Source organism: Malaya genurostris, chromosome 2 (assembly GCF_030247185.1).
Source record: "Malaya genurostris strain Urasoe2022 chromosome 2, Malgen_1.1, whole genome shotgun sequence".
Lineage (NCBI taxonomy): Eukaryota > Metazoa > Arthropoda > Insecta > Diptera > Culicidae > Malaya > Malaya genurostris.
Window position 1 is genome coordinate 319042225 of NC_080571.1, and position 1153433 is coordinate 320195657.

At 37.6% G+C, this 1153433-nt stretch overlaps 11 protein-coding genes across 15 annotated transcripts; 5 read left to right on the top strand and 6 right to left on the bottom strand.

The window, feature by feature from the left end:
• Positions 1–44770: 44770 nt before the first annotated feature.
• Positions 44771–49741, top strand: LOC131429315 (ankyrin-3-like). Its single transcript, XM_058593379.1, has 2 exons — positions 44771–46060; positions 47174–49741. Exons 1-2 carry the CDS (start codon positions 44771–44773, stop codon positions 49739–49741), a joined length of 3858 nt encoding a protein of 1285 aa, XP_058449362.1.
• An 8059-nt stretch (positions 49742–57800) lies between these two features.
• Positions 57801–133304, bottom strand: LOC131431256 (neurotrimin-like). Its single transcript, XM_058596863.1, has 8 exons — positions 133075–133304; positions 73373–73470; positions 73064–73271; positions 58963–59121; positions 58720–58848; positions 58496–58633; positions 58263–58421; positions 57801–58200 (listed from the first exon to the last, which is right to left on the bottom strand). Exons 1-8 carry the CDS (start codon positions 133154–133156, stop codon positions 57992–57994), a joined length of 1182 nt encoding a protein of 393 aa, XP_058452846.1. The 5' UTR covers positions 133157–133304; the 3' UTR covers positions 57801–57991.
• A 150204-nt stretch (positions 133305–283508) lies between these two features.
• On the top strand, positions 283509–387629 carry LOC131431261 (serine protease snake-like). Of its 4 annotated transcripts, none has more exons than XM_058596871.1 (4): positions 283509–283669; positions 386461–386481; positions 386543–387055; positions 387129–387629. In XM_058596871.1, exons 1-4 carry the CDS (start codon positions 283657–283659, stop codon positions 387515–387517), a joined length of 936 nt encoding a protein of 311 aa, XP_058452854.1. In that variant the 5' UTR covers positions 283509–283656; the 3' UTR covers positions 387518–387629. The 4 variants fall into 4 exon arrangements, with proteins under 4 accessions (XP_058452854.1, XP_058452855.1, XP_058452853.1 ...); XM_058596870.1 differs by lacking the exon at positions 283509–283669 and adding an exon at positions 385608–386400 and having other exon boundaries at positions 386464–386481; XM_058596869.1 differs by lacking the exon at positions 283509–283669 and adding an exon at positions 385609–386400.
• LOC131431260 (lachesin) lies at positions 366526–900708 on the bottom strand. Of its 2 annotated transcripts, none has more exons than XM_058596868.1 (13): positions 900371–900708; positions 899195–899729; positions 849145–850123; positions 610361–610405; positions 609876–609979; positions 485723–485930; positions 474253–474408; positions 473976–474104; positions 455181–455318; positions 404052–404216; positions 398027–398086; positions 387836–387907; positions 366526–367256 (listed from the first exon to the last, which is right to left on the bottom strand). In XM_058596868.1, exons 3-13 carry the CDS (start codon positions 849245–849247, stop codon positions 367111–367113), a joined length of 1326 nt encoding a protein of 441 aa, XP_058452851.1. In that variant the 5' UTR covers positions 849248–850123; positions 899195–899729; positions 900371–900708; the 3' UTR covers positions 366526–367110. The 2 variants fall into 2 exon arrangements, with proteins under 2 accessions (XP_058452851.1, XP_058452849.1); XM_058596866.1 differs by having other exon boundaries at positions 899195–900006.
• LOC131431259 (uncharacterized) lies at positions 429587–434854 on the bottom strand. Its single transcript, XM_058596865.1, has 2 exons — positions 429729–434854; positions 429587–429663 (listed from the first exon to the last, which is right to left on the bottom strand). Exon 1 carries the CDS (start codon positions 434797–434799, stop codon positions 430030–430032), a length of 4770 nt encoding a protein of 1589 aa, XP_058452848.1. The 5' UTR covers positions 434800–434854; the 3' UTR covers positions 429587–429663; positions 429729–430029.
• On the bottom strand, positions 651647–652639 carry LOC131431263 (trypsin 3A1-like). Its single transcript, XM_058596874.1, has 3 exons — positions 652407–652639; positions 651933–652335; positions 651647–651864 (listed from the first exon to the last, which is right to left on the bottom strand). The coding sequence occupies exons 1-3, from the start codon at positions 652631–652633 to the stop codon at positions 651697–651699; spliced, it is 798 nt and encodes a 265-aa protein (XP_058452857.1). The 5' UTR covers positions 652634–652639; the 3' UTR covers positions 651647–651696.
• On the bottom strand, positions 664624–665794 carry LOC131431264 (trypsin-3-like). Its single transcript, XM_058596875.1, has 3 exons — positions 665507–665794; positions 665045–665447; positions 664624–664980 (listed from the first exon to the last, which is right to left on the bottom strand). Exons 1-3 carry the CDS (start codon positions 665731–665733, stop codon positions 664831–664833), a joined length of 780 nt encoding a protein of 259 aa, XP_058452858.1. The 5' UTR covers positions 665734–665794; the 3' UTR covers positions 664624–664830.
• On the bottom strand, positions 695310–696275 carry LOC131431262 (trypsin 3A1-like). The gene is made up of 3 exons (XM_058596873.1): positions 696030–696275; positions 695564–695969; positions 695310–695503 (listed from the first exon to the last, which is right to left on the bottom strand). The coding sequence occupies exons 1-3, from the start codon at positions 696254–696256 to the stop codon at positions 695321–695323; spliced, it is 816 nt and encodes a 271-aa protein (XP_058452856.1). The 5' UTR covers positions 696257–696275; the 3' UTR covers positions 695310–695320.
• A 27415-nt stretch (positions 900709–928123) lies between the features above and the next one.
• LOC131427644 (uncharacterized) lies at positions 928124–929016 on the top strand. The gene is made up of 2 exons (XM_058591027.1): positions 928124–928710; positions 928795–929016. Exons 1-2 carry the CDS (start codon positions 928139–928141, stop codon positions 928847–928849), a joined length of 627 nt encoding a protein of 208 aa, XP_058447010.1. The 5' UTR covers positions 928124–928138; the 3' UTR covers positions 928850–929016.
• A 90164-nt stretch (positions 929017–1019180) lies between these two features.
• Positions 1019181–1083394, top strand: LOC131431266 (elongation of very long chain fatty acids protein AAEL008004). The gene is made up of 6 exons (XM_058596876.1): positions 1019181–1019943; positions 1074635–1075095; positions 1082158–1082238; positions 1082329–1082512; positions 1082645–1082760; positions 1082824–1083394. Exons 2-6 carry the CDS (start codon positions 1074841–1074843, stop codon positions 1083064–1083066), a joined length of 879 nt encoding a protein of 292 aa, XP_058452859.1. The 5' UTR covers positions 1019181–1019943; positions 1074635–1074840; the 3' UTR covers positions 1083067–1083394.
• Positions 1083395–1092777: 9383 nt separating this feature from the next.
• Positions 1092778–1103776, top strand: LOC131431267 (elongation of very long chain fatty acids protein AAEL008004). Its single transcript, XM_058596877.1, has 4 exons — positions 1092778–1093013; positions 1102450–1102742; positions 1103126–1103288; positions 1103357–1103776. Exons 1-4 carry the CDS (start codon positions 1092956–1092958, stop codon positions 1103674–1103676), a joined length of 834 nt encoding a protein of 277 aa, XP_058452860.1. The 5' UTR covers positions 1092778–1092955; the 3' UTR covers positions 1103677–1103776.
• Positions 1103777–1153433: the final 49657 nt, after the last annotated feature.

Consider the following 1153433-nt stretch of genomic DNA (forward strand, 5'->3'; position numbering starts at 1 on the left):
TGTTGGAACCAAATGGTGTCGAAGTCTTCCTCTTCAAGTAACGGGAAGAACCAATCGCTAATCATGGCGTGGTAGCGCTCGCCATTGACCGTGGCGGCGGCTCCTGCCTCATTTTCGAAGAAAAATGGCCCAATGATGCCGCCAGACCAAAATCCGCACCAAACCGTCACTCTCTGAGGATGCATCGGCTTCTCCATGATAACGTGGGGGTTTTCCGTCCACCAGATGCGACAATTTTGCTTATTAACATACCCGCCGAGATGAAAATGTGCTGTAATATGAGCATGTAACATTAAATCTTTCACACATTTCAGACCATGTAACATTAAATCTTTCACACATTTCAGACCATGTAAAATATTCAAAAGTAAATCTTTCCCACACTTCAGACCACACGCACTTGACAAATTTCCATAAAACACGTACTCGACAAATTTCCACTCGACACCAAGTCATGAAACCCAGAAACCCACTTGAAATATAAACTTCACCTACATAAGACGATTAAGTTGTCAGCACTTACTTCAGTCCAACGAAAACACCGCGTTCATACGACAAATATAAATAAGGAAACACAAGCATCAAATATCACCCAAAAACAAAACAGTTATGTCATTTCCCCGCTTCTCCACGTTCCACACCTCTCTCAAACAGTGCCATATGGCATGACCTAGAATAACAGTAACCCAGGAAAACACACTGACTCGAACCGACACTCACGAGAGTTAAACCTGACTACTCTCAACCTCCCCTTTCCGTATCACACTCACACACTTGCCTAGAAACATTACTCACTCTCTCCTACTCAAATACATTACAATGACCGAGACATGTCATTGGTTAAATCAGATTTACGCTGCGCGTTCTAACTCCTGCCTCCGGATTTTTAGCAATCCATACTGTAAAATCCAACTAGCTAAGTTAGGAGAGTATAGGCTATAAATAAGTGATTTTTAAATAAAGCAAACAGATTCGTTTAAAACTTAAAGACATGCTGTTTTATATTAAAGTGCTTCATCCGAGAAGATGATTTTTTGGAACATATTCCGCAACATTACCATGATTTTCAAAGTAAAACTGCACTATTTTCACGCGTTCCTCACGCGTATACACAACCATTTTCGTTCGGTGGAAGGATAAAACTAAGTTTCTGTCAAATCAGAAGTGACATTAAGGTTACAGATGTCGAAATAACCGCTAGTTAAAAAAAAAGTTAGATGGCGGACCCTGTATATTTTTGTGATTCTAACGACTCTTGGTTTCTACGATTAGGTAAGAAATTTAATTTTCACATGAATCGAAATGAAATTTTCCCTTCGTTGCATGACAGCTCTCCGTAAAATCCTCTCCAAAGTAAATTTGAATAGTATTTTTTTAAATATTTCCTGAAACTGACAGATTTCAGAAAAATTTCTCACAGATTTAAAACGAAAATATTTATAAAAACCTATTTTAATCCACCTAGTGGTGTAATGATGACTTTCTCGTATTGCTCATAACATCATAAATATTACTGTGGAATTCGAAAAACAACTGTTCATTGAATAGAAATAGGAGAATTTGTTCGGACCTAATTTAACAAAATCTACAAATCCTGTAGTACCGGAAAAGGAAGTAGTATCCACAACAAATTTAGGAATACCGTATGAAACTGTAAGACTTTTTATTTTATAGAAGAATTGAACAATATTCAAACAAGATATTTTTTAAATGGAATTAAAATTGGCTTGTAAGATGGAAGGATTCGTAGTGTACGTAGGATCGTAGCACTAGCCATGCACTGGTTCTGTACACTCAGAATCGGCTGCGAAGTCAGTTGAAACAGATGGTCAAATTCCACGACAGGAATGTAATACCTTTGCTATGTTTCCTTAAAATACCTAATTTATGAAGTACATATCAACCGATATGATATTCAGAGCAAGTGGATTACTGTCGTTTGAAACTAAATTATTGTAAACACTTCAGAAGTACTACATGTTTTAATTCAATAACAACTATAGGGACCGTGCACGAGGGCGTGGTTTAGTGGCCGGAGACGACAGCGCACGAGGCGGCGAGTGGATAAAATAATGCGACCATAGCAAAACTTGTAAACTGAGTTTGAAAATACTTTCTAGCGTATTTTCTCTGGGGATTTTTTTTCCGAACCCTATGGAATTATTCGCGTGTGGTGCGAACGATTGTGCAACATCGACTGAATATTAAATTTTGAATCGAATTATTCATTCTGTATCTAAATACGGTCACGTCATTTTCTGTCATTGCAGTTGGATTTGTGTCTAATATTTGTCATATTCACTCAAATTCAAACACTCGAACGATATTCTCAGCACATTAAATGATTTTTCAATCGACTTGACCGGAAACACTGAAAAATATCTTGCTAAAACATTCTAATTTCAGACCATTAGTAAAAATTGCTTCTGTGTAATTTCTTTTTATACTTTCACTCAAAGAAAATACCCCAATAAAAAGTTTAAATATTTTTTTTAAATGAAGTACGTTTATCTCGAAGTTGTTCTTACTTTCGCTGAATTGCAATCATTACACCACTTGCTATTACTTTATTTTCAGAGCAAAATAGACCCAAATAATTTTCCATCCGTCAAACTTTGAAATGGGCCACAGTTTTAGATAAATTTAGCTACTCGATAAAAAATAACTGCCCGACCGTCAAATTTTAACTAAAAGTTCAAATAATTCACAGGATGGTCCATAGCAAGAAAATAAATTGTAATCGTAAAAATGCTAGCAATCTCAGCAATAGCCAGTTTGACGTATATTGAAAATACGAGTCACGAAGCTAACAACAAATAATCATTTTATTGAAACGCTGAACTGTTTTGCCTTTCTCATATAGAAAGGTTATACAATCACTTGAAAATCGACTAGTAAAAATTGACCAAGTGTCATATGCTTTTCCACTCAGTTCGTCAAGTTGGGCAATGTCTGTGTGTGTTTCTAAAAAAAAACTTAATCGATGTTGACCAACTTAGATTCAAATAAAAGGTCTCGTGGTTTTTCATGGAGTTCCTGAATTTCATCCGGAACCGACTTTCGGTTCCGGAATTATAGGATAAAGTGTGTTAAAAATTGTATACTGTCACTTAAAGAGTCGAAACTAAACAAGTAAAAATTTTCTAAATTGGTCTTGAAAGTATTCCAATCGGTAGCCATTATCATTAGACAGCCAACCAAATCGATTCCGGCTATCCTAGTTCCCGGTTCTTGAACAACGACGGCAAATAATAGTCATATACTCAAGAAAGGATCGCACTTACTTTTCTCAGAGATAGCAGTCCGGTATTCCTAATCTTAGGTTCAAATGAAAGATGCTCCTACCGAAAATTGTGCATATTTTTTGGATGCAATTAAATTCGTCGTTTAGAGTAGGATGTCAAAATCGTATAAAATCTTCAAAATTTGAATAAAAACAAGTACTGTTTGTAGGTCATGTTAGCCATACGAGCCAACTTCGATTATACTGGTTCTCGGGTTCCAGTGCCCGGAATACCTACAATAGTGGAACTCACTTCGTTTTCTCATGGATGTCGGAGAACTGTTTCATTCTGTTGGTTATACTACATTACACCACTAGGTTGTATTAAAATTGACTATTTTGTTCAGTTCAAACATATGGTAACAGTGTAAAGCTATGGTAGCATTATTTCGCCTATTCGCCACTAATGGCGCTACTTGTTGTCGTGCACGGTCCCTATAGCGAATGGTATGATGGAAATGAGTTTGTGTTTCTTGGCTTGTCAGAAAGTCCTACTAGTCAAAGCTGAGCAGATTCTAAGAAATTTCGTTTTATTGTATCCTTTTAAATAAATTGGCAATCTTTCTGTTTTACTACCTTACGTACCCAGAGGCAATCAGCCTCCCATCTTATCAGAAGCAATTTTTGAAAGCATAAGGAATTACACTAGTTGCAAGAAAAAGTGAGCATAGTAAATTTTTTATTAGCAGGTAGGACTTTCTACTGTCCTTGATATTTTCTTTTATGTAAGTTGCATCATCTTTTCAGAGTCAACACAAAATCCGAAAAGTAGTATTACTTCGAGAAACAACAGCACCATTATTTTATATATTTCAACTATATCATTATTAAATTTTTAATTCTCGCTATCAAAAATCTGTAAATATCTGTATTTCTTGGCAAATATTTGTAATATGTATATCTAGAATTTTGGCCTCAAATTTATCTAAAAAATCTGTAAAATACATATATATCTGCATATGTGGCAACCCTGCTTACACATTAATGCAAATACAACAATTTACCGAATATAATTTGACCCAATTTACAGCCTTTTAAAATTGTGTTGGGCTTCTTGTTTGTTTTTCTCGTCATTTTACACTTGCATTGGAGGATTTCTAGTATGCAGACGTAAAAATTTTATTTGGCATCTCTGCCAGGAGTTTTACAGTTGTTTTAATCCCTTCGCTTTGTGTTGTACTGAAATTTACAGTATTTTATTATCTATCATTAGAATTTTCAGAGTAGACAATTTACAATTATTTTATAGTAGTTTAATTTTAATGTTAATATTGATAATGTTTCGAGTGAAGCACGAGGTTTTAAAAACGAAGACGTCGATTAATACAAAGTGTCATTGTATAATTAGTCTGATTATAAAAACATTGTCATTTAACGATCAATTTAAACATGTTTTTCTGGTTTGTGGTCTCGAAGGGGTTGAAATCGATGCGAATGACAATTTCGCTATCTTTGCGGCATTTAGTCGCTATCTTGTCGCATCGCAATCTTTGTTAAGCGTCAGTGAAAGTTACAATATTGTTTGGCAAATCTTCATGAATAGTTGAACTCCAGAATAATGCTTTCAAATTATGGAAATTTATTTTCAAAACCAGTGTTCAATTAAAACTGTTTATAGCGCAAAATTCTCTTGATGGGGTGCATTTTTGGTTGAATTGGAAATTACCGTATTTAGAGTAAAGATAATCCACACGTCGTTCAAGAATTCAAACTTTGGACATGTCCGAAAAGTTTGACTGAAATCTAAGAGACATGAGTTGGTGCAGAATTCATCATACAAAAATCATACACAAACGTTTGCTAATCTCAACGAACTGAATCGAATGGCGTATAACAATCGATCCTCTAGTAGGTACTCACTGTGCTTGCATAATCTTTCTACATGAGAACGGCAAGAAACAGATTTCTGATCTTATAGAGTGCATTCGAAAGAATCCGTTTGTTCCGTAAGTACTTCCGAAAAAATCAGCTCTGCAGGCCGTGCACACAATCCATTAACGACCTACGGATCTGTTTACAACCCGCTATTGCTATTTTCCTGTTCTTTTAGGGGTTAACCTTATTTTGTGCTAGGGCATATTTTCCTGTTGCCGAAGCCAGTTGCTGGCTCCAGGTGTTCTGAAGTAAATAAATAGCCTATTGTGGGATGTGTTGCTGCAGCAGGTGGAACAACTTACATGCAATGAAAGTAAATTTGATTTGCAACCACTTAAAAAGAATTCCAAATTCATTATACTTTTCGCATCATGTTTCTTGTTGTAATTTTTCTGAAAAGTGTTCAGTTGAGTTCCTATTCCGAAGCTATTCCGATATAAGATAAAAAGTAAAATGATGAACAGAAGACATAATTGAGTTTAATCTATTAATGGTGTACAATAATAAGTTCTTCGAGTGTTTCTTCCTCTTAAATAGATGTTCTGGTGAGTACGAGGAAAGTAATTGCATCCAACGGATCCGTTTGCGTCGTCAGTTCTGTTGATTCTTGATCAATGATTTCTCTGTTGAAAAATAAAACTGAAAACATAAATAAGAAGTGCATCTCCGCATAAAAGCCAGATACAGCAGGATGAAGTGCGTAACACAGATCAATTGATCTTAAGAAGCTGGTTAATGGTTTTTGTTACTCTCCTTCTTTATGGTTTATAGTTAATTGCTTCATTCAAAAGCTGGTATTTCATCTGACGATCTGACTGGATGCCCATAGACATGTGGTCGATAGCTCTTCCATAAAGTTAATGAAATAATTAATCTTATTGAGTGAGCCGCCACTTGATTCGAAATAGGTTGTTGAGTATGTTTGTGATAAAATGCGTGCAAAGAAAAAAAATGTTCTAAATAACATTGTTCTAAGACGGGCAACTTACATGATCACTATATCAAACTTCGACAGGCACGGAGTTCTAAATAGCTAACTTTTATGTTTTATTTCATGAACGAAATTGCCAGAACTCTTAGAATGAATAAACATGATCTCTAGTTTAACGTTATAAAACAACTGAGCCGGCACACCTTGTTATTTTTATTATATCTGATTGTTTCGAATGTAAGCCGGGAATTACAAATGATTGACATTTTACAATTCGTCTATTTCTAATAGCAATTTTTTTAATGTATTGCGTTTATTATGTTATCTCGATTGATAATTCTGACATATTCCATTCTGACCATTTTCTATTGGTTCGAACAAACTGTGTTCGATCTGTGGTCTGTAACTAAACTCAGAATAGAATCTTCTAAATTGTCATCGCTGTACAAAAAATATGTAAAAAGTATTCAGTATTCAGTTATTTCTAACCAAAACAAGTTACTATTAAGAGAGAGAGGGGGGGGGGGGGGGCTGGGGGGGGGGAATGTTTCCGGCCATAACATACAAGACGAATTAGGCTAGTTACTAACCTGAAAGCTGGAGCTCAAGACATATTGCGTAGATTTTAACGACAGCAGGAATATTACGCTTTTAAAAAACCACATTGCTAGAAATAGGCACTCATTGTCTTCGTTTACAATACCCGTCAAATTGCCCTCGGCAGGGCCGGTGAAAGACGTGGGTACGGTGGGTAGTACTACCCACTCGAAAATTCCAAAGGTGGGTAATTACCCACCTGAAATTTCGAGCGAAAAACAACGGTAATATTAGTATTATTCATAACAATAAGAATATTTTTATTGTAATTCGGAATAATAAATAAAATCCAAATAATAGAATGCTAGTTCTCAAGGTAGAGCAAAGATGTGAAGATATACCGCAGAAAGATGAAACTTTTTTTTTATTTAACAATATATTTATCAGGATGAGACTTGACAAGGATGAGACTTGACAAGCATCTTTCAGTAACTTAACTTTCTCCTTTTTACTTTTTTATTTATGACTTCTGGTCAGTCAGTAATTTTTTACTTTTTTCGGTATTTTAACGATATCAAACTAACTAGAGATTATAAGAGGAGAAAGAATATGAAATCATAGAGCCATAGTACTCAAGGAAGAGCAAGGATGTGAAGAATAAAGTGCGGAAAAGTGAGACGTGACAAGGGTCATTTAAGTAAGCAGAAGGCTTCTCGTATCTAAACTTTTACCTTCTACCAGAGGAGTCGAACTTAGGCATCTTAAAGATACGAGTCATCCGAGTCTCTGATATGTCAGAAAGTAAAGGCAAAGGTCGTTTGCCATTTACTGTCCGAACCGGCAAAAGTAAAGTTACGAGAAGTTGTCACATTCTGCCCACGACGGTTTCTCACACAATGTGTTTCATTGTGTTGATATTTTCTCATCTCTATACAGTTAGTTATAACACCGGAATGGAAGATTTGTCCGAAACTATTGCTTGAGTGCCTGGAGTTGTAGCGTATGGCTATGCGTCCCAGGGTGCAAGCGGCGCACGGACAGTGCTCCATTCATCGCTGTTTGTGATGGAATCCCATCAAATCTTTTTTACTTTTTACTTTTTTATTTATGACTTCTGGTCAGTCAGTAATTTTTTACTTTTTTCGGTATTTTAAGCCTTCTGCTTACTTAAATGACCCTTGCCACGTCTCACTTTTCCGCACTTTATTCTTCACATCCTTGCTCTTCCTTGAGTACTATGGCTCTATGATTTCATATTCTTTCTCCTCTTATAATCTCTAGTTAGTTTGATATCGTTAAAATACCGAAAAAAGTAAAAAATTACTGACTGACCAGAAGTCATAAATAAAAAAGTAAAAAGTAAAAAAGATTTGATGGGATTCCATCACACACAGCGATGAATGGAGCGCTGTCCGTGCGCCGCTTGCACCCTGGGACGCATAGCCATACGCTACAACTCCAAGCACTCAAGCAATAGTTTCGGACAAATTTTCCATTCCGGTGTTATAACTAACTGTATAGAGATGAGAAAATATCAACACAATGAAACACATTGTGTGAGAAACCGTCGTGGGCAGAATGTGACAACTTCTCGTAACTTTACTTTTGCCGGTTCGGACAGTAAATGGCAAACGACCTTTGCCTTTACTTTCTGACATATCAGAGACTCGGATGACTCGTATCTTTAAGATGCCTAAGTTCGACTCCTCTGGTAGAAGGTAAAAGTTTAGATACGAGAAGCCTTCTGCTTACTTAAATGACCCTTGTCACGTCTCACTTTTCCGCACTTTATTCTTCACATCCTTGCTCTTCCTTGAGTACTATGGCTCTATGATTTCATATTCTTTCTCCTCTTATAATCTCTAGTTAGTTTGATATCGTTAAAATACCGAAAAAAGTAAAAAATTACTGACTGACCAGAAGTCATAAATAAAAAAGTAAAAAGTAAAAAAGATTTGATGGGATTCCATCACACACAGCGATGAATGGAGCGCTGTCCGTGCGCCGCTTGCACCCTGGGACGCATAGCCATACGCTACAACTCCAGGCACTCAAGCAATAGTTTCGGACAAATCTTCCATTCCGGTGTTATAACTAACTGTATAGAGATGAGAAAATATCAACACAATGAAACACATTGTGTGAGAAACCGTCGTGGGCAGAATGTGACAACTTCTCGTAACTTTACTTTTGCCGGTTCGGACAGTAAATGGCAAACGACCTTTGCCTTTACTTTCTGACATATCAGAGACTCGGATGACTCGTATCTTTAAGATGCCTAAGTTCGACTCCTCTGGTAGAAGGTAAAAGTTTAGATACGAGAAGCCTTCTGCTTACTTAAATGACCCTTGTCACGTCTCACTTTTCCGCACTTTATTCTTCACATCCTTGCTCTTCCTTGAGTACTATGGCTCTATGATTTCATATTCTTTCTCCTCTTATAATCTCTAGTTAGTTTGATATCGTTAACTTTCTCCTTCCAGCAGAGGAGCTTAAGCATCTCATCAATGTAAATCACTCAAGTCTCCGATATACCGGAAAGTACCGATAAAGGTCTTTTACACTTTACTATCCGAACTGACAAAAGAAGAATGCAGTAGCAAGAAGAAAGTAACAACTTCTGGTAGCTTTCACGAATCTAATAGTAAATGGTAGAAGGGGTTTATCGGAATTTTTCCAGTAGATGTTTAAGCTCGACTCCTTTGGTAAAAATTTATAGCTAAGGTACTAAGATACTTGTCTCGTCTCAGCTTCTATATTTTCACATAAATAAAATCACTCAAAATCTTTTGACGTAGGACCACGTTTATGTTTTCTTCACCATTGTGCAATATCAAAATACAGAACATAATACCGTTCAAACAGGTTTTGAACATTAATATCTCAATCATTTTGAATTGATTTTCAATATCATTACACAAACTGCTTGAAAATATTTCTACGCATGTTCCAGATAATTGGTGATTGAAACTTCAGTTAGAAACGAAAATCATTGTCATGGTTTCCTTTAACAAATAAGGCAATTTCGTCTGTACACGGTTTTCATAAGATTTCTGGGTTCCAATGAGTGCGTTATTCATACAAAACAAGATTCTGTATCGAATAGACTCCATCCTTATAGAATTATTTGTCAATGACATGAACATAGACTTCAGTTGTAGTGATGACTGTCTCGTTCGAGCCAAATATTTTTCACTCGCGTGTCTTTTTCTGATCAATAAAGGACAAGCAGTCACCGGGGGCTAGGTTATTGTGGATAAGGTGGGTGAGGAAACAGATTGCAGCCCAATTCGTTTAATATTTTCATTGACTTATGTCACGATGCATTCTCTTGGTTAACGGTGATATTTTTGTTCATTTTATGAGGCCGTTTTTTACTATTTCACACATCAAACGCATCAATAAATCAATGTACTAATCACTTTTGAAGGTACTTTCTAGCTCCAGGTAGTCGATTTTAATTATACCTCAAGCATTTAAAAACCAGACGCCATTATTGTTCAGCTACCTGTTACGTTTTCGGGTGGCTTTCCCAGTATGAATGCTGGTATGACTCCGGATAAAAATAGTAGATCCATGTTACCTTCACTGTTTCATACAAACGCATTGTGAGCGAATGCGACACCCATTTGGAAAAGATGCCTAGATTTTAGTACAAGATCGTAGAAGAACTTCCAGTTCATGTGCCAACCATCCCAGAACATCTAATCTAACGAACTTTGATTTTGCGTTCGTACATTACGATTATTAAAATTTGCTTATTTTTTCCGGTTGACTGTTTCATTTGGCCACGCTCAAAATCAGAACTCCACAAACCTTTATTTTTAATGTATCCGAGTGAGGGAAATACTTCTCAAGCTAGTGCTTGGCTTGCGCTGATTTTTCCCTTTGAAAAGCAATGTTTTATCAATACACGGATTTCGATATTTCCATTTTTCATAAATCAATTTGTAACATCGCTTATATGTAACGTCACTTATATTCAGTTTTTGTGATGCTATTGATGTGAAAATTTGACACATGTTCTCTGAAAGTTGGTAGTTTCGAAAAATGAGATTAGTTCGACATCACAAACGACATCTCTGGGTCAGTCCCGGGACTTATTGATCAATGCGTTATGTACATCAGAGGCTGGACTGTTCATGGATTTGATTTATGGGCCGTTCGACTCGCGTCACATTTTGATCGAAGATAGGTTGTTTCTTTGTATTCAAAAAAATGCAGGATGACCTGGAACCAAAATTCTCAAAGAAATAATTTCGAAATTTTGCAGACACGAATAAGTTAAAACGGATCACAAAACACTGCTGCCTTTGTATTGAAAACAAATGTTGGCATTGATTTTGAGACTAGCTGGGTAGTCCAACGTTACATGTAATGTTTTATAGAAACAAAATATTAAGAAAAAAACGACCTTGCACTTTTCCGGGATAAATATGATTTCCGTTAGAATAAAAGAAAAACACTGGAACCTTAATTTACGCGTAGAGCCGGGGGTGCGTAAATTAAGTGAAGCATCGCGTTATTTCAAATTTTTCGCGTAAAAAAAGGGTTTTTCAAATTTCATTTGATTTTAGTATAAATAAAATGAACAATCCTACAACGTCCGATGCTTTAGTGCCTGATGGTTGAGATCCAAGAACTACTTGGAGTATTGTCCTTAGGGACTGCACTGTTTCACAGCAAGAACTACAACGACGAATGTCTTTTTTGTTTGTAGTTTAAACTTTTAGAGCTACATACTGCTTACTTGTCTATCTATAGCTGTTCCAGGTAGGTCCCCAGTCATCCAAGAACTTCAATGAAAGGCCTTAAGATTTATACGAGCATTCAGCAGTCTATGTATAGTTTTTTAATGATGCTCATAGTCGTAAAGCTACATACTGCTTATTTGTGTATTTTTATCTTTTCTCGGAACCTTCTCAGCCGTCTAAGAACTTCATTGAAAACATATCTTAAGATTTATACGAGCATTCAGCAGACCGAGAACGATAAGTTTGATAATACACTATGTTACACAGATAGATCTCAAGGCCTAAACTCCAGGAAGTTTTCGGATAGATCATCGGATACGTTGGTAGACCTTGAGGCCTTTTCTGAGGAGGTTTTAAATGAGCAAGTTCTTCTACAGATCTTATCACAGTATGTAAATTTTCTGTAAATAGTACTACGAATACATACCGCACTCAATAGTATATAGCGATTATATAAAATATTTGTTTTCCAGATAATTCTTGGATGCCCACGCTCTTATTTAAATTATTTGAAATTAAACAATTCATTAATGTACATTTTATAATATTCAATTTCCTGAAGCATGTTTTTTGTATATGTATTTAAATTGAAATTTTCATCATTATTCAGAAACCTTGTTTTACGCGATCATCGCGTAAATTAAATAAAAAACCGCGTTGTTTCAAATAAAACGCGTGAAAAAAATCGCGTAAATTAAATTCGCATAAATTGCGGTTTTAGTGTACTTTAAAAAAGTGGGTCGTTTCTCCCGGTATGAAAAAATACCCACCTGAGTTTTACATGTTTCACCGGCCCTGGCCCTCGGCATCTTAGGGCTGAGGTAGTGTTAAATAAAAAATACCCTTCAAAACAGTACAACAGACTTCTGTTCTGAAAGCGTTTGCATGAATTTTGAAAATCTCTCCAAGACGTTTTGAATCAATGTTTTGGTCTGAAAAAGTTTGCCAAAAATTTCCACATTGAATTATCAGTTGGAAGTAATCAGACAATTGCGAGAATTTTAAGAAAAATTAGTACTGAATTCTTTGGTAAAGGGTAATTTTTTGCTGCTATCGTTTTGGCAACACTGCTTTTGACAGATCACGTGTGAATCGTGTCTTGTGTCATTGTCAAACTTGTTCAGTTGGAGGAAGATCCACTTTTTTATCGAAAAATTATGTTCAACGACGAAAATTTCTGGTTGAATTGATACGTCAACAAGCATATGTCGCATCTGGAGTGAAGGCCAGCCAGAAGCATTACATAAGCCACCAATGCATCCCAAAAAAGTCCTTGTTTGGTGTGGATTATAGACCGGTGGCATTATTTGTGAAATACCGGCCGATATGTTGAAGAGAGTGTGCCAAACTTAGACCTTGCACATGGGCCATCTAAAGCGGAGCCGTGGCCAATATTTCCATGAAATCATCTTCAAATATTAAATAATATTGATCGTTCTATCGATTCAAATAAACATTTTATCAATTCTCTCAATTTCTTTGTGTTTATTTTGAAAATCGAATCTTATACCTCTTAAAAAATCTCCCTTTATATTAGCAGAGAAAATAATAGTAATTAAATAATAGTAAACATATATTTTCTAGTTCAATGAATTGATACTCTGACGGAGATAAAATTCAAATGTTTCGAGAGAGAGGTGTTTTGGCCACTTCATATATTTTGGCCCTCCTAACAAACTTCATGGATTTAATCGATGTTAAGTAACCCATTTTGCATCAATTTGAAGCTAATCACATTAAATTACCTATTGCGGAAGGGTTTTTCAAAGATATTACAACATTTGGTGGATATTCTTACAAAGTGGGCTAAAATAAAACCTATCCTAAATTGGGCCAAAATACCTCTGTTACCCTATGGTGATGACTCTAGATGACACATGGTATGACGTCTCCAGAATTGGTGAGTTTTTAAAGAACGAATTGAAAACTCTTCCACCATATTTTTTTTGCTGAATCTATTTCGTAAAAGTTTACGCATTGAATTAAAATTAAGGTCACATCAATTAAAATTTGTCCTATTTCAGTTTTGTATTAGTGAGTATCAAATTAAGCCGATGGTTGAAATTTTGTTTTAAATTTCAAATGAAATTCTAATAATTAGAAATGAATAACAGCAAACTGTATGATCATAACCAACTATGGCAACTATGGGGGGACAAAGTGGACCCCTCCAAAAGATTTATTGGAGTGGCCATGCCCTTCCAATATTTTGGCAACTGGAATAAATATTTGAAAATTTGCTAGAAAAATGATATAACACTTTTTTCGGTTATCCCCGTAGTTAGTCTCCGGAGTCCTTTATATTTCTTGACTAAGTTACTAAAATTTTTAAACTAATTTACTACTATGTGAAATGTGCTATACTTTATCACTTTCGAATATTTGTTATTACTAGAACACTAAAGAAAATGTTTGTGATCGTGTCACAACATTCGGAAAAGAAACTAAACTGGGTTGTTTTTTATTTGATCTAACCTCTCCGTTTCCTTCATAAAAATGTTTTATATATGGCAAAATTTGTGCCCCCAACTTTCCTCTAAGATGCGAAACTGTTCTCCGTCATTTGAAAGACTAAGACGAAGCTGAAGAGCCCATGCCCAAACCTGTTTCACTCATTAATGAAGTCTTAAGTGTTCCAATGTCGTACTATAGACTTGATACAAAACGTATGCTAATTTAATCTTAATTTTAATCTCTCCTTTCTTTTCCGAGCCCTCAACCGCTTCGGGCCATCCGCCATAACCCTTTTAGGGTATGGGGATGCTTTCCCGCGGCCCACAAGTAAATACAACAGCAGAATACAGGGTATGGATCAACACTGGCAACTGTTTCAAATGCAGGAGTCTCAGGCACGTACGGCTGCACGACAGGACAATGGTCGAACCCAATATTCGACAATTGCTTAGACTAAGAAGAAAAAATCTGCTTTACGTGAAAACGAATCCTCCCCATACTTCATGGAATTGCGTCCTTGATCATAACATCAAAAACGCGTCTCACTTATAGACAAATGCATGTTATCTTGTAAAGCAATTCAATTTTCATTTGAAAGCAACAGACACACTGTTAGAATACGATTCGTGAATAATTCCAATAAAAGAATGTATGTTTAAAAAATAAATGCAAATAGCACTACTCTGGCCCACAGTCCTCTTCAAAATATCTTAACACTGATTATGTGCGCATGAGCGTGTATTAGAAATCGAGCGTTACGGTAACATATAACTGTAGTGTTTGCTATTATCCGCTAGGTGGAAGCACACTAGTAGCGTTATTATTCACTCCAAGAGTTTAGGCGTTATGAAACCACTCAGTCAGTAATGCTAGGTTCACAGATTTTCAATTTTCAGCACAGATTTTAAAAATGTCACATATTCACAGATATTTGAAATCGATCACAGACTGACAATGAGCCCCAAAATGTCATCAATTTTCTAGGGAAAATTGAGAGAAAATGAATATCGGTTAGATCGGTTGAAAATAACGAAACCTTTTTTTTACTCACCAAAATTATTCCGATCAGTTAACGGGAAACGTGCGCAGATTTTGAGCAGACTGTTTTTTGGCTTGCTCACAAAGTTTTGAAAAAAAATCGAGACATAGAAGGAATTGTGCTGCCATCTCGAAAAGTTTAATCTGTGTGTGAAGTGAATGTAAAGAAAGGATGGTACTTATTCTATTCATTTAAATTCGATTGTTCTTTCTTTTTTAAGTGTGAATGTGTATTCCGGTGAAGCGAATAGTGAAAACACGTAATATTTAGGCTTTTAAACTTTTTATGCAGTCATTCGGAGTTATCTTCCTTACCGTAAAAACCAAAAGCAAAATCCTCTTCCGGCTCTTGTAATTAGAACAAGTCAGAATAAATATATATATATATATATATATATATATATATATATATATATATATATATATATATATATATATATATATATATATATATATATATATATATATATATATATATATATATATATATATATATATATATATATATATATATCTATATATATATATATATTTGTGATATATCTGCCAGCACTGCTGAGTTTTGGCTAGTTATTTTTAAAGCTCCAGTTTTTAACGAATTTTAGTCTGTTATATTGTTGAATCGATTCAAAATCGTAGTGCGCTCATTACCTAACTATCGTCTCTTCATCTATTCAAAACATTCACAACCATTCAGTTACGGATTTCATCGTGATTTTGATTATTCTGTGGCGTTTGTCTGCCGACATTGAAGTGCCCATTGTGTGCAAACATCTAAACAATAACAATCATCTCTAGCAATCATCTTGCTCTCTGCTACTTGTCAGAGTCTGTGGTGAAGAACAACATGGAAAAGAATTGTTCCAAATGCAGCCAAGTAATCACCGGTATTGATTCTGTTGTTTGTCGAGGATACTGTGGATGTTTATTCCATATGGCATGCTCTGGTGTTTCGCGCGCACTTATGGGTTATTTTACATCGCACCGTAGAAACTTGTTTTGGATGTGTGATAACTGTGCTGGCATATTTGAGAACTCGCATCTCCGTTCTATTACTCAAATTGCCGATGAAAAGTCACCCCTAACATTGCTAACGGCTGCTACAAATAATCTGCAAACTGAACTGAAACAGTTAGCGAAACCAGATACTACACTTTCTACGCGCTGGCCTGAAATTGTTCCTCGCCGTGCTGCTAAACGTCCCCGTGGACCTGATTTAGATAAGCAAACAATAGAGTGTCAGTCTGGCTCAAAACAAGTGGGAGCAAACGTTGTTTCTGTTCCTAGTGTTAAACCGACTAGCAAATTTCGGCTCTATCTTTCGAGGATTCGCCCTGATGTGTCTAATGACGAAATTTCTTCGATGGTTCGTGCTAATCTCTCCATGGTTCAGGATCCGGACGTTGTTAAGTTGGTTGCTAAGGGTGCTGACACTAGCAACATGAGCTACATCTCATTTAAAGTCGGGCTAGATCCAGCATTAAAATCAACTGCATTAGATCCTTCAACTTGGCCTGAAGGAATTATGTTCCGTGAATTTGAAGATTATTCGGTCTCAAAATTTCCAAATCTTACTCCGAAGATAGCATCACCTCAAGGAACACCAATGCTGATCATGACTTAGAATCAATGCGCTCTTTGTCGGACGGTGGGAACCATCTGGTTCCCATCACAGGCGAGTACCTCTCAACTACTTTGACAAACTCAACAATCCATCGTCCTGTGTTCCAGCTTGTTACCTCTGTTGGGAATGAAGCCGTCCGCACGTTCTACCAGCCAGATGATGTACCACGCTTAACTGTTTGCGCCTTTCCAGGTGAAACATTAACATCTGACTTGGACGAAGAAGCAGTTATTTACCACAAAATGCATTCTCACAATTTTGGCGAGGGCATCATTGCCCCCGTCACAGGCGAGTACAACTTGTGCGGCACTGCTAATCCCAATACTACTTCTCACATTTCCAGCGTTGTCATCCCAATTCAGTACCTGATATTTACAATTTGAGGATGAACTACCAAAATGTTAGAGGATTAATAACAAAAATCGACTACGATGTATGTGTTCTCTCAGAGACTTGGCTTGACTCGAGAATAAATTCGATACAACTTTTCGGTGCCGCTTTCTCCGTATATCGAATGGATCGCAACTTTAATAATAGCTTACGCAGTCGTGGTGGTGGAGTATTGATCGCTGTTTCAGCAACACTTACTTCAAGCGAGGTCATCCTGGATTGTTCTGCAACTGAGTCTGTTTGGGCTAAGATTTCAGCGCCAATGAAGAATTATTACATTGGAGCAGTGTACATTCCCCCCGAAAAGCGACATGTTGGTAGCATTATGCAAATACTTCTCGATGCTGTCGAACGAGCATCTTCTCAGGCTAAGGATAATGACGTCATCATAATTCTTGGTGACTTCAATCAACCTGGTCTCATATGGACCTCATCCGAGTACGGTTAGGCTTATCCTGACCTAACGACCTCAACAATGACTTATGCTAACCAAGTATTCCTAGATGGGCTAGCATTCCATGGTCTAAGACAAGTTAACATGATTTCCAATCACCAATCGCGTTTTCTTGACCTCGTATTTATCAATGAGGCTGGTCTATCTGAATGCACTGTAACAGAAGCTCCTAGCGTTATGGTTCCACTTGATGATTTTCACCCGGCGTTAGAAGTAGTAATTTCTGCCAGCAGCCGTTCGTTGCAATACGAAGAATTGATTCCGTTTGATCGCTTCAACTTTCGTAAAACAAATTTGACAACATTGCGTCACTTATTGTTGCAAATTGATTGGAGTACGCTATACAGTTATGTTGATATTGATGCTGCCGTTACCCACTATAATCGTCAATTGCATAATTGTGTTGAGAACTGTGTACCTAAATGTAAACCTCCTAGAAAACCACCTTGGTCTAACGTCACCTTACGGAATTTGAAACGTATTCGTGCCAAAGCTTTGCGCATATATACAAACAGACGTTGCCCTATATCTAAGCATCGCTTCACTACAGTCAGTAACGAATATCGTATCTATAATAAATTTCTATACAATCGCTACGTGAATCGTATGCTAAATAACCCCAAAAGCTTCTGGTCATTTGTCAATACGAAGTGAAATGAAATTGGACTTCCATCTAAGATGATGTATTACGATAATGAAGCTACAACAGCTATTGATAAGTGTTCACTATTTGCTAGATACTTTGCAAGTGTCTTTTCGACTGACTCACCTACTGCCATCGAACTTGAAAACGCTGCTCGTGATGCTCCCGCTGATGTAATTGATATGGACATTTTTCATATCTCCGAGCAAATGGTTATTTCAGCCGTTAAGAAAATCAAGTCGTTGTATGTATCAGCGCCATGCCATCCGCTATTTTGAAAAAATGTTCGGACATTTTAGCAGTGCCACTAGCGCATATCTTCAATTTGTCGCTCCAGCAGCAATCATTTCCAACTGATTGGAAACGATCTATAATGTTCCCGGTTTATAAAAAAGGTGACAAGTGTACCGTCGTTAATTACCGAGGAATAACGTCGCTGGGTGTTGAATCTAAGATCTTCGAATCAATCATCAATACTACTCTATTATCAGCTTGTCGCCATTATATTAGCAGTTGCCAACATGGATTCTTCCCTGGTCGGTCGGTTGAGACAAATCTCGTTAGTTTCACATCGTTTTGCACCGAGCAAATGTCCAACAAATTCCAGATAGACACGGTCTACACTGACCTTAAAGCTGCTTTTGACTCTGTGAATCACGAAATTTTGTTAACCAAGCTGGGCAAACTAAGATTTACGACCAGATTTTGTCAATGGCTCCGAACATATCTCGTTAACCGTAAAGTTGTCGTACAAATTGGAAATACTGTGTCTGAATCATTTACAAGTATCTCAGGAGTTCCTCAGGGAAGTACTCTAGGACCATTTCTTTTTTCGTTGTTTGTGAACGATGCTGTATTTGTCTTAAGACATGGTGGAAAATTATTTTTTGCAGACGATTTGAAAATATTTCTCGTTATTCGCAAAGAAGCTGATTGCCGTGAGTTGCAACATCTTGTTAATATGTTTTACGAATGGTGTGTAAGAAACAAAATGGATCTCTGTGTTTCTAAATGTTCCGTCATAAGCTATCATCGTACGAGAAGCATGTTTAATTTTAATTACACCGTCGCTGGCACTCAACTGCAACGCGTTGATCACGTCAAAGATCTAGGTGTTATTCTGGATGAAAAACTAACGTACACCCGCCATCTTTCAGCAACGATTGACAAAGCAAACCGTTTACTTGGATTCATATTTAAAATCTCGAGTGAATTTCGTGACCCACTTTGTTTAAAATCGCTTTATTGCTCATTGGTTCGTTCACAGCTGGAATTTGCGAATGTTGTTTGGTGTCCATACAACGCTTTATGGATTCAAAGGATTGAAGCTGTGCAACGTAAATTCGTGCGTTCTGCTTTACGGGAACTACCATGGAGTAACCCGTTGAGCCTTCCACCGTATGAAGATCGTTGTCTACTATTGGGGATTATAGCTTTAGCTGATCGTCGACGTGCTTCACAAGCCACTTTTGTATCTAAGCTATTACTAGCTGAATATGATGTTCCAGATCTTCTATCACAGATTAATCTGTATGCTCCAGCACGTGTTCTTCGGCCTCGATCATTACTGCACACTGATCTGCGGAATACCAACTATGCTAGCAACAGCCCGATTTTGGCAATGACTCGCCGTTTCAACGAATTCAGCGATGTGTTTGACTTCAATATGACCTCTTTACAGTTTCATCGTCGGTTGCTATAGTATAAGTTTAATTTTTACCATTTTTAATTAGTTTTATTAGTTTATAGTCTAGTTCATTAAGACTTGTTGTCAGATGAGCATTGTCCGAATAATAAATAATAAATATATATATATATATATATATATATATATATATATATATATATATATATATATATATATATATATATATATATATATATATATATATATATATATATATATATATATATATATATATATATATATACATAATCTCTCTTCTGTGGTATGTGCTGTATAGACATATTTTCTCTTTTTTTTTGCAGAAAATGGACCTCGAAACACATTCGTTATGTTGATGAGAACACGACGAAAATCATTTTTGGTATCGAATGATGTACTTTGCTACTGAATTCAAACAAAATTTACGACCTGGAATATCGTCTCATTCTTTGCCGAAAATATCGGATAAAAACGGTTTATGAATTTGATTCAACGACTCGAGATCCATATTGTACTAACAAAAACTTTTCGTGTGTGCAGTTTACGGTAAAAATTTTACCAAGTAAGAAGTTAATAAATCACTGCGATAAAGATAATTGCGGCTTTTTTTGTTCTCAGATATTTACCGATGACTATGTACTGTACGAATTATCAACAAATTCTGGGGCCTTCCGCTGTTATCATTAAACATTCGCCCAATAGGAAATAGCTGAACATTAAATAACGATTTTCGATATCTGTTACAATTTTAGAATCTTTCAAGATAATGTCGATGATAAATTTTACAGTGCGAATTTTTATTGTTTCTTCGGAGCATGAAGAGGATAACTGTTAGCGAATAGAAAATACGTTGAACCCATCATCCTGTATCTCAAATGTCCAGTCCTGAACACTCTTGCTTCTTCGACTATCAAACTGCATCCTCCGGCACCGAAACTTGATACATCCGATAAGTCCACTAGTACACACTACACGAACCATTTTCTCGAATCGACGGTTCCTGGTGGTATAATCAAAAAACATTATTTGATGATAATAAAGCCACACACTTTGAGGTAAAAACGTTCATTATAAACGGAGAGTATATAGTTATTCAACATGCCAATGATATTTTCAACATAGAAATAGAATTTCATTCATTTTACTTTGAAAACATTGTTTACTTTTTTCTGATAACGATCACTGTTTTTTTTCATGGTAAGCAAGACATCGTTCGAACAATTTATTTTTGATTTATCGACTAAATTGGCATCTTTAAAGATTATTCGAAAAGTTTGTACTTACACAGATAAAAATATTTTGTGAATTTACATCTATTTTCATGCACATATTTGGAGCAGGTAATTAAACATAAAGTTACTTTACAATTCCGTAAGTTTCAATAGAATTTAATGGCAAACTAAGCGTTAATTGAAAGATACAGCTATATTCATTGAAAATTCAATTCAATCCAATTTAGTTTTGCATCGATGAAGGTTTTCAATCAAAATCTCGTTTCAACCCATGTCTATTACATGTTACTATTGATTTACATGTCGTGTAAATTTCATTATTTCTTTCTGTGTACAATTTAATACAGCAAAGCCAAATTAATATGAAACGGTACATTTGAAAATAATCACTTCTTTTGCATTCGCTTGTTTACATCAGCTTCACACACATATGCTGTCAAACTCAACTTCGTAGTCGCGAATGACCTGGCACTCAGTCCGTTTATAACGAATTTGACTCGGATGCATTCCAAACGCACGCCTAATCAAATGCAATAACAGATTCCCAATTTAATTGATTTCGGATTCCCGTTTCATTTGGTACACAGTAAAAAATGCGGAAATATTCAGGACACGCTAATCCACATGTGGCACAATTCATAAGAACGTTACTTTCGTGAACAAAACTGAATTTTACAAGAATGATTCAAATGTGCTTCAAATATATCTCGTCTGTCAAGCATCCGTGTAAATTTACATGTTTCAGTACTTAAAAATATATCAGAATGCAGCAATTTTTTTTAGTTCAACCGTAAAACTGAGTCATTTATGACGCTCGTATATATCGGTCTCAGAAGATGTAAATACACACGATTTTGTTAGCTGAATATGATAATAGAATTATTTTAGAAAGAAAGATTTTGGCGACTATTCGCTGGTACACCCAAACAACTCGATTTCGAAACCCCCCAAGAAAAAAAAAAGTCCAAGGTAAGTCATTCGTTGGTCCAATACGTCGAAACGGTTGGTCCGATGAATGTCCAATAAATTGTCCAACGGGAGTCCGATTCGACACTTTCATTTGCCGATTTTGAAACAGACCATTGAATCGCGAGCTATGTTTTCGTTTAAAAAACTCGGCAGACGGAGTTTCATTGTTGAGCCATTTTCAAAATGAGAAGTTGGAGTTCCGTTGGACTAGTTTTACTGGAGAATATTGGAAGTTTCTAACTACCTATTTTTTTCAAATGAACACTACATAACTGTAGAATACTTGTACTTCGCGTAAAAAAACAATGTATTTTCTTTTTATATGAAGAAAACACGTAATTTGTACACTATTTTTGTAGCAAAAAAAAAACAACAAACCATTCCAACATACTGAACGAGTATATGTCGTTCAACAAATACTCAACGCTCAACAAGATCTAACCGCTCTCTCAGCAGGTATCCACTTAGTTTAAATTTTTTCAGACTGTCGAAAATCTCAAAGCATTCATTCCAAAAATTTTTTTCGCCTAGTTGCAAATAAGTATATGTGAAACACAAAAAGCCGCTGCCTAAATATTCAAAACAAAAATCATCAGTGATTTTGACAATAGTTATGTACACGCTTAGAAAAAGTTACTCAGAGTTTGAGTACTTGTTACTCATTTTCAAATGATACATGGAAACGTCAAAAATTGAGTAGTTATCATCAATGATATTGAGTAACTCCTACTCTAAATTTGAGTTTAACAACTCGTTTTTTTGTTACTATTCGCAAGAACAGTCTAAAAGTTGTAATAACCATTTGAAGCAACAGGTTGTATATTTTGTTAGTGAGATCGCGTATTTCGAGGGTGAGTCGATCAACACAAACGGTGTTGTGTCTGCAAAAACCGGAATGATAAACTCCGTGTTGTGCTTTAGAATCGAAATAATATGCTCAAATGTCATTTATGAGGAATAAGTGTATGATTGGTGCCTGAGCATAACTGACATGTATGTTAATTTGCGATTTACACACTACTCCAAGCGACCACCACTTGATATAGTATTGAGTTCAATTACTTAATATTTTAATACAATACACTCAGAAAAGGAGCAATTTTTGGCCAATTTGGTATATGTGAAATAAAATTTCACTCAAAATTTGAGTGATAGTTACTCTATTTTTGGTACATGTTCAAATAAAGTATTACCATAAATCAAATAAACATAGATTTCTCACTGTACGGTGACACTAACAGCACCTCTAGTAACAAACGGGTGTACTTTTTTCCATTAGCTACTGTGGTTGTGTTAAATGCGCAGGCAACTTTTTGTATGCATTTTAGGAGCATTTACACACCCATTCTCCACCAGACGGTGCTTTTGGTGTCACGGGTTGCTCAACTACATTACTATTACACTGGGAAATCTATGTTTTAAATGAGTAGATTTTACCCAAATATCGTTTCCAGTGGAAGAACTCTAATTTGAGTAACTTCGGAGTTACTCTAAATTAGAGTTGTTTCACTTTTTCTGTAGATGAGTTAGATCTTACTCATTTTTGAGTAACTATTTTTAAGCGTGTATTTCTACGTCGTCAGTTCGAAGTACCCTTATTCATATATTTCTCTTCATGCGGTGTGTTGCTTAAAAAAGACTTCAGTGCATATTGGTGTTTTTGTTTTAAAAATCAACAGATAGGGTAACAGAGGTATTTTGGCCACTTCATATATTTTGGCCCACCTAACAAACTTTATCGATTTTATCGGATTTAATCGATGTTAAGTAACCCATGTTACATACATTTGAAGGTAAACACATTACATTACCTATTGCGGAAGGGTTTTTCAAAGATATTACAACATTTGGTGGATATTTATTTAAAGTGGGCCAAAATAAAATCAATCCTAAAGTGGGCCAAAATACCTCTGTTACCCTATACTGTTTTCTTTCTTTGGATTCTTTTTTTTATTGATTGTTTTTTATTCAGGCCTATTTCCGTACAAGCTTGGCCGATTGTGTTGTTTTTTTGCTAGCCCAAAAAACCATTTAATTATTGGAACTCGTGTCACCCTTTTCCCTGGGGGAGCGGAGTTTCCATCTCCATCCAGCGAGGATTGAGGGGCATTTGTTCGTGGCCCGTCGTATCATCCATTATTTCGTCGTTGTGTTTTCTTCTCGTTTTCCTTCTCGTTTGAAGTCTTCTAGTCGTTGTTAATTGCTGTTGATACACCTTGCTTCACATTGACTGCAGTTGCTGGTTGGTTCGAAGGTACACGGAGAACCCTCCGATCATAAAATTGCGATATGGCAGTTTTTGATTTTTGCGATAGTCGATTTAACTAATTTCTTTTTGATTCAATCAATATGGTTTTTGATTTGCATATATTCAAGTAGTTGAAAAATATGTTGTTTTGAATGCTGTCAAATCCCGGAGACAGTTGAAAGCAAAACAATAATCGCAATGCAAAATCAACAACTTTTTTAGTTGAAATCTGTTCGCGTCGCTTCAAAATATCAATGAAAATAACATCGATGGTTAAAGCGTTTGGTGAAATTGTGTTCATTCAATTTGAGAAATCTTGTTATCATGTGTTTATCAAACAGCGGTGTTGTGATAAAGTTAACCTTGTTTAAGATGAAAAAGATTTGGTGACAAATTAGAAAATGTTAATGAATGATCATCTCGTAATCTTTTAGGTATGCGCAAAAATTTTATGCAAATTCGATTATTGATTTACTTCCAGCAGACTGTTTTACTTCCAGCTGTTTGTTACCGATGATGATGTTCATGCATTAGCAATAAAACGCTTTTTGACATGAATTTAATTTATGAAAGTAACAGGAGCGAAGGGTTTCAAACACACAGAACGCGCTGCGATTGAATGGCGCGTTTGAATTGCCGTCGCAAAATTCCAATTCCCAGCGGTTGATGCACCCAAGCTCATATAAATTGACTAAAATTTTCGCAAATCCATAACATTGTTCGAATTGATTCAACTATTTGCAATGTCTAAAACAAATAAAACCGATTTATTTTTCAACTAACAGAATTTTGTTTCAATAACAACACCAGTTATTTCAACTAAAATATTTGTTGAAATTGAAAGGTAATAATAATAATAATAATAATAATAATAATCACTAATTGACAGCATTTTTTTTCAAACAGTTAAATTAGTTGTTTCAACCATCGTTTCTGCTAATCGAAAAACAAAAATGACAGTTTAGTTAAAACAACAATCGATTAGTTGTACCAAATTTTAACCAATCGAATTCAGAAAATCAACTAATATTCTCGTTGAAATGGGATCGCGGGTGGTTCCGTGTAAAAGTGTTTTTGGAAAAAAAGTACTGGATTTTTTTCATAACTTTTTTATATAATTTTGGAAAATAATTGGATTTTTTCAACGTTCTGGACCTTTGGAAAATCGGAAAAATATCATGATACAGAGAACATCGTAGAAACTCAATCCGTTGAAAAATTCGTGGGCTGATTTACAAAAATTTCAAAACGCTCAAGGAATTGCCCAATGCACGTTGGCAAATGCGCTCTTCGAAATGCTTGGCATGTATAGAAAAACCATGTCGCAAGTCATACTTTTCGTTTTATTGTGTCAAGATGTCATTTTAAAAAATGTATAAAAAAGTGATGAAAAATAGTTTTTTTCTGCAGTAAATTTAAGTTTATATGTGATCAGTAAAAGTTTCATCTAAATCTAAGTTCTGACGAAGAATTTTATTTTGCAAAGACCTTTCGAAAAAAAAAAATTTCAGCGTTTCTTTTGGAATGTAATTTTAATGATCACATAGAACTAAATTATCGTGACAAATGAAGTTGTAGATGTTCTTGCATTGGAACAATTTTGTTAACTTCAATCAATCAATCAAAATGGAGTGAACACCAGTAATCCAGGCACTTCATTTTCGCGGAACGTTCTCAATGATAGCATTACTGATATATGTCGTTATCGGTGCTATAGAGGCAGTCTTTTTCGTGCTTTCAAAGTGATAACATTTAATCACGCAGGTAAATTCGATTCGAAGGAATATTTTAGTCCATTTAGTAATTATTTAAGTTAGTTAATGAAAGGTGCTACTTGACCCATTCTATAACGTGGTTTTTCTGTATTTATAACAATTTTTTATTCAGGCCAATTTGCGTATAGCTTTACGTGGCCGATTTACCCATGTTTTTGTTACATAAAATTATTTTTTTATTGTTGGATCTCGTTGTCACCCTTCTTCTAGGGGGAGAGGAGCTTCCATTTCCTTCTAGCGAAGATTGTTCGTCATTTTGTCCGTTGCTCATATCATCCATTGCTACATCGTTGGAATTGTGAGTGGTTTCCGTTTCCTTGTTTTCATTGTTGATCGCAGTCTTGGGTTCATTTGCAGTTGCTGTAGATGCGCTTTGTACATTGATTGCCGTTGATAGTTGGTTAGATGATGAAGGTGCTTTTGAAACAGGAGCACTGCATTCACTAGTTTCCGTTGTCGGGTGGTTGTCCTTGTTTTTGTTTGTTTTGTTTGTTTTCGCAGTTTCAGTGCATGGTTTGCCGTAGTGTGCAGGTTGTTCACAAAACTGACATGTAACCAATTGATTTTCATACGTAATCAACGTTTTACACGGATGCATCCCGTCTTGACCACAAATGATGTAAGATGGAATTGCTTTACGTAGTTGCATACGTACCACTCGCACGCCATTCCGGATACCCGGAAAAAAATTCCGCCATACTTCCTTTTCGATGGAAAGAACTTCACCGTACTGCGACATACATTCCCGAACATACCCCTCGCTGGTCTGCGGGGGAAGGTCATGCACGCGTACTTCTATGGCATTGTCCACCATGAACACAGGGATTTTATATTTAACATTGTCATGATCAATACTGTGCACCCCGTTATTACCCGAAGCAAATGCAATTGCATCTTTTTCACGTTTAAACATAATGTACACACAGTTCGACGCCTTGTTGAATTGAATCTCACTTACATCATTAACGTTTAGATGCATTCGTTCCTTAAGCAAGATTTCAATTTCGGTTGCTGCAGGTCTAACTTTGCAGCGCTTGAAATCAATACAAATTGAATTTGGCCTTGTAGGCCAAGTTTCAGGCTTTGTTAAATCGTATTTGCCCATTTCGTACACTCTATTGTTCACTGCACTGTATTGTCTTTGTTTCTGTCGTCGCGACCGTAAGAAATTTTCGACTGTGTCGTTTGCGATGCGAGCACGAACTGTGGTTTTTCTGTAATCATCGCTTCATTTTTGAGAAATGCAATAACTTGCAATGGGGCGATTTGTGAGTCTTATTACCAGTACGAGAGATGCAAATGAAGAAAAAATTTCTCGTAATTCTAATTTCCGTAAGAGTCAAAAGAGATTTCAATTGAGCTGAATTAACAGTAAAAGAACATCCGTCTATAATTTCTTTAACCATACCGTAAAGTGATATGCATATATATATGTCACGAGTACTTAGTCTAGACAAATAACCTGCAAAGTGTCGTACATTGAAAACGAAGCAAAAAAAGATTATTTGACACACACACATACTGAATCAAATGGCATATGAAATTTGGCCAATTTTTACTAGTCGGTTTTTCAAGTGATTGCATAACCTTTCTACATGAGAAAGGCAAAACGTGTGATTAAAGTGAAAATGGCCGAAGTAAGATAATGTATATATATCTTCAATTCGTGGTGCACAGTTCCAAATAATAATTTTGGGGAAGCACCAATGCTCAAAAATTGTGTATTGAAGTAAGCACATGTGTCTTGTATATCGTCCAATCTTATCTCCCCGAAAGTGGAATTTCATGTCTTATACCACACATCAACAGTTCGAACGATCTTGTTTGTTTTCTATTCCTCGAAATTAATGCGGCAAAGCGAATGATTGTACCTTGTTCATACATCCGTAGTAATATCAACGACAGCAATTGCTATCTACTGTTAGAGTTTAAATCATTTAAATGAAACAAATTTTCATACATAATATTCTCTTTTAATTTACCGCATTTATCATGATTTTTCGAGAAATAGAAAAATCTTTTCTGCGAAAAAAATTTCAAATGCAATACAAAATGCACAAAACGGTTTATATTTTTCATTGAAATGTCATGATAAGTGATAAATGTTGTTTTTATACTTTTAAAATTATTCTTGTTATACATGGTTTTTAATTCCTCCAAATGTTGTTGCTGGAAATACGTTGTAGGGTAGACCGGGGCTTAGCCAGACATTTCTAGGAAATTAAAAGAAAGCAACTTCCATTACAACTAAGTAGTAACTTCAGCCTTCAGCTACAGTTCACAATTTGTGGTTTGGAAAAATATGCATTAGTTTCATTAAAACAGTCGCGAAGAGGTGACCAACCCAAAATCCAAAATTTCAGAATCTCCGGGGCTAAACCGGACTATTAAGTTTCACACAAAAATGAAGAACGAATGCAGTAGGAAGTCGAATCTTAAAACATATTAATTAGCCCAAAAGAAATTAAAAATCGTGTTCGAATAGATTGTCTGTTGGTTTCAGCCTTGCGTGAGACATAATTCTGCTCGCTAAGAATATACAATGTACATCTCAAAAGTTCCAGGAATTTACCCTGAATTCGTTGATTCCTCCAGTGTTGTTGTATAAATTTGTTATGACATTTGGACGTATAGAAGCTTAGATATCGCCCTAGATGAGACAGTACTTTTGGAGTGTCGGTCGGAAAATGAGCATCGAACAAAGAGCCAACATTAAGTTTTATTTTAAACTTAGTTTCGGGCTTGTAGAGCGTTGATCCTCCTCCAAAGTTCTTTGGTGGAGGAGTCTGCCGAGATTCTGCTGAGAAAACTATTCCAGCTATCGGCTTTCGCCTTAGTGATGGTTTCTCGTGCGAGTTTTCTTGGGCGACGAAATTCTTGCGCCTTGGACTCTCTCGATAGGTGATCGATAGGGGTTTTGCGTAAGGCTTTTAGGGGCCTTTTTACGAGATTTAACCACTGCTGCCACTTCCGGAGACCACCAGTGTACTGCCCGTTTCGGCAGGGTTCCGCTGGTGTGTGGAATGTGTTTTTCGGATGCCATGACGATGATATTTTCAAGCTCATCCACCGAGGGGAGCCAGCTTCTAGGGATTTGGTCCTGGATGGAACTCTCGTAGCCCTTCCAGTCCGCTCTATAGGAAATCCATCTACGGCGGCGCGACGTGAGGGGTCCAACGTGATGCAGATTGGTAAATGATCACTCCCTCCAGCGTCCGTCCATGTGTACCAACCACATGTGTTGATCAATGAACGGGATGCTAGAGAGAGGTCAATGGCTGTCTTGCAGCTACCTCTGAAAAACGTTGGGCTGCCGTCGTTTAACACCGCGGCATCACACTTTTCGACCGCAAGCAGGATTTCTTCCCCACGTTTATTACTTCTCACCGATCCCCATGAAACATGGTGAGCGTTGAAGTCACCCAGAACGAGAAAGGTCGGGGTCGGAGTTTCTGGAGGAAATCCTCCAGTTTCCGGCCTACCCCTTTAACATCGCTCGAGATATACACGGACGCCACGGTGTAGGGGATCGGGAGTTTTATCGTGATTGCCACGGCCAAGAGGTCGGTGTCTAGGAGGCAAACTTGCAACGGAACATCATCTCTGATTGCCAGACCTTTTGTTTGGTAAATATTATAACCGGTGGCTGCACTCCAGGAGTAGCGGTGGCTGAGCCACGTGGAAATATCCCCGTGATCGACAATGTGCGTCTCCTGTAGCGCGATCATGGCGTGGTTATGGAGGGCCACGAGATGCTGGAGATCGCCAAGCGCCTGATGCAAGCCGTTCACATTCCACTGAATGGCTAGCGTGGATTGGGTGGACAGGTTGACGGTATCTGAAGAAGCCGAACACTTCTCCTGGATCTGTCCGAGCAGGTTCACGGGAAGGCCACTGGTCACCCGGTGGGGTGGGTTGTTGTAATAATGGGGGTGTGGGTCTGAGATTGGTTGTTGTGGGGGACATTATGTGGAGAGTCGAGACTATGAGATGGTGAATTGACAATATTCGGGAGCACCGCAGGGGAGTCCCGCGGTGAACTCTCGGATGCCTGCTCGGTATATGTTGTAGTTTGGGGTGTGAAGAGGGTGATTGGGGGGTGTTGTCCCTGGGGGGTGGGGTATTCAGTCAGATATTTCGGTATCTATTGGCATGTCCCGTTGAGCATCGGCGCTGGAGATAGATATCGAATCTACTGACATGGAGGAAGAACGAGAGCGAGTTTTTTTTAACGTTGGCCTGATCCTTAACGAGGGTGGGGTCCGGTTGGTTTTGTACTTTCCCTTTGGCGTTTTTTCCCTTGCCCTTGCCGCCACCAGTGTTGACGGGAGTATGGTTCTCCGCGCGCTCAGTAGCCTTGTTAGCCTTTTCTTTATGGGATCGTTCCGGGGAAGTCTTTTGGGTGGTTTCTGCGTTGGCTGGTAGGGCCTGCATCTTTGCAGGTGTGGGGCCATCACTGCCTACCCTTTTTAGAGGCGTTTTAGTTTGGGGGCGCGTCAGATCGTTACCTTCTTCTTGTAGGTGCCGGATTTGTTCCGTAATTTTTCCGATCTCTTTCATGGCGTTCGCTAAGGCGGTCTTCAGGTCGCTGATCTCCTGCTGGTAGTTGTTCTGGTTTTTTTTTTTATTCAATATTATAATATAATTTTAAGGCACACTGCTTAAGCTCTAAGATGCCAAGGGTATTTACTAATCTTAATTACGACTAACTTAAAACTAGAATAGTATCATTATGTAATGTAGCGGTAGCGGATTCTCGAGAAGCGATCGGTAGTGGCCGGTGAATTGAATATTGCATGAGGGTCTTCCATATGCCGTTGGCGAAGATCCATGTTGGCCGCATCATTCGGTCCGTGTGGGTCCGCGGGAAACACCCCCAGGCTACGAAGGCCCGGCGGGTGGCCCGCGTGCTGGTTTTCGACTGGGGCGGCCTTCCGTGGACGATGATGGTGATGTTACGGAAGAGAATGAAAAAAAAGTAAATATTGTGGAAACGGGGTAAAAAGGGGATGTGGGAACAAAATGTTTGAAAACGATAAAGATCTAATTAGTTGCCATCGAGATGGTGAAGAGACAGGGAAGGGGTAACGAAAAAGTTAGTGACAAAAAAAGATCTTGTTAGTTCCAATGAAGATGGTGGACAGGGACGGGGATCGAGAGAATCGGGCGGATGTTAGTGTCGAAGCTGTAGGTGGAGTTTATACTTTCTGAGCGAGGGATAACACATTACACTTGTATATCAATGTGTTTAAGGTACTGGTATATGAGAAGCATATATAAACTATCCCGACTCGCCAACACATCCCGAACCGGAACCTCAGGCGGTCTACCTCGGGCCCTAAGGGATCCCAGTAGCTTCGACCTGGCGTCACGATACTCTACGCACGACCACACGACATGCTCGATGTCCTGATAACCGTCGCCACAGGTGCAGAGACCGCTCTCCGCAAGCCCAACACGCCGGAGATGTGCGTTGAAAGTGTAGTGATTTGACATGAGCCGCGACATAACACGAATGAAATCGCGACTCACGTTCATCCCCCTGAACCAAGGTTTCGTCGATACCCTAGGGATAATGGAATGTAGCCATCGTCCCAGTTCGCCATTGCTCCATGAAGTTTGCCAACTTTCGAGAGTTTTCTGACGAGAGATACTGAAAAATTCATTGAAGCAGATTGGTCTTTCATAAATATCACCTTCTAATGCGCCCACCTTAGCCAATGAGTCTGCCTTTTCATTGCCTGGAATGGAACAATGCGAAGGGACCCAGACTAACGATATTAAATAAGACCGTTCAGATAAAGTTCGCAAGTGTTCCCGTATTTTCCCCAGGAAATATGGGGGATACTTTCCTGGCTTCATTGCCCGGAGAGCTTCTATTGAGCTTAGACTGTCCGTGACAATGTAGTAATGGTCTTTGGGCAAGGTTTCAATGATCTCAAGGGTGTACTGAATAGCAGCTAATTCTGCGACGTAAACTGAAGCCGGATCATTGAGTTTGTGAGAAGCGGTGATGTTTTGATTGAAGATGCCGAAGCCTGTGGACCTGTTGATGTTTGAGCCGTCAGTGTAAAACACCTTTTCACAGTTGACTGTTCTAAATTTATTATAAAAAATATTTGGGGCCACTTGAGGGCGCACGTGATCCGGGATTCCACGAATTTCTTCTCTCATGGATGTGTCGAAAAACACAGTAGAATCAGAAGTATCCAACAAATGAGCACGATTGGAAACAAACGAAGAAGGATTAATATTCTGAGCCATGTAATCAAAATACAAGGACATAAAACGGGTCTCAAAATTGAGCTCGACAAGCCTTTCGAAGTTTTCAATCACCATCGGATTCAAGATGTCGCATCGGATTAGCAATCGATATGAGAGATCCCAGAATCGGTTTTTCAACGGTAAGACGCCCGCGAGCACTTCGAGACTCATCGTATGAGTCGACTGCATGCAACCTAAGGCAATACGCAAACAACGATACTGAATTCTTTCCAGCTTGATGAAATGAGTGTTCGCCGCGGATCGGAAGCAAAAGCATCCGTATTCCATCACGGACAATATCGTTGTTTGGTATAACCTGATCAGGTCTCCTGGGTGGGCACCCCACCATGATCCGGTTATTGTACGAAGAAAATTGATTCTCTGTTGGCATTTTTGTTTCAGATACCTAATGTGACATCCCCAGGTGCCTTTGGAGTCGAACCAGACCCCGAGATATTTAAATGTGAAGACCTGAGCTATGGTTTCACCCCCTAGTTGAAGCTGTAATTGTGCTGGTTCTCGCTTCCTTGAAAATACAACCAGCTCAGTTTTCTCCGTGGAGAACTCGATACCCATTTGAAGAGCCCATGTCGACAAGTTGTCGAGGGTATCTTGCAATGGTCCTTGGAGATCGGCAGCTTTGGGTCCTATAATAGACACAACGCTGTCGTCGGCAAGTTGTTTTAGCGTGCAAGATGTATTGATACATTCATCAATGTTGTTCACGTAAAAGTTGTATAAAAGGGGGCTTAAGCATGAGCCCTGAGGAAGACCCATGTAACTGAATCGTATTGTCGACAAATCACCATGCGCGAAATACATGTATTTCTCGGACAACAGATTATACAAAAAGTTATTCAAAATTGGTGAAAGACCATGCTGATGCAACTTCTCAGATAGGATGTTTATGGAAACTGAATCAAAAGCCCCCTTGATGTCTAGGAAAACTGACGCCATTTGTTCTTTACGAGCAAATGCCATTTGAATTTCGGTTGAGAGCAACGCAAGACAATCGTTCGTTCTCTTGCCCCTGCGGAAGCCGAATTGTGTATCTGAAAGTAAGCCATTAGTCTCGACCCAATTGTCTAGACGAAACAGAATCATTTTTTCGAACAATTTCCGGATACAGGAAAGCATAGCAATCGGCCGATACGAATTGTGATCGGAGGCTGGTTTCCCTGGTTTTTGAATGGCAATAACTCTTACTTGTCTCCAGTCATGTGGGACAATATTATCCTCAAGAAGCCTATTGAATAAATTCAATAAGCGCTTTTTGGCAGAGTCAGGCAAATTTTTCAACAAGTTGAATTTAATTTTGTCTAACCCCGGAGATTTATTGTTACACGATAAAAGCGCAAGTGAGAACTCGACCATCGAAAAAGGTGTTTCGTTTCTGTTTGATGAAGCGACGCGCATGTCTGTTCCGGAACAGAGTCAGGACATACTTTTTTAGCGAAATCGAATATCCAGCGGTTAGAATATTCCTCGCTTTCGTTTGTGGTGTTTTTGTTGCGCATTCGTCGGGCTGTGTTCCAAAGAGTGCTCATTGATGTTTCTCTCGATAATCCGTCTACGAATCGACGCCAATAACCGCTTTTCTTCGCTTTAATCAAGCTTTTCATTTTAGCGTCTAATGCCGCGTAGTTTCTAAAATTATCAGGTGTTCCGTTTTTCCTAAACTCGACAAATGATGAAGTTCTCTCCGCGTTTAATTCTGAGCACTCTTTGTCCCACCACGGGTTGGGGGGACGGATGTTAGTTTTCGCGCCGGGTACACGTTTCGTCTGAGCTTGAGTCGCGGTGTCGAGAATCAAGCCAGCCAAAAACGTGTACTCTTCCTCCGGAGGAAGTTCTTGTGTTGTTTCTAGATTCTCAGATATCAAATTTGCGTAGCATTTCCAATCAATGTTTCGTGTGAGGTCATACGAAACATTGATTGTTTCCGATGGTCTTAATCCGGTGGCGATTGAAATTACGATAGGCAGATGATCGCTACCGTGGGGATCAGGGATTACCTTCCACGTGCAATCCAACCGTAGCGATGTCGAGCAAAGGGATAAGTCTAGCGCACTTGGTCTTGCTGGTGGTGCAGGAATTCGTGTCATTTCTCCCGTATTCAAGATTGTCATATTGAAGTTGTCGCAGATATCATGGATCATAGTTGATCTGTTATCGTCGTGAAGACAGCCCCATCCCGTACCGTGTGAGTTAAAGTCTCCTAAAACCAACGTCGGTGCGGGAAGAAGCTCTATGATATCATTGAGCCGCCGATGCCCAACCGAGGCTCTTGGGGGAATGTAGATGGAAGCAATGCAAAGGTCCTTGCCTTTGATTGTAACATGACATGCGACAACTTCAATACCTGGTATCGAGGGGAGGTTAATGCGATAGAAAGAATAGCACTTTTTGATCCCCAAAAGTACTCCTCCATAGGAATCATCTCGATCCAGACGAATAATGTTAAAATCGTGGAGGTTTAAGGGTATTTCAGAAGTTAGCCAAGTTTCGCACAATGCAAATGCGTCACATTTCAGATTATTTACTAGAAATTTGAAAGGATCTATTTTTGGGATGATACTTCTACAATTCCACTGTATAACAGTGATTGTATCCGTGACCTCGGTGGGTGTCTTAGCCATCGAAGGATACGATCGCTGAAAGAAGGGGCCATTTTGCAGTCAACTGCTTCAAGAATGTTTTAACTGTAGGAATAAAAGCCATTATCAGGCTTTTAAGAGGTTCAGAAATATTGAAAGTAGACATGATCCAGTCCACAATATCAGAGAATTTAACAAACCCAGTATTTGGTAAATTTTCTGACTGATCTTTAGGGACTTTCGGGGGTTTTGAAGTCCCAGGAAGTGATGGAAATTCTTGCTCGGAATTTAATTTTCCAAGGCCTGGAGCTTTTCTCTCTGGTTTTTTGCCATCACTACCAGTTGTTGTAATTTTTCGAGACCCATCAGAGGACATCTTCGAACCCTTACTAGGGAGCTTTTGAAAAGATTTATTTCTTCTCTTTCTGTATGATGAGCTAAGAGGGACAGCTGAAGATGTACCTTCGAGGGGGTCATCATATTCGCTCTCGTCAGTTGCCAAACAAGCGTACAGGTTTACTGGAGGCGTAGCACTCTTCAACATTTCAGCAAAAGAACGCTTTGAATGTTGCTTAAGTGAACGCCTCATCTTATCCTGGCGCAATTTGTACGCGGGACAATCAGAGAGGTCATGCGGCCCCTCCTTACAGTAGAGACACTTTTCATTGTCTCCACTGCAGGAGTTATCCGCATGACTCCCTCCACACTTTATACACCGGGATTTATTGCAACAATGGGATGCTGTATGTCCCAATTGTTTGCAATTAGTGCAGTTCATGACCCGCGGCACAAAAAGGCGAACAGGTAAACGAATTCGGTCCAGGAGGACGTAGTTAGGCAAAGCCGAGCCAACGAAAGTCACCCGATACGAGTCTGATGGGATATAGGACTTAGTGCCATCCTCAGCGGTCGATACTGAACGCAATTGCTTGCAGTCCAGTATCTTAACGTTCTTGAGTAAGGGGTTTTTAAAACCGCCTGCCCCATGCTTAAGAACGTCCTCGCAAGTCAGACTCGGATCGGTGATCACGCCGTCTATCTCGACTTCGCGAGCTGGTACGTATACGTGATACTCCCGCGTGAAATTCTCACTTTGAACGATCTCATTAGCCTGTTTTGCACTGGCTAACAAGACCCTAAGCTTGTCCGGGCGTACTTTTTCAATTTTTTGTATAGTATTGTATCGCGAGGACAGGTCTTCAGAAAGTCTTAGAAGATTCAATTTTTTACCGTTGGCTTTGGTCCGGATGTAAACCGCATACGGTCCGGCCGGGAGTGCAAGTCCATCGGGATAATTTTTTACACGAGATATTTGGCTATAAGATGATTCCATTTTGTCATCTGGAGGGAGGTCAGGCAATTCTGTGCCTTCTGTCATGGCACGGAAATGTGTCCGTGCGGGTAAATATTGGAGGACAAATGTAGTGGTATTGAAGAACAGGGGGAAAAAAGAAAAAGGCAAAAATACTTAGCTTTAGCTCTCAAAGGGTGAACGGCAGACAAGGCCCGGTCCTAGGCAATCGGTGGATATTCCTGATCAATAAAGTGCAAAAAACCTCCTAGAGGAAAAAGCACTTTTTTGCAGTCTCTTTCTGCACTGTACAATGGAATCTTATACGTTTTTTCACTATACACTGTCCAATGTATTTGTTAACAATATAGCAGCAGCGCCCAGCTGGGCGCTGGCTAACGGTACCACACAGTGCTTCTTTACACAACTCACAATTGACCTTGAAGACGGATTAATTCGAACTATCACTCGACCGCACTGATTCAGACAATAGAATACGAAATGACCTTGAAAGCGGAATAAAACAATTTACCGCACCACTGGAGAAACACGAACTTGCGTCCGATCAGCCCGATAGTTGCAGTGGAACTCTGAGTTGTTCTGGTTGTTGATGTCGGGCTTCTTCGTGTTTCCGCTTCGCTCGGCGCGGAGGGTCCGGATCTCCTCGCGTAGAAGAGGGATGGTGTTATCTTTCTCCTCGCTTTCTACGGACAGACGCGCCTTCAGTTTAGCAGAGAACGAAGTACCTGCCTGGCTGGTCTTCATAAGATTTCTTGCCTCGGGGAAGGAGATGCCGTTGTCGACCTACGGTCTGACTATGGCTTCCTCCTCCTTGTATCATTCACATCGGTCTCCACATTCTTAGTGTTAGGGTCGTATATGAGACCCTGCACTTGGTTAAGGGTTGGGTGGGAATAACTTCCACCTTCTGTCCGTTAATGAGCTCTTTTAAGCCGAACAGCGCACGGTAGGCGGTTCTGGACGTCGTTCGGATCGCATACCGGATACCTCTCGCCTCCTTGGACGCTGAGTTCACCTTCTGCGGATCCTTCCTCAAAACTTGTTGGACGCTTCTGTGGATTAGGAAGGGGTCGGCGGGGAGACGAACGTCTACCGCGCCTTCTTCTCCCACAGCTCTTAACAGAAATGTCTGCCTATCAATCTCGTCCCCGGTGTTCATGAACGCCGGGAGCGAGCTGCTCGGCGGCAGACAGGTTTGGAAAGGGCCCCTCCGGGGGGGTCCGTCACGGACATTACTAGGGTGAGGGGGTTTGGGTTGGGGGGAATGTACGGTATATATTCAAGAGTATATAATTATATATAATTGCAGAAAAGAAGAGAGAAAGAATGGGACTTACCACTACGTCCAAAGGTGCCCCGGTCTTCTGCTCAGTAATTGCCGAAAACTGGTTCGGCCGGTGGAAGGGGACGATCAGCGGTGGCGACGAAAGCTCCGACGGGCGAAGATCGCAGCTGTCACACTATCACGACCGTATCCACAGTGGTCGGGTGTCGGGGATGTCACCAACACAGGCACTGAAACATTACACTATGGCCGTCTGTTCGGCTACACTCTTTCCAAATATGGCCGAATGTTCGGCTTCACTTACAATTGCGATAAAACGCCGGGTGGCGGGGTCCTTGCCCCAGTAAAGATGGTGTCTGAAGCACGTGGTAGCACTAATCACTTCAGGTTTACACCGTCCATGCGGTTTCATATCACACACCGCCGGATGGTGGAGTCCGGGCCCCGGGATCAGCAGAAGGCTATCCCGAGCACGTGGTTTTTTATTCACTCTCAATTCACGGGAAACTGATCAAAACTTACCGGATTTTCCGGGGGAAACCTTTTCCGAGGCCCAGCGCGTGTAGGCAAAGGTGGTAGAGCGAAAAAAACGACCGATAATAACTACTAAAAACCTATTTTAATCCACCTAGTGGTGTAATGATGCCTTTCTCATATTACTCATTACATCATAAATATAACCGTAAAAATCGCAAAAACAACTGTTTATAGAATAGAAATAGAATAATTTGTTCGGATCTAATCTCACAAACTCTATAAATCCTGTTTAACTTGTAGTTCCGGAACCGAAAGTTGTATCCACAAAAAATTAAGGAATTCCGTATGAAATTGTAAGACTTTTCTTTTGAACCTATAAGTTTGTGAAAATCGATTTGACCATCTATCTCCAAGAAAAGTGAGTGAGATCCTTTTTGCAGTTTATAATCACTATTTCCAATTCTTCCGAAACCGGAATCAAATAAACGAAATAGCCGAAGTTGGTTCGTTTACTACCAACAAATATGACCTAAAAATTGGAACAGTTTTGAACATAGTTGAACCTACACTTACTATCTCATGCTCTATTTCGATTAAACAAATTAAACGAAATGTAACAAAGGAAACGAACCTGCGTTTCTGTTACTTCTGCATATGTAAGTCAAGCTAAACAGCATGAATCAGCAGCATAAAACATGTAGTAGGATTATTATTATTATTATTATTATTATTATTATTATTATTATTATTATTATTATTATTATTATTATTATTATTATTATTATTATTATTATTATTATTATTATTATTATTATTATTAACAGATCGGCTGAAAAGTTCGTATCGTTTCTATGAGAGGGCGCCACTAGAATTAAATCCATACCATTTTCAGTTAGTACCAACCTTCAAAAGATACGTGTATAAATTTGACAGCTGTCTGATTATTAGTTTGTGAGATATTGCATTTTGAGTGAAGCTACTTTTGTTATTGTGAAAAAAATGGACAAAAAGGAATTTCGTGTGTTGCTGAAACACTACTTTTTGCTGAAAAAAAGTGCCGCCGATACCAAAAAATGGCTTGATGAGTATTATCCAGACTCTGCATCGGGCGAAGCAACAATTCGTAAGTGGTTTGCAAAATTTCGTACCGGTCATATGAGCACCGAAGACGATGAACGCAGTGGACGTCCAAAAGAGGCTGTTACCGATGAAAACGTGAAAAAAAATCCACAAAATGATTTTCAATGACCGCAAAGTGAAGTTGATCGAGATAGTTGACACCCTAAAGATATCAAAGAAACGTGTTGGACATATTATTCACGAATATTTGGATATGAGAAAGCTTTGTGCAAAATGGGTGCCGCGTGAGCTCACAATCGATCAAAAACAACAACGAATTGATGATTGAAAACCATGCTGAAATTGAACGAATTGGGCTTCGAATTGCTCCCTCATCCACCGTATTCTCCAGATTTGGCCCCCAGTGACTTTTTCCTGTTCTCAGACCTCAAGAGAATGCTCGCTGGTAAAAAATTTAGAAGCAATGAAGTGGTAATCGCTGAAACTGAGGCCTATTTTGAGGCAAAGGACAAATCGTACTACAAAAAAGGTATCGAAAAGTTGGAAGATCGCTATAATCGCTGTATTACCTCTGATGGCAATTATGTTGAATAATAAAAACGAATTTTGGCAAAAAAAATGCCTGTTTCTATTAAACGATACGAACTTTTCAGCCGAACTGTTATTATTACTATTATTATTATTGTTATTATCACTACACAACGTGTACGAAATAGAACAAAGCACGCCTTGTTCGTTTTGTGTTTTCTTCTTCTTTCGGTGTTGTACATATTGTCACTCTATATGGCGATTTGAAAACTTTGACACTCATTGCCCTGTAACTGCGGAACCGGAAGTCGGATCCGGATGAAATTTCACAGTAGGTTTGAAGACAGTATGAAGTTTAATTCAAATTAAGATTTGTGAAAATCGGTTTAAGCATCGCAGAGAAATCGAAGTGAATTTAGATTTAGGCGTTTTTCTTCTCCACTTTCCGTGCTCTCAGAACAGAAAAAGAGAGGACCAGTAGTGCCGAATTTAGTTTTCATGCCCACAAACTAACAAGCTCTGCAAACTAGAAGAATTTATCAGACAGTTTTATGGGATTTGTACCTGTTTTTAACCATCGTTCGTGGAAAAATACTAATAAAATTGGTAATTTTCCACTTATCACGCTTTAGTTCCGGAACCGGAATACGGATCCAGATAAAATTTTTCACAAAATTTTAGGATATTATAAGACCTTTCATTTGAATCTTAGTTTGCGAAAATCGGTTGAGTTGTTCCAGAGATAATTGAGTATAAACTTTTTCTCAAATTTTCGCATATTACCGTATAACTCCGGAACCGGAAGTCACATTCAAATGAAATTCAATAGCAAGCCATGGGACCATAATACCTTTCATTTGAATCTTAATTTGAGAAAATCGGTTCAGCCATCTCTGAAAAAAGTGAGTGCATATTTTTTTTACTTTTTGGTACATATCATCCTATATCTCCGGAGCCGGAAGTCGTATCGGAATTGAATTCAATAGCAGGCTATGGGACTATGAGAAAGTGAGTGCATGTTTTTGTTACATACACACACACACAGATATTTGCTCAGTTCGTCGAGCTGAGTCGAATGGTATATGACATTCGGCCCTCCGGGCCTCGGATAAAAAACCGATTTTCACAGTGATTGCCTGAGCAGAGTGTGAGATCAAATAGAACACTCATTTTGATGTTGTGATGTTCGCATTTATCGATCACTCAATTTGCTGTTGTTTTGGTCGTTTTAAGTGGCAAAAAGTCAAAATCGAAAGCAAAAAGATATTCCGATGATATCAGAAAACTATTTTTGCTAACAGCGAAAGCAAACTGAAATCTAAATAAGATATAGATTTTTTCTTGTTGATAGCAAAACTAGTTCTCAATTTGAAGTTATTATCAAATAACGAAAACAAAACTGGAATGCATAATTAGTTATTGATTTGCTTTAAAAAGACATTACTGAAAACAAACAAGCCGCGAGCATAAGCTAAAAATAGATTGGGCAAAAGACCCGGGATAGTATACCTTTAGGCGATATCACTAGCAACAATAAAAAAAGCGCTCCACAGAGGGACTGGGTTTCGAACCTAGGTGATCTGAATTCCGAACTCTCTGCGAATGCTATGGACTGTGACGTTAATCTGTAAGTGGATGGAAAATTTTCGATCATATGACAAGCAGTGTTGATTCACAAAGCTGTATACAGGTAGTTTTAGCCGTACACTGTACACTCGTTTCGTCGCATCCGTCCCGCAACCGTCGTGTATGGCAGTGCGGCTATTTGACAGGTATGAAAATGTGCACTTTTTTCTTTCACGTATCCAGAAGCTGTAGCATGTGAACTAGAGATGGTCGGGTATAGAAATTCTTATACCCGAACCCGACCCGTACCCGAGTGATCAGCAAAAAAAATTACCCGTACCCGACCCGTACCCGATTAAAAATTTAAAAAATTACCCGTACCCGACCCGTACCCGATCAATAATAAAAAAAAAATTACCCGTACCCGACCCGTACCCGATAAAAAATAAAAAATTTTACCCGTACCCGACCCGTACCCGATTAAAAATTACCTGTACCCGTACCCGACCCGAATGAGTAGTAAAAAGTTTACCAAAATTCAGGATGGAAAAAATAAAGTGTTTTATATAGCGAGCTAGATAGAGCGTATCAGGCTCTAGTTTGTAAGTAAAATACATTAAAATGCTTGTTTACATTTAAACATATAAATACACTGTGAAGCATGAATAGATTTCCTATGTCTTTGGTACTTTATACTCATTTACAAATGTCAACAAAAGGGAGTAATATCTACTCAAATTTTTCGAGAAGCATATTTATCCAAAATGTCGTAATACCCGTTGTATTCAATTTTGGGTAGGTATGGTTTTTACGAAACAGTGCGACTTTTGATCCAATTCTTTAGAACCACAAGTAAGCGTGCTCATTATCTTGACACACAAATAAAAATTCACATTAGAATCACTTGAAAAATCACGAACATCCCCTAAAATTAATAGAGTGTCATCGGTTCGTTTACGTGAATTGACCAAACATCAAATAATTCACGTGTATTCCCGGTGTGAAAAATTCAATTTTGAAAATGTTGAACTGTGAGTCCTTCAAGTGTAAGTAGTTTGAACATTTGTGAGAAATTTTTTTTTGGTTACATTTTTTTTACTACAAAGCAAAATGAATTATGATTTTGATTTAAATTAATCTGTCAAATATGCCCGTTTTGTAAGCCTCACAAACCCACACCAACGATGTTAACGGGAGCTGGTGGTTTTTACAGCCATTGAACTTCTGTTCCACCTCCCTTGGAACCCTCAACGAGTGAACACGGTGAAAATTTGAGCATTTCGCGTGAAAAGATTTTCACCCGTACTTTTGCGACTGTCACGCATCGAGATTTTCAGTGAAAAGAAACGTAAATTAACTCGACGTCAACATTTCAAAAGGGCCTAAAAACAATTGACAGATTTTCTTTGTTTACTTTCTCTTTCGACTATATCTGCGTTATTATACAAAAACGTTCGTTACATATTTGGTAATGTTGGAAACATGGAGATATTATCTTTCATTCTACACGAATACTTTGTAGGTACACGTGAAAATTAAGGAGATCATTGGTTTATGTGCCCTTATGAAATGTTGACATCGAACTGGCAATATAGCTCAACTTGCTGTGCCATCAATCGGTGTCATTTCAAGTGAGGTGACACCACCCAGAAGTGAAGAATAAGAAGAGCTTCTATGCAGATTTTCTGAAATAAATGTTCATGTTTTTATGGTTAGAATCCTAATGATTTATATGTAAATTTTGAAAATCTCCAACCAATATTTAAAATAGCAGTTTTCTGGTATCTGAATGTGATATGAGTACTACACTACATTTTATATATTAATCAAGTAATTTTTACTGGATTGTGCATTAAACAGCTTTAAAATGGCAGTTCATTAAAACCTACGTGAAAAGTATGGTCTGACCGCAACATCTTAGAGCTAAGGCAGTGTGTCTTATTAAATATGCTATAAAAAAGTAGGGTGGAAAATAGTCACATAACTTTTCGCGTAACTATGATTGATCGTTTTTTTTTTAAATGAAGAAAAGAAATGTTTTTCTCTTGAAAAAGATGTCAGTTTTTAGGTCTGGTTCTAGGCGCGAATGTCAAAACCCCTTGAATCAAATTGTTTATTTTTCGGAACAACTGTTTTGCAATAAAAAATTCTCGTCAATGTGTAAACATATTTATGTGAAGTACAAATGGTCGGGTAATCGATCAGGAAAAAAAATTTACCCGTACCCGACCCGTACCCGAGTGAGTAGTACATTTTTTTACCCGACCCGACCCGTACCCGAGTAAGCAGTAAATTTTTTTTAACCGTACCCGACCCGTACCCGATTGAAAATAAAAATTTTTACCCGTACCCGACCAAAAACCCGTCGGGTACGGGTACGGGTCGGGTTTCGGGTAAAATACCCGATACCCGACCATCTCTAAATGTGAACATCATAATATCAAATTGAGTTATTTATTTGATCTCATTCTATTCGAGTATATAATCACTTCGAAATACGAATTTCGAGGCTCACAAGAGCGAGCGCTTCAGAGTGAAGTCTTTTACAGCAAAGGCTCACTGAAGACGTGAACTAGGAATCTGACAAAAAGCAATCCCAGATCATATATTATTTCGATTCCAAAAAAATAACTTACTTATTTCGACTAATTGGGACAATGAACCAGTATCTCACTTCTGGCCACAGACAGCATCACACTGATTTAGAAAGTTTTTAATTTTTGTGTAGACTTAAATTCGGGATCATTCGATGAAGATTTATTTCGGAGCGAACATAAAGCAATTCATTTGCTTGCTTCAGATAAAATGGAGTAAACATAGATAATTCATGGAAATCTGATTATTTGGAGAATAGGGGTTTCAAACTAGTTTTCTAAGTTTTTCAAATATTAATGCAAAATCGCTGTACTATATGGAGCTGGTGTGCTAAGATATGAATCTAGCTCAGAACCTGAAATCTCCAAAGCTTTTTTCTGTGGAAAGTTGTTCGGGATGTCAAGGTCTACATTATGAAGAATATGTTAGATAGGACGAGAAATCGATAGTTTTTTTAAGATCATAGAAACATTTTGCATAACTTAGATATCTTGAATTGTGGGGGGGAGGGGGGGTGAATGCAGCAAGTGGGTGTAATGTTTCTAACGGTATAACTCCGAAACTACTGAACGGATTGCTATCAATTTTGGCACAGATACTTCTTGCTCTTCAGAGATGGTCATAAGTGTATTTTTATGAGGAAGGGGGCCTAGCAAGGGTCTTTAACAGGAGATCATAAAAAAGATTATCTAATTGGATTAGTATCGATACTTTTTGAAGAACATTTTGAAGGATGAGTATCGATCCTTTTTGAAGACTATATGAGAAAGGCCTAAACTTCACGGCTCGCGAAAGAAGCACTCTATAGCAACTCGTAGCGGAGCGATACGAAAGTACGTCCGTCACGAGCCAGTGTTCGTACGGAACTGTTACTCACTTTTCTTCGAAATGGCTAAATCAATTTTTACAAACCTCTAGGTGCAAAGGAAAAGTTTTACGGTTTCATATGGAATTCCTAAATTTGTTGTGGATACTACTTTCGGTTCCGTAACTACAGGGTATACAGAATTTGTAGATTTTGTTAGATTAAGTCCGAACAAATTTTCCTATTTCTATTCAATGAACAGTTGTTTTTGCGAATTGCACAGTAATATTTACGATGTTATGAGTAAAATTTGAACCAAAAAAAATTCAAGATGAGTTTTTCTTTGTAGGTAGCTCAAACTGCAAGCTTTCGTGCACCGGAAATAAACATGGAATATGCATCAATGGATGGACCAAGTGAAGAAGTGAACGTATCATTTTATGATAGCTTGACCTGTGTTAGCGAATCGTTTTTGATACAAAACCTCGAGCCATTCGATTGTTACGAAGTGGAACACAACGATTTTTACTATGCCATGCAAGCAAACAATGTTGAGAGACTTAAAACACTCATTGAGAAGTGGGAAAGTGATTTAAGTAATTCAAACCATTCGCGACAGTTGGATCAACTTCTGTCAGATGCTTACGAAGAATTGAAAATGAAGAATATGGAGCTGATCGAGGATATAAAAATACTTGTGCAAGAGAAGCTGATAAATTTACGTTTCTTTCTCGAAACTCCCGTAACGGTTGGTAGTGATGATGCCGAAAATAATGACCGAATCGATTGGGTTATTGAACAGATGAAACTTTTGGATCACCATTACGGTCACGATGATGTCAGAGTCGATGATCAATTTTTGTTTTCGTGTAGAATTATTGCCCAAAATCTTCATATAATGAAACGACAATTCAAGTCAACGTATAACCATCTGCCATGGGAAGAAATGGAGTTTTGCATCTGTGCGTTTGTGTTTTCTCACACTAAAAAGGACGAAATAATTTTTTTCTACAATGCAGTGCTCAACAAAACACGAATTTTGAAACATGTAAAAAAATTTCAAGAAGGTTTAGAAAGCGGCAAACTTAAATCATTCACCGGACCTGGTGTACACACGAGAAGGGATGGCAATATGCGTTCGGAAAACTTGGACTTTGAAGATTTGTTTTCTGATTATTGGCAAATCAAAACTATTTACTCATTATTTCGCATGAGAGACTATATCAAACTAGCACTGACTGAGGTGAATGATGACGACATTCACCCTTATGTTGCCGAAAGAGCCTTGCAAGTCATAGGGGAATATTTGAAAAATTCTCCCGAATCTCCACACCTTTCGAAGGAAGTCAGTGATTTGATACTCGCCAGTTTCCATCTTGAACAGCGTGAAAAAATTATCTATATGCGTAATGCATTATCCCACACAAAACTGGATAATAATATACTAGTCGGAAAACTCGCGAAGGCTCGTCGTAGGAAACCGGATTTCCGAGAGGATTTAGCTCAACTCGTTGCAGTCATTCACGAAGTCATTCTTGATAAGAAATATGAAATCTCGCTTAGGATACTGGAAAATATGCTCAATAATGAGCAGCCATCATGGAAGCAATCCGAGTTAGTTCGAATATTCGATAACGCTGATTTCAAGAATTATGATTTGGAAAGCTATCAAACAAAGGTGGGCTCACTAGTAAGAGAGTTTATTGCTGGTGTACAAAAATATGCTCCAAGTTTAACAAAATATCAGGATAGTTTGATGATGAAAATACAACATACTTTGAAATCAGCCGAGACGAGTACCGTTGGAAACCTTTCTCTGTATGCTCAGGGAATTTGTTTGCTAAAGTTTACAGCAATACACCCAAAGTTTAAGTTTCCAAATCACATGCAAAAATCTTTCAAGCGAGATATGAGTCGCATTAGTCTGACTTCTTTGGTGCGTGATATCGAAGGTCTTACGAATAGTATCGATGGGGAGCTGTCGGAATCCGCTAGGTTTAATTTTGCGAGAATCTTTCTACAACTAGTTAACACGACACAACTTAAGAACGATAAAATTAATTGCATAGAAAGATATAGAAGTTATTTGAATCAGGGAATCAGCGATACAAGTGCTGAAGAAAAATTAAATTTATTTTTCGATAAAATAGAAGAGAACGCTAGTTTTGGAATCCAGGAACAGATTAAATATACTAAAATAATTGATAAGTTGAAGCTAGTCTATGCTCAAAGTACTGGTAAACAAACCCAATATGGTGTCTTATTGAAAAAAGCGAAAAAAGCATTCAGTTCAGACAATCCAATTATATTATACCAAGATATATGTAATTTGTTTCCGAAGAACAGCCAAACTTTGCGAAATCAGATCGAGAATGCTTTAAAAAAAATTGAAACACAAGAAGCAACCAAATATCATGAATACATTCAGGACCGTCTCGGAACGTTACATAGTTTGCTTTCAAAGAAAAGTAATATAAATAAGAGCACAAGAATCTCCGCTCTCGAAGTAGTGTTGCTTGATGTTTTAACATATTTGGAGGAAAATTTATCTCTTTTAGATGCAGGAGCACAAAGTGTCGCCAACTTCCTAGGCAACAGCATCCCGGTTCTGACTGGTAAACAAATGCGTAATTTTTTGGCTCACGGCAATGCATTGATAAACATTTTACCTTCCGACGCGTCGATAGCAGTTGAATGCAATTTTCGGACATTGTTGCAAAATCAAAGCTACTTATTTGAGTCTACCGCGCCTAAAATCGCTCAACCTTTTACATGTTTTTCTAACTGGAAGCAAAATATCAACCAAACAATTATATCGTTAACCAATCAACAAAATATGTTTGCTGCTGCAGAGAATAACAATGTCGAAGAAGTGTTCAACTGTTTGGAGAAGGGAGCAGATAGATACGCAAGAGATTTTAGACATTGGAACTTGCTTCACTATGCTGCTAAAGGTAATAGCGTCGAAATATGGAAAAGATTTGGAAATGTAATTATGATTGATTTGGAAGACATTGATGGGAATAAACCGATCCACATAGCGGCTCGATATGGGAAATTGGATATTATCAATGTTTTATTAGATGAAGTGATGCTTCGAGGATATAATTTAAATAATGTAAAACGAAAGAATGCAATCGGACCATTGCACTTAGCAGCGCAAAACGGTCATACGGAAGTGGTCAAATTTTTGCTAACTAAGGGTGCAAATGTAGAGGCTACAACAGTTGATGGTTTAACTCCACTGCACTTAGCGGCACAAAATGGGCACACAGAAGTGGTTGATACTTTGCTGACTAATGAAGCAAATGTAGAAGCTACAACACTTCATGGATTGAATGCATTACACATCGCAGCGCAACATGGTCACGCAGAAGTAATTAAAATTTTACTGGCCAAAAATGCGAATATAAACGTTACAGCACCTAATGGTTCAACTCCATTGCACTTTGCGACGCAATATGGTCATACTGACATACTTACCATTCTCGTGACCAAAAATGTGAATGTAGATGCGAAAGAAAATTGTGGATTGACCCCACTGCACTTGGCCACCCAAAATGGTTACGAAAAAGCAGTTACCATTTTACTGAGCGAAAACGCGAATATAGAAGCTACTGCAATTTGCGGTTCGACAGTACTGCACATGGCTGCGGAAAATGGCTATACCGGACTGGTTAGAACGTTACTGACCAAAATTCCAAACGTAGAAACAAAAAACCTTGACGGTAGCAGTCCATTGCACTTAGCAGCGCAAAATGGTCATGCGGAAATAGTTTACATTTTACTGGGCAAGAATGTGAGTGTTGATGCAACTGATAATGACGGTTGGACTCCATTACACTTAGCAGCGCTATATGGTCACACAGAAGTGATTAACATTTTACTGAGCAAAGATGTAAATATTGATGCTACTGAAAAAGATGGATGGACAGCATTACACTTTGCAGCGCAAGATGGTCACACGGACATAGTTAACGTTTTGCTAAATATAAATGCTAATCTAGCTTCTACTACCAACGACGGTAGGACCCCGTTGCACTTAGCTGCCGAAAATGGGCATACAGAATTAATCAATGTTTTTTTGGACAAAGATACGAATATGGAAAGCGAAACATCCGATGGTTTGACTCCACTGCACCTCGCCGCGCTTAATGGTCACACAGAAGTATCCAACATTCTACTGAACAGAAATGCGGATGTAAACGCTGTCGATTTCGATGAACGGACACCATTGCATCTAGCTGCACAAAATGGCTATACAAAAATTATTGAAGCATTACTGTTTAAAAAAGCGGATATTGAAGCTAAGACATCCATTGATTCAACTCCATTGCACATAGCAGCGCAAAATGGACAAACAGAAGTAGTTATTTTCTTACTGACTAAAGATGCGAGTGTGGATGCTTGCAATAATGGCTTAGCGACACCATTGCATTTAGCAGCCGAAAGTGGTCATGCGAAGGTGGTTAAAACTTTGCTAACAAAAAGAGCGTTTATAGAAGCTACCACAGAGGCTGATTTTACTCCATTGCACATAGCGGCGCAAAACGGTCACACGGAAGTGGTTGAAATTTTGCTGAGCAAAGATGCGCGTGTAGAGGCACGAACATATGATGATTTAACACCTTTACATCTAGCATCGAAAAATGGTCATACAGAAGTGGTTGACAATTTGTTGAGCAAAAATGCAAATGTGAATACTCTGACACCAGATGAAGCGACACCATTGCACTTAGCTGCACAAAACGGCCATTCAGAAGTGGTTAACACTTTACTGGCGAACAGTGCGAACATAGATGCTACCACATTCAATAGGTTTACACCATTGCACTTAGCTGCTCAAGACGGTCATGCTGAAGTGGTTGACGCTTTGCTGACGAAAGCCGCGAATGTAGAAGCCACCACATTCAATGATTTTACATCATTACACTTAGCTGCGCTAAACGGTCATACTAAGGTAGTAAACTCTTTGCTGACCAAAAATACGAATGTGGAAGCTGTGACAGTCGATGGTTTGACTCCGTTGTATTTAGCTGCTCAAAATGGTTTTTCAGAAATAGTTCAAGCTTTGCTAGTCAAAAATGCAAACGCAGATGCTAAAGCACCTAATGGATTTAATCCATTGCTCATAGCAGCGCAATTTGGTCATACGGAAGTGGTTGATATTTTATTGAACAATAGTGCCAATATGGAAGCTACGACAATCCAAGGTCTAACACCATTGCACTTGGCTGCATCGAACGGTCACGCAGACGTGGTAGACATTTTGTTGAGTAAAGGTGCGAATGCGAATGCTTCAGTGGTTATGCGACACCGATGCTTTTGGCTGCCCAAAATGGTCATGACGCCGCGGTAGACATTTTTGTGATTAGAAGTGCGAATGTACAAGCTCACTGGATTCTAGCATTACATTATGCTAAGATGAATGGTCATACAAAAGTAGTTAACATTTTATTGCCAAAAATTATAAATTTAATTTTTGTCTCTTCATTCGATGCACTTTTTTTAATTCTTATATTTTTAATTTTGTATATGTTATTTATGTATGTTATCAATTTCATTTTCACCAAAAGTGATAAGTGAATGATATGGATCTTAGCGGCCCAAAACGACCAGACTGTGACACTACGAGTTATCCATAATTATTATACATAACTAATTTATCTTTGTTAAAACGAAAATATGAAAGAAGAACTAAGTTACAAAAAAACCTGTATTTTCTATCGACCTAATAGTGTAATGATGACTTTCTCATCATCAGTAAGTTGAGAAGTTCTTGCATCAATTATTTACATTATTTTCACTACTATTATCCCTGAGAAAACGAATTGAGTTTTGTTTTTCAACATTCTTCACTTTATAACCAGAAATTGGATCTGGATAAAATTTCATAATAATTCTTTTAAATTTTAGTTGATGGAAATAGGTCGAATCGTCTCCAATAAATCGAAGTAAGTTCCATTTTGGAGCTTTTAATCACTATTTTTTCTACTGGAGAGCAATTGTATGAAATATTGTAGATCAGAAATCATCAGGAAGTGTTTCTATTAGAAGGAGAGCATCTAGCCTTCACTGACGCAATAAAACATAGCATTAGAACTAAAGATAATTTTCTTATTCCATAGAACCAAACCAGCGAAAACTATCCTAAACGCCATGTAGTTGTTGAGTTACAATGACAAGTATAAGCATCAATAATATACTTGTAGTCACGTATAAGTCCTTTAACGACTGGTTTTGGATTGTTGTATTGTAATAAACGGTTTTTCTCAGTCTAAAAAGTGAGACAGACGATTTGTTTTCAAATTTGCTCGACATTTCGGCTGTTTTTGATGGCCTTTTTTTAAGGAAAATCAGGATTAATTTTCCCTTGAAAAAGGCCATCAAAAACGGCCGAAACGTCGGGCAAATTTAAAAACAACTCGTCTACTACACTTTTTAGACTGAGAAAACCCGTTCATTACAATACAACATATACTTGTTGTTTGAACGATTCGGAAGATGAAATACAGTTTGTTGAATTTAGAAGTCTTATATTATGTTCGTTTGATTTATATGTAAAAGAATATCTGAACACGCAAAGCTCATAAATCTCACATACATCAGATCAGAATCCTAGAATACTATCGGATGCAAATTACTTTTTTCGAGGATTTGATGTAAATTAAATGAAATTTTGAACTAGAATGGTTTGATCTGCATCTGTTTGCAACCTTCTGAAATAATTAGGTACGAAATATGACCATTTTTTATATATAAGGAGTGTATCGATAAGTAGTTAGCAACATTCAAACAGTTATTACTCTGAAATGGCTTAATTTTTTGCAGAGTGTTTTGCGGTGACCTGTTTGTTTACATGTCAATAACAGCTGCGCAATCGATTGGTTTCGGTACGGTTTATCGTTTCAATGAGGAGTCGAATTGATCCGGAAACGCGAAAGAAAATTCTGCACACTTGGTGCTCAGAAAGTGGTGTCACGTACAACGAAATTGCAAAACGGGTGAAAGTGCACCACACCAGTGTCAAAAAAAAAATATTATCGAGAAGTTCGGTAAGACCCTTTTCATGAAGGATTTGCCCCGATCCGGTAGGAAAACGGGTCCCAGCCAGCCCGGCCGGGACATAAAAGTGGTTGAGTACATCAGGAAAAACCCATCGGCGTCGACGCGGGATTTGGCCAAGCAGTTCAACACCAGCATCGGGATGATTCAACGGATCAAAGCTCGGAACTCCCTGAAAACGTACAAGAAACAGAAGGTGCCGAAAAAGTCCCTGGTACAGCAAGTTCAGGCCAAAACAAGAGTGCGAAAACTGTATAACCGGAAACCTACGCCAAGGAAGACTCTCGTGCGCTGCCTGGACCGCAATATTATACGAAATCGGTGTACCAGGACCTGGACGACGCTGACACCACGGTGGCGATGGAAAAGTTTGGGCAGAAGGTGTTGGTCTGGCAAGCAATTTGTACCTGTGGTTTGCGGTCGTCGATTTTCTTCACGAAGAGCACAATTAACGCCAAGGTGTACGAGGAAGAATGTTTGTAGAAGAGAATGCTGCCACTGTACAGAAAGCATAAGGCTCCTCCTCTCTTCTGACCGGATTTGGCTTCAGCCCACTACGCCAACTCCATTCTACAGTGGTTGTCAAAAAATAATGTACAACTCGTGGAAAAAGACATCAACCCACCGAACTGCCCGGATCTTCGGTCAATTGAAAGGTATTGGGCAATTGTCAAGCGGCATTTTCGGAAGAAAGGTACAGTGTCCCAAAACATGCAGGAGTTAAAAAAACTGGACAGCTGCCACCAGGAAAGTCATCAAAATAACTGTGCAGAATTTAATGAAGAATGTCAAGTCCAAAGTGCGGCGTTTCACAGCGTATTTGCATAAAAATGTAATTTTTCTACAATATATCGAAAACTGATGTCAAAATATGTTTTTTTTTGCTGTTTTATTCAATAATCAATATTGCTAACTACTTTTCGATACACTCCTTAACTAGCCATAACTTTTTCAAAACTAATCATAGAGCTTTGAAGTTCTCTATAACTTTACGTATTTTTCTTAAATCTAGCACTTTGTTGAACAAACGATTTTTCTTTGATTCACGTGAAAAAAATTAGAATGAAAATACTGACATTTTGAAACCTTATAGTAACACTACCAAATAATGAGTCAACGGCAGGCCCGTCCCCAGGATTTCGTTTCGGGAGGGGCCCGAAGATGAAAAAATAATGTTACTGAAGACTGCTTATGTAGCTAATTCTCGGTGTGCCATTTACGGTTGTTTTTAACAGACACTTTAAACTTTTCCACAGGAACTGATATTGTATTACATTATTGTCTGAGACCTTCTAAATAATTATATATATGTTTTTGATTTCGGGAGGGGCCCGGGCCCCTTGCCCCCCCCCCCCCCCCCCCCCTTTCTGGGTACGTGACTGGTCAACGGTTAAAATAGAGTTCGCCTTCACATCTCATCCAAGTTAGTCGATAAAATAAAACCGCTTACGTTCTGAACGAAAGAAACCAAGTACAGAATTGTGTAGTGAACAATAGAACGACCTCGAAATGAGTGAACCGAACGAACAAAAGCTACCGCCGATACGAAAGAATACAATTATTGTTGACTTCAGACAGTGCAAAATTCGACCTGCGATACGAGAACTTGAAGGTTTGCTTAAGGAGCAAATGCATCTTGACATTAAACGTGTGCATTTACTTCAATGCAAAAAGACATAGAATGTTGTTTACATTTAGTTTTATAAAGAGTTGGATGCAATTCAATTCGCAAAAGACAATAACAATGTGCACTATGTGGAGCACGAAAACATTAGGTACAACATTCCAGTATATATGGAGTATAGTACTATAGAAGTGCATGTGCATGATCTTCCCTCTAGCGTCATCGATCCATTCGCAAAACTATGCCCCAATACGGAGAGATTCTCTCTATTGAAAAAGAAAAGTGGATGAATTTTTTCCCCGGTATTCTAAATGGCGTACATTTGTTACGCATGCGCTTGAAGAGGGCTATACCTTCTTATGTTGCTTTCGGTCAGGATACAAGAATCCCGTGCAAATCACTTGTTACCTATGGCCACATGTCAATATTGCCAAAAACCTGTTCACTACCGTAAGTCATGTGATAATCTAGACAAGAAGACATCTACACCAAAGGACAAAGGTGTTTTCTTTACACCAACCCCAAGGAACTCCAGCACACCTGTGACAGTCACCAACAACAATGAATGTGAATAGCGAACCACTACTGCTTCCCCTTCATTCGCTAGATAACAGCGAAAGCGTTTCTCTTCCATGGAAAAAAAATACAAGACCCAGCACAAAAATAAATATTTTTTACTGTAAAACGGCCGCGTTAAACTTAAGCGTAAAGGAGCCGAATGAAAAAAAAAAAAATTTTATCTGTCTTTACATACGTGCTGGAGCATGGTCGTTCATATTCATAAAGCCGCATCAATGCCCGCTACAACTTTGTAGAAGACACAAACAAAAAAATTTACTCTGAAGCCGCCAGATAATTACAGGTATGAAATTGCAATTTTGAACCACTGTCCCACTTCCGGTGAAACTCTCAACGGGTGAGAACGTTGCATCGTGTTATCGTTAGTCCGGAGAAAATTCGAGTATTTCGCAAGAAAGAAAGGATTTCGTACTTTGACGACTCGACGCAGCCACACAGCGAGATTTTCGCTTGTTGTCCAGCGAGAGAAAAATCCATTGGACTATAAACGAAAATTAACTAGCAATATAGCCTTAGTTGCTGTGCCATCAAATCGGCGTCATCTCAAGTGAGGTGACGCCAACCAGAAAAAAAAGAAGAACCACTGTGCATTGGTGTGCATCCTTCTACATTGAGTAAGAATACAGACGAGCAATGGGACCGTGACAGCATCATTCGATGTGTCTCAAGGTTGTGCTAATGCCCCGAGAAACAGAAGGTCTTACAGCAAAGCAGGGTTTTGGCATTACATTCCTTTTGTGGAATCTGGCATTTCTGTTTCGACAGACTTCGCAGTCAATTGTTAGAATAAAGAAACATTGCATGGCTAGTACTACCAAACACAAATAATAATACCCCTAAGTCGCCATTGTTTGGTTCACCAAACGAACAAGCTGGCATGGTCCATACCTCTGTTTCATTGTGACAGTTATGGACTTTTGAATTAAGAACTTTTCTGGCAAAGATTCAAGTTAGCTGCCAACTGGTGAACAACAAGCTTGTTTATGTTTACCGTTGCTGTAAAAAATTTCAACTGCTGCTCGCTTCATCATGACACAGGCTTTGATAAGTAATTTAAATGTGAGATTATCGACAAGACTGATTATTCAGCTCCTGATATATTGATCCGTAAGGTTTCGCCCACTCGGGTTACAACCGAATTCACCGGAAGGCCAACGCCATCAACTACGTCACTCTCGATAGAAAAAATGCTCGAACGTCAAAAGCAGCAGGAGCTATTGGAGAAATTGATTGTGGGTCCCAATACTACAACGACTATAGCTACAACGACTATAACCACGACAAACACAACACCGAAGTAAGCAAAAATTGCTGTAACTAATCTGTTTGACTTATGTTTAATTTATGGTCTGGTATAAATTTCACATGTATTATTCTAGACCGGCTGGCTGCTCAGCCATCCATGGAAGTTGACCATCAATGTCAACTTCCCTCTCTGAGCAGCCTAGATAGCCGTGTACTGTCGGTAGTGGTTTCCCAACTGGCTAAGAATAACACTACGGTCCACCTGTACCGGTGGTATAAGTCCACCAAACAGGTAAGCCGTTTTATACCAAGAATTGATCCACTGGTTTCCTGTTCCATGTCGTAAAAGGCCACAAAAATAGGAACTCCTAAGTCAAGGTGTATTTCCGTGCCGATGGCTGGATGGCTGCAGGAGGTTAAACAATGCAGTCGTGAACGGAATATCTTGGGGTTTTCCCTTACTGTGTTAAGCGAAGCTCTGGCACAGTGGACGACTTCTTTCTTCGCAACTCGTGGGATTTAAATGATTAAAACATTAAAAAAAATCCTTACATGGTTCGCTATAGGCGATTATAAGCCAATATATTTGGTTTCTTCTAGTTGTTGTACGATAAGTGCTGGAGATGGAGTGTTCATTACTCTAATTGATAATGGTTAGAGTAGCACAAATCAATCTCCAGCATAAACGTACAGCAACCATAAATCTATCCAGACTTCTGCAAAAAGGTAAAGCTTCTATAGCTTTGGTTCAAGAACCATATTTTCAAAAGGAAAACTTCTACGTTGGAAAAATTGTTAAACCCAGTGTTTGTTGCCTTCAACAAGAACGGTATGACTAATCTACGTGAAATGCCTCGAGCATGCATACTTGCAAATAGTGCTCTCGATGTTTCTGTCATATCGGAGCTCACAACTCGGGATATTTGTGCTGTCACAGTTGGTATGACTATTGATGGCATAGACAGAAAATATGTCTATTGTTCGGCATATTTGCCGCATAACCAACCTTCGCCAAGCGATGACTTCAAAAATGCTGCAAACATGATTTACCGCTTGTAATCGGCAGTGACATAAATGCTCACCATACCATTTGGGGCAGCACAGATATAAATTCGGGAGGCTCTGATATGATGGAATTTGTGAGCAGTACAAACCTGCACATAGTCAATGCAGGAAACCGTCCAACTTTTGCGAGATCTGGAAGAGAGGAGGTTTTGGACGTAACTCTCTGCTCTGATAGAATTGCGCATGATTTGGTGAATTGGCTCGTCTCCGATGAGTTCGAACCTTCGTTGTCTGATCATAAGTACATCTTCTTTTATCATTCAAACGTTAAATTTGATATTGTCACGTATCGTAGTCCCAAATCTACAAACTGGGACCTCTATCAAGAGGGCTTGGCGACTGGATTTTACGAGTACCAACCAACAATTAAAACCCCAATTGATTTGGAAAATGTTGTCGATGAGACAAATTCACTCATAGTTGCAGCATATGAAGAGGCTTGTCCACTTCGGATTGTGCGAGCTACTAGAGGTACTCCTTGGTGGAATGCTGAACTTGCTAGACTAAGGAAACTATGCAGAAAAGCTTGGAACCACCGACGCCGAGATGGGTCGGGGGCATTCGTGGGCTTACAAAAATGCTCTTCGATCGTCTGAGCGAAGTGGTTGGAAAAGCCTCTGCACAAATGTTCCTAGTCTCAACTAGACTAGCAGATTAAAAAAGTTACTTTCGAAGTCTAAGGACTTTAATGTCAGTTCCTTAAGAACTTCAGATGGTGAACACTTGTCTGATGAAGGTGATGTACTTCACTATCTTTTTAACACTCACTTTCCAGGAAGTACCTTATGATAAAAAAAGAACCGGAATTTTCATTTTAAAATTTCCGCGCTTGTCCAATCGGTAAACTTTTATTCTCTCAACGTTGGCAACACTTTTATACACATTCTGTCAAATTTTGGCGCATATCGTACGATTAGTTTTTGTTTGGCGTCTATACAAAGAAGTAGAAAATTTTTCGTGTGGCGATTTTTATAATGGATGAAAATTTAGAACAACGTGCGTGCATCAAATTTTGTGTTGCAAATGGATTTAAGTGTTCCGAAACGTTGAAAATGTTAGAAAAGGCCTTTGGTGAATCGGGTCTAGGAAAAACACAGGCATACGATTGGTATAAACGCTTCAAAGGTGGTCGTACAAGTTTGGATCATGATGAGATCCCTGCCGGCCAACAACATCTGTTACTGAAGAAAACATTGAATCGGCGAAGCAAATCGTGTTGCAAAATCGTTCTGTACCGATTAGAGAGATTGCTGTGTTCTTGGGCATCTCTTATGGATCAGCCGAACACATTTTAACTGATGTTTTGGGTTTGAAACGCGTCGCTTCTCGGCTGGTGCCAAAAAAGCGTACACCACGATAATGCGCCGGCTCACACAGCGTTGGTTGTGTCGCAGTTTTTGGCCAAAAACTCAAGCAATATCATCAACCAAGCACCGTACTTTCCAGATATGGCCCCGTGTGACTTTTTCCTCTTCCCCAGACTCAAATTGCCATTGCGGGGAACGCGTTTTGAGACCATAGAGACCATAAAAGAGAATTCGCTGCGTGAACTAAAGGCCATACCTTCGGCGGCCTATGAAACTTGTATGGAAAATTGGATCAAGCGTTGGCATGCATGTATTGCTGCAGGAGGAGAGTACTTTGAAGGCGATAATAAAAAAATTTATTAAAAATTGAAATTTAGCGTTTTCAATAAAATTCCGGTTCTTTTTTTATCATAAGGTATCCATTACAAATCATATGTGCGGCTGTAGAAATTAGCCACTTAATTTCAAACAAAAACAAATATTGAATCACTTCATGATTTGGGAATTCGGACCATTTTCGTTTCACGGCAAGCTAAGCTTATATTAGTTTTTTTTTATATACAACTTAACATCGTATCTCAGTGGCAAGTGTCTCGTAACGGTTAGTTCATATTGTAATGTTAACAGTTTTAGGTCGTATATTTCAGCAAAGATGCCCTCATCAGCACTAGAGTTAATAGTTCGTATAAGAATTTGATATCAGTTCCTGTCCGGACATCATCAATCAGGAGCTTCGAACGCAAACGAGCACCGCAAGCACAAGAAGCAAAAGCACCGGAAGTCGCTGCTGTGCCGGTTGGAAGGAAGCCGAGTTCTGCGCTCTCAGTATAAGATCTCGAAACTTATTTTGCTGGCTGACGGTAGCTTCTTTACTGTTCGCTGGTGTCTCGTCCAGGACTATCGCCGAAGATTCATCCAGGATGGTGATTTTACCTAGTGAATGATGTGAAGTTGATTCAGAAATGATTGGTGTATTTCGAACAAATGTAGCTTACTAATTCGTTTTTGGATTTTGACAGTCTCCTCCGCAACTCCCAGTTCATTTTTGGCCACGCATTTGTAGATTCCAAAGTCACTATTCTTCTGCAGGTGAATGCCGATTTGCAACGCTACCTTGAATACATTTTCGGCAAATTGCTTCATTTCGCTGACACCTGCCGGTAGAAATTTAGAGTAGAACAAACAAACATTTCTGTCTGATCAGTGGACTAAAAAATCTTTTACTCACCCGGTAGAATGATTTCACCCTTTCCCCGCATCCAATAGGTAATTGGATCCGGGTGAGACTCGGCAAAGCATTCCAGCGAAACCCGCTGGCCTATTTCGGCGGTATGTAGTCGGACTGGCACCCGTACAATCGGGGCAACTGTTGGAAAATGGTGACATAAAGTGTGATACATAATTATTGCTTACCAAAAACAATCGGGACAGGGGCGTTGGTTAACTACTTACAGTCTACTGTAACCATGATCCGTTTGCTCACGGTTGGCGAGACACCGTTGGAAGCAATGCAATGGTACGCTCCGGCATTGTGCCTTTGGATGTTGTAGATATTCAAAACGGATCCGTCGTGGGTGGTAACTGGGGGAAAAGGAACAAGAAAAAGCGGAGGAATGTTGACGATTAATCGCTAATGAATTCACTGCGCCACGGACTAATTGGGCGCTGTCGCGGTGGGTCACGTTGGGAACTTACTTCCTGAGTTCTCCATCACGGCCAGTGCCTTTTCGCCGGCTCGTTTCCACACGATCGTCGGCTCGGGAACTCCAGTCGCCACGCAGGTCAGACTGATGTTGGATCCCTCCGGGACGGTCATGTCCTGGCTGGTTTTGTGATCCAAAATGTCCGGCGGAACTGGAAACGAAAATTAGGAGAATTTCAATTGAATGCATACGGTGCAATTCCCCTAAACCAAAGTAATTTCACTTGCATTGCTAATGGCCAAACTTGAATTTCCTCATTCGATATGCCTAATTAAGCAATAAAACGCTAACAAATCTTGCATTTTTCCAACGCAATTATATGTTCGGAAGCTAAACCAAATCAAATTTCCTACATCAAACCAAAACGAAAACACAATTCGCTTATGCCGGTAGTGGCTAACTCACAAACACACTCACACACACAGACACGTGAAATCGAATTAGAGTCCCATTGCAGATTTTCTACTACCACGATTAAAGAAATAACTCGGAAATGTTTCTTCCGTTTGAGTCCCTCCTTTCACTTTCCTCGATCCAAGCATAATTGCTTATAATCATTAATTTAATGTTGGTTTTATTTCTAAGGCTGTCCGAAAACGAAGAAGAAAAAAAAACACACGTTGCATCACAAGCTTCCCGGCAAGCTAAGGAAAAGCACACGGATCCGGTAGGGGCGACCCACCGACCTGCCCCAAGATTGTCACTTGACACGAAACTATGGCAGAAGTATAGAAAGCTTTTGCCTCACATTTTGCCGTAGCCTGTGGGAACCGGAACAGTTTTGATTCGAATGTCGGACAGGTTCAAATGTTGGGTCCTTAGTGGTCATTCATAAATCACGTAGACGAACAGGGAGGGAGGACATCGTGGAAGTAAGCGTTTGTATATGAAAGTGGATGCAGAGAATATTTAGAAAAGTAATGGTAAAATTGGAGTCATTTAATACAAAACTGATTTATCTCGGAACCATGTCATTTAAATACAGATGAAGCTCATTCATTGTTTTTTTGAAGTTAAAACAGCGGATGAATGATTCCGATTTTAATGAGACGGTTTTGGTGGCATCTCGAGCTTTGCTTCGAATAGCACTTTCGATGCCAATCAAGCTGCTGAAAAAATCAGCCACGTCTTTCTCTATGCCATCGATCAATTTGTGCCGAAAGTTATAAAATCTAACACCCTTCAGCCTAAATGCTCATGCGAGAGACTCAAACAATTGAAAACTGCAAAAAGATCCGCTCTGAGAAAATATTCGTAAAATAGAACTGATTACCTTCATTCACGATATGTGGCGATAAATAGCACATACAAACGTCTAAATAAACAGTTATTTGAAGCTTATCAACAGAAAACACAGGATAATCTAAAAAACAACCCGAAAGCTTTTTGGAAATATGTTAACGAACAGAGAAAGGAAAATGGGCAGCCGAAAACTATGGTAAACGGTGATATTGAATCAAAATTCGACTGACAGTATTTGTAGTCTTTTCCGCAATCACTTCAGCAGCGTTTTCTGCGACGAAAAACTCGACATCGATTTCATTGCTGAAGCCGCTAATAATGTACCTTACTTTTCATCTGTCGGCTCTCCGAACACTATATCGATTGGTGATGTGATCGAAGCGTGCAATCGTCTTAAATGCTCATCGAATCCTGGCCCTGATGGTATCCCGTCAATTGTGCTAAAAAAATGTGCTCCCAGTATCGCAACTCCATTGGCCAACGTTTTCAAAAGCTCGCTGTCGTCAGGCATATTTCCAGACATCTGAAAAACCTCGCTATTATTCGCCGTCCACAAAAAGGAGATATACATATAATCTCTAACTATCGTGGTATTGCGTCATAAAGTGCACCTTCTAAATTATTTGAGCTGATTGTCATGGATTTCATGCACCGTTGTAGCTCACAGTACATATCTACCGACCAACATGGATTCGTTCCCAAGCGTTCAACAAATACAAATCTCGTTTGTTACACATCGCACATCATTTCTGAGATGGAGAAGGGCCATCAAACTGACTCTATCTATACCGATTTATCAGCTGCTTTCGACAAGATCAATCATGATATCGCTCTACCGAAACTCAACCGCCTTGGATTCCATGACAGATTTTTAGACTGGATAAAGTCCTATCTCGTTGACCGCAAAATGTCGGTAAAAATTGGTGACACTGTTTCTAATTCGTTTTCCATTACCTCTGGTGTGCCACAAGGTGACTACCTTGGACCTCGTCTGTTCGTGCTTTACATCAACGACGTTAATCATTCCCTGAAGTGTTTGAAGCTCTCGTATGCAGACGACTTTAAACTGTTTTCAAAAATTGATAGCCAAAGCGATGCTAAATTTCTCCAACAACAACTTGATATTTTCGGAAATTGGTGTAAGGTCAACAGGATGGTACTAAATGCTTCAAAGTGTTCTATCATAACGTTCAGTCGCAAAAGAAAACCGATCATTTTCAACTATTCGCTTCTTGGGACCGAGTTAAATAGAGTAAGCTGCATTAAAGATCTAGGAGTCCTACTTGATAGCAAATTAACTTTTTGCGATCATATATCATATATCGTTTCTAAGGGATCCAAACAACTCGGATTCATCTTCCGAATGACGAAATCATTCAGTAACATACACTGCTCGAGTTTTCTGCAGTTGTGTGGTCACCTTATTACCATAACGGGGTACAACGCATTGAAGCCGTGCAGCATAAATTCGTCCGTTTTGCCTTACGTCAGCTGCCTTGGAGAGACCCCCATAACCTTCTTAGATGTAATCTCATTGGACTTGAGTTGCTTAGTGATCGACGCAATGTTTCGAAAGCAATGTTTGTTGCCGATTTAATTCTGGGAAACATCGACTGCTCTAGCCTTCTCGGACAACTCGATATAAATATCAGACGTAGAACTCTCCGGAATAACCTTTTTCTTGTCCCCCAGTTTGCTAGAACGAATTATGCAAAGAACGAACCTGTATCAAGCATGATTCGTTGATTTAATCGTTGTTATACTATTTTTGATTTTCATCTGTCTCGTACTACTTTAAGACGCTCATTTATAGTATTTTTTAAGAACTTGACCTAAGAATGACATTACTTATAATTCGTATATTTGTATTCAAGTTTGTGAGTTCTAAGTTTATTATGTTAGTTTTTGAGTGTACCTTGTATTTTACACCCAAACCTCCGTTTACGAACACTTTTTATACGTAACCTCTTTTTACGTACCTCTTTTTACGAACCAAATCCCAAATAACGTAAAATTTTTTTACGAACCAAATCCCAAATAACGTAAACTTTTTTTACGAACCTACTTCGTAAAAAGAGGTTTTGTCATTCATCGAAAGCGATTTCCGACTCCATGGAAACTACTACAATATAGGTATTTTTGGAACAGGTTTAAAGAGTAGATTCCGGAAAATGATGTTTGAGGTATTTTGGAAATCCAAGATGGGGACTTCCGGTTTGTTGATATTCCTTGAAAACCCATACAATATGGGTATTTTCGGAACGGAATTGATGAGTAGATGTCAGAAAACGATGTTTGAGGTAGTCTTGAAATTCAAGATGGCGACTTCCGGTTTGTTGATATTCTTTGAAAACCTATATAATATGGGTATTTCCGGAACGGGGTTAATGAGTAGATGTCGGAAAATGATGTTTGAGGTGGTTCTGAAATCCAAGATGTCGACTTCCGGTTTATCGATATTCCTTGAAAACCCTTGCAATATGGATATTTTCGGAAAGGAATTGATGAGAAGATGTCGAAAAATTATGTTTGAAGTGGTTCTCAAATCCGAGATGGCGACTTCCGGTATTCCTTGAAAACCCATACAATATGGATATTTTCGGAACGGAATTGATGAGTAAATGTCAGAAAACGATGTTTGAGGTAGTTTTGAAATTCAAGATGGCGACTTCCGGTTAGTTGATATTCCTTGAAAACCCTTGCAATATGGGTATTTTCGGAACGGAATTGATGAGTAGATGTCAGGAAATAATGTTTGAGTTAGTTTTGAAATTCAAGATGGCGACTTCTGGTTTGTTGATATTCCTTGAAAACCCATACAATATGGGTATTTTCGGAACGGTATAGTGTTTTAAAGGAATAAAGAGTTAAAGGAAAATGGCAAAAACTTTTAAAAGATAATAATCAACCGGAAGTCACTGTTTTGCATTTCAAGACCACCTCAAATATAATTTTCCGACGTCTACTTTTAAATCTCTTTCCGAAAGTACCCATATTGTATGGGTTTTCAAGGAATATCAAGAAACCGGAAGTTGCCATCTTGGAACTAAGAACCACCTCAAACATTGTTTTCTGACATCTACTCATCAATCCCGTTCTGAAAATACCCATTATGTAAGGGTTTTCAAGGAATATCAAGAAACCGGATGACACCATATTGGATGTCAGAACCACCTCAAACATCGTTTTCTGATATCTACTCATCAATCCCGTTCCGAAAATACCCATATTGTATGGGTTTTCAAGGAATATCAACAAACCGGAAGTAGCCATCTTGGATTTCAGAACCACTTCAAACATCATTTTCCGACATCTACTCATTAACCCCGTTCCGAAAATACCCATATTGCAAGGGGTTTCAAGGAATATCAATAAGCCGGAAGTCGCCATCTTGAATTTCAAAACTACCTTAAACATCGTTTTCTGACATCTACTCATTAATTCCGTTCCGAAAATACCCATATTGCAAGGGTTTTCAAGGAATATCAACAAACCGGAAGTCGCCATCTTGAATTTCACAACTACCTCAAACATCGTTTTCTGACATCTACTCATCAATTCCGTTCCGAAGATACCCATATTGTTAGGGGTTTTCGGCAATCTCAATAAACCGGAAGCCGACATCTTGGATTTTGAAACGAACCCAAACATCATTTTCTTGCGCTTACTCTTCATATCCGTTCCGAAAATAAACATATGATGCGCGGTTTCCACAATAATCACACAAAACTTTTTTTACGAAGTAAATTCCAAATAACGTAAACTTTTTTTACGAACCAAATCCCAAATAACGTAAACTTTTTTTACGAACTACCTCTTTTTACGAAACCCCGTTTAGTTCGTAAATGGAGGTTTCGGTGTATTATAATTAATTAATGTATCATTTGTATGTGATTATCTGTTGGTACAAAAGATGAGGAGGTTTTATGCCTACTGGAGAGAGATTCTTAATAAGTATCCTCCCTGCTCCAAATAAATAAATAGATAAATAAATAAAGAATATTTTAGACATTCTGTTGGCTAACCTTTTGGTCACTTTTTGCCTCCATTTTTTCATCTTTGTCGCATCCCGAGTCACCTTTCTATTCTAAGGCTGTCCGAGAACTCAAAAGCTTATAGCTCAGTGATTTGTAGAAGGACTTATATAATCCAACTACCAATAGATTTGAAATTATTCAATTTCTATTGCAACAACATTGAAGTGTTCTAATAGTATGTTACACTATTGAAAATGTGTCGTATTTGACCCAATTTGTCAATCACCAGCCAACTCTGAAGAAGAGAACAAAATATCTGCTGCTGTACAACTGCGTCGATATAAAAGGTGAACATTTCACATTTTCCCATCATTTTCTAAGCAACAGTTGTCGAAGCAAGACATACGGGAGAGACCTCAAGCTTTTGAAATGAAGCGAGCGCCGAACAGCGGAATTGTGCCGAAGAACAGTCGCAGCCGGGCACACAGCAAAACCACACCAAAAGCCTGCCAGTGGAAGTCGTCGGTCGTCACGGGTAGGGATGCCGGATTTTTCAAATCACTCGATTATTCAATAATCGAGTATAATTTTCAAACTGATCGATTAAATTTTAAACGATTATCTGGGTTATTAATTGTTTACTTGATCAATTATTCGTTTGTTATTATGGGATCTTTCGAGTTATTCGATTCGGAATAATTGATCGATGTTATAACATCCCTAGTCATGGGAGCGCTGCTCAGATAAGTTGTCCGGAATTAGGGTCGGAATTCATTCACTAAAACGAAGTGTAGCAGGTACTTTTGAAACCCGAATACGGGAGTTGTATCCGCGCGAAATTTAGGAATTCAATATGGGATCATAAGACCTCTCACTGTAATCCGAGAAAGTGAGTTTTTTTGGAATATATAACATCTTTTCCCGGTGCTTCCGGGAACTAGGATAGCCAAAATCGAGTTTTTTGGTTGTCTATTGATATTAGCTACCGATTGGGATAGTTTCGAGGACAGATTAGAAATTGTTTTACGTTTTTTTGTTTCGCCGCTTCATGTGACTCTATCAAATTTTTAACACACTTTTCCCTATAATTCCGGTACCGGAAGTCAGATCCGGATGAAATTTGGTAGTTTGTATGGGACCATGAAACCTTTTATTTGAACCTAAGATTGTGAAAATTGTTCACTCCATCACTGAGTTCGGTTCAAAAACGGTTTTGACACTGATTACATTATCTTTTTATATGAGAAAGGCAAAAACATCTAAACTCAACCTAGCATACTGTGAACTAATGTCTAGAAATGATGACTCAGTAGGCAAATAATTGGAATGAGTGCTGAAGATGAATCAAAGAATATTTGCCCATGTCCAACGCTATCAATGTTAGAAGAAGGGATCAGGGGCATTTCGTCGAAAACCATTTCTCCGAAAGGATTATTTCGCCAAACGACAATTCGCCAAGTTATTCAATAGTCTTCATATCGTCATTGGAATGGATTTGAAATAAAGACAAATGAAAAGTGACAATGTTTACTCCCGTTCTGTTGAACTACAATCCTTTTTCTTGAAATAATCCAGAAAGAGTCGATTGAGTTTTTTATTCTCTTTTTTATTTCAAAATCTGGTCATAAACTGGTTGACTTTAGTAAAATATCTACTAGGCAATTGTTAGCGGTATTTCCCGTTAATTGAGGGCAAATGAGCATCGGCATCGGTTATGTGGCTGCGTCATAACAATTATCTAGCAGACATAAAATAAATACATAATTTCGATGAATAACCAGAATTTACAGTTTTCTACTTCATTATGTGATGTAAACGAAATTATCCTTTTAGCGAAATGGTCCTTTCGGAGAAACAACCCTTTCGGCAAAATGACCTATTCGGCGAAACGACCTTCGGCGAAATGGCATTCGGTGAAACAACATTCGGTGAAATGACTTGGAGATCGAAGAAGATATAAGACTAATAAGAATAAGCTGAATGCAATGCAAAATATAGAGGTTCAAGATTCCGTTTTTCTGTTCAACCTTAGTAAAATTGGAATAACTGTTCCAGAAAATCCTGGAGAAGGTTCGACGGTTCTAGTCCTCTATCTGAGGAAAACATTTTCATTTTATTCTATCCCAACTAATCATCTAACATTTTCCGTTGCGTACTGATCTATCTGTTGAAACGGTATGAATCTTTAGAAGTCGTCGGTCGTTCTGCGGTCTAATAGATTTTTTATATGTCCGGTGATTCGGTAGGTACTTGTAGGCTCGACACTGCCGGGCAGCTACTTGAAGCTGACAAGCAAATCAGAAGAGACTTTAGTATAGTAAATTCGTACCGAACAGAACTGGTCATTTTTTTGGTGAATGCGCCTTACTTTACTGTGGGACGCCTTTTAAAAATTCATTCTTTTCAAGAATGGGCAGAACTTAATCATAAATTAACGATTTGTTGTATTTGTATCTTGTTGTGCATTAACATATTTTTGCTTCATACCATCTGAAATATATTCAGCAATTTATGATACAATTTTCAGTAACATGAGATTACCACAAATAACTGAAAATTGAGTTTTTCTAAAATGTTTGGTATGAACGAGCATCAAGGTGAAATTCAGTGCCTACTGTGAAATTTTATCCGGATCCGACTTCCGGTTCCGCAGTTACAGGGCGATGAGTATCAAAGTTTTCAAATCGCCATATAGAGTGACAATATGTACAACACCGAAAGAAGAAGAAAACACAAAACGAACAAGACGTGCTTTGTTCTATTTCGTACACGTTGTGTAGTGATGTCAATAATAATAATAACAATCCTACTACATGTTTCATGCTGCTGATTCATGCTGTTGAGCACGCAGTAGTAACAGAAACGCAGGTTCGTTTCGTTAGATTTATTTTAATTGGTTTAAACGAAATAGAGCATGAGATAGTAAGTATAAGTTTAACTACGTTCAAAACTGTTCCAATTTGTAGGTCATATTTGTTGGTAGCAAACGAACCAACTTCGGCTATTCCGTTCATCTGAATCCGGTTTCGGGAGAATTGGAAATAGTGATTAGAAACTGCAAAAAGGATCTCACTAACTTTTCTTGGAGATGGCCGAATAGATTTTCACAAACTTATAGGTTCAAAAGTCTTACAGTTTCATACGGAATTCCCTAATTTGTTTTGGATACTACTTTCGGTTCCGGAACTACAGGTTAAACAGGATTTACAGAGTTTGTGAGATTAGATCCGAACAAATTATCCTATTCCTATTCAATAGACAGTTGTTTTTGCGAATTTCACGGTTATATTTATGATGTAATAAGTAATATGAGAAAGGCATCATTACACCACTAGGTGGATTCAAATAGGTTTTAATTGACTAATATGAGGGAGACACATTTATGTAAGTTGTTTAAGATTGTCATTTTGGTCACTCAATTTATAACTTAATTTGCTATTATAACTGATATTCTTGGTCATTCTTTGTTACAGGCCAAAATCTTTGAGGTGATGACAAACTCTTTAGCTAACTGATTCCAACTATGCATCTTTTTTTCTATGAGAACTGAAGAAAATTCTAATATGATTTTTTGTAAGGACTTAAGTAAAATAAAATGGACATCGTATTAGTATCTAAGTGAATAATATGTTACCACTTCTCATGAATTTTTAAAGGAAGATACTTTTTGATGTGAATACGTCTTATTTTACTATGAGGCGTCTGTGAAAAATTGACCCTCTCGGAGAATGATAAGATTTTGATCGTGAATCAAATCTTTTGTTTGATTGAACTTATAAATACATAACGTAATCGGAGATATGATCAGCAATTTGTGGTAGAGTTTTCAGTAGTATGACATCCTCGAATAACCCGAAATAAACTAACTATGATCAGTATCTAACGGGGAAAACAGATTGAAAAACTGCCATGCGAATGTAACAATATAACTCGCATGGTAGTTTTCCTCGTTAGATACTGATCATATTTAAAACTAGTTCAAGAAGGCTCTACGTCTTAACAAAGACTAAAACACAAATCGTCGAAATAAACGTTTTCTAAAAAGCTCAAGTAAAAAAGTTTACAATTTTATGTGTCATTCATTCTAGTCTGCGTAGTGACTCGTTCAGTTCAGACCAAAATCAAATTCTAGGGTTCATTTCTGAAATTCAGTTTCAGAATTCAAGACCTGATTATTTTTTCATTTACAGAAGCCATATCTAAACTTCAGTTCCTCGTCCAGAATCCAAGGCCAGAATCGAGTACCATAATTCTAGAACTGAAACTGAATTTCAGAACTTGATTCTAAGCCGGGATTTTGGAACCAAATTCTGGATCTGAGATCAGGATATAGTTTCCAGATCTGTACTTTTGATCTGAATTCTGAAACTGAATTCTGGAACCTAAATAGACGTTCAGACCAGAAATAAGTTCAGAAATTCAGATTGAATTCAGATTTAGAATACGGTTTCAGAATATAGGTTCACAATTCTAAATCTGAAGTTCTGGAATTTCAGACTGAAATCCAGGATCAGAACTCAGATCCAAAATTAAGTTATATTTCATTAATTACGGTCTAAACTGCATTCAAGAGTTCAGGTTCAGTGTTCTAAACCAGAATGCAAATCGTCAATTTGATTCCAACGCTCAGTTCTACAATTCTAGAAGTGTAACTGAATTTAGCAACTAGATTCGGAGGATTTCCAGATCTTCAGAGCTGATATTTTGGATCCGAATTTGAAAATGGAATCCTGGACTGGAATTCTGTAACTAAAATTCAGCTAGGGATCAGAATCCAGGTCCAAAGTTCAGTGCTACCATTCTGGTTCAGAAGTCAGCGTCGAACAAGGTCTCAAATTCAGTTCCACAAGTGATCAGTTATCAGTTCAACAATTCAGAATTCAGTTACCGACTCTAGCGCATGGGCTAAAAAGTCTCGGGCCTAACACATAGATGCCGTTTGTTATAGTACAGTCACATTTCTTTCAGTTAATACCAACCTTTAAAAGACATCTGTTAAAATTTCATCAGTTTGTGAGTTATTGTGCTAAGAGTGACGCTACGTTTGTCGTTATCAGAACAATAGATCAAAACTAATTTCGTGTTTTAATTTTACACTGCTTCTTGATGGGAAAAATTACCGTTCAAGCGAAGCGATGGCTGGAAGAATGTTATGAAGACTTCGCCTATTTTGATGCAAAAGATAAATCGTTCTACAAAAGTGGTATTGAAAAGCTAGAGCGGTGCTGGAGTGATTGCACAGTGGTTTGAATCGAAAAAAACGTGAGCTTCATTCACAAAAATATTCCTCGTGATTTGATCACAATAAAAAATGTGCAAAGCCTTCTACGGCAAGAGTTCATTTCAACAACTTTTTTCCTTCGAAAGATAGAAAAACAATGTCTTCTGCAAAAGTTTAGAACTTCTAACGAGAAAAAACTTTGCCAAAGAAGCTATAGGTCTAACGCAAAAAGTTTCGGATATATGAAGCATTTTCGATTGAAATCACTTACAATTACAATTACTAAAAACGTAAAATTACACATTTTTGTTCAAGACTGTGCACGGTTTGGCCTTTTCCTTAAAAAGTTATTTAACATTTAAACTTTTATATACACTAACTTTATCTACTAATAGTAAGCAATAGTAAACAAACTTTTTTTTGTTAATTAATATTCTTTTGCATAATTTGATTTGATACTTTACCGTGTACGCCTGTATGTAACGTTGAACCACTCACGCATTTTATTGTCCAAATGCTCCAGCTGGTTGATAATATTAACCAATATTATCAACCAACTCTTTTGTGTTCTTAAAAATAATATGCAGTGCTGCTCTCACCATCACCAACAGTGCATATTTGGAGCAGGAAATTTAATATAAAGTTACTTCACTGTGCTTCATTTTTCAATATACATTAAAAGTAAAACTAAGCGTCAATATAAATAAACGGTCATATTCATTGACATTAATGTATTCCAATTTAGTTTTCATCGAGAATGGTTTTGAATCGATTTTTTTATACAACTGATGTCTATTTCATAGTACTATTTATTTAGAAATCGTATGAATTTCATTATTTTTTCAGTATATGGCTTAATTCATAGGAACGTATTTGTTTTTAGGCGTACTGACAATGGTGTAAGACATCATCCTTGAAATGAATTGGATTGGAATTAAAAGAACGGATGAGTAATATTCTATTTGAAGAATAAGTAAAACTTGTCGAAATTTAATGAGCACGTAAACATGCTTTTTTAGTTTGATCAATTGCATACAAGAATGCATCATGAAATTATATTCAATCATTACACCATAGCGCCAAAGCTACACTAACGACCGATTAAAATGTTTGAACATTTCCTACAAAGCTCCTTTTAATAAACCAAAAATAGTCGTTTTAGTAAATGTTTTTGCTAAGAAAATGGTCAAAAAAGCACTCGATGTTTCGTTGTCTTATTCACACAATTTGAAAGGCTTTCGCCTGTATGTGCCTTTTGGTCTGCGACCCAGCTTCCTATTAGTAGTAAAGTTAGTGTATATAAAAGTTTAAATGTTAAATAACATTTTAAGGAAAAGGCCAAACCGTGCACAGTCTTGAACAAAAATGTGTAATTTTACGTGTAATTGTCTCCAACATAGTAGACACTGAAAATAATTGCGAAAAAAGTTATGTACAAAAAGTCGAATTTAAGTGGTTTCAAACGAAAATGCTTCATATATCCGAAACTTTTTGCGTTAGACCTATAGCTTCTTTGGCAAAGTTTTTTCTCGTTAGAAGTTCTAAAATTTTGCACAAGACATTGTTTTTCTATCTTTCGAAGGAAAAAAGTTGTTGAAATGAACTTTTATCGTAGTAGGCTTTGCACATTTTTTATTGTGATTAAATCACGAGGAATATTTTTGTGAATGAGTTCTCCAAAGGAACTATGTATATCGGATCAACGGTTTAGCAGCTAGAGAATTAAGTTCACGTTTTTGTCGATTCAAACCACTGTGGATTGCTTTGCTGTTGATAGAGATTAGGTTGGTGAATGATGTAAATTTCAAATCAAAAAAACATGTTCAAAACTTTGTTAGGGCTGGGACTTTTCAGTCCATGTGTTAGAGCCAAAATTAAGTTTAAAAATGCAGTTCTAGCATTCTGCTCAAAAATTCGAATTCAGAATTTAGATTCTTTGTAATCAAAGAAATTGAACAAGCCATGATATTCGTATTCACGTCATCCAGGTATGTCTCTGACATTATCCACCCGTCCTTTTTGTTATGACATGCTCCACAAGCAGAACTTTCGCTTCCAGTTTAGTTAAAATACTTCATTCCCGGGGCCATTCAAGTTTTGTTGAATTGCATTGCACAGTGGTCCGAAACGGAAAATTAGCGAGACAAAAATATTTTCGATATTACATATTATTTTGTTTTTGTAGTTGGTGTCTTCACAAAAGTTGTTTGTATTCAACGGGCGCATCTTTGAATGTAGAAGATCATTAGGGTGGTTCATGTTTGGATTTAAATCTGAATTCTAACTTTCCTAATTTAATTTGAAAATTATTGCGCTTCACAGCGAAGTTGTGGGAAATTTTATTTGAGCAAGTTTGCTGAAAAAGCTATCTTCCTACCTCTTCTTTGGATCGAGTTCCATCAATTTTTCGGAGTAAAAGTAAAAAATTTCTCTTCAAATTTTCCTTATTTTGTGACCGAACCTTTATTGCATCTGTTGAAAATTTATATTAGAAGGTTGACTACACAGAAAAAATTATGAATTTTACGTTACATAAACCTACAAGCTATATAATTCATAACTAAAACTTTTAAATGACGCAATATCCCACGCGCACAAAATTTTACACGCTCCGAGTGTAATTTGCACTCGGCTACCAATTACCGCAGTAAGGATTTATATGTAACAATTATTCAGCAAGCAGCAATGTGCTTCTGTGGATCAGTCGATTAATCGACATGCTTTGTGATCTAACGTTTCTCGGTTCAAGTCTCGCTGTTGCTATCGATCTTTTGTTTTTTTTATTTCATTCGAGTTCAAGCTATGTAGTTTTCAAATCACACAATTTTACTTGTTCTTGAATATAAATTCATGTGAAATACGACGCTGCAGTTGCGTGCTTCTTATAAGATGAAAGATCACAAGATTTTTTTGAATGGTAGCTTATATTGAACAGCTTAGTTGAGCAAAACTGTCCGAGAAATTTTCGAAAGACGATTTTCTCGTAAAACTGTTCACAAAAAAACTTTTGTTAAGACACAAACTACATAAAATAATTTTAATAGTGGAAATACTTTTGTCCCTCTAATTTCCCGTTTCGGACCACTGTGCATTGGTTTCTTTAGGTGGTCCATTTTTGTTTATTTCCCTAAATTATTTCATTACTTGCTTACTTCGGCATATCGATACAAATTTTAAGGCATGCAATATCTAACTTTTTACAGTCGCCTTGCATTAAGCTCGGAATAAACTCAACTGGACAGGACGAACACGAGAATGGCAATGATTAAAATTTGAGTTCCACCCACTCACACACACACATACAGTACGACTACCGCAAACGGTAACGGAGCCTCACTTGGCAGTAACAATGTTTCCGCTGGCTTTTGCTCAAACGGTCAGTTGAGTTTTGGCTTTCAGACTGTTATAGGAAAATTATTATCCTATCTGCGGACACGCGAATCAGTGATTAGAGGAATTTGTACTAATAATATGTCATATATTTCGAGCGGTAGGCTGCGAAGTGAGTCGGAAGTTAGCTCCTTACTTACTTTCAAATGAAGAATGTTTTAGGTTGTTTGTTTGATGTCGGTGTGAACGTGTTTAGTAGCCGTAAGGTGACAAATTTTTTGCTGACCTAAAAATATGTGAAGTTTTTTTTCTCATTGACTCACCAACAACATTAAGATATCCCATTTGACTTTTCATCGGATCCGTGTTGATCTGGCACATGTACCAGCCCTTGTCCGATTCCTTGATGTCCTTGATTCGGAGCTGCCAGATCCGCTGTTCGGTGTGGGTGATGGTGATCCTTTCGCTCTTGGTAATTACCAGCGTTTCGATTGTCAGTATCGTTTGAGTGTCCACTCGAAGCCAGGCGACCTGGAAGTGGACCAATCAAATCACAGATCGATTAGAATTGATTAAACGCGACGCCAAACCCCACTTCGTCGGCGGTGGGCTGCAATTGTGCAGAAAATTACCTTATATTTGTGTAAATCGTGAACCGTGCACGTCATCACGCCTTCCCGGCCGACCGGAACCGTCACATTTGAAATCGGTGCACTGAATTTGGGATCGACTGTGCGGGGCGGGGCGGGGCGGCGAGGAGAAAAAACCGGAAAAGAATAAAACGTCAATTAAGTTGTTTCCTAGCCAAATAAACTGCAAACGTATGAACACAACGATGAAAGGTGCAATATTATGACTTGTTGTTTGGCATTTCCGCCCACTACCCCCACCACACCGGGAAACTTTTGCATCGGCACCAAAAGGGAATTTCTTGCATTTGGGGCGGTGTGTCGGTTGTGGAACTAAATGCTAAAAAAAGAAGTGTTAAATAACGAATTCAAAAGAACATTTTTAATTCGGAATCAGTCCTCAACTAAAATTTGTGGATCTAATTTAGCGTCATTATCTATTCGCAGATGAACATTTTCTAGAACATCTTACGAATCCACACACCGCATCAACCCAACAGACGCCCGTCTCCCGGGACCGGAAGTTGTGGCAAACCGTAATTATATGTACTCCGAACTGCTGCAAACATGTGTGTGTATGTACTTATCGAATGAACAACTTCATGACCGCAGATTGAGACCGAAGTGAGCAAGGCTTGCGGTTGCATTGGGCCGAGTTCTTAAGTGCCGGACCAGCGGAAATTGATTGGCCGGTGATCTTTGATGGGTGGTCAGCAGAAGTTTTCCGATGTTGGCACTCTGCTGGGCTGTGGAGAGAACCTTGCCATAAATGATTGGCCATCAGGTCCAAACGGCACCGGTTGCTAACCAACCGACAACTCTTGGCTTAAGTAGGTAAAACAAGCCGGTGAGATTTACTCGGAGGATTAAGTTTTCTGCAACCGAAGAAGATGCCAGAAAGTTTCGCTCACTTTGGATAGAAAATTTACGATTGTGGCAGCACTTTCAGCACAGAAGAGTTGGGAAGCGCTTTGCTTATTCACACTCATCATAATCCTTGGTTGGCATGAAGCGAACCAACGCCAATTTCGCTCAGTAAGCGATTAACATTGGATCCACTGAAACACGTCATTGGTTCATTGGTTTAGTTTTATTCCACAAGTGCAGATTTGCTGTTTCCGTTTTGGGACCGTCGGGGTTTTGCCTTTTTTATAGTCAATTAAACATCTGAAAGGCGATAAAGCAGCAATAATTTCGTAAAACAAAACCTAAACCTCGACATGACTAACAGTCTTGTTAACATCTCAATTATTCATTTTGAATATTCATAACGCAGTACTAAATGATCCCGTTCGCCCTCCCACAACCGCAATAACGTGAACAGAGAACAAAAAAAATGCCTGCTCCAACTTGTACCAGGCAGTATCAAAATCATGTTTTAACTTCCGGTTGTGTTACCCACTTTTACATCAACCCGCCCGCCCTTCGGAATCGTCGCAGTCCAATCTGCTTTATGACGGCCGGCATGGTGCGTGGCTACGTTTGGTGATGGTGCAAATCAAGAAAACCGGGAGCCCAAGCCGTAAGGAAACAAATGTTTTCGAAAGGTAGTAAAACTACGGCGCTAATCCACTTCCCCGACCGCCAAGCTCTTCCCGGCCGCTGCCGTTTGCTCGGTTAAATGTCAGATGATAACATTTAAACTGAGGAAATGATTTGCTGTGGTGTACAAAAAGAAAAAGGGAAAGGCCAGACCATCGGATCGCTGAAGGAAAATGTTGTTTGTTTTCCAAAAAGCTTTTAATTTTTGAGTGATTGCAAAGGGGAATCCGTGTTTTTGCTGTAATCGGATCGTCATCGGTATGTTAGTCTTTTTTGAGTCATTAATTTTTTTTATCAACCTTTTCTTGTGGGAGAAATGTCTGTACTTTGGACTTAACACTACCCATCGAAATATGTGCAACATTTGGGTAATCATTTTTTACACACTTTCAACAAATCCTTGTCGATTCCCCGAAGAGTTTCCCCATTTCCCGAAGCTTTCTCTTAATAATCACTCAGAATTTCAAAATTAGACGAAGTTCTGGCAAAGTTTGATGGATTAGCATCCTTTGGTCCAACAGTAATAACATTGACTTCGAGCCACTCCATCATCGCATTCGCGTAATGGTTCGATGCTAAATCCGGTCAAAATAGACTGCCATCTTTGTGAGACTGAAAGAAGGGCAGTAAGTGCTTCAGGAGGCGTTTTTCTTCATGTGTTTGACCTTTTTGAAGCCGGTCGTTATGTACGGTCTGCTGAATTAACCGCATCCACTGATCGCCTGCCAAACCAATTTTTTTTGGCAAATTATTCCACCTTATTCTTCCAAAATTTCGTATTCACGTATTTACGACGCCGCTGCAGAAGTTGTGCTCAAAGAAGCAATGGATAGTTATCGGTTAACTGTACACATCAAATAAAGTGAAGTAAATCATTCTTCACATGCCGCAATGGTTTAAATCTAAAAACGTGCTTAATTCACCTAGCAGTAAGATGATACCATTTTTATCAATCCGCATGTGTTTTTTTGCATGAATATTCTTCGGTGTTTTAGATCTCAAAACATTATTTTAATGACCGTTGTTTCAAGCAGATTTCAGATTTTAATCACTCATTATCCTGTAGTGTCGAAACTGCAAAACGGATCGAATTTGAATCTAAACGGGTAATAATCAATTGAACATTCCATGATATGTCGAAGTAAGTTCCACTTTAGAGTTTACGGTTTACGGTACATCCGGTATTTAGGAACCAGCATAACCCGGAACGATTTGTATGGTCTTAAAATAATATGACGAATAAATAGTTTTGAGTCCAACTGTCATCTTCTATATTGGTTTAAATTTTAAAAACTCCTCACCCTGTAATTCCACAATCGGAAATCAGAATTGGATAAAATTCATAAATTCTTTAATTTGAATTTTTGTTTTTGAAATTCGATTTGACCTTTTTTGAGAAAACGATTGAGCTTTGAGAATCGATTCGATACTGGAACCGGAATTCGAAAATCGGTGTAGCCGAAGTCAGATAAATTCACCTCAGGAGCTGTATAGTTTACATTTGTTTCAAAATGTTTGAAAATCAGTGTAGATCTTTGAGAAACCGTAGTGCGAATTAGATCCGGAGCGAAAACTGAATACCACTAAAACTGAAATAAGTTTATTTGGTTATCAACTATCCAAATCTGCAAACCCGATAAACCTGAATTGTTTATGTAAAATAGACATGTTTATACTAATCACCCTGTATCTCCAAAACCGGAAGTTGGATCTGTCTGAAAAGCAAGATGTTTTATAGAATCTTAAGACTTTTCATTTGAATCTTAGATCGGTTCAGCCATCTACGAGAAAAATGAGTTACACAATTTTAATTTCGTTTCACATATCATCCTGTAGCTCCGGAACCAGAGGTCGGAACCAAACGTAATTCAGGAACCTTGTTTAAGAGCATACTACTTTTCATATGAGTCTGAGTTTGTAGAAAACGGTTGAGTCATCTCAGAGAAAATTGAGTGAAATTTTTTGTCACACACGCATTTGCTGATCTCGACGAACTGCTTCGAATGATATATGGGGGTTATGTTATTCCAGCATTTATTGCTGTAAGTAGTTTAAATCAATATAATTATGGAATTGCTTTCAACTCGAAAATGCTGCCATCATCTGGTTTACATATGTCATATTCGAACGATTATGTTGCCGAAAACGAACCGTGCTAAAGTCGGTCCGAGGCAAAATGTCATGAAAAATGATGCTGTACACAGTCTGTTTGGTACTTAGAAACAATTATATGTAACAATATAAAAAATCGTGTTTCACGTTGCTCCCAAGCATTGCTTTGTCATACAACGCTCTAAACTCCTTCTACTGGAATAGGGGGAAAAGTCGCCTTCATAAGAATGTCGATATCTTCGTTAAAAATGGACGGATTTTAACAATCTATGGCTTGTTGGCTAGCTGTGACCGTGCGGAATCAATTCTGTAAACATATTCTGTTTTCAAGGTCAAGTGTGACAGATATTGTCAAAAAACATTTTGACATAAAACTTTGTATAACTCAAAAAGTAAACATTCAATAGCGTTCTGGGTGACGAGAAGACCTTTCATTTGCGACTAGTTTGATCAAAATCGGTCCAGCCATCTCTGAGATCTCGACCTCTTAGTTGAAAACACACACACACACACACGGACATTTGCTCAGTTCGTCGAGCTGAATCGATTGGTATATGACACTCGACCCTCCGGACCTTGGAAAGTTTTTCTAAAGTTTGAGCGAATTCTATACTTATTTTTTATATTAAAAAAAAGGTAAAACGTGAACTTAATTCACTGAGTGCTAAACCATTGCTCCGATCCACGTAGTCTTCTGAAAGAACTTATCCACAAAAATATACTTCATGATTTAATTATAATGAACATGTTCAAAGCCTACTACGATAAAAATGTATTTCAAAACTTTTTTTTTTCCAAGAGGAGATAAAACAACGATGTCTTTTTCAAAGTTTTAGAACTTCTAACCAAAAAGATATCTTTACTTTCTTTTTTTTCGTTCACTATTTTTGAAACAATTATTAAGAATATAAAATTACATGTTTTTGTTGAAGACTGTGCAGGGTTAGACATTTTCCTAACAAAGTTATTTAACAACTTAACTTTTATATATATTAACTTCCACTACTTACAGGAAGCAGGACGCAAATGCAAGCAGAATGCACGTACATGTACATTTGGAAAGCCTAAATCATAGAATATTTGGTTACGACGCACGTATCATGGACCTTTTGAATTGTATGAGTAATATAACGAAATATGGAGTGCTATTTTGCTATTTTCTTACGAAAAATGTAACGAAGTAAAAATTTTTACCTTCATGTAACAGATTTATATAAAAAATCTAAAGGAATTGAAGTAAAACAACAGATCTCGGTTTACCGTGTACGTCCGTATATCAAGTCTATGTGAAAGTTTACTAAGATGCAAGTTTAGTTGCTTTTTCAAAACATGTTTTTCTTATGGATACGATGTGTTTTGTTAATAAATCTAACTGCAGTACAGCATGAAAGTAAGTGAAAAAACACTTGATTCGGTCAATCGTGATTCATTTGAAGTTTATATAAAGGACAGTGCAACATTCATGTAAAATTAATTCAGAATTCAGCGGTGAAAACATTTCTTGTCGTTCTGTACTTGTAGCAACAGTTTAAATATTTTGCAGTAATGTTAACTTGTCCAAATAAACAACTAAAACATTGTTAAAGACATTGTCAAACTGATGGTGCACATGGTTATGAAGAATGCTTATTTGTTATTTTATGGTCATCACCGCAAACAAACTGATATGGACGGTCATCGGATTTCACCGAAAAAAATCGATGACCGAAGAATGCTTATGTAAAATTTAAGCCAAATCTAAAAATACAAAAAAAAACTACAAGGATCAGCCCCATGGGGTTGTTCGAGCCATTGATGTGGAACAAGACAACCAAAATTTCTAATGATCTACAATCAAACAGTTCAATCAATCGTCACACTTTCGAATCCGCTATTGCACGAGAGTCTGCTTAAATTGATCTTGATTGGGAACCAACACAGAACATTGTTTGTTTTATAACCGACGAAATTACACCAATATCCCAAATGTATGCAATTATATCTTTGTACATACTTGCGATACGGATCTTGATATTAAAGCTTCTCTTCGTCAAGCTTGTGTTCAAGTTTTGTATGCAAGCAGTGATTTTTATAGCGTTAAATTTCTCTACTATTCTGCGATTTCGATTGAAGCGATAAACTTCTTCTCATTATCAATCGAGTTCATCTTATATAAATTAAAAATTAATCTTACGCACTCAACATTTACCCTGGGGTAGTTGTCAATCTCTCAGGCGAAACGACATAACATGGAATTTCATCCGAGCTTGCATGACACAAGATCAGAGCATACAAATTAAAGCTTCAAACTTTTTGTCTTGCAGTCTAGCAACAACCTACCTCTAGCATGCTACGCGTAGGACTGAAACGTTAGTAGGGATGTCGTAATATCGATCGATTAATCGAGTAATTGTTTAATAACCCAAATAATCGAGTAATATTTAATCGATTAGCTTTAAACTAATATTCGATTATTAAGCTAATCGAATAATTAAAAAAATCCCATAGAAATAATCGAGTAATCGATTAATAATCCAGATAATCGAATAAATTTCAATCGATTAGTTTCAAAATTAAACTCGATTATTGAATAATCGAGTAATTCGAGAATTCCGACATCCCTAAACGTTAGTTATAATTTTGATTCTATTTATAGATTCGCGTGCTTCCAACAGCTTCGCTTTTGCATCGATTGATCAATCAGAGCGATGCTTTCCCTTTGATATATCGCTTATTCCTTCAAAACCGTCGTCTATGGTAGGGTAATCCGCTATGCCGGAGATTTTTAGCAGACAAAATAGAACACTGCTTGCTACTAATCAAAATTTCAATCATTTATAACTGAAAATACGTGGCTTGATACATTCAAATAGAATCCAATCAAATAATGAAATAATATTAATAATTGATACAAAATAGACTGAGCTGTAAGTGTTTAAAACCAGACCACATTTCTACATGTATTTTTCTTTGAGTTTTTAATTTGCACCCCTATATAGAAAATAAAGATGTGTTCCACATCAAAGCTTTATCATTTATTGATATGTTTCAACTAAAAAGTAAACATAATCATTAAGCATTTTTCATGATTCATAAACTGAAGAAAAAACTCCTATTTCATTATATAGACCTTGTTAGTTGATGGCCGAACGAATCTAGTTTGGCTATACCGATCTCTAAACTGAAATTCGAAACAATTTCTCATGTATTCGATAATGAGGTATACATCGTTACATTACTAGATACATTAAACACAAAAGTTTCATAACGATAGGTTATGCAATCACTGTAAAAATCAACTTGAGTGTAAAACAATCTATCAGTCATTTGAAGTAGCGGTATCTCTTTCTCTACGATAAATGAAGCGTTTGAATTCTCAGTTAGCGAAAATGTATCAATGTTAGCTTGGTTGAGTCAAAGTTTACAAATATATGGAAGTTACGAATGTTCCGCAGTTTTCCCATCTTTATTCAAAAACGTTGGCCCTGTCGCGCTCTGTCGTTTCTGTTTTAGCTTGTTTAATGACTTAATTTCTGTCTTCCGAACGAGAAACTTCCAACTTGGTCATGACCAAGCAGCAGTCAAAATGAAACTGCCGAGAAAATCAAAATTTATCACACCAATTAACACTAATAATCCGGAAGTGGTTTATTGCTTTATTATTGCTCCATTACTGCCTTATTGGGTTTTGTGTGGCTCCTGGTAGGCGGATTTTCGTTACCACATGACTAATTCATTCTGTTTGCTGCTCATATTCACAGGTTATTTTTTTTTTTTGAGTTGGACCACCAACATGATACTGTCCCGGAAGGTGACTTTCCAGCAAACTTTGCAGCGACTGAAACAAGACAAAATATTTTTTTAGGCTTATAAAATTGAGCCCGAAAGGCCGTGGAAGTCCAATTTCATTAGGCTCTGAGCAAACAGATGTACGGTGATGGGCTCTGTTTTCGATGCCATTTTTTTTTCGCTTATAACGTTTTTGTTGGCGTAGAATCTTTCGGCTGAGAACCCTTTGGTTCCGTGCGCCGTTCATCTGTATGTAAATAATAGAAAATTGGTCGTTATTGAAGGGAAACACGCTTCCCACTCCAAGTGGGTGGATTCTACCGTCGATCCGGGTGGATGGTGTTTTGATTTTCCCGGCGATTCCTTGCTAGAGCAGAAAAGAATCTGTGACCCGATATGGAAAGTATATAAATATTCCTAGCGTGGAATGGTAAATTTGAAACATAAAATCGAAAATGATGAGTTAATTTGTGAAATTTTCTTGGCGGTCGAAATTAGATTGATGGTAAAAGTATTTTTTTCCCAAATGCATCGTCTGTTCTAATCAAAGGAAGCGTAGAGTCGTGCGAAAAGACGATGTTTCACTCATGGGTGTTCTAGTTTAACTACTTTCCCGTAGTAGTAGTTTTTGCCGTTCAAACGCCGAAAGTTATTACCAACTGGAACCCCCTTTCGGAACGCCAAATACAGCCCGAGGAAAGTGATTGAAACACGATACAAGACGAGGTTGGGTTAGGAACCCGGTATGCACTTTGCTGGCCCCTTTCTAGAAGCGGTAGCACCTCTGTCTGGACGCATTGATTAACGGCGAGAAGGTATCATTATTTCCAAATTAGACGTGATTATAGGAATTTGCAATTGATTTTTACTCGTTCTGAAAGTTGCCCGATGGTATTTTCATTGCTCACATGGCTTGGCAGCCTAACGCCGTGGCTGCAGCCACGGTTCTTATCGAACCTGCAACCCGCGTGGCCTGGTGCAAAATCAAATATTGACGTATTTGTCGTGGATGCGAGCGTTCGTGGCCGGGTCACAAAGGTCAGCTCAATGACCGAAGCTTGCCGGGAAGGTGATTTCGATGGCAAACGAAGGGAGTTCTCGGAGTGAATTTCCGAAAGTGTTTTCGTGCTTTGAAAAATTTCCAAACACCATGAAGGAACTTTTAATTTAGGCGGATTGTTGCTGCGAAAGTGGACCGAGCTATTGATTTTGATTTGCATTTGATATGAAATTCTATTTGTTTTAATTATGTGTCAAATCTTAATAACAGAGAATGTGAATCATTCACATTTTATATGGCTCACTATTAAAAGTCCATTGTTCTATTATGTCGTCAGTAAACTATTTGAAATTAGCTCTATTATTGAAAATAAATTACTATAGTCTTTGTCATTCAATTGGTAAAGCTTTGGAGATCTGAAAAATGTGTTAAACACTATAAAATATCTAAAGCAGAATTAGCTAACAAAATTACCAGTATTGTTTAATTTCTAATTATATTTACGTTTTGTTGTCGAAAATCACTGCATAGTAGTTCAAACTAATTCGAATTCCAGTAAGAACTTTCAGCATCGATCAAAATAATGGCAATTGGTAAGTGCCAGGTCTGGAATATAATGAGGGTGGGGTACTGATTATCATCCACTATTACAAGATGGTTATTAACTGGAGTCGAAATATGTTACCGAGCGTTATAGTGTTGAAAAATGTCGATACAGTGGTCTTTTAATAGTTATCTTTCACGCAGTTTGTTTAGGTTACTCGTATGATTACACGATATGCCTAAGATGACCATAACCACGTGAATATTTGTCTTCTGCTTTCGATCTGACCAGTTCGCTGAGTTTGGTATGTATTTTTTGGGTTCAGTATTGTGACGATATTGTTACTCCAGTAACATTTTGAACCTGAAACATTGTCGTTCAGTATCTTCATCCCTTTGAATAAACTCGAGTGAATTTCAATCCAACCCTTTGAATAAACTCGAGTGAATTTAGACTAAATGAACTGTGTTTTCGGGCCATTAAGCTTTTCTTCAATCAGGATTCCAACCATTCATGTTCGAAAAATTGCCACTTTCCAAAATACTTCTTTTCGTCAGTGGAAAATCAAATAATTATCGTTTGAACCACTCACGACTCATCGATTCTCTAGTATTGACCATACCATAATTTTCCAAAAGCAATTAAGAAGCTTCTGGTGAGCTTAGACCAAACAGTGCTTCCGTAAACATAGTTTATTTGACACAGAATATTTTTATGTCCACTACAATTCACAAATGTAATAGTAAAAATAGTGTTATTTATTTATTATTGTTACTTTCATATTGGTTTATTCATACCCGATTTTACTTTTGAAGGTATAAAAGAAATAAAAGGTTCGCTTTGTTTTTTTCTTTGAAATTAAAATCTACATTGATAAAAACTGGTTGCAAGTTCAAGTATTGTCTATCGTTAGCCACTAGTTTTTCTGACAATTCACAGATAGCTCTTTTAAAAATTCGTTTGCCCGCAATCGATCCATTTTTAACTTCATTATAATTCATTTTTAACTTCATTATAATTCATTTTTAACTTCATTATAATTGATGTAAATGGCAAACAAAGATCAAAATAATAACAAATATTACCATCATATCTTGTCTTGACGTTTCTGTGCTATCATAGCGGCCCTTGATATTTTCCTTGACATTTCATCTAGAGAATCAAGAAATTGTACAATATCTGTTTAGCATTTAAATTAGTTATTTTATCTTATTTTGTTATTGATGAGTTGTTCCAATTTCATTAAGTTCAAATGATTCAGTAGATCTATCTTCAAATAAAATACTATTGAATAAACTGCATCAGAATTGGCACAATGACGCTGCAATCAAATGTAAAGGTGCCGCTTGTTTAGTAGAAGTGGAAGAAAAAGTTTTTACTATGAGGTGGTAATGTTGATCATAATTTATTGTGCGAAAACTACCGTTTATTTAGCATTATACTTGGTTCAATACCATTTTTCAAATGCCCGGAAATAACAAATAAAACATCCAAAATAAATAGTACTCGATCACTAAACTGTCTAGTACTCGAGATATTTACATTACACTGGTTTCTGTTTAAAACAATGTTGGTCCGAATAAACCTAACCTTACCCGGGGAGAAGTGATTAGCAAACCAAAAACAAATTTTATTATTAAATCCGAAAATCTCAACGGTAGAAATTAACATTATTTAGTTCAAGTATCGCTTTGATAGCACAGACAGATAGTCAAGACAAGATATGATGGTAAAATTTGTTATCATTTTGATCTTTGTTTGCCATTTACATCTACCAGGGTACCTAATTTCACACATTTCTAAATATTTTTCTTGTTTGATTGTAGTTTACACTAAAAAAGTAGTAGTAATCACTTTGAAATCAATTTTCTTCCACTCCGAGTTTACTTTTATTGCAGATACCTACTTGTACTATGGAATGAACGAAAAAATCGTTGCAAATTACTGCTGACGAAATGCAAATTTTCGGAAGACCCCTCCTTTTCTTGGTTCCATTTTTTATTTGCAGATGTCGCTACCGGTAATTCAGTTTCGCGGCAATATGGCAATCAGATAAGAGAAGTTCTTATTATATTAGTAAATTTTGAATGCTAGAATATAAAATAACTGAAAAATTCTTCCTCTCTAAATATTAGAATGACAGAATTTTATATTTTGTTGACATTTTCTCTTGAAGACTTTGTTATAAATTTTGATATTTTAACTCTTATATCAAACTAAATAATGTTAATTTCTACCATTGAGATGTTCGGTTTTAACAGTAAATTTGTTATTGATTTGCAAATCACTTCTACCCGGGATACGACTCGCAATACACTTCCACCAGTATACTATTACTTTCGGCTGCTTATTCCTTCCTATTGAGGTATTCCATAAAATCCTACCTTTTACAGTAAAAAACGTGCTTAAGGCCATCGTCAAAGTACCATGCGCGCGGGTGGTTTTAGGAAATTTTCGATGGAAATTTTGAAAAATTTGACAAAACCAAAAACATACAGACTTTTGAAATACTTTTATCTATCTACAGGGTAAAAATGACTGGAAAATTTGGAGGATTTTACCAGTTTTATCAAAAATAGCACTAAAAAATGAGCTTTTTTGTAATCTTTCACAATTATTTGAAAAAATAATTTGATTGAATGAATTTTTTTTTTTTTTTCAAAAATATAGGGTGATTTTTTAAGAGCTTGAGAACTTTTTTAAACAATAAAACGCATAAAATTTGCAAAATCTCATCGGTTCTTTATTTTAAACGTTAGATTGGTACATGACATTTACTTTTTGAAGATAATTTCATTTAAATGTTGACCACGGCTGCGTCTTAGGTGGTCCATTCGGAAAGTCCAATTTTGGGCAACTTTTTCGAGCATTTCGGCCGGAATAGCCCGAATTTCTTCGGAAATGTTGTCTTCCAAAGCTGGAATAGTTACTGGCTTATTTCTGTAGACTTTAGACTTGACGTAGCCCCACAAAAAATAGTCTAAAGGCGTCAAATCGCATGATCTTGGTGGCCAACTTACCGGTCCATTTCTTGAGATGAATTGTTCTCCGAAGTTTTCCCTCAAAATGGCCATAGAATCGCGAGCTGTGTGGCATGTAGCGCCATCTTGTTGAAACCACATGTCAACCAAGTTCAGTTCTTCCATTTTTGGCAACAAAAAGTTTGTTAGCATCGAACGATAGCGATCGCCATTCACTGTAACGTTGCGTCCAACAGCATCTTTGAAAAAATACGGTCCAATGATTCCACCAGCGTACAAACCACACCAAACAGTGCATTTTTCGGGATGCATGGGCAGTTCTTGAACGGCTTCTGGTTGCTCTTCACTCCAAATGCGGCAATTTTGCTTATTTACGTAGCCATTCAACCAGAAATGAGCCTCATCGCTGAACAAAATTTGTCGATAAAAAAGCGGATTTTCCGAATGGACCACCTAAGACGCAGCCGCGGTCAACATTTAAATGAAATTATCTTCAAAAAGTAAATGTCATGTACCAATCTAACGTTTAAAATAAAGAACCGATGAGATTTTGCAAATTTTATGCGTTTTATTGTTTAAAAAAGTTCTCAAGCTCTTAAAAAATCACCCTGTACTTTATGCTGGCAACAAGGATCATATTCGGACACATTTTTGGAAAACCTTTTCACGCTTTTCATGGAAAATTAACGAATTTCATATAACCGATTTCGTGCAAATTTTTTAAATTCGTGGATTTTCTATGAAAAGCGTGAAAAGGTTTTCCAAAAATGTGTCCGAATGTAATCTGTGTATCCATCATAAGGTGTTGATGCACAATTGCATATGTCAGAAGACAAGTTAAGTGAGCTTCACTGTACATGAAGTAGAAATCGATCCACGTTATTATTCGAGCAGTTTTATTAGTAGTTAAGAGAGTTTGCGATAACATTCGTCTGCGATATAGGCTTTCCGGCATATTTTACCTAAAATGCTTTCCGGTAGAGACAAACTTTGTTCATATAATAATGTACGCAGACTATATAAGGGCAGTGCAGATCACATTAGACACGATACTGTTCTATTACGGTATTACATTGCCCATACTTGCATATCAGTCCCATATGAAAAATCGGCATTTCGAGAAAAAGGCGATCAAAATTTTATTTCCGAATTTTTTGATTTTTGGTGTATTAGGTAGCTAAATCATGGTATTATTAAATGAAATATCGGTAATACACGTTTGCTATTCCAATGTTGCAACAAATTAAATTATTGAAATTTGCACTGAATGGGACTGATATGCGGGTACTTTGCATATGGGACAGACATGGGTTGATATTTTTTTCACATTTTACAGAACAAACCCTCAACTTTTATAGCAATTTCTTCAAGTATATTGAGGATAGATTTCATTACTCAAGCTAACTCAAAATTGGCGAAAATCGATATGGGACTGATATGCGAGTATGGGCAGTACAGTACTGTGGTATTACAGTACTACAGTACTACGGTACTTCGATAGTACATTAAGTTTACGTTATATTCGTCGTGATTGTCGTAATCGTAATTCGATGCCGTCCAAGTATTGTCCTATTTCGTTAAAATATATTAGTTAGTTAATCAAGAATAAACGCGTACCAGTTTATTACATCACATCCGAAGTGTTCCGCAGTGTCCCAATCTGCACGAAAGCCGTTCCAGGCTTACGTTGGAAAGCTGTCGTGAGCTTAATATTTCCGTACAATTTAAACACAACGTAGGGTTCAGATGAGCCTCATCATTATCGTGTGGTGAGCGCCATCATAAGGTTTATTTGAAAAAAAAAAATTATGTCATCGCATTATTTTTCCAGATAATTGTGAAAGATCACGAAAACATTCATTTTTCAGAGCTATTTTCCAGCCATTTTCACCCTGTAGATAGATAAAAGTATTTCAAAGATCTGTATGTTTTGGGTTTTGGCAAATTTTTCAAAATTTCCATCGAAAATTTCCTAAAACCACCCGCGCGCATGGTACTTGGACGATGGCCTTAAACCACCTAACAGTGAGGTGATACCTTCTTATTATCAATCCGCAACTTGCATGAATGTCCTTCGGCCTACGTTTGTCTACGAGTGGGGAGAGGGGGTTTTATTCATAGTCTACAAGGCCTCTAATTTTTTTATTTAAAAAAAAAAATTAACTGCGAAATTCTTAGTTGACTGAATAGAAAAAATTACATCAGACTAGCTTCACTTAAGAGCGGGTAGGGTGAAACGCCATGAAATTCATTTTTTTTTCTCTGTATTTTCTAATAGATAAACATTTCAAGAATCATTCAGGGGTTAACCTAATTTTGTGCTAGGGCACATAACCGATTTTTATATGTTATGCACTGATGAGTCAAAGACGAAACGTAAACATATAAAAATCGGTTATGTGCCCTAGCACAAAATTAGGTTAACCCCTGAATGACCAAACCTGCATCGGCCAGAAAAAGTCGAAAACACGTTTTCGTTCGGCACGTCAGTATAGACATTCCATTTCGATGCAAAGAAAACAAGTGTTCTGTAAGTAGCAGAAACTTTACGTCTGCTTAGCGGTTCACATTGAACTGCCGAGTTTTGCATAAAGCAGTTCAATTTGAACTGCTATGCACTGATGAGTCAAAGACGAAACGTAAACATATATAAATTTCAAGAATATTTTCTCAAGTTTTCAAGCCTATCGGAATAAAATTCTGGAAGTTGTGGGCATTTATCTTTCCTTATCTCATACTGCGAAGAGAAAAGAGCTCGGCGCACAGGCCCAAGAGTTCTGCTTCGATTGACTTGAAAGTTTGATAAAACATTTTTGAAATGTTTTTATAGCAAAATACAAAGAAAGCATATGATTTATTTGAAACTGGGGACGGATATAGCGTGATGGGTAAGTCGATGCCTTTCACGCAGTCCACCTGGGTTCGATCCCCAACCCCTCCGCATATAGGGTCAGAAAGCTTTTCTGGTCCGAAGAGGCGAATGATCATAAAAGATAAAAACCTCTATAATTGAAAGAAAAAAAATTATTTGAAACTATTAAACCCTACGGGCCCCCCGAAAAATAAAATGTTTCCTTCGATTTTTGAGACAAAAAACTACTTCACCAATTTTTTTTTCAAATTTTGCACACACTTTCTTCATGTAAAATACTAGTCCCCAGTGTTTTAATTTTCGATGTTTGTTACTTTGGGGAGGTTTTATAGCTACAAAAGGGCGGATTTTTTCGTGAAAAATCGTAGTTTTGATTTAATGGTTTTTAAAGTCAAAACTATGATTTTTCACGGAAAAAAAAAATTAAAAAAAAACTACAAGGGTGAGCCCCATGGGGTTGTTCAAGCCATTGATGTGGAACAAGGGAACAAAAATTCCTAATGATCTACAATCAAACAGTTCAATCAATCGACACACTTTTGAATCCGCAATTGCACGAGAGTCAGCTTAGATTGATCTTGATTAGAAACCAACACCGAACATTGTTTGTCTTGATTTGTATTTGTTTTATAACCGACGAAACTAAACCAATATCCCAAAGGTATGCAATTATATCTTTGTACATATTTGCGATTTCGATATTTAAGCTTATCTTCGTCAAGCTTGTGTTCAACTTTTGTATGCAAGCAGTTATTTTTATAGCGTTAAGTTTCTCTACCATTCTGCGATGTCGGTTGAAGCGATAAACTTTTTCTCATTATCAATCGAGTTCATCTTAAATAAATAAGAAAATAATCTTAAGCACTCAAAATTTATCCTGGGATAGTTGTTTCTCTGGCGAAACGAGATAACATGGAATTTCATCCGAGCTTGCATGACACAAGATCAGAGGCACTTTTTGTCTTGCTGTTTAACAACAACTTACCTATAGCATGCTACGCGTAGGACTGAAACGTTAGCTATAACTTCGGTTTTATTTATAGATTCGCGTGCTTCCAACAGCTTCGCTTTTGCATCGATTGACCAGTCAGAGCGATGCTCTCACTTTGATATATCGCTTACTCCTTCAAAACCTTCGTCTATGGCAGGGAAACCCGGTATGTCGGAGATTTTTAGCAGACAAAATAGGACACTGCTCGCTACTAATCCAAATTTCAATCATGTATAATAGAAAATACGTGACTTGATACATTCAAATCGAAACTTAGTAATATTTTAAATCAAAAATTGATGAAATAATATTAAAAATTGATACAAAATATACTGAGCTGTAAGTGTTTGAAACTTGACCACATTTCTACGTGTATTTTCCTTTTAGTTTCTGATTTGCACCCCTATATAGAAAATAAAAACGTGTTCCACAGATAAAAATATTTTGTGAATTTACATCTATTTTCATGCACATATTTGGAGCAGGTAATTAAACATAAAAATACTTTACAATTCTGTACGTTTCAATATAATTTAATCGCAAAATAAGCGTTAATTGAAAGATACAGTTATATTCATTGAAAATTCAATGAAATTCAATTTAGTTTTGCATCGATGAAGGTTTTCAATCAAAATTTCGATTCAACTCATGTCTATTCCATGTTACTATTGATTTACATCTCGTGTAAATTTCATTATTTCTTTCTGTGTCCACATCAAAATCAATCAAAAACGTTGGGTTCTAGAAAAACATTGTTATAACTATGCTGCTTTGATTTGTTGACTTCTGATTAGTGTGCGATTAGATACAGTGGATACGTCGAACTGAATCGATTGGTATATGACACTCGGTCTTCCGGGCCTCGGAAAATGTTTCTAAAGTTTGAGCGAATTCAATACCTGTTTTTTATATATACAAAAAAGGTAAAACTACAAAAAACGGAACTTATTAGCTTCTTAGGGGTTTTTGGTTGAAAGAAAGCTGTTTGCGCCTCGGCACACAACTATTACGTTGTTGTCCTTTACGTTTCGCCTTCAACTAGTCAAGGCCAAGTAGTTAAAATAGAACTGCTAGAGCTCCATAATCAGTTAAATTTAAATAAAGTTGTGCTTTACGTCTGCCTTGTGGATTAAATTGAACTGCTTGTGAGCACTACTTAGCAGCTCAATTTTACTACATGGAATGAGAAATCCCTGGCCTAACAAAGAAAAAGTTGATTTTTTACCGTGAAATCTTTTTTATTCTTCAATATAATCCCCAACTAGAGCGATACATTTGTACCATCGGTCCTCCAATATTTTGATGCCCTTTAAAAAAAACAAGATTTGTCAAGGCTTTCAAAATAGGTTTCCGTTTCTGCAACGACCTCTGCATTCGACGAAATTTTTTTCCTGGATAATTAAAACACTATTGGATAGATTGTCATAAAATTTGGTATTTTGCCATCTAGAGACTTGTTCTCAACAAAAATATACACGGTTCGAAACTTTTCACGTCTCAGCTTTGAGAGACCCGGGACTTTTCATTCCATGTAGTAATTGCTTTGCTTTGACAAGTCGAAGACGAAACGTGAAGGAACTTAATAGACTTCAACTTATGGTTCCGGAAATATATCATTTTGAAAAATTTCAAGCCTTCATTTAAAACGACGAATGAAAGGCGGATTTAAGCAGGTTTTTGGGAATTCAATTGAGGCGATGTCACAAAAAAATGGATCGATTTATTTCATATTTTAAGGTGAGATTCCTAATTGCTAAGGCTAGTTCGTGCTCAAAAGTACATTTTTTTTAAGAACCTAGCCAATAACGCAAATATTATTGTTTTGAAATATCTTTCGTGCACAGTTTGGTCATTGATCAGTAAAAAGTTAGAATATTGTGAAACTTTATAAATAAGCTCTCAAATGACATTGTGCTGATGGACGTTTCAGAAATTGAGAATTAGAATATTCTTATATATTTGTGAAGCTTCTTTACCATTATCAAGAGCAACAGAGGTTGTTTTGTCGACACTAAAAAACAAATCAGGGGATTGAATCTACTTGCCTAAGTCAAATTAGACGAAGCATACCTTTTGCTGAACTATTCTTCCTCCGAGCACAACCAGCAAGACTATGTTTATGTAATAAATTATGACTGCAACTCGCAAACTTCGCTCGTTACTAGAACCGAATTCACTTTAAGGCTTCCCATAAACTAGATTCTACCAGGTCATACAAACACTTCCCGCCACTACTACGCAACAACCGGCAATCACTCAACGAGAGCCACTTTTCCACCCTCCGTCAGCCCCCACTCCCTGCGAGGGGAAAGCATCGATGAGAGCTGTTTGATGCTTTCACCTCATCAAAGCCCGAGATACTAAAGACGAATATTACAACATGTTTTCAGAGCCGCAATGAAGCGGCGGGAGCTGGGCGACTTAAAGTTTCTGCTCCGTAAAGTTTTACATAACAATTTCAGCCTTTTCACTGATTCACATGCAGGTCTTCCAGCTCCCGTTTCTCCCGTCGCACAGACACGACACCATCGAACTTTGCTAATTAAAATTAATTTTCACACTTCATGCCGTCTTCGGTGGTTGATGGAGACGCCCGGAGTTGGACGGGCGTTCTTCGGGCAGCGGAAGGAACTCGATAGTTTATCAAATAAATCGTTTCTTCGGGTGGTTTGTACCTGTCTGCCCGGTACCTTCGAATCACTCCACTACAAGTGGACAGTAATGGATGCGGTGGTGCCGTAATTTTTCGACAATTCTCTGGTCAACAATTTTCTCGTTCGACGCGATTTGTGATGGCGCAAAAAAAAAATAATTTCGTGGGTTGCAGGATTGAAGTCAAATCAGTTTCAGACATGCAAGATTGGCATTTTAACCACCAACGAATTGGACTAAATATGCAAAATGAACTGTTGTCGGACGATCGACGATTTCGATGGAAACAAGTTGTAAAAAAGTGTCATAACTAATTAGGTATTCTAATTTGAGCTCTTTCCTAAATGTTCTCCTTCAGTCAGTGTTTGGAAAAGTGCTGTCCGAGAGTGTTTTGTCTCTGTTAAGAAACGATCAGACTATTCAAATTTTGATTATTAATTTGGAAAGTCAATCGACAAAGCAAGCGAGTGGTTGGCAACAGCGTCCGGACCGGAGTTGTTGGAAAAATAAAAACGTTTGCTTTGATGACTCCGGCACCACTCATCATTACGTCACTGGCCGAAAACGGATTTCACGTTCGCTGTTTACAATTGTCGCTAAAAAAACAAAACGCGCTCCGGAAATGTCCGACAGCTTATTGTGAGCTCACTAATTTCGACCGAGCTGGCAGTAAATGGCGAGCGCAGGCACTATTCTGCAATGGCACAACAGAAAAAAAGAGAAAGTCAACCTCCATTAGCAGTAGTAGTAGTTGTAGTGGCGATAGTAGTAGCAGCAGTAGTTTTAATAATCACTGGTTGGGGAAGAAAAAAAAAGAAAATAAACACGGAATCAGCACCGAACTCACTCAAGATGGTGTTTTGATAAGCTTGAATTGTTTGGTGTTTGCCGACAATTTTCTTTAATTTCACACTCGTTCATTCATTGACTGTAGGTCCACCGTTTAAAAGGAAGACGGGCGAGGGAAACGTTTTCCCTTCGTTGCGGTATGAGTTCCGATGAGTTGGATGCAGAAGGGGTCAGATAAGCTCAGCGGGTTCTTCAAGGCCGTTAACAAAGTGATTCGGTTGGAAACAATGGTAGGCCATGAAAGGCGGGGGGGGAGGTGATTTTTTCGGCGTTAGAGAACGGGAATCCGTGAAGTTGACAAAAAGAGTTTACGGCCAGCTCTGTGTGAGTTCTCAGTAATAAAAAGGGAAGTTCTTTTGTTGTGCCGACAACAGAATGCCGTCTGTAAAGTTTGGCTTATCTTGCTGACCCAGGGGAGTGTTTCTCGTTGGCCGATTCGGGTGAGGGTTGGTGCGAATTTCTTTGTTGTAGATCCTAATTGGCGGGGAAGTATTGACATGAGGAGATTCGGTCCCGGAAATTATTCAATAATTATTTTTCTTCCAGACCAAAATCACTGTGAGGCGATATAATATTTTATCGATTATTTGAAACCTAGTTAGTGAGGCCAAAAATGCTAGAGACACTTTCGGAATCTAAATAAAGTTGTCGGCATGTCGACAAAACAAACACTCCAGTAAATTGTCTCACCTTTTCCAATACTAACAATCTAGTCACGGAAATACAGACTACACTCACGGTGAGTCAAGACAGAAGAATTTTTATGCAAATAATAAATATCTCTGCCCATATTGTTTATCATTCCGTAGGGATGGCGTTTGTTTAGGACGGAAAACTCTTCATCCTCGTGCGTTCTTTTCTCGCAGCTTCGCTCTAAGAATCGTACGAGGAAAAATTCACGACCTCACGCACTGCGTATTCGCCGCACATATGTTTGACAGCAATCGACGTCGACTACATATTTGCATGCGCTGATAAGCTTTATTTTCGGGACGGCCGGTTAAACTTCCCTAGCATGTGCGGGTGCAGATTTTGCTCTACTTGAGTAAATAATCGAAATGTCGAGGGAATTCAGATTTTTGTTTCCGTAACGATGTGTTAAAGATATAAAGATTGGTGAAAATCTATTTTCAGCGTCAAGTATACTACATTCAATTGGGCTCTTCTACAATGCAATGGGTTTTATTGCGGGTGTGGAACAATATTTCGGTAATAACGGATCCTACAGCAAACGAGCAATTGTAGTTACACAGTTGTAGTTTAGCTTAGACCTGGAATTTAGAGCGTGTTCCTGCGGGGTTTCTGCATCATTTTTAACGTGAATACGTTTCACTTTACAACGGAGCACCATTTCAAAATTCACCCTGAGGAAGAATTGGTAGAACTTAATCGTAAATATCTCGAGTTGTACTAACCGCACCAACATGATTGTTTCTTCAGACCGTCCGAAATATGATCAGTGATTTATGATTAAATTATCAACAGTGTGATTAAATAATAAATAATTTAAAAAAAAAGAGTTTTCTAAAGTTTTTGCATCCAGACAACGGTTTTCAGTCACGTTGTTCAACTGGGCAAAAGTTTAACATAGCACAGTGCACAGTGGTTCCAATCATGTCAAAACACGCGTTTTTTTATTTATGCTTCAGGGGTTAATTTTGGAGAATTCATGTCTTCAGAAGAATTTCGGTTTGAAATAGTCCACTTCTTTCAATATAATCAAAGTTGACATTAATCCACCTACAAGTGAGTTAAAAAATTATTTTGCATACAATACGAGATAGAGCATTTATGTCTTTGGAAAAACTGTAGATCATGTTTAAACGAGAAAACATGCCGAAGACATGAACACTTTAAAATGCATTAGTGTCGAGATATGATACACTGTTTATTAAGGACCCCCAAAATCAAGTATTTTCATCATAACTTTTTTCAATGAATTTGAGTTTTCGGATGTTCTACCATTATATTTTAATTATCAAAATACATATTTTTGTCATAGACTGCATTTTTTTAAGTTCACAAACTAACAAGTTTCTGAGCAATTTAATTACAAAATACTACATATTCGAGTATCAATATCTCGAAGATGTGGAAATATGTGAAACCAATTTCAACTAAGTTTGAAAGTATGGTCAAAACACTTCTAGAAAAATTAGTATTCGCAACTTAAATTCACTTAAATTTATATGAAAACACACTTTTAAAAAAGCATGTTCTAACATACCCCAATATGCATGTAGCACCTTAACATATACACCGAAACCTCCATTTACGAACTAAACGGGGGTTCGTAAAAAAAGTTTACGTTATTTGGAATTTGGTTCGTAAAAAAAGTTTACGTTATTTGGGATTTGGTTCGTAAAAAAAGTTTACGTTATTTGGAATTTACTTCGTAAAAAAAGTTTTGTGTGATTATTGTGGAAACCGCGCATCATATGTTTATTTTCGGAACGGATGTGAAGAGTAAGTGCAAGAAAATGATGTTTGGGCTCGTTTCAAAATCCAAGATGGCGACTTCCGGTTTGTTGATATTCCTTGAAACCCCTTGCAATATGGGTATTTTCGGAACGGAATTGATGAGTAGATGTCAGAAAACGATGTTTGAGGTAGTTTTGAAATTCAATATGGCGATTTCCGGTTTATTGAGATTGCCTAAAACCCCTAACAATATGGGTATCTTCGGAACGGAATTGATGAGTAGATGTCGGAAAACGATGTTTGAAGTGGTTCTAAAATCCAAGATGGCGACTCCGGTTTCTTGATATTCCTTGAAAACCCTGACAATATGGATATTTTCGGAACGGAATTGATGAGTAGATGTCAGAAAACGATGTTTGAGGTAGTTTTGAAATTCAAGATGGCGACTTCCGGTTTGTTGGTATTCCTTGAAAACCCTTGCAATATGGGTATTTTCGGAACGAAATTGATGAGTACATGTCAGAAAACGATGTTTGAGGTAGTTTGAAAATTCAAGATGGCGACTTCCGGTTTGTTGATATTCCTTGAAAACCCTTGCAATATGGGTATTTTCGGAACGGAATTGATGAGTAGATGTCAGAAAACGATGTTTGAGGTAGTTTTGAAATTCAATATGGCGACTTCCGGTTTATTGAGATTGCCTAAAACCCCTAACAATATGGGTATCTTCGGAACGGAATTGATGAGTAGATGTCGGAAAACGATGTTTGAAGTGGTTCTGAAATCCAAGATGGCGACTCCGGTTTCTTGATATTCCTTGAAAACCCTGACAATATGGATATTTTCGGAACGGAATTGATGAGTAGATGTCAGAAAACGATGTTTGAGGTAGTTTTGAAATTCAAGATGGCGACTTCCGGTTTGTTGATATTCCTTGAAACCCCTTGCAATATGGGTATTTTCGGAACGGAATTGATGAGTAGATGTCAGAAAACGATGTTTGAGGTAGTTTTGAAATTCAATATGGCGATTTCCGGTTTATTGAGATTGCCTAAAACCCCTAACAATATGGGTATCTTCGGAACGGAATTGATGAGTAGATGTCGGAAAACGATGTTTGAAGTGGTTCTAAAATCCAAGATGGCGACTCCGGTTTCTTGATATTCCTTGAAAACCCTGACAATATGGATATTTTCGGAACGGAATTGATGAGTAGATGTCAGAAAACGATGTTTGAGGTAGTTTGAAAATTCAAGATGGTAACTTCCGATTTGTTGATATTCCTTGAAACTCCTTACAATATGGGTGCTTTCGGAAAGAGATTTAAAAGTAGACGTCGGAAAATTATATTTGAGGTGGTCTTGAAATGCAAAACAGTGACTTCCGGTGGATTATTATTTTTTGAAAGTTTTTGCCATTTTCCTTTAACTCTTTATTTCTTTAAAACACTACACCGTTTCGAAAATACCCATATTGTATGGGTTTTCAATGAATATCAACAAACCGGAAGTCGCCATCTTGAATTTCAAAACTACCTCAAACATTATTTTCTGACATCTACTCATCAATTCCGTTTCGAAAATACCTATATTGTATGGGTTTTCAAGGAATATCAACAAACCGGAAGTCGCCATATTGGATTTCAGAACCACCTCAAACATAATTTTCGGACATCTACTCATTAACTCCGCTCCGACAATACCCATATTGTAAGGGTTGTCGAGGAATATTAACAAACCGGAAGTCGCCATCTTAAATTTCAAAACTACCTCAAACATCGTTTTCTGACATCTACTCATCAATTCCGTTCCGAAAATAACCATATTGTATGGGTTTTCAAGGAATATCAACACACCGGAAGTCGCCATCTTGGATTTGAGAACCACTTCAAACATTATTTTCCGACATCTTCTCATCAATTCCGTTCCGAAAATACCCATATTGCAAGGGTTTTCAAAGAATATCGATAAACCGGAAGTCGACATATTGGATTTCAGAACCACCTCAAACATCATTTTCCGACATCTTCTCATCAATTCCGTTCCGAAAATATCCATATTGTATGGGTTTTCAAGGAATATCAACACACCGGAAGTCGCCATCTTGGATTTAAGAACCACTTCAAACATAATTTTCCGACATCTACTCATCAGTTTCGTTCAGAAAATACTCATATTGCAAGGGTTTTCAAGAAATATCAACACACCGGAAGTCGCCATCTTGGATTTAAGAACCACTTCAAACATAATTTTCTGACATCTTCTCATCAATTCCGTTCCGAAAATACCCATATTGCAAGGGTTTTCAAGGAATATCGATAAACCGGAAGTCGACATCTTGGATTTCAGAACCACCTCAAACATCATTTTCCGACATCTACTCATTAATCCCGTTCCGGAAATACCCATATTATATAGGTTTTAAAAGGATATCAACAAACCGGAAGTCGCCATCTTGAATTTCAAAACTACCTCAAACATCGTTTTCTGACATCTACTCATCAATTCCATTCCGAAAATACCCATATTGTATGGGTTTTCAAGGAATATCAATCAACCGGAAGTCGCCATCTTGGATTTCCAAAATACCTCAAACATAATTTTCCGGAATCTACTCTTTAAACCCGTTCCAAAAATACCTATATTGTAGTAGTTTCCATGGAGTCGGAAATCGCTTTCGATGAATGACAAAACCTCTTTTTACGAAGTAGGTTCGTAAAAAAAATTTACGTTATTTGGGATTTGGTTCGTAAAAAAAGTTTACGTTATTTGGGATTTGGTTCGTAAAAAGAGGTACGTAAAAAGAGATTACGTATAAAAAGTGTTCGTAAACGGAGGTTCGGGTGTAGTATTCGTTAACCTTGCATCTTAAATTCAATATTGATCAAAGTAAGCGAGAAAATAGGAGCAGTTGAAAACTTCAGACAAAAGCAAAAAAAATTCCCAAAGTAGACGAATTTTTCAACGTTTTCTTCAATTAAATATTGTTAATCTGTTTAGCGGTTTGTATTTCATTTTTGATTGTAAGGACAGTATTCCTTACAATCAGGAGACCTCTCCGTTTTTGTTTATTTTGCTTTTTTCTGCGCTATTTTCTCGCTTACTTTGATCAATATTGAATTTAAGATGCAAGGTTAACGAATACTGTATGTTAAGGTGCTACATGCATATTGGGTTATGTTAGAACATGCTTTTTTAAAAGTGTGTTTTCATATAAATTTAAGTGAATTTAAGTTGTGAATACTAATTTTTTCAGTAGTGCTTTCACCATACTTTCAAACTTAGTTGAAATTGGTTTCACATATTTCCACATCTTCGAGATATTGATACTTGAATATGTAGTATTTTGTATATAATTAAATTGCTTAAAAACTTTTTAGTTTGTGAAATTAAAAAATATGCAGTCTATGACAAAAATATGTATTTTGATAATTAAAATATAATTGTAGAACATCCGAAAATTCTACAAATTCATTGAAAAAAGTTATGATGAAAATACTTGATTTTTGAGGTCCTTAATAAACAGTGCATCATATCTCGACACTAATGCATTTTAAAGTGTTCATGTCTTCGGTATGTTTTCTTGTTTAAACATGATCTACAATTGCTCTATCTCGTATTGTATGCAAACTAATTTTTAAACTCACTTGTAGGTGGATTAATGTCAACTTTGATTATATTGAAAGAAGTGGACTATTTCAAAAAGAAATTCTTCTGAAGACATGAAAGTTCCAAAATTAACCCTTGAAGCATAAATTAAAAAACGCGTGTTTTGATATCATTGGGACCACTATTAGTTTTTGTAGTTGGTGTCTTCACAAAAGTTTTTTGTAATCAAATGACGCTCCTTTTGATGTAAAAAGTTACTAGGGTGGTCCTTGTTTCGATTGAAATCGAAAATCTAGCTTTCTTAATTGACCTCAAATACCGATTTATTGTACAGCAAAGTTATAGGAAATTTAATTTTGAGCAATTTTGCTGAGAAAAGTTCCTCTCTATCTTATCATTTGATCGAACTACAACAATTTTCACTGGTAAAAGTAGGGTTACTTTTTGCCTTCCTCATATAGGAAGGCTATGCAATTACTGTGAAACCCGACTTTTGAACCGAGACCCGGAGGGCCGAATGTCATATCATTCGACCCAGCTCGACAAACTGAGCAAATGTCTGTGTCCGTCCGCGTGTGTGTGTGTGTGTGTGTGTGTGTGTGTGTGTGTGTGTGTGTGTGTGTGTGTGTGTGTGTGTGTGTGTGTGTGTGTGTGTGTGTGTGTGTGTGTGTGTGTGTGTGTGTGTGTGTGTGTGTGTGTGTGTGTGTGTGTGTGTGTGTGTGTGTGTGTGTGTGTGTGTGTGTGTGTGTGTGTGTGTGTGTGTGTGTGTGTGTGTGTGTGTGTGTGTGTGTGTGTGTGTGTGTGTGTGTGTGTGTGTGTGTGTGTGTGTGTGTGTGTGTGTGTGTGTGTGTGTGTGTGTGTGTGTGTGTGTGTGTGTGTGTGTGTGTGTGTGGATGTAACAAAAATATGCACTCACTTTTTTCAGAGATGGCTGAACCGATTTTCACAAGCATAGATTCAAATAAAAAGTATTATGGTTCCATAGCCTGCTATTGAATTTAATTTTGATCCGACATCCGGTTTCCGGAGTTATATGGTAATATATGAAAATTTGAGAAAAAGTTTGCACTCAATTATTTCTGGAACAGCTTTTCGCAATCTAAGATTCAAATGAAAGGTCTGAAAGTTTCCTGAAAATTTGTAAGCGTTTTATCTGGATCCGACTTCCGGTTCCGGAACTAAAGCGTGATAAGTGGAAAACTACCAATTTCATTTATATTTTTTCTCGAACGATGGTCAAAAACAGTTACAAATCCCATAAAACTTTCGGATAAATTTTGCTAGTTTGCAGAGCTTGTTAGTTTGTGGGCATAAAAACTTAATTCGGCACTACTGGTTCCTCCTTTTCCAGTTTCGGAAGCACCGAAAGTGGTTATGAAAAACTCCAAAAATGGAATTCATTTCGATTTCTCTGCGATGCTTCAACCATTTTCACAAATCTTAATTTGATTTAAAGCTCATATTATCTTTATAGCTACTGTGAAATTTCATCCATATCCAACTTTCGGTTCCGCAGTTACGGGGCGATGAGTGTAGAAGCTTTCAAACTGGCATATAGAATGACAATGCAATCGAGCAAAATACTTTCAACTTACCATATAATTCTACAATTGGGCAGGTTTTATCAGATCTAATTTAATACACTGATACAGGATCATCGTTCCCGGTTCCGGAAGTACCGGAGAAAGTGAATGTGCACTCCAAACCGGAAATCACTCCAATTTCTCTGAACTGGCTAGATCGCTTTTAACACATTTAAATTGAAATGATAAGTATTATTTTTCCATAAGTTGTTGGATTTTTTTCACATCCGCCTTCCGGTCCCGGAATGACAGCAAGGAGTGTGTTCGAAATTGCAATCCGTCTTTGCAAAGCGAAAATAATCTTATAAATTTGATTAATATCGGAAATAGTGATCAAAAGCTTAAAACTCTCGTCATTTTTTAAGAAATGGTTGGGTCAATTTTCACAGAACTTAGACTGAAAGATTTTACAATCTCACAGACTTTTGTTCGGATCCGACTTCCGTTTCGTTACAATCGAAGTGAACTTGGAGCGACAAAAAAAAAACCAAACTTATAAAACCGAAAACACTGAAGAAGGATGTAAATAACATTCCGAAATACGCGTATCTGTATTGTAACGTTTGTTAAGCTTCATTAAAGTGTAGTGACTTTGTGAAAGTGTAATAACGTGACAGTGAAATAGTGTAATTAAATGGTACATAAATAGTGCAACTATTGAATATATTCCGCTAACAGCTCCAGGTAAAAATAGTGACAATGGTTACCAAGCTAAGTGAGCCAAACAGGTTTATTAAGTTAAGATCAGTCGGTGTTGAACAGTCGTTCGCACCGCACGCGTATAGCTCTTGGCTCCTGGAATTTTTTTCTGGCTACCTAGAGTTTCATTGATTCAAGGCTTCAGTCTTTTTCAAGGCTACCTGAATCACTAACTAAGTGACTAAGTAATACAAAGAGTGATATTAGAGTGACTAAGTGATACAAAGAGTGATATTAGAGTGACTAAGAAATTAATCAGCCTTTTTTAAGGCTAGCTAGGAGTCTAATCGAAGACTAATTTAGCCTAGTTAATTTAATTTAAAATTTCATTAATTTCAAAAATGCCTGCGTCCAACCGGAAAGGCAACAAGCCTAAGGCTAAAAATAATTCAATACGGAATAAATCACAATCCGTTATTCAACATTTTTCTAATAACATTCACGATCTTATAGAATCTGAATGTAAAAATAAAAGACAATGGACGGATTTCCCTTCCGTTGATCCTATGCCGTCTAACAATATTTACGAGATTCTTCCTGAATCCGATTGTAGCGACATAGAAGAAAATTCTTCAAAAATTCCCAAAATGGACGCTTGTCGTTCTGGGAAGAAACATCAATCTATGCCACCAGTGACGGTGATGATTTCCGACTTCAAAGCATTCCGTACTGAGCTTTCTACTTTTCTCCCGGAAGTAAAAGTCTCATTTCAAATCGGACGAAGAGGAGAATGTCGAGTCTTGGTGGATGGATTGGAAGATTACGAACGTCTTATTCGATATTTGTCCGAAAAACTTCATAAATTTTATTCATATGATATAAAATCAGACAGACCCTTCAAGGCTGTCTTGAAAGGATTATCAAATGATCAAAGTATTGATGAAATTAAAAATGAAATAAAAGAATTGCTTGGTTTTGCCCCTTCCCAAGTAATACTTATTAAAAAAAAGAGCGAATGGTACTTCTAAACCACGCTCTGGAATTTCCCATGAACTTTACCTAATACACTTCAATCGAAGTGATGTAAACAATTTGAAAACTTTAGAAAAAGTACGTTTCATTTCCCACATTAAAATTCATTGGGAACATTATAAACGGCATAATCGTATTGCAAACTTAACGCAATGTCGTCGTTGCCAAGGCTTCGGCCATGGAACCAAAAATTGTCATATGGATATACGGTGTTTGAATTGTGGTAAATCGCATTCGAAAGACGTTTGTCCAATGAATGAAACCACTGATAAATTTTCATGTTCAAATTGCAATGGAAATCATAAATCCAATTATTTGAAATGTCCTGTCAGGGAAAAAATTTTAAACGCTCGTTCGCTTAGACAACAAGTCAAATCAACGACCTTAAATTTACAGAACATACCTGAAAATTCTTCTAAGGCAGCTGCCAATTCGTCTTCTAACGAAAACAATTTATTGACAGGTAGATCGACCTCGTCATCATCTTCTTCTAATGTCAGTTATGCTGGTATATTAGGTAGAAATCTATCTCCTATTTCTTCTAATGTAAATAATCAAAACACAGGACCGCCTTGCAGTTCTTCTTCTAACGAAAACAATTTATTAATAGGTAGACCGGCCAAATCATCTTCTTCTAATGGCAGTCTACCTACAAATATTCCTTCAATGCCATTCGCTTCTTTAAATGAAGTCGATTTAGGCGATATAACTGAAAATAAAATGATCTACCTACAAGATCAACTTTTTCAAATGATCATCCAAATGAATTCGACTTCATCACTTTTTGAAGCATTTCAAATCGGATGGAAATTTGCAAATAATATTATAATGAATTTAAAATTTAACAGTGATGTTAAATAATTATTTGAATATTTTAAATTGGAATGCTCGATCTTTGAAATCGAGTGAAGATGAATTTTATAATTTTCTCAAAGTTCACAAAATTCATATTGCCATTGTGACAGAAACTTTTCTTAAACCAAATGTAAAATTGAAAAGTAATCCACATTATGTGGTTCATCGATTTGACAGGTTTACTGGAATTGGTGGTGGAGTTGCCATTTTTGTCCAACGGCAAATTAAACATCGAATTTTACCTTCTTTCAATACTAAAGTTATTGAAAGCTTGGGAATCGAAGTTGAAACCATTCATGGAATTTATTTCATCGCTGGAGCATATTTGCCATTCCAATGCACCGGCGAACAATTAAATTTCTTTAAAGGCGATTTGCAAAAACTTACAAGATATCGATCGAAATTTTTCGTAATAGGGGACTTAAATGCTAAGCATGTCCAGTGGAATTGTAGGCAAAATAACAGTAATGGTAAAATACTTCATAATCAACTCTCAGCTGGTTACTTTACAGTTCTTCATCCCAGTAATCCTACTTGTTTCTCTTCCGTGAAAAACCCGTCTACAATTGATCTGGTTCTAACAGATCAAAGTCACATTTGTAGTGAACCGATTACTCATGCTGATTTTGACTCAGATCATCTTCCTGTAACATTCAGACTTTCCAACGAAGCTATAATTAATCCAATTAGTTCTATTTTCAACTATCATAGAGCTAATTGGTTGGATTACAGATCTCACATTGAAAATCATGTGGATCATGAAACTATTTTAGAAAATTCTGCGGACATCGACACAGCAATTGATAATTTGAATCATTACATTATCGAAGCTAGAAATCTTTCAGTTCCCAAAGCTCAAACTAAATTAAATTCTCCTATCATCGATGACAATCTTCAACTGCTCATTCGGTTGAAGAATGTTCGTCGACGACAATATCAACGTTCTCGTGATCCTGCTATGAAAAACATAGTTAAGGATTTACAAAAAGAAATTAAACATAGATTTACTCTTTTGCGAAATGAAAATTTCGCTAAAGAAGTTGAACAAATTAAACCATATTCTAAACCTTTCTGGAAACTTTCTAAGGTTCTTAAGAAACCTCAGAAACCAATTCCTGCTCTCAAGGAAGGAAATCAAATACTTCTTACAAATGGTGAAAAAGCTCAAAAGCTAGCTCAGCAGTTCGAGAGTGTCCACAATTTTAATTTAAACGTTGTGAGTCCTATTGAAAATGAAGTCTCACTGAAGTATGATCATATTTCAACCCAAGTGTTATTACCAAATGACATTCTTGAGACCAATTTTGATGAAATTAAATCAATTATTAGGAAACTCAAAAACATGAAGGCTCCTGGTAATGATGGAATTTTTAATATTCTTATTAAAAATCTTCCCGATGTTGCCTTGAGACTCCTGGTTAAAATTTTCAACAAGTGTTTTTCATTAGCTTACTTCCCAAAAAGATGGAAAAACGCTAAAGTAATTCCTATCCTAAAACCTGATAAAAACCCAGCAGAAACATCAAGTTATCGCCCAATTAGTTTACTTTCTTCTATCAGTAAACTTTTTGAAAAAATTATCTTGTTAAGAATGATGACTCATATAAATGAGAATTCAATTTTTTTACCAGAGCAGTTTGGATTTCGTCATGAACATTCAACTACTCATCAACTTGTCAGAGTAACGAACATGATAAAATCAAATAAATCTTCTGGGTTATCCACTGGAGTTGCTTTTCTAGACATAGAAAAAGCATTCGACAGTGTTTGGCACAAAGGTTTAATAGCAAAAATGTCTGATTTCCAGTTTCCTATTTATTTGTTCAAAATGATTCAAAATTATTTAACTGATCGTACTCTTCAGGTTAGCTATCAGAATTGTAAATCTGAATTGCTACCCGTACGAGCCGGTGTTCCGCAGGGTTCGAGTGTAGCTCCAATCTTGTATAATATTTTCACTTCTGATCTTCCAAATCTACCCGTTGGTTGTCAGAAATCGCTATTCTGTGACGACACAAGTCTGTTAGCCACAGGTAGAAATCTAAGAGTAATCTGCAGTCGCCTACAAAGAAGTTTAAATATTTTCAGTGATTATCTGTCAAAATGGAAAATTAAACCAAATGCAGCAAAAACGCAATTAATTATCTTTCCTCACAAGCCAAGAGCTTCTTTTCTTAAACCAAACAATAATCACATTCTCAAATTGAATGGCTTGGAATTGACATGGTCTGATCAAGCTAAATACTTAGGTTTAACGTATGACAAAAAGCTCACTTTCAAGGATCACATTGAAGGAATCCAGGCAAAGTGTAATAAATATATTAAATGTTTATATCCTCTTATAAACAGAAATTCTAAGCTCTGTCTAAAAAACAAATTGTTAATTTATAAACAAATTTTCAGACCAGCCATGCTTTATGCGGTACCAATTTGGTCAAGCTGTTGTTCCACCAGGAAGAAAACGCTTCAAAGGATTCAGAACAAAATTCTGAAAATGATTCTGAAGCGTCCTCCCTGGTTTAGTACAAATGAGTTACACAGACTCACAAATATAGAACCATTAGATGTAATGTCACATAATATTATAAGCAAATTCCGACAAAAATCGATGCAATCTTCAATTGAATCGATTCGCTCTCTGTATTAGTTAGTAAGTTAGTATATAAGTTCCTTTTCCCCATTACACAATACAAGTAGGTTTAGAATTTTCCCTACACAAAAATCTCAGAATTGCGGAAGCAAATGATGTCTTCATGGTAATAACCAAATCATATATATATAACAGGGCTGAAAAGTCACCACTTGTGGCTGAACACCCAATTTAAATCTTAATAATTTAATTTTAACTCATATTCCAATAAATAGTTATTTAAAAAAAAAAAAAAAAGTTAAGAAAGAAAATTGTGGGAATATCCAAAGATATTGCGTTTTTGAAAAAATGCAGTAGATTTGGATTCATTCCCACGTGCTGTAAGGTAAAGGGTGGGAGATCTTTTTCTAAAAAAATTCTAATTAAAATTCAACACGAAATTTTGAAAGAGAAGGTTAAAAATTGTATAGCATTCAGAGCGTAAAAACTTTCAAATGCTATAACCTTCACTTGAAACTAGCGAAACAATATCCCCAAGGCTTCGAAACTTTTCTAAACAAAGTAAAAATTGCAGAACATTGCGAATCCGAACGCAAACGAATTCTTCTTCATAAGAAATTTGAAAATTTACGTTCCAAAAATTTTTCAGACCGCCCTCCAAAACCTCCAGTACAATTTTCGGAAGATTTTCTTGTAAATCGTTCATCTAAAAATTTTACCAATGAACAAACTAATCTTCTAAATCTTGGTTTAAATTATGCAATTTCTTCAAAAGTAAATCTCGAACAAGTTATTATAGACATAGAAACAGGTTTAAATAGCTCTTTCCTTTCCTTTCCTCAAATTAATGATGCCAGAACTATCGTAGCTGACGTAATTAAAAGTACTTCTTTGAATAATCAGCAAACCATAGATGAAAAAGAACTAGTGAAACAATTGCGAGAAAAACCTGTTTTTTATGTAATGGCTGACAAGGGAAATAAAGTAGTTATTATGGACAAACAAGATTATGACAACTTGATAACCCAAAAAATTAATGATGGTCCTTATAGGAAGCAAAGAACCGACCCCCTACCTGAAATTATCATAAAAGTGGATATAACTCTTCTCGAATGTAATCCAAACTTCGATATCAACCTCAATTACCTGAAAGTTCCTAACCCTTCTTTACCCAAAATCAAAGGACTACCAAAGGTTCACAAACCTGGTAATGAAATAAGGGAAATTATTTCTTCAGTGTGAGCCCCTACCCAAAAAATCGCCAAATGGCTAGTAAAAGAATTCCATTCTATGCCAAAAAAATTTTTCAGTTGATCAGTCCCCAACACACAAGAATTTACGACTCAACTTCAAAACTCTGGTGAAATAGAAGAAGACGAAATAATGGTGTCATTTGATGTAACCGCCTTATTCCCAAGTGTCCCGGTGAAGGGCTCAATCAATCTATTGGAAGATTGGTTACTTCAACAACATAGTAACAGTTTATGGAAAAGCAAAGTAAGGTTATATCTGAACCTAACTCGGCTTTGTATTGATGTGAATTACTTCAAATTCAGAGGCGGATTTTATAAACAGTTGCAAGGGGCACCAATTGGTAATCCACTCTCCCCGTTTTTATGCGAATTGTTTATGGCAAATCTTGAAGAACTTTAAAATAAGCAGGGATTACTAACAGTTCGGCTGAAAAGTTCGTATCGTTTCTATGAGAGGGCGCCACTAGAATTAAATCCATACCACTTTCAGTTAGTACCAACCTTCAAAAGATACGTGTATAAATTTGACAGCTGTCTGATTATTAGTTTGTGAGATATTGCATTTTGAGTGAAGCTACTTTTGTTATTGTGAAAAAAAATGGAAAAAAAGGAATTTCGTTAGTTGATGAAACACTACTTTTTGATGAAAAAAAGTGCCGCCGATACCAAAAAATGGCTTGATGAGTGTTATCCAGACTCTGCACCGGGCGAAGCAACAATTCGTAAGTGGTTTGCAAAATTTCGTACTGGTCATATGAGCACCGAAGACGATTAACGCAGTGGACGTCCAAAAGAGGCTGTTACCGATGAAAACGTGAAAAAAATCCACAAAATGATTTTCAATTACCGTAAAGTGAAGTTGATCGAGATAGCTGACACCCTCAAAGGACCTCATCAAAGGAACGTGTTGGACATATTATTCACGAATATATGGATATGAGAAAGCTTTGTGCAAAATGGGTGCCGCGTGAGCTCACAATCGATCAAAAACAACAACGAATTGATGATTCTGAGCAGTGTTTGGAGCTGTTAGATCGAAATAAAACCGATTTTTTTCGTCGATATATAACAATGGACGAAACATGGCTCCATCACTTCACTCCGGAGTCCAATCGACAGTCAGCTGAGTGGACTGCACGCGATGAACCGAACCCAAAGCGTGGAAAGACTCAACAATCGGCCGGTAAGGTTATGGCGTCTGTATTTTGGGATTCGCATGGTATAATTTTCATCGACTACCTTGAAAAGGGAAGAACCATCAACAATGACTATTATATAGCGTTTGTAGAGCGTTTGAAGGACGAAATTTAAAAAAAACGGCCTCATTTCAAGAAGAAAAAAGTTTTGTTTCATCAAGACAAGTCACAAGTCGATGAAAACCATGCTGAAATTGAACGAATTGGGCTTCGAATTGCTCCCTCATCCACCGTATTCTCCAGATTTGACCCCCAGTGACTTTTTCCTGTTCTCAGACCTCAAGAGAATGCTCGCTGGTAAAAAATTTAGAAGCAATGAAGAGGTAATCGCTGAAACTGAGGCCTATTTTGAGGCAAAGGACTAATCGTACTACAAAAATGGTATCGAAAAGTTGGAAAATCGCTATAATCGCTGTATCGCCTCTGATGGCAATTATGTTGAATAATAAAAACGAATTTTGGCAAAAAAATGTGTGTTTCCATTAAACGATACGAACTTTTCAGCTGAACTGTTACATATCAAGGTTTGTAACAATTTTGTTATCACCTAGGTTAAATTGAGTTATAATTTTTGTTATTTTAACTATTAACGAGGAAAATATTATGACTAATTTAGATAGAAAAAACGAAACAACCCCAGATACAATTCTGTTATCCCTTGTTGATCGGGTATGCTGACAGTCAGCGGCCATAAATTTTTTTTTCATCTTACATTATTCGATTGAAAATGAAATTTTACCGCACTGGTGCGAAGTGGCATTTTGCGACAAAGACTACACGTACAGAAAGTTTCAATAAAATATGAGCGGGTGTTGTTACGATTGCGAAATGGGGCCACTCAGTTTACCCTGACCGAATGCGGCGTACTTGTACGGCATGCTATTTCATCGATATGTAAATTCTTTGCATATTTAAGGTAGCTCAATGGCAGAGCTATATATTAATGAAGAGGTTCGAGTTGGAATCCCCTCTGCGTGAGATACTTTTTCGCCATTATTTCTTTTATCTCCATTGTTTCATTTCTCATCATTGCTCTAGGTTGCTATACAATTTACAAATCATATTAAGTTTGAAAAGTCTATTGGAGGATCAAATTTACCTCAAATCATGTTTTGTAAGTATCAGTTGAACAAAGACTTAAACCACCACAAAATAAAAAATTACGTATTTCAGGTTTTTTTTTCAAAAATAACGGTAAATTTCGCTTCGGATGGTACCGTGGTTAAGCGATTCTGAAAACCAACCGCTTCTGGCGCCATGATTGACGATGACCTGCTCTCTGGGCGCCGATAGACTCAACGACTTAGTGGCTGGCAGGCAACGTCACACAGCATCCTACTCCCGGGTGATAATTTTGGTTTTCCATTCACCTTTGACACAGAAACTGGAGGCTGGAGGAGGAGACGGAGAAGGAGGACGTTTGCAAGCCGCTCAATAAAGGACACACAGCCTGCTATAATCCACTTTCACGGTGAATAAACTAAGCATCGTAGCACCGGCAAACAATCTAATAATAACAGTACTTATGTGTGCGTACCGAACCGTAGTCGCTTCGGCACCGAACAGAAGAATCAATAAGCCAGACCAGCCCTGGAACAGAAACCAAGTTTTAATTAAACAAGTGAATAAAACTAATTATATAATTACATCACTAAGTCCGCAAAAAGGTTAACACCAAAGTTTATAACACTTGTGACTGTGACTAGAAGCTGCAGCTGGCGTTTGCTTGCAACCTGCTCAGATAAGCTGTTCGGTGGGAGAATTTTCCGAAACGCCCTGACACGGACATGGAGAGGCTGCTTAGAGGAACATTCCGGCTTGTCGGTTGGCTTTTGTGCTTCCGGGCATGTTGTCTTGGATTTTCTGGAAGATGTTCAACACCATTACCACCGGATGGGTAACAAGTGCGAGCTCATGCCATGCATTGTGCAAGTGCAGCAAGCGAAAATGCATCGTCCTGGAAGCGGTGGGTGGCATGAAAGCGATACGCTCGTTGTTCTATGCGTGCTTCTCCCGGCATCAGGCACCAGGATTTAAGATTAGGCTGTGGCTGCGCCTGTTGCTGGATTTTGACACGGTATTCACGATTTCAATTAACGGTATTGATACAAAATCATAATTTGTTTTGAAAGTATGTACCACCATGTAGTAATTCGTTTGTAGTATTAGACGTTTTTGAAAGGGTTTAATGAATATTTCGTAGTAATTATTCGAACTCCTAACGTCAGGCCAAAGCTTGTCCGTTGCAGTCGACAGCTTCACGTTTCAGTCTTTGAAGCGACTGCACCTGCACTGCATTGTAAGTGTATTGTAAGGAGAACCGGTGCCTTCCAAAGAGAAGTGCAGACATCATTTGAAGCTAAACAGAACAGAATTTGGTGGTGCCTGAAGCATATGTTAAGTAGAAATTATGTACATGTACGTATCCTTGTCGCGGATACCGTAGACTGGAGTGACATAAGATTCTCTCTTTTGCTTGCATTTAGGGAAACTGATGAGTGGGGCATTTGAAGCAGCCTGATGTTTCAAAGGATTTGCTAACATTCTTCAGTAATTGACATTTGCAATTATTCCATCACTCCAAGCGACGGTTTGCAAGCGGAAGAGTTTGATGCTTGGATGTAATTAATTGTGTCATTTAATAATTGGTCTGTAACGATGTACAAAGTACACTCCGTTCGGGATGAGAACGAACAAAAGAAGAGAAAGATAGAATTCCGGGAGGAGGAATGTTTAAACATATGAGTTCTGCTTTCGGGTGTTAATTTAACATGATTAGCCGGTGCACATCGTCATAATTGGCTGCGGATTAACTTCCGGAGAGGCCGTTTCTTGAAGTTTCTTTTGAGAACATTAATTTTTGTACAATAATTTGAATTGTTCAGTTGGTTGTCTAAATTTGAATATCAACAGTAGGTAGTGGAACCAAACAAAATCATTGAACTTTACGTACTGTTTAAATATTTTGTAATTTTATCATCAACTCCATATCTAATGGCGTATCACCGGGTGATGCTAATCGAACTCACACATTTTCTTACCAAAAAGGCTGTTTTGATGCTTGGTTTCGTGTGTATATGACCAACTAGTGTTCTTTTCAATGGAATGCAAATATGAAATGGGAGAGCGAATTTTTTTTGTTTGCCCACCACACTCCCCCACACCAAAGAGCTTCAATTTGTGAAGCACCCTGGTAGTGGACGCAAACTAATCTCAGCTAAAAAAAAAAAAAATCTGGCAAAATACTACTAAAAGAAAGTCTTACGTTACAATACGCTGAGATGTTTGTATTTTCATGATGTGCAATTAAACTTTATTAATAAATATTGCGGAATCCCAGTGGAATTGATTTCCTTTTAAGGGATTCACATTGATACAGGCTAACTAAAAAAAAATATACAAGAATGAATTACTGTTGACAGTTTGTAAAACAAGGAATAAATTAAGGAACTACATTAATTAAATATCTCGTTCAGTCTATGCTTAAAATGATACTTCAATCTAGCCCCGAATAAGGCACGGCTGGATGTTCTTTGTATGTCAAGTGGAAGTGCGTTATATTTTATTAAACCAACAAAAAGAATCCTTCTTTGACCAATGTTTGTGACTGCTCGAACGCGAAGCATGTTGTTACTACGACGTGTAGTTCGAGAGTGAGTTAAAGTTTGAAACTGTAAATTATGGTGAGTTGAGGTGTTGTGTAGGATATCATGAACGTACAGTAATGTTTGAACATCACATAAGTATGCTAGAGGTAAGATGTTATGGGTATTATCGGAGTATAACAATAAGCTTGAAAGTAGTAGGGGTTTATTGAAGATGATTTTTAAACACCTGTTTTGTAGAGTTTGATTTTTTTTTTTTCAGATGAGAGCTAGCGGCGCGACCCCACACCGATACCATATAAATGAGCTGTGAATGGATGTAAGCAAAATAAAAGTTTAGAAGTGCACGGTTAGGAACATATGACTTGACCCTCAACAAAATACCGCAGTAGGATGCCACATGTTTTTCAATAGATTTAATATGGTGAATCCAGGTTAACGTGGGGTCAAAATATACACCCAAATATTTGAAACAGACCACTTTTTCAATAATATAATGTCCCAATTTAGGATGACGATGGATTGGTATTATTTTCTTTATGGACCGGAAAATCATATATTTATAATATATATAATAAATTTGCACTAAAATATTGATCTAAAATACTTAAATCACTCTCCATTGAGTTTATAATAGCATTGATGTCATTGTTAGGATAAAATAGAGCTGTGTCGTCGGCAAATAACCGCGGAGGCCCTGTGAGTTTCAGGTTACCTATATCATTAATATACAAAAGAAATAATAGTGGTCCTATATTGCTACCCTGTGGCACTCCAATGTTTATGGCAGCAAGATCGCTACAGTCGCCCTCGATGGACACGAATTGTTTTCTGTTTGTCAAGTAGCTACTGATAATAGAGTTCGCGATGCCCCTGATGCCGTAGCACTGAGGTTTGTCCAAGAGAATACTGTGATCCAAAGTGTCAAAGGCTTTTTTGAGATCTAAAAATAAGGCACCAATCATGTTTTTTTGGTCAATCTCGCTCATTATATTGTCTACTAATCAGGGCCGGTGAAACATGTTAAACCCAGGTGGGTAATTTTTCATACTGCGGAGAACGACCCACTATTTCGAAGTATTTCTCTATTCTAATGGAAATAATATTTATCCCTAAAAAGTGCAGTCGTTTTTTCAATAGTATATTGATTCTATAAAACTTTTCATGAAACGCGTAAATTAGAAGTTAGAAGAGTTTTCGGTACTAAGTTTTAAAACAAAATTTTGCATCTAAGGTTTAAGGTTTTGGTTTCAAAATCACTGCCAATATTTGTTTTCAATTTCAATTTGTCACTAACTTTTTCGTTCTCCTTTCCCCCGTCTCTTCACCATCTCGATGGAAACTGATTAGATCTCTGTCGTATTGAGACATGCTGTTCCCACATTTCCTTTTTACCTCGTTTTCCACAATATTTACTTCTCTTTCATTCTCTTCAGTAACATCACCATCACCGACAACAGAGAACCGCTCCAGTCGATGACCAGGCTGCAGGCCACTCGCCGAGTCTTTGTAGCCTGATGATTTTCCCGCGGACCCACACGGACTGAAAGATGCGGCCAACATAGATATTTACCAACGACATCTGGTAGACTCTCATGCTATATTCAATTCACCGGCCACTGCTGATAACCACCAGAAAGTTGAGTTTTCGAGAATCCGCGACTCCGATACGACATTACCTAATGGTACTATTCTAGTTTTAAGTTAGTCGTCAATTAAGATTAGAAAATACCCTTGGAAGCTTAGAGCTTAAGCAGTGTGCCTTAAAATTATATTAAATTATTGAATTTAAAAAAAACGTAGCCCTACGTCAAAAGACTTTGAGAGATTTTCTTCATGTGAAGATATAGAAGGTGAGATGTGACAAGGTTCATTTCATCATGCCGAAATCTTTTAGTAACTTAACTTCCACTTTTTACAAGAGGAGTCGACCTTAAACAACTGCCGTAGTAACTTCTACTATTTACTATTCCGGCAAAGCTACCAAAAGTTGTTACTTTCTACTTGCTACTGCATTCTTCTTTTGCCGGTTCGGAATGTAAAGAGTAAAAGACCTTAATCGCTATTTTCCGGTATCTCACAGACCCGAGTGATTCACATTGATGCGATGCTTAAGTTCGGCTCCTTTGCTGGAAGGGAAAAGTTAGGTTACTAAAAAATTTCTGCCTGCTCAAATGATCCTTGTCCCGTCTCACCTCTCTGCGGTATATTTTCACATCCTTGCTCTACCTTGAGAACTAGCATTCTATAATTTTGATTTTATTTATTATTCCGAATAACAATAAAAATATTCTTATTATTATGAAAAATGCTATTATTTCCATCGTTTTTTGTTCGAAATTTCAGGTGGGTAATTACCCGCCTTTGGAATTTTCGGGTGGGTAGTGCTACCCACCGTACCCACCTCTTTCACCGGCCCTGCTACTAATTCTATGATAGCGGTATGTGTGCTAGAACCTTGTCTAAAACCATACTGAAATTTATAAAGGACACTATGTTTGTTGAAAAATTCGAGAGGTCTAATAACCAATAGTTTTTCAAAGATTTTGTTGAAGACAGACAGAGTCGATATAGGACGATAATTATTACAATCATAACGATCACCAGACTTGTAAACAGGAATAACTTTAGCCACGTTGAGGCAGTCTTTGTCTTTGTCTTTGTAAGAAGGTTTTCATAATATGCTTTCTTGCTATTCCTTTTCATGATATCGACCTTTTTAGATATATGTAATAGCATTTATTTAAGGTGTTGGTCCTGTGGGTTTGCTTTAACACGAAGGAGATAATTACGTTTTATTTTTACCAGTGATGGACAGTCCCAAATTCATCCATGGACAATGAGAGCCTTTCATTTTAACTGTTTTTGAAATTATTCTCGTATGTTTTTCAAGTAGGGAGTTATACACATGCACTATATTTTGTAGAACAGTTTCAACGTCGTCTATGACATCAATACTATTAATAAAATTGAAGAACTCTTGATTCAATTGACAATTGTCGACAATTTTATTCGTTAAGGTTATTGGTTCCCTCTCAACAAATAATTTGAAGGTCGTTAAGATTAGAGATTGGTCACTTAACTCATTATGTATTGTGTCGTTACGAATCCGGTAAGTGTCATCAAGTTTGCATAGAATATGATCAAGTATGTTGTCGCTAATTGGTCTGGTTGTAAAACAATTTGTACACGAAAAGTCATAGGATTCTAACAACGCCATATATCTCGTCACAATGTTGTTATTGATGAGATTTATTGGAACATTTATATCACCTACAATAAAATACGTATGCTTCAGTTGGACAGAACGCATCAAGCTTTCTAAATAGACGGAAAATTCATTGAAGTCAAAACTAGGGGGACGATACACACCATGAATGTCATAATAATGTCCGTTAAAACATAATTCGATATTTATATGATGAAATCCATCGAATGTATAATTTTTTATTAGTCTATGCTTGATATTTTGTTTGACATATATTGCTAAGCCTCCACTGGAATTATCTCTACAAGAAAAGAATGATTTATAATGCGGTATTTCGTAGAGGGAACAATCGACGACACGACCTGCCACTCGTCTATTAAAACTGTATCACAAATTTAACTACCCCTCAGTAACTCGTAATGTCAAAATTAAATCGTTCGAAAAATATATGTAACTGGCCACCAAGAGTAACAAATGTTGTTTTCGAATAACAGTTACCTTCACCGTGGCTACCGGTTTCGGTAATGAAAACAAATAAATTTCGTATAAATTTGTAGTATACAATTTGTGAGAAAAAAACACGATTTTATCTGTATGTCAACTAATAAAATGAGAACATTGTGTAAATATCGATCTGCTCAAAATTTTTCATGTTATGTGGAATTCTTATAATACATACATTCACCATGAGCCAATATTTCGATCGAATCAGAAATCAGAGTGAATATATGTATTAAAAAAATTCCATATTGCATGAAAAATAATTGACAGATTGTTATTGTATGTCTGACAATCATCTTCCGTTTATTAAAGAACCGTTCCAGAAAATTTATTGTGAAGGAGTTTGTGTCCATATCTCAATTACTGCACATATTTGTATGTTTTATCATGAACAATTTTGTATGAAACATTTATAATATCAAAGTAATAAGAGTATTTTAACTCAATATCTTAATTTATATCATTAATCATCATCCAATATTATTTAAATGTGATATCATGTTTCCAAGGAAAAAGATTTCGTATTTCAGTTACATAAGAAAAATCGGTATTATGAGAATATCCATTTCGAAATGATATGCGGAAATTCTTGTAAAGTAACAATCAGTATTTAATTTTTCCATCTTTTTAATTAATTCTACAAAGCTTATTTTGCGAAAAGAAATTACGCAAACCACATAATTTGGATTACTTCAAAATCCGAGATTTCATCTGAAGCTGTCTAGAAAGTTTGAAAAAAAAATTATACGTTTGAATAATGTTGATGTTTGAAGCTTTTACATACAGGTAATTGAAGTACCAGATTCTGTTTTTTTTTCTTTTAGAAATGTACAACAAACGATATGCGAATACACCATACAATAGACCTCTTTTCGTATCCAATCGATGGAAGGCTCGTCACCGAATATCACTGACGCAATAGTCACCAAAGGGAACGAAACTACTAATTTGTTGAGTTATCCGACTGGATGACGATCCCTACCGAGTTTGAATCATCTTCCGCAATAGAGGAAACAGTCGGTTGAATTCGAATGAAAATTTAAAAATTCTTCTCGTTAAGTTGTTTATGTTCATTTGAACTTTTGAAGAACCTTGGTAACAAGCTCGTAGCAACCAGAGCAGTGTTGCCCCAGAAGATTATTTTTATCATTACCAGGGGGTTGCTCGATTTATGGTAACTGAAGGTGAATTGTTAACGGACACTTTTAATACAGATTTTTCTTCGGAGTGTCTGGTCGTGTCGTCGGAACAATTATCATTCTTCAGCCAGGTTTCTCCGATTACTATGATATCTGTAGAAGTTTTAAAATTTTCAAGGTCCATTAAAATTTCGTCAAATTTAGAAAAAGATTGTTAATACCCCTCACATTCCACTGCAGAATCTTAAGTGTATGTTTGACATTACTGCTGTAGTTATCATTGAACCTATAAATACTATCGTGAAAGTAATTAGTCGTCGTATTATCCATTTATAAAAAAGAAGACAACACAACAAAAATTACGATATGAAGAAAAAAAGAATTTATAAATATGAAAATGAAATTTTAAAATGAAAACAAAAAAGTTACAAACATAAAAATCATACTGCAGGCTTCGAGATCAAGTTCCTTTTTCGTTTGGGAGCAACTAATTCTGGGGAGGAAGACACTGATTCAGCGAATTTAATACGATCTAGGTCAATTTTAGTGCGATTTTTTTCCGTTTTTGAATGGTCTTCCTTTTTCATTAATATTACTACTCCTCGGCCCGACCATACATACTTTATGTTGAGGAGTTTTTGAGAGTTCCGGATTTCTTTTAACAATTCCAGAGAAGAGGTCGAGAGCTCTTCTCGAATTGCGACTTTCGTTTCCTTAAAAGATTTGTCAATAGCAGTAGCAATCAATGGGCCATGCTCCTGCTTTTTATCAAGAACTATTCCTCTAGTGGTTACGTTAGTGAAGACCACTCTTATCGGAATGGGGGCGTCAGAATTTTTATTACCAGGATACAAACGGGATGAAGAAACAAGTAAATCACGAGACAAATTAACATTAAAACATTTAAAAGTTTTTAGCACTACTTCACCCACATTTTCAATAGGACATGAGGGTAAACCAAAGATCATCGCATTATTTGCGACAGCCTTTTTGTTTTCCTTGTCGTGATTTGTTTCTATTTTACTGACAGTGGCTGTTAGCAAACTAAGAGAGTGTTTTAATGTATTAATTTCTAATTGCAGACGCTCATTCTCAGACTTCAATTCCTTGAAGTCCGACACTATCATATCGAACTTCTCAGATAAAAAGTTCTGAGAGGACTCTACAGCACTAGTAATAATACCAACTTCCTCTCTTATCTGCTGCATTTGATCAGCCACTGCGCTTGAAACAGTAGCATTAAGTTTACTGCTTATCGAGGAAATAAATGATTTTTCACTTTTGTGCATCTCAGTAATGCGTTTGTAAATATCAGAACACTTTACAGAACAAAAATAAGGATTTTGCTTCGCCCACCGAGTCGCTACACCCGTTATTCCTCGACATTTCGGATGAGCAGACATAAAGCAGTACAAACAAGTCAGAAGATCATTCTTGTCGGCCTCAGGCTGATGACAAATGCCACAGGACATTTCATCAGCCATATCTCCATGATCCATCACAACAATTAGTTATCTACACGCAAGCACACAATAAACATAGATGACGATATATTTGTTTACAACAAAGAAGAATTACTGAAAGAAATGCACATCAATATGGTCAAAAAAAACCTGTTTTAATGGTGGTGTAATGATGCCTTTCTCATATCAATCATACTATCATATATAATACTGTGGTATTCTTCAAAATAATTCTCTGCAATTCTTGAAAGAATAACCGAAATCGGTTTGTTTGACCGTCTACTGATAAAAACTATCAATTGGAGAGATTTGAGGTCGATTAATTTCTAAATTTTTTAAGGTTTTTCCCCATTTTCATTGATGGTATACAATTTTTAACACACTTTACCCTATATTTCTGGATCCGGAAGTCGGATCCGCATGAAATTCAGGTATTACGTATGGGACCACAGGACCTTTCATTTGAATCTAAGTTTGTGAAAATCGGTCACGCCATCTATGAGAAAAGTTAAAACACATATTTTCTTTTTTTTTGCACATTTTACCCCATAACTCCCGAACCGGAAGTCGGATCCAAATGATATTCAGGAATTTTGTATGGGACCTAAAGACCTTTCATTTGAATCTAAGTTTTTGAAAATCGGTTCTGCCATCTCTGAGAAAAGTTAGTGCACTTATTTTCACAATTTTTTGCACATTTTACCCCATATTTCCGGATCCGGAAGTCGGATCCAAATAATATTCAGGAATTTTTTATGGGACCACAAGACCTTTCATTTAAATCTAAGTTTGTGAAAATCGGTTCAGCCATCTCCGAGAAAAGTTAGTGCAAAAAAACGTTACATACAGACATTTTGCGTAATCGACGAACTGAGTCGAATGGTATATGACACTCGGCCCTCCGGGCTTCGGTTCAAAAGTCGGTTTTCACAGTGATTGCATAACCTTTCTATATGAGAAAGGCAAAAACCCAGGAGGGGAAAAAACCAGTCAAACTAATATTTATATTTAGAGAAAATCGCCGAACCGCAAACAAATGGCCAAAGCACGGTGACCAGCACAGCACAAATTGCCTACAAGAGTATTGGAGCACAACACCTACCTTGATCAATCGCACAACCAGAGGTGCGCCCAACCACCCGCAACACCGCAAAAGAACCGCGCGGAACCTATCGATAAAAAAAACGTGAACCGGCAAGATAGCAACTAGAATATTAGCCCACTAAATCCACTTCCACTACTGCTTCAAACAACCCGTAAAAGAATACGCACTAACACGCTTACTGACTGTTAACAGCACGCGCCCAGCTAGAATCTTCTGCAATTAGTTTTAGTTAGTCTGAGCAGCTTATGACTTTTCTTGTGTGTTAGTTTGAAACTGAAATAGATCACATTCATTTTTCAATCAAAAATGATTTCATACTTCGTACTGCTACAATTGCAGGAGTTTCTCTACACATCAAACCCAAGCACACGCAGCGATGTTACCACCATGGATGACGAAACCTACGTGAAACTCGATTACAAATCCTTGCCGGGACCACAATATTATACGGTGCGAGAAGGGCAAGCGTTTAACCAGTCCGAGACATCGATTGAAGTCGAAAAATTTGGTAAGAAAGCTATGGTCTGGCAAGCAATTTGTAGCTGTGGTAAGATTTCGAAACCCTTCATCACCACTGCTTCAATGAATGATTACAAAAACGACTTCTACCCATGATTCGAAGCCACATGGATCCTGTTGTCTTCTGGCCAGATCTTGCTTCTTGCCACTACTCGAATGGTATACTACCAAAAATGTCGTGCCAAAAGACATGAATCCATCAAATTGCCCACAACTTCGACCAATTGAGGAATTTTGGGCATTAACGAAGGCACATCTTAGGAAACATGTCTCGGCAGTCGAAACCATTCAACAGTTCGAAAAAAATTGGAAAAACGTGTCAAAATTTGTCGTCGAGAAGTCTGTACGGATTTTAATGAGGAACGTTCGCAAGAAGGTGCGCCAGCTAGTCTACAATGGCTAAGTAGCGTCCATACTTTCTGGGACAGTGTTTAATTCTTGTCCAATAGTGCCAAGATGTAAGTGCCGCACGATGTCCGTTTTTGACGCGGTGGGGTTTCATTCTTTGAACGTGCATACTTCTGAACGGAGATGTTTCACTGTTTTTGTCATCACGGTTAGAGTTCGACTGATAGAGCTGTCAATTATTGTCATGAGTTACTATGATTGATGCTTAACGCTCGTATCCGTACTTTATTTTACAGTTTTGTACTGTATTTTTACCCAAATACTGCGTACAGCTGTATATTCATTTATACTGTACACCCAAACCTCCATTTACGAACCTTATATATGTATGTATGTATGCTTACACACTCACTCGCTTGCGTATATGTGTATATATTTATACATATAAATGATCGCTTTTACTTCACCAATATTTATATATATTAGGAAATACAAATATTTGCACACATGCGTACGTATAATAATACATATATACATATATAAGTTAGGTAAATGGAGGTTTGGGTGTATTTTTACACTGAAACGTACTGTACTACACAACAGAATTTTAAACCTTTAACGCATCGAGTTTCGAATTGTGGTTGTACAAAACGTCAGAAAGGACAGGGACAACACGTAGCGAAAGTGAAGGTGAATGGCTAAAGTACATACAAACAACTTTTTTTTCATAAATCATTCTTAATCAGAACGCGCCACAACAATTTAGCGAAATTTCGATGATTAAAAAAAATGTCTCAACCAAGAAGAATCATACGCTTATGGTTTATGAATTCGTGCATTTTTTTTAGTTTTTGTTGAACTTTAAAATGCTCTATAAAGGAAATAAAAAATAGAGATTATAAAAATAAATCATTTAAAAATTATTTGCTTTTAATGATTCGTCTTGTTAAAGCGTAGAGCCGTGTTGAGCTAGTTTTACATTTGTTTAATATCTAACGAGGAAACCAGATTTAAAAAATGATATGCGAAAACAACTGTGTGATGAACACCGCAAAAAACCGCTACCAGAGAGACGGGACTCGAACCCGTAGCTAGCTCCTATCCGGGGAAATCGTTTTGCCAATTAAGCTACGCTGCATGTGAAACACACGAAAAAACAGACTAATTGAGGGCTGAAACAACTGGTGGAGAGGTTGCTATAGAGAAAAGACTACAAATGAACGCCGTGGTGCCCGAGCACAGCTGAACATGTTCGGTTCATTTGTTCAGTTAGACTGTTTCCAAATATATTATATATCAATATGGATCACTTTAACGAATTCAATACAAATCGAAAAAGACATAACTGTAACACCATCTCGTGACGAATAAGGCTATTAGTTCCGTTATGTTTCATAGTTTGCGTTAAGCGTGCACCTAGAAGTGAAATATCGAAAATAATAGAGCAGGATGCCCACATCGAGGTGTGAACATGCTGAAAAGACGGAACCTATAGGCTGTGAAGGCAATGTTTGGCAGATCACTTCTGATATAAAGAACAAAATTAAAATGAAATGAACGGTGTATTAAAAGTAACTTCGATTGCGATATTTTTTTCATTGCGTTCATGACAATGAATTTAAATATTCTGCACATTATCTTTTCTCTCAGTGAAAGTTAGAATGTAAAGGAAAATTGTCATTTTTATAAATTGTCTATGAATCAAAAGTGCATATACTAAGTGATCTGCCCCTTGTTGTGAACTGTTTTGTAAAATAGTTTAAACTTTTAGTCAAAATTTGAAATTTCTATGTTTATTTTCTAAAAAATAGTTGAATTTCATTCAACAGACGAACCATTCCAAAATTCGACAAATAGAAAGTTTGTTTAGCACTGAAAAAATGTTAATAAATAGTATGATAAGTGCAATACAGTAAGAAAAAGAACAAGTTATACTTATTACTTTAACTTCAATTGATAGCTCTTGTTGAGACGAATTACGGTTTTTTTATCATCGTAAGATGCTGATCAAATTTATTTGCTTTTGTTTTTTATTCACTATTTTTAGAAAAATGTGTACTGTAAAATGCACTGGTTTTCTTGATTTTTAAGTCAAATGTACTGTTTTTTGAAAGAAAAAAAAATATACGAGGGTTTTTGATGCTGCATGGGTAGTTTCGTCAGTGCGGGTAATTTAGTGGAGGAGTTTTGCTTAAATATTGGCGTCTATGCTATGTGAACTGCAAAGTTATCTTATGTACACGAAATTGTCGTGTCTGTTAGGTGAGGTCATGAAAATGACTTGGAAAACTGGAAAAATCAGACCAATAGTAGAGTTTTCTGCTACTAATCAGCTCTATCTCCTCGAATCGATGCGTGAAAATATTACCAAGTAATATGAGAATGAAATCAAAAGCCTGTTCATAATTGATAAAACAACTAGTTATCAAAACCTGGCCACAGTTGTTATAATTTTATTTGTCGTATTTCGAATTTACAGCTCTATACAGAAACAAGAGAGACAAGTCAGTCAATCTTTTATTACCGCTTTATTAAAAAAAAACATTCAGTTCAACAACTGAAAATCAACCTGATTTAATCTATCTAGTGGAGTAATGATGCCTTTCTCATATCTCTTACAATCTCATATAAAAATGTTTGGTATTCTTAAAAAAAGTTCTGTCCATAAACTAGTACAACCTATAGAGTGAAACAGTACTCAGGTCGGCTAGGCCATCTCTGAGTAAACGAAGTGAGTTCCACTATTGTAGGTACTTCCGAAACCGGAATTTGGGTACCGGTATGATCTAAGTTTTTTCGAGAAAAGTGACTGGGATCCATTTTTGAGTCTATGACTACAGTCTCCGGTCGTTAATCAAAAACCGGGAGCCAGGAAAACTCGTCTACTGACAAAAAAGGTATCAAATTTTTAACACAGTTAACGCTGGAATTCCAGAACCGGATGAAATTTTGTATGGGACTACGAGACCTTTCATTTGTACAGGGTGATTTTTTAAGAGCTTGAGAACTTTTTTAAACAATAAAACGCATAAAATTTGCAAAATCTCATCGGTTCTTTATTTTAAACGTTAGATTGGTACATGACATTTACTTTTTGAAGATAATTTCATTTAAATGTTGACCGCGGCTGCGATTTAGGTGGTTCATTCGGAAAGTCCGCTTTTTTATCGACAAATTTTGTTCAGCGATGAGGCTCATTTCTGGTTGAATGGCTACGTAAATAAGCAAAATTGCCGCATTTGGAGTGAAGAGCAACAAGAAGCCGTTCAAGAACTGCCCATGCATCCCGAAAAATGCACTGTTTGGTGTGGTTTGTACGCTGGTGGAATCATTGGACCGTATTTTTTCAAAGATGCTGTTGGACGCAACGTTACAGTGAATGGCGATCGCTATCGTTCGATGCTAACAAACTTTTTGTTGCCAAAAATGGAAGAACTGAACTTGGTTGACATGTGGTTTCAACAAGATGGCGCTACATGCCACACAGCTCGCGATTCTATGGCCATTTTGAGGGAAAACTTCGGAGAACAATTCATCTCAAGAAATGGACCGGTAAGTTGGCCACCAAGATCATGCGATTTGACGCCTTTAGACTATTTTTTGTGGGGCTACGTCAAGTCTAAAGTCTACAGAAATAAGCCAGTAACTATTCCAGCTTTGGAAGACAACATTTCCGAAGAAATTCGGGCTATTCCGGCCGAAATGCTCGAAAAAGTTGCCCAAAATTGGACTTTCCGAATGGACCACCTAAGACGCAGCCGCGGTCAACATTTAAATGAAATTATCTTCAAAAAGTAAATGTCATGTACCAATCTAACGTTTAAAATAAAGAACCGATGAGATTTTGCAAATTTTATGCATTTTATTGTTTAAAAAAGTTCACAAGCTCTTAAAAAATCACCCTGTACATAGGTTTGTTGCAACAGGTTACGCCATCTATGAGAAAAAATAGCAAGCAATTTGAAAAATGGATTTTTTCACTGATTACACTGTAATTTCGGAACCGAAAGTCGGATCAAAATAATATTCAGGAACTTTGTATGGGATGATTGTACCTTTCATTTCAATCTAAGGTTTTGAGAATTGGGTTAACCGTCTCAGAGAAAAGTTGGTGCACTAATGTTCTTCTTTTGTACATATCACCCTGTAATTCCGGAACCAAAAGTCGGATTCGAATAAATTTCAAATACTTTGTGTGGGGTTACAAGACCTTTCATTTGAATTGAAATTAATAAAAAGTGAGCGCAAAAATTTTACATACATACATACACACATACAGATATTTTGCGCAGTAGACGAACTGAGTCGAATGGTATATAACACTCGGCCCTCTGGGCCTTGGTTCAAAAATCGGGTTTCACAGTGGTTGCATAATCTTTCTATATGGGAAAGGCAAAAAGGTACAAACCGATTTTTTAAATTTCAAAACCGATTCATAGAAAAAAAAAACACTATTTGGCTTTATCTCAAGACAGGTCATTATGTTCGTAACAACCGTTCATACACTGCAAGATAAGCAATTCTAGAGAGAAACTGTTTTTCTGACAACAAAGTTTTCTTAAATTGAAACAGTATCTAACGAGGAAAACAACTTTTAGAAAAGGCATGCTAATACAACTATGAAACGAAACCTGCGAAAAAGCTACAGAGATGAGACTCAAACCTGAGACTCCTGAGATCTAAAGAAATCATTTCGCCAAATCAAGTACCCTGCGATGCGACGTGTAGTGATTGCTGGCGGAGCACAACTAAACATGCTCGGCTCTTATGCTGGATTATGTAATTTTAGTATTTTTCACTTGCAGGGTTGTCTAAGTGGCAAAACGATTTCCCCGAATAGGAGCACTTCGGCTCAACTAACCGAACATTTGAACACCCAAAACGTCGAATTGACGGCCACCCGCCGTATAGTCCTGACTTGGCACCTAACGACTTCTATTTGTTCCTTTTCCGTGAAAAACAAACTGCTTGGAGAACGATTCACTCCTGAAGAAGTTATTGAAGGGTTGAACAAATCATGTCTTAGAGGCACCTCGAGAAGAGTGAGAAAAATGTTATGAAAATAAGTTACAGCGTTTGCCAGGGAAAGATTTTGAAAAACAATAATACATTTTCCGATCAAATATAATGCTGTTTTAATTTTTAGGCTAAATACATAAGTAACAACCCTCGTACACGGCTCTTCACTCTCTTATGAAATACTAAAGAACAATAAAAATTCTTGATTTGTAAAGGCAGTAGTAGAACATATATGATAATTTTAGCTTTCTTGCTTTAAATTATTCTTAAGTAGAAAGCCTGTTCAATCTTTCTGAATATCGACACTTGAACTGAAGTCCGGAGATATATGAGGCACATCCAGAAAGTAAGTGGAACTCTCGCAACTCTACAATACTTTTTCGATATGATGGCAGCACTGCTGCGTCATCTAACGAGACCAATTTGAGGTTAGTGTTTTGAAAACTCTCGACGCAGCAGCATCTCTCGCGAAAAATGTCGATCGTATGTCCTGCTAAGTGCGAAATTTGCGTCGTCACTCGCAACCTCGTTGCGAAGGGAGGAGCTCCTGTGGGACGCTAAAAAATTGAAAAATACGAATAAATGGAAGGGCATGGTGACGAAGGCAGTCTGCCTGCTACATGACAATGCCAGACCTCACATGGCCAACGCCACTCCTGGACTCTTTTGGATTGGACGTTTTGAATCATCCCCCGTATTGTCCTGTTCTGACCCCTTCAGATTTCCATTTCTTACTTTCTGGACATGCCCCTCGTACTACTTAAATCACAGTCCGCTGAAATCAAAAAGTGTGGTTTGGGTTTAAAAATTTTCACACCCAACCATCCCTAGGTTGCAGGTGCGCGTATGTGTCCATGTGTAGTAAAAATGTGTCCGAGACTGGCATAGCGACACCTTTCACGTAGTCCATTTACAACCTGAAAATATACGTTTGTTTATCTAGAAGATGATAAAATCATCTTATATCAAAGTCAACTAATTCATTTGTAGCAACCATTGAAGGAAAATTGATCATATTTTGAGATTAGGCACGAGTCGTAATTTTCCATCATGACACGGTCCCAATCGGTAAAAAACTATAGGCTAATAGGGGATGGGAGTTTTTAGCTTACCCATCTTATACGTCTAAATAAAGAGTAACAGATGTATTTTGGCCCACTTTAGGATTGATTTTATTTTGGCCCACTTTGTACAAATATCCACCAAATGTTGAATATATCTTTGAAAAACCCTTCCGCAATAGGTAATTTAATATGATAGGCATCAAATTGATGCAACATGGGTTACTTAACATGGATAAAATCCGATAAAATCGATAAAGTTTGTTAGGTGGGCCAAAATATATGAAGTGACCAAAATACCTCTGTTACCCTACTACTTCCCAACTGCCCAAATATTGTTACATACACTCGAATTGACTCGAAAGGCATGTTTTTTCCAGTCCGGCAGCCGAATTCCGGTGACAAATGAAATTTTTAACAATTTTATTATAGAGAAGAAAATCTTAAAATGTCTTTCTCTTCGCAAAGTTGTGTTTTCTTCCCAACGAATTTAGCAGCTGTGCTTCGGTCTGATTATTTTTGAAGGAAAAGAAAATTGTAGAGTCTATTTTCTTAATTTGGAACTCCCATCAAGTTCAAGAAGCGAAACAAAATAGTAATAAACAGACAGAAATTAAATTGATATAACCTGTTCGGTAGGATTTGTGTTGGAGATGAATTTTCCAAAATTTTAATCCGTGAACTGCCATATTTGTGGAGTTGGGGTGGTTCCTCTGAATTATATTCTAGTTTTCAATTTTCATTCTATTTAAATCAGGAATATTTTAGGTATTATGGGAAACTTTTCCGTTTTGCCTTTCTCATATAGAAAGGTTATGCAATCACTGTGAAAACCGACTTTTGAACCGAGGCCCGGAGGGCCGAGTGTCGTATACTATTCGACTCAGTTCGTCGAGTACGCCAAATGTCTGTGTGTGTGTGTATGTGCGTATGTGCGTATGTGTGTATGTAACGTTTTTTTTTTGCACTAACTTTTCTCGGAGATGGCTGAACTGATATTCACAAACTTAGATTCAAATGAAAGGTCTTGTGGTCCCATGGAAAATTCTTGAATATTATTTGAATCCGACTTCCGATTCGGGTGGTATGGGATAAAATGTGCAAAAAAAGAAAATATGTGTTCTAACTTTTCTCATAGATGGCGCAACCGATTTTCACAAACTTAGATTCAAATGAAAGGTCCTGTGGTCCCATGCGTAATTCCTGAATTTCATGCGGATCCGACTTCCGGATCCGGAAATATAGGGTAAAGTGTGTTAAAAATTTTATACCATCACTGAAAATGGGGAAAAACCTTAAAATGTTTTCTAAATCGACCTCAAATCTTTTCAAATCGATAGTTTTTATCAGTAGACGGTCAAACAAACCTATTTCGGTTATTCTTTTAAGAATCGAAGAAAATTATTTTGAAGAATACCGCAGTTTTATATATGATAGTATGATTCATATGAGAAAGGCATCATTACATCACTAGGTGAATTAAAACAGGTTTTTTCATATTTTTTCAAAATGTATTTCACCTAAAAAAACGTTTAAAATTTTAGATTTGTTGTTATTTGCACTTACAATTTTTGTACCACTCCAGATATTACATAAAAAATAAATCATTTATGAGTACATTACGCTGTATTATTTTCAGATTTTAAAATAATGTGGACAGGTATTGTATCAGACTTTAAAAAAAAATCAATCGAAAAACCATGCTTCTCCATCAAGTTATCATCATATGGAGACGCATAGTACTTAGTTCTGAAATCATACACCGCTCACCTTCAGAACTAAATACGATGCGTTTTCATCTACAACTTGAGTTCAGGTCTTGGGTATTGAAGTAATTAATAATGATAAAAGAAATTCATCCATAATGTTGCTTACACACGCCCCCACACCTGACTCGATTTGCCTAGTAATAATGTAGAGAATGCACAAGTGAGCATGTGTTTTAGCGGACGGTTGTAATTCATAAAGTAGGCCCACTGAGGAAGGAACATAAATTAGAGCTAATAAAAGTGAATGAAATCTTCATTGGCTTAAGCCGCTGTCTTGAACAGTTTTTTTGGTGTCTGAGAATACTTTTTTCTGCGAAAGAACTATATATTTAATGTTCTTCAGAGATTTTACTCAATAAAAATAAATAATAATAAAAATTATAATAAAAATGTGAGATTAAAACAGACAGTGTATTTCTTGATTTATTTGATTTGAATACAATATATATAAAAACCTGTCTTAATCCACCTAGTGGTGTAATGATGCCTTTCTCATATTACTTATTTTTCCGAAAATTTCACTGGAAGATTCTGTCAACAAATTTTGTTTTCTATCTTGAGTAAAATAAGAAACTTTCTTTGGGTATAAACTAACATAACCTTTTCAATTTGTAAACAGTTATATCAAGTTATTAAGAATTTTAATTTATTTAGCATCGTCGCACTAAATGATTGAACACATTTCGCTTAATAGATCTAGATCGGAAGTCGGACCCGGATGAAATTAAACAGCAACCTATGAGACTGATGATTGTGGGAATCGATCAAATCATCTCTGAGAAAATTGAGTGAATCTCGTTCTAGAGTTTTTGACCACTATTTCCATTATTTGGAACCAGAATAGCCGAAGTCGGTTCGTTCAGTAAGTAACTAATATAGCCTAAAAATTGAATCAGTTTTGAGCCAAATCTAGAAGAATTTTACCATTTCTTGCATCGTCGCTCTAAATCACGGTGTGCAATTTTAAACACACTTTACCATATGGAAGCATGATAAAATTTAATAGCAACCTTTGGGACTATGACATTTTTTATTTTACATACATTGCTTAGCTTGATGAACTGTGTCGAATGATATAGAAAACTTAGCCTTTTGGGAAAATTCTAGCCAATTTTTCAAGAGATTGCATAAACTTTCTTTATAAGAAAGGCAATAAATGTAGCATCGTTATAACACTAACAAGTGAGTACAAATTGAAGAAAAATTTACATTTTTTTCACCTAAAAAATATAAACTTGAATGTGGCAACCCTGCACGCTATACGAAATTGAACAAAGCATGCTGCGAACGAAGCAAAGCCGCACGTACAGTCGCGTCCTAGTTTTGCATCGTCATGACGATTTGAATATTTTGACACTCATCTCCGTATAATTTCGGAACCGGAAGTCGAATCAGGATGAAATTGCACAGCATGTTTAAAGATAATAAGAGCTTCAATTTGAATCATGATTCGTCGAAATCGGCTTAACCGTTGCTGAGAAATCGAATTGAGTTCCGTTTTTTGGAGATTTTCTTCACTTTCATCGGTGCTATCGGAATCGGAAACCGGGGACTAGTTGTCCCAAAGTAGTTTTATATATTCACTAACTAACAAGATTTGCCAACTAGATGAATTTAGCAGTAAGTTTTATATAAATTACGATGGCACCTCGTTTCGCCATCGCTTGAGAAAAAATACTCATGAAATTTTTCACTAATCGCACTGCAATACCGGAACCGGAAGTCGGATCTAAATCTACTTTTCGAGGACTTTTTAAAAAATTTTGAGACCTTTTAATTGCTTCTTTGTTTGTAAAAATTGGTTAAGAAAATTGAGTGCGCATTTTTTAATAAATTTGCACATATTTCCTTGTAATTCCGGAACCGGAAGTCGATTTCAAATGAAACTCAGGAAAATTATATGAGGCAATACGACCTTTGATTTGAATCTAAGTTTGTGAAAATCGGTCACGCCATATCTGAGAAACGTGTGTGACTATTTTTCCTTTTTTTGGTGCATATCACCCTGTAACTCCGGAACCGGAAGTCGGATCCAATTGAACCTCAGGAGCTTTGTAAGGGACCTTAAGACTTTTCATTTGAATCTAAGTTTGTGCAAATCGGTTCAGCCATCTCTGAGAAAATTGAGTGACATTTTTTGTCACACACACACAGACATTTTGTGATCTCGACGAACATAGTCGAATGGTATATGACACTCTGCCCTCCGGGCCTCGATTGTAAAGTCAGTTTTCACAGCGATTGCATAACCTTTCTATATGAGAAAGGCAAAAAGAAGTAAAACGGATTACAAATAGAAACTTTAAACCGTATACTAAAAACTAAATATTTATCAATTAATTAGTTCAGATTCATGTCCTCAATAATTCCTTATGAATTACAACCGTCAGCTGGCACACATGTTCACTAGTGCATGATAATTTGATGGAGACGCATGGCTTTTCGATTGATTTATTTTTCTAAAAGTCTGATATAATAATTTTGAACATTTTTTTGCATGAGATACATTTTGAAAATATCTGAAAAAATATCAGAAATGTTTCTCATAATACGAAAAATATTCCTGTTTTTTACATTTGTTTTTCTAAAGAGGATTTGCAAAATTTAAGCCTAACTCCACGAATAGGGCAGTTAAAGACCATTACTACATTGTCACGGACAGTCTAAGCTCAATAGAAGCTCTCCGGGCAATGAAGCCAGGAAAGTATCCCCCATATTTCCTGGGGAAAATACGGGAACACTTGCGAACTTTATCTGAACGGTCTTATTTGATATCGTTAGTCTGGGTCCCTTCGCATTGTTCCATTCCAGGCAATGAAAAGGCAGACTCATTGGCTAAGGTGGGCGCATTAGAAGGTGATATTTATGAAAGACCAATCTGCTTCAATGAATTTTTCAGTATCTCTCGTCAGAAAACTCTCGAAAGTTGGCAAACTTCATGGAGCAATGGCGAACTGGGACGATGGCTGCATTCCATTATCCCTAGGGTATCGACGAAACCTTGGTTCAGGGGGATGAACGTGAGTCGCGATTTCATTCGTGTTATGTCGCGGCTCATGTCAAATCACTACACTTTCAACGCACATCTCCGGCGTGTTGGGCTTGCGGAGAGCGGTCTCTGCACCTGTGGCGACGGTTATCAGGACATCGAGCATGTCGTTTGGTCGTGCGTGGAGTATCGTGACGCCAGGTCGAAGCTACTGGAGTCCCTTAGGGCCCGAGGTAGACCGCCTGAGGTTCCGGTTCGGGATGTGTTGGCGAGTCGGGATAGTTTATATATGCTTTTCATATACCAGTACCTTAAACACATTGATATACAAGTGTAATGTATTATCCCTCGTTAAGAAAGTATAAACTCCACCTACAGGTTCGACACTAACATCCGCCTGATTCTCTCGATCCCCGTCCCTGTCCACCATCTTCATTGGAACTAACAAGATCTTTTTTTGTCACTAACTTTTTCGTTATCCCTTCCCTGTCTCTTCACCATCTCGATGGCAACTAATTAGATCTTTATCGTTTTCAAACATTTTGTTCCCACATCCCTTTTTTACCCCGTTTCCACAATATTTACTTTTTTTTTTTCATTCTCTTCCGTAACATCACCATCATCGTCCACGGAAGGCCGCCCCAGTCGAAAACCAGCACGCGGGCCACCCGCCGGGCCTTCGTAGCCTGGGGGTGTTTCCCGCGGACCCACACGGACCGAATGATGCGGCCAACATGGATCTTCGCCAACGGCATATGGAAGACCCTCATGCAATATTCAATTCACCGGCCACTACCGATCGCTTCTCGAGAATCCGCTACCGCTACATTACATAATGATACTATTCTAGTTTTAAGTTAGTCGTAATTAAGATTAGTAAATACCCTTGGCATCTTAGAGCTTAAGCAGTGTGCCTTAAAAATTATATTATAATATTGAATAGGGCAGTTAAAGGGTTAAAATTGTGAGAAAATCATCTCCAATACAGTTTTTATATGCAAACCCGGCTACATCCTTTGAGTACTTATCCGTTAGCCGGTCGCAAGAAAAAATATGCCTAGTGCAGCATCCCCGGATCGCGTTGGCCTGCGTTCTTAACTAAAGTGAATGCACCTAGTTCTGGGCAGACTGGGGAAATGGAGAGGAATAATAATAACAGGTTGATGCTAATATCCTTAAAAATCGGAGCAGCTTAGGGCATATTCAGTAGTGTTCTAGTTTTAGATGCATAATTTATGTCAGTTACAAAATTTAAATCTGGATTTTATAACAAGAAAAACTGGTCGCTTCAGCAGTGTTTTACTCGTGTTTCAAATATACAAAAAAATAAAAATAGAACGGCATCGTAGACTAGTTTTAAATTTGACAGAAGAACTGGTCGAATAAATAAAACTAGAACGGCTTGCTGAGGATACGTTTGTTCCAGTTTCTGTTTTATTATAAATCTTCCATACAGAACTTCTAGCTGCTGAATTTGCTCTTAATTTTCTTTTGGCCAATAGTTCCACCTTTTTTTTACAAATACTTTTGCGCAAATAAAGCATCCATTTCTCCTACTCGATAGTTTCTGAAAAATTTGGATGAGTTTTATCACTAAATGAATTTATTTTCAGAATATTTTTCGCAAAGAAAGAGTTGAAGAAAAAAATTGTCAAAAAATCTCTCCTTTCTCCGGAATTCCAAATTAAGAAAATTGGTGAAATCTCTATGCAAATTTCTTTTCTTCCAAAAATTTTTCCTACCGGAATTCGGTTGCAAAACTCGAAAATCATAAGGAAGATGAATAACTGTTGAAATCTTCGCTGGAATAGAAAAGCTATGATTGGAAGATAAAATTATCTATAGTAAATTAAAAGAAACGTACTATAAACCTGTTGCCCAAATAGGGACCAACTTTTCATCTGTCCAGAAATTAATTTTAAACGGCACTGGGCGATTCGAAAACGTTTCATGTAGCCACATGTAAAAAAGGGTTCGCTTATCGAAAAGCGTGTGTTGTTATTTATGTAACAGTACAAGTGTTTCGAAGTTTTTTTTAAGCAGAAAGATTTTCTGTGCTCGTTCTAAAAAATATTTTATACTATAATTTTGTTGTTGTTTCTTTTTCATTGATTTGTGGTCCAGAAATCGATTACAGGTAGGCTGCTTGAAAAACGATCGTCTTAGTTGTATCAAGCTAACCTCTCAAATTGACAATTTTTTACCATATTTAATGTTGACCTATACGCAAAGAGTTCGTTTATTTTATGATGATCATAAGTGACACAAATGCTTGAATGAGACACATTTTCTAAAACGATAACGTTGATGAAAACTTGTTCAAACCGGAAAAATTAAAACGGATTAATAATGAGCAACCCACTTATTCGAGCACTGGTAAAGTGAAGTTCCTTAATTGCTCTAAAGGAAGATCAGTAGCGATGAGATTTTTTTTCCCACGGTTTTAACTGCGTGCACCTCGTACCGATATCAATTAAAATGAGCAACTTACTTCCCGAGACATCCTTCTGTACACAAGTGGCCACAAACTCGAGTAATAGCAGAGTGACGATTCGCAGCACCGGAAGGGCCATCGCAGCAACTGTCGCCGATGTTTCCTTCTCGCAGAAAGGGGTCACAATTTCTCAGGTCGATTAAGACGCAGCAATTAAATCAGCACCCGCACTGTGTTCCAATTGCCAAAAACTGGTGGCGCGACACACTCAGGAAAATTATATGAGGCAATACGACCTTTGATTTGAATCTAAGTTTGTGAAAATCGGTCACGCCATATCTGAGAAACGTGTGTGACTATTTTTCCTTTTTTTGGTGCATATCACCCTGTAACTCCGGAACCGGAAGTCGGATCCAATTGAACCTCAGGAGCTTTGTAAGGGACCTTAAGACTTTTCATTTGAATCTAAGTTTGTGCAAATCGGTTCAGCCATCTCTGAGAAAATTGAGTGACATTTTTTGTCACACACACACAGACATTTTGTGATCTCGACGAACATAGTCGAATGGTATATGACACTCTGCCCTCCGGGCCTCGATTGTAAAGTCAGTTTTCACAGCGATTGCATAACCTTTCTATATGAGAAAGGCAAAAAGAAGTAAAACGGATTACAAATAGAAACTTTAAACCGTATACTAAAAACTAAATATTTATCAATTAATTAGTTCAGATTCATGTCCTCAATAATTCCTTATGAATTACAACCGTCAGCTGGCACACATGTTCACTAGTGCATGATAATTTGATGGAGACGCATGGCTTTTCGATTGATTTATTTTTCTAAAAGTCTGATATAATAATTTTGAACATTTTTTTGCATGAGATACATTTTGAAAATATCTGAAAAAATATCAGAAATGTTTCTCATAATACGAAAAATATTCCTGTTTTTTACATTTGGTTTTCTAAAGAGGATTTGCAAAATTTAAGCCTAACTCCACGAATAGGGCAGTTAAAGACCATTACTACATTGTCACGGACAGTCTAAGCTCAATAGAAGCTCTCCGGGCAATGAAGCCAGGAAAGTATCCCCCATATTTCCTGGGGAAAATACGGGAACACTTGCGAACTTTATCTGAACGGTCTTATTTGATATCGTTAGTCTGGGTCCCTTCGCATTGTTCCATTCCAGGCAATGAAAAGGCAGACTCATTGGCTAAGGTGGGCGCATTAGAAGGTGATATTTATGAAAGACCAATCTGCTTCAATGAATTTTTCAGTATCTCTCGTCAGAAAACTCTCGAAAGTTGGCAAACTTCATGGAGCAATGGCGAACTGGGACGATTGCTACATTCCATTATCCCTAGGGTATCGACGAAACCTTGGTTCAGGGGGATGAACGTGAGTCGCGATTTCATTCGTGTTATGTCGCGGCTCATGTCAAATCACTACACTTTCAACGCACATCTCCGGCGTGTTGGGCTTGCGGAGAGCGGTCTCTGCACCTGTGGCGACGGTTATCAGGACATCGAGCATGTCGTTTGGTCGTGCGTGGAGTATCGTGACGCCAGGTCGAAGCTACTGGAGTCCCTTAGGGCCCGAGGTAGACCGCCTGAGGTTCCGGTTCGGGATGTGTTAGCGAGTCGGGATAGTTTATATATGCTTTTCATATACCAGTACCTTAAACACATTGATATACAAGTGTAATGTGTTATCCCTCGTTAAGAAAGTATAAACTCCACCTACAGGTTCGACACTAACATCCGCCTGATTCTCTCGATCCCCGTCCCTGTCCACCATCTTCATTGGAACTAACAAGATCTTTTTTTGTCACTAACTTTTTCGTTATCCCTTCCCTGTCTCTTCACCATCTCGATGGCAACTAATTAGATCTTTATCGTTTTCAAACATTTTGTTCCCACATCCCTTTTTTACCCCGTTTCCACAATATTTACTTTTTTTTTTTCATTCTCTTCCGTAACATCACCATCATCGTCCACGGAAGGCCGCCCCAGTCGAAAACCAGCACGCGGGCCACCCGCCGGGCCTTCGTAGCCTGGGGGTGTTTCCCGCGGACCCACACGGACCGAATGATGCGGCCAACATGGATCTTCGCCAACGGCATATGGAAGACCCTCATGCAATATTCAATTCACCGGCCACTACCGATCGCTTCTCGAGAATCCGCTACCGCTACATTACATAATGATACTATTCTAGTTTTAAGTTAGTCGTAATTAAGATTAGTAAATACCCTTGGCATCTTAGAGCTTAAGCAGTGTGCCTTAAAAATTATATTATAATATTGAATAGGGCAGTTAAAGGGTTAAAATTGTGAGAAAATCATCTCCAATACAGTTTTTATATGCAAACCCGGCTACACCCTTTGAGTACTTATCCGTTAGCCGGTCGCAAGAAAAAATATGCCTAGTGCAGCATCCCCGGATCGCGTTGGCCTGCGTTCTTAACTAAAGTGAATGCACCTAGTTCTGGGCAGACTGGGGAAATGGAGAGGAATAATAATAACAGGTTGATGCTAATATCCTTAAAAATCGGAGCAGCTTAGGGCATATTCAGTAGTGTTCTAGTTTTAGATGCATAATTTATGTCAGTTACAAAATTTAAATCTGGATTTTATAACAAGAAAAACTGGTCGCTTCAGCAGTGTTTTACTCGTGTTTCAAATATACAAAAAAATAAAAATAGAACGGCATCGTAGACTAGTTTTAAATTTGACAGAAGAACTGGTCGAATAAATAAAACTAGAACGGCTTGCTGAGGATACGTTTGTTCCAGTTTCTGTTTTATTATAAATCTTCCATACAGAACTTCTAGCTGCTGAATTTGCTCTTAATTTTCTTTTGGCCAATAGTTCCACCTTTTTTTTACAAATACTTTTGCGCAAATAAAGCATCCATTTCTCCTACTCGATAGTTTCTGAAAAATTTGGATGAGTTTTATCACTAAATGAATTTATTTTCAGAATATTTTTCGCAAAGAAAGAGTTGAAGAAAAAAAATTGTCAAAAAATCTCTCCTTTCTCCGGAATTCCAAATTAAGAAAATTGGTGAAATCTCTATGCAAATTTCTTTTCTTCCAAAAATTTTTCCTACCGGAATTCGGTTGCAAAACTCGAAAATCATAAGGAAGATGAATAACTGTTGAAATCTTCGCTGGAATAGAAAAGCTATGATTGGAAGATAAAATTATCTATAGTAAATTAAAAGAAACGTACTATAAACCTGTTGCCCAAATAGGGACCAACTTTTCATCTGTCCAGAAATTAATTTTAAACGGCACTGGGCGATTCGAAAACGTTTCATGTAGCCACATGTAAAAAAGGGTTCGCTTATCGAAAAGCGTGTGTTGTTATTTATGTAACAGTACAAGTGTTTCGAAGTTTTTTTTAAGCAGAAAGATTTTCTGTGCTCGTTCTAAAAAATATTTTATACTATAATTTTGTTGTTGTTTCTTTTTCATTGATTTGTGGTCCAGAAATCGATTACAGGTAGGCTGCTTGAAAAACGATCGTCTTAGTTGTATCAAGCTAACCTCTCAAATTGACAATTTTTTACCATATTTAATGTTGACCTATACGCAAAGAGTTCGTTTATTTTATGATGATCATAAGTGACACAAATGCTTGAATGAGACACATTTTCTAAAACGATAACGTTGATGAAAACTTGTTCAAACCGGAAAAATTAAAACGGATTAATAATGAGCAACCCACTTATTCGAGCACTGGTAAAGTGAAGTTCCTTAATTGCTCTAAAGGAAGATCAGTAGCGATGAGATTTTTTTTCCCACGGTTTTAACTGCGTGCACCTCGTACCGATATCAATTAAAATGAGCAACTTACTTCCCGAGACATCCTTCTGTACACAAGTGGCCACAAACTCGAGTAATAGCAGAGTGACGATTCGCAGCACCGGAAGGGCCATCGCAGCAACTGTCGCCGATGTTTCCTTCTCGCAGAAAGGGGTCACAATTTCTCAGGTCGATTAAGACGCAGCAATTAAATCAGCACCCGCACTGTGTTCCAATTGCCAAAAACTGGTGGCGCGACACACGCTGTTTAATCACCTCTTCTAATTACACCCACCATCGGCGTTAGTCACCGAGCCCGTCATCAACATCATCACCATCATCATCACGGTGACCGTCGTCATCAACAACAACAACAACAAATCGAATCCTTTTTCGCGTTCACGCGTCGCATGTGTCGAATTACTGTCAACTCCGTCATTGGCCGCCAGGATTATTACCCACTCTCATCAGCATACCTAATTGAAATCACTTCTAGCACACAACAGCACAGTTGTTCCTTGTTGGGTCACCAGTCTGACCAGTTTTGAATATAGAACTTCGTTTGGAAGAAAGAGTTATCGCGAACTCCGAACCGTGCCAGGTGTAAACATTAACTGACTCCAATTTTCCAGCGGCAAGTCAATTTCAAGCAAATTTCCCACCCAACCAGGTTGAAAATCTGCCAGCATACCTTGCCGGCAGAGTTCGGCGCCGATGGTAGAATGTGGCCTGACATACCGGCAATTTTACTAGCACAAAAAGGCTTCACTGCTCGTCGTCAACCGGGAATCGAAGTCTCCACAAGTGGCTGTCATGCGTTTACAGCATCGCCTGCTTGGATGGGCATTCCGGTATGCTGGTTGTTTTATTTTTACCATTCGGAATGGGAAGAAATTATCCTTCAACCGAGCAGCTGCCTCATGTCGTCATCGTGTTCGGTGCCACTTCGTGTCTCGTTATCGTTTTAGCACGAGGAGGCAATGTGTTCGGTAGCGTCCTTCGAGACGGATTGTTAGTTGACGAAGAAAGCGGCACAGTGCAGGGTGAGTTTTTCGAGATACCTGCAATTATGGAATCGGTTAGGTTCGAATGTGAATAGAGCTTGGGTAGAATACAGTGGCAATACTAAAGTAATTATAAATTTGGTAAAAATTTTTACACGTTATCGTCAAAATTTACAATATCTATCAATAATTTATTGTTCAGGTTGTTAATTTTGGAACCGCCAAATTTATTAAGTGCTCCGCGAAGCTATCTAGGCACCATTTTATTTCTGTGGTAAAGTTTGGTCTTCAGCACGCATTTGCAAATTCCTCGCCAGACAACTAGTTTTGAACTGTATTTTCGCACAACAGCTCAAGTCAAGGAGGCCTGTAAAAATGGAGAATTTCCGTATTTTCGCGATGTAAAAAAATCCATATTTTTGAACAAACGATAACATTATTTGTTCAACATTGTGCGATGATCAGTAATAAATTTCGGGCGGAAATAAAAACAGGGCCTGTTGAAAATTCCTTGCAGTGTAAAAAATTGACAAATTTCTCGGAATGAGCAACCATTGAACAGTGTTGCTCAAACCACCGTTTAGATCGGTCTGGTACTTCTGGGGCATGCTCTTGATCAGGTTTTCAGCAAATTTTTTTTTTTTGAAAAGAACGGTATATCTTCCGAATTTCTAATTAATCGAAATTGTGTGCAGATTTTCTTGAAAGCTTGCTTTTTATAATGATCTAAACATTTTTGATAGAATTCAATACACCAAGGTGTCGATACTATTTTTTCTTCATCCAATTATTTAAATTCAATTTTTTTGGTAATAAATTAATTCAAGTTGTTAAGCGGGAAACTCATTTTTGGCTGTGGTTTTTTTGTTCATAATTTTTCGATTTGTTTATATTTTTTTAGTTAAAAGAAACAGCCATAAGTTTTCAATGGGGGCTTAGTTAACTAAAGAAACATATATTTAAGTTTCGTCTTCGACTGATCAGTGCGTCAGCAGTTCAACATAATCTGCTGACGCACTGATGAGTCGAAGACGAAACGTAAACATATGAAAAAAGTTTTGTGCGCCTAGCATAAATTTGGGAGTAAAAAACTTTTTCCCCTTCAATTTACTAAAAAAACATATTTGAATAAATTGTAGCGTAATAGTTAGTTCGACAGCTCTTCGGAAGATAAATTTCTCGTAAAAAGTCTCACGAACAAGCTCGTACAAAAAAAAATTAATTCCATCAAATTAAGAGCTAGCATTTTCAGCAAAGATGTTCGAAATAAATTTTCCTACAATTTTGCAATGAAGTGCAATATTTTTTTTAAAATTAATTTTAGAAAGTTAGATCACAATCAAAACATGAATCTTATGCCATTTTACATTGTGATCACAAACAATTTTTGTTAAGACACCAACTGCAAAACAAAAAAAAATACATCAGGTGTACAACTTTGCTTCCGCCGTTTTCCGATAAGTGGCTGTACCGGCCGAGGCTGGTCAAAATACATAGATGATAATGCCTTTAAAGTGAATGTGCACAGTGCCTAACGAATTGTCATCGCCGTTTCAGTGACAGTTGTTCTTGTTTTTGTATTATTCACGCTCGAAAATGTCTGTTTATGTGCCCAATTCTCGCCATTTGCGGGAAGTTTTACTTTTCTGTTATAATTCGAAAAAAATGCAGCTGAAGCGCATCGAATGCTCTCAGAAACTTACGGTGATGCTGCTCTGCGTAAAAGAACGTATCGGGAGTGGTTTCAACGTTTTAAAAATGGTGATTTCGATGTCAAAGACAAACATGGTGGTGGAAGAGAAAAAACCTTCAAAGATTGCATTGCTTGATGATGATTCGTGCCAAACCCAAGAAGAGCTTGCCGAATCGTTGGGAGTGAGTCAGCAAGCCATTTCTAATCGTCTCAAGCCCTTCGGCATGATTCAGAAAGAAGGAAACTGGGCGTCGTACGAGTTGAAACCGAGGGACATCGAGCGCCGTCTATTTGTATGTGAGCAACTGCTTCAAAGACAAAATCATAAGGAGTTTTTACATCGAATCGTAGCCGGTGATGAAAAGTGGGTTCGATACGATAATCCTAAACGCAGAAAATCATGGGGAAAGCCCGGGCATGCTACTTCGTAGAAGGCCAAACCGAATATTCACGGCGCCGAGTTTATGATTTGTATTTGGTGGGATCAGATTGGTGTGATTTACTAGGAGCTCTTAAAACCGGGTGAAACCATCACAGGAGATCGCTACCGAACGCAACTGATGCGCCTTAGTCGTGCGCTAAAAGAAAAGCGGTCACAATATCAAGAGCGGCATGACAAAGTCATCCTCCAACACGACAATGCTCGGCCTCACGTCACAAAAATGGTCAAAAAGTACCTGGAAACGCTGAAATGGGAAGTCTTGCCCCACCCGCCGTATTCTCCAGATGTCGCCCCTTCTGACATCCACCTATTCCGTTCGATGGCACACGGCCTGGCAGATCAACATTTTCAATCCTTCGAAGAGTTGGAAAAATGGATTGCTTCATGAACTCATTTTTTTCGAGCCGGGATCCGAAAATTGCCGGAAAGATGGGATGAAGAATAATACATCTGTGAGCACTTTTTCACAATAAAGCTTTTATTTTTGGAAAAAAAACGGCTGAAGCAAAGTTGTGCACATGATATTTAATAGTGAAAATATTCTAGCTAGTTTCCCATTTCGGACCACTTTTTTGCCTCTTTGTCATAAAATTATTTGTAAATTTTCATCTACTGCTCAACGAACCTTTTCGATTTTTTGATAATATTAGCTGTCACAGTATCGGAAAGTTTAGCATGAGTGCATAAAACGCTGCCTCGTTTCTCTTTGGAATGAATTCAGTTATACTAGCAGTGAAAGAAGTTTTTTCAACCAAACCAAACAAAAACTAAAATGACAAACGACTAGTTCTAATCTCAATTCCGATCGTAAAAAAAAAGTTTGACTATGTACAAAGCAGGGTGGTGGTTCAAAAATCCTTCTTTCGTGTTCATACACTTTTATATTCATTATCATTTTTACATACGTAACCAACGGAATAAAGAAAAGTTTAATCTGCATTTGTAGAATTTTGTTTATTCGGTCTTTATCAAAGGTTGTTAAAATTTAAAATTACTCAATCAGAATGGGTGAAAAATGAACTATGTCTCTTTTCCAAGATCAATGTAAGAAATGAAACAAAAAAGTACAGGTGTGTAATGCCAGAGACATAACTGGATATCGTGAATACGAGTAAAACTGGCACTCTTTCTTTATACTTCCGAATATCAATTAGTTGATCGATTAGTGTGTTAATTGTGCAAGTTTAGCCCTTTCACACTACTAGAATTAGAAACGATACACCCAAACTACAGTACAGATTAGTTACATCAAACATTCTGACATACAAATATTACAAAATAACCAGTATAGTCTTTATGATAAAATATTGGTGGTTTTGGAAAGAACCTTTTATGAAGGCGTGCGTGAAGGGCCAAATTTCTAAGATAATAAACAGTGATTGGATATAAACGATTTTGAACACTGTTGAGAATTTAGAACTGTGAAAATTGCAAAAAAAACTGATCATATTATTCGAGATTTGCTCTGAACAGATAATTTTTGATTTACAAAGAAGCAATCTTTATAGTTCTTTAGGTAACATTTAAAGCCATTAGAAAGGCTGATTTTGCATAATGTTCCACATTGTTGTCTATTTCCCGTTGTATTTTGCTCCAATGCAAACGACCACCAACAGGATGATGTAATCGATCTTCTTCGAAGGGAAACTGGCACTACGACCTGAACGTTTGAGGTTTTGAACAACGCTAAAGATCTGCTTTCATTACTAGTGACCGCTGCTCTCGACGACTGAAGTCCAACTGAGAGATGCGACCTGAGCGTTTGAGGTTTGGTACCACGCAGAAGGTGCACTCTCCGAAGCTGCTGGTCCCACGACGTCTGCTTCCGTCCAACGCACAAGAAGAAATGATCGATTTTTGACCACGGTTCCCCTTTTATACGCAGTCAGTTGAAGATATGTGCCTGACTACCTCAAAATCGTCGTCCTTGCGCGAAAAAGCCAAGCAAAAGTAATGAGTTTTCCGCGTTGTTTTCAAAGTTTGAGAAAACTATTTTTTCGAGTTATTTGTGGTTATCTCACATTGTTCAAAATATTATCCTAAATTCCTGATCATATTTTTGATGAAATGGTGAAAGAATTATGTTGCTACCGTTAACACAAGTCGAGATATTCACGATTAAGTTCTGCCCATTCTTCCATATTGCTAATTTTGAAAAGGCACCCCATAGTAAAGTAAGTCGTATTCACGACAAAAAAGGAGGTAGGTTAATGTCAGACACATAACATATTTGGATGACGTGAATACGAATAAAATTGACGTGCTTTTTTCACAAATCCGAATATCGTTAATCACACGTAATAGTTGATTGATCGTGTGAATTCTGCAAACTTGTAATGCATCATTTTCATAATTCTAACGGTACAATAATAAGACGGAAGAAATGAGAGCAAGGAAGTTCGAGTTGTGCAGGGGAATTCCTTTCACGAATTAATCCGATGTTCCTCACGGTAGTAACCTCGGTGCGTTACTGTTTGTGCTGTTCTTTAACGACGCTACTTCGCTACTTGTCGTTTGATGCAGACTGGTTTCTGCTGATGTTTTGAAGCTGTATCTGGCAGTCGTTGTTCTCGTCTTCAGGAACTTTTAAATATTCTCGTTGGTTGGTGTATAAGAAACTTTCCCATTATTACTACCGAGAAATGTCAAGTCATAACATTTAGTCGCAAGAGCGACCCAAAATATTGGACTGTCAAATCGATGGACAAACGCTAGTCGAGCATTTATTCGAATTTAGCAAACTGACGCACAAGTTCTTACGTGAATTATCAACTTTTTCTTTTTTATAAATTGATCGTTTGTACTTCGTGTTATTCATTAAGACTATTAATTGTTAGGTGAATTATTTTACCACATATATAAATATAAAAAAAAATCCAGCAGTGATTTCATATGAAAAAGATCTTGTTTGAATATTATTGAGTTCATTTATAAAATGATAAACAAGTGGAACCTACCAGATGAGGTATTGTCGTCATCCCAAAGCTTTTGATCTGTAACATGAGTTTTCTTCTTCTATTCTTCTTCTTCTATTCTTCTTCTTTCAGTAGTCGTACACTATTCCTATCCGGATAGCTGTTTGTAGTTTGTATTAGGATTTATCATCATGAACAACACAATCAAACATTGTCAGCATTTTCATTTACAGCCTCTAAGCAAAGCCTTGGTATTACATTCCTGTTGTGGAATTTGATCTTCTGTTTCAAAAGACTTCGCAGCCGATTTAGAGTGTACCGAACCATGCTAGTTACGATTCTACTGACACTACGAATCCTTCCAGGTCGGGGCTCGAACATACGACTATTGGATTGTAAGACCAGTGCCCTATGCATTGAATCGCCAACCCGGGACTCATTTACAGCCTCTACGATCGTACTATTCATCGTAATCGGCTGTCGAGCTCATATTAGATCCATATTCGATTGTTGATGACATTCCCATTTACTTGTGGTGTTCCGGACAGAGAAGTTGGTGTTCAACTTTTTAATACTCAGCAATTCATTTTATTTGGCGTGTGAGTAATACGGATTTTCGTAATGCGCAAGAAAAATTCGGAGAGGAGATAGGTAGGTATTGTATCAAGTTGAATTTGGTAAATTTCCTACCGTGACACTCAGCATTAAATGTTTCATGATTTTGGACATGTGATCTTGAAACTTATTTCGGAACACGGAATTGCGTATTGAATTTGAGTTCTGGTCCCGTATTCTGAAAATTTAATGAAGACTTGGAACTAGAACTGAATTTAGAAACTGAATTCTAGATCCAACGTTTCTGTCGCATTCGAGGTAAATCCACTCAACAGTGTTTAGTAGCAAAGAACTTGAACGATACTTATCTATACGCACGTCATCCGGTTATGACTCTGACATTACCCATTCGGCTTTCTTTTTTCTTATATCATTCATTTTACCCGGACTTTTTCGGCTTTTCTGATTTGGTAACGAATTTTAAAATATGTTCCGTATTCTCTTGAGGTCATTGCAGTTTTCAATAAAAATCAATAAAACAGCTTTCGTTTTATATCCCACATAATTCTCGTTGTTGTGGTAAGTGAAAACAAAATATTCTCTGCACAAAATGAAATCAACGTAAATTGAACTAAGCTCGCGATACTTGAAATAAAGCAGTGTGTTTTTTTTGTGCAGGAATTAAACACAATTCTATATTTTTTTCAAATATAAGTAAACGTTTACCCATTTATGTTAAGTTGCGTATTTTGAACTGCTTTTTTTAACTTTCATACATATTAAGTAAAGGCTTGATATAACATTCTTTTTGTAGAAGTTGAGCTTCTGTTTCGAAAGACTTCGCAACCAGAACGTACAGAACCATTGCACGGCTGGTGCTATTTTCCCACTGACACTCTTCCAGTTCGGGGCTTGAACATACGACAACTGGCTTGTAAGACCAACGTAGTATGCATAAACTGTTCTATTATAAAATTTTATCTCTAGGCTATCTTATAAACTAAGTTTTATATACTCTTCTTACTTACTCATCGTCAGAAATACTAGATAGACACAGTTCCAACAAAATACCACAATGTGTCGGATTTCGCGAAACTTTCAACCGGCGCTGTCCGTTCGTACCGTCAAGTCGCGTGTCACGAAATCATCGGCGGAATGCCGAAGCCTAGGTTGCTGGCGGCAACAATCATCTACATAAGCTGATCGCACTGTGCGGTCCCGGCATTTCATTCATTCTACCGTCCTTATGCCTGCTACGGTGGTGGTGGTGGTGGCACATTGTTTTAATGCGGCTTGCGGTAGTCTATCTTAGGTTACTGTGGTTAGAAGGTGGCGGCGGTGGTGTGGGTCCTGGTGGTGAAGGTAATTCATGCTTACTCTAATACGTAGTGGCACTACGATGATAATTTCTTGGGTAAGAATTGGGGGTTCGAGTTTGAGTGGAGGGAGAAACGATTTTTGCATGTTTACACAACAAACGGTTGCATGCGTCGCTGCTTATATCCGAAGAAGGGATTGTTTTGGTGCGTCAGATGTTTTTGGGGTTTTGGTTTTATTTTCAATTCATATGGTTCCGGGAGGACTTTCAAAGAAAATGAGTCGATTTACAATTTTTACGAATGATTGTGTTTCAGTCAATTTTATTCTATCTGCAGTGTGTTCTCCTCGAAAAGAAGGATACCGAACTTATCTCACGGCTCTTATATCGTTCGTGATTCAATTTGAGCATAGAGTATTTTGTTGACTTTTACTGTTACTAAACACTGAAACTTGATTCTATCCGATAACATAAAACCACTATGACTTCGTATAGAATTTGTATCGTCAGTTTAAGAAATTCCTAGTGTCTGTCAATCCCTGGTATCTCCGAAATGCCCTGTTCTTCTATTGTGTTCATAACTCGCCAAAGCAAGATAGTCGCGGTCTTATTTTACTCTTTCTTACGAGTTTCTCATGAAGATGATAGCTGATTTAACTACGTAGCAGCTGTAAACAGTTGAACATGTACAGGGGTTTTATTCAATTTCCTTATCTGTTTAACATGCAAGGTTTCCCCGAATAGAAAAAGGTTCGAGTCCTGTCTCTGGGGTAATTTTGTTGCGAATTCTTATTTCTGCTAGAGACGAATCGTACTCGAAGTTTTCAGTACTCTTTCAGATTTTAAAGTTACTTTCTGGACACGCAGACTTTGTTACAGAGAGAATACGACTTACTTTACTATGGGGCGCCTTTTCAAAATTTACCCTCTGCGAGAGTGATAAGTTTTTGATCGTGAATATCTCTTGTTGTATCTAACGAATCAATATAAGTTTTGCTAAATGCCATCGGCAAAATGATCACAATTTTATGATAAAATTTTCAGTTGTGTGACATAATCTTAAAAAATTCATAATTTAACTTTTCTGAAATGTTTGGTATAAACGAGTATCAAAGGGGATAATCCATAAGGCGCGTTTGCCTTTCTCGTATTTTGAAAGCTCATAGCTCAGTGATCTGTGAAAGAATTTATATAATCTAACTACCAATAGAATCGAAATTTTTCAACTTAAACGTGTATAGCAAAAGCATTGAAGTATTTCAATAGTGCACTATTGAAGACCTGTCTCATTTGACCCATGTCAACACCAGCCAATCAGAACGCGTTCTGAGGAAGAGAAAAAAATATCCGCTACTGTACAACAAATCGTTCGCGAAAAATGTTCAAAACAGTGCTTAATATCGTAGTGAGTTCCACAATTTGGTCCTTCTGAAAGGTAGGAATGTATCCCGTACAGCATCCTGATAGTTTCTTTCAATGAAATGCAAATCCAAAATGAAATAATCGACATTAAAATTCTATGCTGGTATTTTTATAGCCGTTAGGACCGCCCATTAGTGAAAAAGCTACAAACGAAATCACGTTAAAAAAACCTCTTTACAAAAATTGGATCAGTTTGCGAAGCTAGTTTCGCTTCCGACAAGAGCGATTACGTCAAAGCTGCCAGTTGTTTGCATTGATGAAAAAACAACGAATAGAGGACAACGGTGGGGAGCATCACACAAAATCAGCCGTTCTAATGGCACTAAAAGTTTTCTAAAGAACTATTAGGATTTGTTGTTCGAAATCGAAAGGAAATATCCTCAGTTCAGTGCAAATCTAGAACAATTTGGTTAGATTTGTGCACTTTTCGCTGTGTGAAATTCACAGTAATCTAGATCAAGTGAAGCCTTTTTTGTTTTTGCAAAAAATGCGAAAAAAGGGAATGCTTGCATAATTCATATAATTGATCAACTAATTGATATTCAAGGGTGTTAAGGAACATGTCAGTTGTTTTCGTATTCACGACATCCAGTTATGTCTCTGACATTACCCACCCGCCTTTTGCAAATGGTTTTAGACTGTCTTTCGAAAAGGACCAAACTTCTTTCAACAATTTCTTTCCAGATATTTATAGTCAAAAAATGACAAATCCTATGAAAATGTGTTTTATTAGTGATTGAGTCCATCACAGAAAAAATCGATTTTCAAAATTTGAAGTCTTGCAAAGAACAAAAATGCCTTATTAAACATTTTGCCTGTTCAGTATTGAAACTTTTTTACACATTTTTTATACTTTAAAGTGATTGAAAGGTTTTCTCTAGGTATATTTTTATGTCTATTGTTAGTAATTATTCTTACAAAAACCTGTTTTAATCCACCAAGTGGTGTAATGATGCCTTTCTCATATCAATCATACTATCATATATAATACTGTGGAATTCTTCGAAATAATTTTCTTCGATTCTTAAAAGAATACCGGTAATTGGTTTGTTTGACCGTCTACTGATAAAAACTAACAATTGGAGACGATTTTAGGTCGATTTAGAAAAATTTTACCGTTTTACGCCCTTTTCAGTGATAGTATAAAAATTTTAACACACTTTACCCTATATCTCCGAATCCGGTAGTCGAATCCGGATGAAATTCAGGAATTACGTATGCGACCACAAGACCTTTCATCTGAATCTAAGTTTGTGAAAATCGGTTAAGCCTTCTCCGAGAAAAGTTAGTGCAAAAAACGTAGTCCGAGACCAGAAGCATCGATCCGGCCGAGGGTTCGAAAGCTGTACAATACGATTCTTGCTGGAAATATGAACTGCATAATCATGGACGACGAAACCTACGTGAAACTTAATTACAAATCCTTGCCGGGACCACAATATTATAAGGTGCGAGAAGGGCAAGTGTTAAACCAGTCCGAGAAATCGATTGAAGTCGAAAAATTTGGTAAGAAAGCTATGGTCTGGCAAGCAATTTGTAGCTGCGGTAAGATTTCGAAACTCTTCATCACCACTGCTTCAATGAACAGCGAAATGTACATCAAGGAATGTTTATAAAAACGACTTCTACCCATGATTCGAAGCCACAAGGATCCTGTTGTCTTCTGGCCAGATCTTGCTTCTTGCCACTACTCGAAATCAACGGTAGAATGGTATACTACCAAAAATGTAACTTTCGTCCCAAAAGACATGAAGCCACCAAATTGCCCACAACTTCGACCAATTGAGGAATTTTGGGCATTAACGAAGGCACATCTTAGGAAACATGTCTCGGCTGCCGAAACCATTCAACAGTTCGAAAAAGATTGGAAAAAAGTGTCAAAATTTGTCGCCAAGAAGTGTGTACGGAATTTATAGAGGAACGTTCGCAAGAAGGTGCGCCAGCTAGTCTACAATGGCTAAGTAGCAAATGTTGAGAATAATATTCTGCTGTTGAAGTCTAATATTATCAGTATGTCGAATAAAATTCGAATATCGAATAAAATTCGAACTTTTTGGGACAGTCTTTATATAAACATAAATCAGTTCAAATTGGTTCAAAATTTTAACATAAATGGTTGTCAGTGTTCATAATCAATTATCTGCACCAAAGATTTCCACTTCAACATGTGATTTTTTCCGTTGATTAATAAACTTTTGAAGAATCATTGCAATCAAATACTAATAGATACTCAGAGAGCAAGGTCTAGTTTTGTTTTTTACTTTTCACTTTTTATGAACCTGTACAAATCTGTATTAAATTTAGGAAATCTGTATAAAATCTGTACTTTGATTTAAATCAGTATGCGATCGCAAAAATCTATACAATACAGATAAATCTGTATAAATGGCATCTCTGGCTCTACATTTTGTTTTTATAAGGGCTAATGTCTAAATAGTATAAATTCCTTTTTTGTTTTTATTTAAATTTAACCACATTAACTTTACAGTAAAATTTTAAATTTAAAGCGAAAGGTAACGGAAACGACCGAAAAATTAAACGTTGAAATGATTTCAAACTGGTTCTAAAAATATCGTGTGTTGTCTCATAGTTGGCATTAGGCCGTTTTTAAAAAGAATTCTGACATTTTGAACCTGAGAGTGTAATAGTGGAATATTTTGTTTTGATTGCTGTCGCCATTGCTAATTTATAGGATGAATAAAGGATCAACGATAGGATGGATTAAAATCCATTGAGATGAAATTAGGAGCAGAGTAGTGAACACATCATAAGTGTTTTAGCTGTTTTATAAATATTAGTTAAATTTTCAAGAAATGTGAATCAATTCTCAACGTGGAGCAAGGCGAATGAAGCAGTAATATGAAATAGTTATCGCTAAATCGGGGTTTGAAATGAGATGAAATAGGGAGTCCTTACCTAATATGAATTGCAAACTGAAACAGTTTTAAGCCTAATTTGAAAGAATTTCAAAAAAAAATTAAGGTTGTGAAAAAAGTTTCAGCCATCTCCGTGAAAAAATTTTGTCACACACTAATACTGACGGGGGCGGCCCGTTTAGCATAACGCCGTTTGGCATAATTGTATTTGGCATAATGGTCTTTTGGCATAATAGTCATTTGGCATGACGCCATCTGTCATAATAATAATTGGATTCACAATATTTTAGTCTAATGTAAATTTTCGTTTGTGTTTCGATCGAATGATGTTTTGCAAGGGAAACTCGAACGAAATGAGTGAATAATTCGATAATATTAGGTGAAATAACATTATTATTTTTATCTTCAAAATTCTGTGGTAAATAGCCCACTATCATTTTATATAAGCAACTCACTATAATAGCACAATATTCTGTTCTTCATAGATGATTTAGGTCGAGACGGACGAAGGCCGTGAGTGCGTCGACGATCCGTCGTCGGGAGCACCGACCACTGTGGGGGGCAGCGTCCCCGAAGAAATCACCTCTGTCTAGTTACGGGCGTTTACCCGGATTATCCAAAGCTAGGAGTTATCCCTTGGTCGAAGATGAGGCGTATAGCCTCATTAGACCTTTTCCTTTTTTTCTTTTTCTTTCATGAATAATTTCTGGGAGAAAAGCCATGAATTAAAAATTAATTCATGAACAATCTCTTCGACCATGTACAGGGAAATTTATTTTTTGTTTGCCTAATGATTTTGATTGCTTTCGAATTGAAACTTTACATAAACGATAATCTTTTTGTATAAAAACATTAAACTATTGAATAACACAAAAAAAGTACAAAACCTCTTTTCTACAGTGTTTCCTATACGTATGGTGTCTTACTCGCGAAATTCGTTTCTCAATATGAAGTACGATTCAACTTTTAATAGCGATAAAATAAGTGTTAGATTTAGATCACTTTCAATTATAAGTAAACATCCGAACCCTCTTTCGGGATCAGCATCTTCGTTTCTCAAACGACACGACACGATCGTAATAATGATCACATACAGTTATCAGGTAGATTATTCTTTGCGGTTATCGGATAGTTAGTCTTCTGCCTGCCCCCGAAGCAGCATCACGTATATAGATATAGTGAATTCTCCGCAAATAAAATAATGGTGTTACTTTAAACGCAAGTGATGTTCAGTTCTTCATAAGTGCACCTCGATCGATCCCAACATTTTTCTGGTGCCGTGACCAGGATCGAGGTTTGCACCTTTCCGATACACGAGTTATAAAATAGTCGCCATTACGAGTTGCATGAGTTTGCATGCCTACGTTGCTATCATAGTACCCGCCATTGCGATTTGCATTGTTAGATGCTGAACTGGACGCCTGAAGTCACCATTTTGATAATTCCCACAAATTTCCTGACGTTCTTACCAAACCCAGAATATTCCCACGTGCCCCAGACCGGCTTTCGACAATTCATCTCAGCTTGAAAGTGTAACCAACCTAGCCGCCTGTGAACGGTAGCCGCCAATTTACGCATCCATTCCGATTTGTTAGAGCGCCATTGTATCTGACAGCCAAGCCAAGCTAGGTTTCCATTGTTCCTGTGTTGCCGATTATTAAAATACAAGGCATCTTACGCCTTGGTAAAGGTTAGTACCTTTCCAAGAATTTAGGTTTTGCCTCCAGGTCTACCTGTTCTTATATGTTTGACAGGGTTCTACTATTAACAACATGTCTGTCGATGTTCTGTTGAATGAAGACAGAGCAACGGAGCAACTCAGTACCCGAATAACGACGCTCTTGGCACAATTGGATCGAGCTGAGCAGTTCATCACGCAGTACAATGCCGGACGGGATGAACTCGAGGTGCCGCTTCGGTTGGAGAATCTGGATACGCTATGGGCATCTTTGGAGGAAGTACAGACAACGCTTGAAAATAATGAGACCACGAACGAGGGTAAGGCTACCAATCTCCAGTTCCGCGCATTATATGAACCAAAACTATTCAGAATAAAATCCCAGCTAAAAGCTAAACTCCCTCCTCCAGTCTTCCCAACAACTAGCCGCCCTCATGATATTCCCATGCGCCCATCGTCCACCTTGTCTAGTTTAAAGTTGCCTACAATCTCTTTACCGGAGTTCGACGGTGATTACAAACAGTGGTTGACTTTCCACGACACCTTCCTGGCGCTTATCCACGAAAATGATGAACTTCCTGCGATACAAAAATTCCATTACCTCCGTGCTGCCGTCAAAGGCGAGGCATCGCAACTAATCGAAGCGATTGCTATCAGTACAGCCAATTACCTTCTGGCTTGGGAATCGTTAATTAGTAGAACTCAAACGAATATTTATTGAAAAAGAGACATTTGCAGGACCTTATGGAAATTCCCCGCATGAAAAGGGAAACTGCAGCTGCCCTACATGCCACACTCGATGACTTTCAGCGTCACATAAAAATTCTGCAGCAGTTAGGAGAACCTACAGTAACCTGGAGTACGTTGTTAGAACATCTTTTGTGCACGAGACTGCATGATGATACCATAAAGGCGTGGGAAGATCACGCTGCTAGTGTCGACGATCAGAGCTACGGTTGCCTGGTGGAGTTTTTAGAAAAACGCATACGTGTACTTGAATCTGTATCCGTGAATCATCATGCCTCTCAATCAGTACCCACTGCGCACGCCAACGACATACCTACCTGCAGGCAATCAGTACCATTTCGAATGAACTCTCACTCCGTGACAGAAACTGCTTCACCGAAGTGCTACATCTGCGATAGTCGCCATCCGTTAGTAAGATGTCCTCGATTCAACAACATGGCTGTATCAGAAAGACTACGGCTGGTGAACTCAAATCGTTTGTGTGTAAATTGTTTTCGACAAGACCACTTTGCTCGAGATTGTCAATCAAATTACACTTGCCGTGTATGTAGACGACGACATCACTCTCTATTGCATTCGGGATTCTCAAACATCACTGGGCAAGGCAATACTCATCCATCTCTCATTCCAGCGGCAAGCTCCTCACAATCCAATAACCAACGTAGGGTTCAGTCGGCTTCTGTCACAGCCCAATCCGATAACATGCAGTGCAACAATGATGTTCGAGATTTAACACCAACTGTTTTTATGCTGACAGTAGTTCTTCGTGTTGTTGACGCTTATGGGAAAGAGCATTACGCACGCGCGCTTTTGGATAGCGGATCTCAACCAAATTTGATGTCAGAACGATTAGCCCAAGTATTACGACTAAATCGACGAAAGACCAATATTATAGTACATGGCATAGGTGAAAAACCGGAGCACGCTTCTAATTTTGTATCCACAGAAATTCGCTCTCGGAAAGGAAATTTCACACGATCCGTATCATTTTTGATTCTTCGAAAGATGACATCTTGTCTCCCTACCAACACAATTGCAGTGGATCACTGGGATATTCCAAAAGATATTATCTTAGCCGATCCTGGTTTTAATCGTTCTAGTGGTATAGATATAATCCTTGGATCACAACATTTCTTTGATTGCTTTCCTACTGCCGATCGAGTGCAACTTTCCCCACATCTTCCTATTCTCGTTGATAGCGTGTTCGGATGGGTGGTTGCTGGTGGAGCTCATCTTGTTCCGTCATCAGTAAAATCCGTGACCTGTAAAACAGTTTCCGTCTCAATGGAATCCCTGGAAAAAAACATTGAGAAATTTTGGAGGATCGAAGAACTATCAAAGAAACCCTCTCTATCCGCGGAAGAAAAGTTCTGCGAAGATTATTATCAGTCGACCGTGTCTCGAACGGAAAGCGGACGCTATATAGTGCGTTACCCTAAAAAGGGAAATATTTCATCCCTACTTGGAGAATCCAACTCTCAAGCGCTACGTCGTTTTGGATTGCTTGAACGAAGATTCAATAACAATCCAGATCTAAAGAAAAGCTATGACGATTTCATGGAGGAGTATCTTTCTTTAGAACACATGCGAGCTGCTCGGGAATGTGCAAATAAGAACTCTATGAGCTGCTATCTCCCACATCATCCAGTCATAAAAGACACTAGCACCACTACTAAAACTCGAGTTGTGTTTGATGGCTCCAGTAAAACTTCGTCTGGTTACTCATTAAATGATGCATTATGCGTAGGACCCGTTATTCAGGATGATCTATTGACGCTAGTGATACGATTTCGAAAATTCCCCGTTGCCATTGTTGCTGACATTGCCAAAATGTATCGACAGATATCCATTCATCCCGACGACACACCACTCCAACGAATTATCTGGCGTTTCAACAATTCGGAACAGTATGAGACTTATGAACTTTTGACAGTCACATACGGTCTTGGTCCCTCATCTTATCTGGCAACGCGCACGCTTCAACAACTTGCTGACGACGAAGGCGATGCTTTTCCTGTAGGAAAGCTGGCTTTGCAAAAATCCTTTTACGTTGATGATTTTATCGGTGGCGCTGATTCGATTGCCGATGCGATTCAACTCCGCAACGAACTGACAGAACTTTTGGCAAAAGGAAAATTTCCTATACGTAAATGGACATCCAACAAGTTAGAAGTTTTACAAGGATTAGATGCTGACCAAATTGGAACTCAGTCTAATTTTCGATTTGACCCTGAAGAAACAATAAAAACTTTAGGCATTTCATGGGAGCCCGAGCTGGACCAGTTTCGTTTCGATTTCAGCGTGAAACAAAATTCTCTGAGAGTAACAAAGCGATCAATTTTATCCGCAATTTCACAACTTTTCGACCCGCTTGGATTAATGGCCCCAATAGTTGTGAGAGGCAAATTAATAATGCAGGAGCTATGGTTGACCTCTTGCTCGTGGGACGATGACGTATCGGCTCCTTTGAAGCTGAAATGGGAGAAATTCTACTACCAGTTACCCAGACTTTCTCAATTCCGAATAAATCGTTACGCATTCCAACATAATTCGGATATCCAACTTCACTCTTTTGCAGATGCATCTGAGGCGGCGTACGGTGCTTGTACTTATGCACGTTCTGTTGACTTTACTGGCAACGTCAGCATCCAATTACTAGCTGCAAAGACACGTGTAGCACCGCTCAAAAGAGTAACACTCCCCAAGTTAGAATTGTGCGCAGCAGTAATCGCGTCCCTGCTCCATGCGCGAATTCTTGAAGCTCTCGATATGCCGATAATCAGTTCATTCTTTTGGTCTGATTCAACCGTAACTCTCCAATGGTTGAAGTCACCACCTAGCTCGTGGAAAACTTTCGTTGCTAATAGGGTGTCAGAGATACAAACAAACACTCATGGTGCTCATTGGAATCATGTCTCTGGTTCCGAAAACCCCGCAGATTTACTTTCACGTGGTATGGATGTTGAAGATTTTCTCAAGAGTTCTCTTTGGAGGACTGGTCCTGGATGGCTTTCCAGACCGGAAATGTATTGGCCGATTTCGAAGCAGACTGAGTCATCTGAAGCAGAAGTTGAACGGAAATCAGTAACAGTAGCTGTAGTTAGAACAGAGGAAAATTACAATCCGATATTCGCACGATATTCTCAGTATATGCGTTTAGTACGCGTAGTGGCGTACTGTCAAAGATTTGTACGTAACGTTCGTTCAAAAATCAGAACACTCCCAGGAATATTTATTGGAACAAATCCTGACGATTCGCTTTCTATTGAACAACTTTCGCAAGCCAAGACATTGCTTGTTCGTCTCGCCCAAACCGACTGTTTTTCAGTAGAACTGAAAAATCTACAAAAAGAGAAATCAGTGAACAGACAGTCATCAATCCGAAATCTGAATCCGTTTCTAGACAATCAAGGTGTTATGAGAGTGGGAGGGCGGCTAAACTTATCAAATCAGTCATATGAATTCAAGCATCCGGTTTTGCTTCCTAGTTTCCATCCCCTTACCAAATTGATAGCTAAATCCTTCCATTTGAAACTAATTCACGGTGGCGGCAGCTTAACATTGGCTGCTATGCGAGAAGAATTCTGGCCTATTAATGGGCGACGACTGGTACGCAGTATCATACGCAATTGCGTCAAATGCACCCGAGTAAATCCCGTCCCGGCTCGCCAGCAAATTGGTCAACTTCCAGCAGCGAGAATAACTCCAAGCAGGCCGTTCGCTGTGACGGGAGTAGACTACGCAGGACCAATTTATCTCAAAGCCGTACACAAGAGAGCTTCTCCGACTAAAGCTTACATCTGCTTGTTTGTTTGCTTTGTAACAAAAGCAGTTCACATGGAGTTGGTGAGTGATCTCTCTACTGCTGCATTTCTTGCCATTTTGCGTCGTTTTGTAGCTCGACGCGGTCTACCAACTCATTTATATTCAGACAACGGCAAAAATTTTATTGGAGCCAAAAATGAGCTACACCAAATATACGTTATGTTGCACGATCGCAAAGAATTGGAGAAGATCCAGCGAACATGCGCAGATGCTCAAATCAATTGGCATCTCAATCCGCCTAAGGCGCCACACTTCGGCGGTTTATGGGAGGCTGCGGTGAAAGTGGCAAAATCACAACTTTATCGTCAGCTTGGCAACTCACGGCTTTCATACGAGGACATGTCCACTTTATTAGTCGAGATAGAAGCAGCCATGAACTCTCGCCCGCTTATGCCGATGACCGAGGACCCTGAGGACTGTTCCGTTATAACACCCGCGCATTTCCTTATCGGGTCAAGTATGCATGCAGTTCCCGATCCTGATGTGTGCGGAATACATCTCAGCCGTCTCGACCATTACCAACGGATACAACAATTGTTTCAACAATTCTGGCACCACTGGAGAACGCAGTATCTGCAAGAGCTTCAGCGCGACACCATCAAATATAATCCGAACGCCGGAATTCAACCTGGGAAACTGGTGGTAATAGTCGACGAGTTTCAACATCCTGTTCGTTGGCCTCTAGGCCGCATCGTTGATGTGCATCCTGGCAAAGATAATCTTTCTAGAGTCGTCACGTTGAGAACAGCGAAGGGCATGCTGGTTCGTCCAATAACAAAAATATGTTTACTACCAACCGAACCGAGTGATTAGGACAAACAGTAAAACTTCAACAGAATTTATTTATACTTCGATTTAATTTATCATTCTTTTGTTTTGAATTGCGTAAATTTCAAAGGTGGCGGCGATGTTAGATTTAGATCACTTTCAATTATAAGTAAACATCCGAACCCTCTTTCGGGATCAGCATCTTCGTTTCTCAAACGACACGACACGATCGTAATAATGATCACATACAGTTATCAGGTAGATTATTCTTTGCGGTTATCGGATAGTTAGTCTTCTGCCTGCCCCCGAAGCAGCATCACGTATATAGATATAGTGAATTCTCCGCAAATAAAATAATGGTGTTACTTTAAACGCAAGTGATGTTCAGTTCTTCATAAGTGCACCTCGATCGATCCCAACAATAAGTTAAGCAACATTTCACCCGGATCTATCCCATCATTATACTTATAAAATTTCACGTAATTCGATAATTTTTTACCAAATTTTCAACATCTGAACGTTCCGTAATCAGTTCGATAATTCAATCGATTACTGACTATTCGGTAACACAAATTTTGTTGAACTGTCAAGCCAGTGGCTACACGTACTGGGAGAGTATGCTGATTTACTGTATGAATTGTTATATTACTTACAGAATTCTGTAATAAAAACAAGCGCATAACTTTTTTTTTTTAATTTAAAAAGATATTTTTATTCCGGCCTATTTGCGTACAAGCTTTACGTGGCCGATTGAGCCGATTTTTTTAATAATTTTTTTTTTAGTTTTATCTCGTTGTCACCCTTTTTCTAGGGGGAGAGGAGCTTCCATTAGCACTATCTTCTATATATACCGGAATGTTGTACTTAATGTTCTCGTGCTCCTCATAGTGCACATTGTTATTGTCTTTTGCGAATTGATTTGCATCCAACTTTTTATAAAACTGGATGTAAACAACATTATTTGTCTTATTGCATTGAAGTAAATGCACACGTTTAATGTCAAGATGCAGATTGCTACTTAAGCAAACCTTCAAGTTCTCGTATCGAAGGTCGAATTTTGCACTGCCTGAAGTCAACAACAATTGTATTCTTTCGTATCGGCAGTAACTTTTGTTCGTTTGGTTCACTCATTTTTGAGGTCGTTCTATTGTTCACTACACAATACTGTACTTGGTTTATTCTGTCCCGAACGTAAGCGGTTTTGCCTTTCTCTATAGAAAGGTATTAGAATTGCTGGAAAAACCGACTTTCGAACGGAGCCTCGGAGACCCATAGTGTTATATACCATTCGACTCAGTTCGTCGAGATCGGAAAATGTCTCTTTCTCTCTCTCTCTGTGTGTGTGTGTGTGTGTGTGTGTGTGTGTGTGTGTGTGTGTGTGTGTGTGTGTGTGTGTGTGTGTGTGTGTGTGTGTGTGTGTGTGTGTGTGTGTGTGTGTGTATGTGTGTGTGTGTGTGTGTGTGTGTGTGTGTGTGTGTGTGTGTGTGTGTGTGTGTGTGTGTGTGTGTGTGTGTGTGTGTGTGTGTGCACTTTTCGAAGATATTTGAACGCGCTCAATTTTCTCAGAGATGGCTGAACCGATTTGAACAAACTTGGGCTCGTTTGAAAGCTACTGTCAGGCCATTGATCAAGTTCGAAGATCAAATGGCTGTGACTTTTGGTTCCGGAGATATGATTGTATAAGTGACGTAACCGACAAAACACGTTGATATTTACCGCTCTTATATATATATATATATATATATATATATATATATATATATATATATATATATATATATATATATATATATATATATATATATATATATATATATATATATATATATATATATATATAAGGGTGCCAAAATTTTGGGATCACCTCTATTTTCGTTAAGTTCTAGTGCTCGAAAGTTTAAGTACTTCGAAAAAAGCCTTCATGCAAAATTTGATCTAAATCGGACATGCGTAAGGGGTGCTGCCCGGTGGTAAAGGTTTGACAATTTTCGATCTTGAAAAAGCACCATAGGGGGGAGTACATGAAATTTCCAAAATCGAAAATTTTTTTTGATGCCGAAACTTTTAAAACTGCATGAAATATCGAAATTTGGTGTCATCTCAAAAAAAAATTGTTTGAAAATATCAACTTTCTGGGACTACAAGTAGGCAACGCAAATGTCAAGCACTAGTTTCTAAAAATGATGCTGATTGTGTGACATAAACACTGAAGCATGCTTTTGTGAACTACTTGAATCAATCTGAATCAATTGGTGTTAAAATTAGCATCCAAAATTATTTAATAAAAGTATGAAACATATTTTCATGAGACTGTTATGAAAGAAGAGAAAGGCATTATCACACCACTAGGTGGATTAAGAAGGGTTTTTTTTTATCGACTGACTTGGATGAGACGTGAGAGCGAACTGCTGCGCATAACTTGTTTTCCGATAAAAATTTGCACATTTTTGTAAAATGAAATTCATGTACCGAAACATCGATTATTTGTAGTGATTACCGTAAATTAAATTAAAATAAAGTGTAATCAACTTTAGTTTCAATCAATAAAAGTAAATACGGGTCCGGGTCATTTCACCGAATGCCATTTCGCCGAAAGGGTTATTTTGACGAATTGTACAATTGTCTTCATTATGTGTTGGAATTGATTTGAAATGAAGAAAAATAAAAGATTCACGCTAGTTATGAGAACCAATATCATAGGGCAGGGGGCTGTAGACATGGTTTCGACAATTGATCACGAATATTTTTTTCATTGTTTTTAAAGTTCTATCCAAGTGACTTTATTGGTGCCGAAAAGGTATGTGTTATGCATGTTTGGTCAGTGTTTTAATTATATTTTTTGATTTGGTTTATGTCGTAATGAGATTGTAGGTATTTTGTTTTTGAAATTACGTCAAGACTTGGTTGTGAACCATCCGTATTTTATTCTAGACTTGTATCAGAACAGTCAAATATCACTAGAGACTGTTCATAAACCACGTAGACTCACTGTTGGAGGGGGTGGCGGGTTTCACAAAAGTCTACGTTTGTCTACGCGGGGGTAGGGGGGTGAGGTTCAGAGTAAAATCAACGTAGTCTCATAATTATTAAAAATTTCAAGAACTTTAGCTTAGTTAAGCCGTGTGCGCGCTTCCTTCGATTAATCAAATAAGTTGTTGAAGTTGGATATTGAACATGCAAGTTAGTTCAACACTTGTTCGTACTAGTGACCGAGGAATTCTAGGCCTTACCACAAGTGTCACAGACAAAGGACCGATGCTATGAGGGTGAGAAAATGATCAGAATTTGTTGCTCATCTGTAATCGTTCACGAATCAAAAAAATAAATTATTCATGAAAATACCGATTCGTGAGGAAGTATAAAAAGTTTTCTCATATTTTTGTTCTGATGTGAAACCGTTATCAGTGTTGTTTTATCCAACGAAAAACAGAAGTATCTGATTTTGATCTACGTGGTTTATTAATGGTACCCTAACACTTCGACAAAAAGTGTGCCGCTAACATACATTTACACTACATTTGGCCAAAAATTTAGAAAATATTGTGTGTCGGCTAAACGAATATCTATTACTGTATATATTTTAACTGTATCATATTTGTGTCAACAATTTAAATTTTGAATTATAACCATGGAAACGCAGATAGTAGCTGTCGTAATTGAAGCTCGCGAGAAAATTGTTGTTTAAGAATTTTATATTCTTTTCTGACATTACCCTTGTCGAAGATTTTCGCATCACAGCGGTAAACGTTCCCGTCTTTCATATGTTTGTCGCATTATCACTGTCGGTAAAGCTTGCACAATGGAATCACTTACCGGAATTGCGATTTTTCACTAAACAATTTGCAGTTGTTTGTTGAATACATTGTAGGGTAATCGCTCTGTATTCTGCTACCTCAGCTCAGTGCGTTTGCATGAAGAAAGAAAGTGAGATATGGTGCATTTGCTTTGGAATTTTATGTTGCAGATTTTCCGAATAAAATTCGCTCTGCTAATAAACAATTTGGTATCCCGACTAATGAGATGACAATTGATACAATTACCTTAGTTAGCGTTTTTTCCCCACTGCATACTCAGTTTTAATATAATGAGAGAGATAGAAATTCTTCCACATTGAAATCAGAAGCTATTCTGTTTTCTTATGGCAACACGCTTTTCAATTGGTTGTATTATCTGTGTTATTTCCTGTAGATAAACCAAAACGCTTTTCCCGGACGTCGTTCCACCCTCGGGAACCTTGGCAATTCTTCACGAAATAATAGTCAGCAAGTAGCAAATCATCACTTTTAGGAACCAAGGCAAACACTCACCGGAGCGGAACGCGTGGTTTGATATTCTTTAATGAAGGGGAACGGAAAACACCTTCCTGCCGTCCGGTACTTTTTTTCCAAACCTCCTAACCCGCGATTTCGCTCTCGATAGCTAGTATCCTTCTGTCGGCATATTCTCATCAAAGGCGCGTAGTTCATTCGGAATATTCTGTCTATTTTTCGCTTTGCTCTGGTTTTTTTTTTCTCTATTTGCTTTCTTCCAATTTCTGAGACTAGACAGCAAGTCCATTAACAGCAGGCCATGATGATACGAAATGGGGGGCGCGAACTTGGCCATTAGATGATTTGATAACAATTATCGCCTAATTAGCGCGGGAAGCGAATCGGAAAGTTAAGAGTATAAATCAGCGATTTTTGCTACGGTTTGTTATTTAGTAGGAGAATAACAACCTACAACAAAAAAAGAGCAAGGCAAAATTGTTTCCTTCTTGCTGTGGGTTTGCTGAGATTTGCAGTTTTCCGGTGAGCTGGTATTATTCTGGGCATCGCTTGTTTAGATTATGAGATTGTTTGTGTTTCGAAGTTGGGAGCGGAGAAGCAGTCAGGCAGTGTGAAATAGGATAATCTGTAGGTTAAGAAGCTGCTTGGTGTTTGTAAATCCTTTTTTTTTTGCTGACATAGCTAACTCAGATAATTTTACATGTATCAATTAAAGGAGTTTGTACGATTCGTACTTGTGGCAAACCGTGAATTTTGTTGTGCTCTATGTAATATTTGAATTATTACAAAGTTGCATGGAATTCAGACAATTTAAAAGTTTAATTTGTTTTGTCCTCAAAATGTGACTAACTTGACAATTCATCGTTCTCAGAATTTGTTTAACGGTGTCAATATTGTAGATGAGGTACTTTTCTTTCAAATTTTTGGGCCTTCCCTACCTTTTGAATCCCCCCATTTAATCCCCTCTTGAATGGTTCCTGCGCACGGGGCTGATTTCTTGGTAGGGGTGAATCAAAAAATCGATTATTTTCGATTTTCTTCAAAAAATACATATTTTTAAAAATCATAACTTTAAAACCACTCAACCGATTCTGCTTATTTTGGATATGTTTTCAATAAAATGCTTATGAATTTTAGGAAAAATATGCGAATATTGTAAAATAGTTTGTGTTAGAAAAGTCAATTGTATAACTTTTTAACGTTTTTCATGGTTTGCAACCAATGGGCACTATGTCATTTTATTTTTTTTTTCTAAAAGCTACAATTTTACATGACATTTCTAAAAAAGAGCGATGCGTTTTTGTTCTGTTTTTGAGATATAATTTTTTGAAAGTTTCAAGTTTTCGTGCTTTCCGTGTTTTTTTGATATTCTTGAAAAAAGATGTTATCGATAAATTTATAACTTTTGAATCACTCTATCTATTCCGCTAATTTTTGAATATTTTAGGCGAATATTGTAAAGTTGAAGTTTAGTGTTTGAAAAAGTTAATTGGTCTAAAATAGATGAGAATATGTTCATATTATAGTCACCATAAATAAATAGATGCGCATGGTCGCAAACAACGAAGACTTGAAAATTTAAAAAAAATTATCTCAAAAATAAAAAGTAACGTATCGATACTTTTTGGATATGTTATGCAAAAATTTTTACTATGTTATGCAAAAATTTAAACTTCCAGATATGTTATGCAAAATTTTTTAAACTTCCAGAAAAAAAATAAAATTACATAGTGTTCATTGGATGCAAACCATGAAAACTTTTAAAAAGTTATACAATTGACTTTTCAAACACAAAACTCAGTTCGGTTTTACATCTCATCCAAGTCAGTCGATAAAACAAAACCGCTTACGTTCGGGACCGAAGAAACCAAGTACAGTATTGTGTAGTGAACAATAGACCTCGAAATGAGTGAACCAAACGAACAAAAGCTACCGCCGACACGAAAGAATACAATTGTTGTTGACTTCTGGCAGTGCAAAATTCGACATTCGATACGAGAACTAATGCCGCTTAAACTGAAATAAATTTATTTGGTAGTCGACTATCCAAATCTGCTAACCCGACAAACCTGATTAATTTATGTGAAATGGACATTTTCATACTAATCACCTTGTATCTCCTAAACCAGAAGTCGGATCTGACTAAAACGTAAGATGTTTTATAGGATTTTAAGTCCTCTCATTAGAATCATAGTTGATTCTTAGATTTCATTTGAATCTTAGATCGGTTCAGCCATTTACGAGAAAAATGAATTGCATTATTTTAATTTCGTTTCACATATCATTCTGTGGTTCCGCAATCAGAAGTCGGATCAAAACGTGATTCATGAACCTTGTTTGGGAGTATACGACTTTTCATATGGATCTGAGTTTGTAGAGTTTGTAGTTTAGTCATCTCCGAGAAAATTGAGTGAAATTATTTGTCACACCCGCATTTGCTGATCTCGACGAACTGATTCGAAAGGTATATGGTTGTTATGTTTTCCAGAATTTATTGTTGTAATCAGTTTAAAACAATATAATTATGGGATTGCTTTCAACTCGAAAATTCATCTGGTTTACATATTCGAACGATTATGTTGCCAAAAACGAACCGTGCTAAAATCGGTCCGAGGCAAATTGTCATGAAAAAGGACGCTGAACACAGTCTTTTTGTTACTTAGAAACAATTGTATGTAACAGTATAAAAAATCGTGTTTAACGTTGCTCCCAAGCATTGCTTTGTCATACAGCGCTCAAAACGCCTACTGCTGGAATAGAGGAAAAAGTCGCTTACACAAAAATGTCGATATCTCAGTTGAAAAAGGACGGATTTTAACAATCCAAGGCTTGTTGGATAGCTATTACCGTGTGGAATCTAGGTATAGAAACATATTTTGTTTTCAAGGTCAAATGTGACAGATACTGTCAAAAAACATAAAACATAAAACTTCGTATAACTCAAAAAGTAAACATCCGATCTCAAAACCATTAAATAGTGTTCTGGGTGACGGGGAGACCTTCCATTTGCGACTAGTTTGATCAAAATCGGTCCAGCCATCTGTAAGATCTCGAGTTGACAACACACATACAGACACACATACACACACACGGACATTTGCTCAGTTCGTCGAGTTGAACCGATTGGTATATGACATTCGGCCCTCCGGGCCTCGGAAAAATTTTCTAAAGTTTGAGCGAATTCTATACCTATTTTTTATATATAAAAAAGGTATAAAAACACAAAACTTCAACTTTACAATATTCGCATATTTTTCTTAAAAACTATAGGCATTTATTGACAGCATGGACCAAGTGGTTCAAGAGTTATGATTTAAAAAATATGTATTTATCCACCCTAACAAAGAAATGGTCCCCCTAATATAAAAAAATGCGGGTCTAATATTTTTCTATGGAGAACGATTCTTTCAAGTATTACGAAATTCTTGGAGATCATATTCAGTTTCTCATGGAATTGCTGAATAATATTGTAATATCTATATATTACGCGGTCATGAAATAAAATCATATGACTTGAGTAGAATCGATACGTTTTGAAGACCACAGAAACATTTTGCATACCTTAGATATGACTATACGGGGGGTGCATGTAGCAAGTGCCTCTAAAAAGGGGGGTGCAATGTTTTAAACGGCATAATTCCGAATCTACTGAACGAATTGCCACCAAACTGGCACAGATGATTCATGTTCTTCATGGTCATAAGGATATTTTAATGGGGGAGGGAGCGTAGTTAGTGTGCTTAACAAGGGGGGACGAAAATCGATACTTTTTCAAGAACATAGAAACAATTGGCATATAATAGATATGGTTATATGGGAGTGGATGTAGCAAGTGCCTTTAAAAAGAGTGGTGTAATGTTTGTAATGGCATAACTTCGGAACTACTGAACGGATTGCTATCGAACTTGGCACATGTATTTCTAGCTCTTCAGAGAGAGAGTCATAAGCGTATTTTTACAGAAGAGGGAGCGTAGCAAGTGTCATAAACAAGGAGGGGTCATGAAAAAATTCATATAACTTGACAAAAATCGATATTTTTTGAAGACCTTAGAAACATTTCGCATACCTTAAATATGATTATATGGGGATGGATGTAGCAAGCGTCTTTAAAAAGGGAAGTGTAGTAGCAAGTATCATTAACAAAAGGAGGAGGGGGGGGGGTCCTGAAAAAATTCATAAAATTTGACAAGAATCGATAATTTTTCAAGATTTTTTAGATAATATTGCTGATGTTAATTTGATTGCAACGCAGTTTTCATGTATAAGTAATTCGAAAGATCTGGTTCAATTTTGCCGGGGACTTCAAAGAATTATGGGAAAATAATCTTTATCTACCTAATCTACGCGAGTGTATTTAACAGATCGGCTGAGAAGTTTTCAGTTAGTACCAACCTTCAAAAGATACGTGTATAAATTTGACAGCTGTCTGATTATTAGTTTGTGAGATATTGCATTTTGAGTGAAGCTACTTTAGTTATTGTGAAAAAAATGGAAAAAAAGGAATTACGTGTGTTGATGAAACACTACTTTTTGATGAAAAAAGGTGCCGCCGATACCAAAAAATGGCTTGATGAGTGTTATCCAGACTCTGCACCGGGCGAAGCAACAATTCGTAAGTGGTTTGCAAAATTTCGTACTGGTCATATGAGCACCGAAGACGATGAACGCAGTGGACGTCCAAAAGAGGCTGTTATCGATGAAAACGTGAAAAAAATCCACAAAATGATTTTCAATGACCGTAAAGTGAAGTTGATCAAGATAGCTGACACCCTAAAGATATCAAAGGAACGTGTTGGACTTATTATTCACGAATATTTGGATATGAGAAAGCTTTGTGCAAAATGGGTGCCGCGTGAGCTCACAATCGATCAAAAACAACAACGAATTGATGATTCTGAGCAGTGTGAAATTGAACGAATTGGGCTTCGAATTGCTCCCTCATCCACCATATTCTCCAGATTTGGCCCCCAGTGAATTTTTCCTGTTCTCAGACCTCAAGAGAATGCTCGCTGGTAAAAAATTTAGAAGCAATGAAGAGGTAATCGCTGAAACTGAGGCCTATTTTGAGGCAAAGGACAAATCGTACTACAAAAATGGTATCGAAAAGTTGGAAGATCGCTATAATCGCTGTATCGCCTCTGATGGCAATTATGTTGAATAATAAAAACGAATTTTGGCAAAAAAATGTGTGTTTCTATTAAACGATACGAACTTTTCAGCCGAACTGTTAAGTCTCGGCATAACTACGAAACAACTAAACGAATCGCCACCAAGTTTGGCACATTTACCAAAGGTGGGAATCGATATTTTTTGAAAAGCACAGATACTTTCTACACTACTCATGGTAATCATGAAGAAGATCTGTAGTAAGCTCACTGACAAAAAGGAAATTAAATCAAAATAGATTAAACGGTTATTTTGAGGATGAGGGAGTGTAGCAAGTGCCCCGAACATGGAAAGTGTAAGGGAAAATTGATCGGGTTTTACGAAAAATGTGTACTTCTTCACGAGTACAGCGTATTTCTAGCAACTAAGTGAGGTTCACAAAACTATTCACAAGAGGGAGGGGGAATAAGTATTCTCAACATTGATCTGAATGTGCATTTTTTCAATGTGCACACTGATCATTCACCATTCACCATTCAATCGGGTTGCCGTCTAAGTTGGGTTTCATTACAATCAGAGTATCAATGGGGCAGGACAATGTCTAGAATTTTTTTCGACCTTTCCTTCACGAAACATTTCCGAGTGACGCCGGGTAGTTCTGCTAGTTTGCAATAATACAAAAAAGATGTGAACAATTACCGCCAACCTATTGTCATGCATGTCCTACGTGACTGATGGTATGTCAAAAGGTTTACAAACAGACACTATTTACACTGATCTTTCCTCTGCCTTTGATATAAATAAACACGACATAACAATTGCTAAATTTGAAAGACTTGGATTTGGTTCTAGCATTTTTCGATGGTTGCCACCATATCTTATAGATCATCGTTGAAAATCGGCGATCACGTTTTCAATGAGAATTTCGCAGGGTAGCAATATTGGGCCTTTAATATTTTTAACTCATGGATCAATAAGTCCCGAGACTAAAACAGAGATGGCGCTCGTAGTAAACCAGTAACCACGTCTTTCAGGAGTACTAACCTTTACTTGAAACGGGTCAAAATTTTAAGTCGATCCGACCAGAAACAGCTGAGTTATCGAGGTTGGAGTAAAGTCGTTTTGTAGTTTGTTTAAAAAATGGATAAAACCGAGTTTCGTGTTTTGATAAAACATTGTTTTTTAATGGGTAAAAACACCGTGCAAGCGAAACAATGGATTGAAAAATGTTATCCGGACTCTTGTCCATCAAAAGCAACGATTTGTCGGTGGTTCGCCGAGTTTAAACGTGGTCGTACCGACACAAATGACGCGGAACGCTCGAGTAGACCTGTGGAAGCCGTTACACCGGAAAATGTGAGTGAAGTGACAAAAATTATAATGAAAGATCGTAAAGTGAAGCTCCGTGAGATTGCTGAGATGACACAGATATCATATGGAAGTGTATTTACTATCCTTCATGAAAAATTGAGCATGAAAAAGGTTTTTTCCAAGTGGGTGCCGCGATTGCTTTCGATAAAACAGAAACAGCAACGAGTCGATGATTCAGAAAGCAGTTTATCGCTATTTACTCGCCACAAAAAAGATTTCTTGCGTCTACACTCCAGAGTCGAAGTGGCAGTCATCTGAGTGGCGCACAGCTGGCGAAAGCCGTCCGAAGCGTCCGAAAACGCAGCAGTCAGCTGGCAGAGTCATGGCGTCAGTTTTTTGGGATACGCATGGCGTGATTTTCATTGACTACCTCGAAAAAGAAATCGCAAAAAAAATCGACCGCACATGCAGAGAAAAAAAATCCTTTTTCATCAAGACAATGCACCCTGCCACAAGTCGATGAAAACAATGGCGAAATTGAACGAATTGGGCTTCGATCTGCTTCCCCACCCCCATACTCGCCAGATTTAGCACCAAGTGACTACTGGCTCTTTGCTGATCTTAAAAAAATGCTCCAGGGAAAAAGATTTGGCTCAAATGAGGACGTCATCGCTGAACATGAAGCTTATTTTGAAGCGAAAGATAATTTTTTTTATAAACATGGTATTGAAAAATTGGAAAAACGTTGGAACCATTGTATCACCCTAAAAGGTGATTATGTTGATGAATAAAAAAAAATTTTGCAGAAAAAATGTTGTTTCCATTGTTAGTCTCGGGATATATTGATCCATGTGTTATATTCAAAGCCCAGAAGGTGCAGGTTTTCTACAACGACAGTTGTTGAGCTTCGCCGAGTGGTGTAAAGTTAACCGTATGAAATTTAATCCTGACGACATATGTTAAAGACCTTGATGCCCTTCTCGGTGAGCAACTGACGTTCAGCTATATTGTTTCTAAAGCTTCTCGCAACATAAGATTTGTAATGAGGATGGCTAAACAAACAAACAGACGTACGAGGTCTGTTCAAAAAGTTCCCGGAATTTTTTAATTGTGCGCGTCTGGAGAGTCCGGTGGTCAAAATTTTTTTTTTATTGTGTTGGTACATATGTCCCTAATGTATGGTGAAATTTTCAGCTGTATTCATTGTTTACATTCTGTCTTGTAGCGGCTGGTGTAGACGTGTTTTTTTGAGCTCGGCGATTTTTGTTAGTTTAAACAATGAAAGAATTGAAGAGTCAAAGAATTTGTATTAAATTTTGCGTGAAAAATGAAATAAATTGTAACCAAGTGTGCGAAATGTTACAGAGAGCCTACGGTGAGTCTGCTATGAAAAAAAAACAAGTGTTTACGAGTGGTATAAGCGTTTCCAAGATGGCCGCGAAGACGTTGAAGACGACGAACGCTCCAGTCGACCCAGCACGTCAATAATCGATGAAAAGGTGGGAAAAGTGGAAAAAATGATTATGGATGATCGCCGAATCACTATTAGAGAAGTTGCTGATGAAGTTGGCATATCAGTTGGCTCATGCCATCATATTTTTTCAAATGTTTTGGGCATGAAACGAGTGGCAGCAAAATTCGTTCCAAAACTGCTGAATTCATCGTTGCTTATTCGTGATTTTTTGGCTAAAAACAAGACTTTAATCATGCCCCAACTTCCTTATTCACCAGATATCGCTCCGTGTGATTTTTTCCTGTTCCCAAAGTTGAAGAGACCCATGAAAGGACAGCGTTTTTCATCGATTGAAGAAATAAAGGCAGAATCGCTGAGAGTTGTACAGAGCATTACAAAAAGTGACTATCAGGGGTGTTTCGAAGACTGGAAAAAACGCTGGCATAAGTGTATTATATCTAGGGGGGATTACTTTAAAGGGGACAATATAGATGTAGACGACTAAATAAATATTTTTTTAGAAAAATGAAAATTCCGGGTACTTTTGGAACAGACCTCGTATACTGCATAAAATTTCTGTACTGCTCACTCGTTCGTTCAACACTGTCGTTTGGAACCCTCACTACCGAAACGGTGCTCATGGTTTTTTATATGTAGAAAGTGTGTGCAAAATTTGAAAAAAAAATTGTATTCAGTGGTTTTTGAATGACGGTGGACACGGACTTTCTAAATCTGCTTTCGAGAAAAACGCGTTCAAATTTTTTGTCTATAAAATCAATGGAAACAATTTATTATTCAAGGGGGGCCCTACGGGCTCTAACATTTTCACAAAACCATTGTTTGATATGATGTAACCAACAGTAGGGAAAGAAGGTCGAACCCACATTAGAATTTTCGTGCAGTTCTGATAACTCACATATACTATTTTAAAGAATAGCGTGATAGGGGCCACTGATCATTGCTATCATTGCTGCCTTCACTTGATGTTGGGTTGCGAGAAAACACAGTTCGTTCTAAACCACTACAAATATATTTGGTCTTTAAAATTAACGCGAGTGTTTAAATCATTGGTCATCGTCTTCCTACAAGTTGATCCTCGATCAAGGTTGATTACAACAATCATATTTTATCTTTTGTATTCTTTTATATTTTATTGAAACATTTCAAGAATGTTTTGTCAAGTTTTTAAGTCGATCGAAGCAGAAATCTTGGACCTCTATGCCGAGCTCTTCCTTTTTCGCAATATGAGATAAGCAAAGATAAAGGCCCATAACTTGCCGAGTTTTTCGCCGATTGGCTTGAATATTTCACAGAATTTTCTATGAGAAAAAACAAAGAAAATAATAAATGATTTTTCAAAAGTGTTAGACCCTACTCGCACCTTGAGTGAATGCTTTCCATGGGAAATTTATCAAAAGGAATTATCTGGCATAGCTTTTTTTTATCATCATCCGAAAAAAGTAATTTTTTTAATGCAAGTGTTAAATCTCCCAAAAACTGAATAAATTTGAAGCACAGATTTACATCATCTATTAGGGGCTGTCCATAAAAGACGTCACGCTTTTTTTGACGATTTTTGACTCCCCATCCCCCCTTTGTCACAAATTGTCACAGAATCAAAGACCCCCCACCTCCCCTATGTCACATGTCACGAATTCAAATTCAATAAAATTCATCTCAATAAATTCTCAATATGTATGACAAACCATACAAATATGAAGGAAAAATCGATTTATTACATGCTGTCATTAGGTTAAAAAATATCCCTAAAACTACAAAATCATCGGAATTATTTTATTAATATCAATTATAAAAATTAACAAAAGTATTTGGTTGGAATTGATGAAACATTTAAATCATCTCCTGCATAATTAAAAATAGCAACTGGTATAGTTCAAATAATATAAAAATCTTTTGTGTTGTGATAACCTCATTTGTTATTGTTTGTATTTGATTCAACGATAAACACAGGTTTTGTTCAACTACAAAGTATTGTACACAGATGATATGGTTTGTTATTAAAATATAGTTTATGGTTATTTTATAATATGCTGTAGTAACAAAAAATGGCAGGTGATAAAAATAATGATAAAGAACTTCTGCTGAACCATATGACATGAATTCACTATGGCTATTATCGTTGTAGTATAGTTTTATATGGCTTTTTTTAAAATGCTCCAACTCCAAGCGAATTCAAAAGTTTTATTTCGCGTCAGTCCAACTGGAGTATTCTAAACCACATTCAGAGTAGCTATATCTTCTATGGAACATAACATCAATTTTTTTATACCAAATATAACAGTAATACATGGTGACCTATCCTAAATAGACATTGGTAAATGTAAATATTCAACTCATTGCTTCATTTGCACAGGGTGATTTTTTAAGAGCTTGAGAACTTTTTTAAACAATAAAACGCATAAAATTTGCAAAATCTCATCGGTTCTTTATTTTAAACGTTAGATTGGTACATGACATTTACTTTTTGAAGATAATTTCATTTAAATGTTGACCGCGGCTGCGTCTTAGGTGGTCCATACGGAAAGTCCAATTTTGGGCAACTTTTTCGAGCATTTCGGCCGGAATAGCCCGAATTTCTTCGGAAATGTTGTCTTCCAAAGCTGGAATAGTTACTGGCTTATTTCTGTAGACTTTAGACTTGACGTAGCCCCACAAAAAATAGTCTAAAGGCGTCAAATCGCATGATCTTGGTGGCCAACTTACCGGTCCATTTCTTGAGATGAATTGTTCTCCGAAGTTTTCCCTCAAAATGGCCATAGAATCGCGAGCTGTGTGGCATGTAGCGCCATCTTGTTGAAACCACATGTCAACCAAGTTCAGTTCTTCCATTTTTGGCAACAAAAAGTTTGTTAGCATCGAACGATAGCGATCGCCATTCACTGTAACGTTGCGTCCAACAGCATCTTTGAAAAAATACGGTCCAATGATTCCACCAGCGTACAAACCACACCAAACAGTGCATTTTTCGGGATGCATGGGCAGTTCTTGAACGGCTTCTGGTTGCTCTTCACTCCAAATGCGGCAATTTTGCTTATTTACGTAGCCATTCAACCAGAATTATGTAGACCATAAATCGGGCGTAAAGCGCGAAACACATTTCGAACCGAACACTGATTTTGGTAATAAAATTCAATGATTTGCAAGCGTTGCTCGTTAGTAAGTCTATTCATGATGAAATGTCAGAGCATACTGAGCAAATAATAATGCATGAAAATCCTAACCTCAAAAAAATCACCTTTTATATTGATCTGACCAATTCAAATTTTAGGATTATAGCTACCCCTTCGGTTTAATAATTATTAGTTCGTCAAATATATAAAATATATTATTTTGTCCCAACTGTACATCATACTCGAAGATAATTTTTTACTTGCTACAAACCGTTAGAATAAACTTCTGAGGTTTGTAATTTCTGTAAAGTGGCACAAATGTGGAATATATTATGAGGAAAACTGCATGACTAACTCGAATACAGCTGTAGCTCAATTGGATAGAGCGGCAGGTCTTCTCTAGGATAGATTCAAATCCATTAGATTTACATTCATCGATAGACTTGAAATCAACGTTGAACGAATGAAACGAGAGTAACGCAAAACATTTATAATGTTTTTTTTTTCTATTCCTTTTGACACTGTCGATAAAACAGTTGGATGAGCACGCTCAAATAATTTTAAACAGTATTTTGCTGCAAAACTATAACAGAACAATACTACAAACGGTTCGAGTGGTAATTGTAAATCAGAGTGTATGCAAACCTGTATATATACTGTGGTATTGAAACTGTGGGGAATGTTTCACTGAGCGGGAGTTATACTAAAATGGATTATAAACAACAGAGATGGCATTTCACCAGAGTGATAAACGCTAGAGTCAGATTTTTGCCACACCGAGGATGAAAAAAAAAAAACGAAGCACCGCACAAAGAGGAAAGCGCACTTCTTCTCAGTGTCGAATAGACAGCATTTGAGTGTGCGCTCGTGGTTAAAGCAGCTGGCGCGAGTGAAACACATTCTCTTCGCATGAATCGCTCACACGCGCTCTCGTCTAAATACACCCAAGTGACCACTGGCGCGTGATGGAAGGCGAACACTTCTGTGAACTTCAATTAATAGAGAGTAGATCTGGCCTTGCTATGAAAAATTTGCAAGGAAAACCGAAAATTTTACGATAAATTGTTTTATTTTGCTGATTTTGCGTGTCCACGCTTCATCTACGAAAACCATACAGCAGAGTGCTCACCGGCGTGTACACCTCTGTGAAAGTATCTGCATCCACCTCGGAGAATTTATTAGCTAATGCTCTAGCACTTTGGTGCGATTCAGTGGAAGAGGTAAAAGGAAATAAACAAACGCACTCATGATGCGTGTACACTTTACACAACAGTGGTGTATAAATGTGAAAGAGAAGAGCTCTCGTTGAAGTTGTCAGTGCGAGGGGAGAAATTTTGCTTGCTCTTCGTCACACAGAGGAGATAGACATCTCTGATAAACAAACCATTTCTTTTATCGTTATCGCTTAAAATTGTTCGAGAAAATTGGCTATTTGTATGGTAACGTTACTTAACAGCCTATTCAGTATATTGTAAGATCGGGCCTGACCACAAGGGAAAAAGTAAATAAGATTATCCGAAACGTCGATTTATCGTTTTCTAAACCATAAGAGAAAAGGAAACGGAACAATATTTTATCCTCGAAATACCATTCCTGTAGACGTAAAGGTATGGTTCCGATTTATTCGGGCTGTTCCTTCTCCTAGGGGTACACAGATATATTATTGTTTTAGGTTAAGAATAATATTTCCTTAGTGTAGCATACAGGGCTGAGAAAATAAAGACCAAAACCTCATCAAAAAGAGATCACTGCCGGAGAATCTTTTCATGATCAGTTGATCAGTGAATTTTAAATCACATCGATCAATATCGGTACTGATCTTCCGTCACACAATGGGTAGTGATTTTTAGCTAAAATGATTCTTGATTTATGTAAGTTCAATCATTGGATGATTCGATAAGCATTGATGTTGGTGGAAGAAAATCACATATGATCAAGATAAAACATGACATGATCTACGTCTGAAATCGGTGATCTCCCGCCCTTTTTCAAATGGAGTACAATTGAATAAACTACATCAGAATCAGATAAGAGAAATTCTTATGATATACTATTATCAATGCTAGAAAATCAAATTACTGAAAAAATTGTTAGTGCATAACCTAAGTTAAACCGTTTTAAGGTATCTTTTTCTTTTTTACTCATATTAGGCAAAATTTATTAATTTCGCTAATTTACTCGCTGCTCCGTGCACTTTTGCTGATCACAACAGAAATGATTTCCTGCATCATTCATTTCCGAATTTACAAGAAGAAACTTTTACATCAACAAATACACGTTTTCCTATAGAATGTAAACGTTTATTGTGGAGATTTTTTCAGAAAATTGGGCAAAGCAGTAATATAATTAGGTATTTCAAAAATGCGCTCATTGAAAATATTGGACGACACATTCCAAAAACTTCCCCCCCCCCCCTTCCCCCTGTCACAAAAAGTCACGTTTTATGAAACACCTCCCTCCCCCTTGCGGCGTGACGTCTTTTATGGACAGCCCCTTACAAAATCACGGTTGTATTTTTTTCTTCCTTTACTTGCTCAGAAATGCTAGTAAAAAGCACTCTCAAAGAGTGAAAGATTTATCCAGCCAATATTGCTTCCCTATTTGTATGGAACGTAACTGAGTGGCATTTCAAATGGAAATTCTACTTTATTCTATTATATTCGGATCTGCTAACATACCAACCAATTTTATCACATTAACAGCTTTTATCCTCGAAAAGCTGAGGAAACTTGATAAAAATGGTCAACCCATAAAAAAAGCTTTATTTTCTGCTGTATGAATACTTTATATGGCATACCACTTTCGAAAGTTCATTTAGCAGTCAAACGCGCATGTCCGAAGTCCGGGAGGGTTTTGATGTTGGATGAAACTGCGATTGTGTTCAAGTAAGGACGTGTAGGTAAAAGTTCAGTACAATTTTGACATAGTTTCGAATAATGTAGATGGCTCTAATCAAATAGATGATCTTTTTCCTTGGTTGTTTTGTGCAACAGCGAAATTCCAATTACAATTGTACAGTGCTGGTTGCGCTTTTTACGAGTTGTATTATAATTTATTCAACAAACGTTTATTTATATTGTACCATATAATTTTTTTTCAATCAAAATGAAAAGTATCTCTTTCCAGATAGAATTTCATGTGAGAATACATAAGGAAAACGAAACGGTAGAGAAAGGGTCGAAATAATTTCTTTTATTAACAGAGACAGAAATATAATACGAAAACTCTGTACGAAATATCGTAAAATGTAGGTTTGAGAGTCAGAAAAAAAGCAATAGGAAAATAAACTTTTAAAATGTTAATATCTTAAGCAAGGCAGGTAGTAAAAAACGTAGTCAGGGAGACTGTTTTCCTGTCGGAATCGTGATACAAAGGAATGGCAGAGTGCGAGAAAATTCTATAAACGGTTTCTCATCTCCCAAAGCATCTAAAGTTTGATTTTAAATCTGTGCAATTATGTTCTCATATTATGTATCTATTGATTGAAGCAATTAAATTAAATTCGATTCTTTGATACCGTTTCATAATTTCTATTTGGGTTCCAATATTCCAATTACAGAGTGACAACTTTTAGATGATGCCGAAAGTTGGTGGTAAATTGCTGCTTAATTAACCTAGAGTCGTACTGCGGATTTAGCTTTGTACAGATCTGCCACGTCGTTGGCGGTGAAATTATTGAAACCGCATTGCTAAACGCATGCGAATTATAAACACTACATACAACACCGCGCGATAATAGAGCATAAATGTGTGAAAATGATAATTAGTAATAACTGGAGTGTACACAATGATGCTTGATAGAGATTGGATGTTCATTACCAACCTTGGTTTATGTTAGCTTTGGGTGTGGGTAGGCGAAGTGTTTTTGGACAAATTTTGCACAATAGTTTACGGATAAAAGAGAAATGTGTTGGGCTGTTTATTTATGTGTCATCAAATGTCCATGTCCGAAAACGATAATAAAGAATAGAGTTTCGAACCGTGTGTATATTATTTGCTGAAAGCCAGCTTCTAGATGACCAAATACCAAATTACATGACAATCTATCCACTAGTATTCGAATAACAACTGATCGTGTCAGAAAAGTTCCAGTTTTCATCAAGCTATAGAAAAAGATGCACCAGCGCATTCATACATAAAAGCAACGGTGAAATTGAATGATTCGTGGTACGGATTGGTCCACCATCCGCCGTTTTCTCCAGACCTGGCCCCCAGCGACTATTATTTATTTCCAAACCTGAAACCAGGAAAAGAAATTTTCGTCGAATGCTGAGGTCATTGCAGAAACGGAAGCTTATTTTGAAGGCAAAGTCAAAAGTGGGTCAAGTGCATCGCTCTAGATCAGGGGTTCCCAAAGTGGTCGATATAGACCCCTTGTGGTCGATATCCTTTTTGCGGGGGTCGACGGAAACGAAAACTGACTATGAGGGGTCGACAAGGTCTTGAAATCGACCCCCGATTTTTGATATAAGTTTTTATTTGAAATATTTACGCAATTGGTAGGTATTTTACATCAATATTTATAAAGCAAGAAATTGAATTTTCAAAGGAATTTATTGATGGGGGTCTGAGGCCTAAGTTAAGGTTAGTAAAGGGGTCCATGACCCAAAATAGTTTGGAAACCCCTGCTCTAGAAGGAGATTGTAACTAAAGAATAAAAAAGTATCTGATCATAATCAAATTCTTCAATTTGGCTCATAAATTCCTCTAGTTTGCAGATCATGCCAAAATCTATGCCAAAATCAACTGGTTTCAGATTTCCATAAAATCATATTCAAATAAAAGTTTAAAATTGGCAGAATTTTATCCAAGTCCGAGCTGCGGTTCAAAATAACAAGGTGATACATTTTATAAATTTCAAACCGTCATAGAAAATCATAAAAAAATATTCTAAATTGGGATCAAGAAATTCTTTCAAATTGGGCTCAGCATTGGTTCAATTTGTTGTTCGAATTAGTTGATAATTGAAGGATTCAAATTTCACTATTAAGGTATTTAATATTCGGTTTCGAAATAATCGGAAAAAGAAGTAAAGATCTTTAAAATCTTTCTCATGTAAGATTGAATCGATTGTCACTAGTTTAAATTGAACTGTAGCATATAAATGTAGAGTTACAATGCAAAAGAAATCTTCCCAATTGTTTTCTAAATTAATTTAATTTTTATAGTATTTTTGTTTGTTTCAATTGAAGAGGTTCTTTCGCCTTTTCGGGCCAGAAAACCGTTCGGACCCTTTGAGCGGGGTTGGGGATCGAACCCAGGTGGGCTTCGGAAAGGCACCGACTAAACCATCACGCTATACCCGTCTTCAAAAAGGCCCGGACAAACTGACGCAATTGGTCAAAAACAACGATGCATACAATGATGTGTTAAGGCCGAATATCTGAAATGCTCTCGAGTTCCTTCAAGTCTCGGAGAGGGCTACGACTAGGTGATGGGCTCACTAGTCTCTTGTTCAATATTGCTTTGGAAGGTGTGACTCGAAGAGCAAGGATCGACACGAGTGGACCGATCTTCCGAAAGTCCGTACAGTTTTTGTCGTGAATACGACTTACTTTACTATGGGGTGCCTTTTCAAAATTTACCCTCTGAGAGAGTGATAAGTTTTTGATCGTGAATATCTATTGTTGTATCTAATGAATCAACATAATTCTTGCGACATGCCATCGGAAATATGATCACAATTTTATGATAAAATTTTCAGTTTTGTGACATAGTCTCAAATAATTCAAAATAAAACTTTCCTGAAATGTTTTGTATAAACGAGTATCAAAGAGGATAATTCATAAGGCGCGTTTGCCTTTCTCGTATTTTGAAAGCTCATAGCTCAGTGATCTGTGAAAGGATTTATATAATTTAACTACCAATAGAATCGAAATTTTTCAATTTAAACGTGTATAGCAAAAGCATTGAAGTATTTCAATAGTACACTATTGAAAAACCTGTCTCATTTGCTCCATGTCAACACCAGCCAATCAGAATGCGTTCTGAGGAAGAGAACAAAATATCTGCTGCTGTACAACAAATCGTCCGGGAAAAATGTTCCGAAAAGTGGTGAATATCGCAGTGAGTTCCTCAATTTGGTCCTTCTGAATGCTGGAAACGAATCCCTACAGCATATTGATAGTTTCTTTCAATAAAATATGCAAATCCGAAATGAAATAATCGACATTAAAATACTGTATGCGGCTATTTTTATAGCCGTTAGGACCGCCCATTAGTGAAAAAGCTACAAACGAAATCAGGTAGAAACAAGCCTCAACAAAACTTGAATCAGTTTGGATTGTATCGCCACTGCGAGCAGATGTGTTTTGTGACGTCTGCACGCTTTCAACAAGAGCGATTGCGTCACAGCTGCCAGTCATTAGCATTGGGAAAAAAACAACGGTGGAGAGCATTGCACAATATCAGCCTGTGCGGTGAACGACCCAATCGTGGTCAAAGCCGCTAATAAACGACAACAACAACAATATCAGCCTTTCTAATGGCTCTAAAAGTTTTCTAAAGAACTATTAGGATTTGTTGTTTGCAAATCGTAGGGAAATTATCCTCAGTTTACTGCAAATCAAGAACAGTTTGCTTAGATTTGTGCACTTTTCGCTGTGTGAAATTCACAGTAATCGAGATCAAGTGAAGCTTTCTTTGTTTTAGCGAAAAATGTGAAAAAGGGGAATGCGTGCATAATTCATACAATTGATATTCGGAAGTGTTAAGGAACATGTCAGTTGTTTTCGTATTCACGACATCCAGTTATGTCTCTGACATTACCCATCCGCCTTTTTTGCTTTGCTGATGATGTTGATATTTTGACACGTAACCTTGAGAAGATGATGGAAACATACATTAGGCTGGAAGCCAAAGGTAGGCGAATCGAACTGGCCATAAATGCGTCAAAAACAAAATACATGAGCGGAAGAGGCTTTAGAAAAGAAACACTACAGCACGAATATTGACAGACGGTGACGATATCGAGGTGGTTGACGAGTTCGTGTATTTGGGCTCACTGGTGATCGCCAATAATGATACCAGCAAAGAAATTCAGAGGCGTATTTTGGCAAGAAATCGTGCGTACTTTGAACTAAGACCCTTAGATTAAGAAAAGTACGCCACCGCACGACATTGACCATCTACAAAACGCACATTAGACCGGTTATTCTCTATGGTCACGAAACTTGGATTATGTTGGCAGAGGATCAACGAGCCCTTAGTATTTTCGAAAGAAAAGTGCTGTGGACCATCTATGGTGGAATGAAGATTTAAGACGGCGTATGAATAGCCAAATTTTTACTGCTCTTATGGTCTTTGGGAACTATCACGTATCTGAATATTTAAGAGTTTTTAAGGAATCAAATAGATCTATAGGTGATCAGTCGACAACAACAAGTAGGGGATGCCGGGGTTGGTTAGCCAAGCTATGCTTAAAGAAATTTTTGTACTCATTATGGTAAACGATTTGCGTTGTATTGAAGATACAACTTTACAGCGCCTTATGTGTGATTTTTTTCATTACTGAATGAATATCAGGGAAGAAGCTATTAAAAATCAAATACAGAGAAGGTTGACCGAGTTTGATAAAATATTTGAAACACATCCAATTCATCAAGGGGAAACATTTATAGGTGAAAACAAAGTTAGCGTGCACGATTTTGTATTATTTAGGAGATTAAAAAAATGCCGATCCTCACTTTTTAGTATTTTTTGCTTTTTACCTTTTTTTATATATATAAAAAATAGGTATAGAATTCGCTCAAATTAGAAAATTTTTCCGAGGCCCGGAGGGCCGGATGACATATACCAATCGATTTAGCTCGACGAACTGAGCAAATGTCTGTGTGTGTGTGTGTGTGTGTGTGTGTGTGTGTGTGTGTGTGTGTGTGTGTGTGTGTGTGTGTGTGTGTGTGTGTGTGTGTGTGTGTGTGTGTGTGTGTGTCTGTATGTGTGTTGTCAACTAAGAGGTCGAGATCTCAGAGATGGCTGGACCGATTTTGATCAAACTAGTCGCAAATGAAAGGTCTCCCCGTCACCCAAAACGCTATTGAATGGTTTTGAGATCGGATGTTTACTTTTGAGTTATACGAAGTTTTATGTCACAATTTTTAGTTTTTTGACAGTATCTGTCACAATTGACCTTAAAACAGAATATGTTTTCAGATTTAGATTCGGCACGGTAATAGCTATCCAACAAGCCATGGATTGTTAAAATCCGTCCATTTTTAACGGAGATATCGAAATTTTTGTGTAAACGACTTTTCCCCCTATTCCAGTAGTAGGAGTTTTGAGCGCTGTATGACAAAGAAATGCTTGGGAGCAACGGAAAACACGATTTTTTATACTGTTATATACAATTGTTTCTAAGTACCAAAAAGACTGTGAACAGCATCCTTTTTCATGACATTTAACCTCGGACCGATTTTAGCACGGCTCGTTTTTGGCAACATAATCGTTCGAATATGACATATATAAACCAGGTGATGGGAGATATTTTTAATTATATTGTTTTAAACTACTTACAGCAATAAATGCTGGAAGAATATAACATCCATATACCATTCGCATCAGTTCGTCGAGATCAGCAAATGCGTGTGTTGCAAATAATTTCACTTAATTTTCTCGGAAAATTTCTTTTCTACAAACTCAGATTCATATGAAAAGTCGTATACTCCCAAACAAGATTCCTGAATTATGTTTTGTTCCGACTCCTGGTTCCGGAGCTACAGGATGATATGTGAAACGAAATTAAAATTGTGTAACTAATGTTTCTCGTAGATGGCTGAACCGATCTAAGATTCAAATGAAAAGTTTTAAGGTTCTATAAAACATCTTGTTTTTCAGTCAGATTCAACTTCCGTTTTCGGAGATACAGGGTGATTGGTATAAAAATGTATATTCCACATAAATTAATAAGGTTTATCGTGTTAGCAGATTTGGATAGTCGATAAAAAAAATAATTTTTATCAGTTTTAGTGGTATTCAGTTTTCGATTCAGAAGGCACCTAAAAATTTAATTCGTGTTATGATTTCTCAAAGATGTCTTCACTGATTTTCAAATATTTCGAAACAGATGTAAACTATACAGCTACTCAGGTGAATTTATGTGACTTCGGCCATACCGATTTTAGAATTCCGGTTCCAGTATAAAATCGTTTCTCAAAGCACAATCGTTTTCTCAAAAAAAGCCAAATCAAATTTCAGAAACAAAAATTCAAATTAGAATAAACTTATATACAAAAATTAATTAATTTTATTCAATGCTGACTTCCGATTCTGGAATTACAGGAGGATGAATTTTTAAAATTCAAACCTATATAGAAGATGACAATCCCGAAAAGCTTCAAAGTTGGACTCAAAACTGTTGTAAGTTATTCGTCATATGGTTATACGAATCGGTTTGGGTTATGCTGGTTCCTGAATACCGGCTCTGGATGTACCTTAAATTACCTTAAACTCTAAGGGGCTGTCCATAAAAGACGTCACGCTTTTTTGACGATTTTTGACGCCCCATCCCCCCTTTGTCACAAATTGTCACATAAGCAAAGACCCCCACCCCCCCTATGTCACATGTCTCGAATTCAAAATAAATAAAATTCATCTCAATACATTCTCAATATGTATGACAAACCATACAAATATGAGGAAAAAATCGATTTATTACATGCTGTCATTAGATTGAAAAATATCCCTAAAACTACAAAATCATCGGAATTATTTTATTAATATCAATTATATAAATTAACAAAAGTATTTGGTTGGAATTGATGAAACATTTAAATCATCTGTTTTATTCCTCCTAGGGGTACACAGATATATTATTGTTTTAGGTTAAGAATAATATTTCCTTAGTGTAGCATACAAGGCTGAGAAAATAAAGACCAAAACCTCATCAAAAAGAGATCACTGCCGGAGAATCTTTTCATGATCAGTTGATCAGTGAATTTTAAATCACATCGATCAATATCGGTACTGATCTTCCGTCACACAATGGGTAGTGATTTTTAGCTAAAATGATTCTTGATTTATGTAAGTTCAATCATTGGATGATTCGATAAACTTTGATGTTGGTGGAGGAAAATCACATATGATCAAGATAAGACATGACATGTTCTACGTCTGAAATCGTTGATCTCCCGCCCTTTTTCAAATGGAGTACAATTGAATAAACTGCATCAGAATCAGATAAGAGAAATTCTTATGATATACTATTATCAATGCTAGAAAATCAAATTACTGAAAAAATTGTCAGTGTATAACTTAAGTTAAACCGTTTGAAGGCATCTTTTTCTTTTTTACTCATATTAGGCAAAATTTATTAATTTCGCTAATTTACTCGCTCCTCCGTGCACTTTTGCTAATCACAACAGAAATGATTTCCTGCATCACTCATTTCCGAATTTACAAGAAGAAGCTTTTACATCAACAAATCCACGTTTTCCTATAGAATGTAAACGTTTATTGTGGAGATTTTTCCAGGAAATAGGGCAAAGCAGTAATATAATTAGGTATTTCAAAAATTCGCTCATTGAAAATATTGGTCGTCACATTCCAAAAACCTCCCCCCTGTCACAAAAGGTCACGTTTTATGAAACACCCACCTCCCCCTTGCGGCGTGACGTCTTTTATGGATAGCCCCTAAAGTGGAAATTACTTCGACATATCATGGGATGTTTAATCGATTATCACACTTTTAGATTCGAATTCGATCATATTTGCAGTTTCGACATTACAGAGTAATGAGTGATTAAAATCTCAAATTGTCGCTTAATGACCATTGTATTAAAATAATGTCATGAAAACTTAAACACCGAAGAATATTCATGCAAAAAACACATGCGGATTGATAAAAAAAACCCTTCTTAATCCACCTAGTGGTGTGATAATGCCTTTCTCTTCTTTCATAACAGTCTCATGAAAATATGTTTCATATGTTATAAAATAAATTTAGACACCAATTGATTCAGATTGATTCGAGTAGTTCACAAAAGCATGCTTCAGTGTTTATTTTACACAGTCAGCATCATTTTTCCAAACTAGTGCTTGACATTTGCGTTGCCTATTTGTATGAGAACAGTAATGCTAATCTAAAAAAAGCCTTCTTAGTCCACTTAGTGAAATTTTCATATATCTTGAAAAATCACCATAGGGGAGAGTACATGAAATTTTCGAAATCGAAAAAAAAATTTTGATGCCAAAAGTCTTAGAATTGCATGAAACGTCGAGATTTAGTGTCATCTCGAAAAAAAATTTTTTTGAAAAAGTCGACTTTTTGGGACTTAGAAAAAATATGAAAAGAAAGTCCCAGAAAGTTGATTTTTTCGAAAAAAAATTTTTTTTAGATGACACTAAATATCGATGTTTTATGCAGTTTTAAGAGTTTTCTCATCAAAAAAAATTTTCGATTTTGGAAATTTCATGTACTCCCCCCTATGGTGCTTTTTCAAGATCGAAAATTGTCAAACCTTTACCACCGGGCAGCACCCCTTACGCATGTCCGATTTAGATCAAATTTTGCATGAAGGCTTTTTTCGAGGTGCTTAAACTTTTGAGCACTAGAACTTAACGAAAATAGAGGTGATCCCAAAATTTTGGCACCCTTATATATAAGAGCGGTAAAAATCAACGTGTTTTGTCGGTTACGTCACTTATACAATCATATATCTGGAACCAAAAGTCACAACCATTTGATCTTCGAACTTGATCAACGGCACGACAGAAGCTTTCAAACGAGCCCAAGTTTGTTAAAATCGGTTCAGCCATCTCTGAGAAAATTGAGCGCGTTCAAATTCAACGCTTTTTGTCGGTTACGTCACTTATACAATCATATCTCCGGAACCAAAAGTCACAGCCATTTGATCTTCGAACTTGATCAATGGCCCGACAGTAGCTTTCAAACGAGCCCAAGTTTGTTAAAATCGGTTCAGCCATCTCTAAGAAAATTGAGCGCGTTCAAATTCAACGCTTTTTGTCGGTTACGTCACTTATACAATCATATCTCCGGAACCAAAAGTCACAGCCATTTGATCTTCGAACTTGATCAATGGCCCGATAGTACCTTTCAAACGAGCCCAAGTTTGTTAAAATCGGTTCAGCCATCTCTGAGAAAATTGAGCGCGTTCAAATATCTTCTAAAAGTGCACACACACACATACACACACACACACATACACACAGACATTTTCCGATCTCGTCGAACTGAGTCGAATGGTATATAACACTATGGGTCTCCGAGGCTCCGTTCGAAAGTCGGTTTTTCCAGCAATTCTAATACCTTTCTATAGAGAAAGGCAAAAAGGTATCATCTCACTGCTAGGTGGAATAAACACGTTTTTTTGACTTAGTTTCGGCAGCATCAGTGAACTGTTTTAACTTTGCTTCGACCTTTTCCTACACCAGCGTACGCGCTTACGTTTGGTTTAATTTTTCTACTCCAATGCTACTTTTATTGGGGACTCGGTCAAAATTCCGATCAATCCGCGATTAACGACATTGACGCTCCTTGTAATCAGCTCGTTTACTTGCCTTGAGGAGACGTCTGACGTCCTCAGAGATGCCAACACCTGCAACAGATTCTATACTCACGGAACGACCGAAATCAGCATTTTCGCGAAAAATTTAGTTGATTTGCTGATTTTAGTTAGTTATTTTTTGAGACAACTAAAAAAATCTTACTCTTGCTGATTTAGATTTTTTATTCTCATTCCCCTCATAATAATAAAATATTTGTTGAAATGACTATTTTTTTTAGTATAATTCACAAATTAAACGTGCTGTCATTTCTTAGCTAAGGCACATTTCATATCCATTCAACTAATTTTTTAGTTGAATTAAAGAAATATAATGTTGTTTTCAACCAATATGAATGGTTGAATTGGCTTCTGCAATCTGCAGCTATATGGCGCTCTGTCACCGAAACGGTAACACCTTAATGACTACTAGCCACTAGATGGCACACTACTGCCGAAAAAATTTCAGACGCGGTTGTCTTTTCTATATTGGCAGGTATAAATACGATGTTGTATTGGAGAAAAAGACATAAACGAAACGTAAACATCGTTTTGAATTTTTTTCTTCTTAATCACTGTTTTCTTCATTCTCACTGAAAACTTTGAGCACTCGGAAAACAAAAACCGAATACAAATAGTACACCGGACGGCGCAGCTCGGAAGGTTAGAAGATACAAAAAAACTTCATCACAATTAGAGTGAAACATTCGAAATTCACTTCGCTGTTCCGCGTGAAAACATTATTACGCACAATCGCTTCAAGTGCGCACAAATTCTGAATAAATACGATTTCCACTAACAGTTTACGACATTTTTACATATCGGTTTAGAAATTTAAATAAAGATATATTGAACACATGCGAAAAACATTCAAACAATTTTCAAGCAGTTTCAATAAGACTGTTCTTTTTAGCTTTTTAATGGATTGTTTTGCTTTGACACTTCTCATGAGTTTTTGGCTAATAAACTTGTTAATAATACCCATTTCAGTTTTGGTTTCTTTGTGCTGTCCTTCAGTAATGATGGTGATAGATAAATAGAAACGAATTTTCTGATTTTAATAACAAAATTAGTTGTCAATGAGAATTTCGTGTTGGATTGAAATATTGCTGGTTTGTGTCCAGGATATTCACCAACTAAACACATTCTCTAAAAATAAGAGTTTTTTCAGCAAAGTAAATTCTCAATTTTAACTAATTTTATAGTTATTTTGGAAGTTTTGTTGTTAAAATCAACTAATTCAAAAACAGTAATACGAATTAGGCGCAGAGCTAATTTCGGTCGTTCCGTGCTGATGGAAGAACCTTGCTCGGAATCAATCAGTGACAAATCCTATCAGGAACTTTAAATGCATCTCATCGTTTTAATCAACAATTTTCAACTTTTAATGATTTTAATCACTTATTTCTATTTGTTATTCGATTCATTTATTTTCTATATGCTAAAAACAGATTTACCATTTTCTAGATTTTGGAGTACCCTTTCCAGCTGTACCATGTATTTGGGAATAGATCGTAAATATATTCGCGTTACACATATAACTGGACAAAAACACATAAAACATCTGCAATTACGTCGATACATAGCTGTTTTAATACCACGCTAAAATCACTATAGATGTCGCCACTTCGCATAATAGCCTGTTTATAGAAGTCACTCGGCCTACCTGCCCCGGTCTCTCCTATCACACTCATCATTCACATCGTTCGCTTATGAACCGAATAAGCAGTACTGAACTCATGCCGAAGATTTTGATCTGTAACAAAGAATGAATAATTTTGCCATAGGCAAGAGAATCAATCATAAGAGGATTTTGGTTATTAATTTATTGACCATATTGACCGTCTTAAACAACATGCACAAATATGTTTCCCTCATATTAATCAATTTAGGAGCAAGGCACTTTGCAAGCGTATGAGTAATGTCAGCAATGTGTGCGTAAAAACAAATTTCTGCGCTATTTTTCCTGATTTTAATCAAATCAGTTCATTCTGCTTAGAATTGCAATTCAAGAAAAGCAAACATCTTAGTCTAGAACTTTTCCGTTTTTCTGAAAAGTGCTCGAGCAAAATTATTTTCTCTTGCAAAAATTATTGCGAAATAGAGATTTGCGTACCTTGTTTTAGTAATTCCGCAAAATAGGAACCTTTCATTTAGCACACGAAAGACAATGGATATGAAAGGTTGTCATAAAACTATTTGTTTTTACGGAGAACTGCTTTTATAACAAAAATACACCCTAACCTCCATTTACGTAACTTATATATGTATATATGTATTAATATACGTATGCATGTGTGCAGATATTTGTATTTCTTAATACATATAAATATTGGTGAAGTATAAGCGATCATTTATATGTATAAATATATACACATATACGCTAATGAGTGAGTGTGTAAGCATACATACATAAATATATAAGGTTCGTAAATGGAGGTTTGGGTGTAATAGTTTTGTTTATTTTGTGTAGCGCGATCTAATAAAGACTGTCTCAGAAAGTATGAACGCACTTTGATTTCGCTGTAAATAATTCACAAGTGTTAGATATTCAAATTTTATTCGATATACTGATATTATTAGACTACAACAACAGACTTGTTACTTAGCCTTTGTAGACTAGCTGGCGCACCTTCTTGCGAACGTTCCTCATTAAATTCCGTACAGACTTCTTGACGATAAGTTTTGACACTTTTTTCCAATCTTTTTCGAACCGGTTTCGGCTGCCGAGACATGTTTCCTAAGATGTGCCTTCGTTAATACCCAAAATTCCTCAATTGGTCGAAGTTGTGGGCAATTTGGTGGATTCATGTCTTTTGGGATGAAAGTGACATTTTTGGTAGTATACCATTTTACCGTTGATTTCGAGTAGTGGCAAGAAGCAAGATCTGGCCAGAAGACAACAGGATCCCTTGTGGCTTCGAGTCATGGGTAGAAGTCGTTTTTGTAAACATTCCTTGATGTATATTTCGCTGTTCATTAAAGCAGTGGTGATGAAGGGTTTCGAAATATTACCGCAGCTACAAATTGCTTGCCAGACCATAGCTTTCTTACCAAATTTTTCGACTTCAATCGATGTCTCGGACTGGTTTAACACTTGCTCTTCTCGCACCGTATAATATTGTGGTCTCGGCAAGGATTTGTAATCGAGTTTCACGTAGGTTTCGTCGTCCATGATTATGCAGTTCAAATTTCCAGCAAGAATCGTATTGTACAGCTTTCGAACCCTCGGCCTTGTTCTGCTGAAAGTCCACGCATTTCGGAACAAACTAATGAAAACGAATAAACAACTGCACAAGTGGTTAGAGAAGAGTGTAAACAACAGGACGCAACCATAAAAATTGACAGATTCTGAACCATTGCGAAATGGCGGCGGGTTTTGGTTGCGTCCATACTTTCTGGGACAGTCTTTACAAATGCGTTGACGCAGTGTAGCCAACTTATTTAGTAGGGAATTAAAATCTACATTCAAAAAATGTAAACAATTTTTCATCAAGCATTGGTGAAAAATTGAAAATAACTGATATTTCATCCAAAAAGTTAGACTTAACATTCGTTTGAGAATAAATTTTGGCTAAAAAAGATTGTTTGAAACTCAACCGTTCAAGCCACTTTGAAGCCACTAAACTTTGATTTGCACTGCATATATAAATAAATGGATATTTCAACAAAAAATGTATGAAATACACAAATAACCAACACATGTCAACTTGGTTTACAATTGATCCTTGAAAAGACTAATATTTTATAACCATTCGCAGTTATTGTCGACTACAATACTCAAACAAAATACTCCGTATTTCTGTTTGACGATTTTGCAATATACACTTTGGGCGACTATTTGTTCAATTCATGTACTTGGAATTTCGCGCGCCTTATTTTGGCACTGAATTTCACCTTAATGTTCGTTCATACCAAATATTCAAGAAAACTTAAATTTTGAGTTATTTTTGGATGTTTCATTCAACTGAAAATTTTATCATAAATGGCATATTCCCTTATAAATATATCACAATATTATCACATATTCTCTTTTTATTGTTGTAAATCGTGATTGATGGTATGAAGCAGGCCAGCGGGGGGGTTTGGGGGTTTTATCTTCCCCGCATGGCAGATTTTTCAAAAGATTTTTCAATATTAAGTTCCATGAACAAAAGAGTACTTATTATATAAAAATGCAAATAACTTGACTTTTCTTTTTAATTTTTTGCGCCTTTCCGACTGTTTGAAATCCCCTCCCCTCCTTGAACCATCCCTTAAACCCATCCTTGAACCCACACCCCCCCTTGGCCTGCTTCATACCATCAATCACGATTTACAACAATAAAAAGAGAATATGTGATAATATTGTGATATATTTATAAGGGAATATGCCATTTATGATAAAAAAATTTTTTTTAAATTTTGTACAGGGTAAATTTTGAAATGCGCCTCATAGTAACCTGGGAACTTTTGTACAATTTGCGGTTCGCTGAAACAATATCTTGGCCTGGCATTAGTTTTGAAGGGTTTTGATCGAAAAGTTAACTTCACCAAAACTTTTTTCTCTTCTCTAAAGTGAAGATATAAAACGGTTTTCTATAATTATCTTTCTTGCTTCTACCAAATAGTCTCATGTGCACCTCGTGCACAGCACAACCGGTCAAATTGAAGGAATTAACTGCATCACTATTCCGCATTCAATCATTTTTTACATTCTCTATTTATGCGATGAAAGCAGTTCGAATAGTACCGAATATAAATGTTGTCCCCGCAGTCCCCCAGTTTCAAGTATCTCTTGTCGCTGTGTTAGTGTCTTTTCCGTGCACATGAACTACCGCACAGATTAAAGAAGAGAAGCAATTACTCAGCACAGCACTGAGATTTGTTGTTCTCTCTGTCACGTTTGGCTCTGTGAGAACTTGTATGCACACCTTCAGGAGAGGCTTCAGTGGCTTATGCTTATGGCAGTTGAAAACAAATTGCTGTCTCAACTGCAACGTTGACGCGGTTTTATTGGTAAAGTTATTGACTGATTTCGTCGGCGTGTCGAGCACTGAATTCTTGTATCGCTTCGATTATTTTGTTATATTGTGTTATCGACATAAAATAATTTTAATAAAAAAATCTCATTAAAAAGAATATCGTTATTTCAGTGCATTGAAAAACATAATCGAATGTCCATTCCCGAATCGTTAGTTTGCATTTACAACGAACTGGTACATCATATATTATACTACATAATCGGTGCACAACCTGTGAATTTTGTCACGAGACGCAACTTTGTTCATCAAAACTCTTGGTACTCGGTTCAATATTGCACTCTATAAACTTGAACAATTTATCACCCACATGGTGGGATCATTATACATGTTCTCCTGATAAAAATCCATAAGTATTGTTGGGATGGTTGGATCAGGGTCATTTCGCCAAAAGGGTCATTTCGCCGATTTCTGCAATTGTCTTAATATCGTGATTGAAATTGATTCAAAATAAACACAAATGAATGATAATACGTTAACGTCCGTTTTGTTAACCTACAATTGCACTTCTTGAGTGAAGAAGTGCAATTGTAGGTCGCTACCGCTCGTTCGGACCTCACTAAAGCAAAGAAACCTAGTTTTGAGTAGACCGGGCAAACGAGCAAAATAATATGATGTATTCGAAATTACCCTTCCGGTGACATGACTCTTTCGGCGAGATGACCGTTTCGACGAAACGATTTTCGGCGAAATGACCTATTCGGCGAAACGACTGTCGGAGAAATGGCATTCGGTAAAACGTCTTTCGGTAAAATGCTTTTCGGCGAACTGACCCGCTCCCGAGATTGTTGTTGTTGAAATAATTTTTACTAAAATAAACCATTTCCTGCATTTACTCGTCATATCCGTTCCGGAAATATTCATATTGTAAGGGTTTTATAAAAATATCGATAAACCGGAAGAAGGTTTCTCGAATTCTGCAAAAACTGCTATATTCGTCAATCCGGTAAATTAGGTAAGGTTGTTTCACCAATTTGAATGCTTCACATAGGAAATTCTTTCACCTTTCAATAATATTCGTGCTTTCAAATAAGACATAAATGCCAAGTAAAGCTCATGTTACAACCCTTGTTATCCATAACTTCCAACATACACACACACACACACACACTTGCAGCACTTCATCACGGCTATTGGAACCTAATGATGTCCTGACATATCTTTTCTGCACCACTTTCGTGTCGAAAAATTTAACCTCATTCAGCATTCCCGAGCACGTTCTCCAGCCGAAAGTGTCCTCATGAACGGATCCTTGCATTCGTTCAAGCATCTAGATGGCTAAACGTGACGAGAGAGATAGAGAGAGATAGATAGAGAAAACTTTCGACTCTGATGGACAAGTCAGCTGAATTTTGAGCTGAATGATTTGTCTCCGGTGCCATTGACATACGTCAGATGATGGTGATGATGATGATGATGATGCATTTTAGCCGAGAACCCCTGGCCGGATGACCTCACTAACTGTTGCCCATTTTCAACCCGAATTGCTGCCCTAAACTGCTGCAGTCTGGCCAAAAACTGAATGTCGTTTTCCGTCAGCCGTGGCGGCGATGATGGACCAGCTGTTGAAAGAAGAACGGTATCATCCGGATAGTCCAGTGCTGTCACTATGGCCACTACTTGTACTGCTGCCGTTGATGGGACGGCTACCGACAACGCAGTCATTTTTGAAATGTGTGCCTGTTGGAATGATGTCGCAGAAGGTGATGAAGACTCAATGCTGGTAGTCCAATTAGAGTCTGTCCTTTGTGCAGAACGATCGACCGAGCAATGGCAGGCAATAGGAAAGCCAGTTGAGAAATATTGCACCGAAGAGCCATAAATATTTAGCTCCCTGATATTTGAAAATCCACTCCTGAAATGAGTACAAATCCTTCGATGTTAATGGCCTGTGCGGCACCCCCTCGTATGAAGGCGTACAGAGAAAGCAATGACTGGGTGTTCAACAACGTGGTCGACCTCCGACGCTTCGCAAAAGCCGGATGCAGTTTGCAGCAATTATATAAATTCCCATGTAGAGTGTAGTAATTATCAGTGTAATAGACACTTGCTAGAACCTATAAAAAAGGGGGATAGACAAGCCAAGTGCTACGTTGCAGAATATGAGTAATAATTGTAACCGAGAAAGAGAGAGAGAGAGACGTTGCTTGTGGTGGCATGGTGAAACCTAGTTGGCGGAAATCATTTCTGCTTTGTCAAATTTGTCCTGGCGAGGGGTGAGCACTTCCGGAACCATTGAATCAGAACTCGTTTTACCGAAGAAATAAACTCTCACAATCAGCGAGGCAGCAGAGGGCAGCTTTCGAAAACTTTACCAATTTTCGAAGCTCGCACCGATCGACTTACCACGGAACTGAAAAGGAGCTTACCGTGAACGAGGGGAATGTTCATGCAATATGCAGACACACGGCTCTGTGACCAAATGTTCTCTCGGCCGAGTGAAACTTCCCGTTCGATGATTACCATAACGATTGTTTATCTCTTCATATTTGCAGATAGCTTAGCAGGAACCAGGTCGTCATGCGAGAACACTACGAGTACTCACATTCCGCCTCGAGGTGCGGACTTGAGAGCCAAAAACACAGCCTCAGCTTAATGTTTCAACCCGTCTCGATTCTCATTTCCATCTCTCTCGTACGAGTCCTAGTCATGCAATGCCGGCCAGAACTTCTGGTATGCTGGTGTGCCATCCAGTTTATGTACATAAATTTTCCTCTTAAGCTGTAACTATTAAAAGGTCATTCCTAGACCCGGCTGCCACAGTTCTGTACCGAGAGCAGTGCTGACGGTGGTGGTCGGACCCGGAAAAGGACTTCGACAGGGTGAAAATCTTATCCGACAGTTGCAGTTACTGTGTTGTGTCTGGCCGGATGTGTGCCGATTTCCATACAAACGGAAGACGTTGGAATGTGACTGAAACGAGTACACGGTAGTTTGCGGTTTCGGCACAAACAAATAATGAAAAGTGGTGCCAATAATGCTGCAGTTTGCATCTAACGATTGTGGAAAAGTTTATTCTAAAATTATTTCATAATCTTCCACATTTGAGCTGACTAAGCTGTCTAAGGTCTTACGACTGTATAAGGTTGGCTATTTATGACTTGCTTCAGTTTGTAGCCTAAAACCTAAAACATTGAAAACTTTTTTTGTCATGACGATATTCAAAAGTGATTTCTGACCTATCCATGCTAATATTCATGTTGGGAAAACTAGAAAATCGCGTCAAATGGTTGGAATCTAACTTATTCATCTTAGGTTGATGTCAGAGTGAAAGCGTCACGCGATGCGTCTAGGAGCGCGTGCGAGCTAGTTGCATTTGATCAAAGCAAATCTGTCAGAGTGAATGCGATGCGATAACAGTACATTGGATTGAATCGCTTCGCTTCGCATCGCGTTCCGCCTTCACTCTGACATCAACTTTAAAGACTGTCTCAAAAGGTATGGACGCACTTTGATTTCGCTTTAAATAATTCACAAGTGTTAGATATTAAAATTTTATTCGATACATTATATGTCTTTTGGGACGAAAGTGACATTTTTGTAGTATACCATTTAACCGTTGATTTCTAGTAGTGGTTAGAAGCAAGATCTCGCCAGAAGACAACAGGATCCTTGTGGCTTCGAATCATGGGTAGAAGTCATTTTTGTAAACATTCCTTAATGTACATTTCGCTGTTCATTGAAGCAGTGGTGATGAAGGGTTTCGAAATCTTACCACAGCTACAAATTGCTTGCCAGACCATAGCTTTCTTACCAAATTTTTCGACTTCAATCGATGTCTCGGACTGATTCAACACTTGCCTTTCTCGCACCGTATAATATTGTGGTCGCGGCGAGTTTCACGTAGGTTTCGTCGTCCATGATTATGCAGTTCAAATTTCCAGCAAGAATCGTATTGTACAGCTTTCGAACCCTCGGCCTGATCGATGCTTCTTGGTTCGGACTACGTTTTGGTTGTTTCTGCTTCTTATAGGTTCGAAGATTCAAACGTTCTTTAGCACGAAGAACATTTGACTTCGAAGTGCCTACTTTTTTGGCCACATCCCGAACTGAAACCTCCTTCTTTTGTTCGAACGCCTTCAGTATACGTTTACCCAACTGAGGGTTAGTAGGACTTTTTTTAGATCCGTTTTCGGTTTATCCTCAAAGGTGTTATCCTCACCGAACTTCCTGATTACATTTCGCACGGCTTTTTCACTTACTCCTTCCATTTTTGCTATCTTTCTCAGTGACAGTCCGCGTTCTGTGCACCATTTGTACACAATTTTTCGACGTTGTTCTGCTGAAAGTCCACGTATTTCGAAACAAACTAATGAAAACGAATAAACAACTTCACAAGTGGTTAGAGAAGAATGTAAACACCAGCACGCAGCCATAAAAATTGACAGATTTTGAACCATTGCTAAATGGCAGCGGTTTTTGGTTGCATCCATACTTTCTTGGGCCGCTCTTCAGTCGTTAACGCCGTTTGCTTTGAAAAACATATGAAACCATAATGTACTTTGATGGTATGTATCGCTTTTTAATAATAATAAATGAAAAAATATTCACTAAAACATTGGTTTTCTTTTACAAAAAGTGTAGTACAATCATATCTAGTGAAAAACGGAACATGTCAGACTTTAATCTCCCTTTAGGAAAACATGTCAAGTATCAAGTTAATTTTAGTTCCAGAGAAACGCTGCGAGCTACGAAATTAGAGAGCCAGGGTCCTTGTCGGATCAAATCTGAATAAATATAAAAATAATATGCCATAACCAGCATTTAGGTCTGAGGACAGAGGGTCACGTGTTGAGTTTTGAATCGACCACGTGGCTCGCTCAATATCCTTTGCGCATCGTATTTCTCTTGTACTCTCTCGTATATGAGCAAACTGTACCGGGTTGCCAGCTTATATTTTATCATTTTGATGGGAAGCTTTATCACACTAATCTATCGTATGGGTTGGACATTACATGGATCCCAATGAACAATGAAAAATTATTCAACTTTCACAGAGATGTCTGTGTGTTTGGCAGCCTTGTCGAGCCAATTTTATTTCTCTCTCCTTTTTCAGAATGCTATCAATGGCGGATGCATTGAAACTGACTTTGTTTCACAGAACAATACAAGACTTTATTTTTATCGCGATAACATATATATTTTTATGTACTAATCGCATCTAAACTAAATTATATAGACTTTGTCACGGTAGATTTATGATACAAGTCTTCAAAACCGAGATATTCGATGAACAAATAGAACGTGAATCATTCTGAACATTTCACAAAATATTCTCAACTAAATTTCGAAGACATTGTCAGGTGGGACTTTCTATATTCTGCACCGTTTCCAAGAAAATTTAATATGAAACGGGAAAATAGCAAAAAACCTACCGCTTTACGGTACTGTCCTCAGCCCTTAATAGTGATATTCATTTATTTATGGTGAATATTAAATATCTTTTTCAATATTTGAATTTCTACATCTACAGTTGAAATTGTTACCATCGATAAGGTAGATATAATAATAATAAAGTAAAGTAGATTTAATCAATAATGTGCAATTCCTTCATCACCTGTCAGATTCTAGAAGAGCCCTTTTCAGCTTTATGATAGCATTATTAAAACATGTCCAACTCCGCTGCGTTTGATCAATTTCTTTACGCGAGTTTTAAAAGCTGAAAAAATGTTGGGTTTTAATGCGTCCTGGTTACTTGGGTAATGTTTTATGCAGAAGCGTCTATAGAAAAACCTGTTTTGGTGCCTTTCTCTTATTACTCATACCATCAGAAATACTACTATGGAGTTCTGACAACAACTATACATAGAATAGAAACAAACAGGAAAGTTTGTTCGAACCTAATGTAGGAAAATCTATGAATCAAAACACCCTATAGTTCTGGAAGTTTTTGACCACTATTTTCAATACTTCCGAAACCTAACTTCGAGGACTGGAATAGCCGAAGTTGGTTCGTAGCACCAGCAACAAATATGACCTACAAATTGGAACAGTTTTGAGCCTTATTGAAAAGAAAATTTTCCTCTTTTCCTGTTTTTAGCGGTATAAAAATCCAGAACACAGTAGCTCCGGTACTGGGAGTCGGATCCAGATGAAAATCAGGAATTTTATTTGGGATTATAACACCTTCTACTCAAACCTAAGTTAATAAAAATCGGCCAAACTATCTCTGAGAAAATAGTCTAAGTTTCACTTTGGATTATTCAAACACTTTTGACGTAGGACTACGTCTTTCTTCACTCGCTTATCAGGGTGCATTTTCAACATTTCACGACACGAAAGTGTAACGAAATTACTCCAGATTTGATTTCTTCATTACTTTTTTCTTGTTTGAGTATTTTCTTTAATTTTTTCACGAAACGAATAAAAAAGCTGGGAGATTGTTGTTATTACCACGTTTATTACAAAAACATTGTTTAAATACTATTTTCGAAATTGGAAAGTTCAATGGATATCCAGAGCATACAATTCAAACCATCTTCGATAAAAAATTAAGACTGTTGAAAAAACAATCACTCACAACTTTGACCCCCCCCCCCCTTCTGAAAATTTTAAAAGAATATTAGTGGACTTCAATCAAAACATTTCACACCCACTAAAATCAAAACTAAGAAAATTTGATTTAGATTTAGGGTTCAGCAGTATGAACTACCAATTGAAAACTCTACTAGGTTCTACAAAAGATCCTACAGAGAATTTGAAAAAGTCTGGGGTATACAAAATCTCGTGTTCACATTGCGATAAAATATACATCGGACAAACAAAGAGAACACTAGACATTCATTTCAAGGAACATATCTCAGAAATAGCGAAAGCATCCAAAGAATTGGAAAAGGGACTACCACATCACTTCAAGTCAAAAGTAGCAGAACATGCCTTTTTTGAAGATCATGAACTCACTACTAATGACATAAAAATCTTAAGACAAATTTCTAATCCATGGAAATTAGATTCAGCAGAAAGTTTAGAAATATTCAAAAACAACTCCATCTCTTTATTAAACCGAGACCAAGGGAATAGATCTTCTTGGCTTTTTCAGTTACTACCCATATCTAGAGATGTCGTAATATCGATCGATTAATTGAATAATCGAGTAATAGCACAGTTAATCGAACGAAATTTAATCGATTGAATTCATTCAGATAATTGCAGTAATCGATGATTTTCCCACGATTATTGTTTCGATTAGTATTGTGAATTTCAGCTTAGCGTAGAATGCGACGAAATCGTCGTCGAATTGCGAAATAATGAGCGTCAGAACCACAGATACCAAGTTGTAGATTTTATGTGAATTTGATGAATTTTCTTTTTTAGCGCACTATGCAGTTTAGCAGACTTTTTAGAGGTTTTTTCAGACAATCGTCTAATTTACAGACTTTCAAAATTGTGTGGGGCTTTTTTTTCTCGTCAACTACAAAATTTAACACATCGATTAGAAAAAAAATTAGATCGATTAGAAAAAAAAAATAGAATTAGAAAACAAGTCGATTAGTAAAAAAAAATTGTGTGGTGAACTAAGAGCAACTACAGATTCAACATGTAATTTTATTTTACGACAAGAATTATTTATTCGTTCATTTGATGCTTAAACAAATATATGTATCTGTCAAACATGACTTTACTTTTAAAGGAGACGATATACAATTTTTTATAGTAGTTTATTTTTATAATTAAAATCGAAAGTGTTCCAAGTAAAGCAGTAGGTTTTGAACACAAAGTTGTCTATAAATACTAAGTATCATTGTATAATTATTCTAGTTATAAAAAGTTTGGCGATGCGAATGACAGTTTCGCTATCTTGTCGCATCGCAGAATGTTTCACTTTTTTCAATCTTATTCGTAATAAATGTTTATAGTGGCAGCACTGTGTAATTAAAACCAGCATCAAACCGTTTTTCTTTCTAGTAAGTTAAAGTGTAACCAAACAAGATTTGTTAAATTAGTGTAAACTCGAAAGAGTGTTTAGTTTTACGAGAGGAATGAACTGTGGAACACACACTGTGGCCACACTAAGAATTTCTATCCAAACTTGACTTTTTCCGGTTCCCAAACGATCCGGTAATACGTCAACAATGAATTCGATTTCGCGTTCAACATGAGATATTTCGTGTTTTGTCAGCAAAGCTCAATTAATTGTTTTTAAGCATTAATAAATAATAAAAAAAATGCATTCACCAAAACATTTTTCATGTTTATTTCAGATCAAAAACCGAGTCTAAAAATTTAAATTTAATAAATGTTCTCTGCAAAAAGTTCTTAAAAAATCTGTAAATATGGCTACACTGTAGCCGATACGTTGGTATTTATTCCACAGGGCGAAAATGACGAGAATGATGATTCGGAAGGAAGAATAAGAAGCCAGTTGTCAGGTCTTGTCTTAGATTTTGTCAATCAGTTGAGAAGTTTTAAGGGATGCCAGATGCCCAGATTTTCAATGTATTACACAGTCATCACAAACTGCACAAAATTCTGTTGATTTTTTTTTATTCTAATAGATAATCTCTGGTTCATCAAAAATATTTATACTATTGATTTATAAAAAATATTGACATTACTTTGTTTATATTACTAGTGGCAGAATATTTACTAAAGCAAAATCTTTTTGAATCTTTTAACTATAAATCGTCTACTTAAAAAATTTAAATCTGAGATAATTCAAGTTTCCTGAATTAACATTCTGAAAGCTTTAGTTCCATGCTCTCACATTCACCATTTCGAAGAATATGATTTGTCACATAAACCTTTGCGTTACTCGAAACTATGATTTTAACAGTATTTCACTATTAAAACGATGAGGATAGTAAATTAGGTTTGCTAAATAGAATATCATTCGCAGTAAGCAAACAAATGTATATTGTTTCGGGTGATTTGTTGTCTTTCTTAGTTTGTTCTTGTTTGAAAGAGCCATATTTTGATTAAAAGCAATTTTTTACTTATTTTTGGGTTTATATACATCAAGTTGATTTATTGATTTCTAGTAATCTTAGTGTACGAGGACCGAGAGCTTAATTAAGTAATTTAAACTTCATTCAGAAAAAACAGCTTAATGAAAACGATGAAACAGTTAGTTGCTCAGCAAACATCAAATCAATAGATTCAAACTAGAATGTTATTACTTCAATCGAGGACATGGTTGCTCCAAACAAATTGTGCTTATTACAAAAATATACATCGTGTTTGTTTTAAAGTCACTAAATACCCTGCCACTTACTTGAAGATCTGTTATGTACTGGCTGAGTGTTCGAGAAAAGTTCTCTTATTCGTTTGGTCGTTGAAAATATGCTCTATTTTGAATAGTTCGCCTGCATTTCTTCAAAGAAAATTTTGCCATGTGACTTATTGGTTTTTATAAAAACGTGACCAATATTTGATTCAAATTAAAATATCTTATACTTCTAATTACTTGGTATTTGTTAATTTTTTGTGCGTGAACTAAGTAAGTTGTTCCGAAAACAATCTGGCACCACTTGAAACAACAAATCGACTTTAACAAAATTGGCAATCGAACGCAGAACTAATTTCACCTGACGCGCCATCTAAGTTTCATTATTTGAACCTTTCTTAAGATGATGATTGAATTTTACACAGGCTGCTTTGGATAACTCATACAATTTTAATTATTTTGTAGAATTCTAGGACCTGTTATGAGAACTGTTCATTTTAAAATGTAAGAAAATTTATTTTCTTTTGTTTCTTGTAATCATTTTTGTTTTTATAAGATGATATGTTCATCAAAATCGAGATCCGGAATTAGTTCGATTCGGTTGAGGATCCTACAGGAATAAACCCAAAGTGTGTTAAAAAACTATTCCTCATGATAATAGCGCATATTCGGTTAGGTTTGCGCATCTGTACGGTCTTTCAAGTAATATTATATAATGTACGCGACGAATAAAATCATTCCAAATTATCAACATAACATTTTCTCGCATGCTAAGATCATATCTGAAAAAATGCATTGTTTAAAACAGAATCTTGAGTGCTGCTTAAATAACATAGGTAGAAATTGATTTTTCTCACACTAAAATTAACTTTTACTTGAAAAAATGACGTTGTATATAAGTTATAAATGATTTTACTAGTGGAAATTTGATTTTCCTTGTATTTTGACAGCTAAAATTGCAATCATCATCCTCGCACACGTACGCATCTAGCAGTGAAACACAACGTTAGATCGCTTATCTAATTTAGTCATAGTTAATCGCAAGCTAATCGATTAATCGAGTAATTCTGTACGATTAATCAAGCAAATCGATTAGATTGAAAAGTTATATTCGATTATTGACTAATCGAGTATTTAAAAAAAAGCGACATCCCTACCCATATCCAAGATAAAAACAAACATAGAAAACACTTAACTCTTCCAGTTTTCTGTTACCTGCTTTTACCTTTTAAATTTTTTTTCCTTTACCTACTTACGTTTCTACCTACTTACGTTTGTATAAAAGGAACTTCATTGCAGCATTCTTTCAATAAACTTATAAAACCGATACACTGAAGAAGGATGCAAACAGCATTCCGAAATACGTATCTGTATTATAACGTTTGATACACTTTCGGAAAAATAGTGACTGTGAAAATAGTGACTTTGTGAGTGTAATGACGTGATACAGTACTATTAGTGAAAACATTCTACTAACAGCTCAAACAGAAATTTAGATTGTTTAAATAGTGAAAAAAGTAGGTCCGAACACGAAACATCAAAATCTACCGAATCTATAAATATACCCTGTTGCACGTTTGCTAGCTACAGTCTATGATAATCCATGAACATCGGATGCGCAGGCTGCCATCTAGGCCAAGACAGTGGAACTACACCCGGCATTATTCAACTGGTGCTTCAGTCAATGGTGAATATGCGGTTTCGTTCCTTCAAGTATAAACGAAAAAAAACCACAACTTGTTTTCCTGTGAGCAATTTGCTGTTGGACATTCGCAGCATGAGTTTTGTTTCAAGCAAAAGTGATTGCATCATCTTGCTGGTAGTCGTTTGCATTGGGAAAAAAAACGAAAAGTGGACAACGAGGGAGAACATTATACAAAATCAACCGTTCTAATGGCTCTGAATGTTGTCTAAAGAACTATTAAGACTGCTTCTTTGCAAATCAAAGGTAAAAATCATCAGTTTGGGACAAATCTTGAATAATTTGAATCGCTGTGTGTACTTTTCGCTGTGCGAAATTTGCAACAAACGAACGTTAACTACCATTTTGCTGCATCGCGTTCGAGAAAAATGTTCCGAACAGTGTTTAATATCGTAGAGAATTCTACAATTTGATCCTTCTTAGTACCAGAAACAAAACCTGTGCAGTATTTTTATTTTTTTTTTTCATTGATATGTTGAGATAAGTGAGATATTGGAATATGTGAGCGATTGCGTCATCATCCAGCTGCTGGTCGTTCGCATTCGAAAAAAATACACCGAAAGGTGAGCGACACAGAAAAATCAATTAATCGGCCATTCTAATGGTTTTCCCAAAGGACTATTAGAACTATTTTTCTTTGAAATATGCAAATCGGAAGTAAAAAATTTAATGAAATAATCCGTATAGTGAACCGTTCGCAGTGCGAACTGCACATTAAACGAGTGCAAATAAAATCAATGGGAGAAAATTCCACAATATGATACCTTTAGGGATTAAAAATGAATCCCAAATAACATTATGACAGTTTCATATCGGAATTCTTTAATGAAGCAACTTTCCAACTTGCTTTAGTTTGGAAAACCTAATATGGACGGAACTTTTAGCAGTTATTTTGAAGATATAAAAGAAATGTAGCCAATCGTTTAGTTTTATCTTTGTAAAAGATTGGTGAAAGGTTGAACATGTCTCAATACATGCAGGCAAAATACGACGCGACAAAGGCCAAGAAGAAGTACGATAACGAAAGTGCGCATACTTCGTCGACGCCCGCCATGTCAATTGCGGAGCGCGTTAAGCGTCACAGAAAGAATAAAATACAAACGCAATCTTTTGAAACCTTTTTAACACTCCTAATACCAAGCCTAAAAAATTACGCGGAGCACCAAGCCTGGAAAAAAGTTGGAACGGTAACTTTGAGCTTTCATAGCTCAGTTGTTACTTGATCAATTTCGATAAATTTTACACCTTCGAATTTTGTGAAGTTTGTAGATTATTTTAAGTATATCATTATTGACGATCGTTTAGGAAAAACTAATGAAAATTTGATTTTTCCGGTTCCAAGTTTTTTTTCACGCACAAAATATGCCTTATCTGCATTTATGCGGCACCAGCATTGTGAATAGAATTTTGAGAACTTCAACTTTCTCGCGTCATAACTTTGTTGTTAGTCAACCGATTTTCGAAATTTGTTCACCAGGGGAAAGGTATTACTTCCAGAAAAAAATGCACAGAAAAAAACGAAAAATAGGGTTGTCTACCCATAGTTATAATGGAAACTTTAGACATATGACCTCAGAAAAGGTGAGACTTTCACAATGATCGTAAATGTCTCGAATTTCAAAGCAATGACTTATATATTTTTACACATCATTCGATTGCTAGTGATACCAGCTATAATTTTCACCTAACTACCATTCCTGCACTATCAGAAGAATATTTTTAAAAATCGATAAATTTATAAATATATACGATTTTTTCTTTTTTTTTTTCACATGTTTGTATATAACTCAAAATTAGAGCGATGACTGACACAAGTCTGTTAGCCACAGGTAGAAATCTAAGAGTGATCTGCAGTCGCCTACAAAGAAGTTTAAATATTTTCAGTGATTATCTGTCAAAATGGAAAATTAAACCAAATGCAACAAAAACGCAATTAATTATCTTTCCTCATAAGCCAAGAGCTTCTTTTCATAAACCAAACAATAATCACATTCTCAAATTGAATGGCTTGGAATTGACATGGTCTGATCAAGCTAAATACTTAGGTTTAACGTATGACAAAAAACTCACTTTCAAGGATCACATCGAAGGAATCCAGGCGAAGTGTAATAAATATATTAAATGTTTATATCCTCTTATAAACAGAAATTCTAAGCTCTGTCTAAAAAACAAGTTGTTAATTTATAAACAAATTTTCAGACCAGCCATGCTTTATGCAGTACCAATTTGGTCAAGTTGTTGTTCCACCAGGAAGAAAACGCTTCAAAGGATTCAGAATAAAATTCTGAAAACGATTTTGAAGCGTTCTACCTGGTTTAGTACAAATGAGTTACACAGACTCACAAATATAAAACCATTAGATGTAATGTCGCATAATATTATAAGCAAATTCCGACAAAAATCGATGCAACCTTCAATTGAATCGATTCGCTCTCTGTATTAGTTAGTAAGATAGTATATATGTTCCTTTTCCCCATTACACAATACAAGTAGGTTTAGAATTTTCCCTACACAAAAATCTCAGAATTGCGGAAGCAAATAATGTCCTCATGGTAATAACCAAATCATGTATATAATAGGGATGAAAAGTCACCACTTGTGGCTGAACACCCAATTTAAATCATAATAATTTAATTTTAACTCATATTCCAATAAATAGTTATTTAAAAAAAAAATAAAAAAAAAGCGATGACATGTACATTTTTCTGCTCAAGAAATTTGGTACAAATGCAGAGAATTTCTATTATTGCGAAAAATTTTCCAAACAAAATAAAATCAAAACTTTTAAATTTTATGACATATATTTTTTATTGTTTTAGTTGGAAGTTTAATATGACAAAATTAAAAAAAAACTGAACCTTGGATTTCACTGACAATCTTAAAAATTTTGGTAAATATACCTAAACTCTAAAAATAATTACATTTTTGTATTGGACAAAAGATCTAAACAATTTTTATGCACAACCCAAACGCAATTGATAACTACTGAAATTCTGATTTTGTTTTAGGTTTGCCGTAGAATCTCAAAAAAATAGGTAGAAGATCGGAAATTATAAAATTTCCGAGTTATATTGCATTGCACAGTGAACTACTATATCTGATATTGAGGCAAACGAAAAAAAATCCGTTTCTTGCATTTGACAGAAAATATTTTCGAGCATGTTTATAAAAAAGGCAGAGGAGACATTTTTTTTAATTTTTTTAAATTGTGTTCAAACATTGGGTTTTTTCATTGAAAAATACTCTAGTAACTGTACTGTAAGGCATTTATTAGCTACATATCAAAATAAGGTATTTTTGTCTTCTAGAGTGTTAAAACTAATTCAGGTGCATATTCGGGAAGTTCACTCACGTTGGTTGTTACTCTATTTGGTAATGCTATTACAGAGATTATCTGACTTTAAAAGCAATCATTTGAATACCTCCTCCAGATTCACTAAACGATAGAATTTTCCTATACTTGTTTATTGATTAATTTCGACCTTCTTGCGCTTCCTCACCGAACGTCTAGATCATGAGTCATCTCGATTTTTTTTTCAATAAATCGACTCTCTGGGACTTTGAATTTTAAGATTTCCGAGATCTATCGTCGTGATCCGGTGTTATCTCGACGTTTCAGGCAATTCTAAGATATTTGACATAAAAAATATATATTCCGGTTTCGGTGAATTTTTTTCAAAAAAAAAGTATCGTTTCAGTCCATTTTAAGATATTTGGAATTGTCGATTTCGGAAATTTCATGTAAACCGGTGATTTTTCAGAATGGAAAATTATCAAACTTTCACCATTGTCTTTGCGTTTCGTCTTAGACTCGTCAGTGCATAGCAGTTTATGTTGAACTGTTATGCCACATGCAGTTCAACATAAACCGCCGAGGCTAAGACGAAACGTAAACATAATGAAATTGGTTATGTGCCCTAGCCAAACAAGGTTAATTCCTAAATAACTTCCAATACCGACCGGCACCACTCATCCACCTATCGCTTTACGCAATTAAAGATGAAAAAAATTTGTCAGTGTAGGGTTTCATTCAGTAAAAAGCATTCAAACGGAGAGGTTGTTTTTCGAGACGACAACTGTAAGCTGCAGATAGATTGGTTGGTTGGTGCTAATCGCAAAAGAGAAAATCATGTAAATTTACGTCTCAATTTACTTAAATTTACAACCAAAAGTATGTACAAATTTATCATGGCACTACATTAGCTCACAACTTTTAATATGTCAATATCGGATGAGTACAATTAAATTTAGTAACATTACTAAAATCGTTTAGAAAACTTCCTTGTTAGAAACATTTTCTACATCCTTCTTCAATAACCTTTTCTAACGGGCAAAAAAAGTATCATCATGACATGTTGTTTATTGTAGATTCGATCGAAACCCTTATTATCATCTCCTGAGATATGCCTAGTTTGACAACAATCGGTTCATGCGTTTTAATGTCATAATGGAACATACATAAATGCAAACATACATTGACTTCCATGTATCTAGATAGATTGAACATTATTGGGTGATTCGAACAATTTTGTGTAGCTATTTTGTTAAATTAAGGAGATTGCATAAAGGTAATAAACATTTTAATAGGCGGGCTGCGTGAAAGGCATCGACTTACCCATCACGCTCCCGTACCCCAGTTTACTCTTTCCGGGAGCGGGTCATTTCGCCGAAAGGGACATTTCGCCGAGAGGGTAATTTCGAATACATTATATTAAATTTTTTTGTGTTATTATGCCTCCTGTATGACTGATGAGGCGCAGCTACATAACCGAAGCCAAGATGGTTCGGCGGCATAAAGCCGCCGAGGCGACGCCGGCTGAGTTGGCCGCCGACCCAACGTCGGAAGCGGCGGCATCTTGCTTATAAACCTGTAACCGCTTTGATTGCCCGATCTCAATAAGGTCGATATAATAATAATAAAGTAAAGGAAATTATTAATTAATAATGTGCAATTCCTGTTTCACCTGTCAGATCCTAGAAGACCCTAATAATCGCCTTTTCAGCTTTATAATAGCATTTAAAAAACATGAGTAACGCAGCAGCGTTTAATCAATTTCTTTACGTGAGTTTCAAATGCTGAAATAATGTTGGGTTATAATGCGTCCTGGTTACTTGAGTGGTGTTTTCTGCAGAAGTGCCTCTAGAAAAAATATTCAGAAATGTGCAATATCATACTATGTTCCAAGGGTGTAAAAGGTTCAGAAAGCTGGAGGTTTGGAAGGTTTCGATACGGTGAGAAATGAAACATTGAATGCAAACTCGAGTATTGGTAAGATTGGAAAATGTTAATCATTCATACAAAACTGAAGAACGTAAACTAAATACGTTTCGATTGCTTGTCAACTGCAAGGGGATCGAAAGTCATTCTGTAATGTTTGAATCTATTTGATGCAAACATTTCGTTTAGACGGGGCTAGTCGAAACATGATTTGCTCTGTATACGAAACATCTCCCTGAGTCCCGGACTAAAGTTATTTGCATGTATAAACAAAACACATGGGATTCTTTTCAGAACTATCGTTCAACAAAATGAACTCGAACATTTTCCATAAAACAAAGCCTCTTTGAGAAAACATTTTGAAATTTTTTCGTGGAAAAATATCGAGAATTATGTCGGTGAAGAGGTATTTTTGAGAACGCTTCTTAAAAATCATGATTTGCGGTGTCCACTGTATCTCAGAAGTGAACAAATCAAAGCATCATAGTTAGAAAAGAAGTTTTTCTATACACCAACGTTTCTGTTTGATTTTTTAATTTTTTTTAAATTTTTGGTGGTTGTTCAAAGTGAAAACTACAATTTTTCTAGAAAAAATCCACCATTTTGTAGATATAAAACCTCTTCAAAGTAAGAAACAACAAAAAGGAAAACGTTGGGTCTGTTTTTTTTTATACATAGAAAGTGTGTGCCAAATTTGAAAAAAATGGTGCAGTAGTTTTTGAATGACGATGGACACGGACTTTCAAAACCTGTGCTTGAACTAGGGTCTAACATTTTCAAAAAATCATTTTTTTCTCTTTTATAATTTGATAAAATGAAACATTTCAAGAATGTTTCGTCAATTTTTTAAGTCTGTCGAAGAAAAAATCTTGGGCCTGTGTGCCGAGCTCTTGCTTCTTCGCAGTATGAGATAAGCATAGATAAAAGACCATAACTTGCTGAGTTTTGTTCCGAAAGGCTTGAAAATTCCACAGAGTATTCTTGAAATGTTTTACTATAAGAAAATGTAAGGAAAAAATAAATGATTTTTCAAAACAGTTAGATCCTACCCGCCCCTTATATTACATTTTGGTCAGAAAGGGGTTCCAATCAACTTCACAGCCTGTCCAAAATGTATCCCCTCCTCGTTAATTTGTATCAGGCCAAATTAGTGCATGCGCGCCATATAAGCGCCTCTTTCAATATGAAGAAACTATATTATTTCCCAACAGTTTTTATTATTTATTTATGTGAAATTTCTTTCCTTTGGTCATAGTTTTTATTCTGTTTTACCTTAATTCCAGTAGTTCTATTCAACTGTGTTTCGGAAGTGTCTTTTGTTGTCATTTAAATTTTTTCCACTCCGTACTTTTGCTGACATGTTATTTTGTTTCCTGGTGGTGTTTTTGTTCTTACCAATATTCCATTTCGTGTCTTAGTGGTAATAAAATTATTTTCTAATTATTCAGCCTTCGTATTGAATTTCTTATTCCTCATCCAGTCATCCATTTCCACAAAAAAAGGATTAGTGTTTTTTTAATGGCATCTTTCTAAGGCAGCTCATCATGGTTTGACGGATAAGAACTGAGGACATGCGTTTTTATTTAAATGATATTAACACTTGGGTTTTATTAGTATTACTACAGCATGTTCACATTTCGTTTTCTTCGGTTGATCCTTGACAGTGTTACCATCCGCTCAGGCACTTTTGAACATCTCGTGTGCACTGACTCACAATCGAAATGCATCATGACCAATTTGATATAACGTACCCAAGGGCACGGTATAATGTATACTGTGCACACAAAAACACATAAGCATCATAACATTGAGTTACTATTTCTATTCTAATAGATTCTAACTAAAATTAATGTGCCAATAGTCATCTCATTAGTAGAGTCACCATGTTATTTTACCGATTACTCGACTTTCAATAAATATGTGGTTCAATACTGCTGTTTTAGCGACGCAAAATGCTACAAGTTTCATGTTACTCTTGAAGTTAATCTATCAAACAGAGATAACAGATCTCACTCTAACTAATGGTTTTCCTTATATGAAATGACTAATGGATTTGAGATGAATGGGGGTACCGTTACCCAATTTCTATCTCTTAGTCCTTAGCTGAAATGGTGGCCTTTATTACCGTTCTTGCATGCACTTACTCTTACATTTCACTCACACATCATCTCACCCATCAGGCCCCAAACGACACATCCTCACAATATAAACTGGATGAACATCGTTTGACAGCTGCCAGTGACTTGCTCATTGGTTCAGTCATTATCATTTTATTTTATTCTACAATATTCTATCTCATTCCACAGTATTCCATGGTACACAATTCACCAATAAACGTCAAAGATGGGCTCGATTTACCGTTCATTTGTTGTCATCGTGTGAAACCCAATTGGGATATGTTCAATCCACTTGATTTCCACTTCACACTGGTAAGGGCCGGTAGTATGAAAATGAAACATAAAAAAAAGAGCTCAGTTAAGCCCTAACGGGCTCTCCAAACCCTGGATGTTTGGAGCGTAATGCAATCAAAATCTTACTCAAGTCGTTCCATATTATTCATTTAATTCATTTATGAAGCTAAAAGCTGTAACGCATATCTTTATCAAATTGTAACGGTAATTGATTGTATGTGATGATGTTTGCAATACCGTCAAGCCCACCAACCAATGCAATGGGAGGGATTTTTCAGTCGATTTGTATCGCTACTAAAACTGTGAGGCGATAGCATCCACTCGAAGTTATTCAATTGACCAAAGATCTATGAGCAGTCATGAGATAGGATCTTGGGACGGTTTAGTTATTTCTCGTTTTGATGAGCAAGTAGTATCAAGCTAAAATTTTGAATGCAAAGTGTAGAAAACGTGTTTTTGTGACCGTCCTGGACTTGGTTTCTGTCCATTTGGAACAACTTTATTTAGAATCGATCAGCAAATTTTCCAAACACTCTCTTAAGTTTAGTTGAAAATTTGTTAAAATTAACAAATCCATAAATCGGCATCCCTTGCCTAGTAATTCTTACTTCCAATAGGAAACACTTGTCACTTGGCAAACTCAATACGTAGCGCAGTTAATAAAGACAGTAGCAAGCGGAAAATATAGTAGCTAGCGTCGAGGAATTCTCCACCGGAAAAAGGAAAACTGCACGTGATGTTGTGCCGAGCCGAGCCGAGCCGATCCGAAAAAGCACCACGTTACAGAAACCGCCACTCTGCTCTTTGCTCGATACAAGATTCGGCCGCATTATCACCGACATGGGATCGGTGGAAACTCGAATGGAACATGAAATTCAATCCTCGGTTTCGTTTATTTGCTTGCCGATACAGCCGGCACTCAGTCGGAACTGCGAACAACCACTAGACAACCGGGGCAGAACTTCGCTGGAGAATTGCTTCCAACCTACCATACCATACCCATTAGCGTCCGACCGGGGACTCGAGTGCATCAGTATCTCACTTCGACAAACAGGAACCAGGTTCACGTCTGTGATAACAAGCTCGACAATTCCGGTTCGAGTGCGGCAGCACCAGCATCCGCCGTTCACCGTTAGTTCCCCGCTTTCGTATATATGTGGGAGTTTTAGAGAAATGAATTTCATAATCAAATGCAAATTTATATATGTCTGTGTATGTTCGATGCAATTTGCATTACCATATCTTGTTCGCCTCCGCTGCACTGACTGGTCGATTCCGGGTTCTACCAGGCCTAGGCAGTCAGTAACTTGCGGCACGGTTCGTTGGGTTCGGTTTCGTTCAAATGCACACGATTGAGTCTTCTGGTAGAGATTTTCGAGGTCTTTCGAGGAACAGGAAAGGCGATGTGATCCATTGCTTTACTGGCCAGTCATTACCGAGCAGCTTCCGGGTGTTCAAACACTTGATGAACTTACGGAACGAATAAGAACAAGGCTCGTGGTTAAGGGAAAATATAGCCTGAAAGCTTACTCGATTTATTAACTCTGGTTTCTTCGCTAGAATGCTCTCAATTTGTTGTGATAAAGGCAATAACTTTTGGGCTTCCGAGTGTATGTTGTTGGTTTTTCTGTTATTAGTTGTACTGAATCTGATTGGTAGAAAGGTATATTTATTTGAACACTTGGCAGTAAACGAATACAATGCACCTGCAGAAACCGATTGACATGATGCTGCATTACAAAATAATTCTATTTCCACTTCATTGACGAATCATTGTAACATATTCTTAGCAAAAAATTATGATGATGCCTCAAAATCATTTCAGCTGTAACCTCCTCTCTTTTTAATCGACACTAATGAATTAGCAGCAGTTGTAAATTTTAAGTTTAAGTTTGAACTAAAATAATTTTTAAAAAATTGAAGACTTTTCCTTGGATTCTTTTTAACCATTTTAAAACAATTAACAGTTTTCGAGTTACAATAATTAGAAGGAAAAGTATGTAATTCAACAAACATTTAAGTTTTTCTTTAATTTCATGTCTAAATATTCCGAGAACAGCTACATCTAGGAGAAATATTACTATGAGTAAATTTATTGCTTCTAACTTGAAAAATCATTTTCTAGTGTCTAATAAGCTATTTTGCATCATGAACTTGAATTAATGAAAATGATTAAACAAATTTCAGCTGATGCTACCTTTTTTTGCCTTTCTCATATAGAAAGGTTATGCAATCACTGTGAAAACCGACTTTTGAACCGAGGCCCGGAGGGCCGAGTGTCATATACCATTCGACTACATTACCCATCTGTTGATTGGAACTACTCACTAAAACACCTTGTTTTTACAACCCTACCACCCCGGCACCACCGCTAGGTATTACGCCGGGGTGGAAGGCTATTGGTGCTTACAACACCCTCCCCAGATTTATGCTGAATGGGGATCAGCATCCTGCTCTCGATGGATCGACGAGTTGGATGACGAGGTCGGTCCAGTGATGCCGGCTGGAGGGTTAATTTCGTGTTCACTGGCGCCTCGACGACTCAAAACTAATGCTACGTCGCGGAACTACTCGACTAGTCTCCACCAAAAGATCTGGTCTACACCGACGGACCTAAGTCGATCCAATGATTCCGGTTGGAGCGTGACTTCCGGTTTACTGGCGCTCAGACGATCCTAGCGGTACCACGCGACGGTGAAGGAGACTCTCCCGACACCGAGTCTCTTACACCACACGGGACACACGAAGGAGTGCCGAGGTCGGTCCGGCGATTCCGGTTGGAGCATGGCTTGCGGTTCGCTTGCGCCTCGACGACTCGAATCGAGTAGCTCACTCCTTTGAGACGCGAAACGGGAACATGCAAACAAGACGTGTTCTGCCATCTCGATCTCGTCTGGGCAGCAGGACATACAGAGGATGTCGCGTGACCGAACCTGTGGAGGTACCATCTGAAGCACCCGTGGCCTGTGAGGAATTGCGTCAGGCCGAAGTTCACTTCTCCGTGAGGTCTATTTAACCAACTCGAGACCCTAGGTATGAGCCGATGTGTCCAACTAACCTTGGTTGAGCTATCCCACTCTTGTTGACATCTGCGTAGAGAAGCGGCTTTGGAGGCCCTACGGGCGTTCCTGTCTCCTCGCATGCTGTAGCACTCCGCGTCTTCCTTCACTATCAGATCGATAGGTCGCATCCCTCGATACAGTGCGGTATGCACTGATCACGCGAAGACACATCAGTCTATGCGTACTCTCCAGCATCTGTGCGTTGCGTTCCACATTAAGTGCCGACGCCCACATTAAGTGCCGGGCTGCCGTATCTTTTCCAATTGATATGTTTATATCAGTAAACGGCCAAACAAACCGATTTCGGTTATTCTTTTAAGAATCGAAGAAAATTATTTTGAAGTATTTATGATTATATATGATAGTATGATTGATATGAGAAAGGCATCATTACACCACTACGTGGATTAAAACAGGTTTTTTAAAGACAGGAATCGCATCAACGTCAATGTGTTGTTTCGAAAAAGAAGCATTTAAATATAATCATAGTTATTCGGTCTAAACTAGAAGATATATAACTAGATGGTTTGCGAAGTTTCATTAAAATCCAGAGCAAATAACTTACCTTAGCTTACCTAATAGCTATAGGCCTGGGGTGTCCTTTGCTGTATCAAGCATACGTCTCCACATAACTCGGTCCATGGCTGCTCGTCGCCTGCCACTCAAGGCACGGATGCTTCTGAGATCACCCTCCACTTGATCGATCCACCTTGCTCGCTGCCCTTCTCTTCTTCTTATACCAGTCGGATCGGATTCAAGAACCATTTTCACTGGGCTGTCGTCCGACATCCTTATGACATGCCCAGCCCATCGTAGACGTCCGATTTTAGCTGTCCGTACGATGGGTGGTTCTCCTAGCAGCTGTTGCAATTCGTGATTCATACGCCGTCTCCACATTCCGTCTTCCATCCGCACTCCTCCATAGATGGTCCTCAATACCTTTCTTTCGAAAACACTGAGGGCGCATTGGTCCTCTGCCAACATAGTCCAGGTCTCGTGGCCATAGAGAACAACCGGTCTAATTAGCGTTTTGTAGATGGTCAATTTCGTGCGGTGGCGTACTTTTCTCGATCGGAGGGTTTTTCTGAGTCCAAAGTACGCACGATTCCCTGCCAAAATACGTCTATAAATTTCTCTGCTGGTGTCATTATCGGCGGTCACCAGTGAGCACAAACTCGTCAACCACCTCGATATCGTCACCGTCTATCAATATTCGTGGTGGGAGGCGTAGTGTTTCTTCTCTAGAGCCTCTTCCTCTCATGTATTTTGTTTTTGACGCATTTATGGCCAGTCCGATACGCCTAGCTTCAACTTTCAGTCCAATGTAGGTTTCCATCATCTTCTCAAGGTTACATGTCACAATATCAATATCGTCAGCGAAGCCAAAAAGTTGTACGGACTTTCGGAAGATCGTGCCACTCGTGTCGATCCTCGCTCTACGAATCACACCTTCCAGGGCAATATTGAACAAGATACAAGAAAGTCCATCACCTTGCCGTAGCCCTCTCCGAGATTCGAAGGGACTAGAGAGCGTCCCAGATACTCGGACGTAGCACATCACTCTATCCATCGTTGCTTTGATCAATCGCGTCAGTTTATCCGGGAAACCGTATTCGTGCATTATTTGCCATAGCTGTTCTCGATCGATTGTGTCGTATGCCGCTTTGAAGTCAATGATAAGGTGACGCGTGGGTACGTTGTATTCACGACACTTCTGGAGTACTGGTCTTATCGCGAATATGTGATCCGTAGTGGCGCGGGCTCCAGTAAATCCCGCTTGGTACGGCCCTACGGATTCCTTAGCTATTGGTGATAGACGACGACCCCCTGTTAGAAAACACTTACTGCAACCACCACCTCTCCCACCCCCCTTCTCATTAAAATATCTCTTATAAGAACCTATGAACAGCAAGAATTACTTGTGCCAAGAAAGTTAATAATCAATTGAGTTGTTTTGGAGTTATGTTCGATCATATATACAATTTATCCTTTGCATGTTTGAGTTTGATCTCCTGTTAAAGACCCTAGGCCTCCTTTCCCATAAAAATACACATATGAGAGATGGTCAGAGCAAGAAGTATCTGCTAAATTTGATAGTAATCCGTTCAGTAGTTTCGGAGTTATAGCATTAAAAACATTAACATACACCCTCCTTTTCAAAGGCACTTGCTGCATTCACCCCCCATATAAGCATATCTAAGATGTGCAAAATGTTTCTATGGTCTTAAAAACTATCGATTTCTCGTCCCCCCCCCCCTCTCTCATCTCTCGGTTAAGGACACTTGCTACGCTCTCTCCTTTTTATGACCATCTCTGAAGAGCAATAAGTATCTGTGCCAAGTTTGGTGGCAATCCGTTCAGTAGTTTCGGAGTTATGCTGTTACTAACATTACACCCCCCGTTTTAAAGGCACTTGCTACACGCACCCCTCGTCAATTCTAAGGTATGCAAAATGTTTCTATGATCTTCAAAACGTGTCGATTCTCGTCAAGTTATATGAATTTTTTCATAACCACACAAACCCCCCCCCCATCTCTTCTTTTTGTCCCTACTCTTTAAAATATCCCAAGGACCATCTCTAAAAAGTTTGAATATTTGATTGCATTTTATAATAATATGTCTTCTATCAGAAACTTTCGAGCGCTGTAGGAGCGCTTGGCGTATTACTTCCTAACTAACATATTTTTCATAATGTAGACCTTGACATCCCGCACAACTTTCCTCAGAAAAAAAAAGCTTTGAAGATTTCAGGTTCTGAGCTAGACCATATCTTAGCAAACTAGCTCCATATAGTACAGTGATTTTGCATTAATATTTGAAAATCTTAGAAAACTAGTTTGAAAACCCTATTCTCTAAATAATCAGATTTTCATGAATTATATATATTTAATCCATTTTATCTGAAGCAAGCAAATGAATTGCTTAATGTTCGCTCCGAAATATTCATCGAATGATCTCGAATTTAAGTCTACACAAGAATTAAAAATTTGCTAAATCAGTGTGATGCTGTCTGTGGGCAGAAGTGAGATACTGTCCTCATTAGTCGAAATAAGTAAGATATTTTTTTTAATCGAAATAACATATGATCTGGGATTGCTTATTGTCAGATTCCTAATTCACGTCTCAAGTAAGCCTTTGCTGTAAAAGGCTCCACGGGTCAACAAGGGCCCGGAAATTGTGTTCGCGTCTTTTGCAGTGTCCGGATGCATGCGTTTTGGTTTTGAAAACCCTTCCAGATCCACAATACTTTACTGTCGTCGTTGGGGAGGATGTGAGCGATGCGGACAGGTCGATTCAAGTGGAGAAATTCGGTCGAAAGGTACTGGTATGGCAAGCAATATGTTCCTGTGGTTTAAGCCAAACATTTTTTACACTACACGAACTAGAAATGCAAAAATCTGAGTGTCTCCAGAAGCGATTGCTGCCTTTATATAAGAAGAATAGTACATCTCCACTGTTTTGGGCAGATTTAGCGTCGGCTCACTATGCCAAAACCACTCTCAATTGGCTTGAGGAAAAGGGTATAAATTTCGTTGAGAAAAATATCAATCCACAAAATTGCCCTCAGCTTCGACCCATCGAACGTTACTGGGCAATCGTGAAGAGGGTTTTCAAGAAGACTGGTAAGGCAACTGGGAACATGCAGAAGTTAAAAAAAATTTGGACTCAAGCGTCCAAAAAATGCGATGCAACACTTGTCCGGAACTTGATGAAGAGCGTTCGATCAAAAGTTCGAGAAATCGTGAAGGAATAACTTAACTTTCATCCGGTTTTTATTATGCTCAAGTTCAACCTCGTACAATAAATGATCAATTTTTAGTTTGTTTTATTTTGAATAAAATATCGTTTTTGCCTTTCTCATATAGAAAGGCTATGCAATCACTGTGAAAATCGACTTTTTAACCGAGGCCCGGAGGGCCGAATGTCATATACCATTCGATTCAGCTCGACGAACTGAGCAAATGTGTGTGTGTGTGTGTGTGTGTGTGTGTGTGTGTGTATGTAACAAAAATATGCACTCACTTTTCTCAGAGATGGCTGAAACAATTTTCACAAACAAAAATTCAAATGAAAGGTCTCGTAGTCCCATAGTCTGCTATTGAATTTCATTCCGATCCGACTTCCGGTTCCGGAGATATAGGATGATATGTACTAAAAAAGTGAAAAAACTATGCACTCACTTTTTTCAGAGATGGCTGAACCGATTTTTACTAGCTAAGATTCAAATGAAAGGTATTATGGTCCCATAGTTTGCTATTGAATTTCATTTGAATGTGACTTCCGGTTCCGGAGTTATATGGTAATATGTGAAAATTTAAGAAAAAGTTTACACTCAATTATCTCTGGAACAACTCAACCGATTTTTGCAAACTAAGATTCGAATGAAAGGTCTTATAATATCCTACAAATTCGTGAAACATTTTATCAGGATCCGACATCCGGTTTCGGAACTAAAGCGAGATAAATGAAAAATTACCAATGTTATCAATATTTTTCCACGAACGATGGTTAAAAACAGATACAAATCCCATAAAACTATCTGATAAATTTTTCTGGTTTGTAGAGCTTGTTAGTTTGTGGGCATGAAAACTTAATTCGGCACTACTGGTCCCCTCTTTTCCTGTTCCGAGAGCACCGAAAGTGGAGAACAAAAAATTCCTAAAACTAAAATCACTTCGATTTCTCTGCGATGCTTGAACCGATTTCCACAAATCTTGATTTGAATTAAAGTTCATAATGTCTTTAAACTTACTGTGAAATTTGTTAGATTTCGTTTAATTGGTTTAATCGAAATAGAGCATGAGATTGTAAGTGTAGGTTTAACTACATTCAAAACTATTCCAATTTGTAGGTCATATTTGTTGGTAGTAAACGAATGAACATCGGCTATTCCGTTTATCTGAATCCGGTTTCGGAAGAATTGGAAATAGTGATCAAAAACTGCAAAAAGGATCTCACTTACTTTTCTTGGAGATGGCCAAATCGATTTTCACAAACTTATAGGTTTAAAAGAAAAGTCTTACAGTTTCATACGATATTCCTTAATTTGTTGTGGATACTACTTTCGGTTCCGGAACTACGGGGTAAACAGGTTTTATAGAGTTTGTGAGATTAGATCCGAACAAATTATCCTATTTCTATTCAATAAACAGTTGTTTTTGCGAATTTCACGATTATATTTATGGTGTAATGAGTAATATGAGAAAGGCATCATTACACCACTAGGTGGATTAAAATAGGTTTTTATCATAATAAAGAGAAACTGTCATTTGCAGTTAGGCCCTTTTGTCGTGGGACGGTCGAATTGACGGGCCCAAAACGTGAGATAAACTGTTCACCGAAGGCGGCTCTCAATTTGGTCATTATTTCGCGTGCCGTGTGGGATGTGGCACCGACTTGTTGATGGCACATGTCAGGCATGTCCAATTCTTCCATTTCGGGCAACAGAAATTGTCACGCCCATCGTCGCCTTTGAAGAAGTACGACCCGACCATACTTTTTTGGATGCATTGGAGGCTCTTGCATCTTGATCTTCACTTCAGATGCGGCATTTCTGCTTGTTGACGTATCCATTCAATCAGAAATGAACTTCGTCGCTGAACAGAATTTTTCTAAAAATTTGAATCTTTCTTTATCTTTGCAGAGCCCATTCATGATCCAATTATAGACCAGACTGAACAAGTTTGAAAATGACACAAGACACGATTCTCGCGTGATTTTTCAGAAACGGTGTTGCCAAAAAGATACCAGCAAAAAATCACCCTTTATTATCAGTCAAAGAAAACACCACAGGAAAACGTTTTGATATATTGCCACCAAGTTCTTCTGACGTTTTCGGTATTGAAAATATTTGACTACTTGTTTCTATTTTATTTTCAGTGCAAAATGAACCCAAATAACTTTTCGTCCGTTGAATTCTTAATTGAGCTTACGTTTCAATCAAATTTAAGTACTCGATAAAAATAACATGCAAAATGTTAACTGTTAGCTTTTTATAATCATTCGCGAAATGGTTCACAGCTTAAATTAGTTTACAATGAAGGTAAGCTAGCTTTCATTGTGACAAGTTTCCCGCAATATTAACGCGGTAAAAACTTTTTCCGTGATCGAATTTCTATTGTCACCAGAGGCACTGCAACGAAGGCGGACGGACTCGGGATTTTGAGTAAAGTAAAAACTGCCGTACTACCTGATGAAGGTTTTTCTGCTGTAAAAGAGAAAGTTCGCAATTAAATTTACAGTTTGACAAACATTGTCAACGTTGTTACTTATTTCCGGTGCACGGTAGCTGCATCATCATGCGATAAATACCCTAGCTCTAGCAGCAGCTTTCGAACCTAATGGAAAATGCATCAATCTTTTTTTAAAATACAGTTCGAAACATACGAGTGTTGGTGAGTTCACAGTAAAAAGTCTAGTAGCGAAGCCTAACCTTTCCTACGAAACATGCTTGGGCGGTTTCGGTTCCGATAATGTGCGAACAAAATTTATAACCTCACCAACGAGTTCGAACGAAAAGTGAAAATTTAGTGCAGAACTGCGACCGGAAAAAAATGTCTGGTAGTCGAATGTGACGAAACGGGAAAGTGCTTTGCTGTGTAGTTTCAAAGTTGAGCGATGTTGGTGTTTAAATATTTCGGTTATTCATCGAAGCGATGGGAACATTTTTTTTCTTGTAAATTGGCTAAAATTTCGAATATTGTAAAATTGTACTATTCGATGCTAAAAATGACACCGGTAAACTGGAAAAGTTAGACCGACTCCTGCTTGGTAATCAAGTGCAGTACAAATCAGACAAACTTCATCGACCAATAGGACGAAATGCAATAATGGTTATGTACCACAAAATTTGTTCGTGTGGAAACTAATTACTCTCCACAGTTGTCCCAGCAAAAGCCGGCAGAAGGTCGGCAGGAAGAGCCGTTTCGGCACAAATGTCGTTCCGAAGGAAATTGTATAACTTGGCCCATTACCGGCACCTTTGTGAAACTGTGCAGAAATCAAACATTTCATCGTGCGGAATTTATGCAGATTCGACTCATTCAGTTCTCTGTTCCCATCTACGTCGCCGCTTTTCGGAGTGTCGGAGATATGCAAAGCATTTGATTAAAAATGCAAGCAGCAAAATTCAATTTCATTACCTTTTCTCAATCTTGTTACAAAATTTCCCTCTACCGAAGCTGAGGTGAGCAAATGGGCGAGCGTGTTTGTATGCGAAAGGAAGGAACCTCATAGATTTTGCCTTCTGTGGAAATCTGAAAATGATGAAATATTCATCTGTCGCCCTCGTACCATTCCGACGGAACGTTTCGACTTTTGCCCGGGGAAGGACCCTCATGAAAATTATACATACTCTGCGTACGAATCGTACTGCTTCTGCTCGGTGATATTGGAAATTAGGGGCTCCCTCCGGGCTACCGGTTCCCAAATTCCGGACTGCCAGGGTTTGATTTCTGACGCTGGCTAACCGGAAATGTTTGAACTTTGACTGACCTGTCCAGTTTTGAGTGCCAGGCACTGATAGAGAAGGTGCTGGTGCTTTCACGCAGGAACCCGGTGACGTGCAAATGCAGTTCTTCGTCTTCATCAGACTGATTCATTTCAGTTGGTGTGATATTCTGGCAAAGGTTGAAACGGCAAGTGGGAATAATGGGTTGGATAAAAAGATGAAGCTAGCTTCTGGTAGTGCGTTTCGATACGGAACTTCACTTGTTCGTCGTCACAGATTTCGCAGTCTATTTATAGTGAGCGGAGCACTTGCAGAGTCAGTACTGTTATTTGGTTTGTGGTCGATCGTATGGTAAAAGGGTTTCTGAAAAAGATGCCTGTCTGTTGGATCGGTCATTCCCTAAAATAGGACGTACTTTGCGCTTGTCGTGCAAACCAGCAGATTGCAGCAAGAAGCCAGAATCTATGATTAAATTTGTGTATGTAAGATGAGTTTTCCGATGTGCAAACTGGGTCACGATGTGATTGGTTTCCAAATTCTACGGAATTTGGGATGATTCCGGTAGAATCGAAGTATAATTTTGGAAACATCCAATCGAACTCAATTGTACTTATAATTCATACCATAACACATGGGCTGAAAAGTCCCGGGCCTAACACATAGATGGTACTGGTTGTATTGCTATTACCTTTTATCAGTTAATACTAACCTTTAAAAGACAGCTGTTAAAACTTCATGATATTCTATGCATTAGTTTGTGAGTTATTGTACTAAGAGCGACGCTACTTTTGTAATTTTCAGAACAATGGATCAAAAACAATTTCGTGTTTTAATTTTACACTGCTTCTTGATGGGAGAAAATATCGTTCAAGCAAACCAATGACTGGAAAAGGTTAATGGAGATTCCGCTTCAACAACAATAAAACGTTGGTTTGCTGACTTCGAACGTGGTCGTAGAGAAACCGCAGTTTACGTCCAAATTAGGTGCATACACCGGAAAGTAAAAAAAAATCCACAAAATCGTTTTGAATGATCGAAAAGTGAAGTTGCGTGAGTGAGCTGACATCGTAAACGTATTGATGATTCTGGGCTGTGTTTGGCCATGTTTAAGCGTAACATAGCGGAATTTTCGCATGGATATGGGACAATGGATGAAACATGGACCGATCACTTCATTCCGGAATCAAAACGATCGTCATCTGAGTGGACAGCAACTGGTGCACCTGGTCCAAAGCGCCCGAAAGCACAACAATCAACTGGGAAGGTTCTGACCTTGGTGTTTTGGGATGTGCGTGGTGTAATACTTGTCAACTATCTTGAGAAAGAAAATACCATCAACAGTGAATATTATATAGCGTTATTGAAGCGTTTGAAGGTTGAAATTGCAAAGAAACGACCGCATATGGTAAAGAATTTTTTTTTTCATTAAGACAACGCACCGTGTCAAAAGTCAATCAAAACAATGGCAATGCAAGTAAACACGACGACGCGACGCGAGTATGTGTCGTTAACAGAAACAAATTAAACTTCTTCAAAAGTGAAGTTCCACCGTACGTACAAAATCGAAAGTTCTCTAGCGCGTTTCGGAGTGTCTGAGCTCAGTACAGTTCATGTTATACAGCGTGTACCGCGACTAATAAGCTGAAATTTTGCTTCGCAAATCCACGAACGAACCGTTTATCAATCCTCCATTGTTTTTGTATACCGGCTCGGTAGTATCAATAGTGTTAGTGCAAAATCAGTGTACGCGGCTTGTTTGTTTACGCACACAATGGCAAACTTTCAGCGCACTTCTCCTGCTGCTGGGAGCGGCAATTCGTTAACGAAAAAGCGCCAGCGGTCAAGCTTTACCAAAGCTGGGATAATGTCAGTACCGATTCGTTTTCTCTTGAAGGTATGATGAAGACCATGATGCAACAGTTTGCGAAAAGCAAGAGTTTGATTGACTCGGTACGGAGTGAAATTAAAGACGTAAACAACAAAATCGATGCCGTTAAAATTGAACTTAAAACCGTTCGTGAAGAATGTGCCGTAAAATATCAAAACCACGACACTGCACTGGAATCGCTAAGCAATCAAATGAATGGTATGACAGATAAAATTGATGCACTGGAAAACCAAAGCGAGCTTATCATAAGCGGTATTCCTTACAAACCCGACGAAGATCTAAATTTGACACTGAAGGAAATCGGTAAACAGTTAACAGTAAAAGACACCTCTAACATCCCAGCGGTGATCAGGCGTATGAAATACAACGCAAATTTAACAGCGACAGCCTTATAGTGGTCGAGTTTGCATTGAAGACATCACGGGACGAGTTCTACAGTGCCTACCTACGAAAACGCGACCTTAATCTAAGGCACATTGGATGTGATTCCGATCGCCGTGTGTATATCAACGAGAGACACTAATATTTCCTTAATGTCGCATACAGGGCTGAGAAAATAAAGACCATAACCTCATCAAAATGAGATCACTGTCGAAGAATCTTTTCAAGATCAGTTGGTCAGTGAATTTTAAATCACAGCGATCAATATCGGTATTGATCTTCTGTCACACAACGGGTAGTGATTTTGAGCTAAAATTATTCTTGATTTATGTAAGTTCGATAAGCTTTGATGTTGGTGGAGAAAAATCACATATGATCAAGATAAGACATGATCTACGTCTGAAATCGTTGATCTCCCGCCCTTTTTCAAATGGAGTACAATTGAATAAACTGCATCAGAATCAGATAAGAGAAATTCTTATAATATACTATTATCAATGCTAGAAAATCAAATTACTGAAAAAATTGTCAGTACACAACTTAAGTTAAACCGTTCGAAGGTATCTTTTTCTTTTTTACTCATATTAGGCAAAATTTATTAATTTCGCTAATTTACTCGCTCCTTCGTGCACTTTTGCTAATCACAACAGAAATGATTTCCTGCATCACTCATCTCCGAATTTACAAGAAGAAGCTTTTACATCAACAAATACACGTTTTCCTATAGAATGTAAACGTTTATTGTGGAGATTTTTTCAGGAAATAGGGCAAAGCAGAATTTCGAAAATGCGCTCATTGAAAATATTGGAAGTCACATTCCAAAAACCTCCCCCCCCCTTCCCCCTGTCACAAAAGGTCACGTTTCATGAAACACCCCCCTCCCCCGTGCGGCGTGACGTCTTTTATGGACAGCCCCTTACAGGCTCCAAGAAATTTGAGAGACGAAAAACGACAGCTCATGCCAAACAGCAATATTTTAACCGATTTTTGGACAGTTGGACTCCGTCAAAAACCGTCTGGAGACGGATAAAAAATCTTGGTGTTGGTAAAGTAAAAACAACGCTACCGTGTGAGTACGATCCAGACGAAGTAAACCGCGCATTTTTGGCTAGCTATGCGGATAGCAATCCTCGAAGTGTTACAACAGCACAATCATCGCCACAGAATTTCTGGTGGAATATTGGGATGTCGTCAAAGCTCTCTGGAATACAAAGTCGAATGCACTCGGACTGGATGGTTTGCCGATTAGATTTATTAAGATTATCTGTCCGTTAATCGTTCAACACATAACACACATGTTTAATCTGCTCATTCGAACAAGTACATTCCCCGATTGTTGGGAACACGCTAAAGTTGTGCCACTGAAGAAAAAAGCACATCTGAACGACATCACCAAGCTTCGTTCAATCAGCATACTACCGTCATTGTCAAAGGTGTTTGAAAAGCTTCTCAAGCAGCAATTGACCACATATATCGAAACAAACAATCTGTTGACGGACTTTCAGGCTGGTTTTCGCAGAGGTCAAAGCATCAAAACCGCCACTCTACGAGTACACGGCGACTTAGGAATCATCGTTGATAAAAAAGGAATTGCCATTCTTCTTCTTTTGTATTTTTCCAAGGCTTTTGACACAATTCCACACAACTTACTGCTGGAAAAACTGAAGGCACAGTTCAATTTCTCATCGGCTGCTGTAAACATGATTGAACCGTACCTCTGTCGTAGAAAGCAAACCGTTTTTTGTGGTAATCGTTACTCAAACAGTGCTGATGTTATGTCTGGTGTTCCGCAAGGCTCAGTTCTTGGTCTCCTGCTGTTCTGCTGCCATATAAATGATCTCCCAACGGTATTGAAGTACTGTTCGATTCAGATTTATGCTGACGATGTGCAACTCTATGTTGGTCGTGTTGGACCGTGCGTGCGTGAACTGATAACCATGATAGTGATCTTGAGCAAGTCGAAATCTGGTCTCGACGAAACAACTTATACGTGAATCCAAATGAAAGCAAAGCATTGCTTATAACAAACCAGCGACGTTGAACCAACGGATTTACTCTACCAGTATCCGAGATTGTCTTGAACGGGCAACAAATCGATTGGTCCGAAAACGCAAATAACCTTGGGTTCATTTTTCAAAGTGACTTGCAGTGGGATAGACTAATAAAGCAACAATGCGGACAAATTTATGCCAGCTTGCGAACGTTGTACAGCTGTGTTCCTACCGCCCCGTCATCAACAAAACTGAAACTGTTCAAATCATTGATCATTCTTCTTGTTCGGAGATGTTCTTCATGTCTCTCCTAGTGCCAACTCATTTAATCAGCTACGCGTAGCATTGAACTGCTGTGTGCGATACGTATATGGATCAAATCGCTACGACCACGTTAGTCATCTGCAACAGAACCTTATTGGATGTACTCTAAATGGATTTTATGCATATCGTTCCTGCGTTTTCCTTAGAGGTCATCAGAAAACTCAGTTCCCCGCTGTACTCTATGGAAAACTTATTCAGTCTCGAGGAAGTCGTTTGGAAAACTGGAAGTGATTCCTGCTCATAATACGGTGTGTTACGCTAGTTCACTGTTCGTTCGAGGTGTGATAAATTGGAACTTGTTGCCACCTGCAGTAAGACGCTCTCCCTCGGAAACAATTTTGAAAGGTGGCTGCATCGATTTTTTCAATCGTAACTAGTACCTAGTAGTATTTTAATTGTTAAAATGAGAAATTATAATTAGATATAATTAGATAAAAGAACGAATATGCGAACGGTGAAATCGGAGGTAGTAATAATTAAAAGATTTCTTACCTTACACTACTGGACAATAAACAAACAAACAAACAATACTACATGAATTGAACTTCGAATGGCTCCCACATCAACCGTTTTCGCCAGATTTGGCTCCCAACGACTACTGACTGCTCGCAGACCAAAAAAATACTCGCCGGTAAGAAATTTCGCACAAATGAAGAGGTTTGAGGTATTTTGAGGCCAGAGATAAATCGTTCTACAAAAGTGATATTGAAATGTTAGAGCGGCACTGGAATGATTGCGTTGCTTTTGATGAAGAATACGTTGGTGAATAAAGTTAATTTTGATTCAATAAACATGTGTTCTCTTATTAAGGCTGAGACTTTTCAGCCCATGTTATAATTGTAGCTAAAACTCTTTGAAATTGTGAGATAACAAAGAATATTAAAAAAAACATCCATTATAAAACTAGTTGTAATTTTATTTTGAGTTTTTTAGAATAACTTCTGTTATACGCTTGTTTTATTGTTGTCAAAACGAAGGAAGCCAAACTTGTCAACAGCATGGCATCCGTTCGAAAAAAAGAAAATCTAGTAAATCGTATTTTACCGAAAATTTAGTCAATAAAATTCAATAATTGAGCAAATTGTATTGCAACTTACTTTTGTAAAGATATCACCTTCCAGTGAACCTTATGGAAACTGCTTAGAGTCACTTTACCTAAAACTGGATTACTGACCGGAGCCCCGAAGTTAGGTGGAAAATTTTCAAAATTAACCAGTTTTGCGATTTAGAGTTGTTCCCAAACTTTGTTGGTCGAATGCTAAATACTGGATTTTAAATTCTACGATAACCCATAGAAATTTTTGGCAGTCGATAAGAAAATATAGAAAAAAGGCGTGTGGGTAATGTCAGAGACATAACTGGATGACGTGAGTACGCAGTCAGTTTCTCAGGCGTTAACGATTCTGAATTTTTGAACTGGAATTTTGGAACCGAATTCTATATTCGAATACTAGAATTGATTTCTGAAACTCAAGTTCGACGCTAGATTCGGGAATTGAATTCTGAACCTGAACTCGGTAACTGAGTTCTGAATAGTTAAACTCATCATTCGAGACAAGGATTCTTGGTCGTGCTTTGAATTCTGAACCAAGCACTGAACTCTGGACCTGGATTCTGATTCGCAGCTGATTTTTAGTAACAGAATTTCGGTCCAGGATTTCTCAATTTTTCAAATTCGGATCGACAATTAAGCTCAGAAGATCCAGAATGTAGTTCAAAGATCTTCCGAATGTAGTTCCTAAATTCAATTACACTTCTTGAATTTTACAACTGAACTTTGGAATCAAATTCGAGTAGAATAATATTTTACCACCATGCAATTTCACTATATATAGTAGGATTGAATGGTGTTAAAATATTATTCCAGTAAAATTATTCTACTAAACGCTCAAGTTACAAACTAGTGGCCAAACTCTAGACTTGTATTCTGATTTAGAGCTCCGAACCTGATCTCTGGAATGAAGTTTAGAACTCAATTAATGAAATACAATTTAATTTGGGATCTGAGTTCTGGATTTCGGAGTTTGGATTTTCTGGTCTGACATTTCAGTTCCAGAATTCAGTTTCAAAATACACATCCAAGGTTCAGGTCTCGAATCAATCCTGATCTCAGATCCAGAACTCGGTTCCAAAATCCCGAGTTAGAATCAAGTTCTGTAATTCTGTTTCTGTTCCCGAATTGTGGTACTTGATACTGGCCTTGGATTCTGGGCGAGGAACCGCATTTTAAATCTGGCTTTTGGAATTGAAAAACATAACAGATATCAGATTCTGAAACTGAATTTCAGAACTAAACCCTAGAATTGGATTCTGATTTTTACTCAACGAGTCAACTATGTAGGCAGGAATAAATGAAGCAGCAATTAGAAGAGCTGATGTCGTACAATGTTACCCATTGTTTTTCAATTTTCGTTGTATTTTGCCACAATGAAAACGACCAGCACCAGGATGACGCAATCTCTCTTGTTTAAAGCGAAACTGGCTCGGCGTTGTTGCAACGTCATTTTCGGTATTTCGATAGTACACCATTGAAAATTGATTTTAGTTGACCTATGTTTTCACGAGCCAATCACAGCATGCCATAATGATATCACCCGAATTTCTGTACAAAACGCAATCTATGAATATATGCTCGGCCTAATTTTCGAACTTAGTCGATGGCTGCCTTCATGCTGAGCGGATGTTTGATTTTTTTCCGCCATCCGCTCGACGAGTAGATAACTATTCGGTGTGCAGTTCGGCGAACCAGGATAAAGCTCCTGAATTTACTGCTGAAGCTGAAAATTCTAACGGTTCTAGGATTCAAGCTAGAAAAATTTTAATTTGAGATGTTGTAATGAACGGCTTTTCTCAGTCCAAAAAGTTAGGCGGACGATTTGGTTATAAATTTGCCCGACGTTTCGACTGTTTTTGAAAACCTTTTTCAAGGGAAAACTACGATAGTAAAGTATATTTACGATAGAGTTTTTAAGGAAAATCGTCTGCCTTGGACTTCTTGGTCACAGTAGCATATATTCACTTGATAGAACATCATATTAGAGTCAAAATTTGAGAAGCTTCTATGACAATTACTTGTCGGTTTACCTTGAATACAACCCAAAGTATTTTGTGTCATTATGTGGAAACGATTCTCACCATCGCAGTTATTAACGGAAAAATGTAATAAACCGCTAATCAATACATCGGCCAACTAAATCGATATACTTTCTTAAGGCTGGCTCTAACATACACGTGTCAGATGGTAAAAAAGGGCATCGAAGAAAGAGTATCAATGTGTCAAAATTTTGCTCGCGCATCTTAAAAATTCGAACTACTCTCACGGCAAGTTCACGAAATTGTTACATATGCCCAAATCAACGGTTACCAATGTAATTATTCAGGAGAGCGATTCATGGGCAGAATTGAGAAGGTTTAGACCTCGGTCGCACAAAAAGAGACTTGAGTGTATTTGTGTACCGGAAATTATAGTTTATAGATCAGTCGGTAAATTTGGTGAAAATTTCAAATATATTATGCATCAATATATATCACTCTCGTGCCAAATAGGTTACTAACTCAATGTTGTTTAGTAGCTTGCGTTTAGCGTGCATCAGAATCTGAAATGTCAAAAATAATTGAACATGATGTCCACTTATAGAGGTGCGAACTTTTACATAATTGTAGTGTTGTTTTTTTCTCATGAAATAAAATATCGCTTTCAAACAATACGACAATCAAAATTATAAACCGTTCAAAGTTCGTTGTAGAACTGGTAATAAATTCATCGTCTACACATTCAAAAGTTATGAAGGGGTGCTCAACTTTGCGGAAATCAAACTGACCTGATATTGTCTATTCATACTATTCATACTACTGGTAGCGGAAATCATCATCATATTGGCAGTACAAATTTATTCGGTCCATTTTTTGGGGTCGAAAAGGCATTTATTTCAAAATTGAAAGAATTTAAAAATTAATCGCTAGTAACTACTTTTTCTCACCTTTCAGGCAACTTTCGAATTCCATCTCTAAAAAATGTCTCGTCTTTTGAGGAGATCGAAGTTAAAGTCAATTTCCGAATTCTGCGAACGAAGTAAACCGAAGTCAGATCGTGCTGCATCCGTCGGAACAACCAGTAATCAGAAAGAGCAATGCCAGGAGAATACGGCGGGTGCTGGAAAATGTCCCACTTGAGCATTTTCTGCAAGCTCCTCTTGCGTTTGACTCAGATCTTCATCGAGTAATACCTCCAACTGTTTGTCTTCCAAATTTTGTTTTGGCTGTCCAGAGCGAGGCCTGTCAGTTGGAGCATTATCCCCATAAAATCGAAATATCATCGAAAATTCTTCTCCCGTTCGATTATCTCTTTACAATGTTTCTGTGGGCGAAAATTCGTCATCAAATTTCGCTGACACAAAAAATCACTTGTGAACTTCGAAGTCCAAGGTTTTGTGATCGCTTGTTTTATGAATGAAGATCTCGGAAGAGATTTTTTCAATCCCTGAGTTTTTAGAGCGACCGGTAGTATAAGACCTATTTCCAAATATGACTTTTTGACACTAATAATAATTTTCGGAATGCATCGCTGTTCTAAAACAAGGCTTATTCACAAATATTTTTATCCCCCTAGTTGTGGTTCTGGATTCTGGGTCACTGGACATTGTGAAAGTTTGGCTATAACAGAAATTCGCCAGAGTGTGAGGAATAATGCAGAAACTCAATCAAATAGTATTAGCAATCTGATTTCAATGTTCGAACAGTTTGAAGGATAAAATCGAGGTAAAAGAAATATTTGTAACATAATAATAATATTCATACTGAACAGGATGAATGTTTCGCCAAAAATAACAGAAAATTGAAAATTGAGTATCAAAATCCGAAAGTCGATGTTCGAGGGACGATTTACGAATCGCATCCAGAAATTCCTTTCCCGTAGATCATAATTCACCAACTAAAAGCCGACTATCGAGGGCCTACTCTCATAAATTCAGTTTCTTTCAAATTATGCCGATTATCCACACTTGCTACGAGTTCACTGCAAAAGTAGTTCCTCGTTGGTGACTATTCAATGGATGCCGAAAGTATACTACCCTAATTCATGTTTTATTTTTCAATACCGATCAACATAAACTACCCTTTATTGTCGCAATTGAAACCCCATAAAACGCTAACAAATGCAACGAAGCTGCATTTAGTCAATAGAACTTTCGCCCCCCTCTCCAGCAACGAAGGTACGGGAATCTGTGAATCCTTACTTCCAATAAATTGTGCAGCATTTTGACGTTAAACTACGTGACGATTATACTTGTTTGATACTCCTTGCTTCCAGGGGTCCACCAAGAAGCAGCAAAATAGGTACGGTTCCCTTTGGTTGGTCGGAAGGTTGGCTGCGCTTCTTCGGATTCACTTTATCATTCATACGCCCAGCTGCGGATGGCTTGGCATTTCGCGGAAGCTTTTGTCGTTTCTCCGGTACCAGTCGAATCCACGGAACTGGCAGCGGAAAACTGGGGGTTTTTCGTTCTGCTTTCACCCTGTGCCAATCCACGCCCACGCACACCCGCCCCGGTTGCTCCGAGTGAAAAGCAGTTTCGCTGAAATATGTGTCCTGCTCCGGTGCTGAAACCCAAGCGAGGAACGGAAAGGGAAACAGGACATAAGACTGCCTTAAGTCCTACCATGCTGACTTGCGTTTGCCTGGTGCTGTGTTCTGTTTTTTCTTCCCTCCAAAAAAAAAAGGGTAGACGCTGGAGAGGAGTCTGATATAGCCTTAAAATGAAATAATGTGCAGAATCGTGAAGATATATGAACGAAAGCAGATGGTGCAAAATATGAGATATTTTATTTGCACTCGGTGTTTTATATAATTTTAGTTGCTTAAGCCATCTCACCACGGGGTTTGGTTCTCGAGAGTTGAAAAGCTTGTGGTTCAGAAATTTAATGACTGGATTCCGGTGCAATGAGTTGAACAATTTTCAAGATAGGGAAATAATTTAAGGTTGATTTTGCGTAACTATCAAATCAAACCTGTATTCACTAAAATTAGATGTATTCACTAAAATTAGATGTCGAAAATTACATCACAAAATATAATTGTATTTTCCTATTTCGGTTTACATAAAACAAACGAACCAAAGAGTGTTTAGCGTAAAAAAATAATCAGAATTTATTTACGAAAATGCTTCCAATTTCATTGCATTGCGATTTTTGGAAATCTGTTTTAAAAATCTAAAATTTATAGTTAAAACAAATTTCAGTGTTCTGAAAATAATATATTCTAAAATTGTGCTGAGTTTCACGATTAGCAAATTCATTGAATCTATTGAAATATTATTAATATGTAATTGAGGCTCTGGACTCGAGATTTTCTGAGCTCCGAACTTTCTGGGCTCTTAACTTTCGGGACTCTAGACTTTCTGAACTCTGGATCATTCTGGCCTCTGGGCTTTTTGGACTCTGGACTTTCTGGACTCTGGACTCTGGACTCTGGACTCTGGACTCTGGACTCTGGACTCTGGACTCTGGACTCTGGACTCTGGACTCTGGACTCTGGACTCTGGACTCTGGACTCTGGACTCTGGACTCTGGACTCTGGATTCTGGACTCTGGACTCTGGACTCTGGACTCTGGACTCTGGACTCTGGACTCTGGACTCTGGACTCTGGACTCTGGACTCTGGACTCTGGACTCTGGACTCTGGACTCTGGACTCTGGACTCTGGACTCTGGACTCTGGACTCTGGACTCTGGACTCTGGACTCTGGACTCTGGACTCTGGACTCTGGACTCTGGACTCTGGACTCTGGACTCTGGACTCTGGACTCTGGACTCTGGACTCTGGACTCTGGACTCTGGACTCTGGACTCTGGACTCTGGACTCTGAACTCTGGACTCTGGACTCTGGACTCTGGACTCTGGACTCTGGACTCTGGATTCTGGACTCTGGACTCTGGACTCTGGACTCTGGACTCTGGACTCTGGACTCTGGACTCTGGACTCTGGACTCTGGACTCTGGACTCTGGACTCTGGACTCTGGACTCTGGACTCTGGACTCTGGACTCTGGACTCTGGACTCTGGACTCTGGACTCTAGACTCTGGACTCTGGACTCTGGACTCTGGACTCTGGACTCTGGACTCTGGACTCTGGACTCTGGACTCTGGACTCTGGACTCTGGACTCTGGACTCTGGACTCTGGACTCTGGACTCTGGACTCTGGACTCTGGACTCTGGACTCTGGACTCTGGACTCTGGACTCTGGACTCTGGACTCTGGACTCTGGACTCTGGACTCTGGACTCTGGACTCTGGACTCTGGACTCTGGACTCTGGACTCTGGACTCTGGACTCTGGACTCTGGACTCTGGACTCTGGACTCTGGACTCTGGACTCTGGACTCTGGACTCTGGACTCTGGACTCTGGACTCTGGACTCTGGACTCTGGACTCTGGACTCTGGACTCTGGACTCTGGACTCTGGACTCTGGACTCTGGACTCTGGACTCTGGACTCTGGACTCTGAACTTTCTGTACTCTGAACTTTCTGGACGCTATACTTTCGGGACTCTGAACTTTCTGAGCTCTGGAATTTCAGGGCTCTGGACTTTCTGAACTTTGGATTTTTTGGTCTCTGGACTTTCTGGTCTCTGGACTCTGCACTCTGAACTTTCTGGGCTCTGAACTTTCTGGACTCTGAACTTTCTGGACTCTGAACTTTCTGGACTCTGGACTTTCGGGACTCTGGACTTTTTGGACTCTGGACTTTCTGGACTCTGAACTTTCTTTACTCTGGACTTTCTGAACTCTGAACTTACTGGACTCTGGACTTTCTGGGCTCTGGACTTTCTGGACTCTGGACTTTCTGGACTCTGGACTTTCTGGACTCTGAATTTTCTGGGCTTTGGACTCTGGATTCTGGACTCTGGACTCTGGACTCTGGACTCTGGACTCTCGACTCTGGACTCTGGACTCTGGACTCTGGACTCTGGACTCTTGACTCTGGACTCTGGACTCTGGACTCTGGACTCTGGACTCTGGACTCTGGACTCTGGACTCTGGACTCTGGACTCTGGACTCTGGACTCTGGACTCTGGACTCTGGACTCTGGACTCTGGACTCTGGACTCTGGACTCTGGACTCTGGACTCTGGACTCTGGACTCTGGACTCTGGACTCTGGACTCTGGACTCTGGACTCTGGACTCTGGACTCTGGACTCTGGACTCTGGACTCTGGACTCTGGACTCTGGACTCTGGACTCTGGACTCTGGACTCTGGACTCTGGACTCTGGACTTTCTGGACGCTATACTTTCGGGACTCTGAACTTTCTGAGCTCTGGAATTTCAGGGCTCTGGACTTTCTGAACTTTGGATTTTTTGGTCTCTGGACTTTCTGGTCTCTGGACTCTGCACTCTGAACTTTCTGGGCTCTGAACTTTCTGGACTCTGAACTTTCTGGACTCTGAACTTTCTGGACTCTGGACTTTCGGGACTCTGGACTTTTTGGACTCTGGACTTTCTGGACTCTGAACTTTCTTTACTCTGGACTTTCTGGACTCTGAACTTACTGGACTCTGGACTTTCTGGGCTCTGGACTTTCTGGACTCTGGACTTTCTGGACTCTGGACTTTCTGGAGTCTGGACTTTCTGGACTCTGGACTTTCTGGACTCTGAATTTTCTGGGCTTTGGACTCTGGACTCTGGACTCTGGACTCTGGACTCTGGACTCTGGACTCTGGACTCTGGACTCTGGACTCTGGACTCTGGACTCTGGACTCTGGACTCTGGACTCTGGACTCTGGACTCTGGACTCTGGACTCTGGACTCTGGACTCTGGACTCTGAACTCTGGACTCTGGACTCTGGACTCTGGACTCTGGACTCTGGACTCTGGACTCTGGACTCTGGACTCTGGACTCTGGACTCTGGACTCTGGACTCTGGACTCTGGACTCTGGACTCTGGACTCTGGACTCTGGACTCTGGACTCTGGACTCTGGACTCTGGACTCTGGACTCTGGACTCTGGACTCTGGACTCTGGACTCTGGACTCTGGACTCTGGACTCTGGACTCTGGACTCTGGACTCTGGACTCTGGACTCTGGACTCTGGACTCTGGACTCTGGACTCTGGACTCTGGACTCTGGACTCTGGACTCTGGACTCTGGACTCTGGACTCTGGACTCTGGACTTTCTGGACTCTGGACTCTGGACTTTCTGGACGCTATACTTTCGGGACTCTGAACTTTCTGAGCTCTGGAATTTCAGGGCTCTGGACTTTCTGAACTTTGGATTTTTTGGTCTCTGGACTTTCTGGTCTCTGGACTCTGCACTCTGAACTTTCTGGGCTCTGAACTTTCTGGACTGTGAACTTTCTGGACTCTGAACTTTCTGGACTCTGGACTTTCGGGACTCTGGACTTTTTGGACTCTGGACTTTCTGGACTCTGAACTTTCTTTACTCTGGACTTTCTGGACTCTGAACTTACTGGACTCTGGACTTTCTGGGCTCTGGACTTTCTGGACTCTGGACTTTCTGGACTCTGGACTTTCTGGAGTCTGGACTTTCTGGACTCTGGACTTTCTGGACTCTGAATTTTCTGGGCTTTGGACTCTGGATTCTGGACTCTGGACTCTGGACTCTGGACTCTGGACCCTGGACTCTGGACTCTGGACTCTGGACTCTGGACTCTGGACTCTGGACTCTGGACTCTGGACTCTGGACTCTGGACTCTGGACTCTGGACTCTGGACTCTGGACTCTGGACTCTGGACTCTGGACTCTGGACTCTGGACTCTGGACTCTGGACTCTGGACTCTGGACTCTGGACTCTGGACTCTGGACTCTGGACTCAGGACTCTGGACTCTGGACTCTGGACTCTGGACTCTGGACTCTGGACTCTGGACTCTGGACTCTGGACTCTGGACTCTGGACTCTGGACTCTGGACTCTGGACTCTGGACTCTGGACTCTGGACTCTGGACTCTGGACTCTGGACTCTGGACTCTGGACTCTGGACTCTGGACTCTGGACTCTGGACGCTGGACTCTGGACTTTCTGGGCTCTGGACTTTCTGGGCTCTAAACTTTCTGAACTCTTGACTTTCTGGACTTCCTTAACTTTCTGGACTCTGGACTTTCTGAACTCTGGACTTTCTGGACTCTGGACTTCCTGGACTCTGGACTTTCTGGACTCTGGACTTTCTGGGCTCTGGACTTTCTGGACTCTGGACTTTCTGGACTCTGGACTCTGGACTCTGGACTCTGGACTCTGGACTCTGGACTCTGGACTCTGAACTTTCTGTACTCTGAACTTTCTGGACGCTATACTTTCGGGACTCTGAACTTTCTGAGCTCTGGAATTTCAGGGCTCTGGACTTTCAGAGCTTTGGATTTTTTGGTCTCTGGACTTTCTGGTCTCTGGACTCTGCACTCTGAACTTTCTGGGCTCTGAACTTTCTGGACTCTGAACTTTCTGGACTCTGAACTTTCTGGACTCTGGACTTTCGGGACTCTGGACTTTTTGGACTCTGGACTTTCTGGACTCTGAACTTTCTTTACTCTGGACTTTCTGGACTCTGAACTTACTGGACTCTGGACTTTCTGGGCTCTGGACTTTCTGGACTCTGGACTTTCTGGACTCTGGACTTTCTGGAGTCTGGACTTTCTGGACTCTGGACTTTCTGGACTCTGAATTTTCTGGGCTTTGGACTCTGGATTCTGGACTCTGGACTCTGGACTCTGGACTCTGGACTCTGGACTCTGGACTCTGGACTCTGGACTCTGGACTCTGGACTCTGGACTCTGGACTCTGGACTCTGGACTCTGGACTCTGGACTCTGGACTCTGGACTCTGGACTCTGGACTCTGGACTCTGGACTCTGGACTCTGGACTCTGAACTCTGGACTCTGGACTCTGGACTCTGGACTCTGGACTCTGGACTCTGGACTCTGGACTCTGGACTCTGGACTCTGGACTCTGGACTCTGGACTCTGGACTCTGGACTCTGGACTCTGGACTCTGGACTCTGGACTCTGGACTCTGGACTCTGGACTCTGGACTCTGGACTCTGGACTCTGGACTCTGGACTCTGGACTCTGGACTCTGGACTCTGGACTCTGGACTCTGGACTCTGGACTCTGGACTCTGGACTCTGGACTCTGAACTCTGGACTCTGGACTCTGGACTCTGGACTCTGGACTCTGGACTCTGGACTCTGGACTCTGGACTTTCTGGGCTCTGGACTTTCTGGGCTCTTAATTTTCTGAACTCTGGACTTTCTGGGCTCTGGACTTTCTGGGCTCTAAACTTTCTGAACTCTTGACTTTCTGGACTTCCTTAACTTTCTGGACTCTGGACTTTCTGAACTCTGGACTTTCTGGACTCTGGACTTCCTGGACTCTGGACTTTCTGGACTCTGGACTTTCTGGGCTCTGGACTTTCTGGACTCTGGACTTTCTGGGCTCTGGACTTTCTGGACTCTGGACTTTCTGGACTCTGGACTTTCTGGACTCTGGACTCTGGACTCTGGACTCTGGACTCTGGACTCTGGACTCTGAACTTTCTGTACTCTGAACTTTCTGGACGCTATACTTTCGGGACTCTGAACTTTCTGAGCTCTGGAATTTCAGGGCTCTGGACTTTCTGAACTTTGGATTTTTTGGTCTCTGGACTTTCTGGTCTCTGGACTCCGCACTCTGAACTTTCTGGGCTCTGAACTTTCTGGACTCTGAACTTTCTGGACTCTGAACTTTCTGGACTCTGGACTTTCGGGACTCTGGACTTTTTGGACTCTGGACTTTCTGGACTCTGAACTTTCTTTACTCTGGACTTTCTGGACTCTGAACTTACTGGACTCTGGACTTTCTGGGCTCTGGACTTTCTGGACTCTGGACTTTCTGGACTCTGGACTTTCTGGAGTCTGGACTTTCTGGACTCTGGACTTTCTGGACTCTGAATTTTCTGGGCTTTGGACTCTGGATTCTGGACTCTGGACTCTGGACTCTGGACTCTGGACTCTGGACTCTGGACTCTGGACTCTGGACTCTGGACTCTGGACTCTGGACTCTGGACTTTCTGGACTCTGGACTCTGGACTTTCTGGACGCTATACTTTCGGGACTCTGAACTTTCTGAGCTCTGGAATTTCAGGGCTCTGGACTTTCTGAACTTTGGATTTTTTGGTCTCTGGACTTTCTGGTCTCTGGACTCTGCACTCTGAACTTTCTGGGCTCTGAACTTTCTGGACTGTGAACTTTCTGGACTCTGAACTTTCTGGACTCTGGACTTTCGGGACTCTGGACTTTTTGGACTCTGGACTTTCTGGACTCTGAACTTTCTTTACTCTGGACTTTCTGGACTCTGAACTTACTGGACTCTGGACTTTCTGGGCTCTGGACTTTCTGGACTCTGGACTTTCTGGACTCTGGACTTTCTGGAGTCTGGACTTTCTGGACTCTGGACTTTCTGGACTCTGAATTTTCTGGGCTTTGGACTCTGGATTCTGGACTCTGGACTCTGGACTCTGGACTCTGGACCCTGGACTCTGGACTCTGGACTCTGGACTCTGGACTCTGGACTCTGGACTCTGGACTCTGGACTCTGGACTCTGGACTCTGGACTCTGGACTCTGGACTCTGGACTCTGGACTCTGGACTCTGGACTCTGGACTCTGGACTCTGGACTCTGGACTCTGGACTCTGGACTCTGGACTCTGGACTCTGGACTCTGGACTCAGGACTCTGGACTCTGGACTCTGGACTCTGGACTCTGGACTCTGGACTCTGGACTCTGGACTCTGGACTCTGGACTCTGGACTCTGGACTCTGGACTCTGGACTCTGGACTCTGGACTCTGGACTCTGGACTCTGGACTCTGGACTCTGGACTCTGGACTCTGGACTCTGGACTCTGGACTCTGGACGCTGGACTCTGGACTTTCTGGGCTCTGGACTTTCTGGGCTCTAAACTTTCTGAACTCTTGACTTTCTGGACTTCCTTAACTTTCTGGACTCTGGACTTTCTGAACTCTGGACTTTCTGGACTCTGGACTTCCTGGACTCTGGACTTTCTGGACTCTGGACTTTCTGGGCTCTGGACTTTCTGGACTCTGGACTTTCTGGACTCTGGACTCTGGACTCTGGACTCTGGACTCTGGACTCTGGACTCTGGACTCTGAACTTTCTGTACTCTGAACTTTCTGGACGCTATACTTTCGGGACTCTGAACTTTCTGAGCTCTGGAATTTCAGGGCTCTGGACTTTCAGAGCTTTGGATTTTTTGGTCTCTGGACTTTCTGGTCTCTGGACTCTGCACTCTGAACTTTCTGGGCTCTGAACTTTCTGGACTCTGAACTTTCTGGACTCTGAACTTTCTGGACTCTGGACTTTCGGGACTCTGGACTTTTTGGACTCTGGACTTTCTGGACTCTGAACTTTCTTTACTCTGGACTTTCTGGACTCTGAACTTACTGGACTCTGGACTTTCTGGGCTCTGGACTTTCTGGACTCTGGACTTTCTGGACTCTGGACTTTCTGGAGTCTGGACTTTCTGGACTCTGGACTTTCTGGACTCTGAATTTTCTGGGCTTTGGACTCTGGATTCTGGACTCTGGACTCTGGACTCTGGACTCTGGACTCTGGACTCTGGACTCTGGACTCTGGACTCTGGACTCTGGACTCTGGACTCTGGACTCTGGACTCTGGACTCTGGACTCTGGACTCTGGACTCTGGACTCTGGACTCTGGACTCTGGACTCTGGACTCTGGACTCTGGACTCTGAACTCTGGACTCTGGACTCTGGACTCTGGACTCTGGACTCTGGACTCTGGACTCTGGACTCTGGACTCTGGACTCTGGACTCTGGACTCTGGACTCTGGACTCTGGACTCTGGACTCTGGACTCTGGACTCTGGACTCTGGACTCTGGACTCTGGACTCTGGACTCTGGACTCTGGACTCTGGACTCTGGACTCTGGACTCTGGACTCTGGACTCTGGACTCTGGACTCTGGACTCTGGACTCTGGACTCTGGACTCTGGACTCTGGACTCTGAACTCTGGACTCTGGACTCTGGACTCTGGACTCTGGACTCTGGACTCTGGACTCTGGACTCTGGACTTTCTGGGCTCTGGACTTTCTGGGCTCTTAATTTTCTGAACTCTGGACTTTCTGGGCTCTGGACTTTCTGGGCTCTAAACTTTCTGAACTCTTGACTTTCTGGACTTCCTTAACTTTCTGGACTCTGGACTTTCTGAACTCTGGACTTTCTGGACTCTGGACTTCCTGGACTCTGGACTTTCTGGACTCTGGACTTTCTGGGCTCTGGACTTTCTGGACTCTGGACTTTCTGGGCTCTGGACTTTCTGGACTCTGGACTTTCTGGACTCTGGACTTTCTGGACTCTGGACTCTGGACTCTGGACTCTGGACTCTGGACTCTGGACTCTGAACTTTCTGTACTCTGAACTTTCTGGACGCTATACTTTCGGGACTCTGAACTTTCTGAGCTCTGGAATTTCAGGGCTCTGGACTTTCTGAACTTTGGATTTTTTGGTCTCTGGACTTTCTGGTCTCTGGACTCCGCACTCTGAACTTTCTGGGCTCTGAACTTTCTGGACTCTGAACTTTCTGGACTCTGAACTTTCTGGACTCTGGACTTTCGGGACTCTGGACTTTTTGGACTCTGGACTTTCTGGACTCTGAACTTTCTTTACTCTGGACTTTCTGGACTCTGAACTTACTGGACTCTGGACTTTCTGGGCTCTGGACTTTCTGGACTCTGGACTTTCTGGACTCTGGACTTTCTGGAGTCTGGACTTTCTGGACTCTGGACTTTCTGGACTCTGAATTTTCTGGGCTTTGGACTCTGGATTCTGGACTCTGGACTCTGGACTCTGGACTCTGAACTCTGAACTCTGGACTCTGGACTCTGGACTCTGGACTCTGGACTCTGGACTCTGGACTCTGGACTCTGGACTCTGGACTCTGGACTCTGGACTCTGGACTCTGGACTCTGGACTCTGGACTCTGGACTCTGGACTCTGGACTCTGGACTCTGGACTCTGGACTCTGGACTCTGGACTCTGGACTCTGGACTCTGGACTCTGGACTCTGGACTCTGGACTCTGGACTCTGGACTCTGGACTCTGGACTCTGGACTCTGGACTCTGGACTCTGGACTCTGGACTCTGGACTCTGGACTCTGGACTCTGGACTCTGGACTCTGGACTCTGGACTCTGGACTCTGGACTCTGGACTCTGGACTCTGGACTCTGGACTCTGGACTCTGGACTCTGGACTCTGGACTCTGGACTCTGGACTCTGGACTCTGGACTCTGGACTCTGGACTCTGGACTCTGGACTCTGGACTCTGGACTCTGGACTCTGAACTCTGGACTCTGTGGCTGACTTTCGGTTCTTCGTTCTAGACGCTTGATTCTTGACTCTCAAATTTAAAATCTCAATCCTTCACTTTAATTGCTTGACTTTCGATTATTGCTGTTAATTTCTGTACTCTCGATTCTCAATGAACGTTGCTTTTTTATACTCGACATTTTTCTTTTTATATTGTACTCTCGTAACTGAAAAATCAGTTATCATTTATCGATTCTTCTTTTACTTCACTGTCTACTCTCGACTTTTGATTCAGGCAAAAAATTTTCCAGTCCGTGGAATTTTATCTCTATGTCGAAAGTTTGGTGTCCTATGAAAGTGTGACAAAATATGTAATGACTCTCATACGTAAACAGATTATAATCCTTTATCGGTCTCATAATTTCGATCAATCTAATTTCCCAAATTTGAATTACACCTTTTCATGGGAAAAGGAACCTTAACCTTTCCTAATAGTCACTTTTGCTTGTCCGACGTTAAGTGCCCAACTAACCCAACACAAGAGATCAGCCCGCTCCAATTCGAGCCGGGGGAAACAAAATAAAAGTACGGTTGCTCATGTGGTTGCTTTTTGCTTCTTGCCTTTTCCAATTTAGCCGCATTGTAAACCATAACCGTCAAACCGTTGCCTTCCGCCCTTTCGCCTCAGCTGGCCACCAGGAAATGGAAATTTAATTTAGTCTGAAAAATTGCCCCTCTAAAGCAATCAATTGAACGGACAGGCAACTTAGCCGCTTAATAGAGATACTAGCGCTGCTTGGACCAGGAAGGACAGAGAGAAAAAAAAATTTCCAACAACCGGAGGTCAACCATCGTCCCGATCGGATATGGTTTCTTATTGCGCTCGTTAACAGTTATTGACGGTTTAATGGTTCGTCGCTGTTCTCCGTTCCCAGTCTTCTATTCGCTGCTCTTCCGAGGTCCTCGTCTGTTTCAAAGAGCAACCGGATGACCGAAGCAGACGCAGCAACAGCAGCAGCAGCATTCAAAACGACTTTGGCGACAGCGACGACCGAAAAAAGGAAACGGAATCGAAATAAAATGGCATGGATAATAACCATTTTTAAATTGAATCAAAAAACGATCCCCACCAGCTGCTGTCGGTCGGGTCGGCCGATCGGAAGGAGAAAAACTTTCGCACATATCCTGCGCCATATTCCAAAAAAAGCAACAACGACGAAGTGGCAGGAGAAGCCAAAAACCCAGTAACCGGCAGCCTGCAATGTGTTTGATCATAAATTTTTATATCCATGAAATGTTCACACGTTGTTTCGTTGCGCCTTACGACGGGTTACGTCCTCCTAGGCAGGCGGGATCAGTTCTCCCTTACTGGGGCCAACGATAGCAGTCATTCACAGTTCGAACCATGTAAGAACTTATTGCACACATGTTTGGATTGAGGTAGTACAATAAGGCGAATTATTTCTCAGCATCATTAAGTTAAGTAGATGGTGTTAAACGATACAAATTGTTTCCTACTACCAGCTGAAAAAAGGTGATTTGTTTTTTTTTGTTTATTTTAGGATATGATTGGTTTTCGTTTTGGAGAAGTTTGACTTGCGACCTTTCGCCTGGAATAATTCTGTATCATATTCTAATCGAATTGCATTCCCGTTTCGATCAAACTCCTTTACTCCTATGAAATAATGATGAAAGCACTTTCCCTCTAGAGAGTGAGGAATATTAGAATAAATTTACACCCTGGTAATAGGATCAACGATGAATGGGAAATCAAAAGACTGGACTAGGCATTTTGTAGTCGGTAGTCTTTTACACATAAGCCGATACGATGTTACGCAATCCGATTTCCCAAGATTGTACGGTTAATGCTCAGAACATTGAATAGCACACCTCTGTAATAATTGACCTTACAGTTTCCTCTAGTCTCTAGTTAGCATTTAAAGTGCTCCTATACTGGAACGAAAGACTAGAGAAGGTGACTGTAGAGCAAGGATACTTCCATGAGGGTACTGAACAATTGATTCAGGTTGTTATTATCAAGCTCCTGGCAGAGATTATAATTTATTGGCTTTGCTGTGCCATCATTTCCTGCCACTCAAGCTTTAAGCTTGTTTATCAGAACTAATTGTTTCGCTTGGAGTGCTTTGAAGTGTAAGTTTTATGAGGAATTAAATAAAGGAAAACATTGCTTCGAGATAGTTTAATTTTACTTTTAATACCAAAAAACGTTCGGAAGTTTATATGCAAGCTTGTGGTTTGGGTTTCATTGCACAAGTTGAACTGTTATGATACACTAACAGTTAAATTTGAACTGCTAAAGACTGTCCCAGAAAGTATCGACGCAACCAACCAATCTGTCATTTGTATGGCTGCGTCCTGTTGTTTACACTCTTCTCTAACCAATTGTGCAGTTGTTCATTCGTTTTCATTAGTTTGTTTCGAAATGCGTGGACTTTCAGCAGAACAACGTCGAAAAATGGTGTTCAAATGGTGCACAGAACGCGGACTGACACTGAGAAAGATAGCAAAAATGGAAGGAGTAAGTGAAAAATCCGTGCGAAATGCAATCAGGAAGTTTGGTGAGGATAACACCTTTGAGGATAAACCGAAAACGGGTCGAAAATAGGTCCTGCTAACCCTCAGTTAGATAAACGTATACTGAAGGCGTTCGAGCAAAAGAAGGAGGTTTCAGTTCGGGATGTGGCAAAAAAAGTGGGCACTTCGAAGTCAAATGTTCTTCGTGCTACAAACCGTTTGAATCTTCGAACCTATAAGAAGCAGAAACAACCAAAACGTAGTCCGAACCAAGAAGCATCGATAAGGCCGAGGGACGATGAAACCATAACATGATGAAACATGCATAATCATGGACGATGAAACCTATGTGAAACTCGATTACAAATCCATGCCGGGACCACAATATTATACGGTGCGAGAAGGGCAAGTGTTAAACCAGTCCGAGACATCGATTGAAGTCGAAAAATGTGGTAAGAAAGCTATGGTCTGGCAAGCAATTTGTAGCTGCGGTAAGATTTCGAAACCCTTCATCACCACTGCTTCAATGAACAGCGAAATATACATCAAGGAATGTTTACAAAAATGACTTCTACCCATGATTCGAAGCCACAAGGATCCTGTTATCTTCTGACCAGATCTTGCTTCTTGCCACTACTCGAAATCAACGGTAGAATGGTATACTACCAAAAATGTCACTTTCGTCCCAAAAGTCATGAATCCACCAAATTGCCAACAACTTCGACCAATTGAGGAATTTTGGGCATTAACGAAGGCACATCATCTTAGGAAACATGTCTCGGCAGCCGAAACCATTCAACAGTTCGAAAAAGATTGGAAAAAAGTGTCAAAACTTGTCGCCAAGAAGTCTGTACTGAACTTAATAAGGAACGTTCGCAAGAAGGTGCGCCAGCTAGTCTACAATGGCTAAGTAGCAAATGTTGTTGTAGTCTAATATTATCCGTATATCGAGTAAAATTTGAATATCAAACACTTGTGAATTATTTACAGCGAAATCAAAGTGCGTCCATACTTTCTGGGACAGTCTTTGAACGACTGTTTTCTTCAGAGTATCGTTGCTGAAACACTCTTCTGTAATTTGGAATGGCGTCGCACTATTGAATGCAAGCTTGTTATTCCGAATCCAATTCTATTTTGAAAACTATACGCAATCGAGGACACGAGGTACTCAATTCAGCGCAACTTTAAAAAACGTCCAGCTGTCAAGCTAAAAATTTTTATAGAATATCAATGACAGATGTGGCAACCTGAAAAAAAATATATCTAATCGAGTGATTGAGAGCGCCACACAGTGGTGATTCTGGGAACTTTTTGGTCAAAGTAATATCCCGATACAATTTAATGAATTTTTAAGACATCTGACATCTCTTTTCTGTGGTTTGTGTTTTCTATGTGATTTTTTCAAGTTTGGTGTTTCTTCTAAATAAATATGCAAGTATTCGCATATTTCGTAGCTATGCGGTTATTTTATGCGATTGTTTTTATGCGGAATGTATAAAAATAGACTTGTGTGCAACCCGAACTTCACCAAGAGCTTCTGAAATCTTCCGAAATCTTCTAAAATCTTTTAAAATCTTCTGAAATCTTCTGAAATCTTCTGAAATCTTCTGAAATCTTCTGAAATCTTCTGAAATCTTCTGAAATCTTCTGAAATCTTCTGAAATCTTCTGAAATCTTCTGAAATCTTCTGAGATCTTCTGAAATCTTCTGAAATCTTCTGAAATCTTCTGAAATCTTCTGAAATCTTCTGAAATCTTCTGAAATCTTCTGAAATCTTCTGAGATCTTCTGAAATCTTCTGAAATCTTCTGAAATCTTCTGAAATCTTCTGAAATCTTCTGAAATCTTCTGAAATTATCTGAAATCTTCTGAAATCTTCTGAAATCTTCTGAAATCTTCTGAAATCTTCTGAAATCTTCTGAAATCTTCTGAAATCTTCTAAAATCTTCTGAAATCTTCTGAAATCTTCTGAAATCTTCTGAAATCTTCTGAAATCTTCTGAAATCTTCTGAGATCTTCTGAAATCTTCTGAAATCCTCTGAAATCCTCTGAAATCCTCTGAAATCTTCTAAAATCTTCTGAAATCTTCTGAAATCTTCTGAAATCTTCTGAAATCTTCTGAAATCTTCTGAAATCTTCTGAAATCTTCTGAAATCTTCTGAGATCTTCTGAAATCTTCTGAAATCTTCTGAAATCTTCTGAAATCTTCTGAAATCTTCTGAAATCTTCTGAAATCTTCTGAAATCTTCTGAGATCTTCTGAAATCTTCTGAAATCTTCTGAAATCTTCTGAAATCTTCTGAAATCTTCTGAAATCTTCTGAAATTATCTGAAATCTTCTGAAATCTTCTGAAATCTTCTGAAATCTTCTGAAATCTTCTGAAATCTTCTGAAATCTTCTGAAATCTTCTAAAATCTTCTGAAATCTTCTGAAATCTTCTGAAATCTTCTGAAATCTTCTGAAATCTTCTGAAATCTTCTGAAATCTTCTGAAATCTTCTAAAATCTTCTAAAATCTTCTGAAATCTTCTGAAATCTTCTGAAATCTTCTGAAATCTTCTGAAATCTTCTGAAATCTTCTGAAATCTTCTGAAATCTTCTGAAATCTTCTGAAATCTTCTTCTATGTTTGGTTTTAAAAATTTCTTCGTCCTATCAAAAGTGATGAAATTTTCTCATCGATTCAGAAATTCTGCAAACTCTGGAAACCACTGGGTTCACGAGCTGTTGCAATTCAGATAACCTCCTTCCGCTATCAAAGTTCACAGGACTTCGCAAGTTACGTCACACCGATGTCGACAATCGACGACCGCAGCACGACGACGTCTCGCGTCTAAATGGCAGCTTTTCCGCAGCACCGTTTCATTCTAACTTTGCGGTGCCGCCGCTGGTAGATTTGTGATTGCGACAAGACGACCAGAGCACATTTGGTTACGGCAGCCTCCTGGTGGAGGCTCCTCCGCACGAGATTTTTCACCTGCCCTGCTCCCGCGCCTGGCCACCCGGTCCTTCCATAGGGGCTCCGATGCCCGACCGAAACGACATAAGAAGACATTAACCTAGACAAGACAGATGGATGACTTTGGGGTAAATAATAGAGGGTAATTGAGGTGAAATGAAACCAACTCCTTGAAAATATATAGCCATTGTGTGTGTGTTTGTTAGTATGTGTGTGTGGGTGAACAAGCGCGCGTCTGTCAGTACTCTGCTGCATCGCATCTTCCGATCCGAATTTCAGTTCTGGTCTCTTACAACGGGGGGCCACCACGGCCATCAGGTTACAGAGTTACATCTTTCTCTACCATTTCCACCGAACTGTGTGTTTGTGTGTGCAGTCGTGGAAATTTCGCCAGTTGCTAATAAATCGCCTGGAAGGAGACACTTATTCCGTCTCGATGCTTTATTGCATTCTGTCCGGCGGTGCTTGTTTTTTTTCCTCGTTCTCAAACTGATGCTGAGAGGGAGGCAATCGGAAAACTTAAAACCTACTCAAGCGGTTCTTTTGCACATTTCTAACCTAGCTGTGAGCAATTTACACTGGTTTGCTTTGAAACGGCTTACGGTTGTTATACGTGCAGGATGACTTTTCCGAGATTTGCTACTAGCTGAATCGAATTTCATGTTACGAATTTGACGTGGTACGCGTGGGCTTTTGAGTTCTGTCAAAATTGTTTATTGTTTTTTGTCATTTAAATTATTTCTAACAGTTGGAGTTACAAAAATCACCGATGATCGTTCAGATTGCAGTAAAATTGAAATTTTTCTAAGTGTACTTTTAAACATGATTTTGTATTGCCTAAAAAATCTGTTTATCAATTTTGAGATTTTATTTCCTTTGCGTACTATGGCTCTATAATATATATACTTTTTTCTACTGTTACAAACTTTAGTTATTTTGATATTTAAAAAAAATGAAAAAATATTCGCCCTTATTTTGAATAACGACGAATTGGTTTTTCGATCGAATATGGTTCGGTCGCATCCTAGCTACCTTTGATTTTGTTAGCGTTGTTAGGAATACGAATGAAATACGATCGAAAAAACGATACGTCGTTATTCAGAATAAGGGTGATTGACTGACCAGAAATCATATATATCAGATTCATATATAAAAGCAAAAAAAATAATAACTCCTGAATGAAAAATTTGATTTATAACGTTTTGGTTGTATAACAGTTGATTATATTTTAAGAGCAGACTACTTGCGTAACTTACGATAGTCAGAAATCAATTTGTCAAAATTTTTATTCTGAAACCTCCTGCAAAGAACTTAGTTCAACGTCATTCTTCCTACCGATATGAACTCGACTGGTCAACAAAACGATGCCTTCCGTCGCATCCTTCGGCTGACAGGCGGTTTTTCCATGTACTGCCTGCACCACGGCACAAGGCTCTGCTTGGTTGTGTGGATATGTGTGGATATGTGTGTTGTAATTTTTGTTCGAAATAAGCTTCGTTCATGATGGGATAAACTTGCTTTCATGTCGGGACCGGATCGACGGTGAGTTGCCAAGCTAAAGTCCACAGGACAGACGAGAGAAAAAGGCAGAGCCGTTTGGTATTTGATCTGTTGCTACACAGACATCTGGTGCTGCCGGAGCGAGAGATGGACTGTGGGGGGCGGGGACGGGGGCCAGTGTGAAAGCACTTGGAAAAGTTTTATGAAGTGTATTTTCAGAAAACATGCACTTCATCAACGTGCCAAACGATGATAATGGTAATAGGTTGTCTTTTCCAACGGGCCGTTTTCTTACCGGAAATATTTTCCGACAACAGTGAAGTGACAACGGTATCGACTTTCTGTTTTTTTTGGCTAGCAGCTCGCCCGCTTTGACTTTGATTTAAGGGTCGAGGTCACTCCAACGAAGTGGTCTTATTTCTTTGTATTAATGAGTGGAATAAATTTGATCCTAAAACAGTTTTGATGATCGATTGCCCACCATTCTAAGTAGAAAAAAGAAAATTATCTTCATACCGAAAACAAACAGAAAATCTTCCTGTCGGTCGGTGTCACGTACTAAGCGCAAACGACGACCTGACAAACAGACCGTAAATGTTCCGATCAATTTTCCGCTGATTTACTATAAACGGTCTTCGATACACGAGTGAAACAAGAGTGCACGAGTAAGAAATTCGATTTTCCATTCAATCCAGCTGGGATCGTGTGCCACATTGGATTGGTTGAATGGAAGGGGACACGGGGCAAATAGAAAACAGGAGTAACCCGAGGTTACTTCTCAGCATTGGCGACAAAAAACAATCACAGTCACAGTCTTTGGGACTTGCGAGGATGAGCAGCTCTCATATCTCAGCCACCCTCGCCCGTAGACTAATGGGAACACGTCAGTCTAGCCGGAGGTCCCGGTGAGCCGAAGCTGGTGGTGACATCTATAATAAGGGTTACATTTCACATAAATATTTTGCGATACATTGAGTGTTGCTTCGGTTCGCGGGTTGTTGGCAGTGTACTTTTTGCCACCCGATGGCAAAAACGAAGAACGCGGGTCGGATCGGGTCGGGTCGGGTTGGAAAAGTTATGTAAATAAACAAATATGAAAATACCGTGGAAGAGCGAGCAGAGTAAAATTGAAGATATGGATTATTGATTTATGCAGATTAGATACCGATGGGTGTACGTACATGAAAATGTTTATTTATACGATGCTGAATGATGATACATTGCTGTGTATTTGCTTTAGCTTACTCTCTGCTTATCCTTGCCTTCCTTACCTACCTGATGGCCGTGCTCTTCAAACGGAGCCTTGAGAAAAAGTACCGAAGAGGTATTACGATTCGAGTGCTCCTTCGAAACCCGTCATGAATTTTTTGTGTGCCATTTACAGCTGTTTTTTTTTTGCTCGACTGTTGAAGCTGCCGATGTCTACTAGACACAGCACTAAAGCACTGCTGGCCGTCTGATGGGGTTTTTGGCTCCCGAAAGTTGAACTGTTCGAACTGTACAAATCACTTGTTGGGCAAACTTCTTACAGCACATTTCTTTGTGATTCATTGAAGCGTATTTTCAGCGTTTGCTCAGAATATTTCATGAAATCTAAGTCCTGTGATTAATTGTCACTTTCTGAACAGTTTTTTTTCCGCGATCACAGGATGACAAAAAAATGAATCGGGACGCTTCCGATGCAAACTGCTTGAAGGATGATGTTTAAGATGCAGTTTTTTGTTGCGCAGGAAAGAATTTTATCACTTTCCAGAATGTTCTACAATGAATTGAAAGTTTTCCACCTGCCTCGTTGTGATTCTGGAACCGGAAACCAGATCGGAATAAAATTCAAGACGTTTTTTTTTTATTTAAGACCTTTCAGTTTGAGATATTCGATTGAGTAATCTCCGAGAAGACAGAGTGCACATTTTTGATGTGGAACACGTCTTTATTTTCTATATAGGAGTGATATTCAAAAAATCAAGGAAAATTACACGTAGAAATTTGGTCAGGTTTTAAACACTTACAGCTCAGTCTATTTTGTATCAATTATTAATATTATTTCACAGGCCCGTGCGCAGGAATCATCCATGGGGGGGGTTTCAAGGGGAGAGGGGGGTGTCCAAAAATGTAAAACGAATTCTGATAGGATCGTGCGCGGGGGGGTTTCAAATTATGTCAGTTTAAAATTGATAAAAAATTTATAAAAAAATATGAATTGTCAAGTTATTTGCACTTTAATATAATAAATACTCCATTGTTCATGAAACTTAATTTTAAAAAAAATTTTCATGGGGGGGGTTAAAACCCCCAAAACCCCCCCCTGCGCAAGGAAAGCCACTGTTCAATAGTATTTGATTTTATAGCATTTTTTCTCTATTTTTCAATAACCACCATGCGATCCTGCACATCTATGTACCTTAAAGGTTATTTTGAATTGTTTGCGGAGTTGACAACAGAAATAAAATCAAAATATTTATAAAGACTGTCCCAGAAAGTATGGACGCACTTTGATTTCGCTGTAAATAATTCACAAGTGTTAGATATTCAAATTTTATTCGATATACTGATAATATTAGACTACAACAACAGAATAATGTTCTCAACATTTACTACTTAGCCATTGTAGACTAGCTGGTGCACCTTCTTGCGAACGATCCTCATTAAATTTCGTACAGACTTCTTGGCGACAAGTTTTGACACTTTTTTCCAATCTTTTTCGAACTGTTGAATGGTTTCGGCTGCCGAGACATGTTCCCTAAGATGATGTGCCTTCGTTAATGCCCAAAATTCTTCAATTGGTCGAAGTTGTTGGCAATTTGGTGGATTCATGACTTTTGGGACGGAAGTGACATTTTTGGTAGTATACCATTCTACCGTTGATTTCGAGTAGTGGCAAGAAGCAAGATCTGGTCAGAAGATAACAGGGTCCTTGTGGCTTCGAATCATGGGTAGAAGTCATTTTTGTAAACATTCCTTGATGTATATTTCGCTGTTCATTGAAGCAGTGGTGATGAAGGGTTTCGAAATCTTACCGCAGCTACAAATTGCTTGCCAGACCATAGCTTTCTTACCACATTTTTCGACTTCAATCGATGTCTCGGACTGGTTTAACACTTGCCCTTCTCGCACCGTATAATATTGTGGTCCCGGCATGGATTTGTAGTCGAGTTTCACATAGGTTTCATCGTCCATGATTATGCATGTTTCATCATGTTATGGTTTCATCGTCCCTCAGCCTTATCGATGCTTCTTGGTTCGGACTACGTTTTGGTTGTTTCTGCTTCTTATAGGTTCGAAGATTCAAACGGTTTGTAGCACAAAGAACATTTGACTTCGAAGTGCCCACTTTTTTGGCCACATCCCGAACTGAAACCTCCTTCTTTTGCTCGAACGCCTTCAGTATACGTTTATCCAACTGAGGGTTAGCAGGACCTATTTTCGACCCGTTTTCGGTTTATCCTCAAAGGTGTTATCCTCACCAAACTTCCTGATTGCATTTCGCACGGATTTTTCACTTACTCCTTCCATTTTTGCTATCTTTCTCAGTGTCAGTCCGCGTTCTGTGCACCATTTGAACACCATTTTTCGACGTTGTTCTGCTGAAAGTCCACGCATTTCAAAACAAACTAATGAAAACGAATAAACAACAGCATAAGTGGTTAGAGAAGAGTGTTAATAACAGGACGCAGCCATAAAAATTGATATCGAAATAGAACACTCACGTATTTTTTTATGCATATATTTTAAGATCTCCGTTTTTTTTTTGTTTCGTTTTAGAAATGCATAAAACTTCAAGATCAGGTTATTTCGAAAAAAATATTTTTTAATAAAAGGTTCTAACATCTATTGGCTTAGAATTTTTTATTAAAATTACACTAGATTTGAACCGCAAAACCGCATAAATTTGTAAGTGATTTCTGCTGATGTCCCATGAAGTTTTAGAATAATAGAAAGTACTGTGGGAATCACTAAACATTTTTATAAGTTTCCTAACCATCTCTGCGGAAATTTAGAGACATTTTTTGACACGCGGATTTCTAGGCACGCATACTCACACGTATACATACACATGCAAAACTTTTTTAACTCGACAAACTGAGTTTTTTATTCCATTCTTCTAGCCGATTTTTACTTGTCGAGTACTTTCTATATGAGAAAAGCGAAATATGATAACATTTCAGAAATATCAGGTGTACAACTTTGCTTCCGCCGTTTTCCGATGGGTGGCTGTAGCGACTGGGGCTGGTTAAAATACATAGATGATAATGCTTTTAAAGTGATTGTGTACAGTGCCTAACGAATTGTCATCGCCGTTTCAGTGACAGTTGTTCTTGTTTTCGTATTAATCACGCTCGAAAACGTCTGTTTATTTGCCCAGTTCTCGCCATTTGCGAGAAGTTTTACTTTTCTGTTACAATTCGAAAATAAAAATATGCAACTGAAGCGCATCGAATACTCTCAGAAACTTACGGCGATGCTGCTCTGAGTAAAAGAGCGTGTCGGGAGTGGTTTCAATGTTTTAAAAATGGTGATTTCGATGTCGAAGACAAACATGGTGGTGGAAGAGAAAAAAAAACCTTCAAACATGAACAACTAGAAGCATTGCTTGATGAAGATTCGTGCCAAACCCAAGAAGAGCTTGCCGAATCGTTGGGAGTGAGTCAGCAAGCCATTTCAAAACGTCTGAAGGCCCTCAGCATGATTCAGAAAGAAGGAAACTGGGTGCCGTACGAAATGAAACCGAGCGACATTGAGCGCTGTCTATTTGTATTTGAGCAACTGCTTCAAAGACAAAATCGTAAGGGGTTTTTACATCGAATCGTAACCGGTGATGAAAAAAGGGGTTCGATACGATAATCCTAAACGCAAAAAATCATGGGGAAAGCCCGGGCATGCTACTTCGTCGAAGGCAAAACCGAATATTCACGGCGCCAAGGTTATGATTTGTATTTGGTGGGATCAGCTCGGTGTGATTTACTACGAGCTCTTAAAACCGGGTGAAACCATCACAGGAGATCGCTACCGAATGCAACTGATGCGCCTTAGTCGTGCGCTAAAAGAAAAGCGGCCACAATATCAAGAGCGACATGACAAAGTCATCCTCCAACACGACAATGCTCGGTCTCACGTCGCAAAAGTGGTCAAAAAGTACCTGGAAACGCTGAAATGGGAAGTCTTGCCCCACTCGCCGTATTTCCCAGATGTCGCCCCTTCTGACTTCCACCTATTCCGTTCGATGGCACTCGGCCTGGCAGATCAACATTTTCAATCCTTCGAAGAGTTGGAAAAATTGATTGCTTCATGGATAGCGTCAAAAGAGGATTCCTATTTTCGAGCCGGGACCCGAAAATTGCCGGAAAGATGGGAGAAAGTTGTCGCTAGCGACGGACAATACTTTGAATAATACATCTGTAAGCACTTTTTCGCAATAAAGCTTTTAATTTTGGAAAAAAACGGCGGAAGCAAAGTTGTACACCTGATAAAAGAAAAACTGATTTGAAAATAATATCATATTCCTGTAAATTAAAGATAAATTTCAATATATTTATAAAACAAATAGAAAATTATTGATTGTTTTGAGAAGTTGCAATTTTTGCATTTTTTAATCAGCTTTAACAAAATCAGAAGCCAGTTGAAAGTTTAAGCTAACTTTTGATTATTTACGAATGTTTCTTTTAAGCCGCAGAAACGAAAAAAAATTGATGGAATTTTTGAAACTACTCGAAAATTTAGTAAAACATAAAAACATTTTTAACCCCGAACTTAAGAAAAGTTATTATCCTTTTATTTTATTAGGCAATATCAAATGCATGTTGGGAATTTACGAGGAGATCAAGATAATTTCTAAACGTTTGAGAAAAACTTAAATAATCTTACAATGTTTTTTTAATTTTTGTGCGAACGCTATTTGAATAACGGTTAGAGAGAATTTAATAGAATTTGTAGTTTTGTAGAATTTAATAGAATTTGTAGTTTTGTAGAATTTTGAGTTTTCTTCGTTGTAGTTGTAGGAAGATATCAAATAAGGCTGTAAGGGAGAGTGTTCGGTTACCGGCACCCTTTTCTTTTAAGCTTATAACTTCTGACTAAGTGCATATTGTGTGGACATATATACATCAATGGAAAGCTAAAGTCCCTAGCTAACAACTGAATAAGAAACTAAGTTGATTCAATCGATTGAAAAAATAAGATCCCCTACAAATAAGATTTATGATCTCAGAATAAATTTACTCAAAATAATTAAATTGCTTAAACTCTTACAAGCACATACATTTGAAATTTGATAATACGACCCAACATGATAGGCTTAGCGCATGTTCAGATTTTGGTATTCGAGCTCGGAAAAAAAAATGAAAATAACTTTCAAGGTTTAGAAATGTGCTAGGTGGTACTAAGATTTTTTAAAAGTAAATGAAAAATGCTCTAAAATGAAATACTAGTGAACAGTTACTGCCGTTTCCTACCTATTTGAAACCCTAGTTGGAAAACATCGGTTTTCTATCATTCATTTTCTATGGAAATAATAAAATATATCTCAAAGCACCCTAACATTAAATAATTTTTGAGAGTTTGATTGTCATCCAAAAATGTTCAAATTTCGAACCGTTATTCTAGATTTACTGAGGAATTTATTTAGCACTTACCCATCAAATTTTTGTCTGAAGAGCTTGAAAAATTCACGAAATTTTTTTTTGTTTCAGATTAGTTATGATAATATAATTTTGCAGAAGCCTAAATTTCAGTTAATCTTAGGAAAAATCAATCATTTTATAGACTGTTTAATACATTCTTAAAAGACATTGAAAACTGCCAGGATTTCGTAATATTGAGCTAACATATCCTTACATTTCCGGTATAGAATTGAGATATTTCAGCGGATGTCAAATTATTTTTCGACAATTTTCAAAAGGCTTTTTAAAATTTTAACTTAAGTTTTGAAGTATTCTTTGGATTTGAATAGATGTCAGGCAAAAAAATTTGGAGCTACCGTGTGCTTTCTAATCTAATCACGAAAACGTTTACTTTTCGTTTTGCATTTATCGTTTATCGTTTATCGTTTATCGTTTATCGTTTATCGTTTATCGTTTATCGTTTATCGTTTATCGTTTATCGTTTATCGTTTATCGTTTATCGTTTATCGTTTATCGTTTATCGTTTATCGTTTATCGTTTATCGTTTATCGTTTATCGTTTATCGTTTATCGTTTATCGTTTATCGTTTATCGTTTATCGTTTATCGTTTATCGTTTATCGTTTATCGTTTATCGTTTATCGTTTATCGTTTATCGTTTATCGTTTATCGTTTATCGTTTATCGTTTATCGTTTATCGTTTATCGTTTATCGTTTATCGTTTATCGTTTATCGTTTATCGTTTATCGTTTATCGTTTATCGTTTATCGTTTATCGTTTATCGTTTATCGTTTATCGTTTATCGTTTATCGTTTATCGTTTATCGTTTATCGTTTATCGTTTATCGTTTATCGTTTATCGTTTATCGTTTATCGTTTATCGTTTATCGTTTATCGTTTATCGTTTATCGTTTATCGTTTATCGTTTATCGTTTATCGTTTATCGTTTATCGTTTATCGTTTATCGTTTATCGTTTATCGTTTATCGTTTATCGTTTATCGTTTATCGTTTATCGTTTATCGTTTATCGTTTATCGTTTATCGTTTATCGTTTATCGTTTATCGTTTATCGTTTATCGTTTATCGTTTATCGTTTATCGTTTATCGTTTATCGTTTATCGTTTATCGTTTATCGTTTATCGTTTATCGTTTATCGTTTATCGTTTATCGTTTATCGTTTATCGTTTATCGTTTATCGTTTATTGTTTTTCGATTTCTTAAATTCAGAAATTAGTATAGATCGTAGCATTCCAACGAGCTTAATATAAACATTGAAGCATTGCTCAAATAAGAATTTCATCCAGTTTGCATTCGATGTAGATTAAACTCCTATTAACAATTTATCGAAGGAAATTATTCATAAATAAATTATGCTTCCCAAATACTTGTAAGAATACTTTTTCTTCCAAGAGATGTACTCACATCAGGCAGACAGAAACCCATCCTCCTCTCGGATTTCTTGGATGCGTCTTGAGAATCTCGTGCACGGAAAAGCATCTTTTCCGTTCCGGGAAGCACGAGACCCGGCCGAGAAACGAACATTCGTGTCAATATAAATCTTTTTATAAACTGGGTGAAGTGACGAATCCACACTCGATGACTCTCTGCAAGGGGTATTCGATTTGTATCATTTTTGGAAATTCTGTCGGGCAACGGTGAGGCAATGTGCGAATAAGATGGGAGAAAGATGTGCAAGTTTTGTACTTGACTTAGTATGAATTTTCCTTCATTTTACTTAAGATGAGTTTCCGTCGGCCGAGCAAAGACTCTAATGTCGTCGATTTTGCTTGACAAGCACTTCGTGGTGCTTATGGCTGTTATTTTATACGGTTTGGATTTGCTGTTCTCAACTGAAACGATGCGAACCGAGTTCGGAGTGCTGCTCAACAATAAATTTTAACTGGTATTAAACTGATGTTAACGGTTTAATATGCGTATTGACAGAATCGATAAAGATGTCGTTCTTGTAGCTTTCAATCGGTGAGATATAATCATGTTTTCAAAACAACTTTAGGAATTATTCTTTGTTGTTTTTGATTTTGACTTGTTCAACTTTGTGATCTAAAATTCAAGTAAAATCGAAATTCTGTCAATTTTTTCTAAAACCTGGATGAACTTCGTGAAATGAGGAAGTTCACGATACCTCACCGAATGACTTTTATTCCAGGTTAACTAGTCTTTTTATGCAAACCGCAATGCTTAAATTTACATTCCACTAAACGAAGAGTCTACCCTCAAAGCCATAGACGATTAATTTCTTCACTTTTACTTCTCCTGGCAGCCATCCATTGCCGTGACGTTCAACAACTTATCGTTCCACCGCCTTGTCTGAAGACCATCTTAATAGCAGAAGATTATACAGATTACCTCCGGTTTTGATTCATTCACATTTCACGAGAACCACGTTGTCGGGTCTTTCGTGGAGATAAGAAATTCATGGCGACCAGCCGGCCCGGGGAAGGGGGAAGGGGGGGGGGGGAGCTGGGTAGGGGCCGCCCAACCGCGCGAAATGAAAACCGTCCCCAATTTGGGACTCAGTCTCGTCTTCATTACCATAATGAAAACCTGTAATATTTTTGTGTCTTATTGAGAAATGGCAACGACTTTCACCGTTTCCATTCAGCAGAAGCCGACATGCAAGCAAATGCGCCATTCTTGACCCGACTTCAAGACGAGAGAGAGAGAGAGAAGTTCGTTCAAGACGTAATCCCGATTTTATCCTCAAATATAACGATTTTTTTTTCGGTGTCCTTTCCGTCTCCGGTATCGATGATGCTCTGTCAGCGGCTTGTCCTGCCGATTTCTTTTCATTTATTTCTGCCAACTTTCGGATCCTGAAAGCGACCGGCTGGTTTTACATATTTATTTGGATATCTTTTACGGTTTCAGTTTTAATAAAATCGAAAAGCTTGCAATTTGTGTTTGCAATTCGCAGTGCAAACAACAGTCCTTCGTCTTATGCGGGTCTTCTGTTCGGTTTAGTCTCGATTCACTGAAAATCAAGAAGTTTTCTGTTCTGTGCTGAAGCCACGAAGACCATTTTCGAAATGAAGCAACCGAACAAGTGACTCCTTGAAAGCACACTCCTGAAGTTGATTAAACTAACCAGTAAACTTATTTCAAGCAGCCAGCTCCAAGATAATAGAAAGCAAATCAAGATAAATCTAAAACTTGCAAGGGAACACATTTTCGTTAGTGTTAGTCGATTTCCCAACCACCATCAAACAAACGAAAACAACACAAAAACTCCCCATCAGACCCGCTTTCGCGCAATGAAAATTAATGAATGCTGAAATCGAAAACTTTCCGAAAAGTTGAACTCATTATTTCTTTCCCCCTGTTCCTTGCGATGCAAGTCCCCCGCCGGTTGCACAACGGTCGAGTCGAGTTCAAATGCAAGCCATAAGATGCAACCTTTATCCGACTATATACTGCTAATGCCATTCTGGTTTTTTCTGCTGTTGCTGCCGGTGCTGGTGCTTTGGTGTCGGTAGTAAAACTTTCGTGATCTTGCAGTTTTCGGTTGGCATCCTTTCCTACATTTTCTGTTTCAACATCTTTTTTTTTCCTCCTTCAATCCTACCACCGTCAACGTTTTTCTTCTGCAACCGATTGCAGTCAGTGTTGCCAAAATGTGCCGGAGGAAGCAGATCTATCCTACCTAGCATAAACAAAAACTGGCAACACCATCCGCGACCCTGGTAGCCTGGTTTCTGACGACTTTAAACTGATTACTGCCGGTGCTCTTTGCTGTGTAACCATGGCGGAAGAACTCCGGGTACTTCGAAGTAAAAACTCCCCACGCCGTGAACCACGTGCTGCCGGCAGTCAGTGATGCCAAGCTGGAAAACGTTGTCAGTCTGTGCCGAGTGCCGTGTTTTTCGGGGGGGGAAGGCTGCGGAACCTGGGAGAAACTATTTCTCGGTTTTGATTTAATTTAATGCAAACACCGTGTCTCACCGACTGCGCTTCCTTCGGTGGCCGTGGTCGTGGTAAATGCGGTGAAAAACTTTCCGATGATCGACGGCGATGCGACAACGCGAGATGCTGATGGATTTCACTTTCGTGTGGTTGCTTCATTCACTTGAAGTGGGAAGTTTTGTTTTCTCTTTCCTAGTATCACTTGCTTTTTTTTGCTTTATTTCACAGTCTACACGAACTTGTCTACAATTGGTTTCGAGCGGCGTGGAAAAGGATTCTCCCGTGCTGTGTTGCAAACACACCGGCAGAGTCATTAGTGTTGCTTGAGGACTGCATAAAACGTCGTACTTGGCGAAGAAACCCAAGAATGGCTCCGAGGGTGCTTCTTGCGTTGAAGTGAGCGTTTATTGCTCACCGTCTGCAATGAACATGCAGTTTCGAGAGCCGCTGTGGCCGTGATTATGCACACGGTTTTGTATGTTGATTGCTGCTTGTTGCCTTGCTGCCCTAGGGTTGACAGAGTTTTTTTTTCATTTATGCGAGATAAAGCGATCCCGTTTATTTTTTTTTTCTTCTGAAGAAGAATAGAAACACTTTATGGAACTTGCGGGTTTATTGGAGATATCTTTTCAACTTTCTGATATGATATTTTCAGTCGTTATTTTGCGCGGAATGTGCAAGTTTTTGTCCGCACTCGTAAACTGAAGAATCACATATGACTAGAGAAACCCTTTATCCGAAAGTTGATATATTTTTTATACATTTCGTGGGGATAATTCCGATGTTTCAAAAATATTTCAGTAGAAATCTGAGTGATGGTCGCTTATCACATATCAAGATTGTTGCCTTTGATCTCATTTTCTAATTTTCTTGTACACAAGGCTATCAAAGCTTGGTGTGTAATTTTCTATTTCAATCTTTATTTATACAGTGGGGTCTCGCACAACGCGGATTCCGTTGTTGCCGGATTCGTTATTGCCGGAGAACCGCGATAAACGGGACTCAGAGCATATGGGATTTGAACTGATTGGGGCTGTGAACGATTATCTCGCTTCGGTCGACAGATAGAGCCACACAATCTTCGACAAACTTGTTGTAGATACTTAGACCAACAATTTAGTGTAGTTTGACAGCCAATTTGTTGAGAACTGCTCCGCTAGGGGTGCTTTGAAAAATGCATGATATAAATCATTCGCTTAACACAGACAAAACGATTTGAGCTTCAAGTAAGTCGCAAATTATTGTATTTTGAAGAATGCGGGAATTCAAAGTTTGTCAAACAGCAAAAGTATTAACTCGGACCTACTCCATCAGATGTAGCTAGTGTGGTTGAATACAAATATCAATTATCAAAATTATGTTCTTATAAACAAACTAAAAGATATAGAGCGGTTTTGTTTGTTGAAAAGTTGTTAGGAATGTTATAGTTTACATTATGAAAACTATGTTAGTTGAGAACTTGCCCACAGAATGGCGCTTGTGTGATCACAATCTTACGGTATAAAATTTTTTTTATGTGATATCTGTAAAACCTGATGATATAGATTGGTTTTGTTTTCGGAAAGAAAGTAGAGGAGGTAAAAACAGATTAAATAGTGTGGACAGTTGTGAAAATTTTTCTCACTTGGTGACGCTGGTATGCAATTTTGGGTTGGAAATGCCTGTAATCTAGATTTATTTTGATTTATTAGGACCGTTTTCTCGAAGGTTTGCAAACTGGTTAGTAGATTGAAAAAAGCTTTTGTGTGATAATTTCAGAACAGTGTATCTTCCTCAACATTGCTTGAGAGATCAAAAAGTATTCGATAAAATAAACAGTAGTTCAGTATTCGAAAAAAAGGTTGCACTATTGCGATCATGATGACTTAGAAAGCTATTTTTTGGGAAAATTAAATTTGTTTGTTTTGTGATTTATACTAGTTGACGGTAGAGATTTCTTCTGTTTCCAATTTCCAAGATTGAATGCAAAACTGTTCCATTCCCGAGTTAGAACAATTTTGCTTAAATCGTAACAAAGGAATTGCTTTGATTGCATTCAATCAGTTTTAGTTCAAATTAAGTCATCAACGTTGAAAAATTGCTGGAAATAACTACTTCCATCTTTTTTTTTGAGCCTGTTACACAAATCGATGATATTGAGAACGAAAGAATAATTTCGGAAATTAAGGATTTCGGTGAAAAGATGGGTGCTGAATATCTTTCTCGTTAGGAAATTGATGACATCATCGCTGATAAATTGTTTACGGCAGAAGAAATTGTCGCTGATGTTACGCAGATACAGATGATATAGACGATATTATTATTCCACAACCAAGCGCTGAAGAAATCAACTTCAAAATTTTGCTACTCAACGAATTGGAGAACTTTTGTTCTTTGGATAACGACATCGAACGACGAGAACCAATGCAACCCATCCTTAGACAATCTAATACACAACTAAAGAACTTATTGATTGAATGAAAAAACGATCAGAGTGAACAAAACTAACCATAAATATAACTAACTGTACGATTAATAATTTGAATAATATCTTCATTTTCGACTATTTTTGATACTATTTGTTATTTAAATAAATTCCAACTTCACCAACAATTCCTAAAACTAACATTAGCCAATGATTTTGAATTAATTAATCCTTTCAAAGATCTGGGTAATACCAAATTCCCGCAGAAACAGTTCGATTGTTTTCTCCATTTGATGCAGTCTCAATAGAATGGTTTTGTATGCATCAAAATAATTTGTAAATTCTTTCTATCGAAAACGCTCAACAGTCGTATTCGACCATATCGTTTCCCGAAATGTTTTCAAACGGAATTCGACCATAGAGTATTTGAGAGTCCTGTTGTAAACAAAACTAATTTTGAGGATCACATCAAATACATAATTTTCGAAGTACTTGTATTGTGAACTGTTTTGCGATTCTTGAAAATGGTACTGTCTTTTTGGCTCTTTATTTTTAACTCGACATCCAGTACTCTGATCTCTTTTCAATTGTCGAATAAAACTCGACATCCATCGCGTCGAAGCCATTAAGAATAAACTTCTTCGGTTTGTTTTTCGTAGTTTCCCTTGCAGTGAGCTGTACAAACTTTCCAACTATCAGGATTGTTATAAATTTATCGATTTTTACTTTTTATCAGTTCACCGAAATGTGTTTACATTTATGTAGCAGCTTTTGTTACAATCCGCAATTGGTTATCCGCACTTGTTACAAAAACTGAATTTAGAGATTTACTGCCTGATGAAAAGTGTGACTATGAAATTTTCGCTCCATTGGGCTTTTTCTTCAATAAAAAAAGTTTAATTCAAATCAAAAATAAAATGAAAATATATGAGCAATATATGTCACATTTTATGTACTTAACATTATATATAATTGTATAAATAACCAAAATATCAGGTATGAAATTCGAGTTTTCCCTCTATCAAGTTCCTCAGATTTCAGATGTCGATAGCTAACTCATCTTAATACTTTAGTAACTTACTAACGCCTTCTAGAAAAACAGTTTAAAATCTGTCTCTCCTTCATCAACTTATTCAAAAACTGATCAATAACATCACTCTCATAAACAAGTATGGTATTCAGTTAGAGAAGATTACATTGTAGATACAATAAGAACTGTTCATCAATCGTTGAATAGATATTGGAACCTTAAAACACTTTCTCGAAAAAAACCATCTTAATAAGTCAACATGATTTTGAGTTGCAGGAATTTCGAACGCTGAATTGCACACAAGAGTCAGCCATGCGAGAAATTTCAATTACTGTTTACACCATTTGATCTGTTTTGACCTCCGGAACATTCTTTCCGAAAACACCGAAACCACCGAAAGTAAAATATTCGCGATATTCCATGTTCAAACTGTTTTTCTATTGTGAACATATGAATTATTTCATGCTCTTTTTAAAGCGCCCCTGTCGAAGCAGTTCTCAACAAATTGTCGGTCAAACTACACTAAATTGTTGGTCTAAGTATCTACAACAAGTTTGCCGAAGATTGTATAGCTCTATCTGTTGACCGAAGCGAGATAATCGTTCACAGCCCCAATCAGTCGAAATCCCATATGCTCAGGGTCCCGTTTGTCGTGGATTCGCTTTTGGCGCCCCCGGTGAACCGCGTTATACGAGACCCCTCTGTATATGGCAAAAAAGTTGAAAGTCTGTGAAACACAGAATAATCCGCGCGTGCAGGGCGTCATTGAAAAATTCACTACTCCGAAAGTATTAATCTTTCCACTCTGAAACTTTGCCAAGATTGACTTAAACTCCAAAGATTTCTTTTTTCAATTAAAAAGGAAAAACATTAGGCCTAAGTTTGATTTTTTTATTTATTTATTAATTTTCACCTTTTTACCTATTTTTATATATATAAAAAATAGGTATAGAATTCGCTCAAACTTTCGAAAATTGTTCCGAGGCCCGGAGGGCCGAATGACATATACCAATCGATTCAGCTCGACGAACTGAGCAAATGTCTGTGTGTGTGTGTGTATGTGTGTGTGTCCGTATGTGTGTTGTCAACTAAGAGGTCGAGATCTCAGAGATGGCTGGACCGATTTTCATCAAACTAGTCGCAAATGAAAGGTCTCCCCGTCACCCAAAACGCTATTGAATGGTTTTGAGATCGGATGTTTACTTTTTGAGTTATACAAAGTTTTATGTCAAAATTTTCAGTTTTTTGACAGTATCTGTCACAATTGACCTTGAAAACAGAATATGTTTTCAGACTTAGATTCCGCACGGTAATACCTATCCAACAAGCCATAGATTGTTAAAATCCGTCCATTTTTAACGGAGATATCGAAATTTTTCTGTAAGCGACTTTTTCCTCTATTCCAGCAGTAGGAGTTTTGAGCGCTGTATGACAAAGAAATGCTTGGGAGCAACGGAAAACACGATTTTTTATACTGTTACATACAATTGTTTCTAAGAACCAAAAGGATTGTGTACAGCATTCTTTTTCATGACATTTAGCCTCGGACCGATTTTGGCACGGCTCGTTTTTGGCAACATAATCGTTCGAATATGACATATATAAACCAGATGATGGCAGAATTTTTTTTAATTATTTTGTTTTAAACTACTTACAGCAATAAATGCTGGAACAACATAACATCCATATACCATTCGAATCAGTTCGTCGAGATCAGCAAATGCGTGTGTGACAAATAACTTCAATTAATTTTCTCGGAAAATTTCTTTTCTACAAATTCAGATTCATACGAAAAGTCGTATGCTCCCAAACAAAGTTCCTGCATTATGTTTGGTTCCGACCTCTGGTTTCGGAACTACAGGATGATATGTGAAACGAAATCAAAATTGTGTAACTCATTTTTCTTGAAGATGGCTGAACCGATCTAAGATGCAAATGAAATCTAAGAATCATCTAAGATTCAAATGAAAAGTTTCAAAGTTCTATAAAACATCTTGCTTTTCAGTCAGATCCAACTTCCGGTTTCGGGGATTGTATAAAAATGTCTATTCCACATAATATAATCAGGTTAACTTTTTTCAGTTTTAGTGGTATTCAGTTGTCGATCAGAAGGCACCTAAAAATTTAATTCGTGCTATGATCTCTCAAAGATGTCTTAACTGATTTTCAAATGTTTTGAAACAAATGTAAAGTGTACAGCTACTCAGGTGAATTTATCTGACTTCGGCCATACCGCTTTAGAATTCCGGTTCCAGTATAAAATCGTTTCTCAAAGCTCAATCGTTTTCTCAAAAAAAGCCTAATCAAATTTCAGAAACAAAAATTTTAATTAAAACAAACTTATATACAAAAATTAATTATTTTATCCAATTATGACTTCCGGTTCTCGAATTACATGATGATGAATTTTTAAAATTCAAACCGATATAGAAGATGACAATCCCGAAAAGCTTCAAAGTTGAACTCAAAACTGTTGTAATTTATTCGTCATATGGCCATACGAATCGGTTTGGTTTATGCTGGTTCCTGAACACCGGCTCTGGAAGTACCTTAAATTACCGTAAACTCTAGAGTGGAACTTACATATCATGGCATGTTTAATCGATTATCACACTTCTAGATTCAAATTCGATCCGATTTGCAGTTTCGACATTACAGAGTAATCAGTGATTAAAATCTCAAATTGTCGCTTAAAACGAGGGTCATTAAAATAATGTCATGAAAACTTAAACACCGAAGAATATTCATGCAAAAAACACATGCGGATTGATAAAAATAGGTATCATCTCACTGCTAGGTGGATTAAACACGTTTTTCATGAAATAAACTATAAAGGTGGTTTTATGGAATCGCTTATTTGAAAGCATGAAAACATTTATCGTATTTGACGAGAATCGATACTTTTTTCGTTACTAAGATATTGTAAGGAGGGTTGATATAGTAAGGGCCTCGAAAAAGGGGGTTGTAATGTTTGTAACAGCATAACTCCGGAACTACTCTACAAATTGCTACCATACTTGGCACAGATACTTCTTGCTCTTCAGAGATGATCATTAGGACATTTTCAGGAAAGAGAGTGTGTAGCAAGCGTTCTTAATTTGGGGAGGCCATACCGAAATTTATCTAATTTAAAGAGAATCGATACTTTCTGAAGGCCATTTTTAAAATCTTAAATAATATCTTAAGGGTATTTGTGGAGGGTGGATACAATAAGTGTCTTTAAAAAAGGAAGTTTAATGTGAAGTTAATAGAATTTTCCATACAACGATACTTTTGGCTAAGTACAGATATTATTTGCACTTCAGATGATGCTAACAGCGTTTCTAAGGCGGGAGTGGAAGGGGTTGGATAAAGTAAGTCCAAGGGGGGTGCAAAGTTCAAATTTGTAATATAATCGACCATCACTCCAAAACAACTCAAAAGATTACCACAACTAACTTGGAACAAAATATTATTACTGCCAATAGGTTACTATAGGGATATTTGGGGGAAGTGTAGTTAGTGTTTCCTAACAAGAGGAGTTTGACGCAAAATGTTTCGAATTTTGCGAAATTCATAACAACAGATATTCATAACAACTAAAAGATTGTCGTAAGTACTTTTACAGTTTTTTTTGTAATTCAAAGATGATCAAAAGGGTATTTTTTTTATTATCCTTGACGAGCTTAGATATTCATTGCATGTTTTTAGCATAACAGATCGGCTGAAAAGTTCGTATCGTTTCTATGAGAGGGCGCCACTAGAATTAAATCCATACCATTTTCAGTTAGTACCAACCTTCAAAAGATACGTGTATAAATTTGACAGCTGTCTGATTATTAGTTTGAGAGATATTGCATTTTGAGTGAAGCTACTTTTGTTATTGTGAAAAAAATGGAAAAAAGGAATTTCGTGTGTTGATGAAACACTACTTTTTGATGAAAATAAGTGCCGCCGATACCAAAAAATGGCTTGATGAGTGTTATCTAGACTCTGCACCGGGCGAAGCAAAAATTCGTAAGTGGTTTGCAAAATTTCGTACTGGTCATATGAGCACCGAAGACGATGAACGCAGTGGACGTCCAAAAGAGGCTGTTACCGATGAAAACGTGAAAAAAATCCACAAAATGATTTTCAATGACCGTAAAGTGAAGTTGATCGAGATAGCTGACACCCTAAAGATATCAAAGGAACGTGTTGGACATATTATTCACGAATATTTGGATATGAGAAAGCTTTGTGCAAAATGGGTGCCGCGTGAGCTCACAATCGATCAAAAACAACAACGAATTGATGATTCTGAGCAGTGTTTGGAGCTGTTATATCGAAATAGAACCGATTTTTTTCGTCGATATATAACAATGGACGAAACATGGCTCCATCACTTCACTCCGGAGTCCAATCGACAGTCAGCTGAGTGGACTGCACGCGATGAACCGAACCCAAAGCGTGGAAAGACTCAACAATCGGCCGGTAAGGTTATGGATTCGCATGGTATAATTTTCATCGACTACCTTGAAAAGGGAAAAAACATCAACAGTGACTATTATATAGCGTTTGAAGGACGAAATTTCAAAAAAACGGCCTCATTTGAAGAAGAAAAAAGTTTTGTTTCATCAAGACAATGCACCGTGTCACAAGTCGATGAAAACCATGCTGAAATTGAACGAATTGGGCTTCGAATTGCTCCCTCATCCACCGTATTCTCCAGATTTGGCTCCCAGTGACTTTTTCCTGTTCTCAGACCTCAAGAGAATGCTTGCTGGTAAAAAATTTAGAAGCAATGAAGAGGTAATCGCTGAAACTGAGGCCTATTTTGAGGCAAAGGACAAATCGTACTACAAAAATGGTATCGAAAAGTTGGAAGATCGCTATAATCGCCTCTGATGGCAATTATGTTGAATAATAAAAACGAATTTTGGCAAAAAAATGTGTGTTTCTATAACACGATACGAACTTTTCAGCCGAACTGTTATGCCCCTAAGCAGGGGTATTTATTGTGAAATTTATCCTATTTGGGGGGATTGGTGGAGGGAACTACAGAACGGATTGCTATCAAACTTGACACAGATACTTCTTGGTCTTCAGAGATGGTCATAAGGGAGAAAGTGTATTTGACGAAAATGGTGGTTTAATGTGTATTTTAAGGGGGGGTTCAAGAATAAATTGTTTATATGATCAAACAAAACTCCGAAACAACTCAATTGATTATTACCTTGCTTGGCACAAGTAATTCTTGCTGTTCATAGGTTCCTATAAGGGATTTTTTATGGAGTAGGAGGGCACTAACGCATGCATAACGCATAACAAAACTAAGCATGCTCCAATTAATTGAACTTTTTCTTCATATGTTCACATATGCAGGGTAGTTTAATTGGTAAAACAATTTCCCCGGTTAAGAGTTAGCTACGGGTTCGAGTCCCGTCTCTGCGGTAACATTTTCGCGGTTTTCATGACATCATTGTGTTCATATGTCGGTTTTCCAATCTGTTCCCCCGTTAGATAATATTAATTCCAAGAATGTTTTGTCAAGTTTTAAGTCAATCGAAGCAGAAATCTTGGGCCTGTGCGCCATGCTCTTACTTCTTCGCAGTATGAGCTGAGCAAAGATAAAGGCCCATAGCTTGCTGAGTTTTGTTTCGAAATCCTTGAAAATTTCATAGACTATTCTTGAAATGTTTTTCTATAAGAAACTACAAAGAAAAAAATAAATGATTTTTGAAATGTGTTAGACCCTACCCGTCCCTTAAAGAAGCTCTCAGTCCAATTGTTTGTATATATCGGAATAATTCCATCACAACTCAGTACATTATCACCAAATTTGGCATAGGTACTTTTTGCAATGCAGAGGTGATAGTAAGGGTTTTGCCTTTCTCTATAGAACATCGACTTTCTGGAACTTTGAAAAGTGGATTAAGAAGGGTTTTTCTACTTATTTTTTGTTTCGATTATAGAGGTTTTAACCTTAAGGTTATTCTCCTCTTCGGGGCAGAAATACTTTCTGACCCTATGTGCGGGGTTGGGAATCGAACCCAAGTGGGCTGCGTGAAAGGCATCGACTTACCCATTACGCTACACCCGTCCCAGGTTTTTCTACTTGTTCTTGTGCTGGATATTCTTGTTAAAGCCATATTATTTGTATTTTCGAGACGGGTTTGATAAATAAGTTATTGAAATTAGTGTCATAATAATTCCTAACTTAAATAAGGACATCTTAGATGGTTACAAACGATTTGCTGTGGCTTTTTACTCAAAATAAATAAATTTATGAATGAATTTGAACGTTGCATTTTTATGTCATCTTATACGATTTTGTCCACCTTTCAACCCTGTATATTATTGCTCTCGAGTGTTTCGCTTTAAACATTTCAGCATGTGAAGCATTGAAAGCTTGACAGTTTTATTCGGTTTTCACGTCATCCAGTTATATCTCTGATATTACCCACCCACTTTTTTTCTTTTCAAGTTTTCAAACTACCAGATTACAAGATTGAATTGCTTGATTTCGATACAATGGCTTTAGTTCTCAGTATCTACCGAAATATGCTATGTTGAATGACAGGTCGTCAAATTGTGAGATAATTAAGTCCTCACAAGTCCCTATCTCATGCCTCCCCGAGCGTCTATGATGACATTTGGTCAATAGAACGGCGTCGACTGGATACTATCGCCTTCTGCGTTAGTAGCAGAATGAGAGGGTGCGAAATGGCTTGTAGGTTGAAGTCCATCCTAAAGTGCACTGTTTATCATAGTATATTACAACATATAATGTATTATTATTTTTATTATTATTATTATTATTATTATTATTATTTTTTTTTTTATTATTATTATTTTTATTATTATTATTATTATTATTTGAAAAGAGCGTAACTTACACTTCGACATTACCTGTTATATTGTATCATAGCATATTATTTCATATATTATCGTCTTACACTATTTTATGTTATTATATACTATGTTGTATGATATTATACTGCATTGCATTATATCATATTATATTGTATTATATTATATTATATTTTATTATATTATATTGTATTATATTATATTATATTATATTATATTATATTATATTATATTATATTATATTATATTATATTATAGGGTTTATTATGAGTAGTACTACGTACCTCTGCGCAGAATATAAATTTGTTTTCCTTATAAGTTATCATTTTTAAAGTAACTTTTAACTAAATATCAAGGTCGTCACAAGGTGAGCTTGGTCCCCACTGGTTCCTGTTTATTGTTATTATTATTAATTTGTCATCGATAATAATAACATATATTATTTTTATAGATGTGGATATTATTATTGTTATTAGAAGAGAAATATTCTACTTCCTGCAGTATTGCGAAGATAGAAGAGCGTAACTGACACTCTACATTAACTGTTATTTTATATATTGTTTTATAATATATTATATTATATTGTATGACATTGTATTATATTATATTAAATTAAAATATATTATATTATATTACGTTATATTATATTATTTTGTAATCTATTATATCATTTTATGTTATATTAATTTCATTACACTATGTTTCATTGTATTTATCAATATAAAACATTTTGCACGGGGGCGTAAAGGGGAGGGAGCATCAGGGCATCGGACGAATTGATGACTGGACGAGGGATCGTGGATAGCCAGCCCAAGTCACTTGAAGGAAACTTGTTTCCTTCTGAAGGTTTGAAATGAGTCTGACGCGCCCTTCTCAAACAAACTATCAGGCGGGTTCAAGCATGTATAGCGATATGCTTCATCCATGCACTGGATATTATGGTTTGAAGCGCATCTTTTATTCCCGCGGAATACGAGTAAGTGACTCTACTTACATATCCGCCCAACCCTTTTTGTTCGCTTTTCGGTAACAGCTATAGTAAGAAGGTGAATGGATGAGTCATATCGGGGCTACTGTAAGTCTACCCGCATCCACTGGCAAGTCTTGAACTGATGGTGGCTTCACTTCACATCACATCACATCACATCAAATATGCTATGTTGAATGACAAATCAAGAAAGCTGAAGTGTGGAAATTGGTACTGTGAAGAAAACTATTTTCAGTTTGATGTAAAATGCATGGTTAACCTCGGCGAATCGGATGATTGCCTTAGTATTATTATCTGCTTTAATCGTTGATTGGGGCATCGTATGATCGTTTTTTCATTATAGCATATGAAACCTAGTAACTGCACCTTGTAGAAGATTACAACTCTTGCCACCGGACTAAAATCATCTCCGGGTTCAGCTTCACTACCAATCCAAGTCTTCTAATTTTCAGCATGGTAAGAGCTTTCCAATTTATATATAAACAGTCGGTTTTCACAGTGATTGCATAACCTTTCTATATGAGAAAGGCAATCAATCCAAGACGTACAAGTTGTGATAATATTCTGTTTTTCAGTCAACGAATAGATCCATCTTAATTGTTGCATCGGAACCTTTATGGCCAATCAGTAACGAGACCAGATCCAGTCAGCTAATTGTGAAGAATGCTGAACATCAAAGAATTAGACTAAAACAGGTATCGTATCACAGGCCGTGCATGGTGTCGGGCGTAGTGTACGGCAAAGCTTGCCTGCTTTGCGGTTTATATTAAGCTGCTGAGTGGCATAACAGTTCGAATGAAATTGTTATGCACTGACGAATTGAAGACGAAACATAAAGTATATTTAAAAATATGAATGTTAACAAATTGTAATATTTCAGTTAACATTTTAGGAAACAATCGTAAAGTGTACTGAATATGCATTTGTTTTTGTACTGCATAAATGTAATGTGTGAATCCATTTGATTCAAACACTGCACCGAGGCGGGGTTGGCCGATGGAACAATGGTGTCGTAACTCGGCTTGCCCCTAAATGACCACCTCCTTTCAGTGAACCACCTGCCAATGGGTCTTAGCATAGGTTAAAACAAACATTCCATGTGACTAATCTGGTGAACGTTTATTCGTCTACCATTTTCTACTGTGCATGTTCTCTAGAATGCGTAGTGAAAAAAATAATCTTCACCTACGAAAGCTTACAGTAACCCTTCGGCTATTCACCATTTCTTTCTGTCTCGACACTATGCTTTCGGGTGACCGTCATCAACCAACTAACCAACCAACTGACAAGAGACAACTTCTTTCAATCCGACAATCCGCACCAAGGGCATGTTATTCATACACCCTGCCTACCTCCGATGCAGTGCCCTGTCATGGAGCGAGAGATTGTGAAGCCTCGTACCTACGAGCAGAAAATAAAACACAAGTTCTAAAAGTTGGTCTACAGTACAAATGAGACCCACCGCCAAGTGAAAGAGAAAGATCAAATTCAGCTAGAAGAATGTTTGCAATTTTTTTTTCGCCAACTGAAAACTATTTTCCGTACTAAAGAAGCCTATGAAACGCACCGACATATCAAGACGATTCTCCTGTTCGGGTTTAACGACAATAACAAAAAGCAAAAACATGCAAAAGTGGCCACCTAAGGCCTCTAGAAGCCGCGAAGAAGGGGCCGCATTGTACATTGCACCGCTTGTGCTGTGGCAGTCATAGTACCTAATGTGCCATTTTCCAAGTGGATGCTCTCGGCTTTGCCGCATTTTATTCCTCCACGGTTGAGATGCACTTTAGTAGGCTTAGTTGGCAGACTTGGCTGGCATCAGATCAGAGCCTTGCCGGAGCCAACCAAACCGGCCTAAGCTGTATCCTGTTCCTTATTTTTCTCTCTCTCTCTCTCTTTCTCTGTCTCTCAGTTTGTTCTGCTTTGACGAGGTTGGCTTGACTGTTGCAATGGGTATTATGTGTGAAGTTGCTTGTGTCATAGAAAAAAAAGGATAAACGGCGGGGTGGCTGGGTGGTTAGAGTGTGTGTGTGTCATGTTCTATCCTAAGACGAAAGGTGTGACACGGTGGGTTGTTCTGGCGAGGAGAATAAAAGTGGCTTATTTTCTATGTTTAATGTCCCCGGTTGTTTTGGCTTCGCTGAAGATCCTGAGAGTGCACCGGTACAACAAAAAAAAAAGAGGAGAGTAGAACATTCACGCCAAGTGGAAGAACCACTGCCTGGCTGTCTCGTTCCGGGAGGATGTTGTTAGCAGTGCCAATGGAAATCGAGCGAGAAAATGAGCCTTCGTATGCAATTTGCATTTAAGTGGGAATTGCATCGGTTACCAGTGCCAACAGTCCCATGCATGGCAGTGGACTCCCGTGGACGCCACCACCGCCGCAATAACACGTGGCTGCGGGAGGAAAAAACATGGATCCCGGTGGCTTCAGAAGTGCAACGAGATGCAAATTATTCGCATATATTCCATGCATTTATAATGCAAATTTCGCGTTATCATATTATTTGTACATATGTAGACTATTACTATCATTACTGTTATTGTGGAGTCCGCATCTGCCCTTTTTCAGGTGCATGGGTCGGTACTTTTGGGGTCAGAGGTGTGCTGGCGGTCAAAACATGTGTGTCGTTAAGATGTCTTCTGTGCGGGAATTGTTGTGACATCGTTTTATTCGAAGAATGTCGTTTTGATCGGTGTTTTTTTTTCCTCCATATTTTAGTGCAGTGCTGCCACATTTGCTTCAAATGTTAGTGGAGGCATTGTTCGGGATTAAACTGCACTGTTTCTATCATTTTGCAGTAACAATCGATAGAGTTATCAGGGTCATGGAACTCAAGTTTTCGACCAATTCTTGAGTTTCGGAAAGGTTAAACTTATCGAATTTGGCGTAACAAACACAGATACCTCCTGTTTCCTAGAGGTGCTTGTAGGATTGTCGGTAGAGGATAAAGTTTGTGTCTGTAATGACCAGTTTTTAAATCCAGTTCATTGCACATTAAAATGTTTGTTCTTGATATCGATAAAATCCATTACAATACAAAAAAAACTTGTAGTGAAGATTTTGAACGTGCGAGTGTGCATTTTCGGTGTTATCGCAAAAAAATGTGGACATTGGCTATATTTAAAAATATGTTGTTTCGTATTCAATGCATTTGGTTTAGGTCTACCTATATCAAATTCGACATAATTAGAAAAGAAAAACAGATCTGAGGACTCTTTTTACCCGGGAGATATGAACCGCATACAAAAAAATCCGTGCAAAAAAACCGCCAAACTTCAGAAATCTGCATAAAAGGCGGGTGGGTAATGTCAGAGACATAACTGGATGTCGTGAATACGAAAACAACTGACATGTTCCTTAACACTTCCGAATATCAATTGTATGAATTATGCACGCATTCCCCTTTTTCACATTTTTCGCAAAAACAAAGAAAGCTTCACTTGATCTCGATTACTGTGAATTTCACACAGCGAAAAGTGCACAAATCTAAGCAAACTGTTCTTGATTTGCCGTAAACTGAGGATATTTCCCTACGATTTGCGAACAACAAATCCTAATAGTTCTTTAGAAAACTTTTAGAGCCATTAGAACGGCTGATATTGTGCAATGCTCTCCATCGTTGTTTTTTTCCCAATGCTAATGACTGGCAGCTGTGACGTAATCGCTCTTGTCGAAAGCGTGCAGACGACACAAAACACATCTGCTCGCAGTGGCGATACAATCCAAACTGATTCAAGTTTTGTTGAGAGGCTTGTTTCTACCTGATTTCGTTTGTAGCTTTTTCACTAATGGGCGGTCCTAACGGCTATAAAAATAGCCGCATACAGAATTTTAATGTCGATTATTTCATTTCGGATTTGCATATTTTATTGAAAGAAACTATCAATATGCTGAAGGGACTCGTTTCTAGCATTCACAAGGACCAAATTGAGGAACTCACTGCGATATTCACCACTTTTCGGAACATTTTTCCCGGACGATTTGTTGTACAGCAGCAGATATTTTGTTCTCTTCCTTAGAACGCGTTCTGATTCTTATCACTCTCTCAGAGGGTAAATTTTGAAAAGGCACCCCATAGTAAAGTAAGTCGTATTCACGACAAAAATGGGTTGTATAGAGGTACAGTAAAGTAAATTCCGCATAATTCTTTAGGAGTATTATTATGGTTTTAAGAACAACCGAATAGAAGTCTGGAATAGAGAACTGGACCCTGAGTTCAAGACCTAAATTTAGATCCAATAACACTCAGAATCCAGTTTCAGTCGCTGCTGGTTCTCGCCTTGGTGGCCAGCAAGCGAATGAGAGATGCGACCTGAGCGTTTGAGGATTTAAACCACGCAGAAGGTGCATTCTCCGTCGCTGCTGGTTAACTCTCGCTGCTGCTGCTGGCTGGTCCTCGCGCCTCGATGGCCAGCAAGCGAATGAGAGATGCGACCTGAGCGTTTGAGGTTTTTATTAACCACGCAGAAGGTGCATTCTCTTTCGCTGCTGGTGGAAAGTTTAACTCCCGCTGCTGCTGCTGGCTGGTCCTCGCGCCTCGATGGCCAGCAAGCGAATGAGAGATGCGACCTGAGCGTTTGAGGTTTTTATTAACCACGCAGAAGGTGCATTCTCTCTCGCTGCTGGTGGAAAGTTTAACTCCCGCTGCTGCTGCTGGCTGGTCCTCGCGCCTCGATGGCCAGCAAGCGAATGAGAGATGCGACCTGAGCGTTTGAGGTTTTTATTAACCACGCAGAAGGTGCATTCTCTCTCGCTGCTGGTGGAAAGTTTAACTCCCGCTGCTGCTGCTGGCTGGTCCTCGCGCCTCGATGGCCAGCAAGCGAATGAGAGATGCGACCTGAGCGTTTGAGGTTTTTATTAACCACGCAGAAGGTGCATTCTCTCTCGCTGCTGGTGGAAAGTTTAACTCCCGCTGCTGCTGCTGGCTGGTCCTCGCGCCTCGATGGCCAGCAAGCGAATGAGAGATGCGACCTGAGCGTTTGAGGTTTTTATTAACCACGCAGAAGGTGCATTCTCTCTCGCTGCTGGTGGAAAGTTTAACTCCCGCTGCTGCTGCTGGCTGGTCCTCGCGCCTCGATGGCCAGCAAGCGAATGAGAGATGCGACCTGAGCGTTTGAGGTTTTTATTAACCACGCAGAAGGTGCATTCTCTCGCGCTGCTGGTGGAAAGTTTAACTCCCGCTGCTGCTGCTGGCTGGTCCTCGCGCCTCGATGGCCAGCAAGCGAATGAGAGATGCGACCTGAGCGTTTGAGGTTTTTATTAACCACGCAGAAGGTGCATTCTCTCTCGCTGCTGGTTGATGATTCCACTCCCACGACGTCTGCTTCCATCGAACGCACAAGAAGAAATGATCGATTTTCGACCACGGTTCCCCTTTTATACGCATTCAGTTGAAGATATGTGCCTGACTATCTCAAAATCGTCGTCCTTGCGCGAAAAACCCAAGCGAAAGTAAAAAGTTTTCCGCGTTGTTTTCAAATTTTAAGAAAACTTAATTTTTGAGTTGTTTGTGGTTATCGCACACTGTTCAAAATATTATCCTGAATTCCTGATCATATTTTTGATGAAATGGTGAAAGAATTATGTTGCTACCATTAATACAAGTCGAGATATTCGCGAGTAAGTTCTGCCCATTCTTCCATATGGCTAATTTTGAAAAGGCGCCCCATAGTAAAGTAAGTCGTATTCACGACAAAAAAACAGTAAACAAAACAACAGTCTTATTCTGGTGAAATCTAAAAAAACCTACAAGGATCAGCCCCATGGGGTTGTACGAGCCATTGATGTGGAACAAGGCAACCAAAATTTCTAATGATCTCAAATCAAAAAGTTCAATCAATCTCAACCAACACCAAACATCATTTGTCTTGATTTGCATTTGTTTTTTAACCGACGAAATTACACCATAATCCCAAATGCATGCAATTATATCTTTGTACATACTTGCGATTTCGATAATTAAGCTTCTCTTCGTCAAGCTTGTGTTCAAGTTTTTTATGCAAGCAGTTTTTTTAGCGTTAAGTTTCTCTACCATTCTGCGATTTCGGTTGAAGCGATAAACTATTTCTCATTATCAATCGAGTTCATCTAATATAAATTAGAAATTAATCTTAAGCACTCAAAATTTATCCAGAGGTAGTTGTCAATTCCTCATGGGGAAACGACATAACGTGCAATTCCGAGCTTGCATGACACAATATCAGAGCATACCATACCATGCATAAAAACATATATGTTGTCGCGATAAAAATTAAGTGAATGTTATTTTTGTAATGGTAAATCCATTTCTATGGCGGCACCATTTTTTTTTTGCTCTTGTATCCTGGTAACGTAACGAAACATGAGAGAGAAATGAAATCGGCTCAGCAAGGCTGCCAAACAAGCGATAGCTTTATTGGATTTTATGTGATGTAGTCAAACTGGTAACCGAAGATATCAAAACTTTCTTGGCCACGAGATAGCATGAAGAGAAATGTAATACGCACAGCGAGCAACACGGTTTTACGCTAACTGGCCTCAGCCCTTAAAGCTTCAAATCGTTTTCTGGCACGTTTTTGTCTTGCTGTCTAGCAACAACCTACCTCTAGCATGCTACGAGTAGGACTGAAACTTAAGCATTAATTTCGCTTCTATTTATAGATTCGCGTGCTTCCAACAGCTTCGCTTTTGCATCGATTGACCAATCAGAGCGATGCTCTATCTTTGATACATCGCCTACTCCTTCAAAACCGTCGTCTATGGCAGGGAAATCCGGTATACCAAAGATTTTTAGCAGCCAAATAGGACACTGCTCGCTATCAAAATCAAAATTTCAATCAAATATAATTGAAAATACGTGGCTTGATACATTCAAATCGAAACGTAGAAATATTTCCTATCAAATGATGAAATAATATTAATAATTGATACAAAATAGGCAGAGCTGTAAGTGTTTAAAACCTGACCACATTTCTACGTGTAGTTTTTCTTGAGTTTCTGATTTGCACCACTATACAGAAAATAAAGAAATTGAAAAATTGAATCAAAAATTGTATCAAAAATTTGTCTTAAAAGGACAAAATGAGAAATCCGGATAACTCCCAAAAATCGCGTGAAAAAAAATCGCGTAATTTTGGTAATCCGCGTAAAAAAAACCAAATGACTTTGGAAATCCGGGTAAAAAAATGCATAAAAAAACTTCAGTTTTTTTATAGTAACAGTTTGAGAAAATATCATTGCTTTAGGAATGAGTTCAGTTCGTTCCGATGGCATACCGATCATCAAGCAGTAACGATTTTAAACAAAAATGCAGTGTTATGACATGTTATATTCGATCGGGATGTATGAAATTGATGCGAAAGAACCGTTTTGTTACAAGTTTTGACGGACGGGTGCGGTTTAAGAAACAAATTAATCCCGATCTACAATTGCTTCAATTTAACAAAAGAACAAAACTTATAAACATTCAATTCTTCAAGCTTAGTAAAGCAATTGAGATCGCCAACAACAAAGTGCACTGATACGAGCTCATCAAATATTGAATTCCAGTGGGCATTTCTGTAGAAGTCCACGTACAAAATCTTCTTTTAGATGCTTTTGATGAAACAAAAAAAATCGATTCAATGGGTAGTAAAAGAGTCAGGAAAGTGGTCCAAAAGTTCAAAAACCATCAGAACAGGTCATTTTGAGATTTCGCTTAAATTTCCAAGGTTGGTTTAGGTTGGTTTAGGTCAACGTTCATAAGCTGCGAAAAGCCCTCAACCGAAAGGAAAATCAAAACATCACTGCGATAACTGATAACGCTGCGAAAAAAAAACTTGCGTACGAAGCTGCTCACCAAATCGTGGTTGCATAGTGATGAAACTACGCCGACTACGGTTAACTTCCTGGGTAAATACACTTCGTTGCCAGGCCGAAGTTCGATATTCCGAAAGAAGAAATATTCGGATTTTACAAAGAAGATCTGGGCGGCAAACTGCGAACGGGGTAAAATATGCGCTCCGTTCATCACTTTCGGAACAATCACACTGCAGCCAAAATCATTGCTTATTTGAATCTAAACCAACTATTTTTGTTTTCCATACAGGTACGACAAGTCAAAATGCCAGTTCGCTTTCACATCTCATCCAAGTCAGTCGATAAAACAAAACCGCTTACGTTCGGGACGGAAGAAACCAAATACAGTATTGTGTAGTGAACAATAGAACGACCTCGAAATGAGTGAACCAAACGAACAAAAGCTACCGCCGACACGAAAGAATACAATTGTTGTTGACTTCAGGCAGTGCAAAATTCGACCTTCGATACGAGAACTTGAAGGTTTGCTTAAGGAGCAAACGCATCTTGACATTAAACGTGTGCATTTACTTCAATGCAATAAGAAAAATAGTGTTGTTTACACCCAGTTTTATAAAGAGTGGATGCAATTCAATTCGCAAAAGACAATAACAATGTGCACTATGTGGAGCACGAGAACATTAAGTACAACATTCCAGTATATATGGAAGATAGTGCTAAAGAAGTGCGTGTGCATGATCTTCCCTTTAGCGTCACCGATTCATATATTCGCAAAACTATGTCACAATACGGAGAGAGTGGAAGAATTTTTTCCCCGGTATTATAAATGGCGTACGTTTATTACGCATACACTTGAAGAGACCTATACCTTCTTATGTGATTTTCGGTCAAGATACAAGAATTCTGTGCAAATCACTTGTTACGTATGACAATCAGATGGCCACATTTCAATATTGCCAAAAAGCTGTTCACTACGGAAATCCATGTGATAAACTAAACAAGGAGACAACTACACCAAAGGACAACGGTGCTTCCTTCACACCAACCCCAAGCCACCCCAGTACACCTGTGACAGCCACCAACAACAATGAAGCATCCCCTTCAACGAAACCATCAGTATCCCCTATAGAACAAAGTACACTAGCTGCAGTTAACAACTTATCCTCCAACCAACCAGCAACTGCAACCAATGTTCAACAAGGCGCATCTACAGCAACTCTCTACGAGCGGAAATCACACACAACACCGACGATGAAGCAATGGATGATGAGATAAGCCGCGGACGAAGTGACCCCCGATCCTCGTTGGATGGAAATGGAAACTCATCTCCCCCTAGAAAAAGGGTGACAACGAGATCCAATAGCAAAAAAAAATTTTTAAGTAACAAAAATGTAATCCAATCGGCCACGTAAAGCTTTTACGCAAAAAGGCCAGAATAAAAATTTTATTATAAAAAAATCGTAGTTTGGTCGCCGACGAGTTTCAGTTGTTTTGCCAGAAAACATCGATGCTGTGCTTGAACTGATAATGCAAGATTGTCATGTGACATACCGTGAGATAGAGGCATCCTTGGACATCAGTTCCACACGCGTGCATTTAATGTTGCATGAATACCTGGCCGTAAAATGGGTTTGGATCCTGCATAATTTACCAATTGCGCAAGAAGAGGCTCGTGTCGATTGGTGCAGGAAATGTTAGAAAAAATACGAACGCGGTGCATAACTCGACATATATAACATCGTAACAGGTGACGTATCATGGAAATATACGTATGAGCCGGAAACAAAACAGCAATCGACAGTGTTTGGGTATTCCAATACGAGCCAAATCCAACAAAAGTTGTTCACGTACGACGCACTTTGAAGCAAATGGTCGCCTGTTTTTTTTCGGAAAATCGGGGTTCCGATGGCATACCGATCATAAAGCAGTAACGATTTTAAACAAAAAGCAGTCAGATGAACATGTTCTCGTTAGTAAATAAAATAACATTGCACAAAAGCACAAAACTCATACACATTCCAGCGATTTCCACAAACTTAGATTCAAATGAAAGATCTTCTGGTTTCATACCATGCTATTGAATTTCATATGGATCCAACTTCCGGTTGCGGAGTTACAGGCTAATATGTGAAAATTAGAGAAAAATGTTCACTCATTTTTTTCGGAAACGGCTTAACCGATTTGCACAAACTAAAATTTATAAGAAAGGTCTTATATTTTCTAAAAAATTCTGAAACATTTTTTGCGAATCCGATTTTCGGTTTCGGAACTAAACTGAACTGATAAGTAGAAAAATGCCTATTTCATGAGTATTTTTTCACGTACGATTGTCAAAAACATGGTACAAATCCCATAAAAATGTCTGATAAATTCTTCTAGTTTACAGAACTTGCCAGTTTATGGGCGTATAAACTTAATTCGGCACTACTGATTCCCCCCATTTCCTGTTTTGGAAGCACCGAAAGTAGTGAAGAAAAACTTCACTTCGATTTCTCAGCGACGCATGAACCGATTTTCACAAATCTTGATTTAAATTAAAGCTCACATTTTCTCAAAAGCTACTGCGAATTTCAGGGCGATGAGTGTCGAAGCTTTCAAACCGCCATATAGAATGACCATACAACACCGGTACGTGCACCGTAGAAGAAAAAAACACAACACGAACGATGCGTGCTTTGTTCTATTTAGTACGCGCTTGAAAGAAAACGAAACGATTACGGATGTCTGCTACTAGTGTGTGATATTGGTAAAAGTCGGTGCTGCGGTTCATGTAAATTGTAGCTATTTTACGATAAGTGCGACCAAAAGAATAAAAGAATGTCATGAATCGAAATTTATTTGAAAAATATATCAGAATTTCAAGTTTCGCGATGTAAATGCAATTTTCACAGTCGGTAGTGCAGTAATACCGTCCCAGCGGTATAGTGATGTCAATAATAATAATAATAATAATAATAATAATAATAATAATAATAATAATAATAATAATAATAATAATAATAATAATAATAATAATAATAATAATAATAATAATAATAATAATAATAATAATAATAATAATAATAATAATAATAAAAATAATGATAATCCTACTACATGTCTTGTACTGCTGATTCATGCTTTTTAGCTTATATATGCAAAAGTAACAGAAACGCAGGTTCGCTTCGTAGGGATACTAGTTCCGGTTCCAAAGTTACCGAATAAATGGATTTGTAGATTTCGTTAGATTAAGTCCAAACAAACTTTTCTATTTCTATTCAATGAACTGTTGTTTTAGCGAAATCCACAGTAATACTAATCAATTTTTCAAGTGATTGCATAGCCTTTCTATATGAGGAAAGCAAAACGTGAACTCAATTCGCTAGCTACTAAACCATTGATTCGATACACATAGTTTCTTCGGAGAACACATTTACAAAAATGGACCTCGTAATTTGATTACAACAAAAAATGTGCAAAACCTACTATAACAAAAGTTCATTTTAACATATTTTTTCCCTTAAACGATAGAAAATCGATGATTTCTACAAAGTTTCAGAACTTCTAACCAGAAAAATCTTTGCCAAAAAAACTATAGGCCTAACACAAAAAGTTTCGGATGTATGAAGCATTTTCTTTTGAAACCCCGTAAAATCAATTTTTTGTGCATAACTTTTTCGTAATTATATGCAATGTCGAGATAACTACTAAAGCCGTAAAATTTAATATTTTTGTTGAAGACTGCTCGATTTGGCCTCTTCCGTACAAAATTATTTAATATTTTAGTATTTAACATTAAATTTAACTGTTTATAGTAAGCAGAGTCGCAGAATGCACGACTATTTTTAGGTTTATTATAAGGCATAATATTAAAAGGTGGCAATTGGCATAATGTCATTTGTCTTAACTTAAGACCACCCGAACAGTGGCAACTGGTGTTACGCACAAAACACAAATTTGATTTTTCTTGACGAAAGCTGAAGGAACAAAGAAATTTACGCACCTAGTATTCTAAAATATTAGAAATATTTTTATACTTGTAGCTCGAAGAAAATGAAATTTATAATGCTAAGAGTTGAAATTTTCTTGAAAATTGTTCATTCTCTAGTTTGAGAATCTTGACAGTAAATTACCAAATAGTCTCACTTCAGTTATAATGGTAGCCAGTTCCCAGTTCCGGCAGTACCTGTAATAGTGATAAATAACACTGAAATGGATTTCTCTAAGATGGCAAGGCCGATTATCACAAATTTATCTTACAGAGTTGCCGGTTCCGACAGCCGGTTCCGATATTTTAATGTGTTGAATGTTTAAACTTTCATACCGCCATTCAAAGCGACGAGGCAAATAACAGTAAAAAGACGGGTGCGTAATGTCAGACACATAATCGAATGTCGTGAATACGAATACAGTTTCTATGATGTTTCGGAATTTGAACTCTGGAATTCTGGAACTGAATTTTGAAGCTAAATGCTTCAAGCGAATTCTGAAATTTGTGAACTTAATTCTGAAACAGAATTCTAGAACTCAACTTTTGATCTGGATTCTAGAATGTATTTAAGAACTGAATTCTCGAATTGCTACTGGATTTTGGATCCGAATCGTGGTCCTGAATTCTAGTTTGAATTTCCCTAACTTCAGATACAGAGCTTAGTTTTAGAATTCTGCTTTTAGATCTGAATTTCAGTTAGGAATTTTGAAACTGAATTCTGAACTGAACCTAAATTTTAGTATCAAAATTCAGAACCTCACCTCCAGACTTCAGTTCAAAAATTCAGGTTTGAAGTCAAGTTCTGAAATTCGCGTTTAGTTCAAAAGCTCTGGAACTCGATTCTGGCCATGAATTCTGAACGGGGTATAGAATTTTATAGCTGAATTTAGGAAACCAGAAAAAAAAATCTTGTCTTGGATTCTAAAACTAAGTCTTAGAACTGAACTCTAGAATTGGATTCAGAACCTGGATTCTGGTCTGAACTGAACAACTATTTATATCTTCTTTACTTATTAAGCATAACTAAAACTTCGAGTTATTTGTGGTCATGTCGAACTACTGAAAATTATATGCCAAGCTTCCGATCATATCTCCGATGACCTCACGGAACGACCGAAATTAGCTCTGCGCCTAATTCGTATTACTGTTTTTGAATTAGTTAATTTTAACAACAAAATTTCCAAAATAACTATGAAATTAGTTAAAATTGCGAATTTACTTTGCTGAAAAAAATTCTTATTTTAAAAAAATGTGTTTAGTTGGCAAATATCCTGGACACAAACCAGACATATTTCAATCCAACACGAAATTCTCATTGACAACTAATTTTGTTATTCAAATCAGAAAATTTGTTGATATTTATCTAACACCATCATTGCTGAAGGACAGCACAAGGAAAAAAAAATAAATTGGTTTTATTAACAAGTTTATTAACCAAAAACTCATGGAAATGTCAAAGCAAAACAATCCATTAAATAGCTAAAAAGGACAGTCTTATTGATACTGCTTGCAAATTATTTTTATGTTTTTCGCATGTGTTACGATATATCCATATATAAATTTCTAAACCGATTTGTAAAAATGACGTAAACTCTTAGTGGAAAAGGGATTTATTCTGAATTTGTGTGCATTTAAAGCGATTGTGCGTAACAATGTTTTTACGCGGAACAGTGAAGTGAGTGTCGAATGTTGCACTCTAATTGCGTCTGTCAAATGATGTTTTTTGTATCTTCCGACCTTCCGGGCTACGCCGACTGGTTTACTGCTTGTATTCAGTTTTTGTTTTCCGAGTGCTCAAAGTTTTCAGTGAGAGTGTCGATTTCGCGAAGTCGAATGAAGAAAACAGTGATTTAGAAGAAAAAACAATTCAAAATGAAGTTTATATTTCGTTTATGTCTTTTTCTCCAATACAAACCACATCGTATTTATACCTGACAATATAGAAAAGACAATCGCGATTGAATTTTTTTTCGTTAGTAGTGTGCCATCTAGTGGCTAGTAGTCATTACGATGTTAACGTTTTCTCGGTGACAGTGCGCCATATAGCTGCAAATTGCAGAAGCCAATTCATCCATTTGTGGTGGTTGAAAATAATGTTTTATTTCTCTAATTCAACTAAAAAATTAGTTGAATGGAAATGAAGTTTGCCTTAGCTAGGAAATGACAGCACGTTTAATTGGTGAATTCAACTAAAAAGATAGCCATTTCAACAAATATTTTATTATTATTAAGGGAATGAGAATTAAAAAATCTAAATTAGCAAAAGTAAAATTTTTTTGTTGTCTCAAAAAAAAAACTCACTAAAATCAGAAAATCAACAAATTTTTTCGCTAAAATGCTGATTTTGGTCTTTCCGTGGCTGAAGAAAAAAAATGTTGATACGTTGAATAAAACAAAAGATATTCACGATCAAAAACTAACCACTCAACCATATGAAAATTTTTGAATAGGCATCCAATAGTAAAATAAGACGTATTAACATCAAAGAGAGCCGAGAAAAAAAATGCGAAAATTTTCTTATCTGTCAGACTGTAAACCTCCACTAAACTGATTATATTTACTTCAGATTTGCAAATTTCAACAGATAAGTAATTCTAATAGTTCTTTAGATAACATTTGGAGCTATTAGAAGGGCTGATTTTTTGCATACTGTTCCTCATCGTTGTTCACTTTTCATTGTATTATGCTGCAATGCGAACGACCAGCAGCAGGATGACACAATCAAATTGGCTCTGCGAGCGCCACGCAGCAGAGCTGCTAACAGTGATTGATTCGAATCAATACTGAACCAATTTTGGTAAAGAGCTTTTATTTTATGTGATTTCGTTTGATTCTTTCTCACAAATGAGCGTCTCAACGACCACAAAAATAGCAAAATATACAATTTTGATGCCGATTAATTCATATAGGATTTGCATATTTCAGTGAAAAAAAAAGCCGGGTGGGTAATGTCAGAGACATAACTGGATGTCGTGAATACGAAAACAATTGACATGTTCCTTAACACTTCCGAATATCAATTAGTTGATCAATTGTATGAATTATGCAAGCATTACCCTTTTTCACGTTTTTCGCAAAAACAAAGAAGGCTTCACTCCGCATACAGAATTTTAATGTCGATTATTTTATTTCGGATTTGCATAATTCATTGAAAGAAACTATCAAAATGCTGTAGGGATTCGTTCCTAGCATTCAGAAGGATCAAATTGCTTGATTCTCTACGACATTAAACTCTGGAACATTTTTCGCAAAAACAAAGAAGGCTTCACTTAATCTCGATTGCTGTGAATTTCACACACAGAAAAGTGCACAAATTTGGACTAAACTGAGGATATTTATCTTCGATTTGCGAGCAAGAAATCCTAATAGTTCTTAAGAAAACTTTTAGAGCCATTAGAACGACTTATTTTGTGTGATGCTCTCCACCGTCGTCCTCTTGTCGTTGTTTTTTCACAAATGCAAATGACTAGCAGCTGTGACGTAATCGCTCTTGTCGGAAGTGAAGCTAGCTTTGCAAACGACACACAATACATTTGCTCGCAATAGCGATAGGATCCAAGCTGATACAATTTTTGTAAAAAGGTTTCTTTTTACGAGATTTCGTTTGTAGCTTTTTCACTAATGGGCGGTCCTAACGGCTGTAAGAATAACAGCATATATAATTTTAATGCCGATTATTTCATTTCGGATTTGCATTTCATTGAAAGAAACTATCCAGATGCTGTACAGGATTCATTCCTGCCTTTCGGAAGGACCAAATGGTGGACCTCTCTACGATATTTAACACTGTTCGGAACATTTTTTCGAACGATTTGTTGTACAGCAGCAGATATTTTGTTCTCTTCCTCAGAACGCTTTCTGATTGGCTAGTGTTGACATGGCTAGTGTTGTAATTGTAACGAGGCAGGTTTTTCAATAGTGTACTATTGAAATATTTCAATGCTTTTTCTTTACATGCTTAAGTTGAAAAATGTCGATTCTATTTGTAGTTAGATTATATAAATCCTTTCACAGATCACTGAGCTATGAGCTTTAAAAATACGAGAAATGCAAACGCGCCTTATAAATTATCCTCTTTGATACTCGTTTATACCAAACATTTTAGAAAAGTTTAATTTTTAATGATTTGAGATTCTGTCACACAACTGAAAATTTTATCATAAAATTGTGATCATATTTCCGATGGCATGTAGCAAAAATTATGTTGATACTTTTGATATAACAAGAGATATTCGCGATCAAAAACTTATCACTCTCTCAGAGAGTAAATTTTGAAAACGCGCAAACTGAAGTAAGGCGTATTCACGAAAAAAACTCTTCGGGAAAGTGCTTAAAAAACCAGTTCAGTGTGTGATCCTTGCTAGTTTATGGCCAATCGAATCTACTTTGGCTATACCGGTCCCGGATGTACCGGAAATAGTGGTCCAATATTCACTATGATTTGTTGCTCAAAGCTGTTTACACCCAAACTTTCTTGTTTTTATTCAAGATTCAATGAAATGATTATTGAAGAATCGCTTTGTAATATTTATGAAAATATAACTAATATAAGAAAGGCATTATCATACCACTAGATAGATTGAAACAGGATTTTATACAAGGTAATACAGATCTTCTGTGAAAATATTCGGCCTTACTGGATTTGACAGATCTTTTGCTCGTTTGGAACGACACTAACGAAGGAGGTTTCTTTAAATCGAACAGCTTTCGTAGCTCTCTCTATACTCTCTATCACAGAAGCGCCGAAATCTTTCCGTTTATTAGGCTAACAGATTCCAAAATCAAAGTGTCATACCTAGCTTGAAAGAAGAAATCCATCTATAGATGTCAATTGGAAATAAATTAATTGGATCAATTGCGTCTAATTAGTTGCCTTTCTACGACATAAATCACATCAAAAATAAACATTCATTCTCGTAACTGTAGTCTGGTCGCACTTACATTGAAAGGGTGCAAAACTTCAATGCAAACAACAACACAAAAAAAAATATTAGCACAAATTTTATCACTCGGAGCCTGTGCTTCTTGTTATCGTTGCGGGTGCTTGTGCAGCACATACTCCTCTAAAAAGCCGGCGGTACAGGCGTTTCTGGTTTCGATGTACACACTGGTACATATGTAATGTGCTGCCACATGACAGGACCGGTTCGGTACTGTTCCAAGTGGGTACCGAGATAGTCGTTGTTTCTGGCTTGTTTGAGGTAGCCGCACCACACTTTGGTGGTAAAATCGGTTTGCTTCCCATCATAGCAGGCTGACTTGTTATCCTGTTGAATCTTGCCGTTGCCTGCACCAACCAACGTCAACATCCGGAAGTCTGGAGTCTGGAGTTGCCGGAGCGCAGTCTGCGAAGTCGGAATGAGTGGTCGGGGTGAGTGTGTACTGAATATTTATTGTGTGTAGTTGTTTTTCGCATTCGAAGAATTGTATACATTTTTACACGTCACGTGTGACTTGAACGCAATTTGTTTGGAAGATGGAAGACCACAAGGATTGAGGTTAAATTGCATAGTCGTTCAGGTTTTCAGCTTTTTGCTTACTCTATTTATCATACGAAATACTGGACTCAATTTTGTTACGGAATGCAGTTTCCTATTCCAACATATTTACTAATGATCATCAATATTAGGACTACGTTCAATACCGAAGTCATTCACAAATAATTTTTTTTAGACTTTTTTGGTATACAATTTTCACTCATCGTTCGCCTGTTACCGTCTGCAAACCGAAACCCAAGCCCTCGGGTAACTGCATGACGGCTATGGCAATTGGAAACTTTCTCGAACTGCAATTTCCGCTATCTGCTTCGAAACAATTTCCAGTCGGAGGTTCATCGGAACGAACTTAGCGCCAAGGAGCACACACATGTCTATAAAGTCGGCGAAAGCCGAAAGAAGAGCCGCTTGACAATGAACTCGTCTCAGTCTCTGGTTTTTCGCCATCATCACTGACGGCGGCGGCACCGCACCGTTGTCACTCGGATCCGAAACCGGCTGTCGAAAAAGATTTGATTAAAGTTATAACCAAGTTTTCGTCATAAATAATTCATCCCAGCTGCTTGTTCTTTCCGGAAGTGCAGCGCTTGATGGCTTCCGTCATGCCTCGGCACCGTTATGACTTATTCCAACAGTAGGCAGCAGCAGCAGCAGATCTCAGGACACAGGACCTTAGACAGCTGCCAGCTGCTGAGAGATGTGGAGAATTTTGTTCCATACCAACGAAAGCCAGAGTGCCGGGAAGAAAAATAGCCAGAAGACACGTCCACACCGAGAAGTGTTAATGCTTTTTGATATCTTCATCCGAACGATGATGTCATCATTAGCATCATTGCCGAAGCTTTATCGACTTCATGGGTATCGTTTGTATGCATGTATGTGTATGTGGAACTATTAGAGGAATATAATTTTTCTTTTCTATTTTTGCTGCTTGTCAATTAAAATTATAATTTGAATGCAGTTGATGAAGAGATTTATTGAATGCAGGTTGTGTCAATTTTTTAATGGATTCAATCTGACGAAACAAGAACCGATGCATGAAAACTAAGTGCATTTGACATTTTTTTTTTATTGTCAGTCATCACAATGCCTTTTAGTGTTATTTGGGAAATGTGTTTGGGGATTGCGTTTGCTATTTTAACGAAATTGAATATTACCAATTTCAGCCTAATCAAAGTATAAAAACTATGACTAAGCACTAAACCGTTATAAAAATTGTTTGTAAATACAGTATTTGTTTTCTTCTCGTTTCGTTTCGGCTAAAAATTTTACGGATGAGATGTCGTCGAAGTCAGATCTGCATCAACTTTTCGGGGACTTTCTGAAGAACTTTATGACCTTTCATTTGCTTCGAATTTTACGAGAAAATGACCGGTAAATGACATTTGAGATATTTTGGAAATCCAAAAAGGCGACTTTCGGTTTATTGGTATTCGTATTTCTCAAAACACCATTTCGCCGAAAGTCGTTTCGCCGAATAGGTCATTTACCCTTTCGGCGAAATGACCCTGATCCTTCCTTGAAACCCTTACTATATGGGTATTCTCGGAACGGGTTCGATGAGTAGATGTCGGAAAACGATGTTTGAGATGGTTCCAAATTCCAAGATGGCGACTATCGGTCCATTTATAATTCTTCAATGCTATCTCGAAATGTGTATTTTCGGATCGGATTTGATAATTAAACACCGGAAAATTATGTTTAAGCGTATATCAAAAATCAATATGGTGAGTTTAGGTGTATCGATATACTTTGAAGACCATTACGATATGATTATATGCCATTTGAAAAGTAGATGTGTTTCAGAAAACGGTTTTTGCAAACGGTTTTTTACTCTAGATGGAGACCACCAGCTTATCGATATGGTTTAAATATTGTATGATATGAATAATTTCAACCATAACAAGTAAACGTCTAAAATGCTTGTTTGAGTGCCTTTCATTATGACTTTATATTGTTATAGTCGTATTGTATGATTTAAATATTTTATTGACCAAATGAAAGTCTTAATCTAATATATGAAAACGATCTCAAACATAAATCTTTTGAAGTTGCCATCATCATTCATCACTTCACTTCAAACATCTGCTCATCAAATACGGTCTGAAAAAAATGATTTTTAAGGGAGGGGGGGGGGGAGTAGAGTTACTTTTCTTGTAGTAAGTGTAAGTTACCAAAAATATATGTTTGCTCACATTTTGAGAAAAAAATTTAAACGCGTTTTTCTGAAACCCAATTTTTCGAAGACCCTGAACACGATCCTGCAAAATCTACTGAACCGAGTCTTTGCAAACATACTTTCTTGGTAAACCTCCCCCCTACGGTTTTGATTTTTTTCTATTTTCATATTTCACCTCAAAATTAGTGGAAAATTTTGCGTAAGATCGCGTTTTTTGCTTAAAAATGCCACGAACTGTTGAAAAATGAAAAAAAATAATAACTTGAGGAAAACGGAGGTGGGAGAAATAACTCGTACTTTAGGTAAATTTAAGAACATTTTTGATTTCAGATAATTCTACTCCGAGTTATCGTATTCACCGCGCAACGTGATTCTTAAAAGAGGTTTTGGGAAATGCTGTGTTACCGCCTTATTATTCAATATTAATATACGGAAATTTGACTAAATATTCTTTAAACAATGCATTATAATGTATCAAATTTTGAATAAATTTGCTTAAATTGTTTCTCCGTAAAAAAGGTAGGTGGGTAATGTCAGAAACATAACTGGATGTCGTGAATACGAAAACAACTGAAATGTTCCTTAACACTTCCGAATATCAATTAGTTGATCAATTGTATGAAATTGTATGTAGAATTTGATACGATGCACCTAAACTAAAGTACAGATTAATTACATTTAATATTCTGAAACACAAATATTATGAAATAACCAGTATAGTTCTTTATAATAAAATAATGGTGGCTCTGAAAATAACCTTTTATGAAAGCGTTTGTGATGGAGAGTGATGAGTTGAATTCGAATTCCGATGGATGCCGCTGACTTCCGTCATCTAATTCCAGACTGAACTGTAGTACGTGGGTACGATACTGATATGGTTGGTGTAGGTGTAGCATTTACAACCGATTATAATATTCCAATAAAGAAAACATTATTTGCTGGAACATTTTTCGCAAAAACAAAGAAGGCTTCACTTGATCTCGATTACTGTGAATTTAACACAGCGAAAAGTGCACAAATCTAACCAAACTGTTCTAGATTTGCACTAAACTGAGGATATTTACCTTCGATTTGCGAACAACAAATCCTAATAGTTCTTTAAAAAACTTTTGAGCCATTAGAATGGCTGATTTTGTGTAATGCTCTCCACCGTTGTTTTTTCATCAATGCAAATGACTGGCAGCTGTGACGTAATCGCTCTTGGCGGAAACGAAACTAGCTTTGCAAACGACACAAAATACATCTGCTCGCAGTGGCGATAGAATCCAAACTGATCCAATTTTTGTTAGGAGCTTTCTTTTTACGTGATTTCGTTTGTAGCTTTTCACTAATGGGCGCATACAGAATTTGAATATCGATTATTTCATTTCGGATTTGCATAATTTATTGAAAGAAACTATCAATATGCTGTAGGGATTCGTTTCTAGAATTCAGAAGGATCAAATTGAGGAACTCATCACGATATTTAACACTTTTCGGAACATTTTTCTCGAACGATTTTTTGTACAGCAGCAGATATTTTGTTCTCTTCTTCAGAACGCGTTCTGATTGGCTGGTGTTGACATGGGTCAAATGAGACAGGTTTCTCAATAGTGTACTATTAAAATACTTCAATGCTTTTGCTATACACGTTCAAGTTGAAAAATTTTGATTCTATTGGTAGTTAGATTATATAAATCCTTTTATAGATCACTGAGCTATGAGCTTTAAAAATACGAGCAAGGCAAACGCGCCTTACTCGTTTATACCAAACATTTCAGAAAAATTTAATTTTGAATTATTTGAGATTATGTCACACAACTGATAATTTTATCATAAAATTGTGATCATATTTCCGAAGGCGTGTAGAAAAAATTATGTTGATTCGTTAGATACAACAAGAGATATTCACGATCAAAAACTTATCATTCTCTCAGAAGGTAAATTTTGAAAAGGCGCCTTATAGTAAAGTAAGTCGTATTCACGACAAAAAAAAACAAAAAGAGTGATTTTTAATTCAAAATATCCCTTACTTCTCCCTTAAGGAATATCAACAAACCGGAGGTTTGCCATCTTGGAATTCAGTATCACTTTAAACATCCTTTTTCGACATCTACGCAACCCGGTCCAAAAATATCCATATGGTAAGGGTTCTAAGCAAAGTCAAAGTCTTGGCATTACATTGCTTTTGTGTAATTTAGCCTTGCTGTTTCAACAGACTTCGCAGCAGATTCTTAGTGTACAGAATCATTACATGGCTAGTACTATGGATCCTACTGACACTAAGAACCCTTCCAGGTCGGGGCTCGAAGAAAGGCGCTTAAGCAATGTTGCACATATTCTTCGTGTAACTAATTCATTCATCCATCTTCAGGGCATATATTCTATATTACTAACGTCAGTCTCGCCCAACGTTGAACTATTCACTGCACGAAAGAGAGAAGAGCGAAAATGAATAAGCAGTAATCGTAGAGAACCCGAACCTATTAATACATTCTTCGCTGCTCGTATACGTCGTGCATGTTCGTTTTATACACTCGTTTGTCATTCGTTCATTTTATTTTACTCCTCGAATTGGTTCGAATAGCGTCACTGCGATGATCGTTGGATTCCATTCTTCGCGAAGCATTCTTCATCTAATCTATGTATATGAAAATGGATGAAAGTTTGTATGTTTGTAACGCCATAACTTCGGAACTACTGAACGGATTACCACCAAACTTGGCACAGATACTTCTTGCTCTTCTGAAAAGGTCATAAGGGTATTTTGATGGAAGAGGGAGCGTAGCAAATATCATCAACAGGGGGAGTTATAAAAAAATTCATATAACTTGACGAGAATCGATACGTTTTAAATACCATAGAAACTTTTTACATATCTTACATATGACTATACGGGGGGAGGATGTAGCAAGTGCCTAAAATAGGTGGGGGTGTAATGTTTGTAACGGTATAACTTCGAAAGTACTTAACACGGATTGCTATCAAACTTGGCACATGTACTTCTTGCTCTTCAGATATGGTCATAGGCGTATTTTGTTAAGGGGTGGGGGGGGGGGTGGAGGTTTGCGTAGCAAGTATCTTTAACAGGGAGGGGGGATGTGGGGGTCATGGAAAATATAATAAAATTTGACAAGAATCGATAATTTTTTAACAACGTAACGACATAACTCTGAAACTACTGAACGGATTGCTAGCACACTAGGCATAGATGCTTTGTGAACTTCAGAGGTAATTGTAAGGGTATTTTATTGGTTAGGGAGCGTGGCAAGTGTCCTTAACAGGGGTCATGAAAATTTTAATTTATTTGACTAGAATCGATACTTTTTGAACACCATAGATACTTTTTGCGCAACTTATATATGATTATAAGGGTATTCGTGTGGGGTAGATGTTGTACGTCCTTCTAAAAAGGGGATGTAGTGTTTGGAACAGATACTTCTTGCTCTTCAGAGATGATCATAAGGGAATTTTCAGAGGGAGAGTGTGTAGCAAGTGTTCTTAACATGAGGGGAGGGGGTCGATGACGAAATTTATATAATTTGAAGAGAGTCAACATTTAGACTAGAAGGAGGGGTTTTTTAAAATAAATTTTCATCTCCCATTTTTTGTAAAACAAGAGGGTGGCAAGAATTTCAAGGTCGTAGTAGATAGTAATGCTGTTTGTTAATTTGAATGCATCGCAATTTTCTTCAAATAATTTCAAGGAAGTTAAACCAAAATAGATTATAAGGTAATTTTGAGGATGAGGGAATGTGTTAGCAAGTGCCCTGAACATGGAAAGTGTAAGAGAAAAATGATCGGGTTTTACGAAAAATTGGTACTGCTTTACGAGTACAGCATATTTCTAGCAACTAAGTGAGGTTCACAAAAATATTCACAAGGGAATGGGGGAATATTTATTCTCAACATTGATCTGAATTGACGAAATCATACAATCAATGTGCATTTTATTATGTAAATTGAAAAAACTGTCGACTTAAGGTGATTGAAGTAAGATTACAACAACTAATACTATACTAATGTAGTTATGATGTTGAACAGCCTTTCGTTATAAAATAATCATTATCAGATGGAAAACTTTGAACAAATACGTGGAAATAATGATGCCATAAAACATTTTGTAAAGAGGAGGAAGTAGCAACTGTTTAAAGCCATGGAAGCCAAAGGTATTGTAGATCGAATGCGACAAGGAAGTACGGAAGCACATATACACATGAAACTCGGAGGTTACTAAGAAGGTATTTATAGAGAGAAAGGTGTTTTAAATGTTTCTAACAAAAGGGTTCAAATATAAAACGTACCCAATTTGTCGAGAATATTATGAAAATTAAGATTATTGTGAGATCTGAGAAGGGACGCTGATCATTCGCAATCTGAACATGAACGAGGTATTGTTCAATCGGGTTGCCGTTTAGGTTATGTTTCACTACAATCAGAGTATTTCACTAAGCAGGACAAATTTTAAAATTTTTTTCGGCCTTCCCTTCACGAAACATTTCCGAGCAACGCCGGGTAATTCAGCTAGTAAATTAATAAAATCTCGTGAGGTAGCAGCAATGGGGGAGTGCTTGGATATGGTTCATCACACACACACATAAGACTATGGTACTAATACAGAGGGAAACGTCTGGCACTGTCCATGACTTGGAGTATCCAGATGTCTTACACTTCAAACATCGTTCTCTGACAGCTACTCATCAAATCCGGTCCGAAAGTTTTTAAAGAATAACAACAAACCGGAAGTCGTCATCTATGATTTTGACACGACTCCAAACATTATTTTCATGCACCACCTCATCATATCCGTTCCATACCAGAAAATTTTCCATATTGTCTCCTCTTTCCCGATGGATTTTCCTAATGTAATACACATTAAAACCTTCGAATGAACGTCACCTTTCCAACAAAAATAATTATTTGTAAATTGGTTAACGCATACCAGAGAACACTCGCTACACTCACTTTCTTTACCATTATTGTATGTATATACTAGCGGACCCCTGCACACTTCGTAACGCAATAATATTAGCTTAAGTGTATAAAATCAAAACTACTTTTCAATTCCAATGACTATTGAAGAAAAAAAATCATTATAATGCTCTATGATAGTGGCCCCAACCTTTTTAAATCGCGGACAATAGGACAAAATATATATAACCAATGCACAGTGGTCCGGATCCACAATTTAGGGGGACAAAAACATTTGTGGCTTAGCCTTATACTTTAGAGCTATGATGTCTTCGGAACAAATGATCAGTGAAAGATAAGCCATATTTTGGAGCATATGGTATTAGGGTGGTTCTAATTATTAGGGTGATACAAAAATTATTTTTCGTATGTGTTGAGATAGAGGACTGCATCCTTCGGTTAAATTGTAGGAAAACTTATATCAAGCAACTTTGCCGAAAACACTGTTGTAGTATCTCTAACGGTTTTAGTGTTACAGCTATTTTAATAGATCAACTTAGGGTGTTCCTAAAAAAATCAGATTTTTTGCTCTAGTTTTCTTAATATTCACTTCTCGATTTTGGTGTCTTTGAATATCTTTTAGAGTTTGTTGAAACCAATTTTTTCATGACTAGCGCATTCAGGTAGCGTTTTCTGAACCGAAGTTATGAGCAAAACTAGTTCAAAAACAGATCATTTTTAAACTGCTATATCTAACATTGGAGCAAACGAAAAAAAAATCGGTTTCTTTCATTTGATAGAAAATACTTTCAAGCATGTTTATAGAAAAAATGGCGGAGGAGATATTTTATTAAATTTTTTAAATTGTGTTCAAACATTGGGTTTTTTCATTGAAAAATGCTCTTTCATGTAAGACATTTATTAGCTATACATATTAAAATAAGGTATTGCTGTCTTCTAGCGTGTTAAAATTAAAAATGTTAATTCAGCTGCATAATCGGGAAGATGGAGTACACTCACGTTGGTTGTTACTCTATTCGATAATGCTATTACAGGATCAGACGTTAATAGAATACATCCTCTAGATTCACTAAACGATTGAATTTCTGCGGATGGAACTGCCTATACTTGCGATTTGATTTATTTCGACTCTCTTGCGCTTCCTTACTGTACATACCAATAGAAAGCAATAATGTTTTATAATTGCAATCCCATGCACCAGAAGTTTATGCACGGTTGGCGACAGAGCATACCATCCATACAGCTCCACAAAACGAATTCTTGTTTGTTCAGTAAACTCCTGGAAAGCAGGTACCAAAATCTTCACGTTGCTGTTTATCAACGTTAAGATTATAAAAAAAACCGTTCAAGTATATTTCCATTTAACTCGATGATTTGCGCTACTGTGTTATATTCTTTGAAAAATCTACGGGCCGCCTCCAGGTAATGGTTCACCAATGCCAGACCCTGTCAGCTTGGAGCGAAATCAATCTTCAGTATAGGAACGCCATCGCAAGGCATCACATTCAACATATCATGTCAATTGTGTGGGTGCGCAGTGTTGCTATTTTTGCGCGCAAGAATTTGACTTTTTTCTTCCCTACTTCTATGTACGAGATTCGATGCGGACTCACCTGAGGACACCATGCTCGCAAAAAAGGATGTTTCCAATGATTTATTCTGGAAATGTGCGAGCTGGATATCTTGTTAATATGATGTCTTTGCTAATACGTAACCCTAGTTGCTCTTTTAATGCCGTTAGTATGTTTGTCTCTTGCTCCTTGACATGCTAATTTTGTCGGGACACGCGCCATGTCGGTTTCTCAATGTGCAAACAATAACTCTCTTTTAGCCAAAGTTCCATAGATCGAATCATTGTGTGTAGAGGCGAAATTCCAATTTGATATTTTTTGGATTATTCTCATTTGTTTCAGTTCTTGAAAAATTCAGAGCTTTTCCTGAGCGCTTGCATATGTACCAAGCTTGGGAGTGTATGCCTGTTATGTCGTTTAACACTTTCGTATCGTTCAGATACAAATACTCATTCAGTAAAAACCATTCAAGCGAAGAGGTTGTGTTTCGATTGTACTGGCTCGTGAGTTAACGGCTGCTACCGAGACAATTCTAAGCTTCAGGTAGTTAAACTGCCCATAGCAAACGCAATATTCGGGGCGTTTCCCGACTGGAAAGCTAGCAACGAAGGCCATCCCGTTCATACGCACAGAGGTGTAGAGACACAGAGGTGCGAGAGCATAGAAGTGACGAGTCACAGAGGTGCCATCGCATAAAGGTGCGAAGACGAAGGGGTGCAAAGGCACAGAGGTGCTAAAGCAACCCAGTGCTGATCTACCAGGTACCAGAATTTGTACGCTGCGTAGGATCAAAAGAGACGGCATATATCGCGAGGTGCTACACTGCAAGCATCGCATTTGATCGCCACCAAGAGCAAAAGCACTGTACCTGGGGTCAGGTACAGCAAGTGCAGTGGTGTTCACAACGACGGCAGAGCAACTGAGATAGCAGTAAACGACAGAAGACTGCCAATTGGAAACAGCAAAAGACTGCCAATTGGAAATCGTTGGAAGAGCTTCACGTCGTTCTTCACGATAAAGGAACAGAGACATCAGCTACAAGGTAGATTTAATTTAATTTATTTTTTATTTCTTATATCTGAAATTTTACTAAACATAAGTTTTTATTTTGGTATTATTAATTTACAAAAAAAATTTAATGTAATGGATGATCTCATGGAAGATCATCCGAATCCGATTCCGGATACTAGTAAAAGTTTAAATACTCCGAGGGCTAAACATTATCCACAGGGTACCACTGGGCCATGGATAGTCTATCTTCGAAAAAAAGAAAAGATTTTAAACTTGATGCAAATTACAAAGGATTTGACATCACATTTCTCTGAAGTTAAAGAAATCTGTAAGGTTAATAGAGATAAAATTCGAGTTGTAGTTAACGACTTGAAACAGGCAAACGATATTGTAACCTGTAAATTATTTGCTATTGAATATCGAGTTTACATTCCATCGAAGGAGGTAGAAATTGACGGTGTTGTGACTGAAGCAAGTCTGACAGCAGATGATTTACTTAAAAATGGAGTTGGCCGTTTTAAAAACTCCATGCTTGAGGGAGTTAAGATACTCGAGTGCAAACAATTGTACTCAGCATCTATTGTCGATGGAAAAAAGTCTTATCGTCCCTCAGATTCGTTTCGCGTAACATTTGCCGGATCTGCATTGCCTAGCCATGTCTATATCGATAAAATTCGTCTTCCTGTTCGGCTTTTCGTACCGCATGTTATGAATTGCACGAACTGTAAAAAATTCGGACATACAGCTACTTACTGTAGTAATAAGTCCAAATGTATCAAATGTCAAGGGCCTCATAAGGATAATCTTTGCGATAAAGATGTTGAAAAATGTGTTTATTGTGGGGAAAGCCCTCATGATGATCTTTCAGTGTGCGCTGCATTTAAGCTGCGTAAAGACAAAATGAAGCTTTCTTTAAAAGCACGGTCTAAGCGCACATATGCAGAAATGCTCAAAACGGTCATACATGTCTCCCCTTTGGAAACCGAAAACGGTTTTTCAAATCTTGCGGAGCCAGAGGAATCTGACTCTGACGGAAATAGTGAAGATACCTCGTTTGTCACTCCTCAAGGGTCTGTTAAGAGGAGATTAACAAACCACAAAATACCAAAAAAGACACCTAAAATTATACCTTCAAAAAAAGACCCCCGTGTTAAAGCTAAAAAGCCAAATTTAAAACCAAAAACTGTGCCTCCTGGTTTGTCAAATTCACAAACCAATCCAGGAACTAGCTCAAGAAAAGACAATAATCCAGTGGGCTCCATTTCACATTCACCAACAGGATTACTGAAATTTTCGGAAATTGTAGAATGGATTTTCGCTGCATTCAATATTTCTGAACCTCTAAAGACCATCATAACAGCATTCCTTCCAATAGCTAGAACTTTTTTGAAACAGTTATCAGCTCAATGGCCAGCTCTTTCAGGTTTTGTATCATTTGATGGATAATTTATCATCCGCCGCAAATGATTCAATCACTGTCCTGCAGTGGAATTGTCGAAGCATCATGCCAAAACTTGATTCATTTAAAGTTTTGTTGCATAGTCAAAAATGTGATGTATTTGCTTTGTGCGAAACATGGCTTACATCAAACATAGCCTTAAATTTTAATGACTTTAACATTATACGTCTCGACAGAGACTCCCCGTATGGTGGAGTGCTTTTAGGAATTAAGAAATGTTATTCCTTTTATAGATTAAACATTCCTTCGACTTCTAGTATAGAAGTTGTTGCTTGTCAAATAAACATTAAAGGAAAGGACATTTGCATTGCTTCGGTATATATTCCTCCAAGAGCTCAAGTTGGACAACGACAGCTTAATGAAATTGTCGAAGCCCTTCCTGCTCCACGTTTGATTTTAGGAGATTTCAATTCGCACGGAATGATGTGGGGTTCCGTTTACAATGATAGCAGATCATCTCTAATATATAATATTTGCGACAATTTTAGCATGACGGTACTAAATATGGGTAGCATGACACGGATCCCAAGACCTCCTGCACGTCCAAGTGCATTAGATTTATCTCTTTGTTCGACTTCAATTCGACTAGATTGCACCTGGAAAGTATTTCCTGATTTACATGGTAGCGATCATTTACCAATCATCATCTCAATTAGCAGTAACAAAGGCATTGCTAATTCAGTTAATATTCCATATGATTTGACAAAAAATATTGACTGGATTAAATACCAAAGTAATATTTCAAGTGTCTTAACTTCAATGGAAGAGCTTCCCCCACTTGAAGAATATGACTTCCTCGTTTGTTCGATTCTGGAGGCCGCAGAACAAGCCCAAACCAAACGATTTCTTGGTCCATCGTCTAACAGAAGACCTCCAAATCCTTGGTGGGACAAAGAGTGCTCAGATGCTAAACACGCGAAACAAAATGCTTTCAAGACGTTTTTAAAACGAGGAGGAGGAACTCCTCAGAATTTTGAAAAATTCTTGGTTTTAGAAACCAAGTACAAGAACATACTTCGGGTTAAGAAATGCAGCTATTGGAGACATTTTGTGGAAGGTTTGTCAAGAGAAACCTCAATGAGCACTCTTTGGAATACGGCCAGACGAATGAGGAATCGTAACGTAGGAAATGAGAGTGAGGAGTACTCGAATCGATGGATATTTGATTTTGCGAGGAAAGTTTGTCCAGATTCCGTTCCTACGCATAGCATTGTTAGGGAGTCTTCTTCAAATGATGATTCCATTGATAGCCCCTTTTCAATGATGGAATTTTCCATAGCACTCATGTCTTGTAACAATAACGCTCCTGGATTGGACAGAATTAAATTCAACTTGGTGAAGAATCTGCCCGACCTCGCAAAAAGACGTTTGTTGGAATTGTTCAACAAGTTTCTTGAGCAAAATATTGTTCCACCTGACTGGAGACAAGTGAAAGTTATCGCCATTCAAAAGCCGGGGAAACCAGCTTCCAATCACAACTCATATAGACCCATTGCGATGTTGTCCTGCATCAGAAAATTGTTCGAAAAAATTATTCTACGACGTCTCGACACTTGGGTCGAGACGAACGGTTTGTTGTCAGATACTCAGTTTGGCTTCCGTAGAAATAAAGGGACGAATGATTGCCTTGCATTACTTTCGTCTGACATCCAAATTGCCTTCGCTCAAAAGCAACAAATGGCATCTGTATTTTTAGACATTAAAGGAGCATTTGATTCAGTTTCCATTGATGTTCTTTCAGACAAGCTCCACCAACATGGACTCCCAGCGGTTATAAATAATTATTTGCACAACCTTTTGTCAGAGAAACGCATGCATTTTTCACATGGCGATTTGGCAACAATCAGAATTAGCTACATGGGTCTCCCGCAAGGCTCATGCCTCAGTCCGCTCCTCTATAATTTTTACGTGAATGACATTGACAGCTGTCTAGTAACCCCATGTACACTAAGACAATTGGCAGATGATGGCGTGGTTTCAGTTACTGGATCCAAAGCTATTGATCTGCAAAAACCATTGCAAGATACCTTAGATAAATTGTCCGTTTGGGCTGTTCATCTTGGTATCGAATTCTCTGCGGAGAAAACAGAGCTGGTCGTCTTTTCAAAAAAGCATGATCCCGCGCAACTTCAGCTTCATATGATGGGAAGAATAATCGAACAGGTTTTGACTTTCAAATACCTCGGGGTGTGGTTTGATTCCAAATGCACGTGGGGAGGACACATTAGGTATCTGATAACGAAATGCCAACAAAGAGTAAATTTTCTTCGAACAATAACAGGGTCTTGGTGGGGTGCTCATCCGCAAGATCTAATAAAACTGTATCAGACAACGATACTTTCAGTGATGGAATATGGATGCGTTTGTTTTCGTTCCGCTGCAAATTCTCATATTATCAAACTTGAGCGAATTCAGTACCGTTGTTTGCGAATTGCTTTAGGCTGCATGCATTCGACACATACAATGAGTCTTGAAGTTCTGGCGGGAGTTCTTCCATTAAAAGATCGATTTTGGGAGCTTTCATCACGCCTGCTAATAAGATGTGATGTGCTGAATCCCATGGTAATTAATAATTTCGAACGACTAGTCGAGCTTCGATCTCAAACAAAATTCATGACAGTATATTTTAACCATATGTCACAGGAAATCAACCCTTCAAGATATATTCCTATCCGTGTCAGCCTCCTAAATGTACCTGACTCAACTTTATTTTTCGACACATCCATGCAGCGCGAAGTGCGTGGAATCCCGGACCACCTACGCTCTATGGAAATCCCAAAAATATTTTCAAGTAAGTTCAGGCATATTAACTCTGAGAAAATGTTTTACACGGACGGATCGCGAATGGAAGAAGCGACAGGGTTTGGTATGTTCAACAATAATGTTTCGGCCTCATTCAAGCTTCAAGAACCTGCATCTGTTTATATAGCAGAGTTAGCAGCAGTTCATTATAGCTTGAATGTAATCGTCACATTATCTCCAAACCATTATTTCCTCTTCACAGATAGTCTGAGTGCAATTGAAGCCATTCGCTCAAACGCTGCTGGCAAAAATGAACCGTTTTTCTTGGGTAAAATAAAACAGTGTCTGAATGACATATTGAATAATAATTATCTAATCACAATAGTTTGGGTTCCGGCTCATTGCTCCATTCCTGGCAATGAAAGAGCCGATATTTTAGCCAAACGTGGTGCTATTGAGGGTGAAATTTATGAGAGACCAATTGCTTTCAACGAATTCTATAGCTCGTCTCGCCAAAGAACACTTGCCAGCTGGCAAGCTTCTTGGGATAAAGATGATCTGGGTCGGTGGATGCACTCAATTATTCCTAAAATATCGACAAAGGCATGGTTCAGGGGACTGGATGTGAGTAGAGATTTCATTCGTGTGATGTCCAGACTCATGTCCAATCACTACACGTTAGATGCACATCTCCTTCGAATTGGACTTTCCGAGACTAATCATTGTGCTTGCGGCGAAGGTTACCGCGATATTGACCATGTTGTTTGGACATGCGTGGAGTTTCGTGATGTCAGATCTCAACTAATAAATTCCTTGCGTACCCAAGGTAGACTATCCAATGTCCCAGTTCGCGACATTCTTGCTTGTCGTGACCTTCCATACATGAAACTTCTTTATCATTTCATTAAATCCATTGGAGTTCCAATTTAAATTTTATTTTATGTTAAACTGTTTTCTCTTCCATGAGTTCAACCAATAGCCAACTATAGGATATTGAATATAAGTGGTGAACTGATACAAACAATCCTGAAATAGTTATAAGATCATGTACAAAATAAATGTATTTTATTTAATGTAATTAAAATAGCAACTCGCTTGATAAAAACAGTGTTTAGATTAACTAATGAGTACCAACATACTAATATGATATTCGAAATGTATTAGGTTTAAACTACTATGTATTGTGGATGCCACGGCGAAGAAAAACTTATGTATATTGCCTATGAAATAAACGTATTTATGAAAAAAAAAAAAAGATACAAATACTTTCCCCAGTACTGTGGGAGAAAGCTCTGCAATTTCTGCATTTACTCCTGCTGTTAGTTCCGTGTTTTCCTTTTGAAAAATTATTATTCTGTGCAGCAAAGGGAAACAGATGAAGGATAATTGTTGTTCCAGATTATCCAGCCTTCTTGCTCAACAATCAATCGCAAGAGAACCAAACAGATAGCAAATAATGTACAGCAAAGAAGCGCAAGAGAGTCGAAATAAATCAAATCGCAAGTATAGGCAGTTCCATCCGCAGAAATTCAATCGTTTAGTGAATCTAGAGGATGTATTCTATTAACGTCTGATCCTGTAATAGCATTATCGAATAGAGTAACAACCAACGTGAGTGTACTCCATCTTCCCGATTATGCAGCTGAATTAACATTTTTAATTTAAACACGCTAGAAGCCAGCAATACCTTATTTTAATATGTATAGCTAATAAATGTCTTACATGAAAGAGCATTTTTCAATGAAAAAACCCAATGTTTGAACACAATTTAAAAAATTTAAAAAAATATCTCCTCCGCCATTTTTTCTATAAACATGTTTGAAAGTATTTTCTATCAAATGAAAGAAACCGATTTTTTTTTCGTTTGCTCCAATGTTAGATATAGCAGTTTAAAAATGATCTGTTTTTGAACTAGTTTTGCTCATAACTTCGGTTCAGAAAACGCTACCTGAATGCGTTAGTCATGAAAAAATTGGTTTCAACAAACTCTAAAAGATATTCAAAGACACCAAAATCGAGAAGTGAATATTAAGAAAACTAGAGCAAAAAATCTGATTTTTTTAGGAACACCCTAAGTTGATCTATTAAAATAGCTGTAACACTAAAACCGTTAGAGATACTACAATAGTGTTTTCGGCAAAGTTGCTTGATATAAGTTTTCCTACAATTTTACCGAAGGATGCAGTCCTCTATCTCAACACATACGAAAAATAATTTTTGGATCACCCTAATAATTAGAACCACCCTAATACCATATGCTTCAAAATATGGCTTATCTTTCACTGATCATTTGTTCCGAAGACATCATAGCTCTAAAGTATAAGGCTAAGCCACAAATGTTTTTGTCCCCCTAAATTGTGGATCCGGACCACTGTGCAATGGTTTGCCGAAACGTGTACAGGCAACATACAATTTTCCATCTGAAAAAACTTTAAATTCACGCTACAGACTCATAACGATTATTGACGGTAACGGAAAAGTTAAACGGATAAGAAAATGACGTTCAAATTAAAATGGCATAGCAGTGGGCATCATTGGAATGCGAGGAATGACAACTTTTTCTTCTTCTAATTTGCCATTTAAATTTGCTGTCTCGACAACATTTGCGATTACTTTTTTAACTTTAAACTTTTTTCTGTACTTGTTCCTCGATCTTCTGCACTTTATTTTGTACTTTGTGTGCTTGTTTCTGTAACTTGTATGTTTGTTCCTGTACTTCCTGTGCTTGTTTCAAAATTAGTTCCTGTACTTTCTGTACCTGCTCCAGTATTTTCTGTAATTGTAATCCTGTAACTTCTGTACTTATGTCTGTACCATCTGTACATTCTGTACCCTTATCTGCACTCTCTGCACTTGTGCCAGTACTTCTTGTACTTGTTTCTCTCATTTCTGTACTTGGTTTTGTACTTTTCGCACTTATTCCTGTACCTTCTTTATTTTTTCCTGAACTTACCTTATGTTCCTCCTATTTCTGTACCTGTAGCTGTCCCGGTGAACTTCTCACAGCTCATAAATTATCTTTGGATGAAAATTATTTCGAATACTCTAAAGTCAGAATAATCGAACGACCCTCATGATTGTTCGGGATGAGTGAGGTAGAATAGTATTTTTCTCACACAGTGAGAAGTATCATCCTTCATGTTCCGTAAAAATGAATCATCTGACAATTGTTGTTGATGACCCAAGCAAAATACAACCAAAATCAGTTTGACAGTTTATGAGCAAGAGAGTTAATCGTTCGAATAGGCGAAACATTAGTTTCCAAATCTCGGTTCCATCGATGTAATTCAATAACAGGAGGCAAACGGGATGGTTCGAGTACATTGGACGGACTGTTCATAGCCACTCAAACGCAAATAATTTAAAATTTCGAAGTACTCTGGGTGGATACAATTTGGGTCGTGTTTGAGGTAATTGAAGACGTTTGGACTCAAATAAATAACCGAACTTGCAATTTCAAGTGATTGAGGAAATTTGGAGGTCGTTTCGATAAAATTAACACAAAATCTCGTCCAAAGAATCCTTCAAAGGTATAGCATGGGAAATGCTTATGAAAAATTTAAGCCGAAAAACAAACAGAAAACATCTTTCTAATTCGCATGGAATTGTTCCAAAAAGTAGAAAACCGAATAGTTTTGGTGTTTGAGTTAACGGCGTTAATTAGAAGTGGCAACACACCTCAAGGCTGTTGTCTGAATAAAATTTCAGCGCATTGTGACAGCAATAATTATATCCATCGTAAAGAGAGGATTCTCATCTCTGGAGTTTTAGGAACAACGAATCATCAAATATATGAATCACTTTCTTTTCTTATAGTCGTTCTATAATTTGACTTGACGGCATTGAGCCCAAATTTATATATCGGAAAATGGAAACCTGTATGCTGTTCATTTGGCGCCCTTACTTAATTGAACATGTGATTCGAAATAACGAAACACGTGAATTAAGTATGCTCAGTGAAATTGTTGCACAAATCAGCTCGTTTGGCGCCAAACGATTTTATTAATAATCTAGTATTCATATTTTGCTCTACAGTCAGCTAGCATTTCACAACTCCATACACGCCAAACAATCATCGGAGATCTAGCATGCATTGAGCGGAAAATTTCCAATTCCAAAGAAACCAATTTTCTAGTTTTTCTCTACTTTCCCGAAGGATTTTCCTTACGTACTATAGCCTAAAATACCTCCGCATAATCGTCACCTTTCGAACAAAAAAATCATTTGAAGATCGGCCCACGCATATATATATATATATATATATATATATATATATATATATATATATATATATATATATATATATATATATATATATATATATATATATATATATATATATATATATATATATATATATATATATATATATATATATATATATAGTGCCTACAACCAGAAAGACGACATCTCATCCGTAATGTTCAAAACAAATTCAATTCAAAACATTTAATCCGAAATGTTGGCAGTTTCGTTAGCTTTACCTTGTATTTGGAAGGCCGTTTGCTCGTTTGGAACAAAGCTGTCATTTCAGAAGAAGCAGCTAGGCACTCTAATTTCAAATATATATATAAATGTGTCTTTATCACTGAAATGGCTTCGCCATCAAATGCTTGAATGAAAATAAATTATTTGATGGATTGAATGAGACCTCCTTGAGCTGCTACGAAGTTTGGATTTTTCTTACTGGATCGTAAAAATATTTTCGTTTCCTTTGCGGTCTTGAGAATAATGAAATCTAGAAACTAAATTCTTTCAAAAGCCAATTCTGACACACTTTACCGCGCTCTCAGTGACAGCTCTACTTCCGATAAATTGATAACAGACAGTTTATTCCGGACAAACTGGTCAGCACAAAGTTTGCTTCTGGAAAACTGTATTTGCTATAAAATCTAAATTTATGGATGTGAAACTATTTCGAAACTGATTGCAGCCAATCCACTTGAACTCAAGTTTCTTCACCGGTGAAAACAAAAAATGGTTATCCATCTAAATCGAGGAAAGTGGCAAACTGTGCCAGGGAAGCGCCTATCAACGGCGATAGATTAGTCACTTTAGTTTCACCACGTCAGAGATAGTTATTCTACAGTTTTCCGACAGAACGCTGCTACCCTCGGTGCCGTACCCCGGATGGAAAAGATTTATGGCTGACGATGTTGATTCCTCTCCCGGTGGGATCGGTGAGAGTACGAACCAGAAAAAAAATCATTGCCTGTTCGTTCGTTGTTTGCTCGTTACGGGGTTTGGAAATCGCTTTTTAAAGTTTTGTCCCAATTGACAGCCGAAAGAATTTATTGCGCACCAGGCACATCAGCAAGCTCGTACGGGGCCAAACGCTCCTAACAGAGTCGGGACCGGCTACGGGTTTCCCTCCTGGGGACACTTTGGACAGCCAGGATAAATTGGCTGGGTTTGTGTCATTAGTGCTAGTACGAATCGGTTCTGATTCGTGGCACAAATCGACCGGTGTTTTATGAACTCGCAAACAGCTTGTGGGATTAATGGTTTCTCCCGATTAATTCAGAGCTTTTCTTTTTTCTATTGACTAGTCGTCGATATTCCAGTTCCCGAAATTCACTCATTAAAAAAAATTGCTTTTATCTTAACTTTTTTTTTTAGAAAACAGTAGAAATTTGTAAGTTATAGAAATGGTTTTCCCTTCGCCTCAAAGATCATTAATCATTGCTTGTCTCGATTCTGGACTTGCTTTTCCGTACATGCCGGAAGTAGCGTTTCTCCGATTGATTCAATTCTACAAACTAGCTAAAACAAAAAAAAATAACAAGCTCATTAAAAGTTTAAGCAGATAATGAAACATTTCAAAAAGCTTGAAAACTCAAGAAATAGTTGGTATAGTCGAAAAAAAAATTAAATCCTCTGTTTGTTCACAGCAACGCGGATCACCAAGTCTGAAAGTCCCGCCCACCAGCCACGCTTGGACTTTTCTTGATCTTCGCCACTTTCGTCAACTTGTCATCGTTTGAGATTATTATTCCCTTCCGATTCGTCCGGACGGACGGACCGAGCGTGATTTGCATATTTTTGCGATTTTACCTCTCATCTTACCGGCATTCAATTCATGAGACGATTGCTATTGATTGGAAAATATCTGTCGATTCGTTTGTTTGCTTTACTTTCGGCGGCTTGTCTCCCGAACAGAAGAGGCTTTTGAATTCGGGTTGTTTTTTTTTTCTTTATTCAGTAGCATTATGTGCGGGGAAACAGGTACCTTGTTTTTCATTCGAAGCATTTTTTTTGCTGGATTTGCAGTACTTAAGCACTAATCGATAAATGCCGAGTAATGCTTTCCGGTTGTATGTTGTTATGTAACTCATATGCGAGAAGTTGAAAACTGAGACAAAGTTTATTGATATGATTCTACCTCATATATGTTTGATTGAATATTTAATCTGATAACAACAGAGCATTAGAATTCAGATGCTTGAATTTAACTACTCTGGTGAAAATTCAATTCTAATCACAAGAACTTTTCCGCATACTCGTAAGACTCTCCACAAAACACATCTTTCCACTCGTTACTCTTACGCTTGTCCTAGAGCACAAATACTCCATAGTTTTCCATAAACCTTCTCGACCGATAAATACCTAGCCGGTTTCATACAGTAAAAGATGAAGATTTTCAAAGGAATTTGTTTTCAGTCGGTGTTGAACAGTCGTAGTTAATTTAAATTTAAATTTCATTCATTTTAAAAATGTCTGCGTCCAACCGGAAAGGCAACAAGCTTAAGGCCAAAAATAACTCAATACGGAATAAATCACAATCCGTTATTCAACATTTTTCTAATAACATTCATATTTACGAGATTCTTCCTGAATCCGATTGTAGCGACATAGAAGAAAATTCTTCAAAAATTCCCAAAATGGACGCTTGTCGTTCTGGGAAGAAACATCAATCTATGCCACCAGTGACGGTGATGATTTCCGACTTCAAAGCATTCCGGATTGAGCTTTCTACTTTTCTCCCGGAAGTAAAAGTCTCATTTCAAATCGGACGAAGAGGAGAATGTCGAGTCTTGGATTAATTACGTCTTGGAAGATTACGAACGTCTTATTTGATATTTGTCCGAGAAACTTCATACATTTTTTTCATATGATATAAAATCAGACAGGCCCTTCAAGGCTGTCTTGAAAGGCTTATCAAATGATCAAAGTACTGATGAAATTAAAATGAACTAAAAGAATTGATGGTTTTGCCCCTTCCCAAGTAATACTTATGAAAAAAAAAGCGAATGGTACTTCTAAACCATGCTCTGGAATTTCCCATGACCTTTACCTAATACACTTCAATCGAAGTGACGTAAACAGTTTGAAAACTTTAGAAAAAGTACGTTTCATTTCCCACATTAAAATTCTTTGGGAACATTATAAACGGCATAATCGTATCGCAAACTTAACGCAATGTCGTCGTTGCCAAGGCTTCGGCCATGGAACCAAAAATTGTCATATGGATATACGGTGTTTGAATTGTGGTGAATCGCATTCGAAAGACGTTTGTCCAATGAATGGAACCACTGATAAATTTTCATGTTCAAATTGCGATGGAAATCATAAATCCAATTATTTGAAATGTCCTGTCAGGGAAAAAATTTTAAACGCTCGTTCGCTTAGACAACAAGTCAAATCAACGACCTTGAATTTACAGACCATACCTGAAAATCAAAAAAACCGTTACAAATGCCACGCCTGATTCTTCTAAGGCACTTATTTCTTCGAATTTAAAACAAAAAACAGGTACGCCTTTCAATTCGTCTTCTAACGAAAACAATTTATTGACACGTAGATCGACTTCGTCATCATCATCTTCTAATGACAGTTACGCTTTGGTAACAGGTAGACAAATGCCTTTTAAATTCTTCTAATGTAAATAATCAAAACACAGGAACGCCTTCCAGCTCATTTTCTAACGAACACAATTTATTAATAGGTAGATCGGCCAAATCATCTTTTTCCAATAGAAGTTACACTAGTTTAACAGGTAGAAATCTAAAGACTGTCCAAGAAAGTATAGACGCACTTTGATTTCGCTGTAAATAATTCACAAGTGCTAGATATTCAAATTTTATTCGATATACTGATAATATTAGGCTACAACAACATAATATTATTCTCAACATTTACTACTTAGCCATTGTAGACTAGCTGGCGCACGTTCTTGCGAACGTTTCTCATTAGATTCCGTAGACTTCTTGGCGGCAACTTTTGACACTATTGATGTGGAACACATCTCTATTTTCTATATAGGGGTGCAAATCAGAAACTCAAGGAAAAAAACACGTGGAAATGTGGTCAGGTTTTAAACACTTACAGCTCAGTATATTTTGTTTCAATTATCAATATTATTATATTATTTAAATGGAAATATTTTTAAGATTTGATTTGAATGTATCAAGCCACGTATTTTTAATTATAAATGATTGAAATTTAGATTAGTAGCGAGCAGTGTCCTATTTTGTCTGTTAAAAATCTCCGACATACCGGATTCCCCTGCCATAGACGACGGTTTTGAAGGAGTAAGCGATATATCAAAGGGAAAGCATCGCTCTGATTGGTCAATCGATACAAAAGCGAAGCTGTTGGAAGCACGCGAATCTATAAATAGAAGCGAAATTATAGCTAACGTTTCAGTCCTACGCGTAGCATGCTAGAGGTAGGTTGTTGCTAGACAGCAAGGCAAAAAGGTGGGTGGGTAATGTCAGGGACATAACTGGATGTCGTGAATACGAAAAAACTGATACGCTCCCATCACTTTTCCGAATATCAGTTAGTTGATTGATTGTATGAATTGTGCAAGATTTCCTCTTTTTCACTAATAGAGTTTGAAGCGATGTACCTACATTAAAATACAGATTAGTTACATTAAACAGCTACTATTCTACAACTATATATTCCAAACTTGAAACAATTCTTTTATAATTTGCTAATATAGCAGGCTAGGTACGACAAATTTGTAGTTTATTTTTATTGATGCTACAAAGTTCGAAGATATCTGATTCTTCTCGAAATTTCAGTACGAGACAATTGCAATGGGCTGGTCTGAAATGTATCGACGATATTCGGTATGCAAGAGTCATTCTAATAATAATAATGATAGTAATGATAATAATAATAATAATAATAATAATAATAATAATAATAATAATAATAATAATAATAATAATAATGATAGTAATAATAATAATAATAATAATAATAATAATAATAATAATAAAACAGATTAACCTGTTTATATGGCAACCCTGTTTCGCATGGCATATTTTTACACGGCCCCATACTAGTATCAAAATGTGTTCAACATTCGCTTTCGCATTGCCGTTCGTAATTGAATGTGTTAGTGACGGTACAAATCTGCTTTTCTACCTGTTTCGGTGCCATCGTTCTGACGGTGTCTCGTACGTACAGAGTAGCTGCTTTAACTCAAATGACGCTATTTCTCACATCACATTTCAATTTATACTGGTAGCGGTGTACGGACCTCCCCTTCGCAGAACGGGAAACAGTGAGACGATATAAAAGAGAGAGTTAGTAGAGCGGCAGTCAGTAATACTGAATTGGCTGTCTAACGGTTAACAGCTTCTTGTGGAATTTTCACGCGGAAACACGCACACAGGAGGAACAATTAAGGGCATGGCAAAGTCCCGCTCGAACCGTGCTGGTCTGCAGTTCCCAGTTGGCAAAATCCATCGTCTGCTCCGGAAGGGAAACTACGCAGAGCGTGTCGGTGCCGGTGCACCGGTCTATCTGGCGACAGTGATGGAGTACTTGGCTGCCGAAGTGTTGGAATTGGCCGGTAATGCTGCCCGCGACAACAAGAAAACGAAAATCATCCTTCGCCATCTGCAGCTGTCCATCCGTAACGACGAGGAGTTGAAAACCCCGTCCTTTTCAGGACGACCACATAACTGTGATAAAGAAATATTTAGGTAATATTCGAAGCAAAAACAGTTTTATTGAAATATTAATATCAATAATATAATTAAACTAATGTCACGGATGCCAAAAACATACTTTTTGATGATAATTTGAAGAAGATAAACAATTTTTGTTTTGTAACATTATGAGATAACTTGGCAACTTTGCGAAACCAAATGAGATGAAAACAAAGCGCAATCAAGTGAACGAAGTGAAAAACTTTCATCTCATATTTTTGAAGACTTTTATTGCTTGTCGGGTAAATTTTGAAGTTTTTAATCGTTAACTAAACAAGTGGCAAGTGAACATAACTAATTATGAAGTCATCCAGCATTCAATGCTAGTGTAATTGTGCGGAATAGTGATCATGTTTTGAGACGAATCGATTAGTAGATATTCAGAAACATGACGAATTGTAAATCTTGAGACGAAAGTGTGTCCTAAATTGAAAAGTGAGTTTATTTTATTTAAAAAAAAAACGATCACCGAAGAATTTAAAACCATTTCTTTCAATAGGAAAGTGTGACAATAGCTTTTCAAATCATTTTAAAACATTTCACAGTTTGCTTCCGGTAGCTTGTAAAATATTATTCATGTTCAAAGTTATGAGGTGAAGGGATGAGATGGAAATGGAAGCTCAGATGAAATAGGGAGCCTTTGCCCTAGTATAAAGATGTTTCTAAATCAAAATTTTCTGTTTCGTATTGCGAGACAGCGTTACTGTCCTGTCGTAATTGAATGTGTTAGATATCATGAGCGCCCCATACTAAAGAATGCAACTCTTTCGCACGGCATATTTGTGTACTAGTATAAAGATGTATTCAACATCATCACTTCCACTTTCGCATTGCCGTTCGTAATTGAATGTGTTAGTGACGGTGCAAATTAATTTAACTTCTCGTGTGTGCCTTGTTTCGGCAACAGTTGCTCGGAAAATGGTAGGAAAGCGATAAAATTCAACTAATTCTTTATGATTATTTTTAGCACTTAAAAGTGCTATTTGAATTTGCTGGAATTTTCGGCTGCCTTTCATCCGGTTTTCGCTGTCATCGTGCTGACACTCGTGCTTTAACTTAACTGCCGCTATTTTTCACATCACCTTTGTTAGAATTCCTTTCCTGTACGCAGAACGGGAAACAGTGAGACGACAGGTCCACGATGTTGCTCTCGTGTGTCTTGTTTCGGGAACAGATGCTCAGCAAATGGTAGGAAAAATGAAGCGCTCAACTTTTATATGGATGCTCTTGTATAGATGCAGACATCCCGCGTTCTGATTGGCTGGTGCTGTCATGGGTTAAATCAAACAGGTTTTTCAATAGTGTACTATTGAAAAACTTCAATGTTGTTGCAATACACGTTCAAGTTGAAAATTTTCGATTCTATTGGTAGTTAGATTATATAAATCCTTCTACAGATCACTGAGCTATGAGCTTCCAAAATACGAGAAAGGCAAACGCGCCATATGAATTATGCTCTTTGACACTCGTTTGTACCAAACATTTAAGAAAAGTTTAATTTTGAACTATTTAAGATTATGTCACACAACTGAAAATTTTATCATTAAATTGTGATCATATTTCCGATGGCATGTTGCAAGAATTATGTTGATTCATTAGATACAACAGAAGATATTCACGATCAAAAACTTATCACTCTCTTAGAGGGTAAATTTTGGAAAGGCGCCCCATAGTAAAGTAAGTCGTATTCACGACAAAAGTGCCATAAAATGATTTGAGGCTTTAATTGGTATGCTCTGATCTTGTGTCATGCAAGCTCAGATGAAATTCCATGTTATGTCGTTTCGCCTGAAAAATTGACAACTACCCCAGGGTAAATTTTGAATACAGAAGATTAATTTCTAATTTATATAAGAAGAACTCCATAGGTAATGAGAAAAAGTTTATCGTTTCAACCGAAATCGCAGAATGGTAACAATGATAGAGAAACTTAACGCTATAAAATTAAGTGCTTGCATACAAAACTTGAACACAAGCTTGGCGAAGGAAAGCTTAAATAACGAAATCCGTATCGCAAGTATTTACAAAGATATAATTGCATACATTTGGGATATTGGTGTAATTCCGTGGGCTATAATGTCGCTTTCGTTTTTAAATTGCACTGCACCGGTGTAGCGAAAGCTGCACTGAAACCGTTTGTTTTTATCTATAGCACTAAACATTTTTTCTGCATCGATGCCACTGGTGTAGCACTCATCAAAAGTTTGGTGCAGCTCTGTGCAATGGAATTGTTTATTGTAGTCAAGGGTTACTGTCTATGTATGCTGCTGAACACTTAATCTGAACCAAATTCTTTTAGTTTTGATTTTAATGGGTGTGAAATATAGCATGAACTACCAATTGAAAACTTTACTAGGTTTTACAAAAGATCCTACAGAGAATTTGAAAAAGTCTGGGGTATACAAAATCTAGTGTCCCCATTGCGATAAAATATACATCGGACAAACAAAGAGAACACTAGACATTCGTTTCAAGGAACATATCTCAGAAATAGCGAAAGCATCCGAAGAATTGGAAAAGGGACTACCACATCACTTCAAGTCAAAAGTAGCAGAACATGCCCTTTTTGAAGATCATGAACTCACTACATAAAAATCCAATCCATGGAAATTAGATTCAGCAGAAAGTTTAGAAATATTCAAAAATAACTCCATCGCTTTATTAAACCGAGACCAAGGGAATAGATCTTTTTGGCTTTTCCAGTTACTACGCATATCCAAGATAAAAACAAACATAGAAAACACTTAACTCTTTCAGTTTTTCGGTTACCTGTTTTTTTTCCTTTTCCATTTTTGTTGTTCCTTTTGTGGTTTACCTACTTACGTTTGTATAAAAGGAACTTCACTGCAGCATTATTTCAATTAACTTATAAAACCGATACACTGAAGAAGGATGTAAATAACATTCCGAAATACGTATCTGTATTATAACGTTTGATACACTTTCGGAAAAAGAGTGTAATGACGTGACATAGTGGAATGCAACGGTACAACAACAGCACTATTAGTGAGAATATTCTACTAACAGCTCAAACAAAAATTTAGTCAAATATATTCCTTACTTTTAGAGAAAAGCTCATGTTGAGAAATTTCATTTTAGAGCAAATTCAGCCGCTGCAAGATTCATATGGGTGGTCTAGTTTAGTTTTATTTATTCGAACAGTTCTACTGTCAAATTTAAAACTGGTATACACTGCCGTTCTATTTTTTCTATATTTGAAACACAGATAAAACGCTGCTAGGGCTGCCAGCTTATTTTATTATAGATTCTAGATTTAAATTTTAAAACTGACATAAATTATGCAACTAGAACTAGAACACTCCTAACCATGCCCTTAGACTCTAGAAATTAGAATTTTATTTTGCTTTGCAATAGAACAAAATTTTGTAGTTTTATACCATCAAAATCTTACTGAACTATATGCGATAATATAAACTGTATTTCTAATCTTCTTTCAAAAGTCCACCGGTAAAACCATTTCTTTTCAAACAATCTTTTAATAACCAACCAAGTAAAGAACTGTCCCGAAGTGTTCAGCCGATGCCGAAGTGAATGGACTCGAATGAAACCGCATCACACCGAAAAGTTTTCATCCGAAGCTTATGTTGAACGCCACCGAGCACCTGATGGGGAGCGAAAGATAAATACTGAGAGTGCTGCAGCCGGAAAGGAGCACAGTAAATTTTACGACTGGACCACTCACAAACTCACTTCTTCATAGTTGCAATCCCGCACCGAACACGCCGGAGACTCGCCACCCTGAAGGGCGGAACAGGCGAAGCGTGAAAGTTAACCACAGAATTTTATTAACAAAATAAGAAAGTTTTTCCACCGATTTTTCGCCCACCTCTACGCCGGATGCTAATCCTGATGGATATTTCCGGACTACTTTTCGACCTTCGACAAGAAACGAAAATCGACCGGCGTCTCGAACGGCGTGGAAGGGCGAAAATGCGTAAATTAATTTTTGGCTTCCCGTTTCGGAAAAAGGAGCGAGAAAGAGGAGGAGGAGGGGTTAGGCGTTCTGGGGTCTGTTGTTACCGAGAAGACGACCGATTTACGAGCGTGCTTTCTCACCCATGCCGGCTCCAAATTCTCGGGTTTGATTTCTCAATTAGGTATTTGTTTCGCTGCCGACCGGCCGTAAAAGTATCAAGACTTCAATTAAGCGGAAGCGGAAGCTGGAGCCAGTGAGAGAGAGAGATGGAAAGTAAAACGTCGACGGGCCGAGGCAACAAAGTGATATCAAATTTTTATTTTATGAACTTTTTATTGCCCCAATATTGGGAAGTTCTTTTTTCCCCGATCAGAAAGTTTCCCCGTTAACCCCGGTAAGCAGGGAGCTCAAATGGTTCTGCAATTGATTCGATTGATTAAACGTTCCTTTGCCGGAAGTTTCGGTATTATGGGATTTCATTGGGTTTTGTGCGATTTTACTATATTGCTTGTGTAGTTCGTAATCTGTGCGGAGGAATTTGGGCGGTTTCCTTTGTAAATCGATGTTGTTTCACTTTTGGAGTTGAAGTTAACAATAACTGGACCTGAATTTCAATAATTTTCTCTAGACTAGAGGACTATGACTATTACCCTATGAGGTTGTTTAAACTGTTGACGGGAGATTATACGACTATTGTCAAAATCACTATGTTATTTTTGTTTCGAATATTTAAGAAGTAATTTTTTGTGTTCGAAATATTCCTATGTTTATTGATGCTCAGTTTGAAAAATAATATGCAGCAAAAAGAGACAAAAACGAAATCTCAAATCAGTGGACAGTGGATGACAAAGCAGAAGTAATGACAGACATATGATGTGGTGTGTGTTGTTTCCCGTTGGATGTGTTTCCATAGAGATATAACTATAATTGAATGATGTGGTAGCCGAGTAAAGCGCAATTCTATAAGAAGAATCACTCTTTCTTTGCTTTAGGTAGGTCCGAACGAGCGGGAGCGAGGTCGGACAGCACACGAATCAGATCGATGTGGCGCGTTAGATATTTTTTCACTTAGTAAACGGAAAATACCACATCCATTTGCTTGGTAGATACACCTATGCAATTGCTTTGATGCTTGGTGACTAATAGTCAACAAGTCTCCTTGGGAGCTCTGTTCTTTGGTTCATGAATCAATCTTTATTCAAGAGTACAAGAATCAATCTTTATTCAAGAAGTACAATTGTAGGTAAAAAAACGGACATTAACGTATTATCATTCATTTTTAAATCAATTCCAATTATAATATTAAGACGATTGCAGGAATCGGCGAAATGACCCTTTCATCGAAATGACTTTCGTCGAAACGGCTTTCGGTGAAATGGCTTTCGGCGAAATGACCCTGATCCAGTGAGATGAGTGTAAACATTTAAATTTGTTGAATGTAGTCATTTGGGGGTTTGGAACCTCTTGGGTGAAGTGCACATGACTAAATTGAATTATTTACGTTTCGCATTCAGCTCATCATTAGCAGATTATGTTGATCTAGTAATGCCACCTCGTGGATCAACAATGTATTTTTTTGCACAAAGAACCATATAAAGAGTAGCAATTTCTTAAAAAGATTTCAGATTAGTTAATCCTGCTCTGCGGTTCCAATCGTCAAAAGTTAAGATAATTAAGAGCTCATAAGTTCCTATCTCATGCCTCTCCGTGAGGCTATAATGACATTTGGTCAATATAATATACGTCGATTCAGTATCATCGCCTTCTGCGTTAGTAGCAAAATGAGAGGGTGCGAATTGGTTCGTATGTAATAAGTCCTTCGAAATGCGAAAATTATTAAAAATCTTTCTTTTTGCGACGTGCTGTTGCTAATGTTTAGTTGAACCCTTTAATGTGACAGCTTTAAAATAAAATCAAGTCCACTTAATTTCACTATAAATTTTTTTTACTGTTTTGCCACTAATGTAGTAACAGACACAGATACTAGTAATTCGGGTTTGCAACCTTCATCAGGGTATCGGTTCCTTTAAAGTGGTTTTAAATAGACGTTAATTTATCCAGTCGTTTTGTCAATTTGTTTCGATAACAAAAAGGCCTGTAAAATTCCTGTATTATCCATAAAATAGCATTTTCAATGTTTTCTAGAGTGATTCTTCTTATAGAATTCGACGTATACAGCATAATACGTCTTATGAGTAAGAGTTACTGTTTTGGCATAAATAATTTTCCTACTCTTATTGTAAGTGTTTTATGTAGGAGCGTTCATAGGAAAAACATTTAGATGTGTGCAATGTCATACTATGCCCCAAGGATGTCATTGGATGGTTCCAAAGACTAAAGGTTTGGATACGATTGGTAACACGCATTGGATGCAAATTGGAGCATTGGTAAGATCCGAATATGATCATTATTCATACATAACTGAAAAACCATAATTTAAAAACCAGTCGATTGCTTGCCGCAAGGGATAGAAAGTTTTTTTGTTATTTTTGAATCCAATTGATTCACACATTGCATTGAGGCGGGGCTGGTCATCGTTGGGGCATCGGAATTCGATTGAGTTAATACCACCCAGAGTCTTGGACTAAAGTTATTTGCATGTACATATATACAAAATACATTCAAACATTTTTTCTGTAAACAATTCCGCTGCCAGACAGTAGAAGTTAAATAGGTTAAAAACACACACACAGTTATTTCTGCTCTCGGTTCCGGAAGTATCGGAAAAATTTTAAAATGAAAGTCGCTTCGATTTCGTCGAGACGGCTAAGTCGATTTTCATGAACCTCCATTTATATGAAAAGGTTTATAGTATTTGGGATATATTCCAAACTTTATCCGAATTTGATTTGACGGTTCCTGAACCGTAAGGTAATGAATGTAAAACAATTCAAACCGCCATTCGAAGTAACTATGCAAAGAACTATTCCAATTTGTAGGTTTGACTAGGTATTATGGTCCCACGAGAAACTCTAGAAATTAATCCGGTTCCGGAATTATAGGGTCATGAGCATAGTTTAAAATTGTCACGCATTTTCAATAAAGGAAACAATTCCAATAGTCTCATTTTCAATGTTTTACTGCCTCATTTGTTAATGACTGACACCAGAACAAACGAAGAGAGACGAAGCCTTTTCGTTTCTCATCGACAAAATGAGAGAGTATAATTGTCGACGTTACTCTTTCCTCTATGACAAGACGAAACCAAACTAATTTTTGCAGGAAGCATCAGCAGAATTTCAATTCTCATTCTTTCATCGATGTATTGAAAATCTGTGACGCTTGGCTATACAGTGTGACTAAAATATGACAATTCGATGTAATAATATCCCAGAACCTCTTTGTAAACCAAAACCACTACAAATTCGAGCACCAACAGGTAAAAGTCATTGTGAAACCTTTTTCTGTCATTTTAAATTCTCAAAGCTTCGGTTGAATACCGACACTGCATACTATGGGATTTTCACTGAAAACCGCAAATGACTGAAAGGGTAAATTAAAGAAAGAAAGAAAACTTGAAGCTACTGTTCCGCTTATGCCTTTGACTGGACATCGATTTCGTTCTCATAGTGTGCAAGCGAAGCTGGGAATGACATTAATTTCTCGTCATTTTCGTCAATTTCGATTCAATGAAAATGACTTTTATTAGCTCTGGTCATGAGCGCTGGAGTTTTCAAACTGTTGATTAGAGCAACGATGCCTAAAACGCGAAAGAAATATAATTTGGTTAGTTCAATTTGTAAACGTTATTAAATGGCCGTCAAACGACCCGACCTCGGCAATACCGATTCAAGGTTTCCGGTTTCGGAGGTATCGGAAATTGTGGTCAAAATCATGACTATAAGACGCACTTCAATATCTTGGATACGGTCTAACCAATTTTCACAAAATTAGATCAAATGGAGGTCTTACCATACGAAACTTCTGAATTTTGTTTGGATCCGTCTACCAGTTCCGAAATAAGAGAAAGATGAGTGTTTCAAATCTCAAACTGTCCTTTAAAGCACGATGCTAAAAGCATTGAATAAACTTCTAAATTTGACTAAAAAACTAACCCAGCTTGTTGGTTATGTTAGCTCATGGTTCTGCAAACTGACCGCAATTATACCGGTTCCCAGATTCCGGTTCCGGAAATAATGGAACTTTCTCGCCTTTTTCATTTCGTATGTTTGTTTCTGTTTTTAGGAATCTAAGAATTTATTTTAAGAATAATATGATTGAATACAAATAAAATGGTAGATTACAACTGTTTTTTTCTTAATTGTCCAAATTTGGCTCAGATACAGAACTATTTCGCCAGCATGTGACTGAATTCTTCATTGTGTTATGTATACCATTATCTTATCAATTCCGGGTATAACAAGGGGCATTCAAATATTGTTTTATGCTGGAATTATTTGATAGACTTTGGTATTTCCCGCGCAAATTTTACTACCTTCGTTCCGTATTTTGAAAGGAACTTTACTTACATAGCATTATCAAATTGTTCAACTGCAGCTCTAGTACATTGTTCATACATTTTTTTCCGGCTGCAAAATTTCAATTTCGCATAAAGTTAAAATTTCTTAAGTCAACAATAATTTACCTTGGTCGTGCAAACGACAGTGGCTGTTCAATTTAGTCTTCAAGTTCTTTCATCATTTGACCGTCTTATTTTGCACAAAACTATTTTGTTCCTTGTTTCTACCACCAAAACCGTAGTGACACGCTTGTTTTATCAAGGTACGAATTATACTGAAATTTTATTTTGTTTCGAATTTTTGAATTCGAATCAAAGAGTAGAAAATTACAAACTTAAGAAAGTCAAAGCTGCTTATCTAGGCAAAATTGGTTAAGCTGTAGGCTTCCTAGATCTGACTTTTCTACTCGATTTCATTCCCCTAATAAATAATAAAGCTGTGATCTACCTCAATAAAACAACTATGATATATCAAATAAACATCAATTACATGAAATGACTTGGAAATAGGATTACCACTTCCAACTCAATTAGGCGGGATCGGACGGGTTAGATTTGGAAGCATTCAGAGAGTGGTTCAACTGGAATAAAATCTAATCTTTGTGCTGAAACTTACCGAATAAGCCAAGGATTTAGGTTACACAATCAACGCTAATAAAAACATTTCTTTTCGTGTAAACGATGGCTTCTTCCAGAAACGAACGGCTGCGGTCCTTTTTGTGGAATCATTTGAGTTAAATCAAGATTGTTCGTTTCTTTTAAAGCCCTTTCAAAGGCTATATAGATATTTGGCCAACTTGCCGCCAATAAATGGCTCTGGATCTTCGCCGTCAGCTTGGAATCTGTATCTCCACAATGTGATCCAAAGACAAAGACATTCCAGTGCCGTTTTTTTTTTTGCTTCTTCCTGGCAATCGTTCGGGTGAAAATTTGTGGTGTTTCAATTCGCGACGAGAGATGGCAGCTTTTGCGGTTCATTTGAGAGATAAAACCCAACCCAACGTGGAAGCGCACAGCATGCCCACCGCCATCCGTTATCCGTTTATGGTGCGCATCTGTGCGGGCTGTTTGTCGCTTCCAGGAATTGCACATTTCGCACCGGAAGGACACGTTGAAAGGAAGGGATTATGGTATTAGAAGACGGATTTACTCTCACTTTTCGATGCTATGTGATATGTGTTCGGTGTGAATCTGACAGCGTAAGTACGGGTAAGGAGCGTTGTTCCTTCCACGAGAAAAAAAAAGATTCTAAACCGTCAGGATGTCTGTAATACGGCGCTTTGACGTGGTGACGGGATCTGCGAATGTTGTTTTTTTTTGTGTTTTGTTTCTGTTCGTGGTATCTTTCTCAGATGGCACTTCGTTGCAGAAACTGCGCCATAATAGGAATCGTTTCAGTTAAGCTGCAAGTATGATGTCCCGGGTCGACTGGCCTGGTTTGTGAGTGGTGAGTGTGTATGTGCTCTTGGTGTAATGATATTACACAGCTTTCAAGCAGGTTTAGCTTTGTCACCATCGGTTGAGATGCACTGTTTCGTTCTGTGGGGTTTAGGACCCGAGCCATCCAGTATGGGACAGAAGTGCAACGTATTTTATGGGATGAAATGTGTTGAGCGCGGTTGAAAGAATGAGAATAGCATCATTTCGGTTCAGGTTCGAGGTTTGTAACAGGGCAGTGGGTTGAACCATCTCACCTGGCTAATCCGATTCGGTAGAAAATGGCCAGCAATAAAATTATCAGCTGTAATCGTTTTCTGTATTAATTCTACATACTGTATTGGTTAAACCAGCTCCTCTGTAGTTCGTTCAAATATCAAAATGTTCCACAAATGCCTTCGCTGTGGAATCAACGTTTTAGTATAGAATCATATAATATGAAAATCTAATACAATTGGTTTCAAATCTCAAGTCGCCATGTTCTCCGGACTGAAACCTAAGTTGAACGCTAAAAACACTCAATCATTATCGTTGCGGTTGTTGGTCTTTAGATACAAACCAACAATAATAAAAATTTAACGATGTCCGATCGAAGCGTCATCTTCATATCATTGTCGGTATTACCAGATTTATGTTACCAGATTTATATAGAATGTGTGAAAATGTACAAGTCAAGTGTTTATTTTATTTTATTTTTTCAGTATCGTTCCTTAGAGATATTTCACATTTTTCTTACTTACAATTATATTTCTCCTTACTACAAATCGGGGAACGTTTGATCAAGGGATCTATTTTGCTTCGGGTTAAAGGCTAAGTTTGAGACGCGAGCTTAATTAGGACGTATGTAAATATAGCTTGAACTGCGAGGAGAATCCACTAGCTATTTTTTTTTATTTTAATTAAGAAGTATATATCGACATTACTTTGTATCGTCTATGCTATGCGTCTATCACTTCAGAAAAAAAAGTACGGGTGTGTAATGTCAGAGACATAACTGGATGTCGTGAATACGAATAAAACTGACACGTTTTCTTTATACTTTCGAATTCGAATTGATAGTTGATCGATTGTGGGAATTGTGAAACTTTCCCCCTATTCACTACTAGAATTTGAAACGATTTTTGACGTCGATTATCTCTTTTCGGATTTGCATATTTCATTGAAAGAAACTATCAAGAAGCTGTACAGGACTCATTTCTGCCTTTTTGAAGGACCAAATCGTGGAAACTAGCTTTGCATATAAACCGCAATACATCCGCTCGCAGTGCCAAACAGCGTTGCCAGGTTGCCAGAATTTTCTCGTTTCGCCAGACACTCAAACTAGCCAGATCTTTTATCAGATTTTCCAAATTTTTCCAGATTTACCAAATTTTCCAATTAAGATTTTGTCATATCTCGATACATGGGGAGCCCGGAAAAAATTTTCCAGTATGTAGTAGACCCAACAAATCCAGATAAATTTTTGAGTTTTGACAGATTTGTGAAAAACTAACCTGGCAACTCTGGTGCCTAATGAGAACTGCGACCTGAGCGTTTGAGGTTTTTAACCACGCTCTCCGATGCCGCTACCTAAATTCGTCTTCTCGCTCTGATGACTGCTTCCATTCAATTCCAATTCCAGATATATGCCTGACTACCTCAAAATCGTCGTCCTTGCGCGAAAAACCCAAGCGAAAGCAAAGAATTTTCCGCGTTGTTTTCAAATTTTGAGCAAACTTTATTTTTCAGTTGTTTGTGGTTATCTCACGCTGTTCAAATTATAATTCTAAATTCCTGATCATATTTTTGATAAAATAAAGAAAGAATTATGTTGCTGCCATAATTCTTTCTTTATTTTCTTTCTTTATTTTTTTTTTCTTCTACAAGTATTCACGATTAAGTTCAGCCCATTCTTCCATATGGCTAATTTTGAAAAGGCGCCCCATATTAAAGTAAGTCGTCTTCACGACAAAACTTGATCACGTATTGAACATCTACAATTCAACCAATTTGAAACATATTTTCGATATCGTTATACCTACAGCTTGAAAATATAAATACGCATCGATTTAGATAGTGATAAAGCCATATATTTTCGATAAATAGTAGGTTATGTTCTCGGACCTGAATGACCACACTGACTCGCAGATAGAGTACCGTACTATTCATGCTATCGTACAGGATTTCAATAATACGAATACAAAACAGTTATGGACGCTGAATGTCGAATCGATACTGTTCTGAGGAATTCCAGAAATTCACAAAAGAAAATTGACAAAGCACAAACAAAATGCATTTTGGCATGCGCTTTCTTCAGATCGCTGTTGTAGGAAATTTATTAAACTCTCTAAACAAAACATACGATTCATACACTTAAAATTTTTCAAACGAATTTAGACAAAGTTTTTAATAGTACACAAGAAACTACAACATTAAGGTATGAGTTTGCTAATCTAAGAAGAAACACTCGTTGTAATAATCTTCTGCATCCCAAACTTCCAATGATTTCAGCACAATTCAAATCATTTTGCTTCGATTGAAGAAGTTTTAAAATTAAAGATCGAGTTGGTAGCACTGCAGGAGTACGATGCGGTGCCTAAATTTTGCTTTCAAAAACTTCTAATTTCAATACGTATCAAACAACTTGCAGTAAATTAATTGATCAAAACAGTTATATTGAGTGATCTTGCTGCTATGTCATGTGTATGTTGATTAGTGCAAAGTGTTAAAATTGTTATTTATTTAATAAAGCCGATTCGCGAAACTTGAAAATGTTCATGCGACGGAAACTGCGAATTTGCCGCCCAAAAATAAACAATGTCAACCGATCGAAACGCCACCTGCAAATCATTGTCGGTGTTATCAAATTTATGCTATCAGATTGTTACGAGTCAATCTTGTGATTCAAACTGAAAATCTCAAATTAGTTTGCAGCAAACCCATCCACGAGTGTTAATTTTATTTATTTTTTTCAGTAGTGGTGTTTCATCTGGCGTTGTTTATAGCGAATAGGGTAACGCTGCCTACCCTATTCGCTATAAACAAGATCGTGGTGAGATCGTTCCCTAGAGATATTTCACAGTTTTTTTTTACCTACAATGTCTTATTATATTTCTCCCTACTAGAAATCGGGCTAGACTAAACTCCGTCGACTGTTCGTGGAACGTTTTGATCAATGGATTTGATATTTTTCTTCGGGTTGAACGATAGATTTTTAGACACGTGCGTGAAATATATAATCATGCATTTATTTCTTGCGATCGTTTTTAATTAGGACGTATGTAAATATAGTTCAGACTGCGAGGAGAATCCATTTGGTATTTTATTATTTTGATAAGGGCCTAGATATCGACATTACTTCGTATCGCGTAAGACCAGTATTACAGCTGTCTATTAAAAAAGATTAGAGGGTTGTATTCAAGACACGACTGAGCACAATAACATTAAAAATGAAATGTTTCTAGGGTTCCCATAATAAATACGAAAATAAAGATGATAATGTTGATGATACACTAAACTAAAAACTTATTCAATTTACTAATTACAAACTTGCTCTAGTTTAAGCGCTTAGCGTGTTAGCGAATGATAAAATTGACAATTAGATTTTTTCTTGATAATTGATTCTATTTAATTTTGATCCCTTTCCACAAATTTTTACATTGTGAAGTTTTTGAATAACGTCCTTTAACTAGAAGTCAATTATGATGAATTCAAAGTTATTCGAATTCTCAATTTTAGGTACAAACAACCTAAAGATTTGAACCTGAACAAATAAAACTATTTTATTTTATGATAATAATTTTCGAGAAACGTACAAACTTATTAATTTTATAAACAGTTTATCGATCCAAGAGAAGATTTTATATATTTTAACGAAAAATGTTGTTTTGGAGTTTACACTCAGTAATAGTGTAATTTTATGAATCCTTCTTCAAAATCGTCGATAATCTTCGGAAAGTGTTGGTAAATAATATGGCTACAATAAGAGGAAGAAAACATGTGAAACAGTCCGCATAAAATATTTAGTTACTTACATTGATTTTCGCTTTGGCATATTAGGAATATACGAAATGGATACTCAACAAAATTCAGAAAATTTGTTTATATTGTAACTTGATGTTATTAACACATCAATGAACATTGTCATAGTTACAACGCGTGTAGCCATCAGACGCTTATTGTTTTGAAGCAAATAATAATTGAACTGAAACTGGCGGTTAACCGAATTCTACGAGGGTTCCTATTCAAACGATACTTGTAAAATCGAGTTTATCTTTGATACTAAATGATATTGCATCTAATTGTACTGTATATGTGAGCCTGAGGAACTCATTTATACGACTAAACCGAGGAGGCCGCTTTTAGACAAGTTTCAGAATTCAATTTTGAATCTTTTGAAGCGTTTAATTCCTGGTGGAACAACCACTTCTTCAAATTGATACTGCATATTGATTTGCATTGCATTGCATTGTTTTTGTTACACTTAGTCTGGATTCCTTCTATGAGATTCTCGGAAGCTAACTTAGATTAAAATATTAAGCCTCATAAGATTAAATCAATTTCTAACTATTCAATTAGATTACAAGATTATTGTTTGATTCAATAATAGTGTATGAGGGCTTATGCTGAGAGATAGTTCATTGTGTTTAGTCACATTTAATGAAAAAGAAGTAGCTATGATTATCAGCATAACACAACTTTATACTGAATCCATTTGCGCGCCACCGCTTTGTTCGTATGGCAATGGAGATTTAAGTATGCAACCGATCCGTTGACAAATTAAAACATTTTTAAGCGTACAATATTGAACCTTTCGAAATATTTAAATGAGGAAAATCCACCGGCCTATGAGGCATGCTGGCTCACAGCATTGGGTTAAATGAAGCAGATATATATTCGGACGTATTAAAGAATTCAACCAACTTTTCTGCGATCGCTGCGCTGCTCAAGTGGTGAGATTTGAACTAAGTGATGGTGATAATTTTCAGATTTTGCCTGAAGATTCGAAAAAAAAACTTTTTATTTGTTTTCTTATGAATCGAATACTAATGTGTGTATTTGGTAATAAATCGATGTGTGAAAATTTGGTAATAAATCGATCATTAATGATTCAGTAACTTCTCGTGGTATGTTTGATTGATATTTATGAAATATCATTGAGGTTGGGTACTGTTTTCATATCTGCGAAATTCTTTGTTTAATGGTTGGATTATCATTTAAATCAAATCTGTATGTGAGCTGAAAATTTCAAATTTCATCCGAGATTTTCAAGTGTATAGGACAATTTTAAATCATATGTTTGATGACAACGCGTGAGTAATCATTTTTTACCCATATTTGTAAGGTTTTGCCATCTGCATTCGTTCAAACTGAAGTGAATTGAAAAATTCGTCCAACATTTTTCTAAATACATGGGAGATGCCAAAAGAATCGCCATAACGCTACATCGTGGTAATCACTCTGATTGGATTCTTCAATATTTATAGATTCCCTTTTGTGCGATAGTTCATTTTACGATAAAATTTCCAGTGGTGTGACATAATCTCAAATAATTCAAAATTAAACTTTTCTGAAATGTTTGGTGTTCGTGGATAGGTAATCTTACCTTGAGTTTATCTTTGAAACTATACGATATTGCATCTAATTGTACTGTATATGTGAGCCTGAGGAACTCATTTTTACTACTAAACCGAGGAAGCCACTTTTAGATAAGTTTCAGAATTTAATTTTGAATCATTTGAAGCGTTTAATTCCTGGCGGGGCAACAACTTGTTCAGTCACATTGTCACGTTTTGTTCGTATGGGAATTGAGATTTAAGTATGCAAACCGATCCGTTGGCAAATTAAAACATTTTTAAGTTTACAATATTGAAGCTTTGAAATAATTTAAATTAGGAAAATCCATTAACAAATCATCGAGGAACAAGCGCTGCAAATTAGATCCGAAAAATCTATCGCCGATAATTCTAAATTGGCCTGATAGTTACCAGAGAACCAAAATAAAATACTCAATTCAAACCAATTTTTAAATAGGATGCAATTGAAATATTCAAATGTCGTTATCTCATAATAGGCATTTTAATGTGGAACACATTTTTGTTTTCTATATAGGCGTGTAAATTAGAAACTCAAGCAAAATACACGTAGAAATGTGGTCAGGTTTTGAACAATTACAGCTCAGTCAATTTTATATAAATTATTAATATTATGTCACCATTTGATTGGAAATATTTCTACGTATTGATTTGAATGTTCATAGGCATGTATTTTTAATTGTGTATCATTTAAATGTTGATTAATAGCTAGCAGTGTCCTATTTTGTCTGCAAAAAATCTCCGGCATACTGGATTTCCCTGCCATAGATGACGGTTTTGAAGAAGTAAGCGATATATCAAAGGGAAAGCATTGCTCTGATTGGTCAATCGATGCTAAAGCGCAGCTGCTGGAAGCACGCGAATCTATAAATATAAGCAAAATTATAGCTAACGTTTCAGTCCAACGAGTAGCATGCTAGGGTTAGGCTGTTGAAGACAGCCAGATAAAAAGTGCCATAAAACGATTTGAAGCTTTAATTGGTATGCTCTGATCTTGTGCCATGCCAGTTCGGATGAAATTCCATGTTATGTCGTTTCGCCTGAGAAACTGACAACTACCCCAGGGTAAATTTGGAGTGCATAAGATTAATTTCCAATTTATATAAGATGAACTCGATTGATAATAAGAAAAAGTTTATCGCTTCAACAGAAATCGCAGAATGGTTGTAATGGTAGAGAAACGCTATAAAAATAACTGCTTGCATACTAAACTTGACCACAAACCGGGCGAAGAGAAGCTTAAATATCGATATCCGTATCGCAAGCCTAAATATCGCAATTGCATACATTTGGGCTATTGGTTTAATTTTGTCGGCTACAAAACAAAAACAAAACACGACAAATAAAGTCTATATTCTGAGTTCGCGTGTTCGATTTTGGTTCCTAAAAAAGTTTAATCTATGCAGACTCTCGTGCATTTGCGAATTCAAAAGTGTGACAATTGATTGAACTGTTTGATTGTAGATCATTAGAAATTTTGGTTGCCTTGTTCCACATCAATTGCTCGAACAACCCCATGGGGCTGATCCTTGTAGTTTTTAATGGTGAAATCGACCAAAAATTTGCTAAATACATTGGATATTTCAGGAGAATCGGTAACCGCGCTGATTCGGGTTTTCAATAGCTAGATGGTATATAAGATACTCAAGCGAACACGGTGTTGCACATACAACAGGAAATTTCACCAACACATAATGCAAAAGCGACAATCCAACAAGTGAACGCATATACAATCCAGTCATCAGCAGGGCTTGTATTGTGAATCCTCAAACGAACGAAGCAACAAAAAATATCTGCTGTGAACACTTTGCTTGACATAGCTGAATGAGAGACCTATATTAGAGAGAAACTGGATGCGTGAGAGTATATGCTACTGAGCAGACCAATTCCCCTTGCCAAGTAAACTGTCTGTGCCCTCAGTCTCAGTTAACACATGAACTAAGCAATCCATGACAATGTAATGAAATGAAGGGTTCGCTCTCGTTAGTATTGTACGAGAAAGAAGACCTTGCCTCACGGTGTGCTACAAAACGCGAAGCAAAGTCATATAGGCAGTGTTTACGGTTTATTTTTAAAAAGTAGGTTTACAGAAATCATTTTTAACATAATGTTCGCATTCCAAGACCAAATTTGATCACTTTTCAAACATACTTTAAACATTTTATAGCAGAAGTTTTGCATTTGAGCCCATTTTCAAAACGATCAATTTGTTTCTTGGCAGTTTACACTGTGTATATATCCGAGAAACACTAAAAGCAATGTTCTTTAAGTTAATATTCATCGGAACTAAAAGTTATGAAACTAGTTTCCTCATAGGCATCTACAATATTAGAACCATTCATCAAATGCTAACCTCATGAAGCATAGGTCTCAGCAAGCGGGCATATTCATGAACTAATGAACAAACGAAGCAGCTCTCCTGGCTTGGGTTGCGCTGTGAATTCTACCTGACATACGAATGTGTGTGAATAGCACAGATGGTGAAATCCTTTCGTTCATATTCGTTGCTTCAATTTGCAAGCCCTGGTCATCAGCTCACCGGACGAGCTACTTGTTTCATTCACAGTCAAACGTCAACTAGGCAAAGAAATATTGTGCAGCCTATATTTATAGATTTCTCTTCATACTACGCAGAACGATACGGTGTTTTTTATGCATGACGCAAAGCCTCCTATGCCGAACAAGAAGTTGACGTCATTTTGCACAACAGGGATTGGTGGATGAAAACATAGGTCGATTCCAACCATTTTTTCAATAGTATGCTATTGAAATACTGAAACGACGTCGTCATACATGTTTAAGTTAAAAGTTTCCGAATCGATTGGTTGTTAAATTATAACAATCCATCAGCAAATGACCGAGTTATTAACGTTCAAAATTATGACACAAAAAGGTTACGCGACTATTTTCGAAACTTTTAATTGACACCCGGCCCCGTATAGCGAAGAGTAAGGCGTTTTTAATGCCAAAATTCACCGGATTTGATCCGTTCGCAGCTGATTTCGTGTCAATTTCGTATAGTGTGCAGGGTTGCCACATTTAAATCTATATTTTTCAGGTGAAAACAATGTTATTTTTTGTAAATCTTTTATTCAATTGGTACCTACTTGCTAGTGTTATTACAAAATCATGATACCGATGCTTTTCTATAAGTCGTAAATAAAATCTACTATATTTTTACTTTGTTGAATTTTGAATAATTTCGAAGCAGGTTTAACTCATTGGTATGCTAGTTCTTCATTTTAATTTATAAACCTTATGCAAAACTGTTTACTCGGCTACACTATAATCTTATAATGGTTTTTAGAAGGCTTTTCTGGAGTTTTCAGTTTCAATGCGAGAATCATGTAACACTCAAGAGAGTATTTACTTAAATTTAAAATGTTACTTGAGATAACCTTACAAAAAAAAAAGAAAAAATGTGTTCCGACTATTTTTGAGTTCGCCTCGGTTACCAGAAATGCTCACTACGGTTCTAACCCGGAGGTCCAAGGGAGATCCTGTGACAAGGATACGCACTCAATTTTCTCGGGGGTGGCACGACCGACTGTTACAAACCTAGAATTAAATGAAAAGTCTTACGAACTTAGGACGCTATTGAACTTGGTTAAAATCTGGTTATATTTTAAAGACCATGTTTCTTTATTAGACGATCTGAAAGTGGTCGAATTCCCTTGAATCTATATATATAAAAATGCAGAGATCATTCTTTGTAATCGCATCACGTATAAACGGATGGACGGATTGAGATGCTTTTTTTTTGTTTGATCAGTTTTTACCCCCACCGGGTTCGTACATCAAAAAAATTAGGAAAACTTACCGGAAAAGTGGGGAAAACCAATAAAGTTATTTTGTATGGACAATGGAATTTTCCACTGAAAAAGTCGCCAATGATTGCTAGATCTACAATTGATGTTTGGCGCGCAAGGAGATGCTCAGTATTTCGCCGTTGAAGAAAAGAATACTAGATCTTTGGAAAATCGTTTGGTGCGCAAAGATTAGTAGTGGAGATTTCCCGTGCATCATTTAGAGCCACGTGCTTAATTGGGTATTAAAACTTGACAAATGACTCAATGACGGAGTGCATATGACTGTTTTCTAGAAAACCACTGTAGGCAGCAGAAAAAGTTTTGATATCATTTACCTGTTGATGAATTGTGATTAATGATAAATATTGGCCATCCCGGCCTAACAAATCAGTAAATTTTTGAATAAATCAATGCAAAGTTTGTGCTGTAGAAGCGTTTAGGTCAAGCTAAGAGATTTTCCGTGCAGTTTGTTTTCTAATGATTTAGAGTATACTAAGCCTCTCTAAGCAACCAAAGGTTGACAGTATGTATGTATGTGTATGTATGTGTGAAGCCACCATCAGTTCAAGGCATTACCAGTGGATGCAGGTAGACTTACAGTAGATCCGAATTTGATTATCAGATAACTTTCATATTACTGCTGTTAAGAAGGCCAAAATGGGTTTTGAGGACCCGGCGCCTTCCAGCAATAACATCCGGCCATATAATAAAAAAATTCGCTGTACCAGCTTAAACCTGCCTGATGGTTTGTTTGTTAGAAGGGTGCGTCTTACTCATTTCAGACCTTCTGGGGAAAACACACAGCTTTCCCCTGTGAATCGGGTTGACATTTCACTCCTTCATCCAGTCATTCACTTGTAAGATACCCTGATGCACTCCCATCCCTCTTCCCTTACAATGTACTTGAGCATAGTATTATATAATGTAACATAATACACTTAAATATAATTTCCGGCAGTATAATACAATAAAACACAATATAGTATAAAACGGTGCAAAATCGTATGGTACAGTGTATTATAGTCTACTATAATATTTTATGATGAATATAATAGTATCATAATGTTATGTGACATAATATAGTAAAATATACCATAATATATTATAATATAGTTTGGTCACTATACGACACTGAATATTACAAAATATTATTATGCATAAAATATAAAAATGTAATACATCACAATGCAATATAATACACTTATAATTGTGTATTAAAAAAATGTATTACAATACTATATAAAACAATACCAAACATTGTACCATAATATAGTATAATATAGTACAATGTAATATAATATAATACCACAAAATATGACGTAATATAATATGATACAATTTAATAATATATGTGTAAAGTGAAATGTTTAGTATGGAAATGAAAATGTAGCTGATAATGATAAAGATTATAATAATGGTAACAATAGTAATAATAATAATAATAATCATAAAAATAATACTTATAGAAACAATAGAAATACTATTAATAATATTATTAATAATATTAATAGTAATAAAAATAATAATAATAATAATAATAATAATAATAATAATAATAATAATAATAATAATAATACTAATAATAATAATAATAATACTTAAATACTACAAAATAATATAATATAACATAATATAGTATAATATATTTTAATTTAATATAATATAATACAATGTCATACAATATAATATATTATAAATCAATATATAAAATAACAGTTAATGTAGAGTGTCAGTTATGCTCTTCTATCTTCGCAATACTGCAGGAAGTAGAATATTTCTCTTCTAATAACAATAATAATATCCACATCTATAAAAATAATATATGTTATTATTATTGATGACAAATTAATAATAATAACAATAAATATAATAATGAAAATAATAATAAAAAACAACATAATTTAGTACAATGAATTATATAATAAATAATAGCATGAATAAAATGATATGTTGCGATATGCTATGATATTATATTACTTCAATTTATATGTCATTTCTCATCCTCTCATTCTGCCATCAACGCATTCCATCGACCAATTGTCACCACAGATACACGTGTAGGCATGAAACAGGAACCAGTGAGCACCAAGCTCACCTTGTGACGACCTTGATATTTAGTTAAAATTTACTTTAAAAATGATAACTTATAAGGAAAACAAATTTATATTTTGCGCAGAGGTACGTAGTACTACTCATAATAAAGCCTATAATATAATATAATATAATACAACATAATGCAATACAATATAACATAATAAAATAGAATACAATATAATATAATAAAATATAATATAATATAATACAATATAATATGATATAATGCAATGCAGTATAATACTATACAACATAGTATATAATAACATAAAATAGTGTAAGACGATAATATGTGAAATAATATGCTATGATACAATATAACAGTTAATGTCGCAGTGTAAGTTACGCTCTTCTAATAATAATAATAATAATAATAATAATAATAATAATAATAATAATAATAATAATAATAATAATAATAATAATAATAATAATAATAATAATAATAATAATAATAATAAAAACAATAATAATAATAATAATAATAACAATAATAATAATAATAATAATAATAATAATAATAATAATAATAATAATAATAATAATAATAATAATAATAATAATAATAATACATGATGTAATAAACAACAGAATTATATGTTGTAATATACTATGATAAACACTGCACTTTAGGATGGGCTTCAACCTGCAAGCCGTTTCGCACCCTCTCATTCTGCTACTAACGCAGAAGGCGATAGCACCCAGTCGACGCCGTTCTATTGACCAAATGTCATCATAGACGCTCGGGGAGGCATGAGATAGGGACTTGTGAGGACTTAGTTATCTCACCATTTGACGACCAGCAACCAAAGGTTGACAGTACATGAAAAATATCCACTTTATTAGAGCTCTAAAGTTTGCGTGGCACTTTTTGGCAACTTAAACATACAGAACAAGTTCTGAGAAAACTTTCCCGCTGCCTTAAAGCTGTGCAAGGAACTGCTCTCTGTTCAGAGAATTGACTCAAAGGATGAGATTACAATCTATGCATTTGAGAAATTTTGGGCTAAAGCGAATGTGTATCGAATTCTATTGATTGTAGGTTAAGTAATCAGAAAAATAAGGAAAAAGAGTCGGAGGAAAGAATACTAGATCGTTGAAAAAATTGTTTGGAGCGCAACGAGATGCTTTGTGTAGTCAATCTAAGAGATTTTCCTTGCATTTCTCTTTCTAATGATTTAGATTAGACTATGCGCACACAGTAAGTGGCTTTCAGATATCAATGTTCAAGATAATTACCATAATGAATTGAGACTGTCATTTCATGTTGCATATTCTGTGAGGAATGTTCAAACTGGTAAGATCAATATCAAATTACAATTTAAGCGTCGTCTCCAAGCAATCAAAAGTTCCACAGTACCTGAAAATATCTACTTTATTAGAGCTCTAAAGTACGCATGGTACTTTTTGATAACTTGAACGTACAGAACAGATTTTGAGAAAAATTTCTCGCTGCTTAAAAACTGTACACACCGAATTATTTTTACGGATGTCGGTACAGTTTTACTGACTTTCAAACAGCTGGACATTCGGTAATTCGTTCGGTAAAAGTTTTATTTGCTGAATGATCCGTATAGTTCCAATGAACTTCGATCTGTCATAATTCTAATGACTTCTTTATCATTCAATACCGACGTTCGGCAAAAATCATAAAACAATCCTAAAAATATGTAAACGTCTTGACCCGTAAAGTATTACTGTTTTTGGTAAATTGTATTAGAGATCTGGGAAAGGAAGGAGCATTTTTGCTTTCAAAACATATTTTCATCCGAATAATTTATTTATTTGCGTGTGATGAATGAATTGAATTACATTTGCTCTTCAGAAATATTTTTTTCAAATAAAATGATCAAATATCTTTCGGATGCAATTCAGTAGAATATGGGATCACCCTTCATATTTTTAGAGAGCAGAAATGATCAGTTGTAGAAGGCTTTTTGAATATATTCACTAAATGCAAAATTACCGCTAGGAATCAGTATTATCTATTTTTTGCAAGCAATCAATTCGCACGACTATTTTTTTCTTTACAAATCTAGAAATCTTCACACCTTTACGTCCGAAAATTATGTTTTTTGACAGATCTTTATTTCTGCTGAATGTTTAGTGATGATTACAGAAATTCTTCATTATTTTTTATTAATTTTCCGGATATTGGTAAAACTTTTACTGAGTTCGTCAAGAGAAATGACATTTCAGAGTTCACAGACCGTGTCAGTAAATAATAAATAATCGTAACTTTTACATAGGATTTTCCGATATTCAGTAGTTCTTTGACAAATGACCGTAAGTTGGATAAATTTGACGTAGCTTTCAGTAAAAATAATATTTTACAGATCGTTGTCGGAAAAATTATTACCGAACACAAAAATAGAATTTTTTTGTGTATGAGAAACTGCTTTGAAGTTTGTTCTGTCGGGTGAACATTCACGTATGAGTAATTCCTTAAAACGGACTGTTCAGAATAGATATCTGTGCATTTGTTCATGTTTTGCTTAACAGAGGTGTTAGATATTTTCACATTAATCTTTGGTGATATTTCTTCTTTTTGAGCTAAAGCGAGTGTGTGTCGAATTCCGTTGATTGTAAGTTAAGTAATCAGAAAAATAATGGAGAGAAACGTTGACCACTTAGTCTTTTGACAATTCTTCTGGCGAGACGAAGTTCGACGGGTCAGCTAGTATCTATATATATAAAAATGCAGAGATCATTCTTTGTAATCGCATCACGTAAGAACGGATGGACGGATTGAGATGCTTTTTTTTTGTTTGATCAGTTTTTACCCCCACCGGGTTCGTACATCAAAAAAATTAGGAAAACTTACCGGAAAAGTGAAAAAAACCAATAAAGTTATTTTGCATGAACAATGGAATTTTCCACTGAAAAAGTCGCGTATGCTTACTAGATCATCGATAGGTGTTTAGCGCACAAAGAGTTCCAACGAGTGTTTGGCCGTCGAAGAAAAGAATACTAGATCGTTGGAAAAATCGTTTGGCCCGCTACGAGTTGTTTTGTGTGAAGATTTCACATGCATACTTGATGTGATGTGATTCGTCATTACGTCGAACCACGTGCTTAATTGGGTATCAAAATTGTTGCATGCAAAAAGACTTGACGGAAAGCTATGTCATATGTTCTAGAAAACCGCTGTAGGCAGGAGAAAAAGTTCTGATATCATTTACCAGTTGATGAATTGTGTTCAATGGAGTCAGATGAATAGTATTGGTCATTGCGGGGACAAGAATCACAAATCAGAAATTTTTTTAATGAATCAATGAAAAGATTGTGCTGTAGAAGCGCTAAGGTCAAACTAAGAGATTTTCCTGGAATTCTTCTTTCTAATGATTTCGATTAGACTAAGCGCACACAATAAGTGGTTATTAGATATCAATGTTCAAGATGATTACCATAATAAATTGAGACTGTTATTTCATGTTGCATATTCTGTGAAGAATGTTCAAACTGGTAAGATCAATATCAAATTACAATTTAAGCGTCGTCTCCAAGCAATCAAAAGTTCCACAGTACCTGAAAATATCCAATTTATTAGAACGCTAAAATACGCATGGTACTTTTTGATAACTTGAACGTACAGAACAGATTCTGAGAAAAATTTACCCACTGAATTATTTTTACGGATGTCGGTACAGTTTTACTGACTTTCAAACAGCTGAATATTCGGTAAACCGTTCAGAAAAGTTTTATTTGCTGAATGATCGGTACAATTCCACTGATCTTCGATCGTCTTGACCCGTAAAGTATTACTGTTTTTTGGTAAATTGTATTAGAGATCTGGGAAAGGAAGGATCAATTTAGTTTTCAAATATATTTCCATCCGATTAATTAATTTATTTGCGTGTGATGAATAAATTGAATTACATTTGCTCTCCATAAATAATTTATTCAAATAAAATGATCAGATATCTTTCGGATGCAATTCAGTAGAATATGGGATCACCCTTCATATTTTTAGAGTGCTGAAATAAAAAGTTGTAAAAGGCATTTTGAATTTATTCACTAAATGAAAATTTCGAACAATAATTTTTCGATTATTGGTACAACTTTCACTGAGTTCGTCAAGAGAAATGATATTTCAGAGTTCACAGACCGTGTCAGTAAATAATAAATAACCGTAACTTTTACATAGGAGTTGGATAAATTTTACGTATCTTTCAGTAAAAATAATATTTTACAGAACGTTGCCGCAAAAATTATCACCGAACACAAAAATAGAATTTTTTTTGTGTATAAGAAACTGCTTCAAAGTTTGTTCTGTCCATTTGAGTAATTCCATAAAACGGACTGTTCAGAATAGAAATCTGTGCATTTGTTCAATTTTCGCTTAACAGAAGTATTTCATATTTTCATATTAATCTTTGGTGATGTTTCTTCTTTTGGAGCTAAAGCGAGTGTGGGTCGAATTCCGTTGATTGTAGGTTAAGCAATCAGAAAAATAATGGAGAGAAACGTTGACCACTTAGTCTTTTGACAATTCTTCTGACGAGACGAAGTTCGACGGGTCAGCTAGTATATATATATATATAAAAATGCAGAGATCATTCTTTGTAATCGCATCACGTAAGAACGGATGGATGGATTGAGATGATTTTTTTTGTTTGATCAGTTTTTACCCCCGCCGGGTTCGTACATCAAAAAAATAAGGAAAACTTACCGGAAAAGTGGGAAAAACCAATAAAGTTATTTTGTATGGACAATGGAATTTTCCCCTGTAAAAGTCGCCAATGATTGCTAGATCTACAATTGATGTTTGGCGCGCAAGGAGATGCTCAGTATTTCACCGTTGAAGAAAAGAATACTAGATCGTTGGAAAATCTTTTAGCGCGCAACGAGTAGTTTTGGGTGGAGATTTTACATGCATGATTGATTCGTCATTTGGAAATACGTGCCTAATAGGGTATCAAAATCATTACTTGCCAAATGACCTTATAGTTGAATGCACATGACTGTTTTAGCTATACCGTAAACAGAAGCAAAAGTTCTAATATCTTTTACCAGTAGATGTAGTTAGATGAATAATGTTGGCCATCGTGGGTGTGAGTTGAACAAATCAAATAATGTAACGATTTTTTACGTATCAAAGATAGGATTCTGCTGTTGAAATAATGAGTTCAGATGAAAATATTTTCCTGGCATTTAGCATGCTGAAGTTTGTTCAGCCGAATCGGGTAAGTTTTCATGAGTGGTTTACTTCAAAACGGTCTGCTTAGGATGCTATTCATGACATTTCTTTATGAAATGTTCAAAACGACGAATGTAACAATGATAGATTCTCTTTGTTTACTTTCTCTTTCGATTATTGCGAAACATTCCTGCTTTTTTTCGGTAATTTCTTCAGTGCAGATTCAAAGATAATAGCTATTAGTTATTTTTATCGGTAAATAATTGGAGTGAAGGATTGCTAAGAGTACCGTAATAATCCAAAGAGAAAGTGAACAAAGAGAATCTCTCATTGTTACATTCGTCGTTTTGAACATTTCATATAGATTTGTAAGCTGCTTAAACCAAATCGTTTCATTTTCCGAACATTTAATTACTTGACGAATTACCTTATGCGAATCATGAATACCATATCTGAAGGAGAAATCGTGGCATGTAAGAACCATTAGTTGTGAGATCTGCTGTTTTGTACACTGGCTTTAACAATAAGAAGAATACTGGTATAATCACTCCTCATGTTCACTCCGATAGAACAGAACATTGATTCTCAGGACTGAATACTAAGCAAAACGATGCGGTGGCTCGACGTATGAGAGGCCTTTTGATACAATTCTTGAACGAATCCAGCGTTCATGTCAAAGTTAATGGTCACAATATTTAATAAAAGGGTAATTTGAATTTTCGAATGTCCAAGAATTTTTCATTTATCGCTAATTCGTAAATTGAAAACTGATCCTGCCGTTATCATGCTACGAACATTCATCAAACACAACTAAGTGGTGTCACTAGCGGTGAAGCAGGTTATGGACAACCGTTCAAAACCAATTTATTACTTTCGATAATCCCTAAGGATTTGCTATTAAATTTTTAAACGTCTTCAGTACAAGTAAGTCTTAACATGCAATGGCAAACAACAATCCCCGAGGGCTGCTTTTGGAAATTTGTGGGATCAATTTATCTTGGTCATCTCTTTTCCATCCATCTGTTTATTTTATTTTTTTTTTTGTTTCAATTATAGAGGCTTTAACATCTTAGGTCATTCGCCTCTTCGGACCAGAAAAACTTTCTGACCCTATGTGCGGGGTTGGGAATCGAACCCAGGCGGGCTGCGTGAAAGGCATCGACTATCCCATCACGCTATACCCGTCCCCATCTGTTTATTTGTTTATTTAGGAGCAAGGGTAAAGCCCGCTGGAGCTGAGATTTTTATTCTCCTTCTCCAGCAGGTATAAAACCTTCTCATCTTTTGTATCAACAGATAACATTTGTCCAAATGATACATAACGAAATCTTAAATTACCCTTATTTAAACTACAAAGCTAACTAACAACTATTGATATCGTCTAATTATCTTAATAAAACTAGCGGAAAAAATTCGAAGAAAACAGGTTTTAATGGATTTACGAGATAAACTGAAATCAAATTCATCAGTGCAAGTATTGAATACGCAAAACATACTCGAAAACAGTTCATTAAAGCCATAGTTAGTTCTAGCACGAGGAATTCTGAGAAAGGGATTAAACCGCAAATTACGTCGAAGAATGTCAAAACATAGCTGTTGTAGGAGATCTGAACCACCAATTCGAGATTGGATGAGGTCCGCGACGAAAACAGCTTTCAGTGTATCACGGCGGACAGTTAGTAAATCGATTTTCGTAACTTGAAAGATTCAATGGATATCTCTTCAGGGCAGGCGACTCAAAGCAAAACGAATGAACTTGCGCTGGACAGCTTCAATACGCAGTTGATCAGTTTGGTAATATGGTGCCCAAACAACAACAGCATACTCCAGTGAAGAGCAAACTAGAGCGCAATATAATGATTTTAGGCAGTATATGTTATTGAAATTTTTTGAGTTGCGGAAGATGAAATCTAGCATATTTAATGCCTTAGAGAGGGTATACTCTATGTGATCTTTGAAACTAAGTTTTGAATCCAATAACACTCCTAGATCCTTAAATGATGTCTCCTGTTTTAGTACAGCTTGCGAAATAGTGTAATCATACATGGTCGTAGTTCGTTTACGAAAGAAGGAGATAACGGAGCATTTAGCGGCATTCATAACCATTTTGTTGACGTTGCACCATTTAAAAAATACATCCAACTGTGACTGCAAGAAGTTTGAGTCTTTCAGATATTTGATGAGATGAAACAGCTTGAAATCGTAGGCGAATGATAGCTTCATGCATTGCATGCGAAATTTAGATCATTTAGATATAGCAGAAATATGAATAGTCCTAGATGGCTTCCCTGAGGAACGCCAGAGCTCACGATGAATGATGGAGTAACGCAGTCGCCAATTTTCACGGTCGTACTACGACCAGTCAGATATGATTCAATCCAATCCATCATCCCATATGTCAAACCTTTAGTTTGAGATAGATCTACAATCTCTGATCAATACACTGACTCGAAGGATGAGATAGCAATCGGTGCATTTGTTTAGTTTTTGCTAAACAAAGCATTGAACATATCCACAATAATTCTTGATGATATTTCTACTTCGGGACGAAGTTAATGTGTTGGATATGAATTTTTCGTAATTCGTTTATTGTAAGCCAGTAAAATAATGGAAAGAAATATTAACGTTTGACAACTCTGCTGTCCGAAAACATAAATTTAAAAAAATAGTTTCAGGCGAGACGAAGTTCGACGGGTCAGCTAGTAATACATAGAATTCTTCTTTTATGCAGGAATTGTAAGTTGATAGCTAAAACCGTTAATTTCGATTATATAAGAAAGGCATCATTACACCACTAGGTGTAATGAAACAGGTTTTTACATTTATAAACTGTTTTCTTTTCCACAATCACTAGGTGCAAAGCGATCATTCATTTTCACTCGTTACCATCAAACCGCACGTGCCACTCCAAGCAGGGGCTGCAAGCAAATCGGTATCGATAACCAGTTAATAAATTTATCATGAAAATTGATGGATTTCTACTTGAGAAATATCGCCGGCAGCAAGAGCTCCGGTTGGAATAATCGCTCGGTACGGAGGTAACACCAGGCAGCAGGCTCCATCAATCATTCAGACACACTGTTTATATTTTTCCTTTCAAAAGCACACATTCCAACGCTAATAGGCATCCCATCCCGTCTTCATCAGGCAAAATCCCAAGAAACTCCATTTCAGTAACCGCTGATCTTACACACACACACGCTTCATCGCAAATCCGTGCTCTCCAGTCGTCGCTACCGGTGTGCAATCTCTTCCCGTTTCAGCAGAGGAAAAAAGAAACCAATGGAACAGAAAATCACTCCCAGGCAGCCCCATTATGCGGTTTTAGCTCTGGATGAAGAACCCGAAGCTCAATCTATTTCCGCCGTCATGAGCTTCATCAGCATTCGAACCTCCTATGCATAAGATTTTTCAAAAGACAGACAACAAGAATCTCGGCTCATTCAGCATTGTGCTTGCGAAAGGAACTTAGACCGGAGTTCAACTCGACCCGGCAGCCCGACTGTGCCGCTTTCCTGTGCGATGCGCTGAGGCAGCCAAAAATCCTTCGATTTTCGGAATTCTGCCCGTGATACGATGATGAATTGATGAGAAAATAATCGGATCATAACCGAAGCAGAAGGGTGTGGAATTGAAATTTCTGCTCTTTTCGGATGAGTGTAATTTTGTTGCAAATGTCAGAACCGGGGTCGGTCGGAGCCTCTCGGAAGGCGCACAGGCGCCGCTGTTTGTGCACGAATGATTGATAGCAGATGAAGAATCCTGGTGCAGTGCTCGAACCGGGTGGAATCCATGACTGGTGATGACAGGACGCCCTCGCAGCAAACCGATGGCGGGGAACTGGGCCCGGTGGTATCACCGCACTCTGGCATATGTGATCTGAATCAACAAAAATCATCATTTCGTGTGGAGTTTGCCGTTCGGCGGATCGAACAAGTGCGCCACTCCGAGCTTATATCCTTTTCTCCGACGAATCCGGGTTGGAATCAATTTTCTGCTCGTGATTATTAAGCCTGGCCTTGGTGTATAATTTTTGCGTTGCTTATTCAGTTCAAGCAGCTGTCATACTTCATTTGAAATGTATTGACACTGGGACGCATGAATCCAATAAACGAACTAATTTCGTAGTCTAGTCGGAGGCAGCCGGATTAGGGTTTTGCAATTCAATATCACCGATGCACATCCGTCATCGAACAAATGGGATTACAATGTTTTGAAAATATCGCTCTTGAAATTGGAGCTAAAATTCATTTGACGCTCTGGGGGGATTCGAAGAATCGGAACCCAAAGGTTAGTTGGTCCCGCATGTTTTCACCTGGAAAAGCTTCCGAATTTCCATTCATTAATTTTCTTTCCCAGAACCGTCACCGTGATAGCCTTATTCCGTGGTGTTGTCATATCGGAAGAATTACTTCCACAAATCAGTCACCATAGCGCACAAGCTAATTGCGTCAATTTCCGTCAATTTTTTCGCCGAAATCGTAACACTCCGGCCTCGGTATTATTACTCGGTTCCCGGTTCCAATTGGGAATAAAAAAGAATGCGAGCATCACAGCAAATGATCATCAATCAATTGATAAGCATATTTTTCACCGAAATGAATGAGAAGCATCTCTAGCTGATGGCGACGCTGATGACGAAATCGTCGGTAATTGGACTCTTTGCGCTTGCAGGATTCAGCATTTTTTCGTTCGTTGTTAATTTTCATTCTCATAGCATATATTTCCTGGCGGTAACAATCGACGACGACTCTTCGTGTGAATCACACGGGATCCTGAGCGCAGCGTTTGATATTATTCTTGCTCTCGAAAAAAAAAACACAAACAAAAAAATCGGAAACGAAATTTCAATTGTGTGCTCCAAACGGAAATCACTCCGGAAATGTACGAATAACGATGCTGAAGTGCGCACTGCCGGATACGAAATCAATGACGATTCAGTTTATTCGAATGTTTTGTCATCAAGCAGGAAGAGCGGAAAGTGTTGATACGAACACAGTTTTTCATCGCTGCCAACAACTGATCTGAAAGCTGAAAAAATTCACGGAAATTATAATTAAAATTAAAAATACACTTAGATGTTTAATTACCGCTTTTCAACGTTATACTTCTCTACACACTTGGAAAAAAACATGGAAATTTACGTCTCGATAGATGCACATAAATAGAGTGTTACAATTCACTTCAATTGACAATCTAAGAGTTATTCACGAACAAATCTGGACACAACGTATGTCTGTGGAAATATTTCATCTATGCGTGAAATATTTCTCAGACTAGATGAGATAAAAATTGGAACTTCAAAATCAGCTGATTGTAACGTAAATAAACAATTAGTGATGCAATCGTTTTACGGTTCGATTCGTCGGTTTGCCTAAAATACAGTCAGACACGTACCTAGAAGGGGGGCCCAAGGGGCTCTGGCCCCTCCCGAATTCAAAAAACGGAAACAAAAAGAAAAGTTTGATGAATATTATGGGGCTGTTGATCCTGTAGATTATACTGTGAGCTAGTGGTTTTAAGAGTTTCGTGATGGTCAAGACTCCACCGCCACCGGCAATATCAAAACTACGTAAAATGGAGGTAAAACCCGGGGCAAAATAAACGACAATAATTATAATACATAAAATTGTACTGGATGACCGGAAAGATTCTGCAGGAGAGAATGAACGATGAAAATGTTGCAAATCACTACCGCCAATATGAAAATTTTCAAAAGAATCATCCTTTTCTTGGTTCCATTTTTCATTGGCAGGTGTCACTACCAGTAATTCAGTTTCACGGCAATGTGCCAATATAAAATAGAGGGTTAGTACGGCGGCAACCAGGGATGCCAGCTTCACAGATTAATCTGTGTTTTACAGATTTTCAACTGTCTGCAGAGATTTTAAAAATTGCACAGATTTTCACAGATTTCTGAAAATAATCCCATATTTTCACAAATACCAGATTTTCACAGATTTTAGAAAATCGATCACAGTTGAGCACCAAAAAGTACAGAGCGGTTGGAAATAGTGAGACCTTATTCTATTGCTCATCAAAATGATTATTTCATTCAAATTATGGTTCGGGAAACTTGCACAAATTTTGCACAGACAGGTTTTTGGCTTGATCACAGATTTTTGGAAAAGTGACCTGGCATCCCTGGCAGCCAGTATTACTGAATTGGCTGTCTACCTGTTAACAGCATCTTGCGGAATTTTTACGCAGAAACACGCACACACAAAATGTCTGGCCGTGGCAAAGGAGGAAAAGTTAAGGGAAAGACAAAGCTCCGCTCAAACCACCGTGCTGGTCTGCAGTTCCCAGTTGGTAGAATCGGTGTCGATGCCGGTGCGCCGGTCTATCTGGCGGCAGTGATGGAGTACTTGGCTGCCGAAGTGTTGGAATTGGCCGGTAATGCTGCCCGTGACAACAAGAAAACCAGAATCATCCCTCGCCATCTGCAGCTGGCCAACCGTAACTACGAGGAGTTGAACAAAAAACCTGTCCTTTTCAGGACGACCACATCACTGTGTTAAAAAAATATTTATGATTGCTTCAAGTTAAGCCAGTTGTGATACGCCTGGTAAGTAGAATGCGCAAATAAAGTGGAAACGTTTGTTCTAACAATTTGTTCATTTTTGTTTTCGGCCCAATACTAAAGTATTCACGACAAAAATACAGATTGATCTGTATACGTGACAACTCTGTTTCGCACGGCATATTTCCAAACGACAACCATACAAGTATAAAGATGTGTTCTATATAGCGTACCACGATCATTAAAAGTGTCATTACTAAAACATAATATCATTTTAATGAACCGGTTGTAGCATTACCGAATAAATTAAGTATTGTATGGCCCCTCGCGTTGATGGCCAACTCTCAGTATCGCATACAATTCTAAATAAATTCTCTCGAGAGTGCCATTCGAGTACCAATGAATATTATAGTACGCACTCTCACGCCGGACCTGGTTGACTGGTTGGAACTGAGTTACGTTCGACGGGTGGTCGCGACGCTGGCGTCACCCCCCTATTTGAAGTAGGTTTCTTTTTCTTAGCTTATAAACTTGATAATGCGATATACGGAGAAGAATATGTCTTTCTCTGGGGCTTAAAAGGGATCATTCGGACTGACTCAAACTTCTTTGTTAGGAGGTCGATGCTCTGGGAACATTCGGGGGAGATTGAAATCGTGTGCAGGAGAGATTCGGAAAACTTTGTAATTAATTACGTAGTTCCGGAGGGGAATATTTTACCCACGCTTAATCTGAGGACTCCAAAGATCTGATCATCCACTTTGTTCTTGATCGTGGAAGAGGCAGGAGTGGTTTAAATTTGTTTCGCGCCTCGATGTGTGGTCTTAGTGCCACGCTATAAGGCAAGTTAGTGGCTCCGAGTTTATTGGAGCATAGTTAGTGTCGGTATTATCGATTAAAGGTTCGTCGTGCTGCAAAATTCCCGTCACATCGACCAACCAGTATCAACGACCACTTTTGACCCCACCATCTAGCTACAAAGTTCCCGGTGAACCGACCGGAAGAGCGCTGATCGTCAAAAGTCAACCACGCGCTAGGCAGGGAGCAGTAACCATCGCTTCGATCCGTCCCGACATCAGATAATTACCGCGTGGAACGTGGTGAACGCAAACCAGAAATCCGGATCTTCTGCAGGCCCGAATCTGGCAGCAAAGGACAAGGAAATCGCGCTGGCGCCCGTAAAGCAGTCAAAGTTCATCGGTCTACAGCATCGACCCGTAAACCACGTAAAACCATGGTAGTGTGAGAACAAACCGTTTTCTTTCCTTGACATGCGCATGATCAATATATATAATGAACCCCACGTAATTAGTCACATGGGCTAAATCATCACGATTTATTGAAACCATCCTAAAGCCCGGGTTCGAAAACGTTTTTTTTTTGTCTGGTGGATTTCCTTTGCTGCCACCTGTGAAAATCTTAGGTCGGCGATGAACTCGTCGTATAAGTCTGTACAAGTAAACGCACGCACCTTAACCCCCCGTCACTCATTTTCGGATGAATACCAGGCTAGGAATTAGGAAGCTTCGACAGTATTAAATATGCACTGGGAAAGTAGAGAGAGAGAGAGAGAAGTGACAGTAGCCAGATCAGTTCGTATACCACACACAAAGCTAGCTATCATGTAACAGATCAGCTAAAAAGTTCGTATCGTTTCTATGAGAGGGCGCCACTAGAATTAAATCCATACCATTTTCAGTTAGTACCAACCTTCAAAAGATATGTGTATAAATTTGACAGCTGTCTGATTATTAGTTTGTGAGATATTGCATTTTGAGTGAAGCTACTTTTGTTTTTGTGAAAAAAATGGAAAAAAAAGGAATTTCGTGTGTTGATGAAACACTACTTTTTGATGAAAAAAAGTGCCGCCGATACCAAAAAATGGCTTGATGAGTGTTAACCAGACTCTGCACCGGGCGAAGCAACAATTCGTAAGTGGTTTGCAAAATTTCGTACTGCTCATATGAGCACCGAAGACGATGAACGCAGTGGACGCAGAGGCTGTTACCGATGAAAACGTGAAAAAAATCCACAAAATGATTTTCAATTACCGTAAAGTGAAGTTGATCGAGATAGCTGACACCCTAAAGATATCAAAGGAACGTGTTGGACTTATTAATCACGAATATTTGGTTGTGAGAAAGCTTTGTGCAAAATGGGTGCCGCGTGAGCGCACAATCGATCAAAAACAACAACGAATTGATGATTCTGAGCAGTGTTTGGAGCTGTTATATCGAAATAAAACCGATTTTTTTCGTCGATATATAACAATGGACGAAATATGGCTCCATCACTTCACTCCGGAGTCCAATCGACAGTCAGCTGAGTGGACTGCACGCAATGAACCGAACCCAAAGCGTTGAAAGACTCAACAATCGGCCGGTAAGGTTATGGCGTCTCTATTTTGGGATTCGCATGGTATAATTTTCATCGACTACCTTGAAAAGGGAAAAACCATCAACAGTGACTATTATATAGCGTTATTAGAACGTTTGAAGGACGAAATTTTAAAAAAAACGGCCTCATTTGAAGACGAAAAAAGTTTTGTTTCATCAAGACAATGCACCGTGTCACAAGTCGATGAAAACCATGCTCAAATTGAACGAATTGGGTTTCGAATTGCTCCCTCATCCACCGTATTCTCCAGATTTGGCCCCCAGTGACTTTTTCCTGTTCTCAGACCTCAAGAGAATGCTCGCTGGTAAAAAATTTAGAAGCAATGAAGAGGTAATCGCTGAAACTGAGGCCTATTTTGAGGCAAAGGACAAATCGTACTACAAAAATGGTATCGAAAAGTTGGAAAATCGCTATAATCGCTGTATCGCCTCTGATGGCAATTATGTTGAATAATAAAAACGAATTTTGGCAAAAAAATGTGTGTTTCTATTAAACGATACGAACTTTTCAGCCGAACTGTTAGTTCTATATAATAAAATAATGGTGGCTCTGAAACGAATCTTTTATGAAAGCGTTTGTGATGGAGAGTAGTGATGAGTTGAATTCGAATCCCGATGGATGCCGCTGACTTCCGTCATTTAATTCCAGGCTGAACTGTTGTACGTGGGTGCGATACTGATATGGTTGGTGTAGGCGTAGCGTTTACAACCGATTATAATCTTCCAATAAAGAAAACATTAATTCGCTGGGTTGATCAATGATACAATAGGCCTAATTTATTGAACGAAACAATCAATATGCTATAGGGATTCGTTTCTAGCATTCAGAAGGGTCAAATAGCGTAATTCTCTACGACATTAAACTCTGGTACATTTTTCGCAAAAACAAAGAAGGCTTCACTTGATCTCGATTACTGTGAATTTCACACAGCGAAAAGTGCACAAATCTAACCAAACTGTTCTAGATTTGCACTGAACTGAGGTTTGTCACCTTCGATTTGCGAACAACAAATCCTAATAGTTCTTTAGAAAACTTTTGAGCCATTAGAACGGCTGATTTTGTGTACTGCTCTCCACCGTTGTTTTTTCATCAATGCAAATGACTGGCAGCTGTGACGTAATCGCTCTTGTCAAAAGCGAAACTAGCTGTGCAAACGACACAAAACACATCTGCTCGCAGTGGTGATAGAATCCAAACTGATCCAATTTTTGCTAACAGCTTTCTTTTTACGTGATTTCGTTTGTAGCTTTTTCATTAATGGGCGGTTCTAACGCTATAAAAATAGCCGCATACAGAATTTTATTGTCGATTATTTCATTTCGGATTTGCATATTTTATTAAAAAAAACTATCAATATGCTGTAGGGATTCGTTTCTAGCATTCAGAAGGACCAAATTTAGGAACTCACTGCGATATTCGCCACTTTTCGGAACATTTTTCTCGAACGATTTGTTGTACAGCAGCAGATATTTTGTTCTCTTCCTCAGAACGCATTCTGATTGGCTGGTGTTGACATGGGTCAAATGAGACAGGTCTTTCAATAGTGTGCTATTAAATTACTTCAATGCTTTTGCTATACACGTTTAAGTTGAAAAATTTCGATTCTATTGGTAGTTAGATTATAGAAATCCTTTCACAGATCACTGAGATATGAGCTTTAAAAATACGAGAAAGGCAAACGCGCCTTATGAATTATCCTCTTTGATACTCGTTTATACCAAACATTTCAGAAAAGTTTAATTTTGAATTATTTGAGATTATGCCACACAACTGATAATTTTATCATAAAATTGTGATCATATTTCCGATGGCATGTAGCAAAAATTATATTGATTCGTTAGATACAACAAGAGATATTCACGATCAAAAACTTATAACTCTCACAGAGGGTAAATTTTTAAAGCAGCGCCCCATAGTAAAGTAAGTCGTATTCACGACAAAAATATTTTTGATTGCTTCAAGTTTAGCTAGTTGTGATACGCCTTTGTTCTAACAATTTGTTCATTTTTGTTTTCGTCCCAATACTAAAGTATTCACGACAAAAATACAGATTAATCTGTATACGTGACAACTCTGTTTCGCACGGCATATTTCCAAACGACACCCATACAAGTATAAAGATGTGTTGTATATAGCGGACCACGATCATTACAAGTGTCATTACTAAAACATAATATCATTTTAGTGAACCTGTATGGCGCAGTAATGTCGAGTTTTCTATACAAATTTGAAATATCATGTGTCTTCCTTCTGTTGCTCACAAAATGATAGAAAAAGTGGCAAAATCACCTTCTATATCGCTGGAGCAGAACACATTTTGTTCTCTTCCTCAGAACGCGTTCTGGTTGGCTGGTGCTGAAATGGGTCAAATCAGACAGGTTTTTCAATAGTGTACTATTGAAAAACTTCAATGTTGTTACCTCATAGGCCGGTGGATTTTCATCATTTAAATATTTCGAAAGCTTCAATATTGTATGCTTAAAAATGTTTTAATTTGTCAACGGATCGGTTGCATACTTAAATCTCCATTGCCATACGAACAAAGCGGTGGCGCGCAAATGGATTCAGTATAAAGTTGTGTTATGATGATAATCATAGCTACTTCTTTTTCATTAAATGTGACTAAACACAATGAACTATCTCTCAGCATAAGCCCTCATACACTATTATTGAATCAAACAATAATCTTGTAATCTAATTGAATAGTTAGAAATTGATTTAATCTTATGAGGCTTAATATTTTAATCTAAGTTAGCTTCCGAGAATCTCATAGAAGGAATCCAGACTAAGTGTAACAAAAACAATGCAATGCAATGCAAATCAATATGCAGTATCAATTTGAAGAAGTGGTTGTTCCACCAGAAATTAAACGCTTCAAAAGATTCAAAATTAAATTCTGAAACTTGTCTAAAAGCGGCCTCCTCGGTTTAGTCGTATAAATGAGTTCCTCAGGCTCACATATACAGTACAATTAGATGCAATATCATTTAGTATCAAAGATAAACTCGATTTTACAAGTATCGTTTGAATAGGAACCCTCGTAGAATTCGGTTAACCGCCAGTTTCAGTTCAATTATTATTTGCTTCAAAACAATAAGCGTCTGATGGCTACACGCGTTGTAACTATGACAATGTTCATTGATGTGTTAATAACATCAAGTTACAATATAAACAAATTTTCTGAATTTTGTTGAGTATCCATTTCGTATATTCCTAATATGCCAAAGCGAAAATCAATGTAAATAACTAAATATTTTATGCGGACTGTTTCACATGATTTCTTTCTCGTATTGTAGCCATAGTATTTACCAACACTTTCCGAAGATTATCGACGATTTTGAAGAAGGATTAATAAAATTACACTATTACTGAGTTGACTGGTACAACATATTTCGTTAAACTATATAAAATCTTCTCTTGGATCGATTAACTGTTTATAAAATTAATAAGTTTGTACGTTTCTCGAAAATTATTATCATAAAATAAAATAGTTTTATTTGTTCAGGTTCAGGTTGTTTGTATCTAAAATTGAGCTTTCAAGTAACATTGAATTCCTCATAATTGACTTCTAGTTAACACTCCTAATACCAAGCCTAAAAAAGTTACGCGAAGCATCAAGCCTTAAAAAAAGTTGGAACGGTAACTTTGAGCTATCATAGCTTAGTTGTTACTTGACCAATTTCGATAAATTTTACACCCTCGAATTTTGTGAAGCTTGTAGATTATTTTAAGTATATCATTATTCGCAATCTTTTAGGAAAAACTAATGAAAATCAGATTTTTTCCCATCCCAAGTTTTTTTTCGAGCTCAAAACGTGCCCTATCTGCATTCATGCGGCACCTGCATCGCGAATCGGATATTGAGAACTTCAACTTTACCGAGTCATAACTTTGTTGTTAGTCAACCGATCTTCAAAATTTGTTCACCATTGGAAAGGTACTACTTCCACAAATAAAAATAGGGATGTCTACCCAAAGTTATAATGAAAACTGTAGATAGATGACCTAAGAAAAGATGAGACTTTTTATAATGATCGTAAATATCTCGAAATTCAAAGCGATGACCTATATATTTTTATACATCATTCGATTGCTAGTGATACCAGCTACAATTTTCGCTCAACTACCATTCCTACACAATCAAAAGAAAACTTTAAAAAATCGATAGATTTATAAATATATATGAATTTTTCATTTTTTTTTTCACATGTTTGTATATAACTCAAAAATTAAAGCGATGACATGTACATTTTTTTGATTCAAAATATTGAAACCATCACCAGAAACAATGTATTGATGACCAAAATTGTATATTCGTTCAAAGAATTTCTAGAAATTTGATACAAATACAGAGAATTTGTATTATTGGGAAAATTTTGCCAAACAACATGAAATCAAAACTTTTAAATTTTATGACATATATTTTTTTATTATTTTAGTTGGAAATTTATTATAAACAAAATTTACAAAAAAAAAACTGAAACTTGGATTTCACTGAAAATTTTCAAATTTTTAGTAAATAACGTAAAACTCTTAAAATATTTTTGTATTGGACAAACGATCTAAACAATTTTTATGCACAACCCAAACGCATTTGATAACTACTAAAATTCTGATTTTGTTGTAGGTTTGCCGTAGAATCTCAAAAAAATAGGTAAAAGATAGGAAATTTTAAAATTTCCGTGTTAAATTGCATTGCACAGTGGTCCGGATTCACAATTTAGGGGGACAAAAACATTTGTGGCTTAACCTTATACTTTAGAGCTATGATGTCTGCAAAACAAATGATCAGTGAAGATAAGCCATATGTCGATGTACATGGTATTAGGGTGGCTCTTATTATTAAGGTGATCCAAAACTTAATTTCCGGATGTATTGAGATAGAGGACTGCATTCTTCGGCAAAATTGTAGATAAACTTATATCGAGTAGCTTTGCTGAGGACACCATAGTAGTATCTGCAACGGTTTTAGTGTTACAGCTATTTTTAAAGAGCAACTTAGGGTGTTCCTCATAAAATCAGATTTTTTGCTCTAGTATTTATATTTCTCTCTTTTCGTTTTTTAATCTTTGAACATCTTTTAGAGTATGTTAAAACCAATTTTTTAATGACTGGCGTGTTCAGGTAGCGTTTTCTGAACCGAAGTTATGAGCAAAACTGGTTCAAAAACAGGTTATTTTTAAACTGCTATATCTAACATTGAGGAAAACGAAAAATATCCGTTCCGTTCTCCGTTTGACGTTATTTTCGAGCATGTTTATAAAAAATGGCGGAGAAGATATTTTTTAAAATTTTTTTAAATTATGTTCATACATTGGGTTTTTTCGTTGAAAAATATTCGTATCAGTCATTTATTGGCTATATAAGGAAATTTTTGTCTTCTATAGTGTCAAATTAATTCAAGTGCATATTCGGGAAGAAATCGTTCTGCATTCTTCGGGGAATGCAAAATGGTGTTGCTTTTGTAAAATCTCTAACGCCTCTCGGTGGTTAGAGGTTTTATCAACCGTGCATTTTGGCACCTGCAGATCGTTCAGCATCCTTTCGGGGATGCAGGACGACTTATTCTCAATTCCCTTCCATGTTCCTTTTATCATTCCCTTCCCATCAGGAAGTTGATGAGAAGCAACGGCAAGGCACGAATCTCCAAATAACTAGGGGAACATGTCACTAGAGCCAATTAATTCTGATAACATAGGTGCAGGGTTTCATTCAGTAAAAAGCATTAAAACGAAGAGGTTGTTAATCGAAGCGAAGACAACTGTAAGCTGCAAATAGATTGGTTGGTTGGTGCTAATCGCAAAGGATGCTGCAAAGCCAATATTCGGGGGGATTCCAGTTTCATAAGTACCTGAAATAGTGGAACTCACTTCACTGAGAAAGGTGGCCTAACCGATTTGAGAACTGTTTCATTTTGTAGGTTACACTAGTTCATGCACTAGCTTTCATGTTTTTCAATCTTCAAACAAAACTGTTTGAAGAATACATTTTCATATGAGAATAAGAGAGATATGAGAAAGGCATCATTACACAACTAGGTGGGTAAAAACAAGTTTTACTTAATTTCGTATGATTTTTTGTGCTAAATTCAGAATTCTACTTTTTCTGAATTGTTTACTAATAGAAAATTCTAATAATTCTATACATTCCGAAATAGTTCAAAGTTTGTTTACATTCCGAAATAATTCTAAGTTTGTGATATTTAAATTCTAATATTCTATCGATTATAATTGATGTCGTTTAGGATAGCGGAAAATTTAAGATATATGTTTTTGTTCTTAATTGCTTGTAAAACAAAAATCAAGCAATAATTTTTTTTAATTGTAGTTGGTTTCTTTGGCCATGAGTTAGTATATGGAATTCATATAAATTTACGTTCTGTTTCTTTTTGTACAAAGCCATTGAAATAATTTAAAATTTTCGTGTTGTCACAAAATTTATTTTATTAATAGAAACAAATTCTACGTCTCTTTGAATTAATCAAAACTGATTCCAATATTTTCACTTTGATTTGCAGAAACGTTGGAACGCAATATATATATATATATATATATATATATATATATATATATATATATATATATATATATATATATATATATATATATATATATATATATATATATATATATATATATATATATATATATATATATAAGAAATTTTGAAATTTCCGATCTTCTACCGATTTTTTGAGATTTTATGGAAAACCTAAAACAAAAAAACCTAATTTTATTAGTTAACAATTCCGTTTGGGTTGTGCATAAAAATTGTTTAGATCTTTTGTCCAATACAAAAACATTATTATTTCTAGAGTTTGGGTATATTTACCAAAACTTTTCAGTGAAATTCAAGTTTCAGTTTTTTTGTAAATTTTGTTCATAATAAATTTCCAACTAAAATAATATAAAATATATGTCATAAAATTTCAAAGTTTTGATTTGTTTTTTTTGGCAAAATTTTCCCAATAATAGAAATTCTCTATATTTGTACCAAATATCTTGAAAATTTTTGAACGGATATATAATTTTGATCATCAATACATTGTTTCTGGTAATGATTCCAATATTCTGAATCAAAAAAATGTACATGTCATTGCTTTAATTTTTGAGTTATATACAAACATGTGAAAAAAAAATGAAAAATTCATATATATTTGTAAATTCATCGATTGTTTCTTTTGATTGTGCAGGAATGGTAGTTGAGCGAAAATTGTAGCTGGTATCACTAGCAATCGAATGATGTATAAAAATATATAGGTCATCGCTTTGAATTTCGAGATATTTACGATCATTATAAAAAGTCTCATCTTTTCTTAGGTCATCTATCTCCAGTTTTCATTATAACTTTGGGTAGACGTCCCTATTTTTAGTTTTTTTCAGTGCATTTTATTTGTGGAAGTAGTACCTTTCCAATGGTGAACAAATTTTAAAGATCGATTGACTAACAACAAAGTTATGACTCGGTAAAGTTGAAGTATTCAATATTTTCTTTGCGACGTTAATGCCAAAGGAAAGAAAATTGGAAAGCAGATAGGGCATTTTGGGCGCGTGAAAAAAACTTGGAACGGGAAAAATCAAATTTTCATTGGTTTTCCTTTGTCAATCGTCCGCTACAAAGTTTTGGAATCAATCTACGAACTTCACAAAATTCGAGGGTGTAAAATTTATTGAGATTCGTTGAAAAACAGCTGAGCTATGACAGCTCAAAGTTACCGTTCCAACTTTTTTTGAGGCTTGGTATTTGGAGTGTTAAAGGACGTTATTCAAAACTTAACAATGTAAAAATTTGTGGAAAGGGATCAAAATTGAATAGAATCAATTATCAAGAAAGAATACAATTGTTATTTTTATCATTCGCTAACAATCTCCGCGCTTAAACTAGTGCAAGTTTATAATTAGTCAATTGAATAAGTTTTTAGTTTAGTGTAGCATCATCATTATCATCTTTATTTTTGTATTTATTATGGGGACCCTAGAAACGTTTCATTTTCCATGATATTCTGCTCGGTCGTGTCTTGCATACAACCCTCTAATTTTTCTTAATAACAGAGTATGAGAATTAGTTTGTACGTCCATTTGTAATTGCGAAATCAGTTAAATGTCCTTCCAAGCAAAGTAGTTCGGCTTGCCGTCGAATTACTGATATGTGCTCGATGATATTTCAATGTTGATTTAAATTGTTCTGATTTCATGTGGTGCTCAATTCTATTTTTTTTTGTTTTATGCAAGAGTCAATGAAACGAGTTTGGAAGAATTCGACAGAAGAAAAATATTAATATATACTATTATGTAAAAGACAAAATTACACCAACAGATTTTATCGATTCAAACCAATGTGCATTGGCAGGATATCATAGAACTCGTATCATTGTTAGCACTCCCCAACAGATCATGGCGTATGAGTACGATTTTCGGTTTGGTCAGATTAAATTCAACCCAGTATACAGAATTGATAGATGTGGTATTCCTGCTTCCCCGAAAGTGTTAAGGAATTATTCGATGTAACGGAAATTGCACGCATCATCATACGCGAAGCGAGTGCACAACTACTCGCAATTCCTAGCGATCCCCGCTCTGATAGCTAAATGAAACGTCACGATTAAATTTTCTCGATAATAATTCAGATTATCTTATCAGCGTGAACCTTCGGCATTTCCATGGTAAGTGCGGCAGATGGAATTAGCATTTATGCAGGCGCCGATGGTTGCCAGCTGGACGGCTCTTATCAATTAGCGAATCGAATTGGATGTGCAGATAATTGAATGGAAGATTTGCGCATTATTATGTTGTGTTATCTCTACGAGGAATTTTCATTCACATTCACAAACGACGGAACGATTATATCGGCAATATGTGACTTGCATTCAATAAGCATTAATTGAATATTTTCTGGGAAATATAGCTCCGTATATCATTGGAAGCAGATCATTTACTCACAAAAAGGAAATATTGAAATAGCAGAAAAAGCTTTATACAATCAATGGAGTCTGCTCGAAAGTCAGTTTAATCTAACGTTCCAGATGTTATTGAAAAGTGAATCAACATGACGTCCGCAAAGAACGTATTCCGTAACTACACTAGTGCTCTAATTCCGTTTTTCTTCTGCATGACACCCGCAGATTGCTCTGAATATATTTGCAGAGCTGCAGCTTATGAATTTTCATCTACAACTTTCAACCTTTTCTGCTATGGAGCACATATTTGATTTCAATACGGAGTACTAGGAATCTATTAGAATCTGGGTCCCATTTTCAACGTGTATGGCTCAAAATTGTCGTAGTAGAGCGGTTCCACCGGGTATCATGATTTTTTTATAACTAAAATTGTTGTATATAGACATTTTTACATTTGACTCAAATTTTGTATAAACAATAAAAGAAGACGACTTTCATCATCGGTTTGACTTCTGCTTTTGAAAAAGTTCGCAGCTAAGCGAGAAAAAAATACATCTCAGAAACGGTAGATTCGATGCCTTTGGTAATGTTTTAGGCAATTATTAGGGACTTAAGGACTTGTCATTTTTTTTTGTCGTGAATAAGACTTACTTTACTATGGGGCGCCTTTTCAAAATTAACCCTCTGAGAGAGTGATAAGTTTTTGATCATGAATATCTCTTGTTGTATCTAACGAATGAACATAATTTTTGCTACATGCCATCGGAGATATGATCACAATTTCATGATAAAATCTTCAGTTGTGTGACATGATCTCAAATAATTCAAAATTAAACTTTTCCGAAATGTTTGGTATAAACGAGTATCAAACAGGATAATTCATAAGGCGCGTTTGCCTTTCTCGTATTTTGAAAGCTCATAGCTCAGTGATCTGTAAAAGGATTTATATAATCTAACTACCAATAGGATCGAAATTTTTCAACTTGAACGTGTATAGCAACAGCATTGAAGTATTTCAATGGTACACTATTGAAAAACCTGTCTCATTTGACCCATGTCAACACCAGCCAATCAGAACGCGTTCTGAGGAAGAGAACAAAATATCTGCTGCTGTACAACAAATCGTTCGAGAAAAATGTTCCGAACAGTGCTTAATATCGTAGTGAGTTCCACAATTTGGTCCTTCTGAAAGGCAGGAATGAATCCCGTAGTTTTTTTTTCAATGAAATGCAAATCCAAAATAAAAAAATCGATATTAAAATTCTATATGCTGCTATTTTTATAGCCGTTAGAACCGCCCATTAGTGAAAAAGCTACAAACGAAATCACGTGAAAGGAAACCTCTTAACAAAAATTGGATTCTATCGCCACTGCGAGCAAATGTATTCTGTGTCGTTTGCAAAGCTAGTGTCGCTTCCGACAAGAGCGATTACGTAACAACTGCTAGCCGTTTGCATTGGTGAAAAAACAACGAAAAGAGGACAACGGTGGGGAGCATCACACAAAATCAGCCGTTCTAATGGCTCTAAAAGTTTTCTATAGAACTATTACGATTTCTTGCTCGCAAATCGAAGGTAAATATCCTCAGTTTAATGCAAATCTAGAACAGTTTGATTAGATTTGTGCACTTTTCGCTGTGTGAAATTCACAGTAATCGAGTAAGCCTTCTTTGTTTATGCGACAAATTTGAAAAAAGAGAATGCCGGCATAATTCATACAATTGATCAACTAATTGATATTCGGAAGTGTTAAAGAACATGTCAATTGTTTTCGTATTCAAGACATCCAGTTATGTCTCTGACATTACTCACCCGCCTTTTTTGAAACCGTATCATTAATATAATTTTTTTTTGTTCTGCTGTAACTGACAACTAAATTAGTGTGTCAAAATGGAGAAATAATGGACTAAAACACATATCGTTGAATTAATAACCATCAATGTTCAATCTTTGAAAACTAGGATGCATTTCGCGCCAAATCGTATTTGAAGTTGCATTGCCCTGGCATTGCTCTCTCAAGTTATCAAGTCAAGGCAAAAGGTGGTCATATCGAGCAAAAGTGAATTGATTCTGAATTTTGTATTATTTTTACACATTTTGTACTTTGAATTAAGTAAAAGTAATTTTCCAAACTGAATTTTGGCCTTTTTAATTGGTTACACTTCGAGTGCCGGACCCTGTACAATTTTATTCTATTTGAAATTGAAGTTCTAGTTTCATAAAGCGGTAGTGCCCAACCAATTGAGTACCTTAAACAAGGTCATTATGCAAAATTTTAGTTAAATCGGACAGGGAAAAGTGAAACCGCACTGCAGTGAAAGTTTGGAAGTTTTCGACCTTGAAAAATCATCATGAAATTTTCGATTTTTTTACTTGAATGCGTTATACTTGAATATGGGGAGCTTTTTTGAAATGCGCCCCGTGGAAAAATATAGTCGGGAACTGATTGGATGCTAGAACTGAGTTCAGAACCTTCTGGATTCTGGTTCACCTAAATGGTTCTGAACTTAAATTCAGGTTTAGAATTTAGTTTCAGACTAGAGTTTCAGAATTTTGTTTCAGATTACAGGATTAGAATTTCCCGGCTAACCAACAACGAACAAAATTAGGTTAAGGTCGGGAGGATAAATACGCGACATAGTATTATTAATAATAAAGCTTGCTTTAGACAGAATTGGAACAAAGACAATTGCCTGGATTTCTGTTATTTATTATTGAATTCAAGATCTTTTTTTATACAAATGTAGCGTTTTCTTGATACTTTTAAGAAAAAATTCGGATAAAATTATTCGTTACGGTTTCGAAGGAATTCTCGAATTTTTCCTGTAACACGGCTCATAAGGCGGCGCACACCTTCTTCGTCCATAGTTTTAGCTATCTTATTCCACCAGGTCGTCATCTGATTGATGTCTTTGACAACCTTTCCCTTTGCATTGAATCTCCTCTTCATGATTGCCCAGTATTTCTCAATAGGGTGGGACTGGGGGCAGTTGGGTGGGTTAAGGTTTTTCGGAACAAACTGGACCTCTTTCTCTGCATACCATTCATGAATGACTTTGCTGCAATGACAGCTTGCCAAATCTGGCCAAAACATTACGGGATGGTCGTGGGATCGAATGAACGGCAAAATTCGTTTTTGGATACACTCTTTTTGGTATAGTTCCGATGTCATTGTCTTATTTGTAACAAAAACTTTCGTTTTTTGCCACAGCTGCAAACGCCCTGCCAAATCATAAATTCTCTTGCAAATTTGTCGGCAAAAACAAAATTAAATTTGGCTGGAACATCCCCCGAGCCGTTGCCAAGTAAAATTTTTGACCTGGAATTTGCCCGAAGTCAGCCTTGACATAGGTTTCATCGTCCATCAGAAGATACCCGTCGAACTTGGTCAGCACCTGGTCATATAGTTTCCGAGCACGAATTTTGACCACACTATTCTGTTTTATGGTCCGATTTGGCTGCTTGCTAGCTCTATACGACTTGATTCCTTCCCAGAGTCGAGTTCTCTTCACGGTACTATGGGCAGCACCGAATTTTCTGACCAAATCACTGTCCGACAGATTAGGATTCCTCTTAAGCGTCTTCAAAATCTTACCACGCAGTTTCCGATCGACAGTTCCACTCCGAATAGTCGTCAATGTTTCCTTATACTGTTTGATAACGCGCCATACGGTATTTCTGGACAATTTCAGCTGTTTAGCTAGCCTAGATGTAGACCACAATGGATTTTGAAAATAACTGTGCACAATTTTGTTCCTTCTTCCGACTTCCATGTTGATTGTTTACAAAGTACAGTTGATTTGCGGAATGTCAAAAGTCGTACGTGAAGCTGACAAAATTCCCGACACGTGGGCACCAAGAACTTCCAAATCCGTCCACCAGGAGCGCCACAATATGAGCAAAAGTTTGTTCCAATTCTAAATGAAGCAAGCTTTACAGTTCATGATTTGAAACCATGAATCAGGAACTGAATCCTGATTCGGGATTCTGGAACTAGGAACTGGAACTTGATTAGATTTTCGAAGTGGAATTAGGCCTTCGGGAATCGAATCCAGAATTCTGATTCAGGATTTCTATTTCAGAATTCACGAACAAAATTCAGGATATGAATTTCAGATCTAGAAACTCTGGAACTAAATGTAAGCTCTGAACTCCGAATTTGGAACTGACTTCAGAACCAGAAATCGATTCCAGAGTTCAGTTTAAAACTTTTAATCCGAAATTCTGTTTTTTTAAGCTGGAACTGAATTCAGTTTCTTTATTAGTGTTCGGAAGTCAAGTGCAGAATTCAGTTCTAGTTAGCAGTTTACATAGGGTTCGAATTGGTGTGAAAAATGATATTCGGTATGATTAATTTTGTGCACCATTTTCAGGCGGTGTTTCGCTTCAAACAAGGGCACTTACATCAGCATTCAGCTGCTGGTCGCTTGCATTGGAACAAAATGTACCGAAAAGTGAATAACAACAGAAAAAATTTGCACATCATCCCTTCTAATATGCTTACGAAAGATCTATAAGCAATATTCAAATGCAGAAATATGCAACTTGGAAGTAAAATAAAACACCTCTTTTTACGTAACTTTTTTTACGAACCAAATCTCAAATAACGTAAACTTTTGTTTTCGAACCTACTTGGTAAAAGAGGTTTTGACATACAATGAAAACGATTTCCGGCTCATTTTTATTCCATAGAAACTACTACAAAGTGAGTATTTTTGGAACAGGTTTAAAGAGTAGATTACGGAAAATGATGTTTGAGGTAGTTCTGAATTCCAAGATGGCGACTTCCGGTTTATTGATATTCCGTAAAAACCTTTACAGTATGGCTATTTTCGGAAAGGACTTGATGTGTAGGTGCCATGAGAACGATGTATGAGATCGTTCCGAATCCAAGATGGTCAACTATGGTTCACTGATATTCTTTGAAAATACTTTGAGATACTTTTGGAACGGATTTAATGATAATATGCATGAAAACAATGTTTGAGGTAACATTCAGTAATAGCCGTTCAACCGAGAAGGTTGTGTATAGAAGCGTACAGTTTAATAACGCTGGTTAGTTTACACGCGTTAAATACGACAACGGTTGAACTACAGGTAGAAACCTGTTGGCAGCAGCCGTTAAAACGTATAGTCGTGCTGCATAAGAGAGCCCTAGTGCTGGGCCAAGCTGGTGAAGGAAACAACAAAGGGCGTTTCCCAAACTCTACCCAGGCCGCAATATACAGCCACAAGTGCTGAGCAGGAGATTGCAAAGGCACATCGAAGAAGGAGAGTGCAAAGGCACATAGAAGCAGGAGAGTGCAAAGGCACACCGGTGCGAAGGCACTTCGGTGCAGAAGCATATCGGTGCGGAGCACAAGGAAGAAGGAGACAAGACAACTCGGTCTTTCCACTGCCATACAACACGCAGGTATACACCGCTGACCTGCGCTGGTTACAGCTGGCGAAGACAAAAGTAAATCGGAGATCGAGTGGTGCTGGATGTCAGGTAGCAGTAGCATCACATCCAACAATCAGCAACCAACAAGAACATCTAGAGCAACGAGGATCTACACGGCAGTGCAACGGAGATAGACAACAATTTCAAGGTAGAAGTTTTTTCTTTTCCTTTTGATTGAGTACTGTGTAGTGTTGGTTTCAAATTTTATTTTAAAGTTTAGTTAAAAATTTTAATGTAATGGATGAATCCATGGACGTAAATCCTAGCATGAATCCGATACCCCCACGAACGAAAAAATATCAGGAGAGCTCTTCTGGGCCTTGGATAGTCTTTTTTAGACGTATATCAAAGCCATTAAACATTTTTCAAATTAATAAAGGTTTGACATCACGATACTCTTCAATCAAAGAGATCATAAAAGTAAATAACGATAAAATTCGTGTTGTGGTAAATAATTTGAAACACGCGAATGATATTGTCTCTTCGGAACATTTCAATAAAGAGTATAAAGTTTACATACCCTCCAAAGATGTCGAAATTGACGGTGTTGTTACCGAAGCGAGTCTTTCGGTAGATGATTTACTCAAGCATGGTGTTGGTCGTTTCAAGAACTCTATGCTTGAGGGTGTGAAAATACTGGAGTGCAAACAACTGTACTCAGTAGTTTATGAAGAGGGAAAAAAAATTATCGCCCATCAGACTCGTTTCGAGTGACATTTGCCGGATCTGCGTTGCCGTCTCATGTCTATGTCGATAAAATTCGCCTCCCTGTTCGGCTTTTTGTTCCAAATGTAATGAATTGTACGAACTGCAAAAAATTCGGACACACAGCTACTTACTGTAGCAATAAACCAAAATGTATTAAGTGTGAAGGACCTCATAAAGATAATGATTGCAACAATGAAATTGAAAAATGTATTTATTGTGGGGAAAGTCCTCATGAGGATATTTCAGTATGCACTGCATTTAAAGTGCACAAAGACAAAATTAAGCTTTCTTTAAAAGCACGGTCTAAGCGCACATATGCAGAAATGCTTAAAACGGTCATTGATGTCCCCCCTTTGGAAACCGAAAACGGGTTTTCAAATCTAGAGGAACCAGAGGACTCTGACTCTGACGAAAATAGTGAAGGTAATTCGTTTATCACTACCCAAGGGTCAGTTAAGAGAAAGAAGTCTTCTTCCAAATTACCAAAAAACACACCTAAAGTTTCATCTTCAAAAAAAGATCCCCGTGTTAAACAAAAAAAGTCAAAACCAAAGACTGTGCCTCCTGGTTTGTCAAATTCACAAACCAATCCAGGATCTAGCACAGAAAAAGATAATAATCCAGTGGGCTCCATTTCACAGCCACCAACAGGATTACTGAAGTTTTCGGAAATTGTTGAATGGATTTTCTCAGCATTCAATATATCTGAACCCTTAAAGACCCTCATAATGGCATTCCTTCCAATAGCTAGAACCTTTTTGAAGCAGTTATCAGCTCAATGGCCAATTGTCTCAGGTTTTGTATCTTTTGATGGATAATTTATCACCCGTCGCAAATGATACAATCACTGTCCTGCAGTGGAATTGTCGAAGTATCATGCCAAAACTTGATTCATTTAAAATATTATTGCATAGTCAAAAATGTGATGTATTTGCTTTATGCGAAACATGGCTTACTTCAAACATAGCTTTAAATTTTAATGATTTTAACATTATACGTCTCGATAGAGACTCTCCGTATGGTGGAGTGCTTTTAGGAATTAAGAAATGTTATTCCTTTTATAGATTAAACATCCCTTCAACTTCTAGTATAGACGTTGTTGCTTGCCAAATAAACATTAAAGGCAAAGATATTTGCATAGCTTCGGTTTATATTCCTCCAAAAGCACAAGTTGGACAGCGACAGCTTAATGAAATGGTTGAAGCCCTTCCTGCTCCACGATTGATTCTGAGAGATTTCAATTCGCACGGAATGATGTGGGGTTCCGTTTACAATGATAGCAGATCATCTTTAATACAAAACATTTGTGACAATTTTAGCATGACGGTATTAAATATGGGTAGCATGACACGGATCCCAAGACCTCCTGCACGCCCAAGTGCATTAGATCTATCTCTTTGCTCAACATCAATTCGACTAGATTGCACCTGGAAAATATTGCCTGATTTACACGGTAGCGATCATTTACCAATCATCATCTCAATTAGCTGTAACAAATGTATTGCTAATTCAGCTAGTATTCCATATGATTTGACAAAAAATATCGACTGGATTAAATACCAAAGTAGAATCTCTAGTATTTTGAATTCAATGGAAGAGCTCCCTCCACTTGAAGAATATGACTTCCTCATTTGTTCGATTCTGGAGGCAGCAGAACAATCCCAAACTAAACGCTTTCCTGGGCCAACGACTAACAGAAGGCCTCCCAACCCCTGGTGGGACAAAGAGTGCTCAGAGGCTAAACTCGCAAAACAAAATGCTTGCAAGACGTTTCTAAAACGGGGAGGAGGAACTCCTCAAAATTTTGAAAAACTTATGGTTTTAGAAACCAAGTACAAGGGCATACTTCGAGCCAAAAAATGTAGCTATTGGAGACATTTTGTCGAAGGTTTGTCAAGAGAAACCTCAATGAGCACTCTTTGGAATACGGCCAGACTAATGAGGAATCGTAACGTGGGCAATGAGAGTGATGAATACTCGAACCGATGGATATTTGACTTTGCTAGGAAAGTTTGCCCAGATTCTGTTCCTACGCAAAGCATTATACGGGAATCTCCTCCAAATAATGGTTTTATTAATAACCCATTTTCAATGATGGAATTTTCTATAGCACTCTTGTCTTGTAACAATAACGCCCCTGGGTTGGACAGAATTAAATTCAACTTGGTGAAGAATCTGCCCGACCTCGCAAAAAGACGTTTGTTGGAATTGTTCAACAAGTTTCTTGAGCAAAATATTGTTCCACCTGACTGGAGACAAGTGAAAGTTATCGCCATTCAAAAACCGGGGAAACCAGCTTCCAATCACAACTCATATAGACCCATTGCGATGTTGTCCTGCATCAGAAAATTGTTCGAAAAAATTATTCTACGACGTCTCGACACTTGGGTCGAGACGAACGGTTTGTTGTCAGATACTCAGTTTGGCTTCCGTAGAAATAAAGGGACGAATGATTGCCTTGCATTACTTTCGTCTGACATCCAAATTGCCTTCGCTCAAAAGCAACAAATGGCATCTGTATTTTTAGACATTAAAGGAGCATTTGATTCAGTTTCCATTGATGTTCTTTCAGACAAGCTCCACCAACATGGACTTCCAGCGGTTATAAATAATTATTTGCACAACCTTTTGTCAGAGAAGGGCATGTATTTTTCACATGGCGATTTGGCAACATTCAGAATTAGCTACATGGGTCTCCCGCAAGGCTCATGCCTCAGTCCGCTCCTCTATAATTTTTACGTGAATGACATTGACAGCTGTCTAGTAACCCCATGTACACTAAGGCAATTGGCAGATGATGGCGCGGTTTCAGTTACTGGGCCCAAAGCTATCTGCATAAACCATTGCAAGATACCTTAGATAACTTGTCCGTTTGGGCTGTTCATCTTGGTATCGAATTCTCTGCGGAGAAAACAGAGTTAGTCGTCTTTTCAAGAAAGCATGATCCCGCGCAGCTTCAGCTCCATATGATGGGAAGAATGATCCAACAGGTTTTAACTTTTAAATACCTCGGGGTGTGGTTCGATTCCAAATGCACGTGGGGAGGACACATTAGGTATCTGATAACGAAATGCCAACAAAGAGTAAATTTTCTTCGAACAATAACAGGATCTTGGTGGGGTTCTCATCCGCAAGATCTAATAAAATTGTATCAAACAACGATACTTTCAGTGATGGAATATGGATGCGTTTGTTTTCGTTCCGCTGCAAACTCTCATTTTATCAAACTTGAGCGAATTCAGTACCGTTGTTTGCGAATTGCCTTAGGCTGCATGCACTCGACACATACAATGAGTCTTGAAGTTCTGGCGGGAGTTCTTCCATTAAAAGATCGATTTTGGGAGCTTTCATCACGCCTGCTAATAAGATGTGAGGTGCTGAATCCCATGGTAATTAATAATTTCGAACGACTAGTCGAGCTTCGATCTCACACAAAATTCATGACAGTATATTTTAACCATATGTCACAGGAAATCAACCCTTCAAGATATATTCCTATCCGTGTCAGCATCCTAAGTGCCCCTGACTCAACTTTATTTTTCGATACATCCATGCAGCGTGAAGTGCGTGGAATCCCGGATCATCTACGCTCGACGGAAATCCCAAAAATATTTTCAAGTAAGTTCAGGCATATTGACTCTGAGAAAATGTTTTACACGGACGGATCGCGAATTGAAGAAGCGACAGGGTTTGGTATGTTCAACAATAATGTTTCGGCCTCATTTAGGCTTCAAGAACCTGCATCTGTTTATATAGCAGAGCTAGCAGCAGTTCATTATAGTTTGAGTGTAATCGTCACATTATCTCCAAACCATTATTTCCTCTTCACAGATAGTCTGAGTGCAATTGAAGCCATTCGCTCAATCGCTGCTGGCAAAAATGAACCGTTTTTCTTGGGTAAAATAAAACAGTGTCTGAACGACATATTGAATAATAATTATCTAATCACTATAGTCTGGGTCCCGGCTCATTGCTCCATTCCAGGCAATGAAAGAGCCGATAATTTAGCCAAACGTGGTGCTATTGAGGGTGAAATTTATGAGCGACCGATTGCTTTCAACGAATTCTATAGTTCGTCTCGCCAAAGAACACTTGCCAGCTGGCAAGCATCTTGGGATAGAGATGATCTGGGTCGGTGGATGCACTCAATTATTCCGAAAATATCGACAAAGGCATGGTTCAGGGGACTGGATGTGAGTAGGGATTTCATTCGTGTGATGTCCAGACTCATGTCCAATCACTACACGTTAGATGCACATCTCCTTCGAATTGGGCTCTCCGAGACTAATCATTGTGCTTGCGGAGAAGGTTATCGGGATATTGATCATGTCGTTTGGACATGCGTGGAGTATCGTGATGTCAGATCTCAACTAATAAATTCTTTGCGTACCCAAGGTAAACTATCCAATATCCCAGTTCGAGACATTCTTGCTTGTCGTGACCTTTCATACATGAAACTTATTTATCATTTCATAAAGAAAATTGGAGTTTCAATTTAATAAAGGCCCCTTTTAAGACTTAGTTCTGATCCCAGCTGCGTCCATGAGTTCAACCAATAGCTAAATTAGAATAAAAATTATGTAATGATACAAACAAACTCGAAACAGTTTATGAAATTATCAACAAAATGTCTGAAAATAACAGCTTATTTTATAATTTATAGAAGTTAATCGTTTGGTTCAAATAATATTTCCGAGTAGATTTCATAATTAATGACGAGTTACCTAAGATGATATTTAAGCTATAAGAGAATATGTTTTAATAAATTCAAAACGTTGTGACTATGTTAGAATTAAATTAGGATAAGAATATTATGTAAAAGTGATGCTACGGCGAAGAAAAACTTATGTAAACTGCCTTAAGAAATAAACGTATTTATGGAAAAAAAAATGTTTGAGGTTGTTCCGAAATCGAAACTGGATACTTCCGGCTCATAAATATTTCTTGAAAACCCTTACAATATGAGTATTTTTGGAAAGGGTTTAATGAACAGATTCCGGAAAACTATATTTGGTGTCGTCTCGAATTGAAAACTCTTAAAATAAAAGAATTTTCGGAACCGAATGGATACCAACACACGATGTTTAAGTTCATTTCAAAAATCAATGTGGTGACTTCCGGCATAATGTTTTCAGAGAATACCAAGTTCAAGGAATACTAATAAACCGAAAGACGCCATCTTTGAATTCTAGACATTGTTTTCCGGCACGTATTTTTCAAATCCTTTCCAAAAATACCCATTAACTTGCCCTTACTCTTCACATCATTACCGAAAATAGTGATATGATGGGGGGTTCCACATTAATTACACAAAACTATTTTACGAAATAAATTCCATATAACGTAAATTTTTTTTAACGAACTACCTCTATTTATGAACCCCCGTTTAGAGCGTAAATGGAGGTTTCGGTGTAATCAGTTTGTTGAGCCATTCACAGTGCGAACTTCGCACCACATGAAAGCAAATTAAACCAACATTCGCTGCTTTGCCATCGAAAAAATGCATTGTATGGATCGGTTTGAATGCGTTTTGGTGACTTCAGGTTACGCAAGTGGTGCCAGGGGACTGGAAGAATCGTTCTACATCGAAAAATATTATACCCGTATTTTTTATATTTTCATTAGGGTGACCAATTCCTTTTACATAACGTATTCAAAAATTGGCGATGAATAGAATTTTGTTTTTGAGTTATTTTTTTTTAATTTCAAGTTTTCGTAGTTTCCGTGTTTTTTTCGACTTTCTTTGAAAAGATTTTGTTGGTTAATGTATAACTTTTGAACCACTTGATCGATTCCGCTAATTTTTGGATATGTTGTGAAAAAATGTTTAAGCTTTCAAACAAAATTATAAAATTACATAAAGCTTATTGGTCACCTACCATTAAAACCGTTTGCAAGATAGACAAATGACGTTCGGAAGCACAAGACTCCAACTTTTTAATATTCACATATTTTTCCCAAAAACTGCAGACTTTTCTTGACAAAACATCCACAAATTAACGGAATCGGTCAAGTGGTTCGAAAGTTATAAATTAGCCAACAACATCCTTTTTAAAGAAAACACGGAAACTACGAAAACTTGAAATTTACAAAAAATGTTATGTAAAAATGTTTCAACTTTCAGAAAAAAAAACATAAAATTTAATTGCGCTCATTGTTCGCAAAGCATGAAAACCGTTAAAAAATTATACAATTGACTTTTCAAACACAAAACTTCAACTTAACAATATTTGCATATTTTTTTCTAAAAATTATAGGCATTAATTGACAACATATCCAACAATTAGTAGAATTGGTCGATGATTTAGACGATTTTTCGGGAGAATATGATTTATACCTATGATTTCTAATATTGGACTATTAAAGAATTTTTTATCAATTGGGTTCAATTCTTTAAAAAAATTTGATCAGAGTTGAAGAGAATACTTTGGAGGTCAAATACTATTTACTCAATTAAAATATTATTCTTTATGTTTACAAGAATTTAAGAATAATAATTTAAAAATTTATTCATTGAAATATATAATATGAGTATTTGTGTTGATTTTATTATCATTATTAAATTAGTTTAAATCGCTTATATTTAGAGTGTGGTGAGATGTTAGAGAAATTTTTTTTTGATATTTATAAAAAATCCTTTATTTTAATACTGAAAATATGATGTTTTTTTTAACTATGTATCTAAAATATGTTGAACAAGAAAAAAGCTGCTAACTTTATTGTTTAATGGTTTCATTCCATTTAAATTTTTATGATATCATTGACAGTAATATACCTCTTTTTGGTTTCAATTAAAATTACATATAAGCAAAATTGAAAAAAAAAATTTTTTCAATGCAAATTAAAAGTTATAATTAACTATTATCCATTAAAATATGGATATCATGTATCTAAGATTAGGTCGACACAAATTGCGATTCATCGCCTCATATTTGAGTAAAATCTAAGTGGTTCAAAAGTTATGATATAAAAAAATGTATTTAAAAAAAAAATAAAAAATAATCAATTTTTTTATCCACCCCAACAAGGAAATGGTCACAATAGTGATTTCATTTTGACCCACATTGTAAAACTATCCACCAAATGTTATAATATCTTTAAAAAACCTTTCCGCAATAGGCAATTTAATTTGATTAGCTTCAAATTGATGCAACATGGGTTACTTAACATCGATTAAATAAATAAAGTTGGTTAGGTGGGCAAAAATATATGAAGTAGCCAAAATACCTCTGTTACCCTACGAAATTCTGAGAGATCGTATATCAGTATCTCATGGAATATCTGCATAAATGATCGCTTTTACTTCACCAACTTTTTGTATGTATTAAGAAATACAAATAATTGCACACATACGTACATATATGTATACATATTTACATGTATAAGGTTCGTAGGTGCAGGTTTGGGTGATTTGAAACTACAGTTTCGATTGTTTTCTGAGGCTTGGTTGTTTGTGTAAGTAAAATAGGCATGCTTGGAGTAAAGTTGATAGAAAAGGAAGTAAACAAAGTTTTTTAACAATATAATTTCCAAGGCACGCTACTTAAGCTCTAAGATGCCAAAGGCAAGTAAATAAAAAAAATCTTTCATCGATTTTTGGGCAAATTTGAAATGTTCACTTCAAAGTCAATGAATGGGTAGACTATTTCTTCGGATCAAAGAAGGCGGGTTTGTTTTCTGGCAAGGGATCTACAAACTGCCAAAAATGAGGAAAAAAATGTGTGGCTTGCTATGTATCATACTTTGAATATGCGTCTTTTTCGTTTTCCTTCACAAATAAGCGTTTGTGTTTGAGTTTTCTTCACTCATTTTAGGGAATTTTAGAAATGAACAAAGGGAGTATTTTTCATAGTAAATAAGTTTGTTTTTCTCAAATTTCCAATCAGGCACTTGAAATGTTTACTTAAATTCACCTCAATTCAACCTTTTCTTGAATCAAACTTTAGTTTCTCCTTTTAACTAAGGATACAATTTTATAGCAGTAATGGAAACAAAAATCTAGTTCAATGTTGCAACTTTAAATTTGAACTTCATTGTGAAGGTGATTGATTTTAACTTTCATACCTGTCTTAGAGACAGTTCTGATACTCACCTATCGTTAGCCTTACTTACCCGGTTGACGAACAAAGTTACAAACCACTCGCCTGTAGTCTGCAATTAGAATGTACCCATCCTCGATCAGGACAATTTCATTAACCGCCTCTCCCGGCTGTTCGCAAGAGTGTCGTACCTACACAAGACAGCCCGCCTGAACGTGGGACAAGCAAGCGATTATTGCTCAAATTACACGGTACTGACAAATGGCTTGCATGGCACGCATATCTGGTTACGGTTGAATTTGAATTGTACATTCGCTTCGAGTTAATTGAAACTGCACCGTAATTGAAGTCTGTCTCGGGTTGGGGACTGGAAATGCGATCCGGCCACACCTCGATCCGGTTCGCCGGCTGCCCTTCGAAGACTTTCCAATATTTTCTATGATGACAAAAGCCGTGCCAACTCGTAACACTAGTTTACCTGTATATTTACAAAACAGCTCACAGCAGTACCCTAGCAGTTTTCTTACAGCTCTACAAACAATCTAATTTGATTTATGCTAGCTTCTTACTAATTAGCAATATATTATATATCTCATATACTTATTCCCTTGTCGCTCTGCTTTCGTTTATTTCTGTATAGAAATTTTCCTAAATCATCTGCACTTTGACTGTTTCTTGTATACAAACAATGGTTCAGCTTTCAACTTACCTACATAAATAAGCTATGTGTCTGTGTTTGTGTTGGTGTCGGTGTGTCGGTGTGTTGTATGTTGGTGACGATCACTGCGTATGAAAACCGTCGAGTCCTGTAGTGCGGGGGAGTCTCTGAACACTCGGTTCCAGTTCAATCTTCCGCTACGCTACTGCCGACGATGCGACATCCGCATGGTGTGTGGGTGAATGTTTATATGTGTGTGTCTGTGTTCATGTGATGAATGATATTTGCGCGTGTTCGGCGCGAGTCTGCGTCTGTCGCAACTACTCGGGAGACTGGTCGTATGAAGGTGAAGGATTTATGGAAATCGATCGGTCGCTCTTCTGTTTCATCTGCTGCTGTTGAGGCCACCGAACAGTTTAGACGCTAACGTCACCAGATTTCCGAGCAGCAGCAGCTGCAGAACGCCGGGAACACTGAACGGACCCCAGCTGCCGTTGTGGAATGCCCCCGGGGGATGTCGTATCGATGCACCTGCGAAGAAAAGGGTATCGGAAATAATTAAATTAGATTTAATTAGCAAGGATTAATTGTTTGCTTCGGGGAATCGAATTTCGCGCGATGGTTTCGGTAGCAGTGTGCAGTGCTGCAGGGTGTTGTTGAGAGAGAGAGAAAGAGAGAGACGAGCAGTTCAGGGGCAGGACGTTTGATGACACAACCATTTCATTTGGTAATTAATTGAATAACTTGTTTTTCATGCCAAAAGTCGCTTGGCATTGGATTTTAAAACCGAACGCAAAAACAGAACACATAAATGGAGTCAATAATTTTTTTTAATAGCCGCTTAAGTTTGATTGTTCTCTAGACTCTGCAGCAGTGATGCCAGATTGACGCATAGTCAGTATAATACCACAGATAACAGATAACCAGGTACGAAAGAACTAAACGAAATAAACTTCATCGCTAAACACAATTTTTCGATAAAAAAGTGGATTTTCTTAAAACTTTGTCAGTGCCAACTCATGATTAAATTATAGACCAAACGTCGCTTCATGATTAAATTTTAGACCAACCTGAACAAGTTTGACAATGACATAATACACGATTCACGCGTGATCTGTCAAAAACAGTGTTGCCAAAAAGATACCAGCAAATAAATTACGCTTTATATCAGTTTTCTGTGTTAATTCTGAGTACATGCATAGCAATCTAGAAGAACTTGGCTACGATGCCCACTTGAACTCTGGAAAGACATGATATTTCATTTTTGGCAGTTTACACACGCCAAAAAAAATCGTGTAAATTTATGTCGTCTGAGACCAACATATTAGAAAAAAAAAACTAAATTCTTTCAACATAACTCATAAAAAAACTAAATTCTTCAGTTGATTTGACACATTTCTATGATAATACGTTTCTAGTACATTCTATCACCTAATTTAAGTGATATATCATGCAAATTTGCACTTCTGATTAAAAGGCGGAATATATTCATATTTTTTTTAAGTGCACGTACAGAGGAAGCTTGGTGCCCCGGGCATTCTTGGTTTAGTAAGCAAAAACAAAAATAAAAGACTGAACTTTATCTCAAGTAAATTAAAGTTCATTCAAAGTAAAGAGTAAAGAGTAAAGAGTAAAGAGTAAAGAGTAAAGAGTAAAGAGTAAAGAGTAAAGAGTAAAGAGTAAAGAGTAAAGAGTAAAGAGTAAAGAGTAAAGAGTAAAGAGTAAAGAGTAAAGAGTAAAGAGTAAAGAGTAAAGAGTAAAGAGTAAAGAGTAAAGAGTAAAGAGTAAAGAGTAAAGAGTAAAGAGTAAAGAGTAAAGAGTAAAGAGTAAAGAGTAAAGAGTAAAGAGTAAAGAGTAAAGAGTAAAGAGTAAAGAGTAAAGAGTAAAGAGTAAAGAGTAAAGAGTAAAGAGTAAAGAGTAAAGAGTAAAGAGTAAAGAGTAAAGAGTAAAGAGTAAAGAGTAAAGAGTAAAGAGTAAAGAGTAAAGAGTAAAGAGTAAAGAGTAAAGAGTAAAGAGTAAAGAGTAAAGAGTAAAGAGTAAAGAGTAAAGAGTAAAGAGTAAAGAGTAAAGAGTAAAGAGTAAAGAGTAAAGAGTAAAGAGTAAAGAGTAAAGAGTAAAGAGTAAAGAGTAAAGAGTAAAGAGTAAAGAGTAAAGAGTAAAGAGTAAAGAGTAAAGAGTAAAGAGTAAAGAGTAAAGAGTAAAGAGTAAAGAGTAAAGAGTAAAGAGTAAAGAGTAAAGAGTAAAGAGTAAAGAGTAAAGAGTAAAGAGTAAAGAGTAAAGAGTAAAGAGTAAAGAGTAAAGAGTAAAGAGTAAAGAGTAAAGAGTAAAGAGTAAAGAGTAAAGAGTAAAGAGTAAAGAGTAAAGAGTAAAGAGTAAAGAGTAAAGAGTAAAGAGTAAAGAGTAAAGAGTAAAGAGTAAAGAGTAAAGAGTAAAGAGTAAAGAGTAAAGAGTAAAGAGTAAAGAGTAAAGAGTAAAGAGTAAAGAGTAAAGAGTAAAGAGTAAAGAGTAAAGAGTAAAGAGTAAAGAGTAAAGAGTAAAGAGTAAAGAGTAAAGAGTAAAGAGTAAAGAGTAAAGAGTAAAGAGTAAAGAGTAAAGAGTAAAGAGTAAAGAGTAAAGAGTAAAGAGTAAAGAGTAAAGAGTAAAGAGTAAAGAGTAAAGAGTAAAGAGTAAAGAGTAAAGAGTAAAGAGTAAAGAGTAAAGAGTAAAGAGTAAAGAGTAAAGAGTAAAGAGTAAAGAGTAAAGAGTAAAGAGTAAAGAGTAAAGAGTAAAGAGTAAAGAGTAAAGAGTAAAGAGTAAAGAGTAAAGAGTAAAGAGTAAAGAGTAAAGAGTAAAGAGTAAAGAGTAAAGAGTAAAGAGTAAAGAGTAAAGAGTAAAGAGTAAAGAGTAAAGAGTAAAGAGTAAAGAGTAAAGAGTAAAGAGTAAAGAGTAAAGAGTAAAGAGTAAAGAGTAAAGAGTAAAGAGTAAAGAGTAAAGAGTAAAGAGTAAAGAGTAAAGAGTAAAGAGTAAAGAGTAAAGAGTAAAGAGTAAAGAGTAAAGAGTAAAGAGTAAAGAGTAAAGAGTAAAGAGTAAAGAGTAAAGAGTAAAGAGTAAAGAGTAAAGAGTAAAGAGTAAAGAGTAAAGAGTAAAGAGTAAAGAGTAAAGAGTAAAGAGTAAAGAGTAAAGAGTAAAGAGTAAAGAGTAAAGAGTAAAGAGTAAAGAGTAAAGAGTAAAGAGTAAAGAGTAAAGAGTAAAGAGTAAAGAGTAAAGAGTAAAGAGTAAAGAGTAAAGAGTAAAGAGTAAAGAGTAAAGAGTAAAGAGTAAAGAGTAAAGAGTAAAGAGTAAAGAGTAAAGAGTAAAGAGTAAAGAGTAAAGAGTAAAGAGTAAAGAGTAAAGAGTAAAGAGTAAAGAGTAAAGAGTAAAGAGTAAAGAGTAAAGAGTAAAGAGTAAAGAGTAAAGAGTAAAGAGTAAAGAGTAAAGAGTAAAAAGTAAAGAGTAAAGAGTAAAGAGTAAAGAGTAAAGAGTAAAGAGTAAAGAGTAAAGAGTAAAGAGTAAAGAGTAAAGAGTAAAGAGTAAAGAGTAAAGAGTAAAGAGTAAAGAGTAAAGAGTAAAGAGTAAAGAGTAAAGAGTAAAGAGTAAAGAGTAAAGAGTAAAGAGTAAAGAGTAAAGAGTAAAGAGTAAAGAGTAAAGAGTAAAGAGTAAAGAGTAAAGAGTAAAGAGTAAAGAGTAAAGAGTAAAGAGTAAAGAGTAAAGAGTAAAGAGTAAAGAGTAAAGAGTAAAGAGTAAAGAGTAAAGAGTAAAGAGTAAAGAGTAAAGAGTAAAGAGTAAAGAGTAAAGAGTAAAGAGTAAAGAGTAAAGAGTAAAGAGTAAAGAGTAAAGAGTAAAGAGTAAAGAGTAAAGAGTAAAGAGTAAAGAGTAAAGAGTAAAGAGTAAAGAGTAAAGAGTAAAGAGTAAAGAGTAAAGAGTAAAGAGTAAAGAGTAAAGAGTAAAGAGTAAAGAGTAAAGAGTAAAGAGTAAAGAGTAAAGAGTAAAGAGTAAAGAGTAAAGAGTAAAGAGTAAAGAGTAAAGAGTAAGAAGTAAAGAGTAAAGAGTAAAGAGTAAAGAGTAAAGAGTAAAGCTAATTTACATTACATCGACGAAAAAAACATTTAAACTCAACGTTTTAAGGGCTGAGGGCGGTGTGTTTTATTGCGTTTTAGAGGGCTATTTTCACGCTTCAAAACTGATTATCTCAGAAACGGTAACGAATATCAAAGAACCCAACTGACAATCTCTTAGGAAATTAGTTTAGATTGTTCTGTGAAAATTTCAGAACGATTCATTGACTTCGGGAAAGTTTTTTTTCTGAAGGAAAAACTGCATAGCTGAAAACGGCAGCTTTCAACTTGTTCATTGAATATCTCGCCTTCCAAGGCATGCATTAAAGATCTATCATGACAATGTCTGGATTATTTAATTTAGATGCGATTATTGCATAAAACATAGGTGTTGGCGCGATAAAAATGAAGTGAATGTTATTTTTGTGAAGGTAAGTCGATTTCTATGGCGGCGCCATTTTTTTCTGCTAAACGTCACGAAACATAAGAGAGAAATACAATCGGCTCAGAAAGGCTGCCAAACAAGCGGTAGCTTTATTGGATTTTATGTGATGTAAAGAGTAAAGAGTAAAGAGTAAAGAGTAAAGAGTAAAGAGTAAAGAGTAAAGAGTAAAGAGTAAAGAGTAAAGAGTAAAGAGTAAAGAGTAAAGAGTAAAGAGTAAAGAGTAAAAAGTAAAGAGTAAAGAGTAAAGAGTAAAGAGTAAAGAGTAAAGAGTAAAGAGTAAAGAGTAAAGAGTAAAGAGTAAAGAGTAAAGAGTAAAGAGTAAAGAGTAAAGAGTAAAGAGTAAAGAGTAAAGAGTAAAGAGTAAAGAGTAAAGAGTAAAGAGTAAAGAGTAAAGAGTAAAGAGTAAAGAGTAAAGAGTAAAGAGTAAAGAGTAAAGAGTAAAGAGTAAAGAGTAAAGAGTAAAGAGTAAAGAGTAAAGAGTAAAGAGTAAAGAGTAAAGAGTAAAGAGTAAAGAGTAAAGAGTAAAGAGTAAAGAGTAAAGAGTAAAGAGTAAAGAGTAAAGAGTAAAGAGTAAAGAGTAAAGAGTAAAGAGTAAAGAGTAAAGAGTAAAGAGTAAAGAGTAAAGAGTAAAGAGTAAAGAGTAAAGAGTAAAGAGTAAAGAGTAAAGAGTAAAGAGTAAAGAGTAAAGAGTAAAGAGTAAAGAGTAAAGAGTAAAGAGTAAAGAGTAAAGAGTAAAGAGTAAAGAGTAAAGAGTAAAGAGTAAAGAGTAAAGAGTAAAGAGTAAAGAGTAAAGAGTAAAGAGTAAAGAGTAAAGAGTAAAGAGTAAAGAGTAAAGAGTAAAGAGTAAAGAGTAAAGACTAAAGAGTAAAGAGTAAAGAGTAAAGAGTAAAGAGTAAAGAGTAAAGAGTAAAGAGTAAAGAGTAAAGAGTAAAGAGTAAAGAGTAAAGAGTAAAGAGTAAAGAGTAAAGAGTAAAGAGTAAAGAGTAAAGAGTAAAGAGTAAAGAGTAAAGAGTAAAGAGTAAAGAGTAAAGAGTAAAGAGTAAAGAGTAAAGAGTAAAGAGTAAAGAGTAAAGAGTAAAGAGTAAAGAGTAAAGAGTAAAGAGTAAAGAGTAAAGAGTAAAGAGTAAAGAGTAAAGAGTAAAGAGTAAAGAGTAAAGAGTAAAGAGTAAAGAGTAAAGAGTAAAGAGTAAAGAGTAAAGAGTAAAGAGTAAAGAGTAAAGAGTAAAGAGTAAAGAGTAAAGAGTAAAGAGTAAAGAGTAAAGAGTAAAGAGTAAAGAGTAAAGAGTAAAGAGTAAAGAGTAAAGAGTAAAGAGTAAAGAGTAAAGAGTAAAGAGTAAAGAGTAAAGAGTAAAGAGTAAAGAGTAAAGAGTAAAGAGTAAAGAGTAAAGAGTAAAGAGTAAAGAGTAAAGAGTAAAGAGTAAAGAGTAAAGAGTAAAGAGTAAAGAGTAAAGAGTAAAGAGTAAAGAGTAAAGAGTAAAGAGTAAAGAGTAAAGAGTAAAGAGTAAAGAGTAAAGAGTAAAGAGTAAAGAGTAAAGAGTAAAGAGTAAAGAGTAAAGAGTAAAGAGTAAAGAGTAAAGAGTAAAGAGTAAAGAGTAAAGAGTAAAGAGTAAAGAGTAAAGAGTAAAAAGTAAAAAGTAAAGAGTAAAGAGTAAAGAGTAAAGAGTAAAGAGTAAAAAGTAAAGAGTAAAGAGTAAAGAGTAAAGAGTAAAGAGTAAAGAGTAAAGAGTAAAGAGTAAAGAGTAAAGAGTAAAGAGTAAAGAGTAAAGAGTAAAGAGTAAAGAGTAAAGAGTAAAGAGTAAAGAGTAAAGAGTAAAGAGTAAAGAGTAAAGAGTAAAGAGTAAAGAGTAAAGAGTAAAGAGTAAAGAGTAAAGAGTAAAGAGTAAAGAGTAAAGAGTAAAGAGTAAAGAGTAAAGAGTAAAGAGTAAAGAGTAAAGAGTAAAGAGTAAAGAGTAAAGAGTAAAGAGTAAAGAGTAAAGAGTAAAGAGTAAAGAGTAAAGAGTAAAGAGTAAAGAGTAAAGAGTAAAGAGTAAAGAGTAAAGAGTAAAGAGTAAAGAGTAAAGAGTAAAGAGTAAAGAGTAAAGAGTAAAGAGTAAAGAGTAAAGAGTAAAGAGTAAAGAGTAAAGAGTAAAGAGTAAAGAGTAAAGAGTAAAGAGTAAAGAGTAAAGAGTAAAGAGTAAAGAGTAAAGAGTAAAGAGTAAAGAGTAAAGAGTAAAGAGTAAAGAGTAAAGAGTAAAGAGTAAAGAGTAAAGAGTAAAGAGTAAAGAGTAAAGAGTAAAGAGTAAAGAGTAAAGAGTAAAGAGTAAAGAGTAAAGAGTAAAGAGTAAAGAGTAAAGAGTAAAGAGTAAAGAGTAAAGAGTAAAGAGTAAAGAGTAAAGAGTAAAGAGTAAAGAGTAAAGAGTAAAGAGTAAAGAGTAAAGAGTAAAGAGTAAAGAGTAAAGAGTAAAGAGTAAAGAGTAAAGAGTAAAGAGTAAAGAGTAAAGAGTAAAGAGTAAAGAGTAAAGAGTAAAGAGTAAAGAGTAAAGAGTAAAGAGTAAAGAGTAAAGAGTAAAGAGTAAAGAGTAAAGAGTAAAGAGTAAGAAGTAAAGAGTAAAGAGTAAAGAGTAAAGAGTAAAGAGTAAAGAGTAAAGAGTAAAGAGTAAAGAGTAAAGAGTAAAGAGTAAAGAGTAAAGAGTAAAGAGTAAAGAGTAAAGAGTAAAGAGTAAAGAGTAAAGAGTAAAGAGTAAAGAGTAAAGAGTAAAGAGTAAAGAGTAAAGAGTAAAGAGTAAAGAGTAAAGAGTAAAGAGTAAAGAGTAAAGAGTAAAGAGTAAAGACTAAAGAGTAAAGAGTAAAGAGTAAAGAGTAAAGAGTAAAGAGTAAAGAGTAAAGAGTAAAGAGTAAAGAGTAAAGAGTAAAGAGTAAAGAGTAAAGAGTAAAGAGTAAAGAGTAAAGAGTGAAGAATAAAGAGTAAAGAGTAAAGAGTAAAGAGTTATATGATAAGAAATTATTACCTAATTTTGTCATGTTATGTAAGATTTTTTTCATTGCCACATTTTGATTGGTTTGACGTAAAATCACCATAACCCAGTTCAGTTTTGCAATGACTTAGTGGAAGCATATATTAGACAAGCCTCTTAAGAAAGATTTGAAAAAAGATATGCTCAAGGACAGGGCTTGAACCTGCGTTCTTGTGCAATCCGTGCATACGCGTTTTACCATTTTCGCCACCTTGAGCTGTGACAGACACAGTTCTACAATAGCACCGCGTTGCTAAGCGTACATTGAACAATGATCTAAATCCTAGCCGCCTCACGACCGGTACCCCATATTCAAGCATCTTGATTGTTCATCAAACAACAACACGCTAGTTTTCTCGCTCTTTACCTAGTTTCCGCTCAAGAAGTGGGTAGGAGAGCAAATAAATTTGAACTAGAGGAGTCACAGACGAAAAGTAAACATATTTGAAAGCAGTTATGTGCCCAAGCACATAATTTGGCTAAACCAACTTGTAGCTTAGTACGATGAGATCTGAATTCGTAACATTATTTTGACTTCATTGTCACCATCATAAGCCAACTTATTTCGTTGTACCTCTCCAATATGCAGTAAAAATGTTTTGTTATCTTTTTTTATGAATAACTTTATAATTATAATTATATTTCTATGAAACGACTAGCAAAAATAAATATAAAACTTTTTTTTATTTACAGTGAAATTAAATTTTCTGTTATATCATGCCGTTCTTTAAAAAGTAAACATATTTGATTGTGTTTTTGACATATTACAAATAATACAATAAACTTAAACTTATGACATAAAAATTAAAAAGAATATTTTTGTTCTCATAATTATTTACGGCAGATTCTATAAACAATCGATTCTATTGAAAGTAATGTTCTGGATTTTTGAAAAATCAATAAGAAATATCATAATGCAATGAAAAACCATCATAGAAAGTTGCGTGCCAGCAATTATTTTAAAACTTATGATAAAAAGATTCTAATTCTAATTCATCTTTATTTGCAAGTCTTTTAATGAACCATATTATCATTATTTGAGCAAAACATTAAAACATTAATTTATGCAAGAATGATTTCACGAATTCTGATTCAGTTTTAATTGCCAAAAATCATTTTTGTTCGATTTAAAAAATATCCTAAGGTGGTAAAAATCTAGCAGAATTATTTCAGCAGAGCACTTTGCTCTATAGAATGAAATTATCTCCGAAAGATTAGAACACGAATTAAGAAAATAACGAAAATTGTAGGAATTGATACGATTTCTAATATTAGTCTGATGGTAGAAATCGGACAGATTTCAAAAGTCTGATGGCTCGCTAATTTACATTACATCGACGAAAAAAACATTTAAACTCAACGTTTTAAGGGCTGAGGGCGGTGTGTTTTATTGCGTTTTAGAGGGCTATTTTCACGCTTCAAAACTGATTATCTCAGAAACGGTAACGAATATCAAAGAACCCAACTGACAATCTCTTAGGAAATTAGTTTAGATTGTTCTGTGAAAATTTCAGAACGATTCATTGACTTCGGGAAAGTTTTTTTTCTGAAGGAAAAACTGCATAGCTGAAAACGGCAGCTTTCAACTTGTTCATTGAATATCTCGCCTTCCAAGGCATGCATTAAAGATCTATCATGACAATGTCTGGATTATTTAATTTAGATGCGATTATTGCATAAAACATAGGTGTTGGCGCGATAAAAATGAAGTGAATGTTATTTTTGTGAAGGTAAGTCGATTTCTATGGCGGCGCCAAACGTTTCCTTGAAAATTGAAGGAAGTATTCCGTATCATAATTTAATCCGCCTATCCGTTGAAATTCTCGAAATCCGTAGATCGATGGAGATTTCCGTAGATCTGACATCACTGCTTTGCAGATCAACTTTCCCCGAAAAATAGGTGTTTCATAACAGAAAAAAATAAATGGCCAAAATCAGCACATTCACAACCACTCAGCTTCCGAATCGGTTCCAACTGAATGCTCGACCGGTTCACGGAAAGCTTTGTGCGGTTTTTTCTTTCTTTCTCTCTCTCTCTCTCTCTCTCTCTCTCTGTCGTGAACTGCTGCCAGGTTCGGGTCAAAAACTGTACACAGCAGAATAAAACAATGCCCCACCTTAATCAGGCTTGACCAGGTCAGATAATCCCGAGCACGTTGAGGATTTCGTACGGTGCGGATGCAGGGGGATTAAAAATACGAAATGGCATGTTCACGGAGGCCGGACTGTGCTGGTGGAAATTACGCGAACAATGAAACAATAAGCACCGGATGACAATCGGGCCAATCGTAAAATGTGCATTTCCGCTGTCACCCCAACTATTTGCGTTGGTGTTGTGTGATGTGTGGTTTCTGCTTGACTGATGAACGGCTGACGTTTCGCTGATGTTGCCATTGACGAACGAACGACCGACCGACCGACCGCAGCTGATGGTCAACGAGTTGATGCCTTGTTTGCCTGTTCTGAGTGGAGCTAGTATTTTACTGGTCCAGATTGCTTACATACTCCAGGGTAAAATTTCATACGGACTGAACTCATTATGTGAATTTAATCTCTTGAAATAACTTTATTTTATCTTATAAGCTTCAATTGTAGTACTCTTATAATGAAGAGTTTGTTTCAACTTTTAAGAGTAATTCGTCTTCTCTTGAACTGATGCCACAAAAAGGGTTTAAAGCCCCATCAAGAGAGTATTCTTTTTAGAAACATTTCTAAAATTAATCCGGCTATTCACGATTCCACTGCTCTGCCAACCAACATCTCGTTGAAAATGTGCTCGACCTAAGCGAGCTGGTATTCAGGTACCATACGTGAAACATACGCAGGCACACACGCACACACATCGGTCATTGTTAACAACCTTGTTGGTCATTTTGCGGTATCCTCGGAATGCTGATGCGGGATTTGCAGCTCATAAATTACTTAAAATTACTAATTAATTGTCCATGATGTTGGTCCGGTTGCTGTGTGCTCATTGGTTTCTGCTGTCATGCCTCAGCGGATCCTTTTCCGTACAGGCAAAGGTTCAGGCACAGCAGAGGGACTACGGTTCGAGGGGCCTGGGAGTGGCTGGCCGGCCGGCCGTCACGGCGTTGATACGGCAACAGACAACAGATGCGCTCGTGTCACATCCGACGCTCACCGAAAACGATGATATGGTCGGATATGGACAGCGTTTGTGTTCCAAGATGAAGCTGCTAATTATGCCTATTCATGCGATTAAATTTCCATCCATCATGGTTCCATCCTCGAAGCTTGATTCCTCTCAGGTAGCTTTAATTAATGATTCATGATCGATTACGGATGCTTCGTCGGAAGTAACTTGGAATATTAATAGCGGAAAGTCTAACTGCAATTCAATTGATTGTTTGCTTTTAGTGAACCATAAATCCTTTTTTCGAACATAAGGATAAAAATTTGAGAAGAGTAGTGGAGTAATATTTTTCCAACTCTGGTAAGTAGGAGCTAATTTCTCAAAAATAGTGATGAATTCTTCTAGTTCGCAGGTATCGCAATTTGATGACCACAAACTCACATAGGAATTGAAATTGGGAGCCGCTGAAGTAAGTTTGTTTGGCTATCAACTAATATGGCTTACAATTTGGAGTAGTCACGGACCACTCATTCTCATGCTATTCATTAATGATCTTTGCAGTAAGTATTAACATTATTTTGCATTATCGCAAGACTTGAGGAATCACATTCAGTAAAAAGCGTTCAAGCAGACAGGTTGTGTTACTGGCTTGTGAGTTAAGGGCTGAGGATAGTACCGTAAAGTGGTAGGTTTTTTGCTATTTTTCCGTTTCAAATTAAATTTTCTTGAAATCGGCGCAGAATGTAGAAAAACCCACCCGACAATGTCTTCGAAATTGAGAATATTCTGTGAAATTTTCAGAATGATTCATTAGGTTTAGCGGTCGTGTTGTTTTTTTCTGATCTCTACTTGTTCATGGAATATCTCGGCTTTGAAGGCTTGTATCATAAATCTACCGTGACAAAGTCTAGATAATTTATTTTAGATGCGATTAGTACATAAAAACATATACGTTATCGCGATAAAAATAAAGTCTTGTGTTTTTCTGTGAAACAAAGTCAGTTTCAATGCATCCGCCATTTTTTTCGCTTTGGTTTCCTGATAGCATTCTGAAAAAGGAGAGTGAAGTAAATTTGGCTCGACAAGGCTGCCAAACACACAGACATTCTATCTTTGTGAATGTTGAATATTTTTTCATTGCTCATTGGAATCCATGTAATGTCCAACCCATACGATAGATTAATGTGATAAAACTTCTTATCAAAATAATAAAATGTATGCTGGCAACCCGCTACAGTTTGCTCATATACGAGAGAGTATAAGAGAAATACGATGCGCAAAGGGAATTGAGCGAGCCACGTATAGTAAAGCCTTGGTATTACATTCCTGTAGTGGAACTTGACCTTCTGTTTCAACAGACTTCGCAGCCGATTCAGAGTGTACAGAACCAGTGCATGGCTGGGGCTACGATTCTACTGACACTACGAATCCTTCCATGTCAGGGCTCAAACATACGACAACTGGTTTGTAAGACCAGCGCCCTATGCATTGAACCGCCAACCCGGGACAAAGTGAGCCACGTGGTCGATTTAATACTCAACACGTGACCCTCTGTCCTCAGACCTTAACGGCTATCACCGAGTCAAGGCAACTTTAGCTGCAGGTAAACAAAACCCGGCTGCGCCAATTGCAAACGCAGCAAAGGCTGGTTTACAGCCAATATTCGGGGTGTTCCTGACTTGAAAGCAATCGAAGAAGGCCATCCCATTCATACGCACAGAGGTGAAGAGACACAGAGGTGCGAACGCATAGAAGTGCTCAGACACAGACGTGCGGAGACGAAGGGGTGTAAAGGCACAGAGGTGCTAAGGCACAGAGGTGCTAGGGCGCATCAGCGCATAGCCGCAAAGACAACCACCAGGTATCAGTCCGTATGGTGTACAGTACCGGTTGCGGTGGACAAAACGAAGCATTATCGTGTGATGCTACACAAGAAGCATCACAACTCATCGTCAACAAGAGCTACAACGCTGTATCTAAGGCCAGGTACAGACAGCGTACAGACCAAGCACAGCGAAGAACACGACGGCAGAGCAACGGAGATAGAAGACAGCAAATTTGAAATAGTTAGAGCGAGCTTCATGCCGAGTACCTGTGGAAAGCAGAAAGCGACTAACAGGTAGATCTATAATTTTATTTTATTTCATTTTAAAAAATACTCCCGTTTATATAATTCAGTTGGGATCAATTATTTAAACATATTTATGTAATGGATGGTCTAATGGATGAGAATTCAGGAGATCCATCTCTGCCAACAGGCGAAAATTTAACGGTTCCTAACTCGCAGAGAACGAAGTTTTACAATGAAACTTCTGCGGGCCCATGGATAGTATATTTTCGGCGTAAAATGAAGGCATTAAATTTATTTTATATATCTAAAGAATTGACATCACGTTTTCCCGCTACCAAAGAGATAGTAAGAATCCATAAAGACAAGATCCGCGTTGTAGTCGATTCCTTAAAGCAGGCTAACGAGATTGTTGTTTGTGAATTATTTACCCGCGAATATCGCGTATATATTCCTTCGAAAGACGTTGAAATAGACGGTGTTATCACCGCAGCGGGTCTTTCGGTTAAAGAGTTGCTTAAGCATGGAGTTGGACGTTTTAAAAACTCTATGCTTGAGGGAGTAAGGATACTCGAGTGCAAGCAATTGTACTCAGCATCTTTCGAAAAAGGAAACAAAACTTATCGACCTTCAGATTCGTATCGAGTAACATTCGCTGGATCTGCCTTGCCTAGCTATGTCCACATCGATAGAGTTTGCCTTCCTGTTCGGCTTTTCATACCAAATGTTATGAATTGCACGAACTGCAAAAATTTTGGCCACACAGCTACTTACTGTAGTAATAAGTCGAAATGTATTAAGTGTGAAGGGCCCCATAAGGACAACGTTTGCAGTAAAGCAATTCAAACATGTATTTATTGTGGGGAGAGTCCTCATGATGATCTTTCAGTATGCGCTGCATTCAAGTTGCGTAAAGACAAAATGAAGCTTTCATTAAAAGCACGGTCTAAGTGCACATATGCAGACATGCTTAAAACGATCATTCATGTCCCACTTTTGGAAACCGAAAACGGGTTTTCAAATCTTGCGGGGCCAGAGGAATCTGACTCTGACGGAAATAGTGAAGATACCTCGTTTGTCACTCCTCAAGGGTCTGTTAAAAGGAGATTAGCAAACCACAAAATACCAAAAAGACACCCAAAATTACACCTTCAAAAAAAGATCCCCGTATTAAAGCTAAAAATTCGAATTTAAAACCAAAAACATGTTTAATCCACCTGGCAGTGAGATGATACCTTTTTTATCAATCAGCATGTGTTTTTTGCATGAATATTCTTCGGTGTTTAAGTTTTCATGACATTATTTTAATGACCGTTGTTTTAAGCGACAATTTGAGATTTTAATCACTCATTACTCTGTAATGTCGAAACTGCAAATCGGATCGAATTTGAATCTAGAAGTGTGATAATCGATTAAACATGCCATGATATGTAAGTTCCACTTTAGAGTTAACGGTAATTTAAGGTACTTCCAGAGCCGGTATTCAGGAACCAGCATAACCCAAACCGATTCGTATGGCCATATGACGAATAAATTACAACATTTTGTCGTGAATACGACTTACTTTACTATGGGGTGCCTTTTCAAAATTTACCCTCTGAGAGAGTGATAAGTTTTTGATCGTGAATATCTCCTGCTGTATCCAACGAATCAACATAATTTTTGCTACATGCCATCGGAAATATGATCACAATTTTATGATGAAATTTTCAGTTGTGTGACATAATCTCAAACAATTCCAAATTAAACTTTTCTGAAATGTTTGGTATAAACGAGTATCAAAGAGGACTCAAAAACCCTTTCAGATCATAAGGCGCGTTTGCCTTGCTCGTATTTTTAAAGCTCATAGCTCAGTGATCTGTGAAAAGATTTATATAATCTAACTACCAATAGAATCGAAATTTTTCAACTTAAACGTGTATAGCAACAGCATTGAAGTATTTCAATAGTACACTATTGAAAACTCTGTCTCATTTGACCCATGTCAACACCAGCCAATCAGAACGCGTTCTGAGGAAGAGAACAAAATATCTGCTGCTGTACAACAAATCGTTCGAGAAAAATGTTCCGAAAAGTTTTGAATATCGTAGTGAGTTCCACAATTTGGCCCTTCTGAAAGGCAGGAATGAATCTCGTACAACATCCTGATAGTTTCTTTTAATAAATTATGCAAATCCGAAATGAAATAATCGACATTAAAATTCTGTATGCGGCTATTTTTATAGCCTTTAGGACCGCCCGTTAGTGAAAAAGCTACAAACGAAATTACATATAAAGAAACCTCTTAACAAAAATTTGATCAGTTTGGATTCTATCGCCACTGCGAGCAGATGTGTTTTGTGTCGTTTGCAAAGCAAGAGCGATTACGTCACAGCTGCCAGTCATTTGCATTGGTGAAAAAGCAACGGTGGAGAGCATTACACAAAATCAGCCGTTCTAATGGCTCTAAAAGTTTTCTAAAGAATTATTGGGATTTGTTGTTCGCAAATCGAAGGGAAATATCCTCAGTTAGGTGCAAATCTAGAACAGTTTGGTTAGATTTGTGCACTTTTCGCTGTGTGAAATTCACAGTAATCGAGATCAAGTGAAGCCTTCTTTGTTTTTGCGAAAAATGTGAAAAAGGGGATGCTTTCATAATTCATACAACTGATCAACTAATTGATATTCGGAAGTGTTAAGGAACATGTCAGTTGTTTTCGTATTCACGACAGCCAGTTATGTCTCTGACATTACCCACCCGCTTTTTGAGTCCAACTTTGAAGCTTTTCGGGATTGTCATCTTCTATGTCGGTTTGAATTTTAAAAATTCATCATCATGTAATTCGAGAATCGGAAGTCATAATTCGATAAAATAAATCAATTTTGTATGGGACTATAAGTTTATTTCAATTTGAATTTTTGTTTCTGAAATTCGATTAGGCTTTTTTTGAGAAAACGATTGAGCTTTGAGAAACGATTTTATACTGGAACCGGATTTCTAAAATCGGTATGGCCGAAGTCAGATAAATTCACCTGAGAAGCTGTATAGTTTACATTTGTTTCAAAATATTTGAAAATCAGTGATGACATCTTTGAGAAATCATAGCATAAATTAAATTTTTAGGTGCCTTCTGAATCGACAACTGAATACCACTAAAACTGAAAAAAGTTAATTTTTTTATCGACTATCCAAATCTGCTAACCCGATAAACCTGATTAATTTATGTGGAATAGACATTTTTATACCAATCACCCTGTATCTCCGAAACCGGAAGTTGGATCTGACTGAAGAGCAAGATGTTTTATAGAATCTTGAAACTTTTCATTTGAATCTTAGATCGGTTCAGCCATCTACGAGAAGTATGAGTTACACAATTTTGATTTCGTTTCACATATCATCCTGTAGTTCCGGAACCAGAGGTCGGAACCAAACATAATTCAGGAACTTTGTTTGGGGGCATACGACTTTTCGTATGAATCTGAATTTATAGAAAAGAAATTTTCCGAGAAAATTGAGGGAAATTATTTGTCACACATGCATTTGCTGAACTCGACGAACTGTTTCGAATGGTATATGGATGTTATGTTCTTCCAGCATTTATTGCTGTAAGTAGTTTAAAACAATATAATTAAAAAAAAATCTGCCATCATCTGGTTTATATATGTCATATTCGAACGATTATGTTGCTAAAAACGAGCCGTGCTAAAATCGGTCCGAGGCTATATGTCATGAAAAAGGATGCTGTACACAGTCTTTCTGGTACTTAGAAACAAATGTATGTAGCAGTATAAAAAATCGTGTTTTATGTTGCTCCCAAGCATTTCTTTGCCAGATAGCGCTCAAAACTCCTACTGCTGGAATAGGGGGAAAAGTCGTTTACACAAAAATTTCGATATCTCCGTTAAAAATGGACGGATTTCAACCATCTATGGTTTGTTGGATAGTTATCACCGTGCGGAATCTAAGTCTGGAAACATATTCTGTTTTCAAGGTCAATTGTGACAGATACTGTCAAAAAACTGAAAATTTTGACATAAAACTTCGGATAACTCAAAAAGTAAACATCCGATCTCAAAACCATTCAATAGCGTTCTGGGTGACGGGGAGACCTTTCATTTGCGATTAGTTTGATCAAATTCGGTCCAGCCATCTCTGAGATCTCGACCTCTTAGTTGACAACACACATACAGACACACACACACACGGACATTTGCTCAGTTCGTCGAGCTGAATCGATAGGTATATGACATTCGGTCCTCCGGGCCTCGGGAAATTTTTCGAAAGTTTGAGCGAATTCTGTACCTATTTTATATATTTATAAAAAAAGGTAAAACTGTGCCTCCTGGTTTGTCAAATTCACAAACCAATTCAGGAACTAGCACAAGAAATAACAATAATCCAGTGGGCTCCGTTTCACAGCCACCATTAGGATTACTGAAGTTTTTGGAAATTGTAGAATGGATTTTCGCAGCATTGAATATTTCTGAACCTCTAAAGACTATTATAACGGCATTCCTTCCAATAGCCAGAACTTTTTTGAAACAGTTATCAGCTCAATGGCCAGCTCTCTCAGGTTTTGTATCATTTGATGGATAATTTATCATCCGCCGCAAATGATTCAGTCACTGTCTTGCAGTGGAATTGTCGAAGCATCATGCCAAAACTTGATTCATTTAAAATTTTATTGCATAGTCAAAAATGTGATGTATTTGCTTTATGCGAAACATGGCTTACTTCAAACATAGCTTTAAATTTCAATGATTTTAACATTATACGTCTCGATAGAGACTCTCCGTATGGTGGAGTGCTTTTAGGAATTAAGAAATGTTATTCCTTTTATAGATTAAACATTCCTTCGACTTCTAGTATAGAAGTTGTTGCTTGTCAAATAAACATTAAAGGAAAGGACAGTTGGATTGCTTCGGTATATATTCCTCCAAGAGCTCAAGTTGGACAGCGACAGCTTAATGAAATTGTCGAAGCTCTTCCTGCTCCACGATTGATTCTGGGAGATTTCAATTCGCACGGAATGTATGGGGCTCCGTTTACAATGATAGCAGATCATCTTTACTTTAACAGAAGGCCTCCAAACTCTTGGTGGGACAAAGAGTGCTCAGATGTTATACACGCGGAACAAAATGCTTTCAAGACGTTTTTAAAACGAGGAGGAGGAACTCCTCAGAATATTGAAAAATTCTTGACTTTAGAAACCAAGTACAAGAGCATACTTCGGGCCAAGAAATGTAGCTATTGGATACATTTTGTCGAAGGTTTGTCAAGAGAAACCTCAATGAGCACTCTTTGGAATACGGCCAGACGAATGAGGAATCGTAAAGTAGGAAATGAAAGTGAGGAATACTCGAATCGATGGATATTTGATTTTGCGAGGAAAGTTTGTCCAGATTCTATTCCTACGCATAGCATTATTAGGGAGTCTTTTCCAAACAATGGTACCATTGATAGCCCCTTTTTAATGATGGAACTTTCCATAGAACTCATGTCTTATAACAATAGCGCTCCTGGGTTGGACAGAATTAAATTCAACTTGGTGAAGAATCTGTCCGACCTCGCAAAAAGACGTTTGTTGGAATTGTTCAACAAGTTTCTTGAGCAAAATATTGTTCCACCTGACTGGAGGCAAGTGAAAGTTATCGCCATTCAAAAGCCGGGGAAACCAGCTTTTAATCACAAATCATATAGACCCATTGCAATGTTGTCCTGCATCGTAAAATTGTTCGAAAAACTTATTCTTCGACGTCTCGACACTTGGGCCGAGACGTACGGTTTGTTGTCAGATACTCAGTTTGGGTTCCGAAGAAATAAAGGGACGAATGATTCCTTGCATTACTTTCGTCTGACATCCAAATTAGCTTCGCTCAAAAACGACAAATGGCCTCTGTATTTTTGGACATTAAAGGAGCATTTGATTCAGTTTCCATTGATGTTCTTTCAGACAAGCTCCACCAACATGGACTTCCAGCGGGCTTATACTGATTATTCATTTTGCTTCTGAAACGTTATAATAAATTGTCTATTTGGCTGGAATGTGATCTAAAATGATTTTCAGTAGGCTTTTGTGGAGTTTACAGTTGCAATGCGAGATTTATGATGTAACAATCAAGACTGGTACAAGTATTCACTAAAATTAAAAATGTTTGGATTAACCTTACAAAAAATTGAAAAAAAGTTGTTCGTCTTCATGGTTCTTTTCTGAACTGCCATCATAATTCGGAAGTGTCGTTGCAGTGAAAACTGCTAAAAACTTATACAATTGCCACTGTGAACCACAAAACTCCAACTTTATCTATCGCATTTTTCAAAAAAAATTTCTACATTTCTAGACCAGATATCCAAAAGTTGAAAAAGTCGGTTCAGTAGTTATTAAATTTAAAAAAGCCAGTTCTCTAGAATTTCGATTTTTTTATTCACCCTAATGGCAAAATGAAACAATACGGGTTTAAAATTTTTAGATGGGAAACGATTGTAACAAATATTACGAATTTCTGAGAGGTCGTATATCTTTTTCTCGTGGAATTTCTGTACTTATATGAGGAACACAAGAAAAATGCAGCTTAAATATTTAAAATAAGACAGTGATTCTGACAATTATTGTATAGTCCTACGTCAAAAAAAATCGAACCACCGCTTAAAGCTGTTTCCTATCATTTTTCTTGAAGATTGATCTAGCAGTAGAAAGCGGAGAAAACAACTTTTGAAATTTTTCAGCATTGACTGTAATTAGAACCTTAAGGAATTGATGAGAAGTCACGTCAATGCACAAATCTTTAAATAGTCGTCTGATTCCTGGAACAACTAAACAACAAAACAAAAACATATACAGAACTACTTTGGACACTAACACAGATTGATCCTACTCAGACACATACATTTTAGACGTGGAACTACTCGGCTCCGTTCAGCCATTCAGTCGTCAGTAGGCAATCGACGAGAAATGATTAATTTTTACTTCTTTGTCCTATCGGTAGCATGTTTAATTTGCATTCAAGGTGTCTTTGGTCAAGGTAAAATCACTGATTCATATGCAAATGAATTCTAACACGCACCTTTTTTTTATTTCACAGCAGAACGAGTCGCAAGTAAAAGTAAGATCGTAACTTATTGGAGGTAATGAATTGATGAATTTGTTTTTTTAAATGATTTCAGAATGCGCTGAGTTCGTCAATCAGAACACGCAGAAATCGTTCGGAGGACCTCTCCTTCTGTCTCCTGTGGTTCAGGAAATTTCCGCTCCCAACTGTTCCTCGTCCGTCGAATTGATCGTGAATGGGGAAGCTGCGGGTGCCAACGAATTCCCGCATCAGGCCCTGCTCGGATATCCAGAAGCTAACACATCCCTGCGAAAGGTGGAATTCATCTGCGGTGGTTCACTGATCAGTGATCGGTTTGTGCTAACCGCGGCCCATTGCGGAAGACCTTCGGTTGTTCGACTGGGCGAGCATGTCATTGGCGAGATTGGGGAGGAGGTGGATTTCGATGTGGAAGATTACTTGAAACATCCGGAATACAGTGTGTCCAGATCGTACCACGACATTGCTTTGGTAAAACTGGCCGAGGTGGTGTTTTTTTCGGCACTGATACGGCCAGCTTGCCTCTGGACAACCGAACCGCTGAATGTGACATCGGTCGTGGCAACCGGTTTTGGACTCACCGAGTTCGGTGAGTTTCGGCATTGAAAAAAAAAACTAGTACGAGGGTGAAAGTACGATGACTTCTCCGAACTCTGTTTCAGTTGGTAATTCTTCGACGGTGCTGATGAAGGTTCGGCTCGACTTGATGCCGAAGTCACTGTGCGAGGAAAAGTATTCACTGCTCAGAAAGTTCTCCGATGGCATTCGTAGCGAGCAGCTTTGTGTGGGCAGCCAACGGGGTGGAAAGGATACCTGCCAGGGTGATTCCGGTGGGCCGATTCAGGTGGTGACGGATGTGAAAAGCTGCACCTATCACATCGTGGGAATTACCTCCGTGGGTGGATCTTGCGGTTCGGGACGTTCGGAAGCCGTGTACACCCAGGTCGCCAGTTATGTCGATTGGATCGAACGAAAAGTGTGGCCTGAGGAGTACCAAACATTCTCCGCTTCGATAGAATCGAACCACAGAATCGTGTTTCCCGATGATTAGTTGTCAGTTCTATGATAAAGTACTTCTTTTCAAATGTATGAAAATAAGATAAAATTTTCTTTTTCGTAGTAAAACACAAACCAATAAAACTCATCCTTCAACGTCGCTAAGAATAAGAAGATAATATCGGTAGATTGTCATGTTTTCGGATGATTGATCCCATCAGATTACAATTAATTAAGTTGATTATGCTCGTTTGCCGCACACTGTCTATCTACCTTTCTCTCTCTCTCTGTTCATTATCCCCACACAGCATACAAAAGTTGGCACTTTAGAGACAAGAAATACTGGAACTGAACGAATAACATTCATACTCACCGTTCTCCTTCCACTCCTCCACACCGTAATCACCGACCATCAGCGGATCGATCTTTTTGTTTGCTTTCCGACCTGTGTGCGGCATTGTTCCGTGGTGAGGTCGATGACGGTAATGTCGCCGCAGCGTGCGGCCCGGGGAAGGGGTTAAATGAGAGAACAAAGAATGATAAATGAATTGGTATCATCTAGTCGAAGTAGACTGATTCCGTTTTCCATTAGGTTTTCATTATCAAGCTCCAGTTACACGTTAAAGTGAAATGATGGCACCGCACTCGGATCAAGTTTAACCCAAAGTGACATCGTTTCACTTAGCGTGTATACTCCACACAGTGTCAAACATCAGAGATGATACGGATCTCCGGTCTACCGAGAAGGGAGTAACTTTTGTTTGGTTTACTCTATCGACTTCATTGCTCCTTTTGTTGTACCAAGCTAATAATATTGATTGTCATCGGCACTTCTTCCGTCAGTCAACAACCCAAATGGGGTGGAAGATTCTAGGAAAACCACTTGTCATTCCACACTGTTCAGGGTTTGTTGGCTGCTACTACGGCTCTCGGACCAGAGATTTGACGAATGGAATTTCAGTGTTTCGGTGATTGCTCTGTTCAATTTGATTAAATTAAGGATTCTATGGAACGTAAAACTACTTTTGTTAGCTTAAAGAGACTAAATTCAAACTGTACTTTTATGAAATTAAATATCAGAATTTGTTTGCTACGCTTTTCATTTCTAACTATCCCTTAATCAGTGATGCCATGTCAAATCTTCGCATCCTTCAGAAATATGGATTCTTTAGACAAGACAATTTGTTGAAATCAATGGTGCCTAGACATTTCCTAGAAAAATCTGCAACAATTACTATCAACTTAGTGAATATATTGAGCAGCAACCAATTTCTTCCGTAGTGGAAAAAGTGCCTTTCCTTGTATTCAAATCACGTGAAAATTACGCTTGAATATTGTGAAAATGTAATTGTAATCCGGACGACTACGCTGAATTTTTCTACTCTTGTTTCGATTGTTGTTCAGTGTGATTTCGCTATTTGATTCAGGTTTCGGAACAAGATAATAACTAAAACCTATTAACGATGATTGCCTTTCTCACACAGATAAACTATGCAATCACTGTTTTGTCGTGAATACGACTTACTTTACGCCTTTTCCAAAATATACCCTATACAAGAATGGGTAGAACTCGATCGTGAAAATCTCTAGTTGTACTTAACCCAACAACACAGGACACACAGGACGACTGCTTTAAGGTAGTCAGGCACATATCAGTTCCGATTTTCTACTGGACGAGTATGAAAGGTAAATTTGGTCGAAAAACGCTCATTTCTTCCAGTGCGTTAGATGGAACTGGATGTCGTGGTGAACTTCTCCTTGAAGCTTGAATTGCTTTGACCGTACTCTCATTTGGACTTTGGTCGTCAGGAGGATCAGTCACCAGCAATGAAAGCAGACCTTTTGCGTGGTACAAAACCTCAAACGCACAGGTTGTGCTCTCGATTGGACGCAAATCGCATACAGCTGCAGAATACAGGATTTTAACAAACTTTGGATCGTTTGAAAGCTACTATCGAGCCATTGATCAGGTTCAAATATCAAATGGCTGTGACTTTTGGTTCCAGAGATATGATGGTATAAGTAACGTGACCGACAAAACACGTTGATTTTTACTGCTCTTATTTTGGGATCACCTCTAATTTCGTAAAGCGCCTATTGTTTATGAATAAAATAAAATATAAACAGGCGTAATTTTCACTTTTGGTTCCACAACTGAACAGCTAGTAAGAGTAACAGGAATTCTAAAATAAATATCGTTTGAATGCTGCGATAAATTCAACTTTCAAATCACTTCCAAAAAACACTCAAAATTGCTGTTTAAAATGAAGAAAACGAAAAACTACCTGAATACTTGTGTAGCTTTTATTCGACTAAAATTGACCAACTCTGTCCAGTTTCTCTGCTGAGTGCATTGTTTACACATGCTCAGTTGTCAGTAATATTAACACTCCTAATACCAAGCCTAAAAAAGTTACGCGAAGCATCAAGCCTCAAAAAAAGTTGGAACGGTAACTTTGAGCTATCATAGCTCAGTTGCTACTAGACCAATTTCGATAAATTTTTCACCCTCGAATTTTGTGAAGTTTGTAGATTATTTTAAGTATACCATTATTGATGATCTTTTAGGAAAAACTAATGAAAATCTGATTTTTCCCGTTCCAAGTTTTTTTTCAAGCTCAAAATGTGCCCTATCTGCATTCATGCGGCACCTGCATCGCGAATCGGATATTGAGAACTTCAGCTTTACCGAGTCATAACTTTGTTGTTAGTCAACCGATCTTCAAAATTTGTTCACCATTGGAAAGGTAATACTTCCAGAAATAAAATGCACCGAAAAAAAAACTAACAATAGGGTTGTCTATCTAAAGTTATAATGAAAACTGTAGATAGATGACCTAAGAAAAGGTGAGACTTTTTACAATGATCGTAAATATCTCGAAATTCAAAGCGATGACTTATATATTTTTACACATCATTCGATTGCTAGTGATACCAGCTACAATTTTCGCTCAACTACCATTCCTACACAATCAAAAGAAAACTTTAAAAAATCGATAGATTTATAAATATATATGAATTTTTCATTTTTTTTTTTCACATGTTTGTATATAACTCAAAAATTAAAGCGATGACATGTACATTTTTTTGATTCAAAATATTGGAATCATTACCAGAAACAATGTATTGATGACCAAAATTGTATATCCGTTCAAAGAATTTCAAGAAATTTGATACAAATACAGAGAATTTGTATTATTGGGAAAATTTTGCCAAACAACATGAAATCAAAACTTTTAAATTTTATGACATATATTTTTTTATTATTTTAGATGGAAGTTTATTATGAACAAAATTTACAAAAAAAACTGAAAATTTTAAAATTTTTAGTAAATAACCTAAAACTCTAAAAATAGTTATATTTTTGTATTGGATGCAAAATCTAAACAATATTTATGCACAACCCAAGCGCAATTGATAACTACTAAAATTCTGATTTTGTTGTAGGTTTGCCGTAGAATCTCAAAAAATAGGTAAAAGATCAGAAATTTTAAAATTTCCGAGTTAAATTGCAATTTAGGGGGACAAAAACATTTGTGGCTTAACCTTATACTATAGAGCTATGATGTCTTCAAAACAAATGATCAGTGAAGATAAGCCATATGTCGATGTACATGGTATTAGGGTGGCTCTTAATATTAAGGTGATCCAAAATTTATTTTCCGGATGTATTGAGGTAGAGGACAGCATTCTTCGGTAAAATTGTAGATAAACTTATATCGAGCAGCTTTGCTGAGGACACCATAGTAGTATCTTCAACGGTGTTAGTGTTACAGCTATTTTTAAAGAGCAACTTAGGGTCTTCCTCAAAAAATCAGATTTTTTGCTCTAGCATTTATATTTTTCTTTTTTCGTATAGGTATCTTTAAAACATCTTTTAGAGTTTGTTAAAACCAATTTTTTAATGACTGACGTATTCAGGTAGCATTTTCTGAACCGAAGTTATAGGCAAAACTAGTTCAAAAACAGGTTATTTTTAAACTGCTATATCTAACATTAAGGCAAACGAAAAAAAATCTGTTTCTTGTATTTGACAGAAAATATTTTCTAGCATGTTTATAAATAAGGCGGAGAAGATATTTTTAAAAAAAATTTTAAATTATGTTCATATATTGGGTGCAGAATGGTGTCGCTTTTGTAAAATCTCTAAGGCCTCTCGATGGTTTTAGGTTTTATCAACCGTGCATTTTGGCACCTGCAGATCGTTCAGCATCCTTTCGGGGATGCAGGACGACTTATTCTCAATTCCCTTCCATGTTCCTTTTATCATTCCCTTCCCATCAGGAAGTTGATGAGAAGCAACGGCAAGGCACGAATCTCCAAATAACTAGGGGAACATGTCACTAGAGCCAATTAATTCTGATAACATAGGTGCAGGGTTTCATTCAGTAAAAAGCATTCAAACGAAGAGGTTGTTTTTCGAGACGAAGACAACTGTAAGCTGCAAATAGATTGGTTGGTTGGTGCTAATCGCAAAGGCTGCTGCAAAGCCAATATTCGGGGCGATTCCAGTTTCATAAGTACCTGAAATAGTGGAACTCAAAAATCAAACAAAATTGTTTGGAGAATACATATTTTATATGAGAATAAGAGAGATATGAGAAAGGCATCATTGCACCACTAGGTGGATAAAAATAGGTTTTACTTAATTTCGTGTGTTTTTGTGCTGAATTCAGAATTCTACTTTTTCTTAATTGTTAACTAATAGAAAATTCAAATAATTTTCGAATTCTGTACATTTCGAAATAATTCTAAGTTTGTGATATTTAAATTTTAATATTCTATCGATTATAAGGATAGCGATGTTGTTTAGGATAGCGGAAAATTTAAGATTATGTTTTTGTTCTTAATAGATTGTAAAACAAAAATCCAGCAATAATTTTTTCTAGAATTGTAGTTGGTTTCTTTTGCCATGGGTTAGTATATGATATTCATATAATTTTACGTTCTATTTCTTATTGTACAAAGCCATTGAAATTATTTAAAATTTTCGTGTTGTCACAAAATTTATTTTATTAATAGAAACAAATTCTACGTCTCTTTGAAACAGATGAAATCAAAACGGATTCCAATATTTTCATTTTGATTTGCAGAAACGTTGGAACGCAATATATATCAGAAATTTTAAAATTTCCGATCTTCTACCGATTGTTTTGAGATTTGACGGAAAACATAAAACAAAAAAACCTAACTTTAGTAGTTATCAATTCCGTTTGGGTTGTGCATAAAAATTGTTTAGATCTTTTGTCCAATACAAAAACATAATTATTTTTAGAGTTTAGGTATATTTACCAAAATTTTTAAGATTTTCAGTGAATTCCAAGTTTAAGTTTTTTTGTAAATTTTGTTCATAATAAATTTCCAACTAAAATAACAAAAAAATATATGTCATAAAATGTCAAAGTTTTGATATTTATTTTTCTCAAAATTTTCTCAATCATAGAAATTTTCTGTATTTGTACCAAATTTCTTGAGATTCTTTGAACGGATATATGATTTTGATCATCAATACATTGTTTCTGGTAATGATTCCAATATTTTGAATCAAAAAAATGTACATGTCATCGCTTTAATTTTTGAGTTATATACAAACATGTAAAAAAAAATGAAAAATTCATATATATATTTATAAATTCATCGATTTCTTAATGTTTTCTTTTGATTGTGCAGGAATGGTAGTTGAGCGAAAATTGTAGCTGGTATCACTAGCAATCGAATGATGTATAAAAATATATAGGTCATCGCTTTGAATTTCAAGAGTAGACAACCCTATTGTTAGTTTTTTTCAGTGCATTTTATTTGTTGAAGTAGTACCTTTTCAATGGTGAACAAATTTTGAAAATCGGTTGACTAACAACAAAGTTGTGACTCGGTAAAGTTGAAGAATTCAATATTTTCTATGCGACGTTTATGCCAAAGGAAAGAAAATTGGAAAGCAGATAGGGCATATTGGGCGCGTGAAAAAAACTTGGAACGGGAAAAATCAAATTTTCATTGGTTTTCCTTTACCAATCATCTGCTTCAAAGTTTTGGAATCAATCTACGAACTTCACATAATTCGAGTGTATAAAATTTATTGAGATTCGTTGAAAAACAGCTGAGCTATGACAGCTCAAAGTTACCGTTCCAACTTTTTTGAGGCTTGGTATTTGGAGTATTAAGGTCGAGATTGAAGCAAATCAGTAAATTGTTTTCTGGGTTGTTGCATCACGTTTTGGAAGTACAGTTTGGGTTGTATGGGAATTCGGAAACCATCGAATTTTTCAAAGCGATACTTGCTCAAAATATAGCACCTTTTAAAAAAATCTCTAAGCAAAATGCAACATGGGTAAGTGCTGTCACATAGTGGTCATATTTTGAAAATTTTCATTCTTGAAAAATCATGACAAATAGCGGGAGTTTTGTCTACGAAGAGTTTCTGAAATCGAACATTAGTTTTGGCGTCAGATGTCCTAGAAGTGCATGAAGCTTCGTGGCTTGTTTTACCTGTAATTTTTTTTTTTGACACTAGGGCTTTAATAATTGAGATGCGGCTGAAGTTAAAAGTTGCTAAATAGTATTCAAAAGTATTTTAAATATTTTCGAGCTATGAGATACTGGTAATATGTGATATTTTATTTAAGCTTTAAACAATGTCCCACAGACTCGATGTTTTCAGAAAAAGAGAAACATTTTTAGATCCCGAAATTTCATTTCGTTTAATTTTATTTTTTACGTTTGTCATCAAACTTGGAACAAAATTTTGCGTAGGGACGTTCTTCAAGATGATAAAGCATTTGCCCACTACCGATTTCGAAATTTGTTGACACCCTGCTGCCCATCTTGAACTGCTCAGCAAATATCATAATGTTTTGAAATAAAGTTTTTTGGTCAAGTATTGCTTTACCAAACATTTTGACGTAGGACTACGTCTTTCTCGTGAGTAAGCATATTGTATGCAATTGTTTAGTGAGACAATATTGACTAATTTATGCATGTAAGTCTTGTAGTTGCTCTCAAAATAACGAAATATTCCTTCGAAACGTCGACCTTTAACGCAAAATAAATCACTAATTTGCTACCTGAGTGTTTCGTAAAACAAATTCACTAAAATATTATGTTATCACTGAAATCTACTATATCACGTCACTATACACATTAATTACACACTTCGAAAAAATCTTTTAATTTTACATCTTACTAGAAGCACAAAAATGCAGTTCACGCAAATTTAATCAAATTCATGCTAATCCAACATTAAGTCACCTGTAAAATTTAATTTTTTTGTGTATATGTATCTGCCAGCACTTTAAACGTGTATAATAAAAGTCACAATACAGACACGTACTTTAGAATGTTATTTACATCCTTCATCAGGGAATCAGTAGAACTCTGCCTAATATCAGATGTCATAATGAACTGCTATGCCGCACTAGTAGTTCAATTCGTACTGCTATATTGCGAAGACGAAGCGCAATGTAGCTATTGGGAACTAGTTATGTACGTTTTTGCATACATGTTTATCTGAGTAATTCCGGGAATGATTCTTTAAAACGAAATAAGGCGAGTGGGTAATGTCAGACACATAACTGAAGGACACGAAATATCAAAGATCGTTCGTATTAGTTCATTGATTGTGTAAAATTTTCTTTTGCTGCTTCTAGAATTATAACAATTATAACAAATGAGAGTAAAACTATACAAAAAATAATGGTATAAAGGGTAATTTTTTTGCTGGTATCTTCTTAGCAACACTGTTTTTGACAGAATACGCGTGAATCGTGCCTTGTGTCATTGGCAAACTTGTTCAGTTTGGTCTTTAATTTATTCATGAATAGGTGCTAGCCAAGCCGGAGGAAGATCCACTTTTTATAACTGCATCTGGAGTGGAAACCAACCAGAAGCATTGCAAAAGCTACCAATGCATCCCAATAAAGTCACTGTTTGGTGTAGATTATGGACCGGTGGCATTATTTGTGAAATACTGGCCGATATGTTGGAAAAAGTGTAATAAAATTTGACCTTGCGCATGGGCCATCTAAAGCAGAGCCGCGACCAACGCAAAAATGTCATCAATTGTCTGAAATTTCACCCTTTCGTTGGTTTTTCTTTAGTGTAGGAAAACTTCGCCTAATTCTGTTGGAATATTTTTCCGATGTTTGCAACTGTTGAATACTTCTAACCATCAACTCTATAACCTGAATTCTGGACATTTAATAACTGGATCTGAATGAAAAAATTAATTTCGGATCCCGAATCTGCTCCAAATTCAGAAGCAAAATTCAGGTTTGCAATCCAGATCAAGAATTCAGTTCATAAATTTAGTTCTAGAATTCTAGAATTGAACTCGTTCTAAGAATTCAGGTTGCGATTTCAATGAAAGAACTTTAATTCCAAACCTAATTTAATGAACGGTATTCAGTTAAAAATTCTAGTTCCAGAATCCAAGTTTAGAATTCAATTCCAGCATGCAGGTTCTAAACTCTGAACTAGAATTTTTGAAATGAATTTTGAAACTAAATTTAGGAACTAAGTTCTGAAACTGGATTCAGAATTTAAATTATGGTTCAGATATCAGTTTCAAAGCTCTGCCTTGGAGTTTAATTTTAACATTTTGTTGCAAATTCCGAATTTATATATTCAATTTTGTTCCAGAATTCTGAAGTTGAATTCTAGAAACGAAATTCTGGATACGAGTTTCGAACATAATTTAAGGCATTAAGTTTAGATTCATACCAGTTCCAAAAATCTAATATCAGAATTGAAAATTGGAATTCAGTCCCAGAATCTTAGTTTTAAATGTTGAACCAGTACTTCGGAACTAAATTCTAAACCTTATATTAAGTTAAAAATTCAGGTGGACCAGAATCCAGCTTCGAAATTTAGTTCCAACATTTTGCTTTAGAACTCAGTTCCAGAATACAATCACTTGAGATAGTTTTTGCTCAATGATTATGATTATGATTATGATTATGATTATGATTATGATTATGATTATGATTATGATTATGATTATGATTATGATTATGATTATGATTATGATTATGATTATGATTATGATTATGATTATGATTATGATTATGATTATGATTATGATTATGATTATGATTATGATTATGATTATGATTATGATTATGATTATGATTATGATTATGATTATGATTATGATTATGATTATGATTATGATTATGATTATGATTATGATTATGATTATGATTATGATTATGATTATGATTATGATTATGATTATGATTATGATTATGATTATGATTATGATTATGATTATGATTATGATTATGATTATGATTATGATTATGATTATGATTTTGATTATGATTATGATTATGATTATGATTATGATTATGATTATGATTATGATTATGATTATGATTATGATTATGATTATGATTATGATTATGATTATGATTATGATTATGATTATGATTATGATTATGATTATGATTATGATTATGATTATGATTATGATTATGATTATGATTATGATTATGATTATGATTATGATTATGATTATGATTATGATTATGATTATGATTATGATTATGATTATGATTATGATTATGATTATGATTATGATTATGATTATGATTATGATTATGATTATGATTATGATTATAATTATGATTATGATTATGATTATGATTATGATTATGATTATGATTATGATTATGATTATGATTATGATTATGATTATGATTATGATTATGATTATGATTATGATTATGATTATGATTATGATTATGATTATGATTATGATTATGATTATGATTATGATTATGATTATGATTATAATTATGATTATGATATATTGAAATTGTATGATTTGGAGAATTGCTTCCTTATCCAACATATTCACCGGATATGACTCCCAGCGACTACTACTAGTTCTGAATTATTGTATAAAAACAAAAAGAATCTAAGAAGTGTCATCATTAACTTGAATCCATAATAGATTATACATTTCAACTTGAGTTTCGCATGACTGTATGTAATTAAGAGTACTGTCAACGAAAATATGTTTCTGATATTTAGTTTTCTAAAAATACAGTTATTAATCAATCCATGCGAATCGGAAATGAACATATAAATTCCATAAACTAAATAAAATGTTACACAGATCTAACTGAAACCGCCCATTTCAATTCTTCATCGAACATCACAAAACCGAAACTGAATTGAATTCATTCGACTTGTCGCCCTTTTAGGCTTGGGATTGAAATTTCACTATTTTTATCGCCGAGAACCGCCATCCAACCAAACCCACAGAACCGAGTCGAGCAAGTCTGGCCGGTGTCAGTCATTCCTAGATCGTACCACAAACCGAGAAGGGTTTTTCATCAGTTCAATCATCTTTGCATAGTGTGGTTGAAAATATTTAATAAAATCTGTCGCAAGGACGAACCGATGTGGAGGGGAAGGAGGGGACGTTGGAAAGGTAGGAGCCGATGCCGACGATTGAGTGAACCCAAGTGCGCGAGGAACCGGTCACGGTGCACCGAGAAATCGGATGGGAGGCGATGGAGTGGAGTGAAATGAAAATTTATTTTAAAATTTACATTTAAATTACCTTTTGATCGATTGTTATAAAGTGATTCGGTTGTCAATATTGTCGTTGGCGCTGGTATTTCTGCATTTAAATTAAAAAGCGAGCGTGCGAACGAGCGAGCCATTGGGACCCCGGGTAGAGGCAAGCAGTAAGAGAAAGGGAAATTGTGGTATCAGATATCGATTTGCTGGAGGAAATTGGTTGAACTTGATCTGTGTTCGGATCGTTTTTTTTTTGTTATTGAGGGTGTTGTTTTCTATCCTTTAGGCAGGCAAACGGGTCGAGGTGGTAGGACTGCTACGATAATTGAGTTGATAAAAGTGCGGTTACATCAATCAGATTGATTTCGGTGCGTCGAATCAAAGGAATCCTGATTTGTTCTGTATTCAATTATGTGGAATTACATGGAAGAATTATTGTTTCCATAGGAATGTTTCGAATAGGTTGTCGTGAACGTGATTCGGCTGTGCGCTTCACAATTGATACAAACAGAATCCCATCGTATTCTCATTGAAGCTGTGGAAATTAAACGTTTGTTTGTCAATAATTTTTTAATCATATTGTTATTAAATTATTCACTTTTAAATTATTAATTACTTACTCCTTTACTCATTCAAATATATTAATACTCGGCCCACAAAAAAATGGCAGAAACGAAGTACTAGCATTGATATTGTCAATATATACTAAGCACGGCCGATGCAGTTTGGCATATCTAGGAGAACATAAAAGTAGAACAGTGTCAAAACTATAAAAAGTGGAGGTTAAGCCCGAGGCAAAATAAACGACAAAAACAATATATAAAATTTCACTGGATGAGAAAAGGGAAAGTGCGCGAGCATACCACAGTTAAGCAAAAATTCGCCGATGAGAAAGCTAGCTTACCGCTGGATCCCGCTCAAACTAAAATAATAAACGCAAGCGCACTTCTAGTACATGTTTGGCTGGATCCATTATTATACACCAGAAAATAGTGCTCTTAACAAACTCTCGTCGTTCTTTCCTTCGAATGGTCAAGGAAGATTGGTCGTTTCATCCACGTAAGATCGTCGTCACCCACAGTTGAAACCGCAGAATATGGAATCTCGTTTATCGTTCGCTGCTCGAAAGGCTATGCAGTGCTGAGATTTCTCTAAGCGTTAAAATGATGAACGAGGAAGCTCACTTCCACCTGACGGGTGCAGTAAACAAGCAAAAATGTCGTTATTATGCCGAGATCAATCCGTTACAGGTTATGGAGAAGTCTGTCCATTAATTTGAAAAATTCTTTAATCGTACGACAGATTCTTCAAAATCGAGTTATACATAAAAACGCGGTGAGCGACACTTCAGTGCTCCATGATGGAAAACTACTAGACGAAAATAAACCTTCATTCTTCTACTTGCCTACTACTCGATTTCTCCCTCCCTTGTTTGGCTCTACTGTAACCCGAGAACAAAATGTGTCATGTTCTTTTGCGCAACCCTGTATTAATATAAAATTTTGGTTTCTATGCAATAATCATAACTAAAATAAACTATTATGTCGTTTATCTCTAATATTAGTGTTCAGTAAAGAACATAAGTTAAATTAAATTGGCAATTTCCATAGCGTGTCCTCTTGCAAAATTATGACACAGCCGCAAGACAGCAAATTGCACCAGGTTTCGGTTGTGAAAAGTGTAAAAATGTACGAAATTTTAGTTTTGATCGGTATCTAACGAGAAAAACAGATTGCAAAAAATCCTGCGAATACAACTATGAAATGAACACTGCGAAAAAGAATACCGCAGAAACGGGACTTGAACCCGTAGCCATCTCCTAACCGAAGAATTCAACAGGCGAACCCGACCATGTTCAGCTGTACTTGGGCGCCACGAAGCTCAGTTATAGTCAGCATTTATTTGCATCGTCCAAGTCTAATTTTTCCCTCCACTGTTAAATTCAATTTTTTTTGTTTGTTTCGGAAGCTGAAGCTATTAAACAACTTGAAAAAAGCGCAGTTTAGACTACAATCAACAGATAGCAAATGCTGAGAATATTAATCTGTTGAGTTAGTCTAATATTAACAGTATGCTTAATAAAAATGTGCATACCCAATTTTTTTTATATTATTTTCACTAAATACTAGGTGCACCCATTTATTCCGTGACAAGCTTTACACACTCTAAGGTCTCTGATTATGCGGGGGATACGCACCGAAAAAATTTTGAGATTTCCGAAATCCAAATTTTTTTTTATGTTGAACTCATCTTTATTTTCTATATAGGGGTGCAAATTAGAAACTCAAGGACAAATACACGTAGAAATGTGGTCAGGTTTTTAACATTCACAGCTCAGTATATTTTGTATCAATTATTAATATTATTTCATTATTTGATTGGAAATATTTCTAAGCTTCGATTTGAATGTATCATGTCACGTATTTTCAATTATAAATAATTAAAATTTTGATTAGTAGCGAGCAGTGTCCTATTTTGTCTGCTAAAAATCTTCGGCATGTCGGATTTCTCTGCCATAGGCGACGGTTTTGAAGGGGTAAGCGATATATCATAGCATCGCTCTGATTGGTCAATCGATGCAAAAGCGAAGCTGTTGGAAGCACGCGAATCTATAAATAGAAGCAAAATTATAGCTAACGTTTCAGTCCTACGCGTAGCACGCTAGAGGTAGGTTGTTGCTAGACAGCAAGACAAAAAGTGCTATAAAACGATTTGGTATGCTCTAATCTTGTGTCATGCAAGCTCGGATGAAATTCCATGTTATGTCGTTTCACCTGAGAAATTGACAATTACCCCAGGGTAAATTTTGAGTGCGTAAGACCAATTTCTCAGTTATATAACATGAACTCGACTGATAATGAGAAATAGTTTATCGCTTCAACCGAAATCGCAGAATGATAGAGAAACTTAACGCTATAGAAATCACTGCTTGCATACAAAACTTGAACACAAGCTCGACGAAAAGGTGCTTTAATATCAAAATCCGTATCGCAAGTATTTGGGATATTGGTGTAATTTCGTCGGCTATAAAACAAACAATGTTCGGTGTTGGTTCCTAATCAAGATAAATCTAGGTAGACTCTCGTGCAATAGCGGATTCAAAAGTGTGACGATTGATTGAACTGTTGGATTGTAGATCATTAGAAATTTTTGTTACCTTATTCCACATCAATGACTTGAACAAGCCTATGGGGCTGATCCTTGTATTTTTTATGCCAAATGTCTTAGAAATGCATGAAACGTTGAGATATGGTGTAATCACAAAAAACATTTTTTGAAAAAGACGACTTTTGGGACATGGAGAATTTAAGACCATGTAACTTCGGAAATTCGCAGAGGAAAAAACCGCAAAACTGTTTTTTTATGCCAACTAAGAAGAAGAAATGCATGAAACGTCCAGATCTGATGAAGTCTCATAAATTCTGGATAACACTAGAACTCGATGTTTCATTCATTTCGAAGACAAAACAAGAAAACTGGATAACTTTGAAAATTCGCTACTTCGTAAATCCACGTAAACAAAAGCCGCGTTAAAAAGAACCTTAGGTTAATCGGACTTATGTGCCTTGTTCCCAAGTAACATTTTGAATACTAATAAATACTTGTAGCTGTTTTCAATGCTACAACAAAAATCTTGCATTAAAAAGTTAAACTACACAAAAGCCAGCTGAAAATCACTATAAAAGGGAACATTTATTGGAGAAGCCAAATGAATGAGATACTCACAGAAAAGATGTTACCATTTCGCCACCCTAAGCAGTGTGATAGACACGGCTCTACCACAAGGCTGGGTCTGGTAAGCGCATCGTACAGGGTCCGGCACTCGAAGTGTAACCAATTAAAAAGGCCATAAATTCAGTTTGGAAAATTACTTTTACTTAATTCAAAGTACAAAATGTGTAAAAATAATACAAAATTCAGAATCAATTCACTTTTGCTCGATATGACCACCTTTTGCCTTGACTTGATGACTTGAGAGAGCGAAGGAGTTGCTTCGTTTGGCCGAATGTGACTTGCAGGTATTTTGGCCCACTCGCGGACAATAACTTTTTTCAGCGCCTCGAGACTGGTGTATCTTTTAGTTCGGACTTCGCTCTCCAAAATGGCCCAAAGAGAATAATCCATTGGATTCGCATCTGGTGAATTCGAGAGCCATTGTGTGGACGTGATGAAGTTCGGTACGTTGTTTTTCAGCCATTCTTGGTTCACTCGAGCTTTGTGAGACGGTGCCGAGTCCTGCTGAAACGTCCATGATCTGCCACCGAAATGTTTGTCTGCCCACGGCTTCAAAGCAACCTCCAGAATACTTTCCCGATAATATGTCGCATTTACCTTGACGCCAGGCTCGATGAAAACGATTGGAGAGCGCCCATCTGCGGTTACAGCGGCCCAAACCATTATCTGTTGCGGGTGCTGCCTCCTGGTGGCCAATCGATGACTCAAATTCTCGTATGAACAGTCGGTCAAGTAAACCCTATCGTTTTGAGAGTTTACGAATTGCTCAATTGGAAAAATTTTCTCGTCAGAAAATACAATGTTCGGAAATTGACCGCTTTCATCCAAACGAAGCAACTCCTTCGCTCTCTCAAGTCATCAAGTCAAGGCAAAAGGTGGTCATATCGAGCAAAAGTGAATTGATTCTGAATTTGTATTATTTTTACACATTTTGTACTTTGAATTAAGTTAAAGTAATTTTCCAAACTGAATTTATGGCCTGGTTGGTTACACTTCGAGTGCCGGACCCTGTACATGCTCTAAATCCTAGTCGCCTCACGATCGGTATCATGTATCCAAACATCTTCTCTGTTGATCAAACAACAAACACTAGTCTTCTCGCTCTGTACCTATTCTTCCGCTGAAGCACGGAATAGGAGAGTATATTAATAATCATTTGCTGCCTTCTCTACTGTGCAGGTTCGAGTATTGTCTCTGAGCGTATCTTTTTTTTTTTTCCAAAAAATCAACTTTTCTGTAAGTTTCTCATTCATTTGGCCTCTCCATCATATGTTTTCACTCAGCCATTGCAAAAAACTGAACTTACTTATTACGACTTTACCTCAAACCAACTAAAATTAATAAATCGCACCTTAAGAGTATATTCCTGCCAAGTGGACCATTTTTCATAAGGATCATAAAACAAAGTGAAGAATCAGCATAAACTTGTGTTAAATTTTTTTTTTGAAATTTGTTTTCATATATTCTCGAGCAATTGGACAATTGCTTGGTGGTTGGTAGACAGTTGCTAAAATTAAGAGCTCTTTCATATTGGGAATCATTGTATTATCAAATGAATGGATTATACTCAGACAGGAGTATATCTTTTGAATCAATTTACTCTCATTTAAAATCCTAAATCCTGATTTTTTTAATGCACAGATTGTTCAAAGCAATACAATTTCGAACATGTTCTTATGTATCATACACAGAATCTCCGGCCAAAATTGATCTCAAATTAGGTATGCTTTACACCCGAACACACCCAACCTGTAGCCGCCGCAGTAATCCGTAATTCGGTAAAAGATTACAATTTTTGAATCCCATCATCAAACGACAGCAGCAAAAAGCTGTTGCCGTCCATTGTGTCGAAGCGAAATAAAAGGATTCACCGAACAATGTGAGCACTTTGTTTGAAAGCGCATGCGAGTGGAGCAAGAAAAAATCCCCTCATACTCAAACACACACACACGGACCGGTACAAAGAACGAACGAACGAACGAACGTCGGCGTTGGCCAAACGAGATAATGCTTTCCATGTGGATCGGCCACCGTCCCACCGGTCTCGTCGCCAACAAGACGTATGACGAGGATCATATGACCACCGGTTCGACGCTACGGCGAACCCGCTGCGCTCTGCGTCCGGTGATCCCGTAGCGACACTCATCCGCATCATCATCCGTCATGATGTGGTTTGCGGGATAGGACCAATTTTCCACCCACTCTCGCCGCATTGCGTTTGTGTTCAACCTCGACCCGTCTGTCTGCCTGCCAAGCGGTTGTACCGTTTTCATAGTTTCGAAAAAGGATATATGAGTGCAGTTCACTTTTTTTTTGTTGTGTTGTTTTACCGTCCAGTTTGATTAACCCGTCCGTTTCGCCTAATGAGTTTTTCGCAACGCATCGATACGAGCCGAAGTCTGCCGGACCGACGCTTCTAATTTTCAGCTGCATGAACTTGGTATAGCCGGTGTTGCGGGACATGGTCTCGAATTTGTCCCCGGTGCGGGAAGTATCTGTGAATCGAGAATAGAATGTTAGTTAGTTAGTTCCGTTAGTCTGTAGGCATGATAGCAAGAATTAGAGTTGCGAGATGGTAGTATGGTTCAGTAATTTTCGGACGATTCTCTGGCCTAGCTCTGGGTTAAAGTGGGGGTAATTGATTTTCCATACATAAATCAGTTGCTTCTCGGGAGGGGGACATTCCATCGTTGCACAAGGGCGCCAATGACTGGGCGGTAGCACAGCTGGGAATATTAGTTTCAACAGCCAATGACAAGCGTGTCTAATTAACCGTACATGCCATTTGGGCTGCATGTGGTCGACCCGAAACTATTGTGGCCCTGGAATTGAATTAGGCTCATGCAGAGAGTTCCGGGTATTGAGCTGTTTAGACACTGATTACAGCATTTATTTACGCCCTACCAGAGGAGTGGTAAACCAAAGTAAGATTGAAGTAACAGTTTGGCTCCTAGTGCTTTCGAAAAATTGTATCTATTACCAAAAATCCTTTTTGAGTTCCAAATTTTCTCACCCCTTGTTCCTAATGATGTAATGATGCCTTCCTCATAATCGTTAAGTAGAGAAATTGATACAAATTGTATTCTACACATTTCAGGTCTACTTCCCGATTTCCGAAGCTGGATTCCGGATTAGTACACCTTATGGACATCAACTAACAAAACCTATATTACGAAGTAGTTTTAAACAAATTACGGTTTTTCCATCGTCATTTAATTGGAATTCTTTCGGTATCCTATAATACTAGAACCGAAAGTCGAATCTTGATACAATGTAAGGGGTAATATATAAAGTTGAGGAGAAAAAGTGTGTTGAGTTAGTAATTTTTAAGTGGTTCATACAAATTTTATTTGAAAGCGCAAAACAAAGTTCGTTAGTAGCACTATCGAAGGAAAAAAGATTGAAAATTAAAAAAAAAAAACACCGAAATGCAACGTGTTGTTGCAGATCATGTTAGAACATGGCTCTCCGACAAAGCTAATTAGACTGATTCGTGCGACGCTCGATGGATCGAAATCAAGGGTCAAGATGGCTTGTATGACATCCGATGCTTTCGTGACGTTAGATGGATTGAAGCAGGGCGACGCTTGTTCAATATAGCGCTCGAAGGTGCATACGAAGATCCGGCGTGCCAAGAAACGGAATCATCATCAATCAGTTTCACATGCTTCTTGGTTTTGCGGACGGCATTGATTTTATTGGTGTGGATCGTAGAGCTGTGGAAGAGGCTTTTGTGCCCTTCAAGAAAGAAGCTGCGAGAATAGGGTTGACGATAAGCTCTTCTAAGACTAAGTACATGGTGGCTGGTAGAGAACGAGACAGCCCAAACGGTACAGATGATATGCGATAATGATATTAGCCGCAAGGTAAAAAGGCGTGTTACAGCTGCTAATAGGGCTTTTTACGGGCTCCGCAACCAGCCGAAGTCTCGCAGCTTGCAAAAACGCATAAAACTGGCTCTATACAAGTCACTGCTACTACCTGTTGTCCTATACGGCCACGAAGCATGATCGTTGAAGGAAACAGATGTTCGAGTACTCGGCGTCTTTGAGAGAAATATCCTGCCCTCAATACTCGGTGGTAAAGAAGAGAATGGAGAATGGCACAGACGCATGAATCATGAGATGTACCAAGTATACAAAGATGCGGACATTGGAAGGCTTATTAAATACGGCAGACTACAGTGGGCTGGACATGTAGCAAGAATGCCGTAAGAGAGAATGGCCTACGTGTTGTTCAGCAGAGAACCTGCACGCGCAGCGGGAATTCAGAGCGACTGGAAAACGGTGGTTCAAGATCGAGTATCCTGAAAGCTACAATTTTTTCGGTCATGTTCCGAAAACGGGATGTGCACCTTTAAAGTAAAAGTAAGTAAGTAGTATGGCCATTTCTAGGACACGTCCTTTCTTCTATAGAAAAGTAATGCAATCACTGTGAAAACAAGAGATGCCAGGTAAAATATCTGTATATCCGAGAAAAAATCTGCTAAAAGCTGACCGCAATTTCTCTATAAAGTATGACACGCTAAACTGAGAATACCACAAGCAAAAAGGTCGCGACAGGTCGTGAAAAACTCGACTTTCAAAAGTCTGCAAAACTCTGCACAACAAAAAATGTCTGCAGCACTATGTACGAAATCTGCAGATTTACAGACAAATCGGCAGATCTGGCATCACTGGTGAAAACTGACTTTTGAACCGCCGGGAAGAGCCGAGTGTCATATACCATTCGACTCAATTCGTCGAGTACGCAAAATGTCTGTATGTGTATGTACCGTTTTATTTATGCACTAACTTTTCTCGGAGATGACTGAAACGATTTTTACAAACTTAGGTTCAAATGAAAGGTATTAAGGTTCCATAGTGAATTTTTAAATTTCATCTTGATCCGATTTCTGGTTCGAATTATAGGGTGATTAGTGTAAAAATTCTGATTTTAAAAACCCGTTTTAATTCACCTAGTGGTTTAATTGTGCCTTTCTCATATATATATATATATATATATATATATATATATATATATATATATATATATATATATATATATATATATATATATATATATATATATATATATATATATATAATACTGTGGTATTCTTTTCAAAATGTTTCTCTTCGATTTTTGAAAGAAATCGAGGGATTGTTTATGCATTAACTCGTAAAACATACAGAATGAAACAGTGCTTTGCTCGCGTTGGTCATCCTTAAGAAAACAAAATGGGTTCACTATTATATGTACTTCCAGCACCGGAACCCGAGAACCGATATAATCGAAGTCGGTTCGTAGGACTACCATCTAACAGAACGTACAAACTCTACTAGTTTTTGTTCAACTTTAAATTTTAAGTTAAATTACGGTGTACAATATTTAACACACTTTACCCTATAACTCCGGAACCGGAAGTCGCATCCGGATGAAATTGAATAGCAACCTATGAGAATACAAGGCCTTCAATTTGTATATCAGTTGAAGAAAATCAGTTGAGTGGTCTCTGAGAAAATCGAGTGCACTTTTTATTCATTTTTTTGCACATTGTACCCCGTTACTCCTGAACCGGAAGTCCGATCCGGGTAAAATTCTATAGTACCCTATGGTCCCATAGAGACCTTTCATTTGAATCTAAGTTTTGCTCAGTTCGTCGAGCTGAGTCGAATGGTATATGACATTAAGCTCTCCGGCCCTCGGTTCAAAAGTTGGGTTTCACAGTGATTGCGTAACCTTTCTATATGAGAAAGCCAAAAACAACAAAAACCGTAATAAAATTCCAAAATTGGCCCTAAAACTTCTCCAATCGTTAGTCATTATCAATACAAACGGATTCTGGTTATTCTTTTAAGAGTCGAAGGAAATTATTTTGAAGAATACCACAGCATTACATATGAGAGTATGATTGATATGAGAAAGGCATCATTACACCCCTTTTCTGGAACTGCTCTCCTTTAATATCAATATTAGTTTATGGAAATCTAAGCTATGAAAGTTTAAGAATACTGAGTATATATTTTCCTCATGCTTATCACTTAATCCAACTAAATTACTTCGAATATGATGACAAACAACTCAAAAGGATAGAACGGAATACATGTTCCGTACATGTTCACACAAAAGTTCGTGGCTCAATTTTGGCTGCTTGATATGGTTAGAATGAGATCTGTGAGATCAGCTGTAGGTAGTGATACAAGATAAACTTTTGCTATTTAATCAGGTAGCCTTCTGGAATGTGTTCTCCAATCAGACAGCTTAGTTCCTGAGGAAAGTAGAGTCACTGCGAATGAGCTGATGGCTATTGTGAAAAAATCCAAAAATATAAAGGCCCCCGGTTTCGACAACACATTCAACATTGAGCTGAAAAATTTGATTATTCGCTCATTTGTCTTCTTAGTTAAAATTTTTAACAGGTGCTGGGAGCTTGGTTACTTCCCTTCAAAGTGGAAGTTAGCTAAAGTTATCCCAGTTTTGAAACCGGGGAAAGATCCTTCCTTTTCCAAGAACTATCGGCCCATCAGCTTACTCTCTGCCCTATCCAAGCTGTTTGAAAAGTCAATACAAAGGCGAATTCTTGCTTTCGCAGATGAACAGGATATATTTCTGGAAGAACAGTTTGCGTTCCGGAAAGGAAGATCCACCATCCACCAACTCACAAGGGTTAACAACGTCATCCAGCAAAACAAATCAGTGTCCAAAACGACTGCCATGGCAATATTGGATATTGAAAAGGCATTCGATAATGTGTGGCACGATGGCCTGGTGTTTAAACTGCATCGGTATAATTTTCCCATGTATCTTATTAAAAATATCAAAAATTATCTTGCAGATAGAGCATTCCAGGTTTCTCTGAATAATGCATTTTCAGAAAGATTCACTATTCCTGCTGGTGTACCCCAGGGAAGTATCCTAGGTCCCATTCTATACAACATTTTTACATCAGACATCCCACCTCTTCCGGGTGGTGGTGTTCTGTCACAATTTGCTGAAGATACTGCCATTCTTTACAAAGGTCGTGTCATTAATGCTCTGAAGAATAAACTACAGACAGGTCTGGACGCTTTAACGGAATATTTTACAAGCTGGAAAATTGTGATCAATGCAGCAGAAACTCAGGTCATCTTGTTTCCACATTCAAGATCTCCAAAACTTGTTCCATCAGACGAATGCCGAATACGATTCGGTGATGAGGTCATCCAATGGTCCGACGAAGTTATCTATCTAGGACTCACCTTTGACAGACATCTGATATTCAGGTCACATGTTGACAAAATCGTTAAAAAATGCAGCATACTCATTAGGTCTCTGTATCCGCTGATTTGTAGAACATCTAAACTATGCCTGAAGAATCAGATGGCTGTCTATAAACAAATCATCTACCCCGCAATTGAATACGCAGTCCCTGTTTGGCGGGGCTGTGCACGAACACACAAACTTAGGCTTCAGCGCATTCAAAGTAAGATCTTAAAGATGATTCTAAATCTACCCCCTTGGACAAGGACTAGTGAAGTACATGAGATGGCCTCACTGGATATGCTAGAACAAAAATTCGAACAATACTGCACGAAATTTGAAGAGAGGTGCTCAATCTCTGAAATACAAATAATTCAAAATTTGTACGTATTAGGTTAGGGATGGTTATAAGTAGGTAGATATTTTATTAATAATTAAAATAAAAATTTTGATTAAATATTAGTATGTAAAACAAGAGTAACTAAAACACCTATTATTAAAAACGAATCGTATGAACAACAATGATGAAAGGCCAAAGGGTCAAAACACTTGTACTGTAAAATGTTGATGTAATACACAAAAATAAGATTAATAAACAAATATTTATGATGATGATGAGAGCGAGTGTTTATATTTTTTTTGAACTCCAGCATACGATCGCACTAAATTGCTAGGGCAGAGCTTTGAAATTCTCTAAGGTGGATAAAGATATTTTCTCTGAAGTTCTCACGCCGGTGACGACTCTGATGTACGGTTCGTATAAGAGAAGTGTGGGCAAAAGTGCAATTTATCGTTAAAGTTTAGTTTTTCCTTGCTATGCACGCAAGGCCATCGTTACCTTCTATAAATTTAAAAATTAAATGACAGAAGTGTTTACTCACTAGCACGCACCAGTGGTCACTTGGGTGTATTTAGGCGAGAGCGCGTGAGAGCGATTCATGCGAAAAGAATGTGTTTTACTCTCGCCAGCTGCTTCAACCATAAGCACACACTCAAATGCTGTCTATTCGACACTGAGAAGAAGTACGCTTTCCTCTTTGTGCGATGTTTCGCTTTTGGCATCCCCTGTGCAGACAATAATCTGACGCCAACGTGTATCACTCTGGTGAAATGTCAGGGGGGAGAAATTATACTTGCTCTTCGTCACACAGAGGAGATGGACATCTTGGTAGAGAGTCTCCACTGTAAGGCGAAGATTGCGGGTTCTCGAGCTCTGTCTTTACCGATTCTGTATCGCTAAATTATCGTTTTTTTTATCAAATTTCATTCATTATGTCCTTCCACTCGATTTGTTTCTCGTAGGCAGTGATGAAACATAAAAATTGAGTTCATGACGACTTCTTGTGCGAAATTCGTCTATTGCAACACACTGAGGACTTTTTCTACGCAGGGGATACGTACCGCGTGAAAAAACGCGGAAAAATATCGTGTAACTTTAAAAATCCGCTTTAAAAAACAGCGCAACTAAAAAAAGTTTTTTTTTATTTCGAATATCTTAGAAATGCTTAAAACGTCGAGATTTAGACAGAAAATTCGTCGAGATTAGAGCAGAAATTCTTGTCGAGATTAGGACAAAAAATTCTTGTAAAAAATTAGAAATTCTTGAAAAAAATCAGAAGTTCTCCAAGTGTCAGAGAGTTGACTAAAAAAGCATTCGGGATAACACCAGATCTCGACGTTTCTTGCATTTCTAAAACAAAAATCGTGTTTCATCCACCTTGCAGTTAGACGATACCCTTTTTTTTATCAATCAGTATGTGTTTTTTGCGTAAATATTCGTCGCTATGTTTAGTGTTCATGAAATTATTTCAAAGACCGTTGTGTTAAACGAATCGAAGATAGAAATTGTATGAAACCTCATCAGTATTCCTTTCAATCTAAACATGTGACAATCGATTAAGCACCGATCTTCAAAGTTTTTGTCAATATTTATGATACTTCCAGAAACGGTATTCTGAAACCAGCATAACCAAAAATAGTTCATATGTCCATGAATTAGTATGACGAATAAATTAAACTAGCTTTGAGCCAAACTTAGAAGATTTTTTGGTAGCGTCATCTTCTTCGATGGTTTGAATTTTAAAAAAGTGCTTAATCCACCTAGCAGTGAGATGATACCTTTTTTCATCGATCCACATTTTGTGTTTTTTGCATGAATATTTTTTGGAGTTTTAGTTCTCATGACATTACTTCAATGATCATCGTTTCAAGCGGCAGTTTGAGATTTTAATCACTCATTACCCTGTAATGTCGAAACTGGAAATCGAATCGAATTTGAATCTAAACGTGTGATAATCGATTGAATATTCCATGAGATGTCGAAGTAAGTTCCAGTTTTTCGTCATTATTCACGGTACTTCCAGAGCCGGTATGCAGGAACCAGTATAACGAAAAACGATTCGTATGGCCATAAATTAATATGACGGAAAATTGCAATAGTTTTGAGTCCAACTTTGAAGCTTTTTGGGATTGTCATCTTCTATATCGATTTGAATTCTAAGAACTCATCACCCTGCAATTCCAGAATCGGATTAAATTCATGAATTTTGTATGGGAACATTAATGCTTTAACTTGATTTTTTTAATTCGATTTGTTTTTAGCTTTGAGAAATGATTCAAAACTGGAACCGGCATCCGAAAATCGGTGTAACCGAAGTCTGATAAATAAACCCGAGGAGTTGTATAGTTCACATTTGATTCAAAATGTTTGAAAATCAGTGTAGTCTTTTTTTAAAAATCGTAGTGCGAAATAAATTTTTGGGTACCTTCCAAACCGAAAACTGAATTCCGCTAAAACAGAAATAAGTTTATTTGGATACTAACTATCCAAATCTGCAAATCCGATAAACCTGATTAATTTATGTGAAATGGATATTTTTATACTAATCATCCTGTATTTACTAAACCAAAAGTTGGATCTGACTAATAAGTAAAATGTTTTATTGGCTTTAAAGACCTCCCATTTGTAGTTCCGCAATCAGAAGTCGGATCAAATTGAAGTTCAGAAACCTTGTTTAGGAGTATACCACTTTTCATATGAATCAGAGGTGGAAATATGCCTATTTTACGCACGGAAATTATAATATCTGCAATAAATATGTGATATGAAAAGATAATACTAACTATTTTATTTACTGTGAATCAAGAAATTTGCTTATTTCCACCCCTGATATGAATCTAAGTGCGTAGAAAACAGTTGAGCCATCTCCGAGAAAATTGAGTAAAAGTATTTGCCACACACGCATTTGCTGATCTCGACGAACTGAATCGAATGGTATATAGGTGTTATGTTCTTCCAGCATTTATCACTGTAACTAGTTTAAATGAATATAATTATGAAATTGCTTTCAACTCGAAAATGCTGCCATCATCTGGTTTACATATGTCATATTAGAACGATCATGTTGCCAAAAACGAACCGTGCTAAAATTGGTCCGACGCCAAATGTCATGAAAAATGATGCTGTACACAGTCTTTTTGGTACTCAGAAACAATTGTATGTCACAGTATAAAAAATCGTGTTCCCAAGCATTGCTTTATTATACAGCACTCCTACTGCTGGAATAGAAGAAAAGGTCGCTTACACAAAAATATAAAGTCTAAGTCTAGAGACATATTCCGTTTTCAAGGTCAATTGTGACAGATATTGTCAAAAAACTGAAAATTTTGACATAAAACTTTGTATAACTCAAAAAGTAAACATCCGATCTCAAAACCATTCAACAGCGTTCAGCGACACACACGGACATTTGCTTAGTTCGTCGAGCTGAATCGAATGGTATATAACATTCGACCCTCCGGGCCTCGGAAATTTTTTCTAAAGTTCGAGCGAATTCTATACCTATTTTTTATATTTATAAAAAAGATAAAACTCAAATAATTTTGTAAATTAAAAATTGGAAGTCGGAATCGGATATAACTCACCAATTTTGTATGGAACCAAAAGTTTAATTTTAATTTTTGTTGTTATCAAATTCGTTTTGGCCTTCTAGCTTCTCTATTCCCAACACTTTCGGAAACGGAAATCGGTGTAGCCGAAGTCAGTTAAATTTGCCTTAATGGGTTGTAAATCATTTCATTAGATTAAAAATTTTAGAAAACAGTGTAGCCATCTTAGAGAAATTGTAGTCTGTTCCACAAAAAAATTGTGGGTACCTTCCGGGATCGAAAACCGAATATCGGTGAGACTAAAAAAAGTTTATTTGGCCGTCGACTTTTAACAGTCGAGAACCCGATAAGCCCGATAAATTTATGTGAAATTTTTACGCTAATCACCCTGTATCTCCTCAACCGGAGGTCGGATCTGATTACAAAACAAACAGTTTTTATGGGACCTTACTACCTTTTAATTGAATGTAAGATGGACGAAATCGATTCATAAAAAAAATCCACTAGCAAAATGAGTGACATTATTTTAATTTCTTTACATATATCAGCTTGTTGTTACGGAACCAGAAATCGTATCGTATAGAAATTTGGAAACCTTATATTGGAGCGTAGGACTGTTCATATGAGTCTAAGTTTGTAGAAATTAGTTGGGCCATCTGTAATAAGTTGTATTCTTCCAGCAATTATTTATGCAAGCAGTATAAATCACTATAAATATGAAATTGTTTTGAATTTGTAGATACTACCATCTCTCTAATACAAATGGCATGTTCTTTTGTTCCGAAACATCGCTTTATCATCAAGCGCGTGAAACTGCTATTACTGGAATAAGGCGAAAAGTCGCTATAAATACTTTAAAATATAACACTAAAATTTTCAACTTTTTTAAAAAAAATCCTATGAAAGGAAGCACCGCACTTTTTTTTCCAACAAACTTAGAACTGAAACACTGATGAAGGTTGCAAATAGCACATCGAAGTACTAGTATCAATAACTGGTACTATTTCGTGACCGTAAGGGCTAAAAGGTAAAGGATTTTCAAAATAGTGCAATTTAAATTTAGTTTATTTTCAATTAAAGCGGATATGACATTGTAGGATGAGAAAAATCATTTTCATTTTCATTTTTCTTTCTGGTTATCTTAAAGTCGAAACGTTGAATATGGGCGTGTGACATCTATATAGCATTCGTTTATCTAATGACCTTTCTGGCACTATGTTAAACTAGGACATATGTAAAAATGATCGTTTATTTTGACCTGGCTTTAAATATCATTTTTCGTGCATCGAATTGTTTGTATGGAGTAGGGGAAAATTTTGGAAACCTAAACAGCAGTCAAACCGAATAGGATTTTGCGATCGTATGAATGCATTTGATCAAACATGTCTTTTAATTTAGAATTATTCCAGAATCATTCGATCACACCAGTGGAGGAAAACAATTGATGTTTCAATGACTTGGCATCATCTTTATTCTGGATTACATTGTAAATTTGAAGGTCATCAGCAAATGTAAACCGTTCTTTCAGAACAAAATTAGCGTCGTTAAAGTAGTGTTAAATAAACAGTGGCCCTAGATGGCTTCCTTGTGTAATTCCTGATGGAGTACCAAAGTAAGTTCTACCACTTTTCCCGGGTCCCACGAAACCGAATTACGGTTTGATCCTCGTCCGCTGAAATTCCCCCGTAAATTGGCACAGATATTCTCTGTCTGCGTTAAAAAAATAAATCATATTTTATTCCACCTAGTGGTGTACCGATGGAAAAGTTTTGTGAAATTTAATCAATTCGTTTCTGCAGAACCATTGAATAGCTAGTTCTGTGATTCTATTGACACTATGAACCCTATAATGATGCCTTTCTCATTGTAGTATGTGTGATAAATAGTGCAATGCAATAAATAGTACGGCACAGCATTCATACCGTTGGAGCTGATAGAATGATCTACCGACCGGGACCCCATTTCCGCTAGCCTAACGACACCTTACCGCATCCTGAAAACAGGACATCGGCATGTCGCTATTAACTTCTGCTGCTACCTTTTACTGCAGCAACAACAACTACTACTACTACTGGTTCCGTTTCCGCGAATTCTCACCGCTGGGGATGTTCCGCGTGACCCGGACATTACCGAACGGGAAGCTCCGGCTACAAGCTGGTACACGGGATATTAAATTGATTTAATTACGGAAAATGAAATGTTAACAAAGATAATTCTATCTATCGATTTGATTTACCGGCCGGGAAAAACGGTCGGAGGCAAAACCCCCGGCACTGGAATTTAATATCATATTTAATTGAGTCTGAAACTGGGTACGATTTGCTAGTCGATTGCGAAATTGGCTGCTGATTGCTTTTCAGTTTGATTTTGTAATCTGGTTCGTGGGAGGCATTCCAGTTAGTTCGATTCACAACGATTCGGCAAACATTCTACCAAATGATTGGACTTTGCTCGTTTTTGCCGAAAAATGGTTATTCTAATTATCGGGGGAAATCTAATTTAAGGGAATATTTGATTTCATGCAACATCGGCGTGTTGCATTGCAAAACAGTAAACTGTATGATTATCATAGCTAAGCGCAAACAATTTTCCCGAATAATAGCCGCTTTGATGAGGGTCCAATTGCCAAAAAAAAACAAAAACTGTCAAAAGTTCTGCCCTGTTATTTGTGTTTGAAACTGTCGAATAACTGCGATATGTGTCGAAAAATAAAACTCCCTCCCAAGTGGAAGCTGCGAGTCAATCAAAATTTATTCCACTTCTTCATTTATTATCACGATCATGTTCCCAAAACGTTTACCTTTGTCGTTTCTGAAAGTTCATCAGTGGCGTCGGCACGGACCGACCGACCGACCGACGCGTCGGAGGAAAACCGGCGAACACGATGCAAGCGAAGAAAATGGCCCACTTTTCCCTTCGGGGACGTGACGAAATGGAAAAGTTGTTCTATTTTCTTTTCTTATGTTTGTTACGCTCGCTGATGTTTTATGGGTGCCCATCATATCTGGGGGACCGTCGAGAGCGTTGGCCAGTCGTGCGTCCGTCCGGTGACCTCGGAACATTAACAAACCACTTAGCAAAGTTTGATCTTGCAATGGTGCGGTTCTTTGTATGACTTTGCAATGACAGGTTGGTGGCTGTTTTCACCCCCCTCAAGGGGACACTGCGATTTAGGGTTTGACTATTGTTGATACTTTTTCGAAGATTTTGGTATGAAATTTGAACAGATATCGTGTTTTACTAATTTATATTCTTCTGTTATAACTATATTGATTGTAATAGTATTTCTTCTTTTTAATATGTTCCTTTAGTTATTTGCTTGTTATGAAATTTGCTATAGTGAAGAATGGGTTTAATTTGATTATGAAAGTCTAATGCGCATCAACATAATTTATATTCCATGCATTCGGGGCCATCTGCAGTAATTTATGATAAATTTGAAAACTACAAAAGTAAAGGATGGGTTCGGCAGAAGAATAACAGTACCTATTATGCAACATCCAGCGGCAAAAAATATAGCTAATGAGATCGTTCGAAATGAGCTCTTTACGCGGGATTATCGCGTATATGTACCAGCCCGCGAAGTCGAAATAGACGGCGTGGTCACAGATGCAGGTTTGACTTGCGCAGATATTCTTGAGCACGGGGTTGGCGGTTTCAAAAACCCCTTACTCAAGAATCTGAAGATACTGGATTGCAAACGCTTGCATTCAGTATCGATCGCCGAGGATGGGTCAAAATCTTATCCTCAATCGAACTCGTATCGTGTGACCTTCGCTGATTCGGCTTTGCCCAATTATGTCCTTCTGGACAGGATTCGTCTACCCGTACGTGCCTTCGTGCCGCGGGTTATGAACTGTACTAATTGCCAGCAATTAGGACACACAGCCTCCCATTGTGCGAATCGGCCCCGTTGTTCGAAGTGTGGAGAGCGTCATGCGGATGGCTCTTGCGGAAGAGACATTGAAAAGTGTCTCTACTGCAGTGAGGGTCCGCATGATCTCTCAGCATGTCCCACCTACAAATTGCGGGGAGATAAGCTAAAGCATTCTTTAAGGGAACGCTCCAAGCGCACATTTGCAGAAATGCTGAAGAGCGCTACACCACCAAGCCCATCTGCAAATCCCTATGCTTGCTTGTCAACAGACGAGTGCGATTCAGACGACCCTCTCGAAGGCACATCTTCGGCCATCCCTCGTAGCAACAGGAAAAGAAGAAATATTTCCTCTCATAAGCTACCTAGTAAGGGTTCGAAGGTGGTCCTTGAGGGGCCTCCAAAAGTAACAGCTAAAGAAAGTGTTAGTAAAACACCGAAGCAAAGAATAGCTGGTGATCTAGAAAAACTGAGATCTGATAAGGAGTTTCCAACACTTCCTAAGACAAACAAAAACTCAATTGCCCCTAAAGACCAGTCAAAGAATCAACCAAATGCTGGATTTATCAAATTTTCTGATATAGTGGACTAGATTTTTAAAATTTTCAATATCTCTGACCCCTTGAAAGGTCTTTTGATGACATTTTATCCCGTAGCTGAGACGTTTTTGAAACTGTTGACTGTAAAATGGCCCCTTCTTTCAGCGATCGTATCCTTCGATGGCTAATTTATCCAATGAGGTCACGAATTTGATCACTGTTTTACAATGGAATTGCAGAAGTATCATCCCAAAAATTCTTTCCTTCAAACATCTATTATATACCATGAATTGCGATGCATTTGCATTGTGCGAAACTTGGTTAACTTCTGAAATATCTCTCAACTTCCACAATTTTAATATTATTCGTTTGGATCGAGAAACCCCCTATGGAGGAGTACTTTTGGGAATCAAAAAGTGCTATTCCTTTTATCGAATTAACCTCCCCTCGATACCAGGTATTAAAGTTGTCGCATGTCATGTTACAATCAAAGGTAAGGACCTTTGTATTGATTTCATATACAGGGTGATTTTTTAAGAGCTTGAGAACTTTTTTAAACAATAAAACGCATAAAATTTGCAAAATCTCATCGGTTCTTTATTTTAAACGTTAGATTGGTACATGACATTTACTTTTTGAAGATAATTTCATTTAAATGTTGACCGCGGCTGCGTCTTGGGTGGTCCATTCGGAAAGTCCGCTTTTTTATCGACAAATTTTGTTCAGCGATGAGGCTCATTTCTGGTTGAATGGCTACGTAAATAAGCAAAATTGCCGCATTTGGAGTGAAGAGCAACCAGAAGCCGTTCAAGAACTGCCCATGCATACCGAAAAATGCACTGTTTGGTGTGGTTTGTACGCTGGTGGAATCATTGGACCGTATTTTTTCAAAGATGCTGTTGGACGCAACGTTACAGTGAATGGCGATCGCTATCGTTCGATGCTAACAAACTTTTTGTTGCCAAAAATGGAAGAACTGAACTTGGTTGACATGTGGTTTCAACAAGATGGCGCTACATGCCACACAGCTCGCGATTCTATGGCCATTTTGAGGGAAAACTTCGGAGAACAATTCATCTCAAGAAATGGACCGGTAAGTTGGCCACCAAGATCATGCGATTTGACGCCTTTAGACTATTTTTTGTGGGGCTACGTCAAGTATAAAGTCTACAGAAATAAGCCAGTAACTATTCCAGCTTTGGAAGACAACATTTCCGAAGAAATTCGGGCTATTCCGGCCGAAATGCTCGAAAAAGTTGCCCAAAATTGGACTTTCCGAATGGACCACCTAAGACGCAGCCGCGGTCAACATTTAAATGAAATTATCTTCAAAAAGTAAATGTCATGTACCAATCTAACGTTTAAAATAAAGAACCGATGAGATTTTGCAAATTTTATGCGTTTTATTGTTTAAAAAAGTTCTCAAGCTCTTAAAAAATCACCCTGTACATTCCCTCTAGAGCCTCGGTTGGGAATCAGCGGCTCAGTGATATCATAGAACTCCTTCCCGCACCAACGTTGGTTTTAGGAGACTTTAACTCACACGGTACGGGATGGGGTTGTCTTCATGACGATAACAGATCAGCTATGATCCATGATATTTGCGACAACTTCAATATGACAATCTTGAATGCGGGAGAAATGACACGGATCCCTGCACCACCAGAAAGATCAAGTGCGCTGGATTTATCCCCTTGCTCGACATTGCTACAGTTGGATTGCAAGTGGTAATCCCCGATCCCCACGGTAGCGATCATTTACCTATCGTAATTTCAATCGCTAACGGATTAAGACCATCGGAGACAATCAATATTTCGTATGACCTCACACGAAATATTGATTGGAAATATTACGCAAATTAGATGTCTGAGAAACTGGAAACAACACAAGAACTTCCTCCAGAGGAAGAGTACAAGCTTTTGGCTGGCTTGATTCTCGACTCCGCGATTCAAGCTCAGACGAAACGTGTACCCGGCGCGAAATCTAACATCCGTCCTCCAAATCCGTGGTGGGACAAAGAGTGCTCATCACTGAACGCGGAAAGATCTTTAGCATTCAAAAAGTTCAAAAAATATGGAACACCTGATAATAATAGAAATTACGCAGCGCTAGATAAGCAAATGAAGAACTTAGTTAAAGCAAAGAAACTAGGTTACTGCCGACGGTTTGTTGACGGATTAACAAAAGAAACATTGATGAGCACTCTTTGGAACACTGCTCGACGAATGCGCAACCAAAACAAGTCGAACGAAAGCGAAGAATATTCTAACAGCTGGATATTCGATTTCGCAAAAAAAGTATGCCCCGATTCTGTTCCGGAACAGAAGATCTCCCGCGTCGCGACATCGAATACAAACGAAACACCGTTTTCGATGGTAGAGCTCTCACTTGCGCTCCTGTCGTGTAACAATAAAACCCCGGGGCTAGACAGAATTAAATTCAACTTGTTGAAAAATCTGCCTGACACCGCCAAAAGACGCTTGCTGAATTTATTCAACGAGTTTCTAGAGGGTAATATTGTCCCACACGACTGGAGACAAATGAGAGTGATCGCCATTCAAAAACCAGGGAAACCAGCCTCCGATCACAATTCGTATAGGCCGATTGCTATGCTTTCCTGCATCCGGAAATTGTTCGAAAAAATGATTCTCTTTCGTCTTGACAATTGGGTGGAGACTAATGGCTTGCTTTCAGATACACAATTTGGCTTCCGCAAGGGCAAAGGAACGAACGATTGTCTTGCGTTGCTCTCAACAGAAATTCAAATGGCATTTGCTCGTAAAGAACAAATGGCATCAGTTTTCCTAGATATCAAGGGGGCTTTCGACTCAGTTTCTATAAATATCCTGTCTGAGAAGTTGCATCAGCATGGTCTTTCGCCAGTTTTGAATAACTTTTTGTTTAATCTATTGTCCGAGAAACACATGTATTTCGCGCATGGTGATTTGTCGACAATACGATTCATTTACATGGGTCTTCCTCAGGGCTCATGCTTAAGCCCCCTTTTATACAATTTTTAAGTGAACAACATTGATGAATGTATCAACACACCTTGCACGCTAAGGCAACTTGCCGACGACAGCGTTGTGTCTATTATAGGACCCAAAGCTGCCGATCTCCAAGGACCATTACAACATACCCTCGACAACTTGTCAACATGGGCTCTTCAAATGGGTATTGATTTCTCTACGGAGAAAACTGAGCTGGTTGTATTTTCAAGGAAGCGAGAACCAGCACAACTACAACTTCAATTAAGGGGTGAAACCATTGCTCAGGTCTTCACATTTAAATATCTCGGGGTCTGGTTCGATTCAAAAGGCACCTGGGGATGTCATGTTAGGTATCTGAAACAAAAATGCCAACAGAGAATCAACTTTCTTCGTACAATAACTGGTTCATGGTGGGGTGCCCACCCAGGAGACCTGATCAGGCTATACCAAACAACGATATTGTCCGTAATGGAATATGGATGCTTCTGCTTCCGATCCGCCGCGAACACCCATTTCATTGAACTGGAAAGAATTCAGTATCGTTGTTTGCGTATTGCCCTAGGTTGCATGCAGTCTACTCATACGATGAGTCTCGAAGTTCTGGCGGGCGTCTCACCGTTGAAAAACCGATTCTGGGATCTCTCATATCGATTGTTAATCCGATGCGATATCTTGAATCCGATGGTGATTGAAAACTTCGAAAGGCTTGTCGAGCTTAATTCTCAAACCCGTTTTATGTCCTTGTATTTTGATTACATGGCTCAGAATATTAGTCCTTCTTCGTTTGTTTCCAACCGTGCTCATTTTTAGATACTTCTGATTCTACTGTGTTTTTCGACACATCCATGAGAGAAGAGATTCGTGGAATTTCGGATCACGTGCGCCCTCAAGTGGCCTCAAATATTTTTAATAATAAATTTAGAACAGTCAACTGTGAAAAGATGTTTTACACTGACGGATCAAACATCAACGAGTCCACAGGCTTCGGCATCTTCAATCAAAACATCACCGCTTCTTACAAACTCAGTGATCCGGCTTCAGTCTACGTCGCAGAATTAGCTGCTATTCAGTACACCCTCGAGATCATTGAAACCTTGCCCAAAGACCATTATTTCATTGTCACGGACAGTCTAAGCTCAATAGAAGCTCTCCGGGCAATGAAGCCAGGAAAGTATCCCCCATATTTCCTGGGGAAAATTCGGGAACATTTGAGAACTTTATCTGAACGGTCTTATTAGTCTGGGTCCCTTCGCATTGTTCCATTCCGGGCAATGAAAAGGCTGACTCACTGGCTAAAGTGGGCGCATTAGAAGGTGATATTTATGAAAGACCAATGTGCTTCAATGAATTTTTCAGTATTTCTCGTCGAAGAGCACTTGAAAGTTGGCAAACTTCAACTTCAGTAATGACGAACTGGGACGATGGCTACACTCCACTATCCCTAGGGTATCGACGAAAGCTTGGTTCAGGAGGATGAACGTGAGTCGCGATTTCATTCGCGTTATGTCACGACTCATGTCAAATCACTATACATTCAACGCACATCTTCGGCGTATTGGGGTCATGGAGAGCGGTCTCTGCACCTGTGGCAACGGTTATCAGGACATCGAGCATGTCGTATGGTCATGTGTGGAGTATTGTGACGCCAGGTCTGTTTTAAAGGACTCCCTCAGGGCCCGAGGTAGACCACCTGATGTTTCGGTTCGAGATGTGTTGGCGAGTCGGGATATTTCATATATGTTGCTCATTTATAAATTTCTTTAAACACGTTAATATACAAGTGTAATATATTGTATCTTGCTCTGAAAGTTACCCCTGCTCCTCGACTGATGCTAAGAATAAACTTCACCCACAGGTTCTACACTAACATCCGCCCGAATCTCCCCATCCCTCGTCTGTCCATCATCTTCATTGGAACTAACAAGATCTTGCTGCTGACACTAAATTTTCTGCTTACCCCTCCCACGTTTTTTACCATCTCGAGTTCAACTAATTAGAATTTCGTCGTTCTTAGTCATTTTGTTCCATTCATTTTGTTTTGTTTTTGAGTAAAAGGGACTCTGTTCTCCGTAATATTTACTTCTCTATATTTTTTTTTTCATTTTCTTCCGTAACATCATCATCATTGCCCATGGACGGCCGCTGTAGTCTATCAAAAGAATACGGGCTACCCGCCTGGTATTCGTAGCCTGGGGGCGAACCCACACGGACAGAAAAACGCGACCACATAGATACTTACCAACGTGTTACATTCAATACGCCGGCCGGTGCCGATCGCCAGCTGAAGGCTGGATCTGCCAAAGTTATTACATTATCTAAATATACTATCCTAGTTTTAAGTTATTTGTTAATTAAAAATAGAAAAAGCCCTTGGCCTCTTAGAGCTTAAGCAGTGTACCTTAAAATATTATATAATTGAATAAAAAAAAACTTATTTAATCTACGTGAGCTTTGTAAAATTTCTCATATTGAGTTGATTAAGATTAACTGAATAGATAGCGGATTTATTTTGGGTTGATATTGAGACACTAGAAACTGTTTTGAAATAGTTTTTATTTTGCACTCCCTTTTTACAAATAATTTTTAAGGAAGAATATTGTGAAAACCATCACCAGAGAAAGAACAAGTAATGTACTAAAGTAGCTTAGTTGGTAGAGCTACTCCCCGATAGGGAGAACAAATTGCTGGTTCAAATGCAAATAACACATGAGCTGAAAAGTTCCCACTATGGGGCGCCTTTTCAAAATTTACCCTCGGGGAGAGTGATAAGTTAACAATTGATATATTTTTTTCTTTTTTTTTTTTATTTATGACTTCTGGTCAGTCAGTAATTTTTACTTTTTTCGGTTTTTAACGATATCAAGCTAACTAGAGATTATAAGAAGAGAAAGAATATGAAATTATAGAGCCATAGTACTCAAGGAAGAGCAAGGATGTGAAGAATAAAGTGCGGAAAAGTGAGACGTGACAAGGGTCATTTAAGTAAGCAGAAGGCTTCTCGTATCTAAACTTTTACCTTCTACCAGAGGAGTCGAACTTAGGCATCTTAGCGATACGAGTCATCCGAGGCTCTGATACGTCAGAAAGTAAAGGCAAAGGTCGTTTGCCATTTACTATCCGAACCGACGAATATGACTATGAAACCGCAAAAAAATCGACCGAATGGCGCTTCGAAGGCGAACCGTTGTTCTAAATTTTCATCCATTATAAAAATCGTCACACGAAAATTTTTCAACTTCTTTGTATAGACGCCAAACAAAAACTAATCGTACGATATGCGTCAAAATTTGACAGAATGTGTATAAAAGTGTTGCCAACGTTGAGAGAATAAAAGTTTACCGATTCGAGAAGCGCGGAAATTTTAAAATGAAAATTCCGGTTCTTTTTTTATCATAACACGGAAAGACCGAAATTAGCATTTTGGCGAAAAAATTAGTTGATTTTCTGATTTTAGTTAGTTATTTTTTGAGACAACTAAAAAAATCTTACTTTTGCTAATTTAGATTTTTTAATTCTAATTTTCTTAATAATAATAAAATATTTGTTGAAATGGCTATTTTTTTAGTTGAATTCACCAATTAAACGTGCTGTCATTTCTTAGCTAAGGCACGCTTCATATCCATTCAACTAATTTTTTGTTGAATTAGAGAAATAAAACGTTGTTTTCAACCAACATAAATGGTTGAATTGGTTTCTGCAATTAGCAGCTATATGACGCTCGTTAACACCGTAATGACTACTAGCCACTAGATGGCACACTACTACCGAAAAAAATTTCAGTCGCAGTTATCTTTTCTATATTTGCAGGTATAAATACGATGTTGTATTGGAGAAAAAGACATAAGCGAAACATAAACTTCTTTTTGAAAATTTTACTTCTAAATCGCTGTTTTCTTCATTCGACTTCGCGAAATCGACTCTCTCACTGAAAACTTTGAGCACTCGGAAAACAAAAACCGAATACAAGTAGTACACCGGACGGCGTAGCCCGGAATGAGAAGATACAAAAAAACATCATTTGACGTGTACAATTAGAGTGCAACATTCGAAACTCACTTCACTGTTTCGCGTAAAAACATTATTACCCACAATCGCTTTAACTGCGCACAATTTCTGAATAAATACACTTTCCACTAACAGTTTACGTCAATTTACATATCGGTTTAGAAAATTATATAGAGATATATCGTAACACATGCGAAAAACATCTAAACAATTTGCGAGCAGTTTCAACAAGACTGTCCCTTTTAGCTTTTTAATGGATTGTTTTGCTTTGACACTGTAATGACGGTGATAGATAAATAGAATCAAAGTTTCTGATTTTAATAACGAAATTAGTTATCAATCAGTTCGTACCGAACACTCGAGCGCTTCGGTCCGTTCACTCGTTAGCTCTGCTAGTGAAATTTTTCGTAAGCGTCTGCGACAACCACAAGTTTTTTTTTCCGATACCGTTTAACTTTCTCAGTGCGGACTAGCCGGCGTCTAGTCAGACACGATAATATCCCGCGAAATTCAGTGCTTATAAGTTTTTATTTCCTCTGTTAGTGTAGAAGCACAGTGAAACTCCACGTGCTCTGGGCAGCCATTCTGCGCTGACTCCGGGGCACGGGCTCTGCCATCCGGCGAGGCCATTGCTAACGGAACCGCATGGACGGTGACAAATCGTAAAGTCAGCCATTACAAAAATACCGTACGAACGGTACTCATACAGGAAAGTGAAGTGCAGTAGTGATCGTGCATTATCCCGACCGTGTGGATATAGTTCGTTGTAGGTGTGAAGTGTCCCGACCGCGTGGATAAAGGTCGTAGAACTGGTTCATCAAACCGATCACGTGGATACAGGTCGTTGAATCGGCGGCCAGCCTTCGGTACGCATCCACCGCCCGCGAAACCGATCAACTTTCTGCCGGAATAATCCGGTTTTCGCCGAAAGGATAAGAAGAAAATCCCGACCCTACCGGACATCTAGGGTAAGCACCCTATCTTCACCTTAATTTAACTGTAGTAAATATAATATACACCCCATATACGAACCCCCAACAACTCACCTTTCCCCTCTCCCCATGATAGGGCCCGCCCCCCCTGATGGGGCAACAGGCTCTTCATCAAAGGCTGGAAACCCCCCCCCACCTCAATAGTTTACAATTTCCACCCCTCGCACCTACCACTCGTCTCCCGTCTTTCTTGAACTCGGGTGATGAGATTGATAGGCAAACTCTCTTACTCCGTGCTGTTAACCAAGAAGGAGAAACGGAGGCGCGTCTACCAACAAACCCATTTGTGATATCAAAATCCGTTCAGAAAGTCCTCGGTTTTGACCCGACCCGAACGATAACCGCCCATAAAGAGGCCCGTGGCACACGATACGTACTCCGTACTACGTCAAAAAAAAACCGTAGAGGCCCTGCTCGGAATGAAAGAACTAATCAACGGCCAGAAAATTGAAGTTATCCCTCATCCGACGCTCAACTTTGTCCAAGGTGTCATTTGGGACCGGGACACAGTTGACAACGACGAGGAGACCCTCCTGCGAGACCTTCAGCCACAAGGAGTATGTGCTGTCCGAAGGATCAACTCCAGGAAAAACGGAGTCCTAACAAAAACCCCACTCCTGGTCCTGTCCTTCCATGGGTCCTCCCGTCCCGATTATATCTATAGCGGTCTAGTCCGAATCCCCACCCGAGCGTATTACCCTTCTCCAATGTTGTGCTATAAGTGCGGAAGGTTCGGGCACGGAACCCGTACCTGCCCCAACCAGGATATTTGTTTGCAATGCGGTCAAGGACACGAAGTCACCGAAGAGACCCCATGCCCGAACCCTCCTAAATGTGTTAACTGCAGCGGAAACCATTCGGCCCGCTTTAACAAATGCACTAAATATTTGGAAGAAGTGGAAATAATCAAGCTCAAGACCGACAGGGGACTTTCCTTCCCGGAAGCCCGAGCGTTGATACGTGATAGTAAACCAGAGTCCACCTTCGCCAACAAGGTCCAAGACCGTCTGACCTCTGGGGGCGACGAGAAGGACCGTACAATTGCACTACTAAAATCGGAAATACTCCTTCTCCGTTCCCAGAAACAGACCCAAGCTCAGGACTCTGAGATCGTCCAACTTCGTGCGGCGCTCGAAGAGGCTGGAAAACAGATGGAAAAAATGCGTTTACAAATCGAGCAGCTAACCAAAAATCAACAATCAAAGACCACTACCCAGAAGGAGGCTTCCCTGTCGGTCACTAAACTCAAACCAACTTCCCCCAACAACCAAAACCCCTCTCCTAACACCTCTAACGTTCATATTAAAAACATCATTACCAACACCAAAAATAATACCAACATCGACAACACCACCGCAACATCAACAAAAAAAGGCAGATCCCTCGAGAGAGTCGACTCGGGGTCGACCGAAGAGAGGGATAAAAAGAAAAAAAAGAAAAAGAACACCAACATCTCACCACCTAAAACCAAAAACCCACCCCACCCGGACCAGATCATGGTAGAACTGCCTGACATCCCATCCTCACCCAGCTCTGATCACACCACCTATATCTCGAGTCGCGAAGTATCACCCGCCAATTCCACTGAAAGCATGATTTTTGAATAAATCCAATTTAATTTATTAAACCTTTACAGCCACCATTTATATTCCGTACGGGGACTAACCCCCTCTACATCATCACAGAAGGCATTATCAATCTCCCAAAGAAAAAGGAGAACGTCGAATCGGCCTGGGTCCTTTCCGGCCGCTCCCCGGCGTCCTCCGCTCTCACTACCACCTTTTCCAATACACCAAGCAGAAATACAGTCCCCCCTACCAACGATCCACATCCAATAACCGAAACCACCCCAAACCAGACACATAACCCCTCCACAACCCTACCGGGTGCCCAGTGGTCTTCCCCCGAGCCTTCCCATGACGGCCGGGAAGAAGCGGGTGCGGGTCGCCCGTCTTGTTACCGAAAACCCGTCAGCAAGTTTACACATGAAGAAGAAAATACCACCCAGAATGACCGCCTCCCTGCGCCTGCCCCCACACCAGTTTCGGTGGGCTATCGGGTCCAGGGCGGGGTGACGGAACCACACAACAACATCGCCGAGTACCGCACACGGGACCGCGGAGTGTGTTCGAGTCCCATTCCCGGATGCTCTTGGCACATCACGGCTTGCTGTAGAAGGCATGCGACTCAAGCGTCCCGTCTTTCGGACGGTCCGCCCCGATCACCACTGGACACCAACAATACCTCCTTCACGTCTTCTTCTTATAGTCCTTTCCTATCCTCTTCTTCTGCTTCCCTCGCCAGAAAGAGTTTGTCCTCTTCAGAGTCAGATAACTTGTCGAGCGGGACCACGTTGGCCATCCAATGGAACGTCAACGGCCTCAGTCCCGCACTAGGTGACCTCCAGCATCTCATAGCCACTCATAATCCAGTGGTCATAGCTCTCCAGGAAACGCACCTTCGCCAAAGCACCAACCCAACTTCGTGGCTAAATCACCGCTACTCCTAGAGTGCCGATACTGGTAAAAACTTGCACCAATCGATCGGCATGGCGGTCAGGGCAGATATACCTTCCCTCCCCTGCCCTATCACAACCGACCTTATTGCCATCGCAACCAGGTTGCAATTACCAACCCCGTGCACTGTGGTATGCGTTTACATCCCAGCAGAAGTCAGAGAGGTAGGTAAGAAGTTGAAAAAACTTCTTCAACAGCTTCGACCTCCTTTCCTTGTTCTGGGTGACTTCAACGCTCACCACTGTGCTTGGGGCTCAAGGAAAAACAGCCGCCGCGGAAGTGAAATTCTTCATGCGGTCGAGGAGTGTGGAGCAGTCGTGCTGAACGACGGCAGCCCAACCTTTTTCAGGGGGGAATACCAGTCGTCCATCGATCTGTCTATAGCATCACGAGACATGGTCGGCTCCTGCGGTTGGTCCACCTGGTCCGACACTGGCAGCAGCGACCACGTACCCATATTGATCTCGTTAGACAAGCGACAGCCTCACACCTCCCGATTTCGCAGATGGATCCACCAGCGTGCAGACTGGAAGGGCTATGAGACCTCCATAGAAGGTAAGTTCCGAAATGAGCTTAACTTTTCCCTGGAGGAACTGGAGGACATAATCATCGGAGCAGCCAACGATAGTATTCCAAGATCCAGCGGAAAACCCCCCAAGCGAGCGGTCCACTGGTGGTACCCAGAAGTGGCAGATGCTATCAAAGCCCGTAGGAAGGCTCTCCGAACACTTAAGAAAACTCCCATAGATCACCCCTCTAGAGAAGCGAAGGCGCAAGAATTTCGTCGCCACAGAAACCCATCGAGAGTAGCTATTTCCAAGGCGAAAGGAGACAGCTGGAATAGTTTCCTCGGTGGTATCTCCGCAGACTCCTCCACAGCCGAACTGTGGAGAAGAATAAACGCCCTCAGAGGAAAACGCAGATACAAGGGCTTCACCCTGAAAATAAACGATAACTTCACATCCAACCCGGTCATCATAGCAGACCATCTCGGCCAATATTTCAAATCTTTATCCGATGACACAGCACTACCAGAGGCATTCCTAAATTCACTTCGAAACGCCCCGTGCCCACCTGTGTCGATTCAACCCGAATCCAACGAAAATTGGAATAATCTTTTTTCTGCGGATGAACTAAACTTCGCCTTGAACTCCGCAAAAGGTAAATCTACCGGTCCGGACAATATCAGCTACGATATGCTCCGGCATCTTCCGCCAACCGGTCGCAGAGCCCTTCTAAACCTTTTCAATGAAATTTGGTTGTCCGGCATAATTCCAGCAAACTGGAAAACTGCCCACATAGTTCCTATACCCAAGGGTTGCGCGGATTTACACTCCGCTAAAAACTTCAGACCCATAAGCCTCCTCTCATGCGTTGGCAAAACGCTCGAGAGGCTAGTTAACCGGCGCCTCGTCACACTTCTCGAAGAGCGCGGTTTACTAGATCACAGGCAATTTGGGTTCCGCCAAGGAAAGGGAACTGGAACCCATCTCGCATCGCTGAGCAACACCATACACGAAGCGATCAACGAAGGGTTACACGCGGACGCCTTATCGATCGATTTGGCCAAGGCCTATAACACAGTTAACCGGCAAGGGGTCCTACGACAACTGGTTAACTGGGGCATAAAAGGGCGAATGGGTGCCTACATACAGGACTTCCTGGCTAACAGGAACTTCCAAGTCCGTATAGGTGATTCCCTATCTCAGACATTCGCTGTTGCGTCTAGCAACGATTGAAACGATTTCCGAGCTTTTAATAACCTTTTATTTCGAAACTGGTATATTAAATTTCTCCTGCAAGGCAAATTATATTTGTAACTACCAATATAAGATTCATTTCTTCGAGCTACTTACGTTTAGTGGGTTTCAGTATTCAATTTACCCGATGTTTAAAATGTAATGCTTACACAATTATCTGAATTAGAGCAACTATAATTAGGTTTAAGAAGGACATTGAAAGTATTTAGTCGTCGATAATACCTGATGAGCTCACTTGAAGCGTGGATTTGTGCGATCTACTGAACCTAACCTCCAATTTCACCTGACAGAATTTTTGCCGATGTTAGTCATAAGAAATATGAATGTAAATGTAATATGTGATTACCTCTCTACAAAAATTTATAAAGTTCAATGTAACATGCGCGAATCTTAATTTAAACAATTTAACTTTCGATAGTAATAACGCGATTTCCAACGTGATCTAACACAACGAACGTTCGCTGAAGAAATGGTTTTACATTTCATTCCTGGTTTGACAGTTTGGTTTCCGTTGTTCTGTCGATCAATCTCGAGACAAGGTTGCTGTACGTCGAGGTGCGCTGCGCTCGAGGGGTTTTGCGCAACACTCCCCCCCAGTAGACGGTTTCTGTTCCGGATAACTTGAATTTGCACCGACGTCCAGTACAGCAATGTTCACTGCAGGTCTCTGATAAAGTCCAGTGGCAGTTTGTACTGTAGCTTGTCGTACCTGCCCGTCTTTGGAGATTACAGTAGACACTATCCTTCCTTTAGGCCAGCAGTTCCTCGGCAGTTTTGGATCAGCGATGATTACTATGTCTCCGACTAAAATTGGCTTTGTCGGAAAAAACCATTTCGTTCGACGGGTAATGGTGGGAAGGTATTCATTAATCCAGCGCCTCCAGAAAAAGTTGGCTAAAGTTTGAGACGTCTTATACGATTGCTTTACGACCGAAACACTATCGTCGAACGGGACAAGAGGTTTGAGTCCATTTGACGAGCCAACGAGGAAGTGGTTCGGTGTTAAGGCCGGGGATGATTCGTCGTCAATTGGTACGTAAGTAAGCGGTCTGCTATTCACGATATTTTCCACCTCGATAAGATTATTTCTTAACACTTCGTCTTTCATCAAACGTACAGGTTGCACCTCGGTAAGTATCTTCTTAACAGATTGTATCAACCTCTCCCAAGAACCACCCATATGAGGTGATGCGGGAGGGTTGAATACCCAAGATGTTACTGGTGAAACGAATTCTTTCATAATCTTTTCCTGGTCCACGACTGCCAATGCCTTTTTCAGTTCCTTTTCTGATCCGATGAAGTTAGTTCCACGATCACTTATTATTTGTATGGGAACACCGCGACGAGCAAAGCAGTTCCGCAGAGCCATGATACAAGAATCCGTGTTTAGAGTGTGAGCCAGCTCGATGTGGATCGCTCGGACAGTAAGGCAGGTGACAAGAACGCCCCATCGTTTTTCGACTCTTCGTCCGATAACTACATGGAGAGGACCAAAATAATCTACTCCAATATAGGAAAAGGGACGCACGAAGGCTGCCAGTCGTGCAACAGGAAGGTCTCCCATGGCTGGAGGTATTGGTTGTGCACGTCGTATCTTACATCGTTGACAGTTAAAACGTATCTTCTTGCACTCGGTGCGGACTCTTGGAATATAGTATTTTTTATTTGCCTCGTTTACGAAAGTTTCGTTACACTGATGATGATATTTCTCGTGAATGTCTTGAAGAACTAACCTGGTAAGCGGGTGTGTTCGCGGTAGCACAACCGGAAGTCTTGTGAAGGTATCCGCGTAATCACAGGCATCGATACGCCCATAGATACGCATAATTCCATCTTTGTCAATTATTACACTGACTCTGTGCAAAGGGCTACTTTTTGGAAGAACCGGTTTACCAGAAGATACTTCCAAATTTTTCAAAATCCTAAGTTCGTTTGAATAACTCTCGTTTTGGGCACGCTTGTAGTGAAACGTCTCCGCTCGTGCTAACTCTTCTTGTGTTAACGGACCGACCGATTTATTTTTTCCGTTAACCTTACTTCGAATGTTGGCTAGGAACCGGTGAACTAAAGCAGTAATGCGGAGAAGATGGTTCCAATTAGAATACTTTTCAAGTAGTAAAGGGTTGTTAGATGGTTCCATGGTATGGTGCAACACATGTGAACGCAACTCCAATGTTGTTCTACTCTGGCGCAAGGGCTCTTTAGGCCAATCCATCATGAGTCCCTGCAAAAACTGGGGTCCATTTCTCCAGCGGCTATCGTTATCGAATCTCGGTCTGCGACGACATTTTGTGCCTTCATCCGCCACATTTTCTTTAGTTGGGACGTACCTCCATTCGGAAATATCCGTTAGCTCAAGAATTTCGCTCACGCGAAAGGCGACGTAGGGTGAGTACATACGATGGTCAGATCGTAACCAGCACAGTACATCAACGGCATCAGTCCAAAAGAAGCGACGAATTATATTAATCGAGTGGCCTTCCTGAATGCTTTTGGCAAAGCGAGCGCCAATGACAGCGGCTTGGAGTTCCAAACGTGGTATAGACACGAACTTTAACGGAGCAACTCTTGATTTTGAACCCACTAAAGCACATTCTATGTGATCACCTTGATGGCGTCGCAAATACGACACAGCACAGTAGCCTAGCTCACTCGCGTCTACGAAAGTGTGCAGCTCGATAGTTGCATCCTTCTCAGAAAAGTTAGAGAAATAACACCTAGGAATTCGCACTGAACTCGCTTGCGGTAGATAACTTTTCCATATAATCCATTTTTGTAAATGTTGATCTTCTATGAGGTCATCCCACGAAATCCCAGATCTCCAAATTTCTTGCAATAGTAACTTTAGTGGCATAAGGAAATTGGTTATTAAACCAAGAGGATCATAAATGGACATGAGAATGCTGAGAATTTCTCGCTTGGTGGGATGTTTGGTACCGAAGAGAAGTTCAACGTGTCGTTCTTTAGAAAGTTTGAAACGAAAGTCGTCGGAATCCGTATTCCACCACAACCCAAGTACTTTTTCCAATGATATTTCCGAACTTATATCTAAATTCTTTTCTATGACGTCGCCACAATTCAAAGTTTTTACAACTGTCGGTGAATTGGATATCCAGCCTCTCATTTTAAATCCTCCCTGTTGATGAATGAAATGGACATCTTTTGCAAGTTGTATTGCATCTGAAACGGTGTCGACGCTCACGAGCATGTCGTCAACATAGTGATTATTTCGAATGGCGTAAACTGCCGCTGGTAGTCGCGCATCGAAACGCTCGGCGTTTTTATTTATAACATACTGCGCCGTGCAGGGTGAGCAAGTCGCACCAAAGGTCAGGACTCTCATAACGTATTCATCGGGTTCATCGGTCATTTCATTGGAGAAAAGGAAACGCTGGCTTTGCTGATCATCTTCATTTACCTCGACCTGGTGAAACATCTCTTCTATATCACCACAAATGGCCACACCGCGTTCTCGAAACTTATACAGCACAAACGGTAAAGGGTTTACCTGATCTGGTCCCTTAAGCAGAACTGAGTTAAGCGAAATATCTCGGATCGGGGCTGCTGCGTCCCAGACGATTCTGACCTTGTTAGGTTTGTTTGGATTAAAGACTGGGAAAATTGGAAGATACCAGACACGATTGCCAGGCATACATATCTCTTCGGCTGACAACTTTCGAATAAATCCTTTTTGGGCATAATCGGCAATCTTTTTTTTCAGTGTTTCGCCTAAGTTGGGTTCACGCATCATACGTCTTACCAGACACTGGTGACGTCTGAGCGCCATCGCTTTGTTGTTGGGCAAACGAACGTCATCGAATTTCCATAACAGACAGGATATGTATCGACCATTAACAAATTTTGTGTTTCTTTCTAGAATTTCCAGCGCACGTTCATCCGCCGCGGACAACAACTTCTTTGAAGGAGCTAAAATGCCTATACTATCGAGAGCAAAATAATCTTTAACGATAGAGTGCAAATCTTCGTCGGTGGAGTATGGGTGATAGCAAATATGGAAACTGTAAGATGTATTGGAATCTCTAGAAACGCTACGCACACAGGACCCATATATGGTCCACCCCAGGCGAGTTCTCGATGCAACCGGTTCATTCTCGTTACCTTCGCGACTATTCAAAGCGCATCCCAGCCGGATGTTATTCATTCCGATTAGAAGACGGGGACGTATGTTGCTGTAAGACTCAACTGGCAATCCTCTTAAATAACGATACTTTTTACACATTTCATTTACGGAGAGAGATTGCGCTGGTAACTTTAAATCCTTTACCGTGAAGACGTCAGAAAGTGTGAATTTGTTTTTATTACCTGACCCGGATATATCTAGAGAAACTCGTTCGGCAGTATCCTCAAAGCGACAATGGTCTGCGGTCCATCGAATACACAGGGGATGCTTTTCGCCACGGATGTTCAAATCCGCTGCAAGATCTTCTTCGAGCAATGTTATCTGTGAGCCACAATCAATGAATGCATAGGTGCGTAATGAGCTTCCTTTATGATGAAGAATTACTGGTATATACTGGAACAGCACAGAATTTTCGATTTCTCTGTGGGTACAGTTATACTGGACTTCACCTGCCACTTTTCCAGCTGGTCGTACTGATTGACTGTTCTCATTCTCATTTTCATTTCTGTCATTGTGCAATAGGCGATGATGCCTAAATGTACATCCGTTCTTTCCACAAACTTTGTTAGATCTACAATGTCCATTATGAGGCTTGAGGCATGTTCGGCATAACTTATTGTCTCGTATGGCATTCCAGCGATCAGGATGAGCAAGCTGAAGAAATGTTTGACACTCGTCGACACAATTGCACATTCCTTGGCAGATCACACAGCTGCTGTGGTATAAATCCGGTAACGTGGGTTTTTGCACAAGTTCGGAATGAACATTCAGAAATCCATCATCTTTATGACAACCGCGACGCTGTTTGGTATCATGAACGTAATACAGAGATGGCATTGTTACCGCACTAGCCGCTTCCGCCACTGCATACAGCCAGTCACTAAATTCTACCAACGATACCCGATTAATTTGTAAGCGGTAAGTTGCCCAATTCAACTTTACCATTGGAGGCAACCGGTCCACCAATCCTTGAAGGAGTGTAATATTGAATAGGTGTTCCTCCAAATTGCAAGCCTTTACTGTCGCAACCATATTCCGGACTGCCAATGCGAAATCTACTAGCGTGTTGAGTTTGTCCGCCTTAGGTGCAGGGAGTTTGTTGATTTTATCGATCAGTGTATGCACAATTATCTCCGGACGCCCGAACAGCATCTTTAACGTTGATAAAACATATTCTATATTGGCTGGGTGAAGTAGTTGACACTTAACAGCCTCCATCGCTTTTCCTTTTAGACAACGTTGCAATCGCACCATATTTTCTTCTGGCGTAAAACCACACAATTTCGTCGTATTCTCATACGTGGCGTAAAATAACGGCCACTCTTCTGGATCACCACTGTAGCTAGGTAGCTCCTTAGCCATCGCGTGACGAGCAGCAATTTGACTCGAGTTGAGTATTGTTGTCTCGTTGGCTACACCCGTGCCTTCTAGGAGGTGATGCTCTGGGGCGGTACGTGGAACAGACAATAATGGAGATGAGTGGCTCGCTGGTCGTGGGTAGCTAACGTTCGTCCCTGTTTGAGAGGTAGAAGGACGATTGTAACCCATTCCAGATGCATCCATCATCAGTTGATATTTACGCTGCAGGAACCTTTTCTCGATGGCTCTTTCTTCTTCGAGTAGTTTTAGCTGTAGATCAATTGACAGGTGAGAGGTTTTTCCTCCCGCGGTAGAATACGTCGATGTAACTCCTTTGAGTATCTCGGGGGAAGGAATTATTGATGGCGTCGTAACCGAAGGTAACGGAACAGGTGGAAAGGAATCCATCAACGTTGATCTTGGGATGCCTGCATTCACACAATCCGTACAGCTCCAATCGTGATTTTCAACTTCCTCTGACACTCCGACACAATCGAAATGATACCACTTCTGGCAAGAATCGCAGCAAACCATCCGACTGTTATCTTCAGCTTGGCAAAGCGAACAGCTATTCTCCGGGATGGGTATAGGTCGGTCCTGAGGCATAATGAAGTATTTTCCAAATTCTTACGGGTAAACGAGAAATTTAAAATGTTGCGTCTAGCAACGATTGAAACGATTTCCGAGCTTTTAATAACCTTTTATTTCGAAACTGGTATATTAAATTTCTCCTGCAAGGCAAATTATATTTGTAACTACCAATATAAGATTCATTTCTTCGAGCTACTTACGTTTAGTGGGTTTCAGTATTCAATTTACCCGATGTTTAAAATGTAATGCTTACACAATTATCTGAATTAGAGCAACTATAATTAGGTTTAAGAAGGACATTGAAAGTATTTAGTCGTCGATAATACCTGATGAGCTCACTTGAAGCGTGGATTTGTGCGATCTACTGAACCTAACCTCCAATTTCACCTGACAGAATTTTTGCCGATGTTAGTCATAAGAAATATGAATGTAAATGTAATATGTGATTACCTCTCTACAAAAATTTATAAAGTTCAATGTAACATGCGCGAATCTTAATTTAAACAATTTAACTTTCGATAGTAATAACGCGATTTCCAACGTGATCTAACACAACGAACGTTCGCTGAAGAAATGGTTTTACATTTCATTCCTGGTTTGACAGTTTGGTTTCCGTTGTTCTGTCGATCAATCTCGAGACAAGGTTGCTGTACGTCGAGGTGCGCTGCGCTCGAGGGGTTTTGCGCAACATTCGCCGAACAGAATGGCGTCCCACAGGGTTCGGTACTAGCCGTTACCCTATTTCTTGTAGGAATTAATTCCATTTTCAAACACCTTCCCAAAGGGGTGCGGATTTATATGTATGCCGATGACATTATCATCCTTGTCACCGGCAAATCCAGAAAAAGAATCCGGAACAAAATCCAACAGACGGCGAACGCTATCTGCAAATGGGCAGAAAGCGTAGGCTTCAATATCGCCCCTAATAAATGTACTCTCTCCCATTTCTGTTTGGAAAAACATCTGGACACAGACCACCCCGTCACGATCGGACAATTTACAGTACCGTTCAAGAAGTCCCCCAAAATTATCGGCGTTATCTTCGATCGTAAATTAAACTTCTCGAACCACTTTGCTCAAGTAAAGAAAGATTGCGAGTCCAGATTGAACCTCATCCGGTCCATCTGCTCCGGTCACCCTAAATGGAATCGTCACCAAGGGATCAACACTGCCAAGGCTCTAATATGGAGCCGGATATTTTACGGCATAGAGGCAACGGCCATAGGTAGAACTAGCCTTGCTAAACTTCTCGGTCCTACCTACAACAGGGCCGTTAGACTAGCCTCAAACCTCCTCCCTAGTACCCCAGCAATGGCGGCGTGCGTAGAGTCAGGCCAACTACCTTTCAGATGGCACTTGGCCTGGACAATCGTACGCAGGTCTTTGAGTTACCTAGAGAGAACATCGGGAAACAACTGCACATTACTGGAAATAGCGAAATCTTTGTACCAAGAATTCACCGGACAAAGACTCCCTAAACTGGCCCGCCTACACAGAGTCTGGAAGAAACCCTGGTATCAACAGGATCTCCCCAGAATCGACATTTCACTGGCACCCTCCCTAGGAGCCAAGCCGATACCAGCAGTTGCAATACGATGCTTCAACAAAATCACCTCCGACAAGTTCAAAGGTTCAGCCTTGTTCTATACTGACGGCTCACGGACAAACTCTGGCACCGGGCTCGGTGTTTGGGGACCTAACACCTCCATTCACCGCAGCCTAAACCCCATTTGCTCGGTGTTCTCGGCGGAAGCTGCCGCCATTCTAGCGTGTATAAAGATCATAACCCCGGGGTCCGATGCCGTGATCTTCTCGGACTCCCTAGCGGTAATTACCGCTCTGGAGACGGGAGGATCCGGACACCCCTTTGTCCAGGCGATTGAGACATACTGTGGCAGCAATGTCACAGTTTGCTGGATCCCTGGACACAGCGGGATCCCGGGCAACGAAAACGCAGACACACTAGCGGCTATGGGCAGGAAAAGTCGCCGGATTGCATCAGAGGTCCCTGCAGCCGACATATTGACGGATCTCAGGGCCAAACTCACCAACAATTTTGTTAAACATTGGAGAGCATCCGGCGGCCTACTGCCCAAGATAAAGGGCGATCTGATGAAATGGACAGACCGCCCTGACCGCCGGGAACAGCGAGTACTGTCTCGGCTACGGACGGGTCATACCCGCCTCACCCACATTCATTACTTAACGAGGCAGCCACCACCAATGTGCTCCTCCTGTAATATCCCGCTTACAGTGGAGCACATTTTAGCCAACTGTCTGGAGCTTCATAACCTCCGAGAACATTACAACATAGGCACCTCCATCAGAAACATCCTTTCAAACTTTAATCCTCCTCCTCAAAGATGGAAAAATTTTTGACTCCATATAACCCTCCATACAAACCCCTTCCATAACTCTCTCACGATGCTCACAAACCAGCTCAACAAGATAGCAGCCTGAACTCCCAGCCGACAGATCTCCCCCTAACACGCATTACTTCTCGTCCCACACACCCACTGCAATAAACCACAACCCTACTGCAACCACCTAACCAAACCCGTCATTATCACATCCCAAACAATCTCTCCTTCACCACCAAAACACTAATGACTCCCGTTCTAAATTCGGCCGCCAACGGACAGCGCCTCCGTTTCTCCTATTTTCCGCTTGACTTCTAACATTCGCCCGGTCTTTAAAGTACGGCTCCACCATCTATGACGCAGAACTAACAAGATTTTGACAAAGAACAGCGTACTAACATCAGCCGAAGGAAACCCCCTCCTCTCATACACCCCCTAATACAACCATTTATCAACCCTCCCATTTTTCTAACTAACCATCTTATTTTGTTTTCTTTCCTTTTACACGCACAACGCCAAAACCAGAAAGCGGCCATCCGCCGGGGGCGGGCCCCCGGGGATGTTGTCCGCGGCCGACAGTTGGAACAACCCGTTGAAACAAGCCATACCAATCCAAACGATGTTCGGAATAAAACAGCGAACTAGATCCGGACGGACTTAGCCTGCGGTCATCCACGAGGATGTTCCTCCGCGGCCATCAACACTCTATAACCTTTGATAAATATTAATTGTAAAACAACACATTGTAATTTACAAATACCTTCTCTCCCCCTCTCCCCATGATTTCATCCCCCCCCTCCACCCTTTTGGATACAAACCCGGCGAACGACCAAAATTAGGTTAAAGCCGGGTATAAATAAACGATATAAAAAAAAAAAAAAAAAAAGTTATCAATGAGAATTTCGTGTTGGATTGAAATATTGCTGGTTTGTGTCCAGAATATTCGCCAACTAAACACTTTCTCTAAAAATAAGAGTTTTTTTCAGCTCAGTAAATTCTAAATTTTAACTAATTTTATAGTTATTTTGGAAATTTTGTTGTTAAAATCAACTAACAGTTGATACGAATTAGGCGCAGAGCTAATTTCGGTCGTTCCGCGAAGGTATCCAATAATATACACACATAGGGAAAACTTTTTTTACGTTGAAAAATTCAAATAACGTAAACTTTTTTTACGTCATAATTCGATTTACGAAGTCCCGATTATTACGTAAATGGAGGTTTGGGTGTAGTAAGGTTGTAGGATACCATGAAATTTTTTACTAAATAATATGATCACGGTAATTCAACTTAACTAAGATGCGTATACATTTCCGAAGCATTTGAATAAGTGAAGATTTTTTTTTAATTCTTGCTTGTTTAGAAAAACTTTTGAAAATATGAAGAAACATTCTCCATATTATTCACTTGTTGTATCAAGTGAACCAAAATTTACTATGTGAGCTCGAAATATTCAGCGTTCTTTTTAGTATTTAAATAATGGAACCATTCGTATCAGTGATCCCCAAACTCCAAATTCCACCACCACAATTTTAACTGTCAACAGAAAATGTCAGTGTGAGTGCACTTTTCAAAGATTTATATCTCCGATAAATTTACTTATATTTGAGACCGCTCTTTATGACTCCTAGAAACTATTGGGTCTGAAAGTACATGTAAAACTCAAAATACCCCAAATCTCCAAGTTACTGTAGCCGAGCTATTGCTTGCACTTTGATTTCGTCATTCATGAAACGAAGGACTATAAATTGCAAAATAAAGTTTTTCATTAGCAAATCATTTCAAATGACAAACAGATGTTTTTTTTTGTTTGGGTTTCGAGTATCAAACTGAATATCATTAAATTTTCCTTCCCATTTCAGCCCACTTCTGCAACCATATTCTAGTTTTTCCGGTTGAATTTTTATGCATTGCAATTTCAGCCAAACAGATTTTCGATTGCAAGTGTCATTGTCAGCTCCACCGGATCCTATTGTGTAATGCGAAATATTTTTTTCGCTAATAAATTATTCCTCTGCGTTTTATTATTTTTTTTTGCTACCAGGCGACCGGAATGTTTCATGTTCGAACCGTCGATTTCCATCATCCGTTTCTGCCCCCTTCCCGATTGTTGTTCCGACATACGCGATTCTAACGCCGCCAGAGATTTGCGTGGGTGAAAAATAATTAAAAATAAATAACTATATCAACAGCTTCGTCTTGCCAACCACCCCTCCTTTCTACAGTCAGCAACGGGTGTCGAAAGAAATGAAGTCCAAAATGGAAATAATGCACTCCCTGTTTCAAAAGCGGACGCGTTACAGCTGCCGAGTAATAAATGTTCACAGAATTGAAAATATTTTATTTTTCCCGATTGCCAATTGCATCTGCCTGGCAGCCTGGGCATGATGTTTTATTTTTATTAACTCCACTCGACTGCGAATCGTGCCGAGCGGTGTGACGAAGGGGTTGGATTAAAGTGATGAATTACTCCGATATTCGGTTTCGAGTGTTCGCTGGAATTACGCAGGGAGTGATGATATTTGCGTATCAATCATCGTTTGCTTAATTGGACTGGTGACTGGTAACAACAAAAAAACAAAAATGAATTGCTAGTGGAATATCGGATAAATTGTTCCCAAACAGCATAAGTCAACAGAGGAAATTCAAAGACTTAGTGATCAGTTGGATGTCATCTTAGAATGGAATCATAATTGAGACTTTAAATCAGGGGTTGCTTTTCACAATGGTGATTGATATATAGTTGAATGGAAAATCTGATGTGGTTCTACAAAACGAATGCCGTTAAGCTTTTGATCTAAAAAATAATTGATTAAATTGTTAAACTGTAACCGATTTGTCGCGAGTATTAATTACCGATAATATTTCACAACAATGAACTTCGGTCTTTGATGAAAACGAACACGTGCTTTTATTCACCTCGTTTTAGCGTTTGTAACCATAGCTGTTCTTATTTAGCGCCCGAAAACTTGCCTGGTATCGTTCGAAAGAGAATGATTTCAAGAAAGTAGCGAATGATTCAAGTCAAACAAAACTCTTTCCGAAGAAACTGTTCTCAGAACGTTGAATGGACGGAACAGAAATCATTCGGCATACAAAACTAAAAAAAACTTGCGTCTCGAAAACAGCGAATGGCGTGAAAAGGGAAGATAATTTTCCGAAATTGCACCGAAAGTTTATTTTCACCGTACTAATTCATAAATTTTAATTACTTCCCATAACTTCTCACCACTCCGAGTTAGCAGACAGGCAGCCAGGCAGGCAAACCGATGATGAAGTGCAGTCGTAAAGAAGCTTACTCCCGTCTTCTTATTTGGTTGGAGCTGCCGGCCGTCGTTGAACGAGAGTTTTTACCTTTCTGAAATGAGATTGAAATTCTGCTTCATTATAGCTGTTGTTTTTTTCTCTCCTGTGCGCCCGTACCTTTGGTTCGACCACTATCCCTTTAAATTCAAACTCATTTTTCAGCTCAATTGTTAGCTTCCAACCACGACCAACTCTGTAATGACCGACCACCGACTTTCGTAAGTATCCGGTGAAAATTAAAGTCCTTCCCTCCCCTCTTCACACCACAAGGTCATTGACGGCATTCGAAATTCAGCTTCAGTCCAGAGGGGAGGACGATCAGAGTGTGGAACGAATGGAGAAAGTTTTTTTTTGCTTTCTCCTGATTGATGAACACCATCGAATACGATGGCCGAAAGAAGTACTAAGGTGGAAAACAGGACCCGGGCTTTGAGAATCAATGGCAATCAGAATTAGTGGTGATTTCCCTTTTGTTTCCAGTACTGAAGTACAGTCATGTTTTGTTACGAAGTTATGGCTCTGGTGTGTTTAAAGAGTGCAGGTAAAACTTTGAACATCCCGAAGAAGATAAATGTACTGTTGGCCGCAATTGACTTATTGTATGGTGCAAATTTTAAATGATTCTTCACTTTGAATGGTAGCTTAACTGGCACCGAGCTTTTCCACAGATTGACTCTACCATTGCGGAACAATTTATTTCTGTGGTTTTATTCATGTCTCCCTTTATCAATATCGGCTATTGGTATAACGATACCTTTCTCGAGCGGGTTGGCGGTTCAATGCATAGAGAGCTGGTCTTACAAGCCAGTTGTCGTATGTTGGAACCACGACCTGGAAAGATTTTAAGTGTCAGTAGGATCACCAGCACCAGCCATGCAATAAAATTGGATTATCTTGAGAAAGGAAAAGCAATCAATAGGAAAAACAATCACCTAGACAATGCACTTTGAATTATTTCCTCATCCACCGTATAGTCCGGATCTGGTGCCCAATGACTACTAACTATTAACTGATCTCAAAAAATGCTCACCTATAAGAAATTCAACTCGAATGAAGAAGCATTTGCTGAAGATGAACCTATTTTAAGGCAAAGGCCCTGGGGTTGGTTGGACGCGTTTTTTCTCCGCATTTGATAGTGAATAACTATTTTCCTGATTTTTATATAGTAATGTACTCAAAAGATGTATCTTCAAGACAGCGCAAACCGTTTATCAAAAAATTTAACCAGAATGAGTACAAAAAATCCGAAAGCAAAACTCGGTTAACCAGCCCCGGTCTCCCCTATACCATGACAAGCACACTAATTCCATCTGATGAAGTGATTCCGAAATATAATTTTCACTTGTCGATAAAATTTGAGTATCTCGAAAAGTTGTTTGAAGATACCTGAGGCTAAAACAGTCGCGAAATTTCATGATCAAATTGTTTTCTCTATTGTAACACATGGGCTGAAAAGTCCCGGGCCTAACAAAGAGAACACGATTTTTACCTTTTTTATTAACATAAAAACGTGATTAATCCACCTCGCAGTGAGATAATACCTTTTTTTATCAATACGCATGTGTTTTTGCATGGATATTCTTAGGTGTTTTAGTTCTCATGACATTATTTTAATTATCGTCGTTTTAAACGGCAAATTGAGATTTTAATCACTCATTACCCTGTAATGCCGAAACTGCAAAACATATCGAATTTCAATCTTAGCGTGCGACAATCGATTGAACATTTCATGAGATATCGAAGTAAGTTCCACTTTAGAGTTTTCCGTCATTATTTATGGTACTTCCAGAGCCGGTATTCAGGAATTAGCATAGCCCAAAATGATTCGAATGGCCATAAATTATTACGCCAAACAATTTACATGAAATTTATAAACTCATCATCTGTAATTCCAGAATCGGATAAAATTCACCAATTTTGTAATATTTGTTTTTGAAGTTCGATTTGGTCTTTTTTGAGAAAATGATTGAGCTTTGAGAATCGATTCGATACTGGAACCGGAATTCTAAAATCGGTGTAGCCGAAATCAGTTAAATTCACCTGAGCAGTGTGTAGACATCTTTGAGAAATTGTAGTGCGAATTAAAATTTGGGGGTACATTCCGAATCCAAAAACGAATACCGTTCAAACTAATATAAATTTATTTGGTAATCGACTATCCAAATCTGCACCCGATCAATTTATGTGAAATGGACATTTTTATACTAATCACCCTGCATTTTCTAAACCAGAAGTCGGATCTGACTAAAAAGTAAGAGGTTTTATAGGATTTTAAGACCTCTCATTTGAATCATAGATGATTCTTAGATTTCATTTGAATCTTAGATCGGTTCAGCCATCTACGAGAAAAATTAATTGCATTATTTTAATTTCGTTTCACATATCATCCTGTGGTTCCGCAATCAGAAGTCGGATCCAAACGTAAATCAGGAACCTTGTTTGAGTATACGACTTTTCATATGAATCTGAGTTTGTAGAAAACGGTTTAACCATCTTCGAGAAAATTGAGTGAAATTATTTGTCACACACGCATTTGCTGATCTCGACGAACTGAGTCGTATGGTATATGGAAGTCATGTTCTTCCAGCATTTATTGCTGTAAATAGTTTAAATCAATATAATTATGGAAATACTTCCAACTCGATAATGCTGGTATCATCTGGTTTACATATGCCATATTCGAAAGATTATGTTGCCAAAAATGAACCGTGCTAAAATTGGTCCGAGGCAAATTGTCATAAAAAAGGATGCTGTACACAGTATTTTTGGTATTTAGAAACAATTATATGTAACAGTATAAAAAATCGTGTTTCATGTTGCTCCCAAGCCTTGCTTTTTCATACAGCGCTCAAAATTCCTTCTACTGGAATAAGGCTTATTCAAAAATATCGATATCTCCGTTAAAAATGGACGGATTTTAACAATCTATGGCTTGTTGGATAGGTATTACCGAGCGAAATCTAAGTCTGGAAACATATTCTGTTTTCAAGGTCCATTGTGGCAGATACTGTCAAAAAACTGAAAATTTTGTCATAAAACTTCGTATAACTCAAAAAGTAAACATCCGATCTCAAAACCATTCAATAGCGTTCTGGGTGACGGGGAGACCTTTCATTTGCGACTAGTTTGATCAAAATCGGTCCAGCCATTTCTGAGAACTCGACCTCTTAGTTGACAACACACATACAGACACACACACACACACACACACACACACAGACATTTGCTCAGTTCGTCGAGCTGAATCGATTGGTATATGACATTCGGCCCTCCGGGCCTCGGAAATTTTTTCGAAAGTTTGAGCGAATCCGAACCAATTTTTTATATATATATATATAAAAAGGTAAAAAAGTTATTCGAGATTAGAAGGGCCGAGTGTCATATACCAATCAAATCAGCTCGGCGAACTGAGCAAATGTCCGTGCGTGTGTGTGTGTTTTGTAAAAAAAGAGGTCGAGATCTCAGAGATGACTGGGCCGACTTTTAACAAATCACTCGCAAATGAAAAGTTTTCCCGTCACACTACTGAATTATTTTGAAATCGGATGTTAACTTTTTGAGTTATACGAAGTTTTATGTTAAAATTTTCAGTGTTTTGACCATATCTGTCACAATTGATCTTGAAAAAAACAAAATATAGACTTAGGTAAGCACGGTGATAGCTATCCAACATAGTACGATTAGTTTTTCTTTGGCGTCTATACAAAGAAGTTGAAAAAACTTCGTGTGGCGATTTTTATAATGGATGAAAACTTAGAACAAAGTACGTGCATCAAATTTTGTGTTGCAAATGGATTTAAGTGTTCCGAAACGTTGAAAATGTTAGAAAAGGCCTTTGGTGAATCATGTCTAGGAAAAACACAGGCATACGAGTGGTATAAACGCTTCAAAGGTGGTCGCACAAGGATCATGATGAGATCCCTGGCCACCCAACAACATCTGTAACTGAAGAAAACATTGAATCGGGGTAGCAAATCGTGTTGCAAAATCGTTCTGTACCGATGTGTTGTTGGGCATCTCTTATGGATCAGCCGAACACATTTTAACTGTTTGCAACGTGTCGCTTCTCGGCTGGTGCCAAAAAAGCTGAATTTCATTCAAAAACAGCGTCGTGTTGATGTGGCCAAAGAGATGATTTCCAACGCAGATAGTGACCCCACATTCATCGAATGCATCATAACTGGTGATGAGGTGTGGATCTATGAATATGACGTCGAAACCGCACAATCGACCGAATGGCGCTTCGAAGGCGAACCGTTGTTCTAAATTTTCATCCATTATAAAAATCGCCACACGAAAATTTTTCAACTTCTTTGTATAGACGCCAAACAAAAACTTATCGTACGATATGCGTCAAAATTTGACAGAATGTGTATAAAAGTGTTGCCAACCATGAGAGAATAAAAGTTTACCGATTGGACAAGCGCGGGAATTTTAAAATGAAAATTCCGGTTCTTTTTTTATCATAAGGTACTTTCATTAATTTTTCGGAGATGGACTATCTGATTTCTACAAATTTAGACTCATATGAACAGTCCTATGATCCCATATAAGGTTTCTGAATTTCCTTTGGATCCGACTTCGGGTTCCGGAACTACACGATGATATATGTAATGAAATTAAAATAATGTCACTCATTTTGATAATAGATGCCTGAACCGATTTCGTCCATTTAATATTCTAATGAAAGGTCCTAAGGTCCCATGAAAACTGCTTGTTTTTTAATAACCCAAAAATTTTATGAAAAACGTACTACGATTTTTCTATGATGACTACACTGATTTTCAAAAATTTCGAATTTAATGAAATGGTTCACAATCCATTAGGTGAATTTAAATGACTTCGGCAACACCGATTTCCGAATTCCGTTTCCGAAAGTATCTGGAATAGAGAAGCTAAAAAAAGGTCAAAAGGGCCAATGTTTATTAATGGCCAATTTAATAAACAAAAATTCAAATTAAAATAACTAATGGTCCCATACAAAATTGGTGAATTATATCCGATTCCGACTTCCAATTTGGAAATAACAGGGTGATGAGTTTTTATAATTCAAACCGTCAAAGAAGATGACGATACCAAAAAATCTTCAAAGTTGGACTTAAAACTATTTCAATTTATTTATCATAATAATTCATGGACATACGAACTATTTTTGATTCTGTTGGTCTCTGAATACCGTTTTTAGAGAGCAAATGCTGATTGATAAAATAAGGTATCGTCTCACTGCTAGGTGGATTAAGCACGTTTTTACTCGTCTTCCACCGAAACCTTCCCATTTGACCAGTGCACAGTGGTTTGAGTCGATGAAAACGTGAACGTAATTGTCTAGCTGCTAAACCGTTAATCCGATACACATAATTTCATCGGAGAACTTTGTCACTAAAATATACCTCACAGTAAAAAATGTGCAAAGCCTGATAAAGTTCATTTCAACAAACTATTTTCCCCTCAGGGATGAGGTTAGTGTGTTTTAAGGCTATTTTCACGCTTCAAATCTAATTTTCTAAGAAACGGTGACGAATATCTAAAAACCCAACTGACAATCTCTCAGAAAATTGGTTTAGATTATTCTGTGAAAATTTCAGAATGATTCATTGACATTAGCGGTCGGGAAAATCTTTTTTCTGAAGGTAGAATTGCATAGCTGAATACGCCGTCTTTCGACTTGAAACGGCGTATTCCAACTTGTTCATTAAATATTTCTCCTCCAAAAGCATGTATCAAAAATCTACACTCACAATGCACAGTGGTCCGAAACGGGAAATTAGCGTGACAAAAATGTTTTCACTATTAAATATTAGTGTTTTGTAGTTGGTGTCTTCACAAAAGTTGTTTGTAATCAAAAAGCGCTCCTTTTGATGAAAAAAGTTACTAGGGAGGTCCTCATTTAGATTGAAATCTGAAATCTAACTTTCTTAATTGAACTCAAAAATGATTTTGTAGTAAAACAAAGTTGTAGGAAATTTTATTGCGAGAAACATTGTTGAAAAAAGCACCTCTCTAGCTCTTCATTTGATCGAATTACATCAATTTTCCCTAGTAAAAGTAGGGTGGCTCCAGAAAAATCACTTTTTTTATTCTAACTTTTTTGTGAAATGTTCCACCGAAAAGTTGTCTTTGAAAGAGTTATTGAACTAATCATTGCGCACAATTTTGCCAATCCAAGCTTTTTTATATGAGGTACCAGTGAAAAGTTATGATTGTTTTTTTTTTGTCAAAAACTAGTCCACCTTCAAATATCAATATTCATTAGATGCCAGATCGATAAAAATGATCATTTGTAGAACTGATCTGATACTATTATTTTGCTCAAGAAAGTATGTTGATACGTTAAGGCGTTTAAGAGTTATGCAATGTTTTTGATTTTTTAAGGGTATTTTTAAAACTTATTTAATTAAGTTAAAAAAAATAACACCCTTCCAATTTTCTCTTAAATTTTCACTTATATTATGACCTTTCAGGAACCGCATAGGATACGTTTTTATCGTTCTGGCACGGTTTTCGGTGGAACGTTTCACAAAAAAGTTAGAATAAAATAAGTGTTTTTTTCTGGAGCCACTCTACTTTTACTGGGGAAAATTGATGTAACTCGATCAAGTGACGAGCTAGAGAGGTGCTTTTTTCAACAAAGTTGCTCGCAATAAAATTTCCTACAACTTTATTGTACAACAAAATCATTTTTGAATTCAATTAGGAAAGTTAGATTTCTGATTTCAATCTAAATGAGGACCACCCTAGTAACTTTTTTCATCAAAAGGAGCGCCATTTGATTACAAACAACTTTTGTGAAGATAACAACTACAAAACACTAATATTTAATAGTGAAAACATTTTTGTCACGCTAATTTCCCGCTTCAGACCATAGTGCAATGTCTAGATAATTTATTTTGAAGCGTCTGGTGCATAAAAACATAGGTGTTGTTGCGACTTTGTATTTTTTAACTTTTATTATTTATATTACTTTAACTACTCGTAGGAAGCAGGGTCGCAGACCAAAATGCAATTACATATATTTTTCGGAAAGCTTAAGGTACGAAGTAACCCTTTTAAACTGTGTAAATAAGCTAACAACATATAGATTGCTTTTCTACCACTTTCTTAGGAAAAACCTGTACTAAAACGACTATTGTTAGGTTCATTGGAAGGAGTTTAGTAGGAGATGATAAAAAAAATGTAATCAGGCATTTGTGTAGCTTTGGTGCATGATGTAGTGATTGAAAATGTATTCCTTTAGCGCTCATTAAATTCCAACAATTTTACTTGCTCCTATGTAAGAATTTTCCCTTTACGTTCTCTTAATTATCATTTGCTTTGATTCCAGGATTACAGCTTAATTTTTATAAAAATCTGGATTTAAATCTTTTTCATTGATCACCCATACGATTACCAGCACCCGTAAACAATCGTTAAAATTTACGTCTTCTGAGACTTCTTTTTAACTGTTGAGTAAGTTCACACCCCATCTTGAAATACTGAATCATATTTGTAAAATTTCTTCAATTTAATGAATTACGTTCCTAAGAATTCAGCCATACACAGTAAAAAATCATGACTTGTAAATAAATAGTACTATGAATTGGATATCAGTTGAATCGAAAATTCGATTTTATACCACCTTTGATGTGAAACTAAATTGGAACGCATTAATTTATCAGTAAGTATGACTGTATATTTATATTACCGCTTAGTTTTGCTATTTATGTATGTTGAAAAATAAAGAACAGTGAAGTAATTTTGTATTCAACTTCCTGCTTCAAATATGCGCTGCAAGTGAGAGCGCTGCATATGGTTTCTATTAAAACAATTCAGTTATTTGATAGTACAAATGGTGAAGTGTTTAGTCGATGGCAATATTACAATAAAAGACTAATATTACTTCTGCTTAGTTGTTTAATTTGAACCGCTAGTCGGAAAGAGCAGTTAATTTTTAGCTACTTTAAGCACTGATTAGTCGAAGTCGAAACGTGAAGAAATAAACATCAAATATGGCGGACATGATAAATGCGTATGCACGGATTGCATAAGAACGCAGGTTCGAGTCCTGCCTCTGAAGGTGTCTTTAAAAAAAACATCTTTTCTGTGAGTTTCGCATTAATTTGACGTCTCCAATACACTGAGGTCTCTTTTTACGCGATGGACACGTACCGCGTAAACAAGAACCGCGCAAGAAAACCGCGTAACTTCGGAAATCCGCTTAAAAACGCAAAACTAAAGAAAAACATTTGTTTGATGCCAACTGTCTTAGAAATGCATGAAAAGTCCAGATCTAGTGAAATCCAAAACAAACAAAAAGTTTTGTCGTGAATACGACTTACTTTACTATGGGGTGCCTTTTCAAAATTTACCCTCTGAGAGAGTGATAAGTTTTTGATCATGAATATCTCTTGTTGTATCTAACGAATCAACATAATTTTAGCTACATGCCATCGGAAATATGATCACAATTTCATGATAAAATATTCAGTTGTGCAACATAATCTTAAATAATTCAAAATTAAACTCTTCTGAAATGTTTGTTATAAACGAGTATCAAAGAGGATAATTCATAAGGCACGTTTGCCTTTCTCGTATTTTTAAAGCGCATAGCTCAGTGATCTGTGAAAGGATTTATAAAATCTAACTACCAATAGAATCGAAATTTTTCAACTTAAACGTGTATAGAAAAAGCATTGAGGTATTTCAACAGTACACTATTGAAAAACCTGTCTCATTTGACCCATGTCAACACCAGCCAATCAGAACGCATTCTGAAGAAGAGAACAAAATATCTGCTGCTGTACAACAAATCGTTCGAGAAAATGTTCCGAACAGTGTTTAATATCGTAATGAGTTCCACAATTTGGTCCTTCTGATAGGCAGGAATGAATCCCGTACAGCATCCGGATAGTTTCTTTCAATGAAATGCAAATCCGAAATGAAATAATCGAAATTAAAATTCTATATGCTGTTATTTTTATAGCCGTGAGGACCCCCCATTATTGAAAAAACTACAAACGAATTCAGGTAAAAACAAACCTCTCAACAAAAATTGGATCAGTTTGAATTCTATCGCCACTGCGAGCAGATGTATTGTGTGTCGTTAGCAAAACTAGTTTCGCTTCCGACAAGAGCGATTACGTCACAACTGCTAGTCGTTTTCATTGGTGAAAAAACGTGATTAATCCACCTAGCAGTGAGATGATACCTTTTTTTATCAATCCGCATGTGTTTTTTGCATGAATATTCTTCGGTGTTTAAGTTTTCACGACATTATTTTAATGACCGTCGTTTTAAGCGACAATTTGAGATTTTAATCACTCATTACTCTGTAATGTCGAAACTGCAAATAGGATCGAATTTAAATCTAGAACTGTGATAATCAATTAAATATGCCATGATATGTAAGTTCCACTTTAGAGTTTACGGTAATTTAAGGTACTTCCAGAGCCGGTATTCAGGAACCAGCATAACCCAAACCGATTCGTATGGCCATATGACGAATAAATTACAACAGTTTTGAGTCCAACTTTCAAGCTTTTCGGGATTATCATCTTCTATATCGGTTTGAATTTTAAAAATTCATCCTCCTGTAATTCCAGTATCGGAAGTCAGCATTGAATAAAATTAATTAATTTTGTGTGGGACTGTAAGTTTATTTTAATTTGATTTTTTTCTGAAATTCGATTTGGCTTTATTTGAGAAAACGATTGAGCTTTGAGAAACGATTTTGTACTGGAACCGGAATTTTAAAATCGGTATGGTCGAAGTCACATAAATTCACCTGAGTAGCTGTATAGTTTACATTTGTTTCAAAATATTTGAAAATCAGTGAAGACATCTTTGAGAAATCATAAAACGAATTAAATTTTTAGGTGCCTTCTGAATCGACAACTGAATACACCCAAACCTCCATTTACGTAACTTATATATGTATATTTGTATTAATGTACGCACACATGTGTGCAAATATTTGTATTTCTTAATACATATAAATATTGGTGAAGTAAAAGCGATCATTTATATGTATAAATATATACACATATATGCAGACGAGTGAGTGTGTAAGCATACATACATACATATATAAGGTTCGTAAAAGGAGGTTTGGGTGTACCACTAAAACTGAAAAAAGTTAATATTTTTTATCGACTATCCAAATCTGCTAACCCGATAAACCTGATTAATTTATGTGGAATAGACATTTTTATACCAATCACCCTGTATCTCCAAAACTGGAAGTTGGATCTGACTGAAGAGCAAGATGTTTTATAGAATCTTGCAACTTTTCATTTGAATCTTAGATCGGTTCAGCCATCTACGAGAAGAATGAGTTACACAATTTTGATTTCGTTTCATATATCATCCTGTAGTTCCGGAACCAGAGGTCGGAACCAAACATAATTCTGGAACTTTGTTTGGGAGCATACGAATTTTCGTATGAATCTGAGTTTGTAGAAAAGAAATTTTCAGAGAAAATTGAGTGAAATTATTTGTCACACACGCATTTGCTGATCTCGACGAACTGATTCGAATGGTATGTGGATGTTATGTTCTTCCCGCATTTATTGCTGTAAGTAGTTTAAAACAATATGATTAAAAAAAAATCTGCCATCATCTGGTTTATATATGTCATATTCGAACGATTATGTTGCCAAAAACGAGCCGTGCTAAAATCGGTCCGAGGCAAATTGTTCTGAAAAAGGATGCTGTACACAGTATTTTTGGTACTTAGAAACAATTGTATGTCACAGTATAAAAATCGTGTTTTCTGTTGCTCCCAAACATTTCTTTGTCATACAGCGCTCAAAACTCCTACTGCTGGAATATGGGGAAAAGTCGTTTACACAAAAATTTCGATATCTCCGTTAAAAATGGACGGATTTTAACAATCTATGGCTTGTTGGATAGGTATTATCGTGCGGAATCTAAGTCTGGAAATATATTCTGTTTTCAAGGTCAATTGTGACAGATACTGTCAAAAAACTGAAAATTTTGACATAAAACTTCGAATAACTCAAAAAGTAAACATCCGATCTCAAAACCATTCAATAGCGTTTTGGGTGACGGGGAGACCTTTCATTTGCGACTAGTTTGATCAAAATCGGTCCAGCCATCTCTGAGATCTCGACCTCTTAGTTGACAACACACATACAGACACACACACACACGGACATTTGCTCAGTTCGTCGAGCTGAATCGATTGGTATATGTCATTCGGCCCTCCGGGCCTCGGAAAATTTTTCGAAAGTTTGAGCGAATTCTATACCTATTTTTTATATATATATAAAAATAGGTAAAACAACTAAAAGAGGACAACGGTGGGGAACATCACACCAAATCAGCCGTTCTAATGGCTCTAAAAATTTTCTAAAGATATATTAGGATTTGTTGCTCACAAATCGAAAGAAAATATCCTCAGTTTAGTGCAAATCAAGAACAGTTCGGTTAGATTTGTGCACTTTTCGCTGTGTGAAATCAGTATCAAGTGAAATCTTCTTTGTTTTTGCGAAAAATGTGAAAAAGGTGAATGCTTGCATAATTTATACAATTGATCAACTAATTGATATTCGGAAGTGTTAAGGAACATGTCAGTTGTTTTCGTATCACTACATCCAGTTATGTCTCTGACATTACCCACCCGCCTTTTTTAATCGACTTCGGTACTTAGAGAATTTTAGAAATCGCAAAATGGAAAAAAATTATTTGATGCCAAATGTCTTAGAAGATTACACCAGATCTCGACGTTTCATGCATTCCTAAGACAAAATATGAAAACTGCGTAACTTCGGAAACCCACGCAAAAAAAGACTCTAGTGTATATGTTTTCACTCCAAACCAAAAAACTTTAAATGTTCACATTTTCATGAGTTTTAGAGTTTCGGGAAAACTTTCAAATCACATGTCGTTTTCGCTTGATGTCTAGCCTAACACAGTGTCCACCCTAACTATTGTCGAACCGTTTGTTTGAAGCTAGTTTCAACGTTTTTGAACTGAAAATTAGAGTCAGTTTCGAACCACGTTTTTATAACAGGTTTGCTCAAATCCCGTTGCTAAGTGCCAAACTAACACAGTTTTATGAAAAGAGTTTGTTTCATGAAACTACCCTGTGTCAGTTTCAGTTTTCAAAAGCGAAAACGACAACAGAAAGACTTTTAAAATAGTTGACTGGATAAGACGGCCTACGTGATGGTGTTCCAGCTGCAACAGTTGGCAATGAATGGTCGACGAAGGTACTTTTCTTAACTTTCAATATCATATAGTTCTTTACCTGAGAGTCTCAGTAGAATGATTTGTGAAGCAGAAATCCGAAAATTTCTAATTCTGATAGTATCTCTCATATTCGGGACAGTTACGTATTTCGTATATTTTTTTCTGAATCAAGTAATATCTATCCAGAACACAAGAGATTACAGTAATTACACTTTTCAAAGGCAACAATTCTAACAATCGCCAACAATGTTCAGAGTGCTTTTTAATTAGCAACACGTTTCGGGTTTAGAATCAGAATCAATTCCAAATCAATCCAATTTGGTACAAAATTGCATTCCTGTTAACGCTTAGCTTATTGTTGCCATGGATTCCGTTTGTTCCGTAACAAAGTTGCAATTCCATTTCCCTGCAATCACGTAAATAAACCAAATAACTGTCCACTCTCGTCAAATGGATCGATCCACATTGTTCGAGTTGTTTTCCTACGTCTCACACATGCAGGCTGTCTCATGCAATGTCCTTTGATGTTGGGCAAAGCCGTGCATTTCCTGTGACCTCACAAGCCGACAGATTTGGGCACAGCGGGAACATTTCAATCGGTAACCAAGCACCAGGACTATTTCGGACCGCGCTCGTGTGTGTGTGTTAATGAAAAGCCGCGACAATGAACGACTATAATGTTCGCGTCTGCCAGTTGACTATTATCGATAACAACCTCGGGCGATTTTTCCGCTAATCCATTGGCCAGCATTTATCGGATTACTTGACAGCAGCCACAAGTAGCCGAACGTCACAATATAATGGCCCGGAATCATGGGAAGGGTTTTCGGTAAACAGGCCTAGCAGTCTAGTCTTTGATGTCCTCTATCAACACGGCGGCACTCGTCGTCATCATCGTCGTCCGTCGGTTAGTCAATTTACTTCCGCTCGTTCATGATGGAATCTGGCAGGAAGGAGTCTCATCATTCGTTCCGATCCAACATGTGGCATCGGGCGAATGACGAGTGGTGAAAGATATGCTGTTTATTGCAGGAAAATGTTCTCCCCTCTGATGCGGAATCCGCTTATCGTGTGCAAGTGCAGTTGAAAGGTATTTAACGTTTCACGACACTTGATGTAAGTAAACATGACTTATGGAATCAGTAAAGTTTCGACTGCAAATTTTTCAATGATGAACACAGTAGAATTGGGCGACGAAACTCAATTCAATTAAACGACATTGACGATAACCGAGCTCCCATCCTGAACGACACAAAAAAAAGAACACTTCAAAGCCATCGCCAGTGATTTATTTACTATGTCATTCTCCCCCGCCCACTCGTTTTTTGTTGGTTACTTTTCACCGCAGACTTTTCCGAAAAGGATGCCAATTTGGCACTGAATCAACTTTGGACTCGATTTTCTTTCACATCTCGTCCGTCGGTCTGCTCACTTGTAACTAATTCACTAGATTGAGTTAAGTTCCATTGATTGCTGCTTGATTGGTGTGAAATGAGTGACACCTTATCGGCAACTGAACCATGCCAATTCCTCTGATCCCTCCTGGTTTCGGTGGTGTTGGCTCTACCGATTACAACAACCGAAACCGGAGACAGAATGACGGAAAGCCCCCGCGCACAGACCGGGCGTTTGAGTTTCGTCCTAATTTATTGAACCGGATTCTCGATTTGTTAGCTAAATTGCTGTTTGCGCTTCGGGCTGATGGGAAAAGTTTGGCCGACAACTTACCGGAAATGATCATATCGCCCCGCTCCGTCGTCCAGTAGTTGATGGACGCCGGATATGCCTCCGTGTGGCACTCGAGGATGACGTCCTGCCCGAGGTAGGCACCTTCCAGCTGGTTCGGGATCGACAGCATCGGGGGAACTGCAAGGAAGGAATGATTGTTAGCGGTGTTGTTTTGGGAATGACTTGAATTACTTTTGGAATTCGATTATCCTGCACCGTTAGGTTTGAAATTTACTTTAATATAGTTTCTAAAGTTGTTATGTTAGCACATTTCTTGTCATTAGTGTCATGAGCTAGTATTATAGCATTTATGATACCTAGAATGCGAAAAAGTTTACTCAATCGAATTTTTTTAACCAAAAAATGTTGTTTCTTCGCAAGCAGCACCAGCAACCAAAAGATCGACAGTATCTGACGAAAAATTGTAAACTGCTCAAGGGGGTAGAGTATAATTGATTAAAAAAATCATCATTTTTGCGATTTTTTTTTTCAGAACTATCGTCCAAAAAACTAAACTCAAAATATTGAGAAATAAGTCGGTGAAGAGGTATTTTTGAGAACGCTTCTTGAAAATCATGATTTGCGATGTGCACTGTATCTCAGCACAGACTAATCAGAAGTCAACAAATCAAAGCAGTGTAGTTAGAGTAGAAGTTTTTCTAGACCCCAACGTTTCTGTTTGATTTTTTATTTTAATTTTTTGAATTTTTGGTGTTTGTGGTTGTGTTCAAAGTGAAAACAAAGATTTTTCACGAAAAAATCACCATTTTGTAGCTATAAAACCTTCCCAAAGTAACGAACAACAAAAAGGAAAACTTTGGGGTCTGGTTTTCTATATGTAGAAAATGTGTGCAAAATTTTATAAAAATTGGTGCAGTAGTTTATGAATGACGATGGACACGGACTTTGAAAACCTGCTTACGAGAAAAACGCGCCTAAAGTTTTTTGTCTATGAAATCAATGGAAACAATTTGTTACTCAAGGGAGCCCGTAGGGTCTAACAATTTCAAACAATCATATGTTTTATTTGATAATTTGTTATAATGAACCATTTCAAGAATATTTTGTCAGGTTTTTAAGTCAGTCGAACTTGCAGTAACTGGCTGAGTTTTGTTCCGAAAGGCTAGAAAATTTCACAGAATATGCTTGAAATGTTTTACTATAAGAAAATATAAAGAAAAAATAAATGATTTTTCAAATGTGTTAGACCCTACCCGCCCCTTAAACCAAAATTAAAGTTTTCTTATATGATTGGTATCACCGAGTATTAAAGAAGAAAGACACCTTTCTTGAACCTGGGTAGGTATAAAAGTTTAACACTTGATACATTTCGTTCATTCTAGCCTGCGCAGTTGAGTTGAGCAGGATGTAAAGCAAATGCATTGTTGGGGCAGCAACCAAATGGTCTATTTCGGACTTCTTTGTAGCATAACTCGTGTTTGCTTTTCGAGCATGAGTAAGCTTTTAAGCTGCAAATATATTTGTGAATTTTCAATTATTTCAATTATTCTGGTATCATCTAATGCTTAACTTACATTTCTAGTCCATTTCTAATCAATTGTCCACTGTCCAACAATTTTAATTTAATATATAATTCAGCAGATTTTATTACCGCCTGTTCTGCGTTCTAACTGTGTGTAATATAGAATGTGTATGTGTAATCAAATTCAGTGCATGACATTTGTTGATCGCAATTCAATTTGTGCGTGTTGGTACTACTTATGATAAGTTTATCTCCTACTGCGTGTCATCCGAGTGACCCTTTCGATCCCTGGTGCTGTTTGATCGTCGTTCGTAACATTCCCCGACCCGTATTGCTTGAAGTCAACTTCGGCTGTACCTCCTACTTCTAGAACTGCTAGCTTCGCTACCGACCGATCTAATACTCCTGCATTGGTTGTCATCACTGCAGCTTTCCTCACTCGGCCATCACGTCCTGGATATACTCGTACCACTCGTCCTCTCAGCCAGCCGTTTCGAACCCGATCCTCCACTACTACTACCAAGTTACCCACCTGTATCGATTTGCCATCTTTGAACCATTTCGTCCGCTTAGTGTTGGTCGGCAGATATTCTTTAATCCAGCGACTCCAGAACTGATCCAGCAACTGCTGGCATAGTGTCCAATTGCAATGGGCTAACTTGTTGGTATCAGTTTGCTCTCTAGCTGGTTGGTTCACTCCACTGGTACTCAACATCAAAAAACAGTTTGGAGTGAGCGCTTCTTGTTCTTCCGATTCAATTGGAAGATACGTGAGCGGTCGAGAATTTACCATGGACTCCGCTTCTATAAGCAACGTTTGAAGTGTCTCATCATTCGGTTTGCGTACGACAGATAGCGACGCCAAAGCACCTTTGACGGACCGTACCATGCGTTCCCAAGACCCCCCCCATGTGTGGTGTAGAAGGAGGATTAAAACGCCATTGAGTGTTTGCATTAGTGAAAGTTCCAGCTAAGTTGGTGTTGATTCGTTGTAGTTCTTCTTTGAGATCGCGACTAGCCCCGATAAAATTTGTCCCTCGGTCGCTATATATTTCCATTGGCGCCCCCCTTCGTGCGATGAACCGTCTAACCGCCATTTTACAGGACTCTGTTGTCAGATTATGAACCACTTCTAGGTGCACTGCGCGTATAGTCAGGCACGTAAAAAGTGCTACCCAACGCTTTATTTCGCTTCTGCCTTGCTTAACCAGTAAAGGTCCGAAATAGTCCACACCTACATATGTGAACGGTCGAACGTGCGATGATGTTCTTGCTCGAGGCAAAGGAGCCATTCTGGGAATCTCTGGGATAACCTTGTAGATCTTGCACCACTGGCACTGCTTGCTGGCTTGTTTGATTACGACTCTCATTTCCGAAATATAAAACTTTTGGCGCATCTCGTTCACTGCTGTCTCTGAATTACCGTGCTTGTACTGACGATGATACCAATCCGCAAGCAGCCTTGTTCCGCCATGTCCTTTCGGAAGGATTATAGGGAACTTAAAGTCGAATGCAACCTGTTGAGCATTGGCGATCCTGCCATCCATGCGCAGGGTGTCTTGATCATCCAAAAAGGGGGAAAGCTTAGCGATTTTACTAGACCTTCCGATTCTTGAATGCTTTTCAGTGGGCAGTTCTCGATTCTTAGTCAGCACAACAATTTCGTCTCCGTATGTTTCGTGTTGAATCAACCGCCAAATTGTAGTCTCTGCTTTCTTTAACTCATCCTGGTTCAGCCATTCCGGATTTGACGGTTTCTTCTTACCAATTCGGCAACGGAGTATTTGGATAAATCTATGTATATATGCGACGGCTCGAACTAAGCGCTCCCACTTCGAAAATCGTTCGAACTGTATTAGTTGCTGTTTGACGATGTGATGATGCAGATGCATCGGACGTAACTCTTCCGTAGTATCAACCGTTTTAGCTGTATGCTTGGGCCAATGGTCGGGCTGCCGATACAAAAACGCAGGAGCTTGGAACCAACGGCTCTCAATGTTCACATTGGGTTCCTTACCCCACTTGGTTGCTTCATCTGCGACGTTCAAACGGGATGGGAGCCAGCGCCATTTATCTATCTGAGTAAGCTCGAGAATCTCTGTTACTCTGAATGCGACGAACTGGCGGTATTTTTTAGGATCTGAGCGCAACCAAGAGAGACAGGTCCTAGAATCAGTCCAAAAAACATGGCGAGTTATCGGAAGTGTGTGATTTTCAATGACAGACTTGGAGAGTCTCGCGCCGAGCACGGCCGCCGACAGTTCAAGCTTCGGAATGGATAGTGGTTTTATTGGAGCCACCTTTGTCTTTGCTGATACCAAGGAGCAACGAACATTCGAACCTTCAATAATGCGAAAATATGCTACGGCAGCCATGGCTTCCTCGCTGGCATCGACAAAAATATGCAATTCCAAGGAGCTGTAGTCTTTTGGAGTGTAGCCGGGAAAATAACATCGCGTTATTTGCACTTGCTCAAGCTCTTGTAGCAACTTAATCCACCGTTTCCACTGGAGAAGCATTTGATCCCTTATGTGCTCATCCCAGCTTAACCCGTTTCGCCAGATTTGCTGTACAAGCAGTTTCCCATGCACGACAAAAACAGCTACCAGTCCAATTGGATCGAAGATACTCATAACAACGCGAAGAACTTCTCTTTTTGTCGGTACAACTTCATTACATAACAAATTTTGTATCTCTTGCCGAAACACACCTTGAAATACGAAAACATCTGATTCCGGTTTCCATATCATGCCAAGGACTCTTTCATATACTGTTGATTTATCAACGAACTTTACAGAAGGCTCTGCTTGCTGTTCCCCGACCCGTACAGAAACATTTGGCGAATTCGATAACCAATTACGGATATTGAAACCCGCTTTCGAGTGCACCAGCTTCACTTGTAACGCTAATCGTATCACCTCCTCCTCAGTATGCGCACTGTACAAAAAATCATCCACATAATGGTGTTTGATGATTGCTTCCGATGCAAGTGGATATTGCTCAGCGAATTCTTCGGCATTTCGATTTTTCACAAATTGAGCTGCGGACGGTGAACAGGTGGAACCAAAGGTAGCCACATCCATTGCGAAAACGTCGAAATCTGTACATGGATCGTCTCGCCATAGGAATAACTGAGCGGATCGATCCTCCGGACGAATGAAAATCTGGTGGAACATCTCACAGATATCCGCGCTGATGGCCACCTCGAACTGTCGGAATGGACACAAAACCTTTGGGAGTGGTGTCATAAGATCCGGAACCGCCAATAGGGCCGAATTGAACGACTGACCTTGAACCTTTGCAGCAGCATCCCATACCAATCGAACTTTATTTGGCTTTCTGGGATTAGAAACCACATTGAGAGGTAGATACCAGGTCCTTTTAGGGTCGAAACTAGCCAATTCCTGCTGATCTACTTTGTGAGCGTAACCCTTTTTTTTGATACTCGCTCAGCTGATGTCTAACATTGTCATACAAGTCCGGCTTCAATGCTAATCGGCGTTCCAGACTGAGTAATCTTTTTTCCGCCATTGGTCTGCTGTTTAGAAATTCTACACGATCGTATTTCCATAATAACCCGGTTTGAAATTTGCCTGACGCAGTTCGAACAGTAGTGCTCTCGAGAATCATTCGAGCGCGGCGATCGTCGTCACTTTCAATGACCTTTGATGTAATGCCCACACTTTCCATTGCGAAAAATTCTTGAACTAGTTCATGAAGCTCTTGCTCGGACGAACGAGCTTTGATATGTAACAGACGGTGAACCGGAGACTCGATTCCCGTGGGCTTTGTTCCATAAACTGTCCAACCCAGTCTTGTTTTGGAAGCTATTGGATTACCTCTAGTTCCTTCTTTGATTTTACGCGATGCCATCAAAAACGAGTTGTCCAAACCAATCAGAATTGATGGAACAGCATCTTCGTAGCTTTGCACTGGTAAGCCTCGTAGATGTGGAAACTGTTTACAAAGATTGCCGTAGTGTAATGATTGATCAGGAAGGTTCAGATTTTTGACAGTATGAATATCATTTATAGTGTACTTATTTGCATTGTTTACTCCTGATATCTCAAGCCGTATTAATTGGGAATTCTCTTCCGTTCGCTCAATACCACTTGTCCATTGTAAGCAGAGTGGATGAACACCGCCACTCACTCCAAGAACTTCTGCAATCGCTGAATCGACCAACGTCTTAGCTGAGCCGTCGTCGAGAAAGGCATATGTCTGAATTGATTTGCCATTTCCATGCAAGAACACTGGAATGATACGGAACATGGCCGTTTGCTGCAGCTGCCGATGAATCGTTATTGTATTGGTAGCCTGCGTGCGAACAATTGTTGATGTCGATTGTGGTTTACCAGGGTGAAGTAACTTGTGATGCCGATCGTTACATCCATTTTCACCACAAGTTTTTGCCTTACAGGGGAACTTTCCGTGGAAAAACAAGCAGCGCCGACATAGCATTCGATTTTCAACAAAACTCCAACGGTCAACCAGACGCATTTTATGAAAGGCAGGGCAATCCTTTATCCTGTGTCCCTCGCTCTGACATACTACGCAAGGTTTGGGTTTATTCTCTTTGCCTTCTAACTTGTGATGGTCCTTTGATAAACAACTCTCAGAGGTGTGAGCATTCACGTACAGCTTTCCATTTAATTTTTGTCTCTCTATCTGATTGATGCGGCTTCCTTCTGTCTCGTTAGGAAATGTTACCTCACTCGCTGCTATCACTATTTGTTCCATATAACAACCGAATGTGGTAAGATCGACTGTGTCATGCTGACGTTTGAAGATCGCCCAATTGAGTTTAATCGTGGCTGGAAGCTTGTTCACCAACTCCTGTAACAGCAAGGGGTTCGACAAGTGATCATGAAGACCTGCAGCCTGAAGATGACTGCAGAAATTTTTACATGCTAACCCGAAAGTAACCAACGTTTCCAACCGTTCAGGTTTAGGGCATGGTGTAGCACGAACTTTTGTAAGCAATGAGTTTATGATAAGCTCTGGGCGACCATACAATGTCCTCAATGTATCGATGATCAGCTGTACCGACGATGGTTGCATCAGATAGCTTCTAACTGCTTCCAATGCATTCCCTTTTAGGCAGCGTTGCAACCGCATGAGATTCTCACCCTGCGAATATCCGCACATTTCCGTTGAGTTTTGGTAACAGCTCAGAAACAATGGCCACTCGACAGGATCACCGGAGAAAGCAGGCAGCTCTCTGGGCACAACTTGTCTGGCAGCGAGTTGTTGTGAGTTAGGTCCACAAAACAATTGCCGCGGAAGTATATCGGCGGCGACAGCAGATATGGCAGTAGAGGTGGAAGCAGACGTTGGAATCATTGGCGATACAATAGGCGATAAATATGATGATACGGTGTGTACAGAGGGTGGGATGAAACGAGATTGGGGTGTACTAATATAAGTTGGCATGAATGGTAGAATTTGGGGGGTCGAACGAGGCACGGTGGTACTAGAAGGCGTTTTAGTAAATGTGTCAAATTGATTTGAAGGCCATGGCAGGCTCGTAACGTTTATTTGGTTTGCTATAGTAGTAGTAGTGTTGGAGCATATTTGACTTACCGAACTGGTAACTTTCACGTTCTTGTTACTCACTGGAAACTTATAGGACAATGTCGACGATCGTACCGGATCAGAATCTGCAAACAGGGTTTGTCGAATTTGCTGACTACCGGTAGCTGCTAATTGTTGTTGTAAACCGTTCATTCGTTGCTGAAGTTCGACAAACTGCTCCATCAAGTCATCCGGTGTCCGAGTAGTTGAAATAGAGAGGTTCACTAATTCCGATGAAATTTCATTGATCGGTGATGTAGCGTTTAAAACACTTACCGCTCCGCTACACACTGTAGCACTTGACATCGTAACATCTTCATATACACGTTGCTGATCATAACCACAAACATTGTTCATTATGGATGGAATCGGTTTTGAGCCCGTCCGATTATTGCGAGTGTTTCTTAATTGAACATCTTTAGTAACGACTACATGCAAATCAGCCGCTAATGACACTGGAACTGTCTTCGGAATAGCGCCGGTCCGGGACTGAGTACCCACGGGAATCTGAAGAGATTCGGTGATGTTACTTAATGTCGGGACTACCAGGCTATCAACCCAGTCCTGTGTTCTCTGCTTACTGCCAGAAGATGATCGATGAGTTATGTCACTGTTTTCGTCTGTTTCCCGCTCGAGCTGAATCTGCAGTAGATCGTACTTTTTTGCAAGATATTCCTTTTCCAAGCGCCTTTCTTCCTCAAGACGCTGAAGATCAAGAGCAGCTCGCCGAGCCCGAGAACTAGTCGTCTAGAACCTGCAACATTTGGTTCCGATCTAGGACGAAAATTATTTGCACCCGCATTATTAGCCGCACTTTCCGAACTTGTTCTTAGATTGAGGTTAGGGTTGACCGTACATAAGCCTTGGCACGTTTTCCGCAGACCAAAACCAGGTTTTTCCTTGGAGTTTGGCATGTTGTTGATTTCTTAACATGCGGGTGATTTCTCGATAGAAATCTTAAAAGATTATTGTTGGGGCAGCAACCAAATGGTCTATTTCGGACTTCTTTGTAGCATAACTCGTGTTTGCTTTTCGAGCATGAGTAAGCTTTTAAGCTGCAAATATATTTGTGAATTTTCAATTATTTCAATTATTCTGGTATCATCTAATGCTTAACTTACATTTCTAGTCCATTTCTAATCAATTGTCCACTGTCCAACAATTTTAATTTAATATATAATTCAGCAGATTTTATTACCGCCTGTTCTGCGTTCTAACTGTGTGTAATATAGAATGTGTATGTGTAATCAAATTCAGTGCATGACATTTGTTGATCGCAATTCAATTTGTGCGTGTTGGTACTACTTATGATAAGTTTATCTCCTACTGCGTGTCGTCCGAGTGACCCTTTCGATCCCTGGTGCTGTTTGATCGTCGTTCGTAACATGCATCATTCCGGTTGGTTCAGGTCCAGAGCTCTGTTTCGGAACGTTCGTAGAGCCAGTATCGGAAATTTTGTATTTGAATATAGCCGGTTTGTCTACTAACGTTGTCGCAATGCGGCATCTTGTGGAGGATAGAAGGCCCTTGTTAGTTATGCTATCAGAAACACATATAGTTGATTCCAGTGCATTCGATCAGCTGGGTATTCCTGGTTACGCTGTTGCTTATTGCTTATCGCATTCAAGACATACCGGTAGAGTAGCAATTTACGTCAGAGAATCGATTAAATTCAGCATTCGATTAAACGAAATGGTTGAAAATAATTGGTTTTTGGGTATATCAGTTACAAGAGGCATTCAAAGGTGTATTCAAATTTTGACGGTATTCGTTCATTAGTGGCGGACGGTAGTAAGATTTCGAATCATGAAATAATCTCAGTTTATTGACGAGAGGTTCCATACTAAAAGAAGGAAAATTAAAATAAAATGCTGGAAAAAATACTCAAGCCAAGCTATATCTCAACTGTTATCAAGAAGCCTGGATTTTACGCAGTCAGCTGGAAATTTAGATAGTAGAGCGACTGTTCTGACTGACATGTTGAAAAGGTGTACCATTTGCTTGGTATCTGAGAAATACGTTACTGAATGTTAGAGTCTGGAACTAAATTCTGTATTTGGAACAGAATTAGGTAATGCGAACTGTAATTATCTTCAGAAACTGAATCTTTGGTACTGAAAATTCTACCTTAAAACTTTCGTCGTGACAAGCAGGCACGAGTAATGTAAACTGGCGTCATGATTTTATTCTTTTTATGCTTGTTGATAGCAATTACCACACATTTAAGAAAACTTTAAATTTGTATTATTCATGGTTATGTCATACAACTGACAATTTTATCGTAAATTGCTGATCACATTTCCGATGCTATGTAGCAAAAATTAGATTGATATGTTAGATACAACAAGATATATTCATGATTAAAAACTTATTACTCTCTCAGATGTTAAATTTTGAAAACGCCTTCCATAGTTAAGTAAGACGTATTCACGACAGAAATAGTGTTGTGAACAACCTAGTGACTGGAACTTGAATCAATAATCATTAGATCACGAAATATGTACGCTAATCGATTGAACCACAGAAACACATAAAGGCTTGACGGATAACTGGCCCAGCTAGCTGGTTTGTTATGCGAATTCTTGAACTCGATCCCGACTTGTACCCAATTATAAGTAAAAATGTCAACCCGTGCCCGCTCCGTATCCGAATTTTTTTTTTCGTAGCCTTCGAATCTGGTATTTGTATTTCCCTCCTTCTTATTTCTTAAACCCGAACCTGACCAGTTCTCGAGTTTTTTTTCAAGCCCGAAGTTGACTCGAAACCGTGCAATTCGTTTTAGGATCGGGTCTCGAATTCGAAATCTTGAAACTCGACCATCTCTTAATCCAAGTTGTTGAAACCGAACCCGAACCGTACAAGTTTTTTTTTTTTTCAAACCAAAACCAGTCATTTTTGGCTTAAAAAATTTGAAAAAAAAAGTTTGAAAATTATACGACATGTAATTCAATCATACTTTGAAATAGACATCAATTGAATTAACAATTTGATTGAAAACCATCATCGATGTAAAAGTAAATAAGAATGCCTTGATTTTTCAATGAATTATACAACATATTTGAATTTACGCTTAGTTTTGCTTTTAAGATATAGGGAAAAGTAAAGACCTGAGGAGTAACATTATATTCAATTCACTGCTCCAAATATGAAAATAGATGTAAATATTTCTATCTGTGAATCTAATACTTTCTACAACACGTGAGGAATTAAATAAATGAATTTTTGTGCTTGTAATTGTGCTAGTTATTTTATTTTTAACGGTTTTCTTGGTTTGTTGACAGAGGACCCTACATGATTTTATTTTGTCGTAAATACGACTTACTTTACTATGTTGCGCCTATTCAAAATTTGACACGATACAAGAATGAATAGAACTTAATCGAAAAAAATCTCGTTTTGTATTCACGCAGCAGCATATTTTTTTTCTCTATACCATCGAAAACATGGTTAGCAATTTATAATTAAATTTACAGTAGTATGAGATAACCACAGCCAACACAAAATTGAAGTTTTCTAAAATATTTTGTATGAACGAACATTAAGGTGAAATTCAGTGCTAAAACAAGGCGCGCAAAAGTTCCAAACGCATGACTTGAACGAATCATCGCACAAAGCGTATCGTGCGAACCCGACACATAGAAATACGGAATATTTTCAGTGGCTTACGACATGTGAGTGAGACAGACACTAACTATGTATGTATTTTTATAAACCATGAGTATTTTTATTTGACTGTGTATGGTGTGGTCAATTTATTCATTCAATTTATAATCAAAGTTCTATGATAATTAACTTTCTCGTGCATTGCGAAATATTTCATAATCGGCTACAGATCAAAACCTCTGGCATAATGACAGTACTTCACCTAGCTGATTCCAACTATGTATCAATTTAGAAAAAAAAACTGAGTCATATTCTAATAAGTTGTTTTTATACGGAATTAAAACTGGCTTGTAAGAAGCTCACTAAAAATATCTAGTTCGTAAAGTGCATATCATATATCAGAAGTATAAAAGTATTATAATATTTTACCCTTTTTCGTGGGTTTTCTTAAGGAATCATAGACACTCTTTGTTTAGGCTTGGAGAGTGGATATCAATAATTAAAATATTAGAATTCTTTTATTTTTTTTTGTGGATATTCTTTCAAATTGCTATACAATTTGTATTTCCGAGACGGGTTTGACAAGTAAGTTATTGAAATTAATGTCATATTATTTCCATTCTGGACATTTCTGAATTGTTCCTCACACAAGCCCGCAATTTTCTGCTGGGTGGGTCATGTCAGACACATAACTGGATGACGTCAATACGAATAAATCAGACATACTTTTTCCATACTTCCGAAAATCTATAACCGTACGTACTAGTTGATTGGTTCTGTGCATTCTGAAACGCGGAGCAAACGAAAGCAATAAATTAGTTCAGTTCGTGCTCGCATCTCACCCGACACAGTCGAAAATCATTTACGGTCGCAAATCATATACGGTCGAAACAACAGAAACAAAGGCAATACAGTACAGTGAACAATAGAGTGTACGGAATGGTCAAATACGATTTAACAAAGCCTGTAACTTGGCCTGCAAGACCGAATTCAATTTGTATAGATTTCAAGCGTTGCAAAGTTATACCAGCAGCAAATGAAATTACTTAAAGAACGAATGCATCTAGACGCTAATAATGTAAGTGAAATTCAATTCAACAAGGCGTCTAACTGTGTGTACATTACGTTTAAACGTGAAAGCGCTGCACTTGCATTCGCTTCGGTTAACAACGAGGTGCACAGCGTTGAGTGTGACAACATTAAATACAAAATTCCTGTGCACATGGTGGACAATACCATAGAAGTACGCGCGCATGACCTTCCCCCGCAGGCCACCGATAAGTTCGTTCGTGAGAATATTTCGCAGTACGGTGAAATCCTTTCCATCGAAAGGGAAGTATAACGGAATTTTTCCCCGGCATCCGGATTGGCGTGCGAGTTGTGCGTATGCAACTACGTAAGGCAATTCCATCTTACATCATTTGTGGTCAAGGTGGGACACGGCCGTGTAAAACGTTGATTACCTATGAAAATCAGCTGGTTACATGTCAGTTTTGTGAACAACCTGCATACTACGGTAATCCTTGCACTGAAACTGCGAAAAAGACATCTTCAACCAAAGACAAGGTCAAGCACCAGCAACTGCAACCAATGTACAACAAGGCGCATCTAAAGCAACTAGCAACGAGCTCAAGACTACGAACAACAAGGATAACGAAACGAAGACGGACACCAACAACAATACAACCGATGAGGCAATGGATGACGAGACGAGCCACGAACAAAGTGCCCCTCAACCCTCGCAGGAGGGAAATGGAAGCTCTTCTCCTCCTAGAAAAAGAGTGATAGCTCTTCTCCTCCTAGAAAAAGAGTGACAACGAGATCCACTTCAAAAAACTCTTTATCAAAAAAATCGGCTAATTCGGCCACGTAAAGCTTGTACGCAAATAGGCCTGAATTAAAATATCTTTAAAAAAATTAATTATTGTATAGGGGTCAAGGTCGATTACGATGGACGAATTTCGCGCCAAATCGTATTTAGAGTTTTCAACTCCCCTGTCATATTTCAATGTTACTTGCTGCACAAGAAAATCTTGTCACAAAAAATTACTTTGCATTTCACCTTTTTTTTAAATGGCTATAGTAGAAAAGTGACAAACCCTACAAAAAAGTGTTGTATGAGTGGTTTTTATACAATTAGCCAAGTTTTTAAAAAAAATATTGAAAAAAATTCCAATCGCCGTCTACACTTAAAAGTAAATCGATTTTAATAATTGAAAGTCGATTTGCTGAAAAACCCCATTTTTAAATTTGTCAAAATTTTGTTACAATGTATTCTGATTCAGACGATGAAACAAAAGTATTTTCCTTATATTGAAACATAGCACGCATGAAGATAGCTTTAAGGTAAGTGTTGCACAAAAAAATTAAATAAATATTTCTGTAAAACTCAATACATAAAATTGTGGTAGTTATTTCTTTCCCCAAATTTCTTCAAAACTAAACGAGAAAATATAGTGGTAATCATTGGAATTCTTGATATTCAGTTAAATTGTAAAAATCAACAACAAATCGTTTGTGGGCTTCTAGGATTTCTAAATTTAAATTAGGAATCGAGATTATTCTTTATGTATATAAACTGCTTCGCGGGCAACAACTCTGTCCCGAAACGGTATATGTTAGTAAAAATACTCATAAGCATACATTTTTCCTTGATTTTACGTTTCGTCTTAGACTCATCAGTGCGTAGCAGTTTATGTCAACATAAACTGCTACACACTGATGAGTCTAAGACGAAACGTAAAATCAAGTGAAATTAGTTATGTGCACCTAGCATAAATTAGGGTGTAAAAACTCTTTACCTCTCAAACTTATCATAAGTTTTTGGTTTATTCGAAAAAAATAAACATATAAAAATATTTGAATTTACTCAGTTTTTTTTTATAAAAATGTTGGAATCAGTTAAGTGAAGTATTCTTATCATTTCAATGATTTTGGCCTGTAACAAAGAATGAACAATTTCGATATAGGTGAAAAAATCAAATATAAGAGCATTTAGCTTATGAATCGAATGACCGTCTTAAACAACAAGCACAAATGTGTCTCCCTCATATAAATTAATTAATACCACTCATGGTTTATAGCCATCCATAGTTAGTGCCTGTTTTACAAGCAAACAAACCGGCCACTGCGCTCAATCACTGAGAATATTCCGTATTTCTATGTGTCGGATTTGCACGACACGCTTTGTGTGGTGATTCGTTCAATTTAGGCGGTTGAAATTTTGCGTGACTTGTTTTGACACTGAATTTCACTTTAATGCGCGTTAGTACCAGACATTTTAGAAAACTTCAATTTTGAGTTATTTATGGTTATCACAAACTACTGAAAATTTTATCATAATTTACTGAACACAATTCCGATGGTATGGAGAAAAAAATGTGTTGCCGCGTTATATTAAGCAAAAGATATTCACGATTAAGTTCTTTTATATTTGCCTTTATGACGTAGGACTACGTCTTTCTTTGCTATGCTCACCTGGGTCCATTTTAAAAATTTCACAACGCGAAAGTGTAACGAAATTACTCCAGATTTGATTTCTATATAGCTTGTTCCCTGTTTGAGTATTGTCTCTGATTCTCTCTGCTACTACTATGGATCCTACTGACACTAAGAATCCTTCCAGGTCGGGGCTCGAACATACGACAACTGGCTTGTAAGACCAACGTCCTACAGTGGAACTGCATCCGGCATTATTCAACTGGTGCTTCAGCCAATAGCGAATATGAGGTTACGTTCGTCAAGTTTAAACGCAGAAAAAACAACAACAAGTTATTCTGTAAGCATATCTGCTGTTGGACTTTTGCAGTTTCGCTTCAAACAAAAGTGATCCAGCTGCTGGTCGTTTGCATTGGAGGAAGAAAAAAAGGAAAAGTGGACAACGATAGGGAACATTATGCCAAATCAGCCGTTCTTATGGCTCTGAATGTTATCTAAAGAACTATTGAGATTACTTTCTTTGCAAATCAAAGGAAAAAATCATCAGTTTAGTACAAATCTAGAATAATTTGATAGATTGTGCACTTGTCGCACCAAACATAAAGCCAGCATACGGCATATCAATGTCGTTGAATATCCCACCTTCTGAATCCCGTGATTACATCAATCAGCTGTTGGTCGTTTGCGTGCTAGTAATAGGAAAAAAAAACATTTAATCGGCCCGAAAAATAAACAATAATAATCCGAAAAGAAGTAAATAACCTTAAAATTCTATACGTTGGTATTTTTGTAGGCCGCTCTTTTGAACTTTTAAACTATTATGCTCATTGTTCGTTCCGTTCGCAGTGCGGCTTTCGCTTCAAACAAGTGCGGAAGATTCATCACAGTATGAACGGATAGAATGGATATACAAATCGACAGTTCTAAGGGCCATAAATGATAGTGTTATAATCCTCAATAACAGTCAAATCATTTATTCCCAACCTTTTTCAGTGTCTCGATTAAAAGTGCATTAAATCGATTTTCAATCAGAATAAGTATCGTCACTAATCCAAACGACGTCCAACTTCGTGGGTGCCACGACTCGGTGGGGAACGTTAGCGCTGTAGTGAATGGCACACAAGCAAGTGGCAGATTTACTTTGTGCGCCGTTCGCCAAACAAGAGGCGACCGATTTGTTCGGAATTTTTGTTCGTGGAAATAATTATCAACTGCGATGAATGTTGTAGAAATGGTAACCTTCGGTTCTTTTCAAAATCCAAAGCATTTTACAAAGGTCTGATAAGATTTTAATTCAAATGGATAACTTATTAGTAGAACAGCAGTCCTACGTCAATCTCGCGGTTGTGTCTCTAACATTCCCTACTTCAATTATTCTTTTTAAAGTGTACACTTCTTTTCACTATTTATCCAGAAATTAAAGAAAACGGTTCAGTAGCTCAAAAGTTATGATTTTTTTGAATGGCATGGTCGAAAAACGCATGACTTGAAAATTTCAGAATATTAAAACTCGTAAACGAAAAACTACAAGGATTAGCCCCATGGGGTTGTTCGAGCCATTGATGTGGAGTAAGTCAACCAGAATTTCTAATGATCTACGATCAAACAGTTCAACCAATCATCACACTTTTGTATCCGCAATTGCACGAGAGTCTGCTTAGCTTGATCTTGATTAAGAACCAATACCGAACATCGTTTGTCTTGAATTGACACCAAAATCCCAAATGTATGCAATTATATCTTTGTACATACTTGCGGTTTCGTTATTTAAACTTCTCTTCGCCAAGCTTGTGTTCAAGATTTGTATGCAAGTAGTTATTTCTATAGCGTTAAGTTTCTCTACCATTCTGCGATTTCAGTTGAAGCGGTAAACTTTTTCCCATTATCAACAGAGTTCATTTTATATAAATTAGAAATTATTCTTAAGAACTCAAAATTTATCCTGGGTTAGTTGTCAATTTCTCAGGCGAAACGACATAACACGAAATTTCATCCGAGCTTGCATGACACAAGATCAGAGCGTACCAATTAAAGCTTCAAATCGTTTTATGGCACTTTTTGTCTTGCTGTCTAGCAACAACCTACCTCTAGCATGCTACGCGTAGGACTGATACGTTAGCTATAATTTTGCTTCTTTGTATAGATTCGCGTGCTTCCAACAGCTTTGCTTTTGCATCGATTGACCAATCAGAGCGATGGCTTCCCTTTAATATTTCGCTTACTCCTTCAAAACCGTCGTCTATGGCAGGGAAATCCGTAAGGCCGGAGAGTTTTAGCTTACAAAATAGGACACTACTCGCTACTAATCAAAATTCAATCATATATAATTGAAAATATGTCGCTTGATACATCCAAATCGAAACTTAGAAATATTTCCAATCAAATGATGTATATTCATATTAATAATTGATACAAAATAGACTGAGCTGTAAGTGTTTAAAACCTGACCAAATTTCTACGTGTATTTTTCCTTGAGTTTCTGATTTGCACCCCTATATAGAAAACAAAAATGATTTCCATAATAAAAAAAACACTGCTTTTCACCGAACTACGGCGTAAATGTCAACATTTCCGGTCTAAATAATGAAGGTCATCGCTTGTATAATTCCAAGAAAAAATGCAGACTCAATTTTACGAGCTCTTCCTACACAATAAAGTGCAATGGCTTTACCAAAAGTATGATGTTGCAGCGTTTTGCTTCGTGATTGAATGAAATAAATACATTTCTCAAAAAAAAAAGTATTATTCACTCAGAATTAGAGAATTGCGAATGGTTGAAAAATGTTTGCAATGTTAGTGTTCGGTTTATTTATAATTGCCGCCTCACTTTCTCCACTTCTGTGCAACGAAAAGGCGGGTGGGTAATGTCAGAGACATAACTGGATGTCGTGAATATGAAAAACAACTGACATGTTCCTTAGCACTCCCGAATATCATTTAGTTGATCAATTGTATGAATTATGCAAGCATTCCCCATTTCCACATTTTACGCAAAAACAAAGAAGGCTTCACTTGATCTCGATTACTGTGAATTTCACACAGCAAAAAGTGCACAAATCTAACCAAACTGTACTAGATTTGCACAAAACTGAGGATAATTACCTTCGATCTACGAGCAAGAAATCCTAATAGTTCTTTAAAAAACTTTTAGAGCCATTTGAACGGCTGATTTTGTGTGATGCTTCCCACCGTTGCCCTCCTTTCGTTGTTTTTTCACCAATGCAAATGACTGGCAGCTGTGAAATAATCGCTCTGCATACGACAAAAAATACATCTGCTAGCAGTGGCGATAGAATCCAAACTGATCCAATTTCTGTTCAAAGGTTTCTTTTTACGTGATTTCGTTTGTAGCTTCTTCACTAATGGTCGGTCCTAACGGCTATAAAATTAGCCGCATAAAGAATTTTAATGTCGATTATTTGATTTTGGATTTGCATTTCATTGAAACAAACTATCAGGATGCTGTACGGGATTCATTCCTGCCTTTCAGAAGGACCAAATAGTGGAACTCACTACGATATTCAGCACTGTTCGGAACATTTTTCTCGAACGATTTGCTGTACAGCAGCAGATATTTTTTCTCTTCCTCAGAACGCGTTCTGATTGGCTGGTGTTGACATGGGTTAAATGAGACAGTTTTTCAATAGTGTACTATTGAAATACTTCAATGCTTTTGCTATACACGTTTAAGTTGAAAAATTTCGATTCTATTGGTAGTAAGATTATATAAATCCTTTCACAAATCACTGAACTACGAGCTTTAAAAATACGAGAAAAGGCAATCGGGCAAAATTGTGATCATATTTCCGATGGCATGTAGCAAAAATTATGTTGATTTCCTAGATACAACAAGAGATATTCACGATCAAAAACTTATCACTCTCTCAGAGGGTAAATTTTGAAAAGGCGACCCATACCAAAGTAAGTCGTATTTACGACAAAAATATTATGCAAATAGTTGTCATTGATTAACAAATTGACAGAAGTTCAATAGTTGTAATTTAATTATCAACTTCATGCTGTATTTTTACCGTACACGTTTATTATCCAGATTTACCGTTAAACATGAATTTTTAATATGAAAAAAATCTTTAAAACAACGTGTGGTCATCTGATGAAAGTTTTCATAAAAAGAATACCGATTAGTTAAGTTAAATCAAAGTGGCTAAATCTAATGAGTTGAATCAAAAGTTCTCAACCAGCTCCAACCCCAATTGAAATCAGGACAAATTTTGGTTTGCTTTGAAGAATAAGTTAGATTTTGTTTTAACGAAGAATTTAAATAGATAAATTACTTAATTTTCAATTTATAAGGCACAGATTGATAATAAATTTGACGACCGATTGCAATAATTCAAATTCAACATTCTAACATCTATAGTTAATCCTGTCAACACAAATAGTAACGATGATCCATTTGGAATTTCCTGTTTTTTTTTAGGATGAACATTATTTATTCATGTATTGCTTATAGTTGTAATGAAAATTTTTTGTGGCTCTTTAAAAAAATTGAAATTTTGTTAATAGCATGTTTGGTTCTTTTGACTGAAAAGATTTCCGACCTAGGCGCTTATAAACACTCTGGTGTAATTCATTCATTAGTACTGTTTACTTTATCTGTCGGAACTAAAACCAAATTCAATGATGACATCCAACTTTCAAGTAAAATAATATGAAATAATGTTGGAACTACTTACATTGCACCCTCAGCTGCACCCGCTTACTGATAGATGGCGGCACCCCATTCGAAGCCACACACAGATAGGCTGCCATGTGCAACCGGCTGACTTTGGTAATGTGTAAAATTTCACCATCGACCACGTTCACTACAGGCGACGAAGGGAGAAAGAAAGAAAACAAAAGATCAAGAATTCCAAATTAGCACTTGAATCATAATCGCCCCGGACGGGTCGGTCGGTTCGGGTGATTATCGTTTTCTTTGGAATTATAATTAATCGTGTTACTGTCACTCACCGTTTTCGCCACCGATGGCCATCTCGTCGCCGTCCTCCCGGCGCCACATCACGTACGGTTCGGGGAATCCTTTCGCTTTGCACGTCAGCGTCACGTTGGTCCCCTCCCGAACCACCATGTCGTTGCTCGTCAGTGATTCCACGATTGCGGGTGGCACTAATTGAAAATTAAATTATGTACATCGTGAAATTAGATTATAATCGTCTGTTGGTAGAGGATTTGATTTATCAAAGGATCGGGTCGGGAGAACTCGGATGAATTTCATCGCCCCGTGCTGTTTGTTCACAAAGTGAATTGTTATTCTGACGACTGTAAACAAATTTTCCAATAGAACTAATGATCACGTTCGGCGAATCCCATCAAATAGCCGACCATTTTTAGCAGCACAACTAATTCAAATCCAGCTTAATAGTCTCATTTTGCACCTAACAGCGACAGCAACTTGCGTTCGTTTGCCAGCTCATTCGCAACTCCGACTCCAGCCGCCCTCGGGAGGCAAAAACAAAACATTAAATAAAACGACAAAATTATAATCTGCACTGAAACAAACAAGCCCCCCCCCCCCCCCTCCAAACCGAAGTTCGGCAACGATGGCGAGAACATAAAATCTGATCGCGAAACGATGAAAACACAAAATCGAATTTGGTTCGACACACCAACCAACACTTTTCCTCCTGTGAGTCTCTCCTTTCCCAACCACCGTCCATCGTCACTCGAACACAGAAATGGGTGCCGGAATGGAATCGGCCAAAATGTGTAGTATAGCGAAATTTATTTGATTCATTAGGAAACAGAGCCAAAAAACGTCGCTACCAATTTTCAATCCATCGGCATTTCCCCTCCCCTCCTCCGGTCACGGAATCTACACGCAATCCAGTGATAAACGTTCCATAAAATCCTTAATGACTTGAACCGGAGGATTCGGTCGGGCACGGGGTTGACTTTAATATAAATTGGACCCAATCAAAGCCGGGCTGGAATGTTTGCGTTCCGTTCCCGGATCCGAACCCCATCGTCGGTTGCGTTGTAATCGTTGTTTGATTTTTGATGGCAACCGGGCAAGGATGTAAATCACTACGGGCGGAAAAAAAAAACATTCCACCAGAGAATCAATTTGTCACGGTGGTTCGAATTTTACGGCAGCTTCTCCAATTTTTTTTTGTTCGAGGTGGAAAACGGCTTCTACGCTGGTTTTCACAAATCACCATGCTTCTCCGCTGAGCTACCGTTGGTGGTTGGATGGAGAGAAGGGGATGGAGGTGCTGCCAGGATGACACCCAAACGAGCTGCTCCACTGTTGCAGTTATTATACTGGCAATTTGTGAAACAGCAAAAAGTTAATCGAAGCGAAAATGAGACCGTCGCTAGGTTTGCTAGATGGTTTCGAGTGGAACTCATGCAAATTTTAAAATTCAAATGAACATAACTGTTTCGAGTTTATTAAATATATTTCGAGCTGCAGAGCAGTCGAGACTAGTATGATTCCACGGGTAAATCGGATTCCAGTGGAATTAAACTGAATGGTAGAAACAGTGAAGCGACAAATATGATAATATGAAGTTACCAACAAACTTGTTCTGTTCTGCTTTGAACAAATTCTGGAATTAAAGAAAACATTTTTGTTCTGTCAATGAAATTTCCGAACTGTGTACATATTTTAAGAGTTTAGGACTTACGGTTGACGTACTGGTAGATAATTGGGAAAAACTTAGTTTTCAATAAACAGACTGTGAATAAATAGAAATAATAGAACGACTGACAAAACACGTTACGATTGGTTAACAACTTAACGCATTTTTTTTCAACGTCCATTCATAAAATACTATATGCCACTGAATCCGAACTGATTCTGACTGTAAAAATAGCAGGAGAACCAACGCGTAAAAGTTTTGCTCGCACATTGCAAAAATCCCAGCTACTCGCCCTCAAATTGGCGAAACTGTTGAATTGACTCTTTTCAATGAAAATTGATCGATTGAAAATTCAGTTTATTAAAATGCACCACTATGTTCTAGAACGCGTGCGAAGACATATGAAAAAAGTAACTTCTTACTGGTTACTTCGCTGAATAAATCATTTCGCTAACTATATCCGTTTACTCATTATTCGGTCCTAAAAGAGTTTGAAAAAATCAGATTTTTCATTCTTACTTTTTGCACATTAATCCTACAGAAATGGTTTGTTCTACAAAGCATTAGATTTTATAAGAATACTCAAAATTTTAGTAAACTTCAAAGTTGTGTAACTGTTTTTGAAAAAAAAAATTAGATGGTTTCATATAAACAATGGTCATGTTTCGTACTTAATTATTTCAAAAGGTTGTAAAAGATGCAGAGATCGAACCAATCTAGTTTGAAAGTACTTTTAATTTACATCAAAATTTTGAAGGAATGGTTTATATCCAACAGTATCCTGGGATTCCAAGGGGGAATGTATATCTGATGTATGTTAGATCTATGGATTCAACGAATCTAAATTTTTTCTTACACATAAAAATGATAAACTTAATGAAAAATACAAAAGCTTAACAAATTGTATTTTAATTCGCGTTCACATATCATCCAAGCCAATCGATAAAACAAAACCACTCACGTTCGGAGAGGCAAAAACCAAGTACAGTAGTGTGTAGTGAACAATAGAACGGATTTCGAATTAGACAGTGATACTGATAGCGAGGAACACATTTTTAAATTCTGAGTAAACCCAAAATTTAGCATTGAAATATCTACAATAAATACGTGATATGAAAAGGTATTACTGACTATTTATATTCACAGTGAATCAAAAAATGTTAAACCCAAAGAAAGTTTTTGATTTTATTCACTTTTGAAAAAAAAATACACGAATTGTCTAAAGTTTATTAGAGATATATAATTTGAAAATTTCTCCGAAATTAGTTGAGTTCTGAATTTAGTTCTACGCTTTCACACAACATATTGCCAATACTTATGATCTAATCTACTACTGTGGGCACAAAATAGTAAGACTTGTTCATAATTTCAAAACTTTATTTCTTCTTCCAAATCCATTTCGTTTGATGTCTTTAATTGACTCAAAACGGTTTCCCCGGAGCGGAGCGTTTGAGTTTGCTGAATAGTCAGAAGTCACATGGAGCTGGGTTGGCGGTTCAACGCATAGGGCACTGGTCTAACAAACCAGTTGTCGTATGTTCGAGCCCCGACCTGGAAGGATTCGTAGTGTCAGTAGGATCGTAGCACCAGCCACGCAATGGTTCTGTACACTCTGAATCGGCTGCGAAGTCTGTTGTAAAACAGAAGGTCAAATTCCACTACAGTAATGTAATACCAAGGTTTTGCTTTTACGTGGAGCTAAATCAGGAGAATACGGTGGTTGTGGTCGGTATTGGTTGAATTTTCAGCGAAAAAATCACGAAGAATCGATGCAGTATGCGATAGTGCATTATTGTGGTGCAAAAATCAAAAATTGCCGCCCATAATTCCGGTTTCTTCGTACGAACAGCTTTGCGTAAATGACGCATAACACTCAAATAGTATTCTTTGTTGACAGTTTGGTCGGTCGGAAGGAATTCGAAGTACATCTCGATAATCAAAGAAAATTGTCAACATTCCCTTGATTTAAACGTTGTTCGTCGTTAACGCGTTCTCGATCCTCTTTGAACTACTTGTTCCAATCAAAAACACTTGCTCGCGAATGAAGGGAAAGCAGTGGTTCGCAATTCGCGCTCTCGTCCATTGGATCGGTGTCAATGTTGTTTGCGGAATTATCGTTACTTTTTGGTGTTGGGCGGCTGGCGTACCTTGCTCTACATGGAATACTGATGGTTTCGTTGAGGAGAATGTTTAATTATTGTGAATAGCTGTCACGGATGTACTGGGGCTGTTTGGGGTTGGTGTGAACTAAGCACCGTTATGATTTGATGTTGTTTTCTTCTTGTTCAGTTTATCAGCTGGCTTACAGTAGTGAAAAGCTTTTTGGCAACATTGACATGTAACCATCTGATTGTCGTGGATAGCAAGTGATTTCCATGGAATCCTTCAATCCTGGCTGAAGGCCAGATAAGAAGGTATAGCCTTCGTCAAGCGTTTGCGTGACAAACGTACGCCATTTAGAATACCGGGAAAAAAATTCTTCCACATCTTTATCCCGGCGAACGATCGCAAACAGGTTAAAACCGGGCATAAATAAAGGATATAAAAAGTTCTTCCACACTTCTTTTTTAAGGGTAAGAATCTCTAAAAACAGGAACATAGCTTTTTGCCTTTCTCTATAGAAAGGTAATAGAATTATTGGAAAAACCGACTTCCGAACGGAGCCTCGGACACCCATAGTTTTATATACAATTTGACTCAGCTTAACGAGAGCATATGTGTATGTGTGTATATATTAGTGTGCATCTTTCAAAATTTTTTTTCGCGCCTAATTTTCTCGAACATGACTGAACCGATTTCAACAAACTTCGTTTGAAAGCTACTATCAAGCCATTGATCAAGTTCAAAACACAAATGGCTGAAGCTTCTGGTTTCGGAGATATGATGGTACAAGTGACGTAACCGACAAAACGCATTGTTTTATTTGCGCTTCGTACTGCAGAGGAATACGCGCAACAACTGGAGCTAGTGCTACCAACGGAAGAGCAGCTTGGCGCGGCGACTCTTGAAGACGACTGGAGGAACATAAGGTCCGCCGTGAGTAGCACTGCTACAACCGTTCTAGGTACGAGGTTATCGAATCGAGGAAATGACTGGTTTGACGGCGAATGTCAGCAGTTGGTCAAAGAGAAGAATGCAGTAAGGGCGAGGATGCAGCAAAACCGCACGAGGGCGAACGAGGAACAATACAGACAGGCACGGAACAGACAGAACACTGTTTCCCGGAGGAAAAAGCGCCACCAGGAAGACCAAGATCGCGAAGCGATGGAACAGCTGTACCGCGCAAATGACACACGGAAGTTCTATGAAAAGGTGAATCGCTCACGTAGAGGCTTCACGCCACAGGCCGAAATGTGCAGAGATACCAGTGGTGACCTTCTCACGAACGAACGTGAGGTGATCGACAGGTGGAAGCAGTACTATGACGAGCATCTGAATGGCGAAGCACAAGATACAGAGAACGGTACAGGAATCAATCTGGGTGCACGCTCAGCCGACGACAGATTCCCAGCCCCTGATCTGTCGGAGATAAGTGAGGAGATCGGCAAGCTGAGGAACAACAAAGCCGCGGGCAATGACCAGTTGCCAGGCGAGTTGCTCAAACATGGAGGAGAGGCACCGGCTAGAGCGCTGCACTGGATGATTTCCAAGATTTGGGAGGAGGAGATTCTACCGCAGGGATGGATGGATGGAGTGGTATGTCCCGTCTACAAAAGGGCGATAAGCTAGATTGTTGCAATTACCGCGCAATCACATTGCTGAACGCCGCCTACAAGGTACTCTCCCAAATCCTTTGCCGTCGTTTATCATCAATAGCTAAGGAATTCGTAGGGCCGTACCAAGCGGGATTTACAGGAGCCCGCACCACTACGGACCTCATATTCGCGATAAGACAAGTACTACCGAAGTGTCGTGAATACAACGTACCCACGTATCACCTATTCATTGACTTCAAAGCGGCATACGACACAATCGATCGAGAACAGCTATGGCAGATAATGCACGAATACGGTTTCCCGGATAAACTGACGCGATTGATCAAAGCAACGATGGATAGAGTGATGTGCTACGTCCGAGTATCTGGGACGCTCTCGAGTCCCTTCGAATCTCGGAGAGGGCTACGTCAAGGTGATGGGCTTTCTTGTATCTTGTTCAATATTGCCCTGGAAGGTGTGATTCGAAGAGCGAGGATCGACACGAGTGGCACGACCTTCGAAAGTCCGTACAACTTTTTGGCTTCGCTGACGATATTGATATTGTGACATGTAACCTTGAGAAGATGATGGAAACCTACCTCGGACTGAAAGCTGAAGCTAGGCGTATCGGACTGGCCATATATGCGTCGAAAACAAAATACATGAGAGGAAGAGGCTCTAGAGAAGAAACACTACGCCTCCCACCACGAATATTGATAGACGGTGACGTTATCGAAGTGGTTGACGAGTTCGTGTAGCTCACTGGTGACCGCCGATAATGACACCAGCAGAGAAATTTATAGACGTATTTTGGCAGGGAATCGTGCGTAATTGGGACTCAGAAAAACCCTTCGATCGAGAAAAGTACGCCACCGCACGAAATTGACCATCTACAAAACGCTAATTAGACCGGTTGTTCTCTATGGCCACGAGACCTGGACTATGTTGGCAGAGGACCAATGCGCCCTCAGTGTTTTCGAAAGAAAGGTATTGAGGACCATCTATGGAGGAGTGCGGATGGAAGACGGAATGTGGAGACGGCGTATGAATCACGAATTGCAACAGCTGCTAGAAGAACCACCCATCGTACGGACTGCTAAAATCGGACGTCTACGATGGGCTGGGCATGTCATAAGAATGGCGGACGACAGCCCAGTGAAAATGGTTCTTGAATCTAATCCGACTGGTACAAGAAGAAGAGGAGCGCAGCGAGCAAGGTGGATCGATCAAGTGGAGGGTGATCTCAGAAGCATCCGTGCCTTGAGTGGCTGGCGACGAGCAGCCATGGACCGAGTTTTGTGGAGACGTATGCTTGATACAGCAAAGGACACCCCAGGCCTATAGCTGTTAGGTAAGGTAAGGTAAGTTTAGTCTGGAAAATGTTTCAAAATATATGACATAAGCACTGGCACATACTTTTGTGAACTACCCGAATCAATTTAAAAAAAATTGTGTCAAAAATGTTCCCAAATTAAAGTCAGAAATTATCTCAATAAAAAGGCAAAACATATTTTAAGGGGATTGTTTCAACGAAATTGAAAGGCGTTACTTCTTAAGCAAACCTTTTTACGATGTTGGGATTATGGACAATGTAGATTAATAGATTATTAAGATACAACACTTTTAAGATTGAACTGAACTGTCAGAACTTTTTTTATATTCAGGCTTAACTCTATTTTTTATACCTAACTTTCTCTTCTCCTGTTCTAGCTTATTCTCTTGTTTACATTTTTTTATGGCGGTAGGGGAAGTAACAGTACATAAGGATTAGCCAATCGCGTTGTTTCGCGAGGCCATGTCTGACGACGGAGGGAGAGCGCGAGAGAAGAGTGTGAGAATCAGAAGCGAGTCATTTTAAGTTCGTTTAATTTGTTCTAAAGAGCGAGTGAGTGTCTGTCGTGAGTATACGGGTGTACTTGGCCTGAATCGATGAGTTGCAGCCTTACGCTATATGTTTGTTATGCTTGGGATAGTCTGTTTTATGTCCGCATTTATTTTGTGATGTCAAGAAGGTTGTTTACAAGTCATAAGTGATACATGCTTACAAGGGTGCTTGGGCAAGTGTCAGCGTTGTCGTTTTAGGTTGTCTGTTTAATTTCGATGAGCGGGTATGTTTCTGCATGAAAAACAGTCTTTATCGATATAATCAGGTTTAAAAAGAAGTATAATATAATTAAAATTACTAATTCTAGATGGTTGTATGGTTTTTATGTGCGACCACGCAAACAATTTCAAATAAACTGAAAACCTAATTATCAACAATTGTGCCGTACGACAAGGAAAGTAACTCAACATATCTCGGAAAACACAACTGCCAAAAAATGTAGGATTTTATATTCTTATAAAATTATATAAACGTTATACTGTGATCGGGGACTTATCGGAGAGTTAATAAGTACAGGTTGCGATGCTTATTCTCATGTGGCTGGAGCACTCGAACCTCGTTCTTTGCTAAATGCGCTGAAAACGTGCGAAGCGTTGTACATTCATTTCTGCCGCGGTACATAAATGCACGAACGAGTTTTTGTGAGAGCAGCTAAAGCTCTTCGCCCGCGCATGGTTGTCTTCTGAGAATGAGGCAAACTTGTTCTCAGCGTAATAAAAAGAGTGCGTCTACTGCTACTCCGTGTAATATAGAGTTCTTACAATTTAAAAAATAATCGCAATTTTGTTACTCAATGTTTTAGTTCACGGTGTTCGGGGTGTCCTGGTGCTGCTCTCAAAAAAGTATAATTTCAATGTGTTGTTTGATACAGATAGTTAAAAATTAGGTTGAAATAGTTTGAGTTTGAGTGATAGTGCAGGTGTAGCAAATGTGTGTTTTGTAGTGAAAGTGCTATTTATTGAATAATATTGATCCGCGAAACTAAAGATGCTCAAGCGGCGGAAACTGAGAATTTACCGAACGAAAACTCAACGATGTTAACCTGTTAACCGATCGAAGCGCCATCTGCATGTGATTGTCGGTGTTGTCGGATTTCTATGGAATATGTGAAAGTTTACAAGTCGATCGTGTCATTCAGACTGAAGGTCTAGGGTTGTTGCAGCGGACCCATTCGCGAGTGTTTTTATTTTATTCTTTCAGTGGTCGTGTTTCATCTCGCGTTGCTGGCAGCAGAGCGAACAGGAGAAAAGGGATACTGGTGAAAACGTTCCTTGGAACGTTATCCGGATCTCTTTCCTTCCCTACTAACAAATCTCCTATCCCGTGATGCTCGTGGAGATACAGTGGTACCCGCGGTCTCTAGAAACAACGAGTATCTGACTAACATTCCTTCCTTTCCCTCAGTAGCACAGCCTTTGGTCGTAGCCAGCGTCGTTATTGATTATTTAATAAAAAGTTAGGAGTGAGTGGGTATGTACAGTGAAAATGATTCGCTTCTCCCAAGCTTCATTTTCTTGGTTCATTGTACATTTCCACTCATTCAGTCAATCACGAAGTGCAACTACGGGCGATCTACTTCAGCTCAGCTCAGCTCAGCTCAATGTTTTAGTTCACGGTGTTCGTTTTTATGATTCACAATCGGAAATCTTGTTTCACAGTTTTGTGCGTAAAATGGGCTTATTTCCACCTCTAGTATAAACTACCATAACCATTTCAATTTGTAAACAGTTACGCCGAGCTAACATAGATTTAAATGTGCCAACCCTGCTACGCAGTGGTGTTTTCTTCTTCCGTACCAGCACGTACCGATCCGTACCGGTTTCGCATAATTTTGTATGAGAGTGTTTTGACAATCATCACCATATAATTTTGAAACCGGAATATGAATCATGATTTGTGAAAATTGGTTAAACCGTTGCTGAGAAATCAAAGTGAGTTCCGTTTTTGGCGATTTTCTTCACTATTAATTGGTGCCTTTGGAAGCGGAAACCGGGAACTAGTAGTCCCAAAGTACTTTTATACGAGGTCTGTTCAAAAAGTTCCCGGAATTTTTTAATTGCGCGCGTCTGGAGAGTCCGGCGGTCAAATTTTTTTTTATTGTGTTGGTACATATGTCCCTAATGTATGGTGAAATTTTCAGCTGTATTCATTGTTTACATTCTGTCTTGTAGCGGCTGGTGTAGACGTGTTTTTTGAGCTTGGCGATTTTTGTCTTGGTGACGTTGGGTGCTTCCACGTGGACGATTGTGCTTTTGTTTCGACATCATAACCGTACACCCATGTTTCATCACCAGTTATGACCCTTTCAAGTAAATTTGGATCGTCGTTGACGTCGTTTAACAGCTCCTGAGCGATGGTAATGCGTTTGTTTTTTTATCAAAATTGAGCAGTTTTGGAACGAATTTTGCTGCCACTCGTTTCATGCCCAAAACATTTGAAAAAATATGATAGCATGAGCCAACTGATATGCCAACTTCATCAGCAACTTCTCTAATAGTGATTCGGCGATCATCCATAATCATTTTTTCCAATTTTCCCACATTTGCATCGATTATTGACGTGCTGGGTCGACCGGAGCGTTCGTCGTCTTCAACGTCTTCGCGGCCATCTTGGAAACGCTTATACCACTCGTAAACACTTGTTTTTTTCATAGCAGACTCACCGTAGGCTCTCTGTAACATTTCGCACACTTGGTTACACTTTATTTCATTTTTCACGCAAAATTTAATACAAATTCTTCAATTCTTCCATTGTTTAAACTAACAAAAATCGCCGAGCTAAAAAAAAACACGTCTACACCAGCCGCTACAAGACAGAATGTAAACAATGAATACAGCTGAAAGTTTCACCATACATTAGGGACATATGTACCAACACAATAAAAAAAAATTGACCACCGGACTCTCCAGACGCGTGCAATTAAAAAATTCCGGGAACTTTTTGAACAGACCTCGTATATTGACCAGCTGACATGATCTGCGAACTAGATTAAATAAGCAGTAAGCTTAATAAAAATGTGTAGCTTGTTTCACCACCGCGTGTGGAAAAATATTTTCCACACACACACACACACACACACACACACACACACACACACACACACAGACAGACATTTTGTGATTTCGACGAACTGAGTTGAATGGTATATGACACTCGGCCCTTGAAGTCTTGGTTGTAGAGTCGGTTTTCACAGCGATTGCATTGCCTTTCTGTATGAGAAAGGCAAAACGCGAACGCAAGCACATTTTGGAAACGTGTTTGGCTATTCTATTGCGAAATTAGGGGAGCTTTCGTTTTCAAACTATTACACGCCGGGATCAGAACGAGTATGATTGTGTTTTTGTGAACTAATTCGGAAAAGGTAAAACTATTAGCAACGAGTGTTACTGTGCTTTATGGAAGCGATTGTAGGACGAAATGTTACCAAAAATCCACCTTCACAGGACAATGCACCGGTACTCAAGAACCTCGCTTGCAGTTTTAAATCTACGAAGTAGGACTTCAATTACTTCTTCACCCAACTTATTCGCTCGATTTTGCTCCCTCAGACTATTATCAGTTCTCAAACATTGAGAGATGGCTCATCAGCAAAAAAATTCAGCTCGTCGAGGAAAGGTAAATTACTCTTCAGACGAGATGAAAGATGAGGTAAAATCTTCCGAGCTGTTCCGTTACAAACTCCCATAGTTAACATCCTCGTTGAAAAACTGGTAAGCTCTACCACATTATGACAGGAAAAAAAAGACAATCTTCACAAACCGAATCAAATGGTAGAGGATCAGAAATATAAGCGGAAAATAGTTAATTTCGATAAAAAAAGGTTTGGTTCGACATTATTTAGACAGTGTTAATTACCTACTAGAACGGCATATCTTCTTAGTTCAAGACTCAGTGTTATAAACTGAAATATCATATCAAAATCACTACTGCATTAATTCAAGCCATCATGCAATTCAATCATAGAGCTCGTGCCCCAAGACTTGGCATGAACATTGAATCATCCTAATAGCAAACGTCTTATTAGTTCTAATTCCGTGTAATCCCGTAAGTAATTGCGTTCTTCCATCTCGCAAGGAGGATGCAATCAGGACCGAGAAAACGAGGAAACAACCGGCAAATGAACACCTGACTGAATCCGGCCACCGCAGTCGACTAGCAGTATGGATGGAAATCGGAACAGGATGATTCGCAACAGCGCAACACGGAACTGATATGTTAAACAGATAAAGGATTTGTATTTAATCAAATTCAATACTCACCGACGACCTGCAGGTAGCCTTTCCGTGACCGCATCGGATCGGTGTTGACCTGACACATGTACCAGCCCCGGTCGTTCTCCTCCACCTCTCGGATGTGCAGATACCAGGACCGGTGGTCGTTGTAGGTCAGGCTGATTCGAGGGTTCTGAGTTATCACGTTGTGATGGATGGAGAGTATCGTCTGTGTATCCACTCGGACCCAGGCGACCTGCAAAATAGGTTAAATATTAAATTGATCAGTGTCCGGTGAGGTGGTGATGTTGCTATGAATCCGCCTCATTTTGTTAAACTCGGTTCGATTTGGTCTTCGTTCTCCGTTAGTCAGGCAGTATGTCGGTGTGAATAATTGAAATGAGGGTACAATTTTCCGATTAACATATTCCGATTTGTGAAAGAACAAGTTAAGAAAACATTACATCGTCGAACCTTGCTAAAACTATCGGCACTCACAAATACAACGACGACGAGGACGACCACAGTAACAACGATGCCGATGGCAAAAGCGACTAGCGAAATACTCAAATCTAATAAATATCAAATTGAATAATAATATAAATTGCTAGATTCAAACTTTGTTTCTGTATGAATAATGAATTTTAGAAATTGAATAAAATTGTACGTTTAGCAAGAACCCGACAAACGACAACTGCTGAGGGAGGGGTGGGGGCTTGCGTGTGGATCCACTTCTTATCGGACTTCAAGACTAAATTGTCACCACGAATGAAAAGTAACTTGATTCCATGTTTGTTGTGGTGGGGGTGGAGAAACTCGAGACGGTGGGTTAGTCGGTGACAACATTCTCTCATTGCTGGTAGCTGTCGTACCTCTTTATATATATATAAATAGCAGAACAGGGAACACACTGCTTCTGCTTCTGCTTTTGCTGCTGCGTTGATACCATGTTGGGTCATGTCGTTGGACCTCCTGCCTGACAGCTACAAGCGTACACTTCCGCCCCCGCTGCCCTTGATATACAGGGACAACACATACGTATGACAACGGATCGGCTTCCTGCTGCTGATGTAGCTAATGTGGTCGAAAGAGGAGGGAGAGAGAGAGAGAGCGAGCTTTGAATTTGAGTGATTGTGTTATTTGTTCTTGTTTGGAATCCGAGTGGATTTCGGTCAGATCTGGTGACCTTCCATTTTCCGAACCGGTGTCGGTTCCAAACTTGGACAGTGTTCTGCTGCTGCTGCTGTTACTCAGCTAGGAACGAAATTAATAGGACATATTTTTTTTAGGATAATATCGCATGTTTTTTTTTTTTGGGGCAGTTGACAAAAATCGAATGAATAACACACAACAGGATAGACACAATTCTTTTGGCTTCAACATTTTCCGGAGTTAAGCCAATCTTATTTTGCCCCGGGTGCCAAATTTCCTCGGTACTCCACTGCATACACCATTCGACTCAGCTTGTGGAGATCGCAAAATTTCTGTGTGTGTATATTACAAAAATGTGCGTTTGGTTTTTTTTTTTGAGATGGCGGTTCATTGGTTCTGCTTTAAAATATTATTCAGATCGAACTTCCGGTGCTGAATTACCGAGGTAAAAAGTGAAAAAAAGATTTATACACAATGCGCTGGATTTTCATAGAGATTACTCAACCAATTTCAAATGAAAGGCCCTGTAGTCTCATAACCTGCTAATAAATTTCAGCTGGTTCTGACTTCCGGTTCGGGAGTGACGAAGTAAAATACTACATGGAATGAAAAGTCCCGGGCCTCTCCCAGAAAAGACGTGAATAGTGTCGTGAATACGACTTACTTTACTATGGGATGCCTTTTCAAAACTTACCCTCCGAGAGAGTGATAAGTTTTTGATCGTGAACATCACTTGTTGTGTCTAACGTATCAACATAATTTTTGCTACATGCCATCGAAAATATGATCACAAATTTATGATAACATTTTCAGTTGTATGACATAATCACAAATAATTCAAAATTAAAGTTTTCTGAACAATTTGGTATTAACGGGTATCAAAGAAGAAAACTCATGACACTTGATATAATTCGTTCAGTATCAGTACTGAATGAATTCCGGAACGTTCGTAGAGCCAGTTTCGCTTCAAACAAGAGCGATTGTGTCATCTAGCTGCTGGTCGTTTGTATTGGACAAAAAAACAACGAAAAGGGAACAACACTGGGGAACATTATACGAAATTAGTTCTTCTAAAGGCTCCAAACATTATCCAATGCACAGGTTGCTTCTGCAAATCGGAGATAGAAATCATCGATTTTGGGCAAATCAACAATAATTTGATTAGCTCGGTGCACTTTCAGCAAACCGAAATTTTCACCAAACGAGTGCGAATAAAGACACAGCATTTGACTGCTTCGCGCTCGAAAAGAATGCTCCGAACAGTGTTAAATATCGCAGATAGCTCCACAATTTGTCCCTTCTGAATGCCAGAAACGAATCCCGTACAGTATTTTGATAGTTTCTTTCAAAGCACACCCGAAATGAAACAATAGACAATCAAAATTTTTATACCAAACGTTGGGGTCGCCCATTTGTGAAACAGCTACAAACGAAATCACATGAAAAGAAGGCTATTTACTCAAATTGGTCAATTATGGAACCAATCGGCACTGTGAGCAATTCTGCTGCGGAACGTTCACAGAACCAGTTTCGCTTCAAACAAGAGCGATTGCGTCATCCTGCTGCTGGTCGTTTGCATTGGAGAAAAATACAACGAAAAATGAACAACGATGGGGAACATTATACAAAGCAGACCTTTTAATGGATCCAAATTTTATCTAAAGAATTATTAGAATTACTTATCTATTATAATATGCCAATCGGAAGTGAATATAATCAGTTTATATATGGCTTACAGTCTGAAAGATTCTAATTGGAAAATTTTCGCATTTTTTTCTCGGGACTTTTTGATGTGAATACGTCCTACTTTACTATTGAGTGCCTATTCAAAATTTATCATATGGTTGATTGATAAGTTTTGATCGTGAATATCTCGTATTTTATTTAACGTATCAACATAATTTTGTCGTGAATACTTTACTATGGGGCGCCTTTTCAAAATTTACCCTCTGGGAGAGTGATAAGTTTTTGATCGTGAATATCTCTTGTTATGCTTAGCCCAACCACATAATTTTTTCTCTATGCTATCAGAAATATAATCAGGAATTTGTGATTAAATATTCATCAGTGTAAAATAACCATAAATAACTCAAAAACTATGTTATCTCAAACTTTTGGAAACAATGAGGAACACTCGTCACGTTTGCTTGTCTTTTTCGCACCAGGACGACGGTTTTGAGGTAGTCAGGCACATATCAGTTCCGATGTTCTACTGGCCGAGTGTAATAGGGTAATATAAAATTGTTAATTTTTTCTAGGGCGTTAGACGGAACTGGACATCGTGCTGAGGTTCTTCCGCCAACATCAGTAATAATGGGGTGGAAAAAACCTCAAATGCTCAGGTGGTGCTCTCCTTCGCCTTCGGATGTCGTGGCTAGCAGTTAACCAGCAGTAGCAGAGAACTGAATTTTAAGTTAAATTCAAGAACTAATCTCAGATCCTAAATTCTGGTCCACTTGAATTCCAAGCTTGGAACTGAATTCTTACTCTGGATTTTGAAACTGGTTTCTTTACTATATTTTGAAACTGAGTTTACTGAAATTCCTAGTTTAGGGATTCGAATCCATCTGATTTAGGATTTTATCATCAGAATTCATGAGCAAAATTCAGGATATGAATTTCAGATTTGGATTCTGAAACCAAAATAGGTCTGAACTCCGAACCTTCATTTTAAAACAAAATTCAAAATCAGAGTTCAATTTCTGGATTAAGTTCCAGAATTTAATTCATCAAATCAGTTTCAGCATTCATTTCCAGAATTCAGAACTTACATACTGGAACAAAATTGTGGCAATGACTTCTGATGCTAGATGCAAGAACTGAATTCAGTTCCTATATTAAGACTAGGAATTCAAGTTTAGGATTTAGTTCTACAACGCAATTCGGAAAATTCTAAAAATAACTTCAGTTCCTTACTTCTAGAACTAAATTTGTGACCTGATTTGTTGATCTAGATTCAGAAAATTTGAAGCTGAATTCAGGGCGTGCCCCAGATTTCTAATTTAGTTTTTGAGTTTTAGCAGTTATAAACATTGGACAAATTACGCAAAGCGGTTTTCTAAAACCACTTAAATGTTTCCAACGAATTTTGAGAAGTTTGCTCTACTGAGTATCTAAATCTACTAAACTATATTTGTTCCTTGTTAAAAAAAAATGTATGGTAGAATATGTTTGCCGTCAATTAGTCGTACTGCAGTATAGATGCATCGTTAAAATTCTGGAAGCGAAGTAATAAAAGTTGCAAAATTCACACAATCTAATACGAATGATTATCTTTATTCGAAAATGAAAGAGAAACATGTCAGTTTTATTCGTATTCACGTCCTCCAGTAATGTTTGTGACATTACCCACCCACCTTTTTTCTCTAAGTCATCGGAGATCAGCAGTTTGGAATATAATTTTCAGTAGTATGACATGACCACAAATAACTTTAATATGATTGATAAGTAGAGAAGATAAAAATTTGATGTTACATTCGATACGTAGTTGACTCCAGGTCCTAAATTCATTTCAAGAGTTCAGTTCTAAAATTTAGTGTATGATTCCACGGACAGATTTCTTTCCTAAATTCAACTCTAAAATTCAATACCTCGTCCAGAATCCAGGACCAGAATCGAGTTGCAGAGCTCTGGAACTGAAACCGAATTTCAGAACTTTGATTCTAGATCTAGATGGACCCGGAAATTTCGGAAATATATTCTAGACTTTGATTTGAATTGTGAAACCGAATTTTGAAGCTGAAATTGAGGTTCTGTTCAGAATTTGGTCACGAAATTCCCAAACGGAAATCTGATTTAGAACTAGAATTCTGAAACTGAGTTCAGAACCACAGACCAATGTTCAGGACCGGAATTTGGATCCCGAAAAAAGTTCTTAAATTCATTCCGGAATCCAGGTTCATAATTCATTTCCAGAATACTGATCTAGAGTTTGGTTCCAAAATTCAGTTCCACATTTAACTGAATTCAGGATTCAGAAGATTTTTGAAGTATATCCCGGATCAAGATTCTAGAATTAAGTTTTGGAGCTGGGTTCTGGATCCGAATTTGAAAACTAAATCCTGCAACAGATTTCTATTGCAAACCAGCAGCCTGATCCAAAGTTCGGTGTTCAGTCTCGAACCACAATCCTTATCTCGAATTAAGTTTCAGAACACCGATTCAGTGATCAATTCTACAATTCATATCAAGAATTCTGTTTCAGAATGCAGACCCCAAGTTTAAAATAATCATTTAGTTCCAGAATACAGCATCAAAATTGAATTTCAGGATTCGGCTCAAGCATTCGACTTCAAAATTCAGCTCCAGAATTCCAGGTCCAGAGTTCAGATTCTTTAACATCAAAGAAACTGAACCATCCATTTGATTCGTATTCACATCAGCCGGTTATTTCTCTAACATTACCCACCCGCTTTTTTTTTTGTTGAGAACAAGCCTCCAGACGGCCCAATAAAGACTGTACCAGAAAGTATGGACGCAACCAAAAACCGCTGCCATTTCGCAATGGTTCAGAATCTGTCAATTTTTATGGCTGCGTCCTGTTGATTACACCCTTCTCTAGCCACTTGTGCAGTTGTTTATTCGTTTTCATTAGTTTGTTTCGAAATGCGTGGACTTTCAGCAGAACAACGTCGAAAAATTGTGTACAAATGGTGCACAGAACGCGGACTGTCACTGAGAAAGATAGCAAAAATGGAAGGAGTAAGTGAAAAAGCCGTGCGAAATGCAATCAGTAAGCCAGTAAACCGAAAACGGGTCGAAAAAAAGGTCCTGCTAACCCTCAGTTGGATAAACGTATACTGAAGGCGTTCGAGCAAAAGAAGGAGGTTTCAGTTCGGGATGTGGCCAAAAAAGTGGGCACTTCGAAGTCAAATGTTCTTCGTGCTAAAGAACGTTTGAATCTTCGAACCTATAAGAAGCAGAAAAAACCAAAACGTAGTCCGAAACAAGAAGCATCGATCAGGCCGAGGATTCGAAAGCTGTACAATACGATTCTTGCTGGAAATTTGAACTGCATAGTCCTGGACGACGAAACCTACGTGAAACTTGATTACAAATCCTTGCCGGGACCACAATATTATACGGTGCGAGAAGGGCAAGTGTTAAACCAGTCCGAGTCATCGATTGAAGTCGAAAAATTTGGTAACAAAGCTATGGTCTGGCAAGCAATTTGTAGCTGCGGGAAGATTTCGCTTCATCACCACTGCTTCAATGAACAGAGAAATATACATCAAGGAATGTTTACAAAAACGACTTCTACCCATGATTCGAAGCCACAAGGATCCTGTTGTTTTGTGGCAAGATCTTGCTTCTTCAACGGTAGAATGGTATACTACCAAAAATGTCCTTTTCGTCCCAAAAGACATGAATCCACCATGGGCATTAACGAAGGCACATCTTAGGAAACATGTCTCGGCAGACGAAACCATTCGAAAGTTGGAAAAAGATTGGAAAAAAGTGTCAAAACTTGTCGCCAAGAAATCTGTACGGAATATAATGAGGAACGTTCGTAAGAAGGTGCGCCAGCTAGTCTACAATGGCTAAGTAACAAGTCTGTTGTTGTAGTCTAATATTATCAGTATATCGAATAAAATTTGAATATCTAACACTTGTGAATTATTTACAGCGAAATCAAAGTGCGTCCATACTTTCTGGGACAGTCTTTATCAAACGTCATGACAATCTATCCGCTAGTATTTGAATAACAGCTGATCGTGTCTGACGAGTTCTAGTTTTCTTCAAGCTATGGAAAAAGACGAGTTTCGAGTCTTGAAATTGCAGCAGCGGTAAAATTGAATGATTTGCGGTACGGACCATCCCCCGTATTCTCCAGACCTGGCCCCCAGCAACTATTATCTATTTCCAAATCTATTTTTGAAAGCCTTTAAAAATCCTTTTTTTTCAAAGGGCATGAAAATGTTGGAAGACCAATGGGTCAAGTGTCTCGCTCTAGATGGAGATTATACTGAAGAATGACAAAATTTTCACGGTAAAAATCGACTTTTTCTTTGTTAGGCCCGGAACTTCTCAATTCATGTAGTATGCAAGATAAAACTAAAAAAAAATCACTTGATATTTATCAGAAACCGCTGGACTGATTATCACAAGTTCAAACAAAAGGTCTTACAGTCACAGTGAACCCTACCGAATTTCATTCAGATACGACTTCCGATTCCGGAATTACAGGCTTATAAGTATAAAAATTTTATTTTCAAGTGCGTGTTTTTATACATGACAGGGGAGAGTCGAGGACGGGACGAATCATTCATAGCTTGTTGTTGTGTCCCTTTCATAAATATGATACTAAATTTGAAAACTCAACCACAAAATCTACAATATTAAATAAATGTTGATACAACGTTTGACAACAATTACAGCAAAGTTACTTTTCATATTATTTATCATCACTCGCACGAATTAACGAACCAAATCCCAACTAACTTTTTTTACTAACCAACGTCATATAATGAAAACGATTTCCGTATCATTTATATTTCATGGAAACTACTAAAATTTTGGGTATCATATGACAATTGTTGAAGAATCGATGGACATTAGACGATCATTTTCTGAGACTAAAACCGGCAGATTGGAGTAAATATGGAGTCGGTCTATCATAAACAGGTAAATAGTAATAATGCAAAATTCTACAAATTTTTAGTCTCATTACAAGTAACGTCGCCAACCTAAACTTCCACACATGAACAATTATATTCTGATACCTAAAATTCCTACTCAGTGCCACAAACGACGGTCAGCTGCTTCTAGACTGTGCCGGACAACACATCACAAAGATGCTTTCTTTCCAACGGATGACGTAATCAGTTGAAATGGGAGGGGACTCCGGCAGAGGTTGCACACAAGTGCCCGGGACGATAAGGACGAGAGCAAAATAATGTCGAAATAGCAGCTAGCTACTACGGGTGCTTCTGCTGCTGGGACAATGATTTAAAGGAAAATTGATTGCCCGAATAAAACAAGCTTACGTGTTTCGAAGCAGTCCCCCCCCATCCCTATTTCCTGCCCCCGTGCCAGGCCCCAACCTTATCATTCGTCCGTTGGAAAGCGTTAGCATTCGGGTTGTTTTGCATGATGTTCGAAAACAAGAAGACATGGCACAACATGATGCTTAAGTGAGCGTGCGAAAAATGGAAGTAGATTATGTGGTAACGTAGTCGGGTGGTAGCTTTTTCTGGTTGGTATGCGGCCACCACAGCAGGTCGACTTTTCATTCGGAGTAAAGTTTGTGTTGTACGGAGCGAAAGGAAAAGCCATGGAAAAGGATGGCGGGGTAGAAAATGATACACTTGGAAGGTATTAATCATCGGGGCGGGAAGCTTCATGATAAATATTTCTGGAACCAAGCGTTTCGAGTTCATCATCGGAATCCTTTCCGTATGGCACCCGCTAAGTGAGATGCCAGTGCCATCGCTTAACGGAAATAAAAACTGCTTGATATCTGTCTTGCAGAAAGTTGTTGATGACAATAAATTTTCTGTTACTTGGACCGCAAGTACGGGGGATGGTTTTGCTGAGACATTAAACCATGAAGTTCACAATTTAAAATTTTTAACAATTGTATGAATGTATCAATGGTGTTGGCTTTGTAACACTCTTATGTACAAGAGATTCTACTTAGGAAACAAGGCACCTTCAAACACGTATAGACGGCTACAATATCGAAGTTATCAACAAAAACTTAAATGAGAAAATTAAATCCACCCTGTTGAGGAAGATTGAGCTACATTTTAAACCCAAAGTGGCTGGCCCTAAACGGATGTGGGGTAAGCAGATTGATGAATGCATACATTTGATACAGAAAAGAACTTTTCAGGCTTGCGTCGAGACGTAACTTATGCTGTCAGTACGTACTCCAACTAGAAGAATGTTTCACATTTCTCAGGTGCCAATTCGGTTTGAGCTGCTCTCGAAATAGAGAAGATCAAACACTTCGATATTTTGAAGCTGAGTTAAGGTCTTTGGTTAGGTTTATAAGAAAACTTATTATTGAAATTACAATGATTCACCTAAATGAGTCTCATGATTTTTTTCTCGCCTCTGAATTTTAAATAGCTAGGTATCTTGAGGCTTTAGACTCTCTTACTATTAATCTTAGAAAGGAGAACATGATGTCATTTCAACGAATAACTTATCAACTTACGATCGGGTAAAGTGTAAAAATGTCAATACCAAGAATATTTTATCCACAAGCTACTTATATATATTGACTAATGAATTCTACTAGTTTGCAGACCATGAGAGTATTCGGTATATAACCAAATAAATCATTGATAGTCTCATAAATGATTTGCTGAATTTTTTTTGTTTCAATTATAGAGATTTTAACCTTGAGGTCATTCGCCTCTTGGGGCCAGAAAAACTTTCTGACCCTATGTGCGGGGTTGGGAATCGAACCCAGATGGGCTGCGTGAAAGGCATCGACTAACCCATCACGCTATACCCGTCCCCTATTTGCTGAATTTTATCCAAGTCCGACTAACGGTAATTTTATTTTTATAAAATTCAAATCGTTCTAGAGAATCCTAAAAAAAATATAGCTTTTATTAGTGTATGGTTGAATGAACCGAATGTCACAATGCCGATTATCAGCTTCCGGTTCCGGAAGTACCGACAATAGTTATCAAATGTGATAAAACGAGCTCATTTTCTCACATATGATTGAATATATCAGATAGCTTGTTTTTCGTTTCGGTGAAAAATTCTCCGGGTAGTCGAATGGTTGTTCCATAGGTTGCTTCAGCGGCTGAGGCTTTAAGGTCTTCCTTGAGGGCAGTCCTCATTTCGAGGAGTACGAACGGCAACGATTCTGTCCATTTGTTGTTATGGTGGCACATAATCGCGGCCTTGAGTTGTCGATGAGTTCGTTCGATTTGCCCGTTTGCTTGGGGATGGTATGGCGTAGTCTTCAGGTGAGTTATTCCCAATAATCTGGTTAATTCTCGGAAAAGTTCGGACTCGAACTGTCTTCCGAGATCGGTGGTTATCCTTGTTGGAACTCCGAAGCGCGCAATCCAACTGCTAACGAATGTATGCGCGACTGTGGCTGCTGTCATGTTGTGGAAAGGAATCACTTCTGGCCAACGTGTGAATTTGTCGATCATTGTTAGACAATACGCATTGCCTTCCGATATTGGTAGTGGTCCAATTAAATCCATGTGTATGTTACTGTCCCCAGGAATCGCTTCATTTGTTTCGCGATAAGCGGTCGAGGAAAATTAATAATGGCTTCAACTTTGTCTCGAGTAGGTTGAATTCCATTTTCGGTGATTAGATGCGCAAGAAATGTTACTTGAGGTTGTCCTATCAGGCACTTGCCGGTATTGATGGTTAGGCCGTTTGCTCTAAGTCGCTCGAATACCAGACGAAGATGCTGCTTGTGCTGTTCGATGTTGTCGGATGCTATACAAAGATCATCGACATATGGGAAAATAAAATCAAGGTCGCCCAAAATATCGTGAAGGTGTCTTTGTAATGTTTGTCCAGCGTTCCGGAGTCCGAATGTCATTTATTTGAACTCGAATAGACCGAATGGAGTAATAATTGCCGTTTTTGGGATGTCCTCAGGTGCGACTGGAATTTGATGGTATGCCCGCTGTAGATCGATACACGAAAATATGTTCTTGTTGTGTAAGATATTCGAAAAAATCCTGAATGTTCGGTATAGAATATCGATCGGGAACTGTAATTGCGTTCAAGTTCCTATAATTCCCGCAGGGACGCCATTTTGCATTAGACTTTCGTACCATGTGTAACGGACTACCCCCTGAGCTTTTCGAAGGTTGACAGATACCTTGTTCCATCAGAAATCTGAACTCAGCTTTGTCTTCGTTCAACTTATCGATTGGCAATCGACGTGGTCGAGAAAAAACTGGTTGTCCTATGGTGATAATTTGATGCACGGTGTTCGCTCTTGTTGGGCGATGATTCAAGTCCAATAAGGTGATGTCCTGATATTCTCGAAGGATGTCGGCAAAAGGCGAGTTCACATTGAAAGTGGAGATTTTTGGTTCGGAGACGGCTTGCTCCTCGAGCAGAGCGGATGGCATCGATGCGATGATCGAACGAATGGTATTAGGCAAAGCACGTAGCCACAGATTTGAAAGTACTGTGTCTGTACAGCTAGCACCTCCTAAACGTCGCATTTCTGATAGCAGCGCGCTCAGTTTCTGGTCACCAAGTGTCATTCCGGATCATCTGTGTGTGTTAATGGCGAACATGACAACTTGTGCGTCTTTAGTGCAGAATCAAATTGCAAAAATTGTGTGAAATAATTTCCTATTCGTGAAAAATTGTGTACTGAATTAGTGCTTGAATTGTGTTAAATACAGATAAGTAGTGTGTTCTGTGCATGCTTCTATTTGTATTGATAAAAGTATCGAAATTACCGTGCGACGTTCGCCCAAAGAAGCGGCGTCGTTCCGTAATTTATTGAATGATTATTGTATTGTTTTTGCACCGTTTTTGGTTCTGTGATTTGTTCTCCTCTTGTGTGTGTCGGGCCGCTTGGTTTGTTCATGAAGCATGGGGGAATGCAAGAAGTGTGGGGAGAACATAGCCATATCAGATGTTGGAATTAAATGTTTGGGGTTGTGAGAATGTATTTCACCAGCGCTGTTCTGGCCTTACCCGAGCTATTGCTAATTGGGTAGCGGATTTACCGGCGCTATTGTTTAAATGTGCAGAATGCTTAGAAGGTAACGTTGAATCTAGTATTGTCGATAACGATGTTCATTCGTTCATTAGCGATATGAAGAAGGAGATGGAGAAACTAACATCCATTTCTGAATTAGGTTTTTTACCGTCACTGCTAACCTCAATCGGATGAACAAATTTTGACAGTTCAGCAGTACTGTTTGTAAATAGAAATTTCTTTTGTTTGTTTATTGACAAATTGGATCAGACCATTTACGGTCCATATCGCCTAAATAGAGTTTTGAAGCATTTGTTCGCGATTGGATACGGTTTGTTTTTGAGATTTGATGAATAAAAGTGACTAGTTGCCAGGTCTAAAGATGATTGTTTAAGATGTGCTCTTCGATTTTTGTTTAAGCTTGTTTGTAAACAGTACCGCTGAACTGTCAAGGATGAATACTTGTTCATTTGTGTCGTCACGATAAAAAACCTAATCGTTCGCTGGTTTGCGGGAGAGCATCGAAAAACAGATTAAAGTCGCAATAGAGAGTGGAATCGAGAGACTGATCAGGTCTTCCAATGAAGCTTTCGAGAGAAAGATGGCATGCTTGGAAAACAGTGTTGCCAAAAAGTTGGAAGATTTGAAAAGTTTACCGATTTCAAATAATATGCAAAATTACAATGAATTGGCTGTAAAAAATAGAAAAAAAATTATTGTTGAGAGGAAGACTCATTCGGAGTCTGACAAAAATCCCTGCCGAAAACGAAAATTATTGTCGAATAATGATGAAGAAACGATGCTTGTTGACAATGATAATGACGAAAACAATAATGAAGTTTTTGCTAAAAAGGACATTTCATACGCAGATATTTTATCAGGGAAATCTAAAATTAGAAAAGTTAGCATCAAAAATCGTAAGACTCGCCCGGTTATTGTGATAAAACCGATCGAGTCGTCACAAACGAGCGATGATACAAGAAAATTTTTGAAAGACAAGTTGGATCCAAGGGCACACAAGATTAGTAACTTTAAAAATGGTAAAAATGGTTCGATTATTGTTTAGTGTGCAACAGGAGAAGACATTCAGACTTTAAAAAATAACATCGAAAGCAATTTGGGAGTTAATTACAATGCTGTTGTACCCACGCCTGGTAAACCAAAACTGAAAATAGTGGGGATGAGTGATCGATATTCCGCTGATGTATTTATTGATCTTTTGAAAAGTCAAAATCAGGAAATTGTGATTGAAGACGTAAAAGTTGTAACTGACTTTGAGAATCCTCGCTTCAAATATAACAAATATAGTGTTATAATTGAGGTAAATAAGAACACTTATTCTAGCTTGATGGCCGCTGGCAAGGTGTGCGTCGGCTGGGATAGGTGTTCGGTTTTCGAGTCGTTCTACGTATTGCGCTGTTTCAGGTGTGGTGAGTTTGGTCACAAGAGCACCGAATGTTCGAATAAAGAAAATTGTTCCAAATGCAATGCTGCACATAGAACATCTGAGTGTACTTCAACTGATTTTAAATGCGTTAATTGTCTGAAAATGAACACTGTACGTAAAATGAATTTGGACATCAACCATCCAGCATTTAGCAAGCAGTGTCCGGTATATTTGAGACTGCTTGAATCGAGAAAGAACAACATAAGTGAATAGCAACTAACGAAGGGGAGATTATCGGAAATATTGTACTTAAATATTGCCGGTTTATCTACTAATTTTGTCGCATTGCGGCATCTTGTGGAGAATAACTGTCCTTTGTTAGTTTTGCTCTCAGAAACACATATAGTTGATTCTGATGCTTTCGATCAGTTCAGTATTTCGGGTTACAAAATTGCGTTTTGCTTGTCACATTCCAGACACACGGGTGGAGTGGCCATTTACGCCAGAGAATCGATTAAGTTCAGCATTCTATCAAACGAAGTAGTTGGAAATAATTGGTTCTTGGGTATATCAGTTGAGAGAGGCATGCAGATGGGAAACTATGGAGTTGTATATCATTCCCCTAGTTCAAGCGATCGCCAGTTTCTGGAAATTCTAGAAAACTGGTGGGAAAATTTTGTAGATTTTAGTAAACTTAATATTATTGCGGGAGATTTCAACGTTGATTGGCTCAGTGATCAGAGTTCGATTCACTTGAAACAGTTAGCAGAATTCTTCAGTTTCAAACAAACTGTGAATGAATTTACAAGAATTTCGAGACATAGCAGAACTTTGATAGATCACGTATATTCCAATTTTGACGGAGTTTATTCGTGTGTGGAGACCGATTGCAAGATTTCAGATCATGAGACAATTGCAATTTCCATAGCGAGTACCCCTAGAGATTGCAAAAACACAGTGAAAATTAAATGTTGGAAAAAATATTTAAAGCAAGCCATGTCTCGACTTGTGTCAAGTAGCTTGTATTGTACGCAGTTGACTGGAAATTTGGATCGCAGGGCATCTATTCTTACGGACGTATTAAAAAAGTGTACTAATAAATTAGTCACTGAAAAGTATGTTAGTTTGAACAGCTCAAGTAGCTGGTACTCAATGGACCTCTTACGATTAAAACGAGAGAGAGATAAACAGTACAAGAGGTTCTGTAGAACTAATGATGAATGTCACTGGCGTGCTTATACCAATGCACGAAACATTTATTCACGGGCCCTGAAGAAGACTAGATGTGAATATGTTCAGGGGAAGATCAATCAAAATCAGAAAAACAGCAAGGAGTTATGGAAAATTCTTAAACAATTACTAAAACCTACACATTGCTCAGCAAAAACTTTAACATTTAATGGCAGAGAAGAGCACTCAGAGCAAGTGATACCAGAAAAATTAAACAGTTATTTCATAAATAGTGTACAGCAGATCAATCAAAGTATTGATTTGGTTGGTGAACCTGTTGAAATAACACAGCCGATTAGTAATTATTGTAGATTTCTTGAATTTCACCCAATCACTTTTGAACAATTGAAAGATATTTGTTTTAATTTAGGAAAATCGGCTGGTATTGACAATGTTAACTCAAAAGTGATACAAGATGAACTATTTAAACTCTAACAGTTTGCTAATACCGGAACAATCGGGATATCGGAAAAGTCACTCTTGCGAAACCGCTTTAAACCTGGTTTTAGCAAAATGGAAGGAGAAAATCGAGATTAAAGAGACTATTTTTGCAGTGTTCTTGGATCTCAAGCGCGCTTTCGAAACAATTTCTAGACCTATACTGTTACAAACACTACAACGCTTTGGTATCGAAGGAGTAGCATATAAATGGTTTGAAAGCTATTTATTTGATAGAACTCAGAGAACTGTTTTCAACGATGTTGTGTCTAGTTTCCAGGGTAATTCACTTGGTGTGCCACAGGGTAGTGTTTTAGGTCCGATTTTATTCATTATGTACATAAATGACATGAAGCGAGTTTTACGGTTTTGTGAAATAAATTTGTTTGCTGACGATACTGTTCTGTTCATTACAGCTAAGGATTTGGATGAAGCGGTTGCACATTTGAACGAGGACTTACATTCTCTGGCTCAGTGGTTGAAATTCAAGCAGTTAAAACTGAATGTCGCGAAAACTAAATATATGGTTATTTCTGCTTTAAGCACTGGACGTGAAGCCAACATTGAAATTGATGGAGAGATTATTGATCGCGTTAGAGAGTTGAAGTATCTTGGAGTCATAATTGATGAAAAGCTAACATTCAAATCTCACGTTAACAACATCATCAAAAAGGTTGCCAAAAAGTACGGTGTATTATGCCGTCTGAAAAATGATTTAACGACCAGTAGTAAAATTCTTCTGTATAAATCAATAATCTCTCCTCACATTGACTTCTGCTCATCGATTCTGTTCCTTGCTAACAACACGCAAATATTGAGACTCCAGCGATTGCAAAATAAGGTCATGCGATTGATTTTGAAATGTAATAGATATACTTCCTCTAATATTCTATTGAACGCATTACAATGGCTTTCAGTGAAACAGAGAGTATATTATTTAACAATGGTGTTCATTTTCAAAATCTTAAATGGAATGCTGCCTCGATATTTGTGTGATCGGATTGAAAGAGGAAGTGACTTGCATAGGTACAATACTAGAAATGCGTCTGATGCGAGAACACCAAGCTTTTTGTCAGCCAGATCCCAGAACTCGTTATTGTACAAAGGGATTAGTTTTTTCAATTCGATGCCAGGACGAATCAAGCGGGCTGCAACATTGAGGGAGTTCAAAACATTGTGTATTTCACACATAAAATCTATTTTGTAATTAGATCTTTAATGAATTAGTGCAATTTGATTTTTTCGAAAACTGTGTAAAATGACGAAGATTGTATTTATTTTATTTTTGTTTTTTTTTTTCAAGTAAGACGCATTAGGTTGTTATGTTCTGTATGATGATGATGGATTTTTAATAATTTGTTTAGTTAAAAAAAAAATGAGTTGTCTACAAAAGTATGAGCCTCGCGCGCGCAAAGCAGGTAGAGGCAATCTGGAAATTGAATATGACTGAAACTGGATATGTTCTCTTTTATTTTTGAGAGCTTTAGCATTCTACGTGTCGAGATCGAATCTTAACTTTGTAAGATTTGATGAATTATTTATTGATCATATTTTGGAAATAATAGGGATCGGAAGTTGTTGATGGAATTGGGCTTGGCTCTGCTCATCCGCAGTCTCGTTACTCCATCGTAGCTGATGTGTGTAGCGATGAACTGGTCCGGCGGGAAGGGCCAGGTGAATTACTGTCTGATACTGACAAAGATATAGGGTTCGATTCCTGATTTGTTCAAGGATCTTCCCGGGTTGGAAATTTTCTTGAATGACCCTGGATAGTAAATCGGAAATATTTGAATGTTTTCTTGTTCTCAGTTGTACTTTAGAAGGAGAATCTATACCTGCTGGATTAACCAGATCGTTTTATATTTAGTTAACTGGTTAAAATATGTGATGCAATATTTATTATCATTTAGATAAATCGTCCAGCTCACATCTTTGTAGGGGTATGAGGCGGGACCATCATCATCATCATCATCATCATCATCATAAACTCGAAAAACGTTGCATCTCCGATGGTCGGAAATGTTCCATGATGGCGGTTTTGAGCGTCTCATATCGATCATTGTTCACTGATTCGTTACATTTTGCAATGGCGGTGTGGACAAATTTTGCACGAGGTCCAAGGGCCACAATCACTGCGTAAAACTTTTGTCTTTCGTGTTTTATTAGATTTACACTAAACGCTGCTTCTAGGCAGATAAACCAGGTGTCCACATCATCTGCATCAAATTCAGGGTAATTTATTTTTGAAATCACTGTTTGTGACGCTGTCGGCGTACCACTTGTAGTGCCATTTTCATTGTGTTCGTTGTCCTTATCACCACCGCCATGGTCGAACTTGGTTTCTTTTTCGGTCATGACTATGGTTCACTATTGTATTTTTTTGTTTGCACTTAACGCGATCGCGGATTTCCGTAACAAAAACTGTTTTCGAAGAGAACTAAACTTTGTCATAAGATCACGTCGGGGTCACCAAATTTTTGGGGATCCTTTCGGATTGGTGAGGTTTGGGTTACCAGGCCAGTTCACCACAATATCGTTTATTTACACCCGGCTTTAACCTAGTTGGGTCGTGCGCCGAGATTGATTGATTGAACATAATTTCACTAACTCAAATTCAAATGTATTATATCAATGTTGTACTATTCTGCAATAGAAATCTGTTTTTAAATTGTAATATTTCGGCAAATTTCTTCTGCAATATATAGAAGAAAATGAATAATATGAGAAAGGCAAGTGTCAAATACTATAGTGGGTTTGCAGTAGAAGATTACATACTAGAGGGAACCTATCAATGATAAGCCTCCTTCGTCACTAGCGTTCATTTGAGCACCATAGCCTAGCCCGGTATGGAATGTGTGAAACTTGAAAACAGATTAGGGTGCTGTCAGAGTGAACGCATTGAACTAAGCGGAGCTTATTTGTTTAAACGCGACCAAACGCGAACGACGCAATGCGGGGTAAACAAACAGATGGCAATGCAATTATTTTGGGGCTCTAGTAGGGATTCCTCAGACGAAGAATATTTTATTTCCGATAAACCGAGATCGGAAATCTTACGGTAAACTTCACCATTTATATCCGCTACTCCGCATGACAATTTGATTTGATTATTTGCTAAGCAGAGTTGACAAGAAATTGTTAGAGTTTGGATTATCTTCAGAAAAACTCCGATATCTCCGTGTGAGAAACTAGTTTTGACATGTCAGGTATAGTCATATTTTTTAATATATTTTTCGTAATATAAATCATGAATGTGTTTGTTTATTATCACATTTTGGTTGCATATTTATCATAGATTCCTCGCAACATATTCATCTTTCTCAACCTTATCGTATTCATTTCGAGTTGGAAGATCTACTATCGGTGGAATTAATTGACGTTTAACGAGTTTCAGAACTACATTTATTTACACATCACTTTTTTTGCTGGTTGAAGAATGCGTACATGTGGCAGTAACCTATCGAAAAATGAACTGAAGACGCGATTTTCAGTCATTTTCTCCAACAATCCTAATTTTCTTTTTTCGATTGTGATTATTTCATCTCTACGGTCTATCTTGTTTCTTAATTTTTTTACTGGAGTCGGCGCTGTGCAATCTGCTTCATCCCCAGAAACTCTTGTAGATTCGAAGGTGCCAAGCTATTCATTACTTGCATCGCAAATATCATGACCACTTGATTCCAAGGACGAATTTTGCTCTAAACTTCCTTGCCTCGATTTGGTTCTTTAGAAAACCCAAACTTTCGAAATACGGGAACGTTGTGTACCAGCATCTCCAGATCGAAATGGAGGATTATTTTTAACTCCTTGCCGCAGACTTTTTCTCTTTTTCAATGTATCAACTTAAAAATATGATAAAATTCTAACTAATTCTAATCTTTATACTATTGTTGGATAGCAACATAAATTCAAATACTTTTAACTTAGGTTACACATTTATTCTTTTAATAAATATCCTGCCATTGTTGTCCACAAGCACTCTATTGTGGTGCTGTTTTGCCTTTCTCATATAGAAAGACTATGCAATCACTGTGAAAACCGACTTTTTAACCATGGCCCGGAGGGCCAAATGTCATATACCATTCGACTCAGCTCGACGAACTGAGCAAATGTGTGTGTGTGTGTGTGTGTGTGTGTGTGTGTGTGTGTGTGTGTGTGTGTGTGTGTGTGTAACAAAAATATGCACTCACTTTTCTAGGAGATGGCTGAACCGATTTTCACAAACTAAGATTCAAATGAAAGGTCTCATGGTTCCATAGCCTGCTATTGAATTTCATCCCGATCCGACTTTCGGTTCCGGAGATATAGGATGACATGCACCAAAAAAATGGAAAAAAATATATACTCACTTTTTTCAGAGATGGCTTAACTGATTTTCACAAACTTAGATTCAAATAAAAAGACTAACAATTCCATAGCCTGTTATTGAATTTTATTTGGATCCGACTTCCGGTTCCGTAGTTACATGGTAATATGGCAAAAATTAGTGAAAAAGTGTGCACTAATTTTTCTCTGAAACGGCTCACCCGATTTTTACAAACTAAAATTCAAATGAAAGGTCTTATAGTTTCCTAAAATTTTATAGAACATTTTATCCGGATCCGATTTCTGGTCGGATCCGGATAAAATGTTCTATAAAATCGCAATATTCTACTTGCACAAAATTGTACATGCTCCGAGTGTAATTTGCAAACGGCTACCAAGAGCCGTTGTATGGATTTATATGCATCAATTATTCATTATTCAGATATGAGTTCTGTGGTTCAGTGGAGTAACCGATGTGCTTGTGATCTAATGTTTCTCGGTTTAAGTCGCGCTGCCGCTATCGATTTTTTGTTTTTTTTTTTATTTCATTCGAATTCAAGACATGTAATTTTTAAATCACACAATTTTACATGTTCTTGAATATAAATTAGTATGAAATACGACGCTCCATTTATGTTCATCTTATAAGATGCAAAATCACAAGATTTTGTCGGACTGTGTACATGTCAAGCCATACAGCAGTACTTCATAGCCTTATGAAATTCTGTACGAATGGAATATTGTGTCATTTGACATGTTGAGTAGTTATGAATTACAGAAAAAAATATTAATTTTACAGGTGACATGCAAACGATACAATTCATAACTGCTTAACTGCATTCAGCTACCAAGTGCCACTGTATGGATTTATATGGATTAATAAGTCATCAAGCAAATATCGGCTTCTGTGGTTCAGTCGATTAAATGACGTGCTTTGTGATCTAATGTTTCTCGGTTCAATTCGGGCTGTTGCTATCGATCTTTTGTTTTTTTATTTCATTCGATATCAAACTCCTGCAATTTTCAAATCACACAATTCTACATGTTCTTGAATATAAAAACAGTGTGCAATATGATGATCCATTTATGTCCATCTTGAAAGGTGTAAAATTACAAGACTTTTTTGAACTGTGATTGTATCGTTTGAAAAGTTATGTCACCTGTAAAATTCATAATTTTTCTCAGTGATAGTCTCATCTCATGACTATCGAGCCATGGCGTGCTATTGAACTCTTAGAAAAAATTTAATTTACGCTTGACGTAAATTCAAGTATGCCGTAATTTCTTCGGTGATGTCACAATATTACATCTACTAACATGTAAAAATAAATTTTGCATCTCTATCGAAGTAAGCTTCAGCTAAATAAACTGTTAATGATATGACTTATCTTTACATGCTTAAAGCATGTAAATGTAAGTGAATCGCGACACTCCGTTTATGTGCATGTATAAATATGAGAATTTTTCTAAGTGTGTGATTCCTACATCCGGTTCTGGAGCTACAGGATGACATACACAGAGAAAATAGTTACAAAATCCATGAACGTTGTAAAATTAAATGGGAATGCATTTATTTTCCAATGAACATGACTGTATATTAAAAAAACACACTAAGTTTTGCTTTCAAAGTATATTGAAAAATGAAGAACTCTAAAGTATTTCAATTTCTCGTTCCAAACATGTGCATGAAAATTGAAAACAAAATAATTTCATCTGTGTCACACCAAAAAATTTGACTTTTACAGGTCTCATGAAATGTAGTTCACAAACACCTAATTTGTCTAATGACTGAAAATTGGATTGTCATTAATTTTACTGGTTTAGACTGTAATGTGCATTCGGCTAGCGGGTGCGACTGTATGAATTTAAATTATATGACACAATTAAAAAGAAAATAGTTCGTGAAATGACTGACTTTCACAACAAGGTTTTAATCGGCCCGTAATAGTCGAAAACATGTATTCGTTCGACACTTCAGCAAGAATAGTGCACATAATGCATAAAATTTTTATCTGTAAACGTCTCCACAGATGGTTTCATCATGTTGAAGCAGCTATGGTTTCGTGAGTTTGCTATCTGGGAGATGAGGTCGCCGCACGATCGGGAAAGTCCCAAAATTTTCTGCGTTTGTAATTGTCACCAGTGAGTGCTCATCTTCCGAGCTGAACAGACGTCTTTGTCAACGCGGAAGTTACAAACGAGGCGAGCTATACAGCGTAAACTGTTAAAATTTTTCTTATGCTCATCGTCGAGCCGTTTAGTGTCGCTGCGCGTCCAAACGAATCCACGATGGTGCGTCGGGAAAACACTTTTAGAATTGACTTCTCTAATGTTCCGAAGAAACCGGACATCACGCGCGTGCACGGCTTTTGTGCAACCATCCTGGGTCTGAAGAAAGGTGAAGTACTTCGGATACAGAACAGCAGAGCTCTCGGTGTTTCGTTCGTGAAGGTCACTGACCTAGCCATCGCACAACGAATTTGCGAGGAACACGATAACAAACATGAGATTGCAGTAGACGGTAAAAAATACCCGTTGCGAATAACTCTAGAGGAGGGAGCAGTTGAAGTGCGGCTCTTCGATTTGTCGGAGGACGTTTCTGATCTAAAAATTTGCGAATTCCTTGAGAGATACGGAGAGGTCATCGACATACGAGAGCAGAAAACCGGAGCCGACTGCGATTTTCCTGGCATCTCGACCGGTATTCGCATCGTGAAAATGTTAGTGAAACGAAACATTGATTCGTGGGTCACGATCGATGGCGAAGTGACACAAGTGTCGTATTTTGGACAACTTCAAACGTGCCGGCACTGCCGTGAACACATACACATCGGAGCTACTTGTGTGCAAAACAAAAAACTGCTTGTCCAGAAGTCGTACGCCGATGCCGCCAAGCAGACAAATTCTCCCCACGCTATCACGAACACGAGCCCCCCGGCCGCCAGTGTGAGACAGGCAGCCTCAAACTCGGCTAAGTCGGGAAGCATGCCGCCGCCGAAACAAATTCTCCCACGTCAGCAAAAGCAGATTTTGCCTCCACCGGCTAAGACCGAACAAAACTTCCCTGCGCTATCGCCCGGCCCATCTGAAACTCATTACCCCGACGGTGAAGCGTCAGCCGAAATCATCGAACCCGATCATAACCTATCAGCCACCAACACAGTGGCTCGCAAAAACACGCTTAGCAAGTCTGACGGAAACGAGACAGACTCGTCGGTTGGTTCGTCTAACTCGAGAAGGCAACTTCGTCATCGCCCAACGGGGAAAAAACCTCGGGTGGACAACGAGAATGACAAGCGAGAAGAAGGCGATCTACCGTTGTAATGGCTGAATACTTCAGTTACAACCTCGGTACTATAAATATAAACAATATCACGAACGCCACGAAGCTAGAGTCACTTCGGACATTTGTCCGAATGCTGCAGCTTGATATCGTATTTCTCCAAGAAGTAGAGAATGAGCAGCTCTCGCTTCCTGGTTTCAACATCATTTGTAACGTGGACCATGCGAGAAGGGGAACGGCAATCGCGCTCAGACACCACATACAGTTCTCTCACGTAGAGAAGAGTCTGGATGGTCGTCTAATTACAGTAAGGGTGCAGGATACAACCCTCTGCAACATTTATGCGCCCTCAGGATCATCGGTTCGAGTGGAAAGAGAACGTTTCTTCAACGAAACATTGGCCTACTACTTGCGTCACAACACCCAGCATGTCATCCTCGCTGGTGACTTTAATTGTGTCATACGTCCTAGCGACGCCACAGGAGCCAATTCGAGTCCGGCACTCCAGACTACTGTTCAACAGTTACAGCTGCATGACCTGTGGTTAAAACTCCATCCGTCAACACCTGCACCCACATACATTACACACAATTCGGCATCTAGACTCGATCGTATCTATGTAAGCAGGGGTTTATGCGAGCACTTGCGAAGCGCCGCTACGCACGTTTGCTCTTTTACCGACCATAAAGCGCTGACTGCGCGCATTTGCCTACCCCACCTAGGTCACGAACCAGGAAGAGGGTACTGGTCGCTACGACCGCATCTGCTAACCATCGATAACCTAGAGGAATTTCGGTGTCGGTGGCAGTATTGGACACGTCAACGACCAAACTTTCCTAGTTGGATGGAATGCTGGACAAAATGCGCGAAGAAAAATATTATCAAATTTTTTCGTTGGAAAACTAACGAAGCCTTACGCATTTTTAACGCCGACTACCAACGACTCTACACTCAACTACGCGCCGCGTATGATGGGTACTACCATAATCCTTCTATGTTAGCTACTATCAACCATCTCAAAGCACAAATGCTATCAATGCAAAGAGAACACGCACGAAATTTTAGTCGTATCAACCAGACTTTCGTAGGCGGAGAATGTTTATCTATCTTCCAGCTGGGAGAAAGACGGCGTAAGAAAACAATCATCACCGAGCTGCAGAGTGAGCAAGGCGATAACATGCATGACCCCCGAGAGATCGAACAGCACGTGCTTCAATACTTCCAGGACCTTTATACAGCGGAAGCCGCGGGGCAGGTTGAGGGAGAGGAATTCGTATGCGAGAGAACGATACCTCCAGGAGACGAACACAATGCTGCTCTAACTACCGAGATCACAGTAGAGGAAATCAAAAATGCCATCCGCACATCCCCGAAACGAAAGGCCTCAGGGTTTGATGGTCTACCCATCGAATTTTACCAGAGAGCGTTCGATGTGATATACCGAGAGCTGTTCTTCGTAATAAACGAAGCATTAACTGGTGATCTACCACCGACATTTACCGAAGGGGTAATAGTTTTAGTGAAAAAGAGAGGTAGCGATGAGACAGTGAGAGGCTATCGCCCGATCAGCCTACTAAATGTGGACTATAAAATATTGAGTCGTGTGATGAAAACACGATTAGAGTTCGTTCTCCGAAATCATCGGGTTTTGAGTGACGCACAAAAATGCTCAAACGGTAGCAAAACCATCTTCCAGGCAACTCTTTCGCTAAAAGATCAGTTAGCGCAGCTGATCACGAGAAAGCAAATAGGAAAACTGATTTCGTTCGATCTCGATCATGCTTTCGATCGTGTCTCTCATTCGTTTCTGTGTCGCACTCTACTCTCTATGGGAATCAATCCGAGATTCGCTAGTTGGCTCTCTCGAGTGCAAACCACGTCTACGTCCCGACTTCTCGTGAATGGACGTCTATCACAACCATTCCAAATCGAACGATCTGTGCGACAAGGAGACCCGATGTCGATGCTTCTCTTCGTTATCTACCTCAACCCCCTCGTAGAACGACTGGAACGCGTCTGTGGAGAAGATATATGTGTAGGATATGCAGACGATATCACCGTGTTGGTCACAACAACAGAAACGATCGAACGATGTTTTCAACTGTTCAACTGCTTCGAAACGGTATCTGGAGCAAAATTGAATCGTCAAAAAACAGTTGGTATGGATGTCGGTTTCATTAATGGAAACGCGATGTCGGTGCCGGGACTGCAAACTGCCGAGACGGTAAAGGTACTCGGTGTTATTTTCGCTAACTCGGTGCGGGAGATGGTGAAGCGAAACTGGGATCCTTTAGTTATCAAAGTGATACAAATGATGTGGATGCACAACACGCGCACTCTAAATCTTCAACAGAAAGTGATACTATTGAATACCTTCATCACGGCGAGGGTATGGTATCTATCGTCAATTATCCCACCACAAAACATGCACTCCGCACGAATAATATCAGCAATGGGGTCGTTCCTATTTCGTGGAACACCAGGACGTATTCCAATGCACCAGTTAGTCCGAGACAAAACGCAAGGTGGACTAAAGCTACAGCTGCCGTCCTTCAAGAGCAACGCGCTTCTTATAAATCGCCATCTGAAGGAAATGGATTTCCTTCCTTTCTATCGCTTCCTTCTAAACCAAAACATCCCGATTTCCGCCGACTTTCCTTGTCTCAAAATCTTGCATCAGAAAATTCCTGTGCTTCCCCGTCAAATCGTTCAAAACTCCACCAGCGGTGAAATTCATTGTTTTTACCTGGAACAAACGGAACTTCCAAGGGTAGAACGTAACCATCCAGAATTGAACTGGAGGAATATTTGGAAAAACATTTCTACGAGACAACTATCGTCGAACCAACGCAGCGATCTGTATCTCTTGGTTAATGAGAAAACAGCGCATCGCAAACTCTTGCATGTGATCGGAAGAGCGGATAACCCAAACTGTTTGCACTGTACAGGAAGCATCGAAACGCTTACACACAAATTCTGTGAGTGTCCGCGTGTGACTGCAGCTTGGTCATATCTGCAGCAAAGAATAACTACAATCCTGGGTGGCTGGCGAAGGTTAACTTTCACTGATCTGCTGCGGCCTACACTAAATAACACGCAAACCACAATGAAATACGAAATATTCAAATTAGTTACAAAATACGTCAACTTCATTCTAAACCAAATGAATGATATCGACCTAACAGAGCTAGAGTTCGTTTTGAATCTAGAAGAATGAAAATTATGAGTTTGATCAAAGATGAGTTGTAAATAGTTATCCTAAGCAAAATAAACGATATTTTACAAAAAAAAAAAAAAAAAAAAAATTGTCATAGAGTATCCACTTTTCGTTACCTTTTCTCTGCTGTATTGTACGTGTAACCCATGATTCCTATTTTTGTGTCATTCTCATGGCTTTGAGACTTCTTGCGACTGTCGAAAAGTCGACTTCAAGTGATGTGGACAGATTCAGAAGTGATAGACATGGGTCTTCATCCAGCAACAACACCAAATTTTCATATTCAAATCTTTTTCGGTTGTCCGAGACGTTCTTTGCTCTTCCTAGTAGAAATTTTCATTTTAAACCACGCACACTACTTTCGGCAGGTGTGCTCAGCGAAAGCACGTTTGACCGTGTACTTCCTCTAAAACAATAATTGTTCAGAGTTTCGTATATCATGTCTCTACAACCGTTACTTTTGGTTCATAGAACGACGAAAACTAGGTGCGTTCATTTCCTTTATTATTAAAATTTCAAGCACTTGAGAGTAACGATTGATTTACTATTAGCGAAATTTTCCACATCGTTTCTAGTATTTTTACTCAATTTCAGAAAACTGATAAGATCTGAACTGATACGAAAGAATTCAAATATGATGCTGTAATCTATGGTTTCCTTCGGTTCACCAACGAATCATACGCCGCTGGCGAAGCCAAGCGAAAATATCTTCTATTTCAACAAAGTCCCGCACCAAATCTCTCATGTAAATTGACTTCCTCCAAACGGAAGCTTTCGGGAAAGCTTAGTCCACACAACGCCTGACATCAGTAGCAAAAAAAAGAAAACATCCAATCCTCGTGTGTGATTTCTTCTTCCCTCCGACGTCCCGGAGTGTTGCCACTTCCGAGCAGGCTCCCTCCGTGTTTCACCACAAACGAACAAACACGCACACTTACCCGCCCACATTACATATTCATTCATTCATCCGTTCAGGGCATTTTTCCTTGCCTTCCAGTCTGGCCATTTCTCGGCAACTGACGTCTCGATAGGTGAGCCAGGAAGCAAGTATCCCAGGGAACGACTAGAAGTGGTCGATTTCCCTTATAAATGGGCCACATATATTTCGGAACCAACATCATGTTTCCGGGAAGCATTATAAGATCTTCGTTCCCTTAACCACTTCTCTGCTCGTTTCCGAACCTAGTGAAAACCAAAGGATGGAGAAGGAAAAAAAATAACACACACAGATTGCAGCTTTGGCAGAAATAAGAAAAATGAAATTGAGCGTACGTAAGCTCACCTCAAGGGGAAGATTCGGGCTAGTCAACTAGCCAACCGGGCCGGGTCTCCATTCGTCTCCGCTACCGGGCTGTGCGGACCTTGGGAATGAAATATATCGAGATTGAGACACATGCACGGTTGGAATCCCACCGCCGTTTATTCTATTTATATTCAAATTTTATCAATTTATTCCGCAAAATACGTGCCTAGTTGAGGAACGAGAGATTTGCTACCGAACGACGATATTGAGTTGCTCGTGGACCTGGCAGGGGAAGTTTGTGCATAATCTGAAAACAAGATTTATCGGAACGAGTACGAGAAACATGACGAAAATTGGTCGTTAGAGATTTCGATCTTCGTTCAGTAGATTAACTCTGTTTAATGTGGACTGTTGATCAGCAGATTCCACATTCCAACTGGTTTGCAAGATTGTAGGTAACAAAGTACTCTCCATCTTCATTAAGTTGATGCAATTCTAATAATATTACGCGAATTACCTTCCCTGAAGTAATGTCCAAATTTGTGATCAATCCCGAACAAAGCTCGAAATGTCCAGTCCAAAAACCATGAACGGGAGTAAAATTCGATTTGCCGTTTTCTTCATTCCACTCACATACGGAAAATTTTCTCCAACCAACAAAATGGCACAGACCACCTAGTTAGACAACAAAGCCCCACGGTCCCTAGGGTGGAAAACCTCTTGAAAAAGTGCTCATTACTCGGTTCGTTATCAGCGAGAACAACATATCTTCCAGCCCCGGCTGACCGATGCCGTTCCCGATGCGGCCATGACAGGAACCCAACATTGCCAACAAGTCCTAGTCAGCGATGCATACGATCTCCTTACGACGACCGGCATGGTCTGTGCAGCGAAGAATCGGTCCAATCGGTGATGCTCTTCGTTTGCAGCTGCACCGGTTTCACAGGGCTTCGACAGGAGCCGGGGGTTTTTCTTTTTTGCTACGCCGAACATCGAAGCGGCACTCTAATCGGAAGCTCGGTGCACTTTGTGTTGGCATTCCTTCTCCGTCCGCACTCCGGCCATGATTCGCTTTCTGTAATTGACATTTATTTATGTTTTTCTTCCAATCAATTTACAACCGTTGAACCTCAACTCGATGGGACTTCTGCTTGACTGCAAAACAGCGAGTGGAGAAGCTGGAAAGCCAAAAGAAGCACAGCACGTTGGCCAGCCAGCGGTGTTGAGTGGAAAATCAGAACGAGAAACGGAAAATAGGCGATGGAGGGAAAAATTGGCAGCAAAAAAAAAAAAGAAAACCGGCGAAATCTCATTTGAGAAATTCTTATAATAACATTGGCTGTTCCAGATTCAGCATCCGACGAAGAAAGCACTTCGTCCTGTCCGTCGCTCGGTGGGAGTTTTACCGACGGACGGACGGACGGAAGGAACCGAACCGAACCGAACCGAACCGGACCGGACCGGAGAAGTGCAGTCCGTGAAAAACTTGCACTGGCACTGGTTCGATCCTGTTTTTATTTATGTTTCCTTCGAATCACTGCATCCCAGCGTACGTTCGATGGCCGGTGCATTTCTCCAACCTTCCTCCAATGGAACCTATGGAACGGGGGCCAGTCTTACGAACGGCCATACACAATTGAGATTGAGTAAACATACATAAGTAAAGTGAAGTACCTTGTTACTGGGCGCGCTGGCAGGGAACATCACTATCTCTGGCAATGGAAGGTTCCATTAGACAAGAAGTAGAACTCCGCACAAACAGCACAGAGATGCCGGCAGATCGGACCGGAAACATCGGCCTGGACAATCAGGCTTGAATGTTTCAATATTTCAATAGTGTAAATTGATAAAAGTATGATTTGCTGGTTGAAATTATCAATAAGTCTTGATGATATTTTGTATTAGTTCTTTTCGGACATGTGCTGTTCGTCAGAGGAGGTTGTAAACTCGAGATTAGTATGATTGATTTATTACGATACCATTACAACTTCAATAAAATACAAAGGAAATTTATGTGAATTTCATTCAAACCAGAACCCAAGAGCAATTCCAGAAATTAACAGCAGAAGAAAGAGCAAAATGAGTCTTCAATATGACAAACCATTTGTTTTGTACGGATGGGGACTGATTTTTTTTAGGAATGGAGAATGATATTTTGCCGGATAATTTCTTAAAATCATTGTGACTCGGAAACTGCCGAATAAAAACAAGAGTTTGGCCGAAAAAAGGCCTTTCTTAATCCACCTAAAGACTGTCCCAGAAAATATCGACGCAAATAAAAACCGCTGCCATTTCGCAATGGTCCAGACTCTGTCAATTTTTATGGCTGCGTCCTGTTGTTTACACCCTTCTCTAACCACTTGTGCAGTTGTTTATTCGTTTTCATTAGTTTGTTTCGAAATGCGTGGACTTTCAGCAAAACAACGTCGAAAAATTGTGTACAAATGGTGCACAGAACGCGGACTGTCACTGAGAAAGATAGCAAAAATGGAAGGAGTAAGTAAAAAAGCCGTGCGAAACGCAATCAGTAAGCCAGTAAACTGAAAACGGGTAGAAAAAAAGGTCCTGCTAACCCTCAGTTGGATGAACGTATACTGAAGGCGTTCGAACAAAAGAAGAAGGTTTCAGTTCGGGATGTAGCCAAAAAAGTGGGCACTTCGAAGTCAGATGATATTCGTGCCAAAGAACGTTTGAATCTTCGAACCTATAAGAAGCAGAAAAAACCAAAACGTAGTCCGAAACAAGAATCATCGATCAGGCCGAGAGTTCGAAAGCTGTACAATACGATTCTTGCTGGAAATTTGAACTGCATAATCATGGACGACGAAACCTACGTAAAACTCGATTACAAATCCTTGCCGGGACCACAATATTATACGGTGTGAGAAGGGCAAGTGTTAAACCAGTCCGAGACATCGATTGAAGTCGAAAAATTTGGTAAGAAAGCTATGGTCTGGCAAGCAATTTGTAGCTGCGGTAAGATTTCGTAACCCTTCATCACCACTGCTTCAATGAACAGCGAAATATACATCAAGTAATGTTTACAAAAACGACTTCTACCCATGATTCGAAGACACAAGGATCCTGTTGTTTTGTGGCAAGATATTGCTTCTTGCCACTACTCGAAATCAACGGTAGAATGGTATACTACCAAAAATGTTACTTTCGTCCCAAAAGACATGAATTCACTAAATTGCCCACAACTTCGACCAATTGAGGAATTTTGGGCATTAACCGAAACATGTCTCGGCAATCGAAACCATTCAACAGTTCGAATTATTATTGTGAAGACGGTACGACCACTTTGTTGCACTTTATTGAAAGATTGCTTTTTGGTCAAGTGTTGCTTTACAAAATATTTATTTTGCGTTAAAAACCGACGTTTCGAAGCAATACCCCTTCATCATCAGGGAGAAGGAAGCGCAGTAAGTGTGTTTAATAGGGGGAATTTATCTGATTTGACGAGAATCGATTAGATATGATTATGTGGGGGGTGGATGTAGCAAGTGCATTTTGAAAGGGAGGGGGGGGGTGTAATGTTTGTAATGGCATAACTCCGGAACTACTTTACAGACTGCTACCAAACTTCATTCAATTCATATAACCTGACGAGACGTTTTGAAGACCATAGAAACATTTTGCATACCTTAGATATGACATACGGGGCTGAATGTAGCAAGTGCCTGGGGGGTGCAATGTTTAAAATGGCCTAATTCCAAAACTACTGAATGGATTTCCACCAAACTTGGCACCGATACTTCTTGCTCTTCTGAGAAGGCCATAAGGGCATTTCAATGGGGGGAGGGAGCGTAGTAAATGTTCTCAATAGGGGAGGTCATAAAAAAATTATCTAATTTGAAGAAAATCGATACTTTTTCAAGACCTTAGAAACATTTTGCATATATTAGATATGATAATATGGAGGGTGGATGTAGCAAGTGCCTTTAAAAATGAGGGGGGGGGGGAGGTGTAATGTTTGTAATGGCATAACTCCGGAACTACTTAACAGATTGCCACCAAACTTGGCACATGTACTACTAACTATTTGGAGATGATTACAAGGGTGTTTTTATAGGATAAGGAGCGTAGCAAGTGTCCTTACCAAGGGATTTAATATTTGTAACGGCATTACTCCGAAACGACTGAACGGATTGCTATCAAACTTGCCATAGATACTTCTTGCTGGACATTTTCAAGGAAGAGAGTATGTTACAAGTGTCCTTAACATGAGGGGAGGAGGGGGAGGGGGGGGGGGTGTAATAGCGAAATTTATCTAATTTGAAGAGAATCGATACTTTCTGAAGAACATACATACACAGATAAAAATATTTTGTGAATTTACATCTATTTTCATGCACATATTTAGAGCAGGTAATTAAACATAAAGTTACTTTTCAATTCTGTAGGTTTCAATAAAATTTAATTGCAAACTAAGCGTTAATTGAAAGATACAGTTATATTCATTGAAAATTCAATGCAATCCAATTTAGTTTTGCATCAATGAAGGTTTTGAATTAAAATCTCGATTCAATTCATGTCTATTACATGTTACTATTGATTTACATATCGTGTAAATTTCATTATTTCTTTCTGTGTACGTTTTGAAAAACTTAAATATGGTTTTATGGGTATTTGTGGGAGGTGGATGTAGTAAGTGCATCTGAAAAGGAGGGTGTAATGTTTGTAGCTGCATAACTTCGGAAATACTGGATGGATTGCTATCAAACTTGGCACTTAAACTTCTTACTCAAAGATGATCATTAAGACATTTTCTAAGGGGAAGAGTGTGTAGTAAATGTCTCTAACATGAGAGGGGGTAGTGATGAAATTTTTATAATTTAAAAAGAATCGATAAGTTTTGATGATCATCCATACATGTATGTGTATGTGTGAAGCCACCATCAGTTCAAGTCTTTACCAGTGTATGCGAGTAGACTTATAGTAGATCCGAATTTGATTATCCGATAGCTTTCATATAATTGCTGTTAAGAAGACCAAAATGGGTTTTTAAGGACCCGGCGCCTTCCAGCAAGAACATCCGGCCATACGAGGTTTGTTCAAAAAGTTCCCGGAATTTTTTAATTGCGCGCGTCTGGAGAGTCCGGTGGTCAAATTTTTTTTATTGTGTTGGTACATATGTCCCTAATGTATGATGAAATTTTCAGCTGTATTCATTGTTTACATTCTGTCTTGTAGCGGCTGGTGTAGACGTGTTTTTCTGAGCTCGGCGATTTTTGTCTTGGTGACTTTTGTTTCGACATCATAACCGCCTCTTTTTTATGATCATCCATACATTTTGAAAAACTCAAATATGGTCTTAAGGGTATTTCAGTGGGGTTTATATAATGAGTGCCTCTAGAAAAGAAGGTTTAATGTGAAGTCGATAGAATTTTCCAAAACAAGTTATTAAGTACGGATCTTATTTGCACTTCACATGATCTTAAGAGCTTTTTTAACTAAATAGATTACCACACCTCATACCTAACTTGGCTCAAGTTATTTTTGCTGCTGATATGTTGCTATAAGGACATTTAAGGGGGGGATGTAGTAAGCGTTCACTAACAGGGGGAATTTTAGGCAAAATGTTTCGAATTTTGCAAAAATTGACATTTTTCGACAGGCACAGATATTCATAAGAACTTAAAGGTGCTCGATATAACAACTTAGTAAATTTGGCACAGGAACTTTTTGCAATTCAAAAGTTAAAAGGGTATTTTTTTCTCGACGAGCTTAGATATTCGTTGCAAAGATGATTAAATAGATAAAATTTGTAGAAAGTACCTTTAAAAGGGGTGTTTATTGTAATTTTTTGCCTTTCTCATATAGAAATGTTATGCAATCACTGCGAAAACCGACTTTTGAACCGAGGCTCGGAGGGCCGAGTGTCATATAACATTCGACTCAGTTTGTCGAGATCACAAAATGTCTGTGTATGTATGTGTGTGTATGTACAGGGTCCGCCATCTAACGTTTTTTTTTTTGTAACCTTAATGTCACTTCTGATTTGACAGAAACTCAGTTTTATCCTTCCGCTGAACGAAAATGATTGTGTATGCGCTTGAGGAACGCGTGAAAATAGTGCAGTTTTACTTTGAAAATCATGGTAATGTTGCGGAATGTGTGCCAAAAAAATCATCTTCTCGGATGAGGCACATTTTCATCTCGGCGGGTATGTTAATAAGCAAAATTGTCGCATCTGGGGGACGGAAAACCCGCACGTTATCATGGAGAAGCCGATGCATCCTCAGAGAGTGACGGTTTGGTGCGGATTTTGGTCTGGCGGCATCATTGGGCCATTTTTCTTCGAAAATGAGGCAGGAGCCGCCGCCACGGTCAATGGCGAGCGCTACCGCGCCGTTACTCAAAGAGGAAGACTTGGACACCATTTGGTTCCAACAAGACGGCGCTCCGTGCCACACAGCCAACGCTACGATCGATCGGGGGGGGGGGGGGGGTTGTGTCAGTAGGATCCATAGTACTAGCCATGCATTGATTCTGTACACTAATAATCGGATGCGAAGTCTGTTGAAACAGAAAGGTTAAATTCCAACAAAAGGAATGTAATGCCAAGACTTTGCTTTCACAATCGAAAATGTACTAAAAAACTAGACCGACCGTATGGCGTACTGCAAGGCCAGCCGAGGCAGCCAGTTGAATGAAATTATATTCCACAATTAACCGGGAGGATTGTACTTTAATATGAAAAAATAAATTTTGAAATCGGATGTACCGTTTGTGTTTTATTGCATGTTTAAAAAAAAGTTACATGGCGGACCCTGTATGCATGTGTGTATGTGATAAATAATGTCACTCATTTTTCTCAGAGGTGGCTGAACCGATTTTCACCAACTTAGATTTAAATGAAAGGTCCCATACAAAGTTCCTGAGTTTCATTTGTATCCGACTTCTGGTTCCGAAATTACAGGGTGATATGTACCAAAAAAAGGGAAAAAATAGTCACACACGTTTCTCAGAGATGACTAAACCGATTTTCACAAACTTCGATTCAAATGAAAGGTCTTATGGCCTCATACAATTTCCTTGAATTTCATTTGGATCCGACTATCGGTTCCGGAATTAAAAGGATTTCCTGTGCCAATTTATTAAAAAATGCGTAATCAATTTACTCGGAAATTTCTTAACCGATTTTCACAAACTAAGAATCTCAAAGTTCTTTAAAATGTCCCTGAAAAGTTGATCCAGATCCGACTTCCGGTTCCGAAATTATAGGACAATGAGAATCAAAACATTCAAATTCAAAATGACGATGCAAAACTGGTACGCGACGGTATGTGCGGCTTTTCTCCATTCGCAGCGTGCTTTGTTCAATTGTGTACAGCGCGCAGGGTTGCCAAATTAAAATTTATATTTCTCAGGTGGAAAATATGTAAATTTCTAATTCTTTTATTTAATTTGTACCTACTTGTTAGTGTTATTACAAAATCATGAAAACGATGCTTTTCTATAAAAGTACACTTATTGGTTTTCTCATATAGAAAGTTTATACAATCACTTGAAAAATTGACTAGCGGAAATTGGTGTTCTATATCATTTGAAACAGTTCATCGAGCTGAGCAATGTATGTGGCTGTGTGAGTATGTGTCAAATAATGTCACTCATAAAAAAAATCTCGTAGTCCCATAGGTTGCTATTGAATTTCACACAGTCATTTAGAGCGATGAAGGGTAAAATTCTTCTAGATTTGGCTCAAAACTGATTCGATTTGTAGCCTATATTAGTTACTTACAAAACGAACCGACTTCGACCATACTGTTTCCAAGTTCCCGGTTCCAGAAGCTCCGGAAATAATGATCAAAAAGTTTAAAACGAGACTAGCTAAATTTTCTCCCAGATGATTTGATCGATTCCCACAAACAGGCTCAAATAAAAGTTCCTATAGGCTCATAGGTTGCTGTTCAATTTTATCCGGGTCCGACTTCCGGTTCTAGAACTATAGGGTAGAGTGTTTTCAATAGGGTGGAACAAGGTTGTATGGGAAAAACATGTTTATTTTCTCGCTCCACCAAACTTTTCGTGTTCCTATTGGGTCCCATAAGCACTATGCAAAATTTTAGCTCGATCGGAGAAACTATACTTTCACACCCACGGTTTAAAGTTTGAATAGGATTTAGTATAGTCACTTTTAACAAAAAATCGGCTGGAGATCAACCTATGAACTCTAAAAATCAGTGCATGTGATATTTGAGTAGGAAATGTAACGAGGAAGAAAACTTTAGAGAACCGCAAAACAATCCGACGTTTGTAGAAAAAGTTATTAAAGGAAAACCGACACAAGGTCCGAACAATGTATCATTCCTTAATATATCTAGCACCACTGCTGCTAGTGAAAGTAATATAATGTGACTTCCTTTTAATGTGCTAAAACGGTTGATCCAAGTTGTTTGATGTCTTTAAGATAGTTACTCAGCAGAGTATAAAGATTATTTTTAAGTAGCTAACCATGCTCCAAACCTTGCTGTAAAGACACAAAAAAGTCATATAAATTATGTTGTTGTTTGTATAAAATAGCACCGTCTATATCTTCTAAATTATAAGAGATAGGGAGTTTATATCTTCGGCAAAGTTATTGGATTTAAGTTTATCTAAAATATTGTAGAAGATTCCAAAAACCTATTTCATCAAATTAAAAAGTTAGAATTTTTTGTGTCTTAAAGTGAGTTTTGTGTTCCAAAACTTGTGACTTTCAAAAATCTTCATACTAAGCTGAGTAACTATTGTGAAGACATCAAACAACTCAGATCATCAGTTCGCTTTCACATCTCATCCAAGTCAGTCGATAAAACGTTCGGGACGAAAGAAACCAAGTACAGTATTGTGTAGTGAACAATAGAACGACCTCTAAAATGAGTGAACCAAACGAACAAAAGCTACCGCCGACACGAAAGAATACAGATGTTGTTGACTTCAGGCAGTAAAACTCGAAAAGTTAGGTGAAGCTGAAATCAATATTTTGTCCCACCCTTTAGTGTTCAATCATTTAGTGCGATGATGCAAAATAAGAAAAAACTCTTATTGACTTGACATAACTGTTTACAATTTGAAAAAGCTATGTTAGTTTATACCCAAAGAAAGTTTCTGGTTTTATTCAAGATTGCAAAAAAAATTCCCTCACTAAATCTGCTGGCGATATTTTCGAAAATATAAGTAATATGAGAAAGGTATCATTACACCACAAAGTGGATTAAAAAAGGTTTTTTGTTGTGAATGCGACTTACAATGGGGTGTCTTTTCAAAATTTATCCTCTAAGAGAGAGTGATAAGTTTTTGATCGTGAATATCTTTTTTTGTATCTAACGAATCACCATAATTTTTGCTACACCCCATCGGAATTTGATGATAAAATTTTCAGTTGTGTGACATAATCTCAAATAATTCAAAATTAAACTTTCCTGAAATGTTTGGTATAAACGAGTATCAAAGGGGATGGATGAGGCGCGTTTGCCTTGCTCCTATTTTTAAAGCTCATAGCTCAGTGATCTGTGAAAGGATTTATATAATCTAACTACCAATAGAATCGAAATTTTTCAACTTAAACGTGTATAGCAAAAGCATTGAAGTATTTCAATAGTACACTATTGAAAAACCTGTCTCATTTGACCCATGTCAACACCAGCCAATCAGAACGCGATCTGAGGAAGAGAACAAAACATCTGCTGCTGTTCAACAAATCGTTAGAGAAAAATTTGGTCCTTCTGAATGCTAGAAACGAATCCCTACAGCATATTAATAGTTTCTTTCAATAAATTATGTAAATCCGAAATGAAATAATCGACAATAAAATTCTGTATGCGGCTATTTTTATAGCCGTTAGGACCGCCCATTAGTGAAAAAGCTACAAACGAAATCAGGTAAAAACAAGCCTCTCAACAAAAATTGGATCAGTTTGGATCCTGTGGCCCCTGCGAGCAGATGTATTTTGTGTCGTTTGCAAAGCTAGTTTCGCTTCCGACAAGAGCGATTACGTCACAGCTGCGTCATTTGCATTGGTGAAAAAGCAACGGTGAAGAGCATTACACAAAATCAGCCGTTCTAATAGCTCTAAAAGTATTCTAAAGAACTATTAATATTTGTTGTTCGCAAATCGAAGGGAAATATTCTCAGTTTAGTGCAAATCTAGAACTGTTTGATTTGATTTTTGCACTTTTCGCTGTGTGAAATTCACAGTAATCTAGATCAAGTGAAGCCTCCTTTGTTTTTGCGAAAAATGTGGAAAAGGGGAATGCTTGCATAATGCATACAATTGATCAACTAATTGATATTCGGCAGTGTTTAGGAACATGTCCGTTGTTTTCGTATTCACGACATCCAGTTATGTCTCTGACATTACCCACCCGGCGTTTTTTTTTACTAAATCCGAATATAATTTAGATCTCCCCCAGAAATTATGCTACTGCTTCAAAAATGTTAGCTTTTACTAATGAAAACCGTTCCAAAAATATGCATATTGTGAAGATATTCAAGCAACTAGAGAAATATCACAAATTGTAAGGGTTTTCAAGGAGTAGCCAGGAGCCGCCATTACGGATTTTGGAACGACCTCAAACATTGTCTTTCTACATCTACTCATCAAACCTGTTCCAAAAATACCCATATTCTGATGGTTTGTAAGGAATATCGATGAATCTTTTCCTGCAAATACTATTAATTTTCGTTCCATAATTATCCATTATATGCTACATATCCAATAATACATATACGTAACGAAAACTTTTTTTTACGTTGAAAATTCGAAATAACGTAAACTTTTTTCACGTCATAATTCGATTTACGAACCTCCTATTATTACGTAAATGGACGTTCGGGTGTGTAAGGATCGTGATAGTTCTCTTGGTTACGCTGGTAGATCTTAAAGCCTATACTCCAAGTAGTTTTTGGATGAACAAGCACACCTTCTTCATCATCACAATGATCCAACTAATTGAATGTGATGCCACGAATATGGAGCACAAAGAATAAACTCACTAATGTCATCGGATTTGTTGATGAACGTCAAGGCCTATATTCCAAAGAGGTCTAAAGACAAGAGCGTCCACAGACATTACCACAGTATGTCAATTTGCTAAGTATAATACTATGAGAACATACCCCACTCGAAAGCTATGCAAAAGTCACCTGTCACGCGTTCAAATACTGGTTTTGAATTTTCCCGAGAATTCTTGGATGCCCCCGATCTTCAATAGATTCTATGGAACCAAAACAATTCCGCAGTGCACATTTTCTATAATTCAATTCACTGAAGTATGTTGGATTGTTTCATATACGTATAAATTAAAATTTCCTTCATCATGCAAATCCTTTTTTTACGCGATCATCGCGTAAATTAAATAAAAAATCGCGTTATTTCAAATATTTCAAATAAAATACGTGAAAAAAGACGCGTAAATTCAATTCGCGTAAATTGAGGTTTTAGTGTATAACACAAAAATTCACAAAACATGTGATGATGCCATATATTCTGAGATCATTTTCATTATTATGTTAAATGACAACAAACGAAGCTCACATAAATTTCTCAGAGATAAATTAAGGTTTGAGCACAGATAATAATACGAGGAAGCCAAATCAGGTGAACGAGGGTGATGCCCAAGTAATTGAAACATAACCCGTTGATTTGACCCATGGTAGCGATGCTCTTGTGCTTCATGTAAGGCCATTTCGCAACGATTTCTGTCTTCAATCGCTTCAGTAATGCACGTTGACTTTTTTTCTGTATTGAGGTAGTTCACCAAATTATATTATGCCAATCCCAGAAAACCTACATTGTAATCTTTTCGTCTTATTTAGATGCCCTCGTGCGGCTTCGAAATACTCATGCTGACTTCAGTCTATTGTCGGGTAATCATTCTGTTCTCTGGCGTATAATAATGGATTCAGCCAAACATGAACTCGAAGTGTGCTCGCGTTCGTCTTTCTAGCCTTAAATAAGTATGTGCGAGATCCAGCAGCAGAATATATTTCTCATCTGCAGAATCTTGCTTAACCAAGGCATGCTCGCGCACTTTCTCTTTCCAGACATCCAGTACAAATAAGTGTCTTATTATTATTGTCGTTTATTTTGCCCCGTATTTAAATTCCATTTTATTTAGTTTTATACTGTTCGCTTCGTAGCAAACATTTATTTTTGTTTCTGTTTCTGATTTCGGGAGGGGCCAGGGCCCCTGGGAACCCCTTCTTGGTACCTTTCTGCTGTAGAAGAAAACCGAGGAAAAAGTGGCTACATCGCTGCAACCAGCCAAACAGTGAAAAAGTACCTGGCGAACATGAACATACAGAGAGGTCTCGTATAACGCGGTACACCAGGGGCGTGAAAAGCGAATCCGCGATAAACGGGACCCAGAGCATATGGGATTTCGACTGATTGGGGCTGTGAACGATTATCTCGCTTCGGTCGACAGATAGAGCCACACAATCTTCGGCAAACTTACTGTAGATACTTAGACCAACAATTTCGTGTAGTTTGACAGACAATTTGTTGAGAACTGCTCCGCCAGGGGCGCTTTGAAAAGAGCATGAAATATTTCATATGTTCACAATAGAAAAACAGTTTGAACTTGAAATATCGCGAATATTTTACTTTCGGTGGTGTCGGTATTTTCGGAAAGAATGTTCCGGAGGTCAAAACAGATCAAATGGTAATATGATCAGTATCTAACGGGGAAACAGATTGGAAAACCGACGTGTGAACACAATGATGTAATGAAAACCGCGAAAATGTTACCGCAGAGACGGGACTCGAACCCGTAGCTAACTCCTAACCGGGGAAATTGTTTTACCAATTAATGGTGGCTAAGTACAGCGAAGCATGCTTAGTTTTCGTCCAATCAATTGGGCTTTCTCTTCATGTGTTTTCATATGCAGGGTAGTTTAATTGGTAAAACAATTTCCCCGGTTAGGAGTTAGCTACGGGTTCGAGTCCCGTCTCTGCGGTAACATTTTCGCGGTTTTCATTACATCATTGTGTTCACACGTCGGTTTTCCAATCTGTTTCCCCGTTAGATACTGATCATATTAAAACTAGCTCAAGACGGCTCTACGTCTTAACAAAGACTAAAACAAATCGTTGAAGATCAAATGGTGTAAACAGTAATTGAAATTTCTCGCATGGCTGACTCTAGTGTGCATTTCAGCGTTCTAAATTCCTGCACGGAACGACCGAAATTTGCTCTGCGCCTAATTCGTATTACTGTTTTTGAATTAGTTGATTTCAACAACAAAATTTCCAAAATAACTATAAAATTAGTTAAAATTGAGAATTTACTTTGCTGAAAAAACTCTTAGTTTTAGAGAATGTGTTTAGTTGGTGAATATCCTGGACTCAAACCAGCAATATTTCAATCCAACACGAAATTCTCATTGACAACTAATTTTGTTATTAAAATCAGAAAATTTGTTTCTATTTATTTATCACCATCATTACTAAAGGACAGCACAAAAAAACCAAAACTGAAATGGGTATTAATAACAAGTTTATTAGCCAAAAACTCATGAGAAGTGTCAAAGCAAAACAATCCATTAAAAAGCTAAAAAGGACAGTCTTATTGAAACTGCTTGAACATTGTTTTGATGTTTTTCGCATGTGTTCGATATATCTTTATTTAAATTTCTAAACCGATATGTAAAAATGTCGTAAACTGTTAGTGGAAATCGTATTTATTCAGAATTTGTGCGCACTTGAAGCGATTGTGCGTAATAATGTTTTTACGCGGAACAGTGAAGTGAATTTCGAATGTTTCACTCTAATTGTGATGAAGTTTTTTTGTATCTTCAAACCTTCCGAGCTGCGCCGTCCGGTGTACTATTTGTATTCGGTTTTTGTTTTCCGAGTGCTCAAAGTTTTCAGTGAGAATGAAGAAAACAGTGATTTAGAAGAAAAAAAATTCAAAAAGATGTTTACGTTTCGTTTATGTCTTTTTCTCCAACACAACATCGTATTTATACCTGCCAATATAAAAGGTGATTTTTTTGAGGTTAGGATTTTCATGCATTAGTATTTGCTCAGATTTTTTGAGGTTATGATTTTCATGCATTATTATTTGCTCAGTATGCTCTGACATTTCATCATGAATAGACTTACTAACGAGCAACGCTTGCAAATCAGTGAATGGGCCCTAGAAAAGTTGGCAGAAAATCCGCTTTTTTATCGACAAATTTTGTTCAGCGATGAGGCTCATTTCTGGTTGAATGGCTACGTAAATAAGCAAAATTGCCGCATTTGGAGTGAAGAGCAACCAGAAGCCGTTCAAGAACTGCCCATGCATCCCGAAAAATGCACTGTTTGGTGTGGTTTGTACGCTGGTGGAATCATTGGACCGTATTTTTTCAAAGATGCTGTTGGACGCAACGTTACAGTGAATGGCGATCGCTATCGTTCGATGCTAACAAACTTTTTGTTGCCAAAAATGGAAGAACTGAACTTGGTTGACATGTGGTTTCAACAAGATGGCGCTACATGCCACACAGCTCGCGATTCTATGGCCATTTTGAGGGAAAACTTCGGAGAACAATTCATCTCAAGAAATGGACCGGTAAGCTGGCCACCAAGATCATGCGATTTGACGCCTTTAGACTATTTTTTGTGGGGCTACGTCAAGTCTAAAGTCTACAGAAATAAGCCAGTAACTATTCCAGCTTTGGAAGACAACATTTCCGAAGAAATTCGGGCTATTCCGGCCGAAATGCTCGAAAAAGTTGCCCAAAATTGGACTTTCCGAATGGACCACCTAAGACGCAGCCGCGGTCAACATTTAAATGAAATTATCTTCAAAAAGTAAATGTCATGTACCAATCTAACGTTTAAAATAAAGAACCGATGAGATTTTGCAAATTTTATGCGTTTTATTGTTTAAAAAAGTTCTCAAGCTCTTAAAAAATCACCCTGTAGAAAAGACAACCGCGTCTGAATTTTTTTCGGCAGTAGTGTGCCATCTAGTGGCTAGTAGTCATTAAGGTGTTACCGTTTCGGTGACAGGGCGCCATATAGCTGCAGATTGCAGAAGCCAATTCAACCATTCATATTGGTTGAAAACAACATTTTATTTCTTCAATTCAACTAAAAAATTAGTTGACTGGATATGAAGTGTGCCTTAGCTAAGAAATGACAGTACGTTTAATTTGTGAATTCAACTAAAAAAAATAGTCATTTCAACAAATATTTTATTATTATTAAGGGAATGAGAATAAAAAATCTAAATCAGCAAAAGTAAGATTTTTTTAGTTGTCTCAAAAAATAACTAACTAAAATCAGCAAATCAACTAAATTTTTCGCGAAAATGCTGATTTCGGTCGTTCCGTGTGCAACTCAAAATCATGTTGACTTATTAAGATGGTTTCTTCGAGAAGGTGTTTTAAGGTTCCAATACCTATCGAATGATTGATGAAACAGTTCTTATTATATCTACAATGTGATCTTCTGTAACTGAATACCATACTTGTTTATGAGAGTGATCTTATCGATCAGTTTTTGAATAAGTTGATGAAGGAGAGGCAGATTTTAAACTGTTTTTTCTAGAAGGCGTTAGTAAGTTACTAAAGTATTAAGATGAATAAGCTATCGACATCAGAAAACTGAGAAGCTTGATAGAGTGAAAACTCGAATTTCATACTTAATGTTTTGATTATTTATACAATTTTATATAATATTAAGTACATAAAATGTGACATATATTGCTCATATAGTTTCATTTTATTTTTTATTTGAATTAAACGTTTTTAAATGAACAGGGAAAAGCCCAATGGAGCGAATTCAGGTTTTATAACAAGTGCGGATAACCAATTCGAGATTGTAACAAAAGCTGCTACGTAAACGACCAAAGACATATTTCGGTGAACTGATAAAAAGTAAAAATCGATAAATTTATAACACTCCTGATAGCTGGAAAGTTTGTAGGGATCACTACAAGGGAAACTACGAAAAGCAAACCGAAGAAGTTTATTCAGAATGGCTTCGACGCGGTGGATGTCAAGTTATCAATAAAGAGCCAAAAAGACAGTACCATTTTCAAGAATCGCAAAACAGTTCACAATATAGTGCCTTTGGGCAATACATATTTTTAAAGGTCTTTATGATACTAAATGTCAACCTTAGTACTTCGAAAATTATGTATTTGATGTTATTCTTAAAAATTAAGTTTTATTTACAACAGGACTCTCAAATCCTCTGCGGTCGAATTCCGTTTGAAAACATTTCGGGAAACAATATGGTCGAATACGACTGTTGAGCGTTTGCGATAGAAAGAATTTACGAATTATTTTGATGCATACAAAACCATTCCATTGAGACCGCATCAATTGGAGAAAAAAATCGAACTGTTTCTGCGGGAATTTGGTATTACCAAGATCTTCAAAAGGATTAATTAATTTAAAATCATTGGCTAATGTTAGTTTAAGGAATTGTTGTGGAAGGTTCAATTTATTTAAATAACAAAATATACCAAAAATAGTCGAGAATGAAGATATTATTCAAATTATTAATCGTGCAGTAAGTTATATTTGTGGTTAGTTTTGTTCACTCTGATCGTTCTTCCATTCAATCAATAAGTTCTTTAGTTGTGTATTAGATTGTCTAAGAATGTGTTGCATTTGTTCTCGTCGTTCGATTTTGTTATGCAAAGAACAAAAGTTCTCCAACTCGTTGAGTTGCAAAATTTTTGAGTTGATTTCTTCGGCGCTTGGTTGTGGAATAATAATATCGTCTATATGATCTGTATCTGCGTAACATCAGCGACAATTTCTTCTGCCGTAATCTATTTATCAGCGATGATGTCATCAATTTCCTCACTAGAAATATGTTCAGCACCCATCTTTTCATCGAAATCCTTAATTTCAGAAATTATTCATTCGTTCTCAATATCATCGATTTGTGTTCCAGGCTCAAAAAAGAAGAAGTAGTTTTTTTTGCAATTTTTTAACGTTGATGACTTAATTTGAACTAACTCGGGAATGAAACAGTTTTGTCCCCAATCTTGAAAAATTTCTCGAGTCATCCAGCCTTTTTTATTGCTCCGGTAGTGTACTGGAAGATTCGAACGCTACAATTTTTTTAAAGCAAGTGGATTAACTACATTTTAACACTCCAAATACCAAGCCTGAAAAAAAGTTGGGACGGTAACTTCGAGCTGTCATAGCTGTTTTTCAACGAATCTCAATAAATTTTACACCCTCGAATTTTGGGAAGTTCGTAAATTAATTCAAAAACTTTGTAGCAGACGATTGGTAAAGTAAAATCAACGAAAATTTGATTTTTCCCGTTCCAGGTTTTTTTTACGCGGCATTTTGTCGTGAATACGACTTACTTTATTATGGGGTGCCTTTTCAAAATTTACCCTCTGAGAGAGTGATAAGTTTTTGATCGTGAATATCTCTTGTTGTATCTAACGAATCAACGTAGTTTTTGCAACATGCCATCGGAAATATGATCACAATTTTATGATAAAATTTTCAGTTGCGTGACATAATCTCAAATAATTCAAAATTAAACTTTTCTGAAATGTTTGGTATAAACGAGTATCAAAGAGGATAATTCATAAGGCGCGTTTGCCTTTCTCGTATTTTTAAAGCTCATAGCTCAGTGATCTGTGAAAGGATTTATATAATCTAACTACTAAAAGAATCGAAATTTTTCAACTTAAACGTGTATAGCAAAAGCATTGAAGTATTTCAATAGTACACTATTGAAAAACCTGTCTCATTTGACCCATGTTAACACCAGCTAATCAGAACGCGTTCTGAGGAAGAGAACAAAATATCTGCTGCTGTACAACAAATCGTTCGAGGAAAATGTTCCGAACAGTATTTAATATTGTAGTGAGTTCCACAATTTGGTCCTTCTGAAAAGCAGGAATGAATCCCGTACAGCACCCTGATAGTTTCTTTCAATGAAATGCAAATCCGAAATGAAATAATCGACATTAAATTTCTGTATGCGGCTATTTTTATAGCCGTGAGGACCGCCCATTAGTGAAAAAGCTACAAACGAAATCACATAAAAACAAACCTCTTAACAAAAATTGAATCAGTTTGGATTCTATCGCCACTGCAAGCAAGCCACTGCGTCTGCACAGCTTCGCTTTCGACAAGAGCGATTACGTCTCAGCTGCCAGTCATTAGCATTGGTGAAAAAAACAACGGTGGAGAGCATCACACAAAATCAGCCGTTCTAATGGCTCTAAAAGTTTTCTAAAGAACTATTAGGATTTGTTGTTCGCAAATCGAAGGTAATTATCCTCAGTTTAGTGCAAATCAAGAGCAGTTAGGTTAGATTTGTGAACTTTTCGCTGTGTGAAATTCACAGTAATCGAGATCAAGTGAAGCCTTCTGTTTTTTGCGAAAATTTTGAAAAAGGGGAACGCTTGCATAATTTATTTAATTGATCAACTAATTGATATTCGGAAGTGTTAAGGAGTGTTTTCGTATTCACGACATCCAGTTATGTCTCTGACATTACCCATCCGCCTTTTTTTTTTTTCAAAATGCCCTATCTGCTTAATTTCTACTGGATAGTCGGAAAGTTAGATGCAACGTATTTATAGGAATAAATTATATATTCACGTCTCTAACACAACCAAATGAAACGAAAGAATGAATCTATGATCGATCCCTCTGTTGCACTGTAGTTGTTTTTATATTCTAACTTTCAACACGACTCAACTATTATATAGTAGTATGTATGCAAGAAAGTAATTCGGAAGAAACACGCTAACACAATTACGATAGCGTCGCGTAGGATGTATACTTAGTAGATTTGTTAGAGAATCGCATGACACAAAATCATTTTATGACGGAGGGAAGCACATGAGTTCGCATCATTTTGCGAATCCTCTGAATAAAAGCTATTTTAGCAAACCGAAAAATTCAGAAAACTATATAGAAACCGCATATTTCAAAACATGAGAAATCCCATAAAAGTAATCATATTTCTTATCAAGTTTGTCCGCGACCAGACAACTATTAATTCCTACACAAGCATTGTAGAAGAAATCTCTACCGTCAACTAGTATAAATCACGAAACAAACAAATAGCTTTCTAAGTCATCATGATCGTAATAGCGCAACCTTTTTTTCGAATACTGGACTACTGTTCACATTATCGAATACTTTTTGATATCCCAAGCAATGTTGAGGAAGATACACTGCTCACAAATTATCACACACAAGCTTTTATCAATCTTCTAACCACCCAAGTAGCATGTTAAGTTGCTGTCCTGTATGTTTCTACCGATTGTGCAATTTATCAAGTTAGTTTATATTTCTATTCTGAAAACTGTTGTGTTATGGAAAAAGCGCAATATTTTTGTGTTGTGCAACATATCTTCAAGTTTATCCGTTATTACGAACATTTATTCACAACGATTGTGAAACTGATACAAAAACTCATGCGTTGATCCCATCACAAAGGCAGTAATAAAATCAGTGAAAAAACAATTGTGAAACTCGTGAGAACTACTACGTAATGTGAACAAGAAATGGAATGACGTTTACAAAAACATGCAAACTTAATTTCTAATGAATAAGTTTCACATTTGATTTTCAATACAACTGCTCTCAACACAAACATGGATCTTGTAAAATAATCTGCACATGAAAAATTATGATGCTACATATTATAGAATTGATCTTTTGTGTTTTTGTAATTGAAAAATCAACAACGAACTGCATTTTTATGGTGAAACATGTATTCGTACGGCCGGAATTTTCAAGCGCCTTTGAATTAACGCGTTTTTAAGGATTGTGCACCAATTACTGTAAAAATAACAGTCTATTATTTTTAATGAGAATCATCGGAATGGTGTTTAAAATACGTGTATTCAAACATTTTTAAAATTTTCAGACGATTTTGATCAAACTAATGTGTAATAAACCTGAAAAATCTCGAAATGAATTTAGCTTGAATATTTTCCAATATGGCATCGATGGTAACAGTGAGTAGAATAGAAAATGGTTCACCCAACGTAATGACATGTAAGAAACATGTTAAATATTTCGAAATGAAATGCTCCACGTTTTGTTTTTTTATCAGTTTCAATCTTCTAGTTGAATTAAACAACAATACAGTATAGTCATTCATCTTAGAGGGCCCGACTTTTGTGATACGCACTGTAGGTATTATTTTGGTAAGTCCGTGTGCTGGAGTTGCAAAAACAAGTTGCACAAGCGATAATATATAACTATGGGAGTGACTACGATGACATTAACTTTTCGTTCAACATCTTTGAAAAGTGATGTCAGGTCTGCTTATTTTTTTCGCGAGATGAAAACCGAATACAATTTATCTGACTGATTTTTATTTTCATTGCGTATGTAATGCTGTATTCCTGCAACTTTTATGATAATAATGTCATGTCTGCAAGTTTTGCGTTCAATTCAAACAGATAAATCTTGCACAACTTTTTTGCAAGTTTTGAATTTTATATCATTGTTTTTTTTTAAACTGAAGAAAACTGCACACACTGAGCTAAAAATTCATGAGGCAGCTAAAACTATGAGGACTCAGCAGAAACATATTTTTTACAGCAAAGTTATCAATTCGGCTAATCATTTTTGCCTTGCGGAGAGCATCAATCATTTCACTAATTTTTCTTCCACAAGAGATTTAAAGCAATTTCGATGTATATTGTGTCCGCTACAATTATGACAGCCGTTTGGAAAGTTTTTGATAAGTTGCACAATTGTTATAGTTACTCCCGTTTCACATGACGATGTGATTTTTTTTTGCAGAACTTTAGTGAAACATAAACAAGTTGGTGATTTACTGCACAATTGTTTTAAATGTACTTAAAGTTGTTCTACAGTGATTTTTTCGGTAGTATTGTGAAACTTAACAGTGATAAGTTGCACAACCAATTTTAAAATATGTAAAAATCTTTCTGAACATATCTAACATAAATAACATTTCTACATCAATTGTAAAACATCTTGAAAGTTCAATAAGTTACATTTGCTACTTGGGCAGTTTGTAAACCCTCGAAAAAACGATCTTAATAAATTCAAATAAATCAAGATTACAGGAATTTCCAACCCAGAATTGCACACCAGTGTCAACAAGTGAGAAAAATTTTTACAACTGTTCACACTATTTAATCTGTTTCTACCTCCTATACTTTCTTTCCGAAAAAACCCCGCCAATCTATACCATCAGGTTTTAAATATATCACATAATAAATTTTATGTTGTAAGATTGTGATCACACTAGCGCCATTATGTGGGAAAGTTCTCAACTAACATAGTTTTCATAATGTAAACATTCCTAACAACTTTCCAACAAACAAAACCGTTCTTTATCTTTTAGTTTTTTATAAGAACATAATTCTGATAATTGACATTTGTATTCAAGCACACTAGCTACATCTGATGGAGTAAGTCCGAGTTATTACTTTTGCTGTTTGACAAACTCTCGAATTCCCGCATTCTTCAAAATACTATATTAAGCGAATGATTTATATCATGCATTTTCAAAGCGCCCCTAGCGGAGCAGTTCTCAACTAATTGTCTGTCAAACTACACTAAATTGTTGGTCTAAGTATCTACAGCAAGTTTGCCGAAGATTGTGTGGCTCTATCTGTCGAGCGAAGCGAGATAACCGTTCACAGCCCCAATCAGTCGAAATCCCATATGCTCTGGGTCCCGTTTATCGCGGTTATCCGGCAATAACGAATCCAGCAACAACGAATACCGGCAAAACCGAATCCGCGTTGTACGAGACCCCACTGTACTTACTATGTTAGAAAGCGGAAGTCGCGTCTACTGGTTTCAGAGCTGCACGCGATGACGTACCGGCAGCAATTGAATAATACGGCCAAATCGATTTTCCCGGCGAATTGCGACGTGGCGGTGATGAAGGACGACGAGACCTATCTCGCCCTGGATAGCAACGATTAACAGAGCACTTCGTATTTCGTATACTACTGTGGCTGTCAATCAGCGAGAAGAGGGTGTCAAAACCGCTCTTCTTTCGCTCCGGGCTGGCCGTGAACGGGGAATTTTATAGTACGAAATGTTTGCCAGAAGTTACGTCGTTGATCAAAAAATACCATAAGGGGCGAAAATGCGGTGTTCTGGCTCACTACTCGAAGCGATCGTTGTAGGAAATCGAGTCGGCGTAGACACCCAACGTCCGAGAAACACAATCGGTAATTGCCAATATCATATCGTATGCATGTAATTGCTTAGCCGGGTCTTCGCTGTCATCAACTGAAGAAATTCTAAAAAAAAAACGTCGTGCACCACCAATTAATTCAGGTGCAAAATTGTCATACCATTCATATAAACACAGGATATTCACTTGAGTAACATTGAAAACACATTTTGTCATCACAACCCTGCCGGCTGTTTCCGCTGACAGCTTCTCCCATCGCGTTGTGAAATTAATGCCTTGCAATGTAACGTCTTCGAAGAAAATTATGCGATACTCCTTCAGTCACCCACCAGCACTCGTGTTACTCAGAATGTTCAATTGTGGTAAGCTAATTTCCAGAATTTTCAACTTCGATGGAGACGGTGATTATTTTCGTTTTGTAAAGCCCATGGAGCAGTTAATAGGTTAATTTTCTTAAAAACTTTCTGCCAGTCAGTACATCTCAGATGAAGAAATTTACTATCACAGGCCTCAATCTGCAAGCATGCACTCGGACCCAACGTTTCGGATGGAATGTTTTCGAAGCCCTGATGGTACTGCTGTATGTAAATCAGTCCTTCAAACTGTATGAGGCAGCCGCTGTCGAATGGAAAGGATTGCGGTACTTGAGTGGAACGGTTGAGATGTGGTTTTTCTACGGGATGGTATGTGCTCAGGTCCAGCTGATTCGATGGTCCCAACTGGAACAGGAACGGGTTCGAGCTTACATCTTCGCCTGGAAGGATCAACCGGAAAATCCACGTCACTTGCAGATCTGGAGACGGTCCTCTCGGAAGAATGCTTTGTATTCGATGTTTTCGTTCGTGTTTTTGGGAATATTTCTTATGCTTTACTTCTTCAGTGGAGTCTACTTAAATTCGGAATACCTAGTGGAATTGGATTTTGGTGAGAGTTTCCAGTTCGTTTCTGTGATAACCAGATATATCGGTTTTTTGGGTGTGATAGTTTTTGGAATCAAAACGGTTTTGATTTATGTTCTAATGAACTATCTGTTGAACGGGGCTTGTACCGAAGCTGAAGTGTTGGTTGATGGTTTTGAAAATTTGGTACAAAATGTTACTGTGAAAGTTCAGCAAACACACCGAAAAGTTACCGCACACGAATGCAATCGTTTGTACGAGACCATGTTCACGCGACAGCTGGGTATTGCCGTCCGGAAGCAGCAGGAGTTTTTTGATTGTGTGAAACAGTTGCAGTCATTTACCAGTTTATTTTTCCTAGTTCATTATTATTCCATCTATATCATTTTGGCTACGTCAATTCTGCTGATATTTTACGAACAAAAAATCGATTCCTGTTTGACGAGCATGACGGAAGTAGTATTTTTGTTACTACAAAGTTGGTTGATTTGTGACAAGATCGAAAACCTCCAAAACACGGTAATGATGCAGTATTATTTTCAGATAATCTAAAACCTATTTCTAATGGAGTTTTCTTTCACAATTTCTTCAGACCAATCAAATGGGAAGCATCGTGTTTTGTTTACCATGGACAACAAAACTTTACTTGCATGGCTTGAAAAACTGTGGAAAGGTTCAGTCTTATTTGTTAATTCTATTGCGATGCCAACGTAGGATGGACTTCACCTGCGGAGGATGCTTCGATATGTCTATGGAGAAATTTTCCTACCTATTGCGCAAGAGCGTCTCTCTGTTGATGTTCCTGTTGAGTTTTAAGAAGTGAACGCTGGCCCAAATTTTTTGCATACGTATTCTATATTATTCACCATTGAAACTATTAAAAAGGACACAGTTAAAAATTTGTCATAGTCTGTCTATGTCATCTTCATTATGAGAACCATTCATCAAATGCTAACCTCATGAAGCATAGTCATCAGTTGGGGCACATATTCATGAACTAATGAGCAAACGAAGCAGCTCTCCTTGCTTGGGTTGCACTGTAAATCAGGGGTGAAAATAAGCAAATTGTTTGATTCACAGTAAATAAAAATAATCAGTATTATCTTTTCATATCACATATTTATTGTAGATATTATAATGAATTTTTAAATGAATGATTTTTGATAAGATAAATTTTGGTTTCACTTAGAATTTAAAAAGGTCTTCAATTTAATTCCCACAATTTAAGTTTTGTTACCCAATGTTTCAATTCACGGTGTTTTGTTTTTTGATTCACAATCGGAAATCTTGATTCACATTTTCATGCGCAAAATGAGCTTATTTCCACCTCTGCTGTAAATTCCACTTGTGCTAAACAAGTACACGGAATCGGTTTGTAGAATAGCATAACTAACTATTTATTTTACTATTCTGATAATTGAAACAATTAAAGCAATAAATTAAATTACGATATAATAAACCCAACTCTTCGTTTATTTATTTCTGAGGATCGTAGGGAAAAATATTTCCCATGAAACTGTACGAAACTTAGGCCCTCTGCTATCTTTTTCTAGTTATATTCTCTTACTTTACACCCGCAATAGCTTAAATATTGTGTTGTACTGAGATATTTCGTCCTGGACATGTGATGGTCGTGAAAGGGTTAACTCGTCTTTCTAATTTCCTTTCATTTTAATTAATCCTAACGTCCTATTAATTAGCAATTGCGATAGCAATCAAAACAAAATATCACACTATTACACTCTCAGGTTCAAAATGTCAGAAATATTGCTAAAAGGACCTAATGCCAACTGTGAAACAACACACGGTATTTTCAGAACCATTTTGAAATCAATTCGACTTTTAAAAATTATTAGGTCGATTTCGTTTCCTTTCATTTTGGGGGAAAGTATTATAAAGCGCCCCTGCTGGCCAATACGCCCCCTTCCTTTTCACAGTATTCAAGACTGAAAAAAATAAAACTTTTTTCACTAACAATATCTTTTCGTAAGATTTTTCCGCTATGTAAGTTTTTCAGTTGTCGTTTGCAGGAAAATATGAAAAAACTGAATTAGGCAGCTTTTCGATGTAAGGTTGCTTCGACTAAACAAGCATTTTAACCGTATAAAACGTCTAATGGTCGGTTGCTACTTAGTAATTAACTTTTAGGAGTGCTAATTTCTGTATTTAAAGTATAAAAATAAATATACGAATTTTCTCATAACAGTCACTCAACGGACATTATGTCACACTTTCGATTGAACGGTATGCTTCGAGTTAAAATATTGTTCTGAATATTTATAACGGTTATTAAAACAAGAAGTAGCTTGGGGAGGATCAAAAATGTACGGCAAGCAATAAAACTGAGAATGTTGTCGTTTAGGAAAATGTATTTGTATCAATCAATTCGTATCACTTCTACCGAAATCATTGAAAATTATGTTCCTCAGGTGTACTGCAAAGAAATACCTACATTCTTGAAGAAAACATAATAAAATATTTAGAATATATAGATATTTAGAAATATCTCACTGTTTTCTCAAGGGGGACGTATCATAGCACTGTACCCTACCTTTGAAATTTTACTGTAGCTGTTCATCTGGATTGTCTCTTTTGAAAATATGAAAATATCAAAAAAATGCACAGCCGATGAAACTAAAGACTGTCCCAGAAAGTATGGACGCAAACAAAAACCGCTGCCATTTCGCAAAGGTTCAAAATATGTCAATTTTGCGTCCTGTTGTTTACACTCTTCTCTAACCACTTGTGCAGTTGTTTATTCGTTTTCATTAGTTTGTTTCGAAATGCGTGGACTTTCAGCAGAACTGTGTCGAAAAATTGTGTTCAAATGGTGCATAGAACGCGGACTGTCACTGAGAAAGATAGAAAAAATGGAAGGAGTAAGTGAAAAAGCCGTGCGAAATGCAATCAGGAAGTTCGGTGAGGATAACACCTTTGAGGATAAACCGTCGACAAAAAGGTCCTGCTAACCCTCAGTTGGATAAACGTATACTGAAGGCGTTCGAGCAAAAGAAGGAGGTTTCAGTTCGGGATGTGGCCAAAAAAGTGGGCACTTCGAAGTCAAATGATCTTCGTGCTAAAGAACATTTGAATCTTCGAACCTATAAGAAGCAGAAACAACCAAAACGTAGTCCGAAACAAGAAGCATCGATCCGGCCGAGGGTTCGAAAGCTGTACAATACGATTCTTGCTGGAAATTTGAACTGCATAATCATGGACGACGAAACCTACGTGAAACTCGATTACAAATCCTTGCCGGGACCACAATATTATATGGTTTGAGAAGGGCAAATGTTAAACCAGTCCGAGACATCGATTGAAGTCGAAAAATTTGGTAAGAAAGCTATGGTCTGGCAAGCAATTTGTAGCTGCGGTATAATTTCGAAACTCGTCATCACCACTGGTTCAATGAACAGCGAAATATACATCAAGGAATGTTTACAAAAACGACTTCTACCCATGGTTCGAAGCCACAAGGATCCTGTTGTCTTCTGGCCAGATCTTGCTTCTTGCCACTACTCGAAATCAACGGTAGAATGGTTTACTACCACAAATGTCACTTTCGTCCCAAAAGACATGAATCCACCAAATTGCTCACAACTTCGACCAATTGAGGAATTTTGGGCATTAACGAAGGCACATCTTGGGAAACATGTCTCGGCAGCCAAAACCATTAAACAGCTCGAAAAAGATTGGAAAAAGTGTCAAAACTTGTCGCCACAAAGTCTGTACGGAATTTAATGAGGAACGTTCGCAAGAAGGTGCGCCAGCTAGTCTACAATGGCTAAGTAGCAAATGTTGAGAATAATATTCTGTTGTTGTAGTCTAATATTATCAGTAGATCGAATAAAATTCGAATATCGAACAGTTGTGAATTATTAACAGCGAAATCAAAGTGCGTCCATACTTTCTGGGACAGTCTTTAAGACAAGATCTGACAACTGGCTTCATATTTTTCCTTCCGAGTCATGCTTCTCGTCATCTTCGCTCTGTTGAATAAATACCAACTGACTGTTTACGTATCAGCTTCAGTGTTGCCATATTTGCAGCTTTTTTAATAACTTTTTAGGCTGATAAAAAAATAAAATTAGTTTCAGATTCCAATTTCAAATGGGGGAAGAATATTCTGCTGTTCTTGCGTTGTACATACGAGTAAAATGACTTCAATATTATGAAGTATCCAAAGGACTTTTTGGGACTTTAAAAAGTTTACAAAACAGTTTAATTAATTGTTCATCTTTTAAAATATGCGAAGCGGTTGAGAAAATAATCAGTTTAGTGAATCGTTCTGATGGCGAACTTTCCATCAAACTTCAGAATATGCAAGTAGTGGCAGATATTTTATTATTCATTACATCTGCATTAAGTTAAAGGAAATTATTCGTATTCACGTCCATCTGATTATGTCCTTGACATTACCTACCTTATTTATATTATATTTGTAAAACTGAATTTTAAAATGAACCTAATTTTAATAGTGTAAATTTAAAATAAAAGAAACTACAGGATGGAAAATCTTAGACATTTTCTAACTTTAAGTTGCTGATGAAAAGTATTTGTGTAGACCTGAAGCTCAAGTAACTGTTCTATGTTTCATTTAGAATTACAGGGTGAGCCATTTGAAGTGGAAACACCGAACACCGAACATCGTTTGTCTTGATTTGTATTTGTTTTATTGTCGACGAAATTACACCAATAACTCAAATTTATGCAATTATATCTTTGTAAATACTTGCGATTTCGATATTTAAGCTTCCTTTCACCAAGCTCATGTTCAAGTTTTGTATGCAAGAAGTTATTTTTATAGTTTTAAATTTCTTTACGATTCTGCTATTTCGGTTGAAGCGATAAACTTTTTCTCATTATCAATCGAGTTCATCTTATATAAATTAGAAATTAATCTTAGGCACTCAAAATTTATCCTGGGGTAGTTGCCATTTTCTTAGGCGAAACGACATAACATGAAATTTCATCCGAGCTTGCATGACGCAAGATTTGAGCATACCAATTGAAGCTTCAAATCGTTTTATGGCACTTTTTGTCTTGCTATCTAGCAACAACCTACATCTAGCATGCTACGCGTAGGACTGATACGTTAGCTATAATTTTGCTTCTATTTATAGATTCACGTGCTTCAAACAGCTTCGCTTTTGCATCGATTGACCAATCAGAGCGATGCTTTCCCTTTGATATATCGCTTACTCCTTCAAAACCGTCGACTATGGCAGGGAAATCCGGTATGCCGGAGATTTTTAACAAACAAAATAGGACACTTATCGCTACTAATCAAAATTGCAATCATATATAATTGAGAATACGTGGCTTGATACATTCAAATCGAAACTTAGAAATATTTCCAATCAAATGATGAAATAATATTAATAATTGACACAAAATAGACTGATCTATAAGTGTTTAAAACCCTACCACATTTCAACGTGTATTTTTCCTTGAGTTTCTGATTTGCACCCCTATATAGCAAATAAAGATGTGTTCCACATCAAAACCGTGGAAAAAAAACGTGCAAAAAGAGACCTTAGTGTACCGCGTTGGAAGCGTCATTCCAAGACAATTTTATTACAACAACTTCTCAATTGTGAAAACCTAACGAGGCTCATTTCACGTTAGATGGATGCGTTAATAAGCAAAATTGACGATTCGATGCCACTGAAAACCCTCAATTCATTGAAGAACAGCCTCTATACGACCAAAATGTTACAGTCAGGAGTGGTGTTTGTGTGGATATGTTAATTGGTCTCAATTTTTTCCAAAACGATAATGGAGCAACAAAAACTGTTAATGGCGATCGTTATCAAGACATGATAAAAGATTTTTGTTCGTGAAAAGGGTTTGAATGGCTACTGATTTCAACAGGACAGTGCAACATGCCATACAGCTCGATTTTAACAATCGATTCGTTACGACCATAGTTACATTGATACATTGGCCAAAAAGATGGAAAATGTCGAAAAAGGTCACATTTTGTACTCGTGGCTATTTACGCGATATCATTTCAAAAAAATAGCTGTAACATATCTCCTTTAACCAAAATAAATTAGAATCTAACTGAAAATAAACACAGAAACCGCTGGACCGAATAGCACAATCTTAGGTTAAAAAAGAAGGTCTCACAATCACATGAAAAACTATGAAATTTATCATGAAGATTCATCATAACTTTCGGTTTCGGAACAATATGCTTATAAGTAAAGGGTATTTTTAAAAGATATAGGATTTGATTTTCAAAAATAAAAATTGAGAAAATTGATGAAATATTTATTGGAATCGATAGAACGTTGAATATAATTTAATGTGTCAAGATGATTTCATGCAAATGTTGGCCGCGGCTCCGCTATAGATAGCCCATGCACAAAATCCAATTTAGGTACACTATCTTCAACATATCGACCGGTATTTCACGTATAAATCCCTCAATATTGGCTTCCAGTGCGTCACTCATTGTTGGTTTATTCTTGTAGACATGAGACTCAAGAAATATCGTCTTTTTGAAACCACATGTCAGGAATGCCCAATTCTTCCATTTTGGACCAAACAAATCGTCAATCATCACACGGTAGCGCTCGCCATTCACAGTAACGTTCCGCCCATCGTTGCCTTTGCATAAGTACGACCCGGTGATGCCACCGACCATAATCCACAACAAAGAGTGACTTTTTTGGGGAAGCATTGGTAGTTCTTGTAGTGCTTCTGGCTGGTCTTCACTCCAGATTGGGCAATTTCGTTCAATAAGAAAAGAGTTTCGTCGCTAAACACGATTTTTAGATAAAAAACCTTGCCTGCGCCCATTCACCTGATATTAGCCGATGTAAGTCGGTTCATGATTAATTGTAGACCAAACTGAATAAGCTTAACAATGACTCAAGAAACGACTCACGGGTGATCTGACAAAAACAGTGTTACCAAAAAGATACCAGCAAAATAATCACTCTTTATATAAGGAATGATTTTTTTCTATTCTATACATGACACCAAAAAAAAAAGCCAAATCATTTTAGATAGCCGAATAATACACAAATCGTACAGGTTTGATTACCTGTAGTTAGTTAACAAATTCGATTTTTTGTATGCCGGATCTCAGTTCACGGTTCCCGGAAGCACCGGGAATAATGACCAAAACCTCTCAAAAAGGAATTCACTTCAATTTTCTCTGAGACGATTGAGTCGATTTCACACAAACTTCGACTCAAATGGAAGGTCTTATTGTCCCACATTAATTAATATTGCCTTCTATCAGGATCCGACATACAGTTCCGAAGATACAGAGTAAAATGTAAAATGTGTTTGCCATTCAAACAAACTGTCTTCGCTCATACCAACTCCAAGTTTCCGGTTCCGGTGATACAGGAACTAGTTGTTTAATTGTTTAACATGGTGAAAAGTGACGCACTGGGATCTTTTAAGAATTAAACCCGATTTCAAAAAACTGTTTTTGATATATCTTTCCATAGAGATGCTGAAGTTCTGCGACCGGGACAAATTATTGCCTTGAGCTCAACAGACACCAGCAGGAAGAGCAAATTTTAGTTACCAGCAGCAATTAATAATACAGTGACGACTGTAATAATTATTTTTCATGACCCCCAGTAAACGACCAAGATAGTTAAGCCGGGGTCTTCTCGATTGTTAATGTACACTTGGATCTTCGAAATGAGCAAACCTGCAAACGTATTGAAGAGCAAGATTTTCTGAATGCAAGAAAGATGGATGGGTAATGTCATGAGACATAACCGGATGACGTAAATACGAATAAAATTGATGGTTCAGTTTTCATGATATTAAAAAATCTGAATTGTAGACCTTGAATTCTGGAATCTAATTTCGAAGCAATATGCTAGAACTGAATTCTGGAGCTGAACTCTGAAATTAAATGTTGATGATAGATTGTGGAACTGGTCGAATTCTCAAACTGAATTTTAGAGCTGAGCTCTGAACATGTGTGAAACAAACTGAACTTGAGAACAGGATTCCGGTAAGACACTGAATCCAGAACCTAAATCCTAGTACTGAACTCTGGACCCAGATTTTGGTTTGCTGCTGAATTTTAATAAGTTCCGGTTTAGTATTCAACTCTCAGATTCTCCTGCATTCAGGTACACTTCTAGAATTGTGGAACTGACACTTGAATCCAAATTAGACTTGCATTCTGGAACTGAATTCTGTAACTGGCTTTTGGAATACATTTTAGAACTGAAGTCTGGAAATACAACTAAGTTTTGGATCTGAATTCTAGTCCTGGATTTCGGTCTGAGGTTCCAGAACTTCAGGTTCAGAATTCTGTTTCAGAATTCTAAATCTAAATTCTAAAATTGAATTTCCAACCGGAATTTTAGAACTGAATTCTGGTCTGAACCTCAATTTCTCTGATTTTGTGTGTACAGTGCTCATTCAAAAACTTATGACTTTTTTTTAGATTGATTTGCTGATTGAGATGGTTTCGAAAAAATCTAAAACAAATTCTATTTTTGAAAATTTACTATTGGGAGGCCCAAATTTAATAAAATGTTTGGGAGACCGGGGCTAAGCCGGACACTTTTTGGAAATTGAAAAAAGCATCCATTACAACTATGTTTTTATTCAAGTTACCCCTGCACACTTCTTCAGCTTCAATTCCCAGCTTATGGTTTAGCAAAAAATGCATAGGTTTTCGTTAAAAATCACAATGAAATACCAATCTAAACTTGAAAAAATCAAAAGCTGCGGGCTTAAACCGGACATTTCTTAGAAATTAAAATAAAATTACACTTAGGTTTTTACCCATTTATTAATACAGTAGCGGAGCATTGAATTTTTTTTCAAGTCACCAACCCAATTCTAGTTTTAATAAGTGGTAAGAAGTAGAAATGAAATATAGACATCAATATTCAGGTATGTTTCAACAATCCGTTAAGTATTTCAAGTAGAAAATTATATGTCCGATTGAGTCCCACTTTTTTTGGCCGGTTTAGCCCCGCACACACAATTCATTTTCAAGACACAATAACAATTTTATTTTCCACATAATCGAAAGCATTTAATAATCATCAGATTCAGTACGGAATGAACATATTAAAGAACTAATCAGACCGTCACCACAATACACGAAAATCATAATTTCATTGAAAAAATGTACACTAGGATGAGACAAAATATTGATATCAGCTCCACCAAACTTTTCGTATTCCTTTTGGATCCCATAAGCATCATGCAAAATTTTAGCTCGATCGGAGAAATTATATTTTCGCGCCCGCGGTTTAAAGTTTGTATGGGATTTAGTATGGAGAAATTCACTTTTAACAAAAAAAATCGGCTGGAGATCAACCTATGAACTCTAAAAATCAGTGCATGTTATACTTGAGTAGGAAATGTAACGAGGAAGAAATCTTTAGAAGACTGCAAAACAATCCGACATTTGTAGAAAAAGTTATTCAAGGAAAACCGACTCAAGGTCCGAACAATGGCTCATGCACTGATTTTTACAGTTCATAGGTCGATCTCCAGTCGATATTTTTGTTAAAAGTGAATTTCTCCATACTAAATCCCATACAAACTTTAAACCGCGGGCGCAAGAATATAGTTTTTCCGTTCGAACTAAGATTTTGCATGGTGCTTATGGGACCCAAAAGGAAAACGACAAGTTTGGTGGAACGAGAAAATAAACCTTTTTATCTTTTTCCCATACAACCTTGTCCCACCTTAATGTACACCTTTAGACACGAACACTTCACTAAGTCAATCCATGAATTGAAATTATTGTTGGTTTAGAAGATATTTAAGCTATCCGGTTTAGTCCCGTGTCCGAACTAACCCCGGTCTCACCTACGTGTGCGTACTTTTCTGGTCTACTATTCACTGCACTTGTATCGCACATTTTGACGTAGGATTACGTCTTTGTTTACTAAGTGGGAGTGCGCTTTTAAAAACACGCAATTTAAAACCGAGCCAAACAGTAGTCAGGTCACATCGTTTTGAGTAGATAAAACTATATATTCAACGATTTATTCATTTTAGTTGGTTTGACATGTAAAGTCGCTATAACTAAGATCAGTTTTTGCGATGACTGAGTGGAAACATATATTGAAGAAGCCAAATGGAAGAAAAACTCACAGAAAAGATGATTTTTTGGAGAAAGATACGCTCAGAGACAGGAATCGAAACTGCGTTATTATGCATTTCGTTCATACGCGCTACCATTTCGCCACCCTAAGCCTTGTGATAGACGCAGCTCTAATACACGACTGGGTATGGTAAAGCGTACATCGAACATGGTCTTGAGGCCGTATATACTACTGCACACTCCACAAGTGTCACGGGAGAAGGATATTTGTTAGTATAAATTTCAGTATTGGTATAATTCGCGCGCGACTCAGTATGTTCCGGTTTCAAGGTGCTCGGATGCACAACTAAACTCACTGACTTCCCGAGTGAACGTTTCAACAATAATCTCTATGAAATCCCGGGAAGTCTTGATTCACAGCTCTTGATCGAGGAAACCGAACCAAAAAAATTGCAATACTATTGCGTAAAGAATAAAAACTTCCCTATTTTTGCCTTTCTCTATAGAAAGGTATTAGAATTGCTGGAAAAATCGATTTTTGAACGGAAACTCCGAGACCCATAGTGTTATATACCATCGACGAGATCGGAGAATGTCTGTGTGTATGTGTGTATGTTTGTGTGTGTATGTGTGTGTGCACTTTTCGAAGATATTTGAACGCGCTCAATTTTCTCAAAGATAGCTGAACCGACAATTTTATGCTCGTTTGAAAGCTACCATCGGACCATTGATCAAGTTCGAAAACCAAATGACTGTGACTTTTGGTTCCGGAGATATAATGGTATAAGTGACGTAACCGACAAAACACGTTGATTTTACCGCTCTAATGTATACAAGGGGGCCAATATTTTGGGATCACCTCTAATTTCGTAAAGCGCCAGTGCTCAAAAGTTTAAGCACCTCGAAAAATGCCCTCATGCAAAATTCGAGCTAAATCGGACATGGGTAAGGGGTGCTGCCCAGCGGTTAAAGTTTGAAAATTTTCGATCTCGAAAAAGCACCATAGGACGGAGTACATGGAATTTCCAAAATTGAAAATCTTAAAATTGCATGAAACGTCGTGATTTAGTGTTATTTAAAAAAAAATTTTTCGAAAAAATTGACTTTCTGAGACTTAGAAAAATTTTGAATTAGATTTTATCAAAAAAATTTTTTTCGAGATGACACTAAATCTCGACGTTTCATGCAATTCTAAGACGTTTGGCATCAATTTTTTTTTCGATTTCGAAAATTTCATGTTCCCATTTGAAATTGTTGTTAATTCAATTCTCTCATAGAACTAGTTCTGTTTTAATGTGCGAGTGTGTTTATTGGATAACAATTTAGCTTATAGTAAACCATTTAGGATTTATAGTATATTTTTGACACATATGTTGTGTGCTACACACCAAAAAAATTGAATTTTACAGGTGACTTAATCCCTCATACGATGTAATTCATATAGACTTAAATGACGCAAAATCTCATTTGTAATGACTAAATGTTAGATGAGCTTGAATTTTACTGGTTTCGACCGTAACTTGCGTTCTGCTAGCAGGTGCGACTGTATGAATTTAAATGCACCTTTTACAAGCCAAGCAGATGTATGCTTCTGTAGCTCGGTCGATTAACAGACGTACGTGCGATCCAATGATTCTCGGTTCAAGTCGCGACGGTTACTTTTTTTATTTCAATGAATTTCATGTATGGAGTTTTAGACACAATATTAAATGTTCTTCCACGTAAATTTGCGTGAGCTGCGACGCTCCATTTATGTGCATCTAATAAGATGTAAAATCACAGGGTTTATTTTAAGTGTGATAGTATTCATTACTTTTTAGGTTAAGTGTAATTTTCAAAAGAAAAATTTCATGTCCGCTATTCTGATGTTCTACAGTAGCATTTATTGACATCAAATAAACTTCAAAATACAAATAGAAGGAATTATGATAGACCTTCATGTTTCAGTTTCAGAACGCGAGTCACGGTTCATCAGAGAAAGCATCAAAATCGTAAAAAAACTAAGATATTCCAAATATCGAATTCCTCCGAATAAATTTAATGTTGATCGTGAAGCAGGTTTTAAAACTTTCATGAATTTTGAATCATTTCGAAGTAGACTTAACGCAAGTTTATGCTGATTCCTGCTTTGTAAACAAAACAATTTTTTTTAAATATGCACACTTAAGAAAAACCCTGTGATTTCACATCTTATTAGATGCACATAAACTGAGCGTCGCAGTTTACTCAAATTTACGTCTAAGAACATTTAATATTGTGTCTAAGACTCCATGACATGAAATTCATTGAAATAAAAAAGATTACTAATAGCAACCGCCGCAACTTAAGCCGAGAATCATTGGATCGCAAGTACGTCTGTTAATCGACTGAGCCACAGAAGCATGCATCTGCTTGGCTGGTAAAAGGCGCATTTAAATTCATACAGTCGCACCTGCTAGCAGAACGCAAGTTACAGTCGAAACCAGTAAAATTCAAGCTCATCAAACATTAAGTCATTACAAATAAAATTTTCCGTCATTTGACAAATTAGGTCTTTATGAATTACATCGTATGAGGGATTAAGTCACCTGTAAAATTCGACATTTTTTAAAGTGCACCACCTTACTCGTAACAATGAATTAATTTTCGCGAATATCCTTGCACAAATTACCATTCTTTTCAGTTCCGATTCGATTCGGAATTAGCAAACATAATTGAGACCGAACTAACCGGCAAGCGGTGTTCTACCGGTTGCAACTCCAAAAAACAAACTTCGAAGCCCGCGCTCCCTTGATGATCCTTTTCGAAAAACGGGTTCGGGGAAGCACCCAGCAAAAAACAAAAGGGTTTTCATTGTCGCGAGCGACCGAACAAAAGCTGCTTCTCGTAACGGGGCTTAACATGACAGAACCTGCAGAAAAACTTCTACATTCTTTTGTTTTCCGTTTATACTTTTTGTCGCCTCACAAAGTAAGCTACCCTCCCCCCTCGTCCGTAATCAGAATCAAAACAACCCGAATGGGCCTGGGTCGAAGCGGGCCGCAGCAGTGCAGGGCGTTATTTTTCCCAGTGGAAGCTCTTCTTTCATCCCCCCCCCCCCCCCTCAGGGCCAGACGGATGGGAAAGCTGGTCCCTTCTCGGATTTAATTTGTAACTCACATATATTTTCTGAATTACGTGAGACAAATCGTTTTCCCTGCGGAGCTTGAGCCGGAGCAGTGTGTATTTTCCATTATAATTCAAACTTAATTTCTGTTGCTTGTTGTGCTCTGCTTTTTACGTGTTCGTTGCTTTTCTTCCTTGCGTTGGGGTTATTTTCGTTTTTTTTTTATTTTTCAAAAACAAACCCTAGATAGTCACGTTCTTGACCTGAATTTGCTGTTCGCCCGAGGAACCGGCGGTTCTTGCTTCCCCAGATCTAAAGATTGCTCGGTAGATTTATGATTTGCGGGAGAGTTTCAAGATTAGGGGCTATTTTTCATCTGTTTTTTTTCTATCAACAGTGTCATCAAAACCTGTATTGAGCTAAGTTTGTGTGAAGGTGGTAATATTATTATGATATGATGCAAAAACCAGCTCATGAAGGTGCTCAAATAACTAATTTATAAGATAAATTAGCTGTTTCCTTCGCTAACGAAGTTCCGTTGGGGAACAAATTCAATTCTGTAACAAACAACAACACTATTTTCGCCTGTTGGTTTCCATCGTTGCTTCGTGGCATCGGCTGCTGCTGTTGCCGAGATGAACAATGAAAAGACGGAGCCACACATGGTGGAATATGAGAGTAGGATAAGTTGAGCTGCTGTTGGTGGTGGTGGTGGTGGTGGGACGATAATTTCCCAAGCGAGTACCGAGCATTCCTGGCCCAGGTAAACTATGTTGACAAAAGAGGCTTGCCCCGCTACCCGCAAAACCGGCTGCAGCATGCGGCGCGGTTACGGCGAATGTAAACTCATTCGCGACGTATGTTTGACATAATTTTTGCTTGTTTCGTCTGCTTTTTTTCTGGTTTAGTTGGAAAACTACGCGAAGCCAACCATATCAAACGATTTAGGGACGTCGTTGCTTTGCCATCGAAAAGGAAAACATATGCGGTGTTTGTGTATTTGGGTGTGATCATTTTTTGCGGTGATGTTGTGCTTAACTGAATTTAATTTGATTATTTATGAAAATTTTCTGTTATATTAACATGAATTATTTAGAAACTTTTGCTAAATTTCGAATTAGTGCGAATGAGATATTTCATATTGGTTCTGTTCCGTTGATTTAACAAACATAAAATGATTCAGGCCTTTCTAGTTCGCCACAGCACCGAAAGAATCCTTAATCCATACTTAATGAAGATGAATTCTATCTTGAAAACTGCCATTTTGAAAGATCATTTGGGACTAAAAAAAAGTGAAAACACGATTGATTCTTCAACTTGATTGTAATCAACCAATATCGTTCCATACCCACCATATTCGCCTGATTTAGCTCCGAGTGATTTCTAACTATTCAGCAAATTCAAACGACTGCTACGGAGAAACCGTTTTGAATCAAGTGAAGACATCAAACGTGAATCACTACGTGCATTGAAGGCTATTCCGGAAACTGACTCTGACTTCTGTTTCGAGAATTGGGAAAAATATTGGCACTAATGTATTGGGGCAGCTAGAGGTTGGTTTGAGAAGGACGAAACAGATTTGGAAGAAAAAAATAAAGAATTTTGAAATTATAAACAAAGTCTTACTATTTTCTGTCCACAGTAGTATATACGTGTTCACAATCATTTAATGTTCATATAAAACTTCTACAAATTCAGGGTTGTGCAATGTTTTTCAAGGGTCATAATCAAAGGCATTTTGATAATCGGCTCTTTTTAGGATCAACAAATCGATCCCAAAGGCCTGTTCACGATACTCTTTTTCATTGTAATTAGGTAATCTAAATAGCAAAAATAAGAGAAGCTATATTACAAAAACATCTACCCATCCGTTTTGCACACCGAAAATAACCGAAAAAGTCTGAAAAGTCTCGAACCTAACACATAGATGGCACTAGTTTTATTGCAGTCACCTTTTTTTTAAGTTAATACTCACCTGCAAAAGAATGCTTGTTAAATTTAATGATATTCTTTTCATTAGTTTGTGAGTTATTGTGCTAAAAGTGACGCTACTTCTATTATTTTCAGGACAATGGAGCAAAAACAATTTCGTGTTTTCATTTTACACTGTTTTTTGGTGGGAAAAAATACCGTTCAAGCGAAGCAATGGCTTGAAATGTATTATGGAGACTCCACTCCATCAGAAACAACAATAAAACGTTGGTTTGCTGACTTCAAACGTGGTCGTAGAGACACCGATGATGCAGAACGCAGTGGAGGTCCAAATGAGGCGGTAACACCAGGAAACATAAAAAATCCACAAAATTGTTTTGAATGATCGGGAAGTGAAGTGCGTTAACTGACATCGTAAAAATATCAAAAGAACGTGTTGGATTTATATTGCATGAGCATTTGACCATGCGGTGCTGCGCTGGCTCACTGTTGACCACAAACGAGAACGTGTTGATGATTCCTAGCAGTGTTTGGCCATGCTTAATCGTAACAAACCGGAAACCATATCCACCGTATTCGCCATATTTGGCTCCCAGTGACTACTGACCGGAAGCAGACCTGAAAAAATTGCTCACCGATACGAAATTTCGCACGAATGAAGAGGTTATCGCTGGAGCTGAAGCTATTTTGAGGCAAAAAAATAAATCGTTCTGCAAAAGTGGTATTGAAATGTTAGAACGGCACTGGAATAATTGCGTTGCTCTTGATGGACATTACGTAGATGAATAAAGTTAATTTTGAACCAAAAATATCGTGTTCTCTTTGTTTGACCCGGAACTTCTAATTCCATGTAGTATGTACAAAGATTTTCTCGAAACAGGAAAGCTTCCCGATTTGTAAAATAAACGAAAAACTTTCAACTCAACTTTGAAGTTGAGTCAATGGAACATTCTGTGGGATAGAACAGAAACTCACAATTGAACTTTTTTGACACTGCCGACAATTTCACTGTCACACCATAACACCTTCACTATATCTGACAAATGATGCAATTCAGATACTTATTTCTACTATTTACTCTTCATTAATTACCTTTCGTCCCACTTTTTACTTAATATTTTTAGCTTTTCAATTTTTAGTTTTCGTATTCCGTTCTACCATAAATTAAATAAACATAGATTTCCCAGTGTAATAGTAATGTAGTTGAGCAACCCGTGACAGCAAAAGCACCGTCTGGTGGAGAATGGGTGCGTAAATGTGCCCGCAAATATTGTTTAACATTTATAGCATTCCCTGCTCTTTTTAATTGCAAATGGCATTGTCATGGACACAGGTATGATTTGTTTTGTTTCTCTTCAGAATGTAAATACGAATGGAACGATTGATCAAAGAATGGTGACCGCAGTCTCAGTGCTAAGCTTGTAATAATTTCTCTACGCTTGTGGAAAAGGAAAATAATCAGCTGGAAAATACAATTACAATTTAAACCAAAATAGATATGATATGATATTAATTGCAATACCATAGAGCGCTTTTCAGGAAGATGTGACTTGATCTAATTGAGAAGCCCTCTTCTCAATAAGTTCAAGGTACAACATTTCGTAGTTTAATTATTCTTCTGTATTGACAGCCAAACAAAACACTTTTATGTGATAAGCCAGTGTTTCAATTTTGTTCGCTTCGGGATTATATTGCACTTCAAATCAACTCCCAATCATTTGTTAAAAAGTTTATAATTCTATTTTCTGTGTGATTTTGAAGAAACATCATAAGTAACAAATTTCTAGTCTAATGAGAATAATGTTATAACAGTTTTTTTTTTAAATTACGAGGGTGTGAAAATTTATCCAAGGGAGGTTAATTTATAAAAAAATCCATACATTACAAGAATCGTTTTTTAACTCTGTCGGAAAATAAAAATTTGAAGAGTTTGGTGATTTTTCTATTTATTTAAAATTCAAACAAATCAAGCAGTGACTAATACTATTATTTTATAAGTGTTTCAGGATATACTTTTCGCACAGTCAACGAATATGGATGGCATGAAGGAATCTGCAATTATATTTTGTAAAATGCCGATATAAACAAAGTAAATTTTATGTAATATGTAAACGTACGTTTTCCTTTTCACGGTATAATGCTTGAATGTTTGAAAATGTTTAATTTTTTAGATTTATCATTTTTCTTGCATCTTCTCTTTGCGTCGTTGTTAGCCTGAAAGTTGCTATTAATTTGTCCTAGTTTGCAAGAAATTAACATATTCAAATATTTTTCAGTAATTAGCAGTGCGCACGGAACGCAAAGAACATCCATAATTTTAGCATCGCTCATGTTCATTTCATCCAGTTCATCTAATATAGACTTCGACACTTCTACATTTGGAAATTTAAACATGACTTGTATAATATCCATCAGTTCCTCTTTAACCCCAGTAGTGCTCCAGGCAAGCAATCCTTCAAAATTGTGCTCAAATATTTTACACACGACTTGAAAATATTTGAAGATCTCTTCACCCGGTGTTACAATTTTCACTTTATTGTTGTATTTCTTAAAATCAGCTAAAGCGGAAAGTTCAGAATAGATATTTTCACTACTGAAAGTTGCTTTTTCGATACATTCTCTTTGTTTTAATTTACTGCACACCCAACCAGTTGTCCAATGTATACTGGATAACTGATTTGTATCCAACTCTTTCTCTTCCATTGTGATAACTTTCATCTTAGATCGGGATCTCGAATATTTTACCGGAACTATTTGTAATTTACGAACATCATCATTTCCTACAATATATTTACTTATGTCTGCTTGCACATTTCCAATTTTTTTTGGAGCAAGGAGTTGATTGATAACTATTGATTTATAGGCTGATGTAAATTCCGAGCAGACGGGATGATTATTGTTGCCATTGCGCCAGCGAATAATAGAGAAAAAGTGTTCAAGACAGTCTTGAGAAGATTCCTTGTTCTTAAAAATTTAAAACCATAGTTAACACTCAGCTCCTGCCACAGTTCTTTTAACGCAGCAATGTACATAAGCCAACCGTCAATAAAATAAGGCTGTCTGGAGTGCTTCACTAATTTCTTGAATTTTCAGTGTTTTTATCATTAATGTCAAAGACGACTTTGCTCGAGTATTAACATCAACTTTTTGCTTATTGGGTATTTTGGTAGGAAATCCGGTGAAATAATCTGGTTTGGCATTGGGGCAGTACCCGATACGTTCGGTTATTGCCCTCTCATCAATGAAAAGCGTTACTAGTCGTTCATCTTCCGACATTACGGATGCTTTGATTTTTAGTAACTTAAATACTGTGAAGGAGAAACCTTCCTTAATATAAATTTCCGAAAGCCATCTTTGGATAGTGCTGAGTCCTGGCAGAGTAAAGAATTTTCGCATATGTCTGTATGCTTTCGTTGAACAGTATTGGAGAATTAAAGCCATGTTCCTCATCGCTTCTGAATATCTTGCACCTCGACACTTCCTTCTTTTATTCCGTTGTAGTTCTAACAACATCGGGTCATCAAGAGAACTAGTAGTCGTTGTTATCTTCTTCAAGATTCTAAGTTTTTCTCTAAGTTTATTCATAGCTATTTTTTTCCTACTAGCACTTTGTTTCTGTTTTCTTAATTCTGCCTTTATTTTAGTATTTTCCTCGGTCAATTCCAAGAGCTGTTGAGCCATAAACACGTATCGTGTAGGGTTCGGGAGGTAGTCGTGATCGTTTTTAATTGAACTTATTGTTAAATTCTCGGTGTTTCTTTTACCGTGTAATTCAATTTCATCTTCTGATTCATGATTCTGATTTCCTGAATCATCCCAAACAATTTCACCTGCTATTTCCAACTCACATCTATCGGTCACAATGCTTTCTGTTTCCATTCGGCTTTCGGTTGGTAAATTTTCTTCGTATGGAGGGGTTGAATTTTCTCGTATGAAGGGGAGGGCAGATTTCTTCAATCTATTATTAGTATAAAATTATTGAAAAATGATATACTTCAATTTTGCACTACACCGGTGTAGTGAAAGCTGCACCTAAACCGTTCGTTTTTACCAATTGCACTACACCAGTGCTACACTTTTTCTGCACCGACACCACTGGTGTAGCACTCATCAAAAGTTTGGTGTAGTTCTGTGCAATGGAATCGTTAATTGTAGTCAATGGTTACTGTTTATGTTTTCGTCTTTTTTGTTCGTTTATTCATGCCTCAGTGTAGCACTGCACCGGTGTAGTGCAAATTAAAAACGAAAACGCCATAAGACTTCAAGCAAAGAATGCGCACGGTGCATCATTATTAATGCACCCATTTGCCGCCTTCAGAAAATGATTGCGCTGATTCAGTGTCATCAGCACTTCCTCATTATGAGGCCTCTAGGTTTATTTTCTTTATGGTTCTACACTTCATACTCCTCACAAGTTTGTTTCTCACCAATTACTCTTGTTTTTTAATTGTTCACGTTCTATTATTCACTTTATGCTTTTTTTTTCTTTTTATGTTTAGTTCTTCGATCCGTTTTCCCACTCTCAGCTTTTTAGTCCTCATTTTGAGCTCTCTGCCTCTGTATATTATTTTCTCGGTTTTTTAATTTTCTTCTCTTATTTTGTTCTTCGCGTTCAACACTCTTTGTATTCATCTTCGTTTCATTTTATATTCTGTTTCTAATGCTTCACTTTGATCATTTTATTGAAAATATTTCATATTTATTCATGTTTTGGATTCAATACAAAATATCTACCATTTATTACCATTCTATTATACTGCCCATACTTGCATATCAGTCCCATATGGAAAATCGGCATGTCGAGAAAAAGACGATTAAAATTTTATTATCGAATTTTTTGATTTATTGTGCTACCTAATGCTAAATCGTGGTATTATTACATAAAATATCGGTAATATGCTTTTGCTATTCCAATATGTCAACAAATGAAGTTATTGAAATTTGCACTGATTGGGTGTTGATATTTTTTCACATTTTGCTGAAGAATCCCTCAACGTCTATTGCAATTTCTGAGAGTATATTGAGGATAGATTGCATTCCTTAAGCTATCTCAATATTGGCGAAAATCGATATGGGACTGACATGCGAGTATGGGCAGTATAATAGAGTGGTAATAAATGGTAGATATTTTGTTTTGAATCCAAAATATGAATAAATATGAAGTATTTTCAATAAAATGATCAAAGTGAAGCATTAGAAACAGAATATAAAATGAAATGAAGATGAATACAAAGAGTGTTGAACGCGAAGAACGAAATAAGAGTAGAAAATTAAAAACCGAAAATATAATATACACAGGCAGAGGCAGAGGCAGAGAGCTCAAAATGAAGACTAAAAAGTGGAGAGTGGGAAGTTAGCTTTTCTTTTACTCTTCACTTTGTACTCGTCATTTTTTTCGCTTCATTTAGGATTTATCAATTTTTACTCCACCCTTATCTTTTTTCTGCTTCGGCTCTGAAAACTTTTTGCCTTTTCTCTTTGTAATTATTGTTATTATTCATTTAGGGGTAAACCTAAGTTTGTGCTTAGGGCACATAACCGTTTTTATTTTTCTTTACGTTTCGTCTTAGACTCGTCAGTGCAGAGCAGTTCAAATTGAACTGCTTAATGCAAACTTAAACAGTTCAACTTGAACCGCTAAGCAGACGTAAAGTTAATGCTACTTGCAAAACACTTATTAATTGGCACCGAAGTGCCATGTCTTTGCTGACGTGCCGAACGAAAACGTTATTTTCGGCTAATACTGGCCGATTCAGGTATGGTCATTTAGGGGTAAACCTAAGTTTGTGCTTAGGGCACATAACCGTTTTTATTTTTCTTTACGTTTCGTCTTAGACTCGTCAGTGCAGAGCAGTTCAAATTGAACTGCTTAATGCAAACTTAAACAGTTCAACTTGAACCGCTAAGCAGACGTAAAGTTAATGCTACTTGCAAAACACTTATTAATTGGCACCGAAGTGCCATGTCTTTGCTGACGTGCCGAACGAAAACGTTATTTTCGGCTAATACTGGCCGATTCAGGTATGGTCATTTAGGGGTAAACCTAAGTTTGTGCTTAGGGCACATAACCGTTTTTATTTTTCTTTACGTTTCGTCTTAGACTCGTCAGTGCAGAGCAGTTCAAATTGAACTGCTTAATGCAAACTTAAACAGTTCAACTTGAACCGCTAAGCAGACGTAAAGTTAATGCTACTTGCAAAACACTTATTAATTGGCACCGAAGTGCCATGTCTTTGCTGACGTGCCGAACGAAAACGTTATTTTCGGCTAATACTGGCCGATTCAGGTATGGTCATTTAGGGGTAAACCTAAGTTTGTGCTTAGGGCACATAACCGTTTTTATTTTTCTTTACGTTTCGTCTTAGACTCGTCAGTGCAGAGCAGTTCAAATTGAACTGCTTAATGCAAACTTAAACAGTTCAACTTGAACCGCTAAGCAGACGTAAAGTTAATGCTACTTGCAAAACACTTATTAATTGGCACCGAAGTGCCATGTCTTTGCTGACGTGCCGAACGAAAACGTTATTTTCGGCTAATACTGGCCGATTCAGGTATGGTCATTTAGGGGTAAACCTAAGTTTGTGCTTAGGGCACATAACCGTTTTTATTTTTCTTTACGTTTCGTCTTAGACTCGTCAGTGCAGAGCAGTTCAAATTGAACTGCTTAATGCAAACTTAAACAGTTCAACTTGAACCGCTAAGCAGACGTAAAGTTAATGCTACTTGCAAAACACTTATTAATTGGCACCGAAGTGCCATGTCTTTGCTGACGTGCCGAACGAAAACGTTATTTTCGGCTAATACTGGCCGATTCAGGTATGGTCATTTAGGGGTAAACCTAAGTTTGTGCTTAGGGCACATAACCGTTTTTATTTTTCTTTACGTTTCGTCTTAGACTCGTCAGTGCAGATTGTTATTATTGTTGTTCAGGTTCATTCCGGGTCTAGCTTTTTGTTGTGTTTTAATTTATACTTTTTGCATCTAGCTTTCCACTTTTCATACATAATTTTCAACTAAAATCTTTTCTTTTTTTGTAGGTAGTCCCTGTGGCTGCAGTACCTTGCTTCAGTTCTACACTGGCCCATTGATAAGATTTGCTTCTATGAGCTTCTATTTTAAATCAACACACCTACGTTCCTGGGCTATGGTGCCCACTTGATATTTTTTTACGCTGATTCAATTAGATTGTATGTAATTGTCCTTATAATGTATGTTCATAGTTGTGTTTTAATTTATGTTTATTTGACAATATATTTAATAAGGTCTAATAATAAAGTGCTTTAGCTCTAAGATGCCAAAGTTTAGTTGTGTCTTATAGTTTTAGTTGTAGTTTTTGTGATTGTCGTAGATCTGATTTTGTGATAATGTATATTGTGTGCTCCTGTTTTTTAGCACTTCTAGTAATAGTCTGTATCGCTTGAACTTCCGTCAGTGTTGTCAATTATATAGAAATAATGGATGCTTATCTTATTTGTGTGCACATTTCGAAGATATTCGAACACGCTCAGTTTTATCAGAGATGGCTGAACTGATTTGAACAAACTAATGCTCGTTTGAAGGCTACTGTCGGGCCATTGATCAAGTTCAAAGATCAAACGGCTGTGACTTTTTGTTCCGGAGATATGATGGTATAAGTGACGTAACCGACAAAACACGTTGATTTTTACCGCTCTTATATATATATCAGGGTGCCAATATTTTGGGATCACCTCTAATTTCGTAAAGTGCTAGTGCTCAGAAGTTTAAGCACCTCGAAAAATATCCTCATGCAAAATTTGAGCTAAATCGGACATGCGTAAGGGTTGCTGCCCGGCGGTTATGGTTTGAAAATTTTCGATCTTGAAATAGCACCTTAAGGGGGAGTACATGAAATTTCCAAAATCGAAAATTTTTTTTGATACCGAAACTCTTAAAACTGCATAATACATCGAAATGTAGTGTCAAATTCAGTTATTTCTCAAACAATATATCAGGCGGGTTCAAGCATGTATAGCGATATGCTTCATCCATGCACTGGATATTATGGTTGGAAGAGCATCTTTTATTCCCGCGGAATACGAGTAAGTGACTCTACTTACATACCTTGACATTAGGCAGTGTGTCCCGTATCGACGGAAACAAATCACTATCGTGCGGCAAGAATAGATGGGTAGAAATAGACTGGTGATAATTGTATTTGTTTCTGTTGAATTTGTTTCCGTCGATACGGAACTGTAAGTGAATACCGTGGTGGCTAAGTACAGCGAAGCATGCTTAGTTTTCGTCCAATCAATTGGACTTTCTCTTCATGTGTTTTCATATGCAGAGTAGTTTAATTGGTAAAACAATTTCCCCGGTTAGGAGTTAGCTAAGGGTTCGAGTCCCGTCTCTGCGGTAATATTTTCGCGGTTTTCATTACATCATTGTGTTCATATGTCAGTTTCCAATCTGTTTCCCCGTTAGATACTGATCATATTAAAAACTAGCTCAAGACGGCTCTACGTCTTAACAAAGACTAAAAAACAAATCGTAGAAAAAAGGTTGCTTGGGCATACATTAGCATAACCTATTCAATTTAAAATAAATAAAATCTTCTTTTTTGCATTTTCGCTCTATATGACGGTTTAAAATTTTAATCAACGTTGACCCTTTTATTTGAATTTAAGTTTGTGGAAATTGACCCAGCTGTTTCTGAGAAAATGAAACGAGTTTCGTTTTTTGAGTTTTCGACTACCATTTCCGGTAATTACGGAACCGGGAACTAGGAACCGGTATTGCTGAAATCGGTTCGTTTGACAAGCAACTAGCATTGCCTATAAATTGAAATAGTTTTGAGAAAAGTTTGGAAGGATTTTTCGTTTTTTGCACAATTTACCCCGTAATACCCGAACTGACTTTTTTCTTTTTGATACCAAACATTTGATATAACTATGATTTTGAGGTACAGTCGAGTCATAATACTGGAAACTTTAATAGAAATTGCTGATCATATTTTCGACAGCATGGAGAAAAACTTGTGTTGTTGGGTTAAGTACTATTCGAGATATTCACGATTAAGTTTTACCCATCCTTCCACTTGTTAAATTTAGAAAAGGCGCCCCATAGTTAAAAACCATATATTTCATTATTTACTTTTGATTTATCATTCTTAGCTTCTTACTTTCAATTATTTTCAATTCCTCATTTTTCTTTGTCCCTTCCATCTGTTCCCCTTTTAACGTTTGTAATTCTTCGGTGTTTTTGCTTTTCTCCACCTGTTTTAGATCTTTTATTTCTAACTTCGTTACTTAGTTTTTATCTCATCACCATTATTTTTCATAATAATTCTCTAACTTTTCGTTTAGACTCTTTTATTTACACTCACCTTTTGTAGCTCTTCTTTTAACACGTTTCATTTTTAAATCTTAAATTTGTTCACTTCTGAATATACATCGGGCATTTTTACGTTAGATATTTAAATTTCAAATTACCGCAATTCAAAATTGATGTTTTGCTTCCATCCTTCACATTTCCTCTTTCCTTTGTTTAAATTAGGTTTTTTACCCAATAACTCATGCTCACATTCTGCGACAGCCGGCACTCGTTTACGCCTGAGACGTCAGGTGCAGTGGGCTTACCGATAGTTTTGTTAGATTTTTACACAGCTGTTGATTCGTAATGAATTTGTGAATCCTTAACAATTGGAATATATCCTATTTCAATTTCTAGAGCTATTGATTACTATTACAGTATAACATTAGTATTTATATTCAGTTTAGTAGCAAGCATTGAATCACCTTCTGAAGAACGATTGAAAACAAGGAAACATTTAAGAATTTTCGGTATGTTCACCAGTACCAAATAGTAATTCACCGCATGAGAGAGCGCAGTCGAATTTTTGCTAGTAATATCTACTTTATGATATTACACAATTAAGCAACATCAATGCATTGAGCTGTACAGAGTTGGACATTACTAGCATTATAAAATGTCAGTTACCTTATAAAATGACCGATTTCTTATTTCGTTGTTATTTCAACACAAAACCCAATGCTTACATTTGTGTCACTTTTTTAATGGAATTTTTGCTTACCCAAGTAGCACATGTAACTTATTGATCTTTCAAGATGTTTTACAATTGATTTAGAAATGTTATCTATGTTAGATATGTTTAGAAATATATATTAAAATTGGTTGTGCAACTTATCACTATTAAGTTTCACAATACTACCGAAAAAATCACTTCGAACAACTTTAAGTACATCTAAAACAATTGTTCAGTAAATCACCAACTTGTTAATGCTTAGCTTTACAAAAAAATTCACATCGTCATGTAAAACGGGAGTAACTGTAACAATTGTGCAATTTGTCAAAAACTTTCCAAACGGCTGTCATAATTGTACCGGACACAATATACGTCGAAACTGCTATAAATCTCTTGTGGAAGAAAAATTAGTGAAATGATTGATGCTCTCCGCAAGGCAAAACATTCTAAGCCGAATTGATAACCTTGCTGTAAAAAATATATTTCTGCAGAGTCCGCATTGTTTTGGATTCCTCTTAAATTTTCAGATCAGTGTGTGCAGGTTTCTTCGATTTTAGAAAAACTTTTATTTAAAGTTCAAAACTTGCAAACAAGTTGTGCAAGATTTATCTGTTTGAATTGAACGCAAAACTTGCAGACATGAGATTATTACCATAAAAGTTGCAGGAATACAGCGTTAATACGCAATGAAAACAAAAATCAATCAGATAATTTGTATTCGGTTTTCATCTCGCGAAAAAAAATAAGCACTCCTGACATCACTTTTTGAAGATATTGAACGAAAAGTTAATTTCATCATAGTTACTCCCATAGTTATATATTACCGCTTGTGCAACTTGTTTTTGCAACTCCAGCACACGGACTTACCAAAAAAATACCAACAGTGCGTATCACAAAAGTGGGGTCCGCTAAGATGAATGACTATACTGTATTTTTGTTTAATTCAACTAGAAGATTTAAACTGATAAAAAAAACAAAACGTAGAGAATTACTTTCCGAAATATTAAAATGTAAATGTTTCCTGTTATTTAAATAATATATGTCCTTACGTTGGGTGTACCATTTTCTATTCAACTCACTGTTACAATCGATGCCATATTGAAAAATATTCAAGAAACATTCATTTCGAGATTATTCAGGTTTAACTACACATTAGTTTGATCAAAATCGTCTGAGAATTTTAAAGAATGTTTGAATACTCGTCTTTTAAACACCATTCCGATGATTCTCATTAAAAATAATAGACTGTTATTTTCACAGAAATTGGTATAGAATCTTCAAAACACGTTAATTCAAAGGCGCTTGAAAATTTCGGGCGTACGAAAACATGTTTCACCACAAAAATGCCGTTCGTTGTCGACTCAACGAAAACACCGCGGCCATACGACAACAATAAATAAGGAAGCGTCAGCGTCACGTTTCAAATCGTTATGTCATCCAAAAAAACAAAAACAGCTATGTCATTTCCCTTTTCTTCACGTCCCACACCTCTCTCAATTAAGTACCATACGACATGACCTAGAATAACAGTAACCCAGGAAAACACACTGACTCGAACCGACACTCACGAGAGTTTAACCTGACTACTCTCACCCTCTCCTCTCTGTATCACACTCGCACACTTGTCTAGAAACATTACTCACTCTCTCCTACTCAAATCATACAATGGCCGAGACGTTACTACGAATGCCATTGGTTAAATCAGATTTACGCTGCGCGCTCTAACTCCTCCTCCCGGATTTTTAGTAATCCATACTGTAAAACTCACTTAGCTAAGTTAGGAGAGGATAGGATATGAATAAGTGATTGATTTAAATAAAACATTCATTCTTAAATGATAAGTCAAACAGAAGTGTTTCTCTGTTATTAAAAGAAATATCCATGGTGTACGAAACCTATTAAACAAGTGCCCGGAGAGATTAAATTAAATCTCCCAAATTAAAGTATTGCATATCAATACCCCGGGTAGTATAGAAGATATATTGAATTTGTGATTGTGTATGACTTGTTCGGTATTTACTTTCTATACTAAGATCACAGAAGTGAGAGAGAAAATAGCAATGTTGGATGTTTCATCCCATCCATAGTAGTTCAATGGGCAGAACAATTTACCCAGATTCGAGAGATTTCAAGTTTAGTCCTGTCTCTGCGGTATTATGTGAAAAGTTTCTGTATTATGATATTCAGAATACAATTAACTTGGCTGTTCATAATCTACAGACGGGTCTGTAAAATTTATGACAATAGAATTCTTCCATTTTTAGTAATAAAGCAGATGGATAGACTCAAATATAGATCAACATAATGTTTGCATTATCATCATCATCATCACCCCGGTTCAATTGTTCTATGTAGCTTAGCACCCGACACCCGGAACTCAGTGTTTTTGTGAAGCTCAACACACATTCCAAAAGGTCCGATAACCCAAAAGTGCACACGTGCAAATCATATTAACAAACTAATCCTTCCTGAATGGATGGTATTTTTTCCCAGTTTCTCACACGTCTCGGCAAACGAGCAACCAAACTGACAACGGTTCCGAATGAAGATAAAAATGAAATTACCAGCAATAATTTCCAGTTCCGTCGTTTCATATCCCGGCAGTGCTTCGTCAATTACAACGTCGCCCTTTTTTTCCCGGCCGCAGCTAAATGGTGAAACATCGGTCGAACACTGTTATGTTCTATTTTGGTTGTTGTTGTTGTTGTTGTTAGTTTTAGTATGGATCGACTGATTTCGGTTAGTATCGACTGACCGTTGCTGCAGAGAAAACAACAGCAGCTACGGCTCGTGACGAGACGAAACCCGCCCGGGACGAAAACAACGACATAAACTATACTACGTGATCGGACTACAAATTTTAATAATTTTTTTTTGCGCCTCGCAGACCCCACGACCCCTACTCCTAGGGTTTCCATTCCACGATGCCATGGTCAGGAGAGATTTTTTCCGGATGTCAGTAGTGTGCAAATGTTATTTATTCTTTTTCGATTCATCGGTCAGAAAAACGGTTTTCACTGCAGTGATTGACGTTAGTTGTCAACCGAAGATGGGTGAATCATGAAGTTCTGTTCTGAGATCGTTTTATTTTTTCGGTTTCATTTTCTATCTCAAATTGATGTTGGAAATAACAATAAGAATGAGAATTTCAAATATTAAATTAATTATTCAGCAATGATTAGTACGACGAAATCCTAACTGCTCAACAAGGACTTATTCTCAGCGGATCACTGCAGCGACACACGTACATACAGGCAAGTGGGTTGATTCCAGAAATACAATTCCAGACGGTGTCCAAAGGCCACAGCACGATCGAACCTCAGCAAGCCGGAACGAACAGTTTTTGCTTCGGTATGTCACCTCCTGGTCCTACTTCGGGTCGTGCATTCCTCAAGCCATCAGTGAACGGCAGACACACCGAACCGAACCGAATCGAACGGATTTTCTGTCCGGATTTTTATGGATCCGATAAAGAGGAAACATTCCTCCTGATTGCATTCTAGATTGCGATTGTTTTTAAGCTGGAACGAAGCTGGTTCCGAGAGTCGAGTGGCATCTCTGGCGACAGGCAGCTCAGCTGTAGCTCGATGCGATCGAACGGCGGTTGCATGTCAGTGCACGTGGTGGTACGTGGCTCTGCATCTTCCGCTGGGAATGTGGCTCATGCTCCTGCTGCACTCGACTGATACTCCAATCACACAACCAATTGGAAGCAATAGGAGAAAACGCTGCCTCGGTTGTGTACCTGATGCATTTAGTGATTTGAAGTTTTTGTGCTTTTGTTTTACCCTTTCACCTCTGCACTCACCCCCCGTGTTCCGTTCCGGTGGGATTCGAGGAAAGTCGAACGGTACTAAAGAGGGATAAAATATGTGACTGAGTGCCAATAAAGGTGGGAAAACTCTCGAGTTTTCTGCTGGGGCGAAGAGAATTATTGAAACTGTGCAACAGCCATATCCATAATTGAAAGCACATATTTTTGCAGTGCGATTTCAATTTGAACGTTCCTAATAGGAACGAATCTTGGTGGAAGGTGCAAAACATTCTTTGCGATTGAAAGAAATTTAATTTCATTTCGTGTTAAGGTTTCGATTAACTTCTTGCTGCTGCCGACGGGAACGGAAACGACTGTACGTCGTTTTTTGTTCGACACGTTTGAAGTTAAATTTGATAAGCTAAGACAGGGCTAAGCTTGATTAAATGTAACTAAACGAATCAATAGGCGAAATAGGTTTGAGCCCACGCTGCCAATCCTACGGATCTACGAATGAAGTCTTGAAGTCTTAATTTAGAAAAGGAAAAATCGCGATTTCAACTTACGCTTCTCGTTTAGAAAGTGATAGCACCGCTTCTATTTTACTCTCCGGAACGTGAATAACGCAGAAACAAGCGGTCGGATCCTATTGTGTGCGGATACAAATAATGACGTAGAAATCAACAAACAAAATTGAAAAGATTAGTAATCGTTGCGATTTTGATAGCACACGAACAGAATTCCGATTCCGTGAATGAGCAAAATGAGTCATGATTCCGAGCAAATGGTGAACTTTCATGTGCTGAATAATGATCATTATCATGGATTATAATCCTGATATAATGAACTTTGTTTATAAATTAAGCAGAAATTCGAGCGTAATGCACCGTACTCTATTGGGTATAACTTTGGGCGTATTCCTATCTTAGTTCACTATGGGCTGTTGCATTAAATTTGCTCTCAGAAAAAATGATAAATTGTTGTTCATGGATATCTACAAACAAAGTAATTTTATACTCCGTGCCATTGGATTTGTTAATGATAAAATTTTCAGTAGTATGAGATAACTACATATATTTGAAAATAAAAAAGTGGTGTAGTGAGCAGTATTTTAGCACCTCTTTTTTTTTGTTGGTTTCAAGTCCAGAACTCAGTTTGAGTTTATAATTCAATTCCACACGGAACGACCGAAATTAGCTCTGCGCCTAATTCGTATTACTGTTTTTGAATTAGTTAATTTTAACAACAAAATTTCAAAAATAACTATAAAATTAGTTGAAATTGTAAATTTATTTTGTTGAAAAAATTCTTATTTTTAGAGAATGTGTTTAGCTGGCGAAAATTCTGGACACAAACCAGCAATATTTCAATCCAACACGAAATTCTCATTGACAACTAATTTTGTTATTAAAATCAAAAAAATTTGTTTCAATTTATCTATCACCATCATTACTGAAGGACAGCACAAGTAAAACAAAAATTAAATTGGTTTTATTAACAAGTTTATTAGCCGAAAGCTCATGATAAGTGTCAAAGCAAAACAATCCATTAAAAAGCTAAAAGGGACAGTCTTGTTGAAATTTCTTGCAAATTGTTTAGATGTTTTTCGCATGTGTTACGATATATACATATATAAATTTTCAAACCGATATGTAAAAATGCCGTAAATTGTGAGTGGAAAGTTTATTTATTCAGAATTTGTGCGCATTTGAAACGATTGTGCGTAATAATGTTTTTACACTGAACAGTGAAGTGAGCTTCGAATGTTGCACTCTAATTGTATATGTCAAATGATGTTTTTTTGTATCTTCCAACCTTCCGGGCCACGCCGTCCGGTGTACTAATTGTATTCGGTTTTTGTTTTCCGACTCCTCAAAGTTTTCAGTGAGAGAGTCGATTTCGCGGAGTCGAATGAAGAAAACAGCGATTTAGAAGAAAAATTTTCAAAAATAAGTTTATATTTCGTTTATGTCTTTTTCTCCAATACAACATCGTATTTATACCTGCCAATATAGAAAAGATAACCGCGACTGAAATTTTTTTCGGTAGTAGTGTGCCATCCAGTGGCTAGTAGTCATTGCGGTGTTAACGGTTTTTTCGGTGACAGTGCGCCACATAGCTGCAAATTGCAGAAACCAATTCAACCATTTATGTTGGTTGGAAACAACGTTTTATTTCTCTAATTCAACTAAAAAATTAGTTGAATGGATATGAAGTGTACCTTAGCTAAGAAATGACAGCACGTTTAATTGATGAATTCAACTAAAAACTAAGCCATTTCAACGAATATTTTATTATTATTAAGGGAATCAGAATTAAAAAATCTAAATTAGCAAAAGTAAGATTTTTTTAGTTGTCTCAAAAAATAACTAATAAAAATCAGAAAATCAACTAAATTTTTCGCCAAAATGCTGATTTCGGTATTTCCGTACAGAGTCCAGTTTTCAAATGCTGGTTCAGAATTTAGTTCCTGAAACTGTGATCAGAATCTTGGTCCAATAACCAGGGATGCGCTATCGAGGAGAATTACATCAACATATTGCACAATTTATGTCATATCACGTCATTTTTATTTGTAGATAACGCCATCCAGTTATTTTTCTGATAACACACCAGCATTTCCCTTTCGTTTATTGTTCTCAGTAAATAAATTGAGTTTTAGGCACGTACATAAAGAACGTTTTTAGGGAAACCAAACGACGAAGAATAAATAAAAGAAGATTGGAAAAATCTTACGGGGACGAGATTCGTGGTTCGTGGAAATTCCACTACAGTTAAAGCCCACAACAACAGGCTCTCTTATGCGGTTACGTAGGGCAATGTCAAAACTACATGAAATGAAACTTACTGAATGAAAAGTCAAGATGCTCGAACAAACACATGCCACAATGTCAAGTGATGAGTGCATATGCCATAGTTCGGACATGATTCTGCTGATGCTGAAGATGTCATGCCACCGGGGTCTCACTCAAGACTAAAACACGAACGCGAGTGTACTTCGGAAGCGTTCTTTGATGCAGAATTTTCCTTAAAAACCCTTACAATATGGATATTATTGAAACGGATTTGATTAATACGTGTCAGAAAACATTGTTTGAGGTCGTTCCGAAATCCAAAATGGCGGCTTCTGATTAATTTATACTACTTGAAAACCCTTACTATATGAGTAAGGTTTTCAAGAAATGGCGATATACTGAAAGCCATCCAATTGAATTACAAAACGAGCTCAAAAATCGTTTATTGATATCCGATCTGTTCCTAAAATACCTCTATTTCAAAGGTTTCAAGGAATATCAAACATCGTTTTTCGATACCAACATCTAAAAACTGTTCCGAAAATATCCGTATTGAGAGTGTTTTCAAGGAATATCTATAAACCGGATGAACGACTCGGAACATTGTTTTCCGACACCTATTCATCAAATCTGTTCCAAAAATACCTATATTGTAGTGGTTTCCATGAATATCAATGAGCCGAAAATCGTTTTCATTGTGTATGCGAAAACCTCTTTCTACGAAGTAGGTTCGTAGAAAAAGTTTACGTTATTTGGGAATTGGTTCGTAAAAAAGGATTACATTGTTTGGGATTTGGTTCGTAAAAAGAGGTACGTTAGAAGAGGTAAATTAAAAAAAGTGTTCAAAAACGGAAGTTTGGGTGTATTTCCGTTACGACCGGAACCGCGATCTGCAAACAGGTATAAAAAAGACCAAAAAGACAACCAACTCACAAGACCAGATTTCATATTTTTTGCATCGTCACTACTAATGACAACTTGGAAATTTCAACAATCATCATCATCAAGCATCGTTATCATGATTTTGTAATAACACTAGCAAGTAGGTAAAAATTGAATAAAAGATTATCGAATTAACATATTTTTCACCTGAAAAATATAGATTTAAATGTCGCAACCCTGCACGCTTTTCGAAATTGAACAAAGCACACTGCGAACGGAGTAAAGCAGCTTGTGTTTTCGTCTTCCGTACCGCATGTACCGACGCGTACCAGTTTTGCATCGTCATTTCGAATGACGATTTAAATGTTTTGACACTCATCTCCCTATAATTTCGGAACCGGAAGTCGGATCAGGATGAAATTACACAGTATATTTAAAAATATTCAGAGCTTTACATTGAAGCATGATTCGTGAAAATCGGTTTAACTGTTGCTCAGAAATCGAAGTGAGTTCCGTTTTTGGAGCTTTTCTTCAATATTATCGGTACTTTTGGAATGAATTTGGCAGCAAGTTTTATGAAAATGTGAAAAAATACTCATGAAATTGAAAATTTTCACTTATCGCACTGTAATACCGGAACATGAAGCGAATCTGAATCACCTTCTCAGAGACTTTTATTTGTTTCTTAGTTTGTAAAAATCGGCTCGGAAATTCCCGAGAAAAATTACTATTCGAATATTTAGTTCGATAAATGTGAAATATTTCTGTTAGAGTGACGCGAAAATTAGACGCAAATACTCCAATTTTCAACTTACCCTTTGGGTCAAGAGTTATTATTTTCTTTTAAATTTAATGACTAAATGTAATGCGTGCACAAATGAGTCTCCCTCATATTAGTCAATAATACATACTCATGGTTTATAACCATAGATAGTTAGTGCCTGTTTTACAAGCGAACAAAACGTGTCGTAAGCCCACTTAGCTCAATGGCAGAAAATATTCCAAATTTTTCTATGCATCGAATTTGCACGATACGCTTTGTGCGATGGTTCGTTCAACTCATACGGTTGAAATTTTGCATGACTTTTTTGGCGCTGAATCACACCTTAAGGTGAAATGTAGCGTCATAAAATGCGAGCAAAATTTTATCCGCTTCAGTTGAACGAACCGTCGCACAAAGCATACCAAGAAAAGCGGATACATAGAAACAAGAACTTTTTTCAATGATTGAGCGCAGTGGGCTTACCTCTCGTTATATTGGCTTGTAAAAAAGACTGGACGTAATGGATTTTTGAATCCTTCACACTTTGAATATATGCTAATTCAATCGTTATTGTTAGTGATTACTCTTACACTAGAGCTATAAATCATGAGTAATTATAAATGACTAACATGAGGTTATGTGTATATGTATTGACCAGCTTGCTAACCATGTATGCCTGTTGTTTTTCAATGTTTATCACATTGTTTGTATCACGATAATACTTGGTTTGTATTTCATTCAGTAGCTTGTCAATTATGAAGTTATAGTTTTGCTATAAAAATTGCTATAATCTAAAATAATACCTGTTATACGATATCACACAGCCAGGCTTTATTGCTTCAGCAACATCAATGCATTGAACTCAACAGAATTGGACATTATTAGCATTATAAATGACAGTTACTTAGAAAATAAACAATTTCTTATAATACCCATTTTATTGTATTCAACTCGTTTTTATTTCAACACAAACCTCAATGCTGCATAAATTCGCGTCATAATTTTATATGTAACTTTTGCTCACGATATAATGCCACCGTGCCCACCGTGCATTTCTCACACCACCTCAATACGAAACAGCAGCGCGCAAGCAATAAAAAAATGCGGAAAAGCTTATGTAAACTTTTTCAAATTTCGGTTGTTTTTGCTAAAATTTTATAATTTTGAGTTGCATTTTCAGATTCTTTGTGAAATTCTGTCACAAACACTACTTTTCAGTTCTAAAATCATCCCCGTGAAACGGAACAGTAACCGTTTATACATTTCAAAAGCCAACTACGGCTCGGCAGAGCAAAATTTCTAAATTCTAAGAATACTTAGTTATGATAAATTTGATTTTGAGAACTTAAGTGTTTTTGGTTTTTCGAAAATCGGTCTAGTTTTTAAATAATTGATCAAAAACGCGATTTTCGCATGGTCCGAAACGGGAAATTAGCGTGACAAAAATATTTTCACTATTAAATATTGGTTTTTTGTAGTTGGTGTCTTTACAAAAGTTATTTGTAATTAAATGGCGCTCCTTTTGATGAAAAAAGTTACTAGGGTGGTCCTCATTTAGATTGAAATCTGAAATCTAACTTTCTTAATTCAACTCAAAAATGATTTTGTTGTGCAATAAAGTTGTAGAAAATTTTATTTTGAGCAATTTTACTGAAAAAAGCACCTCTCACTTATTTTGTTCTAACTTTTTTGTGAAACGTTCTATCGAAAAGTTGTCTGAAAAAAAAAGTTGAAAATATTTTTGTCACGCTAATTTCCCGTTTCGGACCACTGTGCATTGTAACAAAACGGCCATTGTAGCAAAACGCAGGGAGCAGTTTCCTTCGTTACTGCTAGGCGGGAATTCAATTTTCGGTACATTTTTTAAATAAACTGATGTATTGTCTTGAGAATTAATCAACAATATTGTCTGCTGTGTGAGAGCCGCTTATAAGGAAAATGAAATCAAACTCCAACTAAACGGGTATATCAGCTTTTTCGCTGTTTTTTACACAACATTCATTTCACAACACTGACATTCGATTCGGAGGCTTATTCTTTCATTCGCAGCGCAACTGACAGATATTATGGAAACGGCTGTTCTACAAAATTCACTTTACTTGATAAGATTGAGCACCTGAATGCCTTGAAGATGGTGGGTCAGTTCTGTGAAACGTTGACCTGGTACCTAATGTTTTTAAGTGCAAACAATGTCCGAAAAAGACAAGTCCAGGTAAAAAATAAAATGAGAATACAAACTGCTAAAAAAAAACACCCAGAACAGAAAACAGAAAATCAAATTGATATAAAATGTTTAAAAGGGTATTGGGTTTTGAATTTTACAGATGATTTAGATTTTAGTACGATGCAATTAATGGAGACCTAATTTATCAAGTGACGGAAAATTTCATTTGTAATGATTTAATGTTGGATTAGCATAAATTTGACTGGTTCTTACCGTAATTTGCATTCGGTTAGCAAGTGCGACTGTATGAATTTATATGCACTATTTACCAGTCAAACAGAAGTGTGCTTCAGTGGCTCAGTCGGCTAACGGATGTACTTTGAGATCCGATGATTGTCTGTTCAAGTCGCCGCTGTCGCAATGTATTTTTTTTCAATGAATTTTATGTCATGCAATTTTTCAATCACACAATACTTCATATTCTTGCACGTCAATTTGCGCAAGCTGTGACGCTTAATTAATATGCAGCTTATAAAGTGTAAAATCACAAAGTTTTATTTTGAATTGTGTTTAGAGATTATTTCCCCAAATTTTCAACCGTTTGTGGAGTTTGTGTAGCTCTTCTGACTTCAGTTCCCTACAACTTTTACCACAATCTGTATACCAAAAAATATCGACCATATCCGAAACGTTTTGTGCATCATGATTTTTATTAAGATTTTGCAGTTCTTTTACCTAATGTCTTATTGTAATAAAAAAAAACGTGCTTAATCCACCTAGCAGTGAGATGATTTTTTTTATCAATCCGCATGAATTCGAAAATCGGTGTAGCCGAAGTCAGATAAATTCACCTGAGTAGCTGTATAGTTTACATTTGTTTCAAAATGCTTGAAAATCAATGTAGACATCTTTGAGGAATCGTAGTGCGAATTAAATTTTTGGGTGCCATCCGAAACGAAAACTGAATACAACCAAAAATGAAATAAGTTTATTTGGTTATCGACTATCCAAATCTGCTAACCCGATAAACTTCCAGGACATCGAGCATGTCGTGTGGTCGTGCGTAGAGTATCGTGACGCCAGGTCGAAGCTACTGGAATCCCTTAGGGCCCGAGGTAGACCGCCTGAGGTTCCGGTTCGGGATGTGTTGGCGAGTCGGGATAGTTTATACATGCTCCTCATATACCAATTCCTTAAACACATTCATATACAAGTGTAATCTATTATATCTTGCAAAGAAAGTTCCTTCCATTCCTCGACGATATTTTAACTATGGCTGAGAATAATCTCCAACTGCAGGTTCGACACTAACATCCGCCCGATTCTATCGACCCCTCGTCCTGTCCACCATCTTCATTGGAACTAACGAGATCTTTTTGTTGTCACTAACTTTTCTGTTCTCCCTTTCCCCGTCTCTTCACCATCTCGTTGTCAACTAATTAGATCTCTGTCGTTTTCTGGGCATCTCGTTCCCATATCCCCTTTTTACCCCGTTTTTCTACATTGTTTATTGGTCTATGTCTCTTCCATTCTCTTCCATAACATAACCATCAACCCCAATGAAAGACCGCTCCAATCGATGACCAGCATGCGGGCCACCCGCCGGGTCTTCGTAGCCTGGGGGTGTTTTCCGCGGACCCATACGGACCAACGGATGCGGCCAGCATAAATATTTACCAACGTCATCTGGAAGACTCACGCTATATTCAGTTCATCGACTACTGCGGATTGCCAGCTGTTAGCTAGATTCTCGAGAATCGACAATTTCAACACCAATATTACAGTTTTATGTTAGTCGTTAACTAAAGTAGAAAAAGCCGGCATCTTAGAGCTTAAGCAATGTGCCTGAAAAATTATATTATATTATTGAACCCGATAAACCTGATTGATTAATGTGAAATAGTCATTTTTATACTAATCATACTGTGTCCCCTGATCCGGAAGTTGGATCAGACTGAAAAACAAGATGTTTTATAGAATCTTAAAACTTTTCATTTGAATCTTAGATAATTCTTAGACTTCATTTGAATCTTAAAACGGGTCAGCCATTTACGAGAAAAATGAGTTGAACTATTTTAATTTCGTTTCACATGTCCTCCTGTAGCTCCGAAACCAGAGGTCGGAACCAAACGTAATTCAGGAACCTTGTTTGGGAGCATACGACTTTTCATATAAATCTGAGTTTGTAGAAAACGGTTGAGTCATCTCCGAGAAAATTGAGTGACATTATTTGTCACACACGCATTTGCTGATCTCGACGAACTGATTCGAATGGTATATGGGTATTGTTCTTCCAGCATTTATTGCTGTAAGTAGTTTAAATCAATATAATTATGGAATTGCTTTCAACTCGAAAATGCTTGCCATCATATAGTTTACATGTGTCATATTAGAACAACTATGTTGCTAAAAACGAACCGTGCTAAAATCGGTCCTAGGCAAAATATCGTGCTGTACACAGTCTTTTGGGTACTTAGAAACAAATGTAAGTGACAGTATAAAACAAATCGTGTGACAGCGCTCAAAACTTCTACTGCTGGAATAGGGGAAAAAGTCGCTTACACAAATAATTCGATATCTCCGTTAAAAATGGACGGATTTTAACAATCTATGGCTTGTTGGATAGGTATTACCGTGCGGAATCTAGGTCTGAAAATATATTCTGTTTTCAAGGTCAATTGTGACAGATGCTGTCAAAAAACTGAAAATTTGACATAAAACTTCGTATAACTCAAAAAGTAAACATCCGATCTCAAAACCATTCAATAGCGTTCTGGGTGACGGGGAGACCTTTCATTTGCGACTAGTTTGATCAAAATCGGTCCAGCCATCTCTGAGATCTCGACCTCTTAGTTGACAACACACACGGAGAACCCGCAGATCACAAAATTACAATATTGCAATTGTTGTTTCACGCCCTGGTTGTTTCAACTAAAGTGTTGTTGATTTAACTAACATATCTGTTGATTTTGACATAACCTTTCAGGTAACCGAAATTGTTGTATTCAAATGCTGTCACTTGGCGGAGAACGAAGACAGCAAAAGGCAGAACAAAAAACCTCTTCATTTCACCAGAAGCGCGAATTGTATTCTAGGACAGTTCATGTTAATTTTATTAAAACCGCTTAACGCTTAAAAATTTGCTGCTAAAGTGAAGTGGTACTATTTGTATTTTCTTGAAAGTGTATCTGTAGCATTAGGTTTACCAGCGAGCCACTCTGCAAGTGAAGGAAAAATTTCCTAATTCCCTGTGACCATTTTTCTGGTGAGTTCCCTTTTGAGAATTGTAATCTTTTGGTTCATTTCCATATCCTTTGTGAGTTTAGTGATAAAGATATAAGCAGTTAATTAGGTAAAATTTCGTTGTTCAAGCAGTGAACGATTAGCTGCTCCCGAAGAGGCTAACAGTAAAAAATATTTATTGCAATTGGCGTTTTAAGTTCAAATAACTGAATAATTAGTTGAAACAATTGAGACATTTTTTTGCTTTCATGCATACAAGTAACTTTGCTGGGATTGTGTCTTTGCTCAATTGCACGAGTGACATCTCATTGAAACGTTTCATTGTTCGCTCAGGGTGTTTGACATTGCTCAACTGAAACATTTCATTACTTGTTGGGTGTCGTTGCTAAGCTGCCAGCACGATAAATAAAAAATGACAAATTAGTTAAAACAACAGTCGATTAGTTGTACCAAATTTTAACCAATCAAAATCAGAAAAACAACTAATATTTTAGTTGTTTTGCGATCGCTGGCTTTTCTGTGCACATACAGGCACACACACGGACATTTACTCAGTTCGTCGAGCTGAATCGATTGGTATATAACATTCGGCCCTCCGGGCCTCGGCAGATTTTCTAAAGTTTGAGCGAATATTTATAAAAAAGGTAAAACGTTGGAAGTTTTTGAAATATTTTCTTCCCTTGTATATATTTGAACCCGCAAACGGTAAATAATTCAGGAGTACATTACACCACGGTCTCCGGTTTCCTGTAGTACCAGAAATGGTGGTCATAACCTCCGAAATGAAGCTCAATCAAGTAACCTTTCGTCTCCATAAATTCATATCAGATGGAAACGCATGGTATAAAGTTCTAAAGATAGGAGGAGTATGGGAAATTCCAAAAAATAATAACAGAAAAAGCGAGGAAATCACCTTTAATGTTTTCAGATTTTGTCGTAACAAAAATCTAAGTACATCGAATTTATGTCTGTATGCCTCGGGAACGGCTACGTATAGGTATACGTATAAATTTTAATTTAATTATTGTTAAGACTGTTTCTTACACAACCAATATATTCTAGTGTCGATGGTTAAGAGCAGTGTTTGATCGTGTTTACAAGTATTGAATCAGATTTTTTGCGTCAATATGTGACAATGGATGGAACATGGATCCATCACTTCAGTCCGGAATCAAAACGATCATCATCATCACATTTAGCAGGGAAGTGGTTTCAATATCTTGGGATACACATGGTATAATTCATATTTCCGGATACCATTTGATTACAAAAGTAACACATAAATCCACTGAAAGCGAACACAGTTTCAGATGCAACGTAATAATGACTGTTGAAGTGACGCATCAGTTCGATTTTAGTTGAAAGGCTTGGGAATACGATACTAGACAATATGTAATGATCGAAAAATGTACACTTATGATCAGAATCTCGAAGGCTTCAACTCATCGGGGTCGAGCCAATCTACCAACTTATGCGAAATTCTGTCCGAGTAGAGAGTGACGTCCAAAACCTCTTCTCTCTTCAAAATCTTCGAAAATATAAGTGAAAGTGAAAGCCTTTAAAATTCATATTCAAACTGAGCATCTGAACAGCCTGAAGATTAATCTTGCACCACTGACAGATGAAAAATTCAGCTCTACTTGAAAGAGTCAATTTACTATTTACTGTTTTATCTAATTATACCCAGAAATTTAATGAATCGAGATAAAAAACCAAATGCATGCCGCACGTCCGCTGATCCCGTTCAAAAGAAACCATGCTGCAGAAAAACGTTCGATCGATTTCCGTTCATTTTTTTTCTCAAACGGCTGTCAAGGTTCAACACTCAAACACCGAACGTGCGAGCACAAGTCACGTGAGTTGAATTTTAATAACACTTCCAACGATATCCATAGCACCCATCATCGGCTAGCAGCTCGTCCGTTTCCTAACCCAACCTAAGCAAACAGCCGAAATGAATCGATTTCTCACTTAGTTGTCGTAATTAAAATATTAGCTTAGCTACTGTCCCCAGTCGACCGGGTTGGGGTTCTCCTGATCCGCTCGACACGACCGAACGTGAGCAAATATTTGCCTACAATGGCCCTCACAACTATCACTATTTACCCTGGCCAACGTCAGGGGAGCAAACGACATCGAGAGACCCTACGCCCAATGACAGGAAACTACTAGAATGCTACTCCAGTGCTCAAGTGTTAACGAGAGCCACCGCCGCCGTCGTCGCCACCACCACCACCTCCAACCCCGATGGAGGACGAGGACGGCTCGAGCTCATATCAGTGAGGTTGAATACCACAAGCTAACACAGACGGCTACGAAGAGGACAAAGAAATTGAGACATGTGAAAAAAGGGGAAAGGCAGGATGGTCATGTTTGCCGTAGTGGAAACGATCTGCCGCTCGGAATCGTCGGATGGTCACATATCTTTATCTCCATATTTACCTAATGTTATTATGTGTGTGTGTGTGATTCAAGGAAGGGAAGGGCACGAAACGGTCAGCTCATTGTCTGCTCAAGATCGACAAGTCAATTCTCTATCCAGTCAACCGAAAGCAGGCCGGACCAGGAGACGGAACTGGAGATTCAGGCGTCCCTCTGAAATCGATTTGCTAGCTTCCGGGTGGTCCCATTTCTGGCACTACCGATTCCGACACCGACTATGGCGCGGGTTGCTCAAGTTATCCAATTCAGGACAACCGGCCGTTTGATTATTTTGTTGAATGGCTTTATTATGTCGAAGGGCCGGGAACGGACAGGATACTGATTTCACTGTGGCACCGAACCGGACAAAGTCATGTGTTTTGGTTTTGCGGTTGGTTCGAGTGAACCAGGAAATGGGGACTTGTTTATCGCATTCTAATGAACGGTGCATTAGCTATCAATCACTTGCTTAAATATAAGCTCAATTGTGTGTGACGCAGTGCTGGAGTGATTGAGTAATAATACGGCTTCCGGATTTGATCCGGAGCATTAGCGTGTGAAGGTTTCTTTATTGTGGGGGGAGGGGTGATTGCATTTGTGAGTAGTATTCTGTTGTATTAAGACGCGAAATTTAAGGAGCTCAGCCATCTGTTAATTGTTTCTGGTGTAGAAACATTCCAGAAATTACCAGTAAATAAGTAACAAAATCAAAATATATTTACTCCGATTTGGATGTTTATTTGCACGCATCTCCACTATGGCAAAATATTAGTTTGGCACGGATGAAGGGGCCAATTTAAGCCGTTGTTTTAACACATATGGTGTTTAAGAAAAAGTTGCAGAAAATCGATTAAGCTTTCTGCACAAGTCATATGGAACCGTTCCTTGCCGAACCTGAAAACGAAGCAACATTCCGGAGCCGGAAGTCGATTCCGCCCAAAATTCGGCAATATGGGGCCATAATCCATTCATTTTAAATTACTTTTTGAGTAACTGGAACCGGTTTGATTTTGCCGTCTACTGACAGTAACTACCGGTTGGAACAGATTTGAGCTCAGTTTAGAAAAAAAATAACGTTCTCTTCGTCAGACTGGAAGCAATACTTGATGTTAATTTTAATAGTGCCTTTCGGAATTAAGTTACAGCCTTAACAGTCTAAAGTCATTTTGAATCTTTAAATTTACGGTGATAAACACTTATTCAAGTAAAGAAATATCGTTTCTTTTTGACGTAGGACTGCGTCTTTTTTAACTGTGCTCATCTGGGTGCATTTTCGAAATTTCACAACACGATAGTGTAACGAAATTACTCCAGATTTGATTTCTTAATAACTTTTTTCTTGTTTGATGAATTTCTCTAATTCTTTCACGAAACGAATGGAAGAAGGTGTATGATACAGTTCGCTTTCACATATCATCCAAGTCAGTCGATAAAACAAAACCGCTTACGTTCGGGACGAAAGAAACCAAGTACAGTATTGTGTAGTGAACAATAGAACGACCTCGAAATGAGTAAACCAAACGAACGAAAGCTACCGCCGCTACAAAAGAATACAATTATTGTTGACTTCAGGCAGTACAAAATTCGACCTTCGATACGAGAACTTGAAGGTTTGCTTAAGGAGCAAATGCATCTTGACCTTAAACGTGTTCCTTTTCTTTTAATGCAATACAAAAAATAATGTTGTTTACATCCAGTTTTCTAAAGAGTTGGATGCAATTCAATTCGCAAAAAACAATAACAATGTGCACTATGTGGAGCACGAGAACATTAAGTACAACATTCCAGTATATATGGAAGATAGTGCTATAAAAGTGCGTGTGCATGATCTTCCCTCAAGCGTCACCGATTCATATATTCGCAAAACTATGTCCCAATACGGAGAGATTCTCTCCATCGAAAAGTGGAAGAATTTTTTCCCCGGTATTCTAAATGCCGTACGTTTGTTGCGCATGCGTTTGAAGAGGTCTATACCTTCTTATGTGATTTTCGGTCAAGATACAAGAATTCCGTGCAAATCACTTGTTATCTATGACAATCAGATGGCCACATGTCAAAAGCTGTTCACCACGGTAAGCCATGTGATAAACTGGACAATCACCAACAACAGTGAAGCATCCCCTTCAACGAAACCATCCAACGTATCTCCTATAGAACAAAGTACACCAGCTGTAGTAACAACTTACCACCCAACCAACCAGCAACTGCAAATAATATACAACAAGACGCATCTACAGCAACTAGCAACGAAATCAACAACAAAACCACGGCAATGGATGACGAGACAAACCACGAACGAAGTGCCCCTCAATCCTCGCAGAAGGGAAATGGAAGCTCCTCTCCCCCTAGAAAAAGGATGACAACGAGATCCAACTCAAAAAAAAAAAATATTTAAAAAATCGGCTCAATCGGCCACGTAAAGCTTGTACGCAAATAGGCCTGAATAAAAAATATCTTTTTAATAAAACGACTTTTGGTCTTAGAGAATTTGAGAGCGCGTAACTTCGGGAATCCGCGTAGAAAAAAAAACGAAAAATTGAGCAATTTTTTTTTTTGATGCGGATTGTCTTAGAAATGCATTAAATGTTGGGATCTGGTATAACCTAAAATATTTTTTTATTCGAAAATTTTCCAAACGTCGGGATAACACCAGATGTCGAAGTTTCATGTATTTCTAAGGCAAAACAAGAAAACCAGATAACTTCGGAAATCAACGTAAAAAAAGCTCCCTTAAAAATAACCTCAAGGTACACATCTCGAATGCAGTTCTACGTCAATCTCGCGGTCATGTCCCTGGCATGAACTACTCCAAGTTATTTCTTATAAATCGATTTTAAGTTTTATTTTAATTTTTTCCAGTGTAGGACTCATAAATTTGACTGATTTTGAGAAAGTTAATTTTTAAGAGTATTTTTACTCTTAAATTTGACTGATTTTGTAAAAAACCACTAGTGCAACGCTTTTTTGTAGGATTTGTCGTTATTCCACTATAACTATTTAAAAAAAATTGGTTAAAAAGTTTGGTTCTTTTCAAAAGATAGCCTAAGTCAACTTTAGTAAAACGAAGTATTCGAATTGTTTTTTTTTGTGACAAAGTCTACATGTCCAGAAAGCTTCATTCGAATCTGAGAGTGTGCCGCCAATATTTGTTCGAGTTGGAGCGAAATCCGTACATAACGACGCAAAAACTCGAAGCGAACGCATCTATTTTCCTATTGTAGGTCAACAAAACGGGCGTTAACGCTATCATCTTTCATTAACTGTTCTTTACCTTCTTTACCGTCTTTCCTGACGTGCCGAATGAACGCCAGAATAAGCCGAAAACAACGTTTTCGTTCGGCACGTCAGGAAAGACGTGGTACTTCGGTACCAAATATGTAAGTGTTTTGCAAATAGCATTAACTTTACGTCTTCTTAGCGGTTCAAGTTGAACTGTTTAAGTTAGCAATAAGCAGTTCAATTTGAACTGCTCGGCACTGACAAGTCTAAGACGAAACGTAAAGAACAGTAAAAACGGTTATGTGCCTTAAGCACAAACATAGGTTATCCCTTAAATAATCTTTCATGTGTCTTTATTTTAAATCAATTCTAATTACGATTTTAAGACGATTTCAGGATTCGGCGAAATAACCCTTTCGGCGAAATGCCTATCGGCAAAATGATCCTGATCCGTTGTGTTTTGTCGGATTATGAGATGATTATGTACTTCACAAATCAGATTTTTGAATTTTATTTTTAATTTTTAAAAAAGACACGAAAAATTATATTTCACTTAGAACTAGAAAAAAAGTTTTGTCAGAAAAACCATTTTTTTCCGCGAAAGTCCCAAACTTGCAATTTCTAGACGGTTGGTTTGCAACACAATTCCCTATCCTAAAACAGAAATATTTTGCAATTTGTCATCTTAAAATTAAATTCGATTTTTTTTCCAACGTAAAGCTCCATATTTTATTTATTTCCAAATTTTTATTCATGAATTTATGAATTTATGACAAGCATTGTGAATGTCACCATTTGTCATTTTTCAATTATATTGTTTTAAATTGAAGCGGTTAAAAGGTTTGGTCTTTTACAAAAAAAACCTTTTTAATGTACCTAGTGATGTAATGATACCTTTCTCATATAGCTTCATATATTCAAAAAGATCACTAGCAGATTCTGTCACTTTTTTTTCAAACTCGAATAAACCAAAATCTTTCTTAGTTATAAACTACCATCACCTTTGTAATTTGTTAACAGTTATGTCAAGTTAATATTGATTTATATTATCAGATGTACAACTTTGCTTCCGCTGTTTTCCGAAAGGTGGCTGTACCGGCTGAGATTGGTTAAAATACATAGATGATAATGCCTTTAAAGTGAGTGTGTATAGTGCCTAACGAATTGTCATCGCCGTTTCAGTGACAGTTGTTCTTGTTTTCATATTATTCACGCTCAAAAATGTCTGTTTATGTGCCCAATTCTCGCCATTTGCGGGAAGTTTTACTTTTCTGTTACAATTCGGAAACAAATGCAACTGAAGCGTATCGAATGCTCTCAGAAACTTACGGTGATGCTTCTCTGAGTAAAAGAACGTGTTGGGAGTGGTTTCAACGTTTTACAAATGGTGAGATCGATGTCGAAGACAAACATGGTGGTGGAAGAGAAAATACTTTTAAAGTTGAACAACTAGAAGCATTGCTTGATGAAGATTCGTGCCAAACCCAAGAAGAGCTTGCCGAATCATTGGGAGTGAGTCAGCAAGCCATTTCAAAACGTCTCAAGTTCCCGGACATGATTCAGAAAGAGGGAAACTGGGTGCCGTACGAGTTGAAACCGAGGGACATCGAGCGCCGTCTATTTGTATGTGAGCAACTGCTTCAAAGACAAAACCGTGAGGCGTTTTTACATCGAATCGTAACCGATGATGAAATGTGGGTTCGATACGCCCGGAAAGCCCGGGCATGCTACTTTGTCGAAGGCAAACCCGAATATTCACGGCGCCAAGGTTATGATTTGTATTTTTGGGATCAGCTCTGTGTGATTTACTACGAGCTCTTAAAACCGGGTGAAACCATCACAGGAAATCGCTACCGAACGCAACTGATGTGTCTTAGTCGCGCGCTAAAAGAAAAGCGGCCACAATATTAAGAGCGACATGACAAAGTCATCCTCCAAAACGACAATGCTCGGCCACACGTCGCAAAAGTGATCAAAAAGTACCTGGAAACGCTGAAATGGGAAGTCTTGCCCCACCCGCCGTATTCCCCAGATGTCGCCCTTTCTGACTTCCATCTATTCCGTTCGATGGCACACGGCCTGGCAGATCAACATTTTCAATCCTTCGAAGAATTGGAAAAATGGATTGCTTCATAGATAGCGTCAAAAGAGGACTCCTTTTTCGAGCAGGGATCCGAAAATTACGGAAAGATGGGAGAAAATTGTCGCTAGCGACGGACAATACTTTGAATAATACATCTGTAAGCACTTTTTCGCAATTGAGCTTTTAATTTTGGAAAAAAAACGGCGGAAGCAAAGTTGTACACCTGATATTATATTATTTATATATTAAATTGAACAAAGCACGCTGTGTGCTACGCTCAGAAGCTGGCATCCTGTGATTGTGAGGGCTAGTTATGCACTCCCAAAAATCTATTTTTACCGGATATTTGACTGGAAGAAATGAGTTCCACTGGTGATCCAAGCACGATTAAAAAAACCCGCCGACGAAAATTACTGTATTAAACGAGATTTCGGAGTAGCAACAGTTTAAGAGGGGGCCGATTTCATTACTGCCATTCGTAACCGAAGTTGAACAGTTTTCGAACTCATAAATGTCTCCTTCTTTTCTAGTTTTGCTCGAACATGACGCAGTCGGAGAATGTGAATAAGAGAATGTGACGTAAATGGAGCAGATCTTGTTCAGTGGTTGCTCGCGTCGAGCCACTTTCGTTGTAGGCATCGACATTTTCGTCTACCTTAAAATACTATACCCTATTCACAACGCAAGTTTTTTAAATTTTTACTAAGCCAACTACCGACTGAACTGATAATACGAGATTTTTCACATATTTACAGAGAAGTACGGTGCATTCAACGCTAGATCACATCTAGATCTTGAAAAAAAAAACTGGAAATGAATTTTTATTGTCGGTTTACCCCTCCTTCGGTACAATCATGTTGAGTAGGATAAACGGAGATTGCATTCTTGTTATGGAAAATTTTATTCAGCATCCAATCTAAATTTTTTCTTGAAGATGAATGAAGTTGTTGGCCTTCTGAACAAAAAATTATCTGATTGAAATGACTTATTCTTATGTTATCAACTCACGTTCCAGTAATGAAAATGCACGTTTATCAAAACCACGGGGTAACCATATTTCTAAAACGAAATGCAAAATCAGCTCTTATTGACCAAATTGTCAAAGTCTGAGTGTAAACATATATTGAAGAAGCAAAATGAATGAAAAATTTAACAGAAAAGATGATTTTTTTGGAAAAAGATACGCGTTACCATTTCACCACCCTGAGTCATGTAATAGACACAACTCTAAAACACGGTAAGGCATGATTGAACGTACATCGAACATGGTCTACACCCTGGCCGTTACCCGACCGGTACCATACATCCAAACAGCTTCTCTGTTCATAAAACGTTAGTCTTCTCGCTCTATACCTACTTTCCGCTCAAGCACTGAGTAGGAGAGTGTATTTATAATCGCTTGTCACCTTCTCTACTGACTGGCACCAGTCTGGTTGACTGGATATTGTCAGCTACACACTCTATGAAGGTTGTATTGATAGTCTGCCCTTTCCTACCAGAACCAGATTGTTACGTAAAATCAAACCGAAATTGTTTTTAAGGATTTATTATTTTTGTTGGTTTGACGTAAAATCCAGAATGTCGTCCATGTTCGATGTACGTTTTATCATGCCTAACCGTGTTTTAACAGATCGGCTGAAAAGTTCGTATCGTTTCTATGAGGGGGCGCCACTAGAATTAAATCCATACCATTTTCAGTTAGTACCAACCTTCAAAAGATACGTGTATAAATTTGACAGCTGTCTGATTATTAGTTTGTGAGATATTGCATTTTGAGTGAAGCTACTTTTGTTATTGTGAAAAAATGAAAAAAAAAGGAATTTCGTGTGTTGATGAAACACTTCTTTTTGATGAAAAAAAGTGCCGCCGATACCAAAAAATGGCTTGATGAGTGTTATCCAGACTCTGCACCGGGCGAAGCAACAATTCGTAAGTGGTTTGCAAAATTTCGTACTGGTCATATGAGCACCGAAGACGATGAACGCAGTGGACGTCCAAAAGAGGCTGTTACCGATGAAAACGTGAAAAAAATCCACAAAATGATTTTCAATGACCGTAAAGTGAAGTTGATCGAGATAGCTGACACCCTAAAGATATCAAAGGAACGTGTTGGACATATTATTCACGAATATTTGGATATGAGAAAGCTTTGTGCAAAATGGGTACCGCGTGAGCTCACAATCGATCAAAAACAACAACGAAAAACCATGCTGAAATTGAACGAATTGGGCTTTGAATTGCTCCCTCATCCACCGTATTCTCCAGATTTGCCCCCCAGTGACTTTTTCCTGTTCTCAGACCTCAAGAGAATGCTCGCTGGTAAAAACTTTAGATGCAATGAAGAGGTAATCGCTGAAACTGAGGCCTATTTTGAGGCATAGGACAAATCGTACTACAAAATGGTATCGAAAAGTTGGAAGATCGCTTATATCGCTGTATCGCCTCTGATGGCAATTATGTTGAATAATAAAAACGAATTTTGGCAAAAAAATGTGTGTTTCTATTAAACGATACGAACTTTTCAGCCGAACTGTTAGAATTGTGTCTATTACAAGGTTCAGGGTGGCGAAATGGTACCGCGTATACACGGAATGCATAAGAACGCAGGTTCGAGTCCTGTCTCTGAGCGTATCTTTTTCCCAAAAATCATCCTTTCTGTTAAGTTTTTAATTTATTTGGCTTCTCCAACATATGTTTCCGCTCAGTCGTTGCAAAAACTGAACTAAGTTATGGCAACTTTACGTCAAACCAACTAAAATTAATAAGCCGTCAAAGCCATTTGGATGGTTTTGATGATCTAAGTGTCTCTTCAATGTAGCGGCAGCCAGGGCCGGTGAAAGAGGTGGGTACGGTGTGTAGTACTACCCACTCGAAAATTCCAAAGGTGAGTAATTACCCACCTGAAATTTCGAGCGAAAAACAACGGTAATATTAGTATTATTCATAACAATAGGAATATTTTTATTGTAATTCGGAATAATAAATAAATTCCAAATTATAGAATGCTAGTTCTGAAGGTAGAGCAAAGATGTGAAGATATACCGCAGAAAGATGAGACTTTTTTGTATTTAACAATATATTTATTAGGATGAGACTTGACAAGGATCATTTGAGCAAGCAGAAATCTTTCAGTAACTTAACTTTCTTCTTCCAGCAGAGGAGCCGAGCTTAAGCATCTCATCAATGTAAATCACTCAAGTCTCCGATATACCGGAAAGTACCGATAAAGGTCTTTTACACTTTACTATCCGAAACGACAAAAGAAGAATGCAGTAGCAAGAAGAAAGTAACAACTTTCACGAATCTTATAGTCAATGGAAGAAGGGGTTTTTCGGAATATTTTCCAGAAGATGTTTAAGCTCGACTCCTTTGGTAAAAATTGATAGCTAAGGTACAAAGATACTTGTCTCGTCTCAGCTTCTATATTTTCATATAAATAAATTCACTCAAAATCTTTTGACGAAGGACTACGTTTATGTTTTCTTCACCATTGTGCAAATTCAAAATACAGAAAATAATACCGTTCAAACAGGTTTTGAACATCATTTTGAATTGATTTTCAATATCATTACACAAACCGCTTGGAAATATTTCTACGCATATTTCAGATAATTGGTGATTGAAACTTCAGTTAGGAACGAAAATCATTGTCATGTCAGCAAATAAGACAATTTCGTCTATACACGGTTTCCATAAGATTTCTGGATTCCAATGAGTGCGTTCGTATTTAATAAAATTACTCATACAAAACAAGATTCTGTATCGAATGGACTCCATCCTTATAGAATTATTTGCCAATGACATGAACATAGACTTCAGTTGTAGTGATGACTGTCTCGTTCGAGCCAAACATTTTTCACTTGCGTGTCTTTTTCTGATCAGTAAAGGACAAGCAGTCAACGGGGGACTAGGTTATTGTGGATAAGGTGGGTGTGTAAACAGATTGCAGCCCAATTCGTTTAATATTTTCATTGACTTATGTCACGATGTCACATTGTCTTGGTTAACGGTGATATTTTTGTTCATTTTATGAGGCCGTTTTTCACTATTTCACACATCAAACGCATCAAAAAATCAATGTACTAATCACTTTTGAAGGTACTTTCTAGCTCCAGGTAGTCGTTTTTAATAATACCTCAAGCATTTAAAAACCAGACGCCATTATTGTTCAGCTACCTGTTACGTTTTCGGGTGGCTTTCCCAGTATGAATGCTGGTATGACTCCGGATAAAAATAGTAGATCCATGTTACCTTCACTGTTTCATACAAACGCATTGTGAGCGAATGCGACACCCATTTGGAAAAGATGCCTAGATTTTCGTACAAGATCGTAGAAGAGCTTCCAGTTCATGTGCTAACCATCCCAGAACATCTAATCTAACGAACTTTGATTTTGCGTTCGTACATTACGATTATTAAAATTTTCTTATTTTTTTCCGGTCGACTGTTTCATTTGGCCACGCTCAAAATCAGAATTCCACAAACCTTTATTTTTAATGTATCCGAGTGAGGGAAACACTTCTCAAGCTAGTGCTTGGCTTGCGCTAATTTTTCCCTTTTTTAAAAGCAATGTTTTATCAATACACGGATTTCGTTATTTGACACATGTTCTCTGAAAGTTGGTACTTTCGAAAAATGAGATTAGTTCGACATCACAAACGTCATCTCTGAGTCAGTCCCAGGACTTATTGATCAATGCGTTATGTACATCAGCGGCTGAACTGTTCATGGATTTGCCGTTCGACTCGCGCCACATTTTGATCGAAGATAGATTGTTTCTTTGTATTCGAGAAAATACAAGATGACCTGGAACCAAAATTCTCAAAGAACTAATTTCGAAATTTCGCAGACTCGAATAAGTTAAAACGGATTACAAAACACTGCTGCCTTTGTATTGAAAACAAATTTTGGCATTGATTTTGAAATTAGCTGGGTAGTCCAACGTTACATGCAATGTTTTATAGAAACAAAATATTAAGAAAAAAACGATCTTGCACTTTACGGGATAAACATATTTTCCGTTAGAATGAAGGAATAAACTGGAACCTTAATTAACGCGCAGAGCCGGGGGTGCGTAAATTAAATTTCACGTAAATTAAATGAAGCATCGCGTTATTTCAAATTTTTCGCGTAAATAAAGGTTTTTCAAATTTCATTTGATTTTAGTATAAATGAAATGAACAATCCTACTACGTCCGATGCTTTAGCGCCTGAACTTCAGTGAAAACCGATCTTAAGATCTATACGAGCATTCAGCAGTCTATGTATAGTTTTTCAATTATGCTCATAGTCGTAAAGCTACATACTGCTTCCTAGTGTATTTTTATTATTTCTCGAAATATTCTCAGCCGTCCAAGAACTTCGGTGAAAACCGGTCTTGAGATCTATTCGAGCATTCAACAGACCGAGAACGATAAGTTTGATAATACACTTTGTTACACAGATAGATCTCAAGGCCTGAACTCCAGGAAGTTTTCGGATAGATCATCGGTTTAAAATGAGCAAGTTCTTCTACAGATCTTATCACAGTATGTAAATTTTCTGTAAATAGTACTACGAATACATACCGCACTCAATAGTTATATAAGAGCGATTATATAAAGTATTTGTTTACCAGATAATTCTTGGATGCCCACTCTCTTATTTAGATTATTTGAAATTAAACAATTCATTGAAGCACATTTCACAATATTCAATTCCCTGAAGCATGTTTTTGTCGTGAATACGACTTACTTTACTATGGGGCGCCTTTTCAAAATTAGCCATATGGAAGAATGGGCAGAACTTAAACGTGAATATCTCGACTTGTATTAATGGTAGCAACATAATTCTTTCACCATTTCATCAAAAATATGATCAGGAATTCAGGATAATATTTTGAACAGTGTGCGATAACCACAAACAACTCAAAAATTAAGTTTTCTTAAAATTTGAAAACAACGCGGAAAACTCTTTACTTTCGCTTGGGTTTTTCGCGACGATTTTGAGGTAGTCAGGCACATATCTTCAACTGAATGCGTATAAAAGGGGAACCGTGGTCGAAAATCGATCATTTCTTTTCGTGCGTTCGATGGAAGCAGACGTCGTGGGAGTGGAATCATCAACCGGCAGCGACGGAGAATGCACCTTCTGCGTGGTTAAAAACCTCAAACGCTCAGGTCGCATCTCTCATTCGCTTGCTGGCCTGCAAGGCGAGAAGACTGCCATCGCGAGAGTTAAACCATCTACCAGCAGCGACGGAGAGAGCGCCTTCTGCGTGGTTAAAACCTTAAACGCTCAGGTAGCAACTTTCATTCGTTTGCTGGCCATCAAGGCGAGAAGACTGCCATCGCAGGAGTTAAACCAGCAGCGACGGAGAGAGCGCACCTGCCATCATTTGGTTTTCGGTAGTCGTAACGAGAAGTTCAATTTTCAGATTTTAGTTCCGCAATATAGGTTTAGAATTCAGAGCCTGCGTGCTGAAACTGGATTCTGGAACTGTATTCCGGAACTAATTTGAGTTTCGAAATTGCAATTCTAGAATTGCAACTGGATTCTGAGTCTGTTATTGGTTCTAAATTTAGTTCTTGAACTAAGGATCCAGTTCTTTATTCCAGAATCCTTCTATTCGGTTCTTTTTAGAACCATAATAATACTCCTAAAGAATTATGCGGAAATTTACTTTACTGTACTCTATAAAACCCATTCTGGTAGTCATGGCGAAAAATCGTCAAGTTTTAGAGCTTAGTTCTGGAATATGGGTTTAAACAATCGATGAACTACCAATTCGAATTCGGAAGCATAAATAAAGCGTGTCATATTCGTATTCACGACATCCAGTTATGTCTCTGACATTACATACCCGTACTTTTTGTATATGTATTTAAATTGAAATTTTCATCATCATACAAAAACCTTTTTCTACGCGATCATCGCGTAAAATAAATAAAAAATCGCGTTTTTCAAATAAAACGCGTGAAAAAAATCGCGTAAATTAAGTTCGCGTAAATTGCGTTTTTAATGTACTTTAAAATAGTGGGTCGTTTCCCCCGGTATGGAAAATTACCCACCTGAGTCTACCTAATGGCGAGACAACATCCGAAAACATTCTCTAAATTGTCTAAATTTCAATCATTCTGAAAAAAAGTGTACGGATTGAAGAAAACGCAATTTATCGGTTACGTCACTTATACGAATGTATTTCCGAAACCGGAACTAGAAAAACTGAACATTGAGCGGAGGAAAAAAAATGCGTTCTGTCGGTTACGTAACGCATTTTTTAGAGTACAGTCCTTTGAATTTTATTACTAGTCCTTTGTTACTAATAAACTTTTATATTATAACAAACATTGAAAGGTAGGAAGGTTTTTTTTATATGCACAGTTTTGGGTTTGGTTGTGATATAAACCACTCTTGCCCAATCTGTTCACGTCTATGCTCAGGAAAATTGGTTCCTAAATCCTAACCGCAAAGATTCGAGTTGAAAATTAAATACAATTGCGCTGTCTGATGTATCGATAACTTCAAAGAGTATCAATATTCAAATTCGGTCTGCAAATTTGTGCATGCTCTGTGTTTCGTTTAATAACCAATCTGCAGTTCAAGTCCAAGCTTTAAATTGCCACAAAATGAACGGAAACAAAACAGCACAATGTCGAAGCTCCTGTCAAATGTTCTATATTAGTTCCACAACGTTTCCCGCCCGTATACCCATCGATGCCGGCGTCAAATAAACCGTAATGAATAAAACATTCAGTACTTGAAAGGCAAATTTCCTTATTCGCAGCGTTGTTCAACTTTTTCTCAAAAGAACCGACGGACTTTCCATGGCAAACCGTAACAGAAGCAGCAGCAAAGAAAATTGAATGTCCGCTCCAAATTCAATAAAATACCAAGCATAATCATTATACGTCATAATTCTGTCGCCTGTCTTCGTATTTTTTTTTACTTCTTTTTCTTTTCTTGAGGCTTTTACCATCACCGGCGTGTGTCATTCTATGGGGTAGCGCTGGTAATCCAAATTGAACCCGATGGACGCCTTTGCTCAGCTGATGCCCGATGCCCAACAGCTCCGGACAAATGGTTCACAATGAATTTCAAATTCCGACCTACCAACCGACCAACCGACAATCGCCGGCAACGACGACGGCGACGAAGTGATGGCGTAAAATTATGCAGCACCCACTTTGGCGCAAAAAGCAAAATTTGAAACAGTTGCCAGCGTTGCTGGATTGCGACAAAATGACGGAGTCTTATTGCACCATTTGTTGATCGCCGTGGATCCGGGACGATGGAAAGCCCGGCCCTCGTTGGCTTGGGTATGCTTTTTGATGAATGAGTTTCCTATTGTTTATACGGTATGCAACAACTTGATGACAGGTTTTTTTTTCGTTTTGTTTTGTTTTGCTTGACGCTGGATTATTTCTGTTGTGACAAATCAACTGTGGAATTAACGACCACCAGCACGGAAATGTACAGAAAACGGGATGTAAACCTTTGGGCCAAATCAACCATCAGAATGAAAGACCGGCTTCAACTGGCAGTTGAAACATAGAACGTTGAAAATCGAACTGCTTTTTCATTACCCCATTAGTACAGCAAGTCAAAGTAGCCTAAAACTCGTTTTTCATCATACGAATATTTTTTATATCTAGTCTAGATAATAATATTTTCAAAGATAAGTTTCTCGTTGCAAAATTTCATACTCAAAAGATCCTTCGCCCTTCTCACAGAAAATTTACTGGAGAGATTAATATAACCTTGATTTTTTTTTGATAAAACAAAACACGCTTTCGAAATAAATGACGTGACGGTTAAGGAATTTCTTGACTCTGTCCATACTCTAATAATTCATCAACCGAAAGCTTTTTTTCCCGCAATGCGAAGTTTGGTCATTTGCAACGGTCTCTCATGAAGCAATCGATTCAATCACTGGTACTCCGACGGGATCTCGTACGGAACAATTTACACCCCCCAGGCTCACCCACTGGCTGCTGCTATCACGGAGATCGCAGAAGTTGTCGGCTACGTGATGGGAATTCCTTCGTTGATTTGCTGAAACGATTTATTTCCCTTTCTCCGGGAGCTCACCCAACCAAATTCCGACTGCTCGCATGAGTCGGATGAAAAAAAAACTGACATCCCTAATCCAGCAGCCGTCGCTCATCCGTTTGGCCCGCAGAATGACAACTACGTGAAACTTGATGATTTATACTCTCGCTTCTTTATCTCCCCCCCCCCCCCCCCCCCCCCTTCTGACTACCGAGTCGATCGCAACTGGTCCGCATGTCAGCGGTTCTTATGCCACTTACGGGAACATGATTACCAGACAAAAGGAAGAAAGCCAGAAAGAAAGAAAAAAAACCCTTCTTAATCCATCTAGTGGTGCGATAATACCTTTCTCTTCTTTCATAACAGTCTCATGAAAATATATTTCATACTTTTACTAAATAATTTCGGATACTAATTTTTACACAAATTGATTCAGATTGATTCGAGTAGTTCAAAAAAGCATGCTTCAGTGTTTATGTCACACAGTCAGCATCATTTTTCCAAACTAGTGCTTGACATTTGCGTTGCCTATTTGTAATCAGTGATGCTAATCTAAAAAAAGCCTTCTTAGTCCACTTAGTGGAATTTTCATATATCTTGAAAAATCACCATAGGGGGGAGTACATGAAATTTTCGAAATCGAAAAAAAATTTTTGATGCCAAAAGGCTTAGAATTGCATGAAACGTCGAGATTTAGTGTCATCTCGAAAAAAAAAGTCCCAGAAAGTTGATTTTTTCAAAAAAAATTTTTTTTGAGATGACACTAAATTTCGATGTTTCATGCAGTTTTAAGAGTTTCGGCATAAAAAAAAATTTCGATTTTGGAAATTTCATGTACTCCCCCCTATGGTGCTTTTTCAAGGTCGAAAATTGTCAAACCTTTACCAACGGGCAGCACCCCTTACGCATGTCCGATTTAGGTCAAATTTTGCATGAAGGCTTTTTTCGAGGTGCTTAAACTTTTGAGCACTAGAACTTAACGAAAATAGAGGTGATCCTAAAATTTTGGCACCCATATATATATAAGAGCGGTAAAAATCAATGTGTTTTGTCGGTTACGTCACTTATACCATCATATATCTGGAACCAAAAGTCACAGCCATTTTATCTTCGAACTTGATCAATGGTCCGACAATAGCTTTCAAACGAGCCCAAGTTTGTTAAAATCGGTTCAGCCATCTCTGAGAAAATTGAGCGCGTTCAAATACAACGCTTTTTGTCGGTTACGTCACTTATACAATCATATCTCCGGAACCAAAAGTCACAGCCATTTGATCTTCGAACTTGATCAATGGCCCGACAGTAGCTTTCAAACGAGCCCAAGTTTGTTAAAATCGGTTCAGCCATCTCTGAGAAAATTGAGCGCGTTCAAATATCTTCTAAAAGTGCACACACACACACACACACACACACACACACACACACACACACACACACACACACACACACACACACACACACACACACACACACACACACACACACACACACACACACACACACACACACACACACACACACACACACACACACACACACACACACACACACACACACACACACACACACACACACACACACACACACACACACACACACACACACATACACACAGACATTTTCCGTTCTCGTCGAACTGAGCCGAATGGTATATAACACTATGGGTCTCCGAGGCTCCGTTCGAAAGTCGGTTTTTCCAGCAATTCTAATACCTTTCTATAGAGAAAGGCAAAAAACAGCCGAACTATTGATCCGAAAGTCTCTGTCAGGAGACCTTCAATCCTTTCCGAATCCCTGTTGGGAGGGAAAATATGGCAACGATTTGCAGTGACAGAAGTTTTCCACCAAACCGAAAGTCGTGTCATCTTTTTATTTTTTTTTTCTTTCTCGCAGCATTCTCCTGCCCGACCCGAGCCAGCGATCAGTGAGATGTCTTTTGTGCGGTTCGGCTAGAGCGGAGATAGATAGAGTTATCTTTTACTGCCAATTGAGCGAATCAATTTTCCATCTGGGTACCGATCCGGTGGAGAAGTTATTTTTTTTCCAAACTCAATTCATCCAAATCGCATGAAAGTGATATCGACGGAAAACGATATCGGTCGGTCTGCCCGGAAGAGAAAGACTTTTAGGACAAGTTTGACTTTTTTGATTGATGCATAAAAAAATTATGCATTTTAGAGTTGATTATCTACCGAATAATCCAGAACCATAAAATTTCCATTACAACTACGATTTCAGAAGAAATCGACCTATTATTGATGCTAATTCTAAAAGTATCAATACTAAACTGAAGTGATTTCATACCGTCAATATAAAAATAAACGGATGAATAACTTATCGACTGTACAGTGTGTCGGTGGGCAAGGAACTGATTCAAGCTATTTGGTGTTGTTGTAGGTTTCACTTCAGAGTGGATCCACCGGAAAGGACGATTTTTAAAAACATTATTTTGAATTTTTCGATCTTGTTAAAATAAATTTAAAGGCTTTCTTTCGACAGTAAAATAGTTGTCGTCAACGGTTTGCCTTTCTGATTCTATTCTTACTTTCGAAAAAGAACCCAAGCAAAAATTCTGTAAAATAAAAAAGTGTCTCTAAAGAGGTTGGTCCGATTGATTTGAAACCATAGGCAATGCTTGGGGCAATGAGCAAAAAGTATAGGGTAGAGTGGGGAGCGATGCCGCACCTCTCTTTAAATGAAGATAAAATGAGCGGAAAGTAACGAACCGATACTGTGAATATTTATAAAAATATTACAAACATCTATTAAAAATCCAATGTGTTATTTTTCTCGTAGAAAAATTCTTCGTTATCAAAACAATAGTAACAACAAAAAGTTTTTTTTAAGTGATGTCACTTGAGGTGAATTAATTCGAGATGGATAAGGCAAGAAGGAATTACTCGTTTTTGACTGAGAAAAACCGGCTATAAATGTAGTTTTTTATTTAAAAGATATGTTTATTCAGGTCTATTTGCGTACAAGCTTTACGTGACAGGCCTTCCGAATGCTCATGCGTGCACAAATGCGACAGCGAGAGCGCACCGAAAATGTGTGTGTCGCATATTTATTCTGCGAGCGTGAGCGCCGACTCAAAGAGCAAACCAAAAGCGTGTACGAGACGCGTAGCGAGCACATAGAAAAGGGATGTGCTGCTTGAAATTTCAGAGCATCGCATTTTCTTCTGCGCGCGACTCGTGCGCTTTGGTCTCACGAGACAGCGCACGAGATTTTTTACGAGCGCAGCTTGTGTGCGATGTGAGCCACAGTAAGAGCTGCTGTTATAATTTTTTTTGTGCCTAGCGCGGTTCGGGCGGCTTGTGTCGCACGGTGCAAGTTGTTGGTGAGAGTTGGCGATCGGTTTCAAAATAAAATAATCTTCATAATTTGAATATGATATGAATTTTGGAGATAGCATTCTTAATGCATCCTTCCTAAGAACAATATTTTCCATCGCCGCTCAAGGCATTGACTCAAATTATGGTTGCAATGCATTTACTGAAATGGTGCTATGCGTTTATATTAAATTGTATGGAATATCAAGTGATATGACACGTCATTTCATCGGATATCAAGTAAATCCACATATTATATGATATCAGCGGTTATGAGAAAATACTATAAAATACGAGGCCAAGATATTGGACATCATTGAATATTAATCTGTTGCTTGTAGATCGATGTTGTGGTGGCTAGAAAAGATTAATATTACTACAATTGTCCAATGTCTTATTACTACGTTATGATGCAGTCTGTAGAAACTTTTGAGCATATTTAATTCAATTGAATCAGAGTAGAAGATTTGAATTTACAAATAAATAACCATGAACGGCGTGTGCAACGATACCTTTTTATATTCAAGTCAACAAAAAATCTAATTTTATATGAAAAAACTTCGATGCACCCAAAAGTAACATAGTTTCTTTCTTATATTACTATTTTTGTCATAACATATCATTATATATAGAATTATGTTCACGCAGACAGCCTCGGTCGAATCCTAACTCCGCACATAGGGTCAGAATTTCTTTCTGGTCCAAAGAGGTGAATGAACTTAAGGTTAAAACCTCCATATTAAAACAAAAAAATGAATTATGTTTACTGCAAGCTTTGTACGTTTTTAAATTTCTTTTGGGGTGTTGAAAACTTATTTAACGCAACTCATAGAATAAAGCTTTGTCAGTAGACAAAATATTTTTTTCCTAATCCATAAAATCTATTGTCTTCCAATTTTACCTTTTGTCGGTTTCTCAGGAATAGCGGAACAGATTTTTATGAATCCTGATTCTAGAAGAACCTTGCACGTAAAGTAAAGTAAAATACATTAGGTGCATTTCAAAAACTTTGACATGTACATTTCAAAAAACATTTTGATGATACGGTAATTATGTTCAAAAATGTAAAAAAGATCACGATATTTGTCACGATCACAAAGAAAACTTAATATATTATATTCCCTGTAATCGATTAATAGAAATACAGGTGACGAGAAATAATAATATTATTGAGACCGTAGCATTTTTCCAAAGCTTTCATGTTCTCTCTCATTCAATATTGGTAACAAAACCGAATAGCAACGAAAGTTTAGTTTTGGAAGTGTACAATTTGTAGGTATAACTACACTTAGGTCTCTTTTTACACGGTTTTTTATACACGCTTTTTTTACACGGATTCCGGAATTAACACGGTTTTCGCATTTTGTTTTTTGAGAAAAATTTATAAAAAGGGAACAGGTTGTCTGTAAGAAAACGATTATAAGAGTTAATTTAAAGTTTGAAAGTTAACTAAAATCATTCATTCAACAATTCACGGGAGTATTGACTGTCGTTCCATAAAATGATTAATCAGTCTTCAGATCTTGAATCTCTGTCGTGAATTACATGGCAACGTCTCTTCCGCTCAGTTGTGGTGTATGATGTCAGCATCGTCATTGATATCATCGAGAATATCGTAGCGTTGAAGAACTAGTCGAATTTACTCATCTCTTCAACTCTTCATCATATCAAGCAGTACAGTATTTTATACCCATTTGAATGATATAGCTCTAACAGTATTATGATTTTGACACGTTGTAACACCTTTTCTAATTTGATCCATATTCATCTCTATAAATTCTTCCCCTTTGATTTCGTCGCTGCGTGCATAGATCTTCATCCAATACCCATGCCTTCCCACTCAGTTTAGTTAAGAATGACTGTTAAGATCGCACGGTTTTCTTTTACACGGATTTTTTTAACACGGTACGTAACCCCCGTGTAAAAAGAGACCTTAGTGTATTCATAATTACAGTTAATTTTCTTGTTCGACTGTTTAGGGTATTGGCTTTATTAAAACTCTTATAGCGATTGTGAGAATCAGTCTAAATATGCAACAGCAAATGTATGATCAATCTCAAAATTGAAAAATCGGTAGGAACGACGGTTTGCTGATTGAAAGGGCCATTTCTAGTTACATATCACGAGCGATTGATAATAAGAATACTCTTCAAGTTTCAGTTCAGGAAGTATGTGGAAACTTTTTTGAAAGTATGTGAATATTAATGTGCCAATCTTGCAGATCCTCATTTATTATTCAGAAAGAAACTTTCAGTTCTTCGCCCTAACCGAAGAAGAGTTGATTCATAAGTTCATTACGAGACTTAGCTTTAGTTTAAATGAACAGCTTTCTAACCAAACAGTGTATATGTTTTAAAAGTATATAGCAGAACAAAACTCAGTGATTGCAACATCTACATTTCCAAAATTGAATTGAGCCTGGAAAAAGGAGGCATGATCAAAAGACTTTTCGAAGTTTGAATTAATCCTTTTGGCAGCTGTTAAATCAATTTTAGTAACAGTTTCCACTATAGGGAAACGAAATATTTGTTGCAGACGACATTAAGTTAAGGATTTTCCCCATACCAGTACAACTTTCTAGTTCTTTGAAAAAAACAGAAAGGAAATGATTCCCAGATTATCTGCTCAGATTTTGTCGACAAAGTAACTATAAATACAAGAACAATATAAAATCACTTATTTCGGCTGACTGAGTTTTCATTCGGTTTTTGCAGAAAGTTTTTTACGGTTCTTGCAAAAAAGATGTTTTTAAATGTTTGCATTGCGAAACTTGTGTCCGACTTTTCCACTAGATATTTTTATTCGATTTGCAGTTTAGAGTCGCTGGTCTAACACGGCAGGCATAATATGTTTGAGTCCTGACATGGAAAGATTATTTGTTTCAAGAATACTTAATCGGGGTTTTCAAACTAAGTGAGTACATAGATATACTGAAATTTGTAATCATCTAATGTTCATAATTTACTATACAGTCGCATAAAAAGTACGACATGTGGCTCTTCTCATTGGAAAATTGATTGATTCATTATTTAGCATTTCAGAATCACACTAACGAATACCGAAAACAGTATCTTCGATTTGAATATATCTCTCGCTACGAACTGCCCCAAATATGCACAGCTTTCTTCGATAGCATTTATTTATTTGCAACTAAGTGTAAGGAAGAAAGGAAGAGGAGAGCGCATGAAACGAGCGCGCCGCGCTATCTCATGCGACAAGAGCGCTTGAGTCTCGTTCTTGGCAGAATGCGATGAGATTGTACAACGAAGCGTGCATCAGTTTCTGGTGCGGTACGTAAATGTGCCAAAGAGCTCTCTTGAGAGCGGCATAAACACGTCGCATGCGCGTGGTTATCTTATGAGAATGAGAATAAATTTGTCTCAGCGCAAAATAAAGAGCGCGCGTGCATAAGGCCTGTTACGTGACCGATTGAACCGATTTGAAAAAAAAAAATTTTGAGTTGGATATCGGTCACTCTTTTTCTAGGGGGAGAGGAGCTTCCATTTCCCTCCTGCAAGAATTGAGGGGCACTTCGTTCGTGGTTCGTCTCGTCATCCATTGCCGCATCGATGGTATTGTTGTCGATTTCCGTCTTCTTTTCGTTGGTAGTTGCTGTAGATGCACCTTATTGTATATTGGTTGCAATTGCTGGTTGGTTGGAGGGTAAGTTGTTAAATGCAGTTGGTCTACTTTGTTCTATAGGGGATGATGATGGATTCGTTGAAGGGGATGCTTCATTGTTGTTGATGGTTGTCACAGGTGTACTGTGGTTGCTTGAGGTTGGTGTGAAGGAAGCACCGTTGTCCTTTGGTGTAGTTGTCTCCTTGTCCAGTTTATCACATGGCTTACCGTGATGAACAGCTTTTTGGTAATATTGACATGTAGCCATCTGATTATCATAGGTAACAAGTGATTTGCACGGAATTCTTGTATCTTGACCGAAAATCACATAAGAAGGTATAGGCCTATTCAAGTGTATGCGTAATAAACGTACGTCATTTAGAATATCGGGGAAAAAAATCTTCCACTTTTCTTTTTCGATAGAGAGAATCTCTCCGTATTGGGACATAGTTTTGCAAATATAAGAATTGGTGACGCTTGAGGGAAGATCCTGCACACGCACTTCTATAGCACTATCTTCCATATATACTGGAAAGTTGTACTTAATGCTCTCGTGCTCCGCATAATGCACATTATTATTGTCTTTTGCGAATTGAATTGCATCCAACTCTTTAGAAAACTGGATATAAACAACATTATTTGTCTTATTGCATTGAAGTAAATGCACACGTTTAATGTCAAGATGCATTTGCTCCATAAGCAAACCTTCAAGTTCTCGTATCGAAAGTCGAATTTTGCACTGCCTGAAGTCAACAACAATTGTATTCTTTCGTGTCGGCGGTAGCTTTTGTTCGTTTGTTTCACTCATTTCGAGGTCGTTCTATTGTTCACTACACAATACTGTACTTGGTTTCTTCCGTCCCGAACGTAAGCGGTTTTGTTTTATCGACTGACTTGGATGAGATGTGAAAGCGAACTGATAAATGTAGTTTTGTTATTCGTTAATACATTAACGAATAATAGTATAGAAAAGCTACAAAACCGGTACGTTCTTCGATTTCTCAGCAACTGTTTTCACGAACCATGAATCAAAATAAAGCTCTCATTGTTTTTAAATATACTGTGCAATTTCATCCAGATCCGACTTCCGGTACCGAAATTCTAGGGAAATGAGTGTCGAAACAAATCGACAAATCGTCATTAAAAATGACGATGCGAAATAGGTACACGTCGGTATGTGCGGTACGGAAGAAGAAAACAACACCAGCTTTGCTCCGTTGTAAATTTGTAACTGTTTTAATCAATTTGTACCTACTTGTTAGTTTTTTTTATTCAACAATATAATATAATATAATATTACGGCACACTGATTAAGCTCTAAGATACCAAGGGTATTTTCTAATCTTAATTATCGTCTAATTTCAAACTAGAATAGTATCATTATGTAATGTAGTATCGGTGTCGCGGATTCTCGAGAATCCAGCTTTCAGCTGGCGATCGGAAGTGGCCGGTGAATTGAGTTTAGCATGAGAGTCTTCCAAATGGCTTTGGTAATTATCTATGTTGGCCGCATTCTTCGGTCCATGTGGGTCCGCAGGAATACTAGTTGGTATTATCACAAAATCGTGAAAACGATGTTTTTCTATAAAAGTAAACTTATTGCCATTCTCATATAGAAAGTTTATGCAATCACTTGAAAAATTGACTGGTGAAAATTGGCCCGGAGGACTAAATTTTCTATATCATTCGACACAGTTCATCAAGCTGAGCAATGTCTGTGTGTGAGCATGTGTCAAATAATGTCACTCATAAAATAAAAAATCTCATAGTCCCATTGGTTGCTATTGAAATCCACACCGTCATTTAGAGCGACGATGTAAAAAAGGGTAAAATTCTTCTAGATTTGGCTTAATACTGATTCAATTTGTAAGCTATATTAGTTATTTACTAAACGAACCGACTTTGGCTATGAACCGAAACCTCCATTTACGAACTAAACGGGGGTTCACAAAAAAGGTAGTTCGTAAAAAATGTTATTTAGAATGAACTACGTAAAAAATTTTGTGTAATAAATGTGGAAACCGCCCATCATATGGCTATTTTCGAAACGGATGTGAAAAGTAAGTGCAAGAAAATTAAGTTTGCGCTCGTTTCAAAATCCAAGATGGCGGTTTCCGATTTATTGATATCCCTAGAAAACCCTTACAATATGAGTATTTTCGGAACGGGATTGATGATTAGATGTAGGAAAACGATGTTTGAGGTGGTTCTGAAATCCAAGATAGCGACTTCCAGTTTATTGATATTCCTTGAAAACCCTTACAATGTGGGTATTTTCAAAAAGGATTCAATGTGGTGCCATAAAAACGATGTTTTTGATCGTTCTGAATCCAAGATGATCCCTTCCGCTCTATTGATATTCTTTGAAAAAACTCACAATATGGATATTTGCAGAACAAATTTGGTGTTTAGGTACCAACATTCATTTCAAAAATACCCATATTGTAGGGGTCATTTGGACGTCCACTGCGTTCTGCACCATCGGTGTCTCGACGACTATAACATTTTTTAAGCCATTGTTTCGCTTGAACGGTATTTTTTCCCATCAAGAAGCAATGTAAAATTAAAACACAAAATTGTTTTTGATCCATTGTTCTGAAATTAACAAAAATAGCGTCACTCTTACCACAAAAACTCACAAACTAATGGGTAGAGTATCATGAAATTTTAAAAGCTCTCTTTTAAAGGTTAGTATTAACTGAAAAAAAGGTGACTGCAATAAAACTAGCGCCATCTATGTGTTAGGCCCGGGACTTTTCAACCCATGTGTTACTTCTATTACCGTTTGAAATATCGAAAGTCACTCTAACTAGTTGATTGATTGTGTTAATTGCACAAAATATGACTTCTTCGACAACTAGAATTTGAAGCGAATGAAAAATATATTATGATAATTGTGGTAATTCTGAAAAGATCTCTTCAAGTAGATGATGACCAACAAAAGAAAGTTGAATTCGATTATTGATGTATTCAGTTGACTTTCATCAACAATTTTCATCCTGACCTGGTGTCCGAGGGCGCTACACTGGATTTTGATAAAAATAATCTGAGCTTGTTTGGCCACGGAAAAACACATGATGTAAATCTAATCAATACTAACGTTAGTTGAAAAAAAATCACAAGAGTATACTTGATCCTTATTGAAATGAAATATAAAGCACACGTGGCTGCCTGAACCTCTCGCAGCTGAAACCATAAATCACTTATCGAATCCGCGTATGAAAAATAAGCCCCGAAGGATCTGTGAATATATCATGAATACATCAGAATTGATAGAGTCACCACTGCAAAAACCATCATCATTACCAGCAGAAAGTTTCAGCACTTCGCTTCTATCGTCCGAACCGGCGAGAGAAACAACAATCCACACACTGGCGTAAATCCGGAGCTGCCCTCGCGCGAATTCCGGAAGAAGGTGACGACAACGACGACGACGACGAAGGGAAACGAAACGGTACTTAAGTGATCCGAGAAGGATTTGCCATGATTTCAGGGAAAATCCTTCTTATTGTAAGAACCGACACAAACCAGAAGCTATCCCGGACGGATACAACCCCGGGTCCGGGCGCTCGGCCGGGAAGCTCGTAAACTGTCTCGAGTGCTGATGATGTGGGTTGGATTTAATATCAATAAAGTATAATTTTGTTATTGATTTAAAATCAATTTTGCAGGCTGAGCACATATTCCTTCTTCGGCACTTCTGACTACTGGAGATCGCGCCGTGTGAAATAGAACGAGAGAGCTGGCATCGGACTCACACAGTTCGGGGTATCGGTAGCTTCTGGGAAAGTTTCTCTATCTCGCAAAAACCGTTCGGTTGTGGTAAAGGCGAACGATCACAGGTTGGTACGTGCTGCTTCTGCTATCCACCCATGCTTCCTCTCAATCTCCCGCATAAGCCCAACATGAGTAGCTCACAAACAGCATGCCTCAAACCGAATCACGATGGAATGGATTATAGATTTTTCATACATGAGCGAAGGCAACTTAGTGTGTGATAGACATAAATAAATAGTATCAAATATTTAGCTTGACGATGTTTCCTGGTTATCTCCGTACGCCCATTTGCCACCCACCGTTCGTATTTAGATGTGTTTTGCTTGGAACTGACAGACAGACAGACAGACAGGGTTCGTGTGAGGTGGTCTTGCAATATGTGCCATTGTGGCACGGTACGAGCGGCACCGTCAGCTGCCACGAAATATTCAAACTTGAAAACCACATATATGATCCGATATACCGACCACAAATGGGACCAGATATTATACGGTGAGGGGGGAGGAAGTAAAGGAAGCAAGCAACGTCCCGACGTAAGTTTAAGAGAGGCTCCGAATGGCACGTTAGAGAGCTTTAAGGATGGTGGCGGCGAGGATTTATCGAAGCTGTAAAACGGAAGTAGTTGCGCTGGCAATAAGGTTAAAGTAAATGTATTGCTGTATTAAAGTTTATTTCTCTTTGATTGCTATTTCTGAGCGTTCCGTTGGCGTTCGGTGATCCAGAAGAAGATAGTAGATTATTCTAGCTTTAAGCTTACTTTAGATTGTGGAAAGTGGAAACTATTATAACTAAAGACAATCATCAAAATCTGTAAATTGAAACCATTTATTTTACAGTGCTGGGGAATCAGAACCATTATGTATTATCTCCAGCATCCACAGACTAATCCATGTGATTATTTATGATCCCATCAAAAATCATTTGACCTCTACTCTCGAGAATTCAAGAATCGTCAACAAGATTTAATTGTGTCCCAAAGACTTTTGAATGATCATTAAACGACAAGGTCTGAAATATAAAGTTATTGCTATACTTTTTATTATGTATTGACAGTATACTAAGTCTACCTCTTGCGTTTTCTAAATCCACATTGATAGCTAGAAAACGACAAAATTCACTGAAAACAAATATGCCCTCAAGAAGCATTTGAAGAACCATGCGTTCTTCAAATCGCTAGTAGAAATCGTTACCTCGCCTTCACTGAGGAACTGTGATTGCTCTCAAATCCCAACAGTTTTGTACTTTGCGCCACAAGTATGAAATTTTGCTGGTAAGCTACTGATGTACAACAGCCAATGGATTGACCAGTAATAAAAATTAAGATTATATAATAACTGCCACCATCTATAACGAAAAATATTCAAAAAAACGGAACCATTTTTCAGATATTCAAACCAGATTAAGAAATAAGTCAAAAAGATTTGACAAAACTACAAGGATCAGCCCCACAGGGTTGTTCGAGTCATTGATGTGGATTAAGGCAACCAAAATTTCTAATGATCTACAATCAAACAGTTCAATCAATCGTCACACTTTTGAATGCGCAAATGCACGAGAGTCTGCTTAGATTGATCTTGGTTACGAACCAACACCCAACATTGTTTGTCTTGATTTGTATTTGTTTTATTGTCGACGAAATTACACCAATATCCCAAATGTATGCAATTATATCTTTGTACATACTTGCGATACGGATTTCAATATTTAAGGTTCTCTTCGCCAAGCTTATGTTCAAGTTTTGTATGCAAGCAGTTATTTTTATAGCGTTTAGTTCCTGTACCATTCTGCGATTTCGGTTGAAGCAATAAACTTTTTCTCATTATCAATCGAGTTAATGTTATATTCTCAGGCGAAATGACATAACATGGAATTTCATCCGAGCTTACAGGACACAAGATCAGAGCATACCAATTAAAGCTTCAAATCGTTTTATGCCACTTTTTGTCTTGCTGTCTAGCAACAACCTACCTCTAGCATGCTACGCGTAGGACAGAAACGTTAGCTATAATTTTGCTTATATTTATAGATTCGCGTGCTTCCAAAAGCTTCGCTTTTGCACCGATTGACCAATCAGAGCGATGCTTTCCCTTTGATATATTGCTTACTCCTTCAAAACCGTCGTCTATGGCAGGGATGCCGGAGATTTTCAACAGACCAAAAAGGACACTGCTCGCTACTAATCAAAATTTCAATGATTTATAATTGAAAATACGTGGCTTGATACATTCAAATCAAAACTTATAAATATTTCCTATCAAATGATGAAATAATATTAATAATTGATACAAAAAAACCTCACCACATTTCTACGTGTATTTTTCCTTGAGTTTCTGATTTGCACCTCTGTACAGAAAATAATGATGTGTTCCAGATCGAAAGCAAAATAGTATTCAAAACCGAAAATCTGAAGGGACTTGGAAATTATTCATAAGTGAATTCTAGAAATGAACCAGAAGCCACTTTTTGTCTTGCTCAGAAATGAATCGGAAAAGACTAAGAAGAAATATACGAAAGATTTTCAGAAAAAATAATAAAAAAGATTACGAGAAATAGCAAAACCATTCCGGAAAAATTTTAATCCGATTCAAAAATAATTCATCAGAGTTTCCGAAGGAATTAAAAAGTGGAGCATGAAAAATTCAGAATGCATTGAAAAGAGATTCAGAAAATATTATAAAAGAGTGAAGATTCTTGAATGATTCATAAAAGATACAATTGATATTCAGAAGAGAATTAAAAGAAATTAGATTCTGTAAAAATTGATGACGAATTTTGCGCCAACTCGAACTTATGTTGGCAGCACCTTCTCAGATTTTAATGAAACTTTCTGGTCATGAAAACTTTGTTATAAAAAAAATTTGATCTTCCGAAATAGATCTAGACTGTCTTTTGAAACGGACCAAACATTTTTGCCATTTTCGCTTTTCTCTATACAAAGGTAATGGCTCGAACCGATTTCAACAATCTTAGGGTAGTTTGAAAGTTACTTCCCCGGGACTTTTTTAAGGCCCTCGGAAATTCGAAGATTGATTTGAAAACGTTTTTTATTGCTCATAATGAAACATACCTTGGGACCTTTTTTTGCCGTTCAATCCTCCAAGCGTTTTCAATACCCTTCGAAAACACTTGGAGGATTGAAATCCTCCCGGGCCTGGTTTCTTCTCACGGCGGCCCTGATCACACCACTAGGTGGACTAAGAAGGGGTTTTCCAAAATATATCTAGTGCAAATTTTTTTTCCATTAATTTGTTTTAAATGGTTAATTTAATAATTTTTTAATATTTAATCGATTTTCAAAAAATAGTTAAAATTTTTGAGTAAAGATATGACATTCATTGAAGATCCGTAAGCGAGTTTCAAGAGTTTTGGAATAATTTCAAAGATAATTTGAAAAGATTCAGAAGGTAATCAAAAAACACTCAGAAACGATGGAGGAGTTATTCTAAAAATATGTATTAAAGCTTCGGAATCCAATCGGAAAAGATTTAAAAGAGATCCAAAAGAGCTGAGTAGGAAATTCATATGAAGCTCTTAAGGAATGAAAAAAATCAGGAAGGATTTAGAAGATGGATTGAGATGAGATCTGCAAGCGAATTGTTTGAATTGTGGAAGAAATTTGGGGACGATTCTGGAAAGTATCCTAGTATAAAAAGAAATTAAGAAGTGAGTTTTTGATTTAATAGATTCCGAAGAGAACATGATTTTTTGTCAATAATTCAGATGAGAAGAAGAAAAAAATTAAAAAGATTCTGAACACATTCATAACAGGTCCAATAAAGATGCAAAAATATTCACAGAACATGAAGGAGAGATCATTATTACAACACTCCAGTAAGCATCAACATTTTCGAGAACATTTAGAAGATATTCAAAACAAATTCTGGTGAAATTTGAAGAAAAATCTTAGGAGATTCAATACTGATGTAAAACAAATTCGGAAGACATGCAGAAGAAATGATTGAAGTATTTATAAATTGAATATAAGAATTTCGGAAAGATATAGAAAACATTTAAAAAATGGTCAAGGAACTCAAGCAGAGATATTCTGAAGATGCTACAGAAAATTAGAAGACATACAGAATAGATTCATAAAAGATCCTCAAGAGTGTCGTAAGAGATCCACAGTTCAAAAGAGTTTCAGAATAAAATCAGAAGCGATTAAAAACGATTCAGAAATAAATATTCTCATTTTATTCAAAGGGACAAAATAAATTTAAAGGACATACAGAATATATGCACGGGAGATTCGAAAGCAAGTTTTACGAATTTGTGAAATAATATTGATGAAATTTGGAAAGGCACAGAAGAAATTCAAAGAATAATTGAAAGAGTTTAGGGATAAAATTTGTAAGAAATTTGATTATTATTCAAAATTTATATTAGAACTCCGAACATATTGAAAATAGAATCCTTTGAAAGTAAGAAGAGAATTGAAAGAAGACATAAGAATTTAGAAATATATAAAGATCAGAGTTTTATTCATCTATTTATTCTACAGGAACAACGTCTAAGTGGGCTAACAGAGTAAGAAAAAACAGAGTAAGGAGCATTTTCATACTCTTCTCAGATAGGCATACAAATCCCTATCTTTTGAAAACAATTATTTGAAAATGACAGAACATTTCATTTAAAAAATTAGAAAATACAAATTATCATACAATAGTAATCGTTTGATTAGTGTACATCGCTCGATTCTTTTAGCAAAGTGCAGAAAAGGCTCTCCACACTCAAACAACTCCTCTACGGCAGTGAATGTTTTTATACATGCAGTAATTGGCTCGTTATATCCGAATAAATTCCAATGAAGTTGAAGAGATTCAGAAGAAATTCGGGAGATTTTGGTAAGAGAGTCATACGAAAAAGAGATTTAAAATAGATTCATAAGTAATTAAGAAATTATAGAAAAAAATTCAGAAGACGTTCAAGAAAGATTCAGGAGAGTTTTAATAGAGATTCAAAAGCCATTGGAAAGAGATTCAGAAGATATTAAAAAATATCAGCAGACATTCAGAAGACGTTTTGATAAGACGCTGATGAAAATCAGAATCGATTCAGATCATCCAGATCCAGATAAAAATTGGTGAAAGATTCAGAATATATCCGTAAGAGATTGAAAACATATTTTAAGTCGATCTAAATGAAATTTAAAAAAGACTTAGAAGAGTCTCAGAAGAGATTCAGCAAAATTGTTGAAGAGATTCCAAAGTGATTCAGAAGATATCCAGAGAAAATTTAAATGAGATAATGCAATTATGGATAAATTCAAACGAGATTCAAACTAGAATCAAAAGCGATTGAAGAAGATTAAGAAAAAGTCTAATTATTCTATTTGAAGGTGAAAAAAAAATTAAAAACATGCATAATATATTCATAGGAGACTCATAAACAAATTATAAGAATTTGTTAGGATATTTTGATGAACCTTGAGAAAGCTCAGAAGAAATTCGGAGCACAATAGAATGAGTTTAAGGAGAAAATTTATAAGAAACTTCATCAACATTCAGAAGAAACTCCAAACATATTCAAAAGGGAATCCGTAGAGAATGAGGAGAAAATTTATCAAAAACCTTTAAAAATTTTAGTATAGAACAGAATTAAAAATGATTTTTAAGTGAACCAAAAGAGTTTCGGAAGAGATTCCAAAGATTTCCGTAAGATATTCGGAAAAGATTTGAAACGGATTCAGACGAGCTTTGAGCGGCTCGGAAAAGATTCAGAAGAGAATCAGAAGACGTTCAAGAAAGATTCAGGTGAGATTTAGTAGAGATTCAAAAGCCATTGGAAAGAGATTCAGAAGATATTAAAAAAAATCAGCAGACATTCAGAAGAGATTTTGATAAGACACTGATGAAAATCAGAATCGATTCAGATCATCCAGATCCAGGTGAAAATTTGTAAAAGATTCAGAATATATCCGTAAGAGATTGAAAACATATTTTGAATCGATCTAAATGAAATTAAAAAAATACTTGGAAGAGTCTCAGAAGAGATTCAGCAAAATTGTTGAAGAGATTTCAAAGTTATTCAGAGGATATCCAGAGAAGATTTAAATGAGATTCATAATGCATTATGGATAAATTCAAACGAGATTCAAACTAGATTCAAAAGGGGTTGAAGAAGATTAAGAAAAAGTTTAATTATTCTATTTGAAGGTGAAAAAAAAATTTAAAAACATGCATAATGTATTCATAGGAGACTCATAAACAAATTATAAGAATTTGTTAGGATATTTTGATGAACCTTGAGAAAGCTCAGAAGAAATTCGGAGCACAATAGAATGAGTTTAAGGATAAAATTTATAAGAAACTTCATCAACATTCAGAAGAAACTCCAAACATATTCCGTAGAGAATGAGGAGAGAATTTATCAAAAACCTTTAAAAATTTTAGTATAGAACAGAATTAAAAGTGATTTTTAAGCGAACCAAAAGAGTTTCGGAAGAGATTCCAAAGATTTCCGTAAGATATTCGGAAAAGATTTGAAACGGATACAGACGAGCTTTGAGCGGTTCGGAAAAGATTCAGAAGAGAATCAGAAGAAATCAAGAAAATACTCACACGGAATCTAGGAGATATTTAGTGAATCAGAAGCCATACAGAAGAGATTCAGAAGAACAAAACGAAATACACTCAAGAGATTTAGAAGAAATCCAGGAAAAAAACTACTCGTGAAAAATTTAGAAAATATTCAAAAGAGATTCAGAACAATTTTTGAAATAACTGAGAAGATATCAAGACATTGGGCCGTATGAATAAAACGTAGCATGCTTGAATTTCGGTAGTAAATGCTACATGTGGATCACGTTCCTGTCAAAAGCAGGGACTTTACTACACAACAACTTTCGAACTTGTAGTATTTACTACAATTTTTCGATGGGTAGCTCCAGAGGTTGCTACTCGTGTGTTTTCTAATAAAGTGAAGTAGACAAATTTAATAAAGTGGCATTTTGCAGCAGTAAGTACGTTTCTTGCTTTGTGCATACTTATTACAGCTTTTCCGGCTCCAATTCGATACGGCATGCAATCAATGCTCAAATTCGAAGGTAGCATTAACTACAGGTTCGAACTTGATTTTTTTTATTCATATCAAACGCGTTTTACTCTGTGGACTTTGTCTTTGAGAAGGTACTACAAACAACAGACTTTACATTTTATACATACGGCCCATTATTTCCAAGATTCCGACAATTTTTTGTAGTGTTAAAACAAAACTAAATCAAAGGAGATTGAAAATGAAATTCACAAGAGATTCGAAAGAACAAAACAAAAGACACTCAAGAGATTCAGAAAAAATCCAGAAAAAATGATTTTGTGAAAAATTCAGAAAATATTCAAAGAAGATTCAAAAGAAGAATTAATTAAAAAGATATCGAAAAATTATTTCCAAGATTCCGAAAAAATTTTCAAGTGATTCAGAAGATACTCAACAAAAATTCAGAAAAGATTATTCAGAAGAAAAAATTCTTGATAAGTTGAAAAAAGCCCTACTAGTTTAGATGATTGGCAATGTAAATTAAGATTCAAAAGATTTGCATTTGGTATCAAGAAGTAATTGCAAAATGGCTCAGGTCAGAGTATTATGCAATTCTTTATACACATGGAAAAGATTCAGCAAAAAAACATATGAAAATTTGAAAGAAACTAATAGATAAATTATTACACGAATAGAAAACCTTTGCGCATACTATGACTGAAAAGTAATGAAAATCATGAAACATGTCGTCATTATTCATGATTTCATGAGCAAAATGATTCATGTCATGAATATATTTCTACTAAATTCAGAAGAAGTGCACAATACTTTTGACAGACATTTTTAGACTGCCTTAACCAGAAATTCAAAGACCGCGAAAGATATTCAGCAAAGATCTAAAACATTGATAAAGAAACGATTTCGAAAGTTCGAAAAATTTCTATATGTTTTTTGGTACGATTACAGAGATTTTAGCTGTTTGGTCATTTAATTCTCGGGTTAGCAAAACTTTCTGATCCTATGTGAGGAGTGGGAACGAAATTCTGCTGATACTCGAAATTTGTTCTGATACCGTTGTCGCATCCTTTTTTTTCATCATATAAATACAGTCAGTCAACTTATCGCAATGAAAACTAATATTTACTTGCAGCTTACCTTGTATCCTTTGAGATTCTCCACCACGCACGCCAGCAGTGCGTCCCGGCCGATTGTGACCGTAATGTTCGGAATGGGCTCCGCAAATCGGGGGAAGTTTGCTTCTGTAATAAACAGAAGTGTGAAAAATATGTCGTGGAAAGTCAGTAGTATAAGTAATCAGGCAGTGGTAAAACCACATCTTCAGTTATTACGTAAAATGAATCTCAATTAAGTGTGTAATTAATATATCAAATGTTTATAATCACTCAGAAACAGAAATTCGAGGCCCGTGTGATGTGACAACCAATTTGATATCCTTCATGTTTTAAATCACTGAGGGTTCTTGAAACACCAACTTTCGCAGAGCTTCACAAAAGCTGGTGTGTTTAAATTCAACGGCATACATCGTGGAGGTCAGAGTGTTAGACAAAGAGAAAATTTTTTTGCTCTACTTATAGTAGCTCTACGGTTTGTAAACTTTTAAGATTATTATTAGCACTTACCGTTGTTGAAGTCAGGTGGCGTTTCATGAGCTCGTGTTTGTTTGCCTGAAATGAAAAAAAAAACTCTTACTAACTGGCATTTTTATTAAACATTTTGTAGTTAAAGATCAACTGTAGAAAGTTGCTTAAGTACCATCAATGAAAATTAAACATTACATTCTGTTGATGAACTCGACAAAAAAATTTATTTAGCCAATGAACCATTTCGCAAATAACCTAAAATATTAAATTTGATCCGTATCTAACGGGGAGAACAGTTTGGGAAAATGACATGCGAATTAGAAATGGTCGGGTAATAATATTCTTATACCCGAACCCGACCCGTACCCGAGTGAGCAGTAAAAAATTTTATGGGTATGGGTTCGGGTCGGGTTTCGGGTACAAGTACCCGAAACCCGACCATCTCTAATGCGGATGAAAATATGTAATGACGGGACTCGAACTCGTAGCTAGCTCCTAACCGAGAAATTTTTTTGTCAATTAACATTTCAACAGAAACCAAACACACACCGCGTCACAAGTCTATATTCGCTCTTCTGCTTTGCCGCCAGCCACTGATTTGAAGTTTTGTTTTCATTTTCTCTCTTTTGCTGCCGTTGAAAATTTTAGTGAAATTTTGACAGCTCAGTAGTTACTTTTTCCATTGTCGAAAACAACCCAAGGAGAGCATAATTGTGTTTGAGAAATTTTAATTATGTTATGATACTAACAAAAACATGCAAGTTTCAGAAAATTTTGTAAAATCACTTCAGTGTTATTTGTTCTCTTACCCAAGAATCTGTTTTAATCCACCTAGTGGTGCAATGATGCCTTTCACATATCAATCATACTATTACAGTTTTCGTTTATTGATCAGAGCAGCCCAAAAGCTGATCCAGAGTCACCCAAACAACGTTTGATATGTTTGTTTTAGCAACCTGAGGTCGCTCTAGATCGGACTCCAATCGCGTAGTTTCACTCTGAAAATTTTCTCGGGTCGCACCACGCATCCATGCGAGTTTGTTTATTTTTTCTTTTTTTCATGAGTTTTTGTTTAGGGCGCGTACCACGTTCGTTCGTTTTACTCGGAATCAGAGTCACCTAGGTCTAGGTTCAAAAACGAAAACGGTATATCATATGTAATACTGTGGTCTTCTTCTTCAAAATAATATTCTTCGATTCTTGATGGAATAACCGCAATCGCTTTGTTTGGTCGTCTTCTGATAATGACTACCGGTTGGAAAAGTGTTGATGTTGATTTTGATTTTTTTTACGTTTTTTGTTTCGCTCCTTCCGTATGGCACCACAGAACCATTCATTTGAATCTAAATTTGTGAAAATCGGTCAAACCATCGCTGAGAAAAGTTAGTGAGATCCATGTGGGAAAACAGCAAAGTCAAAGTCTTGGCATTACATTCCTTTTGTGAAATTTGGCCTTTTTGTTTCAACAGACTTCGCAGCCGATTCTTAGTGTACAGAATCATTACATGGCTATTTCCGGTGCCTCCGGAATCGGAAACCGGGAACCATAATGCCAGTTTTTTTACCGTCTACTGATAATGATAATCGAATGGAAACTACTCCAGGCCAGTTCAGAAAATTTTAAGTGTTTGTTCCGCCCATCAAAGTGATGGTAAATTTCTTCTAACACATTTTATTTTATAATTTCGGAACCGGGGGTCGGATCCAGATAAAATTCAGAAGTTTTGTATATAATCAAAAGACCTTTGGTTAAAATCTGAGTTTGTAAAAATCGGTCCCGCTATCTTTGAAAAAAAAATAGTACACATATTTTTTTTGCACATTTTACCCCATAACTCCAGAACCGGAAATCTTATACAAACAAAATTCAATAATTTTGTATAGGATCATTTATTTTCCCAGTTTTCAAGGAGGAAAATAAAGCCGATGTGCCGTATCTACATGCCGTATCTAAATTATTCGAACTATAGTTCTGGATTTCTTGAAACACAACAGCAACAACTACATTTCAGAAACTCAACACGGATTCATGCCGAAACGATCAACTGCAACAAACTTACTCTGCTACACTTCTTTTATGGTTCGATTTCTACAAGCACGCCTACAGGTTGATGCAATCTACAATGATTTCTCAGCAGCCTTTGACAAAATAAACCACCAAATAGCAGTAGCAAAACTCAATAGACTTGGTTTCAGTGGATCGTTACTAAATTGGCTCGAGTCGTATCTAATTGGTCGCGAAATGTCTGTGAAGATCAGAGACTTCATTACAATGCTTTCGATGTCAACTCTGGAGTCCCTCAAGGCAGTCAATTAGGACCATTTTTATATTTACTCTACCTCAATGATCTCAACTTCATATTGAAATACCACAAACTAGCCTTCGCAGACGACTTCAAGCTATTTTGTTTAGTTTAATATCAAGAAGACACTATATATTTGCAGTCACAGTTAGACTTATTCACAAACTGGTGTCAGGATAATAGAATTGTTTTGAATGCCTCGAAGTGTTCCGTTTTGTCGTTTACTCGTAAACGCTCGCTGATTACCAAAGACTATAGCATCTCGCACAATATACTGAAACGTGAATCTTCCGTGAAAGATTTGGGTATCATTCTTGATTTCAAGCTGGACTTCAAAAGTCACATCGATTATGTGATTTCAAAGGCCTCCAAGCTCTTGGCTTTCGTCTTTCGTGTTACCAAGAGCTTTACTAATGTACGCTGTCTTAAGGCATTATATTGTGCTCTTGTCCGTTCGACGCTAGAATATGCAGCTGTTGTCTGGGCACCTCACTATCAAATCGACATTGCACGCATCGAAGCTATCCAGCGTAAATTTGTTAGATTCGCTCTGCGCAACTTACCTTGGAGGGATCCCACTAACCTTCCTAGTTACAAAGAATGTTGTAGGCTTATTGACCCGGAGCCGTTTTTGTTGCTGATTTATAACAATCACGTATCGATTGTCCCGAGCATCTGCAATTGATTAATCTGGACATACATCGATGTAATCTACGCTCTCATCGTTTCTTTAGTTTGCCCATTGCACGAACAAGTTATGGTTACAATGAACCATTTTTCAGTATGTGCAGGACATTCAATAGCTGCTCCAATGTTTTCGACTTTCATCTATCTCGAAATATGATCAAACGATTGTTTCATTGCCACTTGTCAGATTAACTTTGGCTCAGGATTTGTCTGTAACCGTTTGTATTTTTGTTCAACCTAGCGATGGTTGAACAAAAATACAAAAATCTCTCCCATCACCGTTGGAAACTAATCAGATTCGCTCGATGATACTAACCCTTTCGCTTTCCCTCTCATTTTCTTCGTCTTCTTTATTTCTATTGGAAACTAATCAGATTCGCTTGTAAATACTAACCCGCTCGCACTTCCTTCTTTCCTCCGTCTTCTATCATCTTTTCGATTACTAATTAAATCTACATGCCGATTCTATGAGGAGGTTTTATGCCTGCTGGAGAGAGAGATTGAAAAATTTCATCTCCATCGGGCTTTTCCATGCTCAAAAAAAATAAACAAAATAAGACCTTTCATTTGGATTAAAGCTTGTGAAAATCGGTTCAGCCATCTCCGATAAAAGTAAGTGCAAAAAATACATACACACACAGGGATCAGTGTCATTTCGCCGGATGTCATTTCGTCGAAAGCCGTTGACCTACAATTGTACATCTGGAATAAAGATTGATTCTTGTACTCTTGAATAAACATTCATTCATGAACATCACAACGGAGTTCCCAAGAAAAAAGCTACTAAGCATCAAAGCAATTGCATGGATGTATCCACCAAACAAATATCTAATGCGGCTTCGCCACATCGTTTTGGTTCGTGTGCTGTCCGATCTCACTAAAGCAAAGAAACCTAGCTTTGAGTGGACCGGGCAAACGAGTCGGTTACAGGTTTGTATGCAAGAGGCCGCCGTTTCCGACGGCGGGTCGGCGGCCAACTCAGCTGGCGTCGCCTCGGCGGCTTTGTTATGTAACTGCGCCGCATCAATTATTCAGAAGACATGATAACACAAAAAAAATTTATAATATGATGCATTCAAAATTACCCTTTCGGTGAAGTGTTCACTTCGGGGAAATGACCCTTTCGTTGAAATGATCCTTTAGGCGAAACGACTTTCGGCTAAATGACCTATTCGGCGAAACGACGAACGGAACGAAAATCCGGTAAAGCTTGCTTCATTTAGAATTGGAACAAACTTTTGCTCATATTGTGGCGCTCCTGGTGGACGGATTTGGCAGTTTTTGGCGCCAACGTGTCGGGAATTTTGTCAGCTTCACGTATGATTTTTGACATTCCGCAAAAAGTTGTGCACAGTTATTTGTAAAATCCATTGTGGTCTGCATCTAGGCTAGCTAAACAGCTGAAATTGCCCAGAAATACCGTATGGCGCGTTATCAAACGGTATAAGGAAACATTGACGATGATTCGGAAGCCTCAAGCCAATCGTCGGAGTGGAACTGTCGACCGGAAACTGCGTGGTCAGATTTTGAAGACGATTAAGAGGAATCCTAATCTGTCGGACCGTGATTTGGCCAGAAAATTCGGTTCTGCCCATTCCGTGAGGAGAACTCGACTCCGGGAAGGAATCAAGTCGTATCGAGCTAGCAAACAGCCAAATCGGACCATAAAACAGAATAGTGTGGTCAAAATTCGTGCTCGGAAACTATATAACCAGGTGCTGACCAAGTTCGACGGGTGTCTTCTGATGGACGATGAAACCTATGTCAAGGTTGATTTCGGGCAAATCCCAGATCAAAAATTTTACTTGGCAACGGCTCGGGGTGATGTTCCAGCCAAATTTAAATTTGTTCTTGCCGACAAATTTGCAAGAAAATCTATGATTTGGCAGTGCATTTACAGCTGTGGCAAAAAAACGAAAGTTTTCGTTACAAATAAGACAATGACATCGGAACTATACCATAAAGAGTGTCTCCAAAAACGAATTTTGCCATTCATTCGATCCCACGACCATCCCGTAATGTTTTGGCCAGATTTGACAAGCTGTCATTACAGCAAAGTCGTTCAACAAGGCAAAGGAGAAGGTTGTAAAAGACATCAATCAGATGACGACCTGGTGGAATAAGATAGCTAAAACGATGGACGAAGAAGGTGTGCGCCGCCTAATGAGCCGTGTTACAGGAAAAGTTCGGGAATTCCTTCGAAACCGTGACGAATAATTTTATCCGCATTTTTTACTAAAAGTGTGAAAAAAACGCTACATTTGTATAAAAAAAGATCTTGAATTCAATAATAAATAACTGAAATACAGGCAATTGTCTTTGTCCCATTTCTATCTGAAGCAAGCTTTATACTTTTAATAATAATTTTTCACGTTAGAGTTTCAAACGAATGATCATGCGTTATTTAAAAATCACTTATTTATATCCTATCCTCTCCTAACTTAGCTAATTGGATTTTACAGTATGGATTGCTAAAAATCCGGGGGGGGGGGAGTTAAAACGCGCAGCGTAAATCTGATTTAACCAATGACATGTCTCGGTCATTGTATTGTATTTGAGTAGGAGAGAGTGAGTAATGTTTCTAGACAAGTGTGTGAGTGTGATACAGAAAGGGGAGGTTGAGAGTAGTCAGGTTTAACTCTCGTGAGTGTCGGTTCGAGTCAGTGTGTTTTCCTGGGTTACTGTTATTCTAGGTCATGCCATATGGCACTGTTTGAGAGAGGTGTGGAACGTGAAGAAACGGGAAATGACATAACTGTTTTGTTTTTGGGTGATATTTGATGCTTATGTTTCCTTATTTATTGTTGCGGTGTTTTCGTTGAGTCGAAGTAAGTGCTGACATTTCAATCGCCTTATGTAGGTGAAGTTTATATTTCAAGTGGGTTTCTGGGTTTCATGACATGGTGTCGAGTGGAAATTTGTCGAGTACGTGTTTTATGGAAACTTGTCAAGTGCGTGTGGTCTGAAGTGTGGGAAAGATTTAATCTTGAATATTTTACATGGTCTGAAATGTGTGAGGAGATTTAGTGTTACATGCTCATATTACATACTCAAAATCAATGTATTTGGTCATCAACTAACCAAATCTGTTCAACTCAAGAACTATACGGCTATTTGAAAGTATTTGATTGAATTTTTCTTGGTCGTGTATAAAAACACGTCCCTGAAAATGAAATTTCAATACGTATCAGTCTGTAATTCCAGAACCGGAAGTCGTACCCGGATGAAATTTGGTAGAAATTATATAGTGTTGCAAGACCTTTCATTTGAACCAACGCTAGTGAAAATGTAATGCGCGGTCTCTGAGAAAATCGATTGCGTTTTTAGAACCGAAATCCGGATCCAGATGAAATTCAATAGCAACCTATTGTAAGGGTTTTTAAGCAATATCGATAAACCGGAAGTCGCCATCTAGGATTTCCGAACCACTTCTAGCATCGTTTTTCGTCATCTACTCATCAATCCCTTTCCGAAAATACCCATATTGTAGTAATTTCCATGGAGCCGGAAAATGTTTTCAATGGATGCAAAAACCTCTTTTTACGAAGATGTTTCGTGAAAAAAAGTTTACGTTGTTTGGGATTTGGTTCGTAAAAAAAGATTACGTTATTTGGGATTTGGTTCGTGAAAAGAGTTACGTAAAAAGAGGTAACGTAAAAAAAGTGTTCGTAAACGGAGGTTTGGGTGTACTGTCATGAATTTTGTTTGAGATTGGAGCTCAACTAGCCTTTCGAAGTTATTGATAAGTAGGGGATTCAGTACATCACATCTTATTAGCAGTCGCGACGAAAGCTCCCAAAAACGATCCTTCAATGGAAGAACTCCCGCCAGAACTTCAAGACTCGTATGTGTCGAGTGCATGCAGCCTAAAGCAATTCGAAAACATCGATACTGAATTCGCACCATTTTGATAATATGAGAGTTTGCAGCAGAACGAAAAAAATAAAATATAATACAACATAATACAATTCAATTCAATATATAATAAATGATGTAATAAACAACATAATTGAACAGGATGAGCTTTAACTTATAAGCCATTTTGCATCTCATTCAGTTACTAACGCAGAAGGCAATAGCACCCAGTCGACGCCGTTCTATTGACCAAATGTCATCATAGACACACGGGGAGACATGAGATAGGAACTTGTGAAGACTTAGTTATCTCACCATTTGACGACCATCAAACTTATGTTTCAATATCTTGACATAAACTGGCTGTGTCAAAACAGTGTTTCCATTTTTTTCTTTTCTAAATAGGCTCTTAGGCTCATAGTTTATGTTGAGCGACTCTCCCGTTGCAATGAACAACAAAAATATCGTCATATTAAGAAAAGTAGTTTTTTGGCAAACGATTGAACGATCTGCGAAATAGTTCGCAAAGCCTACTAGATACCGGCGTGAAAAAGAGCCTACTCATTAATTGCCACCATGACTCGGCATGAACAAAAGTAGCTTTAAATGATAATATTCGTAATAGCCAGTAGTTTTGCATTCAGAAAGCATTGTTACAGTTTCTAGAGGGTTTCCAGGAGCTCAATTTAAAGCCAAACAAACAGTTTTCCTGTTTCAAACGATATCAGCACAGCACAACGAAACCGTAAATGTTAATTCCGGCGCCAGGTCCGTGCTTCGGGACGATTATGTCCAAAGTTATCCTATTCAACCCAACGCCTCAAATGCCGGTTGCAAATTCATAGCACCCTCAGGACATACGAACAACAAGAATGCTTCCCAAAAACCAACATCCTGCCCTGCACTGATCGAAAGATCAATTCCAAATCAACAATAACCCTTCATTGCAGACCAGAACCGCACCGCTTCATTCTCAGCGGACCCGACCGAAACTTGATTCGATTCCAACCCAACCAATTCTGCCGTGATCTGCCAGACTGCCAGGAAAGAAAGGAACAACGGTAAAAAAAACGAACTTAGGCGAAATCCTACCTTTTCCGGATTATTTTCACCTGAGAGTGCCACTAGAGAGACCAGTACTCTTTTGGTCGGTCCGATCGGTGGTTGGGCTTCTCGAAACAGACATCAGACAACCGGCAAAAGGAAGAGTAGACACAAAAAAAAATGCAAACGATGCCACTATCGAGCTGACTGCTCGGCCGCTGCTCTGCACTCGGCAGTTGAGATGAAGACGGGGGGAAAAATCAACCCTTTCACAAAGAACATCTGTAGCCTTCAGGGGGAATGTGTCGGTAGCAAAAATAAAAAAAAAACTCGGGATTGCAAGGATTTCCCCACTGCCCTCGGTTGCCATCTCTGCCACGAAGCACCGTTGTGATGGTAGTTGATATATGACCAAACTATGCATGAGCTGCTGCTGCGCTGGTCTGGTCCTGCTTCCTTGGCTCGCACCGACTGACATTCTGTTTGCAAATTTATTGCAGGGAAATATTTTCATCAGCATGCAACCGATAGCTTTATTTTTCGATTCTAAAATTTTAATCCATATGGATATCCCGGCTTCGGCGGGCTCGGTTCGGCTGAAAATTGCTGTAATATTTTTTTTTATTCCACCGGATCGGGGATCGTCGATTGATGAATAATTCACGATTCACGACGATATTGGAGGAAAAATGAGGTGCAATCTGTTTCGGTTGACGGGGTTGAACTGGTTACAGCAAATTAATACATTCTTGCAGTCAGTTTTGAATAAATTCTTCGGTTCCGTTCTCGATGTCACGGCACATGGCATCGCAAATCAGTGGAATGCCAATAGTTGGAAAGTTGATGACTACATAAATTTTGAAAAATCGTCATGCTCAAATGAACTTTATCTTGGTAGATAGGATTGTTCTTTCATCAAATCTAGACGGATATTTTTCATCAAGTGAATCAACATGACATGACATGACTGCCATTCCGGCGGTTTATTGAGTTCTTTCGAATAAATTTCACTGTCATTCAAGTAAAGCTTAAAATGATTTTATCATATGACACAGCTATTTTCCGTGGTGATAAATTGACTTCTATTTCAAATATAATAAATATCAATGATGTCCGACAAAGTTCTCACCGAAGTTCTCTTTTCAAGTCACCCTTTCCAGTCCGCAAAAGCATCCTCCGCTTCACTAGGTAATAATTCAACTCATAAACCGGTCCGAGTCCGGTCCGAATCCAGCCCGGGTCGACCCAGTGAACTTTGCCGGCCTGTGAGACGAGCGTCGGCAGTCACTCGTCGGGACTGAGCCTACTTCAGCCACTTCTGGCACTGCTTTTATTTATGGTCACAACTTACTTCATCAAGTGAATAGTGTAAAATGGGCAACCCCCCTTGGACCAGGCCGGCCTGGGTCGGGTCGGAGCCGGAGCCGGTCCGAAAGAAAGATGACACATTCTTAGCACATAATTCATGTTTTGATCCACTCGGCACAACCTTTGTGCCCAATAACGGCCGACGACGACAACGAGTACGACCCGACCGTTTGAGCCCATTTTGCACCGGCTGTCACAGAAAGCAACGGACAGGGACTCTCGACCGGTTGCTCTTTGGCTTTCGGCACACTCCCAGCAAGTGGGCTTTTTAGTGGCCGAATCCCACTCCTCCGGCCAATTGTCAAGATCCCGCCGGCCCACGAAAGAGGGATGAAAAGTTTGGTGCTTTCTGGGCACTCGCTCGGAAGCAAAAGGCAACTGACCCCCCCGGGGCGTTTCAATAGCGCAGTAAAATTGCAACTCAACAAACTGAGATGTGCAAACAAACAGTAAACACAAATACGCAAGTAGGAGTTCGAATTATTGGGAAAACTTTTACCCATCGATGCAGTTACGAGGGTTCGGAAACGAGGTGTGGACGGGTGGGGAATTCAGTTGTCGAACTATTCTTACCAATTCCAATTCATGTTCGACGAGTTGACCTGGTTCAAAGCGAACCTCTCGAAGGATATTGCAACTGCTGACGTACCACCGAAGTGCCGAAGAAGAAGAAGGGGGAGGAGGAGGCAATCGTTGTTTTATTTATGCACAAGTTCGGTTCTTCTTGAACCGACATTGCAATTGGTTTGTGGGTGGGTAGGTGGGTGCGTCTCCGTTTGTTGTAACCCCAAAGGAAAAGTTTAATATTTTGTTTACGGTTCGAAGCCACAAAGCGACTCGGTCGATAGTTGTGGGTGTATGTGTGTGGAAGAGAGGCAGTGGAAAAGGGAACCAGTATCGAGAAATTAAAATGGCAATTGCGGTTGCAAACTTTGTTCCGACTTGTTTGCCCTGCTCGGTCGGTTTTGCATTCTGCTGATGGCATCTGAACGACTCGACGACCTGAGGTTCCGTCTACATTGTAAGAATTGTGCGATGAGGAATTTTCCAGTGAAAAATTTCGCTTGATGTGACTGATGTAATGGAGTTAGTGTAAAAAGTGTATCTGATGTGATGGAATCATTCGAATTGGAAAACAAATTGGATGGAATTTATCGCATCGCGATTGATTCTGAACTTTGATATTTATTTTTGAACCTTAATATTTATTTTTATGCATTTAATATTCTAGTTACCTAAATAGTCAAATTGAAAAAGCGGGAGGGTAATGTCAGAGTCATAACTACACACCCAATGTATTTTTCTTGAACGCAAAGCAGCTTTATTTCCACTCGTTTGGTGCAAAGTTTGCACTGCGAACGATTCCCCATTTAACATAAACTCTCTTTAGCGAAATTTAGCGAACACCTCGGTCTCAAGTTTTACAGTTCGTCATGGTTCCGAATACTTACTAATCGATTCGTTCCAAAACATGATCACTATTTCACAAAATTAAACCACTATTGAATGTTTTATGACTTCATAGTGAGTAATGTTCACTTTCCACTTGTTTAATCAACGATTAAAGACTTTTAAAACTACCCGATAAACAATAAAAGTCTTGCACTAAATTCATTTGATTGCACTTTGTTTTCATCTCAAGCATCGCAAGGTTGCCAAGTTTTCTAATAATGTTATGGAAAAATATTGTTTTTCTTCCTTAAATTACCATCGACAATTATTCTGTTGGTATCCGTGACATTAGTTTAATTACATTATTGATATTTACATTTCAATGAAACTGTTTCGGTTTCGAATATTTTTAGAAAGTGCGTGTTAAACACTAATAAAACAACCATTGCGGCAAATCTACTAGCACTGATTTCATTCCGATATATGTCGCTGTTAAGTGTGTGCGTTTCATCGGCTGTGCACAGAGATGCCAGAGATTTTCATAGAAAATCTGTATTGCTTTGCATAAAAAATCTATATCTATCTATCTCAAATAAAATGAAATTTGTATAAAAAAAATGATGTTAAGGCCATCGTCCTAGTCCCATGCGCGCGGGTGGTTTTAGGAAATTTTCGATGGAAATTTTGAAAACTATACAGACTTTTGAAAAACTGTTATCTATCTGCAGGGCAAAAACGACTGAAAAATTCGGAGGATTTTCGGAGTGTTATCGAAAATACCTCTGAAAAATGAGTGTTATTGTGATCTTTCACAATTATTACACAGATTCAAAGTGAAGCGAATTTTCCTCAGTTCATTGCAAAATTGATCTTATTCTGTGGAAAACTTAGAAAACTCCACAAAACTCACACTATTCCATTTATAAATTGATTTAGCATAATTGCGAACTAACTGTACCTCCAAATCGTCAAAATAAACGAAATCGGTCATATGAAATTTGTTGATTTTCCATGAAAAGCGTGAAGAGCTTTTTCAAAAATGAGTTTGAATGTTTGTTCGAAAAAAAATTATCATATCATCGCATTAGTTTTCCAAATAATTGTTAAAGATCACAACAACACTATTTTTGATAACATTCGAAAAATCCTCCGAATTTTTCAACCATTTTTGCCCTACAGATTTATAAAAGCTTTTCAAAGGTCTGTATGTTTTTGATTTTGTCAAATTTCTCAAAATTTCCATCGAAAATTTCCAAAATCACCCGCGCGCATGGTATTTGGACGATGGCCTTAAAAGATAATCTCCGTAAGTCATTACCGCGCTCATTAGAATGTTCAACGAGGATTATTTTTCTCTGATAAATAAACTTTAAACTTATCACTGCTATCAAATACTAATAGATATTCAGAGAGAAAAGTTAAATTTGTTACTTCTAATTTTTTTGAATCTATACAAATCTGTATTAAATTTAGGAAATCTGTACAAAAACTGTATTCTGACTTGAATCAGTATGCTCATGCTAAACTCTGTATAATACAGATAAATCTGTATGAATGGCATTTCTTACTTTGCATTTTGTTTTTAGAAGGGCTAATGCCAAAATAGCAACAATTCTTTTTTTGTTTCTTTTTTAAAATTTACCAGATTAACTTTACAGTAAAACTTTAAAAACGAAAACGACCCAAAAATTTTACACGTCGAAATGATTCCAAACTGGTTCTAAAAATATCGTGTGTTGCCTCATAGTTGGCATTTGGCCCTTTTGTAAAAAGAATTGTGACATTTTGAACCTGAAAGGTGTAATAGTGCAATATTTTGTTTTGATTGCTGTCGCCATTGCTAATGAAAATGAATAAAGGACGAACGATAGGATTAATGAAAAGCCATTGAGATGAATAATCGAAATTGATTTGTTTGACCGTCTAGTGATAAAAACTATCAATTGGAAAAGATTTGAGGTCGATTTAGAATTTTTTAGGTTTTTCCCCAGTTTTAGTGATGGTATACAATTTTTAACCCATTTTACCCTATATTTCCGGATCCGGAAACCAGATCCGCATGAAATTTAGGAATTACGTATGGGACCACAGGACCTTTCATTTGAACCTAAGTTTGTGAAAATCGGTCGCGCCATCTATGAGAAAACTTAGAAAACATATTTTCATTTTTTTGCGCATTTTACCCCATAACTCCAGAACCGGAAGTCGGATCCAAATAATATTCAGGAATTTTTTATGGGACATCAAGACCTTTCATTTGAATCTAAGTTTGTGGAAATCGGTTCAGCCATCTCCGAGAAAAGTTAGTGCACTTATTTTCACAATTGTTTGCACATTTTACCCCATAATTCCGGAACCGGAAGTCGGATCCAAATAAAATTCAGGAATTTTGTATGGGACCACAAGACCTTTCATTTGAATCTAAGTTTGTGAAAATCGGTTGAGCCATCTCCGAGAAAAGTTAGTGCAAAAAAACGTTAGATACACACATACGCACATACACACACACATACACACACGGACATTTTGCGTACTCGACGATCTGAGTCGAATGGTATATGACAAGTTATGCAACTGATTAAAAAATATTACTCTATTTAGCTCGATTATCATACGCAGAAGTAACGGGAGCGCAGTCTATCGCTACCACGCTTTTGGTTTGCTCTTTGCGTGCAAAAATGCGACAGCGAGAGCGCACCGATAATGTGTGTGTCGCATATTTATCCTGTGAACGTGAGCACCGACTCAAAGAGCAAACCAAAAGCAAGTAAGAGACGCGTAGCGGGCACATAGAAACGGGATGTGCTGCTTGAAATTTCAGAGCATCGCATTTTCTTCTGCGCGCGACTCGTGCGCTTTGGTCTCACGAGACAGCGCACGAGATTTTTTATGAGCGCAGCTTGTGTGCTATGTGAGCCACAGTAAAAGCTGCTGTTATTATTATTTGTTCGTGCCTAGAGCGGTTCGTGCGACTTGTGTCCTATCCTAAAGGAAGAGATGAAGAGGATGAAAATAACGTACAAACCACTCGTAGATCGCATGAAACGAGCGCGCCGCGCTATCTCATGCGACGAGAGCGCTTGAGCCTCGCTCTTGGCAGAATGCGATGAGACTTTACAACGAAGCGTGCATCAGTTTCTGGTGCGGTACGTAAATGTGCCAAAGAGTTCTCTTGAGAGCGGCAAAAGTACGTCGCATGCGCGTGGTTGTCTTATGAGAATGAGAATTTATTTGTCTCAGCGCAAAATAAAGAGCGCGCGTGCATAAGGCCTGATCGCTACGCCAATTCAAACGCGCCATTCAAACGCTGCACCTGCGGTGTGATAGAGACATGCTGACAATCATGCGCTCCTGTTACTTCTATAGATCAAAATCATGCTAGATAGCGTCGTTTACGTCTAAGACGTCAGAAATAATATAGCACTTGTGCAATATTATTTGATGGTTGCATAAATAGTGCAAACTTTGCGTCTGCTTAGCGGTTTAAATTGAACTGCTAGGCACGAAATGGCAGTTCAGTTTGAACTGCTTTAAGCACTGACGAGCTGAAGGCGAAACGCGAAGAAATAGAAACAAAATATGTGCTTTTTACACAAACCAACAAAACCCCTAAATGTTCATGCTAAATAGCGTTTTATTGAATGTAATCGGAATATGTAGTGCAGTGTAATCAAATAGCTGAAGTTGAAGCATCCTTTCGTCACTACAATCACAATTTGGAATGTGACAAAAATATATTATTGTTCACATTAACCACAACACGTGCATCGGAAATATCGCAGTAATTATTTCTCAGTAGCTATTCAGTTGCGAATTTGTTTATTAGAGAATTTTTTTATTGATTGATAGTAATTATAACTTGCACCAATCACTTCGATATCGACCTGAAGCGTGGTCAAAATTCAGCATCGAAATATCATCGGAGACTCTTCTCCCTTTCGATTATCTCTTTCTATTTGTCATGAAGTTTCGCTGATACAAAAAAAAAACACTTGTGAACTTGGAGGTTCAGAGTTTTGTGGATGCTTGTATCATGAATAAAAAACCTCGAAAGTGATTTTTTCAGTCACTGAGTTTCTTTAGAAAATTTCATGAACTAATCTTTCACGAGTGATAATGAATCGAATTTTTCTGATTATGATTTTCCCAACACTGTACTTAATTTGCCCTTGTTTGAAACGAAACTCACACTGCGAACAGTGAACAAAATATATTCCGCCGCAGTTTTTTTCCATATCAAAACGAGCACTCGTGAACTGCAAACGGCGTACAAAGCCATTATGCAAAAGGCTGATTGGCTAATACCAAAAGAAGAAGATGTCGTAGTAATTCTTTGCGAAAATTTGGTGGAGGTTCTCAAAAGAACTGATTAATCTTAATGATTAATTAATGTTGATGTCTTTTCCTTCGTATGTACAACGCAAAAACAGCAAAATATTTCTCCTCCATTTGCAACTGAAATCTGGAACTGGGATAAAATTTTGGGAAAATCATTTCCAATATAAACCCTTTCAAACAGCGTATATCCATCTTTTTCTGCTTGAGGGCAGTTTTTATATGAAAACCCGGCTACACCCTGTAAAAAATTACAACCAACTGCCCTTCAAGGTTTTTTGAATTGTTGACGTAGGACTACACATCCATTTCCAAATTAATAACTAACGTTTTTTTAATGTTCACGCAACATTTTCATGTTTCTATGTAGTATATTTTCTTCGAAAACAATTTTTCTAGAATTTTAGATGCCCCGTTTAATATGTTTGTGTTGATGAAAGGTGCTCATCAACAAACAACAGCATTTTGATGGGAATGTCTCTCGTGCGAAGCGAACGGCGCACAAAAACAAATCAAAAAAACGATTCAGTAGCTGATGTACACAAGCAAATCTCTCTACGGCACAATCAAACCGCACCGAGTGCAACTCGATTCACTACTGATTCTAATTCGAGGGAGGAAGCGATTTTTTCATATAAGAACACAAATACTGAAAGGGGACGGGTATAGCGTGATGGGATAGTCGATGCCTTTCACGCAGCCCGCCTGGGTTCGATTCCCAACCCCGCACATAGGGTCAGAAAGATTTTCTGGTCCGAAGAGGCGAATGACCTAAGATGTTAAAGCCTCTATAATTGAAACAAAAAAAAAAAAAAAACAAATACTGAAGAGTGGAATTGCTATGAAAAACGTGAACTTATGAATACGAAACTACGTTAGTCAATGCTATTTGTAAAACACTTTGCACTTTTGCACCGGAGAGTAACGTTTGAGCTGATGTCTCGACTCGAACGGAACAAGTTTCAACATGCTGGCCTCACAGGTAGTTGTTATTTAGGGGTTAAAAATAATCCTCAAAGTTTACGCTAACGCTCTGATGAGTCAAGTTAAAACTGATGAAATCTTTGTGGATTATTTTTAACTTTAAAATTACCTGATTGTAATAGCTTGCGGTGCAGTATGCAAATAAGGTCGAGAAAGAAAATCTCACACCCCTAACGCTTTCGCTCTTCTGAACAATTTTACGCCTATTGTTTGACAAATTCACTAGACCCCGGCAAGCAGACAACGCGTTGCACAAAATCGACACGCTCGATTGAGACAAACAAATCTTCTGTCGGAATCTAGTTTCCACACGAGTAGACAAGAGTCCCTTCCCCTTCTCATTGGAATATTTATACGGAATCTCTCGATGTCGGATGCCTCTTATTATTTTTTTTTTGCTCCGGCCGTCCAACCGAGACGAAACACGAGACGGAATGCCCAGCCATTTCGTATAGTTTTTCTTCCCAAGTCAGCATTTTTCCTTCGACCCTGAATTGAATGAACGAAGAGTGTTTCGTTTTGCACAACCAGCTGAAATACATGACCTGAATGCCTGAGTAAAGTTCTTTTTGATAGCGTCAGGATGAAACTCCTTCGCAACCAAATTGCCCGTTTTGTGTTGGGATGCAAAATCCAACTTGTGGTAGGAAGTGGGAAAGGGTTGCTGAGGGAGAAACCCAACAATAGGCACAACATATCCGGCTAGCAGACATGAGTGAAAGACCGAGATAAAGTGCTCTTTTATCACAAAATAACGAAGGAAAATTATGAAAATTAAGTGTCATGATTTACCCTCACTCTCATAAATAATAATAATAACAACAGCAAATCCGTCCGGATGTATCCGTTTATTCTTCATCGTATGCTAGTTTGTAAACCTATCCGGATGTCGCCGGACAGATTTTTATTTTATCACCCGAGGGTCGGCCAGCGAGTTTGACATTTCGGGGATCTTGTTTGCTTCTTGCTGTCTCTCGTGACCGGCATGTTGTGTTCGGTCTAGTTCAAGTGGAACCGACCTTTCAGCGGTCTAATTAGGTTCTGAATAATTTTCCCTGCTCAATTAATGACACTGCCGCGTCCTGTCCACCGAAGGCCGAAGGACAAGCTAAGCCGGTATCACGTCAGGCTGAATCGAGCCATTAAGTTGGTAATGATGCTTGGGATTAGCTTTTGATTCGGCTTTTTTTTCTGTTTGTTGAGTAGAGGGAAATATTTCCGACCGTTAAAGGAAGATTGGCTTTGGAGCGTGTTGCGGTCTACTTTAAACTTTGCTCTAATTGTTGTCGTTAACGTGAGAAAATCTAAGGTAAATAACAATTTAACTTTTCTTCCGGGCCATCAGAAAGAAAATTTCGCTTCAATGCTACTTAATTTTGCTTAAATAGAGCCTGCTTTGCCGTTCAAATTGAACTGTTAGGTTGCAAAGGCAGTGCAATTTGAACTGCTATACAGTCATGAGCCGAAGACGAAACGTTACAAAATTAATGACAAAGTATTCATATGAGCGTCTTCGAAACTGATTCGTAAAACACAGAATGAAAACCAACACATTTCCTTAACGTTTAATCACCGATTTGTCAGTTTATAGCAGTTCTAATGAAACCAATTACATAACTTGTAATTTCAACTTGAATCGTTGAGCAGACGTAAAGTTCAAGTGTGAAACAGAATATTATAAAAAATGTATGCTTTTATGACAATCGAGCTCTTCCTAATAATACGACCAAAAAGTCTCACTAGGGTACTACGTTTAAAAACGGAGCTCTACTTCCGTTTTCAAACAACTTTTCGGCCGATTCATTAATGAACAGGAAAATTGCAAGCCTGGAGCTACGGTTCTAAGTATCCAACACAAACAACTAGCTTCACAAGTCCTGCGCTTGATAATCATAGTTAGGATTGAGCAATTTCATACAAAATCGAAAGGCGATTTTTTTTGTATTTTTTGATTTGGTTTAAGTTTTGCACATGCATTCTATATGATCAAAAGAAACCATTCGCGTCTCTAGTTTGCCATTTTAACTCTAGCCTTACTTTTGAGAAGGGACTGCAAAAAAATCCCTTGAACATTTTCAATAATGTATATTTCAGAAACGGTGGGGCCGATCGATTTGGTATCATCTGCAATGTTGTGATCATGCTATCAAGTGGGTACTATTCAAGTAAAAGAGAATATCAATGACAACACTACAAATGCTTCCATCCGCTGGCTCACGGTTTATCTATATTAACCTTTCTATCAGTTATATTAGCGTAATTCTTTATGTTTTATAAAATTTCTTCTGATAAAATGGGAAGATGGATGATCACAAAGAAATGATTACCAATTACATTACAATAAATGCTACCTCTAAACAAAAAGTAGCTGTCATTTTCAGTCATTTGAATGATCATAGCCATGTGTTTTCAATTATTGAAATGTTGATTAATAGCTAACAGTGTCCTATTTTGCCTGCTAAAAATCTCCGGCATACCGGATTTCCCTGCCATAGACGACGCTTTTGAAAAAGTAAGCGATATATCAATGAGAAAGCATCGCTCTGATTGGTCAATCGATGTAAAAGTGAAGCTGTTGGAAGCAAGCGAATCTATAAATATAAGCGAAATTATTGCTAACGTTTCAGTCCTACGTGTAGCATGCCAGAGGAAGGTTGCTGCTAGACAGCAAGACAGAAAGTACCATTAAACGATTTGAAGCTTTAATTGGTATGCTCTGATCTTGTGTCATGCTAGTTCGGATGAAATTCCATGTTATGTCGTTTTCGCCTGAGAAATTTGCAAGGTCAATTTAATGAGATGAACTCGATTAATAATGAGAAAAAGTTTATCGTTTCAACCGAAATCGTAGAGTTGTAGAGAAATTTAACGCTATAAAAAAATCTGCTTGCATACAAAACTTGAACACAAGCTTAACGAAGAGAAGTTTAATATCGAAATCCGCATCGCAAGTATGTAGAAAAATATAATGGCATACATTTGGGATATTGATGTAATCACGTCGGCTACAAACAAATACAAATCAAGACAAACACTGGAAGCTGGATTTACTGGAATTTACCGTAATAATTGAAAGAGAAAGTAAACCAAGAGAAACTGTCATTTGTACTTGGGACCTTTTCTAATGTTCATCGAGAAATAGATTCTATATTTTGGGTTCGCGTGTTTGGTGGTGGTTTCTAATATAGATAAATCTAAGCAGACTCTCGTGCAGTTGCGGATTCAAAAGTGTAACGATTGATTGAACTGTTTGATTGAAAATGTCGATCCATAGAAATTTTGGTTGCCTTGTTCCACATCAATGGCTCGAACAACCCCTCCCGATACAGATTTACAGATTTTTTTTTTCCAGAAAATAAAGGTTTAAATGTCGCAACCCTGCAAGCTATACGAAGTTGAACAAAGCCCGTTGTGTGCATCGTTCGCCAAGACAGTGGTGTTTTCTTCTTCCGTATCTGCACGTACCGATGCGTACCGGTTTTGCTTCGTCATTTTATATGACGGTTTCAAAGTTTTGACATTCATCGCCATATAATTTCAGAAGCGGAAGTCTAATCTGGATGAAATTGCGCAGTATCTTTTGAGAAAATGAAAGCTTTTATTTGAATTGAGATTTTTGAAAATCGGTTTACCCGTTGCTGAGAAATTCAAGTGAGTTCCGTTTATGGTACTTTCGAAGTCGAAAACCGGAGACTACTAGTCCAAAAGAAGGTTTTTATAAACACCAACTAACAAGATCTTCCAATTATATGAATTTAGCAGCAAGTTTTATACAAATTTACACCTCGTTGCACCATCACTTGTGAAAAAATACTCCTTGAATTAAAAATTTGGATTAACATTTCGAGAACTTTTTTAAAAAGATTTTTAATTTCTTTTTTTACATTTTTTGGCAGTACAGTTTGCGAAAATCGGTTACGAAATTCCTGAGAAAACTGAAAGCGCATTTTCCAATAGATTTGCACATATTACCTTGCAATTCCGGAAGCGGGAACGGAACCTTTCGTTTGAATGTAAGTTGGTATAATTCGGTTCAGCCATCTCTGAGAAAACTAAGCGACATTATTCGTCACACACACAGACATTTTGTGATCTCAACGAACTGAGTCGAATGGTATGTGACACTTGGTCCTCTGGACTTCGATTCAAAAGTCAGTTGTCACAGCCTTTCTATATGAGAAAGGCAAAAAGGCCCTGAGAGTAGACTTAAAAATAATTTTCTATAAGGAGTGTATCGAAAAGTAGTTAGCAACATTGATTATTGAATAAAAAAGCGACAAAAAATATTTTGACATCAGTTTTCGATATATTGTAGAAAAATTACATTTTTATGCATTTCACTGATTATATTGAAGAAAATCCTAGTTTCTGTGAAACGCTCGCACTTTGGACTTGACATTTTTCATCAAATTCTGCACAGTTACTTTGGTGACTTTCCTGGTGGCAGCTGTCCAGTTTTTTTTAACTCCTGCATGTTTTGGGACACTGTACCTTCCTTCCGAAAGTGCCGCTTGACAATTGCCCAATACCTTTCGATTGGCCGAAGATCCGGGCAGTTCGGTGGGTTGATGTCCTTTTCCACGAATTGCACATTATTTTTTGACAACCACTGTAGAATGGAGTTGGCGTAGTGGGCTGAAGCCAAATCCAGCCAGAAAAGAGGAGGAGCCTTAAGCTTTCTGTACAGTGGCAGCATTCTCTTCTACAAACATGCTTACTCGTACATCTTGGAGTTAATTGTGCCCTTCGTGAAGAAAATCGACGACCGCAAACCACAGGTACAAATTGCTTGCCAGACCAACACCTTCTGCTCAAACTTTTCCATCGCCACCGTGCTGTCAGCGTCGCCCAGGTCCTGGTACACCGATTTCGTATAATATTGCGCTCCGGGCAGCGCTCGCGAGTCTTCCTTAGCGTAGGTTTCGTCGTCGATCAGGATGCATCCGTCTTTATTCTGTGGAATCCGGTTATACAGTTTTCGCGCTCTTGTTTTAGCCTTGCTGCTTGCTGTACCAGGGACTTTTTCGGCAATTTCTGTTTCTTGTACGTTTTCAGGAAGTTCCTAACTTTGATCCGTTGAATCATCCCGATGCTGGTGTTGAACTGTTTGGCCAAATCTATTTTAGAGTAATAACTGTTTGAATGTTGCTAACTACTTATCGATACACTTCTTATAACACCAGATCTTCAAGTTCCGTGCATTTCTAAGACAGAACGAAGCAAATTTGAGCAAAAAAAATTAATTTTTATCTGGTATCTTGCTTAACTAAGGCATGCTCGCGTAATTTCTCTGTCCGATCATCCAATACATTTTTATGTATTTGAATTATTGTCATTTTTTACCGTAACGATTTGTAACGCCCAAAACCTATAAAAAGTAATAAATGTAACGCTTCGTAACGCCTTTAGCTTACAAAAAGGTAACCATTCGTAACACTCCGTAACTTACAAAAAAATAACACATGTAACGCTTCGTAACGTTATGAATCTCAAAAAAGTAATGCACGTAACGCTTCGTAACGCCTATAAAATACAAAAAAGTAACGCATGTAACATTTCGTAACGCCTAAAATTTACAAACAAATGACGCATGTAATGCTTTGTAACGCATATAAATTAATAAGAAAGTAACGCGTGTAACGCTTCGTAACTCACGAAAAAGTAACGTATGTAACGCTTCGTAACACCTGTAACTTACAAAAAAGCGATGTGTGTAACACTTCATAGCACCTATAGCATCCTTGAAAGTAACGCATCATAACTCGTTTACCGCAAAAATCTAATCCTTGTAACGGTTTTTAACATTCTTAATTTCCCCAAAATAACTCATATGATTTGTAAAACTTAATTTAAGAAAATTATCGTATGCAATGCTTTCTAGCTTCTTCAACTTAACGTAACGCTTTCCATCTCACGATAATATCGTGTGAAACGTTTCGTGAAATGAAACATTTTTCCATATTAGGGACGTATACTAGCGTGATGGGTAAGTCGATGCCTTTCACGCACCCCACCTAGATTCGATTCCCAACCCCGCACAAAGAGTCAGAAAGTTTTCCTAGTCCGAAGAGGCAAATAACCCCACGGTTAAAACCTTAAGAACATTCTGTTGCATTACTTATATTGGTGAACAAGCCCGACTTTCTTCCGAATTTGAAGAAAATCAGAATTTTTTGCGAAATCCGTATAAAATTTACTACATTTTATCAGTGTACTTGAAAATGTGTAGAATACTAAAAAAAAACAAGCCTTATATGCTTTTTAGTTTTGCGAACGATGCTGATATTATTGATGTTGATCATAGAACTAATGGAGAGGCTTTTGTAGCTGTAACAAGAGAAGCTGCGAAAATTTGATTTGAAAAGACGAAGTGCTGAATGGATGATAGAGAATAAGGCGACATGGTCGTTGAAGGGGACGGATATTCCAGTACTCGGCGAGTTTGGGCAAACAATTCAGCTCTCAATACTCGGTGGTAAAGAAGAGAAGGGCTAGTGGCGCGGACGCGTGAAATACCAAGTGTACAATCATGTTGATATGAAAAAGCCTTTTAATACGACTGATTACAGTGGGGGCTGAACATGTAGCAAGATTGTCGGAATAATGAATTTCCTAGGTGATGCTCAGTAGAGAATCTGGAAGAGGTCGTCGACTGTAGGATATACCTCGGACTCGTAAGTAAAATGGAGGCCCAAGTTCGAATATCCCGAAAGATTCGTTCGATCCTATTCCGTCGATACGACATTGTGAACCATAATAGTTAATTGGTTATTCGTTTTTTTTTTCAACTGCTTGCAGGCACTGGTACAGTGCCGTAGTAAGGGTGAGGCGAGTGAGTTGACCGCCTTGGGCACTAATATCCAGGGGCGCCAAAACATGATCTTTTCGGTGAAAAAATGTTCAATTTCTCAATTTCTTGCGGTTGTTATACATGAAAATGTACAGTCATTTATCTACAGTCTACAATCTACAGTCATTTAGAATACAGAACCGCCTATTGGATTGAACCTACCAAAGATCTAATTCTCAGAGAGCAATCTTTTGAACTTCTTGACGAACAAAAATTAGATTTTTCAAAAGCCATTGGAAAGGTTCCTCTTCCTCCCTGGAAACGATTACCATTCCGGAAAATTGGCTATTGGGAGATCCAAATTTAATCAAATGTGCAAGTCCTTAGATATCTGTACTACTATTCACTGCGCTGATATCGCTCGTTTTGACGTAGGACTAATCTTTGAATTCCATATAGGAATGGAATTCAAAATACGAAACAAAAAAAATACGTGCAAACAGTGGTCAGGTCGCATCGATTCGAACTAAACTATATGTTTGAGATAGTAGATGGTCGAACCAAAAAAAAAAAGATTCTATGCTCATCAGTCTTCGGTGGATTTTATGCGCCGTTCGCCTTGCATGATAGACAATGATTTTTGTCGGAGTTCTGATAATTCTTCCTGTTTGAGATGCTGAATGACCTCGATCATCGAGTGCTGGATAACTTTTATCAGAAGTGATATTTTTTTATGCCAAATGTCTTAGAATTGTCTGATCCGTCGAGATCTAGTGTCATCTCGAAAAACTTATTTTTAAAAAAGACGACTCTGAGAATTTCGAGATTTCCGAGATACTAAATTTTTCTTAATGCTAAATATCTTAAAATTGCCTTGAACTCGACTCAAAAACTTCTATTGGAGAAAAATCGACTCTGGAAGTCAGAAAATTAGAAAATTTTCATGCTAAATGTCTTAGAATTTCATAAAATAGATCTCAACATTTTATGAAATTCTAAGACATTTGGCATGAAAAATTTCGAATTTTCTGACTTCCAGAGTCGATTTTTCTACAATAGAAGTTTTTGAGTTGTCACTAGATCTTGAAGTTTTAGGCAATTTGGCATCAAAAATAGAAAATTTTCTATTTCGTAAATTTCAAAATTTTTCTAGAGAGTCGATTTTAAAAATCATTTTTTTATATGACACAAGATCTCGACGTTTCATGCAATTCTAATATCAGGTGTACAACTTTGCTTCCGCCGTTTTTTCCAAAGTTAAAAGCTTCATTGCGAAAAAGTGCTTACAGATGTATTATTCAAAGTATTTTCCGTCGCTAGCGACAACTTCCTTCTATCTTCCCGGCAATTTTCGGATCCCGGCTCGAAAAAAGGAGTCTTCTTTTGACGCTATCCTTGAAACAATCCATTTTTGTAACTCTTCGAAGGATTGAAAATGTTGATCTGCCAGGCCGTGTGCCATCGAACGGAAAAGGTGGAAGTCAGAAGGAGCGACATCTGGGGAATACGGCGGGTGGGGCAAGACTTCCCATTTCAGCGTTTCCAAGTACTTTTTGACCACTTTTACGACGTGAGGCCGAGCATTGTCGTGTTGAAGGATGACTTTGGCATGTCGCTCTTGATATTGTGGCCGCTTTTCTTTTAGCGCGCGACTAAGGCGCATCAGTTGCGTTCGGTAGCGATCTCCTGTGATGGTTTCACCCGGTTTTAAGAGCTCGTGGTAAATCACACCGAGCTGATCCCACCAAAATGCAAATCATAACCTTGGCGCCGTGAATATTCGGTTTTGCCTTCGACGAAGTAGCATGCCCGGTCTGTCCCCATGATTTTCTGCGTTTAAGATTATCGTATCGAACCCACTTTTCATCACCGGTTACGATTCGATGTAAAAACCCCTTACGATTTTTTTCTTTGAAGCAGTTGCTCACATACAAATAGACGGCGCTCGATGTCCCTCGGTTTCAACTTGTACGGCACCCAGTTTCCTTCTTTCTGAATCATGCCCAGGGCCTTGAGACGTTTTGAAATGGTTTGCTGACTCACTCCCAACGATTCGGCAAACTCTTCTTGGGTTTGGCACGAATCTTCATCAAGCAATGCTTCTAGCTGTTCATCTTTGAAGGTTTTTTCTCTTCCACCACCATGTTTGTCTTCGACATCGAAATCACCATTTTTGAAACGTTGAAACCACTCCCGACACGTTCTTTTACTCAGAGCAGCATCACCGAAAATTTTTTGAGAGCATTCTATGCACTTCAGCTGCATTTTTTTCGAATTGTAACAGAAAAGTAAAACTTCTCGCAAATGGCGAGAATTGGGCACATAAACAGACATTTTCGAGCGCGAATAATATGAAAACAAGAACAACTGTCACTGAACCGGCGATGACAATTCGTTAGGCACTGTACACACTCACTTTAAAGGCATTATCATTATGTATTTCGACCAGCCTCAGCCGGTACAGCCATCTATCGGAAAACGGCGGAAGCAAAGTTGTACACCTGATACATTCACCATAAAAAGACATTCGATTTCGGAAATTTCAAAATTTGTCTAAGTTTTATTGTGGATTCTTTGAAATTATTTTCGAGATGATACTAGATCTCGATGCTTCATTCCATTTTTTACATTTGACCAGGGGTGCGAAAATTTGACATTTTTTTTAACTGTCGCTAAGCACAAGACAGCCACTACCAACGATCCGCTCAGCTGCTACGTTTAACAGTAGCCAACACGCAATGACACGATAGCTAGGTGCAGTCGTGAGAGCCACGACACACGACAGCAACATTGAGAACAGTTCATTTTGTCGCACTCTCTCACAGCAGTCAAAGCCACACCGTTCGCTCTGCGGTAGTGTACGTACATTCTGGATAGGTAGCTGCTGCATTTATTTTCGTTCAAGATTTTTTTAAATGTCGCGAGCTCGAAATGTCATGACATTTCTATAACTGGACAGTCATATCGGTTGTGACTGCTCTGGACTGCATTAGAGTGGGAGCGACGCTGTCTATATTGCTTGACACCGCAGCGGGCTACCTGGAATTCTGGAATAATTATAAGATCATGTACAAAATGAATGTTTTTTATTTAATGTAATTTATAATAGCAAATCGCTTGGTAAAAACAGTATTTAGATTAACTTATGAATTCCGACATACATATATGATATTCGAAATGTATTGCTACGGCAAAGAGAAACTTATGCAAAGCAAAGTCTTGGCATTACATTCCTTTTGTGGAATTTTTCCTTCCTGTTTCAACAGACTTCACAGCTGTTTCTTGGTGTATAGAATCATTGCATGGCTAGTACTCCTTATGAAACAAACGTAGTTATGAAAAAAAAAACGCAGCGATATATATATATATATATATATATATATATATATATATATATATATATATATATATATATATATATATATATATATATATATATATATATATATATATATTGTTCCGGTTGTCGAATCGCGTTGAACCGCTGCTCGCTGCGTTTTTTTTTTTTTCATAACTACGTTTGTTTCATAAGGAGTACTAGCCATGCAATGATTCTGTACACCAAGAAACAGCTGTGAAGTCTGTTGAAACAGGAAGGAAAAATTCCACAAAAGGAATGTAATGCCAAGACTATGTTTGGTGTATATATATATATATATATATATATATATATATATATATATATATATATATATATATATATATATATATATATATATATATATATATATATATATATATATATATATATATATATATATATATATATATATATATATATATATATATATATAAATATATATATATACAAACCTCTACAAATTCGTGCCACCATCCCGGCTGGAAATCAAAGCATTAGTTAACACTGCTTTTCAGCTTTGCTCACCGAACCGCTTCCTTCCAACGAGAGTGCGGAGCAACAAAAAAGAATGCAGAAAAACCGTCTGCATAGCGGACCAAAACTTACATGTGTATGGCATAAAACGAATTTCAACGTTGAGCCTTGTTGGTGGATGTCTCTCGAAATTTGGAGAAACTGTTCTTTGTGGTAAGCCATTCTCTGATTGAAGAGAGGAGAACAGCTACCGATGCGAGCATACGGGTACATCCACGAGAGAAAATGTCATGAGAGCTATGACATTTTTATCCGCTGCAGTCACGGCAAAGTTCATTTGGTGACAGCTACCATTTGTGCGGTTTGACTGTCTGCTGTTTCGTGTCATTCTCCGGTACCGTTCGCAACCCTGCATTTGACAAAGGAACATTTTTATCGATTTCAGAAATCTCAAAACTTTTCTAAGCTCTAGGTTCGAGTTGTTGTTAATAAATTATGAAATTTTAGGTCGCGATTAGGAAAATTTGAAATTTTAGATCCCGAAGTTTTTAATTCTAAGACAAAGACTAATGTTCGTTTCGAAAATCTAAAATAAAATCAATTCTTGAATCGAGCTTTTTTTATAAAAAAAAATTTAAAATTGTAGATATCGAAGAAGGAAATTTTTTTTTTGATCCCGAAGTTTTAAATTCTAAGACATTGGGCATAAAAAAAAGTACGGGTGTGTAATGTCAGAGACATAACTGGATGTCGTGAATACGGATAAAACTGACACGATTTCTTTATACCCTCGAATTCGAATTGATAGCTGATCGATTGTGTGAATTGTGAAACTTTTGACGTCGATTATCTCATTTCGGATTTGCATATTTCATTGGAAGAATCTATCACGATGCTGTACAGGATTCATTTATACCTTTTGGAAGTACCAAATTGTGGAATTCTCTACGATATTCAACACATTTCTGAACATTTTTCTCGAAAGATTCTCGCACAGCGGAAAGTGCATGAAGCAAATCAAATTATTTTGGATTTTTACTAAACTGGTGATTTTTATTCTGAAACTAAATTTCAATGTTAGATTCTGGAACTCAATTCCGAAACTGAATCCTAGCACTGAGCTGTGGACTTGGATTGTGGTCTGCAGCTAAATTTTAGTTATAGAACTCCGATCCAAAATTCAAATTTGGATCCCGAATTCAGTTTAGAAATTCAGTCCTAGAAGCGATCCGGAATTTCGATTAAAATTTTTTAGAATCTAGTTCTTGATTCCAGTTACACTTCTCTAATTTTGGAATTGAGTTTTGGAACCAATTTTTAGGGCTGCAACTGAATTCCGAACCTGGATTTTTCAATGCATTTTCGAACTGAATTCAGGAAATACAACTAAAATTTGGATCTGAATTCTCATCCTGGATTCAGGTCCAAAGTTCCGTAATTCCATGTTAAGAACTCAGTTTTTGAAATTGAATTCAGAATTCCGGACAGGAATTTTTGCGCTGAATTCTGGTCTGGACGTCAATCTTAGTTCCAGTATTCAGCTCAAAATTAATATCCGAAATTGTGTTCCCAGTTCAGATCTAGGCTTAGAATCAAATTCTGAAATTCGGTTTCAGGTCTAGAGTTCTGGAACTCGATTCTGACCTTGGACTTTGGACAATGAACTAAACAATAGATCTGGATTCTAGAAATTTAAAAAAACTGGTCTTGGATCCTAAAATTGAAGTTCAGAACTGATTTCTAGAATTCCATTCTTGACCTAGATGCTGGTCTGAACTGAACAAGTCAACTACGCAGGCTGTGAACCTTAACTAAACTGATTATATTCACTTCCGATTTGCATATTTTAACATTTAGGGGTTGGACGAAACGTAAAAATAATATTTCAACAGATAATAAATTCTAATAATTCTTCAGATAACATTTGGAGCCATTAGAAGGGCTGATTTTGCATAATGTTGGCCAAAGTTGTCTAGTTTTCGTTGTACAGGTTTGTAGATTTGAGATGGCTCGTGGCGGGTATTCTTAGTGAACTCGTCCGAAATTTGGCTCGGAATTCATTGTGATTTCCAAATAGATTCTAAATAAGATGAAACAATCCATTTCGGGCGGAATCAGTAGGTGAATGTGGAACTCACAGTGAATTCCGACTCAAATTCCGCAGACTTAAGTAAACAACGCTGTCAGCTTCTGGAGTGTGCCTGGCTACGACTAATCTTCGACACAATGCTGCTGTTCGGCGCTCGCTTCATAACAAAACTGTGAGGTCATCGATGCTGCTTTACCGTATATCTTGCTTCGACAACCGTTGCGCAGATAATGATGGTAAAAAGTGGTATTTTATACCGATGCAGTTGTACAGCAGTCGATATTTTGTTCTCTTCCTCAGAACGCGTTATGATTGGCTGATGTTGACATGGATCAAATCAGACAGGTTTTTCAATAGTATACTGCAATACACGTCATGATTTTTCCTCTTTGATCCTTGTTGCTACCAAACATTTCAGAAAAGATTAATTTCGAATTATTTGAGATTATGTCATACAATTAAAAATTTTATCTTGAAATTGCTGATCATATTTCCGAAGGCATGTAGCAAAAATTATATTGATACGTTAGATACAACAAGAGATATTCACGATCAAAAACTTATCACTCCGTCAAAGGGTAAATTTTGAAAAGGCGCCCCATAGTAACGTAAGTCGTATTCACGACAAAAGTTCCAGAGTCGATACGAATTTTTTTTTTGATTTTACACGTGTATGGTTTCATGACAGTTATAATCAATTCCTCTTTGTACATGCACGGGTAAAAATCTATTACCGGTACCATGATTTTTTAATCATGAAATCATGAACCATGTCTTCTTATGAAATATCATGCGCAAAATGATTGAGATCATGAAAATTTTCATGAAATATGTGTTACTGTTCATGATATCAATCGCTTTGATCATGAAATCATGACTTAATATTCATAATAGACATGATTCATGATTTCATGATTTTTAATCATGGTTCCGGGAATAGATTTTTATCCGTGTGATGATAGGATAGTTTTTAGGTCGTTTTTGAAGCTTTCATGAAACCTTTTGCGTGCTCTAACTACTTAGCAAGAACAAATCACCAAGCGAGAATTAAACAAATTGAACATTGTTAATTCAATTCTCTCACAAAAATACTTTCGTGTGAATGTGTTGTGGGCTATAAAGAATTGACTACTTTTTGGGTTAAGTGTAATTTACATTAAATGCGATTGACTTTTATGTTTTACTTTCAGAACCCTTGAATATATACTTAATACTAAAATAACATTTTCATTAGTTATAATACTTATTTCTTAGGATAAAAAATGAAAGGGATTTTTTTAATTCTGAAAATGCCTCATAGTCGTAAATAAAATCGAATATATTCTTAATATGGATAAGTTTTAATGTTTATCGTAAAACAGGTTTTAAAACTTTATTGAATTTTGATTCATTTCAAAATAGATTTAACGGTATGCTGGTTCTTCATTTTGCTTTATAAAACTTATCAAGAACTGTTCACTTGGCTGCAATATGATCTTATAACAGTTTTCAGAAGGCTTTTGTTGAGTTTACAGTTTCAATGCGAGATTTATGATATAACACTCAAGAGAGCTATAAGTATTTACTAAAATTGAAAATGTTTTTTGCAAATGTTAACCTTACAGCAAAATGAAATAGTGTGCGTGCCTTCATGGTGTTTGTTAAAAATTGGCGGGGCGACTATTTTTGAGTTTGCCTCGGGCGCCAGAAATGCTCACTACGGCTCTGTACTGGTGTATGGGACATCCAGAAAAAGTACAATTCAGAACAAGCTATACTTAAAAGAAGCAAAACGAAGTTTTTTAAGAGACTATCCAAACGAATACACCTACGTGGACTGAAAATGCACCGAATAGATCAGCTAATCAATCAATAATGACTACGCGAGCTTCAACAGATAACGCCAAGAAGGTTTGCAACTCCATCCCATTCATTATCCGGATGCTGGGTCCAATCGAAGACGCCCGGACGCAAACCGATTCACCGAAGTTTTTCATCCGCCTTTCCAATACATCTACGACACTTATCCAAGCCAATAGAAATTTATGTTCATTACCCTTCGATGCTGGCGATAAAATGGCCCCACTATACTGTTTAGTATTTGGAAAAGTTCCCTGTCCACTTGACTTGAAAATCCAGCCAGCATAAGACGAGTGCAACACTCCTCCAGAGCCTATAAATTTTGTCTTTGTTTGCCAAGATGACGCTCACACATACAGACATCAATTCTTTTTATTTTCCCACCCACCGCCTCTGCTTGCTACATCTGGTTGGAAAGTTTAGTGCTATGACTTCTTGAGAAATGGCCCCACCGACACACGGTCACATATGGTGCCAACTCTCACCCCGTTCGATAACAGATAGTAGCAGAAGACGAACGACGCTGGCTGACGGTCGTTATTCCAGGACTCCGTCGGAGTGTGGCAAACCAAAAACAAAACGAAACAAAAAGAAGCACTTTTTAACGATTGAATATCCCCGAAGAGGCTCGTAAATTTTAATGGTTATCGTAGAGGGAAAATATACTGTCCTCGGCAGACGAAATTGGCAGCTGATAGTCAATTTTCTCACGTCATCTAGACTCGGTGACACGGTTTATCTTCATCATCCGTCCGTTCGTCCGTCCGTCTGTCCGTCCGTCCGTCCAGGGGACTCGAAAAAAGTGATAGCTCTTACTTAGCACTACTTCAACAATTGGAAGAAACTGTTATTTATTTTTTTTTGCGTCCGTCGAGAATTACAGGTATTCTCAATTATCTCTTCATTTCATTTCGCTACATCAATTAGGACCTGCGTCCGATTTCCGCCTGCCTCGGTGACGTTCGCTACCAGAGCGAAACACCAAATCAAAACCTTCTGGAAATGCTCCTGGGGAAAGCCCTCAGCACATTTTGATAAAACCGCAAAATTTGTTGCCGGCATCTGCAAACAAATCAATTCTCATTACTTTTAATTGGAATTCCGTTTCTGGTCCAAACAGCTCCCCCCCCTCCTCCCGTCTTCCGTTGCTGAGGCCGGGGTTTTCTGTGTTCCGAAGTGTAATTGAGCACTTCATCTTGGCCAAATTGCCGGGTTTGCTGAATGATGCTTCTGATTTCCCGTCGCGGTCGCGGTCGTGTGGAGTATCGGAACGCGAATCCACGCCGATGATGGCGATGGCGATGATGATGATAAATGAGGAATTCGTGAGCTCGTCGCCTAATTGAGTTCTTGCCGCTGATGGCCACCACCGCCACCGGAATCGCACTGTTTGGGAGTTGATTTTTCAGCACGAAGAAAACCACTGCAAAAATATTTCGTGCGAACTATGTATTAAATGCAGTGGGGATTTCGGTGGTTTCCAGTTTGCGTGCCCGGGCTCGAAATATTCATTGGAAAACTCAAATAAACTCAGGAACCGTCTGGCACGGAATCAATCGACCTGGGATGAAGTTAATTAAAAATAGTTTCCGGTGCGGTTTTCCAATTCTGTATTGGCAGTCCGTTACAGGCGAAATGTTCAGGTAAATAATTTTGTCGAATTTAGTCGATTAATTGATTGACGAAATTATTGCGAGTCGCAGAAAAAAGCTACGCGGAAGTCGATTTGATTGGAAAGCACTTCTCCTCTTCCGGCGCAGCGCGTTGAACTATTTCCATAATATCGCAAACGCTGGCGAAACGAGAGTACTTCAACGAGTTTGTTTATTTTTCATTTGGATGCATGATGATGCAGCGCGTAGTTTTTTTTACAGTGAGTATATTGCTGTGTGCTAGTTCTCAACTATTCCAGCACTAGTGAAGTTCTGAAGCCGACAATGTTTAATGTTATGAGTAGTTGGAAATTATTTATTGATTTTTCCGGTGAGTCACTTGGGACTTTTGTGATATATTTGAGTAACAGTTGACGAAACTATAGATTGAGAAGATAACTAAATTAGTGCAGACATCAGACTGGAAGGAAGTAAATTGATTACTTTTTCAGCAGATGGCTGTAATGATCGATAATTCATGGAGTATCGATAGCAAGCTGCGTCTACAGTTTCCGCCATCTAACTTTTTTTTTTGAACTAGTGGTTAGTGGTCGACATTGGTAACCTTAATGTCACTTCTGATTTGACAGAAACTTAGTTTTATCCTTCCGCTGAACGAAAATGGTTGTGTTTAAGCTTGAGGAACTCGTGAAAATAGTACCAACTGGGCTTGCGATCATCAAAAAATCATCTTCTCGGATCAGGGCACATTTTCATCTCGGCGGGTATGTTAATAAGCAAAATTGTCACATCTGGGGGACGCAAAACCCGCACGTTATCATGGAGAAGCCGATGCATCCTCAGAGAGTGACGGTTTCGTGCGGATTTTGATCTGGCGGCATCATTGGGCCATTTTTCTTTGAAAATGAGGCAGGAGTCGCTGCCACGGTCAATGGCGAGCTCTACCGCGCCATGATTAGCAATTGGTTTTCCCCGTTACTTGAAGAGGAAGACTTGGACACCATTTGGTTCCAACAAGACGGCGCTCCGTGCCACACAGCCAACGTTACGTTCGATCTTCTGCGCACAGTCTTCGAAGATCGAATTATCAGTCGAAATTCGAATGTCATTTGGCCGCCTCGGAGCTGTGATTTGACGCCATTAGACTATTATCTTTGGGGGCTGTCAAAGATAAGTGTTATGTGGACAAGCCAGAGATAATTGAAGCCTTGAAGGACAACATTCGTGCAGCCATAGCTGAAATAAAGCTACATACAATCGAAAATGTACTAAAAAACTGGATCGACCGTATGGCGTACTGCAAGGCCAGCCGAGGCAGCCCTTTGAATGAAACTATATTCCACAATTAACCGGAAGGATTGCACATTAATATGAAAAAATTAATTTTGAAATCGGATGAACCGTTTGTGTTTTATATCATGTTTAAAAAAAGTTATATGGCGTTACCCTGTATATGGTCAAACATTAAATTCTGATCTCCACTGTCAACCGCTGCACAGTGGTTCAGGTTCCGATGGAAGGGCGGCCATAAATAGATTTTGTCAATAAAAAACCATTTCCACAGACGATAATGGTTTGTATTATGTTAAGCATCATTAAATGTCTTTGATTTTCGCAATTGTTCACTATTTTTTCTATAGAGGACATGTGTCAGTTTGAATGAAAAAAAGTTTAAAAAATGTGCATTTTCCTTTTTATTTGATTTACAAAATCTAATGGTCTGTAAGTTGTCACACATTTATATCACTAAAATAGATTATTTTTTCGATAATGATACTGAATCGAAGTTTATACACAAAGGACAGACTTAACGGAGGCTGGAAGAGATGATACTATCTGGCGCGGATTTTTTCTAATGTTTCAGTAACAGTCCATGCAGTAAATCTCAACAAAATTTGAATTTTCGAGCTCTTAAAAAAAGAAATGATAGGTTTTTATTAGTGGAATCCAAAGGAACCTATCATTTCTTTTCTTTATACTGTTTAATCGCGCAGTGTTACTCGCAAAGGTTTGCTTCTTTCTCTTGAACTGTTTTAGCCTGCCACCTTTTGAAATCTAACCTATAGACAAGATGAACAAAATATTTAAAAAAAACGTGATTAATCCACCTAGCAGTGAGATGATACCTTTTTTATCAATCCACATGCATGGATATTCTTAGGTGTTTTAGTTCTCATGACATTATTTTAATTATCGTCGTTTTAAACGGCAAATTGAGATTTTAATTACTCCTTACCCTGTAATGTCGAAACTGCAAATCGTATCGAATTGCAATCTTAACGAGTGACAATCGATTGAACATTCCATGAGATGTCGAAGTAAGTTCCACTTTAGAGTTTTTCGTCATTATTTATGGTACTTCCAGAGCTGGTATTCAGGAACTAGCATAACCCAAAATGATTCGAATGGCGATAAATTATTACGCCAAACAATTTACATCTTCTATATCGGTATGAATTTTAAAAAATCATCATCTGTAATTCCAGAATCGGATAAAATTCACCAATTTTGTATGGGACCTTAAGTCCTTTAATTTGAATTTTTGTTTTTGAAGTTCGATTTGGCCTTTTTGAGAAAATGATTGAGCTTTGAGAAACTATTTGATACTGGAACCGGAATTCTAAAATCGGTGCTTCGTATAACTCATAAAGTAAACATTCGATCTCAAAACCATTCAATAGCGTTCTGGATGACGGGGAGACCTTTCATTTGCGACTAGTTTGATCAAAATCGATCCAGCCATCTCTGAGATCTCGACCTCTTAGTTGACAACACACACACACACACGGACATTTGCTCAGTTCGTCGAGCTGAATCGATTGGTATTTGACATTCACCCCTCCGGGCCTCGGAAAAATTGTCTAAAGTTTGAGCGAATTCTATACCTATTTTTTATATATATAAAAAAAGGTAAAACGAATCTAGGAATGCAAAGGTGACAATTAAAACTCAAATCTGGTTTCCTTCACTCCCTCTTTCTGGCACCACATAAATAACACTTACACGATGATGTTTCACTTTGCGCGTTGCACACTTATGTACATGATAAGAAATAATTAAAACCAAAAATAATAAGTATTTCAAAAACACAAAGTTACCTTGCCATCTACCATTGCACAGTGGTCCGAAACGGGAAATTAGCGTGACAAAAATATTTTCACTATTAAATATTAGTTTTTGTAGTTGGTGTCTTCACGAAAGATGTTTGTAATCAAATGACCAAATGCTTTTGATGAAAAAAGTTACTAGGGTGGTCCTCATTTAGATTGAAATTTAAAATCTAACTTTCTTAATTGAACTCAAAAATGATTTTGTTGTAAAATAAAGTTGTAGGAAATTATATTTTGAGCAACTTTGCTGAAATAAAGACCTCTCTAGCTTTTCATTTCAGTAAAAGTAGGGTGGCTTCTGAAAAACCCTTCTTTGTTTTAACTTTTTCGTGAAATGTTCTACGGAAAAGTCGTTTTCAGAAGAGTTGTTGAACTAATCATTGCGCATAATTTTGCTCAACCAAGCTTTTTTATATGAGCTACCAGTAAAAAGTTATGATGGTTTTTCCATCGAAAACTAGTCAGGCTTCAAATATCAATATTCATTAGATGCCAGATCGATAAAAATGTATCCTATGCGGTTCCTGATATTTTAGAGAAAATTTAAAGGGTGTTATTTTTTTAACTTATTTTAACTTATTTTAACATTACATAACTCTTAAACGCCTTAACGTATGCACATACTTTCTTCAGCAAAATAATAGTATCAAATTAGTTCTACAAGTAATGTGTCCTTTCGAGAAATGAGAGACACGAAAACTACAGCCGAAAATAGATTGCAAAACAATTTTAATTATTAATAATTGTATAACCTTTCTCATATAGTGAATCACTGTGAAAACCGATTTTTTAACTAACACTCAAATGTCACATTCCATTCGACTCAGCTCAACGAACTGAACAAATATCTTTGTGTGTGTGTGTCTGTGTCTTGGTGTGTAAGTGTGTGCACTCGATTTTCTCGGAGATGACAGGAAAGATTTTGACTAACTTAGATTCAAATGAAAGGTCTCTTGGTCCCACAGGATACTATTGAATTTTACCCGGATCGGACTTTCGTTTCGGGAGTAACGGGAGTGTAAAAAAATGAAGAAAAAGTGGACTCGATTTTCCGAGACCGCTCAACCGATTGCCTTCAACTAAAATTTAAATTAGAGGTCTTGTAGTTCCGTAGGTTGCTGTTGAATTTCATCTGGATCCGACTTCCAGTTCGGGAGTAACGGGGCAAATTGTGCAAAATGGACTAAAAACGTGTGCAACCGATTTTCTTAGAAACTGCTCATTAAATTTTCACAAGCGTAGAAAGTGAAAGATTTTACAACATCATATAATGCTACCAAATTTCATTCGGATACGACTTCTGGTTCCGGAATTACAGACTGATAGGTATAGAAATTTCATTTCCAGGAACGTGTTTTTTTATACATGACACGGAAAATTCAATCAACTACATTCAAATAGCCGTATAATTCTTGAATTGGACAGATTTGGTTAGTTGATGAACAAATACATTGATTTTGGGTATACCGGATCTTCGTTCCGGATTCCGGAAGTATCGATAACCTTATATTCGAATGAAAAGTCTCTTGCCTGTCATTGAATATTATTCAGATCGAACTTTCGATTCCGGAGTAACAGAGTAAAATGTGCAAAAATATGAAAAAAGTGCACTTGAATTTCTAGGAGAGCGGTCAACCGATTTTGTCGTAAATTGACCCATGGCCTTTTCAAGATTTACCCTCTGAAAGAGTGTTTAATATTCGATCGTGAATATCTTATGTTGTATATAACGTATAAACATCATTTTTGCTTTCTCAAATTAAAAAACCGGTTTTAATCCATCTAGTGGTGTAATGATGCCTTTCTCATGTACATAAAATATTGTGGTATTCTATTCAAAAAAATTTCTTCGATTTTTGAAAGAAACCAAGAGATTGTTTGTGCATTAATTAGTATAACATACAGAATAAAACAGTGCTTCGATTGCGTAGGTCATCCTTAAGAAAACAAAGTGGGTTCACTATTATATGCACTTCCGGCACCGGAACCCAACAACCGGTATAATCAAAGTCGGTTCGTACGGCCACCAACTAACATGACATACAAACTCTACTAGTACGCACTCTAAATTACGATTTAAATGTTTGTTGCAACCGAAAATATGCAGTAATTTTTGGTAGGACCATAAGACCTTCCAATTGATCCTAAGATTGGGAATAACGGTCTAGAGTCCAGTTTGTAACATTTTTTACGGTTTTTGTTCCGCCAGTTTAAGTGACGGTGTACAATATTTAACACACTTTACCCTATAACTCTGGAACCGGAAGTCGGCTCCGGATGAAATTCAGTAATTCCGTATGGGACCAGAACACCTTTCATTCGAATCCAAGTTTGTGGAAACCAGTCAAACCATCGCTGAGAAAAGTGAGTGAAATCCATTTTCCTATATATGACCACTATTTCCGGTACTTCCGGAACCGGATACCGGGAACCAGGATAGCCGGAATCGGTTTGTTTAGTTGCCTACTGATAATGACTATCGATTTGTGTAGTTTTGAGACCAGTTTAGAAAATTTTTTACGTGTTTTGTTTCGCCGGTTTAAGTGACGGTGTACAACATTGAACACATTTTACCCTATAACTCCGGAACCGGAAGTCGGATCCGGATGAAATTCAGGAATTCCGTATGGAACCACGAGATATTTCATTTGAATCTAAGTTTATCAAAATCGGTTCAACCATCTCCACGAAAACCTAGTGAGATTATTTGACACATACACACACATACATACACACACAGACATTGCTCAGCTCATGAACTGAGTCGAATGGTATATGACACTTGGCCCTCCGGTCCAATTTTCACTAATCGGTTTTTCAAGTGATTGTATAATCTTTCTATATGAGAAAGCAAAAAGTTAAGCAATCATTGTGGAACCCGACTTTTGACCTGAGACTCGTAGGACCAAGTGTCATATACTATTCGACTCAGTTCGTCGAGTAGCAAAATATCTGTGTGTATGAGTGCGTATTTGTGTATGTAACGTTTGTTGTACTAACTTTTCTCGGAAACGGCTGAACCGTTTTTCACAAGCTTATATCCAATTGCTCTCTTCCAACACGCAGTGATTATTTCACATAGGTAGATTATATGAGATCGCAGCTCGTGCGCATTTTCATTAATAGGTAATTTTGCCACCATATGGTAATCTACCACTTGTCGTGATTTGTCAGCACCCGATCTTCTTTTAGAATGCTAAATATCAAATAAATAATGTCTCGAGAATGAGCTAAAATTGTAATAATTTAGGAACCAATACAACAACAACACCTAAAGACGCGAAATATTCATCCTCGCGCGCTTATAAACAAAATCTAAATTAACATGAAACCGTTACTGTAGACTTCCCCCAACACACTGGTATTCTGGTTACTTCAGGAAATTTTTGGTAAGTCAGTTGAATCTCAATCAGAAGATCACCTTTTGACCTTTAACTAAACACACGAACCCAACAACTGGCAGGGAGTTTACTACTAACCTGTTCCTTGAATATCCATTACAGAATCGGATTTTGATTGAATTGAGCAGTTACTGTACAACAAAATTTATCGACCGTTTAATATCTGCGCACACAAACAAAAACATTCAACTTTAAGAGCTGAAAAGTAACTAATCAATTTGGCTCAAATTTCGGCATTATATAGAGTAGCTATCCGACAATCAAAGAAAAATATCTAGTTTGAGAAAATAAACAGTTTTTTTGGCCACTGGCTGAACCACTTCGCTCTGGACCGTTTAAAACTCCCGATTAAGCAGACGCGAATTGATCAGCTGAAAATATGCCGTGTTTCATCAGGACAAAGTCAGGCCACACACGGTTATCATAGTTATTCGTCCAAAACTCCGGAAGCTTAAACGGGATTTTTTTTAAATCAGTGTTTGACAGCAGAAGCATGAAGTATATTAGTCTGGCGAGGCACTATGTGAACTGATCTCTTGCGGGTAATTTGCCGTAGGGGTATGATTTCGAATTAAACTGAGTGGCACCCGAGGCACAGCAGACTAAGCTCGGCATCTTAAATAAAAAGTTTACCACATTATTAATAACACATTTCTACGTTTCTGCATGTTCTAAAACTGCAAAATTGTAGTTTTTGATTCAGTTTTGCAGTGGATGTGAACAAATTTTTCGCATCCGAATCAACATGCCTCCACTGTCGAAAAATTTTGAATGGTTAACTTAGCTGCAACAATTGAAAAACGGTTTTGAACCCGCGAGGAAAATCCATTCAACACCCCTATTAAGAAAACAAAGATGTGGTCCATATCAAAAAAATGTTATTGTTCGAGTTTTATCGAACAAAATCTTCCACGCAATTTCGAACTTACGAAGTACGAATAAAGACTGTCCCAGAAAGTGTGGACGCAACCAAAAACCGCTGCCATTTTGCAATGGTACAGAATCTGTCAATTTTTATGGCTGCGTCCTGTTGTTTACACCCTTCTCTAACCACTTGTGCAGTTGTTTATTCGTTTTCATTAGTTTGTTTCGAAATACGTGGACTTTCAGCAGAACAACGTCGAAAAATTGTGTACAATTGCACAGAACGCGGACTGTCACTGAGAAAGATAGCAAAAATGGAAGGAGTAAGTGAAAAAGCCGTGCGAAATGCAATCAGGAAGTTCAGTAAGAATAACACCTTTGAGGATAAGCTGAAAACGGGTCGAAAAAAAGGTCCTGCTAACCCTCAGTTGAATAAACGTATACTGAAGGCGTTCGAGCAAAAGAAGGAGGTTTCAGTTCGGGATGTGGCCAAAAAAGTGGGCACTTCGAAGTCAAATGATCTTCGTGCTAAAGAACGTTTGAATCTTCGAACCTATAAGAAGCAGAAATAACCAAAACGCAGTCCGAAACAACAAGCATCGATCAGGCCGAGGGTTCGAAAGCGGTACAATACGATTCTTGCTGGAAATTTAAACTGCATAATCATGAACGATGAAACCTACGTGAAACTCAATTACAAATCCTTGCCGGGACCACAACATTATACGGTGCGAGAAGGGCAAGTGTTAAACCAGTCCGAAACATCGATTGAAGTCGAAAAATTTGGTTAGAAAGCTATGATCTAGCAAGCAATTTGTAGCTGCCGTAAGATTTCGAAACCCTTCATCACCACTGCTTCAATGAACAGCGAAATATACATCAAGAAATGTTTACAAAAACGACTTCTACCCATGATTCGTAGTCACAAGGATCCTGTTGTCTTCTGGCCAGATCTTGCTTCTTGCCACTACTCGAAATCAACGGTAGAATGGTATACTACCAGAAATGTCACTTTCGTCCCAAAAGACATGAATCCACCAAATTGCCCACAACTTCGACCAATTGAGGAATTTTGGGCATTAACGAAGGCATATTTTAGGAAACATGTCTCGGCAGCCGAAACCATTAAACAGTTTGAAAAAGATAGGAAAAAAGTGTCCAAACTTGTCGCCAAAAGTCTGTACGGAATTTAATGAGGAACGTTCGCAAGAAGGTGCACCAGCTAGTCTACAATGGCTAAGTAGCAAATGTTGAGAATAATATTCTGTTGTTGTAGTCTAATATTATCAGTATATCGAATAATAAGTGCGTCCATACTTTCTGGGACAGTCTTTACTATGGTATTATGAGAAATTTTCGACGGAACTTTTTTCATTTCGTTTTGGTGGGTTTTCAAGATTCAAACAAATTTTCAATTTTCAAACTTTAAACGCCGGACGGCACCTATTACCCATGAACGATTTAGCTTAAATTTTGCAAAGGGACTTTTTTGAGGTGCTTAATCTTTTAAGCTCTACCGCTTTACGAAATATTAGATGACCCCAAAATATTGACCCCCTGTTATACATTTCCGAGTGAAGCTATGATAAATTTTAAGTCAGATCGGAGTCTGCCCTTTATTCTCCTTCTTGTATTCAACTTCCAATTATCACATTTCCACCGATTAAATCACTCAAGGCACGTCATTTCACTAATTCGTTTTGCCAGAAAAGTTTTCCAGGACTCAACCGCACATTGCTTCCTAGTTAAGAACAATATTTTCTTTTTCATACAATATTTTCTTTTTCATACGACGAAAATAATACTGTCACCTAGAATATGAACAAAATGCCAAGAAACTGTTATTGTAAAGCTGTCCAGCACATATCACAACGAATAATTGTAAGGAACTGAGTTAACGGTTTCGTGGATCCAATCCAGAGCGCTGGTAACCCTTGCATACACATCGGGATAGTTTACTGTATGACAACCCATCCCCCAGGACGACACTCCGGCCAGCACACCGCCGCAAGCCAACGGTCCACCCGAATCACCCTGAAAATGATTATCATCAGAAACCTGCGCTGCAAAGTCACCTGTGCTTGCTCAAAATCCATACGCACCCCACAGGAGTCGATTCCTTTCTGATTGAAGCCAGCACAAATCATACTCTCGGTAACATCCGCTCTTCCTGCGAAATAATTGATACACCACTGCTGATCGTCTACAGTAACAAATGCGGCTCTGAGGTCGGAACTGAGCTCATCGTGGTCTTCGAAGCCAAATCCTGAAACTACACACTGTTTTCCATCCTCGAAGGTTTCAGTTCGAGCTGGTAGTGGTATCGGTTGAATATTTTCACTAATTGGGAGCGACTCCGAAAGTTCCAAAAGTGCAAAATCGTAGTTTTTGAACCCGTTTTGCAAGGGATGCAAATGAATCTGTCGCACCAGAACCACCACGCCTCCACTGCCAAAATAACTCGACCCAGCTCGGATGGTCAGCTTGGTAGGATCTTCAACAACACTTGAATTCACGAAAAAAAAGATTTTGAACCCGCGAGAAAAATCAGTCGGTCAGTTGATTACTCTTCTCACCTCATGCAGTGGGCAGCCGTCAAAACCCATCGGGCATTCAGTATTGAACCTCCACAACGATTGTACATCTGCAAAGAAACCTGATATGGATAGTAGGCTATGTCAGTTGGTAGGCCGCCTTTGATTCGTTTGAAACGTCGAAGGTCGAAGGATGAACCAGTTTGCAATGTAAATGTCATAAGCAGGATTGCCGAAATCCAAACGACTAGCTCAGCCTTTTCCATCATGTTCAATAGGCGCTATGATCCAGTGGAAATGGCTAACGCAAAAGATTTGAAAACATATAACTGTTGATAAGAAATGGTGGATCGAATTGTGTTTATTGCGATAATTGTTTTGAGAAAAGTTCACAAGCTTAAAGTCCCAAAACATGAATGATTTATTATGAAAACTATTCTTTCAAACACTTTATGATTTAATAGTTCGTTTCTCTAATTTCACGTCTAAATATTTCCAGAACGGTTACTTGTAGGAGAATGTTTACAAAGAGAAATTGTTTAATATTGCTCTTAAACTACAAAATCGTGCTCTGGTCATTAATAGGATTTCTAAAACCAATAATTTGATACCATCTAAGTAAATGCTTGTTTGAGCAGTAACCTTTCTATTTTTACAAACACAATTATTCGATTTTCGTTAAATTTCTGTTTTCATAACTAGTGTGAAACAAAAAACGCCTGTCTTAATTCATCTAATGGTGTAATGATGCCTTTCCCAAATAATTGAAATTTTCATTAATAGTGCTAAAGAATTCCTTAAAAGACGGGTGGGTAATGTCAGAGACATAACCGGATGACGTGAATACGAATAAAATGATGGTGAATACGAATAAAGAAACTGTTCTTAGATATTGAAGGATCTGAATTTCGGATCTGGATTTTGAGCCGACTGCTAGTACTGAATTTTGAAACTGAATTCTCAATTTTGATGCTAGAGTCTGGAACTGAATTCTGAAGCTGAGTTCTACAACTTATTTCTGGATTGCTAAACTGATTACTGAATCTGTGTTGTGGAACTAAATTCGAGACCAGGATTCTGGCTCGGCACTGAAACCTGAATCCGACTAATGTACTCTGGACCTAGATTCTACAGCTGAGTGTTAGCTACAGAATTCCGGTTCAGGATTCAAGTTAAAAATTCGGATCTCGAACTCAGCTCCGAAATTCAAATTAATTTAGTTAAAAAATCTGCAGATTCTATTTACTGTGCGGAGATGGGAATCGAACCCAAGTAGGCTGCATGAAAGGGCATCACCCATCACGCTATACCCGTCCCCCAAATTTCCTGATTTCATTTATCCTTCTAGATTGTAAAACTGATTTCTTGAACCAAATTCTAATACTGCACTGAACTGAGTTCTGAACATGGATTCTGCAGTGTATTTTTGAACTAAATTCTGGAAATACAACTGAATTTTGAATCTGAATTATACTCCTAGATTTCGGTATGCAGTTCCAGAACCTCAGGTTCAGAATTCAGTTTCAGGATTCTGAAACAACTGATACTGAACTGATATGCATCTTCAGTTTCAGAAGTCAGTTTCAAAATCTAGATCTAAGTCCAGAAGTCATTTCTGAAATTTAGATCTAGAGCCCAGGTCTAGAATCGAGACTATGATCTCAGTTCCAGAATACAGGCGCAGAATCAAGTTCTAAAATTCGATTTCAGCTACAGTTTCACAATTCTGGAACTCGATTCTGGCCTTGGATTCTCGACGAGGAACTAAAGTTAAGATCTGGATTGTGGAAATGAACAAGAAAATCTGGTGCTGGATTCTTAACCTGAAATCCAGAACTAAGCTCTAGAACTGTCAACTACGCAGGCTAGAATGAATGAAGTATCAATTTGTTAGCAAAAATGCAATTCGAATTAGAATTATTTGTGGTTACCTCATGCTACTGAAAATTCTATCACACATAGCTCATCATCTCCAATGACGTATTCTATTCCAGTATTATTACTAAAAGAGTTGATGAAATTGGAAAACCGATACAGTGAAAAATATGCGAATTACAATCCGAAGATTTGACAACGAGTATTCCTTTGTGAGAACGAAGGGGATCAACACAGAAATGGAACGGCAGACTCCGAATTGGACTATTGAAGCAAAATTACACGACTTGTAACGATTATGATGGACAAAAATACATTTTGATCTAGCAAGTAATTCGCAATTGCAGCGAATAAATCGTAAATCGAACGAAAAATGCTGATATTTTCGTTTATCAATGCTTTCGAAAATTCTCATATAAATTTAAAAAAACATGAATCGTTCATGAGCTGTTAAAAATAAGGTTGAGAATCCTAGAAAGCACGACAAAATGATAAAGTAAATGTTTAAAAAGGAAACCTTACTCTGAGCCTGCGTGAAGGCAAAATTAAACTGCATGAAACCAAAAAAAGATAGATGTCAATAACAACTATTCTTCACGTTTCGTCTTTAACTCGGGACGTCGTCGCCTATTCGTTTCGCTCGGGACGTCAGAAAACATATTGCGTTTCGGCGACACTTTAAAAATTGTTTCTCAAAAAGCGTTAACTTTTCGTCTGCTTAGCAGTTTAAATTGGACTGTTTAAGCATTTGCAGTAAGCAGTTCAATTTGAACTGCTCTGCACTGACGAGTCGAAGACGAAACGTAAAGAATAGTGAAATCGGTTATGTGCTCAAACCACAAAAATGGCTTTCAACCAAACCCCTAAATACTAGGAATAACGATTGACCGAAAACGATATCCTGGGTTGAGACCGCTATTTGGGCATGAGTTCGAATGAAGCGTTTCTTGTTGAGAAACAGTACCGATTTTGATTCTGATAAATTTTTAACGCAATTTGAATCATTTGACAAAAAGAGAATGCTTGATACTGCTCAGAAAGAGGATTTGATTGCTTGGAACTTTTCACGCAGGATTCGAATGCAGCGAAAACAGCTCGGAATTCAGAAACGAAACCTTATGGAATCGGTTGAAGAAATAGTCTCAACATTTTGGGAACAGAAATTATTTTCTTCAATAAACCCAATGACCCGAAGCATCGAAACCAGTTTCGTCGCTCCTGGAAGTCATAAGATCGCCCCTTTGAGACTTTCTGAAGAAATCATCACAATTTCAAGCAGATGTCTCGGGGAATTTGGAATCGTTAGGTGGCGTTAGCAGTTCAATATAAACTGCTAATGGACTGATGAGTCGAAGACAAACCTTGTCTGGAATATTCTCTTTCAACAAGTGTTTATGCAAACCTTGTCAAACGCTGTTATTATCAATTATGGTTATGACTATACTGGTAACTGTGTTTTGTTCGGATATCCGATCATCTCTACTGTGTGTAGTCCAGGAGGATACCTTATGATAAAAAAAGAACCGGAATTTTCATTTTATAATTATCGCGCTTGTCCAATCGGTAAACTGTTATTCTCTCATCGTTGGCAACACTTTTATACACATTCTGTCAAGTTTTGACGCATATCGTACGATTAGTTTTTGTTTGGCATCTATACAAAGAAGTAGAAAATTTTTCGTGTGGCGATTTTTATAATGGATGAAAATTTAGAACAACGTGCGTGCATCAAATTTTGTGTTGCAAATGGATTTAAGTGTTCCGAAACGTTGAAAATGTTAGAAAAGGTCTTTGGTGAATCGTGTCTAGGAAAAACATAGGCATACGAGTGGAATAAACGCTTCAAAGGTGGTCGTACAAGCTTGGATCATGATGCGATCCCGGCCGCCCAACAACATCTGTTACTGAAGAAAACATTGAATCGGCGAAGTAAATCGTGTTGAAAAATCGTTCTGTACCGATTAGAGAGATTGCTGTGTTGTTGGGCATCTCTTATGGATCAGCCGAACACATTTTAACTGATGTTTTGGGTTTGAAACGCGTCGCTTCTCGGCTGGTGCCAAAAAAGCTGAATTTCACGATAATGCGCCGGCTCACACAGCGTTGGTTGTGTCGCAGTTTTTGGCCAAAAACTCAACCAATATCATCAACCAAGCACCGTACTCTACAGATATGGCCCCGTGTGTCTTTTTCCTCTTCCCCAGACTTAAATTGCCATTGCGGGGAACGCGTTTTGAGACCATAGAGACCATAAAAGAGAATTCGCTGCGTGAACTAAAGGCCATACCTTCGGCGGCCTATAAAACTTGTATGTAAAATTGGATCAAGCGTTGGCATGCATGTATTGCCGCAGGAGGAGAGTACTTTGAAGGCGATAATAAAGTAATTTATTAAAAATTGAAATTTTGCGTTTTTAATAAAATTCCGGTTCTTTTTTTATCATAAGGTACATGGAGAGTACAGAAACAAAAGAATGGCAATCCAAGCTCGAGTGGAAATTGGAAATCAACTACTAGTTTGCTCATGTATCGGGAATAGAAGGTGTGACATCAAAGCAAAGCCATGCGAGTATTTCTAATGTTTTTGGATGCTCCAGTTTAGATAAATATGGGCTTTTAAAAAGTTAGCACTCCATCACTCCGGGTTTGTATGTGAACAGCATTAACTGGAAGCAGTTAAAAATTTGCAGTTTATTGGAGCGACATTGTGGTTGATGCTTCCATGCCATAACAATTTTTTTGTATCCCTTGTTCAATGAAGTATTTCCAAAATTTCTTTTAGGTACATTTTGAAAGGACATTTGCTTTTTCTTTATTTTCGAAGAACTTCCGCTTAGCTAGAATCCAGTACTTTTTATTAAGCGAAGTTCTGGACATTTTTTTTTATATTTGCAGTTTTGGCATGTAACTGTCCTCTTATACCTTATACCATTCTATGATGGATATCGAATAGTGGATACCTGGATACCTGGATGGCTACAATGGCAATGGCCGAAAACTATTTTCGCAATTCTTTCTTCCGGCATTCGCACTAAGTGACCAGCTCACTGAAGTCTGCCGTATTTTATACGCTTAATAATATTCGCTTCTCTATATACTTGATACAACTCGTGATCCATGCGTCTGCGCCACACACCATTTTCTTGTATCCCACCGAGTATTGTCCACAGCACTTTGCGCTCGAAAACTCCGAAAGCGTTCCGGTCTATCACTTGTAACGTCCACGCTTCGTGTCCGTATAGAGTCACCGGAAGGATCAGTATCTTATTAAGAGTGAATTTCGTTTCTGTTTGCAGATCGCGGGACCTCAGCTGGTTACGTAAACCGTAAAAGGCCCTATTCGCAGCTGCAAAACGTCTTTTCACTTCACGGGAAACATCATTGCCACATGTCACAAGTGTTCCAAGGTGAACGAATTCTTCGACAACTTCAAACACATTTCCATCAATCACTACCTCAGCACCAACACCAGTAGACCTGCCTCTGTCTCTACCCGCAACCATGTACTTCGTCTTGGTAGAGTTAATGGTTATCCTTGCCTTGCCGTTTCCTTCTTCAGAGAAACCTCCTCCACTGCTCTACCATCGATGCCGATGATTGTTATCAATATATCGTCCGCAAAGCCAAGAAGCATATGATGTGATGATAGTGCCATTCCTCTGCACACCGGATCTCCTGATCGCATCTTCAAGTGCAATGTTAAACAGTAAATTTGACAGCGAATCACCCTGCTTTAATCCATCTAAGGTCACAAACGAGGTTGACACTTCGTCTGCGATCCGTACACTTGATTTCGAGCCGTCCAGCGTTGCACGTATCAGCCTTATTAGTTTCGCCGGCAAACCATGTTCAAGCATTATCTGCCACAGCTCATTTCTTTTAACTGAGTCGTACGCTGCCTTAAAAATCTAGGAACTTATCTAGGATCGTCCGAAAGTAAAAAATTCTTATCCATCGTTGATCGGCCCTCGCGAAAACCAGCTTGGTATTCAAGCAAAGGACCGGGATCTCATCCTTCTCAGCTGCCTTACTGTTTTTCAGTTCGGTCAAAGCCTTCTTAACCTCATCCAGTGTTGGTGGTTCCACTACTTGACCACCCAGGAAACCAGTAAGCATTTATATTGGCAGTAAAATAGCCTTTTATAGGCATAGCCAATTATCCTTGCCATATATTAGCAATCTGAGAGTTAATCTGTTATAAGTCGGTCAGATATCAGATTTTAGAATGCACACCAGCTGCATGAAAGCATTATCAACCCCAAGAATAAAACAACCATTATAATTAGCCGCACATCAATCTTATGCAAGCATTTCGAATGCATTTTGCAGATTAATTTCAAAATTGTCGTAAATAAGCATTAACTTGGCCTCATATATGAATACATCCAAAATGTCTAAATATGTCAAAATATAGCAAGAACATTACTTTGAAAATGGGGATAGGTGGAAAAAGTTTACGAAAATGAGTGCCTCAAAAAATGGGAAAATATTTTCGGAAGTGGTTCTTATTATCGAAATGTAAAGCGATATAATGAAATGGACGTATCAACTTTACGCGATCAACTGAAACATTCGTACACTAAAAATATTGCATTTAAAGATGAGAATTCTGATTATGTTCTAAGTAATATGCAGCAAGCTTCCGTAAATTCGACAAGAAATGCTCGTATCACGTTGACTACTTTGAGAAGTACTGATATTGCCTTGGATACTGAAGACAATGAATGGGAATCAGCTTCAGAAAGTAATTATTACAGTCCTAATGGTGAATCAGATGAAGATGTTGAAAATGAAGAGGCATGCTCAGATCTCACATCAATGGAGTTTGGAATATATAATAACGCATTCAGCATTAAAACCTCTTTTGTCACATCTGTCACAATATGATTACAAGCTTCCCAAGGACCCACGATACTTACTGGAAACTCCTCGAAAATCCGCTACCATAACTGAAATAAAAGGCGGACAATATTGGCATCAAGGTTTGGGTAAAAAAAAAATTAAGTCTTCGTAATGTTTTTTTCAACATAGAAACTTTGCGAATAATTAACATTAACATTAACATTGATGGTTTACCGCTATTTAATAATGGAACCGACCAAGTATGGCCTATTTTATTTAACATACATGAAGAACCAAGTGTGAATCCAATGATTATTGGTATTTTTTATGGTAAAACTAAGCCAAAACGTGTGGAAGAATATTTAGCACCATTTGTCAATGAAGCATTGCCTATTTTGAATACGGGTATTTTCATCAACAACCATCTATTACCTGTTAACATTAGAGCATTTATCTGTGATTCACCAGCGCGGCCATTCATAAAAGGTTGAACAGTTGGCATGGCAATTATTTCAATTGATTTTCTAGCTATCTTATAGGTATTGTCAATTTCAATGCTTTCCACGGATGCTTGAAATGCACCATTATTGGAGAGTATCATAAAGATTTACACATGAACATATATCCTACAACAATTGCATCTAGACGTTCAGATTCTGAATTTCGCAATAAAATTTATGAAGGACTTTATCAAACTTATAAAACTCGCGAGAATGGAAAATTGAAGATCATCAAAGATAAGTATAATACAAAGATGGCCATATGTATCATAAAAAGTAGTCAAGCGATACAACATCAACCTTCGATAAGTTTTTGAGCAGCATCAAATTACCATTAGAAATTCATCGTCAGGTACGCGGATTACTATACTTAAGCCATTGGAAAGCTTCAGAGTGCTCCACTTTCTTAAACTACATTGGTATTGGCATTGTGTCAGAATTCAGCATTATGTGGCATTATGTCTGATGAGCACTATGAAAACTTCATAAATTTATTTTGTGCTGTTACTATTTGTTCGTCTGAATGTTACAAAAAGTACTTACCGGATGCTCAAATGCTATTTGAAAAATTTGTTAAATGCTTTGAAAAGTGTTTTAAATTTGTTACCAGTAACCAACATAATCTTGTACACATTGTAGATGAAGTACGACGATTTGGAACATTGATAATATTATCATCGTATTCTTTCGAAAGTCATTTGTTTCAAATTAAACGTCTTGTGCGATCTGGGAGATTACCATTAAATCAGATCATAAATCGAGTTACCAAAAAAAATCGCCATAATTATAATAAAGTCAAGCTGATGAAATATCCTTTGCTTCAACTTCAATCTAAGGAAGACGCAACTGCGTTTTTGCGCATAATCATATACAATGAATTTACATTATTGAATAGTTTCGCTGATAAATGGTTTCTCACCACAAGTAAAACCGTGGTTGCAATGGTTCATGCAACTCCAGAAGAAATAGTAGGAAAAGAACTCGTAAAAGCTATTGACTTGTTCCAAATCCCACTTCAATCATGCCACCTGAATGTGATGTGCACATATAATGATAATGATTTCATGACTTGTCAGTTGTATACCATTGCAGAAATCTTTTGTAAACTTGTGCCTTTCCCTATTAACAATAGAACAGTCTTTGTACCACTTCATCACACTCTTCCAAATGCAAATATATTAACAAGAATAAAAAAAATATGAAAAACAAATGTTTGTGTTTATTTTTATATGCAAAAAAAAGTAATATAACGATTTCGGTTGTTTTTAAAAATTCATTGAATAATAATAAAAAGTTGATCGTCTGAATGATCACTCTACGACAGCGTATTCCACAGTCCAGATTTGACCAGAGGATTCAACAGATCGTCCGCCTGTATGCTTATCCGCTTGAGACTCTTTGTCCAGCTGATTTAATTCCTTGATAGTTTTGCGCTTACGTGCAGATGGTTTCCGTGTGCCACCAATATCGGAAAATCTTTGTTTCGCATTTCTCAAGCAACGATGTAAAAAGGATTTACATTCAACCATTGAAAACTCGGGATCCGAATGAAGAACGGTTTGATAAAATGCGTTAATCACTGCCTCGAATTTACTGAACGGAATCTTCCGTTGTACCGCTTCCTGGTTAGCAAATTTTCGTCCTGTGCCAGTCCACGAACAAAGAAGAAGAAACCTGCGATCAAAAAAGTAATCCATGATTTGAAGACAAACGGTAATTCCTTTACCCGTATATCGTTGACGACCGTGAAGTTGTCCAATCGAGGAAACGATTGATTTCACAAATCTGATTCACGAAGATTTTTGACTGGTTTCAGGGTTATTTTATTCAGAGCAACACTCTGTATTTCGTGTTTACACTGAACAGATTCTGTGGAACCAAGAGCATCCAACTTTGCATTCACATGGGCTAGTAGAGTTAAACATTTGTTGAGTTTAGATTCAGTTGTATCAACTGTTTTAGTAAATTCTAACCCGTATTGTTTGTGTTGCCATGTCACAAGATATTTGAGGGCTGATATTTCCATTCTGCGAAGAATCGACAAGTTCAGCTACAAGCTGCTTTTTACGAAGAGTCCGTTTTGGCATTGTGTCTACAAAAGAAAATTCTACTTATTGTTTTTCATAACAAAGCTAATTAATAACTAGACTTTACCCCAGGGAGTTGTTTTCCATCAAATTTATCTATTTAAATTTAAGCTGAAACCGCACTTCAAATTTACACAAGAGAATGTTAACAGTGAGCTGTCAAAAGAATCCACAAAACGAAATTATGCCTCACACGATCCACTAGCAGTCCTTCACGAATACAAAAACTTCACAAACGATGAATAGAATTCCTACCTACACGCCTATGCCATAACATATTGGTGTGTATATTCAAACAACCTGTTAACAAAAGCGAACGTCAGTTCAGATGGAGCAGAAATTTGTCGTTTCTGCATATCATCCACAGATCATCGGGTAACAGCGTCATGATTAGCAATTGGTATCAGAGGCAACTAGGTTCAAATGCCGTTTCTAAGCTTTGGAGGACAACGTTCGAGAAAAACTTTGACATAAATGTGGAAAAATAAACGAAAATATGTACTCTGTAAGTTGGATGATTGATGTTGTGACAATAATGGAGGCATAGAAACATGAAATAATAATAACCGGAACCATACCATAAGCAAAATCAAATGTTTTTTTTTAATGGTTTTCGGTGCCGTAATATTAAAAAGTAGGATTGCATTAATCGGACATTCCAAATGCCACTTCAAAGCCACTGCCTTCATCAGTGCTGCCATTGCAAATTTCACACATTTGAGTTGTCAGATTGAAGTGGTATAGCCGTAAAATAGCCGTACAATTTGCCAAAAGCTGTTTTTAGGTAGCATTTGAGGTGAAGTTGATGCTCTACCGGACTGCCGTAGAGCCGCAGCAAACGCTGTTCACGAACTGCTTTTAATGCCTTTTGGTTACTTGGGCATCCTCTTCTACATCTTGCACATGGCGGGCACTGGCGCAGTCTTGTGCCGCGCGCCATTGACAGCTGCATAAAACCTCCGCATATCGTTCTGGTTCATACTTTCTTGCACTTCAGCTATCACACTCTCTTCGTGCTGCCTTTTCTTCCTGCGGTGGATTCGTTTCTCCACTGATCTTGCTACCCTGTACCGTTCTCTATTGAGACGGGTACCAGCCACTAGCGTTCGGCTTCTGGCAGCGTTTTTCTCATCCATCACTCGCTGGCACTCCTCATCGAACCAGCCATTTCGTTGGCGTGGCTGAGAGGTACTGATCACATCTTGCGCTGTTGTAGTCACAGTTTCATGGACAGACTCCCATAAACTATTGATATTCCCAGTCCCACTGGTTTCTCCTATCCTCTCATCCAACTTCTGGCGGTACTCTGCAACGCATCGTTCTGTTGTTTCTTGAACTCGTGACGCTGGATAGTCGCGCCCGATTTTTTGCAACTACAAGATAATGATCTGAGTCGACGTACGGACCTCTGAAAGACCTCACATCAATAACGTCCGAAAAATGCCGACCGTCGACCAGCACGTGGCTAGTTGTGTTTGCGGATATTCTTGCGTGCGAAGTAGGTACTGCTGATTGCCATCCCCCTAGCAGCAGCGAAGATCGCATGCCGCAGACCATTATCGTCGGTAACGGAATGAAGGCTTTCCGTACCAATGACAGGGCGAAAAAAGTTTTCTTTCCCGATCTGCGCGTTTGCATCTCCGATGACTATCTCTACGTCTTGTTTTCGGCACTCACCGTAGGCCTTGTCCTGGCACTCATAGAACGCATCCTTCATGTCATCGGGTTTGTCATTCGTTGGCACATAAATGCTGATCAGGCTGTAGTTGAAGAATTTGCCCTCGATTCGCAACACACAGATTCGGTCGCTTATCGGCTTCCACCGAATGGCTCACTTCATATGCTTCCCGATCACTATGAAACCAACTCCACATTCTGTTCTATCGCTGCCGCTATAGTAGATGTGTTGGCGATGGGATCCACCGCTCGGAATTCATGTTCTCCTGTTCTGGGTCAGCGAATTTCTTGAACTGCTGCCTCACGCCCACATTCTGCAGTTCACGAGCTAAGAGCCCAACACGTGCGGGTTCATTCAAAGTTCTCACGTTCCAAGATCCGACTTTCCAATCGTTGTCCTTATTTCGATGCCGGGTCTGTTGCCGTTTGCTCTACTATTGCCTTCCGTGGTTGGTAAAAATTTCGGTAGGCCACCTTACCTACATCATGCTGGGGGGCTACCTCCTCAATGCTGGCACGATGCAGCACTTGCTGTTCGCTTGTGTTTTACGTGATGACCACGATCTTAACCATCACAACCATCCTCCTTTACCAGGGCTTTGGACCTGTACATCAGGTGCTCCAAAGTTTCACGTTTTTCGGACATACTAGTATAGAGATCCGTCATTGATAACGGAGTTATATCGCATAGTGACAAGAGGCCAAATCAAGCCAAAACAGAACTGGAGAGTAGTGGCTTTTTTTAATTGGCAGCAATCGATTTCGCAGATGTTTTTTTCTCGTACACATCCTTATTGATAGAAAAAAGAGATTCAGATATTCGACCGCAACTTTTCGATTTTCGAACATAAACCACGGTCCGATTCAGTAGTTTTAGTTTCTTGGTAAGATCGCTTACCGATAAATTCGGATTTTGCAGTCGTTCGTACAAATTGCGTTTGCGTACTTGTAATCATATTTTTCCTCGTAATAAGGTAGAGCGTTTCAACTATTATATAACCGAAATGTTTCAGTGATCCGTAAAATAGTTCAAAATCTACAATGAAAGAAAAGTGTCAGCCATTTAACGTGGACAGGCTTTAATATAATGGAAGGAAAAGGTCTTTTGAGCCACTGTTGTAATTATTCAAATCAAATTCAATTTTCTTTAGTGCATTAGCAGATTATATTGAATCCGTGAGGTGGCATTAGCAGTAAAACATAATCTGCTAATGCACTGATAAGCTTCGGCACAAATCGGTACACATGAGGTTCCAAAACCCCTGAATGACAAATCAAATTTTTTCGGAACCTTGTACTTTATTAGGGTACAACCTCTGTTTTGACCGACTTTTCAGGTGATGCGAAGAAAACTTGCATTCAACAAAGAACAATTTAACTATCCCTAGCGTCTAAGTTGCGAAGAACTTACATTTACATTTATTTTCAACCTAAATCCAAGTTACCTTCAAATCAAGTTTTCGTTACACTGCTTCCAACTAACGTCCTAAAGTGTGGAAGCAGTTTCGTAAATCCAATCCAGCACAGTGGAAACCCTGGCGTAAACACTTGGCCAGCCGCTTAGACCACATCCTACCCCCCAGGATACTACTCCAACTATCGTTCCATCGCAAACCAGTGGTCCACCGGAATCTCCCTGAAACGATAATTCACCATCAGTCATACTCGACTCGAGGGTTTACGACAATTTTATAACAAACCGGACATGTGTCCGTCCTACTTTGATCCACACCAGCACAAATCATGTTATCAGTAACTGGCATAGCATAACTGAATGTATTAAAGCACCATTGCTGATTGTCTAATGGAATAGTCGCGGCTCTTAGGTAAACAGGCAGTTGCTCATTTTCTTCCCTTCCCCAACCCGCGATATCACATATTTTGCCATCCTCATAGAACGCATCTTTCGCTGGCAACGGTATGGCCTGAATGGTGTCACTCATCGGTAACGGTTCCGTTAGTTCCAACAGGGCAAAGTCGAAATTTTTAATCCCGTCTTGCTGAGGATGTAGATGAATTTGCTGCACCGTAGCCACTGTTCCGCCGCTATAAAAATGACTGGAACCGGCTCGAACAATCACTCCTGAGGGACCCTGAGCGACGCTGCCGATTAAGTATTGCAAATATACAGTAATCTTTAAAATGTTGTCAATGAATCTTACCTCATGCAGTGGGCAGCCGTTAAAATCCATCGTTCATTCAATATTGAGCCACCACAACGATATAGACCTATATGTAGAGAAACTATGTATGGATGGTTGGATATGTTGGCAGCTTGTCCGAATGAAACCCGCTTAAATCGTTCGGTGCCGAAACCAAAAGATCGCCAAACGCATGTCACAAGTAGAGCAGCCAAACTCCAAACGAGCAGTTCAAATTTAACAATCATTTCCTAGAAGCTAGAGCGCCTGTTGAACTTAACCGATTGAAACGTTTTGATCAACTTGCAATGCTTTTCCAAATGCACTGAAACTTTATAATTCGTGATAAGCATTACCGAGACGAATTGTGTTGTGTTGATTGCGATAATCGATCAATGCTACGCTCGTATCGGAGGTAGCAAGCCTTAGGCAAAGTCAATGGAAGTTAGTACAGTTCTACAATATAATACTGGTTTCATTATTTCATAGTAAATTGTGGATTGTGATTGATAAAGTACCTCTTTGATTCATTTGCGGGCCAGTTGGGAAGCCGCCCAGCTTAGAATTGAAGTTTGACGGTTAACAACTTATTTTGATAACAGAATGAAATAAAAAACTGTAACATTTCTAAAAATTGCAAACCATACACTTTCCAAACCGTTAAGCCTTCCAAGGTGGTTTCGACGAACATGCATTGATTTCAGTCCAACACGTTTCCGAAATGTGCTAGCGTTTTTGGTTTTAGTCCAAAGTCAGCTTGTGTTCAATGGCAAAATATATATTCAATGGCAAAATATATATTCCATCTGAAGAATCTAATCAAAAATATTACCTGTGACCCGTTCTATTTCTTGTGCTATCTGTTAGCTCGAGAAGCTTCTTTATTCGACCAGCCAACGTAATTTCTAACGGATTGTCCTGTGTAACCACATTGTCCCTGGGACCTTCATTTCACAATGTAATTCGAAGGAACACTAGCCTATTAATGTGTATCCTTTTTTGTTTTTTACTTGAAAACACCACACAAAAACATTGGTACTGAAAAAAATATGCCTGAAGGACTGATTAAAATATTGCTCGAAAAGACCATTCAAAAACCTGCTCGAAAAAACTGTTTGAAAAAACTAATGGAACGAACTGCTCGTCAGCAATACTCGAAAAACTTTTTGGAAAAAAAACTCGATAAATAATTTGGAAAACTGCTCGAAAAACAGTCCTAAAAAAAGGCTTGAATGAACTGTTTATCTACAATGCTCAAAAACTCTTCGGAAAACTCTAGAAGCCACTAGAAAAAATTGCTCGAAAATCCTGCTCGAAAAAAATAATCCCAAAAAAGCAGCTCAGAATGCTACTTAAAAACAACTCGAAAAGAGCATACGAAAATCTGCTCAAAAAATCTGTTCGAAGACCTGTTTGAAAAAATTACTAGAATAACTGCTCGTCAGCAATGCACGAATCTCTTCTTAAAAAAATTGCTCAAAAAACTGGTCGAAAAATCGCTCGATAAAGATTCAAAAAAGCAGCTCGAAAATCCTGCTTGAAAAAAATACTCGGAAAACTGCTCAAAAATATTCGAAAAGACCGTTAAAAAATCTGCCCGAAAAAAATGTTCGAAGCATTGTTTGAAAAAAAAAACGACTACTACCCGAAGCACAAACTCAATTTGAACTGCTCTGCACTGATGAGCCTAAGACGAAACGTAAAGGAAAGTACTAAAACAAATTGCTCGTCAGAAAAAGTCGAATAACTTCTTGAAAAAACAACAGCTCGAATAACTGTTAAAAAAATACTGGTCGAAAAACGACAAAGATCCTACTTGAAAACATACTCAAAAAAACTGCTCGGAAAACTGCTTAAAGAAATACTTGAAAAGAGCATTCAAAAATCTTCCTAAAAAATTCGGGTTTGAAGATCTGTTTAAAATCATTACTAGAATAAGCTGCTCGTCAGCCCGAAAAAATTGTTCTACGACCTGTTTAAAAAAACTACAAGAATAACCGCTAGTCAGAAGTTTTCAACTTAAAAAAAAACTTCTCGAAAAACTTTTTAAAAAACTGGTCGAAAAACGGTTCTAAAATTTTGCTCGAAAAAAAAATTCTCGGAAAATTGATTGAAAACTACTCGAAACGAGCATTCAAAAATCTGCCCTAGAAAAAAGTTCGATGACCTTTTCGAGCAAACTGCTAGAATAAACTGCTCGAAAAACTTCTTGAAAAAAAACTGATCGAAAAGGCTTGAGAAAACCTGTTTAAAAAACTGGTCGAAAAACAATTCTAATATCTAGCTTGAAAAAATACTCAGAAATGCTGATCGGGAAACTGCTTCAAAACTGTTCAAAAAGACCATTCGAAAATCTGCCCGAAAAAACTGTTCGAAGACCCGTTCGAAAAAAAGTTACCAGAATAAACTACTCGTAAGCATGTTCAAAAAACATCTTAAAAAACTACTCGAAAAACTGTTCAAAAAACTTCCCGAAAAACACGGATCGAAAAAGCTGCACATAAATCTTAATCGAAAAAACATACTCCCATATACCGCTTAAAAACTACTCGAAAATTGCCCGAACCAGCTATTCGAAGATTGCTCTTCAGAAAAATTCGAATAACTTCTTGGAAAAACAACAGCTTGAAAAACTGTTCAAATAATACTGGTCGAAAAACGACAAAGATCCTACTTGAAAACATACTCAAAAAACTGCTTGGAAAATTGCTTAAATAAATACATGAAAAGAGCATTCAAAAATTCTTCCTGAAAAACCGGGTTTGAAGATCTGTTTAAAAACATCACTAGAATAAGCTGCTCGTCAGCCATACTTCAAACTTCTTGAAAAAACTACTTAAAAATCTGTTCAAAAACTGGAAAACTACTACAACAAACTGCTCGTAAGCAATGCTCGAATAACTTCTGGAAAAGGAATTGCTCGAAGAAAAGTCATTAAAATTGGTTAAAGCGCTGTTCATAAAAGAAAAAAAAACTGTTCGAAAATCCTACTTGAAAAAATAATCGAAATAAGCTACTCGGAAAACCTGCTTAAAAACTACTCGAAAAGATCATTCGAAAATTTTCCCGTAAAAATTATTCGAAGACTTGTTTTAAAAAAACTACAAGAATAGCCGCTAGTCAGAAGTTTTCAACTTTTTGAAAAAAAACTACTTGAAAAACTGTTTAAAAAAAACTGGTCGAAAAACAATTCTAATATCTAGCTTGAAAAAATACTCAGAAATGCTGATCGGGAAACTGCTTCAAAACTATTCAAAAAGACCATTCGAAAATCTGCCCGAAAAAACTGTTCGAAGACCCGTTCGAAAAAAAGTTACCAGAATAAACTACTCGTAAGCATGTTCAAAAAACATCTTAAAAAACTACTCGAAAAACTGTTCAAAAAACTTCCCGAAAAACACGGATCGAAAAAGCTGCACATAAATCTTAATCGAAAAAACATACTCCCATATACCGCTTAAAAACTACTCGAAAATTGCCCGAACCAGCTATTCGAAGATTGCTCTTCAGAAAAATTCGAATAACTTCTTGGAAAAACAACAGCTTGAAAAACTGTTCAAATAATACTGGTCGAAAAACGACAAAGATCCTACTTGAAAACATACTCAAAAAACTGCTTGGAAAATTGCTTAAATAAATACATGAAAAGAGCATTCAAAAATCTTCCTGAAAAAACCGGGTTTGAAGATCTGTTTAAAAACATCACTAGAATAAGCTGCTCGTCAGCCATGCTTGAAACTTCTTGAAAAAACTACTTAAAATCTGTTCAAAAACTGGAAAACTACTACAACAAACTGCTCGTAAGCAATGCTCGAATAACTTCTGGAAAAGGAATTGCTCGAAGAAAAGTCATTAAAATTGGTTAAAGCGCTGTTCATAAAAGAAAAAAAAACTGTTCGAAAATCCTACTTGAAAAAATAATCGAAATAAGCTACTCGGAAAACCTGCTTAAAAACTACTCGAAAAGATCATTCGAAAATTTTCCCGTAAAAATTATTCGAAGACTTGTTTTAAAAAAAAAACTACAAGAATAGCCGCTAGTCAGAAGTTTTCAACTTTTTGAAAAAAAACTACTTGAAAAACTGTTTAAAAAAAACTGGTCGAAAAACGGTTCTAAAGTTTTGCTCGAAAAACTATTTCTCGGAAAATTGCTTGAAAACTACTAGAAAAGAGCATTCAAAAATCTGTCCGAAAAAACAGTTCGATGACCTTTTCGAACAAACTACTAGAGTAATCTGCTCGTCATCAGTGCTCGAAAAACTTCTTAAAAAAACTGATCGAAAAATACTCAAGAAAATCTATTTAAAAAATTGATCGAAAAACGGTTCTAATATCTTGCTTAAAAAAACTACTTGGAAAAGCTGATCGGGAAACTGCTTCAAAATTATTCGAAAATACCATTCGAAAATATGCACGAAAAAACTGTTCGAAGAACTGTTTGAAAAAAAAAACTACCAGAATAAACTACTCGTGAGCATGTTCAAAAAACGTCTTAAAAAAACTTCTCGAAAAACTGTTTAAAAAACTGCTCGGAAAACTGCTCAAAAACCCTGCTTATAAAAAAAATCGAAAAATGCTGCTCGGAAAAATGTCTCAAAATTACTAGAAAAGAGCATGCGAAAATCTGCCGGAAAAAACTGTTCGAATATCAGTTAAAAATACTACTAGAATAAACTGCTCGTCAGCAATGCTTGAATAACTTGTTGAAAATTTACCCAAAAACCTATTTTAAAAAACCGGCCAAAAAATTATTTGTAGAAGGCTCGAAAAAAATACTTAAAAATTCTGCTCGAAAAAATATTTTAAAAAACTACTCTAAAAGAGCATTCGAATATCTGCCCGAAAAAAAAACTATTCGAAGATCTGTTTGAATAAAACTACCAGAATAAACTGCTCGTCAGTAATGCTCGAATAACTTCTTGAAACAATTGCTCAGAAACCTTAAAAAAAACCCCTGTTTTTAAAAGGCTCGAAAAAACTGCCCAAAAATCCTGCTCGAAAAACATATTATTGAATACCTACTCGGCAAAATGCTTAAAGCTGCTCGAAAAGACTATTCGAAAATCTGCTCTGAAAACTTTTCGATGACCTGTATGAAAAAAAAAACACAAGAATAAACTGCTCGTCAGTATTTTCAAATAACTTCTTGATAAAAACTGCTTGGAAAACTATTTAAAGAACTTCTCGAAAAACTGCTTAAAAACCTTGCTTTATAAAAATATTCAAAATAAGCTGCTAGAAAAACGGTCTAAAAATAACTAAAAAAGAGCATTCGAAAATCAGCCCGGAAAAACTGCTCGAAGATTCTGTTAGAAATACTACTCGAGAAAACTGCTCACCAGCAATGCTGGAATAACTTGCTTAAAATTTGCCCAAAAACCTATTTAAAAAAAACTGGCCAAAAAGCCGTTCTTAAAAGGCTCGAAAAAACTGCCCAAAAATCCTGATCGAATAAATACCCAAAAATATCTACTCGGCAAAATGCTTAAAATTACTCGAAAAGACTATTCGTAAATCTTCCCGAAAAACCCAAAAAAAACTGGGAATTGCTTTGAAACTACTCGACACTACTATGACATTAGTGTCTTCCAGATGACGATTATACGTTTCAATAGGTCCGCTGCTTGAAACTTATTGAAAAAACTACTCGAAAACCTGTTCAAAAACTGTTTCGCAGTGTAGTCCGAAGAGACACTAGTGTATTCATTCGTATCCTGTTTTCTACTAAAAATCTGCTCAAAAAACTTCTTAAAAAACTTTGAAAAACTTCTTGAAAATAAATTGCTCGAAGAAAAATCATTAAAATTGGTTGGAGCGCTGTTCATTAAAGAATAAAAAACTGTTCGAAAATCCTACTTGAAAAATTAATCGAAAAAAGCTACTCGGAAAACCTGCTTAAATACTACTCGAAAAGATCATTCGAAAATTTTCCCGAAAAAATTGTTCGAAGACCTGTTTGAAAAACTACAAGAATAGTCGATAGTCAGAAGTTTACAACTTTTCTAAAAAAAAAACTTGAAAAATTTAAAAAAAAAACTGGTCAAAAAACGGCTCTACAATTTTGCTCGAAAAAAATATTGCTTGAAAACTACTCGAAAAGAGCATTCAAAAATCAAAAAGCATTCAAAAAATTCAAAAAGAGCATTCGAATATCTACATGAAAAAACTGTTCGAAGATCTGTTTGAATCAAACTACTAGAATAAACTGCTCGCCAGTAATGAATTACTTCTTTAAAAAAAGTTAAAAACCCGTTTAAAAACTGTTCTCAAAAGGCTCGAAAAAAACACAACCCAAAAATCATGCTCGAAAAAAATACTCTAAAATATCTACTCGGCAAAATGCTTAAAGCTACTCGAAAATCTGCCCGAAAAACTATTCGATGATCTGTTTGAAAAAAAAAACTACAAGAATAAACTGCTCACCAGCAATGCTCAGATAACTTCTTCAAAAAACTACTCGAAAACCTGTTAAAAACCCTAGTAAAAATTTTTTTCAAAAAACGGATCGAAAAAGCTGCACAAAAATCTTAATCGAAAAAATATACTCCCATATGCCGCTTAAAAACTACTCGAAAATCTGCCCGAATAAACTATTCGAAGATCTGTTTAAAAAAACTACTAGAATATACTTCTCTTCAGCAACGCTCGAATAAATTCTTGAAAGAAACTGCTCGAAAAACTGTTTAAAAAAATGTTCGAAAAAGTTTCGAGAAAACTGCTCAAAAACCCAATTCGAAAGAGTATACCCGAAAAAAGCTGCACGGAAAATTGCTTCAAAACTATTCGAAAACACCATTCGAAAATCTGTCCAAGAGTCTGTTCGAAGACCTGTGAAACCGTTCGAAAAAGGTTCGAAAAAACTGCTCGAAAATCCTGCTCGAAAAAAAATACTCGGAAAAAAGCTGTTCAGAGAACTGCTTAAAAATTACTTGAAAATCTGCACGAAAAAAACTCTTTGATGATATGTATGAAAAAACCAATAGAATGAGCATTCGAAAATCTGTCCGAAAAAAAAACCATTTCAAAATCTGTTCAAAAAACTACTAGAATAAACTGCTCGTCAGCAAATGCTAGAATAACTTCTTGAAAAAAAAACTGCTCAAAAAACAGTAAGAAAAAACTGGTCAAAACACTGAAAATAAGCTGCTCAGAAAACTGTCTAGAAACTACTCGTAGAGACCATTCGAGAAACTGCCCGAAAAAGCTGCTCAATAAACTGATAAAAAACTTGTTAAAAACTGCTCTTAAAAGGCTTAGAAAACTGCTCAAAAATTCTGCTCGAAAAATATTTTCGAAAAAAAACTGCTTAATAACCACTCGTAAAGAGCTTTCAAAAATCTGTTCGAAAAGACTGTTCGAAGACCTGTTTGAACACTAGAATAAACTACACGTCAGCAAAGCTCGAATAGCTTTTTGAAGCAATTGCTCAACAATCTTTTAAAAACTGTTTTCAAAAGGCTCGAAATTTTTTTTGAAAAACTGTTCGAAAAAACTGTGCTTCAAAATCCTGCTTGAAAAATGTATTCGAAAAAACTGTTCAGAAAACTGCTTGAGCATTTAAAAATCTGCCCGAAAGGAGCATTCAAAAATCTGCCCGAAAAAAATATTTCAAATCCTGTTCAAAATAGTACTAGAATAAACTGCTCGTCAGCAATGACCGAATTACTTCTTAAAAAAAGTTAAAAAACTGTTCTTAAAAGGCTCGAAAAAACAGCCCAAAAGTCATGCTCGAAAAAATAGCTACTCGAAAAGACCGTTCGACCTGTTAAAAAACTTAATAAAAAATTGTTCGAAAAACGGATCGAAAAAGCTGCACAAAAATCCTGATCGATAAAAACATACTCCTAATGCCGCTTAAAAACTACTCGAAAATCTGCTCTTTAGCAACGCTCGAATGAATTCTTGAAAGAAACTGCTCGAAAAAGTTAGAAAAACATTCTCGAATAAAACTGCATAAAAATACTCGTAACGAGCTTTCAAAAATCTGTTCGAAAAGACTGTTCGAATACCTGTTTGAACACTAGAACAAACTACCCGTCAAACTACTATTGCTCAAAAATATTTAAAAAACTGTTTTCAAGAGGCTCGAAAATAATGCTCGAATAAATTTTTGAAAAACTGTTCAAAAAAACTTTGCTTCGAAAACCTGCTTGAAAAATATTTTCGGAAAAAACTGCTTGAAAACTACTCGAGAAGAGCATTTAAAAATCTGCCAGAAAAAAATACTTCAAAACCTGTTCAAAATACTACTAGAATAAACTGCTCGTCAGCAATGACCGAATTACTACTTAAAAAACCTGTTTTAATCCACCTAGTGGTGTAATGATGCCTTTCTCATGTACATATAATATTGTGGTAATCTATTCAAAAATTTTCTCTTCGATTTTTGAAAGAAACCAAGTGATTGTTTATGCATAACATACAGAATAAAACAGTGCTTTGATTGCGTAAGCCATCCTTAAGAGAACGAAATGGGTTCACTATTATATGAACTTCCGGCACCGGAACCCGAGAACCGGTATTATCGAAGTCGGTTCGTACGGCCACCAACTAACATGACACACAAACTCTTCTAGTACGCACCCTATAATTCCGGAACCGGAAATCGGATCCGGAAGAAATTCAGGAATTCCGCATGGGACCGGAAGACCTTTCACTTGAATCTAAGTTTATGGTAATCGGTCAAACCAACGCTGAGAAAAGTGAGTGAGATCCATTTTGGTATATATGACCACTATTTCTGGTACTTCCGGAACCGGATACCGGGAACCAGGATAGCCGGAATCGGTTTGTTTAGTTGTCTACTGATAATGACTATCGATTTGTGTAGTTTTGAGACCAGTTTAGAAAAATTTTCACGTTTTTTGTTTCGCCGGTTCAAGTGACGGTGTACAATATTGAACACACTTTACCCTATAATTCCGGAACCGGAAGTCGGATCCGGATGAAATTCAGGAATTCCGCATGGGACCGGAAGACCTTTCATATGAGTCCTAGTTTGTCAAAATCGGTTCAGCCATCTCCGAGAAAACCTAGTGAGATTTTTTGACACACACACACATACACACATACACACACACACACACACACACACACACGCACACACACAGACATTGCTCAGCTCGATGAACTGAGTCGAATGGTATATGACACTTGGCCCTCCGGGCCAATTTTCACTAGTCGGTTTTTCAAGTGATTGGATAACCTTTCTATATGAGAAAGGCAAAAAGATAAAAAACTGTTCTTAAAAGGCACGAAAAACTGCCCAAAAATCATGCTCGAAAAAAACACTCTAAAATATCTACTCGGCAAAATGCTTAGAGCTACTCGAATAGACCATTCGAAAATCTGCCCGAAAAACTATTCGATGATCTGTTTGAAAAAAAAACTACAAGAATAATCTGCTCACCAGCAATGCTCAAATAACTTCTTCAAAAACTGCTCGAGAACCTGTTAAAAAACCTAGTAAAAAATTGTTCGAAAAACGGATCAAAAAAAGCGGCACAAAATCTTAATCGAAAAAACATACTCCCATATACCGCTTAAAAACTACTCGAAAATCTGCCCGAATAAACTATTCGAAGATCTGTTTAAAAGAACTACTAGAATAAACTGCTCTTCAGCAACGCTCGAATAAATTCTTGAAAGAAACTGCTCTAAAAAATGTTTAAAAAAACTGTTCGAAAAAGTTTCGAGAAAACTGCCCAAAAACCCAGTTCGAAACAGTATACCCGAAAAAAGCTGCTCGGAAAATTGCTTCAAAACTAATCGAAAACACCATTCGAAAATCTGTCCAAGAGTCTGTTCGAAGACCTGTGAAACCGTTCGAAAAAGGTTCGAAAAAACTGATCGAAAAAAATGCTCGTAAAAAGCTGTTCGGAGAACTGCTTAAAAATTACTTGAAAATCTGCCGGAAAAAAACTCTTTGGAGATATGTATGAAAAAAATAATAGAATGAGTATTCGAAAATCTGTCCGAAAAAAAACTATTTCAAAATCTGTTAAAAAAACTACTAGAATAAACTGCTCGTCAGCAATGCTAGAATAACTTCTTGAAAAAAAAATTGCTCAAAAAACAGTTATAAAACACTGGTAAAAAAATTGGAACAAAGCTGTTCGGAAAACTGTTTAAAAACTATTAGAGTATCTGCCCGAATAAAACTGTTCGAAGACTCATTTGAAAAAACTACTGGAAAAAACTGCTCATCAATCATGCTCGAATAACTTCTTGAAAAATTGCTCAAAAATCGTATAAAAAACTTGTTAAAAACTGCTCTTAAAAGGCTCAAAAAACAATTGCTCAAAAACCTTTCATAAACTGTTCTCAAGAGGCTCGAAAAAAATATACTCGAAAAAATCTTCTCAAAAAGACCATTCGAAAATCTGTCCGAAAAAAACTGTTCGATGATCTGTTTGACAAAACCAATAGAATAAACTGCTCGTCAGTAATCAAACCGCCCGAAAAACGGTTCGAAAAAAGGTTCCAATAAACTGATCGAACAACTCTTTAAAAAAAGCATCCATCGTTTCTAGAATTACAAGACTAGCGTCACTGAAATCGCTAAAACTTGTGGATCAAACATCGGAATGTCATGAAATTTTGACAGGTATCTTTTGAAGGGAAATTGGTTCGCAATGCCATCTATGCTTCAGCCCCGGGACTCATTCGACCACAATTGCTTTCTCATTCTACTATGTGCAGTGGAATCAAACTCATGTAACAAATTATATGGCAAACTATTTCGCACATTAACATTTGTTTCTTTGGGTAGTCTCGGTACTGCGTTCTTTTGTGGAGCTTTACCTTCTGTTGCAACAATCTAGTCAATAGATGCGTATCTGGTTTGTGTTATGATCTTATTGACACTAAAAATTAATTGTTTATCATAAGTTCTAAAATTTTAACAACTTTTTCATCCTAAATAGCTTTCATATAACAGAAATTTATTGAAAACAGCTCTCTTATCAACACGTATAGATTGTCCTCGATTGAACTTTTCACAAGACAGAATATCTGTAGCAATTCCCTAGATGGAAGGTAATCTTTTATTCAGGATGGCTTCGAATGGTTTCATTGCGAAACAGGACCTACTCGAACTGACTGAAGATGACCAACCAGCAGACTAGAGCAGTGACTGACGTGACCGAAAACGGTAAAAACACGGTCGTTTCTGGTATGCAGAAAAGCTGATGATGAAGTGATTCGTTCACAAGTTGATCGGTTGCTGATGGCTGAACCAACCGCTAGGAACAGGAACACTATCTAACAGAACAGGTTCGGCTTGTTCAGTTCGCTTAATGAATGCCCCATTCAGAGCTATGGTAATAGTTTGAGATTAATTGGCCCGTTAGGTGACATAAAAGAAGGGGGCAAATATTTTCCCGAATTCAATTAAGTTTAAGCTTGCAAATTGAAATGAAATCATTTAATCGAGAACCGTAATTGATGGCATCAAGCCTCCATCTAAAATTCCTCACACCGAGCTACAAATAATCCACCACTAAGCTGAGGCGATAAAATGTTACCACTAAATTAGTTTTCCCACGTGAATAAATCTGCCATTCGTAGAACGAGGAAAAGCATCCTTCACAAGTAAAAGCCACTCAAATTCGCTCGAATTCAAGCTTGCAGGGTGAGGTAATCACGAGCGACCTGCTCCACCCCTCCAGAACAAACCCGTGCAATTTGAGCACCGCACGCCATCGGGCCCTGCCAAGCGGAGCTACGCCGACCATTAGCTGTCAATAATTGGCAACGATAAATTATGATTTCGTTTTAATGACTCCGTACAACAACCGTTTAGTGTGGAAGGGCCATTTCCAGCCGACAGCCAATCACATCATCCCCCTCTCGAACCACTTCCAAAAAGGCAATCCAATAAAAGTCGACCGTAAGGTTCGGGAGTTGAAATAGGTCCTTGTGTTCGGTACGACCCGCGTCGACCGCTCCGGATGATTGCCTATTCGAGGGGAAACACACTCGATGGGGAGATGTGCTTAGGAGGGGGCGGGAGGTGGAGTGAGCTGCTTTTTTTTTGCTCACTCTCTAATAGTCGATATTACCACGTGAGGATGTTTGTGGATTGCCAGGAAATAGGCCAAACTCAACATGTGGAACGGGCAGGAAAAATCATACGCCAATGTTTCTTTTTTAACGATGATGATGCCCTCGATAAGTTCAATTGTGTTCGTTTTTTCTTCTTGTTTTTCTTAGAGGAAAACTAATCAATTTTCTCCATTGTTCTTCTGGGATGGTTTGGAGTGTTGAGGTTGAAATAGCTTCTTTAGGCATTTGATGAGATTGTTTGACTGCATTGAGACCGTGAAACCACTTAAAATTGTTTACCGGTGAATCCGGATTACGATCCCGAAGCAGAGCCGCAGTGAGCCTTTCTGGCGCCTGAGACGCATAGCCCCCACCAATTTTTTAATCAACACCATTAGGACGAATTATTTTATTTTTCTGTAAGATTATCCCAAGTAACATTTTCAATTTTATTAAATTATTTCAATTTTATTCAGGTTCACATTAAAGGCTGTCCCAGAAAGTATGGACGCAACCAAAAACCACTGCCATTTCGCAATGGTTCAGAATCTGTCAATTTTCATGGCTGCGTCCTGTTGTTTACACTCTTCTCTAACCACTTGTGCAGTTGTTTATTCGTGTTCATTAGTTTGTTTCGAAATGCGTGGGCTTTCAGCAGAACAACGTCGAAAAATTGTGTACAAATGGTGCACAGAACGCGGATTGTCACTGAGAAAGATAGCAAAAATGGAAGGAGTAAGTGAAAAACCCGTGCGAAATGCAATCAGGAAGTTCGGTGAGGATAACACCTTTGAGGATAAACCGGAAACGGGTCGGAAAAAAGGTCCTGCTAACCCTCAGTTGGATAAGCGTATACTGAAGGCATTCGAGCAAAAGAAGGAGGTTTCAGTTCGGGATGTGGCCAAAAAAGTGGGCACTTCGAAGTCAAATGTTCTTCGTGCTAAAGAACGTTTGAATCTTCGAACCTTTAAGAAGCAGAAACAACCAAAACGTAGTCCGAAACAAGAAGCATCGATCAGGCCGAGGGTTCGAAAGCTGTACAATACGATTCTTGCTGGAAATTTGAACTGCATAATCATGGCGACGAAACCAGTTCGAGACATCGATTGAAGTCGAAAAATTTGGTATGAAAGTTATGGTCTGGCAAGCAATTTGTAGCTGCGGTAAGATTTCGAAACCCTTCATCACCACTGCTTCAATGAACAGCGAAATATACATCAAGGAATGTTTACAAAAACGACTTCTACCCATGATTCGAAGCCACAAGGATACTGTTGCCTTCTGGCTAGATCTTGCTTCTTCCCACTACTCGAAATCAACGGTAGAATAGTATACTACCAAAAATGTCACTTTCATCCCAAAAGACATGAATCCACCAAATTGCCCACAACTTCTACCAATTTAGGAATATTTTGCATTAACGAAGGCACATCTTAGGAAACATGTCTCGGCAGCCGAAACCATTCAACAGTTCGAAAAAGATTGGAAAAAAGTGTCAAAACTTGTCGCCAAGAAGTCTGTACGGAATTTAATGAGGAACGTTCGCAAGAAGGTGCGCCAGCTAGTCTACAATGGCTAAGTAGCAAATGTTGAGAATAATATTCTGTTGTTGCAGTCTAATTTTATCAGTATATCTAATAAAATTAGAATATCTAACACTTGTACATTATTTACAGCGAAATCAAAGTGCGTTCATACTTTCTGGGACAGTCTTTACAAATGCATCGCGCTTGTTCTTCTTTTTCGCACCTGGACGACGGTTTTGAGGTAGTCAGGCATATACCAGTCCCGATGTTTCTTATAGTGCTTTAGACAGAAACTCATGTCGTGGTGAGCGTTCGCCAGAACTGAGAGCAGACCTTTTGCATGGTACAAAGCCTCAAACGCTCAGTTCGGGCTTTCATTTGGATATCAGTCGTCGTCGAGCAATCGTCTTCAACTCACAGCAGCAACATATTGTTTTTACTGTTCTTTACGTTTCGTTTTAGACTCATCAGTGCAGAGCAGTTCAAATTCAAATTAAACAGTTGAACTTGAACCGCTAAGCAGACGTAAAGTTAAAGCTTTTTGCAAAACACTTATACCTTATGATAAAAAAAAGAACCGGAATTTTCATTTTAAAATTCCCGCGCTTGTCCAATCGGTAAACTTTTATTCTCTCAACGTTGGCAAAACTTTTATACACATTCTGTCAAATTTTGGCGCATATCGTACGATTAGTTTTTGTTTGGCGTGTATACAAAGAAGTTGAAAAATTTTCGTGTGGCGATTTTTATAATGGATGAAAATTTAGAACAACGTGCGTGCATCAAATTTTGTGTTGCAAATGGATTTAAGTGTTCCGAAACGTTGAAAATGTTATAAAAGGTATTTGGTGAATCATGTCTAGGAAAAACACAAGCATACGAGTGGTATAAACGCTTCGAAGCTGGTCGTACAAGCTTGGATCATGATGAGATCCCTGGCCGCCCAACAACATCTGTTACTGAAGAAAACATTGAATCGGCGAAGCAAATCGTGTTGCAAAATCGTTCTGTACCGATTAGAGAGATTGCTGTGTTGTTGGGCATCTCTTATGGATCAGCCGAACACATTTTAACTGATGTTTTGGGTTTGAAACACGTCGCTTCTCGGCTGGTGCCATAAAAGCTGAATTTCATTCAAAAACAACGTCGCTTTGATGTGGCCAAAGAGAGTTAGCCAATGTTTGTGCTTAGGGCACATAACACATAACGTCTGCGGATCGAAGGTGGTTCTCAATTAGGTCATTGTTTAGCGTTCCGTGTGGGATGTGGTACCGTCTTGTTGAAACTACATGTCAGATATGTTTAATTCTTCCATTTTAGGCAAAAAATCGTCAATCATCACACGGTAGTGCTCGTCATTTAAAGTAGCGTTCCGCCCATTGTCGCCTTTGAAGAACTACAAGCCGGTCTTCTCTTCAGATGCGGTAATTTTGCTTGTTGACATATTCATTTCACTAGAAATGAGCTTCGACGCGGAGCACAGTTTTTCGATATAAAAGAAAATCTCTTAATCTCTTTATCGAGCATGAATTTTGATAGTAAACTTCAATACTTTGGAAGCGTTGTTCGTTCGTAAGTCGATTCATGATTAAATTATAGATCAAACTGAACAAGTTTGACAATAATATAAGACACAATTCACTCGGAATCTGTAAAAAACAGTTTTGCCAAAAATATACCAGCGAAAAAATCACCTTTTAATATTACTAATGCGATTCGAACAGAGGAACCTTGCATTATCACTCTTTATTGTAGTGCTTCTTATTCTATAAAAGGATGGCTTCTATCGCATCAAAGAACGCTCTATAGCAACCAGAGCTTGTATTGTGAATCCTCAAACGAACGAAGCAACAAAAAACATCTGCTGTGAGCACTTTGCTTGACATAGCTGAATGAGAGACCTATATTAGAGAGAAACTGGATGCGTGAGAGTATATGCTACTGAGCAGACCAATTCCCCTTGCCAAGTAAATTGTCTGTGCTCTCAGTCTCAGTTAACACATGAACTAAATAATCCATGACAATGTAATGAAATGAAGGGTTCGCTCTCGTTGGTATTGTACGAGAATGAAAAACTTTGCTTCACGGCGTGCTACAAGACGCGAAGCAAAGTCATTTAGACAATGTTTACGGTTTATTTTTAAAGTGTAGGTTTACAGAAATCATTTTTAACATAATGTTCGCATTCCAAGACCAAATTTGATCATATTTCAAACATACTTTAAACATTTTATAGCAGAAATTATGCATTTGAGCCCATTTTCAAAACGATCAATTTGTTTCTTGGCAGTTTACACTGTGTATATATCCTAGAAACACTAAAAGCAATGTTTTTTAAATTAATATTCATCGGAACTAAAAGTTATGAATTTAGTTTCCTCATAGACATCTACAATATTAGAACCATTCATCAAATGCTAACCTCATGAAGCATAGGTCTCAGCAAGCGGGCATATTCATGAACTAATGAACGAACGAAGCAGCTCTCCTTGCTTGGGTTGCGCTGTGAATTCTACCTGACATACGAATGTGTGTGAATAGCACAGATGGTGAAACCCTTTTGTTCATATTCGTTGCTTCAATTTGCAAGCCCTGATAGCAACTCTTAATACGATTCTATTAGTGCCATTAAAGAGAGGCGGATATCATCTCAGCAACAAAAAACCGGCATGGTACATTTAAAATAGAATAGACACCAGTGCGAGAGCGAATTTTTCTCGATGACCCGTCTAAGCATCACGGATTTCCCTTTGAAGCAACAAACGGTCGCTTATTCTCGTTTCGCGATCCGATTATATACGGACAGTTGATAATTGCGATAGAATCATTTTTCTAGTGCCGCTTATTCTAACTATGTGCATATAAACTTTGTATAGGTTGTGTCTATGAAAATGTCTGTGAATGCTCCACACAAGAGTTTTGAAATATTGCAACCTGGTATGAGAATCATCAAGCCGATTCGATTTTCTGCGATAATTGTCAACTTGCGATTCTCTCTTGGTAAATTCCACACAGTGCCGATCATTGCAAAACTGTATCTATTTTAGTAAGGGCCGATCTATCATATTTTAAGGTACAATGTGAGCAATTCTTACATTTCAAACGCCTCGCTGCGAGAAAATTGCTTATATCCTGTTAAGTATTAATATTGGCAGTAAAGTTGTCTCTTATAAATATAAAAAGTTCTCTAACTCCAAATTGGCCAGCTAAATGCGTATCTGATGTAAAACGATCGGTATTCAGGATGCTTAAGACTGTTATACAAACTGATTCTAACTTGAAACCCAACGTTATAGAAGCCCTTTATACTTCCTGGATATACTTTCACAAAAATCATTCTCAAATGCTCGATAAAATACACCAAATTTCAAAACACTTCATCAATATGAGGTAATCGATACTGTGCTGTGTTAACAAAAAATTGTCGACGACCGTCTAGGTTCTTCACAGAATGCTTGAAAGTTCAGTTTTTCTATGATTACTTTTGAACCTGACAAATTACTATGAAAATAATCGGAATCTATCTCAAGAAAGCTAACAAAGTTCTCTACTAACCGTTCATACATTGCAAGATAGGCACTTGAAAAATATTTTTTCTAACAAAAATCTTCTATGTCCAACATAAATACATTTTTCAAACATCGGCCAACTAGCTACAGATTGAATGGGATAAATTAAAGGCAAGACTTTAATCTGAAAACTCTATTTAATTCGGGGAACCGCTCTGCAATTGAGCTTCTCTGAAGAAGAAGCGTAAAAACAACTTCTCAAAAATCAACCTGATGTGGTAGCTTTTTCTCGAAACAGGGCTAAATTTTTTGCATTTATTTGCATTCATCATAAAGGGTGATTTTTTAAGAGCTTGAGAACTTTTTTAAACAATAAAACGCATAAAATTTGCAAAATCTCATCGGTTCTTTATTTTAAACGTTAGATTGGTACATGACATTTACTTTTTGAAGATAATTTCATTTAAATGTTGACCGCGGCTGCGTCTTAGGTGGTCCATTCGGAAAGTCCAATTTTGGGCAACTTTTTCGAGCATTTCGGCCGGAATAGCCCGAATTTCTTCGGAAATGTTGTCTTCCAAAGCTGGAATAGTTACTGGCTTATTTCTGTAGACTTTAGACTTGACGTAGCCCCACAAAAAATAGTCTAAAGGCGTCAAATCGCATGATCTTGGTGGCCAACTTACCGGTCCATTTCTTGAGATGAATTGTTCTCCGAAGTTTTCCCTCAAAATGGCCATAGAATCGCGAGCTGTGTGGCATGTAGCGCCATCTTGTTGAAACCACATGTCAACCAAGTTCAGTTCTTCCATTTTTGGCAACAAAAAGTTTGTTAGCATCGAACGATAGCGATCGCCATTCACTGTAACGTTGCGTCCAACAGCATCTTTGAAAAAATACGGTCCAATGATTCCACCAGCGTACAAACCACACCAAACAGTGCATTTTTCGGGATGCATGGGCAGTTCTTGAACGGCTTATGGTTGCTCTTCACTCCAAATGCGGCAATTTTGCTTATTTACGTAGCCATTCAACCAGAAATGAGCCTCATCGCTGAACAAAATTTGTCGATAAAAAAGCGGATTTTCCGAATGGACCACCTAAGACGCAGCCGCGGTCAACATTTAAATGAAATTATCTTCAAAAAGTAAATGTCATGTACCAATCTAACGTTTAAAATAAAGAACCGATGAGATTTTGCAAATTTTATGCGTTTTATTGTTTAAAAAAGTTCTCAAGCTCTTAAAAAATCACCCTTTACTTGTGCTGCATTACAGTGTATAATTATAAGGAACTGAGTTGACCGTTTCATAAATCCAATCGAGAGCACTGGTAACCCTAGCGAATACATCTGGGTGATTTGTGGTATCACATCCCATTCCCCAGGATACGACTCCAACCAGAATTCCATCGCAGACCAGTGGTCCACCGGAATCACCCTGAAATCGTGTTATCATCAGACTCACAAAGATTGATTGATCCGTAGCAAATATGGCAACATACCGGACACGTATTCATTCCTGGTTGATAGAAAGCCGCACAGATCATGCTATCGGTAACGGCCAGATTACCTTGGTAGTAGTGATCAATACACACTTGTTGGTCGTTTATTGCAAGGGATACCGCCTTCAGACTAGGACTAAGTTCGTTGCTATCATCCACACCAAATCCCGAAACAACGCACGGTTTTCCTTCCTCATAAGTAGCATCCCTTGGTGGCAGAGGAATAGCTTGAATGGTATTACCCATCGGTAGTGACTCCGCTAGTTCCAAGAGGGCAAAATCGAAGTTTCTGCTTCCGTTCTGCAGTGGATGGAGATGAATTCGTCGCACCGGCAACACCACTCCTCCGCTATAGTAATAACTGGAACCAGCTCGAATTCTTAGTTCAGCCGGATCACGAACAACGCTATTGCATTTGATCAAAATATTAAAAGCGATTGGAGATCTTAGTCGCAATTCATGACTTTCACCTCATGCAATGAGAAGCTGTCAGAACCCATCTGGCATTCAATATCGAACCTCCACATCGAGTGTAATGCTGCAAAGAAACCTGGTAGGGATAGCTGGCAATATCGACATCTACGCCACCTTTAATTCGTTTGAATCGTCGAAGATCAAGGGAAACACTCTCCAGCACGGACGTCACAATCAAAGCGCTCAAACTCCAAACAAATAGCTCACACTTTGCAATCATATTACGTGAGTTCACTACTGCAGCGATCAGCAGTGATATAGTGGATTTTATTGGTTTGCACTTTGATAAGGGTTGCGGTAGCGAATGGAGTTTATCACGGTTGAGAAGATCAAAGAAAATAACACCATTTTAAGACGTGTGAACCTTTAGGTGTTGGCAATGATGATTCCGCGATCAAGGTTGCATTCGAGCTTCTATTAATTAAATAGAAGTTTTATTTCCGGAATTTATATTTCTTCATCTAGAGAAGGTGCATTAAATTCAGTTGAATAAATCTAATTGTTCGATATGCGTTCAACTCTTCTTTAAGTGTGAAGCAGTTTTTCTCGCCCTCGGTCGGAGTTTTAAAAAACCGATCCACTCATTTTTTTGGCGCTCAGGGTTGGCAACTCAAGTCCTACGGCAAGTTCGAGTCCTGCATCTGAGCGTGTCTTTTTAAAAAAAAAACGTTTATTCTGTAAGTTTCTCATTTATTTGGCTTCTTCAATATATGTTTCCACTCAGTCATTGCGAAACTCAACTTAGTAAGGACGACTTTTCAACAAAACCAACTAAAAAAATAATGAAAATTAATAATAAATCGGCAAATATTTCATTACATGTTCATTCATGTGAAAAGTGAAGTGCTAGTTTGGCAGTATGCAAACAAATAATATTGTTTCTCTAGTGGACAGAAATCTGTGAAAGCTTCTGATCGTCGTTTCAATATTAGTGCCTAAAACGATTAATTTTCTCACCTTGGACGCACAAATGAACGGTTCTTAAAATGCTTGTAGGGAACTAAAAAACGCGCTTTCAATTGCACTTCGAAAGTGGATTACATTTCGTCATGATATTTTTCTATAAAAAATAAAAAATTAAATATTATATGAGAAAAACTGTTTCCATTCTTCCTTAGCGATATACCTTTTCTTGCCAATTACACGGTAGAGCCTACAGGAAAATCATGCATTCACATTATGTCTCAAATAGTATGGTAAGTTGTACATTTTTTCTCAGGTTTTTGAGCTTCACGCTCAAAGAAGAGTTGAACACATATCGAAGAATTAGATTTATTCAACCGAATTCAACGCACCTTCTCTAGATCCAGATGCATAATTTCCGGGAATAAAACTTCTATTTATTTATTCGAAGCTCCCGGAATCACCATTGCCGGCACCTAAAGGTTCACACGTCTTAAAATGGTTTTGTTGTTCAACCGTAATAAAAACAATTCATTACCGTAACCCTTATCAGAGTGCGAACCAATAAAACTCACTGCTGATCGCTGCAGTAGCGAACTCACGTAATATGATTGCAAAGTGTGAGCCACTCGTTTGGAGTTTGACCGCTTTGGTTGTGACATCCGTGCTGGAGAGTGTCTCCCTCGATCTTCGACGATTCAAACGAATTAAAGGTGGCGTAGATGTCGATATTACCAGCTATCCCTACCAGGTTTCTTTGCTGCCATACACTCGATGTGGAGGTTCGATATTGAATGCCGGATGGGTTCTGACAGCTTCTCATTGTATGAGGTGAAAGTCATGAATTGCGACTAAGATCTTTAACCGCTTTAATTATTTTGATAAAATGCAATAGCGTTGTTCGTGATCCGGCTAAACTAAGAATTCGAGCTGGTTCCAGTTATTACTACAGCGGAGGGGTGGTGTTGCCGGTGCGACAAATTCATCTCCATCCACTGCAGAACGGAAGCAGAAACTTCGATTTTGCCCTCTTGGAACTAGCGGAGTCACTACCGATGGGTAATACGATTCAAGCTATTCCTCTACCACCAAGAGATGCCACTTATGAGGAAGGAAAACAGTGCGTTGTTTCGGGATTTGGCGTGGATGATAGTCACGAACTAAGTCCTAGTCTAAAGGCGGTATCCCTTGTAATAAACGACCAACAAGTGTGTATTGATCCCTACTACCAAGGTAATCTGGCCGTTACCGATAGCATGATCTGTGCGGCTTTCTATCAACCAGGAATGAATACGTGTCCGGTATGTTGCCATATTTGCTACGGATCAATCAATCTTTGTGAGTCTGATAATAACACGATTTCAGGGTGATTCCGGTGGACCACTGGTCTGCGATGGAATTCTGGTTGGAGTCGTATCCTGGGGAATGGGATGTGATACCACAAATCACCCAGATGTATTCGCTAGGGTTACCAGTGCTCTCGATTGGATTTATGAAACGATCAACTCAGTTCCTTATAATTAAACATTGTAATGTAGCGCAAGTATGATGAATTCAAAATTCAAAATTACCCCTGTTTGAAAATTGGTATCACATCAGGTTCGTTTTCGAAAAGTGAGTTTTACGTTTCTTCAGAGAAGCTCAATGGCAGTGCAATTCTCCGAATCAAATATGGTTTGCAGATTAAAGTCTTACCTTTGCAAGATATCATTTCATAGATAAGTCATTACTTAACTTTTAATTTACCGCGTGCAATCTGTTTGTGTTGGCTTTCGAATGAATGCAAACATTATAAGAAAACTGTTCTTGAATATAATACTGAATATTGAAAAAAAACATCGATTTTAAAATTTTTAATACTATCTACAAATAAACGGTATCAACCCCTCATACGTTGAAGAATGAACACTTTTTAGTAAAAAACTGATTTTTTCTTGTGTCGCTTTACTAAACTAAACTGAATGCCATAATCGTCCAATGAAACTCAAGTTGGGAGGAGATTTACCAGAATACTATGCCGCTAGTTGCCCGATATTTGCATAAAGTATCAATAGTGTTAGGAAGACTTTTTTTGAAGTGTCTGTCTTGCAATGCATGAACGGTTGGTAGAGAACACAATAACCTATCTTGGGATGAAATTCATCCAAATCCAAAATGGCCATTCTTTTTTTTTTTTTTATTTTCAAATCTGTTTTATGTAGCACTCGATTAGGATTTTTTGAATATTTCCATTTCTAAACTAACTAATTTTGTGAAAATTACTAGAACTGCATCTTTTTGTAGGATTTGCCATCTGTCGACTACAGCAATTTGATAAAAATGTTAGGTAAAGTTTGGTACTTCTCAACAGACAGTCTAGATCAATTTTGGAATAATGAAGTACACAAAGTAGCTTTTTGTGACCAAGTCTGCGCGGGTCGAGAGTTGTATTATAATCTGAGTAGTTGTTGCTCCGAATATGATTAACCACGAAATTTGTCAGTTTCAATAGTAAGCATTAGAAAGAAAAGCTTTGGAAACGCTCACTCCTGTTTAGGTACTCACCGCACTGCATTAATCAAATTTTTGACTCACCTGTAAGAATAAAAAAAAACAAAGAAAAAGTTGGTATTAAAATGCTGTTCAAATTCTAAAACAACCATTTTAAATCGAGGATGAGTTTTTTAGGCAATAATATTTATTTTTTATTTCATTTTTTTTTTGTTTATTTTCAATACTTGAAAGAGACTTCCACTTTTTCCAGTGTGTATTGTGGCGAAACATGAAATTTCCATGAAACATCAAAATTTAGTGTCATCTATAAAAAAAATTTTTTTTTTAGATCGACTTTTTGGAACAAATTTCTTTGAAGTCCAAGTTTAAGTTTATTTTTTGCAAAAAAAATATTTTGATTTCAAAAACTTCGTGTACCAGAGAGGCTGATTTTTCAAAATCGAAAATTTTCGAACCTTATCCGCCTTATGAAGACTGGGACTCATTTCTTGAATTGCTTCATATTCAATTCAATCTTCACTGTTCTACCTCTTATATTACGAAATATTTACACACTACACTACACTGAAAAAAAAAGATGAATTTTATTGGTGACTTAATCCCTCATACGATGTAATTCATGAACAATTCTTTTGTAATTAAATAGTCTGAAAAAATCTTGTGATTTTACATGCTGTAAGATGGATATACACTATGATCAAAAAAGAACCGGAATTTTCATTTTAAAATTCCCGCGCTTGTCCAATCGGTAAACTTTTATTCTTTTAACGTTGGCAACACTTTTATACACATTCTGTCAAATTTTGACGCATATCGTACGATTAGTTTTTGTTTGGCGTCTATACAAAGAAGTTGAAAAATTTTCGTGTAGCGATTTTTATAATGGATGAAAATTTAGAACAACGTGCGTGGATCAAATTTTGTGTTGCAAATGGATTTAAGTATTCCGAAACGTTTAATATGTTAGAAAAGGCCTTTGGTGAATCGTGTCTAGGAAAAACACAGGCATACGAGTGGTATAAACGCTGATACAAGGTGGTCGTACAAGCTTGGATCATGATGAGATCCCTGGTCGGTCCAAAATCAAAGTTATGCTGACTGTTTTTTTTTTCTCGATATTCGTGGTGTGGTGCACTATGAATTCCTTCCGGACGGTCAAACGGTTAATAAGGAATATTATTTGGCCGTTATGCGTCGTTTGCGTGAGGCCATTCGCAAAAAAGGCCAGACTTATGGAAGGAAAACTCATGGATTTTACACCACGATAATGCGCCGGCTCACACAGCGTTGGTTGTGTCGCAGTTTTTGGCCAAAAACTCAACCAATATCATCAACCAAGTACCGTACTCTCCAGATATGGCCCCATGTGACTTTTTCCTCTTCCCCAGACTAAATTGCCATTGCGGGGAACGCGTTTTGTGACCATAGAGACCATAAAAGAGAATTCACTGTGTGAACTGAAGGCCATGCCTTCGGCGGCCTATAAAACTTGTATGGAAAATTGGATCAAGCGTTGGCTTGCATGTATTGCCGCAGGAGTACTTTGAAGGCGATAATAAAGAAATTTATTAAAAATTGAAATTTTGCGTTTTTAATAAAATTCCGGTTCTTTTTTACCTTTTTTTATATATATAAAAAATAGGTATAGAATTCGCTCAAACTTTCGAAAATTTTTCCGAGGCCCAGAGGGCCGAATGACATATACCAATCGATTCAGCTCAACGAACTGAGCAAATGTCTGTGTGTGTGTGTGTGTATGTGTGTGTGTCTGTATGTGTGTTGTCAACTAAGAGGTCGAGATCTCAGGAATGGCTGGACCGATTTTGATCAAACTAGTCGCAAATGAAAGGTCTCCCCGTCACCCAGAACGCTATTGAATGGTCTTGAGATCGGATGTTTTACTTTTTGAGTTATACGAAGTTTCATGTCAAAATTTTCAGTTTTTTGACAGTATCTGTCACATTTGACCTTGATAACAGAATATGTTTCCAGACTTAGATTTCGCTCGGTAATACCTATCCAACAAGCCATAGATTGTTGAAATCCGTCCATTTTTAACGGAGATATCGATATTTTTGTGTAAGCCTTATTCCAGTAGAAGGAATTTTGAGCGCTGTATGAAAAAGCAATGCTTGGGAGCAACATGAAACACGATTTTTTATACTGTTACATATAATTGTTTCTAAGTACCAAAAAGACTGTGTACAGCATCTTTTTATATGACAATTTGCCTCGGACCAATTTTAGCACGGTTCATTTTTGGCAACATAATCTTTCGAATATGGCATTTATAAACCAGATGATACCAGCATTATCGAGTTGGAAGTAATTCCATAATTGTATTGATTTAAACGACTTCCATATACCATACGACTCAGTTCGTCGAGATCAGCAAATGCGTGTGTGACAAATAATTTCACTCAATTTTCTCGGAGATGGTTAAACCGTTTTCTACAAACTCAGATTCATATGAAAAGTCGTATACTCCCAAACAAGGTTCCTGAATTACGTTTGGATCCGACTTCTGATTGCGGAACCACACGATGATATGTGAAACGAAATTAAAATAATGCAATTAATTTTTCTCGTACATGGCTGAACCGATATAAGATTCAAATGAAATCTAAGAATCATCTATGATTCAAATGAGAGGTCTTAAAATCCTATAAAATTTCCTACTTTTTAGTCAGATCCGACTTTCGGTTTATGAGATACAGGGTGATTAGTATAAAAATGTCCATTTCAAGTAAATTAATCAGGTTTATCGGCTTTGCAGATTTGGATAGTGGAATACCAAAAAAATTTATTTCAGTTTAAGCGGTATTCAGTTTTCGATTCAGAAGGTACCCAAAAATTTAATTCGCACTACAATTTCTCAAAGATGTCTACACACTGCTCAGGTGAATTTAACTGATTTCTGCTACACCGATTTTAGAATTCCGGTTCCAGTATCGAATCGTTTCTCAAAGTTTAATAATTTTTTCAAAAAGGCCAAATCGAACTTCAAAAACAAAAATTCAAATTAATGGACTTAAGGTCCCATACAAAATTGGTGAATTTTATCCGATTCTGGAATTACAGAAGATGAATTTTTAAAATTCATACCGATATAGAAGATGTAAATTGTTTGGCGTAATAATTTATGGCCATTCGAATCATTTTGGGCTATGCTAATTCCTGAATACCGGCTCTGGAAGTACCATAAATAATGACGAAAAACTCTAAAGTGGAACTTACTTCGACATCTCATGGAATGTTCAATCGATTGTCACACGCTAAGATTGAAATTCGATATGTTTTGCAGTTTCGGCATTACAGGGTAATGAGTGATTAAAATCTCAATTTGCCGTTTAAAACGACGATGAGAACTAAAACATGCGTATTGATAAAAAAAAGGTATCATCTCACTGCTAGGTGGATTAATCACGTTTTTTTATTCACATATGACAGTTTTATCACTCAGTACACTAGACCAAACAACTCCAAATATATGTCATATTTCTCGATATACACTGCACAAAAAAATAAGCTGTAAATACGGTTTAGAATCGCAATTCACATTCTAATTTTCACTGAGAGAAAAGATAATGAGCAGCTAATAGAAATTCAATGTCATAAACGCAAAGAATAAAATATCGCGATCAAAGTCACTTGTTCATTTCATTTTAATTTTGTTCTATATATCAGAAGTGATCTGCCAAACATTGTCTTCACAGCCTATAGGTTTCGTCTTTTCAGCACTATTCATAACATTCATGAGCAAACTTGAATACTGCTTTATTACTCATGAAAGTGAAGACGGTAGTTCTAAAAGAGCGTAATTCTCCATTATTTATAGGCGATATTTACTTTTGTCAGAAAAAAAACACATTTAAATATGAAAATGATGACTTCTGGTTGCACGCTAAACGCAAACTATTCAGCATGACTGAACGAATAGCCTTTTCCGTCACGAGATGGTGTTACTGTGATGTCTTTTTCGATTTGTATGGAAGTCGTTGAAGTGATCCATATTGATATATAATATATTTGGTAAATAACACTCGGAGCGTGTAAAATTTTGCGCGAGTGGAATATTGCGTTATTTGAAAAATTAAGTGGTTATGAATTGTATCGCTTGTAGAATTATGTCACCTGTAAAATTCATAATTCTTCTCTGTGTAGTAAAAGTAGTCAATAGTTCTAAAGATTACTTACGGTTTTTGCGTCTTCACTTCTACGACTGCTTGAAATTTTAAACTCTCTTCGTCCTATAGTTCCGGAACCGTAAGTCGGATCCGAATCACATCAAATTGCAACGACAATCAGTTCAACCATCTCCGAGAGAAGTCAGTAGCATTATTCGATACATACAAACAGACAAGTCCTAATTTGTTCTCTAGGAAAATTTCCGCTAGGCTAGTTCTCGAATAATAATCTTTCCATATAAGCAAGACAGAAATAATTCGATGAGTAAAATTTCCTTTCGGTATTGACTTGACAAGTGATTATTGGATTGCGATATTGGAAGTTATTTTGAAAAACAAGATGGCCAAAGATGAAAATTGCTATCAAAAATTGTTATGCGGATTTTCAAGCAGAAGTTTTCAATAATCTGTGTTCGAGATAACGCCAGATGTCGACGTTTCATGAAATTTTAAGACATCTGTCAAAAATCAATTATTTTTCTGAGTTTGTGGTTTTTGAAAACATCCTTCGAAGTGCTTGTGATGTCGGTAATTCAGCCAAGACTCCAATACAAATTGATTTTGTACAAAGATATCTACAAACTTAAAGTTTCAATTTTGAGTTTGGAATGAACTCTAAACTTCAAAGCAGCTCTTCGAGCCAGCACAAAAAAAATTCATATCTCTCATACTTTGTAGCTCAAGAACGAACCGAATAAGTCTCCGTCTTGGGTTTCGAGAAGGTTCCAAGCATAATTTTCAGACAACAACTCATCATACTCAACAACTTGAACAACTTTTCTGTGCGATTTTCAAAAGTATTCACTCGTCGAATCAGTTCAAAGAGAATTTAGAATTACCAGCTGGATCCTAAATTTCATATTTTTTTTCTTAAATCCAGATCAACTAAACTTCATATCTGGGGTAATGAGTTAGTCGAACTTTATAATCGAAGAGAAAATAACGATCGGCTTATAGAGAAACTTATTGATGGATTGATTTTAGAAATGATGATTGCCATCCTTGGACTCATTTCTCATATTCTGTCCGTTTTTTCTTCAATTTTATTCGACAGTTTGATCCTTCCGATTCCACCATACATTGCACATGACATGAATTTGTGCCGGCGTACGTTTTTTGCCAGTAATGATAAATCAATACAAAAAAAACCTGTTTAACCCACCTAGTTGTGTAATGATGCCTTTCTCATATCAATCATACTATCATATAAAGTACGATGGTATTCTTCAGAATAATTTTTATCGATTCTTGAAAGAATAACTGAAATCGGTTTGTTTGACCATCTACTGATAAAAACTATCAATTGGAGAAGATTTGAGGTCGATTTAGAACATTTTTTATGGTTTTACGGGCCCTTTTCAGTGATGGTATACAATTTTTAGCACATTTTACCCTATATTTACGGAAGTCGGATTCGGATGAAATTCACCGCAGGACCTTTCATTTGAATCTAAGTTTGTGAAAATCGGTTGCGCCATGTATGAGAAAAGTTAGAAAACAATTTTTTTTTGCACATTTTACCCCATAACTCCGAAACCGGAAGTCAGATTTAAATGAAATTCAGGAATTTAGTATGGGACCTGAAGACACACACATACACACTCACATACACACATACACACACATACACACACATACCACACACACACACACACACACACACACACACACACACACACACACACACACACACACACACACACACACACACACACACACACACACACACACACACACACACACACACACACACACACACACACACACACACAAACAGACATTTTGCGTACTCGACGAACTGAGTCGAATGGTATATGGCCTCTGTTCAAAAGTCGGTTTTCACAGTCATTGCATAACCTTTTTATATGAGAATGGGAAAAAGACTTTATTTAGGGGTTAGCCAAATTTTGTGTTAGAGCACGAAGCCGTTTTTCATATTTCATATTTAATATTGATTAGCGGTTCAATTTTAACTACTGAGTTAGGCAGTTCAATTTAAACTGCTCTACTCTAATGAGTCAAAGACGAAACATAAAAAGAGGGATAGGTAATGTCAGACACATAACCGGGTTGAAGTGAATACGAATAAAATGGATTGTTAAAGTTATCAGTGAGCATGTTTTCTTAAACTAAATTCAAGAATTCGGACTCCGGAATTTAGATCTAGAATCCTGATCCTGAATTTAGTTCAAAAATTTGCAGAATCAAGTTCCTGAATTCAATAACAATAACAATTCAAATTCTTAATACAACTGAATTTTGTATCTGAATTCTGGTCCTGGATTTCGGTTTGAAGTTCCAGAGCCTCAGGTTCAGAACTCAGTCACTAGTATACCCGAACTCAGCAAAGCGCATTCAAACCAATACACAAAAGACCCAAAAAAAAAGTGGGCCAAAAGGTAAAGTCTCGAATTGCTAATACCGAAGGGAGAAAATATCATAGTAATTCTTTGCGAAAACTGCTCTGAAAAGAACCGAATAATTAAGTCACTTCGATGCTTCACAATATTTGTCATTTCCTTCGAATGTACGACGCTGGAACAGCAAAATATTCATTCTCCATTAATAATGGAGATCTGGAACTGGATTTTGAACCTGACACAATATTCAGTAACTGAATTCTTGATACTGGAATTGAGCTCTGGACCTGAATCAACCGAAATGAAGTGCTCAAGATGAATTTGTTTTCTTTCCTGCTCAGTCAACTGCGCAGGCTAGAATGAACGAAATATAAAAAGTTTTAACCTTGCATTCCAACCCAGTATCTAACGTAGAAATGAAATGTCAAAATAGTCGTCGCGGGTATTAGAAAGGCAAACAAACGTCATGAGTTTTCCACTTTGATACCATACATTTCAGAAAACTTGATTTAGAATTATTTGTGGTTATCTCATAAAACTGAAAATTTTATCATAAATTGATGATCATATTTCCGATGGCATGTAGAAAAATTTATATTGGTACGTTAGATACAGCAAAAGATATTCACGAATAAAAACTTATCACTCTCTAAGGGGGAGAATTTTGAAAAGGGGCCCCATAGTAAAGTAAGTCGTATTCCCAACAAAATATTTAAAAAGACTTAATTTAATATTACTTCATCTCATTCCGTATCCGATTTCCAACCTTTTGGATGAATCTCAAGACCCGCAGACGCAGGAAAATTTTCTGTGAAATTTCGCATCAATTTTATTGTTATCTGAAGTTCTCGTATCTTGTATAATTATAGGGTACTGAGTCAACTGTTTCATAAATCCAATCGAGGGCACTGGTAACCTTGGCATATACACCGGGATGTTCTGCAAAAGCACATCCCACACCCCAGGATACGACTCCTGCCAGTACTCCAACGCAAACCAGAGGTCCTCCAGAGTCTCCCTGAAATGAACGGTTGCGATCTTATAACGGTAATGATCGGTTACGAATGCTGTAACAAACCCCGCAAGAGTCGATTCCTCCCTCATGATAACCCGCACAGATCATGCTATCCGTAACTACTGTAACTGTCTGTAGCAACTTTCCACATGAACCATGATCGTATATCGGAACGAAAGATGCTCTTAGGTAATAACTGACATCACTGCTCGCTGTAACTTTGCCCCAGCCTGATATTTCGCACATTTTCCCCTCTTCAAAAATTGCGTCCCGAGCTGGTAACGGTATCGCCTGAATTCTGTCATTCATTGGTAGCGCTTCCGCCAGTTCCAGTAGGGCAAAATCGTAGTTTTTAACCCCGTCTTGCTTTGGATGCAAATAAATTCTTCGAACGGGAATCACAACTCCGCCAAAGTCGAAATGGTTCGAACCGGCCCGGATCGTAAGCTTGTTCGGATTCTCGAGGAGACTGAAAAATTCAAATAAGTGCAGATCAGATAGCAAATTGATGACCGTAGATGATGTCCACCTCATGCAGTGAACAGCCGTCAAAACCCATCTTTCATTTAGGATTGAGCCGCCACATCGATAGTGCTCCAGCTGGACTGCAACCTGAAATGGATGTTTGGCAACGTCAACGATATTACCGCCGGCGATTCGCTTGGAACGGCGAGGGAGGGGAAAAACGGTTCGCAACACGGTTGTCGTAAGCAGAGCAACGAAACCTCCACTGACCAACTTAACTTTTGCGATCATGTTGAAAGAATTTCGTAACTGCATCGCCGAGATACACAGGCAACTAAGAACCGAACTTGCGATAAGCAAAGTCGGAACCAATTTAGTTAGGTGTGCGATAAATGATTAATGTAAAGTTTACATTGATGCAAAACAATTCTACGTAGAATCGTCGCATAAAGATTGAAATTATTTCATCAAATGAGAAATGTGTTATTAGTTTAATATAAATCGATTTCCAATAATCCATTTCATGGAAACGACGTCTTGAATTGATTAGAAATCGTACCAAAAACTTTTTAATTCAAGGAGTTCATACTGCATAAAAAACACATATAAAGAAACGCCAAATCTCGAAAATTCGAAATAAAGAAATAGAAAAACCTTTTAAAAATACCATTTAAAAAGGTGAATTACTTTGAAAATTCGCATAAAAAAACGGCTTCAGTGTATTTGATATCCATATCGAGAATTTTTTCACGTCCGATGGATTGAAACGTTGAAAGAAAATATATATTCAATTCGAAGTACTACATTATTTACCAATATGAGCATATATTAAGGTTTTGATGGATGTTTCTGAAATACAGATTCACATGCAGTGTACGGAGATCATGCCTAAATATTGTTCACGAGCTGGGATAGCAGCGATGACCACTTCTATGTACATTCAGAACGGCAGCGATGTATGTAATTCGGAAAGGCAGGAATTCTATTTGGCACGTGATTCGCTTTGTTGCACAAAGCTAATAAAATTCTTCTAGATTTGCACTAAACTGAAGGTTTTTATCTCCAATTTGTTATCTTTAGATAACATTTAGAGCCATTAAATGAGCTGATTATGCATAATGTTCTGCGCAATCACTCTTGTTTAAAGCGAAATTGGCTCTATGAACGTCCCGCAGCAGAACTGTTTCCTGTCCGGAATGATTCAATACTGAACTGAATTATTGATACTAGACTATGGACTTGAATCAACCGGAACGATGTACTTACTTTACTTCCTACTCAGTCAGTGCTCAGGCGCTCCATAGTAATGTAAGTCGTATTTACGTACGTCAAAAAAAATGTCGACTGACCAGATGGTAAAATTGAAAGTTTATTCAAACACTCCCTTTTTCATTTTAGTATCGTTCTATACTATTCACGCGTTTAAATATGAAATTTCAATTTATTACAACTAAATTTTATTTTATTTTTTCATGATTTTTCGAAGTTGGTCATTTCACACATATATGCAGAAAAAAGGGATACTTGTCTATTGAATAAATTTAATTTGTTACGATGGAATTAGAGATTTTAACTATTTTGGGGTTTGTGTTAGGGATCAAATGTAAACCAAGTTTACTTGTGTTGGTAATTTGTGTATTGCGTACATTTTATTTGGTAGGGGAATGTCGCCACTGTCTAGGTTGGGCCATTGCGTTTTCTTTTATATGACACGTGCTGCTGTCGGTGTTATATCATGGAAGTATTATTATCAAACATTTTTCAGTGCATTGTTTGTTACGAAGAATGTTTTGTGAAAGTTGTTTGCAGTCGTAAATGCTTCGGAATAACCGTGAAAAACAGTTCAAGGCCTGGACAAAAATGATGACACCTCCAAAGTAAGTATATTTCCATTATGTGGTTAACCATTAACAAGTTTTTTTTTTAGGCTCTCCGAGACTAATCATTGTGCTTGCGGAGAAGGTTATCGGGATATTGATCATGTCGTTTGGACATGCGTGGAGTATCGTGATGTCAGATCTCAACTAATAAATTCTTTGCGTACCCAAGGTAAACTATCCAATATCCCAGTTCGAGACATTCTTGCTTGTCGTGACCTTTCATACATGAAACTTATTTATCATTTCTTAAAGAAAATTGGAGTTTCAATTTAATAAAGGCCCCTTTTAAGACTTAGTTCTGATCCCAGCTGCGTCCATGAGTTCAACCAATAGCTAAATTAGAATAAAAATTATGTAATGATACAAACAAACTCGAAACAGTTTATGAAATTATCAACAAAATGTCTGAAAATAACAGCTTATTTTATAATTTATAGAAGTTAATCGTTTGGTTCAAATAATATTTCCGAGTAGATTTCATAATTAATGACGAGTTACCTAAGATGATATTTAAGCTATAAGAGAATATGTTTTAATAAATTCAAAACGTTGTGACTATGTTAGAATTAAATTAGGATAAGAATATTATGTAAAAGTGATGCTACGGCGAAGAAAAACTTATGTAAACTGCCTTAAGAAATAAACGTATTTATGGAAAAAAAATTAACAAGTTTTTCAAAAGAAAATATTATTTCGCTAAACTGTTCGCATGTTGTGTTTCGCGATTACAAAAAAACGCTTGTTGTCTAGGTTGGGCCACTCATGTATTCAGGGTTGGGTCACATCACTTTTTTTTCGTTTAGTGCCTTGAATCCACGGCGTTCCACGGAGCAGTTTCTTGAGTTGACCGAAAAGAATAAAGTCTCAGAGAGCTAAATCAGGTAAATTCGGTGGTTGCTGAATGGTATTCGTTTTGTTTTTAGCCAAATGTTTACGGTTAACGATGGGTTTGTGTGATGTGGTGCAAGATCCACAAGTTGTTTGCCCACAAATCTGGTCTTTTTTGGCGAATTACTTCACGCGAACGTCTCTTAAATAATAATCCTAATAGTCAATTGGCGGTTTACGGTCATCCATTCTTTGATTTTATTGATGTTATCATCGGTTTTCGAAGTCGATGACCTACCGCTTCTCTCATCATCATTGATTTTCGGCCACATCTGAAACGTTCGTGCCACTGATAAATGACTATTTTCTTCAGAGCATAATTGCTGAAATACTCTTCTAACACTTGCAATGTTGTCGCACCATTGAAACCTTTTTTAATAGCAGAATTTAATGCAAACTCGTTATTATAAATTCAATTCCATTTTGAAAATTGTAGAAAATAGAAGACGCGGACAATCCCAGTTTCTTTTTTTCTTCAAAGAACTTAAAAATCTTATTGATAGTCTATTGAAACTGATTGATGTTCCATTAAAATAACAATGAATAGTTCCATGATTGATCATTTGAAATTATTTAAGTACATATATTTCATTCAGAATCAATAGTGGTCCAACCTAGACTACTTTTTTATTTTTTTTGTTTGTTAATAACTTTTTTTATATAATTTGCAGCAATTCACCATAATTTGAAGTTTCTTATGACAGCCCAAACTTTTAAATAAGACATCAATATTGAGAAAATTCCAATATAAACAAAAGATACAATGGCAAATACCAAAAGTGGCCCAACCTAGACGACATTCCCCTACGTATGTATTCTCAAACGAATGTTAAGCCTGACGTTTTCACCAATGTTGGATGGAAAATTGTTAAAAATTTTTAAATGTAGATTTTAATTCCCTAATAAAAAATTTGGCTACACTGCTTCAATGCATTTGTATTCGATCGCGCTACACAAAATAAAAAAAAACTAAATATTTTCCGTTAAAAAAAACTGATTTTCGTAAAAAACGAATAGTTTTACAACAATCTTTCATATCCACTGCGTTTCACGTGTAAAATTAGAGGTTCCCATTTTGCTGGATTATTAACAGAAAGTACGTAAATCTTTTTTTCGCAATAATTGCTGCAAGAAAAAATCCATATAGGAATGAGTTCATCGCTAATCAAATGTGTTAGTGGAAGTAAGCTAAAACTGAAATAATTTTTCTCTAACAGTTTTCAGAAAAACGGGAAAGTTTTAGTCTAAAGTATTCGCTTTTCTTGAATTGCAATTCTAAGCAGAATGAACTGATTTGTTTATTTTTTAACCATATGGAAGACTTATTGATTAAAATCGGTAAAAAACACAGGAATTTGTTTTTACGCACACATTGTTGACATCACTCATACGCTTGCAAAGTGTCTTGCTCATTAAGACATGAAGCACTCTTCAACTGCATTTCATGCATTTTCAACTGTTCTCTCTGTCTGTTGTTCGCTAGTAGTTATGTGTATAAAGAGATTTTAGAAATTCACCTTGCAGAAAAACCTTAAATATGTCAAAAATATTTTTTATAGTATCTTTCACAAAAATGATCCGTTTATATATACCAAGCAGTGCGGTAAAATTTCATTTTCAATCGAATAATAAAAGATGAAAATGAAATTTATGGCCACTGACCGTCAACATATCCCTACTAATTCATTTGACTTTTGCTGCCATTTTTAAGTGAAGCTTCCAGAATTCATCGTCAGTTGAAAAATCGTACCTAGTCATTTGAAGTTTTGCTTGCTCAGTTTCAAGTGCCAAGTAGTATAGCTGCTTCAGTGTCTTCGCTCTTGGTGTTAGTAAGCAGATTCGAACGAATAGAATTATAAATGGAGTAAAGTATTAAAAATGAAAACTGAAGGAGGAAACAATTAATTTATGTGTATTCTGTGATTGACATTTCAGCTATCTGGTTTGTCTTTCATCTATTATCTTGAACCAATTCGAATGTTACATGAACCTCATTTGAAGGCCACTCTCACACTATTGAAAGAGATATTTTGTTACTTCAAGAGATCAACTGACGGTGGTTAAATTGAGCCTCGATTGAAGAGAAACGAGCGATGAACTGAATGCTGCCCGTTCAGGCCGTCAGCAAACATTGTGTGTGTCAGAGTGTGAAGTTTACTGCAGTTGACAGATCGTCAATGTGTTCCACATTCAGTTTCAATTGAATTGAATGAAGTTTTACTGCACTGATACCAAGAAAGGATGCCATAGACAATTGCAAAGGATTTCAATTTTGTCTCAACTTTTCCATATTTATTTGAGCTGGAATTTTTTTTTTGTTTACATATTTGATTTTACATTCTGCCCTCTCAGAACATAAAGTTACACTTCGGAAGAAAATCCATAACATAATTGTTTCGAAATCAATACAAATTGAGTTTGATCGTGAGAGCGCTTTTGTAGATCGTATTTTCTCATTTCGAATAGACTACACTGAAGTTTTTTTTACGCGGAATTTGTATGCGGATTTTCGAAGCTACGCGATTTTCAACACGTGTTTCTGAAAAAACACAGCTTCTTTTACGTTCCAAAGCCCGTTTGAAAAAATTTCTGAACTTACACTAGATCTAGACGTTTTATGCATCACTAAGAAATTCTATTGAAACGATTCGCTCTCTTTATTAGTTAGTAAGTTAGTATATAAGTTCTTTGTCCCCATTACACAATACAAGCAGGTTTTCCTTTTTCCCTACACAGAATTGCGGTAGCAAATTCATGGCTGACAAGTCACCACTTGTAATTGAACACCAAATTTAAATCTTAATAATAATTTAATTTCAACTCACTCATTTATTGAATATTTATTTAAAAAAAAGTAGCCAATACAGCACTCGATACCAAAGATGGCGTATCAAAGAACGCTCACTAGTAACTCTTCACACAATTCAATCAGTGCCATCAAAGAGAGACGGATATCATCGCAGCAACAAAAACCCGGCATGGTTCATTTAACATAGAAAAGATCTCGATGACCTGTCTGAGAATCAAAGGTTAGCTTGCTGCTGTGGGGATTCTCTCTGAAGCGACAAACGGTCACTTTTTCTCTTTTCGCGATCCGATTCTACACGGGCAGTTGATAATTGCGATAGAATCATTTCACTATTGCCGCATATTCTACCTATGTGCATATAACCTTTGTGTAAGTTGTGTCTATGAAAATGTATGTGAATGCTCCACACAAGGGTTTTGATATATTGCAACCTAGTATGAGAATCATCAAGTCGATTCGATTTTCTGCGATAGTTATCAACTTGCGATTCTCTCTTGGTAAATTCCACACAGCACCGTTCGTTACCAGACTGCAATTTTTTTTAGTTTGTTTACGATAGTTTAGTCCGAACAAGCGTATGAATTTTCCTAGAGTAGGAGAAGTGCTGCCTCAAAAGACTTTTTTTTAAGTTTGCCATTTTCTTAGTTTCAAGAATTCGTCGGTTTCCAGTCCGTACTTCGATAGAAACTGGAAAGATGACTTGATGAATTCGATGGAAGACTTGTTGTTTCATAAAATCTATTGCCACCATAAGCTGTTAATTTGGTCTCATGACAAGCATAGATTCGCATATTTCTCTGATTTCTACCACTAGCTTATATGAAATAGACTTTAAAAAATCTAAAGATTGACTTTTCGTTGAACACCTCATTGGGCAATGAGGGCAATAATCTTCCATAAAATTGTGTTATTCCATTATTACCTTCTAAGAGTTTTTTTTTCTGTCTAAAGGATTATTCCTTCCGAGTATTGATTCAAATGACCTTTTGTACGTTTGAACGTCCGCCAATGCAGTTTTCTGCATGTACATTTTTCCGGACATTTCATTTTATGAAATTTTCCGTTGCTAAGGAACACCAATCCATTGTTCGATTCTAGTTCACTGCATTTTTATCTGTTCGAATAATGCACATCAACGCTAGTGAAGACCAATCGCTTTTCAGGCCCCCTCCATTGTGACAAATTGTAACCGGTCGGAACGGGTTATATCGCAATACGGGCGGAGGTGCCAAAAAGCCATTCATTTAAATGGTCTTTCTCAAATGTGCAATTTTTCAACATCTCACCAACCGGCGCGGAAAGTACAACCGGCCATTATCGTAACCGCCTCCATATTGGCGGCCTGGGCTATCAAGATTAGGTGAACACGGTACCCGGCACTCAAAACCGTTAAAACTCGATCCGAAACGGTCATCCACTTTGCACCAAAAAACTGGGATACCGTTGGGCTTCCACGTACTATCCTCCCCGCAAAATCCGTACAGGATTCTGACCATTTTCTGCTCCGTTGCTACGGTCGTGTTGAAGCGTATGGAATTCGCCAAAAACCACCGGCCCACTCTATTCGTGGTGCCACCGATTTCGTGTTGGGTTAAAGCCGTGCATCTGTGCACCGAACTGATGCCGGTGGCTAGTGAAACCGAACCGGCACAGTGCACAGACCGACCGCGATTGACCGGGAACCACATTTTACGGTAGATGAAAACGAAAATGAAAACTTGACCTGCCTGCTGCCCATATGCCATTAGCTGAGGCAGGTGAGAAGACATATTACCGGGTAGGTCTTCGACTTGAAAGCAGAAGTGCACCCCTCCGGTCATGGAAGCGGGTTGCTCGTTACCAGTCCAACCATTGACCAACGGACCAACCAACCGACCAACCAACCATCCGACCAATCGACGAGGACCGGGCTCGATACTATCGGTGAGAAAATTATATATTTTTGGCAAATTATTACCACCGAGGGCTTAGGGATAGGGTAGGGACACGGAAGCACCCATTCAGCAAAAGTGTTAGAGTGGAAAGTGGAACGAATGGCCGAGAATAATCTGCGGGAAAAGTGCAATTCATGTGCACCCGGTTGGAAAATAAGCCAACCTGGCTGCAAGTTAAGGAAACCCACCAGCACAGGATTCGAATAATGTCTACGATAGGCGAGGATGAGTCTCTTGGCATATTTGTCGGTTGTATGCAAGGGTCAAAATTAAATGTACGATGCACGACTCGACTAATAATCGGAAAAAGTATTTTTAGGCTACCAAATTTTACAGAGTTATTAAATTAAAATAAAGTTTGCAAACAATTTCTATTTTGAAAACCCATGATTGGGTTCCAAACATGTGGCTCAAAAAATCATGGAGACGTGTTTCAATTACAACGTATGGCCTTTTATGAACGACAGTAAGACAGTTATTTCTCAAAATGTTATCATTTGACACAGCAATCATTCAACATGTTTCCGCATTAGAACTCATTTAATAATAACTCGTTTAATGCTCGGCTAAAACGCATCAGTTGAGCTAGAAGCAGACAATCCTTAGATAATCGTACCATGTGCATATCACACCTCAATTTATCATTCTCTACCCCTTGGACACTGAACTACGCACTCTGAGCTCTAAATTCAGGACTTTGAACACTGAACTTTTAATTATAAGTCCAGGATATTGAACTTAGGAACCTTGACTCAAAACTCTAAACTCAGAACTCAGCTCGCTGGAGTAAGCTCATGAACTCTAAGCACTGGACACTGGAGTCTACACTTTGGACTCTGAACACATCCGACTCTGAATTTTAGAACTGGATACCGGCATTTTGACTTTGGCCATTTCATTCTGGGCTCTGAATTCTAAACTGTATACTTAGAATTGTGAACACTGATATTAAGGCTCCTAGTGCGGAATACTGGGCACTACTACATGAAATAAAAAGTCCCGGGCCTCTCACAGAAAATACGTGAAAAGGTTCGAACCGTGTATGTTTTTTTGTTGAGAACAAGTCTTTAGATGACCCAATTCCAAACTTCATGACAATCTATCCACTAGTATTTGAATAACAGCTGATCGTGTCAGACTTTTGGTCCACAATTCCCCGTATTCACCAGACCTGGCCCCCAACGACTACTGTCTACTTCCAAACCTGAAAAGGTTTCTCCAGGGAAAGAAATTTTCAACGAATACTGAGGTCATTGCAGGAATAGAAGCCTATTATGAAGGCCTTGACTAATCTTTTATTTTTTTCAAAGAGCATCAAAATATTAGAAAACCGATGGGTCAAGTGTATCGCTCTAGATAGAGATTATACTTAAGAATAAATAAATTTTCACGGTGAAAAATCGACTTTTTCCTTACTAAGCCCTGGTCTACTCATTCTATGAAGTAAATTTTGCGCACTTCATACTAAATACTGAGCTCTGAAGAGTGGACCCTGAACCCCTAAATCTACGCTCTATTCCATGGAATAAACTCTGAACTTCAGGCTATAAATTCTGGTCACTGACTACAGGACGTTGGACTTCGACTTTGAGCTCTGAACCTGGGATGTTGTACTCAGAGCTCATCGTACTGAAATCTGGACTACAGAATCTTAAGCCTAATCTATGATCATTAGACTCTGAGCTCTGGGGCTCTGAACGCTGCGACTCTAAGCTTTGAGCACTTGGGATCTGAACACTTGGGCTCAGAGGACTGGAGCTCTGAGCATTAAAGTACTGGAATTCTATGCGCTGGAACTCTGAGTTCTGAACCTTTGCGCTCTAAAATTCCGGAATTCTAGAACTCTAGAACTCTAGAACTCTAGAACTCTAGAACTCTAGAACTCTAGAACTCTAGAACTCTAGAACTCTAGAACTCTAGAACTCTAGAACTCTAGAACTCTAGAACTCTAGAACTCTAGAACTCTAGAACTCTAAAACTCTAAAACTCTCCTAGGACTACGGAACTTCTGAAACTTCTGAAACTTCTGAAACTTCTGAAACTTCAGAAACTTCTGAAACTTCTGAAACTTCTGAAACTTCTGAAACTTCTGAAACTTCTGAAACTTCTGAAACTTCTGAAACTTCTGAAACTTCTGAAACTTCTGAAACTTCTGAAATTTCTGAAACTTCTGAAACTTCTGAAACTTCTGAAACTTCTGAAATTTCTGAAACTTCTGAAACTTCTGAAACTTCTGAAACTTCTAACAGTTTTGAAACTTCTGAAACTTCTGAAACTTCTGAAACTTCTGAAACTTCTGAAACTTCTGAAACTTCTGAAACTTCTGAAACTTCTGAAACTTCTGAAACTTCTGAAACTTCTGAAACTTCTGAAACTTCTGAAATTTCTGAAACTTCTGAAACTTCTGAAACTTTTGAAACTGCTGAAACTTCTGAAACTTCTGAAACTTCTGAAACTTCTGAAACTTCTGAAACTTCTGAAACTTCTGAAACTTCTGAAACTTCTGAAACTTCTGAAACTTCTGAAACTTCTGAAATTTCTGAAACTTCTGAAACTTCTGAAACTTCTGAAACTTCTGAAACTTCTGAAACTTCTGAAACTTCTAAAACTTCTGAAACTTCTGAAACTTCTGAAACTTCTGAAACTTCTGAAACTTCTGAAACTTCTGAAACTTCTGAAACTTCTGAAACTTCTGAAACTTCTGAAACTTCTGAAACTTCTGAAACTTCTAACAGTTTTGAAACTTCTGAAACTTCTGAAACTTCTGAAACTTCTGAAACTTCTGAAACTTCTGAAACTTTTGAAACTTCTGAAACTTCTGAAACTTCTGAAACTTCTGAAACTTCTGAAACTTCTGAAACTTCTGAAACTTCTGAAACTTCTGAAACTTCTGAAACTACTGAAACTTCTGAAACTTCAGAAACTTCTGAAACTTCTGAAACTTCTTAAACTTCTGAAACTTCTGAAATTTCTAAAACTTCTGAAACTTCTGAAACTTCTGAAACTTCTGAAACTTCTGAAACTTCTGAAACTTCTGAAACTTCTGAAACTTCTGAAACTTCTGAAACTTCTGAAACTTCTGAAACTTCTGAAACTTCTGAAACTTCAGAAACTTCAGAAACTTCAGAAACTTCAGAAACTTCTGAAACTTCTGAAACTTCTGAAACTTCTGAAACTTCTGAAACTTCTGAAACTTCTGAAACTTCTGAAACTTCTGAAACTTCTGAAACTTCTGAAACTTCTGAAACTTCTGAAACTTCTGAAACTTCTGAAACTTCTGAAACTTCTGAAACTTCTGAAACTTCTGAAACTTCTGAAACTTCTGAAACTTCTGAAACATCTGAAACTTCTGAAACTTCTGAAACTTCTTAAACTTCTGAAACTTCTGAAATTTCTAAAACTTCTGAAACTTCTGAAACTTCTGAAACTTCTGAAACTTCTGAAACTTCTGAAACTTCTGAAACTTCTGAAACTTCTGAAACTTCTGAAACTTCTGAAACTTCTGAAACTTCTGAAACTTCAGAAACTTCAGAAACTTCAGAAACTTCAGAAACTTCAGAAACTTCTGAAACTTCTGAAACTTCTGAAACTTCTGAAACTTCTGAAACTTCTGAAACTTCTGAAACTTCTGAAACTTCTGAAACTTCTGAAACTTCTGAAACTTCTGAAACTTCTGAAACTTCTGAAACTTCTGAAACTTCTGAAACTTCTGAAACTTCTGAAACTTCTGAAACTTCTGAAACTTCTGAAACTTCTGAAACTTCTGAAACTTCTGAAACATCTGAAACTTCTGAAACTTCTGAAACTTCTGAAACTTCTGAAACTTCTGAAACTTCTGAAACTTCTGAAACTTCTGAAACTTCTGAAACTTCTGAAACTTCTGAAACTTCTGAAACTTCTGAAACTTCTGAAACTTCTGAAACTTCTGAAACTTCTGAAACTTCTGAAACTTCTGAAACTTCTGAAACTTCTGAAACTTCTGAAACTTCTGAAACTTCTGAAACTTCTGAAACTTCTGAAACTTCTGAAACATCTGAAACTTCTGAAACTTCTGAAACTTCTGAAACTTCTGAAACTTCTGAAACTTCTGAAACTTCTGAAACTTCTGAAACTTCTGAAACTTCTGAAACTTCTGAAACTTCTGAAACTTCTGAAACTTCTGAAACTTCTGAAACTTCTAACACTTTTGAAACTTCTGAAACTTCTGAAACTTCTGAAACTTCTGAAACTTCTGAAACTTCTGAAACTTCTGAAACTTTTGAAACTTCTGAAACTTCTGAAACTTTTGAAACTTCTGAAATTTCTAACACTTTTGAAACTTCTGAAACTTCTGAAACTTCTGAAACTTCTGAAACTTCTGAAACTTCTGAAACTTCTGAAACTTCTGAGACTTCTGAAACTTCAGAAACTTCAGAAACTTCAGAAACTTCTGAAACTTCTGAAACTTCAGAAACTTCTGAAACTTCTGAAACTTCTTAAACTTCTGAAACTTCTGAAATTTCTAAAACTTCTGAAACTTCTGAAACTTCTGAAACTTCTGAAACTTCTGAAACTTCTGAAACTTCTGAAACTTCTGAAACTTCTGAAACTTCTGAAACTTCTGAAACTTCTGAAACTTCTGAAACTTCTGAAACTTCAGAAACTTCAGAAACTTCAGAAACTTCAGAAACTTCAGAAACTTCTGAAACTTCTGAAACTTCAGAAACTTCTGAAACTTCTGAAACTTCTTAAACTTCTGAAACTTCTGAAATTTCTAAAACTTCTGAAACTTCTGAAACTTCTGAAACTTCTGAAACTTCTGAAACTTCTGAAACTTCTGAAACTTCTGAAACTTCTGAAACTTCTGAAACTTCTGAAACTTCTGAAACTTCTGAAACTTCAGAAACTTCAGAAACTTCAGAAACTTCAGAAACTTCAGAAACTTCTGAAACTTCTGAAACTTCTGAAACTTCTGAAACTTCTGAAACTTCTGAAACTTCTGAAACTTCTGAAACTTCTGAAACTTCTGAAACTTCTGAAACTTCTGAAACTTCTGAAACTTCTGAAACTTCTGAAACTTCTGAAACTTCTGAAACTTCTGAAACTTCTGAAACTTCTGAAACTTCTGAAACTTCTGAAACATCTGAAACTTCTGAAACTTCTGAAACTTCTGAAACTTCTGAAACTTCTGAAACTTCTGAAACTTCTGAAACTTCTGAAACTTCTGAAACTTCTGAAACTTCTGAAACTTCTGAAACTTCTGAAACTTCTGAAACTTCTAACACTTTTGAAACTTCTGAAACTTCTGAAACTTCTGAAACTTCTGAAACTTCTGAAACTTCTGAAACTTCTGAAACTTTTGAAACTTCTGAAACTTCTGAAACTTTTGAAACTTCTGAAATTTCTAACACTTTTGAAACTTCTGAAACTTCTGAAACTTCTGAAACTTCTGAAACTTCTGAAACTTCTGAAACTTCTGAAACTTCTGAGACTTCTGAAACTTCTGAAACTTCTGAAACTTCTGAAACTTCTGAAACTTCTGAAACTTCTGAAACTTCTGAAACTTCTGAAACTTCTGAAACTTCTGAAACATCTGAAACTTCTGAAACTTCTGAAACTTCTGAAACTTCTGAAACTTCTGAAACTTCTGAAACTTCTGAAACTTCTGAAACTTCTGAAACTTCTGAAACTTCTGAAACTTCTGAAACTTCTGAAACTTCTGAAACTTCTGAAACTTCTAACACTTTTGAAACTTCTGAAACTTTTGAAACTTCTGAAACTTCTGAAACTTCTGAAACTTCTGAAACTTCTGAAACTTTTGAAACTTCTGAAACTTCTGAAACTTTTGAAACTTCTGAAATTTCTAACACTTTTGAAACTTCTGAAACTTCTGAAACTTCTGAAACTTCTGAAACTTCTGAAACTTCTGAAACTTCTGAAACTTCAGAAACTTCAGAAACTTCAGAAACTTCTGAAACTTCAGAAACTTCTGAAACTTCTGAAACTTCTGAAACTTCTGAAACTTCTGAAACTTCTGAAACTTCTGAAACTTCTGAAACTTCTGAAACTTCTGAAACTTCTGAAACTTCTGAAACTTCTGAAACTTCTGAAACTTCTGAAATTTCTGAAACTTCTGAAACTTCTGAAACTTCTGAAACTTCTGAAATTTCTGAAACTTCTGAAACTTCTAACACTTTTGAAACTTCTGAAACTTTTGAAACTTCTGAAACTTCTGAAACTTCTGAAACTTCTGAAACTTCTGAAACTTCTGAAACTTCTGAAACTTCTGAAACTTCTGAAACTTCTGAAACTTCCGAAACTTCTGAAACTTCTGAAACTTCTGAAACTTCTGAAACTTCTGAAACTTCTGAAACTTCTGAAACTTCTGAAACTTCTGAAACTTCTGAAACTTCTGAAACTTCTGAAACTTCTGAAACTTCTGAAACTTCTGAAATTTCTGAAACTTCTGAAACTTCTAACACTTTTGAAACTTCTGAAACTTTTGAAACTTCTGAAACTTCTGAAACTTCTGAAACTTCTGAAACTTCTGAAACTTCTGAAACTTCTGAAACTTCTGAAACTTCTGAAACTTCTGAAACTTCTGAAACTTCTGAAACTTCTGAAACTTCTGAAACTTCTGAAACTTCTGAAACTTCTGAAACTTCTGAAACTTCTGAAACTTCTGAAACTTCTGAAACTTCTGAAACTTCTGAAACTTCTGAAACTTCTGAAACTTCTGAAACTTCTGAAACTTCTAAAACTTCTGAAACTTCTGAAACTTCTGAAACTTCTGAAACTTCTGAAACTTCTGAAACTTCTGAAACTTTTGAAACTTCTGAAACTTCTGAAACTTTTGAAACTTCTGAAACTTCTAACACTTTTGGAACTTCTGAAACTTCTGAAACTTCTGAAACTTCTGAAACTTCTGAAACTTCTGAGACTTCTGAAACTTCTGAAACTTCTGAAACTTCTGAAACTTCTGAAACTTCTGAAACTTCTGAAACTTCTGAAACTTCTGAAACTTCTGAAACTTCTGAAACTTCTGAAACTTCTGAAACTTCTGAAACTTCTGAAACTACTGAAACTTCTGAAACTTCTGAAACTTCTGAAACTTCTGAAACTTCTGAAACTTGTGAAACTTCTGAAACTTCTGAAACTTCTGAAACTTCTGAAACTTCTGAAACTTCTGAAATTTCTGAAACTTCTGAAACTTCTGAAACTTCTGAAACTTCTGAAACTTCTGAAACTTCTGAAACTTCTGAAACTTCTGAAACTTCTGGGACTACTGGAACTCTTGAAACTCATGAAACTCTTGAAACTCTTGAAACTCTTGAAACTCTTGAAACTCTTGAAACTCTTGAAACTCTTGAAACTCTTGAAACTCTTGAAACTCTTGAAACTCTTGAAACTCTTGAAACTCTTGAAACTCTTGAAACTCTTGAAACTCTTGAAACTCTTGAAACTCTTGAAACTCTTGAAACTCTTGAAACTCTTGAAACTCTTGAAACTCTTGAAACTCTTGAAACTCTTGAAACTCTTGAAACTCTTGAAACTCTTGAAACTCTTGAAACTCTTGAAACTCTTGAAACTCTTGAAACTCTTGAAACTCTTGGAACTCTTGGAACTCTTGGAATTCTTGGAACTCTTGGAACTCTTGGAACTCTTGGAACTCTTGGAACTCTTGGAACTCTTGGAACTCTTGGAACTCTTGGAACTCTTGAAACTCTTGGAACTCTTGGAACTCTTGGAACTCTTGGAACTCTTGGAACTCTTGGAACTCTTGGAACTCTTGGAACTCTTGGAACTCTTGGAACTCTTGGAACTCTTGGAACTCTTGGAACTCTTGGAACTCTTGAAACTGTTGAAACTCTTGAAACTCTTGAAACTGGACTCTGGACTCTTGAAACTCTTGAAACTCTTCAAACTCTTGAAACTCTTGAAACTCTTGAAACTCTTGAAACTCTTGAAACTCTTGAAACTCTTGAAACTCTTGAAACTCTTGAAACTCTTGAAACTCTTGAAACTCTTGAAACTCTTGAAACTCTTGAAACTCTTGAAACTCTTGAAACTCTTGAAACTCTTGAAACTCTTGAAACTCTTGAAACTCTTGAAACTCTTGAAACTCTTGAAACTCTTGAAACTCTTGAAACTCTTGAAACTCTTGAAACTCTTGAAACTCTTGAAACTGGACTCTGGACTTTTGAAACTCTTGAAACTCTTGAAACTCTTGAAACTCTTGAAACTCTTGGAATTCTTGGAACTCTTGGAACTCTTGGAACTCTTGGAACTCTTGGAACTCTTGGAACTCTTGGAACTCTTGGAACTCTTGGAACTCTTGGAACTCTTGGAACTCTTGGAACTCTTGGAACTCTTGGAACTCTTGGAACTCTTGGAACTCTTGGAACTCTTGGAACTCTTGGAACTCTTGGAACTCTTGGAACTCTTGGAACTCTTGGAACTCTTGGAACTCTTGGAACTCTTGGAACTCTTGGAACTCTTGGAACTCTTGGAACTCTTGGAACTCTTGGAACTCTTGGAACTCTTGGAACTCTTGGAACTCTTGGAACTCTTGGAACTCTTGGAACTCTTGGAACTCTTGGAACTCTTGGAACTCTTGGAACTCTTGGAACTCTTGGAACTCTTGGAACTCTTGGAACTCTTGGAACTCTTGGAACTCTTGGAACTCTTGGATCTCTTGGAACTCTTGGAACTCTTGGAACTCTTGGAACTCTTGGAACTCTTGGAACTCTTGGAACTCTTGGAACTCTTGGAACTCTTGGAACTCTTGGAACTCTTGGATCTCTTGGAACTCTTGGAACTTTTTGAACTCTTGGAACTCTTGGAACTCTTGGAACTCTTGGAATACTTGGAACACTTGGAACACTTGGAACACTTGGAACACTTGGAACTCTGGACTCTGGACTCTGGACTCTGGACTCTAAACTCTTTACTCTTTAATCTCTGAACTCTTAACTCTTTACTCTTCAATCTCTGGACTGTGGACTCTAAACTCTTTACTCTTTAATATTTGTTCCTCAACTCTAAAACAATCACTTAAACCAATCTTGCGGTTAGTAGCGCACTAAACCGAACATAAAACTCATTCTTTGCCTCGTAATCGACCAGCAATGAAATGAAATCGAAACAGCAGCAAACCAGTGGGGAAAACATTTGAATTCTATTTTCTTGCGCTCTACCGTACCGGGGAATTTGGGAGCTTGCTTCGAGGATGAGGCCGGGAGGTTAGCTTTGGCTATCGTGATTCATAGCATACTGCACTAACTTTTCCGGGTGTTGTGGTGGTCTGAACCAAACCTGATTCCAAAATGCCATGGTTACCTTGCCATACACCGGAGGGGAGACCAAAGTATGCGGAAGTGCAGAGAAGTATTGTTTGTGGCAAAGCAGCGGAAATGGAATTAAAACACTTGCGGTTTTGCCAACCACCATCCAAGAGTATTACCGCACAGCATCCGGAGTAGAAAATGAGTGCAGTGGTATTAGAGCTTACCGTACAGCAATTAAATTGTAACGGAATTAAATGCTTATGGGCATAGTATTCGCAAATAATTTAGGAGGAAACTATAAGCTGTACCTTTCCTTCAGTAGATCCTTCCGCCACACGAATGCCAATCCTATCCAATAATCTCCCAACCTAATTCAATAACATAATGTATCCGACAGCACATGGAGAAAAAAAAATCATAACAATGAATTCCTTTGTCACATTCTGGTGCAGATTTTCGGTTGCTTCCAGCCATCATTTCCCTAGCGAAGGTACGCGACACGACCACGAGATAAAAATGCTTTCGCCAAGACATCATCCCTCGCCAACGACAACGGAGGAAGATCAACGGCAGCGGAAGCTGAGCTGAATGGAACGACGGTACGACAGCAACAGCAAAAATTGGCATTGAATAACACTGTCCCTCCCTCTCTCTCTCTCTCGCTCTTTGTGACGAAGGGCCAGAAGGATAAAAGTTGAAAGACATTTTTCTGTCATCGCCTTCCGCCGCAATATCCCATTTGGGGAAGCATTTTCCTGTTCCTTTGGATTGGTACTTTCCGATCGGGTTGTGGAATTTTTCGTTTGATGTTAACAACGGACTGATAGAGGCTGTATCGTGTGGTACTTGAGGGTCAAACGATGAATATGGCCATGAATTCTGAACCTCGATAAGGCTAATAATTGGACAATTCTTTTTTTACCGAGTCCTGCACATTCAAAAGGTTTCCATGGCTGGCTGAATTCCAACTGAAATAATCTAAATATATGAACACAATCTGACTTAAAAACGTGCCTCATAAAGCGGAAAACCTACTTTCTTTATAAAAAATTCTTGTTGATTTTTTTTTCATCTTGCATATCACCAATGTGTTCATATCAAGCCAAATACAAGCCGGGGAATATCTTTTCCGCCTAGGCACACACGTTTCCAACATTAGGGGAAAGGCTTTTCTTCCGAGTTCCTGAGAATTGCGGCTTCACGAAACCAACGATGTTTACATGCTTTTTGCTATAATGCTTTGTGGTAGGCAGTGTAATCAGATGTAGCCGATTTATGATTTGGCCATAGGTGCATGGAATTGTAAGAAAACACCTTCCGACTTTTTGGTCGGAAACCTAGAGGTTTTATGTCATTCGACTCAGTTCGACTAGGTTGGGCTCTTCACGCTTTTTCTGGTAGCTTAATTTTTTCGAAGTTGCCCAAACCGATTTCGATAATTTTCAGCTCGTTTCGAAGTTACTATTGGATCATTAAGTAAATTCGACGGACACGTGGCGGATGCTTCCGGTTTCAGATATAAAATCGAAAATCACAAACTTCTTCTCTATACACTCAATTTTCTTGGGTATTTTGAGAATTTTATTTTGAGAAATTATTCGTATAAAAGACGTAACGGAAAAAGCGCATGGCTCAATGGTTGCTTTACTGAATTCGACGTACTTGGGTAACCAGTAAGCGACGTAAGCATTAATTTACCAAATCAACTTGGAAATTATTGGATCTACCGAAATTTGTGGCAAAAAATAGTTTAGCGGAAAAAATATTGTAATGACATCAACCAAATGAAAAGTAAATGAGAAGATCCGTTCGAATAGTCTGCTAGGGTGAAATGTAGTCACAAAAAATGCGCGCAAAATTTTAATCGTTTGAGGTGAACGAATCGTCGCATAAAGCATAACAGACAAAAACGGAACATAGAAACCAGGAATATTTTCAGTGACTGAGCGCAGTGGGCTTACCATAGGTTTGGTTTGTAAAAAAGAAGCTCTTATTGATTCGTAATTCAATCTTTAACTTTATTGATTACTATTACACTAGTGTATGTCTGAATTTAGTAGCAGTTATAGATTCCTCTTCTAAAGAACGATTGGAAACAAGACAAAATTTAAGTATTTTCGATATATTTACCAGTACCAAATAGTCATTCATCGCATGAAAGGACGCGGTCAGATGTCATTATCGATTTACAAACTGTTGAAATAAGAAATTACTGGACATTCAATAGACAACAAAAATGTACCAAATAAATACATTTGTCATAAACGTATGAATTTTTTTAATTGTCATTCTGACTACAGGTTATATGAATGTTACACGTTTCAATGTTCTAAGTGAACGATAATATTTGGTTTGTATTCATTTCATTCAGTACCCTGTCTGGGTTATTTTTTTAGTTTGACCTTGCATTGAGCTAAATAAACATTACTAGCAGTATAAACGTCAGTTACTAAGAAAAAGAACGATTTCTTATAATACCCATTGCATTGTATTCAACTCGTTGTTATTTCAACACAAAGCTCAATGCATACATTCGTGTATTTTTTTTTGTATGTAATTTCTGCTCACAATATAATGCCACCGAACCCACTGTGCATTTCTCATACTACCACCATACGAAACAGAAAATAGAAAACGATGGAAAGCCGATGAAGTTCGCTTGAAAAATTTTCAAATTTCGGATATTTCGGCTAGAGTTTTAAAACTTTGAGGTGCCTTTTCAAATTGACTCCTGGAATTTTTTCTGGTTACCTAGAGTTTCATTGATTCAAGGTTTTAGTCTTTTTCAAGGCTACCTGAATCACTAGCAGTCTTTTTAAAGACTAACAATTAGTCAGCCTTTCTCAAGGCTATACAAAAAACTATTCTTCGAAATAATCAGTCTTTATTAAGACTATCACAAAATCAGTCTTTATCAAGACTTTTCCAAACTAGGAGTCTAATCGAAGACTAATTTAGCCTAGTTAATTTAATTTAAAATTTCATTCATTTCAAAAATACCTGCGTCCAACCGGAAAGTCAACAAGCCTAAGGCTAAAAATAATTCAATACGGAATAAATCACAATCCGTTATTCAACATTTTTCTAATAACATTCACGATCTTATAGTATCTGAATGTAAAAATAAAAGACAACGAACGGATTTCCCTTCCGTTGATTTTATGCCGTCTAACAATATTTACGAGATTCTTCCTGAATCCGATTGTAGCGACATAGAAGAAAATTCTTCAAAAATTCCTAAAATGGACGCTTGTCGTTCTGTGAAGAAACAACAATCTTGGTTGATGGATTGGAAGATTACCAACGTCTTGTTCGATATTTGTCCGAGAAACTTCATAAATTTTATTCATATGATATAAAATCAGACAGACCCTTCAAGGCTGTCTTGAAAGGCTTATCAAATGATCAAAGTACTGATGAAATTAAAAATGAACTAAAAGAATTGCTTGGTTTTGCCCCTTCCAAAGTAATACTTATGAAAAAAAGAGCGAATGGTACTTCTAAATAACGCTCTGGAATTTCCCATGAACTCTACCTAATGCACTTCAATCGAAGTGATGTAAACAATTTGAAAACTTTAGAAAAAGTACGTTTCATTTCCCACATTAAAATGCATTTGGAACATTATAAACGGCATAATCGTATTGCAAACTTAACGCAATGTCGTCGTTGCCAAGGCTTCGGCTATGGAACCAAAAATTGTCATATGGGTATACGGTGTTTGAATTGTAGTAAATCGCATTCGAAAGACGTTTGTCCAATGAATGAAACCACTGGAACCACATTTTCATGTTAAAATTGCGATGAAATACATAAATCCAATTACTTGAAATGTCCTATCAGGGAAAAAATTTTAAACGCTCGTTCGCTTAGACAACAAGTCAAATCAACGACCTTAAATTTACAGAACATAACTGAAAATAAAAAAAACCGTTACAAATGCCACGCCTAATTCTTCTAAGGCACCTATTTCTTCGAATTTAAAACAAACAGGTACGCTTTCCAATTCATCTTCTAACGAAAACAATATTCTACTAATGACAGTTATGCTAGTACAACAGGTAGAAATCTACCACTTAATTTTTCTAATGTAAATAATCAAAACACAGCACCGCCTTGCAGTTCATCTTCTAATGAAAACAATTTATTAATAGGTAGATCGGCCATATCATCTTCTTCTAATGGCAGTCTACCTACCAATATTCCTTCAATGCCATTCGCTTCTTTAAATGAAGTCGATTTAGGCGATATAAATGAAAATAAAATGATTTACCTACAAGATCAACTTTTTCAAATGATCATTCGAATGGATTCGACTTCATCACTTTTTGAAGCATTTCAAATCGGATGGAAATTTGCAAATAATATTATAATGAATTTAAAATTTAACAGTGATGTTAAATAACCACTTGAATATTTCAAATTTAAATGCTCGATCTTTAAAATCGAGTGAAGATGAATTTTATAATTTTCTCAAAGTTCACAAAATTCATATTGCCATTGTGACAGAAACTTTTCTTAAACCAAATGTCAAATTGAAAAGTAATCCACATTATGTGGTTCATCGATTTGACAGGTTTACTGGAATGGGTGGTGGAGTTGCCATTTTTGTCCAACGGCAAATTAAACATCGAATTTTACCTTCTTTCAATACTAAAGTTATTGAAAGCTTGGGAATCGAAGTTGAAACCATTCATGGAATTTATTTCATCGCTGGAGCATATTTGCCATTCCAATGCACCGGCGAACAATTAAATTTCTTTAAAGGCGATTTGCAAAAACTTACAAGATATCGATCGAAATTTTTCGTAATAGGGGACTTAAATGCTAAGCATGTCCAGTGGAATTGTAGGCAAAATAACAGTAATGGTAAAATACTTCATTATCAACTCTCAGCTGGTTACTTCACAGTTCTTCATCCCAGTAATCCTACTTGTTTCTCTTCCGTGAAAAACCCGTCTACAATTGATCTGGTTCTAACAGATCAAAGTCACATTTGTAGTGAACCGATTACACATGCTGACTTTGACTCAGATCATCTTCCTGTAACATTCAGACTTTCCAACGAAGCTTTAATTAATCCAATTAGTTCTATATTCAACTATCATAGAGCTATTTGGTTGGATTACAGATCTCACATTGAAAATCATGTGGATCATGAAACTATTTTAGAAAATTCTGCGGACATCGACACAGCAATTGATAATTTGAATCATTATATTATCGAAGCTAGAAATCTTTCAGTTCCCAAAGCTCAAACTAAATTAAATTCTCCTATCATCGATGACAATCTTCAACTGCTCATTCGGTTGAAGAACGTTCGTCGACGACAATATCAACATTCTCGTGATCCGGCTTTGAAAAACATAGTTAAGGATTTACAAAAAGAAATTGAACATAGATTTACTCTTTTGCGAAATGAAAATTTCGCTAACGAAGTTGAACAAATTAAACCATATTCTAAACCTTTCTGGAAACTTTCTAAGGTTCTCAAAAAACCTAAGAAACCAATTCCTACTCTCAAGGAAGGAAATCAAATACTTCTTACAAATGGCGAAAAAGCTCAAAAACTTGCTCAGCAGTTCGAAAGTGTCCACAATTTTAATTTGAACGTTGTGAGTCCTATTAAAAATGTTATCACAAGATGACATTATTGAGACGAATTTTGATGAAATTAAATCAATAATTAGGAAACTTAAAAACATGAAGGCTCCTGGTAATGATGGAATTTTCAATATTCTTATTAAAGATCTTCCCGATGTTGCCTTGAGACTCCTGGTTAAAATTTTCAACAAGTGTTTTTCATTAGCTTACTTCCCAAAAAGATGGAAAAACGCTAAAGTAATTCCTATCCTAAAACCTGATAAAAACCCAGCAGAAACATCAAGTTATCGCCCAATTAGCTTACTTTCTTCTATCAGTAAACTTTTTGAAAAAATTATCTTGTTGAGAATGATGTCTCATATAAATGAGAATTCGATTTTTTTACCAGAGCAGTTTGGATTTCGTCATGAACATTCAACTACTCATCAACTTGTCAGAGTAACGAACATGATAAAAGCAAATAAATCTTCTGGGTTATCCACTGGAGTTGCTCTTCTAGACATAGAAAAAGCATTCGACAGTGTTTGACACAAAGGTTTAATTGCAAAAATGTCTGATTTCCAGTTTCCTATTCAATCAATCAAAATGATTCCAAATTATTTAACTGATCGTACTCTTCAGGTTAGCTATCAGAATTGTAAATCTGAATTGCTACCCTTACGAGCCGGTGTTCCGCAGGGTTCGAGTGTAGCTCCAATCTTGTATAATATTTTCACTTCTGATCTTCCAAATCTACCCGTGGGTTGTCAGAAATCGCTATTCTGTGACGACACAAGTCTATTAGCCACAGGTAGAAATCTAAGAGTGATCTGCAGTCGCCTACAAAGAAGTTTAAATATTTTCAGTGATTATCTGTCAAAATGGAAAATTAAACCAAATGCAGCAAAAACGCAATTAATTATTTTTCCTCATAAGCCAAGAGCTTCTTTTCTTAAACCAAACAATAATCACATTCTCAAATTGAATGGCTTGGAATTGACATGGTCTGATCAAGCTAAATACTTAGGTTTAACGTATGACAAAAAACTCACTTTCAAGGATCACATTGAAGGAATCCAGGCAAAGTGTAATAAATATATTAAATGTTTATATCCTCTTATAAACAGAAATTCTAAGCTCTGTCTAAAAAACAAATTGTTAATTTATAAACAAATTTTCAGACCAGCCATGCTTTATGCGGTACCGATTTGGTCAAGTTGTTGTTCCACCAAGAAGAAAACGCTTCAAAGGATTCAGAATAAAATTCTGAAAATGATTTTGAAGCGTCTTCCCTGGTTTAGTACAAATGAGTTACACAGACTCATAAATATAGAACCATTAGATGTAATGTCACATAATATTGTAAGCAAATGCCGACAAAAATCGATGCAATCTTCAATTGAATCGATTCGCTCTCGGTATTAGTTAGTAAGTTAGTATATAAGTTCCTTTTCCCCATTACACAATACAAGTAGGCTTAGAATTTTCCCTACACAGAAATCTCAGAATTGCGAAATCAAATAATGTCCTCATGGTAATAACCAAATCATATAGATAATAGGGCTGAAAAGTCACCACTTGTAGCTAAACACCCAATTTAAATCTTAATAATTTAATTTTAACTCATATTCCAATAAATAGTTATTAAAAAAAAATACATACATCTAATAGGAATGCATGAAATGTGGTGAGCATCCGCATAACTGGCATCCCTGCACAGTAGAGGGAAATTAGATTAGACAGATTGAAATGCGCTGATGATATTAGGCAGTATAGAAAAGGCTTTTGTGGTACCACGAAATATGGGTGACAATAAGCAGCCAACGGAAGCATAAAAATGGTCATTGGTTCGATTTTTGATCTTTTTTTGCCGAAAAAAAAACCCAACATTGTTACGGAGATTTTTTTCTCCAGAACATTTTTGTAAACGAGCTACAACCTTTCACACAAGTTGGTTAATACAAGTCGGTAAATATTTTACACTTAATAAAGTACTGCTCACCTCAGAAATTCACTACCGTGAATTATTCTCCTTTTTATTACTTTTTTTTAGCATCCTCACGAAGCAGATGCCTTAATTTCCGCGAATGACTATTCCACACCCGGAATATGCACTTGCAGAACCAGTTTTTTTTCATTTCCAGAAAAAAACCCTACCACAATCAGCGAAAATTAAAGCACATCTTGCATTACACCCCGAATGCCGCACGAAGCTCCGACAGAAAGTCCTTCTCCCGTCTCAACCTCACCTGCCAATCAGCGTTCAGCCATAGTAAACTTTTTCCCCTAATGAATTCCTTTAATGGATTTATATTCATGTACTTTTTATGCTTATGATTACCATTACTTTCTACCGCGTGGTGGGGCTTTCCCGCCGACGTCGACGCCGATGTTGCAGCTGGCAAAAGTAAGTGAATAAAACAGCCATCGCCCGGAAGATGAGTAAAGTTGGTGCAGTGAATTCCACTTCCCACCGGTGGCAACCTGCCAGTGAGGCACACGCGACGCGGTACGGTACGGTGGAAATATTCATTCATTTTTAACAGTGGCATCCGCGACGCCGCCCGGTACAGAAGAACCGATTCGATAGTGACCGCGCGCACACCAAATTAGAACGCGATGGGATGATGTTAGACATCCTTCCGAGAAAAACGGCAAGACATTTTTTTGTTCACCGCGATGGACTATTTGCTACCATTTTTGGACGAACGATGCAAGACGAGAGAACTTTTAATTTATTCAGTGGCACAATTTAACGTAAATAATGAATGACGGGTTTCGCAGATACGCTTTACAAAACGCTATTTTTGCGTTCGGAACCTATTAGAAAATATGCGCCGTGAAGGAAGTGGCTTTAAGTTTGTTGGTTTACTGGAGATTTCAAGTTTATGGAACACCCACAGCATCCGTCTTCGAAGTTTCAGTGCTTGAAGAATTCAAAGGATTGAATGTTTTTCAAACTACTGGAACTGGTAGAGGTAGAGTGGAGTAATGATAAATTATCTAATGGATTGAAACATGCTCTGAAGTTATTGAAAAATGTATCGAAATTCTAGCTGCTTGAATTATGTGCTTCTTCATTGTTCAATTACATATTTTCTAAATAGACGACGTCAAAAACACCAATTAGTTTGAACTAGCTGAGTTATGTGATCGTGTCAGAAGCAGCAGCGCGTGATAAACTGTGAAAATTATTGACACAAGTGAGTATACAAACGACCACCCAAAATCACTGAGCAGAACTTGACCGATGACACACTGTCACGAACGCCAACGGATCGCTCAAACAAACGCACATTATCATGCGTACGTAACCGCACAGATGCGCAAACCCCAACGAAAACGAAACGTAACGCGCGAAACGATATAAAATAGAAAGATAGATTGTGCGGCGTCACGCGGCGAACAAGCATTGCTAATTTAATTCTCGCACAAATGTCAATGCATGCCATGTGTTTACTCGGACATGCATGTCATTTTTTTAGCAAGAAGCTTGGTCACGTGACGCTGCGCGATCTATCAAAATTCGTAACACTTCGTACGTCGATTTCTACTCTGCAATCGCTCTAAGAACGCTTCGCATTTACTCTGGCATGTTTGCTTTGATCAAATGTAACAAACATTAGGTTGTTACCATAGTGACCACGATTAGTGAAGCGGTGCTCTGCTAACGCATTGCGTTTATTTTTGCTTGCTTGCGGGAATCACTCGATGTCGAAATCACAAAACATGCTTCAATCTACCTAGTGGTGTAATGAAGTCTTTCTCATTATTATTTATATTTTCATATAAATGATAATGAGAAAGACTTCATTACAGCACTTGCCGTTTTGATTTATTATTTTTTAACTACTGCTTACGGTATTTCTGAGACAGAGCATCAACTAGCAACACCTACAAATCGGTAGAAGTTTTAAACGTTACTAGTTTGAATTCTCCACACTCGTTGCCCTATAATACCGGAACCACAAGTCAGACAGCTGTTAACACTCACAAATGAGACTACACGACCTTAAATCGTTAAATATCTTACGAAATTTTCACAAATTTTAAGAAATTAGCCTGAAGTTCCCGATTTGGAAGAGAAATATGAATAAAAACTCATGAATTTTCCACACAATCTCTGGACGTGTTGGGTTTTTGACTAGCTTGATTTGTAACTAGAGGAACGTGCCACTTGAGCCAATTAGTTCTGATTCCTGAACCGACAAAACCGCACATATTTTCCTCACGGCGCAATTTCCTCGGAGATAGCTAAACGAATGTCGTTGAAGTTCGGCTAATTTGAAAGTTACTATGAGATAATTAATGTAGTTCGTAAAGGACCTAACCGACAAATCACCTAATTCTATTTCGAAACTTTGAACGTGTTTGTAAACCGCTGCCATTTCGCAATGGTTCAGAATCTGTCAATTTTTATGGCTACGCCCTGTTCATTACACTCTTCTCTAACCACTTGTGCAGTTGTTTATTCGATTTCATTAGTTTGTTTCGATATGCGTGGACTTTCAGCAGAACAACGTCGAAAAATTGTGTACAAATGGTACACAGAACGCGAACTGCCACTGAGAAAGATAGCAAAAATGGAAGGAATAAGTGAAAAAGCCGTGCAAAATGCAATCAGGAAGTTCGTTGAGGATAACACCTTTGAGGATAAACCGAAAACGGGTAGAAAAAAAAGTCCTGCTTACCCTCAGTTGGATAAACGTATACTGAAGGCGTTCGAGCAAAAGAAGGAGATTTCAGTTCGGGATGTGGTCAAAAAAGTGGGAACTTCGAGGTCAAATGTTCTTCGTGTTAAAGAACGTTTGAATCTTCGAACCTATAAGAAGCAGAAACAACCAGTACGTAGTCCGAAACAAGAAGCATCGATCAGGCCGAGGGTTCGAAAGTTGTACAATACGATTCTTGCTGGAAATTTGAACTGCATAATCATGGACGATGAAATCTACGTGAAACTCGATTACAAATCCTTGCCGGGACCACAATATTATACGGTGCGAGAAGCGCAAGTGTTAAACCAGTCCGATAGATCGATCGAAGTCGAAAAATTTGGTAAGAAAGCTCTTGTCTGGCAAGCAATTTGTAGCTGCGGCAAGATTTCGAAACCCTTCATCACCACTGCTTCAATGAACAGCGAAATATACATCAAGTAATGTTTACAAAAACGACTTCTACCCATGATTCGAAGCCATAAGGATCCTGTTGTCTTCTTGCCACTACTCGAAATCAACGGTAGAATGGTATACTACCAAAAATGTCACTTTCGTCCCAAAAGACATGAATCCACCAAATTACCCTCAACTTCGACCAATTGAGGAATTTTGGGCATTAACGAAGACACAGCTTAGGAAACATGTCTCGGCAGCCGAAACCATTCATCAGTTCGAAAAAGATTGGAAAAAAGTGTGAAAACTTATCGCCAAGAAGTCTGTACGGAATTTAATGAGGAGTCTACAATGGCTAAGTAGCAAATGTTGAGAATAATATTCTGTTGTTGTAGTCTAATATTATCAGTATATCGAATAAAATTTGAATATCTAACACATGTAAATTATTTACAGCGAAATCAAAGTGCGTCCATATTTTCGTGGACAGTCTTTAGAAGGATATTTGATAGGTTCACAGTGTTCATGGCGATCACTTTTGAAGTCAATGCGTTTTACTTCAGTATGAGACACCTTTTCAAAAAATCTTTCAGTACAAGAATGGGTAGAACTCAATCGAGAATATCTCTTGTTGTCCTTTACACGACAACATAATTTTTGTTCCATGTCATCGGCTATAAGATCAGCAAAACTTTCAGTAGTATGAGACAACCAAAATAAACAGAACAATACTCATGGAGCATGTTCACTTTTCTCGTACTCGGACATTACATTCTCGCAACACCTACTGAATAAAAAAATGATTTGATTCGTTCATTCTATCACGTCATTTCAGTCGCTGTAATTCTAGATCCATATGCAGCATGAGAATTCAGTTACAGGATCAGAACTCATTTTCAGATCCGGGCTCAGTACCCAGTTTCAAATACAATACTAAGTTCTAGAATCAGTGCAACATTCAGTTCCTGAATTCAGATTCAAAATTCTTTTCCAGGTTCACAACGAGTCTGCTTATGACAACGATTATCGATATTTGTTGGATATTTGCAATCAGGAATGAGGCATGTGAGATTTATTTATCATATAGAAAGGTAATGCAATCACTGTGAAAACCGACTTTTCACCGAGGCCCGGAGGGCCGAGTTTCATACACCATTCGACTCATTTCGTCGAGTACTGTCTGTGTGTGTGTGTGTGTGTGTGTGTGTGTGTGTGTGTGTGTGTGTGTGTGTGTGTGTGTGTGTGTGTGTGTGTGTGTGTGTGTGTGTGTGTGTGTGTGTGTGTGTGTGTGTGTGTGTGTGTGGGTGTGGGTGTGGGTGTGGGTGTGGGTGTGGGTGTGTGGGTGTGGGTGTGGGTGTGGGTGTGGGTGTGGGTGTCTGTAACAATTTTTTGCACTAACTTTTCTCGGATATGGCTGAACCGATTTTTACAAACTTAGATTCAAATAAAAGGTCTTGTGGTCTCAGACAGATACAATTCCTGAATATTATTTGGATCCGACTTCCGGCTCCGGAATTATGGCGTAAAATGTGCAAAAAATTGTGAAAATAAGTGCACTAACTTTTCTCAGAGATGGCTGAATCGATTTTCACAAACTAAGATTCAAATGAACGGTCTTATAGTCATATACAAAATTTCTGAATAATATTTGGATCCGACTTCCCGTTGAGGAGTTATGGGGTAAAATGTGCAAAAAAAGAAAATATGTGTTCCAACTTTTTTCGTAGATAGCCCGACCGATTTTCACAAACTTAGGTTCAAATGAAAGGTTCTGTAGTCCCATACGTAATTCCTGAATTTCATCCCGATCCTACTTCCGGATCCGGAAATATAGGATGAAGTGTGTTAAAAATTGTATACCATCACTGATAAAAGCGAAAACCCATAAAAAGTTTTCTAAATCGATCTCAAATCTTCTCCAATTGATAATTTGTCAAACAAACCGATTTCGGTTATTGTTTTAATAATAGAAGAAAATTATTTTGAAGAATACCACAGTATTATATATGATAGTATGATTGATATGAGAAAGGCATCATTACACCACTAGGTGGGTTAAAACAGGTTTTTATCGAATGAATATTCTCGATAAGCATAGGCTAATTAAGTATATCATATTTGGAAGGGTAATGGCGAACATTTCCGTTTCGAGAAATGCAATGTATGTATATGTGACATAACCTACAAATCCCAGTGTTTTTCTATGCAACAAAATTTTTAGGAGATAAATGAATCGATTTCGAAAGATTTTGACTCGTTTGAAAATTATTGTTAGATTATTTTACAAGCTCACAATACTAATGGTCGAGTTTTAAATCTTACAAATGTTGTACTGAAACTATATAAAAGGTAAGAAAATAGCGTTATCACTCCACTAGGTGGATTAAAAAGGGTTTATTATTGATAAAAAGTTGCAAGGTATGATTTTTTTAGAGAATCCATTCGGTTTCCTATAACTTATTCTTGGACACCATTTGTGTGCAGGTAACAATTTTCGATTTACAACGATTCAAGAAAAACACACGCACAATATTATACATACATTCTCCCTTTCCAAAAATCAGTCTTGGAACGAATCAGTCTCTCAATTCGGGCAAAATCAATAGTTTGCCCAACAGGAGACTGAAGAAGTGTATCTAGTTTCATTCGAATCGGAGTAAGTCGACTATGATTTTGCCACTTTTTCTGCAGTTAATTTCTGAACTTTTCTGTTACTAGCTTCTGGAATTGCTCTGATCTGAAATAGTCCATTTGTATAGTACTGTAGATGGCAACTCAAAATTGGGATTAAAATCATTTCCCTTATTTCCTGATTGATCATACATGTTTTAATAATGCTATTATACATCTGCAAAGGGCGATTGTTAGACTCTTCTAGGATCTGACAAGTGAAGCAGGAATTGAGCATTATTAATAATCATAGATGAGATAATGCAAATCTCTACTTTATCGGTAGTAAAATTTTCAACTGTATATTATGAATGTCATGATGCAATAAAGGTGCTAAAATAAATGATTTAATAGGGTAAAGTGTTATAATATGCCCCCCTTAAGAAAACATGGAGATATTTCCAAGTGTATTGATATATTTTCCTCGAGAATGTAAGTATTTCATTGCAATACGGATGAGGAACATATTTTTCAATGACTCCAATAGAAAAGATGAGAATTGATTGATATAAACACATTTTCCAAAACGGCCACATTCTTAGTTTTTTTCGCTCGCCTCAGACATAATGCCCCAGCAGCCTTAAAATATGTCTCACAACAAATCAGTGGCATGACACACAACAAAAGACATTTTATCCCACAACAATGATGCATTATGCTTCTTGAAATGTCCATAAAGTTACTGTTTTGAGATAATCAGTATGTCAAAGAAATGGCGGATAAAACATCTATTTAGTCGAAGCAAAACCTTACATCGAAAAGCTGCCAAATGAAATTTTTAGTTTTTTCATACTTTCCTGCAAACGACAACCACCAAACTTGCATAGCAGAAAGATTCTACGAAAAGATAGTGTTAGTGATAAAGCTTTGGTTCAGAAAAGTCTTCAATGCTTAAGAAAGGAAAGGGGGCATTTTGGCTAGCAGGGGCGCTTTATAAGACTTTCCCCTACATATTTAACATGTATACATGAATATCACTAGTAATGCTGTTGATTGCGTATTATTTTTATATTGTATATGTTATCGCTCCAGTCTGAGAAAAAAAAGTTTCTCTGTTTAGATTCGAACCCATGACGACCATGGCTCTCAGACTTCGTAGATCGCACCTTTCACCTGGACCTGTATATTAACTTGATACACGGGAAGACCGAAATCAGTATATCAACGAAAAAATTACTTGATTTTATGATTTTATCCGGTGTACAACTTTGCGTTTTCCGATAGGTGGCTGTACCGGCTGAGGCTGGTCAAAATACATAGATGATAATGCCTTTAAAGTGAGTGTGTACAGTGCCTAACGAATTGTCATCGTCGATTCAGTGACAGTTGTTCTTGTTTTCGTATTATTCACGCTCGAAAACGAGTGTTTATGTGCCCAATTCTCGCCATTTGCGGGGAGTTTCAGTTTTCTGTTACAATTCGAAAAAATGCAGCTGAAGCGCATCGAATGCTCTCAGAAACTTACGGTGATGCTGCTCTGAGTCGTGTCGGGAGTGGTTTCAATGTTTTAAAAATGGTGATTTCGATGTCGAAGACAAACATGGTGGGGGAAGAGAAAAAAACCTTCAAAGATGAACAACTAGAAGGATTGCTTGATGGAGATTCGTGCCAAACCCAAGAAGAGCTTGCCGAATCGTTGGAAGTGAGTCAGCAAACCATTTCAAAACGCTTCAAGGCCCTGGGCATGATTCAGAAAGAAGGAAACTGGGTGCCGTACGAGTTGAAACCGAGAGACATCGACATGTCGTCTTTTTGCATGTGAGCAACTGCTTCAAAGACAAAATCGTAAGGGGTTTTTACTTCGAATCGTAACCGGTGATGAAAAGTGAAGTGGTTCGATACGATAATCCTAAATGCAGAAAATCATGGTGAAAGCCCGGGCATACTACTTCGTCGAAGGCAAAACCGAATATTCACGGCGCCATGGTTATGATTTGTATTTGGTGGGATCAGTTCGATGTGATTTACTACGAGCTCCTAAAACCGGGTGAAACCGTCACAGGAGATCTCTAACGAACGCAACTGATGCGTCTTAGGCGCGCTAAAAGAAAAGCGGCCACAATATCTAGAACGTCATGACAAAGTCATCCTCCAACACGACAATGCTTGGCCTCACGCCGCGAAAGTGGTCAAAAAGTACCTGGAAACGCTGAAATGGGAAGCCTTGCACTCCCGCCGTATTCCCCAGATGTCGCCCCTTTTGACTCCCACCTATTCGGTTCGATGGCACACGTCCTGGCCGATCAACATTTTCAATCATACGAAGAGTTGGAAAAATGAATTGCTTCAGAAGCGTCAGAAGAGGACTCCTTTTTTCGAGCCGGGATCCGAAAAATGCCGGAACGATAGGGGAAAGTTGTCGCTAGCGACGGACAATACTTTGAATAATATATCGGTAAGCACTTTTTCGTAATAAAGCTTTTAATTAAAAAAAAAACGGCGAAAGCAAAGTTGTACACCTGATAATTATTTATTTTTTGAGACAACTAAAGAAACCTTATTTTGGCTAATTTAAATTTTTAATCCCTATTCCCTTAATTATGATAAAATATTAGTTGAAATGGTTAGCTTTTTAGTTGAATACACCAATTGAACGTGCTGTCATTTTTTAGTTAAGACACACTCCACTTACATTCACCTATTTTTTTAGTTGGATTAGAAAAATGAAATGTTATATCCAATCAACAAGAATGGTTGAATTAGATTCTGCAATCTGCAGTTATATGGCGTACTATCACCAAAAAAACGTTAACACTGTAATGATTGCTAGCCACTAGATGGCACACTACTACTGAATAGTGAATTGGCAGGTATAAATACGATAGCGATTTCCCATGTTGTTTTTACGGAAAAAGACAACAACGAAACATAAACTTCTTTTTCATAAAATTTTACTTCTAAATCACTGTTATCTTCATTCGACTCAGCGAAATCGACTCTCTCACTGAACACTTTGAAGCAACAGAGACGAGCAACCGCCTACTACGAGTATTCAACACAAACTGCGAAAGATCTCATTTTCTTGATCCAAAACTATGTTTTGAACAAATATAAATCCACCTGTCTTTTTGTTTCGATATAGCTTTCAGATGAAAAAACTACAATCAGTTGCAATAAAGTTGGAAAATACAACAAACAATTAGAGTGCAACACACAAAACTCACTTCACTGTTCCACGTAAAACATTATTACGCATCAAATGCGCGCAAATTCTGAAGAAATACATTTTCCGCTAAGAATTAACGGCATAACATATCGGTTTAGAAATTTTAATATGGATATATCGTGCGAAAAATATCAAAACAATTTGCAAGCAGTTTCAACAAGACTAGAGTTTTTAATGGACTGTTTTGCTTTGACACTTCTCAAAAGCTTTTGGCTAATAAACTTGTTTTAAATAAACCAATTGCATTTTTGTTTTCTTTGTGCTGTCTTGCAGCAGTGATGGTGACAGATAGATAGTGTCAAATTTTCTGCTTTTAATCACAAAATTTGTTTCCAATGAGAATTTCGTATTGGATTGAAATTTTGCTGGTTTGGGTCCAGGATATTAGCCAACTTAACACATTCTCTAAAACCAAGAGTTTTTTTGTTTCAGCAAAGTAAATTCTGAACTTCAACTAATTTAATAGTTATTTTGGAAATGTTGTTGTTTAAACCAACTAATTCAAAAACAGTAATATGAATTAGGCGCAGAGCTCATTTTGGGCGTTCCGTGTACTAGACATGGTTTTGTTCGCAAATAAGAATCATACTTTGTCACTCCAATAGCATTATAGTGTTTTCACATATCATGCATGTGATTAAATTTAACAATAGCCGAAACTTTAAACACAAGTTGTTTTCGAAAATTTCGAAGCAAATGAAATTTCAAATTTCTGTCGGTAATCCATTTTACTTCTGTACTACCGAAGAATATTGATAAATAAAGCTGAATTTAGATAAATTTTAATTTGTAGAACTCATCTACTTTTTATCAACACTGAGACGTTGATTTAATGCAGCTTTTCAATTTACTTGCACTGTTATCATCAAATTTTCGTTGCATCACTGTAATGAATGGCGATATATAGCTCGGCGAAAAATTGTTGTAAGATAGTAATACTTTATTTTATTTTGAATGCAAATTTAATACACATTGCTTAAAACTATATAGGATTAACAATGCAAAAATAGAGTTGTAAATGTGCATATAGTTCTCAGGGATTCTTCATTTATACTCGCAAATAAAAGAGTGAGGAAACCAAGGGGAGAGTCGCTTAACACAATCTATGTTGTGCTTCTAAAACACTTGATATACTGTGAGCCTAAGTGTACCACTCTGTGCCCCAGCTACTTGTCAACAGTGAGCCTGTGTGTGTCGCAACCTGTGTAACTGAATTAAAACGAAAGTGCCAAACGCATTATCAATGAAAGGAACCATTCCAACAGTCTCATTTTCAATGTTTTACTGTCTCATTCGAAACAAACGAAGAGAGACGAAGCATTTTCGTTTCTCATCGAAAAAATGAGAGAGTATAATTGCCAACGACACTCTTTCCTCTAAGACAAGACGACAGCAAACTAACGTTTGCGGGGACCATTAGCAGAATTTCAATTCTCATTTGTTCATCGATGTTTTGAAAATCTGCGACGCTTGGCTATAAAGAGTGTCTAAAATATGATGAATAGAAGTAATTACATCCCAGAACCTCTTTGGAAACCAAAACTACTACAAATTCAAGCACCAACAGGTAAAAGTCATAGTGAAACCTTTTTCTGTTATTTTCAATTCTCAAAGGTTCGGTTGAATACCGACACTGATTATTTTGGGATTTTCACTGAAAACCGCAAATGACTGAAAGGGCAAATGAAAGAAAGAACACAATTTTGAAACTACTGTCCCGCTTATGTCATTGACTGGACATCGATTTCGTTCTCCTAGTTTGCAAGCGAAGCTGAGAGTGACAGTGAAATTTCTTGTCATTTTCGTCTATTTTGAGTCAATGAAAATGACTTTTACTAGCTCTGGTGCCAAAATTGAGAAATGCACCAATGCATTGTGTTAATGTGTGATTGGCACACTGCTCTAAGAGACCCACCCTTTGGAGTAAACGTAGAAAATAGTACAATTTTCGCCACTGTCTCGTTTGTGTTGTCGACTGAATATGAATTTCGTTCTCGTAACTAGGGAGCGGGGTGTCGAAGATTACAAATATTTTTCGTCATTTTCATTTATTTCTAATCACGAGATGGCTTTTTGACCAATTTGTTTCTCGTCAAAACATTAATTTTTCGTTCACGGCCAACGTTTCGATGGTTTATACCTTCATCTTCAGGGTAAAACAATTACAAATATGTTTTTGGTATAACCTTCGAAACGTTGGCCGGTTACGAAAAATAAATATTTTGACAAGAAACCAATTGACCAAAAAGCCATCTTGTGATTTGAAAAAACATTAATTGGTTTTTATTGCAGTCTTTCAAACTTGTAATGTTACTGATTTAAAGCACACGAAAATATATTCTTTAACTTCATTGTTAATTTTTGACAAGATAAAATAGGAAAAATGGAAACTTCCAAAGAATCAGGGCAACAATTTGTTCAAAGGGATTTTCGCTACTTCTAACATGTTCTGGCAATACAAGTAAACAAAAGATGAACAACTGTGGAATAAGCAAATTAGCAACTTTTTGACAAAGTGAAAAACTTTGCGGAAATAAGCTGGATACAACGCATGTTTCGTTTCGTGAATAATATGCGGGTAATACGCTCCAGTACTTGGCAACACGAAATAAATCAGTTCGTTGATGAAATAGGAAAGCCTCTTTCCGCTAACGCAAGCCAGCAGCCTACGTTGGCACTTATCAACTGCTACGAGAAGTTAGCTCGTCATGATTCACATAAAACTCCTGAAGTTATAATGCTGCACGACATAACACACTGTCAAACGACTCGGAGCGAATAAAGATATGATACTAAAAATAAGCCTACATACAAACACTTCCTGCACGGGGCCAACCCCCCTCGCGTACCACGGCAACCAGCAAAGCCTGCTCCTTGACTTCCTTCCGTTGACAAAGCCAAGCCGAGTTTATTGTTCATATCAGCCATATGATTGCGACACAACACAGCCGACCAGCACTTCCGTATTCATTCGGTTTTTAACGTCGGTCGGTGAGAATTTTTACTACGCCAAAGCATAAGTCAGCTACTACATCATACACCGACCGGTTTACCGACGACGACGTAGACGACGACGCTGACGGGAATTTGGCTCTTTACGATGGTGCTTTGTGTGCCGAAGGAGGGAAGCAAAATACCGCTACACACCACAACCGCCTCCGGATTTCCAGCTTAGAATCGCTCTGCTGAAGCTAACCGAGGAGATTGAAGCAAAGCGGAAAATCTCTTTGTTCCAGCATAGACCTCCTCCTCCTCCTCCTCCTCCTTCCACATGAATGGCAATCGAACACGGTAAGGTCGAGACAATCTTTGGGGATAAGCACTCTTGAAACACACAACAGCACACTCACACAAACATGGACGATTAGCACCAAGATCAAAACATGTCAATCAGTGCCTGCCAGGAGAATAGTTCGAGGAAAGAACAACTAGGAGGTAAAAAATCCTTCGACAAAGAAGCTTAGAAAAAAGGAAATGATTAGTCAGTGGATTAGTGGTGAGACAATTGGAGGGGTTGTGCGCCGCTAGGTAATCGTTTGCGGTCGTTTAACGGATTCAGAGCTCAAACGATTTCCAATAGACTTGACAAGGACAAATCGTTTTGCTTTTATACCCTGCAGAACATTTGACTTGCAGCTCGGAGATATGATAATTTAAAACGATTTCAAAAGTACACAATTTATTTAGTCGAAACATCGACCATGAATAATCAATCGCCCGCTAATGTGGCATGCAAAACAAGCATCACTCAAATTACGGCCCGCGTCAACAGCTTCGCTTGGTACTGCCTAATAACCGAGCCACTCGGATCGAAGCCTGCAGGCTACAACAGTCAGTTCAGGACGAGTGCTACCGCACTCACTTGCGCCTAATTTCGTTCTTCAGCCAACTCATCGTAGCAGGCGTGAATGGCGGTGGAAAACATATTTTCCATATTTGCACGCGGCTTAATCAAATAGGGATTTACTCGGCTTGGTAGGCACTCGGTTCGCTTCATGTTCGCATCGCTCCCGCCCTCCTCCTCCTCCTCCTCCACCGGCAAGTTGCGTCACCAATAGCTTCTCGTCTTTCTGCCATAACACGCTGCTCCGGTGGAATAATAATCTGACGCTTTTTATGTACAACAATTCCGAGTAGCGCTTTTCGCGGCAGCCGCGGGTGGGCGTTGTTGATTCACTTTCTCATTTGGATTTTCGGTGGGTGGGTACACCTATTTGTTATATGATTATCATTAGCACGCGTGGAAATAATTTAAATTAATTCATTTGCCCCTCTCGAATGCGTGAGTGGGTGTACGTGCTTACCGTTTGATAGTTGTTGGTGTGTCCTGGCCACGAAGGAGCCACGCACCAGATGACTGCAGGTGAGGCAACGACACAAGGCCTGCTATCTGCTGTGATGTTTCACGCGTCACCACACTGACGAAGCTTTTTACGAGTCTGCCAGGATCCACGCTTTGCACTGGGACGGACGGACGGACGGACGGACGTGTTGCCATTTTACACTTGGATCAAAGCCTGTGATTTGACATTCATTAACGTAAATGAGTTGCAGCAGTGTATTTTTTTTTCTCTCCCTCTTTTTTATGTGCTTATTTTGTCGCATGGTCATTCGTGAATGGCCACTGCATCGCGATTATAGTTTACACGGTTTCCAGGTCAGCTTTCGGTTCCGCTCCGAGAGTAAATGATGCAGTTAGTGTTCGTTGGTTACGATGGAAAGCCATTTGTTTTTTTTGCAGCTGCGCTACAGGGAAATGGTTTTACCGAATAGTTTCATCTGCACTTCAAAAGTATTCCTGATCTACGAATTATGTGCAGTTGAATTGGAATGAGTTGATGGATCCAAGAGAAAAGATTGATTTGGCCAAAGTCTAGCCTCTTCGAGTTTGTAAAATGAAAAGTCTGAATTACCATGGGTATTGATTGTATTTGCCTCGTTTCCACTTCTGTGGTAGGGTAATTTTATTGCTTTGCATTATCCAGCCATCAACGGAAGAATCTGTATGAAAATTAGCTTTGTGTGTCGTTCGCACCGAGCAAGTGAAAATTTCCTGAATTTCATTCGAATCCAAAAAAAAATATGCAAATAAGTGCACTTACTTTTCTCAGAGACAGCTGAACCGATTCTTACAACCTTAGATTCAAATGAAAGGTACAATTATCCTATACAAAGTTCCTGAATTTTATTCGAATCCGACTTCCGGCTCCGGAGTTACAGGATGATTAGTGAAAAAAAAATTTTTTTTTCAAATTACTTCCCCGCTTTTCTCAGGGATGGCGTCACCGATTTCAACAAACTTAGATTAAATTGAAAGGTATCATGGTTTCATACAAAACTTCCAACTTTCATCCGGATCCGACTTCCGGTTCCAGAATTATATGGTGAAGCGTGTTGAAAATTGGATACCATCACTTGAAGCGGCGATACAAAACACGAAAAAAAATTTTTTTAACTTGCCTCAAAACTATTCCAATCGGTAGCCATTTATTATTTAAAACATATTTTTATTCAGGCCAATTTGCGTACAAGCTTTACGTGGCCGATTGAGCCGATTTTTTAAATAATTTTTTTTTTAGTTGGATCTCGTTGTCAAACTTTTTCTAGGGGGAGAGGAGCTTCCATTTCCCTCCTGCGAGAATTGAGGGGTATTTCGTTCGTGGTTCGCCGCGTCATCCATTGCCGTATCGGTGGTATTGTTGTCGATTTCCGTCTTCTTTTCGTTGCTAGTTACTGTAGATGCACCTTGTTGTACATTGGTTGCAGTTGCTGGTTAGTTGGAGGGTAAGTTGTTAGCTGCAGATGGTGTACTTTGTTCTATAGTTGATGAAGATGGATTCGTTGAAGGGGATGCTTCATTGTTGTTGGTAGCTGTCACAGGTGTACTGGGGTTGCTTGGGGTTGGTGTGAAGGAAGCACCGTTGTCCTTTGGTGTAGTTGTCTCCTTGTCCAGTTTATCACATGGCTTACCGTAGTGAACAGCTTTTTGACAATACTGACATGTGGCCATCTGATTGTCATAGGTAACAAGTGATTTGCACGGAATGCTTGTATCTTGACCGAAAATCACATAAGAAGGTATAGGCTTCTTCAAGTGTATGCGTAATACACGTACGCCATTTAGAATACCGGGGAAAAAATTCTTCCACTTTTCTTTTTCGATAGAGAGAATCTCTCCGTATTGGGACATAGTTTTACGAATATAAGGATCGATGACGCTTGAGGGAAGATCATGCACACGCACGTCTATAGCACTATCTTTCATATATACTGGAATGTTGTACTTAATGTTCTCGTGCTCCACATAGTGCACATTGTTATTGTCTTTTGTGAATTGAATTGCATCCAACTCTTTATAAAATTGGATGTAGACAAAATTATTTGTCTTATTGCATTGAAGTAAATGCACACGTTTAATGTCAAGATGCATTTGCTCCTTAAGGTCTGAGGACACAGGGCCACGTGTTGAGTTTTAAATCGACCACGTGGCTCGCTCAATTCCCTTTGCGCATCGTATTTCTCTTGTGCTCTCTCGTATATGAGCAAACTGTACCGGGTTGCCAGCATACATTTTATTATTTTGATGAGAAGTTTTATCACATTAATCTATCGTATGGGTTGGACATTACATGGATTCCAATGAACAATGAAAAAATATTCAACTTTCACAAAGATTGAATCTGTGTGTTTGGCAGCCTTGTCGACCCAATTTTATTTCTCTCTCCTTTTTCAGAATGCTATCAGGAATCCAAAGCGAAAAAAAATGGTGGATGCATTGAAACTGACTTTGTTTCACAGAAAAATAGAAGACTTTATTTTTATCGCGATAACATATATGTTTTTATGTACCAATCGCATCTAATCTAAATTATCTAGACTTTGTCACGGTAGATTTATGATAGAAGCCTTCAAAGCCGATATATTCGATGAACAAGTAGAGGTATGCATTTCCGAGCGTTCCAATTTTCAGCAGTTCTTCAGTCAGAAAAAAATACAACACGACCGCTCAACTCAATGAATCATTCTGAAAATTTCACAGAATATTCTCAACTAAATTTCGAAGACATTGTCAGGTGGGTTTTTCTATATTCTGCACCGTTTCCAAGAAAATTTAATTTGAAACGGGAAAATAGCAAAAAACCTACCACTTTACGGTAGTGTCCTCAGCCCTTAAACAAACCTTCAAGTTCTCGTATCGAAGGTCGAATTTTGCACTGCCTGAAGTCAACAACAATTGTATTCTTTCGTGTCGGCGGTAGCTTTTGTTAGTTTGGTTCACTCATTTCGAGGTCGTTCTATTGTTCACTACACAATACTGTGCTTGGTTTCTGCCGCCCGAACGTAAGCGGTTTTGTTTTATCGACTGACTTGGATGAGATGTGAAAGCGAACTGTAATCGGTAGCCATTGTCAATAGACATCCTAACAACCTGATTTCGGCTATGCTGGTTCTCGTTTTCTGATTCCGGTAGCACCGGAAATAAAATGTAAAGTAATTTCTAGACTTGCCTCAAAACTATTCCAATTGGTAGTCATTGTCAGTAGACGGGCAAACATTAATTTGGCTTTCCTTGTTCGTGGGTTTTTGATGAACGACCGAAGATTGTAGCCATAGACTCAAAAATGGATCCCAGTCACTTTTCTCGAACCAAATTCGGTTATACCGGTTCCCAGATTCCGGTTTCGGAAGTACCTCTTTTCGTTTCCTCAGCGAATGCATAACCGACCTGAGTACTGTTTCACTCTATTAGTTATACTAGTGTATGGACAAACCTTTTCGTTGTTTAAGAATCGAAGAAAATTATTTTGAAGAATACCACACATTTATATTTGAGAATATGTGAGATATGAGAAAGGCATCATTACACCACTAGATGGATTAAAACAGGTTTTCATATTACTTATATTTTCACAAACATCACTAGAAGATTCTGTCGAGAGTTTTTTTTCTCAAACATACAAAAAAATCAAAAACTTTTTTTGCGCATAAACTACCATACCCTTCTCAATTGATAAACAGTTATGTCAAGTTAAAATAAATTTAGATGAAACAACCCTGCACGCAATACAAAATTGAACAAAGCACGCTCTGTGCTAGGCGGTGGTGTTTTCTTCTTCCGTAACAGTACTTACCGATGTCAGTGACATACATCGCCATCTAATTTCGGAACCACAAGTCAAATTTGGATGAAATTGCACAGTATTTTTTAAGACAATGATAGCTTTAATTTGAATCATAAAGACTGTTCCAGAAAATATGGACGCACTTTGATTTCGCTGTAAATAATTCACAAGTGTTAGATATTCAAATTTTATTCGATATACTGATAATATTAGACTACAACAACAGCATATTATTCTCAACATTTGCTAATTAGCCATTGTAGACTAATTGGCGCACCTGCTTGCGAACGTTCCTCATTAAATTCCGTACAGACTTCTTGGCGACAAGTTTTGACACTTTTTTCCAATCTTTTTCGAACTGTTGAATGGTTTCGGTTGCCAAGACATGTTTCCTATGATGTGCCTTCGTTAATGCCCAAAATTCCTCAATTGGTCAAAGTTGTGGGCAATTTTGGGACGAAAGCGACATTTTTGGTAGTATACCATTTTACCGTTGATTTCGAGTGGTGGCAAGAAGCAAGATCCGGCCAAAAGACAACAGGCATCGAATTATGGGCAGAAGTCGTTTTTGTAAACATTCCTTGATGTATATTTCGCTGTTCCTGAAGCAGTGGTGATGAAGGGTTTCGAAATCTTACCGCAGCTTCAAATTGCTTGCCAGACCATAACTTTCATACCAAATTTTTCGACTTCAATCGATTTCTCGGACTGGTTTAACACTTGCCCTTCTCGCACCGTATAATATTGTGGTCCCGGCAAGGATTTGTAATCGAGTTTCACGTAGGTTTCGTCGTCCATGATTATGCAGTTCAAATTTTCAGCAAGAATCGTATTCTACGGCTTCCGAACCCTCGGCCTGATCGATGCTCCTTGTTTCGGACTACGTTTTGGTTGTTTTTGCTTCTTATAGGTTCGAAGATTCAAACGTTCTTTAGCACGAAGAACATTTGACTTCGAAGTGCCCACTTTTTTGGCCACATCCCGAACTGAAACCTCCATCTTTTGCTCGAACGCATTCAGTATACGTTTATCCAACTGAGGACTTTTTTTTCGACCCGTTTTCGGTTTATCCTAAAAGGTGTTATCTTCACCGAACTTCCTGATTGCATTTCGTACGGTTTTTTCACTTACTCCTTCCATTTTTGCTATCTTTCTCAGTGACAGTGCGCGTTCTGTGCACCATTTGTACACAATTTTTCGACAAAAACTGCACAAGTGGTTAGAGAAGAGTGTAAACAACAGGACGCAGCCATAAAAATTGACAGATTCTGAACTATTGCGAAATGGGGAGGTTTTTGGTTGCGTTCATACATTCTGGAACAGTCTTTAATATGTAAAAATCGGTTTATCCGTTGCTGAAACCCCGAAGTGAGTTCTGTTTTTGGAGCTTTTCTTTACTAATAACGGTACATTCGGAAGCAAAAACCGGGGACTAGTAGTCCCAAACTAGATTGTTAAATTTAGTCCAGGATCAAGCCAATCTATTAGTTGCAAATGCAATGTGAATAGTGAACCATTAAATTTTTGTGAGATTTACAAGAGTGAAAATAAAAGTGAGCAGATAAAAACTGAGAGGATGTGACATCGAAAATTGGTCCAACAATTCAAATGTTTTATTAAAAATTTACATCTTCGTACATTTCTAGTCGTTTCATACAGAATACAGGAAAAAAATTACTCATACAAATTCGTTTGAGATCCATCAGCCTCCTCATTAGAGGACACCAGTTTGCCTTGAACTGGATCGCACTGACAACAGTTTGTTGTTGCCTCTTTCTTAAGTTTGCGCTTGACAATGGCCCAATATATTTCTGTTTGGCGGAGCTATGGCGTCTTGGGAGGGCTCATATTCTAGAACACATCTACTGCCCACATGAGTTATGTTTGAAAATCTGCCTTTTAGCGAACGTGTTGGCGTGAACAACCGACTTGATTTCCTTATTACATAATTCAGAGGCAACACATTCTTGTAAGTCGACAGTTTTGCTAGATTTTCAGCGATATACTGTTATAGACTTACAGACGACATTTCTTGGGTGGATAAGTTGAGGTTCCGCTGGTAACAGTTTTCGACCTTTTTGGCGACATCCGGCTTTCCATTTCTTCCCTATCTAGACTTACTGGCAGTACTTTTATTACATTACGAACAGTTAATTTGGCCACATTCATCAATTTCAACTTCTTTGCGAGTGAGTAGTATGAATTTTCGCGATGCACAAGCAAAACTTTGATGGATCGCTACTCTTGCCATTACACAACCGAGAAGCAAATATCAAAATCAAACAGGAGGGCACGATGCTTGTTGTGGTTGATGCTTATTGAGGGCAAAAACAGATTAGTACTCTAATTTCAATCAAGTCAGTCTGCAATTGCAACGCGATCAATTTGATTGAAACAGAAATTTTCGAGCTACGCATGTAAAACTTTTGAAGTTCAAACGCAATATGAGTTATCGGAAGTTCACCTTCAAATTCTACGTATCTCGTCCAATGACAGTTATAATTTCTTTCGATGGATATACGAGATTTGACGATATTTTAAATTTTGATACCCCTGTTTGGATTCGTTCACAAATTTGAATGAACCAGATTGACAATTACAAGACGAGTTGATTGAATTTACAAAAATAAAGTAATAATTTATGCCTATGTTTAAGCGAGATTTTGTGGATTTTTTGATTCAGCAGTTCATTGCCAAGCTTTATTCTGACTTATGAAACATATCCTGTCGAACAAAGATTCAATGTAGTCTTAGACACAAAACTGAGAAATCGCCAAGCTATTACTAAGTGGGAGAACTTACGAGTTTTATTAGTGATCATTGAACCAAATACTAACAAAATCGATAAACACAATCAGGATATCATTCACACTAAATCATGTGTCTTAATTTTACATTTAGAAGACTGAGAGTCGTAAATAAACTTTGAAATCTTAAATTAACTATTTGACCTAAAGTGTTTCAAAATGATATTTTTGTACGAGAAACAAAGGTCGATAATTTGGGTAAATCCGTACAATGTCGAAGACAATCAATTTGTTCACATGTGCCCCACGAATGTAGAATTTTTCTCCATTTCCCAACGGAAAGACAATCTAATATGACTGGTAAAGTGAGAATATCGAAAAATGAATATTGGTGACACAAGTTCTCAGAAACGGTTACTAATTCGCTACCTTTTTCAATCCGGGGAAATCGTTCTGCCAACTGAACTACTGTGGACATGATAAAACACAGCTCAATTTAACTTTAAAGCATCAAATCAATCGATAGGACATAGAACTCAAATTTCTCACTTATTGCGCTGTAATACCGGAACCAAAAGTCGGATCTGAATCAACTTTTCGGGGTCTTCAATTTCAAGACCTTTTATGTGCATCTTAGTTTGTAAACATTGGTTAAGAAATTTCCGAGAAAATTGAGTCTGCATTTTCTCATAGATTTTTACATATTACCTTGTTATTCCGGAAATGAGAGTCGGATAAAAATGAAATTCAATAACAAGCTATGGGACCATAAGACCTTATGTTTGAATCTAAGTTTGTGAAAATCGGTTCAACCATCTCTGAAAAAACCGAGTGACATTATTTGTCACGTACACACAGACATTTCATGATCTCAACGAACTGAGTCGAACGGTATGACAAAAATTCAAAAGTCGATTTTCACAGTGATTGCATAGCATTTCTATATGAGAATGACAAAAGACGACAAATCTTAAAAAAAAAATGTTGTACTTGTGATTTTCACAAAATCAGTCAAATTTTCGAGTAAAAACACTGAAAAAATATTTATCGAGTTCTACACTGAAAAAATTGACTTCAAAAATTTGAAATCGATTTATAAAATGAACGCCATTTATGATTTTGATAAAATTGATTTGTCTCAAAATAGATGATCATATTCCCAACCAACCGCTCGTACATTGCAAGATGGACTTTTAAGGAAAAAAGTTCTTCTAACAAAAACTATTTCTTGTCCATAATTAACATTTTGTTCAGTGTCTATTTATTGAAAACTAAACTTAAGAGGGAGTAAGGGCTAAACAGTTTCGGAAAATCTTTTTTCCTACAATTTCTTGTAGTTTAACATTTCAAAAATACAATAAGAATAATTTTCAGTGTACGTTACCAAAAATAGTGTTTTGCTCACTTTTTGAAAAAAAATTAAACACCTTTTTGTTGTAAACCAATTTTTGAAATCCGTGAATACGATCCTGCAAAATCTACTGAACCGATTCTTTTCAAGTTTGGAACATACTTTCTTGGTAGAAAATGCCTCCCCCTACGTTTTTGACATTTTTCCATTTTCAAATTATGGTAATTTTTCACCTCAAAATTGGCAAAAAATTTAGCGTAAGATCGCGTTTTCTGCTTGAATATGCCACGAACTGTAAAAAATCAAAATAACTTGAAAATGACGTAGAGGGGAGAAATAATTCGTACTTTAAGTAAGTTTAAGAACATTTCTGACTTCAGATAATTCTACGCCGAGTTATCGTGTTCACCGCGCAACGTGATTCTTAAAAATGATTTTGGGAAATGCTCTGTTACCGCCTTATTTTTCAATACTAATGTACGGAAATTTAACTAAGTATTCTTTAAATGATGCCTAATAATGAAAAAAAAGTTTTAATAAATTTGCTTAGGCTGTTTCTCCGAAAAAAAAATTACAAAAAAGTGTTTTTTGATTAAAATTATCCCTTAACTGCAATCATTACCATCCAAGATCCCAATGAAACTCAATTTATGGGAAAATTACACTGAATACCCTATTACTGAGATGGTGCTGCCAAATTCGAACACGATTTGGAACAAAATTTATCTATTCGAATGTCACACTGAAAAAATACGATTTCTAAATTTGGAAAACAACAACACCTTTTGTCCCAAGGTTGGTATTTATTTTCCCTGTCAACCTTCCATATGTAGCAAGTTACTTTAGTTAAGTTTTTGATAAAAAGTCATCGGAAAAACATCAAATTCGAAAAAGAAATAGTTCAGTTTTTGCAATGACTGAGTTGAGACATATATTGGAGAAGCCAAATGAATGAGAAACTCACAGCAAAGATGATTCTTTCGAAAAAACCTACGCTCAGAGACATGACTCGAACCTGAGTTTTTATGAAATCCGTGCATATGAGCTACCATTCCGCCATCCTGAGCAATGTGACAGACACGACTCTACCACACGACTGGGTCTGGTAAGCGTACATCGAACATGTTCTTAATGGTAGCCGCCTCACGATCGGTACCATATATCCAAACATCCTCTCTGTTCATCAGACAACAAACACTAGCCTTCTCGCTCGATACGAATTGCATAAGAACGCAGGATCGAGTCCTGTCGCTGAGCGTATCTGTTTCCAAAAAATCATCTTTTCTGTGTGTTTCTCATTCATTTCGCTTCTCCAATATATGTTTCAACTCAGTCTTTGAAAAAACTGAACTTAGATATGGCTACTTTACGTTAAAAAAGCTAAAAACTTATAAATTGTTAAGCAATAGTTTTTATTAGAACTTTTTTTTTTCTTAAAAATGCTCATCTTGCAATGTTGGTAAGGAAAATAATCACCTATCTTGGAACAAAATTTTATCAAAATCAATGTCTTGTTTTTTTTGTAGATCGATTTTATATTTTTAAAGTGAATTCTTTTCAGTGTAGGACTCGATAAAAGTTTGTTTCTGTATTTTTATTGAAAAATTTGACTGATTTTTTGAAAACACTTGAACAACACTTTTTTAATGGATTCGTCATTTTTCGCTAATAACTATTTGAAAAAAAAATGATTAAAAAAGGTTTGCCCTTTTCAAAAGATAGCCTAGACGAATTTTGGAAAAACAAAAAATTCAAAGCGGCTTTTTGTGCCAAAGTCTACATGCCCAGAAGGTTTCTTTCAAATATGGAAGAGTGCTGCCAGCTGCGAATACGATTTGGCGCGAAATTCTCTGCTTCCGAAGGTATTCCGAAGCTCTCACTTTATTATGACCCAATAAGTTTCGATGTGACTGACGCAAATCAGGACGTTTTAGGATAGTTTCTTTCGTCATACAATTCACACATTTACCCGCATACCACACGAGCACGATTTGTCAGTAGTGGTCGGTAGCCAAATCGTGCTGGAGATTTCTATTCAAAATTCAAACACGAATGATCGGTACGGAAAAAAGAATATGGTAAAATGGCTGAGGTCGCTTAAGAAAGGCTTTCCGGAATAAATAATGCTTCCTTTGAAAGAGATACCTTGATTTTTGTTGAAGAGATAGCAAGGAATTCGAGTGAAATAGTATTTTTATTCAATGATGAACAATTTATAGATATTTTATATATATAAAAATTCAGACGGATGAGTGGCATAAACCATTCGACTCAGTTCGTCGAGAACGTAAAAAGTGTGTGTGCGTGTGTGTGTGTGTGCGCGTGTGTGTGCGCGTGTGTGTGTGTGTATGTTAGACCAATCCCAAGCCCCACTGTCTGGAGGTTTTATTGTAGCGCAACGCCTTCATTGAGCACTTTTTTAATGTGGAACACATTTTTGTTTTCTATATAGGGGTGCAAACTAGAGACTCAAGAAAAATATATGTAGAAATGTGGTCAGGTTTTGAACAGTTACAGCTCAGTCAATTTTGTATCAATTATTAATATCATGTCACCATTTGATTGGAAATATTTCTACGTATTGATTTGAATGTTCAAAGCCATGTATTTTTAATAGTATATCATTGAAATGTTGATTAATAGCTAGCAGTGTCCTATTTTGCATGCAAAAAATCTCCGGCATACCGGATTTGCCTGCCATAGTCGACGGTTTTGAAGGAGTAAGCGATATATCAAAGGGAAAGCAGCGCTCTGATTGGTCAATCGATGCAAAAGCGAAGCTGTTGGAAGCACGCGAAGCTATAAATATAAGCAAAATTATAGCTAACGTTTCAGTCCTACACGTAGCTTGCTAGAGGTAGGTTATTGCTAGACAGCAAGACAACTACTAGCATACAAAACTTGAACACAAGCTTGGCGAAAGGAAGCTTAAATATCGATATCTGTATCGCAAGCATGTACAAACAGATAATTACATACATATGGGCTATTGATGTAATTTCGTCGTCTAAAAAACAAATACAAATCATGACAAATATAGTCTATATTTTATGTTCGCGTGTTCGGTGTTGGTTCATAATAAAGACTAAGCAGACTCTCGTGCATTTGCGGATTCAAAAGTGTGACGATTAATTGAAAATGTCGATCATTAGAAATTTTGGTTGCCTTGTTCCACATCAATGGCTCGAACAACCCCATGGGGCTGATCCTTGTAGTTTTCCAGTCAAATTGAACCTCCAAAAAACTTGTCGAATAAATTCTGCAAATTGGTTTTTGATTCAATCTATCAGATTATTAATTACGTTTAGCTCAGAGACTTCATTGTTACATGACAGAAGGGCAAGTGAGAGTCTAACATCACTAACATGAAATGGTGTTCCGATCGCGTTCAATGCAGTGACATGGAGGATCTTCGGTTGCGGAACTGAGTCGGAGAATATTGCTTAAACGAAATTGAGATTTTTCTCCATCGTTTGTGTGTTTTTTCTGTGCTTGTGTTTTCATAACATTGATAAATCCATGGGCAATTCAATGATACACCAACGTATACAGAAAAGAATTTCATTTACTAGAAGCTTGTGTAAAAGAAGCCTTGTCAATATCACATCTGGTCAATTTACTCAAAAGTTCCAGAAGCGCTCTTGAGCTTACTTTGACAACGCATCAAATGAAGACTAACCTTCCGGGCGGAAGTTTCGTTGTCTTTGAAAAATGGAATAATTAAGATTAACGAATTCCAGCGCTTAGCGCAACATTCCACCGAAAAACATGCCGTAAATTCCCGGCCGCAAATTAATCGTCAGCATTCCTTCCACGAGTGAACTGTACGGTAAATTATAATTAATTCATTTGCTTGAATTTACGATTATCCGGTTTTTGCCGTCACCGTCGCAATGTTTTACTTGCCAACCTAGCCTACCAACCTATCCAACTGCTTCTTTTCGCTCACAACCAAACCCAAAATCTAGAGTCGTAACGATTAGACGGTGAAGTCGTGAGGATGAAGGGGTGGAGGGGGGGGGGGGGGTGGCTTTCGTCGTCGGTCTCGAATTCCTTCTGCCCGATAATGTTCATCTTTCACTCGTACCCGACCATCATCTCACTTCCGAAGGCGAACCTCATCATCATCAACAACAACTTGTTTGTTTATTAAAAGTTTTTCTTCGCTCGGTCCATGCTTCCGGTTTTCTCCGTCCCTCCTAGCGGCACCTAGTGGCAGCAATGGCAACCAGAGAAAAAAAAAGGCTCAATGCTCATTTGCGGCTAATGTGCTGCTACTCGGGAGCGTATTAGCGTTGGGTTTCGACTTCTTAGAAGTGGAAAGATTAAATATAATTTATACCAATTTGCTCACCCGCTCCCGCTTTTCCTCGTTCCGTTTCGGCACTTCCGCTCAACCCAGGTAAACAGTAGTCCCAAAAACAGAGTGGATCTAGTGGATAAGCGAGCGAAAGCCTGCCGGATGGTGGAATCAAGCAGTCCCGAAATTGTTGCGCCTGGTTCGCTGATCTAAGGCGGTGGGCTTCTGCTGCTTGCCAAACTCATTTGCTGTCTCAAGCCTTTGCTTTGGGAAGTGCGAGAAAAAGCACATGGCACCCGGAGATGGCACATGTGTGCCCGGAAAGTGGATTTATCTTTGCGTGTTTACTTGGCAATAGACCAGCAGTGATGAAAACGGAACTGCTAGGGTGGTTCGTGGGGCGGAAAATGAACAGGAAACACTTGTAGCCTGAATGGCAGTTGATCCGAACGGCTCGTTGTCAGCAAATCGAGGGACACCCTTTCGGATCGACTTCATGCTGAGAACACTGGTAACTAAATTAACGCTTCCTGATTATGAATAAACTTTCGGCACTGTTCGGTGTATTATGTGTCCCGAGCAAACATGCTACCCCTCCAGTGTTCCCGGTTAGGTCAGATGCCGACAACAATACCGCCAACCCTCCGCCCCTTCGGCAACGACCAAATGCAATCTACTTGGGCTTCACGATTAGTCAACGCCAGGAACTAATTAACGTCTGCCAGTACACCTTATTACCGGTGCGAGCGAGTGTTTATACTCGTATGTTTGTATGCATGAGCACGAAACTTTCTGATGAGATTATGAGAGCCAGCTGAACACAGAGCTCAAGCCCATTGCCTTTGCCTGTGCAAATACATACCGGGCGCCGCGTGCGTGAAACAAACAGGACGAGATTGGAGCACCGTGTTATCAATTCAATTTCGACAGCGGATTTACGTTATGAACATGTTGTTTGCTTTCGGTTAGTGGCGTCGTGCCGTTTCCGATGAAAGCCGCTACCTACCGGAAGGATATCGCTCTGCAAGGTCCACCGGCTTCAGTAGTTTTCTATTTGCCTTATTTCGGATTGTTTGCACAAATTATTATCCCAGTAAGAGCAGTTTGTTGTGAGTATCTCTAAAAACAATTATGTTTTGAGTGGATATCTCAAACGAATTTTCGTTTGGCCGTATTTGTAGTTTGTTGGGGAGTAGCTCAACAATTATAAAGAATACGAATTTTAATTAAATCACGCTGCGAACGGTTCAAAGCAGGTGCTGTTTTCTTCTTCCGTACCAGCACGTACCGACGCGTACCGGTTTTGCATCGTCATTTTGAATGACGGTTTTAATATTTTGACACTTATCGCTCTATAATTTCGGACACGGAAGTTGGATATGGATGAAATTGCACACTATCTTTTAAGATAATGAGAGTTTTAATTAGAATAATGATTTGTGCAAATTGGTTTAACCGTTGCTGAGAAGTCGTAGTAAGCTCCGTTTTTGTAGTATGTCTTCTTTATTATCGGTGCTTTCGGAATGGAAAACCGGGGACTAGTAATCCCAAAGTAAGTTTATATAATCTCCAACTAACAAGATCTATCAAATAGATGAATATGCCAGTAAGTTTTATACTAATTTGCATCTCATTTCGCCATCACTTGTGGAAAAATACTCATGAAATCGAGTTTTTTCACTTATCGCGGTGTTACAGCGAAACCGGCAGTCGCATCGGCTTTTCGAGGACCTTTTAAAGAATTTTAAGAAACTTCTATTTGCTACTAGTGAAAACCAGTTCAGAAATATCCGAGAAAATTAGGTGCGCATTTTTTCATAAATTTGCCCATCTCATTTCGTATCGCAAGGTTGCCAAGTTTTCTCATAATGTTAAATAAAAAAATTAATTTTTTCTTCTTCAAATTATCATCAACAAGTATTTTTTGGTATCCGTGACATTAGTTTAATTATATCATTGATATTTACATATAAATAAAACTGTTTCGGATTCTAATATTACCAAATAGAGCGTGTTAAATACTAATCAAATAACCATTGTGGCAAATCTAGTAGCACTGGTTTCTTTCCGCTATTCGTCCCTATACCACTTTTAAATGTGTGTGTTTCGTCGGCTGTGCACAGAGTTGCCAGATATTTTCATAGAAAATATGTATCTTCTCTATCTGTTTTCACTAATAAAATTAATCAAATTCAAATCGAATTCAAATTGGTTTTAAATTTTAATATACATGTTTATCAGTGTTCATCATCAAACATTTGCACAAAAGATTTCCATTTTAACATGTGATTTGTCCGTTGATTAATAAACTTTTAAAGATGTACTGTAATCAAATACTAATAGATATTCAGAGAGAAAAGTCTAACGCTTTACTTCTCAATTTTTACGAACCTTTACAAATCTGTATTAAATTTAGAAAATCTGTTTTCTGATTAAACGAACGCGAAAGCAAAAATCTATACAATACAGATAAATCTGTATGAATGGCATCTCTGGTTCTACATTTTGTTTTTAGAAGGGCTAGTGCCTAAATAGTAACAATTCTTTTTTTGTTTTAAGTTCTCCAAATTAACTGCAGAGTAAAATTTTAAATTTGAAACGAAAGGTAATAAAAACGATCCAAAAAATTTCACAGCGACTGCTTAGCGTTTTTTTATGAGAAAATCAAAAATGATAAACACTGGATTAATCGTTTAGTGAATAATTATTTCTTGTCATTTGAAGTTTCGCTTGCTTGCAATGAATCTTCCTGTCCCACTGTCTCAGACACCGGCAGTGATCAATTATAAATGAATAGACATGAACATCAGCTTGATGACCGAGAATTATTCCGACCGGAATAATAAACAAAGTGTTGCGGTTCGCATTTTAATTTCCAATTACCGTCAGCAAATGTGAAAAGATAATTTTCATTGTTTTGGTATGCATTGAGACGTGTTCCAAAATATTCAAAATAAAAATCCGAAGAGAAAGCAACAGATTAGAGTTCATTCTGTGATAGACATTTCAACTATCAAGATTTATTTACCGTTCATTTGTTATCTTGAACAGTGCTGTAAAACTCCATCCAATTAAATTCAAATCGTACTGTACTGCAGTAAACCACATTCTAACACACAACCTTCGCTGTCGCACCGAATAGCCATAATCCCGTCCTTCATTCGTTTCTATTTCTTCCGAAGTTCAGTTTAACCACCGTCAGTTTATCTCTTGAAGTAACAAAATATTTCCTACAATTGAATGAGAGAGCAGCCTTCAAATGAGGTAAATGTCATGTCTAATTGGTTCAAGATAACGAATGAAAGATAACTGAAATATCAGTTACAAAATAAACATAAATTAATTGTTCCCTCCTTTTTTGTTTTAATTTTTAATATTGCGAAACACATCTCAATACATTTCTAACAGTCGAAATTATCGATATCAACTTACTGGTGATAATTGAAAACTCAAAGGTTCTCATCATCATTATGGACGGAGAGAGTTTTGTGTTATCGAGTTGATGTTTATACCTATTCATTCGCACTTGTTCACTACCCACAGTGAAGGCAAGGAAGACAATGAAACAGATGGACTACTTGGCACTACAAACTGAGCAAGCAAAACTTCAAGTGGCTAGGTACGATTATTCAATTGACGAAGGAATTTTGGGAGCTTCGGGAACAAAAGTAAAATGAATGAGAAGGGATATGCTGACAGTCAACGGCCATAAATTTCATTTTCATCTAATAAAATTCGATTAAAATGAAGCTTTACTGCACTGATTTTGAACCAACTAGGAGCTCATTCGACAAATGCTCTCTTCGTCATTTGAACGAAATATTTGTTATTTCAAAAGAGGAACTAACGACGGTTTAACTGAATTCCGATTGATAGTGCAACGAATGAAGAACTGAGTGTTGTCTATTCAGCGCAACAGTGAGCGGTGTAGGACGAGACTCACAAGTTTACAAATTTTTGCGCAGACATTTTATTAAAATAGTCGGTCCATCAAAACAAAATATTACAATAAAATTTTGTTAGTAATGGATTAAGGCCATCGTCCGAATACCATGCGCGCGGGTGGTTTTAAGAAATTTTCGATGGAAATTTTGAAAAATTTGCCAAAACCAAAAACATACAGACCTTTAAAAAACTTTTATCGGCAGGCCAAAAATTGTTGAAAAATTCGGATGATTTTCTGAGTCTTATCAAAAATAGCACTGAAAAAATGAGCTTTTTTAGTGATTTTTCACAATAATTCGAAAAAAAATTCGATAGTATGAAATTTTTTTTTACAAAAAACCTTATGCTGACAACAAGGATCACATCTTTTCACGCTTTTCATGGAAAATCAACGAATTTCAAATAACCGATTTCGTTGAAATTTTTGAAATTCGTGGATTTTCTATGAAAAGCGTGAAAAGGTTTTCCAAAAATGTGTCCGAATGTAAACTTTGTAGCCATCATAAGGTTAATTTGAAAAAAAAATATGCCATCGCATTATTTTTCCAGATAATTGTGAAAGATTACAAAAACACTCATTTTTCAGAGCTATTTTTGTTAAGACTCGGAAAATCCTCAGAATTTTCCAGCCATTTTCACCCTGTAGATAGATAAAAGTATTTCAAATGGGTTGCATGTTTTTGGCTTTGGGAAATTTTTCAAAATTTCCATCGAAAATTTCCTAAAACCAACCGCGCGCATGCTACTTAGACGATGGCTTTAAGCTTATCTGGGAAAATAAACAAAAACTAATTATGTCGTTGCTATCAGTGTTGGGAAAAAATCGAAATTTTGAGCATCATGACTGGAATCTTTCGCAAGCGATTTTCAGACAAAATATTCATCGATCAGAAAACTCAATGAAGAGAAGTTCACTACTGAATTTTTGCGCAATTCTCACTGAAACTGATCTTACATGGTAAATAATTTAAAATTCACACATTGAATTCATTTGATATGATTCTCGAGCAGATGATTTTTGGGAAATAAATTTTCAAAACCTTAATATCTCAACCCTTTGCAGAATACATGATGAGGCAATTGGCCGATGAACAAAAACTGAACCCTTCTGAAAATGTTCACTGCGCGTAGGGTGGTTGGAATGAAAAAAGCTATACTTTTCGCTCTAGCAATAAAAGAATAAAGTTCTGTGATTGATAATTTTTACAGTCATAATCAAAATTTTAATAAAAAAACCTGTTTTTAACATCATAAATATTACTGAGATATTCGCTAAAACAACTGTTAATTGAATAGAAATAGGAAAGTTTGTTCGGACCTAATCAAATAAACTCTACAAATCCTGTTCACCCTGTAGTTCCGGAACTGGAAGTAGTATTCACAAGAAATTTAGGAAATCCGCATGAAACTGTAAGACTTTTCCTTTGAACCTATAAGTTTGTAAAAATCGATTTGGTCATCTCGAAGGAAAGCGAGTGAGATCGTTTTTGTAGTTTTCAATCACCATTTCCAATTCTTCCGAAACCGAAACTGGAATGGTTTTACTGCACTACCGGCTGTGAAAATTGCATTTTTTTTCAAATAAATTTGAATTCAATGACATTCGTTTATTCTTTCGGTCGCACTTATCATAGAATAGCTCAGATTTTTATCAACCGCAGCACCTTCTTTTACCAATATCACACACCAGTATCAGACATCCGTAACCGTTTCTTTATAGCGAGTACGAAATAGAACAAAACACGTATCATTCGTTTTGTGTTTTCTTCTTCTTTCGGTGTTGTACATATTTTCATTCTATATGGCGATTTCAAAACTTTGACACACATCGCCCTGTAACTGCGGAACCGGAAGTCGGATCCGGATGAAATTTCAAGGTAGCTTTAAAGATGATGTGAGCTTCAATATAAATCAAGATTTGGAAAATCGGTTGAAGCATCACAGAGAAATCGAAACGAATTCTATTTTTGAAGTTTTTCTTCACCAATTTCGGTGCTACCGGAAATGGAAAAGGAGGGACCAGTAGTGTCGAATTAAGGTTTTATGCCCACAAACTAACAAGCTCTGACAACTAGAAGAATTTTTCAGACAGTTTTATGGGGTTTGTACCTGTTTTTGACATTGTTCGTAAAAAAATACTAACGAAATTGGTAATTTTCCACTTATCACGCAGTAGTTCCGGAACCGGAAGTCAGATTCGGATAAAACTTTCTAGAAATTTTCAACAAACTATAAGACCTTTCATTTAAATCTTAATTTGTGAAAATCGGTTGAGCCGTTTTAGAGAAAATGGAGTGCACACTTTTTCTCTAATTTCCACATATTACCATGTAGCTCCGGAACCGTAACCGGAAGTCGGATCGAAATGAAAGTCAATAGCAGGGTATGGCACCGTTAGGCCTTTCATTTGAATCTAAGTTTGTGAAAATCGGTTCAGCCTTCTCTGAAAAAAGTGTGTACATTTTTTCCATTTGTTTGGTGCATATCATCTTATATCTCCGGAATCGGATCTCCGATCGGGATAAAATTCAATAGCAGGCTATGGGGCCATGAAACCTTTCATTTGAATCTTAGTTTGTGAATATCGGTTTAGTCATTTCCGAGAAAAATGAGTGCATATTTTTGTTTCATACATACACACACGGACGGATACACACACAGACATTTGCCCAGTTCGTTGAGCTGAGTCAAATGGTATATGATATTTGGCTCTCTGGGTCTCGGTTAAAAAGTCGGTTTTTGCAGTGATTGCATAGCCTTTCTATATGAGAAAGGCAAAACCAATCGCAAAGCATGTTATAAAGCTGATTAAAAATATTACTCAACTTAGCTTGACTATCGTACGCAAAAGAAACAAGAGCGAAGATCAGATGGTAATAACAGAATTATAACAACTGGAGTAATTAATTTCAGGAATATTTTGTAACAAATTTTGAAATATTTTTGGCTGGTAAGCTGTTGTTAAAATAACAAAAATCATAACAAAAAAGACTCTAGTGTGAACAAAATCGTAACAGATTTTGAAACGTTTGTATCACAATTATTATTGAATTTGATATAACTACAGAAGTCCGAAAGCAGAAATTTATAACACATAACAAAATCATAACACAAGTATATCAACAGTTGATATGTATAACAATTTTTGTTATTTTTAGATATTTAACAAATGAAAACAGTTGAAAGTTAAAACTTATGATAACAATATAATGACAAAATCAGTTATGATGTTTTATTTTCGTTTGCAAGACTTATGATAACGTTCATTAATTGGAAAAATGAGTTCTTCTGTTGCTTTATATCGAAATATAATGATCAGAATTTCAAAAAACTAAAACAAGAAACCAGATAACTAAGTAAATTAAACGATGCTTAAAATTGACTGTGATATAGTGTTTCTGTGTTAAATTTGCTAACTGATTTATTACAACTACTGCTATAAATTTCTGCTTTCGGACTTCTGTATTTATATCAAATTCAGTAATAATTGTGATACAAACGTTTCAAAATCTGTTACAAATTTGTTCCCGCTAGAGTCTTTTTTGTTATGATTTTTGTTATTTTAACAGCTTACCAGCCAAAAATATTTCAAAATTTGTTACAAAATATTTCTGAAATAAATTATTCAGTTGTTATAATTCTGTTATTACCATCTGATCGGGTAGTTGTAATAAATCAGTTAGCAAATTTAACACAAAAACACTATATCACAGTCAACTTTAAGCATCGTTTCAATCCAAAATTGTTGAATGATTTTATTTTATTAAATGAATAATATATTTAGTTATCTGGTTTCTTGCTTTAGTTTTCTGAAATGCTGGTCATTATATTTCGATATAAAGCAACAAAAGAACTCATTTTTCCAATTAATGAACGTTAGCATAAGTCTTGCAAACGAAAATAAAACAACATAACTGATTTTGTTAATGTATTGTTATCATAAGTTTTAGCTTTCAACTGTTTTCATTTGTTAAATATCTCAAAATTACCAAAATTGCTATACATATCAACTGTTGATATACTTGTGTTATGATTTTGTTATGTGCATCTGATCGGGTATCGTTACGCAAATTCAAACACTGCGCCTGCTGTGTGCTCGAGGCTTGCAAAATGCTGCGCTCTTGTCAATTCTATAAATTCAAGCTAAATAGCGTTTTTGCCTTTTTCATATAGAAAGGTTATGCAATCACTGTGAAAAAAAACCGACTTTTGAACCGAGGCCCGGAGGGCTGAGTGCCATATACCATTCGACTCAGTTCGTCGAGTACGCAAAATGTCTGTGTGTGTATGAGTGTGTGTGTGTGTATGTGTGTGTGTATGTGTGTGTGTGTGTGTGGTCTTATAGTCCCAAACAAAATTCCTCAATTTCATCCGGATACGGAAATATAGGGTAAAGTGTGTTCAAAATTTTATATCATCACTGAAAAGGACCAAAAACCGTTAAAACTTTTCTAAATCGACCTCAAACCTTCTCCAATTGATAGTTTTTATTAGTAGACGGTCGAACAAACCGATTTCGGTTATTCTTTTAAGAATCGAATAAAAATATTTTGAAGAATACCACAGTATTATATACAATAGTATGATTGATATAAGAAAGGCATCATTACACCACTAGGTGGGTTGAAACAGGTTTTTTTCATTCAATCTGAATCAACCATCTGAAATGAAAACAGCTTTTTGACGCTATGATCACTATTTGGAATGTGGAAAAAAGTATTCATGTTCATAGTGACCACCCTACGTGCATAGAAAATTGTCTCATGTCTATTGTCTATTGTCTATTGTCTATTGTCTATTGTCTATTGTCTATTGTCTATTGTCTATTGTCTATTGTCTATTGTCTATTGTCTATTGTCTATTGTCTATTGTCTATTGTCTATTGTCTATTGTCTATTGTCTATTGTCTATTGTCTATTGTCTATTGTCTATTGTCTATTGTCTATTATCTATTGTCTATTGTCTATTGTCTATTGTCTATTGTCTATTGTCTATTGTCTATTGTCTATTGTCTATTGTCTATTGTCTATTGTCTATTGTCTATTGTCTATTGTCTATTGTCTATTGTCTATTGTCTATTGTCTATTGTCTATTGTCTATTGTCTATTGTCTATTGTCTATTGTCTATTGTCTATTGTCTATTGTCTATTGTCTATTGTCTATTGTCTATTGTCTATTGTCTATTGTCTATTGTCTATTGTCTATTGTCTATTGTCTATTGTCTATTGTCTATTGTCTATTGTCTATTGTCTATTGTCTAGCGAGCCAGCAAGCAATCAAACAGAACGTTGAAGCAAAGTTTCGTCACCAAAACTCAAGCCGGAAATTGTACCAGCAGGTTTTGACGAAGTACCAAGAATGCCTGCTCATCGATGATTGATTTCGGCTTCCTTACCAAAAATTCTACATGGCACGAAGGTATGTTCCTGCAAAAGTTTGCTTTTAAAACTAATTTTTCAAAAAAAACTGATGATGTGCAAGGGATATGCAGCTGCGGAGCAAAGACCAACATGTTCGTGATGTATAAGACGATGGACTCGAAACTGTACTAGGAAAAAGGCCTCAAAAACCACGTACTACCTTTTATTCAAGCCCATAAAGAACCCGTGAAGATTTGACTAGATTTGTTGTGTTGCCACTACTGCCGGGAAGTCATCTGATGGTGTCGCGATAATCACGCAGATTTCATCGAAAAAACATAAATATGCAGTTCCGGCCCAACGAGAGATTTTAGGCAATAACGAAGTGGAAGCTTACGAAAAGAGGAAAATGGGCTTGGAACGCGACTCAGATGACCAACATGTAGAACAAATGTGCCAAAGAAGTGGACTCCGGAATAGTGCGGCGTTTGAAATTAATTGTATTGATATTTTTTCCTTAGAGTACAGTGAATTATCTTTGTTTTGATGTATTAACCTTATTTGTGCATCAATTCGTTACCGAGATACAGATGATTTTATAATTCAGGATTCTAAATGGACATGGCTTTATCCGTGCCTTGAATAGCTCACGGCGAGCAGCCATCGACCGTTGGAGACCCCAGGACTATAACTGCTAGGTTAGGTAAGTAAGGTTCAAACGGCTGCAATTGAATTTTAACCGAATCCGACCTCCGGTTTCGGGATTACATGGCGATGAATGTGCGGAATCTTGTTTTTTTTGAATGATTTGTAAGATTATGTTCTTTTGTGTTTTCATTCTTTTGAGAATCCAATAACTGTGTTCCGATTAATTAAAATACAGTAACATAAATGAGAAATCACTCGGTGGATTAAAACAGTAATTTTTACGTGATACCGAAATGATTGAGTGGAAAGCTATTTTCCATGTTGTGATTTCTGAACAAATATTCAAGTTGTGTACACATTAACATGGCGTTTTGCAAGCGCCTTATGAGAAGACAGACATTAGTTAGAACTGAATCTGTTAAAATCAAACAGTACAGTAGAAAACCATTCTTCCCATTTAGGCTCTATACGTTCAATTGAACAGAATTTCTTACATGAGAGAAATTTACTGCATTCACGTTATAACAAGTTTATGTAAAAACGGGGAAAACAACAAGAATGTAGTTTTTGGAAAACATCGATATTCCCAAAATGAATATGTATATCTGTTTGATTAACCGGAATATAACATGGTTAACCTGCACCGGACACCGAACAGAAGTTAATTTATGTAATTATCATTAATCCCCGATACGTCCGATAGCAGCAGTCCCCCCCCCCCCCTTTTCCCTATCCCACCTCAGTGAAGCATCAATAAAATCAGATGAAAAATCACCGCACCTCAGTGAAACGCCCGAGCCAGTGACCAGTGACATTTGACCCGTTTGGCCTTGTTCAGTGCCATCAATTCAAGAAACAATGTATAATTTCCTGAACAACCGGATGAAAACATAACATGGCGCACGTATGACCCCGACCGGTGAAAATCAAGTAAAAGGTCTCATGCTTTCCGCACACTTGAGCTTGAGTTTTCACCTCCCCCTACCATTCATTTTCCGGATCCGTCGATCGTTGTTTCGATGTTTGCTTTACTCAAGCTGTTCCACACACAACAGCGCCAACAGACTGAATAAATACATAAATAAACTGACATACAATCAACCTCTTACCGCTTCTTCGAGGAGAAAGAATAACTGAATAAATTATCATATCAAAGTGATACCTTTAGTATGTTTGTTTGCCTAGCATTTCGTTCTTTTTTATTTGTTTCACCCCAATCCCACGTCGGCAGGAATACCGGCCGTCCGCTTCAGGATTATTTTTCTGCCAGGTTGGTTACTCGAATGTTTCTTGATTTGCCAGCTTTTTGACTGTGCCTTTCTGTTCCTGTATGTGTATGTGTGTGTATGTTGGGGAAGTGAGGGAAGGGAAGTCGCACCGCTGCCGTAGAGTGACTCAGGTACATGACACCGGTGCGCCTATTCTACTATCGACTCCCATTACTCCATTGCTCGGTTGATCGTCACGTAAACATCTCCGGCTCCCATTGTCTGCAGATTTATGACCCGCTGGCATGGCAAGCGATGAACAAGTTCTCACGGCGGAGCACCGGAATAGTTTACCATATGCGGCATCCGGTGACGGTGACTTCTTAGTGGCAGCCTTCGAGTCGGGTTGCTGGCCTGAGTGGAACTTCTAAGATTCACCGAATCTAAAATGATTGACGTTGAATTTAGAGTCTCCGGCCGTCTCCATTCTAGATTTCAATAAAAAAAAGAACCATGCGTCTCCATCGGTAAACCCCGGAATTATGGCAGCCTATTGCCGGCAAGTGCCAGAAATGGCAGACAATAAAGAATATATGCCTTAAAAGCACGGCATCCAACGATTTCAGAGGATGAAGCAACGCCACAAAAGCCACAGCTAGCTGACATCAATAAGTCGAGCTAGTTCGGATTTTTTTTTCCTTAACCTTGTTTCGCCTTTGCTTGATCCTAGCCCGTATTTCCCAGACGTCATTCGAACAACCGGCGGCAAGGCTGTGTTATGACCGCCGAATGAAGACGGCGAAGGTGCTTCCCTTTTGTGGTTCTTTTTCTTCTATGTGACGGTATCGTACCCGACACGGAAATCCCGCCACTTTCAGTCGAAACGATGCGCATTTTCAGATGATAGCCGGCTTATTGTTACGGATTTGCGGTAGTGCTCCTGTCGGGATATGGAGCTAAGATTGGGTTATGTTTCGCTGTACGATAGGAATAAAGATAAAAATTGCATTTGCTGCAAAACTTTAGGAATCGATAGTGAAACTGATTTTCTTTAATCATATTTTTTTATCGAATCCTAGTGAAGTACTCTATTTCGTACTTTCTCTCGAAAAGGCTTTTGGAAATAAGAAACAGAATTGTCAATTTTAACTAATTGTCCAATTTAACTAATCTGTGAGCGTCATGCCTCATGAATACTCATCCTAATTTATGAATTTTGTACTTTTACACTATCCTAACGATACTGATTCTTGAAAATTCTTCATACAGGTTTCTGCCGAACCATAATTTTGCAAGAATTCGCGATAAAATTAAAATCTATTAAAACACAGAACTGTTTATTTTTTTATCGCTGCCAATAAGAAAAACAAAACTGTGTGTGAATGTAAAAAAAAATAAACCTTTTTAATTCACCTAGTGGTGTAATGATACCTTTCCCATATTACTTATATTTTCAAAAATACCACTAGAAGTTTCTGTGAAGATTTTTTTCTCAATCTTGAATTAAATAAGAATCTTTCTTTGGGTATAAACTAACATAACCTTTGTAAACAGTTATGTCAAGTTAATAAGATTTTTTCTTTATTTTGTATCGTCGCACTAAATGATTAAACACACTTTAACCAGTGAGACTATAGGAACATTTATTCAAGCATGTTTGTGGAAAATAATCAAATCATCTTTGAGAAAATTGAGTGAGCCTCGTTTTAGAGTTTTTGACCATTATTTCCGTAGCTTCTGGAACCGGGAACTTGGAACCAGTATAGCCGAAAATGGTTCGTTTAGTAAGTAACAAATATAGCCTAAAAATTAAATAAGTTTTTAGCCAAATCTAGAAGAATTTTACCCTTTCTTGCATCATTGCTCTAAATGACGGTGTGCAAATTTAAACACACTTTACCTTATAAAAGCAGGATTAAACTCTATAGCAACCGATGGGACCACGAAAGTTTTTATTTTATGAGTTACATTATTTAACACATACTCACACACATACACGCATAGACGCATACATTGCTCAGCTCGATGAACTGTGTCGAATGATATATAAAACTTAGCCCTCTGGGCCAATTTTCACTAGTCAATTTTTTCAAGTGATTGCATAAACTTTCTATATGCGAAAGGCAATAACTGTACTTTTATAGAAAAACATCGTTATCATGACCTTGTAATAACACTTACAAGTACGTAAAAATTGAATAAAAGAATCAGAAGTCTATATTTTTCCCCTGAAAAATTTAAAATTAAATGTGGCAACCACGCGCGCTATACAAAATTGAACAAAGCACGCTGGGAACGGAGCAAAGCAGCACCTACGTTTACATCGTCATTTTGAATGAATTGCCACTCATCGTCCTATAATTCCGGAGCCGGAAGACGGATCTGGATGAAATTACACATTGTACTTAAAGAAAATGAGAGCTTTAATTTGAATCATGATTCGTGAAAATCGGTTCAACCGTTGCTGAGAAATCGAAATGAGTTCCGTTTTTGAAGCTTTCCCAAAGTAGTTTTATATATTCACTAACTAACAAGATCTGCCAACTATATGAATTTAGCAGTAAGTTTTATAAAAATGTGCACCTCGTTTAACCATCGGTTGTGAAAAAATACTCAGGAAATTGAAAATTTTCACTAATCGCGTTGTATTACCGGAACCGGAAGTCGGATCTGGATCAAATTTTCGGAGACTTTTGCTTCGTAGTTTGTGAAAATCGGTTAACAAATTTTCGAAAAAATTGAGTGCGCATTTTTCAATAAAAATGAAATTCAAGAAAATTGTATGAGGCCATTAAACCCTTTACTTGAATCTAAGCTTGTGAAAATCGGTCTAGCCATCGCAGAGAAAAGTGACATAACACATACACACATACAAACATTTTGTGATGTCCCCCGTAGCTTTTTTTCTAACTGGTAAAATCGTTTTATCAATTGAACTACCCTAAATGTGAATCACGCGAAGGAACAGCCTAAAGCGCTATTCACACTAGGCCGTGACGTATCCGGAACGGGAAATTCCACAAAAATCGTTAGCAATCTTCTTCCACATATCTTCTGTTGGTTTCGGCATTGCATCGTCGATTAATTTATCGGTAATCACACGACATATCTCGTGAACAATCTGGTAGAAAGCCCCAAGTCTGTAACTCAAAGCTATGGGTTTTCGCGTGTCTCCTGTTGCTAAATATCTGAAATCATGAGACGAACAGAAACTATAAGCCATCTCAATGATCGTTATACAATTTTTGGTTGGAGTTTTCTTGACATTTACAAGGAAATCTTGTTAACAAATCAAGGAAAATATCTTAAGCAAACTGCCAGCCTCTCTCGGGGAGTCACTGCTAATCGGAATGTAGTGTCATGCTTTTAAAGATACGGATGAATTTTACTCAACAGCGAGTTGAAGCAGGTTCTGACATTCGGAAATATTCCTTGATCTCGTCATTCACAAGCTGCTTATATAAGGTGGTAAATTCACCCTCAACTGCTCTTTTTCGCCAAAGTTCTACCACCAGCTATCATTCTATACGTTCCATCACAAGTCACATGCACACTTCTCGTCATACCCGTCAATTCAAATTAAAGAACGAAATAAAAAAAGATATTGACGAGAGCACGTTATTTTATGTTTTCTTGTTTTCTTAAAATTCCAGAAATGCGAATCTCCATCTTTACGATGGATGTATCCCAATGCGCTGAATTTTCATCAAGAAACCACAAGATTGAGGTGTGCAATGGAGCCATTCCATTTGTACGGCATCCCCGTTCATCTCAACTCCAGTAGTCATCTCATATGCGAAAACTAATTGTCAGAGTGAGATCTGCTATCTCTGCTCGATAGATTGACTTTCGGGGTAAGTTGAAAATAGGTGCATTCACTTCAAGTTTTCGCGTCGCTATAAAAGTGAAATTGAACAATTTCCGAACTATGTATCGAACTATTTATGGTATTGCTTCATAGAGTCAAAACATGCAACAACTCGCTCATACAATGAAAATCGAGGAATCGCAAAATAAGATAGCGACTCTACTATTGAATTGACTATTTGTACAAAAGCCATAGTACCATAATCGCTTTTACGAGTATGCAAAACTCATTTCAAATATCGCTTCATTGGATCGAGTACTTTCAGACAAATACTTTTATTGCGTAACGTCTTCAATCGGCCTAGACACGATCCAAATTATATCAACCCGTTCGAGACATTTTTTTTCATATTTTTCACTGAATATCGGTTTTTGCAGATTACTACGAAATTTCACATTATTTGCGCTTTTGTAGCTATGAATAGTTCCGTACAATATACTTTAATCAATACTTCTGCCGCTTTTACGGACATCATCGATAGAACGGGGCTTGGGAATCATCACATTGACATTTTTCACCTCTTTGAAACGATTCATTGCCTTTCTCATAAACTGAAAAATTGCTGAGATCGAATTAAAAACAATTGATGTTTCATTTTATCATTCCACTTAATTGATCGCGAATTATCATGATCACACGCTTTTGAAACCGACTTTCACGTAGGTCGTTTGATTATTCTGATTTTGTTAGTGCTCGAAATAATTTCCATCAAAAGGTATTTTTTTAGCGGTACGAAGCTCGCCTGGATAACTGTAGGTACTTTTTTTTATTCAATAATATAATTATTTTTAAGGCACACTGCTTAAGCTCTAAGGTGCCAAGGACTTTTTCTAATTTCATTAACGACTAACTTAAAACTAGGATAGTATGATTGGATAATGTTGTATTGGGGTCGCAGTGGTCGACTTTGGCAGATCCAACCTTCAGCTGGCGACCGGCACCGGCCGGTGGATGGAATATATCATGAGTCTTCCAGATGACGTTGGCCGCATCCCTCGGTCCGTGTGGGTCCGCGGGAAACACCCCCAGGCTACGAATACCCGGCGGGTGGCCCGCATGACTAGAGCGACCTTCCGTGGGCGATGATGGTGATGTAAATATAACGAAAAAATATAGAGAAGTAAATATTGCGGAAAACGAAGTAAAATGGGGATATGGGAACGAAATGACTAAGAACTACAGAGATCTAATTAGTTGACATCGAGATGGAGAAGAGACGGGGAGGGGGGAAGCGAAAAGGTTAGTGACAGCAAAAAGATCTTGTTAGTTCCGATGAAGATGGTGTACAGATGAGGAATCGGGATAATCGGCGGAAGTTAGTGTCGAACCTGCAGGTGAAAATAATTCTTAGCCACAGTTGAAATAACGGCGATAAATAGGAGGAACTTTCTAAGCAAGATGTAACAGATTACACTTGTATATTAATGTGTTTGAGGAACTGGTATATCAGAAGCATATATGAACTATCCCGACTCGCCAACACATCCCGAACCGGAACCTCAGTCGGTCTACCTCGGGCCCTGAGGGATTCCAATAGCTCCGATCTGGCGTCGCGATACTCTACGCACGACCACACGACATGCTCGATGTCCTGATAACCGTCGCCACAGGTGCAGAGCCCGCTCTCCACGATCCCGATACGCCGGAGATGTGCGTTGAATGTATAGTGATTTGACATGAGTCGTGACATAACGCGAATGAAATCACGACTCACGTTCATCCCCTTGAACCAAGGTTTTGTCGATACCTTAGGGATAATGGAGTGTAGCCATCGTCCCAGTTCGTCATTCGTCCATGAAGTTTGCCAACTTTCGAGAGTTTTCTGACGAGAAATACTGAAAAATTCATTGAAGCAGATTGGTCTTTCATGAATGTCACCTTGTAATGCGCCCACCTTAGCCAATGAGTCTGCCTTTTCATTTCCCGGAATGGAACAATGCGAAGGGACCCAGACTAACGATATTAAGTAAGACCGTTCAGATAAAGTTCGCAAGTGTTCCCGTATTTTCCCCAGGAAATATGGCGGATACTTTCCTGGCTTCATTGCCCGGAGAGCTTCTATTGAACTTAGACTGTCCGTGACAATGAAGTAATGGTCTTTGGGCAATGTTTCAATGATCTCGAGGGTGTACTGAATAGCAGCTAATTCTGCGACGTAAACTGAAGCCGGATCACAGGTACAAAAAGACGAACAGGCAAACGAACCCGGTCCAAGAGGATGTAGTTGGGCAAAGCAGAGCCGGCGAAGGTCACACGATAAGAATCAGATTGGGGATAAGACTTTGTTCCATCCCCGGCGATCGATACTGAATGCAATCGCTTGCAGTCCAGTATCTTGACGTTCTTAAGTACTTAAGAACGTCCTCGCAAGTCAAACTCGAATCGGTGACCACACCGTTGATTTCTACTTCGCGAGCTGGCACGTAGACGCGGTACTCCCGCGTAAAATGATCATTTTGAACAAGCTCATTAGCCTGCTTTGAGCTGGTGAGCAGAACCCTGAGCTTATCTGGGCGTATTTCATCAATACTTTTTATAGTATTGTATCGCGAGGACAGATCCCGCGATATTTTCAAAATATTCAATTTTTTTTCTTTAGCCTAGGTCCGGAAATAAACCGAGTAAGGCCCGGCCGAGAGTGCAAGCCCATCGGGATAACTCTTTATGCGAGACTTATTGCTGCCAACAGAAGTCTCCATCTGATCATCGAGAACGGAGGGGTCGGGATTCAAACCTCCGCGCAGAAATAAATGATATGGGGAGGGGGGGGAATGAACGGTCGAATGAAGAAGAAAAAAAAATATACTAAATAATAGTACTTAACTTTTAATCCAACGGGGGCCACCAAGGCCAAGCCCTCGTCGATCGGCGTATCGCCGCTTCGAGGGTGTGCAAAAAACCTCCGAGAGGAAAAAGCACACTCACTTATAATCCACACAGTATAATCACAATGGCCACTGAAATCTGGCCTTGATCGATCAAACAATCACCGGCTAACGGTACTGTTTCGATCGTCCGCTCACAAACAATGCACTGCTTCAGTGTATAATGTGCAAAAAACCTCTCACAGAAAAAGCACTATTGTCTATTACACAATAGCGATATAATCTAGTTTTGATCGTCCGGTCACGTTATCACACACGGCACTGGTTTTCAACGCTTTCGCAGTAAACACAAAGCACGTCCGTTCGCTCGGAAGGTTGAAACGGCCAACTGTAGGTACTGAAATCAGGGGAACATGTGCAATGTGAACGCACAGGAATAAGTGTTGAAGGTACAGAAACAGGTACAGAAAGTGCATAGAAACAGAAAGTACAGGAACAAGTACAGACATGAGAGAAACAAATACTGAAACAAATTGAGTTTTTACATGGAAAATTGTATGTTTTTTTTATCGCAGAGAAGCTGTTCTCAACCTCTGGTTCGCGATATAAGAAGGCTACGTCTTTTTGACAATAACCGTTAAAACTGATTGAAAGTAGTTTTGATTTATTTATAGCTAATCTAACATTATTGCGCTATGAAGTGTGCAGGGGTCCGCTAGTATTTTATAAACATTTTTAACTTTAATATAATAAAGGTCTCAAAGGAATATCAATAGAATATGAATATCAAAATTTTTCAACATTCTTGCACAAAATTTTATTACGAAATAAATTACAAATAACGTAAACTGTTTTTACGAACTGAATTAGTTATCCCGGTCTAGTTCGAAAATGGAGGTTTCAGTGTATATTATAGTTTTAGTGTATGAGAAATTTTGCTTCATCGGCCTGATAGCCCAGACATGAAACCATTCGACTATCATTTGATCGATCGTTGTAGAACCCTCCTACAATAACATATGTGTCACTTCAACCGAGGGAATCAAACACTGTCCTAATTTGTTCTTGTGCTCAGAAGACGAGAATATTGCGATATTCTTCAGCCCTTCAAAAAATACACACAGTCATATCTAAAAATATTACGAATACGTACATTATAGTCTTCATTATATTTGAGTTTTAAAAGTTTTTAATTTTATTTTTATACTCTATCCATATAGTTCCAATAGTTACCTGGACTTTGGCTGAAACCTAAAATCATTCAAACAAGCTGGTTCTGGAATAGGCCACTCTAAAAAGTAACTTTGTTCTTCTTTGGTCATGAATACGAATGCAAAATTTTAGCCAAATCAAAAAACTAGAACCTCAATAATCGAATAACTAATAATCGACTAGAAGTAAAAATAATACTCAATCATTCAAAAATCGACCACCGCCTTTGAAAATTGTCTGGAACCTTGAACCGCTCGGAAAAGCACTGCTAAACATTCACTTTTAGCGGTATGGAAACCAATATTGTTTCCTCAACAGACACGCTTCATCCGAGCCCATGCCCAGAATGTTGCTTCATCGGAAAAACTCGTTTTTGACCAATCGCGATTGGTACGCTATTCCAAGCTACTTAAACGTTTTTCTATGTAAGTTACACTAAATAGCGATTTCGAGCTCATAGAAATTGAATAATGGCTTCTTGTGAATGTCACCGATCGTATTGAGGCTGTCAGTAATTCTTTTTCTAATAAGTTCAACCTTAGTTTCGCGCAGGTGTAGAGTAGGGTTATGTTTAAACATTTCGACTTTTTTCCCTTTATGGGCTACTCTGGCCGATGGTGGGAGTTAGAAGGTTTCACACTTCTCTTACCAGACGCCCTAGGCTGTGGTGCCCAAATGAACGAATATTACGAATACGTATATTATAGTCTTCATTTGTTTAGTATTCTCCGCGAATTGTGCTGCGGGTACTAGAATGCATGATCCTGAAAATTCTAGCAGGACCAAACCCAAATCGGTCCATGGAATTTTTGTTCATCTAACTAGTTGAGTAATCAAAAAACTATTTAAAAAAACGGTTGCGGTAAGCAAAAAATTCTTTACTTACTTCAGGGTTGCAAAATCATAATTTAATAGTGAAAACGGTTTGAAAAATTAGCAAATCCTACAATCCAAAAAAACGAATAAATTTTTGTTTTCTAGGACCGACTTATTCGGGTATCAAAAATGCATATTTTTACTGTAACACACGTTTTATGCATTCGGACATATTAAGGAAACATTTAAGTCGTTCTTGTAAAATTCAGTCGTACGAATAAATAATTGTGACATATGTGGGCTTGCGACACCTATAAATTTCATATTTTTTACTGCGTAGTTGAGACTTATTCAAACGCGTTAAATTTTTTTGAGCTCTGAAAGCGGATTCGTTCAAAATCAGATAACTCGCATTGCATCCAGCGTTTTGTTGCTCAAAACCATTAGATTAAATTTCAATTTGATTTGCGATCGGAACTACACAATTCCGAACAATTCAAACGCGCTGAGAACGGCTTTCTATCGTTGCTGTTTTGTTAGAATTAAGACGCGGTGACAGACACACACACACACACACACACACACGATTCAGCACACAAAACAGCACGCCAGCAAACAATACCATAGTAGCCGCCAGCTGGAAAAATAACCACAGCATTTTCCCGCGAACCGTTTTCCAGTGCAACGGGACTGGGACGATATTTGGGACGACTGTCAAAAGTGATAAACCAGTCCGGGCGATTCGTTGGTTTTCCACTCAAATGGCACAACCGGAAAGTCACTCTAGATAACCGTGCGAACTACGTTACCCCCCTCACCCAATAGTAGGCGCAGTAGATACCGATCAGTACACAGTAAAATCAATCAAAGCAACCCGATGCAGAGCATTTCCGGCCACGAACGAAAGCGAAATAAATATGTGAGCGGATGGATTCCGGCAGAAACACACGCACTTGGGCACATTTCGGAATGATTTGTGCATATTTGCGAAAGTAAAAATAGTAGGCACGTTTCAGCGAACGACGCTCGGAGCCTTTTGTTCGCTACAGTGTGGGAAAAACTTTTGTTCGCCGGTGAAATTCCGTTCGATTATGTGTTCTCGACTAAAAATCCAAAACCGAAACAGAATTTTTTTTCAAAAACGCGAAAGTTTTATTCATCGAAACCAATTAAACAATTTTTTTTCTTTTATTTGAGGATGGAATAAGCTTGTTGATTTGAGAATCGACCATTTTTCTAGGCAACCTGTTATTTGCGGTTGCGAGTGAAACCAAGCCGCAAATCGAAACCAACTAGCAACCGAAACCGGTGGAGGACGTCGTGCAAGTGAACAAAAAAAGAAAACAACCAACATAAAAACCAACGGCAATTGAATCGATTTATGATGTTATGTTGCCATTTTGCGGCAATGGGATAGAATGTGTCAAACCCTGGCACAATGATGGTTGATCGTTTTGCGTTGCGACCCGGGACCTTCGCTGTGGATGGATTATGGAGTTTTTTTTTGTTCTCGCTCCTATCCGCCCCCCGTAATTTACAACAACCGATGTGAAGCTGCGGAAACCGAAGGTTGGCTGGCAATTTGTGTCGATTCGGTTCGATGCATTTCAGTTGTTTCTATTTTGGTTCCAATCAGGTTAAGCGTGGAAATGAAAAAATAAAAACAATTGGCGGCTTGTTGGCAGTTTAGTGGATTTGGTTTATGCAAAGAGAGAGAAAGAGTAGAATCGAAATAAACTCTAAGTTACTATCACTTGTTTTTTTTTGGCATGGCAATTTGAGCGACTAAATTGAAACGGGAAATCAGTTAATCGAAACGAGTTTCATAGTTTTTGATTCTGTGCTAAATACTACGGCATTCGAACTTATTTATTACAACAGCTTGAAACATTTGATTCGGGTTTCTTATTTTTCTTACCAATTTTGTTGCGATTGTATTTCTTGGAATGACGGGTGATACCTCGATTTATGAGGCGAATATGAATGCAATTACGCAGAAGGGATTCTTAGCGGAAGCTTGGATGATACTAGACATATTTAGCAGAATATATGTGCCCGTGAATATTAAAGCAGTTATAAAAATTACATACTTTGTGGTCGAAAATTCCAGAATATTTACCTGAAAGAAAAGAAATAAACATTTGTTACTATTCCGTTTGACAAAATCTAAAACTCAGCTACGATTGGTGCAACAAACAGAGATGCGAATTCTTTCGAAAGTAATGGAAGTTTATCTATCAATTACTCGTTACAGTGCAACATATTAGAAATGTATCAATTGCTATTCTTACTCAAGCCTTACTTATGAGAAGGACCTAAGCAGGAAGGTCTTGAAAACGTATAAAAGCTGATACGTTAGAGATATTAGAGTGACTAAGTGATACAAAGCGTGATATTAAAGTGACTAAGAAATGATTCAGCCTTTTTTAGGGCTAGCTATTCAAAGAGCTATTCTTCGAACTAATTAGTCTTTATTAAGACTACCACAAAATCAGTCTTTATCAAGACTTTTCCAAACTAGGAATCTAATCGAAGACTAATTTAGCCTAGTCAATTTAATTTAAAATTTCATTCATTTCAAAAAATGCCTGCATTCAACCGGAAAGGCAACAAGCCTAAGGCTAAAAAAAAAATCAATACGGAATAAATCACAATCCGTTATTCAACACTTTTCTAATAACATTCACGATCTTATAGAATCTGAATGTAAAAATAAAAGACAACGGACGGATTTCCTTTCTGTTGATCCTATACCGTCTAACAATATTAACGAGATTCTTCCTGAATCCGGTTGTAGCGACATAGAAGAAAATTCTTCAAAAATTCCCAAAATGGACGCTTGTCGTTCTGGGAAGAAACATCAATCTATGCCACCAGTGACGGTGATGATTTCCGACTTCAAAGCATTCCGTACTGAGCTTTCTACTTTTCTCCCGGAAGTAAAAGTCTCATTTCAAATCGGACGAAGAGGAAAATGTCGAGTCTTGGTTGATGGATTGGAAGATTACGAACGTCTTATTCGATATTTGTCCGAGAAACTTCATAAATTTTATTCATATGATATAAAATCAGACAGACCCTTCAAGGCTGTCTTGAAAGGCTAATCAAATGATCAAAGTACTGATGAAATTAAAAATGAAATAAAAGAATTGCTTGGTTTTGCCCCTTCCCAAGTAATACTTATGAAAAAAAGAACGAATGGTACTTCTATACCACGCTCTGGAATTTCCCATGAACTTTACCTAATACACTTCAATCGAAGTGATGTAAACAATTTGAAAACTTTAGAAAAAGTACGTTTCATTTCCCACATTAAAATTCATTGGGAACATTATAAACGGCATAATCGTATTGCAAACTTAACGCAATGTCGTCGTTGCCAAGGCTTCGGCCATGGAACCAAAAATTGTCATATGGATATACGGTGTTTGAATTGTGGTAAATCGCATTCGACAGACGTTTGTCCAATGAATGAAACCACTGATAAATTTTCATGTTCAAATTGGAATGGAAATCATAAATCCAATTATTTGAAATGTCCTGTCAGGGAAAAAATTTGAAACGCTTGTTCGCTTAGACAACAGGTCAAATCAACGACCTTAAACTTACAGAACATACCAGAAAATCAAAAAAACCGTTACAAATGCCACGCCTAATTCTTCTAAGGCACTTTTTTCTTCGAATTTAAAACAAAAAACAGGTACGCCTCCCAATTCGTCTTCTAACGAAAACAATTTATTGACAGGTAGATCGACCTCGTCATCATCTTCTTCTACTGTCAGTTATGCTAGTGTAACAGGTAGAAATCTACCACTTATTTCATCTAATGTAAACAATCAAAACACAGGACCGGCTTGCAGTTCATCTTCTAACGAAAACAATTTATTAATAGGTAGATCGGCCATATCATCTTCTTCTAATGGCAGTCTGCCTACAAATATTACTTCTATGCCATTCGCTTCTTTAAATGAAGTTGATTTAGACGATATAACTGAAAATAAAATGATCTACCTACAAGATCAACTTTCTCAAATGATCATCCGAATGAATTCGGATTCATCACTTTTTGAAGCATTTTAAATCGGATGGCAGTTTGCAAATAATATTATAATATAATTTTTTCCCACCAAAATTCAGTGTGAAATTGAAACACGAAATTGTTTTTGATCCATTGTTCTGAAAATTACAAAAGTAGCGTCGCTCTTAGTACAATAACTTACAAACTAATGCATAGAATACCATGAAGTTTTAACAGCTGTATTTTACAGGTTAGCCTGACTGAGAAAAGGTAATTTCGATATAACTAGTGCCATCTATGTGTTAGGCCCGGGACTTGAACATGAACTTTTCGAAACACCTCTCGCCGGGCATAAAGCAAATATATGAATAATTTGGCATAAACAGAGTGTTGATGAAAGGCAAACCGAATACAAATGCATGGTGGGCCATTTAAAGTGAAAGCATTGTTTTATGAACAAAATATATAAAAAAAATTCTATTAAATTGGACTCGTTTTCGATGTAAATTTTTCAATTTTTGGTGTGTACTGTTCCATGGTAAAATTGTCTTACAATGACGCTTCCACTGCTGTATGTCATTTCTCGGTTGATTTTTCAGAAGGCCGTAAGAGCAAGTGACAGTTTCTCTTTGTTCACTCTCTCTTTCGATTATTGTGATGTGATGTCGAATGATTCGAGCATCATTCTATGCAAAGAGTTAAGTGATAAAAGTGTAAACCGCTTGGTAATTAATAGAAGAGAAAGTAAACAAAGAGAAACTGTCACTTGCTTTTACGGCCTTCTGGAAAATCAACCGAGATTTTTTGATTTGACCATTCTGTCAAAAGTTATTAGGCTCACCAGTTAACAGTATAAAAAATCGTGGTTTATGTTGCTCCCAAGCATTTCTTTGCCAGACAGCGCTCACAACGTCTACTGCTGGAATGGGGAAAAAATCGCTTACACAAAAATTTCGACATTTCCGTTAAAAATGAATGGATTTTAACAATCTATGGCTTGTTGGATAGGTATTACCGTGCGGAATCTAAGTCTGAAAACATATTCTGTTTTCAAGGTCAAGTGTGACAGGTATTGTAAAAGGTGATTTTTTTGAGGTTAGGATTTTCATGCATTAGTATTTGCTCAGATTTTTTGAGGTTATGATTTTCATGCATTATTATTTGCTCAGTATGCTCTGACATTTCATCATGAAGCCGAACGATCTGCCACAACGTCGAATTTTCAGTGAATGGGCCCTAGAAAAGTTGGCAGAAAATCCGCTTTTTTATCGACAAATTTTGTTCAGCGATGAGGCTCATTTCTGGTTGAATGGCTACGTAAATAAGCAAAATTGCCGCATTTGGAGTGAAGAGCAACCAGAAGCCGTTCAAGAACTGCCCATGCATCCCGAAAAATGCACTGTTTGGTGTGGTTTGTACGCTGGTGGAATCATTGGACCGTATTTTTTCAAAGATGCTGTTGGACGCAACGTTACAGTGAATGGCGATCGCTATCGTTCGATGCTAACAAACTTTTTGTTGCCAAAAATGGAAGAACTGAACTTGGTTGACATGTGGTTTCAACAAGATGGCGCTACATGCCACACAGCTCGCGATTCTATGGCCATTTTGAGGGAAAACTTCGGAGAACAATTCATCTCAAGAAATGGACCGGTAAGTTGGCCACCAAGATCATGCGATTTGACGCCTTTAGACTATTTTTTGTGGGGCTACGTCAAGTCTAAAGTCTACAGAAATAAGCCAGTAACTATTCCAGCTTTGGAAGACAACATTTCCGAAGAAATTCGGGCTATTCCGGCCGAAATGCTCGAAAAAGTTGCCCAAAATTGGACTTTCCGAATGGACCACCTAAGACGCAGCCGCGGTCAACATTTAAATGAAATTATCTTCAAAAAGTAAATGTCATGTACCAATCTAACGTTTAAAATAAAGAACCGATGAGATTTTGCAAATTTTATGCGTTTTATTGTTTAAAAAAGTTCTCAAGCTCTTAAAAAATCACCCGTTAAAAAAAATTTGACATAAAACATCGTACAACTAAAAAAGTAAACATCCGATCTCAAAACCATTCAATAGCGTTCAGGGTGACGGAGAGACCTTTCATTTGCGACCAGTTTGATCAAAATCGGACAAGCCATCTCTGAGATCTCGACCTCTTAGTTGACAACACACATAATACACACATACACACACACACACACGGATATTTGCTCAGTTCGTCGAGCTGAATCGATTGGTATATGACATTCGGCCCTCCGGGCCTCGGAAAATTTTTCTAAAGTTTGAGCGAATTCTATACCTATTTTTTATATACATAAAATAAGGTAAAACAATATTACAGCTCGAAATTCATCCCTGACGGGAGCAGCGATTATCGCAGATATTGTTAACTGTACGCACAAATAGACAAAGTAGTAAGTAGTCACTGTTTTGTGAAATTTTCATGAATATTCGTCGAATGCTTTTTTGAAGGCCTTGACAAATCTTTTTTTTTTCAAAAGGCATCAAAATGTTGGAGGACCGATTGGTCAAGTGTATCGCTCTAGATGGAGGTTATACTGAATAATAAAAAAGCGTTCAAAAAATCGACATTTTCTTTGTTTAGCCCGAGATTTCTCATTTTATGTAGTAATAGCATCTAATTCATTTGATATTCATTTGATACACTTGACCAATCGGTCCTCCAACATTTTGATGCCTTTTGAAAAAAAAAAGATTTGTCAAGGCCTTCAAAAAAGCATTCGACGAATATTTCTTCCTCTGGAGAGAAACCTTTTCAGTTTAGGAAATAAAGAGTAGTCGCTGGGGGCCAGGTTTGGAGAATACGGGGGATGGTGGACCAATCCGTACCATTCAATTTCACCGTTTATGTTTTATCAGGGTACGAAACTCGTCTTTTTTCGTCATGAAATTTGGTGTTGGGCCATCTGGAGGCTTGCTCTCAACAAATATATACACGGTTCGAAACTATTTACGTCTTTTCTGTGAGAGGCCTGGGACTTTTCATTCCATGTACAGGGTTGTTACGGTCGCGCGGTTTTCGCGATTTTCGCGGATTTGGCGCGGTTTCTGCTAAGATTTTGATGCTATGGCGCGGATTTCGAGCGAATTTCAAAAAACATCATTCCACAAAATTATTTGCAAATTTTTGAAGTTTGTGAATTTTATGAAACCCTAAAAAATTAAAGATGGGCAAACGATTCAGCAAATTGGTCGATATGGCCGAATTTTCACCTTGATAAAATTAAAATTCACTAGAAGGCGGTTCTAGCCAATGTTTTCTTCAGTGGACAAAATTTCGATTTAATGCTTTTCGATCTCGAGTGATACAAGTTGCTATTTCAACATTTTGCACTCAAGGATATTGATGTCAGATGGAAGATATCGTCTCAGTGATAACACATTCAATGTTCTTTCCACTATCCAACATTTTCCATTGTTCTTTGCGTTCTGGAATTTTTCCTGAAATATGGAAGAAATCCTATGTGAACAAGGGTATAGTATCCAACTACCGTGGAAATGTTGCTTTGTGCGCTGTATCGAAGCTGTTTGAGATTATAGTTCTGGATTTTATAACACATAGTTGCTCTGACTACATATCAGAGACTCAGCTTGGATCCATGCCAAAGCTTCCAACTTCCCCTGCTGCGTTCGTCGAAATCAATCATCACATAACGATCTCCAAGTTAAGTAGACTAGGATTAAATGAAATGAAATGGGGGTTAAGTAGACTGGGATAATGGAATGATAGTGAAAATAATAGCCTGTACAACCTCACCATGTTCTGTTACATCTGGAGTTCCTCAAGGAAGTCACTTTGGACCGTTCATAATTTTATTGTATCTCAACGATCTAAATTACTCGATCAAGTGTATGAAACTATCGTTCGCCGATGACTTTCGCGGGAAAACCGGGAAAACGTATTTCATATTTCAAAATGGTTTAAATGCCACTAAATGCTCCGTCGTCTCTTTTTGTAGTAAAAAGTCTGTATCAAGTTCGACTATAATATGTCATAAACTGTTCTCGAACGCGCATCGTCTGTTAAGGACCTGGGTGTTCTGGAAACCAAGTTAAATTTCAAAGAGCACATAGAGCTTTCAATTGTTACAATTTGACATTTGACGTCGTAGTTTTCCTATTTTTTTCTTCGGATTCCCTATGTTAGAACCAATTTTGGATATAACGAGCCCATTGCTAGCATGTGCCGCATATTTAACAATTCAATTCTTTCGACTTTCATTTATTAAGGAATCGTTCGTCATGTTATTGTATCATTAGATTTAGTTACTATAGAAGCACTAAATTTAAGGAAATGTATCTTTTGGATGATTTTGATCTATTGATGCAAAAGATGAGGAGGTTTTATGTCTGCTGGAGAACAAGTTTGACATAAATTAATTCCAGTGGGCTTTTTCCTGATCCAAATAAAAGAATAAAAGATGAGGAGGAAAAGAAAGGAATTCAGAGTAAAATCTGACAACAGAAGAAGGTGCTATTATAGTTGAGATTGAATCTAAAAAGAGTGAATCAGATTATCCTGATGTGGTCTATCTTAAAATTCTTCTTACCAAGAAGGAAATGTTTGCCGAGCAAAAATTCGAAGCAAAAATATATCTTCGATGAAATCTGTTTAACTTCTTTCAAAATCACAATTGTAAGCATTTTTATTGTTACTGTAATATTTTCTGTACATCAGAGAGTATTAATTAAGTATATAGAGTAAACCAAGTTAACTTGTGTTGGTAATTTGTGTATTACGTACATTTTATTCAGTACGTATGTCATAGATTTATATATGCAGTGCAACGAGTTTTTTGAAGTGACTTGCAGTATTGAGTTTCAAACTGAAAAGTTCTAGACTAAGCCACTTTTCTTGAATTGCAATTTTAAGCAGAATGAACTGATTGGTCTATTTTTCAACCATGTGGAAGATTCATTTATTAAAATCAGGAAAAGAAGCGCCGGAATTTGTTTTTACGCACACATTGTTGACATTACTCAAACGCTTGCAAAAAGCCTTGCTCCTTAACTAAGGGCATCGAAAAAGATGGAGAATAGAAATGAAATCTTTTTAATGGGGTTTCTCGAAGTGACGTGCTGTATGCGGACTTATTTATTGTGTTCATATGACAAACTTATGCAGATTTTTAAATTATATTTAAGTGAATTTTTAAGTTTTGGGTAAAGTATCACCTGCATAAAAAAGTTGTCTAACGCTTCACTCGAATATCGTGCGTTTTAGTTTTCAACTTCACTTTTTTTTGATTTTGAAATTTTTCGTAACAACCCTGGATGTAGTAAAGTTGTAAAACTGAAATTCGAGAAACCCTCCCCGCTAATTCTATTTTTCTTTTATCTGAGCCTGGAATTGAGAATCTTATACGTAGTTCAATAAATTCACATTTGTCCAGAATATGTAAGAAAATAGTACAATTGAAGGATTTGAATGATCTGAGCCCAACATTCTGATATGAGATTCTCAAATAATAGCAAAAATTAACGCTTTCATGTAGTTAATATCCTCTCTGAGCTGCCCACAGGATGCAGGTAAGTTTCCCTCCCTAATGCTTAAAATATGACACCTAACAGCGTATCAACAATGAACGAATTAAGCAACTTGGTCTTACGTTTTTTGCCGGTATCACTGCATGTGGCTACATGTGGAACAGCAGGTCAGTACGGTATCCGCAACCTAATAGTTCAAGTAGTGATACAAACTCTCAGTTGTAATTAAGTGAAGGAGAGAGAGGAGGAACAAAAAATATCGAGGTCGACAGGATGAAGCAAGCAGACGGTGGGAATCTCGTTAGGTTCATACGATTTTAATAAATTCAATTAGGGTTTGGGAGTTTTTCGGAACTCTTCCGGGTAACTTGACCATTCGTGCCATGATACGCTTACGGCACAGGCGGAACGAGCCGGGGAAAGGAATCCCGAAAAAGATTGTGTACTCTGCTGCCAGTCTGGAAAAGTTTTTCAGGTCTCTGTGTTTCTGTTTGCTCGCCACCATCAAATCGAGTAGAGTCCGACCCGACCGTCAGAGGATTGCAGAAGGGGAAAAACAAGGAGGAAATTGAAGCTAATGATTGTGTACGAGCCTTCTTGCACCAGTTTCGTAGTGCTATTGTTATGGCGTGCAGCTGGTGACTGGTTAGAGGGCCAATGGGAATCAAAAGTAGTTTTACCACCACCGGCTGAAAAGACAGACGATGATAGTGGTAAAGCTGTTATTCAATTTAGAGGATCGCCTCCGGTCCCATTTGCTGAGTCTGAGTCGCTGTCACAGGATTCCATAGGATGAAATAGAAACCGGGAAGGCACCGAAGCAGTCGAGGTCGTGAAAATCATCAGCAAAATTGATCCATTTATGACCGCTTCGACATCGGTGCCACATTCCACAGTGACCGCGTTGCGTCGGAACAGAAGTTCTCAACGAACTCTCAACAACTGCCACGAAACGCCATATCGACCCGGCAGATTATGAAGTGTGGGTGGAGATTCTTGACGGTGGCAGCGAAAGCTAGAAAATCGCACAAAGTTAGCTGACTGGGAGCCGGGAACCGTGCACAATAGCCGAAAGTGACCCGGCGGAAGCTGTTGTGATTTCGCTTTGCATTTTCCCCGTAAATACTGCATGCCAGCAGTGGGGATTGTTGAGAGTAGAAGTTTAAAGGAAAACTACCTCACGGGCGAGCGCACTTGAAAGTTTGGAAGATTATATGAGAAAAGTTCGTTCGACCAAGTTTTTCGGCATTATGCAGGATGTGATAATAAAAGTTGATAGTTTCGGCACTTTCATAAGCCGAGTTTGGAACTAGACACTGGAGAAAGTCGTGCTCTCTGGGAATCGGTTAAGCAATTGCTTTCGTGCAAGATTGACTCGGGACGTTGCCGTGCTCATGAACTGAATAACTGAATGAACTGAGCTGAATTATTTGCTCGTTCATATCTCGCAACTGTCGGAGCGCCCTTTACAATATCGCCGAGTTCATTCGAAAGGTATAGAACCGACAATTCAATCGTCTGCATAGTTCTTCAAATACTTGGAAGGTAGGATTCTTGATTTCAGTATGAAACAGAAGGCTAAGTTCCGCATCGGAACATAGTATCCAATTCCAGGACCTGGATTAATTACCAATAACCACTACCGGCTAAACAAAATGACTATAAAGACAAATGAGGCCGAATTTTTCAGCTTAACGTAAAACTTTTCTCTCCATTATAACAATCGACATTCTGGAGTTTTCGGCTATTAAATTTAAATGGCGCCATAAAGTAGCAAAACGTATTCCAAGTAACAGTTTGAATATCCTTCTACGGTTTTAAGTAAAACTCATACAGTCCAGATAGTGATCGAATTATATCGAAACTGTTTTGAAGCTTTTGAGCAATGACTTAAATGGGTGAATAATCATAGCGTTATCGGTTTTATTGGTCCTTCGAAGCCGCTCCCTGCAGGGTTTAGGAATAATGGCAAGAAGCTAAATCAAACCACAATAAGGGTTTATCATAGGCATCCAAAACCCGTTGTTGAGGGCACTTGGTTATTCGAATTCGCTGTTTACGATGCTTTTGACCACAAATGGTAATCTCCGTTTGAAAACGGTCAGCTACAGTAAATTAGTCCTACATCGATAATATTTTTCTTCAATTCGCTCTGATACAGGTTTCATCTACGATAGCTCAGTAAAAACATTTTGTAGAAGGTTTTACAGAATTCGAATAGGAATAGCAATAGGAATTTAAATTGAGAAACAAACAAAAAATTTATTCCAAGAATCAAAACTCTTAAAACAAAACCAGAACTCGAAAAATAAAATTCATGAATGAAGAACCGAAATCAAAACCCCCAATACAAAAACCAGAAAACGTAAAATAAAAAACCAAAAATCAGAAACAAAAATCGATGCATAAAAAATATTGAATCTAAACCGAAATCCTAAAACAAAAACAAAAAATCGAAAACCAATACCCAAAAAATCGAGAAACCGAAAAGTGAAAGCCAAACTAAAATGCAAAAATAACTTTTAAGCGAAAAACAACCTTTAAAGCAAAAACAAATCTTAAAAGCCAAATGAAAACCTGAAAGCCAGATCAAAATCGAAACTCGAAAGTGGAATCCAAATCCAAAAGCAAAATCAAAAATATAAAGCAAAACCAGAAACGAAACACCAAAGTCCAAAAATCAAAAACCAAAAACCAAAAACCAAAAACCAAAAACCAAAAACCAAAAACCAAAAACCAAAAACCAAAAACCAAAAACCAAAAACCAAAAACCAAAAACCAAAAACCAAAAACCAAAAACCAAAAACCAAAAACCAAAAACCAAAAACCAAAAACCAAAAACCAAAAACCAAAAACCAAAAACCAAAAACCAAAAACCAAAAACCAAAAACCAAAAACCAAAAACCAAAAACCAAAAACCAAAAACCAAAAACCAAAAACCAAAAACCGAAACTCAAAAAAATCCGGAGACTGAAACCAAAAATGAATTAAAATCCAAAACCAAAAACCAAAAAACCAAAATCCAGATCAAAAATAGTTAATCTAAACCGAAATACAGAAACAAAAAAATATATTATAAAGAAACAAAAAACCGAAAACTTAAGCACAAAAACCAAAAAAAAAACAAGACGAAAATAAAAAACCAATACCCAAAAACGAAAACCGGGAAATGACAATCAAAGTCCAAGAAACAAAAACAAAAAACAGAAACAAAGATTTAAAAACCAGAAACAAAAAGAAAATCAAAGCCTCAAAACCAGAGCCAGACCCACTACCAGAACCTAAAATCAAAACCTAAAAGTAAAAACAATAACCAATGACCAAAAATGAAAAACCAACAAACAAAATAAACTAAAGACCAAAAAATCAAAATCCAAATCCAAACAAAGAACCAAAAAACTAAAACACAAGAACCAAAATCAAAAAACCTAAAAATTAAATCAAAAAACCAAGTATCAAAATCAGATAACTTAAAACCAAAATCAAAACACCTAAAACAAAAGTCCAAAAAACCGGAAAAGAAAAAACGAATAACAATCCGTAAACAAATTCAAAAACCAGAAAACTGAAATTTCTAAATCAAATATATTAAATCCAAACCGAAATCCAAATACAAAAAATTACTGGACGAAAACAAAAAATCGAAATCTGAAACCAAAAATCATAAGTTCAAAAATTAAAAAAAAACAGCAAGGCGCAAATCAAAACGAATAACCAAAAATTAGAAACCGGAAAGTGAAAACCAAACTCCAAGAAACGAAACCAAAAACAGAAAGCAAGATTCAAAACCCAAAAACCAGAAAACCAAAAGTAAATCGAAAACTTAAAACCGAAAACCAGACACAAAACCAAAACCTAAAAGCGAAAACAAAACCAAAAAGCTAAATAAAAACCTATTAGTGGAATCAAAACCTTAAAGGAAAATCAAAACCCAAAGAAAACTTAAAACCTAAAATTAAAATCAATACCTAGAAGCAAAATCAAAACCCAAAAGCAAAATAAGAACTTAAATCAAAATAAAAATCCAAATCAAAACCCGAAAGCAAAATCAAAACCCAAAAGTAAAATCAAAACCCGAAAATAAAATCAATACCCAACAGCAAAACCAAAACACGTCAACTAAAAATCAAAAATTGTGAAACAAAAAACCGAAATTAAAACAAAAACCAAAAAATAAATTAAGAACTGAAACCAAAAACTTACAAGCAAAAACCAATTACAACAGCAAAAGCAAAAGCAAAAGCAAAAGCAAAAGCAAAAGCAAAAGCAAAAGCAAAAGCAAAAGCAAAAGCAAAAGCAAAAGCAAAAGCAAAAGCAAAAGCAAAAGCAAAAGCAAAAGCAAAAGCAAAAGCAAAAGCAAAAGCAAAAGCAAAAGCAAAAGCAAAAGCAAAAGCAAAAGCAAAAGCAAAAGCAAAAGCAAAAGCAAAAGCAAAAGCAAAAGCAAAAGCAAAAGCAAAAGCAAAAGCAAAAGCAAAAGCAAAAGCAAAAGCAAAAGCAAAAGCAAAAGCAAAAGCAAAAGCAAAAGCAAAAGCAAAAGCAAAAGCAAAAGCAAAAGCAAAAGCAAAAGCAAAAGCAAAAGCAAAAGCAAAAGCAAAAGCAAAAGCAAAAGCAAAAGCAAAAGCAAAAGCAAAAGCAAAAGCAAAAGCAAAAGCAAAAGCAAAAGCAAAAGCAAAAGCAAAAGCAAAAGCAAAAGCAAAAGCAAAAGCAAAAGCAAAAGCAAAAGCAAAATTAATCTATTTAAATACTGGACACTAAAGTTAATCATAAGAATCGATTCGAATTATAAACTGAATTTAAAAAAAAATCAAACGTTCTACAGTTGAACAGAAAGCACCTAACGTTGCGAGAATGACGCCGGTGGCGATGATCGTGTACAGTGTAATATCCGTTTTCGAACAAAAGCGGAAGATTTCTGATTTTGGGTAATATCCTTCTAGTATCAAATCACAAAAGAGTTTCCATTTCGTGTGAAATAAAATATCGGATAAGAAATTGAATTCCACAAATTTTCTTCCAAATAAAAAATAGCCTCCTCACCCGCAATAAAACCGAAACGAATTTCCTGCATACCCAGTCAAAAAACCGGCTGCTGCTGTTTCTTTTCTTCTCCTTCTGCTCATTACTCCACAAATCGCTTCCGGTGTCGAGATTATCAGCTGGGAAATTTTAATTTATAGCTTGTAAAGATGATTAAATCAGATTAAATCCCGTTTCGGCCAACCACTGCGAGCTGCGAACGACTTCTGAGCTGAACTTTTGCTAAAAGGCCATCTTGAGCGCCGCTCTGGTACCAGCGGATTCGCCGACAGCCCAAAACCTTCGCATCCGGTGAATGTGTGTACTTAACATCACATCCGCTCCATTCACCACCTCTGGGTGGCCGGTGCAGCTAACAGCAGTGCCAGACTTTCCACTTTGTTGCCTTTCGGTATGTTTGTCTTCTGTTACCGTTTCATCCCGTCCTTGGGTGGTGGTGGTGGTGGAAGTGGAAGTGATGGAAGTGGTGGTGCACTGGTCCGATCCCATAAAACGACCCCATTTCGAACGGAGAAAACAGAGAGTTCACGTTGGTTACTGTTTTCACAGGGCTTAGGCAGGACTAATCCGGCTGCCGGAGGGTGCTGGTCAAGCCTCTGCCTCAATTAGAAGGCTCTTTGTATACTCAGAAGGAGCCCAGACAAACAACGGACGCAAACATACCACACAGACAGAAACACGAACGTACTCACTGGTCAATATCAAATGAAAAGCAGACCTATCAGATCCAGCCTGTAGACGTTTCTCCTCCCGTAGTTTTCCTTGCCAGTATCGGAGTAGTGCTTCTCGCATCAAAACATGGTCGGAGGTTTGTTTTCGTTCGGTTCTAATCCCCGATACTCGAGATATGGCTCCGGAAGATGCTAGGGCACACATTAGCATAAGAAGATTTTTGATAAAGGATTTAGGAGGCCGATGAAGTCGGAGGACTTGTTAAATGACCTGCTGAAAAGATAAACTTGGATACTGCGGGGAAATTATTTTAAGTATTTCCTATGAACCTTCATTTGAACAACCTGAACATTTCTCCGATTTTCAATTGAATTCTACTTGAGCGGAACGTGTCCTTAGAAAAGCTGATACATTCCTGTTTCATAAATGATTGGAAAAAGGATTTGTTCGCATGTTTGAGATGGAAGTCGGGATGGCTCTATCAAGGGCATTCAAGTATCTTTATCAATTTATGTCAGTACCCAATGAAACATTGCTTTCAAAATGTTGGATCAGGAAATTTTGATAAAAAAGTAACTAGATTGAGGACTATTCGGCTTATGAGTGTTTTCTTATGTAAGACTAAAAATAGAGCTACACCGCCGGCAATGCACAGTGTGTAAATGTACGGAATATTGTGCGATAGGGTTGCCATCTGTGTAATGTTTCATCACATCCAGTAAAATTCAATTGGCAGAACGATTTCGCCGAATTCGAGCAGGTCGCGGATACGAGCCCATTCTTGGGATTCAAATGTATGATGAACTAAACTGAATAAGTTTAAATAATGTTCTTGTGTTGTCATAAATACAACTTTTCTTCATTTTGAATTTTCTCATTCCATGGAAATCAATACTTCCCCAGAGAAGATAGATTCAATTGATTTCCGCGATGTTAAACAATACTAAGTAAATTTTTTACGTGAATACGTCTCACTATGCAATGGGTCGTCTTTTCAAAATTTACTCTCTGGCAGAGTAACAAGTTTTTAAACGTGAATATCTTCTGTTGTAACAGACGTATCAACATAATTTTTGCTACATGCCATTGGCAATATGACCATGGATCAATATGGGCATTCCACGCAAAAAATTCGACCAATCGACTCAGCTCGACGAGATCGGAAAATATCTGTATGTGCACCTTTCAACGAATTTTTTAACGCGCAATTTTCTCAGAGATGGCTTTACCAATTTCAACAATCTTGAAAGCTAGTATTGGGAAATTGATCAAGTTCGAAGATTAAGTGGCTATGACTTCTGGTTCCGGAGATATGATGGTATAAGTGATGTAACCGACAAAAAACGTTGTTTTTAACCGCTCTAATGTATATAAGGGTACGAATATTTTGGGATCCCCTCTAATTTCGTAAAGCGCTAGTGCTCAAAACTTTAAGCACCTCGAAAAAAGTCCCCATGCAAAATCTGAGCTAAATCGGACATAGGTAAGAGGTGCTACCCGGCGGTTAAGTTTTGAAAATTTTCGATCTTGAAAAATTACCATAGTACATGAGATTTCCGACATCGAAATTTTTTTTTGATGCCAAACGTCTTAAAATTTGCATGAAACGTCGAGATTTATTTTTTCCATAAAAACGTTTATTTCTTTAGGGTGGATAGGGTCAAAACAATGAAAAAAATCATCATTTTTGCGAATTTTTTTCCAGAACTCTCGTTAAATTCAAATGTTTTGCATGATAAAAAGCATCATTCGAACAACATTTTGTAATTTTTTCGTGGAAAAATATTGAGAAAGAAGTCGGTGAAGAAGTATTTTTGAAGACGTTTCTTAAAAATCAAAAGGAAAACGTTGGGGTCTGGTTTTTGCCTTTCTCTATAGAAAGGTATTAGAATTGCTGGAAAAACTTTCTCAGAGATGGCTGACCCGTTTTTAACAAGCTTAGGCTCGTTTGGAAGCTACTATTGAGCCATTGATCAAGTTCGAAGATCAAATGACTGCGACTTCTGTTTCCGGAGATATGATTGTATAAGTAACGTAACCGACAAAACACGTTGATTTCTACCGCTCTTATACATATAAGGGTGCCAACATTTAGGGATCACCTCTAATTTCGTAAAGCGCTATTGTTCAAAAGTTTAAGCACCTCGAAAAAAGCCTTCATGCAAAATTTGAGCTAAATCGGACATGTGTAAGGGGTGCTGCCCGGTGGTAAAGGTTTGACAATTTTCGATCTTGAAAAAGCACCATAGGGGGGAGTACATGAAATTTCCAAAATCGAAAATTTTTTTTGATGCCGAAACTCTTAAAATTGCATGAAACGTCGAGATTTAGTGTTACCTTAAAAAAAATTTTTTTGAAAAAATCAATTTTGTGGGACTTAGAAAAATCCCAGAAAGTCCCAAAAAGTCGATATTTTCAAAAAAAAAATTTTTCAACATGACACTAAATCTCGACGTTTCATGCAATTCTAAGCCTTTTGGCATCAAATTTTTTTTTCGATTTCGAAAATTTCATGAAAAAATAAAGAAAATAATAAATGATTTTTCAAAAGTGTTAGACCCTACCCGCCCCTTAAGTTATCTAAGGTATCTTGCAATGGTTTTTGCAGATCAATAGCTTTGGGTAACTTCAGTAACTGAAACCACGTAATCATGTGCCAATTAGTGTGCATTGGGTTACTAAATAGTTGTCAATGTCATTCACGTAAAAATTATAGAGGAGTGGACTGCGGCATGAGCCTTGCGGGAGACCCATGTAGCTAATTCTGAATGTTGCCAAATCGCCATGTGAAAAATACATGCACATCTCTAACAAAAGGTTGTGCAAATAATTATTTATAACTGCTGGGAGTCCATGTTGGTGGAGCTTGTCTGAAAGAACATCAATGGAAACTGAATCAAATGCTCCTTGTATGTCTAAAAATACAGAAGCCATTTGTTGTTTTTGAGCGAAGGCAACTTGGATGTCACACGAAAGTAAAGCAAGGCAATCATTCGTCCCTTTATTTCTACGGAAGCCAAACTGAGTGTCTGACAACAAACCGTTCGTCTCGACCCAAGTGTCGAGACGTCGAAGAATATTTTTTTCGAACATTTTTCTGATGCAGGACAACATTGCATTAGGTATATGAGTTGTAATTGGAAGCTGGTTTCCTCGGCTTTTGAATGGCGATAACTTTCACTTGCCTCCAGTCAAGTGGGACAATATTTTGCTCAAGAAACTTGTTGAACAATTCCAGCAAACGTCTTTTTGCGAGGTCGGGTTTCTTCACCAAGTTGAATTTTATTCTGTCCAACCCAGGAGCGTTATTGTTACAAGACATGAGTGCTACGGAAAATTCCATCGTTGAAATGGTACCATTGTTTAGAAAAGACTCCCTAATAATGCTATGCATAGGAACAGAATCTGGACAAACTTTCCTCGCAAAATCAAATATCCATCGGTTCGAGTATTCCTCACTCTCATTTCCTACGTTACGATTCCTCATTCGTCTGGCCGTATTCCAAAGAAAGCTCACTGAAGTTTCTCTTGACAAACCTTCGACAAAATGTCTCCATTAGCTGAATTTCTTGGCCCGAAGTATGTTCTTGTACTTGGTTTCTAAAATCAAGAATTTTTCAGAACTCTGAGGAGTTCCTTCTTCTCGTTTTGAAAACGTCTTGAAAACATTTTGTTTCGCGTGTTTAGCATCTGAGCACTCTTTGTCCCACCAAGGGTTTGGAGGCCTTCTGTTAGACAATGGACCAAGAAATCGTTTGGTTTGGGTTTGTTCTGCAGCCTCCAGAATCGAACAAACGAGGAAGTCTTATTCTTCAAGTGGGGGGAGCTCTTCCATTGAATTTAAGACACTTGACATATTAGTTTGGTATTTAATCCAGTCAATATTTTTTGTCAAATCATATGGAATATTAAGTGAATTATAAATGCATTTGTTACTGCTAATAGAGATGATGATTGGTAAATGATCGCTACCGTGTAAATCACACAGCAAAAAATTATGAAATTTTTTAGTGACACAAAGCCACATATGGCAAAGTTCATGAGAACGTAATCCGTGAAACGACTGAATTTTACGAGAATGATATAAATATACGTCAAACAAACCCCGCCTTTCAAGCAAACGTGTAAATTTGCATGTTTAATAATTTGAAAATATGTCACAATGCATTGAATTTAAGTTAGATTTACTGTAAAATTGAGTCATTTTTGACGCTCATATATGTAGGTCTCAAAAGACTTAAATTTACACAATTTTTTCTAGGTGTACAGGAAATGTTTTCCAGATACAATCTAGTCGAATTGGAGTCGAGCAAAGAGATAAGTCTAATGCACTTGGACGTGCAGGAGGTCTTGGAATCCGTGTCATGCCCATATTCAATACTGCCATGTTGAAATTGTCGTAAATAACGGGTGGCAACTAAAATTTTGGAATTTCTTTCTCAAGCTTGGACAAACTTACTTGGAGAAGATATGATTTATTGAAATTAATAATAGATTGTCCACTGTTGAAAAAAAAAAATAGTGAACAATTCAAAACGGTCCGTAATCGGATGTTCGGCGAAGCTTCCGTTTGATGTCGGAACAGGAGCGTTGTACGGCCTTCATGTCAACTTTGTGAAAGCATCTCTTGATTCTACCAATCAACTGTTAGCAATTCGTGGCTCTTCAGTTATTTTCGTACACCAAGGAACTCAAAACCCCGAAGAAATCTTCGATTAGGCGACACTGAGGTAGATTTATCGGGTTGTGGTTTTTGGGTACAAATAGGATCGAATGGGTATTCAGGAACGATTGTGTTTTTTGGCGCAATGCGATGACGCTTTATCCGGCCAAAACACGTATTGTCCATCAGCATGATGTTTTTGAAAAAACGGGATCAAAACTTTCTACGAACATTCGTTCTGGTACACATCTTGATTGATTGCCAACCCAGATGGCTTGAACCATGGCTTAGACAGGCCTTTCTCGGAAATGACAATGTACAGCATCACTTTCTGTTCAAACTTATGGTTAAACTTATATTTTATGTTCGGATGTACAGTAGAAGGCACGAGAAAGAGAACGAAGTCCTTTTGCGTCCATAATTTTGGCTGGTCTTCTACTACCTTCCTTACGAGCAGTTGTTGGGCATCTTAGAATATTGTAAACTGTCGAAGCCGCAACATTTATGCTTTTAAAATGTTTTTTTTTTTTTCATAAATACGTTTATTTCTTAAGGCAGTTTACATAAGTTTTTCTTCGCCGTAGCATCACTTTTACATAATATTCTTATCCTAATTTAATTCTAACATAGTCACAACGTTTTGCATTTATTAAAACATATTCTCTTATTACTTAAATATCATCTTAGGTAACTCGTCATTAATTATGAAATCTACTCGGAAATATTATTTGAACCAAACGATTAACTTCTATAAATTATAAAATAAGCTGTTATTTTCAGACATTTTGTTAATAATTTCATAGACTGTTTCGAGTTTGTTTGTATCATTACATTATTTTTATTCTAATTTAGCTATTGGTTGAACTCATGGACGCAGCTGGGATCAGAACTAAGTCTTGAAAGGGGCCTTTATTAAATTGAAACTCCAGTTTTCTTTATGAAATGATAAATAAGTTTCATGTATGAAAGGTCACGACAAGCAAGAATGTCTCGAACTGGGATATTGGATAGTCTACCTTGGGTACGCAAAGAATTTATTAGTTGAGATCTGACATCACGATACTCCACGCATGTCCAAACGACATGATCAATATCTCGATAACCTTCGCCACAAGCACAATGATTAGTCTCGGAGAGCCCAATTCGAAGGAGATGTGCATCTAACGTGTAGTGATTGGACATGAGTCTAGACATCACACGAATGAAATCTCTACTCACATCCAGTCCCCTGAACCATGCCTTTGTCGATATTTTCGGAATAATTGAGTGCATCCACCGACCCAGATCATCTTTATCCCAAGAAGCTTGCCAGCTGGCAAGTGTTCTTTGGCGAGACGAGCTATAGAATTCGTTGAAAGCAATTGGTCTCTCATAAATTTCACCCTCAATAGCACCACGTTTGGCTAAAATATCGGCTCTTTCATTGCCAGGAATGGAGCAATGAGCCGGGACCCAGACTATAGTGATTAGATAATTATTGTTCAATATGTCGTTCAGGCACTGTTTTATTTTGCCCAGGAAAAACGGTTCAGTCTTGCCAGTCATGTTTGAGCGAATGGCTTCAATTGCACTCAGACTATCTGTGAAGAGGAAATAATGGTTTGGAATTAATGTGACGATTACACTCAAACTATATTGAACTGCTGCTAGCTCTGCTATATAAACAGATGCAGGTTCTTGAAGCCTAAATGAGGCCGAAACATTATTGTTGAACATACCAAACCCTGTCGCTTCTTCAATTCGCGATCCGTCCGTGTAAAACATTTTCTCAGAGTCAATATGCCTGAACTTACTTGAAAATATTTTTGGGATTTCCGTCGAACGTAGATGATCCGGGATTCCACGCACTTCGCGCTGCATGGATGTATCGAAAAATAAAGTTGAGTCAGGGACATTTAGGAGGCTGACACGGATAGGACTTTTAAAATGTTGTACCGTATACTATTTGCCGAGATTTATGTGCAGTTCGTAGAACTGAACAATGATCTAGGATGATCTGTTATCATTGTAAACGGAACCCCACATATTACCGTGCAAATTGAAATCTCCCAAAATCAATCGTGGAGCTGGGAGGCCTTCGACCATTTCATTAAGCTATCGCTGTCCAACTTGTGCCCTTGAAGGAATATACACCGAAGCAATGTAAATGTCCCTTCCTTTAATGTTTATTCGACAAGCAACCATTTCAATGCTATAAGTCGAAGGAATATTTAATCTATAAAAGGAATAGCTTTTCTTAATTCCTAAAAGCACTCCACAAACGTCGAGATTTAGTGTCATTTAAAAAAAAATTTGTTTGAAAATATCGACTTCTGTGACTTTTGATATTTTTTCCCAGTCCCAGAAAATCGATTCTTTAAAAACAAAAAACAAAATTTTCTAGATGACACTAAGTCTCGACGTTTCATGCAATTCTTAGACTTTTTTTCGAAATTTTCCTTCCTATGGTGATATTTCAAGATCGAAAATTTTCAAGCCTTAACCGTCGAGCAGCACTCCTTACCCATATCTGATTGTACGTGAACGAAAGTAAAACAAACAAATTTTTTACTGTGGATTTACTTATATAAATTGTAGACAACATCAGAAATTACTGGTTTGGGAACAAATTATAAGTGCTGATAAGGATGGAAGTTAAGCAAGGTGGGTGAAATTTTTTCGAATATCGATAACGACTTTTGAACCGAGGCCCATTCGACTCAGTTCGTCGAGTACGCAAAATGTCTGTGTGTGTGTATGTGTGTATGTAACGTTTTTTTGCACTAACTTTTCTCGGAGATGGCTGAACCGATTTTCACAAACTTAGATTCAAATGAAAGGTCTTGTGGTCCCATACAAAATTCCTGAATATCATTTAGATCCGACTTCCGATTCCGGAATTATGGGGTAAAATGTGCAAAAAATTGTGAAAATAAGTGCACTAACTTTTCTCAGAGATGGCTGAACCGATTTTCACAAACTTAGATTCAAATAAAAGGCCTTGAGGTCCCATAAAAAATTCCTGAATATTATTTGGATCCGACTTCCGGTTCGGGAGTTATGGGGTAAAATGTGCAAAAAAAAGAAAATATGTGTTCTAACTTTTCTCATTGATGGCACGACCGATTTTCACAAACTTAGGTTAAAATAAAAGGTCCTGTGGTCCCATACGTAATTCCTGAATTTCATGCGGATCCGACTTCCGGATCCGGAAATATAGGGTAAAGTGGGTTAAAAATTTTATACCATCACTGAAAATTAGGAAAAACCTTAAAAAAATTTCTAAATCGACCTTAAATGTTTTCCAATTGATAGTTTTTATCAGTAGACGGTCGAACAAATCGATGTCGGTTATTCTTTTAAGAATCGAAGAAAATGATTTTGAAGAATACCACAGTATTAGATATGATGGTATGATTGATATGAGAAAGGCATCATTACACCACTAGGTGGATTAAAACAGATTTTTGTAGTGTCGACGTTTCAGGTTTTTCAAGACATCTGGCGACAAAAAATTATTTTCCCTAATTTTACGTTTTTTATCTTTTTTTTTATAAATTAAAGAACGTTCTAAATCCACCTACCAGTGCGATAATACCTTTCAATCAATCAATCAGCATGTGTTTTTCGCATGAATATTCTTCGTTGTGTTTAGTTTCCAGGAAATTATTTTAATGACTATCGCTTTAAATGAATTGTAATTAAAATTTTGGAACTGAAAGACGAATTGAAGATAGAAATTGTATGAAACCTAAAAGTTTTTCCTTTCAATCTAAACGTATGACAATCGATTAAGCATTCCATGAGATGTAGAAGTGAGCTCCTCTTTAAAGTTTTTGTCATTATTTATGGTACTTCCAGAAACGGTATGCAGAGACCAGTATAACCAAAAATAGTTCGTATGTCCATGAATTAGTATGACGAATAAATTGAAATAGTTTTGAGCCCAGCTTTAACGATTTTTTTGTATCGTCATCTTCTATGACGGTTTGAATTTTAAAAACTCATCACCCTGTAATTTCAGAATTGGAAGTTGGAATCGAAAAAGATTCATCAATTTTGTATGGGACTAAAGACTGTCTTAGAAAGTATGGACGCAACCAAAAAGCGCTGCCATTTCGCAATTGTTAAGAATCTGTCAATTTTAATGGCTGCGTCCTGTTTTTTTACATTCTTCTCTAACTACTTGTGCAGTTGTTTATTCGTTTTCATTAAAATTGTGTACAAATGGTGCACAGAACGCGGACTGTCACTGAGAAAGATAGCAAAACTGGAAGGAGAAAAAAAGGTCCTGCTAACCCTCAGTTGGATAAACGTATACTGAAGGCGTTCGAGCAAAAGAAGGAGGTTTCAGTTCGGGATGTGGCCAAAAAAGTGGGCTCTTCGAAGTCAAATCGTGCTAAAGAACGTTTTAATCTTCGAACCTATAAGAGGAAGAAACAACCAAAACGTAGTCCGAAACAAGAAACATCGATCAGGCCGAGGGTTCGAAAGCTGTACAATACGATTCTTGCTGGAAATTTGAACTGCATAATCATGGACGACGAAACCTACGTGAAACTCGATTACAAATCCTTGCCGGGACCACAATATTATACGGTGCGAGAAGGGCAAGTGTTAAACCAGTCCGGGACATCGATTGAAGTCGAAAAATTTGGTAAGAAAGCTATGGTCTGGCAAGCAATTTGTAGCTGCGGTAAGATTTCGAAACCCTTCACCACCACTGCTTCAATGAACAGCAAAATATACATCAAGGAATGTTTACATAAACGATTTCTACCCATGATTCGAAGCCACAAGGATCCTGTTGTCTCCTGGCCAAATCTTGCTTCTTGCCACTACTCGAAATCAACGGTAGAATGGTATACTACCAAAAATGTCACTTTCGTTCCAAAAGGCATGAATCTACCAAATTGCCCACAACTTCGACCAATTGAGAATTTTTGGGCATTAACGAAGGCACATCTTAGGAAACATGTCTCGGCAGCCGAAACCATTCAACAGTTCGAAAAAGATTGAAAAAAAGTGTCAAAACTTATCGCCAAGAAGTGTGTACGGAATTTAACGAGGAACGTTCGCAAGAAGGTGCGCCAGCTAGTGTTGAGAATAATATTCTGTTGTTGTAGTCTAATATTATCAGTATATCGAATAAAATTTGAATATCTAACACTTGTGAATTATTTACAGCGAAATCAAAGTGCGTCCATACTTTCTGGGACAGTCTTTATGTCCATGAATTAGTATGACGAATAAATTGAAATAGTTTTGAGCCCAGCTTTAAAGTTTTTTTGGTATCGTCATCTTCTATGACGGTTTGAATTTTAAAAACTCTTCACCCGCATAATTTCAAAATTGGAAGTTGGAATCGAATAAAATTCACCAATTTTGTATGAGACTGTCGTGAATTTTTGTTTATTAAATTCGTTTTACCATTCTTTTAGCCGTTCCAGATACTTTCGGAAACGGAATTCGGAAATCGATGTAGCTGAAGTCAGTTAAATTCGTCTAATGGATTGTTAACCATTTCATTAAATTCCAAATTTTAGCCATCTTGGAAAAATCGTAGTGCGTTCCACAGAAAATTTTCGGGTGCCTTTCGGAATCGAAAACCGAATATCGCTAAAAGTGAAATAAGATTATTTGGTCGTCGACTCTCAAAATCTGTGAACCCGATACACCAGATTAATTTATGTGAAGTATTCACACTAATAACCCTGTATCTTTTGATCCGGAAGTCGGATCTGATTAAAAAACAAGCAGTTTTTATGGGACCTGAAGACCTTTCAGTTGAATATCAGATGGACGAAATCGGTTCAGATATCTACTAGTAAAATGAGTGACATTATTTTAATTTCATTACATACATCATCCTGTTGTTCCGGAACCAGAAGTCGGATTCAAATGAAATTTAAAAAATCTATATGGGGGCATAAGACAGTTCATATGAGTACGAGGTCTGTTCAAAAAGTACCCGGAATTCTCATTTTTTTAAAAAAATATTTATTTATTCGTCTACATCTATATGGTCCCCTTCATAGTAATCCCCCCTAGATATAATACACTTATGCCAGCGTTTTTTCCAGTCTTCGAAACACCCCTGATAGTCACTTTTTGTAATGCTCTGTAGCACTCTCAGCGATTCTGCCTTTATCTCTTCAATCGATGAAAAACGCTGTCCTTTCATGGGTCTCTTCAACTTTGGGAACAGGAAAAAATCACACGGAGCGATATCTGGTGAATAAGGAGGTTGGGGCATGATTAAAGTCTTGTTTTTAGCCAAAAAATCACGAATAAGCAACGATGAATTTTGCTGCCACTCGTTTCATGCTCAAAGATTCGGCGATCATCCATAATCATTTTTTCCACTTTTTCCACATTTTCATCGATTATTGACGTGCTGGGTCGACCGGAGTGTTCGTCGTCTTCAACGTCTTCGCGGCCATCTTGGAAACGCTTATACCACTCGTAAACACTTGTTTTTTTTATATCAGACTCACCGTAGGCTCTCTGTAACATTTCGCACACTTGGTTACACTTTATTTCATTTTTCACGCAAAATTTAATACAAATTCTTTGACTCTTCAATTCTTCCATTGTTTAAACTAACAAAAATCGCCGAGCTCAAAAAAATATGTCTACACCAGCCGCTACAAGACAGAATGTAAACAATGAATACAGCTGAAAATTTCACCATACATTAGGGACATATGTACCAACACAATAAAAAAAAATTTGACCGCCGGACTCTCCAGACGCGCGCAATTGAAAAATTCCGGGAACTTTTTGAACAGACCTCGTAGTTTGTAGAAATCAGTTAAGCCATCTCCGAGAAAAATTATTGAAATTATTTTTAACACACAAGTTTGCATATGTCGACGAACTTCTTCGAATAATATAAGGGTGTAAAAAGTTGTGTTCTTTCAGCAATTGATGCTGCAAGCAGTGTAAATCAATATATATATGAAATTGTTTTGAATTTGAAAATACTGCCATCTTTCTAATACATGTGTCATGTTCGAATGATTATGTTGCCAAAAACGAATCGTGCGCTAAAATCGAAAAATCGTGAATAAGGGTGCTGTGCATAGGCTTTTAGATGCTTTGAAACAAGTGTATTTAGCTTTTTACAGTTGTTGGTGGATAATAATGAGACTTCTTTAAGTGTTAATCGATTGTGTAAAATCATTGTCGCGAAATCCTGTCCCTTCAAAATGCGATTTTATTTTTGATTTTTAATCCGTTCCAGCTAAATAACGGGTCTGATACGTCACTCACTACATCAGAACCGTCGTCCGAGGTCTAGAAAGGCAAACACGCTTCAGGTACTTATCTCATTTGCCAAAGTTTGGAAACAGACAATAGTGTCAGAGAGTAAAATTGCACGTATAGGATGGATGAGAAAGCAACAGGAACCCTTACTTAGTGATTTCGAGTTTCCATGCTCTTGTGTGTCGATATGGTCTAGTAAAAACAATTTTTTTTGTGTGAGGCAGTGATTTCGGCTTTCAATCGTTGTAATATTGCACAGTAATTCTCGCTGATGATGTTTTTTTTTGCTGTACCTTCGCTTTCCCTAAATGACTTCCACCTGTTGACGGCTAGAAAGTGTCGATCATGTCGAAAATTTGTCGAGTTTATAGTTTTACCGAGATTAAGGATTTATTTGTTTAAGTATGTAAATTCCCAACTTGAACATAATTTTTACAATGTAACGAATGTTTTTACTTGGACAATTTTTGAATTCCAGCTTCAATTTTATTTATTTTTTTTTGAGAATTTTAAACTCCAGTGTCGTTATTTCAAAAGTTTCCGTCGATATTTTCGAAGAAAAAATTCTTTATAATACCAGACCTCAATGTTTCATGCATTTTTAAGGCACCTGGTATGAAAAAATAATCAAATAATTACATATAACTTCGGAAATTCGCACACAACAATACATTACTTTGGTATTCCACATAAAAGCCGCATAATAAAAGACTTCAGAGTAGGTTTACGTAAATCAGTAGACAATTTAAAAAGCACTTGGAGTGGACAGCCAAAACATTAAAGTTTTTCGTAAAGAATCCTTCCAGGTAAAGTAAGGTTTGCGCTATGACGTAAAGTCGTCTTCAATTCAAAAAATTTTAAAAAGAGAATTTAAACATACAAACTTTCAAACACAGCTCTGGTATTCGAATGCATATTCAACTTAACCTGTACATCAACAGTTCTACGTTCAATACTCAACGTTAAGCATGAAGAATGAAGAATAGTGATGGTACAACAATTTAGAAAGCTTCAAGCAAATTCTTCTAATTAAAATTATGAATGTGACTGACCAAACATGACCTGAAATAGAAATGATTATATCAAACGCAGACAAGGTTTTCACACTCTAATTTCAAATGCCACACCGATTCATATTTTCAAACTAATTAATATTAAAATTTTCATTATGATTTAGGAGCGTTGTGAAAATATTCTATACACTTCCCGGAGTGTAAATAAATCAAAAGGCTTCATTATGAAAAACAAAAAGCTGAATCCAAAACATCCGACACAACTGGACAGGATATCAAAATGCATCCCACCTCATCTACGGTATCGTTCGTTCGACGATATGTTCGCTTATTAGTGACCATTCATCGTATGCCGATGTGAGAGAACTCTTTCTGTTCTGTCATGAATGATACATCCCTCGGTCTGGCTGGCTAAATGATACACGATTTTCGCTATTTCTTCCTACCAACCGCCTTACGTTAAAGTGATGGAAATGCTTATGCGGCGTGTTCGAAAGCACCATCCGCTTTCACACCAAACCTTTATGGTTCACGTTCAAGATTGCATGAGTGAATGTTGATGTTGCGTTGCTGCCATATCAGGAATAGGTCAGGAGGACACCGTAAACGAAAACCGGTGGAGACCATGTATCCTTCAGGTTCGGGACACGGATTATGTTGTGCTAGTGCTGGCTGATGCGATACCGGCCCTGTTCGAACTTGTACTCCGGTATGCTTCCGAAAAGGGAATTGTTTTCATTGGCATCGAAATTGATGCCATTGTCGAGATGATTAAAACAGTGTCATCGATGAAAATGGGAAAATATCATTACCTTTACCATTATGAGCCGATTTATGTCAAGCCAGGTGCTTACAGAAAATAGCATTTTCAGTTAAACATAAGTTCGTCTAATGTCGAAAATTCTGCTTCTTTCAACGAACCAACCAACCTTCAACAGCCGCAAACCGGCAAAGCTTCTGAATATCATCAACTGAAGTCTTTAATCCACAGCAACGGCATTGAAGCAAGCAACCATTAACCAGCTTCCGTTTGACTTTCAAAAGGCAGTTCCGGGACGAAAGACTGCTGCTGCTTTAGTTCCCTTGCCTGACTCTGTCTGTTGCCTGTCTGACAACGGCGTCGGCACCGCGTGAAAATAAGTCTTCACCATCAGCATCTTCTCTTTCCGAAAACCGACGAGCTGTGGGCCTCTCAGGGGTATTATAACACTTCCAACTGCTGCTGCCGTGAATTTCCGAAAGGCGTTCGTTCACTCCGCCAGTGTATTATCTGTGGTTTTCGACATTTCCGTGCCGCCTTCACGGAAGCAAAGCGTAGCTTTCACAGACACTTTCCTCCGGCTGGTGCTGTAACTTATTTTAACTTAATTTCCCCAAAGATTGTGCCGTAAATGGGTAAATGCCTAGTTCAGAGCAGCTTAATCTTCATTATTGGCCATTTACTTGTACGTGTGGAGAGATCAGAAAACATTGTAATTGTGTAGAAGTAGAAAAGAAATCGGAATCCTTTTTTGAAAAGGTGAAATTTTGATCACAAAGAGAAAAAGGACAAGACTAGACAAGACTAGACAAGACTAGACAAGACTAGACAAGACTAGACAAGGCTAGACAAGACTAGACAAGACTAGACAAGACTAGACAAGACTAGACAAGACTAGACAAGACTAGACAAGACTAGACAAGACTAGACAAGACTAGACAAGACTAGACAAGACTAGACAAGACTAGACAAGACTAGACAAGACTAGACAAGACTAGACAAGACTAGACAAGACTAGACAAGACTAGACAAGACTAGACAAGACTAGACAAGACTAGACAAGACTAGACAAGACTAGACAAGACTAGACAAGACTAGACAAGACTAGACAAGACTAGACAAGACTAGACAAGACTAGACAAGACTAGACAAGACTAGACAAGACTAGACAAGACTAGACAAGACTAGACAAGACTAGACAAGACTAGACAAGACTAGACAAGACTAGACAAGACTAGACAAGACTAGACAAGACTAGACAAGACTAGACAAGACTAGACAAGACTAGACAAGACTAGACAAGACTAGACAAGACTAGACAAGACTAGACAAGACTAGACAAGACTAGACAAGACTAGACAAGACTAGACAAGACTAGACAAGACTAGACAAGACTAGACAAGACTAGACAAGACTAGACAAGACTAGACAAGACTAGACAAGACTAGACAAGACTAGACAAGACTAGACAAGACTAGACAAGACTAGACAAGACTAGACAAGACTAGACAAGACTAGACAAGACTAGACAAGACTAGACAAGACTAGACAAGACTAGACAAGACTAGACAAGACTAGACAAGACTAGACAAGACTAGACAAGACCAGACAAGACTAGACAAGACTAGACAAGACTAGACAAGACTAGACAAGACTAGACAAGACTAGACAAGACTAGACAAGACTAGACAAGACTAGACAAGACTAGACAAGACTAGACAAGACTAGACAAGACTAGACAAGACTAGACAAGACTAGACAAGACTAGACAAGACTAGACAAGACTAGACTAATATTATTGCTAAAATTACTAAAATTATTAAAATTACTAAAATTACTAAAATTACTAAAACTACTAAAATTACTAAAATTACTAAAATTACTAAAATTACTAAAATTACTAAAATTACTAAAATTACTGAAATTACTAAAATTACTAAAATTACAAAAATTACAAAAATTACAAAAATTACTAAAATTACTAAAATTACTAAAATTACTAAAATTACTAAAATTACTAAAATTACTAAAATTACTAAAATTACTAAAATTACTAAAATTACTAAAGTTACTAAAATTACTAAAATTACTAAAATTACTAAAATTACTAAAATTACTAAAATTACTAAAATTACTAAAATTACTAAAATTACTAAAATTACTAAAATTACTAAAATTACTAAAATTACTAAAATTACTAAAATTACTAAAATTACTAAAATTACTAAAATTACTAAAATTACTAAAATTACTAAAATTACTAAAATTACTAAAATTACTAAAATTACTAAAATTACTAAAATTACTAAAATTACTAAAATTACTAAAATTACTAAAATTACTAAAATTACTAAAATTACTAAAATTACTAAAATTACTAAAATTACTAAAATTACTAAAATTACTAAAATTACTAAAATTACTAAAATTACTAAAATTACTAAAATTACTAAAATTACTAAAATTACTAAAATTACTAAAATTACTAAAATTACTAAAATTACTAAAATTACTAAAATTACTAAAATTACTAAAATTACTAAAATTACTAAAATTACTAAAATTACTAAAATTACTAAAATTACTACAAAAAGACTAAAAGACAAATGGCACAATCAGCTTTTATTCGAACACTAATGGATAGATTGTCATTTAAAAAAATGCAGTATAATTGGCATATAAAAATGCAGTATTATTTATAGAAAAAGCTATGCAATCAAATTTAGTTTCAAAACAATAATGGTTCTCAATAAAATTTTCGGTTAAACTGAAGTCTGTTTCCTAAAAATATTGATTGACAAGTCGTGCAAATTTCATCATTTTTTACGGCGTACCTCGAAAATGGAAAACCCTCATCACTGCGTTCTACTGCGTGTTATTAGAGCGATTGAAAGTCGTTGGACTATAATCAGTTTCCAAACCTTCACACAACAGTAAAAAATCCAAATATCTCCAGGCGATCATCGACTTCGCTGAGAAGTATTAGGCAGCCCTTCCGGAAAACTGGTTTTTGAACAGCCTCAAATTGTTGGAAAATCCCAAGAAAAAGTGACTTGATGTGCAAGGGAAGTACCACAAAAGGAATGGAGAAAAATTCATAAACATTTTTTCACTCCCGAGTAGGTCACATTTTTCATCACCAAAAAGTATACCCTCAAGTCTTTTACTACATGGAATAAAAAGTTGCAAGCCTCTCACTTAAAAGACGTGAATAGTTTCGAACCGTGTATATTTCTGATGAGAACAAAGCCTCTAGATAGTCCAATACCAAATTTCATGATAATCTATCCACCAGTGTTTGAATAACAGCTGATCGACTAGTTTTCATTAAGCTATGGAAAAAGATGAGTTCCGTGACCTGATAAAACAGCAACGGTGAAAATGAATGATTTGCGGTTATAATTGGTCCACCTTCCCCCGTATTCTCCAGACCTGGCCCCCAGCGACTATTATCTATTTCCAAACCTGAAAAGGTTTCTTTTTTCTAGCCTGTGTTCTAATGCAGTCCGTACTTAAGCGTTTACTATTTCCGCCACCCTGACCTGTGGTAGACACAGTCCTACCACAAAACTAGGATGGTAAACGTAAACGTAACGGGGTAAATCCTAGCCGCCTCACGACCGGAATCATATATCCAAACATCTTCTCTGTTCATCAGACAACAAACACTAGTCTTCTCGCTCTATACCTATTATCCGCTCAAGCACTGAGTAGGATAGTATATTTCTAATCGGTTGTTACCTTCTCTACTGTACCAATTGCTGCCTGGCTATCGTCAGTGACAAACCCTATGAAGGCTGTTGGATAGTTTGCCCTTTCCTATCAGCAGATTGTTACGGAAAATCTAACCGTAATTGTGTTTAACGATTTTTTGCCAAATATTTTAAAATTCATGAAACATCGAAAACAAATTTTGAATAAACTTTAGGACTTTGCAAAAGCTGTGAGATTTCCAAAATCGAAAATTTTGTTCAATGCCAAATGCTCCTTCCATCGTTATTAAAATAACTAATTAAAATTGAAATAACTTTCTGTCGATAACAATGAGGTATTTCACAGAAATGTTCGTCTAAAAACGATCCATTAGAATAGTTTATAATATGGCACTGAGGAAAAAACCAATTTTTTGCAAACACTTTCATAATGATTGCAAATTGAAAATTGTCACCTGTACAAAAATGAAGTCCTAGAAGAAGTTGCTGAAAGTCAGTTAAGCACTCTAGATAAATATACACCGAAGAAAAAAGTATAAAAGTATGCTTATTGCATAAAGAAAATTTTGATTTTGATATACACCGAAGAAAAAAGTAGAGCAATTCCAGAAATGCTTAGCAGATCATCAGACTCGACCTTCTCCGATTTGGATGAAACTTTGCATATGGCTTCAGTATGGCAATCCATAAGCTTTGAAAAGATGGAGAGGTCAATCCGACTCACGACTGATTTCTAAAAAGGGCGTATGTATTTTTGCATATCACCAAAATTGGCTTTTTCAAATCGTTGTAACTCGAAAACCGGTAATTTTACAAAAATGGCGTTCAGGAACAAGTTGTAGGAAATCGATTGGGCACTCTAAAAGAAATATACACTGAAAAATTTTTTGATTTTTTTCTCAATAATTACAAAATAATCCAAAAATGTAAAATAAAAGAAAAGCATGGTTTTAATTTTTTTTGATAATTTTTATTTTGAAGCTGTTATTAAAACCTACAGATTGATGGCTATCCAATCCGTGCCTTTTGAAAAATGAAGTAGTTATAGCTAAAACAGTTTACAGGTCTCGTTGTAATTCGGAAACCGTTCATCGTAAAAAAAATGGTTTCCAGGAAGAAGTTGTAGGGAATCAATAGGGCACTCCAAAAAAAATATACACAGAAATAAAAATTTGATGTTTTTCTCAAAAATTAAAAATGACCCAAAAAATTAAATTAAAAGAATTCAGGGTTTCGATTTATTTTTTGATAATTTTTATTTCAAAGCTCTTATTAAAACCTACAGATTGATGGCTATCCCATCCGTGCCTTTCGAAAAATGAAGAAGTTACAACTAAAACAGTTTACGGAACTCGTTGTAATTCGGAAACCGTTCATCGTACAAAAATGGCGTCCAGGAAGAAGTCGATTTTGATTTTGTCACATTTTCGTCTGCTCATTCCTGGAATTGCTCGGTATGCTTATTCAAGAAAGAAAATTTTAATTTGAATGTTATTAATTTATTATTTGGAATCTTCCATTAAAACCCAAGTTATACGTTAATATTCATGTATTTTATAAACTACAGGGTGCACCATCAGAATTTATCGTATTTTAACATTAAATTCAGTCGAATTCAGCAGATACATTCAACTCTGAAACGTCATTCTGTGTCATTTCAGATATGAGTCGATACATAGCAAAAAACGCACGGAAATTGTAACACTTTACACTGAATCCTTCAATTGTGAAAACTATGCGAGTTGTTGAATTATGAAATAGGATAAATCTCGTTGGCGCACCCTGTACTTACGATAAAAAAAACGAATCCAACATCACTAATTCATTTCAAATGGCAATGAAACAAAAACGATCAGAGTTCCGTCCATTTTCATCACGACAATCCCTGTCCACATATTTCCAGATAAGACGCCAAAGAATTTATTTTGATTTGTTGTTTGGTTCAAGTGACGAGATCAATCAAATAACTCAATTTGAAAATATGTTTTACCATTTTTCCGCACAAGAAACATACTACTAGACTTGTTAACAGATTAATTAAATTCAATTCTATTTACAACACCGTAGAATGATGAATAATGATTTGAGATATTGAAAACTGGAATAAATCAACTAATCTAATACTACTGATAACTGACAAGATATTACTCACTTCTACAAGTGTTGTAGTCCCTCTTCGAGCAGGTTAATCGTTACACCAAAGAACACTGGACTTCATTACTGAACATGGCAAAACAAAAAAAAACACTTTTTGTATCCTGTACCCATATTTTTCTACGTTTTTTCCATAAGACAAAAAGACAAAAAGACAAAAAGACAAAAAGACAAAAAGACAAAAAGACAAAAAGACAAAAAGACAAAAAGACAAAAAGACAAAAAGACAAAAAGACAAAAAGACAAAAAGACAAAAAGACAAAAAGACAAAAAGACAAAAAGACAAAAAGACAAAAAGACAAAAAGACAAAAAGACAAAAAGACAAAAAGACAAAAAGACAAAAAGACAAAAAGACAAAAAGACAAAAAGACAAAAAGACAAAAAGACAAAAAGACAAAAAGACAAAAAGACAAAAAGACAAAAAGACAAAAAGACAAAAAGACAAAAAGACAAAAAGACAAAAAGACAAAAAGACAAAAAGACAAAAAGACAAAAAGACAAAAAGACAAAAAGACAAAAAGACAAAAAGACAAAAAGACAAAAAGACAAAAAGACAAAAAGACAAAAAGACAAAAAGACAAAAAGACAAAAAGACAAAAAGACAAAAAGACAAAAAGACAAAAAGACAAAAAGACAAAAAGACAAAAAGACAAAAAGACAAAAAGACGAAAAGACAAAAAGACAAAAAGACAAAAAGACAAAAAGACAAAAAGACAAAAAGACAAAAAGACAAAAAGACAAAAAGACAAAAAGACAAAAAGACAAAAAGACAAAAAGACAAAAAGACAAAAAGACAAAAAGACAAAAAGACAAAAAGACAAAAAGACAAAAAGACAAAAAGACAAAAAGACAAAAAGACAAAAAGACAAAAAGACAAAAAGACAAAAAGACAAAAAGACAAAAAGACAAAAAGACAAAAAGACAAAAAGACAAAAAGACAAAAAGACAAAAAGACAAAAAGACAAAAAGACAAAAAGACAAAAAGACAAAAAGACAAAAAGACAAAAAGACAAAAAGACAAAAAGACAAAAAGACAAAAAGACAAAAAGACAAAAAGACAAAAAGACAAAAAGACAAAAAGACAAAAAGACAAAAAGACAAAAAGACAAAAAGACAAAAAGACAAAAAGACAAAAAGACAAAAAGACAAAAAGACAAAAAGACAAAAAGACAAAAAGACAAAAAGACAAAAAGACAAAAAGACAAAAAGACAAAAAGACAAAAAGACAAAAAGACAAAAAGACAAAAAGACAAAAAGACAAAAAGACAAAAAGACAAAAAGACAAAAAGACAAAAAGACAAAAAGACAAAAAGACAAAAAGACAAAAAGACAAAAAGACAAAAAGACAAAAAGACAAAAAGACAAAAAGACAAAAAGACAAAAAGACAAAAAGACAAAAAGACAAAAAGACAAAAAGACAAAAAGACAAAAAGACAAAAAGACAAAAAGACAAAAAGACAAAAAGACAAAAAGACAAAAAGACAAAAAGACAAAAAGACAAAAAGACAAAAAGACAAAAAGACAAAAAGACAAAAAGACAAAAAGACAAAAAGACAAAAAGACAAAAAGACAAAAAGACAAAAAGACAAAAAGACAAAAAGACAAAAAGACAAAAAGACAAAAAGACAAAAAGACAAAAAGACAAAAAGACAAAAAGACAAAAAGACAAAAAGACAAAAAGACAAAAAGACAAAAAGACAAAAAGACAAAAAGACAAAAAGACAAAAAGACAAAAAGACAAAAAGACAAAAAGACAAAAAGACAAAAAGACAAAAAGACAAAAAGACAAAAAGACAAAAAGACAAAAAGACAAAAAGACAAAAAGACAAAAAGACAAAAAGACAAAAAGACAAAAAGACAAAAAGACAAAAAGACAAAAAGACAAAAAGACAAAAAGACAAAAAGACAAAAAGACAAAAAGACAAAAAGACAAAAAGACAAAAAGACAAAAAGACAAAAAGACAAAAAGACAAAAAGACAAAAAGACAAAAAGACAAAAAGACAAAAAGACAAAAAGACAAAAAGACAAAAAGACAAAAAGACAAAAAGACAAAAAGACAAAAAGACAAAAAGACAAAAAGACAAAAAGACAAAAAGACAAAAAGACAAAAAGACAAAAAGACAAAAAGACAAAAAGACAAAAAGACAAAAAGACAAAAAGACAAAAAGACAAAAAGACAAAAAGACAAAAAGACAAAAAGACAAAAAGACAAAAAGACAAAAAGACAAAAAGACAAAAAGACAAAAAGACAAAAAGACAAAAAGACAAAAAGACAAAAAGACAAAAAGACAAAAAGACAAAAAGACAAAAAGACAAAAAGACAAAAAGACAAAAAGACAAAAAGACAAAAAGACAAAAAGACAAAAAGACAAAAAGACAAAAAGACAAAAAGACAAAAAGACAAAAAGACAAAAAGACAAAAAGACAAAAAGACAAAAAGACAAAAAGACAAAAAGACAAAAAGACAAAAAGACAAAAAGACAAAAAGACAAAAAGACAAAAAGACAAAAAGACAAAAAGACAAAAAGACAAAAAGACAAAAAGACAAAAAGACAAAAAGACAAAAAGACAAAAAGACAAAAAGACAAAAAGACAAAAAGACAAAAAGACAAAAAGACAAAAAGACAAAAAGACAAAAAGACAAAAAGACAAAAAGACAAAAAGACAAAAAGACAAAAAGACAAAAAGACAAAAAGACAAAAAGACAAAAAGACAAAAAGACAAAAAGACAAAAAGACAAAAAGACAAAAAGACAAAAAGACAAAAAGACAAAAAGACAAAAAGACAAAAAGACAAAAAGACAAAAAGACAAAAAGACAAAAGGAGCCGTCAATACTTATAAAAATTAACCTTCCAGCCGTTATAATCATCATAAAAAAGGAAATTTTGTTGTGAAATATGAACCGAATGACTTTTGGCTTCTATCGAACGAAATCCAACAAATAATCAACCGAAGACAGACCAGTTCACCTATCGAGGATGGCAGGATTGACTGATATTACTAAAACAAAGAAAAAAAAATACCAGATGCAACCTACCGCGCTTTCGGGAACACGAGTGGAACATCATCCGATGACTGTTTTCCGCAGCCATTGTTTACTTTCCCCGCTGATCCCCCCCAGCTGTATTTGGTGTGCTGGTTATCGACCAATGAATTCCAAACAGCCAAATGCTGTCGAAAGGAATTTTTCCGGACAGAGCAAAAACAAAAAAACATCCCATTGTTGACCGTTGGATGTTGATCGACGTTGTGAGCGCTGTTGTTGCGTGTGAGTTTCTTTTTTGTTGACGTATGCAGAATAATGAAATTTTGTATTCAGTGGATTTTTTCTGTTTTTGTTATGCTGGATACTGCCCGAGGAGGTGGTCTGTATAATTCGCTGGTCAGTGCTATCAAATTTTATTAAATTAAGCAAACACATTTCTGACTTATTAACCATACGGGAAACGGGGCAAGTCCGATGGCAGGCGAAAGGTCAGCGAGCGAACAAAGGAAATTCTTTAAAATCATTGTCGAAAAGGAAAAATTATTTCATTTCAGTCAACTCAGAAAATTGTTCGAATCCAAAAACGCACAACTTAACGAACTTAACGAAATCAAATCATTCATTTGCTAAGTTTCCTTGCTGCTGATGGGAAGTGGAAACCAAGAATACCCATTACTGTCAGATATCGGTTTCCGCTTTAATTGGCTGGAAAAGCAAGGAACCGACGAGTTGGGTTATGAAAACGACCGAGCAGAGTTTCGAAGGGGCGGCCGGCCGGCCGATGGCTGAAGGAACAACCGCAGCGGGGCAGAGCCGACGAGCAGCGCTCCGACTGCTGGAACAGAGATCTTTCCAAATTGATAACGAAGGTATTCAACAGGAAGGGGTTAGACGAATGTTCGATTACCCTGGGTTGTGTCGGGTACTGCGGGGAACAAACGGAACGGGTTGGGCCATCATCGGTTGAAATAACGCGAGATAGCTTCCAGCTGTGAAAAGCAACAACAACAGCAGAAAAAAAATAACAGTAATGAACACTAATGAGGATGCCGGTTCGTTGCACAATTTCAATTTACTGGAAAAATCTGTAACTGACAGCATCAAATAAAAGCCTGAAAGTGACACGTAACCCATTTTCAAACCTACCGTTGCCGGACCCCTCAGCGAGTGGAAAACTCTGCCTCTGCAAGCCGCAACCAGAAAACTGGGCTAAAAATAAATCCTGCTTCCGGCCTTGTCTAATAGGCTTCGTGCTGCGAACAAGATCGGATCTGGTGTTAACTTTTTAATGAGTATTTATTGAATTTTAGGAACAAGCCCACTTTCGTGCTCGAGTTTCGGTAGGACATGGTTTTATGGTTTTAACGTATAGGTGGGCGGTTTTTTGTTCTCGTTTTGTTATGATTGTAGGACCAGACCAGATATGCTAGGTTTGAATGAGCATTGTGCTTGAAAATGTGATGTGATGTGATGTGAAGTGAAGTGAAGCCACCATCAGTTCAAGGACTTGCCAGTGGATGCGGGTAGACTTACAGTAGCCCCGATATGACTTATCCATTCACCTTCTTACTATAGCTGTTACCGAAAAGCGAACAAAAAGGGTTGGGCGGATATGTAAGTAGAGTCACTTACTCGTATTCCGCGGGAATAAAAGATGCTCTTCAAACCATAATATCCAGTGCATGGATGAAGCATATCGCTATACATGCTTGAACCCGCCTGATAGTTTGTTTGAAAAGGGCGCGTCAGACTCATTTCAAACCTTCTGAAGGAAAAAAATTTTCTTCGAGTGACTAGGGCTGGCTATCCACAATCCCTCGTCCAGTCATCAATTCGTCCGATGCCCTGATGCTCCCTCCCCTTTACGTCCCCTTGATAAATGTTTTATATTGATTAATACAATGAAACATAGTGTAATGAAATTAATATAACATAATAGATTACAAAATAATATAATATAACATAATATAATATAATATATTATAAAACAATATATAAAATAATAGATAATATAGAGTGTCAGTTATACTCTTCTATCTTCGCAATACTTCAGGAAGTAGAATATGTTTTTTTCTAATAACAATAATAATATCCACATCTATAAAAATAATATATGTTGTTATTATTGATGACAAATTAATAATAATAACAATAAATATAATAACGAAAATAATTATAAAAACAATATAATAGTACAATGAAATATATAATAAATAATAGAATGAATAAAATTGTATGTTGCGATATGCTATGATATTATATTACTTGAATTTATATGTCATTTCTCATCCTCTCATTCTGCTATCAACGCATTCCATCGACCAATTGTCACCACAGACACACGTGTAGGCATGAAACAGGAACCAGTGAGGACCAAGCTCATCTTGTGACGACCTTGATATTTAGTTAAAAGAATACTTGAAAAATGATAACTTATAAGGAAAACAAATTTATATTTTGCGCAGAGGTACGTAGTACTACTCATAATAAACCCTATAATCTATCTACATATATAAAAATGCACAGATCATTCTTTGTAATCGCATCACTTAAGAACGGATGGACGGATTTACACGATTCTTTTTTTGTTTGATCAGTCATTACCCCCACCGGGTTCGCACATAATATAAATTTGGAAAATTTGCCGGAAAAGTGGGAAAAATCCATAAAGTTGTTTTGTATGGACAATGGAATTTTCCACTGACAAAGACGCCAATGATTGCTAGATCTACGATTGATGTTTGGCGCGCAACGAGTTGCATAAGTGTTAGGCCGTTATAGGAAAGAATTCAAGATCGTTGAACAAACTGTTTGGCGCGCAAGGAGATATTTTGTATGGAGATTTCACATGCATACTTGATTCATGTTATTTGTCATTTCGAGTCACGTCAGTCACGAGTCAGTCCAATTAAGCGGATATCAAATTTATTGCTTGCCAAATGACTTAATAACGGAATGCATATGACTGTTCTAGAAAACTGCTGCAGGCAGGAGAAAAAGTTCTGATATCGTTTACCAGCTGATGGATTGTATGTAATGGAGTTAGATAAATAATATTGGTCATCGTGAGCGCGAGTTTAACAAATCAGAAAATTTTTGATTGAATCAATGAAAAGATTGTTCTGTAGAAACGCTAATGTCAAACTAATATATTTTTCTTGCTTTCTAATGGTTTAGCGCACATAATAAGTGGCCATTAGATATCAATGTTCAATATGATTATCATAATGGATTTATACTGCCATTTTATATTTCATATTCTGAGAAGAATGTTAAAATTGGCATAATCAATATCAAATTAAAATTTAAGCATCGTCTGTCTAAGCAACCAAAAGTTCCACAGTACCTGAAAGGCCCGGGTTGTGTTTCAAGAGAGGCTTCAAGGGAGGATTCAAATGAAGGGGGGCACGTGTTCAAGAGGGAGGAGGTTCAAGGAGGGTGGAGATTCAAGGGCGGAAAAGACGCAAGAAGGAAAGGTCTAGTTATTTGCACTTTTATATAATAGGTATTCCATTGTTATTGGAACCTAATGTTGAAAAATCTTCCATTGGGCGGAGAGGGGGGGAGGGGCAGTTGTTAAAACCCCTACAATCCCCCCCTGCACACGGGCCTGGTACCTGAACAATATCCGCATGGCACTTTTTGGCAACTTGAATATACAAAACAAGTTCTGAGAAAATTTTCTCGCTGCTTAAAAACTGTACAAGGAACTGCTTCAAAGTTTATTCTGTTGCGTCGGGTGAACATTCAAGTGTGAGTAATTCCTTTAAAACGGACTGTTCAGAATTGTTTGTATGCTTTGTATGTATGTGTTAAGTTTATCAATACAAAATTCTGGTTAGTGAGCTTTTTTATCCATTACCGAAAGCAAGAATCACATCTGGAAGAGAAAGCGTGGCACCTTATATCCATTATGTCGAAGCCATTAGAGAGAGAAAGATTCTTTATTGACTCAAAGGATGGGATGACAATATGTGCATTTACTCAATTTTTTTTAAGAAGTATTTCACATTTTCACATTAATTTTTGGTGATATTGCTTTTTCGAATGTGTGTCGAATTCCGTTGATTGTGGGATAAGTAATCAGCAAAATAATGGGGATAAACGTTAACTACTTAGTCGTTTGACAATTCTGTTGTCCGAAAACATGAATTCGAACAAATAATATTTGGGAGAGACGAAGTTCGACGGGTCAGCTAGTATAATATAATATAATATAATACAACATAATGCAATAAAATATAACATAATATAATAGAATACAGTAGGAAATAATATAATATAATAAAATATAATATCATATAATACAATATAATATGATATAATGCAATGCAGTATAATACCATACAACATATTATATAATAACGTAAAATAATGTAAGACGAGAATATATGAAATAATATGCTATGATACAATATAACAGTTAATGTCGCAGTGTAAGTTACGCTCTTCTTCTTCTAATAATAATAATAATAATAATAATAATAATAATAATAATAATAATAATAATAATACTAATAATAATAATAATAATAATAATAATAATAATAATAATAATAATAATAATAATAATAATAATAATAATAATAATAATAATAATAATAATAATAATAATAATAATACATGATGTAATAATTAACAGAATTATATGTTGTAATATACTATGATAAACATTGCACTTTGGGATGGGCTTTAATTTATGAGTCAATTCCCACCCTCTCATTCTGCTACTAACGCAGAAGGCGATAGCACCCAGTCGACGCGGTTCTATTGATCAAATGTCATCATAGACACACGGGGAGGCATGAGATAGGAACTTGTGAGGACTTAGGTGTCTCACCATTTGACGACCTGAATTAGCATTGTGCTTGAAAATACTCAGAAACTGGTTACTTGGAATGGATTGAATTAAAAGCAAATAATTTTAAGCTACAAAAATGAAGTGCTGTTTGTTCGAAAACTGGGATTGACCGAGTTTAACTCTATCAGATTTCTTAAGTAGAGTGTTAATGAGAATCAGAGATTTTATTTTTTTAGCTTTCTTTTTGAGTGAAGTGATTCGTGCAAGATTTAATTATTATGTTTTCATCAATGAAAAAAACTCTACGGAATAAATTCACACCTGAACCGCAACTGAGAAATAGTGACTGCAATATTTTCGGTGCAAGTCGGGTGGTTAATATGAACAAGCATGTTTTTGCCAAATTTCAAACAGTGATTATAGTGCAACGAAAGGCTTATTACACAACACTATTTAGATCAAACCCAAGAAAACGCTATTCAGCATGAATTTGATTCATAGAAGTAACAAGAGCGCAGCATTTTTTTTTATAGTAAAATTTTTAATCTGGCCTTTTTGCGTAAAAGCTTTACATGGCCGATTGGCTTACATTTTTGTTACTTAATTTTTTTTTTTGCTATTGGATCTCGTTGTCACCCTTTTTCTAGGGGGAGATGAGTTTCCATTTCCATCCAAAGAAGATCGGGGGTTACTTCGTCCGCGGTTTATCCCATCATCCATTGCTTCATCGTCGGTGTTGTGTGTGTTTTCCGTTTTCTTTTCGTTTTCCTTGTTGATCGTATTCTTGGGCTCGTTGAGAGTTGCTGTAGATGCGCCTTGTTGTAGATTGGATTCAGTTGCTGGTTGGTTGGAGGATAATTTGTTAACTGCAGCTGGTGTACTTTGTTCTTTAGGGGATACTGATGGTTTCGTTGAAGGGGATGCTTCATTGTTGTTGGTGGCTGTCACAGGTGTACTGGGGTTGGTTGGGGTTGGTGTGAAGGAAGCACTGTTGTCCTTTGGTGTAGTTGTCTCCTTGTCCAGTTTATCACATAGCTTACCGTAATGAACAGCTTTTTGACAATATTAACATGTGGCCATCTGATTGTCGTAGGTAACCAGTGATTTGCACGGAATTCTTATATCTTGACCGAAAATCACATAAGAAGGTATAGGCCTCTTCAAGTGTATGCGTAATAAACGTACGCCATTTAGAATACCGGGGAAAAAGTTCTTCCACTTTTCTTTTTCGATAGAGAGAATCTCTCCGTATTGGGACGTAGTTTTGCGAATATAAGAATCGGTGACGCTTGAGTGAAGATCATGCACACGCAGTTCTATAGCACTATTATCCATATATACTGGAATGTTGTACTTAATGTTTTCGTGCTCCACATAGTGCACATTGTTATTGTTTTTGCGAATTGAATTGCATCCAACTCTTAATAAAACTGTATGTAAACAACATTATTTTTTGTATTCCATTAAAGTAAATGCACACGTTCAATGTCAAGATGCATTTGCTCCTTAAGTAAACCTTCAAGTTCTCGTATCGAAGGTCGAATTTCGCACTGCCTGAAGTCAACAACAATTGTATTCTTTCGGGTCGGCGGTAGCTTTTGTTCGTTTGGTTCACTCATTTTGAGGTCGTTCTATTGTTCACTACACAATACTGTACTTGATTTCTTCTGGCCCGAACGTAAGCGGTTTTATTATATCGACTGACTTGGATGAGATGTACGAGCGAACTGGAGAGCGCAGCATTGGGTCTCGAAAACACAGCGTTTGAATTGGCATAGCGGTAGTCTGCACCCCTGTTACTTCTGCGTACGTTATTCAATTTAAATGACATGGCATGACTAATATTTTTTATCAGCTGCATAACATGCTTTTTAAATGTTATTTGGTTTCATTGCCGCATAATGTCTACTATATCGAATTCGATTGGTTCTTTTCGGCAAGCATTAACTGAGAGAGACGAAAGATAGGAAATGAAAAGACGGATAGGTATTCTAGATTGAATAAGTTGTATAATTAGAACGGAAAAGCTAGCCTAGGCATATAAGCATGATCAGAAGAAAGAAATGAATTCTATTTTACCTACACTAAATTCGAGTCCCCAAGTATCGGATCTAAGCGGGAAGATTTGAATTCTATTTTGCCGATGTCAGTAGCATAGTGTGGTGAAGAACTACACTTGTTTCACGACCATACTTGGGGACTCGAATTTAGTGTTCGACCCCCTCAAGTAGAAGGTAAAATAGAATTCATTTCTTTCTTCTGATCATGCTTATATGAGCCCGCCTAGGCTAGCTTTTCCTTTCTAAATTTATAACTGATTTAATCTAGAATACCTATCCGTCTTTTCATTTCCTATCTTTCGTCGCTTTCAGTTAATGCTTGCCGAAAAGAACCAATCAAAATCGATATAGTATGCTTTGTAATTGTTTTTATTAATGTTTTTATTATAATTATAATCACCGCTATTGATCCACTTTTCAACTACCCTACACACACCGAACATTTTCAAAAAGGTTCAGTTTTTGTTCATCGGCGAATTCATTAATCATGTATTCTGCAGAGGGTTGAGATACAACGGCTATGAAAATTCATTTCCAAAAAATCTTCTGTTCGAGAATCATATTAGATATATTCAATGTGCGAACTTTTTTTGCTAAATATCTTTGGGCAGAATTTTCGCTAATGAACTTTTCATAACTGTTTTTTTTGCAATGCGAAATCAGTTTCAGTAAGAATCGCGTTGTCAAAAAATTAGTACTGAACATATCTGCAGTTAGTTTTCTGATCGATCTTCCATCTTTTAGGGAAGTAAGCTAAAGAAAAACACTTGTTGAAAATTTCAACCAAGAGTCTCAAGACAACATCGGAAAAATTTTTAATAAGAATATTAAAAATTCCATCATTACCAGGAGTCTTCATGTTTTTTGGTTTCCTAATGATTTACTTAATTTCATAAAAATTCGTCTCAGTAATGTCATCTTGTAACCAGTGTTGGTGATTGCCGATAATTTGACGGAAACTGCTCGATTTTTCTCTTTATTGTACACAAAATTCTCAATCCGGTAAAAGATGTTACAAGAACTCGTGTCTCTCAATACATGAACCGTGAGAGAATTTTTCTACATTTCTTCGCTCCACTCCATACTCTGAGTATTACAGGGCCCTTGAAAAAAATTACAATCTGGTACTGATTGGTGTTGTGTGGAATTTACCAAGAGAGAATCGTAAGTTGATAATTATCGCAGAAAATCGAATCGATGATTCAACTTGATGATTCTCATACTAGGTTGCAATTACATATTCATAGACACAACTTTTACGAAGGTTATACGCACATAGTTAGAATAAGCGGCAATAGTAAAATGATTTTATCGCAATTATCCACTGCCCATACAGAATCGGATCGCAAAACGAGAATAAGCGACCGTTTGTTGCTTCAGAGAAAATCCCCACATCAGCAAGCTAACCTTTGATTCTCAGACAGGTCATCGAGAGAAATTCGCTCTCACACTGGTGTCTATTCTATGTTAAATGAACCATGCCGGTTTTTTGTTGCTGCGATGATATCCGTCTCACTTTGATGGCACTGATTGAATCGTGTGAAGAGTTGCTAGTGAGCGTTCTTTGATACGATAAAAGCCATCCGTGCTTGTAACAACACTGGATTTGGAATATGATCATATTTCAGTGAGACTTAATTTTCAATAGGACTCACAACGTTCAAATTAAAATTGTGGACACTCTCGAACTGCTTGAGCTTTTGCAAGTTTTTGAGCTTTTTTGGAAATCCTTAACTATGTTCTTCATAGCAGGATCACGAAAACGTTGATATGGTCGTCGACGAATATTCTTCAACCGAATGAGCAGTTGAATACTTTCATCAATGATAGGAGAATTTAATTTAGTTTGAATTTTATTAACTAAAAAATTCCTAGCTTCGATAATGTAATGATTCGAAATATCTATTGCTGTGTCGATGTCCGCAGAATTTTCTAAAACTATTTCATTCAAAAAAACTACATTCAAAAAATTACCTCTATGTTAGTTGAACAGAGAACTAATATATTTAATTATATCTTCTTTGGAATGTTTGAATGTTACAGAAAGATGATCTGAGTCAAAGTCAGCATGTGTAATCGGTTCACTACCACTATTAGAACCAGATCAATTGTAGAGGAGTTTTTCACGGAAGAGAAACAGGTCGGATTATTAGGATGAAGAACCGTAAAGTAACCAGCAAAGAGTTGATTATGAAGTATTTTACCATTACTGTTATTTTGTCTACAATTCCACTGGACATGCTTGGCATTTAAGTCCCCTATTACGAAAATTTTCGGTCGATATCTTGTGAGTTTTTGCAAATCGCCTTTAAAGAAATTTAATTGTTCGCCGGTGCATTGGAATGGCAAATATGCTCCAGCGTTGACATAAATTCCATGAATGGTTTCAATTTCCATTCCCAAGCTTTCAATAACTTTAGTATTGAAAGAAGGTAAAATTTGATGTTTAATTTGCTGTTGGACAAAAATGGCAACTACACCACCCATTTCAGTAAACCTGTCAAATCGATGAACCACATAATGTGGATTGCTTTTCAATTTGACATTTGGTTTAAGAAATGTTTCTGTCATAATAGCAATATGAAGTTTGTGCACTTTGAAAAAAATATAAACTTCATCTTCACTCGATTTTAAACATCGGGCATTATAAATTAAAATATTCAAATAATTATTTAACATCACTGGTAGGTAGTGTCGATGAATGTATGCAGTCAATCTTACTTATAAGACTACGAGTTCAAAATTAGCAGTGCATGTTAAGTAAATCGAGCTTTAAAATGCTTTCCCCAAACATTTTTCACCTCTTATTACAAGCATTGGCGAAATCGATTTTTTTAAATATAAAAATCATCCAACTTTGAGTACAAGCGAGTAAGTTTTCAGTAATCCTGAAGTTGTAATCCTTGATTGATCCGATCTGTCATGCTGTACAGCTCCGCTTCCCCTTTACCAGGGATCCTTCCTGGTTCCAGGGGCTCCAACTTCCAACTGTACCACCACATCAGGGCGTTAGTTTTCCAGTGTGGTAACGACCAATTTTATTGCATCTCTGTTCTCGCTGCAAAATGCCAGACCATAAACCGTATTTTTAGCATTTATCTGCCAGTTCGGGCTGAGCGTTACACAACTGGAAAACCGCAAGGAAAAGGCTATGCCACAACAGAACACAACACAGCAGAGACTTTTGTTAGGATTCCTGCCGGTTCAAAATTCAAGAACAATTCTCGTCTCTCGTTACCACGATGGTGCCTCGACAGCACAGCCGAGGTGAAAGTATGCAGGAAGCAGCTGTAAACAGGACGGCTCTGCGGTCGATACTTTTGGGAATGTCCTGCTTCTCCGTGAAAACATTGCAGGCTCTTTTCAGCTGTTTCAGTATATTAACATATACGATTATGATGATTTATGTCTGTTAATTCAATGAGAATCTACTGTTGGTCGTAGCATAGATACGAAAGTAGCAGGGTAGGATACAGGGGGATTTAACAGTTTGATTTTCACTGACTCAACGGTGCCCAAACTATTCCAAGCGAAAACAATTACTTTCTAAAACGAAGATTCAGTAAAGTATTGAATTTGCGTTTCGTGAATGAAATCAAAATTTTCCTCGATATCCTTTTCGGTGTAAAATGCACAAACAAAGCCACAAATATCACTTAATTCGCCAACTGCCGCCAGCGAAGCGTTCTGTGGTTTCAATTTCCCCCACCCCGCTGTTGTTCCTCGAACCGCAACGGGCAAACAGACACAAATTTTCCGTCGGCTGTTCCCACCAGGTCGGTCCCAGAGCGCGGTGATGGTTGTCACTGAACCAAAAAATATTAATAACAGGAAGACAAGTGATGAGAAAAAATGTTAGTTATTTAGCCTGAGCAGAAATCCGAAGCGCAAATCATTGTGGGAAAATGCGCGACCCGGTGGACAATAAGTCCGGGGCAGCAAAAAAAACGTGTAGCCTAGAATCAGATGAACTAGGGTAAACGTGAAAAAAAATAATAAATAAAAACGCTCATAAACATTTGTGAAACAAGCGGCAAATAGTGCTTCACGCGAGTTCCGAACAACGGTCCATCTGTCCTTTTTTACCGCAGCGGAAATGCGCTGCACTCCCGGTCGAATCGGATTCGGGGCATTTAGCGTTCCTTTAGAATCCCAGAATTCAAGTTCAGTTTGAAAAGTAAATGTACTGCCTAAGGACAATCTACCCAAAACATTCATGCAGACAAAACAGAAAACTGAATGAGAGAATTACATTTCGACCACGACGAATTTGTTTTCTTTTTCTCTTTCGTGAGGTGGATGCTGAACGATGTTGCGAAAAACTTCGTCAACCGTCGTCGTTCAGCTGTTGGTTCTGTAGTAAATGATTGACGTGGATGGAATTGAATTTCGTTTATTTATTCCACGATTTCATTTGGTTTGTAGCTTTAAGGAAAAAAAATCATTGAAGTTGATGTCACAGATGGACAATGATTTTTCTGTTAGTAAGTTGACTTTTAACATAAATTGGTTAAATTCAGTGAATCAATTACATATAGGAATTCAGCTTGTATTTATCTCATTTGTCGAGATACTACAGTATTTGGTTGAGAACTAGGCTTACAACGACGTACTTTACTGGAATCGGTTACAATTAAGAGTACGACAGTAAATGATACGAAAATTATGATAAATCTACTCCTTAATTGGTATTAAAATGATAAACTAAATCACTGTTTTCTATTATGGTTTACTTTATTTGGTCCTTTCTAATAAATTTTCTCGATGTGCCTTCCATTTCTATGTACAGGCTTGTGCTTCAACATACTTTCAAATTGAATATAATTTTTCTTGTGTTGGTGTTGTGTTCATACTGGTGGTTTCGTCAGCCCCGCCTTTCCGGCTGTAAACCTGTTATGATGGAAATATTTATCAAAAGTCATATTTCGGTTGGGCAAATTGAATGCCTTGTATTCTTCAGACACCACCGACAGGCTCCAGTTGTAAGATTTAGCTTGTGCGCCGTTCCCACCAAAAAAGTGGGAGTTATTCTGAACAATATTGAGCATAAGAAGCTTTTTTACTTTTTTTTATAAACATAAGAAATAGGTATAGAATTCGCTCAAACTTTCGAAAAATTTTCCGCGGCCCGGAGGGAACTCGTACTTTTAGATTATTTTTTGGATTACTCCAAAAGTGATGTTTATCATTTAGAATCTTATTAGGAAAAAAATAGATCGTTATCTTGTGCGATCTTGCAGCTATCATTTGATTTATTTCCTCATTAACGCATTGAAATCGTGAACATGTTATTTTTCAAAAATGGAAAGAATACTATAACCAATACCAATACGATATGTTATACGAATTGTCCATATTACGTAGAAAACTTCAGTGATTCAAGTGTAGACTAGCCAGTTTCACCCGTTTTACCCCAATCTTTTTAATAAATCGTATCATGGGTAAACTTTCTTTCGCATTCCGAAGGGAGAGTGAATGCGGTTGATTAAAACCGATTCACATTACGTAGAAAGTCCTAAAAAGTAGATTACAAATAGATTCAATGACAGCACGAATCATGTAGAACTTTATTGGTTTACCATAAAGCTTGCTTCATTTGGAATTGGAACAAACTTTTGCTCATATTGTGGCGCTCCTGGTGGACGGATTTGGAAGTTCTTGGCGCCCACGTGTCGGGAATTTTGTCAGCTTCACGTATGATTTTCGACATTCCGCAAATCGATTGTACTTTGTAAACATTCAACATGGAAGCCGAAAGAAGGGAAAAAATTGTGCACAGTTATTTGGAAAATCCATTGTGGTCTGCATCTAGGCTAGCTAAACAGCTGAAATTGCCCAGAAATACCGTATGGCGCGTTATCAAACGGTATAAGAAAACATTGACGACGATTCGGAAGCCTCAAGCCGATCGTCGGAGTCGAACTGACGACCGGAAATTGCGTGGTAAGATTTTGAAGACGATTAAGAGGAATCCTAATCTGTCGGACCGTGATATGGCCAGAAAATTCGGTGCTGCCCATAGTACCGTGAGGAGAACTCGACTCCGGGAAGGAATCAAGTCGTATCGAGCTAGCAAACAGCCAAATCGGACCTTAAAACAGAACAGTGTGATCAAAATTCGTGCTCGGAAACTGTATGACCAGGTGCTGACCAAGTTCGACGGGTGTCTTCTGATAGACGATGAAACCTATGTCAAGGCTGACTTCGGGCAAATCCCAGGTCAAAAATTTTACTTGGCAACGGCTCGGAGGGATGTTCCAGCCAAATTAAAATTTGTTTTTGCCGACAAATTTGCAAGAAAATTTATGATTTGGCAGGGCATTTGCAGCTGTGGCAAAAAAACGATAGGTTTCGTTACAAATAAGACAATGACATAGGAACTATACCAAAAAGAGTGTCTCCAAAAACGAATTTTGACCGTTCATTCGATCCCACGACCATCCCGTATTGTTTTGGCCAGATTTGGCAAGCTGTCATTACAGCAAAGTCGTTCAAGAATGGTGTGCAGAGAAAGGGGTCCAGTTTGTTCCGAAAAACCTTAACCCACCCAACTGCCCTCAGTTCCGCCCTATTGAGAAATACTGGGCAATCACGAAGAGGAGACTCAAGGCAAAGGGAAAGGTTGTCAAAGACATCAATCAGATGACGACCTGGTGGAATAAGATAGCTAAAACGATGGACGAAGAAGGTGTGCGCCGCCTAATGAGCCGTGTTACAGGAAAAATTCGAAAATTCCTTCGAAACCGTGACGAATAATTTTATCCATATTTTTTCTTAAAAGTATGAAGAAAACGCTACATTTGTATGAAAAAAATCTCGAATTCAATAATAAATAACTGAAATACAGACAATTTTCTATGTTTCAATTCTATCTTAAGCAAGCTTTAGTTGGCCCAAACACCGAACAGCAGAACTTTAATTTCTATAAATTTATGGAAGAAAAAGCTTGGGAGTAAAACAGAATACATTTACAAAATCCAATTGATCAATCGAATTCATTTTCTTCAGAGTTTTACAGCTTTTTAAGTAAGGTAAGAAAAAAGAGAAGCTTGAGGTAAAACGGGCATGATAGTGAATTTTGTGACAATTGAGGGAAGGTTTTAGTGGCGGTTGCTAACCCAAAAAAGTGCAAATCGACAGAAAATGCGCAAAAATTCTTGAATGTTGCAGTAATTTCTTGTGCGAATGTTACTTTATGAGAACCTAAAATATACTAGTTTTCTAGAGGAGGCTAATGTAATAAATATTCTCTTGTGAAAGTGAAAGTTGATTTTTTCGGTTTTTAACGATATCAAACTAACTAGAGATTGTGAGAGGAGAAAGAATATACAATTATGGAGACATAATACTCAAGGAAGAGCAAGAATGGGAAGATAAAGAGTGAAAAAGTGAGACATGACAAGGGTCATTTAAGTAAGCAGAAGGCTTCTCGTATCTAAACTTATATCTTCTACCAGAGGAGTCGAACTTAGGCATCTTAGCGATACGAACCGTCCGTCAAAATCAGAATCGACCTTCTCCGATTTGGATGAAACTTTGCACATGGCTTCAGTATGGCAAACCATAAGTTTTGAACCGATTGAGAGGTCAATCCGACTCACGACTGATTTTTAAAACGGGCGCCATTTTTTGTACAATTAACGGTTTCCGAGTTACAACGATTTGAAAAAGGCAATTTTTGTTAAATGCAAAAATACACACGCCCTTTTTAAAAATCAGTCGTGAGTCGGATTGACCTCTCAATCGGTTCAAAACTTATGGTTTGCCATACTGAAGCCATGTGCAAAGTTTCACACAAATCTGAGAAGGTCGAGTCTTATGATCTGCTAAGCGTTTCTGGAATTGCTCATTTACTATCCGAACCGACAAAGGTACAGTTAAGAGAAGTTGTCACATTCTGCCCACGACGGCTTCTCACACAATGTGCTTCATTGTGTTGATATTTTCTCATATCTCTATAGCTAGTTATAACACCAGAATGGAAGATTTGTCCGAAACTATTGTTCGAGTGCCTAGAGTTGTAGCGTACCCGATCAGATGGTAATAACAGAATTATAACAACTGGAGTAATTTATTTCGAAAATATTTTGTAACAAATTTTGAAATATTTTTGGTTGGTAAGCTGTTAAAATATCAAAAATCATAACAAAAAAGGCTCTAACAGTAACAAAATCGTAACAGATTTTGACACGTTTGTATCACAATTATTTTTGAATTTGATATAAATACCGAAGTGCGATAGCAGAAATTTATAACAAAAGTTGTAATAAATTAGATAGAATAATTTAGGGGTTTTGGTTAAAACCCATTTTTGTGCTGTACCCGATCATTAAGCCGTAACAAGTTTATAACAAAAAGTTTTTTTCGTAGCAAGTTCTGATATAAGTCTGGTCTCGTTAGTAGTTAAAATTTCAAAATTTTCTAACAAGTATCAAGAAGCGAAATAATTTAAATACGGTGTGTTGATCGGGTAGGCGCACGTTTCCGATTTCAACATTTCACATAATACGAAACTTAAAGAAGTGTTGTTAGCTAGAATAGAATTCTGATCACTATATCTCGATATAAAGCAACGGAACAACTCATTTTTTCAATTAATGAACATTATTATGACTCTCACAAAAATAAAACATCATGACTGATTTTGTTATTATATTGATATCATAAGTTTTAACTTTCAACTGTTTTCATTTGTTCATTATCTCAAAATAACACAAATTGTTATACATATCAATTGTTGATATAATTGTGTTATGATTTTGTTATGTGCATCTGATCGGGTATGGCTATTCGTCCCAGGGTGCAGGCGGCTCACGGTCAGCACTGTATGTTATGGAATCCCATCAAATCTTTTTTTTTCTACTTTCTACTTTTTTATTTATGACTTCTGGTCAGTCACAGGCAAGCATCAACTAGGCAAAAAAATGTTATGCTGCATATATTTATAGATTCCACATTGTGCTAAGCTTCATACTACGCAGAGCGATGCGGTGTTTCATGCATGACACAAAGCCTCCTATGCCGAACGAAGCAGATCTTCTACTGTAGGAAACCATAGGGTGCACGAACAATCAAGAGAATGACATCATTTTGGTCAGCTTTGATTGGTGAATGAAAACAGGTCGGTCGATTCTAATCAATTTTTCAATAGTATGCTATTGAAATACTGAAACGACGTTGCCCTACATGTTTAAGTTAAAAGTTTCCGAATAGATCGGTTGTTAAATTATATCAATCCATCAACAAATGGCTGAGTTATTAACGTTTAAAATTATGACAGAAAATGGTTACGTAGCTAATTTTTTAAACTTTTAATTGACACCCGGCCCCGTTTAGTGGAGAGTAAGGCATTTTTAATAGCAAAAAGTCCAAGTCGATTGCTTGCATAAAAAGCAAAGTTTCAAGAGAACACCAGATCTCGATACCTATCATGCATTTCTAAGACATCTGGCCCTCTCACAATGTTTCATTTAAGAGCGCACCTGTCTTATGGTAATATTTCAAGATTGAAAATTTTCAAAATTTGACCCATGTCCGACTTCGCACAAATTTTGCATAGAGACTTTTTATAAGTGCTACATGTTTTAGCATCTACCGCTTGGTCAAATTCGACCTATTTTTCCATTGTCATACTAATACTCATCCTTTCTCTTCTGCCGAGCACTCAGCTCGACCAACCGACGATTTCGGCCTTAATTGGGATCCTCACCAATTCGTATTTTTCCTTGGTTGGCGAACCACACAGTGCTGCGATTCTGGGCGTATCGTTTTGCCAACATTCAACAACAAAATTCACATGTGTGCGGGGTTTCCTTGCTGCCAAATAAATAAAACGCAAATCGGAAACGGATCCTCAATTGTGCGCACAAACGGAAATGACTCCGGAAATGAACGAACAACGATACTGAAACATATCGACGGATGCGAAACCAATGATGATTTATTTCATATTGTCGGTATCGCTGGCTGGAAGTGCTGGCAGGGTTTGCATAAAGTTCGGTTTTCAATCGCAGCAGGCGGCAGATCTGAACTGCGATAATAGTGGTGATATCTTGTTGGTGTCTGAATATGAAAGCTTGAGAGCAACTCTTGCTTTTTATATTGGGTGCTCAGTAACAAGTGTTGTTTTTGGAATCTGATGTTTACAACATACCAGTTGAACTGCTACATGACTTCAACAGTTTCTTATATGCAATTTTCATTGTATTATGAATTATGTTTTAACTATTAAGATTTAAGTTGGGTATTAAGTCACAGATGGTAACTTTTCGACTTTATTATACACAAGTTTTAATTATTATCATTAAGACATCAATTTATTCAGCATTTCTGGGATTTTTCATAAGAAAAATTGTTAACCTACTTGTAATGTGTAACGGGGGAAAGGAACTTATAAACTAACTTCTGTCGTTTTCGCTTGAGAAAACTGAAACTGACCCAAGGTAGTTTCATTAAACAAACACTTTTCACGAAACTGTGTTGATTTCGCAATCAGCAACGGGGGTTTGAGCAGACCTGATATAACAACCAGGTTTGAAACTGACTCGATTTTCAGTTTAACAACGTTAAAACTAGGTTCGAAAATAGCTTCAAACAAACGGTTTGACAGCAGTTAGGGTGGAAACAGAGTTAGGTTTGGCATCAAGCGAAAACGACATTCATTACTAATACCAAGAGGGAATTAATTCAACTCAAGATTGCTTTGATTGTTGATTATAATACTATGTGACATTACATTTCATGATTCTATATTCAGAACTCTGTGCTACTCATTTGTACTAAACCCGGGAGGTTCGTTACGTTAGTTACAGTTCTTATATTGTACATTCTGTTGGACGAAATTTTTTGATCATATATTAATAAGATCAACAAACTAGAGAAGCTAATGAAATTTTTTAAGGAAACTGAAGCTCTTTACACGGTCGTTTGTAAAAAAATACCCTGAAACTCCGAAATCGGAACTCGATTCAAAAATCGGGTTTCGTAATGATTTCATAACTTTTCTATATGAGAAAAACAAAAATATACACTGATAAAAGGGTGAGGACTACACCGAAACCTCCATTTACGAGCTAAACTATACCTTATTATCCGAGTTAATTCATAAAAAAGGTATACGTTATTTGGGATTTGGTCCATAAAATAAGTTTACGTTATTTGGAATTTACTTCGTAACAAAAGTTTTGTGTAATGAATGTGGAAACCCCCAATCATATGACTATATTCGGAACGGATGTGAAGAAAAGGTGAAAAAATGATGTTTCGGGTCGTTTCCAAATTTAAGATGGTGACTTCCGGTTTTCGATATACCCAGGAAACCCTTAAATTTGAGTATTTTCGGAATGTTTTTGGTGTGTAGATATTGAAAAATGATGTTTGAGGAGGATCTGAATTTCAAGACGCTAATTTTGCTTCTTGTCGTATCCATTCAACCAGAAATGAGTGTCGTCGCTAAACACAATTTTTTGACATAAAAAAGGATCTTCCTCCAACTTTGCCAGAGCCCATTCATAATTAAATTATAGACTGAACAAGTTTGACAATGACACAAGACACGATTCACGCGTGATCTGCCGAAATATAGTTTTGTCAGAAAGATACCAGCAAAAAATCACCCTTTATTAGGTCATTGTTCAAGTTCGAAGATGAGATGGCTGATACTATCAGGTCCGAAGATATATTGGTATAAATGACGTAACCAAAGCAAAGGTGGATAAAGTGATGTGTTTCAAGTCAGAGTATCTGGACCGCTCTCGAGTCCCTTCAAATCTCAGATAGACACGGAACGACCTAAATTAGCTCTGCGCCTAATTCGTATTACTGTTTTTGTATTAGTTGATTTTAACAACATAACTATAAAATAGTTATCTACAAAATTAGTTAAAATTGAGAATTTACTTTGCTGAAAAAACTCTTATTTTCAGAGAATGTGTTTAGTTGGTGAATACCCTGGACACAAACCAGCAATATTTCAATCCAACACAAAATTCTCATTGACAACTAATTTTGTTATTAAAATCAGAAAATTTGTTTCTATTTATCTATCGCCATCATTACTGAAGGACAGCACAAAGAAAACAAAACTGAAATGGGTATTATTAACAAGTTTATTAACCAAAAACTCATGAGAAGTGTCAAAGCAAAACAATCCATTAAAAAGCTAAAAAGGAGAGTCTTATTGAAACTGCTTGAAAATTGTTTTGATGTTTTTCGCATGTGTTCGATATATCTTTTTTTAAATTTCTATACCGATATGTAAAAATGTCGTAAACTGTTAGAGGAAATCGTATTTATTCAGAATTTGTGCACACTTGAAGCGATTGTGCGTAATAATGTTTTTACGCGGAACAGTGAAGTGAATTTCGAATGTTTCACTCGAATTGTGATGAAGTTTTTCTGTATCTTCAAACCTTCCGAGCTGCGTCGTCCGGTGTACTACTTGTATTCGGTTTTTGTTTTCCGAGTGCTCAAAGTTTTCAGTGAGAATGAAAAAAAAAACAGTGATTTAGAAGAAAAAAATTCAAAAAGATGTTTATGTTTCGTTTATGTCTATTTCTCCAATACAACATCGTATTTATACCTGCCAATATAGAAAAGACAACCGAGTCTTAAATTTTGTCGGCAGTAGTGTGCCATCTAGTGGCTAGTAGACATTACGGTGTTACCGTTTCGGTGACAGGGCGCCATATAGCTGCAGATTGCAGAAGCCAATTCAACCATTCATATTGGTTGAAAATAACATTTTATTTCTTTAATTCAACTGAAAGATTAGTTGAATGGAAATGAAATGTGCCTTAGCTAAGAAATGACAAAGCAAAAGTAAGATTTTTTTAGTTGTCTCAAAAAATAACTAACTAAAATCAGCAAATCAACTAAATTTTTCGCGAAAATGCTGATTTCGGTCGTTCCGTGGAGTGACAGCAAGGCGAAGGACTTTAAAGTCTTTTGTTCAATACTGCTTCGACATACATCGGGCAGAAAGCCGAAGCTAAACGGATAAGATTACCCATGAATGCAGTGTAATGATGTAATCGACAAACCATACTTTTTTTCTATTCGCATAATTGTATTATAATCAAAGATTAAAATTGCCAGGCATTCTCGATGAAAGAAACCATTCCAACAATCTCATTTTCAATAATTTACTGTCTCATTCGTGAATGACCGACTCCAGAACAAACGAAGAGAGACGGAGCGTTTTGATTTCTCATTGGAAAAATGAGAGAGTATAATTGCCAACGGCACTCTTTCCTTTTCCTGACAAAACCGAAACCAACCTAACGTCTCCAGGGAGCATCAGCAGATGTATTGAAAATCTGTGACGCTTGGCTATAAAGAGAGACTAAAATATGACAAATTGAAGTAATTACATTCCAGAACCTCTTTGGAAACCAAAACTACTACCGATACGAGCACCAACAGGTAAAAGTCATTGTGAAACCTTTTTTCTGTCATTTTCGATTCTCAAAGCTTCGACTGAAAGGGCAAATGAAATGGCATGTTCCTTCACACTTCTGAATATCAATTAGTTGATCAATTGTATGAATTATGCAAGCATTCCCCTTTTCCACATTTTTCGCAAAAACAAAGAAGACTTCACTTGATCTCGATTACTGTGAATTTCACACAGCGAAAAGTGCACAAATCTAATCAAACTGTTCTAGATATGCACTAAACTGAAGATATTTACCTTCGATTTGCGAGCAAGAAATCCTAATAGTTCTGTAAAAAACTTTTAGAATAATTAGAACGTCTGATTTTGTGTGATACTCCCCACCGTTGTCCTCTTTTCGTTTTTTCACCAATGCAAACAACTGGCAGCTGCGACGTAATCGCTCTTGTCAGAAGCGAAACTAATTTAGCAAACGACACACAATCCAAACTGATCCAATTTTTGTTAAGAGGTTTCTTTTTACGTTATTTCGTTTGTAGCTTTTTCACTAATGGGCGGTCCTAACGGCTATAAAAATAGCCGCATACAGAATTTTAATTTCGATTAATTCATTTCGGATTTGCATTTCATTGAAAGAAACTATCAAGATGCTGTACGGGATTCAATCCTGCCTTTCAGAAGGACCAAATTGTGGAACTCACTACGATATTAAACACTTTTCGGAACATTTTCCTCGAACGATTTGTTGTACAGCAGCAGATATTTTGTTCTCTTTCTCAGAACGCGTTCTGACTGGCTGGTGTTGATGTGGGTCAAATGAGACAGGTTTTTCAATAGTGTACTATTGAAATACTTCAATGCTTTTGCTATACACGTTTAAGTTAAGAAATTTCGATTCTATTGGTAGTTAGATTATATAAATCCTTTCACAGATCACTGAGCTATGAGCTTTCAAAATACGAGAAAGGCAAACGCGCCTCATGAATTATCCTCTTTGATACTCGTTTATACCAAACATTTCAGAAAAGTTTAATTTTGAATTATTTGAGATTATGTCACCAAACTGAAAATTTTATCATAAAATTGTGATCATATTTCCGATGGCATGTAGCAAAAATTATATTGATTCGGTTAGATACAACAAGAGATATTCACGATCAAAAACTTATAACTCTCACAGAGGGTAAATTTTTAAAACAGCGCCCCATAGTAAAGTAAGTCGTATTCACGACAAAAAGAACACAATTTTGAAACTACTGTTCCGCTCATGTCATTGACAGGACATGGATTTCGTTCTCATAGTTTGCAAGCGAAGCTGAGAGTGACATTAATTTCTCGTTATTTTAGTCTATTTTGTTTTTTTTTATGCCAAATATCTTAGAAATGCATGAAACGTCCAGATCTGGGGTAGTCCCAACAAAAAAATTTTTCATGTGAAACATTTTTTGAAGTCGAAAATTTAAAAAAAAAATCGGAATAATTTATGATCCTTTTTATGAAAAAACCAGAAAACCGCGTATCTTCGGAAATCCGCGTAAAAAAGACCTCAGTGTAATGTAATGAAATTTGGACAGGTATCTTTTAAAGGTTGATACTAATGAAAAATATTACGGTAATATTTGTGACAATGCCATCTATGCATCAATCTCCGAACTTATTGTTTCACGTCTCAAATATCAGTTTTGAGTCGAATTGGTCTTCGTACCCGCGCAAAATGAAATGTACCCCCATAAGCAGCAAACGAGATGAAAACAAAATCTCAAATTAGCGTCTGACGTCAAAGCTGAAAGTGAAAAGACGCAATGCGGTGTGTGTTTTCTGTCGGATGGGTTTCCATAGAGGTATGCTGTGGCGTCCGAATGAAGCGAAGCATGCTCGGTTTTTCTAGTCAATTAGGCAGTCTTTTCATGTGTTGTCGAGCAACGGGCTCGAGTCCCATCTCTGCAGTAACAATTTCGCGGTTTTCATTACATAATTGCAATCGCATGTTTTTTTTTACAATCTCTGTTTTACTCGTTCGATATTGATCAAACTTGTTTGTCATACTGAAGGCGTGTACAAACTTTCATTCTGGTCGAAACATGTCAAGTCTAATTAGTTGCTATCCATTTCGACGATAGTTCTTGTGGTTGAAATAGAGCTAAATATTTGTACATTTGTATTTGTACGATTTCTCAACAGCCGGTTGCCGAGAGTTATATGGACTGTGTACACCTCTTGAATGTTATCGAATTAAGATTGACTTAACTCAGAACTCCGAATTGAATCACGAATCATGAATCATAAAAAACTGCTTTATTTCTAGTTAACTCTACCTTTTATTTCTAGCCTCTCTTCTCCTGTTCTAACTTATTCTCTAGCTTACATTTTTTTTAAAGCGTTGGGGAAGTAATAGTACTTAAGGATTAGCCAATCGCGTTGCTTCGCGAGGCCATGTTTGATGACGTAGCGAGAGCGCGAGAAAAGATTATGAGAATCAGAAGCGAGTAATTTTAAGTTTGTTCAATCTGTTCTAAAGAGCGAGTGAGTGTCTTGTCGTGAGTGTACGGGTGTACTTGACCTGAATCGGTGAATTACTGTCTTACGGTACGATATGGACGGTCATCGATTTTTTTCGGTGAAAGTAATAACTAATCGGTGCATTTAACCGGACGTTTCGACCTACTAAGGTGTTCGGTCATCCTCAGCGGCTATCTAAAAACATATATTTGTCAAGTAAGCTAACTCTAAACATTGAATTTTAACACTTAACTTACATGCTAATGACGTCTACACTACAACACTTCACATTTTCAACTGTCTTGTCTTTTGCGCTCTCTCTGTCTCTTATCTGTTTTGGCTGTATAGAGGTTTTTAATTTTGTTAACTAGTCCGTTGTATGCTGATCTAAACTTTATCGAATCTCGTTGAAGGTTAAACGTGTTCGACTCTCCTCTAATTTTTATATAGAACATCTCAGCTGTTAAACGTGTGTCAGTTCTTTGTACTTCATCTAAAATTTTAACGTTCTCAAAATCAAAAACATGACCCTCATTTATACAGTGTTGAACTAAACCAGTATTGCCAATGCTTTTTGATTTAACATCCCTTTTATGCTGCTCTATACGTTTTTTTAAAAATTGGCTGGTTTGGCCAATATATGACTTTCCTTTGCATATCCCGCACGGTATTTCATAAACAACGTTCGTTCTACGGTCTTTTGTTATTCTATCTTTTAGCTTACTATATACTGTGTCTTTAATTTTGTTAACTGTTCTAAACGCTAACCTTATGTTGTATTGAGATAGATAACGTGCTAACTTTTCTCCTAGACCTGGTATATATGGTGCGGATATGAATTTGGTGGCTATACTGTTATTGTTGTTCTGTGTTAACGAGTTGTATAGGAAATGTGTTCGTTGTTGTATAATATTATTGATGAAGAAATTAGGATAGTTATTATTAATAAGAATTCGTTTTACAATATTCAGAGCATTAGGTCTGTAACTAGCCTCGCTTAATTTCAAAGCCCTATCTACAAGAGCTATCACTGTGTTTTTCTTGTGATTAAATGGACTCAATGAGTTGTAGTCTAAATATCTGCCTTCTAGGTCCTTTGGAGTCCACTCTGTCGTAATACGATCATTCTCTCTTCTTAACAACGTATCTAGGAATCTGATTCGTCCATTATTCTCCAGCTCTACAGTAAATTGCAGTCGTGGATGAAAACTGTTGAACACCTCCAACATCCGATCAACATATTCTCGTTGCACACCTACCAAACAATCGTCCACATATCTTCTAAAGAAGACTGGCACAATCCCTTCCTGGCGTAGCTGTGCCAAAGCGCTCATTTCAATTCTCTCCAAAACTATATTTGCTACTACTGGAGACAATGGCGAACCCATTGGTAATCCAAACTTCTGTTTGAAAAACCGACCCTGGTGCTTGAAAAAAGTGGATGATAACACCAGCTGTAGCATATCGATGAAATTATTTTCAGGAATTTTGGTGTGTGCCATTATCTCTGTCCATCGTAACCTCACGCTTTCAACGGCATAATCCACTGGCACGTTTGTGAACAGTGAAACCACATCCAAAGAAATCATCATACAATCGTCTTGAATAGTGTGCTGTCTGATATCGCCGACAAAATCAAAACTATTTGCGATATGATGTTCTGTTTTACCTACAATGCAGTTCAGGATCGATGTAACAAACTTTGCGGCATTGTACGTGGCTGTACCAATCGCGGAATTGATAAGCCGCAATGGAATTCCATCCTTGTGCGTTTTTGGTAACCCGTATATCCGTGGCGGGTTGCAATTGTAAACCTTCAATCTTTGTTTCGTAGTTTTTTTTTTTTTTTTTTTTTTCCTATCCATTCTGCATCACACCATTGGTCAAACATCGTGTTAATTTGTTTTAACGTGGATACCGTCGGATCGTTCCTGATCTCTTCGTACGTTTCTTTGTCATTCACCAATGCCAACATTTTTGTCTCATATTCAGCTCTATTCATAACTACCGTTGATTTGCCTTTGTCTGCTTTCGTAACAATCAGATCATCTCTGTCAGCTAAATATTTACAGCTTCTAACAACATCCTTACGTATCCACTCGTTATCATTGTGAAACGGTTGCTTCACGTAGTTAATATGATTAATCATAGCGTTTGAAACAGCATTTCTTATATCATCAGCATTAGGATCCCAATGAATACAACTTTCAATTTCAGAAAGCAACCGTACATAAGGTGCATTTTTTAAATCTGGCACATTAAATCCAGCGCCTAGTTGTAATGTGCGCATTACATAATCAGGCAATTCCTCGCTTGAATAGTTTGACACCCACGAGCTTTGTTTTGATATTTTATGTACCTTTTCAGTTTTTAAATTTTCCAATTTCCTCGTCTGTCTTGACTTATATTGTGCGAAAACGGATTCTTCTTTCCTTTTGACCGCAGCCTTCAGATAATCAAAATCTTCAGCAGAAACACAATGTTCGATGAAATTGAGTTGCGTTGCTGCTTTGGTTTTAAGTTTGCTGAGACTTCGGAGGCTGTCCGATATGAGCAAACTCAGCAAGCTTTGTTTGAACTTTGCGTTTGCTCATATCGGACAGCCTCCGAAGTCTCAGCAAACTTAAAACCAAAGCAGCAACGCAACTCAATTTCATCGAACATTGTGTTTCTGCTGAAGATTTTGATTATCTGAAGGCTGCGGTCAAAAGGAAAGAAGAATCCGTTTTCGCACAATATAAGTCAAGACAGACGAGGAAATTGGAAAATTTAAAAACTGAAAAGGTACATAAAATATCAAAACAAAGCTCGTGGGTGTCAAACTATTCAAGCGAGGAATTGCCTGATTATGTAATGCGCACATTACAACTAGGCGCTGGATTTAATGTGCCAGATTTAAAAAATGCACCTTATGTACGGTTGCTTTCTGAAATTGAAAGTTGTATTCATTGGGATCCTAATGCTGATGATATAAGAAATGCTGTTTCAAACGCTATGATTAATCATATTAACTACGTGAAGCAACCGTTTCACAATGATAACGAGTGGATACGTAAGGATGTTGTTAGAAGCTGTAAATATTTAGCTGACAGAGATGATCTGATTGTTACGAAAGCAGACAAAGGCAAATCAACGGTAGTTATGAATAGAGCTGAATATGAGACAAAAATGTTAGCATTGGTGAATGACAAAGAAACGTACGAAGAGATCAGGAACGATCCGACGGTATCCACGTTAAAACAAATTAACACGATGTTTGACCAATGGTGTGATGCAGAATGGATAGGAAAAAAAAAAAAAAAAACTACGAAACAAAGATTGAAGGTTTACAATTGCAACCCGCCACGGATATACGGGTTACCAAAAACGCACAAGGATGGAATTCCATTGCGGCTTATCAATTCCGCGATTGGTACAGCCACGTACAATGCCGCAAAGTTTGTTACATCGATCCTGAACTGCATTGTAGGTAAAACAGAACATCATATCGCAAATAGTTTTGATTTTGTCGGCGATATCAGACAGCACACTATTCAAGACGATTGTATGATGATTTCTTTGGATGTGGTTTCACTGTTCACAAACGTGCCAGTGGATTATGCCGTTGAAAGCGTGAGGTTACGATGGACAGAGATAATGGCACACACCAAAATTCCTGAAAATAATTTCATCGATATGCTACAGCTGGTGTTATCATCCACTTTTTTCAAGCACCAGGGTCGGTTTTTCAAACAGAAGTTTGGATTACCAATGGGTTCGCCATTGTCTCCAGTAGTAGCAAATATAGTTTTGGAGAGAATTGAAATGAGCGCTTTGGCACAGCTACGCCAGGAAGGGATTGTGCCAGTCTTCTTTAGAAGATATGTGGACGATTGTTTGGTAGGTGTGCAACGAGAATATGTTGATCGGATGTTGGAGGTGTTCAACAGTTTTCATCCACGACTGCAATTTACTGTAGAGCTGGAGAATAATGGACGAATCAGATTCCTAGATACGTTGTTAAGAAGAGAGAATGATCGTATTACGACAGAGTGGACTCCAAAGGACCTAGAAGGCAGATATTTAGACTACAACTCATTGAGTCCATTTAATCACAAGAAAAACACAGTGATAGCTCTTGTAGATAGGGCTTTGAAATTAAGCGAGGCTAGTTACAGACCTAATGCTCTGAATATTGTAAAACGAATTCTTATTAATAATAACTATCCTAATTTCTTCATCAATAATATTATACAACAACGAACACATTTCCTATACAACTCGTTAACACAGAACAACAATAACAGTATAGCCACCAAATTCATATCCGCACCATATATACCAGGTCTAGGAGAAAAGTTAGCACGTTATCTATCTCAATACAACATAAGGTTAGCGTTTAGAACAGTTAACAAAATTAAAGACACAGTATATAGTAAGCTAAAAGATAGAATAACAAAAGACCGTAGAACGAACGTTGTTTATGAAATACCGTGCGGGATATGCAAAGGAAAGTCATATATTGGCCAAACCAGCCAATTTTTAAAAAAACGTATAGAGCAGCATAAAAGGGATGTTAAATCAAAAAGCATTGGCAATACTGGTTTAGTTCAACACTGTATAAATGAGGGTCATGTTTTTGATTTTGAGAACGTTAAAATTTTAGATGAAGTACAAAGAACTGACACACGTTTAACAGCTGAGATGTTCTATATAAAAATTAGAGGAGAGTCGAACACGTTTAACCTTCAACGAGATTCGATAAAGTTTAGATCAGCATACAACGGACTAGTTAACAAAATTAAAAACCTCTATACAGCCAAAACAGATAAGAGACAGAGAGAGCGCAAAAGACAAGACAGTTGAAAATGTGAAGTGTTGTAGTGTAGACGTCATTAGCATGTAAGTTAAGTGTTAAAATTCAATGTTTAGAGTTAGCTTACTTGACAAATATATGTTTTTAGATAGCCGCTGAGGATGACCGAACACCTTAGTAGGTCGAAACGTCCGGTTAAATGCACCGATTAGTTATTACTTTCACCGAAAAAAATCGATGACCGTCCATATCAGTTTGTTTGCGGTGATGACCATAAAACAACAAAGTCTTACGGTACATGTTTTGTTATGCTTAGGGCAGCATTTCTTGCTTGACACCCGAAACCGTTGTATCTGTTTTATGTCCGTCATTATTTTGTGGCGTTTTATGTCCGTAATAATGTTGTGTGTCAAGAAGGTTGTTCACAAGTGGTAAGTGATACATGCTCACAAGGGTGTTTGAGAAAGTGTTGCATTTTAGGTTGTCTGTTTAATTTCGATGAGCGGGTAGGGATGGTACCCGGAAGGCAAAGTATCGGGATACCGAAATTTTGGGTATCGATACAAGGCAATCAAAAGGCAATAAAGTATCGATACCCGTAAGTATCAATTGATACTTGATGAGCAATCAGTGAAAGAAAGGTGTTTCCACCCAGCAAAAAATGAATTGTAACAATCTCAATGTGATTGACAATCGATGTGAAAAAAATTAGACGTACTGAACATCAAATGCAATATTTTTTTGTTTTCAAAAAATATTGCAGATAAATCACACGTTTTTGCATCGAAACAACGTCTAGAGTAGATTACATCAGCTTGACTGATTGCTCAGACGATTCTGATAGAATATTATGCATCTTTTCGCGTAAAATTACAACCTTTAGAACGACACCAACACATTTGTGATATATTTTTTTCCTTTATGGCCGAGGGGGTCATAGGGGGTCCACGTCATAGTAAAAAAATGTTGCATTGCAGACAAGTATAGCGTGATGCCTTTCACGCAGCCCACCTGGGTTCGATTCCCAACCCCGCACATATGATTAAAAAGTGACCTTAAGGTGAAAGTATTTATAATTGAAACAATCTTTTGCGATACTGTAAGTCTCGAGACCAGAAGTATCGATACTAACAGTATCGCTCTGATGCGATATCGATACCGAAAATACCCGATTTTTGAAAGAAAGTATCGATACCTCAAAGTATCGACTCGGTATCGAACATCCCTATGAGCGGGTATAGTTCTGCATGGTTTTTTAAGTGTTTCGATAAGGGTGGTCTTTGATGCGTGGGAACGTTATCTTAGGTTGCGCGACGTAGAGTAGTCATGTTACAGTGGAAATTATTCGCTTCTTGCGATCGACTGAATTTTCATCTATGCCTTCTAATACATTCCTCCTCTGTAATAATCTTGAAGATGTAGTGGTACTTGCGGCCTATAGAACGAGTATCGGCTTCGCTCAAGATTCGTTTTCTTTATTCGTTGTGCATTTTCATTCATTCGGTCAATCACGAAGTGCAATTACCGGTGATTTTCTTCAGCTTAGCTCAACAGAAAATCGCTTTTAATTTAGATCAAAAGCCTTCTGTTTTCGGAATTTTACTTTACATACCCGTTCATCAAGCAATAACAAATTTTTTACAAAAAACAGCTCTCCCAACAAGTGCTCTTGTAAGTTTGGTCTTGTTGGGAGTTGAAATTATAAAATTTTCTAACAAGTAAGAGCAATAGTTTAGACATGATTCATTGATCGAAGAATATAAGTAGGATAGAAAACATAACAACGAAAAACGAAACAACCGATTTCCGGTACGTTGTTCACTTACACATCCACACACATACACGCAACAGCAACCACCAGCAACAGGGATCAGGGACCAGAAGTTGTTCTGGTGGCGGCGTGAGTCATAGATATGGAACGGAAATCGATACATCGGCCTCGGTGGTACAGCCAGCAGTCAAGAGGGCGGTGGCGGTAACTTTTGTTAGTCTGGGAAACTTTTGCCTTCGGATTACTTACAGCATCCGAATGTGACTCCAGGGTTTCGGTGGTTTCGGCAACCGGCAGCAGTTCATGATAAAGCCATTATCTGATCGGCACTGGTGGTGAGGCGCCCGCAAGAAATGTTAATTTAATCAAATTAAGGAGTTGGTTTTCCGTCCCATTGAGTTTGCCGTGCGGTTGTTTCAAGTGTTGGTTTGTCTGTGTTGGTTTTGGTTTGAGGTTCGCTCGTTTTTCCGTGATTTCCGTTAGTTTTGCTGTTTGGTTGGTGTTTTTTTTCTCTCTCGCTGAACCAATCGATAGAAATGGGTTGTTCACCGGTTTCGATTCGGTAACGGTATGATATTTCACGGAAGTCGGAGGCAATTTCTACTGGAATCAAGCTGAAGCTGCTTAAAGTATTTGGTACTTGGCAACGATGGAAACTGGATTTCACCATTCCAGCATTTTTTTTTTTGCCTCTCCGAGAAATAAATTGTAAGGAGCAGTCAGGTAGCCGCTAACTTGAATCAATGCAAATGTGCTTCATAAATCCTGGTGTTTCTCGAAATTTCAGTTTGCACTCCACTGAACATGGCATATGCAGCGAAATCCTCGCATGAATATAGCACCGTGATCCGAAGGTTGAGGAACGGTCGGAAACATTTTATTCTGTAAGTTACGTTTCACTCGAAAATCTGCTCCTGTTGGCGCTGGCTGCTGCTGCTCCTGCTACTGTCCTCCTCCTTTCTGGAACACAAAATGAATACAGTGAAAGAAACATGAGCAACAAAATTATACACCGAGTTTGTACCGGAACGAAGCCAAGCCCATCGGCCAGGACCCGTACTTAATTTGAGGATGTTGTGTGTTTTGGGAAAACGAGTGGGTAGTGGAGGAAAAAGATTTATATCAGAGCATCACACCTTCGTGGGAGAGATAACGGAGAGGAAAAGAACAACAACAACGACAACAACATAATGAAATGAGGTTCTGTTTTGCAATAGTTGTTGCATTCGTAGTTTGGTTTGTTGGTGAACTTTTCTCCCGCCATTGTTTGGCAGTTTGGGATTTCTCGCGTAAGGGAAATGCTTAAATCTGCTTTTAAATCGAGCGAACCGGATTTCTGTGCGGAAAAGTATAGAATGTAGCACAATTCAACCAGTTCGTTCCCTTGGGAGCGGTGTCTGTTCTAGACGGTGCGTGGGTGTAAATAAACTCGAAATTAGTTGGGAGTAAGCTTTATGAAAACTTTGTTCAGATGGCTTCAAAACTAAAAGTATTGAAGTTGAAAGGTTAGAATTTTATCTAGCCAAATAACGGAAGTGGAAAGTTTCTCGAGTTTACATAAGAATCAAAACAGTACAAACTGTTAACTGAAGTTCGACCCAAAAGTAAAGAATTCGTTTGGTTTATCTGCTGAAAACAGATAATCGAGCTATGAACTTTTACTAACCTAGGTAGATTAATTTTGCTCTTATGAATTGTTAGTAGAATTAATGGTAACAAAAAAGACAGTTTGGGAAAATCATTTTCACAGACAATTTCGTTCTATGCGAAGTTAGCCCCGTACCCAGGATTTCGTTTCGGGAGAGTCTCGCAGATAAAAAAATCTTACTGATGATTGCTTATGTACCTAACTGTCGGTGCGCATTCAACAACTTTGTTCTTTTTTTGGAAGCTCATAGTTATGAGTATTAAAACCATTAACCGTTTTTTCACTTTTAGGATCTAGTCTATCAAAAGTATGCCATGACAGTGCCAGAAAACCGACTTCATGACGCTAAGAGTGTAACTGGACCACTCTCGCATAATATAAGATAACGTTCCCACGCATAAAAGACCACCCTTATCGAAACACTTAAAAACCATGCAGAACTATACCCGCTCATCGAAATTAAACAGACAACCCAAAACGCTAACACTTTCACAAGCCCCCTTAAAAGCATGTATCACTTACCACTTGTAAACAACCTTCTTGACACACAAAATAAATACGGACATAAAGCAGATACAACGGTTTCGGGTGTCAACCAAGAAACGCTGCCCTAAGCATAGCAAAACATGTAGGGTAAGACAGCAACTCGCCGATTCAGGTCAAGTACACCCGTACACTCACGACAAGACACTCACTCGCCGTTTAAAACATATTAAACAAACTTAAAATTACTCGCTTCTGATTCTTACACTCTTCTTTCGCGCACTCCCTCCGTCATCAAACATGGCCCCGCGAAGCCACGCGATTGGCTAATCCTTATGTAGTGTTACTTCTCCTACCGCTTTAAGAAAATGTAAATTAGCCAAACTAACTGTATTTTGTTACAATTGAGAGAAATCCACAAATCCAAGAGTTGGGATACGGAAGATTCCAAACAAAAATAGCAAAAATATCAAAAATAGTAAAAATAGCCAAACTAGCCAAACTAGCCAAACTAGCCAAACTAGCCAAACTAGCCAAACTAGCCAAACTAGCCAAACTAGCCAAACTAGCCAAACTAGCCAAACTAGCCAAACTAGCCAAACTAGCCAAACTAGCAAAAATAGCCAAAATAACAAAAATAGTACGAAATAGTTAGAAATAGTAAGAAATAGTAAGAAATAGTAAGAAATAGTAAGAAATAGTAAGAAATAGTAAGAAATAGTAAGAAATAGTAAGAAATAGTAAGCATTAGTAAGAAATAGTAAGAGATAGTAAGAAATAGTAAGAAATAGTGAGAAATAGTAAGAAATAGTAAGAAATAGTAAGAAATAGTAAGAAATAGTAAGAAATAGTAAGAAATAGTAAGAAATAGTAAGAAATAGTAAGAAATAGTAAGAAATAGTAAGAAATAGTAAGAAATAGTAAGAAATAGTAAGAAATAGTAAGAAATAGTAAAAAATAGTAAGAAATAGCAAGAAACAGCAAGAAACAGCAAGAAATAGCCAGAAATAGCAAGAAATAGCAATAAACAGCCAGAAATAGCAAGAAACAGTAAGAAATAACAAGAAGTAGCAAGAAATAGCAAGAAATAGCAAGAAATAGCAAGAAATAGCAAGAAATAGCAAGAAATAGCAAAAAATAGCAAAAAATTGCAAAAATAACAAAAATAGAAATGTATTAAAAATAGTGAAAATTACATAAATAGTTTCTCTTTATTTGATGCAAAATAAAAAGTTCCCGTTACCTACGAAATAAGTTAAACGTGGTGGTGACTACTGATTGTGCCGAATCTTTCTCTATATGTAGTACAGTAAAAGTGCTTATAAACTGTCATTCTGTACAATTATTCAGAAAGACAAAAATTATAATAGTATTTTGGCAGCAGAATTATTGGCAGTTTTTACGAAGCAACTCTCTAGGCATTGGTTCGACTGAAGCGTACCTGGTTGGGAAACAGTACCGACCTTGGCCCAAGCCACCCTTAAACGAGGTGATGAAAAATTATGAATTTTACAGGTGACACATTCTACAAACGACACAATTCATAGCAATTTAACTTGTAAATGACGCAATATTGCGTTCGTACATAATTTTACAGGCTCCTGATGTAATTTTCAATTCGCTATCAATTGCCGCTGTATGGCTTCATATGTATCAATTATTCATTAAGCAGATATGTGCTTCTGTAGGTCAGTCGATTATCTGTCGTGCTTTGTGATCAAATGTGTCTCGGTTCAAGTCGCGCTGTTGCTATCGATTTTTTGTTTCTTTTTTTATTATTTAGCCATGTAGTTTTCAAATCACATAATTTTACATGTGTTTAGATATAAATCTGTGTGAAATACGACACTGCATTTATGTACATCTTAGAACGTGATGTAACGATAATTCTCACTTTAAAGTTTGTATCAGAAATTCAAACATGATCAATTGTAAAGCTTGTAACCTTTACCGGCGAAGCTGAAAAAATTTTTGCGACCATCAACGCACAAGACTTGTAGTCTTCTTTTAACGCTCACCAGTGCATTAGCAGATTACGCTGGACTGCTAATGCCACCTCGCGGTTCAACATAATCCGCTAAGCAGACGTGAGGTAATTGCTATTTTCTACACACTGATTGGCGGAAGGCGAAACGTAGAATAAATCAAGAACCAGTCAACCAAAACCGCCAAATAAAGACTTAAAAGTTGTAATAATTTTTAAACCAGCAGCCGAATTCCGGCGGAAAAAGTTATTTACTAAAAATTTCTTAAATAGAAGAAAATCATAAAATGTTTGTCTCCTTACAAAAATGTGTTTTTTTCCCATCAGTAGTTGAGCTTCGGATAGAATATTTCTAGAAGAAAATAAAAATTGCAAAGTGATTTCGCTTATTTTCTTAATTTGGATTTCCCCTCAACATGAAGAAAAATTTTTTTGACAAATGTGAAAAGTTAATTAACTTATTAAATCATCCCAATCAAAGATTTCTTTGAAAGATGGAAAAACTACAACAGAACCGGTCGATTTACAAGTTTTTGCAACGTCAAGATATCTTTGCTCAAGTAATCTTTTGGTATAATAAACTTCAACTTTTTACTTTTTGCCTTACTCATATAGTAAAATTTCTATATGAGTAAGGCAAAAAGTAAAAAGTAATCACTGTGAAAACCGACTTTTGAACCGAGGCATGAAGGGCCGAGTGTCATATACCATTCGACTCAGTTCGTCGAGTACGCAAAATGTACCGATTTTTATGAACTTAGATCAAAATGAAAGGTCTTAGAACCATACACAAAGTTCCTGAATTTTGTTCGAATCCGACTTCCGGCTCCAGAGCTACAGGGTGATACGTGCAAAAAAAATGAAAATGAGTGCACTTACTTTTCTCAGAGACGACAGACCCGATTCTCACAAACTTAGATTCAAACGTAAGGTACAATTGCCTTATACAAAGTTCCTGAATTTTATTTTGATCCGACTTCCGGTTCCGGAGTTACAGGATGATTTGTGAAAATACTCTTATTTCAAATTACTTCCTCACTTTTCTCAGAGATGGCGTGACCGATTTCAACAAACTTATATTCAAATGAAAGGTCTCAAAACTTCCGAATTTCATCCGTATCCGTCTTCCGGTTCCGGAATTATAGGATAAAGTGTGTTAAAAATTGGATACCGTCACTTGAAGCGGCGAACGAAACACGTAAAAAAAATTCTTAACTTGTCTCAAAACTATTCCAATGGGTAACTGAACTGCTTAATGCAAAACTCGGCAGTTCAATTTGAACCGCTAAGCAGACGTAAAGTTAACGCTCTTTGCGAAACACTTTTCTTAAGGGCAGAGGCCAGTGTATTTTAGGACGTTTTAAAGGGCTATTTTCACGCTTCAAATCTAATTTTCTCAGAAACGGCTACGAATATCAAAAAACCCAACTGACATTCTCTTAGAAAATTAGTTTAGATATTCTGTGAAAATTCAGGATGATTGTTTGACTTTAGCGGTCGGGAAAGTCTTTTTCCTGAAGAAAGAATTTCATAGCTGAAAACGGCAACTTTTAACTTGTGCATTGAACATCTCGCCTTCAAAAGCATGGATCAAAAATCTATCCTGACAATGACTAGATAATTTAGTTTAGATGCGATTAGTGCATAAAAACATATATGTTGTCGCGATAAAAATTAAGTGAATGTTATTTTTGTAATGGTAAGTACGTTTCTATGGCGGCACCATTTTTTTCTGCTCTTGTATCCTGGTAACGTAACGAAACATGAGAAAGAAATAAAATCGGCTCAAAAAGGCTGCCAAACAAGCGGTAGCTTTATTGGATTTTATGTGATGTAGTCAAACTTGTAACCAAAAATATCAAAATTTTCTTGGCCACCTGGCCACATCGAGAGTCATTTTGCACATTTGCGAGAGAACATGGAGAGAAATGTAATACGCACAGCGAGCCACGTGGTTTTACGCGACCTACTGGCCTCAGTCCTTAATTGCACAGAAGCGCAGTGTCTAATCTGACGTCTTGACGGAAAACGCAGTAAAGTCGCCAAATGCGTTTTTCGCCAAGACGTCAGATTAGACATTGCGCTTCGGCGCAACTAAGAAAAGTGTTTAGCAAATAGCGTTAACTTTACGTCTGCTTAGCGGTTCAAATTGAACTGGCGAGTTTTGCATTAAGCAGTTCAATTTGAACTGCTCTGCACTGACGAGTCTAATACTATGTTCACACCTGCAGAAAATAACATGTTTTAACGATAGTAATATAAAGTTAAAACCGCACTGTTCACACTAAGATTGCGTTATACGCATTATATTATATTATATTACTTATATTACTTGGTATTGAGTTTGTTTATAAACAAACTGCAAAAATGCCTATGGCGCAGGTAGGAAAGAAAAAAGCATTTTGACAACATCCGAAAAATAAAAAATAAGCCAGGTACTTCTCCTAGATATGAAGGATATTATCGTTCCACGCTTATTGCTAACTTTTCGAATATTTTTGAGCAGCAAATGGTCATAAAAGTCATCTTTTAATTCAAAAACAAAAGTGGTTGTACCAGTCTGCGTTGCCAGGTCGTTTTTTCCAAAAATGTGTATTCGGCGCAAAAATCTATCTGAACCATATCGGTATCAGAGTCTCTTCTACATAAGTAGTAGAAAATGTCATCAAGAAATTAGAAAAAAAAGGTCCCACGACAACCTTTTCTCATTCAAGCTAAAAACCAAAATCGGTACTTATCTGTATGATTCGTGAGTTATCGGTATTTCGGGAGTACATATCTGTATTGCGGTATAGATGGCAAAAATCTGTATAAATACCGAGAAATCGGTATACCTGGCAACGTTGGTACCAGTTTCCAGTTTTGTTTTATTATGATTACATGGCTACTTTGATGGAAAACTGCTGTTGTTGAACAGCTTGTCAATTGACATAGTCGAAAAGTGACGGAAGTGAGTGCTAGGGTTGTGCTTTACTGACAATTATATCATGTTATTTCGGGAAAACATGTTTTAATGTGACGTTTCTGAATATGAATAAACGCAAAAGTAAAACATGTTATTTCGCTTAAAACATGAAATCAGAGTTAAAACTTGTTTTAACTCATAGTGTGAACATAGTATAAGACGAAACGTAAAGAAATGTTGAAATCAGTAATGTGCGCCTACAGCACCAAAACCCATAAATTACCAAAAACTAACTAGAGATTGTGAGAGGGGAAAGAATATGAAATTGTAGTGCCATAGTACTCAACGAAGAGCAAGGATGTGAAGATAATGGCAGCTTTATTTGTAATTACGTGTTCCAGTTATGGCTGTGACATTACCCACTCACCTTTTTTTATTGAGAAAAATGCAAATTCCAATGTCATCAAAAATGGATTCACTCAAGGTTATTGACAGTCAAGAATGAAATTTTTCATATTATAAATAACGCTTTTGACGATTCAATAAAAATTCCGACTATACAAACAAATACAAATTTAATAAATAGCCTTGCAGGCTGCCATTGAAGTACAACCATCGACTTCGAATGTGCAAAGTTTCTCTGTACAACTTAAACTAACCAACTTCGTGTATCCTTCCACTGAGTAAAGGAAGGCAGAAAAACGACCACGTACTCTCCGCGAACATGTGCAAAAGGCAATGAGTAGCAGTTATCCTACCTCGTCCTTCAACGTTTTCCTGTTATTTTTTGTAGATGCTTGTTCTGTCCGCGGGTAGTTAAGCGCAATGATCGCTCAATGTCTCTCCCACTCGTCTGCTGGAGCAGGTCAAAATCTTCCTCCGGGGTGGTGCAACATTTTGACTCATAAACTGCACGAAAAAGTATGTAGCTTCTTGTAATTTAGCGTTTCCAAACTGTGGAAAAGTTTTCTGTTTTTGTTTGCCACAGAAGAAAAATACGAGCGAGGAGCACTCTTCAACCATGTTTAGTTGCAGTTTTCTATCATCATTTTTCAGAGCGTGAAAGGGACTCAGCTGGTTTTCCGAAATTTCTTTGTTCGTTCATCATTCGCTTGTCGACGGCAGTAAAGTTTCGCTGTTTGATTCTAGCCCCGCGGAACAAAGTGTTCTCGCGGAAAAGTTTCTTGTTGGGAAAAAAAACAGAAAACTGCCGAAGGCGCGAACGGGCGCACTTTCTCTTCTAGCGAGCTTTCGGGAAGCACCAGTAACGGATTTTCACAGTTTCGGTTTCGGTTGATAAATCGAAAACTGTGCCGTGCGCATGATTAATGACTGTTGATTTTAGGATGAGAACAGTTGTCGGAAATTGAACCGAATTCGCAAAAAAAAACTAAAAACTTAATCCAACAAATAATTAGTGGATTTATTCAACTTTTCAGGTACCTCACCGTACTAAGAATAGCGAAAATTCCCCTCACACATCGGCCGACAATTTGCAATCTCGATAATCAACTTCGAACGCTTTCTTGACATTCCCTTTTGTTTCGGGTTGAAGGCGCACTGAACGGAACTCGGAACTGGAGAACGGTGTGTTTGCCATTAGCCAGAAGCCAGAAGCCAGAAGTCGAAACATAGTCGGTCTGCTCGGACTATCTGCTATCTGAAAGGGATCAGTTTTTTTATCACTCGTATAATCCTCACCATGAATCGTGTTGGACTCCGTCACGTGAGATAACAAGGACCAAATTGAATGATACTTGGCAGCGTGCGTGAGAAACGAAGAACAAGCAAAAACTCTGGCACAGTCATGTATGGCTCGGCTCGGTTCGGAGAAGATTGTCGGAATGTCAATTTTTCGGATGTTGAACACGAACACGGACAGGATTCAGTGAGACATTGGATTGCGGGATGTTCGGCGAGAATGATGAGATGAGTTTTCGGTGTGAAAGTAGTCTGATTCAACATGGTCTCGAGTCATTGTCCGCCAGTCGTAAAACTAGTAATCTACGAATGAAATTGAATTAGTGCCTTCATGAAAATTGGAAAGCTACGTCTGTTGATTTTAAACGAACCAACATTAAACCATCGTTTGTTCAATTTATCACGTTTGGTCTGAAAATACTTCGACGAATATCGATTTCCGTCACAGTCTGTTTCACATCCACGGTGGGATTATTCTTCCGAAAGCTGTACCCTACAGGCATTGCCAGATAAAAAAAAAGTATTTCGAGTGTATATTTAATACTTGAAAAATCGTTCTACTTTTGGATAAGCTGCTTTATTACGGCCAAGACAAACTTTCTAACAACGATTGAGCCTCTCCGGCCGCCTCCCCCACCCATCCATTAGTAGAAAAATTCGGTTCGACATGGCATTAATCCTCATCGATTGAACGTTGTTGGCTGTGTAAACAATTTTTCTTGCCAAAACACCGTCAATCTCACCGAGCAGTCAACCCCGATCCCGGTGAACTTTCGAAGACATTTGAAAGAAGGAAGAAAGGATCCTGCCGTGCCGAGCGAAATCAAATATGTATACGTGGCCGAAAGCAAAGCTGAAGCAGACAGAAAAAAAACCTGATGAATACCAATCACTTCGGGAGCGATTTTTCTCCGTCGCAATTTTCCATTCTAGCCGTACTTTTTTTTGTACATTCGTACAAACTATCCGCTACCTCGAGAGCTCTGCTTTTAGTTTACATTTTTCCATCCGACTCGAATGTTTATCGATAATTTATTAGCCGTCCATCAGCCGGAGATTTCAATTCGTTTCCATTCCGTACTGTAACCGGAGAGAGAGAGAGAGAGAGAGAGAGAACGAGTGCCGGGAATGTTATTTGGATATCTGCAGGCCATCCATTTTGTATCGGCCCACCATCCGTCTTAAGTGTCCTCTGGTTTCGGGCATGCTGAGTGTTCCGACAGTTCCAGCAGCAGGACCCAAGGACAGCGCAATCGGTCCGTTCCAGCTGAAATGATCATTTTCGGAAATCCAGTCACACATTTTGTCGCAACTGTGTGCACTTCATTTTTCTTCGCTGTCAAAGTAGGAATGAAAACAACTGACGAAAACAACATAATGATTGACTTCGGCAGTCGTGACCGGGACGTCCAATCGATGCTGGTTTGTTGACGCTGATTTCATTGCAACGAGGTTGGGAGTTGAGAGCTTGTTTTGTGGGATCGAATTTATTGGTGAAAACATCCAATGGAACGAGTGGACGAGAATGAGAGAGAAAACGAAAAAATTACAACAGAGACGAGATTCCACCCCTAGGTTTATTTTTCGATCTAAAAAATCTTTCGACCAATTGAACCACTCTGATCTTATTTGTTTCACTTTTCGTCTTAATCTCTTTCACCGCACATAGAAAATTACCTTATCAAACAGAACCTCTGTTCTGTTCAAAGTAGTTTAATATTCAATCTCTACTCGCGACTTCAACCCGTGGGAGAGAACTTCACCCACAAACTACAATCTAATAAATTGAACCGCATGAATAAGACTTTAGTGTTTTTCTTCAATTTGTTTTCATTGAGCTTGATTATCGGGAGAAGTTGCATCACTGGGAGTCTGAGATACCAGGTAAACATTTCAAATATCTTCAGACAGGCTTGCAAAAGTCTGTATTTCCGAAAAAATATCTGCAGTTGGCAAGTATGGCTTGCTGCAGTAATTTCTCTAGAAAATATGATACGCTAAACTGACTTGGCAAGCAAAAAAAATAAAAAAAGGTCGCGACAATTTCAAAAGTCTGTAAATTTTGACTAAAGTCTGCGAAAAACTCTATTTTCAAAAGTCTGCAAAAGTCAGCACAACCAAAAATGTCTGCAGCTCTATGGCCGACAAATCTGCAGATCTGGGATCTCTGCTTATAGTAAAGTAATTGATCGAAACAGTTATTTCGAGTGTGGAAAGTGTGGGTGAATGAGTGAAAATTTTCAAAAGTGTTATTTATTGAATATTGCTGATTCGCGAAACTAAAAATAATGTTCAAGCGACGGAAACTGCGAATTCTCCGCCCAAGATTGAACGACGTCAATTGATCGAAGCGCCATCTGCGCAGTACAAAAATCGCATCAGTGTTCATTATCGTTTCTATTAAAACAGTGTTTTATATCTTAGGGAATTACATAATTTGACCCTTCTGAATGCCAGGAATTAATCCCGTACAGGTTTTTGATAGATTTTGTTCACTGAAATATTCAATACCAAAGTTAAGTAATCGACATCAAAATTCTGTGTGTTGCTATTTAGAACCATAATTGTATACCCAAAGAATTATGCGAAATTTTCCTTCACTATACCGCTTACGGTCCATTTTTCAACTAGTTGTAGTTTGTAGTAGAACTTTCTGCTGATTTTTTGTATAAAATGCATAGCACCCACTCAGAATAGATTCGAACACAATTCTCCACTCTCCATCACCAACGCCTTCATAAAAGTTTTATTTCAGAATCATATCATAAAGAACTATACTGATTCGTAATATTCAATTGTATGTCAGAATGTTTGATGTAATTGATCTGCACTTTATTTTATTTTTTTATTTAAAGACATTTTTATTCTGGCCTATTTGCGTACAAGCTTTACGTGGCCGATTGAGCCGATTTTTTAAATAAAATTTTTTTTGTATTCGATCTCATTGTCACCCTTTTTCTAGGGGGAGAGGAGCTTTCATTTCCCTCCTGCGAGGATTGAGGGGCACTTTGTTCGTGGCTCGTCTTGTCGTCCATTGACGCATCGGTGGCATTGTTGATTTCCGTCTTCTTTTCGTTTTTCTTATTATTCGCAGTCTTGATCTCGTTGCTAGTTACTATAGGAGCGCCTTGTTGTACATTGGTTGCAGTTGCTGTTTGGTTAGATGGTGAAGGTGTTTTTGAAACAGGAGCACTGCATTCACTAGTTTCCGTTGTTGAGCGGTTGTTCTTGTTTTTGTTTTTTTTTTTCGCAGTTTCAGTGCAAGGTTTGCCGTAGTGTGCAGGTTGTTCACAAAACTGACATGTAACCAGCTGATTTTCATACGTAATCAGCGTTTTACACGGATGTATCCCGTCTTGATCACAAATGATGTAAGATGGAATTGCTTTACGTAGTTGCATACGTACCACTCGTACGCCATTCCGGATACCCGGAAAAAAATGCCGCCTAACTTCCTTTTCGATGGAAAGAACTTCACCGTACTGCGACATACTTTCCCGAACATACCCGTCGCTGGTCTGCGGAGGAAGGTCATGCACGCGTAACAAAGAACGCCGCGACTTTGCAATGCTTTATTTTATCAGCGACATTATTTCTCAACGCATTCAATCAGCTCCATTATTATCGCAATTAAATTTTTATATACCTAGCCGTCAATTACGTTCCAGGATATTATTTTTAGAAAAACAAGCTAGAACAAATTATGCAAAATACAGTCCAGTCAATCGAATAATGCGCCATTACAATCAATACTGCGAACATCTTGACCTTACTATTTCTAAAAATCAAATCAAATCTCAGCTTTGTCGTAGAAATAATGCGTAGTATGTAAGTGAACATTGTAAACAATTTATATGTAGTCTACATTTGCTTGACAAAATAAAAAAAAATAAATAAATAAATTTTGTAATCATCCTGACCTTACTATGTCAAAAAATCTCATAATATGATTATACTTTATCGTAGAAATAATGCGTACTATAAGTAAACATTGTAAATTATGCATATGTGGTTTATATGGCATTGTCCACCATGTACACAGGGATTTTAAATTTAACATTCTCATGATCAACACTGTGCACCCCGTTATTAACCGAAGCAAATGCAATTGCATCTCTTTCATATTTGAACATAATGTACGCACAGTTAGACGCCTTGTTGAATTGAATCTCACTTACATCAGTAACGTTTAGATGCATTCGTTCCTTAAGCAAGATTTCAATTTCGGTTGCTGCTGGTCTAACTTTGCAGCGCTTGAAATCAATACAAACTGAATTTGGCCTAGTAGGCCAAGTTTCTGGCTTTGTTGAATCGTATTTGCCCATTTCGTGCACTCTATTGTTCACTACACTGTATTGTCTTTGTTTCTGTTGTCTCGACCGTAAACGATTTGCGACTGTGTCGGATGAGATGCGAGCACGAACTGAAAATATTTTTTTTTATCTACTGTACGTAGCTGCACAGCCACATAACCAACACCAAGATGGCTCGGCGGCACAAAACCAGCGAGGAGACGTCAGCTGTGTTGGTCGCCGACCCACCGATCCACCGATTTTAACAAGCTTTTTTAGAAAATCAAATCGCTGTGACTTCTGGTGCCGGAGATATGATGGCATAAGTGACGTAACCGACAACACGCATTGTTTTTTTACGGTAAATTTTCTCAGAGATGGCTGAACCGATATTCCCAGGCTTGAGCTCGTTCGAAAGCTACTATTGGGTCATTGATCAAGTTTGGAAATCAATCGACTGTCAGGCTGTTCCGGAGGTATAATAACACATGGATCAATAAGTCCCGAGACTAACAATGGAAACAACATTTTTTTTGCAAAATTTTTTTTATTCATCAACATAATCACCTTTTAGGGTGATACAATGGTTCCAACGTTTTTCCAATTTTTCAATACCATGTTTATAAAAAAATTTATCTTTCGCTTCAAAATAAGCTTCAGTTTCAGCGATGACCTCCTCATTTGAACCAAATCTTTTTCCCTGGAGCATTTTTTTTAAAATCAGCAAAGAGCCAGTAGTTACTGGGGGCTAAATCTGGTGAGTATGGGGGCGGGGAATCAGATCAAAGCCCAATTCGTTCAATTTCGCCATTGTTTTCATCGACTTGTGGCAGGGTGAATTGCAGCAATCGCAGCACCCACTTGGAAAAAACCTTTTTCATGCTAAAGGATAGTAAATACACTTCCATATGATATCTGTGTCATCTCAGCAATCTCACGGAGCTTCACTTTACGATCTTTCATTAAAATTTTTGTCACAAACTCGGCGAACCACCGACAAATCGTTGCTTCTGATGGACAAGAGTCCGGATAATATTTTTCAATCCATTGTTTCGCTTGCACGGTGTTTTTACCCATTAAAAAACAATGTTTTATCAAAACACGAAACTCGGTTTTTTCCATTTTTTAAACAAACTACAAAACGACTTTACTCCAACCTCGATAACTCAGCTGTTTCTGGTCGGATCGACTTAAAATTTTGACCCGTTTCAAGCAAAGGTTAGTACTCTAGAAAGACGTGGTTATTGGTTTACTACGAGCGCCATCTCTGCTATAGTCTCGGGACTTATTGATCCATGTGTTAGCATAAGTGACCTAATCGACAAACTGCATTTTTCTCATCGGCTCAAACTTCTCGAAAATAATCAACGAATTTCGATAAACTTAAGCTTATTTATATATATATATATATATAGCAATTCCATGAAAAACTGATACACTGGAATAACATGCACAATCCTACTACGTCCGATGCTTTAGCACCCAAGGACCCTTTGAGTATGTTTTGAGACTATGGAAATGCGTAAGAGATGTTCCAATATCCAAGAACTACTTGGAATATTGTCCTCAGGGACTACACTGTGTCACAGCAAGAACTATAACGGCTAATGCCTTTTTTGTTTGGGGTTCATATTTTTAGAGCAACACTTTGCTTGCTTGTCTATTTATAGCTGTTCCAGGTAGGTTCCAAGTCATCCAAGAACTTCGGTGAATACAGGCCTACAGATCTACACGAGCAATAAGTAGCTTCTGAATAAATTTTCAATGCTATTCATAGTGGTTGAGCTATATACTGCTTACTTGGGTATTTTGATCTTTTCTTGCATGTAGTATATCGAATGAAATTTGAATATCTAACACTTGTGAATTATTTAATGCCCAAAATTCCTCAATTGGTCGAAGTTATGGCAATTTGGTGGATTCATGTATTTTGGGCTGAAAGTGACATTTTTGGTAGTATACCATTCTACCGTTGATTTCGAGTAGTGGCAAGAAGCAAGATCCGGCCAGAATACAACAGGATACTTCTGGCTTCGAATCATGGGTAGAAGTCGTTTTTGTAAACATTCCTTGATGAATATTTCGCTGTTCTTTGAAGCAGTGGTGATGAAGGGTTTCGAAATCTTACCGCAGCTACAAATTGCTTGCCAGACCATAGCATTCTTACCAAATTTTTCGACTTCAATCGATGTCTCGGACTGGTTTAACACTTGCCCTTCTCGCACCGTATGATATTGTGGTCTCGGCAAGGATTTGTAATTGAGTTTCACGTAGGTTTCGTCGTCTATGATAATGCAGTTCAAATTTCCAGCAAGAATCGTATTGTACAGCTTTCGAGCTCTTAAATCAGTGGTATACCCCACAACAATGATGCAATATGCCCCTTGAAATGGCGATATATAAGAAATGCAGATAAAGAAGATATTCTCTGCATCAGAAATCAATTGCATAATCAATTAACTATAATTGGAAACCAACATTGTTCGATCTTCCCAATTTATTTCCCTTAATCCTTAAAACAATATTTTAACTCGAAGCATACTCTTGAATCGAAGGTGGGGCATAATATCCGTTGAGTGACTGCTATGAGAAAATTCGTATATCAAAGAAATGGCTTCGTTTTTCTAGATTTTTATACTGTAAATAGAGACATTAGCGCTCCTAAAAGTTAATTACTAAGTAGCAACTGACCATTCGATGTTTTATAGGTAAAAATGTAATATTGATAAGGCTTGTTTAGTCGAAGCAAAACCTTACACCGTAAAGCTGTCCAATGATATTTTCAGTTTACGAATACGAAAGATTATGAAAGTATGAAAGAACTATGGCAGCTTTATTCGTATTTACTTGCTCCAGTTATGGCCGCGACATTACCCATCCGCCTTTTTTACATTAGTTCGAGCTTCTTTGTAGTTATGCGAAAATGGTTTCAAATATACCGATAATTTATTCAGTTGTATTTGTTGCAAGGAACAAGATTTTGACAAGATTGCAAATTCTAGGAAAAATGGATTCGAAAATTTATCATAATTTTTAAATTTTGTGTTGTGTAAACGACATTTCATTATATTTCTTTCATCTGTTTAAATAGTATGTTAAATAGTGATGTATGGCAGCATGGTAGTGCAAATATGTCAACGGCAAACTTGACATTGCTCTCGGTCGAATCCAATTCAATTTTCCCGTTTCCGTTCTCGGAAACCGGTTGCAGTGGACAGCAGCTAGCGAAACACCTGCTGCTTCAGGCGATGGAACAATACTCAGTAGCAACACGATTGCAAACGATGAAAAAAATAGCTAAAATACTAATAGAATTGCACTCCAAACAAAATCCCCCGGTCTCTAACAACAATGACAGCACTCACCTTTCGCTAATCCCAGCACAGAACAAACCAGCAGGAATGTTATTTTAATAATCCCCATGTTTCTCGGTCGCCAGCAGCAACTCCGTTCCGGGTGTCCCCTCATAACAGCGTCCTGACAGGATGACGAACTGACGGCGACTCGCAACGCATTCAGTTAGCTCGGAACGGGTAAATACGGTCGCCACTGGAAGGGGACCACGACGACGACGACGACGACTGGTGATGACTTCACTTCCAAACGGATTTTACCGAGGCACCGGGCGGGAGGACGATCAGTTGAAACACTAACGAACAATGGTATTTTTTTTTCGTTTCGTAGTATCCAGAACAGCACAGAATCCCACCACGGAACGCCTTACCGTTCGGTTACCGCTGCTGCTCGGAGTGCAGAGGAGATTCTGCAGCAGCCACACTCCGATGGGGGAGTTCGCGTGGCACCCTATTGGCGCTTTTCCCCCCAGCTAACTTCCACGAACACTTCACTTCATCGAGGATAGTGCAGTACTTCTTTTTTTTCTCCTCCCCTTTTCACTCTATGTATTCAACACTTCACGTTTCATAATTTTGCAAGCTACCTCACGAAAAATTTTGCTTGGCTTTTTGTTTGTCGCTTGATGTTTTCGAGCTGCCCGTTTTTTTAGTATTTCGTGGCGCTGCCGGTAAAATAGCACCACTACCGCTAGTAGGTATAACTACTTTATTTTCTCATCGGGTTTTTTTCTCTCTTATTTGAAGCAGATTTTTTTTGTTTTATTCTGTTTACTCGCGTTCTGGTCGTTCTGTCCAAGTGCAACCGGATATTCTTGTTGCCCCGGAATGAATAATTTTCTCACTCCGTCATACTGCGCTGATGCTGCCCGGTCTGGATGCTGATGCTGCTGCAAGAGTAGTGTGTGTGTGTTCTTTTTTTCTACTCTGCCGCCACTAACCCTTCCTTCCGAAAGCGCACTCTGGAGGATTACGACGGTGGCCGTATGCTCTGTGGAAAATAATAATAATAATGAAAAATTTAAAACATGAAGTATAGCAGCTTTTCGTGGTCTTCGCTGGAATGTGATAAAAAACAGGAATAATTATTCCCGAGAATTTTGTGCGCTGATGAATGCAAGCTAGCGTGAATAGAAACATAATACCACAGAAATTTTGTGGCATTGAGTAGCGAGACTTTCTGTTCGTGCAATTTACTATCCAATCATTAACGGGCACGATTTTTCCGGCAGCAAACGTGAACTTTATCTGATTTCAATACGAAAATTGATTTTCATAGATTGAAAGACAATACACTTAACCGCAGCAGAGTCTCTGACTAGTTTGACCGCCCCCCTCCCCGGCCAGCTGTAACAACACCCAGAGCGATCTTCCTCCCGAACGAGTTTGCGAAAATCGATTTACCTAATCCTTTCCCAGGCAGAATATTCGCTTGCACCGGACACAAACGAAACACAAAGACGCCATCGGTCGGTCGGCCAGAGCTAAGTGCTCAAGGCGAAGATGAAAATATGGAAACTCGCCGCAGAGGTTCCTCGCAGCCCTCTGACATTCATTCAGTCTCCTTTCTCCCCTTTTCCCTCTGTGCCACCGTTGGTTGTGCATTTTCTGCTCACCTGCTCTCTATTCATTGGTACACGGGAAAAACTTACCGCTTAGTGTACGGTTCGTTAGCAGCTTGAGGGGAACCGTTCTTTTTTTTTTTTGTTCTTTAAATTGCTTTCTCTTTTCCCTAACAGTGCCGGCTGGCCGGGGATAGCTTACTTGGCCATTGTTCCGAAAATTTCTCGCTTATTATCGCTGATGAGATAATTCTACTGAACGTGTCCGTTCGGAGGATGTTGATGATATCCTTCCTCGCACACGGGGAGATGCGTTCTGCCGGGGCTTCGAAAAGCGATGTGCACATTGCTGAAAAATTCAACGAGAGCTTTTGGAGTTGAATTTCCTGGGAGGACAGGCCCGTACAAATGAAATACGTCCAATTAAATGTTCATGCATTGTGAGGTAAAACCACCGGAAGAGATACGGTTCCTCTCGCTTCCGCCGCTAAACGAACCGACCCTGGTCCCTGGAAGCTACGGTTTGTTAATGTGAAACGTTACGAATAATTTTCGACTGTGTAGCAATTTTAGGGTGCTTGCTAAAATTACCTTATTTTTAAATTCTTCCACTGGCTGGAATCTGTGTTCCCCGGGTCAATTGTTCTCCTTTATCTTCTAAACTTCTAGCCCAGACCGTTCTAGGTAACTTAATTATTTTGCAATGAAGAGCCAATGGAAGCAGCTGGATAGAAGCCGACCGACCATGCTAACAAAAAAAGAAAAAAAAAGGTTACAACATTAAGGTGAAGATGAAAACGAAACGGAAGATTATGCTCCGCGGTAGCAGGTGATACTGAAAGTTTTTAACTATGTCATGCTGTGAAACGAGCGTGGCAGTTAAAGATGGATAATTTCACTCTACAGTTCATTCCAGATGGCACTGTATGGTAATTTGAATTCCCACTCGAATGGGGTTGAGGCTTAAAACTTAGTTTGTTTGAAGAACTTTATCTTGTTGCTCGCCTAGTTCAATTTCGGGGAGAAGTGCTGTTTAACTTCGGTGTAATTTGGCTGGAGATTTTTTTCCTACTAAAAGTTCAGTAAAAAAAATCTTTTCATATCAGAACATCACATTACAGGGTTCAGCAGTTGAACTGATACATCACTTCAACAGTCATTATTACGATGGATCCGAAACCGTTTTGGCTGTCAGTAAATTTATGCGTTACTTTTGTAATCAAGTGCAATTCGGGAGCATGAACCTCGAACCAAAACGAAGTGCTATGATCGCCTTGTTCTAAGCAGAAAAAAATGCAAAACAACACAAGCCCGTTAGCAGCCCGGAAGTATCAGAAAACTATATGACGGAGGGCGATGAAGATCGTCCAAAAGCGTCTGGAGAGAATTCCCTGAAGTAGTGCCACGAAACTGGCAAAGGAGCGTTTGGTTTGTTCTACCGAAATAAATCGAAATATGTTTTGGCTTAAAATTAGACTTTTCCGGCGTTTTCAAAATTCGATTTAATTGTGAAGATACCAGCGAAGTAAATAATCTAAATTTTGCTTACGCATCGTGAAAATTCGAGCTACTCGCACGCGTCCGTTGGCGACATTGGAACCGTTAAATATAAGTAAAACAACTGCTTTTGGAAAACGTTTGTCAACCGCCAGAAATACCGGAATTTGAAACCAAATCGAGGAACTCGAAGGCCGCTAAAAAGTGAATTGATAAAAATGAAAAACCCCATCCTACTCATCCCAGATGTTGCAAGCAAACCGTCGGAGTATCGTCGGTAGCCGTGTATTAAATTAAAACATAATCCGAATTGTAGAAATAATACAAAGCATTATTTGACCAACATTTTGTAACTTTTTCGTGGAAAACTATTGAGAAATAAGTCGGTGAAGAGGTATTTTTGAGTACGCTTCTTGAAAATCATGGTTTGCGGTGTTCACTGTATCTCTGCGCAGACTAACCAGAAGTCAACAAATCGTAACAGCCTAGATAGAGTAGATGTTTTTCTAGACCCGAACGTTTCTGTTTGATTTTTTAATTTTTTTTGATTTGTTTCTAATTATTGGTGGTTGTTTAAAGGAATACCAAGTTCAAGGAAAATGGCAGAATCTTTCAAAAAATACTAATAAACCGGAAGTCACTGTTTTGCATTTCAAAATCACCTCAAATAACATTTTCCGACGTCTACTTTTCAATCTCTTTCCGAAAGTACCCATATTGTAAGGGGTATCAAGGAATATCAACAAACCGGAAGTCGCCATCTTGGATTTAAGAACCACTTCAAACTTCGTTTTCTGACATCTACTCATCAATCCCGTTCCGAAAATACCCATTATGAAAGGGTTTTCAAGGAATATCAAGAAACCGGAAGTCGCCATATTGGAATTCAGAACCATCTCAAACATCGTTTTCTAACATCTACTCATCAATCCCATTCCGAAAATATCCATATTGCAAGGGTTTTTAAGGAATATCAATCAACCGGAAGTCGCCATCTTGGAAACAGATAAAACCACCTCAAACATTGTTTTCTGACATCTACTCATCAATCCCGTTCCGAAAATACCGGAAGAAATTTGAATTTCAAAACTACCTCAAACATCGTTTTCCGACATCTACTCATCAATTGCCTTCCGAAGATACCCATATTATAAGGGTTTTAAGCAATCTCAATAAACCGGAAGCCACCATCTTGGATTTTGAAACGAGCCCAAACATAATTTTTTTGCACTTACTCTTCACATCCGTGCCGAAAATAACCATATGATGCGCGGTTTCCACATTAATTACACAAAACTTTTTTTACGAACCAAATCCCAAATAACGTAAACTTTTTTTATGAACCACCTCTTTTTACGAACCCCCGTTTAGTTCGTAAATGGAGGTTTCGGTGTATTCTGTATGTGAAACACATAAAGAAACAGCCTAATTGAACAAACGAAGTCAACCCCTCCGCGTACGCTGATGTATCCCATAATGACAGCGAAAGAAACAAAAGCAAATTCTTAAATCAGAATCTGGAGGTAAGGCGAAGAATGATAGACTTGAGATGCGACGTGTAGTGATTGCTGGCGGAGAAGAGCCATAGAGATATGACAATAATTGAATGGCGTAGAAACCGAGAAGCATGCTCGGTTCTTCTACTCATTAAGGCTATTTTTTCATGTGTTTCACATGCAAGGTAGTTTAATTGGCAAAACAGACAAAAAGTTTTATCACTAACACAAACTTTTCGAAGGATCTTTCTGCTATGCAAGTTTGGCAGTTGTCGTTTACTGGAAGTTAGGAAAAAAAAATAAAATATTAGAAAATGTAAAAATAAACGATTTTCCGAAAATGTTAATCCCTTACAAACCTCCCCTTTAGACCGAGGCATGTCCATCTAGTGACTGTTAAGAAAAATCAAATATATCGAACTTATAGTTTTGTTTGTTTTTGTTCAAGCCATGAATAGAGCACTGCTGAAAGCTAGTTACTACGTAGCAACCGACGTTTTATACGTATAAAATGCTTATTTTGTCGACACAAAATCTTGTATCGAAAAGCAGTCCAATGAAATTTTCAGTTCATTCATATTTTGCTGCAGACGCCAACTGCCACAAAACCTTCTTCTCCAAAAAGAATCAGAGATTTTGCCAAAGCGACATCATTCTGCTTTGCCAGAAGAATGCAGAACGATTCATAATATTTGTTAGCAGAAGTATTTTCGTCTTTAAAGTTCAATACAGCACGCATCCATTCACTCCAGGAACACTAATGACGATCACTAACCATAACACCTTACCACATTGAGAGAGAAACGCAAGAATATCCTTCAATTTTAGCTCCATACACAGATTCAACCATGTATGGAGAACCAAAAACCCGGATACGTAGTTGGGTCAATATATTAGATAATATGAAGAATTCTGATTTTGTAGTGGGATTCGGAAACTAGATTTTAAACAAGAATTTCAGTTCTGGAATCTAAGTCCAGAGTTTTGAACTGGAACTGCACTCTGAACCTGTATTTTGGAATCAAATTCTGAGCTTGAATTTAAAAAATGATTTCTGGTCATGGATTATAGTCTAAACTAGAATTTTAGCTTCAGAATTAGGTTCCACATCTCAGGTTCAGCATTCTGTTTCAGTTTTTGGCTTAGAAACTGGACTTCTCGGGAGCTGATTTTTAGAGCTGAATTTTGATCTAAAATTCTGAATTAGGGTTCAGGAACTTGATTCGCAACTGAATTTTTGAAACGAATTCAGCAAAAGAAAATGAATTCCAGAAATAAATTCTGGATCTGGATTCTGGAAATGAATTCTGCACCTGAGTTAGAGAACCAATTTCTGAAATTGAATTATGGAACTGAACTCTGAACCTTAATTCACACTGAACTCAATAACTCTAGACCTGAAACTGATTTTTTTTTGTTTCGATTATAGAGGTTTAAACCTTAACGTCATTCACCTCTTCGGGCCAGAAAAACCTTTTGACCCTATGTGCGGGGTTGGGAATCGAACGCAGGTGGGCTGCGTGAAAGGCATCGACTTATCACGCTATACCCGTCCCCCAAACTGAATTTTGGGACAGAGTTCTTGAACTTGACTCGGGGCCTGGTTCCTGAAACTCAATTCTGAACCTAAATTCTTAGCTTAGATTCTGAAACTAAACTCTGGACCTGGGTTCAGGAATCTGGAATTCTGGAAACGAAACGATCAAGAGCTCAATTCAAAAATTCAATTCAAGAATTCAAGTCAAGAATTTATTTCCAAAATTCAGTTTCAGAATTATGGAACTAAACTTAATTCCTTGAACTTGATTCTGGACCAGGATTTGTGAAATGATTTTTAGGAACTAGATCCTAAATGAGCATTTGGACAATAAATCATGGAGGTTAGACCAAAATCCGAGTCCATAATTCAGAACTCCGATTCAGAACTCAGAGATACGGAGAGATTCTCTCTATCGAAAAAGAAAATTGAAAGAACTTTTTCCCCGGTATTCTAAATAGCGCACATTTGTTGCGCACAGGGTTGCGAACGGTACTGGAGAATGACACGAAACAACAGACAGTCAAACCGCACAAATGACAGCAGTCGCCGATTGTACTTCGCCGTGAAGTGGCAGATGAAAAATGTCATAGGTCTCATGACATTTTCTCTCGTGAATGTCGCCGTTTGCTGTCATCGACAGCTATCCTACTCTTTTCAATCTGAGAATGGCTAGCCACAATAAACAGTCGCTCCTTCCAAGTTCAACAACTTTCGAGAGACAGTCGCCAACAAGGCTCAACTTTGAAATTCGTTGTATGTCGATTCTCATGAGGTGTAGGAGGACATGCACAAGAACGTCTTGCTTACGTGTTTTGTTCCTCTGCACTCCCGTTGAAAGGAAGCGGTTCAGTGAGAAAAGCAAAATGCTTTGACTTGAAGAACTTGGATGGTGGGTTCGTTTTGGCAGCTCGGGTGATCTTGTTTTATTTCCAGTTGGTTGATTTACTCCAATGCACATTTTCGATCAAACAATTTCAGCATAAACTAGAATTGTAGAAGTAGCAGGAGCGCAAAATCTATTGTCTTTGCTGTAAGATTTCTTGCCTTTGCGTCATACTAGAAAAACAAAAGCTGCGCTCCTGATACTTCGTGTATGAAATTTCATTAAATAGTTGTATTATTTTTGAAACATCTGCATGAACAAGCTTTGTGATTGATTTTTTTCAAAACTGAAATTGAACCGGTAATGAAAACCACGCCGTTCGCATTTAATTTATCGCCTCAAATCGGTCACAGCGGATATGACAGTCTAGTTATTGAAATGTCAAGACATTTTGAGATCGTGACATTCTCGAAAGCGTGACCGAAAAAGAACATAGCAGCTACTTATCCAGTATGTACGTACACAACCACGAAGCGAGCGCTGTGGCTTTGACTACTGTGAGAGAGTGCGACAAAATTAACTACTCTCAATTTTGCTGTCGTGTGTCGTGGCTCTCATGATTTCGCCAAGCTCTCGTGTCATTGCCTGTTGGCTACTGTTGAAAGTAGCAGCTGCGCATATCATTGCCAGTGGCTGTCTTTTGCTTGGCGACAGTTTAAAAAAATGTCAAATTTTCGCACCCTTGCACAGTGGTCCGAAATGGGAAATTAGAGTGACAAAAATATTTTTACTATTAAAGATTATTTTTTTGTAGTTGGTGTCTTCACAACAGTTGTTTGTAATAGCTTCAGTTAATAACCTACCCAACGCCCGTGAAATAAGTAACGATTGTACTGCCAATAACAGTGATGCTGAATCAATGGACGGGAGTATGAATAGCGAACCACTGCTCCCCCTTCATTCGCTAGATAACAGCGAAAGCGCCTCCCCTCCAAGGGAAAAAATTATAACCAGATCCAGCAAAAAAATTAATATTTTTTACTGTGAAACGGCCGCGTTAAACTTAAGTGTAAAGGAGCCGAATGAAAAAAAGGTCACGAATTACACTGAGGTCTTTTTAACGCGGTTTTTAGACATATTTAACGCAGATCTTCGAAGTTACGCGGATTTCCGCATTCACACGTTATTTTTATGCGGATTTCCGCGGTTTTTTATGCGAATTCTCAAATTTATACGGTTTGAATTTTGAAACATACACTGAGGTCTATTTTTAGGCGAAGGATACGTATCGCGTAAAAAAATAGTGCGAAAAAAATTGTGTAAGTTCGGAAATTTGCGTAAAAAAAACGCAAAATGAAGCTTTTTTTATGACAAATATGTTAAAAATATTTGAAACGTCGAAATCTGGTATAATCTAAAAATAAAATTTGTTTTGAAATAAATCTGCTTTGGGAAAACTTTTGAGGTACCAAAACCTAAATGACTAAAATATGTTTGCGGCCATAAAGTCGTAAATTCGTTTTCGCCTGAGACGTCAGGATAGACATAGCACTTCGGTGTAAATAAGTGCATTGTAAATAGCAATGACTTTACGTCTGCTTAGTGGATTATGTTGATCCGCGAGGTGGCATTAGCAGTCAACATAATCTGCTAATGCACTGATGAGCTGAATGCGAAACGTAAATCAATCGAAACTTTTGAGATTTCCGAAATCAAATTTTTGTATTGATGCCAAATGTCTTCGAAATGCATGGAACGTCGAGAGTTTAATCTCAAAATTTTTATTAAGTCAACTTTCTGACTTCCAGATTTAATTTTAAAAACAATTCAGATTACACCTGATCGTGACGTTTTATGTCAAATTTGGCATTTTTTACGCAAATTTTCGAGCTTACGCGATACGTATCCCCGCCTAAAAATAGACCTCAGTGTATGCTCCAAAATTCAATCCTGGATTCAGAAACTGAATTTTGAAATTGATTTTGAAATTGGAATGAATTATGGAACTGATTCTGGACCTGGATTCTGGAACTGAATCTTGGAACTGCAATTGAAATCTGAACCGGGATTCTGGAACTGAATTCCTCCATTCTGAGATTGACCCCAACCGAATACCATTTGTTTTCATCGATGGGCTATGTATTGGCTGAGCAGCACTTCAATTTCTACGAATAATTCGAAAATTAAGTGTCTGATTGTTTTGCTACAAAAGACGTTTACATTTCTGTTAGCGTGGTATCCATAAACTGTCAGAAAGATGGTTAAGATGTGTCAAATTTTCACAATTTGAAGGCGTTGTTTTGGTGTAATCCTATCCATGTTGAATTGTCGAAGATTGGTTTACAAAACACCAAAAGTGACTTTGACAGTTGGATGACTAGTTTTTCAGACAGAAAAACGAGATTTTTAGATCCACGATAATGCACCATCGCACACATCGTAGGGCGTATTTAGTAGGAAGTGCTTGACCAAGTTGCTTTCTCACCAGAACTGGCCTCATCCGACTACCATCTGTTAGCCTTTGTCAATTCTACTGGCAAGAGAACCACAAGTCTCCAAAAAGATGGCACAAATGTGTACGAATTGAAAATATCGCTGGTAAAAAAAATTGTATTAAAAAACCGACAGTTCAAATCCAAGTTCAAACAAACGAACTTTGAGGAACCGCAAAGGACTAGTCATATCAAGACCGCAAGCTTCATTATATATTTTTGCCAATGTACAATGTAGGACACAAACCCGAAAAGAAAAACTCACTCACGGGGCTTAGAGATAACTAGCTAGCACTTAGAACATCACGCAAAAATATGTAAACCGTCCTGAATGAACAATCATCCGGGTTTTTTTTTGTGAACCCGCCCCACGTCGGCCCTGCGGCTTTAGCCAACACGAGCAGCTTCCACAGAGGAGGATCTCACGAGAAAAGAAAGCTGTCGGGAAAATCCTACTAACATCATTTTCTGATAAACAGTTTGTATATCTAAATTTTGCCTCCATTCAGTCAATGTATGCGTGAATTCCCATGAGTGTGAAAATTGTTGGTCGTTCTGTTATTTTCGGTTATTTTTTTTTCGTTCTTGCGAACAAAAAAAAAGAAAACATCCCCAAGCAGTATTTTTTTCACTTGGTTCAGCGTAAAATCGTCCTACTCCCACCCTTCCGGTACGCACTTCAGTGCCAGTCTATTGTTGGTTCTGCTGCGTGGATTTGCTTCGAAAAGCGGATGGAAAGACTTTTTTTTTCTCTCGAATGGCCGCCTTCCTCCAAACTCCCACCACAAAACAGAACGACCCACGCCATCGAATGGGACGACGATAAACACAAATATGATAAGCGTTTAACGAACTTCCCACCGCTGGTGCTGCTGCACTTATTGCCGTGGTTGGACGGGTGGAACCACGATATGTGTAAAACGGCGGATAATGATCTGATGGGAGGGTTGAAATGTTCGTTTCGGGAGAAAGCCAAGTTCTCCCAGTTGGTCGCCGAGTTTGGTTTGGTTTGGCTTGGCTTGGCCGATTGCTGCTGATATAATAATAATAAAAAAAAGAAGTGATTCGTTGTATGCCGAAGCGGACACGGGTCGTTAGGGAATTGTGACCCCACCAGAGCCGAGAACTGGAACACCAAAAAGCAAGCAACCGTCGAGTAAGCCGTCAAAGCAAAGTTGCGAAAAACGATGAACGGTTGATTGCAGAAGCGATGATTCGTGATTATAACGAATGGGAAGGGATTGTTGTTTTTTTTTCGTTCCGGGAACTCGGCGGAAAATGGTTTCGCAACTTTGTTTCGGCATCTTTGGTCTCTTTGGGGAATTGGAACCGGTTCAACTTTTCCAGTTGATCATATTAGTCTTCCGGTCAGATAATGGAATAAGTGAAGGAAATAAAATTTGTTGCTAGTAAAGAACATTAGCTGGAATTTATGGGACGGGTTTCGGTTATAAAAAGATATGAATTACTGCTTCGAAGAGGTGAGCATCCGAATCCAATATGGAGGCAATATTCCCAACGTGTACTCTGAGATCTCGGCGATGGCATCCATATTGCATGATTTCTCACTACCAATCCGGTAACGTTCGTGCCACTATATGGGAAAATCAATCCCAAACTGCCCGTCCGTGTCTAACGTGGGAAGTCAATGAAAAACCAGCAGTTTTTAATAAAGGAACAAATTTTCTGTAACAGGTTTGCGAGGGAGAAAGAGAAAGAGAGACAGCAAAACCACCATCGGTAGCGAAACTTTTCGCTATTCATTTACGTTTCGCTGGCGAAAAGTAAAACAGTATACCAGGAAGTGCGCTCTTTCACTGGTAGGAAACGGCAAACATTGTTATCCTCGCCCATTGTTACAAACTTGGGTCGTCGAATGGTAGCCGGAAAGCTCGCTGCACGGCCCGGGTATTGCATACTGGAGCTGGCCACATTAAGTTCTCAATCACTCGTACGGTACTCAACTGTTGCCGCAATGTTTCATATTTCACTGCTCGGTTAGAGGAACAGTTTAGTAGATTTTTTTGTTTTCGATGGAGATCTCGATTTAATTTCAGCTGCTTTACGCTGTCGATTAAACTGCAATTGCTTCCTCTCTCTCTTTCTCTTTCTGTCTATTGTTAGAAGTTCCATGCTGCTCGGCAAATTTTGAAATTTTGATAAAAGTAATGCGATCAAATAATGATCTGTTAATATTCTAATATTCTTTTTCCTTTCTAAATTATACAAAGTAAAATATCCAATATTGTTCGACACCTGTCGATCCGGGGGTTCCTTCTCTGAATCATGTTTTTTAAGTTACAATGTATAAACAAATTAAAACTAGATTTATAGAACCAAAACCTTACTCTTATCTTCAAAACAATTTGCAAAAAAAACCCTGATCCATACCGGGAATAACGATTTTCGCAAGAATAAAATGACACTAAATCGTGCTGGATGACCGGAAAAAGATCGGCAAGATTCTACAGACGAGAAAGTCATCCTGCCACTGGATACCGAACATACTTATTTAGTATTAAAAAGACGAACGCAAGTGCACTTCAAGTACATGTTTGGTGGGATCCATTATTATACGCCAGAGAACAAAATTGTGGTTGGTAAACGACTGGACAATGCGCAATTCAGGCCCCAATGTGGTTCTTAGCCTCTTGTCCAGTAACTCCTATCCCTACCTCCCCACGGCAACGGCTGGGGTACGAGTAACCATAGGAAAGATCGGGTAACCAACCCCGGTGGGACCTTGGTCGTATGCTGACAGGGAAGGGGGGGGGGGGGGGGGGGGCTTGCCTTCTATTTACAGAGAGCGAGTCTACCCGAGCGTCTGTTCCCCATGTTGGGGTGGCTCGAAACAGCGCCTGTTCTCCATGTTAGGAGCGGCTGATTACCGTCCTTGTGTCAGTGTGGGACTCTAAGCAGTGCTGATACGATGGCCCTCCGGCGCGACACATTGAACTGCAAATCGCTTGGATTCCCAGGATACGACCGAATGCTGCATGATGAGCTTCAAACCCGCGGCTTCGATGTCGTAGCACTGCAGGAACTTTGTTGGACGGGACAGAAGGTGTGGAAAAGTGGGCATCGAGCGGCTACCTCTTAGCAGAGCTGTGGCACAACCAACGTTCTAGGAACGGGATTTGTAGTGCTGGGCAAGATGCGCCAGCGCGGGATTGGGTGGCAGCCAATCAGTGATAGAATGTGCATATTGGAAATCAAGGGCCGTTTCTTCAATTACAGCATCATCAACGTGCACTGCCCACATGAGACGAGACCCGATGACGAGAAGGAAGCATTCTACGCGCAGCTGGAACAAACCTACGACCAGGGTTGCTGAAATTCGCCTCACGCAACTCATTAACGTTCACCGCCTGCGAACGATTCAAGAACGGAGACAGCAAAGCATGTAATGCCGGACGAGGCAAAAGCTATGCTTAATATGTGACTGCCTGAGCGACTCGCAAGAGAGAAGAGATCTTGCTTTTTCATGCTGGTTGCTGTTCCGCCGTGAGCCATTCTCTACCATTTCAAGAGCAGGTATCATCAGGCACGAAAAGCGCTTACATTGAGTCAATTTTTGACTCACTGCGAGTCAAAATGCCAGCAATCATGAGTGCAAGTGTACGAAAAAAATTGAAGACAAAAATTAGCGATGCGATGGAAGCAATTTTTTATTTTGCTTAGTTTAATTGTCTCGTAGATATTACCCTGATAAAAAGTGTGCGTTGAACATCACAAATTAGCTTGGAAAACTTTAAACGTAATATCATTACTTATCATTGGAAGAGGGCGAAACGATTGGGTTGGATAAAAATTAAACTGATAAATAAAACTGATAGTCCACTTCAAAACGTTGTTTAAAATCGTATGCTAATGTACATATAATGTACTTCCTACTGCAATAAAACTAATGAAACAGTTTATTCAGATTTCACCGAATACTATTCTCACGTTCGTACTCCGTGCTGTTGAAATTTTGCGGCAAGTAATGGCAGATAGCTGGAGTTGAATCACCTGAGGACAATCACTTTTGTAAAGTGAAAATTTTGCAGTTTATATGGCTTATATAAGAAATAAAATAAAAGGAATTATTTTCCACATATAACTGTAGCAACACTTCTTTCGGGTTGGTTTGATATTTATTTTATTTATGTTTTTGAAAATGGACTGAAATATCTACAGTGATATTTTTTAAAATCACATATGATTATGAATGATCAAGTCCAATACGCAATATCAATATGCAATGCAAATAGAGTGACAAAAATATATTCTGAATATTGATTATAGAGGCAAGTCTAATCTTTTAATTCCAGGGATGATTTTTTTTCTCATGTTTTTATTATATTAAACACAATTTAACGCTTCTTCGCATAGATTTGATTTATAGAAGTAATAGGAGTGCAGGGTTTTCCACAACGTTTGAACCTACTGAGACGCCATGTAACTGCTTGCTCTGCAAAAATCAAAGCAATTAAGAAGAATGGCTAACAAAGAAATAGTCATTACTAACTAAATACTCATTCAGCATCTTCTACCATACATCTACGCAAATTATCGATTAGAATAACTGTACTACGATCAGGAAATTAAGACTTTCAATTTAAGAATCACGGTTGTGGTTCCGGCCAACTGCCACAGGATGTCGAAGCATTTTGTAAAACGCAACATAAAATTGGAGGAATAGATGTTCCATTGAAATTTACTTTTGCATTTTAGTATCGCCTTATTAACTTAGTCCTATTTTAATGCATTCATTAAATTTTTGCATTTAATATTATCATTTTTGGAGTTTCACAAAACTATTGCCTCGTAAGTTTTTTTTCCAAAAGCAAACAGCAAAATAAAAACGTAATGTGATATCAGTTGAGAAATTGATGAGCTGAAATCAAATTAAGATTACAATCTGTTATTGCTGTCGAAAATGTATTGAAAATAAAATGTTCTACAATTGACTCCCGAAGTGATCGGTTTAGCTTTTTTCAAAAAAAGAACCTCCGCTAGAAGAAATTGTAAATTCAATTTCATAACATTTTACAATATTCATATTACAGAGGAAACGATTTCAGTTTGAAAAATAACACAATCCGCGTGGTTTATCGATTTGTCAGATAGTGCGATTTAGAATTTTTGTTACTCATATCACACATTCAGTTTTGAAACTACTCATTGTATTATTTACCTTAAAACTATGTTGAGCAACAAAGTTTTTACGTGAATACTTCAAGGATCACATACAAAGAGTCCAAATGGAATATAATTCTGTTATCACATAATCAGGTCAGTTCGTGCTCGCATCGCAAACGACACAGTCGAAAATTTCTTACGGTCGCGACGACAGAAACAAAGACAATACAGTGTAGTGAACAATAGAGTGTACGAAATGGGCAAATACGATTTAACAAAGCCTGAAACTTGACCTACAAGGCCAAATTCAATTTGTATTGATTTCAAGCGCTGCAAAGTTAGACCTGCAGCAACCGAAATTGAAATCTTGCTCAAGGAACGAATGCATCTAAACGTTAATGATGTAAGTGAGATTCAATTCAACAAGTCTTCGAACTGTGTGTACATTATGTTTGAACGTGAAAAAAATGCAATTGCATTTGCTTCGGTTAATAACGGGGTGCACAGTATTGATCATGACAATGTTAAATATAAAATCCCTGTGTACATGGTGGACAATGCCATAGAAGTACGCGTGCATGACCTTCCCCCGCAGACCAGCGAGGGGTATGTTCGGGAATGTATGTCGCAGTACGGTGAAGTTCTTTCCATCGAAAAGGAAGTATGGCGGAATTTTTTCCCGGGTATCCGGAATGGCGTGCGAGTGGTACGTATGCAACTACGTAAAGCAATTCCATCTTACATCATTTGTGGTCAAGACGGGATACATCCGTGTAAAACGTTGATTACGTATGAAAATCAATTGGTTACATGTCAGTTTTGTGAACAACCTGCACACTACGGCAAACCTTGCACTGAAACTGCGAAAACAAACAAAACAAACAAAAACAAGGACAACCACCCAACAACGGAGACTAGTGAATGCAGTGCTCTTGTTTCAAAAGCACCTTCACCATCTAACCAACTATCAACTGCAATCCATGTACAAAGCGCATCTACAGCAACTGCAAATGAACCAAAGACTGCGATCAACAATGAAAACAAGGAAACGGAAACCACTGACAATTCCAACGATGTAGCAATGGATGATATGAGCAACAGACAAAATGACCTCCAATCTTCGCTAGATGGTAATGGAAGCTCCTCTCCCCCTAGAAGAAGGGAGACAACGAGATCCAACAATAAAAAAATTATATTGTGTAACAAAAACATGGGTAAATCGGCCACGTAAAGCTATACGCAAATTGGCCTGAATAAAAATTGTTATAAATAAAAAAAATCACATAATCAGGAGATAGTAGGAGAATATACGATCTAGAAATAAAAATATGCATTTAAGTCCACTTTATTTAACGTCACTAATGTCACGAGACAGATAATTTTGTTGTGTTTGATTGTATGATACTTGATTTTTAGATTCATTGCACGATTATCCATGGCACAGTTTCCAACAAGTAACTGTAGAGAGTTTGTTTGTTTTTGATAATAATAGAAATATCATTCTTCAGTAAAATCTTATGTTGGCCTCCAAATTAGTGCCTTATACAAAATTATAGAAGTTCTATTTCGGTTTTAGTTTCTATTATATTGTAGCTCTAACGCCCTGTATATTGAATGTGACGGAATTATTTGGTGTTTATGGTTCTTCTAGAATTTGTACGAACTGATAGTGTTTATCATCAAAGTTGGTCTCAATCTTTTTGGTAGTTGACTTGGTTCGACACAACTTGTCTCGAAGTCAATACAAATACTATTAGTTTATTATGAATGATTAACATGAAATTAAAAGCAATTATTAGTGTCATCACACATGTTTATAATTATTAAGGTAACGATCGTCGAATGGCTTTGTAATCGGTATATAAATAGTTTCACGATCATGAGAAACAATAATAATTGACAAAAACTTGGGACTATTACTTCTCAGGCATAATAAACAACCCTACATTCGACCGAATGAAAAATACCAATTTGGCATTTCGAATGAGGTATAATTTGTTTGGAAAAGTCGAACTCGATCGAAACACAAAATGAATTTATTATAGAACTACGGAATAGGAGTGAAAGTTACATATTTACGACACACAAAAACGCTCCATTAATTACCCTTTTACAGTTTGATGGTTAATCAATAACAATATTCTGGCAGGTATCAAAGTTGTCCCTAACGCTACAAATCACGATTAAAGTATAGCAAACACCGAAGAAATGTGCAGTGAAGACGATTCAAAAAGATTCGACATCTTTCTTATAAGCTTTATACAGGAATAAAATTTTATCCTGGGCGGTCATTCAGTTGTACCGCCATACGTCGCAGAGAACGAATCACCGTGAGTAGAAAATTCGACTCAACGCGAGTCATCAGCGCCACCGAATAGCTTTCTACCTAAATGCTTCGAAACGAACTCACTGTGAGCCAACAGAGTGCATATAAGATGCTTGCTTGCTTTGCCAAGCGGTTCAATTCTCTGAGTGGAAGGAAAGAATGAATAAAGCAGACACGGAATATATACAAACTGCTCGCCGCACGGGTAGAGCATCGCCGGTGAAAAGAATAGTTCACGAGTATTGTTTCATTGATAGGATCAGCAACCTTGCCTACGACAGCTGCCCACGGCGGGATGTAAAACTCGTTATCGGCGACATGAATGCTCAGGTAGGCCGGGAGGCAATGTACAGGCCCGTGAACGGGCTGGAGAGCCTGCACGCGGTAACAAACGACAACGATGCGTAAACTTTGCAGCCTCCCGAGGAATGGTAGTTCGAAGCACCTTCTTCCCCCGCAAAGATATCCACAAAGCCACCTGGAGATCACCTGATCAACATACGGAAAATCAAATCGACCACGTTCTCATCGATGGGCGACGTCATCAATGTCCGCACTTACCGCAGTGGTAATATTGATTCTGACCACTACATTGTCGCGGTTCGTATGCGATCAAAACTATCAACGGTGCACAATACTCGTCGCACAGGAACGCCGGGACCCAATCTCGAGCTGCTACGTAGCATTCGTACTGCAGAGGAATACGCGCAACATGACACGGAACAGACAGACTACGGTTTTCCGGAAGAAAAAGCGCCACCAAGAAGACCAAGATCGCGATGCGATGGAACAGCTGTACCGCTCAAATGACACACGGAGGTTCTATGAGAAAGTGAACCGCTCACGTAGAGGCTACACGCCACAGACCGAAATGTGCAGAGATACCAGTAACCTTCTCTCGAACGAACGTGAGGTGATCGAAAGGTGGAAGCAGTACTATGACGAGCATCTGAATGGCGAAGCACAAGATACAGGGAACGGTACAGGAATCAATCTGGGTGCACGCTCTGCCGACGACAGATTCCCAGCACCTGATCTGACGGACATAAGTGAGAAGATCGGCAAGCTGAGGAACAACAAAGCCGCGGGCAATGACCAGTTGCCAGGCGAGCTGCTCAAACATGGAGGAGAGGCACTGGCTAAAGCGCTGCACTGGATGATTTCTAGAATTTGGGAGGAGGAGATTCTACCGCAGGAATGGATGGATGGAGTGGTATGTCCCGTCTAAAAAAAGAGCGATAAGCTAGACTGTTGCGATTACTGCGCAATCACATTGCTGAACGCCGCCTACAAGGTACTCTCCAAAATCCTTTGCCGACGTCTATCACCAATAGCTAAGGAACTCGTAGGGCCGTACCAAGCGGGATTTACTGGAGCCCGCGCCACTACGGATCACATATTCGCGATAAGAGTTCGTTCGAGAACAGCTATGGCAGATCATGCACGAATACAGTTTCCCGGATAAACTGACGCGATTGGTCAAAGCAACGATGGATAGAGTGATGTGCAACGTCCGAGTATCTGGGACGCTCTCGAGTCCCTTCGAATCTCGGAGAGGGCTACGTTAAGGTGATGGACTTTCTTGTATCTTGTTCAATATTGCCCTGAATCACACCTTATTCGAAGAACGAGGATCGACACGAGTGGCACGATCTTCCGAAAGTCCGTACAACTTTTTGGCTTCGCTGACGATATTGATATTGTGACACGTAACCTTGAGAAGATGGCAGAAACCTACATCGGACTGAAAGCTGAAGCTAGGCGTATCGGACTGGCCATAAATGCGTCAAAAACAAAATACATGAGAGGAAGAGGCTCTAGGGAAGAAACACTACGCCTCCCACCACGAATATTGATAGACGGTGACGATATCGAGGTGGTTGACGAGTTCGTGTAGCTCACTGGTGACCGCCGATAATGACACCAGCAGAGAAATTTATAGACGTATTTTGGCAGGAAATCGTGCGTACTTTGGACTCAGAAAAACCCTCCGATCGAGAAAAATACGCAACCGCACGAAATTGACCATCTACAAAACGCTCATTAGACCGGTTGTTCTCTATGGCCACGAGACCTGGACTATGCTGGCAGAGGACCAACGTGCCCTCAGTGTTTTCGAAAGAAAGGTACTGAGGACCATCTATGGCGGAGTGCAGATGGAAGACGGAACGTAGAGACGGCGTATGAATCACGAATTGCAACACATTCGTGCCGTGACTATCGGATCGATCGGACGTAAATTCTGCTTTCTCCAATCGCGTGGTGAATTGTTTTATTCCGTTATCAAGGTCATCCCGTATTCTATTGTGTGCATCAGTGCGGTCGAGTGATAGTTCTAATTAATCCGTTCTCAAGGCCGACTGTGAGCTTGTGTAAAGCAGCACTGCGTGTGGTACCGTTAGCCAGCGCCAGCGCTGGGCGCTGCGTATATATCGTTGTACATTAGAAACAGTGATAAATATATATAGTGATAAAAAGATTGGTTTCATTGGACAGTGTAGTGAGAGACTAAAAACAAAGTGCTTTTTCCTCAAAGAGGTTTTTTGCACTTTATTGAACTGGAGTATTCACCGGTCGCCTAGGACCGGGCCTTGTCGGCCGATCACCCTTCGAGAGCTAAAGCTAAGTATTTTTTTTCTTTTTCCCTGTTGTTCAGTACCATTAGATTTTTATTGCCCCCTAATATTTACCCGCACGGACACATTTCCGTGCCATGACAAAAGGCACAGAATTGCCTGACCTTCCCCTAGATGATCAAATGGATGCTTCTGATGGCAATAAATCTCGCATTAGAAGCTATCCCGATGGGCTTGCACTCTCGGCCGGACCGTATGCGGTTTACATCCGGACCAAAGCGAATGGTAAAAAATTGAACCTTCTAAAACTTTCTAATGACCTGTCCTCGCGATACAATACTGTACAAAAAATTGAGAAAGTACGCCCGGACAAGCTTAGGGTCTTGTTAGCCAGTGCAAAACAGGCTAATGAGATCGTTCGAAGTGAGAATTTCACGCGGGAGTATCGCGTATACGTACCAGCTCGCGAAGTCGAGATAGACGGCGTGATCACCGATCCGAGTCTGACTTGCGAGGACGTTCTTAAGCATGGGGCAGGCGGTTTTAAAAACCCCCTACTCAAGAACGTTAAGATACTGGACTGCAAGCAATTGCGTTCAGTATCGACCGCTGAGGATGGGACTAAGTCCTATATCCCATCAGACTCGTATCGGGTGACTTTCGCTGGCTCGGCTTTGCCTAATTACGTCCTCCTGGACCGAGTCCGTTTACCTGTTCGTCTTTTTGCGCCGCGGGTCATGAACTGCACCAATTGCAAACAATTGGGACATACAGCATCCCATTGTTGCAATAAATCCCGGTGTATAAAGTGTGGAGGGAGTCATGCGGATAACTCCTGCAGTGGAGACAATGAAAAGTGTCTCTACTGTAAGGAGAGGCCGCATGACCTCTCTGATTGTCCCGTGTACAAATTGCGTAAGGATAAAATGAAGCGTTCACTTAAGCAACATTCCAAACGCTCTTTTGCAGAAATGTTGAAATGTGCTACGCCACCTACCGAAAATCCTTACGCTTACTTGTCAACTGACGAGAGCGAATATGAAGACCCCCTCGAAGGTACATCTTCGGCTGTCCCTCATAGCTCATCAATTAGAAAGAGAAGAAATAAATCTTCTCAAAAGCTCCCTAGTAAGGGTTCGAAGATGTCCTCTGATGGGTTCCGAAAAATTACAACAACTGGTAGTGATGGCAAAAAACCAGAGAAAAAAGCTCCAGGCTTTGGAAAATTAAATTCCGAGCAAGAATTTCCATCACTTCCTGGGACTTCAAAACCCCCGAAAGTCCCTAAAGATCAGTCAGAAAATTTACCAAATACTGGGTTTGTTAAATTCTCTGATATTGTGGACTGGATCATGTCTACTTTCAATATTTCTGAACCTCTTAAAAGCCTGATAATGGCTTTTATTCCTACAGTTAAAACATTCTTGAAGCAGTTGACTGCAAAATGGCCCCTTCTTTCAGCGATCGTATCCTTCGATGGCTAAGACACCCACCGAGGTCACGGATACAATCACTGTTATACAGTGGAATTGTAGAAGTATCATCCCAAAAATAGATCCTTTCAAATTTCTAGTAAATAATCTGAAATGTGACGCATTTGCATTGTGCGAAACTTGGCTAACTTCTGAAATACCCTTAAACTTTCACGATTTTAACATTATTCGTCTGGATCGAGATGATTCCTATGGAGGAGTACTTTTGGGGATCAAAAAGTGCTATTCTTTCTATCGCATTAACCTCCCCTCGATACCAGGTATTGAAGTTGTCGCATGTCATGTTACAATCAAAGGCAAGGACCTTTGCATTGCTTCCATCTACATTCCTCCAAGAGCCTCGGTTGGGCATCGGCGGCTCAATGATATCATAGAGCTTCTTCCCGCACCGACGTTGGTTTTAGGAGACTTTAACTCACACGGTACGGGATGGGGCTGTCTTCACGACGATAACAGATCAACTATGATCCATGATATCTGCGACAACTTCAATATGACAATCTTGAATACGGGAGAAATGACACGAATTCCTGCACCACCAGCAAGACCAAGTGCGCTAGACTTATCCCTTTGCTCGACATCGTTACGGTTGGGTTGCACGTGGAAGGTAATCCCTGATCCCCACGGTAGCGATCATCTGCCTATCGTAATTTCAATCGCCACCGGATTAAGACCATCGGAAACAATCAATGTTTCGTATGACCTCACAAGAAATATTGATTGGAATAGCTATGCGACCTCGATATCTGAGAAACTAGTAACAACACAAGAACTTCCTCCGGAGGAAGAGTACACGTTTTTGGCTGGCTTGATTCTCGACACCGCGACTCAAGCTCAGACGAAACGTGTACCCGGCGCGAAAACTAACATCCGTCCCCCCAACCCGTGGTGGGACAAAGAGTGCTCAGAATTAAAAGCGGAGAGAACTGCATCATTTGTCGAGTTTAGGAAAAACGGAACACCTGATAATTTCAGAAACTACGCGGCATTAGACGCTAAAATGAAAAGCTTGATTAAAGCGAAGAAAAGCGGTTATTGGCGTCGATTCGTAGACGGATTATCGAGAGAAACATCAATGAGCACTCTTTGGAACACAGCCCGACGAATGCGCAACAAAAACACCACAAACGAAAGCGAGGAATATTCTAACCGCTGGATATTCGATTTCGCTAAAAAAGTATGTCCTGACTCTGTTCCGGAACAGACAATCATGCGCGTCGCTTCATCAAACAGAAACGAAACACCTTTTTCGATGGTCGAGTTCTCACTTGCGCTTTTATCGTGTAACAATAAATCTCCGGGGTTAGACAAAATCAAATTCAACTTGTTGAAAAATTTGCCTGACTCTGCCAAAAGGCGCTTATTGAATTTATTCAATAGGCTTCTTGAGGATAATATTGTCCCACATGACTGGAGACAAGTAAGAGTTATCGCCATTCAAAAACCAGGGAAACCTGCCTCCGATCACAATTCGTATCGGCCGATTGCTATGCTTTCCTGTATCCGGAAATTGTTCGAAAAAATGATTCTGTTTCGTCTAGACAATTGGGTCGAGACTAATGGCTTACTTTCAGATACACAATTTGGTTTCCGCAGGGGTAAAGGAACGAACGATTGTCTTGCGTTGCTCTCAACCGAAATTCAAATGGCATTTGCTCGTAAAGAACAAATGGCGTCAGTTTTCCTAGACATCAAGGGGGCTTTTGATTCAGTTTCCATAAACATCCTATCTGAGAAGTTGCATCAGCATGGTCTTTCACCAATTTTGAATAACTTTTTGTATAATCTGTTGTCCGAGAAATACATGTATTTCGCGCATGGTGATTTGTCGACAATACGATTCAGTTACATGGGTCTTCCTCAGGGCTCATGCTTAAGCCCCCTTTTATACAACTTTTACGTGAACAACATTGATGAATGTATCAACACATCTTGCACGCTAAGACAACTTGCCGACGACAGCGTTGTGTCTATTATAGGACCCAAAGCTGCCAATCTCCAAGGACCATTGCAAGATACCCTCGACAACTTGTCGACATGGGCTCTTCAAATGGGTATCGAGTTCTCTACGGAGAAAACTGAGCTGGTTGTATTTTCAAGGAAGCGAGAACCAGCACAATTACAGCTTCAACTAGGGGGTGAAACCATAGCTCAGGTCTTCACATTTAAATATCTCGGGGTCTGGTTCGACTCCAAAGGCACCTGGGGATGTCACATTAGGTATCTGAAACAAAAATGCCAACAGAGAATCAATTTTCTTCGTACAATAACCGGATCATGGTGGGGTGCCCACCCAGGAGACCTGATCAGGTTATACCAAACAACGATATTGTCCGTGATGGAATACGGATGCTTTTGCTTCCGATCCGCGGCGAACACTCATTTCATCAAGCTGGAAAGAATTCAGTATAGTTGTTTGCGTATTGCCTTAGGTTGCATGCAGTCGACTCATACGATGAGTCTTGAAGTACTGGCGGGCGTCTTACCGTTGAAAAATCGATTCTGGGATCTCTCATATCGATTGCTAATTTGATGCGACATCCTGAATCCGATGGTGATTGAAAATTTCGAAAGGCTTGTCGAGCTCAATTCTCAAACCCGTTTTATGTCCTTGTATTTTGATTACATGGCTCAGAATATTAATCCTTCTTCGTTTGTTTCCAATCGTGCTCATTTCTTGGATACTTCTGATTCTACTGTGTTTTTCGACACATCCATGAGAGAAGAAATTCGTGGAATCCCGGATCATGTGCGCCCTCAAGTGGCCCCAAATATTTTTTATAATAAATTTAGAACAGTCAACTGTGAAAAGGTGTTTTACACTGACGGTTCAAACATCAACAGGTCCACAGGCTTCGGCATCTTCAATCAAAACATCACCGCTTCGTACAAACTCAGTGATCCGGCTTCAGTCTACGTCGCAGAATTAGCTGCTATTCAGTACACCCTTGAGATCATTGAAACCTTGCCCAAAGACCATTACTTCATTGTCACGGACAGTCTAAGCTCAATAGAAGCTCTCCGGGCAATGAAGCCAGGAAAGTATCCCCCATATTTCCTGGGGAAAATACGGGAACACTTGCGAACTTTATCTGAACGGTCTTATTTAATATCGTTAGTCTGGGTCCCTTCGCATTGTTCCATTCCAGGCAATGAAAAGGCAGACTCATTAGCTAAGGTGGGCGCATTAGAAGGTGATATTTATGAAAGACCAATCTGCTTCAATGAATTTTTCAGTATCTCTCGTCAGAAAACTCTCGAAAGTTGGCAAACTTCATGGAGCAATGGCGAACTGGGACGATGGCTGCATTCCATTATCCCTAGGGTATCGACGAAACCTTGGTTCAGGGGGATGAACGTGAGTCGCGATTTCATTCGTGTTATGTCGCGGCTCATGTCAAATCACTACACCTTCAACGCACATCTCCGGCGTGTTGGGCTTGCGGAGAGCGGTCTCTGCACCTGTGGCGACGGTTATCAGGACATCGAGCATGTCGTGTGGTCGTGCGTAGAGTATCGTGACGCCAGGTCGAAGCTACTGGAATCCCTTAGGGCCCGAGGTAGACCGCCTGAGGTTCCGGTTCGGGATGTGTTGGCGAGTCGGGATAGTTTATATATGCTTCTCATATACCAGTACCTTAAACACATTGATATACAAGTGTAATGTGTTATCCCTCGCTCAGAAAGTATAAACTCCACCTACAGGTTCGACACTAACATCCGCCCGATTCTCTCGATCCCCGTCCCTGTCCACCATCTTCATTGGAACTAACAAGATCTTTTTTTGTCACTAACTTTTTCGTTACCCCTTCCCTATCTCTTCACCATCCCGATGGCAACTAATTAGATCTTTATCGTTTTCAAACATTTTGTTCCCACATCCCCTTTTTACCCCGTTTCCACAATATTTACTTTTTTTTTCATTCTCTTCCGTAACATCACCATCATCGTCCACGGAAGGCCGCCCCAGTCGAAAACCAGCATGCGGGCCACCCGCCGGGCCTTCGTAGCCTGGGGGTGTTTCCCGCGGACCCACGCGGACCGAAGGATGCGGCCAACATGGATCTTCGCCAACGGCATATGGAAGACCCTCATGCGATATTCAATTCACCGGCCACTACCGATAGCTTCTCGAGAATCCGCTACCGCTACATTACATAATGATACTTTTCTAGTTTTAAGTTAGTCGTAATTAAGATTAGTAAATACCCTTGGCATCTTAGAGCTTAAGCAGTGTGCCTTAAAATTATACTATAATATTGAATAAAAAAAAAAAAACGAATTGCAACAGCTGCTAGGAGAACCACCTATCGTACGGACAGCTAAAATCGGACGTCTACGATGGGCTGGGCATGTCTTAAGGATGTCGGACGACAGCCCAGTGAAAATGGTTCTTGAATCTAATCCGACTGGTACAAGAAGAAGAGGAGCGCAGCGAGCAAGGTGGATCGATCAAGTGGAGGGTGATCTCAGAAGCATCCGTGCCTTGAGTGGCTGACGACGAGCATCCATGGACCGAGTACTTTGAGATTGTCAAAGTATACCATGATTAAAATCAACGGTTTAGGGTTTCGATTACTTGTCCATCCTCCTTGTTCACCTGTTTTGGAATTTTAGACCGCTACTTCCGGAACCTGATACCGGGACCTGTATAGCCACAGTTAGTTTGTATAACCATCAACTAACAGGGCCAGTGAAACATGTTAAGCCCAGGTGGGTAATTTTTCGTACCGGGGAGAACGACCCACCATTTCCAAGACTACCTTAATTCTAATGGAAATGTTACATATCCCTCAAAAAAGCAAGATCGATTTTTTTAAATATTTTATTTCGTTTTAACTTTGCATGAAACGTTTGGATTTTTTGTTTCGAAACAAAAACGTTTAGCGTTGAATACAACATAAAACTACTATGGGGTTGTTCGAATTGTTGACGTAGGACTACTCAACTAGTATCAAAATTACTGCCAACATTTGTGTTGAATATTGAGGCAGTAGTCTTTTTTGTGTTCCGTATAAACTTAATTATGTCTGTGAATTTTCGCAATTAACTTTTTGAGAACTTTGTTTACCTTGACCGTTTAGTTTGTTGGGGTTGATGATGTAAGGTGCCTAACGCGTTTATCTAGTAGTCCATGATTGAGGTCATCCTGCAATAATATCCTCGAATACGAAGAAACTGCCGAATTTCGATCAAAATGTGTCTCGTGCGAATCGAACGGTGCACAAAATAAATCCACAAAAGGTCCAGCCGCTGATGTGCACACCACTTTAGTCAAAATGTCCCGGGACTGATCCAAAACTGATGTTTGAAGTGTCAAACTAACCTCATTTTTCGGAAGTCCCAAACTTAAGATGACAGGTGTCAAACTTTCACGTCAACCGGACTACAAACACTAAGCCTACCGACATATAAGTGACGTTACTTATTCACTTATGAAAAAATTAAAATGAAATGAAATTTCGTTTATAGAAAAAATATTGCTTTTTAAAAAGATAAAACCGCGCAAGCCTAGCAAGTTTGAGAAGTGTTATCCGTACTAGGATTAAAAACAAAGAAGATCATAGTTCGTGATATAAGATGTGCTGAGATGGTTAGCATATCAACTGGAAGTGCTGTTACGATCTTAGGCAAAAATCTGGGCATGAAAAACGGTCTTTTCCAAATGGGTGCCTCGTTCGCTCACAAGCGAACAAAAGCAACAACGCATCAACGATTCAAAGAGCGGCACTGTTCAGTCGCAATAAAAAGGATTTCTTACGTTGGTATGAAACAGTGGACGAAACATGGATCTACCTTTTTTCTCCGGAGTCATATCAACACTCAAACGGAAAAAGCCATGCAAAAACGCAACTGGTAGCTGGAAAAATCATGGCGTCAGTGTTTAGATGCTCGAGGTACATCTAACATCAACTGTTTTGAAAAGAAAAGTACCATCAAAATTGATCGTTACATTGAGCTATTGATACGTTTGAAGTGCGAAATCGAAAAAATGACGGAGCGAGAATAAAAAAAAACATCTTCATCCAAGACAATGCACCGTGCCACAAATCAATGAAAACAATTGCCAAATTTACCGAATTGGGCTTCGATCTGTTCCCTTACCCACCATATTCTCAAGAACCTAGTCCCCAGCGCGCCGTAGACGTTCAAAGCCTGACCGCTGTCTTATTTTCTGTATTTTGAATTTGACCCCAGTATAAAAAACAAAAACGCAATTCTACGACTAACATATTTTTATTTATGTGAAGATATAGAACGGAAAGGTGAAGATTCTTTTGAGCAAACAGAAATCTTCAAGTAACAAAGCTTTTACTTTCTTTCAGAAAAGTAGAAAGTGCCAACTTCTGGTAACTTTACCGGTTCGAATAGTAAATTATAAATTACCTTTATCGGTACGTTCCGGCATACCAGAGACTCGAGTAATTTGTATTGATGAGTTGCTTAAGCTCGACTCCTATGGCGGAAGGTAAAAGTTAAGTTACTAAAAGATTTCTGCTTGCTCAAGTGACCCTTATCACGTCTCACCTCTCTGTTGTATATCTTCACATTCTTCCTTTATTATTCTGAGTTACAAATATTCTTATTATGAATAACACTAATATTAACATTGTTTATCGATCGAAATTTCAGGTGGGTAACTACCCACCTTTGGAATATTCAGGTGGGTAGTACAACCCATCGTAACCACCTTTTTTACCGGCCCTGTCAACTAATATGACCTACAAATGTAGAATATGTTTTCCGTTCTCCAAAAATCGAACATGTGTGACTGAAACGGCATGACAGTAAACGTAATACAATAACCTTCTCTTGGTCACAGTCACAAATTTTATTCAAATACGTTATAATGATAGTTCCAGTAGAAAAGATTAAAAAGTCTGTGCAAGCGTTCTGAAAATAAATCACAAAAGCTAATCAAGTTCCTTTTTTTTAATTTTGAAATGTATTTCTTGTCAATAAATGCTACGGTAGAACATCCAATTTATCTCTTTTGTAGTTGCAGTGCAATTAAAAAACCAATGACAATGGCCTGGATATCTTCCTAAGTTGTTTTTGTGCGGGGGTTGGGAATCGAACCCAGGTGGGCAGCGTGAAAGGCATCGACAATCCCATCGCGCTAAACCCGTCCCCAAACTAAGAAGTGTATCAAAAATAAGCTATCCACAATTTTTGCTTTCAAATTATGATAAAAAAGGTTATTTTATTCAAACCAAAAATTGATCCTTTATTGTACGAGGTTAAACTGGAGCATAATGAAAACCTAATGAAATTCAAGTTATTCCTTCACGAATTTTCGAACGCTCTTCATCAAGTTCCGGACAAGTGTTGCATCGCATTTTTTTACGCTTGAGCCCAAATTTTTTTTGAACTCCTGCATGTTCCCAGCTGCCTTACCAGTCTTCTTGAAGACCGTCTTCACGATTGCCCAGTAACGTTCGATGGGTCGAAGCTGAGGGTAATTTGGTGGTGGAACGAAATTAATACCCTTTTCCGCAAGCCAATTGAGAGTGGTTTTGGCATAGTGAGCCGACGCTAAATCCTGCCAAAACAGTGGAGGTGTACCATGCTTCTTATATAAAGGCAGCAATCTCTTCTGGAGACATTCAGATCGATAGATTTCTGCATTTATAGTTCCGGTAGTGTAAAAAATGGTTGACTTCAAATCACAGGAACATATTGCTTGCCATACCAGTACCTTTCGACCGAATTTCTCCACTTGAATCGACCTATCTGCATCGCTCAGATCCTCCCCAACGACGACAGTAAAGTATTGTAAACCTGGAAGGGTTTCTGAGTCCTCCTTTACATAAGCCTAATCGTTCATCAAAACGCATGCAAAAAACGCGAATACAATTTCCGGGCCCTTTAGGTCTTCAGGTGATTTCGCCTCTTGATACGCTGGATCATTCCGACACTCGTTCCTGCGCTTTTGGCCAAATCACGTATTGACATTGATTTGTTCTTCATGATTAGAGATACCACTTTCTGTTCCAGTTTCGGGTTGTAAGAACCGGGTTTACTGCCTCTTTCTGGTAGCTCAACCAAAGAATGGTGTTCCCTAAACTTAATCATGATGGTTTTAACACTGGCATGATGAATTCCCAACCACTTCGCCAATTTTCGCATAGTAATACCCTTCTCACTTAGCCATGTGTCCAGAACCTTAATTTTCATTTCCTTTTCAATAGGCGACATTTTGAGAACGCAGAATGTCAACCGCACAAACGAGTGAACAAACGAGAGCTGCCAGCCAAACGCACAGCATGCTGTGATCTGAGCATAAAATGATTATAGCTGCTCACGCATCATTTAGTCTAACACCGAATTTCTAGCTTTATGACGTTCACCCAATTCACAGAATTTCCTCTAAAAAAATTAAAGTTTGAATACCGAATACAAGCAACCGTCAAATCCGTTACTTTGTACACCACCAAAATCATCCGGCTTCAGAGCGCAGCGCACCGTAGGCGAATGCGAGTGCACACAAATGTTCGCCATTATCGAAACCAGGAAGCCAAATCCTGATGGGTAGTAAATGTACCAGCGGAACAGAAAAAAAATCGAAACAAACATGATGGCAGCAACAGCGGCACATAGCATCTGGCGTAGGAGTTGAACAAGCATTAAAAATGCATGACTTCCAGGCAATGTTTTCCAGCAGGATGCCTGCAGGCACGTCTTTTTTATCCACCGGTCGTTCCCGTGAAACTCCGGCGGAACGGCGACTGCAACATCCGTGCAGCCGTAGTCAGCGGGGCAAAAAGCATCCCTCGGTATGTATGTATGTATCTAGGCGTATAATTTTCATCCAATCCGATGCACGCAATTCCACCCTTCGTCCACCGTCCGATTCGTCGCACCACCCCTCCATCAAACAGGGAATTGTAATTTTCTTGTTTTGTCCCGACGACCGTGATCTGGTATGAAAGCCCCCGTGCCGACCACTTTTTGCTCGACCACGCGACGAGCAAAGCAGCGAGGCCCACGCATTGGCCATTTCGTGCAATGCCGGCTGGTGCCCGACTGTTCCGGTCTTACACCTATTTGGAACGTTTCCCAGCAGATGCTTTCGGTTGGAGATGAAAATGTAATAATAATAAACAGATAACGTGAGATTTGTGGAGGCTCGAGGTTTTATCTGCGGTGTAGGACATCACGGTTCGACGGTTCGGGGTCGGTTTTGTGGCTTTGGGTGGGTTTTGCGAACGGAAAAAAAATGTTGATATCGGCACTAATACCTTCATGAAACGGCGATCGGTTGAGGATGAGGTCGGATAAATATTGAAGGTATCGGAATCGGAATGCGGTGCTGAACCGCAGCCAGAAGTGAAACAAGGGGCGATGAACCCATGGGCTGATAGATTATAAAATTTATTGGAAGTTATGCACTTACCACACAGTTCCGAAATGCATAACATGTTCATTTATTCATTCATTGTAATTTTTTAGAAAAATATGAAGACTACATTTTCTCTTTATTTTTTCAACACTTGTTTTCAATTCGAGTTGTTTTCAAATCTTAATTTATCTTGTCCTTAGCAATATTCGTTTTAATATCTTTTTGACTATAACTAGATATTAATTTCAAACAAAAACAAACATAGTCATAGTTAATTTTTATAAAATCGTCTAAATAATATTTAAGTAAAATGCATGCTGCCATGCAACGGAACGGCGAAGAAGAGCAGTTCGGGACGAAGAAAAAGGCCATATGTCCCCATAAATATTCGGTGTGGCAGGCTATATGCAGCTGTGGCCGCGCAAGCCAAAGCTTCATCACTACCGGAACATGGCGCATCCACCGAGCTGTCCAGAGTTGCAATCTATTGAGCTGTATTGGGCTATAGTAAAGGGAAAACTCTTTCAATATAAACAAATAGCTACAACTATAGAAAAATTACGAAAATCTTGGACAATAGCAACTATATCAACTATAAAAAAATTGAAAAAAATCAGAAATATTTTAGGAGTTATGGGAAACCTTTTTGATTTTTTTCAGAATTTTTCAAAATGTATTTCATGAGCAAAACAATGTTCAAATTTTTTCGAAGAATCTAAAACCAAGCTAAATCCAAAAAACTCTCCAGCTATCAGTTTTAAGGAAAACTCTTCGTCGACGTTCTGCATTACATGGTATGAATAGCCAAGTTGCCTGAAATTGCTCAACACGACAGCTAAAGTCAAACGGCTTAAGCTCACAAAGATGGATAAATCAAACTGGGATCGGACTGACAGTAAATCCATCGAAACAAAATATATGAGAGAAAAGGGCTTTAGAACATAACACCTTCCTACTCGAATAATTGCGCATGGAGAGTTTACCCTAAAACTGATAGTTGCTTAGATTTCGCTTGGTTTCGAATTTTTCTTCATTTTGCGCTAGGTGTCTGATAATATTTTTTGCTGCAAAAGAGCTATAATTTTAATGTTCTTCAGAATTTTTACTAAACATAGCAAAAATGTGCGAATAAAATTGACTACAACGTATTTGTTGACTTATTTGATCTGAATATAAATGTGAAATAAATGTAAAATAACATCAGTTCATGAATAAAAACTTTAAACCGTATATTAAAACCTAAATATTTGTCAATTCATTGGTTCTGATTCATGTTTCTCTCACTTTTTAATAAATACAACCGTCCACTGAAAAAAAAAGAAAATTGAAAATTCAAGAGGTTCTACAATTGTTTTAGAATTGTTTTTTTTATGTTAGATAAGTTCAGAAAGATTTTCAAATATATTAAAATCGGTTGTGCAACTTTACACTGTTAAGTTTTACAATACTACTCAAAAAATCACTATAGAACATTTTAAGGTACATCTGAAACAATTGTGCAGCAAATCACCAACTTGCCCACATTGCACTAGCAGTTATAGAAGCTCAGCAAAAATTTTCACATCGTCATGTGAAAAACGAAGTAAGGTTGTTTATCTCTTGTGAAGAGAAAAATAGTGAAATTATGCTCTCCGCAAGGCAAAAACAGGTAAGCCGAATTGAAAACATCGCAGTAAAAACAATTTTGCAGCCGAGTCCGCATAGTTATGGTTGCCTCATGAAATATTAGGTCAGTGTGTGCAGATTTATTTATTATTAGAAACACAATTCGAAACTTGCAAATAAGTTGTACCAAATTTATCTACATGAAATGAACGCAAAACTTGCCGACATGAGAATATTATCATAAAAGTTCCAGAACTACAGCATTACATATGAAATGAAAACAAAAACACAATGAAACAATTTGTATCCGGTTTTCATCTCGTGAAAAAAATTAACAGACCTGACATCACTTTTTAAAGATATTGAAAGAAAAGTTAAGTTCATCATAGTTACTCTCCTAGTTATATATTACCGCTTGAGCAACTTGTGTTTGCAACTAACCCGGGTAGAAGTGATTTGCAAACCAATACCAAATTCTGTTATTAAAATCAAACATCTCAATGGTAGAAATTAACATTATTTAGTTTGAAATAAGAGTTAAAATATCAAAAATTATAACAAAGTCTGCATGAGAAAATAGCAACAAAATAAAAAATTCTGTCATTGTAATATCAAACCAAGAACAAAATATTTATAGAAGATGAATTTGTTGATTATTTTATATCTAACATTTAGAATAGAGTAATATCTTAAGTATTTCTCTTATCTGATTCTGATGCAGTTTATTCAATGATATTTTATTTGAAGATAAAACTACTAGATCAATTTACTTAATAAAATTGAAATAGCTCATCAATAACGAAATAAGATATTATAACTAATTTTGATGTTGAACAGATATTGTACAATGTCTTGCTCCCTTGATGAAATATCACGAAAATATCAAGTATCGCTATGACAACACAGAAACATCAAGCCAAGATATGATGGTAAAATTTGTTATTATTTTGACCTTTGTTTGCTATTTACACCTACCCGGGAAAGCACACCTACAGTGCGTATCACAAAAGTCGGGTTCACTAAGATGAATGAATAAACTGTATTGTTGTTTAAGTCAACTAGTTTGATAAAAATAAAAACAACTATTTTGATAAAAATAAAAAGAAAAATTGATCTATTCGCTATATACATGTTTATATTTCCTTTTATTTAGGTGAAATAAATCATTACGTTGGGTGAACCATTTTCTTTTCAACACACTGTTACCCTAGATGCCATATTGGAAAATATTGAAGAAAAATTCATTTCAAGATTTTTAAGATTATTTGAAACATCAATAAGATTAAAATCGTCTGAAAAGGTATATCAATGTTTGATAGCTTTCTTATACATATTTTTAGCACTATTCCGATCATATTCATTAAAAAGAATAGATTGTTATTTTCATAGAAATTGATGTACAATCATCAGAACACGTACATACGAAGGCGCTTGAAAATTTCATGCGTACTATTTACTAAAAAATAAAAGATCAATTCTACAGTATGTAGTATTATCATTTACCTATGTGCATAATATTTTTAAAGTTCCATGTTTGTGTTACGAGCAGTTGTTTTGAAAATCAAATGTGAAACTTATTCATTAGAGATTATGTTTGCTATTTTTTTGTAAACATCAATTCAATTCATGTTTACATTACGCAGTTAGTTTCCATGAGTTTCACAATCGTTTTTTCGCAGATTTGATTGCAGCATTTGTAATGGGATCGATGCATGAGTTTTTGTTTCAGTTGCACAATAATTGTGAATAAATGTTCGTAACAACGGAAGAACTTAAAGATATGTTGCACAACAAAGAAAAATTGAGCTTTTTCCGTAACACAACAGTTACTAGAATAGTAATATAAACTAATTTGATAAATTGCACAATCAGTAGAAAAAAACAGGGCAGCAACTTAACGTGCTACTTGGGTAGCTAAATCAAGACAGACGTAGGGACGTGTTTAAATAATTTTAGGAATGAACTCAAGTTGTAGATGGAAACGCATTTTAGAACTAAATACAATGCGTCTCCATCGGATGATAATTTAATGGAGAGGCATGGTTTTTCGAAAGATTTATTTTTGTAAAGTCTGATATTATACCCGCCCACATCTTTTAAAAATCTGAAAAAATACAGCGTAATGTACTTATAAATGATTTATTTTTGATGCAAAATCTAGAAAGGTACCAAAATTGTAAGTGCGAATAAAAAATTTTCGAAAATTTTGAACATTTTTTCTCAAAGAAATCCATTTTAAAAAAATCTGAAAAAATCCCATAAATTCCTAAAATATTCCTGATTTTCTTCAATATTTTTTTCCTAAAAAGGTTTTTGAAAAATTTAAAGAAAATGAAAATCAGAAGAACCACCATAACTCCACAAATATGACAGTTAAAGGGTTAAAATTCCCCAATACAAACCCTTTCAAACAGCTTATATCAATTTTATTTCTGTTTGAGAGCAGTTTTTATATGCAAACCCGGCTACACCCTTGATTTATATAAAATATACGATTTCAACACAGTATATGAGTCGGCAAATTGACATTCGACGAAATGACCCTGACTCGAAACACTTATTCCAGCGATTCTATAACTTTTCGATGCACTTCTAAAAGCTATTTCGTGAGGGTTTGCAAAGTACTCGCGTAGGCTGAAGTTTTTGCCTTTCTCTATAGAAAGGTATTAAAGGGTGATTTTTTAAGAGCTTGAGAACTTTTTTAAACAATAAAACGCATAAAATTTGCAAAATCTCATCGGTTCTTTATTTTAAACGTTAGATTGGTACATGACATTTACTTTTTGAAGATAATTTCATTTAAATGTTGACCGCGGCTGCGTCTTAGGTGGTCCATTCGGAAAGTCCAATTTTGGGCAACTTTTTCGAGCATTTCGGCCGGAATAGCCCGAATTTCTTCGGAAATGTTGTCTTCCAAAGCTGGAATAGTTACTGGCTTATTTCTGTAGACTTTAGACTTGACGTAGCCCCACAAAAAATAGTCTAAAGGCGTCAAATCGCATGATCTTGGTGGCCAACTTACCGGTCCATTTCTTGAGATGAATTGTTCTCCGAAGTTTTCCCTCAAAATGGCCATAGAATCGCGAGCTGTGTGGCATGTAGCGCCATCTTGTTGAAACCACATGTCAACCAAGTTCAGTTCTTCCATTTTTGGCAACAAAAAGTTTGTTAGCATCGAACGATAGCGATCGCCATTCACTGTAACGTTGCGTCCAACAGCATCTTTGAAAAAATACGGTCCAATGATTCCACCAGCGTACAAACCACACCAAACAGTGCATTTTTCGGGATGCATGGGCAGTTCTTGAACGGCTTCTGGTTGCTCTTCACTCCAAATGCGGCAATTTTGCTTATTTACGTAGCCATTCAACCAGAAATGAGCCTCATCGCTGAACAAAATTTGTCGATAAAAAAGCGGATTTTCCGAATGGACCACCTAAGACGCAGCCGCGGTCAACATTTAAATGAAATTATCTTCAAAAAGTAAATGTCATGTACCAATCTAACGTTTAAAATAAAGAACCGATGAGATTTTGCAAATTTTATGCGTTTTATTGTTTAAAAAAGTTCTCAAGCTCTTAAAAAATCACCCTTTACAATTGCTGGAAAAACCGACTTTCGAACGGAGCCTCGGAGACCAATAATGTTATATACCAATCGACTCAGTTCGACGAGATCGGAAAATGTCTGTGTGTGAGTATGTATGTGTGTGTATTAGAGATGGGCAAAACAGTTCATTTCAAAGAACCGTTCAGTGATGCAGAGTTCTGTTGAAAGAACTAGTTCTCCAGAGCCGTTCGTTCGTTCTATTCATCGTTGGTTTGTTTGTTCAAAGACTAAACCGAAACTTACTTTTGTAAGCTGAAGCGAGCAAAAAAAGGTCCCTCGAAATAGAACTAAGGTTTCGTGATGAACTTTCTTATTAGGTTTTTTATCGTGACGACACAAATGAACAAGTATTCATCCTTGACAGTTCAGCAGTACTGTTTACAAACAAGCTTAAACAAAAATCGAAGAGTACATCTAAAACAATCATCTTTACACTTTGCAACTAGTCACTTTTATTTAATAAATATCAAAAACGAACCGTATTCAATCGTGAACAAATGTTTTAAAACTTTATTTAGGCGATACGGACCGTAAATGGTCTGATTCAATTTGTCAATAAACAAACAAAAGAAATTTCTGTTTACAAACAGTACTGCTGGACTGTCAAAAAGTGTTCATCCGATTGAGGTTAGCAGTGACGGTAAAAAACCTAATTAGTACCGTTCTTGAAAAAAAAAAGGTTGAGCGAGCTCAAAAAAAGATCCCTCGCCTTTGAACTGAGGAACTACCGTTCTCGAAAAAAGAACTATAGCTCGTTCATTCTTTCAAAAGAACTAGTTCTTTTGAACCGTTCGCGAACGAATTGCCCATCTCTAGTGTGTATGTATGTGCACTTTTCGAAGATATTTGAACGCGCTCAATTTTCTCAGATATGGCTGAAACGATTTTAACAAACTTAGGCTCGTTTGAAAGCTACTGTTGGGCCATTGATCAAGTTCGAAGATCAAATCGTTGTGACTGTTGGTACCAGATATATGATGGTATATGTGACGTAACCGACAAAACACGTTGATTTTTACTGCTCTTATGTATATAAGGGTGCCAAAATTTTGGGATCACCTCTATTTTAGTTGAGCTCTAGTGCTCAAAGGTTTAGGCACCTCGAAAAAAGCCTTCATGCAAAATATGAACTGAATCGGACATGCGTAAGGGGTGCTTCCCGGTGGTGAAGTTTTGACAATTTTCGATCTTGAAAAAGCTCCATAGGGGGGAGTACATGAAATTTCCAAAATTTTTTTTGATGCCGAAATTCTTAAAACTGCATGAAATATCGAAATTTAGTGTCATCTCAAAAATAGAATTTTTTTGAAAATATCAACTTCCTGGGACTTAGAAAAATTTTGATATTTAGTCCCAAAGTCGACTTTTTCAAAAAAATTTTTTGGAGATGACACTAAATCTCGACGTTTCATGCAATTCTAAGCCTTTTGGCATCAAAATTTTTTTTCGATTTCGAAAATTTCAAGTGCTCCCTCCTATGGTGATTTTTCAAGATATATGAAAATTCCACTAAGTGGACTGAGAAGGGTTTTTTTTTTATTTTTAGATTAGCATCACTGTTCTTATACAAATAGGCAACGCAAATGTCAAGCACTAGTTTGGAAAAATGATGCTGACTGTGTGACATAAACACTTAAGCATTCTTTTGTGAACTACTTGAATCAATCTGAATCAATTGGTGTCAAAATTAGTATCTGAAATGATTTAATAAAAGTATGAAATATATTTTCATGAGACTGTTATGAAAGAAGAGAAAGGCATTATCACACCACTAGGTGGATTAAGAAGGGTTTTTATTGAAGTTGCAGAATAAATCATAGTACGATAGTGTCAAACCAGGGGAATAAGATGAATTTGGGTGCAATTGAAGCCCAACTTTGATGGTTTATGAAGAGTTCAAAACAACTAATATTGGTAAGCGGCGTTCAAGTCACCATACGTGAATCGTTCAATCGGTGTAGCATCTCATCAGATCGTTAAGATTGATTGGAAATAGTTTTTCGTTTGCACTCAGTAATTTTATGAACTGAATTTTTAAAAACTGAATATAATAAAACTGGATTTAATAACTGAATTGCAAGAATCACTAAATCTGATGCAGCGAATTAAAAGTAGTCTTAAACTGCAAGTTTACTTTTGTGGAACACAACAATAACATGATCAGTAAAGCAAATGGTTTACTGGGCTTTATTAAATGCTTCAGTTTTAACCCATACTTCAGTTCAGGACCCATATACAATTAAATTATTATACAGTACATAAGTCAGATATATTTTGGAATATTGCAGCCTAGTATGGAACACATATTCACGAAGAACGCACTGAATCGATCCAGAAACAATTTCTTTTACATGCTCGTCGTAAACTAAACTAGACAGCATTTCCACTGCCATCGTATGCAGCACGCTACATGCTGATCGATATACAAACACTTAAAGAACGCCGTAATCTTACAATGCTTTATTTTATCAATGACATTATTTCTTAACGCGTTCAATCAGCTTCACTATTTTCCCAATAATATTTGTATATGCTTGGCCATCAATTACGAACTCGGACATTATTTTTAAAAAGCCACAATACAACAAAATATGCGAAGAATAGTCCAAAAAGTCAATCGAAAAATGCGTCACTAAAGACTGTCCCAGAAAGTATGGACACAACAAAAAACCGCAGCCATTTCGCAATGGTTCAGAATCTGTCAATTGTTATGGCTGCGTCTTGTTGTTTACACTCTTCTCTAACCACTTGTGCAGTTGTTTATTCGTGTTCATTAGTTTGTTTCGAAATGCATGGGCTTTCAGCAGAACAACGTCGAAAAATAGTGTACAAATGGTGCACAGAACGCGGATTGTCACTGAGAAAGATAGCAAAAATGGAAGGAGTAAGTGAAAAAGCCGTGCGAAATGCAATCTGGAAGTTCGGTGAGGATAACACCTTTGAGGATAAACCGAAAACGGGTCGAAGAAAAGGTCCTGCTAACCCTCAGTTGGATGAACGTATACTGAAGGCGTTCGAGCAAAAGAAGGAGGTTTCAGTTCGGGATGTGACCAAAAAAGTGGGCACTTAGAAGTCAAATGTTCTGCGTGCTAAAGAACGTTTGAATCTTCGAACCTATAGGAAGCAGAAACAACCAGAACGTAGTCCGAAACAAGAAGCATCGATCAGGCCGAGGGTTCGAAAGCTGTACAATACGATTCTTGCTGGAAACTGCATAATCATGGACGACGAAACCTATGTGAAACTCGTCTACAAATCCTTGCCGAGACCACAATATCATACGGTTCAAGAAGGGCAAGTGTTAAACCAGTCTGAGACATCGATTGAAGTCGAAAAATTTGGTAAGAAAGCTATGGTCTGGCAAGCAATTTGTATCTGCGGTAAGATTTCGAGACCCTTCATCACCACTGCTTCAAAGAACAGCGAAATATACATCAAGGAATGTTTACAAAAACGACTTCTACCCATGATTCGAAGCCACAAGAATCCCGTTGTCTTCTGGCCAGATCTTGCTTCTTGGCACTACTCGAAATCAACGGTAGAATGGTATACTACCAAAAATGTCACTTTCGTCCCAAAAGACATGAATCCACCAAATTGCCCACAAATTCGACCAATTGAAGAATTTTGGGCATTAACGAAGGCATATATTAGGAAACATGTCTCGGTAGCCCAAACCATTCAACAGTTCGAAAAAGATCGGAAAAAAGTGTCAAAACTTGTCGCCAAGAAGTCTGTACGGAATTTAATGAGGAACGTTCGCAAGAAGGTGCGCCAGCTAGTCTACAATGGCTAAGTAGCAAATGTTGAGAATAATATTCTGTTGTTGTATTCTAATTTTTTTTCGGTTTTTTAACGATATCAAACTAACTGGAGATTATAAGAGGAGAAAGAATATGAAATCATAGAGCCATAGTACTCAAGGAAGAGCAAGGATGTGAAGAATAAAGTGCGGAAAAGTGAGACGTGACAAGGGTCATTTAAGTAAGCAGAAGGCTTCTCGTATCTAAACTTTTATCTTCTACCAGACGAGTCGAACTTAGGCATCTTAGCGATACGAGTTATCCGAGTCTCTGATATGTCAGAAAGTAAAGGCAAAGGTCGTTTGCGTTTCTAATATTATCAGTATATCGAATAAAATTTGATTATCTAACACTTGTGAATTATTTACAGCGAAATCAAAGTGCGTCCATACTTTTTGGAACAGTCTTTATAATAAATTTTGTAATCATCTTGACCTTACTATGTCAAAAAATCAAATTATAACATACTTTATCGTAGAAATAATGCGTACTATAAGTAAACATTGTAAATTATGCATATGTAGTCTATATTTGCTTAACGAAACAAATAAAAAAATCAAATTGTGATTGTCAAATGTTGTGCAGCAAATCACCAACTTTACCATGTCATAAAAGTTCAGCATAAATATTCACACCATCAAGTCAAATGAAAGGAATGTGAAAATTGAGAAACTTATCAAATAACCTTGCTTTGGTTCCGTTTTCAAATGATGTATTTACGTTTCGTCTCGTACTCATTAGTGCATAGCAGTTAAGGTTAAACTGTGATGTCACCTAGCAGCTCGTAAAGTTTCGGCTGTATGCAGAACACTTTTTTGTTTTTCACCGAAAAATACCGACCTGTCTATCGATCCGACTGACCTGCAGAACAAAAACGTGGCTTCAATTTGGTTAGCCTAATGTTGTGCGATCGTTTCTAGTAAAGCTCGGATATAGCGTTAAAAGGATTTTTTTTTCTTTAGATTCGATGATTGAATCGATCCAGTTTTTGTTCATTTCATAATTTTCGAAGGGCTGCTCGGAACAAATGGTAATCGGATGGGCAATGTTGGCTGAATAAGGCGAATGGGACAGAACTTTCTTTTTCAGCTATTGAAATTTCGAAATATGTGGTGACTTTCGAATCATGCATTGAAAGGAAGCAAAACTGCTTTGTTGTAACGATGGTTCGGATAATTTGCCAACCTCAGAACTGATCATCTAAAATTTCCCCGTATAATCCTCAGGGGTGAGCGGTCAAGGAGTGATCGGTCAAGCTTAAAACTCACGCTCAAGCTCGTCCTTCATAATTTACAAAAAGCTTACAGATTTTCATTTGATAATTACTGAAAGGGGAACTTTATTCCTAGAACGTATTTATATTTTCCGTTCGATTGAATTAATCGCTGTTGAGAGCTACGATAAACTATTGTCGCACAGCTGCATCCAGCTCGCGAAAGTTTTTTTTTCCTTTGTGTCTGTTTTCTAAATACTTTAAAAAATTAAAGCACTATCCTGCTTGAACCAATGAAGGTTTTTTTACTGGCATGCAGAAATACCATGACCAAGTTCTGCTCGACATATCACCACTGTGCCCAATATTGAGCAGCACTGCGTTGACCCACTCATCTCACTGCCACCTGACTGCTCGAGTAATAATGCTCTCGTAAATCGACCCGATTTCATTCATTTTCCATTTAACTGCAGCTATTTTTTTCCTCCAACCCAATGGATCAAGAGTACTAGGGCAAGTGAGCAAACGCGAAACCGCTGGCAACCGACCGATGTACCATCTCATTACGTAAGCTTTCATGATGACGATTTTCATTCCGGGTTTTCGAAACCCTGAAATTCGAGTGAAATTAAATGAGGACGCACTGCTTGTGTGATGGGCGTACTTTTTCTTCCGTAAACGGTACTAATGATGATTGCCGCTGAGGTGGTACTTTCAATTACGGTGAATGTTGTTTACCTTAGATCCTTTTTTCCCAAGGAAAATAAACAATTCCCATTCTGGAAAGGCGGGAAAAAGGAAATAAAATTTATCTTTTCAAGAAGTTCGAATCAACGGTTAGGCCTTGGTAAAGTCGATAAAGCTCCCTGTCAGTAAACAGTTTAGTCGTGTACATGAGACCTGAAAAAGCTGGCTCGCAAATATTACCAAAATAGTCAGACCCTTTTCTGTCGGCACGTGAATACACAACTTTTTGTCACTTTACAACCTTCCTACGTCTACGTTCTCTGCGAGGCAGATTCCAAGCCACGCGGCTTTAGCGCAATCCCGAAGGCTTCTCGGAGTGCGGGTGACAATCGTCAGGTATTACATGGCATCCGAGGGACTAGGCTGGATGAAGAGCCACTCACACCACGGTTGCCGAGACGAGTTCGAAACAGTTCGGCTGTCATTGAGTTGAACCGGAAATTGTTACCTTTTGGCTTGAATCGGAAACTTGCGTCCTGTTTGGTTTGACGACGAATTGGATTGTGTGCTGCGCTGCGGGAGGTCTCGGAATCCAGGAGAAAAAAAGCAGGTCTGCAGGCGCAAAGTTTTTACCGTTTCCTATAGGTACTGACACCACTGGCAGGTCTTCGCAATGACGAAGGTTAACTTTGTTCCTTTTTTTTTGTTTTGGCCCGACAAAGGGCCGTTAAAACTTTGCTGCATACTTGTGGAAAAGGTGAAGCGATTCGCACTTCCGGATAGCAGCAATTGATGGTACATTTCAGTATTTAAATTAATTTCGTAACACTAGTTCTTTGTGTGCAGAGGAAGGTAGGCGAAACGCCCGGAAAGGGGAACCTCCAGGACAACCAACGTGAACGAGACAGTTTGAGCCAGGTCAGGAGAGAATTTCGTCTCTGGAATGTCAGCTGAAGGTGGTTGAGTGGGTAATGGAATTCCGATCTTAAAGCACAGGCAGCGTGAAAGTGACTGCGCTTCGTTTGAAGATGTTTAACTTTAGTTCGCAAAGGTTGCAAGTTTTGTAAAGATTCTAGACTTGTGGAAACCGTCCACGGAGTTAGAAGATTTAGGTGCCACAGAAACCGAATTTTCCAAGGTTAAGAAACAATTGGATAAGTGACGTAACCGCCAAAGTGTATGGCTGAATGATGGCTCAATCGATTCAGATAATCTCGTTCGGAACCCATAACGAGGCTATGGATCCAGTGTGAATAGGTATTGGTGGACACTTTTCGCTCTGGATGTACAACCGAATAGGTGAAGTAACCGAAAATCCGTCTTTTTTCTATCCGCACGATTTTCTCAATTGTGACTCCACCGATTTCTACGTATTTGGATTGAAAGCTGCAAATGATCAAGTTCGAATGTGCTATTAATGATAGTTTCAGTGTCAGCATTAATCTAAAAAAGTCTTGGATCTACCAAAATTAATATCAATAGTGATAACTGGACGCGAAAAAATTGATTTAATGTTAGCATTAAAAAAAATGGACAAAAATCATCTTCACTCGTTCTGACGAAACTACCCATGCAGCATAAAGCATAGTAACCCATGAGTCAGCAGACAAAGTTTGACGTTCAGAAGAGCACAGTTTTGTCGCGAAGGCTGAGGAAGCATTGATAAATAAAGCAAAGAAAGAACTCGAAAACATGCATGTAGGCTTGCAGGGTAGGTTTTGTCCACCATGGCGAATGTTAACTGCTGGAAAACCGTTTGCAGGGGCGTAGATTTTTTTGCATGTAAACTTAAATAATTATCTTCCATGGAAAAATTATCAAAAGCAATTATCTGTCTCAAATATTCTTTTATTACCATCCGAAAAAAACTTTCTAATGCAAACTTTATCTTAAAACCATTCTAATGAAATAGTAATGTTGAGTACTTAAAACGATGGTAATTTGTTACATTTTAAGTGAAAAACAAGAAAAAATTTATTCCGATTAGGTTGAAAGATATCCAACCCGTTGTCAAGATACCACTGCAGCACTGTAGTGCGCTGTAGTGACAGCTTGCCAAATCAGGCCAAAATCTTACAGCTCCATTGTGAGCTTTAATGTACAGAAGAATACGCTTTATCAGATACTGTACATTTGATAGTTCTTAGACATGGTTTTGAAGTGGGTACGTCTCACTTTACTATTTGCCTATTCAAAATTCGCCCCGTGGAAGAATGGATAGAAATTATTCGTGAATATCTCGAACTGTACTAAACAAAACAAAATAAGTCAATCTCCATGCCATCAGAAATATGATCAGCAATTTATGATTATACTTTCAACAGTGAGTGATAAAGACTGTCCCAGAAAATATGGACGCACTTTGATTTCGCTGTAAACAATTCACAAGTATTAGATATTCAAATTTTATTCGATATACTGATAATATTAGACTACAACAACAGAATATTATTCTCAACATTTGCTACTTAGCCATTGTAGACTAGCTGGCGCACCTTCTTGCGAACGTTCCTCATTAAATTCCGTACAGACTTCTTGGCGACAAGTTTTGACACTTTTTTCCAATCTTTTTCGAACTGTTGAATGGTTTCGGCTGCCGAGACATGTTTCCTAAGATGTGCCTTCGTTAATGCCCAAAATTCCTAAATTGATCGAAGTTGTGGGCAATTTGGTGGATTCATGTCTTTTGGGACGAAAGTGACATTTTTGGTAGTATATCATTCTACCGTTGATTTCGAGTAGTGGCAAGAAACAAGATCTAGCCAGAAGACAACAGGATCCTTGTGGCTTCGAATCATGGGTAGAATTCGTTTGTGTAAACATTCCTTGATGTATATTTCGCTGTTCATTGAAGCAGTTGTGATGAATGGTTTCGAAATCTTACCGCAGCTACAAATTGCTTGCGAGACCATAGCTTTCTTATCAAATTTTTCGACTTCAATCGATGTCTCGAACTGGTTCAACACTTGCCCTTCTCGCACCGTATAATATTGTGGTCCCGGCAAGGATTTGTAATCGAGTTTCACCTAGGTTTCGTCGTCCATGATTATGCAGTTCAAATTTCCAGCAAGAATCGTATTGTACAGCTTTCGAACCCTCGGCCTGATCGATGCTTCTTGTTTCTGACTACGTTTTGGTTGTTTCTGCTTCTTATAGGTTCGAAGATTCAAACGTTCTTTAACACGAAGAACATTTGACCTCGAAGTGCCCACTTTTTTGGCCACATCCCGAACTGAAATCTCCTTCTTTTGCTCGAACGCCTTCAGTATACGTTTATCCAACTGAGGGTTAGCAGGACCTTTTTTCCGACCCGTTTTCTATTTATCCTCAATGGTGTTATCCTCGCCGAACTTTCTGATTGCATTTCTCACGGCTTTTTCACTAACTCCTTCCATTTTTGCTATCTTTCTCAGTGGGAGTCCCCGTTCTGTGCACCATTTGTACATAATTTTTCGACCTTGTTCTGCTGAAAGTCCACGCATTTCGAAACAAACTAATGAAAACGAATAAACACCTGACAAGTGGTTAGAGAAGAGTGTAAAAAACAGGACGCAGCCATTAAAATTGACAGATTCTGAACCATTGCGAAATGGCAGCGGTTTTTGTTTGCGTCCATACTTTCTGGGACAGTCTTTAACATAAAAACCTGTATTAATCCACCCAGTGGCGTAATGACGCCTTTCTCATTTTTATTGTCTCCTGTATATTACAGCAGAAATTTCCAAAATACCACAATTTAAAAAAGTTTAGATAATATTTTTGAAGATTTCTGTTGAAAAATACTGCTACATTTATATACTACATTGGAATTTAAGTTAGTGAAAAACTATTTAATCATATTTAAGAAAGTGAGGTGAGCTACATTTTTGGGTGACAGAAGTATTTTGGCCCACTTTGTAAAAATATCCATCAAATGTTGTAATATCTTCGGAAAACCCTTCCGCAATAGGGAATTTAATGTGATTAACATCAAACTGATGCAACATGGATTGCTTAACTTTGATTAAATCTATAAAGTTTGATAGGTGAGCCTGTTACCCTATTACATTTGATTACTATTTTGGTACTGGCAACCAAAAGCTGGATGTCGGTATAAGTTTAATTTAACATTCGGTTCATTCAACCATACACTAATATGACCTACAAATTTATTAACGATTATCTAAGATCTAACATTTGAATTTTTGGAAAATAAATGTACCGGTAGTCGGACTTGAATAAAATTCAGCAGATCTTGTATGGGATTATCAAATTAACAGACTCTCATGGTCGGCAAACTAAAATAATTAACTAGCAAATATAAAAAGGTAGCTTATGGAAAAAAAATTCTTGAAACTGATAGTTTTCCACTAAGCACTCTACCTCCAGAAGCAGGGGTTGAAAGTTGTAATATTCTTATGGTATCTTAGGACCTTTCATTTGAACCTGTAATTCTGAACCGGAAGTCGGATCCAAATGAAATTCATGAACTTTGTATGGGGCCATGAGACCTTTCATTTAAATCTAAGTTTGTGAAAATCGATTTAGCCATCTCCGAGAAATATGAGTGACATTATTTTCACAATTTTGGTGCATATCACTCTGTAGTTCCGGAACCGGAACTCGGATCATAATGCAATTCAAGAACTTTGTATGAGGCCATGAGACACACCTTGGACGGTTCAAAAGTCAATTTTTACAGTGATTGCATAGCCTCTCTATATGAGAAAAACAAAAACTCAAAAATTAGGTTTTCTCAAACTTTTTTAAACAATATGAGGAACTCATCATGCATGCTTACCTTTCTCGCACTCGGTTTCAAGGTAGGCAGGCGCGATGTTCTACTGTCGGGTCGAGGAGTTACCTTCAACTAACAGAAGCAGGGAATTGAATTTTGAAAATTTCCTAGAACTAAATTCTCAAACTATATTCGGATCCAGAATCCTGAATTTAATTTCAGGATATGAATTTCATTGCAGACTTCAGTTTCAGACATAGATTCAGAATTAAGAACTATGGCTCTGAAACTGAATCCTAACTCTGGAGTCTTTTGATTTTAAGATTTTGGAGCTGAGTTTAGTTCCTTATTTCATATTCGGAATTCTAATCGAGAATTCTGTTTTAGGATTTCAATAACAGAATCCACAAACAAACTTGGAACTAACCTTTAGATCTGAGCTCCAAACCTGAATTTTAGAACTGACCTCTGCTGCATCAGCATTTAATTTCCGCATTCAGTTCCAGAATTTAATTCCTGAATTCAGTTTCAAAATTGAATTCCTAAATTCAGCTTTAGCATTTATGTCCATACCTCAGAACTTCCATGTTTGAACTAAATTCGGGAAATGTATTTTGGAGCTAAATTTTGGGAAATCAATTCAGTTTCTTTATTAATGACTAAATTTGGAACCTCGAATCCCAGATTTCGAATTCAAATTAAGACTCTAGTTTCAGAATACAGTCCTGGTTCAGAATTTTAAATCTGGTGTGTATAAATAAATGTTTCTCTATATTCGAATGTATAGGAAGCATGTTGGTTTAATTCGTATTCACGTTCTTCCGTTATGTCTGTGACATTACCCACTCGCCTATTTTCTCACAAAAACTTGTTTCATCAGCTGCTGCAAATACCTTGCCAAACCATGAGATTGTGAGATGAGCCAAAACAGTCTTCAGCATAATTCTACATAGTTTACACGTAGTTTGCATCGTCACCTCAATAGACGATTTGAAATTTATATCACACCGCCCTCCCAACTACGGTTCTAAAGTCGGTTTTCGCAATGATTTCATAAACTCTCTATATGAGAAAGACAAACTGATTTTCGTACTTTAAAAAACTTTTTTTGGGAGGTAAAAGTCGGATGAATATTTTGGGGCTAGTGCTCCTTCCGATTGCACCGTGAAGTAGTGGTTTCGATTCTGCACATGAAAAAGATATTCTAAGCTTCTGAGTCTTGAGTATGCATTCAGGATTAAAAAGACAAACGCGAGCACACTTCGGAAGCCTTTTTCGGCTGTAGTGATTAGATTCGGTTGGATTTTTCGTGTCGGTTGCAAATTGTTGACGGAATCCGGATCGATTATTGTACGCCAGAGAATAGAAAGAATACCCGAAAACGGACTAACGTCGGCACAAGTGTTCCAAAGCGGTCTAGGGAGACTGAATATGATGGAAAGGTCATGAAGTCATGTTCATGGTATTATTTTCGTTTACTACCACAAAGACAGAACAACACAATCGACAGCATCGCACTTGAAAGCAGTGTTCCGGTGTTCTTCAATAGGCAGGTGCTCTTATGAACCAAAATATTCCGCAAATTAGATGAGTATTACTAAAGTGGCCGCAAATTAGATGAGTATTACTAACTTCCTGGGTAGATCATTCTGGAGAGCGGACTTTTCTTCGAAGCTCAGTTCATCGCATACAATGCGGCAATAGAGTATTAGACAGCTACTAAAAAAAAGGCGCACGGGTAATGTTAGAGACATAACTGGATGTCGTGAATACAAAAACAACTGACAAGTTCCTTAACACTTCCGAACATCAATTAGTTGATCAATTGTAAGAATTATGCAAGCATTCCCCTTTTCCACATTTTTCGCAAAAACAAAGAAGGCTTCACTTTATCTCGATTACTGTGAATTTCACACAGCGAAAAGTGCAAAAATCTAACCCAATTGTTCTTGATTTGCACTAAACCGAGGATATTCACCTTCGATTTGCGAACAAGAAATCCTAATAGTTCTTTAGAAAACTTTTAGAGCCATTAGAACGGCTGATTTTGTGTAATGCTCTTCATCGTTGCTTTTTCACCAATGCAAATGACTGGCAGCTGTGACGTAATCGCTTTTGTCGGAGGCGAAACTAGCTTTGCAAACGACACAAAATACATCTGCTCGCAGTGGCGATAGAATCCAAACTGATCCAATTTTTGTTGAGAGGTTTGTTTTTACCTGATTTCGTTGGTAGCTTTTTCAATAATAGGCGGTCCTAACGGCTATAAAAATAGTAGCATATAGAATTTTAATTTCGATTATTTATTACTATCAGAATGCTGTACGGGATTCATTCCTGCCTTTCAGAAGGACCAAATTGTGGAACTCACTACGATATTAAGCACTGTTCGGAACATTTTCTCGAACGATTTGTTGTACAGCAGCAGATATTTTGTTCTCTTTCTCAGAACGCGTTCTGATTGGCTGGTCGATTCTATTGGTAGTTAAATTATATAAATCCTTTCACAGATCACTGAACTATGAGCTTTAAAAATACGAGAAAGGCTAACGCGCCTCATGAATTATCCTCTTTGAAACTCGTTTATTTTCAGAAAAGTTTAATTTTGAGTTATTTAAGATTATGTCACACAACTGAATATTTTATCATGAAATTGTGATTATATTTCCAATGGCATGTAGCAAAAATTATGTTGATTCGTTAGATACAACAAGAGATATTCACGATAAAAAACTTATCACTCTCTCAGAGGGTAAATTTTGAAAAGGCACCCCATAGTAAAGTAAGTCGTATCCACGACAAAAATTCCTGTTGATCATGGTCACTTCTAATGACGAATTGAAATTTTTAATACTCGTCACCCCGCATTTCCAGACTCGGAAGTTGGATCTCGATGAAATTAAAAAGGATCGCCAGATTCGAATTGAATTTTTTGAGACCAATAATCAACCAAATTTGCACACTAGAAAAGCTTACTGAATAGTATTTGCTCCTTTTTGAATCGTCACTTATAAAACACATTCTTGAAATTTATGGTTTTAACACCCGTTACTCGATGATTCCAGAACAGAAGGTTGAATTCGGACTGTGGGACAATATGATAAGAGAAATGTAAAAATCGATCTCTTCTCTTTAACACATAAAACTTCTTGCTCTGATCCCCCACACTCCCATTCAAAATGTGAGACTTTTTACCAAAATTGCAAATAACATTCTATGTGAATTCGGAAATTCTTTCTAATTGATTTGTAATTTTGAATCTGCACTCACGCTTCCAAGAAACAAAAGGTATTAAAGGCACACTTATAACTAGATCCACAAATAATCATCGATTGAATGCCTCTCCCGAAACGAAATCCTTGGTACGGGCCTGTGTATTACGTATGCGATTAGAGAGATTCATACCTTCTTACTTGTATTTTTTTGGTGTATCATAGTGCCAAATTCCAATTGCTGATCACATACAAGGTTCAACTGACCACCTGGCAATACTATCTCAATTTAACTCACTTAAGTGCAACCCTCTTGGTCAAATTGTTGTGGTTAGTATGAGGTAATAAAAAAAATGTGCTGCAAAGAATTCATAACATATTTTTGAAAATGATTTGCTGAGTAATTTTATACCATATGTAAATTCTAACATAAATGAATGTTATTTTCAATTGCTTCGATTTGTTCTATAAATTATCAAAAACCTTGATGTTGAAGCTCTTTACTTTGCTTCGCTGAATTCTGAAGGTAAGTGATATCTTGCTGATAAGAAACACATCACACTGACAAAGCTGAACAATCACTGAATAATGACCTAGTTTCAAATTTAGTACAGTAATATTTGTATTATTGCTTATATTAACGTTGATGAAAATGAAGTTCTCAACAATTTTCCATAATTAACGAAGATTTTATAATTAATTTCATCATTTCAAATTCAATACAGACTAATCGAATTGATCTGCCAACAATCCACACTAAATCACATTCTTCAGTTGAAAAACGTATCATTTGTTCAACTCGAAACTATTGGAAAGACAATGGAAAACGACTCCGACATTTATTATGATTCTGATCACGCTTTCTATGAATTAATTTCGAACGAAAATCATCTGAGCAGCGATTAGATAATCAGTAGAACAATTCTCAATTTTCTTATACTTACACAGAATCGATCCGGCTGCTGCTGCTGAAATGTTATTCAAAGTTGAAAACTGCACCGAAACGTGCTGCCTTCAAAGGGAACAGCTGAAAACGCAGCATCGCTTCACAGACTCTACTAAGCTACCCTGGCAACTATTTATCTGCTGTTTGAAAATTTTCCCAATTTCACACTCCCGATACGCTGTTATTCTGCTTATGCCGTATTTCACAATCGATATGAACTTTCCCGCACAGTTTTCACTGCCACACAGGCGCGCACACACAGACACATTCACTTGATTTCAGCCCTCCAACGGCACCCACACCGACCCCACAACTAGTTGCTAGAACTTTCGGCTTAAGCTCGGCACTGAATCATGTTCACTGAAAACTCATAAATCACAACCGATTTCCGGGTTACGATCCGCCACGTTTTGTTCCCTTGACCGTCAGCTACGGCCGGTTTCGATGGATGCAGTCCGTGCAGTCTGGGAGGGGGTAGAGCCCAACGAAATGACAACCTTTTCACTCAAAATATCCAGAATCGTATTTTACAGCTTAATAGACGATACGCAAATTAATGTTTCCCGCAAATTGCACCGTCGATATAAAGTTCCCGCTCTCATCAGTGTGTCATCATCATCAGCCGCCGTTCCTCAGGTTGTTCGACGAGCGCATAATCACATCACTCATGCTGCCATAAGCACGAGCATACACACACACACGTGCCAAGCACACACCCTCGCACACACACACAGATTCTCCGGTGCCAGGTTCAGAGTTGTTCTTTTGCTGCTCTTTTGCCAGCCTCTACGACGATCCTTCGCTTGCAATCTTTAATCAGATTATGTTTTCATTATCGAATTAATTATTCACCCTCTGTGCGGCACACACACACACAGCCACCCACACATCCACACGTAATCCGGATGAAATCACCCAAACAATAGCAGTCGGGGCTCGGATGTTCAATCCTCTGGTCACGTCCTAGGACTGAAACGGACATTACCGTCACGCTTGAAACCAGAAGTCGGCTCCGGTGAATGGTCACGTCATGTCGTAAGACCACCGGCGCTACCACGAAATGACACCGAGTGACAGCGATCTGTCTGTTAGCTTTCACAACTTTCCTGTCCACCTATCACAGATTATAGTCCGACCTCGGTTTCGCCTGCTTAGACATCAATCTGTAACTCACCATCACCAAAGACGGGGCGAATAATTGATAACACTATAGCTTACTTCGATTCGGAAAAAAAAACTTTTCCCCGTGACAATCAGTATCAATTTCAGGGGATGAACGTTCCTCCGTCGAACACAACGCTCGAAGTAGTGGAAACAAGCTTTTTACTTCGTTCCGTGCGCGCACCGTACGACCGATCAGCAAACCTCCGACCTCGATTTTGTTTCCGATCCGGCGAACGACATTCGTCCCGCGTGAAGGCGTCACAAGAACTAACCTGGCCGCTGGTCGTTCGGGCGCGTAGGTTAAGGTTCCTGTCTTCGTTGTGCTCCAACGGCAGCATCACATTCCACCATACGAACCCCACGGCAGCAGCTTCCGACTCGGTGTTGATTTGGACCGAGCGCCTGCCAAGCGAGTCCTGCTTTCGGGTGCCGTAACGGTGTTCGGGTCTTTCGGATTTCCGCGAGTGCGGTCGCTCACGGATGGAAACGGATTCGCCTTGGTGCAGCATGACTGCCCGGAGGTGGTGGGCATGCGCCGGCTACCGAAATTCTACTCCCGGGAAAGGATAAACACATCGGTGCTCACGACCCGAATCGGGGATGCGTTTTCCTGAGTTACCGGTGGTGAGAGCCCCACCGAAAATGTGCTGGAGTGGTGCCAGTGGAACAACAAAATGAGAAATGCTTCAATCTTCATTCAATTTTTTCAAGTTTACCGTGAATAAAAACTAATAATAGTCACATGCTCGATTTCTATTAATTACTAGCTAAACCACCCGTCTTTGCTCGGGAATGCTTCCTACGTGCCAGACTGGAAAAAGAAACGATGAAAGAAAAATCTAAAAAAAAACAACTTTCGAAAAATAATTTTTACTTCAGAGACAGCATTTACAACGCAAGAAATCATTCCGTCAATTGAACTACTCTGGATTTCGCAAACAACAACTCAGTAGGCAATGCGTACCTGTTCAGTCCAAACACGACTTTTTACTTATAGCCCCCGTGAAATCTTTTTCACTGCCCAAGTAACAAATTGAATGCCTTATGGTTTTTATTATAATTTATAGGAGTTTTGTAATTGATTATTCGATCACTACTTGTTTTATAACAACTATAATAAGTGTCGCTTTTGACAAGTAATTTCATAGTTTTTCAAGCTTCTATAAAACCTTTTACCTAGACTAACAACTTGACTAAAAATAAATCAATTTGTACTAGAATAAAACCATGCAAACGCTCTTAATATTGCTTGAAAAATTTTTCTTTAAAACATTATTGTCAGTTAAATCCTTTCATAAATCTAGTTTTGTGTGTTTGCGTGTTCATTGAATGACAATTTCGCTTAAAGCAAATTTGAGTGTTCTAAAGTACATTTATGACACTCTTGTTGTGGGCTTTTTGATTTATTGCTAAGATTAAGAGATTAGATTAAGTGTAATTTGCATTGTAGAAAATTTCATGGGCGCCATTATGATGTTTTTTGCCGTAGCCTTTGTTGACATCAAAAAAACTTCGAAAAGCAAAAACGAGGAAGTATGATGGACTTTTATGATTTATTTTCAGAACGTATGCACAAGTTTTATCGCAACGAAATAGTTTTACGGTTCACTTGGCAGAAACATGCTCTAATAGAGGTTTTTAGTAGGCTTTCGTGGAGTTTAAAGTTTTAAAGCAAGATTTATTATGTAGTATTGAAGATAGCTACAAGTATTTATTAATATTAAAAATGTTACTTGGGTGGGGTTCTAAAAGAACTTTTTTCCTGGGTTTCAAATAAATCACAATCCAGAGTAATGAAGCTCCTGGAACTAAAAATTTCGAAGCGTTTTATGCAAGGTTTTGTACTGGTTTATTCCGTGGAGTTGCAAATTAATGTTTCTTGCATTATGAACATAAAAAAAACAATTTTACACATATTTTTCTCCAAAAAGTTCTGTAGGGTAAATTGGAGAAAAATGCCGAAATTTTATTTTCAAATTAGGAAAAAATGAACAGGAAGTAACGAACCGTTACTGTGAAATATTTTTGAAAATACTGCAAACATCTCTCATTAATCCAATATATTTATTTGGATAAAAATTAATGATTGTCATAATAAATTATGAGCAACAACAAATGTTTCTCAGTCCGTTTTCACATCTCATCCAAGTCAGTCGATAAAACAAAACCGCTTACGTTCGGGACAGAAGAAACCAAGTACAGTATTGTGTAGTGAACAATAGAACGAACTCGAAATGAGTGAACCAAACGAACAAAAGCTACCGCCGACATGAAAGAAAACAATTGTTGTTGACTTCAGGCAGTACAATATTCGACCTTCGATACGAGAACTTGAAGGTTTGCTTAAGGAGCAAATGCATCTTGACATTAAACGTGTACATTTACTTCAATGCAACAATACGAATAATGTTGTTCATATCCAGTTCTATAAAAAGTTGGATGCAATTCAATTCGCTAAATACAATAATAATGTGCACTATGTGGAGTATGAAAATTAAGTACAACATTCCAGTATATATGGAAGATAGTGCTATAGAAGTGCGTGTGCATGATCTTCATTCAAGCGTCATCGATCCTTAGATTCGCAAAACTATGTCCCAATACGGAGAGATTCTCTCTATAGAAATAGAAAAGTGGAAGATTTTTTTCCCCGGTGTTGTTGTTGTTGTTGTTGTTGTTGTTGTTGTTGTTGTTGTTGTTGTTTTTTTTTTTTTATTCAAGAATATAATGTTTAAGGCACACTGCTTAAGCTCTAAGATGCCAAGGGCTTTTACTAATTTTAATTTACGACTAACTTAAAACTAGGGTTGTATCATTGAGTAATGTCATATTTGGGTCGCAATGGTTGACTTTGGCAGATCCAGCCTTCAGCTGGTGATCGGCAGTGGCCGGTGAATTGAATATTTCATGAGTCTTCCATATGGCGTTGGTGAATGTTCATGTTGGCCGCATTCTTCGGTCCGTGTGGGTCCGCGGGAAACACCCCCAGGTTACGAATACCCGGCGGGTGGCCCGCATGCTGTTGGTAAGTTTCCGTGGGCGATGATGGTGTTGTTACAGAAGAAAATGAGAAAAAAAAATAGCGAAGTAAATATTGCGGAAAACGGAGTAAAAAGGGGATATGGGAATGAATTGACTAAAACGACAGAGATCTAATTAGTTGACATCGAGATGGTGAAGAGACGGGGAGGGGGGAAGCGAAAAGGTTAGTGACAGCACAAAGATCTTGTTAGTTCCAATGAAGATGGTGGACAGATGAGGAATCGGGATAATCGGCGGAAGTTAGTGTCGAACCTGCAGGTGAAGATTATTCTTAGCCACAGTTGAAACAACGTCGATAAATAGGAGGAACTTTCTAAGCCAGATGTAACAGATTACACTTGTATATTAATGTGTTTGAGAAACTCGTATATCAGAAGCATATATGAGCTATCCCGACTCGCCAACACATCCCGAACCGGAACTTCAGGCGGTCTACCTCGGGCCCTGAGGGATTCCAGTAGCTTCGACCTGGCGTCGCGATACTCTACGCACGACCACACGACATGCTCGATGTCCTGATAACCGTCGCCACAGGTGCAGAGCCCGTTCTCCACGATCCCGATACGCCGGAGATGTGCGTTGAATGTATAGTGATTTGACATGAGCCGTGACATAACGCGAATGAAATCACGACTCACGTTCATCCCCTTGAACCACGGTTTCGTTGATACCTTAGGAATAATGGAGTGTAGCCATCGTCCCAGTTCGTCATTCGTCCATGAAGTTTGCCAACTTTCGAGAGTTTTCTGACGAGAAATACTGAAAAATTCATTGAAGCAGATTGGTCTTTCATAAATATCACCTTCTAATGCGCCCACCTTAGCCAATGAGTCTGCCTTTTCATTTCCCGGAATGGAACAATGCGAAGGGACCCAGACTAACGATATTGAATAAGACCGTTCAGATAAAGTTCTCAAGTGTTCCCGTATTTTCCCCAGAAAAAAAGGGGGGGACTTTCCTGGCTTCATTGCCCGGAGAGCTTCTATTGAGCTTAGACTGTCCGTGACAATGAAGTAATGGTCTTTGGGCGAGGTTTCAATGATCTCGAGGGTGTACTGAATAGCAGCTAATTCTGCGACGTAAACTGAAGCCGGATCACTGAGTTTGTACGAAGCGGTGATGTTTTGATTGAAGATACCGAAGCCTGTGGACTTGTTAATGTTTGATCCGTCAGTGTAAAACACCTTTTCACAGTTGACTGTTCTAAATTTATTATAAAAAATATTTGGGGCCACTTGAGGGCGCACGTGATCCGGAATTCCACGAATCTCTTCTCTCATGGAAGTATCGAAAAACACAGTAAAATCAGAAGTATCCAAGAAATGAGCACGGTTGGAAACAAACGAAGAAGGATTAATATTCTGAGCCATGTAATCAAAATACAAGGACATAAAACGGGTTTGAGAATTGAGCTCAACTAACCTTTCGAAATTTTCAATCACCAGAGGATTCAAAATGTCGCATCGAATGAGCAAACGATATGAGAGATCCCAGAACCGGTTTTTCAATGGGAGAACACCCGCCAGCACTTCGAGGCTCATCGTATGAGTCGATTGCATGCAACCCAAGGCAATACGCAAACAACGATACTGAATTCTTTCGAGCATGATGAAATGAGTGTTCGCCGCGGATCGGAAGCAAAAGCATCCGTATTCCATCACGGACAATATCGTTGTTTGGTACAGCCTGATCAGGTCTCCTGGATGGGCACCCCACCACGATCCGGTTATTGTACGAAGAAAGTTGATTCTTTGTTGGCATTTTCGTTTCATATACCTAATGTGACATCCCCATGTGCCTTTGGAGTCGAACCAGACCCCGAGATATTTAAATGTGAAGACCTGAGCTATGTTTTCACCCCCTAGTTGAAGCTGTAGTTGTGCTGGTTCTCGCTTCCTTGAAAATACAACCAGCTCAGTTTTCTCCGTAGAGAACTCGATACCCATTTGAAGAGCCCATGTGGATAAGTTGGCAAGAGTATCTTGTAACGGCCCTTGCAGATCGCCAGCTTTGGGTCCTATAATAGACACAACGCTGTCATCGGCAAGTTGTCTTAGCGTGCAAGATGTGTTGATACATTTATCGATGTCGTTTACGTAAAAATTGTATAAAAGGGGGCTTAAGCATGAGCCCTGAGGAAGACCCATGTAACTGAATCGTATTGTCGACAAATCACCATGCGCGAAATACATATGTTTCTCAGACAATAGATTATGTAAAAAGTTGTTCAACACTGGCGAAAGACCATGCTGATGCAGCTTCTCAGATAGGATGTTTATGGAAACTGAGTCAAAAGCCCCCTTGATGTCTAGGAAAACTGACGCCATTTGTTCTTTACGAGCAAATGCCATTTGAATTTCTGTTGAGAGCAACGCAAGACAATCGTTCGTTCCTTTGCCCCTGCGGAAACCAAATTGTGTATCTGAAAGAAAGCCATTAGTTTCGACCCAATTGTCTAGACGGAAGAGAATCATTTTTTCGAACAATTTCCGGATACAGGAAAGCATAGCAATCGGCCGATACGAATTGTGATCGGAGGCTGGTTTCCCTGGTTTTTGAATGGCGATAACTCTCACTTGTCTCCAGTCGTGTGGGACAATATTACCCGTGAGGAACTTGTTGAATAAATTCAGCAAGCGCCTTTTGGCAGGGTCAGGCAGATTTTTCAACAAGTTGAATTTTATTCTGTCTAATCCCGGGGCTTTATTGTTACATGACAAAAGTGCAAGTGAGAGCTCTACCATCGAAAACGGTGTTTCGTTTGTGTTTGGTGTCGCGGCGCGGGTGATCTTCTGTTCCGGTACAGAGTCTGGGCATACTTTTTTAGCGAAATCGAATATCCAGCGGTTGGAATATTCCTCGCTTTCATTCGTGGTGTTATGATTGCGCATTCGTCGGGCTGTGTTCCAAAGAGTGCTCATAGATGTTTCTTTCGTTAAGCCGTCTATAAACCGACGCCAGTAACCGCGTTTCTTGGCTCTAATCAAGTTCTTAGTTTTAACGTCTAACGCCGCGTAATTCCGGTAATTATCAGGTGTTCCATTTTTTCTGAATATTTTATACGCGGAGGCTCTCTCCGCGTTTAAATGTGTGCACTCTTTGTTCCACCACGGGTTGGGAGGACGGATGTTAGTTTTCGCGCCGGATACACGTTTCGTCTGAGCTTGAGTCGCGGTGTCGAGAATCAAGCCAGCCAAAAACGTGTACTCTTCCTCCGGAGGAAGTTGTTGAGTTCTTTCAAGTTTCTCAGATATCGAGGTCGCATAGCTATTCCAATCAATATTTCGTGTGAGGTCGTACGAAACATTGATTGTCTTCGATGGTTTTGAGCCGCTGGTGATTGATATTACGATCGGTAGGTGATCGCTACCGTGGGGATCAGGAATTACCTCCCACGTGCAATCCAACCGTAGCGATGTCGAGCAAAGGGATAAATCCAGCGCACTTGGTCTTGCTGGTGGTGCAGGAATCCGTGTCATTTCTCCGGTATTCAATATTGTCATATTGAAGTTATCGCAGATATCATGGATCATAGTTGATCTGTTATCGTCGTGAAAACAGCCCCATCCCGTACCGTGTGAGTTAAAGTCTCCCAAAACCAACGTCGGTGCGGGAAGGAGCTCAATGATATCACTGAGTCGCCGATGCCCAACCGAGGCTCTTGGGGGAATGTAGATGGAAGCAATACAAAGGTCCTTACCTTTGATTGTAACATGACATGCGACAACTTCAATACCTGGTATCGAGGGGAGGTTAATTCGATAAAAAGAATAGCACTTTTTGATCCCTAAAAGTACTCCTCCGTAGGGATCATCTCGATCCAGGCGAATAATGTTAAAATCGTGGGAGTTTAAGGGTATTTCAGAAGTTAACCAAGTTTCGCACAATGCAAATGCGTCACATTTCAGATTATTTACTAGAAATTTAAATGAATCTATTTTTGGGATAATACTTCTACAATTCCACTGTAAAACAGTGATTAGATCCGTGACCTCGGTGGATGATTTAGCCATCGAAAGATACAATCGCTGAAAGAAGGGGCCAATTTGCAGTCAACTGCTTCAAATATGTTTTTACTGTAGGCATGAAAGCAATTAAAATGCTTCTAAGAGGGTCTGAAATATTGAAAGTTGTAAAAATCCAGTCCATAACATCAGAAAACTTGATAAGTCCAGCACCTAGTTTGTTCTCTGGTGGATTTTTAGGGACGCTTGGGGATTTTGTAGTCCCTGGAAGTGGTGGGAATTCCATCTCGGAATTGAGTTTTCCGAGACCAGGAGCTTTTTGCTTCGGTGATTTTTCCCGATTCCCGTTAGCTGTAACTTTTCGAAGCCCTTCGGAAGACACCTTCGAACCCTTACTAGGTAGCTTATGAGAAGATTTATTCATTCTTTTCCTACAGCTATGAGGGACCGCAGAAGATGGACCTTCCAAAGGGTCGTCAGAATCGCTCTCGTCAGTTGACAAGCAGGCATATGGATTCGTTGCCTGTTTTGGAGGGGTGGCACTCTTAACCATCTCGGCAAAGGAACGCTTGGAGTGTTCCTTCAGGGAACGCTTCATCCGATCTCCTCGCAGTTTGTAAGCGGGACAGTCAGAGAGGTCATGCGGACCCTCCTTACAGTAGAGACACTTTTCAGCATCCTTACCGCAAGAGCCGTCCGCATGAGCTTCCCCACAGTTAGCACAACGTGGCTTATTGCTGCAATGGGTAGCTGTATGCCCCAGTTGTTTGCAATTGGTACAATTCATTATCCGGGGTACAAATAAACGAATAGGCAAACGAACCCGGTCCAAGAGGATGTAGTTGGGCAACGCCGAGCCGGCGAAGGTCACACGATAAGAGTCTGATTGGGGATAAGACTTTGTTCCATCCCCGGCGATCGATACTGAATGCAATCGCTTGCAATCCAGTATCTTGACATTCTTAAGTGAGGGGTCTTTAAAACAACCCGCCCCGTACTTAAGAATATCCTCGCAAGTCAAACTCGAATCGGTGACCACACCGTTGATTTCGACTTCACGAGCTGGCACGTAGACGCGGTACTCCAGCGTAAAAGGATCATTTTGAACAAGCTCATTAGCCTGTTTTGAGCTGGTAAACAGGACCCTGAGCTTGTCTGGCCGTATTCTATCTATACTTTTTATGGTATTATATCGCGAATACAGGTCCCGCGATATTTTTAAAATATTCAGTTTTTTTTCCTTTGATTTGGTCCGGAAATAGACCGCGTAAGGCCCGGCCGGTAGTGCGAGCCCATCAGGATAGCTCTTTATGCGGGACTTTTTACTGACAAGGGAAGTCTCCATTTGAACATCGGGAGCGGGGGGGGGGCAGGTTTTAAATTAGACATAGCGGAACTACTTCCGCGCAAAAACAAATGATTCGGGGGGAGATATAATGGTCAAATAAAGAAATAAAAATAAACGAAGTAAAGGTACTTAACTAAGATCCAACGGGGGACACCAAGCTGGACTTCGTCGATCGGCGTATCGCCGCTTTGATGATGTGCAAAAAACCTCCGAGAGGAAAAGGCACACTTATTTATAATCCTCACACAATGGCCGCTTGTTTATAATCCTCACACTTGGCCTTGATCGGCGAAACAATAATCGGCTAACGGTACCGTTTCGATCGACCGCTCGCAATAAGGCACTGTTCTATTATATAATGCGAAAAAAAACCTCTCAGAGGAAAAAGCACTATTGTCTATCACACAATATCGTCCGACCACTTTATCACACACACACAACTGGTTTTCAATGCTTTCGCAGTAAATCCAAATCACGTCCGTTCGCTCGGAAGGTTGAAACGGCAATGATCGCATAATACTGTACGCTGTCCAAGAAGCACATTAAAGTTAAACTTGTTCTGCCTATCGTTGCAATTTGAAATTGTAGGTCGACAGTCTGACTCGTTTTCCAGCTCAAAGCACGGCTCGTAGACGTAACTCTCAGCATGCCTGCACCAGTTCGGACGGAGGGATTCAGGTGCCGCTTGAAATTTCCCTTTCCTGACTTTTGGTAAATGTTCTTTGAATACTTTTGTTACATTGGAAGCGGTTAATTTAGTTACATTTTACAATTTCGTGGAAGTAGCTTGGATTTTCGTGTTGCACGAGCAAAATTTTGACGCCTTTTAAAATTCTACCTGATGTCCGATCTTCCGATGAAACAACCACTGGACAACACAGAATGTTCACAAGTAAATAGAATTTCTTGTTCATCGATATCGTACTATCGCCACTCAAAACCCACTTAAGTCATACCCAATGTCGATAATCCATTAGCCATTCCGACCATAGTAAACCCGTAAAAGCTTATGATGTTGTGTTATCGAGTTATCCCATCATCAGCTTTATATTATACTACTACTACTTCTGCTTCTGCTTCTGCTACTGCTCCTTCTGGATCTCCAACACTGACATCCACTCGGAGCTCATACGGTCAAGCATATTTCGGACTGTCCCAGGAGAGCGGCAGCGAAATAATTGAGTTTGATTCAGTTATGATGAAATTGATAAATGGCGATTTCACGACTTGCGGATCGTGCATTTAATGGCACTTCTCTTCGGTGCATTGCCTTCATAGTGCTGAATATTTTTCGTCAGACTACGAGTGCTTTATTTTGACCTAATTGACTGTACCTTCTGGAATTTAGCTGGGCAACACGGTGGTTATTACTGCTATTTGCTGCAGTAACAAAATTGTCAAGTTTATTTTTGGGGGGTTGTTCCCTGATGATAGGAGTTCATTGAGCTGGCTCTTCCATATAGTTGAAAATATTTTGCATTTTATGAGGAATATGCCTGAACCCAAAAACAAGTCAAGCCAGACAAATAAAAAAGTTGAAAAATTTCGGCATTGAACTAACTATCGTCAAAACATCAAAAATTAAATTATCCCACGCAATACTCGAACAACCCCAGAAGACTAGAGTTGCAGTCATTCAAAATATGACTGCAATTTTTCGTTTCATTGAAATGTGTTTTTTGCAACTCTTTTTTATTTCGTATCCTTCCCCCGTTTGGAGTCAGAACAGCTTGACGACCATATTTCACTGCAATTTAAACGAAATGTTTAGTCCAGGTTGGTTGCCGGGAACAGCATCCCGCCCACCGCCATCGAAACCAACCCGAACGAGTGTGACAGAGAGAGAGAGGGTGGAACACTGTTTATTTTATTTTTATTCGAACCGAATGTTTTCCGTCGGTTTCCGTGCAGTCGATGGTGCGGGGGGTCCAACGATGCTCTTCGTTCGTGTTACATTTCAATTTCCAACGCCCAACGGCCCCGATCGCCCGAACGAACGAATTTCGACAAGAAGCTTCATCACGACCAGTCAAGCTTCCCATTCTCGGACAATAATTCTGTCAGGATTGGGCAATAAAAATACCCTAACCCTACCAAAATAAAAAAAAAAGGAAACCGGCTAGTAAAGCTACCCGAGGGTGGCTAAATTGGACCAGTTATTTCCACACTTACTTTTTCGGTTTTCTTTGAATACCGCCGGAATTCATCCCATGGCTGGACTCTTCTTCCGGTGTGACTTTATTCGGAAAATTTGATTTCCCGGCCGGAATTTAAACAAAATTACTCCCTCAAAACGGCAACTACGAGAATCAGGGACCTGTTTACTTATGAACCGTCTTGGTATTAATGGGAATAGAAACGGTCGTCCGGATCCGACCGACAAAATAATGCAATTAGTAACAGTTGGGTGTCTTCCGGACGGGTTCTTGGCATGTATTTGGCATCAGGTGTGGCAACCAAGTGGTGTTTTATTGTTGGAAATTTTTTACGCCATCCTTGGTATGATTGATTGCTACTTCCGATCTACGTGGAGAAACTTTTGAGAACCAGGAAGGAAAACAGACTTCTTTTGTGACTTTTAAAGGATTCACGCTATCCCACAAAAAATATGTTGATGTCCAATGAGAATGAAGCAATTGATTAGAAACGACATCTTGGTTCCAAACAAAAGAAATTTAATTAACATTTCAATAAGCTGTACATGTTTCAGTAAATGTCAGAGTTATAATTTTAATGCCGAATCAAATAGAAATAACGAAAACTTGAACACAAGTTTGTGAAAATCGGTTCAGCCGTTCAGTTACCTTTTTTTAATACCAGTTACCAACTCAATATTGGTTAACAGTTTGCGTTTAGCATGCATCATGATGTCCACTTAGAGGTGTGAACTTTGTTTGTTTGGAGTGTTGCTTTTTTCTGATGAAATAAAATATCGCTTATAAACGAAACGACAATCAAAATTACAAACCGTTAAAAGTTCTGTGTGCAATAAAAATTAAACTTATCGTCTTCACATTCAAATGTTATGAAATGGTGTTCAGCTTTGTTCAAATTAAAGAGACCTAATACTGTGTATTTATAACACTGGAATCGGATACCAGCGTCATATTAAATCAGAATTGAATTGATTTTTCCAGTCTAGTCTAATGCGATCACTGCGCTGCTCAAGTGGCAAGCTTTGAACTAAGCAATGGTGATAATTTTCAGAACTTTCATGAAGACTCAATAAATTGCTGGTTTTTATATCTTTTCCTCATAAATCAAATACACACAAAACATGCTAGAAAATCAATCATTAGTGATTCAGTATCTTTTCGTAGATGTTTGATTAATATTTATTGGGAAATCGTAAGATGAAATATAAAATTCGTAGAAGTGAGGTTGCGTGCTCTTATCATATCTTGGAAATTCTTAGTTTTTTCGGTTGGATTTCGAGATTGATTGATAAATTGTGATCATAAGCAATTTTATTCGTCTGTTTGCTCATGTTCTATCTTATTAGCTAAAACTGTATGCAAACTGATAATTTCAATTTTTTCCGACATTTTTAAGTATATAGTAAAACTTTTAATCATACGTTTGGTGACAACACGTAAATACACCCATACCTCCGTTTACGTAAACTTTTTTTTTACGTTACCTCCTTTAACGTAACTCTTTTTACGAACAAAATCCCAAATAACGTAAACTTTTTTTACGTACTTACTTCGTAAAAAAGGTTTTTGCATACAAGGAAAATCATTTCCGGCTTATTGATAGTCCATGAAAATTACTACAATATGGGTATTTTCGGAACGGATTTGATCAGTAAATATCTCAGAACAATGTTTGAAATGGTTCTGAATTTCTGAATGGCGACTTCCAGTATACTGGCATTATTTAGAACCCCTTACAATATTCCTATAAACCGGATCAATAAACCAAAATTACCAATTGATTCAGATTGATTCGAGTAGTTCACAAAAGCATTTTTCAGTGTTTATGTCACACAGTCGGCATCATTATTTCAACCTAGTGCTTGACATTTGTGTTGCCTATTTGTATGAGAAGAGTGGTGCTAATCTAAAAAACCCTTTTTAGTCCACTTAGTGGAAATTTCATAGATCTTGAAAAATCACCATAGGGGAGGGGGTACATGAAATTTCCGAAATCGAAAAAAATTTTTGATGCCAAAAGGCTTAGAATTGCATGAAACGTCGAGATTTAGTGTCATCTCGAAAAAAATTTTTTTGATAAAATCCATCCCAGAAAGTTGATCTTTTCAAAAAAAATTTTTTTTGAGATGACACTAAATCTCGATGTTTCATGCAGTTTTGAGACTTTTGGTATCAAAAAAGTTTTCGATTTTGGGAATTTCATGTACCCTATGGTGCTTTTTCAAGATTGAAAATTTTCAAAACTTTACCGCCGAGCAACACCCCTTACGCATGTCCTATTTAGCTCAAATTTTTTTCGAGTCGAATGGCATATAACACTATTGGTCTCCGAGGCTCCGTTCGAAAGTCGCTTTTTCCAGCAATTCTAATAATTTTAACACCGCAAATGTACGGAATGAAATTTAACCTGACCTGTTTACTCACCTCTTCGAATCGTTAAAAAGTTTCTCTAATACTTGAAAGTAAAAGCCGTTTCTGAACTGGTTCACACCCACTATTAGTTCTGATAGGAACGTAATCTCGTTGTCCTGGCATAGTTCTACTTATGTCATCGTCGTTGAAGAACTGCAGTACTTCACGTTTTATATCGGGATCCAATGGAAGGCCACATTTTTTTGGGAACATCCAATACTTCTTGCTCTTTTACCAGTGAGACTGTGTATTTATTCACATTGAATTCTTTCATCATTATTGAAACAAACCACGAGTTGGGCAAAACTGAGAGTATCCGTATTTTATCATCTCTTGAGCAATCTGGTTCGGTAAATTCCGCTTTTAGTTTATCAATGATTTCATCGAATGCTGCAGCCTTTGCTTCCCCTGTCTGAAATTTTTCATATTCATTTTGTGATAGATAATCAAATAGTTGTTTCCTGATGCCTTCAACGATGTTGGAATACTTTTCTTGACGATAGTTGTCAGATCTGAGGTTTCTAACTGCTAATGGAGATAAATTAATTTCAGAAATATCTTTATTAAATACCTCATCATTTTGATTCCTCAATTCATACACTAGATTACTGTGTTGGGAGAATGCTGTGACGAGTGAAGCTGTTGATGGTATTACTTCTAAATCACACTTACTGAATACTGTAGTTTGTTGATGCTAGTTTTCACACTGACGCTTTGTATTCAGAAAATGTGCTTTTATATTGGGTGATTTTTTAAGAGCTTGAGAACTTTTTTAAACAATAAAACGCATAAAATTTGCAAAATCTCATCGGTTCTTTATTTTAAACGTTAGATTGGTACATGACATTTACTTTTTGAAGATAATTTCATTTAAATGTTGACCGCGGCTGCGTCTTAGGTGGTCCATTCGGAAAGTCCAATTTTGGGCAACTTTTTCGAGCATTTCGGCCGGAATAGCCCGAATTTCTTCGGAAATGTTTTCTTCCAAAGCTGGAATAGTTACTGGCTTATTTCTGTAGACTTTAGACTTGACGTAGCCCCACAAAAAATAGTCTAAAGGCGTCAAATCGCATGATCTTGGTGGCCAACTTACCGGTCCATTTCTTGAGATGAATTGTTCTCCGAAGTTTTCCCTCAAAATGGCCATAGAATCGCGAGCTGTGTGGCATGTAGCGCCATCTTGTTGAAACCACATGTCAACCAAGTTCAGTTCTTCCATTTTTGGCAACAAAAAGTTTGCTAGCATCGAACGATAGCGATCGCCATTCACTGTAACGTTGCGTCCAACAGCATCTTTGAAAAAATACGGTCCAATGATTCCACCAGCGTACAAACCACACCAAACAGTGCATTTTTCGGGATGCATGGGCAGTTCTTGAACGGCTTCTGGTTGCTCTTCACTCCAAATGCGGCAATTTTGCTTATTTACGTAGCCATTCAACCAGAAATGAGCTTCATCGCTGAACAAAATTTGTCGATAAAAAAGCGGACTTTCCGAATGGACCACCTAAGACGCAGCCGCGGTCAACATTTAAATGAAATTATCTTCAAAAAGTAAATGTCATGTACCAATCTAACGTTTAAAATAAAGAACCGATGAGATTTTGCAAATTTTATGCGTTTTATTGTTTAAAAAAGTTCTCAAGCTCTTAAAAAATCACCCTGTAGTTGGATGTATGTAATCTTTTATATCATAGGTAAACTTTTATACTTAAAAGTAGATATTTGTTTCAATATGGCGATTACCCCCTTGTTGAACTTATGGTTTTTAAAAACCAGCGATTTTTCCACGATTTTATTGTCAAAATATCTCGAAAACAGCTGCTCGCATCGTCTTGACGCCAAAGAAGAATTCATTCAAAATTTCACGAGGATTATCAGGTGTACAACTTTGCTTCCGCCGTTTTCCGATAGGTGGCTGTACCGGCTGAGGCTGGTCAGAATACATAGATGATAATGCCTTTAAAGTGAGTGTGTACAGTGCCTAACGAATTGTCATCGCCGTTTCAGTGATAGTTGTTCTTGTTTTCGTATTATTCACGCTCGAAAATGTCTGTTTATGTGCCCAATTCTCGCCATTTGCGGGAAGTTTTACTTTTCTGTTACAATTGATTTCTATGTCGAAGACAAACATGGTGGTGGAAGAGAAAAAAACCTTCAAAGATGAAAAACTAGAAGCATTGCTTGATGAAGATTCGTGCCAAACCCAAAAAGAGCTTGCCGAATAGTGAGTCGGCAAGCCATTTCAAAACGTCTCAAGGCCCTGGGTATGATTCAGAAAGAAGGAAACTGGGTGCCGTACGAGTTGAAACCGAGGGACATCGAGCGCCGTCTATTTGTATGTGAGCAACTGCTTCAAAGACAAAATCGTTAGAGGTTTTTACATCGAATCGTAACCGGTAGTTCGATACGATAATCCCAAACGCAGAATATCATGGGGAAAGCCGAAACCGAATATTCACGGAGCTGAGGTGTTGATTTGTATTTTGGTGGGATAAGCTCGGTGTGATTTACTACGAGCTCTTAAAACCGGGTGAAACCATCACAGGAGATCGCGTCCGAACGCAACTGATGCGCTTTATGGCGTTTTTCATTGAAAAACACTGGTGGCGTGGATTGCTCTGGTTTTGAACTTTCGAGCAGAAATCGCAATGAAACACCGTCAGAATGTTGCATTTCTGCTCGAAAGTACAAAACCAGAGCAATCCACGCCACTAGTGTTTTTCAATGAAAAACGGCGCTAAAAGAAAAGCGGCCACAGTATCAAGAGCGACATGACAAAGTCATCCTTCAACACGACAATGCTCGGCCTCACGTCGCAAAAGTGGTCAAAAAGTACCCCACCCGCCGTATTCCCCAGATGTCGCCCCTTCTGATTTCCACCTATTCCGTTCGATGACACACGGCCTGGCAGATCAACATTTTCAATCCTTCAAAGAGTTGCAAAAATGGATTGTTTCAAGGATAGCGTCAAAAGAAGACTCCTTTTTTCGAGCCGGGATCCGAAAATTGCCGGGAAAATAAAAGGAAGTTGTCGCTAGCGACGGACAATACTTTGAATAATACATCTGTAAGCACTTTTTCGCAATGAAGCTTTTAACTTTGGAAAAAAACGGCGGAAGCAAAGTTGTACACCTGATATTTCATTGCTCAGATACATTTATTCCTATAAAAACATCGTTTTCGAAATTTGTTAGAAAGTTTTTCCTTGGAAAACTTTTGTATTTATCATCTCTCCAACTTTCTAAGACAATCATTAGATTTCTTGTAAATTGCCTTTTTTGTGACATAAAATTCAAAAAACCTGTTTTTAACCCACCTAGTGGTGTAATGACGCCTTTCTCATATCAATCATTCTATCATTTATTTATTCATTTATTTACTAATTTGGGGAACAGGGAAAAGCCCGCTGAAGCTTAAATTTACAATCTCTCTCTCCAGCAGGCATAAAACCTCTTCATTTTTTCATATCAGCAGAAATATTGCTTAATACTAAGTAAAATTATGCCTCCCGGCGGGGGTCAAGAGTGGCTAGTTGGTTGGACGGTGATGATGTTACGCGGTACAACCCCCAAGTCACGAACACTTGATGGGTGGCCCGCATGCTGGACACCAAGGAGGGGTGGATAATAGCAATCAGTGTTGGTGATTGCCGAAAATTTGACAGAAGCTGCTATATTGCTATCTATATTGTATACAACATTTTCAATCCGGTAGAAGATGCTACAAGAACTCGAGTCTCTCAATGCATGAACCGTGAGAGAATTTTGCTACATTTCTTCGCTCCACTTCATACTCTGAGTATTTAATGGTCCTTAAAAAAATTTACAGTCTGATAATGATCGTTGCTGTGTGGAATTTCCCAAGATAGAATCGCAAGTTGACAATTATCGCAGAAAATCGAATCGATGTTTCAACATGATGATAATAGGTTGCTATATTTCAAAACCCTTGTGTGGAGCATTCACAGACATTTTCATATACACAACTTATACAAAGGTTATATTCACATAGGTAGAATAAGCGGCAATAGTAAAATGATTCTACACCGAAACCTCCATTTACGAACTAAACGGGGGTTCGTAAAAAGAGGTAGTTCGTAAAAAAAGTTTACGTTATTTGGAATTTACTTCGTAAAAAAAGTTTTGTGTGATTATTGTGGAAATCGCGCATCGTATGTTTATTTTCGGAACGGATGTGAAGAGTAAGTGCAAGAAAATGATGTTTGGGCTCGTTTCAAAATCCAAGATGGCGGCTTCAAATTCCAAGATGGCGGCTATTGAGATTGCCTAAAACCCCTAACAATATGGGTATCTTCGGAACGGAATAGATGAGTAGATGTCGGAAAACGATGTTTGAAGTGGTTTTGAAATTCAAGATGTCTACTTCCGGTTTGTTGATATTCCTTGAAAACCCTTACAATATGGATATTTTCGGAACGGGATTGATGAGTAGATATTAGAAAACGATGTTTGAGGTAGTTCTGAAATCGAAAATGGCGACTTCCGGTGTCTTAATATTTCTTGAAAACCCTTACAATATGGGTATTTTCGGAACGGAATTGATGAGTAGATGTCAGAAAACGATGTTTGAGGTAGTTCTGAAATCCAATATGGCGACTTCCGGTTTCTTGATATTCCTTGAAAACCCTTTCATAATGGGTATTTTCGGAACGGGATTGATGAGTAGATGTCAGAAAACGATGTTTGAAGTGGTTCTGAAATTCAAGATAACGACTTCCGATTTGTTGAAATTTCTTGAAACCCCTTACAATATGAGTACTTTCGGAAAGAGATTTAAAAGTAGACGTCGGAAAATTATATTTGAGGTGGTTTTGAAATGCGAAACAGTGACTTCCGGTTTATTAGTATCTTTTGAAAGTTTTTGCCATTTTCCCTTAACTTAGTATTCCTTTATTTGTTTGCTTGTTCCATCTGACAATAAAAGTCTTAATGAATATAAAGTTAAGTTATAAAATCGAGGATTGCGACACTTTCTGAACAAACTTATGCGATGATTCACCAAAATCGAATAAATTTTCAACTAGGGAGAAAGTTCGAACACACGCTGCAATAGGTTCGTTGGCTCCAAACGATGTCCGATGGAATCTTCGTTGTAGCAAACCTGCTGATCGTAGAGTTCGTTGTGAAACCCGGAAGTCGATGAGAGACAGGATTTTTGGAGAGTCGATTTCGCCGTTGATAATCTTCGCCACAAACGCAGCTTGTTGAATCTTCCTTCGTCGTTCCAGTGTGTCAAGACCTAACAGGCGACATCGATCAGGGTACGGTGGCAGATCCAAGGGATTTCGCCAGGGAAGGTCTCTTAGCGCAAGCCGAATAAATCTTTTCTGAACACGCTCAATCCGCAAGTTCCAAACGAGTTGATATGGACTCCATACCAAACTGGCATTTTCCAGCAATGGTCGCACTAAGGAACAGTATAACGCCTTCAAACAATGTGGATCCTTAAAATCTCCGCTGATTTTAGCTACGAATCCGAGTTGTTTCGTTGCCTTAGATATTAAAGCAGAGCGATGCTGATTAAATGTGAGTTTTGCATCCAATACAACACCAAGGTCATTAACACGGTCAACTCTTGTAAGTGTTTGTCCATCAATTTTGTAGTCGAAGATTAATGGACGAAGTATTCGGTGAAATGTAATTACTTGACATTTGGCAATGCTGATCACAAGATGGTTTCGTCGACACCATGCGACAAATTCATCTAGCAGTTCTTGAAGATGGACGCAGTCCTCATAATTACGAATTACTAAGTACAGCTTCAAATCGTCAGCATAGATCAGCTTGCATCCATAACCAAGCAGCAAAGCGGCATCGTTGAAAAATAGTGCAAACAAAAGGGGACCCATATTACTGCCCTGCGGAACTCCTGATTTATTCGTAAACGGGGATGAAACTGAGGTTCCCAATTGTACGCGTAGGACTCTACCACACAAATAGGAACTCAACCATTCAACGAACTTGTGTGATGCACCAAGTCGCATCAGTTTACATAACAGAATTCGGTGGTCTATACGATCAAAAGCCGCTTTTAGATCGGTGTATACTGCATCAATTTGTACCCTTTCCTCCATACGCGAAAAGCAGGTCGAGGTAAAATCGAGCAAATTTGTACTAACGGATCGTCCTGGCATAAATCCATGCTGATCGGTTGATATATAACTTTTTGTACGAGAAAGAACAACAGAGCTGACAACTATTTCGAATAGCTTGGAGGCAGCAGATAGGCTCGTAATACCACGATAATTTCTCACATCCTTTCGATCACCGTTTTTGTAGACTGGAAACATGAACGACTGCTTCCATATCGTTGGAAATATACCATGCTCGAACGATTTGTTGAACACGTAACATAATGGTTCGAGCAGAGCAGTTGCACAGCGAGTATAAACGACAGAAGGAATTCCATCAGGTCCAGCCGAGTACGAACTCTTCAGTTTCTTTGCTGCAGCACTGATGATTTCGGGAGTGATTATAAATGTACGCAAATCCACCAAGTTTTCAGGAACATATGATGCGGCGACTTCAGCTTCGATGTTGGAGGCCACTTTCTCAGTAAACACGGAAGCGAAGAATTTAGCAAACAACTCACATGAGTCTGATGTTGATGCAGACGTCACACCGTCAAAACAAACGTTCTGAGGAATGATTGAACATTTTCGCTTCGAATTCACAAAGTTCCAAAAATTCCTGGGGTTCCTACGTAGATCCGTTTGAACTCGCATGACGTAAGCTCTATATAAACCGGCATTCATTTTGCGGTACTCATCACTCGATTTTTTGAAATTTTGTTTTGTTTCTAAGCTCCGCCAACGACGGTGTCTGCGCTGCCAAGCATTGCGCTTTCGCTTTAAATCATGTAAACGTGATGTGGCCCACGGGGGAGAAATAGGTCGTTTAACAAATGGTAAATTTGTACTGAGCCAACGGGAGATAGTACTACAAAACGACGATGCCATCTCATCAACATTATCCGTTTCGCGCAGAGTTGTCCAACTATAATTCTGCAAATATTCCATCAGAGCTGAGAAGTCCATTTTTCTATAATTTAACCGTAAATGTGTGTCTCCCGAACTTGCTGCGTGTCGTGAATTATTGTCTTCAATGGGCAACGAAATTACTAAAGGTGGATGGTGCGGGTCAACGGGTAGGAGCGAAGCTACACACTCGTCAACAAACAATGAGCGGTCACAGGAACAAAACACTAGATCGAGTACCCGTCCGAGATGATTTTTATTTTGGTTCGACTGGTGAAGATTCAAAAAATCCATGCCATCGATCAGCGCCGTACTCGCAGCGGGCAGCGAAGAAGAGTTAAAACAATGCGTGGTATCCAGTCCATAAGCCCATACAATTCGAGGCTGATTAAAATCACCACAAACAAGAATAGTTTCATCAGCAGATGCCTTACAGTTTAGTTCAATAACAGTGGAAATGTGTGCCTCTATTACTTCGACGATTTGACTCCTATCAGGAGGGATGTACACACCACATATGAACATTTTTTTCCCCTTAACAGTGGCACTCGCACACACTTGTTCTAAGCATTGACCATTCACTGTTTCGATCTTTGAGCTGGTGTATTTTTGTGACACAGCAATTAAAACGCCCCCAAAACTTGTTTTGTTACTGTTAAGGGTACTACGGTCACAACGAAAAACATTGAACGATGTTCCAAACAGTTGCAGAGAGTTAATGCGATCGTCAAGTCCGGTTTCAGTCAGTATTATGACATCGTAATTACAATCGCTCGAGGCCAAAAATATATCGTCGATTTTCGTTTTCATGCCACGAACATTTTGGTAATATATCCATATCACAGCGTCTTCAGGATCGTCATGCTGCAACACGGGAACGTTTATTGTAGGAATCGATGAATTCATTGAATAATACTCGCCTCTGGTGGAAACCCGTAGGTTCCCACCGTCATCTGCCGAACCCACTGAAACAAGCCTGTTTACATGGTCTCTGAGTTGGTGTTTTTTGGGTGAGGTATAAACTCACGAAACAGCAGTCCAACAGGCCATGATGCTGGATCCAACGCTTTAGTTTTCAAGTTGGGATCTAGACCAATTTTGAATGAAACGAACGACATACCAGTGACGTCTTTTCCTTTCGGTACGAGTCGTACGAAATCTGTTGGTTCCGCTACATTCAAACAACGGGATAAGATTTTTTGAACATCACCGTCGGTGATTAACGGATTGAACCCCGAAAGATAAAGCCAGAACTTCTCTTCGTTAGTGAAAATAGAACGAACCGACAGGTCACTGAAATCAATTTCGTTTATGCCGCGTTCAGTAGGAGCTTGAATAGTCGTTTTATCATCATCCATTCGGCGACGTTTCGTTCCCCTAGGTGTATCCGACGGTGCTGGCCATATACGCTGTCTTTGAGCCGACATATTGTCTATTTTATTATTGAGAGCAACAACCGCTTTAGATAACTCCTGGACTTGCGCTGGTAGATCAATATCACTAATCGAGACGGGCGGTAGAGGTTGTTGGTTCTCAGCAATATACTTGCGAATGCTTCGGCCTTTTAACTCTTCTCTGCATGGTGTACATATAAGTAATAGCTTTCCGAGATTAAAATAATCTCTCAAACCTCTAGCGTTTATACCGCAACAAGTTTGGCTGATATGTAAGAAGGATTCGCAAAAACCACAACGCATCGGTTCAATATCGTTGACATCCTCTCTGCATTCGCCGCATTGTTTTTTAGCCATTGCGCTTCACACCAGATTCGTGACAAACAGAAACTTAACGAAAGCGTTGTTTATGGTGATGACGTATAAGCTACTTGAGCGGGAGCAAGCACAGATCCGAACGATTTGATAAAAGCGACGCTGATTTTCTTCCTCGATAAAACACAATCGGTTGATCTTTCACGTCGAAGAACTTCTTGAAGGTTCACCAACATTAAATTGCTAACGATCGGTTGGTAAAAGATACGTTTGCAACACGAATTTTCGAAAAATCTCGACACACAACAGAGGTGTAATAACTTCAACTTAACGAAACTTGACTTCAACTTAACGAAACTTAAAACACTATACCGTTCCGAAAATGTCCATATTGTAAGGGTTTTCAAGGAATATCAACAAATCGAAAGTCGCCATTTTGGATTTCAGAACTACCTCAAACATCGTTTTCTGACATCTACTCATCAATTCCGTTCCGAAAATACCAATATTGTATGGGTTTTCAAGGAATATTAACAAAACGGAAGTCGCCATCTTGGATTTCAGAACCACTTCAAAAATTATTTTCCGACATCTACTCATCAATTCCGTTCCGAAAATATATTGTAAGGGTTTTCAAGGAATATCAATCAACCGGATGTCGCCATCTTGGATTTAAGAACCGCCTCAAATATCGTTCTCCGATATTTACTCATTAACCACGTTTCGAAAATACCCATATTGTAGGGATTTTCGAGGAATATCAACAAACCGGAAGTCGCCATATTGGATTTCAGAACCACTTCAAACATCATTTTCCGACATCTACTCATCAATTCCGTTCCGAAAATACCCATTTTGTAAGGGTTTTCAAGGAATATCAATCAACCGGAAGTCGCCATCTTGGATTTCTAAAATACCTCAAACATCATTTTCCGGAATCTACTCTTTAAACCCGTTCAAAAAATACCCATATTGTAGGGATTTTCGAGGAATATCAACAAACCGGAAGTCGCCATCTTGGATTTCTAAAATACCTCAAACATCATTTTCCGGAATCTACTCTTTAAACCCGTTCAAAAAATACCCATATTGTAATAGTTTCCATGGAAATCGCTTTCGATGAATGACAAAACCTCTTTTTACGAAGTAGGTTCGTAAAAAAAGTTTACGTTATTTGGGATTTGGTTCGTAAAAAAAGATTACGTTATTTGGGATTTGGTTCGTAAAAAGAGGTACGTAAAAAGAGGTAACGTATAAAAAGTGTTCGTAGCCGGAGGTTTGGGTGTATCGCAATTGTCAACTGTCTGTATAGAATCGGATCGCGAAACTAGAATAAGCGACCGTTTGTTGCTTCAGAGAGGATCCCCTCAGCAGCGTGCTCAGAAATGTCATCGAGAGAAATTCGCTCTCGCACTGGTGTCGATTCTATGTTAAATGAGCCATGCCAGGTTTTTGTTGTTGCGATGATTTCCTTTTCTCTTTGATGGCACTGATTCAATCGTTGAAGAGTTGCCAGTGAACGTTCTTTGATACGATAAAAACCATGCTTGATAGCAATGCAGGAAAAAAGGAGAGAAAAAGAGAGAAGTGAATGTTATAGTAAATGGAATTCCGAAGGGGTTCATTTTATGGCACGTTTTGTCTTGCTGTCTAGCAACAACCTCCCTCTAGCATGCTACTCATTGGACTGAAACGTTAGCTATAATTTTGCTTATATTTATAGATTCGCGTGCTTCCAACAGCTGCGCTTTAGCATCGATTGACCAATCAGAGCGATGCTTTCGAATGGATATATCTCTTACTCCTTCGAAACCGTCGACTATGGCAGGGAAATCCGGTATGCCGGAAATTTTTTGCAGACCAAATAGGACACTGGTAGCTATTCATCAATATTTCAATGATATACAATTAAAAATACATGGCTATGAACATTCAAATCAATACGTAGAAATATTTCCAATCAAATGGTGACATAATATTAATAATTTATATAAAATTGACTGAGCTGTAATTGTTCAAAACCTGACCACATTTCTACGTGTATTTTTCTTGAGTTTCTAGTTAGCACGCCTATATAGAAAACAAGAATGTGTTCCACATTAAAATCGAGGAAAAGTTTTTAGTTCATTTTGCACATTTTACCCCGTAACTCCTGAACCGAAAATCGGATTCAGATGAAATTCAATAGCAACCTATGGGACCACTAGAGTGCCCTTTTTCTTCATTTTTTACACATTTTACCCCGTTACTTCAATACCCAAGTAACAATTCGAATGCCTTATGGTTTTGATTATAATTTATAGGAGTTTTGTAATTGATTTTTCAATCACTACCTGTTTTATGACAACTATAATAAGTGTCTCTTTTAACCAGTAATATCATAGTTTTCAAAGCTTCTATAAAACCCTTTACCTACACTAAAAATAAAATAAAAATAAAACAATTTGCTCTAGAATAAAACCATGCAAACACTCTTAATATTGCTTTCAAACATTTTCTTTAAAAAATTATTGCCAGTTAAATTCTTTCATAAATCTAGTTTTGTGTGTGTGCGTGTTCATTCTATGACAATTTCACTCAGAGTAAATTTGAGGGTTCTAAAGTACATTTATGACACATTAGTTGTAGTTTGATTTATTGCTTCTTAGGTTAGGTGTAATTTGCATTAAAAGAAATTTCATGGCCGCCATTATGATGTTCTATACCGTAGCATTTATTGACATCAAATAAACTTCGAAATGCAAAAACGAGAAAATATGTTGGACTTTCTTGATTCATTTTCAGATCGTATGCACAAGTTTCATCGCCACAGAATAGTTTTATACAAAAATGACGATGAATCACAAAAAATAATTTTCATAAATCATGGAGACTTTCGCAAAAACCGCATTTATTTGAAGGCGATTAGTTATAATTCTTATTTTTATCCTTACATTCACGATAAAAATGAAAGCGCATAAAGTTTTTACGTTCGGAAAAGGTCTCAAACACGTAATTAAAATATAATATATTCTTACTGATTGCATTCGAAGTTACATGACACACATAGTCAAGAAAAATATCATCAAAACGACAGTTTATCCATAGCGGAATTCATTCCATCCAAAGAAATTTAATGTTGATCGTAAAGCTGGTTTCAAAATTTTCTTGAATTTGGAGTTTTAAAGCAGGTTTATGCTGATTCTTCATTTTGATTTATGAACCTTATGAAGAATGGTCCACTTTGCAGGAACATGCTCTTATAGAGGTTTTCAGTAGGCTTTCGTGGAGTTTAAAGTTTTATTGCAAGATTTATTATGTAGCATTGAAGACAGCTACAAGTATTTAATAATATTAAAAATGTTTTTGGGTAGCAACCTATGGGACCAAGAGACCTCTCATTTGAATCTAAGTTTGTGAAAATCGGTCCAGCCATCTTCGAGGAAAATCAAGAGCACATTTTTGTCACACACACACACACACACACACACACACACACTAACATTTGCTCAGTTCGTCGAGCTGAGTCGAATGGTACATGATATTTGGCCTTCCGGGCTTCGGTTGAAAAGTCGGTTTTCACAGTGATTGCATAACCTTTCTATATGAGAAAGGCAAAAACGTATGGTAATATAACTAAATAATAAATTTATTTTCGATTATCGACAAATAGTTATAGTTTTTATAGAAGCTATAGATTTCTAGCTATAACTGTTTGAAAACAATGTGGCGTAAAGAACACACGCCCATTTCATAAAATAGTCTTGAGTGAAAAAAAATCTCTGGACCAGTGAAAAATACTTCGTTTGCCATAACGACCATACATGCAAAATTTCATGCAAATCGGAAGGGGGTCGTGCTAACAGCCAGCCGATTCCGCATGGAATTGCTTCTCAGTAGCGCACTGTCAGCACAACAAATAACACACTAATGAGCGAAATGTCACACGTTTAAAAATAGTTACTCAAAAATGAGTAAGATACCACTCATCTACAGAACAGTGGAACAACTCTAAATTAGAGTAACTCCTTAGTTACTCAAATTCGAGTTCTTCCATTGGAAACAATGTTTGGGTAAAATCTACTCATTTACTGAGTAATGCTTTATTTGTACATGGGCCTCATATTTACTCACATTTTATGAGTAATTGGCACTCAAATTTTGAGTGAAATTTTTTTCACATACATCAAAATTGCGGAAAAATTTGCTCCTTTTGTGAGTATATTGTATTTAAACATTAAGTAACTGACACTCGATACTTGAAATAAAACCACAGTATTTATTTATTATTCCGTTTACAATTGACTGCTAACTTCGAGATATCATATTTGCAACATATGAACAGCTAAATAGAAATACACTGACGAAAAAATAGCGCCAGTTAACACAAATTGTTATTACGACTTGTTTACTGATCTCTCGAATAGTACCCTAAAAATGAATTATTGCGTTAGACTCAAATTTAGAGTAAGAATTACTCATTATCATTGATGGTACTACTCAATTTTAGATGTTTCCATGTATCATTTGAAAATGAGTAGTTAATACTCAAACTCTGAGTTACTTCTAGTAAGCGTGCACGAAATTTTGACTAATGACATCTGAAAAATGTCTCTATTGAACGCTACACGAAAAATAAAAACAACCTATTATTTGACTTCTGTTTACTTAATTTTGAGTTCTTTTGATCTTTTTTTTCATACGCTCTTTCCATTGTTGTCATAATACAAAGAGCAAAACCACCCAACAGCGAGAGTTTCGTTCAATAAGCTAAAATTAAGTAAACCGTATCAACCTGAAATTGAGTCAATACGACTCAACTGTAGATTAAATATAATTCATCTTTAAGTATTTTTTTCACGTGCCTTACGAAAACTACATATGTAGAGCCACTTTACCTAAAATTAGGTAAATTAATGGAACCCCCAAATTGGGTGGATTGTATTTAAAATTAGGTTGTTTTGCATTTCAGTGTAGAGAGATTTTTAATTTCTGGTGCCATCTGTCTGTTAGACTGGGAACCTTTTGATTGACGTGTAATAACCGTCCTTTATGAGAAAGGCAAAAAGATCTATCATCAATGATGCTCCATACTTCTCATAAAGCTTGATGCTGTTCTGCAACCTCAGAAAACTTTTTTTTCAATAGTACGAACAATGACTTGTAACTTTCCGAAAAACTGCTACCACGACCTCATGCTACTGGACAATTCGGAATTGTAACCACGTAGGCACGTAACCAACACGCTCACACGTCAGCACGTACCGCAGCCAAGGAATCAATGGTCCATAAATCGTACTTTGTGACGGTAATTAACAACATATTTTTACCATTCCGATGAGGAGCCTGGCAGGCTAGCTAGTGGCAGTTAGTGATGCTGCCAGCAATAAACCACTTGTAGTCACGGACATTCCGAAGTGTGTTTTTATGGTGCGTGGACCATCACCATTTCCCGGTACGTTTCACAACCAATCCAATCCAATGGCAACCAACCGCACAGGACCTGTGCTGACTGCCAGAGGCGAATTGACCCGGGAAAGGTACTCTGCTCTGAGGAACAGCAGCACAACCTCGGCCATTATTCTTCTATTAAAAATGTAACTAGCTGAATGACTGTTTAATATCTTCCCCTTCTTCTTCGTTGTGTTCTTTTCGTTTGTCTCTGTGAGAAACAATCGGTGGGTCATTTCGTTCCTGCAGCTGGCAGCTGTTGCGAGCGTGTGTAGTTTGGAACATTAATATTGCAGGCGTGAAACAGCCATAAGCATCAAGTTTAAGTGCGTCGAGTGATAGCCTTTTTCGGTTGCGTCCACTCGTCTGTCCACCACGGCCAACGGGACTTCGCTCACCCACGAATTCCCACAAACCGTCGAACCGTCGGTAAGAGGCCGGAAGACAAGAGCGGGCGGTACAAAATGGGGCATAAAGCTCGGACGTGACATGATAGCGATATTTATTTCTATAAGTGCCCGGGACATACGAGCCAACGGGTAACGAAGAGTGATGCGGTGCTGAGAGCTCTTGATGTGGATGATGTTTGATGGATTCGATTGCGTTTGCCATTTTCCCGACATTCGCCATATTCACGCCCATTTGGAACCTAATCAAGCTTAATCAAAGCTCATCTAGTAGTCCTCGCCGGTCCCCGAGAGCAGTTCTGACGGAAAATGTTTCACGTTTCACGTTTTATAACCTCGCGCATTGTTCGCGTTCATGGTTACATTAATCAAAATTACAAAAATGTTCTAAGTCTTTGTCTGACCATCGGAGTCGGCACCGGAACTGTCCACTGGCTTGTCAACAATCGTCCGGATTTCTTCGAAAACCTAAATGAAAACCTCACGGAATTTCCGTTCGGTGTCGCCTTTGGCATCGTCACGATAGTCTTCATTGTGTCCATCCTTCTGTATGCTCTCCATCTCGAATCGTTGGACCGGGCTCGTACTCGCAGTCGGACTGCCATTCGGTTGAAATTCGTCGATTATATTCTACTCTGTCTGAGCACCCAGCTGAAGGATGCCACCGAGCCCTATTTGCGTCAGGGGCTGCTAGTGCAGGAGGAACTGGATGCGATGCATACGGAAATCGAAGACTGTATCGACCGGTTCCGGGAAAGTGCCCGTAAATTGCTTGACACTCGGGTGACCTCCGGTGCAGCCACCCTACAGGATCTGGAGAACTTTTTCCGGCTAGACCAACAGGGTAGCCCAATCGGGGAAGACATTCTTAAATTGAAAAGGTACAGTGACATTCAGAAACTGCAAACTGCTGGCATTGTGGATGAGAACGAGTATAAATTTTCCCCTTTTTTATGCTGTTGCAGGAATTCAAAATCGTTACTCTCGGAACGGGTCATCAAAGAGTTGCTTACCAAGTGAAAAAGCACAGAGGCGGACGGAAAATCTGCCGATCCGGCATAAATTCGAATCAATTAAGAGATTTCCAAACAAGCTGGTTTCGAATTTTTGATTTATGTCGTATTTCGTAGCCCTCGAGCTCCGCAGAATAGATTGAACTACCAAAATAGAATCCTCTGGTGAGGTTTTGCCAGTACTAGCTTTAGTAGCCAATAACATTTCAAATTTGCGGATGTTATTCAGTCACGGTTTCGGAGTTATTTTTATTTTATTGTGAATACGACTTACTTTACTATGGGGTGCCTTTTGAAAATTCACCCTGTACAAAAATGGGTAGAACTGAATCGTGAATATTTCTTGTTGTATTTAAGGTAGCAACATACTTTTCTACTCCACTTTTTCTTTTTTTCTCTTTGCTCAGCAATTGATAGTTAATGTGTTTTTTCCGTAAAAGCTTACGTTTTTTATTTCTTGAAATAAGTAAATAAAATTTTACGTCATCGATTTTACTTACTTACCTTACCTAACAGCTATAGGCCTGGAGTGTCATTTGCTGTATCAAGCATACGTCTCCACATAACTCGGTCCATGGCTGCTCGTCGCCAGCCACTCAAGGCACGGATGCTTCTGAGATCACCCTCCACTTGATCGATCCACCTTGCTCGCTGCGCTCCTCTTCTTCTTGTACCAGTCGGATTAGATTCAAGAACCATTTTCACTGGGCTGTCGTCCGACATCCTTAAGACATGCCCAGCCCATCGTAGACGTCCGATTTTAGCAGTCCGTACGATGGGTGGTTCTTCTAGCAGCTGTTGCAATTCGTGATTCATACGCCGTCTCTACGTTCCGTCTTCCGTCTGCACTCCGCCATAGATGGTCCTCAGTACCTTACTTTTGAAAACACTGAGGGCACGTTGGTCCTCTGCCAGCATAGTCCAGGTCTCGTGGCCATAGAAAACAACCGGTCTAATGAGCGTTTTGTAGATGGTCAATTTCGTGCGATTGCGTACTTTTCTCGATCGAAGGGTTTTTCTGAGTCCAAAGTACGCACGATTCCCTGCCAAAATATGTCTATGAATTTCTCTGCTGGTGTTATTTTTGGCGGTCACCAGTGAGCCCAAATACACGAACTCGTCAACCACCTCGATATCGTCACCGTCTATCAATATTCGTGGTGGGAGGCGTAGTGTTTCTTCTCTGGAGCCTCTTCCTCTCATGTATTTTGTTTTCGACGCATTTATGGCCAGTCCGATACGCCTAGCTTCAGCTTTCAGTCCGATGTAAGTTTCCGCCATCATCAGCGAAGCCAAAAAGTTGTACGGACTTTCGGAAGATCGTTCCACTCGTGTCGATCCTCGCTCTTCGAATCACACCTTCCAGGGCAATATTGAACAAGATACAAGAAAGTCCATCACCTTGACGTAGCCCTCTCCGAGATTCGAAGGGACTCGAGAGCGTCCCAGATACTCGGACGTAGCAAATCACTCTATCCATCGTTGCTTTGACCAATCGCGTCAGTTCATCCGGGAAACCAGATTCGTGCATTATCTGCCATAGCTGTTCTCGATCGATTGTGTCGTATGCCGCTTTGAAGTCAATGAATAGGTGATGCGTGGCTACGTTGTATTCACGACACTTCTGGAGTACTTATCTTATAGCGAATATGTGATCCGTAGTGGCGCGGGCTCCAGTAAATCCCGCTTGGTACGAATTCCCCTACCAATTTCTTAGCTATTGGTAATAGACGACGGCAAAGGATTTGGGAGAGTACCTTGTAGGCGGCGTTGAGCCATGTGATTGCGCGGTAATTGCAACAATCTAGCTTATCGCCCTTTTGTAGACGGGACATACCACTCCATCCATCCATTCCTGCGATAGAATCTCCTCCTCCCAAATTCTAGAAATCATCCAGTGCAGCGCTTTAGCCAGTGCCTCTCCTCCATGTTTGAGCAGCTCGACTGGCAAGTGGTCATTGCCCGCGGCTTTGTTGTTCCTCAGCTTGCCGATCTCCTCACTTATCTCCGACAGATCAGGGGCTGGGAATCTGTCGTCGGCTGAGCGTGCACCCAGATTGATTCCTGTGCCGTTCTCTGTATCTTGTGCTTCGCCATTCAGATGCTCGTCATAGTACTGCTTCCACCTGTCGATCACCTCACGTTCGTTCGTGAGAAGGTTACCACTGGTATATCTGCACATTTCGGCCTGTGGCGTGTAGCCTTTACGTGAGCGGTTCACCTTTTTGTAGAACTTCCGTGTGTCATTTGCGCGGTACAGCTGTTCCATCGCTTCGCGATCTTGGTCTTCCTGGTGGCGCTTTTTCCTCCGGAAAACAGTGTTCTGTCTGTTCCGTGCCTGTCTGTATCGTTCCTCGTTCGCCCTCGTGCGGTGTTGCAGCATCCTCGCCCTTGCTGCATTCTTCTCTTCGACCAACTGCTGACATTCGCCGTCAAACCAGTCATTTCCTCGATTCGGTAACCTCGTAAAACGGTTGTAGCAGTGCTACTCACGGCGGACCTTATGTTACTCCAGCCGTCTTCAAGAGTCGATTTTACACTTATGTCTATTTATGTAAATGAGACAATTTTCATACCCCAAGCAACTAAATACACCCAAAGCTCAATTTACGGAATAATCGGGGGTTCGTAAATTGGATCATGACGTAAAAATGTTAACGTTATTTGAACATAAAAGCAGCTTTCCTTATGTATATGTATTATCGGATTTGTATAACATTATGGATAATTTTGGAACGAAGATTATTAGTACTTGCAGGAAAAGGATGTTGCATCATCTTGGAATTCAGAACCACCTCAAACATCATTTTCCGACATCTAGTCATCAAACATGTTCCGAAAATGATTTCCATGGAACATAAATGAGTCGGAAATCGTTCTCATTGTATGCACAAACTTTTTTTTTACGAAGTAGTTTCACAAAAAAAAAACCTGTTTTAATCCACCTAGTGGTGTAATCATGCCTTTCTCATGTACATATAATATTGTTTTATTCTATTCAAAATTTTTTTCTTCGATTTTTGAAAGAAACCAAGAGATTGTTTATGTATAACATACAGAATAAAACAGTGCTTTAATTGCGTAAGTCATCCTTAAGAAAACGAAGTGGGTTCACTATTATATGCACTTCCGGCATCGGAACCCGAGAACCGGTATAATCAAAGTCGGTTCGTACAGCCACCAACTAACATGACACACAAGCTCTACTAGTACGCACTCTAAATTACGATTTAAATGTTTGTTGCATCCAAAAATATTTTAAGTGACGATGTACAATATTGAACACACTTTACCCTATAAATCTGGAACCGGAAGTCGGAACCGGATGAAATTCAGGAATTTCGTATGGGACCATGAGACCTTTCATTTGAATCTAAGTTTGTGGAAATCGGTTAAACCATCGCTGAGAAAAGTGAGTGAGATCTATTTTGGTATATATGACCACTATTTCCGGTGCTTCCGGAACCTGATACCGGGAACCAGGATAGCCGGAATTGGTTTGTTTAGCTGCCTACTGATAATAACTATCGATTTGTGTAGTTTTGAGACCAGTTTAGAATTTTTTTTACGTTTTGTGTTTCGCGGTTTAAGTGACGGTGTACAATATTGAACACACTTTACCCTATAACTCCGGAAACGGAAGTCGGATCCGGATGAAATTCAGGAATTCCGTATGGGACCACGAGACCTTTCATTTGAATCTAAGTTTGTCAAAGTCGGTTTAGCCATCTCCGAGAAAACCTAGTGAGATTATTTGACACATACGTACACACACACATACATACACACACAGACATTGCTCAGCTTGACGAACTGAGTCGAATGGTATATGACACTTGGCCCTCCAGGCCAATTTTCACTAGTCGGTTTTTCAAGTGATTGCATAACCTTTCTATATGAGAAAGGCAAAAAGATTACGTTATTTAGGATTTTGTAAAAAAGAGGTAATGGCCCTTATTACCGGTATCACTTCACGGTGAAAATCGAGTGAAGTGAGTTTAGGTCTTCAGTACGGAAGTCGCTTCAAAGGCAAAAGTAATTATTTGGATGAACTTGATGTCATTATGAACATCACGCCACCAACATTTTGTTGAAAAAATGAGTTTTTTCCACTACAGTGATCACTTCACTATGCGTGATACTGGTAATAGGGAAAATCAAGTGAAGTGACATGTAAGTGAAGTGAATGTGAAAGCGGAGTGAGAATGGTAATAAGGGCCACTAAGTATAAATTTTATGCGGATGTTACATAGCGGGAAAATCGAATTCGGTACTGTTTCTCAACCAGATACGATTCAGTCGTAAAACGGTATTGCTCTTATGTTGCTGCCAGAGTGAAAGCGTCACGCGAAGCGTCAATACATGCGTGCGAGCAAATTACATTTGATCAAAGCAAACCTGTCAGAGTGGAAGCGGTGCGTTGTCAGTACATCGCCTTGAATCGCTTCGCTTCGCTCCGCTTTCCGCGCTTACTCTGGCATCAACCTTAGGCTGCTGAAGCGTTGAAGCGTTTCTGGAGTATATTTCCGATTTACATATCATAGGGTGAGAGCTCCCTATTTCATCTCATTTGTAAGAGCGTCGCCTCATAACCCCGATTTAGCCACTAAAATCACTACAACTTTTTCATATTATTGCTTCATTTGCCTTGCTCCACGTTGAGAATTGATTCATATTTCTTGAAAAATTAACTAATATTCATGAAACAGCTAAAAACACTACTCTGCTCCTAATTTCATCTCAATGGATTTTTATCCATCCTATCGGTGGTCTTTTATTCATCCTATAAATTAGTAATGGCGACAGCAATCAAAACAAAATATTCCACTATTACACTCTCAGGTTCAAAATGTCAGAATTATAGTATAGTATAGTACAGTATAGATTTTTGCGTTCGCATACTGATTTAAATCAATGTACAGATTTCCTAAATTTAATACATATTTGCACAGGTTCGAAAAAATTGAGCAGTAAAAAAATACACTTTTCTCTCTGAGTATCTATTAGAATTTGATTGCAGTGATTCTTTAAAAGTTTATTAATCAACGGACAAATCACATGTTAAAGTAGAAATATTTTATGCAGATAATTGATTATGATTAACACCATTTTATTAGTGAAAACAGATAGAGCAGGTATAAACTTTCTATGCAACGTAATACATATTTTCTATGAAAATATCTGGCATCTCTGTGCACAGCCGATGAAACACACACACACTTCAAAGCGTTTTGTTGACGTATAGCGGAATGAAACCACTGCTACTAGATTTGCCACAATGATTATTTTATTAGTATTTAACACGCTCTTTCTGGTAATATTCGAAGCCAAAACAGTTTTATTGAAATATTAATATCAATAATATAATTAAACTAATGTCACGGATACTAAAAACATACTTTTTGATGATAATTTGAAGAAGAAAAACAATTTTTGTTTTGTAACATTATTAAATAATTTGGCAACTTTGCGAAACCAAATGAGATGAAAATAAAGCGCAATCAAGTGAACTAAGTGAAAAACTTTCATCTAATATTTTTGAAGACTTTTATTGCTTGTCGGGTAATCTTTGAAGTTTTTAATCGTTAACTAAACAAGTGGCAAGTGAGCATTACTAATTATGAAGTCATCCATCATTCAATGGTAGTGTAATTGTGGGAAATAGTGATCATGTTTTGAGACGAATCGATTAGTAGATAATCAGAAACATGACTAACTGTAAATCTTGAGACGAAAATGTGTCCTAAATCGAAGTGAGTTTATTTCATATGAAATAAACGATCACCGAAGAATTTAAAACCAAAGTGTGACAATAGCTTTTATAATCATTTTAAAACATTTCACAGTTTGGTTCAGGTAGGTTGTAAAATATTATTCATGTTCAAAGTAATAAGGTGAAGGGATGAGATGGAAATAGGAGCTCAGATGAAATAGGGAGCCGTTACCCTAATTAATTTTGTATCATAACTGTAGTTCGTTGTGACATCAGCCTCGGTCAAAGTAACCAACAAAGGGATAAAAAAATTCAACAACTAAGAGCAAATTCAGCAGCTAGAAGTTCTATATGGAAGATCTATAATGGAACACAAACTGAAACAAACGTATCCCCAGCAAGCCGTTCTAGTTTTATTTATTCGACCAGTACTTCTGTCAAATTTAAAACTGGTCTACGATGCCGTTCTATTTTTTGTATATTTGAAACACGAGTAAAATATTGCTGGGGCTGCCAGTTTTTCTTGTTATAAAGTTCAGATTTAAATTTTGTAATTGACATAAATTATGCATATAGAACTAGAACACTAGTGAATATGCCCTAACTGTAGTCCATTTTGAGGCTTGTCAGAAATTTGGTTTTTCGGCTACTAACGAGATCAAATTTATATCTGAATTTGCTACGAAAATGGCTTTCTGCTTCAAAACTTCACAGAAAAGTATATGAATTTTACTGGTTAACTACTCAACAACTTACCTTTTTCAATCAAACAGAATTTTACAAGCTATGAATATAATTTGCGCTCGGCTACCAAGTGCCGCTGTATGGATTTCTATGTATCAATTATCCATCAAGCAGATATGGGCTTCTGTGGTTCAGTCGATTAACTGACGTGTTTTGTGATCTGATGATTCTTGGTTCAAGTCGCGCTGTTGCTATAAATCTTTTGTTTTTTATTTCATTCGATTTCAAGCCACATAATTTTCAAATCCCCCAACTCAACATGTTTTTGAATACAAATTTGTGCGAAATGCGACGCTCCATCTTATAACGTAAAATGTAAAATCACAAGATTGTTTCGAGCTATGCAGTCAATGGCACTTTTTACCGTTCTCACTTCCACTTTCAGGTTCACTTCACTCTCATATCACTTCACTTATGTCGTTTTTCATTGAGAACACTCGTGGCGTGTTTTGCTCGATTCGTGCACTTTTCGTGCAGTCGGGCAATCAAAACAGGTGCACTGTGTTTCATTGATTTGCACCGCACGAAAAAAATGCACTTTCGGGGCAATTCGCGGGCAACTATTTTGCACCCGTTTTCTTTTCAGAGCAGCAAGCGTGCAAACCAAACTTTACAAAACCGTTTCTTTGATCAACTGTCAGGGCAAAACACTGGCACCGAGCGAGTGGAATCAATGAAAAACGACATTAGTTTGACCTATTCCCTATTCCCAGTATGCTTCAGATAGAATTGGAACAAAGGCAATTGCCTGTATTTCAGTTATTTATTATTAAATTCAAGATCTTTTTTTATACAAACGTAGCGTTTTCTTCATACTTTTAAGAAAAAATACGGATAAAATTATTCGTCACGGTTTCGAAGGAATTCTAGATTTTTTTCCTGTAACACGGCTCATCAGGCGGCGCACACCTTCTTCGTCCATCGTTTTAGCGATCTTATTTCACCAGGTCATCTGATCGATGTCTTTGACAACCTTTCGCTTTGCCTTGAGTTTCAATAGGGCGAAACTGGGGGCAGTTGTGTGGGTTAAGGTTTTTCGGAACAAACTGGACCCCTTTCTCTGCATACCATTCTTGAACGACTTTGCTGTAATGACAGCTTTCCAAATCTGGTCAAAACATTACGGGAGGGTCGTGGGATCGAATGAACGGCAAAATTCGTTTTTGGTATAGTTCCGTTGTCGTTGTCTTATTTGTAACGAAAACTTTCGTTTTTTTGCCACAGCTGCAAATGCCCTGCCAAATCATGCAAATTTGTCAGCAAATACAAATTCAAATTTGGCTGGATCATTCCCCCGAGCCGTTGTCAAGTAAAATTTTTGACCTGGGATTTGCCCGAAGTCAGCCTTGACATAGGTTTCATCGTCCATCAGAAGACACCCGTCGAACTTGGTCAGCACCTGGTCATATAGTTTCCGTGCACGAATTTCGATCACACTATTCTGTTTTATGGTCTGATTTGGCTGTTTGCTAGATCGACACGACTCGATTCCTTCCAGAGTCGAGTTCTCCTCACGGTACTATGGGCGCACTGAATTACGGTATTTCTAGGCAATTTCAGCTGTTTAGCTAGCCTAGATGCAGACCACAAGCTTTAATATACGGAAATTTTACTAAATATTCTTTAAATGATGTTTAATAATGTAAAAAAAAGTTTGAATAAATTTGCTTAAGCTTAAGCCACTTTTATTCTATAAATCTTTAAAACAATCCGAATCGAATCGTCAAAAAATGGTTTTTTAAACTCTATTTAGGAGAGATGGACCGTGGACATTCTCATCCGTTTGTCAAATGACAAACAAAAAAAACTATGTATAATAATATTGAAAAATAAAGCGGTAACAGAGTATTCCCCAAAACCTCTTTTGCAAATCACGTTGCGCGGTGAACACGATAACTCGGCATAGAATTATCTGAAATCAAGAAATGTTCCTAATTTTACTTAAAGTGCGAGCTATTTCACCCCCCCCCCCCCCCCTCCTCCTTCATCGTTCTCAAGTAATCATTTTGTTTTTTTAATAGTTCATGGCATATTTAAGCAAAAACACGCGATCTTATGCTAAATTTTCCGATCGTGTTCACGGACTTCGAAAAATTGGTTTTCAGAGAAACGCGTTTAAATTATTTTTCTCAAAAAGTTAAACTACAAGAAAATGTAAAAAAAAACGATTTTCCGAAACTTTTCATCCTTCCGGAACCGGACGTCAGATCCATGAGAAGTTCTAAACTTTTCTATGGGGCAATTTTCCATTCGTTTGGCTTTTGCTGTTGCCATTATAAAAGCACATGTGTTGGGAGTTTGAGGTGTGAGTTTTAGGTAAGCAAATTTTTCACGTGGATAATTCATTGATTTATTTAATTATTTATTTGGAGCAGGGGAAAGCTCACCGGAATCGATACTTATTAAGTCTCGCTCTCCAGCAAGCATAAAACCTCCTCATCTCTTGTACATTTTAAATGTTAAAACACTCAATCAATTATTTTCTCGATTATCTCAATCGCGAAAAAATCTAACGATAGAAAACATGAGTGATTTATCGAGCTTCACCGGTGAGAAGCAAAATTATATTCTACCCAATAAAGGAAAATTATGAGTCAATTTCCTGTACTGTAAAAAAAAGCACTCACAAGTATACAAATCACGAACTTAGCTGCTTCTTAAGGTTGCTCCTAATTTAAGTGCAGAATTTTATTTTCTTCAACCGAAACAAAGAGACAAGCGAGAAAAGGCTGCCACCTCTGGAGCCTCCTGCAGTCATCTATCGGAATTAGACCGGAAATAGAATCTCAATCGATGTTATTTACGAGTCCTGCTGGAACAGCGAAGGAACAAAGCGAGCAGCTGCAGAAGAGATGAGAAGAGAAGCGAAAAAAAAAACACACACAAAACCGACGAAGGGTCGAACGGGATGCAGAAAGATTACCCCCACCGGAAACATTTAGATAAGCCTTGGGTAAATGTGGGTGGCCATCGGTCGTTGGTCGGTGGGAGAGAAAAAAAGGGTATTTTAGTATCATCACACCGACCGTGGTGAAGTGAAGTCAGAAGGTGGTGGTGGTGATGTAAACAAAACGAATCCCTTCCGAAAAAAAACTCCCCTCTCCTGTCACTTTTGACAAAAGAAGAAAAAACGAACGCTCATAAAGGCAAATTGGAATGCGATCCGACTTCCGACCGATTGTTCTCCTCTTGGTCCGGCCGACCAGTTTGGACCAGTCCCAGTGCGTGACGAATCGAAAGATTACTGCTGGCTGGGAGCCCGATTCGAGAACGAGATCAATCTTATTTTAAATATTGTTTGATATGAGTTTTGTTGTTAATTTTTACGCTTGGATTAATTAATTTTGTAGCTTGTCTTAAGTTTATGTTTGAAATAAAAATATCCCATATTATTTGACTAGATTTTTAAATCATTTTTAGAACGATATCCGAATCGGGAAGAAGCTTGACTAGATAACAGTTCAGGAAATTTGGAACCTTTCAACTGGTAGTAATTTTCCCGAAAAGTAGGATAAGTTAATCAGAAATCTTCGGAATGAAATCCTTCTCGCATTCAAAACTCTCGAAACCGTGATCTCACCTTCTGCACTTCTGCAAATCGATTACAGACTGACTCACAAGGACTTTGAGCATGACAAAAACCATCCGGGCTTCGCACGAACGATTCTCACTCGCAAACCCGCCGCGGCACCGCAACGCCATTGTAATAAATTCTACACCGAATAGCTGCTACCAACCGCTGTTACGCAATTTTCTTGACTTATAACATTTCTCAGCAGACAACTAGAGCCGTAATGATGTGATTGTTATGTTCGCGCTTTTCCGCCCTATTTGCGGAGGTGGATCATAGTTTTAGATCCTTACGCACTCGACACGACGATTCGCTGGTATGTAGTTTAAAGTAGTAGCAAGTCGAGTAGAGTGCTTACAGAATAGAAATTTAACACGAACCGCCAATTGTATCCGGTATAGTTTTCAAGCCAGCTTAGAATTAGTCCACGTAATTTTCCCGTTTTGCCATCCTGACACTGTCTACTTCTAGCTATGATCCTTTTTTATGAGCCACCGTTTTATTTTTTTTTTCTCACCCATCCCTGATGTCATTGAAGCCAGCAGCGTGGCGAGGGGGGTAGCCTACTCGGGGGAAGCCACGCAGATTGTGACATTCGGCAACCGCGTAAAAGATGTGACCTAAAATGTAGCGACATATATCATACCTGGGTTGTACAGCGCAGAAACCCCGAGTGCGCCGGCTGGAAACGTTGATGATAATGGGACGGGATGGGATGGTTTTTTTTTCGTCCCAGTTCAGGATGAGTAGGAGTAGAACATTGTCCTCCTGCCATCCCCGGGCAGGTGTTTGGTGTGAATTTCGGGAAGGATGATTAACTGTCGTTTGCGTGGAAATGAGCCTGTGAAGGAATGGGGAAATGTGAAATATTTGTCTGCAAGCTGAAATCAGTATGGCACAGTCACAAAGGCATATGCAAAGCCACAAAAGTTTTTCGGTTTCGCCTAGAATTGCGTTTTCGGGAGCATGAAATATTACACGGTAATGTAAATATTTGAAAAGTAGCTGGAAATGATAAAATGATGCAAATGTTTTATATTGAATGAGGGAGATTTTTAATACACTTTTCGAGCTGAAGTCAGAGGACAAGTGGAAGACTTTGAACCATAACTCAACCACGGAATTCTGGAAAGGAAACCCTAATAAAATATGTACAAAAATCTCTTTGAAGCCAGTTTTCTCACGAAATTACAATCAACTTAGGAGTTATTTAATATTCAACTATTATTACTTTTAAACAGTCTGGAGGCACACACACCAGCGCATTGATTTTCGATCAACGCAGGTTGACTTACTGTGCCTTCGTTCTGAATCATCTAGTAATCATGTCAATATGGCTGTTCCTAAGAAATGACTTAAATTGATGCAGACTGATCTGAAAGTGGAGTCACTTACACGCAGAACACATGCACGGAGAACCCTTCGATCATAAACTTGCGATATCGCAGTTTTTGATTTTTGCGATAGTTGATTTAACTAATTTCTTTTTGATTCAACCAAAATGGTTTTTGATTTGCATATATTCAAGTAGTTGAAAAATATGTTGTTTTGAATGCTGTCAAATGCCGGAGACAGTTGAAAGCAAAACAATAATCGCAATGCAAAATCAACAACTTTTTAGTTGAAATCTGTTCGCGTCGCTTCAAAATGTCAATGAAAACAACATCGATGGTTAAAGCGTTTAGTGAAATTGTGTTCATTCGATTTGAGAATTTTATGATAACAAGTGTTTATCTAACAGCGGTGTTGTGATACAGTTAACCTCGTTTGAGATGAAAAAGATTTGGTGACTAATTAGAAAATGTTAATGAATGATCATCTCGTAATCTTTCAGGTATGCGTAAAAATTTTATGCTTCATATTCGATCATTGATTTACTTCCAGCAGACTGTTTTACTTCCAGCTGTTTGATACCGACGATTATGTTCATGCATTAGCAATAAAACGCTTTTTGACATGAATTTAATTTATAAAAGTAACAGGAGCGAAGGGTTTCAAACGCACAGAACGCGCTGCGATTGAATGGCGCGTTTGAATTGCCGTCGCAAAATTCCAATTCCCAGCGGTTGATGCACCAAAGCTTATATAAATTGACTAAAATTATCAGTGCATAACTTTAGTTCAACCGTTTGAAGGCATCATTTTAGGTAAATTTAATAATTTCGCTAATTTACTCGCCCCTCCGGGCACTTTTGCTGATTAAAAACGTTTTTCTACATCAATCATTTCCGATCGAATCAGAAGTATTTTTTTAGAATTTAGATCTTTACTGATCTCAAAACAAACAAACAAATAAAACCGATTTATTTTTCAACTAACAGAATTTTGTTTCAATAACAACACCAGTTATTTCAACTAAAATATTTGTTGAAATTGAAAGGTATGTGTCCTCACTAATTGACAGCATTTTTTTTCAAACAGTTGAATTAGTTGTTTCAACCATCGTTTCTGCTAATCAAAAAACAAAAATGACAGTTTAGTTGAAACAACAATCGATTAGTTGTACCAAATTTTAACCAATCGAATTCAGAAAATCAACTAATATTCTGGTTGAAATGGGATCGCGGGTGGTTCCGTGTGGATTACAAAAATTCAACATTGCAATGGTTGCTACTTGCTTTAGTTGTCTTGCATAAATAGTTATTTATTCAACTAACATTTCGGTTGTTTTCTCATGACCAGATATTTGAAAAACCTGTTTTAATCCACCTAGTGGTGTGATGATGCCTTTCTCATGTACATATAATATTGCGGTATTCTATTCAAAAATTTTCTCTTCGATTTTTGAAAGAAACCAAGTGATTGTTTATGCATAACATTCAGAATAAAACAGTGCTTTGATTGCGTAAGCCATCCTTAAGAAAACGAAATGGGTTCACTATTATATGCACTTCCGGCACCGGAACTCAAGAACCAGTATAATCGAAGTCGGTTCGTACGGCCACCAACTAACATGACACACAAACTCTTCTAATACGCACCCTATAACTCCGGATTCGGAAGTCGGATCCGGATGAAATTCAGGAATTTCGTATGGGACCGGAAGACCTTTCATTTGAATCTAAGTTTGTGAAAATTGGTCAAACCATCGCTGACAAAAGTGAGTGAGATCCATTTTGGTATATATGACCACTATTTCTGGTACTTCCGGAACCGGATACCGGGAATCAGGATAGCCGGAATCGGTTTGTTTAGTTGCCTACTGATAATGACTATCGATTTGTGTAGTTTTGAGACCAGTTTAGAAAAATTTTCACGTTTTTTGCTTCACCGGTTTAAGTGACGGTGTGCAATATTGAACACACTTTACCCTATAATTCCGGAACCGGAAGTCGGATCCGGATGATATTCAGCAATTTCGTATGAGACCGGAAGACCTTTCATTTGAATCTAAGTTTGTGAAAATTGGTCAAACCATCGCTGAGAAAAGTGAGTGAGATCCATTTTGGTATATATGACCACTATTTCTGGTACTTCCGGAACCGGATACCGGGAACCAGGATAGCCGGAATCGGTTTGTTTAGTTGCCTACTGATAATGACTATCGATTTGTGTAGTTTTGAGACCAGTTTAGAAAAATTTTCACGTTTTTTGCTTCGCCGGTTTAAGTGACGGTGTACAATATTGAACACATCTTACCCTATAATTCCGGAACCGGAAGTCGGATCCGAATGAAATTCAGGAATTCCGTATGGGACCATGAGACCTTTTATTTGAATCTAAGTTTGTGGAAATCGGTCAAACCATCGCTGAGAAAAGTGAGTGAGATCCATTTTGGTACATATGACCACTATTTCTGGTACTTCCGGAACCGGATACCGGGAACCAGGATAGCCGGAATCGGTTTGTTTAGTTGCCTACTGATAATGACTATCGATTTGTGTAGTTTTGAGACCAGTTTAGAAAAATTTTCACGTTTTTTGCTTCACCGGTTTAAGTGACGGTGTGCAATATTGAACACACTTTACCCTATAATTCCGGAACCGGACGTCGGATCCGGATGAAATTCAGGAATTTCGTATGAGACCGGAAGACCTTTCATTTGAATCTAAGTTTGTGAAAATTGGTCAAACCATCGCTGAGAAAAGTGAGTGAGATCCATTTTGGTATATATGACCACTATTTCTGGTACTTCCGGAACCGGATACCGGGAACCAGGATAGCCGGAATCGGTTTGTTTAGTTGCCTACTGATAATGACTATCGATTTGTGTAGTTTTGAGACCAGTTTAGAAAAATTTTCACGTTTTTTGCATCGCCGGTTTAAGTGACGGTGTACAATATTGAACACATCTTACCCTATAATTCCGGAACCGGAAGTCGGATCCGAATGAAATTCAGGAATTCCGTATGGGACCATGAGACCTTTTATTTGAATCTAAGTTTGTGGAAATCGGTCAAACCATCGCTGAGAAAAGTGAGTGAGACCCATTTTGGTATATATGACCACTATTTCTGGTACTTCCGGAACCGGATACCGGGAATCAGGATAGCCGGAATCGGTTTGTTTAGTTGCCTACTGATAATGACTATTGATTTGTGTAGTTTTGAGACCAGTTTAGAAAATTTTTCACGTGTTTTGCTTCACCGGTTTAAGTGACGGTGTGCAATATTGAACACATCTTACCCTATAATTCCGGAACCGGAAGTCGGATCCGAATGAAATTCAGGAATTCCGTATGGGACCATGAGACCTTTTATTTGAATCTAAGTTTGTGGAAATCGGTCAAACCATCGCTGAGAAAAGTGAGTGAGATCCATTTTGGTACATATGACCACTATTTCTGGTACTTCCGGAACCGGATACCGGGAACCAGGATAGCCGGAATCGGTTTGTTTAGTTGCCTACTGATAATGACTATCGATTTGTGTAGTTTTGAGACCAGTTTAGAAAAATTTTCACGTTTTTTGCTTCACCGGTTTAAGTGACGGTGTGCAATATTGAACACACTTTACCCTATAATTCCGGAACCGGAAGTCGGATCCGGATGAAATTCAGGAATTTCGTATGAGACCGGAAGACCTTTCATTTGAATCTAAGTTTGTGAAAATTGGTCAAACCATCGCTGAGAAAAGTGAGTGAGATCCATTTTGGTACATATGACACCTATTTCTGGTACTTCCGGAACCGGATACCGGGAACCAGGATAGCCGGAATCGGTTTGTTTAGTTGCCTACTGATAATGACTTTCGATTTGTGTAGTTTTGAGACCAGTTTAGAAAAATTTTCACGTTTTTTGCTTCACCGGTTTAAGTGACGGTGTACAATATTGAACACACTTTACCCTATAATTCCGGAACCGGAAGTCGGATCCGAATGAAATTCAGGAATTCCGTATGAAACCGGAAGACCTTTCATTTGAATCTTAGTTTGTGAAAATTGGTCAAACCATCGCTGAGAAAAGTGAGTGAGATCCATTTTGGTACATATGACACCTATTTCTGGTACTTCCGGAACCGGATACCGGGAACCAGGATAGCCGGAATCGATTTGTTTAGTTGCCTACTGATAATGACTATCGATTTGTGTAGTTTTGAGACCAGTTTAGAAAAATTTTCACGTGTTTTGCTTCACCGGTTTAAGTGACGGTGTACAATATTGAACACATCTTACCCTATAATTCCGGAACCGGAAGTCGGATCCGAATGAAATTCAGGAATTCCGTATGGGACCATGAGACCTTTTATTTGAATCTAAGTTTGTGAAAATTGGTCAAACCATCGCTGAGAAAAGTGAGTGAGATCCATTTTGGTATATATGACCACTATTTCTGGTACTTCCGGAACCGGATACCGGGAACCAGGATAGCCGGAATCGGTTTGTTTAGTTGCCTACTGATAATGACTATCGATTTGTGTAGTTTTGAGACCAGTTTAGAAAAATTTTCACGTTTTTTGCTTCACCGGTTTAAGTGACGGTGTGCAATATTGAACACACTTTACCCTATAATTCCGGAACCGGAAGTCGGATCCGGATGAAATTCAGGAATTTCGTATGAGACCGGAAGACCTTTCATTTGAATCTAAGTTTGTGAAAATTGGTCAAACTATCGCTGACAAAAGTGAGTGAGATCCATTTTGGTACATATGACACCTATTTCTGGTACTTCCGGAACCGGATACCGGGAACCAGGATAGCCGGAATCGGTTTGTTTAGTTGCCTACTGATAATGACTTTCGATTTGTGTAGTTTTGAGACCAGTTTAGAAAAATTTTCACGTTTTTTGCTTCACCGGTTTAAGTGACGGTGTACAATATTGAACACATCTTACCCTATAATTCCGGAACCGGAAGTCGGATCCGAATGAAATTCAGGAATTCCGTATGAGACCGGAAGACCTTTCATTTGAATCTAAGTTTGTGAAAATTGGTCAAACTATCGCTGACAAAAGTGAGTGAGATCCATTTTGGTACATATGACACCTATTTCTGGTACTTCCGGAACCGGATACCGGGAACCAGGATAGCCGGAATCGGTTTGTTTAGTTGCCTACTGATAATGACTATCGATTTGTGTAGTTTTGAGACCAGTTTAGAAAAATTTTCACGTGTTTTGCTTCACCGGTTTAAGTGACGGTGTACAATATTGAACACATCTTACCCTATAATTCCGGAACCGGAAGTCGGATCCGAATGAAATTCAGGAATTCCGTATGAGACCGGAAGACCTTTCATTTGAATCTAAGTTTGTGAAAATTGGTCAAACCATCGCTGAGAAAAGTGAGTGAGATCCATTTTGGTACATATGACACCTATTTCTGGTACTTCCGGAACCGGATACCGGGAACCAGGATAGCCGGAATCGGTTTGTTTAGTTGCCTACTGATAATGACTATCGATTTGTGTAGTTTTGAGACCAGTTTAGAAAAATTTTCACGTTTTTTGCTTCACCGGTTTAAGTGACGGTGTACAATATTAAACACACTTTACCCTATAATTCCGGAACCGGAAGTCGGATCCGAATGAAATTCAGGATTTCCGTATGGGACCATGAGACCTTTTATTTGAATCTAAGTTTGTGGAAATCGGTCAAACCATCGCTGAGAAAAGTGAGTGAGATCCATTTTGGTACATATGACCACTATTTCTGGTACTTCCGGAACCGGATACCGGGAACCAGGATAGCCGGAATCGGTTTGTTTAGTTGCCTACTGATAATGACTATCGATTTGTGTAGTTTTGAGACCAGTTTAGAAAAATTTTCACGTTTTTTGCTTCACCGGTTTAAGTGACGGTGTGCAATATTGAACACACTTTACCCTATAATTCCGGAACCGGAAGTCGGATCCGGATGAAATTCAGGAATTTCGTATGAGACCGGAAGACCTTTCATTTGAATCTAAGTTTGTGAAAATTGGTCAAACCATCGCTGAGAAAAGTGAGTGAGATCCATTTTGGTATATATGACCACTATTTCTGGTACTTCCGGAACCGGATACCGGGAACCAGGATAGCCGGAATCGGTTTGTTTAGTTGCCTACTGATAATGACTATCGATTTGTGTAGTTTTGAGACCAGTTTAGAAAAATTTTCACGTTTTTTGCTTCACCGGTTTAAGTGACGGTGTGCAATATTGAACACACTTTACCCTATAATTCCGGAACCGGAAGTCGGATCCGGATGAAATTCAGGAATTTCGTATGAGACCGGAAGACCTTTCATTTGAATCTAAGTTTGTGAAAATTGGTCAAACCATCGCTGAGAAAAGTGAGTGAGATCCATTTTGGTATATATGACCACTATTTCTGGTACTTCCGGAACCGGATACCGGGAACCAGGATAGCCGGAATCGGTTTGTTTAGTTGCCTACTGATAATGACTATCGATTTGTGTAGTTTTGAGACCAGTTTAGAAAAATTTTCACGTTTTTTGCTTCGCCGGTTTAAGTGACGGTGTACAATATTGAACACATCTTACCCTATAATTCCGGAACCGGAAGTCGGATCCGAATGAAATTCAGGAATTCCGTATGGGACCATGAGACCTTTCATTTGAATCTAAGTTTGTGGAAATCGGTCAAACCATCGCTGAGAAAAGTGAGTGAGATCCATTTTGGTATATATGACCACTATTTCTGGTACTTCCGGAACCGGATACCGGGAACCAGGATAGCCGGAATCGGTTTGTTTAGTTGCCTACTGATAATGACTATCGATTTGTGTAGTTTTGAGACCAGTTTAGAAAAATTTTCACGTTTTTTGCTTCGCCGGTTTAAGTGACGGTGTACAATATTGAACACATCTTACCCTATAATTCCGGAACCGGAAGTCGGATCCGAATGAAATTCAGGAATTCCGTATGGGACCATGAGACCTTTCATTTGAATCTAAGTTTGTGGAAATCGGTCAAACCATCGCTGAGAATGTGAGTGAGATCCATTTTGGTATATATGACCACTATTTCTGGTACTTCCGGAACCGGATACCGGGAACCAGGATAGCCGGAATCGGTTTGTTTAGTTGCCTACTGATAATGACTATCGATTTGTGTAGTTTTGAGACCAGTTTAGAAAAATTTTCACGTTTTTTGCTTCGCCGGTTTATGTGACGGTGTACAATATTGAACACATCTTACCCTATAATTCCGGAACCGGAAGTCGGATCCGAATGAAATTCAGGAATTCCGTATGGGACCATGAGACCTTTCATTTAAATCTAAGTTTGTGGAAATCGGTCAAACCATCGCTGAGAAAAGTGAGTGAGATCCATTTTGGTATATATGACCACTATTTCTGGTACTTCCGGAACCGGATACCGGGAACCAGGATAGCCGGAATCGGTTTGTTTAGTTGCCTACTGATAATGACTATCGATTTGTGTAGTTTTGAGACCAGTTTAGAAAAATTTTCACGTTTTTTGCTTCGCCGGTTTAAGTGACGGTGTACAATATTGAACACATCTTACCCTATAATTCCGGAACCGGAAGTCGGATCCGAATGAAATTCAGGAATTCCGTATGGAACCATGAAACCTTTCATTTGAATCTAAGTTTGTGGAAATCGGTCAAACCATCGCTGAGAATGTGAGTGAGATCCATTTTGGTATATATGACCACTATTTCTGGTACTTCCGGAACCGGATACCGGGAACCAGGATAGCCGGAATCGGTTTGTTTAGTTGCCTACTGATAATGACTATCGATTTGTGTAGTTTTGAGACCAGTTTAGAAAAATTTTCACGTTTTTTGCTTCGCCGGTTTAAGTGACGGTGTACAATATTGAACACATCTTACCCTATAATTCCGGAACCGGAAGTCGGATCCGAATGAAATTCAGGAATTCCGTATGGGACCATGAGACCTTTCATTTGAATCTAAGTTTGTGGAAATCGGTCAAACCATCGCTGAGAAAAGTGAGTGAGATCCATTTTGGTATATATGACCACTATTTCTGGTACTTCCGGAACCGGATACCGGGAACCAGGATAGCCGGAATCGGTTTGTTTAGTTGCCTACTGATAATGACTATCGATTTGTGTAGTTTTGAGACCAGTTTAGAAAAATTTTCACGTTTTTTGCTTCGCCGGTTTAAGTGACGGTGTACAATATTGAACACATCTTACCCTATAATTCCGGAACCGGAAGTCGGATCCGAATTAAATTCAGGAATTCCGTATGGGACCATGAGACCTTTCATTTGAATCTAAGTTTGTGGAAATCGGTCAAACCATCGCTGAGAAAAGTGAGTGAGATCCATTTTGGTATATATGACCACTATTTCTGGTACTTCCGGAACCGGATACCGGGAACCAGGATAGCCGGAATCGGTTTGTTTAGTTGCCTACTGATAATGACTATCGATTTGTGTAGTTTTGAGACCAGTTTAGAAAAATTTTCACGTTTTTTGCTTCGCCGGTTTAAGTGACGGTGTACAATATTGAACACATCTTACCCTATAATTCCGGAACCGGAAGTCGGATCCGAATGAAATTCAGGAATTCCGTATGGGACCATGAGACCTTTCATTTGAATCTAAGTTTGTGGAAATCGGTCAAACCATCGCTGAGAAAAGTGAGTGAGATCCATTTTGGTATATATGACCACTATTTCTGGTACTTCCGGAACCGGATACCGGGAACCAGGATAGCCGGAATCGGTTTGTTTAGTTGCCTACTGATAATGACTATCGATTTGTGTAGTTTTGAGACCAGTTTAGAAAAATTTTCACGTTTTTTGCTTCGCCGGTTTAAGTGACGGTGTACAATATTGAACACATCTTACCCTATAATTCCGGAACCGGAAGTCGGATCCGAATGAAATTCAGGAATTCCGTATGGGACCATGAGACCTTTCATTTGAATCTAAGTTTGTGGAAATCGGTCAAACCATCGCTGAGAATGTGAGTGAGATCCATTTTGGTATATATGACCACTATTTCTGGTACTTCCGGAACCGGATACCGGGAACCAGGATAGCCGGAATCGGTTTGTTTAGTTGCCTACTGATAATGACTATCGATTTGTGTAGTTTTGAGACCAGTTTAGAAAAATTTTCACGTTTTTTGCTTCGCCGGTTTAAGTGACGGTGTACAATATTGAACACATCTTACCCTATAATTCCGGAACCGGAAGTCGGATCCGAATGAAATTCAGGAATTCCGTATGGGACCATGAGACCTTTCATTTAAATCTAAGTTTGTGGAAATCGGTCAAACCATCGCTGAGAAAAGTGAGTGAGATCCATTTTGGTATATATGACCACTATTTCTGGTACTTCCGGAACCGGATACCGGGAACCAGGATAGCCGGAATCGGTTTGTTTAGTTGCCTACTGATAATGACTATCGATTTGTGTAGTTTTGAGACCAGTTTAGAAAAATTTTCACGTTTTTTGCTTCGCCGGTTTAAGTGACGGTGTACAATATTGAACACATCTTACCCTATAATTCCGGAACCGGAAGTCGGATCCGAATGAAATTCAGGAATTCCGTATGGAACCATGAGACCTTTCATTTGAATCTAAGTTTGTGGAAATCGGTCAAACCATCGCTGAGAATGTGAGTGAGATCCATTTTGGTATATATGACCACTATTTCTGGTACTTCCGGAACCGGATACCGGGAACCAGGATAGCCGGAATCGGTTTGTTTAGTTGCCTACTGATAATGACTATCGATTTGTGTAGTTTTGAGACCAGTTTAGAAAAATTTTCACGTTTTTTGCTTCGCCGGTTTAAGTGACGGTGTACAATATTGAACACATCTTACCCTATAATTCCGGAACCGGAAGTCGGATCCGAATGAAATTCAGGAATTCCGTATGGGACCATGAGACCTTTCATTTGAATCTAAGTTTGTGGAAATCGGTCAAACCATCGCTGAGAAAAGTGAGTGAGATCCATTTTGGTATATATGACCACTATTTCTGGTACTTCCGGAACCGGATACCGGGAACCAGGATAGCCGAAATCGGTTTGTTTAGTTGCCTACTGATAATGACTATCGATTTGTGTAGTTTTGAGACCAGTTTAGAAAAATTTTCACGTGTTTTGCTTCACCGGTTTAAGTGACGGTGTACAATATTGAACACATCTTACCCTATAATTCCGGAACCGGAAGTCGGATCCGAATGAAATTCAGGAATTCCGTATGAAACCGGAGAACCTTCCATTTGAATCTAAGTTTGTGAAAATTGGTCAAACCATCGCTGAGAAAAGTGAGTGAGATCCATTTTGGTATATATGACCACTATTTCTGGTACTTCCGGAACCGGATACCGGGAATCAGGATAGCCGGAATCGGTTTGTTTAGTTGCCTACTGATAATGACTATCGATTTGTGTAGTTTTGAGACCAGTTTAGAAAAATTTTCACGTGTTTTGCTTCACCGGTTTAAGTGACGGTGTACAATATTGAACACATCTTACCCTATAATTCCGGAACCGGAAGTCGGATCCGAATGAAATTCAGGAATTCCGTATGAAACCGGAAGACCTTTCATTTGAATCTAAGTTTGTGAAAATTGGTCAAACCATCGCTGAGAAAAGTGAGTGAGATCCATTTTTTTACATATGACACCTATTTCTGGTACTTCCGGAACCGGATACCGGGAACCAGGATAGCCGGAATCGATTTGTTGAGTTGCCTACTGATAATGACTATCGACTTGTGTAGTTTTGAGACCAGTTTAGAAAAATTTTCACGTTTTTTGCTTCACCGGTTTAAGTGACGGTGTGCAATATTGAACACACTTTACCCTATAATTCCGGAACCGGAAGTCGGATCCGGATGAAATTCAGGAATTTCGTATGAGACCGGAAGACCTTTCATTTGAATCTAAGTTTGTGAAAATTGGTCAAACTATCGCTGACAAAAGTGAGTGAGATCCATTTTGGTATATATGACCACTATTTCTGGTACTTCCGGAACCGGATACCGGGAACCAGGATAGCCGGAATCGGTTTGTTTAGTTGCCTACTGATAATGACTATCGATTTGTGTAGTTTTGAGACCAGTTTAGAAAAATTTTCACGTTTTTTGCTTCACCGGTTTAAGTGACGGTGTGCAATATTGAACACACTTTACCCTATAATTCCGGAACCGGAAGTTGGATCCGGATGAAATTCAGGAATTTCGTATGAGACCGGAAGACCTTTCATTTGAATCTAAGTTTGTGAAAATTGGTCAAACCATCGCTGAGAAAAGTGAGTGAGATCCATTTTGGTATATATGACCACTATTTCTGGTACTTCCGGAACCGGATACCGGGAACCAGGATAGCCGGAATCGGTTTGTTTAGTTGCCTACTGATAATGACTATCGATTTGTGTAGTTTTGAGACCAGTTTAGAAAAATTTTCACGTTTTTTGCTTCACCGGTTTAAGTGACGGTGTGCAATATTGAACACACTTTACCCTATAATTCCGGAACCGGAAGTCGGATCCGGATGAAATTCAGGAATTTCGTATGAGACCGGAAGACCTTTCATTTGAATCTAAGTTTGTGAAAATTGGTCAAACTATCGCTGACAAAAGTGAGTGAGATCCATTTTGGTACATATGACCACTATTTCTGGTACTTCCGGAACCGGATACCGGGAACCAGGATAGCCGGAATCGGTTTGTTTAGTTGCCTACTGATAATGACTATCGATTTGTGTAGTTTTGAGACCAGTTTAGAAAAATTTTCACGTTTTTTGCTTCGCCGGTTTAAGTGACGGTGTACAATATTGAACACATCTTACCCTATAATTCCGGAACCGGAAGTCGGATCCGAATGATATTCAGGAATTCCGTATGGGACCATGAGACCTTTTATTTGAATCTAAGTTTGTGAAAATTGGTCAAACCATCGCTGAGAAAAGTGAGTGAGATCCATTTTGGTATATATGACCACTATTTCTGGTACTTCCGGAACCGGATACCGGGAACCAGGATAGCCGGAATCGGTTTGTTTAGTTGCCTACTGATAATGACTATCGATTTGTGTAGTTTTGAGACCAGTTTAGAAAAATTTTCACGTTTTTTGCTTCACCGGTTTAAGTGACGGTGTGCAATATTGAACACACTTTACCCTATAATTCCGGAACCGGAAGTCGGATCCGGATGAAATTCAGGAATTTCGTATGAGACCGGAAGACCTTTCATTTGAATCTAAGTTTGTGAAAATTGATCAAACTATCGCTGACAAAAGTGAGTGAGATCCATTTTGGTACATATGACACCTATTTCTGGTACTTCCGGAACCGGATACCGGGAACCAGGATAGCCGGAATCGGTTTGTTTAGTTGCCTACTGATAATGACTTTCGATTTGTGTAGTTTTGAGACCAGTTTAGAAAAATTTTCACGTGTTTTGCTTCACCGGTTTAAGTGACGGTGTACAATATTGAACACATCTTACCCTATAATTCCGGAACCGGAAGTCGGATCCGAATGAAATTCAGGAATTCCGTATGAGACCGGAAGACCTTTCATTTGAATCTAAGTTTGTGAAAATTGGTCAAACCATCGCTGAGAAAAGTGAGTGAGATCCATTTTGGTACATATGGCACCTATTTCTGGTACTTCCGGAACCGGATACCGGGAACCAGGATAGCCGGAATCGGTTTGTTTAGTTGCCTACTGATAATGACTATCGATTTGTGTAGTTTTGAGACCAGTTTAGAAAAATTTTCACGTTTTTTGCTTCACCGGTTTAAGTGACGGTGTACAATATTGAACACACTTTACCCTATAATTCCGGAACCGGAAGTCGGATCCGAATGAAATTCAGGAATTCCGTATGAAACCGGAAGACCTTTCATTTGAATCTAAGTTTGTGAAAATTGGTCAAACTATCGCTGACAAAAGTGAGTGAGATCCATTTTGGTACATATGACCACTATTTCTGGTACTTCCGGAACCGGATACCGGGAACCAGGATAGCCGGAATCGGTTTGTTTAGTTGCCTACTGATAATGACTATCGATTTGTGTAGTTTTGAGACCAGTTTAGAAAAATTTTCACGTGTTTTGCTTCACCGGTTTAAGTGACGGTGTACAATATTGAACACATCTTACCCTATAATTCCGGAACCGGAAGTCGGATCCGGATGAAATTCAGGAATTTCGTATGAGACCGGAAGACCTTTCATTTGAATCTAAGTTTGTGAAAATTGGTCAAACCATCGCTGAGAAAAGTGAGTGAGATCCATTTTGGTATATATGACCACTATTTCTGGTACTTCCGGAACCGGATACCGGGAACCAGGATAGCCGGAATCGGTTTGTTTAGTTGCCTACTGATAATGACTATCGATTTGTGTAGTTTTGAGACCAGTTTAGAAAAATTTTCACGTTTTTTGCTTCACCGGTTTAAGTGACGGTGTACAATATTGAACACATCTTACCCTATAATTCCGGAACCGGAAGTCGGATCCGAATGAAATTCAGGAATTCCGTATGAGACCGGAAGACCTTTCATTTGAATCTAAGTTTGTGAAAATTGGTCAAACCATCGCTGAGAAAAGTGAGTGAGATCCATTTTGGTACATATGACACCTATTTCTGGTACTTCCGGAACCGGATACCGGGAACCAGGATAGCCGGAATCGGTTTGTTTAGTTGCCTACTGATAATGACTATCGATTTGTGTAGTTTTGAGACCAGTTTAGAAAAATTTTCACGTTTTTTGCTTCACCGGTTTAAGTGACGGTGTACAATATTGAACACACTTTACCCTATAATTCCGGAACCGGAAGTCGGATCCGAATGAAATTCAGGAATTCCGTATGAAACCGGAAGACCTTTCATTTGAATCTAAGTTTGTGAAAATTGGTCAAACTATCGCTGACAAAAGTGAGTGAGATCCATTTTGGTACATATGACCACTATTTCTGGTACTTCCGGAACCGGATACCGGGAACCAGGATAGCCGGAATCGGTTTGTTTAGTTGCCTACTGATAATGACTATCGATTTGTGTAGTTTTGAGACCAGTTTAGAAAAATTTTCACGTGTTTTGCTTCACCGGTTTAAGTGACGGTGTACAATATTGAACACATCTTACCCTATAATTCCGGAACCGGAAGTCGGATCCGGATGAAATTCAGGAATTTCGTATGAGACCGGAAGACCTTTCATTTGAATCTAAGTTTGTGAAAATTGGTCAAACCATCGCTGAGAAAAGTGAGTGAGTTCCATTTTGGTATATATGACCACTATTTCTGGTACTTCCGGAACCGGATACCGGGAACCAGGATAGCCGGAATCGGTTTGTTTAGTTGCCTACTGATAATGACTATCGATTTGTGTAGTTTTGAGACCAGTTTAGAAAAATTTTCACGTTTTTTGCTTCGCCGGTTTAAGTGACGGTGTACAATATTGAACACATCTTACCCTATAATTCCGGAACCGGAAGTCGGATCCGAATGAAATTCAGGAATTCCGTATGGGACCATGAGACCTTTCATTTGAATCTAAGTTTGTGAAAATTGGTCAAACCATCGCTGAGAAAAGTGAGTGAGATCCATTTTGGTATATATGACCACTATTTCTGGTACTTCCGGAACCGGATACCGGGAACCAGGATAGCCGGAATCGGTTTGTTTAGTTGCCTACTGATAATGACTATCGATTTGTGTAGTTTTGAGACCAGTTTAGAAAAATTTTCACGTTTTTTGCTTCACCGGTTTAAGTGACGGTGTGCAATATTGAACACACTTTACCCTATAATTCCGGAACCGGAAGTCGGATCCGGATGAAATTCAGGAATTTCGTATGAGACCGGAAGACCTTTCATTTGAATCTAAGTTTGTGAAAATTGGTCAAACCATCGCTGAGAAAAGTGAGTGAGATCCATTTTGGTACATATGACCACTATTTCTGGTACTTCCGGAACCGGATACCGGGAACCAGGATAGCCGGAATCGGTTTGTTTAGTTGCCTACTGATAATGACTATCGATTTGTGTAGTTTTGAGACCAGTTTAGAAAAATTTTCACGTTTTTTGCTTCGCCGGTTTAAGTGACGGTGTACAATATTGAACACATCTTACCCTATAATTCCGGAACCGGAAGTCGGATCCGGATGAAATTCAGGAATTCCGTATGGGACCATGAGACCTTTTATTTGAATCTAAGTTTGTGGAAATCGGTCAAACCATCGCTGAGAAAAGTGAGTGAGATCCATTTTGGTACATATGACCACTATTTCTGGTACTTCCGGAACCGGATACCGGGAACCAGGATAGCCGGAATCGGTTTGTTTAGTTGCCTACTGATAATGACTATCGATTTGTGTAGTTTTGAGACCAGTTTAGAAAAATTTTCACGTTTTTTGCTTCGCCGGTTTAAGTGACGGTGTACAATATTGAACACATCTTACCCTATAATTCCGGAACCGGAAGTCGGATCCGAATGAAATTCAGGAATTCCGTATGGGACCATGAGACCTTTCATTTGAATCTAAGTTTGTGAAAATTGGTCAAACCATCGCTGAGAAAAGTGAGTGAGATCCATTTTGGTATATATGACCACTATTTCTGGTACTTCCGGAACCGGATACCGGGAACCAGGATAGCCGGAATCGGTTTGTTTAGTTGCCTACTGATAATGACTATCGATTTGTGTAGTTTTGAGACCAGTTTAGAAGAATTTTCACGTTTTTTGCTTCGCCGGTTTATGTGACGGTGTACAATATTGAACACATCTTACCCTATAATTCCGGAACCGGAAGTCGGATCCGAATGAAATTCAGGAATTCCGTATGGGACCATGAGACCTTTTATTTGAATCTAAGTTTGTGGAAATCGGTCAAACCATCGCTGAGAAAAGTGAGTGAGATCCATTTTGGTACATATGACCACTATTTCTGGTACTTCCGGAACCGGATACCGGGAACCAGGATAGCCGGAATCGGTTTGTTTAGTTGCCTACTGATAATGACTATCGATTTGTGTAGTTTTGAGACCAGTTTAGAAAAATTTTCACGTTTTTTGCTTCGCCGGTTTAAGTGACGGTGTACAATATTGAACACATCTTACCCTATAATTCCGGAACCGGAAGTCGGATCCGAATGAAATTCAGGAATTCCGTATGGGACCATGAGACCTTTTATTTGAATCTAAGTTTGTGGAAATCGGTCAAACCATCGCTGAGAAAAGTGAGTGAGATCCATTTTGGTACATATGACCACTATTTCTGGTACTTCCGGAACCGGATACCGGGAACCAGGATAGCCGGAATCGGTTTGTTTAGTTGCCTACTGATAATGACTATCGATTTGTGTAGTTTTGAGACCAGTTTAGAAGAATTTTCACGTTTTTTGCTTCGCCGGTTTATGTGACGGTGTACAATATTGAACACATCTTACCCTATAATTCCGGAACCGGAAGTCGGATCCGAATGAAATTCAGGAATTCCGTATGGGACCATGAGACCTTTTATTTGAATCTAAGTTTGTGGAAATCGGTCAAACCATCGCTGAGAAAAGTGAGTGAGATCCATTTTGGTACATATGACCACTATTTCTGGTACTTCCGGAACCGGATACCGGGAACCAGGATAGCCGGAATCGGTTTGTTTAGTTGCCTACTGATAATGACTATCGATTTGTGTAGTTTTGAGACCAGTTTAGAAGAATTTTCACGTTTTTTGCTTCGCCGGTTTATGTGACGGTGTACAATATTGAACACATCTTACCCTATAATTCCGGAACCGGAAGTCGGATCCGAATGAAATTCAGGAATTCCGTATGGGACCATGAGACCTTTCATTTGAATCTAAGTTTGTGAAAATTGGTCAAACCATCGCTGAGAAAAGTGAGTGAGATCCATTTTGGTATATATGACCACTATTTCTGGTACTTCCGGAACCGGATACCGGGAACCAGGATAGCCGGAATCGGTTTGTTTAGTTGCCTACTGATAATGACTATCGATTTGTGTAGTTTTGAGACCAGTTTAGAAGAATTTTCACGTTTTTTGCTTCGCCGGTTTATGTGACGGTGTACAATATTGAACACATCTTACCCTATAATTCCGGAACCGGAAGTCGGATCCGAATGAAATTCAGGAATTCCGTATGGGACCATGAGACCTTTTATTTGAATCTAAGTTTGTGGAAATCGGTCAAACCATCGCTGAGAAAAGTGAGTGAGATCCATTTTGGTACATATGACCACTATTTCTGGTACTTCCGGAACCGGATACCGGGAACCAGGATAGCCGGAATCGGTTTGTTTAGTTGCCTACTGATAATGACTATCGATTTGTGTAGTTTTGAGACCAGTTTAGAAAAATTTTCACGTTTTTTGCTTCACCGGTTTAAGTGACGGTGTGCAATATTGAACACACTTTACCCTATAATTCCGGAACCGGAAGTCGGATCCGAATGAAATTCAGGAATTCCGTATGGGACCATGAGACCTTTTATTTGAATCTAAGTTTGTGGAAATCGGTCAAACCATCGCTGAGAAAAGTGAGTGAGATCCATTTTGGTACATATGACCACTATTTCTGGTACTTCCGGAACCGGATACCGGGAACCAGGATAGCCGGAATCGGTTTGTTTAGTTGCCTACTGATAATGACTATCGATTTGTGTAGTTTTGAGACCAGTTTAGAAAAATTTTCACGTTTTTTGCTTCGCCGGTTTAAGTGACGGTGTACAATATTGAACACATCTTACCCTATAATTCCGGAACCGGAAGTCGGATCCGAATGAAATTCAGGAATTCCGTATGGGACCATGAGACCTTTCATTTGAATCTAAGTTTGTGAAAATTGGTCAAACCATCGCTGAGAAAAGTGAGTGAGATCCATTTTGGTATATATGACCACTATTTCTGGTACTTCCGGAACCGGATACCGGGAACCAGGATAGCCGGAATCGGTTTGTTTAGTTGCCTACTGATAATGACTATCGATTTGTGTAGTTTTGAGACCAGTTTAGAAGAATTTTCACGTTTTTTGCTTCGCCGGTTTATGTGACGGTGTACAATATTGAACACATCTTACCCTATAATTCCGGAACCGGAAGTCGGATCCGAATGAAATTCAGGAATTCCGTATGGGACCATGAGACCTTTCATTTGAATCTAAGTTTGTGAAAATTGGTCAAACCATCGCTGAGAAAAGTGAGTGAGATCCATTTTGGTATATATGACCACTATTTCTGGTACTTCCGGAACCGGATACCGGGAACCAGGATAGCCGGAATCGGTTTGTTTAGTTGCCTACTGATAATGACTATCGATTTGTGTAGTTTTGAGACCAGTTTAGAAAAATTTTCACGTTTTTTGCTTCACCGGTTTAAGTGACGGTGTGCAATATTGAACACACTTTACCCTATAATTCCGGAACCGGAAGTCGGATCCGGATGAAATTCAGGAATTTCGTATGAGACCGGAAGACCTTTCATTTGAATCTAAGTTTGTGAAAATTGGTCAAACCATCGCTGAGAAAAGTGAGTGAGATCCATTTTGGTACATATGACCACTATTTCTGGTACTTCCGGAACCGGATACCGGGAACCAGGATAGCCGGAATCGGTTTGTTTAGTTGCCTACTGATAATGACTATCGATTTGTGTAGTTTTGAGACCAGTTTAGAAAAATTTTCACGTTTTTTGCTTCGCCGGTTTAAGTGACGGTGTACAATATTGAACACATCTTACCCTATAATTCCGGAACCGGAAGTCGGATCCGAATGAAATTCAGGAATTCCGTATGGGACCATGAGACCTTTTATTTGAATCTAAGTTTGTGGAAATCGGTCAAACCATCGCTGAGAAAAGTGAGTGAGATCCATTTTGGTACATATGACCACTATTTCTGGTACTTCCGGAACCGGATACCGGGAACCAGGATAGCCGGAATCGGTTTGTTTAGTTGCCTACTGATAATGACTATCGATTTGTGTAGTTTTGAGACCAGTTTAGAAAAATTTTCACGTTTTTTGCTTCGCCGGTTTAAGTGACGGTGTGCAATATTGAACACACTTTACCCTATAATTCCGGAACCGGAAGTCGGATCCGGATGAAATTCAGGAATTTCGTATGAGACCGGAAGAACTTTCATTTGAATCTAAGTTTGTGAAAATTGGTCAAACTATCGCTGACAAAAGTGAGTGAGATCCATTTTGGTATATATGACCGCTATTTCTGGTACTTCCGGAACCGGATACCGGGAACCAGGATAGCCGGAATCGGTTTGTTTAGTTGCCTACTGATAATGACTATCGATTTGTGTAGTTTTGAGACCAGTTTAGAAAAATTTTCACGTTTTTTGCTTCACCGGTTTAAGTGACGGTGTACAATATTGAACACACTTTACCCTATAATTCCGGAACCGGAAGTCGGATCCGGATGAAATTCAGGAATTCCGTATGGGACCATGAGACCTTTTATTTGAATCTAAGTTTGTGGAAACCGGTCAAACCATCGCTGAGAAAAGTGAGTGAGATCCATTTTGGTACATATGACCACTATTTCTGGTACTTCCGGAACCGGATACCGGGAACCAGGATAGCCGGAATCGATTTGTTTAGTTGCCTACTGATAATGACTATCGACTTGTTGAGTTTTGAGACCAGTTTAGAAAAATTTTCACGTTTTTTGCTTCACCGGTTTAAGTGACGGTGTGCAATATTGAACACACTTTACCCTATAATTCCGGAACCGGAAGTCGGATCCGGATGAAATTCAGGAATTTCGTATGAGACCGGAAGAACTTTCATTTGAATCTAAGTTTGTGAAAATTGGCCAAACTATCGCTGACAAAAGTGAGTGAGATCCATTTTGGTATATATGACCGCTATTTCTGGTACTTCCGGAACCGGATACCGGGAACCAGGATAGCCGGAATCGGTTTGTTTAGTTGCCTACTGATAATGACTATCGATTTGTGTAGTTTTGAGACCAGTTTAGAAAAATTTTCACGTTTTTTGCTTCACCGGTTTAAGTGACGGTGTACAATATTGAACACACTTTACCCTATAATTCCGGAACCGGAAGTCGGATCCGGATGAAATTCAGGAATTCCGTATGAGACCGGAAGACCTTTCATTTGAATCTAAGTTTGTGAAAATTGGTCAAACCATCGCTGAGAAAAGTGAGTGAGATCAATTTTGGTACATATGACACCTATTTCTGGTACTTCCGGAACCGGATACCGGGAACCAGGATAGCCGGAATCGATTTGTTTAGTTGCCTACTGATAATGACTATCGACTTGTGTAGTTTTGAGACCAGTTTAGAAAAATTTTCACGTTTTTTGCTTCACCGGTTTAAGTGACGGTGTACAATATTGAACACATCTTACCCTATAATTCCGGAACCGGAAGTCGGATCCGAATGAAATTCAGGAATTCCGTATGGGACCATGAGACCTTTTATTTGAATCTAAGTTTGTGAAAATTGGTCAAACCATCGCTGAGAAAAGTGAGTGAGATCCATTTTGGTATATATGACCACTATTTCTGGTACTTCCGGAACCGGATACCGGGAATCAGGATAGCCGGAATCGGTTTGTTTAGTTGCCTACTGATAATGACTATCGATTTGGGTAGTTTTGAGACCAGTTTAGAAAAATTTTCACGTGTTTTGCTTCACCGGTTTAAGTGACGGTGTACAATATTGAACACATCTTACCCTATAATTCCGGAACCGGAAGTCGGATCCGAATGAAATTCAGGAATTCCGTATGGGACCATGAGACCTTTTATTTGAATCTAAGTTTGTGGAAATCGGTCAAACCATCGCTGAGAAAAGTGAGTGAGATCCATTTTGGTATATATGACCACTATTTCTGGTACTTCCGGAACCGGATACCGGGAATCAGGAAAGCCGGAATCGGTTTGTTTAGTTGCCTACTGATAATGACTATCGATTTGTGTAGTTTTGAGACCAGTTTAGAAAAATTTTCACGTGTTTTGCTTCACCGGTTTAAGTGACGGTGTACAATATTGAACACATCTTACCCTATAATTCCGGAACCGGAAGTCGGATCCGAATGAAATTCAGGAATTCCGTATGGGACCATGAGACCTTTTATTTGAATCTAAGTTTGTGGAAATCGGTCCAACCATCGCTGAGAAAAGTGAGTGAGATCCATTTTGGTATATATGACCACTATTTCTGGTACTTCCGGAACCGGATACCGGGAATCAGGATAGCCGGAATCGGTTTGTTTAGTTGCCTACTGATAATGACTATCGATTTGTGTAGTTTTGAGACCAGTTTAGAAAAATTTTCACGTTTTTTGCTTCACCGGTTTAAGTGACGGTGTGCAATATTGAACACACTTTACCCTATAATTCCGGAACCGGAAGTCGGATCCGAATGAAATTCAGGAATTTCGTATGAGACCGGAAGACCTTTCATTTGAATCTAAGTTTGTGAAAATTGGTCAAACTATCGCTGACAAAAGTGAGTGAGATCCATTTTGGTACATATGACACCTATTTCTGGTACTTCCGGAACCGGATACCGGGAACCAGGATAGCCGGAATCGGTTTGTTTAGTTGCCTACTGATAATGACTATCGATTTGTGTAGTTTTGAGACCAGTTTAGAAAAATTTTCACGTTTTTTGCTTCACCGGTTTAAGTGACGGTGTACAATATTGAACACACTTTACCCTATAATTCCGGAACCGGAAGTCGGATCCGAATGAAATTCAGGAATTTCGTATGCAACCGGAAGACCTTCCATTTGAATCTAAGTTTGTGAAAATTGGTCAAACCATCGCTGAGAAAAGTGAGTGAGATCCATTTTGGTACATATGACACCTATTTCTGGTACTTCCGGAACCGGATACCGGGAACCAGGATAGCCGGAATCGGTTTGTTTAGTTGCCTACTGATAATGACTATCGATTTGTGTAGTTTTGAGACCAGTTTAGAAAAATTTTCACGTTTTTTGCTTCACCGGTTTAAGTGACGGTGTACAATATTGAACACACTTTACCCTATAATTCCGGAACCGGAAGTCGGATCCGGATGAAATTCAGGAATTCCGTATGAGACCGGAAGACCTTTCATTTGAATCTAAGTTTGTGAAAATTGGTTAAACCATCGCTGAGAAAAGTGAGTGAGATCCATTTTGGTACATATGACACCTATTTCTGGTACTTCCGGAACCGGATACCGGGAACCAGGATAGCCGGAATCGATTTGTTTAGTTGCCTACTGATAATGACTATCGACTTGTGTAGTTTTGAGACCAGTTTAGAAAAATTTTCACGTATTTTGCTTCACCGGTTTAAGTGACGGTGTACAATATTGAACACATCTTACCCTATAATTCCGGAACGGGAAGTCGGATCCGAATGAAATTCAGGAATTCCGTATGGGACCATGAGACCTTTTATTTGAATCTAAGTTTGTGAAAATTGGTCAAACCATCGCTGAGAAAAGTGAGTGAGATCCATTTTGGTATATATGACCACTATTTCTGGTACTTCCGGAACCGGATACCGGGAACCAGGATAACCGGAATCGGTTTGTTTAGTTGCCCACTGATAATGACTATCGATTTGTGTAGTTTTGAGACCAGTTTAGAAAAATTTTCACGTGTTTTGCTTCACCGGTTTAAGTGACGGTGTACAATATTGAACACATCTTACCCTATAATTCCGGAACCGGAAGTCGGATCCAAATGAAATTCAGGAATTCCGTATGAAACCGGAAGACCTTTCATTTGAATCTAAGTTTGTGAAAATTGGTCAAACCATCGCTGAGAAAAGTGAGTGAGATCCATTCTGGTATATATGACCACTATTTCTGGTACTTCCGGAACCGGATACCGGGAACCAGGATAGCCGGAATCGGTTTGTTTATTTGCCTACTGATAATGACTATCGATTTGTGTAGTTTTGAGACCAGTTTAGAAAAATTTTCACGTTTTTTGCTTCGCCGGTTTAAGTGACGGTGTACAATATTGAACACATCTTACCCTATAATTCCGGAACCGGAAATCGGATCCGAATGAAATTCAGGAATTCCGTATGGGACCATGAGACCTTTTATTTGAATCTAAGTTTGTGGAAATCGGTCAAACCATCGCTGAGAAAAGTGAGTGAGATCCATTTTGGTACATATGACCACTATTTCTGGTACTTCCGGAACCGGATACCGGGAACCAGGATAGCCGGAATCGGTTTGTTTAGTTGCCTACTGATAATGACTATCGATTTGTGTAGTTTTGAGACCAGTTTAGAAAAATTTTCACGTTTTTTGCTTCACCGGTTTAAGTGACGGTGTGCAATATTGAACACACTTTACCCTATAATTCCGGAACCGGAAGTCGGATCCGGATGAAATTCAGGAATTTCGTATGAGACCGGAAGACCTTTCATTTGAATCTAAGTTTGTGAAAATTGGTCAAACCATCGCTGAGAAAAGTGAGTGAGATCCATTTTGGTATATATGACCACTATTTCTGGTACTTCCGGAACCGGATACCGGGAACCAGGATAGCCGGAATCGGTTTGTTTAGTTGCCTACTGATAATGACTATCGATTTGTGTAGTTTTGAGACCAGTTTAGAAAAATTTTCACGTTTTTTGCTTCACCGGTTTAAGTGACGGTGTGCAATATTGAACACACTTTACCCTATAATTCCGGAACCGGAAGTCGGATCCGGATGAAATTCAGGAATTTCGTATGAGACCGGAAGACCTTTCATTTGAATCTAAGTTTGTGAAAATTGGTCAAACTATCGCTGACAAAAGTGAGTGAGATCCATTTTGGTACATATGACACCTATTTCTGGTACTTCCGGAACCGGATACCGGGAACCAGGATAGCCGGAATCGGTTTGTTTAGTTGCCTACTGATAATGACTATCGATTTGTGTAGTTTTGAGACCAGTTTAGAAAAATTTTCACGTGTTTTGCTTCACCGGTTTAAGTGACGGTGTGCAATATTGAACACACTTTACCCTATAATTCCGGAACCGGAAGTCGGATCCGGATGAAATTCAGGAATTTCGTATGAGACCGGAAGACCTTTCATTTGAATCTAAGTTTGTGAAAATTGGTCAAACTATCGCTGACAAAAGTGAGTGAGATCCATTTTGGTACATATGACACCTATTTCTGGTACTTCCGGAACCGGATACCGGGAACCAGGATAGCCGGAATCGGTTTGTTTAGTTGCCTACTGATAATGACTATCGATTTGTGTAGTTTTGAGACCAGTTTAGAAAAATTTTCACGTGTTTTGCTTCACCGGTTTAAGTGACGGTGTGCAATATTGAACACACTTTACCCTATAATTCCGGAACCGGAAGTCGGATCCGGATGAAATTCAGGAATTTCGTATGAGACCGGAAGACCTTTCATTTGAATCTAAGTTTGTGAAAATTGGTCAAACTATCGCTGACAAAAGTGAGTGAGATCCATTTTGGTACATATGACACCTATTTCTGGTACTTCCGGAACCGGATACCGGGAACCAGGATAGCCGGAATCGGTTTGTTTAGTTGCCTACTGATAATGACTATCGATTTGTGTAGTTTTGAGACCAGTTTAGAAAAATTTTCACGTTTTTTGCTTCACCGGTTTAAGTGACGGTGTGCAATATTGAACACACTTTACCCTATAATTCCGGAACCGGAATTCGGATCCGGATGAAATTCAGGAATTTCGTATGAGACCGGAAGACCTTTCATTTGAATCTAAGTTTGTGAAAATTGGTCAAACTATCGCTGACAAAAGTGAGTGAGATCCATTTTGGTACATATGACACCTATTTCTGGTACTTCCGGAACCGGATACCGGGAACCAGGATAGCCGGAATCGGTTTGTTTAGTTGCCTACTGATAATGACTATCGATTTGTGTAGTTTTGAGACCAGTTTAGAAAAATTTTCACGTGTTTTGCTTCACCGGTTTAAGTGACGGTGTGCAATATTGAACACACTTTACCCTATAATTCCGGAACCGGAAGTCGGATCCGGATGAAATTCAGGAATTTCGTATGAGACCGGAAGACCTTTCATTTGAATCTAAGTTTGTGAAAATTGGTCAAACCATCGCTGAGAAAAGTGAGTGAGATCCATTTTGGTACATATGACACCTATTTCTGGTACTTCCGGAACCGGATACCGGGAACCAGGATAGCCAGAATCGATTTGTTTAGTTGCCTACTGATAATGACTATCGACTTGTGTAGTTTTGAGACCAGTTTAGAAAAATTTTCACGTTTTTTGCTTCACCGGTTTAAGTGACGGTGTGCAATATTGAACACACTTTACCCTATAATTCCGGAACCGGAAGTCGGATCCGGATGAAATTCAGGAATTTCGTATGAGACCGGAAGACCTTTCATTTGAATCTAAGTTTGTGAAAATTGGTCAAACTATCGCTGACAAAAGTGAGTGAGATCCATTTTGGTATATATGACCACTATTTCTGGTACTTCCGGAACCGGATACCGGGAATCAGGATAGCCGGAATCGGTTTGTTTAGTTGCCTACTGATAATGACTATCGATTTGTGTAATTTTGAGACCAGTTTAGAAAAATTTTCACGTTTTTTGCTTCGCCGGTTTAAGTGACGGTGTGCAATATTGAACACACTTTACCCTATAATTCCGGAACCGGAAGTCGGATCCGGATGAAATTCAGGAATTTCGTATGAGACCGGAAGACCTTTCATTTGAATCTAAGTTTGTGAAAATTGGTCAAACTATCGCTGACAAAAGTGAGTGAGATCCATTTTGGTATATATGACCACTATTTCTGGTACTTCCGGAACCGGATACCGGGAATCAGGATAGCCGGAATCGGTTTGTTTAGTTGCCTACTGATAATGACTATCGATTTGTGTAATTTTGAGACCAGTTTAGAAAAATTTTCACGTTTTTTGCTTCGCCGGTTTAAGTGACGGTGTGCAATATTGAACACACTTTACCCTATAATTCCGGAACCGGAAGTCGGATCCGGATGAAATTCAGGAATTTCGTATGAGACCGGAAGACCTTTCATTTGAATCTAAGTTTGTGAAAATTGGTCAAACCATCGCTGAGAAAAGTGAGTGAGATCCATTTTGGTACATATGACACCTATTTCTGGTACTTCCGGAACCGGATACCGGGAACCAGGATAGCCAGAATCGATTTGTTTAGTTGCCTACTGATAATGACTATCGACTTGTGTAGTTTTGAGACCAGTTTAGAAAAATTTTCACGTTTTTTGCTTCACCGGTTTAAGTGACGGTGTGCAATATTGAACACACTTTACCCTATAATTCCGGAACCGGAAGTCGGATCCGGATGAAATTCAGGAATTTCGTATGAGACCGGAAGACCTTTCATTTGAATCTAAGTTTGTGAAAATTGGTCAAACTATCGCTGACAAAAGTGAGTGAGATCCATTTTGGTATATATGACCACTATTTCTGGTACTTCCGGAACCGGATACCGGGAATCAGGATAGCCGGAATCGGTTTGTTTAGTTGCCTACTGATAATGACTATCGATTTGTGTAATTTTGAGACCAGTTTAGAAAAATTTTCACGTTTTTTGCTTCGCCGGTTTAAGTGACGGTGTGCAATATTGAACACACTTTACCCTATAATTCCGGAACCGGAAGTCGGATCCGGATGAAATTCAGGAATTTCGTATGAGACCGGAAGACCTTTCATTTGAATCTAAGTTTGTGAAAATTGGTCAAACTATCGCTGACAAAAGTGAGTGAGATCCATTTTGGTATATATGACCACTATTTCTGGTACTTCCGGAACCGGATACCGGGAATCAGGATAGCCGGAATCGGTTTGTTTAGTTGCCTACTGATAATGACTATCGATTTGTGTAATTTTGAGACCAGTTTAGAAAAATTTTCACGTTTTTTGCTTCACCGGTTTAAGTGACGGTGTGCAATATTGAACACACTTTACCCTATAATTCCGGAACCGGAAGTCGGATCCGGATGAAATTCAGGAATTTCGTATGAGACCGGAAGACCTTTCATTTGAATCTAAGTTTGTGAAAATTGGTCAAACTATCGCTGACAAAAGTGAGTGAGATCCATTTTGGTATATATGACCACTATTTCTGGTACTTCCGGAACCGGATACCGGGAATCAGGATAGCCGGAATCGGTTTGTTTAGTTGCCTACTGATAATGACTATCGATTTGTGTAATTTTGAGACCAGTTTAGAAAAATTTTCACGTTTTTTGCTTCGCCGGTTTAAGTGACGGTGTACAATATTGAACACACTTTACCCTATAACTCCGGAACCGGAAGTCGGATCCAGATGAAATTCAGGAATTCCGTATGGGACCACGAGACCTTTCATTTGAATCTAAGTTTGTCAAAATCGGTTCAGCCATCTCCGAGAAAACCTAGTGAGATTATTAGACACATACACACACACACAGACATTGCTCAGCTCGATGAACTGAGTCGAATGGTGTATGACACTTGGCCCTCCGGGCCAATTTTTACTAGTCGGTTTTTAAAGTGATTGCATAACCTTTCTATATGAGAAAGGCAAAAAGGTTGAACATTTCAAAAACTCCCCTCCTAGATATCGTCAAAAATCAAAATTGATTTTCGATATGTATAATTATTAACTGATTGATACCGTTTGACCGTTTAAAGTTTTGTTGTCCTGAAAAGGATAATTTGCTTTCGGAGGATTGCATTTGTATTCTAGGAATTAAGGCGGCAATTTAAGACGGTTGTCTAAATAGGTTCATTACGTTATTGTTGGGGTACTTTAGTGGCTTTGGAGTCTTCGAAAGAACTATTTGGTTACGGATGATTACGTTTGTATTCCAGGAAGCAGGGCGCCATTCCAAGTCATTTGTAAAGGTACGATTACATTAGCCAGTTTATCTGCACAAACTTGTGCAGTTTGACTGTAAGCAAAGCCCTGGTATTACATTCCTGTAGTGGTATTTGACCTTCTGTTTCAACAGACTTCGCAGCCGATTCAGAGTGTACAGAACCATTGCATGGCTAGTGCTACGATTTTACTGACACTACGAATCCTGCCGGGGCTCGAACATACGACAATTGGTTTCTAAGACCAGCGCTCTATGCATTGAACCGCCAACCCGGGACGAGCAGTTTGACTGTCTTATAGTGTAATCGGTTCGCAGTTGTCTGCAAGCAGTCAAAATCGGCTTGACTGTCCATCTGTATGCAGTCAAAGTGTGCAGATTACCTGTGACAATGTAATCACAGTGTGATCATAGTCGACAGACAAACAAATATTGTTTATTTTACAAAAAAGTACTTAAAATCGATCGAAATCGATTAACGAATATTAAACCCCACTTTTATCTCTCCACCACGCGTACTAACTTTTCACCGAACCGTGTTGTCAATGTCGTCATTTCCGGGCGAAATAATGAAGCTTATCGCATATTTCGTAGAATTCTTAATAGAAATTAATACTGAATTTTTCGAGCTCCTCTTTCACGATAAAGTGCAATGGATCTCCGGAAGCATAGTACTATAATGTTTTGCTTTGTACTTGGATGAAATAATTATGAAAAATTAAATAATGAATTAATGAAAAAAGTATTTACTTCTTCAAATTAAAAATGCTGAACGGTAACATAAAATCTACTTATTTGAATTTCTTCTAGATTTTGTAAATATTTACCGAATTTCCAATAGCTTATCGTTCGTTCATTAGTTCAATAATTGAATTGATTACAAAGCGTTTGGTAATAAAATTGTAGATCTGTCAACATCTGAACTCTGCCCCAAAGCGAATTCATACGCTTATACCATATTTGAAAGAGACTGAACTGGAGACAACCTTCCCAAAATGTCAACTAGTTAATTGTCATATTTACGGAGGTAGGATGATTCTATTGATTTTCATTGCATTTGATTTTTGAATCTACCATTCCATTTACAATCTATTGAAAATGTATTTGTTGCGTGAAAAATACTTAACAATTGCGAAACATATTTTTTCACGCTTTCGATTTCGGTGCCACTCTGGATTTTGTGAGCGTTAAGACACAAACGTGTAGATAATGAACATATGATGTGAATGAATCTCATTTTTTTTGTTGTTATCACATCTTCTAAACATATCATATATACATACATACATCATAGTCATAGAACAAACAACATCGTATATTTTCATCATTTAAAAATGGTCGAATTTTGTATTAGAAAGAGATGATTTGAAGAAAGCATTAGAATTATGTTTGCATTTGAAGAAAAATACTGCAGAGTCAAATCAAAATCAGTTTCAAAGTTGAGGAACGATACAATCAAAGCACTTGACTGGGAGCTTCTCCATCACCGTCGTATTCATTCATTTCCGAATACTATTTGTATCAAATGACACTAAATCAGTGAAAACCAAGATACAGATACAAATAAGGAGATACAGATAGGAAATAAGAAACAGAACAACCAAAGTACTGTAACAAAGATGAAATATTTTATTATAAAATCACTTGAAATGTAAATCATTCAGAGATAAAAGAGGAAGGAAAACAAATATGAATTTAAATGAAATGACTACCATTTGTTTTTATCAAATAGCCACGCATTGACTTTGCGACTTGCGAAATGGTATGTCTGATTCTCGAGGTATCCACAAATTGCCCGAAAGATAGTCACTATTTCGACTATTTTTTTTCTCATTCAAAATAAACGTTTCATTTTAACAAAAACACGCTCACTTCATACTTGGTTAATAAATGATTTTTAGATACATCGAAGAGCTTCGGTTTCATATTTTTTTAAACTGTGGAAAAGTTCAGTATTTGAAATTTTCTAAAATAATAACCAATTCATCATGCGTCTCCGGGCCTCGGAAATTTTTTCTAAAGTTTGAGCGATTTCTATACTTGTTTTTGATATTTATAAAAAAGGTAAAAAACCGGAGCACATTTATATTCCCACCAAGTAGCAACACAACGAACTTCCGTTTGTGAGACCAGATCGATATTCTATCATAATATCATAATCATATTCCGTGAAAACTCTTCCAATGTGATCACTGTGTGCAGAAAGACAATAAAATAAACAGCCCACTTCATATATTTAAGTCTGTAACCAGTTTTATATGTCTGATCAATGTAATCACAATACATGCATGCTCAAAAAGTCTGTCACAGTCAAACATAACCACTGTCAAAGTATTGACTGTCGGCAGACAAACTTGACTGTTGCAGTCATTTAACTGTAAATAATGTGATCACATTGCCAGACCAAATATAAACTGCCGAAAAACTACTTGTCTGTGGCAGATAAACTGACTAGTCTGATCGTAGCTTAAGTAATGAGCGTTGACCTAGAAGAAATCATAAAATAAATACAATCACAGCAGTCGTACAATCACTCCTATATTTCAATATTTCATACATCTCAATATTTGAGTGAAATAAACTATCAAAATGCTGTACGGGATTTATTTCCGGCTTTCAGAAGGTCGAAAATATGGAATTCTCTACGATATTAAACACTTTTCGAACATTTTTCTCGAGCGCTAAGTTGCCAAATACTAGTTTTATTTGCGCCGCGAAAAGTGCACAAATCTAATAAAACTATTCTAGATTTGCACTAAACTGATGATTACTACCTTCGATTCGTAATCTTAATCATTCTTTAGATAACATTTAGAGTCATAAGAATGGCTGATTTCGTTGCCTTTTTCTCCAATGCAACCGACCAGTAGCAAGATGACGCAATCGTTCTTGTTTGAAACGAAGCTCACACCAATGATAAACACAAGATAGAGTGGTCTGCGATTCCTCATGTATCATTTGAATAGGACCCCTCGGTGAGCCCGGTTCATTGTCAGTTGCAGTCTTTTGAGGCGAAACAACTGGCTACATAGTCGTAACTATGCCAATACTTGTTTATGTTAGAAAAAATATCAAGATACAATATGAACGATATTGATTAATATTTCTGCATATCCAGTGATTCTTTAAATAAGAAAGTAGTTTTTTATTGTCTCATCTCATAAAGCATTGAAGTAAATTGAAGCAAGATTCAATTCAAACTCAGTGTACATTATGTTTAAACAATACAAATTTCCTGTGTACGTGGTGGACGGTGTCATGGAAGTGCGTGTACACGACCTTCCCCGCAGATCTATGGTTATTAAGTTCGTGAAAATATGTCGTAGTACGGAGAAATTCTTTCCATTGAAAGGGAAGTATGGCGGAATTTTTTATCCGGTATCCGGAATGGCATGCGATTTTTACGTCAATCATCTCATTTCGGATTTGCATATTTTATTGGAAGAAACTATTAAGATGCTGTACAGGACTCATTTCTGCCTTTTAGAAGGACCAATTTGTGAAATTCTCTACGTTATTTAGCACAGTTCGGAACAATTTTCTCGAACGATTTTCGCACAGCAAATCAAATCAAATTATTTTGGATTTTCACTAAACTGATGATTTTTACCTTCGACTTGCAAAGAAGTAATCTTGATTATTTTTTAGTTAACATTTAGAGCCATTAGAACGGCAGATTTTTTTTCAGTTCGTGCTCGCATCTCATCCGACACAGTCGCAAATCGTTTACGGTCGAGACACCAGAAACAAAGACAATACAGTGTAGTGAACAATAGAGTGTACGAAATGGGCAAATACGATTTAACAAAGCCTGAAACTTGGCCTGCAAGACCAAATTCAATTTGTATTGATTTCAAGCGCTGCAAAGTTAGACCAGCAGCAAATGAAATTGAAATCTTACTTAAAGAACGAATGCATCTAGACTCTAATAATGTAAGTGAAATTAAATTCCACAAGACGTCTAACTGTGTGTACATTATGTTTAAACGTGAAAGAGATGCTATTGCATTCGCTTCGGTTAACAACTAGGTGCATAGTGTTGATCATGACAATGTTAAATATAAAATCCCTGTGTACATGGTCGATAATGCAATAAAAGTACGCGAGGAGACCAGCGATGGGTCCGTTCGGGAAAACATGTCGCAGTACGGTGAAGTTCTTTCTATCGAAAGGGAAGTATGGCGGAATTTTTTCCCCGGTATCCGGTATGACGTACGAGTGGTACGTATGCAACTACGTAAAGCAATTCCATCTTACATCGTTTGTGGTCAAGATCCGTGTAAAACGCTGATTACGTATGAAAATCAACTGGTTACATGTCAGTTTTGTGAACAACCTGCACACTACGGCAAACCTTGCACTGAAACCGTCAAAAAAAACAGAAAAAAACAAAAACAAGGAAAACCGCACAACAACGAAAACTAGTGAATGCAGTGCTTCTGTTTCAAAAACACCTTCACCATCTAACCAACCAGCAACTGCAACCAATGTAAGAAGACGGAAACCAACAATACCACCGATGCGTCAATGGACGACGAGACGAGCCACGAACAAAGTGCCCCTCGATCCACGCAGGAGGGAAATGGAAGCTCCTCTCTCCCTAGAAAAAGGGTGACAACTAGATCGAATACAAATATTTTTTTGTTTAAAAATCGGCTCAATCGGCAACGTTAAGCTTGTACGCAAATAGGCCTGAATAAAAATGTCTTTTATATAAAAAAAAACAGCTGATTTTATATAAAGTTGTCCACTTTTCGTTTTCTTTCTCTCCAATGCAAACGGCCAGAAGTTCTGTTGCATGATGTAATCGCTCTTGTTTGAGTTGAAACTAGCTTTGCATACAAGCTCGCAGTGCCAAATGATGCGAAACTGTTTTAATGCGTCTTCTCGCCTTGACGACCGGAAGGCCAATGAGAACTACGACCTGAGCGTTTGAGGTTTTTAACCGTTTGAGGTTTTTAAAGTGCGCTCTTCGATGCCGCTGTTTGAATACGTCTTCTCGCCCCGACGTCTGCTTCCATCCAACGCACAAGAAGAAATTACCGATTTTTGACCACGGTTCCCCTTTTATAACGTTCAGTTGAAGATATGTACCTAACTACCTCAAAATCGTCGTCCTTGCACGAAGAACCCAAGCGAAAGCAAAGAGTTTTCCGCGTTGTTTTCAAATTTTGAGAAAATTTAATTTTTTAGTTGTTTGGGGTGATCTCACACTGCTCAAAATATTATTCTAAATTCCTGATCATATTTTTAATGAAATAGTGAAAGAATTATGTTGCTGCCATTAATACAAGTCGAGATATTCACGATTCAGTTCTGCCCATTCTTCCATATGCCTAATTTTGAAAGGCGTCCCATAGTAAAGTAAGTCGTATTCACGACAAAAAAAATATTTTGTCAAACAATTAATTATTAAAATTAAAACGTGCTTATTCCACCCAGCAGTGAGATGATATCAGTCCGCGTGTGTTTTTTCAACATAAACATTCTTCGGCGTTTTTAGTTTTCATGAAATTATTTTATTGACCGTCGTTTTGAATTAAACCCTGTAATTTCGGAATTGCATGTCGGATCGAGAAGAGAAATTGTATAAAACCATAAAATTATTCCTTCGAATCTAAACGTGTGCCAATATTTTGAACATTTCATGAGATGTCGAAGTGAATTCCACTTTAGAATTTTTTTATCATTATATAAAAACTTAGCTTAACTTAGAACTTTATCAATGGCCCGACAGAATCTTTCAAACGTGCATAAGTTTGTTAAAATCGGTTCAGCCATCTCTGAAAAAATTAAGCGCGTATAAATATCTTCGAAAAGTGAACAAACACACACGGACATTTTCTGATCCCGTTGAACTAAGTCGAATGGTATACAACACTTTGGGTCTCCGAGGCTCCGTTCGAAAGTCGGTTTTTCCAGCAATTCTAGTACTTTTCTATATAGAAAGGCAAAACTTTTCTTAGTCCACATAAAGGAGTTTTCATAGATCTTGAAAAATCACCATTGGGGTGGGATACATGAAATTTCCGAAATCGAAAAAAAATTGTTGATGCCAAAAGTTTTGGAATTGCCTGAATCGTCGAGATTTAGTGTAATCTCGAAAAAAAAATTTGTAAATCGACTTTCTGGGACCTAGAAAATATATCAAAATATATCAAGTCCCAGAAAATCGATTTTTACAAACAAAATTTTTTTTGAGATAACACTAAATCTCAACGTTTCATGCAATTTTAAGATTTTTGGCTTCAAAAAAAATTTTCGATTTCGGAAATTTCATGTGCTTATCAAGATCGAGAATTTTTAAACTTTAACCGCTGGGCAGCACCCCTTACCCATGTCCGATTTAGCTCAAATTTTGCACCAGGACTTTTTTCGAGGTGTTTAAACTTTTGAGCACCAGAGCTTTACGAAATTAGAGGTGATCCCAAAATATTGGCACCCTTATATACATTACACCGGTAAAAAACAACGTGTTTTGTCGGTTACGTATATCTCCGGAAACAGAAGGCGCAGTTACTTGATCTTCGAACTTGATCAATGGCTAAATAGTAGCATTCAAACGAGCCTAAGCTTGATAAAATCGCCATCTCCGAGAAACTTGCGCGGTAAAAAAAACAACGCGTTTTGTCGGTTACGTCACTTATACCATTATATCTCCGGAGCCAAAAGTCACAGCTATTTGGTCTTCAAACTTGATCAATGACCCGATAGTAGCTTTCAAACGAGCCTAAGTTTGTTAAAATCGGTTCAGCCATCTCTGAGAAAATTGAACGCGTAAAAATACAACGCGTTCTATTTTCTATACGTCATTTTACACAAACTTTTTTAATGCAATAAAAATTGATAGTTCTTTTTACTTATTGGTTCAGAAACACATTTGTCACCTTGGAAATAAGATCCCTTTAACATTCAGTGAAAAACATCGATTTAATAGTACTTGAAGAATCTATAACTATTTTTATAGAAGGGAAACATATTTCCCTTGAGTGCTAAGGGGTTAATCTTATTTTCCGTTGAAGTATGGTCGTGTTCGGTTACAGATAAAAATATGTTTGTCGGCTAGGGGTCGGATACGGTTAACGATTTTTTATATTTTTAACGGATAGGGGTCAGGTTTCGGGAATTCGAACCCGAAAACCAAAGATTTTTCGGGTTCGGGTCGGGTACGGGTAAGGATTTTTATTTATTATCGGATACGGGTCGGGATCGGGTTTGGAAGAAAAATTATTCTTGAGTTCGGGTAAAAGTTTTCCACTTTCGATCGGGTACGGGTCGAGTTCGAATTTAGGAAATTGCTTTTTTATTCATAAAACTTTTATTTCGGCTCAATCGCTCTTCGGCTTAACGTGGCCGTATAACACAATAAAGGGAAATTTTTTTTTATTGCTGGATCTCGTTGTCATCTTCTTTCTTGGCAGAGAGGCGTTTCCATTGCTATCCAGTGCATGAAGGGGGAGCAGTGGTTCGATATTCACGCTCCCGTCCATTGGTTCGGTGTCACTGTTGTTGGCGGAACGATCGTTATTGCTCATATTTGTCTGGAGGTTGGGTGCGTTGTTAGCTGTAGCTGGCGTACCTTGTTCTGCACATGGAACAACTAGTTTCGTTGAAGAACAAGATTCATAGCTGTTGATGGCTGTCTCCGATGTACTGGGGTCTTTTAGGGTTGGTGTGGCAATCTGGTTGTCATAGGTAACTAGTGATTTGCACGGGATTCTTGTAACCTGACCGAAAATCACAAAGGAAGGTATAGGCCTCTTCAAGCGCATGCGTATCAAACGTACGCCATTTAGAATACCTGGGAAAAAGTTCTTCCACTTTTCTTTTTCGAAGGAGAGAATCTCTCCGTATTGGGACATAGTTTTGCGAATATAAGGATCGATGACGCTTGAGAGAAGATCATGTACACGCACTTCTATAGCACTATCTTCCATATATACTGGTATGTTGTACTTAATATTTTCGTGCTCCACATAATACGCATTATTATTGTCTTTAGCGAATCGAACTGCTTCGAACTCTTTATAGAACTGGATAAAAACAACATTATTTGTCTTATTGCATTGAAGTAAATGCACACGTTTAATATCAATATGCATTTGCTCTTTAAACAAACTTTCAAGTTCTCGTAAAATAAAAATTGAGTCGAATTTTGCACTGCCTGAAGTCAACAATAATTGTATTCTTTCTTAGTGACGGTAACTTTTGTTTGTTTGGTTCACTCATTTCGAGGTCGTTCTGTTGTTCACTACACAATACTGTACTTGGTTTCTTCCGTCCCGAACGTAACCGGTTTTGTTTTATCGACTGACTTGGATGAGATTGCTTCCCGACTATCACTAATGTCAAGCTCAAAAGTATAGGTTTCAATTAAATCGCTCGCATTGCAATTGCCAGCTGACTTACTTACTAAGAGTATGCTACGTCGTCTTCATATTCAACAACCATCATGTCTACTGTTTAATTTTAATATTCGCTTCTCGGTTGGTAAAGTGGCACCGAAACAAGAATGCATCAAAATGTTGCTCGTGCATCTGGAAAATCCAAGCTACACGCACGCTAAGTAGTCGGAAGAAATGAATGTGGAAAAACTTACTATTACTAATGTAATAGAAGTATTCGGAGAACGTTCGTCGAATGCCTGAAGTCAGAAGCCCAACTTTTGCATCCTAGATGTCGCAAGCAAACTGGGTATGCAGGATACAACCGTGTATTGAATTAGAAAACTAGCAAAATTGTCGACTTAAAAAAATGTGATGACTCCAAATCGTGCGATTAGCAAATCAAGTCGGTGGGTCGCACAAGCTGCTGATGAAGTTTGATTACAGGATACAGGATGATAAACCTCCATCAGGACTTTCAGAACAGGAATATTCTACGGATACTGGAAGAGAAAGATTTGTCAAGGCCTTCAAAATAGGCTTCCGTTTCTGCAATGAACTCTGCATTCGATGAAAAAAATTTCCCTGGAGAAACCTTTTTAGGTTTGGAAATATATAATATATAATTATTGCTTTTATGCATTAAGGGCTGAGGACAGTATCGTAAAGTGGTAGGTTTTTTGCTATTTTCCCGTTTCAAATTAAGTTTTCTTGGAAACGGTACAGAATATAGAAACACCAACCTGACAATGAATTCGAAATTCTACCGTGACAAAGTCTAGATAATTTAGTTTAGATGCGATTAGTACATGAAAACATATATGGTATCGCGATAAAAAAAAGTCTTGTATTTTTCTGTGAAACAAAATCAGTTTCAATGCATTCGCCATTTTGTTCGCTTTGGTTTTCTGATAGCATTCTGAAAAAGGAGAGAGAAATAAAATTGGCTCGACAAGGCTGCCAAACATACAGACGTTTCATTGTACATAAACACAATTTTTGTTTCGCATTCAATCTTTGTGAAAGTTAAATATTTTTCATTGTTCATTGGAATCCATGTAATGTCCATCCCATAGATTTATGTGATAAAACTTCTCATCAAAATAATAAAATGTATGCTGGCAATTCGGTACAGTTTGCTCATATACGAGAGAGTACAAGAGAAATACGATACACAGAGGGAATTGAGCGAGCCAGTTGGTCGATTTAAAACTCAACACGCGACCCTCTGTCCTCAGACCTTAAAGCCACTGGTGCATCTTTTTGCATAACATGACGAAAACTAGAACTCGTCTGCCACGATCAGCTGTTATTCAAACACTAGTGGCTAGATTGTCATGGAATTTGGTATTGGGCCATCTAGGGGCTTGTTCTCAACAAAAATATACATGGTTCGAAACTATTCACGTCTTTCCATTTCATGTAGTACAATAACTTCATGGTTTCTAGTTCCAAGAAAACGATTCAAGAGGTTTAGAATTCTGGCCTATAACTATGAACAGTATTAATGATGTTGATACAACTACAGCCAAAAATAGTATCAGCTTCAATCCAGTAGTCATTCAGCAGCCATTGGAACAAATTAAACTAACCACATACCAACCAGCCTGGCAACTCGAACGCACACTCCAGGACAAATCCCAGTAAATAACACGACAGTACAGTCTCCCCGAAAAAAAAACAATGGAGTGAACGCGCAAACGTTGCAGCTTTTTTGTGGTCACACAGAAAGTGGTCAGACTTTGGTAGGAAAACTTCTTACAGCAAATCCACGAACCGAGACGGAAATGCTTGTCTTTCTTCTCGTGAGCCGAAGAACCACAGCAGATAAAAAAAAGTAAACCGAACAAGCCTTAGTGAGTATAATTTTAATTAAAAAACTTTCGTCCCGGGATCCCCGCTTGTCAGCACCTCTATCTACTGTGTGTGTGTGTATGTGTGGCTAGCTTGGTGCCCGGTTTCAAAGAATACTTTCCTTCCACCCACGAACACAAAGTCTTCTGAAAGAAAAGCGACTAACTTAATGAGACATCATGCAGTTTCTGAAACAGTGTGCCATTTTTTTTCGTTTTTGACTTGTTTCTTCTACTTTCCTCCGCCCAACCAAGCTTCGGTGAAGCCTTTTCTCCGATTGGCTCTTCATTATCATTTCATTGTTGGAATGTAAGATGTTTCATCAGCAGAAAGAAAACCGAAAACTTTTGTACCCGGAAAAGCAGACTTTAGTTTCATTCAGTTAGGTAATGTCACTAGTCCTGAATTCTCGGAATCATTCGTTTAATTGACCGGGAGTTTCTCACGAACGGAGAATTTGTTTCCGGTAAATGAAGAATCTTTATTCTGCGAACGAAGCAAGCCATGTCCAGCAGTCGAACATATGATAGTTTCTAATTTCCCGGCAAAAAAAAAGAGAACAATAGGAAACCAGAACAAATTGTCCGATTAAAGCATGCCATTTCATTTTGCGATTCGCGAGCGCACGACTCTGACAGGACAAGACAGGGCAGGACGAAAAAAGTTTCCAAACCTTATGCCAGCTTTGTCACCGACAATCCTATCCGATGAAGATTTTATTGTTTGACATCTTTGTTATTTCTCGGCGTAGTAGCAATGCTTTGACTTATGGTGGGTGGTTGGCTGGTAGCTACCCGCGTGGTAACAGTGGAGGTAAGAAGGGTAAGACGGACGAAGATGAGCGAGCAACAGACAAGTTGTTTATTGTTAAGGCACTTTGGCATTTCTTTTATTTCGATTCACCCACTGTGCTGCCGTTACTGATGCTGCTTCCATTTCTTTTATGGATGAATTTTCCGTTTTTATTATTTTGTGTTTTTTCGTCTTTTTTAAGAATAAATTGTTCATGTCAGAAACAGATTTTTTTTCCACTGTCAGATTGTTGGTTTTGTTCCAGGGGATACAAAACGTACACACGATGAAGATGATATCGTCAAACAATTTGAGGTTGTTTCGCGAGAGTTTTGATTGTTTGAGCAGCTCGTGAAACGATTTGTTTGTCATTTCCAAGGGCGTTTTTTTTTATTGTTTCGTGCCAGAAGGTGGCTTTGTTCTGCAGGTGCTGAATGGCGAAACAAACTGTTTCCATTAGAATAAGCCAGCCCAGAAGATGGAATTCTATCTGGAAATTACTAAAACAATGATGAATCTCTCTGAAAATTTGCTGCTTAAGCTTAATTGGAAAATAACTTGTTCTACTCCTAAGCCACAATAGTTTACTCATACAGAAATATATTTTAAACTACAAAACTATTGAAATGTGTCGTTGAAAAGATTTGACAAGAATCGCTCCATCCGCTAAGAGCATTAACAAAGTGTCCCTCGCTTTAATTACAATTGCTTACGATATTATTAAAAATTTTCAAAATAAATCGGTTTTAAAAACCCGTGAGTGGGTAATGTCAGAGACATAATCGCGTTGACGTGAATATGAATAACACTGGTTTGCTGAAAATGAAACTGTACCTTCATAAAGCACGATTTCCGGTGAACATAAGACATATTAAATAAATAAGTCCAACATCAAATATGATAACACTCAAAGCTTATTTTTATATTTCATTATTTTCATTTTATCAGTCGTAATTTCAGACCGTCTTATTGTTGGGTCATGGAGAAAAGTTCTGCATTCGGCGTGTTTTCTTGTTGTTTTTTTTTAAGAACTCGCTCAAAATTAACTTTTCGAGTCATTTCTAGTTCTGGTTTCGACTTCTTGTGTGAGAGACAAAAATGAAAACATTTTAAATAAAACAGTTTATTTGACGTCAAACAGTTTCTTTGTGGCTCTCAAGTGACAACTTTCCACAGGGGAAATTATAATTTTAATTTATTTCTATGATTGTTAGAAAAACTCCCAAGTCCTCTCACCCAGTAATAACTAAGCAATAACTAGATCTGGATTCTGGTCCTGAACACTGGATTAGAATATTGAACTATTGAACGAAGTACCTGAACCTGGATTCTTGAAAGAAATTCTTCTACTATTCTCTACGTTTCGTCTTCGACTCGTGAGTGCAGAGTAGTTCAAATTGAACTGCTTAGTGCCAAGATTTACAGTTTAATATGAACCGCTAAGTAGACGTAAAGTTTACTCTATTTGCGAAACACTTTTCTATATTGCGCCGAAGCGCAAAGTCTTTTCTGACTTTCCGAAGGAAACGAATAGGAGACTGAAATGGCCGACAACAGATTTGAACTAAATTTGAACTGCTTTGCACTGACGAGTCGAAGACGAAACGTAGAGAATAGTGAAAACGGTTATGTGCTCAAAGCACAGAACGGCTTTTAGCCAAACCCCTGAATAACCAAGAGATTCTTTATCCGAATATGGATTCTGAACTTGAAGCAGAATTCAGTATTTATATTCGGAACATGGACCTGGTCTCTAGACCTGAAGTTAGATTGTGAATCTGAACTCCTGACAGAAATCTTATCCTAGATTCTGCGCCTGAATTCTTTTTTCTGAACTTCTGACAGAGTTTCCGAAACTAAACTTTGAACCTATTTTGCACTTGAACTTGATTCTGGACCTGATTTCGCTAGGATTCCTCAATTCTAAGTTTGAAACTAAATTATTGACAGACCCTGGATTTGGATATTCGACAAGGGTTACAGTATCTGAATACTGAATCTGGATATGGTTTTATGGAATCAGAATTCTGACAGAGATTCGGAACCTGAGACAGAAAACTAGACCTGAACCTGATTTCTTGGCTTGAATTCTCGATGAAGGTTTTGGGTCTAAGCAGTGTTGGTGATTCCCGATAATTTAACAGAAGCTGCTCGATATTTATCTATATTGTATACAAAATTTTCAATCCGGTAGAAGATGCTACAAAAACTCGTGTCTCTCAATGCATGAACCTTTTTCTCCATTTCTTCTCTCCACTTCATACTCTGAGTATTTCACGGTCCTTAAAAAAAATTTACAGTCTGGTAATGAACGATGCGGTGTGGAATTTACCAAGAGAGAATCGTAAATTGACAATTATCACAAAGAATCAAATCGATGATTCGAATTGATGATTCTCATACTAGGTTGCAATATTTCAAAACCCTTGTATGGAGCATTTACATATATTTTTACAGCCACAACTTATACAAAGGTTATACGCACATAGTTAGAATAAACGGCAATAGTAAAATGATTCTATCGCAATTATCCACTGCCTATACAGATACGAATCGCGAAACGAGAATAATCGACCATTTGTCGCTTCAGATAGAATCCCCACAGCAGCGAGCTAACCTTTGATTCTCAGACAGATCATCGAGAGTAATCCGCTCTCGCACTGGTGTCTATTCTATGTTAAATGAATCATGCCGGTTTTTTTGTTGCTGCGATGATATCCGTCTCTTTTTGATGGCACTGATTGAATCATGTGAAGAGTTGCTAGTCAGCGTTCTTGGATACGATAAAAGCCATCCTTGATCTGTACTAGTATTCTCTGCACTAATATCGCACGTTTTGACGTAGGACTGCTCTTTGAATTCTATATAGGAATGCGAATTCTAAATACAAAAAAAAACGTTCTAGCAGTGATCAGGTTTGTGGTCGAAACTTTAATAAATAACGAACAATGTATAATTTTCCTTAATTACCAAGCTGTACAAACAGAGACGACAATTTTGTTTACATTCAATCTCTTTGCATTTTGGATAGAATGGACGCGACTATTTAAACTGAGCCTTTTCACACAATCGAAATTAGTATTAAGTCGACTTGCATTCTGTGCATTCTTGCATTCCTTTGTGTCGTGAAAAAGGATTCTATGCTCATTACCTTTCCCGGGATTTTTAGGCGCCGTTCGCATTGCATGGGAAGCAATGATTTTTGTTGAAGATCTGCTAATTTTGCCCATTCAAGATGCTGAACGACTTCGATCATCGAGCGCTGGACAAATGTTATCAAGGATGTATTCAAGTAGAATCGACTTGTCCGTACAAAGCAAAGCAAAGTCTTGGCATTATATCCCTTTTGTGGGATTTGGCCTTTCTGTTTCAACAGACTTCGTAGCCGATTCCTAGTGTTTAGAATCATTTCATGACTAGTACTACGATATTACTGACCCTAAGAATCCATCCAGATTGAAAGTTAAACCACCTTAAAAAATCCCTATGCCAATTTCGAACTAAATCGGATATGTCCGGCGGTTAAAGTTTTAAAATTTTCGACCTTGAAAAGCCATGATAAGGGTCGAGAGATATTTATTTGATGCGAAATGTCTTAGAATTGTCTGAAACTTCGAGATAATTATAATAATCTCGAAAATAATTTAAAAAATCGACAACGAAACTTGAGATTTCCGAAATCGAAATATTTTTTATGGCAAATCTTATAGAATTGCCTTAAATCTCTAGAACTTTTTTATTGTCATCAGGGAATTTTGAAATTTCCAAGATCTTTAATTTATTTTTGATGTCAAATATCGCAAAATTGCTTGAAACGTCGAAATAATACCAGATCTCGACATTATATGCGATTCTAAGACATTTGGAATCAGAAAAATTGGTTTTAGGAGTTTTTTCCAAATAAAAAAAATGAGATGACAATAGATCTTGGAGTTTATGGCAATTCTTTTAGATTTGCCATGAAAAAATATTACGATTTCGGAAATCTCAAGTTTCAATGTCGATATAGATACGAGTAGGTAAAAATTATTGTGAATCGTTTTTTGTCATTATCGATTCTCGAGGTATATTGCACAGTATACGATTGTCATTAGAAGCCGAAAATGACCGAATGGGTGAAAGAAAAAAAAGAACACAATTTCGTAGCTATTATTGCGCTTTTGTTGTTGACTGCACATGAATCTCGTTTTCAAAATTTGCAAGCCGAGGGTAACTTTATATTACTTGATTTAAGTATCCAAAAAGTATATGTACTTGCATTTTTGGTCAGCGAGCCTGCTTCCTATAAGTAGTTAAAGTTAATCTATATAAATGTTCAAATATTAAAAAATCCTATCCTTATCAGCCTGTAATTCGGCCTGTATCCGAACAAAATTCGATAGAGTTTTTAGAATTGTAAGGTTTTTCATTTGAACCTGATCTTATGAAAACTGGTTGCGCAGTCCTTGAGAAAATTGAGTTTACTGTTCAAATTTTTTTTGCGTATTTAACCCTTTTACTCCAGGAACCGGAAGTCAGATCCGAATAAAATTCAATAGCGGGATATGGGTCTTTCATTTGAATCTAAACGCGTAAGCGGTCACTGAGAAAATTGAGAAGTTTGATGCAGGTGAAACTTAAAGTGATCTTTCATTTGAATTTAAGGTCTCGACAAAACTGATTCGAATGCTATCTGACGATCGATTGGAAAGTTGATTTTCTTAGTTATTGCATAACCTTTATATGCAGCAATTCCATGGGAAACTGACATACGATCGATTATTTTAGTTTTTCTTCAAAAAATATATTTATTTCAAAAACCTTACCTTTGAACCACTCGGTCGATTCTGTTAATTTTTGGATATGTTGTCAATAAGTATCTGTAGTTTTTAGAAAAAATATGCGAATATTCTGAAGTTGAAGTATTGAGTTTTAAAAAATCAATTGTATAACTTTTTAACGGTTTTCATGGTTTGCGACTTTTTATATTTTTTCTGAAAGCTTGAGAAATTGGCAATATATGTTTTTTTTTTGTTTTTGAGTTATAATTTTTTAAAAATTTTAAGTTTTCATAGTCTCCGTCTCTTTTTCGATTTTCTTTGAGAAGGTGTTTATTTATAGTTTATAGCTTTTGAACCACTCAACCGATTCCGCTAATTTGTATATATTTTGCTAAGAAATGTCTGCAGTTTTTAGGAAAAATATGTGAATATTACAAAGTTGCAGTTTCGTGTCTTAGAATGTCATTGATTAATTTACCAATTTTAACCGATAGAAGCGCCATCAGCATATAATTGTCGGTATTATCAGATTTATATGGAATGTGTGAAAAATTTACAAGTCAATTGTGAGTATCTAGCTATAAATGTAAATTTCAGATCCCGAAGTTTTAAATTCATTTGGCGTCGAAAAAAATAATTTTCGTTCCAGAAATCTCAAAATTTCCAGAGTCGATTAAAAAAAAACAGAAATTTTGAAATTTTAGATCTCGAAGTTTTTGGCAATTGTAAGACATTTGGCATCAAAAAATCTTTTTCGATTTCGGAAATTTCATGGAATCCTTCCTATGGTTTCAATTCCTCTTTTTACAAGTACTAAAATAGTTTTTAGGTCGCTCTGAAGCTTTCATAAGCAAGAATAGCTCACCAAATATAAAATAACTAGAACGAGAATTAAACAATTGAACATCGTTTGATTCAATTCTCACACAAAACTACTTTCGTGTCAATGTGTGTTTTAAAGTATATCTATGACAAGTTTGTTAAGTGTTAAGTATAATTTACATTGAGGAAATGGTGTTCTACTGTTGCATTTATTGACATCAAATAAATTTCAGAATACAAAACAGGAGGAATTACGATTGAATTTTTTGTTTTATTTTCAGAACACTTACACTAGTGTTGACGCAACATGGATGATTCATATCAAAATGACGATAAATCACAAAACAGTAATTTTTTTTAGATATATTTCTTATTTTTATCTATGCATTTCAAATAAAAATAAATGCGCATTTTTTACTTTTGAAAAAAAATTCAAAGGCGTCAAAAAAATCTAATATATTCTATGGAATTCATCCCAGTAATTTTAATGTTCATCGTGAAGCAGGGTTTAAAACTTTGATGAATTTTAAATTATTTCGAAATAGGTTAAACTTCTGCGTTGCTGATTCTTCATTTTGATTTATACCCCTTATGAAGAACTGTTCACTTGGCTGCAATATGATCTTATAATGGATCTCAGAAGGCTTTTGTGGAGTTTACAGTTTCAATGCGAGATTTACGATGTAACACTCAAGAAAGCTACAAATAATTACAAAATGTTATTTGAAATAACCTTACAGAAAATGATAAAAATGTTTGTTCATCTTCACGGTGTTTGTGAAAAAATCGACGGGGGAGACTATTTTTGAGTTCGCCTCGGGCACCAGAAATACTCACTACGGCTCTGGTTGTGATAATGCTTTTCTCTTGTCATCATTAGAACATTTTTTGGCAATTTTTTCAAGCTCATTTTTTAGCTCATTTTTGACACCAATTTAATCAGATTCAGATAGTTTACAAAAGCACTATCTGAATTAACATGCGGATAGAAAAAAAATTATTTGTCGCTAACGTCATTTGTACGATTTTATCATTACGCAATACGCAGACTTAAACTAACCTCAGCCACATAATCCGCACTCCGCAATGCCTAACTGTGGTCAGCTGAAAACACGTTACTCGAATCGGTGCAGTCGGGCGCAATGACCGAACGTGTGTCGATAGAGCCTTAATTTAGGCAACTGAATTCATCTGAAAGCTTCGTTAGCAAGTCTTCGCGACACAGATAAAAAAATCGCAAAAGTAGAACCAAATTACCACCTTCAACAGCAAATGCAACCCGTTATTGACAGGAATTCGTTGCAAGGCGATCCCATCTTGGTCTGTTTTTATTTTTAATTGTTACTCCAGTTTGTGTCGTTGATGAGCTGGTTCGCAAACGTGACTTGGCGGATCATTTGCAAAACTTACGAACTAGACACGATAAGCTGTTTACGCATGAATATGGAGGATGATCAAGATTGTAATAATTGCTTACAGACGGAAACTTATCGTACCCGGTGTGCTTCGTATATCGCTCAATGATATGTTCCAGTTCCAGTGGGTGGCTGCATACATCAAAAGGCAAACAATTTGCAATAACCTTTCAATTAATTCGAAATAAAATCCTCACGTAAACATATGAAGGTTTAAGACAAAGTGAAATATTGGCGTGAATACACCTTACAATTCGCCCCACATTACAATGGGTAGAAAAAGCATAATAAGTGCACTGTCAAAAGTTTTCGAAACAATTTTGAACAAACAGATATCTGACTATTTATCCCGAAATAATCTTTTATCATCATATCAATCGAATTATCGTCCTCTCTCTTCGGGGATGTGTACTTGTATACTAATAGTGCATTTTATCAAAATAGTTTATATTACTTTTTTGGTAACTAAAATTATTACGATCTCGCTATTTTTGATTTTTGCAGTTGTTGTTTTAACTAACAATTAGTTGATTCAACCAATTTGCTATTTGATTTGCACATATTGAAGTGGTTGAAAAATAAGTTGTTTTTAATGCTGTCTAATATCAGAAACAGCACAAAGCAAAACAAAAATCGCAATGGAAAATCAACCATTACTTTAGTTGAAATTCAAACGCGTTTCTTAAATATTTACATACAAACGAAATTCGATTATTATACGTTTGTAAAACTCGTGAAGAGTAACTTTTGAATGATAGTAAATTCATGTTTATCATAATACTAGTTGTCAGAGTATTATTGTGATGATAAATTATCTACATCTTTACTGCTCTGGTGTTATAAGAAGAAACGATTGATATAAAGTAGTGCTATGCACAGAACTGATAAAGATATTGCAATTAACAAAACGTGTTTAACCAAAACTAGAACCCAGTGAATTGTATGCGTTTGAACTTCGGTCTTAAAATCAACTTGATTCTCCGTCGTGAAATTCATGTTAGTGAATGAGCATCATGTTATCTTCAAGACATGTACAAAAATTTTATGAACAAAGTGATTAAATTGAAAATGTTTAATATTCATTCATATAATCTGTTGAAACTGTAAGTTGCAATGGCTCAAAAAATAAAAATCAGTGCATTCGGTTCGACTTTTTGTTCGTAAGTAATATAGTGGTCACAATTAGAAAGTTTCGTTGACACCAGCACTACTAAAAGACAGTATATTATTTATATTAAATATTATATATTTTTTATATATCTTAACATACCGAATTTTCATTTGAAAAATCAGCAACTATATGAGTTACTTTAAAATATATCTGTTTCACGAACGTTCATATGATTTTTGAAAATCGATGAAAGTACCTACAGCTTTACTAAAACACTAGCTGATGGCATATGCTTTTATTTTCTGTGTCTAAAGCAGTGATGGCCCAGTACACGAGCCAGCTCTCATACAGTCCGTGTGATGTACCTTTTCAAAAACACGCACACGAAGTCTGAAGCACACGCTCGTGTGCCGTATTGCTACTAGATCGAGAGTCGTATGCTTCGAAGAACCAGCTCGCGATGCTGGCTCATCTGCTAGCATTCTGTTCCCTGGCGTATAATAATGGATACTCTCATATCAAGAAAAAAACTAATGATTTCTTCAAAGATAGAAAAAAACAATTCACTTGAATAATATTTATTCTTCTTTTTCTTCAAGTTTCCCTATAACTCTTCATAACATACAAAACTTACAAAAGAATAACGCCTCGTAACGCTTGTACCATTTTAAAATGTAATACATGTAACATTTTGTAACAACTAAAAACATACAAAAGAAGCTACGCCTGTAACGATTGGTAACCCCTTTAACTTAAAAAAGAGTAACGCATGTAACACTTCGTAACACCTGTAATTCACAAAAGAGTAACGCACGTAATGCCTACAACTCACAAAAAACTAATGCACGTCACGTTTCGTAACGCCTATAAATTACAAAAAAGTAACGCTTCGATACGCCTGTAACCTACCAAAAGTATCGCTTCGTAATGCCTGAAACTTACTAAAAAGTAACGCATGTAACGCTTTATAACGTCTATAAGTTATAAAAGAGTAACGTATATAACACTTTGTAACACCTATAACTTCCTAAAAAAGTAACAAAAAACTAATGGACGTCATGTTTCGTAACGCCTATAACTAACAAAAAAAGTAACGCTTCGATACGCCTGTAACCTACAAAAGGTAACGCTTCGTAATATCTGGAACTTACTAAAAAGTAACGTATGTAACGCTTCGTAGCGATTATAACCTTAAAAAAGTAACGCATGTAATGCTTGGTAACGCCTATAACTTATAAAAAAAAGTAACGCATGTCACTCTTCATAACACCTATACCTTATGAAAGAGTAACGCATGTAACGCTTCGTAACACCTGTAACTTATAAAAAAGTAACGCACGTAACGCCTATAACTTACAAAAATTAACGCCTCGATATGCCTGAAACCTACAAAATGTAACGCTTCGTAATGCCTGAAACTTACTAAAAAGTAACGCATTCATGCCATCGTAAAGCTTGTAACACTTCGTAACATCTGTAACTCATAAAAAGTAACGCATGTAACGCTTATAACTTACAAACGAATAATGCTTCGTAGTGCCAATAACTTACTCCAAAGTAACGCATGTAATGCCCCTTAACGTCTTTAACTTATAAAAATGTAACGCGAGTAACGCCTATAATTTACAAAAAATATGGTATGTAATGCTTCGCAACGCCTGAAACACAAAAAAGTAACGCATGTAACTCTTAGTAACGGCTATAACTTAAAAAAAACCTGTTTTCATCCACCTAGTGGTGTAATGATGCCTTTCCAATATTTAATGCTGTGGTATTCTATTCAAAATGTTTCTCTTCGATTTTTGAAAGAAACCAAGAGATTGTTTGTGTATTAATTCATAGAACATACAGAATGTAACAGTGCTTTGCTCGCGACGACGATTTAAATTTTTGTTGTATCCGAAAATATGCAGTAATTTTTAGCACGACCGTTAGACCTCCCATTTGACCCTAAGATTGAGAATATTGGTTTCGAGTCCAGTTTAGAAATTTTTTTACGGTTTTTGTTTAAGTGCAGGTGTACAAGATTTTACATACTTTACCCTATAATTCCGGAACCGGAAGTCAGATCCGGATGGAATTTTGGTGTTTTATATGGGACTATAATAAAAAATTAATTTAATTATGAAAATTCAAGATTGTAAAAATCGATCAAGCAATTTATGCTAAAAGTAAGGAATTAGTTCGAAGAATATTTTTTAACTGATCACCCTGTAGTTCCGGAACCGGAAGTCGGATCAAAATAAAATTCAGGAACTTTGTATGGGTCAATTATAGCTTTCATTTGAATCTACGTTTGTGGGGATTGGTTCAGCCATCTCTGAGAAAAGTTAGTGCACTTATTTTCATTTTTTTTTTTTGCACATATTGGATTCGAATAAAATTCAGGAAATTTTTGTTGGGTTACAAAACCTTTCATTTGAATCTAAGTTTATGAAAATCGGTTCAACTATCTCCGAGAAAAGTGAGTGCAAAAAATGTTACATACACACAGACAGTGCGGTAAAACTTCATTTCAATCGAATATTATTAGATTATTTTATTTCTATTATTTTTGGTCGTTGACTGTCAGCATACCCATTCTCATTCATTTTACTTTTGTTGCCGAAGCTCCCAAAATTTCTTCGTCAGTTGAATAACCGTACCTAGTCACTTGAAGTTTTGCCTGCTCAGTTTGTAGTGCCAAGTAGTCTACCTGTTTCATTGTCATCCTTGTTTTCGAGAGAGAGAGAGAGAGAGAGAGAGAGAGAGAGATTTTGCGTACTCGACGAACTGTGTCGAATGGAATATGCCAATCGACCATCCGGGCCTCAAAAGTCAGTTTCATAGTGATTGCATAACCTTTCTATATGAGAAAGGCAAAAAGTAATGCATGTAACGCTTCGTAACGCTTATAACTTACAAAAGAGTGACGCGTCGTAACGGTTTTTTACATTTATATCTGATGTTTGTAACGACTAGAAGATGAGTTTATTGAAGTATTGAAGGCTTTCTCAGTCCCAAATCACTAGTCAAACGATTTAATTCTTAAATTGTCCGACGTTTCGGCCGTTTTTGATAAAATATGTTTGTATATTTTTTGCATTTATGTAACTTTTTGTACCTACTTTTTAAAAATAATAAAAACACAACACAGTTTTCCTTGAAAAAGGCCATCTAAAACGGCCGAAATGTCGGGCAATTTAAGAATTAAATTGTTTGACTAGTGATTTGGGATTGGGAAAGCCGTCAATTCTTTTAACATTCATAATTTCCACAAAATAACTCATATGATTTGTATTCCTCAATTTAAGAAAATTATCGTATTCAACGCTTTCTGGCTTCTTTAACTGAACGTAACGTTTCCCATCTCACGATAATATCGAGTGAAACGCTTCGTCAAATGGAACAACCCGGCTGGGTTCGATTCTCAATCCCGCACATAGGGTCAGAAAGTTTTTCTAACCCAAAGAGGCGAATGACCTTAAAATTAAAACCTCTATAATCGGAACAAAAATCTACAAGGATCAGCCCCATGTTGTTCGTTGTTCGAGCCATTGATGTGGAACAAGGTGACCAAAATTTCTAATGATCTACAATCAAACAGTTCAATCAATCGTCACACTTTTGAATCCGCTATTGCACGAGAGTATACTTAGATTTATCTTGATTAGGAACCAACACCGAACATTGTTTGTTTTATAGCCGACGAAAATACACCAATATCCCAAATGTATGCAATTATATCTTTGTACATACTTGCGATACGGATTTTGATATTAAAACTTCTCTTCGTCAAGCTTGTGTTCGAGTTTTGTTTGCAAGCAGTGATTTTTATAGCGTTAAATTTTTCTACCATTCTGCGATTTCGGTTGAAGCGATAAACTTTTTCTCATTATCAATCGAGTTCATCTTATATAAATTAGAAATTAATCTTATGCACTCAACATTTACCCTGGGGTAGTTGTCAATTTCTCAGGCGAAACGACATAACATGGAATTTCATCCGAGCTTGCATGACACAAGATTAGAGCATACCAATTAAAGCTTCAAATCGTTTTATGGCACTTTTTGTCTTGCTGTCTAGCAACAACCTACCTCTAGCATGCTACGCGTAGGACTGATACGTTAGCTATAATTTTGCTTCTATTTATAGATTCGCGTGCTTCCAACAGCTTTGCTTTTGCATCGATTGACCAATCAGAGCGATGCTTTCCCTTTGATATATCGCTTACTCCTTCGAAACCGTCGTCTTTGGCAGGGAAATCCGATATGCCGGAGATTTTTAGCAAACAAAATAGGACACTGCTCGCTACCAATCAAAATTTCATTCATTTATAAATGAAAATACGTGACTTGATACATTCAAATCGAATCTTAGAAATATTTCCAATCAAATAATGAAATAATATTAATAATTGATACAAAATATATTAAGCTGTCAGTGTTTAAAACCTGACCACATTTCTACGTGTATTTTTCCTTGAGTTTCTAATTTGAACTCCTATATAGAAAATAAAGATGTGTTCCACATCAAAAAATCCGCAGTACCTTCACTCAGGCGTTGACTCAGATAGGCCTCAAAAAACTTCGTAACGTACATAACTCCAAAAATAAAGCTTCTATAAAGATGATTGGTACGACCGTACAAATATTTTGCATTAATTATGGTTTCGGCTTTAGCGGTCTGTTAAATAAGAACGGCTTTTATATACTGCCCGACGTTTCGACCACTGGTTATGGTCTTTTTCAAGGGAAATATCGAGGAACGATAAGATATTTCCCTTGAAAAAGACTATAACCAGTGGTCGAAACGTCGGGCAGTATATAACAGCCGTTCTTATTTAACAGACCGCTAAAGCCGAAACCATAATTAATGCAAAATTAAGCTTCTATTTTATGTATTTTATGTACCCCGGTTTCATCCTCCATTTGAGGATTTGACTCTGCCGTTGTGTGCTTTATCGGCAGTGGAGTTTTGATCCTCACGTAACTCCCAAAATCTCTATTTGACGGTGTAATCTACAAGATCGACAGCCTCATAATATTTCGGGAGGGTACGTGACTGTATCCCGGTAATCATTCGAAACTAACATGTTATGATAAACGTAGTACTTACTAACAGTTGTTGGGTGGTATTTGATAAATTGCATCAGCGATTCCGATCGAAACGATTTGTCGGAAGAACATTAACAATTTTTGCTGTGTCAGCATGATCGAACATCGAACTTGTTGATTCTGAGGCACGCTTCTGAAAAAAAAACCCCGGCCATCATCCTACGCACACTCCTCCTCTGACTATGCCATCCTGGATTTTTTCCAAAAGTGATGAACCTGTTTTCGCATCTCGTTTCTCGTGGATTCTGATTCGTGCCGATTTTGAGTCGCACATTTTTTCCGGCCAAAGTCCAGTGTAACGAAATGAAACCTCCGAAAGAGTCCTTAGCAAAGCGAGAATGTGGTAGCGTGTTTCACCGGTTGCGCTGCAGTCAAGGTGGATTGAACGCATTCGAAGATCGATGGATTAGACTCGACAATTAATGCATGGAAAAACTTAGATGATTTATGGCTGATAGTCAATAGCATTGCGCAAACAACAAGTTTTTCATTCCACAAAGACAAAGGCCCCCATCGCATTCACAAGTACCGTTATAAGGCAACAAAAAAAAAAGAACGACAAGCTTCGTATGGATGTTAATTGAACAGATCCTTCAATCGGCTACAGCAGGTACGGTTAATGTCTAGGTCGCACCCGCTAGGTACTAAGCGCCGACCGGCAGTACGACAGAAGAGTGCCATCATGGACGAGCTAAAGTTAAATAATTTCGTTAATGAGATTACTCAGCAGCAGCAGCAGCAGCCGCGCACACACGGACGGACCCAGCAACTTAACAATGAAAGTGACATTGGCTGACCAAGTGCAGGCAAAAACCGACGGCGAAACTCGAAAGTAATGGCTAGTAGTCTGTAGTCATTCCATGGTACAAAGTCAATGCGGATCGAAAGGCCAACCGGAATGGACCATCGGAATGGCAAATGGATCGGATGGAATGAAGTGTTAACTCGTTGGGCACTTGAAGGCTTAGCGAGGCAGCTGCAAGAATGATGCTAAAGCAGGTGTGCAACGAAACAATGATTACACTAGGCCATTAGATCTGCCAGATATGTGCCTGACTACGTAATACATAACTGATAGCATTGGAGGGCGGCATTCATGCCTGAGCTAATTACGACTGTTGGAGACCCACGAATTCAAATCTTTTCCGTGCGACTCGCAACAGTGACTCTAATTTCGTGGGGAGGGCTTTCATGACGGCTCCGAAAACAAGTGACTCGAAGAACCAACCGCGATTACTATATCCGCTTTTGATAGTCATTTCACGCCGCCGCAACCACAAGCCGGGTCGCGTGCGTATGTGTGTGTATGTGTGTGTGTGCACTTTGACTACAATTCGGAGCACCCACGAAGGTTAAACCGCATGTTAATAATCACACTCCATAAGAAACAATTAGTCATTCTTTTGCACCAGCTAAGTTGCTGATCTGTATCTGGCAGCCCAACCCAGGCAGTAGCAAAGCAACAATAGCAGAAGCAGCCTGTTAGGATTACAATTACAATTACAATTACCCCCCTGTTAGCCGCTGTGACCCGTGGAATGCCGAGCAGGCAGTACAACTTTGTTGACCCCGAAGGTCATTAGTTTGACGGGGTGAGATTGATGGAACAAATCGACAAGCTTTGACTTTGTTTATTCAACCAGCCTTTCGAATCCCAGCAATTAAGTTTTTATGTAATATCATCGTTTCGATATTACTCTTTATTGTGTGTGTGTTTGTGTTATCTTAATGAAGCTCATCGTTTTTTTTTTACTATGAGAAAAAATTTTATACAAAACTATTCGACATTCTAGAAACAGCAAACGATTCGCAGGAATTCCAACATCATCATTTCAAATCATTTGCCTATTTGACAGCAGTCGCACCAATAAAAAGTTCATAACATTCATTTTTTTTCGGACAATCACCTTTCCAACCACCGGGTGATCCAAATAAGTCACCACCACCGCGCACCGAAACCCAATGTAGTCACCAAGACCTCCAAGAGTTTGACCACAGACGAAGTCTCGGCGGTTACCAACCGGAGTCAGTCAGTCAGGCAGTAAGTTAGTAAGCCAAACCACGGAGACCCTTCCATGCTTATTCGCACTAAGGGTGCAATCAAAACAATCCGTTCGTCCGTCCGACCGACCGACCCGTGCGTGATCGGCGCCGGTGTGGGAAGGGAGGAGGGCAGGGCGGTGAGAAAAACTTACGATTAACAGGTTCAACGGCAGGTAGGTATCAGAGTGAGAGGTTGCACTGCTCTTTCTCTCTATCGTAGCTCGTTAACGGCAATAATCTAGTCCGGTCTGTCTGGTGGTCGTGGTCGTGCTCGTTGGGACACCCGCGGAGGAATGTGTGAAAGGGGAGGGTGGTAACGGCCAGAGATAGATTGTTGCCCGTCGCTTGCCTAGGCCTGTCAACCGAGAGGCAATTGAACGCACAAGAAAGAAAATCTTGCGGCAAGGTCGCGTGCCATAAAATAAGAAAAAACCGTCACGGAAGGGAGGTGGAGAACGAGGGTGAAAACATGCGATCAGCATAGTTAACAGTGATTTGGTCTGTCTGGCGGAGTGTGAGGGAAATTACGCAATCGGTTGATGATGATATTGCATATCTGTACCGAACAGCATCTTCGATTTCGATGGTTTGCGGGTTGTGGAAAAATATGCGGTGGATCTACGGTGGTCTGACTGCTGCCGGCTGGTTGGTTGATATCTGATCTGGTGACACATTCTGTTGGAGAAACGGCATACATAAAATGCAGCTAGTTATCTCATTCAGGATGACAAATAGCTCTTACAATAAGAAGATTTTCGTGATCAACAGTAAACTTAAATTAGCAACTGAACCCCATAACTTTTGATGCAATGTCTAAGACTTCAGTAATATATTAGTTTCAGTTAACAGCGGTAGTAAAAAAAACTTCATATTTTTTATGAAAACACTAAAAAACTTCATTCCTGAATTTTTGGTAGATTTTATTCAAATGCCAATACATCAGCCCCCTCTCAATGCAATATTTGCATCAAATGGATTCCAGTATTGTCGATTACTTGTCAAACCTGTTTCAATCCACTTACCGGTGTTATGACGCCTTTCTCACAAAACTCGTTTTTTCCATAAATAGGTTTATTTCTGAAGACAATTTACTAATTTTTCTTCTTCGACGTAGCATCACTTTTACGTAGAATTTTTATCCTAATATAATTCTAATATAGTTACAACGATTTGAATTTATTAAAACATATTCCACTTAGTTTTTAAGTATAATATTCATAGAATCAAACGATTAACTGCTATGAATTATATAAAATAAGCTGAAATTTTTATAGAACTTGTTGATAATTTCATAAACTATTTCGAGTTTGTTTGTATCAGCACATCATTTCTATTGGATGAACTTATGAACGTAGTAGGTGTCGGAACTAAGTCTTATAAGGGTCAATTATTAAATTGAAACTCCAAATGTCTTTATGAAATGATAAGGAAGTTTTATGTATGGAAGGTCACGACCAGCAAGAATATCTCGAAAAACGTGCTTAATCCACCTAGCTGTGAGATAATACCTTTTTTTATCAATCCGCATGTGTTTTTTGCATGAAGGCGTCTCCATTCAACTCGGTTCATGGCTGTTCGCCGCCAGCCTCGGTAGCTGCGAAGTATCTGCAGGTCGTCCTCAATTTGATCGATCCATCTTGCCCGCTGCGCGCCTCTTCTTCTTATACCGGTCGGATCATTATCGAGAATCATTTTAACCGGGTTGTTCTCCGACATTCTAACAACATGCCCGCCCCACCGTAACCGCCCGACCTTGGCCGTTTGGACGAGGGTTTGTCCTCCCAGCAACTGGTGCAGTTCATGGTTCATTCGCCTTCTCCACGTACCGTCTTCCATCCGAACACCGCCGAAGATGGTTCGCAACACCTTCCGTTCAAAAACACCTAGTGCGCGTTGATCCTCCGCAAGCATTGTCCAGGAGTCATGCCCGTAGAGGATAACCGGTCTAATCAGCGTTTTGTAGATAGTTAATTTCGTACGACGGCGAATTTTGCTCGATCGAAGCGTCCTGCGCAGTCCAAAGTAAGCACGATTTCCTGACAATATGCGTCTCTGAATTTCTCTGCTGGTGTCATTATCGGCAGTCACCAGTGAGCCCAAGTACACGAACTCGTCGACCATTTCGATTTCATCACCACCAATCAGAACTCGTAATGGGTGGCTGACGTTATCTTCTCTCGAGCCCCTGCCTTTCATGTACTTTGTCTTTGACACATTGATGTCTAGTCCGATCCGCTTGGCCTCAGTTTTTAGTCCGATGTACGTATCTTCCATCTTCTCAAAGTTGCGTGCTATAATATCAATATCATCAGCGAAACCAAGTAGCTGGACGGACTTTCTGAAAATCGTGCCACTCGTGTCTATCCTCGCTCTTCTTATCACACCCTCCAAAGCAATGTTGAATATTAGACACGAAAGGCCATCACCTTGCCGTAACCCTCTGCGAGTTTCGAAGGGACTCGAGTTTATCCCCGATACTCGAACAACGCACATCACTAGATCCATCGTAGCATTGACCAATCGTATCAGTTTGTCCGGGAATCCGTAGTCGTGCATGATTTTCCATAGCTGTTCTCGATCGATTGTGTCGTAGGCTGATTTGAAATCGATGAATAAGTGATGTGTGGGCACATTGTATTCGCGGCACTTTTGCAACACCTGGCGGATGGCGAACACTTGGTCCGTGGTAGCGCGTTCGCCCATAAATCCTGCCTGATATTGTCCCACGAATTCGTTTGCAATCGGCAAAAGTCGACGGCATAAGATTTGGGAGAGTACCTTGTAGGCGGCGTTCAGCAGAGTTATCGCGCGGTAATTGCATCAATTCAGCTTATCGCCCTTTTTGTAGATGTCCCATCTACAAAAAGGGCGATTCCTCCGGTAAAATCTCGTCCTCCCAGATCTTGGTAACGACCCAGTGCAGTGCTTTCACTAGTGCATTACCACCGTGTTTTAGTAGCTCGCTTGGTAGTTGGTCAACGCCAGCGGCCTTTTTATTTTTCAACCGGCCTACCACCTCCTCCACTTCTTGGAGGTCTGGGACCGGCAGTCTATCGTCCTCCGCATGCGTTCCCAAGTTCGTTACCGCGCCGCTACTTTCGTATTCCGCCACATCGCCATTGAGGCGCTCGTCGAAATACTGCCGCCACCTCTCGATCACCTCACAGTCGTTCGTGAGAAGATCCCCGTTTGTGTCCTTGCACATATCGGCCTGTGGCCGATGTAGAACTTCCTTGTGTCATTAGCACGGAACAGCTGTTCCATCGCTTCGCGTTCTCGGTCTTCCTGTTGGCGCTTTTTTCTACGGGATACCGAGTTTAGTCTGTTCCGCGCCTGCCTGTATTGCTCCTCGTTTGCTCTCGTCCGGTGTTGCAGCTTGCTCGCCCAAGCTGCATTCTTCTCGGCCACTAACTGTTCACATTCGTCGTCGAACCAGTCGTTCCTCACGTTCGGAGCCGCCGTACCTAGCGTTGCTGATGCAGTGCTACCTATGGCAGAACGGATGTCTCTCCAGCCATCTTCAAGAGTAGCTGCACCAAACTGCGCTTCCGTTGGTAGTGCCACTGCCAACTGCTGCGCGTAATCTTGGGCTACTCCAGAATCCCGGAGACGCGCGATGTTAAACCGCGACGTTCGGTTTCGACGTTGGGTAGCCACCGTCGAAAGTTTTGAGCGCATGCATACAGCAACCAAGTAGTAGTCCGAATCTATATTCGCACTGCGGTAGGTGCGAACATTGTTGATGTCCGAGAAAAATTTTCCGTCGATCAGACCGTGGTCGATTTGGTTTTCAGTCTGTTGGTCAGGTGATCTCCAGGTAGCTTTGTGGATATCCTTGCGAGGAAAGAAGGTGCTTCTGACTACCATTTCTCGGGAGGCCGCAAAGTTGACACACCGTTGGCCGTTGTTATTCGATGCGGCATGCAGGCTGTTGGGCCCGATTACCTTCCTACCTGGGCATTCATGTCACCGATGACAATTTTTACGTCTCTGCGTGGACAGCCGTCATAGGCTTGTTCCAGTTGCACGTAGAACGCTTCTTTCTCGTCATCGGGTCTCCCTTCATGTGGGCAGTGCACGTTGATGATGCTGTAATTGAAAAAACGGCCTTTAATTCTCAACTTACACATCCTAGCGTTGATCGGCTGCCACCCAATCACTCGCTGACGCATCTTGCCCAACACTATAAAGTCAGTTCCCAGCTCGTTCGTTGTGCCACAGCTTTGGTAGAAGATAGCCGCTCGATGTCCGCTTTTCCACACCCATCCAACAAAGCTCCTGCAGCGCTACGACGTCGAAGTTGCGAGGATTTAGTTCGTCGTATATTATCCTGTCGCAGCGTGCGAAACCTAGCGACTTGCAGTTCCATGTTCCAAGTTTCTAATCATAGTCTTTATTTCCTCGCGTGGGTCTATGCCGATTGTTCCGGGTCGTATTCTCTCCTGTATTATTTGTAATTAATGTTTTATGGGCGGCTTATTAGGCCTACGCCAACCCCCTGTCTCGCCGGAGGATCATCGTGCTTGCTCTGTTTAACGTCCCAGCTAGCACTAGGACGATCCCGTTGGTGGGGTTGCCACCTTGGGTTTAGCTGGACGGGATACAGCATTTCATACTCAGCCGCTGGATACCAGAACAGACGCTGTTTGAAGCCGCTCCTAACATGGAGTACAGACGCTCCGACATCCTCTAAAGAGGACCCCCTTCCCTGTCAGCATACGACCAAGGTCCCACCGGGGTTGGTTACCCGATCTTTCCTATGTTTGCTCGTACCCCAGCCGGCACCGCGGGGAGGTTGGGATAGGAGTTACTGGACAAGAGGCTAAGAGCCACACTGGGGCCTGAATTACGCATTCTCCAGTCTTTTACCAACCATTCCATGATATGTCGAAGTAATTTCCACTTTAGAGTTCAGGGTAATTTAAGGTACTTCCAGAGCCGGTATTCAGGAACCAGCATAACCCAAACCGATTCGTATGACCATATGACGAATAAATTGAAATAGTTTTGAGTTCAACTTTAAAGCTTTTCGGGATTGTCATCTTCTATATCGCTTTGAATTTTAAAAATTCATCAATTGGATAAAATTCTATTTATTTTAATTTGAACTTTTGTTTCTGGCTTTTTTTTTTTGAGAAAACGATTGAGCTTTGAGAAACGATTCGATACTGGAACCGGAATTCGAAATTCGGTGTAGCCGAAGTCAGACAAATTTCAAGGTATAGTTTACATTTGTTTCAAAATGTTTGAAAATCAATGTAGACATCTTTGAGGAATCGTAGTGAGAATTGATTTTTTGGGTGCCAATACAACCAAAAATGAAATAAGTTTATTTGGTTATCGACTATCCAAATCTGCTAACCCGATAAACCCGATTAATTTATGTGAAATAGACATTTTTATACTACTACTAATCATTCTGTATCCCCTAAACCGGAAGTTGGATCTGAATGAAAAATAAGATGTTTTATAGAATCTTAAAACTTTTCATTCGAATCTTAGATGATTATTAGATTTCATTGGAATATTAGATAGGTTCAGCCATCTACGAGAAAAATGAGTTACACTGTTTTATTTTCGTTACACATATTATCCTGTAGTTCCGGAAGCAGAGGTCGGAACCAAACATAATTCAGGCACCTTGTTTGAGAGTATACGACTTTTCATATGAATCTGAGTTTGTAGAAAACGGTTGAGTCATCTTCGAAAAAATTTGAGTGAAATTATGTGTCACACGCGCATTTGCTGATCTCGACGAACTGATTCGAATGGTATATGGCTGTTATGTTCTTCCAGCATTTATTACTGTAAGTAGTTTAAATCAATATAATTATGGAATTGCTTTCAACTCGAAAATTCTGCTATCATCTGGTTTACATATGGCATATCCGAACGATTATGTTGCCAAAAACGAACCGTGCTTAAATCGGTCCGAGGCAAAATATCATGCTGTACTCAGTCTTTTGGGTACTTAGAAACAAATGTATGTAACAGTATAAAAAAACGTGTTTTAAGTTGCTTCCAATTTCTTTGCCAGACAGCGCTCAAAACTTCTACTGCTGGAATACGGGAAAAAGTCGCTTACACACAAATTTCGATATCTCCGTTAAAAATAGACGGATTTTAAAAATCTATGACTTGTTGCATAAGTATTACCGTGCGGAATCTAAGTCTGAAAATTTATTCTGTTTTCAAGGTCAATTGTGACAACGGAAAATTTTGACATAAAACTTCGTATAATTCAAAAAGTAAACATCCGATTTCAAAACCATGCGACTTTGCGACTGGTTTGATCAAAATCGGTCCAGCCATCTCTGAGATCTCGACCTCTTAGTTGACAACACACACACACTTCGTCGGTGTAGTCTTGATCCGTCGTCGGGGACAAGACGAGTAGACCACGTCATAGCATCGTAAGGATCGTCGTGGAACCGGGCGCCATCTCCCAACCGGAACCACTGGGCCGACCTTGGCATCCTTTCGGTCGAGCCGTGGACGGGTATCGAAAACGTCGGATTCGGGAGAACTTCCATCGTCGGGGAACTCTCTGTCGGTGTAGGCTAGATCCATCACCGGGGACATTTCGAGTAGACGCCACAACACCGATTGGAGTCATCGGGGCATCAGCGAACCGGAAGCCATGCTCCAACCGGAATCGCGGAGCCGACATCGGCACTCCTTCGGGTGTCCCGCGTGGCGTAAAAGGGGAAACTCTCAGTCGGTGTAGGCTAGATCCATCGTCGGGGATCAGTCGAGTAGTGTGGCCCGACGTAGCGGCATTGGGTCGTCGAGGCGCCCAAGGTGATGAATCGAGATGGATAAAGAGAGAAACGCAGGAGCTTATCTTCTCCCAAACGAAGAAGTGCATGAGCACAGCCTCCCCCGAAGTATTGAGCTTAGCTTAGTTCCGGGGGGATCGAGGCAAGATGTCCAAGGTGTTTTAGTGGGTAAGGTTCAGAATGGTTCACAATAGCGGTAGCTTGACAACTACCGAGCGCGTGAGCTGGGAAAGTACATAAGGTATTTCACCTTGTAAAAAAAAACACACACACACGAACACACGTTCCTCAGTGATGGCTGAACCGATTTTCACTAACTTAGATTCAAATGAAAGGCCTTATGGCCCCATACCATTTTCTTGGGTTTCATTTGGATCCGGGTTCCTGGATTACAAGGAAATATGTTCAAATTTATGAAACAATGCGCACTCAATTTTATCGGAAATTTCTTAACCGATTTACACAAGCTAGGGAGCAAATGCAAGATCTTGAAATTCTTTAAAAAGTCCCAAAAAACTGATCCAAATCCGACTTCCCGTTCCGGTATTACAGAGCGATTAGTGAAACTTTTTCATTTCACGAGTATTTTTTCACAACCGATGGCGAAACAAGGTGTACATTTTTATAAAACTTACTGCTAATTTCATCTAGTTAGCAGATCTTGTAAGCAAGTAAATATAAAAAAAATTTTGGGTCCACTAGTCCCCGGCAAAAGCACCGATAATAGTGAAGAAAATCTCTTAAAACGGATCTCACTTCGATTTGTCAACAACGGTTAAATCGATTTTAACAAATCATGATTCAAATTAAAGTGCTCATTATCTTAAAAGATACTTTGCAATTTTATTTTAACATGTGATTTGTCCGTTGATTAATAAACTTTTAAGGAAGTACTGTAATCAAATACTAATAGATACTCAGAGAGAAAAGTCTAACGTTTTACTTCTCACTTTTTATGAACCTTTACAAATCTGTATTAAATTTAGAAAATCTGTAATCTGATTTAACGAATGCGAACGCAAAAATCTATACTATACAGATAAATCTGTATGAATGGCATCTCTGGTTCTACATTTTGTTTTTAGAAGGGCTAATGTCTCAACAGTAACAATTCTTTTTTTGTTTTTTTTTAATTCTCCAAATTAACTGCAGAGTAAAATTTTAAATTTGAAACGAAAGGTAATAAAAACGATCCAAAAAATTTTAAACGTCGAAATGTCGCCATTGCTAATTTATGGGATGAATAAAGTACCAACGATAGAATGAATACAAAACCTTTGAGATGAAATTAGGAGCACAGTAGTGTACATATCAGAAGTGTTTTTAGCTGATTTTTTAATTATTTTTTTTATTTCCAAGGAATGTGAATCAATTCCCAATGTGGAGCAAGGCGAATTAACCAGAAATATGAAAAAATCGTAGTGATTTTGGTTGCTAAAACAGGTTTTTAAGGTAACGTCCTTACAAATGAGATGAAATAGGGAGCCCTTACCCTAGTTAGTTTAGACAGCAAGGAGAATCCATTTTTTTTGATTTGGTTAGAGATTAGATATTGACATTACTTCGTATCGCATAAGGCTTTCGATTGATGATGATCAAGTGATATCTTTCTAGTATTATGGCTGTCTATTGCAAAAAAAACAGAATACAATAAATTAAATGTATGAATTGATAGCGAACCTCTCGACAGTCGGTTGTCCGTAGTTTTGGAAGAAATTTCGTATTGTAGTAGGGAGCACAAAACGAGATCAAATTGCAACGAATTCTCGGTAGGCAGCTACCCAGAGCAATAAATACATGATAATATTATAAGTAATAAGTAGATTACATTATCTACCAAGATAAATCCCGATCATTTCCTCGCCCCACTAACACCTCTCCTTCCTACATTCTGTGACACTTGTGATGATGCAGGGACGTTCTATTCCTTTCCATATTCTGTCTATGTTCTAAGTCAGTTCAGGTTGCACGTTGAGCATGATCTACGACTCCCCAGGTATCATGCATTTGGTTTAATATGCAATTTCAACTGGTTTCTGATCAATCACGGGAAACTCACGGGCGGTCAACTAAGCTAAGCTACATCGTTTAATAATTCAAAATAGTGCACCTCATTTTTTTGTATTTTAAGTAATCGGTTTCCTAATATTGTTCCATGAAAAATACTCTCTTGATTACTCCCTTGATTGATTTGTGATCTTCAGAAAGAATGACTATTCGAAATAAACAAAAATATTCTTCTTCGCCAGCTACAAGCAATACTAATACTTTTAAGCTACTTATATCTATGTATTTTTTTTTAATTTTAGAAAACTGTAGTATCTGTTCATTTGTGTAGCTCGAGCATTTTGATTACAACGACCAAAATCAATTCCTAAATCACACAGCATCTTTTTTTGTTTTATGAACTTAAACGATAATGACATTCCGATGTGTAGAACATTGTTTCCTAGACTTTGTTAGACTATAACAATCAATTGATGACCTCCCCGTTCTATCGAAAATTTCCATCGTTCTTCAAGGTAAAAAATGCGCTGGACTACAAAAAAGGAGGAAACATATTGAAATTTTTTTAACAGTTGTATCGATACGGTGTTTAGGAAGTTTTACTGATGCCAAACCCGTGTTCGCTATATGATGCTTGAATTAGATACGTGCGAATATTAATCTCTGTCACGAATAAGAAAAAAACGTGGCTCAATAAAGTGCTCACGATGGTTGGAGCTCATTTTATAAAAACAAAATTTTAACTCATTTATCATACATACACAACATCGTTGAACATAAAATATGACAGACCTATCATATCAATACCGGATGTGTTATTAAAGTGTGAAGTCAATCTTTCGCTGGATAAACTTGCTTATAAACGAAATACTAGTAGTCTATTGGAATTTTTTTTTATTTACTGAATCAAGAACTGCCACTGAGTCTAATCCTAAAAATATCATCGCCGAATCGTTTCCCAATATGAAATAGAACAAATATACTGATTTGAAGTGAACAAATTAAAACGAAAATTGCTAAACCGAAACCTCACCTTCAAAACTACCGAATACCGGTCTATTTTGACCGAATTTTACCACCAAACCAAAGGCTATGCTGACATAACACCCGCAACGATGGACACCTGGCTGACAGGCCGAAAGGCAGGCAACAGCAACAGGAGCTCGGCTCAACCAGTTTGCTGAACTCGGCCGTTTGGCCTTGGGTTGCAGTTATTTCCAAATGCAGCGTGCGCGCATATTCAGCGGGTTTTTCTGCCTCGCTTGCCACTTTGGGTGATAGATCTCATAGATCTACGGTCTCGGTAATAACTAAACTCAAGTTTCAAACGTTTAGGACATACCGGTATCGAGCGCAATCGATTACCGATTACCAGTTCGGTGGCTTGCAGATCGGTGGTCTCAGCTGACTCGATATTTTACTGTAGCTGTAGGCAAACGGAATCGGAAATTTTCCTATCCAACTATTAAGTAATTCCTGAATTATTAACTTAAAATATCATTGAGATGGATTGAAACTTCATTTGAAAAGCAAAAAAATTGAAGGGTAAAAGTCAGAAAGTAATACAGATAAGAATGGAGTTTAAAAAACGAAACTTTACATAATAAATTTAAATCAAACAATCCCATAGTAGAGACATTAAGTAAAAAAATAACAGAATCAAAAATTACAAAGTTACTAGTAAACAATTACGGAGTTAATACCTTAAAAAAAGGACTGAAAAAGAATTGAAAAATTACTTGCGAATATAAAATAATTTAAAGAGTAACGGAGTAAAAAATATCATTTAACATCAAAATGTTCATTCAAATTTAACCCCGTGCTGACAGTTCAGTACATGGGGCGCTGGTCTTACTAGTCAGCTGTCGTATGTTCGAGCCTCGTCCTGGAAGGGTACTTAGTGTCAATTGAATCGTAGCACCAACCATGTAATGGTACTGAACGCTTTGAATCAACTACAAGATCTGTTGAACCAACGGTCAAATTTCACAAAAGGAATTATATCGTTTACAAAAGGAATTCAATGCCAAGGCTTTGCTCATAAATTCAAAGCAAAGAAACTTATAAAAGAAGAATACTGGGACCGAAATACAGAGAACGAAATTACTAATCACTTGAAGCAATTACAATATAAAGAATTAATCAAAATAGTAAAAAAAAATACTATACAAAGAATTACAGAATGTAAAATTTCAGGGTTCCGAAATAAAAGAATAAGCAACATCCAAGTAAATGATTACTAAATAATGAACCACACAATGAAAAAAAAAAAGAATGTAAACATTTACCGAGTACAGAATTTAGATAGTAAAAAATTACAGAGTCAAGAATTACATATAACAGAATCACAGAGTAAGAATCTAAAAAAATCTTTTATAGATGTAATTACATTAGAATCGCATAAACAGTAAAAAATGTAAAAAGTAAAATTATAGTATAAAAAGATAAAGAGTAAAAAATAAAAGAGTGAGCAGCTAAACAGCAGAGTAAAGAATTTTAAATAAACAAATAAGAGCGTGAAGAATTAAATGCAAAGGAACAAAAGAGAGAAAGAATCTATTGAACAACTGACCATAGTGAAATTATCTAAAGATTTACAAACCTATAGAGTATAGAAATACTTAGTAAAGAATTAATAAGTTAAGAATTATTTAGTGAAGAACTGTATAATAAAAAATACAGAGTAGATATTAATCTTAAGAAATAATTAATAAAGAACTACAGTGTAAATAAAGGGTGATTTTTTAAGAGCTTGAGAACTTTTTTAAACAATAAAACGCATAAAATTTGCAAAATCTCATCGGTTCTTTATTTTAAACGTTAGATTGGTACATGACATTTACTTTTTGAAGATAATTTCATTTAAATGTTGACCGCGGCTGCGTCTTAGGTGGTCCATTCGGAAAGTCCAATTTTGGGCAACTTTTTCGAGCATTTCGGCCGGAATAGCCCGAATTTCTTCGGAAATGTTGTCTTCCAAAGCTGGAATAGTTACTGGCTTATTTCTGTAGACTTTAGACTTGACGTAGCCCCACAAAAAATAGTCTAAAGGCGTCAAATCGCATGATCTTGGTGGCCAACTTACCGGTCCATTTCTTGAGATGAATTGTTCTCCGAAGTTTTCCCTCAAAATGGCCATAGAATCGCGAGCTGTGTGGCATGTAGCGCCATCTTGTTGAAACCACATGTCTACCAAGTTCAGTTCTTCCATTTTTGGCAACAAAAAGTTTGTTAGCATCGAACGATAGCGATCGCCATTCACTGTAACGTTGCGTCCAACAGCATCTTTGAAAAAATACGGTCCAATGATTCCACCAGCGTACAAACCACACCAAACAGTGCATTTTTCGGGATGCATGGGCAGTTCTTGAACGGCTTCTGGTTGCTCTTCACTCCAAATGCGGCAATTTTGCTTATTTACGTAGCCATTCAACCAGAAATGAGCCTCATCGCTGAACAAAATTTGTCGATAAAAAAGCGGATTTTCCGAATGGACCACCTAAGACGCAGCCGCGGTCAACATTTAAATGAAATTATCTTCAAAAAGTAAATGTCATGTACCAATCTAACGTTTAAAATAAAGAACCGATGAGATTTTGCAAATTTTATGCGTTTTATTGTTTAAAAAAGTTCTCAAGCTCTTAAAAAATCACCCTTTAATAGAAGAGTAATGAATGACAAATTAAAGAACTTAAGAGTAAAAATTAAAGAACAAAGAATTAATTAATAAATAATCAGTAAAGTACAAAAATACAATAAATTACAAAGTAAAGAATAATAGACTAAGAAAATGAATGGTAAAGAATTACAGAGCAATGAATAAAAGAGTAAAGCGCGTAACTTGGTTAGGAACAGACAGATTTGAGAATTGAGCTACAGAAAATTCCTGAAACAAAATTTGAGTTTGGAGCATCTAGTTAATAGCTAAATGTTTCAAACAACAACAAAAACGTGAGAAATCAAAAAATGCGTTCCAATACACCGTAATTTAGAAGATGACTCATAATTGAATATGACTGTACAAAAAATTACACACAGAAAAAATGATGAATTTAAAACTAAGAAGTGCAGAATTAAATAGTAACGAAGTAGAGAGTGAATATTCACATATTAATGATCTACAGAGTGAAAAATGAGAGTGTAAAGAAATGAATGAGTTTAAAACTACAGTGTAAAGAAACATAGAGTGAAGAATGACAGAGTAAAGAACAACAGCGTATAGGATCAAATAGTAGAGAATTACATCGTAGAGGAAAAAAACAGAGTGAAAATTAACTTAAGAGTGAATAATAATAGGGAAAAGAACAGCAGTGTCAAAAATTACAAAACAAAAAAAAACAGAATTTGAAAGTAAGGAACTAAGTAGTGAAGAATTACAGAAAACAGAATGAAAAAATAAAAAAAAAAGAAAAAGAATCTTAATGCAAAGATCTATAGAGTAAGTAATAAAGTAAGCAAAGAGTAAAGGATCGAAGATTCTAGAACTACAGAAGTCAACAACTACAACGAACAAATTCGAAAATAGAATTTTGCTTTTTTTATTTCTTTCACGTTTCATCTTCGAAACTAAACTGCCATGTTCCCACAACAGACAGACGCAAAACTACCTCTATTTGAGCTCCGTTTTTTAGACTATTACGATAACTCTAACGTAAACGAATGACGACTTGCTAGCCGTAAACACATTGTGAACATTTAGGAGTAAATAAGAGTAAATAATTACAGAAGGTACAATTAATGAGCGAAAAATTACTGAGTATAAACAACAGAGATAAGAATTACCGAACAAAAATTAATGAATGGAAAATGACTGATCTCAAAATTGCAAAGTGAATGAGAGTAAGTAATCCAAAATAATTCAACGAGTAAAGAAAATAGGGTAAACACTCCGGATTGAATAATCTTAAAAAAAGTTTGACAGTGAAGCAAAACATTAATGAAAAATTAAAAAATTATAGAGTAAAGCGCTAGCATGTAAATAATTACAGAGTAAAAAATTATTGGTAAAGAGTTACAGAATGATTGCTGAGAAATAAATTACACAGCAAAGAATCACAAAGTATAGAATAACTGTGTAAAAAATGACACAGTGAAAACTTAAAAAGTAAAAAGCAATAGAATGCTGGATTATTGAATGATGAAATACACAGCAGAAATATGAAGAGGTAAATAATAGTAAGAGAAGAATTGAAGAGTGACGACTTAAATTTCGAAGTGCTAAAGAGAAGTTGATAAAAGAGTAACTGGCTAAAGTGGAAAAACGATGAAGTTGAGTAACGGTAAAGTGGAATATCGGTACAATGAAAAAAAGATAAAAGACAAAACATAAAGTAGAAAGTCGGCAAACTGGTATAGGAAAACTAAAGGAAACTGGAAAAACGGTAGACGGTAAAGTTTAAATATGGTCAAAGGGTAAAAAGAGTAAAAGGGTAAAAGGGTAAAAGGGTAAAAGGGTAAAAGGGTAAAAGGGTAAAAGGGTAAAAGGGTAAAAGGGTAAAAGGGTAAAAGGGTAAAAGGGTAAAAGGGTAAAAGGGTAAAAGGGTAAAAGGGTAAAAGGGTAAAAGGGTAAAAGGGTAAAAGGGTAAAAGGGTAAAAGGGTAAAAGGGTAGAAGGGTAAAAGGGTAAAAGGGTAAAAGGGTAAAAGGGTAAAAGGGTAAAAGGGTAAAAGAGTAAAAGGGTAAAAGGGTAAAAGGGTAAAAGGGTAAAAGGGTAAAAGGGTAAAAGGGTAAAAGGGTAAAAGGGTAAAAGGGTAAAAGGGTAAAAGGGTAAAAGGGTAAAAGGGTAAAAGGGTAAAAGGGTAAAAGGGTAAAAGGGTAAAAGGGTAAAAGAATAAAAGGGTAAAAGGGTAAAAGGGTAAAAGGGTAAAAGGGTAAAAGGGTAAAAGGGTAAAAGGGTAAAAGGGTAAAAGGGTAAAAGGGTAAAAGGGTAAAAGGGTAAAAGGGTAAAAGGGTAAAAGGGTAAAAGGGTAAAAGGGTAAAAGGGTAAAAGGGTAAAAGGGTAAAAGGGTAAAAGGGTAAAAGAGTAAAAGGGTAAAAGGGTAAAAGGGTAAAAGGGTAAAAGGGTAAAAGGGTAAAAGGATAAAAGGGTAAAAGGATAAAAGGGTAAAAGGGTAAAAGGGTAAAAGGGTAAAGTGGTAAAAGGGTAAAAGAGTAAAAGGGTAAAAGGGTAAAAGATTAAAAGGGTAAAAGGGTAAAAGGGTAAAAGGGTAAAAGGGTAAAAGGGTAAAAGGGTAAAAGGGTAAAAGGGTAAAAGGGTAAAAGGGTAAAAGGGTAAAAGGGTAAAAGGGTAAAAGGGTAAAAGGGTAAAAGGGTAAAAGGGTAAAAGAGTAAAAGGGTAAAAGGGTAAAAGGGTAAAAGGGTAAAAGGATAAAAGGGTAAAAGGGTAAAAGGGTAAAAGGGTAAAAGGGTAAAAGGGTAAAAGGGTAAAATGGTAAAATGGTTAACGATAATAAGGGAAAATGGAAAACTAATAAAGACTTACAAATAAATCCATCAATTGAAAATCAATATCAAAGATCCAAGTTCAAAGTTGTAAACAACAAATTCATGACAATGATTCGACAAACCTCTAATTATCAAACCAATCGATTCGATCGCACACCAATACTGTGCATGCAAATTGTTTCGAACTAACGAACCGAAAACAGTGCGTTCCATCGCCCCTTTCATTTAATTCGTGTTCTTCCATGGAGCACCACAGCCATCGGTAGTTTTTCTACACTCGTCAAGTCTTCTTCACCGAGAGTGTCTCATTGTTGTCCATTGATCGACTGCTCTAAGTATGGTCAATGCCAAACCTCAGGGTTGATCCTCAAAAACGCATCCGTCGGACTCTGGACCAGTCTGCGGTATGAACTCAGCTGATCTTGAATTCGATAAATAGAAAGTCTAATAGTGAGTACATTCGACTATATCCATCTGCGCTGTTCAATACCATTGAAGTCATTACTGACCGCTCCGGCACTCGGATCATGCAGGGTAGTAAAAAAAAAACAACAACAAAAGTCGTAAACATAAATATCAAATCGCATTGCCCCGCGTTCAAACTTCTTAGTTCAATGTCGGTAAACAGACCACCGATCATTGCGCGTCTTGTGGTTGATTCTATCAGTTGCAGATCCGATTGACTGCACGGAATGATTTGCTCCAAGCTGGTTAGTCGGTAGAATATGAATAATATTCGTCACCAGGTTCGAAAGCTTCCGAAAGTGGAGGGGACTGTCATGAATGCATTTGTTAGATTAATCGTCGCCTCTAAGGTTTCGGTAGAAACGAAGTGAGGAGCGAACTGAGGCAAATATATGCTTGCAAATGGCACAAATTTGTTGTTGACTAGCCCGGCGCTCGATTGAAAGATAGTGAGGGTAATCCGACGATGGTAAGAGAATCTGGTCCCGATCGATCACTGCAAAAAAAAAACACGGTTTTATGGCTTCATCTTACGCAACGCCTTCTCGTTCATGTCGCATGCAAAAAAAAAGTTCAATGTCTTTACCGCGTTCATGTACCTGACAGTTCGTCATTCGTGCATTGCTGTAGATTACATGAGATTAACCAGTTGTGTTGATAGTTTACCTGTTGGCTAAGATTCGGTGGAAGTTCAAGAGTAGAGATCATTGTAGAATTATGCTTACTCTGTGTGTGTGTCCAACTTTTCTCTTACCAGGAAGGGGTTTAGTAAATCAAAAAAAGGCATGCAGTTTGTAGAATTTGGATTACTTTGATAGTCAAAAATAATCAAAATGACGAGCTAGATCTGATCAATTTTATTTCCTTTTTATAACCGGTTTATTTTGTTCAATGAAAAAGTTTACAAAATCTTTTGCGACCCTCGCGCATGATCTTTCTTTTTAAACTAATAATTTCAAAGTGAATCGTTTTGAAGCTACTGGAATTGAAAAATACACTCACTCACTGACTTTCTATTTTTCGAAAAGCATCGTTTCACGAAACCTTGACAAAATTCTTGGATAAAAAGAAAGAATGTAAAGAAAATTTATTCCACCATTCGAATCGAGGAAACCTCCGCACCAAATTCAGCAACAATGACGGCGCTGTTTTCACCTCCGGGGTGGAGAGGGGATTGCAGATCCGACCGCGAGACATCACTCAATGATGACTGCAAATTCAGCATTGTGTTATGTATCCGTCGAGTGCGCGGGCATTTCTGCAATTTACTGCACCCATCCGATGCGCCCTAATTGCACCGGTGACCTCTGCTTCAACTACCCTAGCTACTGGTAAGAAAATGTTCCACTCGGTGCAGAATTGCGCAGACTGGCTGCTGCTCTTGATAAGGCATTCTGACCGCAGCGAGGCTGGTTTGGGGTCCAACATTGCCAATTTTAACGTTTGCCATCATTCACTCACCGAGATTGGCCCGATCGCCTTTTTTAGCCTTCGCCGCATAACAGCTTGGGAATTATTACTTTATTATTGGAATTGATCCGTGTCCGTGGTTCTATTTAGTGTTGGCCATTTATTAGAATATCCTTTTGCACATTTTATTTGAAGCGGATTTTACTACTTTTGGTGTCTAGAAATTGCTAATGGCTTTTAAATCAATAATATCTCCTGATAACTTATCAAATTTATCTAAGTGGTTAATTTGTTTCGCTTCAGTCAAAGCATCAACATCAAATTCTGTAAAGGGGAATAATAATAATAATAATAATAATAATAATAATAATAATAAATAAATAAATAGAACAAAAACATCTTATAAGTGAAGATGCCAAAAACTAGACAAAGTTCAATCCCTTCTCTTACTCAAGATATATCCGCTTAAGTCTGCAAAAACTTCAGTTCAATCTCTCAATCAATGGTTGTCCGCCATAAGACATTCGAGTCACAAATACTTTTAAAATCAGCTTTTTCCTTTGTTGATTCACCTTGCTAACTGCGATGTAGTTTCTTGTATGTTCTCAATAGCAACACAAAAAGTACATTAAGTAAATCTGCTGCAACACGATAATTATTTGAACCATTCACAACATTGATGGTGTCGATGTCTCGCTAACCGAAAGTCAAGTTTAAAATCACATTCCCTTTTTCATCATCGTTACTCTTAATGCTCGAGCAATTCCCGAAATGATTAGCAAGTGATCAGACTTCACGTACTCCGATTTCGATAAAACTTTGCTCACGATTTCAGCGTGAATAACCATTTGCTTCGCATGAATGAAAAGACCACTGCGACACAAGAATGGCTTAAAAAAGGCAGTTATTTTTTGTCTATGTTTCCTGCAAATGGTTAAAATTTGAAAAATGTCAACTGTCAAAAATTGGGGTCAAGAAGCAATTGCAGGAAATCGACTGAGAACTCTAATACAAAAAAAAAAAAAATAAATGCCTTCTTGGAAAATTAGATAGTTAACGAAAATTGTAAAAAATAAAAAATAATCTTTTCTAACATTTTTTAAATTTCATTTTATGTTGTTTCAAATCAAAAGATGGCTTTTTATTAACGTTAACGGTCAACGTTTCGAAGGTTATACCTTGATTATCAGGGCCTTGCGAAATATATTTATAGCCATTTTACAATCACATCTCCATTTTTACATTTTAGCCATTTTTATCCATTTTTGCAATTTTTATCCCGGGTTGGCGGTTCAATGCATAGGACGCAGGTCTTATAAGCCAGTTGTCGTATGTTCCAGCCCCGACCTGGACGAATTCTTAGCGTCAGTACTAGCCATGCAATGATTGTTGGAGCAGTTTTTTCGCAGTTTGTAGAGCAGTTTTATAGCAGTGTTTGGTATATTTTTCGAGAAATTTTTAAGGCTGTTTTTAAACCAGTTTAAAGCAGTTTTTAGAGCAGTTTTTAGAGCAGTATTTAGAGCATTTTTTGGAGCTGCTATCGAGCAATTCTTTAGAGCAGATTTTCAATTTGTTTATAAAGCAGTTTTTTAAATAGATTTCGAGCAGTTTTTTTGGAAGTTTCTAGAAAAGTTATTAAGCAATTTAATTGAAGTATTTGGAATAGTTATCGTTGCAGTTATCGATCATTTTTGTTTTGTTTCGGACATTTTTAAGCATAATTGTGCTGTTTTTGACGAAGTTTTCGATCAGTTTTTTGCGTAGTTTCTATAGCAATTTTTTGAAAAGTTTTCGAGCAGTATTTTAACAGTTTGTCGGGCAGTTTTATAACAGTTCTGGGTATACTTTTCGAGCAGTTTTTCAAGCAGTTTTCAGAGTAGTTTTAGAGCAGTTTTTCAATGTGTTTTCAGAGTAGTTTTAGGAGCAGTTTTTTTCAAAGTTTCTAGAACAGTTTTTAAGTAATTTTATGGAAGTTTTTGGAAAAGTTTTCGAGCAGTTTTTTTAACTTTTAGTGCAGTTTTTGGAGCTGTTTTTAGTGTAGTTTTTTAGCAGTTTATTGAGCAGTTTTTGAACACTTTTTAGAGCAGTTTTATGATAGTTATTGCGCAGTTTTTGAGCAAAGTATTTGGTAATGTTTTCGCTTAGTTATTCAAGCATTTTTTAAACAGTTTTTGGAATTATTTTCGTGCATTTTTTCGAACAGTTATCGAGCATTTTTAAGCAGTTTAAGTTAAGTTTTTCAAGCAGCTTTCGAATAGTTTCTTGAGCAGTTTCTAGAGCAGTTTTAAGAGCAGTTTTTTAATAAGAACCTAGATTTGTTTTTGGAACGATTTTCAAGCAGTTTTATAGCAGTTTTTGGTACATTTTTCGGTCAGTTTTTCAAACTGTTTTTAGAGAAGTTTTTGAAGCAGTTTTTGCAGCAGTTTTGAAGCAGTTTTTAGAGCAGTTTTTGGAGCAATTTTGAAGGAGTTTTTTGGGCTCTTTCTGGAGCAGTTTTCAAGCAGATTTATAGCGGTTTTTGGAAAAGCTGTCGATCAGTTTTTAGACTGTTTTCGAACAGATTGTAAAAAGTTTTAAGAGCAGTTTTTTTAATCGTTTTCAAGAAATTTCAAGATCAGTTTTTTGTAGAAGTTTCTAAAACTGTTTTTTGAATAGTTTTCTAGCAGTTTTCAACAGTATCTAGATGAGTTTTAGAGCAGTTTTCAAGCAATTTTATATCAGTTTTGACACATTTTTCTAGCAGTTTTTATGTTGTTTAAGAGCAGCTTTTAGAACAGTTTTGGAGCAGCTTTCGAGCAGTTTTCAAGCAGTTTTATAGCGGTTATTGGAATAGTTTTCGAGTAGCAGTTTTTGGAGCAGTTTCTAAAGCTGTTTTTTTGGAATAGTTTTCTAGCAGTTTTTCAGCAGTTTCTAGATAAGTATTTGAGCAGTTTCTAAACGAGTTTTTGGGGCAGTTTGCAAGCAGTTTTATATCAGTTTTTGGTATATTTTTCCAGCAGTTTTTATAGCTGTTTTAAAGTAGTTCATAAAACGGTTTTTGGAGCAGTGCTAAAAAGCAGTTTCTAGAACAGTTTTCAAGTAGTTTGAAGAGCAGTTTTTGGAATTGCTTTTCGAGTAGTTTTTCAAGCTGTCTTTCGAGAAGTTTTAGTGCAGTTTTTGGAGCAGTTTTCAAGCAGTTTCAAAAGTAGTTTTGGAGCAGTTTTTAAAGCTGTTTTTTGAAACAGTTTTCTAGCAGTTTTTGAGCAGTTTCTAGATGAGTTTTTGGGACAGTTTTTAGGCAGTTTCATATCATTTTTGTTTAACATTCTTTGAATTTTGGAAAAGTTTTCGAACAGTTTTTGAATAATTTCTAGAACAGTTTTCAAGCAATTTACAGCAGTTTTTGGAATAGTTTTCGAGCAGTTTTTCAAGCTGTTTTCGAGTAGTTTTGAGAGTAATTTTCGGGGCAGTTTTTTAGCAGTTTAAGAGCACTGTTTTGAAGTTTTCGAGCAGTTTTTAAATAGTTTTAAGAGCAGTTTTTGGAGCAGTTTTAAGCAGTTTATCAAGCTGTTTTTCGAGAGGTTTTTAAAGCAGTTATTTGAGCAGTTTTTAAGCAATATTAAGAGCAGTTGTAAAAGCAGTTTGGAGGTTTTGGAGCTATTTCTAAAGCTTTTTTTGGAACAGTTTTCTAGCAGTTTTTCAGCAGGTTCTAGATAAGTATTTAAGGCAGTTTTCAAACAGTTTTATATCAGTTTTTGATGCATTTTTCTAGCAGTTTCTGAAGCTGTTTTAGAGCTGTTCTTAGAACAGTTTTTGGAGCAGTTTCTAAAGCTGTTTTTGAAAAAGTTTTCTGACAGTTTTTCAGTACTTTCTAAATGAGTTTTTGGGGCAGTTTGAAAGCAGTTTTATATCAGTTTTTAGTACATTTTTCTAGCAGTTTTTAAAGCTGTTTTAGATTAATTCTTAAAACAGTTTTTGGAGCAGTTTTTAGCAGTTTTTTAAACAGTTTATAGAACAGTTTTCAAGCAGTTTTAAGAGCAGTTTTTGGAATTCCTTTTCGAGTAGTTTCTCAAGCAGTCTTTCGAGAAGTTTTGGATCAGTTTTTGGAGCAGTTTTCAAGCAGTTTCAAGAGCAGTTTTGGAGCATTTTTTAAAACTGTTTCTGAAACAGTTTTCTAGAAGTTTTTCAGAAGTTTCTAGATGAGTTTTTGGGACAGTTTTTAAGCAGTTTTATATCATTTTTTAACATTTTTTAAAACAATTTTTATAACAGTTTTCGAGCAGTTTTGGAATAATTTCTAGAACAGTTTTCAACCAATTTACAGCAGTTTTTAGAATAGTTTTCGAGCAGTTTTTCAAGTTGTTTTAGAGTAGTTTTTAAAGCAGTTTTCGAGAAGTTTTTTCAGCAGTTTTAGGAGCACTTTTTTGAAGTTTTCGAGCAGTTTTTGGATCAGTTTTTGGAGCAGTTTTCAAGCTTTTTTTCGAGAGGTTTTTTAAGCAGTTTTTGAAACAGTTTTCAAGCAGTATTAGGAACAATTGTAAAAGCAGTTTTTGGAACAGTTTTTAAGCAGTTTCAAGAGCAGTTTTTGGAGCTGTTTCTAAAGCTGTTTTTGGAATAGTTTTCTACAAGTTTTTCAGCAGTTTCTAGATAAGTACTTGAGGCGGTTTTCAAGCAGTTTTATATCAGTTTTTAATACATTTTTCTAGCAGTTTCTAAAGCTGTTTTCGAGCAGTTCTTAGAACAGTTTTTGGAGCAGTTTTTTAAGCAGTTTCTAGAGCAGTTTTCAAGCAGTTTTTGGAAATGCTTTTCGAGTTGTTTTTCAAGCTTTCTTTCAAGAAGGTTTAGATCAGTTTTTGGAACAGTTTTCGAGTAGTATTTAAGCAGTTATAAGAGCAGTTTTTGGAACAGTTTTGTAACAATATTCGGAATATCAGTTTTTACACCTTCCAAGCTGTTTTAGAGCAGTTTTTTAGCAGTTTTTGGTACAATTTTCGAGTAGCCGTTGAGTAGTTTCTAGAGCAGTTTGCAAGCAGTTTTATAGCGGTTTTTGGAATAGTTTCCGAGCAGTTATTCAAGTTGTTTTTGAGAGGGTTTTAGAGCAGTTCTAGGTGCAGTTTTTGAGCGGTTTTTGGAGGAATCTTCAAACAGTGCAGCAAAATGCGGTGCCTAAGTGTTGATCTCGAAAAAGTCAATTATCAATGTGTATCAAACAGCAACAAAGACACTAAGAGGTTTGATTTGAATCTTGATCTGTGAAAACCGTTGTTAATCGTTGCTGAGAAATCGAAGTGAGTTTCGTTTTTGGAAAGCTTTTCTTCACTATTACCGGTGCGTTTGGAAGCGGAAACCGGGGACTAACTTACTAAGTCTGTCAACTAGATGAATTACCAGTAAATTTTATAAAAATTTGCACCTCGTTTCGTCATCACTTTAAAAAAAATCATGAAATTGAAAACTTTCCACTTATCGTGCTGTAATACCGGACCGAAAGTCGTTTCTGGATAAAATGTTCGGAGACTTTTTGAAAAAAATTTAAAACCTTTCATTTGCATCTCAGTTTGTAGAAATCGACTTCTCATAGATTTGTACATCGTGCCTTGTAATTCCGGAACCAGAAATCGGATGAAAATAAATTTCAATACCGAGCTATGAGACCATTGTCCTTTCGTTAGAATCTAAGTTTGTGAAAATCGGTCACGCCATCTCTGAGAAAAGTGAGTGACAATTTATGACATATTTTTGGTGCATATCACCCTGTAATTCCGGAAGCCCAGTCAGTCCTGATCAATATCGGAGTAAATTTTGAACTTACTTGTGTTAGACATGTATTTGTCTGTTTATTTATTTATTTAGTTATTTATTCATTTATTTATTTATTTATAGTAAAATTTATTTATTTATTTATTAAACACAGTCCATCGGACTAATGTCTAATTCGACTAACAGGGTGGGAAAAAGGCCGTCTGAGTTGGAACAAATTTATGTCATTCTCATATAGGCATAAGAACCACTATCTTTTTAACACAATCATCAAAATTACATGATAATTACACAACAACTTAAAAGCTAGGGCAAACCACTTTTAACAAATTAAATTATATCGAATTATCAATAGTCAAATTATTGCAGATCGCATGATTTTTTCAACGAAGCGGCCGGATGGCTCTACAAACTCAAAAAACTCTTCTACTGCAGTCAATGTTCTTATGCATGCAGTAATTGGCTTGTTGTATCCGAATACAGTCCTATGAAATCTGTGCTGAAGTTTGTGTATTCGAAAATTAAGGTCAGAAAGCAGTTCAGGAGCATCAATCTCTCCGTTCATCAACTTAACAATCGCCTGTGGAATTTTTCTACGTCGCTGTATCGAGTCGATTCCCAAAAATTGGCATCTATATGACGGCAAGTTTACTGGATCTTTCCACGGTAAATTTCGTAAAATTTCAAATCATCTGCGTAGACTAATTTACATCCAGCTCCCAAAAGCAACGCCACATCGTTGAAGAATAATACGAATAACAAGGGTCCTAAGTTACTACCATGTGCGACACCTGATTTTTTCGAAAATAAATATTAAGTTATAGTTTAAAAAACATACAGTGATACTTTTCTAGAAACAACACTTTTTTGCTTGGAATTAAATTATTTAGTGCAGTTTAGAGTAGTTTGGACTTGTGTGGTACCATAGTTTACTCGTAACTTAATAGGTGTTTTGAAATAATGAACACGAGATAATCATATTAGCAACAATGGTTTGTCACAATTGATCGAATTTGATTTCATTCTATTTCCTGGTTTAGCCGTGATTGTTCAACAAAAATTGGAATTTTAAAAACCATCGCCTACTTTTGATGGAACAAATTAGAACAATAGTAAAAACATCAAAATGTTTCTTCTCTGCTCATTGCAACATCTCAACATAATGGGATTATAATTGAACAAACCGAGTAGCTAATCAAGATCAGTTCATCGATGTAGGCAAAAAAAAACGATACGTAATCGTTTCTGTCAACTTGTTTTCTTGTTCATAGTTTCGATCCGGCACGAATACACAAACACGACTGGCAGCGTCTCAAATCGTGAAATGATGACGCTTCGAACTCTAAACCACCGTCGCTACCAGTTAGGCGCAACCAAATTGAAAGCCCGTTTAAACAAAAAAAAAACAGCCCCGCATGGAATCGATCGTTTTTTCAAAAAACCAAAACTGTGCCCCGACAACTGTGCCAGGCCGACACGCAACTGGCGCGGATTGAGTTTTACCGCCAGCAGTCAGTTTTTAATTTCTGACCCGGTCGGTTGACATACTCAGTTTAGTCGGTGATTTGAACCAAGTTAGTCGCAGCTAGTTTGTCAGTTGGTGTTTTTTTTTTCTTCTTTCGCCCTTCGCCAACCATAAACCGAAAACAGTCCTCTTGACACGGTATTCTAGCTTCTAGATTGCTAACAACTGCTAACAAGTGCAAACGAGACGAAAGGAAGAAGGAAAAGTACAAGTGATCGAGGGTACTGATCTTGGAGGCCAACCACAACCGACACTGTATGCAGTTAGTTTTCCATGCATGATTCTTCGTGTGAGCGACGAGATCCATTCAACCCCCTTGCGGCTTGCCAGTGAGAGTGAAAAACTACCCCCCATCGGCCAACGGCATTCAAGAGCTTTTGCTGCGAGAGAACTTGGAGAGCACACGGAGAACAGCAGAATCGTAGTCATCGAGAGCTTTTATAAAGTGCGGTGTTGTTTTTATTCACACGTTAATTTATTAAACTTCTTCCACCGAATCACGTCGCGGTTCTTGCGACGAAACACGCTTCCCAAAACCGTTCCGTGTTCTGAACGTCGTCCGTTCCGAGCGTACTACTACGAATTTCTCCAACCGCGTGCTAGAAAGCAACCCGATCGGCGAAGATCCTGTTTCGGGGGTTGACACATCCAACTTGATCTGGTCGAAAACTTGATCCGATTTTTTTTTCGATCGAACACAGCCTCAGCGGGTCGTCGAGTGCGTTGGTGTTGGTGCTTTGAAAACACGATTAGAACTCGCCGTCAGCTGCCAGTCGTGAAACAAATGTCGGTCGGGTAAGATCCGCGTGGCACAACACAACCACCAAACAGCTCACTCAAGTCCTCGGGTGTTAATCTTTTACCAGCAGTACTCTGCTCTAAATCGGTGCTTCGGTGCGTCCGTGGATGGTGATTGTGGCTGACTCCCTGTCAGTTTCTGCATCTCGGGGGCAAAAAAAAAACCGCATGATTCAACGCCGCAGCTGCGCACTAACAACCGAAAGGATACGCGAACTGCAATCCAAAACATTGTGTCTGTAAGTGAATTCCAGTGACAGTTCCCAGTGGAGAAATCCGGAAAAAATACATTTGTTCTGAGTTGTTTTGGATTTTCTTTTTCTGTTCTATCAAATCGGATTCTCGAATCGAAACAATTGTGTGTCTATGTGCTGGAAACAATTGGAGAACACTCTTCGAAGCTGACGGTGTTGCAAATTCAATGTGGTAAGTTTCATGAATTTAACTTGCATGTCGAGGCTAGTGCTAGGAACCAGTCAAAGTGGAGGGGGATAGTGTTGCATAAAATGCAGTTTTTTGAGGTCAATGACATGTCTAATAGAAAATGAAATGAAAGTGCGGAGAAAGGAGCAGATTACAAACTCGCTGCAGATCCTCTATTACGAAATCAGTATATCAAATGGCCCTGGATGAGAATTATTTGGAAAGAACGACGTAAGAAACCAACAAATCTAACAAAGTGCTGTTGATAATTTTTCAATACTATTGCTTGGACGTCATAATCTTACATAAAAGCAAATATATTGCCCCATAGTCAGGACTCGAACCCACAACTACCCAATCCGGAAAATCAATCTGCCAATTTAACTACTTTGGATGAGATGAAACAAAATCAAGAATGCAATTATTTCATACACCAAATTTTATATCAGAAATGGAAATAAGCCCATTTTGTGCACGAAAATGTGAATCAAGATTTCCGATTAAAATTTAAAAAAAATCGAAGCGTGAATTAAGAAATTCGGTAAATTGCGAATATTTCTTTAAATTTTGGGAACACAGAGTAACAGCAGACCTTATGCATGCACCCTCTTTTTATTACGCTGAGACAAATTTGTTCTCATTCCTTAGAACACACAAAGCGCAGGTGAAAAACTTTCGCTGCTCTCACCAAAACTCGTTCGCGCACCGCGACAGAAATTAATGTACAACGCTTCGTTCGTACGAAGTTCGAGTGCTCCAGTCGCATGAGAATAGGCATCGCAACCTGTGGTAATAAACTCTCCGATAAGTCCCCGACTACAAAATAAAAATTTAAAAATAATTAACTCTCCGATAAATCCCCGACTACAAAATAACATTTATACAATTTTGTTAGAACCTTACATTTTTGGCAATCCTGTTTTCTATTTTCTATTTGACATGAATTTGATTTATAGAAGTAACAGAGCGCAGCATTTGAATGGTGCGTTTGAATTGGTGCAGTAAAATCCTGCACTCCCGTTACTTCTGTGTATGATGTTCAAGCTAAATAGGGTAATATTAATCAGCTGCGTAGCACACTTTGTGATTGGACATGTTTTTCTTATCATTATAATTATTATTCATCGCATCCTGTATGTTAATATTATTAGCTGTTTTAATTGATGATATTACTTCACCACGACGGTATTACTGAATAAATTTCAAATACATCACGAAGCATGGAGTTTCGATGCGACCAGCGAAATAAACTCACCTAACGAGTCTAAAATTATTGATATCGGATAATCCATATCCATATCCGAGAAAATTGAGCGGTAAACAGTTTTGACGTTTACGTCACTTATACTATTATATTACCTGAATCGTAAGTGACAGCCATTTGAACTTCACACCTGTTTAATGAACACAGAGTAGCATTAAAACGAACCTAGCTTAGTTAAAGTGTTGATTCCGAATCAGACAGTGATACTGATAACGATGAAGACATTTACAAACTTTAAGTAAAACCAAAATTTATCTTATCAAAAATCATTAGTATGAAAATGCATTCTAATAACTACAATAAATATGTGATATGAAAAGATAATACTGAATATTTTAAATTACTGCACGCAAAGACCGAAATCAGCTTTTTGGCGAAAAAATTAGTTGATTTGCTGATTTTAGTTAGTTATTTTTTAGGACAACTAAAAAATTCTTATATTTGCTAATTCAGATTGGTTATTTTTGAATCCCTTAATAATGCTAAAAAGTTGGTTGAATTTGCTAATTTTTCAGTTGATTTTGCAACATTTACATGCTGTCATTTCTTAGCAAAGACACGCTCCACTTTCATTCAACTAATATTTTTAGCAAAATCAGCAAAACTATGGTTGATTTTAACAAATAATTATTGTTGATTTCAGTAAAAAATGTTGTTGAATTAAGTGATATTGTTGTTAATTTCAATGAATATTGACAGTTAATAATAACAATAAACCTTCTTGAGTTAAGTAAAATATATACTGATTTCAACTAATACGAACTGTTAATTTTAGCTACAGCCAAAACGAATCAAATTAATTAATTTATTTTAATTGGAATTGTCAGTTGATTTGATCAATAAACTTTCTTGAGTTTAATAAATTTATTTCAGTTTATAATGTGAATAATTGATTTTGCACTATAAACTAATAGCTTCTTTCCTAAGTTTGTAAAAGGCCTCTTAACAAAAGAAACAATATATATATGGGTACGGTCCTGATTATAACTCATTTTATCTAATTTGTTGAATTCTTATGCACTGTAAAAATGATTTGCTTCTCCAAAGCAACATTTTGTTTGTTCTCACTTACAATCACGAAGCGTAATTACAAACGATCTGCTTTGGTTAGGCACTGAATGTAATGAATGGCCAATGAAAATGTCTTACCATTTCGGATAGTAGCTCTTTGATTCATGTGTCCTACTCTATTGTTGTAAATGCTGCTTGTAACATCACGGTAAATTTTCCAAATGACCGTACAAGGAAGTGTCAGTTTCGATTTGTTTACTTTCTTTTCTGATTATTGAGCGACTAAACGAGTATATTTTCGTTTATTTACATGTACTAAGCGGAAATCAAAGCATTCAGATGTCGTCTCATACAAAAAGTTCAGAGATAGAAGTCGGAATGGCAAAGCAAGCATAGAATATGCAATAAACATGTACTTTCTGCACTGGTCACAGAAATGATTGTTAGTTGATCTTTTAATAATTCACTGATAGCTGAAAGCACTCCACAAATAAACTTAAACCAAGCAACTTTACAGCAGTTTTACATATCGGTCAGTTAGAAATTTCAAAATCTATATATAAAATATATCAAAACAATTTCAACAAGACTATCCTGTTTTGTTTTTCAACGAATTGTGTTGCTTTGACACTTCTCATGAGTTTTTGACTAATAAACTTGTTAATAAAACCAATTGCATTCTTGTTTTCTTTGTGCTGTCTTTCTGCAGTGATGATGACAGCCAAACAGCGTCAAACTATTTGATTTTAACAACAAAATTAGTTGACAACGAGAATTTCGTGTGGGATTGAAATGTTGCTGGTTTGTGTCCAGGATTTTCGCCATCTAAATATATTCGCTAAAAACAAGAACTTTTTTCAGCAAATTAAATTCTGAATATTAACCAATTTATTAGTTATTTTGGCAGTTTTGATGTTAAAATCAACTAATTCAAAAACAGCAATACGAATTAGGCGCAAAGCTAATTTCGGTCGTTCCGTGTGTGAATCATAAAATTTGCTTATTTCTACCCCTGCTTTATATAAACAGTCCTCCGTTGAGTGCTGAGAAAAAAATGAATTGAACTTGATACAGACATCATAACGAACAAAATTACTTTTTTGTAATACAATTACTTATATTCATTGCATAAAAATCTAAGTATGTGGGTTTGTTGTAATTGTTTGTTTTTACCATTGTCTGTCAACACACTTTGTTAAGAGACTCAGAATCAGTTATGTCTTGACCAAGAAATTAAAACTTTTATCCGCAAGTGCGATTTGCTTTGGGCATAAGGAGTGTATCGAAAATAAGCTATCCACAAATTTTTCTTTCAAATTATGATAAAAAACGATATTTTATTCGAGCTAAAAATTGATCTTTATTGTACGATGTTAAACTTGAGCAAAATAAAAACCGGATGAATTTTAAGTTATTCCTTCACGAATTTTCGAACTTTTGATCGTACGCTCTTCAGCAAGTTCCGGACCATTGTCGCATCGCATTTTTTGGACGCTTGAACCAAAAATTTTTTTTTGTTCCCAGCTGCCTTACCAGTCTTCTTGAAGACCCTCTTCACGATTGCCTTGTAACGTTCGATGGGTCGAAGCTGAAGGCAATTTGGTGGATTGATATTTTTCTCAACGCAATGTATACCCTTTTCCGTAAGCTAATTGAGAGTGGTTTTGGCATAGTGAGCCGACGCCAAATCTAGCCAAAACAGTGGAGGTGTACTATGCTTCTTATATAAAGGCAGCAATCTCTCCTGGAAACACTCAGATCGATAGATTTCTGCATTTATAGTTCCGGTAGTGTAAAAAATGGTTGACTTCAAACCACTGGAACATATTGCTTGCCATAACATTACATTTCGATCGAATTTCTCCACATGAATCGACCTGTCCGCATCACTCACATCCTCCCCAACGACAACAGTAAAGTACTGTGGACCTGGAAGGTCCTTTACATAAGTCTCATCGTCCATCAAAACGCATGCATCCGGACACTGCAAAAGACGCGAATACAATTTCCGGGCCCTTGTTGCTGCTCGCTTCTTCCGTTCTACACTTTGTTTCGAGATTTTCCGCTTCTTGAAGGTGATTTCGTCTCTTGATGCGCTGGATCATTCCGACACTCGTTCCTGCTTTTTCGGCCAAATCACGTATTGACATTGATTTGTTCTTCATGATTAGAAATACCACTTTCTGATCCAGTTTCGGGTTGGAAGAACCGGGTTTTCTGCCTCTTCCTGGTAGCTCATCCAAAGAATAGTGTTCCCCAAACTTATTAATGATGGTTTTAACACTGGCATTCCAAACTGCTTCGCCATTTTTCCCATAGTAATACCCTTAATTTTCACTTCCTTTTCAATACGCGACATGTTGAAAACGCAGAATTTCAACTGCACAAACAAGTAAACAAACGAAAGCTGACAGCCAAACGAACAGCATGCTGTGATCTGAGCATAAAAAACCATCACAAATACATGCGTATAACACAAATGTATGCGGATAACTTATTTTCGATACACTCCTTAATAAATTGTTTTGTGCAATGTCGTGAACAGTTGAACAATATACAAAAGTTTACTTAAAGGGAGTTTTTCCTATAAGCAGGGTATGCATTTCGAGCGTAAATAAAAAAAAACGGTGAGTTGCAAATGTTCAACACTTATGTAGTCACTCCAGGGAAAATTTTAAGTAAAAATATCGAGTTCCTTCTGAGATATGGTTACCCAAAGTAGGGCATGTTTTTTTCGCAGTAGTAATCTTGCATTGTAGAGCCTCAGGAGTTAATTCGGGAATAAACAATATTACATATATTTTATTAGATTATAAGTTCGCTATAGAACGCCTTTTTTGTTTTTCTGTTTTATTATTTAAAAAAAAAAGATTTTGCAAAATTACTACAAAATTCGACAAATATCCTTTTTATTTTGTCACGTTTGTTTAAAACTATGTTAAGTGGGATCATTTTTTGCAGTATTCTCAACGGTCTTTCATTCAAAATTCAACTCGCTTTTATTCGATATACATTTTTCACTTTCTCATACAGAAAGGCTATACAATCACTGTGAAAACCGACTTTTGAACCGAGGAGGGCCGAATTTCATATACCATTCGACTCAGTTTGACGGACTGAGCAAATGTCTGTGTGCGTATGTGTGTGACAAATAATGTCACTCGATTTTCTCAGGGATGGCTGAACCAATTTTCATAAACTCAGATTCAAATCAAAGGCCCCATAGATCGCTATTGAATTTTATCCAGATCCGATTTCCGGTTCCGGAATTGCAAGGCAATATGAGCAAATCTATCAAAAATGCGCACTCAATTTTTTCGAAAATTTCCTAACCGATTTTTACAAACTAAAATGCAAATAAGAGGTCTCAAAATTCATTTTTGATTCCGATATTACAGCGCGAAAAATGAAACAATTCAAATTCATAAAGATTTTTCCAAAAGTGATGACAAAACGAGGTGCAAATTTTTATAAAACTTACTGGTAAATTCATCTAGTTTGCAGACCTTGTTAGTTAGTCGATATTTAAATCTACTTTGGGACTATCAGCTCCCGGTTCTCGCTTCCGAACGCACAGACAAGAAAAGCTGTAGAAAAGCTCCAAAAACGAAACTCACTTCGATTTCTCAGCAACGGGTAAACCGATTTCCACAAATCATATTTTAAATTTAATTTCTCAATATATTCAATGATACTGTGCAATTTCATCCATATCTGACTTCCGGTTCCGAATCTATAGGGCGATGAGTCCAAAACTTTCCAATTGTCATACAAAATGATGCAAAATCGGTACGCATCGGTACGTGTTGTTACGAAAGAAGAAAACACCACCGCCTAGCACACAGCGTGCATTGTTCAATTTTGTATAGCGTGCAGGGTTGCAACATTTGAATCTATATTATCGTGACATAACTGTTTACAAATTAAAAAGGTAGTTTATGTCAAAGAAAGTTTTTGATTTTATTCAAGTTCTAAATAAAAATCCCATAACTTTTTTTTAATCCACGTTCGAAATAAAAGAACGAAAAACTCCGTTTACAGGAGAAGCTCCACTTAACTGTCGAAATATTCCAGGGATGCGTAACAACTCTTCGAGGTTTCCATACTGCGATTTGGATGCAATTTCACTTACTTTACTTACGACCAATATGACTCAAGAGTGAATATAACAAAAAGGCAGGTGTATTTTTACGTGCACTTTCTTGAAACCATTGTTACTTCGAAACTGTAAATCTTACAAAAATGGTCTCACAGAAAGAGGTTAAGGAAATCAAAAATTCACAGCTAATATATATATTTTTTAAATATAAGTTTACGGATAAGTTTTAATGAATTTGAAAATCTTATTAATACTTTATTACGATTTTTAAGAACTATTTACTGAACCTTGGCTTGGGATTGGTGAAATTATATTCTAGCATTAGAATAATTACCTTCAATCACAAACCTAAAATTTGCATAAGCCTAGGATTTGTTGGAAGCTGTAAATTTTTCAACATTCAAATACAGTAATTATTTTAATATCAAGTGTTGATTTTAAGCTCAAAACAAAGGTTTGGAAGATACTGAAGAGACCGCTTTAAAGTAAGCGATTTTATTTATCCCAAAAGCCTTGGTATTACATTCCTGTAGTGGAATTTGACCTTCTTTTTCAACAGACTTCACAGCCGATTCAGAGTGTACAGAACCAGTGCATGGCTGGTGCTACGATTCTACTGACACTACGAATCCTTCCAGGTCGGGGCTCGAACATACGACAACTGGTTTGTAAGACCAGCGCCCTATGCATTGAACCGCCAACCCGGGTTATTTATCCCACTAACCCCTAAAAAATCGATTTTTGACAGAAGAGAAGCGTTTTTCATTTTTTTTACAATAAATTTTCTTATTCCTAAAAAAAACAGCCAACTTTGTGTTTTCAGTATATGCATTTTATAGGGAGTCGATTTCCTACAACTTCTTTTTGGACATCATTTTTCAAAACAATTTACAGTTTCTGAGTTAGAATGATTTAAAGAAAAACGGAACGGTTCAACAAAATAGGATTATATAAATTTCAGAATTTCAGGCAGTAAAAGTCACTATGAGTAAATTTATTGCACCTGACCTGTGGAATTATGATGTAGTGCCTAAGTAAGTAATTCGCATCAAGAATCACCAAGATTTAAAAAAAAAACAACTAAACAACAGTGTTTTGGTTGTGAGGTATGCTTTTTTCAAAAAGGTACTAAAAGGTATTAATAATATATGTTGTTTACATTTACGTTTCGTCTTAGACTGATCAGTGCGTATCAGTTTATGTTGAACTACTACCTCCGACCTAACAGTTCAACATAAACCGCTAGGCAGGCGCACAGTTAATAATTTTTGCAAAACACTTTTTTGATATTACACCTAATTGTAATATCAAAACTGACGTCTTGGTAAATGTTAATAAAAATGGTTATGTGCGCATAGCATGAATCACGGGGTAAAACCCTTTTGCCCCTTAAACATTCCTAAGTCTGTACGGCTAGCAAGCCGAAACTTGGTTTCGTCCGAGACGTCAGTTACTTTACGTCTGCCTTGCGGTTTATGTTGAAGTTCAATATAAACTGCTTCGCAATGATGAGTCTAAGACGAAACTTAAATATAAGTGAAAATGGATATGTTTGCCTAGCATGAATTAGGAAGAAAAATCCTTTTGTCCCTTTAACTTACCCAATAAATGTAGGTTTTAATTTTTAATATAATGCAGAAAAAAAGTGCAGGATGAATTTTTTTTTATTTTTGGTTCGAAAATGCATTAAATTATTTTTTTAGAGTATGAAATCATCGCTTTATAAAAAAATTTGACATCATCTTTACTGAATTCTCAAGTTACGATTTGAAAAAAAAGTTCATGCAAAAAAACATTCACTCTTTCTTCAAATCAGTCTTCAGTCGAACTGGCCCTTTTCACCCTTGCAAAACAAATCGTTTGCCATACTGAAGAAGTGTGCGAAAAGTTTTAATTATGTGAAAAAGATACATTGAAAAGAAAAAGTTTAAAACTCTATGCTTTTGGATTCTGCATTTCTCTAGATTATCAGATGATTTTTTATAAAAAGAATTAAAATCCTAGTGATTAGGTTTTTAAAGTGCCACATCGATTTCTACAAGTTATTTTTTGATTTTTTATACAAATATCAGCCTGCATTTTTCTTCAATTCTTCGAGTTACGATTGGAGAATTTTTTTTCGATACACACATGCGCCCTCCCTGAATAGAAACTTTGAGTTGTATTAGTATTTTATACGTACCAAAATTTTAACCACTGAAAGAAAAGAGCTTCCGAAACAATTCGCTGTCAAAATAGTAACCGGTACCGACTTCTAGAAGCACTGTTGAGAAATCAAAACGTCCAAATCAATCAAGTTTTAATCAAAAGAGGAAGTGACGTTTTAAATTGCCATTTTGTAATGGCAAGTGAATGCATATAAGAGAAGCGTCACAATTTACTTAAGGGGTGAGGCCACCATGCGCAACGAAAATATAGGACAATTTCAGAAACGATTCCCGGAAATATAGTGAAAACTATCGAAATTTATTTTTCAGTGTTTAATCAAGTGTACTTCAACGTACAAAAAAAATATTGTTGCATAGTTCCGATAAATAATTCCATGGTGGCCTTACCCCTTAAGAAGTTATTTACAAAGTTATGAAGAAAAAGTGAGTTGTGTTTGTTAATTTTTGAAGAACTTTATGCAAATTTTTTCACAAGCGAAACACAATTTTTTCATAGTACTGTCGAAGAAAACTAACAATGTTCAATATTTTTTTATTGAATATCATTAATCACACATATTAGTTGACTGTTTGTGAAAATTTTGCAACTTTTATTGGTTCACGTCCAGAATTGTAACGATGCATCTCTATATTGAGGTATGACTGAAACTGAACGAAAGAAACAGATTCGGAACCTGAGATTGGCTCTGGGCTCAGGAACGGAATCCAGATTAAGAATTCGGTCCAAGAATTTAGTTCGAGGTTCCTGGAACTGAACTCATTTTCAGAATCTAGGCTTCAGATTTTATTCTATAACTGAATACTAAACTGAATTCCACACCTTAACTAAGGTACTGAGTTTAGCTCCAAAATCTAGTTCTAAAACTCAAGTTTTGAATTCTATTCCAACATGCTTAATGTAAAGTCTGGAGATGAACTCAAAAACTGAATTTAGGAACTCAGTTCTGTAACTAAATTCAGGAAGTAAACTCTGAAACTGAATTCAGGTTAAGGAGTCAGTTTCTAAATTAAAGCTTAAAATTTCCTTTCAGAATCCAGATCTTGAACTCATATCTTGAATTTTATTTCATAAAACTGAATCTTGTTCAAGAATGAAAATTCAAGATACGAATTTCAAACTTAGAATAAAACACTAAAGCCAGACTAGCATTTGATTCGATTTGATTCTAAAAATGACGGAACAAAAACGAATGAAACCTTTTGTTTTGTTAACAATATATTTGATGCCGACGGTAGAACGAAACCTTCAACAATAATTTCTAAATTGCTTCACTCATCCCGTGTCAAACTTTATTTTTTCCTGAACAACTGCGTATTTGTCACCCGGCCTTATGAATTTTATTCGAATCTAATATTAGGTTCGGTAACATCACCATCATCGTCCAGGGAAGACCGCTCCAGTCGAAAACCAGCATGCGGGCCACCCGCCAGGCCTTCGTAGCCTGGGGGTGTTTCCCGCGGACCCACACGGACCGAAGGATGCGGCCAACATGGATATTTGCAAACGCCATATGGAAGACCCTCATGCAATATCCAATTCACCGGCATTACATAATGATACTATTCTAGTTTTAATATAGTCGTAATTAAGATTAGTAAATATCCTTGGCATCTTAGAGCTTAAGCAGTGTGCCTTAAAATTATATTATAATATTGAATAAAAAAAAAATAATATTAGGTTCAGGTGTTACGGGTCGAAGCTGACCGAATCATATAAGTGAAAATCATTTTATTTTTTAGATCGTTAATTAATTTCAATTTTAATTTTTCAATTCAAGTTGAACTCAGTTTAAGTTTGGTTTAGTGTTCAACGAAACACATCGTGGCAAAGACAAAGGAAACAATAGTATGAAGAGTAATTTGTGAAAATATTGCTCAGTACCCTATCTCCTCGCAATCTTCTCTAATTCGGGAGAATCGTTTTGCCAATTGAATTCTCTGGCTTTGATGAAAGCAAGCTCAGAATGCAACCCAATTTTGCAGAGCTTCGTACATGCTCAGATTTCGCACGGCCGTTGCGTAGTCCAATTTCACGTCTCCCCTCTGTGACAACATTTCTCATCAAATACAATACATTAACCAATCTGTATCGCACTGGTCTCTGTTTACTAGATACGGCAGCCTTAATCAAATATTGTTTTTTGTTTTCTACAAATTTCGTAAACAAGCGTATAAAGCAAATAAAATAAACAAGCGTGTGAAGCGACCACTGCGAGGATATATTTTACAAAAGGCTAAGCTATTCTCATGTTGCTACCGATCAACGCTAGAACAACACACTGGTTCGGGGTACTTACTTGTTTTAATGGCTTCAGGAGGTTAATACGAAATGCAAAAAAAAATCAAATCTCATTAAAAAAAATATAAAAACTCGTCATTTGAAAATTTTCAAGCTGTTTTTATTAGCTTGAGTCAAAAACTTCCGCATTCCCATTCGAAATGATTCTATCAAACTGGAAAAGTCATCATTTGGTCGGTATAGTAATGTCGTTAAATGAGTTTATTTTATTACCAACCTAACGTGTTATTCTTCCAACTGGATCAAAACAAGACGAAATTCAACACAACATCAAACGATTCGGAAAATTCCCTCAAATCAGGTTTGATACATCGGTCTAACTATTTGATTAAAATCATCGAATGAGGATAATGAATCCCACTATGTTATAATTAATGGTTTCAAAAAAAGAGATTTAAAAAGCTGATATATATCTAGAGATAGTCTTTTTCTTTCATTCATTTAACTAATAGTAATACACCTCATTTACAAGTTCAATTTACAAATATTCACAGCACTCGGGCTAAACATTGATATAACTCGTTATTAATTTTAGACATCCAAAATACTGTCCTTTTCATCATTTACCTTTCACTTCGCAGTAAAACTACTCGTATTTGAACCAATTCTACTTGAGTGAAATAATTACAAATAGAATAGAGTGAAATGATTACAAATAGAATAATAATTGCCATAAGGGGACCTGAGAAGAACTTCGCGAAAAACTTTCTTCGAATGATAATATACTAAAACTTTTCATTTGAGCTTTTTTCAACTGATGGAACATAAAGAAACTAGTTTTACTAGATATCTGGAACTAGCATTTTTTGCAGAATAACTATCAAACTTTTAACAAAACATCTATGCTCCCGAGCATAGTCTAAGTAACTAACCTCCCACCAAGGATTTTTTTGTTGCCGTCAATCAGAATTAAATTTTTGATGGACAGGATTAATAATTAATGCGCATATTCAAGTTGTAAAAAAAAAACAAAACACAAAATTGACTATTCGAGGAGTTTTTAAGCTGTTTTTATTAACCTGTATCATGTATTCGCGCATTCCTACTAGAAATGATCCAACCAAACAGGTAAAATCGGCATTTATTGCTTTGAAGGTTTCATCGATAAAGATTTTATTATCAATCTGGGTTATGGTTCATCTGAATCAAGCTGAGCACCGAAATAATCAAAGAATAAATAATTAATAAACTCAGTTATTCTACCTCGGTTTCAATCTTTTGATCGTTCTCCGTTTCGATAAAGAAGTTTACAGGGTTGTTATCAATAACTAAATTACTAAATTCAAACTGATTGTAATATGAATGAATGTTTTTGTAAAATTGATCTGAGGTCCAGTGCTTTTACATCAACGAGAAAAATGTACACAGATAAAAATATTTTGGGGATTTACATCTGTTTTCATGCACATATTTGAAGCAGGATATTAAAGACACTTTACATTTCTGTACATTTCAAAATAATTTAATCGCATAACATGCAGCGTTAAAACTTTAATTGAAAGATACAGTTCTATTAATTGAAAATTCAAAGCAATCCAGTTTAGTTTTGCATCGATGGTGGGTTTTAATCAAATTTTCGATTCAACCCATGTCTATTCCATAGTACTATTGATTTTCATGACGTGTAAATTTCATTAATTCCTTCTATGTAAAAGATTTTAGCTTTCTCATGCTCCAAATCTAGACATGAACTTTTTTTGTTATGACAGAGGTTTTAACTTTAGACACCTCTCGAGTCAGAAAACCAAGAAACCTCAGGTAGGCTCCATGCTGTGCCTGCAACCAGAGCTTGAAATTAGATGTTAAATTATAATTGTTTTAGAGGTTGTAAATATTCTACAGACTTTTGACACATATTAAAATTCAACTAATTGGTCTTTCGATTTTATAGCCTGCTATTGAAATGTATCCCGTTTAGACTTCCAATTCCGGAGTAACAGGATGATATGTGAACGATAGCTACAAAATTTGTACTCATTTTGGTCATAAATGACAGGATCGGGTTTTACATGCTATGAACTCAATGAAAAATCTTTTTGTTTCAATTATCGAAGTTTTAAATTTACGATCATTCGCCTCTCTGGTCAGATATACAGTCTGATCATATACGTTGGATTGGGAATCATACCAAAGCACGCTTCGGGAAAGTTAAGATAATTTTAACTAACTTAGATTCAAAACAATTTTCTGAAAGCCCCACAAACTATTATTGAATTCTGTTCGAATTCAACTTCCCGGTTTCTGAATTACAGAGTAATGAGAGTGAAAGCTGTCAGCTTCAGAAGTATACTTTTGATGGACGCAGAATTCATAAAATCATCCAGAAAGAAATGAATATTTTAACATTTTGTTCAAATTGGAATCCAGCGTCGATGTAGAAAGGAGCCAATTCCCTAAAACAATTCAGTGAATTTTTGTAGTTTTGAGCTCTTGTTAGTAGATTTCTAAACAAATTCACTTCTCCTCACTCCGAAACGAACCTCATATTGGTTTCGCCGAGATGACTAAACCGATTTTCACAAAATTTGATTCAAATGAAAGATCTTATTATCATATCGATTGACTTGAATTTAAAATTTTGATACTGGATCCGAATTTGGTTTCCGTTTTCGGAGTTACAGAGCGATAAAATTTTCAAATCATCTAAACAATTATGACTCAAAAATAATACGGGATTTGGAAAACTAGTTCCAAAGTTGTTATTTGATGTCCAAACAAAATATCAGAATACTAATTTCTGATTACGGTTTCAAAATCCCCAGAAGTAAATAAATCCAGAATTCAGCGGCCAATATTCTCGGCATCAGATGTGTGCTTCTGTGGCATCAGATGTGTGCTTCTGTGACTCAGTCGAATAACGGACGTACTTTGCGATCCAATGAGTCTCGGTTCAAGTCGCGGCGCGATCAGTTAGTTTTCTTTTTAATTCCAATGAATTTTTTGTCATGGAATTTTCCAATCACACACAATATAACACGTTCTTCCACGTAAATTGTGACGCTCTATTTATGAGCATCATAGAATATGTTAAATCACACGGTTTTTTCGAAGTGAGTGGTTTATCTGTCACTATTGAAAAGAATAGACTACGTTACGCTATTAACTTGCATGTTTTAAGAACGTTCTCAGTGCAGGTCCACTGTAGGTGAAAAGAAAGTTTGAAAGTTGTAAGACATTTTTCTTGAAAGGGAAACCTATTTCAGTATAATTCCAAATCTCAAACCGCGGTATTTTTCAAGCCTTAGACTCAAGTCTTAGAAAAAATTGAATTTACGCTTGACGTAAATTCAAGCATGCCGCAATTTCTTCGGTGATGACACGATATTACGCCTATTAACCTGCATGCATATTTTTTATGTCTGTCTCGACGGAAGTTTGAACGGTAAATTTAAGTGAAATACGACGCTCTTTTAGTGCATCTATGAAAACGTAGATTTACATGAAAACAAATTGAAAAATGATATGCGAATAGAACTATGTTATGAAAACAAAAAACGCGTAAAAGCTATCGCAGAGACGGGACTCGAACCCGTAGCTACCGCCTTTCCGGGGAAATCGTTTTTCCAATTAAACTATCCTGCATGTGAAGCAGACCGAGAAACAGACTAATTGAGGGCTGAAACATCTAGCGGAGAGGTTGCTATATGACTACAATTGAACGGTGTGGCACCAGAGCACAGCTGTCACTATTGAACTATTGAGCTATACATGCTCGGTTCTTCTATTCAATTAAGCTGTTTCTTCGTGTGTTTCACATGCAGGATAGTTTGTGTACTGGTTCCTCCAAAAACATTTTTTTTATTTTTTCAATATGACGGCTCTTTCTTGAAAACCAATCGTTAGAGAGCAAAAAGCACCAGTTTCATATTATGTTTTGGAATACGAGTGATACACAGATGAACAAACATGGTATCAATAAGAAGTCGACCAAAGTTTTTATTCGTCCTTTTTTCTACAAACTTTTCGGTCGCGTGTACCTTCGCGACTAATTTTATATCATTTCTAAGCAATTTTGTAGTATTTCTAGCAATTTATTTTCTAGCAATTTACTGACATTTTTTTTCGATATTTCAAAATTTGAAAGAACCTGATCTTAATTGTTGAAACGATTTCCCCGGATAAAAGCTAGTTACGGGGTCGAGTCACGTCTCTACGATAGCTTTTTCGCGGTTTTCATCACATACAATCTCTTTTTCTCGTTAGATACTAATCACATATATTGATTAGTTCATTCACTATTTTTAGTAAAAATGCGTACAAATGTACTGTTTTTCGTGAAAAAATATACGAGCTTTATGCATACCAAGTGAATGACAGAATAAAATAAAACGACGAATAAATACTTTACTACGTTAATGAATTTTGTAATCCAAAATTTTATTGAATATCCCACAAAATTCGAGTTTTGCTTGCATTTTCACTTAATTCACTGAAAAATTTCTAAAACTGCGATAAAAGTTCTCAACATTTTCTATCAATTTTTTTTAATACGTTGGTCTTATATATAAATTATATAATCTCTATATGAAGGAATAATAGCAAAACCAGCTTTTATCAGGTGCACAACTTTGCATCCGCCGTTTTCCGATAGTTGGCTGTACCGGCTGAGGCTGGTCAAAATACATAGATATATCCTTTAAAGTGAGTGTTCAGTGACAGTTGTTCTAGTTTTCGTATTATTCACGCTCGAAAATGTCTGTTTATGTGACCAATTCTCACCATTTACGGGAAGTTTTACTTTTCTGTTACAATTCGAAAAAAAAATGCAGCTGAAGCGCATCGAATGCTCTCAGAAATTTACGGTGATGCTGCTCTGAGTAAAAGAACGTGTTGGGAGTGGTTTCAACGTTTTAAAAATGGTGATTTCGATGTGGAAGACAAACATGGTGGTGGGAGAGAAAAAACCTTCAAAGACGAACAACTAGAAGCATTGCTTGATGAATATTCGTGCCAAACCCAAGAAGAGCTTACCGAAACGTTGGGAGTGAGTCAGCAAGCGATTTCTAAACGTCTCGCTAAAAGAAAAGCGGCCACAATATTAAGAGCGACATGACAAAGTCATCCTCCAACACGACAATGCTCGGCCTCACGTCGCAAACGTGGTCAAAAAGTACCTGGAAACACTGAAATGGGAAGTCTTGCCCCACACGCCGTATTCCCCAGATGTCGCCCCTTCTGACTTCCATCTATTCCGTTCGATGGCACACGGCCTGGCAGATCAACATTTTCAATCCTTCGAAGAGTTGGAAAAATCGATTTCTTCATGGATAGCGTCAAAAGAGGACTTCTTTTTTCGAGCCGGGATCCGAAAATTGCCGGAAAAATGGGATAAAATTGTCGCTAGCGACGGACAATGCCTGGAATAATACATCTGTATTATTCTTATACCAAAATAATATGAAAAGAATCGGTTCAGTAGATTTTGCAAGATCGTGTTCACGGACTTCGAAAAATTGATTTTCAGAAAAACGCGTTTAATTTTTTTTCTCGAAAAGTGTTTTGACAATTTTGTTCCGATTGATTTTAAATTTTGACACATTTGCCATTAGTTTTTATTTCTGTTGGCTTATTGACGACCGGGACGGCAAAAACAACAAATTAACTCGTTTCTTCGGGAACAAGTCGGCTAGCAGTTCAAACTTTTGCTCAGCTCCGAAAACACATGTCCTAGTAAAATGGCTCATGTAATGTCCAGTATTTCGCTAAAACATTAGTGATTTTGATTTGATAACATAACCCGTAATCAAACTCGTATTGGTACTTGCTTCCAGACCCGGTATCGACAGTCGAACCGATTTTGTGACTACAGCTTTGATAGATTGTTATGTGACTACCCACACCTATAAAAATCGAACAGCCAAATTATGCTTCCCCAACGTTTTCCAGCAGAGCAGAGTTTTAGTCAGAGGCTACTTTGTTTTTGCTGCAACACATCAGCAATCGGTGACAGCAGAAAACAACGCACCCGGTGTTTGACACACTTTTGTCGGCCGACAGTTTTGTAAAGTTCCACCAGTGCCAGCACTCCTCTCGATTTTGTGTCAACCGCCAAAAAAACCCGACCATTCATTTTTTGATCATTTACATAACCACAAACCGCTCGACGGCGGGGACATGGGACGAGATCTCGACTAACAAAGCCCGCAAAATTTCTTTAATTCTCAAACCAAGCCGGTTCGGTCACAGCCCCCGATAGCATGCCAAGGTTACGGCGGAAAGTGGTCATGAAAAAATCATCATCGTAGGAGATCGGGTGATTTTGAAAATGAGCTGAGATAATAAAAACTGACGAACGAAAAAAAAATCCGCCGCGAAGCATGGCAACCTTCAGGTGGCTGTGAATTCCGGCAGGCTACTTTGTTCGATTGATTTTTCTCGCACGTGGAAAACCAAGCAAACGGGGCTCCCAGTGTGCCATAATCGGTGCCGGGTTGCTCGTGGGCGGGTTATACCGTGTGAAAACAGCAAGCGAAAATGGTTACACTTGACAGGCAATTAAACTGCACACACTTGAAACCGGTGCAGGAAACACGCACGGCTACGACTGAGAACCGGCGACCGATGAAAAAAATTATTGTTTCTGACGTTTCTTTTCTTCGTCGTTTGTGTCGGATCACGATTAAGCATTTACGGAAGGGTCAGAACACAAACATCATCACTGCGTTTTTATTTGTGTGATATTTTTCCATTGAAACGATACTCTAATTTAATTGGAGATCTAAACACATTTTTACATCCGATCCGATCCGAGTAAGTGATCCGGTGGGTACTCCAATCCGGATGTGATAGTGGGAAAACTGACAGAATTTTGGCGGGATTTTCCAGTGGGAAAACTAGTTGTAAAATGACTCGGCAAATTAGTTCACGGTTACGTCAGTCCGCATTGCGAGGATCCGCGTAAAACAAAAACTGATAGTCATTCAAGAGGAGCTGAGAAAAAAAAACTGCTGGAATATCCAATGTTTGATCATTTCTTTCTTAGTGTGTTTAAATATGGGCTTTTTATAATCGACAGTGATATGATAATTATAATGTGCTTCGATTCGGGGAACCCTCGTTGCAGCTAAGTTCGGATCGAGTGCAGTTCCGGTCGTAATCGAATTAAGAACGATCGAGTCAATCAACTTGTTTGACTCGCGAGTGTGACTGCGCAATCGCAGGCGGAGAAGGGAGGCCAATTTGTCACACGAATTACGGAACGATGGAAAATGAGTATGATTTTGTTTCGATCGCTAGCCGATCGGTAGCAATTAGCTTGGGATAAATATTTATTGAATCAGCTTCCACGCGTGTCGAGAGTAGTTGGTGGGTGTTGCGGAATGTAGCAGTTGCGATTATCGGCTCTGAATGGAATAATTATAACTATCGATAACAAAAAACGTCTCTGAAGCTTTGAGATGACTGTTTGGGTTTCGATTCAATGTACAACATCTGCGGCCAGCTTATGACATCTCATAAAAGATTCATGTATTCATAATTCATCCAAACGACTGGAGCAGAAATTCAGTTCAACGCTATAAAATAACAAGGTCTAAGCCCAACGAATTTCGATACAGCGCAGATGCTGAATCCTCTCGTTGTCAACACACACACAAGCACGGTCAAACACCGATGTCAAGTACAATGCCATTGTACCGATACCAGACAAGTACCAACTGACCTAACGCAAAGTACCGAGACAAAGTCGCCAGCAAACAACTTTACGCTCTATTTAACAACCTTAAACTTCAATTACCTGCAACCAAAAAAAATCAGCGCTTACCGAAAGCTACTCGCACATAGAGTGCTCGAAAGGGAAACAATTCCATCATCACACGCGGCCGACACTTTCAGGTGCGAAAAAACGACGGCGATGGTGGTTTTGTATGAAATAATCTTCAGTCAAGTCGACCAGGCAAGCAAACAGGCAGGGACTTCGATCTCCGCAGGTGACCTGATGGGGAGAGCAACGTGGGACAACCAGCAGAGCGAGGTGGTCGTTAGTCCACTAAACTTGACCAAAACACACACACACACGCACACACACTGATCAGAGTCAACTGCGTAAATGGGACTGCGGGCTGTTTTTTTCTCTCTCTTCGCTAGGTTACTTTTTATATACTAATATATTCGTGGGGAGTTACCTAACAGCCCGGTTGTCGCAACAATAACAACGGATTTGCGGCGTGATGTATATTTCTTGCTTAGTTTTGACCCATGTCTAAAGGTGAAAAGTTGACCAACCAATCACGGCATTAAGTAGGACAATATTCGATGCAAATCACTTAATGACACTTCGGAGCTAAATCGACAATACAAGCAGTGTCTAGAATACTGCTATAAATTCTGATAAACAATATCTTCGACGGTCGTCGTTAGTCCGTCCCAACCTCGGCACAGTTTTATTAAATAATTACCCTCCATTGACTTGGTAGAGTCTTTAAAAACTCTTTTAGTTACGATTTGAGTCAACATTGAAGAGTCGACCAACACATGATAAAAAAAATAAACAGTTCGAAAATGTAATGCCAATTTTCGTTTCGACAGATGTACTTAAAAAGAGCCTAAACTAAACTTGACTAAAGAATTTTAAAAAGAGTCACGCGGATAAAAATCTATTCCCGGAGCCATGAAATCATGAAATCATGAATCATGACCATCATGAATAATAAATCATGATTTCATGATCAAAACGATTGATATCATGAACAATAACACATCTTTCATGAAAATTTGCTTTATATCAATCATTTTGCTCATGAAATTTTATTAGAAGTCATGGTTCATGATTTCATGATTAAAAAATCAGATTTTTACCCGTGCATATACCATTCGACTGAGCTCGACGAACTGAGTAATTTCTCTCTCTCTCTCTCTCTCTGTGTGTGTTTGTGTGTGTTTATGTGTGTGTGTTTGTGTACGTGTGTAACAAAAATATGCACACACTTTTCTCGGAGATGGCCTCAGATTGAAATGAAAGGTCTCATGGTCCCATAGCCTGCTCTTGAATTTCATCCCGATCCGACTTCCGGTTTCGTAGATATAGGATGATATGTACCAAACAAAATGGAAAAAATATGCACTCACTTTTTTCAGAGATGGTGTTTTTTTCATCCGTTAGAACCTTACTCAGAACGTTAGAGCTGAATCAAATAGAGTACAATACTGATAGTCTCTGGAGCTCCAAAAGTCGTTTTTCCTGAAGACAATTTGTATAATTAATGTCACTATATTCTTTCTTGCCGTACTTTTGAGAAGAGCCTTAGCGCAAATTTCTTGAAATTTTTCAGTAAAATTTATCATACAAATAATGGTCAATGTTTTACAGGGACTGTATTTGCATTGAAACAATTTTTTCTCGAAATCTTTTTGCCTTTCTCTATTGAAAGGAGTGACTTTTGGTTCCAGAGATATTATGGTATAAGTGACGTAACCGACAAAACACGTTGATTTTCACCGCTCTTATATATATATATATATATATATATATATATATATATATATATATATATATATATATATATATATATATATATATATATATATATATATATATATATATATATATATATATATATATATATATATATATATATATATATATATATATATATATATATATATAGGGGTGCCAATATTTTGGGATCACTTCTAATTTCGAAAAGCGCTAGTGCTCAAAAGTTGTTTTCATGCAAAATTTGAGCTAAATCGGACATGCGTAAGGGGTGCTGCCCGGCGGTTAAGGTTAAGGTACGATTACATTAGCCAGTTTATTTGTGCAGTTTGGCCGACGACACGACCTGCCACTCGTCTATTAAAACTGTATCGCAAATATGACTACCCCTCAGTAACTCGAAATGTCAAAACGAAATTGCTCGAAAATTTGTTAAAACTGGCAACTCGATTTGATAAATTATTGATTTCGAATAACAGATACCTTGGATACTGTTGTTCAAAGGCATGTTTATGTAGATAAACAAAACTAACTCCGAATCGATATACCAGTCGCGCATTTTACCACTGTACCTAAGAACAAGAGTCGGCCCTTAAAAGTTAAGTGATGCGCTATGTTTTTGCGATACCGATATATATCATTTTATTTGCACTACCAGTAATTGTATGCACCGGAAATTTGATAGCATAGCAGTTACCAATCAACTACATCGGCATCTCACACCATCTTCATTAGAAACATTCAATAATGTATTGTAACTATTACATAGTTTTCATAATATATTCAAATTATGCGACTAAGACTTTCCTATAAGTAGATCGTATCGTCAGTATTACTATTTTTTGACGCCATTGAGACAAACTTTTGTTTTATGACTTTTGCTAACCCTAGAATAGTTTTAGTATGACATCTGGATGATTCTTGTAAAATTCTCTTGAGAAGACTTGAAACGCCTCTTCAATAAAAATCTTCATGAATAACAATCAAGTTTTTTAGCATGATTTAGCAGAGAAATAACATAAATAAATGCATTTTTTCGTTACTGACTCAATGTATAAAGGATCTTTGAAAATTGCTTAAATTTAATAATGGTGTTTCAAATCGACATCACAGAACGCAGGAATTTCATTATCGTTCTTTTTCCATTGATTTAAACTTCTGTGAGGGTTCTTCTAGTGTTACGATATAATATTTTTGGTCTTAATTGAATGCATAATAGACGAAATAAACATCCTGCTCCACCTTTTTTCGAGTTCTAGAAACAGTAATTTTACTTGATTATTAGCAAATATACATGATTGAAAATTCAGTTTCGTTTTGTGTTGCAACAGATTTGGAAATACATGACTGCATTTTCGTGGATACTGACAATGGATCGGGATACTTTTCCTATTTGTTTGTTTATTTCTATAATTGCGGTTTCTTGACAAATAACGCATAGCAACCAGAACAGTGTTGCCTAAAAATATTAATTTTATCATTATCAAGGGGTCGCTATATTTGTGGTAACTGACGGAAAATCACTCACAGACACATTTTATTCCAATTTTTCTTCGGAGTGCCTGGTCGTGTCGTCGGTTTGACTGTATCATAGTGTAATCGGTTCGCAGTTGTCTGCAAGCAGTCAAAATCGGCTTGACTGTCCATCTGTATGCAGTCGAAGTGTGCATATTACCTGTGACAATGTAATCACAGTGTGATCATAGTCGACAGACAAACAGTTGAAGACTGTACAGACAAATATGACTGTTTCTGAAACTGTTGTGCAGAAGTTGTCTGTCACAGATTCCATGACAACCAAAAACTTGTTTATTTCATCCAAACACAAAGCAAAACGTTCCAGCACCAGTGGGAGAAGTGAGTACACGTGGTTTTCCCCAAGAGGGTTGGTTTCGTGATCAATTTTTTTTCTGATGTGTAGAAACCAGATAGTAATAAAAAACCTATTTTAATCCACCTAGTGGTGTATTGATGGCTTTCTCGTATTACTCATATTCTCATTCTCATATATGTGATATTCTTCGCAGTATTTTTTATTGCTTCTTGAAAGAAAACAAAAATAAATCAATTAGCACAACCAACAACCAACAAAATGAAACAGTTTTGCTATTGCAGGTACTTCTGCAACCGGTGTAAAAAAAGTCGGTTCGAACGACCATCTGTTAACATGACTAACAAACTGTATTGATTTTAGTCAATTTTATATGATTCGGTCATCGTACTTTAAACGACGGTTTAAATTTTAAATACTTATAATTTTAGAAATGGCAAAAACGAAATTTTAAACACTTCCATCCGCGCAAAGTTCAGAATCTCAGGAGTTTTGGCCTTTTATTTGAACCTAAATTTGTGAATATCGGTCAAGCAACCTCTACGAAAAGTGAGTGAGTTCCATATTTAAGTATATGACCACTTTTTCAGGAACAGGAAGCCGGGAATCAGGATAGCCCAAGGCTCTTTGGATATGATGCTGCGGCTGTTTAGTTCTTTACATATATTGTTTATTTTACAAAAAAGTACTTAAAATCGATCGAAATCGATTAACGAGTATTAGACACCACTTCTATCTCTCAACCACGTGTACTAACTTCTCACCGAACCGCGTTGTCAATCTCGTCATTTCCGGTCGAAATAATGTAGCTTATCGCATATTTCGTAGAATTCTTAATAGAAATTACTACTGAATTTTCCGAGCTCCTCCATCAGGATAAAGTGCAATGGATCCCCAGAAGCATAGTACTGGAACGTTTTGCTTTGTACTTGGATGAAATAGTTATGAAAAATTAAATAATGAATTAATGAAAAAAGTATTTATTACTCCAAATTAAAAAATGCTGAACGGTAACAGAAAATGTACTGATTTGAATTTTTTTTCTAGATTTTGTAAATATTTACCGAATTTCCAATAGCTTATCGTTCGTTCATTAGTTCAATAATTGAATTGATTACAAAGCGTTTGGTAATAAAATTGTAGATCTGTCAACATCTGAACTCTGCCCCAAAGCGAATTCATACGCTTATACCATATTTGGAAGAGCCTGAACTGGAGACAACCTTCCCAAAATGTCAACTAGTTAATTGTCATATTTACGGAGGTAGGATGATTCTATTGATTTTCATTGCATTTGATTTTTGAATCTACCATTCCATTTACAATCTATTGAAAATGTATTTGTTGCGTGAAAAGTACTTAACAATTGCGAAACATATTTTTTCACGCTTTCGATTTCGGTGCCACTCTGGATTTTGTGAGCGTTAAGACACAAACGTGTAGATAATGAACATATGATGTGAATGAATCTCATTTTTTTTGTTGTTATCACATCTTCTAAACATATCATATATACATACATACATCATAGTCATAGAACAAACAACATCGTATATTTTCATCATTTAAAAATGGTCGAATTTTGTATTAGAAAGAGATGATTTGAAGAAAGCATTAGAATTATGTTTGCATTTGAAGAAAAATACTGCAGAGTCAAATCAAAATCAGTTTCAAAGTTGAGGAACGATACAATCAAAGCACTTGACTGGGAGCTTCTCCCTCACCGTCGTATTCATTCATTTCCGAATACTATTTGTATCAAATGACACTAAATCAGTGAAAACCAAGATACAGATACAAATAAGGAGATACAGATAGGAAATAAGAAACAGAACAACCAAAGTACTGTAACAAAGATGAAATATTTTATTATAAAATCACTTGAAATGTAAATCATTCAGAGATAAAAAAGGAAGGAAAACAAATATGAATTTAAATGAAATGACTACCATTTGTTTTTATCAAATAGCCACGCATTGACTTTGCGACTTGCGAAATGGTATGTCTGATTCTCGAGGTATCCACAAATTGCCCGAAAGATAGTCACTATTTCGACTATTTTTTTTCTCATTCAAAATAAACGTTTCATTTTAACAAAAACACGCTCACTTCATACTTGGTTAATAAATGATTTTTAGATACATCGAAGAGCTTCGGTTTCATATTTTTTTAAACTGTGGAAAAGTTCAGTATTTGAAATTTTCTAAAATAATAACCAATTCATCATGCGTCTCCGGGCCTCGGAAATTTTTTCTAAAGTTTGAGCGATTTCTATACTTGTTTTTGATATTTATAAAAAAGGTAAAAAACCGGAGCACATTTATATTCCCACCAAGTAGCAACACAACGAACTTCCGTTTGTGAGACCAGATCGATATTCTATCATAATATCATAATCATATTCCGTGAAAACTCTTCCAATGTGATCACTGTGTGCAGAAAGACAATAAAATAAACAGCCCACTTCATATATTTAAGTCTGTAACCAGTTTTATATGTCTGATCAATGTAATCACAATACAGACATGCTCAAAAAGTCTGTCACAGTCAAACATAACCACTGTCAAATTATTGACTGTCGGCAGTCAAACTTGACTGTTGCAGTCATTTAACTGTGAATAGTGTGATCACATTGCCAGACCAAATAGAACTGTGACAGATAAACTGACTAGTCTGATCGTAACTTTAGAAGATTTTCGATCTTGAAAAAGCACTAAAGTGTCATCTCAGTGTCATCTCAAAAAAAATTTTTTTTGTCGTGAATACGACTTACTTTACTATGGGGTGCCTTTTCAAAACTAGCCATATGGAAGAATGGGCAGAACTGAATCGTGAATATCTCGACTTGTATTAATGGCAGCAACATAATTCTTTCACTATTTCATTAAAAATATGATCAGGCACATATCTTCAACTGATTGCTTATAAAAGGGGAACCGTGGTCGAAAATCGATCATTTCTTCTTGTGCGTTGGATGGAAGCAGACGTCGTGTGAATGATTTAATCAACCAGCAGCTTCAAAGGGTTCACCTTCTGCGTGGTTAAAAACCTAAAACGCTCAGGTCGCAACTCTCACTTGGACTTCAGTCGTCCAGTGGAGCAGTTGGCAATGAAAGCAGACCTTTTGCGTGGTATAGAGCCTCAAACGCTTACTGTACTGTAGTTTAGGTGTAACGTTTCAAATTCTAGTAGCATAAAATTGCAAAACTTGCACAATTCACGCTATCGATCAACTAATTTATATTCTAAAGTATGAAGTAAGAGTGTCAGTTTTATTCGTATTCACGACATCCAGTTATGTCTCTGACATTACACACCTGTTCTTTTTGAAAAAATCAACTTTCTGGGATTTAGACAAATTTTGATATTTTTTCTAAGTCCCAAAAAGTCGATTTGAAAAAAAAACTACAAGGATCAGCCCCATGGGTTTGTTCGAGCCATTGATATGAATTAACAAAAACTTTATATGCGACATTTGCAATTTAAAAGGGGTTACGAGAAACTCATCAAATCTGTCAAGTAAACCTCGGTTTTTATCAAGTAAATTTGTCCATTTCTCTGCTTTTCATGTTGGTCTTTTCATTGAACAAACTTGTTCAGAGCGCGACACAATAATTTTACTAACATTTGTTGATTTAAAACAAAAATTTCTGACATAAATTATACATCTAAGAACAAAAAATCATTTGTAATTATCTTCCTGTACCTGGAATATTTCCACTGAAGTTCTTCATTTTTTTACATACACGCAATTTGACAATTCGGACTATTCTCTTGTCATGCACGTGAGCTAGCATCGCTAATGCTAAACTCTAAAAAAAAACAAGGTTCGAGATGTCCACAAATTTCTAGATTTATTGGTGTCTATTCTGCTGACACTAAGAATCATTCCTGGTTGAGGCTCGAGTGTGTTTCAAAACCGATGAACGACTGATTCGGGTTTCTAATGCATATTACTGCTCAAAAACATGTTTTCTCAAATGACACATCGCCTTAATTCGCCTAGGAAGGATGTGCAAACCAACCGTGGATGTTCGTGTTCCAACTGACCATAACCTACTTGTGGCAACCCGTCTACTAACGACTGTCCGGAAACTCAAGAAAAACGACCCATCAATTGTTACAACTCATACAACAACTCTTTGCCTGACCTGGCACTCTGTCCGTCGGTAATTTAGCTAAGAACTGCCAAGGCCCAGTAGGACAATTCGCAGGTAGTTAGCGTCGAACCTGCCTGCCTACAAACCGGCTGCGGAATTAATAGGTGAAACAGAATCGAAAGTATCGCTTCTCCCCCCACCCGTCGTCGTTGGGCGAACATATCTGCCCGTGATCTTCAAACAACGCTTCATCAGCCGCATTCATTCAATTACGGCAAGTACCCGGCCTGCGGCAACTTCGAGCCACGGTAATTGCGAGCATGAATGAACGCGCAGCTGAATCGGACCGCGGCGCGAAAACTCTAAGGCCACGGTCACCGCGTCGTCGCATCGCATCGCATCGCATCGCACCATTCTTGTCCTGGTCTATGATGGCCAAAAAGCATGCAGGGCCAATGTCGAGGTTTGGGCAGTCGAAAGAAAAAGTGGTTCTTATGGTAATGGCATCGAGTAATGAGTGTTTGATGAATGTACGACTCGATTATAACACTCCGGGGACCTGTCGGTCATTTTTTTCTCTCTTCTGGTCGTTTTGTTTGGTACTTTTTGTGTACTCGAGCGGGCGGGCGGGACAGCCCCGATCCCCGAGTCCAATGACCGCCAGTTTCGTTTGTGCAGTCCATTATGATGTTTATGTTCGGCAATTGCTTCTGGCTGTCGTCGGCCTTTGAACGATTATTCATCCTTTCCTCGTTTACCTACATATGACTTACCGGGCGGCCTTCAAATCAGAAATTTTTGCTGCCATTGAAAGTGAAGCTGGTGATCAATATTTACGGGAGAGGGGGCATTATGTAACTGGATTACGAGGTGTTGAGCAAAGATTGAATTCTTCCGCGATTGAATAGTGGTTACGATTCACTGACTTCGACGAAACGCATTCGATTGTTCTTTCATTGCGTTGCATAACGCAGAATTATTCCAGTTTTTGCATAGTATTTAATTTTGCCGCTTACGACTGTTTTTGCACGATTCAATGAAATTTGAACATCCGGGAGATCGTGTTAGACAAATGAAACGAGACAATCCAAAAGCTGCTATCCGACATGTGTTTTTAATAATGTATTAGGATTTTCACCATCTGTTGGATGTTTCGTGATCAAATGGCTTTATCGAAATATATTCATAATTTGATATTCGCAACAAATTTGGAAAAAAAAGTCTTTTAATAATCTCCGTATTTATCGAAACCAATGATCACGAATGTTCGCAATTGTTGAAGGTTACGTCGAAACGAAAAAACACTTCTGGTTACAATCGCCCAAAAACATCTTGGAGACATCACGGTTCAAAGATTGCAAACAATGCACCTAATCAGCAAACAACTCGACATCCCGATCTGATGATGGAATGGCGATGATGATGATGATGATGATGATGATGATGATGATGATGACGGACACTTGCCCTCCTCACGCTGTTTTGACTGATGGAATCCTAGCTCATTTACGGTGTCTCTCGTGATAATTACGAATCGTTCGTCTTTCAACGAAGTCCATTCCATCGGATGGCGACTGAATTTTGTTGTTGTGTAGTCCTAAACCAAGAAGAGGTCAAATTTAATCGGTTATGTTTATTGTAATTAATCATTGGTGACCGCTCCGTCATGGATTCGAGCAGTGTCACGACGCGTGTCAAATAATGAAAAGGAACTGTAGATCAAGTGTTATTTTTTTCTTGTATGTTAAGGACAAGATTCCGCGGATCTTGAGAACAAAGAAATCGCTTAAAACGATGTGCTTCCCACGATTAGATTGATCTATAATAATGTAATTTTTTATATGTTTATTGGCAACCCGGAATTAAGGAAAACTGCACGACTTAAAAGGAGGAACGTAACATTTTGAATGATGATAATCAGTCCCTAGACATACATGAGCAATTCCAAAAATTACCAACAGAAAAAGTAGTAAAATCAGAATTGACTAACGCAAACACTGTTAACTGTACAAAAGCGTGCAAGTTGTAGGAAATCGAGTTAGAGGCAAAACAGCAGTTTTTCCTTCAATAATTTTATCTGAAAAAATAAAATTTTAAGTTGAAATTATTGAACAACACTTGAAGATGAGATGATTGTTGTTTTTTAAATGTTCACAAATATTTGCCAAACTTGAAGTTATCGATGAAAATGATCGAATCAAAACTAGAATATGATATTATTAATCTAAAGCAATGAATTTTAATTTGTACTCGTATATCATCCGTCGCAGTCCATAGTGGCTTTCGACAGCGGCAACAGAAACGTCATATCAGAATCATATTACAATTGTATCTTGTCTTAACATTTATACCAAAAAGTACGGGTGTGTAATGTCAGAGACATAACTGGATGTCGTGAATACAAATAAAACTGACACGATTTCTTTATACTTTCGAATTCGAATTGATAGTTGATCGATTGTGTGAATTGTGAAACTTTCCCCTCTTTCACTACTAGAATTTTAAACGATTTTTGACGTCGATTAGCTCATTTTGGATTTGCATATTTCATCGAAAGAAACTGTCAAGATGCTGTACAGGATTCATTTCTGCCTTTTAGAAGGATCAAATTGTGGAATTCTTTACGATATTTAGCACAGTCCGGAATACTTTTCTCGAACAATTTTCGCACAGCGAAAAGTGCACGAAGCAAATCAAATTATTTTGGATTTTCACTAAACTGATGATTTTTACCTTCGATTTGCAAACAAGTAATCTTAATAGCTCTTTGGATAACATTTGGAAACATTAGAACGGCTGATTTTTAATAATGTTCTCCACTTTTCGTTTTCTTTCTCTCCAATGCAAACGACTAGCAGCTCTGATGCGATCGCTCTTGTCTAAGAAACTAGCTTTGTGTCCAAACCGCAACACATCTGCTCGCAGTGCCAAATGATGCGAAACTGGTTTAATGCGTCTTCTCGTCTTGACGACCGGAAGGCAAATGAGAGCTACGACCTGAGCGTTTGAGGTTTTTGACCACGCAGAAGGTGCGCTCTCCGATACCGCTGTTTGAATGCGTCTTCTTACCCCGACGTCTTCTTTCATCCAACGCATAAGAAGAAATTATCGACTTTCGACCACGGTTCCCCTTTCATAACGTTCAATTAAAGATATGTACCTGACTACCTCAAAATCGTCGTCCTTGCGCGAAACACCCACGCGGAAGCAAAGAGTTTTCCGCGTTGTTTTCAAATTTTGAGAAAACTTAATTTCGTTCGGCACGTCAGAAAAGACATTGCACTCCGTTGCAAAACAGAAAGTGTTCTGTAAATAGCAGAAACTTTACGTCTGCTTTGCGGTTCAAATTGAACTGCCGAGTTTAGCACTAAGCAGTCCAATTTGAACTGCTCTGCACTGATGAGTCGAAGACGAAACGTAAAAATAATTAATTTTTGAGTTGTTTATGGTGATTTCACACTGGTTAAAATATTATCCTAAATTCCTGATTATATTTTTGATGAAATAATGAAAGAATTATGTTGCTGCCATTAATACAAGTCGAGATATTCACGATTAAGTTCTGCCCATTCTTCCATATGGCTAATTTTGAAAAGGCGCCCCATAGTAAAGTAAGTCGTACTCACGACAAAAAGACACATAGCAAAGATGTACAGTTTTCCAGTCCGTAGATAAATCTAAAAATTCGGAATTCGGAAATATGTACATGCCACAATACGGAGAGTTTCTTCATTTCGAAAAGGAAGTATGGAAAAATGTCTTATCGGGAAGAGCGTGCGTGGGTTATTACCTTTTTTAAAGATTTTTGGTCTTACTACGAGGTGTCCTTTTTTTTTTTTTTTTTTTTTTTTTTTTTTAATATTTATTGGAATATGAGTTAAAATTAAATTATTAAGATTTAAATTGGGTGTTCAGCCACAAGTGGTGACTTTTCAGCCCTGTTATATATATATATATATATGATTTGGTTATTACCATGAAGACATCATTTGCTTCCGCAATTCTGAGATTTTTGTGTAGGGAAAATTCTAAACCTACTTGTATTGTGTAATGGGGAAAAGGAACTTATATACTAACTTACTAACTAATACAGAGAGCGAATCGATTCAATTGAAGATTGCATCGATTTTTGTCGGAATCTGCTTATAATATTATGTGACATCACATCTAATGGTTCTATATTTGTGAGTCTGTGTAACTCATTTGTACTAAACCAGGGAGGACGCTTCAGAATCATTTTCAGAATTTTATTCTGAATCCTTTGAAGCGTTTTCTTCCTGGTGGAACAACAGCTTGACCAAATTGGTACCGCATAAAGCATGGCTGGTCTGAAAATTTGTTTATAAATTAACAATTTGTTTTTTAGACAGAGATTAGAATTTCTGTTTATAAGAGGATATAAACATTTAATATATTTATTACACTTTGCCTGGATTCCTTCAATGTGATCCTTGAAAGTGAGTTTTTTGTCATACGTTAAACCTAAGTATTTAGCTTGATCAGACCATGTCAATTCCAAGCCATTCAATTTGAGAATGTGATTATTGTTTGGTTTTAGAAAAGAAGCTCTTGGCTTGTGAGGAAAGATAATTAATTGCGTTTTTGCTGCATTTGGTTTAATTTTCCATTTTGACAGATAATCACTGAAAATATTTAAACTTCTTTGTAGGCGACTGCAGATCACTCTTAGATTTCTACCTGTGGCTAACAGACTTGTGTCGTCACAGAATAGCGATTTCTGACAACCAACGGGTAGATTTGGAAGATCAGAAGTGAAAATATTATACAAGATTGGAGCTACACTCGAACCCTGCGGAACACCGGCTCGTACGGGTAGCAATTCAGATTTACAATTCTGATAGCTAACCTGAAGAGTACGATCAGTTAAATAATTTTGAATCATTTTGATCAAATAAATAGGAAACTGGAAATCAGACATTTTTGCTATTAAACCTTTGTGCCAAACACTGTCGAATGCTTTTTCTATGTCTAGAAGAGCAACTCCAGTGGATAACCCAGAAGATTTATTTGATTTTATCATGTTCGTTACTCTGACAAGTTGATGAGTAGTTGAATGTTCATGACGAAATCCAAACTGCTCTGGTGAAAAAATTGAATTCACATTTATATGAGTCATCATTCTCAACAAGATAATTTTTTCAAAAAGTTTACTGATAGAAGAAAGTAAGCTAATTGGGCGATAACTTGATGTTTCTGCTGGGTTTTTATCAGGTTTTAGGATAGGAATTACTTTAGCGTTTTTCCATCTTTTTGGGAAGTAAGCTAATGAAAAACACTTGTTGAAAATTTTAACCAGGAGTCTCAAGGCAACATCGGGAAGATTTTTAATAAGAATATTAAAAATTCCATCATTACCAGGAGCCTTCATGTTTTTGAGTTTCCTAATAATTGATTTAATTTCATCAAAATTCGTCTCAATAATGTCATCGTGTGATAACACTTGGGTTGAAATATGATCATATTTCAGTGAGACTTCATTTTCAATAGGACTCACAACGTTTAAATTAAAATTGTGGACACTCTCGAACTGCTGAGCAAGTTTTTGAGCTTTTTCACCATTTGTAAGAAGTATTTGATTTCCTTCCTTGAGAGCAGGAATTGGTTTCTGAGGTTTCTTAAGAACCTTAGAAAGTTTCCAGAAAGGTTTAGAATATGGTTTAATTTGTTCAACTTCTTTAGCGAAATTTTCATTTCGCAAAAGAGTAAATCTATGTTTAATTTCTTTTTGTAAATCCTTAACTATGTTTTTCATAGCAGGATCACGAGAACGTTGATATTGTCGTCGACGAACATTCTTCAACCGAATGAGCAGTTGAAGATTGTCATCGATGATAGGAGAATTTAATTTAGTTTGAGCTTTGGGAACTGAAAGATTTCTAGCTTCGATAATATAATGATTCAAATTATCAATTGCTGTGTCGATGTCCGCAGAATTTTCTAAAATAGTTTCATGATCCACATGATTTTCAATGTGAGATCTGTAATACAACCAATTAGCTCTATGATAGTTGAAAATAGAACTAATTGGATTAATTATAGCTTCGTTGGAAAGTCTGAATGTTACAGGAAAATGATCTGAGTCAAAGTCAGCATGAGTAATCGGTTCACTACAAATGTGACTTTGATCTGTTAGAACCAGATCAATTGTAGACGGGTTTTTCACGGAAGAGAAACAAGTAGGATTACTGGGATGAAGAACTGTGAAGTAACCAGCTGAGAGTTGATTATGAAGTATTTTACCATTACTGTTATTTTGCCTACAATTCCACTGGACATGCTTAGCATTTAAGTCCCCTATTACGAAAAATTTCGATCGATATCTTGTAAGTTTTTGCAAATCGCCTTTAAAGAAATTTAATTGTTCGCCGGTGCATTGGAATGGCAAATATGCTCCAGCGATGAAATAAATTCCATGAATGGTTTCAACTTCGATTCCCAAGCTTTCAATAACTTTAGTATTGAAAGAAGGTAAAATTCGATGTTTAATTTGCCGTTGGACAAAAATGGCAACTCCACCACCCATTCCAGTAAACCTGTCAAATCGATGAACCACATAATGTGGATTACTTTTCAATTTTACATTTGGTTTAAGAAAAGTTTCTGTCACAATGGCAATATGAATTTTGTGAACTTTGAGAAAATTATAAAATTCATCTTCACTCGATTTCAAAGATCGAGCATTCCAATTTAAAATATTCAAATAATTATTTAGCATCACTGTTAAATTTTAAATTCATTATAATATTATTTGCAAATTTCCATCCGATTTGAAATGCTTCAAAAAGTGATGAAGTCGAATTCATTTGGATGATCATTTGAAAAAGTTGATCTTGTAGGTAGATCATTTTATTTTCAGTTATATCGCCTAAATCGACTTCATTTAAAGAAGCGAATGGCATTGAAGGAATATTTGTAGGTAGACTGCCATTAGAAGAAGATGATTTGGCCGGTCTACCTATTAATAAATTGTTTTCGTTAGAAGAAGAACTGCAAGGCGGTCCTGTGTTTTGATTATTTACATTAGAAGAAATAGGTGATAGATTTCTACCTAACATACCAGCATAACTGACATTAGAAGAAGATGATGACGAGGTCGATCTACCTGTCAATAAATTGTTTTCGTTAGAAGACGAATTGGCAGGCGTACCTGTTTTTTGTTTCGAAGAAATCAGTGCCTTAGAAAAATTAGGCGTGGCATTTGTAACGGTTTTTTGATTTTCAGGTATGTTCTGTAAATTTAAGGTCGTTGATTTGACTTGTTGTCTAAGCGAACGAGCGTTTAAAATTTTTTCCCTGACAGGACATTTCAAATAATTCGATTTATGATTTCCATTGCAATTTGAACATGAAAATTTATCAGTGGTTTCACTCATTGGACAAACGTCTTTCGAATGCGATTGACCACAATTCAAACACCGTATATCCATATGACAATTTTTGGTTCCATGACCGAAGCCTTGGCAACGACGACATTGCGTTAAGTTTGCAATACGGTTATGCCGTTTATAATGTTCCCAATGAATTTTAATGTGGGAAATGAAACGTACTTTTTCTAAAGTTTTCAAATTGTTTACATCACTTCGATTGAAGTGTATTAGGTAAAGTTCATGGGAAATTCCAGAGCGTGGTTTAGAAGTACCATTCGCTCTTTTTTTCATAAGTATTACTTGGGAAGGGACAAAACCAAGCAATTCTTTTAGTTCATTTTTTATTTCATCAGTACAGCCTTGAAGGGTTTGTGGGCATAGAATTTTCTTCTATGTCGCTACAATCGGATTCAGGAAGAATCTCGTAAATATTGTTAGACGGCATAGGATCAACGGAAGGGAAATCCGTCCGTTGTCTTTTATTTTTACATTCAGATTCTATAAGATCGTGAATGTTATTAGAAAAATGTTGAATAACGGAATGTGATTTATTCCGTATTGCATTATTTTTAGCTTCAGGCTTGTTGCCTTTCCGGTTGGACGCAGGCATTTTTGAAATTAATGAAATTTTAAATTAAATTAACTAGGCTAAATTAGTCTTCGATTAGACTCCTAGCTAGCCTTAAAAAAGGCTGATTAATTTCTTAGTCACTCTAATATCACTCTTTGTATCACTTAGTCACTTAGTTAGTGATTCAGGTAGCCTTGAAAAAGACTGAAGCCTTGAATCAATGAAACTCTAGGTAGCCAGAAAAAAAATTCCAGGAGCCAAGAGCTATACGCGTGCGGTGCGAACGACTGTTCAACACCGACTCTACGAGGTGTCCTTGCAAATCGCTTGTAACCTACGAGAAGCAGCAGGCAGCTAGTGAAACCAGTACAATCAGATCCAAAAATGAAAAAGAAGCAAGAAAGCGATTTCACTGGAGATCACAATTTTGCATAATTATCTTTCATGATTAAAACGAACAGTTCGCATAATCAGCCTGCCATTTTAACTCTCACCTTACTTTTGAGAAAGATCTAAGTAAACATTCCTTAAAAAGTTTTCAAAAAATCTCATAAAAGATTTGTTAAATTGATTTGGTTTTCTCTTCAATGTTGCAGGTAACTATTGGTACTATATGAAGAAAGTATACACTGAAAAAAAAATCTTGCTCTAAAAATGAAACCTAAAAAAGTTTGTTCTCAAACAATTTTATTTTCTTTTTGTTTAATTTTTGCTCTGAAACCCAAAAATGTTTGTTCTCAAAAGTAGGTATTTTTTACTTTTGTTTTATTTTTAGTGTTTTGCCACAATATCTCAAGATAGAGTAGCACTGGACAAAACAGTTTTAGTCTTTTGTATATAATTATTTTTTGAGTTTCTCATATAGAAAGATTATGCAATCACTGTGAAAACCGACTTTCGAACCGAGGCCCGGAGGGCCGAGTGTCATGTACCAGTCGACTCAGTTCGTCGAGTACGCAATATGTCTATGTGTGTGTGTGTGTGTGTACTCAGCCCGGGTTGGCGGTTCAATGCATAGGGCGCTGGTCTTACAAACCAGTTGTCGTATGTTCGAGCACCGACCTGGAAGGATTCGCGTAGTGTCAGTAGAATCGTAGCACTAGCCATGCAATTGTTCTGTACACTCTGAATCGGCTGCGAAGTCTGTTGAAACAGAAGGTCAAATTCCACCACAGGAATGTAATACCAAGGCTTAGCTTAGCTTAGTGTGTGTGTGTGTGTGTGTGTGTGTGTGTGTGTGTGTGTGTGTGTGTGTGTGTGTGTGTGTGTGTATATGCGTGTGTGTGTGTGTGTGTGTGTGTGTGTGTGTGTGTGTATGCGTGTGTGTGTATGTGTATGTGTGTATGTAACGTTTTTTTTCACCAAATTTTTTCGGGGATGGCTGAACCGATTTTCACAAACTTAGATTCAAATGAAAGGTCTTGTGGTCCCATGCAAAATTCCTGAATATTATTTGGATCCGACTTCCGGTTCCGGAATTATGGGGTAAAATGTGCAAAAAATTGTGAAAATAAGTGCACTAACTTTTCTCAGAGATGGATGAACCGATTTTCACAAACTTAGATTAAAATGAAAGGTCTTGTAGTCCCATAAAAAATTCCTGAATATTATTAGGATCCGAATTCCGGTTCGGGAGTTATGGGGTAAAAGGTGCAAAAAAAAAAGAAAAAAATGTGTTCTAACTTTTCCAGAATATTATTTGGATCAGACTTCCGGTTCGGGAGTTATGTGCAAAAAAAGAAAATATGTGGTCTTACTTTTCTCATAGATGGCACGACCGATTTTCACAAACTTTGGTTCAAATGAAAGGTCCTGTAGTCCCATACGTAATTCCTGAATTTCATGCGGATCCAACTTCCGGATCTGGAAATATAGGGTAAAGTGGGTTAAAAATTGTATACCATCACTTAAAATGGGGAAAAATTTTAAAACAATTTTTATATACACCTCAAATCTTTTCCAATTGATAGTTTTTATCAGTAGACGGTCAAACAAACCGATTTCGGTTATTCTTTTAAGAATAGAAGAAAATTATTTTGAAAAATACCACAGTATTATATATGATAAATAATGAAATCACGAATTAATAGCACATAAGTTCGCCTTTTTTTTCTCCAATTTAGATAAAGATATGTGAAATTCAGATCGATAATACAAATTGCAACAGTAGAAGAAAAACGTTCCCCAGTTGTCATATTTGATGTTTTTTTCAATTATGCACTTTAGCATATTCTTCGTAACAAAAAGGTTTTTAGAAAACATTTTAAAATTGCAATTTGTGTCGTATACAACTGGAATATCAAACTTCCCCATTTCGTGGTGATTATTCATTGAGTAGTGTGAAGAAAGATGTTTGTGCAAACTGTCAGGAAATATTAGCTCTGTTGTTTTTTTTTTGTAAAGCAAAGCCTTAGCATTACATTCCTTTAGAGTAATTCCAGAAATGCTTAGCAGATCACCAGACTCGACCTTCTCCGATTTGGATGAAACTTTGCACATGGCTTCAGTACGGCAAACCATAAGTTTTGAACCGATAGAGAGGTCAATCCGACTCACGACTGATTTTTAAAAAGGGCGTATGTATTTTTGCATTTTACAAAAATTGGCTTTTTCAAATCGTTGTAACTCGGAAACCGTCAATTGTACAAAAAAGGCGTTCAGAAAGAAGTTGGGCACTCTAAAAAAATATACACTGGAAAAAATTTTGTTTTTATTACTCAATAATTACAAAATTAACCAAAAAAATTAAATTAAAAAAACAGGGTTTCGATTTTTTAAATTTTTATTTCTAGGCTCTTATTAAAACCTACAGATTGATGGCTATCCCATCCATGCCTTTTGAAAAATGAAGAAGTTACAGCTAAAACAATTTACAGATATATTCGAAATTTCAAGTTCTCGTTGAAAGATAATCAGTTAAACAGTAGAATATTATTCTACAGCTTAAAGGCAATAAATTTGTTCATGATGCCCTTTCTTCTGAAAGTAGCTGTTCTTGAGATACTTGGGTATTTAATTATAACACCATTTTTTATATTTCCATGAATTGTTTATTTGCTTGCTATATCTATAATTATTACATGTACATGAAAAAATTTAAATTATGTTTAAGGTGTTAAGTTTTTGAAAATTGTATGAGTACTACATGCGTCATCATTCGAATACAGTCTTGTGACGACTGTGGTTTCTGAAATAGGAACGAAAGAATGGTATTTCTGTGTGCCTGGAATCAAGAATCTCTAAGAACAAGAGTTTTTTTCAGCAAAGTAAATTCTGAATTTCAAATAATTTAATAGATATTTTCAAAATTTCGTTGTTAAAATCAACTAATTCAAAAATAGTCATGCGAATTAGGCGCAGAGCTAATTTCAGTGTTAAAAACTGTTGAAGTAAACCACCTCGTAGTGTAATGATACCTTTCTCATATCAATCATATTCTCATATATAATAATGTAGTATTCTTTTCAAAATGTTTCTTTTCAATTCTTAAAGAACCCAAAGGATTGTTTGTGCATTAACTAGTATAACCTTCAGAACGGAACACGAGAAAAAGAAGTGAGTTTCACTATTGTAGTTACTTCCGGCACCGGAACCCGAGAACTAACATGATGTACAAACTCTACTGGTTTTTATTCACATTTTGAAATTTTGAACTACGGTGTAAATTTTTGTTGTATCCGAAAATATGCAGTAAATTTTGGTGGGACCATAAGGGCTAATCATTTGACCCTAAGATTAGGAATTCTGAAAACTGAAAAATGTGAGCATATGACTACTATCTTCTGTCGTTAATCGAAGACTGGGAACCAGGATAGCCGGAATCGGTTTGTTTAGCTGCCAACTGATATTGGCTATCGACATGTGTAGGTTTGAGTCTTGCTTAGATTTTTTTTACCGTTTTTAGTTTCGTCCATTTTAGTGACGAAACCTTTCATTAAAATCTAAATTTGTCAAAATCGGCTCAGCCATCTCCGAGAAAACCTAGTAAGGTTATTTGACACATACACACACGGATAAATTGCTCAGCTCGATGAACTGAATCGAACGCTAGAGATGCATTTTTCAAGTTCAAGACGCATTTATGAAAAAATCAAAACATACAATTTTCAAAAAGTTTTCCCTTAAAAACTCAAAAACGAAAAAAAAATCGACAGTTCTCTGATATGATGTGTGAAAAATGTAACCGAATGCGCCCTTTGGGCTTCAAAACACTCGTTCATGAATTACCAAAATCAATCAAGATCCAAAAAATATGGTTAACAAATTATGTTATTTAAGGTAAAATATATTTGAATGACAGGAGACTGGAATCAGCACACCGATAGGTGGATGAGGAAGCGGTATTAATACAAAGAATTGTGTCTGTTATTTCCTATGGAAATCATAGAATCGAGAAATTAAAAGGTAATAAATTTGGCGAATTGACCCTCGACCTTTGACTCTTGCGACGAAACGGCTTCCACTGAAACATAGTGAGCCTTCACAGACGCTTCCACATAACAATGTCCATTTTGTTCAACTACTCTTTTACCATTTGATCGGTTGATCTGACCTCTCGGCCATAACCGTAAGATGAGCAACGATGACCTTTCCCTTGGTCTTTTTCTTTCACTTCGGCTGCACTTAAGGGCTATGCGTGCCGTCAGACGCACAGTGGTTCGAATCAATAAAAACGTGGACATAAATTATTATTTGAAGAAATTATTCACAAATATATACCGCGTAATTTGATCCTATCATTAATTGTTCATGGCCTACTTTGACAAAAAATGTAACCATAACTTTTTTTTCTGATGAGATAGAATTTTTTTTTCTACAAAGTTTTAGAACTATTAAAAATAATTTACTTTGTCAAATATACTAAAAGTCTAGGTCGCACCGTTTCGGATATACAAAGCGTTTTAATGGCAACCCCCTTAAAATCAGTTTTTATTCATAAATTGTTTCGAGTTATTTTGTTATGCATACTTTGTTTGTAATAATTGTAGAATTTATAAAATCGCATATTTTTGTTGAAGATAGTGCATAGGTTTGTTCTTTCCTGGCAAAGTTATGCAACATTTTACCTTTTTTTTACCTAGGATAAAACCTTGCACCGAAGCGAAATATGCAACTTTATGCGGCTGATTTTTACAAAATTTGTAGGAAAAGATGTGCCCAATATCATAAAAAAAATCTAAGTGGAACTCGGTGGAACTTTTTTTTTAGGTCTTTTCAAAGTTAATTTTAATTACTGAATTATGGCAACCCCCTTAAAACTAGTTTTCTAGTCATAACTTGTTTCGTGTTATTGTTTTATGCATACTTCGTTTGGAATAATTGTAGAAAATATAGAATTTCATATTTTTGTAGAAGCTAATGCATAAGTTTATTCTTTTCTTGAAAATTTATGCATAATTTTACCTTTTTTTACCTAGGAAACCTTGTGCCGAAGCGAAATATGCAACTTAATGCAGCAAACTTTAATAATACTTATAGAAGAACATGTACCTTATCCAATTTATTTTCCAATGAGAATATCTTGAGTACTCTTCGTGTGAATCATTTTCACTATGGCCATGCTGAAACCATGAATGGTTAAGAAACAGAGGGCGCCACGCGTCTGCTATTTCTGTAACTCACTTTTGCAGTGAGCGTCGCTCGATCAACATCTCGTCTTAAAAATCGTGTTGCTTCGCGATAACTCAATTTATTTACACGTTTAAACATGAAATCTCTTCGTAAAGGTTTGTACTTTAAAAATACTTTATCATATTTTGCCTAGAAAACAATTTTCCATTTTTAAATATGTGTTGAAGTTTTGATAATTTTTCGGATTTTCAATAATTAAAACAAAATTTGAAAAGGCCTAAAATTGCATCTACTTCCACTTAGATGTATTCTAATTTTGTCAATTGTAAAAAAATAACAAAATAAAAATCGCAACAATTTGCTTAAGTTGCGCTTGCAAGCATGAACTTGTTTATGCGTGTTTACGCGCGTCCAGACTGGTAGTCGGAAATAGGATAGAAATATCTTTTATATATTTGCATACGTGCATAGCATGTATAGTAATAATTCATGGGGTATTTCACACAAAGCCTTTTTTTCAACAGCCTGTAAAATATAACAAAGATACAAAAATTCGTCCAAGGCATGAATGTACGGTTTTTTCTTAGGTTTCGAATAAGCGATTCCATAAAACAACCTTTATAGTTTATTGAATGAAAAAAGTTAAAAATTAATTAATTAATAAACAAATAAAAAAATCCAAACTTGGGCACGAGGAAAAACAGCCGTGAAAAAACGATGACAGATGTTTTTGTAGACTCCTAGTAGCGTCTGACCCACTGATTTCGAATATTTATTACAAACCTATCAAAACTGGAAAGAAATTGTCACTGGAAGCAATTGATATGCTAGAACTTACAGCAGAACAAGAAATTCACGATACGGAAAACTCGGACGATAGCGTGGCTGATACTGATTTATCGAATGCAATGCGACTAAGTGACATATTGTAATGATTTATTAGGTAACCTAGTTGATTGATTAGGTTGTGAAAAGTATTGGGAAAAGTTACTCATTTAAATGCTAACTTTGTAGTAGATACTTAGGTAATAGAGATAAATTCTACGTAGGTAAATCCAAAAAAACTGTTTTTAAAATAAAGCGAAAATCTCAAAAAAAAAATTTTTTTTACATTATTCATATCTTCATCAAAAATACTTGAAATGTTTTTTTTCTTTGAAATGAGATAGAAAAAAAAATTTTTCGTCAAAAACAATTTTTTTTTTCGAAATCGGTACTACCCCCTTAGCAAAAATTAAGGTGCTACTTTCAAAAGAAGCGTTATATAATTTTGTAAAACTTCTTCGAAGACACGTTAGCTCTTAAAAATCAGTGAAAGTCTGTACAGACTTGTGACTGTCTTTTTCCAGTTTTGGACTACTGTGCGCCCTCTGTTTCTTAACCATTCATGGTTTCAGCATGGCCATAGTTAAAATGAGTCACACGAATATTACTCAAGATATTCTCATTGGAAAATAAATTTGATAAGGTACATGTTCTCCGATAAGTATTATAAAAGTTTGCTGCATTAAGTTGCATATTTCGCTTCGGCACAAGGTTTTCTAGGTAAGAAGTAAAATTATGCATAAATTTTCCAGAAAAGAATAAACTTATGCATTAGCTTCTACAAAATTGTGAAATTTTATATTTTCTAAAATTATTCCAAACGAAGTATGCATAAAACAATAACACGAAACAAGTTATGACTAGAAAACTAATTTTAAAGGGGTTGCCATAATTCAGTAATTAAAACTAACTTTGAAAAGACCTAAAAAAAAGTTCCACCGAGTTCCACTTGGATTTTTTTAATGATATTGGGCACATCTTTTCCTACAAATTTTGTAAAAATCAGCTGCATAAAGTTGCATAATTCGCTTCGGTGTAAGGTTTTATCCTAGGTAAAAAAAAGGTAAAATGTTGCATAACTTTGCCAGGAAAGAACAAACCTATGCACTATCTTCAACAAAAATATGCGATTTTATAAATTTTACAATTATTACAAACAAAGTATGCATAACAAAATAACTCGAAACAATTTATGAATAAAAACTGATTTTAAGGGGGTTGCCATTAAAACGCTTTGTATATCCGAAACGGTGCGACCTAGACTTTTAGTATATTTGACAAAGTAAATTATTTTTAATAGTTCTAAAACTTTGTAGAAGAAAAAAAATTCTATTTCTTCAGAAAAAAAAGTTATGGTTACATTTTTTGTCAAAGTAGGCCATGAACAATTAATGATAGGATCAAATTACGCGGTATATATTTGTAAATAATTTCTTCAAAGCTACATTATGCATTAAAAGAACGGTTTGGCAGCTACTGATTTATGTCCACGTTTTTATTGATTCGAACCACTGTGAGACGGTCGGAACCCGGCTCGCCATCGCGAAGGTTGAGGTTATATGCTTTTTCGAGGCGAGAAAAGAAATCCACATCTTTTCGACACTTGGAAACTTCATGAGCTGCAGTTTCTTTTCCTTTACGGTTCGTCTTTGACTCGTCAGTGCAAAGCAGTGCTCCATATCGATTCCACATGAGCATGAACTTCTTCGGTCTCGTTTCATGTTATCATATTTATAATTTTTTTTCATAACACCATTCGTTCAACGACTAAGTAGGATATCGACAATTCAATTGCTTCGTTTTACAACCGCGTCGTAAAATTTAATTTACACCAGCTGCGGATGACAGTCTACACTGAACAAGAATTATATAAAAATTGTCTGGTTCATTTAACATGTAATTTAACAGCTTGTCCGAGTAAAGGAGAAAACAAACGCACAGACACTGTCGTAATTGGCCTAATCGAACCGAATGGATCATTACAGTTCATTTGGAGTCACTAATGCAGCTGGTCCGAGAGTCGGAACTTAATCAACATGCCGCTAAACAAACAAGGTAAAACGGTCTAAAAACTACCGACTGCTCTCGCCCTCCCCTTTTTTTTCCTGTTCAACCATGCGACTATTCTATTATTGACACGTCGCGGCAATGCCCCGCCGATTTTCCAAACTCGTGATTATCGACCGAGCTCATCCAAGCCTCATTACAAACCGTTACGATCACGATTTTGCGCAATCTCACCTCCAACTTCGATCCCCCATCTGGCCGTTTCACGCCGTTGCGCCGCAAACGTGTTAATTGATCGATGTTATCGTAACGGCCATACTAATAGAATAACTCGAGCCGTCGAGGTTCTGCCCTGCTGTTCACTGACCACGGAGGAATGCATCAGTGCGAGATTCGATTTTGGTTTTGTTTTTGTTTTTTCCGGCCAGAACTTCCACCCGCAGAACCCGTTAGGGAACCCTTCGGAGTTGAAGTAGTCGCGTGCACCGACGATTCACCCGTCAGTACATGTGAAACTTCACATACCGGTTCGAAGTTAACCTTGGAGTTTTGTTGACATTTGCGGCGGTAGGCATTTAAATGCAAATATGCTCCAGTATACAAATGCCCACATATGCAGCGACGACGGGTGGCCGAAGCGGGTCACAACGGATTGCAGCATAGCCCGGTTTGCGAAAAGAAAAACCTGTTCTTCCCTTCCCAGCTACGGATCGATGGCAAATAAAAGTTGGAATGTATGTTGGTACCGTGCTGAAACAAGATCCGAACCGCATCGGAATCTTTGCCGCAGGTTGGGTGAAGGCAGAAGCACCACGAACTATGTTTGAAATCAGTTCAAGGACCGTCGGGTGGTTTTGATTTGACATTCCCATCAAATTATTCAACCCCATCAAATGCGTGGTAAATTTTCGAATCGGTACCCTTTCAAGAGCCGTGCTTTACCACCCTGCAGACGTTCGGTAAAAGATCGCTTCATGTGTTTTATTTGCTTTTTCTTGCTCCTTTTGCGGTCGGTTCGGATAACTGACTGACTGCTGCTGCTCTTATGCTGCCGGATCAAGTCTAACAAACATGTGCAATTGCGCTCCGCTTGGCGGATATCGGTGACATTGGCAATTGTTCGTTGCAATGAAACTCGTAGAATCAACTCGTACTTACCAACCAACTTACAAGATCGTGACCGTTTACTTTGCTGCTACTGTGGCAGATGTGCTCTATGACACTCACCACCGGCGAACGGATGACGAGATGATTGAGGGTCATACGTGTTGGTTTGGCGAGATCCGGCGAGTTTGATGTAATTGAACCTTCTAGCTTTGAGCGGGAAACTATACCCTACACCTCCCCTCTTCTCCTAATATTGTTATGTCGCTAATAAGTTGTTTCAATTACTTAGTGCTGCATATTCTTATAGAATGGTAAAAGGGTAGAATGATGGACGGATGAGACATTATCTTAGTTAACGGATCACGAAGTTCTAAGAAGAAGATTTTTAATGAACGTGCGGAATTAATGGGAAATTATTCTGCACCGTTCCGTTATAGTACACCTTGGATTATCGCGTTGGTAGTTTGAATCAAACGAAAAAAAAAAAAAAATCATGCTTTAAGAGAGCTTCTTCTAAAAATGGTGTGGCGTGAATACTTAAGCGCACCTTCATGTGAGTAAACCAACTTTGCAATGCTCGATTGCGGGCCCCCCGAAACTTGGTCAAACCTGAAAATAAACTACACTGGCTACACTGGAATGTAAACACGAAAGGAAGTAAGAGAGACTAGATGAAAGCTATACTATAATTACTGTTTTTGAGAAGAATAGTCCAGCCACAGTTTCGAGTAATTGGCAGTGAATAACAGTTTATATAAAGCTAGTTGAATTTCCGTTTAATCAGGTACGATCAATAGATTATATATGTTTTGAATTGATTGAAATTTGAATGATTGAAAATAAATGTAGAATTAACTCTTTAGATTCGTAAGATCAGTTGCACGAGCCTAACCTTAACAGAGCAGGCGTGACATGTTACAAACCGCAAACTACTGATTGATCAGTTCGGAGATACTAAACGTAAGAAAAATTACATATTTATATATACACATGAACTCACAGCATAAATCATGATTCCTCCACAGGAAAATTATAATCTTTCGTTGAATATAATCACAGGTGTTTTATTTCTTCGGGATTATCGTTTTGAAAAAGCCTCTATGGTCGTTAGCCCTCGCTAACAAATGGGGTTTACCTTCATTCCGTCATTTCGAGCGTGGATTAAAAAAACTGTAGGCTGTTAACTCTTCATATTTTATGTAGTTACATTTCTTTATTAGGAACTGCTGCAGCGTGATTTTTTTTGTTAAAATGTAGAATTGTTCCTGGTTACTCGAAATTGGACATGATATTTCCACAGCGGTAAACAATGTAGTGGCTGAGAAGTTAATGCTGGAACAAAGAACATTATAAGGAGTGTATCGAAAATAAGCTATCCACATACATTTGTGGTGTACGCATGTATTTGTGATGGTTTTTTATGGTCACAGCATGCTGTGCGTTTGGCTAACAGCTTTCGTTTGTTTACTTGTTTGTGCGGTTGAAATTCTGCGTTTTCAAAATGTCGCGTATTGAAAAGGAAGTGAAAAATTAAAGTTCTGGGGACATGGCTAAGTGAGAAGGGTATTACTATGCGAAAATGGTCGAAGCGGCTTGGAATTCATCATGCCAGAGTTGAAACCATCATTAATAAGTTTGAGGAACACTATTCTTTGGATGAGCTACCAGGAAGAGGCAGAAAACCCGGTTCTTCCTAGCCGAAACTGGACCCGAAAGTGATATCTCTAACCATGAAGAACAAATCAATGTCAATACGTAATTTGGCAAAAAAAGCAGGAACGAGTGTCGGAATGAGCCAGCGTATCAAGAGGCGAAGTCGCCTGAAGACCAACAAGAAGCAGAAAATCTCGAAACAAAGTGTAAAACAGAAGAAACGAGCAGCAACAAGGGCCCGGAAATTGTATTCGCGTCTTTTGCAGTGTCCAGATGCATGCGTGTTAATGGACGATGATACTTATGTAAAGGAGGACTCAAAAACCCTTCCAGGATCACAATACTTAACTGTCGTCGTTGGGGAGGATGTGAGCGAGGTGGACAGGTCGATTCATGTGAAGAAATTCGGTCGAAAGGTACTGGTATGGCAAGCAATATGTTCCTGTGGTTTGAAGCCAACCATTTTTTACACTGCCGGAACTATAAATGCAGAAATCTATCGATCTGAGTGCCTCCAGAAGAAATTTGAATCGTTCAAGCCGTACTCACTAGTTTGACAGTTTGCTGCACTTTGAGCAACCATATATTAGGAACAACTCGATATTTTGCACAACATTTTCACTGTAGCTGTGTCTAATAGATAATAACAACTACATAAAAATTGACGACCAGGCAAATCATAGTTTTTTACAATCCGCGCTCGAAATGAATGAACGAAAAAACTCGTTTACAGAAGAAGCTTCCCGTAAGGTTTCTTAATTTGAGCCTGTTAAATTTAGGTAAATATGTGCTTTTCATTCTAGAAAAAACCCTTTTAGTCCATCAGTTTAAATAGTCACATTAAATCATTTGCTAAATTCTATCCTCGGCCATTAATATTGTGAGCTTATCAAATTTATTTATTTATTTCGTTAACAAAATATAGACTACATAGCACTGGTTTACAATATTCATTTACATACTGCGCATTATTTCTACGACAAAGCTGAGATTTTATTTGATATTTTGACATAGTAAGGTCAATATTTATTACAGCATTTATTGTAATGGCACATTTTTCGATTGACTGGACTGCTATTTGCTTTATTGATAATTGTACTGTAATGTTCCAAAACTGTAAGCTCGGAGTTCAAGATTACACCTAAATCTCGAACAATTTTACTTTTTATACTATTTGATTTCGACTATATCGATTTTGATTGGTCTTTTTCGACAAGTTTTAACTGAGAGAGACGAAAGATATGGAATGAAAAGACGGACAGGTATTCTAGATTGAATCAGTTATGAATTTAGAACGGAAAAACTAGCCTAGGCAGCAGTGATGGACCAGCACACGAGCCAGCTCTCATACAGTCCGTGTGCTATACCTTTTCAAAAACACGCACACGAAGTCTGAAGCACACGCTCGTGTGCCGTGTTGCTACTAGATCGGGAGTCGTATGCTTCGAAGAACCAGCTCGCGATGCTGGCTCATCTGCTGGCTCATGAGCTGGAATGGGAAGCTAACTCGTGAGCTGGCTTATGTGCTAGCTTATGTGCTGTCTTGAGTGTCTGTTTTTTTTTTATTTAATAATACAATATAATTTTTAAGCAAACAGTGTCCGCTCTTGTATTGTCTCTTGTCAGTAGGTGGACTACACAAATAGCACACGCTCATGAGTCTGGTTTGAAAAGCACAGCACACGAGTTTAATAGGCACACACTGCAGGAGCAGCTCGTGTGCTGAACTCGGACATCACTGCTAGGCAGGGTCATATCAGCATGATCAGAATATAGCATGATTCTACTTTTCATTTCATATCTTTCGTCTCTCTCAGTTGATACTTGCGAGAAGAACCAATCAAAATCGATATAGTAGACATTATGCGGCAATTAAAACCAAATAACACACACTATTTGCTTTCCTAAAAATATGTCAACAGAATGGGTTTGGTTTTTCCTACTGAAAATCATTGAGTTACATTTTTTTTTACATTGAGTTGGAGTCGACTTTTGCAGCAACAGATGTGAAATAACCAAATAAAGACTGTCCCAGAAAGTATGGAGGCAACCAAAAACCGCTGCCATTTCGCAATGTTTCAGAATCTGTCAATGTTCATCGCTGCGTCCTGTTGTTTACACTCTTCTCTTACCACTTGTGCAGTTGTTTGTTCGTTTTCATTAGTTTGTTTCCAAATGCGTGGACTTTCAGCAGAACAACGTCGACAAATTGTGTTTAAATGGTGCACAGAACGCGGACTGTCCTTGAAGAAAGATAGCAAAAATGGAAGGAGTAAGTGAAAAAGCCATGCGAAATGCAATCAGGAAGTTCGGTGAGGATAACACCTTTGAGGATAAACCGAAAACGGGTCGAAAAAAAGGTCCTGCTAACCCTGAGTTGGATAAACGTATACTGAAGGCGTTCGTGTAAAAGAAGGAGGTTTCAGTTCGGGATGTGGCCAAAAAAGTGGGCACTTCGAAGTCAAATGTTCTTCGTGCTAAAGAACGTTTGAATCTTCGAACCTTTAAGAAACAGAAACAACCAAAACGTAGTCCGAAACAAGAAGCATCGATCAGGCCTAGGGTTCGACAGCTGTACAATACGATTCTTACTGGAAATAACCACAATATTATACGGTGCGAGAAGTGTTAAACCAATCCGAGACATCGATTGAAGTCGAAAAATTTGGTAAGAAAGCTATGGTCTGGCAAGCAATTTGTAGCTGCGGTAAGATTTCGAAACCTTTCATCACCACTGCTTCAATGAACAGCGAAATATTCAACAAGGAATGTTTACAAAAACGACTTCTACCCATGATTCGAAGCCACAAGGATCCTGTTGTCTTCTGGCTAGATCTTGCTTCTTGCCACTACTCGAAATCAACGGTAGAATGGTATACTACCAAAAATGTCACTTTCGTCCCAAAAGACATGAATCCACCAAATTGCCCACAACTTCGACCAATTGAGGAATTTTGGACATTAACGAAGGCACATCTTAGGAAACATGTCTCGGCAGCCGAAACCATTCAACAGTTCAAAAAAGATTGGAAAAAAGTGCCAAAACTTGTCGCCAAGAAGTCTGTACGGAATTTAATGAGAAACGTTCGCAAGATGGTGCGCCAGCTTGAATAAACGGCAACAAACATCCAGTGGGTTGTTTTGTCTATATTGTGTACAGTGAGTTGTAAATCGAAAGAGTTCCGTACGACGGGTTCGTCTCAGTGGAGCATGAAATTGTAATTTCTCCAGCAGTACTGCGCAGTCAATGGTGTTACTTAATATGTCGAAAATTAGAAGACGCTGCAAGGTTTTTCTTCTGCTTTCCAGTGTTGGCAGTTGGATAAGTCGACAACGATCTTCGTAAGAAGGAAGATGAACTGGATCGGTCCAAGGTAACAGACGTAAAGCGTAGCGTATAAAACACCTTTGCACTCTTTCAATTCTCTTGATATGTACGCTATGATACGGTGACCATACTGGTGCGGCATATTCTAAGATGCTGCGGACGACTGAACAATACAGAGTTTTTAGACAGTACACATCTTCAAAGGCGTGTGTATTTCGACGAATAAAACCCAGTATCGAGAAAGCCTTAGCGGCGCAAACGAGAGAAAGTTACGACGTTACATTTCCGGTAGTTAACCTCCATACCATTTGTTGCACCAGGCAATGAGTGAGTCGATGTCAGATTGAAGGACGTAACAATCCAAGTTAGATTCTATACAGCGAAATATCTTCAGATCATCTGCATACAGCAATTTAGGAGATTTTATTACTTTGCAGAGGTCGTTGATAAATAGAACAAAAAGCAGTGGACCAAGATGGCTTCCTTGAGGAACACCTGAAGATATTTCGAAATAAGAAGATATTGTATGTCCGATGCGCACAAAAGCACTGCGTCCAGTTAAGTATGTCCAAATCCACCGTGTCAGAATAATATTCTGTTGTTGTAGTCTCATATTATCAGTATATCGACTAAAATTTGAATATCTAACACTTGTGAAATATTTGCAGCGAAATAAAAATGCGTCCATACTTTCTGGGACAGTCTTTAGAAGCTTTCAAACGAGTCAAAGTCTCCTGATATAGATTCTTCCATCTCCAAGAAATTTTGTTACTTTGAAAGAACACTGGAATTTGTCGGTTACGTCACATATAACATTACATCCCTCGAACCGGAAGTATTCGCCACAACCTTTTCAAATTTGATTTAAATTGTTAGCTTTCACAGAAGCAGAAGATTGTCGAAATTCGTTGAGTATCAAATGTATATAACTCACGTGACGCTTGCACTCTGGCAACAACCTAAAGGTGAAGCCAGAGAAAAAGCGACACGCGACGCAAATTCAAGCTCAACAGAATAATGACATGTATGTCAGAGTGAGAGCGATGCGATCGGTCAGTAGCCGCTTCGCAACGCGTCGAGTTCACTCTGACATACGTGTCATTTTTCTGTTGAACATGAGTTGACGAAGCTCTGCCGCGCGACTCCGAGCAATCTTTCAAATTTCGCATCGTTTCGCTTCGCGTCGCTTTCTTTCTGGCTTCACTCTAAGGGTGAAGCCAGAAAGAAAGCGACAAGCGACGCGAAGCGATGCTATCATTAAAGTTCTGTATATTCATTTGTTTACAACAAAAAATTAACATGTATTTCAGAGTAAACACTAGGCGTTGCGTAGTGACAAGCGATTTTCGGTGCGACAAACAACGAAGCAGCACGTGCACAGTTTTTCATGCGATTAACGAGTTGACCAAAGGTTTCTTTAATTATTTTTCATTATTGCGGAAGAAGATAATTTTATAGTTATCAAAGCTCTAATCAGAGCAGTTTCATCGGAATACACAAGTGTTGGAAAGAGTGATTTCGAAAACATTAAAAATTACTGGCATGTGCAATCAATGAAAATTTCATTTTTTATTTATTTCAACAGGCATTTTACGCCATCAAACATGTTCACAAAACTCTTCGATGAATATAAAGTCTTCTGTACGTTGCAATGACAACGACATGATTGATACCGTCGAGAAGGGTTATTTGAAATGGCATCTAGTCGGATTGAAACATTTGAACTAGCCAAGTTGCGCTTCTATTCCACCTCTCAGCAAGAAAGTGGCAGAGAAATCCGAATAGAATAACCAATCGGCACTAGTTCTGGAAATAGAACTTCGAAAGTTGAAACTACTGGAGAAAAAAACATTGTCGCGTAAGAAAGATCAGTATTCTGAGAAAAAGCTACAACTTCGGATAGAGCTGAAGCGATTGACACTACAGCATATAGATGGCTTAAATGAGAGTGGATTCAGTTAAGATGATTTCGTTTAATTTTGATCAGAATTTGCGTTTCAATAAATAGGAATATAATTAAATTATTCTGTTTTGTGACTACTGTCACTTTGACACTCGCTACTATCTCTCATCGGAGAACTTTCGCGTTACGCATCGCGTTGCGTGTCGCGCTCACTCTGGCTTCACCCTAAGAATGAAGGCGACCTGCGACGCGATGCGAGTTTCGAAATTCAAAATTAATTGTGGAAAATCGAAATGACGAATTTTATTCAAAGCACAGCTCTTTGCTTTCTACAACTTTTACTCACCTGTCAGTCTATTCAGCAATTTTCTATTCAAAATAAAAACGTGGTGGATTCAAACTAATCAACGAGTCGATGCTATTTTTTCAATCATTCGTTTGAGGCGAACCATTATTAGTAACGTTATACCGTAGTTGTCATAACTGACTGAAATCCGAGGGTGCTTTATCTGAGCTGTAGCTTTATCTGGTTACTACAAGAACTTTAAATGCGTCTCATCCCAAAAATGTTCAAATTTTTCATCTTGAATTTAAGGAGCAGGACACTTTGCAAACGCATGAGTAATATCAACAATGTGTGAGTAAAAACAAATTCCTGCGCCTTTTTGCCTGATTTTAATCAATAAATCTTCCATATGGTTGAAAAATAAACAAATCAGTTCATTCTGCTTAGAATTGTCATTCAACCAAAGGAAAAGTCTTTGGGTCGGTGGATGCACTCAATTATTCCGAAAATATCGACAAAGGCATGGTTCAGGGGACTGGATGTGAGTAGGGATTTCATTCGTGTGATGTCCAGACTCATGTCCAATCACTACACGTTAGATGCACATCTCCTTCGAATTGGGCTCTCCGAGACTAATCATTGTGCTTGCGGAGAAGGTTATCGGGATATTGATCATGTCGTTTGGACATGCGTGAAGTATCGTGATGTCAGATCTCAACTAATAAATTCTTTGCGTACCCAAGGTAAACTATCCAATATCCCAGTTCGAGACATTCTTGCTTGTCGTGACCTTTCATACATGAAACTTATTTATCATTTCATAAAGAAAATTGGAGTTTCAATTTAATAAAGGCCCCTTTCAAGACTTAGTTCTGATCCCAGCTGCGTCCATGAGTTCAACCAATAGCTAAATTAGAATAAAAATTATGTAATGATACAAACAAACTCGAAACAGTTTATGAAATTATCAACAAAATATCTGAAAATAACAGCTTATTTTATAATTTATAGAAGTTAATCGTTTGGTTCAAATAATATTTCCGAGTAGATTTCATAATTAATGACGAGTTACCTAAGATGATATTTAAGCTATAAGAGAATATGTTCAAATAAATTCAAAACGTTGTGACTATGTTAGAATTAAATTAGGATAAGAATATTATGTAAAAGTGATGCTACGGCAAAGAAAAACTTATGTAAACTGCCTTAAGAAATAAACGTATTTATGAAAAAAAAAAAAAAAAAGGAAAAGTCTTAGTCTACAACTCTTCCGTTTTTCTGAAAACTGCTCGAAAAAAATTATTTCAGTTTCAGCTTACTTCCACAAACACATTTCATTAGCAAACACAATTCAAAATGACGATGCAAAACTGGTACGCGTCGGTACGTGTGGCTTTGCTCCGTTCGCAGCGTGCTTTGTTCAATATAGCGTACAGAGTTGCCACATTTTCAGGTGAAAAATATGTAAGTTTGTAAATCTTTTACTCAATTTGATGCAAAAGAGGGTAAAATGCTTCTAGATTTGGCTCAAAACTGATTTAATTTGTAGGCTATTATTATATTAGTTACCTACTAAACGAACCGACTTCGGCTGTACTGGTTCCAATTTCCCGGATCCAGAAGTACCGGAAATAGTGGTCAAAAACTCTAAAACGAGACTCACTCAATTTTCTCAGAGATGATGTGATCGATTTCCACAAGCTTAGGCTCAATTAAAAGTTCCTATAGTCTCACATGTAGCTGTTTAATGTGTGTTCATGTTGAAGAGTACGGTATTCAATATTTCAATCACTCAGAAATGTTTGTATTGAAAAATTGATTTTGATTCCAGGCGTCTTTTCATCGTGCTTCGTTCAAAACCCCGACACAAAGAATCGAAATCTTCGTGAATAGTTGACGGGTTCTTACAATCTACGACTCGTTTGATTGGTATTACGATTAGGTATCTAATTTTGAAGCAATTTTTAGTTTTCAATGTCAATTGTGACCGGTACTGTCAAAATGCAAATTTTGAAACAAATATTTTTATAACTCGCCATGTAATCATCAGATACAAAACCAAAACCAATAGCTTATATTCTTCTTGGAAGACCTTCCATTTGCAACTCGTTTGGTCAAAATCGATCCAGTCTTCTTTGAGATTCACGCCTCTTTGGTACGAAATTCTTGATAATCCCTGTAACCATCTTTGAGAAATCGTAGTCCATTCCAAATAAAATTTTTATGTACCTTCCGGGATCGAAAACCGAACACTGGTATAACTGAAATAAGTTTATTTGGTCATCAACTGTTTAAAGTTTTGAAGCCGGTAAATCCGATTAATTTATATGAAAATAGACATTTGAACCAACAGAAACTGATAAACTCTCAATGTAAATGACAAACAATCCTTCCGAAATAAAAACGAATCAAGATTCATGGTAAAGTAAAAAGAGAGTATTATCCACACATGTTAGAAAAAAACCAAACTTTGGAGTACTTTTGAAAAACTTTCCAAAAATTATAAAGTTTACTGAATAAAATGAATCAAAATAAAATAGCGCTCAATATTCAAGACAATTTATTCAAAATGATAGGTATGGAGAATCTCAAAATGAATACGAAAGCACAAGTGCATTCAATACAAATCATAATCTTTAACCCATAATAGTGGTCAAGATAGACTTTATTTACAAACAAGGCAAACGTCGATGCAAAAGCATTAACCAAGCAATATTCTGCAATTATCTTACTACAATACAAACTTCTGAATTTCACTTGGATCCGACTTCTGGTTCCGGAATTATAGGGTAAAGTGTGTTAAAAATCTTATACCAACACTTAAAGGGGCGAAACAAAAAACGTAAAAAAAATCTAAAACGGCCTCAAAACTACTCTTATCAATTACTCAATTTCATTATTTAGGACTTTATTGCTTACATTACAGCTTCCAGACTATTACTTTTCTTTTGAAAATATTTTCACGGATGACTCAACAAACTGTTTTATAGTTTCCCTTACCTAGTGGCAATCAATTCAAAACATTCAAACCATAAATATCTTAACATAGCTGACGATAAACATAAACACATTAGAGGATTATTATTGAAACAAATTAACCCAATCAACGCGGTTACCACGGCTGACGCTCTGCTCCGTAACGGTTCTAGAAGTTATTTACCCTTTTTGTATTGGCTTCTACCCCCTTCACCAAAACGACACGATATTAATTTCCATCGACGACAACCCGGGTAAACTAGTTTTAAAAAAACAAACCGCATCGGGGCCACCGGTTCTCGGCAAGCGCAAAGATGGCGATTCTTGTGCGCGTTGTTTCTACAGTTCTAACTCGCGCTAATTCTGCCAAAGGATATGTTCGTCTCCGTGAAACCCTCCCACTGTAACGCGTACTAGCAATCTCACGAAACATAGTCATTCCGTGCGGTGTGGGCTTGATTCGAACGGTATTTCGTTCAATGCCAACCACATTAGTACGAGTTTAATGAAAAGATTTTATTTGCTATTTGAAGAGCGATCGGTGTCGACTTGGTGCCACCAAACTCGCACAAGCAGCATCCATACATACTGACCGCGATGCTCGCCCTATTAGCACAAATACTTTCATGGAAGTTGCACAGCATTCTATAGCTGGACTTTTCAAGGACCTCCGCGAGCAATGAATTCAGTAGTTGCTACCCCATTGAGCTCGGAAAGCTTGTTGATATAAACGGTGAAAATCAGCATCATAAACTCACAACTCGCCCGTTTCCAAGGAAAACTTATAAATTCCGTTTGATATTCATTTCCTGAACAATCTTCCTGCTTAAACGAGTACTGATCATTTGCCTTTCCTGTTTTTTTTTATTTTCAGATAATCTACGAATACCCTTTTTTTCCTGATCCGAGTTCTTCCATGCGGCAACGCGCGGCAGCCTGAGAAAGCTGATGTCAGTTACCCGTAGTTAGCTAGTGCATTAAGTCGAAACGACAAGCTTAAACCGAGCAATCCCGAGTCAATTACCCTAGTTCATAGGTTTAGCGAAAACGCAAACAACACACACACACAATCACACCAAAATGTCTTCATCAAACGTCACAACGTCTTCGAACTACTGGGACTTTCTGTTCACCGAACTGGCCGATCCGAGGACGAACCATTGGCCGCTGGTTTCGTCGCCGGTGCCGGGTCTCACCATCATCGCCAGCTACCTGTACTTTGTGCTGAACTTCGGACCGAAATACATGGCCAACCGGAAGCCCTTCCAGATGCAAAAGTTTCTGGTGCTGTACAACTTCCTGCAGGTGCTGCTCAGCTTGTGGCTGTTCTTTGAGGTAAGCAGAAGATCGGTGAACTTCATGAGTTGGGTTGATTCTATGTAACGAACAATCACAGCACGAACATGTAGTAATTCGAAATAATATCCTTACAACGGCAAGCAGAGATATTTATGACTTAAGAAACGAATTTTCCATCGATTTTGATTTCTGAAAGATTCTCAAGTCTGTTCCTAGAAGTCTAGTGAATATCAAAGTAATTCCTCTTTTGGAGCACTTCGGTCACTACTTCCAATGCATCCGAAACTTGAAACCAAAGACTGATGTAGCTGAAGTTGGTTTGGCTCTCAATTAAAAAGATCTACAACTAGAGTAATTTTTAAACAAATTTCGGTAGTTCTTTCATTCATTCCACGTGAACTGAGCACAAGAATATACTGATCAATTTCAAGAAATTTTCCCCTCAATTCCGAAACCGGAGGTCGGATTCGAATAAAATTCAATACTATTCTATGTGATCATAAGGAATTTAGCTTGTATCTGAAGAATCGATTGAGTCATTACGGAGACAATCCATGTGTATTGTGAAAACCGATTAGCAATATTTTTTGCGACATACTCACAAACATTCTGCCTGGGATGAGGTACCCATTTTTCCATCTTCTGTATCATTCATTGGCGACTAATTTGCAGCCTCTCGGCCATTTATTCTTGAATTTGGGTAGTGCCTTCTTGCTATTTGGAATCTTCGATATTTTTAGGGTCTCGAGTCGGTCTGTCCATCCGTGCAAAACGAAATGTTTGCCACAGAAAAGACGTGTACACAGTTTTATTCAAAACGGAGCAAATTTTCTGCAGTTGAATTCTGAAATTGCTCCTTATTATTAATATAATATAGAGCAACACCTACTACATGAAAAGCGGCATAACGATGCGGTTTGGTGGAATTTGATTGACGCCACTCGTCGACTTTTCAACAAATGCTTAATATTATATACAGGGCCCGCCAACTAACTTTTGAAAATCATGGTAATGTTGCGGAATGTGTGCCAAAAAGTCATTTTCTCGGATGAGGTACATTTTCATCTCAGCGGGTAGATTAATAAGCAAAATTGTTGCATATGGGGACGGAAAACCCGCACGTTATCATGGAGAAGCCGATGCATACTCAGAGAGTGACGGTTTGGTGCGGATTTTGGTCTGGCGGCATCATTGGGCCAATATTTCTTCGAAAATGAGGCAGGAGCCGCCGCCACGGTCAATGGCGAGCGCTACCGCCCCATGAATAGCGATTGATTCTTCCCGTTACTCGAAGAGGAAGACTTGGACACCATTTGGTTCCAACAAGACGGCGCTCCGTGCCACACAGCCAACGCTACGATCGATCTTCTGCGCACAGTCTTCGAAGATCGAATTATCAGTGGAAATTCGGATGTGGTTTGGCCGCCTCGGAGCTGTGATTTAACGCCGTTAGACTATTATCTTTGGGGGGCTGTTGAAGATAAGTGTTATGTGAACAAGCCAGAGACAATTCAAGCCTTGAAAGACAACATTCGTGCAGCCATAGCTGAAATAAAGCTGCATACAATAGAGAATGTACTAAAAAACTGGACCGACCGTATGGCGTATGGAGACAGCCATTTGAATGAAATTATATTCCACAATTAACCGGAAGCATTACACTTTAATAAGAAAAAATAAATTTTGAAATTAGATGAACCGTTTGTGTTTTACTGCATGTTTAGAAAAAAAGTTACATGGCGGACCTTGTACAATTCAAATCAGTTGTTCGCAATCGCAATAGGTCTGTCTGTATGTATGTATTTAAGATTTTTGTGCATTCACTTTTTGAACTTTCACAAACTTGAAGCCATATGAAAATTCCGTACAAAAGTTCTTATTGGGTCAGAATTCAAATAAACGCCCGGAATTCAAATACTATTTTTTTAGTATAAAAATGTCTTACTCTTAAATAGTTTTAAAATAATTGTTGGCCAATTTTTCAATGGACTTAGATTCTGCGAAGCCTGAATGTATACGACACGACTTTTCAAAGGTCCAAAATATGACAAAAAATCGATTTTTCATGAAAATCATATGAAATAGTTATGAAAAAAAAATCCATTATTTTTAGAAAATTAGTTTCAGCTAATGTGTAATGTTGAAAGTACAAATTAGTTCGGTCTGACTCCGGTTGTTATGAATATTCAACAGTAACGGCTGATGTCGATAGTTTCAAGAGGTTAGACATCGGTCATAATTATTCAGTTCATATGACTGCTTAGGATTCTAGAAAAATTATCCGAACACTTTTGAACTTATCGTAGAGAATTCCACAATTTGGTCCTTCTAAATGCCAGTAATGAACCTCGTACACTATTTTGAGTGTTTCTTTCACTGAAATATGCTAATCCCAAATTTAACAATCGACTTCAAAATCAAAAGCTACAAACGAAATCACGAATCAACTCGCACTGGAAACAGTTCTGCTGCGGGACGTTCGCAAAGCCAGTTTTGCTTAAAACAAGAGCGATTGCGTCATCCAGCTGCTGCTCGTTTGCATTGGAACAAAAAACAAGGCAAAGTGGACACCGGTGGGGAACATTATGCAAAATCAGCCTATCTAATAGCTCCAAATGATATTTAAAGAACTATTAGAATTACTTATCTGTTCCAATATGCAAATCGGAAGCGAATATAATCAGTTTAGTGAAGGTTTACAGCCTGGAAGGTTCTAATTAGAAAATTTTCTCATTTTGTCTTCTGCTCCCTTTTAATTGGATTTTTGTGTATTGGTTTGTATGTCTTCCTTTTTACCTTAGAAATACTGGAAAAACCGAGTTTCGATCGGAGCCTCGGAGACCCATAGTGTTATATACCATTCGACTCAGTTAGACAAGATCGGAAAATGTCTTTGTGTGTATGTGTATGTGTGTGTGTATGTATGTGTATGTGTGTGCACTTTTCGAAGATATTTTTAGCGCTCAATTTTCTCAGAGATTACTGAACCAATTTTAACAAACTTATGCTCGTTTGAAAGTTACTATTGAGCCATTGATCAAGTTCGAAGATCAAACAGCTGTGACTTTTGGTTCCGGTGTTATGATTGTATTAGTGACGCTCAAAAGTTTAAGCACCTCAAAAAAGTCCCCAAGCAAAATTTGAGTTAAATCGGATATGGGTAAGGCGGTTAAGAGGCGAAAATTTTCGATTTTGAAAAATCCCCGTAGTACATGAAATTTCCGAAATCGAAAAATTTTGTTTGATGTTGAATGTCTTAGAATTGCATGAAACATCGGATTTAATGAGTAATACGGTAAAGGCATCATTACTCCACCACGTGTATTTTTGTTGTTGTTTCGATTATAGAATTTTTAACCCTAAGGTCATTCGCCTCTTCGGACCAGAAAAACTTTCTGCCTCGGGGTTGGGAATCAAGCCCAGCAGAAAAGGCATCGACATCGACATCACGCTACACCCGTCCCCCAAAACTTCGTGTGTTAAAACAGTCCGCATCAAAAGGCATACTAAAACATAAGCGACATGTTTGTACTCGAATTTAACTCGTTTGTGTTCGAATTTTTACACTGTGCTTGTGTACAAACTTGAGTATGATTCAGCGTGTACAAGTTTGATCATAGGAACCGGTATTGAAATGAGTGCAAAAACTTTCGTGTGCTGCACTATACTGCACTTTAGGGTGAAATGTAGCGTCATAAAATGCGCGCAAAATTTTATCCGCTTCAGTTGAACGAACCGTCGCACAAAGCATACCAAGAAAAACGGACACATAGAAACAAGAACTTTTTTCAATGATTGAGCGCAGTGGGTTTACCTCTCATTATATTGACTTGTAAAAAAGACTGGACGTAATGGATTTTCGAATCCTTCACACTTTGAATATATGCTAAATTAATCGTTATTGTTAGTGATTACTCTTACACTAGAGCTATATATCATGAGTAATTATGAATTACTAACATGAGGTTATATGTATATGTATTATGCCTGAGCTATGCCTGAGCTTAATAGCAAGCATGGATTCTTCTTCAAAAGAACGATTGAAGACAAGAGAACATTCAAGTATTTTAGTAATCTTTGACAGTAGTTCACCAGGCCCTTCCCGACGATGAGATAGAATTTACGTAAAAGTATTTACTTGACTCTCATGAGTTCATCTTACCATGCAGTTAACATTGTTTAGTGAATCCTTCTCAAGCACATATTTGGGACACGAAATTAAATATAAAGTTACTTCGTAGTTCATTATTATTCAATCGATTTTGAAAGGAAAATCAAGCGTTGATTCATTGTATTCATAATAATTGAAAACCCAATGAATTCCAATAAGTTTTCCATGCTGACTGGCTCGAAGCTGACTCTCAATTCTTATCACATTGTTTGTATCACAGGTTAATGAACGATAATACTTGTCTTGTCAATGAAGTTTTAGTTTTCCTGTAAAAATTGCTACAATCTAAAATAATACCTGTTATACGATATTACACAGCCAAGTTTTATTGCTTCAGCAACATCAATGCATTGAACTCAACAAAATTGGACATTATTAGCATTATAAATGACAGTTACTTAGAAAATAAACGATTTCTTACAATACCCATTTTATTGTATTCAACTCGTTTTTATTTCAATACAAAACCCAATGCTGCATAAATTCGCGTCGTTATTTTATATGTAATTTTTGCTCACGATATAATGCCACTGAACCCACTGTGCATTTCTCACACCACCTCAATACGAAACAGCAGCGCGCAAGCAATGAAAAAACCTGTTTTAATCCACCTAGTGGTGTAATGATGCCTTTCTCATGTACATATAATATTGTAGTATTCTATTCAAAAAAATTCTCTTCGGGTTTTGAAAGGAACCAAGAGATTGTTTATGCATAACATACAGAATAAAAGAGTGCTTTGATTGCGTAAGCCATCCTTAAGAAAACGAAATGGGATCACTATTATATGCACTTTCCGGACTCCGGAACCGGATACCGGAAACCAGGATAGCCAGAAATAGTTTGTTTAGTTGCCTACTGATAATGACTATCGATTTGTGTAGTTTTGAGACCAGTTTAGAAATTTTTTTACGTTTTTTGTTTCGCCGGTTTAAGTGACGGTGTACAATATTGAACACACTTTACCCTATAACTCCGGAACCGGAAGTCGGATCCGGATGATATTCAGGAATTCCGTATGGGACCACGAGACCTTTCATTTGAATCTAAGTTTGTGGAAATCGGTCAAACCATCGCTGAGAAAAGTGAGTGAGATCCATTTTTATATATATGATCACTATTTTCAGTACTTCCGGAACCGGATACCGGGAACCAGGATAGCCGGAATCGGTTTGTTTAGTTGCCTACTGATAATGACTATTGATTTGTGTAGTTTTGCGACCAGTTTAGAAAATGTTTTACGTGTTTTGTTTCGCCGGTTTAAGTGACGGTGTACAATATTGAACACACTTTACCCTATAATTCCGGAACCGGAAGTCGGATCCGGATGAAATTCAGGAATTCCTTATGGGACCACGAGACCTTTTATTTGAATCCTAGTTTGTCAAAATCGGTTCAGCCATCTCCGAGAAAACCTAGTGAGATTATTTGACACATACACACACACACAGACATTGCTCAGCTCGATGAACTGAGTCGAATGGTATATGACACTTGGCCCTCCGGGCCAATTTTCACTGGTCGGTTTTTCAAGTGATTGCATAACCTTTCTATATGAGAAAGGCAAAAATGCGGAAAAGTTTATGTAAACTTTTTTAAATTTCGGTTGTTTTAGCTAATATTTTATAACTTTGAGTTGCATTTTCAGATTCTTTGTGAAATTCTGCTACAAACACTACTTTTCAGTTCTAAAATCATCCCCGTGGAACGGAACAGTAACCGTTTATACATTTCAAAAACCAATTACGGCTCGGCAAAGTAAAATTTCAAAATTCTAAGAATACATAGTTATGATAAATTTGATTTCGAAAACTTAAGTGTTTTTGGTTTTTCGAAAATCGGTCTAGTTTTTGAATAATTGATCAAAAACGCGATTTTCGCATTCCGCTACATTTCACCTTAAGGATCAAATGTAAACCAAGTTTACTTGTGTTGGTAATTTGTGCATTACGTACATTTTATTTGATCCGTATGTCCAGTGCAACCAACTTAACAAAGTGGATTGAACGATTCAGTTTAAAACAATCTTTTTTAACAATAATTTATTCTCAAACGAATGCTAAGCCTGAATTTTTGGATGAGATATCAGTTTTGATCATTTTTTCACCAATGTTTGATGGAAAATTGCTTATATTTTAAGAACGTAGATTTTAATTCCTCAACAAAAAAGCTAGCTACACTGCTTCAATGCATTTGTATTAGATCGCGCTACACAAAATAAACTAAACTAAATATTTCCTGCAGTTTTATGGAAAAATAAATAGTTTTACGACAACCTTCCATGTCCATTACCTTCCGCGGGTTAAATTAAAAGTTCGTATTTTGCGGGACTACTAATAGAAGCTACGTACATGTTTATTTCGTAATAATTGTTGCAAAAGAAAATCCATAAAGGAATGTGTTCGTTGCTAATCAAATGTGTTAGTGGAAGTAAGCTGGGATTGAAATAATTTTTCACAATCAGTTTTCAAAACAACGGATGAGTTTTAGAATGATCTGATTTGTGTGTTATATTGAATTTTGTTCAGATTCGGTTCCCGATTCCGGAGCCACGGGTAGAAGGGAGCTTCATTTTCACAGAGACCAGGCTGAAACTATCTTCACAAACTTAGACTCAAAATAAAAATTCCATGGTTCCATAAGCTATTGTTATATTTCGTCCTAATTAGACTTCCGGTTTCGAATACGAGTGATTCGAGAAAGGCATCATTCCACTACTAAGTGAATTAAAACAGGTTTTTGTTAGTACACTTTAGTAATGACGCTTTGGTTATTAACTAAAATTGACTTATGGGTTACAATTATTTCTAACTTATGTGAATAGAGATCAGTGCAGAGGGCTGCAGACGACCGGAGGCATTTTTTGCAAATTAGTTATCATATTGTACAGAATGTTTAACAACAATTACTTGATATCTTACTTTCAGGGCCTAGACGGAGCCTGGTTACGGCACTACAGCTGGCGATGTCAACCGGTAGACTGGACAGAATCTCCCACGGCAATGCGGGTAATGTCAATCGTGATGGCGTCTAATCGATCGTGCACTGGTTAACAAGTACAATTTGTTATCTTCCTTCATTTCCGATAATTCGCAAAGGTTGCCCGAGGGTGCTACGTCTACTTCCTGGCCAAGCTTACCGAACTGCTCGACACCGTATTCTTCACCCTACGGAAGAAGGACAAACAGATCAGCTTCCTGCATTTGTACCACCACACTGTGATGCCGATGATCTCCTGGGGTGCCACCAAGTATTATCCCGGAGGACATGGAACATTCATAGGTTTGATCATATATCAATGACCGGAAACATTTCCAATTCCTTGCCGGATTGAGAATGTTGCGGATCAGTTTTTGCGATTGAAGAGCGCACGTGCTAGATTCGGGTGTTCTTTTCCATTTCTATCTTCCACAGGTGTGATCAATTCCTTCGTCCATATTGTGATGTATAGCTACTACATGATGGCTGCCATGGGACCGCAGTTCCACAAGTATTTGTGGTGGAAGAAATACATCACCGATCTCCAGATGGTCAGGAAGTTCTATCATCGAAACATTCACAAATTAGCATAATTCTTTCATATTTCTCCACAGATCCAGTTCGGAATGGCTTTCATACACTCGGCCCAGCTGCTGTGGACCGACTGCGGATATCCACGTTGGTCTGTGTGCTTCACACTACCAAATGCGATCTTTTTCTACATGCTGTTCAACGATTTCTACAAAAAGACCTACGGAATAAAACGCGCAGCTCGACTGGCCGCCGCCAAGCGCAAGGCGGAAGAGGAAAAGATGCTGCGGGAGAAAAATGACAAACTGGCCGAGAAAGAGCTGTAAGCTCCCCGGGACTGGTCCACTGGATACCACCAAATTTCACTACCGTAGATTCATCACACTCTCAATCTATTCCTTATCCGTTGCGCCATCAATCTTTCCCAGTTTTCAAAGAGAAAATTCATTCCCTGTTGGTAGAACAAAGTGCAAATTTGCTCACCACCAAGTCTACTCATAGGTTAGTGCAATGTTGTGTGAGAGAACCCTCGTTTTTGTAAGAGCGTTTCCTAGGTACGTAAGATTATTATTATTATTAGTCAGTCTAGTTGAATGAAAGTGTAGAAACGTTTTAACAGCTACAAATAAAACCAACAAAAGTTAGAATGATAAACGCTTGAATCGATTTCTTTCATAAAATTCACAACACCCACAAAGAATTGACAAACCTCTCGCCGCTTACATGCCGAGTTCCACGTCGAAAAATATTCTAATAAAATTCCCAAAATTCAATCCTACACTAAACTGGTTCCGTGAATCTCATTTAAGAACATCGCCCATTCGGCTGAACAGGATTCTCATCCCGGAAAACGAGTTCTTTCGACTGTCCTCGCGTCGTAATCAATTTATATTGTTTATAGCCAGCCCGAAAAAAAAATCTCGCAGTCGTTCGCTCCAAACAGAGCAAATCGGCGGGTGTCGCGAACATTATGACCGTGGCATCGATAGAAAATAAAAGAATCGCGTGTGTGACTTTAATGATCGTAACATTCATCTTCGAGACGATGACACACACACCGGTGCCGATTTCGATGACAAATAATGAGTCCCTCCTTCAGGTCAACGGTTGATAGTTGGAACGATCAATCGTACGTCAATTCAAGTCTCTGATCCATTCAACGAAGCAAAAGGTTGGTATGACAAATGGTGGAACTGATTAGCCGAGTCCAATTCAAAATCAGTAGTTAATTTATGTAGCAAGCAAGCAAACATGTTCCAATTGAAATGAATGTAATTCGTTAATGACAATACATAATAAAATGCAAGCCATGTTACAAAATTTGGAATAAGGTCAATTCCAACACAACGTAAATTAAGGGCACAATTTCAAGTTTTATAGCTTTCTACTCAACTTAAGAAATCATATGCAAGCAAGTCCGAATCAACCGGCCATGATTTGCAAAATTCGATTTACATTTGTCGAAGCTGTCGATCCATCATAGTCACTCTTCGTAGGAGACCATTAGAAGGGCACCGTGATTGTACCGCCAGAAGTGCGCTCAACGGAACTGGAAGCTTGGATGTTCGAGAAGAAAAATGTACTTGATTATGTTTGCACTGTCATCGCACGGCGAGATAATATTGCACCGAAACAGGTCGAAACTATTATGCAGCAATACATGATTTATACTAATTTTATTCTTAATGACGAATGAGTCGCCATAAACATAGCCTAACTTTTGTCAGTATCCAATGGAAATACAAACTGGACAAAATTGAAAGTATATGCGAAATAGTAGAAATGAATATTTGAGAAAAATGTAGCCAATTGAATTACTCCGGATGCGATGAAATATGTCACTCAGAAAACTATCAAATCCTCAGACATTGCACAGACGGATCATGGTTCAATTTTAAGTTACGCCTAGTCTGTATCATCATTCCACAAAATTTCCCTAGCTGGGAGAAAATTGCAGGTACGAATTCTATTTTAAAGGATATTTTCTTTCAAATTTTCATCTCTTCAATTTTATTCATCAATATTACACTTACACTTCGGCTGCTTTCGGAAAAGTAATTTACCTCCTGACTGCAGGGAAATGCAAGTGTTTTATTTTAACAAAATGTTAACTATATATACAAGTATTTTTCTTACAACAAATGTAAATGTAGCGCAACATAAACCGCAACATTCACGGTTTTCTTTTTCCTTCCCGTGACGGGATACTGGATCACAGGCATCCCTAGCTATACCTGCGCGCGCATCTAATTTTGCCTGCTTGTTTACAAAGGTTTTATTTACTTCATACACATGAAAATATCTGCGTTCACCTTAGAGAATTTGAGAGTTCTGCTCTAGAACTTTGGTGTGATCTAGTGCTAGAGATGAAAGAAAATAAACTCGCGCTCTAATGATGCGTGCATACTTTATATAACAGTGGTGTATATGCTCAGAGAGAAGAGCTCTCGTTTATGTTGTCAGTGCGAAGGGAGAAATTCTACTTACTCTTCATCACACAGAGAAAATGGAAATCTCTGCCTGAAAGTACCGGAAATAGGGGTCAAAATATCAAAGCCAATTGAACTACTCGCGATTCGATAAAACACATCACTCTGGAAGCAACCCAACGGTAGAACATTCCGCGAGATTTCCCCAGATAGAAGACTTCCAGACTGTTTTCTTTTGAGCATGATGGCACAAATCTCCAGATAATAGGTGGAACGTGCCATCTGAGCCAATTTGTTCTAATTCCAGATTTATGTCAATTCACTTTTTTTTTCCAAAGTTATATTTATTAAGGCATAATCCATTGAGGTTTACGATGCCAAGGGCTAAGTCAATTCACTTGATTCTATTTCAAAAACATGTTAAATTTCTTTAGTTTTTGATTTTATTTTACAAATAGGGCGAAAAAAATTGGATCAATAAATTTCAGCACAACTCCAGTACACTAGAACTGAATCAAAACTAATTGGATCAAGTGACATGTTCCCCTAGTTATTTGAAGATTTGTGTCTAAAGACGCTAGAACTGACATCGTCATTATTTTCTATATGCATTTTTTAATGGCCGATGGTAGGAAAGGGGAAAGGATGAACCATAAATTGAGATTGACAGATTTCACGTGAAGTAAAAAAAATCGGGTGGGGAATGTCGGAGACATAACTGGATGACGTAAATACGAATAGAACTAATACGCTTCCTTTACACTTATGAATGTCGAAAACTGGTTTGTGCCAGCTTCAATTCTTTGCTTCCAGATTTTTTATTCCGATAATGAAGGTTTTAGTCTTGTGGTCATTCGTTTCTCCGATCTGAAAAATTTCCTGACCCTATGCGCGGCGTTGGTAGGTAGTCTAGGTAAAAGGCGATGGTCTTACAAATCACGCTATGCCCGTCCTTCCCAGTGCTTTCAGAATGGTAACAATGCACCTATACTAATGTGCGAATTTTATTAATACCGACACTAGAGCTTCAATGGAAGAACCAATGAAATAATCGATTTTTGATTTTTAGAAAACCGAATGGTATTTATTCCATTTTAAACAAGTTCGAGAGCATCTTTTTTGGATGCAAACCTTCAGCCATTAAATAAATGTCGGAAATAATTGCCACTTTCTCGATTCGAATGGCGTTCAAAGCAGACCTATAATTCACAGTTCCTATTGAATAGGTTCGATTCCTTTGATAATAAATAATTGAATAATGTTGTATGCAGATTTCAGTCACTTGACTTGGATGGCGGCTTACGCAATGATTCTGACCTTCTCGATTCTGTTCAATTTGAATAACCATACTGTTTCCAGCGAGTTGGGTGAAACCACAAGTCCTTTTCTATCTAACACACAAGACATGATTGAGGTTTGGATATAATTTTCTTCTTAAACTTTGACGTTGAGCAGCGGGAATGATATGAGTTAGAGATACCTTCATTTTTAGTTGCTCGTGGTTATCTCACACAGCTGAAAACATAATCACAAATTGTTGATCATATTTCCGTTGGTTTGTATCATAAATTATGTTTATACGTTCGATGCAACATGAGATATTCACTATCAAAAACTTATCACTCTCCCTGAGGCTAAATTTAGAAAAGGCGCTCCATAGTAAAGTAAAACGTGTTCACGTCAAAGTTTGAAAAGAAGCACAAGTTTTTCTTTTAAATTTGATATTCAAAACAGTAGAATACGATTCAAGAATAGAATTTCTTATTACTTATCGCATAAAAAAAATACTTTCACTTTTGGTGTTATCAGGAATTCCATATGGAACCACGAGACCTTTCATTTGAATCTAAGTTTGTGGAAATCGGTCAAACCATCGCTGAGAAAAGTGAGTGAGATCCATTTTGGTATATATGACCACTATTTCCGGTAGTTCCGGAACCGGAAAACGGGAATCAGGATAGCCGGAATCGGTTTGGTTAGTTGCCTACTGATAATGACTATCGATTTTTGTAGTTTTGAGACCAGTTTAGAAAATTTTTAACGTTTTCTGTTTCGCCGGTTTAACGGTATACAATATGTAACACACTTTACCCTATAACTCCGGAACCGGAAGTCGGATCCGGATGAAATTCAGGAATTCCGTATGGGACCACGAGACCTTTCATTTGAATCTAAGTTTGTAAAAATCGGTTCAGCCATCTCCGAGAAAACCTAGTAAGATTATTTGACGCATACACACACACACACCCACACACCCACACCCAACCCGACCCCCCCCCCCCCCACACACACACACACACACACACACACGCAGATTCTCTATTTGAAAAATCCGTCAGAAATCGCAAGTTGCAATGAATCATGTTGTTTCGGTTCGGCTTCTTTCCAGATTTCTTGTGACAAATAATGCCTGAATTATTATCCTCGTCTTCATTAGTAGTTTGTGGCTTATCGTTTGATGTTACTTAAGTAAGATTTTTTCTTGTTTTGCTTTATTACATAATTTACTTGACAAATGATTTAGTGGTTCGATATTTTACACAAAAATTGGTTCGGTATTTCTACGAAATAGCCACCCATAAGTCATAGAGGAAAATTTGAAGAAACATTTTTTTAATATATAATCATTATTCATTCATACGTTATCGTTACGTTGCGAAAACCAACCGATAGCTATCAGAACCACTGCTAAAATTGTATGTTATAATTTTGTAATATCCATGTTACTGCTGTCTCAATTCACACTAATGATTTGCACATACGCTTACGTGTTGATAATGTTTTTGCAACGTCAAATAAATTAGTTTTCAACTATTAACCCTTTCACGACCATAAGATGTGCAGGACGAAATATGTCAGTACAAGACCATTTTTTAGCTATTGAAGGTGCAGGGTGCATAAGTTTACTATAATTTCATGGGAAATATTTTTCCTTATGATTCTTAGAAATAAATAAAAGAACAGTTGGGTTTATTATATCGTAATTTAATTTATTGCTTTAATTGCTTTAATTATCAATAAACCATAAATAGTTAGGTATGGCATTCTACGAAACGATTTCATGTACTTGTGGACGTTGCACATAACACATTTAGTATGTGTTCTATTTTCTATACGTCATTTTGCACAAACTTTTTTAGTGGAATAAAGTTTGATAGTTCTTTTTACTTTTTCGTTCAGCAACACAATTGTAGCCTTTTAAATAAGTTTTCCGTAAACATTCAGTAAAAAATATCGATTTAATAGTAATTGAAGAATCTATAACGATTTTTATAGAAGGGAAACATATTTCCCTTGAGCGTTAAGGGGTTAACTAAAAGCATAGCTGTGTTTGATATGTTTGATATGTTTGAATTAGGTTTCGAAAACTTATAAATTATAGTTAGTTCAATATTACAAGAAAATGTGGTGATTGAAAAGCTAAATAACCATTTTGTAACTAATTATGTTATGAAGAAACATTGCCGTCACCTTGTTTTTTATTGGATAACCAATGAATCACAAAAATACTTTCGTGGGCTTAGCGTGATAGGTTAGTCGTTGCCTTTTATGCAGCCCACCTGAGTTCAATTCCCAACCACGAACAGAGGGCCAAAGGATTTTTCCGTTGAGGCGAATAAACTTAAGGTTAAAATCTTTATAATCGAGACAAAAACACTTTTTGAATCTCAAAAATCATCTAATTATTACAGAGATCGCACAATACTTTTGATATGATCCACTGCTAATTAATAAATGAAATAAAAATTACAGATAATACTAATCCACATTTTCCATGGTTCGAAACTCCCTACTTTCCTCTACTTAGCCGATCGAATGAATAAAACGTAGCAAGCTTGTGTTTTGGTGTCAAATGTTTCTTCCAAACCCGAACCCGACCCGTACCTTAGAAAAAAAAATAAAAATATTTCCCCGTACCTGACCCAAACTCGAAAAATGTCCCGAAACCCAATAAAATTTTTTAACCTAAATCCGACCCAATCTGTTTACTTGCGACATCTCAGATAGATAGTTTGAGGTTCCACTTGATATAACAGGCTACTCTTTTTGAATATTATTAATTCCTGTGACTTTTCTTTCTAGCTAACGTAAACGTTAATGACAGTTGATTATTCAACAATTTCGCCAGCTTGACATGAGAGTCGTTCGTATTTACACTATGCGCGAGCGAAAACCTTTGCGCGTTGTTACTTTCACTTGAATTGTCATTTACACCAAAAGCTGAAGTAACAATCTCTAAAATAAAGAATATAAAGAATTTTTAATGCACGATCAAAAATATGCGTTAGGTTTGAGTTGACCAATCTATGAACGTGTACAGAGTTTTAACGGCTCGGAGTGTAACTTGCACTCGGCTACCAAGTGCCGCTGTTTGGATTCATATGTATCAATTATTTATAAGACAGATATGTGCTTCTGTTGCTCAGTCGATAAACAGGAGTGCTTTGTAATCTAATGTTTCTCGGTTCAAGTCGCGTTGTTGCAATCGATCTTTTGTTTTTTTCATTCGATTTGAAGCCATGTAATTTTCAAATCACACAATTTGACATGTTCTTGAAAACAAATTTGTGTGAAATGTGACGCTTCATTTATTTTCAACTTATAAGATGAAAAATCACAAGAATTTTTCGAACTGTGTATAATTACCACGATATAAAACTTCATTAGATTTTTCACACACCAGTAGCATTACGAAGTCGAGACCGATTTTGATAGTGCTATTCTTCACATTTTTCAACATTACATTCTTCAATTGTAGGAGGATTAAACGGTATAAAAAAAACTTGTATGAAACCGAAAAGATAAAAGCAGACGAAAACGACGAAGAATAAATGTGAATCTTAGCCTGGATCGCAAATTGTAAGAACGAGATCCACGTTTAGTCGACAGCACTCGGACGACTTTTTGTTTTATTTTTCTTCGAACATTATTTCATCATAATATTGATTGTATCATGAATACCTAATTACACAAAGATGCATGATTACTGTATTTGCAAGTAGAAATTACCGAGTTATTCTGAAAACGAACAACTGAGTAGGTTGCAAAGTCAAGATCGACTTGCTCCGATGTAGAGGAAAGTTGGCACACATCCTCAGTAGGAAAACTATTCGTTTTGCATGGATAGAGATACAAATTTAACTTACGACTAATTTGAAAAAATGCAGGTTTAGGTTCCTACCCAAGGAAAAGTTATGGCTTCGAGACCTGCCCCAGTGGTAGGGGAAAGGAGGGTAATAGTGCGCGGCACATTTTGATGCGCATTTCATTGTGAGCTTTTGTTAATGTTTATCACTGTTTTTTGCGCTAAACATTGAGATTGGGTCCTATTAATCTCATTCGGCTACATTTCACCTTCCGTATTGTGTAATACCAATACGGCGAACATAAATAGAATAACTGTCATTCTCTTAGCGTTTTTGGATCGTAGAAAATAAGCTTGATATCAAAAATTCCTTTCCGCGATTCAGTTTTTCTTGGTTTAGTAACAATTTTTAGACCAAAACGAACATATCGTCGTTTTGTTTTAATTTTCACATCTAATTTCATATCATAATCGTAATTATAAACCATAATTACATATTTTCAAATAGTGCGCAAGCTACGATCAATAACAATGCGCTTTGCGTAACCATTTTGCTACACATCGAAAAAGCGAGCAAAAAAAGGTTTCCTCGACTCAACCACCTAAAAGTGAGCAAAAATATAATCTTCACGCCCTAACAACAAAAATAAATCACATAAAAAATGAATAGGAGAGAGTTTTTATTGACTTATTAATCAAACCAAGACTATATTAATCAAAAATGAAAAAATATGTTATAATTTGCATTCTAAACTACCGATAATGCCTACAAACGCCTTCATTTATTTCTTGAAAGATTGTGAAAATACGTGCCAGTTCGCTATTTTACTCGAAGCTACTCGAAACAATACATTCGCTGTTGACAACAATAAATATCGTTCGCACTTGTACATGCAGCGAAAAAAATTGTGAAACTAACTAAAGTTAGGTTAATCACAAAGATTTATGTTGTGCTGAAACAAACTCGAAATAGGTTATGAAATCAATAACGAAATGTATCAAAATTTCAGCTTATTTTATAATTTATAGCAGTTAATCGTTTGGTTCAAATAATATGATATTTAAAAATGAAAGGAACATGTTTTATTAAACTCAAATCGTTGTGACTATATTAGTATTATATTAGAATAAGAATTATATGTAAAAATGATGCTACGGCGAAGAAACTTATGTGAATTGCCTTAAGAAATAAACGTATTTATGGAAGAAAATAAATTAAAAAAAATGACGATTACTTCATTTTAGTCCAAAAATTGTTAATAAACCAAGATAAATGTGATTATTTGAGAAATAAATAATATGCGGGCTTCTGTGCAATAATGCCCGATGCGCATTATTACCCGTCTTGTTCTTGGCTCGAAAAATAAATCGTGGGTTGCTTTTGTGGTAGTGGTTAAAAACAGTTTTGGTTTAGTATGCAAACTAATTTTTATTGAATATTGATTGTATTTCGCTTTGAAAAATGTTTAAAATTTATACATATGAAACACAATATATTGTGAACGATTTATGATATGGCACGAATTCCGAAATGCTTTTCCGTCACTCATGAAAATTTCAGATTTTTTTCTAGAATATCAACAGCCAGCCATCGGCTCCGACCTTTCCAGTTAACGTGGTAATCGCGACAATCATAAAGTCAAATACAAAATTCGACTTTCACACTGTCTAGTAAGCGATACACTTTTTACCCGCTTTGTGAACCCAGTGTGTGTGTCGATTTGGCAAAAAGCGGAAAACTTTCCTCATCATTTGCCACTTCGGTGTTGATCTTCGCTGCACTACACACTGCAGAAGTACGATACTATTTATAAAGTGCAACGCAAAGCCATGACGGCCGGGAATGACAGCGAGAGTACAAATGTTTTGTTTGACGTTTCTCCATTATGCTGCGTTGCCTCGTCCATCTCGACTACTAGATCGGTCAAATCAAATCACAGCGCATTGGGTCTGAAGCTTTATTTGAAAAAAATGGAAGCTCAGTAACCGCGCATGTTTAATCACCCATGACAAGCTAAACTCTCCAATCATAACGAGTAAAAAGATATCACTTATGACATGTAGTGTGAAAATTACAGTTCTATAAAACCTGCCTACATACATCAATCGTAACCGAACGAAGACCGTAACCTTTTTTTTTCATACCGACAAGATCGGTTGCACATTTGTCACACAAATGCTGCATTTATGTAAATAATTGAGCCCTTTCGCCTTGAAAGGGTTTTTCAATCAGACAGACACACTCATACAAACAGAAAAAGCCGCAAATGGCAAAAAGTGTACCGCCAGAAGCCATTAACGGAATCGGACCTGTCCGTTTTGTGGTGCTGCACGTGGCACGGCAGAATTGCATGGCGTGAACTGCAGAAAGCTGCACCGAAAAGGGAGAAATTTCACTTTCTTTGTGGAATTTCGCACCGGAAGGGATGACGGCACTGAACCTGTTTGGTAGGTCGGCTGGACTGCGACCAGGACGACGTGGATAGCCTTGCACTCGGTACCGACACCAGTCTTACCTTTAACCTGCTCGCGATCGGAGGTACGGAAGTCGAAAGTGATTGATTGTCAACCGCGTAGTACGGCGGTCGGAACGGTGACTGCTGGTTGGATTGTGTGCAGTGACTTATCAGGCAGCTAAGGTTGGACTATTTTCCAATAACACTTTGCTAACGGATAGGATTATCGCCGACAGAACTCAGGATGACTACTTTCGTTCTTAGATTTTCCCAGCAGTACGAGAATATGGCGAAAGGTGCAGGTATGTCTTCAAAATGTGTGAAATCTAGTTAAGAGTTAAACGTCAAATCTAGATTTATTGTTTTTTTTGTAGTATGTAAATTTTGTTACAACTTGTATCTAACCCGAGTCCCTGCTTATAACCAGGAAAAAACAGGATATTAGATTCATTTCTCTTGACAACTAAAAACTCGGATAAAAGTTTGTGATGTTTGAATTTTTATGGTATGATCAATTCAGTGATAAATACATTATCAAAGCAAATTTAAAATGTATCAAACGAGGATTGTCAAATTGATACAAAACTATTTAATTTTGCCTCATTTTCAAATTAATTTTTAATTTATTTACGATCACTGTATGTCACCCTCGAAAATAAATATTGCGAATGGTAGTCGTACATGTGAGCAACCGGAGCATTTCGATCCAAGCAAGCTTAACAATGTGACAAATCGACCGTTTTCATCGGAAGCGCAAACTCACAGTTCTGTTTATGGGGGTCCACCGGTGTGAGGGCGGTCTTTCTCGGCTATTTTTTGTTAGAAGAACTAATTCGAAAACTAGACCATCGGTTTAAAGTTAATTTGAGAGATGGTTTCTTTATTGTAATATAATTTTTCCTATTTTGTAATCCGGAGACTTGTATTTATTAAGGGCAATAAAAGTGACACCTTAGAAATGGGATTGCCCAGATTAGGCAACCTATTGTTTTTTTTTCTAGTCCATGCTCGAAATGAAGAACTATAAACCCTAGCTACAAAAGAAACTCCCAGCAAAAGAAGTCATGATTTGAGGAAAAGAATTTCGTTTTCATGTTATGATGATACACCATGATTAAAAGTTTTCGATTCATGAATCATGGGTTTGGATCAATTTCGTTCAAATTTAAGCGTAACAAACCTTAAACTGATGGGTAGAACTTCAGGCGTGTCTCTGCTACAATGCACAGTGGTTCAAAAGCCCAATTTCACGCTCTTAATTGATAATTCATAGAAACGTGGTTTTCGAAGCACAGTATCTTCAACAAAGTTGCTCAGAATGATAGACTCCATCTTTTGGCAAATTTTATTTATGTAATTAATCCCCCTAAAAGTGATATAAAAATATTATTTTGGCTCAGGGCCAACATAGGGGCTAAGTTACTTCGGCAAAGTTGTTTAGAAATTCATTTCAAACAAATTTTCAGAAGGTACTATTCCCGTAACTTAAGTGTAATTCATGATATAATGTATTTTCTGAAAAGGTGTCCTAAAACCAGTTTTTGTAAGAAAACATATATATTTTCAATGTATATGAGTTTTTCATATTTTACAAAGTTTTTCATCATAAAAAACTACACAACTTTCTCAAACATACTATGCTGCTGTCATTTCAGTTTAATGAAATAGAGCCATTTTCATGTTTTTCTTACAAAATTCCAGCTTTTCTATCATCAAAAGGCGCAGAAAGGTGCAGATGAGACTACTTACATATAAAACTACTTCAAAAGAGCTTTCATGCCGTGGTTGAATTACTCGTCTGTGATCGTCTGCAGGCGTCATATGTTCTTTTCAAACATCCTTGCCCTTGACAATTGCAATGATAAGGTTCATTGCATGTCAAGTCCAGGAGTCCTTTGAAGATTAATTCAATTCATTTTATCTGAATCATTTTTATTTTCAATTAAAATATTGCGCATTTAAAGAACGACAACCCTTAAAATAACGTATTCTCTAAGCTGTTTTGCGTTAATTTCTCCAAGTTGTTGTTGCCGTGCTTAGTCCGTTCATTATCTTTTATGATGTCAATTCTCTGTCATACGTTGGATAAAAAACACAATTAATTTATAGTTATTAAATGAATAATTTGCAGCATTTATTGTTTTTCAGTGTCTGATTTTTGCCTTTCCCTTATGATCCCATAGAAAATTCTTGAATTTCATCTTGATCCGACTCCCGGTTCCGGAATTACAGGATAAAAAGTGCTGAACATTTCAAGCAGTTATGCAGAGTAGTTATGCAAAACACTAAAAAATGGGGCTGCTGGGTACTCAAATCAGTTCCATTCGATAGGCCTCATCAGTTGACGGCCAAGCGTATCCATTCCGGAAGCACAGGAAATAGTGGTCAACAACTCCGGACTTCCATTTCCAGAACTACAAAGTGATGAGTATCTAATATGTCAAACCGTCTTACAAAGCGCACCATCACGTACATGCGGTGGTATGTAAGAAAAAAAAACACAACACCGCCTCTACGAACAAAGCACGCTGATTGTGCACACACGGTGAAGAAAACGAAAACCAACACCGAAAACCGGGGTTAAAAACACAAGCGAGTCCATCGGCACCGAGCACACATAAGCTCGAGTTTTCAACCGTTTTGAAGTAATCAGAAGGCACGGATGTCTGTTACCGGTGTGTGTTTTTGTTAAATGCGGTGCTGAGGTAGAGACAAGTCATTTTTACCTTACCCAGAATCGCATGCTCCGCGGTATGCACGAACTTTTTACAGCCGGTAGTTCAGTAGTATCGTACCGATGGTGTAGTGATATCAATCAGTGTTGGGAAAATCATGATAAGAAAAATTTTATTTCATTATCACTCGTGAAAAAATCAGTTCATGAGATTTTCTACAAAAAAAACTCAGTGAATGAAAAAATCACTTCCAAGATTTTCATTAAAGAAACAAGCATCCATAAAACTCTGCACCTCTGAGTTCACAAATGATTTTTTGTGTCAGTGAAACATTATGACGAATTTTCACCTACAGAAATATTGCTAAAGAGATAATCGAAAAGGAGAGGAGTATCCGATGATATTTCGAAGCTGCATTTCCACTACGCTTCAGTCCAAATCCTGATGTGATTTGTGCAAGATTTAATTATTATATTTTCATCAATAAAAAAAAATCTCTGCCGAATAAATTTCCAACTGAATCGCAACTGAGAAATAATGACTGCGATATTTCCGATGAACGTGGGGTGGTCAATATGAACAACCAGAGCTAATAAAAGTCAATGACGAGAGATTCTCAGTTTCGCTTGCAAACTATGACAACGAAATCCATGTCCAGTCAATGACATAAGCGGAACAGTAGTTTCAAAATTGTGCTCTTTCTTTCATTTTCCCTTTCTGTCATTTTCGGTTTTCAGTCCCGTCGCATATTGTGCAGTGTTGATATTCATCCGTAGCTTTGAGAATTGATAATGACAGAAAACGATTCACAATGATTTTTACCTGTTGGTACTCGAATCTGTACTAGTTTTGTTTTTCAAAGAGGTTCTGGAATGTAATTGTTTCTATTTATTATAAAGGGCGCATAAAACTCTTTATAGCCAAGCGTCGCAGATTTTCAATACATCGATGAAACAATAAGAATTTAAATTCTGTTGATTCTCCCTGCAGACGTTAGTTCTGTTTCGTCTTTCACAGAGAAAAGAGTGACGTTGGCAATTATACTATTTTTTTTTTGAATGAGAAACCAAAATGCTTTGTCTCTCTTCGTTTGTTCTGGTGTCGGTCCTTTACGAATGAGACAATAAAAAAACGAATATAAGGATGTTGGATTGGATTCTTTTATTGAAAATGCGTAACAATTTTAAACTCTGTGAACAATAATAGTCTTTTCCAGCGATTATATATCGACGACATGCGGCTTTATTTCTAGCTGGTTGATTAAACTGAACTATTTGAGATGAATTTGATTTATAAAAGTAACAGGAGCGTAGCATTGCAAGCATGTTTCGAACACAGCAGGCGCAGCGTTTGAATGGCGCGTTTGAATTGGCATAGCGATAGTCTGCGATCCTGTTACTTCAGCGTACGTTATTCAAGCTAAATTGGCTAATTATTTTTATCAGATGCATAACATGCTGTGTGATTGTTTTTATTATAGTTTCTATTATCATTATAACTATTAACAGCAAAGCAAAGTCTTGGCATTACATTCCTTTTGTAGAATATGGCATTTCTGTTTTAACAGACTTCGCAGCCGATTCTTACAGCGTCATCATTGCATGGCTAGTACTATGGGTCCTACTGACACTAGAAACCCTTCCAGGTCGAGGCTCGAAAATATGACAACTTGATTGTAAGACCAGCGTCCTAAGCATTGAACCACCAAACCGGGGGTAACTATTAACAGCACTTGCCTCTTTTATTAATGATATTAATCCACTATCACGGTAGTGTCGAATAAATTTCAAATATATCACCACTATTGATTTACTACGCACTAGGGATGGTACTCGGAAGGCAAAGTATCGATACCTAGGGTATCGGGATACCGAAATTTTGGGTATCGATACAAGGTATCAAAAGGCAATAAAGTATCGATACCTGTAAGTATCAATTGATACTTGCGCAGCAATCATTTCGGAATAAAATAAAATTGTCGACTGTGGCCTTTTTTTTTCAAGATGTACAGAAAGGTTTTTCCATAAATTTGTTGCATCACCAGTATACGTATATTTCTTGCCACATAAATTGCACTTCGCCTTTCACGAGATTTGGTCCACGTCAAAGAATCAAAGAAAACCGCTTTGTGTTGGAACCATGATGATTTCACATTTCACATATTTTCTCAAAAAGCTTTATGTCGATACACGGATACTACACTAAAAGCCAATTCCTATTAAATATTTAGGGATTTTGTTAGTTTGTACAAAAACACATATTTTATTCAATTTCTTCGCGTTTCGCCTTCGGATAATCAGTGCTAAGCTAGCGGTTTAAATTAAACTGCTGGACGCGAGATGGCAGTTCAATTTGAACTGCTTTAAGCACTGATGAGTCGAAGGCGAAACGCGAAGAAATCGGAACAATTCCTGTTGCTATTAAGACGGGACGACGAACGGAACGGAAGCACCATGCTCGCTCATGTATTGGTATGACGTGGACTAGCTGTCGTCGATATTCGTTCTCGACAATCTCGCGTCGTCCCACAGGCGCACTGAGAGAAAGTGCTATGAGTGTGAAAAATGATATTATTGAATCCTCTGAGAGTATGGCCTTTATGTGCGTGTTTTGTTGATGGTTTTCTTTCATTGAACTCTCTTTCAGTGCATTTGTGGGACGAAGCGAGATTGTCGAGAACGAGTTTCAAAGACGGCTAGTACACGTCATACCAATCCATGCACGAGCCTGGCGCTTCGTCGAAGCCGAAGAAAAAAAATGTTCCATTGGGAACGGGTATAATCTATACCTTTCACACAGGTATAGTCGATACTTTTCACGCAGCCCACCTGGGTTCGATTCCCAACCCCGCAAACAGTCTTATAAAATCTTTCTGGTTATTGCCTCTATAATTGAAACAAACAAAAAACATTCCGTCATAATGGGATTTGACTTTAATGTGTTGCGATTCTGCAAGTTTTTTTCTCTTCAGATCGTTTATTTGATATGACACATAGCTTTAGCTCAGAGGTGCCATAGTATGTATTGTATTTTTTTGTACAATATAATTACAATTATTATTTAACATATATACATACACATACAAGGTTGGTGGGAGAGTTAAAGAGTGGGGAATATAATTATGTTCAAACTATTGAAAATTTAAGGTTAGTGTTAAAAAAGGGAGCCGAATTACTGGCGGTTACTCCAGGTTAGTATGGAAAAAACAAATAGTATACAATATGCAATATACAATAACACAAAACAGATAATAATAATGTAACAACTTCAAAGTCTTCGTGTAATCTTCGTTTCATTTTGGCTCAAAATTTCCGATGTGTGGTTACCAAAAACCAATTAGTACGTCACAAGATGGCATTTTATACTGTAAGTATCGAGACCGAAAGTATCGATACTAACAGTATCGATACCTCAAAGTATCGACTCGGTATCGGACATCCCTACTACGCGCACTGAACATTTTCAGAAAGGTTCAGTTTTTGTTCATCGGCGATTTTATTCATCATATATTCTGCCATTTCATTCCCCAAAAATCTTCTGTTCGAGAATCATATCAGATATTCTATTCTATTAGTGAACTTTTTTCTTAAATATCTTCGAGCAGAATGTTCACTAGAACTTTTTACAACTGATTTTTTCGCCATGTGGAATCAGTTTCGGTGAGAATCGCTGGGTTTTCAAGGAATATCAATAAACCGGAAGTCGCCATCTTGGAATTCAGAACCACCTCAAACATCGTTTTCCGACATCCACTCATCAAACCCGTTCCGAAAATACGCATATTGTAGTAATTTCCATGGAATAAAAATGAGCTGGAAACGATTTTCATTGTATGCAAAAACCAAAACCAATTTTCAACGTAAAAAAAGATTTCGTTGTTTGGGATTTTTGTCGTAAGCAAAGTTACGTAAAAAGAGGTAATGTAAAAAAAGTTTACGTAAACGGAGGTTTTTGTGTAAATAGCTTAGAGGACGATGGGTTAATCGATGCCTTTCACGTTGCCCATCTGGGTTCGATCCACAACCCCGCACATAGGATCAGAAAGCTTTTCAGGCCCAAAGAGACGAATGACTTTAAACTTAACTTAACTTAATTGAAACAAATAATTGAATATTTTATTATCCTAGTGAATGAGGTTAAATTTCATCCGGATCCGTCTTCCAGAGTGATGAAATTTATAATTCACGAAATTTTCGAAGTAGATTGTAAAATTTTTCGAGCTAGTAGACCTGACTATTTATTGGCCCTAGAAACTGCAACTGCGACAGTCTTCCGATTCCGGTTCCGGAAACATTTTTTCAACATGTCCAATATGAACCTTGCATCGATTTCTCGTGAAATTTTAGTGAGAAAGGTACAATTACTCCACTAGGTAGATTAAAACAGGTTTAATAAATTTCGTGTCAAGTTAATTTGGTGATTTCTGAAAAGCCGTTCAATTTTTTTTCAGTGTGCATTTCTTTTATATGCACTTCACGTTTCGCCTTCGGCTCATCCATGTCCACCTAGAGTTCAATTTAAACCGCTAAATAGTCGCATTAGTCTCTGTTCAATTGATGGACCTTAAGGGTAAAATTAAAATAGGTAAATGTTCAATCAGGTTCCTACTTATGTCGTTTTTGCTTGAGACCTCAGGATAGTTTCATCAAACAATCACTTTTCCCAAAACTGTGTTGGATTCGCACTTAGCAACGGGGGTTTGAACAAACCTGATATAAAAACCAGGATCGAAACTGATTCGATTTTCAGTTCAACAACGTTGAAATTAGGCTCGAAACTAGCTTCAAACGAACGGTTTGACAGTAGTTATGGTGGAAACTAGGTTAGGTTTGGCATCAAGCGAAAACGACATTGAATAGTAACATAAGTTCTCTCGGTTTTTTACAAAAAAAAATTAGAGGGTTGTATTCAAGACACGACCGAGCACAATAACATTAAAAATGAAACGTTTCTAGGGTCTTCATAATTAATACAAAAATAAAGATGATAATGATGATGACACACTAGACTAAAAACATATTCAATTGACTAATTACAAACTTGCTCTAGTTTAAGCGCTGAGATTGTTAGCGAATGATAAAATTGACAATTAGAATCTTTCTTGATTATTGATTCTATTCAATTTTGATCCCTTTCCACAAATTTTTACACTGTTAAGTTTTTGAATAACGTCCTTTAACTAGAAGTCAATTATGATGAATTCAAAGTTACCCGAAAGCTCAATTTTAGATACAAACAACCTAAACATTTAAACCTGAACAAATAAAACTTTTATTTTATGATAATAATTTTCGAGAAACGTACAAACTTATTAATTTTATAAACAGTTAATTGATCCAAGAAAAGATTTTATTTATTTTAACGAAAGATGTTGTACCGGTACACTCAGTAATAGTGTAATTTTATTAATCCTTCTTCAAAATCGTCAATAATCTTCGGAAAATGTCGGTAAATAATATGGCAACAATACGAGGAAGGAAGCATGTGAAACAGTACGCATAAAATATTTAGTTATTTACATTGATTTTCGCTTTGGCATATTAGGAATATACGGAATGGATACGCAACAAAATTCCGAAATTTTGTTAATATTGTAACTTGATGTTATTAACATATGAATGAACATTGTCATAGTTACAACGCGTGTAGTCATCAGACGTTTATTGTTTTGAAGCAAATAATAATTAAACTTAAACTGGCGGTTAACCAAATTCTACGAGGGTTCCTATTCAAACAATACATGTAAAACCGCAGGTAAACTTACCTTGAGTTTATCTTTGATACTATATGATATTGCATCTAATTGAACTGTATATGTGAGCCTGTGGAACTCATTTATACTACTAAACCGAGGAGGCCGCTTTTAGATAAGTTTCAGAATTTAATTTTGAATCTTTTGAAGCGTTTAATTCCTGGTGAGACAACAACTTGTTCAGTCACATATAATGAAGAAGAAGTATCTATGATTATCATCATAACACAACTTTATACTGAATCCATTTTCGCGCCACCGTTTTGTTCGTATGGGAATGGAGATTTAAGTATGCAAACCGATCCGTTGACAAATTAAAACATTTTCAAGCTTACAATATTGAAGCTTTGGAATCATTTAAATTAGGATAATCCATTAACAAATCATCGAGGTATGCAATTGAAATATTCAAATAACGTCATCTCATAAGTTTAAGTTAAATGTTTCCGAATCGATTGGTTGTTGAATTATATAAATCCATCAACAAATGACTAATTTATAAGCGTTTAAAATTATGACAGAAAAATGTTACGCGATTAGTTTTGCATGTTTTAAATTGACACCCAGCCTCGGGAAGCGAAGTGTAAGGCATTTTTAATGGCAAAATCGACCAAAAATTTGCTGAATACAAGGGATATTTCAAAAGAATCGGTAACCACGCTAATTCGGTTCTTCAATAGCTAGATGATATATAAGATACTCAAGCGAACACGGTGTTGCGCAGACAACAGGAAATTTCACCAACACATAATGCAAAAGCGACAATCCAGCGAGCGAACGCATACACAATCCAGTAATCAGCTCACTGGACGAGCTACTTGTTTCATTCACAGTCAAACATCAACTAGGCAAAGAAATATTGTGCAGCCTATATTTATAGATTTCTCTTCATACTACGCATAACGTTGCGGTGTTTTTTATGCATGACGCAAAGCCTCCTATGCCGAACAAGAAGTTGACGTCATTTTGCACAACGGGGATTGGTGGATGAAAACATAGGTCGATTCTAACCATTTTTTCAATAGTATGCTATTGAAATACTGAAACGACGTCGTCATACATGTTTAAGTTAAAAGTTTCCGAATCGATTGGTTGTTAAATTATAACAATCCATCAACAAATGACCGAGTTATTAACGTTCAAAATTATGACACAAAAAGGTTACGCGACTATTTTTGAAACTTTTAATTGACACCCGGCCCCATATAGTGAAGAGTAAGGCATTTTTAATGCCAAAAAAACAATTCAAAAGTGATTCTAAAGTATGGTCAATTTATATCTAATAGAGTTGTAATTTTAATCTCTTCACAGACCCCATCATAGACAGCTGGCCACTGATGGGTTCACCGACTACCGTTCTAACAATCGCCGCCTGCTATCTGCTATTTGTGCTTCACGTCGGACCACGATGGATGCAAAATCGGAAACCCATCGAACTGAAGGCGGCTCTCATTTCCTACAACGCCGCCCAAGTCGTGTTTTCCACGGTGCTCTGCGTTCAACCGTTTTTCTTCGGCGGCATTAGCAACATGTTCACCGTTTCCTGCCACGCCAGCAGCAGCAGCAACAGCAACAATACTACGGATAACGATCTTCAGCTCACGGTAAGTCGAATATTGGAACGAAAAAATTACCACCCAAAAACCGCCGCTGACGAAATGCGCAATAGCTTGATTACCGGCCGGTTCATTGAATCGAATCATAATGATAATAATTTTGAATTATACAAATTAATTGAAACTGAGTATCTCCACTCCCCCCGACCACCTATCGGTTACCGGTAATTGAAGGTCATGATCATTAGAGAGTAGGAAAAAAATTAATTCACGGCAGACTTCATATCCGAAACTCATCAAAAAGATATCTTTTAGTGACACTGCAAAACAAATATTCGGGCAATAATTCCTCTCGTAGAATTATTCTCATTACTTGTACTGTTTGTTTTGATTACTCATCCGTTCTTTCATTATCCCTCACATCCGCGCAGATTTGGAAGTGCACCTGGTGGTATTTCGTGCTGAAGTTGGTGGAACTTCTCGACACCGTGTTCTTCGTGCTACGCAAAAAGCAGAATCAAGTATCATTTCTGCACGTCTATCATCACACCATAATGGCGGTATTCACCTGGGGTTACCTGAAATACCTGCCCGGTAAGGAAGCTGGTCAAATCCAAAGGTTAATGAGATTCCGTACCAATCAATTATCTTCCCAAATTCAGGAACCCAAGGAGCCTTTCTCGGATTCGTAAACTCCTTCGTGCATATCGTGATGTACACGTACTATCTGATAGCAGCCCTCGGTCCCCGCTACCACAAGTACCTCTGGTGGAAGAAGTACATGACGACGCTGCAGTTGACGCAGTTCGGCATCATGTTGGTGTATTTGTTCCTGATCATCACCTTCCAGTGCAGTGTGCCACGATCGCTCAGTTTCTTCTTCGTGATCAACGTCACCATCTTTCTGTTTCTGTTTGGGAACTTCTACCGAAAGGCGTACGGCGCTGCAGGCAAACAAGCTGCAATGAAAAAGGGACAGTAAATCGACAGAATGCTGACGATTATCGGTAGTTTAAGTTAATGTGTTATTACCCGATTTATTTATTATTAATTTTAACGATTCAATAAAGTTTTTATTCGAACAGTAGCGGAGTTCATTGGGTGACAGAACCGTCGACTCGGTTGTAAAATGTGCAATTTGAAACGACTAACGACTTCCATAAAACATCCAAGAAATTAATTTGACTATGCAAAACCTGCCGTTACTAATGGTTTGGATCCAAGCTGGAAGTAGTATTTAAACAATTACCCTTTCGAATAGAATAAAATTACGCGTTCGGAGGCCTTTCGTAGCTTCATTTATTATTCTTGTGCTTCAACAGATCAAATTAAACCGCTACGGGCCGCTTTTCAAAACATGCTCTGTATAAGAATGAGTAGTACTAAGCAGTGTGGTAAAATTTCATTTTCAATCGAATAATATAAGATGAAAATGAAATTTATGGCCGCTGACAGTCAGCATATCCCTACTAATTCATTTGACTTTTGCTGCCATTTTCAAGTGAAGCTCCCGGAATTCATCGTCAGTTGATTAATCGTACCTAGTCATTTGTAGTTTTGTTTGCTCAGTTTCGAGTGCCAAGTAGTCTACCTGCTTCAACGCCTTCGCTCTTGGTAGTAAGCAAATTCGAACGAATAGAATTATAAATGAAGTAAAGTATTAAAAATGAAAACTAAAGGAGGAAACAATTAATTTATGTGTATTCTGTGATTGATATTTCAGCTATCTGGTTTGTCTTTCATCTATTATCTTGAACCAATTCGAATGTTTACATGAACCTCATTTGAAGGCCGCTCTCACACTATTGAAAGAGATATTTTGTCATTTCAAGAGATCAACTGACGGTAATTAAACTGAGCCTCGATTGAAGAGAAACGAGTGTTGTTGAAGCATTTTACGATAAAATGTTTATTAATATGAGATAATTACGAATAATTTAAAATTGAACCGCCGTCCATACAGTTTATGTCCTACTTAGTTTTATTCAGTAAACCATAGGTTCCTAAAAAGTTGCAATTGTATGTATGATGGTGATAACGGCAACTTTACAGTTTCCCTTGAAAAAGGCCATCAAAAACGGCCAAAACGTCGGGCAACGTCGCTGAAGATTTATCAGTGTAGCTTCGGCAACCATAAAGCTCTCGACCCTAATTTTTCATGGTGTCATCTGAAGGAACAACAATTCTATATTTATACAATTTTCGTTTTTCCGTTCGGAATTCGTTCATCATTTCATATTGTAGATTACTTGTTTGCTTGTTCAAGTTGTTAAAATTGTTCAGCTTGTTTATTTATTCTTACTCATTTTATAAAAATTTGCCTTGAGTGGAGACATTTTGTATGAATAAACATAACCATTCAAATATAGACAAATGAATAGTCTGCATCTGCTAATTTCAGTTCAATTATTTAATTTTAATGTTCCTCACACATAAACCAACTTCTTCAGTGAGTACGGAAAATAATACCATACGAAACTGAAATCACAGTTAATACAAAATATTCGTAAAGTTAATGAGATCGATCCGAAGGCATAGACAGTCATCGAATTGCGTCTTAGAATAGATTTTATACGCATTACAGGTTGACCGGTAAATTCTCACTCTAAATTACTCAATAAATTTGAGTTGGCGTTTTCAAAAGTTGCTTATTATTAGCATCGAATAATTCTGGGATATCCCCCGCTCGATATTTTCAGACAAACAACCACACCAACGCAAAATCCGAAGCTTAAAATGACGACTAATTCATGAAATAATTGTTGTTTTCGAGGGGGATCACCAGTTCTAAAATTCTTCTCTATTCTTTCAAACCCAATATTTCTTATAATAAGGACAATGTTTACACTGTGTTAGGAACTTTTAGAATAGCCCAATATACTGCAAGTGAACAGGAATACAAAATTACTAAATCTGAATCAAGAACCTTACAAAATAATCAAAAATTCTAAATTGCAAATGATTCAAGAGGAACCCCTCCGTAAACGGTGAATTATTACGTGGGTTTAATCGGTTCTGCGTATTAGCTCATCAAACAGTAATCTGCCACGATCGAGACTAAAATTGGGCGAGATTTTAAGTATCGGATCCGACCATAGTCTCGGGGCGTCCTCCCGCGAGAAAAATAACTTCCCGTGTTTTACGATGATTTAACGCTGACTGTTTAAAGCCTATTACCATAAACCACTACACAGTTATGTTGGCGGGGGCCATTCAAGCTTTATTCATATTACAGCAAGAAAGAGAGACGGGTTAAAGATAGCTGCGAAAAATTCTATTTCCATTTAATATTTGACATCGAGCCACCAAATCTGGTTACGTTCGTTGACCTGGCAGAATTCAATGAAGAAACTAGCAGATGTAGAGGAAGTCTGGTAGCTTTTGATGGAAGCAGGATCTATTGTTACGATAGTTGAGACATTTTTAATTCATGCTCTCGAACATTACTTCAGGCTTCTTTCTTCTACAAAATCACGTTTACTAAAAATTTAGATTAGATTAAACAAATGCTTGAACATGGCATTAATTATATCACGACCAGCGTCCAACCCCCAAAGCCCCTAGACTTTGGATGATATTTTGGGAGCAATTAAGTGACACCGTCGGCCGATTATTGTTACATAAACATACACACATACCGACATTTTGCATAATCGACGAACTGAGTCGAATGGTATATGACACTCGGCCCTCCGAGCCAAAGTTGGTTTTCACAGCTGTTGCATAGGCTTTCTATACGGAAAAGGCAAAAAACAAAATTAGTTTCATGTGTTGTCGTTTAATCACTTTTTGTGAACAAAACTTTGAATTTTAAAATGTTTATTTAAGTTTGCGCCACACTTTCCCATTTGAAAAATTGGCTTTAAATCCTTCAATGATCGTTTCTTCCATTGAAAAACAAAATTCACTCTCCAATTTAGACAACATTTTCGTCTCAAGTTTTACAGTTCGTCATGTTTCTGTAAATTTACACATTGATTCGCCTCAAAACATGATCATTATTTCTCACAAATACACTATTATTCAATGTTGGATAACTTCATAATTGACTTTTCACTTGTTTAATCATGGAATGAAAAAATGTAAAATTACCGCTAAGCAATGAAAATCTTCAAGAATATGAGATGAAAATTTGCTAGTAATTCACTTGATTACGATTTCTTTTCATCTCATTTCGTATCGCAAGGTTGTCAAGTTTTCTCAAAATGTTATGAAAAGGAAAATTTGTTTTTCTTCAAATGACCATCAACAAGTTTTTTTTAGTATCCGTGACATTAGATTCATTATATTATTGATATTTATATTGCAATAAAACTGTTTCGGCTTCGAATACTAGTAGAAAGTGCGCGTTAAATACTAACGAAATAACCATTATGGCAAATCTAGTAGCACTGGTTTCATTCCTACACTGAGCTAAATTTTCCTTTTCACATTATATGATATTCTAATGATTATGCACTTTTAGAATTTCCAATGATAGCTACAAATTGTATTCAACATCATGTAAAATATATAAGATAATCTTAGGAAATATAAAACTCTTCTTGACGTTATTTGTAGAAGATTTTCATATAACAAATGAAATTTCCAGTCTGAGTCAAATTTTTTGGCGCGCCCTATAACCATTACTAGATATCCACACAACATACATTGAAACAATTTATGAAACGCACTAGTTTTATAAAATTTATATATAATTTTTGATAGAGGTCATCCCAGTTCTATACATCACTTATATATAAATCAAATGATTGCTATTTGATTGAACAAGCGATACGGATATCATACAAATTAAATAAAAATACTGGGATTATGGTGCTTAAGAGAATCAAAAACAACAGTAAAAATAATTGTCTTATCAAAAACTTCTTGTTATATTCGTTTCATAATATAAATATATTTTAAAATTCTAATAACACTTACTTTGGGACTGGCTGATTTAATCGGTTATTTACTGTTACCAGGCCAATCAGATGCACTAAGAATAGCTGATAATCGGAACCTACTCCTTTTTTCGAGGATTTAAAATATACTAGTCGTCAGTTCCATAAGAAAACACCTCCTGATAATTGCGGAGGAGAAGTGGGATCCCGGAACTATGAATAAAAAAGTTAAATCATCTTACTAGACAGAAAGAGTGATGAACCTCTGATAAACTTTTAAACTGTAAACAATCAAAGTTCATTCTGTTCATTTTGTGAGGTTATGTCATGTTCAATGTGAATCATTCCTCAATGTGGAGTAAGGCAAATTAAGCAAAAGTATAGTGATTTCAGTGGCTAAATCTGGTTTTTGAGATAACGTCCTTGCCAATGAGATGAAATAGGGAGCAGTTACCCGACGTTATCTGGGGATCAAATAGTTGCTCGAAATTATTAAACCAATTAATAGCATTTGTAGCAAAAATAATTAAGAAAATATATTTTTCTCTATTTTACTACAAAAGAGGCACAATTTCATGTAAGCCAAGCGATGACAATACATAAACTGTGTTACAGAACTTTTTTGTTTAGAATAAGATACTGTATGCATATTTGATATTTTACTTTATCCGCAAAATCATAACAACCACAGACCTGTTCCGCAAGATTTCAATTTTCACATATCACGTTCATGTAAAACCTGATTGCAAATGAGGTGTTTATTACACCGCCTACTTCGATGCTTTATTCAGAGTCAACTTGCATCAAATCATAAACAGATAACATTATTTATTCTAATCCCAAAATTTTATCGCAGCGTGTTGCGAACTGCAGGGTATGGTGCAAACATTCGTCGTCTGAAACAAACGATAGCAGATATCTACACCGCAAAAATACTGGAACTGGATTAGAGCCTAACGACAATACCTCTAATTCGATTAATATGTTTTACCCGATCTTACCTATTCACGATTCATCATTACCGTTATTGGATAACTGATGCACGGCGATAAAAATGAACGCCTACATGCGCACTACCTGCTGTTGTAACGGGTAACGCACTGGCTGATCAAGATCGATGAAACTTGCATCGTCACTTGCATGCAAGCATAAACCGTACCATCATTCCTGCTTTGTGACGGTCAACTAAAAGAGGTTGAAAAATAACACATATTGAAGAGAGTTTTGCAATGCAATTTGCAAACCTCCAAAACCTTTTTCTCTGATTCCATAGAGGTCTATCAACATGGTTAAACCCTTTATTGTTATTGTTAAGTAATAAATGAACACCTCAAGTTGTCAACTGATCGCTACCAACATCTAGCTCATTGGTAGTAATTAAATTGCCGCCAGTTGAGTAGAGTTTATGTTTAAATATTGGTTGTAGAATTTGATCGGCCTTCTCTGTCTAAAATTCGGTTCTCAAAAACGTGGTTTCACAGGAAAGGATATTCAAACCCTACAGAATGCTATAACGATCTTCAGTGTAACCTTTCTTTTGCTTGGGTAAATCGTGATGGCTCGATAAAACATTAATTTTATTAGGATGGCCGAATTTTGTGCGGGGTTGGTTGGCAGAATCGTATATTTAGCGTATAGAAATTTTTATTTTGATATTCGTGAAAAAATGTTTGTGTTTATAAGTTTGCACGAAAGTTGGAGACATTTTTCTTATTCTAGCCACAGTAAGTACTGAAAGATCGGTCCTCTTCCGCAATAATAGCTTCACCTTCACGTCCCTCTGGTGGTTCCTGAAATCCGTTTTAGTTCCGCTCCCCGCTTTTCTGGCTTTTGTCAAACGAGTATCGAAGGATTTAAGAACATTATGGACAGTGCTTCCAGGAAAACCAAACTTTTCTTACTGACATATCCGAAATTTCATTACAACTATACACAACTGCTTTTCCCCATTTGCTTTTCTTTCGAGGTCATCTTCGATCCAAAAGCTTGTAGTAACACCAGAGATTGATTTTAGGTTTGTTTTCTCATTAGAGATTACTCTACTGTTTGAAAGTTGTTTTACTGTGTGAAGTGACGTCACTACTCAATATTGTATGACAAATCATTGAGAATAGGTTTACTCCAGAACAACGCATCAAAATCGTGGAAATTTATTTTATAAATCAGTGTTCAATTAAAACTGTTTATAGAGCACTTCGTGAATTTTATGGTACACATAATCGTCCTTCTGAGAACACCCTAAAGAACGCAATTACCGGTCTACATTCACTCTTTTGGGTGTCAAGCCATCTACAAGAATGAGAAGAGTTCGGTCTATGGGCTGGTGGAATCATCGGTCCTTACTTCTTTGAAAATAAGGAAGGTGCGTTACCGTGAATGGAAATCGATACAGAACCATGATCAATGAAGTTTTAATGCGCATTCTTGAAGATATGGATGTGGATGAAATGTAGTTTCAACAGGATGGTGTCACTTGCCATACTGCGGCCGAAACAATCGACTTATTGAAAGATCAAGAAATTATCTACCAAATAATATAAAATTGGCCATTTCATAGTTTGGCATGTGATTTATCCGAATTTCAAATTAGCAAGCTCTTAAATTGCCACCCTTTATCATTACGGTATGCTTGGATTTACGTCAAGTGTAGGTTTAACTCAACCAAATTTGTCATAGATCGACCAAACCCCGAGTGCAAGAGTGCACACTTAGAAAAAATCGTGTAAATTTATGTCTTCTGAGTCCGACATATGCCATCGACAAAAATTACAAATTTTTACAGTGCTAAAGCTTGTAAGTTTACATGTCTGCTTCAAAGTTGGGTATGGTTTATAGATTATGATTCATGAATCTTCTCATGTACTTATAATAAAACTTTTTAACAAATTTTGGAATTTGAATGCTCAAAATTATACAAGATAGCTGCGATATTAGGCTTACTGAATACAAAAAGCCCGCGAGATCATCTCCCCAAGCAGCGAAATTGAAAATAACTTGCACTCATTCTGTCAGCACAGTTTAAAAGCCAATTGAAACATACCAGAAACCGATAATTGAAAGGTACGCCGCCAACGAAACCTATAAAAAGTCCAACCCTGTCGAGCACACGGACACAGTATAAGCCAGTTCACAACGGAGAACATGAACGCATCACCTTGGACAATCTGGACGCTAACGTTCGGTATCGGAATGCTGGCGGCTCGGTCGCAGAACTGCTGGCACATCATCAACGTCCAAACCGGCCAGTATCTGCAGTCGACGAAAACGGTGGACCCAAACAACAACCACCACACCTTCGCCTGGTTGTCCCACAACCGTAGCACTTCGGCGCTCTGGTCCATTGCACCGTACCAGCGGAATTTTTCATTCTTTCTAAACCGGGACACCCAAGAGTATCTGGTGTTGCATCATCGGAACGATGTCGCCTACCTGATGACGGAAGCGCAGGGTGCCGCGATGCCACGAGGTGCGTTCCTGTTCCGACTGCACGATCGGCCCGACGAGATTGTGAACGTCATGAAAAACTACTCCCTCTATGCGGCCTCTCCCGGTGGGGGCGAAGATGGGCTGGTTCACGGGACACTTCGCTGCGGATTGAAACAGTGCCGCTGGAGATACGAGGGATATACGTGCTAATTATGCGATTGCACAATGTTTAAATGTTTGATAGTCGGTCGGCTCTAAAAACCGCAGCTCGTTGTGGGTGGATTGTGATTTGCAGCTTTACTGGCTTAGCTAATTCAAATGAATTGCGGGGTCAACCGTGACTAGTTTTGATTTGATTATTGACTATCGCCAACGCCAACGGTTCACGAGGTGTCGCATTTGTTTCGCAGGATAAGTTAAAAATAAATAATTCAGTTGTGTGGATGATTTCATAATTCATTTATTTGATCCGCGGTACTGGCGATGCTGCGTAATCAGTGCTCAAAATTCTGATAGGTCAAAGATTCAGATATTTTTAGAAGTTTGATCAATTTTCGAAAACATATCAAAGTTTAGTGATTTTGGTAGATGATAGACACTTTAAGATGCTCATATCAAAAATCAAATAGTGAAACTTTTGCACAACTTAGTATTAATTTGGGCAGTACTGCAACCTTTCAACAAACTTCTAATCTTCGGTAAATTCTAAAATATTTAAACTTTCTACTACCAATTGTTATCATTTATTGAGCGCCTGTGCGTAACTGAATCAAACACATAGTTTCAAAAGAAAGTCAATTTTTCACTATCATCAGTGTGAGAATCCAAGGTCAGAAACGTTTGCTCAACGAACCATCACCAGATAAGGTTTCATAGAAGTGTTGATAATATACCATCTTGAGGACTTCAACGAACTTCAGTCTACCGCAGCGACGAACAAAGATTATTTCCATGCCATCAAACGGTGAATCGGAAATCGAAATGAAATACACGTTATCAAAGTCATCATCAATTTTCAAGAGAATGCTTTGGTAGGAAGGCCAATGCATTTTAATTTATTGTTTTTAATTTTTTAATTTGACTAGTAAACGGAAATAAATTCACGATAAATATAAAAGAATTGATTTCGCAAGGCTTAAAATCATTTGAATGCTACCGGCCGGGATAGAATCTTACAAATGTTTCAATGAGACTATTTAAATGACAAGATAAAGGCCAAAAATATTATTAATAATATTAAAAACTTATGTGTTCTAGCACAAAATTTGGCTAACCCCTAAATGTAGAGAAAGACATTAACCACTAGGATGATCAGTAAGTGTTTTTTTTATCGTGTGTTTCACATACACTTATTTGGGTTTGAAATTGGTTGAGCTATATCTGTTCAAAACCAGATCACTGTTTGCAGTGTTCTCTTTTCCGTATTTTGAATTCGCGACTCTAAATTTTGTTTAAAAAAAATTTAAATAATGTTATATACTGTTATATAACTTAACGAAAAAATAGAATTAAACATCAAAAGTTCTGGCAACACAGAACGATCAAGAAACGTTCACAAAATAAAGTTGCTCGACCAAGATAGAGTCAGTTCTTACAAGACTACTAAAGTGTTTAGATCAACAAAGTTATCACAGTGCCCTTTCTGAAAGTGTTCTTTCCATTTATGATTTCCACTTAGTGATATTTCCACTTTGACCTTTTTATCCTAAGGTGAGTAGTATATAAAAAGTGGCGACGAGGAAAATTCTATAAAGTGGCATTTTTTGCGGTGTGCTTTAGTGCTTTTGTATAGCTTTTTGTTTCCGCAGGCAAGTTATCTGCAAATAGCAGCGGTCGATACCGACACTATTAATACAATTTTTTCATTTACGTAATGAGTGGTAAGTGGATATAGGGTAAAAGTGTATCATAGTGGCAGCGTTTTATTTTAAAGAAAAGTTTAGCGCGTTGTTCTATGGTGGAATTTAACCTTTTGATTGCAAGCGTGGCGTCGTTTTTTTCTTTTGGTTGTTGAACAATGAAAGTTTCAATACAATAATAGATCCTTTGTTTTATTGGAATAATTGAACACGTTTTTCAACCTCATTCTAATATTTTTTTTCTTTTATCATAACGAAAGTGTCGGCAGTACAAATAAAAGCGAAATAACATTACCAGCGGAAAATTTCTGGAAAATTATCTTCGGCAAAGGTCGCATAATCCGACGAAGGTCGAGGCAAAAATTTTTATCGGGTGAGATCGTTTAAATCTTCGGTGAGTCGTTTTATTTTTTTTATTAAGAAAATCGTTTAACCATATTAGTGAAGAATAGAATTTCTATAGTGCAGTTTCGTGTTCTTTTTTTTATATTTAAAGATGGCTAATATGGTTACGACTATCGAGCCGTACCGCAAGGGTACATCCTCCTCAGATTGGGAGGAGAGGTTGGGCTATTATTTTATAATGAACAATGTTAGAGATGATGCCAAGAAGGCCCATTTTGTGACGCTGGGTGGTCCAGTAGTTTTTTCAGAGTTAAAGTTGTTGTTTCCAAATGGCAAGTTGGTGGAAGCGCCATATGCAGAAATAGTGGCAAAACTAAAATTGAGATTCGATAAAGTAGAATCAGACTTAATTCAACGTTTTAAATTTCATCAAAGAATTCAGCAGTTGGATGAAACGGTAGAGGATTTTATTTTATCGGTAAAACTTCAAGCAGGGTTTTGTACATTCGGAGACCATAAGCATACAGCCATTCGAGATCGAGTAGTTGCTGGTTTAAGAGACAAAGCTCTCCAGCAAAGACTCCTCAATGAGGATAACCTCACATTCGAATCCGCTGAAAAGATTATAGCGACGTGGGTGATTGCGGGTTCGAACGCTAGAGTTCTTGATGCTGCTAATGGTAATATGCTAAACAGAACGACTATAGTGAATAATCCCACTAGCAGTCCTGCCATAAATGTATTGCATAGATTTGCAAATGCAACAAGAATTCAGCAAAACCAAGATCCAAGAGAAGGTAGCTCAAGGGGGCCGGTGAAAAGCCGTTTAGGGTATATGGACCGAAAAGTACATTTTGACAATTATAACCAAACTGGTTTAAATAAAAATTTTAAAAAATTTGAACGATTCCGACCTGATTTTTCGAACTCGATTTGAACATATTGTAAGAAAAAGAGACACATAAAGAGTAAATGTTTCGCTTTGAGGAATCTGAGAAAGGATACGGTAAATGTCGTAAATTCATATGATCCTGGACCCAGTGCGGATAGACATCTGAGTGAGCTACTGAACAGGATGACGACCGACATGAAGAATCCATCCGACAGTGAGGAAGATAAAGGTACAGATGTTTTGAATTGTATGAATGTTTCATCTATTTCAGGTGTAAATAATCCTTGTGTAATTAAATGTAAAATCGAAGATAAATGGATAAATATGGAAATAGATTGTGGGGCATCTGTGTCAGTAATGAGTAAATTACAGTATGAGTCCAATTTTTTGAACAATTTGAGTAAATGTAGTAGACAATTAATGGTAGTTAATGGGTCAAAGTTAAAAATGGTGGGAGAAACTAATGTTTCAATTGAACTGTATGATTTTAAAAGTATTTGACATTATTTATTGTAGATTGCAATAACGTTTTTGTTCCCCTAATGGGTAGACCGTGGCTGGACGTATTTTTTCCAAAATGGAGAGATTTATTCTTGGGAAATACTATGATTAATAGGGTAAATGACCATAATTTGGACAATCTTGTGGAAGACATCAAAAATAAATTTTCTAAAGTTTTTTTGAAAGATTTCTCTTCACCGATAAATCGGTTTGAAGCAAATCTGGTATTGAAAAATAATATTCCGATTTTTAAAAAGGCTTATGACGTACCTTTTCGTTTGAAGGATAAAGTATTGAAATATTTAGACAAACTAGAAAAAGAGAATGTCATTACACCAATTCAAACCAGTGAATGGGCATCACCGGTGATTATAGTTATGAAAAAGAATAATGATATCAGAATGGTTATTGATTGCAAAGTTTCAATCAATAAACATATAATTGCCAATACATTTCCTTTACCAATAACACAAGATTTGTTTGCTAATTTATCTGGCAGTAAAATTTTTTGTTTGCTAGACTTAGAGGGTGCGTACACGCAGTTGAGATTATCGGAAAGATCAAAAAAATTTATGGTTATTAATACGATTAAAGGTTTATACACATATAACAGGCTTCCACAAGGTGCTTCTATATTCCAGCAGGTCATGGACCGAGTTTTAGAGGGGATTGAAGGAGTTTCATGTTATTTAGAAGATGTGCTCATTTCTGGGAAAGATTTAGATGATTGTGCTAAAAAACTTAATTTTGTTTTAGAACGATTGTTAGAAGTCAACATCAAAGTAAATTGGGACAAGTGTAAGTTTTTTGTGAATGAGTTGAAATATTTAGGCGTTATTATAAATAAAAAAGGGGTATTCCCTTGTTCGGATAAAATTTCCACGATTAAAAATGCTAAAGTACCAAAAAATACTACGGAACTTAAATCTTTTCTAGGATTGATCAATTATTATCATAGGTTTATACCACATTTATCAGAAAAACTTTATTATCTTTATAATTTATTGAAAAAGAATACTAAATACATTTGGGACGAAAACTGCAACAATGCATTTGAAGAAAACAAAACGTTATTATTGTCAACTAAATTTTTAGAGTTTTATGACCCACAAAAACCAATTGTGATAGTTTCTGACGCTTCCGGCTATGGCCTGGGAGGAGTTTTAGCTCATGTAACAGATGGAATTGAAAAACCAGTTTGTTTTACGTCATGTTCGCTGAATTCAGCACAGAAATCATACCCAATTTTACATTTAGATGCATTGGCCCTAGTTACAACGATAAAAAAATTTCACAAATATTTATTTGGAAAAAAATTCCAGATTCTTACAGACCATAAACCATTAGTCGGTATTTTTGGTAAAACTAGAAAAAAATCAATTTATGTGACGAGATTACAAAGGTACATTTTAGAGCTGTCAATATACGATTTCGATATTCAATACAGACCGTCACATAAAATGGGAAATGCAGATTTCTGCTCTCGTTTTCCTTTGGAAAAACCAGTTCCAGAAAGATATGGTGGAGAAGAATTTATCAGAAGCATAAACTTTAGCAAAGATATGCCACTAAATTACGAATTCATTGCCAAAGAAACAAAGGAAGATAAATTTATACAAAGTATTTTAAAATTTATTAGCAACGGTTGGCCAAAGAAAATGGATAGAAGTTTAACAAGTGTTTTTGCTAATCAACATGATGTTGAATCAGTTGAGGGATGTTTAATGTACCAAGATAGGGTGGTGATTCCATTAAAATTGCAAGATATCGTAAAGATGAAACAGCTTGCTAGACGCACAGTTTACTGGTTTGGCAATAATAAAGATAAATTAGAAAAATTTGTTGGCAAATGCTTCAGTTGTAATAGTATGGCAGTATCTAATAAACCAAAAACTGAATCTAAATGGATTCCAACGACAAAACCTTTCAGTCGTGTTCACGTTGATTTTCTCTATTTCTCACACCATACTTTTCTGCTATTGGTAGATAGTTATTCAAAATGGTTAGAGATCAATTGGATGAAAAGAAGAACAGACTGTAATAACGTTTTAAAATGTTTAGTGGGCTATTTTGCTCGATTCGGATTACCGGACGTCTTAGTATCTGACGGCGGTCCGCCATTTAACTCTTATTCTTTTACAACTTTTCTGGAGAGACAAGGCATTAAAGTCCTCAAAAGCCCGCCTTACAATCCATCAAGTAATGGTCAAGCGGAGCGATTGGTAAGAACAACCAAAGAAGTATTAAAGAAGTTTCTATTAGAACCGGAAGTGTCTGAGTTAAATTTGGAGGATCAGATTAATTTATTTTTGTTTAATTATAGAAATAACTATTTGACAAGTGATGGATATTTTCCATCAGAGAAAATATTCTCATATAAACCAAAGACTTTAATAGATTTAGTGAACCCTAAATTGGGTTATAGAAGACATTTGCTTTTTCCGCAAACAAAAAATGATGAAAATATAGAAAATGATAGGATTACGTTTCGCAAGGAACAGAATGATCCATTAAATGAACTGATTGAAGGGGATGAAATTTGGTATAAAAACCATAATCCAAATAATAAAGTAAGATGGTTAAAAGCTATTTTTTTAAAACGAGTTCCCAAAAACATATTTCAGATTACCATTGGAAACGTCCGGGCAGAGGCCCATCGAGACCAGATACGAGTGTCTAAGGACCAATCGAATCTATCGAGACCGAATCTTCTCGTTACGGCTCCCTCGGAGAAGCTATCGAGAAGCATGGAAGGAGAAGAAGATTTTTGTGGATTTCCTGAAAGCAGTGAAGAAATACAGCATAGGAAACCTTCGAGAAATAGAAGATTAGAAGAGACCTTAATGGGTCAATCGATTGATGAACCTAGGCGTTCGAAAAGAAAACGGCAAAGGCTGAAAGTGATTATTTATATTTTTGATTTGTTGAAACTTTCATAATTTTGAATTCGAATAATTAAATAACATAAATGTAAAAAAAAAATTTAAATTTTATACAAAATTGTATTGAATTGTTAAAGAATTTTCTAAAAGGATAAGAGCTGTTATATACTGTTATATAACTTAACGAAAAAATAGAATTAAACATCAAAAGTTCTGGCAACACGGAACGATCAAGAAACGTTCACAAAAAGTTGCTCGACCAAGATCGAGTCAGTTCTTACAAGACTACTAAACTGTTTAGATCAACAAAGTTATGACAGTGCCCTTTCTCAAAGTGTTCTTTCCATTTGTGATTTCCACTTAGTGATATTTCCACTTTGACCTTTTTATCCTAAGGTGAGTAGTATATAAAAAATAAAAAAGAGTACTAACATACACATAAATTGATAAAGATAATTATTATTTGCTAAAAGTCATCGGACTTTAAGTTTATCGGAGTAAATGAATAAATTTCAATTTTTATGCTGTTCGATATTTATTTAGTCACATGGTAAGCAGGCAGTGGCAGGATAAATGAAGATAATGTCAATTGTTTCTAAAGAGTGAAATGTCCAGAGAATGTTAGAAAGCGACTAAGGACCGATGTTAGTTGGATGAAAAAATGATCAGAATTTATCGTTCATCTATTGCCGATCACGAATAAGAAATTAAAAATATTTATGACAATACCGATTCGCGAGGAAGTCTAAAAATTTTTTCATATTTGTGCCTTGACGTAAAACCGTGCGGTTTCATCCAACAAAAAACAGATTTGAAAAATCAAAATGATTGGAATTGAGGAAGTAAATATTCACCGAAGCCTACACCTCAGAGGTTGAAATCGAACCTGGAAACTATTTCCACCCGTAAAATTATTGATTTCGATAACTCTACCAGGAAACACATTCTTTCTTATCGTTCATCCAGTAAAGCCGGTTGAGATTTATTGTATATCTTTAACTCTTGAATATCTTGAATAACTGAGACTTCATGACAACGAGATTACAATTACTTGAAAACAGATGGTATGGTATTAGAATTCCCAAAAATTCAATTAAGATTTAAGTTCTTCATTTCAAATTCATGTAACTCTTTATTTTGAAACTGCGCAGAATCATGCAGGTTGCAACAACTGAATCGAGTCGATTAATAAATAGAATAACCTTTTCTCGATTCTCAATAGAAAGAAAATTCTTATATTAAAACTATCGTTTTGCACAAATTTTCAACACAAAAGTCTATTGCTGCGTATGCTGCATAGCATGTAGTGGAATCTTGTTGGAACAAAGTTTGTTCCAAACATTTTAAAAATATTTACACTGACACAATGGGCCCGACCTTGATGGTTTCACTAGATTTGAAAATGAAAGGAATATTTCGTTTGTGTGTCATCGACAAACTGTTGCGGACTAGTACTACCACGATATTTTCAGCGATATTCATGATAGATTAACACAACTGATCGTTGTGGCTTTTGAGATTCGTATTTCCACATCTGCCAGCAGTGCAGTGGATTCAATAACCGCACAAATCGTGATCTTTTCTCGCAAGGAATTATTTGTTTGCTTCAAATGTAAGGAAGAACTGGATGGTAGAAGTGTATTCTCCTACATCAAAGACTTAATGGCATCATAGCAACCCCAACCTACACACCTGACGGATCTATCTGCTCAAGTCAATCAACTTTTCAACTTGATTGAGACACTCAGCAAGCAAGTTGAAAATATTGCATCTGATCGTTCAACTAGTGAATTTGCAAGTGCTTCCGGATGGCCTAAATTAGGTGTGAAACGGCGACGTTGGAAACAATGGGCAAACTGTTCAAGCCACTGCCGAACGTGGAACGAAGTCTATTGATTTAAGTGACTTCCCAAGTAGCAATTAGAACCAGAGCTAATAAAAGTCAATTTCATCGACTGAAAAATAGACGAAAATGACAAGCAATTACTGTCACTCTCAGCTTCGCTTGCAAATTTTGAGAACGAAATCCATGTCCAGTCAATGACATAAGTGGGACAGTAGCTTCAAAATTATGTTTTTTCTTTCATTTGCCCTTTCAGTCATTTGCAGTTTTCAGTGAAAATCCCATAGTATGCAGTGTCGGTATTCAATTGAAATTAAATTGAAAACGACAGAAAAAGGTTTCACAATAAGTTTTAACTGTTGGTGCTCGAATTTGTAGTAGTTTTGATTTCCGAAGAAGTTCTGGGATGTAATTATTTCGATTTGCCATATTTTAGTCTTTTTTTATAGCCAAGCGTCACAGATTTTCAATACATCGTGAAAAAATGAGAATTGAAATTCTGCTGTTGCTACCTGAAGACGTTAGTTTGGTTTCGTCTTGTCACATAGGAAAGAGTGACGTTGGCAATTAAGCTCTCTCATTTTTTCGATGAGATTACAACTTCTGACTAAGTGCATATTATGCGGACATATATACATCAATGGAAAGCAAAAATCTCTAGCTAACAACTGATTAAGAAACTAAGTTGATTCATTTGATTGAAAAAACTTTATTATCAATTTAGTAAAGTGATAAATTTTGGCCATTTAAAAAAGGTGTTCGGTTACCGGCATCGCGAGAAATTTCGCAAAAAAGGAAAAATATAAGTAAAGACTGCAATTATTCAAAGATAAAACGGAATTTATTCTTTTCGGAGGCGTTATGGACAAAAGTCTTCATTGTCTGAAGGTGACTACGAAATTTGATAATTTACTGACAAATATGCAGATTTGGTATCTCTGCATGTAACTGACAATTTTTCACGACTTGTCGAAATCGGTTAACATTTTGAAAATTACGAAAAAAAACTATGGTTGTGGAAATACATACAGCATCCGGTATTAAATCACGAAACAGATCGATTTCACCTCAACTATAAAGACTGTCCCAGAAAGTATGGACGCACTTTGATTTCGCTGTAAATAATTCACAAATGTTAGATATTCAAATTTTATTCGATATACTGATAATATTAGACTACAACAACAGAATATTATTCTCAACATTTGCTACTTCGCTATTGTAGACTAGCTGGTGCACCTTCTTGCGAACGTTCCTCATTAAATTCCGTACAGACTTCTTGGCCACAAGTTTTGACACTTTTTTCCAATCTTTTTCGAACTGTTGAATGGTTTCGGCTGCCGAGACATGTTTCCTAAGATGTGCCTTCGTTAATGCCCAAAATTCCTCAATTGGTCTAAGTTGTGGGCAATTTGGTGGATTCATATCTTTTGGGACGAAAGTGACTTTTTTGGTAGTATACGGTAGACAACAGTAGAATGGTTGATTTCGAGTAGTGGCAAGAAGCAAGATCTGGCCAGAAGACAACAGGATCCTTGTGGCTTCGAATCATGGGTAGAAGTCGTTGTTGTAAACATTCCTTGATGTATATTTCTCTGTTCATTGAAGCAGTGGTGATGAAGGGTTTCGAAATCTTACCGCAGCTACAAATTGCTTGCCAGACCATAGCTTTCTTACCAAATTTTTCGACTTCAATCGATGTCTCGGACTGGTTTAACACTTGCCCTTCTCGCACCGTATAATATTGTGGTACCGGCAAGGATTTGTAATCGAGTTTCACGTAGGTCTCGTCGTCCATGATTATACAGTTCAAATTTCCATCAAGAATCTTATTGTACAGCTTTCGAACCCTCGGCCTGATCGATGCTTCTTGTTTCGGACTACGTTTTGGTTGTTTCTGCTTCTCATGGGTTCGAAAATTCAAACGTTATTTAGCACGAAGAACATTTGACTTCGAAGTGCCCACTTTTTTGGCCACATCCCGAGCTGAAACCTCCTTCTTTTGCTCGAATGCCTTCAGTATACGTTTATCCAACTGAGGGTTAGCAGGACCTTTTTTTCGACCCGTTTTCGGTTTATCCTCAAAGGTGTTATCCTCACCGAACTTCCTGATTGCATTTCGCACGGCTTTTTCACTTACTCCTTCCATGTTTGCTATCTTTCTCAGTGACAGTCCGCGTTCTGTGCACCATTTGTACACAATTTTTCGACGTTGTTCTGCTGAAAGTCCACGCATTTCGAAACAAACTAATGAAAACGAATAAACAACTGCACAAGTGGTTAGAGAAGAGTGTAAACAACAGGACGCAGCCATAAAAATTGACAGACTCTGAACCATTCCGAAATGGCAGCGGTTTTTGGTTGCGTCTATACTTTCTGGGACAGTTTTTACTATAAAACATACTATAAAACAAGTCAGAAAGAACTTTTGTGTTGATTTTCACGCAATTAAAATTTGTTTTGATTGATTATCATCATTCAGTGATATCTTGTCAGTATTAGCGCAGTATATTGAGAAAAAAACACACAGCTGGTTGTCCGGAGTCTTAAGATTTTCGAAAGAATTTTCGTATTTTAGCTGGGAGCACGTATTAATACAAAACGCAATAAAATTGCAACATATTCTCGGTAGCCAGCTACCCAGAGTAATAAGCACATGATAATATTAGTCGAAAATTTACTAACAAACAACCCCTTCCTGTGATGCATGTGGAAATGCAGAGAATTCTTCGGTTTCTGGTAGCAACATGCATTTAACTAACAATAGATCGACCTTCGGACGTGGCCGGCGTCGGTATTGATCAGCATGCCGGGATCAATGCAGTTTTCACAATGTAAAACTACGTGCTATTCCCAAGCAAGTTGTTTCAGAAAAAAAAAATTTGCAAACTTAATTGGATCTGATCAACAACGGAGTAGCAACACACGGTCTCTAATGCTAATGCTAATTATTTTTCATTAAGACAAAATATATCAGATGATGTTTTTATGCAAATAAAGAAATATCAAGGCTAGCGTCACTTCAATCACTGTAACTCACCAATCAATCGTGTGATTTGAACATTTCAGTTTATTTTCTGTGGAGCTCTCGGAAATGCCAAACACGGCTTTCACCATGGTTATCGAATTTAACAAGTAATTTTTTAGATGCCTGTTTAAATGTGGAAACTAAGGCGAAACCGAGAGTACCGTTTAATATCTGGGTTCCTTTACATACTTGAACTACTAAAACTCACACTTATAAAAATTCAACCCTCCAGACATTGAAATTCGCAAGAAAATCTCTCTAACTAGATAAACTCTATTACTAATAGCGATAAGCGGTGCCTAGAAGCTGACTAGTTTTTCGCTTAGTTAAACGTATCATCTTGTGTGTGTGTGTGTGTGTTTTTTTTTGCAGTACCCACTCCGTCCACGGGGATTGCATTTCAAATCCCACTGCCGTACTCCGCCCACCATCAGGACAATGGTATGCGACAGTAAGGATCAAACCGCTCGAATGGATCCGACGAACAGAACTTTGCTACCCGTTCCGTAGGAGAGCGATTAGCAGTTGAGGCATGAAGATGTTCACCCTGTAAGGACCTGCACTCCTGCATTTTCCGGTCCCGGCGCGTAGACAGCCCTGGCTGTTAGTGAAGTTACAAGCCGGGCTCTGCTTCGCCACCGAAACAGCAGCCCTTTTCTATTGTAGCAAAGCGATTTAGTGGCATCGGAATCCGGTAAGAACTAAGCTCTGTCTAGTGTACCGACAGGGCCGCAATTAAACAGAATCGAACAATCCGGAACATAGTTACAGTTTGTTCTGCTCACAGCTGTCAGCATGATGATGATGCTGGATGATGCTGAATGGTTGCCATAGTGTTTCTAGGAAAAAGCGAGTCCCCGGACCAGAGCCAGCGTTGACGATGATGGAAGCGAAAGAGAGAGAGAGACAGTGAGATTTGAAGAGCAAAACAATTGAAAGCAAAATGTTGTCAACATGAATCGGGGATTACACTTCACTTTGCAGTTGCAACCGGGAACCGAACGAAGGAACTCTGTGGCACTGTGGGTGGCCTGGAAGCAGGCTTTCGCTGCAGTATTCTGTGTAGACACACGACACAGGATAGAGGATTTGCTTTTGCCACCTCAATAAACATTGTATCCAGCTGAAATGGCTAAATCGTTCGCAGGATGCTCGCCCTGCGACTAGTCGGGCACGGTTGTCGGTCAGGATTTGTAAATGGCGCGGCCATGTTATTGTTAGAGGGAACAGGAAACATTCGGTTGCACTTTCTATGTTTTCCTCACTTCATCTCTCTCTCTAGCTCTTGCACTGCTTGTTTGTTCGTGACTGCCGTTTACAGTTGCTAGGCTGTCCGACTGCTGTAAACTCAATAAACCGACTCATCAATGTAATCTGCGGCACGTGTTCAGTGTTTTATTGAAAGCGAAAATTCTCGTTCTTGGAACTAGTATCGGTTAAAAGATTCGGTTGAGTGCAAACCAATGTTGGAAGTTGGTAATTCGATGTGAACTTCAACCAATAATATTTCATTACTCTGCCTGACAAGAGCTTATTGTTAAAAAGAAATGTTTTCCACAGAACGAAGTAAAATTTTCCCGGCATATCTGTACCGTTTGCAGCATCCATGCATCTCTTCGGTTACGAGATTCTTTCCATCACTGAGTTTTCACACCGCACACAATTTTACTGCAGAATGTGCACATGACATCGGACGGGTCTCCCACTCAACCCACAGGAATGGAAGCCAGAAACTTCCCCGACGGTATTTATTTCACTCCAGCTGTCAGCTTAGGAGGCCTTTGCTCGTCTGTTCCGGCCGTTCAGGGAAGAGTTTCTCATTTGTAAGACACACAAACAGGAAAACCTCGTAATGTGGTTAAAGTTTGCTGCCATTGTCGGCATTCGGATCTAGTAAGCCTTTTTGCTGTGTCTGTCTTCTATCCCCAGCTGGCCCCCCAAAGCCCCGAGGAACATATTAGCCAAGGTTTGCTTACTTACTGGTAGGCAACATCCGGCCGGAAACCGAAAATGTTTGTGTTTGCCTGTTCGGATGTGTGTCGGTGCTCCGGTTCGATTCAAATGTACCGATTAAACACACCATTTCCTGTTCTCCCGTTCTATTTAAGGTGCTATTAGTAGTAGTCCTTCGGGTGGAATGTCGAGGGGCGGCTGGAACTTCATCGTGCAAACATTTCCAAAACACCCCGAAACTGAATTAGTAAGTAGGTGACTGTCAGCTTAGGAGATCTTTGCCGAGCCGTATCTAACGAGAACATTGCTTGAACGTTGATCCTGTCAATTGTCGGTGCCGGTAGGTTTGCCGTTATCATCACTGAGCATCATCGGTTGTGTGCGGAAAAGATTTGTCAATACGTTTTTCGAACTAAGCCACTGATTTAATTCTTAAACATAATCACTGTCATCCGTATGTAGAAGTTCAATACTTTGCTTGCTTTCTTACTTTCTTACTTTCTTACTTTCTTACTTTCTTACTTTCTTACTTTCTTACTTTCTTACTTTCTTACTTTCTTACTTTCTTACTTTCTTACTTTCTTACTTTCTTACTTTCTTACTTTCTTACTTTCTTACTTTCTTACTTTCTTACTTTCTTACTTTCTTACTTTCTTACTTTCTTACTTTCTTACTTTCTTACTTTCTTACTTTCTTACTTTCTTACTTTCTTACTTTCTTACTTTCTTACTTTCTTACTTTCTTACTTTCTTACTTTCTTACTTTCTTACTTTCTTACTTTCTTACTTTCTTACTTTCTTACTTTCTTACTTTCTTACTTTCTTACTTTCTTACTTTCTTACTTTCTTACTTTCTTACTTTCTTACTTTCTTACTTTCTTACTTTCTTACTTTCTTACTTTCTTACTTTCTTACTTTCTTACTTTCTTACTTTCTTACTTTCTTACTTTCTTACTTTCTTACTTTCTTACTTTCTTACTTTCTTACTTTCTTACTTTCTTACTTTCTTACTTTCTTACTTTCTTACTTTCTTACTTTCTTACTTTCTTACTTTCTTACTTTCTTACTTTCTTACTTTCTTACTTTCTTACTTTCTTACTTTCTTACTTTCTTACTTTCTTACTTTCTTACTTTCTTACTTTCTTACTTTCTTACTTTCTTACTTTCTTACTTTCTTACTTTCTTACTTTCTTACTTTCTTACTTTCTTACTTTCTTACTTTCTTACTTTCTTACTTTCTTACTTTCTTACTTTCTTACTTTCTTACTTTCTTACTTTCTTACTTTCTTACTTTCTTACTTTCTTACTTTCTTACTTTCTTACTTTCTTACTTTCTTACTTTCTTACTTTCTTACTTTCTTACTTTCTTACTTTCTTACTTTCTTACTTTCTTACTTTCTTACTTTCTTACTTTCTTACTTTCTTACTTTCTTACTTTCTTACTTTCTTACTTTCTTACTTTCTTACTTTCTTACTTTCTTACTTTCTTACTTTCTTACTTTCTTACTTTCTTACTTTCTTACTTTCTTACTTTCTTACTTTCTTACTTTCTTACTTTCTTACTTTCTTACTTTCTTACTTTCTTACTTTCTTACTTTCTTACTTTCTTACTTTCTTACTTTCTTACTTTCTTACTTTCTTACTTTCTTACTTTCTTACTTTCTTACTTTCTTACTTTCTTACTTTCTTACTTTCTTACTTTCTTACTTTCTTACTTTCTTACTTTCTTACTTTCTTACTTTCTTACTTTCTTACTTTCTTACTTTCTTACTTTCTTACTTTCTTACTTTCTTACTTTCTTACTTTCTTACTTTCTTACTTTCTTACTTTCTTACTTTCTTACTTTCTTACTTTCTTACTTTCTTACTTTCTTACTTTCTTACTTTCTTACTTTCTTACTTTCTTACTTTCTTACTTTCTTACTTTCTTACTTTCTTACTTTCTTACTTTCTTACTTTCTTACTTTCTTACTTTCTTACTTTCTTACTTTCTTACTTTCTTACTTTCTTACTTTCTTACTTTCTTACTTTCTTACTTTCTTACTTTCTTACTTTCTTACTTTCTTACTTTCTTACTTTCTTACTTTCTTACTTTCTTACTTTCTTACTTTCTTACTTTCTTACTTTCTTACTTTCTTACTTTCTTACTTTCTTACTTTCTTACTTTCTTACTTTCTTACTTTCTTACTTTCTTACTTTCTTACTTTCTTACTTTCTTACTTTCTTACTTTCTTACTTTCTTACTTTCTTACTTTCTTACTTTCTTACTTTCTTACTTTCTTACTTTCTTACTTTCTTACTTTCTTACTTTCTTACTTTCTTACTTTCTTACTTTCTTACTTTCTTACTTTCTTACTTTCTTACTTTCTTACTTTCTTACTTTCTTACTTTCTTACTTTCTTACTTTCTTACTTTCTTACTTTCTTACTTTCTTACTTTCTTACTTTCTTACTTTCTTACTTTCTTACTTTCTTACTTTCTTACTTTCTTACTTTCTTACTTTCTTACTTTCTTACTTTCTTACTTTCTTACTTTCTTACTTTCTTACTTTCTTACTTTCTTACTTTCTTACTTTCTTACTTTCTTACTTTCTTACTTTCTTACTTTCTTACTTTCTTACTTTCTTACTTTCTTACTTTCTTACTTTCTTACTTTCTTACTTTCTTACTTTCTTACTTTCTTACTTTCTTACTTTCTTACTTTCTTACTTTCTTACTTTCTTACTTTCTTACTTTCTTACTTTCTTACTTTCTTACTTTCTTACTTTCTTACTTTCTTACTTTCTTACTTTCTTACTTTCTTACTTTCTTACTTTCTTACTTTCTTACTTTCTTACTTTCTTACTTTCTTACTTTCTTACTTTCTTACTTTCTTACTTTCTTACTTTCTTACTTTCTTACTTTCTTACTTTCTTACTTTCTTACTTTCTTACTTTCTTACTTTCTTACTTTCTTACTTTCTTACTTTCTTACTTTCTTACTTTCTTACTTTCTTACTTTCTTACTTTCTTACTTTCTTACTTTCTTACTTTCTTACTTTCTTACTTTCTTACTTTCTTACTTTCTTACTTTCTTACTTTCTTACTTTCTTACTTTCTTACTTTCTTACTTTCTTACTTTCTTACTTTCTTACTTTCTTACTTTCTTACTTTCTTACTTTCTTACTTTCTTACTTTCTTACTTTCTTACTTTCTTACTTTCTTACTTTCTTACTTTCTTACTTTCTTACTTTCTTACTTTCTTACTTTCTTACTTTCTTACTTTCTTACTTTCTTACTTTCTTACTTTCTTACTTTCTTACTTTCTTACTTTCTTACTTTCTTACTTTCTTACTTTCTTACTTGCTTACTTTCTTACTTTCTTACTTTCTTACTTTCTTACTTTCTTACTTTCTTACTTTCTTACTTTCTTACTTTCTTACTTTCTTACTTTCTTACTTTCTTACTTTCTTACTTTCTTACTTTCTTACTTTCTTACTTTCTTACTTTCTTACTTTCTTACTTTCTTACTTTCTTACTTTCTTACTTTCTTACTTTCTTACTTTCTTACTTTCTTACTTTCTTACTTTCTTACTTCTATCTGCTGGCTTTTTGGTAAGTACATTTACTTTGCTAACTATTAATCGTACACCAATGATTATATTTTCTGATTACTTCAACTTTCTTCCATGTAAATGTACTCTCACCTTGCTTTCACTTACGTTGCTTATATCTATTTACTTCTCGCGTTTTACATGATAACGGCCAATGAACCAGCTATCAATATTCACTACGAAGAGGAACTCCGAATAAATCGTTACTCACTCAGAGAAAGTCATAATAGTGAACGATAGACAAAAACTTTATCCTTCGTCTGGTGTTAAAATTAGTGCTTTATATTTTCATAGCTCACCTGCAATTTCTTTCAAAAGTGGATGTTGAAAGGTAGCTAATTAGCCGTTATAAAAAACGCGTGACTTCTAATCATGTCTGTTTACTTTCATTGATATCCATATACTTCTGCTTACTTCTACTTTCTTCTATTAATTATTACTTACTCTCGTTTATCTTGACTTATTTCTACGTACTTCTACCTACTTCTACTCACATCTACTTTATTTGACTTATATCTTCTTTGTTCTGATTACTTTTTCTTAATTCTAAATACTTCTACTATCTTCAAGTTTCTTCTACTTACCGTCACTTGCTTAATATTGACTTTTGCCGACTTCTACTTCCACTTGTTTATTTTCGCTTACTTCTTCTCACCTCTACTTACTTTTACTCACATTCAATTATTCTTATTCTACCTCTTCTCCATTCTTTTACTCACATCGACTTAAGTCTACTAACATTAATCTATTTCTGCTTACTACTACGCATTTCTACTTACTTTTGCTTGCTTAACTTCACTTCAACTTACTTCTCACAAATTTTACTTGCTTCTGCTTACTTGTTTTTAATATCATTTACTTATATCCGGCTTTAACCTAGTTACGATCGTTCGCCGGGTGACTTACTTCTACTTACATATATTTGCTTCAAACTAATTCTACCAATTTCTGCTTATATCATCTCTGAACAGTTAATTTCTACTTGCTTATTTCTACTTATTTCAGCTTTCTGTTTTCTTTCACCTACGTTACTTACTTCTGTTTACTTCTACTTATAAATGCTTATTCCTACTTACTTCTACTGATATCCTTTACCTTCTGCTCACTTCTACTTACTTCTGCCTAATTCTGAGTGCATCTACTTTCTCTCACTTTCTCTTACTTTCACTTTCTACATACATATACAGACAACAGTCATTTTTACTACTTACAGTAAACATAAACTTCTACTTAATTCTGAATACTTCAAATTTCTTCTGCTTACCTTCACTTTCTTTCATTTAACTCTTTCTTACTTCTACTTTTACTCGGTTACTTCTATTACCTCCAGCTTTGTTCTTGTTTTCATTTACTTTACATGCTTATTTTCGTTAATTCTCACTCACTTCTTCTGAAATCTGTTTACTTCTGCTTACTTCAATTTTTCTATACTCGCTTCAGTAAACTTCTACTGACATCTACTAACTTTTACTTACTGTCATTTACCTTTACTTACTTTGGTTTACTACTAAATACATCTACTTTTTTTTACTTGCTTATATTATCTTTAGTTTTCCTTCACTCAATTCTAAACATTTCTACTAACTTCAACTTCCTTCTGCTTAAACTCGCTAGATTTTTAATTACTTTTGTATATTTCTACTATCATTTGCTTAGTTTCACCTACTTCTGCTTAATTCTACCTATTTTTACTCACATCAAATAAACTCTATTTCACACTTTTTACTTACTTCTTTTTGCCTATGCTTAACTATTTTGACCTACTTCTGCTTATCACAATGCACTTTTTTGCCCCGGCGAATGACCATAATGATTAATAACCGGCCTAAATAAACGATTAGAAAACGCCCTTTTACTCATTTCCGCTTACTTCAGTTTACTTTAACTTACTTCTACTAAATTTTGTTATTTTGATTACTTCTTACTTACTACTTACTTACTACTTACTTACTACTTACTTACTACTTACTTACTACTTACTTACTATTTACTTACTACTTACTTACTACTTACTTACTACTTACTTACTACTTACTTACTACTTACTTACTTACTACTTACTTACTACTTACTTACTACTTACTTACTACTTACTTACTACTTACTACTTACTTACTACTTACTTACTACTTACTTACTACTTACTTACTACTTACTTACTACTTACTTACTACTTACTTACTACTTACTTACTACTTACTACTTACTAACTACTTACTTACTACTTAATTACTACTTACTTATTACTTATTTACTACTTACTTACTACTTAATTACTACTTACTTATTACTTACTTACTACTTACTTACTACTTACTTACTACTTACTTACTACTTACTTACTACTTACTACTTACTTACTACTTACTTACTACTTACTTACTACTTACTTACTACTTACTTACTACTTACTTACTACTTACTTACTACTTACTTACTACTTACTACTTACTACTTACTACTTACTACTTACTACTTACTACTTACTACTTACTACTTACTACTTACTTACTACTTACTTACTACTTACTTACTACTTACTTACTACTTACTTACTACTTACTTACTACTTACTTACTGCTTACTACTTGCTTACATACTACTTGCATTTACTTAATTCTAATTTTTTCTACTAATATTCTGCTAAATTTGCTTAATTATACTCGCTTTTAATAACTTCTAATTTCTACTTCTACTCATTTCAAATTTATTTCTTCTTACTGCCATTAACTTTTATCTGCTTCTACTTACTTCTAGCTACTTCAACCTTTTTTTTCAATCTTTTCGATTATAGAGGTTCGCCTTCAAAAATATTTGATATGAACGGGAATTAAGGTGAAATTCAATGCCAAAATAGGGTGCGTGAAATTTCAACCGCATGAATTCAACGAATCATCGCACAAAACGTGTCGTGCAAAACTGACACATATAAATACGAAATATTACTAGTGATTGAGTGCAGTGGGCTTACGCTATGTAATTTTTTAACTCTCATTTGTTCAGTGTTATTTAATTGTACAGTGGAACACAGTTGTCGTCAATAAGTCGTACTTCAGTATGCAATTCTGGAAACGAAGCTGTAAAAGTTGATAAATTGACACAATCAACTAATACGAACGATTGTCTTTATTTGGAAGTGTGAAAAAAACATGTCAGTTTTATTCGTATTCATGTCCTCCAGTTATGTCTGTGACATTATCCACCCGTAATTTTTCTACTGTCGTATTTCTTCATCATTCGTCACTTTTCTTAATATTTTTTGTAATACTCCTATCCACATGCAGTGGCGTATCTAAGGCGGGCGAAGTGGGCACTCGCCCCGGGCGCAACTCATTTTGCACCGCGCAAATCTCATTTTGCACCGGGTGCCAAATTTTCTCGGTACGCCATTGTCGACATCGGAAGTTAATTTACTTCCTTCTATTTACATTTATTTTCATACTAATTAATAATACACAAATTATTATCATAAATTATCTTCAACACCTATTTATAGTTTTGTCTTGAATAGGTATTGGTTTTGTTATTTACTTTCATATACTATTTCGTCTAACATTTCCAACTTTTTACGTTTTAGCTGTAATTGTTTCATGTTACTACTTTTTTTTTGTTATCTAAATACTGCTTTTCTCGATTTTCGAATTTTCTGCTCAATTATTTATCTGATTTGAAATTCTGGGATCTTCGTCTGTGCTCTGGTGAATAGTAGATCTCAACGAATTTGTTTGAGAGAAGGATTTCAAACAAAACCTTGTTACCAAAAACTGTGCCAGGAAACAACACAACGAAAGTCTGACCAAATATAATGTATCCATCGTCCATCAAGATGGAACCAACGTAAGAAAGCATTTTGAACATTTTTTGAGTTAAAAATTTGACCACGCGATACTCAAGGATCAAATTTATGTTTCAAGAATAATTTGCGCGCGAATTGATGATTTGACAAGGCATATGGAGTTGTGAAAAGCGAACAATGCTATTTATCACTGGAACGTTCACGAATGGATTACTTTACAACGAGAGATGTCTCCAAAAGACAGTTCTTCCTTTCACATCATGGTCCCGTGAGTTCTAGTATGATTTAGCTAGCTGCCACTAGCGGAATGAAATGGATTTTTTTTGTTGGAAAATATGAGTTTACCTAATTGTTCCAATTTTCGTTAAATCGAAAAATTTAAATATGAAATTCAACTTAGTTAAACAGAAGACCTTATCTATGGTACTAAAATTCAGTATCAAGGAATTTTTCGAAGCTTTTGAAAATAAAAAAAAAACCTAGTACTTACCAATCAAAAAACATTGTTCAAAACATACTCATCATCTCATCAGCCGAAATACACGCCTCCGAATTAAACACGAACTGGCAGCAGCAGCATCAGCAGCAGCCAGAATCGTGTAGCTTCCGAACATGCTCGGCAATAATTCATCTTATCGTAAGAAGCCATAACGAACAGCTCTGGCAGTTTCCACTCCTATCTTCTGTGACTCTGCGATGGCAGCCTGACTGGTCTGATAGCAAACTCCGCATCACTTCGCATCGCATCGCAAGTCACCAAATTTACAACATCGTTCCTCCTGCTTGCTTCCATGTATTTCCACATGCAAATAAAATAACGCACATTCGGTTACTCATGAGCCTTTCAACGCGCGAATAAATCAGTGTGCTAACGACATAAACGCTGTCAAATTAAGAGAAAATATTTATGACCGTGCAGATTTCGGAGCTGCTCCAGATGAAATTATGCAAAACTCGTTCTATTGTTGCCACATGATCCTTGTCTGACATTATGGCAAACACTCTGAGGTTTGGGCGTGAAGTGGATGACATCTGCGCCAGTGGAATCCACACGCATCACTTCCTACCCAGTCCTGCGTAGGTCAGGAAGTACAGGCGGTAGATTCGTATTCGCAATTTTCACGCACTTCTTCACTATCGCTTTAGGGTGGGGGAACGCTTCAAATGGGTCCAAACGGACAAACGCCATTCCCGTAGTTGTTTCACCATTAATTTCAATCACTGGAACGGAATGAGCCTCCGGGTGGTCACTACCCGGGGACCGAAGCTCGATACATCCCTGGGCGATTTGCAGTCAGCCCACCGGGAACCGATCGGAATTGTGGAACCACGCATGTAAGAGCACTCGTGAAAATTATGTGAGCTTTCCCGGCAGCGACGCTTTCCGAAATGAAGATTCGGCTCGACTAATGCGGTGGCCGTGATGTACGTGGAATAATTTCCTGGCACCCGAGGTCCCGGGATGCTGCAAATAATTTATTGCTGATAACGGGATCACGTGATACGGCGGTAATTTAAGAGGTGCGAAATTATGTTCCATTTTGCTTCGGCAGCAGCTGGTTCCGTTCGGTTCGAACATTTTCGCGAATATGTGGACCGGTTCCATGCTCGAAATTGGTATGGTATGCGGGGTTGTCAAAATCTCGCTGGTTTTGACTTTTGACACGTCCTCCTCAGTATGTTGGTATGTTGGTTGTTAGGAACAGTAGCAGTAGCTGTAGCAGGGACGAATCGAAATTTCACTTCTTTCGTTGTGGGGTTCAGCAAAATGTAATTATTTCGATAGCATGCTATCAAAGAGTAGTCCTCTTTTAATAATGGAAAATTTTGAATTTTTAGGGCGATCACAAAAAATATTAACTCCAAGTACTCTACCTAAGGGCATATTCAGGAGTGTTCTAGTTCTAGATGCATAATTTATGTCAGTTTTAAAATTTAAATCTAGAAATTATAACAAAATAAACTGGCAGCCCCTGCAGCGTTTTATCTGTGTTTCAAATATAGAAAAAATAGAACGGCAATGTATACCAGTATTAAATTTGACAGTAGAACTGGTCGAAAAAATAAAACTAAAACGGATTGCTGGGGATACGTTTGTTTCAGTTTCATTTACATTATAGACCACCCATATGAATCTTGCAGCTGCTGAATTTGCTCTAAACAGAGATGTCTATCTCCTCTGTGTGACGAAGAGCAAGCAAAATTTCTCCCCTCGCACTGACAACTTCAACGAGAGCTCTTCTCTTTCACATTTATACACCACTGTTGTGTAAAGTGTACACGCATCATGAGTGCGTTTTTTTATTTCCTTTTACCTCTTCCACTGAATCGCACCAAAGTGCTTGAGCATTAGCTAATAAATTCTCTGAGGTGGATGCAGATACTTTCACAGAGGTGTATACGCCGGTGAGCACTCTGCTGTATGGTTTTCGTAGATGAAGCGTGGACACGCAAAATCAGCAAAATAAAACAACTTATCGTAAAATTTTCGGTTTTCCTTGCAAATTTTTCATAGCAAGGCCAGATCTACTCTCTATTAATTGAAGTTCACAGAAGTGTTCGCCTTCCATCACGCGCCAGTGGTCACTTGGGTGTATTTAGACGAGAGCGCGTGTGAGCGATTCATGCGAAGAGAATGTGTTTCACTCGCGCCAGCTGCTTTAACCACAAGCACACACTCAAATGCTGTCTATTCGACACTGAGAAGAAGTGCGCTTTCCTCTTTGTGTGGTGCTTCGTTTTTTTCATCCTCGGTGTGGCAGAAATCTGACTCTAGCGTTTATCACTCTGGTGAAATGCCATCTCTGGCTCTAAATAGATGGAAAATGGACATGTTTTCACACGGAAAACCCAAATTAAATCTTTTCGTTTGCATCTTGATAAACCACTTGTGTTTGGCCCCATGGAAAATAATACTATAAAAATACAAGTTGATGTTCAAAATTAAAGTAGAAAACTAAAGCCACAACGAATTAACAAGTGAGATAGGTTTCTTTCAATCAAAATTAATTACGATCGAACAATCAAAAATTCGATTAAACAAAACCATCGGTTTTATGTTCGTACAATTCAAGTAACGTCATGGAAAAACTTTAGCTGTTGAAAATTTTAAGGGAGACTGGGGCCAAACAAGACAGCTTAAATATCTTCGAACCCTGCAATTATTTCTATCCACAGATTGAGATTGAAGATACGCTTTCGTGTGACCGGTAGACATCCGTTAGCAGACATTCAGTTTGGCGTCAATCGTGTACATGTCAAAACATGCACATCAGTTTCTGCATAAATTATTCTGTACAGGTTTCAAGTTCCGAGACATTACCTACCTATTTTTGACGATCCTGATTATGTCTCACGATAGTTTGAAATCAACAAACAATCTATTTTTACATAGCTAAATTTTCATCGCGCTCATTAAGATATCTTGGGATTTGAATTGGGATTTGAACCTTATATTGAGGATAGATTTCATTCCTCAAGCTGACTCAAAATTGGCGAAAATCGATATGGGACTGATATGCGAGTATGGGCAGTGTAACCATTCTTAATTTTTGTGTGAAATTTTTTAGCTTCATAGTCCAGTGTTGTTCCGCCATTTCTGTAATTTTGGGTTGGACAAGTTACCCAAGTGGTACGATAACTAATGCATATTTTTCCAAATCACAAATTAGTAATTACAGCTGATGGCTGAAACGACACGACGGTATAGATAACTTGAGTAAGAACCTAGTTGTAACTTATTAAATTTTCAAAAAGTGACTGACTTAGCTCTGGTCTCCCCCATTGCGCATATAATATGCAACATGACAACTTGGAAGATTACACTATAAAAAGGAAAGTCCTGAAGCTTATAAACTAATCACAATAGTAACAAAAATAGTAGCAACAACAACATCATCATTAAAAAGACTGCGACTGTGACTGCGAACAGCGAACTGCGAACAGCGAACTGCGAACAGCGAACTGCGAACTGCGAACTGCGAACTGCGAACTGCGAACTGCGAACTGCGAGCTGCGAAGTGCGAACGGCGAACTGCGAACTGCGACTGCGAATGCCACTACTACCACTACCACTATTATTAAAAATACTGCTACTTTTACAAATACGTATATGCATTTACAAATATGAGAGACCGAGGCGAAAATGATCACGGGGCATTCGGAATAGTTCTAACATCAAGTGTGCTTTCGCCAAAAGTAAATGTTTAGAGTTGCAGAATTTTTGGTTTGTAGAATATATTCCCTTGAATAAATCATGGTCGGTGAATGTTTTTAGCTAAACAAGATGCGCTGAATCGAACTAATGGTTTTTATGAAAAAAATAATTTTTGTTTGTGTTATGACCTCGCAAATTCGAAACGAAGCCGGGTCGGAAATGATCTGTAGACCCGGTCTAAGTAGTAAATTTATTGTTGTGTTTTACAAAAACTTGCTGATTTTTTTGAAGCTCAACGTTATTTTCGCGTACCAAAAAAATAGTCTAAAAATTCCGAAATCTCGATATTACCGACAACTTGACGTTTACAAAGCACATTCGGCATCGGTAGCACAAAAGATGAGCGAAGATTCCGAACCATCAAATTGTTTTACAAATGATAAATTAACTGAAATAAATCAATCAATAATAAGCGCTACAAAATTCGCAATGAATATATCCAAAGAGCCCACGTGGGCACATTTTACCCAGTTACTCCGGAACCGGTAGTCGGACCGGGATGAAATTCAATAGCAGACTATGGGACCATGAGACCTTTCATTTGAGTCTAAGTTTGTGAAAATCGGTCCAGCCATCTCCGAGAAAATCGAACAGTTTTGTTACACAGACTTTTTTCGTACTCGATGAACTGAGTCGAATGGTATATTAAACTTGGCCCTCCGGCCTCGGTTCAAATGACGGCTTTCACTGTGATTACATAGCCTTTCTATATGAGAAAGGCAAACCCACAAGATCTACACAAACTACAAGAATTGCTAGTACAAAAAGTACTACAAGAACGACAAGTACTAGAACAACAACAAAAAATATATGATCTTAAAGTCTTACGAGATACACCTGCAAGAGCTACTAAAAGAACGAAATACCACAAAAAAAAAAGAAAGAAATGTCTTCATGAACGAAAAGATATTACAAGAACGGCAAGTATCAGGTGTACAACTTTGCTTCCGTCGTTTTTTTTTTCAAAATTAAAAGCTTTATTGCGAAAAAATTCTTACAGATGTATTATTCAAAGTATTGTCCGTCGCTAGTGACAACTTTCTCCCATCTTTCCGGAAATTTTCGGATACCGGCTCGAAAAACAGAGTCCTGTTTTGACGCTATCCAATTTTTCCAACTCTTCGAAGGATTGAAAACGTTGATCTGCCAGGCCGTGTGCCATCGAACGGAATAGGTGGAAGTCAGAAGGGGCGACATCTGGGGAATACGCCGTTGGGGCAAGACTTCCCATTTCAGCGTTTCCAGGTACTTTTTGACCACTTTTGCGACGTGAGGCCGAGCATTGTCGTGTTGGAGGATGACTTTGTCATGTCGCTCTTGATATTGTGGCCACTTTTCTTTTAGCGCGCAACTAAGGCGCATCAGTTGCGTTCGGTAGCGATCTCCTGTGATGGTTTCACCCGGTTTTAAGAGCTCGTAGTAAATCACACCGAGCTGATCCCACCAAATACAAATCATAACCTTGACGCCGTGAGTATTCGGTTTTGCCTTCGACGAAGTAGCATGCCCAGGCTTTCCCCATGATTTTCTGCGTTTGGGATTATCGTATCGAACCCACTTTTCATCATCGGTTACGATTCGATGTAAAAACTCCTTACGATTTTGTCTTTGATGCAGTTGCTCACATACAAATAGACGGCGCTCGATGTCCCTCGGTTTCAACTCGTACGGCACCCAGTTTCTTTCTTTCTGAATCATGCTCAGGGCCTTGAGACGTTTTGAAATGGCTTGCTAACTCACTCCCAACGATACGAAGCAATACTTCTAGTTGTTCATCTTTGAAGGTTTTTTCTCTTCCACCACCATGTTTGTCTTCGACATTGAAATCACCATTTTTAAAACGCTGAAACCACTCCCGACACGTTCTTTTACTCAGAGCAGCATCACCGTAAGTTTCTGAAAGCATTCGATGCGCTTCAGCTGCATTTTTTTTGAATTTTAACAGAAAAGTAAAACTTCCCGCAAATGGCAAGAATTGGGCACATAAACAGGCATTTTCGAGCGTGAATAATACGAAAACAAGAACAACTGTCACTGAAACGGCGATGACAATTCGTTAGGCACTGTACACACTAACTTTAAAGGCATTATCATCTATGTATTTTGACCATCCTCAGCCGGTACAGCCACCTATCGGAAAACGGCGAAAGCAAAGTTGTACACCTGATAGATACTACTATATATACAAGTACTGCAAAAACTACAGGTACAACAACCAATATATAAACCATAAAAATACAAATGGTACAAGAACTACCAGAACTACATGAACTACAAATGCGGCAAATACAACAAATATTACAAAAAAAAACAAAAAAAAACCCACCTACAAACTACCAAAAAAGTGAAGCACTCGAAGTGTAAAACACATATTTTAAGAACTAAGAGAACTATAAATGCTTCAAGAGCTGCAATTATCACAACAACTACAAGAAATACGTCAACTAAAACAAATACAAGTACTACAAATACTATAAACACTACACCAACTACAAATAATCGAGCTAACCGAACCACAAGAACTGCAAAAACTCTACGAACTAAAATAAATTACAATAAAAATTCAAAACTACAAACTACTACCTCCAAAATTAACATTCTCACAAAAAGTACTTAAAATTTTACAACCATTTTTTACAAATATGACAAGCAGTGAAAGGTTTCCTTCAGTACTACAGAAGTACTTGTAGAAGTATTTTTTATTCCTACATGTTATAGATTTAGAAGCTGTCAAATTCGTAAAACTCCTACAAGTATTATACTACTACCAAACTACAATATTCAACAATCAGTGCAACAAGTGGTTCTACTAGTTTTACAAGTACTACGACTAGTAGTTCAACAGCTACTTCAGTATTACTGAAGGAAAATTGGCACTGCATGTAATATTTGTAAACATGGAACATAGAAGCTTACACGAATACAAGAACTAAAACAACATTCTACCAATTTGGGCTGAATGGATGAAAAAATTATAAAGGACACATTGCATCCATAGAATAAAAGTTTTGTTTAACACTTTTTTCATTGTCAATCCTTGTTCCTTTTTTGTCACAGAAACTTGGGAAATGTTGGGTTATTTGGCAGCATGTTACTAAATATTATGTCAAAATTTAACGTGACTCTAACTTTTGCATTAGAAAACAGATTTTTTCTCCGGCATGCGATATTAAAAAGGTAAGACAGATAATTGCTTAAGATAAATTTCCCATGGAAGGTAATTATTTAAGCTCACTTGCAAAAGAAAATCTACGTTGGGCGGGTTCACCAGCTTGGGTACCATATTCGATATTCAGCCTATCCAGTCAACGATCGCTTCGACTAGTGGGCCGACGCCAAATCCAGACAAAACACCGCGTCTTCGCCCTTGATGAACGATGTAACTTCCGGCAGGCATTTCGTACACTAAATTTTCCCGTTCCACGGCCAGTTCGAAGCGAAGGAAGAGCGTTTTTGACGTCTCCTTATCGCTGATTGTCAACCACAGTAACACCTTTTCGAGGAACTTGGTGTGTGAAATGAACTTCACCTCGGAGCTTCCCCTCTAAGCACACGCAGCGATATAGCCACTTTACCCTCGGTCTTCCTCTTCAGCTTCCTTTGAAGCTTCTGTTCGCACAGGGTCGTCGTCCGTCGGGAACCGGGCTTTCTTTAGATGCTCTGATTGTTATCTAATAGTGCCAAGATGTTGTAGGCGACGAAACGGGCGTATCCGGCGTCCACAAAGTGCCGCACGATGTCCGTTTTCGACTCGGTGGGGTTCCGAGTTACTTCTCTGTTTTTGGCATCACGGTTAGAGTCCGAACAATAGAGCTGTCAAATTTTGTCTGCTGACTCATGGGTTACTATGATTGATGCCGCAGAAGTAGTTTCGTTTGTGAGTTTTTTGTTCCAAAATAATGCGAAAATGGTTTGAAAATAAGTTTCCCTGACTGTTAATAGAATTTTTTTAAGTGTGGAACATATGCACGTACATGATTTGACTATATGGTAATATTTTCTACATAACTGGTATTGATTCGCAACACAATGAAATCTATAATTCCACTTTTTTCAAGCTGTGACTAGAGTTTTATGCACCCAACAGATTCGTTTTTAAAAGGAACTTCTAGAACTAATTTTGCACAAAAAGTTCAGTCATCCAGTTATTATGATATCGTTGATAAGAAATCAGTTTGAGTTCCAATAGAGCTCTGAAAAAAGATTTTGATTGTGTTTCGTCTTCGTGTCATCAGTACGTTAGCAGTTTACATTGAATAGCTAGTACGGCTTAGCTTCTTCGCACCTGTTTTTATGCATCTTAATATTTCCAACACTGACTTCATTAGCATCTGTTCCAAACATGTATTAAATCGACTAGCTGTTTTTCATCAGTCTCATTGAATAGATAACAAAATGACCTCGCTGAATGCCGTCTTCCGATAGTAGTTCCGTTTTTTTTCTACCGTACCACCCAAACCAGTGAAATCCTTTCTCTGTTCTCTGTTCTCCTACTGCACCAAATGAATTTCGTTTAAATTTTCGACCAGAAGGTGTAGAAGAAGACAGCACAAAAAAAAACAAAACGATGCAAAACTTCATCCGGAATATGCCCCAACACCGATGAGTTCCGTTGCTAGTTGGCTAGTAATAGTAACAACGGAAATGAAAACGAAATAATTACGAAACTCTCCGACGATGCAAACCACACTTTCGGTGTCTAGATTTGCCCGAACCAACAGCGTAACCGGGTTCACAGCAGAAGGACTACCGCCATTCGAAAATCGAATTCCCTTTCCCGTGAACTGATTCACAATGAAATTACAACCGCAACGCTTCCTAGCCGGGAACTATGCCGGAGCTTGCCAGCGAAATGTTTCGAATAAGTAATAAAATTAAAGAAACATGCCTCCATAAATTCAAGTTCTCATTAAGATAAATACGAAGCGCCGGGTCTGTTTGCTCGCTGGAAATAGCAATGCAAGAATTGCAGCGTGGCAAACTGGAAACATTGGGCCTTCTAAAGAGTGCAGCAGCTACAGTTAGCGCGAACCAGTGGCAGTTAATTTGTAACTTTATCTGATGAAAACTCGCGGGTTTCCTTCCCGGTAGAAAAAAAATAGAAATCGATCTGAGATTTAATCCCTCTTCATCATGCCCATTTTCTGCTTGTCCATGATTTATGGTGTAGAGAGAAAGAATATTGCAAACAGCAGCACTAAAAAAATCGTTCGGCATGAATTCGATGTCCTGAGTAATGATGCGTGAATAATGCCGCTTTTATGTACAGTCTGTGAACTGGAAAAACACCACCTCCCTCCCCCCCTACGGTCCTGGATTACTTACCCTGCCTGGTTGACTAAATAATTTGATGTCCGGCCAGTTAAAAGCGCCTGCTCTGGATGATTCTGAGCCCCAAACAGCGAAACCAGTGGAGTCAAGCAGCAACTGAGCAACAGAGTTGGACATGATGTTCTGTGCACGGAACCACATCTCCGGACTTCACGGGCCGAGTGAGTCGGCATTGACTGGTAGACAAATTGAATCTCTAGCATCGTTTGGTGAGGAATTGAGGATAGCCGAACTGAGAATTAAATGCTACTATGAATGGACCATTGCTGAAGTGTTTTGTTAATTTTTTAAATCCGCGAAAGTTAGAAGTTTTGTTGAACATAAGCTTAGTCCAATTGGAATGAAATTGAACGATGGAAAATTGACCTCTATTCACTTATTATTGACTGGATTGAAGTGCTTGACAATGTTGATGTCAATCTATAGAAATTTTGAGGAACTGAAATGGAAATCAACCGCACGGAGACATTTTGAAACAGTGAAACTGGCAGTCATTGTTGAGAGAAAATCCAAATTTCGAAAATCGCGACTGAAATTTTCAGCAAGTGATTTTCAAACAAAGAAATCATCGTACAGAAAACTTACTAAAGAAAAGCTTACTACTGATTTTTTGCAGACACGATTCTCACTGAAACTGATCTCGCACTGCGAAAAATCAGTTGCGAAAAGCTTAAGATAGTTAGCGAACATTCTCCTTAATGATATTTAAGAAAACAGTTCTCATATTTAGTATATTTGAAAACATTCTCGAACAGAAGATTTTTGAGAAATGAATTTTCATAGCCGTTATATCTCATCCCATGGCAATAAGCAAAGAACGAACGAATCACCTATTGCCAATCGGTGAATGCATAACTTGCAGTTCTCATGTGCCATTCTTCTGAAATAATACTCATCTAGATTATCTACACCTCGTTACCATCTGTCCCTCATTAATGAATCTTTTCCGATCTGTGAAAGCTTGCTTGTTTGTTGCCTGATCACAAAAGAAATAGTAAAACTTTGCCGATAACTATCGAAAGATGATAATTCTCAGCACAGGCACGGATGGGATAGCCATCAGTCTGTAGGTTTTAATAAAAGCTATAACATAGAAACCATCCAAAAAAATCGAAACCCTGACTTTTTTTAATTTAATTGTTTTGGTTCATTTTGAAATCATTGAGAAAAAATCAAATTTATTTTTCAGTGTAAGGAGTGTATCGATAAGTAGTTAGCAACATTCAAACAGTTATTACTCTGAAATGGCTTAATTTTTTGCAGCTTGTTTTGCGGTGACATTTTTGTTTACATGTCAATAACAACTGCGCAATCGATTGGTTTCGGTACGGTTTATCGTTTCAATGATGAGTCGAATTGATCCGGAAACGCGAAAGAAAATTCTGCACACTTGGTGCTCAGAAAGTGGTGTCACGTACAACGAAATTGCAAAACGGGTGAAAGTGCACCACACCAGTGTCAAAAATATTATCGAGAAGTTCGGTAAAACCCTTTCCATGAAGGATTTGCCCTAATTCGGTAGGAAAACGGGTCCCAGCCAGCCCGGCCGGGACTTAAAAGTGGTTGAGTACATCAGGAAAAACCCATCGACGTTGACGCAGGATTTAGCCAAGCAGTTCAACACCAGCATCGGGATGATTCAACGGATCAAAGTTCGGAACTCCCTGAAAACGTACAAGAAACAGAACGTGCCGAAAAAGTCCCTGGTACAGCAAGTTCAGCCCAAAACAAGACCGCGAAAACTGTATAACCGGATTCTACAGATTAAAGACGGATGCATCCTGATCGACGACGAAACCTACGCCAAAGAAGACTCTCGAGCGCTGCCCGGACCACAATATTATACGAAAGCGGTGTATCAGGACCTGGACGATGCTGACACCACGGTGGCAATGGAAAAGTTTGGGCAGAAGGTGTTGGTCTGACAAGCAATTTGTACCTGTGGTTTGCGGTCGTCGATTTTCTTCACGAAGGGCACAATTAACGCCAAGGTGTACTAGGAAGAATGTTTGAAGAAGAGAATGCTGCCACTGTACGGAAAGCATAAGGCTCCTTCTCTCTTCTGGCCTGATTTTGCTTCAGCCCACTACGCCAACTCCGTTCTACAGTGGTTGTCAAAAAATAATGTACAATTCGTGGAAAAGTACATCAACCTACCGAGCTACCGATCCGATCTTCGGCCAATTGAAAGGTATTGGGAAATTGTCAAGCGGTACTTTCGGAAGGAAGGCACAGTGTCCCAAAACATGCAGGAGTTAAAAAAAATTGGACAACTGCCACCAGGAAAGTCACAAAAGCAACTGTGCAGAATTTAATGAAGAATGTCAAGTCCAAAGTACGAGCATTTCACAGAAACTAGGATTTTCTGCATTTGCATAAAAATGTATTTGTTTGATTTGCATAAAAATGTATTTTTTCTACATTATATCGAAAACTGATGTCTTTTTTATTCAATAATCAATGTTGCTAATTACTTTTCGATACACTCCTTATAATTTTTTAGAGTGCCCTATTGATTCCCTACAACTTCTTCCGGGACGCCATTTTTGTACAATTAACGGTTTCCGAGTTACAACGAGTTTGAAAAAGGTGATTTTTGTGAAATGCAAAAAAACATACGCCCTTTTTAAAGATCAGTCGTCATTTCTGGAATTGCTCAAATGATCAATAACGACGCTGGCTACGACCAAAGGCTGTGCTACTGAGGAAAAGGAAGGAATGTTAGTCCGATACTCGTTGTTTCTAGAGACCGCGGGTACCACTGAATCTCCACGAGCATCACGGAATAGGATATGTTAGTAGGAAGGGAAAGAGATCCGGATATGTTTTGGTTTTGCTAGATGCCACATTGAAGAAAATTAGACGGCAAAATAATTCAAAGTATCCTGTTTTGTATAACAAGCATATTAAAACTTAAGAAATCGAAGCTCATAAAAAGTACAAAAGAGAAAATAACAACGACAGTTTATCGAATTACATACACATCTGTAACCAGTGCGGTAAAATTTCATTTTCAATCGAATAATATAAGATGAAAATGAAATTTATGGTCGCTGACCGTCAGCATATCCCTACTAATTCATTTGACTTTTGCTGCCATTTTCAAGTGAAGCTCCCGGAATTCATCGTCAGTTGATTAATCGTTGATAGTCATTTGAAGTTTTGCTTGCTCAGTTTCAAGTGCCAAGTAGTGTAGCTCTTTCATTGCCTTCGCTCTTGGTAGTAAGCAGATTCGAACGAATAGATTTATGAATGGAGTAAAGTATTAAAAATGAAAACTGAAGGAGGAAACAATTAATTTATGTGTATTCTGTGATTGATATTTCAGCTATCTGGTTTGTCTTTCATCTATTATCTTGAACCAATTCGAATGTTTACATGAACCTCATTTGAAGGCCGCTCTCACACTATTGAAAGAGATATTTTGTTACTTCAAGAGGTCAACTGACGGTGGTTAAACTGAGCCTTGATTGAAGAGAAACGAGTGATGAACTGAATGCTGCTCGTTCGGGCCGTCAGCAAACATTGTGTGTGTCAGAGACTGAAGTGTACTGCATTAGAGAGATCGTCAATGTGTTCCACATTCAGTTTCAATTGAATTGAATGAAATTTTACTGCACTGTCTGTGACAAACTAAGTTTAGCAATTGATGCTGCATTCAAAAAGTATAACTCAAAAACTGAACAGAAAATAAAGTCTTGCTCAAAAAAATTCTTTAGTTATGATAGAAACAAATTGAAATCAGAAAAACATAGGTAATAACTCACAAGAAATTTGTAATCTTTTCGCTAAATTTTTTCAACAAATCTACACGAAGTTTCTGAAGATGATCGTGATCGTGAATATTTAAATTTCTTTCCAGAGTTTACTGAAGATATTAATGTAAATCGGATCGAAGTGCTAGATATAATACAGGGTCCGTCATAAAACACAAACGGTTCATCCGATTTCAAAATTTTTTTCTTCGTATTAAAGTACAATCCTTCCGGTTAATTGTGGAATACAATTACATTCAAATGGCCTTGCAGTACGCCATACGGTCGGTCCAGTTTTTTAGTACATTTTCGATTGTATGCAGCTTTATTTTAGCTATGGCTGCACGAATGTTGTCTTTCAAGGCTTGAATTGTCTCTGGCTTGTACACATAACGCTTATCTTTAATAATAGTTTAACGGCGTCAAATCACAGCTCCGAGGCGGCCAGACGACATCCGAATTTCGACTGATAATTCGATCTTCGAAGACTGTGCGCAGAAGATCGATCGTAGCGTTGGCTGTGTGGCACGGAGCGCCGTCTTGTTGGAACCAAATGGTGTCCAAGTCTTCCTCTTCGAGTAACGGCGCGGTAGCGCTCGCCATTGACCGTGGCGGCGGCTCCTGCCTCTTCTCGAAGAAAAATGGCCCAATGATGCCGCCAGACCAAAATCCGCACCAAACCGTCACTCTCTGAGGATGCATCGGCTTCTCCATGATAACGTGCGGGTTTTCCGTCCCCCAGATGTGACAATTTTGCTTATTAACATACCCGCCGAGATGAAAATGTGCCTCATCCGAGAAGATGATTTTTTTCGCACACATTCCGCAACATTACCATGATTTTCAAAGTAAAACTGCACTGTTCTCACGTGTTCCTCAAGCAACCATTTTCGTTCAGCGGAAGGATAAAACTAAGTTTCTGTCAAATCAGAAGTGCTGGATCTAAATGTGTTGGATCTGATGGGATTCCCATATTTATTAAAAATTTAGCATTAGATCTTGCAACCCCTTGGCTTTTTAATAATCCGCTTTAGTCTGGAGTTTTTCCAGATACGTGGAAAAACTCGGATCAGGATCATTTCGCCGAAAACCATTTCGCCGAAAGGGTTATTTCGCCAAATGACATTTCACCGAATGACATTTCGTCGAATGCCAATTTGCCGAAAGCCATTTCGCCGAAAGGGTCATTTCGCCGAATCCTGAAAACGTCTTGAAATCGTAATTAGAATTGGTTTAGATTAAAGACAAACGAAAGATGATAGCGTTAACGCCCGTTTTGTTGACCTACCATTGTAGTTCCCAAGAAAACTTGTTGACTATTAGCTACTAAGCATCAAAGCAATTGCATAGGTGTATCTACCAGGCAAATGTAGGTGGTATTTTCCGTTTGTTAAGTGAAAATGAAAAAATATCTAATGCGGCTACGCCACATCGTTTTGGTTCATGTGCTGTCCGACCTAGCTACCGCTCGTTCGGACCTAACTAAAGCAATGAAATCTAGCTTTGAGTAGACCGGGCAAACGAGGCGGTTACAGGTTTGTATGCAAGAGGCCGCCGCTTCCGACACACATGCAACATGGATTTTTCAAAGGACGTTCCACTACTACTAATTTACTTAAATTCGCCACTATACCCTGACCGATATGGAAAAGGGAAATCACATTGAAGCTCTTTATAAAGATTTCAGCAAAGCATTCGATCGTGTTGACATACCCATGCTGTTCAAATTACAGAAATTGGGAATCTTACCAGGTCTTCTTAAATGGTTGGAATCTTATCTAACAAATCGTCAACAAATTGTAAAATTTAAGGGTAAAAGTCGAGCCCCATTCACGTCAGTTCCGGGGTCGCCCGGGGGTCTCATTTAGATTCTATTTTATTTATCTTGTTTGTTAACGACATCTCTTTTGCTTAAAAAAATTAAAGTTCTAATATACGCAGACGATATAAAACCAGTTTTAGAAATAGAGAAAAGTGAGGATACCAAGGTTTACCAACAAGAATTTTTTTCTTTTTATACATGGTATAACAAAAGTCTTCTTCAAGTAAATGTGAAAAAATGTAGTAGAATAACATTCAGTAAAAAACGAAATACACCAGACATGATACTCATTCTTGGAAGTCAAACCACTGACAAAAAAAAAAACAAACTAAAATAATACTTCAATGCTATTCGTTAAACTAATTATTATCATCTAAATTTTACTATGCGGGCCACCCGCCGGGTTTTAGTAGCCCGGGGGTGTTTCCCGCGTACCCACACGGAACGATGGATGCGGCCAACATAGATAATCTCTAACGCCATCTGACTGACTTGCTGATCGCCAGCTGAAAGCTCGACCCCGATACGCCATTACCTAATGATATTATTTTAGTTAGAAGCTAGTGGTTAATTAAGATTAGAAAATACCCTTGACATCTTAGAGCTTAAGCAGTGTGCCATGAAATTATATTATACTAGCTGACCCGTCGAACTTCGTCTCTCCAAAAATTATTTGTTCAAATTTATGTTTTCGGACAGCAGAATTGGTAAACGACTAAGTAGTTAACGTTTATCTCCATTACTCTTCTGATTACTTAACCTACATCCAACGGAATTCGACATACATTCGCTTTAGCTCAAAAAAGCAATATCACCAAAAATTATTATGAAAATGTGAAATACTTCTGTTAAGCAAAAAATTAAGCAAATGCACAGATTGTCATCCCATCCTTTGAGTCAATAAAGAATCTCTCTCTAATGGCTTTGACATAATGGATATAAGGTGCCACGCTTTCTCTTCCAGGTGTGATTCTTGCTTTCGGTAATGGATAAAAAAGCTCACTAAGCAGAATTTTGTATTGATAAACTTAACACAAACATACAAAGCATTCTGAACAGTCCGTTTCAAGGAATTACTCATACTTGAATGTTTGCCCGATGCAACAGAAAAAACTTTGAAACAGTTCCTTGTACTGTTTTCAAGCAGCGAAAATTTTTTCTCAGAATTTGCTCTGTATATTCAAGTTGCCAAAAAGTGCCACGCGTACTTTAGGGCTCTAATAAAGTGAATATTGTTCAGGTATTGATCTTACCAATTAGAACATTTTTCTCAGAATATGAAATATAAATTGGCAGTATAAATCCATTATGATAATCATATTGAACATTGATATCTAATTGTCACTTATTGTGCGCGCTAAATCATTAAAAAGCAAAATGCCAGGAAGATCTATTAGTTTAACATTAGCGCTTCCACAGAACAATCTTTTCATTGATTCATTAAAAAATTTTCTGATTTGTTAAACTCTCGCTCACAATGACCAATATTATTTATGTAACTCTATTACTATTACTATTACATCAATTGGTATACGATATCAAAACTTTTTCTCCTGCCTACAGCGGTTTTATAGAACAGTCATATGCATTCCGTTATTGAGTCATTTGCGAGCAATAATTTTGATATCCAAATAAGCACGTGGCTCGAAATGACAAATAACATGAATCAAGTATGCATGTGAAAACTTCACACAAAACAACTCGTTGCGCGCCAAAAGATTCTTTCAACGATCTAGTCTTCCTTTCTTCGACTGCCAAATACTTATGTAACTCGTTGCGCGCCAACTCTCTACTCTACTCTACTCTTGATTGACGACAAATAAATAAATAAAAAGTAAAAAATATGATCTCAACAAAAGCTGATTTTCGATACTCATGAGATATATAATAAGACATTATAAGTAAGAAAAATATAAAATATCTCTAAGTAACGATCTCACCAGAATCCTTTTTCTCATATTCACATTGCTGTTAACAACGCGAGATGAAGCACGACTACTGAAAAAATAAAATAAACACTCGTAAATGGGTTTGCTGCAGACCAATTTTGGATTTTTAGCTTGAATAACACGATTGATTTGTAAATTTTTACACATTCCATATAAATCTGATAACACCGACAATGATATGCAGATGGCGCTTGAGCATTTATAGTTTTGTGAATCAACATTATTCAATAAACAGCACTCTCACTACTAAACACACACTTGCCACACCTGCACTATCACTCAAAACAACACATTGAAAATAGACTTTTTTGAGAGCAGCACTCAGACACCGCATCGCACTCCCAGTGATGCCAATTCCTCTAATTTTATTTTTCAAATGTTTACAGTCGAAAAATTCTTCTATAGAGAAATATTATTCGATTTTTACGTATTCGTTAAAAAAGATTAGAAAAGTGACTGAGAAAGTATAAAATAAAATTGTTGACGAAAGTGAGTGTAAAAAAATGATTCTATATAATTATATGGTCAAATTTTATTTTTTTATTTATTTGTTTTTTTTTATGGTAAAACCAAATCCAAGATATTGTTGAATTCCTACATCCGAACCCAGCGAATCGAGATTTTAGATGAATATAAAAAGAATCAAAGGCGGTTTTCGAAATTCGGATGCATTGTTGGTGCCCTTCAGGATTTTTCAGGATGATGATACGTGCTAGTGACAAATGGAGAACTAATATTTCTGCCCTGTACTGAAATGCCAGATATAGGTGCCAGGTTTTTCAATTTTCATCTTCATTTTTAGACATCAGTAGCTCTAATGAAACTTAGTCGCAACAAACGCGTAATGCAAGAGATGCCATCGTAGGACCGAAACAAATTCCCATCATCAGTAAAGCCAATTAATTCGCGGTTCCACTGCATCGGTCCATTATGGTTTTGCGTGGATTACGTTACGGGTTCCCTGAACCCATGTCTATACGTGCAGTACCAGTTCAAGCTAATTACTCCCATCAATCATTAACCTAATGTGGATGTGTTAGAACTAGTTTCAAATTTGATTAACATTGATATCCCTGTCATTAGTGGAACGCAGCGCACATGTCGGAATCGCGAACTGAACGAACTGACCATCATCACCACCACCAACCATCAAGGGTCTCAACGGCCTCTGCGTTGCCTTGGTCGAACTAATCTGTTTTTGGTTGTCTCTTTCGGACGGTACCCTAATTGTCCCAATTTGTTACCAACCCGCGGATCCGACTGAACTAACAGGAACTAACTGCGCCGCTGTTGTCTGTATTGCCGTGGCCATCCCGGTTACGACGAGCTCACGACTCACTAATTGAGAGCGATGACAATTTAGTCCGGCAGCCGGAACATCGATTCGGTCCGATTTGACTGTGTCCATACAGGATAGGTTCTAGTGAAGGATTAGACAACCGAGCCGCAATGACGGTGGAGACCATCAACGCTAATGACTACTATTTCGAATTCGGCTGGAACTGGGCACTGAAATGTCGTCCAGACTTGTATGATCCGTTCCAAAAATTATAGTTCATTGTAAAATGTGCGTTTTCTCTTCTGGATCGCAAACGTTTGTTAACGAAACTACCCAATGAAATAGTTGATCCCAGCAGAATATCCTAGTTCAAAACGGCCATTGACAATCAGCACCAGCATTCAGCCAATCTTCACTCTATCTCACGAAGTCAACGGAAAACCACGTATCGGTTGGCTTGGCTTATTTTATCTAAGTTTTATCACGCTCAATTTTCGTTCCACAATTACATCCGCAACTTTTCCTTTCCGTTTTTCACTAACTTGGTAACTTGTATTCGGCGAGAAAATCGGCATCAACCATTTTCCCCGCAGTAGTTTGCAGCAGTAGGAGCATGCAGCAGTGTTTTGAAGTTTTTTTTTTTATTCCCACTATCGAACCGAGCTTTGCTGCGATATCAGTTTGCAATCTTACTGAAATACCTATATTTATTTTCAACTACTGAACGACTCGTTAGTGCTTCTTTCTCGATGAGAACTGAACCGCTCTCCTGGTTCTGGCCCTGCCATGGCCAATGATGAAACACGTTATGCGAGCAGCTCACGTAGCGATTTATTGAATTTTGTTTCGAAACGTTTAGGCACTGGCTCGATGGCGATATGAGATTTAGCACCACGCCACCCCCGCACTCACAAGTTTAATAGGGAGGGAAGCATGCGAGAAAATGGATTAAGCCTGGATTTGAAATCGTGGCAGTGGGATGAAAAAACTTTCCCAATGTTTCTTCGCTAAGTTGCTGGCGAAAGAAAGTTTGGTAAGTTAATTTTGAAGTCGGTTTTAGCTTCGAATAATTTTAGTCTCAATTTTGCTGTACAAGATCAGCGAACTCTGGCAAAAGAAGTGAATTTACCGTCGCCAGAGGAAGTGAATCAGCACTCCGGAGTCTACGAGTAGTTACAGCAATTGCAGATTCCGGTTAATCTTATGTGTGGCATTCTGGAGAGCTGTCATGTCGGGTGAGTTATCGATAGATGTTACGAACAGATTACATATCCCTGAACGGTAGAATTGATGACTTCTGGATTAGAAAGTAGATTAACGATCGAATAAAATTTCTGGAATACTGTGATCGCCCAATGCTATTTTTTTTTCATACTTTAGCGGCCAGTCTATTGGCTAGTGCAGCCGGCAATCAACGGCGTGACGTTGGCCGGGGAAGACAAGAAGGCAAATTGAAAAACGAACTGGACAGAAATCAGAAATGCGGAAAAATCTCATTTTATGTTGCACTGGCGAAACACACTGACGTCTGCCGGAATTGCCTGTCCGGGCAAGTTCGGCTCGCTGTTACCCAATGAACAATCCGGCTGATTCCGGCGGACTGGACAGTTTCTTGATTGTCTTCTGAAACTAATTAAGTTTGTACTTTAAATTTAGCTTCTGTTGTTTTCCAAATACATTTTGCAACAACGTTGCTCGAACAAAAAAAAGTTTATTAGTACATGTTATTATGAGACTTTCTGCGGTTATTCGTTTTACTGATTAGCGCATTTAAAGTATCTATTCTCATTTTGCAATAAATTATTAAAAATCAGCATACTCAAACCGTTCCACAGTGGTCTGAAAAACTGGAAAAAGACGGTCAAAACTCTGTACTGACTTTCACTGATTGTTAAGAGCTAACGTGTCTTCGAAGAAGTTTTACAAGATTATATTACGCTTCTTTTGGAAGTGGCACCTTAATTTTTTTTTTTTTTTATTTAAAAGATGTTTTTATTCAGGCCTATTTGCGTACAAGCTTTACGTGGCCGAATTAGCCGATTTTTTAAATAAACAATTTTTCGAAGTGGATCTCGTTGTCACTCTTTTTCTAGGAGGAGAGCTTCCATTTCCCTCCTGCGAGGGTTGAGGGGCACTTTGTTCGTGGCTCGTCTCGTCCTCCATTGCCGCATCGGTGGTTTTGTTGTTGATTTCCGTCTTCTTTTCGTTTTCCTTGTTGTTCGCAGTCTTGAGCTCGTTGCTAGTTGCTGTAGGAGCGCCTTGTTGTACATTGGTTGCAGTTGTTAGTTGGTTTGATGGTGAAACAGGAGTACTACGCTCACTAGTTTTCGTTGTTGAACGGTTGACCTTGTCTTTTGTTGAAGATGTTCTTTTCGCAGTTTCAGTGCAAGGTTTACCGTAGTGTGCAGGTTGTTCACAAAACTGACATGTAACCAGCTGATTTTCATAGGTAATCAGCGTTTTACACGGATGTGTCCCACCTTGACCACAAATGATGTATGATGGAATTGCCTTACGTAGTTGCATACGTACCACTCGCACGCCATTCCGGATGCCGGGGAAAAAATTCCGCCATACTTCTCTTTCGATGGAAAGAACTTCACCGTATTGCGACATAATTTCCCGAACGCACTGATCGCTGGACTGCGGGGGAAGGTCATGCACGCGTACTTGTATGGCATTGTCCACCATGTGCACAGGAATTTTGTATTTAATATTGTCACACTCAACGCTGTGCACCTCGTTGTTAACCGAAGCGAATGCAATTGCATCGCTTTCACGTTTAAACATAATGTACACACAGTTCGACGCCTTGTTGAATTGAATCTCAGTTACATTATTAGCATCTAGATGCATTCGTTCTTTAAGTAAGATTTCAATTTCATTTGCTGCTGGTCTAACTTTGCAACGCTTGAAATCTATACAAATTGAATTTGGCCTTGTTGGCCAAGTTTCAGGCTTTGTTAAATCGTATTTGCCCATTTCGTACACTCTATTGTTCACTGCACTGTATTGTCTTTGTTTCTTTTGCTTCGACCGCAAACGATTTTGGACTGTGTTGGCTGAGATGCGAGCACGAACTGGCACCTTAATTTTGGTTAAGGGGGTAGTACCAATTTGGAATAAAAAAAATTTTTTTCTCATAAATTTTCATTTTTATTTTGTTTACTTTTTGGGAATTAACAATATTATAAATAATCTAAGTGGAACTCGATGCAATTTTTTATGCCTTTTCATAGCTAGTTTTAAATATTGAAAATCCGAAAAATTATCAAAAGTTTAACACATATTAAAAAAATGGACAAATGTTTTTAAAACAAAATATGAAAAAGTATTGTGAAAGTACAAACCTTTACGAAGAGCTTTTATATTTAAACGTGTACATAAATT

Bases quoted from the DNA above. Each gene is read 5' to 3' on its own strand.
- LOC131429315 (XM_058593379.1), top strand. From the start codon at position 44,771: ATGGAATATGCATCAATGGATGGACCAAGTGAAGAAGTGAACGTATCA. The intron at 46,061-47,173 runs GTGGGCTCACTA...TCTAACTGGAAG, and splicing joins TGGAAAGCTATCAAACAAAG to CAAAATATCAACCAAACAAT.
- LOC131431256 (XM_058596863.1), bottom strand. From the start codon at position 133,156: ATGGCCCTTCCGGTGCTGCGAATCGTCACTCTGCTATTACTCGAGTTT. The intron at 58,849-58,962 runs GTAAGTTCCCAA...CTTTTCCCCCAG, and splicing joins CGTGATGGAGAACTCAGGAA to TTACCACCCACGACGGATCC. The intron at 58,634-58,719 runs GTAAGTAGTTAA...ATTTTCCAACAG, and splicing joins GATCATGGTTACAGTAGACT to TTGCCCCGATTGTACGGGTG.
- LOC131431261 (XM_058596869.1), top strand. From the start codon at position 386,331: ATGATTAATTTTTACTTCTTTGTCCTATCGGTAGCATGTTTAATTTGC. The intron at 386,401-386,460 runs GTAAAATCACTG...TTTATTTCACAG, and splicing joins TCAAGGTGTCTTTGGTCAAG to CAGAACGAGTCGCAAGTAAA. The intron at 386,482-386,542 runs GTAAGATCGTAA...AAATGATTTCAG, and splicing joins AGAACGAGTCGCAAGTAAAA to AATGCGCTGAGTTCGTCAAT.
- LOC131431259 (XM_058596865.1), bottom strand. From the start codon at position 434,799: ATGCTGTTCGGGCGTCCGGAGATAATTGTGCATACACTGATCGATAAA.
- LOC131431263 (XM_058596874.1), bottom strand. From the start codon at position 652,633: ATGATGGAAAAGGCTGAGCTAGTCGTTTGGATTTCGGCAATCCTGCTT. The intron at 652,336-652,406 runs GTGAGAAGAGTA...CGTGAATTCAAG, and splicing joins ACGGCTGCCCACTGCATGAG to TGTTGTTGAAGATCCTACCA. The intron at 651,865-651,932 runs GTGCGTATGGAT...AATCATTTTCAG, and splicing joins AAGGAATCGACTCCTGTGGG to GGTGATTCGGGTGGACCGTT.
- LOC131431264 (XM_058596875.1), bottom strand. From the start codon at position 665,733: ATGATTGTTAAATTTGAACTGCTCGTTTGGAGTTTGGCTGCTCTACTT. The intron at 665,448-665,506 runs GTAAGATTCATT...CTTAATCGGCAG, and splicing joins ACGGCTGCCCACTGCATGAG to CGTCGCTCAGGGTCCCTCAG. The intron at 664,981-665,044 runs GTTTGTTATAAA...TTATCGTTTCAG, and splicing joins GTAGGACGGACACATGTCCG to GGAGATTCCGGTGGACCACT.
- LOC131431262 (XM_058596873.1), bottom strand. From the start codon at position 696,256: ATGATCGCAAAAGTTAAGTTGGTCAGTGGAGGTTTCGTTGCTCTGCTT. The intron at 695,970-696,029 runs GTGGACATCATC...TGAATTTTTCAG, and splicing joins ACGGCTGTTCACTGCATGAG to TCTCCTCGAGAATCCGAACA. The intron at 695,504-695,563 runs GTTTGTTACAGC...CGTTCATTTCAG, and splicing joins GAGGAATCGACTCTTGCGGG to GGAGACTCTGGAGGACCTCT.
- LOC131431260 (XM_058596868.1), bottom strand. From the start codon at position 849,247: ATGAGGGGACACCCGGAACGGAGTTGCTGCTGGCGACCGAGAAACATG. The intron at 609,980-610,360 runs GTAAGTGCTAAT...TGTTTATTACAG, and splicing joins GCCACCTGACTTCAACAACG to AAGCAAACTTCCCCCGATTT. The intron at 387,908-398,026 runs GTAATTTAAATG...TGCCGCACACAG, and splicing joins TTATAACAATCGATCAAAAG to GTCGGAAAGCAAACAAAAAG.
- LOC131427644 (XM_058591027.1), top strand. From the start codon at position 928,139: ATGTTTCACGTTTCACGTTTTATAACCTCGCGCATTGTTCGCGTTCAT. The intron at 928,711-928,794 runs GTACAGTGACAT...ATGCTGTTGCAG, and splicing joins GACATTCTTAAATTGAAAAG to GAATTCAAAATCGTTACTCT.
- LOC131431266 (XM_058596876.1), top strand. From the start codon at position 1,074,841: ATGTCTTCATCAAACGTCACAACGTCTTCGAACTACTGGGACTTTCTG. The intron at 1,075,096-1,082,157 runs GTAAGCAGAAGA...TCTTACTTTCAG, and splicing joins GCTTGTGGCTGTTCTTTGAG to GGCCTAGACGGAGCCTGGTT. The intron at 1,082,239-1,082,328 runs GTAATGTCAATC...TAATTCGCAAAG, and splicing joins AATCTCCCACGGCAATGCGG to GTTGCCCGAGGGTGCTACGT.
- LOC131431267 (XM_058596877.1), top strand. From the start codon at position 1,092,956: ATGACTACTTTCGTTCTTAGATTTTCCCAGCAGTACGAGAATATGGCG. The intron at 1,093,014-1,102,449 runs GTATGTCTTCAA...ATCTCTTCACAG, and splicing joins GAATATGGCGAAAGGTGCAG to ACCCCATCATAGACAGCTGG. The intron at 1,103,289-1,103,356 runs GTAAGGAAGCTG...TCCCAAATTCAG, and splicing joins TTACCTGAAATACCTGCCCG to GAACCCAAGGAGCCTTTCTC.